This window comes from Kogia breviceps, chromosome 2 (assembly GCF_026419965.1).
Source record: "Kogia breviceps isolate mKogBre1 chromosome 2, mKogBre1 haplotype 1, whole genome shotgun sequence".
Classification (NCBI taxonomy): Eukaryota; Metazoa; Chordata; class Mammalia; order Artiodactyla; family Physeteridae; genus Kogia; species Kogia breviceps.
This window is the reverse complement of record NC_081311.1, coordinates 120,084,615-121,238,047: the sequence shown is the minus strand read 5'-3', so window position 1 is coordinate 121,238,047 and position 1,153,433 is coordinate 120,084,615. Positions and strand designations below refer to the sequence as shown.

The 1,153,433-nt window shown below is 40.4% G+C and overlaps 5 protein-coding genes, 2 long non-coding RNA genes and 1 pseudogene across 21 annotated transcripts; 2 read left to right on the top strand and 6 right to left on the bottom strand.

Moving 5' to 3' along the window:
• Nucleotides 1-127,554: 127,554 nt before the first annotated feature.
• LOC131749252 (uncharacterized) lies at nt 127,555-206,252 on the bottom strand. Its single transcript, XR_009333323.2, has 4 exons — nt 206,221-206,252; nt 203,064-203,287; nt 201,881-201,944; nt 127,555-127,653 (listed from the first exon to the last, which is right to left on the bottom strand). It is a non-coding gene; the product is annotated as an uncharacterized lncRNA (long non-coding RNA).
• Nucleotides 206,253-206,383: 131 nt separating this feature from the next.
• MMADHC (metabolism of cobalamin associated D) lies at nt 206,384-229,790 on the top strand. Of its 2 annotated transcripts, XM_059052754.2 has the most exons (8): nt 206,384-206,500; nt 207,003-207,062; nt 210,643-210,787; nt 215,793-216,010; nt 220,135-220,240; nt 220,848-220,978; nt 225,733-225,819; nt 226,740-229,790. In XM_059052754.2, exons 2-8 carry the CDS (start codon nt 207,054-207,056, stop codon nt 226,932-226,934), a joined length of 891 nt encoding a protein of 296 aa, XP_058908737.1. In that variant the 5' UTR covers nt 206,384-206,500; nt 207,003-207,053; the 3' UTR covers nt 226,935-229,790. The 2 variants fall into 2 exon arrangements, with proteins under 2 accessions (XP_058908737.1, XP_066882088.1); XM_067025987.1 differs by lacking the exons at nt 206,384-206,500; nt 207,003-207,062; nt 210,643-210,787 and adding an exon at nt 214,105-214,234.
• Nucleotides 229,791-288,475: 58,685 nt separating this feature from the next.
• On the bottom strand, nt 288,476-398,979 carry LYPD6 (LY6/PLAUR domain containing 6). 5 transcript variants are annotated; one of them, XM_067027508.1, is made up of 8 exons: nt 398,756-398,979; nt 336,939-337,074; nt 322,278-322,332; nt 320,429-320,477; nt 315,942-316,130; nt 308,201-308,299; nt 293,339-293,469; nt 288,476-291,432 (listed from the first exon to the last, which is right to left on the bottom strand). In XM_067027508.1, the coding sequence occupies exons 5-8, from the start codon at nt 316,057-316,059 to the stop codon at nt 291,265-291,267; spliced, it is 516 nt and encodes a 171-aa protein (XP_066883609.1). In that variant the 5' UTR covers nt 316,060-316,130; nt 320,429-320,477; nt 322,278-322,332; nt 336,939-337,074; nt 398,756-398,979; the 3' UTR covers nt 288,476-291,264. The 5 variants fall into 5 exon arrangements, with proteins under 5 accessions (XP_066883609.1, XP_066883610.1, XP_066883611.1 ...); XM_067027509.1 differs by lacking the exon at nt 336,939-337,074; XM_067027510.1 differs by lacking the exons at nt 320,429-320,477; nt 322,278-322,332.
• An 84,279-nt stretch (nt 398,980-483,258) lies between these two features.
• LOC136793595 (uncharacterized) lies at nt 483,259-705,114 on the top strand. 4 transcript variants are annotated; one of them, XR_010839108.1, is made up of 5 exons: nt 483,259-483,501; nt 587,783-587,900; nt 597,740-597,828; nt 598,573-598,631; nt 622,095-622,813. It is a non-coding gene; the product is annotated as an uncharacterized lncRNA (long non-coding RNA). The 4 variants fall into 4 exon arrangements; XR_010839109.1 differs by lacking the exon at nt 598,573-598,631; XR_010839110.1 differs by lacking the exons at nt 597,740-597,828; nt 598,573-598,631; nt 622,095-622,813 and adding an exon at nt 705,074-705,114.
• Nucleotides 498,298-500,344, bottom strand: LOC131750382 (caspase-6-like; annotated as a pseudogene).
• Nucleotides 582,505-812,239, bottom strand: LYPD6B (LY6/PLAUR domain containing 6B). Of its 7 annotated transcripts, XM_067025985.1 has the most exons (8): nt 811,827-812,127; nt 675,614-675,767; nt 624,431-624,470; nt 616,151-616,212; nt 596,833-596,954; nt 592,749-592,847; nt 588,961-589,091; nt 582,505-583,627 (listed from the first exon to the last, which is right to left on the bottom strand). In XM_067025985.1, the coding sequence occupies exons 5-8, from the start codon at nt 596,945-596,947 to the stop codon at nt 583,463-583,465; spliced, it is 510 nt and encodes a 169-aa protein (XP_066882086.1). In that variant the 5' UTR covers nt 596,948-596,954; nt 616,151-616,212; nt 624,431-624,470; nt 675,614-675,767; nt 811,827-812,127; the 3' UTR covers nt 582,505-583,462. The 7 variants fall into 7 exon arrangements, with proteins under 7 accessions (XP_066882086.1, XP_066882081.1, XP_066882083.1 ...); XM_067025980.1 differs by lacking the exon at nt 675,614-675,767 and having other exon boundaries at nt 811,809-812,126; XM_067025982.1 differs by lacking the exons at nt 624,431-624,470; nt 675,614-675,767 and having other exon boundaries at nt 811,827-812,239.
• Nucleotides 812,240-821,155: 8,916 nt separating this feature from the next.
• On the bottom strand, nt 821,156-990,795 carry KIF5C (kinesin family member 5C). Its single transcript, XM_059054322.2, has 26 exons — nt 990,246-990,795; nt 932,749-932,839; nt 924,078-924,151; nt 916,819-916,923; nt 911,609-911,657; nt 911,286-911,341; nt 910,516-910,603; nt 905,804-905,928; nt 903,080-903,184; nt 902,560-902,708; nt 888,551-888,699; nt 877,747-877,922; nt 872,010-872,078; nt 869,937-870,143; nt 867,618-867,764; nt 861,122-861,310; nt 857,541-857,658; nt 855,101-855,177; nt 853,994-854,103; nt 852,047-852,148; nt 851,597-851,657; nt 846,167-846,238; nt 843,112-843,216; nt 840,983-841,199; nt 839,744-839,857; nt 821,156-824,957 (listed from the first exon to the last, which is right to left on the bottom strand). The coding sequence occupies exons 1-25, from the start codon at nt 990,369-990,371 to the stop codon at nt 839,751-839,753; spliced, it is 2,874 nt and encodes a 957-aa protein (XP_058910305.1). The 5' UTR covers nt 990,372-990,795; the 3' UTR covers nt 821,156-824,957; nt 839,744-839,750.
• A 49,791-nt stretch (nt 990,796-1,040,586) lies between these two features.
• EPC2 (enhancer of polycomb homolog 2) lies at nt 1,040,587-1,151,856 on the bottom strand. The gene is made up of 14 exons (XM_059054323.2): nt 1,151,375-1,151,856; nt 1,106,476-1,106,635; nt 1,081,259-1,081,404; nt 1,070,036-1,070,242; nt 1,063,830-1,063,978; nt 1,062,692-1,062,824; nt 1,060,322-1,060,513; nt 1,056,934-1,057,023; nt 1,055,490-1,055,635; nt 1,055,040-1,055,383; nt 1,046,061-1,046,197; nt 1,044,482-1,044,641; nt 1,043,227-1,043,560; nt 1,040,587-1,042,228 (listed from the first exon to the last, which is right to left on the bottom strand). The coding sequence occupies exons 1-14, from the start codon at nt 1,151,525-1,151,527 to the stop codon at nt 1,042,156-1,042,158; spliced, it is 2,424 nt and encodes an 807-aa protein (XP_058910306.1). The 5' UTR covers nt 1,151,528-1,151,856; the 3' UTR covers nt 1,040,587-1,042,155.
• Between the last annotated feature and the right edge of the window lie 1,577 nt (nt 1,151,857-1,153,433).

Below are 1,153,433 nucleotides of genomic sequence, written 5' to 3'. Positions count from 1 at the left end.
GGAAATACAGTGTCAAGAAAAATGAGGAACCACAAGGTTTTCAGAGCTTTTCTTCTATTTCTTGTTATTTCTTTCTTTTTCTTTTAACCGGAATTCGGTCCTACAAGAATAAGAAAACCTGGAAAGTTGAGGCATCACTAGGAATTTAAAATATGCTCACAAAATGAGCACCTCATTTTTAGGTTAAAAAATGTGCAAAATATTAATTACTGGAAAGTTTTAGAACAATTGCTCCATAATGTCCCAGTCTCCTCTGCGAATACAGCAGAGTTTAAGAAACGAATCTTGAATTGTTTCTTTACCTAGACCTAAGATCTCTAAACAGGAATGGTCTCGAGGAACATCATTTTAAAACAAGCTTATGAGATGCCATTTTGGGAAAGAAGAGTGGAATGATTAAGATCCTTAGATATATTGGGAGGGCATTTCTCACTGCCATGTTAATTGTGTGGACTTGGCAGTGAGTGATAGTAGAATGGAAAGTATATGACAGTTGCCAGAAGCTGAGCACTCCAGTCACTGCAAAGGGACTCCATGTAGGCACTGTTTAGAATGACAGTAATTTGAAAACCACCTAAAATGTTCAGGTGAAGGTGTGTTTTATTTATTTTTTTTAGTTTATTATTTATTTATTTATTTTGGGGTTTTTTTTTACATCTTTATTGGAGTATAATTGCTTTACAATGTTGTGTTAGTTTCTGCTATATAACAAAGTGAATCAGCTATATGTGTACATATATCCATATAAACCCTTCCTCTTGAATCTCCCTCCCACCCTCCCTATCCCACCCCTCCAGGTGGTCACAAAGCACTGAGCTGATCTGTGCTATGCAGCTTCTTCCCACTAGCTATCTATTTTACATTTGGTAGTATATATTTGTCAATGCCACATAGTCTATGTAATAAAATGCTCTTTGGATATCAAAAATGATATATATTTTTACTTAGTAGCACTGAAGAATGATTACAATGTAAATCCTTAAGAGAAAAAAATAAGTTTAAAAAACCCATATGCAAATCACAAACTCATCTATGTATACATTTATATGAGCACCTGCTGTCCATACTAAACAACTTAGTTCTTATTGTATTTACTTATCTAATCTTTCTCCTTACTTTCTACTAAACAAGATTTGTTTGACACTACAGTGGTCATGGTGGGAGTTTGCAGCCACATACATAAACATAAACACTGAGCTTGTAGGTCAAGTGTTGGGCTATATTATTACACTGTTACTTTTGTGTTTCATCTGAACTCCTTTTTTTTTTGTGGTACGCAGGCCTCTCACTGTTGTGGGCTCTCCCGTTGAAGAGCACAGGTTCCGGACGCACAGGCTCAGTGGCCATGGCTCACGGGCCCAGCCGCTCCGTGGCATGTGGGATCTTCCTGGACCGGTGCATGAACCCATGTCCCCTGCATCGGCAGGCGAATTCTCAACCACTGCACCACCAGGGAAGCCCTGAACTCCATTTTGAAGTAAAAATATTCATCCAGAAAGGTGCACGAATCATACCTGAATATGGTGACGAATTTTCACTGCTGAACATATCTCAGTAACTATCACCCACATCAAGAAAAAAATTCCAACCTCATTCCTGCCTCTGCTACTACTTCCACCCAAGCTTAACCACTATCTGACTTAGAATACTTTGTCTTGCTTCTTTGGCTCAATACTATTTTTTGTGATATTCATCTATGTTTTTACACTTAGCTATAGTTCATTTATTCTCATAGCCGTATAATATTTCATTTTATAAACATACCACAGTTTATATACCCACTGTCCTATTAATGGACGTGTGGGTTGTTTCTATATATAACTTTTAAAAATAGTGTTGCTATGAACATAATTGTCACACTGACTGATATCTCAATGTTAACCCACTCTTAAATCACTACAATAAGCCCCATTAAAAATGGAATAGATAGATAGATGATAGATAGATAGGTAGTATGTGCCATGGATTTATGGATAATGCAGATATGTAATCTGTATTATTTTTCCTAATTTTTAGGGACATTCACATCTATGTTTGGTCACTAATTTTTCTTTTTTGTAGTGTCCTGATCAGATTTTGGTATGAAGGTTGTGGTGGCTGCATAAAATATGTTAAGAAATGTTCCTCTTCCTCTATACTCTGGAACAGTTTTTGCAAGTTCACTCTTATTATAAATATTAAGAAGCATTTATGAGGAAGCCATTTGGTTTGGAGTTTTCTTGTGGGAAGTTTTAGTAACAATATACTCAATGTCCTCAAAACATATATGATCATTTAGACTGTATCACTTTTAGTAAGTTGTTTTTCATAAGATTTTCCCATTTCTTCTACAAGGTAGATGCCTAAAGTCTTCTCAATATTGCCTTTCTACAATGTTTTTATTATCTATATTATCAACCACCTTTCTAATCTCTGACACTGGTCGTATTTTTTTTCTCTCTTTTCCCTGGGTCAGTTTCGTTAAAGGTTTATCACTTTTATTAGTATTTTCAATAAATCAAATTTGGTTTGTTGATTTTCTAATTTTATGCTTGTTTCCTTTTTCATTGATTTCTAATCTTATTTTTAGAAGTTCCTTCTTTTCCTTTCTTTGGTTTTGATTTGTTCTTTTCCTGTGTTCTTGAGATGGAAGCTTACATAATTCATTTTCAGCCTTACTTCAAATAAAAATACTGCTTTTTATATAATTTGTGTTTATCTTGGATTTTAGCTAGTAAATTTTAACTACAAAAATAAGAATAATATTAACATTAGGTGCCACAATAACTGATATTTAACTGAGTTGTACAACAAATGTTTATTGAATGTCTGCTGCATGCCAGGAGATGGGGACACAGTGGTGAATGACACACATACCACATCCTCACGGAGCTTATATTAATGTGGGACAGCAGATAATAGTCACAAAAACATACTTATTATATGCCAACTATTGTTAAATGGTTGTGACTTTTGTTTTAAAAGTAAAAAGGATCAGGATAAACACTAGGGTGACAGAAGAAAAAAAACCATTTAATACTATAAATATGCTAGAAGATAGGCATTATTATCTGCATTTTACAAAGAAGACAACTAAGTCACAAAGACCAAGTGAACACGTTTATAACCAACAGATGGATGGAGTCTCCAAATATCATATTTTTTCCACTTTACCAAGACTTCTTTCAGAGAGTCAGGCACTCTGTTAGGGGGTTCATCCCTCCATACTATTTTAGGCACATACAGTCTATGACTCAAAGATAGTTATAAACAGCTGACAACGGCAGGTATTTCCAATTAAGGTTTTAACAGTTCAACTGGTCTTTTGGTAATGAGACTAACATTCAAGGTTTGATCTGAAGAATCACATGGTTATTACTGGAGGACATTCAGAGATTATTTTATTTGCTCCTATAATTTATGAATTGATCACAAGCAAGATGGGAGACAACTGTGTAAATGATTAGCGTAAAGCTACAAGAGAAACAAAGGGAACACAAAGCACATGCTTTACAGAGTAATTGTATCTTTGCAGAAAAATTCACATTACATAAATGAGCATTTCTCCCAGCCTCAAAATTGAAAATATTGTTGTCAGACATCCCTTTTCCTCCTTTCATAAATGGTTACTTATTTCAAGTTCCTTTTTATGCATTCCCTAGTAAAGCCTCACAAATAAACAAAAGACACTGTATGAGCTCCATCTACAAACAAGCTCCTAGCAGGAATCTCAGCTGTTCTGTTGTTTGTTTCCCTTTGCTTCACTGCTCCTGGCTGACCTGCAGACAGACAGCCCGCCTTTGCCTTCAGCAGAAGAGACTAAACAAAGAAATCCCAGGACCCAAACTGTTCAAAAGATTTTCTGCAAATACTTCAGGGCCAGTGAATTTTCAAAACCTGTGCCTTTGGCTTTAAAATTAAGAAGGGCCAGGATGAACACCAAACTGGATGCTGTAGGGCTGGGAGAGAATGACAGGGACTGAAGAGAGACAGCCTCCTCCGGAGAGGTTCTGAAATGAGGAGAGGGAGATCTCTACTGTGAGGAACATTTGCCAAAGGAAAGGTCAGATTTGGTGCTTCTTGGGCATACACATGTTCACCTCTGTCAGATTCCCATTCCAGAGGTAACTAACCTAATCTGACAAATCACACCAATGGCCAACACCCAGCTTCTGCTCTGACCGTTTTAGTTTCCATGCGGTGAATGTTGTTTAAAAACCATCAGCCTGACAGAAGAAATGTGCCTGATTCACACTCCCCTAATACCCCAGCAAATAACACACCTGCTGTGGGGGAGAAAATGAATTCACACTTCCTTATCAGATCAAGGCCCCCAAATGCTCCTAATTAGCTAAAATCAATTGATGTGACAGCAAAATGAATGTATTTATACTGTCAGCTAAAGGTACAGTCAGAGAAGTGTCTAATATATAAAGAAGCTACTGGAGTTGCTTAAAGCCGTTAATAAAGGTTTAGGGCTGAGTGGATTTTATCAGTGACACGGAGAATCTGATGGAGATTTACCTCAGAAGCAGATATCCTAGGGTGTTAGAGTACTTCTAATTGTGATTATTCATTAAAATTTGGGGGAGACATGCAGTTAATCAATAATGGTCATGTAGACCTTGGTGGTTATTTTCAACCACACATATAAATGCACATATACTTCCAAATAAAAGAGGTGCTTCAGACTGTCATTAGTAGGCTCTATGAGTTAGTTATATTTGCCGTGAAGGTTTCATGGGTAGTGACTCTTTAACAAACTTTTCCTTTTTCCTCTTTTAGGACTATGCTCAGTTGAAAATTTGAGACAGAAGAGTGGTACTTGCCAAATAACTCAGGTTGGGGGTCTGAGAATTACCTTGTTTCCATTCCTCTCCAACTGTAGTGTTTTGATTCCAAGAATACTGGGTGAATTAGGTGGCTTGAGAGAATTGCCTTACTGACAACATAATAGATTATTAACAGAGAAATGCCCACATTGTGACAATTAGTTAAATGCAATCTAAAAGAATGATAATTACACATACCATGACCTCCTTCTATTCTAGACAGAATAATTTTCTTTTGTAACGGACCTTTGGGCAAGTTATACAACAAAGGTCAGCAGCTCCTCTAATTATAGCTGATTCTCACTGAAATCATCTTCCTTGAAGATTCCATTTGATTTCTCTCCATATCAGTGGACACATTGGGTATCATGGGCTCCCCTGTGTGTGGATGGTATGTTTGTTTACTTAGTGAAGTGTCTGGAGGCCTCTACTGGTGTTTAGGAAAATATCAACTGAGATAGAACAATGATCTTAAAAGGATTCTAAGCAGAGGAACCTCCTTTACATGTCACGTGTTTAAAACTTCATTTCTACATTTTTAGCACTCTTTCAGTACTGTAAACACTGGTAAGCTGATTATTATCACTTCCCAATATCACCTTTTCCAAGTGCACTGTGTGACCACATACACTGTGTCTCCTCTGTCTGGCAAATGCCATCCTGTCCTGCCCATCCTAGCTGCACTAAGTTATCTGCCTGAAGATTATTTTTTTGCCCTCTGTCAATTTATATCAGGTCTGAACTCACTGTTCTCTGGAGATTAGGGCAGATTTTCCATCAAACCAGCTGTTTGTCTTTTTTTTTTTTAAGGAAAAGCAAAACAGTTTCTTCACAAATTAATGGTGTCCACATCAGATGGGGGTAAAAATCAGCTTCTGTTTCATATCTATTGTATTTCCAGTCTGGTAAAATGACAAACACATAAAACAGTGAGAAGCTATTAGGAGGAGAAATGGGAGAGAGACAATAAAATCTGGAACAGACAGAGAAGTGATTATAAAATTATTTCTAAAACATACAGGAAGAAAGAAGGTGATTACCATTAATTGTGACTTGGCTATATGACATGCTCTTTTAGGAATTTCCTCAAAAATACCAATAAAATGAACATTTTCTTTACACATTCAACAGCTTATGAAACCCTTTGTCATATTTATAATACATAACCCCAGTATTCTTCCACCAGTGAAAGAAGAGCAAAGAAAAAAGGAAAAATAGAATCAAATAACACAAGTAGCAATCTTAATGGCTATACAGGCATCTATTTCAAAACTGAACCCAGGCAACTCTTGAAATATAGGCAAGGGAGATAATCTTGTGGGTTAAATTGCCACATGTCTTAGGTCTAGTTCCCTAAACAACTGATTCTGACTAGGAATTTTCTGTGAGTTATTTTTTAAGGGAGTGCTCTCAGGGGAGACCAGCAGAAGAGACAGAAGCAAGATGAGAAAGCAGAGAAGCTAAGCAAAGAATTGATGTCTGGTGCACCTAGCCTTACTCTGACTTGGTAAGATCATACCAGGCTGCTATCTCCCACCTGGAGGCAAGGCAGTGGGTATTTGGTACCCCTACCATTCAAGAAATGACCATGGGACTCAAGTCCCCTCTGGATGAGGTGGCTCCAGGTTCCCAAAGGATTTCAGGGTAAGTCATTATCATCGGCAACCACAGCACCCTTCAAAGGGCTCCTCCAGGTGCTGAGAGAGACATCCACAGAGTCTGCTACACTATGTGATGCTTTTACGGCATTTATTGAGAACTAGTGTTCATTCTCATATTAAACAGTTTTGTGACTGCCTGGTAAACGTAAAGGCTAATGAGACCCTTTAGGGAATGAAGACTGTGAAGGGAGTCAGAACAAGTCTCCCCAAAATGTGTCACTTTGGCATGTGGACTATTTTGAGCTGAAGGCAATCAAGACCCAGCAGATTCAAGAAAAACTTTTGCCTCTCTCTTAACTGCCTATAAGAATTTAGATAGACGGCCTGGGCCAGGAAGAGAACTATCACCAGAGATAACTACAAAGACTGTGGGCTAGGTGTGGTAAGCTGGGGGCAGCTCAGCTGGCCTTGGAGGTCAAATTCCTCTCTGTGTCCACTGTCTCTGAACGACATGGCTACCGTTTGCTCACCAAACATTTGCTCTTCCCATCTTCCTGTGAATTGCCTTTCTCCTCTTTGAAGGCCCAGACTCCTGCCCATTTTCCTGAGCTCAGAACGACATATACGCCTCAACTGTTTGACTTATACGTAACTAAATTTGTTTTTCTCCTGTTAATCTGTCCTATGTTAATTTGATTATTACAACAGCCAGAGAACAAAGAAGGGTAGAGAAAAAATTTTCCCTCCCCTATAATATGCATAGAGATAGAAGATAAATTGTAATTATCTTGACGATTCTGCCAATCATCTCTACAATCCCATTTTTCTATAAGATGATGAATAACAAAAATCAATCTTTCTAATAATTAAATAATAACAATAGGGTTTTCTTTTAACAAAGAATATAAAATACAATCTTCTTTAGGTATAAGAAATACAAAATTCTATCCATTAATGTTAGGTATACAGCTATACTTTCAGCAAAAAACAGATTTTTAAGTGGTAGATGATATTTGGGGTAGCTTTTACTCTTTTCCAAAGATATCAGAATATTCTAATTCCATTCTAATTTTACTGTCTTTTCATGTAGAAAAATGAGAATATTGGTTTTTATGGAATTTTAAGGTTAATAGAATGTATGATATTTTAATTTGGTGCAAAAAGAAAGCTGAGATTTCACTTATATCACTGAAGTTCTGATAAGCAGATGTGGTAACTCACAGAAGCAGAAAAATGACACTCATTTATTTCATAGTCACTTATTTATCTTCCAATGGTTGAACATTTATCACTTTAGATAATGCTGCAAAGGGTTTATGAATACACCCTCACAGTGTCTTAAATGTATGAATCTGCACTGCTCAGAGCATGATGTCCACCTCTGCTGAACATTCTTCTAAATGGACACTAGGCCATCGTGACTGTAGTTCAAGACAAGATCATGGGTTGTGAGTTCAAGTATACCTAGAATTTAGTACACACTCTCTATAGATTAGCTGTGTGATCTTCAATATAACACTTAATCCCTCCAAGCTGGAACTTCATCCTCTATTAAAAAAAAAAAGTTATGTATGGATAACTTGCAGAGTTATTGCAAAGATTAAACTGTATATTTGATAAAGATAGCACACATAACACCTTATCCTCTGCTCAAATACCACAAAAAGACAGTAAATACACTTTCTAAAGATCCAAAAATAATTTGAAAACAAAGAGTTTAATTGGTAAGCCCAAAGTTGTGAACAACTCTTGAAAAACAGAAAGCTCTCAAGGCTCAGTTATCTTGAAAATCCAGTCTGAGGGAACACCAAGAGTTAGCAGATGGAAGGAACAGGGAAGGTCCTGAGGAAAATTTCCTCCTCTCAGCCTTACTATTAAATACTTGAGAAAGTCCATAGAGTGCAAAGTTTCAATTGTAGCTTATTTTGTTATAATGCTCTCATTCCAGTTATATTTTACTGTCACTTAACCTTGCATTTGAGATCCTACTAAATATCTGACACAGTTCAAGGCATAAAATGGAGATGGAAAACACAGTTCTTGAAAGATGGAAACATTGCAAATAAAGTTGTATCAGAAAAGAGTAGCCCTGAAAACATTAATAGTATTAAAATTACCTAAAAATTTTAAAATTCGCATTAATCTTTTTATGAGCCAAGGAAAACAAGTTAAAAATTTGAAACATATGGAAGATTCATGTTCTATTTATCAGATAATCTTATACTTAGTTTTTTTAAAAATAAAAATTAGTTTCTAGGGATCGCCTGATTTAAATACCAAATTTAAGGCATTACTACATTTAAGGAATTGCATTATGTGAAAATAGTCCAAGAGAAAGAGATAGCAGAATCTCTTTGTGGTGCCAGAGCCAGGGTCAAAGACTCATTATTTGCATTCTTTTGTTCTTCAAACTCCATATTTCTTCTAATAATAAGAACTTATTTTCTCTTTTTCCATCCTCCTTAGAGAAACTAAACATTTAACAACCATCCTTTATAAAAAGCTTTCACTTGTCTAAAGATGCAAATTAATTACCACTACTTTGCATAACTGGTTCACAATCATTTAGGAAAGTTCAACCAGCTGGGGAAAAAATAGGAACAAGTTTAAGTATGTACCATGTTTGTATTCTTCATTATCACTAAAGTGCTCCACTAGGGGAAAAAAAACTTTAAAAAACTTGGTGTAGAAATGATAGGTAGAAGATTTCCTATAAAATTTTTATTTTTTATACTCAATATTTTGTAATAACCTATAAAGGAAAAGAATCTGAAAAAGAATATATATATATATATATATATATATATATATATATATACACACACACACATATATATACACACATATAACTGAATCACTTTGCTGTATTCCTGAAACTAACACAACATTGTAAATCAACTATACTTCAGTAAAAAAAAAAATTAGTTTTTTTATTTCAAGTGTTTTATTTAAGTGAACTACTTGAATATTCATCCTTAAAGATATGATCACAGTTTAATGCTGTAACAATTACCTTCATTTTTGGGCCACCACAAATCAAAAGATTGTAATTCAAATGTATACTAATTTATCCTTGACCTTGAAGTTAATTACTAACCATCAGAGGCTTTAATTATTGTTGGCAAAAGGTGGGAATGTATCAAAAGAAGACCTGCTGAAACAAGAAATATAAATGAGGTTTTTGGGCACTAAGAAAGTCTAGAAAAGTTGGCAAATATATAACCAAGTAATACTAAGTAATACTAAGTAACTAAGTAATACTAAAACCCTAATATCAAAACCTGACAAAGAAATAATAAGAAAAAATAAACTGTAGAACCAATATCCCTAATGAAAATGCATGCAAAAATTCTAAATAAAATTTTAGCAAATTTAATCCAACAAATCTAAAAAGTATAATACATCATGACTAAGTGGGGTTTGGGCTAGAAATACAAAGTTAGTTTAAAATGCAAAAATTAATCAAACTACTTCTGATTAACAAACTAAGAAAAAAAAAATATCATCATCTCAACAGATGTAGAAAAACACTTGACAAAATTCAACACACATGACTAATAAAAAACTCCCAACAAACGAGGAATAGAAATGAACTTCCTAAACCTGACATAGAGCATTTATGAAAAATCAACAGCTAACATTTTATTTAGTTTAAGATCATGACCCATGAAAGAAAAAGGAAATGGTAACTTGGATCTCATAAATTTTTAAAAGGTAGGCTCTTCAAAAGATACAGTTGGTGACTTCCAGTTCAGCCCAAGATAAATTAGCCTCTTCACTCCTTGATCCAATCTCTTACCATCCACATAACACAAAAGACAACTGTACATGGGCTCTGAAGGTGGGAAGAAAAAAGCAGACTGTGTAGGGATCCTGGGACTTGAGGTGGGTTCCCTGAAGTCTCCAACCCAGAACTGCTAACAAGTATAGACCCCCACCACACACAGAAAATTCCCAGGAAAAGCCTATTCCTCCTAGTCAAAATACCAGGAAAAGGGTGGCCTAACAGAACAGAAAACATTTTTGGCAATATCTACCCTACTCAAACCAAACTCCAAAAGAAAATCCACCCCTCCACACACACTTCCACAATTTCAGTTGGACCAAGAAGGGAGCTGATCTTTAACCCCCATGTCCTCCACCACTTTACCTCTCTCACCCCCTGCACAGGGACATCAGACAATGGTACTTCAATCTCCCCACCCAGTGGTGCCAGCAGGGAGGGATTCTTCCACCTCCCACCTGTCTAAAGCAGGCAAAATTCTGATTCCCCTGCCAGGTTAGTGTCTGCATAGCTCTATGGGGAGTTGATCTTCATCTCCTGCCCAACAAAAGCAGAGGATGCTTTGATTGCCCTGCCCAGGTAGTATCAGTGGGGTCTAGATTTAATGAGAAGTGAGCCTCATCATCACTCTGCTTCATATCCCCACTCCATTGTCAGTGGGGCCCAACAGAGAGCTGACATCAAGAGGTGGAAAGAGGTGATGGGAAGAAGGCGGCACTAGTTGGTGATGGGAAGAAGGTGGAACTAGTGCCCTGGTGTCAGCTGGGCCCTCTCAGGGGAAAAACTCAGTCTGAGCCAATACCCCACATGCTCAGGTAAGGTGTCAGGGGACCCAAGGGAGGAACGGAACTTCCACCCCACCCATTTGGCACAAAGCAGTGTGAATCAGTGCCCCACATTTGCACAGTGCTAAGCTGAATATACATACCCACCCAGCCCTTGTGCTACACCTCAACAGGAGAATGCATGCTAAAAAAGATGAAACAGAATCCAGAGTTTTATAATATAATATTCAAAATATCCAGGATACTTGAATATCACTCATTACCCCCAAAACCAGAAAAATCACAACCAGAATGAAAAAAGACAACCAACAGATGCCAAGATGTAATGAATCAGATGTTGGGATTATCTGATAAGGCTTTTAAAGCCACCAACATAAAAATACCTCAAAAAGCAGTTATAAAAAAGAACCAAATGAAAATTATAGAACTATAAAATATAGTCACTGATTTTTTTTAACTTGCTGGATGCACTCAATAGCAGAGTACAGATGATAGATAATAGAATTAATGAACTTGAGGACAGATCAATAAAATTTACCCAACCTGAACAACAGTGAGAAAATAAACTAAAAGTAAAATAACAATTTATCGGGGACTTATGGGATAATAACAAAAACCCTAATATTCATATCATCGGTGTCCCAGAAACAGAAAAGAGAGAGAATGGAATTGAAAAAAAGTATCCAAATAAAATAATGACAGAAAACTCCCCAAATTTGGAAAAGACATAAACTTACAGATTTTAAAAGGCTGAGAAAACCTCAGGTAGGAGAAACCCAAAGGGATTTATTCTAAGACATATCATAATTAAACTTCTGAAAACTAAAGACAAAGAAATTTTTAAGTGACACATGACTTGTAAAAGAACAGCAATTTGAATAAATGATTTCTCATTGGAAACCATTAAGCCAGAAGAAAGTGGCACATTTTTTTTCAAGAATTGTCAATCATGAATTTTATATCTGGTAAAAATACCCTTCAGGGATTAAAGAGAACTGAAGACATTCTTATGTGAAGAAAAACTAAGAGAATTTATCACTAGTAAATCTACCCTTGAAGAATTGTTAATGGAAGTTCTCTAAACACAAACTAAATGATTAAAGAAGGCTTGGCACTTCAGAAAAGAAAGAAGAATTTGGAACAGGTAAAAATAGAGGTATAAATATAATAACAAATATAATAGAGTATCCTCATGAATTTAGTAAATTATATTTGATGATTGAAGTAAAAATTATAACATCATTCGATGGGGTGCTTGACATATAGAGAAAAACTTTTTAAAAATTAGAGAAACAAAGGGAATTAAATGGAAGTAACATTTCTACACTTCATTTGAAGTGATATAACACCGATACCCATTGACTGCTTTAAGTTACGTATGTATAATACCTAGATAAACCACTAAGAAAGATATACAATGTGATATCCTTAAAAACACTATAAATGAAGCCCCCAAAATGTTTATGGAGCTTCTAGGAAGGCAATAAAAGAGAAACAGAGGAATAAGAGACAGAAGAAACAAACAGAAAACAAAGACATGCTGAGAGAAAGAAGACAAACATAAAACTATGTATATAATATGATTCAATTTCTATGAATCACAAACTATACATATTTAAGGTATTTTCTTATTCTCAAGAATAAGAAAAACTAAGCTATTGTGATAGCAATCAGAGTATTGGTTACCTTTGTGGGGAGAGCACTGTATGGACTAGAAAGGGCTAAGAGAAAGCCTTCCCGGGTAAACAGAATGTTCTATATTTTGATCTGGGTACAGTTGTGTGTGTGGGTAAATTCACTGAGGTATAGACTTAAGACTCATCCACTTTACTCCATGTAGGGTGTAACAGAGTAAAAAAGATTAAAAATTTTAAAGATGTAGAAATTTAAAAAGTAATATACTTGCCCCAGTTTATATCTAATCAAGAGATAGAAGCCACACAGTGATTTAAACAGGAAAGTTTAATAGGAAGGATGGTTACACTATATAAAAGAGTCACTATAAAATATAATAAAACTTTATATGGTACCCTAGATCTGAGGGACATTATGCAAGGAAAGACAATCTTGGAAGAGGACCCTCTCCCCAAAGCTGAGGTTCTCCCCAAGGCTGGGTTTTGATGACATCATTAGAGAAGGTATAGTTGAACCCACTGGATGGCAAAGAAGTGGACTGGTTTGCGAGGCCAGAGCTGGTCTGCACTCCTGAGCAAGCAGGAAGCAGCCCTCTGGAGCCCAAGCAGGTACGTGAGCCACAGCTGGTGGCCAGCATGTGGGCACAAGTTAAGAGTGGAGCCTGTGAGGGAGGCGGCCTGAGTATGAGGTGTCCCTGTTGGGAAAGTGGCAAGAGACAAACTTGAGGGTGGTGCGTGAGCCAAGAGAATCGGGGCACTGGGGTGGGCAAGAGGACTGCAGAGCAGGATGTCCGTATTGAAAAGACCATGTGAAGGTGACCACTGACCACACCAGGGCTGCACTGTGAGACCACCAAGGAACAGTGCATTCTGAACACGTGGCTAGACAGACCACCACCAGATGTCCTCACATGCACATCAGTGACCCACTGCGCTACGGCTGGCAACACAGGGGCGCCCCTTTCTCCTGCAATGTCCCTCTGTCACCCTCTGCTAAGAACCCTTAACCTCATGCTCGCTCTAAAGCAGAAATGCTTAAAGGAGCTCTACCCATCATTATAGAGCAGGTATTGAAGAGTGAATTTGGAGCTGATAGGCAATAAACTGATAACTGGCAAAATATTTATCATAAAAATAATAAAAATAAATGAAATCTAGCATGAAAAAAGTAAATGAGATAATGAATGTAAAGCACCTGGCACAAAGCCAAGCATCATAGTGTAAATACTGCATAAACTCTTATTATTATTAATGCTGTTCTGATGGTTATGACAATTTAATTTCAAATGTATATCCCTTTGGGAAATAGGATAGAAGTAGACCAACACCAACAAGAAAAAGCTTTCCTTTCATCCTTTGTATTGTGTTTCATTAATTGTTAAAGTAACAAATATTCATTGTAAAAATTTTAAATTAGGCAGAAATGTATTGAGTGAAAAATAGAAAATCTTTTACATTCCACCATAAATCCTCCTCCCCTTCCCAGAGGTAACCATAGCTAGCAGTCCTTTGTCTATATATTTAAGTTATACTAATTATTAACAATACTTAACACTTTATAATACTAATATGTATTAGGTATTGCTCTAAGTTCTTTGCAATTGTACTTTTATGTAATCCTCCCAACAACTCTACATTGTTGGTTTTGTTGTTATTCTTCCTTAATAGATGAAGAAATTGAGTCACTGACATTTATACAAAGACTAAGGACAAAGAGATAGGAGAAGCGTAAGAACATTTCCAGCGGTAAGTACAGCAGGTTAAAAGGCCATGAGAAGATGGCAATTGAGCAAAGATTTGAAGAGGTGATGGATTTAGCCGGGTGGGTAATCAGGAAAAAGGGCTCCAGCAGAGGGAACAGCCAGAGCTCAGGCCCCGAGCACTCAGGTGATGTCTGGGAACATCAAGGAGAGCAGAGTGGCTGGAGCTGAGAGGGAAGAGTGGTCCTTTGGCAGGTGCCAGTCCGTGAACTGGTCTGCAAAAACCTTAGTGCAGACACTGGGGGGAAGTATTTAGAAACTTTTGTAGCAGTTTGACAGAGGAATTTTAGGTCTACTGAGTCAAATAATGCAAAATTAGTGCTTACGTTTTTATATCTATTTTTCATGTTTTTAAATTTTACTTTTTGGTAATTTTTTTTTCACATTTTACAAAAGTTTTGGTCCATGATGGATACAAAGATTTTTTTGTTTTGTTTTTGTTGGTTGGTTGGTTGCTTTTTAAAATCATCTTCCACCACAGATAGTCTTGTAATACCTGAGGATTCTGTTAAGATGCAAATTCCTATTCAGAAGGTCTGGAGCAGGGTCTGAAATTCTGTATTCCTAATAAGCTCTCAGGTTCTGCTGATGCATCTAGTCCAAGGAGTAGGAGATTTAAGAGTCACTCTAGGGCTGGGCTGAGAATAGGCAGTAGGAGAGTTAAGGGAGAAGCAGGGAAACTAGTTAGAAACTCAAGCAAAAGATGATGGAGCTTCTGATTAGAGTGGCAACCATGGTGGTGGTAAGAAGTGGTCAAACTGTAGGTTTACATCTGAAAAGTAGAGACAAAAGGATTTCCAGATGTATAGGGTGTGGAGTGTGAGAAGAGAGAAGACAGGGATGACTGACTGTAAGGTTTGTGGCATAAACAAAGGAAGAAATTGGGTCATGAAGCTAGAGAGTGGATGGGCTGACAACAGAGCCTGAGCTTGTAACTTTCATCACAGCCACTTTCTAGAAATGGTCCACACTGGTGGAAAATACCCAGAAGACAAATTTACCTTTTGGATCCTTCTCTCTACAAAAACAAACACAATAAGCCATGATATGTACAACTACGTTTTCAATTCCCCTGATCAACAACAGGCAGCAGCAACAAGGGGCTTGAAAATCGCTAAAACCAAAAATGTAGGGACAGAACAAGTGACGCAATTGAATAAGATACAGTGAGCTGTTAATGCATCTGATGAATCAGAAAGGCAGGTGGACCAAATAATGCTGGCCTGAATTATGAGTCTCTCAGGAGTCTTTATCATCAAGACTCACCAGTGTTCTCTGTGAGGGAGATGGTTAATTAGATTTTACAGTAAAAGATATGAATAAATCAACACTGTGTTGATGCCTTGCTAATGAATAATGAGGTCTGACTGAATGACATATACTGTGCCGTGTGTGTGTGTCGGGGGGCTGTTGTTTGTGAGTTGCTAGGAAAAATGGTGCCTGGAATGTCATGCACTGTTAACAAAGGTGAACTCTGGGGAAGAGAGTGAGGCTGACAGAAGAGGAAGGGATAGGAAGGTGGGGTGACATCCTCTTCATAAGATATACCTTTGATTTATTTGAATTATTTTATAACATATTACTTCTATAAGTTTCTGGACAAGATAAAGAAGGGAAAAATACTTGTTGGTCTCTCTACCTTCCTAACTCAACTTAAGAAAAATATAACATGACCTCCTCAGTAAATCTAACATTTTCCTAAAACATTTTGCTTACAGGTATTGTGACAGGAATTTCCTTGAGTGACACACTACTATACAGATTAAATCACTAAAACCCTTGCAAATATATACAATGTTTCCCTCTTCTCTTTATCTTATCTTTATCTCTATCAAACATCAACTCCCAAAACAATAAATATAAAAAGGCAAGTGGAACTTGAGAAGGTTAAAATGGCACCAAGATTTCTTCAGGCAGCAAAAACAAGGAAGCTGAAATCATTCATGAACAACCATGAAGTCATCCTGTTGTAGTATTTTGACCTAAGACAAACTACACTTTTACTGTAATAAACCTTTGTGCTGCATCCCCCAATATTCTCTCCAACTATTTAGTTTTTAAAGCTTATTAATATCATCTCTGTCTCCTTTTTTCCCTCCAATGCCTCACAATCTGCTCCATGGATTCAGGAAAGACCTTTCCTTGGCTAAGATCAAAGCACTATGAACTAAGTAGTTTGACCCCTGTAGGTATCTGATTGCAAATTGCATGTATAATCCTGTGCTTTATAAATATAATGATCTTATAATAGACCTGCTGAGAATAAGTGGGCAGCTTAATGCACATGGCCTATGAATCTTCATATTAATTACTTTTGCTCGCAAACTGTGTGTAGTGGAAAGAACCAGATGGAGGTTAGAGCCTTAGCTCTGCAGCTTACCGGGAGGACTTCAACAATCACTTAACCTCTTTGACTGTCAGTTTTCTTATATATAAAGTGAGGATTAAAATACTTACTTCACGAAGTTGCCTTCAAGGCCTAGTGAGATATAAAGACACTTGTGAAACTTCTTACCCAATGCCAAGCACATAATAAGCCCACAATTAATGCTAAGTAATTTAAAAATATGATCCAGAAAGGAAATGCCTGTGAGATATTAGATCACACTTTAGAGGCTACAAATAAGACTAACACTGGCCTTCCATGTAGAAAGAGTAAAGTTGGCAGCTACTTTGGTAAAGTGGGACGTGGGAAAGATTTTATCCTGCCTCTTGGCCTCCTTAAGTAATGTTCTCCTTATTTTGACTCAGTCAATGCGGCCTCTGGTAAAGGTGATTTATTAACTAGGTAACAAACAAACAGAGGCTAGGTTTTTCTCCATAATGAATCCACCTCCACTTGCTATAACCCAGCTGAACTAAGAGCTGTGGTAGGCAAACAGCAAGAAAAAAGCACTGGACACAGAAGGACGGGGTGGAAAGCAAGTGAAGCCAGGGGAAGAGAAACAAAAAAGGAAATATGGGTTCATTTATCAGCCTCACTCAAGGACAACCTGTGTCTATGTTGTAATGCCTGTAAGTCTGCATGCAGGGAATTCCACACACAAGGAGGCCTGTTTGGGGTTTGAAGGCATCACACACAGCCTTGGCCCTCAGCTCTGCAAAGTTTGAGAAAGTGCACTTGGCAAAGTACGAGTTCAAGTGAAGGTACAGGCAGGTGTGCCGTGCTTAAATGCTGTCCTGGAAATTTGGACTGAGTTTGCTAAACTTCATCAGTTTGCAAGTTGGAACTCCTTAACCTTGCATAGCCTTGATTCAAAATGATGATTAATAGGCCTGTTTCTGCAGTGAAAAGGAAAAAAAGGTTGAGAGAATAAATTCTGTCTTGAAGGATTAACTCTTTCCTGGAACTAGCTTTCCTGCCAAGCAGCAGCAGGGAATCATGTAAATAGGATCCAAATAGCATAGCATGAATGCACACTAAAATTTAACCTTATGGTTTTTATCTCAGATTCTCCTTGAGGTAATTTTGATATCACTAAATATCAAAAATCAAGGTATGGGAAGGCTTACTCATAATCCATTTATTTAGTACTAACTAGACACCAAGAATTGAACTAATAACTGCTGCATTTGGAGTATTTATTATCTATTTGGGGATTTGGCATGAATATCAGTGATAATAAAATAAGAATAATGCTGCCTAATAGGTTTGTCATGAAATTTCAATAGATAATATATGTAAGAGCTCCTGGTGCAGTCCCTAACAGATAATAGGTGTTGAATGAACATTAGCTTTCTTTATAAAACATTTTGTAAATTTTGTTTATTTTATGGCTAGAGTCTGGACTTGTGTAATAGTTTAGAGGGATCATAGGGTTCACTAAGAATCAAATGAGGCTCAAGTTTTGTGTATTTGCCCAACAGCAATATGTGAATATTATGGAGGGGCTTATGAGGAGGAAATAAATAGGAATATCTGCTTTTAATATAGAAAATGTGTGTTATGGATCAATTGCCTGAAGACTTCCATACCTACAAAGTACTACAACGTCACTTAGAATACTTGCCATTAGTTAATAGGTGGAGAGATAATTCCCAATTAGTGTTAACAAGACACATATTTATTTCACTTGTAGAACACAGAAAAAGGTAAAATCAAAATAAACACATTTGATATCTGCTTTTAGTCAAAATGGAATAACAGGGACTGGCTTTATGTGCCAGCCTGAAACAAATTTTAAAAAGCAAACAACAAAAGAAACAGCAAACTATATAAACAATGGTTTTCAGACGCTAGACCTCAGGCTGCACAAAACCATTATCCCTGAGAAAGGGGAGACATAAGAAGTGAGTCCTACAACTACTCTAACTTACTGCCTGGAAAGATTTTCTAGGCTGCAGTGGAGGTAGAGGAGACCCAAACAGTCTCCCTTAGTTGAGAAGACAAAGTTGGGAGTCCAAAGAGACTAAGACACTATGACTTACAGTACATAGAAGAGTACTGAAAAAGAAAACGCTACACAGAGAGATAGCTCCAGATATCTGGAGAGGGTCCCTCTTAAATCCTGAATTAAGTATTGATCAGTGCATGTATGTGAGGAAAGTATCCATGGCCAGGGAAAGAACCACCCAGAAGGGGGTAAATCACTGAAGTACATGCAGGGATGAGATTTATTTGCATTCTAGCTTGTATTCCCACCAGAGCAGGAAAACCTCATAATCCACAGTAGAAGACTCAGAAGAGTTTTGCCTTAGTTGTTGCACAAATTAGACTTCAATTAAAGGCCACTTTGGTCCTGCCTAACAAAGCTTAAAAGCAAGAATCAAATGTCTTGAAAGGATCAAATGTTTCCCAATAACTTATCTGTGTTGCAGAACAAAGTTCAAGGTTATTTGTGGGAATACAAAAAGATCTACTTCCCAAAAGAAAACACAATGTGTGATGTCCAGTAAAAGAAACTAGCAGGCATGAAAAGAAGAAGGAAAATAGCACCCACAATGAAGAGAAAGACCAATCAATTGAAACTGACAAAGCAATGACACAAAACACAGAATTAGTAGTTAGGGGTAAAACATTTATTATAACTGCATTCCATATGTTCAAGAAGGCAGAGGAAAGCTTGAGATTATGGAGACATGGAAAATATTTTTTTAATACAGATCCAAATTGAACTTCTAGAGATAAAAAATACACATACTTATTATTAAAATATTGTACATTTAGGCAACAGGGCATAAATAGTGAACTGGAGGAACATATTACTGTTGCTTTCTGGCTCACTTAGGTGTATATTTGCATTTTCACTTTTCCATAACCTTCTCAAGATCCCACCTTGTATTGTAGAATGCTCTGAGGAAATCACTTAACTTTCTGAGCCTCACTGTCTTCACTTATGAAATGGTGATAACACTAATCTGAAGGAAAACTGTGAGAATTAGAAATAATCTATATAAATCATTGATCAGTAGCCTTAACAAAGATGTCTGTTGTTGCTTCCTTTGCTTTTACATTAAAATTACAGCAAAAAGAAAGTAAAACATGGAGACTACAAGGAAACAAAAATGATCATTTGTGTATTTTGAAAGACACCTAAAACTATTTTCAGTGTGGCATTTAAATTTTTTATTGTGATTATAATACATATATAGAAAGGAACACAAAGATAAATGTACAGCTCAATAAATTTTCATGAAGTAAACACTAATGCATGTACTATTCTGGCCAAAGAAACAGGAATTTGTAGGCACCACAGAAAGTTCCCCTAATGGCCCATATCTCTCTCTTTTTTTTTTAAACATCTTTATTGGAGTATAACTGTTTTACAATAGTGGGTTAGTTTCTCCTTTACAACAAAGTGAATCAGTTATACATATACATATGTTCCCATATCTCTTCCCTCTTGCGTCACCCTCCCTCCCACCCTCCCTATCCCACCCCTCTAGGTGGTCACAAAGCACAGAGGTGATCTCCCTGTGCTATGCGGCAGCTTCCCACTAGCTATCTAATTTACATTTGGTAGTGTATATATGTCCCTGCCACTCTCTCACTTCATCACAGCTTACCCTTCCCCCTCCCCATATCCTCAAGTCCATGCTCTAGTAGGTCTGTGTTTTATTCCTGTCCTACCACTAATCTCTGCATGACATTTTTTTTCCTTAGAGTCTATATATATGTGTTAGCATACAGTATTTGTTTTTCTCCTTCTGACTTACTTCACTCTGTATGACAGACTCCAGGTCTATCCACCTCATTACAGATAACTCAGTTTCATTTCTTTTTATGGCTGAGTAATATTCCATCGTATATATGTGCCACATCTTCCTTATCCATTCATCTGTTGATGGACACTTAGGTTGCTTCCATGTCCTGGCTATCGTAAATAGAGCTGCAATGAACATTTTGGTACATGACTCTTTTTGAATTATGGTTTTCTCAGGGTATATGCCCAGTAGTGGGATTGCTGGGTTGTATGGTAGTTCTATTTGTAGTTTTTTAAGGAACCTCCATACTGTTCTCCATAGTGGCTGTATCAATTTACATTCCCACCAGCAGTGCAAGAGGGTTCCCTTTTCTCCACACCCTCTCCAGCATTTATTGTTTCTAGAGTTTTTGATGATGGCCAATCTGACCAGTGTGAGATGATATCTCATTGTAGTTTTGATTTGCATTTCTCTTATGATTAATGATGTTGAGCATTCTTTCATGTGTTTGTTGGCAATCTGTATATCTTCTTTGGAGAAATGTCTATTTAGTTTTCTGCCCATTTTTGGATTGGGTTGTTTGAGTTTTTGTTATTGAGCTGCATGAGTTGCTTATAAATTTTGGAGATTAATCCTTTGTCAGTTGCTTCATTTGCAAATATTTTCTCTCATTCTGAGGGTTGTCTTTTGGTCTTGTTTATGGTATCCTTTGCTGTGCAAAAGCTTGTCTTTATACTCTCTTCCTCCTCAAAAGTAACCACTATCCTGAATTCTAACATTATAATTTAGTTTTACCTGTATGAGTGTTAAATAAATGAAACCATACAATATATATTCCTTTATAACTGGTATTTTTCTATGAACACTGTGTTTAGGAAACATATGCTGTACTTTGAGAAGTGCAACCCCAGGGTGGTATAAATATGGACAGGGGGAAATGAGGCAAGAAAATATACTAGGAATGCAATGAAATATGTTACCATATTTCATCAAGCTACGAAGAGACATGATAGGCTGCTCAGTAGCTGAGTTAACTTTCTGGCATTATAACTTCTGTATAGGGGTTGCCAGAATGAGCCACACCTAGGAGTATTCAAGGGAAGAAAGAACAGAGGGGGAATTTACCTTCCTAGATACTTTCCATTTCTTACTGTTCTAAGTTCTACTCCTGAGCAGCTAATTCTCCAGCACTAGTTATCTGACGCCTTGATGGCCATTCAGGAAACCAGATACTGCCTAGGGATATAATATGTAGAACTTCAAACTAAGGATTGATGTCTTTAATTTGTTTTAGAAAATTCTCAGGCATTACTTCACATATTGTTTCTGCATTATTCCCTCTCTTTTTCTAGGATTCCAGTTACATGCATGTGAGACCTTCTTACTGTCTACTCTATGTCTTTCTCCCTCTCTTTTATTTCCCACATTCTTTTGCCTCTCTGGGTTTCATTCTAGATATTTTATTCTGTTCTATCCTCCAGTTACTATTTTTTTTCTTCAGCTGTATCTAATCTGCTTGAGCTCTCAGTTTCAAACATTTTATCTTCCAATTTTATAACCTCTTGGAATTTTAAGAGTTACTAGACTCTTCCAAGATCCCCAATCTGGTCTTCTATCTCCTTGAATACATTAAGGATGCTTTTTTAAAAAAAATATTTATTTGTTTATTTATTTATTTATTTTTGGCTGCATCGGGCCTTAGTTGCAGCACACGGGATCTTTTCGTTGTGGTGTGCGGCCTTCTCTCTAGTTGTGGAGCACAGGCTCAGTAGTTGCAGCGTGCAGGCTGAGCTGCCCCATGGCATGTGGGATCTTAATGCCCTGACCAGAGATAGAAGCCACCTCCCCTGCATTGGAAGGTGGACTCTTAATCACTGGACCACCAGGGAAATCTCAAGCATAGTTGTTTTAATTGCTATGTCTGATTGCTCCAATATTTGAGGCCTTGAGGGTCTTTTCCTATTGTCTAATTTTTTTTTCTATATTTATGTCTTATTGTCTTATCACTTCAAAAGACTTGTTTTAATTAGTTGTGCATTGCATATAAAAATTGTAAAAATAATAGACCTATAATAATATTATCTTTTTACAAAAAGAATTTGCCTCTGGCAATTACCTACAGGCACATTCAATCTAGAAAGCAACAATTTTCAAGGAGGAGAAAGTTAGAAAATAGCCTTTTAAAAAATAGAGTGGCAGAAGCACTCTTTTGAGCACTTACTATGTACCTAGCTCTTTGCATACATTATTTCTTTTAATGACACAACATTCCTCTAAATAAAGAGAAAGCAGAGAATCAAAAAGCTAACAATTTAATCAAAAATACACTTCTACACCTCTAGATGCAGCAGAGAAGAAATTCAAATTCTGTTCTGTGATGCCAAATACCCTGCATGTTCTGCCTCATGTTAAATAAGGCTTCCTCTAATCCTCTCTCAACCTGATCGGGAGGAATCTAGTTGCAGTGACAAAAGTCATCAGGATTGCCTAATTGTTAGGTAGGAACATATGCCAATATATATGCCAATATAATATGCCAATATATAGCAGACAGCAACCTATAAGTTGCTTAAAAATAAAACCTGGAGAGCATATTAGAAAAATGAACTCACCAGACCAATACCATGTCATGAGGGAAACAAAACCACAGGCTGACTGAATAAACATTTACTCTGGGACTGATTTGTTTAATGCATCAGAGTCCCTCCATTCAACTGTTCCCTGGTAAGATCTCTTAAAAGCCCACCTCCTTGCACGCTTTGGGCAGCTCTGTGCCAGCTTGTGCTCTTTAACTAGGCATTCTCCTCCAAACCCAGGTCCCTATAACTAAAATTACAGAGGTATTTACAGCACTATATTCCTCCTCTCATGGTGGGAGAGAAAGAGAAAGAGTTTCATCATCCCCTTTTAAAAGGTGATTTAAACTCTTTCAAGACTTCATGCTTTTTATTGGACAATTTATGGAAATTTTTGAAGAGGTTCAATGAATTCCATTAAATGAAACTTAAATCCAAAAGAATTCCTTCCCCCTAAAGGAGTTCCATAATATTTATTTGATTCTCACATCAATTAGCCTATGAGTCACTATTTTTAAGAGGCAGTTTGCTTAGATAGATATCTTATTTGGCCTTATTTTAATATCTTAACAATAGGCTGTTGAGCTCAGTAATTACTACCTCACTGGGATACACTTCTCCTTTGAACACTGAATCTTTCACAGCAAGCAGGGTTGAAGGTCTGGATGCTGCTGAAACTACTGGTCTTAGATTCGCAGGCTTTATATTATCGGAGCTTTGAGCAGTTTCTAAGAACATTGCTGTATCTGAGGTCTGGATTACTTAGTAGGAAGGCATTTCAGGGTGATATTCATGATAGTCAGAACCTAAGATAAAGAATTCAAGTGACTGTAAAAGCACAAAGGAATTAAATGAGTGGAAACCACGGGTGTGAGAAAGATTGGAATTTTACCATAATCTGGAGAGCAAGTAAATCATTCATCCTGATTCTTGGAATTAAGTCATTTCTTATGTGGACTATAGGCTGACCTCACGTATTTCACAGGTGCAGGTAAAATCAAGGAAGGCTTGAAATGTGTGATTCTACTGTGTTAAAGCTGGTTCTTCTTGGCAGGGGGGCAGGTCAGGGAATAAGAGCTTGTAAAAGAAACTAAAGCTGAATACAGAACAGAAGAGGAGGAGAAAATCTCCCGGTGAAAAATATTAAAATCTTCAAGGAAGTACTGAATACCCTCCACACACCCATCTCCTCTCAGGCATGACATTACCCACCATGTCACAGAGGAGACAGAAGTGTAAAAAAGAAGCAGAAACAACCCCACAATACTTAGCCACTCCCATGTGTCCTGGGTAACTGATACCACAGTAACTACCCAACAAACTGCATACTGCCACATTACTGATACCTAAAGGATAACATTACACCATCTTCAGAAACAGAGAAAAACTTTTTAAATAATGAAAGCAAGGAAGTTGTAACTATATCATGTATATCTCCTCTTGGATTTCTTTGAAGTGTTTCATCCATATAATAAAATTTATGTAAATGTCAGTGGGGAAAAACGCAAGAGCAAAAGGACTCATAAACAAATGTTCATAGTGGCTTTATTCATAATATCTCTAAACTGAAAACAACCCATACTTCAACAGGTAAATGGATAAACACATTATAGTACATTCACATAATGGAATACTATGTAGCAAAAAACAAACAAACAAAAAACACAGAGAGGGACGAGGAGCATAAACTACTGATTTGTACCATTTTATGTATGAATCTTAAAATTGGTATACTGAGTGAAATAAGCCAGACACAAAAGAGTACAAATGAGCTATCATTTACATAAAATTTTAGGAAAGAAAAAACCCAGATCTGTATTGAGAGAAAGAGATCAATGGATGCCTGGGACTAGGTGTTGGGAGGACAGGGTGGCTATTAATTGCAAAATAGGAAATTTGGGGGGGTTGATAGAGATGTTTTAGATAGATAGATAGATAGATAGATAGATAGATAGATAGATAGATAGATTGTGGTGGTAGTTATAAAAGTGTATACATTTGTTAAAACCCATTGAACTTCACATTTCAAAAGGTATATTTATTTGTATGAAAATTACACCTCAGTAAAGTTGGTTTTTTAATGCAATTATATTCAACTTGGGAAAAAACAAGTCTAAAACTTGAGTGTTCTCTTTAGACTCTATTCACATACCAATAAGAATAGGTAAAAATACAGATGTAATGAAAATATTTGTTGTGTAAAGCTACTAGGATGTTGTTTTATGTGGATTTTTTAAATCCAAAAGCAAGGGAGAAATATCTTCTCCTTGCCAGACTCCACATGGATGAACAGTTCTTTCAAAAGGCAAGGAATAAAAGACCAAGAATGCAAAGATGCAGTTACAGTTAGAAATGGTCATTCACTTTTCACTAAAGATATTAAGTAATAATCAGATGTTCACACATTAGTTTCTCAGCCTTCTTCTAGGAAGGCCTCTTTCCTCAAACTATTAAAAATACTGGGCAGCACTGAACACCAGCCCCACCTCCCATCTTAAAGGGGTGAACGAAACAGGTGCATCCACAGTCGACTCTATGGACATTCATCCCACTCTCCCCATGAGGTTATAGCTTCTTTGGTTAAGAAAACCAAAATAATTAACAGGGATGACATCCAAGTATAAAACTTTTCTTTACCATTGGGACACTGGGAGGCACGTTTCTCCTGTTCTCTATCAAAGATACTACCAAGTAGCAAGCATGAAAAAACTATCTTTACATAGCACAAAATATAAAGACTGTAATAAATCTCATTCTTTCATCTCTCCCCTAGTTAAAACTTAAATAAATTACATGGAAGGAATAGAACAGATTAGGCCTTGCTGTACTGTGCTATTCCTTGTGGTCAAAGAGTAACTAATATTAATTGAATGCTTACTAAATGTTCTACATACTTTATATCCACTAATATTTTAAATATCACAACCATAAGAGATTCTATTACAGTCACTATTTTGTATAACTTGAAAGTGGGATACAAAGAGGTGAAGTAAAATAACTTACCCAAAGTTTTACAGCTGGCTATTGGTGGGGGTATTCGAACTTAGGTAGTCTATCTCCTGCTTCCACATTTTAAACCACCACATTATGAACTGCATTAAAATTTTGTCAAATGGATAAGGCTCCTATCTGCCATTCAAGGGTGTCTACATTCTTGCCATCTGTCTTTTTTTTTTTTATCTTTGCAGAATCATGTGCTACACCAACTCAAAGTGCATGGTGCTCAGAGGCATAGTGCTAACATATGAGTCTCCCAAGGAAGAAGGCTCACTGTCAGTAAAAATCCCCAGACACCATTCTGAAGGGGTCATTTTCTTTAACCTGATATTTATGAGGTTTCAAAGAAAGATATATTCTAAATTAGATAGTTGTTTCTCTTTCTTTCCTTATAACCATAAATAAAAAGTTAAAGTGCACAGATCACATAGTGTGCTAAGTGTAACACTTTCATACTCTAATCATTACAGCATGTGTTGCCTATTTTAGATGAAGAAATAAGTTTTGAAAGGCTAAAGAAGTTGTTCAAGTCAAGTATCTACTAAGTGGCAGAGCTCAGGTTTTTTTTTTTTTTTTTTTTCGGTACGCGGACCTCTCACTGTTGTGGAGCACAGGCTCCGGACGCACAGGCTCAGCGGCCATGGCTCAGGCCAGCCACTCCACGGCATGTGGGATATTCCCGGACTGGGGCACGAACCTGTGTCCCCTACATCAGCAGGCAGACTCTCAACCACTGCGCCACCAGGGAAGCCCCAGAGCTCAGTTTTAAAACAAGTTCTGTCTGATTCCAAAGCCCACACATCTAATCACGAATCTGTAAAAATTTAACAACATAAGGTAATTCACTTTACAGACAACTGTGACCCTATATGGGGATAACACTAGGAGAATGTTTAGAGGAGAAGGGCACTTAATGGCTAAATCTGGCATCTACTGCCTTTTTTCGTACTTCAAAGAGTAACAATCTCTGAGGTAATTATGATCTGTCTCTTGTTTGAACAAATCCTGGATTACCTGGTTATTTGGAAAATGCTGAGATTATGTACCTATTCCAGAACTTTCCCTACCTGAAAAGCAACTACAAATACCTGAAAAACATGCAATCCATACTTGAGAATATTTAGCCCAAAGGATTTTTATGCAGAAAGATATGCCATATCTTTCTGCCCTCATATGTTCTCCATTGTCACTTATAGGATACTAGAATACTTTTATAAATATTAAATGAAAAAAGAATAGAATTTTATTTGCCTCTAAATACTAAGAAGGTTTTTGTTGCCAGATTGCTTTATTCCCCTCACGATCTCTGATATATATCAAGAAAACTGCTATTTTACTTTATATAGTATTACATGTTTAAATAATAGAAAGTGTTAATGAACAAATATTTAACATGAACACATCTTAATGACCTGTGGCTTTCAAAGAGAAAGATTTTATCCACTATGAATGTAAAATAGAAGCATTTGATCCTAGTAAAACTTCGGCTTTGAGATAACTAAGATAGTTCTAACTTTGAAAATCTTTGTCCTTGCTTTCTATAATGAAATGGTATAAAGCTTTTTATCTTCCATTTCTGGCAATCTGTGTTACAAACATTCAAGATCTGAATCAGTAACTATTTCAGGGGGAAAAAAACAAATGAACAATCTAAAGAGGCAACCTAGAACACCAATGGGCACAGGAAACAGTTTCAAGAAAATCCTGTTCTTTCTGGCAAAATGACCAGGAAATGACTAGCAGTACAGAATTTTTTAAAATTTAATTTTATTTATTTTTTATACAGCAGCTTCTTCTTATTTATCTATTTTATACATATTACTGTATACATGTCAATCCCAATCTCCCAATTCATCCCACCACCACCCCCCATGCTTTCCCCCCTTGGTGTCCATATATTTGTTCTCTACATCTGTGTCTCTATTTCTGCCCTACAACCAGTTCATCTGTACCATTTTTCTAGATTCCACATACATGCATTAATATACAATATTTGTTTTCCTCTTTCTGACTTACTTCACTCTGTATGACAGTCTGGAGATCTATCCACATCTCTACAAATGACCCAATTTCATTACTTTTCATGTCTGAGTAATATTCCATTGTATATATGTACCACATCTTCTTTATCCATTTGTCTGTTGATGGACATTTAGGTTGCTTCCATGACCTGGCTATTGTAAATAGTGTTGCAATGAACACTGGGCTGCATGTGTCTTTTTGAATTACAGTTTTCTCTGGGTATATGCCCAGTAGGGGATTGCTGGGTCATATGGTAGTTCTATTTTTAGTTTTTTAAGGAACCTCCATACTATTCTCCATAGTGGCTGTATCAATTTACATTCCCACCAACAGAGCAAGACGGTTCCCTTTTCTCCACATCCTTTCCAGCATTTGCTGTTTGTAGATTTTCTGATGATGCCCATTCTAACCAGTGTGAGGTGATACCTCATTGTACTTTTGATTTGCATCATGTGCCTCTTGGCCATCTGTATGCCTTCTTTGGAGAGATGTCTATTTAGGTTTTCTGCCCATTTCTTGATCGGCTTGTTTGTTTTTTTAACATTGAGCTGCATAAGCTGTATATGTATTTTGGAGATTAATCCTTTGTCCGTTGATTCATTTGCAAATATTTTCTCCCATTCTGAGGGTTGTCTTTTCCTCTTGTTTATAGTTTCCTTTGCTTTGCAAAAGCTTTTAAGTTTCATTAGGTCACATTTGTTTATTTTTGTTTTTATTTCCATTACTCTAGGAGGTGGGTAAAAAAAGATCTTGCTGTGATTTATGTCAAAGAGTGTTCTTCCTATGTTTTCATCTAAAAGTTTTATAGTGTTCAGTCTTACATTTAGGTATTTAATCCATTTTGAGTTTATTTTTGTGTATGGTGTTAGGGAGTGTTCTAATTTCATTCTTTTACATGTAGCTCTCCAGTTTTCCCAGCATCACTTATTGAAGAGACTATCTTTTCTCTAATGTATATCCTTGCCTCCTTTGTCATAGATTAGTTGACCATAGTTGCATGGGTTTATCTCTGGGCTTTCTACCCTGTTCCACTGATCTATATTTCTATTTTTGTGCCAGTACCATATTGTCTTGATTACTGTAGCTTTGTAGTATAGACTGAAGTCAGGGAGTCTGATTCCTCCAGCTCCATTTTTTTCTCTCAAGATTGCTTTGGCTATTCAGGGTCTTTTGTGTCTCCAAACAAATGTTAAGGTTTTTGTTCTAGTTCTGTAAAAGATGTCACTGGTAATTTGATAGGGATTGCACTGAATCTGAAGATTGCTTTGGGTAGTATAATCATTTTCACAATAATGATTCTTCCAATCCAAGAACAAGGTATATCTCTACATCTGTTTGTGTCATCTTTGATTTCTTTCATCAGTGTCTTATACTTTTCTGAGTACAGGTGTTCTAACTCTTTAGGGAGGTTTATTCCTTGGTATTTTATTCTTTTTGTTGCAATGGTGAATGTAACAATTTCTCTTTCTGATCTTTCATTGTTAGTGTATAGGAATGCAAGATATTTCTGTGCATTAATTTTGTATCCTGCAACTTTACCAAATTCATTGATTAGCTCTTGTAGTTTTCTGGTTGCATCTTTAGGATTCTCTATGTATAGTATCATATCATCTTCAAACAGTGAAAGTTTTACTTCTTCTTTTCCAATTTGTACTCCTTTTATTTCTTTTTCTTCTCTGATTGAAGTGGCTAGGACTTCCAACACTACGTTGAATAATGGTGGAGAGAGTGGACATCCTTGTCTTGTTCCTGATCTTAGAGAAAATGCTTTCAGTGTTTCACCATTGAGAATGCTGTTTGCTGAGGGTTTGTCATATATGGCCTTTCTTATGTTGAAGTAGGTTCCCTCTTAGCCCACTTCCTGGAGGGTTTTATCATAAATGGGTGTTGAATTTTGCCAAAGGCATTTTCTGCATCTATTGAGATGATCATTTGGTTTTTATTCTACAATTTTGTTAATATGGTGTATCACATTGATTGATTTGTGTATATTGAAGAATCCTTGCATTCCTGGGATAAACCCCACTTGATCATGGTGTATGATCCTTTTAATGTGCTGTTGGATTCTGTTTGCTAGTATTTTGTTGAGGATTTTTACATCTGTAGTTTTTTGTGTGTGTGTGACATATTTGTCTGGTTTTGGTATCAGGGTGATGGTGGCCTCACCATCACCCTGATACCAAAACCAGACAAAGATGAGTTTGGGAGTGTTCCTCCCTCTGCTACATTTTGGAAGAGTTTGAGAAGGAGGGTGTTAGTTCTTCTCTAACTGATTGATAGAATTCTCCTGTGAAGCCATCTGGTCCTGGGCTTTTGTTTTTTGTAAGATTTTTAATCACAGTTTCAATTTCTGTGCTTGTGATTGGTCTGTTTACATTTTCTATTTTTTCCTGGTTCAGTCTCGGAAGGTTGTGCTTTTCCAAGAGCTTGTCCATTTCTTCCAGGTTGTCGATTTTATTGGCATAGAGTTGCTTGTAGTAATTGCTCATGATCCTTTGTATTTCTGCAGTGGCAATTGTTACTCCTCCTTTTTCACTTCTAATTCTATTGATTTGAGTCTTCTCCCTTTTTTTCTTGATGAGTCTGGCTAAGGGCTTATCAATTTTGTTTATCTTCTCAAAGAACCAGCTTTTAGTTTTATTGATCTTTGGTATTGTTTCCTTCATTTCTTTTTCATTTATTTCTGATCTGATCTTTAAGATTTCTTTCTTTCTGCTGAAGTTGGGCGTTTTTTGTTCTTCTTTCTCTAATTGCTTTAGGTGTAAAGTTAGGTTGTTTATTTGAGATGTGTCTTGTTTCTTGAGCTAGGATTGTATTTCTATATACTTCCCTCTTAGAACTGCTTTTCCTGCAACCCGTAAGTTTTGGATTGTCGTGATTTCATTGTCATTTGTTTCTAGGTATTTTATTATTTCTTCAGTAATCTCTTGGTTATTTAGTAGTGTATGGTTTAGTCTACATGTGTTTGTATTTTTTACCGTTTTTTTTTTTCCTGTAATTGATATCTAGTCTCACAGTGTTGTGGTTGGAAAAGATACCTGATGTGATTTCAATTTTCTTAAATTTACCAAGGCTTGATTTGTGACCCAAGATATGATCTATCCTGGAGAATGTTCCATGAGCACTTGAAAAGAAAGTGTATTTTGTTGTTTTTGGATGGAATATCCTATAAATATCAATTAAATCTATTTTATTTAATGTGCCATTTAGATCTTGTGTTTCCTTATTTACTTTCATTTTGGTTGATCTGTCCATTAGTGAAAGTGGTGTGTTAATGTCCCGTACTATTATTGTGTTATTGTTGATTTCTCCTTTATTGGCTGTTAGCATTTGCCTTATGTATTGAGGTGCTCCTATGATGGGTACATAAATATTTACAATTGTTATATCTTCTTCTTGGATTCATCCCTTGATCATTAAGTAGTGTCCTTCTTTGTCTCTTGTAATCATATTTATTTTAAACTCTATTTTGTCTGATATGAGAATTGCTACTCCTGCTTTCTTTTGATTTCCATTGGCATGGAATATCTTTTTCCATCCCCTCACTTTCAGTCTGTATGTGTCCCTAGAGGTCTGAAGTGGGGATCTTGTAGACAGAATAGATATGGGTCTTATTTTTGTATCCATTCAGCCAGTCTATATCTTTTGGTTGGAGCATTTAATCCATTTACATTTAAGGTAGTTATCGATATGTATGTTACTATTACCCTTTTCCTAATTGTTTTTTGTTTGTTTTTGTAGGTCTTTTCCTTCTCTTGTGTTTTCTGCCTAGGGAAGTTCCTTTAGCATCTGTTGTAAAGCTGGTTTCGTGGTGTTGAATTCTCTTAGCTTTTGCTTGTCTGTAAAGGTTTAATTCCTCTGTTGAATCTGAATGAGATCCTTGCTCTGTAATCTTGGTTGTAGGTTTTTCCCTTCTATCACTTTAAATAGGTCCTGCCATTCCCTTCTGGCTTGCAGAGTTTCTGCCAAAAGATCAGCCGTTAACCTCATGGAGATTCCCTTGTATGTTATTTGTTGTTTTTCCCTTGCTGCTTTCAATATTTTTTCTTTGTACTTAATTTTTGATAGTTTGATTACTATGTGTCTTGGTGTGTTTCTTCTTGGACTTATCCTGTATGGGATTCTCTGCACTTCCTGGACTTGATTGACTATTTCCTTCCCCATATTAGGGAACTTTTCAACTACAATCTCTTCAAATATTTTCTCAGTCCCTTTCTTTTTCTCTTCTTCTCCTGGGACCCTTATAATTCGAATGTTGGTGCATTTAATGTTGTCCCAGAGGTTTCTGAGAGTGTCCTCAGTTCTTTTCATTCTTTTTTCTTTATTCTGCTCTGCAGTAGTCATTTCCACTCTTTTATCTTCCAAGTCACTTATCCATTCTTCTGCCTCAGTTATTCTGCTATTGATTACTTCTAGAGCAGTTTTAATTTCATTTATTGTGTTGTTCATCATTGTTTGTTTGCTCTTTAGTTCTAATAGTTCCTTGTTAAATGTTTCTTGTATTTTCTCCGTTCTATTTCCAAGATTTTGCATCACCTTTACTATCATTACTCTGAACTCTTTTTCAGGAAGACTGCCTACTTCCTCTTCATTTGTTTGGTTTGGTGGGTTTTTACCTTGATCCTTCATCTGCTGCGTATTTCTCTGTCTTCTCATTTTGCCTAACTTACTGTGTTTGGGGTCTCCTTTTTGCAAGCTGCATGTTAGTAGTTCCCATTGTGTTTGATGTCTGCCCCCAGTGGCTAAGGTTGGTTCAGTGGGTTGTGTAGGCTTCCTGGTGGAGGGGTCTGGTGCCTGTGTTCTGGTGCATGAAGCTGGATCTTGTCTTTCTGTTGGGCTGGACCACATCCAGTGTTGTGTTCTGGGCTGTCTGTGAACTTATTATGACTTTAGGCAGGCCTCTCTACTAATGGGTGGGGTTGTGTTCCTGTCTTGCTAGTTGTTTGGCATGGGGTGTCCAGCACTGGAGCTTGCTGGTCGTTGAGTGGAGCTGGGTCTTAGCATTAAGACAGAGCTCTCTGTGAGCGCTCTCGCCAATTGATATTACATGGGGCCGGGAGGTCTCTGGTGATCCAATGTCCTGAACTCGGCTCTCCCACCTCAGAGGCTCAGGCCTGATATCCAGTCGGAGAACCAAGACACTGTCAGCCACATGGCTCACAAGAAAAGGGAGAGGAAAAAAAGAAAGAGAGAAAAATAAAATAAAGCTATTAAAATTAAAAACTTTTTAAATTAAAATTAAAAATTTTAAAAAGTAATAAAAATAAGAAATAAAGAAAAAGAAGAGAGCAACCAAACCAACAAACAAATCCACCAATGATAACAAGTGCTAAAAACTAAACTAAGATAAACATAAAAATCAGAAACGTGTCAGTCACCGACAGCAAACCCCAAGTCTACAGTTGTTCCCAAAGTCCACCACCTCAATTTTGGGATGATTCATTGTCTATTCAGGTATTCCACAGGTGCAGGGTATATCACGTTGACTGTGGAGATTTAATCTGCTGTTTCTGAGGTTGCTGGGAGAAATTTCCCTTTCTCTTCTTTGTTCATAGAGCTCCTGGGGTTCAGCTTTGGATTTGGCCCTGCCTCTGCATGTAGGTCACCCTCTGGTGTCTGTTGTTGGCCCAGACGGGAGGGGGTTAAAGGAGCAGCTGCTTCAGGGGCTCTGGCTCACTCAGGCTGGGGAGAGGGAGGAGTACGGAATGTAGGACAAGCCTGTGGCAGCAGAGGCCAGTGTGATGTTGCAACAGCCTGAGGCACGCTGTGTGTTCTCCCAGGGAAGTTGTCTCTGGATCATGGGACCCTGGCCATGGCAGGCTGCACAGGCTCCCAGGAGGGGAGGTGTGGATAGTGACTTGTGCTTGCACACAGGATTCTTGGTGGCTGCAGCAGCAGCCTTAGTGTTTCATACCCATCTCTGGCTTCTGTGCTGATAGCTGCAGCTTGTGCCCATCTCTGGAGCTCATTTGGGGGTGCTCTGAATCTCCTCTCCTTGTGCACCCTGAAACAATGGTCTCTTGACTCTTAGGCAGTTCCAGACTTTTTCCTCAACTCCCTTCTGGCTATCTGTGGTGCACTAGCCCCCTTCAGGCTGTGTTCACACAGCCAACCCCAGTCATCTCCCTGGGATCTGACCTCCAAAACCCGAGACTCAGCTCCCAGCCCCCACCCGCCCCAGTGGGTGAGCAGACAAGCCTTTCAGGCTGGTGAGTGCTGGTTGGTACCAATCCTCTGTGTGGGAATCTCTCCACTTTGCCCTCTGCACCCCTGTTGCTGCACTCTCCTCCGTGGCTCCAAAGCTTCCCCCCACCGCCCTCTCCCCGTCTCTGCCAGTGAAGGGGGCTTTCTAGTGTGTGGAAACTTCCTTCTTCACAGCTCCCTCCCCAAGATGCAGGTCCCATCTCTATTCTTTTTTCTGTTTTTTCTTCTTTATTTTACCCTACTCAGGTACGTGGGGAGATTCTTACCTTTTGGGAAGTCTGAGGTCTTCTGCCAGTGTTCAGTAGGTGTTCTGTAGGAGTTGTTCCACATGGAGATGTATTTTTGATGTATTTGTGGGGAGGACGGTGGTTTCCATGTCTTACTCCTCTGCCATCTTGAAGGTCCTCTCCGTAGGTGTTTGTTCTTTAATTCTTCTAGGTCTTTGTTAAACATTTCTTGCATCTTCTCGACCTTTGCCTCCATTCTTTTTCCAAGGTCCTGGATCAACTTCACTATCATTATTTGAATTCTTTTTCTGGAAGGTTGTCTATCTCTACTTCATTTAGTTGTTTTTCTGGGGTTTTACCTTGTTCCTTCATCTGGTGCATAGTCTTCTTGTGCCTTTTCATTTTGCCTATCTTTCTGTGAATGTGGTTGTCATTCCACAGGCTGCAGAATTGTAGTTCTTTCTTCTGCTGTCTGCCCTCTGGTGGATCCAGAAAATTTTTATATAATAATCACCCTACTCAAATCAAAGACCACAAGAAAACCTGAATACGAAACCCATCCCACCAACACAGGCTAATTGGGGAGCCTAGACTTTCACCTCATATGGCTGTAACTAGGAGTGACTCCAACTGCCATCACTCTGAAGTCTGAGAAGGCCAAGTTGTAAGCAGGGCCTTTCATTCCCACCAACTGGTAACAAGCTCCCTTCCAATTGTGGTGTCAACAGAAACCATGGGTGGGGGGTAGGATCTGCACTTCACCCACACCAATCACTAATGAGGTACCCTTCCCAATGGGCTGGTGTCAAAGGAAGCCTAGTAGAGAATCAGGAATTCTACTACCACCCACTTGTAATGAGGCCAACCCTCCCTCTGGTATCCCCCACCCCTCCACAGTGTCAGTGTCAGTGGAAGCCAATGGTAAGCAGTAATAAAGTATCTCTGCCCTTTCCAGCCAGCCTGGTATCATGAAAGCCTAGTGAAGAATCAGAACTTCCAACCCTGCCCTGCAATAACAAGGAATCCTTCCCCTGCCAGAGGGTCAAAAGAGGTTGAATGGGGAACTGGACTTCCATTCCCAACTGATAGAAACAAGGTGGCATTATCCTCTCCCCACCAGCCCAGTGTTAGAGGAGGCCAGCTAAAATACAGAAGATTTAACTAAGATCCAGAGTCTCACAACACAATACCTGAAAGGTACAGGTATACTTAAAAATCATTTGGCATAACAAGAACCTGAAAAATCTCAATTTGAATGAGAAACTGCAATCAACAGACACCAACACCAAGAGGACACAGATGCTAGAATTATCTGATGAGGATTTTTCAAAATTAATTTTTATTGGAGTATAGTTGCTTTACAGTATCGTGTTACTTTCTGCTGTATAGCAAAGTGAATCAGTTATACATATACATATATCCCATTTTTCAGATTTCCTTCCCATTTAGGTCATCACAGAGCATTGAGTAGAGTTCCCTGTGCTATACAGTAGGTTCTCATTAGTTATCTGTTTTATACATAGTAGTGTATATATATCAATCCCAATTTCCCAATTCATCCCACCCCCCTCTTCCCAAAGCAGCCACCATAAAGATGCTTCAATAAGTATTTACAAACATGCTTGAAACAAATGAAGAAATATAACACCTTGGCAAAGAAATAGAAAGCCTCTGCAAAGAAATAGAAGATGTTAAGAAGAATCAAAACCAAACTGAAAAACATACTAGATGAGCTCAATAGCAGAATGGAAATGACAGAGAAACAATCAGTGAACTTGAAAATAAGACGATAGAAGTTCCCCAATCTGAAAAACAAAGAGAAATAGACTGAAGAAAACAACAACAATGGCAAATGATCAAAACTTAAAAAACTATAGAGGTGAGGAACATATTAGTAGTTGCCAAGGATTAGGAATGGATGGGGGAAGGGGGTGTGACTATAAAGGAGTAACATGAGGAAGATCTTTGTAGTGCTGGAATAGTTCTGTATCTTTATTGCACTGGTGGTTCCATGAATCTACATATGTGATAAAATGTCACAGAACTACACACACAGAAATATCAATTTCCTAGATTTAATTCTGTACAATAGATATTGTACTTGTTTATTGTTTCAGTAACAAATTCCCTAAATGTGGTAGCCTTAAGTAATGAAAATTTATTATCTCACAGTTCTGGGTCACAAGTCTGAGCACAGTGTGGCTCAGCTGATTCTTTGTTCCTGGTTTCATGGAGCCAAAATCAAGGTGTAGGCAGGGTTGAACTCCTTTGAGAGGTTCTGGGTTAAATCCACTTCCAAGCTCAGTCAGGTTATTGGAAGAATTCAGTTCCTTGTGGATGTAAGACGAAAACCTCTGCTTCCCTGCTGGCTGGGGTCATTCTTAATTTCCAGAGGTTGCCTTCATTTCTTGGCTCATGGATTACTTTCTTTATCTTCAAAGCCAGCAGTGGCAGGTCACGTGCTTCTCACTCACTGAATCTCTCTGACTTCTCCCTCTGCTTCATTTATCCTCTGTTTTCCTCTTCCACCACATCTCTTTTGATTCCAATTGGAGAAATTCCTCTGCTTTCAAGGGCTCAAGTGATTAGATTATACCCACCTTGACAATCCAGGATTAATGTCCCTATTTTAAGATCCATAAACTTTATGACATCTGCATATTTCCTTCAGAGTAGTACCTGGATTAGTGTTTGAATAATCAGGAGATGGGAATCTTGAGGAGACATCACTAAAATTCTGTCTATTACAATTATGCAAAATGTAACCACTGGAGGAAACTGGATAAAGATTACACGGCACCTCTCTATGCTATTTTGGTAACTTCTCGTGAATTTATAATTATTTCAAAATAAAAATCTTTTAAAATGCAAAGAAAAAAAGTAAAGGCAAAATAAATATTCTATCAAAAAATATTTTCTACCACCAGAAGACCTTCAGTAAAAGAAATACTAAGGAAAGCCCTTTAAGTAGGAAAAAAGATATCTCAGTTGGAGCCATGGAATAGAAGGAAACAAAGACACAGAAAAGGGTAAATACATGAGGAAAATCTAAGTAAATATTAATTTTATAATACAGTAAAAATGACATGTTACACCTAAACTATATATGTACAATTGAAATGCAAATTAGAATAGCATAAAAGGAAGGAAGGACTTAAATGGAGTTCAAGTGTTTTAATATTTTTTACACTGTCAGGAAGTTTAAAATGACTAAATTACAGATGACGCTAACAAAAGTTAAGGATGCATATTATCTCTAATGTCACTACTAAATGAATGATGAAAGAATGTGTTAACAAGGCAACAGAGATAAAGAAATGGGAAAATAAAAGAAAATAATACATTGACCCAAAAGATAACTAGAAAGGAGAAACCAGGAATGAATATTAGGTGTGACAAAGAGAAAACTCAAATATATCAACAAATACATTAAATGTAAATGAAGCACATATTCTCATTAAAAGGCAGAGACTGTAAGAACAGATAACAAAAAACTATATGTTGCTTAGAAGAAACACATTTAATATAAGAAGACAAGTTGAAAGTAAAAGGATGGAAATAAAAAACCACATAAAATTACTTTCCCACCAAAAAAGAAGCCCTAATGTAGCTATGTTAAAATCACAAAAAAAGAGAGGCTAAAGAAAGGTGACAGAGAGTATATATGATGTTGAAAGTGCCAACCTTCCCAGAAGATATAATTCTTAACGTGTATGCAACAACAGCGTAACAAAATATGTTAAGTAAAAACTGGCATAATTAATAAAATTTGGAAAATTCACAAGTATGGTTGGAGATTTTAGTAAGCATTTCTCAGTAACTGTTAAAATAGACTAAAATAAATTAGGAAGGATATAAAAGATCTGAAAAACACAACTAATAAACTTTATCTAATTGACATATGTATAATAATACACACTTTTAAGAACATTCATTTTAATGCCCACAGAACATTTACAAAAATGTACACACAGACCATGCAGCTAGTCTTAAACTGCAAAGGACTGAAATCATACCGAGAATGTTCTCTTATCACAGTAGAATTAAAACTGAAATCAATAATAACATAAAAAGGTAACTAGAAAAATGGCCAAATGTTTGGAAACTAAGCAATACATTTGTAAAGAACCCATGGGTCAAAGAAAGAAGTTCCAATGGAAATTAGAAAATGTTTTCAAGTGAAAAATAACTGAAATATGGCATATAAAAATTCACAGGGTATAGCAAAAACCTGTGCTTGAAGGAAAATTTATAGTTTTATTTGTATATATTAGGAAAAAATGTAGGGCTAAAAATCCAATGACACTTCTCAAGAAGTTAGAAATAGAAGAGTAATTGTTATCCTGCCCTTTTTTATTTGCAAATGTCAAATCCTTGAGTTTTCAAACTAGAGCTTTCTAAATCCATGTATTCTTTGAAGAGACATCATTATTGTTGGATTTAGAATGCTGGGTGCCTCTAGGAGGAATTCACCATTAGTCAATTTAGAGGGTTTAATCAAAACCCCCAATTTGTACTTGAAATTATTGCTGCAGTATTGTGAACCTGTTAACAGCATCTTCATCTTAAAGGAGCTTTAATGTGGCTAAATTTTTGTAGTTTGGAATGCTACTGTAAGTATTAATACATGTTTTTAAAGCTCTTATAAATATGTAGATGAAAAGAGCAATATAAATGCAAAAGCTTGGTTTTTCAAACCATTTACAATGTTCAGAATAAAACAGAGAAGAGAAAAACTGAAATGTGAACTGAACCACAAAATTGGAGTGTTTACTTTTCTCTCTTCATTTTTAAAACAAGCAAGACTCAGGAATAAAAGATAAGGGTAGCTAGCTGTACAATTGGTTTTCCAACTCATGAATAGTAGTTCTAATAATAAGCTAACTGGCTGAAGAAAGACATAGGAAGCTCTTAAATAAAACAAGCAAATAACATTTCTCAAGCTTTATAATAATGAGAAAGCAGATATCAACGGTCAAAATTTTTAATAGATTTCTTATTATTCATTCACCAACCCATTCATTCAACCATGCATTCATCCAAGAGATCTTTGTTAACTCTGACAGGCACTGTGCTAAGTTCAGAAGATATGGTGAGCAGAGATGTGTTTTTTTCCTCTGGGTGCTCACAGTCCGGTAGGAGAGAATGGAATTAAAATAGTCAAATATATAAACAGGTAACCACAGACTGAGATTCTGACTTATGAGAGAAAGGCACAGGGTGTTTTGTGAGCTTATAACAGGAGATTTAGTGTAGGAAGTAAGCGAAAGCTTCCCCTAGAAGGTCTTATGTGAGCTGCAGTATGTAAGATAGAGATTGGTTAATTAGGTCAGAGAAGTGAAGGGGAAGAGCCTTCTGGGCAGAGGAAATAACAAAAGCCAAGGCTTCTGGCTGATTCGAGGAACTGAATCAAGGCCAGTGTGGCTGAACAAAGAGCATGAGGGGAGAGTGTGAAAGGGGGAGAGCTGAATAGAGTGTGAAGGGGGTGAAATGGAGCTGTGGAGGTCGGCAGAAACTTGATCCCAGGAGCCTCATAGGCCATCTTAAAGGTTTTGTCTTTCTCCTAATAGCAAAGCAAAGCTAGGAAGGGGTTTTAGCAGGGAAGTGACATGCTTAGTTCAGTAATTTTTTTAAAATATCACTTCCCCTGTTGTAAGCAGTACAAATGGATTCCAGGAGACCGGTTGGGATTCCGCTGCATCGTATAAGTGAGAAGATGGTAGGTAGCTTGGAACAATGTTTGGAGGACATTGCCTCCCCCTGTCAGCCAAAGCCCTGCCAGATCTGAGTCCATTTCCCTTTTCCAAATCTACTTTCAATGATTCCTGCTCCTGCCAACCCAGTATGCGTGCTGTCACCTACACAAATTTTTTTATTCTTTCTTCCACCTTTGGTCATGTTGCTCTTTGCTTCACAAATGTCATCTGCAGCTTTCACCTAAACTGCAACCATCTTACACACCAAGCTCAAAGTTGCATCTCCCTTTTCTTTAGGACATTCCCACTCCCAGCTAGGTCCTTCTGGCCTGCCCTGAACGCTCACGAAGCATGCCCCATGGTCAAAGAAAGCTCTCAGGAGACTTTCAGAACTGGCAGTGAGAAGCCACAGTGTGTGCTGGAAAAGTACGTTCCGGTAGGATGTGATAGGAGCATCTTCAAGCATCTGTCACACCCATTCTCATGCCTTTGTGTTGCATGTATTTCTACTTGTAATTCCTTTCTTCCAATTTTTATCTTCTAAAAAGCTTACTCAGATATTTTCCCTCTCCACAAGAACTTTCCTAATTGCTCCAGCATAATGTGGTCTTTTCAGGTTGTTACAGCCTGCCTTGGACTATGTTTATTTTCATGTTGGTTTCAATGATTGACTCTTGAGATTTGTGGTCCCCACATCTCTTTTTCTTTTCTGCAGGGCCTAACACAGTGTTTTGCCCATAGTAAGTGCTCAATAAATACTGATTGGATTAAATTGTGTTCCATATTGAAAATGATTAAGCACAAAATGTATTTGTCTTCTCCACTGTGCAAGTGTTAGAGTCAGCCTCTTGGGCAATGTTTGCTGGAACATCTCCTCTTTTTCTTTAATGAATTTTGATCTTACATCACATTTAAATGCCTTGGAGTTCCAAAAGACAAATATATCCTCATGTAATTTAAATGACAATCAGCAGGCTATTTTTTCCTTATTAACATACAGAATGCTTGTGGTCACAGCAGGTAACTGATGAGGCTAATCTGTCAATGTCCTGATAATTCTCTGCCTGATTGTTCCCAGTCCGGGAGGCTGCATAATCACAGAAACACCAAGTGATTTGATCAGGACCAGAATAGATCATCGATTGTCCTCAAGTGAGCTGGGTGTTGGCATTGGATGAGGTAAGCACGATATCTCAAGGGAACCCCTCAGGAAGAAATCAATATTGAAACTTCAAAATATTGTAGACAGGAGCTACAGGAAGTTTCTAGGAGATGCAATCCTAGGAGTACTTGGTGTGGCGGAAAGAGAATTGATGTGATTAGTCATCATACTCTGTTAATTGGGACTCCAGCCAACGGCATTCAAAAAGGTTTGAGGATCCTAACAGATGACTCACCCATTTGATTGCTTTGGTTTCCACACTTCTCAACAGTTTTCTAAACAGTCTGAACTATTTATTAACCAACTGTTAACAAAAATATTCTCCAAACAAAAGGGAAATCATTGTCTCCATTATAGTATAGGGAGATAAACGCAAGGCCTTAGAAGTGATTAAAGGACACAATATTTTTGACAATGACTTAAAAAAAAAAATACATCTTCATTGGAGTATAATTGCTTCACAATGCTGTGTTAGTTTCTGTTGTACAACAAAGTGAATCAGCCATATGCATACATATATCCCCATATCCCCTCTTTCTTGAGCCTCCCTCCCATCCTCCCTATCCCACCCCTCTAGGTGGACACAAAGCACCGAGATGATCTCCCGGCTGCTGCTTCCCACTAACTACCTGTTTTACATTCGGTAGTGTATATACGTCTGTGCCACTCTCACTTTGCCCCAGCTTCCCCCTCCCCGCCCCCATGTCCTCAAGTCCATTCTCTATGTGTACATCTTTACTCCTGCCTTGCCACTAGGTTCATCAGTACCTTTTTTTTTTAAGATTCCATATATATGTGTTAGCATACGGTATTTGTTTTTCCCTTTCTGACTTACTTCACTCTGTATGACAGACTCAAGGTCCATCCACCTCATTGCTTATAAACTTTTAAAAATAAATTATAAACTTTTATTAAATAAAAATGCTGCACACATGTTGAAATTTATCCTTTATTTTGATAGCACTTTTATATAAGTAACATTTACACAGTTAGGTAATCTACCTTGTGGGTTGAATATTCATTCCCAAAGTTTGGAATACAAGACTTCCTTGCTCCAAGCCATTGCCTTCCCTGTTTGGTTCTTTGGAGTCAATTTTACTTTTAATTTAAAACCTTTCAGTAGCCAGGTTTCTCCTCTTCCTTGTACATTATGCTCACTGATTTATGACATCTAGAGAAGAAGCAGAGGAATAGAAGGAACACAGGGCACAGTGAAGTTCACACCTAATTGGTATTGTTGTATTGATCTGGCATCGGAGCTTTCTGAACTTGGTAAGTGTTGAAAACTAATTTGTTCTCTATGAAGTTCCTTTATGAGTTCTTTGTAGACCCCAATCTCTGAGGATCTCCAACCTGCTATTCCTTTGCTAAAGACTAACACATTTCTACCCTTCTGTTTCAAATTTTAAGAATCCAGCAATACCATCAGCTTCTCTCGACCGAAGTCCATTTGTTCTTCCTGATGGTCCTCTAAGTTAAGAATTCTTTTGCAATAAGCCTAGGGAAAACTCACACATTACTCCCAACTAAGTCTGTAAGTGCGGTTATTTTCCAAAGGGTAGGACAATGAAGCCAGACTCTCACTTTACCTATTTCTCACAGAAAGCAGAGCCCAGTCCACAGTCTCTCTGCCAAAATGCATTAAGCTCTTCTAGTGATTCCTTTTGACCAAGGGCTTGCAATTGCCCATCACTTACCCACTAAACTGTGGCTTGACCAGACTTTGGTCAGGCTTCTCTCTTCCCTATATGCCCCTAAACTCTGGCTTGTCCCCAAGTCTGAGAAAGCACTAAAGCAAAACACTCCCCTTAACAGCATCATTCTGAGAATCAGCTAATCACATAGAGAAACATTTCCTGTTAAACTTCCCTGATCATGCTATCTGCTTACCCTCACCACTTGCCCTGCTCCCCACAGAGTTCCTGCTAGTCCTGTTTACTATCCCCTATAAAAGAAAATCCTTTTTCTGTTGAATTTTGAGACCCTCGCACATCCTGAGGTCAGAACATTCTCCCTATTGCAAAAATTTCCAAATAAGGTGTCTCCCTACTTAAGTCTGAATTCACTTTTATTTGACACCTTTAAATCTCTCTTGAATGGAGAGAAAGAAGGAAGCACTCATGTACTCCCACTCCCTACCTCTTTTTAGAGGAAGGGGAAAGGATCCAAAGTTCATCAACTACTCTAACTACTTCTCTGAAAAATCCTCCAGTTATGCCGTGGATGTGGATGAAAGGTTAAGGTTTTCTGACACCCCTTTGCTAGCTCTGACTATAGTCCAGCACTTCCTTTGCAGTGTGATATCACATGTCTCTTGGTTTCATTTAAAAATGAATGTTTGGATGTTACAATTATAAATGCATTTGCTGGGAAAGAAAAACTTTTCCTTTACCTTCTTAGATAGTAATTGGGGCCCCTCAAATTAACCGGAGAAAAGGTATACAACTTTCATTAATATTTACATGCATGGAGCTCACAGAAAAGAAATGAAAATCAAAGAAGCACTTAGACTCACAGCTTAGACCTTATTTGGGCTTCAGGGGTCAATACATTGTAAGGAAGTAACTAGGAAATATATGGGGGAACTAATGGAAGAGAAGCTCTATACTAGTAAGGTCTGTTTCTGCAAACTTCTCTTGGTGTTAATTCCCCATCTTCTGGGATGAGTCTGCTCTTCTCTCCCTGGTACTTGGGTGTGGGAGGGAGGGAAGAGAAGTTCCTTCCTCAAAGGGAAATTTATGCCTTCATTTTAGGTAAATAAAAGGAAAGCAGAGAACTCTTCCTGATCTGTTGATTCTCAATTGTCTTTGGCTCAAAAGAATTCCTATGCCAAAGTGGCAAATCTGGGGGTGGCATATTCTGATTCCCTTCACATTCAAACTATAATTTCTTCAGAGGCTACTCTGAAAGATATTTAATATGCAGGATGCATCACTGCTTTTCAAGGAAGGACTTGAAATGTATTTTTGGCTTAGTACATTGAAACCAAGTTATGATTTTACAACTATGAGCTTTCTAGTGATGGGGCAGTACAAGGGGCAAACATTGGAATTAAATAACTATTTGAGGAAAAAAAACTGTGTGATTTTTTTTCAGTTAAATCTTTGAAAACTACTAAGCATATGAATGCAAATTTCCCCATCATGTTGGGTAGTGCATAATATTATATTAAGGAAAACATTTTAGCCAAGTAATGTATACCCATTTTGTAACATCCTTTTCAAGACTAAAATGTCCCACCTAGGTAGGGAAAGGGTGGGTCATATAGGGCCCTGAACCCCAAGGTGAGGAGTCTGCTTTTTATTGCAAGTGGGATGGAAGGTTTTGGATGATTTCCAACAGGGGAGCCTCATAATTTGATTTACACTTTTAAAAGCTCCCTCTTGGTGTTAGGTGGAGAAAGAATGCTAGAAGGACAAGAGCAGCACTTAGGTATCCAATCTAGATAAGATGAGGCTATTTCGACACAGTGCAGCTACCAAGCAACTCAGAATCAATCTCTCAGGGACCAAGGCTGAAGACACTGTCAAGTCATACAAAGTGCATTTCCCACATAAAATCAGCTAGAGTGTGTCCTTAAATAGGGTGCATGGTTTTCTGTCACTTTCTTTGCCTTCACAAGGCACATCTTCACCCATCTTCTCCACATATTACCCCCCATTCCTGCCCTAGCTGGGGTCACCTTGGTCTTTCCTCTCTCTTCAACAATATTAATCTTGGCAACTCATAAGACATAAATTTTGGGTACCAAGTATACAAAACCTTTGGGTATAAAATGCCAATCATCCTTTTAACTTCAGAGAAATTAGGCTAATAATACTATCACTTAGTGGTCCCTGCACTATTTGATACCAACTCTTCCTAGGTTAAAATTCTAGGTCCACTACTTATCAACTATGATCTCGGACAAGTTGCTGAAATTCTCTGTGCCTCAATTTCCTTATATGTAAAACAGGAATACTAATAGTACTTATCTCACATGGTTGTTACAAAGATCTCATGAGCTGACATTTACAAAGTGCTTAGAACTCTACCTAACACATAATACATGCCACTTGGATGTTTGCTATTATCATCATTACCCACCTTTTAGAGCTGCATGAGAAACAGATAATACCTGAAAAGCACAGGGGCTCACACATATATGATGAGTATCCAATTAATGCTCAGCTATTATTACTTTGCTCAAATATGACACAAATCTCAGCAATGATCCATTGTTTATTTTTTTGCCTCCCTTGCTGTTTCTAATTTCTTTTTCAGCCCCTATGAGGTCATCTATGTCTGTGCCTGTGTCTGCAATGAGTATATTTAACCTCGGGGCCAAGACAGAAGATATCGGAGGAGAGGCAGAAGCCATTGGCTCATTTCCCAGTTTTTCTGCTTTATTAAAAAGAAAAAGTACTTCTGCTAAGAACTAGGTACCATATTTTTGAGACTCCAGCTAAGGTAGATTAGTTGAATAGTTCATTAATTTTGGCACTTTTACATGAAATGAAGGCAGTTTTGGAAAGTGTGCCTTTGTCTGGGTTAATTAGTAAGTGAGAACATTGGGACCTTAGTACATTTTTTGCTTCAGTAATTCTTGTAATTATTTTTTTAGCTTCATGTTCTATATGAACTTTATTATAAAGATACTTTTTAATACCCATTCTGTGATATGGGGATATTAGTAGTGTTCAAGATATATCTGGGGGTAGGGGGAGTATAGAGGCTATGTTTCTGGGAGAAGATAAAGAAACCAAAGAGACAGGGGTTGGGGGAAAGAGATGAGACTGTCTAAATAAGAAAGGACACGGGAAAGAGAGACGAGCAGCTAAAGGAAGCACCATTAACAGCCCGTTCCATTTTGACATCTGACTACATGTATCCCAACCTCATTTTTATCATTTTAATGTTTATATTGTTACTGACATCCTTGACTTCTGTAACTTCTGCATGCCTCTTAGGGAATCTCTCCAATTATTTGAGTTTTTCACAGATATTTAAAGGTATCTGGCAGCAAGGTTAGGTTACAGGACAGCAAACAAATGCTTAGTCATGCAATGAGGTGTATAGATGCTGGTGCTGCCCAAATCAGTTCAGAGTGCAATTTTTTTCCCTTCCTCTTTGCTTCCACCAATTTGTTAGAACAAAATTGGCATCTGATGCCCAGATTAACATGTATACTGCCTCCTTTCTTCAGCTCTATAAAAATTATAGAACCCCTTCTCCTGCTCACGTCCCCATATCGTCTGATGCCCCAGGTTCAATTGTAGTGTGATGTGTAATCTACCTGGATAAGGGTAAGAGTCATTCTTCTGAATTGTCTAGCGGTGGCTGTGCAAAATCATGGGAAGGTCAGGAGGAAGGATGGAAAGTACCTGAAGAAGATAAAGTTTTATAAAACTATATAAGGTCAAAAGTAGTTTCCTTACTCCAGGACTATCTGGCTAGTTGGGGAATTAAGGTTTATAGAGTCACAACATCTGTATCAGATAATTTACATAATTATTTTATCCATTCTTTCCTATAGCATTTTAAACTAAGTATCAATAGCCCTGTTTTACAGATAGGAAGACTGAGGTTCAGAGAAGTGAAATAACCAGCCTAAGGGGATGCTGCATGTTGGTGTATTTATAAAATTAAATATTCACGACAGGTTTGAGTCTAAGCTGTCTAAGATTATCCCTTGTACCCATCTTTCCATATGAGTGTGATCAGCAAAGTGATTCCTAGTCTCAAGCACAGGCTGCACAGAGCTAGAACATATGTTATTTAGGTAGCATTACTCAGGCCGGTGGAATGTATCACAGAGAAAATGACATCACAGATGTTCCTGTGTGTCACACACTCTGGCTATTTAAGTGTTTGTAATAGAATCCTACTCCAACAGGATTTTAGTTGCATATGGCAAAACAAATCTAATCTTGGCTGGGCCCCAGAACTCCCTGACAGCTGAGGATGGAGGAGTGCTCCCCTAGGACCCTGGTGATGGACACTCTGCCCTGTCTTAGGATCCTTGAGGATCCTGAAGCAGAGGTTGGTCTTGATCCCAAGAGTCTCCACATCCTAAGTCTGACCACCCTAGATGGGAAAAATCGCTCTCTCACCGATCAGTCAATCAATCAATCTATCAATCAATCAATTTCTCTCTCTCATACACATACACACAAATGCACAAACACACACACACATATCTTTCCTTCAAATCTCTCTTAAGATTCCTTTCCTTCCTAAGAAAAGAGACTCCAAGAGACTCTCAAGAGACTCCAAGGAAGCTGGGATGGCTCCAGATCCACAGAACCATGTAGAGATATTTTCAGTTATCACAATGACTAATAGACACTTCTGGCCTTTACTCTCATTTACTCCCAGGATTCAAGATCAGAGATGTTCATGTCCCCTAGTGTGCAGGGCAGTCTGCACAACACAAAGTGTCCCCCCCAGAAGAGCACTGCGCCAGTGTCTCCCTACCTTCCCTTCTTCCCACTTTTTTCTTAGCCCCCTCCCCTGCCGCCCCCACCCAATAGCTTATTCCAGAAAGTTTCCTGTGGAAGAAGAAGGGAAATGGATTAACCTATCACCCCGAGAAGACAACCCACTGTTCTGGGTTCTGACCTCTTTTGACCCAGGTTCTCTAGCTTCTTGGCTCACGGGGAACTTTGCTTTTTTGCTCAGCTTGCTGAACACTCTTTATTGGCAGCTACTCTGAAGGCCCCCACTTGAAAATTTCAGCCCGTGGGGTTGATTTTTGCTGCCAAAAACAGCAGTTGTTGAAGTATGCTACATATTGCTGGGTCATCCATAAGGGTTCTGCCTTTCTTCCAATATGGAATACATTTGTTCTGCCAAAGTCATACCTACCCCCAGCATGGGAGTTGACAGGATTCCATTTCCTTCTAGCAGGGGGAGAACTGACCCCTATAAATTACATTCTTCAATAATGGCCTGGCCCAGAGAAATCTGGCATTACCCCAAATCTTTCTCTTTCTAGATGAGGGGAAAGGGAGAGGGAAGGAGAGCAATCAGGAACAACTTCTCAGACTCTGACTTGAGTCCCTGGGTAGATGTGATGCTCCTTATTAAGATGTGGAAAACTGCCTGGGAAAAAATCTGGAGAGAGGAACATCAGGGTTTCAGCTTTGGCCTTGTTAAGTTTGAGAGCCTGTTAGACATCTAAATGGAGATGCTAAGATGGCAGTTTTGTCCATGAGTTAAGATTCCAGGGAGTGGCCAGGGTTGGAGACATACATAGTTCTAAGTCCGGGGACTGGTGAAGATAACCTAAAGAAAGTACAAATATAGAAAGAAAAAAAATAGACATCTCAGGACTAGATAGCTGCAAGGTTTAGAACCACTGAGTATGAAATCATTACCCGGTTCTGAGTCTGGCAAATATTACTAACAGGCAGACTATCTAGTTATGATGCTGAGATTAACGACTTGAGTGTCAGTTTTAGATATACCATTACTTTTCCACAGCTGTGAAATGAAAAGTGAGATGTATATGATGGTGAGATTATGGATGATTTTTAATTTCTTCCTTGTCCTTTTCTATATTGTTCAAATTCTCTACAATGACCATTCAACAATTCTACAATGAGAAAAACACAATAAATATTTTAAATATTAACAGCCTATGAATGGTGCACAGTACACTGCAGCTGGTGACCATAAACTCATGCACACTCCACCACATTATGATGCGAACACCAGTGTGAGGGCGGGCATTTTTCCTGTAATGTTCACCGAATTATGTCTATAAACATTTACATTTTTTAAAGATCTAGAATAATGATACCTTGGTAAAAGTGGTATGACCAAGATGTCAGCATGATACTTTGGACATAATAAAAGTATATTTATTGAATAGACAAAAGGTCACAGCTAAAAGTCACCCTACAAGAGCCTATTAGTTAGCTTGAGAAGTAGTTCACAAGCATGTTATTTATGTCTCTGTATATTTTTCAACTCTCTAAATGCAGAGAGATAGCAAAAATGTAATCAGGGAAATAATTCTTAGCCACAACTCACATTCCAAAGGAAAAAATAACAACAACAAAATACGCAAGCAAAACCATCAAACCACATCCTGGTAAAAACCTTTCATGTGTTGCTGGGGTATCGTCTGGTCCCTATCACTACCAGCTGTGACTTGCACACCCGGGAAAGGCCAGGCTGTAGCAAGAAGAGCAAAAATAAAAGGCCCGTGACAAGGCTCTGAAGTTGAGTATGCTTAGCAGCATTTGTAACTAAGGTGGTGACTATAGAAGGGACAGACAGGGTCAGCATAAGATGCAGTCACCAGGTCATATTACTAAAGATAGGAGGAGTCTTTTCAAATCCAGATAGGAATGGCAATTTTTAGATCTTTCACAAGAACTTTCTATTTTTCACTCAGTCCATGTGAATTAAAAGCCCACTTGCAGCAGTGTACATGTGGGTGCTTGGGGAGATGGGACAACAAAACTGAAGCACTTTATATCAAGTTAGGGAGAAATGTCTAAATACTCTGAAAATGATATCAGCAAACTTAAATCCTAATACCAATTTATTACCAGCTGTATCCTAGAGCCCATTCTACAGAACAACAACTCCTAGGGATATAAATGTGTGATCAAATAAGTTAATCAAGATAAGCTTCTTACAGCAGAACTTTTAAAACATGCTGCAAGTCTCCCAGAGAGGGATAACAGAAGCTACATTTCCCTCAGTTCTTTATTTATGAAACCTTTTACCCAGAGCATCACAGAAGTGTTGTGTTCCAAAAAACACACTTGCTAAATTCTTCCTAGCAGACATTAGGGTCACAGAGGATTAATCAGGAAGAACTTTGCGGAAGTTGGAGGAGAGTTTCTCAACAAAGAGGTAAATGATTTGATGGGGAAATGAGAGGAAGGCATGTTAGAGTGAGGGACCATAAATGGCTCAAAAATTAAATTTGTTTTATGCTCATGAAAGAGACATAGATTCCAAACTAGGTGTGGTTGAATGAGCTTTCTCTAAGAACTGCAGAAGTCCTAACAAATCAGGTAACTAGAAAAGTCAACCAGCACTTTGAATTATAATTATTATGAGGTCAATGAGAAAATGGTGGGTGAATCCTGAAGAATCCACTAATCTTATAGCATATCACAGAAGAGAATTCCTAAATAGATAGATAGATAGATTTTTTTTTTTTTTTTTTTTTTTTTTTTTTGGCGGTATGCGGGCCTCTCACTGCTGTGGCCTCTCGCGTTGCAGAGCACAGGCTCCGGACGCACAGGCTCAGCAGCCATGGCTCACGGGCCCAGCTGCTCCGCGGCATGTGGGATCTTCCCGGACCGGGACATGAATCCGTGTCCCCTGCACCGGCAGGCGGACTCTCAACCACTGCGCCACCAGGGAAGCCCAAAGCTAGTATATATTTAATTAGTTTTTATTAATTTGTCTCTTTTATACGTTTTATTTGTCCCTTAGAAGGCTGTATGCTTTATAAGACAAGTTCACAGTACTAGGTAATGCATTTGCTCTTTCTAGAATTCAGAATTATCAACTTTAAGGCAGAAATCCTGCCAATTATAATCCTATCCTCACAAGACATCATCAAAATGCTGATTCATACTTGACTAAATAAGCTGCATATTAATTACTCATTTCAATGTCAGAGTGTTCATTTTATATTGCTTTTTCCAAGGGAGGGAAAGATAAGGAGATGCTGATGCTTCCAGGGCATTTCATTAACATGTACAATGCAGCAAAAATAAGTTACTTTTGCCCTTTAAATGAATTATGTAGAATAAATTTGTGAAAATAATAGTGAAACTGAAGGTTTCATCATTCGGCGCCAAAAGTATATTTTTAGTCTCCTCTCTTAAATGCTTTTGGTGGCTCAAATGTATACAAGTTATGTTACAGCTTCTCTAGTCTACACCCCTATGGTCTATGCCTCTTGTTCCTCACTTCATACCTCCTCTCACTAGTATGGTAGGTTTTAGTAAAGTCTGAGGCTACGAAGAGAACCTGACATGGTAGAAACTCATCCTGGACTTGGGCTCTGTTCACCTGCTGTGCTTCAGGTCTGCCAAAGCAAGTCTTATGTTAGAAATTAAATCATGCTCCGCCTAGTTAAATAGTGCTGTGTACAGCATCCGGCTGGTCAGAAGCACTTAAACAGTAGCTGTTAGGCTGATGATGGTTATAATTATGACAAGGATGAAGCTCAGAATGAGAATGAAGTTGATGCTTTTGCTTTCTGGTGACATGGAGGGACAGTATTCACCAAAGTTTCTCACCATGACATCAAGAAATCCCTTGGAACCAGAACTCAAGCCGCACTCCCTTCTAGGGCTCAGGCACATCTGGGTATAGCAAGAAAATCTGACGGCCCAAAGGTTTTCTGGATGGAGGCTGAAAAGTCTACTTGTAGGAAGCTTATGCTAAGGGAAAAGGTGAAGGTGAGCTGATCCTATTACAAAGGCTTAGGTATCAGAATGTAGTAGGGATACTGGGTACATTGTGGTAAAACCATTTCCAACTTGTCCCTGCCCTAGCCTCCTGGACATAAATATATAAGCCCAAGAAAGCGAGATGGATCTATAATTGCTAATTAAAATAATTATTTCTACTAAATTGTACAATACATCTGTTGTGATCCTACCCTACCACAACATTAGGCAAAGAGGAGAAAATTTATCTCCTTCCTCACTTCCTACCCTTCCTCATTCCCCTGACACTGACCAGGTAGATTTGGTGTGATGGAGCCTCAGGTCTTCTTAGCAGTCCAGCTGATAACTGTGCAGAGCAGAGCTGCAAAAGGGACTGGAATGGCAGTGAAGGAACATGGAGAAAGGGGACGCCAAGGCCAGGAGAGGGTATGCAGAGCCGTGTCAGGGAAGCACTGTGCACAGAAGAGCAATGGGAGGACAAAATTGCCCAGTGTTGCTGGGTGTGTCCAGGGTGAAACTTCTGGGAGCCCATTTAAGACACCCCATAGAGAGTCCCAGAAATACTGGTGAGTGGGCTGGCAGGGGGCTGAACGTCCTTTGCCAACAGGTGAGGAAGGCCAGTAAAACTAATGGAATTTGAGCTTTTACTATGAATGCGACCTCATGGGTTTTTCTAGATGATGAGTCCTAGGAGAAATGTGTGGCATATATGAATCTGGAGAGAGGTCCCCTTGCTGGTTTTCTAATATAGAACAGAGGTCTGCTAACTGCCATTCTAGGAAAATCAACTTAAAGCTACTCAAAATATCTTGTCAAATATGCCAAATTTCAAGACCTTCAAGACAGTGGAGGAGTAAGATGTGGATATCACCTTCCTCCTCACAAATACATCAGAAATACATCTATATGTGGAACAACTCCTATAGAACACCTACTGAACGCTGGCAGAAGACCTCTGACTTCCCAAAAGGCAAGAAACTCCCCATGTAACTGAGTAGGGCAAAAGAAAAAAGAAAAAAACAGAGACAAAAGAATAGGGATGGGACCTGCCTCTCAGGGAGGGAGCTGTGAAAGAGGAAAGGTTTCTACACACTAGGAAGCTCCTTCACTGGCAGAGACGGGGTGGGGGGCCGTTTGGGGGGAAAGCTTCAGAGCCATGGAGGAGAGTGCAGCAACAGGAGTGCAGAGGGCAAAGCAGAGAGATTCCCATACAGAGGATCGGTGCCAACCGGCACTCACCAGCCCGAGAGGCTTGTCTGCTCACCCGCCGGGATGGGTGGGGGCTGGGAGCTGAGGCTTGGGCTTCGGAGGTCAGATCCCAGGGAGAGGACTGGGGTTGGCTGTGTGAACACAGCCTGAAGGGGGCTAGTGCACCACAGCTAGCTGGGAGACACTCCAGGAAGTCTGGAACTGCCTAAGAGTCAAGAGACAATTGTTTCGGGGTGCATGAGGAGAGGAGATTCAGAGCACCACCTAAATGAGCTCCAGGGACGGGCGCGAGCTGCGGCTATCAGCGCCGACCGCAGAGATGGGCATGAAATACTAAGGCTGCTACTGCAGCCACCAAGAAGCCTGTGTGCAAGCACAGGTCACTCTCCACACCTCCCCTTCCAGAAGCCTGTGCAGCCCGCCACTGCCAGGGTCCCATGATCCAGGGACAACTTCCCTGGGAGAATACACGGTGCACCTCAGGCTGTTGCAATGTCACACTGGCCTCTGCCGCTGCAGGCTGGCCCTGGGCCTCAGTGAGCCAGAGCCCCCTAATCAGCTGCTACTGATTATCTTATCTGAGCTAAGAACAGATGCCCTCAGGCGACCTACACGCAGAGGCAGGGCCAAATCCAAAGCTAAACCCCAGGAGGTCTGTAAGCAAAGAAGAGAAAGGGAAATCTCTCCCAGCAGCCGCAGGAGCTCCAGATTAAATCTCTACAATCAACTAGATGTACCCTGCATCTCTGGAATAACTGAATAGACAATGAATCATCCCAAAATTGAGGCAGTGGACTTTGGGAGCAACTGTAGACTTGGGGTTTTCTTTCTGCATATAATTTGTTTCTGGTTTTATGTTTATAGATAGTTTAGTATTTAGAGTTTATTATCACTGGTAGATTTGTTTATTGATTTAGTTGCTCTCTGCCTTTTAAAAAAATATATAGATATATATATTTCTTCCTTTCTCTCTTTTGTGAGTGTGTATGTGTATGCTTCTTTGTGTGATTTTGTCTGTATAGCTTTGCTTTTACCATTTGTTCTAGGGTTCTGTCTGTTTTTTCTGATTGCTTGTTTTTTTGTTTATTTTTTTAGTATAGCTTTTAGCAATTGTTATCATTGGTAGATTAGTTTTTTGCTTTGGTTGCTCTCTTCTTTCTTTCTTTTTAAATTTTTTTTATTTTAAATTTTTTTTATTTTAATAATTTTATTTATTTTTCTTTCTTTCTTTTTTCCCCTTTTCTTCTGAACCTTGTGGCTGACAGGGTCTTGGTGCCCTGGCCAGGTGTCAAGCCAGTACCTCTGAGGTGGGAGAGCCGAGTTCAGGACATTGGTGCACCAGAGACTTCCCAGCTCCGCGTAATATCAAACAGCGAAAGTTGTCCCAGAGATGTCCATCTCAATGCTTAGACCCAGCTCCACTCAATGACCAGCAAGCTACACTGCTGGACACGCCATGCCAAACAACTAGCAAGACAGGAACACTACTCCACCCATTAGCAGAGAGGCTGCCTAAAATCATAATAAGTTCACAAACACCCCAAATACACCACAGGATGTGGTCCTGTCCGCCAGAAAGATAAGATCCAGCCTCTACACCATAACACAGGCACCAGACAACTCCACTAGGAAACCTACATAACCCACTGAACAAACCTTAGCCACAGGGGGCAGAAACCAAAAACAAAGGGAACTACGAACCTGCAGCTTGTGAAAAGGAGAACCCAAACACAGTAAGTTAAGCAAAATGGCAAGATATAGAAATAAACAGCAGATGAAGGAGTAAGGCAAAAACTCACCAGACCAAACAAATAAAGAGGAAATAGGCAGTCTACCTGAAAAAGAATTTGTAGTAATGATAGCAAAGATGATGCAAAATCTTGGAAATAGAATGGAGAATATACAAGAAACGTTTAACAAGGACCTAGAAAAAATAAAGAGCAAACAAACAATGATGAACAACACAATAAATGATAAAAAAAAGTTCTCTAGAAGGAATAAATAGCACAATAACTGAGGCAGAAGAACGGATAAGTAGCCAGGAAGATAAAAGAGTGGAAATAACTACTGCAGAGCAGAATAAAAAAAAAAGAATGAAAAGAATTGAGGACAGTCTCAGAGACCTCTGGGACAACATTAAAAGCACCAACATTCGAATTATATGGGTCTCAGGAGAAGAAGGGAAAAAGAAAGGGAATGAGAAAATATTTGAAGAGATTATAGTTGAAAATTTCCCTAATATGGGAAAGAAAATAGTCAATCAAGTCCAGGAAGCAGAGAGTCCCATACAGGATAAATCCAAGGAGAAACATGCAAAGACACATATTAATCAAACTATCAAAAATTAAATACAAAGAAAAAATATTAAAAGCAGCAAGGGAAAAACAAACAAAAAAAAATATAAGGGAACCTCCATAAGGTCAACAGCTAATCTTTCAGCAGAAATTCTGCAAGCCAAAAGGGAGTGGCAGGACATATTTAAAGTGATGAAAGGGAAAAATCTACAACCATGATTACTCTACCCAGCAAGGATCTCATTCAGATTTCATGGAGAAATTAAAACCTTTACAGACAAGCAAAAGCTAAGAGAAATCAGCACCACGAAACCAGCTTTACAACAAATGCTAAAGGAACTTGTCTAGGCAGGAAACACAAGAGAAGGAAAAGACCTACAATAACAAAACCAAAACAATTAAGAAAATGGAAATAGGAACATACATACCGAACCGTACGTTAAACGCAAATAGATTAAATGCTCCAACCAAAAGACGTAGACTGGCTGAACAGATAAAAAAAACAAGACCCATATATATGCTGTCGACAAGAGACCCACTTCAGACCTAGGGACACATACAGACTGAAAGTGAGGGGATGGAAAAAGATATTCCATGCCAATGGAAATCAAAAGAAAGCTGGAGTACCAATTCTCATATCAGACAAAATAGACTTTAAAATAAAGACTATTACAAGAGACAAAGAAGGACACTACATAATGATCAAGGGATCAATCCAATAAGAAGATATAACAATTGTAAATATTTATGCACCCAACATAGGAGTACCTCAATACATAAGGCAAATGCTAACAGCCATAAAAGGAGAAATCGACAGTAATACAATCATAGTAGGGGACTTTAACACCCCACTTTCACCCATGGACAGAGCATCCAAAATGAAAATACATAAGGAAACACAAGCTTTAAATGACACATTAAACAAGATGGACTTAACTGATATTTATAGGACATTCATCCAAAAACAACAGAATACACTTTCTTCTCAAGTGTTCATGGAACATTCTCCAGGATAAATCATATCTTGGGTCACAAATCAAGCCTTAGTAAATTTAAGAAAATTGAAATCATATCAACTATCTTTTCCAACCATAATGCTATCAGACTAGATATGAATTACAGGGAAAAAATACAAACACATGGAGGCTAAATATTACACTACAAAATAACCAAGAGATCACTGAAGAAATCAAAGAGGAAATCAAAAAATACCTAGAACAGATGAGAATGAAAACACAATGACCTAAAACCTATGGGATGCAGCAAAAGCAGTTCTAAGAGGGAAGTTTATGGCAATACAATCGTACCTCAAGAAACAAGAAACATCTCAAAAAAACAACCTAACCTTACACCTAAAGGAATTAGAGAGAGAAGAACAAAAAAAAACCCCAAATTTAGCAGAAGGAAAGAAATCATAAAGATCAGATCAGAAATAAATGAAAAAGAAATGAAGGAAACAATAGCAAAGATCAATAAAACTAAACGCTGGTTCTTTGAGAAGATAAACAAAATTGATAAACCATTAAGCAGACTCATCAAGCAAAAAAGGGAGAAGACTCAAATCAATAGAATTAGAAGTGAAAAAGGAGAAGTAACAATTGCCACTGCAGAAATACAAAGGATCATGAGAGATTATTACAAGCAACTATATGCCAATAAAATGGACAACCTGGAAGAAATGGACAAATTCTTAGAAAAGCACAACCTTCTGAGACTGAACCAGGAAGAAATAGAAACAGACCAATCACAAGCACTGAAATTGAAACTGTGATTAAAAATCTTCCAACAAGGGGCTTCCCTGGTGGCGCAGTGGTTGAGAATCCGCCTGCCGATGCAGGAGACACGGGTTCGTGTCCTGGTCCGGGAAGATCCCACATGCCGCGGAGCAACTAAGCCCGTGAGCCATGGCCGCTAGGCCTGTGCGTCCGGAGCCTGTGCCCCGCAACGGGAGAGGCCACAACAGTGAGAGGCCCGCATACCGCAAAAAAAAAAAAAAAAAAAAAAAAAAAAAAAAATCTTCCAACAAACAAAAGTCCAGGACCAGATGGCTTCACAAGCAAATTCTATCAATCATTTAGAAAAGGGCTAACACCTATCCTTCTCAAACTCTTCCAAAATATAGCAGAGGGAGGAACACTCCCAAACTCATTCTACAAGGCTACCATCACCCTGATACCAAAATCAGACAAAGATGTCACAAAGAAAGAAAACTACAGGCCAATATCATTGATGAACATAGATGCAAAAATTCTGAACAAAATACTACCAAACACAATCCAACAGCACATTAAAAGGATCATACACCATGATCAAGTGGGGTTTATCTCAGGAATGCAAGGATTCTTCAATATATGCAAATCAATCAATGTGATACACCATATTAACAAATTAAGGAATATAAACCATATGATCATCTCAATAGATGCAGAAAAAGCTTTCGACAAAATTCAACACCGATTTATGATAAAAAGCCTCCAGAAAATAGGCATAAAGGGAACCTACCTCAACATAATAAAGGCCATATATGACAAACCCACAGCCAACATCGTTCTCACCATTTCCTCTAAGATCAGGAACAAGACAAGGTTGTCCACTCTCACCAATATTATTCAAGATAGTTTTGGAAGTCCTAGCCACAGCAATCAGAGAAGAAAAAGAAATGAAAGGAATTCAAATCAGAAAAGAAGTAAAGCTGTCACTTGCTTTGACATGCAGATGACATGATACTATACATAGAGGATCCTAAGGCTTCCCTGGTGGCGCAGTGGTTGAGAGTCTGCCTGCCGATGCAGGGAACATGGGTTCATACCCCAGTCCAGGAAGATCCCACATGCCATGGAGCAGCTAAGCCCGTAAGCCATGGCCGCTGAGCCGGCACGTATGGAGCCTGTGCTCCACAAAGGGAGAGGCCACAACACTGAGAGGCCCACGTACAGCAAAAAAAAAAAAAAAAAAAAAAAAAGAGAAACCTAAACCTAAAGATGTTACCAGAAAACTACAAGAGCTAATCAATAAATCTGGTAAAGTAGCAAGATACAAAATTAATGCACAGAAATCTTTTGCATTGCTATACACTAATGATGAAAAATCTGAAAAAGAAATTAAGGAAACATGCCCATATACCACTGCAACCAAAATAATAAAATACCTAGGAATAAACCTACCTTAGGAGAGAAAAGACCTATATGCAGAAAACTATAAGACAGTGATGAAAGAAATTAGAGATGATACAAACAAATGGAGAGATATACCATGTTCTTCGATTGGAAGAATAAACATTGTAAAAATGACTACACTACCCAAAGCAATCTACAGATTCAATGCAATCTCTTTCAAACTACCACTGGCATTTTTCACAGAACTAGAATGAAAAATTTCACAATTTGTATGGAAACACAAAAGACCCCGAATAGCCAAAGCAATCTTGAGAACGAAAAATGGAGCTGGAGGAATCAGGCTCCCTGACTTCAGACTATACTACAAGGCCACAGTAATCAAGACAGTATGGTACTGGCACAAAAACAGAAATATAGATCAATGGAACAGGATAGAAAGCCCAGAGATAAACCCACACACATATGGTCACCTTATCTTTGATAAAGGAGGGTAGGAAACACAGTGGAGAAAAGACAGCCTCTTCAATAAGTGGTGCTGGGAAAACTGGACAGTTACATGTGAAAGTATGAAATTAGAACACTCCCTAACACCACACACAAAAATAAACTCAAAATGGGTTAAAGACCTAAATGTAAGGCCAGACACTATCAAACTCTTAGAGGAAAACACAGGCAGAACACTCTATGACATAAATCACAGCAAGATCCTTTTTGACCCACCTCCTAGAGAAATGGAAATAAACACAAAAATAAACAAATGGGACCTACTGAAATTTAAAAGCTTTTGCACAGCAAAGGATACCATAAACAAGATCAAAAGACAACACTCAGAATGGGAGAAAATAGTTGCAAATGAAGCAACTGACAAAGGATTAATCTCCAAAATTTATAACCAACTCATGCAGCTCAATAACAAAAAAACGAACAATCCAATCCAAAAATGGGCAGAAGACCTAAATAGACATTTCTACAAAGAAGATATACAGATTGCCAACAAACACATGAAAGAATGCTCAACATCATTAATCATTAGAGAAATGCAAATCAAAACTACAATGAGATATCATCTCACACCGGTCAGAATGGCCATCATCAAAAAATCTAGAAATAGTAAATGCTGGAGAGGGTGTGGAGAAAAGGGAACACTCTTGCACTACTGGTGGGAATGTAAATTGATACAGTCACTATGGAGAACAGTATGGAGGTTCCTTAAAAAACTAAAAATAGAACTACCATATGACCCAGCAATCCCACTACTGGGCATATACCCTGAGAAAACCATAATTCAGAAAGAATTATTCTTCTCACGGAGAGCGGCAGCCTAGGGGTCAATGAGCACCTGCCTTGGATTAGACTCTTGGCTGGATTTCTTTCATGGCCACTGTTTTAGTTGATTCTCAAACAAACAAACAAACAAACCTGAGTCAATTATTACTATCACCATTTTACAGCAAATAGTTGCAGAGGGATAAAAGTAACTTGTCCAAGATCACATAACTTCTAAGTGTTAGTGCAAAAATTTGAATCAAGGTCAATATGACATCAAAGTCCATGCCTGCACCCCCAAGTATGAGCAAGTCACCCTGCTAGGAAAGACATTAAAATTCCTATTCCTACTTCTTTTGCACTTATGCTTGTCAGTAGGACCATTTTAGTCCAGATCAAGTAGCGACATACCATACATGGTTCACAAAGTATCCGAGGGAAGAGGGGCTGTGGAAGATGACAGTGGGGATGACCGTGGCCTCCTCACTCATTCATTAGCTTTTACTGTATTATAATGTGCTATCCTTTATAGGGTCTGGATAAGTCACTTACATCGTGATGACACAATAGGTTCTGACTCAAAGTCAGGCAAAAAAAAAAATTATCAAGCCTATTTGAGGTATGGATTGATATCTAACATTATAAATATTGCCTTAGAGTGTGTTATATTTTTGCATACACTGTGCTTTTGAGGGTCTTTTTTCTAGTTGTGCATATTATTAAAACCAGGTATGTCTACTTAGAAGCCAATTTGTGAATCTCTGTTTCAAATTTTAAATAAATAATTTCAAAACTAACAGAATATTTGTAATAGGTTGTAATATTTGTAATATTTAGTATAAAATATTTGTATTAATAAATTTTAGTACTAATAAGTTTAGTACTTCATGTGGAACAAAATGATTTTGTCATTAATGAATATACAGTTTTTAAATATTGTGTTACATCATTATCTCAACTCTAAACTCTTCTCTTTTCGAGTAAATGGACATGATATATTAATTCACTGGCATGTATATGTAATTTATGAACAAATAAATTTATTTTTATTGAAGATCCATGTTCAAAAAGTCTAACAGGGTATGTTACCAAAAATTTTTTTTGCTGGGTGCTATGAATATTGTGTGGTATATAAAGTTTTTGAAAAATATTTTTAATGAATAAATAGAAGAATAAACACCAAACAGGTAGGAGGTAAACATCATAGAGTAAGGGATGTTTGGGGAACAAAAAGAAAAGGAGATGCATTAATTTTAATAACAAGATTGAAGCCCTCAGAGGATGACCATACATCTCCTTTAGCCTTGGCTTGTGCTTATTACCGTGACATCTCTTCCAGAGGGCACCCCTGTCACTCTCAAAGTGACGGTTTAGATGATAAATTTTGTGGTCACCTTAATTATACAGAAAACTTAAAATTTTCAGCTTCTTCATCTCACCCTATTTCTCTCACTTGCTTGCCTTTCTACCCGTGATTCAAAAAAAATTTGTCTTTTATATTCATGGCCAGTCCTGTCATCTGTATCCAATAGCCTCTAGGCTATGACACGTTCATGTCATGATCTTCCTTCCTAGCTAAATACATCATAGGTGGGAATTCCCTGGTGGTCCAGTGGTTAGGACTTGGTGCTTTCACTGCCTTGGGCCTGGGTTCAATCTCTTGTCGGGGAACTAGGATCCCAGAAGCGACGCGGCGCAGCAAAAAAAAAATAGGTGCCTTCTTCCCCTGCCTATAAACATAATTAAGTCTTGTAAAAATCTAAAATACAAAATATATATATATATAGAGAGAGAGAGAGACCAACCTCTCTTTGAACATTTTTTCCTGTTTTATTTTATTTTGAAAATTCCCTAAAAGGACATTCTTACTTGCTACATCTATCTCCTTCTACACCCAACACATTACGGACATTATTTTCTTAAAGCTTCCCAATGACAATGCCAGTTCACATACCCTGTTCTCTACTTTTGCCCACAGAAAGTTAATGAGAGCTTCATTAGAGTTTTAAGCAGGGATCCCAGCTCTTTGCCCAAAGAATGGTCCTCCTATAGCTACTCAGCCAAGTGCAATGAATTGGTGACCTTCACATGGCCACAATCACATCTGCCTCCCACTCAAAGGTGTTTTCTTAGCCCCCTCCCTCTGTGTATTTACCTGAATGTTTGGAATTTTTGACCAGATTTGACAATCTTAAAGGCTTCTATTATTTTACTATATTTCAGGACACTGTGGAGTATAGTATAAATGCTATGGAATTTCAAATCTGAAAGATCTGATTGTGTGTTCTGGTTCTGTCCCACAATATTGCTTGGTGACCTCACCCAAGTCATTAGCTTTTCTGAATCTGATTTCATTGTCTATCAGCTGGAATTAATGACACCTCACTCACGGGCTGATTATCACTAAGAGTAACTAAAGACTATGTTCATATGGACACTGGTTCATGTTTGTTTGTTTTCTGTAGTTAAAGATTTCAACTGCCTTAAATGGCACAATTCATTGAGATGCCTGTGCTTTAATCCACATTAACTTAATAGAATCAAAAGGGCTGCAAGAGTCACTGGTGATGCAGTATGTACTTTCCGCAAACTTGAGTCTAGAGTCTTTAGGGCAGTGACACCATCTGTTTCTATGAGAACTCAAGAGAAATAAACGTACCGAGAAACTTTCTGGACAGTGCCCAAGATCTGACTTATTTTCCTACAGTTTATGCTGAATATTTTTTTTTCTAATTCCATTTATATAATATGTAAATAAAAGGAAGAAAGGTATGAAAGAACATAAGGGAAGAATGTAACAGAAGAATTCTGGCGCTACCACCAAGTGCCTGATGAAGGAGCTAGAGTCCAGCCTGAGAAGAGATCCATCGAGCCTCCCTCAGAGCCGCAGGCAAGAGATGCTTAGTGGCTGGTGGGGGAGGGGTTGTGAAGAGCCTTCAGGGGAGCCCTAAGAATCAGAGTCCACTTTCAACACCTGCTAAGCCCGTGGAACGCGGACACCCTGCACAGAAGTGCGCACTGGTAAACAGTGCTCTCTTCCTTCTCACCTCCCGCACCTCCCAAACCACACGGGAATGCAGAGGCGGAAGAAGAGGAGAGTTTAGAAAACCAGCTGAACACTCCACGCTTCCTCAATCATAGACTTTCCACCTGCAACCTGCACAATCCCAAACTGGAGAAAAAAGAGTCACTTCAACTTAAAATCAAGTTGGGAGTTTTGATAATTATATGGGATTGGATATTATATTTACTTATCTGAGTATGTGTTTTATGCCTGGTCACCAAGAGCGACCAGAAAAATCAAGGAACTGCCTAAGTTTTCACCCAGGGGCAGGGCTGCCTCAAAAAAAATGAGAGTCAACAAGAGGCAAAAATAAAATCTGTGTAACTAGTTTAGTAATCTCAGTTATTCCTCTCACTGAGACACTGGTACTAGGCTGTCCCCCAAGCTGCAGGTGCACACCTTAAGTGCAAAGCTGACACGACAAAGCCTTAGGCTTGAGAAGCCCACTGTAATGGTCAACACTGTAAGCCAAGGCATGACAGGAATCGTGGTCTGCTATGTTGACTGGAACTTAAAGTGTAACAGGAGGAAGAATTGAAAGTGAGGTTAGGACAGGGATTCCAGGAGAAGGGGCAAAGACAAAGGGTGTTACAATTGGCTTTAAAGACTTCAACTACCAAGAGGCCCCACCTTTACACTGCCTTGCAATAGCCCTCGGTGCATAATCCAAACCTCCGTCCTTCCACTGCCAAGCACACATTTGTTGATAAGCAGCACTGACACTGACAGTAGCTAGAGAGAGCAAAGAACTCTTTCTTTAGTTATGGTCTGAGGAGTTAAAATTTTTATCTCAACTTGGTTCTTTGAAGAGCAGGAGGACATGTTACTGAAGTTTCCATCCTCTGATGAAAGATCAGGCAACTATAGACATGAAGTTAGCCTCCATCTCAGAGGGACTATGTGCAATGATTTATAGGCAGAATTCCTAGGGTGGGGGGAAGGCAAGAGTCTCAGTGCTGCAGACCAAGGAAACAATGCTTTATAATCTACTGAACAAATGATAAGTCAAATTACAGAAAACATAGAACTGCAGAGATAAAAGCACATTCCCTGGGGCCAGGAAATTGTAGAGCATTTATCCAGGAAGCTTAAAATGAGAGAATTTCCCTGAGCCCACTCCCTATATTTATCTTTCTTGTTCTCATTTTTCTGTCTTCATTTCTCATTTCCTGTTATCTTACTGACATTTTTTTAACAATCAATCTATATGGAGGTAAGTCAGCATTTTAAATAAATTAAATACATATATATTAGTTCAAATATTACAAAATTATATTTGACTCTAAATAGTGCTAAAGATTCAACACTTTCTACCTGAAAACAAAACAAACAAAAAAACCCTTAGTCCATAAAGCCTTAATAAACCAAAATACAGAAAGCATGGTATGATAAACAATTTTAACATAGTAGCTAAGAATAAATCATTCTGATGTTAACTTTTGTTTCTGAGAAACTTCTACTTTCCACATGTCTTTATAAAATGGAAAGTACTATTTTCCTCCTCATTAAATTTACTGTTCTTAATGAAATCAATAATGGTGACTTTCAGTTTTAAAATTCAATGAATATCAATCAACACCTGTTTCCTTAAATCCCCTCCTTACATTCATTTTGCAAGTTTTCATATTTGCAACACAGGTAATGAGTCATAGTTATGCAATGATTTCTAGTTTTCAAAAGATATGAATCTACTTCGGATATAAGATCCCTTAGCCTACCCTAAACAGCCATTCTTAAACACCATTGTTTTGATCATTTTTCCTAAGTGTTGACTAAAAACAATTCTTTGATTTTTGAAATTCAATCTAATTTGATTATTCTCATAGTTGATTATATTTAAAAATTCACCTCAAATTGCCGTTGAGCATTTCTATTTGGGAGAGCCTGTACTAATGGCTTTACATTCAGTAGCTCATGCTACTCTCCCAACCATCCTATGAGAGTGGTATATTTGCATATAAAATGATCCTCATACAGGGACAGAAGACCCACAGTATCCACCGTCCAGGAAAAGAATGAAATGTGAAGTGAGCGATCCTGGGGCAGAGTCCAGCAGGCCCCAGCTGCCCTCACAGAGAAAGCCAGCCGTTCCCCACAGCCTGATTCTGGAAGGCGGTCTGTGTGGTCAGAGCATCTGTGGAGCTCGCAAATGGTCCCTTGGTGCTGGCACGAAGGCCCCGAAGAGGGGCTAACTCACTTGTTATCAATATCCTTCCTGTCCTCCCTGCTGTGAAGGCAAATACTTGTGTTTCTTTGATGAGGACATTTCTTTCCTTCACATCCTAGTATTCCAGAGTTCAAGCTGACCTCTTTTATAGTTGGTCATTCTGCAACACTTAGAAAAATTCCCGAGCTTAAATAAAATGTACTTAATGCAGTTAGCATGAACCCTTCAAAACATGTGAAGACTTAAGCTTTGTTTTATTAACTGTTATGGGTTGAATTATGTCCCTCCGAAAGATATGTTGAAGTCCTAACCACAGAATGTACTAACCACAGAAAGTACCACAGAATGTGACTTTATATAGAAAGAGGGTCTTTACAGAGGTAACCAATTTAATATGAGGGCATGAGGGTGGGTCCTGATCCAATATGATTAGTATCCTTATAAAAAGGGGAAATTTGGACACAGAGAGCATAACTGAGCAGGACCCTATGGGGCCTTCCTGAGACAGACCCTTCCCCACCATGCCCTCTGCTTACCTCTTCTTTGTAGGAAAGCTGTAGTCTCCCAGGCCTCCCCAGAGTCACAAAAGCCTGGCTCAAGAATTAATGACTGAAAAGATGTGAACATATAGTGACACATCTAGCAGTTGAGCCCAGAGAACTGGTAAGAATTTAAACAGCAAGAAAGTCATATGGCAGTCACAGAATCTTAGTTCTGTGTTAGTACTTCATTCCCCCCCCACCCCACCAAGTACCTAGAAAACAGAATCTGATGCACATTTCCTGAGTTGTTTTACAGAAGCTGAAACTCCCACCAAATGAAAGAAGTTAACTACTTGATGACCCTGAGCAAGTAGCCCCCAGACCTATTGGAGCCTGAGGACTGATAATGTTAACACCTGTGACAAAGCTTCCTTGAAACCCATCAGGGAATTCAGGTCTTTTGAGCCACCTCGTTTCTCCTTGTTCTCGGACACCTTGATTTCGGGTTCTGAGCTTTCAGAACTGTGAAACAATAAGTCTCTGTTGCTTTAAGCCACCTGCTTTGTGTTACTTTGTTAAGGCAGCCCTAGCAAACTAACAGATTAACCAAACTTCTTCCTGGTTTCCTTTTCTCCCTACTATTATGGGGAGTTTGACTAGCTGCAGCTAAATAGCTGTTCTGATATTCTCTTTTATTAAATTATCTTTTCTTGGCCTCAGAGATGGAATTTAATCTTAGTTCCATTGCTGCTGCAAATGAAGCTGTAAAAAAAAAAAGAGAGTTCCACTATCAAAGAAGGTCCTCACTTTATGTTGCAAGAGCTAAGGAAGTTCAGTGATAAGATCCACAGATTCTGGCTCCAGCTTTCGCACAAAAGGCAATTCTCCCTCCCCCACCCTCCAAATGAATGAGAGTTTAAATGACAAAAGACATCATTATTTGCTTGACAGCTCAGCCTCTGCCAGTACCATCTTGCGTCTGCAGATCTGCTTGTCACTACATCCAGAGAACTGGGGATATCTCTAGTAGGCTTCAGGGATGCTTCAAGCAGCCATAAGCTCCAGCTCCACACTGTAACGCATATGCCCGCAGGCATGCCCATGTTCCCAGCTACACACAAATCTAAGTGAATTCATAATGTGGAGCCCTTTTCCCACCCTTTCTAATAACACTGGTGAAAATGTGATCTTCTGCGGGATAGAGGGTGAAACCAGTCTTACAGCCTTTCATTACAGTGAGGTTTTTATAATTTTCTGATTATTTCAATATCTTCTTCTGGGTCAAAGTACTTATTGTAAGACCTCTCTCTCGTGGAATGCTATCAAACCATTCATGTATTCATCTGTTTATTAAATAAGCAGACATTACTATACAAAATAAACAGCAACCATTTATCAAGAGCTTACTACGTGCCAGGCACTGTGCTAAGTGCTTTACTTTACTTTTTACACCTAACAACCACATAAGGTACATACTATTATTACCCCATTTAACAGACAGTGACATTCACCTGCTCAAAGGTCCATATCCAAGCTCATAGAGTCAATACTTAAAACCAAATCTCTGACTTGAGTCCACACTCCTAACTACTCAGCTATTCTGCTTCTATAAAGTGCTCATGTGGTGTTAGCCACTGTGCTAAAAACAGGGAAGAACAAGATTTTACTTTTAATGGCTATGTTCCTTGTGGCCAAGGAGCTCACAAGGGAGCAAAAATGGTAAATAAGCATCTCATAATCATTGAGTCTGATAATGCCCAAAATGTAGTTGTTTATGCTGCTATAGCTCACACCAAAATCTCTTAATACACAGTGCCAAGGACTCTCTCTATATAGTATTTGTTTAAAACAAGGATCTTCAGAAGGAATATTCTAAATGAAGGACAGGAAATAAGATAATTAAAATATGTACATATGCTGACTTAAAACTCAAATTGAAATATCTAGAAGGCCAGCAGATGTACCCTGTCTTGGAAAACCTAGGAAACAGTCATAAAATCATAAAGGGTGTGTGGTGTGAAAGGCCTCCCCTTTTTCTCCCAGTCAAAGCTTCGTGAAAAGGACATCCTGTCTTTCCTCTCTTGCCTTCCTCTCTCAAGCAGAGACAGGAAGTTCCAAATCCCTATCAGGAGTCCCCTTGTCTGCTGGAACCCAGAACAGTGTGCACTCCCAATATTCAAGTTTTATTCAGATCTTGGCTTGTCTTTGGCCTGATTTCTTCAAGCTCCCCAAGGCTGAGGATTACTGCTAAGTGCTGCCTTATCTAATTATCAGTCATATGCAACCTCATGGCATTTTGTAGCTGAAACAGACCTTAGAGATCATTTCCTTGAACCTGCTCATTACTCTGTCACCCCTCAGCATTTATGCAATTAGTTTGCTCTGTTTAATTTGTATTTATACAATTGATGCTTTGGTAGTATACTTAAGAATTTTTCTTCTATGCATTTTTCTCTCTCAACTAGATTACGTGATCCTCGAGGACAAGGAGTGTATGAGCACAAAGGGTCTTTTTTTACTGCTCCTCCAATGGTTTTCAAGAAGTGGGTGCTCAGTAAAAGTTTTAAAGTGGAGAATCCAAAATATTAAAAGTAGGATAAATACAGAAAGTACGTTTAGAAGTCCTTTTTCTTCATTTAATGAACCAGCCCACGTTCTCCTCAAAGCTTTTCTAAACTATAATGCTTAGAGCAAAATTCAAAACTGAGTTCAGACTCGGGTTATTGTATCAAACAGTCTTATGATATCAATTCACATTAAACATCTATCCTTTTGATACTTTGGACTTTCTGCTTACTGATAACAGAAACCCACTCATAATTGAATAAGAGAAAACAAGATGTAAGTCACTGTGAGGCTACAAGGACAGGAAGTAAGCTGTGCTTCAGGACAGGGCCTCATCAGAAAGGCTTTCCACCCCTCATCTCTGCTCCCGTTAACACCTTTTATACATCTCCAGTTCTCTCTCTCTCTCCTTCAGATAACCACAAGGGAAAACAAGGTGGCCAGCAGGCACCTAGTTTACATGTTGCAGGTGCAGCTACCCAAAAAAGACTGAATTTTTAAATCCCAATTCCAAATTTCCTAAGGAAGGGACTCTGATAGACCCAACTTGAGTCTTCTATCAATCTCTGGACCATGATCAGAGAAACAGAATCCTGTCAAAACTTCATTCCTTCCATTCTCATGAGGAGAGAATTTGATGAGAGATTTCTGGGGGGGATGGTGGGAGGAGGAGGGAGGTGGGAATCAAACCTAGAAAGAAAAAATAATCAATGGGAATTTACTATAATTTCTATGCCCATATACTCAGTTACTCAGGTTCTCTAAATTCTGACTCAGAGAATTAATTCACAAAACTTACCTCTAGCATATGTTCAAATGTTAGCTATTATAATTATTTAGGAGAAGTAAATACTCAGTAAACATGTGCAGCCATAATGAATGATCAGAAGTTTTTTATCATTGGCTTAGGTTCTCAATATTTTATTCATTTATTTTATGTCTCAACATTCATTTTATGTTATTTATTTATTTAAATGTCTCTAAATCCTACTCCTAATTCAATTTGCCTTTTTTTTTTTCCTTTTGAAACTAGTTGATTGCTTAATGGATAATTTAATTCTTTTTTTTTTTTGGCTAAAAAACAGAAATTTATTTTTCACAGTTCTGGAGGTTGGAAAGTCCAAGATCCAGGCGCTGACAAGGTGGGTTTCACTCTGAGGCCTTTTAAATTCTTATAGAGGGGCTTCCCTGGTGGCGCAGTGGTTGAGAATCCTCCTGCCGATGCAGGGGACACGGGTTCGTGCCCCGGTCCGGGAAGATCCCACATGCCACCGAGCGGCTGGGCCCGTGAGCCATGGCCGCTGAGCCTGGGCGTCTGGAGCCTGTGCTCCGCAATGGGAGAGGCCACAACAGTAAGAGGCCCCCCCAAAAAAAAATTCTTATAGAACAATAAAGTCTAATCCTGGGAGAATTATTAAATTCTCCAGAGAATTAAAGATTTCCAGTGGTGAAAATACAGTCAGAGAGAACAATTCATAGATTTCTCTCATAGTGTAACATATAGAAACAACTATTGTGATATTTTCAAGGCACCATGGGCCAAGAGTTGTATAGAGCTCCATGGAAATAGCCCAACAGCCTAATGACCAATTCCAGGCAAATTCTAGGATTTTTTTTTAACCTCATCCAACATATTTAACATAGTAAATTCCACAAAGTGGCACAGAGAGAAAATGACAAGTACACGAGAGCCAGTGTTCTATGAGTGTGGAAAATTCTAGAATGAGAAATAAACTATCCTTTGTGAGACCAAGACAACATATACATGCAGGAAACAGCTAAATGTAACTGAGTGAGTGTTCTGCAGCAAGATACGGTGAACAGCATGACCAAAACCTCAGGGTTCCAACTCTTCCTTCCCTACAGAGACTTGTATCTGCCCATTCATTATTTGGAGCAGGGACGACTGACTGTGGGACCCTCAAATCATGCATAATACAAAGAAACTGACTTCCCTCAGGCTTCCAGATTGTCAGGCAAGGCCATCCAGGACACGATGGCATTAAAATCCAAACAGTCACTGAACAATAAAATACATTACAATTGGATCCAGTCCAGGCCAGTCAAGGTCTCATTATACAGGCCCTCAGGGCTGAGAAGAGGCAGGAGAACAATGATGGAAATGCTCGTTGCCATGGTGTCCCTGCTGCATCCCCTCCATTCACAGGGGTGGAACTGAGTCTCTTTGAATCAATTCGGTGGCAAACATCTTCTGCTTAACCTTTCACAGAACTCAGATCAACAGTGAATGCTCCTGCATCCCACACTGATCATTAGAAACTCTTACTGTTCGGGTTTCCTAAGTGATCGTTTCCCAATCCTGGAATGGAGTTGGCTTATTGTAGCTGAGAGAGAAAAGCGATTTTACCATGATGTATTGATATATGTAATTTTGATATGTGAAATTGTTAAGAGAGATAAGGGAGCATAATCAGGAGCACAAAGCCACCACACACTGGGAGACGGAAGATCAGGGTTCTCATCCTAACTCTGTTACCAAATTACAGGGCAACATTCAGAAAACTCCTAAATTAGCTGAGGTCTCAGTTTCTTCATTTTATCTTAGATACTGATTAAAAGATGCATGACTATTCTATTTATGACCAAGAAAAGAAAACCACAGCCATTTATAACTATAATATACCATGGGTTATAAAATGCATCCTGATTTCAGAGATGTTAAAATATGAAAAAAAAGTACATTTTAGAATCATTAATAAATAGTATAATTGATGGGTGGGGGTGTAGTAAAACAGTTATTTCTGAAAGAGGTCCTCCCTGGTTGCTTGCTTTTTACAAGAAATGACTATTTGAATTGTTGACTTCCCTTCTTTTTGCAGTTGCACTTAAGCAATTGAAAATAGCTGCAGAAAAGAGAGGAGCAGGGCTTTTAAGGAAAATGCATTTCTGTCTGTAGTTGCAGAGTGACTCTGAATCAATTAGGCATTTGAAAGTTAAATTCCTGGCCCATTCAAAATAAAACCCTAGGAGCTTCCCTGGTGGTGCTGTGGTTGAGAGTCCGCCTGCCGATGCAGGGGACATGGGTTCGTGCCCCCGTCCGGGAGGATCCCACATGCCGCGGAGAGGCTAGGCCCGTGAGCCATGGCCGCTGAGCCTGCGCGTCCGGAGCCTGTGCTCCGCAAAGGGAGAGGCCACAAAAGTGAGAGGGCCGTGTACTGCAAAAAAATAAATAAATAAATATAAAAATAAAATAAAACCCTAAGTCGGGAATCTGCAAAAGATCAGTTCTCACTCCTTGTTTACCAACTAGCTTTCAAAGTAATTGTCCTCATCTACCAGAATCTCCTCACTTCTAGCTTCTTGATTAGTTATCTCTTCTTTGTCTCCCTATTTCTCTCCCTTCCCTTTTTCTTTCTTGTTTCCTTCCTTCTTCTCATCCATCCATATTCATTAAGCACCTAATCTGTGCTTAATAAATAACCAGGTCCGATGCTAAGTGCTCAAATACAACAGTGTATAAAACAGGCACAGTCTGAGCCCTCTTCAAGAAACACATGGATCTAGAGTGGGAGACAGTCGTGGGAAAAGCAGTTGCAATGCAGCATAATAGGAGCACACACAGGACTCAGAAGACCATCAAAGCTGAGACCTGAAGCACAATCAGGAGCATGCCAATTTATACGATAAATTCCCTCATACCAAGAGAACTGCGTGCTCCGGTTAACTGAATTCTGGTTAACTAGAAAAACTCAAGAACGTGTGACCTACATTCTCTATTTTCTCCCATAATCTAACCTTATTTTGTACTCCTCTCCAAGTTACCCTTTACACTAGCCAATCAGTAGCCTCACTTCCTTGTGCTCCACACCTTTGCTCCACTCTTTCAGTTGCCTAACAGGCTCTCCTCCATACTCTTCCACCCAATTACATCTACGACTTACACAGCACCTGTTAGGCAACTCTGCGCAATTTTCTCAGGAGAAAACTGAGATGCAGACAGGTTTAGGAACTAGTCTGAGGTCACACAACCAGTAAGTAGCCAAGCAGAATTCAAAGCAGGCCAAACTGTTCCCCAAATCTCTCCTCTTTCCACTACAACCCACCGGCCCAGTAGAGCTACAGCTCTTCTTTATTTCAAGGCCAAGCTCAAATCTACCACCCCCATGGGGATTCCCTCTGATAGTTGGCAGCCCATGCAGCTCTTACTTTCCCTAGTCTTTCTCTGTGTTTAATCCCTGAAATTTGTTATAGACTGTGACACTGTTTTTAAGTGAGCACAATATTTTTCAACAAAATTTGTAAACAATTTATGGGAAGAAAGTGTACTTTACATCTCTTTGGGATTATCAATGCTATCATTTATAGCTGTCATTCTCTAATGACAGGTAATGGGCTTTTTTATATACATAGGTTGGAAGATCAGGATATTAGCTATTTGAGGGGACTTAGCTGGGTTCCACTTAAGGGACACTTTTGGTGATTTGGGGCTATAGAAGCTCTCAGAGGCACCAGCCAGACTAGTTTTACTTTTGATTCAGCTCTCCTTCCAGGCAGTGTCATGAAGTTGGTGAGCATTCACTATAAATGAGAAATGAGGAAAACTTAAGCTCTGAGCGCTGAACTCCTTCCCTAAGCAGCCAGACCGAAAAGTATCCCTCTCTGAATGCAAATCAAACACTATTGTGGATGAGAAATTAGATTTTTCCACTGAAATTTCTCAGGACATGAATTCTCAAGTGGATAAGAGCTAACATGTATTATTGGTTTTTATTCTTCCCCATACCTAAGTCACTCCCAGGTTGTTCATGAGGCACTCAGAGAAGTGCATTCACCCCACCAGGCTGCCAGTTGATCATTTAGTACATTATAACATAACTTATTACCAGAAAGAGGCAAAAGCACAGAGTGGAATTTGATTCCTTATCATTATTTGCCTGACATATATAGCACTTTTCTCCAGGCTCTGTGCAGAGAATATTTAACAAGCCACATTAACTTCCAGGCATCTAGAATTGTACAGTTGAAAACAAAGGAAGCAGAAGAAAGAACAGGAAGAGTAAAGGGTGGGATAAGGGAAGATCTGACACTGGGCAAAAAAAAAAAAAAGCAGAAAAAAGCAAAAAAAAAAAAAAGTCCCAAAGTGGATAAAAGAGTGTGTTCTAGCTACCTGGGAGTAGTGGGACCATACAGACCACAAAACAAAACTACCTAAAGAGTTCCACTTGCCTTTTAGGCCAGAGGTCAATTTGCTGAACTGAATAAGGGACTGACTATTCAGCCTAGGAAATAAGGGCAAAAAGTATTTCCACTTTGCCATAAATGTGCTGAGTTGAAGACACAGTAAGCATAAGGAAATCTTTATGTGGACCCCAAGCAGAGTCTACTATCTAGTTATGTGGATAACTAGGTAAAAAACACCCAGAGTGATGCTCACATCCTCAGTTACCCAAGAATTTTACTTTAAAAATATCAACCTTTGTCAGTTTTTACTAGGATAGACTTTTCTCTAGAATGTTTCCTTATTTTCAGCATTTTAATTACCATTTCACATATAGATAACCAAACACGCACACACATACCATATGACTTTGCATTGGATGTGCAGACCTAGTGTAGAGGTTGTTCATTGTTCATTAATCACATTTTCCTATATATTCTGGATGTGTCTCAAAGACTATGTCAACTTCCAGTATCCCCCAAACCCCTAATTATGGCCATGTAACGTCTGCATCAGTTCATAAAGGTCTCTTTAACCACATGCCATTCTCATTACCAGGATGTACTCTTTCCAAGAAAATGCCAAGAGAAAAGAGACAATCTGAAGAGATTTGGCAAAACTTCCCTGGTCATTTGCAAGAGATAAACATTTCCTCTACCTCATTAATTCACACCTTTGGGCATAGAGAATGTGTATTACCCTTGCAGTTATCACCAGCCTCAAAAACCCCTGGAAAATTTGTGGAAAAGCTTAATGGCTTATGCTATAAATGGCAAAACTCCCCCAGCTGGCATTTGCAACTTGCCAGAGCCATTCATGGAGCATTGCTTTCCAGATGAAAATTAAGCTGGGAGATAAAATGGGAAAAGCATCACAAAGTGCCTTGTAACCTCCAGATAAATTTGGGAGCAGCTTAATTTCCATTTGTCTAGGATTTCAGATGTTTACCATAAAGCTTTCATTTGGGAATGGGAAACCAGGCTTGTATGATAAATAATAGTTATGTTATCCTAAAGGACAGTATGCATGGTATCGATTTTTTAACCATCCATATAACCCTTCAACAAATACACGTGGAATATTTATTATGTGTTCTTCATATTTTAGAAGATGTAAAGAAGAATAAGTCATGTGATGTCCACAAGGAACTTACAGTCTTCTTTGGGAGAGAAGACATATATTTTTTAAAAATGGTAATGATCAAAGACAAAGAACTTATAATAACAGATATATACCTCCCCACTCAACTTTTTTTCTTAGCTATATTCAGAGACAGTTTAGGGATAGATGTCGTCTCTGGGTTCATGAATTCAACTCATTAGGGTGAATTCACTAGTATCCATTTTTAAAGTAACCTATTATTTACCATTTTTGCACATCAGTTTATTGAAATGGAGACAAGAATGCATAAAGCATATTCATGAAACCATGAGTTAGTTTTATCTGCAGCATGGGGAATTTATAGAGTGTTTTAGAAGAATAAATCTGAAAAGGTGTGGTGTATCCACACTGTAGAGTGTCTTAAAGGCAAGGTTCTGGCTAGGTTTAATTCAGTAGGCAATAGCTGCTACTGAAAGTTTTTAAACAGGGCCAAAGTTTGAAAAATAATCTGTCATTACTAAATTTATCCACACATGTATAAATTATGAAAAGGAGAACTGAAAATTAGAGTAACCAGTTAGGAAGGTATTGTATTCTTCATAATTGGTGAAGCAAGAATGAACTAAAGTAGTAATAAGGGGCTTCCTGGTGGCACAGTGGTTAAGAATCCACCTTCCAACGCAGGGGACATGGGTTTGATCCCTGGTTTGGGAAGATCCCACATGCCACGGAGCAACAAAGCCCCTGTGCCACAACTACTAAGCCTGTGCTCTAGAGCCCAAGAGTCACAATTAATGAGCCCACACACTGCAACTACTGAAGCCCACACACCTAGAGCCCATGCTCCACAGCAAGAGAAACCACCACAATGAGAAGCCCGCTCACCACAACCAAGAGTCACCCCCGCTCACCAAAACTAGAGAAAGCCCACGTGCAGCAACAAAGAGTCAATGCAGTCAAAAATACATAAATAAAATAAATATATAAATTTATTTTAAAATAAAAAATAATAAAGTAGTAATAAGGAGAAAAAAAAGTCAGTTCAGTTTTGATCACCTTGAGTTTGAGTTTGAATCAATGGGTCATCTTTCAGGTGAAAATATGCAGCAAACAACTGAAAATGCAAGTCTAAGGTCACTGCTGTGATTTAGGGTCTGGAGGTATTTTCTAAGAAGTGCTATATTAATTCACGTGAGCAGATGCAATCACTTAGAGAAAGACTATAGCTAGGGAGAGAAATGAGAACTAAGAAAAAGGAGCATCTTCATTTAGAAAGAAGGAAGAAGACCAAAGGGCAAGTCTTAAAAGCAGTAATAAAGAATCAGAGGAGCATAGAAGCACTCAGCATCACAAAGTTCAACTGAAGTTTTGAGGTGTGTGTCCTAGTCTGTTTGGGTTGCTATAACAAAATGCTATAGACTAGGTGACTTAAACAACAAACAGTCTTTCTCCCATTTCTAGAGGCTGGGAGTCTAAGTTCAGGGTGCTGGTATGGTTGGGTTCATGGGGAGGGCTCTCTTCCTAGTTTGCAGATGGCTGCTTTCTTGCTGTATTCTCACATGGTGGAAGGAGAGATCATCTTTCTCATGTCTTTTCTTATGAGGGCGCTAATCCCATTCATGAGGGCTCCACCTTCATGACCTAATTATCTCCCAAAGGCTCTGTGTCCAAATACTATAATACTGGGGATTAGGGCTTCAACATTTGGATTTTGGAAGGACACAAACATTCAGCCTATCTCCATGTGAATGGCCAAGATGCCTCATACTGCAGAGAGAGTCAAGAGGTTAAGAACTAAGATGAAGTCTTTTGAGTTACAGATTATGAGATGTTGGTAACCAAGAAGAGAACAGTTTGAGCCTAATATTGAGGTGGGAAGCCAAATTCCAAGAAGTGTGTGAGTTCCAAGGAGGTGAAGGTGGCAGGTGTAAATTAAGATGTTTGTCAGAAAAGAAAAGTGAAGAGGTGGTATCAGGGTCAAGGGGTGTGGGTGGGGGGTTGTTTGTTATTTTGACTACTTGTTTTTTCAGTTTGTGTGTTTGTTTTTACTTGATGGCAACTTGAGCATGTTTGTCAAATGGAGGGAGATGTCCGGAGATATCTCTGAAGAACATACTAAAGTAAAATATAAAGGGAATAACCAGCAAGGCAAGATCCCAGGGGAAGCAGGAGGCCATGAGATCAAGTAGATCAGTGACAAAGCAGAAGGATGCCTCTTTCCCTGAGATTAGAAGACAACAGTGGAAAGTGGGTGAAGATGCAGAGAAATACTAAAGAGATGCTTGCCTCACTCACAACAGTAAAGTAGGCTTGAGATACCTCTAGAGTCAGAGGATGAAGGCCAGGCTCAGAGAACAGGCAGAAAGTTGAGACAGTTTAGAATCAGGACTCAGCAGCATATGAGAGGGAACTAAAGAGAGAGGGCAAAGGCACTGTCAAGAAGTGTGGAAGGCTCCATAGAGCTACATAGATTTCATTTAAAGCTCTGAGGTCAGTTTTGTGACTTACTCTGTGGCTTACCAGCAGCCTGTGAACAAGAAGGGCAAAAACCCAAAGTGAGAAGGCAGGACTATTAGCTGTGTGTGCTGCTGTTTCCCACTGTTCTTTGTAGGTGGTGGGAATGGCAGAGGGTCTGGGGGTCACGGAGATCAAGGCTGACAGCAAGAGTGTTGCTGGAATTCTTAGCATTGAGGTCCACTCTGGATAGGGAGGCCACTGAGGCCCAAAGCACAAAATCTGGTGACCAGACGCTGTTTCTGAATACATGATACTGGGGGAGGTAAGTGCACACAGGGTCAAGTCTGTACTTCAACCTCCTTAGAAACATGGGTAATGGGCATGAGAAAATTCCTCATTCCTTTGGATACCAAGAGCTGGTCCTTGAGGTAGACCAGCTCTTGGTATCCAAACTAATCCAAGGGAACATTGCCCCATCCCTCCTCTAATACAGCTCAGAAGGATATACCCAGTTGGCTGTTAAATTGTCCCAGCAGAAGCTCCCACACTAAACACTGACCTTTGCTTCACCAAGACAGCTCAGGCACGAACACTAACTGCGTAGTTACTTCAGAGGCAAAGCTCCAGAGGACACTGGGAAACAACTGAAAACATAGTAACTCTTTTAAAGTGTCTAGATATACAGTGTGACCAGGATTTTTGACGGTACAAGAAACCTTCCATGTTCTCTGTACATGTGATCTGGAGCATTTTCTATAATATCCCTTTAAGTATGAGGGCCGTGGTACATACTCTAATTAGATAAAGCTTCCACCAATAAAGAAATATCATGTTTCATTAATTTTGAGTTTATTCAGCTGCCAATAACATTTTGATTTTCAGCTGAATAAACAGTAAATTCAAGAGGCTATTTAGATGTATGGTGCACTTGAAAGAAGCTTTTTAGGACACAGAAGCCAAAAATGTTTACTCTAACTTTAAAATGATAATATAGCTTAGTTGAATCGGCCCCTTTGGGGATGCATTTCTTCCCAAGGGAAACTACAAAGTTATTCTTCACAAACAGACATTGCTGCCCCCACACAATTAGACGGTGGGGATCAGAAAAAGTGTTACCGTATTTATCACTCTGAACTACCAATTCCTTCAAATAAATCCATTACCCACTTAGATAACTTAAAAAATGTGCTTTTTAGGGCAAATAAGCTATGTCATAGAAAATGTTATTGCATATGAAGAATGCTGTATGAAAGAATGAAATTAGAGCAAATTTCCCTCTCCCCCACTCCCTCCCTCAGGGCTCTCTGAGGTAGGGGGTCAGGCACCTCTCCCCCCAGGATGGCTGCTTTCCAAAGGCACCTCTCAGGGCACAGCGTGGATCAGAGGCTATAGCAGAAGTTGTGCAAACAACACAAGAGTCAGTGGGGTCCATTCTGCTTTGCAGGCAAGAATTTTGACTGATCCAGAGACCAGAGGAAGTAGTTATGGCCCAGACCTGCTGATGGTATGTTTCTGATTATGAGAATTTTGGAGAAGGAAAACTGCTTGAAAATACTTCAGAAGGTAAACCAATAGCATCTCACTGTGTCTGAAGGGGGACTCACTACAGAATAGACTTTCACAGCCTGACTGATCAATGACTCCTGGAAGCACTATTCAGTTCAACATCCCACCTTAGTCCATGCTGTTCTGTCCATCAAAAGGAGCTCCTTCCCTGACTTGGGCTTCCTTCCCACTCATTTTCAATACTCACTTCAGAACTTGGCACTTCCAAAGTGTCTCCCTTGGCTCTCCACTCTCTCTTCCCCTCTGAAACCTCCTGTCATTTATTGTCTGCCACTCATGTGTCTCATATTTATTCCACAAGGCACTCTAATGTTAGTTTTCATATGTATATCTTGTTTGCTTAATTGCATTGTGGCTGTTAAGTATCACAGACTTTGGCTCCACCCACAGGGATGCTGAATGCTACCTCTGGAGTCACTGAGTAGAGAATTTAAACTCCCCTGGGTTAAGAGGCAGACTGGTATAAAGGCCCACAGTCCAATAAGTGCCCTCCTTGGTACATGGGTGAATCAATCCAACATCAGACACAGTGTGGTGTGAAAAGGGACAGCAGAAAAGCAGGAAAGAAGCTCCATGAGCCACTGCCCTTCTGTAAATGTTTGATTACCCTAGAGGAATGAATCAAACTCAGCTCTAAACACAGCAGAACTTGGAAGGGCAGGTATTTGCTGGAAGCATCCATGAGGTCAGACATGGAGGCCTGAGGATACCTGAGGTCATCTTTGAACATGATTCACACTTGCCAAAGGTTTGCTTCATCTCGGCCTCACTGTCATGGTGCTGCCATATCAAAGAAGAAGCATGGAGAACTGGCCTGACCACAAAGGTGTGGTGACTAGGCCCGTTGCTGGACTGATGACTCTGAGAAATAGAGTACAGAAGTGTGGCCCAGCTAGAGCTTCCTTAATAGAAACAGGGTAGATTCTTGAGAGCTAATGTAGTATACGCTGCAACTAACTCTTGGTTCTGGGCTTTGCTCACATGGCAGATTCCTCTGCACCGACCATTTCCTAAGAGTATCTTCAGGAGCAACTAAGGGGACTACCCACTCACTTATGTCCTCAATCACACACACACCCTTTACATTGCTTGTGGGCTGGTTCCAAGCAAACTAACCTCAATCAGGCTCTGGTCAGCATCCACAACAAATCACCCAAAACAAACTTTGATGCTGTATTCATGGTTTTCATCCAGCTCAAGTGGACATGCCTACTCTTGAAACCAGATAACTTTACTTCCTCTGATCCTCCATGGACTTCAGCCTTGATTCTGGAGATCTGCTCATCTTGTTTTCAATTGCTAGGTGCTGCCCAACGACTAGGGAAACTCAGACCCAGAGAAGGCAAGACATCAGTCTGGATAGCACAAAATTTTATTCCAAGACTCCAAGTCCTTCTCATCTGACCCTCCTGTAAGCTATCTGACCATGTGTTTGGGGAGTACCTAAAAATTCCTAACATAACAAAGCCAGCAGAACTCTTGCAAAACAGAAATCCTTTAAAAACTGGGGGAAACATGTCTTTTATCTCAGTTTGCTATAAGACATCAAACACAAGTCAGCACCATTCTCTTAGGTATTCCTTCTTGGATTTTATTTTTAATGAAATATTTGGTACCAAAACATACTTTAAAAGTCTAATTACCCTGTTATCAGCAATTACTATTTTAAAAGGCAAAGTTTTTTCACTCAAAAATCTAAAAACTTCAGACCTCACATGGCATTAACCAGCTTTTCAAAGTTTGCTAAAATGAATGCTAAGAGCTTTTTATGTATTATTTTGAATTCTCTGTTGACTTGGAAACAGCAGGGAATTTTTGCCCCTCATATCTCCTGAGGACTGCTGCTCAAGAGCAAGAAGCTCTCCATCAGCAAGAACGAAAAGGGGAAACCAGGACTCCACACCCCATAAGCTTTACAAATGAACCTATTTCTTCTCCAGTAAGATTTCTTAGCTTTTGTCTTCCTCATTCAACCCCTAAAATGAAGCCCTGTCCAGATGTCTACGTTTGTTCTATGTTCAAGGAGACCACATTCCGGCCCTCCTCCAGTCACACCCCTCCTCACAAAGCAAGAAAGGCCACCTCTTAGCAACCCCAAACTTCTAGAAGATGTCCCAGATACTCAGGACTCCAGAACAGTCCCTGCCTAAACAGCCAAGCCTGTTTCTATGGCCACATGATACAGCCCTGCCTTAAGAATCATCCAATGGGACAGGCACAATTAGAAGAAGTGGTCTTGAAACATGCTAGTAATTTTTCGGAGAGAAGATTTATTTAAAAAACACCTCTTCTCATTGTCATAAATTCAATGAAATTATAGAGGTTGGGAGGACCTTGGAGACCTGTGACTTCATCCCCTCATTTTATGGCCTAGCCCTGTGGCAAAGAGCAGAAACCCGGCCTTGGTTGGAACCTCAGCTACAACTATCATAGGTCCACAGCCCCCCTTCTGAAACCTTTGTGGCGAATTGTGTTTTGAAGTTCCAAATTCAGGGCATGTTAGGTGATAGAGCACATATAACATAAAACATCACACCCCCAGTGGGGTCAGCATCCCATAATCAAACATAGTAATATCTCTTCAAGAGACACATTAATATTCATACTATTATGGGCTGAATGTTTGTGTCCCATCAAAATTCATATCTTGAAGTTCTAACCCCCAGTACTTCAGAATATGACTATTTGGAGATGAGTCTTTAGAGAGATAATTAAGCTAAAATGTGGTCATTAGGGTGGGTCCTAATCCCATATGACTAGTATCCTCATAAGAAGAGGAAATTAGGACACAAAAAGGCACAGAGGGAAGACCATGTGAAGACAGAGAAAAGACAGCCATCCACTAGCCAGGAAGAGAGGCCTCAGAAGAAACCAACCCTTCCAACACCTTGATCTTGGACTTCCAACCTCTAGAATCATGAGGAAAAATTTTTCTGTTGTTAAAGTCTATGGTACCTTGTTACGGCAGCCCTTGCAAACTAATGCACTCACTAAGTAAAGATGGTCAATAACCTCAAGTCAGTTAAGGTCAGGTTCTACTCCCAAATGAATTATGAAAAAAACTTCCTATTTTCAGAGCTTTTTTGGCTTTCAGAAGAGAACAGAGTACGGGCCTGGCTGTCTGTGGGTCTGTGAGCAGGTTGTCTAACCCAGCCAAGAGTCTGGAGTCACAAAACTTTCCAAGAGCACACAGAGCAATGTGAATCCCTTCCGTGCCCTGGAAGCTTCCTTACAGCCTGGCTGCCCATGTTTCCAAGCCGCCCTCTGAACAGGCTTCAGATGAATATGAATCTTGCCAATGAAATAACTCCTGTTCCGCAAGGACCCCCTGCAAGGAAATCCTGAATTTGCCTCTCACCAGGTCCTCCTAGGTCTGCTAAATGCTTCAGATTCTTTGAATTCTATGGCCTTATTACTCCTTCCATTTTAGCACCATTGGGGAACAGATATCCTTTCCCTCTCCATTATACTAGCATTTTGGTTTGATTTCTACACTGGATCAAAAGAAGGGGGTTCACCTCAGAGCTTCTGTCAGGTAATAAGCACATATGTGTGTATGTAAGAGAAAAAATAAACCATTTTGTTAATAGTTTTATTTAACAACCAGCTGTCTTTCCTCCATTTTTCCAAATCCTTGATCAAGGCAAGCAGCCAGTTGCTAAATTTGACAGTTTATTATTTAGCAGTAAAAACAAGCTCAGTTACTAAGCTCTTTAAAGAAACATGAAGTACCACTTTTCATTCCCAGAATTCCTTTTTTAGCCCTCACTGGCTTTGTTTCTTCAGTTTCTTAATTTTTCCTAAAGTGAATCATCCTCCCTTAAAAGGCTACCTTGCAAGGTCCACACCAAGTCATAGAAAACCTTACTTTCAAAGACCAGCTTATTTCCTATTACATAGTTATATAACAAGAACAATAATAATAATAATAATAATAATAATAGTAATGATGATAAAATAATAATAGAAGTTAGCACTTATGTTTCCCCAAACCAGACACTATTCTAACCACTTCTGCATATACCTCATTTAATAATCAGAAGTCTGTTGCTATTATTATTATTATTCCCATTTTATGGATGAGGAAACCAAGAGATGGAGAGGCAAAATAAATGGTCCAAGGTCCCATTCTAGTAAGTGAGAAAACTGAGACTTGAACCCAAGCATCCTGGCTATTCTTAGCCAATAAGCTTGCACCCATCCAGTTGTTCACTGTTTCCATAGGCAAACATGGATAGCCACATACACAATCCCGATGAGAAATATTACTTTCTGTGTATATACAATGTCCCTTTTTAAAAAAGACTTTATTTTTTTAGAGAAGTTTTAGGTTTACAACAAAATTGGGAGGAAGGTGCAGAGATTTCACATATACCCCCTGCATCCACACATGCATAGCCTCCCCCACTTACCAACCTCACTCACCAGAGTGGTACAATTTTTACCAAGGCTGAACCTACACTGACATAACATAAACACCCACAGTCCCTAGTTTACATTATGGTTTACTCTTGGTGTTGTACATTCTGTAGGTTTGGGCAAATGTATAATGACATGACACCATTATAATGACCATATAATGACCATTATAATGACACCGTTATAATGACACCATTATAATATTATATAGAGTATTTTCACTGCCCTAAAAATCCTCTATGATCTACCTCTTCATCTCCCTCCTCCCCCAACCCCTGATCTTTTTTATTGTCTCCACTGTTTTGCTTTTCCAGAATGTCATACAGTTGAATCATACAGTTTGTAGCCTTTTCAGATTGGCCTCTTTTATGTAATAATATACATTTAAGGTTCTTTCACATCTTTTCATGACTTGATAGTTCAATTCTTTTTAATGCTGAATAATATTCCATTATCTGGATGTACCACAGTCTATTTATGCATTCACCTACTGAAGGACATCTGGGTTGCTTCAGAGTTTGGTCAATTATGAGTAAAGCTGCTATAAATATCTATGTGCAGGTTTCTGTGTGGACACAAGTTTTCAACTCCTTTTGGTAAATACCAAGGAACACAATTGCTGGCTCATATGGCAAAAATGTTTAATTTTGTAAGAAACCACCAAACTGTCTTCCAAAGTGGTTGTATCATTTTGCATTCCCACCAGCAATGTGTAAGAGTTTCTATTGCTCCACATCCTCATCAGCATTTGATGCTGTCAGTATTCCAGATTTTGGCCATTCTGATTGGTATGTAGTGACAGCTCATTCTTGTTTAAACTGGCATTTCTCTGATGACATATGATGTGGAAGATCTCTTCATATGCTCATTTGCCATCTATATATTTTCTTTGGTGAGGTGTTTGTTAAGGTCTCTGGCCCGTTTTTTGAACAGGTTTATTGTTTTTTATTGTTGAGTCCCATTTTGTTTTTAGAGTACATTGTGTTAACAGTATGGTTATTAGAGGGCCTTCCCAATGGCGCAGTGGTTAAGAATCTGCCTGCCAATGCAGGGGACATGGGTTCGAGCCCTGGTCTGGGAAGATTCCACATGCCTTGGAGCAACTAAGCCCATGCACCACAACTACTGAGCCTGCGCTCTAGAGCCCGCGAGCCACAACTACTGAAGCCCACGCGCCTAGAGCCTATGCACTGCAACAAGAGAAGCCACTGCAATGAGAAGCCCGCACACCTCAACAAAGAGCAGCCCCCACTTGCCACAACTAGAAAAAGCCCGTGTGCAGCAACGAAGACCCAACACAGCCATAAATAAATAAATAAATAAATTTATATTAAAAAAAATAATCTGCCTGCCAAGGCAGGGGACACAAGTTCAATCCCTGGTCTGGGAAGATCCCACATGCCACAGAGAAACTAAGCCCGTGCGCCACAACTACTGAGCCTACATGCCACAACTACTGAAGCCCATGTACACAGAGCCCGTGCTTCGCAACATGAGAAGCCACCACAATGAGAAGCCCACGCACCACAATGAAGAACAGCCCCTGCCCATCGCAACTAGTGAAAGCCCACACGCAGCAATGAAGACCAAACAGCCAAAAATAAAATAAATAATTTTTTTAAAAAAGATTTAATAAAATAGTATGGTTATTAGAAAGAACACTGGACTAAAAATTAAAATAAGGATCTCATTCCATTGACTTGTGACCTTGGAAAATCATTTATACATACCAAGAAAGCTGAACAAACATAAAGTTAGAAAAATTAAGGGCACAGTTGTGAAGTGGAGAGGGACTGCTAAAGAGAAGAACCCAAAATTTGCTGAGTGCAGATTATGAGTCAGAGATCTGTTAAGCACATAATCTCAATGCTAATCCTCTAAGGTCTGTATGACGGGCTGAAAAATGGCCCCCCAATATATATGTCCACATCCTAATCCCTGGAAGCTGTGAATGTAATCTTATTTGGAAAAAGGTCTTTGTAGATATAACTAAGTTAAGGGTCTCCAGATGAGGAGACCATCCTGGATTATTTGGATGGGCCAAATCCAATGGCAATTGCTCTTATAAGAGACACACAGAGGATGCAGATAGAAGAGGAGGAAGCAGTGTGACAACAGAGGCAGAGATTGGAGTGATGCAACCATAAATCAAGGAATGCCAAAAACCACCAGACACTGGAAGAGGCAAGGAACAGAATCTCCCTTAGAGCTTCTGGAAGAAGCACACCTACCAGCACCATGATTTCAGACTTCTGGCCTCCAGAACTATGAGAGAAAACATTTCTGTTATTTTGAGTCACCTAGTCTATGGTGATTTGTTACAGTAGTTACAGGAAACTAATGCAACCAGTACTATAAGAACTGACCATCAAAGGGCTGGCAGGTACCACTTGCAGTTTACCTTAACATGCACATAAGTATCCATATTTCCCCTTTACAAGAAAGAAAATGAAGTCTCAGAGAATTCACTACTCCTGTTTACCTTGAAAAGATAGTATGAATATTAAATGAGACATTTATACAGGACAGGTCTTTGACAACTGTAAAACACCACATCATAAAAGCTATGATAACGATGATGATGATGATAATAATGAGGATATTGACCACACAGGATGGGGAAAAGCACATTTTTACAAATCACATAGTGAAAGTAATACACAGAAAATTCCCTAAACAAGTATTTCTAGCCTTCAAAAATTACAACAGGGCTTCCCTGGTGGCACAGTGGTTGAGAGTCCGCCTGCCGATGCAGGGAACACGGGTTTGTGCCCCGGTCCGGGAAGATCCCACATGCCGCGGAGTGGCTGGGCCCGTGAGCCATGGCCGCTGAGCCTGCGCGTCCGGAGCCTGTGCTCCGCAACGGGAGAGGCCACAACAGTGAGGGGCTCGTGTACCGAAAAAATAAAAATAAAAAAAAATAAATTACAATATAATACACATAACAAAATATAACTAAAGCTTTTTTAATGATTCAGACGAATCAGGCAGCTCCTCAGTCTTCATTATGAATATTAATTATTATTGCATTGTCAAAGCAATAAAAAAAACTTCTTTTGGGAGCTGAAGAAACTAACAGTTATGGAATGCTTGCCATGTGTTAGATATAGTACCAGTGCTTTCATAAGCATTATCTGATACAAGTCAACCTCTAATTCTTTTTCGTTCAGCTCTCTCTATATGTGGTCCACAGCATAACAACCCCATGAGCAAGGCCCTTTCCGGTAACATCGGCATTCTTCTATAATCTAACTGAAGAGTCTGTTATTCAAGCACCAATAGACATACAATTATAACAGTTCGGGGAAAGACATTATTTAGGCACTTCATCTAATACATGTGGGGATGTGCAAGTAATGAGTCAAGCCTCCTCTTCTGAAATGGATACATTTCCATTTGTTCACTGATAGTAATGTTTTTAGGGCCATTTAGACCTTCTCAAATATTCTCACGCTAATCAGTACTGACACAATGAAATTAGCCAAGAGTTTTCTCTTTACATGTATCCTTTGAAACATTAATCTAAGTTGTATTTCTTTCCTTAAGATGTTGACATTTAAACAAAGAAAAACCAAGCACATAAACAAGCAAAATATTTTAATGGACCTGTTCAAGAAGCTTTACAGTGAAATCTGAAAAGAACACGGAGAAAAAAATTTCAGATAAAATGGTAAAACCAAGTACTATGGAAGAAAAGAAAGGTCACTAAAAGAAAATCTAATCATGGACAAGGAAGCTAGTGAGTCTCTGGAGGAAACAATTGGGAAGAGGAAAAAAAAATAGAGGTAGATCATGACATCAAGACTCAAATAGATATTACTTCCCCATAAATTAGGAGGAATGAGGTTTTTACCTTAGTGGCAATAGAAGGGTACACCTGGTTCAATGAAACATGTCAGTTGAGAGGAGAAAGATCATTGTACATGTTAAGTAAGCATTTGCCATAAGAATTACATACTAATGTATAATCAAATTAATGTTAATGTTAATATACTGTCATTAAGTAAAAGAATGTCTTATTCCTGACAGATGTATTCTGAACTACTTAGGTGTGAAGTGTCAGAATGTCTGCAACGCATTTCAAATGGTTCATTAAAAACTGATATCCAAGAAAGGTCTTGGAGGAAGAGAGAAAAAGATTTAAATGTGGACAGTTGTTGAATATAGATATATCAGTAGGTACTTGTATAATGCATGTTCATTATACAAGTCTTTCAACTGTTTCTGTAGGTTTGAAATTTTTCATAATAAAAATGGGGAGGAAAAAGAAAATATTCATCTGAACTTACCAACTTGAAACCCTAAAGACAATTCCCAGCTCATAAACTTGTTTTGTTTGACCCATATAGTATTTTTGGTTTTGTTTTAATGGATGAAATTCACTTTAAGAACGAGGAGCTTTCACCTAAAATCTGGACTTCTGGGTTATTTTAAAATAGTGGATAATTTGTCTGCCTTTCCTCATGGTAACAGCTAGCTGAAAGGGGTTCAACTGCTTGTCCTTGTACACCTGGCATAAATATGCCCTTCTGTCCCCACCACACCTGCTTCCCTCATTTACAGGACATTACTGGCCCCCATACATAGTTGAGTTTGTGACCCGTCAGTACATAGCATAAACCTGATGAGAAAAGGAAAGGTGAAGACCACTGGTAAAACTAAAAGGAGAGTCAAAATCTAAAAGGGTTGCTTGGAAAAGTAAAGCCAAACAGAAAATGAAGGACCTTTTCTTAATTCCCACTGTTAGAGTAGAAGACAAGCAAAATAAAGTAGAGGTGGGAATTTTGGTGCCCATTTGTAATGATCAGGTCTTGTTATTGTTTACATTTCTGGGCATGCATTCCATCACTGTACTTGTCACATTGCTTGTATCACATCAGTGGGTTAGTCTTCTCTGCTAGACTGGGATTTCCTTGAAGTTAGTCTTATTTGTGTCTCCACTTCTCTGAGGAGCCATGACTTCTGATAGGAGCTCTGAAAAGGTTTATAGGGTGAGTGAAGGAATAAATGCATGAAAGAAGTTGGTGCTATGTAAGCAATGAAGAAGAACAGCCAACCATAATTCAGCTTAAGAAGAGATAGGTAGAAGAGTCAATACCTGATGCAAATCTGCAAGGTTAACCATAATAGTAACTAATACATACTATTGAGAATTTACTGTTCTCGAGCATGACTCTAAGCATTTTGCATTTAATCTTCATAACAATCTATGAGATAGGCACTACGATTATCTCCTTTTGACAGATGAGGAAACTAAGACAAAGATGTTGTGGCTTCTATAACATTCTAAACGCAGGTAGTTTTGGCTTCACAATCTGCCCCTTTAACCACTGAGCAATACTCCCTCAGAGCCAACAACAGCTGAGCATGGATGACGTGCCAGCTCTCTCCCACGTGCTCTATATGTATTATCTCATTTAAATCTCATGGCAGCTGAGATGACATTCCAGTCAAAGGACAACATTAAGGAAAGACATGGAGGTGAGGGACAATAACAGGTAGCAGGTACTGGGAGTGACAAGCTGTTCACTGTTCTGAATGTGACAAGCCCAATACAGGTGGGATCAGCCACGAGGCTGGACGACATCCTGGAAGGAAATGCACAAGGAACTTGGACTGTGTCCTGTCCACAGTGGGGAACAACTGAGGGGTTTCCAGCAGAAAAGTGAAACAGTCAGACTTCATTTTAGATGAGCCACTCTATCATGAAGTAGAGGACTGGTTATTAGGAAAACACTGTGGTGCCCCATGTGAGAAATGATAAAAGCTGCTGCTACAACAGTAATTAAGCTGGGGACAGATGGAAGGCTTCATGGTCAGTTTTGCAACTGACTGGATGGAAGAGATCATTAGAAGGGATGGACTGAGGCTGAATCTTTCAGCCTGGGGACTAGGTGATAGATGGCAGAGCCACCAGCTACAAGGAGAGCCCCAGAGAAAACTGAGAGAGCCAGCATCAGCTCCATAAGCACACACCAACCACTCATTTTATTTCTTCTTTGGTAAAGTTGCTAAGTGAAAAATGAAGAAGATCCTAGATATGGTTTGCCTGGATTTTTACAAACTTTCAAGCCTCTTTGTGAGTCCCTGAATATACCAACACACTACCTTCCCAGGGCCATTATGCAGAAGATGCTTCCTGGAGAGATTCAGATGGTTGGTTCCTCATCTCCTTCACATCTTTACCTAAAAGTTTTCCCTGACTGCCATATAAAAGAGCAGGTTTCCACCTCTCCCTCCTTTCTTATTCTCATTATCTTGCTTAATTTTTCTTATTTAATAAACACATTAGTATCTCCCTGCTCCTAGAATATAGCCCCATGAAAGCAGTGACTTGTTTTTGCTCCTTGCTGTAGCCATAGGTCCTAGAATAGTGCCTGGCACTTAGTAGGTGTTTAATAAACGGTTATTGAATGAATTAATAAAAGAATGAATGGAATCCTTATAAATGAAGTTGTAAATGTGAATGAGGAGATAGTACAGAAAGGTGGATGCAGAGAGTGTTCATAAATAGAGTCACACTAACATAAGGAAAGCCTCCCCATAGAAATAACTAGGCTCTATCCTTTCCTGACCCTGTACTGATCAATATTTCTATAGCAACAGCTTATATCAAGTCAAGAAGGCATGCCTTCTCAACTTGCTTAGATCATAACTGGAGGAATAATGACAGAATTCTTTTTAAAAATCTTGAATGATAAAATAAGAGGAGAGTAAATATAAAAAATCTACATTTAGAGTCCATAAATTTATGGGAGCCAACTTGACAATAGTATGTGGAAAAGGTATGAGAAACTGCAAATTTGAGTATTTTCATTGCTTTCTCACTTACCAACGAGGTCCTTTAAGTATTTATTAAAGTCTTCCTGGGTGCCAAATACCATGCTAGATACAGATGCATAAAATAGGGTCCCTGCTTTCAAGAAACTGAAAGTATATCTACAAACATAAAAGTAGATACATGTCACAATGTACAAATTTCTGAACTTTTAGTACAGAAAGGCTAGTACTGGAGATGGAGAGAGAATGGTTACTTCAGTCCGAGGGTTCAGGGGAGAATTCTCAGTAGAGATGATGCCTGAGCATGGTCTTAAAGAACATGCCCATATTGGGCAGGTAAAGAGAGGTGAGGAGTGCGTTCCAGGAAGAGTAAAGAGAAGGAGAAAAGACAGCAACATAACACAACTTAGCAACACAGTATTTCCAGAGCAGTCTGAGTGGTAAAAAAAAAAACCAGCGTCATCTTGCTCCCCAGCTCTGCCCCCCGCCAATTCTCCTTCCTTTTTACACTCTGGTGCCCTCATCTCCTCCATCTCTTGTTCACCAGTTGTAGGATTTAGATTTAGGGCTTGAGAGACAATGAAGTTCCTATTAGGCCTTTGGACCAAATATTAGGGCTTTCAATAGCGTTTTGGCAAAAAGCCAAGCTAATAATAAAGTAGTTCTCTGTTCTCTCTTCCTGTATGTTTATCTCCTCAGAGACTCCACACACAGGAGGAGTGCTGACTGAATCTGGGTATTTCTGAATCCCCAAGCCAAAGTCTACCTAATGATACCTCAATCCTGTCATTGCTTTCAACACAAATATCTGAATGCTAATTGTATAAAAGAGGGAGAAAACATAGTATAATTCTTTTACAGGCAGAAAGACAATATTTGAGTTCTCATAGGCACGTAAAATTTACTAACAATGAAGCAAAACTTTCCAAAAGTCACAACTTTTATTCCAAAAATGACCATTCTAAAAATGGCTTCTGGATACCAGAAATGCTCAAATGGTTGTTAGAGAACAAGGACCAACAGAGCTTGAGGTTAATACTGGAAGGTATAAATATTAGCTGTCACTTTGCCAAGAATTAGCTTTGTGAATCATATCATGTCTAGTGTTTGGTGGCCCTTATGCTCTATGACCCCTGAGAACCCTCTGGCTCTGTATTGCATTGCTGTGCATCTAAGATGTGCCTAACACACAGCGCAGTCAGACTTTTAACTAACTGACATAATAGCTGAGGCCTCAGTCCCCAGGAGTAGGGTTTTTCTTTTTGTTTTTGCTTGTTTTGTGAAAAACTAGACTCCTAAATACTTCTACCCTCAAACCACTGTCCCCTTGCTCACTTTTGTTTGTTTGTTTGTTTGTTGCTGGGAGCTAAAGGTCTAGAGCTTCCCTTGGCCCTCCCATATCTGTATTCTTTAAAAAGTGTAAAAATAAACAGTTTTTAAAGAGTATTTCCTATAGTTTCCTCTAATGCTGTGCGGTAAAACTAGTTTCAATGGTTTTAATTTCGTCCTTAACATTCAAATACGTTTTAATCCAGGAATAATCATCAACTGGTAAACATTTTCTTTTCCCTATGTGGCTAGAGTCCAAGATATATGTTTTTTATATGTTGCTAATGTTGTGCCTAGGATATATTTACAGTATTCATTTCATCAAACGCTGGACTCTCATTTCCAGAATTTTTTTAATTCCATGTGTTTCTTCAGAAGACAGGAATAAACAATCTTGTAATACATGATGGTTCAATAGTTAAAAGAGCTCCAGGCTATTTATAGCAATTAGACCATAAAGAGGGAAACAAACCATATGTCATTTATTATGTCCATAAAATATAACATATAGAAATAAATTTTGACAGTGATGGTGGAACTATTTGCATGTCACGTGTCAGCGTGTACCACTGGAATTAATGAATAAGACTTGTCACAATGCTTTCTTTTTGGATCTGGCAGGGTCAAATTGCCATAATAAATGTTAGCTGTGGCTAACACTGGATGACACCGTAGGGACAGAGAAGAATGTGTCCTTATCTCACCTTCCTTAGTCTTTAGTCCCTTCATGATAATTCCCAGGGTATGCAGAGGGTCACATCACACTCAAACCTTGTTACACTCTCTGAGATGCCAGGAAAAGCTTCTGCTTCCAACGGTTTCTTGTGTCAACAGAAGCAAACCCTACTCCTGGGGACTGAGGCCTCAGCTATTATGTCAGTGGCAGAAACACCACTTAGTTGCAGCTTCTGCTTCACTTGGCAGGGTGGTGCCTGAGCCCAGGGCCCTGACCAGTGAGGGAAGAAGCTTTGCTTCTCCTGCTCAGCCTACAGTGCAGAGAGCACCATACCAGGTGCAGGAAAGAAGGAAGAGAGGGCAGTCAAAGAATCAGAAGATGTGGCCCACCCTGAGGGAGTTAGAACGCAACCGAGAGATGGAACAGGCACATAAAGTAATTATAGTATGACCCAAAATTTTGTCATTTATAATGTCTCATTGAACTTGAAGGAGGGTGTACGTTGATAAGCACTGAGAGCAGTAAAATCCTGTCCTTATAATAATGGCCTTTGTTCAGCATTAAGTAGTGGGTGCGAGCATTCAAAGGAGATCAACAGTGCTTCATGAGAAGGGGAGACAGGGGAAAGCAGTGGGAAAACCACCCAGCAGATGCAGGGGTGGGAGGCTAGAGCGGGCAAAGCTCTCACATCAGAGGGGAGCACTTTCGGAGAAGGGACCTTCCATCTCCAGGCTGAGGAGGGAGACAGGGGAAATAGATAAGTGGAGTTGGGGAGTGGAGGGGTTAAAAGATGCTCTTTTTTCTTTTTTTTTGCTGTACGCGGGCCTCTCACCGCTGCGGCCTCTCCCGCCGCCGAGCACAGGCTCCGGACGCGCAGGCCCAGCGGCCATGGCCCACGGGCCCAGCCGCTTCGCGGCACGCGGGATCCTCCCGGACCGGGGCATGAACCCACGTCCGCTGCATCGGCAGGCATACTCCCAACCACTACGCCACCAGGGAAGCCCTAAAAGATGCTCTTTTAATGTGTGATGTAAAACCCACCTTCTTCTTCCCTATGTGACTGCAGGTATAATCTTCATTTCTCAGACATGCTCTGTGGAGTATATTTTCTTTGAGGGCACTGCAAAGCCTTGCTTATTCCTCACTGAAGTCTTCAGTGAGGAAAAAGCTGATGCTATTCATGTAGATATGCTATGTAGTCTACAATGGAAATAACACAAAGCAATAAGTTAACAGGTGTTCAAATTCTATCTGCCCATTAAGGCCCCATTCAAACGGCAACCTAATCCAAGAAGCCTCAGCTTAAAATAGGTTCTCTTTCCTCTGAGCTCCTGTATTATTCTGTCTGTACATTTTTGTGGTACTTATTACTACTACCTGTGGTACTCACTAATACTGCCAGATATGTGTATGTATGCTTTCCTTCTAAATACTATACATTTCTTGAAGACATGATGTGTCTGAGGCATCTTTGCAACTTCGCATTGCATAACACTGGGCTTGAACGTAGTAAATATTTGCTGAATGAATAAGTAAATTTCTGAATGTTGAAATAATATAGTACACATCACATATAAGTAGTGAAAGAACTTTCTGTAAACAGGTAAACAGGCTGGAGTTGAACTGGTCAGGTAAGGCATTTAGGCAGAGGTAACTTTTGAGCTGGTTCATAGATAAAATGGTAGACTTGGATCAATGTGGATCATGAAGAGCATTCTAGGAGAGAAGAACAGTATTATTAGAAAAAGCATTGACCACCATGATCCAAGGATGTAGCTATGGATTTACAGTTATCCCCACTTTTTTCCCAGTAAGAGGGAAAATGAGGCTCTAGTCCTCTTGGGTTAAAGCAGAGTACTGTGCGATGAGGATGAGGAATAATAAAAGTTATTAATCTGCCCTGGAAAGAAAATACACATACACATACATTCATAACCTTTTTAATGATAGGAGTGAAACATATACTGAAAACATAAGGCACAAACATTATTAAGCAAATTCCAAGAAAATTATATGATGTCCTTTCAAAAGTGCAACAATCCATTTCTCATGTTAATTTAATTCCATTAACAGCTGGCAGAAACCTAGGTCATTTATAGCAGCAAAACAAGAAGCTGCTCAGGTATGAACAAATGATCTTCTGGACTAGATCAGTTTGTTAGAAACCCACTCATTTATATATTCAATGTTAATTTATTCAAATATTCATTGAATCCCAAGTGCACATAAAGCACTTGCTAAGCAATTTGAGACATGTATATAAGTTTAAGATCCTTGTCCTCACAGAAATTACAGTCTAGTTTGAAAGATCAGAATTGTGTGATAAATCAAAAATAAATCATAAATCAAAAATAAAATTTAATAAATCAAAAATAAAGATTGATGTCTGTTATGCATAAATATAAGTAAACCACTTAGAAAGGGGTTTACTTATATTCCCTTTCAGAGAAGGGGTCAACCCCTAAGCTAAAGTACTTCATGGAAAAGGTGGCCTTTGGTCTAGGACTTGAAGGAGGGGATGGCTGCATAATATCATTGTTTTATATGGCCTCCAGTCAGAAAGGGCGTTGCAGATCAACAGCAAGGCAGTAACACAAACACACAGGGCTATATAGTTTATTCCCGGAGCACTAAATATCCTAAATTCCAGACTCACTGGAATTGAAGGTAAATATGCAGAACAGAAAATAAAACAAAACAAGAACAATGGGTTGGGTACAGGTTGTATAAGGGGTTTTTCTGTTAGTCCCAAGGCCTGTTGAATGCACAAGACTTTTCCAACAGCTCAGGCAGTCACAGAGATTTTCCCATGACTGGAATTTACCTGCATTATTGAAAACAGCTGTTTGGTTTCTCTTGGGTAAATTTCCAATTCAATACCTTGAAGTACAGATTGTTTCCATTTTCAAAAAAAAAAGAAAATTCAAAACCATACAACGTTAGATATCATGATATATTCCTTGAAGATTTCGATATTATCTTTTAGATATTCAAAAAGGAAATTCCACTTAGCCATACTAAGTTAATTTATTCTGTAAACAGTTAGCATGATCCTATAGTATTTTAGCAGCAAAACCAGAACCTCTGAAGTCGATAAATGAGGGCTAGAGTATCAGCCATAATTTACATTTCCAGATTATAGCCACAGTAATGAAACACTTTAGGATTATTAAAATGCATTTTGTATACTGTATTTATTACTTGGCATTTCTTATTTATGACTCATAGAAAGGCAGAGCTAAGTGAAGTAAAACACAAACTACAGTTTCACTGGAATAATGAGATCCTATTCATTCTCTTAGCCAAATACACTTTTATTAGGTTTTAAATGGCTGTGTTGGTTTGATTCTTGGGAGCAATGCTTTTCACTTTACCTATCTTGGAGGCCTTTCTGGAGCAAACTAATTTAGCATAAAGAAAAACACTATATGTAGGTCTTGGAGCTAAACTATATTATTTAAAACACCTGTGGGTAAAGGTTTATTTGATGTGAAATCACAAGGAGCAAACGATTGCAAGTTTTTCTGATAGAATTATTAATGACCATGCTAGGGCTAGCCCACTTGGTCTGGCATTATCTTAATAATTAAAAACAACCCTCGCTTAAGTCAGAATGAAGACCCAGAGAAAAGAAACAACCATCCAGCCACATCACTCAATTATTACCATTTCCCACTTACAAAAGATATCAGAACCTCCATTATCACTCTTCTATCCTCAGAAAACTGTTTTCACTCAAACGAGAGCAAATTACAAAACCAATTACAAAACACTTCTTTAAAGTGCTTCATTTACTAATGGCATGGCCTTCTCAAGGAAGACAACAGTGACCTTTCTTGCAGAGCCTCCGACTCAATTGTTCTCTGAGAGTTTCCTCAAGCCACACCTTCTTGGGACAGAAGAGGACCAACGGGATCACTTTATTCAGCCCTATTTAGTTACTTCTCTTACTGATAAGACCTCAGAGTATACAATCTTCCCAACCTCCATGTCAAATCCTGGTTCTCTCAGAAAATTCCCTGGGGCCCCTGCTAGGAAAAGCAGCATCCCTTGTGGCATGGCTGCTCCGATGCCTCCTGCCAGTCCGTGTGGCTTCAGTGTGACAAAGTCACATCCACAGAAGTGGGGTAGACCCTGGAGTCTGTGTGTTGAGATTTATACCATCACTTCATCATTATCAGCATTGTGATGGTAACAGGCACATTTTTTAAGCTTTTTTGTACCTCCAATTTCTCATCTGAAAAATGGATATTAACATAATACCTACTTCAAATGATTGTCATGATAGATAATTCATATGGAGCTGTGATAAATAAAAACTATTAATATCATTGTTTTATATGGCCTCCAGTCAGGCATCAGCCATGAAGCAGCTGAGTCAGGGAGCAATCTGGTTATTTGACTCAGTAACTTTTCTCAAAATTGTCCTTCCCTGACAGTCACCACCTCTGGACTGAACTTATGTTCCATGAATTTCCCAACATTCCTTCTTTCAATAGGAGGATAAATTCGTTCTGTTTGCTAATAGAACTCTGGCGCACCCTCCCAGCCAGCTTTGCAGGTGTGCTTATTTGGCTCAGGCACTGGAACCCTCAATACACTGATTGAGGCCATAAATACTTAGGAAAGACTTCTGAAAAATAATGTCAGGTCATATGCACACAGTAATTGAGAGCACTGCAAAGTGGTTAAGAGCCTTCACTCTTGGGTCAGATGGCAGCCTCACTACTGTCACCAGGAATCTTGAGCAAGTCACTTAACCTCTCAGTTTCTCCATCTTCAAATGTGGATAATGGTAATAACTGTACCAATCCCATAGGGTTGGCATGACTATAAAAGAGGTTAATATGTATAGTGCTTAGAATAGTTCCTAGCAAGTATTTTTAAAGATTTTTTTATGTGGACAATTTTTAAAGTCTTTATTGAACTTGTTACAATATTGCTTCTGTTTTATGTTTTGGTTTTTGGCCACGCGGCATGTGGGATCTTATCTCACCAACCAGCGATGGAACCTGCACCCGCTGCACTGGAAGGCAAAGTCTTTAACCACTGGACCGACAGGGAAGTCCCTCTAGCAAGTACTTTTAGAGCTCAATATAGAATGTTAACTCTGGTTACCTGTTATCTTTGTTATAAAACATGATTATTCAGAAGTGTGGAAGGTTAAGTCTGGGTTTGAATCCCAGCCACCCCACTTTCAAACTCTATAATCTTGGATGATGGGGAGAATGATAACTAATATTTATTAAACTACATACCAGACAGTTTATGTATGTTATCTCATTTGTATTTCACTAACATGCTATAAAGTAAGTGTTGTTATTATACCCATTTACCAGATGAGCAACTAAGATCTAGAGAAGTTTATAATTACCAAAAGGTACAGAGCTAGCTAGTAACAGAATAAGGACTATTACCCTTTTCCCTTAACCACTAGACCATATTCCCTTTCCATATTACATACTATCCACCTTACAGGGTTAAGAGGATCAAAAATAACCGAAGTGGTCAAGAAAGGTAGCACTTATAATCAAAGTGCAAACCTTAAAGCACTTCATGAGAAGCATAAGATCTTTCTGTTAACAGTGAGTGTCTGAGGCTTGGGGGGCTAAAGTGTTGAAAGCACATCACACAGTTTTCAAGAAAAGAAGATTCAGAGCTGGGTCATTTCCTTACAGACCTACACTAGGGCAGGTCTGAAGCACGATGGCCTCCATGTGCTAATCGTAAGATTTTAACAACACTTAAGCTCATACCTGTAAAACGAGAAGTGCATCCAAGGGCCCTGTAAACATGGTCCAAAATGTCTTTTTCACACTCGGTATCATTTGCTGACACCACTCTGAAGGAAATGGAATGCAGACTCAATGTGCTCTGGGGAACACTTCCTTTCCCTGGGACATACCCCTGCAGTATTTGCCTTATTCTGTTTCAACATTGTTAAAAGACATTAGCTACCCTAAGATGGATAGAGGCAACATGAGTGCATCATGGAGGGCCAAGCAGCCATGAAGCAGGATTCTGGGGAAAATATGCCCTGAGTGAGGAATGCACCATCCTTCTTGCTGGAGACTTCTTGCTGGAGGGTTTATAAAGGGAATGGATCCAGCCCCCCTTGTGTATAACTCAGAGACCTCAGGGGTGCCAGGAGCATAGATGAACAACAATTTTGTTTTGCTGCAAGGGCGTGGACTATAAACAAATGAGGTTCTAGAGACTTTATAAAAGTGGGGAAATGGAAAGAAAAGAAACAGTACATGGAAAACTGGAAGGTGGGGGAGGAGAGATGAGACTGGGGAGAGAGAAGAAATCTAAAGGGAGGTTTTCTTAAGCTTTGCGTGTTATTTGACAGTCTCCTCATCTCCCCATGAAAAACTGCAGTAATATTTGTACTATCTGCGACTATTTTGGGTATGAGCTTTTTATCTTGAGAAAGGTATGAGCACGGGGAAAGTTTGTGACCAACCTCAATTCAGCCCAGAGGCTGCTCAAGGGGACCCAGCAGTTAGGAGGGATCACTGAAAGTCCCTTGGCTGAACATTTTTGTAAAAAGAGGGGGGAAAAGTGACTTCCGAGGCATTCCTAGTGATGTGAGCTGGCCTGCACATCTAGCAAATTCCCTTCGGTGGATATCTGGAAGACAGCAGGTCTTCTCCCTCATAGTCTTGTTCCAGGTTACTGTATGGTACAAAGAAAGCAAATCTCAGACCGAATTCAGCAATGTAAATCTATCCTTGGAAGCTTGGTCCTGTCCCAGCTCCATGCAACTTACACCCACCAAAGAAACAGCCACGTGGGGCAAGTGGTGACACAATCACACAGAAGCAGAATTCAGCTGAGTTTGTTTGGATCAGGTGCACCAGGTTTGAACAGAAGACACAAGATATTTGGAGCCACGGTACCTCTAACTGTGCAGCAAGGGTGGAGATGCCAAGGGTCTACACAACTTTTCTAACTAACCCACATATCTGACACACTACGTTTCACCAATGAAATAAAATTTCCAGCAGTTCTTACGTTCATTGAAAACCCTCTAATGTAGACTGAGATAGCAGTAGTTGAAGGTTTATACCCATGGCCTTCAGAAAGTGAAGTCCTGATTAGAGTCTTTCAAATGCTAACTAAGCAGCCTTCTGATGTGTACTCTGGATTAAGTTACTTCAAATATTAACTAGGCATGAATTACAACTAATTTACACTCATTGACTCACACATATTATCTCACACATATTATATCGTTCATGCTAGAGTATTTTAAAGCTAAATTACAGCCACTGTAATAGCCCATTGTCTTTGGTCCTGTAGCTAGTAAACAGCCCAGCTGGAACAGAAGCTTTGTGTGGCCCAATACAACCGTTTCTATCACTAAAAGGAGTTTACGGTCCAGGAAGAGAAACTGATATGTACACAGTTAAAACAAAGGAATGAGAGAAACCAGCCTTAAGTTTGTAAAAAGTAAAATTAGTGTTTGTGTTGCTTTAAAAGCCCAGCCTATTTTTGCAGTGAATAAGACAACTGGCTATTCATTTAGAAAAAAAAAAAATTCTGATTCTTCTTCACATGATTCTCTAAAGTAAATTCCAAATGACTGGCAATATGCGTGAAAATATAAAATGTACAAATTCTTTAATCCAGCATTTTCCCTTTTCAACATTTGCTTTAATAAGATAATCACATATATGAAATATATCTATGTACAAGGGTGCCCACCACATCAGTATGTTAGCAAAAAATCAGAAACAGCTAAAAGTCATAATAGGGAACTGATTGAGCCAATTAGTGTAACTGACTACAATGAATTTTGCCTTCCTTTATGTACTTTTGTAAATTGTTTGAATGTTTATGATGAGTATATTTTTATAAGAGTCATCAAGAGTTATTAAAGGCATGGCTGATGATATGGCTTATTACTTTGGGTTTACACTCTTTAAAACATAAATCAACTCATGCCACTCACCTGCTCCAAACACTTTAATGGCATCCAACCAAATTTGCAATAAAACACAAATCTTTATAAGGTGTAGCCCATGCCTGCCTTTCCAGCCTTATCCTCCTTCATTCACCCCACCCCCATCCCCAGTTCTCTACCCTCCAGTCACACTGGCCATCACTCAACTCCTTCAGCACACTTGCCTTGTTTCCCACCCCAGAGTAACAGCCCTACTCCAGCCCTACAGCTACTCCCTGCTGAGAAGACATACTGACTCTCTCTTCACCTACACAGCTTTTCCTTAAAATCCAACATCAAGTGGCTGTCAATTCTTCAAGCAGGCCCTGCCTGACCTATAATCCAAATTCAATCTCCATTATACTTTCTTCTAGAAATGAGTACTCTTCCACCTCAGCTTTTATCACCAGGCATGATTACACAGTTGTTAATGTATTTCTTTAAAGTCAGATTTCCCATTGAGCTATTAGCTCCAGGTAGGACCTCCAGGTGTGATCACCCCACCCTAGTACCTGCCTAGGATCTGACACTTAGTAGAGATTCAATATATCTCTGTTCACTGGATAAATAGGAACTGAAGAACAGGGCAAGTGGAACATGTGATTTTAAATTCTGAAACAAAAAATAACACCTAGCATCTCTTGAGAACTTTATAAGAAAGTAGTTTGCCCCTTTTTTTATTTACTCCTGATAAAATTGTGTACAGTAGGTTGTTATTATCCATGATTTATAAAAAGATTAGAAGCTATTAAATGACAAAAAGTAAATATGCTTTTTAAAACATACAAATAATAAAAATGTTGATGCAATTCTCAAGACCAAGTCTTCAGCTCTAAATCCAGACCCTACTCCACTACCTCCTTCAAGAAGCTTGTTGAAAATGGATAACCCTACCTGAATCTGAGGGCAATAGAGTTCCAGATGGAGGGACAAGTTTCATATTCAGGCCCACCAGCAGAGATTATGATAGATGACCTTCGTGACTAGATTTTCAGATGACTAATCGGCTAAGCAAAAAGCCTACATATTGGAGCATTTGATAAAAAGCTCTACAATCTTTGACAAATGTATCTAACTTACAGACAAGAGTTCATAATTTAGAAGATTTGGTCATCCCCTGGCAGACATTAAACATCAGTAAATAAAAATTATATATGTTCCACTTCTGGGTTTTAACCCATGGAAACTGCAAACACATGCAATACACACATACACACTTCACATACATACATCACATACCATAGAACATATCAGAATTATTTTTCTATGAAGTATCTTCTAAAGAACCATGGACAGTACTCATCTACTAAGAATGGTTACAGCAAACAAATTCCTAAAAACTATCTTAAGTAATAAAATTTCTAACTAAGATTAGAATCATGTAATGTGTGCCTCCAAAAAAGAGAAATCACTCAAGAAGTCAAAGAGTAGTCAATTCTGCTAAAGAAAAAGTTAAGGACACAAAAACTAACAAACCATCTGTTGCCCCCCTCTATTTTTTTCTCCTTTATGCCCCAATTGCTGCTGATGATGGTGATAATCTATAGCCTGAGAAAAACTCACAACTTTAGGGGCCCAGAACTATTGGACAAATATTTGTTTTAATAATCTATGTTTGAACAAGAACAGCAACTATATTTATGCCAAATAATATTTAGTCTCTTCACTCTCAGAAGGGTTTTATTCTGAATTTTACTTTAGATTTGAAAAAGAGCTGCTGTTCACAAATAGAAAATGGGGAATCCTTTTCAGCAAGACAAAAATTCCAATTGAAAAGTTTTATCATTTAATTTCTGACAGAAGTAGCTGCAAGTTGGCAAGCTGTATGAAACAATTTATCATGTGATTGATTTTCCCCAAAATACCTAAGAAATATCTAAGAAATTTAACTTTTTCACTGGAAGCATCTTTCAAACACCCAATACTAAATTTTCCATTTCAATAACTTAAATAAATTGTAGTATGTGTGTGTGTGTGTGTGTGTGTGTGTGTGTGTGTGTGTACCTATAGCATAATAAAAGTGACTGCAACTCTAGAAGCTACAGAAAGAAATTATTTCTCTGGAGCTGAGATGTATCTCAAAAATATGTCAATTAATACCAGACATAGTCTTATCCCTTTAATATTCCACAGACAGTCTGTTTCATTCCTTATGGACTGGCATCTACTCATAAATGATATTTCCCATATGTCAGAGAGGAAAGCTCATAATGAAATGTTAATAGTTAGACTAGAGTTTCAATCATTTCTGGCTTCTTTTCTGGAAAAAGGGGGGTCAGCTCCATGCTGAGGTCATTTGTGCCTTCTTTTTTCTAAGGTTTGGTTATTTTGTTTGAACTCAGTGTCAGCTGTGAACATCAGCAAAGTTTGGGGTCACTGAATTCTTAATAGTAAAGTTTTTTTTAATTTCATGGGGGTTACAATTGTACACACGGAAAGATCAAAGGTCCTTGGGATTATTTTTCTTCTGAAAGAATTACTGTAAATTTAGATTCTTTTTTGGTCCTGGAGAGAACATTCTCTAGCAATCTCCATAGATTTCAATTTCCCCCCCAGGCCACTGGGGCCTCCAGGGAGATCAAGTAGCCTCAAACGAGACAAGTGGCTCTTCAATTAATCTTGAACTCAAGATTACAGCTGCCCTGACTGCCATCCCCAACCCTCTCAGCCCTGGGTGAAATATATGAAATTTTTTCTTATATCGAGATAGCAGTAGTTGAAGGTTTATACCCATGGCCTTCAGAAAGTGAAGTCCTGATTAGAGTCTTTCAAATGCTAACTAAGCAGCCTTCTGATGTGTACTCTGGATTAAGTTACTTCAAATATTAACTAGGCATGAATTAAAACTAATTTACACTAATTAGTGTAAATTAGTTTTAATTTACACTAATTTTTTAGTGTCCTGTCCTGGGGAGCCAGGACACACATGTGAGAAACTGCAGTCTTTCTCATATGGCATAGTTACATAAGGATGCCTTTTTGTATCTGTGTGCCTCCAAAAATAAAAGGCACCAGATACTTGAACCACTAGGACATTCCCGAACTTGTGTTTCTAACTGGCTTAATATAGCCTTCCCTGTTCTGATAGTGTAATCAGTGAAATGTAGTATAATCAAAGGCTGTGGAAAAATGCACTGAATCCCTTCTCATGCTGGGGCATTCCTTGAGAAGATCTTACCTAAGGGGGTTGTGGCTGGTTGTGTCTGGGGCAGAGTCAGCAACGTAAGGTTTCTGAGAGCCTGTCCTGGGGTGAGAGGCTAATCAGCCCATTCCCAGACAGACTCTGTTCTCACCACCTCTCTGCCAGAACTTCTACTAGGCTGTTCCAGCAATTCAAGTTACTCACCTCTCGAGGTAGTTCTGTTGGAGGAGAGGCCCAAGTTGCAAAATAGGAATTTTTAAAAAATATCTTCATGGTATAAGTATAAAAGGAATGGAATAAAAGGATTTTCATTGAAAAACACTTATCAAGGGTTATAAAATGATAGAATTGGCTCAAACCCAACTCTGAATAAAGACAGCCCTCCATTTCCCCTAACCATCTCTAGGGAATAGATACTAGGATTCACTAGATACTCTGAAAATTATTATACCTGACAGATAAAGGCATATTAATTAAATAACTAAGAAATTATTATGAGACATGATGAAGACAGACTTGAAGGGAAACAATAAACATTCTTTAAGTGGCATTGTACTACCCAGAAGTACTGCAAAATTGCCTCTGGATATTTTGAAATGAAACATTAATTAGCATATATATCTCTACCACTGAACCCATAACTTGATAAATTCAGGGACTATGGCTATCTGGCTCACCACCATACCACAAGTGTCTAGCAAAGTGGCACACAGTAGGCACTCAATAAACATTTGTTGCATAAATAAATGAATGAATCTATGGTACAAAGAAACTTGGTATGCATGATAATAATAAGCACTGTATGAATGTAAATATTAATATGTTTTATATTGCTTTTAGCATCAAACCTATCTAATTGCCTTATATTTATTTGAAAATTATTGCATATTGTGGCAGAGAGTTCTTTTCTTCTTCTTCTGGCTCCACCACCAAACTATATTTCCCAGTCCCCCTGTAGTTAGACAGCATCACTGGACTGATTCCAGACAATGAAATATAGGTAGAACTGACATGCATCACCACTGGGGCAATGCAGTTGAGTGGATATGCTTTCTCCACATTCTCTTACTTTCCCCACATGTGTAGCTGAATGCAGAGAACAACAAGGTCCTAGAAGATAGTGGAGCCACACAAGGGAATGAGTCTGATTTTCTGAGTTACCACATGGAGCAGAGCCCCATGTTGAACCATACCAGACTATGAAACAAAAGAAAAATAAACTTCTATTATATATTTTATATATATTGTATAGCCATTAGCTTATATTAACTAATATTCATGGATTAGGAAGAGAAAGCTATTATTTACTGGTATGTTACATTCTCTCAAATATTATTTTTTAAATTAATTATTTTAGTATAAAGCAGAAAGCAGAGAATATTATAAGTAATCTTGGAAAAGATGAAATCCAAGTATCTCTCTTCTTCCTTGGCACTTGCCCCTATTTCATCCTCATTCTACTTTTAAGGAATAAGTAAAGGGAATAAAATATTCTGGGAAATGGAAAGATGAATAATGTGACAGTCTCAAATTTTCTGACTACAGATTTATACCACTGGGTTCTCTCATTATCTTCTAAGGCAAAATAGAATTCCTTTCCTTAAAAGTTGCTTTCAGAGAGAGGCGAGAAGATGGCGGAAGAGTAAGACGCGAAAATCACCTTCCTCCTCACAGGTACATCAGAAATACATCTACACGTGGAAATTCTCCTATAGAACACCCACCGAACGCTGGCAGAAGACTTCAGACCTCCCAAAAGGCAAGAAACTCCCCACGTACCTGGGTAGGGCAAAAGAAAAAAGAATAAACAGAGACAAAGAATAGGGACGGGACCTACACCAGTGGGAGGGAGGTGTGAAGGAGGAAAGGTTCCCACACACTAGAAGCCCCTTCGCCGGTGGAGACCGCGGGTGGCGGAGGGGGAAGCTCCGGAGCCGTGGAGGAGAGCGCAGCCACAGGGTGCGGAGGGCAAAGCGGAGAGATTCCCGCAGAGGATCGGTGCCGACTGGCACTCACCAGCCCGAGAGGCTTGTCTGCTCACCGGCCGGGGCGGGTGGGGGCTGGGAGTTGAGGCTCGGGTTTCGATAGGATCCCTGGGAGAGGACTGGGGTTGGCAGAGTGAAAACAGCCTGAAGGGGTTAGTGCACCACGGTTAGCCGGGAGGGAGTCCGGTTGAAGTCTGCAGCTGCCGAAGAGGCAAGAGACCTTTTTTTCCCTCTTTGCTTCCTGGGGCGCGAGGAGAGGGGATTAAGGGCACCTCGTAAAGGTGCTCCAGAAACGGGCGCGAGCTGCGGCTGTGGGCACGGACAGTAGAGACGGGTGTGGGATGATAGGGTTGCTGCTGCTGCCACCAAGAGGCCTGTGTGCGAGCACAGGTCACTCTCCACACCGCCCCTCCTGGGAGCCCGTGCAGCCTGCCACCGCCAGGGTCCGGGGATCCTGGGACTGCTTCCCCGGGAAAATGCGCGGCAGGCCTCGGGCCGGTGCAGCGTCACGCCGTCCTCTGCCGCCGCGGGCTTCCCCCGCATCCGTGCCCCTCCCTCCCCCCGGCCTGTGCCAAAGCCCCCGAATCAGCTGCTCCTTTAACCCCGTCCTGTCTGAGCGAAGGGCAGACGCCCTCGGACAACCTACATGCAGAGGCAGGGCGAAGTCCAAAGCTGAACCCCAGGAGCTATGCAAACAAACAGGAGAGGGGGAGGTCTCTCCCAGCAGCTTCAGAAGCAGTGGATTAAAGCTCCACAATCAACTTGAAGTGCCCTGCATCTGTGGAAAACCTGAATAGACAGCGAAATACCCCAAGTTGAGGAGGTGGACTTTGGGAGCAAGATATACTATTATTTTCCCCTTTTTCCTTTTTGTGAGTGTGTATGTGTGTGCTGCTGTGTGAGATTTTGTCTGTATAGCTTTGCTTGCACCATGTGTCCTGGGGTTAGACCGACCCGTTTTTTTTGTTGTTTTGTTTTTTTTATAGAAATTTTTCTTCTTAATAATTATTTTTTATTTTAATAACTATATTTTATCCTACTTTATTTTGTCTTCTTCCTTTCTTCCCTCCTTTCTTTCCTACTTCCCTCCTTCCTTTCTTCCTTCTGTCCTCCCTTCCTTCCTCCCTTTCTCCTCCCTTCCTTCCTGCCCTTCTTCCTCCCTTTCTTCCTCTCTTCCTTCCTCCCTTTCTTCCTCACCTCCTTCCTTCCTTCCTTTCTTGTTTCCTTCCTTCATTTCTTTCTTCCTTCCTTCCTCCCTTTCTTCCTCACCTCCTTCCTTCCTTCCTTTCTTGTTTCCTTCCTTCATTTCTTTCTTCCTTCCTCCCTTCTTTTCTTCCTTCCTTCCCTCCCTCCTTCCTTCCTTCCTTCCCTTCTTTCCTTTCTATTTTTTCTCCCTTTTACTTTGAGCCGTGTGGATTAAAGGCTCTTGGTGCTCCAGCCAGGCATCAGGGCTGTGTCTCTGAGGTGGGAGAACCAACCTCAGGACACTGGTCCACAAGAAACCTCCCAGCTCCATGCAATATCAAATGGCGAAAATCTCCCAGAGATCTCCATCTCAACACCAAGACCCAGCTTCACTCAAGGACCAGCAACGAACAGTGCTGGACACCCTATCCCCAACAAAGAGCAAGACAGGTCTACAGCCCCATCCATTAGCAGAGAGGCTGCCTAAAATCATAATAAGGCTACCAACATCCCCAAACACACCACCAGACGTGGACCTGCCCACCAGAAAGACAAGATCCAGCCTCATCCACCAGAACAGAGGCACTAGTCCCCCCAACCAGGAAACCTACTCAACCCACTGAACCAACCTTAGCCACTGGGGACAGACACCAAAAACAACGGGAACTACGAACCTGCAGCCTGCAAAAAGGAGACCCCAAACACAGTAAGATAAGCAAAATGAGAAGACAGAAAAACACACAGCAGATGAAGGAGCAAGCTAAAAGCACACCAGACCTAACAAATGAAGAGGAAATAGGCAGTCTACCTGAAAAAGAATTCAGAATAATGATAGTAAAGATGATTCAAAATCTTGGAAATAGAATAGACAAACTGCAAGAAACAGTTAACAAGGAACTAGAAGAAATAAAGAGGAAGCAAGCAACGATGAGCAACACAATAAATGAAATTAAAAATACTCTAGATGGGATCAATAGCAGAATAACTGAGGCAGAAGGACAGATAAGTGACCTGGAAGAAATAGTGGAAATAACTACTACAGAACAAAATAAAGAAAAAAGAATGAAAAGAACTGAGGACAGTCTCAGAGACCTCTGGGACAACATTAAACGCACCAACATTCGAATTATAGGGGTCCCAGAAGAAGAAGAGAAAAAGAAAGGGACTGAGAAAATATTTGAAGCGATTATAGTTGAAAACTTCCCTAATATAGGAAAGGAAATAGTCAACCAAGTCCAGGAAGCACAGAGAGTCCCATACAGGATAAACCCAAGGATAAACACGCCAAGACACATAATAATCAAACTGTCAAAAATTAAATACAAAGAAAACATATTAAAAGTAGCAAGGGAAAAACAACAAATAACACACAAGGGAATCCCCATAAGGTTAACAGCTGATCTTTCAGCAGAAACCCTACAAGCCAGAGGGGAGTAGCAGGACATATTTAAAGTGATGAAGGAAAAAATCTTACAACAAAGATTACTCTACCCAGCAAGGATCTCATTCAGATTTGATGGAGAAATTAAAATCTTTACAGACAAGCAAAAGCTGAGAGAGTTCAGCACCAGCAAACCAGCTTTACAACAAATGCTAAAGGAACTTCTCTAGGCAAGAAACACAAGAGAGGGAAAAGACCTACAAGAACAACCTGAAACAATTAAGTAAATGGTAATAGGAACATACATATCGATAATTATCTTAAATGTAAATGGATTAAATGCTCCCACCAAAAGACACAGACTGGCTGAATGGATACAAAAATAAGACCCATATATATGCTGTCTACCAGAGAGACCCACTTCAGACCTAGGGACACATACAGACTGAACGTGAGGGGATGGAAAAAGATATTCCATGCAAATGGAAATCAGAAGAAAGCTGGAGTAGCAATTCTCATATCAGACAAAATAGACTTTAAAATAAAAACTATTACAAGAGACAAAGAAGGACACTACATAATGATCAAGGGATCGATCCATGAAGAAGATATAACAATTGTAAATATTTATGCACCCAACATAGGAGCACCTCAATACATAAGGCAAATACTAACAGCCATAAAAGGGGAAACAGACAGTAACACAATCATAGTAGGGGACTTTAACACCCCACTGTCACCCATGGACAGAGCATCCAAAATGAAAATAAATAAGGAAACACAAGCTTTAAATGATACATTACACAAGATGGACTTCATTGATATTTATAGGACATTCCATCCAAAAACAACAGAATACACATTTTTCTCAAGTGCTCATGGAACATTCTCCAGGATTGATCATATATTGGGTCACAAATCTAGCCTTGGCAAATTTAAGAAAATTGAAATCGTATCAAGTATCTTTTCTGACTGCAACGCTATGAGACTAGATATCATTTACAGGAAAAGATCTGTAAAAAATACAAACACATGGAGGCTAAACAATACACTACTTAATAACGAAGTGATCACTGAAGAAATCAAAGAGGAAATCAAAAAATACTTAGAAACAAATGACAATGGAGACACGACGACCCAAAACCTATGGGATACAGCAAAAGCAGTTCTAAGAGGGAAGTTTATAGCAATACAATCCTACCTTAAGAAACAGGAAACATCTCGAATAAACAACCTAACTTTGCACCTAAAGCAATTAGAGAAGGAAGAACAAAAAAACCCCAAATTTAGCAGAAGGAAAGAAATCATAAAGATCAAATCAGAAATAAATGAAAAAGAAATGAAGGAAACAATAGCAAAGATCAATAAAAGTAAAAGCTGGTTCTTTGAGAAGATAAATAAAATTGATAAACCATTAGCCAGACTCATCAAGAAAAAAAGGGAGAAGACTCAAATCAATAGAATTAGAAATGAAAAAGGAGATGTAACAACTGACTCTGCAGAAATACAAAAGATTATTAGAGATTACTACAAGCAACTCTATGCCAATAAAATGGACAACATGGAAGAAATGGACAAATTCTTAGAAATGCACAAGCTGCTGAGACTGAACCAGGAAGAAATAGAAAATATGAACAGACCAATCACAAGCACTGAAATTAAAACTGTGATGAAAAATCTTCCAACAAACAAAAGCCCAGGACCAGATGGCTTCACAGGCGAATTCTATCAAACATTTAGAGAAGAGCTAACACCTATCTTCTCAAACTCTTCCAAAAGATAGCAGAGGGAGGAACACTCCCAAACTCATTCTATGAGGCCACCATCACCCTGATACCAAAACCAGACAAAGACGTCACAAAGAAAGAAAACTACAGGCCAATATCACTGATGAACATAGATGCAAAAAACCTCAACAAAATACTAGCAAACAGAATACAACAGCACATTAAAAGGATCATACACCATGTTCAAGTGGGGTTTATCCCAGGAATGCAAGGATTCTTCAATATACGCAAATCAATCAACGTGATACACCATATCAACAAACTGAAGGAGAAAAACTGTATGATCATCTCAATAGATGCAGAGAAAGCTTTTGACAAAATTCAACACCAATTTATGATAAAAACCCCGCAGAAAGTAGGCATAGAGGGAACTTACCTCAACATAATAAAGGCCATATATGACAAACCCACAGCCAGCATTGTTCTCAATGGTGAAAAACTGAAACCATTTCCACTAAGATCAGGAACAAGACAAGGTTGCCCACTCTCATCACTCTTATTCAACCTAGTTTTGGAAGTTCTAGCCACAGCAATCAGAGAAAAAAAAGAAATAAAAGGAATCCAAAGAGGAAAAGAAGAAGTAAAGCTGTCACTGTTTGCAGATGACATGATACTATACATAGAGAATCCTAAGGATGCTACCAGAAAACTACTAGAGCTAATCAATGAATTTGGTAAAGTAGCAGGATACAAAATTAATGCACAGAAATCTCTGGTATTCTTATACACTGATGATGAAATATCTGAGAGTGAAATTAAGAAAACACTCCCATTTACCATTGCAACAAAAAGAATAAAGTATCTAGGAATAAACCTACCTAAGGAGACAAAAGACTTGTATGCAGAAAACTATAAGACAGTGATGAAAGAAATTAAAGATGATACAAACAGATGGAGAAATATACCAAGTTCTTGGATTGGAAGAATCAACATTGTGAAAATGACTCTACTACCCAAAGCAATCTACAGATTCAATGCAATCCCTATCAAATTACCACTGGCATTTTTTGCAGAACTAGAATGAAAAATTTCACAATTTGTATGGAAACACAAAAGACCCCGAATAGCCAAAGCAATCTTGAGAACAAAAAATGGAGCTGGAGGAAGCAGGCTCCCTGACTTCAGACTATACTACAAGGCTACAGTAATCAAGACAGTATGGTACTGGCACAAAAACAGAAATACAGATCAATGGAACAGGATAGAAAGCCCAGAGATAAGCCCACGCACATATGGTCATTTTATTTTTGATAAAGTAGGCAAGAATACACAATGGTGAAAAGACAGCCTCTTCAATAAGTAGTGCTGGGAAAATTGGACAGCTACATGTGAAAGTATGAAATTAGAACACTCCCTAACACCACACACAAAAATAAACTCAAAATGGGTTAAAGACCTAAATTTAAGGCCAGACACTATCAAACTCTTAGAGGAAAACATAGGCACAACACTCTATGATATAAATCACAGCAAGATCTTTTTTGACCCATCTCCTAGAGAAATGGAAATAAAAACAAAAATAAACAAATGGGATCTAATGAAACTTAAAAGCTTTGGCACAGCAAAGGATACCATAAACAAGATCAAAAGACAACCCTCAGAATGGGAGAAAATATTTGCAAATGAAGCAACTGACAAAGGATTAATCTCTAAAATTTATAAGCAACTCAGGCAGCTCAATAACAAAAAAACAAACAACCCAATCCAAAAATGGGCAGAAGAACTAAATAGACATGTCTCCAAAGAAGATATACAGATTGCCAACAAACACATGAAAGAATGCTCAACATCATTAATCATTAGAGAAATGCAAATCAAAACTACAATGTGATATCATCTCACACCGGTCAGATTGGCCATCATCAAAAACTCTAGAAACAATAAATGCTGGAGAGGGTGTGGAGAATGCACTGCTGGTGGGAATGTAAATTGATACAGCCACTATGGAGAACAGTATGGAGGTTCCTTAAAAAACTACAAATAGAACTACCATACGACCCAGCAATCCCACTACTGGGCATATACCCTGAGAAAACCATAATACAAAAATAGTCATGTACCAAAATGTTCATTGCAGCTCTATTTACGATAGCCAGGACATGGAAGCAACCTAAGTGTCCATCAACAGATGAATGGATAAAGAAGATGTGGCACATATATACAATGGAATATTACTCAGCCATAAAAAGAAATGAAACTGAGTTATTTGTAATGAGGTGGATAGCCTGGAGTCTGTCATACAGAGTGAAGTAAGTCAGAAGGAGAAAAACAAATACCGTATGCTAACACATATATATAGACTCTAAGGAAAAAAAAAATGTCATGAAGAGATTAGTGGTAGGACGGGAATAAAACACAGACCTACTAGAGCATGGACTTGAGGATATGGGGAGGGAGAAGGGTAAGCTGTGACGAAGTGAGAGAGTGGCAGGGACATATATACACTACCAAATGTAAATTAGATAGCTAGTGGGAAGCTGCCGCATAGCACAGGGAGATCACCTCTGTGCTTTGTGACCACCTAGAGGGGTGGGATAGGGAGGGTGGGAGGGAGGGTGACACAAGAGGGAAGAGATATGGGAACATATGTATATGTATAACTGATTCACTTTGTTGTAAAGGAGAAACTAACCCACTATTGTAAAACAGTTATACTCCAATAAAGATGCTAAAAAAAAAAGTTGCTTTCACACCATTGCATTCATATACATGCCTTCATATAGTTATCTATGGAAAGAATTTTCTTTTCTTTCAAGGTTTGGCAAATTTTTAATCAACCCAAAGTTGCATTTGTGGCTCACGTGCCACTCTCGAATTCTAAGCACCATGCAAAATAGTTGAACTGGTTCCTTGTAATTGTCCTTATGCCAAAATTTCTTAAATTTTCTTAGCACTGTTCGTGAAATAACATCTCCATAGGCTAAGTGAGCTACAAAGTAAAAAGTATACAGTTATATAATTTTGGAGACAAATAAGGACTACCACTGCACAAATTATTATGTATCTTTTGTTTTCCCATCATTATAGGTTGATGATATAAGAAAGAAAATCAACATAAACCCAGATTTTGAAAATCTTCAGGCTGAGAAAGATTTAGTTTGGCTCAGGCATAGATTCACCTGTGTTCTCTTAGCCCATTGGCACTATCCTCCTTATAAGGTAATCACCCTTCTCCCTTTCCCTATAGGAAAGCAGAACTATGGTTCAGAAGCCACAAGCATCAGTCTGAAGGCCCCATACAATAAATTATCTCCCACCTACAAGACCCCAAGGAAATTAAAATAGAGAAATAACGTTTTATCACTTTTTGTTTGTTTGGTTTGGGCCTATAGCTTGATTTAATTAAGTATAATCATCTAATTTCATTTTATTCTGCTCATGTGGCCAAGTATGTATTATCACAGGAGCTGTATGCTACTATTTAAAAGATATCCTTTAAAATCTTAAACAAAACATTGACCAGTAATGAGCCCATTCTGTTAATGAAGTGATTATTATGGCCTAAAGCTATACTTGGGATTTAGAAAAGTCTGAAAGATAAAATAAATTTAAAGCTGAAATGTAAACAGAAATGTCAAAATAATTAAACATCAAGTTAAGAAATATAACTCAAGGTGAGAATATTCTTAGATATTCTCATATTTTGCTGACAACTCAGTAGGACAAAATTCCTACCATTTTTGGGCAAAACAAAATATTACCTGATAGATTAGCAAAATAAGCATAATGTGTTCTCCCTAAGTAAAACCTCCTATTTCAATCTCCATACACAGTGTGCTTTGCTATGAACCAGTGACCTTAAAAGGAAGCAATATCTGCCTAGCTTTCGAATGCTGCTTCATTTCATGGATAAATCACTCCAAGAATGGCATGAATATGTAGAGAATTCCTGGCATGCTACTTGCCATACACACTTTTAAAATTTCTGGAAGGCTGGCCCTAGAAGGCATATAAAATGCCCTGAGAGCAGTGTTCTATTTGCTGTGGCCTAGAATTCACTCAAAATTTGATCACTATTTAGACACCATGGAAATTATGGTTAGTAGAAACTAGCTATAGACATTACCGCTTCCCCTGGGAATACAAACCATCCTCACTCTACTCCCTGCACACCCGCACTCATCTTAAAAACATACATAAGGATAAATTCCTCAGCCACTTACTTACATGAGGTTTTAATTCCCCCAGGTTAAGAATCCCTCAGCTAAAGAGACAACTGCATCTTCACCATTGGAGTCCTGCATTCTCAGCATGGTGGGTTGGTTTTACTTGAAGTAGCAAAAAGTCAGAGGAATTCCTAGAGTATCAAAGCTACTGAAGTCTTCACATGTGTTTCGTTATTTGTTTGATATTGTTTTCCCTAAAAATTTAACAGGGACCTATCTGTTCAGCCAGTGCTTATGTTGTGGTATCACATATGCACAACGAGTATGAGGGAAATTTTTTTTTTTCCTTTTTGAGTCCAGTTCTGTGCTGGTGCATGAGGGGACTGCAGGAGTTAGATTGTAAGAGGCTACTCTGAGTCCACGCCTGCTATGTCAGCACCCAGGTTGGTCCACTTCACAAATGAAACTATTCCATGACTTATACTGCTTACCAGATCCAATCCTGATTGAGAAAAGGAGTCTTGAGCAGCTCTGGGCCCATTTGACATTCTTGTCCAGAGCATGAAAATACCCTTGTTTTAAAATACGTCACCTAAAGAGATGTTCATGATGTGTTGTTAAGTGAACAAAGCACATAACAAAATTACTTGTAAAATATGATCCCACATTCATAAAGCAGATGTATTAGTTTGCTAGGGCTGCTGTAACCAAGTATCACAAACAGAGTAGCTTAAACAACAGAAATGTATTGTCTCATTGCTCTGGAGACTGGAAGTCCAAGACCAAGGTATTGGCAGGGTTGGTTCCTTCTGTGAACTGTGTGAGAGAAAATCTGTTCTAGGCCTCTTCCCTAGCTTCTGGTTCTTTCCTGGCAATCTTTGGTGTTCCTTGGCTTGTAGAAGCATCACCCTACTCTCTGCCTTGACCTTCACATCGCATTCTCCCTGTATGCATGTTTCTGTGTTCAAACTTCCCCTTTTTATACGGACACTGGTCGTATTGGATTAGGGCCCTCTCTAATGACCTCATCTAACTAATTACATCTGCAATGACTCTATTTCCAAATAAGGTCACATTCTGAGGTTAGGTTAGTCCTAACCTATGGGTTAGGACTTCAACATATGGATTTTAAAGGGATACAATTCAACCCATTACAGCAAATGAAAATGAAAAGTTTCTATTTATTTGTATATGTAATATAAGCATAGAGAAAGGGATGTAAAGATACATGGGATACACAAACTGTTAACTTTCATTAACCAGGCATCGGATTACTGGGGTTAAGGACTACTTATTACCTACTTTATTATACATTTAATATTGTATCAACTGTTAGAATGAATAGGTATTAATTTTATTTTTTTAATTGTTAAATTTATTTTTGGCTGTGTTGGGTCTTCGTTGCTGCATGCGGGCTTCCTCTAGTTGCAGCGAGCGGGGGCTACTCTTTGTTGCAGTGCGCGGGCTTCTCATTGCAGTGGCTTCTCTTGTTGAGGAGCACAGGCTCTGGGAGTGTGTGGGCTTCAGTAGTTGTGGCATGTGGGCTTAGTTGCTCTGTGGCACGTGGGATCGTCCCGGACCAGGGCTCAAACCCGTGTCCCCTGCGTTGGCAGGTGGATTCTTAACCACTGCGCCACCAGGGAAGTCCCAGGTTTTAATTTTATAATTAAAAATCTAATAAAAATTAAAATGAAAACTTCAGTAATAAAAGATATTGCTGGAAAACAGAAATTTTCCCAAATTATTGCATTTCTCTTCTTCCTTTCAACCCACTTCTCTGAAGCCTTAAGGTAATCATTGTCTCTAAGAACCCAGGATGCAGAAGCCATACACTGATGAAAAGAGAGAAAATTTGGAAGGTAACAAAGTCAATTGATAGAAAAGTAGGGACAAAAGCTAAACATAACAGATATGAGAATGATGGTTGTAGTAACAGATTGGGTAAGTGTGAAAATCATTGGTTTGAAGGGAGATGAGAGAAAAAATTACAATAAAGAAAGTATTCATGCATGGAAAGAGGAGTGGCTCTCAAGACTGCTGCATGGAAACAGAGATCTGTTGAAATGTTGGATGAGTTGGGGATAGAAAATGAATCAGAGAATAAGAACTCTAAGATAAAAAATTAAAAGGCCTGATTATAATGTATTTTCCTGAATGTGAAAGATAAGTGTGGGAGCCAGAATAATGCCCCCCCACAAAGATATCCACTCCCTAATCACTCAAAACCTGTGAATGTTACCTTTGTGACCAAGGGACCTTGTAAGTATGATTAAGGGTACACACCTAGAGATAGAATATCCTGGATTATCTGGGTGGTTCCAATCTAATCTCATCAGTACTCACAGAGAACTCTTCTAGGCTGAGTTGAAGATGAGACAGAAGGAAGAGAGATTCAAAGCAGGGGAAGGACTCAACCCACCACTGCTGGCTTTGAAGACACAGGAAGGGAGCCAAGAGCCAAGGAATATGGGTGGCCTCTGGAAGCTGTGAACAGCCCTCAACTGACAGCCAACAGGACAAGGGGATTTCAGTCCCACAACCACAAGAGACTGAATCCTGCCAATAACTTGAATGAGCAGAAAACAGATCCACCTCTAGAATCTCCAGAAAGGAACACAGCAGCCTGTCAACACAGTGATTTCATTCTGGTGAGACCCATGTTGGACTTCTGATCTTCAGGAATGCAGGATGTTAAATTTGTGTTGTTTAAGGCCACTAAGTTTATGGTAATTTGTTATAGCAGCAACAGCAAACTAATAAGTAAGACTTATAGGATCTATGATTATAAATATTTAAATGATGCCTTTTGAGTGTCCCCTCTATTCAAAGCACTGTGCTGAGTACATTACAAACCGTATCCAATTCAGCCCTCACCACTGGGATCTCCTCTGTAGATTGTGTAGTCCAACTGTCTCTCTTTAAATATCAGTGAATTAAGGTCAGGAAAACAAAAATATCTGTTTAATGTCATACAGCTCTTTGAAATCACAGGATTTCGTTCTGGCACTATCAGGAGAACAATCTCTGAGACAAATAAGTGATATTTTTCTAGCAGTGGGAATGGACTGCCCTGTCTTATTCCTGTCTCTGCTCCTGCTTTCAGGGAGTAACTGCTTGGAGTCAGTCATACTATCAGAGAATAAAGGAAAGTTATCCGGCCCTCAGTGAGATGGAGTCTGCCCCTGGAAAAGCTAGAGTGCACTCTAACTGAAGGTTAATTAAAACAGAGAGGGAAATTTCAGGCCAAATTTTAAGGCAGCACTGAGATAACCCAGGTCAAATGGCACCTCCTCCTTGAAGTGGCTCCCTTTCCTCTTCCCAAAGACTCCTTCCTCTGAGTTCATGCAGCATTTTCCCTCTAGCTCTTATGGCCTTACTGCTTTCTAGCTTGTGTTAGAGTTGCTTATGCATATGCCTAATCTCTGAGTGTGGTTATGATTTACTGAACAATACCCTATGTCAGACACTCAACCAGATGATTTACCTGCAGTATCTCATTTAATCCCCATAAACGCCTATGTGATGGGTACTATAATTATTGACAATTTTGTATACAAAGGGTCTGAAGTCAAACAGATCTCGCAACTTACTCAAGGCCTCACAATTAATAAGTGGCACAGCCAGTATTCAAGACCTGCTGTTTGTCTCCCAAGCCTGTACTCTCAACTTACAACAAAGCTCTTCAAGGATGAAATGAAACCAATGTTTATTCATTGGTTTATTCACTGCATCCCCAGGGCAAAGTAAAGAATAAATATTTGCAGAATGGAAGAAAAGAGACCACGAGTGGGAAAATCTCAGAAAGAAAATTCTGACTAGTGAAGGATACCACCTCCTTAAAATCTGGCTCACCATCTCTCCCAAATACTAAATAGGAATAATGAGAGGTAAATATTCCTGTACTTATATACTATTTACTGGGAACTACATTTATATGCTTATATTAATATATTCTAATTTTCATTTTTTCTACCAATGAACCAATCTAAAGGGCAAAGATGGAACATGATGTGACTTACTAAAATGTCTAGGAAAAAGTGTACAGCACAGAGTGCCTGCTGGCCAGTCTCCCCTTATAATCCTGCAGCTCTATCTGTGAAGCCCTGTAACCACTGCAGTTTGATCACAGGGAGACCAGGTTGTCATGGCCTCCAGATGTGACTAAGCATACATACATCCTGCAAAAGTAGATGCTGATCTTCAGGTAAAGGCATCATTGAATCTACAATTTTGTTCCAACTATATGCATTCAGCATCTCTACTTCCTGCTCTATTATAAATTCCATGAAAGTAGGAACAATATTGATTTGGTCCATGGCTTCATCCCCAGTGCTTGGTCCAGGGCAAAGGCTCAATAACCATTTACTAAATGAATCCATAAATGAGTGAATATCTCTAGACCAGCATCCAGAGGATTAATTAGCAAGACAACAGACCAGTGATTACATGTGTAGGTTTCTGATTTGATTCTAACAATGGAACATAAAATTTATCTACAATGATACTGTATCAGTTTTGATCAAAAGATAAAGAAAATCCCAGTAAAAGTTAAAAAATTTTTTATCGGCTGTCACAATAGGCTGGGAGGCAGAGCGGTTAAGGAGCTGGTTATTTGGCTCTTCAGTGAAATCCTCAAGGTAACAGCATCTTTCTGTTTGTGCCCTATGCCATCTTCAACATGCTGCCTGGTCCTCTGGCTAGCTCCTCTCATAATTATAGGATAGATTCAGAAGATCCAGTGTCACCTCCTCACCCAGCTTCAACCAGAGACAATAAGCAACTGAACTTTCTTTTGCATCTATTCTAAGGATCAAAAAAATCTTTCTCTCAAGCGTTATCAACTGAAGTATCCTCAGTGGCCAGAATTACATTGCACGTCTCATTCTGAAGCTAATCACCATCAAGGTGGCTGGACTTACCATGACAAAAATTAGACTTATCAAGATTCACTCCCTGAGGACTGGAAAGGGCTCAGACTCTCCTACTTGCCACAGCCATCTGGTTACTAGACCAAGTAAACTTACTGTGGCAAGGAAGAAGTAAAGGAAATGGCTGTTGAATAAATTGCTACAAGAGTTCCAGATTCAAGCAAGAAAAAGTCTAGACGGCCCTCTTTTGGCATAGGCATCTAAATGCCAAGTAGATTCCCCAAACCTTCCTTCACCATTCTAAAGGTCAGCAGCCATGTTGGTGGCAGATAGCTTATTTTTTCTGGCATTAATTTTGTCCTCAATAGAACTAGGAATCTGTGATTCCCACTACTCTAGGCTACTCTCCTTTTTAAAAAAATCAGACTCCAACATTCCTGGGGCTCCATATTTCTGTTTAAGACCCAGTCCTGGATTCTGACTCATCATATATTTTGATGCGTAAAAATAAGCCTTAACTTAACAAAACAAATCTGGGTGATCCAGGAAACCTGTTGCAATGGACTGAATGTTTATGTCACCCCATAATTCATATGCTGAAATCCTAACCCACAAAGTGATGGTATTAGGTATTAGGCAGAGCCTTAATGGATGAAATTAGTATCCTTATAAAAGAAACTCCAGAGAGATCCTTCCCCTCTCTCCCATGTGAGGTTACATTAAAAAGGCAGCTGTCTAAAGAAGCAGGCTCTCACCAGACACCTCATCTGCCAAAGCCTTGACCTTGGACTTCCCAGCCACCAGAAAAGTGAGAAATAAATTTCTGTTGTTTATAAGTTACCCAGCCTGTGGTATTTTGTTACAGCAGCCAGAATGGACTAATACATCTGTCTTTCTGGAAATTTACTGAATTCTAAACTACCTCCACAGAGAAGGGTTTGGGGGGAGTATATGGAGAGTCAATCCTGTATGACCTACCAGCTACTACTGGTATAAATAGCACTGTTCTTTATCCAGACCACTCCCTCTGCAAGATCATTCTTACTCTTTATTTTTGAGATCTGATATCTTCACCTTTGAGTAGATTGTAAGTCCCCAGTTAACTCTAAAGTTTGAAGAACCTGAACCAAAGTTTCAAGTCTGCCCTTCTCATTTAGCAGCAGGTACACCAATAACAGCAGCTGAAAACATGGATTGTGAATGATCCCCAAAGATACACAGTAGGACTTTCACTTCTTCAGATCTAACTGAATTTGGATTTCTAGGTGTTTCCTGCCTTGATGGTTCATGATGAGTTATAACACAAGAGGGAAAAAAATTTTTACACCACTCTTCAGATTACATTAGATAATCTAGAGAAAGAGTGGATTAAGAAACCTATGCCAAAAATACAAAATAAGAATAATGAAAGTAGCAGGGAGAGAGCAAAAAGTGTGTGTGTGCTCAGACTCTCATAGGCTGTATTAAATGTGGCTGCAGCTTGCAGAGATGCCTGTGGGATAAGTAAATGTTCTGTCAGTCCCAATTACCTTGCTGGGCCTTGTTTTTGTTACTTCAGGGCCTCTGCTATCTGGCACTGGAGCCCTGCATCAGCCAAGCTCCTAGCCAGCCAAAGAAGACAGAGAGGCAGGCCTTGCACTTGAGCCTGGAACTGTCACTCTGTGTCTCTTTAGACTTTTGACAGGATATGCCTTTCCAACAGGCTGTCAGTTTGATTCCTGACTTGCCAAAGTAGCTGTGTGCACAGAGGTGTTTAAAAAACCACAGAGGAGCACCTGATCTAGTCCAACAAGTGATGACAAAAAACAGCCATTGCTTTAGAAAAAAAAAGAGAAAGAGAAGTATAGCAACAATTAATTGGCAAAATTAATTAACTCACTTTGTGACCAACACCTGTTATGCAAAAAAAGGGAAAAAAAAGCAGTCACCATGCAAACTCACAAATTAACACTGTGAATGATCCATGCAGAAATGAACTTGAAATTAATTCTACTGGCTGAGTTAATGTGCTGAAAAAGTACACTGAGTTGGTGGTAGGTTCCTTTGGCTTCCATTACATTAAACAATATTGAGAAAAAAAAAAAAAGCTATGATTGGTACAACTCATCCTGTGAGCTGCGAAGTCAAGAATGTTTTGCTGCCCATGACACTTTTCCCAGGGTTAATATCCGTCTTACTTCAATTAGAGAGACATTTAAAAGATCAACTCATGGATTAGCACCTGAGCATATTATTTTTTACTGTTTTAATGTCAGGGACAGGGATCAAAGAATTTACTTCACTATAATTATAAAGGTTTTTTTTAAACTCTAGGAGGAAAGAGAAAAATTCCCCACAGGGCAGTGATGAATGTGTGGCTACAAATTCAACATAGTTTGATATTACCATTGCTTTACTTTGCTGCCCCACACACCAAAGGAGTTATTTCTCCAGTCTCCTCTTCCAAAATGGACATCAGGACTCCCTCTCTTCAGCCCTAACAAATTCTCCATCCTACAACATGGAGCAGTCTGAAAATGCAGAGAGAGACACATGTCCTCTCCCATAAGAAATGAACAGTAATCTGTGCATTACGTCTGGGATGTTGGCTTCAAATTATCAGGAAAGGAAGAGTAAGGCTGGAGACTATGCAGACTCAAGAGTATCCAGACGAAACTGTCTGACTGCCAGAATTATTGCACCCAGAAACCAACAACCTGATTTGAGATTTGTAGTCTGTTTTGGCTTCTTGTAGTGGCTACCATTACAACTATTTGTATCCTTTCTATGTGACTTTGGGCTAATTATATTTAACCTTTCTCTGACTGTTTCCTCATCTATAAAATGAGGACAAGTAATAATACCTAACTCAAAGGATTGTTGTAAAGATTAAATGAGTTAATTTTCACAAGGCAGTTATAACAGAGCCAGGTAAGCACTATGTGAATAGTAGCTCTTATTCTTAATCTAACAACATATAACTAGCTTAATCTTCTATTTCTTTAATTATTATTTACTTCCTGTTGTAAATGATGAAGAAATTCCTATTATTCTATTTCCTTGCAGCTGCCGTCTTTTCCCTTTGATCTTAGTTATTACATTCTTTACAGCTTTAAATAAGACACTTTTATAGCACTAGGTAATATATTTACATCTATTAGTTGATTTATCAGCTTTAAACAATACACATTGACTTCTGATACAAAAGAAACTCAGAAAATATGTATGGGATAATTTCAGACTCACTGGGCCCACTGTGAGGTGGACACTCCATTTATCACTCAATGTCCATATGGTCCAACTTTGAGAACGATACCACAGTGGCATTCTGGGTCCTTTGGAGAACAGTATTACCTCGGAGCTGATATACAATAGTCTCTTAATGATTTCTGTATCTCTATTTATCATGCATATTCATCCTGTTTGATGGAAGGCTGAGAGAGAAGATTCTCACAATTGATACTTATTCCAGGTATCTATGGCTGTGTAACAAACAACCCCTAAATTAAGAAGTTTAAAAGAACACATAATTATTATTGCTCACATTTCTATAATTGAATGGGCTCCAATGGGTACTTCTTGCTTAGAGTCTCCCATACTTTGTAGTCAGAGGGAGCTAGGGCTGGAGTCATCTAAAAGCTTGACTGGGTTGGACATCCACGATGGCTTTTCATTCACAGGCCTGGCACCTTGGTACTCCTTGGTCTTCCTCTCTCTTTCTGTTTTTTAGTTTTCATAGTATGGTGGTCTTAGGATAGTCACATTTCTCACCCCTTCACTAGCTTCCAAGAAGCCAGAAAGAAGCTGCTAGCCTAGTTAAAAGGTACACCTGGAACTGGCACAAGGACACTTCTAGCATATTCTGTTGGTTAAAGCATTCACAGAGCTCACCCAGGTTCAAGGGAACCAAGAAATAAACTCCATTTCTTGATGGGGGAGTGTCCCCTCGATGGGGGAGGTCACACTGCAGAGGGTATGTGGATTGGGAGATCTGCCACCCTGAGATGTTTGTAGTATGAAGCCCTTCCTTCACTCTAAGGGCTCTGGGTTTGTGAACTTCCTCAGTAATGTGAATGGACAGCAGCTATGACTCTTTTGGAGGCTTAAGTCAAGCCTCTGTTTACCATATCTAAAGAGGTTTTTTAATCCTACAAAGAGGTTCTTAGAGGATTGCCATATCTAAGAATTAAAAAAAACAGACAATCCTTTGGCAAAACTAATTAAGAATAAAAGAAAAAAGACATATCAACGTTAGGAATAAAATGAGAGGAAAAGGATGGTAAAGCTTTTTCAAATCAAAAAGGGGATGCTATGAAAAATTTCCTGCCAATAAATTGGAAAGCTCAGACAGAATAGCAAATTAACTAGAAAACTATATAACTTACCATGGTGAACTCAATAATAAATAGAAAAACTTAATAACTTTATAACCATTTAACAAATAGAATCAGTAAAAATCTCCACTATTATCTCCCCCAAAACCTTACCCTAACAGCTTTATAGGCAAGTTCTACCACAACTTAAAGGGACATATAATTTTAACATTATGCACACTGTTCTGAAGAAATTTTTAAAAAATAACAAAGTTCCAACTCATTTTATAAAGCTAAAAATCTTGATATCAACAATGTACAAGATAATTCATAAAAGGAAAATCATAGACAAATCTCATTTTTAATACAGATGTAAAAACTCTAAATGGAATGTTAGAAAACAATATCGACAACATCATGACAAGTAATATATCATGACTAAATATTGTTCTAGGAATACATAGATTATTAAAACTTAGAAATTGTACTAATATAATTTCCACATTAAGAGATTAAAAGAGAAAAACCATATAATCCTCTGAAAAGGCACAGAGAAGCATTCAATAAAATCTAACCAAACTCTTAACAAGCTAAAAATAGAGGAAGCTTCCTCAACCTAAGGAGTACTTACTGCAAACCAGCAACAAACACACACTTAATAAGGCATTCTCTTTACAATTAGGAAACAGACAACTATTATCTCTGTCACCACCCCTCCTCCACATTGAACTAGGTGCCTTGGTCTAGTAAGAGAAGAAAGAAAAGAGAGACAGAGACAGAGAGGGAGGGAGGGAGGAAGGAAGGAAGGAAGGAAGTGAGGGAGGGAGGGAAGGAGGGGAGGGGAGGGAAGGGGAAGGGAGGGGAGGTAGAGAAGAAGAAGGAAAGAGAAGAAAATATGTAAAATTGAAACAGAAGGAAAAAACTGTCACTATTCACAGAAAATATAACTATCAGTATAGAAAAAACACAGATAACTAGAATTAATAACAAAGTTTAGCAAAGCAATGAGATAGCTATAAGATCAATATATAAATTTTTCTATAATTATATAGAATCTAAAAAGTACATTATTTATAACCTAGTAATTCAACTTCTAAGTAACTCCCCTAAAGAAACTCTCACAGATATGCATAAGGGATACATAAAGGATTTTCAAAGTTCTATCAGTAGGGGAATCAACTGTGACATTCATATAATAGAATACTATACAGCAGTTACAATAAATGAACTAGGGTCATATGTATCAACATGGATAAATCTAAAAACACAGTGTTGTGTAAAAAAGCAAGCTAGAAAAGAGTAGGGGTATGACCTTGAGCAAGTTAATTAACCTCTCTGTAACTCAGTTTCCTTGTTTATAAGATGAGGATGATAATAATAGCACCCACCTTCTACAGTTAGTTCGTGTACTATGCCTCAGGACAGTGCCTGAAAGACAGTAAGTACTTCATAAGTGTTCACCATGCTGCTGCTGCTGCTAAAACATATACTTTTTAAATGTAAAAACAATTTTATATATTGTTTATGGATGATAATAGCAAAATTACAAAATGGAAATGTCACAATAATAGTTAAGTCTGGAAAAAGGAGGGAGGAGAAAGAAGTGGAGTATCTCTATCTATATCTATAATATATGTATTTATCAGTAAGAGATACCTGAAGTAAATATAGCAAAAAGGTAACACATTTAAATCTAGGTGGTAGATGTGTGTGTGGCTTTGTTATATCATTTTCTATATTTGTGTATGCTTAAAATATTTCATAAAAAATTTCAAAGAAAAGAATTGAAACGAGATGTTTCAAGATGTTAATCAAAACACATTTGGGTTCATGAATGTGAATGTTCTTTGTTTTCTTGAATAGAGTTTTCTGAATTTTCTAAATTTTCTACAATGAGAATGTATTTCTTTTATAATTAGACAAAAATAATTTTTTAAAGCAAAGATAAAATCCTTTTAACACTGAAGTCACCAGAGGTTTGCTTCATCTAAATTAATCTTCATTTAGATTCCTCTAATCCAAACCAAGTCTCTATATATTAAAAATTGCATAACTTTAATTATAGAGCATTTGATTTATTATACCAAAATTTATATTTACAAAATATAAATAAGCATCCTTTTCTAATTCACAAATAATTTATGATTTTTTTCACCATCTTTATTGTAATAAAATGTCATTCCCTATAAATTTCACATTCCTGATATAGTGAGGGAAAGAGTAGCAAGGATCTCTGGATATATTCCTTAGAAAACCCATAAAATGACACCATCACAGACCTTCTCTAACCTTCCCTATTTGATGTTTCATATCTAAAAGTACATCTAATCTGAAAACAGAACTGATCTTCAGAGACCTTGTAATTTATATTTTACCATGATTACAATTTCTAATCTAACCAGCAGCAGTTCAAACTGAACTCTGATCCAAATGATCAATAGCTGTGTGCGACCCATTAGATGTGCAAATATTAAAAAATTTTTGGATAAGGGTTGTCCAAATGAAAAGCATGTAATTACCATCTATTAACATATATTGAAGCAAATAACACAAAAATGCAAAATGTGTCACATACAGACTATAAGAATTCCAGTGACTATAATGCTAAGGTTAGATCTTATATTTTACATATGGATTTGTACCAAATTATGATTTATGTCTTTAAGTGTTTATTATTTAAAATGCTGGCCTTAAGCCACAAAATGGGTAAATCTGTGAATAAAACACATTTAATTTCTGATTCCATTTTTGTGTGTGTGTGCCTCTGCTTTCTTAACATAAAATTTCCCTACTTACTTGTAGGAAGTAGCCATGGATAATTAAATCAGTTTGATAAGAAAATAATTCCAAATATCTAGCTTACTTTTCATGTTTTCCCTTGCAAACAAAAAGCCTATATAGTTATAGAAGCATAAAATTGTATAAAGAATAGAACTTATAGAAAAATGAGTCTGATCTCCTACCTTGAGTATCTGAGAGAATAGCAAATAAGTTCCCTAAACATCCCATGGTAGCTCCTTCCAGTATTTAACAATGCAGTCTTTGGAAACTTTTCTTTATGAAAACCTAAATCCCTGCTGTTCTAAGGTAAACCTAGACAAGTAACATTTTATGGCATATTTCCCAGTCTCCCTTGCAGTTAGCTGAAGGTTTTGTGACTGTATCCAGGACAGTAGGATATAAGAAAGATGATGTAATCTACTTCCAGATCTGTCTTTCAAAACATCTCATGTGAAGATGGATGTTAGCTGAACCTATTGTGGTCATCATTTCACAATATATGTAAATCAAATCATCATGCTGTATGCCTTAAACTTATATAGTGATGTATGTCAATTATTTTTCAATAACACTGGAAAAAAAAATCTCAGGCATCTCCTCATTGCTGTGGTAAGACTACATGTTCCAAATGCCATAGCTGTAAGAGGCAGGAGTATCACCCAGGGCCAAAAATAAACTTATAGTGAGCCTCTGAGGTTTCTGGGTTTGCTTAAGACTACATCATAGGCTAGCCTATTGAGGTTCAGACACTTACTGAAGGTCTTTTCAGATTCGAGCATAATGAGACAAAACTTCCAGCATTCATTCCCATTTCCAACCCCTCCCACTACCATCCCCTGGCCCTTCTTTTCATTCAACAGTGCTGTAATTCAGGATTGGCATCCTGTCCTCGTAGTCCTTATATTTTTCTTTCTCCCCCCACCCAGCCACTAGTCCTTCCTCCTTTGTTTCTTTGTTTTCTCCGAATCCTAAATATTACCTCTGAAACCTCATTCTCTCTCTTGGGCCAGAAGTGGGTTGGGCAAGCTGTTCTTAGTTGTCTGTGCATCTCAAGGTATGGAGGGGATAATTCCCTCTTCCTCTTCCTCTTCCCACCAGACCCTGGAGATACTATACGGAAGCCTTCTTGTGAGAAACACTATGCAACAGTCTTTAACCTAGGCAGGACCTGAAGGTCAGACAAGTTAGGTCTTCTGCTTCAACAGATTTCAGCCTTGTTGGAAAGAGGAGTATGAAGCCCCCTTTTCTGGTCTTCTTGGGGCAGGCCTAAGGCTTTACATCACTGCTTTTACTTCTCCTACAACTGCTTCACTGGTGAAGGTATTTCCAAGAAAGCCTATTCAAAACACACAGAAATCTAAATAACATCCACCTTCCAGTTCCTGTTTTAGTGCTTTAACTTCCTGAGTGACTGTTTGATGAGATTTCCCCATTGTCTTGCATTAGGTTTCCTTTTTTTTTTTTTTTTCTTTTTTTTTTTTTGCGGTACGCGGGCCTCTCACTGTTGTGGCCTCTCCCGTCGCGGAGCACAGGCTCCGGACGTGCAGACTCAGCGGCCACGGCTCACGGGCCCAGCCGCCCCGCGGCACGTGGGATCTTCCCGGACCGGGGCACGAACCCGCGTCCCCTACATCGGCAGGCGGACTCTCAACCACTGCGCCACCAGGGAAGCCCAGGTTTCCTTTTTTTTAAAAAATCTTTTTACATAGGAACCATTTCAACAGACCTGCCATGTAGAACTAGTCTTTCAAGCAAGATAAAGATTAGCCTGACCTTTCTTACATCAATTAATCAATACTGTTTCACCACAGATTTACCTTTTAACCTTGGTGTTTCCACAGTGCAATATCAAAGCATGATTTGTGAGCTTGCTCCATTTTATATATATTTAAGAACAACCCTCTGTCTGTGTGGTTTGATAAAGTGTCAGAGCATAGCAGCACAAGAGGAAAAAGGGGCTTTTATTGTCTTCATCAAGAATGGCTTTGTAAATCTAAAATGGGAGCAGCAATACCAGCAAAGCCGGCTGATTGAAATTAACTACTGGCCTCTGTTGGCAGATTCATGCTGCTGGAAAGGCCATTGTCAGGGAATGCTCTCAAGGGTGGAATCATTTGATCTGAATTTCAGATAAGAATATGTGTCTGTTGCTGGTATCAATACCCCATCACTGAAGCTTATCCCCCACTATCCTTTCTGCTTTAACCTGTTAGGTGAAGAATTTAGAGAAGGAAAAGACCGTGAAGTATCTCAGAATACGATCAAGTCCTTTCACTGAATCCACGTCATGGCAGAGAACACTACCATTGTGTCCTCTGTGAGGTCTCTGTAGACAGATTTCCCCACCAGACCACAACAAAGTGCTTATGCTTAAGCATAAAAGAACTGTAGAATCTTTTTGCACATCATCCATCCCTTTTGTTTTACACAGAAGAAACTGAGCCCCAGAAAATGACATGTTTTAACCCAGATTCCCCAGATATTCAGTGGCAGACTCAGACCTTAGAAACCAGCACAGTTTCTTCCCCAAATGTCAAGCTGTCACATTAGTTCTTAAAGCATTTAAATGTGTGATGATATTTGCAAACTTACCACTTCCTCAGAAGCCAATAATAAAACTTCGTGTGGAGGCTGCACTTTTCCTTGGGGCTCGCTCAGCAGTGCTCGGTTTTCACCTGGCCATCTAGACGTACCATCTTAAATCAGAAGAAAATTCATATTACAGTCCTGCCATTTACCAGCTCTGTGATCTTTGGCAAGATATTTAACCTCTCTGTGTCTTATTGATCTCTTGGACAAATAAAATACCTCACAGGGCTGTCTGGAGGGTTGAAAGAATTAATATCTACTAAGCACTAAAAACAGTATCTAGCAGATAATAAGCACCATGTAAGTGTTAGCTCATATTATCCCTTCCATTTCTTTCTCAGATTATTCAGTGAATCTGGGGTATCACTCCACAGTTTTGTGATATTTTGTTCCTTCATAAATTCTAAGTGTTTCATAATTCTTGATTCCTTCACAGTGAATATACTATAGAGTTCCTCTAGCTCATTTTGAACACAAACAGGGGGCATTTGGAAAAGGTGCCTTTTTATATACATTGGAAAAAAAAAAACATCAACATCTATCATTGCACTCACATTTTGATTCTTTTTGAGTAATTCACAGACTTAAGCTATCTCATTCCCAGGAAGTGGAACCAAACGTTGCTGACTGAAATTTCACTGTGCTTTCAACCTTTGAAGTATGAGAAGCACCATGGAATGCCAAGATCAAGTACCCTGTGGTCAGTGCACAAAGTAAACTTTATTATGGATTTTATGATGTTCCCAATGGAGATGCAATAATTAAGTTTCCTTTTAATAACAGAGCGGTACTTTTCTCTTGAACCTGGTTTAACCGATTATTAAATGTGTCTGGTCAAGGAATGCACTTGGATAATATGAGATGCCAGGCTATAATCAAACAAACAAAGAGTTGACTATCTTAGTTTCCTTAGATTTAGCTAAATGAAACTTCCTATTCTAAGGAAGTCTCTTTAAATGATATGTGCCTCTTAATAAAGTGCTGCTGATTCAAATATAAATTAATTTTTGGTATGAAATTTGAAATTACATGATGGTTTAAATAATATGGAGGAAGGGTAAAATTAAGTGGCAAAATCATGTTTAGCAAAACATAGCTTAGACTTGTTCAGTTTCCAAATTGAGGTTAATTAAGAACCCTAAAGACATTATCTTCTTAGTGGTAGCTGGCCATTATTTTTTGGCACCTAGTAAGATGTGTGTGAGAGTGTGTGTGTGTGTGTGTAAATGGTGTAACCCAACTGCACAGCATAAATAATCATTTGGCAAGCTGATGTAGAGTATATGGAAAGACAATACTACTCCAGTGTTTTCTTTGTGGGGCAATATAAGAATTTTGTTTAAAACAAAGCAGTAGCTATGTATTGTTTAGTAAGTTCTTTCTTTCTTTTTCTGAATGGGGACACACATTCATGAAGGGTCAGACTATCAATTCTGTTCAATATTCCCCAAAACAAAGACTGAAGGAGAATGAAGTCCCACGTGGTCACAAAAGTCAGGTGATGCCAAGGCTTAGCTTCCATAACCTTCTCCCTTCCTCTCACTTGAGATTCTTCCTAGGGGAGGGTTTGTCATTTTCAGGAGGAGATTACTTTAGCAAATGAGCTCTAAGAACAATGAGCTTGAGGTTTAAAATAAAATTCAAGGATGTTCTTAATAAGGTTGTATACTGTTAATCCATGGTTTTCTGCCAAGTAGTGTCTCAAATGCCTTTCAGGATTTATTCTACTTTAGACGGATGTCCGATATAAATATTTAAGTATATAGATATTTTGTCTTTCACCTAATGAATTTACATTTTGTTTAGATAGTAGTCTTAGAAATGTGATTATTATAGAATGGATAGACACTGGAATGCAAAGAAAAGCAATAAAGTCACATTATTTTTTTGCCTAATGGAGTTGTCAAAGATTAAAAGGCCTGATAACCATTAGTGTGGGCGTGTAAAATGGGCATTCTCATACATTGCTAGGAGGAGTATAATTTGATCCTTTCTTTAACGGAAGGAATTTGGCAATATACATTAAGAGCCAGAGAAGGGTATAAACACCAACCCATATGTCCCACTTCTAGGGAATTATCCTAAGGATATATAATTGGCCAATGGCACAAAAATGTATATGCAAGAGTCTACAGCTTATAAAAGTAGAAAACCGGAAAAAAAAAAAAGTATCCAATAACAAGGATTATTTAAACAGGTGCCTTTATACAATGGAATGCTATGTAGCTGATAGACATGATTATGTAGACGTACATTTACCAATTTGGAAAGATAGTTTTGAATGATCATTAAGTAAAAACAGCCCATTATAAACCAAACTCTAATATGATACTGCTATAAGAAGGAAAAATAGTATATGAATAGGTATGAATTGACGACACGCACTAAAATGTTACCTATGACTGTCTTTGGATATTGAATATTTATTTTTTATTTATATTTCCTAATGTCTCTACAATTAATATGCATTACTTGAGCATAAAAAATAAAGAATGGGATATATTTTTGAAGGGAATTAATGGTGTTTGGAGATATAATGATGTCATCATATTTATTTCAACTTACTGGAATGAAAATATTGTTTCATTCCATATGATTTGTGTGTTATCATAAGGAACATTTTTTTTTAAAGTCTCTACTTGGAGAAATCAGAACTACAGAGAGAAGGAAAGGGAATGGAGAGGAGAGGAGAGAGAGAGGGGGAGGGAATGATTGAATTTAATGCAATGGTGCTTTTGCAGGCTTGAAACTGTCAAATCTAAGTTGAACTCCTGGCTATTACCCTTAGGTTTGTTTAAACTTGTAAAAACCACTTTAGTCCCTTAAGTTTCAAGATTTTTATCTGTAAATTGAGAGTCACTAATATTTACAGGACTGTTATGAGGATTAAGTAAGAGGTATAAATCAAAGTGTCTTGCTCAAAAAGGGTATGTGATAAATACCTAAAGTGAGTGGGTAATATATACTAGACACAGAGTTACGTACTTTATGTACATTATTACGTTTGTAATAATATGTCACAACAACCTATCACACAGGCATTTTATCTCCATTTTGCAGATGAGGAAATAGAGTTATAGGGAATTTAAGAAACTTGCCCAAAGCCAGAGAGCTGGAAAGAGAGATGGGGATTGGCATGAAGCTGCCCAAAATGGAAGCTCCATATTAGATAGTAACAAACCAGGTCCTCAGTCCCTCCATCCATCCCCCTCTCCCTCCCCTACTCCCACACGCCCTCTCTCCAAAAAAGAGAAAAGCAGATCACTTAAACTCAAATTTGTATCCTTAAAAATGCTGAGTTGTTCAAATTCTTCATAAAACTCATTTCACTCTACAAGCTAGTCTTGAAAACATTCAAGCCCAGAGGAAAGATAGCTGTTAGACAATACATGCTGTTTCTTATATATTCTGTATAAACTTCCCTTTCTGAAGTTAATTTTTTATGTGTTTTATTTTTCATTGCAAATTTAATCTGATCCTGATACCCAGATACCTACTGTATTTCCCTACAAATATTCTCTAATACAGTCCAAAAGGATAACTTTCTGGTTTTTCTTGTGTCGTTTTCTTTTTCAACTCAGCCTGTGCTTTTTTACAGTGGAATACTTTTTTTTATCTCCAATCTGTTCAAAAATAATGCTACTTCTAGAATATAGAAATCTTAACTCCAAAACAACATGAATTAAAATAAAAGATTTGATTCAAACCCAAATATTCTGTATGTGGTCTATCAATTTTTTATTTTCATTATAAACTGTATGTAAATAAGTATACGCATAATCATGATTCAGAGCTTCAAAAGGGTTGCTATGTATCAGACAAATGGCCAAGCACAATCACAGCTAGCAGGTACCGTGAAATATGGCTGTGACATTACTGTGGTAGTACATTAAGATCAAAGCCATTGCATAAGACCTATAAGAATTCATCAGTCAACATGATGCTATCAAACAGTTCCCAGACCACAAGCCCCGCCATCACATGAACCATGGCAATATGCATTATCATAAAAAGGAGCAATTAAAATCCTTTTAGGACACTCTGTATTAGGTTGCTTCTGATAGCTAGGCTTCTGGAGAAATATGTTCTATTCTTCTGCTACTTTACTCACATTCTTTATGTTATCTATAAACCCCATCCTAAAGTCCCTTACAATTTCCACATATTGAAATTATACTCATCATCTTTGCACATGACATTTCTTTCATGGAACCTGTCCTGTTGCCTTGTGAAAGAGATTTCTTCCTCCTCTGCACCTATGTAGCAACTTATCTCTTATGTCACTTGCACTGTATTTGCCCTATAGGACTACAATCCCTTAGAGGGAAATTTGGGGACTTCTGAAAAGTAATACCATAGCATGGACCATATATGACACAGCATCTCCAGCAAGCAGTGAGGTGCTCAGTGGGTCACAAATGACCTTGTTAATAATGCAATCATCTTCACTGTACCCTTAGAAGAAGAAAGAAATCTGTACACAAATAAAAGGAAAAGCCTTCTTTACCCCCAAAGCCAGAATCTCCTGCGTGAGGAGAAAAGGCTTCTTCAATATGCTCAGAGGCCTGGTATCCAGAGTCAATCATTTCTAATCACTTGAGAAGAGATTATATGAGTTGAGCACAAGGGGGCCATGAATACCCTCAGATCATACAACTTCATACAACAAAATAAGCATGAGGCAAAGAGCTCTGTAAGTACCTAGATTAAGTCTCCCAACAATTGGCAAATTACTAATAACAGGCCTTTTGTTCCTTTTGCAAGCGGTCAAAATAATGAATAATAGAGTGTTATGCCAAGTCGACTAATAGCCAGTTCACGTGAGATCATTTAAAACAGGAGAAAATTATGCTTGAAAAGGTCCCTGATGAGATTTTGCTTTTTCCTAAGAGACTCTAGATAGCATTCTGCAGCAGTATTTTAAAAACCACTTTCCAAAATTGGGCACCTTCATTATCATGCATTATATTTGTACTCTCCACTTAGGTTGCTTTGAAATAGAATGACACCCAGTTGTGTTTTTTACATAAAATGCACCTTCTCTCACATTTGATCTCTCCCTTTGTGATAGTCATTTTATTTCACAGCAACCACATTTCTTTGTCTGTATTTCACTGACTGTGTAGTTTTCAAATTATGCAGAGATGGCCATTTTGGCTGTTGTGGACAGAGAGAAACTGAAAGTTTACCTGCCAGGTCCAGCTTCACTCAGCTAGCACCAAAGTAAATCAGCACAGGGGCTTTGAGTTGGGTCATTTCCATCCAGGGCAAAAGAGACACACTGGAGAGTAAAGCCTGCTGTTGTTTTTATTTATATTCTGGCCATTGTTGTTTTTTTTTAATTGAATGAGATTGCAGACAAAAGGTTAATTTTGCCAGACCTAAAAGGAGTGAGGTCATTCTATGAGCCCTTGGGTATAATGTCACCTCTAGACAGAAAATGGTGGCACCTAAGGGTCAGCTTCAGAGGCCTAGAACTAGACAGGAATTGGTATATAAACACTGCACTCTGAGGAAACATATTTATGACTAACCCATCCAATTCAAAGTAAAATTGTGGGGCTATCTTGAGGTTTCAAACTCCTCAGTAACCAGCTTCATCCCGGGCCACAAAACATCCTAGGCCTATTTCATTGGCTTATGTGGAAGAAGAAATCGTAGGAATGAGGGAAAAATATATATTAAAGTCCTGTGTATATTTTAATCCATTCAAATATGTTATATTAATATATTAAATATAAATATAAAATGTATTACTATAATGCTACAGTACTTTATATTCATAAATATGATAATGTCAATATATTTAGTAAACAAATATGGATGCAAATGGTTGGGATTGTGTTGATATGCAAATAATCAGAACTTACTTTATCATTTTTACCATAACTCATTCAAGAATGTGAACTACATTGTCATTCCTCACCTACTTATGTCACCTAGTAACAAAAACCCAACAACATTTTTTAAAAAACTCAAAGTAAGCAAACTAAGGTTATTAATATATGTGGACAATTCATCTACTAGCTTTAGCAGGCTCTGAGGGAGTTGCTATGTTCTATAACATAGTACAGCAGCTCACTCATAAGTAATCAATAAAAGTTTAAATTATCCACTTTATTTAAACACATATAAGATGTCAAAAAAGTGTGTAATACCACTTATGACCAGTTCTGTGAAATTATTAAAGCAAAACACAGCAAGGGACCAGTTTCACCTGGAAAATCCATTAATGTAGAAAACCTCATTCTTCAATGATGTGTCATCATACTTACGTTGTTTAAGATGTCAGGGGAATTCTGAAATGCTAAGGGAAATAATTTGCCTAAGACATTCTTAAGGAGAAATGGGGTTTCAGGTTCTCAAATTAGGAAAGTGAAATCCTCAGAGTCCCCTTCAGGTGGATGTGAAGAGGGCATCGGAGTGTCATTCACAGGCCTCTGAACTGCTACAGTCACCCCATCTTCCCTTTGGGAGACAGGCACCTGGGAGAGCACTGAAGCATGAGCCCTCCATTCTTGGTCAGGAGTTGGGGATTGTTATCCCCCTTGTAACCAAAACAGTGCTCCCCAACAGTGCCACCCAGAGCTCCAGTCATCCATCATCACTGCAGTGGCTCTCCGGACCAGAGAAATCAGCAGGAAGAAAACCAGAGCCCTGAGAGCACGTCCTGCTTTCTCCACTAGTTATTGCAGGAAAGAGGCAATTCCAGAGTTAATTTAATTCATCCAGGTATTAGAAAATGGATCTCATGCTATTCCCAAGTGGGAAGGAGAAAAAGAGAGAAACCAACAATGATCTATTAAGTGTATACTGTACCATATGACATTTATAATAATGGTTTTGCCTGTTCCCAGGGACTTTACATGGTTCTTTAAACTCATCCTCTAATTTAATCTGTAAAATAACCTTCCAAGGTAGGTATTATTGTGTCTACTTGACATAGAAGAAAACTCAAAGAGGTTAAACATTTTTGCCAAGGATCACAAAGCTAATAACTGAAAAATTAGGATTCAAACCAGCTCCATCTGACTGCAAAAGTCAGTAATGGTGAGATTACTCAGTCAGTGGAGACGTGGAGATGTGGATCTCTAGTTTCTGGATCTCTGTGTTGCTCTCTTTCTTTAACACTTCAGTACCAGCACACTAGCTCCAGTTTCTACATAGCAGGCCTAGTAGTCTGAGAATACCAGAATGGGAAGAACTCCCAAAGAGAAACAAGGGTTCTTAGGCTTTGAGGGAGTCACAGTCCCCATGGAGAATCAGATGAGTATTACGGTCTCTCGCCCCAGAAAGACATGTGCACCTCAATTCTTGTTATTCACTGGAGTTATGTTCTATACAGTCACCAGGAATACCGAATTAGCGAATACTAAACCATCACTAGGGGAAACGCAGGGTTAGGTTCCTGTGAGCGTCTGGACACAACATTTTCAACAACCAATCAATACATACCTTTGTTTTATGTGCGTTTCTGTTTAAAGACACCTTATTTAACATTTACTGTTGATTCATTAACATTGAACCCACAGTCAGAGCACCATAACTCATGCCAGAATGAAGCTTATCTGGCACATATAGTTTCTCCATAAGGCACAGCACAGCCTTCTTGCTCTTAGAAACACGAGACAACACTTTAGCAGTATGCTTGGGAGTCATTTAAAACAGGAAAATCACCCATAGAAAGCACAAAAATATGAAAAACATGGCACCAAACAGACTATGAAAAAGACACGTTTACAGTCTGAGCACTGAAACAGGAAGGTAAGGGTTGCCTTGATGGACCTCAGCTGGGAGTGTATGTTGGGCAACTTCAAATTTTTGCTGCTCTGTGCATGTCTGCTAACAACTGCAGAAGCACTATGAGTATTGATTTGGAGTTTACAAAAAATTTTATTAAGTAGGCAAATTTTCATATACAGAATCCATGAATAATGAGGATTGAATGTGTGCATGTAGGATTTCATATAATTCCACAGGCTATATGGACTGCACCAAGTACATACATCATCTTTTTATAAATGCCTGATCTAGAACAACTCACTGTACACATCGGTCCCTGAATATGGGGAGAACACTTTAGCATGAAAACAAGGTACAGTTTTGGATAATAAAGAAAATGTCAACAAGATTCCATGAATACACATTAGTAAAATTGATTTGAAAAAATAAAATGAGGAAATAAATTAAACTTTATTCATATGAAAGTTCAGGGAATGTATGATGTTTGCTTGTTACTGTATTAACTTTAAAATCACAAGCATTATCTTCTGTTAAAATCTGCTCAATGCTTTAAAGAGATACTTTTGTACTCTAAGAAAATGTCCACAAATAATCCCCAGGTGTAACATTCTTACTTAGAAAAACTGAACTAGGTTGTGATTAATAGTTGATTTTGGTGAGATGAGCAAGCAGAAACACCTAAATGTCTCTAATCTTGGTCTCCCAAACAATGCATTATTATACCAGTCAGTGGCACTCTCAATCCAAACAAGCCACTGTAAGTTCCAGAAACCTGACCATGAGCACATACTGACAAAGGATCATGGAGAATGCAAAGACGAAAGCACTAACCCCAGGGGTCTCCAATCTCCTCAGATGTAGGAATAGAGTAAGAGAGAGTGCTAACATAGGTAAAAAAAATTAATTTGTCTTGGAACATATTTCTCTTATTCTGCCCCATTCCTCTTCTCTCCAGTGAAATGTTCAAATGTACACACACACACACACACACACACACACACTCACACACTCATGCACACTACTCATGCAGCACTGGGAAGCTCTCTGTCACCAATTTTACCTTCTGAAATCCTATGTATCCTTGAGTCCTAGCTTCTTCAGTAAACCTCTTCTATCCCTTAGCAATGCATGATTTCTCCCTACTCTTACCATTTCAGTCTCCACCTTATTGACCTTATTTTGTAAATATTTTTGTGCTTACCTTAAACAAACCAAATACAGTATGGCAAGACCAAGGAGAGCAGGCAAATGCCTCATGCATCCTGATATAACCGAGAGGCCTGATATATCTCATTGCTATATCTTAACTGCTAGCAACATGCCAACCATGGACAAAGTAATAAATAAATATCTTTTGGATGAATGAAGTGACGAATAAACAAGAATCAGTCGACTCATAACTACCATAGTATGGTTATTCAGTAGGCGTAAACATGGCCAATTATAAAGACCAAAAGTTCCAGTCTGGTATAATTTGGCCGCATTTACAGCATCCTAGACTTATGTTTATAATCAAATTTCAATTGATGTGAACCTGAATTCATTCATTCAACATGCATTCAATCAATGCGTACTGAGCACCTGGTCTGGGCAAGGCTCTGTGCTAAGAGTCAGGATACAGCAATGAACAAAACAGGTATCAGGGCCCCTGCTTTATTAAAATGTGGAGATGAACATAAAAACAGGCATCAACCAGTGAGTGTCAATGAATTCAAAGCCATGTTCTCTGGACTATTCAAGAAACATTTGGCTAATACATCCAGGAAATAACTATCATGAAATAAAGTTATTTCAGGCTGGCTTTCCCTCAAGGCTTATCTGTAAGACACTGTAATATAGTACATGTCGGAAGGGGAGTGGGAACACTCCACCTGAGAAATCTATGCCATTCTTTCAGCCTGAGCACTGTTTATCTTGAAAATGTACTGCTCCTGGCCATGCTCCAAGGCAAGCAACCCAATGATTCATTGAGGCTTTACTCTTTGGGGATCAGTTTTAAGCTGCAACGGCAAACAGGCTGTCCCAATAAAAACATGTTTTAAGGAAAGAAAATCCCATATTTTTCTCCTAATCTAAGTCTCATAAATTTTGGAGTTAAGAAATTCCTCTACTCAAGTGGCACAGCCTAGATTTCTAATAAACATGATATCTAAGATGGAAAATGCTGACCTGCTCTTCAAAACTAAAAAATAATCCTAAATCTAGATTTGGATTTAAACTTAAAACATAATTTTGGAGTGAACAGAGAAAGAGAGCATTAATATTCCCATATTAAAGGAAACTGAGATAAATCAGGACAAATGATGATTCCAGCTTCACGATTCTTCCTTCAGTGAGAATTTTCACAACCCTTCTCTGTCCTTATGCCCTTTCCATGCAAACTGAATTGATTGCTTAAGCTATAGGGTGAGACTCAAATGAATGGGCTGCCATAATGCCAACTTCAAAAAATTAACTAATTGGATAGACTGAATTTTTTACAGCAAGATAAAACATCAGATACAGCTTCTCACAGTAAAGAGAGAGAGAGAAAAAAAAAGAAGCAGTATTACCTATCATTCTAAACTAAAGAACCAGTCCAAACAATTCCATTTTACGGCAAAATGTTATGCCCTTATAAAAAAAATAATATAATAAACAAAATCCTATTAGATGTGGGACACAGTATAATAATTTTTTTTAAAGTTTGATTCTGGGCTTCCCTGGTGGTGCAGTGCTTAAGAATCTGCCTGCCAATGCAGGGGACACAGGTTCGAGCCCTGGTCTGGGAAGATCCCACATGCCGCAGAGCAACTAAGCCCGTGCACCACAACTACTGAACCTGCGCTCTAGAGCCCGTGAGCCACAACTACTGAGCCCGCATGCCACAACTACTGAAGCCCACATGGCTAGAGCCCGTGCTCCGCAACAAGAGAAGCCACCGCAATAAGAAGACTGCGCACTATAATGAAGAGTAGCCCCCACTTGCTGCAACTAGAGAAAGCCCGCATGCAGCAACAAAGACCCAGTGCAGCAAAAAATAAATAAAATAAAAAATAAATTTATTAAAAAAAAAATAAAAGTTTTATTCCCTTATATAACATAAAAATATTTTTCCTCAACTATATGAATTACAATATTTTAAGATTAAATTCCTTGGCATCATTCTAAAACTGAATAAAAATAGACAAAATTAAAATTTGCTGATTATTTACTGTTGTAAAATATAATCTATTTACATATTAAAGATCGATATCCCTACCTTTAATCACTTGAATTATAAATCTATAAATATATTTAGTTCAGACAGTTCTTTAGGGAAAAATACCAATCTATTTTTAGATAATACATATTGATAATACTGATAATACATATTCTGCTTACATGGTTAGCATGTATAAAACTATCATAACTATATATATATATTATGTAGTTATGAGAAATATTAGGGAAAATCAAGTAATCTGACTAAGAAAAGAGTAAGATATAGGTATCACTGGCAACTTTCAAGAACTCAAAATATTACTACACATAAAGCAATGAATCCCAAGGTCAAATATAAAACATCCTAGCGGGTCTCAACTTATCTCAAATGCTGTCCTAATATTCTCCAACCAAGATTAATGTATTTAACTTATAGAAAAATAAAAAAGCCAGATGACAAAATGCTTTTGACAAAAAGGAAGAAAAAAAGGAGAATAAAACAAAATCTCCAAAATCAAGATGTTAAAATGGTCAAAAGAAACTCAAGAATCTCAAACACACTTGGAACAGCTGTCCTCTGTAGAGGACAGAAGCAAAAAATGGACCTGATTGAAAGGGAAGTTATTTATGAAGGTTTTCCTCACTGTGAGGTTTGCTAAATTCACTAGAAGTTGGGTATTGAGAAGGAAGGCTTTTGCTAGAGAAAGATCAAAATTGGGTAATATCTCACTGGTATGACCTAACTTATATGTGACTCCACTTGAAGTATGGGAAATTGATAAGACAGTCATTCAGGTTTCCTTTTAACTCTGAAAATATATAGTAACATATTCTTTAAGACAGCACAGAATGGCTGGTCATCTAGCTCCTTCAAGAGTGTATATACACTGATATATCTTTAAGATGGCAGAGGAGTTAAGAAGTGGAGATCACCATCCTCCCCACAAATACATCAAAAATACATCTACATGTGGAACAACCCCTACAGAGCACCTACTGAAAGCTGGCAGAAGATGACAGACTTCCCAAAAGGCAAGAAAATCCACACGTAACTGGGTAGGGCAAAAGAAAAAAACAAAACAGAGACAAAAGAATAGGGACAGGACCTGGACCTCTGGGAGGGAGCTGTGAAGGAGGAAAAGTTTCCACACACTAGGAAGCCCTTGCACTGGTGGAAACCAGAGGTGAGGCAGGGGGAAGCTTTGGAGCCATGGAGGAGAGTGCAGCAACAGGGGTGCAGAGAGAAAAGTGCAGAGATTCCTGCACAGAGGATCAGTGCTGACCAGCACTCACCAACCTGAGACTCTTGTCTGCTCACCCGCTGGGGCAGGTGGGGGCTGGGAGCTGAGGCTCAGACATAAGAGGTCGGATCCCAGGGAGAGGACTGGGGTTGGCTGTGTGAACACAGCCTGAAGGGGGCTAGTGTGCCACAGCTAGCCGGGAGGGAGTCCGGGAAAAAGTCTGGACCTGCCTAAGAGTCAAGAGACCATTGTTTTGGGGTGCACGAGGAGAGGAGATTCAGAGCACTGCCTAAATGAGCTCCAGAGACAGGCGCAAGCTGTGGCTATCGGCGCAGAAGCCAAAGACGGGCATGAAACTCAGGCTGCTGCTGCAGCCACCAAGAATCCTGTGTGCAAGCACAGGTCACTATCCACACCTCCCCTCCTGGGAGCCTGTGCAGCTTGCCACGGCCAGGGTCCCATGATCCAGAGACAATTTCCCTGGGATAACACACAGCGTGCCTCAGGCTGCTGCAACATCACACTGGCCTCTGCCGCCACAGGATTGTCCCGCATTCCGTACTCCTCCCTCTCCCCAGCCTGAGTGAGCCAAAGTCCCCTAATCAGCCGCTCCTTTAACCCCCTCCTCTCTGGGCCAACAACAGACACCAGAGGGTGGCCTACATGCAGAGGCGGGGCCAAATCCAAAGCTGAAATCTTCTTTGTATGAACAAAGAAGAGAAAGGGAAAGTACTCCATGCAGCCTCAGGAGCAGAGGATTAAATCTCCACAATCAACTTGATGTATGCTGCATCTGTGGAATATCTGAATAGACAACAAATCATCCCAAAATTGAGGTGGTGGACTTTGGGAGCAACTGTAGACTTGGGGTTTGCTGTATGCAACTGACAAGTTTCTGATTTGTATGTTTATCCTAGTATAGTTTTTAGTGCTTGTTATCATTGGTGGATTTGTTTATTGGTTTGGTTGCTCTCTTTCTTTTTTATACATTTTAATTTTAAAAAAAATATTTTTTATTTTAATACCTTTTTAATTTTATTTTGTTTTTTTCCTTCTTTCTTGTTTTCTCCCTTTTCTTCTGAGCCATGTGGCTAAAAGGGTCTTGGTGCTCCAACCGGATGTCAGGCCTGAGTCTCTGAGGTGGGAGGGTCAAGTTCAGGACGTTGGACCACCAGAGACCTCCCGACCCCATGTAATATCAATCAGCAAGAACTCTCCCAGAGATCTCCGTCTCAAAGTTAAGACCCAGCTCAACAACCAACAAGCTCAAGTGCTGGACACTCCATGCCAAACAACTAGCAAGACAGGAACACACCCCCACCCATTAGCAAAGAGGCTGCCTAAAATCATAATAAGTTCCCAGACACCCCAAAACACACCATCAGACACGGTCCTGCCCACCAGAAAGACAAGATCCAGCTTCATCCACCAGAACACAGGCACCAGTCCCCTCCACCAGGAAGCCTACACAACCCACTGAACCAACGTTACCCACTGAGGGTGGACACCAGAAACAACAGGAACTATGAACCTGCAGCCTGCAAAAAGGAGACCCTAAACACAGGAAGTTAAGCATAATGAAAAGACAGAGAAATACGCAGCAGATGAAGGAGCAAGGTAAAAACCTACCAGACCAAACAAATAAGAGGAAATAGGCACTCTACCTGAAAAACAATTCAGAGTAATGATACTGAAGATCCAAAATCTTGGAAATGGAATGGAGAAAATACAAGAAATATTTAACAAGGACCTAGAAGAACTAAAGAGCAAAGAAACAATGATGAACAACACAAGAAATGAAGTTAAAAATTGCCTAGAAGGGGCTTCCCTGGTGGCGCAGTGGTTGAGAGTCCACCTGCCGATGCAAGGGATACGGGTTTGTGCTTTGCCCACATGCCATGGAGTGGCTAGGCCCGTGAACCATGGCTGCTGGGCCTGCGCGTCCGGAGCCTGTGCTCCGCAAAGGGAGAGGTCACAACAGTGAGAGGCCCACGTACCGCAAAAAAAAAAAAAAAAAAAAAAAAAATATTCCCTAGAAGGAGCAGAATAACTGAGGCAGAAGAACGGATACGTGACCTGGAAGACAAAACAGCGGAAATAACTACTGCAAAGCAGAATAAAGAAAAAAGAATGAAAAGAATTTAGGACAGTCTCAGAGACGTCTGGGACAACATAAAACACACCAACGTTCCAATTATAGGGGTCTCAGAAGAAGAGAAAAAGAGATTTTTATTTGAAGAGATTATAGTTGAAAACTTCCTTAATATGGGAAAGGAAATAGTCAATCAAGTCCAGGAAGCACAGAGAATCCCATACAGGATAAATCCAGGGAGAAACATGCCAAGACACATGCTAATCAAACTATCAAAAATTAAATACAAAGAAAAAATATTAAAGGTAGCAAGGGAAAAGCAACAAATAACATACAAGGGAATCCCAATGAGGTTAACAGGTGATCTTTCAGCAGAAATTCTGCAAGCCAGAAGGGAGTGGCAGGACATATTTAAAGTGATGAAAGGGAAAAACTTACAACAAAGATTATTCTACAGAGCAAGGATCTCATTCAGATTTGACAAAGAAATTAAAACCTTTACAGACAAGCAAAAGCTAGGAAAATTCAGCACCACCAAACCAGCTTTACAACAGATGCTAAAGAACTTATCTAGGCAGGAAACACAAGAGAGGGAAAAGACCTACAAAAATAAACCCAAAATTCTTAGGAAAATGGTAATAGGAACATACATATCAATAATTAGCTTTAAATGTAAATGGATTAAATGCTCCAACCAAAAAACATAGACTGGCTGAATGTATACAAAAACAACACCTGTATATATGCTGTCTACAAGAGACCCACCTCACACCTAGGGCCACATACAGACTGAAAGTGAAGGAATGGAAAAAGATATTCCATGCAAATGGAAATCAAAAGAACGCTGGAGTAGCAATACTCATATCAGACAAAATAGACTTTAAAATAAAGACTGTTACAAGAGACAAAGAAGGACACTACATAATGCTCAAGGGATCAATCCAAGAAGAAGATATAATAATTGTAAATATTTATGCACCCAACATAGGAGCACCTCAATACATAAGGCAAATGCTAACAGCCATAAAGGGGAAATTGAGAGTAACACAATAATAGTAGGGGACTTTAACACACCACTTTCACCAATGTACAGAGCATCCAAAATGAAAATAAATAAGGAAACACAAGCTTTAAATGACACATTAAACAAGATGGACTTAATTGATACTTATAGGACATTCCATCCAAAAACAATAGAATACACTTTCTTCTTAAGCGCTCGTGGAACATTCTCCAGGGTACATCATATCTTAGGTTACAAATCAAACCTTAGTAAATTTAAGAAAATTGAAATTGTAAGAGGTATCTTTTCCAACCACAGTGCTATGAGACTAGATATCAATTACAGGAAAAACACTGTAAAAAAATACAAACACATGGAGTCTAAATAATATGCTACTAAATAACCAAGAGATCACTGACTAAATAAAAGAGGAAATCAAAAAATACCTAGAAACAAATGACAATGAAAACACAATGACCCAAAACCTATGGGATGCAGCAAAAGCAGTTCTAAGAGGGAAGTTTATAGCAATACAATTCTACCTCAAGAAACAAGAAACAACTCAAATAAACAACCTATATTTACACCTAAAGAAATTAGAGAACGAAAAACAAACAAAACAAAAGTTAGCAGAAGGAAAGAAATCATAAAAATCAGATCAGAAATAAATGAAAAAGAAAGGAAGGAAAATAATAGCAAAGATCAATAAAACTAAAAGCTGGCTCTTTGAGAAGATAAACAAATTGATAAACCATTAGCCAGACTCATCAAGAAACAAAGGGAGAAGACTCAAATCAATAGAATTAGAAATGAAAAAGGACAAGTAACAACTGACACTGCAGAAATACAAAGGATAATGAGAGATTACTACAAGCAACTATATGCCAATAAAATGGACAAACTGGTCTTCCCTGGCGTTGCAGTGGTTGAGAGACCACCTGCCAATGCAGGGGACACGGGTTCGTGCCCCAGTCCGGGAAGATCCCACATACCACCGATCAGCTGGGCCCATGAGCCATGGCCGCTGAGCCTGCGCATCCAGAGCCTGTGCTCTGCAACAGGAGAGGCCACAAAAGTGAGAGGCCCACATACCGAAAAAAAAAAAAGGACAACCTGGAAGAAATGGACAAGCTCTTGGAAAAGCACAACGTTCCAAGACTGAACCAGGAAGAAATAGAATATATAAATAGACCAATCACAAGCACTGAAATGGAAACTGTGATTAAAAATCTTCCAACAAACGTATGCCCAGGACCACATGGCTTCAGAGGCGAATTCTATCAAACATTTAGAGAAGAGCTAACACCTATCCTTCTCAAACTCTTCCAGAATATAGCAGAGGGAGGAACACTCCCAAACTCACTCTACGAGACCACCATCACCCTGATACCAAAACCAGACGAAGATGTCACAAAGAAGAAAAACTACAGGCGAATATCACTGATGAACATAGATGCAAAAATCCTCAACAAAATACTAGCAAACAGAATCCAACAGCACATTAAAAGGATCATACACTATGATCTAGTGGGAATGCAAGGATTCTTCAGTATATGCAAATCAATCAATGTGATAAACCATATTAACAAATTGAAGGAGAAAAACCATATGATGATATCAGAGATGCAGAAAAAGCTTTTGACAAAATTCAACACCCGTTTATGATAAAAACCCTGCAGAAAGTAGGCATAGAGGGAACTTACCTCAACATAATAAAGGCCATATATGACAAATCCACAGGCAACATCATTCTCAATGGTAAAAAACTGAAACCATTTCCACTAACATCAGGAAGAAGACAAGGTTCACACAAGGTTCACAGCTATTATTCAACATCATTTTGGAAGTCCTAGCCACAGCAGTCAGAGAAGAAAAAGAAATAAAAGGAATCCAAATCGGAAAAGAAGAAGTAAAACTATCATTGTTTGCAGATGACGTGATACTATACATAGAGAATCCTAAAGATGCTACCAGAAAACTACTAGAACTAATCAATGAATTTGGTAAAGTACCAGAATACAACATTAATGCACAGAAATCTCTTGCATTCCTATACACTAATGGTGAAAAATCTGAAAGAGTAATTAAGGAAACACTCCCATTTACCACTGCAACAAAATGAATAAAATACCTAAGAATAAACCTATCTAAGGAGACAAAGGACCTGTATGCAGAAAACTATAAGACACTGATGAAATAAATTAAAGATGATATAAATGGAGAGATATACCATGTTCTTGGATTGGAAGAATCAACATTGTGAAAATGACTACACTACCCAAAGCCATCTACAGATTCAATGCAATCCCTATCAAACTACCAATGGCAAATTTCACAGAACCAGAACAAAAAATTTCACAATTTGCATGGAAACACAGAAAACCCCAAATAGCCAAAGTGATCTTGAGAAAGAAAAATGGAGCTGGAAGAATCAGGCTCCCTGATTTCAGACTATACTACAAAGTTACCATAATCAAGACAGTATGGTACTGGCACTAAAACAGAAATATAGATCAATGGAACAGGATAGAAAGCCCAGAGTTAAACCCATGCACATATGGCCACCTTATCTTTGATAGTGGAGGCAAGAATATACAATGGAGAAAAGCCAGCCTGTTCAATAAGTGTTGCTGGGGAAACTGGAGAGCTACATGTAAAAGAATGAAATTAGAACGCTCCCTAACACCATACACAAAAATAAACTCAAAATGGATTAAAGACCTAAATGTAAGACTGAACATTATAAAACTCTTAGAGGAAAACATAGGCAGAACACTCTATGACATAAATCACAGGAAGATCCTGTTTGACCCACCTCCAGAGAAATGGAAATGAAAAGAAAAATTAACAAATGGGAACTAATGAAACTTAAAAGCTTCTGCACAGCAAAGGAAACCATAAACAAGATGAAAAGACAACCCTCAGAATGGGAGAAAATATTTGCAAATGAAGCAACTGACAAATGATTAATCTCCAAAATATAAAAGCAGCTTATGCAGCTCAATATCAAAAAATCAAACAACCCAATCCAGAAATGGGCAGATGATCTAAATAGACATTTCTCTAGAGAAGATATACAGACTGCCAACAAACACATGAAAGGATGCTCAACATCACTAATCATTAGAAAAATGCAAATGAAAACTACCATGAGGTATCCCCTCACACCGGTCAGAATGGCCATCATCAAAAAATCTACAAACAATAAATTCTGGAAAGGGTGTGGAGAAAAGGGTGTGGAGAAAAGGGTTGGGAATGTAAATTGATACAGCCACTATGGAGAACAGTATGGTGATTCCTTAAAAATCGAAAAATAGAACTACCATACGACACAGAAATCCGACTACTGGGCATATACCCTGAGAAAACCATAATTCAAAACAGTAATGTACCACAATGTTCATTGCAGCACTATTTACAATAGCCAGGACATGGAAGCAAACTAAGTGTCCATCGACAGATGAACAGATATAGAAGATATAGCACATATATACAATGGAATATTACTCAGCCATAAAAAGAAATGAAACTGAGTTAGTTGTAGTGAGGTGGATGGACCTAGAGTCTGTCATACAGAGTGAAGTAAGTCAGAAAGAGAAAAACAAATGCCATATGCTAACACATATATATGGAATCTGAAAGAAAAAAATGGGGCTTCCCTGGTGGCGCAGTGGTTGAGAATCCGCCTGCCGATGCAGGGGACACGGTTCGTGCGCCGGTCTGGGAAGATCCCACATGCCGCGGAGTGGCTGGGCCCGTGAGCCATGGCCGCTGAGCCTGCGCGTCCGGAGCCTGTGCTCCACAACGGGAGAGGCCACAACAGTGAGGCCCGCATACCACAAAAAAAATAATAAATAAATAAATAAATATTTTTTTTAAAAAAAGAAAAGAAAAAAATGGTTCTGAAGAACCTGGGGCAGGACAGGAATAAAAATGCAGACATAGAGAATGCACTTGAGGACATGGGGAGGGGGAAGGGTAAGCTGGGGTGAAGTGAGAGAGTGGCCTGGACAAATATACACTATCAAATGTAAAATAGATAGCTAGTGGGAAGCAGCCGCATAGCACAGAGAGATCAGCTCGGTACTTTGTGACCACCTAGAGGAGTGGGATACAGAGGGTGGCAGGGAGACTCAAGAGGGAAGGGATATGGGGATATATGTATATGTATAGCTGATTCACTTTGTTATACAGCAGAAACTAACACAACATTGTAAAGCAATTATACTCCAATAAAGATGTTAAAAAATACATATATGTATATAGGGTGGTAGGTGTATATAGGGTGGTAGAGACTGTCATACGGAGTGAAGTCGAAAGAGAAAAACAAATACTGTATATTAACGCATACATGTGGAATCTAGAAAAATGGTATAGATGATCTTATCTGCAAAGCAGAAATAGAGACGCAAATGTAGAGAACAAATGTATGGATACCAAGGGGGAAAGGGGTGTGGGATGAATTGGGAGACTGGGATTGACCTATATACACTATTGATAATATGTTTAAAATAGATAACTAACGAGAACCTATTGTATAGCACAGGGAACTCTACTCATTGCTCTGTGGTGACCTAAATGGGAAGGGAATCTGAAAAAGAGGGGCCATATGTATATGTATAGCTGATTCACTTTGCTGTACAGTTGTAACTATCACAACATTGTAAAGCAACTCTACTCCAATAAAAATTAATTTAGAAAAGAAAAAAAACACAATGGATATACATAGGAAGTAGAAAACAAATGCATTGAATTTCACTTCTAAAATATCCTTGATACTCCTATGCAAATTGTTTATTTACATTTTCCAAATACTATGTTTTCTACCCTTTCATTATATAAAAAGGGGGAAATCTGCTATCCAGACTTGAAGATTTACTTTCACAATTTCATGGCCCAATTTTGGAATAATTAAGATAATTTACTACTTTGTGTGGCTACTATTTGCTCAAAGATTCTAACTCCTTTTAGTGACATTTTTAAAAGTCATGTTTAATGCAATGGGACCCTGTTCTATTGTATTTTAGCTACCATCTCTACTATCATGTCAACTGGTCATCTAATGATACTCGAACTGGGGTTTGCTTGAACCGATCACACTTGAGGGATGGAGCATAGGAAAGATTATTGCTCACTACCTAATGCTTGTTCTTAGTAACATTCACTAATATTCATACGTCCTCTATAAACCTTGCTCCATTTTTCAACCAATAATTTATTTTGATAAAATATAGAAAACTGTCCCTGTGATTCATGTTACTCATTACTTTATAAATTATTCAACACAGAAATAACAAAAACTCTATGAAGTATAATCCAAATTGTGCTAAACACATCAAAATTAATAAATAGTTCAACCTTGATTTTTATTGTTTTAATTCAATTGCTACTTAATTTGTAGAAATGCCATTATTCATACTAGAGATCCGTATAAAAATCCATGAGGCTTTACATAAAACTATTATTAACTTTAGACCCAGTGACTGCTTTCTTCAATCTAACAATAATGAAAACTAAATCAGTATTTCAATAAAATTGAAAGTTGGGTTGCCCAAGATACAAACTTCTACAGGGTACCAATAAATATCCAAATCGTTTCCAAATTTTTCAGCATTTATTTAAGTCCATTTAGAACCACTTTAATTTTACTTTGGTAGTTATTTGAGGGCAGATGATAGAAATTCAATTTAGTTAGATTATACATTCCAAAGAGAAGAAAATATATTAGCTCTGAGTTCCTTTTCTGCCTGAGACCATAAAGAGAAACAAATGACGCATGATCGAATCATTCAGTCATCATTATTTTGCGCAGACCACCTTAAAATTGTTTGGACCATAGAACTCATGAGAACTTCCAGGAATTAGAGCCACAGAGAAGAAGAGGATCAAATACAGTAAGTTCACTTTCATACAGCTTGATTTATTAGCTCAGTCATATCAGCATGACTTTTGCCACTAAACTCAAAAAATTAATTTTGTTCAGTTCACCCCATAACTTTGTAATGTGAACAAAATTATAAAGTGTATCTTAATGACAAGTGATCCCAACAATAGTAGGTCACAATCCCCATATTCATATATTTATTCATATGATTATAATCTAATCCTAAGCAAATAATTAAGCTCTTTCTTTCTTGAAGTTCAGCAAATATTATGCGGAAGAACAAGCACCTGGGAAACTGGTATGGAATATACTAAGTGAAGTGTAAATCATACACGGAAAAGTCAAATGTAGTCAGATACCTGTTTGGGGGCCATCTTATGATGAATACAGCAGGACCAGTCCCTGTGACTCAGAAGTGTGTTGTTCAGCTGTAACACCTTCTGCTGCACGCCAGGCAGAACCTAAACTTTTGAGCCTCATACAATTTAACAGAAGTCAACTAGAAGTATTGTAACCTTCTAGGGCCTCTGGGACCAAGACTGAGGCAAAAATCAAACCAAGAAGATTTATCCAACCATGGTCTAGCTAAAATATTTACATGTTAACAACACACAAACAACCTGTAATTCTATAAGAAGAATCTACCCAAGGAATGATCGCCCCCTCCAGAAGGCTTGGGTGTCACTGACTGAAAAAAAAGCATAATTTCATTATTTCCCTTGTTTGGCTCTTGTTTGTTTTTCCTCTGTCATGGAGGCAGCAAAAACAAATTATTTGGGCGGGGCCAGTTTGGCTTGCATAGCAGCCGCACCAGTAAGACACATCATGGTGCATGATGAGATTGCCAAATGCTCATTGTTTAAATATGGCCAAATGCTCATTGTTTAAATATGGCCCAATTTACTAGGGTCCAAGATATAATTAGGTTTCTCCTTTGAATTTTAAAAAGAAAAGAGTGAAGATACAAACTTTTTATTTATTTTTTGGTACGCGGGCCTCTCACTGCTGTGGCCTCTCCCGTCGCGCAGCACAGGCTCCGGATGCGCAGGCTCAGCGGCCATGGCTCAGGGGCCCAGCCGCTCCGCGGCATGTGGGATCCTCCCAGACGGGGGCACGAACCCGTGTCCCCTGCATCGGCAGGCGGACTCTCAACCGCTGCACCACCAGGGAAGCCCCAAATTCTTAATACACATAATTAGGACCAGCAGCCTTAACCTAACAGGTTTTTAGAGACACTCTTACTGTCACTCTAAATACAGGTTTCCTGCTGAGAGCATAATTACAGTTTTTGTTGCACTTCATACTGTCTACCTCCTAGAGTGCTTACACTGTTTGTTATTAAAAAAAGACCTTGTCATATTGTATTCACCTCTGCATATAATGTCTCTTATTGTTGCTGCTTACCTTTTATCTACTCTTTTGGTGTAAAGCAGGGGGAAGGGCTAATGAACTAGAGACTTAGTAAATTTTAACAAGTTGCAGTTAATAGGGTGTTTTGTCCCCTCTCCTTCCACCAAAAGGAGAGCTGTCTCCTCAATTCGATACACTTGCGTTCTGAACCCATAGCTGCCTTTTCTTTATTAGACCTATAAACCAGGCTAGAATGAAAAGCAAACCCACAGAATCCTAACTACCTAAGTTAGGAGGGTGGGAAATTCCATTTCAAATTAAATAGCACAGTTTTAATCCATTAAACCTTTAGACTACGTTTATATTTAACACCGAGGTGGTAGCCAAATCTTTTCTACTGATTGACAGCAAGTGCTTTGAACAGGTCTTGGGTAGCAAACTGCCTTTAGTTCCAAAGAGATTCAACAAAACCGTAGTGCTTTTTTTTTTAAAAAAAGAAGAATTTGACTTACAGGAGACATTTATTGGTGCTCTGATATTTCCAGACATTTAAATAGAATGGCAGCAAATGGATTTCTTCTTCCACATACTTACCATCGTCAGTATTAAAGTCACTATACAGTATTGGCAGTTTTTTAACCTGCTTTGCATGTCTCACTAGGCTGTGACGCCTCGTTATGTGTTGTAAACTACTCTGACAAGTCTGCGTCAAAAAAGACTGCTTTGCAAGGTGGGATTATTTTTCGCTATCATTTTTTAATCTGTTAAAGCTATAATCTAAGAACTAAACACACAGTTGTTCACAAAACTCTGAGACTTAGAAAGAAAAAATCACAAATAAGAATATTGGACCAGACAGGATTTGTTAACATCACTTTCTCCAAGGCACATTCAGCTATAATAATTTACTTGGGAGAAATAAAGTATTTCCAATGATGATCACATATAGTAAAATTTGAGTGTTTTTTAATATCCTGAAGCAAGAACTTGACTATGTTTCTCAACCAGCTGTGTTTCCCCTTTATATGCCAAAAAGGTAAATTTCAACATTTTAGTGTATAAAATAATTTAGTGGAATGGTAATATAAATTATGAAAGACATAGAATGGAAAAATCAGAGAGTAGTTGAAAAAGGGAATCGGTATACATTAATCTATACTGATAAAAAATCGTTCCAAGACACACTGATAAGTAAAAAAGCAAACTGCAGAATAATATACTCAGTAAAATTTTAATAGCACTCAAACCTGTGCTATTTACACATGCACAGTTATATATATTGATACATATGTAAAAGAAGGTCTGGAAGGATATACATCATATTGATAACATTGGTTACCTCTGGTACAGAGAGTGAGATTAAGAGGCTAGATTCATTTCCTATTGCCGCTGTAACAAAGTACCACAAACATAATGGCTTTAAGAAAAAAGAAAAAGAAAAATGTGAATTTATTATCTTACAGTTCTAGAGGTCAGAAGTCCAAAATCAGTCTCACTGGACTAAAGTCAAGGTGTTGCAAGGGCTGGTTCCTTCCCGGGGCTCTGAGGGGAGAAACTATTTACTTGCCTTTTTCAGCTTCTAGAGGCCACCTGCATTCCTGGGCTTGTGGCCCCATCCTTGAATCAATCCAACCTCTTGCTTCTATCGTCACATCTATTACTGACTTTGATCCTCCTGCCTCCCTTCCAAAAGGACTCTTGTCATTACCTTGGGCCCATCTGGATAATCCAGGATTATCTCCCCATCCCAAAATCTTCAACCAAGTTCCTTTCACCATGAAAGGCGACTATCCATGGGCCCCAGGATCAGAACATGGACATCTCTGGGGAGGCTGTTACTCAGCCTACCACAGAGACCAAAAAGGACTTAGCTGTTTTGCATAGGGTTTAAATTGTACAATTAGAATGCATTTATATATTAATTATATAATTTACATAATTTAAATTAAAAAAAAGAAAGATAATTTCATTTCTCACTTTTAAAAATGTTTGAGGTAGCTAGAAAAGAAGAAAAAGGTCACATCTCCTCCAGATATTTAGTTCTTCTCTTTTTATTTTTTCTTGCCCCTCCAAATTCCTATTCTTTCCCCTTCTACACTCTTATTTCCTGGTTCGGTACCTATATTACAAGATTCCATACCCATATTAAAGGTTCATAATCACATTTCATATCCTCCCCTGAAAATCTTACCCAATCTGAATTGTGGCACATTTAGGCTAAGTATAACTACACATAGGATAAAGAATATGTCTTAATGCATTAAAACATGTTAATTGAGCCCCTACTAAAAGGAAATATGCAGAGAACTAGAGATACAGATATTAAAAGCCCCATCTCTTGGAGAGTTCACTATCTAGTGAAAAAGATAGATATGCAAACAAATACAATACCATGAGGTAGCGTTACAGAAGTATGCACAATGGGCTATGGAAACCTGGAAACCTGACACAGAGAGCAATTACTTCTCCTTGAAGTGCCAGGTGATGATGGGGGAGGAGGAGGTGGTTGGGGAAGAATTAGTAGAGGAGGGCCTAGCTGATCTGGACCCTTCTGAATGTCTCCACATCTTCCACCATAAATTGGGTTGTCAGTCCTCAGCTGGTCACTCATCCCTATAACCCTGGTCAACGTGGCATGTCTGCTGACATTCAACTCACCTGTATTCCATATCCTTTCTACTCAGGGTCTTAGAAACTCAGCGTCTTAGAAACGCTTAACTCCAGCAGTCACTCTGTTCATCCATGCTGCCCCACTGAATGTAGTGGGTGATAGAGGAGCCTTCCAGGGAACTGAAAGCCAGATTCCTAATCAAGAAGAGGGGCAGGGGCTTCCCTGGTGGCGCAGTGGTTGAGAGTCCTCCTGCCGATGCAGGGGACACGGGTTTGTGCCCCCGTCCGGGAGGATCCCACATGCCGCGGAGCGGCTGGGCCCGTGAGCCATGGCCGCTGAGCCTGTGCATCCGGAGCCTGTGCTCCACAACAGGAGAGGTCACAACAGTGAGATGCCCCCGTACCCCAAAAAAAGAAAAAAAAAAAAAAAAGAAGAGGGGCAAAAGATCCCTTATATCCTTAGGCTTCCTCTTATTTACCTGGATGGTTCTAATGGTAGAGGAAAAAAATAAGAATTTGGACATCTGCCTTTCTCTACCTCTCTGTCTCACTCCTTCTCTTTCCTCGTCTTTCCAATGTAACCGCCTTCCCTATTGGGCAGCAAGGATTTTGGCCACGCTTTAATAGACTTTAATCTTCTCCAGACTTCCAGAGAAACCGTATCATATGTCTTCTTGTCTTTGTTCTTTATATGCTCAAATTTTAGAGGACCTCTAAGGCTGGCTTTCAGCCTTCTGCTTTGCTAAACACATCAAGTACCAGCTCCTTCCTGACCCGTCTGTGGTGTTGTTTCCTGTATCCTTCTGAGGCAGAAGGCTGTAAGACAACATGATTTACTTGATGATGGACGACTCACGCAACCCATTCCAACTGCCTTCTAACAACATTAGGTGTTCAAAAACTAAAATCTACATTTCCCAGACTCCCTTGTAGCTAGGGTTCTGGGTGAGATCTAGGTTCTGCCCATCGAATGCACTGGCACACACTTTGTTCACACTGAGCTCTATGGGGAAAGAGGTCGAGTGCAAGGCTGGAAGGAACCGTGGCAAAGAAAGCATGTTCTGGAGCTGGCAGTTGTTGAAGTAGCTCTCTGATTTGGCCATTTGTTGATGCTAAATTACCAGAAGTGGTAAAGTTCTGAAGCAGGCAGCCAGGCTGGTGAGAACTTCCTAGCTAAGAAGGGATGCAGTTCACTCAGCAGCCTGGGGCTTTTGAAATTGTTCTTGGAAGCTGATTCACCCTTCCCAACAATTCTTTAAACTATCTTCACACTTAAATGATTTGTCCTTACACTAGGTAGACTAGATTCTATTTTATGCAACTAAGAATCCTAACTAGTATGTGTGTGTGAATGGGGGGAGAGGGTTGAAATGTTTCCATTTAATATTGGAAAATATTGCCCCCCCATCATGTCTAATTTAAGAGCCTAATGGGAGCCCAACATGTATTGGGTGACTGATATTCCACTTCTGGATAAGGTTATAAATAAAATATCTTTCTTCAAGCATAGTGTAATTTCATTTTTTCTGGCTTTTTCTTCTACCTGCCTCTATTCAACTTTTACAGAATTTGTACTTACAGTCTCTATGCAGGGCCTCCTCCCTTATCACCCTTAGCCTGTTTTTTGGGGAGGTAGAGGGAGGAAGGGGTTGGGGTTCTTAAGACCTTTATTAGGAGACAGAGGTAGAAAGCCCTTCAGTGCTGTCCAATCTAGCCTTTATAGGAGACTTCTGTCCATTTGGCTCTTTGTGACTCTTCTGAATGACTTAGAACTTCATGGGATGAAGAGCTAAAGTGATTGGTATCCACAAACTTCCACCACTGAAAGCTGGAACTCACCTTAGAGATTATTCATTTCATGCCCCTGTTTTGTTGGTAAAGATACTGATGTCCAAGGTTATAGAACCAATAAGCAGAGAACCCCAGAAGAAAACTCATATTTGCAGGCTCTAAGACCATTGTTATTTTTACCACACCAGCTACAGACCTGGGTGAATGAATTTAAGGAACTAGTTCTAGCCAGTGGATTGAACTCTCTAAATCTCCATCCAGCCCACTTTACTCTTTTATAGAACCCACCTGATCCCTGTAAGCACTTCATTTTGTGAGCCCTGATTGAAAAGATTCCTACATAAAATATTTCAGTGAACAAAACTTCTTTGGTAAATCAAATCACTCATTCTCTATATTTAAATTTTGGAGTTTGATACTCCTAAAAGTAGAATCCACCTAGGAAAGGGGCTTAAAACAATGTAGAAAGGGTGTAAAAATATTTTTAACATAATCTTTTATCATTATCTATTCCAGTTTATAGTTTAAAATGTACTGAGTTTGGGCTTCCCTGGTGGCGCAGTGGTTGAGAATCCGCCTGCCGATGCAGGGGACACGGGTTCGTGCCCCGGTCCGGGAAGATCCCACATGCCGCGGAGCGGCTGGGCCCGTGAGCCATGGCCGCTGAGCCTGCGCGTCCGGAGCCTGCGCTCTGCAATGGGAGAGGCCACAACAGTGAGAGGCCCGCGTACCACAAAAAAAAAAAAAAAAAAAAAAAAAAAAAAATGTACTGAGTTTGCTCTTATGGATAGATCATACATAACAAGAGCTCTCCAGAACTGAGAAGCTTTTCCTACTGAACCAAGAAGGTAATGCCCCCCCACACACACTGGTAAAGCCTGCCTTGTCTTCCACCTGGAATAGCATCACCAGTTTTGTCATCCCCAATGGCACTATTCTGACACATCTCATTAGTTTTTACAGGGTCTTGACCCATAAGAATAAATGGTCTACGCTTCAATGTCTAAGTATGCACATAAAGAGAATAGGGTTTAACTTAAGTGCTATATATGTAATCTTGGGTCCAAGAAAATATATATATGCTGAAAAGATATAAATTTCTTGAGCTGGTTATTTATTAAGCTTCCAAGCAAATATAGTATAGCATAAGACACTCCAAATCTATTCAGAAGAAAAGTATAAAATACTACCAAGTATTACTGCTAGTTTCTTAAACATAATGTCATTATTCTAGCCCCTTCATGCTAGTGTATTCCTAGTTTATTTTAACTGCACCTATCTGTGGATGGGAAGCTCAAAAAGAAAGCAGTTAAATAGTTCATAATCTTCTCCCCAGTGAGAAAATCAAATCCTAAAATATTCCAAAAGTCAGAATGCAATAAAGTTGGTTCTGTGGTCATAATTAAATAACTGTTCATGAGGGAAAAGTACAGCCAAACCACAATGACTCATATTAAAAACAGATACCAAAATTGAAAAAGAAAATACATATATATCCACAAATCAGATCCTAGCTCCAAAATATTAAGCATTTTTTCCAAATAACCTCTTTTAACGAACTCTAACAATTAAGCAAATCAATCTGCACTGCAGCACCTATACTCTTCTAGAATTTTATTTCTGGAAGTAAGTCAAGAGAAAAATGAAATAATAAAAATTAAAATTTATTGAGTTTTTGCTAAATGCTAAGTGCTTTATCCGAGTTATCTAATTTCATCCTCATAAGAACTATTATCTTAACCATTGCTGATGATGGAAAAAAGGCTTGGGATATTTAAGTGAACGCTCCAAGTCCATTCAGATAGTAAACTATGGACCCAGTCTTTCTTCTCCAGAGCCCAGGCTCATAGTAACTATCCTTGACTGACACCATTGGGAGCAGTTTCATTCTATAGGATTCTTCCAGGACAACAGCTATTTTAAGAAACATTCTGGCTTGGGGATTATAAGATTTATCAGAAAAGACCTAACAAAGTTTGAGTATTTTTGTATAGATAAACTTCCACTGGGTATGCAAAACTCTTACTGTTTGCCTTCACTGAAAAAGGCTGGAAGGGAGCCTATAGTTAGATCAGAATCCTTTCCTGAAATTCTCCTGTTTGTTCCTAATACAGAGATTCCCACCATAAAAAGTGATAAAAGTAGAACTTGGAATGGAAACATTGGTTGTGAGGTAGAATAGTTGGAGAGGATTCTCGATGAATGCATATGCTGACTAAGCCCAGAAGGCTAAGGAATATCAAGGATGTGAGAACTTAATACTCCACTCTCAGTTTTGTGTGTGTGTGTGTGTTTGTGGTACGCGGACCTCTCTCTGCTGTGGCCTCCCCCGTTGCGGAGCACAGGCTCCGGACACGCAGGCTCGGCGGCCATGGCTCACGGGCCCAGCGGCGCAGTGGTTCAGAGTCCGCCTGCCGATGCAGGGGACACGGGTTCGTGCCCCCGTCCGGAAGGATCCCACATGCCGCGGAGCGGCTGGGCCCGTGAGCCATGGCCGCTGAGCCTGCGTGTCTGGAGCCTGTGCTCCGCAACGGGGGAGGCCACAGCAGAGAGAGGCCCGCGTACCACACACACACACAAAAAAAGAGGCAATGGTGACTGCATCTTCAAAACAAAAGACTCAATAAATAAAGGAATAATGTTTGACACAGTGGAATTCTACACCTGATGTTCTAAACTTTTGCTATTCAAAGTATGGTTCATAGACCAATTAACTGCATGGCATTTCAGAGTTTGCTAGATATGCAGAATCTGGGATCCCACCCCAGACCTACTAAACCAAAATCTATATTTTAACAAGATCCTGGGGTGATTTGTATGTACATTAAAGTTTAAGAAACAGTTGTAAACCACAAGTAGATCACCAAAACAATGAGGCTTATATGTTTTATATTTAGAAAAACACCAGTGTTTTAAGCTACTTTCAAGAAGATAAATATCATTGTGGAATGTCCTCGTTTATAAGATGCAGATGGTAATATTTGCTCCTCAGGACTGTTATGAGGGTTAAAATAAACATATATAAAACCTATACTTTCTAATCCCACAAGGGGAAAACTGTCTTTTTTTCATCTCTATATCCTTTGCCCTTAGCATAATTGTTCAATACATTTTCCATATTCAATAAAAATGTGTTAAATAAATGAATTAACACATGGGCCAAGAGGCTTTCAGATACTGTCAAGTACACTTTGAAATGGATGACTATGTGACCATGGGTTAGGTCTGTAGACAAAATATGCCGAAACAGGAGTGCATTTTTCAGATTAAAATGTGCATACTCATTTAGTTACAAGATCTTTTCATTGTTAAAGAATTAAGAATGGTAATACAATGGTGAAACTTAAGTTATGAAATGTATTTGTCATAGGAACTTAGATTTATCATTCATAATGACCTCACTAACCTTGTGTTAATTTAATTCAGTACCAAATGTACTGTGGAGATTCTGTTATTAGTTACAACACTAGTTTTCTCTTGACAGACTCAAAGTATGTAATGAGTTAATGAGTTCATCTAAAGATTGAAGTCCAAACATAGTTCAAAGCCTCATTCTTCCATACCCTCAAGAAGCATAGAGTCTAGTGAGGTTAGAGATGTACATAATTGGCAGTTAGAATGAAGAAACTGTCTTAAGGCAGGATATTCTAAAGAATGGTGGTGGAAGCAAGAAAGGAGCTGCCCCAGGCTGCTGAAAGGCTTCAGAGAGAAGAGGCTGAGCTAAGACCTGAAGGATGAGCAGTGTGACAGTGGACTAATGGGGATAGGGTACCACATGGAAGAGGAGAGAATGCAGCCTGTTCAGGGAGCCACCAACTAGCTCAGTATTTCTGGAGTGTAAAGAAGAACAGTAGCAGGAATAAAACAGAAGAAAACAGGGACAATATCATGATTGCTTTTTATGCCACACATGAATTTTACTTTTGAGTCATTAAAAGAATTTGAGTAGGGAAATTAATATGATCACACTTTCATTTGGGGCAGCCAATTTGGCAGAAGTGAGTCTGATGGATTGGGGGAGAGAAGAGGAATGGGCACACAGAATGAGACTAGAGACTGGCAGACAGGTACAGAAATTAATGCATTAGCCGATATGGTGGCTTGAACTGAGTCAGTGATAGTCAGAATGGAGAAAAGAGGACGAAACAAATTTAAGAGATATAATTAATTGAATTTGGACACTGACTGAATCTGATGGTTTTCTAACTGTCAAGAAAAGTGAATTCATTTTCAGCTTTAGTATGTATACTCAAAGTCCTGTTACAAACAAATTTTGTGATATAAGGATGAAACTGATAGGTTGAGACTTAGGCAAAAGGTTGGATAGTGGTGCCATCCTCTAAGATAAGGAATATAGGATGAGGAGTGTCACTTATACAGTTGAGGGCATGTTGATCTTGAACTGCTGGTGGCTCATCTAATAGTGTCTGATTTCCTTTCAAACTGAGAGTCAGTTGTAATTGTGAGTCAAGTCCTAACCAAAGCAAATTGGGACTCTGCTGTCCAACATGAGCTCACCAAGAATAAACTGTTGTGGAAATCACAAGATCACAGATAATAATCACAGATAATAATGGTATAATCTCCCCCCGCCAGGTTTGTGGGAGACCAGTGGAAACAAAGGCTGGTCTAACCTGGGATTTCAAGGGATTGTGTGGGGCTGGCCAAGATCTATAGGTATGTCATAGCACAGAATATACTTGTGTCTGAGTCCAGACATGGAAACCAGGGAAGAGATTAAAAATCAACACCAAAAGAAGCATAGATCAAGTAAGAGAAAAGCCCAAAAAATGAAACGGAATATTCTGAGTTTTGGAGGCCAATTCTTTCATCTCTTGCCATTTATGCTTTTTCAGTCTCTAACATTGGGGCCCTGATGCAATGATTCTCCAAATTGGCTACCCACTGGATCAACCTTGAGAGCTTTTCAAAAATACTGATCCTCAGCTCAGTGATTTGTGACCACCTAGAGGAGTGGGATAGAGAGGGGTGGGATAGGGAGGGTGGGAGGGAGGGAGATGCAAGAGGGAGGAGATATGGAGATATATGTATAGATGATTCACTTTGTCATAAAGCAGAAACTAACACATCATTGTAAAGCAATTATACTCCAATAAAGATGTTAAAAAAATACTGATCCTGTCTTCACATTGAAAACTTACATTTAATTGGTCGCAAGTGGGAAAATACCATCCTAGTACAATACGATCCTAGTAGATTCTCAATCCTGGCTGCACGTTAGAACTTTTGAAGCTTTTGAAAAGGATCATGCCTAGGCCCCATTTTTCATAGATTCTGATTAATTTCTGAGGTGAGGCCCTGACATGAGGTATTTTTAAAAGCTCTCAGGTGATTCTAACATGAATCCAGAGTTCAAAACCACTGCCAATTCTCCAAAGCAGAGAGATTTTATATTTTCCCCACTTTTTTCAAAACAACTTCCCCCAAACCCACCCTTAACTATAACCACTTCTTTTATCTAACTTAGACTATGAAAGTCTAATATAGTCTCCATCATCTTTTCTCTTCTTCTTCTCTTCCATCCCTTGAATTTTGATCAAGAAATGTCTATCATCTTAATCTCACCACCACCTCATTTGGTTACTGAAGATAAAGATAATAAAACTATCTCCCCTTCTCCAGATCACAACCATGTGAAGTCTCTCTCACTTCAAAAATGAAAAATAAAACAACCTCTGCAAAACTCTGTTAACTCTTGAGACAACTCTCCATTGTTTTCCTTCTCTTCAAAGCCAAACTCTGATGATAAGGTCTCTGTAGAACCAGGATTGATGTAGTGATTCCTGATCATTTCTAACAACTAGAGAAGTGGGAAAATCTGAACAGAAATATTCTGCTCCAGAAACTCTACTCAGGTCCCAGAATAAGAGCCCTCTAATTTGTACTGAGCAGAATCAGTGGTGAAAATCCAGCATTTTTTGTACAAAAGGAAGGACTTTCATGTATTACATAAGGAAAAAGAATTAGTCTGAAAAGTATATAAATTTTTGTAATATAAAACTATAAAAGATAGGAAAGCAAGTTTCAGGCATTTTCACACTACTAATACTGTATTTTTTTTTTTTTTTGCGGTATGCGGGCCTCTCACTGTTGTGGCCTCTCCCGTTGCGGAGCACAGGCTCCGGACGCGCAGGCGCAGCGGCCATGGCCCACGGGCCCAGTTGCTCCGCGGCATGTGGGATCTTCCCGGACCAGGGCACGAACCCGTGTCTCCTGCATCGGCAGGCGGATTCTCAACCACTGCGCCACCAGGGAAGCCCTAATACTGTATTATTTAGTAAAACTTTTGTTGTAACTCTGATGCAAAAGATGTAGTCCTAACAACATTGTAGGTCAACTATACTTCAATAAAAAAGACTTCCATGGTGGCCCAGTGGTTAAGACTTCCACTGCAGGGGGTGCGGGTTCGATCCCTGGTTGGAGAACTAAGATCCCACATGATACAAGGCATGGCCAAAAAATATATATATATATGTAGTCCATGCTTGTAAATTTGGTTCAACAGTAGCTAGGCACAATTGAAGGAGTAAATAAGATAAGAATTGAATTATTGATCATTGTATAATATGACTTTAGAATGAATTTACTGGTAATGAAAGTAGTTACATGACACATTTCAGTAGTTTCTGGGGACAATAAAAATGACACTCTTACAAACAGCCAAATGGGTAAAAATGCCAATCATATTGGTTCAAAGTAAACAGGAGTAACTCCAAGGACTGGAGTAATAAGGATCTCACAGAAATGTCCACTCATCTCTCTTGAAAGAGGTAGCAATATCTCTGCTTCACTAGACTTAAATGAACTTAAAAGAAGAAAGATACAAGACTGGGAACAGTTTAGTTACATACTCTGCCCCATCTCACGCTGGCATCCAGGGGGATTTCAAGATCTTATCCCCTTTTCTACCACCATTGTCACCATCAACCTCAACACATGTATAGACAATTTCACATCCATCAAGTAGAGCTCAAGCATGTGTCCAAGAGTACTGAGGGGCAAGTAAAAATCTCTGGGTGGGGAATGAAGAGAGTAAAGTATCTTTTATGTCCTCCTTGGAAAGCTGAGTGGGAAAGCTAACAGAAACCCATAAGAAGAATAAAGAGAGTGGCTTAGCTGGCTCTACTTTAGTCTGAGGGAAGAATTCCTTGAGGATCCTGCATGGCCCAATCCAGTTTACTGGGATAAAGAAGCAGATAGACTTGGCTAAAACAGCAAGATTTGGGCATTTGCTCGGAGCAGATCTGAACATACTACCTTGAAATCAAATGATTCCAATGGTTATTTTCAAGATTTAGATATGTGAGACCTTGTACATCTAAGTTCTCAAGTAACACTGTGACCTCTTGAAGGCCAACATAATTCTTTGCTTATTAATCACTCAATAATCATTTGCTGAAATGAAACTTTTGGCCTTAGTTTGCTTGGTATGCCATAGTTAGTAAAACCTGATTTTAAAATTTGTGGAAGGATAAAAAAAATGGCCTTTGAAAAAATCAAATATTGCATAAATGCAAGATATTCCTACTATAAACTGGAATATGATACCATAACAGCCCTACTGTACATCCCACCAGGCAGTCTGCTTATCAATTCACCAAGCTTCATTAAGAAACTAACAGATGGGCAATGTAAAAAAGCTGACATTGGAAGATCTTGGTCTTTCCCCTTTGGCATCCTGCCCTCAGGCCCACAGTGTGGCCCTTAAATCCATCTCCCCAAGAGACTACCGGAAATGCTTGTGCGGTCAAACTGATTCTGCCACTGGTCTCATTCCAACCAAAGCTCATTAGTTTTACTTTTCCCTTTAGATTTGTGGGTTAAAATTTTATTTGTTGCATAAAAGAACACACTAGCAGCTTGTATTTTTCTTTATCCCTTGGCAATGAATCAGCAATGTATCCATTACAGTTTCTTTATAAAGATTAAGGGATGGTTCACTGTATGTCCTTAGACTTGGTTGTCATTCTAAACATTTATTAATTACTCTAATTATAATAACATACTAGCTAAGATAAAATAAAAATAAACTAATGCTTTAGCTTCAGCTCTAAAAATCTAGACCTGCACTATCCAATATGGTAGCCTCTAGACACATATGGCTATTGAGCACTTGAAATATCACTAGTCTGAACTTGAGATGTGCTGTAAGTGTAAAATGCACACCAGATTTCAGAGATTTAGTACAAAAGGAGAATTTTGAATCTCAATAATTTTTAAAATTGATTATGTATTGAAATGGTAATATTTTTATAATATTGAGTAAAATAAAATATATTCTTAAAATTAATGCCAACTGTTTCCTTTTATTTTTTAGTGTGGTGACTGGAAAATTTTAAACTATATATGTGGTTTACCTCTACTGGACAGCTTTGATCTAGATGCTCAAAGAGTCTTTCTAGAGATTTTCATTCTCAATGATCCTGAACTGTCTTGTTAATTTAATTAATTTGAATTCACTGTTTCTTACAGGCTTGTTTAAAATTGTTTATTACCTTACTCTAGAGTTGACAAGAATATAAAAGATATATAAAACTAATTAATGACCATTAATCATGTTTAAATGGCACTGACCTTGACCTTCCAAGAGCTTGGGAAGTCCTTTAAACACCTCCATTAATAGCTTTGTGTCATGCCAAGTGATACCAAGTGCTGAACCAGAAATATTCTAATGCTGTTCTTGCCTAGAGGTGACTTCCTCAACCTGGAGCTCCACTGAGCATAATAAACAGGAATGACACATAATAGCCCATGCACTGATATATGTGTTGTGCAAACGTCACAGTGCTTTTTTTCCTAAACATCTTGAAATATAAGAAATTAGAAAAGTAGATTTGTTCCTAGTACTTTATTGTGATTTATTCTCACTCAGCTTTCAATATGTATGTAATGTAACGTATGCATGATGTTTGACCAACTATTCAGACATCAGAGGTATTTTTTAAATGGGTGACCACTGTATTTGTGGCCTATAAAAATTTCTTTTTCTTAAGGAAACTAAGAGATATAATAAGAGATGAAAAGGTGTAGCATTAAAAAAAAAAGTTCACCAATCACCACTTGGTGCCACTACTTTCACCATTGAATAGAAAAGCAAGAATCATAAGAAAACAGCTCAACATACGAAAATAGCAATGCCCTTCTGATCTAGAATATATAGCAAGGGCTTTATTAAATATCAATGAGTCCAAAGGAAGTACAGGCCTAAGATGAGCCATTTGTGTGGAGGAAATAGGAGGCTGCAGAATAACAGAGAGCACACAAGAGACAGAGAGAGCTGATAAAGACACAAAAAAATAAGCTGTATTAAGAAAATTGTTCTGGGCTTCCCTGGTGGCGCAGTGGTTGAGAATCCGCCTGCTGATGCAGGAGACACGGGTTCGTGCCCTGGTCCGGGAAGATCCCACATGCCGCGGAGCAACTAAGCCCGTGAGCCATGGCCGCTAGGCCTGCGTGTCTGGAGCCTGTGCTCCGCAACGGGAGAGGCCACAACAGTGAGAGGCCCGCATACCGCAAAAAAAAAAAAAAAAAAAAAAAAAAGAAAATTGTTCTGTATAATTTGCCTACCCTTCACTAAGGAAGTGTATTCTATAGCTGTGACAGGATGTTCAAAATGGGAGAAAATTATTTCTCTCCAACACAACAGCTTCTAACAACAAGAAATTTAATAACAAGAAATCATTCAATGGATTAAATAATGCAAACATAGTGAACTTAGAATTATGTAATCTTTAAAGATACCCATGTTAAAAAAATCTCACAAAGAAGAAAATGAAGAGATAACTAAAGACTGCTCATCATTTAGGTACAGAAACATTTAGTCTTAGTTCATTTTTAAGCTTCCCATTTTCCAGATAGACAAACCAAAGCACTGAATTTAGTCTACTTGCCAAAATTAAAAATAGCCTGTGAAAGTAAATTAATTTCCAACTGATTTTTTTAAACTAATTTCTCAGGCAGTTCTTTCTCCCCACATCCTGACTGTAAAACCGCTGTTCTTAGGACAATATGAATGGCTTTTAAGAGACCTAACATAAAGGAAATAATCGAGAGTTCACTATACAGATGGGCCTTAAAACAAGTTCAACTTTTAAAACATTGTTCCACAAAATCATGCTAAACTCTTCCCCCAAACTGTGACTATTAAATAATAATGATATATCCTTTAAAACATTCTATAAAATATATACAACCATATAGTTTTTAAAAAATCAAAAGGGATATATCATAGACATCTCCTCAGTACTTTATTTTTTTAATCTACACAGTTTGCTACTCTGTGAATGTGCCATAGTTTCCTCAACCACCACCATACCAGTGGCTATTTATTTAGGTTATATATAATTTTTCATTATTACAAACAATACTAAAGTACTATTCCTTGGCTTATACTCTGCAACTTATATAAGGATTTCAGATGAAAAAATTCCTAGAGGTGGGATTTCTGAGCTGAACATTATTACATTTTGGGGGCTTTTTGCAGATATCGCAAAAATTACTTTCTAAACCACTTGGGTCAATTAACATTCCCACCAGAAATAAATGAGAGGGCCTGTTTCCCCCTACCCTCACCAACACTGAGTATTAATAATTGTTTTAATCACACCTGACAGGAGAGGAAGAACACATCTCAATTTTGATTCCATTTGGATTTTTTTAACAAATCAAAGTTGAGAGCTTTTTTTTTCTTTTTACTTTTATCTTGTATTCTCCACCCTCTTGTTTAATTGGTCTTTCCCGATGCCATCTGTTTAAAAAGAGAATAATAATAGTAAAGTTCTCTGTCTTGAGACTTACAGGGTATATTTGAAAACATTCATCTGATTCTAGGAATTGAAAAATATAATTCAGTGCTGAATATACTATGAATTCCTGCATTTTTCTAACATCTTTGGTTTAGCCTTTCATCAAAGCAGAAATCAGTCTTATTCTATAAAATGTTCCCTAGGAATAAGAAACATTTTAATTTGGTCTGTATTCAGCAAAAATTCAAAACTTTCAATATTATCCAATTTAAAATTTCAGCTCACTATTTATGTGATTTTCTCTTCAAACAGTTGCTGTCTTTCACGAACACAGACTCAAACCCAAAGAGAGATTAGTTTCGTAAATTTATACTTCAAAGGGAAACAAACAGAAAACAAGAGAAGTGCTTCAAGATTGCCATGGAAATTGACATTCCTACCGTGCATCTTAAGGACAACATGTGAGAGCTTTAGTAAAGCCTTTGAAGTTTTAAAATGCATCAAATTAAAAACCTCATCCATTAAAAAAAAAAAACAAAAACCTCTGCTGAAATTAATTCTGTCAACATCTGGGGGGGAGAAGATGGGTTTTTTTAAGATATAAACACAGTTGGGGAATAAAGATATTTTCTTTATAGAGACTATCTAAAAATCTCATTGTTGGACGTTAATGTTAAGATAAAAGTAAAAGCAGATTTGTGCCAGTGGACATTACAGGATAGTGAGCTACAAAGAAAATTTTCAGATTGCAAGAAACTGTAGTGCTTACAGAGTATCAAGTCTTGAGGATTTGAAGTTAACTTTAAAAGATAGCTAGTTCAACCACTTACCCATCTAATGCTTAAATCTCCATGGGACATTGGTCAAATATTCATTCACACAATGTTTAAATACATGCAATGATAGAGAATGCATTACCTACTAGCCCAGCCCATCTAACCTCTGGGCAGATTAGTAAGTCCTTCTTGGTATGTTCTGCTGAAATTTGTTTTCTTATACTTAATGTTTAATGATCCCACTTACACAATAGCATTACATGGGAACTCTTGGTTGGCTAATTCTACATCCGTTCCCAACCCCCTCTTCCTTTCACCTTCTACCAGACAGGTGAAAAAACTAAATATTCACTTTTTCTGGTCTCCATTTCAACTAAAGGTTGCCACCGGAACTCAGTTATAGCTAATGAGACATAAGAAAAGTTTACATGGGAGTTCTGGAAATGCTTTTTTCATCCATTCCCTCTTCTTTCTGCCCTGAGCATAAGCTTGGTAAGCCACAATTGCTACTTGCAACCAGGAATCACAGACACTGACCTTCACATTCCTGTACCACTGAACACTAGCAGCCACCTACCTTCAATCCTGATGTATTTTAACTCAGGGTTTCTGATGCCTGCACCTGAAGATAACCCTATTTAGCACACATACCATAAGATCACACTGAAAGATCAAATACTTATTCCACTTGATAACACCCTGTATATTAACAGAGAGAAAATATTTTAATTAACTGGTTCAGCCAGACAGATTGGATATACTCTCACTCAGTCGTCAACAATCTAGAATGTAGTATAATATTACAATAATTTAAAACTATTAGTTAGAGTACAGCCAAAAGTAAGAGAACTTAGTAAATGGAAGTTAGGGACCTTTGAATTCTGATGGAAGACCACTATAAGCAACTGATTCATTGTTCTCAGTCAATTCTTTCTCTTTTCTATCTTCTCTTTCTATTCCTATCTTACCTCACCTCCAAGTTCACATTAAATTAAGATTTCTAAACCCTGGAAAAGCCTGATAGAATGATCCAATTTGTTTTTTCTTTTTTTTTTTCAAGTCTATCAGGAATGTCAGTTTTCTGCAAATTACTTGCAGCCATAGCTTAATCTCAAAAAGGAGCACTGAATTTCAGCTTTCCCAGGATCATCAAATTTGAGCCTCAAGTTGAAATGTGATTTAGAGATACTGATCTGCTATAATCTTTTTAGACTAATAGCAAAATGCCCCAGAAGAAATATGTCTAAAACTTTGACCCCTTTTTCTAGCTTTACTTAATGCATATTACCAATAATGCTATAAAATAATTAATGTAAGTAGTCTTTTACAGGAATTAAAAAATCTTAACTTTTCCCATAATTCACATCCAACCCAATCCTTTTTAAGAAAGACTATAATTGTATTATTATAAAATGTTGATTTTTATCAATTCCATTTCTGGGTCAGTCACAGGACTGATCATATATCTCCCATCAACTTCAAAGAAAACTTCTAAGGATGATACAGTACAGCAGTTACGAGAATAAACTTCGGTAAAAGTAAAACCTTACTTTTGAATTTGGATTTTGCCCCTTATGAACTGATTGATGTGGGGCAAATTACTTAACCCCACTTATACTCATCATCAGTAAAAAGAGAATAATTAAACCTACCTCATTGGTTTATTATGGAGATAAATCTAAGATATGTGTGTGTGTTTGTGTGTGGGTATGTATGCCACATGTACATATGGTTTAGCATCATCACCAGCACATTAAGTGTTCAATAAATGCTTTGCTATTATAATTCCTAAAATAATTATTGGTACCCTTTTGTGTCCCTTGGTATCCCTTTGGGTTTGATTTTCCTAAATTCTTTCTTTTGATTTGCTGGAATGATTCAAAATCATGGAATATCTAGCATGAGTATAAATTATTTTCATATTTATATAACTTCAGTTTTAAAATCTCTGAACCACTGCCCATCCTTCTGTAGAAATAGAACTTATGTGGTTTGGAGAGAGATTTTAAAAAGACGGAAATGGTAAAGAGGTAGAGATAGAGCCCCCTAACATTAGAGGGATGCCTAAGTTTGTGTTTTCCCAGGAAAATACCCTGAAACAAGGATTTGAGTGCAAATAGCTTTTTGGGGAAATACTGGGAATAATGGTATGAAAGTAAGGAAAAGAAACAAAGAGCGATGCCTGATCAATCCAATTAAGTGAGCTTAATCTCACTCAGGAAACTCTGGGAGCCAGTGCAAAACATACACCTTCAAATTATGGCAACCAAGGGGCAAAGGAGCTAAGGTATTTACACCCCAACTCCTAAGAGCATTAGCTGAGGACTGCTCCAGGGATTGTTCATTCCCTGGCATTTTTGGCCTACTGATCATGGATCACAGGCGTGGCAGTTTTCTGTAGTGCTGGGCAAAAAGAAATCAGACACTGAGATGCAAATACTGGGAGAAAGAAGCCAGAAGGAGCCGCAATGAATGATCAGGAGGACTGGAGGAAGGGGGCACTGACGGTGCATGCTTCAGGGCACCAAGCACCAAATCAAACCAGAGGAATGAGAGCTAACACCAAGTCATGTCTTACAACAGCATAAATACCAGGAGTAAAAATATTATACGAAAGGAATCTGAGAAGAAGAAGCAAAAGGCTGACATTTTTGTGGGATGGAAATGCTGGCAACCCAAAATAAAGCTGGAATTTTGGCTTTGTGGGCGTGGTACACATCTCAGTCCAAACAATTTTATTTTGGTGCATTCCTAGTAAGAAACTCATGGTGCTATAAGTCCTTTTCCTGGCTCTATGAGCACACCTGGGCCTCTGGGTAAATTTTTTTTTATCTGTCTGGCTATTGTATAGAACATATGGTACTTCCCAAGGCACTTACAGCCATACTTTTCAGAGCCTCTGAAAGGGGAATCCATTTTGGAACTCCCCCTGAGACCTGATCTTTCCTCTCTGAGGGAAATTCAGTTATCTGTAGCCTCCAGAAGTCCTTTGGTGAAACTTGGCTCACTGGCATAGCATTTCCTGCATTTTCCTGGCCTGCTGCAGAGAATCTGTTGAGTGCTGTCCTGCTCTGCAGTGGAGATACTGAGAGAAGCCTGGGGCCATGGGGGCTGAGGCCCAGAGTCTAGGTGGAAGCAGACCTAAAATTGTGGGAAAGCCTGCAACACCTTCCCTCTCCTTTCCTGACTTCTTCAGCAAACATGTATTAAGCACCTACTTTCCTCTCACATCCCTGGCAGAGTTACAGTGACAAGCAAGCCAGGAGCTGAAACCCCTCTTTTAAGTTCTGTCAATTAGCCTATCTGTGCTAAGGAGGTTCAAGTCATAGATTAGATTCTCACAGTTAGATTGTCACTTATTTTCCAGTGTCTGAATGCTACAATCTATCTCTACCCCACCCCTGCTCCATTCCTGACCAGCTTATCATGGGAGTTGGGGAATGAGGGGGGAAGCTCAGTCAAATCCATCTCTGACACAAGAGATGATGTGTACTCCTGGCAGCAAACATCAGTGGGGTCCTTCTCAGACACAAGGAATGCTACTATCATCAGAGGGGCTTGTGAAACACTTGCAAAGAGCTATTCAATAGTTTTTGTTGGGCTTCTTGGAGATATGATTACACTTAGGGAATTTTAAGAACATTTAGACTTTTTCATATAAGGATTATGATTTGCTTTATACAGAAAAACTTTTCCTTAGGAGTCATGATAATTATTCTACTGATCTTCCATTTTTAATAAACCCCTATGGATTTGACATATTGGAATAAAGATATCTCTGAAGGGGGCAATTCTCACTTTAGAAAAAATGACTTGCTGATCAATGTGGAGTTATCTTTACAGATTAGTATAAAAAAGAAACATGTTTAAAAGCCTATGTGAAGTTAACCTGGAGACATTCTGAAAAGAAAATCAATTAAATGTTTCTAGATTCTTCCCTTAAATATATAAACTTTCTGTTTGGTATAGTAGGATTCTTTTCATCAGAAAACTAGATATATGAATGAACATCTTTTGGAAATATAACTGAATCTTTATCTCTTTGGGGTAGCATTACCCTTGAAATATGATGATAAAGATGAGAATGGTTTTACTAACAAAAACTCAATCCTACACTATCCACACTAATGAAGGAAAGTACTGATTGAATAATTTTTTAAGCACGCAAACAAAAAATAATAATTTCCGGATATTTCCAAGTGAGGACATGGAAACAAGGTAAGAAGGAAGAGGGAAATAAGTTAGGATGGTCAACTTTGCCTTCATTATGTCAAGAAAACTAGTGCTATTTAAAGAAGGCAAATGATAGTCCCTTCTCAGGGCCTTAGTGACTCACACTGCTTTCTAGGTTTATTCTGTTGGTTCCTTATGGGAAATTCCAAGTAGGTAGAATACAGCAAGATTTTTTTTTAATACATTTAGGCCACTTCACTTTCCACTTTACCATAGATTCCAACATCCCCTATTATTCATAACCCCATCCTGATTTAAACCTTCATATATTCAGCCTGGTCTCTGCAGGCATGTGATTTGGAATTCCCATCCAACATTTCCCCCACCCAACCAAACTATTATATTCGCTGTCCCAGGAAACTATTCACTCTGTATTTCCACTCTCAAAGAGCCTCCTTCATTTTCTCTCTATCGAAATCCCATGTCTCCATAAAATCCATTCGTATGACAACCCTTTCATGAAGAAGTTATCACATTTATTATTTATAAGCAGGAGTGCACTGGTAAATGTTTAATAACTGGCTCTCCCTGGAAAAGAGCAGGATGCTTCATTTGTATTGTTTGCCAATTTCTAAGGGGTAAATTCTCCTACCGTGACCAATTTCAAAACTTGGAGTTGGAAAGGTGCCAACAATCAGCTCTTGAGAAGTGATGAGAACTGGCTGCAGCACATAATTTTTTTTTAATCAGACTAACTGTCCAGGATACTTTGTAATGGTGTATCAAGGTGTTGTATTTTTTAAGAGATGTGAGAATCTGTAGTAGAAGCAGCACTGAGTAGAACTGGCGAGAACTGGGTTCTGGCTCTACCTCTGCCATTATTTAACTAGATGACTCTAAAGCCACTTAACCACTCTGGGTCTCAGTTTTCTTACCTATAAAATAATAAGCACACACTAAATAACCTTATAACACTAACAGATCTATGATTCTACGTAATCTTTCATATGATCATGTCTTTTATCACTTACCTTAACTGAAACATCCTTGAGAATAAGATACATCATAACATATAACTTCAACCCACCAAGCACAGTGCCTTGCCTTTAACAGGTGCTTTGTAAATAGCTTTAGAATAACTGGTTTTCCTGGATAGGGTTGGAGGTAGCCTGAGTATATGATAGGTTAATGGAAAAGAATGGGCTATGAGATGTATTGGCACAAGGAGACAAGAATCAGGTGATTGAGGAATAATTTCCTCTATGAATATAGATATTTTCCAGGTTGGCAGCAGATGGATGGGAAGTGCCATATTTAGTTGTCCACCATGTCTGCTCCTTCCTTGCCCTTCAGGGGCCACCCTAAACAAGCACCAAGCTGTCCTCCTTTGATAGTGCCTCTTACTAGAAACTTCCCCTCCCCACCATCATTTTTCTACTCTCAAGATCACACTAGTCTATGTTTTTAGCACTTTTTTGCCATTTGCATTTCCCCATCATATATGTCTGCCAGATTTACCTCAGAGAAAAGAGTATCTTTTTTACCAATTTATTTCTTTCCATTTATCTTATAATATTACTTGTGAGCATAAAGAACTTGAACTGTGGCTGATTAGAGCACTATTATTAATACCTATATAGCAAAGTACAAGAAAACCCTATGTATTAAAGTAAAATTAGACATTCAACAGAATGATAAATGGGATTCTTTCTATACAAGCTTTGGCCAAGACTCCAAAGTTATTATATAATAATGAGGTAAGAAGAGCCTTGTGCAGAATTGCTAAGACTGCAAAACCACTTCTGCCAGCATCTCCAACCAATAAAAATTTTTGAATTGGAAGAATTGGAGAAGAATCCTTTGGAGGGTTATATGTCTTTCTCCCAAGGGAGAAAGACAACTTCTTTGCTTTAAGTCAAGTGAGAGGAAATTCAAGTGGATTCTTGGAGAGTTTGATAAGTATCTCTCAGAGTTAAAGGGAGTTTAAGTGCTGGCATAAGAGGCTGTGGCCAGACTGGAATGAAGGAGCAATGCAGAGAGAAAGAGAAGACCCAAGTTTTCTGTAGACCAGATGTCACACAGGAGGGGGCAAACCTATAGCCATCTTGAAAAACCTGCCTGGAAGAACAAGGTGACTCAAGAGATGGGCAGCCACCAGAAGTCCAGGAACAGAGAACACAGGGTCAAAATCACATGAGTGAAGCATCCCTTAAGTCACAGGAATTAGAACTGTAGTTGAGAGTTCCAGAGGGGGATCACTCTAAAACACTCCATGAATGAGTCAGCTCTGAACATCTATGAAGTCAAATCTGAATAACAACAGTAAGACCTCTCCTCATTTATCCTGCTCCAGTTCTGGAGGGGCCAGGAACCACACACACACACACACACACACACACACACACACACACACCACACACACTCACACTCCCCTCCCCCACCCCCTTCCTCCCTCCCTCTCTCTTACCAGGCTTCCAGACCTTGGTCAGCTCCAAGGGACAGGAGAAAATTTAAAGAAGACAGGAGACTCATATTATTATAATAAACTGTATTCTTTGAAGCTTTAGACTTACGGAAAGACTATTAATTATCCGAGAGTAACTTAAAAGCTATGAGTTCTGCTCAAAATTTCATCTAAGAACCGGGGGAAAAGCTATTCAACAGAATTTGTTAAAGAGGCAGCAAGAAAAAAATAACGTTGCTTTAGGTGTTTTTTTCTAATAAGTCCACTTTTTTACTATAAAGGTGGCAGACTTAACAGAAAAAAAAGGAAAAAAAAACTGGCCTCCAACTCTTAAACCCTTGCATGTTTCCAAAGCCACTCTAGGACACCTGGAGGCATCGGCTCACCTGCTCCTAACCAAGCCATAAGCACCTGCTTTCTGAGAAAAGCAGAAGCTATTTCTTCTTCAATTGTGATGTTCCTCTATTCTGCATAATTGCTCGTATTAAAACTGTGGTTTTCCTATTGCTTTTAATTAAAAGTACACAATGTATTTCTACTCCCCTGTAGATTTTTAAGTGGGCTAGTACTCAGATCTCAAACACTACTTATAACATTCTTTATAAAGGAAAATACGTGCATCATTCCAAAATCAATGGTTAGGACCCAACCCACTTGGAGATTGTTTTCCTGCAATATGTGCATACTCCAGGGGGGACTGTCCATGTAAGCATAAAATTTAAATTTTTATTCAAAACAATAACCTCTACATAGAACTTGTATACAGCTCTCAAATATCTCAAAGGATGTAGATGTTTGCTCTGAAGGTCCGGCACGAGGCTAAGAGAAACTCATTATTCTATTTGTATTAATTTGTTATGGTGTTTACAGTCACATACCCCACACAGAAATGGCACCAGTGGAGACCTCCAAGCTGACAGTGTCTTAGGGCCCCATGACACCATAAGTTGACAGAGTTAACAAAAATATACTCTAAGAATTATGAACCTGCCCATTATTTTCCTGGGAATAGCAGCCAAAACCAATAGCCAAAAAAAGGACCCAATGATGCCAGGATGGCAAGTAGGCATTAATTCCCAACCCCTGACTTATATTTTACGCATCTGGGTTTCTGACCAAAAGAAACACTTTCTATCATAAAAATGCTACCACAGCCTGCCACATGATGAGGAATCCCAGCGGGCTCTCAGCCAACAAGTTTGGCTTGAGTCTGCAAAACGTTTATAGGGTAGAAAGGTGAGGTAGGGGAAAAAGAGGATAATGGTCCTCCCTTCTTTGAGAGGTCTTATTTATCACAGTATCTACCACATTCAGAATGGGAGAATGAAATGATGGAAATAATAATCCAGTATCTACTTCTTTCCATGGTATCTCAGGGGCTAGCAGACCATGACCTTGGCTGCTTCCCCTCCTTCAAGCACATACTAATCATCAGTAAAACCGCCAAAACAGATCTCCTGCCTGAGACATCGGATCTTGGGACATCCCATCCAAAGACATGGGATTGGAATAGGGAAAACTCCAGACAAAAACCTTGTGACAGAGTGCAGCTTTTGTGAATGGGCTCTCTTGCCAAAGGCACATACCACAGCTGAGCAGGGATTTGAGTATGATAGTACATGTCCACTAACTGGTTCCCTGGGGGGCCTAAAAAGTAATATCCGAAAGTGCCCAGCATCTTCCCAGGGGTAGCTTTTTCAGGGGAAGAATCTAACTCTGAGAAGACTCACAGTGTGTGAAACTGGAAACAATGTAATAAAGATATACTCCCAGCCCTATAAAGCAGACCCCAAATGCAGAGAATCAGATCACAAATCATTCTCAGATTACAGCCAAGTTCTAGATGGATATCAAGACCCAGGAAGATTCATTTTCCAGGGTAACAAAGTCAAGAAATAGGATTTTAAATGAAATTACTTTTGCCTCACAACAATATGAAGTGCTTCAATAGTAGGTCATTGTCAAACTCCATTGTTTCAAATTATAAACTGTTGCTAGGCATAATGGGAGAAACATGGGGGAGGGGACAGGAGGTACATTGTATTCTTATTCAAAGTAGACCTTCAGCATCTTTCTGTACTTCATCCATTCAATTATTCATTCATTCACAAATATGTACTGAATAACTATTTCATTCCAGATACTATGCAAGTTGTTAGGGCTGCAATTGTGAACAAGTTGGACCTGTCTTCATGAAGAGGCAGAAGAGAGAGGACAGTTGTACTTTGGGCAACTTTGAACTAAAGTCCAGCCTACCCTCTGACATACTCGGTCGAGTCAGCCAAACTTTGTGCAAAGCAAGACTTCTCATCTTGGCTCTGCCACTAACATAATGTGTAATCTAAAACAAGTCATGAATACTTCCTGGCCTTCAATTTGCCATCTGTAAAATGGAGACAGTGGCACCTGTTTTAACACTTACTGTATACTGAGCTAAGACTTTCCAAAGTTTCATAAAGCACTACGTAAATAAAGCATTTAATTACAAATACTAGAAAACACTTGTAGCAAAAAGTACTTGTTAAGAGTTAGCATTCTACTTGTTAACCAAATTCAAGTCTAAGAAAAAATACCTGCTGTCAGAGATAAAAGCCAAAACAGAGAAATGGTGATTGTAAAACATTTACACACTGCACCCTGAAGACAATATGATACTGAATTCTGCACAAGGTTACAAGCTAGAACATAATGCTTTGCACAGTTTTATTTGAATTAATCACAAACTATGTAAGAAAAAGAATATACATATTTTCCATCTAATACATTTTGTAATTAAAGAAAAATAAGAGAAATAGGAAAAACAGGATTTTTATAAATGAATATGGTTTTCTTTAATGAACAAATAAATTTATTTCAGTGACTCCAGGGAAAGAAGTTAGAGGGATAGCCCATGATGTTTGTTTCTGTTGTCTTTTGTTCCCTCTCTCCCCCACCTCTCCACCCAAGGAAAGGAGCCAAGAATTGTGAGCAGGAGGTTTCTTTTGCATTCTCCCATAATTCAACTGTATTTTTTCCAACTGAAAAGGGGGCAGGTACATCTTCAGCTCTGATCCAGAATGATCACTTTCAGCTTCAGAGAGGATGATTAAAAGCAACTAAATATACAGTGGACAAACAATGGTAGTCACACAGAGAAATATCTTTCCACATCCAAAACATAAATGAGTCTGAATATTTGGAGTAGCTTTACATCTAGGTAGAAAATATATTTTTAATAGAGGGTATATGAAAAAATAACTCACAGATGGGTCATCTGGGTTCCTTATGGCAACAAGGGCCTAGAGATTCTTATTTTTAGACAATAAGGGCAGTGGGTTTAATTCATTGTCAAAGCAAACACACAAATGTGCCTCTGTGGGAGGAGTCAGCCAAAAAGACTATCACTGGATGTTCAAGCTCAAGAGGCATGGGGAATGCACTGCAGCTCATCGAGGCCAGCTTCTGTCTCCAAGAGCTGGCACATATACATGGGAGTGCCGTGACCCTTTTTCAAATAGACAACTTGACTCCCCACCTTTGATGTGGTGGGACCAACCTCATCCAAATAGCACACTTCCCATTGAGCACAATATTAACCTTGGCATGGGGGGATTTATCACCCAGTTACCGTAGGCATGGCAGGGTAGCTTCAATGAGTAAACATTCTAATGCACTCTCCTTCCAGGAAAGCACAGACAAGGTAGAGAAGGCAAGTCCATTATAAGCTTAAGTACTTAATAACTTAGTAGGGTAAAGATGTAATACCAGCTCCTTATTGGCAGAAGTAAGAGAAGGGCAGAAAGAGCCCCTGAGAAGCAATGGGAAAACCACACACCAAAAAAAAAATCAGAATTTTGCCCATTATAGAATGCAATTCTACACATTGACAGAAAAGCTGCAGAGGAACAACTTTTCAGTAAAGACTGCTAAAAATCAACAGTATCACTATGAAGTTACCATAAAAACACAAGAAAGAGGAAGACACATGACATTTGGGGAATCACCAACTTATAGAAAATGTCTTACAGAAACATCAGCATAAAGAGAAAATATATCTTAACCAAAACCATCTGATGGCTGAACTCTAGATGCCTTGTAAACAGGATCTTTGCCTTTATTTTTCTCCCAGCAGCTGACTGCAATTTTGGTAATTTAAATGAAAGCTGGAATTTTTTTCTACAGATGAAACCTATATATTTGATGTTTGCATTTCTGAAATCTTTCTTTAGCCACATAAGGTTCTGGTAGATACAGATATAAATAATACTACACACACACGCACACACACTAAACATTGATATATACTCCCCATATCCAGATCTTGGGAGCAGGAACATACTTTCTGATAATACAAAGTATAATCCTTCTTAAGGATAATTTTTTGGGGCGTTTATAAATATGGCATAGTCTGGTCAAAATGTCTTACATTGTTCAGTTGCTATTTCAGCTAGACAACAAGGGAAGTTAAGCATGATTTACCTTCACTAGATTTTAAATCTACTGAATTCACCAGTTTACCCTGAGCCCAGCAGAGTGTATGATACATAGTAGGCACTGGGTACATTTTCGTTAAATGAATAGTTACCAGCAAACCCATTATTTAATTGAAGTTTTACCTTAATCATTTGTATAATTCCTGTTGTAATATTGCTAGTTGTGAGCTAATAAAGAAAGAGCACTTAGGTTTCATAAGTGCAAGGATTTCAATAGCCTTTTCTTCCCAGCAGCAGCCAAGCCTCAGTCAATAATTGCACAGTGCTATTTCAAGTCCTCATGTCTTAAGCTAACAAATAAAACAAGCAGGATAAGAAGAAAATTTATTAAATATTATTTGAGGAATACTTAAAGGATTGCCTAAAAGTATTTTCCCTTCACCATTTTACCATCGGTATGATCTAAAATTGCCACTATCAATCTACTTATTGGACTCAAAGCATTCAAAGGCTCTGGTAGAAGGCAAGCATGTTACAGACATAACCTGAATTTTCTCACACCTTAACATGGCATAAAAATGAAGTTCTATTTTTTAATAGAACCACTTCGTTGCAGTGTGCAGGTTTCTCATTGTGGTGGCTTCTCTTGTTGTGGAGTACAGGCTCTAGGCATGTGGGCTTCAGTAGTTGTGGCAAGCAGGCTCAGAAGTTGTGGCTTGCGGGCTCAGTAGTTGTGGCTTGTGGGCTCTAGAGTGTAGGCTCAGTAGTTGTGGTGCACAGGTTTAGTTGCTCCACAGCATGTGGGATCTAACCCATGTCCCCTGCATTGGCAGGCAGATTCTTAACCACTGTGCCACCAGGGAAGTCCCATGAAGTTCTATTTAAAGAATAATTTAAATGTTCCAGGTTTGTATATCCACTTGTGACAGACAGGCCCTTAGGCCTTCAGCAACCCCATCCCCACTGCTCCAACCCGCCACCTGAAAACTCCTTTCCAATGTTTCTGGTCTGCATAGGTCATCCCAGACCTGTTCTTTAAATAGTCCTATTGCCCCTGGCTCCTGCAGTGACCTTGGTTGGGTTCAGCCCCCATTCCTGCAAGTACCTCACTCCCTAACAGAGCCGTCCAGAAACCAAATCTATGCCAGGGACTGTCACAGCAAAGAACAACTCACGTCCATTTTGATCCCAGGGGACTTACATAATTTTTTCCTCTCTCTTTCTCTCTGTCTCTGTTTCCTCCCTCTCTAACTTCCTGAAAACCTTAGAGTCTCTGTGCTTTCCACAGAGCTCACATATGCTTCTAGTAGGCCTGGGGGACAGTTCTAGGTGACTAAACCTATAGTGCACATTGACCAGCCCACCCCTGACAGCCAAGGCTCTTTACTGAGAGCTCATCCAGCCTGTCTCCTTATTCTCCCAAAATATTCCTCAGTGTTCATGTAACATGGTCCTGGCAAACACACGATAAAACTTGCCAGATATGCCTGAATTTCAGTCTCACTTGAGACCACATCCACATATGGAAGAATGAAGTAATAAATATTAACACAATAACATCTACAAACATCTTCATGAAAAATTAGATTCCTTTTTTCCCAGCTTTACTGAGATGTAATTGACAAATAAAAATTGTATACATTTTAAGGTACACAATATGATGATTTGATACACATAAACATTATGAAATGATTACCACAATCAAGCTAATTAACACATCCACAACCTCACATACTTACTATTTGTGTGTGTATGTGTGTGTGTGTGTAGTGAGAACACTTAAGACCTACTCTCTGCAAATTTCAATTATGCAATACAGTATCATTAACTATAGTCACCATGCTGTACATTAGATCCACAGAACTTATTCATCTTATAACAGAAAGTTTGTTATAAAATGGCCATCTGACCAACATCCTCCCATTTTCCCCACTCCCCAGCCTCTGTCAACCATCATTCTATTCTCTGCTTCTATGAGTTGGATTTTTTTTAATTCCATATATAAGTGAGATTATACAGTATTTATCATTCTGTGTCTGGCTTATTTTCACTAAGCATAATGTCCTCCAGATTCTGAGACCAGTTGACTCTTCAACAGAGAGCAGATCTCTGAAACACAGGACAAATGAGATTTGATGAGAAGGGTAAAAGGGGAGAGGGACAAAAAGGCTAAAAAATTTGAGAAGCTGGAGGTCCTGCCAAGAGAGGTACATCCCAGGAGTGGGGTGCCTTAGGGGTGAATGACCATGGGCAGCCTGAGGATATTGGGTACACAGCGGGAGACACCTGGGTGCAAGGAGCTAAAATGGGAATGGAGGGACACCAGAGATAAACAGTATCAGGTCTCAGTGTTTCTGAGAGTCAGTCTTAGAAACAAATAATTATCTTTTCCAATGAAATTCCACACAAACATTTATTTGTTATTGCTTTTCCCTGTAACTTGGCTGTGTTCCACCTCTGTATCCAGTCATAACATCAGTCTACATGACACCAACATCCAGCCAATTCAGCCATAATCAAAACTCCAGTTAACCAGTCAGCTGCTTTCTGTACCTGATGCCAAGCAATCAACTGGACTAACTTCTTGCCTGGAATGATGGACAAGACCAGATGTTTTGGCATCACGTAAATGTTAAGTGCCCATTGAGAACAGGAGTGTTAGCTGTCATTTTACATACAATCTTAAAATGATCCACCTTGCACTGCTCTCATGACTGGGACACAAACCTAACAAAGATATAAGATACTCATACACAAACACATGTACACACACAGGCTGAAAATGCTAGATAATGAGCATGTGTGTTACAGAACATGTCAGAGGGGTGGAGAGAATAAATTATTTCACACAATCTCAATTTTCAAAATCTTATTATATGTGCCCATTTCCTCCCAGTTTGTGCTCTTCCCTGCCCTGCCCTGCCCTGCTCTCAATCTCAGGGAACCACTCTTCCACCATTTGTTTTTGTGTTGTTTTGTTTTTGCTATTGAGTTGTAGGAGTTCCTTACATATTTTGGAAATTAACCCCTTACCTGATATATGGTCTGCAAATACTTTCTCCCATCCCATAGATTGCCTAGTCACTCTATTGATTGTATCCTTTGCCATGCAAAAACTTTTTAGATTTTTGTAGTTCCACTTGTCTATTTTTGCTTTTGTTGCCTGTGTTTTTGGTGTCATGTCCAAAAAAATCATTGCCAAAGCCAATGTCATGAAGCTTTTCCCTTATATTTTCTTCTAGTTTTACAGTTTCAGGTCTTACTTTTAAGTCTTTAATCCATTTTGAGTTTATTTTTAAGACAAGGGTCCAATTTCATTCTTTTGTATATGAATATCCAGCTTTGCCAGTATCATTTGTTGAAGAGACTGTCCTTTCCTCAGTGTGTATACTTGGTACCGTTGTTGAAAATTAGTTGAATATATATGCATGGATTAATTTCTGGGCTCTCTACTCTGTCACTGATATTTATGGGAGTACCATACTGGTTTTAATTACTGGAACTTGGTATTATATTTTGAAATCAGGAAGTGTGATGCCTCCAGCTTTGTTCTTCTTCCTCAAGATTGATTTGGCTATTCAGGGTTCTAAGTAATTCCATATGGATTTTAAAATTGTTTTATATATATACATACAAAAATGCCATTAGGATCTTGATAAGGATCACATTAAATCTGTAGATTGCTTTGGGTAGCATGAAATTTTAGCAATACTAAGTCCTCCAAATCATAATCATGAGCTTTCCATTTGTTTGTGTCTTTTTAAATTTCTTTCATCAATGTTTTATAGCAGTCAGTGTACAAGTCTTTCACCTCCCTAGTTAGGTTGCTGCTTGAATCTTTATTATTTCCTTCTTTCTGCTAACTTTGGGATTAGTTTGTTCTTTTTTTTCTAGTTCCTTGAGATGTAAAGTTAACTTGTTTATTTGAGATCTTTCTTTCTTTAATGTAGGCATTCATCGCTAATAATTTCACTTAGTATTGATTTTGCTGTATCCCATAGGCTTTGGTGTGTTGTATTTTCATTTGTCTCAAGATATTTTCTAATTTCCCTTTTGATTTTTTTTTCTTTGACCCTTTGGCGGTGGTTCAGGAGTATGTTGTTTAATTTCCATGTATTTGTGAATTTTCCAGTTTTCTATCTGCTGTTGATTTCTAGTTTTATTCCACTGTGGTCAGAAAAGGTACTTATTATGATTTCAATCTTATTAAATTTGTTAAGACTTGTTTTGTAAGCTAACATGAAATATCCTGGAGAATGTTCCATGTATGCTTAAGGAGAATGTATATTCTGCTGCTGTTGGATGAAATGTTCTACAAATGTCTGTTAGCTCCATTTGGTCTATAATGTTGTTCAAATCTGCTGTTTCATTGTTTTCCTGATTTTATTTGTCTATCTGTGTTCTCTTACATATCATTAAGCTTCTTTAAGATGATTATTTTTAATTATTTGTCAGACAATTTATAGATTTCCATTTCTTTGGGATTGGTTACTGGAGTTTTATTAGTTTCCTTTGGTGGTATCATGTTTGCCTGATTCTTCATGATCCATGTAGCCTAGTGTTAGTGTCTATGTATTGGAAGGTACAAACCCTCTTCCAGTCTTTACAAACTTGTTTTAGCAAGTAAAGACCTTCTTCTGTTGGGTCCCTGGGCTGATGGTATTGCCTCTAGAATTTCAGTTCAGTGGGGTTCAAGTCAGATCACATTACTGCTGCTAGGTCCACAGTGGGGTCCATGGTTGTCGGACCTGTTACCAGGGACTCAGGTGGACACAGGTCCTGTTTGGTCCCTGAGTGGACATGACTGTTTACAGGACCATGGTCATTAGAGCTAGTACCAGGACAAGGGTCCACTTCAGGGTCTGCAGCTGGATCCACAGATGGCAGGCTTCTTACCAGGTGCACAGACAGGTGTGGCTCCCATTGAGTTCCTGAAAGGACTCCCAGAATTGGCCCTGGACTGCAGCTAAGAGAGGCTAAAATCAAGATGCAGGACTGCTTCAAGATCCAGAGCTGGAACTCAGGACTGCAGGCTTACCTCCAGGGGCATCAATGAGAATGCTTGCTGTTGGGTTCCTGTGTGGGCAAGACTATCCAGGACCATAGGAGAGCAGGGCTGGAGCAAGGTTAGAGGGCTGCTTCAATATCTGCAGTCTGACAAAGGTCAATGGGCCTGACCTCAGGGACATGAGGAGTGTGTCTTTCACCTAGTCCCTGGATGGACAGGACTGTTCCTGGATTGCTGCTGAGAGGGGACTGAGCTAAATCACAGGACCACTTCAGGCTCCACAATGGCCAAGGTCAGTGGACCTGACAGGCATGTCTCCTGCCAGGTCTCTGGGTGGGAAAAACTCCCTGAACATAGTTGGGTGGGGATAGAGCTGAGTCACAGGGTCATTCAGGATTCATAGACCAATGTCAGCAGGTCTCCCTACAGGGGCATGGATGGGCAAGTCTCCTTCTGTGTCCCTGAGAGGGAGGACCACCCAGATCATAGCTTGTAGTGGTTGAAGCCAGGCAAAAGGGCTCCTCTAAGATCTGTAGTCTGAGTAAAGTTGGTGGGCCTGCCTTGGGGGAATTGACAAGCATGTCTCCAGATGGGTACTTAGATGCATAGGACAGCTCCCGGCCTATAGCTGAGTGGGGCTGGAGCCAAGTTACTGGGCTGTTTCAGGATCTGCAGACAGACCGAGGTGGACGGTCCAGCCTTGTGTTAGGGAAAGGCATGTATTCCACCTGGTCTGTGGATAGGCAGAACTGCTCCCAGTCTGAGGCTGACAGGGCCTAAAGCCAAGTTACAGAGCTGTCTTAGGATCTGCTAACACACTGAGATTGGTGGGCTTGCCTCCAGGGCCCCAACGGGTATGACTAGCGGGTCTCTGGGAGGGCAGGACTGCTCCTGGCCTGTGCTTGGATCCCAAAGTTCCCACAAAGGTACTTTTGTCTATGGATGGCTGTCAAATTATTGTTGCTGAGGGAGGATACAGTGGGGTTCTATTCCACTATCTTGCTGATGTCACGCTGAGAGATTCTACAATGAGGATAAAGTTTCTGCAGAGAGAAACTTAAAAAAAAAAAAAAAAACTAACACTGATATCCTAAGAAAAATCAGAGAAAAACAAGAACAGGATACTACTATATAGGAACATTCAGAAACTAAAACAAAGCTCTTGGAAATTAAAAGTGATAGCATAATTAAAACTTCATAGATCAAGACAATTCAATGAAGAAAAGAGTAGCCTTTGCAACAAATAGTGCTGGAACAACTGTATATCCTGATGCACAAGAATGAACCCTATACACATCATATACAAAAATTAACTCAAAATGGATCAAGAACCTAAATGTAAGAGCTACAACTAAACAACTCTTAGAAGAGAACATAACAGGTAATCTTCATGACCTTGGATCAGAAAATGGTTTCTCAGATTTGACATCAAAAGCACAAGTAACAATAAATAAATAAATAAATAAATAACTGCAGATCACTAGAATTAAAACTTTTGTACATACGTATAAAATGAACAAGGACCTATACTATATAACACAGGGAACTATATTCAATATCTTGTAATAACTTATAAGGAAAAGAACCTGAAAAAGAATATATACATATATAGATGCATATACAACTGAATCACTTTGCTGTACACCCAAAACACTGTAAATCAACTATACTTCAATTTTTAAAAAACTTTTATACACCAAAGGACACCATCAAGAAAGTGAAAAGACAATTCCAGAAGTGAAAAAAAAATTGCACATCATACATTTCTTAAGAGATTTATATCCAGAACACATGAAGAACTCTTACAACTCAACAATAAAAAGACAAATAAAGCAATGGGCAAAGGATTTGAATAAACATTTTTTCCAAAGAAGATATGCAAATGGACAATAAGTATAAAAAAAAAGATGCTTGGGCTTCCCCCTGGTGGCGCAGTGGTTGAGAGTCCGCCTGCCGATGCAGGGGACGCGGGTTCGTGCCCCGGTCCGGGAGGATCCCACGTGCCGCGGGGCGGCTGGGCCCGTGAGCCATGGTCATTGAGCCTGCGCGTCCGGAGCCTGTGCCCCGCAACGGGAGAGGCCACAACAGTGAGAGGCCCGCGTACCGCAAAAAAAAAAAAAAAAAAAAAAAAAAAAAAAAAAAGATGCTTGACATGATTATTCATTAGGGAAATGTACATCAAAACCACAGTAAGATACCTCTTCACAGCCAGTAGGATGGCTATAACAAAAAATACAGATAATAACTAGTATTGGTAAAGATATGGATAAATTTGAACCCTCACACATTGCTGATGGGCACAGAAAATGGTGCAGCTGCTTTAGAAAATAGTTTGGCAGTTCCTCAAAAAGTTCAACATAGAGTAACCACATGACCCAGCAATAGCACTGATACGTATACACCCAATAGAAACAAAAATATACAAAAGCTTTCACATAAATACTTACAGCAGGAGAGCAGGAGGGAGCTGTGAAGGAGGAAAGGCTTCCACACACCAGAAGCCCCTTTGCGGACCGAGACTGCGGGTGGCAGAAGGGGGGAGCTTTGGTGCCGCGTAGGAGAGCCCAGTAACAGGGTGCGGAGGGCACAGCGGATAGATTCCCGCAGAGGACCGGTCCCGACCAGCACTCACCAGCCCGAGAGGCTTGTCTGCTCACCCGCCGGGAAGGGCGGGAGCTGGGAGCTGAGGCTCAGGCTTTGGTTGGAAGCCGGGAGAGGACTGCGGTTGGCGGTGTGAACACAGACTGAAGGGGTTAGTGCACCGCAGCTAGCTGGAAGGGAGTCTGGGAGAAGTCTGGAGCTGCCGAAGAGGCAAGAGACCTTTTCTTCCTGGGGCGCAAGGAGAGGGGTTTAAGCGCGCCGCTTAAAGGAGCTCCAGAAACGGGCATGAGCCACGGCTGTCGGCGTGGACACCAGAGACGGGCGTGGGATGCTAGGGCTGCTTCTGCCGCCACCAAGAAGCCTATGTTCAAGCACAGGTCACTCTCCACACCTCCCCTCCAGGGAGCTTGTGCAGCCCGCCACTGCCAAGGTCCCGGGATCCAGGGACAGCTTCCCCGGGAAAACGCGCAGCGCGCCTCAGGATGGTGCAGCATCACGACGGCCTCTGCCGCCACGGGCTCGCCCCGCATCCATGCCCCTCCCTTCCCCCGGCCTGAGTGAGCCAGAGCCCCCAAATCAGCTGCTCCTTTAACCCCGTCCTGTCTGAGCGAAGAGCAGACGCCCTCGGACAACCTACGCGCAGAGGCGGGGCCAAGTCCAAAGCTGAACACCAGGACCTGTGTGAACAAAGAGGAGAGGGGGAGGTCTCTCCCAGCAGCCTCAGAAGCAGCGGATTAAAGCTCCACAATCATCTTGAAGTGCCCTGCATCTGTGGAATACCTGAATAGACAGCGAATCATCCCAAGTTGAGGAGGTGGACTTTGGGAGCAAGATATACTATTATTTTCTCCTTTTTCTCTTTTTGTGAGTGTGTATGTGTGTGCTGCTGTGTGAGATTTTGTCTATATAATATTGCTTTCACCATTTTTCCTAGGGTTCTGACCGAACTGTTTTTTTTTGTTTGTTTTTATAAAATTTTTCTTCTTAATAATTATTTTTTATTTTAATAATTTTATTTTATCCTACTTTATTTTATCTTTCTTCCTTTCTTCTCTTTCTCCCTTCCTTTCTTCCTGTCTTCCTTCCTTTCTTCCTCCCTTTCTCCCTCCCTGCATTCCTTCCTTCTTCTTCCTCCCTTCCTTCCTCCCTTCCTTCCTTTCCTCTCTTCCTCCCTTCCTTCCTCCCTTTCTTTCTTCCTTCCTTACTTCCTTTCTGGCTTTCTTCCTTCCTTCCTTCATTTCTTCCTTTCTTGCTTCCTTCCTTCATTTCTTTCTTCCTTCCTTCCTTCCTTTCTTTCCTTTCTATTTTTTCTCTCTTTTATTCTGAGCTGTGTGGATTAAAGGCCTTGGTGCCCCAACCAGGCATCAGGGCTGTGTCTCTGAGGTGGGAGAACCAACTTCAGGACACTGGTCCACAAGAAACCTCCCAGCTCCATGTAATATCAAATGGCAAAAATCTCCCAGAGATCTCCATCTCAACACCAAGACCCAGCTTCACTCAACGACCAGCAACCTACAGTGCCGGACATCCTATGCCCAACAAATAGCAAGACAGGTCTACAGCCCCATCCATTAGCAGAGAGGCTGGGAGTTGAGGCTCGGGCTTCAGGAGTCAGACTGCAGAGAGAGGACTGGGGATGGCTGTGTGAATACAGCCTGAAGGGGGCTAGTGCGCCACAGCTAGCCGGGAGGGAGTCCAAGAAAATGTCTGGACCTGCCGAAGAGGCAAGAGACTATTGTTTCAGGGTGTGTGAGGAGAGGGGATTACCGCTCTGTGTGCCTACAGAAGGCAGAGCACCACCTAAGCAAACTCCAGAGATGGTCATGAGCTGCGGCTATCAGCTCAGACCCCAGAGACTGGCAAGAAATGCTAACACTGCTGCCACTGCCACCAAGAATCCTGTGTGCAAGCACAGGTCACTACCCACACCCCCACCAGGAGCCTGTGCAGCCCACCACTGCCAGGGTCCTGATATTCAGGGATAACTTCCTGGGAGAACATATGGCATGCCTCAGGCTGTTGCAATGTCACGTCGGCCTCTGCCACCTCAGGCTTGCCCCGCATTCGAATTATGACTACTGTACCCTTGCCTCTCCCTGGCCTGAGTGAGCAAGAGAGCCCTAAACAGCCGATCCTTTAACCCACTCCTGTCTAGGCAGGGGACAGATGCCTGAGGGTGGCCTACATGCAGAGGCGGGGCCAAATCCAAACCTGAACCCCAGGAGCTATGCAAACAAAGAAGAGAAAGGGAAATCTCTCCCAAGAGCTTCAGGAGCAGCGGATTAAATCCCCACAATCAACTTGATGTACCCTGCATCTGTGGAACACCTTAATAGACAATGAATGTTCCCAAAATTGAGGCGGTGGACTTTGGGAGCAACTGTAGACTTGGGGTTTCTCTTCTGCATCAATTTGTTTCTGGTTTTTATGTTTATCTTAGTTTAGTTTTTAGTGCTTGTTATCAATGGTAGATTTGTTCATTAGTTTGGTTGCTCTCTTCTTTTTTTATTTTTTTTCCTTTTTTCTCTTTTTGTCAGTGTGTATGTGTATGATCCTTTGTGTGATTTTGTCTGCTTAGGTTTATTTTTACCATTTGTCCTAGGGTTCTGACTGTTGGTTTTTGGGGGGTTGTTTGTTTTTTCCTTTTTATGAGTGTGTGTGTGTATGTTTGGGTGATTGTGTCTGATTAGTTTTACTTTTATAATTTGGTTTCAGGTTCTATCTGTTCATTTTTCTGTTTGGTTTTTTTTTTTCCTTTTTTTTTCTTCCTTTTCTTCCAAGCTGTGCGGCTGGTAGGGTCTTGATGCTCTGGCCGGGTGTCAGGCCCGAGCCTCCGAGGTGGGAGAGCCGAGTCCAGGACACTGGGCCACCAGAGACATCCCAGGCCCACATAATATCAATCGGCAAGAGCTCCCACAGAGATCTCCGTCTCAACAATAAGACCCAGCTCCACCCAACAGCCAGCAAGCTCCAGTCCTCGACGCCCCATGCCAAACGAGGAACACAACCCCATCCATTAGCAGAGAGGCTGCCTAAAGTCATACTAAGTTCACAGACAACCCAAAACACACTACTGGATGTGGCCCTGCCCACCAGAAAGACAAGATCCAGCCCCACCTACCAGAACACAGTCACCAGTTCCCTCCACCAGAAAGCCTAGACAATCCACTGAACCAACATCATCCACTAGGGGCAGACACCAAAATCAAAGGGAACTATGAACCTGCAGCCTGAGAAAAGGAGACCCCTAACACACTAAATTAAGCAAAATGAGAAGACAAAGAAATACGTAGCAGATGAAGGATCAAGGTAAACACCCACCAGACCAAACAAATGAAGAGGAAATAGGCAGTTTACCTGAAAAAAAATTCAGAGTAATGATAGTAAAGATGACACAAAAATCTTGGAAATAGAATGGAGAAAACATTTAATAAGGACCTAGAAGAAATAAAGAGCAAACAAACAGTGATGAACAACACAGTAAATGAAATTAAAAATTCTCTACAAGGAATCCACAGCAGAATAACTGAGGCAGAAGAACAGATAAGTGACCTGGAAGATAAAATAGTGGAAATCACTGCCATGGAGCAGAGTAAAGAAAAAAGAATGAAAAGAATTGAGGATACTCTCAGACACCTCTGGAACAACATCAAACGCACAAACAATTTAATAATAGGGGTCCCAGAAGAAGAAAAGAAAAAGAAAGGGTCTGAGAAAATATTTGAAGAGATTATACTTGAAAACTTCCTTAACATGGGAAAGGAAAGACTCAATCAAGTCAAGGAAGTGCAGAGTCCCATACAGTTAATCCAAGGAGAAACACACCAAGACACATATGAATCAAACTATCAGAAATTAAATACAAATTAAAAATATTAAAAGAAGCAAGGGAAAAGAAACAAATAACATACAAGGAAATCCCCATAAAGTTAACAGCTGATCTTTCAGCAGAAACTCTGCAAGCCAGAAGGGAGTAGCAGGACATATTTAAAGTGATGGAAGGTAAAAACCTACAACCAAGATTACACTCCCCAGCAAGATCTCATTCAGATCTGATGGAGAAATTAAAACCTTTATAGACAAGCAAAAGTTAAGAGAATTCAACAACACCAAACCAGCTTTACAGAAAATGTTAAAAGAATGTCTCTAGGCAAGAAACACAAGAGAAGGAAAAGACCTATAAAAACAAACCCAAAACAATTAGCAAAATGGTGATAGGAACATACATATTGATAATTACCTTTAATGTAAATGGATTAAATGTTCCACACAAAAAACAGAGACTGGTTGAATGGATACAAAAATAAGACCCATATATATACTGTCTACAAAAGACCCAATTCAGACCTAGGAACACATACAGACTGAAAGTGAAGGGATGGAAAAAGATATTCTGTGAAAATGCAAATCAAAAGAAACCTGGTGTTGCAATTCTCATATCAGACAAAATAGACTTTAAAATAAAGACTATTACAAGAGACAAAGAAGGACACTACATAATGATCAAGGGATGAATCCAAGAAGAACATGTAACAATTGTAAATATTTATGCACCCAACATAGGAGCACCTCAGTACACAAGGCAAATGTTAGCAACCATAAAAGGGGAAACCGACAGTAACACAATAATAGTAGGGGACTTTAACACCCCACTGTCACCAATGGACAAAGTATCCAAAATGAAAATAAAAAAGGAAACACAAGCTTTAAATGACACATTAGATTAGATGGACTTAATTGATATTTATAGGACATTCCATCCAAAAACAACAGAATACACTTTCTTCTCAAATGCTCATGGATCATTCTCCAAATAGATCATATCTTGGGTCACAAATCAAGCCTTGGTAAAGATAAGAATATTGAAATCACATCAAGTATCTTTTCTGACCAGAACACTATGAGCCTACATATCAATTACAGGAAAAAAAACTGTTAGAAATACAAACACATGGAGGCTAAACAATACACTACTAAATAACCAAGAGATCACTGAAGAAATCAAAAAACACCTAGAAACAAATGACAATGAAAACATGATGAACCAAAACCTATGGGATGCAGCAAAAGCAGTTCTAAGAAGGAAGTTTACAGCAATACAATCCTAGCTCAAGAAACAAGAAACATCTCAAATAAATAACCTAACCTTACCCCTAAAGCAATCAGAGAAAGAAGGACAACAACAAAAAAGTTAGCAGAAGGAAAGGAATCATAAAGATCAGATCAGAAATAGATGAAAAAGAAATGAAGGAAACGATCTCAAAGATCAATAAAATTTAAAGGTGGTTCTTTGAGAAGATAAACTAAACTGATAAACCATTAGCCAGACTCATCAAGAAAAAAGAGAGAAGACTCAAATCAACAGAATTAGAAATGAAAAAGGAGAAGTAACAACTGACACTGTAGAAATACAAAGGATCATGAGATATTACTAGAAGCAACTCTATGCCAATAAAATGGACAACATGGAAGAAATGGACAAATTCTTAGAAAAGCACAACCTTCCGAGACTGAACCAGGAAGAAATAGAAAATATAAGCAGACTAGTCACAAGCACTGAAATTGAAACTGTGATTAAAAACCTTCCAACAAACAAAAGCCCAGGACCAGATGGCTTCACAGGCAAATTCTATCAAACATTTAGAGAAGAGCTAACACCTATCCTTCTCAAAGTCTTCCAAAATATAGCAGTGGGAGGAACACTCCCAAATTCATCCTACGAGGCTACCATCATCCTGATACCAAAACCACACAGAGATGTCACAAAGAAAAAAAACTACAGGCCAATATGACTGATGAACATAGATGTAAAAATCCTGAACAAAATACTAGCAAACAGAATCCAACAGCACATTAAAAGGATCATACACCATGATCGAGTGGGGTTAATCCCAGAAATGCAAGGTTTCTTCAATATATGCAAATCAATCAATGTGATACACCATATTAACAAACTGAAGGATAAAACCATATGATTATCTCAATAGATGCAGAAAAAGCTTTCAAGAAAATTCAACACCCATTTATGATAAAAACCCTCCAGAAAGTAGGCATAGAGGGAACCTACCTCAACATAATAAAGGTCATATATGACAAATCCACAGCCGACATCATTCTCAGTGGTCAAAAACTGAAACCATTTCCTCTAAGTCAGGAACAAGACAAGGTTGCCCACTCGCAGCACTGTTATTCAACATACTTTTGGAAGTTTTAGCCACAGAAACAAGAGAAGAAAAAGAAATAAAAGGAATCCAAATAAGAAAAGAAGAAGTAAAACTGTAACTGTTTGCAGATAACATGATACTATATATAGAAAATCCTAAAGATGCTACCAGAAAACGTCTATGTCTAATCAATGAATTTGGTAAAGTAGCAGGATACAAAGTTAATGAACAGAAATCACTTGCATTCCTATACACTAATGACAAAAAATATGAAAGAGCAATAAAAGAAACACTCCCATTTACCACTGCAACAAGAAGAATAAAATACCTAAGAATAAACCTACTTAGGGAGACAAAAGACCCATATGCCAAAAACTATAAGACCCTGATGAAAAAAATTAAAGATGATGCAAACAGATGGAGAGATATATCATGTTCTTGGATTGGAAAAAACCAACATTGTGAAAATGACTATACTACCCAAAGCAATCTACAGATACAATGCAAGCCCTATCAAACTACCAATGGCATTTTTCACAGAACTAGAATGAAAAATTTCACAATTTGTATGGAAACACAAAAGACCCCAAATAGCCAAAGCAATCTTGAGAAAGAAAAATGGAGCTGGAGGAATCTGGCTCCCTGACTTCAGACTATACTACAAAGCTACAGTAATCAAGACAGTATGGTACTGGCACTAAAACAGAAATATAGATCAATGGAACAGAATAGAAAGCCCAGAGATAAACCCATGCACATATGGTCACCTTATCTTTGATAAAGGAGGCAAGAATATATAATAAAGAAAAGACAGCATCTTCAATAAATGGTGCTGGGAAAACTGGACAGCTACATGTAAAAGAATGAAATTAGAACACTTCCTAACACCATACACAAAAATAAAGTCAAAATGGATTAACGACCTAAATGTAAGGGCGGACTCTATAAAACTCTTAGAGGAAGACATAGGCAGAATACTCTATGACATAAATCACAGCAAGATCCTTTTTGACCCATCACCTAGAGAAATGGAAATTTAAAAAAAAAACAAATGGGACCTAATAAAACTTCAAAGTTTTTGCACAGCAAAGGAAACCATAAACAAGAGGAAAAGAGAACCCTCAGAACAGGAGAAAATATTTGCAAATGAAGCAACTGACAAAGGATTAATTTCCAAAATATACAAGCAGCTCATGCAGCTCGATATCAAAAAAAAAAAACAACAACCCAATACAAAAATGGGCAGAAGACCTAAATAGACATTTCTCCAAAGAAGACATACAGATTGCCAACAAACACATGAAAGGATGCTCAACATCACTAATCATTAGAGAAATGCAAATAAAAACTACAATGAGGTATCCCCTCACACCGGTCAGAATGGCCATCATCAAATAATCTACAAATAATAAACGCCAGAGAGGGTGTGGAGAAAAGGGAACCCTCTTGCACTGTTGGTGGGAATGTAAGTTGATACAGCCACTATGGAGAACAGTATGGAGGTTCCTTAAAAAACTACAAATAGAACTACCAGATGACCCAGCAATCCCACTACTGGGCATACACCCTGAGAAAACCATAATTCAAAAAGAGACATGTACCACAATGTTCACCGCAGCACTGTTTACAATAGCCAAGACATGGAAACAACCTAAGTGTCCATCAACAGATGAATGGATAAAGAAGATGTGGCACACATATACAATGGAATATTACTCAGCCATAAAAAGAAATGAAATTGAGTTATTTGTAGTGAGGTAGATAGACCTAGAGTCTGTCATACAGAGTGAAGAAGTAAGTCAGAAAGAGAAATAAATACTGTATGCTAACACATATATTTGGAATCTAAAAAACAAAAGAAAATGGTTCTGAAGAACCTAGGGGCAGGACAGGAATAAAGACACAGACATAGAGAGTGAACTCGAGGACACGGGGAAGGGGAAGGGGAAGCTGGGACAAAGGGAAAGAGTAGCATTGACATATATACACTACCAAATGTAAAACAGATAGCTGGTGGGAAACAGCTGCATAGCGCAGGGAGATCAGCTCGGTGCTTTGTGACCACCTAGAGTGGTGGGATAGGGAGCATGGGTGGGAGATGCAAGAGGGAGGGGATATGGGGATATATGTATACACATAGCTGATTCGCTTTGTTACACCGCAGAAACTAACATAACATTTTAAAGCAATTATATTCCAATAAAGATGTTAAAAAGAAAAGTCTCTAGAAGTTTGAGAGAAAAACAAGGTATAAGCCTAATCAAAGGAAGACTGATTACTTTTTTGACATTCTGTAAAAAGAGCAATATCATCTTAAGCAGCTAGAAAGCTTTATTTATTCATTTTTAAAATATACCTGTAATTGGATCATTTGGTTTTAACAACTCCTTTGATTTAGAAAGTCAGATTGGTATTTAGAAATTCATGTCAAAGAGAAATTTATGAAGAATCATGGTTAAAATTTGCAATTGGCCAATATGAGAAAATTTTTCTATTATTTGTAAGATTTTTCTTTTGCATAAGATTTTTAATATTATTTGACACTAAGATATTGTGACTTGGGATTTGAACCATTTTTTTAAAGATAGTAAAAGCTGCCACAAAACAGAAAAATTCTGCCAATATATTATTCCATATAACATTGGGAAACCATAACAACTTTTGAAGAAGCAAAGAATTTACATATTATTCCCTAGAAAAATATCTCTAACTGAACAATAATAGAGCAGTTTTATTTGAAAATTAATGACATTTTAAAAGACAAATCAAAAAAATGTTAAAAGTATAATCCTTTACAGAATTTTAAAGCTATATATACATATTCACACATGTGTGCAATTACATGATTTTGAATGGTACTACTATGCTCATAAAAATGCTGTACTCTTGGGCTTCCCTGGTGGCGCAGTGGTTGAGAGTCCGCCTGCCGATGCAGGGACACAGGTTCGTGCCCTGGTCTGGGAAGATCCCACATGCCACGGAGTGGCTGGGCGTGTGAGCCATGGTTGCTGAGCCTGTGCATCCGGAGAGCCTGTGCTCCACAACGGGAGAGGCCACAACAGTGAGAGGCCCGCATACCGCAAAAAAAAAAAAAAAAAAAAAAAAAAAAAGCTGTACTCTCTTTCAGGGAGATTTAGATCCAAAGTTTTACACTGAATCACTGGGGGTCTATGCCAAAGCTAAAGAAATGTACAAAAGCAAAATTCCAGGAGGAGCTGTTTTTAAGCAAGAGGAATTGAAAGGCAATAAATAGTTTATCTATTAGGAAGTTAAACATGTGATTGTCTAATGTGAAGTCAGAAGACTAAAGTTGCTTTTCATTTACCTATACCTATGCACACATTATTAAGGCAGTTGGTATATTAGGTCTACTTGGTGGCCCTTCCTGCCAACTCTCTGCCAGAGAGAAAGGTAATGACCTGTTTGAACTTCAGGCATTCCATCTAAAATACATCTTAAAATTCTAAGACTTTGCAGAGATTGTAGAAGAAAAGGACTCCACATTTCATGCCATTGTTCCACCACAGTTGATGTACAGTTTAAAGAACAATCTAATTCAGAGGATCTTTGTGATTCTTTTATTTATCATTGCTTGATAATTACTAAACTACTCATACATGCTCAGGTCTGATCAGTAATTTGCTGGCTGTTCTGTTCTATCATAAATTCTGGGGTGTTCATTTGGTCTTTAATAGCAGTGTGTCAAGAAGACTCACCTTCCAGCTCCATCAGTATATCCACAGACACTTTGTCTTCAAGCCAAAATGGAGTAAAAAAAGGATGGATTTAGCACCACAATCACCCTCTGTGTTAAAAACAACTAGAAAATCAGACAAAATATAGGAAACAATGGCTTACAGACATTAGAGAAGAGACCTGAGAGCTAGAAAACACACAGTGGAACCTCAACATTCACCAGATCACTTCCTGGGGGCAGTTTTAAGGCAACAACACAGAGTCAAGCAGTCTTTCGGACTTGAAGAAGCAGAGATCAGAATGCATGTAAACCAAGAAAGTTAGAATTTGTGGAACATAGCACTACAGAGAAAGTAGCTGCACAAAGAAAGAACTCCAGAGATCTGCAGTGGGATCCACTTGAGACTTTGACTACTTATCGGTGCATGCATGAGAGGAAATGGTCCAAGGCTAGAGAAAGAACCACAGAAAGGAGGAGTCAGAAAAACTCCTGTTAGTCACAGAGGACTAAAAATAGTTTGTCTCCCCTCAAGCCAAACTGGAATACACACACACACACACACACACACACACACACACACACACACACACATATACACAGAGCATCAAGGAGAATCCTCAGAAGGGTACTGCATGTCAAGACACAATGTAATCAAATTGCTGAAAACTAATGATAAAAAGAAAATCTTAAATTTATCCAGGAAAAGCAATATACACTGACACATTACCTACAAGGCAATAAAGAAAAGAATAACAGCAGACTCTTCATCAGAAACTATGGAAGCCAAATGTATTAGAAGAAAAACAAAACAAAACAAAACACTGTATACCTACAGCTCTTTCCCAAGGAAAAATACCTTTCAAAAACAATGACTAAATACACATTTCTAGATGAACAAAACTAAGAGACTTCATCACCAGTAGAGCAATACTCCAAAAATATTAAAGGAAGTTTCCTAGGCAGCCCTAAAATAACACAGGATAGAAAGTGAAATCTTCACAAAAGATAGAAAAAAGCCAGAAATGATAAATATGTGGAGGAATGTAAAATACAAATTTATCACTTTTATACTATCTTCACAATATAATTGACTGTTTAAAGAACAATTGATAACATTATAGTTTGGGATTTACAGCATGTGTGGATGTAAAATATATGACAATACTAGCACAAAGGATAAAGAGATGGAAGTATACTGTTGTAAGGTTTTTATACTACATGTGAAAAGGTACAATATCATTTGAAGGCAGACTGTGATAAGATGAATGTACACATGGTCAACCCAAGAGAAACTAATAAAAAACAAAAGAATGAGGTATAATCCAACAATGTAAATAAAATATAGTCATAAAAAATAGTCTATTAATCTCAATAAAAGGAAGGGCAACAGGAAAAAGTAACAAAGAACAGGTGGGAAAAAGAGAAAGCAAACAGCAAGAAGGTAGATTTAAATACAACCATATGAATAATGACATTAAATATAAATAGTTTAAACATTCCAATTAAAAAGCAGAGATTGCCATATCAAATCCCTCCAAAAATGACTGCAAGACTCATTAAATATAAAGGCATAGGTAGCTTAAAGTAGAAGGATAGGGCTTCCCTGGTGGCGCAGTGGTTGAGAGTCTGCCTGCTGATGCAGGGACACGGGTTCATGCCCCAGTCCGGAAAGATCTCACGAGCGGCTGGGCCCGTGAGCCATGGCCACTGATTCTGTGCATCCAGAGCCTGTGCTCTGCAACGGGAGAGGCCACAACAGTGAGAGGCCTGTGTACCGCAAAAAAAAAAGTAGAAGGATGGAAAAATATATAACATGCTAACACTAATCAAAAGAAATTTCGAGTGGCAATATTAATACGAGACAAAAAATAGTTCAGAACAAGAAATATTATCATGAATAAAGGACGTTCCATAATGATAGAGAGATTAATTCATCAAGAAGGCATACCAGGGCTTCCCTGGTGGTGCAGTGGTTGAGAATCTGCCTGCCGATGCAGGAGACATGGGTTCATGCCCTGTCCGGGAGGATCCCACATGCCACGGAGCGGTTGGGCCCGTGAGCCATGGCCGCTGAGCCTGTGCGTCCAGAGCCTGTGGTCCGCAAAGGGAAAGGCCACAACAGTGAGAGGCTCATGTACCGCAAAAAAAAAAAAAAAAAAAAAAAAAAGAAAAAGAAGACATACCAGTCCTAAATGTTTACATACCTACTAACAATTTTAAACTACAAAATGTAAATCTGAAAGGAGACAAGCAAATCTTAGTTATACTTGGAGACTGACACCTCTCTTTCAGAAATTAATAGAATAAGGATTCAGAAAGCCTGAAGGACAAAGAAAATTTGGACAAGGCTATCAACTAACTTGACCTAAATAACATTTATAAAACACTATACTCAACAACAGCAGAATGCACAAACTTTCCAAGCACACACTGCTGCATATTCACCAAATTAGATCATATTCAGGACCATAAAATGTCTCAATAAATTTAGGAGAACTGAAAACATTTAAAGTATGTTCTATGTCTTCCAAAGAGTTAAACTAGAAATCATCAGGACATATAGTATGGGAAATCCCCAAGTATTTGAAAATTAAAAAACACACTTCTAAATAACTCATGAATAACGAAGAAATAAGGAAAAATAGAAAAAATTTTAACTGAATAAAAATAAAAACATATCAAAGTTTAAGGAATGCAGCTGAAGCAGGGTTTAGAGGGGAAATTATAGCAAATGCTTATATTAGAAAATAAGAAAGTTCTCAAATCAATTATCTAAGCTTCTACCGTAAGAAACTAGTAAAAGAATGAAAAACTAAACCCAAAGTAAGCAGGGGAAAGAAAATAATAAAGAGCAGAAATCAATGGTATTGAAAACAGAAAAGCTGTACAAAAACAATGAAACCAAAAACTATTACTAGGAGAAAAGTCAACGAAATTGATAAACCTCTAGTCAGACTAAGGAGGAAAAGAAAAAAGACACTAACTACCAATACTTGGAATGAAAAAGGGACATAATTATATTCTCTAAGATATTAAAATGAAGATGCCTGCCCCTGAAAGTTTATAATCTAGTTGGTAGGACAAGCTCTAAGTACATAAAACAAAGAACAATCTTATATCAGTAACAATAATAAACAATACCAATCAATCATTTATTATATGCCAGGAAAACTTCTAAGTACTTTATATATATTAAGTCATTTAATCATCACAACCATAACAGGTAGACACCAGTATTAACCCTACACTACAGATATGAACCTTAGGCACTTGCCCAACATTGATATGATGAAGGTAGATAAGATAATTTAGTACTTTAGAATCAGGAGGAGAAATCAGGATTGTGCTGGCCTTGGAAATTTCTCATGGAGGAGATAAAGCTTGAACTAGCTCTTGTAAGGTCTACACTGATGACTACTAAGTTTTTCACAATAGATGTCACAATCTAATATTATCAGAGATCTAGTATTTCAGTTCTTTCAACAAACATTTATTGAACACCTACTATGTTTCAGACTTTGGGATCACAGAGACGGATAAAAGATGGATATCTATTGAGTATGTATATTCAATACACACCATACTGCTAGATGGCACTGAGGTGCACTTCTCACCTTCAAAAAGCTTGTAATCTATTTAGCTGTGTGTGTGTGTGTGCGCGCGCGTGCGTGCATGCGCGCGCACACACATGTGCATGTGTAAACCAATCAGAAAGCAACTGAGCCTAGGTTATAATCATGAGCTAACCTTAGTAATATTATATGAGTTCAGGAAAGCAGATTAGGATGAATTACCCAGAAATAACTTCTTAAAGGAGACGCCTTGGAGCTGAATACTGAAAAGGAGGGAGAAGGGGCATACCAGCAGGTATTAACAGCATGACAAAGACTCAGGTAGGAATAAGTAGTTTGCTTAGCTAACCATAGGTAATGCTAGAAGATAGCTGAAGACAAAACTGACCATGTAAAGGGGGCAAGAGGGATACAAGTCGGGGCATGAAAATTAACTTAAACCCCAAATTTTCGTTGAGAATATACGTTTTGTAAATTTCATCCCCAAATTCTAACTAAACCCTTCTGTTTTACTTAGGCAGGAGAAAGGTCATAAATACAAGAGGGAATTCCCAAAACAATGGATAAAAAGGTTTCAATGATCATTTGATATGCATGTAATTTCCTTAGAACTCAGAAATATTAACACAAATTAAAATAGAGAAAAGCTTACCTGATCCAAGCTTTTATAGATTTTTTTAAAGACAAAAGCTTCTTTAAGCAATGAACAAACATGCATCACTGATGCCACCAACATCATCAAACCGTAAAGAAAACAGTAAACTTATGCCAAAGCATAGGCTAATCATTGATACTCCCGTGGGCTGGTGAAGAGCCTACTCTACTCAAATGACAGGGCACTGGGCTTTCAGCATGTTCAGGAGATATTCCCATCGCAATTTGTCAGTAGATTAGCACATGTTCTTAGTGACAGGAACACAAAGCCCAGGAATCCTCACTGGTGGCTCAAATCACCTCAGTGCAATGTCGCTCTCCTCTCCAGGCTCCCTCTGATAGCCCCAAATACCAATTAAACAGTTTTGCCATCTCTGTATCTAAATTTAGACATAGGTATCAAGTTTGGATGCCCGATGAGACTAAGTACTTTGCAGAAGTGTGAAGTAACCAGTCTTAAAATGGAAGAAAATAAAAGGAAGGAAAACACTAGAGGTGGATCCGACCCGATCCCTGCCCCACTGAAGTTTCATAAGATCAAGCTGAAGGCACATTCTACCATAAATTGAAGTGCTCTGTATTAACAGCAGGAAACCAAAGCTCATCTCACAGCTCTTCCCCTGCTAATTCAGCATCTCCACTGCAAATTCGAAAATCCTCACGCTGCCATATATCGCCACCTAGTGCCCATAGGCTAATGTTAACATTAGCTGAGCCAAAAGGTGCCATTTTTCTGCAGTCACACTCCAAGGGCTTCCTGTTAGACTTGGCAGTTCAGTACATCAGGATTCCTAGGGTTATTCCTCATTCTACTTCAGGGTATACCCATGGAAGTGTAATTCTGGATTTATTTTACTTTGTTAACCCCCATTTTGTGTATTATCCTCAAGTACTTTGAAATTGCAAATTGTTCCCCAGGATAACTCTTTCTCAACACTTAGCATATACCTCACTCCCACCTTTCCTTCTCCTTACTCTTGTCCATTATTGGGATGTGGACTCTATATGTATAGTCTATACACTTTAATAGCATCATTTGCTGCATGAAATACAATTGGGAAGAGAGGGCTGTGCCAGAAATGCATCAGAATTTTTTATAACACTAACATCTGAGTGGCTTTCATTTTGGAGATTGACGCTTTCCCTCCTTCTAGTCCCACAACAACACAGTGGGAGAGAGAAAGACATGTTAATGAATAATCAAAAATCAAAAGAATAACAGACTATAACAGAAATGAAAAATAATTCCAAGGATTAACTAAGTGGCCCTATTTCCCTCCAAGCAGTCTTTAATGTATAAGCCCAAGCAAGCCATTTCTAGACAGAAAATATAAACATTTTTGAAGATGTGAGCTTGCAGTTAGCAATAACTCTCCAAAAGCATTTTTAGACCTACATTTTCTGAGCCAGACTTTTTCCATACAAGGCAGAATAGAAGATTTGATCTATTAGATGACCTTCAGGTACAGAAATATAAACATGGAACAGCTTCCTTAGTTTGCCTTTGAGTTAGATTTGACAGATTGCCATGCAATATCTAAGCCATACTTACATTTAAAAATTATGCATTGTTTATCTGAAACTCAAATGTAACTGAGTATCCTACATTTTATCAGTCAAACTTACATGCGGAACAAAAGATGTAGTTGGGGAAAATAACCAGGCTCTTAGCAGAACCAGAGTCATTTTTATGGAAAGGGTGCTTTGGTGAGGTTTCAAAGACCAATATCAAAGCAAAGGTCCAACACTATAAGCATTCAAATAATACTTTGCATTTATTTAACACTTCAAAATTTATAAACTATTTCACATTCATTATCTGGGTCCTCCTCATGATACCCCTTATGTGGGCATTTTTTATGCCTGTTTCAAGGCTCACAGACGTTAAGGAATCATCGTGGTGATCCACATGGAGCTTTACAGAAAAGCCAGAACTTGAATCCAAGTCCCCCAGCATGTTGCAGTGTCTACAGATAAAGACAATGTTCACGTGGACAGCACACAAGGCTTAAATCCCTGAGGTGCAGATGAAAATTAAATATCTGGCAAACCCAGTATAAAACTAACATTGTGATATAAGGCCAGGAAAAGGAAAAGATATTCTAAGAGTCATTGAGTGCCTTATATACTTTGACTGTGGAATCCAGTTTGGTTTTTTTAAACCACAAAACATTCACTTTATCTCCCCAAGTACACTGAGACATTATTCCTTAGAATAGGTTTACTTACATGTACCCCAAATTTCTAAATCTCCAACCACTCTTTGTAAGCTGTTCATATGTCCTAGAGATCTTTAATAAAATCACAGGAAAATCCAACTCTGTTTAAATTAGAGTTCATTTTCCCATGATCTTTACATTGCAAATTTAGAGAATGTTCTTTTAATAATTCTTTTGGCTGCTAACGGTGTCATTTTTTAATTGTACAATAGTGACATCTACTGTTCATAGTGTATATTGCACTTCTCCCCAGGACAGTTTTTATCTCTTACTTGTGGTCCTCGAACTCTAGCGTTCATAAAAATTCCCTGAAGGGTTTCTTAAAATGCAACTTCCTTAGCCCCTTACAGATTCTGATTCTATATATATGGGGTGATTTACATTATGCAAGGCCCAATGCTACCATCTCTCTTCCACTTCCTAGTCAATCTCATTCAAGAGAATTTAATTGTCCATATAAATCACTATGGATTTTTTAAAAATACAGATTCTGGGGCAGTAGCTTTGGATTGGAGCCAGAGATTTTGCAATTTCAACAAGCTCCCAGGTAGCTTTACACCCTCCTTTCAAGTCTAAGTATTTCCACTTCTTTATGGAGCCAGATCACCACAGCCTGAATCATAAGTTTACCAAATATGACTTATAGATGCTTCTCACTCAGTGGTTAATCAGTTTTTGCTTAAGTCTTCTCCTCATCCTTGTTCTCTGCTCTGTCTACATGCTTTGAGTTCTAAAATACTGGCATAATCACCTCAAGGTAAAGTAGCTCAAAACAAAACAGGCCGACATCCTGAGGGGAGTCCCACCTAAACCCATGCCTGTTCCTTTCTAGACCAAACAATGTCCCAGTACCAAAGAGATAGGAAGGTCGAGGCAGTATTATCACCTCTGATAAGCCTTGTGCATATATAAGGGAACCAAAGCTCCTTACCACGTTATCACTTCCCTATGAGAATGGAGTTCAGAGGAGTTCAGTGATGATGCCAGTAATGTATCTGATGAGGAGGAAGAGGAGAAAGGCGATATCAGCTAACATTTATTGCATACTTGCTGAGTGCCACGCACTGCGCTAAATTCTTTACATGGATTATCTTCATATATCTATGAAGTAGGTAATATCATCGTCTTCATCGTAACAATGAAGAGAAAGACAAAAAGAAGAGCAGATAGGCAACTGCTATATCTAATATCACAATTAGAGTCCAGTGACAGACTGTATGAATCACATTCAAACTAAAAACCAAAATATTACATCGCGGGCTCCTCCTCCTCCATTGTGTCCTAGAGACAAATAACATTCACTCTGTAACATTTCTCTATAACATCCACATATTGCTACCTAGCAATGGATGGCTAGAACATACAAGGGGTTTCCAGGAAAATCTTGAGTTTTTAGCAATGGCCAAAACATATACCTGCCTTAATGTATCAAACACTAAAGAGCTATCACAGCACTGATGCAGGCAACTTAAAAAGATGTGTTCTCAATGGCTGAGTTCTATGACCAAGTCAAAGAATAAAAACCAAGTGTTCACACATCTTGTCTTTTACCCATACCTTTTTATTCATATCATTATCCCTTTTTACATGTTATTTTCTTACAACCAGGTAATAGTTCCATGCAACCTTTTCTTTAAAAAAAAACACAGAATATTGTCTCCAAACTTCTAATATGCTTTAGATATGCTTGGTTGAGCAGAAAATATTCCCTCTTGTCTCTTTTGGTTTTATAATCCTACTCTCTTCACAGAAAGAGCTAGCTGCAAATAGTCTTTCCCAAGTTGAGCATTCAGTGGTGACTATATATTCCTCAGTTTGCTTAAATATGCATCCTTTGTTATTGAGAATCGATGTTTTCCAGAATAAAAAGGAAGCCATGTGTTTATCAGAGAGTATTAATGCAGGCAGCTGTGAGAGTGAGAGGAGAATGAAAGCCCCAAGGATTACATATTGGCCTCTGAATAATCTCATAATCTGGTACTTTGATCAATCTTTATAGTTCTGTGAAGGCACTGCTTTGTCTATGAAGAATAAGAACAATCCAAGAGAGAGTGAAAGGAAGAAGGCAAATAGATAAGGGAAAATTTAATAACAGTTGAGAGACATATACTCACCTCTCGCTCTTCTTCTCCTTTGTTTTATTGTCAAGGAAGGAACAGAGATTTTGGAGCCAGACAAATCCAAGTCTGTATCTCACATTAATCACTGTATGTAGCTGTACGGCATCAAGCAGTTTACTCAGCCTCTCTGAGTCACAGTTTCTTCGTTTATGCCATGGAGACACTACTGCTCCCCCAGCCCGGTTGTTGGGTAGATAAGTGCTATTGAAGGATGGAGCCTGGAAACAGAAGAAAAAGCAGCTGTTACTAATGGTACCTGGTTATTAATGGTCACCACTTCTTCATCTGTTCAACTTTCAACAAAGACTATTGATCACCTCGCTGTGGCGGGAATACAGTGAACAAACAGGTGAAGTCTCTTCCCTTAAAAGGTTGTGTTTCATCCTTCAAATCCACAGTTATCAAAATTCCATCCTCCCACCCCCACTCCACCGAAACTCCTCTTGCAAAGTCACCATTGCCCTAGTTATCAAATACAATGGATTGGTTTTGGTCCTCAATAACACCTTTCCGTAGCATCCAGTAAAACTGAGCAGTTATCTTCTTCATGCCTAGAATACTCTCTCCTGATTTCCTTTTACCCTCTGACTGAAATTTCTCGGTCTCCATTGCTAGTTTTTTCTTCCTCTGTTACCCCTTTAATTAATATTTCCTACTCTTCTGGCTTTTGCTCTTTTTCTTTCATACTCTACACTAGTAGTTCTTGATCTTTTCAGAGTCATGAACTCCTTTAAGAATCTGAAGAAGCTATGTGCCCTCTCCCTGTGTGGGGGGGGGGGAATGGATCTGCTTACAAATATCCAAAAATTTGCATACATTTTCAGGCATCTCACAGACCTTCCTCCCTAAAAGCCCATTGTTGAGTTCCAGGTTAAGGGGTTCATATGGCTTTAACTGTTACTCGTATGTCAATGACCTCAAATCTCTGCCTCCAGCATAAATCACTTTCCTGAGCAACAGGCCTGCTTCCAAATGCCCCTCAGGCATCTTAAAATTCAAACATCCCAAATCAAATTCATTATCTTTCCCCTAAAACCTGTTTTCCTTCTAGGAGACAACACCTATGGGAAAGAAAACACTATTCTTAAACCTAACAGACATAGATTTAAATCCAGCTCTGGAAGCTTCATAAATATACGTAAGCTATGTGCTTTAATTTCTTCATATTAACATGAGGATAATAATACGTCCAGTTTCTGGATTGTTGTGAGAATTAAAATAAATAATGGAAAAATCCCTATACAGGTGCCATCACATAGCATACATTCCACAAATTAATATTACTGGTTTCCAAATCTCAGAAAAAGCAACTCCATTCACCAAGTGTTCTAAGTCGAAAATTTAGGAGTTATCTTCAACTCACCCTTTTACTCATCTGCAACCAATGCATAGCTATGCAGTATTGATTCCTTAACTCCCCCACTGCCCTTAATTCAGGCTCGCATGTTCTTTCTCACGGACACAGCAATAGTCCCCTAACCACTTGATCCAGTGGTTCCAATTCCACATCCTTCCAACCTATCCTCTATACTGAAGCCCGACGATCTTCCCAAGACACAAATCTGATAATGCCATGACTGCTTAAATCTGCTGAATTGCTTCTCGTTGCTTCCAGGGTTACATCCACCTTAGTACTGCGCTGCAGGCTGACTATGATTTGGCCCCTGTCTACTTCCAACTTAATCCCTTGATTTTTTGGGGATCTCCCCAACTGCCCATAGCATTTTGGATTCTGTATCTCTGTCCCAACTGCTTCCTTTGACTGAAATGCCCTCACCCCTCTAATGTCTTTTCTTGGCATTCAGGCAAACAACTACTCATCTTTCAAAACACTGATCAAGCTATGAAGTTATTCCTGACAGCCTCCTGCCATTCCGCCTAACACTGACTCCTCTTATCTCCCACCTCTACCTGACAGATGATTTTCTATCCTGGCAAAGATGTATAACATATGGTTCCCAGGCTCAAAAAACTTAGTAGGATCATCATTCAACCAGTAATCTTGTTACATAACCTAGACAAGTAAGCCGCTTTGAAGGAGAAATTATGAGTCATGAAGAAATAACAAATTGTAAGTAACTTCAACACTCAGAAGCCTGTGACTCCCAAGCCATGAGCTGTGCGTGTGCATGCGTGGTGCTATATGTTAGCTACATATCAACTGATTTAATCGTCACAAACTATGAGTTGGCCACTATTATTATTCCCGTTTTATTATTTTTTAACATCTTTATTGGAGTATAATTGCTTTACAATGTTGTGTTAGTTTCTGCTGTATAACAAAGTGAATCACCTATACATATACATGTATCCCCATATCTCCTCCCTCTTGCATCTCCCTCCCACCCTCCCTATCCCACCCCTCTAGGTGGTTACAAAGCACCGAGCTGATCTTCCTGTGCTATGCAGCTGCTTCCCACTAGCTACCTATTCTACGTTTGGTAGTGTATATATGTCCATGCCACTCTCTCACTTCACCCCAGCTTACCCTTCCCCCTCCCCTTGTCCTCAAGTCCATTCTCTAGTAGGTCTGTGTCTTTATTCCTGTCCTGCTCCTAGGTTCATCAGAACCTTTCTTTCTTTTTTTAAAATTCCATACATAAGTGTTAGCATACGGTATTTGTTTTTCTCTTTCTGACTTACTTCACTCTGTATGACAGACTCTAGGTCCATCCACCTCACTACAAACAACTCAATTTCGTTTCTTTTTATGGCTGAGTAACATTCCATTGTATACATGTGCCACATCTTCTTTATCCATTTATTCCCATTTTAGAAGTGAGGAAACTAAAATAAAGAGACAAACTTACCCAACATGACCTAAATAAATTTATCAGTATGAATAAAGTATATGGACTTCAGTTAACTTTTTTTAAATGTAACTGACAAATGAAAATTATATACTCTTTATAAATAAAGGGATATATATTTATTGCGCCTATTAAAGGCCTGGTACATAAAGAAAAACGTTAAGTGCCCTATTCTCAAAAACAGTGATTTCTTGAAAAATAAAATAAAAAAAAAACTACATACAAAGAACAGAAAATTGTACCTCTTGGAGGCAATAAGAAAGTCTTAGGGAGAGAAGAGGTTTTCAAATACCTCAGTTTAGTGAGTTAATACACGAAATTAAACGGCTGACTAAACCCACCTCCAGAGCTCAAGCCTCCAAGCTCCCAGGTCACCCGCGCGTCACTTTATCTCCGCCCACGTCGCGGCGGGGGACTAGCCAATGGAAGGGGGGCTCTACGTGGGCCTCCTGTGCGCGTGCGCATCATCGGCTCGACGATCCTTCCCATCGATGCGCTCAGAAGCAACTCCTTCAGTCTGGGCACTGCCGGCTTCTGCGCTACCTGCTCTTCCGTCGGGCCGCCATTTTGAAGACGGGAAGAGTCCGGGTCTCCAACACCCGGAGGCGGCGGCCGTGACTGGTACGTATGGTTTCCGCCCGCGTTAGCCCCTCCAAATTCGCCCATCTTCGGGCTGCGGCTCTCGGTGTTGCCCCTATTCCCACAGGGTCCCTATCGCTGTCCCCAGTCGTCCTGTCACTCTGTCTTTAGGATCCTTTTCGCTTCCTCATCCTTCATCTGTGCTGGCACCTTTGCTTCTGTCGTCTGGCAGCCCTAACAGGTGTTAAAATACCTACTTCGAGCCTCAGGACTCCATCGCGGTGGAGCTCCTCATTGGCCACCCCGATCTAGTCGGAGTTGTGTTCCGCGGACTCGAACCGGACGGGCTGAGAGCCTCACGCCCTCCTCTGGGCAGGGAGCTGTGCCCTGTGGGGGCGGGGGCGAATTTGGGGGTTCGGGGAGAGCTTGGACTTTGGTCCTGTCTCGGTGGAGGAACACACAGTAGGCGGTGGTGGACGTTACCCCAGTGATCTGTTGTTAGAGCTTAATCCGTCACCGGCCTGTTTGTTTTGTTCTTTCCCAGGAATAACTTTACAAAAGGGAAGATATTTTTCGCCTGCCCTTCCCGTCAGAAATGGCCAATGTGAGTAAATTAGCCTTTTAAAAAGCAGTATAATAATAAAATAGTTTGGGAACTCGTTAAGAAGGATGGGTTTAATGATAATGGCATTGATGGCATAATGTTTCTCTTAATTAGTGTACCAGAAATGACAAGGGAAGCAAGGGGTGTGAATTAGGTTGATATGCTTTGCAGGTAGTTTGAACACAACATATTTCTCAATACACGTCTATTTATTTCTATAAATTCGTTTTTAGAAATAAATTCAGTGCCAGCACCCTTTCAGTAGTTTTAAAAGACATTATTTCAGTAAATATTTAGAATTATTTTTAAGCCGTTTTCTGTTTCTTTGGTTAGGTAAACTGAAGGTTTTGTAGCAGTTCAGTATAGGAAGTCACCTTCCAAATACTACAAAATGGGCACAAGAGATACTATTCTCACAGGCCAGAGAGATTTATTCACTGTAACTGTCCAGCGATTACTCAAATGCATCCTGCCATAGGGAACACAAAACATATTTTAAAACAATTACAATAAGAGTAGAAACTAATTTTAAAAGCTACACAAAGGTACAGTGCAGATTCAGAGCTTTGTGGAGAGGGAAAAGTAGGGGTTTGTGTTCACTTAATCAGAGAAGCATTTGACGTTTGAAAGATGGGTGGGATTTAGATAATCTGAGGTTTGGTTGGGCAGAGCAGGAGGTATATTCAAAGACACCCCCCCCTTTCAAAAAACGAAGGCAATTCTGTCTTCCTGAATGTAAGATGTGTGAAAGAGATTAGTGAGAAATAAGGTTGGATTGTGGATTTGAGATCAATAAGAGTCTTGATTGCCAAACCCAGTAATTTGGACTTAATTCTTTAAATTTTGGTGATTTAATTAGAGCTGTGTGTTATGGCAACAGTTAGCCAGGATAGTATTCCTGTAGTTAAATATGATATATTAAGTAATAGTTTAATGGTAAGACTATAGGGCCAAGTCGTAAAAGTAGACCACTAGTGTATCCCATGTGTTAAGGTGAATTTATACCTAGCCAGAATCATAGGAAGGGAATGTTGTAAAAGAAGCATGTGCTACTCTCAAAGGAAAGATACTAGTTAGAGTAGTATGCTAATATTTGACCTGGCTTTATTTTGATTTGAATGAATAAATTAATCCAGTAGGTATTTTGAAGGATACGTTTATAAATCCTTTTATTGTTAGAAAGAAGTTTACATAAAACTATTCAAATACATGTTTAAAAATTTGTGTTCGTTTATGTGCATTTTAAGTGCTGAATGGATGTTACTAATGAAACATGAAGATAGATATGTATGTCTTCAACAATTTAGTTCGCATACATAACATGGGTCAGGTATGTCATATGCTTCAGAGGCTGAACAGGTCAATTAAGAAGCATTGGTGGGGACTTGTACAAACTGAAATACTCATTTCTGATATAAAGGGAGCAGCCTTTCCTTAGCTACAGTGATGTGTTGCCAACTAATGTCATTTGGGAATGTGAATCCACCGCTGCCAGATCTTTGGAGTTTGTAAGAACAGCTGAAAGTCTGGATCTTTTGTGTGAAATATCATAATTGCTCAATGTTGATATACAATTCAAATTTCTTGTAGCACTGAGAATTACCATTTTTGTCTCTGACCAGGTTGGGTACAGACCCAAGGGAGAATGCTTAAATTTTCAGGTGGGCAGAATGCTCTGGAGACAGGCCTTGCATTTTGGAGACATATAAAGGAGGTTTTGTCTATCCAGATTTTGTAGAAAGAGTTGGACTTTGTCAGGCCTAGGAGGAGAGGGAAAAGGGCGTTTTAGCAGAAGAAATCTTGTGGCAGTATAAAAGAAGGCAGAGAAATATGGGAAAAGTTGGGTAAATATTTTTATGTGACTAAAGAGTGGAGTAAGAGAAGGGGGGATAAAATGAGTAAGAAATTATGTCAGAGAAGTAGAACGACCAGTTAGGATATTCTTGTACTTAGGATGAGAAAGTCAGAAAGAACACAGGGCTGGATTTTAGAATACTATGTGAAAGGGGAAAAGAATGATTCTACAGTATCTAGACTATTTCAACATCTTGGTAACTTTTTCATACCACCTCTGTAATCCCACTCCATTCTCTACACTGCCCTTAGTGGTACATTCCTTAAAATATCCTTTATTTTTATCAGTTTATTCCTCCCTGCCTACAGGTTAAAATTCTGATTTATTATCTTGATGTAACAGGCCCTTTCCTGTCTGTGTCAAGTATAAAGCCTTTTATAGTTGCCCACAAGTTAACTTTCAAGCTTGTTTTTTACTGCACTACCTTATATCCACCTTCAGTGAACTTGTCACTCTTCTGAGTACGTCCTTTATGACTCCATCCCTTTGTTCATGAAAGTCACTCATTGAAATTCCCTTTCCCCAGCAAATTTCTATTTCTTCACAACTAAGTATATCCTCCATGAAACTTTTTGCCTATGTCCTCAAGGGTCTCTTAATTGTTCAAAGCTTTTAATAGCATTTCACAGATGATATGGTATTTGTTCTTACATATTTTCCACTAATCTAAGAGTCAGTGGTTTTTTTTAATATAAATAGCCAGATAGCAAATATTTTAGGCTTTGTAGGCCGTAGAGTCTCTGTGAAGCTACTTAGCTCTGCCATTATGACATGAAAGCAGCCACAGACTATACATAAATGGGTATGGCAATAAAACTTTATTCACCAAATCAGACAGAAGGCTACATTCAGCTATAGTTTGCCAACCCCTGCATTAAATTATTCTGACTTAAGTTTTTTGTGTTTTTTTTTTTTTTTTTTTTGCGGTATGCGGGCCTCTCACTGTTGTGGCCTCTCCCGTTGCGGGGCACAGGCTCCGGACGCGCAGGCCTAGCGGCCATGGCTCACGGGCTTAGTTGCTCCGCGGCATGTGGGATCTTCCCAGACCAGGGCACGAACCCGTGTCTCCTGCATCGGCAGGCGGATTCTCAACCACTGCGCCACCAGGGAAGCCCCTGACTTAAGTATTTCGATTAAAGTTTATACGGGAAAGATGTTTACACATTCATCCATTGTAACTGACCTCAGAGTTCAGGGAATGAACATAAGAGCAGAAAATGTATCACAAAGGTATGTGCTAAAATGGAGTAAAGTGGACATTGCCATAAAACCAAGAGGAAAGATGGTATGGGAGATAATTAGTACAATTTACAGCAGTAAAAGAAGAGAAGAGTTAGAAAGTAAATAGGTTTTGTTTATAGGAGAGGTTTTGAAAGTTCTTTATTTTGAGACTAGAATCTTATTAGTTGTGCTACCTTTTTAGTGTCATTACTAAATAGGGCAACTTTTAGAGGTTCCCATTCTTTCTGTATGGCACTCTTAATTCTGGCCTTGGGAAAGCCATATATTTTTATCCAAAGTAACTTATTACTTGTTTTTTAAATGTTTGTATTTATTTCTAAAATTATAGACATACATGATGCTTATCCTATGGTAGCTGCTCAATAATAATAGAATAAACATTGGTTTTAAAAGATATATTGCAATGTGAGGATTTGCCAGAGATTGTCTGTGTTAGTATAACATTTATATCCAAAATAATTTTGATTTTTGTGTCCTTCTTAGGTGCTCTGTAACAGAGCCAGACTGGTTTCCTATCTTCCAGGATTTTGCTCTTTAGTTAAAAGGGTTGTCAATCCCAGAGCCTTTTCAACTGCAGGATCTTCAGGTTCTGATGAGTCTCATGTGGCCACTGCACCTCCAGATATCTGTATGTAAAAGTTATTATTGCTTTACTTATAATTGTTTCATAACATTCTGAGTTGTATTTCCTGTAATACAGTAAGTCCCCTACATACGAACCTTCAAGCTATGAACTTTCAAAGATGCGAACACAAGTTCGCATGACCTGTCACGCAAGTTAGTTCATGTGTCTGGTGTACATTGTCACATGCGTGCATTCTCTACAAGTGGTCGTGCTTTTGTGCACTTTATGTTACTGTATAGAGTACAGTAGTACAGTATCTTTATTTCAAGCCCAGGATGTCCGGAAGCAAGCGTAAAAGCAGCGTATAACTGGTATTGCTAAGAAGCACCAAGCAATAACAGTGGAAACAAAAGTGAAAATAATTGAGAGAGTGGAATGAGGCAAAAAGAAGGTAGACATTGCTAATTCTTACAATATGAATCTTCAACCATCAGCATGATTCTAAAGAACAAGGACAAGATTATGGAACACGTGAAGTCTGCTGTGCCAATGATGTTGACAATAATATCGAAGAAGCGTGGAAAAGTGATGAAGGAGTTGGAGAAACTTATCAGTATGTGGGTGCAGGATCAGCATCAGCGTCAAGTCCCGCTCAGCTTAATGCTGATTCAAGAGAAAGCTAAAAGCCTTTATGAAGACTTGAAACACGGCAAAGAATCAGAGGACGCATCTTTTAATGCCAACCATGGCTGGTTTCATCGGTTCAAGGCTGGAGCCAACCTTCACAATGTAAAAGTAAGTGGCAGGGCAGCAAGGGCAGATATGGTAGCTGACCAGGAATTTCCTAAAATGCTTCAAGAAATTATTGATGAAGGTACGTATTCACCCGAGCAGGTTTTTGATGTGGATGAGACAGGACTGTACTGGAAGAGGATGCCAAAGGAAAAGTTATATCAGTAAGGGGGAAAAGTTGATGCCAGGCTATAAAGCAGCAAAGGATAAGCTAACTCTGTTGTTTGGTGGCAATGCTTCTTTCCAGCGATATGAAACTGAAGCCTCTCTTAGTTTATCAGTCAGAGAACCCAGGAGCCCTTAAAAACATAGCCAAGGGCTCTCTTCCTGTTGTGTGGAAGAGTAACCCCAAAACCTGGATCACACAGGCCATTTTCCAGGACTGGTTTTTCCACCACTTTATCCCAGAGGTAGAGAAATATTGATTGGAGAAGGACATCCCATTCAACATTCTTTTGCTGCTCAGCAATGCTCTGGGCCACCCCCTATTCATGGACGACTTTCATCCCAACATCAAAGTAGTGCATCTGCCACCAAATACCTTGTCTCTCATCCAACCTATGAACCAGGGAGTTATAGCAACTGTCAAGAAATATTATTTACGTCACAGTTTTCATCAGGCAGTAAAGGCAAGTGATGAATCAGGAACAACCTTGTGACAATTTGGAAGGACTATAGCATCCACGACGCCATAAAAAACATTGACTTTTCTTGGCATGAGGTTACGGCCGTCCCCATGAATGGGCTTTGGAAGAACCTTTGCCTGCAGTTTGTTCACAATTTTAGTGGATTTGAAAGGTGGATGAGGAGTCCAAAGAGGTCTTCAGCAACTTAGTGACCCTCCGCGAGAAGCTAGAGTTAGATCTGCAAGAGGACAGACTTCATTGAAATCCTTGCTGTGCACCATGAGGAGCTTACTAATGAAGACCTGATGGAATTGAAGTGCAAGAGAGGACGAAAAGAGACAAGAGGAAGAAGTAACTGAAGAACCAAAGAGATTCATGACGCAGGAAGTGGCAAGGGGGTTTTCTTTATTTGAGAAGGCACTGTTAGTTTTTGAGGCACAGGACCAAAACGTAGAACAGTACACAAAGGTTGCAGCAGCCATTCAGATTGCAATCCACTGCTACCATGTCATCTCTGATTAGAAAAAAACAGACCTACTACCCAGACATCACTGGATTGTTTTTTCAAGAGGGTAGATAGAATTGAGTCCAGCAAGGAAGCAGAGCCTGTGCCATCCATGTCAGGCATCAGTGAAATTACAACTTGCCCTCCATCTCCTTGCTGATGATCCTTCAGCTCTGTCATCTCCCACCTCCTCTTGCTGCTCCAGTCAGTAACTCTTCTTGCCTGTTCACTTGATGCCAGCCCCGTACGCCAGCTGTTGTACTGTACTACTGTACTTTTCAAGGTACTCTAAGATATAAAGGTCTTTAATTTTTGTGTTTGTTTTATATGTATTATTTGTGTGAAAAGTATTATAAACCTATTACAGTACAGTACTGTATGCTAGCCAATTATGTTAGTTAGGTACCTAGGCTAACTTTATTGGACTTAGGAACATGCTCTCGGAATGGAACTCATTCGTGTGTAGGGGACTTACTGTATTTCTTCTTGAGGTTTTACTGATTTTCTAAAGTTGAGTTTATCCCATTGAAAATAAAATCAGAGCTCTTGCCTAAATATTTATACCAGAAAGTTACAATATTTTTTTAAAAAAGAATGAATATTGGTTTCTAAAACTTATTTTCTTGAACTTTAGTTTTTTCTAATTATTTTTGAACACACAGTCCTCCCTGAAACAAATCTTTTGATCCTACTAAACTATGTTACTACTTCTTGCCATTCTTTGCTGAATTTCTTAGATGTAGCAGTCACTTTGAGTGTTTATTAAATCAAAGTCTGCTTTTTCTTACCCATCTTGTGTACCACTATCATATTAATCATTCTAAAATACTTTAAATCATGTCACTTCCTTCATAAGCCTCGATTATTTCCCACTGCTTTCAGTAGCAGTTCCTAAACTATTCCCAAGCTATGAATCATTGTTCAAGGATGAAAAAAAAAATTTATTTTTAAGCTCTGTGATTAGTTAGCTTGGAGAAATGCTTTATACCATAGTCCTATCTTAGAGGTTTATAATACACACTAAAATATTCGGGGAGAGCTCTTAGAAACTTTACCTAATATGTTCTAAAGGGATTGCCCATGGAATCCTTTTTCATGCAACACATTACTTAGAGTGTAATTTAAGTTCACTTGGGCATGCAAAGCCTCCCCTGGTTTTCTTGCTCCTGTTTTCTAACTCCATCTCTGATTACTCCTCAATTTTCATGATCTGAAGGCTAAATATACATTATCATAAATGAAAGATTTGTCACTCAGAATATGTAAAGGGTTTGTATTGTGAATATACAGCCAACCCTCCCTATCCATGGGTTCTGCATCCTCACGTTCAACCAACCAAGGATTAAAAATATTTGGGGAAAAAAATTCCAGAAAGTTCCAAAAAGCAAAACTTGAATTTGCCACACACCAGCAACTATTTACATATCATTTATATTGTATTCGATATTGTAGGTAATCTAGAGATGATTTAAAGTATACAGGAGAATGTGATGTACGAAGGTTACAGTATATGTGGGTGCAGTTGACTCATGAACAACTTGGTTTTGAGCTGCTCAGGTCCACTTTATACGCAGATTGTTTTCAAAAGTAAGTATGGTACAATTCTCGGTTCAGGGACAACTATATAAAGAATTTTTGTAGATCAATAGGAAAAAGAAAACCCAGTAGAAAACCAAACAAAAAATTTCAAAAATGGATTTGAACAGGTCATTTCTGTAGGAGAAAACCTAAATGACTGGTAAACATTTGAAAATATGCTCAAATTCACTGTTAATATGGGATATTTATTTAAAGAAACAGATCTGAATAATCTGTAGAACCCATGTTTTTCAAAATAGCTGGTAAGTTTAAGTTTCTGAACTGACTCCAGTCAATCATCAGTGGCTGTCTAGAGCCTTGTTACTCAGTGTGATCTGCAGACCAGCATAGCATAGCATGGCATAGCATCAGCATCATCTGGGACTGTTTAGAAATGAAGAATTTTTAGCCCTACTGCAGACCTAGTAAATCAGAATCTGCATTTTGAGAAGATCTTAGATGATTCTTAAATAATTAAAAGTTTGAGACATACTGGGCTAGAGTGTTTAGGTTGAGAATCATGTGACAATGTCTGTGTTCAGCAGGGAAAAGTTCTGCAATTGATAGGTGATGTCTGTCATAGGTGTGGAAGAGAGATATGGTGTCACATGGAGGCAGCCATATTGACATGGCCGTTTTTAGTCACTCAGTTCTGGCAGAGTATTTATAAATATTTTCATTGCCAACTAAAGTCTGCAGCAGTTGTCCCTTCCTTTCTGTAAACAAAATTCCTACTCTGAGTTTCTTCATTTGATTTTCTAATTTATTATTTTCTGGATCTTCTTGAATTTTTCACATTAGGATTTTTTTAAGTTTTACAGGAATAAAGTAATGTGGTCTATTCTTCTGTAAATATTAAATCCATATTAACTTATGTAGCTGGTAAACAGGGCATTATGTCACATTGGTTCGTACAAGATTTTTTTCCAGTCCATTAATGTTTTGTGCCACCAGGTAACAGCAGTTGAATGCCCCTTCCCAAGGGTAGCCACCATTAAGTCTGATGTCTTTCCTTACAGGTGTTTTTTTTACTGTATTTAAAAACACAAATATAAGGATAAAAAATAAATGTCATATATGCTGTTCTTTGACTTAGCTTTTTCTTTTAATGTAATATGTCCTGGACTTCATTCACTATCAGTAAAGATTTACCATATTCTTTTTAATGACTGTCAAGAATTACGTAGTATGGGAGTTCCCTGGTAGCCTAGTGGTTAGGATTCCAGGCTTTCACTGCCATGGCCCAGGTTCAATCCCTTGTCAGAGAACTGAGATCCCACAAGCCTCACAGCATGGCCAAAAAAAAAAAAAAAGAAATACATAGTATGGATTACAGTACTTTATTGAATTCTTTCCCTATTAATGGAATTACCTATGAGCTGACAACTGGTTGCTTTGATTAGTCTTTTGGAATAACATGAAACAAACTAATTTATATTTATACAAGAAAGCAAACTTCAAAGAACTATTGGTTAGGTTAAAAAAAATACCTAATTGGAAGAACATTTTTTCAGTCTACCAGTGTACTTGTAAGGAGAAAATGATTCATTTTGTCGTTCCTCTTTAGGCTCTCGAACAGTTTGGCCTGATGAAACTATGGGACCATTTGGACCTCAGGATCAGAGATTCCAGCTTCCTGGGAACATAGGTTTTGATTGTCACCTCAATGGGACTGTATCACAGAAGAAAAGCCAGGTTCATAAAACTTTACCTGATGTTCTAGCAGAACCTTTATCGAGCGAAAGACATGAGTTTGTTATGGCACAATATGTGAATGAATTTCAGGTAAGTTGTTAAGGTCATTCTGTTTTTCTAATTATTAATGCTATATTAATTTCTTTTTTTTTTTTTTTTTTTTTTTTTTGCGGTACGCGGGCCTCTCACTGTTGTGGCCTCTCCCGTTGCGGAGCACAGGCTCTGGACGCGCAGGCTCAGTAGCCATGGCTCACCGGCCCAGCCGCTCCGCGGCATGTGGGATCTTCCCAGACCAGGGCACGAACCCGCGTCCTCTGCATCGGCAGGCGGATTCTCAACTGCTGCGCCACCAGGGAAACCCCTTAATTTCTTTTTTTTAAAACATCTTTTTTTTTTTTTTTTTGTGGTACGCGGGCCTCTCACTGTTGTGGCCTCTCCCATTGCAGAGCACAGGCTCCGGACGCGCAGGCTCAGTGGCCATGGCTCATGGGCCCAGCCGCTCTGCGGCACGTGGGATCTTCCCAGACCGGGCCACGAACCCGTGTCCCCTGCATCGGCAGGCGGACTCTCAACCACTGCGCCACCAGGGAAGCCCTGAAACATCTTTATTGGAGTATAATTCTTTACAATGGTGTGTTAGTTTCTGCTTTACAAGAAAGTGAATCAGTTATATGTATACATATGTTCCCATATCCCCTCCCTTTTGCATCTCCCTCCCTCCCACCCTCCCTTTCCCACCCCTCTAGGTGGTCACAAACCAGCTAGCTGATCTCCCTGTGCCATGCAGCTGCTTCCCACTAGCTATCCACCCTATGTTTGGTAGGGTATATATGTCCCTGCCACTCTCTCACTTCGTCACAGTTAACCCTTCCGCCTCCCCATATCCTCAAGTCCATGCTCTAGTAGGTCTGTGTTTTATTCCTGTCCTACCCCTAGTCTCTTCATGACATTTTTTTTTCTTAGATTCCATATATATGTGTTAGCATACTGTATTTATTTTTCTCCTTCTGACTTACTTCACTCTGTATGACAGACTCCAGGTCCATCCACATCACTACAAATAAGTCAATTTCATTTCTTTTTATGGCTGAATAATATTCCATTGTATATATGTGCCATATCTTCTTTACCCATTCATCTGTTGATGGACACTTAGGTTGCTTCCATGTCCTGGCTATCATAAATAGAGCTGCAATGAACATTTTGGTACATGACTCTTTTTGAATTATGGTTTTCTCAGGGTATATGCCCAGTAGTGGGATTGCTGGGTTGTATGGTAGTTCTATTTGGAGTTTCTTAAGGAACCTCCATACTGTTCTCCATAGTGGCTGTATCAATTTACATTCCCACCAGCAGTGCAAGAGGGTTCCCTTTTCTCCACACCCTCTCCAGCATTTATTGTTTCTAGATTTTTTGATGATGGTCATTCTGACTGGTGTGAGATGATAATTTCTGATAACTGAACATATTACTTTCATTGAAAAAGTAAAAAAAAAAAATCTAAGTCCAGTGTAAACAGAAACAACATATATAGCTTTTTTTTTTAATTTTTATTTTTTTATTTTTATTTTTTGTGCTACGCAGGCCTCTCACTGTTGTGGCCTCTCCCGTTGCGGAGCACAGGCTCCGGACACACAGGCTCAGTGGCCATGGCTCATGGGCCTAGCCTCTTCGCGGCATGTGGGATCCTCCCGGACTGGGGCACGAACCCATGTCCCCTGCATCGGCAGGCGGACTCTCAACCACTGCGCCACCAGGGAAGCCCCATATATAGCTTTTAAAAGCTTGGCATTGTCCTGTACGTAGCGTTTGCTATATAATTTTTTTCACTTAACTACATTGCAGTCTCTTTTAGGTAATTAAATAATTCTTCAAAAATATCTTTTTAATAAATGTGTATTTCAAATATAAATAACTTAATTCTATAACTGGAAATTTATATTCCCTGTTTTTCACTTTTATTAATGGTAATTGTAATTTATATATGGACCAAATTCCAACTAGTTTTATATTCCTCTAGCCATTTAAAAACTTAAGAAAATTTTGAGATCTCTGAAACTCTGGATACAGTAGACTGAAGAGGAGGATTTTTAAATAGCTTTTGTAAAAACAATTCCTGAGGGGTTTTTTTAATGAGTTTTTTAAACTGATATTGCATATGAATTTTTAAAATATGTTTTAAAACTAGTATTGCATCATTGCTCACTCAAATGGAAAGTTACATGCATTTCAGAGTTTCTTTCAAACCCCGATCCTTATCATTTTTCATATTTCTATATAGCTTCAGGTTGAGATTTTGATCAAAGCCATATTATTAAAAGCAGCAACCCCTCACAATTATGGGTGATATCAGACAACCTAACACTGGGACACAGTTGACCTCCCCTGACTTTTTATCTCAGATATTTCTCCTCAGTCTTTTCAGCTTCTCCTCTGTCTACCAGTTACATGATATTTCCCAAATGTCTCTGATCTTCATTTTCTCATTTGACTTGCTCCCTGGTCACTTGAGTCCTTGGCTTTCTCCACAGGCTGTGTTTTCATATTTCCTAGCTGCTTATTTCTGTTTCTGACATTTCTGATTCTACATTACCATCTGCCTGCCAAACATCTTTATCTGGATGTCTCAGAAGTCCCAAGATTTTACACGTCTAGTACTAAATTAGTCCTTTTTTCTCTCAAAACTTGTCCTTATTCCCATGTTGTCAGTAGTATAAGTGACTTAATCATCCTCCCACTGTCCCAAAAATAAAAATTATAGTGCCAACCTTAACTCCTCTTTTCATCATACCCCCGTAAATAGTGACAGAATTACATTGCTTCTATCTCTGAAAGTAGCTCTTAAGTTATTTGTGTACCTTCAATTCTCACTAATACTGCCAAAGTTCAGCGCCTCCTTATCTTACCTCAATTTTTAGAGGCATTATAGTATAATGGACTGTGGAGATAGGATACATCTGTATTCAGAGATTAACTCAGCCATTTACTTAATTTTGTGACCTTGAGAAAGTTACTTCACCTTTCTGAGCCTCTGTTTCTTTATATGTTAAATGAGGATAATAATAATCATCCCTGGCCTACAAAGTTGCTATGAGGATTAAACATGAAAATGTATGTAAAATACTTATTACACTAAGTGATCAGTAATTGTTGGCTGTTACTGATCTGTCACCTGCCCTTCCTCATTACCATACATCCTCTACAGTAATACTGTCATTAGCTTTTTATATCTCATCTTGATATTCCTCATTGCTTTTTCAAAAGTTTGTAATGTGGCATAAATGGCTTTCCACAATTTTGATCCCTTATCTTTCTCACCTTACTTCCCACTACTTCCTACTCCTTCTGTTCTCCAATCACAGCATATTTTCATTTTTTTTTAATTACACCATTCTCTTTGACCATTGCGTGCCTTTGCACTGTTATTATCTCTTGCTGGACTTTTTTTTTCCTCCTGAATTCTTAACCTATATTCTGTCTATTCTTTATCTGTCAGACACACATGTTAATTAATATGTAACTGAAACGTGATTTCAACTTTTCCTGATTTCTGTCAGCAAAGCAAGTGTCTTCCCCATCTATACCTCCAGAAGTCTTCCATTATAACTCTATAGCACTTCTGATATGGATTGCATTTATTTGTTCATGCATTTTTCTTCTACTAACTCTTATATACCTAAGAGTGAAGACTGGATTTTTTACCATTGTAGTGCCTGTTCCTGTTTATAATGTCTAGTGTATAATAGGCACCCAGTAAATTGCTGTTGAATAAAAGCCTCTAAGCGCTTCCTGTTGGAGAAGCTATATATTTAATCGTGTTGCTTTGTAAGTTAGTGTTCTTATCCCCATTTTACAGATTATAGAACAAAAGGAAGGATAATTAGATATAACAGAATATCAGAAGAGGTAACATTGTAAGACCCAATCCTGGCGCGTTTTAGTTAGTTTATTAGCCAACTTCTATTCATATTAAGTCTTAGAATATCAGGGTATTTGTATGTTCCTTTTTTTAATTCAACATTTTTTTTAAATTTTCAAATATTAGATTCATCATAGAGAAAAGTTTGAGTATGTAAGAAAACACTGACTATTACCCCATCACCAGCTAGGTTAGGATTACTGAAAAAACTTTCTAGGGAAAAAAGGTTTATAACAGGCAAGATATTTTATTTGAACTCCAGATTTTGTTTACTTATATTCTTATTCCGCCTTAGGGTAATGATGTACCTGTTGAGCAAGAAATTAACAGTGCAGAAACTTACTTTGAAAGTGCCAAAGTAGAGTGTGCAATCCAAACATGTCCGGAATTGCTGCGAAGAGGTATGTTGTGCTTTACTCATTTTTACACTAATGTGTGTTAGATAATGTCACTAATTTTTTAATGTGTTGAATAATGTACTCCATAGGAATTGTAATGCTTTATAACTTAGTATTTTAATATGTCTAGCTGGAAATGATGATTGCCTCGCCAAGATAAGGCTTTCAAGTGTCCCCTGACATCTGACCTCATGCTGCCATTAGATAGGAATAGTAGAATTTTTAATAACTTTTTTCCTAAATCTTTCCCTAAAAGTCCTCCCACTCCTGGGTGATTATTACAGCCATAATTTCCATGAGCTAATACATTAGTACTACTGAGAAAAATCTTAATAATAAACATTTTTTTTTTTAATTACAAGACCAACAACATGTAACCCAACTTACTCTTCAGAATTGTTGGCAATATATTTTCATTCATCCAAAAAGAGCAGAAGTAAACCAAAACTAAATTCATTTCATCCTTTTCAAAACTAATATGCATTTATAAACCTAACTTGGTACCATAATAATTTAACTTAATCATCATTTTTCTAAAGTATTTTATGAACTGTTTCTTTTTTTAAAAAATTTATTTTTTTCTGGAGTTTTATTCTTATTTCACTTACAGATTTTGAATCACTGTTTCCAGAAGTAGCCACCAACAAACTAATGATTCTGACTGTAACACAGAAAACTAAGAATGATATGACTGTTTGGAGTGAGGAGGTAGAAAATGAAAGAGAAATGCTCTTAGAAAAGGTAATTCTTTCAGCTTCTGACAATTTAATTTTATGATCTTATTTAAATACCAATGAACCAGTGTTTTAAAATGATGGCTATCTTTTCTAGCCTTTATTAATTCTCTGCTAATGTATTCCAGTACTAAAAAACTTACATGTTTTCTGAGAATAAAAATACCACAATTTTTTTTTTTTTTTTTAGTGTCTTTGAAAAACTTAGATTCTGTCCAGTACTTCCTCAGTTTTTTGTTTTCATTTTTTGTGGGGTTTTTTTTTGCGGTACGCGGGTCTCTCACTGTTGTGGCCTCTCCTGTTGCGGAGCACAGGCTCCGGATGCACAGGCTCAGCGGCCATGACTCACGGACCTAGCCACTCCACAGCATGTAGGATCTTCCCGGACCAGGGCACAAACCCGTGTCCCCTGCATTGGCAGGCAGACTCTCAACCACTGCGCCACCAAGGAAGCCCCCTCAGTTTTTTTTTAAATTTATGTCTGCTTTAGGAAATTTGGGAATATAGTAAACAACAAAAATGTAAAATTAACTCTTCATACATGTCTCTCTCTCCTTCTCTCTGATCCTCTCTCCCCCTCCATGTCTCTTTCTCTCCTCTCAAGCATGTCAAGTAAAAAGTGAAAATACCTCAGCCTTCTTAAAGGAGTAAACAATAACAGTGTACAGTACAATAATAATATAATAATGGTATATACCCACATTTTTTTTCCCATCCTTTGCTTTTAACTTAGAAGATACGTTTTGACACCTTTCCGTAACATTACACATAGATTTTATTTCATTCTTTGTAAAAATCTGTAGTGTTACATTGCATGGGCAAACCGTAAATTTTTTAAATTATTTAAAAAAAATTTTAGTCATTTATAAGTTGAAAATCAAACTTTTACTATTACAGGCAGTGAATATATTTGTACATATATTTTTTGCACATACTTATATATTCCTGAATAGGGAATTGCTGAATTGGGGTATATTCATTTTAAGTTTTGAAAGATACTGCCAATTTGCCCACCAAAAAAACTGTCCTAGTATATATGCTCTCACCTTTACCCTGGATATTAGCATTACTTTTCATTTTTACCAACCTGAGAAATGATAAGTGGTAACTTAAAGTCTTATATTTTAAAATTATATAATTATTTAAGAGTTTGATGTTCAGTTATATCAATTTCTCTGTCTACAAGATAGAAAGGAATATTCCTTTGCCTGTATGACATATTGGGATTAGCTCACTTGGACACCTTAGCTAACTATAGTTGAAAAAATTCTCTTTATTAATTTACATACAGTATAATATTTCGAATTATTTTATATTTTCTTTAGGTTTGGATGTATAGTTCTCTTCATTTATAAAAATATTATTTACATACTCAATAGAGTATTTTATGGTAATGACTTCATACTTAAATGTCCCACATATAGCTTTACTAATAAATTCCATGTAGTAATTAATAATCATGAGCAAGTTATACGTGCCAGCTAACAAAGAAGTTACGGAGAGGCATAAGACATTCTCTCTGATCTTTAAAAGATCTGAATTTGGAGAAGTGAAATTTAAATACATAATAACTCAGTAAACATTTTCTATTTATATATTAAGACAATGATTAGTAAATGTATACTACCATTTAGACACTAGAGAGTTTGCTCTGACATGTGCATTGCATTAGTAAGTTCTACTTTTTGAACCATTCGAGATTCTGAGCCTCATTTGATACTGACCCCAGTATAGGTGTAAGTCAGCAACAAAGACCCAACACAGCCAAAAAGTAAAATTAAAAAAAAAAAAAATTTTTCCAGCTTTTGAAATGGCAACACGCTTTATCATGTGTATTTTAAACTTTATAATGACTAAAGCTATTTTATTTTTTATGAAAAAAACATTTCTTATTTTAGACATGTTAGTGGTTATTTCAGAACCACACATAGCGTACTGTCCAAGTAGATATTGTATGTTTTATGATTTAACTCTATTTCGAGTTTTTTCCAGCAGATGTCAGTGTTTGCTATTGATGAGCAGAAATCTTTTTTTTTAAATTAATTTATTTATTTTTGGCTGCGTTGGGTCTTCGTCGCTGCGCGTGGGCTTTCTCTAGTTGTGGCGAGTGGGAGCTACTCTTTGCTGTGGTGCACAGGCTTCTCATTGCGGTGGCTTCTCTTGTTGCGGAGCACGGGCTCTAGTGTGCTGGCTTCAGTAGTTGTGGCTCGCAGGCTCCCAGTGCAGGCTCAGTATTTGTGACACACAGACTTAGTTGGTCCACAGCATGTGGGATCTTCCCAGACCAGGGATCAAACCCATGTTCCCTGTATTAGCAGGCGGATTCTTAACCACTGTGCCACCAGGGAAGTTCCAAGCAGAAATCTTTATATTTAAACTGGTTCTTTTTGTGATCATTTGGGATTCTTTCAGTTAACCTTTGCAAACATTTAAATGCATCATTTTGTTCACCTTGTAGTTTTTGTGTATGGCACATCTTTTATTAAATTGATACATAATTCTAATGACTTTCCTAAACCATATTCAGTTTTCATATTTTTAAGAATTATGAGGATTAATGAAATACAACAGTAAGTGTAAATATTAAGTATGAAAATAACCTGTAGAGTACAGTATTATCTAAATGTTTTTCATTAGTTTACAAGAAAGTACAGGCATACCTTGGAAATATTGCAGGTTAGGTTCCAGACCATCATAATAAAGCAAATATCGCAATAAAGCGAGTCACACAGATTTTTTGGTTTCCCATATACTGTACTGTAGTCTAAGTGTGCAATAGCATTATGTCTAAAAAAATGTACGTACCATAATTCTAAAATACTTTATTGCTAAAAAATGCTAACCGTCATCTGAACCTTCAGTGAGTCATAGTAGTAAAACATCAATAAAGATCACAGACTACAGATCATCATAACAAATAGAATAATAGATGAAAATTTTGAAATATTGAGAGAATTACCGAAATGCCACACAGACACATGACGTGAGCAAATACTATTGGAAAAATGTTGCCAATAGGCTTTCTGGACACAGGGTTGACACAGACCTTCAATTTGTAAAAAACTTATCTGCGAAGTGCAATAAAGTGAAGCCCCCAAAAATGAGATATGCCTGTATTTGGAGAAAATAGGTTAAAGTTGTATATCTCTATAGCAGTGATCAGCAAACTTTTTCTGTAAAGAGCCAGATGGTAAATTTTTAGGTTTTGTAGGTGATAGGTTCTCAACTACTCAATTCTACCATGTATTGTTAAAGCAACCACAGACCATATATAAATGAACAGGCATGGCTACGTTCCAGCAAAACTGTATTTACACAAACAGGCGGGCAGCCAGCCAGGTTTGGCCCGCGGGGTATCACTTGCTAGCCCCTTGTTTAGGATGTGGCCCATATGCCTAAAGCTTGGACTTCTGAGCATCTCAGCTGAGTGCCAGAGATGCTCAGTGAGGTCTCATCACTCTAGGTGGGCGAGAAATTCATGTTACCCTGTAGTGCATAACCCCTGATATCACCATTCAGCTCTCAGCCTTGCAGCTGGCATTCTGCTAGACCTTGAGGAATCTCACCTTGTATCTGTGCAGCTCAACCCTTGGCTACTGAACCAGGGCAAATTGCTCTGCAGACCACATGGGAACCCCATTTGTGCATCTCCCTCAGCTCCAGTACCCTACGCCAGAAATTCCACATGCTTCAACTGTTCAGAACTCTTGCTTTCTACCTCCTCAGCCCAGTGACACTATCACTTTGCTTGGGCTCCACTTCTTTGCCCTGCAACAGGAGAGTGTCCCCAGACAGAAGCCTGGAGCATATATGGGGATCACCTTATTTGTTTCCCTTCTCCTCCACAGTTTTGTCTGCCTGTTGTTCGGTGTCTAAAAACAGTTGCCTCATATATTTTGGTCAGTTTTATATTTTTCAGCAAGTGGCAAGTTTGATAACTGTTACTTTGTTACGGCTATAAGTGGAACTGTGCCCTTGTCTTTAAACACTTATGGTCTGTCTTTTTTTTTTTTTAACATTCTAATCTAATTCTAATATTTGCTTCTAGTCTTTTTCACTGCTTAGACTTCTGATAAAGCTAATAAAGACATCGTAGGAATTAGGATGGTAAGACCAGGATTTTAATACATGCACATGGTCTGTAATGTTTATACACAATACAAAAAATAGAGAGGTGTGTAGTGAAAAGGAAGTATGCGGTCCAGCCCTGTACCCAATCTATCCATTTATCTTATTATTTTTATGTGCCTTTTCAGAAATATTTCATGACTATGTGAGTGGATAGATGTGTTTTTGTAGGACACACAAACAAGTACATGTTTTTAACCAACTTTCATTCAAATTAATGAATGGTCCATATCTTTTCATTATGAATATTTTGTTTTCCTTTTCTTACCTTATTTCTAATACCTCTGTAATGATACAAAATAGCAACTGTAGGTTATAATGCATGACAATTTGGGAGTTAATAGTACAGAAGTGATTAGAAATAGTTCCTAAAATAGGAAATAATTTAGAAGAAAAAAATATACAATTCAGACTTTTTAAAAGAAATGAAAATATTACATGAAGCATTCATCTTTTGGATGGGTGAAAATAATCGTAGGACTTTACAGTCTTAATTTATCATTAGTTTTAATTGTTTATTAATCTTATTGTGTTCTCTATCTGAAGCAAAAAATATTTATCTTAAAAAGTTATTGAGAAATAAAACACTCTGCTGCTGATTTGAGCATATTATTTGTGCCTTTTTCTGTGCAGTTCATCAGTGGTGCTAAAGAAATTTGCTACGCCCTTCGAGCTGAAGGCTATTGGGCTGACTTTATTGACCCATCATCTGGTTTGGCAGTGAGTAATTAAATACATTTTGAAAGCCAGATTATATAATTTGAAGTAGGAATTATTTTTATTATAACATTGTTTATAATTATAACCTTGGTAAAAGTAGACCATTTAAGACTTTGAAAACCTCACAATTTTATGCAAAGAGGTAGCAAGAGTCTGTTGAATTCACAACTTTGAGGGACCTCTGGCACTCATAGTTAAGCTTCTACATCACTTTAAATTTTTTTCATTAAAAATAATTTTAAAATTTATTTTCCATCCTCATTAATAGATATTACTTGAATTACATTGAATTAGTGTGCTTACTGTTCATTAGTTAAAACTTAGTATCCAATAGTTTCATTAAGGAAGAAACACTTATTTTTAGAATTAAGAAAATATGGATGGTAAAGAAATATTTAGAAAAGTAACTTTTTGGAAATTAACATTTGTAAAGCTATACTTTATAGAAAATAACTGAACCACTATTGTGGTCATATTTTAAATTCTGTGTATGTCTTTCAGCTACAAATAGTAATAATTTTTTCAATCTTAAAATAGGAATATATACTGCTTCTTTTCAAAGTCAAGATTTAGTGAGTACTAGAAATGAAAAACTGAAGTTTTCTTATCTTAAAAATTACAAAGGTAAACCATAGATGATTGCCTAAGTCTTATTTCATCTCTAAAGGTCATATAATATTATGCATTTGGTTCTAGGTAACATGCAGTCTGCTAGATCATTCATTTCACATTTCCAGAATGCACAGGTATTGAGGCGAGAGGAGGTATTAGGGCAGTTAGGTGTTCCATGTGACCTTTTTTTTTCTTATTTGATTTTGAAAATATTCAGAGTATTTAAATAGATTTGTGTTCATATTTGCATAAAAATTATTACTTCATTATCTAGCTAATGAAAATATGACTTTTTTTATTTCCTCCAGTTTTTTGGACCATATACAAACAACACTCTTTTTGAGACAGATGAACGCTATCGACATTTAGGATTCTCTGTTGATGATCTTGGTTGCTGTAAAGTGATTCGTCACAGTCTCTGGGGTACCCATGTGGTTGTAGGAAGTATCTTCACTAATGCAACACCAGAGAGCCATATTATGAAGAAATTAAGTGGAAACTAGCAGTAATGTCAACTTATTTGCTGTGCTATTTCTAACATTTGGGATGATCTATACACTGTCGAAGGCTTCAGTTTTCAAAATTTACTTCCTTGTAGGTATTTATTTCAAAATTTATGAATTTACAGTATTGGCAAGTGGTTTGTGATTTTTAAATTTCAAATGTTCATTCATAATATCATTAAATACATCTTGAGCACATCCACATTGTATAGAATGTGATAGCTAACATGTAACCAGGGTATGATCTCATATTGTTATTTCTCCCCATAATTGGAAAAACCTCAGTTTTAATTATTTTTCTCCAAAAATAAATCATACATTTGGTTATGATATGTTTTTTCACTGCAGTATTTTTAAAATGTAATTCTTAAAGATTCCTAAGAAACTACAATATTAATCTTCTTAAAGTTTGTTTTTTGTTTTTTTTTTTTTAATAAATGCAGTTGAGAAATCTGAATTCAGTGTAGATTTAACTTTTTTTAAATTTTCTTTTTACTATATTACTTGTTAGATGTCCTGGTACCATCTGAGTATTACTTTGAAATAATGTATGTACAGGAAAAGAAGAATAAGGATAATACTAAAACTTTACATATGAAAGAATATGAATCTTATCTTTTTACATAGTGAAAAATAATTCTTAACTCCTGGGTTGAGACAGATAAATGTAGTTTATTCTCAGACAAAACTATGCCTCAGCTGCTAAGTCATATTTCTCCAAATTTAGCAATAGATGGAAACTGCAGTAGTTTACAGAAATGTCTCATGTGGGACAGAGTTGTTTTTACAGCATTTTAAACTTAGACTCATCTTTGGTTTGTCTTTTGTCATTAGGAATATAGATAAATCTCAGGAGAACAAGTAACTTCTACCAAATGAATTAACTGAAATGGATTTTTCTGTATTTTTAAATTAACTGCCTGTTTTTTATATGATCACGTGGAGATGACCAGCTTTTTAATTTAGTTTACAACTTCATTTAATACTGTTTGTTTATTTAACATGTATCGATAGTTTAATAATGAGTGTTGCTTATGATTCAAAGAATAAGAGCTACAGTGTTTTCATTCATTATGAAAAAGATGAAGTCTTGACTTCCAAAACATTTTGAAAAAAATTTTTTGAAATATATATGCTCAATAAATTTTTATCTATGTAAGGAGCACCCAGATCAAGACAGAACATTACTGGTACCTCAGAGGCTCATCCGACTCCCTTTCAGGCACTTCCTCCCCTTACTTGCCCCTCCCACAAGCAACCACTGTCCTGAATTCCTACAGTATAAGTTGGTTTTGTGTTTTTTGATGCTTTACATATATGAAATCATATACTCAGCAATGTGAGATTCACCCTTACTGTGCGTAATTATGCACAATTTTGCCCCTCAGAGGAAATGTGGCAATGTGGAGATATTTTTTGATTGTTACAACTTGGGGTGGGAGAGTGATATAGGCATCTAGTAGTTACAGGCCAGAGATGCTACTAAACATCCTACAATGCAAAGGACAGTTCCCACAAAAAAAGAATTATGTGGTCCACTCGTTTCTTGTATGCGTATTGCTTATTCAGGCCTTTCTTACTTTGCACCATTCTTTGAGCCATGTTCCTTGAAATTTCACCATTTGCTTTAACAATTCTGAAGTGCCATCTACTGGTTGAAAAGGATACTTCCTCCTCATAGGTGGCTATGGTTACATACTCATTATGTGAGGGGTAGGATACACAATGTTGGGACTCCTTTTATCATCTCGCTTTCTAACAGGATTTGCAGAAACAAAGTATGAGAAGCAGTAACTGCCAGCTAAATTTTTTTTTCCTTGAAAAACAGGAATGGCCAGATTTAGGTTTGGGATATATAATCCAAGGGATTCTTACTAATAGTAGTAGAAAATAGTTAACTATTATGTACTGCAGTAAGAAAACATTGCAGTTATCAGTTTCATCATATTCATTTGATTAGGACCCCATTAAGAAAGAATTGGTAAAATTATTATCTTAAACATAAGTTTGCTACCTTTTAAAGTAAGCCTGAGCCATTGAAATTGATTTTAGACCTATCACTGAAAAACACCATTTTGTTGTAAAATTTGTATTTTGACAAGAACTTAGGAATTATTGTATAGAAGATAAATGCTAGAAGGGGTCTTTCAGATCATCTGACCCACCTCCCTCTTTTTACAGTAGACAAAGTGGGAAACAGGAACATGCATCAGGTCACACAGCTAGTGTTAAGACCCAGTGCATAGTCATTATCAAGAAGTTTATAAAGTGATTTAAAATATCGAAGAGTTGCGGAATTTATGTTTCAGATTAACTAATAGTGCTACCACATTTCATAAATAAACTTGAGTTCATTCCATTGAACTCTTCATACTCAGAATTTGTTTGAAATTTTACTGAAACGTATCTGAAAATTCAGTTATAGATCCTACACTTCACACAGTAGTTCTCTGACTTCAAGATTAAAACTCATTTCTTCGACTTCCCTGGTGGCGCAGTGGTTAAGAATTTGCCTGCCAACGCAGGGGACACGGGTTCGATCCCAGGTCCAGGAAGATCCCACATGCCGCGGATCAACTAAGCCTGTGCGCCACAGCTACTGAGCCCGTGCACTGCAACTACTGAGCCCACACACCGCAACCACTAAAGCCGCGCTCCTGGAGCCCCTTCTGCACAACAAGAAGCCACCGTAGTGAGAAACCTGCGCACCATGATGAAGAGTAGCCCCCGCTCACTGAAACTAGAGAAAGCCCGTGCACAGCAACGAAGACCCAACACAGCCATGAAGAAGGAAAGAAAGAAAGGAAGAAATTGCCCTCATTTTAAACAACTAAATAAAACTCATTTCTTTCTTGGGCTTCTGTCACTCGTAACATCAGTATAATCCTTACATTTGAACAAAATTCTGCTTTTAGTTCCAACTCTATTTCTTCTTCTTAGACTGGTTCTCTTGTTGCTCCAAAGAAGAATTTATCTACCTCAATGCTGTTGACATTTTGAACCAGATAATTCTTTGTTCTGGAGGATATCATGTACATTATAGGATGTTGAGCAGCATCCTTGGCCTCCATCCTCTAGATGCAGCAACCCCGGTCATGACAAAAAACATCTCCAAAAGTTGCCAAATTTCCCCTGGGAAGCCAAATGTTTATCTGAAAAAATTTAACCAAGTGTCCTGTATGTTATCTGACAGTATCATATCACCAGTTGAAAACCACTGATTGAATGCCTTCTAACTCAGCAGTCTTCAACTTCAGCTGTACATTTGAATCAAGTGGGAGTGCATTGAAACACATTGATAATTTGGCCTCCACACTCACAGATTGTTTTATTAGTGTGAAGAGCCTTGGGCATCATTATTTTTTAAAAGTTTCCCAGATGATTCAGATGTACAGTCAGGATTAAAACCATTAGTTGGTTTTGAAACTCAGAGATTAAAGAGGCATCTAAAGAAATAAGGGCAGGATATGATAACTGATTTAATGCACTAAGGATATACAGGAAACAAAAATGAAATCTGTAATGTTCTGCATTGAGTGACCTAATCAGGCTCAAATAAATTCAAGGGTTCTTTCTCTATGAAGCCTTTCCTAACTACTCCATCCCTCACTGATCTTTCTTTTCCTTTCATTTGTATAGCACTTGGTTTACACCACACCATTTTGCACTTGCTACTTGTACATAATTCTTTTGTATTTTTTATTCTTTTTTCCTCCTGTACCTGGAAAGTAGGCATCCAGTTCCCTAATAAGCATTGCAGTACACCCAGTAATAATCTTTATTCTCATCTCTTTACTACCCAGGATGTTTTCAACTGTTTCATAAGTTTTCTTTGCCCTCCCTTTGTGTCAACAGGATATATGTAAGCTATAACTTCATTATCCAGAAGATTCAAATTCAGGCTTTGAGCATTTGCTTTCCAGTCATATTGGAAGTTATAATCACTTAAAACCATCTTTCCACTATAAAGCTATCGTCATTAAGACAAAGTGATATTGACACAAGGATAGACAAACTGACCAATGAAGAGAAAAAGAAGTCCAAGAAACAGACCTGCACGAGTGGTCACTTGATTTATGACAAAGGTGACACTGCAGTGCAGTAAGAAAAGTGATATTTTCAATTAATATTTCTGGGTCAATTGGATAGTCACTTAGAAAAATAATGTATTTTTGCTTTTACTTTACACCATACACAAAAATTACTTCCAAATGTGTTGCAAATCTGCAAGATTAAATAAAACTTTTAGGAGGAAAAAAAGATCTTTGTCACCTTGGAGTAGGCAAGGATTTTTTTAAAACAGGATACAACACTAACCATACAAGGGGAGAAAATTGATTATAGAATATTAGAATTAAGAACCTTTTAATCTATCAAAAGACATCATGAAGGAGAAGGCAACCAATAGAATTGAAGATATATATATATATATATCTCCAACAATCCAGATTTATATCCAACAAAGGACTTGTTTCCAAAATTATATATAAAGAACTCCTAAAATCAGTCAGCAAAAAACCAACAGAAAAATAAAAGACTTAAACGTTCACAAAAACAGCTATCCGAATGACCAATAAACATGAAAAGGTGCTCTGCTTCATTAATCATCAGAAATGCAAATTAAACCCACAATATCACACCACTCTATGTCCCCAGAATGGCTAAAATGAAAAGGAAGATACCAAGTGGCAGAGATGTAGAGCAACTACAACTATTATTGATGGAAAATGTAATAGTACGAACACTTGAAAAAACTGTTAGGTAGTTCTAAGCTTAACATACCCTACACCTAGGACCTAGCAATTCCACTCTGAGTTATAGATCCAACAGAAATGCACACGTCTGTTCCCCCAAAGTCATGCACTCATTAAAGTCTATACCAGCACTATACATAGGATACTGCTCAAATGCCCAACAGCACTGGAATGGATATATTGTGGCATATTCACATAGTGAAATGCTATACAATAATGAAAATGAATGTTTTATGACTACTTGCAACAAAGTGATGACACTAACAATGTGTGAAAGAAGCCAGATGCCAAAGAGTATATACTGTATAATCCCACTAATAAGAAGTACAAAAGCAAAACTGCTGCTAGAAGTCAGGGTGAGGGGAAGGGTAGTGACAGGAAGGAAGAAAAAGGGGACTTCTGTGGGGGTTGGTAATATTCTTTATGTTTCTAATTTGGATGCTGCCTGCATGGGTAATTTAATTGTACAAAGTTGAGTTGTACAGTTACATGCACTCTTGTATGCGTATTATACTTAAATAAAAAGTTTTTTAAAATACAACCAAATCCACTCATAAAGTACTGGTAAAACCAATTCAAAGTGGTACCATAAAAAGACGCTGAAAATTGAATCCACTTTTAAAGAAAAGAATTAAAATTTATAGTTAACCCTGAGAAATTTTGAAACAAAATTATGGGTTTTCTTTTTAAATATTTAGGTATAACTTCAACTGTACATTAATTTCTAGATTAAACAAAGAATCACGTTTTCAACAATTTCACCTTTATTATACTATTGTATTAGACACTTTATATTTTTTATAACATCATCAATTTTGCAAAGAGCTTAGAGAGTTTTCCAAGAACATCTTAATCCTTGGATAGTTAATCATTCTCTTTTAGGAGTTCCTAACACTGAGTCATCCTTATAGATTTTCTCTAATTATTAATTGATCTAACAGTTGGTTCATCATATTTGATTATTTCATGAAATGTTTAATTTCTGTCATATTTACAATTTTACTATAGTATATTTACATGAAATGCCATAGTCATTAAATTTGCTTCCTTAAAATTAAAACAGACTAAACAGATAAAGTTGCAATGCTATATTCTGCTTTGATCTTATTGTCCTATGTAAAAATAGAGGCTCTAATCGCTAATTTTGTTTTGTGTAAGATTATATTTAAGTTACAACTTATAACACATTCTAGTCTAAAGGAGCAATATTCCTGTATTTTAAATGAATAGCAATTTAATGTTACAAAAATAGGTATTAAGCTTTTTAAACACTGTTTTGTACTCATAATCTAGGCCATTCTGCTGTAAATTGAATTTTCAATAGTTTTTGAATAGTAAAATGCCATCCTTGTCACAAACTTCATGAAAAAGTGCCCGCCAAAGGTCCAGTTTTGTTACTGGAAGAATGCTTCTGCACAGTGCGTTGCACACAGATGTTCTGTAATAGATGTTGTAAAATAGATGCTGACTAATTTAATGATGGTTCAGAACAGTAATCCAGATTTGATGGGGTCAAACTGGAACTTTGTGTCCATTTTCATTGAAAAACCTTGTATCGAGAGATACTCCAATTAGTTTCAGATTAACTTAATCTGTTTTACAGTTTCCGTGCAACTGGAAGTGTATTTAATGAATATACTGCCCACCTCCCCAATATTGCGTGGTACATATTTATACTAAAAAGTTACTTGCTTTTTTTCTGAAATTCACATTTATCTGAGTATCCTCTATTTTTACTCTATGTGAATGACAACATTGCTATCAAACAATAGTTATTTTTAATGGTGAGATGGTAGAGGGACTTTAATAGAATTACAAACTAAATTTTTTAAACATACAAATACCTACTAAAGTTGAAAAGGGTGTAAGCTTTGAGCAGCCTGAAAAGTTAGCACTTTCAGGGTTAAACATCCATGACTGGTCATCATCTTTTAATTTCATTTTTTTACCTTAGAATGTTAACAGTACTCTTCATTGATTGCTACTTATTTCTCTTATTCATTTTAAAACTGTGACTAAAATAGATCCTTAACATTCAAATCAACAATATTTTTGGAAGAATATTATTCTCTGCAGTCCTGTTTGATAACAGAAGGATTGAGATCCACTTGTAATTTGCTTACAGAGCATAAGACTTCATTTACATTTAAAGTTATTTTAAATAATATGAATTCCATCTCTAATGTCACACAATCTTAACTGTAAATTACTGAATTTGGAAAAGTTCAAACTGAGTTAAATCACCAGTAGGGTCAAAATGAAGACTTAGTTCTGACACTGAGTAAACAAGCTGGGAAAGAGAAGGGGAAACTATGTTTATTGCAGTGTAAATAAGTTATAGTAATAAGATTTGTCTTGTATTAAGCTGTGTGCATTAAAATACCTTTGCAGAGTCAAGTGGTCACTCATGGGAAATAAATTAACTTGCCTGGGACACTGGGGTATGAATTAATGACCTGGAAGAGGCAGTTAATCTCAAATGGATGAGCGCTTGGCTTTTAGATTGCTCTCTATTTATAGTTCCCTTAGAATCAAATGTAGATCAACACACAGTGTACTTTTATGCGAATAAGCCCACAGCTCTACATTGATTCAAGACAATTATGTCTCCAGGTGCCAAAAATCATTTTAGCATACTGGGAAAAACCTAAGAGTTGGTCAAGGAATCTACTATGGAGATACAACTAATATTATAATTGATACTATGGAAAGCTTTATGGATTTTGTTTTGGAAGTTTTGTTTATAACAGTTAATACAAGTTCCTCCAAGCAAATTAGACTGTGGCAATAAAGTAAAAAAGATGCGATATACTATTAGAACTCCTGGCCTGCTTCTCAAATTACTCCTGTTTTTGTTTTGTTTTTCTGTTTGGGTTTTTTTTTTTTAATTTTTTTAAAAATAGATCTTTATTGGAGTATAATTGCCTCACAATACTTTGTTAGTTTCTGTTGCACAACAGAATCAGCCATATGCATACAAATGTCCACATATCCCCTCCTTCTTGAGCCTCCCTGCCATCCTCCCTATCCCACCCCTCTAGGTCATCGCAAACCACCAAGCCGATCTCCCTGTGCTATGCTGCTGCTTCCAACCAGCCAACTATTTTACGTTCTATAATATATATATGTCGATGCTACTCTCACTTCACCCCAGCTTCCCCCTCCCACCCCATGTCCTCAAGTCCATTCTCTATATCTACTACTTTATTCCTGCCCTGCAACTAGGTTCACCAGTAACTTTTTTTTTTTTAAGATTTCATATATATGTGTTAGCATATGGTGTTTGTTTTTCTCTTTCTGACTTACTTCACTTTATATGACAGACTCTAGGTCCATCCTCCTCACTACAAATAACTCTGTTTCATTTCTTTTTATGGCTGAGTAATATTCCATTGTATATATGTGCCACATCTTCTTTATCTATTCATCTGTCAATGGACATTTAGGTCGCTTCTATGTCCTGGCTATTGTAAATAATGCTGCAGTGAACATTGTGGTACATGTCTCTTTTTGAGTTATGGTTTTCTCAGGGTATATGCTCAGTAGTGGGATTGCTGGGTCATGTAATATTTCTATTTTTAGTATTTTAAGGAACCTCCATACTGTTTTCCATACTGGTTGTATCAACTTACATTCCTACCATCAGTGCAGGAGGGTTCCCTTTTCACCACACCTTTTCCAGCGTTTACTGTTTCTAGATTTTTTGATAATCGCCATTCTGACCGGCATGAGGTGATACCCCATTGTAGTTTTGATTTGCATTTCTCTAATGATTAGTGATGTTGAGCATCTTTTCATGTGCCTCTTGGACATCTGTATGTCTTCGTCTTCCACCCATTTTTTAACTTGATTGTTTTTTTGGTACTGAGCTCCATGTGCTGTTTATATATTTTCGAGATTAATCCGTTGTCTGTTGTTTCATTTGCAAATATTTTCTCCCATTCTGAGGGTTATCTTTTCTCCTCGTTTATCATTTCCTTTGCTGTGCAAAAGCTTTTAAGTTTAATTAAGTCCCATTAGTTTATTTTTGTTTTTATTTCCATTACTCTAGGAGGTGGTTCAAAAAAGATCTTGCTGTGGTTTATGTCAAAGAGTGTTTTTCCTATGTTTTCCTCTAAGGGTTTTATAGTGTCTGGTCTTACATTTAAGTCTTTAATCCATTTGGAGTTTACTTTTGTGTATGGTGTTAGGTAGTGTTGTAATTTCATTCTTTGACATGTAGCTGTCCAGTTTTCCTAGCACCACTTATTGAAGAAGGTGTCTTTTTCTCCATTGTATGTTCTTGCCTCCTTTGTCATAAATTAGGTGCCCATGTATGTGGAGGTTTATCTCTGGGCATTCTATTCTGTACCATTGATCTGTATTTCTGGCTTTTGTGCTAGTACAATACTGTCTTGATTACTGTAGCTTTGTGGTATGGTTTGAAGTCAGGGAGACTGATTTCTCTAACTCCGTTTTTCTTTCTCAAGATGGCTTTGGCTACTCAGGGCCTTTTATGTTTTCATATGAATTGTAAAATTATTCGTTCTAATTCTGTGAAGAATGCCATTGGTAGATTCCCTCTATGCCCATTTTCTGGAGAGTTTTTATCATAAATTTTATTCCTTAACCTGTTAATGTGTATCACATTAATTGATTTGTGTATATTGAAGAATCCTTGCATTCCTGGGATAAATCCCACTTGATCATGGTGCATGACCCTTTTAATGTGCTGTTGGATTCTGTTTGCTAGTATTTTGTTCAGGATTTTTACATCTATGTTCTTCAGTGATATTGGTTTATAATTTTCTTTTTTTGTGATATCTTTATCTGGTTTTAGTATCAGGGTGATGGTGGCTTCGTAGAATGAATTTGGTAGTGTTCCTCCCTCTGCAATTTTTTGGAAGAGTTTGAGAAGGATCAGTGTTAGGTCTTCTCTAAATGTTTGATAGAATTTACCTGTGAAGCCATCTGGTCCTGGACTTTTGTTTGTTAGAAGATTTTTAATCACAGTTTCATTTTCAGTGCTTGTGATTGATCTGTTTATATTTTCTAATTCTTCCTGGTTCAGTCTTGGAAAATTGTACCTTTCTAAGAATTTGTCCATTTCTTTGTAGTTGTCTGTTTATTGGTATATAGTTGTTTGTAGTAGTCTCTTATAATCCTTTGTATTTCTGCAGTGTCAGTTGTGATTTCTCCTTTTTCATTTCTAATTTTATTGATTTGAGTCTTGTCCCTTTTTTTCTTGATGAGTCTGTCTAAGGGTTTATCAATTTTGCTTATCTTCTCAAAGAACCAGCTTTTAGTTTTATTGATCTTTGCTATTGTTTTTATCACTTCTATTTCATTTATTTCTGCTCTGATCTTTATGATTTCTTTCCTTGTACTGACTTTGGATTTTCTTTTTTTTTTTTTTTTTTGCGGTACACGGGCCTCTCACTGTTGTGGCCTCTCCTGTTGCGGAGCTCTGGACACGCTCACAGGCCATGGCTCACGGGCCTAGCTGCTCCGCAGCATGTGGGGCCTTCCCGGACCGGGGCACAAACCCACGTCCCCTGCATCAGCAGGTGGACTCTCAACCACTGCACCACCAGGGAAGCCCTGGGTATTCTTTGTTCTTCTTTCTCTTGTTGTTTTAAGTGGAGAGTTAGATTATTTATTTGAGATTTTTCTTGTTTCTTGAGATGAGACTGAATTGCTTAAACTTCCCTCTTAGAACTGCTTTTGCTACATCCCGTAGGTTTTGCGTCATCATGTTTTTGTTGTCATTTGTTTCTATGTATTTTTTATTTCTTCTTTGATTTCTTCAGTGATCTCTTGGTTATCTAGTAGCACACTGTTCAGCCTCCAAGTGTTTGTGTTTTTTACAGTTTTTTTCCTGTAATTGATTTCCAATTTCATAGCATGTGGTCAGAAAAGATGCTTGATATGATTTCAATTTTCTTAAATTTTCTGAGGCTTGATTTGTGACCCAAGATGTGATCTATACTGGAGAATGTTCTGTGTGCACTTCAGGAAAAATTGTATTCTGCCACTTTTGCATGGAATGTTCTATAAATATCAATTAAATCTATCTGGTCTTTTTTGTCATTTAAAGCTTGTGTTTCCTTATTTATTTTCTGTTTGGATGATCTATCCATTGGTGTAAGTGGGGTTATAAAGTCCCCTACTATTATTGTGTTACTGTCGATTTCTCTTTTCATGGTCGTTAGCATTTGCCTTATGTATTGAGGTGCTCCAATGTTGGGTGCATAAACATTTATAATTGTTATATCTTCCTCTTGGAATGATCCTTTGATCATTATGTAGTGTCCCTCCTTATCTCTTGTACTCATCTTTATTTTAAAGTCTATTTTATCTGATACGTGTATTGCTACTCCAGCTTTCTTTTGGTGTCCATTTGCATGGAATATCTTTTTCCGTTGCTTCACTTTCAGTCTGTATGTGTCCCTAGGTCTGAGGTGGTTATCTTGTAGACAGCATATATATGGGTCTTGTTTTTTGTTTTTTGTTTTTGTGATACGTGGGCCTCTCACTGTTGTGGCCTCTCCTGTTGCGAAGCACAGACTCCGGACGCACAGGCTCAGCGGCCATGGCTCACGGGCCCAGCCGCTCTACGGCATGTGGAGTGGCCTAGCCACTCCGTGGCATGTGGGATCTTCCTGGACTGGGGCACAAACCCGTGTCACCTGCATCGGCAGAAGGACTCTCAACCACTGCGCCACCAGGGAAGCCCATGGGTCTTGTTTTTGTATCCATTCAACCAGTCTGTGTCTTTTGGTTGGGGCATTTAATCCATTTACATTCAAGGTTATTATTGATATGTATGTTCCTATTACAATTTTCTTAATTGTTTTGGGTTTGTTTTTGTGTGTCTTTTTCTTCTCTTGTGTTTCCTGCCTGGAGAAGTTTCTTTAGCATTTGTTGTAAAGCTGTTTTGGTGGTGCTGAATTCTTTTAGCTTTTGCTTGTCTGAAAAGCTTTTGACTTCTCCATCGAATCTGAATGAGATCCTTGCTGGGTAGAGTAATCTGGGTTGTAGGTTTTCCTCTTTCATCACTTTAAGTATATCCTGCACTCCTTTCTGGCCTGCAGAATTTCTGCTGAAAAATCAGCTGATAACCTTATGAGGATTCCTTTGTATCTTATTTTTTGTTTTTCCCTTGCTGCTTTTAATATTTTTTCTTTGAATTTAATTTTTGTTAGTTTGATTAATATGTGTCTTGGTGTGTTTTTCCTAGGGTTTATCCTGTATGGGACTCTCTGTGCTTCCTGGACTTGGGTGACTATTTCCTTTCCCATGCTAGGTAATTTTTTGACTATAATCTCTTCAAATATTTTCTCAGACCCTTTCTTTTTCTCTTCTTCTGGGACTCCTATAATTTGAATGTTGGTGCATTTAGTGTTGTCCCAGAGGTCTCTGAGATTCTCTTCAATTCTTTTCATTCTTTTTTCTTTATTCTGCTTCTTGGCAGTTATTTGCACCATCTTGTCTTCCAGTTTGCTTTTTCATTCTTCTGCCTCGGTTATTCTGTTATTGATTCCAACTAGTGTATTTTTCATTTCAGTTATTGTGTTGTTCATCTCTGTTTGTTTGTTCTTTAGTTCTTCTAGATCTTTGTTAAACATTTCTTGTATTTTCTCAATCTGTACCTCCATTCTATTTCCAAGAGTCTCAATCATCTTTACTATCATTACACTGAATTATTTTTCAGGTAGATTGCCTATTTCCTCTTCATTTATTTGGTCTTGTAGGTTTTAACCTTGCCCCTTCATCTGTGAAATATTTTTTTTAATTTTTATTTTTTTATTTTTTAAAATTTATTTATTTTTGGCTGCGTTGGGTCTTTGTTGCTGCACGTGGCTTTCTCTAGTTGCAGTGAGTAGGGGCTACTCGTCATTGCGGTGTGCAGGCTTCCCATTGCAGTGGCTTCTCTTGTTAAAGCACGGGCTGTAGGCACGTGGGCTCAGTAGTTGTGGCTTATGTGCTCTAGAGCACAGGCTCAGTAGTTGTGGCTCACAGGTTTAGTTGCTCTGTAGCATGTGGGATCATCCCAGACCAGGGATCGAACCCGTGTCCCCTTCATTGGTAGGCTGATTCTTAAGCACTACACAGGGAGGTCCCAGTGAAATTTTTTTTTTGCCATCTCTTTTTTCTTTTTTTATGAGTGGGATTGTGTTCCTGTCTTACTGGTTGTTTGGCCTGAGGCTTCTAACACTGGAGTTTGTAGGGTTTGTAGAGCTGGGACTTGGTGCTGAGATAAGGACCTCTGTGAGACCTCACTCTGATGAATATTCCTTGGGGTCTGAGGTTCTCTGTTAGTCCAGTTTGGACTCAGAGCTCCCACCGCAGGAGCTTCAGCCCTACCCCAGGCTCGTGAACCAAGATCCTGCAAGCCTTGTGGGGTGGCAAAAAAAAAAAAAAAAAAAAGAGTGAACAATAACAATGTAAAAAATAAAATTAGACTAGGAAACTAACAGATACGTTAAAAAGAATATAAAAATAAAATTATAGATGAATCAACCACCAGAATGTACATTAGTACCACAATAGTAAAAAAGAGGAGGAGGAAGAAGAAAAAAAAAAGGGGGGTGGGGGGGTGGGTAAAAGGCCTTGGCTGTGGAGAGCAGGGCCTAAGCAAGGGTGAGGTTTGGGTGGTGGGCGGGACCTATGCTCAGGACCCACAGGGCTGGAAAAGGCCCTGGGGGCTTTGGAGGGATGGGGCTTAGGCTCAAGGAACAGAGGGGCCCAGGCGTGCCCCCAGCCCTGGTCTCAGAGGGCAGGGGACCTCACCTAGGAGCCCAGCAGGCTTCCTGGGCTTGAGTGGGTGGGGCAAATGCCCTCCTCTCCTCTCCTACTCCTCCAGTCTGGGAGGGCCCCTCCTACCTGCCTCTCCTGTCCTTCCCAGCCTCCCTCCTATGCCCCCAAGGACCCACACGGTCTGGAGGGGGCTTTGGAGCAGGGGATCCGCCTGGGAGCTCAGCAGTCTCTCCGAGGTGCGAGTGGGTGGAGCAAATGCCCTCTGCTCCTCTCCTGCTCCTTCTGGAGGGCCCCTCCCACCGCCTCTCCTGTTCTCCCCTCGGCCTCCTTCCTATGCCTCCAAGGATCCACGTGACCTGGAGGGGGGTTGCGGGCGGGGGGGGTCGGATACTGGCTTGGGAGCTCAGCAGGCTCCCCGGTCCTAGTGGGCCAGGCGATCGCCCTCTGCTCCTCTCCCGCTCTTCCCAGAGAGTCCCTCCCACCTGCCTCTCCTGATCTCCCCAGCCTCTGGGGAGCCAATACTGGCTGGCCTCCATTACTCCTCCCTCCTCCGTCCCCCTACGTCCTACCAGTTCACTTTGGAGTTCCTCCCATCTCCTTGGGCATCAGAGTCCCCCACCAGTGGCTGGCAGGTGCCCTAGTTGTGTGATTACTCCTATTTTTCATTTTAAAATTAGATTTATTTTCAGTGGCAAGTTAAAGACTCCGTAGAAGCTTAATATAGCCACTTTTCTGACATTATCATTAATATTAAGGATAACTGAAAAGCACTGAGATTAATAAATTTCACAAGTTATATGTAAAAGTCAATCTCATTACTTTGCAGTTATGATGGTAGATCTCTGTTGCTGGTACTGGATGGTTCTGTTCCAGCCAGCAGGAGGAGCGGTTGGATGTCCAGGCTTGCCTTTAGCTGAGGGCCTTTCCACTGTGCCCTCCATTTCATAGTGCAGAGTAAGCTAATGTAATAATGAGTGTCCTTTTATATATATACATACACACACACACACCCCCTGTGAACAAAACAACTTTTAAGAGCAAAATATATGTGAGGTACATTTATCTAATTTAAAATATTACGTTAAAATGTCTCCACAATGTGAATATCTCAAGTAGATAGTAACCCCTAATTTTGTCCCTGGGACTTCACCAACTTTATTCAACTCTCTGCTGATAGATGTTTAAAATGATAGGTTTGCAATGATATATTTGGCCAATAGGTGTCACCATCTAATTACCTAGAATTCCTCAAATTTGGGATTTCTAGTTTTGCAGAATTTGGGGCTTCTGATATTGTAAAGAAGAATATTCTACCTTATCATTTCTGCCAGTTTGAAATTTAAACTATTCTGTTTAGAAAGAGAGGTTCCTGTACATTGCTAATCACTTCATCTGTTGGCCTTGGTTTTTTTTTTTTTCCTAATGCTATTACCCAGATGCCATTATTTGGTCTGTGAAGCTAACCGAATAATGGCATTATCTTTAAAATAGAAACAGAATCTCCAGTGCAATAAGTCAAATTGTTTGATTGTTATAAACATGATTTTTTTCATTTTTTAAATTGTGAGTTCTTATAAAAGTATCAGTTTGTCACAGTGCAATCTAGTGGCTTGAATCAGAAAAGAAATATTGGGAGGACTCCTAGCTACTAATAGGAAAAGAAAGGGGCAGCATGAGACCTAGCGGGAAGTGGTGAATTTATCCTCACCATCAAGGCAACCAAGAAATCCTGCAATAGTCAGGGGATGCTGGGTTTAGCCAAAAGATCTGATAGGGGCTCGGATTTCAAATTAATTTCCATTTGGTAAGCAATTATTTGATGCCTCCTGTCTCCAGTAATACGGACCGTGTCTCTGAAATATTAGGAAAGCAAAGAGTTAATAAGGGTAAACGATTAGGTTTTGGAAGTATAGTAATGTGCTATGATTTTAGAGTCATTAAAAATATAAAATACTGGGCTTCCCTGGTGGCGCAGTGGTTGAGAGTCCGCCTGCCAATGCAGGGGACACGGGTTCGTGCCCCGGTCCGGGAAGATCCCACATGCCGCGGAGCAGCTGGGCCCGTGAGCCATGGCCACTGAGCCTGCGCGTCTGGAGCCTGTGCTCCTCAACGGGAGAGGGCCCATCAGTGACAGGCCCACGTACCGCCAAAATATATATATATATATATATATATATATATATATATATATATATATATAAATACTGTGAAAAAAAATATAAGAAAATGAACCTATTGAGTTTTTTTTTATGTTACTATGCAGTCTTTGGAACAGGACATTCAAAGTCTAAAATGTCTTGAATCATAAAATAAAACGCAAAATTTATAATTATTTTAATATTAAGAATTTATATTCTAGTTCTTTGAAAGGTAAGGTATGTGGAAATAGACACATTCACTGAACTTTAAGGTCATGGTAAGTAATAGAACCTTACATAAATGATTTATAGCCATATAGGTAAGAAAAGAAAAAGGCATAGAAATATTGATGTGTTTGAGGTATTTGAAACCATCTCTCCTGCCTTTTATTTTTAGATGAGAAAACTCAAGTCTTTAGAATCTTAAGTGATTTGACCAAAGTCACATTAGAATCCAGATTTCCTGGGTCTTCAGTCTTTGGAACTACTTCTCTAATTGGCCATTTCTGATAATTCGGCCAGGTAGTTCTCAAATTAATATTTTCTTTTCTATGAAAAAAATATTCAAGTACAGTATGGGCTTTTATAATATCAATTTGCATTACATGATCATCTATTTGTAATGCAGTCTTAATCAGGAACCTGCCCCAGTCTCAAGAGGAAACTGTTAAGTTGCTCATGGTACTCCTGCTTTATTCGAACAGCTCTGCTTCATTTGTCATGTCAGAGATGCTAGGAATGGTAAAAAGTTCTGGCTATCGATGGTGCTAGAATTAGATGAGAAAGTCCAATACCTTTAATATAATAAAATACTGAATTTGCTCAGTAGTGTATATGTTTTATAAACATACATCTATGGCTATAAGAAAGCACTTTCATTGTTGAAATTCCTTGCTCAACAATGTTATGAATCTGAAACTCCTGTTTTTTCCATTGACTTTTTCTTTCTTTCTTTCTTTCTTTTTGAGCATGCAAGACTTCTTAGGAGTGTAACGCACATTATAGCAGAATGGACAAGGGAGGGGGTGAGGGCTGTTAATTTGATCTTGAACAGTGATTTCAAGCATTCAATTATGCACAAGATCCATTTATTAAAATAGGTTACAGCAAGCCCTTTGCTAGTCATTTCAGTCATTGCTTGTATCATTATATAAATATAAAAATAACTGAATAGTTTTAAAATGTTATAGTCCATTGAATATTTCTCAAACCCCAAACTTTTCTTTGCTTTTTACTGCATCATCCCCATATATGTACACTCTGAATTAGTAAACTTTGACTTTTTATTCTGATGCCCTTTATGCTGCTCCAACTCATAGAGCTTATGGCATGTCTAGAGTCTTTGGAGGAGATGACATTTGAGCTGACCCAAGAGCGCAGGTAGGATTTGAAGAGTGAGAAGAGGATATTCAGGCCCTAGGAATGTTGTGTGAAGAAGAGCACATATCACCGAACGGACTGGTTTGCCTAGAGTTTTCTTGACATGCAAGGGAGAGAGATGAGGCTAGAAAAATAGATTGGGACTGGATTGAAGGGATTTTCTGCCCCAGAATGAGGAATTTGCACTATATGCTACAGCATTAAACATTGAAAGTTTTTAAGTCAGAGAATAATTCTGTTAAATCAATGTATAAAAATGATAGATCCGGGCTTCCCTGGTGGCGCAGTGGTTGAGAATCCGCCTGCCGATGCAGGAGACACGGGTTCGTGCCCTGGTCCGGGAAGATCCCACATGCCGCGGAGCAACTAAGCCCGTGAGCCATGGCCGCTGAGCCTGCGCGTCCGGAGCCTGTGCTCCGCAACGGGAGAGGCCACAACAGTGAGAGGCCCGCGTACCGCAAAAAAAAAAAAAAAAAAAAAAAAAAAAAAAAAAAAAAAAAGATAGATCCTCTGGTAGTATAGGGCATAAATTGTAGGAGAGAAGTAACTGGCAGCAAGAAGACTACTACTGTGATGGAGAAGACCTAAATTAAGATGGTAGCTGTTGAAATGGGATAAATATTCCAAAAGAAGAACCAAACGGAGTTGGTGGCTAACTGTTCCCTTGGCCTTGCTTCCACATCCTTCCCACATCTAGCGATCCAAACAAAAGACTGTAGTTTTCAACCTGGATGATGAAGAATAAGAATAGGAGTAACCATCAACTTTTCCATGGTGCTTACTATGTGCCCAGAACTTGTCTAAGTGCTTCACATGTAACAATTCATTTAATCTTCATAACAACCCCATGAAATAAATATTATTATTTCCACTGCACAGATGGGAAACTTGAAGCAAAGAGAGCTTGGATGATATATTCAGTCACACAAATAATGAGTGACAGCCAGGACAGGGACACAAGCAACTGGGCCCCAGAGTCTAATACCTTGATGATCTCGTTAATAAGTACTAGTTTGTGGGTTATAGCTGGCCATGTTAAATCTAGACACATTGAAGGTGAAATACTGGTGAATATCCAAATGGGAATACCTAGCAGGTGCTTGGAGGTGGGAATCTAGAATTCAGAGAATAGTCAGTATTGAATGCTATGTGTACTTCACTCAACTAACTTGAATATTCAAAACACTCCATTACTGAATTTGAGATTAGAATTTAACCTGCTGACTTTTCACTGTCCAGGGGAGGGGATGCAGCTGGATGTGGGATCAAGACAAAGATTTTCAGCCTCATTGGAAATAATGCTGACAGACTTCCTCACCAGAGCTCTAAGGAGTGATGTTCTGCTTATCTTTTATTCTCTCATGTTTTCTAATGATTTGATATTTGATCATGTATTATATTCATTTCTATTTGTTTCTAGGAAATCAAGTGGCTTATAATATTTTCCTGCTCATTTTAAAAGTTCCAACCTGTTTTGGGCTTCTGAAATTCTCAGCATTACAACATGCCATGAAATATCATTGAGTTCAGATATCTAGACACTCATTAGAAAATCAAAGAGCTTTATAGCATTGTGGCTATTAAATGACAGGCTTTGGAAGACACCTGGGTTTGGATCTTAGTTCTGCCACTTACAAGTTTTCCAACCTTGGACAAGTTACTTTCTGTCTCTGATAACACCCATCCAATGGGAAGATTGCGTGGTTTGGGGGAAGTGACATATGCAAGTCGTTTGTTAACATTTCCTATGGAAGAGGTCAGTAACTTTTAGCTGCTATTATTATCTGATCTCTGTGTACAAATTTTGTAAACATCTAAATAATAAAAATTACCCCCAAAATGAATTTCCCTAAAAATATAAAACCACTTCAAAAGGAGGTGTGCTTAACACTCTAGTACTTAATCTAACCACAACTCCAGAGAAGGAAAAATAATACCATCACAAACAATTCATAACATCCAAAGCAAATAAAAGGAATACTCCCACTAGCTGTTAATACATAGATAGTGTGTTAACTTAGGTAATCATGGAATCCACTGCTTTAGATTTAATCTGTTGTTACATGCCCAGAGACATCTGCCAGAAACTTTTTACTGGCATTTTAAACAGTTTTCCTTTATTTGGGTGGGCAGTACCTCAAAACCCAACACGCAAACACTGGATCCAACAGAATTCCGTCTCAAAATTTAGAAAGATACATGCATACATACACACACTGTGAGAAAAAAAGAGAGATGTTTAAAGTATCAATATTTATAGTAACAGATGCTGCGTTTTTGCAGAGTCAAGTTTTAAAAAGTTCTACCCTGGCACAAAAAGTTTCCTATGCAGAGATTTTGTTAAGTCATTGTAAAGGTCAAACTGTTTGGTCACATCTATTGTGATAATTCTATTCATAAATCAGTAAGGGATTAGAATTAACAATTTTTTTTTTGCACAGACATTAATCTGTTGAAATTTACATAAGTATCTTATTTAATATGCACAAAAACAGTATGGGGTAAGTGATGGTATCTTCTATTCACAAGGAGGAAATTGAAACTCAGAAAAAAATAAGAAATATTTAAGGTCACAGAGTTTTTAAGTAATGGACTAGGAACCCAAACTCAAGTCTTTTTCATATGAAAGTCCCAATTTTTCACACTGCATTGTCTTGTGAAGATCATTGGTCAAGCTTCTCACTTTTGGAAACAGCTATTGAATAGTTTACTGGAAGCAAGGGCTCTTGATTATGAGGAAGTGATTTAAATATGATTTAATGTGATTTTGAAAAGTGATTATTTTTAGGCACTTAGAAGTCATAAATGGGAAGACTTGATGGTACAAGATTATATGGCAGGTGGTTCAGAGTATGTTCTACTGCCTTTGGAAACTTAAAGTTCAAGAAGGCTTTGAGTTCTGGTTTTAGAAAAAGAGCACTATTATTAGGCTGACTAATAAAATTTAGCTGAAATTAAAATTCTTAATATTGCAGTCCCCAGCATGACTCATGAATAAGTGAAATATCTTTACTCATATATGTCATGTATTATTCAATATAAGCACCTGCTTATTCGGTTTAATGAAGATTAAAAATTTTGTAAATACCTTTACCTTAACAAGAATTTTTCTATTTATAAAATGATCATAGGAATGAATTAGAAAGAAACATCCTAAAAGTAATCTAACTGGTCTACATGGCTCTGGTTGCCCTCAATAAAAAAGATTACAGACCTTTACATGAGTATGTCCACACATATGCAAATGTGCACAGCTTTGTTTTATTCCTTATATTATTTTATTACATTATTTAATAATATTCTGATGCTTAAGATTACTATGAGATTTTTTCTTAACATGTTATAATTCTGTCTATATTTTTTATCATATCTTAGCTAGTATTCAAACTAGAAATATAACGCTTGGAAGCAGCAGCCCTGTTGTTTTAAATTAGATATTCATTGCTACATTGAGGATATATATTTCAGGGATTCTTACCCTTTTTTTATGCTGTGGGTTCCTCTCCAGAATAATGTTTTTAAATACATCAAACACATATATTGTTAAAAATTGATTGGGAGTTCCCTGGCGGTCCAGTGGTTAGGACTTGGCACTTTTACTGCCGTGGACCGGGGTTCAATCCTCGGTCAGGGAGCTAAGATCCCACAAGCTGCATGGAGCGGCCAAAAAATTAAAATCAATTATTTTGAAATACATTTATCAAAATACTTTTTAACTTGTGATAGAATACATGTGCTTTTTATTAATGCTTTAAATTATAAGATCTAACAGCAGGTCTAATAGATACTGTAATTTTGAATTAATGATAACTATAAATAGTTTTCTGAGATACCTGCAACAACTATAATGTGATAGGAAAAGATCTGTGTATTCTATTGGTGCCAAGTCAAGGGAGCTGCTAATAACAATTTGTTGCCTATATTCATAATGAAAAGAAATGCTAAACTTCAGTTGAATGTTAGTGAAGATAAAAATATATTTCTTTCCAACCAAATTTATTCTACACGTGCACCCCACATTAAGAAAGCTTGTAACTAATCTGGTTTCTAAAGGTTAGTATCAGCAATTATTATTTACTCTTATTTCATGCCTTGGGGCTTCTATAATAATCCTTGTAGTATTTAAAGTAGACTAAGCGGGCTTCCCTGGTGGCGCAGTGGTTGAGAGTCCGCCTGCCGATGCAGGGGACATGGGTTCATGCCCCGGTCTGGGAAGATCCCACATGCTGCGGAGCGGCTGGGCCCAGGAGCCATGGCCACTGAGCCTGCGCGTCCAGAGCCTGTGCTCCGCAATGGGAGAGGCCACAACAGTGAGAGGCCCGCGTACCGTAAAAAGGAAAAAAATAAAAAATAAAAAATAAATAAAGTAGACTAAGCTGCTATAACAAACTGAGCTAATACACATTTGGGGGCATAACACAAAGGAAGTCTTATTTCTCAGTCATATAACACTAAGGCAGGTGGCTCTCCTCCATAAGGTAATTCAGGGACACAGATTCCTTCCATCTGTGGCTGCGTTAGCTCCTAGGGCCTTGCCATTGCCTAAATCACGCTGATGGAAGGGGAAGAAATTGTGAAGGACGCCTGCCAGCTTCTTAAACAGCTTTGGCCCATAGGTGGCACACATCGCCACCACCCACATTCCTTTGGCAAGAACTAGTCACATAGTCCCATCTGGGCACCATTTCCTAGTAACAGCAGTATACAGTGGAATGGAAAACACAAAATTGGGTGGATGGTTAGCTGAAACTACCACAATCGTGTTTTTTCTTAGAGCTTTTATGCGATATGTTTTGGGGACGGTTTTCTTATTATTACATCATTCTTCACATTCCTGAGGTGAATCCTACTTGGTTTTGGTAGGTGGATGTGTTTCTAAATTTTTGAGCAGGGTGAGAGGAAAAGCAAACCAACCAACCAATAGCTCTTGCTTTGTGAAAGGAAGAACCTAAGCTGCAAACGTAGGAGTCATCTTTGAAGCGTCCTTCTCTTTTCCTCTTTCACTCATAACTAGGGATCTACTAGTTAGTGCTTCCTATTTATTTTACATCCTAAATACCACTTAAATCACAACTGCCCCTGCCACTGCCTCACTTCAGATCCTCATCAATTCTCCACTGGACTACTTCTGCAATAGCCTTCTGGCTGAACGTTCTCTCCCAAGGCCATTTTCTTTCCCAATATTCTCAAGCTTTTAAGACTTCACACCACTATGAGTGAAAAAATTGAGCACACCCCTCAATACACGTACATTGATTTATTTATAAGGTGCCTACTTATTCTTTCCCCTTTATGGATGTCATAAAATGGCATGATGAGGAAAGATTACAACAAATATAAATAGAAGTTCTAACATGATCTTCCCCATGCAATGGATTATTTGGTACACAGGAATAATCACGTATCAGTCTGGGTCTGTCAGGATAAGAGACGCTACAACAATTACAGGACTAAGGGGTTTAACATGAGAATTTCGACTTACCTGAAGGAGGGAGAAGCTGGGAAGTGAAGGTCGGCCTGCAAGGGTGGGTAGTCAGGGGATTAGAGAAAGAGTCACCGCTTCAGCTTGAAGCAGAAAAGCTGGATTTTGCAGAAGTCTGAGAAGCAACAGTCCAACAAAAGTGGACTGGCAAATGGGAGCTCCTGCAAAGGTCCCAGGAAACTGTGGGATCACCCCCAGGACCGCTGCAGCTGCCAAGTATAATGGCTTGTGCTTCACGTTTGCCCGTTAAGTCTCCACAGGTTTCTCTCATCAGAAACTAATGCGTAACTACTGAGAAGGCAGTTAAAGGGAAATCCATTTTACAGCCTTCGAAGAGACTAGATGTTTGGTGCCAGTTGACAACAACCAAGCCAACTTGGAGACTAATACTCTAGTCTGGATTCAGAATGATTTTTCTAAAATGCACCTGATTTTGTCTTACTCAAAATCCTCCTATAACTTCCTTTTGCCTCCAGCTTGTAATCAGTTTAGCCTTGAAAACTTTTATTTGCATACTTACATAGGAGCATAAACAGATAAAATATAATTCTTATATTAAGCGTTGGTTGAGCAGTGGTAGAGTGTTGAAGCCTCTTCTATCCCCTCATAATCCTGCACGGAGCCCCTTTAGCAGAGGAACTTCAGAGCTCCGTAGTTCCTGTGTAGAAACCACCACCCTAAATGGTGACATCCATTCCATCCTCCAGAAATATAATAAACTTGTATTGTTTTAAGCCACCAGGTTTGTGGTAATTTGTTACAACAACAACAGGAAAACAGCACACCTCCCTCCCAACAACAACAAAAATGTTTAATAAAAGAAAAAACTTTAGGGCTTCCCTGGTGGCGCAGTGGTTGAGAATCCGCCTGCCGATGCAGGGGACACGGGTTCGTGCCCCGGTCCGGGAAGATCCCATGTGCCGCAGAGCGGCTGGGCCTGTGAGCCGTGGCCGCTGAGCCTGCGCATCCGGAGCCTGTGTTCCACAACGGGAGAGGCCGCAACAGTGAGAGGCCCGTTTACCGCAAAAAAAAAAAAAAAGAAAAAACTTTAAACTTTTCCTGGTAAAGAAATATGTCAACAAAATAAATCAACACAGCATGTATGAACCAGCAACAGTCAGTTTAGGGACTGTCTGAACTCCCCATTTATTAAAAAGAAAGAAAAATAATTCAGACACTTTTATACTTTATGAAGCACTCACTTTCATCTTCCAGGTCTCAGAAGATATATTTGTTTGAGCATAATAAATTGTTACAGCATACAACTGTATTAGAGCATTACAAACGTGTTTTTTGTTGTTGTCTAGCAGTATTAAAAACGATTCCTACTAATAACCCATCCTGGCTGTAGAGACAAGTGACTTCAGGAACTCTGAAGCTAATGAAATTAAAGGGACCATTTACAAGCATTTAGTCTACTCCCTTCATTTTAGAGATAGTTCATTGAGTCCCAGAAGTCAAGTGACACATCCCGAGTTACACAGTTTTTAGCAGAATGGGAAGTAAAATACAACTCCCACCTGGTATTCCAGGCCGATGGCACTGGCAGTTGGAACCAGGGAGAGACAGGGAGGGCACGGGACCCTGGAGAGGATGGGGTCCAGCCTAGGGATCCTACCCAAGTGTAGGACTATGGATTTAATCTAAGTTCAAGAGGAAGCCATAAATCAGACGTATATTCTTAAATGCTTAAATTTAACATCAATGTAATAATATGAATATATAAATTCAGTCTTGTAGAAACACAAGAGTGAAAGTAAAGAGGCCAGTTGCAAGGTCGTTGCAGGAATTGAGGAAAGAGATGACGGCAACTTGGACAAGGGTGATAGCCAAGATGCTAAAGAAAGATGGAGGAATTCAGGCTCTTCTTTGGAGTCATAATCAGTAGAACTTGCTGATAGGTTGATGTGTGGCTAAAGAAAGGAGGGGAATCAAAGGTTATTCCAGATTTTGGTTTAATGGTACCATAAGCTGAAATGGGAAAATTCAAGGCGGAACAGAGCAGGAGTTCTATCATGTCGTCTTAAGTTCAATGAATCAATTAAAAATCAATAAGTTTTTTTTCCTGATTCAGTCCTTAAGTATCCACTTATGTGTAAAACATTGTGCTAGGAAGAGCACGGATTTGAACTGCACTGGTCTACTTATATGCGGAGTTTTTTCAATAGTAGATAGAGACAGAAAGTCAGTTAATGGTTTCCAGGGCCTGGGGGAGGGAAGGGTGAGGAGAGTCTATTAATCAGTTTAGAGTTTCTTTGGGGGGTGATGAAATTGTTGCAAAACTAGATAGAAGTGAAGATTGCACAACTCTGTGAATATACTAAAAACCACTTAATTACATGCTTTAAAAGGGTAGCTTTTATGGTATGTGAATTATATCTCGCTAAAGATGTTATTTATAAAATTGAGTGACTTTAAGACAGGTAATACCATTACCAGGATATAGAGGACATGAAAGGTAGCAGATCTGGGGAGAAGATGAGTTTGGGACATAGTGAAGTTAAAATATTTATAAAACATTTAGGTGTAAATATCCATTACTGTAAATGCTCATTCACAGCTTTAAAAGAGGTGTATTTGGCTATTGTCTACACAGAAATGACTACTAATGGTTGAATGCTCTCAGTGGAAAAGTGAAGAGAAGCGATCAAGTCCAAGATAAAATCTTGATAAATGCTATGGGAGAGCAGCAAGGGAGGGAACAGAATTCCAGAAAGAAAAACTATTTGGAAAAAGGCCTGAAGAAAGAAGGAGCCTGAAACAATGTGAAGAGATGAAATAGAAGGCCAGTGTGGCAGAGCCCAGAGGTAAACGACAGGAAAGACGAGACTGGTGACATCATCTGAGGTGAGTTTGTATAAATCTCATAGGCGGGGATGAGGATGCTTGATCCTTAAGCTAAAGAACAAGATGAAGGTCTTAAGCAGGAAGAGTCGTGATTAGATTTGCATTTGTAAAAGATCACTCCAGCTGTAGTGTGAGGAATGGTTTGGAGAGGGTTCAATCAAAATAATCCTGGTGGGAGATGAAAACTTGGCCTAGGATGGTGATTGTGTAGGTGGAGAGACTTGAGAGAGGTTTCAGAGATGAAATGACAAGTGGGTGATGATTGAATGTCTCTGGTGAGGGAGAGACAGGTGTCTAGGAGTATGACTTATTTTCTGGCTTACTTTCGTTAGATGGTGGTGCTTTTGACATTTTTTTTTTTTTTTTTTTTTTTTTTTTTTTGCGGTACGCCGGCCTCTCACTGTTGTGGCCTTGCCCGTTGCGGAGCACAGGCTCCGGACGCGCAGGCTCAGCGGCCATGGCTCACGGGCCCAGCTGCTCCGCGGCATGTGGGCTCTTCCCCGACCAGGGCACGAACCCGCATCCCCTGCATCGGCAGGCGGACTCCCAACCACCGCGCCACCAGGGAAGCCCCAAGATGGTGGTGCTTTTGAATGGGATAGAAGAGAAATCCACTGTGAGGGGAGAAATGGTGTTCATCAAAATCCAAGCAGAGCTATTGAGAAGAAAGTTGTATGCATAAGACTGCTGCCCAATAGGTAGCTCTGAGCTGAAGATGATAACCTGGGAGTCGTTATCAGGTAGACGGTCATTGAACTCAGGGAGTGAATGAGGTTGATAAGGGAGAGAGAACAGAGTAAGAAGCTAACAGAACCAGTCTGAGACTACAGACCGAAGACCACGATGAACTTGAAGAACATCAACGTCTCATGCTCACATTGAGGAGACTGAGCCACTGTCAAGAGAAGGAGAGAAGTTCTGGTCAGAAAAACAGAAGGAACACCAGGATCATCCTCTGTCATGAAAACCAAGGAAGCAGAATGTTTCAAAGAGAAAGGGGTAATCATCAAGGATGGATGGTTTATGTGCTGCTAAGAGATCAGTAAGGATAAAGACTGAAAAATGTCGGTTGTAAACATTTGATATAATTCCACGTGAAAATGTACCATAAATAGATGACATTACAAAACCCAAGTCTGGACACAACCTTTGAGGGAGGAGGTGTGACCAGTGCTGACTATAGTTGAACATGGCTTGTGAATGTTCAGAGGAGTTCCTGATGGTGATTAGGGAACTGAGACTTGGTGACCTTCTAAGTAGCTTCAGGAATAAGACATGACTCAACCACCTGGAGGGTATTTAAGAGGTGTAGTTTCAAACCCATAGTCCCCTGGATCCTCCCTCTCCAGAACCTCCATCCAAAGAAGGCCAGGAACGTGGAAACAAGTGGGGGAATTCCCCATCATTTCTGGTAGTGCCTGAAAATCAGAGGGAAAACATCCACATCTGACTCACCAAATCTTTCAGTAACACAAAAACATATGTATTTCTTAAATAATAAGTGTATCTTTCCCTCTTTCATACATCCCACTCCCATTGCCAGCAGGCTAAAAGCTCATGCTCCAACTCCTGTTTGCTGAAGATGTAACTGGTCAGTTTTGGGGCGGGGCTGGGTGAGTGGTTATCCAATGAGCTGTGCAGCAACACCTGCAATGTAAATTACAGCATTGTCCAACTGTCTTGGTAACATTTTCATAATCTAATAATGACTTCAGTGTTGATGGTCATCAGTGAGGTAGGATGGCAATTTTCTGTTATTTAAGGTAATTCAATCCAAGCAGAACATAAACATTATAAAAATTTATACTTTCAACTAGATCTATTTTACATGCGTTTGAAAGCTAGCTGTATTTAATCACTTTTTATTACATAAGCTAATGATGTGGATAATGTTGTTGACTTTTTATTCATCTCTTAATGGGTAGTTTCAGAGCTAAACCACATAAGTGCCCTCCTACAGTGCTGCTGAATGATATGATCAAAATCATATAGGAAGATGACACAAATCATTCATCAAGAACCACAACCCTAAGTTACATAGAAGATAAAATAGAACTGAAAGCTGTTAATAGGATCTCTTGCAATTGCTCAAGAAATAGTATATTTCTGCTTGACTGCATACAGCTTAAAAATATACTGTGGGTAAAATCTAAGCTGCCTCACTGAACTCCTTTTTCCAAGTATAATTAACAAAGTTTGACTTTTAGGTTGTGTGTACTTTTAAAGTTAATTGCAGTCAGACCTTACTTTTTCAGAGGCTATAGCTTGGTTATCATGTTTGTGGATTGTATAGGCCCTCTACTTCTCTTCCTCTTTTACTCCCCCCACCCCCACCCCTGCCTTTTGTTGTTGGTGGTTTGCCCATTTTCAAGCTATGTCATCCCTTGTTAGTAATTCCACTTGGCAAGGGAGCAGAGAAAGGAGCTGAAACGTAATTCCATTCACTTTACCTCTTTGCTAGCAGCAATGGCAGAAGATGTACTACAGGAAGAGGTTGAAAGTATTGGCTGAAATGAAGTTCAGGGAATATGGTATATTTCAATTACTCAGTGCTCTCACTCTATTCTCTAGACAAACAAGCCAGTCCTGGGCATGCAGTCAGCTGCTCAAGTCTAATTATCTCAACTGCGGGGGTGTCCACATACCGCGCTTCCCACCTCTTCACCTGCTCTATCTACCCAACTTTGTCAGCAGTCAGCACAAGGAAAACCTCGCTGCCCACTGCACTCACATCACTCTTAAGAAGTGTAAGAAATTGCAGCATTGGAAACACAGTCCTTAGGGATGGCCCCAGAATCTCCTGGGGATCTAGTTAAAATGCAGATACTGATTCAGTAGGCCTGGGTTGAAGCCTGAGGTTCTGAATTTCTAACAAGCTCCCGTGCAACACTGTTGCTGCTGGCCTAGGGACCCACACGTTTTGAGTAGAAAAAAGCTTAGAAAACCTGTGGTAGACCTTGATAAACAATAAATAAGAACTCATTCTACTTTACATAGAGTTCAGGGTAGAGGTAATAAAGATCCTCCAGGGTGTATTTTTGTTTAAACACAGAAAGAGGTATGTTTTGCTATAAATCAGTGGGTTTCAAACATGGTTCCTTTTTAAAAAACATTTTATTTTATTTATACATTTTATTTATTTATTTTAAAAACATTTTATTGTGATAGGAACACTTAACATGAGATCTACCCTCTTAACAAATGTTTAAGTGTGTAATCCAGTATTGCTAACTACGTATGATGTTATATAGCTAATCTCCAGAATATTTTCATCTTGCTTAACTAAAACTCTACACCCATTGATTAGTAACTCCTTACTTCTCCCTCCCCTGGCCCCTGGCAACCACCATTCCACTCTTTGATTCTGAGTTTGACTATGTTTGCTACCTCATATAAGTGGAATCATGCAGTATTTGTCTTTTTTTTTTTTTTTTTTTTTTTTGCTGTATGCTGGCCTCTCACTGCTGTGACCCCTTCCGCTGCGCAGCACAGGCTCCGGACGCGCAGGCTCAGCGGCCATGGCTCACGGACCCAGCCGCTCCGCGGCACCCGGGATCCTCCCAGACCGGGGCACGAACCCACATCCCCACGTCCCCTGCATCGGCAGGCGGACTCTCAACCACTGTGCCACCAGGGAAGACCCAGTATTTGTCTTTTGTGACTGGCTTATTTCATTTAGCATAAGGTCCCCAAGGTTCATCCATATTGTCACATATTGCAGAACTTCCATCTTTTTTCTTTGAAGGCTGAATAGTATTCCATTGTGTGTTTATATTACACCTTCACCTAGGGAAAGGAAGGTGGTGGTACATGCACCTAGCACCCCAGCTTTTCCAAGAGGGCTCCCCTCTTGGGAGGACTGGCTTCTGTCTTGCCAGAAGCTCCAGCTCCAGCTCTGATGGGTACAGCACAGTCTAGCTGCCTGGGGAAAATAGAGATGGCAGCTTGAGCTAGTAGGTGACATATATCCCCCCACTGCTCAGCCCAGAGCAAGCAATTGAAAAATCTCAGCTCTCAGCTTTTTCCTGAGAGGTAAAGAGTGGAATCAAACATGTTTTCTTAAAAGCAGTAGAACTCCTTTCTCGAAAGAAATATTTTATAGAACTTCACTATATAAAACAGATAAGTGGTTGCACAAAGGGCAGATCCCCTAAACCCTACACACTTAGCCTCCCTTTCAGCTTCCCTCAGCCAGAAACAGCTCAGTGGGAACTCTAGTTTCCAAAGGAGACACACAAAAAACCATTGCTTTAGGCTGTGGTTTATGTCTCCTGGCCAGTGTCACATGGTAGTATTCATTCATTCATTCAGCACATATTTATTGAATACCTACTGTGTGCCAGGCACATGTGGGGCTTTACGTTCTAACGGGAAAGACTAACAATAAATAGTAAACAAAATGAATAAATAAATTACATAATACATTAGAAGGAGATAAGAGCTACAGGAGAAAGTGGAGAACAGGGTAAGAGGAATCAGGATCCTGGTGTGGGCCGGGTACGTGCAGCTGTAAATAGAGTGATCAGAGAGAGCCTCAAGGAGAGAGTGATATTTAAGCAAAGCCTTGAAGGTGACCCAGGGCAACAATGACGGTGCATGAATTCATGGTAAAATTTGCTGCTGAGACCCACCCTATGCAAGGTTGACCTAGAGTCTATCTAAAGGCAATCCATAACAGGTAGTTGATCCTGCAGGTAACTTGGCCCAGCCTGCATTGCTCAGGTCACAAGGAGGCATGAAGCCACACACTGGGTTTTACACCCTGCTATCATGTGAGGTGTAAGACTGATTTTGGAGTCAGTATCAATTATTCATTTATTCATTTCTCAATCATGTATTAACCGTCCACCATGTTAGGGGCCCTGTACTAGGTGCCCAGGATACAGATGCCTGCCATCTAGCCAGAGGGGCACATGCATGAAACAGCAATCCCCAGACAATGGGCCAAATGCAAGATAAAGTTATGCACCTGGGTAATGAGAACTCGAGGGCATCAACCCAGGCCTGGGGTCACAGAAGGCTACCTGACATAAAGGATGAGCAGGACTTCAGTGATGGCAGCCCACCTCCCTCTCGACAAACCCACTGGCTAAATAATTGCCCTCTACAAGTCTGAAACCCTTTACAAATATCCAGTTTTGATGCGTGGGGTTTTTTTAAAATCACTGCTAATTGAAGTAAATTGTTACCTTCAGATATTCCTGCACTCAGCATTAGTGAGATGTTTTTCTTCATTTATAGAGTAATTTATTTTGCTATACATTCATTGTTCATGACACTTCATCATGCTGAAATGCATTTTCTTGATTGTCTGTGGAGTTACCCAGGGGTAATAAATGTGTTGCTACACTTTGTAGACTGAAAAATGTCCTGCGTGAAAGAGCAATCGAGAGAGGGCAGGCAGAGGGGCGGGAGGGAAAAAGAGACACAGGTGCAAGAGAAAGGCAGAGAACAAACAGAAATAAGTCCCAGAGCATGGAGAGGAAAAGCACATTTGTCCACACGATATAGCATCTAGCTGATACTTATGTCCAAGTGATACAGCTTCACTCACGCCAGGAAGACCCAGGGGTCAGCCTTCTGGTGGTCACTGCTGACACCTTTGTCCTGAGACAAGGTGCCCTAAAGAGGAACTTGGATGCATCACACAATATCCCAGCACTGGGGATTTGTGCATTGTGGCGACCAGACTTTTCAACTGAGAGATCAAAGAGGAAATCTCAGAAAGGAGACCAGATTTGAAAGGATGTCGCCAGAGCTGTGCAGATAGGCAGGTTGATTCTTTTATCCTCACAGTTCCACCCCGGCCCTTCCAGGATGCCACGCAGACCTCCTCTGTCTGTGATCCTCTGGCATCGGGTATGTGGGCTCTGGGGTGCTCACGTGCATTTTTCTGCTTGTAGGAAACTGCCACAATTTTTCCCGAGGGACCTGCTCTCTGGCACAAAATCTCGGTGTCACTGGGGGGCTCCTGCTGCCCTTCTGCTCCCCTTTTCTCCACCTTCTGCTTCTTTCCCCCCTCAGCCCTCTCCTCCAGAGAGACATAGCAACCAAAAATAGCCAGTGCACTTACTCTCAATCTTCTGAGCATTAATCACCACCCTACCCCCAGCCCCCAGGCTGGAGAAGTTCCATCACGATTATTCCTGGGACTGTCTTGTGACACAAATGGGCACACAGACAATTCCTGGCTGGCCCCACCCCTCCATTATCATAGATGTCTTTTTAGCTCAGAGGTCATCAATCACAGGACCCTCCTCGCCATCTCAGAGCAGGCCGCCCAACCCGGGAATGCTGAGAGAAGCAATTGCTTCTCTTTGAGTCCGGTTTTACTTTAAATGCTTGTTTTTATAAAGGAACAAGCATAGTGGACACATGGGCCACTCATCCCATCATCCTCTTTCTGATGGTGACCTCGAGGGACAATTTGTAGAAAGGCATGGTTTGGAGAATTTTCCCCTGCTTAGTTACATTTTATCAGCAGTCTCAAAAGATAACCCTCCAACACCCCTTGCTTCCCTTAATAACCATTAGTGCTATATTATACATGGGTTTATTTATACCCAGTCCCACTACGTTTTTCATGATCTGCCTCTTAAGGAAAGAGGTTTATTATTGTGTAAAGTACTTCTTCCTTTTCTGTGAGTGTGCTAAATTTATCTCTTTGATCCTTACTTCCAGTATTTGGTTAATAAATCTGTGTTCTGTGCCCTATACGGTTTGATTCATGTATGCATTTATATAATAAATATTTATTGAGCGCTTTCTCATAATGACTAAAAGGTTGTATTTTCTTTTGTTGTAGTTTACCTTCACATGTATATCCTAGATGCTTTCTCTCCTTGCTTACCTACTGGTCTTTAGCTATGTGTCCCAAGTATGGGAAATGATTGGCAGCCAGCACCTTCCACTGGTGTAGACTTCTATATTTTGATGCAAAGATAAGGTAATACTCTATGTTTTGTTTCCACTGCTCATGCTAATGATGGCCTACATTTTGTTGGTCTTTTGTTGCAACTGTACCTGTTTACTTTATATTGTCACTACACTTATTAGAATTGCTCCAAATTAATGCCTGTGTGTTTAGATCTATCAGTATCACTCCTTTGGATAATTTTCCCCAGTGCCACTACCTTCCCCTCCATCAAACTGAAATGCATTTGATATTTTAAAAAGCCTTGTACAAAGCCTAAAAAGATCTCACCAATTAGCATCTGACTGTCTGGAAGATTTCATCCTATTCTGCCATCTAAGTTCAACTCAACTCAAAGGCAGCTAAACCTAACAGTTCCTTATTTGCCTAGTTAGTGTTGCATCAAATAAAAATTTTGCCTTACCAATAATTTTTCAACCCCTATCAATGATCTATGATCATAGAGAAGAAAGAGAGCTACATCATCATTAAGCCCACAAATAATACATCAGGCTCACTGAAGGCCATAAGATCCTTCACTCTTGAACCTGCTCTTACTTACAGTTTTTCACTTTCTTAGCCCCCATCCTTTATCTTTCTATCAAAAGCACTGATAAAAATAGTAGAGTTGTGAATATCTACCCAGATTTAAGTCAAATACTGGATAAGCAAAGCAGCTGAAGGAGTCATTTTTTTATTTTGGATGGTTTCAGAGTGTGAAGGAGACTACTAGCTGGCCACCAAAATGCATCTCCCCCCTTTTACTGGGGAGAACACACCTCAACTTTATTTTACAACCTCCCTTCTGGTTCAGAGGGGCCACCCGGATGAACTCTAGCTAACTTCTACTGTAGTGAGCCATTGAATATCTGGTCTATTTCTTCCCTCAACTTAGTCTAACCTGACGTGTAAAAGGAATTATCTCCCTTAGAGTCAGGTCTCTCTCAGCAAAGAGGAATGATTTCCCTAATCTAATGAGCAGATGCCTGGACTGCCAAGTCATGCAGTAGAATTCTTGGAGAGAAAAGGACACTGCTTCTTAATATTGCCTGTCCTCAGAGTCAGAGATTTTAAGAGATGGCAAGGAGTTTGATATGGATGCTGCTGGCTAATTCTCTTGGTGGATATGTCCCTGATTCTAATTCATCGATCTTCTCCCCACCAGGCTGTTTCTCTCATGGTTTCTATGATGTATACAGCTTCTGCTGAAGGAGACACACCCAGAAAGTCAAGGCCACAATTCTGTGAGTTTTGATAAACAAACAGCGTCATGGAACCACCATCACAACGTTCAAGATACAGAAGATTTTCGTCTCTCTAAAAATTTCCCCCATAGTCTTTGTAACCAGCCCCCAAACCCTCAGCCTCTTGCAGCCATTCATCTGTTTTCTCTAGAATATCATATAAATGGAAACATAGAACACATACGTAACCTTTTGGATGTGGTTTCTTTCATTAAGATAAAGCATGTAGGGCTTCCCTGGTGGCGCAGTGGTTGAGAATCCGCCTGCCGATGCAGGAGACACGGGTTCGTGCCCTGGTCCGGGAAGATCCCACATGCCGCGGAGCAACTAAGCCCGTGAGCCATGGCCGCTGAGCCTGCGCGTCCGGAGCCTGTGCTCCGCAACGGGAGAGGCCACAACAGTGAGAGGCCCGCATACAGCAAAAAAAAAAAAAAAAAAGATAAAGCATGTAAACCTCACTCACCTTGTTGCATGTATCAGCAATCTATACCTTTTTTATTGCTGAATCATATCCCATTATGTTGGTATATCACAGTTTGCTTATTTATTCCCTAGTAAGGGACCCAGTTTGGATTGTTTTCAGCTTTGGGCTACTATGAAAAAAGCCACTCTAAAAATTCATGTGCAGAATTTTGTGTGAGCAGAGGTTTCATTTCCCTTGGGTAAACAGGCGTGGGATTGCTGGGTTGTGTGGGAAGTATTTAACTTTATAAGAAACTGTCAAAATATTTTAGAGTAACTGTTCCATTTTGCACTCCCATCAGAGTTCTAGTTTTTAAATAATTTATCCATTCTAATAGATAGTGCCATAAATTATTTTTACCAGTTCTAGAACATTGTATACAGGCAGCCTTTGAAGATAATGCAGGTTTGGTTCCAGACCACCTCAATAAAGCGAATATTGCAATAAAATGTCTCACGAATTTTTTGGTTTCCCACTACTTACAAAAGTGGCATTTAATTTATACCATAGTCTTTTAAGTGTGCAACAGCATTATGTCTAAAAAAACAATGTACATTCCTTAGTTAAAAAAGACTTTATTGCTAAAAAATGTTAAGCATCCTCTGAGCCTTCAGCAAGTGGCAGTGGTAACATCAAAGATCACTGTCACCACAATAAATATAACAATAATAAAAAAGTTTGAAACATTGCAAGAATTACCAAAATGTCACAAAGACACGAAGTGAGCAAATGCTGTTAGAAAAATGGTGCCGATAGACTTGTTTGACATAGTGTTGCCACAGATCTTCAATTTGTGAAAAAGGTGATATCTGCAAAGCATAATAAAGCAAAGTGAATAAAATGAGGTATGCTTGCAAATGGAATCGTTTGTCTGGTTTCTTTGGCGTAGCAGAATGTATGCAAATTCATCCACGTTATTATATGTACCAGTAGTTAATTCTTTTCTTAGTGCTGAGTAGTATTCCATTATATGGCTAGACCTCTTTTGTGTATTAATTCACCTGTTACTGGGCACTTCGGTTGCTTCCAGTTTGGATCACCTACGGGGTGGGCAAAACACCTAAGACACCCCTCTGGCACAACCCCTGGACAGACCCCTGCCCTCTTCCCATATAAGGAAAAAGCTCATGCCACCCTCAGGGAGCAAGCAAGCAGGGGAACATGTTGTTTGTTCTCGCTCCCCACTGCTGCAGCAGGGGCCCCAATAAAACCGTGCCTGAATTTCTTGTCTGGCCTCTGATCAATTTCTATTGATTGGTGAAGGCCAAGAACCCTGGTCATTATCATCACTACCAGACACTAAACACTTCCCCATCCCTGGCCATGGTTTAACCCACGGCTCAGCTTGTTTCCCAGCTTTTCTGGATCACTTTGCACGTAGTTTATTTCAGAAAATGATGCAGTGATGAAAGACATGGAGTTCACCTCAGGTTATTCTACGCTTCTGCACAAAGAGAACTCTCTCCCACCGTGCTCTCCAAAGAGCACAGCTCTAAGGCTTGCAGACCTGATTATAATGGTCTGATTAACCCACTGGGGGCTCACACGGGCTTTAGTCAGTGCAAATTTACCTGGGCACTAGTCTTACAGCTAATCCTATCAAAGGCTGTAGGCTGGGGAGTAGGATGAGATTACAAATCCAAACATATTTACACAGATGTCTTGTTTAGCCCTGCACACAGCCAGGAATGCGTTTGCATCTTGTAACAAAATCACAGTTATCACAGGCTAACTTTGTTAGAAACCAAAGACCAGGATATTGAGGGAGAGAGAAAATGGAAGAGAAAGAAAATGGATGGAGAGTAAGTTAAAAAAAAAAAAAAAAAAAAAAAGCTCCCGGGGAAGCGGCTTCCAGCAGCAATCAGCTGAGAACAGCACATTTGTGTTCAGCCTATGTGGTTATTTTCTGATTAGGCAGGGTTGTCTGTCTAATCAGATTTTCTCCTTCCCTGTTATCCATCTTATTAGGCTCTTTCTACATGTGCAGCTTCGGGTTCCCTAGCAGTCACAAGATGATTCAAAGTAACGGCCAACAAAGCCATTTTCGGTGGGATGGTATTTATTAGGTTTGTTCCAAGTCAGACTTCTCTCACTCCACATAAGTGAGAGGATAAATTGTCTCTCTCTCGCATTTAAGTCTCATGAGGAGTCTAGTTTTCATACAAATCTAATAATGAAAACAGTTTCTTGATTAATCAGAAAAGCTCCTCTGTAGAACCTGATCTGTTAGGATTCCCTCAACATACATCAAGATATCTCAAGGCCTACTAAGTGCCAAGCACCAGGTCAGGCAGTGGGTATAGAGTGATGGGAAGACTACATACAGTCTGCAACTATTAGTGTTCCATAGTCTGGGACACAGAGGAGAAAATAATTTCCTTTCAGCGAAAAGAGCATGGATGGAAGAGAGACAGGGTAATTTTTTGTACTGTCTCTGCTCTGCCAGAGGCAAAGTGACCTTAGGAAAAATGTTTTTTTCCTAACAGCCAAGCAGTTATAGTGATCCCTGCCTGCCCAGCACAGAGAACAGAATACCCTTGTGAAGTATTTATGTAAACAGCTTTTGAAGAAAATTAAAATGACAAAAGGTCTTCCTACAATCTTTCTGTACTTTTAAATTAGACAATTTGAAGACATAAGAATGATGGGGACAATCTGTAAAAAATAGTATTTTAAAGAAAATGTATTAAAGTCTCAGATAAACTACATTACGGGTCGTACACAAAGCAATCTTATTTCAGATTCTATGACGAGCAAAAATGGCTATTTAGCAGAGAAGGCAAATGCTGCCCTATGGCTAAGAAGAACTGAACTCCCCCATCAAATGTGAGAAGAAAATTCAACTTCTCTTTAAATGCCATCTTCTGATGGCTTCTAGCATGCCTTCAGCTATTTTGCAGTCACACACTGCACAAGGAATTTTGAAGATCACATGTATGTTAAAATGTTTAGAGACCCTTCTGAGACAGATGGTATAAAAATATCTCCTACTTGCTACTAAAGCCAGCTATTACTAAGATAGAATTTCTCATGATTTGAAAAAAATATATATTCCTGTTTACTTGTGAGTTTTTGTTTCAGAATCTATGCTTCAGGCACAGAAATTTTCCTTAAGTCCAGCATTTATGATGGTGGAGACCATGCATGTTTGAAGTCGAATGGGAAAGGATCAGGTGGAGATGGCCAAATGGGGATCAACCTTCTGGGAATGGCAAGTTACCACCGAAGAGCACACGTGAATCCTGCAAGACAGGGCTCTCCAACCCCCGGGCCACGGACCGGTACCCATCCGTGGCCCGTTTGGAACCGGGCTGCACAGCAGGAGGTGAGCCGCAGGTGAGCAAGCAAAGCTTCATCTGTATTTACAGCCACTCCCCATCGCTTGCATTTCTGCCCAAGCTCCGCCTCTTGTCAGCATTATGGTGAGCGGTATAATTCTTTCATTATATATTACAATGTAATAGTAATGAAATAAAGTGCACAGTAAATATAATGCACTCGAATCATCCCAAAACCATCCCCCACCCCTGTCCGTGGAAAAATTGTCTTCCATGAAACCAGTCCCTGGTGCCAAAAAGGTTGGGGACTGCTGCTGTAAGAGAGGGAAGGGAGGCCTCTGAAGCCAGCTTTCTGTTCCGGGATTTACACAGCACAAGAGCTTAGAGCGCTGTGGAAACTGATGCAAAGTGAGCCCCACCGTCCTGGTGCTCAGAAACAGAGAGGAGGAGGTGGGGGCATGGGGGAGGGGGGAGGGGAAGGGGTGAGAGTCAGGGAGCAAGGAGGACCGGGTCCTAGAGACATCCCTGTTAACTGAGTCCTTCTCTCAGCACCCCTCTTCTTGCCTACATGGCACTCAGACTGGCCTTCCAACCCCTCCTTTCTTTTCTTCTTTGTTTTTTTAGGAATTATTTTATAGTTTTTATTTTTAAAATTGTGGTGAAATATACGTGACGTCAAATTTAGCATCATAATCATTTTAAGTGTCCAGTTCAGTGGCGTTGAGTACATTTATATTGTTATGCAACCATCACCACTATTCACTTCCAGAACTCTTTCTGTCTTGCAAAACTGAAACTTTGTACCCATTAAACAATAGCTCCCCATTCCTCCTTCAGAATTATAACTTTTAAAAATTGAAGTATAGTTGATTTACAATGCTGTGTTAGCTTCAGGTGTACAGCAAAGTGATTCAGTTTATACATATATATTCTTTTTCACATTCTATTCCCTTCTAGAGAATATGGAGTAGAGTTCCCTGTGCTACACACAGGGAAGCTCGTTGGTTTTCTATTTTATATATAGTAGGTCCTTGTTGGTTATCTATTTTATATATAGTAGTGTGTATAGGTTAATCCCAAACTTCTAATTTATCCCTCCCCTCACCTCTTTCCCCTTTGGTAACCATAGCTTGTTTTCTATGTCTTTGGTCAACCCCTGCTTTCTTAATTCTCATTCTGTCTGATTACTGTCTCAGGCCCTCCACCGGCTCCGGGACCCACAAATTGTCCACAACACCCACACTGCAGATCCCTTCATCCTCCCTCCGCTACTTCCTGTACCTCCATTCTACTGTCAACAGTCTCCTGTGCGATCAAACTTTTGTCCATATATATCCTCTACTAAAACCTGCCTTTCTCTTTATCCCCCATAAACTGTGGGGATGTCTCTACTTCTCCATTCCTCCCACCTCCAGGCCCGCAGCCAGGCTCAGCAAATTCCTTACTCTCACCCCCAGATTATCCTTCCACTGCCTTTCTTCAGCTGCCTCCTCTGATGGCCCCACCATCTAATTAGGAGATTCCCTCAGCAGTCTCTCCTCCAAGCCCCTAGAATCCCACCATGCTCAGTGAGGTTAGGTTAGGAATTTAAATTGCCAAACACAAACTACCTGTCAGCAGCTTGAACCCCTAGCCCAAGCCCCCAAAGAGTGATCAGCCTGTACTTGAGCACCTGGCATTAGGAAACACTATAGCAGAAGCCATGCTTTCCATTTTTAAACAACTTCAGCTATGGGACCATTTCTTTAATAAACTGAAGTCTGTATTCCTATAATTGATGCTACTGGTTCTCATTTTGGCTTTTGAAGTTCTACAAAAGAAGTTAAATTGCTTTTCCATACGACAGCTCTTGGACCATTTAGAAACTTGAGTCACCTTCTTGTTCTGTCATCTCTACTCCAGGCTAACCAGTCCAGGGCCTTTACATCTTCTGAACATAACATCTTCTGAACATTTTGGAGGTTCATCTCCCATTTCATTGCCCTCCCGCTGAACATTCTTCAGGTTGTGCATGTGGCACACCAAACTGTACACATTGATCTAGGTGTGATGTGATTGGTGGAACTACCCTCCCCCCACCTCCAAAACACAGTCTTCCCATGAATGCAGCCTAAGACCTCATTATGCTGTTGTTGTAATGATGGTGATGCTGACAGTGGTGATGGTGGTTGAGGCAGTGGTTGAGGCAGCAGTGGTGATGGTGGGGATGGTAGTGATGGTTTCAGGGATCATGTAACCCCGTTGACCCATCACAGTCAACTAATTCAAACTAGAAGCTTGTTTTTACTGCTGCTAAGTCCCATCTCTACAATCTTTTTCATGTGCTGTTGACTTTTTGGATCAAGATCAAAACTACTGAGCTTTATCTTAGTATATCTGAGCCATCATTCCAACCTAATGAAGATCTTTTTAGGTCTTGATTTCAATGTTTCTTTGCCATCCTTCCCAGCTCCACTTCATCTGCAGATTAATGAATGTGTCTTCTATAACTTTATCCAATTTTCTGGTTAAATATGAATCAAACAGTGTTAAAGTTAGAGACTTATGAAAAGACACTAAAGAGGGTCCTTCAGGGTAACATCTATCTATGAATCAGCATCCTTTGAATACAATTGTTCAATTCATCAATTTAAATGTACCTCATTTCTCTTCTGTTTTGTCTCCAGGGCTGTCCTGAAATTCAGCTGCTCTATGTGTATCACATTTCTCACTTGTACCAATTTAATAACCATGAAACCCTGGGAAAGAAAAAAAAAAAAGATTCATTTGACATGACCTCTTCAATGATATTTAGTAATCACCAGATTCCTCCTGTGTATAAGCTCTCCCTACCATCCTGTTAATAAGTAATCCTAGAATCTTACTTAGAATCATAAAATTTCCATGAAACTGTAATGAGGAAAATGCCTCATCTTCTTCCTTTTGAGAACCAGAATCACTCTTCCCCATCTCCAGTCTTTCAACAACTTTCCTCCTCTCCATAATTTCCTCATTGGAGAAACAATCCATTCCTCCTGGGAATCTCAGGATTCATTGAAACCTCATGAAACAAATCTTAGCCTCTCTTATGTGAGGGCTATTTGTATAGGCATCTTATTCCCTCCACCCCCAACCCCAAGATATTCACACCTGATTACAAACTCCTTGGCAACAAGGGATGGTGCCTATTTTTCTTGTTGTCCTCTGCAGTGCCTTGCACTGTATATTTGAAGGTTTGAATTGAACTGAATGCACAAAGGAAGAAAATTAGTTTGATCTATGCAGTCTCAAGATCATTTTTTGGTCAAATTGGATTCTTTTCATCAATCTTAATATCTAACTTGTGTGTAGCTGAATTAGTCTTGCAGTCAATCTGATGTGGTTTTACATCTACTGAAGACAGTAAATTCATTTTCCTAATCTGGTGATTTTTAATCATATAGTCACAGCCACTCATACAGAAAAAGAAAACAGCAGATTAAATAGCAAACTAATAACAGAATGATGAATAGAATTATTCCTAGATACAAAGGCTTTTACAGATAATCTACAGTTTCTGCCAAATCATTCGTTCAGTTTTGATCCAACACCCTTTTGTTAAGTGATAATAATAGTCACAAATGACTGAGCGCTTCCTACGGGTAAAGCAGTTAACTAAGACAGAATAACATGGTGGCTAAGCACGTGGGGCTTGGCTTGTGTCCTGGCTATACCAGTTACTATATTTGTGTGACCTTAAGCCAATTACTTCAACTGTAAAACAAGGTAAAATAAATGTTACTTATACCATTGTTATTTAAATGTATTATCTCATTTAATCTTCACAACAACCCTGTGAGCCACTATTATTTTCTCCTGCTTTACAAATTTGCAAGGTACTAGGTACTGGATGCTGTAGGATTCATAGAAATGGCCATGTCAGAATCGGACATGGTTTTGCCCCCAGCGACTTCACAATCAAGTAAAGAGGACTGAATTTTGAATAATTAACTATAATCAAACAGCAGAATCAAATATTTGCCATAGCACCATAAGTGCAAAATGCATGGGAGCACAGAGGGTTTAACAGCTAACTTTGTGTAAAAGGGATTCTGCCCTTGGTTGTCTTTCAGCCCCCTTAACCCCTCTCACCCTTCCAAACTTCTGCCACACTGGTTTTCTGTCAGTCCCTTGAAAAAAGTCATGCTCTTTCCTGTGGCAGAGCCTTTGAATATACTCTTCCATTGACCTGGCTGCTCTTCCCCATTCCTCGCCTGACTATCCTCAAAGGACTATCTCACTTGCATCCTTTGAATTTCACCTTAAATGTCCAAGTCCACTTAAGACGTTCTTTCCCCTCATTCATATTCTCTTTCTCAGCCCCTCACTGGATTCTTTCATATACTTATATACTTATACTTCATATACCTATCAGATACTTTATTTCTGTACCTGTTTTTATCAGTCTCTGCCTTTGATAAAGACAAGCCCCCTTGGGAATCATCTTTTCCTCTACACCATTGCATCCCCAGTGCCTAATACAGAGTAAATACTCTTTAAATATTTGTTGAGTATAATGCTTGATGACCTGGGTAGGATTTTCAAAAGCTAAAGTACATTCCTCCTCACTCCCCGAAAGAAAATTTAAAGCTGTACAGAAAGAGTTGGATTTCATTAAATAGGCAATCGAGCCTGATGATAATAGACTCAATCTTCCAACGTCAAGATTGATTGGATATATCTGTATTACTTTCTTGTTAACTTAGTGCTCACATTTGCTTGTGTCTACAAAGTTCGTTTTGTTTTTTCCATTCTTTCGGTCGCTATTTTGCAGGTATCCTATCCCAGAGTTTTTAGGATGTTTAGTAAATTCCCACATGCAGACGACAGCATCATCTTCGAAGAATCGGGAAACGGCCTCCACATGGATTTAGTGGGCTATGGAGCGGCCTTCGATGCTGAGGCTGGGAACACTCTTCTGACAGTTACATGCCCCGTCCACCCCTTCGACAGTTCAGTGCCATCCGGGAGGAGAGAGAAAGGCAGACAGAAAGAGGCTGAAAGCTCCCAGCTTGTTTCTGCCAGGACACATCAGTTCCAGGTCATGTTTCTGCAGCGCACGTGTCATGGAGCGAGCCCAAGCTGTCAGCATGGAGAACAGAGAAGCTCCTTTGACAGATCCCACGTCTACATTCCAAACCCATTACAGCAGGAGAACTTGTTCCCCTCGAATGATCTGCCCCCGCCCTCAGCTGGGTCCCCCAGCTGCAGAAATGCATCTGTGGCTGGAGAAACCCTCAGTCTTGAGCCCTGGAACAGCCGTGCCTCTGCTCGTCATATATATTTATAGGACAGAGCTGCTATATTCATAGCTGGGGGTAGGGGTGAGGAAGGACAAACAGGCAGAAACACAGCCTGTCTCCCCAGAAGGGGCCGCCTGTCATTTCACATTCTCACCATGTGTGTTCAGTTCAAATCTAGAACATAAAAAATGAGCTTCAAAAAAAAAAAAAAAAAAAAAAAATGAGCTTCAGAATTAACTTCCTTTTAGTGTAAACCTCAAACTTCTGAAAGTAGCTTTCAAGAAATGAGTAAACAAACACTATAATGAAAATTACAAACTCTGCCTAATGAATCATTACCTTTGCATTCTAGTTTCCAGATATGAGAGGGCTGGGGAGGAAGGCAAAAAAATATTCATTGGCTGGGGTGAAGCGTTTTAAAATAAAGGGAGAGAGGAAGTTCCATTTGACAACAGAATGTGGTCTGAAGACCCTTCCAATGCAATTCTCGCCCAACTTTACACTAAAATCTCAGAAAACCCAGAAATAGATGGAAATTTTTTACACTGACCAGAGCTAGTACTGATAGTCAAGCTATTGCCAAAATCTAGGAGGAATTTCCACGAACTACGAGGATGGTGGAATTGGATTGAGAAACACATTTTGTGGTCTTCTAATTCTTCACCTCTAGAAAGAGAGCAAATCTGGCAACCCTTCTACCTTCATTCATTCACTCAGCCAATGTTTACTGAGTAGATACTATATGCCAGACTATTCTCAGCACTGGGTAAACAACTGGCCCTCAAGGAGCTTATCTGCAAAGTGGGAAATAAAATAAATAATAAACAAATGTTGCTACTCAACATCAAGTGCTATGAAGAAAATTAAATCTGAATTAGAAAGTGGAGATGGGGTCTAAAAAGGCCTGAGGAGGTGACATCCTCCTGAGAAAAGAGTTGAAAATGAGGTAGGAAGCCAATGTGAAGGTTAGGGGAAAGCTTTAGTGAGATGAACAAAATTTTAAATGCACTTTCCTTTTTACTATGCAGATTCTCATTGCATTTTAAGTCAGAGGAGAAATTAGGACAAGTTTCATAGTAGGAAGAGCATTTGTTAAGATGGGTGGTATTACAGCACCACCATTGAATGCTGGGGGGATAAACTTCAGTCGAGCTGGGGAATGTATCGATGATACAAGACAGGAATGGATAAGCTGTTGTTCCCAGCCTGATTGGACTTCTGTTCCAACTTAGTTTCAGTTGGAACACAGTGACAAATATCATTAGACCCCATAAAGTCTAAAATACTTACTATTTGGCCCTTTGCAGGAAAAATGTGCTGACCCTTGCTATAACAGATAAGGAGAAAATTGGAGGAACAATGGACCAGAAGACATGACAAGGGCTGGAATCTTGGTTCCAAGTGGAGGCACGAGCAGGGGTATCTTCCCTGTGTGACTAGAGTAAAGGCAGGTAGAATATACAAACAGTGGGACGTTAGTAAATCTGGAGATGGTTTATCAAATTGTCCTCTTCTGATTATTTATTTTTTTCCGTGAAAAAAGAAGTGAAGTCATCCAAATGGAGTGTGAAGAGGAGAGAGTGTTGGATCTGCAGATATGAGAAATGAATTCGAGAAAACCAGAGGGAAGAGGGGTGAGGAGGGACATATCCAATCGTTTAACAGAGTATATCTGCAAAGATCTTCCCTCATTCGAGAATTTGCAAATTAAATAGAATTTGCAAGTTAAATTGAATTAACATGGGACTTTAAACAATCACTGAGAATCAAGAGAAAGTGTCCTCACCAAGACTTTAAGAAGAAAATAACTAGAGACTGATAATTTATTGTAAGAGATATTAATGTCTAACAAAATTTAAAACATATGTTTTCAATGACCCGGCATCTGCATTTCCAGGTAATACCTTAATGAAATGTGTAAACATGAATAGGTAAATAAACCTCATACAAAGGCTTTTACTGCAGTCCTCCTAGTAAGAGCAAATAATCAAAGCCAACCTATATGCTTGTAGCAGTGTTACGGCCAAATTAATTTTGGTATATTTACATGATGGACTACATTTGTATAGAAGTAATCTTGAAAACATAATGTTGAGAAACATTCAACTTGCAGAAGATTATTTACAGTCCAGTAAATCATTTACATAAAACTTACATACACATAAAACAATCTATGTATGTCATTTATTAATCTATATTTAGAAAACATATAAAAACAAGGACTAGGATCACAAAATTCATGATAGCAGTTAACTCTGAAGAGAGAAAGAAAGAGAAACGTGACCAGGGAAAGGTTTATAGGAGACTTCAATTTTATTGATAATAGTTCATTTCTTAAAAGATCAGATAAAATGTGACATAATATTTGTTAATTCTGGGTGGTAGCTGAATGGGTGTCTTATTATCTTTCCCAAAAGAACTTTTTGGTTATTTTTTCAAAATAAAAATAAATTATGAAAGTTCACAAGTGTGTTTTACAAAACACTAAAACCGGAGCTGAGATGGGTTTTTCAAAGACTATGACAGGGCAGCATTCACCAATATAAAAAGCTCAGCACAGGGACTTCCCTAGTGGTCCAGTGGTTAGGACTTCGCGCTTCCACTGCTGGGGGCCAGGGTTCATCCCTGGTCAGGGAACTAAGATCCCTCAAGCAGCTCAAAAGCTCAGCACAGACCTGTGGTGGGCAGGGACCATGCTGCGGTGAGCGAACTAAAGGCGCTTCACCATTTTAAAAAAACTTTTATTTCTTTCTTTTATTTTTTATTTTTTTCAACATCTTTATTGGAGTATAGTTGTTTTACAATGTTGTGTTAGTTTCTGCTGTATAACAAAGTGAATCAGCTATATGTATGCACATATCCCCATATCCCCTCCCTCTTGCGACTCTCTCCCACCCTCCCTATCCCATCCCTCTAGGTGGTCACAAAGCACCGAGCTCATCTCCCTGAGCTATCCCTCTGCTTCCCGCTAGCTATCTATTTTACATTTGGTAGTGTATATATGTCCATGCCACTCTCTCACTTTGTCCCAGCTTACCCTTCCCCTTCCCTGTGTCCTCAAGTCCATTCTCTATGTCTGCCTCTAGGCTCTTCAGAACATTTTTTTTCGATTCCAAATATATGTGTTAGCATATGGTATTTGTTTTTCTCTTTCTGACTTACTTCACTCTATATGACAGTCTCTAGGTCCATCCAAATCACTACAAATAACTCAGTTTCATTTCTTTTTATGGCTGAGTAATATTCCATTGTATGTATGTGCCACATCTTCTTTATCCATTCATCTGCTGATGGACACTTAGGTTGCTTGCATGTCCTGGCTATTGTAAATAGAGGTGCAATGAACATTGTGGTACATGACTCTTTTTGAATTATGGTATTCTCAGGGTATATGCCCAGTAGTGGGATTGCTGGGTCATCTGGTAGTTCTATTTGTAGTTTTTTAAGGAACCTCCAAACTGTTCTCCATAGTGGCTGTATCAATTTACATTCCCACCAGCAGTGCAAGAGGGTTCCCTTTTCTCCACACCCTCTCCAGCATTTATCGTTTGTAGACCTTTTGATAATGGCCATTCTGACTGGTGTGAGGTGATACCTCATTGTAGTTTTGATTTGCATTTCTCTAATGGTTAGTGATGTTGAGCATCCTTTCATGTGTTTTTTGGCAATCTGTATATCTTCTCTGGAGAAATGTCTATTTAGATCTTCTGCCCATTTTTGGATTGGGTTGTTTGCTTTTTTGATATTGAGCTGCATGAGCTGCTTGTATATTTTGGAGATTAATCCTTTGTCAGTTGCTTTGTTTGCAAATATTTTCTCCCATTCTGAGGGTTGTCTTTTCGTCTTGTTTATGATTTCCTTTGCTGTGCAAAAGCTTTCAAGTTTCATGAGGTCCCATTTGTTTATTTTTTTAAAATTTCCATTTCCTTAGGAGGTGGGTCAAAAAGGATCTTGCTGTGGTTTATGTCATAGAGTGTTCTGCCTATGTTTTCCTCTAAGAGTTTTATAGTGTCTGGCCTTGCATTTAGGTCTTTAATCCATATTGAGTCTATTTTTGTGTATGGTGTTAGGGAGTGTTCTAGCAGAGGGAGGAATGCTTCACCATTTTACTCCGCGTGCCGCCGGAGCCCCAGAACGAATTTCTGCTGCGCCCTCCCCCACCCATTACCTGGCTGTCTCCACCTCATCCCTCATTTCTCAGTTTACACATCCTGCTCTCAAGAACGCTTTTCCTATCTTGCACAAGTGAGTTATACTCCCCTCCTTTGCACTTGACAAGCTGTCTATGTGTTCCCACCTTGCCGTGGTTAGCACTCTAGGATAACTTCCCATTTACTTGTTTGTCTCCCCTCTGACATCGCTGGCTCTTTAGGAAGGGGCTGTGTGGAAAGCTCTGGCTGGCACAGTTCCCAGCCCTGAGTACATACTTCCTACATTTTTGCTGAATTTTGTAGATTCTGGGTCCAGACAGGGTACTGTAATGGGCTCTCTGCTGGCAGAGGGCAGAACGAGGGTACTGATGCCTGAAGATACCAGCAGGAAATACTCAAGGCAAACCATCTACTGAAAATCTTTTGCCTGGAGCTGGATTTGCATTTCAGAATCATTAATGTCTGAAGCTGATCTTCATGGAAAAAAAAAAGTAGACTCAGTTTTTAAAAAGCAGCTGATCGTCAGGCTTGCCTTTCCTCTTTGTTTTATCTATACACACAAATAGGGAAAGTTGGCTCAGAAATCATTCAAAATTGGATTTTTCTTTTATAGTTTCCACTCAAAATCCCCTATGTAACATTTTTCCACATATAAAAGCCAAGGCTCAGCACTACAGAAAACATCCTATAGACATTTTCCTATTTTTGCCATCTTGTCCAATTTTGGAAAATGTAGGAACCGCATCAGACCCATTCACTATAAGTAATGGGGAAAATATGGCTGGGGAAAACCACACGCCCACACTCCCGGCAAGACTGACCTTAACCCATTTTTAGTTTTAAAATTGTAACTTAATATTGATGCCCTTGGCTTGAGAGCTGCTGGTCAGAACATGTCAAAAGGCATGAACTCCAGTCTGATTTTTGAGGAACACAGTGTTTCCGGGACCCAGACAAACAGCTGAGTCTGAGACCATGTAGTAGGTTGTGCAGTCCTTCCTGAGGGCTCACCGCCCCTGCCCACACTCAGCGGGGCCCTGTCCTGTGGCTCAGAGCCCCCGTGGGGAATGCATGCCCTCCTCTGTGGGCAGCAGTTTGGCCAGGGGATGTGCTTTGGCCAATGAAATGTGAGTGGAGGTAAAAAGGTGCCAGTCCCAGAAGAAAGGTCTAAGAGGCACTGGTCTTTCCTCCAGCCTCCTTGCTCATCTTTCCTGCTACCAAGGGAACAGCATGTTGCAGAAAGAGGCTGACCTTTTGGCCTGAATTCCAGCATAAAGAAGATCCACAGAGTCCACTTGCAGCTGATATATAATGTGAGCAAGGAGAAAAACAAAATGAAACAAAACCCCTATGTTTTTGAAGCCACTAAGATTTTAGGGTTGTTTGTTAGCATGTCATAACCTACTAAAAGATGACCAATGGTGAATTTAAAAATTAGAATAAATTAAAATTATGTCCCTACGCAAAAGCAGGCACCACTCAGACTCCTCTCTGCTACCAACAGCAAGTGCGCTGTAGAAGGTGAGAGGGAACTTCGCTATAGGTTGGCCTCTTTTCTTCTGCAAGGCTAGTTGTAGCAAATATTTCTCTTTCTGGTACACAAGTTGACAAGAAGCCTCTTGGTTTGGGGTTTGTTTTTTTTTTAAATTCATCTCAAAGATTCAGAATTTTCTGAGTCCAGAACCAGCTCCGGGGTTCCCCCTAATTTCCTAGGTGGATCTTTAACACATTTCTAACCTGGTTGCAAATCACCACTGCTGTTTGAACTGAGCAGATTATTTCTGTCTTTTCCTTATCAGTGGCTGGAGAAACTAGAATTTCCCAAATTAGAGTAATATTTTTTCCTATTGATTTTGCCATTAGGGATCTGCAATGGTCTCTCCAGGAAAATAGAAAGCCTTTCATTAAATATTTCTTGAATGTGGGTATAGCCTAGAGCCTGCCTGTGGCCATCCTATTGTATGCGAGCAAGACAAGAGTTTCACAGTTACAGAAAGAGAGAGGAAAAAAGCTGAACTTGATGGAAACATGGCGCTTGGCAGGGGTAAATTTTCTGAAGGAAACAGAAACTGACTAGGAATGATAATACAAATGCTCTATAAACACTGGAAATGTGAAATGAGCAGTGTCCATTTAATGTTAGTAGAATCAGTACATCGTTTTATTCAGCACATATCGGAACATTCTGTGTATCAAAATAACTTTCTCAATACCAAACATGTAGATGCTGCTGAGAATTCAACATGCCATCCTTACTTCCTATTATCATAGGTACACATCTTAAACAAAAAATAGAAATACATGACTTCAATGGTTGCTTTTCATTTTTAGAACATTAGTTAATATTATTGGAATACTAGTAACAAACAGTATCTTAGAAATTAAGGTAGGATGTGCTCTTTTGCAGTAAATCATATGCCTTTGGTATAAACTCTCTCTTTTTGGTTTCCGCCACCTGAGTCCTTGGCCTCCTTTTTTGCCCTTTCTTCTTTCCTTCTCTCCTGTCCCCCACCCTTTGCTCTAACAGCTGCACTCTTTTTTGCCTGGTGTCCATGTCCTACCTCCACCATCCACCTGATCACCTTAACCCTGAAAGGGGCTGGGTTGCAGCAGGAAGGGGCACTGGGCTTAGAGGCAAGGGGGTTAGGGGTGAGTTCTCGTGCTGCCACCAACATGCTGTGTGACTTGGGGTAAGTCACATAACTTCTCTGTGTATCCATGACCTCATCCATAAAATGAACTGAGGAAGTGATTCAACATGAAGGGAGTAGTTGAAGTGCTGAAACGATGCTGAGAAGTTAGGGGATGAGAGGACTGAGACGTGACACCGGGCTGAGCGGCTTGTCCTTCATTAGTGGACTCAGTGGATTCACTGTGGGCTCAGAAGACATATGGGGGTGCCGTGTGGAGTGAGTGGGTGGTGAGGAAATGAGGACAACGAACATCGCCATCTTTCAAGAAGTTTGGCTTGTGGGGCATAGTAAAAAGAATGGGGGTAGCTGCGGGGGGGGGAAGTAGGGTTCAAGTCGATTCTGCTTTGTTTTGCTTTTATGATATTGAATGTGAACGGGAGAGATACAGGACAGTGGAAGAAGCAGAAGATGGGGGCTGGGGAGTGGTCTATACAGTGAGGTCCTTGAGGATCCTGTGCACAGAAGGCAGGATTAACCCTGTCCACGTCACATGGGAGGGACAGAGAGCATCAATGTGGATGGAATGAGGTGCATGGTTTGGTGGCAGTAAGTTGAGGTGTTCTCTATTGCTTGTTTTTCTTTTCCATGTAAAGTAGGAGGAGCGCCACCCGTCGACGAAGAGCAGAAAGTTGGAGGTTTGAAGAGCGTAAATACTCTGTAAAGTTCTCCAACCCAGAGTGCCTGCAAGTTCCAAGTTCCAAGACACAGATAAAGCACAGCGTTGGAGGAAGCTGAGGGCTGAGGGTGGCTCTACAGGCTGCTCCAGGTAAGGCAAGGACTTCTAGGTCAAGATCTTCGCACTAGATGGAAATAAACATCTCTAAACCTCCTGCCCTACTTCTTAGATCTGTTGCTCAATAACTCAGTTTAAATGAATTACTTCTTCTTTCTGAGCTAGGTTGGTATCACAGGACAGGATCAGCTAGTGGAAGATAACCCTCCAACTTTTATGCATGAGCTTGGCCAAGATCAGGCTTTTTTGGAGGCATAACATCCACAGGGAATACTCTATAGGCAAGGTCCTGGTGTCTCGGTTTGATCTGGTAAATTAATATCTGTCTCTTCTGGGTCCTGTGTACCAGATACTTGGAAAAGAGCTGAGAATAAAAAGGAGATATTACCCATTTTCATGGAGTTTACAGTATAGTGGGGAATCTTAATAATAGCTAATTAAATGATTATAAATGAGTAAAGTGTCATAAGGGAGAAGTTGAGTTCTCTAGCAGTCAGTAGAAAGAGGGCTCCACTTTACACTAGAGGTGAGAGAAGACGCCCCAGGGTTGCATTTAATCTAAGACATGAAACATGAGCAGGTGTTTGGTGAGTGAAAAGAGTTAACTGGTAGGGAGGGGTGAGCATCAAATGACATTGAATTTTAAGAAAGGTATGGGGTCAATCTTGGGAGAAGTTGGTAATTAGTTGTGAATAACTATAACCTGAAAAGTTTGGGGTGCCAATGGACCAGTCACGATTTATTTTTCCGGACTGGTCTTCACTAACACTGCTTCTGTGATTATTATTGATCAACCCTGATGGATGTTTAGCCGTTCATGACTGTTAGCTAATGGCAGGCCCATTAGAGTCACCTGGGGAAGAAGGACCCCGGCCCAACTAGTAAAACGTTAGAATCGCTCCACATGGAGCCTGGTCATTATTATTTTCAGAAAGCTTCCGGGTGATTCTAACATGTAGTTGGCATTGAGACCCACCGCTATGGGGCTCTGGGAGAGATGTGGGTGGACTAGGATTTGGCCTCAGGATATCAAGCCCCAAGTCTCAGAATTAGGGCAGGAGTATTTGCTTCCCTCAACTCCACCCTCTTCCTTCAAGTCTTACCAGGAATTCCTGCTTCCACCAGGTCTGAGCAATTTAATTCTTGCGTACATTTCAACAGGCTCTTGCTCTTTCCTTTCGTGACATTTACATGAATCTCAGTAATTTGGGCCTTACGTCCTTGCCTGACTCGTTTACAGGAACTCCAACTACCCATCTACCCTTACCTGCCCTGCTGAGGCCTCTGTGGCTGTTCTGGTGGGTGGGGAGGTGGGCGGTGTGTCCTCAGCTGCTCTCTCACTGATGCCTCCCCACCACTCACAACATTGGAAAAGTGTTGTTATCTGCAGCGATCTGCAATCTTTCATGCAACCTGCTCTCTTGAGCCTTCCAGACTTTGCCCTGTTCTTTCCACTTTATCATTCCCTTTGGGTTAGTACCAAGAATAATACCAGGCAGCCTGGTACCTGCCCCAAGTACCAGGATGAAAATATTAAAGTGGAAGTGTCCATGCTCATGATCAAAAGAAGCATTTCCCAGCTAAGTCAAATGTTCACCTCTGTGTACCAAAGGGTGAGTCCATCTTCTGAGAATTTGAGGCAATATTTGTCTACCCTATTTGTTCGGTGGCTAGGACCTCTGAACAGGGGACCTAGGGACCCTAGCGCAAATCGGATTCCTAGTAGTCTGCCAGGATGGTTTGGAGCTCCTGAGGTGGGTGCAGAGAGAGGACCTCATTGTCCCCTTCCTAGAAAATGAAGGTGGTGGTGGGCGAGTAGTTGGACTAGATGCTCATGTTGGCTGATCACAATATGTTCAACCCTAGCCTGGCCTAAACACACCAGCTATGCTTTTCTCCCAGACTTTTCATACTCCAAATAGACCTTTCAGTTCTTCAGATTATCCAACTTTGACAGAGAGTTCTTGGGAGGTCTGATTGCACATTTCATATTGATCTTGGCTGTCTTGCATGGGGGAGGGTGCGTCTCTACACAGTACACTTGGTATTTAGGTCACTGGCAAAGCACACACAGGGTCATTAGTTAATTAAATATGATATTAAAGTCAGGGATGGGCCCAATCCTTTGAGCTTTTAGAAAGACTTTAGAAGTAGAGATATGCCCAGTTCTGATCTGTGCCCGGGCCAAGCCAGGCTGCATGAGTCACGAGTGAGCCCAAATGTGTTCTCTCTGCACCTTTTCACCCAGACACCTCAATGCCTAGCACCTCAAGCATGACCCCTGTCCTCAAATAAGTCGTCTTCACATGCCACTGTGTGATGTGCCCCCTTATTGCTCACCCAGTCCTGTTGTATTGCTGGGAGAGGCTGGGGTTGAGGCAAAGCCAAGCCTGTGGACAGCCGGGAAGCTGGCCCAGTAGCCATGGCCCCATGAACACCAGGGACAGGGCAGACAGGATGTGGAGAAGGCTGAGGCTCTGGGTGCAGACCCCCTGTGACCCCAACACTCATGCTCCTCTGTAGAGAAAATAGGGTTTAGACAGTAAGTCGATTTTGAATTCTTCTCAAAGATGAATGGATGTGTTGAGAGTATGGTTTATTTTTAGCCCTTCCTTTTGCATCATGGCTATTTCTGATGATATATATATTTTTTATTTTGCCTATCCTCAACAGAGCTGCTTTTTACACACACACTTCCCCACTTTGACAAAAAGATCCTGTCAACCTCCACAGGAGGACTTCAGTGGAGGCCTGAATTCCAGGTCTAAATGTGGCTCTTGAGGCTGATTTTTGACACTGGATGTGCTGTAAACCCTGAGAAAACCATTTCTGAATAACTGATTATCTCTAATTTAGGCAAATAATCCTGCTTTTTAAGGCCATGATTCTGAAAATGATTATTTCCACTGAATATTTTTCTTCTCAAGTTAGAATGAACAATCTATGTCTCCATCAGGCTAGCTTGCTTTTTTTGGCTAAAGTCTGCCCTCTCCAAGTTTATTCTGTGCCCTTGCCTAGGCTGGTGGTCCATGTGGCAATGCCCATCCCACAGTGGAGTGAAGGAAGAGGAGACCCCTAAAAACTGTTTTCCATTACCCATGTCTTAATTACTTTGAGCATCAAAGAAGGGACATTTCATGAGTTTTACCTTTTCGTTAATGCACACAATGTGGCTTTCTCAGAGACAAATAGTCTGGGTTCTTTTTCCCTCCTGTATAAAATAAAGGGGGTGGGCTAGATGTTTTCTAAGTTCCTAGTCACCTCTAACTTTGTGACCTGATAGATGGCTTTTCAGTAAAAGTGCCAGAGAAGGGTAGGGCTATCACGCATGTCATCCTGGTGACAAGTGTGTGTGGAACAAAGAGTCCTGGATCAGGAATCAAAGTCCTTGTGGTATAAACTACCAGTGGGACCTCCCTTAAGCACCCCAAAGCTTTAGCTGTGAAAGTTGTAAGTGGGGTCATGGTGACCAACTGAAGCAACTATATGTTGAAAGTGCTTTGACAGTAAACTAATATATAAGAATCAGGGGTGGGGTTTCCCTGGTGGTGCAGTGGTTGGGAGTCCGCCTGTCAATGTAGGGGACGCGGGTTTGTGCCCTGGTCCGGGAGGATCCCACGTGCCGTGGAGAGGCTGGGCCCGTGAGCCATGGCCGCTGAGCCTGCGCGTCCAGAGCCTGTGCTCTGCAGCGGGAGAGACCACAACAGTGAGAGGCCCACGTACCACAGACACACAAAAAAGAATGGGTAAGAATCAGGGGTTGCTATTAAGAGAATAGCAAAGAGGATCCCTCAGAAATCATTCCTCAGCTTCTGGATTTTAGGTCTCTAGTCAGTTTATAATACAGCTACATAGAGATTCCGCCAACCCCACCCAATGTGCCCCATCCAATTTAAACAACAGCAATGGATTAAAATTTGCCAAAGGAAAGAGCAAGACAATAGTAATTTGCTAATGGGAAAAGCCATGATTCTAACGCGAGCTACAGAGAGTAACTGCTGAAAATGAAGGCTTAATTTGAAAGACACTTTGGAAATCCGCACTGGTTTTGTAACACCAAATTATAGGTTAGAAATGTATATGTTCAAAAAATTCAGACACCTGTTTTCCAGCAGATTCCAGTGGAGAACATGCCAGGCCAAAGTCATGCTGCCTAATATTCATGCTTTAGCCCTGTTCCCAAGTTGCTATTCAAGCTTAGAAAATTGGGTGAATCTTTTAAGGTCAAGTTCTCCCAATTACAATGTGGATTGATAATAGAGGCTCAGAGTTTTCACATATTTCACTCCTAGTATGTAAGTTAAAGGTAATTTAATTAAAAACATTTGTGGGGAGTCAAGATGGTGGTGTGGGAAGACGTGGACTTAGCGTCTCCCCAAAACTAGGGTGCCTGCTGGCCGCTGATGGCAGACCCTGACACCCAAGGAGATGAGAGGAAACCAAAAGTGAACCGGTAGGACGTAGGGGGACTGAGGAGGGAGGAGAAGTGGAGGCCAGCCAGGATTGGCGTCCCTGAGGTCGGGGAGAACAGAAGAGACAGGTGGGAGGGGCCCTCCAGGAGGAGTGGGAGAGGAGTGGAGGGTGATGGCTTGGCCCGCTAGGGCTGGGGACCCTGCTGAGCTCCCAAGCCAGTACCCCCACTCCAAAGCCCCATCGAGGCTGTGTGGGTCCTGGGGGCATAGGAGGGAGACTATGGAGATCAGGAGAGGCAAGCGGGAGGAGCCATCTGGAGGAGCGAGAGAGGAACGGAGGGCGTTTGCCCCACCCACTCGGTCCTGGGGAGCCTGCTGGGCTCCCAGGTGAGGTCCCCTGCCCTCTGAGACCAGGGGTGGGGGGCAAGCCTGGGCCCCTTCTGTTCCTTGAGCCTAAGCCCCACCCCCTACAGCCCCAAGGCCTTTTCCAGACCTTTGGGCCCTAAACATAGGCCCTGCCCATTGCCCAAACCTCACCCTTGCTTAGGTCCCACGCTCCACAGACAAGGCTTTTTCCCCCATTTTTTTTTTTTCTTTTCCGTCCTCCTCTTTTTTACTATTGTGGCACTGATGTACCTTCTGGTTGTTGATTCATCTACATTTTAATTTTTATATTCTTTCTAACATATCTGTTAGTTTCCTAGTCTAATATTTTTTACTTTGTTATTGTTCTCTTTTTTTTTTTTCTTGCTGCCCCACACAGCTTGTTAATCAGAGTAAGGTCTCATGGATTTCCTCATCTCAACACCAAGACCCAGCTCTACTCAATAGCTTACAAACTCCAGTGTTGGAAACCTCAAGCCAAACAACCAGTAAGACAGAAACAAAGTCCCACTCATTAAAAAAAAAAAAAAAAGAGACAGCAAAAAAAAATGTCACAGTTGAAGGAGCAATGTAAAAACTTACAAGACCAAATAAATGAAGAGGAAATAGGCAATCCACCTGAAAAAGAATTGAGTAATGATAGTAAAGATGATCCAGGATCTCAGAAATAGAATGGAGGCAAGGACTGAGAAAATACAAGAAATGTTTAACAAAGATCTAGAAGAACTAAAGAACAAATAAACAGAGATGAATAACACAATAACTGAAATAAAAAATACACTAGATAGAATCAACAACAGAATAAATGAGGCTGAAGAACGAATACATGAACTGGAAGACAAAATGGTGGAAATAACTGCCAAGGAGCAGAAGAAAGGAAAAAGAATGAAAAGAACTGAAGATAATCACAGAGACCTCTGGGACAACACTAAATTCACCAACATTCAAATTATAGGGGTCCCAGAAGAAGAAGAGAAAAAGAAAGGGTCTGAAAAAATATTTGAAGTGATTATAGTTGAAAACTTCCCTAACATGGGAAAGGAAACAGTCACCCAAGTCCAGGAAGCACAGAAAGTCCAATACAGGATAAACCCTAGGAAAAACACACCAAGACACATATTAATCAAACTAACAAAAATTAAATTCAAAGAAAAAATATTAAAAGCAGCAAGGGAAAAACAAAAAATAACATACAAAGGAATCCAGCTGATTTTTCAGCAAACTCTGCAGGCCGTAGAGGAGTGGCAGGATATACTTAAAGTGACGAAAGAGAAAAACTTACAACCAAGATTACTCTACCCAGCAAGGATCTCATTCAGATTCGATGGAGAAGTCAAAAGCTTTTCACACAAGCAAAAGCTAAGAGAATTCAGCACCACCAAACTAGCTTTACAACAAATGCTAAAGAAACTTCTCTAGGCAGAAAACACAAGAGAAGAAGAAGACACACAAAAACAAACCCAAAACAATTAAGAAAATGGTAATAGGAGCATACATATCAATAATAACCTTGAATGTAAATGGATTAAATGCCCCAACCAAAAGACACAGACTGGTTGAATGGATACAAAAACAAGACCCATATACATGCTGTCTACAAGAGAGCCACTTCAGACCTAGGGACACATACAGACTGAAAGTGAAGTGAGAGAAAAAGATATTCCATGCCAATGGAAATCAAAAGAAAAATGGAGTAGCAATACTCGTATCAGATAAAATAGACTTTAAAATAAAGATGGTTACAGGAGATAAGGAGGGACACTACATAATGACCAAAGGATCAATCCAAGAGGAAGATATAACAATTATAAATGCTTATGCACCCAACATTGGAGCACCTCAATACATAAGGCAAATGCTAATGACCATGAAAGGAGAAATCAACAGTAACACAATAACAGTAGGGGACTTTATCACCCCACTTACACCAATGGACAGATCATCCAAACAGAAAATAAATAAGGAAACAGAAGCTTTAAATGACACAATAGACCAGATAGATGTAACTGATATTTACAGAATATTCCACCTAAAAGTGGCAGAATACAATTTCTCCTCAAGGGCACACAGAACATTCTCCAGGATAGATCACATCTTGGGTCACAAATCAAGCCTCAGAAAATTTAAGAAAATTGAAATCATATCAAGCATCTCTTCTGACCACAACACTATGAGACTGGAAATCAGTTATAGGAAAAAAACTGTAAAAACCACAAATATATGGAGGCTAAACAGTGGGCTACTAAATAACCAAGAGATCACTGAAGAAATCAAAGGAGAAATTAAAAAAATACACAGAAACACATGACAATGAAAACACAATGACCCCAAACTTATGGGATGCAGCAAAAGCAGTTCTAAGAGTGAAGATTATAGCAATTCAATCTCACCTCAAGAAACAAAAAAAATCTCAACAGTCTAACCCTACACTTAAAACAACTAGAGAAAGAAGAACAAAGAAAACCCAAAGTCAGTTGAAGGAAAGAAGTCATAAAGATCAGAGCAGAAATAAATGAAATAGAAATGGAGAAAACAATATCAAAGATCAATAAAACTAAAAGCTGGTTCTTTGAGAAGATAAACAAAATTGATAAACCCTTAGACAGACTCATCAAGAAAAAAAGGGAGAGGATGCAAATCAATAAAACTAGCAATGAAAAAGGAGAAATCACAACTGACACTGCAAACATACAAAGGATTATAAGAGACTACTACAAACAACTATATGCCAATAAAATGGACAACCACGAAGAAATTGACAAATTCTTGGAAAGATGCAGTTTTCCAAGACTGAACCAGGAAGAATTAGAAAATATAAACAGACCTATCACAAGTAATGAAATTGAAACTGTAATTTAAAATCTTCCAACAAACAAAAGTCCAGGACCAGATGGCTTCACAGGTGAATTCTATCAAACATTTAGAGAAGAGCTAACACCAATCCTCCTCAAACTCTTCCAAAAAATTGCAGAGGGAGAAACACTCCCAAATTCATTCTATGAAGCCACCATCACCCTGACATCAAAACCAGAAAAAGATATCACAAAAGAAGAAAATTATAGACCAATATCACTGATGAACAAAGATGCAAAAATCCTGAACAAAATAGTAGCAAACAGAATCCAACAGCACATTAAAAGGATCATACACCATGATCAAGTGGGATTTATCCCAGGGATGCAAGCATTCTTCAATGTATGCAAATCAATCAATGTGATACACCACATCAACAAATTAAGGAATAAAAACCATATGATCATCTGAATAGATGCAGAAAAAGCTTTTGACAAAATTCAACACCCATTTATGATAAAAAACTCTCCAGAAAATGAACATAGAGAGAACCGACCTCAACATAATAAAGGCCATAGATCACAAACCCACAGTAAGCATCATACTCAATGGTGAAACACTGAAAGCATTTCCACAAAGATCAGGAACAAGACAAGGATGTCCACTCTTGCCACTCTTATTCAACAACGTTTTGGAAGTCCTACCCACAGCAATCAGAGAATAAAAAGAAATAGAAGGAATACAAATTGGAAAAGAAGAAGTAAAACTGTCAGTGTTTGCCGATGACATGATACTATACATAGAAAATCCTAAAGTTGCCACCAGAAAACTACTAGAACTAATCAATGAATTTGGTAAGGTTTCAGGATACAAAATTAATGCACAGAAATCTCTGGCGTTCTTATGCACCAATAACGAAAAATCAGAAAGAGAAATTAAGGAAACACTCCCATTTATCATCACAACAAAAAGAATAAAATACGTAGGAATAAACCTGCCTAAGGAGATGAAAGTCTTGTACTCAGAAAACTATAAAACACTGATGAAAGAAATCAAAGATGACATAAACAGATGGAGAGATATACCATGTTCTTGGATTGGAAGAATCAATACTGTGAAAATAACTATACCACCCAAAGCAATCTATAGATTCAATACAATCCCTATCAAACTATCAATGCATTCTTCACAGAATTAGCACAAAAAATTTTACAATTCGTATGGAGACTCAAAAAACCCCAAGTAGCCAAAGCAATCTTGAGAAAGAAAAATGGAGTTGGAGGAATCAGGCTTCCTGACTTCAAACTATACCATAAAGCTACAGTAATCAAGACAGTATGGTACTGGCACAAAAACAGAAATACAGATCAATGGTACAGGATAGAATGCCCAGAGATAAACCCAGGCACATATGGGCACCTAATTCATGACAAAGGAGGCAAGAACGTACAATGGAGAAAAGACAGCCTCTTCAATAGGTGGTGCTGGGAAAACTGGACAGCTACATGTAAAAGAATGAAATTACAACACTACCTAACATGATACAGAAAGAAACTCCAAGTGGATTAAGACTTACATGTAAGACCAGACACTATAAAACTCTTAGAGGAAAACTTAGGAAAAACACTCTTTGACATAAACCACAGCAAGATCTTTTTTGACCTACCTCCTAGAGTAACAGAAACCAAAACAAAAATAAACTAATGGGACTTAATTAAACTTAAAACTTTTGCACAGCAAAGGAAACCATAAATAAGACAAAAAGACAACCCTCAAAATGGGAGAAAATATTGGCAAATGAAACAAAAAACAAAGGATTAATCTCCAAAATACAGAAACAGCTCATGGAGCACAATATCAAAAAACAAACAATCCAGTTAAAAAATGGGCAGAAGACCTAAATAGACATTTCACTGAGAAATAAATACAGATGGCCAAGAGGCACATGAAAAGATGCTCAACATGACTAATTATTAGAGAAATGCAAATCAAAATGACAATGAGGTATCACCTCACGCCAGTCAGAATGGCCATCATCAAAAAATCTACAAACAATAAGTGCTAGAAAGGGTGTGGTGAAAAGGGAACCCTCCTGCACCGTTGGTGGGAATGTAAATTGATACAACCACTATGGAAAACAGTATGAAGGTTCCTTAAAATACTAAAAATGGAACTACCATATGACCCAGTAATCCCACTACTGGGCATTCACCCTGAAAAAAACATAAATAAAAAGAGTCATGTACCACAATGTTCATTCTAGCACTATTTACAATAGCCAGGACATGGAACCAACCTAAATGTCCATCGACAGATGAATGGATAAGAAGATGTGGCACATAGATACAATGGAATATTACTCAGCCATAAAATGAAACGAAATTGAGTTATTTGTAGTGAGGTGGATAGACCTAGAGTCTGTCATAGAGTGAAGTAATTCAGAAAGAGAAAAACAAATATTGTATCCTAACACATATATATGGAATCTAAAACGAAAAAGAAAAAAAAATGGTACCGATGAACCTAGTTGCAGGGCAGGAATAAAGAGGTAGACATAGAGAATGCTCTTGAGGACACGGGGTGGGAGGAGAAACCTGGGGCAAAGTGAGAGTAGCACGGACACATATACACTACCGAGTGTAAAATAGTCAGTTAGTGGGAAGCAGCAGCATAGCACAGGGAGATCAGCTCTCATCGTGCTTTGCGATGACCTAGAGGGGTGGGATAGGGAGGATGGGAGGGAGGCTCAAGCGGTAGTGGGTATGAGGACATGTGTATGCATATGGCTGATTCGCTTTGTTGTGCAACAGGAACTAACACAGTATTGTGAAGCAATTATACTCCAATAAAGATCTATTAAAAAAAAGTTGGAAAGCGCTTTTGGTATTTCAGATAAAAGTTACCATAATGCAGCCAAGGTACCACATCTGGCTTTACACACCTGATATGCCCTAAATGTTGTTTGCAAATAAAAACAAATAAAACATTGCAAATGTGTTAGGAAAGGAATATTAAATGCCTTTATAATGCAAAGGATCCTTTTTGAACCCCCAAATTGGGTTACCATGTAAATCTATGTTTTCAAAAGTCAGAGTTCTATAAAAGCACGGTAGACCTGCAGTGCTGTTTACTGCAGGTAAACATACAGAGCTATTCACAGAGACTAGTAATAAGAGCTATGTTCATGTAAGTAGGACATTTTAACAAGCACTAGCCATAGCACCCATCCATAGCCTAATAGAAAATCTCTAACTGTGGGGAAAACATGCATTTCCCTGGAAATGTCAACATACAAAGTGTTAAAGAATAACCAGGAATCATAAATAAGCTGGAGTTTTTCAAGGTCATTTTCAATGTCTATCGTTTTACTAAGAAAAATGCAATAAATTCGTTGCATAGATGAAGATGACATTTATGCTAGTCAAATATTTGTTTCCTGTGGCAGAAGAAACCATCAAGGGAAAGTGTTTTCTACTGTATAAGCACTAACATAATTGACCCCAAGAATAGAATAAAATTTGAAAATAAAGAGCTAATGGGATAGTACTTACATATATAGATATACACACACAGCCCCCTTTTTATATTTCCTGATTTAACAAAGAAAATGTTCTAGGGAAAGTGCAGATCTGATCAAAAGGTCTGGTAATCTTTCCTTCTTTGATTTTCTGCAGCACTTACTGTCTGCATGAATCATTTGGCATGGGCGAATTGTCTTGTGTCTTTTCATGCATGTATTTCTTGTCTATACAACTAAAAAGTGAGCTCCTGGAAGGAAGTTCCCTTTGACACTAAGCCCTATCAACGCCTTGTACATAACCTGGATGCCTTAATCACTGACTGGCATGTGCATTTGCAGGGAGGAGCCCGGTGAGATACACTTAAAACCTTTATTCATTGATTTACAAAATGTACAATACTTACAAAATTTAGGCATTAATCCCATATTGACATGAACGCTGTGGGGAGTCTAAAAATAAATAAATGGCACACAGGTTGATATACACATCGCGGCTCTTTGCACTTCAAGCTGTCACAAACCGTAGGATTTAATGGAAGGCTGAATGTGCTAGAAAAGTCAGATGGATGACTAGTCCTGGGCCTTCCGCATAAATGGCCCTTCCTTGGCTCCTTGAGGCTGGGAATGGTGAGCAAACCACTTTCTTTGAAGAGAATGAAACACCAGCCATTCTGACAGGTACATGGGGGTGCATGTAGCCACATCTGTGTGGAATTTGCAGTGACCCCCTGGGTGGCAGATGAGTCTGCACCATTGTGGATCTGGTCCCTACACACCAGCCAGGGAGGCTTTGGAGTGGTGCCTTCTCATTAAGAACCAAGATTTGGACTTTATCTCTTATTTTAATCACATGCAGTATTTGGAAGGTGTCAGTGGAGAGTGACCCATGCACAAAAATGTATTTGTACATATATACATCAAATTGTCATTGTCTTATGGCATCTTCAGATGGAAGATCAACCTGCCTCCTCTTTGTTAGCAAAAGGAATGAATGAGGAAGCCATACCCACACCCCCTAAAGAAAAAAACATTGTCTGGGGACACACACAAATGGCATCCTATAGAAGCAGGGCTAGACAAACTCCACATGATAAGATGGACAAATTCTCATGATGTCAGGCATGGAAGTTTTCCTAGGGGTGGCAATTCTACCTTCCCTTCCTCTTCCATCCCACCTAATCCCATATAACCTAAACTGGAAGGAAAGGCTTCATGTTAGTTCTTAGAGCCTTAGTACCTTCATCTGTAACGTGTAAATACTAGTAACATTCCTTACAGGGTTCTTGGAGGGATTACATGACCCGACTCATGTAAAGTGCTTAGTGTGGCGTCTGGCACATAAGAGGTGCTTAGTAAATGTCTTGCTTTCTCTCTCCCTCTACTTCCCTTGTCCCAGTCGTAAGCAACATATTGATAAACCTACCAAACTCTGAATTAAGGCTATTTGATGCAAATTTAGATGATTTTGTTTCAGAGTTTCTGCTGAGTGTTCACATTTGGTCCCTGAGGGGGGCTCATTTTATGAGCCCGAGACATTTTCCTCTGCAGGGCAGAAGGACCCTGACAACACTGGCCTCCTGATCAGCAACGACTCCACCAAAGTTCATGCAAATACGCCCCCTAACCCTGCAGAAAAACTCATACCAGCGATGGTCACCACCCGAATGCGTCTGGGACAATACCACTGAGAAACCCACGAGCAAAAACCTTGAGGCCAACACATTACCCTCGCTCACAACATAAATTAAGTTTCTTCAACACTGGTGCAAGTATTATAGATAACTTTCAACAAACATATATTACAAGCTCTACCACTGTTGAAAAATATGTATTCTAATTTGATCGTTTTGTTCAGAATAAAGAATCTTTTACAATATATTTTAGTCTCTAGTTATGCCATACAAAAATAAATATTGTATACATGATTTATAAGGAAGAAGAAAAAATTGGAGGTGCCAAAAATATAGGAAGGATGGTGAAAGTTTTACCATTTACTTCAAAAGCAATCATCTGAAAAAATTAAAAACATCTCACTGGGTCTCTTTACTAGTCTTACCATCACTCCAGTGGTCCACCTACTTCTCATCCTAGGATATTACATCTTCTTTTTCTATCAGTCTTGAGACAACTTAATGCAGAACCTTGTCCCTGAAGTCACTGGGGATCTGGAAGGGGGAGAACAAAGAGGGCTCTGGGGCAGTGTAAGGTTTGGCAGAGACACTTACTGCGCCCTCACAACGAACTCGGATCAACCCCACACATCTGCCTTTCGTTTTGAAATCCTTTCTCTGTCTCAATTAATTATGCCTGAATAGAACCTCATGGCTGGAGGAAATAGCCCCATACCGCTGTCAGCCTCTTTGGATACCTGTTGGTCCAGGTAGAATCCAGGATTTCACGGAGCACAGTCAGGTGCTAAATCAAGGCCAATCTCACCAATCATATGAAGGGATAAACAGTCACCTTATGGGTGCTAGTTCCATTAAGTTGGGAAAAATCTTTCTCCAGCCACCTCTCCTCCCATACAAAAAAACTTTCATGATTGCCTTTTTTTTTTCCTGTCCCATGAGTCCTGCAGTTGGGAGAATAATATTGGGACAATTAAATTGGACAAACTGCTTACTAGTTTTCTAGGGACTTGGTCAGACTCTCCAAGGAAACAGTCCATTCATTTGGGAATCAAAGTTTTAAAACTCTAAAGTTATAAATGAATTCATGACTGGACCACTCAAACCAGGGGTCATTGACCTTTCTGCTGAAGAACACAGATCTACATGTGTCCATATAACATATGCCTAACATCTCAGAGGGCTGCAGGACCTCTTGTGGCTCGTGCATGTATTTCAAACTAAAAGCCCCAAATCTCAGTAAATGCAGAGCTATTTTTTGGAGGGGAAACAAAGGTTTATGGTATAGAACTCAGGGACTGTTTGGGGGGCAGGCTGCTTTGATGAGGTCTTGGACTTGAAATGACTACATTGGAGCAATGCTTGTTCCCCGTGGTAAGTGGAAGTGCTTGGCTGTGAAGACATCCGTGAGTGTTGTGGTTTCACATGTGTGACTACTGTCAGGCCAATGCCTCATGCATGACTATGGACCCTCGAAGTCCCCATGGATCGCTACGACACATGGTGCCTTTGAGCTGCTATAACGTGAGTCCAAACCACACCCACAAGCAGGACACTATCACTGACATGCAGCCTCGGTGCCCATTTGTCTGATTTATGGGTGACGCTGTGGTAAACGTGGCGTCACTTTCATTTCGGGGGAGTGGCAAGTTACAGATATTTCCTTCACAACAGGAAGTGCAGACCTGAAAGAAAGGAAGAGAAAAAGAGGGGTGATGAGAAGCTGGCATGTCTGGGAGGGGGCCAGAGATTTTTGAAGGAATTGCCTCCCTCACACCAAGACTCAAATGAGAGTTACCTGTTTTACAAAGGAGACACCAACCCTGCATTTAAGGGGGGTGGGATGAAATTTCACCTGGTTTATCACAATAACCCCCCATCCCCCAGACTAAACTTCTAGGAATGTGCATTCTGTTTTTGACATCCTACCATGTGGTTTTTACACAGTTTTACAGTCTTCCTAGGTCTCAGCTCTTCCATCTATGAAATGGGAATTGTAATACTTACCTTTCTCAGAGACACTCTCATGGTAAACGTTGCCAAGTTTTCACAGTGAAAGTGAAGTGAAAGTGCTACAATGCAGTGAATTTAAACTTAAATATTTACTTTCATTAGAATTGTCTGCATAATTAGTTCCATTCCAGTGGGTGAGTTAAAGTTTGAAGGGTTTTCATTTACGCAATTACTCCTACTTTACACTGCTTTCCTCACGCATCATAAGAAAAAATAAACCCAAAAGGATTATAGACAGAAATTATGTTAGGCCTTGGCTACACAAAGTACAGTAGCTTCAGCTTCAACTGGGAAGTTATTAGAAATGCAGAATCTCAAAACTTGCACCAAATTAAGCAATTTAGAATCTGCATTTGAACAAGATCCCCAAGTGATTCATATGCACAGTAATGTTCTAAAAACTCTGTGATGCTTAATATCCTATACAGTCATTATCCTGCAGAGGTCTGAGTTTGGTCACAGTTGACATGGGCTAAGATGACATTATAATGTTGGAGAGAGAAACTAGAGGTCAGAAGTGAGTTTGGATTCTGTCTCTGTCACTAGCTGTATCACCTAAGCACATGACATCACTTCTCTGATCTATAGCTTCCACTTTGCTACAGTAGCCACTATAACCTGAGAGCCAAGCTTAGCTTGGGGGAGGGGGGAGGTCAAGTAAAACCCTTGGGATTACCTTTCATATTTCACTTATTATGTATGACAATTATTTCTCAATAAAACTGAAAAAAAATTAATTCTTTGTGCTTTTGACAAGTTACTTGAAAATTGTGTGTCTTCTCAAGAGAAAGAAGCCCCTACTAACAGTAAGAGTGGGAGTTGCCCCCACCCACCAGGAAGGCAGCCTGATGGGGAGAAGTAGGCAGCCTCCAAATAAAGGTCAAGGGCTGATATACAAGATCACAGGTACAGCCAGCTTGGAACAATGGGTGAGATAGTCAGAAGCATCCCCCACTCCAACCATGAGTCAGGCTGCCTTTCTCTGAGTCTCTATATTCTCCTTCTCCATAGAAGGCAAGGCTGCCTTCTAAGTTTGTTTTACACTGAGTGCTTTTGACCAGGCACCAGAGGGAGGCATCCCACAAGGAGATGGTCCTCTTGTCACCTGCTCAAATGACTCAGGAGCCAATGGATACCCTCCCCAAATCAGCATCCCAATAAAGATATGAACCCCACTTTATGGAAAGTTATCAAAGCTAAATTGCCTTGGCCATCTGCAGCTGACTGAACTGTTGGTACATCTGCAATGCTCTACCACGAGGGAATAACTGGTCCCTTGCTCCTGTTCCTTTTGGTAACTTTATTCCTTTCTTCTGAGTGAAGAAAGGGCTTACAGTAATTTCAATACCCTCTTGGTCTTGTGTTTACATAATTTATACCAGTTATCCTGTGCCCTAGTATAAATTTTTATTCTTTTAGCGCCAACAGGAAAGGAAGCATCTTGTCATAACGGTATAAAGACAGTCAAAAGCCAGCCTACGTCGGGGAGTAAGTAAGGATTGGCTCATGAACCCTGATGGGCGTCTGGAGAGGAGGAAGGCTGACTATGCTGTCCTGTCACTTGCTTTGTTGCCAGACCTTGTGGCCTTCATGCTCGGAGTCTCTGCAGCCAGTGGACAAGCAGTCTTCCAGCGGAACGCAGCGCTTGGTGACAGAGATGCTGTTTCCTGTGACTTCCATGGTGTGCTGAGTGTAGCAGTATCTAGTCTCTGTCAACAGAGAAAATATGTTTTAATTGAAATGGGAAGTGTTAGCCCAACCTGCCTGAAAGGGAAACAGGAGTGTCGAAACTAGGATCTAACAGCATCCGCAACATATGCTGTGTTCAGTTGATATCTGGTCCCAAAGATCTCCTTGGAGAGATCCACTTCACCGTGGTAGAAAGGAGGCCTTCTGAAGAATACTGGTCTCTCTGCCCATAAAATCTCCATAAACCAAGTCCCAGTGGTATTACTCTTTGCCTTCCAACAACTTTTGCCACTGTGTTGATTTTTATTTTTAGGGGAGGAGAGGTTTGGAGCGATGATTGAGGATGCGAGAGTCATAGTAATTTTCAGGAAGACAAAGGGGTGAAAACATTCAAAGAACACAAGGTTAAAAGAAAGAAAGTAAGGCAGGTAACAAAGATCTTCAAGGAGAGAAAAGACCATAGGGGAGACTGGTGTGTGTATGTCCAAGTGTGTGTGTGCTCACACACACGACTGGGAAACAGCTATTTCCAAGTAAGACAGAATGATTAAAAATAGATTCATTGTATCTGGAGAAAATGACTTTACCCAAAAGAGAACTTCTTGCCTATGAGCATAGCTGGATCCTACAATTCATGACAGGAGAAAACTAACCCAACAATAAAGGTATTCCAGATTAAGGAGCGCCATCTCTCCCCAGTGTGATTTCAGTATCTTTCCACAAAGGCAGACGAAGACCATGAAGTGAGTTTCTAGAGTCCCTCTAAGTTTAGGAGTCTGAAAACTTGAGATTTCTTCCAAAATTCTATGGAGAATTTTTTAACTTGTAATTTAAAGAAAAATGCCTTTGTCAGTGTAATTCTTTAAGGCCTCCAGGTGGTATTCAGCTTTCTAAGTCTGGGATTTAGGAGAAAGTTCCACTGCTCCACTTTTAGATTGAAAAAAAAAAAAAAAAAAAGAATAATTCTTAAGAAATGTCACTGAGCTGTTTTTCATCCATATCTTGGACTGAACTTCTCATGCTTTATACATTTTGGATATTTAGTGGCTAATATGGAATTATGACCTTCTATGATATTATTTATTAGGCAATAAAAATTCCCCTCACCACAGTACTAACATCAAGAGAAGAAAGCTCAGGAATTTTCGGCCCTGAGAATTAGCTAATGCAGACCACACAGACACATCTTGGGAGTCATGAAAATCAGGGGTTTTAATACTCTTCCTAGACATCCCCACCCTACAGAACCTGAGTGGCCTGAGTCTCGCTAAGGGCGAAGACTCGCCCAACATTGGTGTGTGTACCTGAACTGTGTCTCTGTCAATACCCTGCCCCAAATGCTGTCTCCACACTGCCCCCCAACCAGAATTTCGTCACTTGGGATCAGGTCAGGGAAATCCCTAGCTTGCTCAAGATCCTGGGGGCTCTTTGGAGTGGGGTAAAAGTAAGGTCACCCTATGAGCTCACAAGAAAACCTGAAAGTTTTGCACCTGGCAATGATTCTCCCAAAGCTCAAAAATATTTCAAAATTGGAGTGGTTGTTTTTCTGAGGAAGAGGAGATGGCATGATTTACTTATTTATTTTTTAAGACTTTAGCGGGGTTTAACAAATGGAGGCCAGTGCCCTGAGAGCTTTACCACATCTTTCAAAGAGGACTGGTTTACTTCTTTAGTATCAGACTTGGATGTTAACAGCCATGCTAGGGACACCTTTCTTAGCCCCACTCCCACTTCAGACATTCAAGAAAGCAATAAATACAGGAACGTTCGTTCTTATCTCCTGTCTCCTCTTCCCGCAGACAACAAGGAGCAGCTGCCAGAGGTTTTATTGCTCCGAGTGTAAATCTGAGCAGATAAGACCATACATTTATGGAATAAGTAAATCATTTCATGGTTTCAGTTTTGGAAATTAGGTTTGTCCCTCAAGTATTGAATTATCTTGTTTTAAGGATAAGCCTTAAAATAACAATTGGTGAACATGATATAACCACTTGCTGTTCATACTTTTATGTCCATAACAAACTCTCTTTTAATTTATGAACTGGAAGCTTATTCCATTATGTGAAAGTAGAAACAATTGATGAACCTGTTTTGGTTTTTTTTTTCAAGACGATATGCAAAAGCCCAATACCTAGTAAGCCAATTCTCACCATGCCGGGGGTGGGGGCAGTGGGGGGACACGGACTGGTGATCAGTGATGAGATTGGATAAGAATTTTTTCTTAACAGTTCACCAAGTCCAATCCATACAACAAAGATATATTGAGAATACCCCATTACTTGCAGCAGTAAAGACCTCAGATCTGAAGCAACAATCACTTGAAAATATCCATTCTTACCTCGCAAAACCCCGAGGTGAGTTGTGAAATGTTAACGTGGAAAAGGGTTCTGTGGTTCAATAAATTTTGGAAATGCTCAAGGTTGATCAGCTTTCTTTAGTGGATAACTTACGAAAGCCTTGAATTTGTATTGTGATCTCCAAGGAGGGGTGAGAGGACGGGGCAAGCCGGCAGAATTTCCCAAGCAGAACTAGGTGGACCACAGGTAGCTTATCACTGGTGGTAGGATTGATAAAAACTGAGTTTCAGCCCCAGAGCCCTGCTTGCCATGCATTTTGAATAATCCTTGGGTTAGTAATGAGGTTATATGAGAATCAAGCCTGCTGATAACTTCACACTAAAAGGATTTCAAAGACTTTTATCTAAAAGATAAAAGATGGATTTGAATTTCTACCAGTTTACTTTCAGCCTCTAAATCTCATATTCCACAACTGCATGGAATTCCCAGAGGCTGTGAAACAAAAGTCTTTTACTGTGAGACTCACTGGCATTCAACTAAAATCAGAACTGGGTAAGAGAGCTTAATCAACGATTGGAGAATATAATTTTTATGAAATTCACACACACACACATACACACACACACACAGTTTCTTGCAGATAGCATATAGTTGGGTCATGTGTTTTAGTACATTCTGCCAATCCATTCATTTTACTTTTATATTTAATGTAATTATTTATATGTAGCACTTAATTCTGCCATTTTAATTTTTATTTTCTGTTTGTTCTCTTTTGGGTTTTTTGTTTGTTTTTTGTCTATTTTCTTCTTCTGGCATTCCTGTGGGTTACTTGAACATTTTCTAGAATTCCATTTTGAGTTATCTTAGTGTTTGGGGGTGTATCTCTTTGTATAGTTTTGTGTGCATGTGTGTGGTTTTTTTCATGGTTGCTCAGGTATTAAATTATATGCATAACTTATCACAGTCTGCTGGCATCATTTTATCAGTTCAAGTGAAGTATAGCAACATCACCTCTGTTCATGTCTTATTATCCTCTCTTGTTTTTAATATAATTGTCTTCAGTAATCCCCTACATACATTTAGAACCACATTAGCATTACAATTTTTGCTTCAACCATCAAACATAATTTAGAAAACTCAAGAGAAAAAAGACAGTCATATTGTATTGTCAAAGACATATTTTTGCTTACCATGTTTTTTCTTCCTTTCTGCTGTTCCAAGTTTCCTTCTTTCATCATTTCCTTTCTGTATAGAGAACTTACTTTAGCCCTTCTTTTAGGGTAGGTCTGCTGGTGAGAAATTCTCTTAGTTTTCTTTCATCTGAGAATGTCTTGATTTCCCCCTTCATTCTCAAACGATATTTTCTCTGGATATGGGATTCTGCATTGACTTTTTTTCTTCCAACGCCTGAAACACGTTGTGCCATTTCTTCTACCCTCCATGAGGTTTCTGATGAGAACTTTTCTGTCATTCAAAGAATTTTTCTCCTACAAGGTGTTTTTTATCTCCTGCTCCTTCAATATTTTTTCTTTGTTTTTAGTTTCAGAAGTTTGGCTATTATGTGTCTTTGTGGAGATTTCTTTAGTTTTATCCTCTTTGGGGTTCACCCACCTTCTTGAATCTGCAGGATTACATCTTTTACCAAATTTAGAAGGTTTAATCCGTAATTTCTTTGAGTACTTTTTTCAGCTCTGCACTTTTTCTGTTCTTCTGAGACTCCAGTGACACGGTGTTAAATCTTCTGTTATACTCTCACAGATCCCTGAGGCTCTGTTTTTGTTTTTGTTTAAATTTTTTAATCTATTTTCTCTCTGTGTTCAGATGTGGTAATTTCTATTGTTCTACCTCCCAGTTCACTAATTCTTTCCTCTCTCTTCCACTCTACTGTTGAACCCATCCACTCAGTGTTAACTTCAGTTACAGTATTTACAGTTCTAAACTTTCCATCTGGTTCTTTATATTTTCTATTTCCTTGCTTAGACTTTATTTCTCATTTGTTTCAAGTTTGTAATTATGCATTGAAACATTTTTTATTATGGTTGCTTTAAATCTTTGTTAGGTAATGCTAACATCTTTGTAGTTATCTCATTGTTGGTATCTATTCATTGTCATTTTTCATTCTGTTTGAGATTTCCTGGTACAACAAGAGATTTTTTTATTGAAACCTGGACATTTTGGTATTATGTTATGACATTCTGGATCTTTTTTTTTTAACATCTTTATTGGATAATTGCTGTACATTGTTGTGTTAGTTTCTGCTGTATAACAAAGTGAGTCAGCTATATGTATACATATATCCCCATATCCCCTCCCACTTGTGACTCCCTCCCACCCTCCCTATCCCACCCCTCTAGTTGGTCACAGAGCACCAAGCTGATCTGCCTGTGCTATGCGGCTGCTTCCCACTAGGTATCCAGCCTATGTTTGGTAGTGTATATATGTCCATGCCACTCTCTCACTTCATCCCAACTTCCCCTTCCCCTTCCCTGTGTCCTCAAGTCCATTCTCTATGTCTGTGTTTTCATTCCTGTCCTGCCCCTAGGTTCTTCAGAACCATTTTTTTTTTTTTAGATTCCATGTATATCTGTTAGCATATGGTATTTGTTTTTCTCTTTCTGACTTACTTCACTCTGTATAAAAGTCTCTAGGTCCAGCCACCTCACTACAAATAACTCAATTTCATTCCTTTTTATGGCTGAGTAATATTCCATTGTACATATGTGCCACATCTTCTTCATCCATTCATCTGTTGATGGACACTTAGGTTGCTTCCATGTCCTGGCTATTGTAAACAGTGCTGCAATGAACACTGTGGTACATGACTCTTTTTGAATTATGTTTTTCTCAGGGTATATGCCCAGTAGTGGGATTGCTGGGTCATATGGTAGCTCTCTTTTTAGTATTTTAAGGAACCTCCAAACTGTTCTCCATAGTGGCTGTATCAATTTACATTCCCACCAACAGTGCAAGAGGGTTCCCTTTTCTCCACACCCTCTCCAGCATTTATCATTTGTAGACCTTTTGATGATGGCCATTCTGACCCATGTGAGGTGACACCTCATTGTAGTTTTGATTTGCATTTCTCTAATGATTAATGATGTTGAGCATCCTTTCATGTGTTTGTTGGCAATCTGTATATCTTCTTTGGAGAAATGTCTATTTAGGTCTTCTGCCCATTTTTGGATTGGGGTTTTTTTTTTTTTTGATATTGAGCTGCATGAGCTGCTTGTATATTTTGGAGATTAATCCTTTGTCAGTTGCTTTGTTTGCAAATATTTTCTCCCATTCTGAGGGTTGTCTTTTCGTCTTGTTTATGGTTTCCTTTGCTGGGCAAAAGCTTTCAAGTTTCATGAGGTCCCATTTGTTTATTTTTGTTTTTATTTCCATTTCCTTAGGAGGTGGGTCAAAAAGGATCTTGCTGTGGTTTATGTCATAGAGTGTTCTGCCTATGTTTTCCTCTAAGAGTTTTATAGTGTCTGAGCTTACGTTTAGGTCTTTAATCCATATTGAGTTTATTTTTGTGTACTGTGTTGGGGACTGTTCTAATTTCATTCTTTTACATGTAGCTGTCCAGTTTTCCCAGCACCACTTATTGAAGAGGCTGTCTTTTCTCCATTGTATATTCTTGTCTCCTTTATCAAAGATAGGGGACCATATGTGCATGGGTTTATCTCTGGGCTTTCTATCCTGTTCCATTGACCTATCTTTCTGTTTTTGTGCCAGTACCATATTGTCTTGATTACTGTAGCTTTGTCGTATAGTTTGAAGTCAGGGAGTCTGATTCCTCCAGCTCTGTTTTTCTTTCTCAAGATTGCTTTGGCTATTCGGGGTCTTTTGTGTTTCCAAACAAATTGTGAAATTTTTTGTTCTAGTTCTGTGAAAAATGCCATTGGTAGTTTGATAGGGATTGGATTGAATCTGTATATTGCTTTGGGTAGTATAGTCATCTGGATCTTATTTAAACCTTCTGTTTTAGCTAACGTCCTCTAACACAGTCCCAGTAGGGCAAGGGGGGCTGCTGCCTCATTACTGCTAGGTAGCAGTCAAGTCCAGATTCCCTACTCTGTCTCCTTTCACAGCTGAGAGGGCTCTCCAAATTATTTCTGGGTGGAAGTGTGATTTCCAGCTCCTCACTAGGTCTCCTATTATAACTTGCTGGCTGAGAGTGGTAGGAGTGCCTTGTTAATGATCCCCACATGGCCTCAACTGATGCCACTCTACTGATGTGTGTGTGTGGCCTCATTACCACTGGGCACTAGTGGAGTCCTGACTCTCCACTAGGCCTCCTCTGACACAACCCCAACAGGGAGGGGGAGAACAATGTCATTATTGCTGGATGAGGGTAGAAGTCCAGGCCCCAGACATGGTCTCTACTGACACCATGGGGGAGAACTCATTACCACCTAGGGGGGATAAAAGTCTCTCCTATTCACTTTTTTCTGACAGCATCGCAGGAGAGGTTAGTGTGTCTCATCACAGCCTGTTGAATGTGGAAGTGTAAGACTTTGTTAGCTTGGGGGGAGGGACCTATAATTTTTTTTTCTGTGGTATTTGGCTGAAGTAGAGTGATTATTGTCTAGAAGATATCTGTCTGGGCTACCCGCTTCTTGGTCCTTTGGCTATGGAGGACTAACTTTCTTTGGAATTTATTTTTTTGGTACCTGTGGCATTTCCAGGTTGCCAGCTTCTTCATCTCCAAGTCTGGAAAATAGGGGACAAAAAGAAAACCCAGAGAACTCACCTCCTTGGGTCTTAAGGTCCTTAGATAGTCTGCATTTTTCTCTCCATCTTTCAGTCTTTTTTTTTTTTCATATATATAATATTCAGGAATTTAGTTGTACTTAGAAGGAAGAATAGAAAAATATATCTGCTCTGTCTTTCCAAAAATCCTCAGCACTTTTGACACTTTGAGCTAGCTAGTTCTGTTTTGGGGGACTGACCTGTACAATGTAGGATATTTAGCAGGACATGTGGCCTCTTCTCACTAGATGCCAGTAGCAGCCCCAACTGTGGCAACCAAAAATGTTTCCATATATTAGTAAATGTCCCCTGAGGGGCAAAATCACTCCCAGTTAAGATCTACTGTTCAAGATTATAATCTTCTTGAAAATAAAGTCCATTTTTGTTCATGTCTGCATTTCCCTGCCACCCACCCTCCCCAAATACAGCACAGGACCTTGCACAATATAGCAGGCGCTTAATGTATTAAGAATAGAGGTGGATGGGTGGGAAGAATACATGTACCTGACTTCTACAACTCAAGATTGAACCAAATCAAAACGTTTTAATTTAGTTCTATGATATCTATAACACGTCTTCCATTTCTGTAGTTTGAGTGATCTCTTCAAATTTGAAAGTAAAATAATGCTATATTTCAATCAGTTGTGCAACTTTCACACAGTATAACTGCTTTGGAAAATTATTTGCCAGGATCTACTAAATCTAAACCTATGCATATTCTAGGAATCAGCAATTCCACCCTTACATATATAGCCAACAAAAATGATAAGTACTAGAATGTTCATAGAAGAATTCTTCATATAAAAAACACCTCTTGGAAACTACAAAAACGCCCAATGGTAGAATAAATAAATAAGTAATGGCATATACTCACACAGCAATGAGAATGAACGGCCTAGAAGTAGATCTAACAAAATAGACGAATCTCCCATGATACCGAGTGACTAGTAGTTCCTAGTTTTTTCTTTTCTTTCCCAAGTAAGAAATTTCTCAAGGCAGAAATCACACATAAATACTTATCAACCAGATTGACTCATAACTGCTCCCCTTTACCCTGCAGTCAGCATCTCTTGAAGAAACCACCAAACAGATACTCCTCTCTTTTTTAAAAACACCATCCACAGCTCCTAAGGACAGGTGACAGGCTCACTCGAGGAATCTCTCTTTTAAAGCAGATCACTGAAACTCAGAAAGCAATGTTTTTATTTCCAGACAAAGGCTAAGGAGGTGGCTGGAAAAGGATGCAAAGCTAGTGAGGATAAACAGGACTTTATGGTGGACAGTAGTTAAAATCAAAGCAACAGGCAAAAGCATCAAATGGATGCTTCCTATCTGAGGCAACTGTGTTAACAGAAAATACTTAGACAAAAACACTGAATTAGAGTAGATCAGATGCTCTCAGGGTACAAAAAAAATCTTGCTTAGGCTGACAGAAGAACTTTTGTTTAAAAAGTTGCTGGGAAAATTCTAACTGAAGAGTGATTCTGAGAATTCCAATGCCACTTGAGAAGAACCAAGAAATGGTAGGATAAAATGAAAATAGCAACAAAAATCTTATGAAAGCATAGGTGAGCTACCGAAGCAGATAGGATTTGAAGAACAAGATACCAGCAAAACCAGCAACACAGTAAACTGAGCCCAAAACCCTGTTACTGTTCTGCCCTCGAGGCACTTGCTGATTCAGAAGTTGCACACATGAAGAGGCTGAGCAGACAGGCAGAAAGCCCTGCTGAGGGGCCGAGAAGCTAAGCAGAACCTTTGTCGGTCTAGAGGGAATTGGGAGTCGCAAACAGGAATGCAGAGTGAGCAGGGGAGCCAGGAGACAAGGGAAGCGTGGAGGAGGAGGGGAGCTGACCGGCTCTGTCTACGTTGGCAATTATATACGTTCAATGCTTTAAAAGCGTCGTTCCATCTACTTCTAGCTTTTATTGCTTCTGTCCATACTAAGTGTCGGCAAGCTTGTGCAGCAACCAGCACTCTCAGGCACTGCTGGGGAGACTGCAAGTTGGTAGAGCCACTCTGGAAACTGTTAGGCAAAATCCAGTAAAGGCAAAGCATGAGTACTGCCTGTCCCACACCCCACCTCCTGGGATGGACCTGGCAGAAATGCATATATCCGCACACCAAAAGACATGTACAAGACTGCTGTGCATGGAAGCAATCCAAATGCCTATCAACAGTGGAATGGGTGGATTTTAGTATATTCATAAAATGATCTGCTGTACTTCTGGGAGAAAGAACGACTTTGCTACTCAAAAAAACACTGATGAATTTCACATATAGAATGTGGGAAAGAAAGGAGGACATTCTGTGTGGTTCCATTTATATAAATCTGCATGGCAGTCACAGCTGCATTACCTTTGGGAGGTGGGGTGTAAAGTCTGGCAAACCCCGGTGGCCTTCTGGGGTTCTATGACTTAACATGAGTGGCAGATACACTGCATGTTCATGCTGGGGAAATTCAACAAGCTGTGCACTTATGATCTATGGACTTGCCAGAATGTATGTTAAACTTTAATTTAAAAATTTTTGCTTTATAAAAAAGGAGGGGGCTTCCCTGGTGGCGCAGTGGTTGAGAATCCGCCTGCCGATGCAGGAGACACGGGTTCGTGCCCTGGTCCGGGAAGATCCCACATGCCGCGGAGCAACTAAGCCCGTGAGCCATGGCCGCTGAGCCTGTGCGTCCAGAGCCTGTGCTCCGCAACGGGAGAGGCCACAGCAGTGAGAGGCCCGCATACCGCAAAAAAAAAAAAAAAAAAAAAGGAGGAAGTCTAAGATTTCCATTTAGCAATATGACAAGATAGGTCACCTGAACACTACCTCATTACACAGCAGGCAGAAGTGTTGGATAATGTATAACCAATACCTTTTGTAAACGTACAAATGAACTCTCCAGAAAGTAAGGGAAATCCCAGGGGCCAACACTGAGGAAGGTACTGAATTCTTTACCCTGGTGGGAGAGGGGAAGGTTAATAGATAAATGATAAGAAGATGCAAGGTCTTGGGTCCTCACGGGGTGTAGAGGTAGTGTAGAGACCCCTGTATAATGGCAGAAACCCTGAAGGGCTATATCCTATGTGTAACATTGCCTAAAAGAGAAAAAAATCCACCCTTAAGTCAAGTCAATGAAAACGTTGTCAGTCTCAGCCTGGGCTTGGGCTGAAAAAATCGACATAAAGAAGTCTTTCCTGAAAATCTGTAACTGGGGGGCTTGTCTTCAGTTGAACTGGGGATCACATTTATATTCCCTGCTTATACCACATAACAAATATAGAAAGAGCCACCAAGGGACATGCTCAGACTTTTCTTTACTTTCACAGAAAAACAGTGAACAGCATAGAAGCTGGAACTAAAAGGATATGCGTCTCTCTCTATCTCAAGATTTCTCTTGGTCTGACTTTATATCAGCAATAATTTCCAGTGAAGATTTTGCCTTTGAGGGAGGCATCTGCACTTCATAATTAAGCAAGAACATAAAATCCTTAGTGGCTTAGGTATCCTCCACAGAACAAGCCTTTTAAAAAACTGCACGTTTTTGGGCTTCCCTGGTGGCGCAGTGGTTGAGAATCCGCCTGCCTATGCAGGGGACACGGGTTCGTGCCCCGGTCCGGGAAGATCCCACATGCCGCGGAGTGGCTGGGCCCGTGAGCCATGCTGGGACCATGAGCCATGGCCGCTGAGCCTGCGTGTCCGGAGCCTGTGCTCCGCGCAACGGGAGAGGCCACAACAGTGAGAGGCCCGCGTACCACAAAAAAAAAAAAAAAAAAAAAAAAAAAAAAACTGCACGTTTTTGACTTGACATTTAATTCTACAGACTCTTAATAAACACTTAGACAGTCCCTGTCTCAAGGAGCTTTTAATCTCTCAACACAGAGAAAAGTCACAGGCAAAACCATGTGGACCTGAACACGGGACATTCAACTCTTATTTGCCTTCACCAATTCCTTCAAATGGTCCCTCATAGAATATGATTTCAAGATCCTTTACCCTCTGGTTCAGAGCGGCAAGAAAATTGCATTGATTTATAATGAGCAGTTGATGAAATTAAGGTTATTGCGAAGGAAGTGCTCAGGGGGCCAAAGACTAAATGGAAGTTGAGGAGGTGAACAATGACAGTCCATTATTGGGGGGCATCTTAAATTCTCACTTGCGGGAGGGAGTACGTATAGTCCCATGAATCCGTAGGCGCCAAAGTCAGTAACAATGTAATGGAGGAGGAAGTACTTACATAACGCACATTTCAAAAGTCAGAGTGACAGGGAACTTGAAATTCAATCAATCTCCTAAGCAATTTGGGATGCAAGCTTATTCCACAGAGAAATATTCAATATTTACACGAAATGGTCTGTTTCACTTTCAACCAGTTGTTTTCACATCATGTGATAACTAAAACCTCATTAAATAGATCACAAAATAAACCAACAGAAAACGAGGAACGTCCCAGAAAGTCAGGACGTCTTTCCACAGCAGTTACTGAGCTGCCATTACCAAGCCTGTTGGTATGGCTGCTTCAAACAAACTAATAATAAACAGAAAAAAAAAAAATGTAGGCTTACTCAGTAGTTTTCAGTAGACACATTTTATATTTTAATCTAATAATAATAGCATTATTTTCATTGCTAAAAAAGTCTGGAGAGAACCCAGAGGAAATGTTGATGGTTCATGGCAAACGTGGCTGGACAAGAAGGAATGGTCTCTTCTCAGTTTACAGCACTAGTCCTCACTCCTGACCTGATGTTCAAGGCCCCACAGCCTGGCTCCCCTATCCTGCTCCTATTATTCCCCAGCATATTCTGCTACACCCAGTTCAGGTCTCCCCCGTCCACTGAGCCCACATGGGTACACACTCCATGCCTCTGCTCTGAGTGACTTCCTGGAAGATATGCTCCTTCACTCTTCCACCTGCCTTGCCCACCTGTGGGGCTGCTGCCATCTCCCCAGCCCGTGATGCTGTCACTGGCCACCTCACCCCCCAAAACTGCAATTCTTCCCTTAAACTCCCAAGCATTTAATGCCATGTTTCCTCTGGCACATGCCTTTGTCCTGCTATTTCTGACACTTGATATGTTCAGATCTTATCTCCCAGCTAAACTGCCAGCTCCTTGAAAGAAGAAACTTGATTCCTATCTTTCACTGCATAATCCCCCAAAGGGTTTGGCATGGTGGTTCTATGTCAAGAATCTCAAGGCATCCCTTTCTATTTATTCCTATAAATTTCAGGACAAAAAGATAAAAAATGGGAGAAAAAAAGGGGAGAAGGGGAAATTGTGTAAAGACCTGAGATACTTCCAGTTGTCTGCACTTTAGAAGGATAGATTTTGTTTGTTTGTTTGTTTTGTTTGTTTGGTGGGTTTTTTTTTTTTTGCGGTACGCGGGCCTCTCACTGTTGTGGCCTCTCCCGCTGCGGAGCACAGGCTCCGGGTGCGCAGGCTCAGCGGTCATGGCTCACGGGCCCAGCCGCACCGCGGCATGTGGGATCTTCCTGGACCGGGGCACAAACCTGCGTCCCCCGCATCGGCAGGCGGATTCTCAACCACTGCGCCACCAGGGAAGCCCAGAAGGATAGATTTTGACCTCGAAAGAACACATCAAGATGGAACTTCCTCATTTCCAGAGAAGAATTCAAGCAGTGTTATGGGTCTCTTTTCCCCTTGTGGCAGAGGTAGACTTGTACACCTTCAGACTTGAACTGGGCCTCTGTGAAATACAGCACAAGGCCCAAGAGAGCACTAGTTCACAAAACCTCCTTTTTCCTTTGTATCGTCTCTGCCAGGGCAATACTGAGAGAAGCGCTGTCATGTTTCCTGTACAGTAGCTCTAACCAGTGGCAACAGCTTCAAAAGCTCATCTGCCAGCTTTGTCCTAGCAGGAACCAGCCCAAAGGTTATTGACTACACAAGCAGATTATCCTGTTTTTGTCCAGAGTCACTGTTTACAGTGGTTCTCAAATTTTGCTGCATATTCGAACCACCCAGAGAGCTTTCAAAAATTCAAATGCCTGGCTGCTGGGAATCTCTGGGAATGGGCCCAGGCATCAGTGTTTTCACCTGTGATTTCAATATGCCGCCAAGTTTGAGAAGCAGTGGTTTAATCAGGTCCGTCAGTAACCTGCCCAAACGTTCACCCTGTAGTGGTAATGTTAGAAAACACCGCTGATTCCGGAATGAGTGCGTGACTGCAGAAAGCAACGTGGACAGAACTTCTCTTTGATTACCTGGATGGCTGGACACCTAGCTTGTGAATAAGCCGATCATCAGTGTCTCCACATTTTTCTCTTCCCTGTGGTCTTTTGGGACCTACCAACATCTCTACTCCTCAAAGTAAATAAGAAGAACCTAAAAATGACAACAGTACATTTTGCTTTCTATGAGTGGGGAGAGGAACTCCCAGTGGTTCTTGTCCCTGACTGTTCATTAGAATCACCTGGGCTGTTTAAACACACTGGTGCAGGGCCCTAACCTCAAGATGTAGACTCAGTTGGTCTAGAGCTGTGGTTCTTAATGCCTGGTCTCCAGACCAGCAGTATCTGCATCACTGTGGAATGCTTTAGAAATGCAGATTCTCAGGCCCCATCTCAGACCTATAGGAAGGAGGGGGAAGGCAGAACTAGGGGCAGAAATCTGTATTTAAATAAGCCCTCCAGGGAATGATGGTAATGCCGAAGTTTGAGAACCACTGGTCTAGGCAGGACGCAGGTCCAGGTGGTTTTGAAAAGACCCACAGGTATTTCTCCTGGGCAGTCTGGGTGGAGACTCATGGGTTAAATAAATAGCACCGGATTAGGTAGCTGACACCTGTCCTTCATTGCAGTTTCCATGCTCTCCTGATGTCCAGTCCTCCAGGGGAAACAGAGTGCCTTCTGCTGGGATGAGTAGAAGAGCTCTTGCGTTACATTGAAAAATAACAGATTGGTGTTGGTGTGTTCAGTCATTTTAACAACTGAATTAGATCAGCAGCGAAGCCCATCTAACTACATGCTCAAACATTTGTCAATAAAATATCCCATCCTATCACCTCCCCATCAAATGAATCGACTTTCCTTCAAACACAAAACAGCCAATTAACAGTGACTCCATATCCAAATATAACCATCTTTTTTATTCAATAGGATAAAAGAGATCTGAACATGAATATGAAGCATCTACTTCATTTTGAAACGGGCCTTTGGGTCAAAATTTCATGCTTTGATTGGGCATTCATCTCATCCCTCAAAGAGAACTTAATAGTTTAAAAAGCTCAGGGTTTTTATTTGTGCAATGATGACACTGAGAATTCTAGCTTTCATGCAGTCTCGGGATAGAAGCCTCTGGCAAGATATGTAATAAATGGGATCTTTATATGAATAGCAACTCATATTTTTACTTAAAGGAAGTTACTAGGCAATGACTAATGCTTCGAAGAGTGGATTACAGGCTGGTTGTTCTCTTCTTATCTGGCATTTGTTGGGCCTGGGGGTGAGATGTATGTATCACTCACCTCTTTTGGAGCTCCAAAGATGCTTCATAAGAAAGGGGGCAAGTCTATGGATCAGTTTATGTCTCTGACTATGCTTGATGATAAGGTACTGATGTGGCATAAAAGATCTACTAATAGCCTTAGACAAGAGAAGTGGTTGAGATTGCAAGCATTCCTCTCTCTATACATGCATCATAGTCAACAGGCCATTCATTCGTGGACAGCTCTGGGCAGCCCAATGTGTCTACTGAGAGTTTACCTCGAGGGCAGTAGATGTCTGGAGCCCATCGGTTGCACTCATAATTGTCTGCTGCCTTTTCGCAGGTGAAACACTTAAATCCACCAGGATATGGTGTGGCTACAAAAAAAAAAATCAAGAGAGAAGATTAATTTTTTTAGACCGAGCACAGAATCCTGCATGGTGAAGTGAGACGTTTTTATTTTTTAAAAAGGATTCTCAAAACAGCCTGGCAATTTCTTAAAAAACTAAACATGCAACTGTCATATGACTCTGCAGCTGCACTCTTGGGCATTTATCCCTGAAAAATGAAAACCTACATTCACACAAAAATCTGTATACAAATGTTTATAGCAACTGTATCCGTAACATCCCCAAACTGGAAACAACCCAGATGTCCTTCAATGGGTGAAGGTTAAACAAACCATGGTACATCCATACCATGGAACACTAGTCAGCAATAAAAATGAATTATTAATACATTTAACAACCTGGATGAATTTCCAGGAAGTTGTCCTGAGTGAAAGAAGTCAATCCCCTATATGCTGTATGATTCCATTTGTGTGACATTTTTTAAATGAGAAAATTTTTTAAATGGAGGAAGTATTAGGGGTTGCCAGGGGTTGCAGTTGCCAAGTAGTGGGGGGAGAGTCAGAGGGACATGGGTGTGAGGCCAACAGGAGGAATTCTTGTGCTATTGAAACCATTTAGTGTCTAGATTTGGTGATGGATACACAAACCTACATGTGATAAAATTATGTAGAACTAAATACACACACATACACACATACACACACACACACACACACACACAGAATCACACACCAACGAACACAAGTAAAACAGGGGAAGTCTGAATAAGACCAGTAGACTAATGTATCAGCATCAATAACCTGGTTGTGATATTATTCCACAGTTTTAAAAAATGTTACCATTGGCGGAAACTGGGTAAAGTACATATGGAATCTCTGTATATTATTTCTTACAACTGCTGATGAATCTACAATAATCTCAATAAAAATGTCAATTAAAAAAAGGCACTCTGGATTTCCTATGATTTACTTTTATGTGTCAACTTCTGTAGACATATCATTGTGTAAATAAATATAAATATTAGGTTCAATCATTAAAAATTTCTTGATGCTTGATCATTTCTTACCTACAAAATTTCTTTGGTTCAATCTGATAATTTTATCTGGTTGGACCCGATATGGTTAAGAATCTCAGGGGATAGCAAATATCAGCTAAGAGTCTTCATTGCTAAGATACATGCTGCCTGTGCAGAGGTGAACCTCCTAAGGGGCCCCGGGGGCCCACGGCCAATGTCTCAGGGGCAGAGTGCTGAGGGCACATGGGGATGTTCCAGAAAGCTGCTCCTATCTTTCCCTTCCATCCCCCACTCCTAAGCTGCCCCTTCCTGCCTTCTGAAGGGATTGTCCTCCAGGTACTTGTATTCACTGCCTTGCATTTGTGTTCAGGCGGGATGCATCCATGGGAGTCAGGTTCTGGAGAGTGCCCAGCATGCCAGGGTCTCCTTGGTAGTTAAGGACCAGGATCCAAAAGGAACGTCTGGCCACACCATCTCTGTCCTTTTCCCTGATGTACTTTCACTTGGTGCTTAGTTTTAATCATTTGCTTGTTTGTTCCTTAGAGTTTCGCCTTTCACAGACAGAATTTGTGTGTGTGTGTGTGTGTTTGTGTGTGTGTGTGTGTGTGTGAATCTGTAAAACTACCTGGCCTCTTTGAAAGCTGCAAACAAGCAAACACTTCATCTGCAGGAGCCAACTGTTCTCCCTCGCAGATGGCTGAGCCAGTATGTCCCACTGGCGGAAATAATCATCTCAGGGTAAATTACTTTGCCCACATGGAACCAATTAAGTATGTTATCAAAAAATAAATGAAGGAGGGATTCCCTGGTGGCGCAGTCGTTGGGGGTCTGCCTGCTGATGCAGGGGGCGCGGGTTCGTGCCCTGGTCCGGGAGGATCCCACGTGCCACGGGGCAGCTGGGCCAGTGGGCCACGGTCGCTGGGCCTGCGCGTCCAGAGCCTGTGCTCCGCAATGGGAGAGGCCACAGCGGTGAGAGGCCCGCGTACCCCCAAAAAAAGTAAAAAAATAAATAAATGAAGGAGGAGGCAGCAGCTTAAAGCCAGAATTATGGGCCAGATATAACTTTGATTTTCACCGTGCTTAGAATAGCTGCCCATCCCCGCATTTGCTTGTAATATTTCACAGAGCTGACTCTGACAATACCCAATAACCTAACATGATCAAAAGTCATAAACTGTCTAAAAAAGACAGGTAACTAAAACTTTTAATGGGCCCATTTGAGAGTTCTATGTTCCTCCCAGTGGCTGGTGACTCAAGTTCATAAACAGAATGATGCTGAGAGCAAGGATCTTCTTAAAAATGAGGGATGGAAAGCAGCCTAGGCATAGCTATCCAACGACTGCATTCCCAATGAGGAAAATTCGCTCTGGTTAAACATGCTCTATCATGTAATTATAATAAACAGAAATCAACTATTTTGTAAAACTATACATAGAAAATTTGTATGTCTTCACATCCCACTGCCTAGATAGGTGGGTTATACTCGAGTTAAAGATTCTAGTTTAGGTAAGTACATGCCTGAAGAATTTAAAATAAATAGGTTCTCAGACTTCTCTGGTGGTTCAGTGGTTAAGACGCCACGCTTCCAATGCAGGGGGCACGGGTGTGATCCCTGGTTGGGGAACTAAGATCCCTCATGCTGCACCCGACCAAAATAAATAAATAAATAAATAAGTAAATAAATAGGTCCTCATATTCCAAAGGCATTCAATATGCTTATGGACATTTTAATTAGATTATATTTATAAATACCATTATTAAAAACCATACAAAATATTTTAGAAAATCATCCTGATTGGATACATTAAAAATAGTTTCACTATCCACTTTAAATTATTTAATATATAAATAAGTGTAAAAGACAGAACTTTAAAATAGTTTGTAAGATTTGAAGTAGAATTATTAAAGCAGGAATTTTGAAAAAAAGATGTAAATAATTTGTCAAAGAACAGCATTTCTCAAAACACGATCGTATTCACTAAGGTTTATGACGGCAAGCCAACCATAATACTTCAGCTTGTGTGATTAATTCACTAGAGTATCCAATTTTATCTGTCTGTCACTGCAGCCAGTTAAACTTTTAGCTGGAATGTTGGATTAGCTATTCCTGGAAACTTTCCCATCAAAGAGATAAATTAAGAACTTTGAATGAAGATTGACGATCCAGCTGTTCCAAGAATAAACTTATTGAAAGCCTAGCACTAATAAGTTGTAGTGTTCCAAAATTTGGATTAATAGACTCTTCAAAATTATCTTTTGCAAGACTAGTGACATATTAAATTAAATACTGCCATTTCTTATACAAGTAGGCCTGGACTCTGAAATTAACTCAGAGTGTGTCAAAATTAAAACAGGAATATGAGCTAAAACACTATGGTAGCAAAATGAAGCTCTGTTAAAAATCATTTATCTCTGAATGTGTTTATCAGCATGTATCATGGCCAATTAACCAAATGATCTCCTTTCCAGTGAGTTTTATTTTTAAATCCACAACTTCGTATCTGTTGCATTCTCAACAATGACAGTCTAATATTTGCTTATAGGAACTTGTATTTACACCTTGGCAGGTAGTATGATCAGTGAATAATCAAACCCTTTTCAGTGACAAATCTCTGAAAACAGACTCAGCTTTCAGTCGATAATTACAGCACAATACCAAGTAATGGTCAAATTCCCCCCTCTGGAAATATTTAGCTAATAAACAAGGTCTTCAGATGAACAACTATCTCCAGTAACTTGCTAACTGATACTGAATCTGATAAAGAAGTTTTTTTAAAAAGGACGGAAACAGGTTTCTAAGAGATGTGCAGTTTTCTTCTTTGTTACTTCAAAGCATTACAGAGCAAGCAGGGTTTCAAATCGTTGTGGCCCCAGCTGCGAATGAATCTAATTTGGCTCTTGATCACAGAGTTAATAAGCTTAGTATTTCAGGGCATAAGTATTTCAGGGCATAAGTCCCTGGTCCCTCAAGAGAAGGTTATTGTAAAGAAAAAACGAAAAGCCAAAGTGCCCAGTTACTTCCTGTAATATAATCTGTCCATTAACTCTCCTGGTCAGCCATGGTTCAACCGACCATAATTCATTTGTAAGGCATCGGAAAAGATTTCATCTTTGTTTCCATCCCTTGGAACTTTTGCCTGGACAAAGGCCTTCAGTTACCAAAACCGTGGTGAGAAGAGAATCTTGTTTTGAACTGTATGCTGATGTGTAATGCATCCAAACTTTCTTTTTTTTCATTCTTGCCAAATTAATTTCCATTGTTTTTGGAAACTGGATGCAAATACAAAATTTCTAGAAATCTAACAAATTGATCTTCTCAGTCCACTAGGCAACAACATATTGTCAGTATAATTTTAATACCATGAACATATTTCTGATAGAAGTGCATTTCCTGGTACCTTTCTAGAAAGTCCCCTCACTCCCTAAGACTTAACGTAGTGTAGAATTATGGGAAAACTTCGTTGGCTCACTATCTGGGCATAAACAAGCCCCCTGTAGAGAGATAGCTCTTTGGTCCACATAATTAAGGAAAGACTCAGAATATGCAACCAGAGGAAAACTGAACTGCCCAGGAAAGGTTTCTATTACAAGGAATGAAAAGGAGGCCAAGAACATGTTGAAGTCACTTAGGATGTTAAATTCTATCTTGTATGAGGTCTAACAGCCAAATAAGTAGCTTCATGTCTCTTAATACAAACCCCTGCTTCAAAGGTTTTTATTAGGCTTTGGTACTTTAATCATGGGCTAGGAAGAAATGCATCATTTTTCACATGAAAAAGAAAAAAAACCCATACACATGATAGAAAAGTATGTTATTGAGGACAGTGCCTCAAGTTTGAAAGCCATAAAGTTTATTTCTTTTAACGGCTTAGAAACTTCAAAGATTAGGGAACCAGAGAGCAAAGGAGATTAGTCATGGGAGGCTGAACTTTCCCAACCCGGGTTCCAATCTCACCCCACTTGTTATCTCTCTATCATTTCTCCTGGGCTGTTTGGGGCCCAGGAGAAATGAGTTTATGTTTGTCTGGTGTGGAAAACTTGTGTATCTTCTCACATCTCCAGCATCACTGCATTTCTCCTTGGGCAGGTTCTGAGCAGTATCTAATATTAATGGAATCTGGCTCACTCTCCAAGTGAGCTTTCCCCAGGAAAGCTGTTTGTGTCTCCATCTACAAAGTGAGGCGATTATATAAATAATTCAAAATCAAAATAATCCCATGTTTCCTTCATATATTTTTTGTGGTCTATGTTCTACAGAAACCTGCTTATTTGTGGAGAGATCGCTTCATCTAAACATAGGCTACTGGGTGCTGCTCAAGGGCAGACGACCATGACCGTTTAAAAAATCAAAGTGTAAAAACAAGCAAACAACACCAAAAACTTCTGAAATAGTGCAGAGAAATGTGAAGTTAACCCTGCTTTAAAGTGGTCAGAATAAACAAAGTTCTGGCCAAGTAGGAACCATGGACAGAAACCTGAATCCTGCAAGAACTTATATTCCTTGTGACCAGTTATAGAGACTCTGAAAGAGAACTCAGCCCAGACCTCCTGGTGAATCATCTACATACAACATAGTTTAGGAACAACTGCTTCTACCCTTCTACCCTTCTACATCAGAATACTCCATCAATTCTTTATTTACAGTGAGCTCTCTTTAACCAGGCCATGGCTCTATTTAATCAACATAGGTCACATGAATGGAACTTTTCCATCAATTTCTAAAGAGCACAGGTGATTGCCCCTCCAGCCTGGCAGAGCTCATCCTTCAAAGACCCCATTCTGAAATGGACTTGCCAAATAGAGGTCCACTCAATTCCAGCACTGACCCACCATACCCCTGAGGCAGAAGCAGAGTGTGTTTGTTTTGTTCTTGGTCACTTAAATCCACCCCCCTTAATTTTCCGTTCCACCCCGCGTGTACAATCACAGCCTCAGAGAAGGCCAGGCATGGGTCTGTTTTGAGGCCCAGTGACTTCTGAGTCTGTCACTGAAGCGGACAAAGAATTCCGCAGAAGCTGAAAGTCCTGGCAATCAAACCCAAGAGACTGAAACCTAGGTTTTTGTTCACCAACTGTAATAAAAAAGCATGGTTGTTTGGAGAAAAGAACAAAATGCAATCTTAGAAAACAGAGAAACTATCAAAGCACCTTCTTTTCATGAATGTTGCTAAAATAAACTGCCCTGCAAAAACAAGCAGCCAGATAAGCTTCCCATACAACTAACCAGTAGGCACCAGCCTATACTGGTGAGAGCGTACAACAGCAATAAGTCTAAAGAAACTATTGGCTGCCGGTTAAAAGTATATCTGGATTTTAAAAATTAGTGATGTACCTTCAGCATCCTCAGTTTACTGTCTGAGCCAATTAGCACAACATCAAAGTAACGGGCATCTGATTACCTGTTATGTATGTGCCTACCATTTTACAGATATTATTTCTAGTCCACAAAACAATGCTATAGGGTATGTGTCATTTTAACCATGTTAGAAATGTAGAAATCAACACTTTAAAGATTCCCCTAACATTTATTGAGCATTTCCTACGGCTCACAGTGCTAAGTGCTTTGTATGCGTTCTTTTATTTAATCTTCACAAAGTTAGGGAACTTATTTCAAGTCAGAAGGCTATGAAGCAGCCGAGGGAGGTCCTAACCCGAGGTCAGGTAGACTCCAAGCCCCTGTGCACTCCTTGGACCACCTCTCATTCAACCAGAACACGGAGACGTTAAATATTTTAACCATGTGTCATTGAAGGAGTCCAGGTGACTGCCTCCACCTTGTAGATTGCAAGATCCTCAAAAGCAAGGACTATGGTTGATTTGCCTTTACATTTTTCACACCAACAATCACAATGCTTGACACACAGTAGAGGCTCAAAAATGTCGGAAAGAACATTTCAAAGAGTAATGCACCTTGGGGCGAATGCTAAAGGTCAGCCCACGCACTACATACCCAGCTCAGGGGCATTCCAGCAAAGAGTCAAGCAAAAGTGAAAGAGATGAGATAAATACAGAGATGGTGACCAGTAGAGAAGGAAAGCTGCTGTGTTTCCCGAAGTGTGATCCTTAGAATATCGGCAATAGCGGGAGCACCTGAAATTCTTGCTGAAAGCAAAAATCCATGGGGACCACCCAGATAGATGCAGTCAGACACTCCAGGGAAGGGACCTGGGACACACATCATTATACACTCCCAAGATAATTCTTAAACACAGGAAACTGAAAAGGATAGGGAATAGGAAGTGGAGGGAGGCAATTATGCTGAAACTGAGAATTAGATGCACAGACAGGAAGGCCAGCTATTATCTTGCTTATAAAGGCCTGATCTTTACAAGCACCTTCCTCCCGGGACTTGGCGGTTGACTTTGATGACTGGCCGAGGGCTGGCAGAGTCAGAGGGAAGGGTGTTCAGAATCAGAGAGACCGAGGGTACAGGGAACAGAGAAAACAAGCCGATTAATTTACCTTCAAATACAAACACCCTGTAAAAAGGGGAGGGTAAAACACAACGCATGTTTCTGTCGCATGCGCGCCCCCCTGCAATTAAATCACCAGGTTTCGCCTGAGCGGAAGGCTGCCTCCTGCCGGCCATTTTTCAACTTTCAAATCTTATTGGGAGTCAAGTGACATTTCTGCAGTGAAGAGAATGGAGTCTTACTTGAAGGGTGGAGGTAGATTATGTCTTTGACGGTGAAGTCTCGGGACTGAGCAGCTTTCAGACAATCAGCCAGCAGACTCAGGAGCAGGAGCCAGGCCAGGGCAGGGCCAGCTTCCATGGCAGACCAAGGCGTCACTCATCCAGGGGGCCTGGGAGTGGGGACTCGGGACGACGGAGGAGGACTTGCACCTGAAATATGAAGCCAGAGTCATGTCAGTGTCCAACTCGGGAAAGCCACGGAGACTTGGCCCAGCTCCTGTGATGGCGGGATGAGCTGGGGAGAAACAGGGAGCCGAGGGCCCAAGGAAGTGGGTAGACATGGAGAGAAACTTTACAGATTGTAATTTTAGAGTACTTAGAAAATTTCAACCCAAATCCATTCTTAATTAGGTTGCTAAAGCTCCACTGCTAGCAGTCCCCTCTAACATCCAGCAGAGATGGTATCAAGAGAGATTGAATTTTAATGAAACGCAGCTATTTTTGCCAGGAGGAAAGGGGTTGGCTGCCAGAATGCAACAATAAATAAGTCAGGCGCAGAAGCTCAGAAGCATTTCCTTGATACCAGCGAACACCAGGTATTATTGCAGCCTTACTGGGTCATGCTGTAAAGGCTAGACTTTCAGATTTGGAAAAAAAAAAAAAAAAAGGATATGTAGGTAAATTGTCCTCTCGTGAACCAAGATGTGTCTTTATAGCTCAAAATCTCCTTAACTAACATTATTGGCTGTGTACTGTTGAAGTCCTTTATATATATATATATATATATATATGTATATGTATATATCAGGTAATTCTCCTCATAACCCTATGAGGTAGGCACTGTTATCATCCCATTGTGAGTAAACTGAAGTCCAGCAAATACAGAGGAGTTGATTTAAACCCAGGCAGTCTGGCCACTGAGGCCACATTTAATGGTGATACTATGTTCTTCCAAAGACTGAGTCAAGGTATATAAACGAAATCTGAAGAAATGAGATCAATGTAACACTAAGCAATCATCATTCTATCCTTTATTTGGATTCTGCCCTTTTCAATTAAAACTGAGAGCAATAAAATTTTACTAGGGTTGAATTGTCCAGCTTACTTAGAATGTAGATATGTATCTTAATTTATATGCGTTGTTCACTTGCCATCTTATAGCTTTTCTATAGAGTCTGTTCCTCATGTTCTATTTTCCAAATACCATCATTCTAGCACCCATGCAAGGGGTCAAGTCAGATATTCACTTTATTTTAAAGTGGCTAAAAAAACATAATTTGGACATTTTGTTTACAAAATTTTAATACAAATATTCAATGACATTTTAAAAACAGCATAATAAGATAATCCTAAAATTTTGCTGTCAAAACAAATAGACAAAGAGTAAATATATTACAAATCAAAATCAATAGAGAAAATCAATATCAGACTAATCAGATATTAGAACACAGTACAGAGTAATATTATTCAAAACAGGATGATAGAAAGTATAAAAATGAATTCAGAAAATGAAACACTCCAAGGAGCTCAGACATAGAGCTATTTCATGATAAGAGCAATTTTTTAAAATTACAGAACAGGGAAATATTAAATAATAGTAAGATAACTTTATTAAAAATTGTGAAAAGATTAACTGACACCAAACAATGCACGATACACTCAAATTAACTCCAGATGGATTGGTGTGTTCTTTACTTTTTTCAAATAGACAAATTGTTAGAAAATAGAGAACTCTTATCACCCTGTAACAGCTTGATGACGCCAGCTTGCCAATTTCATGCTCACTACGCCCTCTTCTGTTTGCAGTTTGGTTCCCCCAAGCACGTTTGCAATCAGAAAGGAAAGGAGCTGCTCGTTCACTTCATAAATGTGACTGCCAGGCACTGTGCTAGGCACTTGGTTAAATAATGTGATGAGAAAACAAATATCCCTCTATAAGTGACAGGCACAAACATTATCTAATCTTAAGCGAATACAATAGTTCTTCTCTGTACATCCATCAGGTCGGGTGAAGCTGCACCTGAGGGACAGATTTGCACAGAGCCCCGTGGACCCCTGAATGAATTGCACCAACACCCGTCTCCTCACAATCTGGGCTCAGTTCGAGAGGAATTGTGAGGAAAGCTTTCTGGTTTTATTTTGAATAATTTAACATTAAATATCAACTAGTTGCCAACCTAAGTTCTTTTTAATGTGAAACTTGATGTCAACACATACCAAATATTGCAAGTGTCTCATTTTTATTAAAGCATTTCTCAACCACAGTATTCCTTCCAGTTATTAGTTTAAAAGTCTCCCGCGACACAGTCTTGGCATAAGCATTATGTATTACTTAATGTCATCTGAAATGAACCTTACTGCAACCTCTGTGGCATGGCTACCCATCTAAGAGCCTTCATTTTACAGCTTGTGTTGACTATGTGTGAGTAACATACAGAGGGGAAGAGCTAGATGCCTGGATTTGAAACCTTACTCCAATACTTTCTTGCTGTGCAACCTTAAGCCAGTTACTTAACCATTCTGTTCCCCAGTTTCCTCATCTGAAAAATGAGGATAATACTAACTACCTTAAAAATGTACTATAAGTTGGACACAGAGAACAGACTTGTGTTTGCCAAGGGATGGGGGTTGGGGGAGGGATGGAGTGGGAAGTTGAGGTTAGCAGATGTAAGCTATTATATATAGAATGGATAAACAACAAGGTCCTACTGTATAGCACAGAGAACTATATTCAATAGCCTATGATAAACCATAATGGAAAAGAATCTTTTAAAAATGAATGTTTTAAACTAACACACTATTGTAAAACAGTTATACTCAAATAAAGATGTTAAAAAAAATGAATGTTTTATATATACATATGTGAATCACTTTGTTGTATAGCAGAAATTAAGACAACATTGTATATCAACTATACTTCAATGAAAAAAATACAGCTTTTAGAAAATGTGCTATGAGAATTAAATAAATTAACATGTAAAACACTAAGAACAGTGTCTGTCACACAGTAAATGCCATGTATTAACAGTATTTCCCAACATATTTACTACTATTATTTTGTTCACCATCAGTCAGTATAGTTTTCTAAGTGAGAGTAAACATGGTACAATTAACTTTGGTTCAACACAAGCACACTTTCCTTAAATCAGAAAAATATGACAATTCCCAAAACTACTAAGTATGACAAATCACAATCCATATGTCTCCTCTACCCCACCTTTGGTCCCATGGCCAGCCAGGCAGGGACAAAGCCAGTGGGGAGAGGTCTAAATGCCACCAGCATTTTAATATGCTGAGGCTCACACAGACCCAGGGGTTTCTTGCCATCCCTGTCAATGAAGCAAACACATGGGTGCTGGTCTTCTACATCCTCCCTGTATTTACAAGGCCTATGTTCCACCCCCATGATCTCTACCATAGCTGCCTTAGTTAGATTTTACTTGTGTAAGAGATGTGGAAGGAGCACAGGTCACGAGCACACCTTGTACCCCTGCCAAGGCCCACATCTCCAGGTGTGCTCACAGGTCCTATACATGGTGAAGTATCATGGATGAAGTTAAAACAACCATTTCATTCATTAAAAGAGATTCACCTCTACTTGGCAAGCTTGATTCTTTAGGCCTCATTTGTTTAGAGCAAGTTTTCAAACTTGGAGGGTTCAACTACTTTTTAACCATGAATTTTATGTGTTTAATGCAGTTTTCAAATTTTTAAAGTAATTGACACTTTGTCATACCAACATGTTTTACTCATGAAATTTTCCTTCTTTAGCAAAAAATATATGTATTTCTAGGCTTGTTTATGATTAGAAAAAGGACTGAAAGGACAAAGACCAAAATGATGTGAGATTTCAGGTAATTTTGATGTTTTTCGTTTTGCTCAATTTGCATGCTCAAAAATTTTTGATGAGCATGTATTACTTTTATAAAGAGGAAAACAGTTTTTGGAAAAAATCGTTCTTTTCAAAAAAGTGATTTGACAGAGTAATTTCATTTTTTATGCACGAATAGAAGTCAGCTTCTCACCCAAAGCCAATGAATATAACCTTAAAAATGCCCATGTCTCTTCTAAAATAACAGAATCCATGTTTGATAGAATGTTTCCTCCTTCCCTCTTTTGCCACACCCTTCACCAAGTGCCACAGGCCAGGTGCTCTTCACAGCAGAATCTGTGCAAGGACTAAAGGTGCTAAGACTTTATATGGGAAGAGCAAGCCCAAGACGACGAGGGTAAAGGAAAAAGAGAAAGAGGGAAAGGGAGAGCGAGAGAGAGAAGGAGGGAAAGACAGACTGACAGATAGAGGTAAAATGAAGCTAGGAAATATAAAGCAATGTGATCCTAGGTTACTATGCAGCTCACCACTTCACAACAAGCCACAGAGAGATAGAGGATTCCAAGGAACAGCTGCACTCAGTGTGGTCCATGGAGCGAGAAGGGAGGGAGAATCTATGTCTTTCTGTCTCTTGTCTCCCAATTATCAAGGTCCACTCCACGAAGAACTCACTCACCTGTATTTCAGCAGCCAGAGTGGAAGGTCAACCCCGTGTGGATGGACCACTGACCAAGAAAGAGAAAGAAGGTACCAGTCACAGGAATCTGAGATAACACTCAAGGTTTATCTCTAGTGCATGTGCTATTAATCCTGGTAAACACACTGCTTTTTTTTTTTTTAAAGAATCTGTTATTTTTATTTATTTTAAAATTTTTTATTGAGATAAAATTCACTTAACATAAAATTCATCATTTAAAAATAATACAATTCAGTGAGGGCTTTTTGTATGTCCATAATATTGTGTAACCATCACCTAGTCTAGAACATTTCCATCACCTCAACAAGGAAGTTTGCACCCATTAGCAGTCAGCCCCAATTCCCTCCTCTCCCCACTCCTGGCAACCACTAAGCTACTTTCTGTTGCTATGGATTTGCTTATTGGGAACATTTTGTGTAAAAGGAATCATACAACATATAGTCTTTCATGTCTGGCTTCTTTCACTTAGTATAATGTTTTCAAGGTTTATCCACGTTGTAATGTGAATTCGTATATCATTCTTCTTTATGGCTGAATAATGTTTCACTGTATGGATATACCACTCATCAGCTGATAGACATTTGGGTGGTTCCCACTTTTTGGCTATTGTGAATAATGCTGCTTTTAACATTCATGTACATTTTTTGTATGGACATATGTTTTCATTTTTCTTGGGTATATACCTAACAGTGGAATTGCTGGGTCTTGTGGTAACTATGTTTAACTTTTTGCAGAACTGCCAAACGATTCTCCACTGTACCATTTTACATTCCCATCAGAAAAATTTCTCCACATCCTTATCAACACTTACTTTCATTAAAAAACAATTTTTATTATAGCACCATCCTAGTGAATGTGAAGTGCACTGTGGTTTTGACTTCCATTTCCCAAGTGACTAATGATGTTGAACATCTTTTCATGTACTTACTGGTCATTTGTATATCTTCTCTGGAGTAATGTCTTTTCAATACTTTACTCATTTTTTAAATTGAGTTATATTTTTATTGTTGAGTTGTAAGAGTTCTTTCTATATGCTGGACTCTGGACCCTTTTCAGATGTATGATTTGCAACTGTTTTCTCCCTTTCCCTGTATTGACTTTTCACTTTCTTGATGATGTATTTTGATACACAAAAGTTTTTAATTTTGATGAAGCCCACACATTGCTTGTATAAATAATTCCCTTATACAAGTCAAGCCCAACAGAGCACAACACAAAAAAAGATCTGCATAAAATGCACAGTAAAAGAACTTGTCTACTTTATAGTAGCCAGAGCTATTTTTCCACCACTCTTTTCCATGAGAAAACAGGATGGGCAGGACTATTTATTAATATCACCCAACTGCTTACATTCCTGCAGTAAATCATGAAGCACCACTCACTGTATTAGTATTTTCTAGAAACTGAAAAGTGAAAGATGAGTGACGTGCATTCACAATTAGTCTAACTGCTACTGAAATATGGGCTCTGCTGATGGGGATGTATTTTTTCTATACAAATTCTCAGTAATTGATGGAGCTTTAATCCCTAAATCCCACAAATACCATGTTGGACATGCTCAGTGATTTGAAGGGTCTTTTCTAGGACTTTGATGTTTTTCCCTGGAGTCCACTGTGTCTTTGGAATGTTCTAGACATTTAGAAAAGATGTTGTGTTTCCATTTTGTGCACTGCTATTTGAATATGCACTGAGGATTCATCCCTGACTACAGCTCTCTTATGAAGAAGTACACTCTCATTTTCACGGCTTTGTGACCTTTCATTTGTTATTTATGAGCTTTTGCAAATCTAATACCACTCTGACAGATTTAATTTGTGCTCTAAATTACCTTTGCATGAGTTACTCAGCTGCTAGTTTTATTCCAATAGATTACTTGCTATACTCTGAAACAGAAAAAAAAAATTAGTTCAAGATCTATTAGACTTCCTCCACTTGGGAGAAAGTTGAAAAGAGTTGCATTCTGATTTTTATTCCACGGTACTAGATAGTATAAAGGAAGATTTCTAACTCTAGTCAGAGAGGCAAAGTGATAGAACCATAACACAGGTCAAGTTTTACAAATCTACATTGTAATGGCTATTTCATATAGAATCCATACAAAAGAGATTACTCCCAACTCCTTAAACTGGTCACTGGAAGACAGTGAAGCACTTCTGGAAGTTACATTGACTAAGGTACCAAGTACTAAATGACAATGCCTCAATAGTAAGTCAATATATAAGCAATTGTGAAGTAGAGAACTAATCCAAATCTAAATGTTTTTCAGTGCTACTCACATTAAAATTTGAAATGCCTTAATACAAGAACAAAATGGAATTCTAAAGCCTGAAAGATCATGACAAATCTTATTTAATTTTCAATATATATAGACTATGCTTTGTGCCTTAATGACTTGAAAAAGTTAATCCAGCTCCCCAAAGTATAAACTAAAAGCATGATGTCACAAAACTAAGTCTACTGAAATATATCATTTTGACCACAGTACCCTACCCTTCTCACAGTTTGGGGATTGCTCATAATATGTGGTGGTTTTAAAACACGTCTGCAAATTCATTGACGTGTCACCATTAAGAGGTGGGGTCTACATCTTCTTCCCTTGATTCTGGGCCAAACTTATTGTTCAGTTGACCAGCTTGTGGTGGAAATGACACTGTGTGACTTTCAAAGCAGGGTCATAGAAAGTGATTCAATTTACACCCAGGGCTCTGGAACACTCACGCGAAAGCCAGGTTAGCAGTCTGAGTGCTTTGAATGCCATGCTGTGAGGGAGCTCAAGTAGTCCAACAGAGCTGTTGAGAGTTCAGGAGGAGAGACAGCTGCCCTGCTGGCTGCCAGCTACTCGAGCCCCCTCCCCTCCCCTCTATCCCAGCTCCAGCCACTGTCTGGTTGCCACTGCATGGAGACTCCAAGTGAGAACTGCCTAGCCAAGCCCTTTCCATATTCCTGACCCACAGAAACAATGAGATAAATGAAATAATGGTTACTGCTTTATGCCACTAGGTTTTGTGGTTTGCCTTGTCTGGAACATAAGGAACTGGAGCAGGAGATTTAATTAGGAACTACACAGTTCTGCTCATGAAGATAATTCACCTTTCACATTGGTTGCAAGGTACAGAAATCCAAATCAAACAAGCTATAACCAAAACTGAGGGGAAGGGGGTAGGGGGAAGAATTTTACTGTTTCACTTGACTGTCCAGCTTAGACAGCTGGACTTCAACCCTGTTATCAGGCATTTCCATCCCTCAGCTCTGCTTTATCCCATCTCTTGCCTTTGTTCTCATTCAGGTCTTCTCAAACTGCGGCCAACAGTAGCTTCAGAAGCATTCCCAGCGAGGCCCTTTCCAAACTGTTCCAGGGAAAGCCTTAAAAAGGAGGGAGGTCCATCCTTGGACCATAACTGGCCAGGGGAGTGTGGCATTCCAGTTGACCAGGGCTGGGCCACTAGCATGTCGCTGAGACAAGCACACAGTGTCAACTTCACGGAAATCACATGGCTTGAGAATATAGGAGGTATTGGTTTCCCAAAGGAAAATCTAGGTGTTATCAGCTGAAGAAGAAAAACTGGATGATGGGCTAGCAGAATCACACAGATGTCCACTACAACAAACAACACAGACCTCTAAGTAACCTCATTAGCCTGGATGTGCAAAATAAAGCTAACAGTAGTTCACATGAACATTTCTGCAAATGCCAGAAGGCGGGAGGTTACCTATTGACATGATTTGCTTCTGTAAAAATGGAATATCACTCCATTACAATGTTCAAATCAAAATATAAGGTTTAAACAATGAAAATATAGGTCAAGTGGACATATGGAATCCGTTTTGGCCTATACTTTCTTCCCCTTCGTATGGACACGGCTCTTCTATTGACATACGTCATGTGTTGCTATTGGGAAGCACCTTGTTCTCACATGGTCCATCCTACAGGCCACTGTCATTTGGGCCAGGGTTGGACATCTGATCCAAGCCAAGCCCATCAGAGTTCTTCCCGGTATTTTTCAAGCCAGAATTGGGAAAAGACAATCAGCCCTCTCTGAACAGAAGCCCCCAAGAAGTAAAACTCAGGAACATGTGTATGTCCTGTTCCTCCCCATGTGGAGGGAGAAGATGAGAATGAAGCTTGCTGGCCAACAGAGACAGACAGGAGAGATGGAGAGAAAAGCCCAAGCTATATGCAACCCTTGCCTTTTTAGCCAATTTTTAACTTTTCCCTAGAAGCTTCAGTCTCCATCCAATAAATACCCCTTTTGTCCAAGCTAGTTTGAAGTGGCTTTCTGTCCCTTGAAATCAGGAGCTCTGACCAATTCAAGAGTCTTCCAAAAGGGTCCAGACACCAGGTTATATTTTCCTTTGTAACAATTATGCACTTTACAATAATACATCTTTAAGGCCTATCAACTAAAAGGTTAGAGTTGGTTTTTTAAAATGTCAATAATAGGAAACCAGGCAGAGATTATCTCTTTTAGACTTCGTAGACACTGATGTTTCATTTCCATAACCTACAGGGTGATAGATTTTTACATATTCCCAATTTAAATTGAGGATCTATTTGCATAAAAATCAGTGCTTTAAAAAAGTGTGTATTTTTTTTTTTTAGGAACCTCTTGGCAAGGGCTTGAGTTATAGGGGAAAGCTACCTTTCTATTTTGCCCCAATGTGATTTAAAGGTCAAATGCATCAAAAATGCTTCAATTTCTGAAGGATAAATGATGCTGGCTGAGTATGCCTAGCAGTATGTTCACATTTCTAACAGATGTTGCATTAACTCTCTTCTGCTTGTTGACTGTATGCTTGTTTGCTTCCTCTATCTATTTGAAGGTTCTAGAGAACTGACGAGAAGGCATTTTGAAGTGCAAACAGCCATAAGGGGATAAAGTCAAAGAACTCTCCAGGCAGGAATGGGACACTGGGTACATTTTAGCTACAGCCTGCCATTTTTTTTTTTACTTGGAGGGGAGTAGCAGTTTGGAGAAATTTTTGCTTTTGTATCTTTTATTAAATGTTTCTCTATGTTTAAAAACGTCGTATTTTCAATTTATTGTTTTCTAGGAATTTCATCTTAGAAACCTTCCAAAAATGTGAAAGTTCAAAATGTACTCAGAAACAATATGATAGTTATAAGTGGATTAAATTGCAAATACATTTGCCCTTGAGTTCAGAATAACCCAGTTCCAAATCCAACATTTGGATTACTGGGCATACGCCTTCCACTTCCTAACCAAAAAAGAGTTATCTTGGTACTGTACAGAGGCAGTCTTCTCCGTATTTGGAGTGGTGCGTTCATCTTTCCCCTGCTAATTTAGAGTGTTTCCAAAACTTCAGTAATAATCAGTTATAAAGCTGACACTGCCTGCTGTGAATCCATGGGGAAGTTCTGCAGTGTTTGAACCAAGTTTTACTGGCAGGGGCCATTGCATGGTGTTTGGGGTCACTTTGTTTTGGTTTTAGAGACCTGGTGTGAAGATTCTTTTTGAGACCTTGAGGCCTATTAATTCTTCATATCACCCCTCCCAGTTACCTTTGGCCACTGCCATGCTCACCCACATTAAGTGATGTCTGCCTCTCCTGCCTCCTCTTACCATGTTCTCTGAAAGCCAGATGTAAACAAATGACCCCACATCTCTAACCTCTTCATGAACTATTCCTTCCATTGCTTTATGCAGGGACTAAAGCCTGGCTCACAGAGAAAATAACCACTTCCTCTTGGACTTCTGTGGTGGAGGGTGCTCAACCTTCCATGGATCCTGGGGACACGAGGTCACCAAAATGCCTCTCCCTCCCACTGCAAAACATTGCTCTTCCTCTTCAAATGATTTTCCTCCTCCTCTCAAAGGCTAAACCAACTGCCCTTGTGGCTGTTGTGAAGCGGTTGGAGAATATTAAGAATACGGCCCACCATCAGCCATTAACAATGACTCAGCCTTATCTTGATTCTCACCCAAGATTCAGAAGAATCAACCCATCTTAAATCTTATTTACTGTCTTGCATGGAATAGGGTTTTGCCCAGGGTTCCAAGAATCCTAATCAAGTTTTTGTCAAAATGGCCTTGAAGATTGTTTCCATTTAGCCACGAATAACTCAAGTTTAAGAAGACTGTGTAACTGCTAGTTTGATAGGTGTGGTAAGCCACTTCAGGATTTCTTACAGTGTAGGAAAGCCAGCCTGTGCTCTCTCTTCTTGTGGGAAAAATGAAAAAAGGAAAAAAAAAAAATCAAACAGCCAACATCGAAACAATGGCTTAAGTAAAAACCCTATGGCTATATATTTTTCAAATCACTGGGTTCTTTGTAGCTAACGATAGACAGTCCCCAGTTTACAATGGTTCAACTTAATGATTTTTGCACTTTACAATGGTGCAAAAGCGGTAAGCATTCAGTAGAAACTGTATTTCAATTTTGAATTTTGATCTTCTCCCAGGCTGCTGATTGACAGGGCTGGTGATACGCGGTACCATCCTCCCTCCTGATTCTGGGCAGCAGCCATAGCTCCCATAAGCCATGCCGTCAAACAACCGATACACTTACAGCCATTCTGTATCCAAACAACCATACTGTTTTTCACTTTAAGTACAGTATTCCAAAACACTGCATGAGATATTCAACACTTTATTATAAAATAAGCTTTGTGTTAGATGATTTTGCCCAACTGTAGGCTAAAGCAAGTGTTCTGTTTAAGGTAGGCTGGGCTCGGCTATTATGTTCCATAGGTTAGGTGTATTAAATGCATTTTTGACTTAGGATATTTCAACTTATGATAGGTTTTTCAGGACCTAACCCCATAGTAAGTCGAGGAAGACATGTACTAAATCTTAACCAATGTTTCTCATTTCGTAAGTAATATGTTTTTTAAAAACAAATCTATCCATGCATTCATCCTCCAAGTTTCTGATCAACCAGTACCTTGAGCTACACAGAGTATAGTATGTCTCTCTCCAGATTGCTCAAAGATCATCAATTTCATTTTTGTGAAAGGGTATTGGCGTCTGCTAAAACTCACAGTCTAAACTATAACTTGGCTTTTCAAGAACACAACAAATTAGCACAGTCATTTTGAGGAAGGAAGGATTTCCTCACCCTGGGTTTAAAGGCACAAGAAATGTATCAAATGACCCACTAACTCTATGTCATTGAGGTAGGCATTCTTCCTTTGTCACACACCATCTTTATTTATAAGTCTCCATAAATAATAGCTATTAAAGAAGTCTACTATTATAGCAAAACAGCCTCTAATAAGATTTTACATAGTATTCATTCAGGCAGAAAAAGATGAAAAGATGTAGGAGTTATTAATAAAATAAAATTGTCCTTGATAATAGAAACTTTTTAAATTTTTGTATCTAAATGAATTCCCTTCTTACTGAAAAAAATTACTGAGTAGCTTCTTTTGGATAAGGAAATGTAGGTATCTAGACAGACCTTGCTCCCTGACTGCTGACACTGGATTCAGCCATGTGAGAGTGAGATAGAGTCCTCTGTCCTATTCCTTTTTAATGTTTTCCTATTTCTGTTCCTCAATTGTCCCCCTTGTTTTCTATTTCACTTGTTAACTCATTCATTCATTCATTATCCTCCATCTAGGTGGGTATAGATAACATTTTCTGTTAAATTGGTTTGGCCAAAAAGTTCGTTCGGGGTTTTCTGTAAGACGTTACAGAAAAACCCAAATGAACTTTTCGGCCAACCCAATACTTGTTAATAGCTCCAGCTTAACACACAAATCCTTCAACTCTATTAGTAAAATCATTAATGCAAATTCTTTAAAATCTCTTTAAAAAGAGAGATGATGCATCTTTGAGTCATTTAGCCAAGCGTGATCGTGGTATGATGTTGACCTTCTGTCCTTACAACCAAGGCCACTTGTCTGTAAGATGCCAAGTAGAGGAGCCAGCTAACACAATGACGGCACCAACCCTACACAGACCCTTTGGGGAGGAGATCACAAGACATTATCAGTGAAACCCAATAAGAGGTCCAGCTCTAGGGTCCCTGATTGCATGGGCCTCTGCCAAGACCCTTTCCTAATGTTAGGATTCTAATTCATATATTCTTTTTCTTAAGGAGAGGTCCCCCCTAAAAACTCTGGATCAGCCACCCCTAGCCAGAGTAATACAAAGAAACAACTTTTACTACTCCTAATATTCTTGCTTTTTTTCCTGCGGGGAGTCAGGTTAATAAATAAAAATACATGCTGTCTGTCATTCTACTTTCAGGGAAAGGACAAAAAGAAAAAGAGGGAAATCCAGCACATTCACAAAGGCAGGCCTTCTCAAAATTGGGGAAGTGGTATTAAAGCTGGAGAAAACAATCAACCAACCAAGTAACTCTGTCCCTCTTGGCCGGTCCTGCAGCACTGCATGTGGGCAAATCTCCTAGAACCACTCCATGGGAGAAAGAATGCTAGGGCGCCTCTAAGGCGATGGGGCAATTAAAGTCCAGAGAATTAACATGTGCTTTTTAACTACTTTAAGAAGGGTCAGAGGAACAACATCTTATCACCCAAAAGCAGGGGCAGAGACACCGGGACTGGAAAGGAGGCCACTCTAAGGGAAGCCACACGGCCACAGCCAGCAGTAGCATGCAGGGCTGACCGGGCACTGGGCAATACAGCAGAGAGGGTGTTAAGTGCCAGCTCCAGAGCCAGGAAGACCCCGGACCCCTTTACCTCCCACCTAGGATTGTTTTGAGGACAAACAGATAATGCCTGGATGACTGTGGAGCAGTTGCTAAGGGCACAGGTTCTGGAGCCAGCCCAGGTCAGAATTTTGACTCTGCTCCTGATAGCTGACTAACTGTGGGCAGGTTTCTTAAACTCCTCTCTGTACCTCAGTTTCCTCATCTGCAAAATGGGGGAAATCATACTGCCTATGTCATGGGGCTCTTAGGAGGACTAAAGGAGATAATACACATAAAGCATTTTGAACCATACCTAGAGCATGCCTGCTGGCTAATATAATTCTCAAAATCAGTGTCTAGTGGCCTAGCGAGGCATCCGGTTACTCATTTGAGTGTAGACACTGGTTCGGAACTGTCTTCTCTCCAGTCCAGAAAGGAGATGTGAAAGGTCTTCAAAAAGGAGCCTATGCAATGTTGTGTTCTATGAGGAGAAATCGAAAGGCCAAGTTGCTTTGTCAGATTTTCTAGCTGATCCCAAACTAAGATCAGCATCCTGCCGTGACAATAAAAAACAGAGGGCAGGTGAATTAAATGAGGCAGAAAGGGGAAGGTCTAGGGCAGGATTTCTCAAATTTGAAAAATGCTTTCTCCTTTAAAGAGAAAACAGGCTCACAGACAGAACCTTTCCTACCCCCACTGTCAACTAATTAACCCTTATTATAATAATTATACTGCTACTCAGACAGACACAGATAGAAAACTAGGGTTAAGTTCCTTTAAAGCCCATGTCATAGTTTTAAAGCTAAACAAAAATGGCCAAATATAAATAAAATCACATTCAAATTAAATACAATGATTAAATAAAAGGGAAAATAACATAACAACATTTATTGAACATTTACCACAGGGTTGAACATTATGAAATTGCCACTATTTGATCATTCTGCCCTACAAAGATGGCAATTTCATACAGTTCGACCCAACACGTGCAAGGCACTAAGTGCTTTCTGTATTCCCAACAACACTATGAACTAGGCATTATTATTGCCCCGTTTTTCCAGATGAGAAAACCGGAGCACCAAGAAATAAGGAAACACATTTTAAAATCTTCTTCAGAACCAGCAGGTGCCCGAGGACTCAGCTGCAGATGCCTAGAGACAAGCAGACACCTCTTTGGGAAGCCTTGACCTAGGAGGCAGTTACACACCAGGGGTGGGGTGATGGAGGAAGAGCCAGGCCCAGAAAAGAGTGTGTTCGGGCAAACTTCAGTGAGAGCTAGAAGGACACCAAATCAGGGACAGCATTTCCTGCTGGAAGGAAGGGGCCACCAAAGACCATCTTGACTTGGTGTCCTTTGGGCTTTGTTCTGGGTGGGGCAAAGGGCTTGTCTGGTCCTCCCAGGAAGACAGGGCTGGCCCTCCTCAGGGATCAACAGTTAAGGTGAATACATGGAGACAGGAAGAGCAGGAGAAAGGATAAAAGGATAAAAGGAGATAAAAGGAGAGAAGGTAAAAGAGAGAGAGAAAGGGGTGGTCAAAAAAGGTTTCCAAATTCGCTGCATTTTAGAATCACCTGGGATCCTTACAAAATATTGATGCTGGCTCTCACCCACTAGGGTGTCACTTATGGGGTGTGAATTTGGTATTGAGATTTTAAAAACCCTCCAGGTGGTTCTAATTTGCAGCAACGTTTGGGAAACTTTATCATGCTCCTGCAAGTTGCTGGTAGAAGGAAACAGCTTCAACATATGTTCCCTTCATCCATGGGCACCCGCAAAGCATGTTGAAAAGTTCCCCACAGCACTCAGTTACGGAACCATTAAGCAGTCCAACATAACCAGTGTAATTTATTCCGCTAGGTCCCCTCTGTCATTCCTTCCTGGCCGCTCAGAATGCTCAGGAAGAGAAGTGGGCAGGCTGTGACTTGTAAAAAGACCACAGCTTCCCACCTGGTTTCTTCACTGCTCTGACTCTAAACCTGACAGGCTTCTCTTGGGTTCTTTGGTAATCACTTCCCAAAAGTGGCTTTCATTCTCTGCATGAAGTGATTGTCCCTGTCCCCCTTGAAATGTTCCAGGGTAAAGTGCACTGCACGCTACCTTTCGGACTTAGCACATTTAGTTTTTAGACGACAACAAAACAGATAATGCCTCGAGGCCTCTCCTGAGACAAACATACTCTCACAACCATTCCTCTAAAGGCAGCCGGAAAGATGGGTGAGTTTTTGAGAAAGGAAACAAATACGCCAACATTTTCAGAGGTGGCATGGAGTGATGGAAAGAGAATGGCTCTTGCACACTGCAGACTTGAGCTCAAACCCTGGCTCTGCTGCAAAGAGCCACGTGAACTTGAGTAAGAAAACTGCCCTGCGGTTCAGCCTCTCGTCTGCACTGACACACCCGCCTCCAACTCGTCGGGACCCTCTCCCTGACATTTCCACTGTGCGTGACTACGCTTGTGAGGCAGAGACTTTATTATTAAGTGGCGCCATCTCTTTGGAGGTGGCAAATTTTCCATCTTCTCTGATTTTCTAGTCAGTCGTTCTGATGTGATTCATAGAAAGAAAGCAGGGCTGAGAATAAGGCAAAAAGTAACATAGCTAAGGATAAACAGGAAGGGTAGTAATACATTCATCCTGATTTCATTCTGTAAAGTGAGGATAACATGCTTCCAATATCAAAACCATACCTTCTATGCAGTTGATTGTACCCTGCCAGGTCTTTCATATGGGTGGAAAAACAAAGTCAAGTATATATTGTAGAGAATTATCCTACAAGAAGCAAAGGAACTGGATCAAAGATCTTTAAAGGACTGGGATTTGATATGAGATGACAGGTTGCTCCAATTCCTGTTTTCATGGTTATATGGATCTGAAGTTTCTAGCCAGGCTGTTTGTGCAAAGGAGTCTAATAAGTAGTGATGGTAAATGCTACAACGATTCTACGTGCACAAGCAAAATCGAGGGTCTAAGTTACACTGTCCAATACGACTTCCTGCAATGATGGAAATGTTCTACATTGGGTTTGCCCAATTCATGAGCCACTAGCCACATGTGCCTATGGAGCAACTGAAATGTGTGACTGAGGAAGTGAATTTCATTTTATTTAATTGTTATTTAAACTACATAGAGACATGTGGACCATGGCTACACTATTGGATAGTGGAGTTCTAAATTAGTGATAAATAAAGGAAAACCAGTCACTGAAGTTATCTCTGAACCAATTAGGGTTAGGGTGAAGTAGAACAATGATTACCCAGCTAAGTACCAACACAACAGTGTTAATTACATCAAATCAGGAAATATGGCACAGGTGCTTCTATGGAGGCATTCTTGGCCTTATCATTGGTACAGGGGTCAAAGGGGATAAAAAGGAAATTTGACCTAAGGGTCATATTTTCAGGAGTGCCACAAGAAACCACTCTACCTCCTCCTGCATTTCATTTTTTAGATGATGGCTGAAAATGTTAGCTTATTATGTGACAAGATGTCAATTGCTTTATGGGGTATTTTTTTAATCCCAATTTTTATAGATGAGGAAACTTAGGAAGATAAGTCAATTGCTCCACAGTCACCTGGGTAGAAAATTATGGGAGTGGACATTGGAATGCATGCAATCTGGCTTCATATGCCATGCTTCAAGGACCCATCAGTAATTTAGAAGTTAGAGTGAATAGAAGAACTGCCTTTGAGAGGAGGCTGGCTTGCTGCATGTATCCTGGACATACCAAGACTGTGTCATTTTAGAAGAAAGTGGTCATTTCAGCTTTAAGAAGGATAAAGGAAACCTGGGAACGCTGGGCACAGAATGAGGAGGGTGAAGAGACAGAAGTAAATGTGGAAACCAGGGGCTCCAGGAGACTCACTTTGCCATTTTCCCCAAGCCTTCTCTGAATCCGCTGGTTTCTTTCTAAGTTACTAACATCAATGGCAAGAGTGTGGATGGGGATGTGAAAAACGGCGCAAGTCCTGAGAGAATTAGAGGAAGGAAATGTTTCTATTATACATTGACATTTGGTCTCTAACTCAGTTTGCTTCATGTGCAAAATCTTATCCTTGTGGATCAAAACGTAGGTAATTTTAAGGGGCTATGTCCCCTCTTTCAATCCTCCTTTATTACCCATTTTAGAGGCTTCCAAATTTTTGTTTTCTAATTAATGCTGTGAGTGGCATCCTTGCCACTACATCACATGGTCTATTCCCCATTATTTTCCTAGAATAAACTCTTAGACAGAGGAAGTAAAGGAAATGAAAGGACCCTGGCTTGCACTGGGTGGACCAGGAAGAATGCTGAGGGTTTCCCTTCCCTGGAATTATGTCACAAAGTGATGAGTTAAGCACTTCCCAGGAACCTTTGTTTTCCTCTGCCTGCATGGAGTGTTTCATAACCCCATGCTACTGCAGACTGTATTAACCTCACCAAAGAGGCAACTAATTTATTGTTTTGTTCAAAAAATATTTACTGAGGTCATTTCAGCTGTGGCCAAGCATGGGCCAAGCCCTGTGCTAAGCATAGAGGTTCAGATTCGAAGGAGAGTCAGCCCTTATCTTCAAGAAAATCATAATTAACTAGGAAAGGCAGAAATGTAAAAATACAATGGTATATTATTTGAGGATAAGTAGATTTTATTAACACATTTATTCCCTAATAAAGGCAAACATCTTTCTTTTTCAGTTGTGTATCTTTATTTTAAGGTGAACATCTAGATTTCTCAAAGAAAACTGACATCTTTTAAACAAAAATAAAACCAAAAAAATTTCACAAAAGACCTTAAACCATTATATGGCTATTTGAAAGATTTCAATGAATGAGAAATCTTTTCACTATAAAATTGTAGAAAGTAAATGTGGATTTAGGAAATACGGATAGTGAGAACTTTTAAAATATTAATATATATTTAGTAGTTTTTAAATAAAAATCACATCAAAATTGTACCTCATTCCCACACTCTCAGATTTTTTTTGAACAGTGGCCAAAAACACAAATTAATTTGGGAGAAAACAAAGAGTATAATACAATTTTCTTAACTGAACATCTACTGTATCAAAGTTCCATTGCTTATGAAGTCCTAATGCTAGCAATGTAAACTTGTAAAGAGACACAAATACAACACCAGATCTTTCTAGGGAAATTTGGCCAGAGTCTCTGGTCGCTGAAGGCCCATCTATACATTATAAAAAACTGGCCCTTGCTTGGCCCTGTCCCTAACTCATGCACATCTGCACTAACCTGGTGTGAAGTGTGTTCTCATATGCTGTAAGATGTGGCGCAGGGATGGGGCCCAGAATTAGAGTGGACTTGGCAGTTGTTCCAAACACATCTTCCCTTCTTCCCCCACAAGCCCACGATCACACTGCAAATCAGTTTCCTGGTACCATTCCAGTCTCACAAAGCAGCTGTGTGAACTTCACTTTCCTAACGACCCTGGCCGATACTTTAACACACACAAATTGAAACTGCTCCATGCCAGTGAGTATTGGGAGAATTTTAACAACCGGATTAAAAGGCCAATCAATCGGTAAACTCCCAGGGGAAGCCCTAATGCCAGGGAATAGATGAACTGGTAACTGATTTCAAGAACACATGGAAGGTACAAATCTCAGAGAGATGAGGTGGGAAAGGAGAATAAAATAAGCAGGATTAGAAGGACTAAAAGAATCTGGGCCATAGAAACTGTGATTTGGTAAGTCTGTAACAATGCAGAAAGATGATATTCTTTTTTCTCCTTTTTTTTTTTTTTTTTTTTTGCTAACCAAGTTTCATTTTTCTTCACATATGATAAAATTGGAGCTGGTTTTTCTCTTCATCTGTTTTCTTGCATAATGTTGTGATAAGTAAGAAAGTAGAAAATATATCCAGAAACTCACACACTTGACCTCCTCTTTCCCCTACCCCAGTCTCGCCGGGGCAAGAAAAGGCTGTGTGACAAGGATGTTAGGTTCAGGATTACTGAGTGCTGGGGGATATCTGGAGGACCCAGCTAAGCAGTATGAGATGACTTTTTACATATAAGTTTTTAGCTTAAAAAAAGGAGAAAGTTGACAAAGTATTTTGACTCCCAAGTATAATGGTACCCACAATGAAATATGGAATACTTATTTCCTGTTAATTGGGAAAGAGAGCAAAGACACTGCCTGTGTGCAAGACCTCTCCTGGACACTGTATTCACACAGTATACTATTAGAAAAATGTATACTGTTAGAGAAACAGACACAGGGAGTCTAAGGTAGAACTAGAAAAGCTGTATTTAAAAAACCAAAGAAATCCAGGTATGGAAACTTTAGGATTAAGTCATGAAAAACATGGATAAACATCATCCCTAACAGCAGTCCACAAAAAAGAAATAAAATTAGTGAATATATCTTTTTTAGAATGACTAATCTTATCAGAGTTAACAAAGGTGAATCAAAACAATGATTCAAAGAAATATAAATCGGTCACTATAAAACTGGCAAAAACATGTTTGATAATACCCTGTTAGTGAGTATGTGGGCAAAGAGACAATCTCATTTGAGAAGTAAATTAGTTACCCTTTTTTGAAAGGTAATTAAGCAGTATCTATCAATTTTTTAAATGTGCATACTCTTCAACCCCCAAAACCCATTTCCAACAATCCACCTAGCAGATATATTTCAAAAGTGTGCCAAGATATTATAGTTGAGGATGTTCATGATACCCTAAATATCTAGTAATACGAGGTAGGTTTATAAATTAAAGTGCAACCTTACAAAGGAATATTGTGTAGCTTTTAAAAAGAGAGAGGATCCATATGACATAGTATGAAGAAAAAAAAAGCAAGATGCAGATGAGAATGTACACTAAGGTCCTTGTGATATTGTGATTTATAGTAAGAAATATATATTTGGTCTTCATCCCCCATTTCCGCACAAAGCTCCTTAAACCCTTGGAATTTCCTAAGTGAAGCAGTGATAAAAAGTGTCTTTTGTTATGCTAATGAGGTAGGCTGTCACATCTAGGGATGGGGGCTGGTTGCCAAGAGAACTAATCATGTGATTGGAGGGTTGGGACTCCCTCAGCTTCTGGGGAAGGTAAAAGGGCTGAAGGTTGAATCACTTGCAATGGCCAATGGATCAGTAAATCATGTTCAAACAAGTAGCTTCTGGAAAAAATTAAAAGGATGAGTTCAAAGAGCTTCAGGTTTGGTGCTGGGAGAGTGGTGGGCCTGGAGGTGGCATGGAAGCTCCGTGCCCTTTCCCCATTCCCTGCCCTAAGCATATCTTCCATCTTGCTGTTCCTGAGTTATAAACTTTTATAATAAACTGGTATTCTGGTAAGTGAGATGTTTCTTTGAATTCTGTGAGCCACTTAAGCAAATTAATCAAACCCAAAGAGGAAGTGGTTGGAATCTCCAATCTATAGCCAGTCAGAAGCACAGGTAACAACCTTGACTTGAGATTGGCGTCTAAGGTGCTCATTGGAAGGGGGACAGTCTTGTAGGGCTGAGCCCTTAACGTGTGGGATCTGACGCTATCTCCAGGTACACAGTGTCAGAATTGAGTTAAATCATAGGACACCCCGCTGGTGTCAGAGCGCTGCTTGGTGGTGTGGGGAAACACCCACCCTCCGTAGACACATTATAACAGATGACCAGAACTTTTAGTGCTTTTTGTGTTTCTTAAAAGGAAAGTGCATAAATACATATACATGTGGGCCCTATAAACTTTATTTTCTGAAAAAGGTAAACTTCATTTTCTAAAAAGATACCCAAGAGATTGTTAATGATTATCTTTGAGGAGACAGACTTCACTGGAGGAGTGAGGGAAGTTTTCACTTTTGCCAACTAAAAATTCTCTCGTCATCTGGTTCTACAAGAATGAAATCACTAGCCACTGCAGTCACTGACTTTCAACACACCTTGAAAAGAGTTCAGGGTGGAGATCAGGAATGAGGCACTCTGTGCTCTGGGAGAAACTGGCAGAACAGGACTTCAATAAGTTTGATATTTTCAGAAGACGATTTTATGAGCCCAATTTCTTGCATCTTCTCGTATCTAGAAAAGCACGAAAATCATTAACTGAGACATCTGCTCCTCATGACTAGCAGCAACTTGCTGCCAAAATCTGGGCTTGATTTCACATGTACCCTCTTCACTGAAGTCATACATATACTGACCTCCCCCTCCACCTCTTCAAAGCTGTTCCTCAGAGTTGTCTGAGAGGCTGTCTCCCAGGCTATAGTCCTGATTTGCCCACAAATAAAACAACTCACAACTCTCATGTTGTGCATTGTTTTCAGCCAATTTCATTTTATATCTTTCTATACTGTTTATATTTTCTTACCATGTATAAGTAAGTATTCAAGGGCATGCACGGTGCTTTCTGCAAGATATGTTTAATTCCATGTTAGCTTCCCTTACTATCTAGTACATTTCTTAGTCAAATACCTCTACTGTCAATCACTGAGTGAGTCAATTTATTTCAAATTATATCCTACCCACACTGCCAACCTACTTACTAGCAAAATGGATTTGGAAAGGCCTATCATAACAGACTCATAGTAAGACACTTAAATAAAAGAAGCAAATAAAATTCATGGAAAGGAAAGGGAAATAAAAAGCCCAGACAAATGTATTGACTATGATTGAGCAACTAGCACAGCTCCAAGTTTCCCAAAGTAAAAGGCAAAAATGGAAACAGAGTGGGTGATATTATTCTCCTCGTCTGCGAAAAGATTTCCTGCATATATATGAAAGGTGACTTTTTCACCTGGTGGTGAATTCTAAGAGACATGATGCAAGACACTTTGATAACATCTTGATTTTATGGCCTTCAGTTCTCAAATTTGACCTTGCATCAGAATCACCCAGATGGCTGTTCAAGCACAGATGGTTGGGCCCCAGGGTCAGAGTTTATGATTCAGCAGGTCTGGGATGGGGCCTGAGACTCCACATTTTTAACTGGTTCTAGGTGATACTGATGCTGCTGTTTGGGGACCACAATTTGTAACACTGGGGTTTTAGGCCAGCCATTCACTCATTAATCTTTAATGGTCAGTGGACTTCATCAGTAGTTCTACTGACGACCTGGAGATACTCTTTATGTAAGTATTTCAGGAAAACTTTGAAATGTAATCCAGAGAAAGCATTTTTAAAGCTACTGAGGCCCAAATATATGGTTTCTTATGACCTAATCAGAAAACAAAGATGAACTTGAGAATAGCCACAGAAATAAATGTATTACACATGCCTTGGCCCTTCTTAATACAAATGTATTCCACATCACCTGACTCTGATAAGGCTGATCAGACAGGGGCTGATAATGCAAATTCACGAAATACTGACTCACATTAACAAAAGCTTCATTTTACCCACACAGATGGCTGGTCTCCTGCCAACATCCAAAAGTATGTTATAATTCAATTCGAAAATCAAGAATCAATGACCTTTAGACAATCTGTTCTCTTTTGTTGTTTTCTCATTGACATGGAGAATGGAGGCTTAACTGTACTAAGAATTAACATAGGACCTTTCTCCTGGAGAGGTAAGAGTTCAAAATACTTTTCAGATAAACAACCTCATTTGTCTTCCAACATCCCTGGGGGGTGAGTTGCACCTTCCTCACAGCACTGGAATCCTGTCTCAGACCACCGGCTCTAACCCCTACTTAGTTCCTGGTTGTCAAAGCACTTGGTGCCACAGGAAATAACTGGTGTATTTAGTAACTGCACCCAGATACAGATCACACATACACAAATACAGAAATACCCACACATGCTGGCACCAACAACCAGTGTGTTTAACAAGATTAAAAACATATAAAAACACACTCAACAGATGCATTTATAAATGTACATGTTGTACTTCAAAAAGAGGGAAAAAAAGAATTTTTAAAAAGCTAAGAGTACTCTTGAGATCCATGAATTTCAGTCAGTTTAACTTGTTGTCATAAGTTCTGTTCAAGAAACTTTAAGCACCTACCGTGTGCCAAGCACTGTTTTAGGAGCTGGGAGTAAAAGTTGGACACAAAATCTACTCTGATGTATAATGAAGAGGCACTCATAGAAAAGTAGTTCCAGATGATACTGGATAAATCAGGTGTTATCTTAACTGAATAGCTAAAGGGCAACATCAACACTCAAAGAATGGCCACCTCACCCCTCCTGGGGCTCCCAGGGGGCTGCCTGGAGAAGAAAGCACAGACAAAGCCCCACGGATGAACGGGAAACAGCTGGAATAAAGACAGAGGGGATAGTGAAGGATCCTAGCTAGGCTGCTGGGTGCATATCCAAAATCCAATCACTCCTTCTGCGTTACAAATAGAAATTCAATTTTGTTCAGGGTGGCATCCAGCCTGATTTAAAATACACTTCCTAGAATTCCTTACAGCTAGGGTGACCATGTGACACATTCCTGCCTAATGAGATATAAGTGGAAGTCACAGTAGGGCTTCTAGGAAAGTCATTGGCTCACATTTGGCTTTTGCTTTTCCTTCTTTGCCCATCACTCTTCTTGCTGCCTAAAATACAGACAAGAAGCCCAGAGGTGGGGTTGTCATTCTGGGCAGCATGAGGAATAGAAAAATAGAACAAGTCTGGTCTCTCGGAGCTGTCACCTCTGCCCTGGACTACCTACTTCCAGTCTCCTTGGTATTGAGAAAGTAAATCCCAGTTGAGTTAAGGTCCTGGAGTGAAAATGCATCCAGGTGTATGGAAACAGAAACTCATCTCACACACGTAGGCAGTGCTACTATGCGTTACTATTTACTTATTTTACTATTTACTTATTTATATTCTGGGGAAAACTCCAAATCTTAGAGCAAACGCTAACATCCAAAAGCAAACTCTGAATCCTTCAGTTTTTTCAAAACATGAAATGAAGGCTGCCCTGACACTTAAAAAAAATTCTGTTATAATTAAGTGGCAAACACAATTAACAACTGTTACCAGAAAGTTTAAATATGATGTTTAATCAAGAGCTAATAAAATAACAAGATTACAATGGCCAGTAACATTTGCAGTTTCCTCTAAAAAAGTTCACATGAATACATAATCCCAGGGTTTAAACAAGAGAACTATGAAGTATCTCTCTCTCTCTCCCTCTCTCTCTCACCGCCCCCCACAGCCACCTTCTGCCATCCCCATTGTATCACAAAATAAAGCACAATCTTCCAAAATAGGAAAATTAGAGTCTAATAATAAAAAGGCAAATCTTCCCAAGAAAAGGCAGTTGGCATGGCATAGTCATACGAATAACAAGAATATTTCAGAGATAAAGGAGCAGATGGGGGAGAGGCAAAAACTGAAGAAGTAATAGAGGAAATTTTCCCTACTTTACAAATAGACTTCAGCTGGCAGTTTGAAAGAGCCTGTCCAGCTCCAAGTTAGGAATAATTATAAGAGACATATCAATGCGAACTCTGGTACTTGGTAGAACAGAGAAAAGCTATTGCTTTTCTTTATTTTATAATAATTCTTCATCATATTCCCTTCTTAATTCTAGTTAGTTTTTTTTCTTAATACAGTCTCCTGGGTTTTCTAAAAATAACTACCAGCTCAAAGAGGAAATTTTATCTTTTCTTCTTCAATATTTACTCCTTTCTTTTCTTGTCTTATATTTTCTAGATCCCCCAAAAGTTTCTTAAAAACTAGTAACAGCTTTCTTATTTCTGATTTCAAGATGAAAAATCTTGAAATAGTCTAGACAAAAACAAGATACCTATAAAAGAAAAGAATTATACTGGCATCAGACTTCATCTGCACACTGTAGAGAAAAAAAAAAATCACATGCCCAGAATTTTGTACCCATAGAAGATACGCAACTCTAATAGTAAGAGGAAATATTGAAGGTAATTTAATAACAACAATAATAGTATCATTGTTAATACTTATACAGCACTTGTACAGTTGTAAGCATTTAACTTATTGTCATAGTTTGTCTGCATAGGTGGCTGCCATTAATTCCTTCCCTCCCCCTCCGTTCAAGCTACTCCTCCAACTCAACGTGGAGTCTAGTCTCCCATCTCACAGAATCTGGTAGAAGTGTCGTTGTACCAATTCTAAGGCAAGATATTATGAAGACTGTCAGCTTTCTGCCTTCTGGAGCCCTAAGTTCCCATGTAAGGAACCCGGGCTTCTCTGATAGAGAGAGAGGTTATATGAGGGAAACTGAGACATGAGTGAAAAAGCCATGTGGGACATCCAGCCTGGCTGAACCTTCAGATGATTCAGCCCCTGCCAGTATCTTGAGTCCAGCTACATGAAAGCCCCCAATAAGAATTGCCCATCTAAGCCCAACCAACCCAGAGAAACATGGAAGATAATAAAAAACTGTTGTTTACATTGTTGTTTTGGGGTAGTTCATTATATAGCAACAGATAATCAGAATGCTTATACCAACTCATTTCATCTCACAATATTCATATGCAGTAACTGTTATTAGTATCCCCATCTCACAGATAAGGAGAGGAGGACCAGAGAAATTAAATAACTTTCTCAAGGTTATACAGCAAGCAAGGAAATCCTTGGAGAAATGCAACGATTCAAAAATAAATAAACCTCAGGGAACTATATTCAATATCCTGTAATAAACCGTAATGGAAAAGAATATGAAAAAGAATATGTATATATATAACTGAATCACTTTGCTCTACACCAGAAACTAACACAACATTGTAAATCAACTATACTCCAATAAATATAAACCACATTCTTCATATGCAAAAAATATTGAGAAAGACTCTAATGCAACAACAAATGCATCAAAGAAGAGACCTCAAGATAGAGGAAATGGGAAAGGAGGAAAAACAGTGGTGAAAAGTGCATCTTGCAAATACCTTGTGAAATCTAAGATACTATGGATACAATGATTGAGAGCATGTAGATTAAATGTTGATTTCCAAAACAAGAGACAAACTACAAGGGTATAGTAATTGTCAAGAGTGAAAGAAAATATTGGGAAGGAGCAAGACTGGAGGCAGGAGGAAGAGAGAGAAGTCAATGCATTCTTAAGTTCTTGGTATGAATTTCTGCAAGAAATAAATGAACAAAACTGACTTACGTACAAAATCAAATAGACCAATTGCCATTGGAGAGACTGGGAAAGTGGTTAAATTCCTACCATTAAAAAAGAGAGCAGAGGGGCTTCCCTGGTGGCGCAGTGGTTGAGAGTCCGCCTGCCGATGCGGGGGACATGGGTTCGTGCCCTGGTCCGGGAAGATCCCACATGCCGCGGAGCGGCTGGGCCCGTGAGCCATGGCTGCTGAGCCTGCGCGTCCGGAGCCTGTGCTCCGCATCGGGAGAGGCCACAACAGTGAGAGGCCCGCATACCGCCAAAATTAAAAAAAAAAAGAGAGCAGAAACAGATAATTTTTTTTTTTTTTTTTAGAAACAGATAATTTTTGTGTGAGTTCCATATAATTCCCAAGAATAGAAATGTTATTTAAATTATTCATGACTACAGAAACATAAAGATCCTAAATCCATTTTATAAAACTGGTTTAGCCTTAAAACCAAAACTGATCAAAGTAGTACAATAAAACTACAGAGCAATTCCACCTATAAATATTTGCGAAAATTCTAAATAAAATATTAGCAAGTAAATGCAAAAGTAGATGAAGTGAATATTGCCAACGATCAAGTTTCCACACCAGTAAATCCATTGACATCATTCACGATAACAGCAAATGCATGGAGGAAAAGTGGATGGGTGACATCAATAGGTTTTAAAAAACATTCAGTAAAATTCAATGGCCATTTTTAATAAATCTTCAAATAAAATATAAATCGAAAGAAACCTCTTGAATGTGAAAATATCTGTTTATCGAAAATCAGTTGCAAACATCATTACAAACAATCAAATGCCAGGAATAAGATAGGATACCTGCTATTATTACAATTCAACAGTGAACTGAGGAGAAGAAAATAGTGAATTTACATAGAGTATATGGGGAGATAAAATTTTCTCTTTTTGCTAATGATATGTTTATATACCTAGAAATTCCAACTCCAGTTTTAAAATGAAAACTACTAGAATCAATCAAGTTTGTTCTGGCACCTGGAATAGTTCAGAGCTTTTCTCCATATTAGCAATGGAAAAATTTTTAAACATAATAGCATTAAAATGAAAAGAAAATTTAGAGATAAGCATATAAATTCAAAGTTCATACATACATTTAACACAATGCCAATTAGAATCCCCCATTTTTAAAGTGGATATAATAAATGTTTTGGCAAGATTAAATATCCAAAACTTTGCAAGAAATTTGTGAAAAAGAATAGTGAGGGTAGGGCCATACCAGACTTAAATCCACTAGAATCAAAACATGGCAGGGGAATAAACAACAGAACACACTGAAGAGCCCAGAAATGAATCCCAGTATCATTTCTAGAGTAAACCCCACTTGGTCAAAGGCAGTATTCATAGAACAGAAGCTTCTATATGACAAAGTGAATATCGTGATCCACTGTGGAGAGAACAGCTCATTGATAAAACTGGCACATGCACAGCTGACTATGCATATAGAAAAAAGGAATACGTGGTGCAGCCCACATTTCATTATGAAGACACTGAAGAGTGAATTAGCTCTGCTCATTCTCAAGAAGGGAAGTCCTTGATGTACCGCTCAGCAAGAAAAGGAAGATTCAGAGAATATATGTTACAATAATCCCTCTGTTTTTGGAACGTCTTGTCCACCATTTAGAATTGTGGATCATGCATCCTGAGCACAGGAACAACACTGCTTTGGAGGATGCCTCTTTTTTTTTTTTTTTTTTTTTTTCTGGTATGCAGGCCTCTCACGGTTGTGGCATCTCCCATTGCAGAACACAGGCTCCGGAAGCGCAGGCTCAGCGGCCATGGCTCACGGGCCCAGCCGCTCCGCTGTATATGGGATCCTCCCGGACCGGGGCACGAACCCGTGTCCCCTGCATCGGCAGGCGGACTCTCAACCACTGAGCCACCAGGGAAGCCCTGGAGGATGCCTCTTTGAACAGAACAAAACATAAATATATAAACATTCACAGAGAAATGTAGACATACATAAACACTGCTTGACGGTGGAGGAGTCGGGGAGCTCTGGATACGAAGGGAGAGAAGCAACAAACAATGGAATTTTGAAAAGGTTTCCACAATAAATACGACTGTTATGTGATCTAATTTGTTTAGAATTATTAGTGTGTGCACACATGCACACTCACACACCCACACCAGCGTGTTTGGAGAGAGAGAGAGAGAGAGAGAGAGAGAGAGAGAGAGAGAGAGAGAGAGAGAGAGAGAGAGAGAGAGAGAGAGAGAGAGAGAGAGAGAGAGAGAGAGAGAGAGAGAGATGAAAGGATGGGACCTAAAATGTTATTTGTGGTTATCACAGAGGCATGAATTTCAGATGATTTTTTTTACTTTATATAGTCAGGAAAAAAATAAATTTCATGATCAAAAAAGGGTTCAAAAATACAAATGTATGCATATAAATGTAGTTTTAAAATACTATATTTTAAATGGATGCCAGGTCAGAGGGTCTTCATATTCTTTTTTGTGAAGTTTAACAAAGTAGAGAGTGACTGGCCATAGCACAGGACTGACACCTGGAATAATGATCGCTCCTATTACCACTATTTCCGGGAGTTTAGAGGTCTAGTTGTAGCAAAAGTATAACCTCAGGGACCCAGAGTGAAGGGAAGCTCATAGAATCACTAACGGCTCTAAAACCACCTTCATGAAGAGGAAAAGGAGTATGGGCTCATTTCCTCAACACAACTGTACACTGAGAAGAGATGACATCACTGTGATTTAAGAGCTGAAGAAAAACATTGGTTCTGACTTTCCAAACAGAAGGTCTTAAGTACTCTTGTCATCCTGATGGAAACGTGACAGTGTAAGCTGAGTACCGCACTTTTTATTCGAGACCATCAAGCAACCTGATTTGTAAGCAGGCTTTGTGTAATAACGCCCTACCTCCATCATCAGGTCTGGAGAAGTCTTTCCAGTCTCATTTGGCACCTTGGTATTCAAACCCCACCACAAAGAAAGCAAATCACCCTGCTACTGCCATGTCTCTAGCAGTCCTGCTTCAAAGCTCCAGGAGCTAATAGATGGTAATAGATTCCAGGAGAACTTAGACATCCCTGTGGTTAAAATACTTAAAAAAATGTAACCAGTCTTGCTAGCTAGGGAAAGCTAATCTCATCTTCTCTCACGGTACACTGCAACCCGGATCCCTTAATCTTCCTCAGATGTGTGCATAATACCTTCTGATGTTCAAGTAATGCCGTGTCCAAAAAGGCAGCCCCCTAACACAGTCCTGGGTCTGCAGCCTGCCAGCTGCCCACACAGTGGGAGCCAGACACTTGTCTCAACCCCTTCCTGATAAGGCTGCCCTGCCCACCCTCCATCGCCCATGCCCGTTAACTTCAGGAGCCTAATTCTTCATAAACTGGATATTAGCACCTTCTAATATCCTGAAAGAGCAAGTCTGAGGTTATTTACTTTGAAAATGTATGCTTCTGTAGTTGTGAGGACAAAATAACACTGTCTTCACAGTGAAGACCTTTGAATTCATCCACTTGCCATAAGCATTTATGACCAGACTGACTTGTTTTGCTGCTGAAAATGCTAGAAACACAAGAATGGGTTTTAAGTGGAAACTCTCCAAGATAAATTGGCCCTCAAAATACTTCCGATGGCATCTATTTAAGTGTAAAACTGAAAAGCTATAGACGCATAAATGTATTCAGAATTCTGATTATAATTACCATAAAAAGAGGCTTTTATAGTTATTGCTGAATCATCCTAATTTTGGAAGTAAGAAAAGACTTATGCGAGGCTCTACCTGAATCAGGTGGGTATATCAAAAGAAACCACACACTTTTCATCACACACCCTGAGCCGATGTGCAAGGACTATTTTTCTAGTGGGGTCCCACATAAAGCAATATCCTTCCAATTGCCAGGAAACTTCCCTGGGTGGTGGGGGGGGGGGTGAGATCTAGACCTAAAGGATTTCAAAAGGATACATATTTAAGACCTTTGTATTGCATCAAAAAATGACATAATGCCTCTTTATGGCAGCATCCTGCTTATATAAATGGGAATAACACTCACTACTATGCAATCACAGCTTCCCTTTTCCTCGGGGTTGGTGGGGGAGGGATTGATAATCACTGCGTGCATCTGCGAGATGTTGAAAGGCTGGAATATGCCTAGGAGTCACGAATTTCACCCTCCTCTTACTTTCAGTCCAAACGACCATGGAGAAATTGTTTTCTACAACCACGGAGACCGTGCCTCTCATGCCCACACTTATACATGCATACACCATGCCTTGACTGGCCCACAGTGAGCTCTTCCTCTGTAAGTTCTATGTCTCTGCCATCACACACACTGCTATGGACTGAACAGCATTCCCCAAATGCAGGTGTTGAAGCCCTCACCTGTCATGTGAGAGTGTGTAGAGATGGGGCCTTTGGGAGGAGATTAGGTTTAGATGAAGTCATGAGGGTGGTGCCCTCTGATGGGATTAGTGTCCTTGTAAGAGACACCACAGAGCTTGCCATCCTCTCCCTCCCATGTGAGGACACAGAAAGAAGGTGGCCACCTACAAGCTAGGAAAAGGGCCCTCACCAGGAATCATAACAGCTGGCATCTTAATCGTGGACTTCCCAGCCTCAAGAACTTTGAGAAATAAACATCTGTTGTTTAAGCCACCCAGTGTGTTATGGTGGCCAGAGCCGATAGCCTCCTTCTATGGTTTCCCTTTGCTCAGTTCTTTGATTCCAGGTATACTAATAAAGGCATCCCTAATTCTCAACTTCCCCACAAACAAGTCAGGATATTTATAACATTTCCTTCTATTTGATATACCTTCTCTTCTTTCAGAAAGCTTCCTTTACCAGCAACACCTCTTCCTCCCACTGAAAAGGTGGTGTGTCATGGGCAGAAAACATAGGGTCACATCCAGCCCATCATACACACTTGAGCAGCCTCTGAGAGTCACGTCTGTGAAACAGGACTCAAATATCTGCCCTTATAAGGATCAAATAAAATAATGTACCTGAATCTTAGCTTCTTTTGTGGAATCTGACTTCAATGCAAAAAGCCAGTAACAACTCCAGGAGAAAAATTATTTTTCTAAAAAAAAGCCCCCACACAAACATACCAAGATTTATAATAGTCTATGCCATCCTGTAAGTCAAGTAACCTTAGGGCAAGCACTTTTCTCCATAATCATTAAAAAAAAAAAAAAAGGTTTGAAATAAGAGAAAGCTCAAAGATGATTTTAAGAACTTTCTATACCAGACACCAGACACTAATTCAGTGACGCTGAACAAGAGGTTCCCCCACTAGACTGTGAGATTCTCAGGGGCAAGGCCTGAGTTTTATTCACCTTTAAAACTCCAAAGTCCATTTCAGTGCCTGTCACATAGCAAGAAAGAATCAACCAAGCATTCATTGAATGAACAAATATGGTGCCACATTCAAGAGAATGCTCGAAAGTGTTTTCTCCTGCTGAGAGAAATCACTCCAGGATTCTTCTTGGTAAATACATAGCAGCCGAGCATAATGAAAAGCTTTGGCTCTGAAGTCAGACACACCTGCGCAGTGACACTGATTCTTCCACTCACCTTGGGCAAGTGCCTCAAATATTTCATCTGTAAAATGGGGATACTGATATTCACCATAAAGGCTTGTTGTGAATATTAGAGGAAATACACATAAAACAGCTTGAGCGTTGTCCAACACAGTGTATGTGTTCAACAAAGAAAGGTTATATTATTGATGAGTATCTCCAAACAAGAGTTCACGTTTAAATCCAATTATACTCACGACATCACATCACAACCTATTCATCATCTATAAACTACATCTAGCGATATTTCCATTCAATTACTGTCTACTGACTTAATGGACTGTGATACTTCATGCTGGACATGAACGACGCACAGTTCTTAGAACACAGAATCGGCTATCATAAGACCTCACATACTGAGATTTAAAGCATAAACTAGGATATGTACCCTGAGGTCTGGGGTCAAGCAGCAGGGACAGGGTCTACATAGCTGAGGGGGGGTGGGCATGGCTGCAACAATTCCAAGTAGCAATGTCCCAAGGAACTTTCCAGAAAGTCAAAAAAGCAGGCTGTCTCTAAGTAGGGCAGAGAGCCACTAAAGCAGTGTAAGGATGAGCCAACATGAAAATCTGCAATGAAATGGAACCACCAGAAGAGCTGGATGAGAAGAGGATAGGAACAGAGGACAAGCGAGGCCTTCCTAAATTTCCTAAACCAGTCAGAAGCAGCCAGCACGTAGCTTCAGAGCTACCACACGTGTTCAGGTCTCCCCTGAGGATGAGGGTATCCTCCACTTCCCCAGAGAACAGACAAGAGATTATTCAATGAAGTAAGAGGGTGTGGAGAGGAAGAGGCCAGAAAGCAGACTAAACAGTAGAGCTGCAAGGCTAAAGATTTTCAAAACTGGCCATAGCGTCTGTCAGATTTTCAGCATAGAGCATTTTAAAACTTATTCAAGGTCCAAAATATGAGTGAACTACTTTAATGGCATATCTTCTGACAAGGAATTCAAAGCAAAATAATGGTCTGCCAGTGTGATCCCAAGACGGAGCAACAACCGAGCTAGCCATACAAACGCCCCAGTTCAGCAGTGGGGTGTACCCCCTGCACTGTAGCCTCAAAGGGAGAGCCCGGGGCTCCTGTGCTAACAGGACAGAGGCAGTCGGGAGCAGGAAGAGGGGCTAATTGGAAACATGAAGTTGGTCCACCTCCACTCTAGACCTGGCGCAAGGAGAGATCAACTTTGCATTGAACAAAAGACTTTATAGACCAAAAATAAAGACACCAAGCCGAAGTCCCATTGCAATGACAGGTCAAAACCCTTAATCTGGGTGACCTTCACTGCTATTCAAATACAGCCATTGTGATGAAAATGTGCCTGGATTCAGTTTGTAAACCAAGAAGCAGACAAGCACAGATGATGTTCCCTCAGGCCATTCATTAATGCACAGGGCCATTTTGGCTTCTCTGTTTCTAATTTTCATATTTCTTTAATTTGGTTCTCATTCTCTTACTTGGGCATTTTCCCTGAAGCCAGGATTATGCCTAGCTGTGGCTGTAACGTTTTTATGTCTTAAAATGTTAACTTCTTCAGGTGTTGTTTCCATAAACCCAGGAAAACATTAGCAAATCAATTCAAAGAGACAGGGGTACCCCCTTTGTCCCCCACCACATATAAGTGGCCCCATCTCTCTCAGGCATATGCAGGACAGTGTTTCTGCCATGAAGGAGCTTCCCAGGAAAAGGCTAGGGAGACTGTTATCAGAATGGAAATTAAGAAAAATGATCAATCAAATGTCACAAAGCAACTACAATTTCATAAGTCTTTAAAAGCCAAGGCTTAGGGTATGTTTTACCTCCTAGCCACTCTCCCCTTCCGCTAAAATCATGGTATAATTGACATTTAAGTCCTACACTGTTACTGTAAAGGGTAACAAAGGGTGCAGAACAGTACTAACCCATTCTGTTGGGCAAGGAACTTTCTGGCACTTTCCCAGTCCTTCCAGGAAAGAAGAAAGATCATGTGCCTACCATTAGAAAGGGTTAAATTCACCAAGTTGTTGAGAATTTTTAATCTTCCTTGTAATGTAAGTCCTAGTACCATTAACTTGAATGTTATTGAAAACAGGTTTAGCTGAGTGTCTCATAAAGTAACAACAAAGAGCAGGAGAAAAAGTATTTGACTTCTGTGAAGCTAAAACTACAGTCAGCATTCTGCATCCCCAGGTTCTACCTCTACAGATGCAGAGGGCTGACTACACTTTGGTACTTTGTTAAAGGGACTTGAGAACCCGCAGATTTCGGTATCTGTGGGCATCCTGGAACCAATATTCCTGTGGATACCAAGGGACGACTGTATGTGAAGAACAGATTTCAAATGTAGCTAATGATCTTGTAAAAAGAAACACAAGCATTGGGGCAAGAATCACATGACTTTCCCTCTCTTCCACCTCCCATCATACCCTTGACAACCCCACCTCCTGACCTCCTCAGCCCTGCTGTTGAGCTGTGAATATTCCATGGGCATTAACCAGTTCCCAACCAATTCCGAGATAGGTTCTTTTGACACATCACTTTTGCATAAGGACTTCACTGCATGTGAATTTCCTTGATTCAGGAAGATGGAGCCCAGTACTTCTCAACCTTCTCCCCTTAACTACCCCCAACTGTAGAGGAGAGCAAATGCCTTCCCTAGAGGGTTTGAGATCCAGCTCAAGGTAGCAAGTAGAAATCTACTTGATGCCTCACAGTTTTATTTTTTTAAGTGTCAATTACATTCTACTCCATAATGTATGCATCTGTTTTCTGAATTCATGTGAAATGAACACTTCAGGAAGCTGCACCAGGTTAATCCTATAGCTTTGTGTATTGTGGTTCACTACATGTATCAATTCACCCTATCCTCTATTTCATAGAAATTCACTCAAACTTTTAATCCCTTTGTCTTTGCATATCAGCTTTAGAAAAAAATAAAGGTAGTTCAACACATTTAACTATTTAAATAAAATTGAAGTCGTTACTTAGGAACGTTTAGAAGAAAGAGAGCATTTCAATTTTACTCTTTTCCCTGTTTTGCCTCCATCCTTCCACTATACTATAGTGGAATGTGGTAGGTAGAATTTTTTCTACTCTCCCCCACCAACCCATTGCCTTTTTTATAACTAACAGGACCCTGTGGCAGGTGGAAAGCCCATCCCAATGGTTTAGAGGTTTACAGGTTTAATCCTCTCAACACCTGTAGAAGGGGTGGCATTGGACCCAGACCTAGATAAAATACCTATCCCCTTAGCCACAAAGATTGGTTCAGGAATGGGCATGTGATCAACCAAAGCCAACCAGAAACTCCCAGCCAACCAGCACTTCTGCCCCAAAGCTCTTTCTCCTATACTGCTAATATACACATCTGAAGAAGTCAGTGGCCATCTTTGTTAACATGTGAAGAAGGTCTCCCAAGAGTCAAGCCAATTCATATACAGGAGGTGCTGAAAGAGAATCAAGAGGAAGAATGACACAGAGATTTGTGGGAAGTACAGAGAGACAGAGAGTGTCCTGATGATACCACTTTAACCCCTAGATCCCACTGTACCTGAAGCCAGGTACCTCAGACCTCCCACTTAGATGAGAAAAAAAAATCCTCTTTTGGCATAGGTAGTTTAAGTTAGGTTCAGTCATCTATAACGGAACACTTTCCAAGATGAAAATATGGACATGTGATTTCCAGCTCCAAATCCTTCAATGCTCCCTATCAAATACCTAGAAGGAATCCAAACTCCTTAGTGTAGCACTGGGGCCATCTGCAATCTAGACCCCACCTTCCCTAGGTCAAGGGTGATTGATGGATGAGCCTTGGTTTTGTGCACTACATGCAAAGATGACCCAGAAGATGCTCCTAGTCTTGATGAAAGATGTCTTCCCATTTTCTCAATTTATTCCTTTATTTACACTCACGGCTCCCTCTACATTCTCTCATATACCTACTATTGTCTGTCCTGTTCTCCTTGCTGGGAGTGTCTCATCCTCATTATCTGCCCAGTGGATGTTCATCCTTCCATCTCAGCCCGAGCAGGTTCCCCCTTGAGAACTCTTCCCAATTTTTTCTGTTGAGTTGCTCACTTCATCCCAGATTCCTTAACGCCACTCTCAGAGTGAGCAGTGCTGTAGCCACTGTCAGCAGGCCACCTCCACACCCACCAGGAGTTCCTCCGCCTGTGACCTCTCTTATCTACCTTTGCATCACCAAAATCTGATACAGTGCCTCCTATGTAGTAAATCTTATGTGAACATTTATTAAAGACATGAAAGAATGAATCAACGAAATAAACTTAACAATGGTTAGTACTATTTGAATAAAGGGCAAAGGTGTGAAAGGGAGTGGAATTAGATGCTAGTTTCCTTCCTTCCAGCTGCAACCCAACCAAGGACCTCGATTACTCAAAACGATTTGGCCTGAGAGAGAAGCAGGAGGAGGAGTAAATTCACAGAATTAGTAGTATGAAAACATTTTCTACCCTCTCCTACTATCCACACTCAATCCCAGTATCTGCCCTTGATTCTACTCATGTCGAAGAAACATTTTGTTCAAATGCTCATATAGGAACTGAGAGTTAATACAAAAATACAGAGTCTCAAACTAAAGAAGTAGTTGGCTTTCTGGAAGAGCACCTCAATGTGGCTGGAGGGACTGTCACGGTCTTGCTGGGGGCCCTGAGACTTTTCCATTTGTTCTCACCATTACCACACAGTCCTTAGCCTTTCCAGAAACACAGGGTCCTGCGGTTATGAGGGGCTGCAGGCAGAGCGCTATGTCTTCATAACTTGGAAGCAGGACGGCTGGTGGATAAGCCCTGATTTTGTGCACTTCATGCAAAGGTGACTGGAAGACACTCGGAATCTTGATAAAACACATCTTCCTATGTTCTCAATTTATTTCATTGTTTATACTCAATAGGTAGCTAATGTCATGAGGACTGCACACAGCCACCTGAGGCTTGGCGGCAAGCGGCCATACAGGGAGGGGACGTCAGTTTGGGTCTAGCAGAACCCCCCTCTCGGTGCTGACCATAATGCCCCTTACATCCCTCCCCTCCCTTTTCAGAAATTCCATGAGTCTTCAGATTTGTTCTAAAATGTCTACTTTCTGAGTCATAGCTCTTTGCTAAAAGAGAAGGCGCGGTTTCTTCACCGCCGGTACCCTCCCACACTAACCGCCTCCTTCCTATCAGCAGGTTGGAATGTGTCTGTAAGCAAAGTCCGCAGTTTCCACCTGGGAAGCAGGCATCTGGGTCCCACCTCTGAGTCTGATAATAAAGGACCCGTTTCCACACTCACTGCCGAAGCCTATGTGTTGCAATCGGGCTTGTTTTGGAGAAGAGTTTCTAGCAGCTGAAGGCAAGAGGATGAGATCAGTGAGAAGCAGGAAATCTGGACCCTCCATGTCAATAAGCAGTATTAAAACTTAAAGCACAGGGTAGATGAGAAATCTGAAAATCATCTTACAAAGAGAGGGTAATTCCTAAGCAGCTGTAATGGAAACAAAGACACTCTAAATCTAAGGGCAACAGGAAGCAAAACCTCCTACCCTGCCATTACTGTTCTGAAGGCTCGCCTTCCCTTGTAATTATAACTAAGTTCAGGTTTGTCTTCATTCTTCAAGAAGGGGTAACTTCCCCCACATGCTATTTATCTTTTTACAGAAGATTCAAAAGGTTAAAATAGATGGCTTAAGTTTTAAGGACATTTTCATTTTGGAAAATATAGGTGATTATAATGGTTGATTACAGGTTTGGGGGAAAATTCTTGATTTTTTGCCAAGATGTATTCATTGAGCCACACTGGGGGAACCGTGGTTTGGGGAACACGGGCAACGTTCTAGATCCATGTGCTGCCTTAACTGTCCAACACCTGGAAAGGGAGCCCAACCCCATGCCACTCTCCAAAGCAGGTGGTTCTCCTGTTCTTTCTCTTGCCCCCCGCCCCGTATATATCTGTATTTTTTTCAAGTGCCAGAGAAAAATCAACCCTTTCTCCCTCCCCTTTCCCATAGCTCTTCTGTTCTGGAAAGAGCACAAACAAATAAGGCTTGATTTCTCTGTTTGATAATCATGGGAAAGGAAACATTTTAGTATATGTAAAGAACCAGTCTAATTGTTTTCACTGAATTCTCTGGTCATTTCAGTCCAAGAAAATAAATCTCCCCAAATGCCTGGCTGAGAAGACCAGTTATATCCCTGAATTCTTAACAAAAAGCTCACCAAGGTGAGCCCTATGCAGACATGACAGATATTAGGACTCTGTTGCTAGTTATCCAAATGGCCCATTTCTTCTGCACAACAGGGCTTATCTCTGACTAATACTGTTAAACTCAGATAAATCCAATATGTCCTTGCTGGGTTTGTCTTCTTGGAGGCTTAGTGAAAGTAACATGCCTTTCAGATACTTCTGCTCTGAATAGTGCACACAGAGAGGGCCTGTGAGATTGGTGGGCTGAGTTTATGCACAGTGAATGAAACAAGGCACTTATGAATATTCACCCTCACTTATTCACACTCTGCCACCTAGAACTTCAGGAGCTCGCCTTCAGGCAAAAGAGGGACCAAGAGAGAAGCAAAGGACAGCGAGAGAAAATGAGAGGATGGGTCCCATGAAGTCACAGGAAGGTAGAGGGATGCTCTACTTGCACCTGGACAGAGCCTCGTCAGGAGTGAGGGAAGCCCCACTGCCTAGTCACAGAGAGCCACAGTGACACCTCAAGACAGGGTGTTCCCTTTGTGGCACAATTTCCTCTGCGGTGCCAGTTGCAAGCCTCACACTGACACCCAACTATGGCAAGAACCATGTCATGTTGAATGTTTCCCTGACAGTGCCCATGACTGGGACCAGTGCTGGGCCACTGGTCACAAAACAAAATGTTGGAGATTTTGTACCCTGCCAGAGAGGACCTGAAGGAGATACGTCCCTGGCTAGTGCCTTCTCAATTCTCATGACAAACAAACACAGTCATCTCAAAATTTCTATAGAGGATGCCATTTTGAATTTTCTATGGTCATGGGCAAATGTCCAGGAGTTTGTGATCAGAATATTTTGTCTTCAGTTCATGTCACAATTTTATGTCAACACACAAAATTGAATCCTATATATATTTTGCCAATTGCCTTAGTAAATAAAATATAAACATCTTATAATTGAGGCACTGTCAAAAATGAAAACTCCAGCATGGATGCTTAGATTGATTAGTTCACACATTCAGTCAACAAATATTTAATGGGCTTCCACTGTGTGCTAGGAACTGCGGAGGGAATACAAGTAGGAATAAGACATAGTCCCTACCCCTGAGAAGCTCATAGTATAGAGGAAATGAGAATTTAATGGGATGTTTGCTCCAACATGGATTTTTTGCAGGGTATTATTAGACCATAAAGAAGATTCAATGACTGTCTATGGGAGTTGGAGAAGGATTCACAAAAGAAATAGCATCTAATTTGGATGCTTTAAGGATGAATACCTGTTTCAAAAGTGGAGAAAGAAGTGGGGTCATAGGAAGCACAACTCAGTTTTATTATCTACTGGTCTATGTCATCAGTTTCTAGAAAATCATCACCCCTGTTATCTAAAAGCAAATGCATTGGGCTTCCCTGGTGGCGCAGTGGTTGAGAATCCGCCTGCCGATGCAGGGGACACAGGTTCGTGCCCCGGTCCAGGAAGATCCCATATGCCGTGGAGTGGCTGGGCCCGTGAGCCATGGCCGCTGAGCCTGCGCGTCCGGAGCCTGTGCTCCACAACGGGAGAGGCCACAACAGTGAGAGGCCCGCATACCATAAAAAAAAAAAAAAAAAAAAAGCACATGCACCAGTGGTTTAAATTGAGAAGTTACACATTTGCTCCAAGTAGTCTGAGTTCATTATAATTTACCAGACTGATTCCTTTCTATGGCATTTACACAGTTCATGGAAGGCTTTGACTCATAATGACTGAGTGAGATAAATGTTTCTCTCATTTGAGTTTCCATGTACTGCTTCCTTTGGTCATCTGTTATTTGGGGTCTCTTTAAACTGAACTGAGTTTAATCTTTGGACTGTACATGTGGCAACACACATGATTGTCAAATCTCTTTGATGTTAAACTAACAGATGTCTTGGTTAATTTTGTGGTACTTTGATAAAAGGATTAAGGGGAGGCTCATGAAAGCAATCACCTTACCTGAAAAGCTGAATTTTAACAATAATCAACGAGGCCAAAGATGTGGTTAAGCTCAGCCTAGTAAGAAATGAGCTTACTACAAATGAGCACTCATACTGGATAGTTTTTGACCCAAAACACATTGACTGACCTATTAAAACTTGAGGCATTATTCAAGGTGAGTCAGCTGGTACAGAAAACATTTAATATTTTCATGTAATTTAAAAAACACTTACTGGGCTTGGGATAATGAAAAAGTTTTGGTAGTAGAATAGTAGTAATGGTTGCACAATGCTGTGGATATAGTTAATGCCACTGCACTGTACACCTGAAAATGGTCGGTGGTATGTATTTGTACCACAATAAAAAATACCCCCAAAAGCACTCATTTATAAACCAGATATTAACATTCAAAGTTTTTCAATCTTATCATTTTCCTTGGAGAATATTTTAAAAGATCATCAAAGACTCTCTTGCTAACAGACTCTCTTTAACTAAAAGCCTATTACTGCCTTGTTATCCAGGCAAAATCAATATGTAAAGCACTAACAAAATTTTAAAACCTAGTCTATCTGAAAGAATTCCGGAGGAATTCTTCCGGAGGAAGTCAGTCCACAATATTCTCATAACTTTCTCTTAAATTAACAAAGTAACAGCATTATATCAGACTATCAATTTGAGCATTTGCTACTCTTCTGTAGACATTCTGAAATGATTTCAATTCAATACAGTTTTTATGTGTGACTAATATTTGTTCATAGTTAACTTGTTCTGCCACTAACTAAATCTTACACAACATTTGAATCAAGCTGTTGAAAGATTTAGAAACTCCAGTAATTTACGTCATAGTAACACCGAACTGAGATGCTGACTGATGTCATTGTGAGTTTCACAAATATGATTTGGTGCCACAGACCCAGGTCTAAAAGAGGGTGAAAAGAAGGTGGAGCAAATAGAAGGCAGAGTATGTTTAAAGAGTCGGCATTGGGGCTTCCCTGGTGGTGCAGTGGTTGAGAGTCCGCCTGCCGATGCAGGGGACACGGGTTCGTGCCCCGGTCTGGGAAGATCCCATGTACCGCGGAGCGGCTGGGCTCGTGAGCCATGGCCGCTGAGCCTGTGCGTCCGGAGCCTGTGCTCCGCAACGGGAGAGGCCACAGCAGTGAGAGGCCCTCGTACCACACACAAAAAAGAGTCGGCATTTTGAGGAGGAGATGTATGTTAGATGTTGAAATCGATTAAACCACTTCTAATACAAAAGGAAAATAATAGATTCTACATTAGAAATTCTAACCAGACCTAAGGGAAAATGAGAGCTATTTTACCCTAGGATTACTTAGGCATATGGCACAATTAGCGTCGTATTGAGATATGACTGCAGAGTAAGAAGAATCATTTCATACTTCATTCCTATTTACAACAATACTTTGCACTTAAGGAAATGATAACTTCCCATGTTAACAAAAGTATTTCTAAAAACGTGTTTATGATCTGGAAAGCGACCAGAATTTCCATTAACAAGGTTAAGTTTTTCCTATTAAGTTTAGTAGATTTCATTTTTAAGTTCTGCAAGGATTTTCTCACCATTAAACTTGCTATATGTTGGACTACAGCTGAAGATAATGAAACTCAACCCTTAATAGTAATGGACAAAGACTATTTAATCTTTTCTCTCTAGGACTATTCAGAGCAATACAACACAGAAGGATAAACACAGATCCTGTAAAGTACTTTCATACCTGGAAATCATCACTAATTAACACATTCATTAAAAAAGAGAAGCTTAATAGAGGAAAAGAATTCTAGACTGCATTCAGGAGATGTGGATTGAGTCCCACACTTTAAGCATCTGATTTTAGCACACCCAACTCTCTCTGCCATCCACAGGGTTGTTGGAATGATCAGCATATGAGAAAGCACTTGGTAAAAGGAACAGCACCGACAAATGTGCATTAACACTGACAAAAACCACCACCAGCATAAGCAATTAGTCCACAGTATTAGACCTTAGTCCACTCCTGCTCTTATTCTCCTGGATAACAATGTTATACCTTCCTTCTCTTTCTCTTCAAACATCTACCATTCTCTATCCTGGTGTCACTCTGTTGGTGACCTGGTTTCTCACTTCACTGAGAAATCTGAAGAAATCAGAAAAGAGCTTCTCCACGCTCTCGCCACCACCTCTACCCACCGCCAGAATCTATGACCCAACACTTAGCCTCCCTCTTGCTACAGGGATGAAATGTCCCTGTTGCTAAAACAGGCCACCCTCTCCAGTAGATCCTCTCTCTTCCCATCTACTCAGCATCGACATTTTAGCAATTATTCTCCCCTCTGTATCATTAATTGTTTGCTCTCCACCAGATCAGTACTAGCAGCAAACTAACCTTCTGCTGTTTCATGCATCTAAAACCAAAAACAGGGCGAGGGAGAGGGATGGACTGGGAGTTTGGGGTTGGTAGATGCACACTATTACATTTCAAATGGATAAACAACATGGTCCTAATGTATAGCACAGGGAACTATATTCAGTATTCTGTGATAAACCATAATGGGAAAGAATATTTAAGAAGAATGTATATATGTGTATAACTGAGTCACTTTGCTGTACAGCAGAGATTGGCACTATACCATAAATCAACTACACTTCAATTTTTAAAAAAGGTAAAATTGGAACTCTTGTGCACTGTTGGTAGGAAGGTAAAGTGGTACAACTGCTATGGAGAACAGTATGGCGGTTCTCTGAAAAAATAAAAATAGAATCACCGTATGATTCAGCAATTTCACCTCTGAATACATATACTCAATCATACTCTCACCGTATGATTCAGCAATTTCACCTCTGAATACATATACTCAAAAGAATTGAAAGCTGGGTCTTGAAGAGATATTTGTACACCCATGCTCACAGCAGCATTACTCACATTAGCTAAAACATGGAAGTAACCCAAGTGTCTGTCAACAGATGAATGGATAAGCAAAATGCGGTATATACATAGAATGGGATATTATTTAGCCTATAGAAGTTTACTCATAACATGGGTGAACTCTGAGGACATTCTGCTAAATGAAATAAGCCCGTCACAAAAAGACATATATTGTGTGATTCCACATATGTGAGACACTTACAGTAGTCAAAATCATAGAGGCAGCAAGTAGAAGTTTTTGCCAGGGGCTGAGAGGAGACGGGGATGGGGAGTGATAGTTTAATGAGTATAGAGTTTCAGTTTTACAAGATAAAAAGAGCTATGGAGAAGAAAGATGGTGGTGATGTTTGCACATTGTGAATGTAATGCTACTGGACTATACACATAAAATGGTTAACATGATAAAAAAAGGTAAAACCACAAACAAACAAAAAAAACAACAAGATAGAGCCCTCTCGACTCCAGTTCCCCTGTGAACTACCAACATATTATTTTCTTTCTTTTGCAGCAAAACTCATCAAGCATGCTCATTTATCCTTGTCTCTAGGATTTCCTTCCATTCTGTTTTCAGCTCCCTGCAAAGAAGCATTTGCCCCATCGTTCCACCAACACAGATCCCATCAAGGCCACCAGTGACCTCCAGGGTGCTGAATCCAATAGCCAATTTTCAGTTGTCATCTTACTTGACCAATTCTCAGCATTTGACACAACTTCTCACATCCTCCTCATGACCCATCTTCAATGGGCTGCTGGGACACCTCTTTGTCCTGGTTTTCTTTCTTTCTTTTTCAATGGTTGCTCACTTTCCTTTGTTGTTTCCTCCTCATGTCCCAGACTCAGGATACTGAGTGTCCCAAAGGTCAGCGATTAAATCTCTTCTCTTCTTTTCTAATACTCTCTTATCCCTTGGTGATCTCTCCCAGACAGACGGCTTTAAATACCATCTATAGGCTCATGACTTAAAACTAAATATTTTCAGCCCAGATCTCTCCACTGAGCTGCATACTTCTGTATCCAGCTGTCTACTCAACATTTCCTCTTGGAGGTCTAATGTACATAGAAAACTTAAAATGTCTAACACAGAACCACTGATCTGTCTCCAGGCATTTGCTACACTCTCAGGGTGCACAACACCTGTTAATGACAAACCCCATCTACCCAGTCATTCAGGCCAAAATGCATGCAAAATCCTTCACTCCACTCTTGGTCCCACCCTCACAACCTTATCCATCTGCAAATCCTCAAAATATATCCAGATGCTGACCTCTTCTCACCCCTCCCCTGACATCATCACCTCTTATCTGGCATGCAGCAATCGCCTCCCACCTGGTCTCCCTGCTTCCACAATTGGCCCCTCCACAGTCTCTTCCCAGCACAGCGAGGCAGTGATTCTTTTAAAAGACACATCAGTTAATGTCTTCCCTCCTGTGACTCTCATTCAGAGTAAACTGCAGAGATATTAGAAAGGCCTTTGAGACACAATGTAATGCAGCCCCCTGTTACCTTTCTGATCTCACTTCCTACCACTCTCATCTGATGGCTTCGCCACTTGCTATTTCTCAAACTTGCCAACAAGCTCCTGCCCCAGGGTATTTGCACTTGCTGCTCAAGTGACCACTTAAAAACAATTTATGAAATGACAGGACAAGTACTATTATTAAAAGTTTGCTCAAATAAGCTCCCTTGATTCTTACTATGAATTAGACATAGCTAGGAGAGTCATTCCCAAGAATGAGTACGACAAGGCATCACCAGCTTTAGAAAGTGCCTAGAAAAGAGAAGAGACAAAATGTAGATATGAATTGTGTCTTACTGGATCCCCAGGGCCTGGCTCAGGGCCTGGTGCATGGAGACACTTAGTGTGTGTATGATGAGTGAATGCAGAGGCCAAGGGAGGTTCCAGGGCAAAAATAAGGACAAAGCCAGCAAACAATGATGATGATGTGAAGACTGAAAGGACCAGAGGGGCCCTAACATAGTTTCCTTTTCTTTGCTTTTCTACACTCATATTGCTGGGCCTGTGAGAGCCACTGTGTCTTCAAAAGGTTAGAGCCCACGTCTGGGAGAAGTGCCCTTGACTCCTGCAGCATCCCTTAAAGTCTGATAAAGCAGCTCCTGTACACAGTGCCACATTGTACACAGGGGATTTGTTCAGCAATTGTGGTTTTCTCAGGTCATTAAGCAAAGCAGGCAGATTCCTGCATAGTCTCCTTGCACCCAGACCCAAGGGATCACATGATTCAGCACATTTTCCAAAAAAGGAAGAGAGAAAAAAAAGTAAATAAGTCATCTACTTTGCTACAGAAAAACCACTTGCCTGATTCAACGTAGAATAGACTCTTTATCTTTCTTGTTAGACAAAGTTCTGAACCAGGGACCATCAATTTTCTCAGCAGCAGTGGTCTGAAACCCAGTTAAGAACAGTGGAATCCCTAAGTGGCTGGCTCATTATATGCATAACCATGTACAGTAGAAATCTGATTTAATACCATCTCCTGACACCATGTGACAAAGGAGATGGGAAGGCACAGTGTCTGGATACTGCACCATGGACAGCTTAAATAAAACCAAGAGAGAAGAACATGTAAGTTTTGGACTGCTCTATATTTAATTAGATGAATTTAGTCAGTACTACATCTATCAAATCAGATTCCAAATGAGGGGAGAGTAGCAGTGGTTACACAGCGGCTCTGCTGTCAGTTCTAAGGATTTCAAATCTCAGTTCTGCTCCTTATGAGCTATGTGATTTTGGATGAAGTTGTTTATCCCAAATGAGATACTGTGTACAAAGCCGGTAGGACCGTGGGTAGGACACGGTGAGCACCTAGTAACATACTATGATTAAACCTTTTACATATGCAGGCATCTAATGATAATACATTTTTACATTATGTTTAAATAATACAATTACATGCAACTAACTTAATTAGTAAGTTAAATTAATTTTCATAACATCCCTGCCAAGCAGTTATTACAGTAGGTTTTTACAGATGAGGGTTCAGGTTCACCTGACTCGTCTTGGTCCTTTAAACATTCCTCCATGGGTTTTCTAGATTAGAAGGGCCCGACCTGCTAAGCAGAAGAGTCCAGAGGCAATGAAGAAAAAGTACCAGGGTCTGTGTGTTGGGGAGGGCAGTGACCCCCTACTATCTCTATTTATATTAATAGTATTCAGATGAAATTCAGAGCATACAAAGAGATTGCATACTGTGAGTTAGCAGCCAGGAAGCTCTTCAATATTGCCAAGTTAGAGAGAGCTGTTTCTTTTGTGCCGGTTTGGGATGGCAAATCTGGAGAGTTCATCTGTAGGGCTGTTATCCCAAGGCCTTCAAAACAGAGCCAGTGCAAACCACACATCCCAGTCAGTCACTTCAACCTCAGCTTCTGTTGTTTCAGCCCCAAGGCGCTTTCCATGCCAGCAGGTGGCCCTTTTGTGTTTGTGCAGCTCCATCCTGGGCCACGTTTGTTTAGGTGTGTTCACTATCTCCAGTTCAGCTGCCTCCTCTCCGGCTACAATAACTCTTGGCTCATGTACTAAGAAAATGCTGCCATTGCAATTTTGCAGTGGTAGCGTTTTTGGAACCAGATGCCTAATTCTGTATGCTTTGCATATTTATGGCATTGTTCTCATTAGTAATATCCTGTGTAACTCTCTCACATCTCAGCCCTAGGGCTTCCCTGCATCCAGCCACATTCTCTTGCTGGCGACCCCCTCTACCTGTCAAATCCAATTCCTCTCCTCTCTGCAATAATAGTAATAGTAATAATAACAACAGCAATAATAATAACAAAATGATCCCTTCCTGGCTCTTGGGAAGGACTTTCAAATGTCTTGGTATCAACTGTAGCAGAGGGTCAGCAAGAAAGCATGGTGGAAAAGGAGGAAAATAAGAGTATACCAAAAGCAAACAGCAGGAGACCTCCGCTTTCCTGACTCTATGTAGAAAAGGTACATTCTAAATCTCATTTGAGACTGTTGGGACCCCAGGGTCATAGAGCACACATACATTTTCTGGGCTTTACTTTGATCATGCCAAGACGGAGAGCAGGACCACATCTTTAGCACGTGATCAAAACCAGCAGGCATCATCCTCATCATCAACTAGCCTTCAGAGGAGAAGAAACCTCTCACTCAAGTTTCTCCCCATTCACACCCACAGCTACCTCCAAGAGCTCCGTGACTCAGCCTCACCAAGTCTCGGAACAATTTAGTCTGATACCACCTGTATGTCAAAAATCACAGCACCACATACATGAGTACTCACTTACAAGGTTCTTTCACGCTAATGAAAAATCCACAAGCAATCAAGGCAAATCCTGTGTTGGCCACCTCCAAAGTAAATCCACACATACCCCACCTCCATCGAAGAAAGATGTGCGTTCTAATCTAAAGTAAACCCTGAGATCTGTGAACCAGCTCTTTCAATGGGTTATAGATACTCCCCCAAGTCTCTCTAGATTCTTGAAGACTCAAGTTCACCTGGACCAAGCTGGACATCCAACCTCCCCTGAAACCCTGGCAAAGTTCCAGAACCAATTAATCTCCTCACTACTTTCTCACCTTGGTCATGCCAGCACACGTGAAAAAGAAAAAAACATATATATATAATTTTTATATACTATAATTATATAACATATAATTTTATATATATGTATAATTTTTTTTCTTTTAGTTAGTAGAATCTTTTTTATTCAGAAAAAAAAACCACACAAAAAACAGAAAAGTTTTCTAACCACACAAAGAAGGGTAGGGGGAGGTATCTGTCCATCCAGCCCAGCCTTCAGCCCATGTGGTTTTGGCAGCAGTAAGGGATGTGGAAGGAGTAATGGACCCCAAAATAAAAATGGTGTACGTGTGTATATGGAAAGGAGACGGGTGCAAAAACAGTTGGGAGTGGAGAGGAGGGAGACAGACAAATATATATATATATATATATATATATATATATATATATATATATATACACATTTTAAATATATATATAAATATTATGTATATAATATTTATATATATAATAATTTATAAATATGACTATGCTGTAAAATCAAATTTCATCCTAAAAATATGAACCACCTATAGTAAAAGCCTAATTTGTGCCACTGTCCCATTAAACAGGATGTCAAGGCTCTCCCCATTGATATAAGCGTATAAAGAACCTCACTATAGTTTTGACCTTGCACTTCTCAGCAGAACCTCCTAAGTGGAATAAGAATATGAAATTTATTATAGATCATTTCTCTTAAGAGCCTGAGACTCAGAAAGAAAGCAAGACAAAGGAGATGGGGCAGGTTTTCTATTCAATGTAATGTTATTCAACATTTAATATCCCTTGGGCAGCCACAACTTTCTGGGCTCTAGGTAATACTCAAATTGTTGCCTTCATTCCCAGAATTGTGGAACACTCAAGTTCAAGGCCTGTGTCACCACAACCCTCCAGGATGTAAGAGTCACACTTCTCTGTACTTTTCAAAGTTATTGACCAAAACAATACAATGCATCATATTCACAAAATACTTCCTACACTGAAGACCTGGGCACAATTTTGAGACATTTTTTGTTTTTTGTTTTCTTTTTGCTAAGCTTATGTATTTAAGTCAACAAAACAGTATGTTTTGACTTTTGAAATAATGTGGCATGAGTACTGACTGTCCTAGTTTCTTTTCTTTATCAGGATTTCTGTAATAAGTTTAAGAAAAATGCTGGTCATTTTAGCCTAGAGGGATACTTAGCCTGAATGTCAGCTGGAGAAACTCTAAATGTCCCAAGAAACCTCACTCAAGACTGTCCTCTAAAGCAGCATGACTCAAGTATCATTCAGTTCCTTTCCATGTGGAGGCCAGGAATAGACCGTGAAAAGAATCTCTTCAAAAATTCCACCAAGTAAATAAATGGACTCCCAAATAATTTCCCACAGCATTTTCTGAATTCAATTTCTTTGACTACAACAACGAAGAAACTGGGACCTCAATTAATCTCTTTTACATTGTGCTCTAGAATTAAACTTGTAATTTAAATGTTGTTACACAATTAAATGTTACATAAAGTATGGATATTTTGAATACACAGCTAATGCGATAAATGTCCTGCAGGGAAAAAAACAAATCTGTCTTTGTGGTGGCTTCCACCAACCACCACCCTTCCACGTAAGCCATTCTTGCTGATATGACCATGGCCTCAATGCTGCCAAATCCAACTGAGGATTTCAATCCTCCACTTACCTGACTTTCAACAGCGTCCACCACAGTTGACCACTCCCTGCTTCTAGTGGCACTCTTCCCTCCTAGGGCATCGCACAGTGTCCTTGCTGTCCTTCTACCTCTCTTGCATGCCTTTTTAGCCTCGGTTTCTGACTCCTCCCCTACCCGACCTCTAAATGTGGCAATTAGACAGGGCAGAGTCTTGGAATCTCTTTTCTTCCAACTCTATGCATTTGCCCAAAGTGATCTCAGGCATTCCCATTGCTTTAAATACCCACCAGCCACTCATGAATTTATAACTTCAGCCCAGACCTATTTACTGGCTCCAGACTCATTTACTTAATTACCTACTTGTCATCTCTAAGGCTGGCTCACGGGCATCTGAAACTTAACCTGTCTCCAGCTGAATTCTTGATCTCTAGGCAACAGTCTCTCCATCCATACTACCATTCTGGGGTCTTGGGAGGCATCCTCAACACTTCCTGCTTCCGCACCCCACCCGTCTCTCCATCCCCTTCTCTTCCCACCACTGTCTAATCCAAGTGTCCACTGTCTCTTGTTGGCTCATTGCACCAGTCTCCCAAGCCACTGTCACTGCTTTCACTCTTTCGCCCCATCCTTTCTCCAGCAACAACCAGAGAGAGCTCTTCAAAGCACAAATCTCATCACATTACTCCCAACACAATCTTAAAACCTTCCAAAGGCTTACATTGAGAATTTTTAAAAAATATTTATTTTATTTATTTATTTGGTTGTGCCAGGTCTTGGTTGCAGCAGGCAGGCTACTTAGTTGTGGCTGGCTGGCTCCTTAGTTGTGGCATGCGAACTCTTAGTTGCAGCATGCATGTGGGATCTAGTTCATTGAGAGATCGAACCTGGGCCCCCTGCATTGGGAGAATGGAGTCTTAACCACTCGCCACCAAGGAAGTCCCATACACTGAGAAACTTTTTTTTTTTTTTTTTCCAGTACGTGGGCCTCTCACTGTTGTGGCCTCTCCCGTTGCGGAGCACAGGCTCCGGACGCACAGGCTCAGCGGCCATGGCTCACGGGCCCAGCCGCTCCGCGGCATGTGGGATCTTCCCGGACCGGGGCACGAACCCGTGTCCCCTGCATCGGCAGGCGGATTCTCAACCACTGCGCCACCAGGGAAGCCCGAGAATCTTTAATAAAGTCTATGAGCTTGGAGATTGATGGCATAAACTCTTAGATGAGAATACTTTTTCTTTTTCACTGATGTATAGCTCTATGAATTTGTATATATGTATGTCCCCAGGTAACTCCCATACACAGCAAGATATAGACATGTCCTATACTCCAGATAGCTCATCCTCTGCCCTGTCCCCACTCTTTCAAGAGGTAACCGCTATTCTGGCCTTTATTACAATGGATTCGTTTTGCTTGTCCTTGAACATCATATAAATTGGCTTACAGAGATGAATTTTTTCTAAACTATATCAAACTCTTCAAATGCTCCTGCATGTTAACGATGAGACCAGCTTTAACATCCTGGAGTCACCTAAAGTCAGGTGTTCAGCTCCAGTGCCTCAAGTCCCCAAAAGAGCTTGTTAATTAACAAGTGAGAATGAAATCCACACAGTATTCCCGATTGAGCTGTCCCCGTGAACTGTCCCTAGGTGTTTAAGATAACACAGGGATTAATACTTCTACTCATGGGCTTTGAGCCAATCTGGATAACTAATCTTCTAGGCAAATGCAGTCAGAGCACTCTTTTGATTTAAACAGAGACTTCAAACTGACAGAAATATGACAGCATGAGCAAAGTGTACAGTTACAATCTTCATAGTGGAGTGGGACTTTATCAGGCTTAAGGTCTTACCAGGAGAGCTGTGTTACAAGTATTAAGCATTAACGAGGATGAACTGGGGTGGGGCAGCTTAAAGCTAGATAAAGCCTCACCAGCACCCATTCCCCATTATAACTTTACCCTGGAGCAAGGCTATTAAATCTCTATTTTCAAGGCACAGTCCCTGATTTGTCCTCTGTCCAGAATAAGGGTCAATTCCAATAAAAAGCCCAAGGAAGTCAAGCTCCTGGAATGTATCAGCTTCTCCTGAGACCTGAAATCCAAAGTGACACCTCCCCAGGTTTTGGAATTTCTGAAGCCTTTGAGAGGGAAGCAGAGTCCCAGGGACTTGTTTTTGCTCTATCGATGGTCAAATACCCCTCCCCAGGATCAAGAAGAGAAATCCTAAACCTAAATTAGGATTGACTGGGAGTATTTTGAAGATTTACCAAAGTCTGGAAGAATTGACAAAACAAGTCTTACCAAGCATCTCCGCTACTAGAGTCTCGTACCTCTGCACCCTTTGGCACCTCAGTTAAACATGTGCTATGTGTATCAGCTGGTGAGGACTGCTGATGCTGGCTAAGTGGCAGGCATGTGTTTTGATGGCATGATTCCTGACATACGCAAGGCATACAAAAAACGTTGGTGACTGATACCCTGAAGGAATTACCACCAACCACAGTTTTGTTTCCTAAACATGAAAGAGAAAAAGAATGGCTCACTCTTCAGTCTAAAGTGTCGGGAGGGTGGGGGAAGCAAAGGATAAGAAAGTCACGTGGATAAAATCTCCATCATCCCATCCTCCTGTCGATGAATTAAACCAGAGTGCTTCCTACAGGAAAAAAAAAAAAATCTATTCCTTTAGAATTTGTAATGACATATAAGTCTACTTTCTCTTCCTTTCTCAACATAAATCTCCCTTGAACCACTGTGCTAGTAAATTTCAAATAGTCTGGCTTAAGATGCATGGAAAAACCTTCCAGATCCTCTGGTAAATGAAGCCATGGGTGGGAGGGAAAGTCCCAGGCAAGGCTAGACACCCCCGGCTATGTTCTTGAGCAGTGACTGCTGTGGAAACTGACAGTGAGCCCGCCTAAGCTAGGATCTCAACCACTTTCTTGTCCCCTGTGACCTCAATCCTGTGCTAACTGAACGCTAATCAACCGGAGTCAGATGACTAAGATTGCTGTTATCAATAACATCGTTAACATACTAAAATTGCTGTTGTTGCTATAATCCTCAATGTACAAACACAGGTTGTTTCTAAGGGGCAAGATGAGCTCACAGACCCCTGAGACATGGACCACCTGGCCAGAAATTCGTAAACCGGAGACATCCTGACTTGCGAAGCCGCAATAAAGAATTGTCACAGAAATGTCACAAGATGTAACTAATCTCAGTTTCTTTGTTCTTCCCTTTTAAAATATCCCTAACTCAGACACCAAGATGGAGTGGATCTGAGGCTTGTCTCCCACTCCCTTGCTTGGCACCCTACAAATAAACCCTTACTTTGCCACAAACATCCACTATCAGAGTTTGGTTACACTCTGTGGGTACACGAGCCCGTTGCTCAGCATCATAACTAAAAACGAAATTCCCTCTAAAAACAAGCTTTCATGTTCTAAAAGTTGAGGCTAAAGAAGCCACACAAGACATTGTGTAAAATGAAGAGAGGGGAAAGAAAAGGAAAAAAAAAAAGGTAACCCAGGTTAAAACTTGTAAAGGGGCTCTGGAGGAAACTGCAGCCTCCATTGGTTTACTTAACTTTTAAATCTTATTAAATCTGTTAGATGCATGTTAGCATTCATGGTTCATTTACTTTTATTCTGACTTCTATATATAAGCACTCTATGAACCCTGATAAATGGCTTAAAATCTTGTTTGACTTCAATAAAGAAATTAACATATTAATCTTAAAAATTCTACCCATAGAAATGAATGAAAGCTCATTTTCCGTCAAGCTCTACTCCCTGCAAGTACACCTCCCCAATGCCTGGCCCCTCCCTGCCATCCTTGTTCTTTTTTTTGGCTCTGTGTTTATAAAATCTGGCATCTTCTCAAACCCCTTAGATCTGGATCTCTTACAAAAACAAACAGAAGCTACCTGGGGCCCTTGATTCCTACTTACATTCTTTCCATGCCAAGGGTCAGAGGATGTCAGAGCTGGTGGCAGCCAGTCAATCCCAGCATGAGAAGGCCCTTATCTACTAATGCAGTGTTTTCCTGTCTCAGAACATGCCAGTATTTATTTCTGAAAATTATAAATGGAAACATATGTAACTGCCTCAAATCAGAAACTAATAAATCTAAAAGCTGAGCCAGAGCTGTGGCAACAGGTAGACAAGAGCCCATACGAAGCTCATAAAAATGTAGGCAGTGGGTGCCATACCACTGATATTCTAGAATATGACTGTATTCACATTTGAGAAGTGTGGACTTAGAATAAAATACCGAAGACATGGCTTTCCGGTTTATTAAATAATTTTTAAAAACTAAGAGATAACAAATTATTTGCATCCAAAATCAGCACTCAGATTATTGAACAGCTACGTAGGAGCCCCAAATCAGCAATATTAAATTTGATATATCACTTTAAATAACTTTCTGCGATATAATCTATCTATAGTGAACTGCATCCATTTAAAATGTATAAGTAAAGGAATTCTAAACTATGTACACATTTGTACAATCTCAATCATATTTAAGATGTAAAACATTTCAATCATTTCTATGTTTCCTCATTCATGGCCTCATTTCCTAATTTCTCCTTTCTCAATCATTCCATTGTTTCCTCTTTTGTGTCTGGCTTCTTTTCCTTAACACAATGATTTTGACATTAATCCATTATGTTGCTCGAATCATTAGTGCATTCATTTTTATTGCTGAGTAGTATTCCATTGAGTGCATATGCCATATTTGCTTACCATTTCATCTTTTGATGAACATGTTGGCTGTTGCCAAGTTTTAACCAATATGAAAAAAAGTATGTGAGATTTTTTTTAAAAAGTAGGCAGTGGGTGGAAAAGGAAGACATAATCTATATGACCTACACAGCATCTGGAAAACCAAGACAAGTTTGATATTCTAGGTGATTTGATCACGTGGAATGCATATTTAAATAATTAGCAATTCACATGAAAGCACTGCTGCCTTTTAAGTGATTAGTTGGTTTGTAGCTTTCTAAACAGCCTTTGGTAAAGAGTAGTGTCAGTTTCATATGTGCCCCACTAACTACACATATATGCCAATTCCATCTAAGTCCTACAGCCCACCTGTAGTTATCTAAATTAGCTTGTCCATTAACAGCATTTTTGAGCCCCCAAGAAGATGAAAATTGGTTGTTAGGAGGCAAAAAAACATTTTACATATAACAATACGTGGTGGCCCTCCAAAGCTCAATCCTGCTTGGCAAGATCTTATTCCTTAGTACTTAATTTCTCTCATTAGAAAGAATTTAATTTTCTCCCCTTGGGGAGGGAAAAATAATGAAAAAAGAAGTTGAGAAACACTACTCTGGATACTTAGAATTGTAGATAAGCATATAGGGAAGAAAATGAGCAAAGGAAAGCTCAGTAAAACCTGCAGACACTAAATAAAGTAACCTAAAACAATCTAATAACTGGATCCTGTAATAAAACAGGAGCAGAACTAGAGAAATCCCCATGGCAGGTTATGACACAGCATTAGAAACTCTGAGCTTGAAGTCAGAAGATCTGCATTGAGTCAGCTCCTAGCATGATTAATACTTGTGTGACCTTAGAGAAAAGTTAATTATTAATTGTGGTCTTTCCTCTTTTCTGTAAAAAGAATGAAACGCCAGATTCACAAGGTAATTGCAACGATTAAATTAGATCATATTAGTGACGCACTTTACAAACAAGAAGATCCTATTCAGTTGAAAGGTAACACCACTCGACAGAACTATTTGAACATTGGAAAGCGCCGTGTGAGCAGAGGATTATATTACTAAGCCCATAGTTGACAGTGCTATGAATTATTGCTTCAAGATGGTGTTAGATTTGAGTGTGAAACGGCTGCTCGTAGGAATAGGGTGTCCTATATAAATAAAACAAAACAGGAATGACCTAACAAAACCGATCTCTATTCTATTTTAAGGGGATAGGGAGAGACATTCAGACCACAGAAAAGTGATGAGAGAAAATCTCCTTTCTTATTTTTCTTCCATCAAACAAACCAGGGGTTCTCAGCTACCTACACTTCGAATCACCTGGGGCACTTCTGAAAACTTTTCAAAAATGTCTGAACCTGAAGACTGTGAGAACTCTATAAATATGTATTGAATAAGTGAGCGCTTGCAAGATTGCGGTGAGATAAGCATTCTCATACACTACTAGTGGGAATGTAAGTTAATACAATCTTTAAAGAGAGCAATCTGTTAATATGTACCAATTCTTTTTCATTTTGTTCAGTTTTAATTTTGCTTTTGTTTGAAAGTTCATCCCCTTGGTCGACTAATTCTATGTCTAAGAACCCACATCAAGGAAATAATCAAATAGAGGAACAAAAATGTACACATAAGGATGCCTATCACAGTATCATTTTATGTTGGGATATTACCCCATTCAGGGTAGCTGGACTTGCCTTGAACATGCATTAAACACTTGTGCTCTGCAGACCCTATGTTATGGGTGGGTAAACAAAAGAAGCAGTAAATCATAACAAGGTGCTGTATTTTGGCCAGGTGTCATCTCAACACAAATCAGCCACCCTGCAGCTCATCAATATTTCAAAAAGTTGAGAACCTGACAGTCAGTTCAGGTCTGGTCAGGTCATATCTTAGCCTTCCATTGTCCTGGTGATCTCAACTAATCTCAAGATCAAATGGCAAAATAATAATAATAATTTTTAAAAATCAAATGGCAGACAATGAGCAATTAAAGCATCGTAAAGAAACGTAACCTTGCAGGTGCAGGCAGGACAGGGAGAAAGAGAATCACATTCACCTCACTGGCTTTCTTTTTAAACTTCCAATCTTCTCGAGTCAGGACTCCCCAGGATTTGCAGCTCATTCCCAGCCTAGGACTCTCCACCACAAATGACAAGCATCCTCAAGGGATTCATTGTTCCCTTATCCCGAAGAACCCCACTGAAAAGCTGCTGAAATCACTGCAAGCCTTCCATCAGCCCTACATTCCTGCCGGCTACACGATACAAATATTCCCTCAGAGCAATAAGAAGGATTCATTTTAAAAAGAAAAAAAAATGAAGTTCTATGCCAGAGACTAAATTGTGAGCTCTCCAGTTTTTAGTGTCAATGAGCCAAAATATAAGAATGATAACCTAGAGGGCAAAAGGGCATTTCTATCAAATGTGTTTATCAAGTAGGTTAAGCACCTGCTTACCAAATGAGTCAGACATCATAGCTCATGAGCCACGTAACTCTGGTCCACAGTAATGTGGACGATATACAAGCAACCAAATATAATAATGATAAACAGCATACGTGTAGTGCTCGATACGTCTCAAAGCACTTTCACACGTAACTTATCGTTCAATCCTCACATTAACCCCATAAGGCAAGCAGAAAGATTTGGCAAAGACAGGCACAGAGACCTAGGTTAGCTGACTTGCCCAATTTACAGAGGCAATTGATTAGGGAAGGCATCAATATTCAAATGGAGCTCCTGCAGCTTTCCTCTAGCCTTGCCCTATCACACTAGGGGAGCACATGTAAATTTGGTGCTATGAGTAAGTGGTTAGACAAGATAGCGAGGTGTGGGACCAAGACCAAAGAGCAAGACTGCTCGCTTCAGGTCCCAGTGCCATCACCTGTGGGTAGTGTGATTTGGGACAAATTATTAAAACACGCTGTGCATTAGTTTCCTCATCTGCCAAGTGGGGATAATAAGAGCATGCAGTCTTAGAGTAATTATGAGGGTCATGTATAAAGGGCTGAGCACAGTGACTGGCACATAGCAAAAGGTTCAGTAAATATTAGCTACCATAATTATGAGGATCAGAACAATTCTCTGCTTAATCAAGATAAGATGCAATTATACTGGGACTTCCCTGGTGGTCCAGTGGTTAAGACGTCACCTTCCAATGCAGGGGGTGCAGGTTCCATCACTGGTCAGGGAGCTAAGATCCCACATGCCTCGCGGCCAAAAAATCAAGACATAAAACAGAAGCAATATGTTAACAAATTCAATAAAGACTTTAAAAATGGTCCACATCCAAAAAGAAATCTTTAAACAAAAAGATGCAAATATATTGAGTCCTTCTGCATATTAGGTGTGTGTTACGTGCTGTATTAGTTTCCTATTGCTGCTGTAACAAATTACCACATGCTTAGTTGCTTAAAATGACACAAGTTTATTATCTCTTCGTTCTGGAGGTCCGAAGTCTGAAATAGGTCTTACGGGGCTAAAATCAAGTGTCAGCAGAGCTGCCTTCTTTCTGGAGGCTCTAAGGGAGATTCTATTTCCTTGCTTTTTCTAGCTTCTAGGGGCCACCTGCATTCCTTGGCTGGTGGCCCCTTCTTCCATCTTCAAAGCACATCATTCCAACTTCTGCTTCTACTGATTATCTCCCCTCACCCCTCTTCCCTCATCACGTCACGTTCTCTGCCCCGAGCCATCTGCCTCCTTCTAATAAGGACCCATGATTACAGTAGGCTCACCAGGATAATCACCTCATCTCAGGATCCTTAGCTTAATCCCATCTACAAAATCCCTTTTGCCATGTAAGGTAACACTCACAGGTTCCAGGGATTAGGACGTGGACGTTTTGGAGGGACCACTATTTAGTCTACCACAGATGTCAGGGATACAAGAATGAATCTGATACAACTGCTGAGCTCAAGGAGTTCACAGACTATTGAATAAAACAGACATATTTTTAAAAAAGAAAACAAATTCTAGTGCACATCAGACACCACTCAGGGCTATTGGAGAAGTATAAACAAAGTGCTCTGGGGTAACAGAAGATGGATCCATGTACCTCAACCAAGAAAGGAAGAGAGGGCCTCATGAAAAGAGTGATGCATGCATAGAACTGGGCATTGATATTTGCTTAAACTTGTGGTCAAGGGCATCCCGGGAAAGTGCATTAAAAAGTTGGGAATATTGAACAGGCTGGTGTGATTAAAGCCTGGGAGACAAAAGGAGGAGAAAAACGACAGAAGATAATGTTGAAGAGGGACATTAAGGCCAAGTCATAAAGGGCCACAGCAAGGGAGAGGGACTTTACAGAATGAAAAGGCCTTGAAAGCTGTTGAACCCATCATTCATTTGTGTGTTTTACAAAGAACACTCTGCAGGCAACGAGGAGAGTGAATTGCAGAAGACAGACCCAACTTACAAGTCATTTCAATTGTCCAGAAAAGAAAAGAAGAAAGACTCAATCAAGGAAGGAATATAGGAAATGAAAGCAAAGATGGATTTGAGACATATTTCCAAAGTGTAATCAACAGGACCAAGTGACCAAGTGAATACAAGAGGGGGACGAAAGTGATGCTGAAATGACTAGCTCAGGCAGCTGGTGGATGTTGATGTCACTAAATGACCAACCAAACAAACAGAAAAAGAGGCGGCAGTTGATGGAGCGTATGTTTCAGATACACTGATCTGAACCTTTATGGGGACTAACTCTGTTCAGCGAAAAGGGAAAGCATGCAGAAATGACATCAATGTGTCTGAAAGACTGGAAAGATCTGATATTTGGAGTCAGAGGACCTGGGCTCTGGTCCTTTCCCCATATTTATTAGCTTTGTGACTTTGGATGAGTCTCTCAAACTCTCAGGGCCTTGGTTTCCCCATCAGTGAAGTGAGAGGTGGGGGTCTTAGATAATCTTGAAATTCCCTTCTTACTCTAACTTATGCGGGTCTAACATCTGAGTCATTATTTTCTTCTCAGTTTCAACCACTTCTGCCAGTCACCCTCGACATTAGCTAAAAGAGACTCTGATGGGTCCTGATTTTCAGAAAAAAAGGCTAGAGCTTGAAAGGGGAGGATAAGGGCACTAACGACCACTGCATGCCTACTGTGCCAGGCACTGTGCCTGCCATACTCTCCCCCCACTGGTTCTCCCAGTTGGCCTGGACACCCCCAAAGGGGTCCAGAAATAACCTGCATGACATCATGATAGAAGGTGCAGTGAGACACAAAGGAGGGAGTGGTCAGTTCAGATCAGGGAAGTCTTAACGAGAAGATGCCTTGAAAATCAAAGATGGGAAGCTACAAATAATAGCTTCTATTTTCTGTTTCAACTTCATTTTTATATTCTGTCCCCAAAATACTCCTTTCCTATTAGTCGTTAAAATGTGTTTGTGCCAACAGGAGAACAAATGAGTTCTCTTATTGGATACTGAAAATTTACATGGGGGATTATGAGAGCCTAGAGATGGAGGAGGCAAGCAACTAATTTTTAAAGTCTTTTATTTAAAGAATACTAAATTGAGATAGTACTCTAATGAGGTCACCAATATTAAAAGACACTATAAGCCCCCACGTAAAACTCTTCAGTGGCTTGCTCTGAGTTTAGCTGTAATTCTCAGTGGGGTAGACACAGGGACTTTGCACAGTCATATTGTGGGTTTTTAAAATTATGAAACTACCCTTTTCCTCTACCTCCCAAGATTCTTATACTTCCCCAGGTAGAATGACCCAGGAATATTTATACTCCTCTTAAGTTTAGGAAAAGATAACAAAAGACTGAAAAATACTAATACCTAAAATAAAATCAATATTCCATAATTGGATACACACACACATGTTCCTACATATGTGTATACACGTACATGCATGTATGCACGTACATGCGTATATGTGTATATATGTATACACGTGTGTGTCCAACTAAGATACATGTATTTTATATATATATAAAATATATTAAAAAACATATATATCCTGGTTTTATCTGGTTAGGCCTCTATCCTACCCTTTTTGTGTTCCACATCTAGCTACACATGCCCTTCATCCTAACCTTATTCAAACTCATGACCTGCTTCAGTTGACCATGCTGCTTTCTGCCTTATGCCTGTGTTTTAGTTCACAGTCTTCCTTCTTCCTTCTTGTCCTCCCCAGGGCAGATGGCCCTCTTCAGCTGTCATTTTCTAGTTAAGCCTTCCCTGATCTCAACTGACTGCTCCCTCCCTTGTGTCCCATGGCACCTTCTATCATGATGTCTATAACTCTTTATTGGAAGTTTCTTATATATCCATATCTCCCTAGTTTTAAGTTTCCAGAGGTAGAACAGGCAGGTACCCAATTGATATTTGTTAACTGAATGAATGAACATGGTGATAGAAGAAACATCAAGTTCATCATTCGGTCTCTCTAAGGCAAAGATATATTCTTTTCCTCAAAATCCATTTATAGGCCCAGAGAACAATTTTTGTTTATTTACTATCAATAATTAAAGGTCAGAATGTCCAAAGGTAGTGCTGTTTTTGAAATATAAAATATTCCATGACTTAAGGGGCAAAGAATGAACCACGCACACAATATGGTCGGCAAAACTTATTTGATTAAAATTTTAAATTCTATTCATTCTGCCATTATGTCAAAAAAAAGAGTAGAAATTAAACTATCACCATCTTAAATTTCATGCCGCAATAGGATTATAATTTGTAATACTAAAACAGTGGGACATTTATTTTTGTTCCATGTGTTCTGAAACAGCTACAGCTTTACACTTCAGGGATATATTTATGGCCATATCAGTCAACAAGCCCTGAGAAACAGCTCTCAGGGAATATGATCACCACTGACGGCAGAAATAAAGTAATAAGCATGCTAACATGTGCTGGGTGAGACTGTTATTAATGTGTACACCTACAGAGCCACCCCGAAGCACACTCAAATGAACCCTGAAAAAGAGTGTCAGGGAAATGTGTCTAAATCCTCCCTCAATCTTAGGAAATAAGGCCTTTTCCAGCAAAAATTGCTTACTCAGAGTTAATTATAATGCAAACATCAGACTGTGATATAATTCAATGGTTAAATGCCAGTGAGGGTGCGATAACTAGGCAGCAACTGAAAACACAAGATTTAGAAATCAACTGCAATTCCTTTGGGGATGCATTACTGCCAAATGGCTGTCAGAAGCAGAACGTGAGTTAGCACCATTAACTTGGGGGAAACAAAAGAATGACTTCTATTTAAGTGAACACACAGAGGATCCCAGAAAATTTTTGAAAAGTTACACGTTAAATGGGTTTGCAAAACTTTCTTAGCCTAAAAAATATCTGCAAATGAATTTGGGTAATGAAAACAAATTAGGAAATAAGTCAAAACCCAAAGTACATTTTCTCCAACTATTATACATATGTTATACATACATAAAGAATCAAGTATCTCCTAAGGTAGTCATGAAATTTTGGACTCATGACTGACCTATTCATCCTGAGAAAACATTTAGCCTTTAGAAAAGGGCATTATCTCCTGGGCCAAAAGCAGACTGTGAGCTTCATCATTTGACCTTTTCATCTGCCTTCTCCCAAGCTGTCACTTCTCTCTGCATTCTGAAAAGGAGGAGGAGCATCATTGGGGCCCAAGGGAAAAGACCAGAAGAGACGTGCTCTAAATCACTAACCCAGGAACTCTCCTTCTGTCCACACTATGTCTTGTCCCAGGTTCTTTACCAAACCATGAAAAGCAGTGGCAGGCAAAGTAGAAGTGACAGGAAAAGGTAGGCATCTGGAAGAGGCCAGTAGTCGTGGTTGGTAAGAAAAAGGTGATGTGCCCACATGTGGGCAAGGAAAACATCCATATGTTTCAAGCTTCATTGATTCTCCTTTTACCAATACACAGGAAAGGAGACCAGTGACAAGTATTGTACAGTGTGGTCCTACCCGCAGCCACAGCTGATTAGTTGACAGCTGTCGCAGGCTGGGCCAATCAGCTCTATTCTTCAGGATTATTGATTCTGGGAACAGAGAGAGCATGAGTCAGTCCCACATAGTGGCATAAAATATGATGCGTATATCTCAGGAGCATTTGCGGTCACCTTCTCTACACCTGGGCTGCAGCAAGAAAGAATGAAACCAACGAGGTGAGAGAAATCAAGAGATGGGGAGAGAGTATTGAATACATTCAAGTTCCTGCTGGTGAGACCCAGCGACAGCCTTGGCCTACCAGCAGTTTCACTGTCTGACTCTTCCTTCAATTATTCTCCATTTATTCATGTAAGGGAGGGGTGGCAGAGTCCAACAACATAAAAATGTACTCTTACTCAAGCACACAGAACCAGACTGCAGAGGCGAATCATCATAGAGTCCAAAAAGAGTAAGTTAGGGGTAAGAAAAAGATCCATTCTCCTCCACATACGAGATAATCCTTGAAAAATAAATTTTCCTAAATTAATTTGAGTTGGTTTTTGCTACTTGTAAACAAGAATCTAAATACTTGGTAAAAATAATAAAAAGATTTTATGCCTGAGTACCTTTGACTATAATAGGAGACTTAGAGGGATGAGTGGCTTGAGAAGGAAAGATCTCCGCGATTCCACAGCCACCTGAGCGTGCACAAGTCCTTTGTCTTGCTGATTGTGGGGTTCTTTAGGAACTGATTACTCATGTGTATGTATATATGTACATATATATATATATATATATGCATGTAGGTTTATGCCTATTATGTCTTAGCACCAGAAGTTAAAGCCAACATCTGCTCTCCCTGATTCAGTGCAATCGAGAGATAATGTGAGATTACTGTGGAGGAGTAACAAGAACAATTTTGCAGCCCTCAGAGCAATTTCAAAAGTTTATAATTTTCTAAAACTATATGCAAGACTTTGAGAAAGCATATAAAATGTTAATGTGACAAGCATTATAGGTGAAAGCATAGAACATGTTGATGTGGTAAGATTGATTAGAAGACCGGGTCTCATGCAAGCAATTAGAATAGACACTTAAAAGGCAGATTTAATTCCTATCATATCAATGTAAACTATGCACCTTAGCAAAACGTAATGTCACAAAAAAATGCATAATGATATTAACAAGTCTTGATATTTAGATATAGAGCACTGAGACTCATGCTAGTTTTCTTGGTCACATCTGGGTAGCCTATTCTACCAGCCTGAAATATTAAAAACACTCTGAATTAACATTCAGTATTACTTTGAAAAGATGAAGCCATTTACCAGGAATGAGTTTTGTCCCACAGTAAAAATATAATTAATTTAGGCAACTTTTGTTGTTGTTGTTGTACACGGGCCTCTCATTGTCGTGGCCTCTCCCGTTGCGGAGCACAGGCTCCGGACGCGCAGGCTCAGCGGCCATGGCTCACGGGCCCAGCCGCTCTGCAGTATGTGGGATCTTCCCGGACTGGGGCACGAACCCGCGTCCCCTGCATCCGCAGGTGGACTCTCAACCACTGCGCCACCAGGGAAGCCCTAAGCAACTTTTAATTAAACAAATTCTAGTTCTCTTCAGAACAGTGTCTCAACGGCTACTTCAAAACACACAAATACCCTACAGCTCAATGTCTATGGGTCCTCAAATCTGCCAAATCTGTCAGTTCTCAGGGCTCAAGAGCTCCCAAGGCAAACAGATCTTCACTTCCTGAGCGAGTGAGCGGAAGAGACAGTTTTTAGCAGACTCTACCATTATAAAAGGCAATACTGTCCAGGAGAGCTCCTTCTCCAGATTTTGCAAATTATTAACACCCCTGAACATCTACTTAAACTTGAAACAGACTGGCTTTTTCATACAGTAAAGGGTCAATTTCTCTCCCAGACCCCTTATACCACAAAGTGGAGAGGAAGGGCGAGCACAGATGGTTGAGGGACTCAGTTCACAGCTTTCCAGCAACATAGACGCATTCCTTAACACACAGGGGACCAAGGGGCCAGAGGGAGCCAGCTGTGGCCCCTTCTAAGTCTCTTGTCCCTCCAGGTGCTGATGCTCTGTGCCTCTTTTTTCAAAAGGCTTTGCCGTATTCTCTTAAAATGCCATAGGGAAGAAGTGACCTAAATGGCCTGAGCTAACAGGAGCAACCTCCATGGCCACCAGCATCACCACCCCGCCGCTTACCTGCCTTAAGCACCAGTGTGATCTGTCCATAGATATGGTGCACAAAGCATGTGGGGAGGACAGGGGACCAGGAGGAAAGAAGCACAGGATCTTCTGTTTGTATCTTTCTGACACCAGTCCCTACCTAGCTACACCTTCTTGTGCCAGACCTCAGGATAGAACTCCTTTTAAAAATAGCAAAACACACTGCTCAAGTCGCATTTGGTTTTCTGAGTGAAGCTTCAGTCCTCTGCACAGAGGGCAGAACCACCGTGCCTGGTTCCTCCTTAAGCAACAATCTTTGTCACAAGCTCCACTGCTTTTACCATCATCTGACTGGTGCCAGAAAGTTTTGATTTACAAGCTGGAGAGTCAGTGAAAAGAGCCTTTAAAACGTTTCAAGGAGCAGATTTTTTTTTTTTTTTAATGAGCATATTTAGGTTGTTATGATTCAAGTTCAAAACTCAAGTCACATATGAACAATTTTTATAGGGGGAGGAGTAACCTGATGTTCAAATTCATTTGCCTCCCATTTGAAGTAATTCATCTTTAAAATTTCTGTGAAAATTCTACAGAGTTGCAGAAAACGGCACAACCATCTGTAAGTAAAAACAAAAGCTCTCTATAGTATACATCACAGGTTCAAAGCACTTTGGCATCGGCAGGTTGAACACGTTACTAAAAGAATTTAACTGCAAGAAGAGCTACCATAATTACACAGCAGCTGGTCTAATGTTGACAAAACAACTTTTAAAGGCTTCCAGAGGCCTTAAAGGCTTATCAATTAAAAAGACATGAATAGTAATGTGCATCCTATCCTTAACACCACGAGCTGCATCTCCTGCCAATACAGTGAGGTTTTCATTTTGGAACAACCATTTCTTATATCTCACAATTAAACCAAACAAGTGAATAAATTCTGAGTTATGTCTAGGTGAGACTATTATACTTAAAATAACTCCATAAAACTCGATTATAAACATTGAACTTAATGAGCATTTCCATACTGGCAAAGTTCTTATCAAAATGCCAACAGCTCATGCCAGAGTTTGTGCTTACTTTACCAAGAGCAAGCAGAGAAATGGTTTAGATTACTGTCTACACCAGCCAACAACGTGCTAGAGGCAAAATGAATGAATGAACAAACAAATGAATGGGTGGATGTTGGAATGAGTCTGTTGGAAGCATCCCAGGTACACTGACTTACTCCCCTGGAGATCTGCCCAAGTGGTCACATGGAATGGGCTTCTCTGCCAGGACCAGAAAGAATTTCCTTCAAGGTCCATCTCTCACAGGAACCCTTCTCCACACTTCCCACAGGCTTGTTTCTTGTCTGAATCCCTTACATTAGAAAAATTAGGAAGGATTTTACATATCACTGCATCTGATCCTCTTTAGGGACCTCAAACTTTTTCTATACAGGGGCAGATAGCAAATAGTTTAGGCTTTGTAGGTCGTGTGGTCTTGTCATTACTCACCTCTACCGTTGCAGTGTAAAAGCAGCCTTGCATGCTTAAACCGGCAATGGCTGGATTCTGATATAAAAACTTTATTTATAAAAAGAGGCAGGGAGAGGATTTGGCCCAAAGTCAGTAGTTTGTTGACGCCTGCTTTACAAGCACGAGTCCCTTCTTTTCCATTCAATGTCCAGGAAGTCTCTTTGGGGACACCTCCAGCGAAGGGGGCTAATCCCCTCATAGCTGTCTCTTCTATTTCCTGAAGCTTTCTTTTCTCTCGACCGAAATGAATCTCCCCACAACTGGCAGCCACTGTCACATCTTCATCTTCTGCTAAGTCTTCCTGTCCTAAATCATTCTCCCTCACCAGAGAGCTCTGCACAAACAGGCCTTCAGAAACCATTTATTTAATTAGAAAATAACCACCAGTTTTGCCTTCTGGAGCCCCGGAGGGGAAATGTAGTACATCTTCCACCTGACGGCCCTTTATGTCTTTGAGGACAAGTGCGGGGGGATACGCATTCACTGTCTGACCACGCATTGGGGATCTATCTCACAGCGTGTTTTATTGTTAGCTTTCTTCATCCGTGTACACATTTTGTTAAAATTATTTATTTATTTTGGGCTGCACTGGGTCTTTGTTGCTGCGTGCAGGCTTTAGTTGCAGTGCGTGGGCTTCTCATTGCGGTGGCTTCTCTTGTTGCAGAGCACAGGCTCTAGGCGCACGGGCTTCAGTAGTTGTGGCTCGCGGGCTCAGTAGTTGTGGCTCGCGGGCTCTAGAGTGCAGGCTCAGTAGTTGTGGCACACGGGCTTAGCTGCTCGGCGGCATGTGGGATCTTCCCGGACCAGGGCTCGAACCCGTGTCCACTGCGCTGGCAGGCGGATTCTTTTTTTTTTTTTTTTTTTTTTGCGGTACACGGGCCTCTCACTGTTGTGGCCTCTCCCGTTGCGGAGCACAGGCTCCAGACCCGCAGGCTCAGCGGCCATGGCTCACGGGCCCAGCTGCTTCGCGGCATGTGGGATCCTCCCGGACCGGGGCACGAACCCGCATCCCCTGCATCGGCAGGCGGACTCTCAACCACTGCGCCACCAGGGAAGTCCCTGGGTACACATTTTTTTCCTCATCATTTAGATGGCAAGTGAAGCATAGTCCCTGGCACACAGGCTCCATTTGGTTTTAAGAGTGAGGGTAACAGAATAACCACAGAAATATCAATCAGCAAATCTTTTTAAAAACCTTTCTCCACAAATTCAACGGGGACAGCTCCTCACTGCAGCGGTAAGTCTGCTAGTATGTGGAATTCTTCCGAGGTGAAAACTGATCATTGAGAGGCAAAAAAGCCTTCCTTCCTCTCTCACATCTACCGCCCGTCAGGACCCAGCAGTATACTTTTAATGCACTACACTTCATAGCACCAACATCCCAACTGAGAGTTCTGAGGCTGGGCCCACTGGGGTCCTGGTCACACACTCGACCCTTCTTCTTGCCCTACAGTGGCCCTACCTTAGTCATGTTAACATCCTGTGCTCTGTATCCCTCTCCTTAATAATCCCCACCCAGAGCAATACATACACCATTGGTATTTATCAACGGTATTGATACCAATGGTGTTATCCAAGAGTGGACTAGGGCTTCCCTGGTGGCGCAGTGGTTGAGAGTCCACCTGCCGATGCAGGGGACAGGGGTTCATGCCCCAGTCCGGGAAGATCCCATATGCCGCAGAGTGGCTGGGGCTGTGAGCCATGGCTGCTGAGCCTGTGCGTCTGGAGCCTGTGCTCCGCAACAGGAGAGGCCACAACAGTGAGAGGCCCGCGTACCGCAAAAAAAAAAAAAAAAAAAAAAAAGAGTGGATTATTGAAGGCCTGCTATGTGTTTTTGCATAAATACCAATGGTGTATGTATTGCTCAATGTGGAATCTAAAAAAAAATGGTACAAATGAACTTATTTACAAAACAGAAATAGAGTTACAGATATAGAAAACAAACTTATGGTTACCAGAGGGGAAGCGGGGGGAGGGATAAATTGGGAGATTGAGATTGACATATACACACTACTATATATAAAATAGATAACTAATAAGGACCTAGTGTATAGCACAGGGAATGCTACTCAATACTCTGTAATGATCTGTATGCAAATAGAATCTTTAAAAGAATGGATATATGTATATGTATAACTGATTCACTTTGCTGTACAGCAGAAACTAACACAACATTTTAAATCAACAATATTCCAATAAAAATTTTTTAAAAAGAAATAAGTTAAAAAATATATATTCTGTAAGTCTTATTCACAAAGCTATAATATTGATAAAAGAAGAATTATTAAAATGATTTCCTAAACTGAAAAAAAAAATTTTAATAAAAAATGAAAAAAAAAACCTTAAGAGCACTCATAAATGAGCAACCCTCCTCAAGGAAAGAAAGTGGGTCACTCACAGCATCCTTACTTTCAGAACACTAGTGAGATGATTATCGCACAGTGTTACCTCTAAAATCTACTCCCCAGGACAATTCTCTTTCATAATCAGTTATTAAATATTCAGTGATTTTAATAGACTATTCTTAATATACTTTTTAATATCAAAGGTCTTTAAGACCATAACAGTGACCCCATCTCTTCCAACATCACTCTGCCTTTTTATTTTCCTTCTCCTCACTCCCGTGAAGGACAGGGAAGGAGGTATTTCACAAAGTCCTGTCCTGTCTCCAGTCGCTAGAAGCAACTTTGGGGGCTGTGTGCAGATGAGAAAGATATGCTGGTGGACACTCACCAGGGTGGTGGAGAGGACCCAGCAAGGACAGCGTGAGCATCTGCCCACTCCACGCTCCAGCAAGTCCAAGACCAGTCGTCAGCTTGGCTGTGCTGTCCAAGTCAGCAGACACTAGCCACATGTGGCCACTTAAATTTAAGTATATTCAAATTAAATAAAATTTTAAATTTAGTTTCTCAGCTGTACCAGCCACATTTCAGTAACTCAGTAGCCACATTTCAGTAACTCAGTAGCCACATGTGGCTAATGCTTCCATATTGGCCACTGCAGACGCAGAATATTTCTGTCACCACTAGAGAGACTAGAACATTCTACTGAATAGTGCTTCAGGGTCCACTGGGCTGCTCACTGATGCTGCTCTCCAGCCAACACCTAGGGGGCTTCATAAACTGCCACAGCCTGCTGGAGCTGTGCTCTGTACCTCCCTGAAACCCAAAGAAAAAGTGGGGATACAGAAATGTCACACAAGGTTATGCCAAACCACTAACAAGACATTGTTTTAAAGGCATTCTTTAACTAAAATGAACAAAGAAATACACAACTTGCTCTTACTTTAGGGAGTTCTGTTGAAGTCCTCAGCTTTCCCAACTCCATGAGAAACTTTTACCCAGAATAAAAATGAGACTTGATCCTCATCTAGATTCTAGTAAAAAGTAGAGGGAGAGGGAACAAGAGGCAAAATTTTTCTAATCATTTGTTCTTTAGTTGGCATCCTTTGTATTATTTTATGAAGTTCGTTTTTGTTTTAATTATCATTTTGCATCAAAAAAGAAGGCAGAGGCTTTTTTTTTCTTTATAAAATATGACTCCAAAGTTCCAATGAAAGCGTTAAAATACTTACATGCCTTAGATTTATCACCAGACATGTAAAGTTGTTCAATAATCTGCCCCTAGGTAACACAGAATAAAATTTTTTCAGGTTTACTGAAACTGCCATCTCTCTAAGATCCAAGAACAAGAGAAAGTTGCTAATAAATTTTAAATTTCCCACACAGTGACTTTGGAGAACATAAAATTATGAGAGGAACTAAATTCAAATTCCAAGCTGCTTTCTGAAAGACGAGCTGACCTCCCGATAGTCTATAAAGTCTGTGAAACATCTGTTTTGATAAGAGATGTACTTAAAATTCCCCACATGTCAGTTTCAAGTTACTACAAAATATAAGGCAGCACCAGCTGCAAGGATAAGGGGGAGAAGCTGTTGCTCAAGTGTCAGGAAACACTCAAGATTTTAATGGGACTCAAAACTCTATCACTTGCATATCGTGATCCTGGGAGATAGACTGAACCATGACTCAAGTCCCACCCCTTCCGCAAGCGAGAAAATTCTACCATGATCTTGGTATGTTTTCCCTTACTACCTTCCTGCTAAGGAGCTGTGGTGTGTTTAATTCTCATACCTTTTAACCAAATGTCCTCTCCTCGTTATTTCTACCCCTCCAAATATTATCCATCTGCAGGGACCTATTCTCACACTCTCCATGAAAGCTGTTTCAACTCTTCTGGCCCACACATTCCTAACTGCTCTCAAACAGCTGTAGCAAAAAATGAAGGACCCTACAACTGCCACTTACACGTGCTCGCTCTGCTGTGACAGGCCAATCTGATCTCCTCATGCTTATGGATCAGCTCCCGTTTCGTGGCTTTTGCAGACATAGTGAAGTCCCCCAATTATATCTTCAGCCCAGATCTCTCCCCTGAACTCATAGTCATACCCTCAACCACTGACTCCCTGTCTCCATGTGGAAGCCTGATAGGCATCTCAAATGTAAGGTGTCCCAAGCTGATGGCATCCTCTTCCAAACCTGTTCCTCCTCAGCCTTCCCATCTCAATACATGACAGTCCCACCCTTTCAGTTATCTGGTCCCAAACCTTGGAACCATCTTGGACTCTGCTTTCTCACTCATGCCCCACAGCCTATCCTTCAGTAAATCCTGCCTCCACTCTTTCCAAACAGACAAAGGATGCCCCTTTACACCACCTCTACTGCAACCACCTGGGTCTAGTATCCTCTGGATTACTGCAGTAGCCTCCTTCAGCCTTGCCCCCTCCATCCTATTATTGATTCTTACAGTAGCCAGTGATTTTTAAAATCATACATTTAATCAGATGATTCCTTGGTGCAAATTCTGCCAATGGCTCCCCAACTCACTCAGTCCCAAGGAAGGAAGGAAGGGAGAGAGAGGAAAGAAAGGAAGGAAGGAAGGAAGGAAGGAAGGAAGGAAGGAAGGAAGGAAAGAAAGAAAGAAAGAAAGAAAGAAAGAAAGAAAGAAAGAAAGAAAGAAAGAAAGAAAGAAAGAAAGAAAGAAAGAAAGAAGGAAAGAAGGAAAGAAAGAAGGAAGGAAGGAAAGAGAGAGAGAAAGAGAGAGAAAGAGAGAGAGAAAGAGAGACTAAAGGCTTTGCCTGATGGACGGGCTGCTGCCTTATGTTTCTGACCTTTTACTACTCTCCCCTCAGCTTATTCCACTCCCACCACTGGTCTCCTTGCTGTTTTGAGAGCCAGTGACTTCATGATGCTACTGTAGCACCTTTGCATTTCTGCCTGGAAGACTCTTCCTGCAGAGGTCCCCAAGGCTCTCTCTCTTACCTGGTCTAGGTGCTCACATGACACCTTCACAGCCGGGTCTCCATGACCGCTATATTTAAAGTTGCCAACTGCCTCCCACTCACCTCTGACATTCCCTCTCCCTCTTCCCCACTTTAGCTTCTCCACAGCACTTATCACCATCTGGCAGACCGCATATTTTCTTATTTATGTCCTTATCTTCTGCCCCTACTCCTCTAGAATGTAAGCTCTATGAGGACAGGGATTTTTGTAAGTCTTATTTACTGCTTTAGCCCCAAAGACTTTTGCTTATTATTTCATTCACTATTGTGTTTCCACCTTGAACTGTGATTGGCATGAGTTCATTCTCAAATATTTCAAGACAGACAGACAGAGAAGCCATTCCAAGTTCTATGAAGACAGTTTCCATGTCTTACCCTTTCTTTTTATATCTTTGGGTAGGGCCCAGAAAAAAAGTACTTGTTGCTTAATTATTGCCGTGTTTACATTAGCAAGTATAAAATACTCAGTCATTCAAATTTTGGGACACATTAAATGTAGACAGTGTTGATGCAGTATTAAAATATATAACTATTTTTTCAAGATTTCAAAGCTATTCAAACTAAAGCTCAGTAAGAGAGTTTCTTCAGTGCTGCCAAAAAAATGACACAAACATCTGCCCAAAAAAGATAGCAAAGGAAACGTTAGTACTGTCATTTGTTAGGTAGATTACAGCAAATAAAATCAACTTCAATGCCAAGCCCCAAAACAAGTCATTTGAGTTTTGTCATTAGCTTGATTATTAATATAAGCAAGTGCTTTTCATAAATCAACTTCACTTTGCCAAGCGGTGATGCTGGTAAAGCCCCAGACAAATTGGTAGGAAATTATGGATATTGGAGGAAAGCAACAGAGAAAGGAGGAGACTTCCCCCCTCCTGTTTCAAAAGAGAAGGATATCATCTCTTTTCTTTATTGAGCTATAGCTGATGTACAATAATTATATGGTACAGGTGTACAACATAGTGATTCACAATTTTTAAAGGTTATACTGAATTTATAGTTATTATAAAATACTAGCTATAGTCCCTGTGTTGAGCAACATAACCTTGTAGCTTATTTATTTTATACATAATAGTTTGTACCTCAATCCCCTACCCCTGTCTTTCCCCTCCCCCACTCCCTCTCCCCACTGATAACCACTATTTGTTTGTTCTCTATATCTGTGAGTCTGTTTCCTTTTTCAAACAACTAATCTTTAACGAAGGAGACTTACTAGTCAAGAAGTCTAAGAAATGGCTAGGAAGACAATCTTTCTACACATCCAGAGTACAGCCTATAGAGCATCAACAATCAAGTACAGACCAAATGCAAACCAAATCCTTTTTCACATAAGATGAAGTTTATGCTGAAAGCTTTATGGAAATCAGCATCCCTAAACTGACTGAACATTCCAAAGGGGGAATGCTGTAACACTCCAAAACAAACCCTACTTAGTGGTTTTAAGGCACTTGGGTTCAGTCCCACAGAGAGCATCTCATTCCTATGTGAGAAGACTCGGGTCTCCTCCAAAGTTCATTGAGCTTCTGTGGTACAGAGCCAACTACATCTGTTCGGTTTTGTGAAATCTGTGCAAAACTTTCTGAGTAGAATTCTTTTATCTGAGTATCTTTCGAAGCAGGAAAATGAACATTAAACACTAATTAGCATCATGTTGGTGGGTTATAAAAAATTTACTTTTAATTGTTAAGAAAAACAGCCTTGTATGGTAGGTAATGGTTACATTATTGGAATGACAGTGGTGACAATTAACAGGAAGCACTGCTCGTTAACTAATCTGTTCATTTATTCAGCAAACACTGATGGAATAGGGAGAATGTCTGCTCATCAGATATCTGCTGAGCATCTAGTCTGTGTCAGAGCTTGCAATGCGCAATGAACTAAAAGCTCTGTTCGTATGTTTAAGGGAAGAGAAAAGGCAGCCTCTAAAAATGAGAAAGCTGAATTAAAAAATCTAGGCACAGCGCAGCTTGGAATCCTTGTGGAGACAGTGCAAGGAGGTGAGGAAAGTCTTACGAATCAAGCCAATATGATAATATGTATATTATCACTTGGGAAAAAAATAGTTCACCAAATTTCAAAACTCAATTTAGAGTATAAAAATATAATTAAATGAGTACAACTAATTCCAACTTTTCTAACAAGAAAAACTAAATAGGAATATTGATGTTTCATCAGAGATAAGCTTGAATTCAAATAACAGAACATTTGACAAAGATTCTTAAAAATTTTAAATAAGGGTGGAGGATAGACGACCAAACTTTAGAAATAGTGTAACATGTAAATTTAATTTAATTGTAAAAGGGAAATTATTATCATATTTTGGCTTTTGTATCCTAACATATTCTAAAAAATTATCTCTTTAAAAACATATCAAGAAAACTGAACTCATAGCCCACTGAAAGTTGTCTACTATAGGTTACCTGTAGAGATTTAGATTATTCTAACTGCAGAGAATTCACAAAGTACAATGATGACAATATGAAAAATAGGCTTTGTGAATACTTATTCTCTCTTTCTAACCCAGAGTTACGCCCTGTTTCCCGCCAATCCCCAACAACCTCTGAAAGGGGCGCTATCTCAGCAGGAGGCGGCACAATCCAGACCCAGCCACGCTGTGCCCGGAACTGCTGCCACTGCCTCCTCAAAACACTCCCACTTTTACTAGCTCCTCGTCCAGCAAAGGGTGAATCTGGCAGGAACCAAATAAAAAACCCAAGATTGGTGTTGGTGAGGCGATGTGTGATAAACGTCTTCTGTAATCCTGAAGATGAAGGGAAGAACAGTGCACATTTTGTACACGATCCGTATTCATCTTTTCATATTTATGCTACAGCTCTGTGATTAATTGCACTGCTTTGCTCAGAAATGCCTCTGTCAGAAGGACCAGTCTTTTATAAATTGTTCCTTTATGAAATATTATCCCCTCTCTATTAATAAACGTTTCAATATTTTTGTTAGGGTGTGTGCATGTGTGTATTGGGGGAATTCATTATTTGTGTTTGGACTCTCTGTGACTTTATGTAGTCTAAAATACAGAAGTTAAGGGAAAGTGCATAGCTTGCAAGTTTGCGCTCTCTCAGTGTCTTCTTAAAGTAGATGCAGGGATTTTCTAACAGAGTACATTTTTAAAATAATTAATTAATTAATTTATTTATTTTTGGCTGTGTTGGGTCTTTGCTTCGTGCGAGGGCTTTCTCTAATTGTGCCGAGCGGGGGCCACTCTTCATCGTGGTGCGCGGGCCTCTCACTATCGCGGCCTCTCTTGCTGCGGAGCACAGGCTCCACACGGGCAGGCTCAGCGGCCATGGCTCACGGGCCCAGTTGCTCCGCGGCATGTGGGATCTTCCCAGACCAGGGCTCGAACCGGTGTCCCCTGCATTGGCAGGCAGATTCTCAACCGCTGTGCCACCAGGGAAGCCCCAGAGTACATTTTTGATCAAAAGTTTTATACAACATAAAAACTCTTCAAGATAAGAGGCAAGGGGCTAGCTAGAAAAGAAACAGGAAGAGAGACACACTATGTAACTGTAGATTCACAGAATTTAAAACCCAGCAGGACCTCAGACAAAGCTAGTCCAATATTTGGTGTTGCACAGAACACTGACCCAAAAGATGCACCTTCAAAATGGGTTCCATTGTCAAACAGGTTTGGTTTTCACGAAGAGTATACCACCTTTCAGGTATTTAGAATGATCATTCACTTACTAAAAGTTCTGAAAAGTTTTGCAATTGAAAAGCATTTAAGCCATTCTTTCCCAAACACTTTTGACCATTGTACTTTTATTTCCCTCAGCATCCCAAGGAACCAGTGTTTCTTCCTGCAGATCCTGCTCTAGAAGTGCTGATCGTGTACAGTCATTTTACAAATGAGGAAACAGACATTCAAAGAAGTTAACTGGCTTGGCCAAAATCCGGTAAGGAATTGGTGGTTGATAATTCAGCAAATAGCCCGATGAGAGTTTAGATTAAAAGTGGGAAATAAGCAGAGATCCCAGCATCTTTCGTTTCCACCTATACCTCACCACAAAATCGTTGCCTCTTCTGGGTCTCTGTCTCGGTCCCCTTGGAGACTTAGATTCCCTCAACTTTTACTTGCCTACTTGACCAATACGCAGCTGTTAACCAGCTTGGATTCATTCATCAGCCAGCACGTGCTTCCCCTGAGGAAATCCTTTTAACAGTAATCTTTTAGACTCCACAGTTGAGACTATGACTCAGCACCCAAGTGGCCCTAATGGAGGCTGCAGCAGGAACACAGCAGATAACTTAAGGCAGACAGAGCTTTGTGGCTCTCCTCAAATTTATTTCTGTATATTTTAGGGCTTCCCCAGATAAGATCGGAATCAGATAGGACTGGAAAGTTTTCTTCAATCGGTTATAAAGCAGGTGATCCTTTCTTTATTGTAAGTCCTCCAGCTCCTTCTTTTCTGTACTCTTTTTCTTCTTTCCATTTCCCATATTCAACCTTATTCAGGACACTCTTTCAGGAGAGATGTGAAACCCTCCTGCAATGTCAAAACCTCCCAGAAACTGTAGGAAATGAGTTTACCCACTTGCCTGCAATGTCTTCTAGGTGCTACAGCATTCAACATTTCTTGAATTTGCTTGGCCTAGCTGAAAATTACCCCTTCTAGCAAAGGTCTCTCTGACATAGTTCCCAAGCTGAGAAGAAAGTACCATTACAAACAGTACCTCTCTTTAAATTGCTATTCCATTATATGATATGTATTGCCTTTCATTTAGAAAGTTGAGCCTCTGAATAGCTTTGATGGGAAAAATATCTCTTGCATCCTGTTGATTTTTACTTGCCTGGTTTGGCTCTACCAAAGAATAACACTATTGGCAACAGTAGAAAATGAACTCTGAGTTATTTCTCAGAACTGGGTGGAGTTAATGCTGATCCAGCCACATCTCACCTGGTGCCCCCAAAACAACATTTTAAGTCAGCTGGCTGTGATTCTAACCTATGACAATGGAACAGGAAGAAGAATCCTGGCTATTAGAGACTAAACAGATCTAGCCTTGTCTAGCTCTCTGTTTAAAAAGCATCAGCCCGAACTGTGTGTTGAAAACTCATGCAAAGAGTTTTCAACAGCCAAGAAGGACTCTGTATATCTTTACCTATATATGGCAAGTTTGACATATTGTCTTCTATTTTATTCTATTAAGGATAAAGATCAAACACATTGAACATATGCTATATACATATAGCTAGGTAGCCACCATGTAACCTAGAGAAAAAGAATGCTACGAAGGTAGTAAGAAATTACATACGAATAATTAAATCTGGGTGATGGGAAGAGAAATGATTATTTTCTTCCTTGAACCTTTCTGTTGTTTTCTGTTTAACAGAAATTATCTATATACTTCTAAAAAGCACAGTACAGCTTAGTATGAAAGTGTGAAACAGCCAGCTTTTAATTTCCAGGTGGGAAGATGGCACATCTAACTTGCCCAAGTCCTAGGTCACGGTGATTGATGACTTAGAGTCTATTCAGTAAAGACCCTCAATATCTAGAGGGTATTCCTAGGAAACAAAAGCAGCAAAGTGTCTCTGAGGAGAACAGTCACAGCTTGTGATATTTATTTGTTCTTGGTGGACATCCAGAGACTAAACTTAGATGGCAATTATCATAAACTACAAAACCCAAACCTATTCCTTCCATCTAAATCAATCTTCTGTGATCCCCCTCCCCTCCCCTACCCCCCAGCCCACCCACAACCTTTACAGCCTTTTCTCTATGAAAGTAGTAAGTCTATTCAACATATTCTTTGAAGGTTTACTCTGTGCAAGACAATATACTCATGCCAGCATTCAAGAGAAATAAGATATGATGTAAATAAGCTAGAATGTAAAAAACAGTAAGTTAGTACAAAATACAGGTATACATAAAAGAGGAAAATTTACACTGATGTAAATGAGGAGAAAAGGCTTCTTTGGGGAGACTGCATTTGAATTAGGCCTTGAAGGTTTAAAAAGAATTGTCAATTGGGAAATACTGGATAAAAGGACACTCCTGACTAAGGACACATCTGACCAAGAACAAGTCAGAATTGCTACAAAAGTTTCTGTGCATTCATTTAGTTGGGTGACTGGGAATATCAATTTTAAAAATTCCATAAAGGAAAATCCTTCTATGAAGTTATACATAAAAGAAAAACCATGTACTTCTAATACCATTCCTTTGATCTTATACAGAAAGACCTTACATAAATTCAGAATACTACTTCTATTAAAGTCAGTATTTTTAAGAGTTAACATTTTTAGAACACTTGAAAGTCAACTTTTTTATCTTCAAGATAAAAAGTTCTAAGAAATTAAATGTATTCCTCATGGATAATCAAGTCAAAAGAACAGGAAAGATCTACATAGCAAGAAAAGAACAAATTCCAGGGAGATATGCGAGATATTTTAAATTTTTTATTATAGATCTCCAAGAACTCTGTCTTGTTAACTTAGTTTGTTCTAAATACCAACATTATGCCACACTTCTAGTTGCTCAAAACTATTTTATTAGATAAGCATTATTGGGTAGTTTTTTTTTTAACATCTTTATTGGAGTATAACTGTTTTACAATAGTGTATTGGGTAGTTTTAAATGTCAAAAAATATATGTTGGTTCCTCCTCACCTAGGAATTTAAAGTTTAATTAGTGCAACCCCTTGATTTTATAGTTGAAGCAGATGAAGTCCAGACACTGGGTGCCTAACTTGCTAAAGGTCAGTCAGCTAGTTAATGGTCACCAGTTAAACTGGAGGAAACTAAATAACTTGCCTAAGGTCACACAGTTGGCAACTGGCAGGGCCAGAATTACAACATGGGAAATCCCAGGCCTCTAACATTGCTCTACACTGCCCTCTCTGCCAATGGAAGATTCGCATAATCCCTCATAAGCAGGTAGAGTCCTGCAGATGAAAAGCCATACAAATAAAAAGTAGAGTAATAAATGCTATTATTAAAAGTGCAAGTGTGTATATATTATCTAAATTGCTTTAATGGCATAAAGAAACTAGTATTTCTAGATGTCTTGATGGAAACAAATAATGTGTACATTTGCTAGTTTATATACAATTTGGTACTTTTTGAAAAGGGGGGAAATGGGATGAGAATAATGCAATCTTTACTTATCCTGCTTTTTAGGACATAAAAATATTAAGAAATACATTTTTGAAAATGTTTATCCAAAATCCTACCACCCAAACACATTAACTGTATGGTTAGTTAATCATTTAGAATGCTTAGAGATACTTGTTTTGATAACTCAAGTAACAATCATGATTTTTTTTTTTAATGTCAGAGATAGGAGAATCTTGGCTTTAAGAATTCTTATATCTATGGCTTCTAAAATGTCTACAAAAAGATGAAGATTTCACGCCCAATACTTCTGTTTTGCCGAACAATCCATGATGTGGTAATCATTCATGCATACACCTGAATGTTTTGTGGAATCTATTTTTAATTTTAGCCTGCAGCCCCTCTTGGCAAAAGAGAGAGTAAGGATGAGCAAGTGGAATGCAGGACAGGAGATAAGGGTATTACATAGTCTTTGAGCTTATTACTTCCTGTCTGAACCCCCTTGCTTTCAAATATCAACAGGTGTGTTCTAGTTCTAGTTTTTTTATTTTCAGGAAAAATAATACAAGTTCACTGTATTTGTAACTGTGTGCATGAGAATTTGACTCCCAGTATCTGTATAGCTCTTCCTTTGTAGCAACCTCATAAGGGTAAAAATGTCAATTAGGCTACTAGTTACGGTAGCTAGCCACCAGTTATAACTATGACCCCTCCCCCTAATTGGTAGACTGAGAGAAAACTAAAATTATCTGATGGGGACATCATACTTGGGGCTTCTCTGAGGGCAGTGGCTCTGGAAACTGGGCACATCCCTTATGGGATCCTGGAAGCTTTGTCTACGGAGTTGTTACAAGACATGCCAGCTTCCATTAACTTGATTCTTCATATCCTGATAGTTATAGCAAAAACAGAATGCCTTTTGATATCCCAGTTCTCACTAACTAAGGAAAGCACAGCGTTCATATTCAGCCACACTTTTCCCTAGTACCAAATACAAAAAAAAATTATTTAAACATGCTGCCTTTCATATATAGGGAATTCAGGGGGAAAAAACAGGCAAATTTTTCAAATGCAGATTTACAGAAGACATAGAAATGATAATCAAATAAGCCTTTGTTACAGTAAGACTTTGAAATCTGAGGTTACAACACTATGTATTATTTTCATAATACTTTTTCTTCTAAGAGCAATACATGTTCATTGAAGAAAATTTGGAAAATACTGAAGGAAGATAATGAAAGCATTTGCAATCCCATAATACCCAGAGATAGTCACTATTAATGTATTGATGCATTTCCTTCTATAATAGATGAACAGTACGTAAAGAGGATTTATACAAATTAACTCAACTACACACTTTTAATGGTATCACACTAATACAGAATTTTATATCCTTTTCTTAACATTAACTTTAACTTGGTGGACACACTTTTTTTTTTTAAGAAAGCTGAGAGAATATTATCCAGCTCTATTGACCTCTGATGGGAATGGAATCCAAAACCTTCTCCTATAAATGTGCTTGAGATTGCTTTTCCCAAATACACTTATCTCCAATCTTCCATTTTGACTTTAATCTTCTATTATTTTTCTTCCCATTTAGGCTGTCTTTTTAGCTATTCCTATGGTTCAACTTTATCAGTGTAGTTTTCACTTACCCATAAGAACTACATACCATCTACAGACATTTATAAAAGTTTAAATACAACCATCCCCAAACTAGTTCCTAGAAGAGCTTATTTGTCCACTCAGAGAAGTGTCTATCTCCACTCTCTGTTTCGTGTTTCTTGGTCAAAAAAAAAAAAAAAAAAAAAAAAAAATTAACGAATAGGGAGGAACCAGGATTTGAAATCCAGTCAGGTTTTCTGAAAGTTTTAAAATATCATATTTTGGGCAACACTTTAGCCACAAATATATTTCCTCCTTAAATTCTAATACATTATTCCCCCTTTCTCCAAAATAAGTTGTACTACTGTAATCTGTGTTCACGTTGAATACTGATCTATAGGGACATGGATCTGGCCTGATGGCTGCAGGGTCCCCCCTGAAACTCCTCCCCTGACAAAAGCCCCGCAAGGCTGCCAGACAATGCCCCAGAGAGCTGTCATTTACACACTAAGGTTCAACACGCTTGTGTGATGGCTGTCTTGGTGATTTAGTATCTAGTCTGTTGATTGGGTCTGGAATATCCTGAGCACTTGCCATCTCTTGATCTATTACCTCCAGTGTGTTTATTGCCTGAGAAAGCCTGGGTATAAGAATATTACTCAGCAAAAGCAGAAGCAAAGAATTCATTTATACTGTGTTCTCTTTTTATCTCTGAGTATCTGTTTGGTACAATGTAAGCCAAGTATTCCACAATTCTCCTTTCACAGTATGTACGAGTCTTTCATTATTATTTTGGGACTCCATTGCAAGAATTTTTCCACATTCATTTTTGGCCATCTCATTTTTAGCGCTTGGGATCTGTCACCCTTCAGGGGCTTAATTTAACAAACTGACCCTTCAAATATTTCTACCTACATTAATCCAAACAAAATTAATTCTACTCATCTTAAAAAATATTATGCAATGTCATAAAGATCATGAGCAATAGTTTTCCAAGAAAAGATGTGCAAATGATGGGTTTTTAATAAATAATCAGATAGGCAGATAGCTGTAAGCCCCTTATTGCTAGATGTGCAAGTGAAAACATGATTTCTCTTTAATCAATGTCTTCTGTTGCATTTGTAAACTAGTTAACGAGGATTTCAGGACTTTTGATGAGTGAGTTGGGTTTTTTTTCCAGAGTGGCTCTGGGTTTATTTAAGTAATCTGTTTTGTCAATTCTTTTTAAAATTCAAATGACACTAATGAAATAATCATTTATTAGGGCTTCACTGTAATTGTCTGTTGAACTTATGAGGAGTTTCTGCTTATAGAGTGGGAGACTTACATATTTCTCAAACATCTATGCCACTACTAGTCACTTGATTTTTCTGAAGCACTACCATAAGGCCATCATTCTTTAGGGTTTTGATTACTTGTATATTTAACAACTCATTATTAAAAATAATATGCCCCTTGGAAAAGGATAGTTCCTTAAAATCCATTATTAGCTGTCTCCTTAAATGTTTATCAGCCCTCACCTTACAGGGAGCTATGTGGTACTTTGCAGAGAGCAAAGCCTTTTGGGAATGGTATATAATGGTCTGGAAGCTATGTGCTGAATAGTAAAAAGAGGTACAGAAATTAGAACTAGGAAAGAAGGAAGCCCAGCATGAAGAAAGGGAGGGAGCAAGGGAGGGAAGAACTTGGGAAAAAAACTTGACTTGAACTCTGCTATTCACCTTGGAATAGTCACTCAACCTCTGAGAGCCTCAGTTGTTCCACCTATAAAATCAGGGTGACTTCCTCACAGATACTTTAACAGTAGATCTCAATGTGCCATGTAAACTGTACATATGATGCAAAGTATGGATTTTACCTGGCATTATTTGCTATAATCAGTCCCGTTCATGCATTCTGTGCTATAAACATTCATCTTATAAAGACTGTCAACAGCTTCAAAATGTAGACCTATGCATTGTAGCTACCCTTTTTGGTCTGGAAGCATTTCTGATATTTTTAACCCCCAAAAACTAATTCACAATTTTTAACAGCCTTTGTGTGCGTACAGGCTCGAAAGCTTACTGTTTGCCCTCAGGACTAGAGTTCTGTAAAACCTCTTTTTAAACAAGGAAGCCTCTTTTAAGTCCTGTTTCAGTCTGGTACCTTTGGTCAAGGAGGAAACTAAAATTGAAAACAGACAGATGTTTTACATTTAAATGGGTTTACCATAAATGTGTATTAAGCCATTTCATGGACGATTGCACAAATATCTTTTGCAAACTTGGTACATATGAGCACATATACAGTAACCATTAACGTCTTCTAGACAAATAGGGTGCAGATCTAAAATTTTAAAGAGCTACTTCGAGTAAGAAAATGTAATGGATTTAAGGGAACTGCCCTAATAATATCAAAGCATCTGCAATGGCTGGCCAGAGAAGAGCAGAACAGAGCATATGTCACTGTAAGTCAATTTAACAAGAAATAACCTTCCCCCTGGAGAATCTAAACTCCCTAGCCTCCCACAAAGAAAACTGAATTTTGGAGGTCACACCTTGGGTGAGTTTCCGGAGGGAGAAGCTTAACATTCTTTTTGTCATATGCTCTGGGAGGTCAACGCTATTCTACCAACTAATTCCCTACCGAAGAGTTGCTCCCTCCTCAATGTCCCGCCCCCCCCCCCCCCCAATTACAACAAGTCCTTGGAGTCCCCTAGGAAATGGTAAATGATTGTGACACTTGAGATGCCAGGGACCACACCGGATACAATCATGTTCAAACATCAAGTTTTGAACCTCACTGTGAGGAGTAGGGTCGAGACAGGGGTTGGGGTAGTGGAGCTGGTGAGATCGCGGCGGGGGTCAGAGCGAGTCAGATAGACCGACCAATAGAGAGCTTTAGGCTAAAAGAGAATGTTTAGCCAAATGTAATCAATGAAAAGCGGGTCGCCAAGTGAAGCCCAGGCTAAGCTCTGGCTCAGTGGGTGAACGCCACCTCGCCGAACCCCCATAGTGGGCGGTCGGAGGGCCTTGCGCGTTAGCACGACGGCTGGAAGAGCCCCAGCTCACCGCCCCACCGCAGCGGTTCTGGGTGGGCGCAGCCGGGCCACGGCCGCCGCCCACCGCCACCCCCCGCCCGCCCCGCAGCAACATGTGGGGCGCTGCCACTCCGCCTCCCCGGTTCTCCCTCCGGCTGGAGTTCCTGGTAGACGCACGCTTGGCCCTGGGAAGGTGATGAATTACTCTTGGGAAAGATTCCTCCAGCGGTGAACTTGGCAGCTCCTGACATTTCCATTCCACCCCCAGAGCACCAGCACTACACACGCGCACACACGCCCCTCCGGACCTGCCCAGGCTGCGCGCAGTGCGGACTGCCCACTCAGGGGCAAAACACCGGAGCGGGATGCAGAAGCGAGGACACCAGCTCTGCTGGCCAGGGGCGGGGTGGGTGGGGGGAGACTGTCCTAGCACTCGGTAGTTCCAGGGAGTCAGCCCACTCCGTGGTTGGCCCAGGCCCCGCATAAGCTCGGGCCGCTGGCAGGAGCCCCGTTTCCTTTTGTGCTCTCCCGGGAAGCCCGCCTCTACTCACCCGGGCTGCACGCGGATTCCGGCCGCCAGCGGCAGCCCACTGCTCCATCCCACGAACACTGCGGCGCCCCCGGAGTGTGCAATGCGGAGCCCCGCCAGCGGGCGGCCGGAGCCGGGGAGTGCGAGGAGGGAGCGAGCGAGCGAACGAGGCAGGGAAAGAAGGAGGGAACGCGGCGGGGAGGAACAGGGCAGCGGGGGGCGCGCGCCACTCCCACTCGCGCCGGGCACTCTCCGCCTCCCGCAGCCGCTGCTGGCCCGCCCGGCCTAGCCGGCAGCGGGACCAATCAGCGCGCGCGTGGGGGAGCCGAGCCCTCCGCGGGGCGCGCTCATTGGTGCGGGGCGCGCTCATTGGTCCGGAGCGCGCGACCCAACTCCGGGAGAGTCGGCCTGAGAGCCCAGTGTCCAAACTCCGGCGGGCAGCAGCTGCCGGCCCGGCGCAGCTGGGTTTCCCGGCTCCGCGCTTCGGCCGGCAGGGCGAGTCTGCCGAGTTCCGCGGACGGAACCGGGAGGATGTGAGACCTGCCCTTGAAGCCCGTTCGCGGTGAGCGTTCAAAACTAGCAATGTTTGCTCAGGTTGCACTGCTCCTTTCCTGTGAGCGACCCCCTGTGCCGTTCTCTTTACCCTGGCCAGTAGCTGAGTCAGGGAAAGCCTGGCCGTGTGAAATGGTCCCAGCCAAAGCCTACTCCCCGCCACCCCCAGGGCCGTGCGAAACCCCCTGCACCTAAAAACCGGAGCTGAAAAGCACGTCGAGCTCCTTAACCCAGGGCAAACCTAGACCACCTGACGTTTGCAATAGAAGACGCACACCACGAGGCGGGCGACGGAGTTGGGGAGAGAGCCGGGGTTGGTGATGGCAGATCCTCGTGAAGAAGTGGGGGTCGCGTTGTGGGTTTGGTGGGAAAAGCCCAAGGCAGATTCTCCCACCCTCTGCCAAACGTTTCGCTCAAGTAACCCTCCCCCCTCCTCCCCAAACCTCTCCGGAGGTATTGATTTTTCTCTTCCCTGTTGTAAATCATGCTTAACTCTCGGTGACTTTTCAATCCAGAGCCTCAGAGTGGAAGCGGACCCGCCTACCCTCTGAGCACCGCTGAGGGCAGGCGAGGACTGGGGCGGGGGCGGGCGTGACGAGGGAAGGTCCCCGGGAAGGTCAGGAGGACGGGTTCCGTCCGGGAGCCGGGAGCTCGCCCCCAGGTGCAGCACCTCCGCCTGCTACCTGGCCTGCAGGCTACCTTCGCTAGGACGGCCCGCCGCAGTGGCTACATTTGTCCATCGTTGACTCCCCTTCTCTGCTCTTTAGCTTTTCTATTCTTCGAGCTTCTTTTCAGGCAGACGTCTTCTGAATCTTCCAGACTCTGCTCACCGCTCCTCTCAACATAAAAATATCCTTTTCTTTTGCTTTTTTTTTTAAACTTCCCTCCCATTTTCTCTATCTGGAAGCGTCTCAAATAATGTGTTTTTGATTCACAGCTCCTGGGCCTCAGAAAGTGTTTCTCTTACTTAGTTTATGTGCACAGGTTCACACAAGCTCTAGGTTCAAGTGGGCAAAAATAATTAGCACTCCAAACATTTGGACACGGGAGGTGATCGCTGCAGAGCTGCCTTCCTGCAGGGATCAGCACATTGAATGAATTGAACATGAATTAATGAAACGGAACCTGGAAATGTCCCTCAGTGACTGGGCAGGTCACCTCTGAGAATGTGGTACAAATGAGGGCATGTCCTGCGTGTAATCACTGCCCCTTATTTAGTTTCCAGGGAAGAAATTCTTTCTTCGGAAGTTCCCACTCATGTACCTAATTCACTTGATTTTTTTAAAAAAATTGACTCAGCTCACAGTATAGTCAAAACTTAACATTTGGGTTCAATATATTAATGTTGTTCATGAGACTCTGAATTCCTTGTGGAAATAGAATCCTTAGGCTCTATTTTAGAAGAATGATAGGATGGGCACTCAAAATATCAGCAGTGGTTATCTCTGTGCGCTAAGAGCTGATTTTTTTTTCTTCTTTATGCTTTCCTATATTTTCTAAAGAACGTGTAATACTTATTAATCAGGAAAAAAAAATAATATGTTAACTCCCTACATACGATACTCTCCAGGCATCAGAAGAGCTAAAACTTTAAATTCTCCTTCTACTTTACCCTTCACATCTAATCAATCACCAAGTCCCATAAATTTGGTCTCCTGGAATAGCTTTCAGGTCTGTCTCCTCAACATCTCTGCTGCCACTGCCACACCCTTATCATCTCTTATCCGGGCTTCAGCCATACTCTTTACTGCTCTACTGCTCATGTCACTTAAAAGCTTAAAATCCTTCAGTCTCCCCAACTCCATTGCTATGAAGTTCAAACCTAACCTGGTTGACAAGGCCTTTCCTTCCCATCCTGACCCCTGCCTTCCATTTTGGCTGCTCCCCACACTTCCCTACGTAGGATGATTCTACCCTACTGGGACTCTTTGTCCTTCCCACAAGGGCTGTGTGACTTCACATGCCCATGGCTAAGACTGTACAGTGCTGCGGTGCTGCCCTTCTCTTCCTCCCCAGCCTCACCCCACCCCCACCAGCAAGTTCCTACCTCTGCTTCAAATGTCACCTTTTTTTTAAAAACATCTTTATTGGAGTATAACTGCTTTACAATGGTGTGTTTCTGCTTTACAACAAAGTGAATCAGTTATAATATGTTCCCATATCTCTTCCCCTTTGCATCTCCCTCCCTCCTACCCTCCCTATCCCACCCCTCCAGGTGGTCACAAACCACCTAGCTTATCTCCCTGTGCCATACAGCTGCTTCCCACTAGCTATCCACCCTACGTTTGGTAGTGTATATATGTCCATGCCACTCTCTCACTTCGTCACAGCTTACCCTTCCCCCTCCCCATATCCCCAAGTCCATGCTCTAGTAGGTCTGTGTTTTATTCCCATCCTCCCCCTAGGTTCTTCATGACATTTTTTTTCTTCAATTCCATATATATGTGTTAGCATATGGTATTTGTTTTTCTCCTTCTGACTTACTTCACTCTGTATGACAGACTCCAGGTCCATCCCCCTCACTACAAATAACTCAATTTCGTTTCTTTTTATGGCAGAGTAATATTCTATTGTATATATGTGCCACATCTTCTTTATCCATTCATCTGTTGATGGACACCGGTCAGAATGGCCACCATCAAAAAATCTAGAAACAATAAATGCTGGAGAGGGTGTGGAGAAAAGGGAAGACTCTTGCACTGTTGGTGGGAATGTAAATTGATACAGCCACTATGGAGAACAGTATGGAGGTCCTTAAAAAACTACAAATAGAACTACCATATGACCCAGCAATCCCACTACTGGGCATATACCCTGAGAAAACCATAATTCAAAAAGAGTCTTGTACCAAAATGTTCATTGCAGCTCTATTTACAATAGCCAGGACATGGAAGCAAACGTCACCTTTTTTAATGCAATCCCAGGAGCAGATTTAGCAACTCTTCCTCTCTATACTTGAGTAGCAAGCACTTTATTTATTCAACGATTGTTTATCCATGTCGTATTATGTGCCAGCCACTAAGAAGAAAACATAAATTGTATTTATACTCCTGGAATAGACCATAAGAGAGACAAACATTAAGGCCCGTCACACAGAAAAATAATTGTAAACTGAGATGCGTGTGATGAAACCACCACCTGTGCAAAAAGAAGCATGGTTTACTTTGAACAAATGCCAACTATAGTTCTTACCACATTGTGTTATAACCTGTTTATTTATTTGTCCAACGTTCTATCTCCGTTCATATTCATCTGTGTACCGTCATCCAGAACACAGTGTCTGGCTCATTGTAGGTGCTCAGTAAAAATTTTTAAAGAAATAAATGGATGAATAAATGAATGGGTTTTTGAAGCCCCCATGAAACATTTTATTTCATGTATTTACATACTACAATGGTACAGAATCTAAAAGTATTTAGTTCTGTGTTTTAAAAATTGATATTGTTAGATCCTTGTCTCATCTTTAACAACTGTAATCTAGTTCTCCCAGCATAAATTATCTAATTTCTTCTTGTTTGATGTCACATTTAGGAGATATAGCTAATGTACTATTTGTAGATAATCTGTTGGTGCCAGGAGGAATTTATTCTTTTGGTTTTTTAAAATAAATTTGGCTTTTAACATATAAATATACAATTTTAAGATACAAAGCACAGTCCATAAAAGAATAAATAAATTAGACTTTATCAAAATTAAAAACATTTGCTCTGTAAACAAAACTGTTGACAGAATGAAAAGACATAGAGAAAATATTTGCAAATCGTATATCTGACACAGGACTTGTAGCCAATATATATAAAGAACTCTCAAAACTCAAGAAGAAGAGAACAATCAATCAAATTTCTTTAATGGACAAAAGATTTCAACAGACATTTTACCAAAAAAGATATACAGATGACAGCAGCACATGAGAAGATGCTCAGTATCACTAGTCATTAATGAAATGCTAATTAAAACCACAATGAGATACTGCTATACACTTAATATAATGGTTTAAATAAAACCTGATGATACCAAATTCTGATGAGGATGCAGAGCCACTGGAACTCTTGTATATTGCTGTTGGGAATGCACAATGGTACTGCCACTCTAAAAACAGTTTCACAGCTATTATAAAGTTCAGTATACACTTATCCATATGGCCCAATTTTCCACTCCTAGATATTTACCAAAGTGAAATGATAGGCCTATATTCACACAAAAACCTCTAAACAAATATTTATAGCAATTTAATCACTAAAATCTGGAAACAACTCCAAAGTCCCTCAACTGGGACATAGATAAACAAAATGTAGTACATCCATAGAATGGAATACTACTCAATAATGAAAAGGAATGGGCTGTTGATATGAACAACATTCTATATCCCAATGCACTATTTTAAATGAAAGAAAACAGACTCAAAATCTAAATGCCTATACTGGTTAGGAATGGCAGAGCAGCAAGATAAAAAGTCTTGAGGTTTATTATGATGATGGACCCGCAATTTGAGGTCTGGATGATCTATATTTATTTTTTAAAATTTATTTATTTTATTTATTTATTTTTGGCTGCATTGGGTCTTCATTGAGGTGTGCAGGCTTCTCACCGTGGTGGTTTCTCTTGTTGTGGAGCACAGGCTCTACATGCGCGGGCTCAGTAGTTGTGGCACGCAGGTTTAGTTGCTCCACGGCATGTGGGATCTTCCCGGACCAGGGCTCGAACCAGTGTCCCCTGCATAAGCAGGCAGATTCTTAACCACTGTGCCACCAGGGAAGTCCCTGAATGACCTATATTTAGATGAGGCAATTGTTTAAACCATTGTTAATTCAAGTTTCCTGTCACACAGAGCTAAACCTCATTTTACCTAATATAATGAGTGCATGAATTAATCATTAATGAAAATTCCACTAAACACTCTTTGTGAAAGAAGAAACTGTGACTACCTTATTTACTGAAATATCACCAATGGCTTACACAATGCCAGTACAGAGTGGGTACTCAATAAATAATAGTTAAATGAATGAACAGATAAGAATGAAGATAAAGTTGGGATTTTACAGGCTTTAACAAAAATGAGTGTTTTCTCCTTCAAGGTAGCTACTTTGTCACATTACATTTTTCATTCCAGTGGTGCTGCTCCTATTTCAAAATATGTTCCCTTCCCCTTTCTACTTATTAAAATATTGCCCTTTCTTTAAGTAAAATTGTTTCCCTAACTAAGTAAATTATTCACTTTCTTTCTCTTGATGAGCAAACAATAAATTTAGCATGTCTTAACATTCTACTTATTTTTCAATATTCCAAGTAGTGTCTAATTTATCTTCTTTTTCTCTATAACAAATATCAGAAGTTTATATAACAGGCACACAGTAGAAATTAAAATCCAGATTTTATGCAAAGCTTGAGAGATTTTGGCTCAAAAAACCATCATATTTCCAGATGTATCACTAAAAGTAATTTTCATTTATTGGACACTGATGGTTGACATTAAGCTTTTGAAATATTTAAATATTTCTATTCTAACCAGTTTGCATAGTCAAGTGACTTTTAAAAATCATTTACAGCTAAGCAGTTATGGAATTTATTATAAGAACTCAATTTTCTCCACCAGTTTTTCTACTAGGAAACAGTAATTTTAGCTGCCAGCAAAGACCCCTCAGTTGCTTTAAGACATCAATCAGTTTTATATCTCTTTCTATCAGGGAGCACTTTTTGCATAAACACAGATACCACCTTACATGGAACTGACATTGTAATTCTTCCCATAAATAAGGTTGTCTCCTAATTACCATCTGACAATTAAAATATTGGAGGTTAAGGAGAGGAAGTTGTGAGAGATGGGCAGGTATATGGAAGCTAAATAGGATATTGTAAAGAATGAATCCAAAAAGGTCTAAAAGTTTCATTACCTTTCTTTTCCCCAGTGTCTATCACTGTACCTGAGATAATCTAGTACTGGCTGAGTTTTTGCTTCTGATCTTACTTCTGTACTCAGGGGCAAGAAAAAATGAGCTAAAATTTCAAGAGGTTGGGTTTCCATCATTTCATCAACTTCTTCTCTCATCCCCATTGTTGATGCCTATAACTCCACAATCAGAGTAAATTTCCTTAGCCAGATCACAAAGAGGGTTTATCTTGAATTGCGTGTTAACCTGAGTGGTGGTAATGGCTGCCTGGAACACTGTGCCAACAAGGATCATAGGACCAATCTGATGGATCCATTAGCAAACCTTTGGTGAAGAAGAGCAATTATAATTTGTGCAGATTGTCATGGTTGTAGAATATCCAGATAAGGTTACCAAGGGGGTAGTTGGATATGTGGGCCCAAAGCTCAGTAGAGGTATACATTTTTGAGACATACAAGTTTAAACTCTCTCCACTCTCCACTTGTGCACATAGCAGACACATGCTTGTTCCTCCTGAGACCTCACATGGCTTCAGCACCGTTCTGAGTTCACTGTTCCTCCTAGCCACCACCAACAGGTAGCTGTTGGAACAAGAGATGAAAAACAATTTCATCACACAGTGTAGGATTAATTCATGTTTAGCACCTTGTGGGTTAGGTAGTACAATAGGACAGTAGCTAAGGAAGTTGTTTATGCTAGTGAGGGCATTATTCAAGTGACTGACCTTGTTATAGGTTGGGTAAGAAAAGAAAAAATCAAGGATGGACTTTAAAATGAATTTTTTTTCCTCATCAACCCCAAGAACTGGAACCAACATAATTCCCTGCCCTTGTATTAACCAATTCTTGAACCAGGCATACTATGTTCTCCCTATGTTAAATATTCCTGGGACCAAACAAAAATATCCTAGCTCTTTGCTCCAAGGAATACCTGCTTCTGGAAAAAGAAACTGTGAGCCTATTAAATTGCTCACATTTTAAGGCTAACTTCTCAAGTGAGTACTTCCAGACTCTCTCCTAGCTGTGCCTTACAAAGTATTATATCATAGACTGTACCCATTCCAACTAGTCCCTACTTTTCAAGACTTGCCTAAAAATCCCAGCTCAGGCTCTAAAAACTTCATAAATACCTATGGGAATGAATGTGGGGAATCCAGATGAGAACAGGGGCTATTTATTCAGCGTTTACTATGGCAAGAGATTTAAGCCACCCTCACTTGCATTTGGCAGAGACTAAACCCAAGCAGAAGAGTGGTAAAGCTTTATAATTAAAAAAAAAAAAAGGACAACTTCTGGTATGCTCTAATTGGAAATTGTTGTCAAGGAGAGGCTGGAGGTAGGGTAATTAGAAGGCATATTTGACTTTCTCTGCTTATTCCTGAGTTGAGGGGGGAGGGAGCAAAATTAGGGGAACTGTCAGTCATTGACCAGTCTTGACCATTTTAGACCAATTGCTGTAGAGGTTGTGGTTTGGCTTCCTGGGCTGGCTATCACTGAGGCTGTGGGTCAGCGTTCTATTGCTATATGTGGTCCGGCCACTTGTGCATTTGTACATTCAGTCTCTCATATCCTTCCCTAATTTTCTGATTCTGAGTCTCTACTAAGATGGTCCAGGAGATGTCCATATTGCAGTAGAGCTAATAAATTTAGCTTTGCTTGATCTATAAGTGTTTCTGGTGGTCTTTTGAAGAGTCACCAGTGAATAGTCCATATCTAGTAGTACATGCTGCATGTTATATAGCTATCTTCTTCCTCTTTCTCCCAACGAGTTTACTTCCAAAAGAAAACAGGATTCTCCAATAAGATCGCATAGTTCTCTAGGAACACATCTCTGCCCAGTGCCCTCTGTGCAGGGTCTGGCTGTCCAGCCTTTGGAGACTCTTGAATTTTAAAGGCTCCTGGGATCCCAACAGCCAGTCCTTCCTTTTTAGGGGAAGGCATAGGGCACAATCTTGCAAGTCTAACACAAAAGTGCCCCTTTGCCAACTTTCTCCATGATGGGTAGATTGGGCAAATGTAGGGGTGTCCTAGGACAGACAGTGTGAAAGTACATAGAATAATCAAATCAGGAGGTGCTGAAGTTCCCTGGAATGCTGTGTTAAGAGAATAGCAATGCATTTTGCAGACAGAAAATTCATTCTTTTACCAAACATTTATTCAACAAAAGGTACATACTAGAAGCTGAAAAGACAGTGATGAGCAAAACAAAAACATAGCTGATGCCATGTCTCATTGAGCTTTCAGTCTAGAGAGGGACAAAGTCATTGATCAAATAATCTAACACATAAATGTGAAATATGCAAGTGTTAACAGAGGAAACTGGAAAGTCTCAGAAGGTATGCTTGAGGGATTAAACACCAAACTTACTTCTTCACATAATGTGCCCATGCAGAAGGTATCCATAACAAGACATTAAAAAACTCATCAAAAAATCATTAGTAGATCTCTGCTTCCAGCTAAGATGGAACAGCAGGGACTGAATTTACTCTCCCAGTGGAAAAAACCAAAAAATGGAGGATATCTACACAGGTTAACCCTGTGTAGGTTTCCCAGGGTTTCCATAACAAAGTACCACAAATTGAGTGGCTTAAAATAACAGAAATGTAGTCGTTCACAGTCCTGGAGGGTAGCAGTCCAAGATCAAGGGCATCCTTCTGGAGACTCTGAAAGAGAGTGTGTCCCATGCCTCTCTCCTAGCTTCTTGTGCCTCCAGCAATCCTTGCCAGTCCTTGGCTTGTAGATGTGTCACTCTGACCTCTGCCTCCATCATCACAAAGCGTTCTCCCTGTGTGTCTTCTAAATCCTCTGTTTTCTTTCTTAGAGGACAAGACACCAGTCACTGGATTAAGGTCCACCCTAGCTCAGTATGACCTCATTGTAACTAACTACAAAGACTCTATTCCAAATAAAGTCACATTCTGGGACTTCAGGGGTCAACACTTCAACATATCTTTTGGGGGCACAGTTTAACCCATAACACCCCCATTGTAGGAGATCAGGTGGTGGGCTTCACTGAACTCTTCCAAGTCCCTGGTTTTTCCCAAGTCAAGGAGCACTGGCACCCTTTCTTTCAGGTCTTCTCTTTTTGGAATCTAAATCTCTGGCAAACATATTCAACAGTAAGTACCCTTTTCTATGACTACTCTCACACGCGTTAAAATATTTCACCTTTGAGTACTCCCTTGAAAAAAAAAAAAAACATTAAAACATCTCTCAGTGTTCTACCCTTAACCCACAAGTGTCTATAAAATCTGCCACTCAGTTTTAAGTCTGTTTTACAGGGATTTAGGAATGTAGTAACTTTCTAGTTTGTCTTTAAAAGCCCAAACTAAAACTTGAAAGAAAACCTAGAGTATAAGGACAACCTTCCAAATACTAAGCAAATTACATTTTTGTTAAGTATCCCTCATTTTCTCATGCAGATACATGAACACACATGTCTTATCATGGATTTATAGTCTTTGCTGCTGTAAGCCAGGGATCGCCCATGGGTGCAGGGGAGTGCGTGTTGGCAGCGGTGGCCTCACACAGATTTCACGTCCCTTTCCCTATTTTATAGTTAAAATGCCAGTACCATCAGGTGGGTAGAGTTCTGAGTAAATAGCCTTTCGAACATAAGCCAAATTTCTACTGTTGTTTTGTGAGTGAGCCCTGTGTCTACTGGGAACTACAGGGTGGCTCAAGTGCTTGACTATATTTCTTTTGCAGATGTCACACCTTGTCACCAGCCACCCCCGCCTCAATAAGAACACCCTGCAGGCATTTGTTCCCTTTGAGTAAATGCCGCTCCCCAAAGAGCCTTTCTACAGGATAAAACATGTTTCACACAAAGTCCATGCCTGATTCAATGAAGGGGCATAAAGAGCATTCTTCCCAGAGGTAAATGAATGATCCAAAGTGTAGAGGATACAAAGTTTTGCGGTTTTTTTTCCCACTGGCTGCATCTTATCAGAGTGAAGATTCCTATTGCTGAATCATTAACAGCTGATGGTATGCGTTACAGAGTGGAAAGAAAAAAAGGGAGAACTAATAAGTGTTTTGGTCGATAGGGAGTCTTTCCTTTTACAACAGGGTGAATGAGACAAGGAAAGAGATGTAATTTTCTGTATTTCTTTACTCTTTGCCTGGGGCAGTGCAGCCCCTGCCTTTGAACAAGGTCAGGTGCATTGTGCATGCCCATGGTTTGAAGAACATTGAAAGATTCCTGGAGGGGGTGTATCCCCAGGAACAAATGGCTCTATGGGGGAGGAGAAGGGAGCCCACACAGGCTGCCTCTTTATCTCCCCAAAGTAGAAGCCCTGCAGGCTCTTAACTAGCTGGGGTGGGTTAACACCTGCCTGGAGAAAGAATGTACTCGCTCTCTGGTCACAGGTAGCTGATTTCCTGATGGGCAGGGCTGGAGGCCCTTTTCTCTCTCCACCTCACTGGTAATTTTTCTGTCTCCGTCTCACTGGATAGTAGACAACTATGCAAGGTTTCCAAGTTGAAAGATCAGGAGGCATTAACTCTCAAAGCACATAGCAAGAGAAGAAAAAACTGAAAATATCAAATGTGTACATATTTGTATTGATATTGAATATAGCTGTCCATTTTTGTATTTCAACATTTTGGGATATATAAGTATTTTTGCTGTGTCATGATGCAGTCGATGGAGGAATTAAGGAAATTTGAGATGGGTGGGGTAAATCAGTCTGGTAATTGGTATTTATTGAGTTTTTCTGTGTGTGGCTATCAGAAAATGTGTCATTTGGTTAATACTTTAATGATAAATCATGGTCTCTGCTGTTAGGCAGTTAGCAGATTATCTTGGAGAACAGGACATGCACACACATAAGATTTCTAACAAATCAATAAGTACCAACTTGTATAACATACCACAAGCATTAATAGAAGATTTAAATGCTCAGGCTCTGTCAAGTGGAAGAGTAAACAGGAGTCAATCATGATAGGGGCTGTGGATCTTACTCCAGAGACTTGGGGTTGGAAAAAATATCATTTCTTTACCATTTTCAAATGAATTAATTCAGATTTTTATAATGATCAAGAGGCAGTGATTTCACCTTCCTACTCTGAACACATAGCAATGACAGATGATATATTTAAAAGGCAGGAAGAAAGAGACAGAGAAAGAGAGAGAAAGAAAGAAGGAAGTGAGGGAGGCAGAGAAGAAACCAGGAAGACCCAACCAGGCTCTGGTATAAGATAAGATCTCGTGGACCAGACACAAAGGGAAAACACAAACTGTGGGTTGTCTGGGCTCTGGAAGTAGGCACCAGTGACTGGGAGCTTGATCCCTGTGGGACAAGGAGTTCTAAATGTGAATGAGACTTGGAGCAGAGCCAGGCTTCCTGTTAGATGCCAGAGGCAGACAGTGCTTTCACTCTACCAGGACTATGGCTTCAGATGAAGAACTGTAAGTCTGGGGAGACAAGGCGCAAAGACAAAGTGTTACTCTCAGGAACTGAGCCAACTACCCACTCTGTAAATGGATCGGCCATACCCCTCGATGGCCCCTAGGGGCAGTACATCCTATGCTCAACTGTAAAACCTGGTTCTGGATTAGGAATAGGAGGGCTGGGCTAGGCAGTCAACCTGTCAGGAAGGGAAAAGTTTGGAGGAAATACTCAAAATAAGTCTGCAAATCAAAATTCCAAAACACAGGAAGAAAGGCTAATTTCTTGCAGGACAGCCAAGAAACAAGAGACTTGGAAGAATAGTTCACTCCAAATGAAATGCATCTTAGAGAATCTTCTGAAAAGATGTCAGCATAAATTTGTTGAGGTTGTTCAAAGAGATAAAGGCATTGATGATTAAAGAAATAAATTATGGAACAGAAATAGGCACAAATAAAATGAAAATGAAACAAATTAAATCATACCCTAAGCTAGAAGGGCTGGGAATCCGACCCTGATCATAATCAGACTCCTTCACCTACTGAATACCACAGAAGCTGAGGCTTCTGTAACGTTATAAGATGAACGGAAGAGCTCTACCGTTAGTCCATCCCGGTCATTGCTAATATTCTCATTGTCCAGGCCCTTATGTTCCCCATGATGACTTGGCTACTTGAGTTACAGGGCAGGGATCATGCTGAAGCTGAGAGCCTCCTGTCTAGGGCTGAGCCTTCCTGGCTGGCATCCCCTCAGAAGTCATGTCACTGAACAGAATGCCACCAAGGAGAAGGACACTGGTCCTACCAATCCGGACATTCCTATCACTTCTGTGTTTAAAATGCACAGGTTCTCAGGCCCTACCCAGAAATTTTGACTCCCTAGATCTGGGTCAGGGCTTAGAAATTAGTGTTTCTAACAGGCTCCCTTATGATTCCTATGCGGCGGACCCAGCATTTGGTGAACACTGATATTGTTTACAATCCTCATTTGTCAAGTGATGAAACCAGGCAGGACCAGAAAGAACAATGCTGGCCCAGGTCACACAGCTAACTGTAGCCAGAATAAAGCCCAATCCTTTCTTCTGCTTATTTTGGGTTTAATTGCCTCTTCCTTTTCTAGTTTCTTAGGTAGAAGCTGAAGTTGTTGATTTGAGATCTTTCTTCTATTCTAATGTAGGGGTTTAGTGCTATAAAGTTCCTCTTAAGTTCTGCCTTAGTGGAATTGTACAAATTCTGATATGTTGTGTTCATTTTCATTCAGTTCAAAATACTTTGTAATTTCCCTTTGAGTTCTTCTTTGATCCATGGGTAACAAAGAAGCATGTTATTTATTTTCCAAATATTTGGAGATTGTCTGGCTATCCAGACAATACCAGGGTTATCAATACTTGGTTTTGATTTCTACTTTAATCCTTTGTGGTCGGAGAATACACTGTGTATGACTTGAATCCTTTTTTATTTATTGAGATTTGCATTATCCCCAGAATACGATCTCTGTTGGCAAATGTTCTGTGTGCCCTTGAGAAGAATGTGTATTCTGCTGTAGGTGGGTGGAATGTTCTGTAAACGTCAGTCAGGTCATTTGGGTTGGGACTGGTGTTCAAGTTTTCTGGCTGATTTTCTGCCTGCTTGATCTATCAATTATTGAGAGAAGGATGGTGAAATCTGCAACCACAATTGTGGGTTTTTCTATTTCTCCTTGTGGTTCTATCAGTTTTGGCTTCCTGTGTTTTGAAGCTTTGTTATTAAGTATATAAATGTTTAGAGTTGATATAGTCTCTTGTTGAATTGACCCTTTTATCAGTATGAAATGGACTTCTAAAAAATCCCTGATAATATTCTCTGTTGTGATACCTACTTTGTCTAATATTAATACAGCCAGTCCATCTTGCTTATAATTAATATGGCATATCTTTGTTCACCCTTTTACTTTTAACCCATTAGTGTCTTTATCTTTAAAGTGGTTTTCTTACAGACAGCACATAGTTGGGTCTTGTTTGTTTTATCCAATCTGATCATCTCTACCTTTTAATTGGGATGTTTATTTTTATTTAAGTTGATTATTGATACGGTTAGGTTTAAAATCTATAAACTTGCTGTTTGCTTTCTATTTGTCCCTTTTTCCTCTTTTTCTTCTTTTTGCCTTCTCTCAGATTATTTGTTATGATCCCATTTTATCGTCCCTCTTCACTTGTTTAGATATATTCCCTTGTTTCGTTTTTTGAAGGTTTCTTTAGGGGTCATAACATACATCTTTCACTTATCGAAGTCCACCTTGAATCGATATAATACAATTTTATGTATAAGAACCTTAACAAAAGCAGTTTTATATTTTCCCCCTCCCAGGCTTTGGGTTATGGTTGTCATATATTGTACTTTTACCTGTATTAAAAACCCCACATTATGCTATTTTTGTTGAGTCAATTATTCATTAAAAATATATAAATAGTGCTTCCCTGGTGGCGCAGTGGTTGAGAATCCGCCTGCCGATGCAGGGGACACGGGTTCGTGCCCCGGTCCGGGAAGATCCCACATGCCGCGGAGCGGCTGGGCCCGTAAGCCATGGCCGCTGAGCCTGTGCGTCCGGAGCGTGTGCTCCGCAACGGGAGAGGCCACAGCAGTGAGAGGCCCGCGTACCGCAAAAAATAAAAAATAAAAAAATATATGTGTATATATACATGTATATGTATATATATATAAATAATAAGAAAAAATATTATATACTTAACCCATGTAGCTACCATTTTTGGTGCTCTTCATTCCCTTGTGTAGATCCATAGTTCTACCTAATATTTTCCTTCTGTCTAAAAGACTTCCTATATTTTTTGTACTGTGGTTCTACTGGTGATTAATTCTTTCCCATCTTTGTATGTCTGAAAGAAAACTATTTTTTGAAAGATATTTTTGTCATATATAGAATTCAAAGTAGACGGTTTTTCTTTTAGCACTTTAAGTATATTTCTCCACTGTCTTCTCACTTGAATTTTTCCCATGAGAAATTCATTGTCATCTTATCCTTGATCCTCTGTATGTAACGTGTCTTTATTCCCTGGCTGTTTCTAAGATTTTATCTTTATCCCTGGTTTTGACCATTTTGATTATTTTGTGCCTTGGAGTAGTTCTATTTCTGTTTCTTGTGCTTTTGATTCTTTGAGCTCCTTGCATTTGTGGCTTTATAGTTTTCACAAAATTTGGAAAATTCTCGTCCATTATCCCTTCAAATATTTTTTTGTCTCTTCCCCTGCCCTTCAGGGACTATAATTGCTAGACAGCTTGAAGTGTTCCCACAGCCCCCTGAAGCTCTGTTCACTACTTTAATCCTTTTTTCCCCTCTATGTTTCATTCTGAGTGGCTTTGTCTTCAGGTTCATTAGTCTTTTCTTCTATAATATCCAATACGACATTAATCCTTCTCAGTACATTTGTCACCTCAGCCATTGTAGTTTTCATCTCTAGGAGTTCAATCTGCATCTTTTTCATGTTTCACTTCTCTACTTACAATCTTTAGTTTTTCCTCTAGCATTTTAAACATGTGGAATATGGTTATAATAACTGATTTAATATCCTTGTGAACAAATTCTACAATGGTGTCAGTTCTGGCTTGGTTTTGATTGATCGATTTTTTTCTCTTCATTATGCTTCTTTGCATTCCTGGTAATTTTTGACTGGGTACTATAAATTGGAATTTTACTTTTTTTGGTTCTGGCCATAATTTCTTTTTATTTTTTTAATTTATTTTTTATTTATTTATTTTTTTGCGGTATGCGGGCCTCTCACTGTTGTGGCCTCTCCCGTTGCGGGGCACAGGCTCCGGACGCACAGGCCTAGCGGCCATGGCTCACGGGCTTAGTTGCTCCGCGGCATGTGGGATCTTCCCGGACCAGGGCACGAACCCGTGTATCCTGCATCGGCAGGCGGATTCTCAACCACTGCGCCACCAGGGAAGCCCCATAATTTCTTTTTAAATAAATATTCTTGAACTTTGTTCTGGGATGCAGTTGGGTTACCTGGAAACAGAATGATCCTCTCAGGTCTTCCTTTTAAGCTTTGTTAGATGAGACCAGACTAGAGTTTAGTCTAGGGCTAACTTTCCCCACTGTTGAGGCAATACCCTTCTGTATACCTGATGCCCTGTGAATTACGAGATCTATGTGGTGAGAATAGACATGATTTCCTGCCCTTTATGATCCCTGCTGATTGTTCCCTCTAATACTTTCAGATGGTTCTCTCCCCAGACTTGATAGTTTCCTCACCTGCATGCATGATCAGTACTCAGCTGAATACTGGAGAGAAACCTTCTTCAGATCTAGAGTTTTCTCTCTGTATAGCTGTTCACTCTCCAGCACCCTGGCTTCAGCTGACTGCCAGTCCCATTTCCTCAACCCAGGGAAACTGCGAGGCTCTGCCGGGATTCCCATTCCCTGTACGACAACTGGAAACAAATGAAGTGAACCCTACTATTGCCCCAGCTTATTGTTTAGAAATATCTGGAAACTCTAGGCAATAAGCTAGGGCAATTGTAGAGTTCACTGCATTTGTTTCCTCTCTCTGGGGTACCACTGCCTTCATTGCCTGATGTCCAACGTCTTGAAAATTCTTGCTTTGTACATTTTGTTCGTGTATTTAGTTGTTTCAGGTGGGAGGGTAAAACTGCTCCTCAAATACTTGTTAAAGTGAAGAGTGGAGTTTATACAAATGAAAGTATTACAAAATTATTGGCCTGATATCACATGAATACGGCAAAAATCATGAAAGTGCTTTGTAAATAACCGAAGTCTAGAAAATACAGTACCTGTTCACTCCAAATCATTCACTACATGAGGGAAGTAACTGAGGCCTGCATGGGCCAAGAGATGCAGTGAAGCTCACACAATTCCTTAGTGCGAGAAGTAAAACCAAGTTCATCTTTCTCTCCCTGTGTCCAGTATTCTTGCCAATATTCCACTGTTTCAAGCTACCCCAAACCTGCTCATTAAAAAGGAGAATTTCATATTCTTACAGAATATACCTGATCAAATCATAATGCCTTTGCATTTGGAAGCCATGAAAAACAGCCACTGGTTCAATTTATTTGTATCATTAGAAAAACTTTTTTCAACCTCCTTATAGACACATTCCTTCCACTGAAATGAAATATGTTTGCAGTTCACCTGTAAAGGAAAGGATTGCTGTGCCATGTTAAGTGATAGAATCTGACACTGGCTTAAGGCCACTGCCCCTTGTAAACTGCTGTTTTTATGAGGAGCAGGACAGGTCAATTGCCACAGAAAGCATACATCTGACCACTAGCTCTCCATCTGTACAGGTCCTTTAATCTATTAGGCACCATAGGTTTGATCTTGTGGGGCCTTCTAAATTTCCAAGGATCTGTGGAAATATAAGAGGTAGGGGGAAGATTGATTGGTTCCAAATATTAAAAAGAAAATCACAAAGTTAAAACTAATGTTTTTATCTTTAAAAATGCAACATGGGAACCTGCGACTGCAAGTCAACTCTTATATTTCTATATGCATTTAATTAAATGTGGTTATCAGTTCATTTTAATATACTTGATATGATGTGAGTGAGAAATTCACAAGAGTGCTCATGGCCACTAAACGTCTTTAAAATGCCCCATATTTAGTGACTGAAATTCCAGAGAAGTATTCAGTATTGCTTGTCACCTTTGCTTGGAAATAGTGATGAATTCCACTATATCCAAGTTTAGTTGAGGTTTTTCTTTTTTCATTTTACCAAATGGGAGTGTTGCTTTAGTAATTCCTAATTGGTTTGCATTTTTGCTTGTTAAATTTGCTTTACCTGTGAAGCCAGTTCTCAAACAAAATCAGAGAAATCCATATCCCAACAGAAATAGTCTTTTTTTCAGTGATCTTCTGTTGAAGACTTGTAACTGATCTTAATCACCCCATGGCATCTGGAATGCAATAGCATTTATATTTCTTAATTTTTCTAAATAAAATTAAAGCTGCTTCCAACACTCCTTCACCATGGTTAATGGGAAGTTTGTTTATCAGGGCTTCATCACCACTCTTGGATCTTACAAGAACCCCGGGCTTGCATCATCCAGGAAAATGGAGGATAACCCAATTGGGATGGAGTTTTTTCCTTATTTCACAAACCTTTAAGGACATAAAAAACAACTAGTACTGCTGACAGTCCCTCAAACGATCCTTCACACCCTCACCAAACTCAGCCAAGGAAACCTTTTCTGGGACCCCCATTTTTAAGCCACTTGGTTTCTAGTTCCACAGGCACAGAGTCACTCCCATCTGAGGTTCTGCCATCTCTAGAATACTCCATGGCAGCCACCTCCTGCCTCTGCCCAGCTTCAGGAAAAACCAGCCACACTCCAGGTTCAGGCTTCTTCCTTCTTCTACTCATATAGAGCGTCAAGTCTCCATCTGATTCTTTTTCAGGCAACATAGCCCATGCCCTTGATGGACCTAGCACAGTGTTTCTCATAGTGTGATCCAAAGAAAGCTGGTGATCCCTGGTACCTCATCAAGTAATCTGCTTGTGCTTTACCAGTTTCAGATGAAAAACAGCATCCAAGCAATTTTGTTCCCATCCACTTCACAAATTGGAAATGTAAGATCAAGTATGAATTTTATAGAAATCCCTTTATCAGGTCCTTAACAATAAGCCCAAGCTTACCATGAAGCCCCTGATGGAATAGGTGCCAAAGGGAATGAGATGAGACAGAGTCTAAGAAAAGACTAGTGTAAGAGCTAAGACTTTGGGGGGTCTTGTTGATAGCATTAACTAATGAGAACTCTTCCAACAGGCTGCTCCATTCTCCTTTAACCATGTTACTCATATTGCTCTGTTTTTTTTCAGCTTCCCTAATGAATAGAGTGCAAAACAGCTGAAGAAGCAGCCTTATTGCTCAAAAGGAAATGTTGATACCTCTCAGGGTTTTGAGAGTGGGAGATGAAGGGCCCAGCTTTATGCTACTTAAAGTGGTAACACGGTTGATGGTAAGTGAAATCATGTAACAGAAATCTACTTTTTTTAAAAAGCCCCCTGACACTAGTCCTCATGAACATTGTGAGACATTTTAGGAAAAGCTAGGAAACATTTGTAAGCGAGGAGAAGGAGTTTAGTCAGTGGGATAAAAGCAATCTTGTAAAAGCTTAAATTTGCACCTCTTTTCCCATGGTAAACCTTCCCAGGCACATTCAAATTCCACCTAACACATTACAGAAGTATTGGTATATTCCTTTTCTTCCAGACATTAAGGTAACTAATAGATCTGACATCAAGAATAATAAACTCACTAATGATGAAAAATCTGAGAGTGAATTTAAGAAAACACTCCCATTTACCATTGCAACAAAAAGAATAAAATATCTAGGAATAAACCTACCTAAGGAGACAAAAGACTTATATGCAGAAAACTATAAGACACTGATGAAAGAAATTAAAGATGATACAAATAGGTGGAGAAATATACCATGTTCTTGGATTGGAAGAATCAACATTGTGAAAATGACTCTACTACCCAAAGCAATCTACACATTCAATGCAATCCCTATCAAATTACCACTGGCATTTTTTACAGAACTAGAACAAAAAATTTCACAATTTGTATGGAAAGACCCCGAATAGTCAAAGCAATCTTGAGAACGAAAAATGGAGCTGGAGGAATCAGGTTCCCTGACTTCAGACTATACTACAAGGCTACAGTAATCAAGACAGTATGGTACTGGCACAAAAACAGAAATATAGATCACTGGAACAGGATAGAAAGCCCAGAGATAAACCCACACATATATGGTCACCTTATCTTTGATAAAGGAGCGAAGGATATACAGTGGAGAAAAGACAGCCTCTTCAATAAGTGGTGCTGGGAAAACTGGACAGCTACCTGTAAAAGTATGAAATTAGAACACTCCCTAACACCACACACAAAAATAAACTCAAAATGGGTTACAGACCTAAATGTGAGGCCAGACACTATCAAACTCTTAGAGGAAAACATAGGCAGAACACTCTATGACATAAATCACAGCAAGATCCTTTTTGATCCACCTCCTAGAGTCAGGGAAATAAAAACAAAAATAAACAAATGGGACCTAACGAAACTTAAAAGCTTTTGCACAACAAAGGATACCATAAACAAGACCAAAAGACAACCCTCAGAATGGGAGAAAATATTTGCAAATGAAGCAACTGACAAAGGATTAATATCCAAAGTTTATAAGCAACTCATGCAGCTCAATAACAAAAAAACAAACAACCCAATCCAAAAATGGGCAGAAGAACTAAATAGACATTTTTCCAAAGAAGATATACAGATTGCCAACAAACACATGAAAGAATGCTCAACATCATTAATCATTAGAGAAATGCAAATCAAAACTACAATGAGATATCATCTCACACCGGTCAGATTGGCGATGATCAAAAACTCTAGAAACAATAAATGCTGGAGAGGGTGTGGAGAAAAGGGAACCCTCTTGCACTGCTGGTGGGAATGTAAATTGATACAGCCACTATGGAGAACAGTATGGAGGTTCCTTAAAAAACTACAAATAGAACTACCATACGACCCCGCAATCCCACTACTGGGCATATACCCTGAGAAAACCATAATTCAAAAAGAGTCATGTACCAAAATGTTCATTGCAGCTCTATTTACGATAGCCAGGACATGGAAGCAACCTAAGTGTCCATCAGCAGATGAATGGATAAAGAAGATGTGGCACATATATACAATGGAATATTACTCAGCCATAAAAAGAAATGAAACTGAGTTATTTGTAATGAGGTGGATAGCCTGGAGTCTGTCATACAGAGTGAAGTGAGTCAGAAGGAGAAAAACAAATACCATATGCTAACACATATATATGGAATCTAAGAAAAAAAATGTCATGAAGAGATTAGTGGTAGGATGGGAATAAAACACAGACCTACTAGAGCATGGACCTGGGGATATGGGGAGGGGGAAGGGTAAGCTGTGACAAAGTGAGAGAGTGGCAGGGACATATACACACTACCAAATTTAAATTAGATAGCTAGCGGGAAGCTGCTGCATAGCACAGGGAGATCCCCTCTGTGCTTTGTGACCACCTACAGGGGTGGGATAGGGAGGGTGGGAGGGAGAGTGATGTAAGAGGGAAGAGATATGGGAACATATGTATGTATAACTGATTCACTTTGTTGTAAAGGAGAAACTAACACACTATTGTAAAACAGTTATACTAAAAAAAAAGAATAATAAACTACCTGCAGAGCAATGCAATACAACCAAGAACAAAATTTTTTTAAAAATTGGGTATAGTTGTTTTACAATGTTGTGTTAGTTTCTACTGTACAGTGGAGTTCCCTGTGCTGTACAGCAGCACAGGGAACTCATTAGATATCTATTTTGTACGTATTAGTATATATATGTCAGTCACAATCTCCCAGTTCATCCCACCCCACCCCCCTTTCCCAGCTTGGTTCCATACATTTGTTCTCTACATCTGTGTCTCTATTTCTGTCTTGCACACAGGTTAATCCGTACCATTTTTCTAGATTCCACATATATGCATTAATATACGATATTTGTTTTTCTCTTTCTGACTTACTTCACTCTGTATGACAGTCTCTAGGTCCATCCACGTCTCTACAAATGACCCTATTTCAAAGAACGAGATTTTTTAATTGCTGCTTTCTCCTCAGTTCCCTAGCAAGCGGCATCATAGTTGTCCCTCTGTAACTGCTTTTGCCTTTTTAATCCATCCTATGCAATTAACACCTCATCCTACCCAACTCTGTTCTCTATACTTGATTCTTTAGCACTTTATTTTGTCAGTTTAAAATACAGTTAATTATCACATCGTCTTCTCACTAATTGCTATTTGAGATTATTTTGTTTCCCTAACTAAATTTTAAACATCTTATGAACAAAAAGTATTGAAACTCTTTGGCCTACCCTAATAACTAAAGTAGGCATATGTATCTAATAGCTACACAGTTATACAATGAATAATTACTTGACTCAGGTTTAAACCACACATCAAAAATAAACAAAATTGCATTACTTCGTAGGTTTTTTTCCCCTCAAAATTAGATATAGCCTTAGAGGTACTGCAAAATATTAGATTATTGGTTGTGAAATCTTTTTTTTTTTCTTTTAAAAGTCCCTTTTAGACGAAGTGAGAGAGTGGCATGGACATATATATACTACCAAATGTAAAATAGATAGCTAGTGGGAAGCAGCTGCATAGCACAGGGAGATCAGCTCCGGGCTTTGTGACCACCTGGAGGGGTGGGATAGGGAGGGTGGGAGGGAGACGCAATAGGGAGGGGATATGGGGGTATATATGTATACATGTGGTTGATTCACTTTGTTGTATGGTGGAAACTAGCACAACATTGTACGTCAATTATACTTCAGTAAAGATGTAAAAAAAAAAAAAAAAAAGTCCCTTTTAGAAAATACTGGTCAGGAAAGTGCAATACCCCCAGAAGGATGGTGACATCACAGGACAGCAACGCTAAAATGGACTTTCATAGAAATGGAATTGCTTTAGTTCTAATTTGAGTTCTTAAATTGGATTGATTCGCTTAAGGATAGAGCCATTTCACAGGCCTATATGGAAGAGTAACCTTTGGGGCAGGTGGACGACTAACCACACAAAGAACAAGACTCAGGTCAAAGGTCTTCCTGAGAGAGAGGCTTCCTCACTGCCTGATGAAACCCTAGTGTCCGTCATGACCTTCAAAGCACAGAAAAGTGCACAGCCCCACACAGGCCCCTGGTCCTATCAGCTCTGTGATTAGAGTCCAGATCACTGAATTGCAGGCAGATGACCTCAGCTGCTGACAGAATCTGTCGGGCTCACTTTTCAGCGTCTTAGAATCCTTTTGTGAGTAACCAGAGTCTCCTTCCTTCCCTTCCTGTCTGATTTGCATCACTAACAAATTCCACTTTTCCTCTCTTGAAAAAGATATTCTTCCTCGGCCCTGCCCTTGTGGAAGAACACAAACCACTCCGAGATGAGCTGGTATGCAGCCTTCATCACAAAACAATAAGTGGTTGAGCTAAAGCATCCAATAAAGCAGCTAGAAGGAGAAGAAGGCAGGAAGAATGTGTTCCTTCTTCAGAAGCAATACTCCCCATCCATCAGCTGGAAAGGAAGTCTGGGACATGGCTTCAAGTTTTCATTAAAATGCAACAGGGCATCAGGAAGTCAGATTTGGACCAACAATGAGATATTTTTCTTACAGTTCCTTTGCTCTGGACAGCTTTGCTGTGGGCTTCAAAGTTCTCTCTCTGACCAAATTCAGTGAAGTTGCTTTCTCCTCTTCTCTTTGAACCCGGAGCTTTGGGAAGGTCAGCAAAGGAAGCCGAAATGAAATTGCAAACTTATGGTTCTCCAGTAAGTGAGATTTTCTCTAATGCTTACCAATTGTCACTAGGTCAGATGGATTTTTCTGCTTGAAATCCCTTGATGCATTAATTTCTCTGCTGTCTTAGGGTATCCTTCTGAAAGCAACCCCAGCAGCCATAAAAACATAAGAAGAAAATGTATAGCATAACTGGTGCACAAAAGGACAATAAGGAATAAAAAGCAAGGAGAGAGCAAGAAGAAAGGTCTTTAGACAAGCATGTTATTTGCTTGGTTTTTGATTCAGAGGGCAGTTCACACAGAGCTCTACTCAGACCCACCAGGAAATGCATGAGGTGCTGGGTCTGGGTCAGCCAAACAACAAACCCTGAAAAGCAGCTGCATATGCTCTTTTCTTGACTCATCTAGTGAGGTGACTTTTTTAAAAAAAAAAAACCTTTTGAATCAATGAAACCACAGTATATAAAACAGCTGACAGCAGGTCTCTCTCCTCGGGAGCAGCCCATATGAGCTTCCAAACAGGTGTGGGGTTGGAGGCATGAAAGTCACCATTCTAGGGGGTTTTAATAATCCAGGAAGTGGCAACACAGGATTTCATTTTTTTTAACACAGAGGGCTGACATCTAAGTTAGAGGGCAAGAAGATATTCTCTCTAAGGCAGTCATGTACAGTTTCTTATTCTTTCTAGTTTCTTGAGCTAAAAATTAGCATCACTTTTAATAGATACCACAAGTCTTATCACCCACCATCTAACTGCCCTCATCTTCCTTCCTTCAAAACACATCTCAACAGATATTTATTGAATGTCTCTAGTGTCCAAGGTGCGAGGCACTAGCTGGTTATTAAAAATATAAATAAGGACAGTAGTATTAGTAGCAGTAGTAGTAGGGTAATAATAATAGCAAACACTTCTATAGTATTTATTTAGTGCCAGGCACGGCTCTAAGCTCTTTATATGTATTTAGTCATTCAGTCATCGAAACAACACTCTAGGAAAGATATGATTATTATTTACAATTTACAGATGGGGAAACTGAGGCACATAGAGATTAAGTAATTGGCCGAGGTCACATATCTAACAAGTGGCAAAGCTGAGATTAGAACCCAGGCAATCTGGCTCCTGAATCTGTGCTTTAGGCATGTTTGCTTTATGTGCACTGTCTTTGGGGTTTATTATCTATGCTGCAACAGAGAAGTTTCTGCTCCTAGAGCTTTCAAAGTCTATCTGTCTCCTTTGTGGAACTCAATAAAGGACTGTGGAGTATGTATACATGGGAAAGGCTAATGAATGACATCTGGGGACACGAGGGGAGAGAGGGTTGTGGGACGAGATCAGATATCTTGCCGATTAGGCAGGCAGGGGCTTTGGAGCATTGAGAATCAAGCTATTACTACAAATGTGACACATGTACAACCGTCACTGTGTGAAGCCTGGGACTTACAGATTAACATACATAACATTTGAATTTTAGTCCAAATAAATGTTCAGTCTGTTATCTGGAAAGGAATGATGACAGAGTTATATTTCAGTAGATAGATCTTTGGGGCCTCTGTAATTCATACTCTTCCATCTTTCTTAACTTGGCAAACATTTATTGAACATTGTCATTCTTTATTTTCTTTCCCCTAAACAAGCACTGAATGATCTTGGAAATATGAGCCAGTTAAGAGTTATTGCAGGCCCAGAGAATAACAGGTCTCTGTTATCGGAACAGTATATTCCATATTCCTGCTCAAACACAGACCTTCATGCCATCTAAGACTAGAAAGAGAACCAAGTGTAAGAGAAGACAGTTCTTTATTGTTGAGCACAGTACATTTAACATAATCGGATATTACTGGTGAACTGACTGCTCTAAAACAGAGATACTTATATAAGGTCTCCAGCCAGCTCTCAATGAGACAGATATTATAGGTGGGCTGAACCAACACCCATTCCCAACACCTTTATCCCTTGTCAACCTCTATCATGGAAAGTAGGAAAGCTAAATACTCCTTTTACCCACTTCCCTTGCATAATGGACATGTGATGAGATTCTGACCAATACAATTTAAGTGGAAGTCTGCTAGGGGGTTTCTGGGAAAGATTTTGCATTTCTGATAAAAAGGGACAATTGCAGTTGGCATCATCGTCTCCACCTTTCTTCCTGATATGAATGTGGAAGGGCTGTCTAGAGCAGCAGCAGCCATCTTGTAAGCAGGAGGAAATAACTATGAGAACAAAAAGGATACAAAGAAATTGGATCCAAAATGGCATTGCTGAGCAGTTAAAAAGAACAGTCGTTCGACCTCTACCTTTCTTGTTATATTAGATGCTATTTAGGCTACTATTCGTTGAGTCATCTCTTCTTACAGCCAAACACATTCTTAGCTACTACACAGGAATCACAGAAAATCCATAGCTATTTGATACCTCTCATTTCTTAATTAGAATCAGTGTTTTTTAAGACAATAGCCTGTGCTTATATAATGAGCCAGTATTTTTTTTTTCCAGAATGACCTTGACATGTCTCTTCACAGAAATTAATGTTGCCATCACAACTGACATACATTTGGCAGGAACAATAAGTCCCCTTCCATTCTTGTCCAGCTTAGATTCCATGATCATCCTTACAATCAGTTTGGAAAAGACCTTCCTCTCTAACCCCTACTCCCACTCTCATACTCAATTGGCAAAACCTCAACAATAGAGAAATCCAACCACGTCCCTCTCCTTGTGGGCAGCCAAGCTACGAAATGTTGTAGACTGTTTTCACATTAGGTTCATACCTGCAAACCTCAAATGGGCCCTCAACTCTGCCCAAAAATTTAACTACATTTCTTTAGGGCTTTCTTTTCCCCTCTGGGAGATGGCTTGTATGCCCTCTTTTCTCTTCTCCATGTTTTCATTTAAAAGCATATCCCTTTTTGCTCCACCCTTGCTACTCAAAGTGGCCTTTGGACCAGCATCATCAGTATCACCAGGGAAACTGTTAGAAATGCAAAATCTCCTCCCTCCACAGAAATGCAAACTCTCCTCCCTCCACCCTCACCCCCCACCACCCCGCCAGACCCCCTGAATCAGAATCTGCCATTTCACAAGCTTCCTGGGGGGCGGTTTACAGGCCCATGTACACCAACATTTGAAAAGCACTACTGTTGACTTTATCCCTTCTTAAGAACTTCATTCTCTTTGTCATTCTCAATCTCCTGAGTCCTTACTTACTTTTCCCCTAGTTCCTTAATTCCTATCAGTAAATACTGTCTAGTACTTCCTATCTAAGAAAATCAAAACACTTCAGGCCCCACTTTTTTTTTTCTAGTGACTACTCCCTTTTCCCTACATCCCTTTACCAAGTCCCTGAATTAATTCTCCACCTTTGCTGTCTTGACTTCCTCCTCTCCCATTTACTCCTCAACCCAATCTGACTTCTGTCTCTTCTATTCCACCAAACAGAACCCTTGGCAAGGCCACCCATCACCTGCATGTGGCAAAACCCAGTGCTCACTTCTCTGAGCTCTTCTTCTAGCTCTCACAGCTAAACTCTCCTTCATCTGAAGATATTCTTTTGCTGGCCTTTCGGATCCTGCATTCTCCAGGTTTTCCTCCTTAGCAGCTTCTCCGTAGTCTGTTTTGCCAACTTCTCTTACTTTACCTCACCATCAATTATTGGAGTTCCTAAGGATTAATCCAGGGCCTTGTCCTCAGGTGATCTCATCCCATTGCATGGCTTAAATATCACCAACAAACTGAGGTTTCCCAAATAATCTCCAGGCTCTGAAATGCACTCTGGTCTGTTCACCAACCTATATGATGTCTCCATGTGAATCTCTTGTAACTCAAAATTGTCCTTAAAACTGAACTTTTGATTCCTACCCACTCTTTTCAAAAACTTTTCCTCCACTGGTCTTCTCCCTCTTAGTAAATGGTGCCACCATCCATCCAATGATGTAATCCGGAGACTTAGGAATCATTCTTGATGCCACTTTCCCACACCCCCTACAACAAATAATCAATAAAATGTCTCTTTTACCTGCAAAATATCTCAGATCAGTCTCCATCTCTCCATCTCTATTTCACCACCCTGGCCAAGCCACCATCATCTTTGACTTGATCCACTGCAAAAGCCTTTTCACTGGGTTCCCTTCCTTACCATGTTGCCTCCTCTTATCCATTCTCCCTACAGAAACCAAACTAGTCTTTTAAATGCATGAATCTGATTAAGTATCTTAACCATGTAGAACTCTTCAGTGGCTTCTCATTGCATTTAGAGTAAAATTCAGACATCTGTAAACTGTTTGCATGATGTGACTCCTGCCTACCACCCTACCATTCTCTCTCTCTCCCACTGTACACGGCTTCCCTTCACCTTTTTGAAAATCTTGAGTCTCTTGCACTTCTGGGAACATAATGTGTTCTCTTCCTGGCTCCTTCTACTCCCTCAGGAACCAGCTTTGACGTCTCCTGTTTAGATACCACTTCTTTGACAACCATACTTACATCCTGACACACATTCCCTTTACTCTCTACACTGCACCCTTTCTTTTTCTTCGAACTCAATTCTAGACAGTGTTAAGGAGTGTGTCTTAACCTGGCAGCATGAAGACTATAGTATATGTTAAGGGGTGATCTCCATCTCTTACTGGGAGAAAGGCACTGGAGGAAGCAATTCAACAGAACTGACTGGACTGGACTGGCGCTGTCCCACACAAGGTGTCACTGAAGGCTGCAGGCGCTGGTGTTGGTCGGTACGTCCTGAGTCATTAGCACACTGGGGCCAGTAAGCAAGACCATGCTCTTGTAGGTGGCGTAGGCTTTCCCCACATGGAGAAGGCATTGCCTCTGTCAATTATCTAAGTTGCTTCTGGAAGAGGAAATAAGGCTTGGAGAGGCAGGCCTTAGACTGGAGGAACTAGAAATTGCATGCTTTCCCTGGGTCTTGGCTCTGAGGGCTGGACACACTTAGAGAACTTGGAGTGGCCTGGCCTCTCCACACTGGGCCTGTGGGCTATGAGGATAGCCAACCCACCACTGGTAAGGTAGGCTCTGCTCACACTTGTGGTGTCCAGGTCAAGAGAAGGACCTTCTCTCAGTCTTGAAAAGGAGTGGTAAAGGGAAGAGCAGCCTCCATCCTGCCCCACAAGGGCCAGACTGGTGTTTGATGCAGTGACCTGAGGGGGACAGAACCTTGGGGCTTTAAAAACAAGTGATAAGGCAGCATGATGAGGAACAAAAATGCTAGTGACCCCTTCGAGTGACCTGTTTCTGAGCACTGGTGAAAAGTACTCAGCAGGACCGGGTACAACTAGGGACACCTGGGCTTGTCGTCCCCACCTTCTGGAGGGTCAGAAAGAACCTAGTCCCTCTCATTCACAATTCGTTACTAAATATATGTGAAATTATATTTCTAGTCGTAGGCTAGTGAGACCTTCTCTTGTTTAAGGTGACATTTCTTGACTTATAACTGGCATTTCGTGTTTGTGGTTTAGTCAGAAATCTTTTAGGTGTTGGGACAGAAACTCAAAGTAGCTTATGCAGAAAAGGGAACTTATTGGCCCATGTACCTGAGAAGGAGTGGCTGGGAGCCTGGAGCTCAACTATGTCAAGGACTCAATGCAGCCCTCTCTCTCTTGGCTTTGCTTTTCTCTGTGTTGGCTTCATTCTGAGGGAGACTCACCCCTGATGTAACAAAGGTAATACTTGCCAGTCCTAAGCTTTACTCTCCGTACAGTTAACAATCCCAAAGAAAGCATAAAAATGGGCCACTTCCCTGAAAGATCTCACAAAAATCCTGGAAAGAACTATGACTGGCTTGACTTAGGTTACATGCCCATACCTGAGTGAATCAGGTGCAGACTAAAGGGATGGACCACCAGAGCTGGGTACCAGAGGAGGTGAGACCATGTGGTCAGACAGCGCCACCAAATAGGGGAAGGGCAGCTAGCTCCTGAAAGGAAAAGATGCAGAAATGGCAAAAAGTAACGTCTTTTTCAGCGAAGAGCATATAAATAGTTGAGAATTTCACCAAAAGCCTTTACCAGTAGGAAATGGAGATGATACACAGATGTGCAGACACAGATGGTACAGAGGAACAACTAGAGAGAAGGAAAAATCCTAGGGGCAAAAAAGAAAAGGGATGACAAGGAGCAGAAAAAGATAAAAATGTATTGATTCCAAAATAACCAAAGACCCAACCACACAGCTGAAAATATACCATAGACTATGTCGATCCCCATGGTTTCTGGGAGGTATAGAAATGATTCCCAGAGCTGAAGCCCTGGGATATTCAACCGAAGACAGCATCACCTGCTTCAGGCCCAAGGGAGGAAGAGAGGCTATTCACAGACTGGAATTTGAGATACCAGGAGAAAAGTCATGCATATGAAACTCACAGATTTTTAATTTGTCCTCTATTACATCCTGAAAAGTACATTTCTATGCAAGATATCCATATTTTAAGATATTCATAGGAGTTCTGGAAAAGGCAAATAGGCCAAGAGCGGCAACTTTCCCTGAAGCAGGCTACCAGTGGGATTTATATATGATCAACCTAGTATAGTGTTTTGCACGTAATATCCAGGTGGCCACAGACAGAAAGAAAGTCTCTGGGGATGATCTTGAGACATGGTCTGGTGAAATCTTACCAAAAGTCTTAAATCATACCTCAAACTGCTACCTCACCAGTCAGTCTTTGAAACAACAGCCTGGCTGTGGAATCCTGTTACAGATAAACATCTGGAATGAAGGCAGATTTCATAGACCAGAAACCATCCAGTAATGAATATATTTTTCACTCTGAATTCCTTAAAAATAAGGAAAGGCATACAAATAGGGAGAGGAATACAGCGGATGAGAAAGATTTTAGAATATATTGCCACGGACACCTTATTTTTACAAAGAAACCTGAAGAAATTAACAGCAGCACGGTAGGCATGGGACTCTGTAGGCACCTCATCACATGACAGAAGGGTGAACGCTAAAAAGACACCATGGTTTTAGCTGAAGGACCAGCATAAGGATGTTTGGGTTTTTTTGCGGTACGCGGGCCTCTCACCACTGTGGCCTCTCCTGTTGCGGAGAACAGGCTCCGGACGCGCAGGCTCAGAGGCCATGGCTCACGGGCCCAGCCACTCCGCGGCACGTGGGATCTTCCCGGACCGGGGCACGAACCCGTGTCCCCTGCATTGGCAGGCGGACTCTCAACCACTGCGCCACCAGGGAAGCCCATATAAAGATGTATTTTATTTTCAACATTTCCATTCATCATCTTCCCTCTACAATCCCTCTGTCCCTGCAGGTGCCATCTTCATCTACAGCATCTGCAGTGCTAGGATTCTCCCTGGTCAGCAACTCTTTCAGCTGCAGAACATCTAGCAATGTGAAAAAGAGCAAAAATTCTAGAATGGGTGAGGAGCATCCATGGGGCTGTGTGAGTGATGGAAAGGAAAAAAGGAGAGTACACGTGTCTCTCTCTCTCAGCCAGCCCCTCGGGGGGTCTAATCAGTTCTACAAGAAGTCATCAAAACAACTATTTCATTAAACACCAGCAGTCATCACTGTTAAATCATTTTCTAGGCGCCACTCATCTTTCAACTTCAAGAGCTAGGACACTATATCACTTGGTTCTGAAAATACAATACTAATAAATACCATCCCTTGCAGATTCAGTTTAATCAGCCCTGTCTTGAAATAGCTGTTTACTAATTTTGCATATTATGATTAAATGCCCAAACACTGTATTTAAAAAACATTAAAACTATCACTTATGCTGATGGGAGTTGGCAAATTCCAAATTTAGAATGTCTAATGGTGTTGCAAAAATAAGATTCTCCCTGAGGACAGCAAATTGGAATGAGAATTAGAAAGTACAGTTCCCCTTCTGGTAAATATTTTGATTCATGAAGAATACAAGAGGCAGGAGCTCAGGGAGGCTTAGAATCTGGTTCAACACTTCCTCCCTTGGTGAACTGAATCCTCAACAACTGAATTTGGTATTAGGTTTCAGAAGCTCCTAGCTATGAGGGTTTTCAGGAAGAGGAAGAGGGGTGTGGTAGAGCGAGCTGGTCATTTCTTCCACTTTCCAGACTGTCCATTCCTTCTCTGTCATCTGCTATCTCCCCAACCCCTCCACCATCAGCTAGGAAACCTTGGGGTCTTCCTTGATTTCTTCCTGTTCCCTAATGCGTATCATTGACAGGCTCATATCTGAACATTCCTCTCCAGTCCACATGGCCTCATCCTAGTGAGGCCCATGTTATGTGATGTCATACCTTCTCTGGCCTATTGCAAGGGTCCCTCAACTGGTCTCCTACCTTCCAAAGTCACTTTACTCCAGCCTTTGCTATTCATGCTATTGAATTAGCTTCTAAAATTTATATCTCACTCCCACTAGTCAAATCCCACCTATACACCCCAAACGCTTGCTGCTGAAATTTGAATTTCCATGGTGGTTTTTAATATATTTTGAAGTTTCTCTACTTAAATACTCTCAGGCAATCTACTTCTTCTTCCTTAATAGAGTGGATAATTAACCTAGCACAGTGCTTGGTATATGTAAGGGAGGATAAGAAATACTAGCTTAACCTACTTGGAATGAAAGAAAGCTATTATACTCCTAGACTTTCGCCCATACCATTCCACCTCTCTAATGCTCTCCCTTCTCTTTGCCACTTGTCAAAATTTGATCTTTCTTCTAGGAGAATCAAGTTCCACCTCTTCCATGAAGCCTTTTCTATCCAGACCACTGTGGTTATCTTCTGTCTAAACTTCTGCAGCAGTGCCCTGTTGAAAGGATTATTTGGTTCCCTGCCAAAGGAGAGGAAGCTGGGGTATTTATCCACCACCTTCCATCCATCAGTGGTTGAGATCTGTTTCCAGGAATATCGATGCACTTGCATTTTGACCTGCCTCATGCATGAGCCAAGAGGGAAACCCTCAGGCAGAATGCAGTGGGTCTTGAAGTAGAAAGCTGCAGAATTGTAAGGGAATATTGAGTGCCTGGGGACATGGAAGGGAGCATCCTTTCATGGTGCTAGGGGTAGAAAAGCTTCCCCAGTGACTCTCTTGAATTTCAGATACACTTCTCCTTGCCCCCGTGTAACCATATCCCCTCAAGATAACAGTGTTAGTAAGTAACTCTAGGAACTCCTTTCTCTACCCACTAGACTACAGATAGAAGGAGCTCAAAATAACTCCATAGCAGTGGATTAGTATGATGTTCTGTGGAATATCATGATAACAATGTCCTTTTGAATTATATTCTGTCAGAGAGCTGACTAGTTAACGTAACCCTTGGACAAGACTCTGATTGGTTATATCTGCCCATCTTTGGATTTCTACTTCCTGATACAGCCTGAACTTATGTGTAATAAATACTTACATACCAAGTACAAGAGGCTCTGTTGCTATGTTCTGGTAAAGACACTGCATCCAGCACAGTTAGTGTGATTGAGACTATTACTTGATTAAGTTGATGGTGGTCCTCCATAATTTGCCATGATCTACCTGGATTTTTCAAGGACTATGTTAGTATATCAAATGTAGAAAACAGTGTAGGAAACACACAGAATACCCTGGGTTTATCCTCTGTCTGAAACATATCTACAGAATCTTTTTTAATTTAACATCTTTATTGGAGTATAATTGATTTACAATGATGTGTTAGTTTCTGCTTTGTAACAAAGTGAATCAGTTATACATATACATATATCCCCATATCCCCTCCCTCTTGCTTTTCCCTCCCACCCTCCCTATCCCACCCCTCTAGGTGGTCACAAAGCACTGAGCTGATCTCCCTGTGCTATGCGGCTGCTTCCCACTAGCTATCTATTTTACATTTGGTAGTGTATGTATGTCCATGCCGCCCTCTCACTTCGTCCCAGCTTACCCTTCCCCCTCCCCGTGTCCTCAAGTCCATTCTCTATGTCTGCGTCTTTATTCCTCTCCTGCCCCTAGGTTCGTCAGAACTTTTTTTTTTTAGATTCCATATATATGTGTTAGCATACGGTATTTGTTTTTCTCTTTCTGACTTACTTCACTCTTTACAGAATCTTTGAAATCTTAATGGAGTTACTAGGAATGAAAAACAAAGCTTCCTTCAACTGGCAAGAGTTGGAGATTGGATCCACCTTGATGCAATCTGTGGGTTCACTATGGGAAAACCACCAGAATGCAGAATAAGTAGAAACACAATGTCAACACACAGAATGAAGTTGGGAAACTACATTAAATTGTTATACTTTATATAGTAATAAATCTTAAAAGAAGCAAATTGATTCATGCTAATAATGGACACCATTACTAGAAATAAGGTCTTTGAGATTCTCTGGCTATACATTGCTAAACTGTTAAAAAGTTACCCATGTCAGAAGCAGAGAACACTGAAGAGTTTTGGGGCTGAGACCTCAAAGTATGAAGTGAAAATGGTACAAGGCTAGATCCTAGTCTCACTCAGGAAGAGTATTCAGTGGTCACCTCTGGACCAGGCTAAAGCTTAACCTTTTTCCCTGCCGTGAAACTGGTTCGTAGGATTTCAGGCTAAACTGCTGATGTCCTACACATGGTGTTAAGACTGAGCAACTCAGACTTTGGGGAATATACCTGTAGATTCTGATATCATTTTTCTGGTGGAGATAAAAAGCCAGGGTTGGGCTTTCCCTGGGGGGATGGGTTGTTTCCACCCTTAGTCGTCCTGGGAAGAGTCAGCTCCTAAGACAACATAAAGACTAAAGAGACAGGCTCTCAGGGAACTAATATTTTGAGAAGAAGATAAGCATACAAACAAATGATTATTAAAATAAATACTTATAAGCAAGAATAGGAGAACTGGGTTATCATTATTTTCATCACAAGTTTAGCTGCCTAAACAGGTTTAGCCTGAAATCCTACAAACCAGTTCCACAGAAGGGAAACACATAACCCATATCAAGGACCCACAAAACTAGAAAGCAACCATTTTATCCTGCAAAATAATCTCCAAGGTGATGGAAACTATGCCAAGAAGAAATGGGCTAAGGAGCAAAAGAGATCAAAACAGAAACAGTGGTTATACTGGGTTTACGCCTCACAAAATCTTTGATGGAAAAGACCAGCTCTAATTGACTGTGTTTGTATTAACGCTGCTGGAGGCTTCCTGAGATGCTAAATAGCAGGTTGCTACCTGACCAGCCTTAGGGACTTGTTTGAAGGGACATGTCTGCGGCTAGTGCTCCCCTAATCATAACCTCCTCCTACTGCTCATGACGGCCAGCGGGGACCTCCACAGGGCATGGGTTTCTATAGCCCATTCATTAGAATGGGAAGTTTTCTCTCCACACATCTTAGGGAACTTTATTTTGCAACATTATTTGATTTGCTGAGTCCATTGATTTCTAAGGCAAATATACCTACTAAAGCTAGTTAGAAAACCAACAGTTCATGCAGTGACATCATCACCCCTATCTACAGAGCAGATGCTCATAGACCCAAAGAGCGCTCTTATTATTCTACCACCACTAGATAGATCCTAATTATTGCCGTCTGTCATAATAAAAAGTAAATTTTAGTCCCATCTTTATGTCCCATAAAAAGATGCAAAACATTACACCTGGGGGTTTAGTACCTTCTTTTCACAAATGTGTCCCTCTTTCCCTTTGTCCACAGTGCTGCCAAATGTTACCCTTTAGTCTGAAGCTAATGGATAATGCCCCCACTTCATCTACTCTCAGCAGCTGTGGCCATCATCTAAATGAATACATGAGTTGAATTAATGTGCAATGAGTGCCTACAGTGTCCTGAACTATATTAAAAATGAGGAGTGATGACCCCAAGGAGTAAGTTCCTATTTTCTTTGAAGCTCAGAATCTGTGTGAGGAATAGATTAAAACCATCTAATACATAGTTCACCTCCCAACTGTGAACTAGAAAGATGAATAACTCATAAGAGTACTCTACTTTGGTTCTGGAATTTATTTTTGTGCTAACCTGTACAGGCATGGATGAAATTCTGGGAATTCGTAAAACTTCAAACAAAATAACAAAACCACAATGTGAAGCTCTAACTCTGCCAGGAAGGTGTTTGATTTCCCCTTGGCAGTCCATTCCAGACTGAAGAAGCCATCACTGTATAGTCAGGGGCCCCAGGAAACAGAAGGCATGGTGGCATCTGGAGAGACTATAATAGAAGGATTCTTTAGGGAAGTTTGGGTATAATTAAGGAAACTTACAGGCAAAGTTGAGGATCCCAAGGATAGCACCTGAGGAAGTCATTTCCTCCCTGAGAACTGAGATGGGAGAAGGAAGGGAACATGTTACTGGAGCCTGGATGAGCTTAGAAAATGGAAAGAGTTCTCCTGGGGAGAAGCAATTGTCATGGAGAGATGCAGCCACAGACAGAACTTCAGTGGGAGCAGGGGGGGAAGGAAAGAAATTCCTCTCTCCTCCTGCCCTTTCATCTCTTGCATTGCCTCACATTGGCCAAATCCAACCAGAAACCAGAGGTTGTTAAAGCCCAGATGATGGAGCCTGTAAGGTCGGGGTAGAAGAAGGTGGAGAATGGATTTGGGGAAGGGCGGAAGGTGAATGACCAGCACAATCACCACCTAGAGCAAGGTCACATCCCAATCTCTATTGAATTGTTTTTCTTGCTTTAAGGTAGTATTTCCCAAAATAGATTCCAGATGGGGGTTAGGGGAGAAGAGTAGGTCTGTGCATAAATTCATTTAAGAGACACTGAATTAACGCATTTAAACAGGCTTCACTACTCCAGGAATTTTTTTTTAAATAAATTTATTTATTTATTTTTGGCTGCATTGGGTCTTTGTTGCTGCGCACGGGCTTTCTCTAGTTGCGGCGAGGGGGTGCTACTCTTCGTTGAGGTGTGCAGGTTTCTCATTGTGGTAGCTTCTCTTGTTGTGGGCCCTAGAGTGCGCAGGCTTCAGTAGTTGTGGCACATGGACTCAGTAGTTGTGGCTCGCGGGGGTCTAGAGCACAGACTCAGTAGTTGTGACGCACGGGCTTAGTTGCTCCGCGGCATGTGGGAAGTTCCTGGACCGGGGCTCGAACCCGTGTCTCCTGCATTGGCAGGCGGATTCTTAACCACTGCGCCACCAGGGAAGTCCTACTCCAGGAATTTTTAAAGCTGCAATAGACTAAGGGTCATAATTTTTTTTTCAACAAATAATTGTTCAGCACTGTGATGAACCGGGCACTGGGCTGGGTGTTAGTGATACAGTGGTGAACAGGAAAGACACCTACACCTGCAGTACTTATAGTCAAGTGGAGGGCAGGCAATAAACAGAAATCAGAAAACTACAAAATATTTATGACAACATTCTCAGATGAAGATAAACTGTGTGGCATGTCCCAAACGAAAGTTATTTAGCTTCAGAAATATATATTTCTGGAATTTTTTTAGAGAGGGAAGGGCTCTTTGATAAAGGCACTCTGAGTTTTGCTTCACTATTACATATTTTTGCTCTGAAATTTACATAATTAAATGCCTAATACCTAGTTTTGATGGCAGCTTTTCACCCTGCCGGCCCTAGACAGTCAATCAGAGAGTGAATCGGATACTTATGGAAAATGGATAGTGGGAAGGTAACATGAAAAAGGAGAAGCAATATCTTAGTTGTCAAAGCCATTTTAATCAACTTCACATTTTCCTTGCAGGGTAGACCCTGTACGGCAAGATGGGATTGTTACTGAAACGGCCATGGGCTGGATATGTGTGAGAAGATAAGCCCACTTACCAGGTTCTAAGGCAAAGTCCAGAGTGGCTTGACTAAGGTGAGACAAAGAGCAGAAAGTAACTTTCAAGAGAATTTGCTTGTAATACACATTTACCTGACTTCTGTTAGAGAATAGCTTTTTGTAAGAAAGTGTATGGCAGTTGTGGTAGATGCTGTTTGGTGCTTCACCTAGGAGCCTTTTGCTGGCTGGTGCTCGTCACCGAGGCCACTGGCAATGTCATCCACTAAGGGCTCACAGCTGCCCCTTCTCAGGCCTCCCTAACCCCTCCACCAAGGGCAGTAGTCGTGAGGCCAAGGCTCAGCTTTACAGGAACCCATCCTGGCTGACTTTTCCCCCTTCGCCCCCTCTCTAATAAATTTTTCCTAAAGAGTACTTCATAGCCGTTTTCCTTGTCTTCATCAAGCTTCACAGGAAGCTGGGAATCAGAAGGGATTTAGAAGATATCACACAGCAAGTTGACAGAACAAGAAAGACATCTTTATCCTCTTTACTACCTTCTCTATGCACTCATCTTTCTATTGTGCCTCTTTGAGTTCTAGCCACATTGGCTATTTTAATGGTTTTCCATTTTGATTCATTTTCAGAAAGAATATATGTGTAGGACAGCTTATTGAATTAACTCTTTCTGTTATCCACCTTTATGAGAAGCTAAGCTATTTAGATCATTAGTCACTAATATCCTACTGTAGACCATTGATCCAAATTATAGGCATAAATATCTATGAAGAAAATTAAAAATGTGACCATGACCAGCACGCTAGTGAGCTCTTTACAGTAATAGCAAAGGTTACAATCTTTAAAGAACTTCTGCCACATGATGTTAAATATTGTTAGAATACTATGTGTACTGCGCATTATGGTTTTTAAATACACTGTCATAAATATTTCATTTGTCTCCACAGTAACCCTCTGACCTGAATAAAATATTGGAATCTCTGTTTCATAGATGAAGGAACTGAAGCTCAGGGATATTAAGAGACTTGCTCAGTGTCTAATAGTTATGAAGTTGCATGGTGAAATTTGACAGAGTTTTATTTTTAGCACATTTGGAGCCTTTCTATTTTATTGCCTATTTGATCCACTTTATCATGTTTTGTCATTTCTTAAATTATTTGAGTTTATAACATCAGTTTATGGTTTAGTCATCATAAAACTCTGTAGTACTATTTGTATTCTAGAACACGAGACCTTCTAGAATTTCTACAAGGCAGCAAAATAGGCTGCCTAATTACTTACCTAATTTTTATGAAGTTGATGTGTCAAGATTTTTATTTCTCTCCACTTGTTATAAATGTGACTTGTGGTTCTGTAAAATTAACGTCCATTGATTTATCAGAGAACTGTGCATTTGCTACCCAGAAGTTTTGGTTTTTAGAAAACCAAACAGTACATCATTTTTGATTATGTACTGCCTTCCTTTAAGAGCTGTTGAGACTGTGAATACTCTTCTAAGTGGATACTCAGACATACACTTTATTTAATTCATTTTCCCAACCCAGCCTGTCTCCTAGCTAGTTACAGCACAGTTTACTTTAGAAATAGCAATATATTTTTCAGCCAAAAAAAAAAAAAGTCAAACAAGAAAATATTGCCCCAAGCGTTAGCTTTTATACTTGGAGCAAATATATGGTTTCAGCTTAGTGGTAGAGAATAGAAACCATCTCTTCTCTGTGGCTTAAAAGAATATACCCTCCATTCTCCTTATCTCCTTGAGTTTGTGCAATTAAAACTGACAATAGGAATATTGATGAGCCAGAGAGGGAACACAGAGCTATTGAGGGGCTCAGGCATATCTTGGAAATTATCATTCCAAATGCCTTATGCACTTATTTCTAACTCTGGGCATGCATGACAGAGCCAAGCAGATTTCATGTAATTTCCATACTCCAAGGGTTCCAGAGGGAAATTACTGATCACAATTATTTACTTAAACGCAAATGGGAAACTCAAGTAACCTCAGGGTCACACCAAAACAGCTCTGGACTTGGGTTACAACTTCAGAATTAATGGGAAAGAGCAAGCAGTAAGACCATCAGGGTGCACTAAGCAGTCTCACCATAATTAAAGACCGACTTTCAGCCAAATGACATTACCCGCCACTCTGGGAAGAGAGAGGGTTTATCCATTCCAGCAAATCTCTAATCATCAGGTGCTTGGCACACAGTTCTATGCCTTTAAGAAAGCACGCTTCCTTCAGTGTTGTTGATGAACTGATTGTCATGGACTGTCATTTTACTCATACTTCTTAATCCACAATAATTGTGTTATCAAAGGATGTAAATACCATGCCAGGCCTGGCGTGGGGCTTCAGGCACCACACACAGAAGGTGTCTGTGTACAGTTAGCTCTAATGAGCATAGAGAGCTGAACTCTGCAAGCTGCAAACAAACATAACCTTCAAGCTGATCAAGTCCCTCAGAGCTGGAGATCTAACTGTTAGATTCGTGGAAGGTACAATGTTCTTTGGAAGGTTATTATAATAACAAGATGAAAAAAGGTTAAGGATGGATCAAGAAACACACGTGGAAAAAAAAAACACACACGTGGAGCCCCAGTCAACAAAATTTTACTACTGCCAGCTGGACACAATCAAGCAATGATTTAAGCCTGTGGATGGACTGAGATCATTGTCATTGTCTGGCTATTTCATTAAAGCTGGTTTGGGTCACTGTGTGGGCCAAGCCTTTCCCCAGAGATGGGTCTTCACACAAGGAAATAGACAGCTCTGCTCTGTGGCATCCATAAAACTCTACTTTGGCTACTAGCCCTAGAAGATGGAGATGCAAGAGCTTATTTTCATGAAAAGTGTAAAAATAAGGAAAGCAGAGAACTGAGGTGACATAGCAATAATAGAGAAAACATTTTTTTTTGTAATATTTCCTCTCAAGATATCTGATGAAATTAGCTGCCGGGAATGAAGGGTGTTTTTGTTAGTTGGGGTTTCTTTGCGGAGGAGGAGTTTAGCTTTATCTGCATAATTGCTTCTGACTCCATCTGCCGGATCTTGATAGTGACAGACCAGACATCCAGGCTCCTTCTCCAGGTCCAGAGGGATCTCATTAGAAGCCAAGGTTGACATAGCCAGAGGCAGCTAGCTTGACCATGACCAAAGCCACTCATTCCCCTCTGCTCATCTGGTTTAGAACAAGCAATAGCAGCCATAAAAATGAGAGATTTCATTTTCACTGCACTTTCCCATAGGACGTTTGAAAGGCATAACTATTCTGAGAAGTTGGACAATGGGGAAACTGAGGCAGAGTTGAAGAATTACTTGCCCCAGATCAGAGAATGGAGAGAGCCAGCTGCCCCAGGTGCAGTGGCACATCCTTGTCATCAGAGGCGTCTGGGGTTAGTCTGTCACCCACAAAGATGCTCACTGTTCAGTTAAACTGATTCTCAGCCAATACCTGAAAATAACGTTTGCAAGTCTCTTTGTGACTTACAAATACCTTCCTTTGCCGTGGATTTCTACTTCACACTTTTTATGTATACATTATCAAATTGACTACAAATACTTGGAGAATTAGGAATATCTGGAAAACTTGAATTTTTAAAGTTTCCCATTCCCAAACATTAATGTTAAATCTATTGCCTGGTATATGTCGGGACTAATTAACTCAATCAGACTATAATAGATAAGACTAGGATTTAAGGGTTTTTTCTGATACAACAAAATATTTTATATTCTTGCTCTCCAATTATCAGGCATTGTATTAATTTTATAAAAACTAGAAATATTTAAAATCTATCTAGATTATTAAACATGCAGTGCTAGCCTACTTGCTGCTAAGGAGAAAGGTGACTATAAGGCAGTACCTTGGGGCGTCCCTGGTGGTCCAGCGGTTAAGACTCTGCACTTCCAATGCAAGGGACACAGGTAAAACACTGCATTGATGAATGCAAGTGACTATTAAAAAAAAATAAGCACTACCTTGTTGGTTAAGCCACGTGTGCAGGAGACAGCGCGTCACAAACATTCGAGATATGTTGCCTCACGCTCAGGGTCTGCAACTGGCTCCCTAGATAGTAGGATCAGAAGCCTCTGATTCCTTCCAAGATCTTCTGTGGCTCTTGAATTCAAAGCTTTACCATGTATACAAATTAAGTTACATGCAGAGAGAAGCATTTAAAGAAAAGAAGTGGAGGACATACCCTAATATTCCACCATTCTTGTTCTAAAGAAATCCATCATATCCTTTTATAGTTTAAAATAAAGGAAATTACTCATTTCAGAAAAGTAAGTCATCCGTATTTGTCTTCATGTGTTCATGTGCTCAGTGACTGATAGGTTTGTTTCTTTTTCTTAATGAAGAAAAAGAAACAAACTTTCTTCTTTTTCTTTTTCTCCTTTCTGTTTTCTGAAATGAATTTATCTGTTCTAAATGTAATGCTTTATTTTCAATTATTCCAAGAACTGAGAGCATTAATTATCCCAGCAGCAAGTCAAACTAAAACACTGGTTACAGACATTTAAACTTTGACCCTAAGTAGTAGTTGCCCTTCGAGATGATTCATTTTAGTATTTCCCTCTAGAGGTCTAATCTTTCAACCCTTCCCAGACAACCTATAATTCTGCTCCTTTGCCCTCTCTAAAATTATCCAAGTGCTGTCTGCCCTCAAGGGAGATTTACTGCCCTAATGGCAGAAGCAGTGAAGGTCAGCTGAAAACTTCGGGTCTATCTGCCCAGGGACAGGGGATTCCTAAATAATTTCAGCAGTCCAGAAAATAATGATAGGTTTCAGTAACAGGGTAGTAGGCAAAACTACTACCCTGTTATAGCAAGGAAGTTTGTTTCTTCACTGGGAAGAATTCATTCACTGAGTCTATGTGTATAATAACTAACTGTGGGACAGGGTAAACATGACTGGCTCTGTAACACCATAAATAAGCCATTAAAACAACAGCTGCAGGAGTTTGTGTGTGTGGGGGGTTGTCTTGTTGCCCTTTAAGTGTAGACAGAGTTTGGCTCTCATTCCACATCGCTCTCTTGCTTTCCTCGGGGGCATGCCATGCCGCCTCCTGTGTTTTATCATTCATTGTGAAACCTCTTCAGACCTGGTTTCCTAACTTATCTGAAAAGATTTATGAGGTGATTTCAGCTAAGTTCTTTGGAGGGTTTGCTTTCAAACTAGGTTAATATCCATAAACTTTGGGAGCTAGAAATGGCCTCTGATTTCTCCAGTCAATTCTCTATTACCTGAGAGGGGCTTACCCCTGGCTCCCCACTACTTCCTGTCTGCGGGTCAGCCCACCCAACATCAGAAGGAGGTTCAGTGGCGGTTGAGAGGAGAGTGTGAAGGTCCCGAGGTTGGTGTGTGTGCCTGTGGCTCAGTGCCCTTCCCATGGCATTGCTGAGAGAGATATTGACAGCCATTCACTCAATATGCACTAAGTCCATTTGTGACTAACTCCTTAGTATTTTCTAGATCTTTTCCCCCACTAATTGCACATTTAAATTCTAAATAATAAAACTTGTCACAGATAGGACACTGTATTGGTGAACAAATCCACAGGTATTTGTCTACGTAACGGTCCTCTGAATCAATTTTCAATCTCAAGTGGACAAAAAGTAGAAAGAAAAATATACCAGTAGCATGGGGCAAGGCTCTGGAATATCAAAGAGTTGAGTTCCTAAGACTTGGCCTAATTTTGTAGCTGGCATCATAATAAACACTATATTCAAATAATAGAGAAGTGGAATTCCTTTAAATCCATACCATCTCCTTTCAGGTTTCAATTTCTGGAATTAGTATAATTCAAAAAGCACCAAATGAATACCCCAAACACATTACTAATGCGTACTAAAGAGGCATGATGTGAGCTCTCAAGGAGCACATAATTGGACGGTTTTCAATAAAACTGTCTTCAAAAATCGTTCTCTTCCATTCCTTGGCCCTCATTTGCCGTTCTCAAAGGGTGATATTGGCTCCCTCCCTTGATCTGTATGAAGTCAGAGATTCTCATCTTAGTCTAAAATGTCTTCAAAGAATTGTTCCCTCTTAAATCTCCTTACACTGCTCCTTTTATGTATTTTTTTCCTTTCTTTCAAGCTGGATTCATGAACAAATTAAATGATATATATGAGCTATTTGGCTTATGTTTGTCCTCGTTTTAAGGTAAAACTCCTTCAGTTTTAACAACTAATGATTTTATATTGTTGTATCAGTATGTTTACACTCAGAATACACACAGAAGAAAAGTTATTGGTTTTCTAAATCCTAGGCCATTACCTCACTAATTGCTATTCTTGTTTGGAGCTACTTATGCAGGTTTGAAGGACATAATTTAGCCTGGCTTCCTTAAATAAGTTTCTGCCTCATTTTTCTTCCTTTATTCAAACTTGCTTTGTCCCTTTTTCATCCTTCAGTTTGATTATTAATCACTCGTCCTTGTTTTCCACCAAACTTGGATTGAATTTCTTAATAAAAATCTCCCAAATACTAAATCAGCATTTCCTATGCAGCCTAAGACACAATCATTCACTTTGTGAATGAGGATTTGCCATCTAAGCCACAATAACATCTGCCTCCAAAAACAAAGTCAGACATATTACTTGTGTTGATTTTTATATTTTCATTTTTGGCTTCCTCAGAAGCTCTGAATTTATTGCCCCATTACCATGATTTGGTCCTTTCTTCATCTTTGTGTTGTTGACCCTTCTATCTATTCACTGATACAATTACTTTCCTTCAAAAATGGAAATAAATCTGCTCAGACTTGGGATGGAATTATACTTGATGGCTTGGATTGACTTCCTTGCTTTGTTTCTCACTTTTCTTTAGGAGTCAAGGATGACTGTACACACCGTCTCTGTCTCTGGCCTTGCTTGTCTACTAGAGGCAATGCCCTGGAGTAATTTGATAAGAGGTAGTGTTGGTTACACATACATTTTTTTCCAACCCCCAATAAATTCTGCACTAATTCCCTAAGGTTTCATCAGAATAACCTGTCTAGGGCTTGGCTAAGCAAATGAGCCTTTCTTAAAGTTTTTTAAGTAAGGGAACTAGCATTTCCTGAGTACCTTCCACACGGCTGTCATTAATACCATGTTACCTCATTGAAGTGTTGCAAACGGCCTCATGAGTTATGTACTGTTACCCCTGTTTTGCAAATAAGAAATCGAGCAACTCACAGGTGAAGTCTCGTTGCCCAAGTTACACAGCTGCTAAATAGCAGAGATGAAATTTGTGCCCAAGTCGGCCTGGCTTCAAAATAGCTCTTTTGTCTACAAATCAGTACATCATTCTGTCTCTAAACAAATTCTACTCTTCCAAGAAACAGAAGAACAAGACCTACCAACCCACTATCTCTCCAGGCCAGAAGAATAAATATATAAAATTCACATTTTTTGTTAATGGTCCCCTGTATATTATTCCCAGGTGAGTGGAGGCAAGCGGGTCATTGCAGGAGTACTCATGATAGAAAGACATTATAACATCATTTTTAATCTTTAATTCCTAAAGTTTATTTAGGGCTCTATCCAAACTATCCTTACAATTTAGTATCACACTAACTAGCTCTTGAATCTAATCAAAATTTATTAGCTTGTTTTTGAATATTATTGACCCTGAGCATACATGGCATGTTTGAGTCTACAAAATAGCCATCAAGTATCAGAAAACAAAGAACATTTTTTAAATGTGGATGTATGGCTCATCTAACATAAGAACTGAATATGTAATTGAGAATATCTGGGTTTTCAACTACATGTCTCCCTCCTCTCCGAGCTGTTTAGCTTTGTGAATATAAATGCTGTCTGTCACCATCTCTTGTGTTCTTCCCTCAAAGAATTCCTTGGTTTTGCCTCTTACTGTCCATTCTTATAAGCATGGTCTGTGGCTTTTCATTCTTTTGTCACTCTGAAACCTTCCTAAATGCAGTCTCTCTGCCTCCAATTCATCCAACATACCGTAATAGTCAGACTAATCTTTTTAAAGCTTTTCTTTCATCCTTTTACCCCTGTGCACGAGCATTTCCAACAGTTCTGCCTATTTCGTCAAATATAAAATTGCTCAGTCTAACTGCTGAGGCTCTCTAAAATCAAGCCCTGTCCCCACTGGAGTCCTTTCTCACTATTCCACAGTACAAACCCATCGCTCCCATCAGGACAGTTATTTCTTTGGGCTCCATGTGAGCTGCAGCCTGTGCTGCAGAGCCTAAGTCCCATCTCTGTGCCATGACTACATGGATGCCTTGATCTGGCGCCTTTTCCACACCCTACTCATGTTTCATAACTGAATGTGTGTGATGGAATGACCTCCCAGTGAACAGCCAGAAACTAAGGGCCAAGCAGACACCAGGTAACCTGAAGAAGACCCAGGAAAAGTCATGGAAACTGTGCTGCTACAGGAACTGAATTTCAGCAACTAACCTAGGAGGGACAAGGAGTGGAAAGAAATGGGAAGAAGGGAAGAAACTGATGGAAAGAGTTAAGCCAGTGTTACAGTTTCTGGCATAAGGGTCAGGGAGAAACTGAGTCTGGGAAAACAAAGCATGAGCCCATTTCTGGGACTTTGGGAAGAAATTGGAGATCATTGAAAGTCGTGAACCAAATGGATATGTTTCTATTCTCCCCACGTGGATGCAGATTTACAGATTCCAAAGACAGGCCTACCTGTAGTGGTGGGCAAAGTAACTAAAGCCTGCAAACATCAGAAAAAGGTATTATCAGGGTGCCAACTAGAGCATCAAGGCATTGAAACTCCCAGGGGTGGTTCAGCAGCTTTCAAGAGCACCCAAACCTGAGATTAGCTTCTCCTTTCACAGAGGGCACATTTGCTTAATCTCACAATGCCCAGCATCTCTCTTGTAACTCCTGGAACTGTTTCTAAGATCAAGTGCAATTTATCTCTTTGCTTATGTGCGTCTGTGGTCGGGGGTATGGGGAGGAGCCATTATTATAAATCCTAAAGATAGCACACCTGGACTAGAAAGATGTCTTTGGATTTTTTTCTTCTCTCTCTCTTACTTGAAACTCATGCATCTTTTCCAACTGTGTGTGAGTCTGGAGATCTGTGGGTAAAAAATAATCTTCCTATGGCCTTCAGAGTGCCCAGGGGATTTTCCTTTTGGAGTAGTTGGATGGTAGCAAGGTAATATTGGAGTTGCTATTCATATTATTACACAATATTTTCTCTGGTAGAGGGGAGTTGGGGTCAGAAATTTGGCAGCAAATACAAAATCCCTAACAAGAGACTTAACAATAGACTTAGAATTTGGCCACATTCTAATGGGACAGGATGTTTGAAGAGCCCCTTGACTGTGCAATGGGCACTGAGAATTCAGAGAAAGCTTATTTTCAATGTGATGATCCTGAGGAAATATATGGGCAGCAGTCAAATTAACCTCTTTAAGTTTCAAGTTCCTCAACTCTAAAATGTATGTACTTGTAGTACCAAAGGTATATAGTATTAGTGTGAGAATTAAATAATACATGCAAAGTCCTAAGCATATGGCCTGGCATCCAGCAGCTATATAACCATATTGACAATGCAAGTAATAACTCCTTGTTTTGCAGCATTGTTTGGAAATGTGATGCATTTTGCAAGTAACTAAAGCATAATTCTGTATTAAACCTTTAAATTTTTGATCATTTTAGTTGAAAATATTTCTAAAATGTGTTCAGTACATTTCTGTCTTACACTTCCTTAAACTGAGACAAGTTCTGTTCTAGGAACAGAGCACAGGGGGCTCCGTGGGAAGGATGTTGTACTTTCACTTTAATCCTTGGATTTTCTGTTACTATTTTAGTTTTTAGAAATTAGACCCAAAAGGGATTCTGACAGACTAAGAGTCTCAAGATTTATAGAAAATTTGTTTCAGTCTGAGTCTTTATTTCCATACCCCAGAACACCTTGCAGCCCCTGGTGGGAAGGAATTAATTTGTCCATTTAACAAATATCCAGTGGGTGTCTACTATGTTCCAGGATGCTGAATAAAGAGCAGGACACAGACAAAGATTCCTGCTCTCATAAAGTTTACATTCCAGTTGGAGCTATATTCAGGCAATAAACAAAGAAAATAAATTTTATATAAGATGTTAAAAGGTGATAAGTGCTGGGGAGGAATACAATTTTAAATTAATAGTCAGGTGAAACCTCACTGGTAGGGTGCACTTTGATCAAAGACATGAAGGAAATGAGGGAGGAAACCATGAAGAGTTATGGGGAAAAAGCATTCCAGGCAAAGGAAATAGCAGCTGTTAAGATCCTGAGGGCCATCAAGCATTGGGGCCCAGGAGGCTGTTGATGAGTTAGAGTAGAAGGGACTGGTAGGAGATGAGACCAGGAAGGGTTTGGAGGATATGGAGACCATTTTCAGGTCCTTGGCTTTTCTCCTGTGCAAAGGGAAAGTCCTTGGAATGTTTTGAGCAGAGAAGTGATTTGACTTAAGTTTTCAAAAGTTCTTGAAACTCCAGCTATTTGAAAGTAGGCTCCAGGGTCAAGGGTGGGAGCAGAGATCAGTATTGTCATGATGATGGCTACAGAATTGGTCAGATTCTGGAGTTTTTTGAAAGTAGACTTACATACTTTGGAAATATAAGGTGCAAGAGAGAGTATCCACTATAACGCCAACATCTTTGGCCTGAATAAGTAGAAGAATGGAATTATGACAAAGTGAGATGGCGAAGGCCACATGTAGAACAAGTTTGAAGGGGAAGAAGCAATTCGGTTTGGGGATATGAACTTGACATGTCTATTAGATATCCAAGTGGCACTGTCAAGTAAGGCATTTGGATATCTGAGTCTGGAGTTCTAGAGAGAGATCCAGAAACAGCCCCTCACATTAACAATCAATTTTTACACAGGAACCAAAATAATTCAATCCGGAAATTGAAGTAGTTTCAACAAATGCTGCTAGAAGTAGATATTTATGTGGAAAAACGTAAACCTGGATCCCTAACTCACACCATATGTATACATTAATCTGAGATGGATCATACATCTAGTCAAAACTAAAAGAAACATGAGGGAATATCACCTTGAAGTAGGTAAAGGTTCTTAAACTTAACACACGCTAAAAGGATTAACTATGGCAGGGACTGAGAATTTAAATGTCATAAAAATGTTTAAGTTCTGTTCCTAAAATGGCCATTAAGAAAATTTGAAACAAGTCTCAGAAGGAGGAAAATATTTGCAATATATCTGATAAGTGACATGTGTCCAGATACATAAAGATTTCTCATAAATCAACAATAAAATGACAGTCCTGTCTTTTAAAAGGGCAAAAGTCTTGAATAGTCATTGCATAAAAGGAGACATAAAAATAAGCACCTGAAAATGTGCTCAACATCATTAGTCATCAAGAAAGTGCATTTATAACTCCCATGAGACACTACTTCAAACCCGTTAGAATGGCTAAAATTAAATTTGACAATACCAAATATTGGGAGGGATGTGCAAAACATGAATTCTCATACACTCCTGTTTAGATATTAATGTGTTACAACAACTATGAGAAATCATGATGGCAGTTCATACATTTGCCCTTTGACCCAGAAAGTCTACTCGCAGATATTTACCCAAAAGAAATGAAAACACATGTCCACAAAAAAAAAAAGTACAACAATATTCATAGCAGCTTTATTGATAATAGCCTTTGGGCTAGAAACAACCCAAATGTGTATCAACATGTGAATGGATAAAACAATGGTGGTATATTCATACAATGAACTACTACTCAGCAATAAACAGGAACAAATTATTGACACATGCAACCACATGGATGCATGTGGAAAATATTTGGCTGAGAGAAGCTAGCCTCTCTTCCCCAAAAAGTACATACGATAGTATGATTGCATTTATGTGAATTATAAAAATAGACAAAACTGATCTGTAATATTAGCAAATCAGAAGAGTGGTTGCCTGTCTAGTGAGAAAGGGTTGACTGGATATGACATAGGGAATTCTCTAGGGTGAGAGAAATGTTCTATATCTTGATTGGATGTTGGTTACACAGGTAACATATTTGTCAAAACTTATCAATCTGAGGCTTCCCTGGTGGCACAGTGGTTGAGAGTCCGCCTGCCGATGCAGGTGACATGGGTTCGTGCCCCGGTCCGGGAGGATCCCATATGCCGTGGAGCGGCTGGGCCCATGAGCCATGGCCACTGAGCCTGCGCTCTACAACGGGAGAGGCCACAACAGTGAGAGGCCCGCGTACCACAAAAAAACAAACAAACAAAAAAACATCAATCTGTTCGTGTAAGATCTGTATATTTTATGGAATGAAAACTATTTTTCAATATTAAAATAGAACTCTAAAACTGTCCATGGCCTCTTCCTCTTCCACATGAACATTTTAGCCCACTGTTCTCTCAGTGCTATTACAAGATTTCTCCTCAGAGCAGTGAAAAAGTGCACAACTGTGAGTAAGAACATCTCAAGCTCTACCAGGTGTTGCTACTTATACTTATCCTTAGACCTTGCATTGATGGGAGAGAGAGGAGGGAAGAATTTTTAGAAAAGGTAGAATTAGTTGTTATGGGCATGTCAAAGCTGAGTTATTTCTTCCAGGCTTCCAGCAGTCCCATTTGTACCGTAGGTTAAAATAACATGGTTTATTTAGGTAGTTATGCATTCTGTAGTGTTATCTTTACAAAATTTGAATGTTCCCACAAGTAGTTTTCCAAAGAGAAAAATACACACTTGCCAAATAATGGATGCAACTATTTTATGAGCTCATTTAAATTTTGATTCCAGTTTACGTCTTCTATATTTTGCACTGATCATAAGTAAGGACTGAAATCTATTACATAAAATGCAGTTGGCAGAGCAGGGTCTGAGTTTTCTCCATTCTTCACTATGACCCAGTTTAGTCCAAGAGAGTGGCTCTAAGTCTGTGAATATGTGAAAAAAAAAATTTTTTTTTTTGGCCGTGTTGCACAGCTTGCAGTATCTTAGTTCCCTGACCAGGGACTGAACCTGGGTTGCAGCATTGAAAGTGCAGAGACCTAACTACTAGGCCACCAGGGAACTCCCATGAATATTTTTTATAACCTGAGTTCTTCATGAATATAAATCACTTAGTGAAAGTCTCAGAGGTGTTTAAGATTTTTAAAGAGTTTTGACTTACATTAAGTAAGTAATCCCAAATAACTTTGATTGAATCTTCAAGACTACTTTGCAGTGTTTTCTGCCTCCCACCTTTTAGTCAGGCTGATCACAATCATTTCTTGACGTGCTCACGCTCCCTTTAAGAGCCTTGAGGTTGCTTCTTGTAATTGGCTAAGGACAGAGAAACTAGAAACCTAGTCCAGTATTGCATAAATAAGTAAATCAGGGCTTCCCTGGTGGCGCAGTGGTTGAGAATCCACCTGCCGATGCAGGGGACACGGGTTCGTGCCCCGGTCCGGGAAGATCCCATATGCCACGGAGCGGCTGGGCCCGTGAGCCATGGCCGCTGAGCCTGCGCGTCCGGAGCCTGTGCTCCGCAACGGGAGAGGCCACAACAGTGAGAGGCCCGCGTACCGCAAAAAAAAAAAAAAAAAAAAAGTAAATCAAGTGTATACCCAACAATAATTGAAACTAGTATAACACTGATGAAGAAATGTATTGATGAAACACCATAGAAATTGCAGAAGTTGTTGTATAAATCAGAAATTAGAATCTTTCAAATAAATAGAGAAGGGGTGGATTATTCACCAAATGGGTGGATTAAAAGACTAAAAATTTGGGAAAAATAGGGAAATCTTTCCATTTTATACCAAACACCAAAAGCAATTCCAATTTGATTAAAGTTTTAAACGTACAAAAGAGATACTATAAAAACAATAGAAAAAAATGTGTGAATATTAATATATTCTTCGGATGGGAGTGTACCTTCTAGCATACTCAAAGAAGAAATAATAAATAAAAGGATTGATTGATTTCACTACATAAACTATAACAATTTCATATGTAAAGAATGGATAAAATTATAAAGCAATCAACAGATAGAAAAAATAGCTGTACATTTATGACAACCCAAGGATTAATAGGCTTAGTATGTAAAGAGTTCCTGCAAACCAATTTAAGAATCACTCAAGTGAAAGATGGACAAAGAACATGCAAAAGCAATTCATGAAGGAAATGTGTCTGGCAAGAGTAAAGTATCAGATGGATTCTCCTAAACAAAGAGATGCATGGACATAGGCTTTATGACTGCTATTTGTGTAATTTTATGGTCTCTCTAGTCCCCCTTCTGGCTTCCTGAATGGTTAAATTTGTCAGTTAAATGTGCAGGGGTAATGAAGGATTTCCACTGATGGAGCCATCTTGTCACTGGGCTTCCATTAAGCCATGACCTACCCTCACAAGACAAGTAGCTTGGGCTAAGAAGGCAGTCTATGAACAGGGGGTCAATCAAAGTTTCTGGGTTTTTCCAGCCTGGAATACATGGCTCTGCCTTTATTTACATAACTGTCCAAAGTTCCTGAGGTAAGCAGCCATAGACGCCAAACATCGTCTTCCATCTCTTTTGTGCAGGAATCAGGTGGTGGAGGCAGTTCCATGGAGGTGTCAAAGAGGAGAACCTGGGCTGGTCTAGAGTCATGGCTTCCTCATTGGGAATCTCAGCTCACAATTTACAACCTGAGTTCTTAACCTCTCTGAGCCTGACTTTCCCAGCTGTAAATAGAGATAATGATAGTACCTACCTTACAAAATCACTGTTAATGTTTAATGAGATTATACATATAAAGCACTTAGCATTGTGACTATACATAGGAACTACTCAGTCATTGTTGGCTATTATCTTTACTATGGGCAAAGAACCTTAATTCTCAACCTGCTGAATAAAAATGCACTAAAACATCGAAGGATGATTTAGTTTCCTTTTATGTGGACATTCATGTGGTACATGGGGAAAAGTATAGTACAGTTGGCCCTCCATATCCATGGATGTGAAACTCGTGGATATGAAGAGTCAACTGTTTTCATTGTACTATGCCATTTTATATAATGGACTTCTGGCATTCGAGGGGACTCCTGGAACCAATCCCCTGCAGATACCAAGGGACAATTGTACTGGCATTAGAAGATCTGATGGTAGTTGTAACCTTGCCTCTAACATTAGAAGTCACATGACCCCTCTGGGCCTCAAGTTCTGTATCTTTAAATAAAATAGTTGAATTACTTATTGCTATTCCCTTTTCTGTCCAACATTCTGCCCTAGAGAAATACAAACTGGCAGCTAAACTGGGGTCTTTAAATATGGTTATATATACACTAGGTAATAATGAGGATCTTTGAGCTAAGATAAGCCATAGTTTTTAAAGGCTAAAGGAAAGTAAGTATTAATATGCCAAAAAGCTGGAATTATATCAATTTATTATAGCACTGATTATCACTGATAATCAGTGATAATAATATAATAATAATAATCTTATTATTATTATATATAAAATATAATAATATAATAATATAGCACTGATTAGTTAGTCAGAAGCTCCAATTGACGGTTAAGCATCTTTGATTAATTTTTTTAATTAGTTAAGAAAAGGAGTTCATTTAGTATGCTATAAAAACATGGAAAGTTTTTAAGTGGTGAAAAGTTTGTGAAGGACTATCCTGTGTGCTCAGTATCAATGAAGATATCCCAACCACTAATGGTTTTATAGGAGAGCCAAAATCCATGCTAATTTACTCTATAGAGCATATAACAATAGTAATAATGAAGATACAATGTTAGGTGTTTATAGGGAGCCAAGAACTATTCAAATCTCTTTATGTGAATTATCTCCTTTAATCCTTACAACAACCTGTTTATTTCCAAATCACAAAGAAGAAAACTGAAACTTAAGAATGGTACCTATTGTCACCTAAATAGATGAATATGCAGAATTGCGGTGTTTCAAGAATAAAGGAGTCTACAAAAAGTAGTTTGAAAACATTTGTAATTAAACCCCTCCTTTTATCGGACAAAGCATTGTCAATGTGCAAGACACACGAGAGGTAGCTCCTTCCATTGAAGTCCAATGTTTGCGAGGAAGCAGGAGTTGGTGAAACACATAGGTAACACATGCTTGCATTTAGAAAAATTAACTGGATTACCCACTTAAGAATTATTACTGGAACATTTTTAGTTTTCTCTTGATGTCTCCTTGCTATTCAGCTCCCTCAAAGCTTGTAAATTCACATAATTTGTGTGAAAGCACTAAAAAACATGAATTTCAGTATTAACCCAAGTGAAATGTAACTAAGGAAGTAAATCTATAACAGAAAAAAAGCATAATTCTTTGCAATGTCCAAGAAAAATGGCTTTTGGATTATCTGCTATTAGGAAGTATTTTATTCATAAGCTCTTCTCTTCTCATTCATTTATTCACTCTGTAGTTATAGGGAACATGCTAAATACACAGGACTTGGACCCTTATTTGAGGCAGATCACGGAAAACTGATGCTGCTGAATCAATGTTGAGCAGCTGTTATCACCATTCACCTGTGGGTCTCCTTCCAGAGATGTCTTTTGATCTTTAAGAACAGCTGCAAAAAGTAAAAAAGAAAGAAAAAAATGAACATTGGCCACACTTAGGGCTTTGTCTTTTGGGCAGAGAGTTCAAGGTGGATTTACAGGTAAATCTTTCACAACCAGAGGCCAATTATACATCTGAGTCTCACCCTCCGTGGGTCTTGTCCCAATCTCCCCCAAGATACAGAGTTCACTTTGAAAGTGCCTCAAACACACTCTAAATTATCAGGATTACTTGCTGTTTTTTTGAAAATGACTTTCATGGGAAAATGCTTCAGAAACATAGAAAGATAATCACCCTCCATCATTAATTTCATCTAGCAGCAGAGTAAAGAGGAAATTAAATTCTTCTTCATTCTTTCCTACAAAATGAACTAGAATCTCCCTCAGTCTTCTCCACATTATATGTAGGAATGGAACACAACACAATGCCTCTCTCTCTTTCTCTCTCTCTCTTTCAAACAGGAAAAGGTAAAATACAGCCTGTTCTAAAACTTTCACAGTTGGAGAGAAATTCCAGGGAGAGTTCTATTTCTACCAGAAGTTTTGATATATTGTGAAGGTCTGAAAATATTTACAAGTTCATGAGAGGTTAGGTGTCTAGCAAATGACATGTACCTTATGAAATATTCAACAAAAACTGTTGAAGTCTTTATAAGTATGTTACCCTATGTATTTTATCATCAGTGTTCAGCAAATCCTTTATGTTTCTTTTTAGTAAGGATACTCAATCCCAACATTTCCCTTCTATTTCAAACTTTTCCATAGGTTGGCCTGAATGTAGAATAGAAACCTTGTGTTTTACTAACTGCAGGGTGCTCAGCTTGAGCTCCATGAATAAAATATGACTCTGATCATTAAAATGTAATAAAAGCCAGTGCTTTGAAACCTTAACCTAAACAAGCTTCCTCTCCGATCCTGGAGGCGAACTTCAGCTGTTCTCTCAGCAGGGACTCCTCTGCAGAAAGCCCAGACCTCATACAAACCACTGGAACCTGCTAATCCGACATGTGCTGCTAAACACACAGTCAGAGCCGTTGCCACAGTAGGGATCTCCCGGTGGCTCTCAGCGCTTTGTCATTTTCAGGCCACCAGAGTCTTCCTACTCCCACTCTCCTCCCACAAAAATTAAATCAATAGGTAAGAGTCAGGCTCAGGTTGTAGAAAGGTTACATTTGTGGTTGAGTGTCCCTCACCTTGTCTCACCAAAAATCTCCAAGGAGACTGATCAGCTCATTCTTTAAGGGACGTTTCAGCAAATGTTCACCAAGATTAGCCAATGGGATTGAGAGGAGAAGACCCTCAAGTAAGTAGTGTGGAAACAGCAGACAAACTGTGCTCTTGGAATTTCTTTTTTACTGGTACAAATGTAACCTGCACAGCAGTGGGTGGGAAATAGCCCTAAACAGCTACTCCCACCAGGATTCCCCAAAAAGGATGTTTAGCTCCCAGAGTTAAACCTTAAGGCCTGTGTTTCTACGCTGGGGTGAAAAGGCCAATTTCAGCTCACACCCCAAGATGGAAGTCACTTTTTCTGCTCAAGAGAACGTAGTTCAACATTTCTCTCCTATTACCACAGAACAAACAGAAAATAGAACTGCCCAACTAGAGGGAAAAGAGATTTTATTGAAGAAAAAGGAAGTAAATAAATAAAAATTCCCATGTAATACGTAACTGATGTCAGATTTCTTTGCAGTGCTTAATTTTATACTTAAAGTGAGTTTGGGGCAATCATGTGAAAAGAATGATAACTTCCTAATGGGAAAAAAAAAAGGACTGAAAGTCTAAATGCAAGATCCCAAATATCCTTGTGCTGGGGAGGTGTCACTACAACAAAAAGATGTGTTTTGATTCTACTGAAACACTGGTCACTGTAAGGTTTTACTCATAAGACATGGCTATAGAAGCAGAGGGAAAACTAGCTCTCATTTTTATTCTATGGAATGCCCTGACTCTCTCATTGTCTATCTCTTCCCCTTTCTCTTATACTTTGCTCTCTCCCTCAACTTTTTTTTTTCTGTTTTCTCTTTCTCTTCTGTTTCCCTTCTTATCACTTCTGTCCACTCCCTATAATCTTCTAGAAGTATAATGATTTTTTTAGTGTTTTTCTGTAAGTCATTGGGGCTCAGTCTATTTAAGGGCTATATATGGAAGGAAATGTACACATAAGGATATAAAATGAAAAATAAGTCTTGTCTTCATTGTGTGCAGAAGAAGAAACATTTCAAAATGACATATTAAAATTCCCACTCTGCCCTCCTTGGATGCATTGTCACAAGGCACCCTGTTCTTGACCTTCCCTAACCAACAAGCCAAGCTTGTTTCAGTAAATTACCTGATTGCTTGTTCAGCCAAAGCCATGTTTGGCCACTGGGCTGCTCCCTCCTCCTATGTCTTCCATCCACACTATCTACCCTAGTCCCAAATTTTCACAGCCTTGGACAAACCTTAAGACAGTCATATCCCTTGCAACTAATAGCAGCCTAATTCATGAAGCTGAGTCAGCAGATTTCAAGGGGCACTGCCAAGCCTAGCAGATGACATACACAAAAACAGCAGAGATTTTCCAAATAAAGCAAAAGAGGATTGTTAGACTGCCCTACAGCACAGGTGTCCCAAGTATACCTTGCCCTCCTGGGCCTGTTTGTCTTAGATTGAATCCCTGCCCTTCCCCTACCCACTCTGCTCTGTTTCCCAGGTCAGTTGGCTTCTGGCTGGGTTCAGCCAATGGGAGACACTGACTGGAGGAAAGATGAAGCCAGTGTGTCTCTCCTCTTTCCTTCCTTCTCTGGATTATTTTCTCCCTACTTTTCTGCTTTAGACAGGACTCTGAGTTGACAATCTGTCCCTCAGTTGTTTCTTCAGCCTCTTCCATCTCCAGGGAAACCAGTTCCCTGAATTAAACTCCCTCTGTTTTCTAAAACCATAACTCAAAAAGATACACCCCAGTGTTCATTGCAGCACTATTTACAATAGCCAGGACATGGAAGCAACCTAAATGCCCATCGACAGATGAATGGATAAAGAAGATGTGTTATATATATATATATATATATATATATATATATATATATATATATGCAATGGAATATTACTCAGCCATAAAAAAGGAACAAAATTGGGTCATTTGTAGAGATGTGGATGGACCTAGAGGCTGTCATACAGAGTGAAGTAAGTCAGAAAGAGAAAAACAAATATCATATATTAAAGCATATTTGTGGAATCTAGAAAAATGGTACAGATGAACCTGTTTGCAAGGCAGAAATAGAGACACAGACGTGGAGAACAAACATATGGACACCAAGGGGGGATGGGGACGGGTGGGATGAATTGGGAGCTTGGGATTGACATATATACACTAACTAACATGTATGAAATAGATAACGAATGAGAACGTGCTGTATAGCACAGGGAACTCCACTTTGCTGTACAGTAGAAACTAACACAACACTGTAAAACAACTATACCCCAGTTTAAAAAAAACAAAACAAAACTCCCTCTGTTTTAAATGCTCACAGCAGTTTCCATTTTTCTGGATGGACCTTGACTGATACATCTCCTTAGGAGCAACCACCTTTCTAAAAGGCAGCACTACTCCTGTCTACCCCCGCTCCTAACATCCCCACTCCACACGTGCACACGCATTTCAGCCACCACCTACATAGTCTAGTTAAATTCTGCCAGTCTAGTTAAATGCCTGTCACTGCAGGAACTGCAGATCTAATTTTCCTCCACCAGAGGAAACAGAAGGGACTAGCAGGTCGGGATTCAAATCACCGAATAGGAGCTGTCTCCCCAGCACCCAGCATCTGTCCTGAATCCCAGCCCAGTCAGCATAAACTGAGCAGTCAGGTGACAAAAACTTCCCTGGAGCTTCCCAGATGGATGCCAGGGAATCAGAAAACCTCATGAGATGCTACATGAAACTTCATTTGAATGCATACGTATGTTTTGTTTTCCTTGGGAGACAGTCTATTTATTTCGTTGATTTCTCAAAGGGCCCACAAGCCTAAAACTGATTAAGAAGAAGGTGACTACATCAAAATTTAAAACTTTGTACATCAAAGGACACAATTAACAGAGTGAAAAGGCAACCAACCCAATGGGAGAAGATAGTTCCAAATCATATATCTGATAAGGAGTTATGTCCAGAATATATAAAGAACTCCTATAACTCAGCAACAACAAAACCCAATTAAAAATGGGCAAAGGACTTGAGGAATATACTTCTCCGAAGGCCAAAAAACACATGAAAAGACGTCACTAATTATCAGGGAAAAACAAATCAAAACCGTGAGATACCGTTTCACCCCTGTTAGGATGGTTACTATAAAGAGGAAAAACAAACAAACAAACCCAAAAACAGAACATACCAAGTACTGGTGAGGATGTGGGGACATTAGAACCCTTGTGCACTGCTGGTAAGACTGTAAAATGGTGCAAACTCTATGAAAAAGTGTGCGGTGCATTCTCAAAAAATTGAAAATAGAATTACCGTATGATCCAGTAATTCCACTTCTGGGTATATACCCAAAAGAATTGAAGGCAGGGTCTCAAAGAGATATTTGTATACCCATATTCATAACAGCAGTATTCACAATAGCAAAAAAGTGGAAGCAACCCAAGTGTCCATCAATAGACAAATGGATAAGCAAAATGTGGTACATACAAACAATGGAATACTATTCGGCCTTAAGAAAGAAGGAAATTCTGACACATGTTACAGTGGATGAATTTTAAGGACATTAGGCTAAGTGAAATAACCAGTCCCCAAAAGACAAATACCCTATGATTTCACTTATATGAGGTACTTGAATAGCCAGATTCATAGAGAAAGAAAGTACAATGGTGGTCGCTAGAGGCTGGGAGAGGGGAGACTGGAGATTGTTGTTTAATGGATATAGATTTTCAGTTTTGCAAAATGAAAAGAGTTCTGGAGATTAATTGCACAGCAAGGTAAATATACTTAACACTACTGAACTGAACACTTAAAAATTATTAAGATGATAAATGTTATGTGTATTTTACTGCAATTAAAAAACTTTAAAACAATTTTTTTTAATAAAGGTGAAACCCACTATATACTTGAGATCCTATTTTTATTGCCCAAAAGGATGAATTAAGGAAAATTGGATTCAGGTCACATTATATCTTTTTATCTCCACAACTTATATAATTTATTGAGTTGGGATATCGTTCACTTAGTTTAGAGGTGTGAAACTGACCAGAATTTCTTAGATGAAGATGACTTTGAAGATGTGGTTCAGGAACGTCGATTTTAGCTTTTAATGGATATCACATGATAAATGGACTTACTGCTGTGTAGCTAATGCTGGTAGCTCTGCCCTCTGGTGCAAGAAAGCAATGTGATATGATGAGAGGAAATTTAACCTGGAGTCAGGAAGTATGGGCATGAATCTTTGTCCCATCACTGGTGACCTAGGGCAAGTCAAACCACTTCTCTGAGCCTCAGATGCTCTGTCTGTCAAATGAGACAGATAATCCCTGTTTCTTATTTCCTAGTGTGTTATGAAGCTCAAATAGGAAAATAAATGCAAATACATTTAAAAACTGTAAAGTGTGATCCAGAAAAAAAGGTATTTAGTCTAATTCTCACTTATGATCCTTGGTTATATTTGCCTTCAATTATTGTTACATCACTTTTCCAAGTCAATCTATTATTTACTACTTCTATTGACTTAAGCAATGTAGCACACAACGAAGAATATAATAAACAATACCAGCCTTGTGAAAATTATCTTTTAATCTTTATTAATGTGCAGGCATATAACTCTGTATTGGAATTAGCTGTTGTCTGCTACTTTATGTTCTGTTTTTTTCCACTTAACACCATACCCCATTCTCAGGTGTTAAGAGGAATTATGAAAATATCTCTGTTATGGCAAATATTAACATGCTATATAGTTTGTGGCATCATTCCTCAAGAGGCCCTAGTCTTAAAATATCAGCCAATAAACAGAAGCCTTTAGAGACAAACTGATGTACAGAATATGCCCTTGCATAAAAGTGCCAAACTGTAATCTGATGGAATTGGGGACAGAAGGTTTGGCAACCTTTTTGGCTGAGAGAGTTCTGAGGCAATGCCCTAAGGAAGACAGAAATGATGAATGTGGTAAATGACAGTCCTGGGAGAGAGAGACCTAAATTCTGCCAAGTTTTTAACCAAGAAGCAAGACTAGATTTATCACAGGTGAAAAACCATAACAGTCCAGTAGGGAACCAAGAGCATGGAGACAGTACATAAAGTGGTTCACAATTTCAGTAGCATTCCGTAAAACTTGGGTTTGAGTTCTGATTCTGCCACCAACTGCTGCCACTTACTTATCACTGGGAAGGATACCTAACCTCTACAAGTCTCCATTGTCCCATCTAAGAGAAGAGAGACTAGTGGTATCTAACTCATAGGATTGCTTGGAAAATTGAATGAGATCATACATATAAAGCACTTCACACATGCTCAGAAATCACATATGTAAGATTAAATTTGACAATACATTTCTATATCTTAAACACTCACAATGTGAAGGCTAAATGAACTCTCTGTGGAGTGCTCAAGTCATATCAACCTTGCAGGAGTCAGATATACCCAACTGGAGGTGCCAACTCAGTCCGTTTTTAAGGATGTTAAATTTAAAAAGCAGCACTTCTGTTATTGATACATTCAGTCAGTGACAAGATGGCACCCATACCTCCTACTATAAACCCTTGACTGGGTGCAGGGTACAGTATGTACTACTTACAGATGTCTGATCATCTAGCATTAATAAAGCAGTGTGACAGCCAACCCTATCTCAAGTGTTGGGTACTTGAAATTCATCCTTCAATAGATAGCAGTATCTCTTGGCAAAGAAAAAAGTATTGAAGTCCACTTCTAGACATTACAAATTCTGGATGCATAGAAAACATTTCTTAAGCTGCTAATGAGAAGTAGGTTTATCTGAGTATGAAAGCAAATCCTGTGATCTGAAGAAGACAAGGGGCATGAAAGCAGCAAGTGCTCCCACAGAGTTACTAAATTCCAAGGGCCTGAAACTGCTCAACAAGCCACAACACCCAGCAGCTTCAAAACGTGTTTTTCTTCTTAGGATTGATCCAGGAGCAACAGTTGGCTCATTTGGCAGAAAAGCTACACTTTCCAACATGTAGAAAACAAGGAGTTGATGTGGGGAAGGAGGCTTGTGCAATTTTCCTGTGTTTCCAGGATTTGACTTTTAACAGGCATAACCTATGCCCCAGCAATTCCATTCCTAGGTATATGCTCTACAGACAGTCATCCATATGTGCACGTAAAAAATAGCAATAGCAGCTTCATTCATAACAGCCCCCAAGTAAAAACAACCCAAAGGTCCATAATTGAAATGGATAAATAAATTGTGGTATATTCAAATAAATGAATAATAATCAGCAATGAAAATGAATACACTACCACTGCAAGTAACAGTATGAATGAATCTCACAAGCATAACGTCAAGAAGCCAGATAGAAAACAATATGTACCTTAGGATTGATGTTTTAAAAAGCTCAAAAACAGGTTGGCCTAATCTATGATGCTGAAGGTTTTGAGAGTGATCACCTTTGCGGAGGAGGAAGGGGTTAGTGAGTGGGAAAGTGTCCACTGGGGCTTTTGGGATGCTCATAATATTCTATTTCTTGCTTTTTAAAAAATTAATTAATTAATTTTTAAATTAATTTTTGGCTGCGTTGGGGCTTTGCTTCTGCGTGCGGGCGAGCGGGGGCTACTCTTCGTTGTGGTGCGCGGGCTTCTCATTGTGGTGGCTTCTCTTGTTGCAGAGTGCGGGCTCTAGGCACCCGGGCTTCAGTAGTTGGGGCTAGTGGGCTCTAGAGCGCAGGCTCAGTAGTTGTGGCACGCAGGCTTAGTTGCTCTGCGGCATGTGGGATCTTCCCAGACCAGGGATCAAACCATTGTCCCCTGCATTGGCAGGCGGATTCTTAACCACTGCGCCACGAGGGAAGTCCCATAATGTTCTATTTCTTGACCTAGGAGGTAGTTATGTGAGTGTGTTAGCTTTGTACTAATTCATCCAACTGTCACTTTGATTTGTTCACTTTTCTATATGCATATGTACTTTAATTTTAAATTTTATTAAAATCGATTTTTACCAAATTGACTAATACAAAAAAAATGGACAAATTGCCTTACTAGGTCAGATTGATGGACAATTCAGTCTAACTTCCTTATAATGAAACCAAGAGACTGCATTAAAGTTATCTGTACTGTAATCAAGTTAAACTTCTTTCTTTTGTCCAAATAACCTGCTCTGATGCTTTAATCTAATAATCCATTATTACCTTCTTGCAGTTAGATTATTTTTATTTATTTGATTTAACAAGTTCTATATATTCATTATTGCTATGCAAAACATTGCCTTCTATGTATTAAATGATCTCTTTCAAGCCTCAAGGAGTATCCCACCCATGCTAGTATGCCAAAATTTAATCAGTAAGTCCACTTTAATATTTTATAATTTTGTCAATGTGTTTGGTATACTTTCTCCATATTCAACACTTCTAAGGTTTAGTCTCTTGGTAGAACCTCAGATTTGGAGTTCGTTTTTTATACATGACCTTCTGGCTTCCTGAGCATTTTAGCAGTCTTCTTTGAACCTGGTCTGCATTCATTAAGACTTTTTTAAAATGTCTATTTATTTATTTTCTTATTAGTCATCCATTTTATACACATCAATGTGTACATGTCAATCCCAATCTCCCAATTCATCCCACCACCACCTCCACCACCCCGCCGCTTTCCCCCCTGGGTGTCCATGCATTTGTTCTCTACATCTGTGTCTCAATTTCTGCCCTGCAAACCAGTTCATCTGTACCATTTTCTAGGTTCCAATGCTATGCCTTAATATACGATATTTGTTTTTCTCTTTCTGACTTACTTCACTCTGTATGACAGTCTCTAGATGCATCCAAGTCACTACAAATGACCCAATTTTGTTCCTTTTTATGGCTGAGAAATATTCCTTTGCATATGTGTACCACATCTTCTTTATCCATTTGTCTGTCAATGGGCATTTAGGTTGCTTCCATGTCCTGGCTATTGTAAACAGTGCTGCAATGAACACTGGGGTGCATGTGTCTTCTTGAATTATGGTTTCCTCTGGGTATATGCCCAGTAGTGGGATTGCTGGATCATATGGTAATTCTATTTTTAGTTCCTTAAGGAACCTCCATACTGTTCTCTATAGTGGCTGTATCAATTTACATTCCCACCAACAGTGCAAGAGGGTTCCCTTTTCTCCACACCCTCTCCAGCATTTGTTGTTTGTAGATTTTCTGATGATGCCCATTCTAACTGGTGTGAGGTGATAACTCATTGTAGTTTTGATTTGCATTTCTCTAATAATTAGTGATGTTGAGCAGCTTTTCATGTGCTTCTTGGCCATCTGTAAGTCTTCTATGGAGAAATGTCTATTTAGGTCTTCTGCCCATTTTTGAATTGGGCTGTTTGTTTTTTTAATATTGAGCTGCATGAGCTGTTTATATATTCTGGAGATTAATCCTTTCTCCATTATTTCATTTGCAATATTTTCTCCCATTCTGAGGGTTGTCTTTTTGTCTTGTTTATGGTTGCCTTTGTTGTGCAAAAGCCTGTAAGTTTAAGTAGGTCACATTTATTTATTTTTGTTTTTACTTCCATTACTCTAGGAGGTGGGTCAAAAAAGATCTTGCTGTGATTTATGTCAAAGAGTGTTCTTCCTATGTTTTCCTCTAAGAGTTTTATAGTGCCCAGTCTTACATTTAGGTCTCGAATCCATTTGGGGTTTATTTTTGTGTATGGTGTTAGGGAGTGTTCTAATTTAATTCTTTTACATGTAGCTGTCCAGTTTTCCCAGCACCACTTATTGAAGAGACTGTCTTTTCTCCATTGTATATCCTTGATTTCTTTGTCAGAGATTAGTTGACCATGGGTGCGTGGGTTTATCTCTGCGCTTTCTATCCTGTTCCATTGATCTATATTTCTGTTTTTGTGCCAGTACCATATTGTCTTGATTACTGTAGATTGTAGTATAGTCTGAAGTCAGGGAGTTTGATTCCTCCAGCTCCGTTTTTTTCCCTCAAGACTGCTTTGGCTATTTGGGGTCTTTCGTGTCTCCATACAAATTTTAAGATTTTTTTGTTCTAGTTCTGTAAAAAATGCCATTGGTAATTTGATAAGGATTGCATTGAATCTGTAGATTGCTTTGGGTAGTACTCATTTTCACAATATTGATTCTTCCAATCCAAGAACACGGTATATCTCTCCATCTGTTGGTATCATCTTTAATTTCTTTCATCAGTGTCTTATAGGTTTCTGCATACAGGTCTTTTGTCTCCCTAGATTGGTTTATTCCTAGGTATTTTATTCTTTTTGTTGCAGTGGTAAATGGGAGTGTTTCCTTAATTTCTCTTTCAGATTTTTCATCATTAGTGTATAGGAATGCAAGAGATTTCTGTGCATTAATTTTGTATCCTGCAACTTTACCAAATTCATTGATTAGCTCTAGTAGTCTTCTGGTGGCATCTTTAGGATTCTCTATGTATAGTATCATGTCATCTGCAAACAGTGACAGTTTTACTTCTTCTTTTCCAATTTGTATTCCTTTTACTTATTTTTCTTCTCTGATTGCCATGGGTAGGACTTCCAAAACTATGATGAATACTAGTGGTGAGAGTGGAGATCCTTGTCTTGTTCCTGATCTTAGAGGAAATGTTTTCACCATTGAGAATGATGTTTGCTATGGGTTTGTCATATATGGCCTTTATTATGTTGAAGTAGGTTCCCTCTGTGCCCACTTTCTGGAGAGTTTTTTATCTTAAATGGGTGTTAAATTTTGTCAAAAGCTTTTTCTGCATCTATTGAGATGATCCTATGGATTTTCTTCTGCAATTTGTGAATATGGTGTATCACATTGATTGATTTGCATATATTGAAGAATCCTTGCATCTTGGGGATAAATCCCACTTGATCATGGTGTATGATCCTTTTAATGTGTTGTTGGATTCTGTTTTTGCTGGTATTTTGTTGAGGATTTTTGCATCTATGTTCATCAGTGATATGGGTCTGTAATTTTCTTTTTTTGTAATTTTTTTTTCTTTTTTTGTAATTACCAAGAGTAATCTTGGTTGTAGGTTCTTCCCTTTCATCACTTTAAATATGTCCTGCCACTCCCTTCTGGCTTGTAGAGTTTCTGCTGAGAAATCAGCTGTTAACCTTATGGGAGTTCCCTTGTATGTTATTTGTCATTTTTCCCTTGCTGCTTTCAGTAATTTTTCTTTGTCTTTAATTTTTGCTAATTTGATTACTATGTGTCTCAGAGTGTTTCTCTTTGGGTTTATCCTGTGTGGGACTCTCTGTGCTTCCTGGACTTGGGTGGCTATTTCCTTTCCCATGTTAGGGAAGTTTTCGACTATAATCTCTTCAAATACTTTCTTGGGTCCTTTCTCTCTGTCTTCTCCTTCTGGTACCCCTGTAATGCAAATATTGTTGCGTTTAATGTTGTCCCAGAGGTCTCTTCGGCTGTCTTCATTTCTTTTCATTCTTTTGACTTTATTCTGTTCTGCAGCAGTGAATTCCACCATTCTGTCTTCCAGGTCACTTATCCGTTCTTCTGCCTCAGTTATTCTGCTGTTGATTCCTTCTAGTGTATTTTTCATTTCAGTTATTGTATTGTTCATCCCTGTTTGTTTGTTCTTTAGTTTTTCTAGTTCTTTGTTAAACATTTCTTGCATCTTCTCGATCTTTGCCTCCATTTTTTTTCTGAGGTCCTGGATCATCTTCACTATCATTATTCTGAATTCTTTTTCTGGAAGATTGCCCAACTCCATTTCATTTAGTTGTTTTTCTGGGGTTTTATCTTGTTCCTTCATCTGGTACATAGTCCTCTGCCTTTTCATCTTGTCCTTCTTTCTGTGAATGTGGTTTTTGTTCTACAGGCTGCAGGATTGAAGTTCTTGTTGCTTCTGCTGTCTGCCCTCTGGTGGATCCATTCATTAAGTCTTTCGAAAGTTTCAATGTGCATTGATGCTACAGGAAGTGGGTGAGCTCTGCATTGCCTGAGCACCCTTCCCTTGCATGCCCAGCCTCCTGGGCAATTTTGAAAGCTTTCAGGAAGATGAAAATTGCCAGCCTGGCTGACTTGTATCCCAAGCTGTTAGCTCACCTTTTGTATATGTTACTGAGAAATGCATTATTTGTATTTGTCACACTGAAGCTCATCTGTCTACCTCATTCTTGGAACACTCACAGAGCCTTCCATTTGCTTTCTGAAATAATCTACTAGAGAGCCCAAGAGTTTCTTGATTCTCTTTGTAAAGTTGACAACATCAGTGTGTATACCTGCCTTCAACACAATTAGAAAACAATTAAAAATGTATGAGCTCAGCATCAACTCCTACATAACCCCACATTTAGCCTTGGTGATCCGGAGAAGTACTTATGTAATTTTTAGTTGACATTTCCTGGCATTAGTCTGGTTTTCTTATCCTCGATAAGACATTTTCCAAAGTCTATAATAATGTTTTTTTAAAAGAGTTTAACATGAAGTCTAATCTTTAACCTTTTGAAAAGTCATATATGCAATAGTTGACACTTATCTGAATAATGACATTTATGTAAATAAGCAACAACTAACATTGGAATCTTACCATGTACTGAGGACCCTGATCAGTGATTACATGCTTTTATTTCTTTTAATCCCTTCAGATATCCCGGGAGGTGAGTACTGTCACCATTCCAAGTTTAACAACCAGGCTGAGATCACCTGTCTCTCACTGGTAGAACCTAGCTGTGAATTCAGGTGTGCTTGTTGCTGTCCATACTGCTGGTACATCACTGCTGCCCCTTCAGCATAATCTAACTAGATACACCACACTGTGTGAAATATTCTGAATCTTAATTATCCTATATTAAAATTAAAATACCACAATGCCTTTCAAAGTGAAATTTAAGTTATTTTTAGATTAGGAATGCTCTTAAGTTATCCACCGCCATTAGCATTGGTAATCAAGGTTTGAAAGCAAACAGTAACAATTTAAAGAGTGGTTGAAAAAAATACTTGGCTCAAAGGTTTGGTGCAAAGAAAAGAAAGGAACAGAAAAGAATCTCCCTTCTTGTCTGATTTTATTGCTTCAGGTTACTGTGATCCTGTTGCTGTGAAGATATCACTGGTAACCAAATCTGTAGGCAGGAGGATTAGGTATCTTTAATTTTATTTTTTACTTTATTTTTTTCCTCTTATCCTTTATTCTCAAGTAAGGAGACAATGGGATTCATGTGCCAGGCACATTTTTAATGTTAATAGTATGGATTGTACTTTGATATTAAAGTACTATGACAAATGCCTAGATCCACTCTCCGGCAATCTCAAGAAAGCAGTGCTTAAACAGACCTACTAGAACGTGGACTTGAGGATATGGGGAGGGGGAAGGGTAAGCTGTGACGAAGTGAGAGAGTGGCAGGGACATATACACACTACCAAATGTAAATTAGATAGCTAGTGGGAAGCTGCAGCATAGCACAGGGAGTTCACCTCTGTGCTTTGTGACCACCTAGAGGGGTGGGATAGGGAGGGTGGGAGGGAGGGTGACACAAGAGGGGAGAGATATGGGAACATATGTATATGTATAGCTGATTCACTTTGTTGTAAAGGAGAAACTAACACACTATTGTAAAACAGTTATACTCCAATAAAGATGTTAAAAAAAATCCTAAAATCTTCATAAATTAAAAAAAACAAAAAAAACCAAAAAACAAAAAACTTCCAGAGGAAAAGTGAGGAGCCACGCAGTCATTGAGGACATTATGCTAATGTATATAAATACAGATGAACAAACCCTGCTGCACTGGCAGCTTTGAACTTCACAGGTAAGATAAGTGAGGGTCGCTATGAAAGTATTGGTCTAAGATTGCTCCTTGAAAACAGGCTCAAATGAGGACAAGCAAGTTTTAAAAAGCTGAGTTTAAGATGAACTGCAAGAAGAGGTCTGATGGTGAGGCTCTGCTGGACAGACGTGAACGGGCATGAATTCATTTTACAAGAAATATTTTTACCCTTGACATCATGAGCCTGTTTCTGAATCAAGGAAAATGCTTGAAAATTAGTTACACATCTATTCAAACATGGAGACAAGCCAGCACACACAGGCCAAGAAAAAATCTCATTTTCTGAGTGTGTTAATGCAAAAGCTCTGAGATCACATCCTACTCAGTGCAAATCTCAGGCGCCTTTGGGAACTGAGCAACGAAGAAAGAGGGCTGACGACAGCGGAAAGATATTTGTTCATTGCAAGTATAAGCCAATTTCAACAGGGTTGAACTATCTCCTTGGAAGTGATAATAAAACACTTATTAGGCTTAAGCTTTTCCATGAAGAAAGAGAAAACAATAACCCCAGCTCTCCTCACTGAGTCTGCTGTATCTGTCCTAACTGCAGTTGCAGAGGGTGGAGGGAAGGAGGGAAGGAAAGAAGGAGGGAATGACAATTCTTCCTTCTTTGTCCAAAAGGCAAAGATAATGTTCATGGTGAGGCTAAGGGCATAGTCTCTAAACTATCCCCACCACTGTCCCACTGTATCCTCTTTCTCTGCTGTATTTTTCTTCATGGTGCTTATCTATACTGGATGAGCAGTTCTAATGAGAGTTCTAATGAGAGATCTAGCATCTATCACTTGGCTATTTGTGGGTCGCATGTACTTTCTCCACTGCAGTGTAGGCTGCAGGTGACGTGTCATCTCACTGCAACTGTCCTGTAGCTCCCCGAACAGTGCCTAGAACGGTAGGCGCTCAATACATATTGGTGGAATAACAGATGGGTGAATTGATTCAGTACTAGCTAATTAATTAATTTGCTGCGAGTATCAGAATATCTTTCTTTCTCAAAATATTAATATCTGGGCTTCCTTTTCCCCATCAGGCATGGGGTGATGCTGACATTACTCCCCCAAGCCTAAGCCCAGCTTAGGACCACAGTCTTATGAACATACACACACAAAATTTTGCTTATGCAAAGAAATTCAAACGAAAAAGAAAATATACTCTGATAGAAAGTGAGAAGACAGAACAGGCAATTCAAAAAAAATGAAAAGAAATACAAAAATACACCCTCTGCAGTAACTGAAGAAGTAACTAAAACATTGATGAGAGACTAGTTTTTTAGAATCTTTGCCATTTAGATGCAAAAAAGCAATATCCATTTTTTTTTGCAAGTGTACAGGGAAATGAGTATTTTTATGTACTGTTAGTGAAGTGTCAAGGGTTAGACAGTCTCTTCACTCTATGTAGTCTTAACATGGAGTGGGCTGTCAATTATAATGTCTGTCCTGCCACAGAGGTAAGCCAAGATGGACCCAACATAGGGGAGATAGGAAATTGCACTGGGAAGACTAAATATTTAGTTCCTGCAGATCACTACAGTTGTTTAAGGATGTTGAACTCATTCAGACAAATCAATACCTAAGGACTGACCCACTACTCTTCAACTGACCATAAGTGCAGCATCTTCTATGGACTTCCAGAGAAGCAGAAATTAAAAGAACCTGTTCTCTTTAACAGTCAAAGTTAAGAAGATTGCATTGTCTAAAGCAAAGAAAACTATCCTATAAGTATCCAGCTCATACTAAGCCAAAACCCGTCAGAACTACATCATTATCTAATAACACAGTGAAGAGGAGAGTAAGAAAGGAAATGCCCCACTGAACTACATGCCGGGCATAGTGCTAGAGACTCTATACATGTTAGTCCTCTCCCTATATGCTTCTCCCTTGGGAGTCAGTAGCTTTGCTTTCTAAGGTGTAATAGACATTTATCAATCTATATACTGGAGGATACCTGAAACAATTCTACATTTGGTATTAATACAAGAACAGTCTTTTAAAATGGGTTTTAGTTTGCTTTGTATGAACATAGGTTAGCTAGATAATGAGTCATTTTTCAATCAAAGCCATATGGAATTTTTCTGTTTCAGTCATCATTTTCCTAACGTGATTTCAAATAAGTAAATGGAAATATGTTCTCTATTCTATACATTTTAAAAATAATCAATAGCAATTTTCATAGTTTCTCAACCAAATGTCTTCCTCTGAAGAATACCTACAAAGAAAATGTAAATTCTGAACATAGCCAATTTGGTGATGTAAAAGTCAAATTGTCAAGTCCCCAGAGCTAGCTGGTGATAATTGGGGCAGGGGTGGTGGTGGTTCAATTGTGGGAAGTGAGAACCTTTATCCCTAGACATATTGCCACCAATTTCCACTGGTCCCAAGAGGGTTCCACCATAGGGGGTGAGAAAATGTTACTCCTTTTCAATTTCCAAACTTCTTCATTGAACAGGAGACCATGATTCTTCTATTTTCTACCATTGCCTCTCAAATTACAAATGTAATTTCCAGAATTTCTAAAGAGGGATGGAGAAAATAATACCAAATGTAACTCAGAAATCTTACCCAGAGCGATTCAAAATCCTTTCCATGGAAAGGCCTCATCCCCGTTTCTCCCTTCCTTCATACCCTTCCTTGCAAGTAACAGAATGTTCCCCTATGTGTCTTAAGAAAAACAAACCTTCACTTTTACTATCAAATCCAGAGGCACTACAGTTCCAGACTCAATTGGCTCTGGATCTGATTCTCTGATTCTCTCTTGGCTCTTATCCTCCTGGCATAAAATGGCTGCCTCAGCCCCAAGCATCATGCTCTCATTTTACATTGCCAGAGACAGAACGGAAGGTAGAGCAATGATTTCTCTCATGTTCACAGGAAGACCATAGAGTTTATCAGTTGAATTAGAATTTTTTTCAAGTGAAAGAAGTATTATTAGTAATTTTACCAGGACAATACACATAAACCAGCACTATCTCAGAAAAGTGAGATATGTGCTCACCTTACTTATTAGAGACAAAAGCATTTCCCAGAAGCCCAGGGCATTTGGAAGGGGCTCCCCTTCCCTGAGCACACTGACACCCATACAGGCTTCGGTTAATAAAGAAGAAGGTGGGCTAGCTGTTGAGTAGGCAACAAAATGTATCTACCATCAATCCAGGTCCATGACAATAAAACTAAATTTCCTCTAAATGGAGAAGGAGACCTGCTTTTCTGAGAACACAGCTGCAGAAGGAGGTAGAGCTGTCATGCTAGTAACCATCTTTGCTCCAGACTTAAATCCTCACAAACCCCATTATTAGACAAAAAACTTTCTATCTTCCCATTTGAGTTAGTATTCTCAAAGTGCATAGAGCAGTGCCCTAAGCTTGGGATGAGCTCACAGTCAGTCTTTCAGTGAGTGGGCATTCCACAGCTCAAAGCAGGAACATCCACCTGCAGGCAAGGATGCTGAAGCCGGGAGATATATTTCAGTCCAAGTGTCGGGTTGAATGGCATTTATACTCTCAAAGTTGAGAATTCTAGAATAAATACCTTGAGACTTTATTCTAGCTTCATTCTCCAAGTCATAACAGTGAAGTATTGCCTCTTATATAATCTCTAACCATGCCATTTAAAAAATCATTTGATGTACCTTTAAACAAAAATGCCTTAAAGTCCTGAAAGGTTATTCAGAAGGTTGGCAAGCAGTCAAACAGATGTGCAATCAAAATCTTTGTCATCCTTTTTTGATGGTATCCGAATCATCAGAAAACATAAAATCAATATTCTGTTCCAAGACTTTGTTTCTTATGGTGGGAACACATATGTAACATGCCTCAAAAACTGTAAATGCAGATGGTGCTGACTTAGTTCAAGTTCAGTATGTTCACAACCAAAGGGTAAATACGCACCTGTCAGATTTTGACTTTATATAGAGTATGATGGCTAATGTCCGAAAACCAAGGCTTTGACACTCAGCATGAAAAAATACTTTTAAATCTTTATTATATTTCTATTATTAAATCTTGATTTCTATCTGGAATAACTGACAGTGAAGAGTGGGGTAAAGAAAATTTTTTTTACATTTGCCTAAGTCTGATGCCTGACTTATGCTGCTGCAACAAATGGTCTTATGAACATGGTTGTAGGATGCATGTGCTTGTATGTCATGTTTCAGGGTATCATGCTGGTCACTCAGGGAGAATTAGACCCAACCTCCCCACTTCCAGAAGTCTTTCCAACATCCCTGGGGACAGGAAATTAACCTACATGTCAACTGCTGATGCTCTCAGCTTGTGAAATATTGAAAACCCATAATTAAGTAGAAACCAGTGGAAATCAGACAAGGTTCTGGGTTTTAGCATAATTATAACCCCATTATTCTAAAGTGATAGGTTCTACTCAGTTTTTAGAATGTGTTAGGGAAGCACCTTCCTTTCCATGAATGTAAAACATGCCCAAGAAATAGAGACCCAACTATGTTTTAGACTTTGGCTCCTGTGACAATTTATCAAGGAGGATTGGTACTCTTATGAATATTCTTCTCAAATGATAGTATATGTACTCTAATCAATCTTGTCTATTTTTAACCAGATCTTTAGTATTTCATTATTGTTTTGGTCCACATTGCATTGTTCAAAAACAAACCCAAAAATATCAACTTAAACATTAAAAAACATTCTATTCCCCCATGTAATGAATAAGGGCAATTCTGACTTTTTAGTGATTCCCCTTTATGGCAGACATTTTTCATTCAACAAAAAAGAAATGATGACATAGGCAAAGATATTAGAAAAGTGCTTTCCAGAAAAAGTCATTTCTGGACTTAAATAATTTCCATTGAGGAAAAAAAAACAGTTTTGTACCTGTCTGACAAAATGAACTTCATCCAGCACCTTGCAAAGTGAACTTGTCACAGTCTCCTGCTAAGTCTCAGATTGAACCCTGATGTCACCACGTCTGTGCATTGCAGTTCTGTGTGCAAAGCTCTCATATCAAAACATGTCATCTTAGGAAAGGCACAGAAGTAAAATGCAGTCTTAGGATCCTGTCCAAGTGTATTAGAAGGTTGACAAACAGACTTGGAGGTAAAATTTTTCTTCTTTAACAATGGTCTCAAAAAGCCACAGAAACATGTTCTGCATGTGTGCTTTTAAACATGCCGCATTTATCTAGCCTACAATTGTATATTGCTTGGCAAACGGGAATATTATTTTAGTCTGAGGACAAATTTCATCAAACTATGGATGATTTGCCTCAAGCTTCCCAGGCAGTGGTTAGCTCCATGGGCTTCTCAGTACAGGCATGCCTAACTCAGGAAGGCCCCTGAGGAGGAAGGGATTAGAAAATAAAACAACTCCAATAATGAGGTTTTTGTTCCTGAACTGTCTCCACACTCTTGTATTGAAAACAAAACCCCCTAAATTAGTCCAGTTGTTCTCAGTACACGAGTTCACGCTGTCTTCTCCGGGGTGGAAATCAAGTCTCCTCTATAGGATTAAAGACTGAAACAGGCTGGGGTGGCTTGAGCCAGCAGTGCCAAAATTTAATGTAAGACCTTCGCAGCCAAGTCGCCCTTCAAACTCACAGTGCTGAAATAGTTTCTCTGCTTTTTTGTGACACTTCTGTTCTAGAACTTGAGCTCTCTTTTCACCTCTACGTTATGTATTGACTTAAAAAGATGCTCAACTTTAAAAAATTAAATGGAAAAATATACATAGAAATAATATTGTAAGACGGGAGTAGTTATTCTGGGGTGTAAATTAGGAGTAGTATTTATATTTACATTTTTCAAGTATTCCTAGAACTCTTCAATGAGTACTTATTTGCATAAAGAAAAATAGATGCACAGAAAACTAATAGTCACAATAATTGTATTACTGATATATTCTCTTTCTAAAATAAAGCTTCTGGATTTTTCTAAATGCAAATTTATGCAGTTCCCTTCAGTACGTTTATTTTTACTCAACGTATTTCACCTTCTTCATTTCTTTAGAATTTCTAGATTTATTTTAGGTTGGAAAGAGCTGCCTCCTTCGTCCTGTTTAACCGACCTTTTAGACATTAGTTGAATACAAATAGATTATGTATACTGTGTTGCAACATATAAATACCTTCCAAGCATCTGCGTATTTCTCCTTCTCAGAGACATGTCTTGGGGTAGGGAAATTATGTGTCTATGCATTGTGTGCAACTGTAACTATGAGAGCTTAAGTGGAAAAATAATATAGGACCTAGTCTCTTACCTGAAAGTTTTATTTATTGATTATCTGTTCAAATGTTCCCAAAACTAATCAGCTGAAGCCCCAGAATCCTGAATGATAAAGTGTGGAAGAGATGTTCTAGATCTGGGAGATTCTGAGGGCACGGTTTATCAACTTTCTGCCTCTTACAAAATATAACTTTAATAGTGTTCCAGTAGAATACTTGATTTTTGAGGAAGCCTGCATACCAATGAGCCCGCCGGGTTGGTTAGCTGTAAAATGTACTCCCAGGTGAATCATTTAACGCTGACTTCTGGTGCACCGCAGAGCCCCTTTTAAATAGAATTTCCACATTAATTTGATATTATTCACGTGCATGTCTATCACCCCGGACAGGAGGGCAGAACATGTGCTTCTCCTTCCTCTTTAGTCCTACCAGAGTGCTTAGTACTTAGTTGATACTTATTAAATATTTATTCAATGATTCACTTAACAGTTTATTGATTATTTGAACTTTTAGATGAATAAAGCTGTAGGAAGGAAATGCTGTTTTAAGAAGGCCCGTGCAATGACACAGGTTAGGCAAGGCATGACACTGCAGCAGCCTCCTCTGTCCAATCCTGTTCCCCACCCCTTCGTTTCACGAGTGTTGATTCCTAATTAACATCATGCATCCCAAAGTCTGTTTCAGCGTCTTCTGCCAGAGAATCCAACCCATGACTAACTGGAATAAAATATAAGAAAAAGCAAGACAAAGACTTCATGGCAAAATACCTCAATGGCCTCTGCACAAATGGCACATCCCCAAAGAGGCCTTTGCTGACCCCTGTCCCTAAAGTTCTTCCCCTCGATCACTGACGCCCATTCCACCCCTCTTCATTTCCCTGTGTTGCTGTAGTTTCCTTCCTAGCAGTATCTCTTCCTGGATTGCTCAGTGTCTCCCTGTGCCAGAAGATAAATTCCATAAAGCAAAGACTTTGACTTATTCATTGCTGTTTGCCCAGCCCTGAGAGCACTGCCTGCAATACAGTAGGCATTCAATAATGAATGAATGAATGAACCACTGGTAGATTTATTATCTTAGAAACATAAAGGGACAACCAAGAAGCCACGTTCTATATATTGAAATTTTAATAAGAGTTTCTTCCTATGGTTAAATTAAAAAAAAAATCACTGAATATATCGAATAGCCTCAGCAGTTAATTGGATTCAGCAGTTCTAACTATAAGCCTTTGTGCAATCATGGAAATAATTACTAATTCATAAATCCTAAACAAATAAAAATCTGAGGCAGACCTCATCACCCATCTTCCCCCAACTATTGTATTTTGGCTTGGTTTCCATGTAACTTTTGTGTTTTGTTTTGTTTTGTTTTTAGAGAAAACTCCAAGGGTATTTGTTTTGTGAAGATCTCATTCTTTTATAGGCTACACAGGGAGATCACAATAGAGGAAAAAGCAACAGCCAGGAAGGGAAGGGTAGAACATTATTCAATACAGGTTCAACCTATTCATTAATTTACTTTAAAAGTGTGTATTTAAAAGGATGTGTTGAATGGCTTCTATGATCTGAGCGTAATGCTAGACCCCTTACCTCATATGGAGTGTATGTAAGTAGGAAAGACAGATAATAGATAGGTGAACAGATAAGGAAACCAAATGATTATCGCTGTGAAAAGCCCTTAAAAGAAAAAAAGAGTGCTATCTATGATAAAGAGTAAAGAGGTGCCAGGTGGGATTAAGATAGAATGATCACCTTCCCTAAGGAGGTGTCATTTAGGCTGAGACATAAGGAAAAGAAGGAACCATCCATGCAGTGATCTGGTGGATGGTAGATTCCATTCAAAGGGAAAAGAATGAGCAAAGATCATGAAGCAGGAATGACCCTGCTGATTTGAGCAAGGTAGGGATTAGGAGGAGGCATTCATCTAGGTTGCAGAATTCAAGGGGGTGCCAAAAAACTCAGAAAAATAATACTTTAATGCAATATTTTCAAAATCAAAATTAATGCAAAGACCCATCTGTGATGAACCAAATATCAGTCTTTTAAATAAAGGCATGTTCAGTATTATTGACTTTTCTTTTTGCCTCAAGCTCCAGTATAGCTGGGCATAACACTGGTAATGATCCTATCTTTAAATTTTTTATGTTGTGTGAGTTATTCACCTCACATTGGCCCCAGCCCTGGGAATGAGAAACAGAAGCAGGGCAGAGTGGCTGGAGTGCAGTAAGTAAGAGGAGAGGGAAGCAGGGGCCATTCAGGCTGTGGTAGAAGCATGGATTTTATTCCTGGGGTCACGGGAGGCCATTGAAGTGATTTAAGCAAAGGTGTGTTAAGCCTCTGTTGACATTTTTAAAAGATCATTTGCACTATGAGTGCTTGACCAGAAGTGGGGTGACTAGGGAGAAGCATAGATGTGGGTTGCCCTAGATTGATGTGGTGGTGGAAATATATTTTAGAAGTAGAAACAAGGCTTACTGATGTGAGGAAACCACAATGACCCCACCTTCCTGGTTTGAGCTGGGTGGATGGTGGTATCATTTACTGAGATAGAAAAGACTGAAGAAGGAAGGAGTGGATTGGAGGAAAGGGAGTAAATCAAGAATTCCATTTCTGGGACTTCCCTTGTGGCCCAGTGGGTAAGACTTCGTGCTCCCAATGCAGGGGGCCTGGGTTCGATCCCTGGTCGGAGAACTAGATCCCGCATGCATGCCAAAACTAAGAAGCCCACATGCTGCAACCTAAAGATCCCGCATACCGCAACAGAGATCCCATGTGCCACAACTAAGACCTGGTGCAGCCGAAAGAAAGAAGTATTTAAAAAAAAAAGAATTCCATTTTGGTTTGTTGATGTTTGAAATGCCATTGAGCCATATACTAGGTCAAAGACACGACTGGAAATATGATTTTAGATTCTACAGGAGAGATCTGAAGTAGAGTTAGAAATTTGGGATGTACCAACATAGAGATGACTTCAAAGCTTTGGAAACAGATCCAACCATCTAGGAGAGAGCTTAGAACATGGCTTGTCAATCTTCACTTTTCATTAGAATTAGTATTGTATCATTTCACATTTCACCTCTCAAACTTCAATTTTTCCTTGTATTTCCTACTTCACACGTACTACTTCCCACTCACAAATGTAAAACTTTGTAATGCTATACTTTTGTTTTGCCTGCCCCCATTCTTTTTTTTTTAACATCTTTATTTGAGTATAACTGTTTTTACAATAGTGTGTTAGTTTCTCCTTTACAACAAAGTGAATCAGTTATACATATACATATGTTCCCATATCTCTCCCCTCTTGTGTCACCCTCCCTCCCACCCTCCCTATCCCACCCCTCTAGGTGGTCACAAAGCACAGAGGTGAACTCCCTGTGCTATGCAGCAGCTTCCCACTAGCTATCTAATTTACATTTGGTAGTGTGTGTATGTCCCTGCCACTCTCTCACATCGTCACAGCTTACCCTTCCCCCTCCCCATATCCTCAAGTCCATGCTCTTGTAGGTCTGTGTTTTATTCCCATCCTACCACTAATCTCTTCATGACATTTTTTTTCTTATATTCCATATATATGTGTTAGCATACGGTATTTGTTTTTCTCCTTCTGACTTACTTCACTCTGTATGACAGACTCCAGGTCTATCCACCTCATTACAAATAACTCAGTTTCATTTCTTTTTATGGCTGAGTAATATTCCATTGTATATATGTGCCACATCTTCTTTATCCATTCATTTTTTTTTGTGGTACGTGGGCCTCTCACTGTCGTGGCCTCTCCCGTTGCGTAGCACAGGCTCCAGATGCGCAGGCTCAACGGCCATGGCTCACGGGCCCAGCTGCTCCGCGGCATGTGGGATCTTCCTGGACCAGGGCACGAACTCGTGTTCCCTGCATCGGCAGGCAGACTCTCAACCACTGCGCCACCAGGGAAGCCCTGCCCCCTATTCTTTTGTGCCATTGTCGTCCCATCTTTTACTTCTACATTCATCATAAACTCCACCTTAAAATGTTATCATTTTTGTTTTAAAGAATCAGATGTCCTTAGAAGGGAAAAACCATATTCATTTATATTTGCACATTTACCATGTTTTGTAGTTCTCATTCCTTTCTATAGATCCAAATTTCCTCATGGTTTCATTTCTCTCCAACCTGAAGCATTTAGTTTCTCTTACAATTCTGCTGGCTAAATATTCTGTCACCTTTCGTTTATCTGAAAATGTCTTTATTCCACTCTCATTTTTTTAAAAAAAATTCAATATATAGAAAATACAGAGCAGGGACACTTGCTTTTTCTCTCACTTTCAAGGTGTCATTTGGTCTCCGTCGTCTTATTTTTTTGTCATTGTCTTTGGTTTCCATTGTTTTTGATAGGAAGTCTAGCCATCATTTGTAGCATCATTCTCCTCTATAATGTGGCATCTTTCTCTGGCTGCTTTCAGGATTTTTCCTTTATCTTTGGATTTCAGCAGTTTGACCATGATGTGCCTAGGTGTGCGGTTTTTTGTGTTTATACTGCTTGGGGATCACTGAGTTTCTTGAATATCTAAGTTGAATTTTTTAAATCAATTTGGGAAATTTAGGCCAGTATTTCTTCAAATATTTGTCTGCCACATACTCTTCTTTTTCTTAGACTGCAATTACACGTATACCAGACCATTTGATAAGCCCCCAAGGCTATGTTCATGTCTCCTCAATCTTTTTTCTCTATGTTCTACAGATTGGATATTTTTTATTGATCTTCAAGTTCACTGCCTCTCTATTCTACCATCTTCAATCTGCTATTAAATCCACCCAGTGAATTTTTCATTTCAGTTATTGTATTTTTTAGTTCTAGATTTTTCAAAAATTTTATAGTATAGAAAGATAGATGGAAGGTGCAGAAGAGAAGGGAAACAGGATCTAGTGAAAAAGATGAGAGATTTACTGTTAACAAATCCACAATGAAGGGGAGGAAGAAGACAGGTTCAGATGAAGATCAAGTTTTAGATTCTATCGTGAGGAGATTTCAGAACTCCGTTCAACAGCTTTTGATTTCTCAGTGAAATATGAAGCATGTTGTCAACTGGAAAGTAAGAGAGGCTTAAGGAGACAGAAGATGGTAGTAAGCTGTTGTCTTCAAAAGTGGGGGAAAAAAAAGTGGGAGAGTTTCTTGATTAGGGAAATGAGCAGGGTTTGTTATTTGAAGACTGCTTTTGTGATTTTCTCCCAAGATGAGATGACATGGATGAAGATAATTGGAAGCTTTGCAGACAGGTGTGACAGAGGTAGAGAGAGGGTACAGACTTGAGTGCACTTGATACCCAGTACAGCAATCAACGAAAAGATGGATAGAGAGCAAAGTAAAGACGCAAAGGAACTTGTGAGAAAGTGTTGGGATCACTTAAGTGAAGGTCATGATGAGTTTGAAGATCTGTGGCAGTGAGGGTAGAAGCATCAGTGAGCCTTGTGTAGATCAACTTTCCAGTTGATCAAAGGATGGGATGTTTAAAATTGAGAATTTTAATTTCGTACAGTTTCTAGTAAAAAAAGAAACAGCAAACATTTAGGCTATGAATATGAGAGGAGTTTGTGGTTAAGGAGATTGAGGGGTTAAGACACTAGGGTATAAGATTGATAATAGGGCTTGGGAAGGTGAGATATTTTACAAACCCAAAGGTAAACTAGGTACAGAGGAAGGACTTTGGAGAGAAGAGAGAAATTAGGAGATGTATCAAGCAGTATGTAGAAAAGAGTCCAGGTGATGACAGATACTTGGGAAAGAGAGTGAGACTTTTGGAAGGATCAGAAATAAACAGGGATGAAACAGGGGTGGTAGAACAAACTTTGAAGGTCCCTTAGAGGGTGAGAACTTAGTTCTAAAGCTGTGGACCTGAATATTTAGCTCCTTCCAGCTCAAAAGCATTCTGGCAGCAAAATGATTTGTGAAAACTATGAGCCATTCTTCTGAAGGTCTCTGACACAGGCTTGGGCAAGCTGATGATGAACTCTACTTCAATGGCAATATCAAATCTGCCCAAAGATTTTTTTAAAATGCATGTCATATATCTAGCTTTGAAGTTCCTCAACTATCCCTAAACCAAGTCAACATAATAAATTTAATAAATGTACAGATGGAGATTTTGTTTTCAATTTAAAGGAGAAATTAGTTATAGAACTATTTTAATCAATTGGCATGCATCTGAGTTTGTTCAGGAACAAAGCAGCAACATGTACCCAGAGGCCCTTCTGAAATGAGATTATCACACTCAAATGTAGTTTATAAGTGTAGTCTGAAGAAACTTTCTGTTCTTTTCATGTTATGGGCCAGATGAAGTAATATTAAAGAGGAGCGTATATGTTAGAACTTGAACTCAAGTGGTCCAGCATAGCTCCTTAAGCAAGCAGCCCAGCCTCCTTCATGCTTGTAAGCTAAACAAGAAAACTACAGCATGGTTTCAAATTTAAAAACATCTTCATTACACATTCGTCGAAAAGGACCCTCTAAAGGTGAAGCCAGTCAGTCACATTTATAATATGATAGGTGCCCCTTCCATGTACTCTGACTTTTTGGAAATCTGTATTTTGGTATCTGTATTCTTTTTCGGTCTTTTCTGCTGCTCTTAGGGTGGGACCTGTTGTTACAAAGACCAACACCCTCAGTGTTGGTTGAGTTGTTACACCCTCAGTGTCTGACATATAGTAGGTACTCAAGAAGGATTTGTTGAGTGAATGGAGGTAGACAGTCAAAAGAGGACAACTAATGTAGTCTGGTAAGGAAATGAAAGCTGTAACCTCTTGAATCCAGGATCTAAGACAGAATAATAGTTTATTTTCTCCATCTGTTTCTCATGCAAAGTAAGAGTTAAAATAATGACATGAGTAAGAAAAATGATCAGACCCACTCTAAAAAATAAGTTTTGAATAGCAGTGCCCTGAAAAAGAGAGTCTTAATGCTTCTAGGACAAAGAAAATGAAGATAATTTACTGGCTTGACAAAATGTGTCAAGGTTGACTAGACCAAAAGGTTGTGGAAGTTCCTGCAGCATTCATAGAAATATTGAGACATTTGATAGTTGGTCTCTGTCTGAGTTAGTTTGGGCTACTATATACAACAAAATGCAAGAAACTGGGCAGTGTATGAACAACAGAAATTTATTTCTCACAGTTCTGAAGCCTGGAAATCTGAGATCAGGGTGCCAGTATGGTGATGGCCCTCTTTTGGCTTGCAGGCTGCCAACTTCTTGCTGTATCCTTACATGGCAGAAAGAGAGCAAGAGAGTTCTCTGGAGTCCCTTTTAGAAGGGCACTAATTCCTTTCATGAGGACTCCACCCTCATGATCTAATCACCTCCCAAAGTCCCCACCTTCTAATACCATCACATTGGAGGTTGATATTTCAACATCTGAATGGGGTGGCGGGCAAGAGGAACATTCAGTTCATAACAGCCTCTACCAACACTAAACTGAGCATAGCATTTCTTGGCATGTTGTAACAATTCACTCTAGGGCGACAAATAAAACAGGGATATCACAGTTGGCACTAGCTGCACCATTGGAAGGTTCTGGTTCAATCCTCTTCTCTTGGCTGCTACTTCTTATGGCTGCATATACTATCACCTTTTCCAGTTACTTCAGTGGAAAACAGGAGTGGATAAATTGTATCTCAGTTCAAGGAAGAGGAAGTTGGTATACAAACATACACTTTAAAAAGAAAAAAATATGGTGAATTGGCAGTATATTCAATATATAGTAATTGCGGTAGCAGAAATCTTAAAGGACAACATCTAGATTTTGCCTCCAAAACTGATACAGCTAGATTGCTCAACAGTAGCAATGATAATACACTTCCTATGGCCCACCACGTACCTATGATCACTGAGCACTTCCCTGCATGTCTGTCTGCAGTCACAGTACTTTGCACTGATTCATGTATTTCCTTTGTGAATATAAGCCCTGTTTTTCTCATTATAGTAAAGATTTACAAAAGGAGATGTACTTCCTCTTTTTGTTCTTTTCTTCTGTGTCTCTGCCTTTTCTTCTGTCTTTCCAGCTTTCTTTCCAACTTTCTCTTTATTTAATCTCCAAAGGGGTTATCTCAATTCATACGTCTCTATTCTTATTTACTAACAGATCCTCACCCTCACCCTTGACTCCTTGGCTCTCTCATAGTCTTGGAACTTGACTGAGTAAATGAAAAGTGTTCCATGCAGAAGGATCAGCAAGAGTTAGTCTTGGGTAGGAGTTTACTTAAGTCCTACCTCTTCTTCGGTGCATCTCTTGGAGATGTAGAGCCCTGTGAGAAGATGGAGGCTTAGCTTTACAATCGTGTCATTCACGCTGGGGCAGGAAAAGAATGTCCAGCCTTGGGACTTAAAAAGAAAAGGGTCACATCTGATCTCAAGGGCTGAGATATGGAGGTGGGAAGAGGAGGACTCATTCTAGCTGTAGTGTGTAGCCAAGACTGGAAACTCCTCAGACCCATCTACCTGCTGTGGCATCATAGGAATACCTGGGGGAATGTGTGTACTTAAAACCCCAAAGAGCTGGTAACTTTAGGAACCCAGTTCCGGGGAAGCTCAGAATGACATTAAATGAGCAAAACAACTGAAGACTTCTCATCTCTAACCCAGGACCTAGATCACCAAAACTCCCTTCTCTAGTGGACACATATCACCCCAGGCCCAGGTTATGGGACTTCAGTGCCGTGCCCATCGACACATCACTGTGGAGTTTCCAGCAATGGCTGGCATGGCGCCGGGTGGCCTGATCGTCAGTGATTCAACAGTATAAAGGCGGTGACAACTCGTCCCCAAATAAGAGGACTGTTTGTGGACTGAGGTTACCTGGATTTCTGTCAAGAGAAGATGATCAAATTCGTTCTAGATTCCTGGGCAGAGTGAACACTGTTGAAGTTCTTGGGGAAATCCCAGGAAGGGGAGCAGGAGGGAGAGAAGAATAAAACTATTTGTGATAGATGGAGGGAGAAACCGTGACATTTAATGTTAAAAGAAATGAAATGCTGTTCTACGCCCAGAGGTCACATGCAGACAATTCCTGCACAACGAAGCACCAGGCAGCTCTCTGGAAGGAGCAGGAGTTGTTCAGTCAATGCACAGGGTAGCCCAGAGGGGCTGCATTCTGTACCAGGGATAGGAGGATAAATGCCTCAGCTTCCTCACCCCTCAAGGAGATGTTGCTGAGGTTTCTCACACAGTTTCTCACAAGGTCCCAGGGGGATTAAGCCTCAGTTGTCCATAGGTAACCTGCTCATTTGTGTTCTCCTAAGGGGTTTGCTCCCTTCCCTGTCCTACTTCCCCACTCCCTGAAGTGCTTCCTGGGACAAGCTCTCCTCCCCTGATACGAGAGAGAGAGAGAGAGAGAGAGAGAGAGAGAGAGAGAGAGAGAGAGAGAGAGAGACTGAAACCGACACACAAGAAGGGATGGGTGGGAGTGAACACCGTTGAACAACCAATGGTCCCAACGTGGGTGAGACCCAGAGGGGCTCCTGAGCTCAGCCTCACCTGCTGGTGCAAGAAGCTGTCCCAAGGGCAGGCTTCTTCACAGCTCCATCCCGGGACACCAGCCTCCACACCACCATAGACAGAGTGCAGCTGGAGGAGGGCACACCTAGGTGGGGCAACCTCTGTGACTTTTTTCCAGGTTGGCCTTGCCCAGTGTGACGTGGTCAGCCAGGCAACACCACATCTTAAACACCCATCTGTGCAAGACTCACTGATGAAGGGGAATGGGGTCCAGGCCTTGAGAGTGTTGAGCCTATTGTTGGGGGGAGGGGTGGGCAGGCCACTTGGCCGTGACTTCACCTTAATAGACAGCCTCCAGTTATGGCTTCTGAGGTTCAATGTGCAGTCACTGGAGTGTACTGAAATAGTTCCAGGAAGGAATGGTCTCCATGCAACTTTAAAGTTGCACAGTGTTTCCTGTACTGGGCTTGGAATGGATTTCTTTAATGAGTTTGAAATTAACATGTGAATAGCAGCATCACACATCATCTCCCGCGTGTGTGTGTGTGTGTGTGTGTTAAGACCACTCATTTGTTCAATGGAACACTAAAAAAATATACCACATTCTTCCTATCCTATTCTGACACATCTTTGTTTTTGAAAGTGTCAGGGCCTCAGTAAATGCTAATGGCTCAGGTCACACCTGACCTCTGAGAGGCCTGGAAAGGCCATGGACTAGAGAACTCAGACCAAACCCAAGCCCCATTTCTGCAGAAGTTGAAAACTTCCTGGCCATAGGTCCCAGCAGCCCTCCAGGGCCCCAGACTCAGCTCTGCTATCAGCTGTGGGATGTTGGGTCAGTCGCCCAAAGTCTGGGCTCTGTCTGTGCAGTGCAAGCCTGGCAGGACAGCATTATATGTCTGAGTTCCTCTGCCTGTGACATCTTAAGAAGTTAAAGATTTGCTACACAGCTTCCAAAGGTGCCCTGGATGAGTAAACCTCCTACGAGCCAGCTTCTTGAGTGCCATTCGGAGCGGAGGTAAGCAGTACAGAGAGGAGGGGTGGCCTGGAAGCCAGGCACCTTGACTCTAGGCTGTTTGACAAAGTTTTGCTGGAGCAGACTCTGGCCTGGGGGGGTCCAGCAGGAGGCTGGACTCAAAGGACTGGGTCACACCTCATTTGTTCATCAGGTATTAACTGTCCTGGCTCTGTTCACCTCTGGTGATTGAACATGGACAGGAGAGGTTCCTGCCCCGCCTGGGGCTTACAGTCTAGAAGTGGGGAGGACATCACTATCTGAAATGACCTTATTTATAGTTTAAAGTCATTATTTTAAAAAGGGGGAGAATCATGTGAGGGGTGTGTGAAGTGGGGATGGGGGAGGGTGGAATGGTCGGAAAGGGCCTTTCTGAGCTCTTCCAGTTCTGAACTAACGTGCCCCTGGCCCCACCATTTTCACCCTGAGGGTCTCGGTTCTGGGTTTCTACAGCCCACAAAGAAAGGGGCTGGCCTCCCCTCTTCCTGCTCAGTGGGGTCCGACTCCCACGCTCTGCGATCCAGTTCCCCAGCGGGCCAGGCTGTGTGGAAACAGGCCGGGCCCTGCCTCCCCGCCGCCTCCCAAGAACTAACCGTCCCAGGTGTCCCCTATTACGCGGCCGCCGCCGGGGCCTCCCTTCCACCCCGCGGAGAATCGCCGCGGCTCGCAGAGGAGCCCGACCCCCGGGCTGCTCGCGGCGGGCGGGGCCCACCTGTCCCGGCCCCGCCCCCTTCCCGGGCGTCCCAGGTGGCTCGGGGCGGGGAGGAGCCGCACCAACGCCAGCTAGCCGCCAGTGAGCAGCTAGCCGAGACCGGGAGCCGGGAGCAAGGAGCCGGCCGGACGCGCGGACAGGCCCTGAGGGCGCGGCGGTGCTGGTGAGCCGGGCGGGCACAAAGGGCTGGGGGCGGCGGTCGGCGGGGGACGGCGGGCCCGCGCCCGGGTCCTGCGGGGCTGAGCGGCTGCGGAGGGCAGCGCGGGGCTCCCCTGCCTGGGGCGCCGGGGGAGCGTGCGCGCCGGGGTCGCGGCACAGCGGAGGGGTCGGGGTCCCATAGATGCCTGGGGGCGAACAGCTGCGACCCTCTGCACTGGGCTGGAGCTGGGGACGCGGGCGGGGGTGGGGGCGGGGACAGGTCTGGGGCTACGTGGGTTTCTGAGCTGACCGGGCGGCGCGGAGGCGCTCTGTCCGCGGCGCTGGTGGCGAGAGGGGAGGCTGGGGGCCCCACTGCTACGGAGAGCGCGGAGCTGCGCGGGGGGCTCAGGCCCGCGGGGGAGACCCGAGGGAGCTCCCGTCTCTCCCTCTGCAGAGCTTCCCAGGGGCCCGCTCAGGTGCCGCTCGGCGCTTTACTTTTGATGCTCGGGTTGAGTGTCCGACATACACCTGGGTTAGTTACCTGGGGCTTCCAAAAAACGGTATGCGAGCTGCTCTGACTCCAGGGGCCTTTGCTTGTAAGGCTCCATCCAGGTCTGTGTGTCCTGGGGCGCTGTCGGGGGTTGGGGTGGAGGCGAAGGGTGCGCTGCATCTCCCAGGCCCTGGCCATCGGTGTGATAAAGTGGAAAAAGTCTAGAATTTAAATTCTAGTTACTAGCTGTGTGACCTTGAGCAAGTTGCTTAACTTCGCTGATTCTCAGTTTGCTCGAAGGTAAAAAGGGTATTATACTCATTACAACGGCCTTAAGTTATACGATGTTCATAAAGCCCATAGCACGTTGCTTGATGAAAGTTCTCTCCATTTTTCCCCCCTATGTGTTAACGTAACACTTCATGCCTTCCAGAGGTCCCCACTCCTTTCTGAACAGAAGGGAGATCCAGGAGGCTGAGAGTACCCTCCTTTAGGAGGGAAGGTGGTGGTGTGTGTTTTGGGGGGTGGCATTTTTTCCACTCTAACTTGTTCATGGCTAGGCCTCCTCCAGGCAGTTTTACTTCCTGACACCATTCTAGAAGCCCAGTTTGAGAGGTGACAGTGCACAGGTCCTGAATATAGAAGGGATGTTATCGGCTTGCTTTCATCATTACTGACTGTATTTGTCAGAATTCTTTTCTTTGGGTTGGGTTTGGTCACTTGAAAATTGCTTTATGCAGTAAAGAAATTGATTGGGTCACATAAATGAAAAGGCTGAGGGTTTTAGCGTTAGGCATAGCTTGATCCAGGGGCTCACATAGGGTTGCCGGGCTTGTTCTCTCTTTTTCCCTCTGTGTTGACTGTTCTTAGTATGGAGTGATAAAAAGCACTTGGCACCTTAAGGCTTATCTGCTCCTTTAGAGAGAGGGGGGATAGGAGGGATCTCTCTAATTCCATCACCTCTATCCTTATAGCAAACGTTATTGATACACTAGACCAAAGTGGCGCCAAGCCATCTCAGTGGGCAGGGAGTGGGTTTCCATCATAACAGTGAGTACTTTGCTCAGGTGCCACTGTGATAGTCAATCCCACCCCAGGTGCTGGAGATTGAGCAGGGACAGTTCCCAATGAGAGGTCTGACTTATGGGCAGATAAAATAGGACCTGTTCATTGCACTGTCTCTGGCTTTGCTCACCACCGCCTAAAGGAAGTCTTTAGTAGAGTGTAGACTGCCTGGGTGCCATGTTCCATCTGTCAATCGTCAAGTCTTATCCCAGGCACGGTAGGCATCCTGCATGTTCCTCCTTTGATTTCTTGTTTTGTTGTTTGCTTGTTGGTTGATTCATTCATTTAGCATTTAATAAATGCCCAGCATACACCAGGGCCTTTGCTAAGGGTGAACATGTTTGCTTTTGAGAAGCTCACGGTCTAGTTGGAGAGGCAGATGTGCAGAGAACAGAGTCTGGGACTGTGTAACCGTCTGGGGACAAGCAAAGACTTCCCAAGGAACTGTACTTGAGCTCTAAATTGGAGATAGTAGGGCATAGTAGGAGGAGAAGTTGCAGGGACTTGCCCGGCCAAGCGGTGTGGTGTGGTAGGGTACTTTCTGTTGTAAGTAACACTAGTTAGGTTACTTTACTGTCTTGCTTAAGAAGTCTAGAGGTAGGTGGGTCAAAGTGGCCACAGTTCTGGGTTGGCTTCTTGAAGATTCTCTGGGTTTTCCCTGCCCTGCCACAGGGTGACTGGAGCTCCATCACGCCTTCATGTGATAACATCTAGAGCAAAAATGGAGGGAGACGGCTTGCTTCTCAGTGATTCTCTGGAAAACAAAGGTCAGAATTTCTCAGAGGTTCCCTGTGTCACTGGCCAGAATGGTCATACGCCCGTGCTGAGCCAGTCCCTGGCAAAGGAGGAGAGGGTGGCTGTGATTGTCATGGCCCAGCAGTGTTCTGGAGCTGGGGGAGGGGTCACCTTCCTTGAGCACGTTGGTGCCCCTATCTGAAAATCAGAATTTTATTTATCTGAGAATCAGAAAGCTAGACTGCCTTGCCTGTCGTGCTGTTAGGTAGCCGGTAACCCGTGTCTCCTGCAGGTGGTGACAGATGATGAAAGACATGGCCTTATGGGCAAGCAGGAGAAGCTCAGGACGATAGGAGAAGTGTAGGGTGTGGCTGAGGGGAGGGAAGGAGCTGAGGTTGGAGGTGCAGGTAGAGACAGGAAAACCCTGTGTTAGATGCCTTCTGGGTATCACTAAGAAGCCTGAATCTCAGTCCCATTCCTCAAAGAGCTTACACTCAAAACCTGGGAAAGTTTTTCTGGGTCTTTCACACTCCCATAGTAACAGCAACAGTGGCTCACGCTCTGGGGGTAATTGTGCAGGGATTAGGGTGGAGGAGTTTAGGGAGGGGCCGTGTATAGTTTGAAGAAGCCTCACAGCTGGTTCTGCCGAGCCTCCCACTCCCCAGTGCCCCCTTCACCTTCTCCCCTGCCCCTTATTGAGAACATTTGCTCTAAATCATGTCTTTGTTTCGGCGTCCTTACCTGTCTTCAAGCTAACAGGCTGGCACTTGGAGAAGATGCAGTTAGAGGTAGATCCTGGGCTAGAAAACAATTCTGCTGATGATAGTCCAGCGGGTGAATACTAGATAATCGTGTTCAGTAGGCAACCAGCCTCCACTGTCTATTGCTTTTCTTTTTTTTAAAACAGCATTTAAAAATTTATTTATTTATTTTTTGTGCAGCAGTTTCTCATTAGCTATCTATTTTATACATATTAGTGTGTATATGTTGATCCCAATCTCACAGTTAATCCCACCCACCCACCCCCGCTTTCCCCCCTTGGTGTCCATACATTTGTTCTCTACCTCTGTGTCTCGATTTCTGCCTTGCAAACTGGTTCATCTGTACCATTTTTCTAGATTCCACATATATTCTTTATATATGATACTTGTTCTTCTCTTTCTGACTTACTTCACTCTGTATGACAGTCTCTGGATCCATCCATGTCTGTACAAATGACCCAATTTCATTCCTTTTCATGGCTGAGTAATATCCCACTGTACCACATCTTCTTTATCCATTTGTCTGCTGACAGCATTTAGGTTGCTCCCATGACCTGGCTATTGTAAATAGTGCAGCAGTGAACATTGGGGTGCATGTGTCTTTTTGAATTATGGTTTTCTCTGGGTATATGTGCAGTAGTGGGATTGCTGAATCATACGGTAATTCCATTTTTAGTTTTTTAAGGAGCCTCCATACTGTTCTCCATAGTGGCTGTATCAATTTACATTCCCACCAACAGTGCAAGAGGGTTCCCTTTTCTCCACACCCTCTCCAGCATTTGTTGTTTGTAGATTTTCTGATGATGCCCATTCCGACTGCTGTGAGGTGATACCTCATTGTAGTTTTGATTTGCATTTCTCTAATAATTAGTGATGTTGAGCAGCTTTTCATGTGCTTCTTGGCCATCTGTATGTCCTCTTTGGAGAAATGTCTAGTTAGATCTGCCCATTGTTTGATTGGGTTGTTTGTTTAATATTGAGCTGCATGAGCTGTTTATATATTTTGGAGATTAATCCTTTGTTGATTTGTTTGCAAATATTTTCTCCCATTTTGAGGATTGTAGTTTTGTCTTGTTTATAGTTTCCTTTCTTGTGCAAAAGCTTTTAAGTTTCATTAGGTCCCATTTGTTAATTTTTGTTTTTATTTCCATTACTCTGAGAGGTGGGTGAAAAAAGATCTTGCTGTGATTTATGTCAAAGAGTGTTCTTCCTGTGTTTTCCTCTAAGAGTGTTATGGTGTCCGGTCTTACATTTAGGTGTTTAACCCATTTTGAGTTTATTTTTGTGTATGGTGTTAGGGATTGTTCTACTTTCATTCTTTTACATGTAGCTGTCCAGTTTTCCCAGCACCACTTACTGAAGAGACTGTCTTTTCTCCATTGTATATCCTTGACTTCTTTGTCATAGATTAGTTGACCATGGGTGCGTGGGTTTATCTCTGGGCTTTCTATCCTGTTCCATTGATCTGTATTTCTGTTTTTTTGCCAGTACCATATTGTCTTGATTATTGTAGATTGTAGTATAGTCTGAAGTCAGGAAATCTAATTCCTCCACCTCTGTATTTTCCCCTCAAGATTGCTTTGGCTATTCACGGTCTTCTGTGTCTCCATACAGATTTTAAGATTTTTTTGTTCTAGTTCTGTAAAAAATGCCATTAGTAATTTGATAGGGATTGCACTGAATCTGTAGATTGCTTTGGGTAATATAGTCATTTTCACAATATTGATTCTTCCAATCGAAAAACATGGTATATCTCTTCATATGTTTGTGTCATCTTTGATGTCTTTCATCAGTGTTTCATAGTTTTCTGAGTACAGGTCTTTTACCTCCTTAGGTATGTTTATTCCTAGGTATTTTATTCTTTTTGTTGCAGTGGTGTATGGGGATGTTTCCTTAATTTTTCATTTTGATCTTTCATTGTTAGTATATAGGAATGCAAGAGATGTCTGTGCATTAATTTTGTATCCTGCAACTTTACCAAATTCACTGATTAGCTCTGGTGGCTTCTTTAGGATTAGCTATGTATAGTGTCATGTCATGTGCAAACAGTAACAGTTTTACTTCTTCTTTTCCAATTTGTATTCCTTTTATTTCTTTTTCTTCTCTGATTGCCATGGCTAGGACTTCCAATACTGTATTGAATAATAGTGGCGAGAGTGGACATCCTTGTCTTGTTCCTGATCTTAGAGGAAATGCTTTCAGTTTTTCACTATTGAGAATGATGTTTGCTGTGGGTTTGTCAAAGTGTTATATGACCTTTATTATGTTGAGTTAGGTCCCCTCTATGCCCACTTTCTGGAGAGTTTTTTTTCATAAATGGGTGTTGAATTTTGTCAAAAGCTTTTTCTGCATCTATTGATATGATCCTATGGTTTTTATTCTTCAATTTGTTAATATGGTGTATCACACTGATTGATTTGCATATATTGAAGAATCCTTGCATGCCTGGGATAAATCCCACTTAATCATAGCGTATGATCCTTTTAATGTGTTGTTGGATTCTGTTTGCTAGTATTTTGTTGAGGATTTTTGCATCTGTATTCATCAGTGATATTGGTCTGTAATTTTCTTTTTTTGTAGTATCTTTGTCTTGTTTTGGTATCAGGGTGATTGTGGCCTCTTAGAATGAGTTTGGGAGTGTTCCTTCCTCTGCAAATTTTGGAAGAGTTTGAGGAGGATAGGTTTTAGCTCTTCCCTAAATGTTTCATAGAGTTCACCTGTGAAGCCATCTGGTCCTGGACTTCTGTTTGTTGGAAGATTTTTTTTTTTCTTTGGTGGTACGCGGGCCTCTCACTGTTGTGGCCTCTCCCGTTGCGGAGCGCAGGATCTAGAGGTGCAGGCTCAGTGGCCATGGCTCACGGGCCCAGCTGCTCCGTGGCATGTGGGATCTTCCCAGACTGGGGCACAAACCCGTGTCCCCTGCATCGGCAGGCGGACTCTCAACCACTGCGCCACCAGGGAAGCCCTGTTGGAAGATTTTTAATCCCAGTTTCAATTTCATTACTTGTGATTGGTCTGTTCATATTTTCCATTTCTTCCTTGTTCAGTCTTGGAAGGTTATGCCTTTCTAAGAATTTGTCCATTTCTTCCAGGTTGTCCATTTTATTGGCATAGAGTTGCTTGTAGTCTCTTACAATGCTTTGTATTTCTGCTGTGTCTACTGTAACTTCTCCTTTTTCATTTCTAATTTTATTGATTTGAATCCTCTCCCTCTTTTTCTCTATAAGTCTGGCTAAAGGTTTATCAATTTTGTTTATCTTCTCAAAGAACCAGCTGTTTCGTTTTATTGATCTTTGCTATAGTTTTGTTTCTATTTCATTTATTTCTGGTCTGATCTTTATGATTTCTTTCCTTCTACTAACTTAGGATTTTGTTTGTTCTTCTTTGTCTAGTTTCTTTAGATGTAAAGTTAGGTGGTTTATTTAAGAGTTTTCTTGTTTCTTGAGGTAGGATTTTATTGCTATAAACTTCCCTCTTAGAACTGCTTTTGTTGCATCCCATTGGTTTTGAATCATTGTGTTTTGTTGTCATTTGTCTCTAGGTAATTTTTTATTTCCTCTCTGATTTTTCAGTGATCTCTAGTTTATTTAGTAACGTATTGTTTAGCCTCCATTTGTTTGTGTTTTTATGTGTTTCCCCATGTAATTTATTTCTAATTTCATAGGATTGTGGTCAGAAAAGATGCTTGATATGATTTCAATTTTCTTAAGTTTACTGAGGCTTGATTTGTGACCCAAGATATGTTCTATCCTGCAGGATGTTCCATGTGCATTTGAGAAGAAAGTGTAATCTACTGTTTTTGGATGGAATGTCCTATAAATATCAATTAAATGTATCTGGCCTATTGTGGCATTTAAAGCTTGTGTTTCCTTATAAATTTTCTGTCTGGATGATTTGTCCATTGGTGTAAGTCCCCCACTATTATTGTGTTACTGTTGATTTCCTCTTTTAGAGCTGTTAACGTTTGCCTCATGTATTGAGGTGCTCCTATGTTGGGTGCATATATATTTATAATTTTTATATCTTCTTTTTACATTGATCCCTTTATCTTTATGTAGTGTCCTTCCTTGTCCCTTGTAACATTCTTTATTTAAAGGTCTATTTTTCTGTTATGAGTATTGCTACTCCAGGTTTCTTTTGATTTCCATTTGCAAGGAATATCTTTTTCCATCCCCTCATTTTCAGTCTGAATGTGTCCCTAGGTCTGAAGTGGGTCTCTTGTGGACAGTATATATATGGGTCTTGTTTTTTATCCATTCAGCTAGCTGTGTCTTTTGGTTGGAGCATTTAATCCATTCATATTTAAAGTAATTATTGATACATATGTTCCTATTACCATTTTCTTAATTGTTTTGGGTTTGTTTTTGAGGGTCCTTTACTTCTCTTGTGTTTCCCATTTAGAGAAATTCCTTTAGCATTTGTTGTAGAGCTGGTTTGGTGGTGCTGAATTCTCTTAGCTTTTGCTTGTCTGTAAAGCTTTTGATTTCTCCATCGAATCTGAATGAGATCCTTGCCGTGTAGAGTAATCTTGGTTGTAGTTTCTTCCCTTTCATCACTTTAAATATATCGTGCCACTTCCTTCTGGTTTGTAGAGTTTCTGCTAATAAATCAGCTGTTAACCTTATGGGAGTTCCCTTGTGTGTTATTTGTCATTTATCCCTTGTTGCCTTTAATAATTTTTGTCTTTGATTTTTGTCAATTTGATTACTATGTGTCTCTGCATGTTTCTCCTTGGATTTATCCTGCTTGGGCCTCTCTATGGTTCCTGGACTTGGGTGGCTATTTCCTTTCCTATGTTAGGGAAGTTTTCGACTATAATCTCTTCAAATATTTTCCCGGGTCCTTTCTCTCTCTTCTTCTTCTTCTGGGACCTCTATAATGCAAATGTTGTTGTGTTTAATGTTGTCACAGAGGTCTCTTAGGCTGTCATCATTTCGTTTTATTCTTTTTTCTTATTCTATTCTGCAGCAGTGAATTCCACCATTCTGTCTTCCAGGTCACTTATCTGTTCTTCTGCCTCGGCTATTCTGCTATTGATTCCTTCTAGTGTTTTTTCATTTCAGTTATTGTATTGTTCATCTCTGTTTATTTGTTCTTTAATTCTTTTAGGTCTTTGTTAAACATTTCTTGCATCTTCTCAATCTTTGCCTCCATTCTTTTTCCAAGGCCCTGGATCATCTTCACTATCATTATGAATTCTATTTCTGGAAGATTGCCTGTCTCCATTTCTTTTAGTTGTTTTTCTGGGGTTTTATCTTGTTACTTCATCTGGTATATATTCCTCTGCCTTTTCATTTTGTCTGTCTTTCTGTGAATGTGGTTTTTGACTGTCTGCTGTTTTTAAAGCATTTAGCCTGTTTTCATTTGAAGTATGAAGTGACAGCTGCTTTTTGTTTCCATTTGACATGGGGACATTGGTGGGCATTTGCAGTTAGATTGGCAAGCAGGATGCTACTTCTTATGATTCTCTGTCCTCAGTATCTACTTAGCACAGAAATTGGCAGAAAGATCTAGTCACTAATCCTGGAAGAAAGAGGGAGTGTAGGGCAGCATATTTTGTTGTTTCCACCAGCAGTCCTGCCCAGGATCACTGGCAGAGTGTGAGGGAATGAGGTAGAGAAATGCCTTGGGCAGTCATTCATTCACAAATATTTATTGAACACCTAATGGGTGCAGACACTGCTCTGGGGATAAAAAGAGTATATAAGAAAAGCAAAGTCTCTTCTCATGGAGCTTACACTTTCCTGGAAGGAGACATATTTGTTTTGTCTCCTATGTCAGGTGTTGAGAAGTACTATAATGAAAAATAAGGTAGGTTAAGTGAAGACTGCAGTAGTTGGAAACAAGCTGGACATAGTACTACAAATTGTCAAAGTTTAGTCTCTCTCTGGTTTCTAGCAGAGAAATATGGCCAGAGTGGGTATGGTATTGGGCAAAAAAAAAAAAAAAAAGACGTTCATTTGGAGGAATGGGATTACATATTGAATAACTTGATCTTAAAGGATTTCTTTCATGCAGAATCTCTTTGTTATACTTCGCATAGTTCCCAAACATGATTTACAATGACTTATAAAACATAGTACCAAGTGATGAGAAATAAATGAAGAAATACAAGCAAAGGGAAAATAAAGTTCATTTCTTTCATCGTGTTCCACAATTGTTTAGATTTGGTAGCAGGGGAAGAAGGAAGTATGATGATAAAAAATGTGGTGATTCATGCTCAGGTTTCATTATCTAAAAGGTGACAAAATAAATTTTTGATGCCTCAGAAAGTTATAACTTTTTTGGGTCTGTGTGTAAAGAGTCAATTTTATTTGATAGGAAAAATAGTCGCTATACTAAAGATATATATGAAAATTATCTCCTTAGTTCAAAGAAATTTGATAGTATTTTTTAGGACAGTATGAAGTGCATTAAATGTTAACAGAGATCAAAAGCCTAATTCCAGGGTCAAATAATATGGTATAAATAAAAATTGGTGAGAATTTAAGTTTGGACTTATAACTGGCTGGGAAAATATACAAATTCAAATTAAAATTTACAGCATACAAGTGTTATGCAGAAGTAATTTTGATTACCTATTTTTATTGGCTTGTTTGTTTTCTTATTGTTGAGTTTTGAGAGTTCTGTACATAATCTGGATATATGTCCTGTGTCAGAAATGTGATTTTCAAATAAATTCTCTCAGTCTATGCCTTATCTTTTTATTCCCATAGCAGTGTCTTTCTCAGGGCAAAAGTTTTTTAGCTTTAGTAAACCAATGTATCAATCTTTCTATGGATTAGACTTTTGTTGTTGTATCTAAGATTCTTTGCTGAACTACAAGTGTTGCAACTTTTCTACATTTTCTTCTGGAAGTTTCACAGTTCTGTGTTTTACACTTAGATTTATGATCCATTTTGGATTAATTTTTATATAAGGTGTAAACTATGAGTGAAGAATTTTTTTTTTTTTGGCATGTGGAATTCCAGTTGTTCCACCACCATTTGTTGAAAAGACTATGCTTTCCCTAGAATTGTATGGACATTTTTGTAGTTAATCAGTTGGCCATAATCATAAGGATTTATTTCTGGATTCTCAACTTTAGTCCATTGATCTATAAGCCAACTTTTTGCCAACACTACACTGGCTTGATGCTGTGACTTTTTAATAAATTTTGAAAATAGGTAGTATAAATCCTCCAGGTTTATTTCGTTTCAAAATTGTTATGGCTCTCCTAGTTCCTTGGCCTTTTCATATAGGTTGTAGAATCAGCTTGTCAATATCTGCAAAAAGTCCTGCTGGAATTTTGATTGGGCTTGCACTGAATCTATAGATTCATTTAGGAATAATTGATATCTTTACAATATTTAGTATTCCAGTCCATTAACACAATATTGTTTATCACTTTGTTTATTATTTGTTCTTATTTTTTTATCAGCATTTGGTAGTTTTCAGGATATAGATCTTCTACATGTTTTGTTACATTTATACTTTAGTATTTCATTTGGGTGTTGCTCTTGTTGCTAATATAAAGAAATACAATTGATTTTTGTATTTTGATATTGTATTCTCTTACCTCTCTGAAGTCACTTATTCTAGGAGGTTTATAGATTTTTTGGGATTTTCTACACAGACAGTCATGTTATCTGTGAATAATGACAGTTTTATTTTTTCCCTTCCAATCTGGATGCCTTTTATTTCTTTTTCTTGCCTTATTCTACTGGCTAAGTATTGTAGTACAATGTTTAAAAGGAGTGGTGAGAGAGAACATCCTTGCCTTGTTTCTTATAATAGGGGAGAAATAATATTTCACTATGAAGTATGTTAGCTGAGAATTTTTATAGGTGCCCCATGAGTTTAAGGAATTTCACTTGTATCCCTAGTTTACGGAGAGTTTTTATTATGAATGGATTTTGAATTTTGTTGTATGCTTTTTCTCCGTCTATTGACAGGATCGTGATTTATTCATATTTACTATGGTGAATGACATTGATTGATTTTCAAATGTTGAACCAGCTTTTTATTCCTGGGATAAACCCTACTTGGTTGTAATGTATTTTTGGAAGAGACTGTGTAAGATTGCTATTTTTTCCTCCTTCAGTATTTGGTAGAATTCATTAGTGAAACCATCTAGGCCTAGAGTTTTCTTTGATGGAAGGTTTTTAAACTACAAATTTAACTTCTTTAATTGATACAGGAAAATTCAGGTTATCCAGTTTTTCTTGATAAGTTTTAATTGTTTGTATCTTTCAAGGAATTGGTCTTCTTCACCTAAGTTGTTAAATTTATGGATATAGAATTGTTTATGGTATTCTCCTTTTATTCATTTAATGTTTTGGGGGTCTGTAGTGATGTTCCCCCTTTCATTCCTGATATTGGTAATTTGTGTCTTCAGTCATTTTCTTAGTCTGTCTAGAAGTTCAGCAACTTTATTAATCTTTCAAAGATCCAGATTTTGATTTCATTAATTTTTTCTGTTTTTCTGTTTTCAATTTTATTGATTTATGCCCTTTTTATTTCCTTCACCTTGCTTTGGGTTTAATATGCTCCTATTTTCTTAAGGGGTAAGCTTATATTACTGATCTGAGATTTTTCTTCTGTTTTAATATAAGTATTTAGTGCTATACATTGCCCTTTAACTGCAGCTTTAGCCTGCATTCAACAATTTTGATATGTGCATATTCATTTTTATTTATTTAAAGTTAAAATATTTAAAATTTCCCTTGAGACTTTCTCTTGACCCATGTGTTATTTTAAAATATGTCATTTACTTTTCAAATACTTGGGAATTTTCCAGAAGTTTTCTTGTTATCAATTTCTAGTTTAATTCTCTTATTGTCCCATAGTATAATTTTTTAAATTAATTTATTTATTTTTGGCTGTGTTGGGTCTTCGTGGCTGTACATGGGCTTTCTCTAGTTGCAATGAGCGGGGCTACTCTTCGTTGCGGTGCGCAAGCTTCTCATTGTCATGGCTTCTCTTGTTGTGGACCAGGTGCACAGGCTCTAGGTGCACAGGCTTCAGTAGTTGTGGTACATGGGCTCAGTAGTTGTGGCTTGTGGGCTCTAGAGGTCAGGCTTAGTAGTTGTGGTGCACTGACTTAGTTGCTCCGTGACATGTGGGATCTTCCTGGGCCAGGGCTCGAACCTGTGTCCCTTGCATTGGCAGGCAGATTCTTAACTACTGTGCCACCAGGGAAGCACCATCCCATAATATAATTTGCATGATTTTTATTCTTTTAAATTTGTTCACATTTGTTTTATGGCCCAGAATATGGTTTATCTTGATGAATGTTCAGTGTGCACTTGAAAAGAATGTGTATTCTGCTATTGTTGGGTAGAATGTTCTGGAAATTTAGGTGAAGTTGCCTGATAGGTTTGTTCAGGTCTCCTGTGTCCTTATTGATTATCTATCTATTTGTTTTATCAATAACAGAGAGGGATGTTACAATAGAATCTCCAACTACAATTGTTGATTTTAAGATTTCTTGTTTCAGTTCTGTCACTTTTTGATTCATGTATTTTGACCATTTGTTCTTAAGTGCAACTTTAATAGTATAACAGCTAGTTATTTTACCAGTAAAAGCAAGTTTATTCTGGAGTGGCCAAAGGAATTGCAATTCAGGATATGTGAACTATGGTATACCATAGGCAAATCCAAAAACAAGGAAGGGGAACTTGCTTTTATAGGGAAAAGCAAAACTTGGAAGGAGCTGTAATAACCAAAGAGACCTGTTGCAGGAAACTGGGAGTCCAGTGTATGGAGGCTTCTCATTGGTTGGGCTGCTACACTGTCTGATTGGCGGGGCTGCCTTCCAGCAGAGAGAAGAAGCAGCAATACCTTCCTTTTTGGAGTAATAGATGGTACATGGTGGGCCCTGAGAGCTCCCCCTACAGGCCATCCCAACTCCAATTTTAGCAGAGGTTTCTTTTTTTTTTTTTTTTTTTTTTTTTTTTTTGCTGTATGCGGGCTTCTCACTGTTGTGGCCTCTCCCGTTGCGGAGCACAGGCTCCGGATGCGCAGGCTCAGCGGCCATGGCTCACAGGCCCAGCCTCTCTGCGGCATGTGGGATCTTCCTGGACCGGGGCACGAACCCGTGTCCCCTGCATCGGCAGGCAGACTCTCAACCACTGCGCCACCAGGGAAGCCCTAGCAGAGGTTTCTTTAATTCCACAGTGCATACACATTTAGGATTGTTATGTCCTCTTGGAAAATTGATCCTGTTCTCATTATATAATATTCCTCTTTATTCTGGTTAATATTCCTTGTTCTGGGGTCTACTTTGGTTGTTAATAATATAGCTACTCCAGCTTTCTTTTGCTTAGTATTTGCAGCCATGTCTTTTCCTATTCTTTTCATTTTAACCTGTCTGTGTCTATATATTTAAGGCACATTCCTTGTAGACCTCAGATAGTTGGGTCTTACTTTTTAAATCAATCTAACAATATCTGTCTTTTAACTGGTGTATTAAACCATTCACATTTACTGTGGTGTTAATGTGGCTTAATTAAAAACCTACCATCTTGCTAGTTATTTTCTCTCTGTTCCATTTTTCCCTATTACTTGAGCATTTCTTGATTCCTTTTTATCTCCACTTCTTATTTATGCTTCTTTAACATTTTTAGTGATTCCCCTAGAGTGTTTATTTATATCTATATATATTTAATTAATCAGAGTCTACTTTCAAGTAATATTACACTGTTGCATGTGTAGTCTAAGGAACTTTAAGCAGTATATTTCCAACCCTTCTCTTCCATCCTTTGTGTTATTGTTATTATCATTTTGTTTTCTACATGTGCTGTAAGCAAAATGTTGTTATTGTTTTTGTTTTAGACCGAGGGTCAGCAAACCTTTTTTTTTGTAAAGGCCCAGAATGTAAATATTTTGCTCTGAGGCCACATATGGTCACTGCTGCATATTCTTTTTTTTCTGAAACAACAATTTAAAAATATACAAACCATCCTTAGCTCACAGGTCATACAAAAACAGACTGAGGGCTGCATTTGGTTTGCAGGCCATAGTTTACTGATTTTCTTTAAACATTCAGTTACCTTTTATAGCAATTAAATATCAGAAGAAGAAGAATTATATTTGACATTCATTTGTTCCATTTCTAACACTTTTCATTTCTTTGTGTAGATCCAGATTTCTGTCTGGCATCATATTCCTTTTGACTATAAAACCTCATTTAGTATTTCTTGTAGTGTAGGTCTTTTGGTAATGAATACTTTCAGGTTTTGTTTGCCTATTGCAGTTATTTCTCTTTCATTTCTGAAGGATATTTTCACTAAGTATAGAGTTCTGTGTTGACAGTTTATTTCTTTCAGTACTTCGGAGATGTTGCTTCATTGTCTTACTTGTATGCCTTCTGACAAGGTGTCTTCTGAAATTTTTATCTTTGTTCCTTTGTATTTAACGTTTCATTTTTTCCCGCTGGGTTTGAGACTTTCTTTCTTTTTTAGCTTTCAAAAACTTTTAAAAATATTATAAAGTTTTATAAAATGTCACAAAATACAAGTTAAATCAGTCAGATATTTTGAGTAACCTTGCAATTTACTACAAAAGTCAAGTATTACAAATGCTTGTAGATTTTTATTTATAGGAATTTCCTGAGGATTTCATTTCTACATATATGAAACCCCTTCACCATGTCCAATATGAACTAATTTTTTAAAGTTCTCTCATTTAAACATTTAAAATTGCTGTACCATTTAAATTGCTTCAATTTAAGTATTTAGTGATACTTCTTTATATAAAAATACCGATACATAAAACAAAATAGCACCTATCATTTAGATTTTGGAAAGAAATGCAGCTTTTTAGTTAGCATTGAGGCAAAACAGGGCACCTGCTTCTTTCCAATTGCACTTGGGTCTCTGCAGATATCCACTCGGCACTTAGAAACTTGCCTGTTCACCAGCGTGAGGAGTTCTGTGAACTCTAAGGAGGAGCTGAATTTTCTCAGCATCTCACACAAATCTTGACTGTATCATGAGCCAGTCACAGTTTCCCGATGAAAATAATAACCTTCTGCCACAGAGTAACACATGAGGAAGTCTGCTCCAGCAGGAAGTGTATAAACTGAGGCTGCATCCACCTGGGTTAGGTTGACATCCAGCTTGTCTGTCTGATGATCCACTACATCCAAAGGGATGACTGGCACGTCGTGCTGGTTTCACTGACATGCCTGAATGTTAAATATCTTGGGTCTTCCAACCAGGCTCTGACACTTCTCTCCTTTGAACAAGCCAGTCAATGTCTGAATTTCAGTTTTGGCATCATATGCATAGATGTGGTTGCCTTCACCATGACTCAGGAAAACACACAAAAAGCAATTGGTGTCTGCGTGGCTAGCAGTTGACGCCTCATGAATTTTGAGCAGTAGTTCTTCTGCTTTAAGATCATCAAAGCATTTCACTTCAAATCCTATATCTGAAAACCTGTGCTTAAGATTGTCACTGTCGGCCCTGGTGCCCCGCCAGTCTGGCAGGGTTAAGTGCAGGAAGATCCTCTCATGATTGAAGATTAAAGCAATTCTTCTCCTCTTATGGTCCCTTTTGTACATTTCTGCCATATCAAACACTTCTCTGTTTATGAAAAGTTTAAAAAACAATCACTTAAGCCATATATTAAATAATAAGCTCCTCCAAGCCCAAGGTCAACATATAGAGTAGATAAAGGTCTGCTGCATCCTCCTCCTCTGCCAGGCAGACAAACCACTGGTGTGCCCCAGGAAAGCCTCCCAGCCATACTGGCAAGGAAAGTCCTGAAATATTGGGTTGGCCAAAAAATTCCTTTGGTATTTAAGTAAAAAGACACATTTGCCATTTTCACCAAGAACTTTATTGAACAACGTATTCACCGTTTTGTTCCATTACCTTCTGCCATTTTTCAGGCTACTTCAATTCCATCTTCTCAAAACTTTTTATCTTTTTGAGCAAAGAACTGTTCCAGGTGCCTTTTACAGTCTTCCGGGAAATTAAAATTTTTTCCATTAAGAGAATTTTGTAAAGACCGAAATAAATGGAAATCTGAAGGTGCAATGTCTGGTGAATATGGCAGATGAATCAGAACTTCCCAGCCAAGCTGTAACAGTTTTTGCCTGGTCATCAAAGAAACATGCAGTCTTGCATTATCCTGATGCAAGATTATGTGTTTTCTGTTGACTAATTCCGGACACTTTTTGTCGAGTGCTGCTTTCAGTTGGTCTAATTGGACCAACTTGTTGGAATGAATCGTTTCATTTTCCAGAAGGAGCTCATAATAGAGGACTCCCTTCCAATCCCACCATATATACAACATCACCTTCTTTGGATGAAGACCGGCCTTTAGTGTGATTAGTAGTGGTTCCTTTTGCTTGCCCCACAATCTCTTCTGTTCCACATTATTGTACAGTATCCACTTTTCATCGCCCGTCACAATTTGTTTTAAAAATGGAATGTTTTCATTACGTAAAGAATCATGTGTGGAAATATGGTCAAGAAGGTATTTTTTCACTTATGTGGAACCCAAACGTCAAAGTGATTAACATAACCAAGTTGGTGTAGATGATATTTAGCGCTTGATTTGGATAATTTTAGTATGTCACCTATCTCCTGTGTGGTATAATGTTGATTGTCCTCAATTAATGTCTTGATTTGATTGCTGTCAACTTCAGCTGGTCTACCTGACCATGGACCATCGTTCAGTGAGCAGTCTCCAGCATGAAGTTTTGCAAACCACTTTTGACACATTTGATCAGTCACAGCACCTTCTCCATGCACTGCACAAATCTTTTTTTTGCGTTTCGGTTGTGTTTTTACCCTTCTCATAGGGAAGGCATCTGTTTCTGTCATGTTTTGCTCACCTGCACCGTGGGCCCCATGGAGCCCTGGTGCCAAGCTCCTTGCAGCTGAGTGCACAGCACTGATGCCTAGGCGGCCTCCGCTTCCTGCAGCCAGGCCACAGCCCCCCAAGATTTTCTTTTTGTCTTTGATTTGCAGCCTCTGATATGCCTCTTTGTGTGTGTGTTTGTGTGTGTGTGTGTGCGCGCACGCACATGCCTGCACATGCTTAATTTTTATTCTCTGTAGCGTTTTTGAGTTTTTGGTTCTGTGGTTACGTGTCTGTCATTAATTTTAGAAAATTCTCAGCAGTTATTTCTTCAAATATTTCTTTTGCCCTATTCTCTTTCTTTTCTCCTTCTGAAATTTCAACTACACCTAGGTTAGGACTTTTGGTATTATTCCACAGCTATTGGACACTTTGGTTTTGTTCCATTCTTCTTTTTGTTTCTCCTTATTTTAGTTGGGGATTTCTGTTGACCTATTTTCAGTTCATTGATTCTTTCCTTGGATGTGTCACATCTACTGAAGAATGCTTGTTGAGAGCATTCTTGATTTCTGTTATTGTGTTTAGCCTTTCCAGCATTTCCATTTGATTCTTTCTTATAGTTTCTGTCTGTTTAAAAATATGCATTTGATCTTTCATGTTGCCCACCCTTTCTGTTAGGGTCTTTTACCATTAATTACAGTTATTTTAAATTCTGTGTCTGATAGCTTCCCCATATGTGTCATATCTGAGTCTCGTTCTGTTAATGGCTGTGTCTTTTGGCAGTGTTGTTTTTTCTTGCTTTTTGTACGCTCTGTAATGTTTTGTCAAGACATGGACATCTTGTGTAGGACATTAGAGGCTAAGATAAATACATTTTATTCCTGGAAATGGAATGCCTTTCTATTTCTGCTAGCCCTTTAGTGTGGGGAGTTGATCATTCTGGTCAGGAGTTGACTGGATTTGAGGTGTGTTTTTGGTGAGCCTATCCTCAGGGCACCACAGACTTCAGATTCCTCTAGTGACACCTTGAGTTTAGAGTTGGGGCTGGTTTGCTGAAGGGCTTTTCTCATTGTTTCAGTGTCAGCCTTGGGTCTTCCTTCTGCACTGTGGCTCAGAGTGGTCGGTCTCCATACTCTTTCAACTCTCCCAGCAGTGTTCCATTGTTATTTGTTACTTGATGCTTGTTAGCCATTGTCCAGGTGCATCTACCTCAGGTAAACAAGTGCTCATGTCTTGTCTCTTCTTACAGATGCCTGGTTCTCCTCAGATTCTGGGCTAGTTTGTTCCACTGAGACCTCAGCTGTCTAATGGATTCAAGAAGAATATGAGCTTGTAGTTGGTCTGACTTTTTATTTGTAAGCATGGGAGTGATGCTCTTTTCACCTCTCTACATGCTGAGCAGAATTCAAAAGCCATGATTTGATGTTTTCCAGCTCTTTCTTTTTATTATCTTCATGTAAAATCCTGGAGCTATTTTCCTTCCCTTTATGCTTTACAAAATGTCATTTTTACATTTTACACATATAAATCAGGTTTGCAATTCTTACCTGGGAAACAGAAATAAAATAAAAGTGTTGGGATCCAGTGTTTTAATTGATAAATGTTGGGATCCAGGCATGGGAATCTTTTACAAGCTCCCCAGATGATTCTGATGTATCCCTAGGTTGAGAACCCTCGGTCTAAGTATCACTTATAACTTTTCCTTTCACAGAGGTGCTGTTCCAGTATAAACGACCAAATGAAATTTCAGGCTGTATACATTCACCCCTGTGACTTTGTGGAGTTGCTTCCCTCCTAATTGTGCCTTCAGTGGCAGTTAAGTGCCTGTGATCTAGACCGACAGTCTCATAGAATGGGGAGGAAACTTAGAGTTCTTCGTATTTAACTTTCCACTAATGTGAATATCCTCCTTGACAATCTACGGCTTTGGTGCTGCTTGGGGTCTTTCAGGGGCTGGAAGCTATCAGTCATTCACAATAATAAAGCCCATTGTGAGACAGTTTCACTTGTTTGAGGTATTTTCCTTCTATTGAATTGAAGTTTGTCCTTTTATAAGCTACCAAATAATTTGTCTAATTCACAGCCTTGCAAACTGTTTTGAAAAAACTCCATTTGCATGACCCAGTGCACATACCTGTGCACATACAAACACACACAGTCATTTGCATGACAAGCATTTTATGAAACAGCACTTACTGTAAGTCTCCTACCTCTAGATTGGTTTCATGACTATCTATGGGTGGCTTTTTGCAGCATGAAAAATGCTTATTCAGCCCGTCTTCCCCTAGACAAGCTTTCAAAGCTGTCACGACAGCTCTCCTGGTTCCTCAGAGTTTTCTTGTGCCTGGTGTAATGCTGGTTCCTTTGGCTATGGTTCAGCTTCCTCACTGCCCTGGCCAGAGTCATGAACTAGGTGGGCTTCGGTGTGTGGAGTCTTCTGCAAATGAACAGCCTAGTTCAGAGGCCAGGGCTCTGCAAGTGGCAGATCAGTTCAGAGTAGAGGAAGATCTCTTGTCTTTTTCTAGACATCATTTCTAGTCCTGTGGCCCAAATTCAGTGGGATGTAAACTGAAGCCATCTCTTGAGGAACTTTGTTGATGGCTTTTCTTTGCAGTTTTTATGTGTCCTCTCACATTTTTCATATTAATAACACGTTATTCTAATTAGCTACATATGCATCTTCAGTTTCCAAGAGACTGTGAACTCCTTAGATGTCAAGAAGAATATTTCCTTCTTTTTCTCCATTATGATCAGCACAAAAAATTTAATTTGTTAAACTAACCTGAGAAAACGTGTTCCCAGTCAAGAAACTTTGGACTTTTATCACCGTTGCTTTGCTAACAGTTGTGCTACCAACCTTACCTATAACTTACCAAGGGGGCAGTGGACAACCTGGGAATTTAGATGAACTTGTCACCTTGATACTCATGCACAAGACACTGTGGCCAGTGCTGGGTGAGATGCCCAATATTTCACAGCCTACAGCCTGGCTGGGGACACATACATGCAGGATGAGTGTCAGTGAGTTGTGTAGTGCGAATGTGTTCTTTGAGGTCACAGATGAAACAAATGTCACAGAGCTTGTTAGGAAAGACTTGATTTTGACCTTGAAGATAAGCATCAGACATATGGAATGGAAGGTATTTAGGAGTGGAGAGGATTTGGAAGAAGAATGCTATTTTAATAGTCTCCCAAGTTCTACAAAGTCTTTGCTCTCTCTAGGAGTGGCTTGGATCTGAGAGAAACTGTAGATAAGATACAGAGGGAAATCTAATTTAAATTGTTTCTGTAGGAAGGATAGACATTAACCGAAGGTAATAGGCTCAGTTTTCCTCTCCCCCGTCCCCAATGTCTGAGTCTTCAGGTACTCTGACTCTGACAGATTTAGTTTGGAAGTTACTTCTTGTCATGGTGAGGGTTCAGCTTGTCAGGGGCCACCTCAGGGCTGTTAGTTTACCTCTGCCTCTTTGTGGTTTCCATCAACTTTTAGAGCAACCATTCATAGCCATTGACTTAATTTTTTCTACTTTCTCTTCTTAGAGGGCTCTTAAAAGATGTATTATTAAGAAACGTACATTCTCAAAGTATGTCACATCTATCACTCCTCAAGATCCACTGCATCTGTGAGACAATCTTCTGAGTATTTTTGTGAAACAGTGACACCATCAAAATATTGCCTAAGAATCAGATATTGTATCATTGGTGTCTTACTGAAACCATCCCGTTCATCTGGAGGCTGTTTTGTTATGGTAGGAAAATAGGGATGGAAGTACATTATGAAAAAAATACCAGGCACTGTGTGTGTGGTATTTGTCCCTCAGTGAGATACAGGGACCACAGCTCTTAAGCAGCTATAAGAGTAGTTAGAACAAAGTTAAGGGCTGTGAGTAATCCCCTGATGTCTTGCTCTACAGGGTAGGTATTAGCGTTATCGAGAAAAGTACATCATACATTTCTCTTAGAATCTAGTGTCAGGGTGGTAGTTTATCTTCTGGGAAGAACTGATAAATCAAACAGTGGAAACCTGTATAAGTCTTTATATTTCTTTGTGCCTTTGCAGCCAGGAAGCCTGGAGCCAACTGTAAAAATCCTCAACTATCATGATAATTTTGTTTCTAGTTCTAAGGACAGAGATTTCCTGTCTTAATATGATTTCATTTTTTAAAAAACAGTAACTTTTATTTTTTTCTTATTACCATAGTGATACATGTGCATTATAGAAGAGGTGGAAAATAATAGATTACCTCCTGCATCAGATATTTTCCTGCTGCATAGTAGGTGACACTGTTTATGTTTTAATCATTTTCACTTCTTCTAAGAATATGTGTGTATATATTTTTTCTGGGTACTTGTCACACTGTATTAAAACTTAAAAAAAAAACCTTAACCTTTATAAACACTTTCCATGTCATTAAATATTCCTTCACAGCATTGTTTTTTAATGGCTAGTATAATATTCCACCATGAGGCCATATCTTATACTTTTAGCTTGAATTCAACCTTCTGCCCCTGTAAACAAGTCTGTCATGTACATTCTTGTAGCTAAATCTCCGAGCACATCCTCGATTATTTCCTTAGAATAGAGTTTCAAGAAGTGACACAGTTGCTTAAAGGGCTGTAATATTTTTAAGGCTTTAGGTATATATTTCCATGTTGTCCTCCAGAAAGTATGAGCTAATCGCCTAAAGTTTGAGAGTGCCTCTTCCCCAAGCCTCTTGCAGTTCCAAAGTGATTATTGTTCAGAATCTCTATTAGGAGGAAGGACTTCAGGCTGAGGCCACATGAGGAGGTTGTACATCCTCTTCCCCAGAAAGCAACTCTATATCTGGACAAAATGAGCAGAAATAAGTGTTCTATCACTCTGGTAATCCATCCATCACGCAACAATCTGCGAAGCTGCCCTCGCCCTGTGGGTGCAGAGGTGTTGTCTCAGCAGGGGAGGACCAGCCCCTTTGCTGCCCAGATCAGAGGGACTCCCTGCATTTGTGCTGGGCGATGCCTGCACCCAGTGAGTGTTTTTCCAGATCCCTTCTCCCCTGTTTCAGTTTACTTTGAATCTTTAAAAAATAAAAATAACAATATTCTTTTACATTTATTACAGAAAAAGTGGAAAATAAACATAAAGAGAAGAAAATTAAAAACACTGATAAGCCCTCTTAGTGTGTGTTCTTCTATATCAGCTCATTTCAGTAGAACTTTCACAATGATGGGAATGTTCTATGCTGTCCAGTACAGTAGCCACTGTCTTCCTGTGTTTACTGAGCACTTGATGTGGCTAGTGTAACTGAGGAACTGAATTCTTAATTTTGGTTAATTCTTATTAATTTAAATTTAAATATCCACATTGGCTAGTGGCTATAGTGTTGGGCTGCCTAGTTCTGTTATTTCTATAACATGGAGGCATGAATACATATATATATAGTTGAAAAAAAAATAGGATCATACTGCCTATTGTATTTTGTATCCTCCTTTTTCTGGTTAACAATATATCGTAAACATTAATAGGTGATGTATTAAACTGAATGGATGTACCATAAATGGTTTAACAAAATCTCTGTTGTGCTTTCAGGATATTCCCAATAATTTGGTATTAAAAACAACATTGAAGATCATCTTTAGAGCTAAAGTTGTGACATTATTTATAGAGGGTAAATTCTTATAATTTGATTTATCAGATAAAATTTGATACCATTTTCCAGACCTCTCTTTCAAGAAGTTCTACTAGTGAACATTCTTACCAGCATGAAAATATATGAAAGTATCTCACCATTATTACTGTTAATTTTAATTGAGATAAATACATGTGCCATAAAATTCACCCTTTTAAAGTGTACAATTCATTGGTTTTTAGTATGTTCACAAAGTTGTGCAACCATCATCACTATCTAATTCCAGAATGTTTTCATGACTCCACAAAGACATCTCATACCATTGACAATCACTGCCCATTCCCTCCTTCCCTCATTCCCTGATGATCTCTAATCTCCCTATTGTATAGATTTGCCTATTCTGGACACTTCATATAAATAGAATCATTCAGTATGCAGCCTTTTGTGTCTAGCTTCTTTAGCATAATGTTTTTAAGATTTAAGTGTGAGAAACCAGTATTCATTCCTTTTTATGGCTGAAAAGTATCCTTATTGTATGGATATACCATATTCTGTGTATCTATTCATCTTGATGGAAATTTGGGTTATTTTCACTTTTGACTATGATGAATAATGCTTCTGTGAACATATGTGTATAAATTTTTGTGTGGACATATGTTTTCATTTCTTTTGGGTATATACCCAGGGGTGAAATTGCTAGATCATATGGTAAGTCTATGTTTAACTTTTTGAGGAACTTCCAAACTATATCCAAAGCAGCTGTGCAATTTTACATTCCCACCAGCAATGTGTGAGGGTTCCAATTTCTCTACATCCTCACTGACACTTTTTATTGTCCATCTTTTTGCTTATAGTCATCTCAGTGGGTATGAAGTAGTAGCTCTTTGTGGTTTGTATTTGCATTTTCTGCTAACTAAAGATATTGATTATCTTTCATATGCTTATTGGCCATTTGTATATCTTCTTTGCAGAAACGTTTATTTAGATCCTTTGCCAATTTTTAATTGGGTTATTTGTCTTATTTTAGAGTTATGAGAGTTCTTTATATATTTTGGATACTAGACCCTTATCCAATACATGATTTATAAATATTTTCTCTCATTCTGTAGGTTGTCTTTTAACTTATTTGCTAATATCCTTTGAAACATCAAAGTTTTAATTTTGATAACATCCTGTTTATCTAATTTTTTTCTTTTTTAAGTTGTGCTTTTGGGGTCATATCTAAGAAACTAGTGTCTAATCCAAAATCACAAAGATTTACTTCTAGGTGTATAGGTTTAGCTCTTCTATTTAGATATTTGATCTATTTTGAGTTAATTTTTGTATATGGTGTGAGTTAGGGATCTAAGTTTATTCTTTTGCATGTAACTTTCCAGTTGTCCTGGCACCATTTGTTGAAAAGAGTATTCATTCTGCCATTGATTGTCATAGCACCCTTGTCAAAAATCACTTGACCATAAAGATATACAATTACTTCTGTACTCTGAATTCTATTCCATTGATCTATATATCTGTCCTTATGCCAGTACCAAACAATCTTGATTGTTTTTATTTTGTAGCAGTTTTGAATTCTGGAGTGTAAGTCTTCCAACTTTGTTCTTTTTTTTTTCCTCCAAGATTGCTTTGGCTATTCTGGGTCTCTTATATGTCCATGCAAATTTTAGGACTAGTTCATTAATTTTTGAAAAAAAGCCAGTTGGGAGTTTGATAAGGATTACATTGAATCTGGAGATCAATATGAGGATTATTGCATTTTAACAATATTGTCTTCAAGTCATGAACACAGGATGTTTTTCCAGTTATTTAGGTCTTCTTTAATTTCTTTCAGTGATGTTTGATAGTTTTCAGTGTCCAAGTCTTGCACTTTTTAAATTAAGTTTATTGCTGAGCATTTTATTATTTCAGAGGCAATGTAAATGAAATTGTCTCAATTTCATTCTTGGATTGTCTGTTTGTAGTACATAGAAATACAATTGATCCTTGTGTTTTGATTGCATATCCTGAAATCTTGCTGAACTCATTGTTTGATTCTAATAGTTTTTTACTGAATTCATTAGGATTTTTTGTATACAAGATCATCTAAGAATGGAGATAGTTTAACTTCTCTCTTTCCAATATGATACTTTTTTTTTCTTGCCTAATTGCCTTGGCTAGAAGTGACAGTACAATGTTGAATAGAAGTGATGAGAGCAGACATCATTGTCTTGTTCCTGTCTAATGTTCCTGATTAAAGAGATGGCCAGGATTATTTATGCTATTTTTCAATGATTGTTTTTATACTGTGAGAATCTGAGAGATAGGGCAGGAGTTGCTACTTGGTTCTTCCAAGGGAAGGAGGAATAATAGACAAACAATAAAATCAAACAACAAAAATCCCCTTTGTCCTATGTATTGGGAAGCTTGGCATAGTAGTTACTAGAAAAGAAGTATTTTAGTTGAGGAATCTATTCATGTAACATCTAGGTACCAAGGATTTTGATTAACATCTAATATGTAAGTGTTCATTATTTAAAAATAAAACTTAAATTGTCCCTACTAATTTTTCTGTTCTATGTTTCAACGTATTGGACTTCCCCCTATATGCTTCAGGTACTATGCTGGGGTCACAAAGATGAATTAAATACAGGCCATGTCTTCAGGGTGCTTGTGGAGAAGTCTTTTGGGGGAGACAGGAAACAGGAAGTTTAATATTCTGGCAAGTGGTTCCCATCAAAGGGTAACCGGTCAGAAGAGGTGGGCTAAACCCTTGGAATTTGGGGATCTCAGTTTGCTGATGGAACATTCACTTCTACTCCACAGAATCAAAGAATTTTAGAATTGGAGACTTGGAAATCTTTTTATCCAACCCCACATTTTTCAGCAGGAGGGACTTCTTACCTTATTCAATAATTCCTGCTGTCTCTCATCAGCAACTCTTCTTTCTCTGAAATGGTTTACCTCACAAACACTTACACACACAGACAACACACATGTATGTACACATGTACAATATTTTCCATAGAGAGGCAATCCATGTTCAGTCCACATCCTGGCTCCATTTGTTGTGTCTGGTTGGGGTAATTTAACACGAGCCCCCGTGTTCATCTTCAGTATGACTTGTCTAGGATTCCTGCTTTACCTCAAAGACTACTCAGCATTGTCCTTCTGATAGGTGCTTCTGACATAGAACTGACAAGGACAGTGACATTATCTGACTCCAAATCTGAGTGACCCAGAGGCTGTGGGAGGCTGCCTGTTCTGTTTAATTGTACGTTCAACTTTCTTTATAAAGAGCATACTCCATCCATTTTAAACTTGTCAATTCAGAGGATTAACTAGGATGCATATAAAGACATACCTGTGTGCTTACTGTAAAGTCGTCTTTCTAGGAAGGAATGAAAGTAGTCTTAACCGAAGCAATTAAATAGATTCACAACTTGAAAATGTTTACAGAGCCTTTTTTTAATAAGTCAATTCAGAATTGTGTGGAACATGTGTTTTAAAAGAACCTCTTTATTCTAACTTTATTATATATCATTTATTACTACGATTAAAATAACATCAGGTTACTTTTTATCATTCTACTAGTAAAATGGAATGCAAACCTTATGGTATTAAGCTACAAAAGGAAATGAATCGTCCCTACAAACCTTTCAAGTTTAATTAACTTTTAAACAAATATGAAGTTCTAGTTTCCCCTTTTTTTTTTATTACAATGCGTTTTTTCTTTTGATTATGTGAGGGGTGAGATAGGATGCAAAAGTGCTTTTTGGTTCACACTATTACGGCATATGATACAGCAGCCAATTCGATCAAAAGGGAAATAGGAAAATAACTACTCTATTTGTGCCTCGTAAGCGGTTTGTAAAGTCCCCTCCAGTCCCTATGATTAAATGTTGGCATCTCTCCTTGCAGGCTTCTAAAATGAAATTAAAAAGTGGAGCAAACAGCATTTTAAAATCAAACACATATACTGTGTAGGGACAAACCCAGCAAATTGAAGAATCACAGCATTGCAGGCAGTCATTTGATTCAGTGCTGTAAGAAATGCTACAGAAAGGAAACGGGCCTGGGGCAGGGGATCCTGAGCAAGTTCCAAGTCATTGAAAGGCTCTGATGAGTTGCCCATGTTGGGGGTCAGTTGGGGTGGGGAGTGGAGGGGATGGGTTGGTAAAAAAGCAGAGCTTTCCCTATTGTGTGTGATAAATGCATCAGTAAAACATACTGTCACTAAGGTACTCTTTACCTCTGTCAAAGCCCTGGAGTGGGCCTGGAACTTGATCACAGGGAGGGAGGGTGTGGAGGGCTGTTACTAGAAGAGGGGGTGGCACCATTTAGAGGAAAGCATGTCTGGACCGGCAGTCAGGAACTTGAGTCCTGTTCTTGGTCCTTCTGACTGTGTGACCTTGGATGAGTCACCTTATCCTCCCTGAGCTGTGGTTTCCATACTGCAAAATGCAGGCTTGGGCTAAATGCATGATTTGCAAACCAAATTCCCAAGCCTCCATCAAGCCAGTTCAGAGGTTGTCCCAGTACCGACAGTTGGGGTTCCTGGCTCCTGCCTGCCAAAGGGAGCAGCCTCAGTCTCCTCTCTCATATTTATGCTTCTGCAAGCTGTTGTTTGAACAAAGCAGTCACTAGAAAGTGAAAATTATTAGGTGGCCTGATCTCAAAGACCTTCTGGTTCTTACATTCCAGCTGTCTATAACTCTGACATCCCATCCAAGCTGAATGTGAGAGAGATCAGGAACACCCGTTATCCCAGCCGCTCCCCATCTTTCCCAGGAAGCACGGGGGACGAGCGTCTTTGGCATCAGAAACTGCTCATCAGTGACCGTGACGCTGTAGTGGGGAAAGGAACCTGCGTTTGTAGGGTTTCAGCCTCTGATTCTGGAACAGGGCATTTCACTCTCATGGGATATAGTGGCCCCTTTGCTCCAAGCTTGAGGCCCAGCTATTGGAAGTGGCCTGGAAGCCGTGTAATTTTGAGGGCTGCTGTAGCCTCCATCCCGTGGCCCTAGTCAGCTTTCCACACGTGCGGTCAGGCTGCTGAGTTCTGAACCTTTACTGGGTGTCTCTGAGGTTAAGGCAGTAATGACCACCTGTCAGCTGCAAACTGGGATTCTGAGCTCTGGGCCTCTCCCAAGAGTCACTTGCTAGTTGGTGTTAAAGAAGCTTTTGCTGCCCCATGACAAGGTATCACTTATGGTCCTTGTCTTGGGAATCTTTTCCTTTCGCTCCTTAATAATGTGCCTTCTTGTGCCACAGACTTTCCTCCATCCCTTTTGAAATCATAGTGCATGTACTCTTGTGTTGCCAGGAGTGAACGTTTAGGAAGTAGGCCTTCAGTTTCCCTGCTGCTTGAAGCAAACATAGTGCCTTTTGTTACGTGTCCCAAGATGCCCTGGTGAACACAGACGCCTGCGAGGAAGGTTTGGCAGAGGAAACCATCATGAAAGACCTATTTTAATTGAGGAATAGATAGCTGGAGACCCAGGGGTGTTGAGCAGTTTAATTAATGTTGATGAGAAATGAAGACTTGCTGTTTAAAAATGAAAATGCAGACCTCCTGTCTCCATATCCGTTTCTCTATCATGTCGTTGTTCCTTTCACCTGCTTTGTGATTTAGCAAACTGTCCTGGAATGCCCACGATGAGACCAGGCACCTTGCCGAACAGGGGGCTGCCAGAGGTGAACAAGCCCAGGCCTTGCCCTCGGGGGGTGTGTGGCCGGGCGGGAAGGAGCTAAGCAGAGACAGCCCGAAGTGGTGGTGCACGTTCAGGAAGGTCCTGGGAGTGGGGGACTCGGGGTGAGCAGCCACGTGCTCCTGGCTGGGGCAGGAAGTGTTCCTGCAGGAGGTACCCAGGGGGTGACCTAGAGGTGCTCCAGAAAGGGGGGAGGGCATTCCAGGGGGTGGGCGCGAGGGACTTGGTGGGTTCGGTCAGGTGTAGGAGCTCAGGGTCGCTGTTGGATGCGACCTTGAGGGAGAGAGGAGCAGGGAGTGGGGCCGGGACTGGACAAGCAGGATCAGGCTGGGAAGGATCTGGAATGCTTGTCAGTTGCGCTAGTCAGTTTGGGTTTTACCCCTAGGACGTGGGGACCCGCAGCAGAATTTGGGGCAGATTGGGAGGTATGGGAGGAGGTTTGCAAGGCTGCTGAGCATGAGGTTGATAAGCAAGGGCTCTGGGTGCAGGTGACTGGGGTTTGAATCCTGCCTTTACTATCTTCCAGCTGTGGGCAGGTTACTTAAATGTGCCTCTGTTGCCTCATGTTTAAAACAGGGATGCAAATCCTCCTTGTCTTATAGTGTTCTTGTGAGGAAAAAATACATCCACCTAAAGCTCTTACAAAAAATGAGTCCAAGATAAGCACTTATTAAAATTTAGTTATCATATTTTGGGCAAGGGGGCATATCGTACTTTCCACGAGCAGTCTCTTAGACTGTGTATCAGTTAGCTATTGGCATAATAATGCTGGGTAAAAAATACTCGAAAATGCAGCAGCTTAGAGCAATGGTTTATGATCGCTTTTGCAGCTGTGGGTTGGCAGTGGGGCTTGGCTGCTCCACGTTGGGCTTAACTGAGCAGCCGAGCTTCAGGCAGTGGCCCTGGCTGGGCCCGCGGGTTGGGTCCCCGTCCGCTCCATGTGCGTCCAGGCTGAGGGCAGCAGCCGTCCCGGGGCAGCTCCTGCCAAAGCCGTGGCAGAGCTGGAAGGGGTAAGAGGGAACCTGCAAGGCTTCTTCGGGCCTGGGTTCCCTCCGGCCAAAGCAAGTCACAGGCCAGCAAGCCCAGGGTCAAGGGGCCAGGGGATGATTCTGATCCCCTTTAGTGGGAGGAGCTGCAGAGTCTCTTGGTAAAGGCCATGCACACAGGGAGGGGGACGGGTTGGGGCCACCAGTGAGGTACCATGGGCTGCGCTGGCATTTCCTCCAACTGCAGCTTCTAGAGGGGAGTTTCCATGAGGGGTGGAGCCAACACTCACCTGGCCAAGCGTGAACCCAGGGTCTGGCTTCAGTTAGTGCCCTTCCTGGTTTGCCCCAGCGCCGACCTTTAGGCTTTGCAAATGCGTGCTTTCTCCTGCTTCTCGGAGGCTTAGGGGGAGACTGCACATTTTAGGGGAAAATGTACTGGTGTGGGTTTGAATCTTCGAAGTGGGGACGAGAAGAGACCCTAATGGTCCTCACTGGAAAGATGGGAGGGTAGCCGAGGTGTTGCTTCAGGAATGCTCGACAGCCTCTCGCAGACTCAATGGGCTGCAGTGACAGTGAACGTGTCGGCAGATGTGAACCCCATGAGAAGACTTACTGTTTAAATCCAAAAATAAAATGTCTCTGCTTACATGTGTTTTTAGATGCCTTTCTCCCAGTACAGTTGAGGAATTGCATTTTTTCTGGGCTCCCTGGCATTTGCTTTCTACTCCCTGGGAACCTCTTGTGAGACGCGCCTGGCTCTCGAGTGGCCACCCCTTGGCAAGTGCTGGGAGAGGCAGCTTGGGTAGGATTTACTGGTAGGTAACTCTGCCTCTTGTTCTCCCAGCGCCCTTGGGGCTTGGGAGTAGGATGGGGACAGTGACGGAGGAGTAGGATACTATGGCTTGGCTTTGCCAGCATGTAAGATAATCTCTCTCCTCTTCCCTGGCCTCCTTATGCTGCATGACAAATGTAAGCATTCTTCTCCAACAGAAAAGAGAGAAGCAGGGACAGGGAGGGCATTCTTATAGGTTAGGCTTTTCTATTTTATGTACGAGACTGTACCGTGAAATGAAATATCACATTTCTTAACATGCTAGTCATGTATTAGATTAAAAAATTCAGCATGATCTCTAAAATTACCCTTAATAATTAAGCATGATATTAAATTGAGCAATTTTTTCAGAGATGGGGAGGGAATACATTCTAGAATTTTGTTGGTAACAAAAACAGCATCAGATATAACAAGTGAAACGTTTAGCAGTGTGACTGGCATACATAAGATGCTCAGTAAATTGTACCATTGATGGCGATGATGATGGTACTCTCTCTGGTCCGTTTGTTGGTGGAGGGGATTAAAAGCAGAGAATACCAGGCTGAGCGCTGCTATCCAGTGCCTTCGTCCAGAGGAACCTCTGTCAGCCATTCCCTCCCAACCGGGAAAAGCATCAGGAAAATGAACCAGAAGAGCTCAGATTCTCAAACCAAGCCATGTAGATACCTAAGAAGTTAAAACATTTTTTTCCTTACTTCTAAAAAACACAATACAAAATAGTCACTCCAAGAATAGACGTGCTGAAACCCTAATGGTGCAACTCTATTCTGAGTCAAAAAAAAAAAAAACATAGGGCTGGAAAATGATGAATCGTAGCTATGCAAATGAAAAGAAAGATCATAGGACTTCCCTGGTGGCACAGTGGTTAAGAATCCGCCTGCCAATGCACAGGACACAGGTCCGATCCCTGCTCCAGGAAGATCCCATATGCTGCGTAGCAACTAAGCCCGTGCGCCACAACTACTGAGCCCATGCGCTGCAACTACAGAAGCCCGAGCGCCTAGAGCCCGTGCTCTGCTACAAGAGAAGCCACTGCAGTGAGAAGCCTGTGCACTGCAACAAAGAGTGGCCCCTGCTCGCCACAACTAGAGAAAGCCTGCGTGTAGCAGCAAAGACCGAATGCAGCCATAAATATATAAATTAAATAAATAAATAAATAGAAAGTTGAAGATGTAAAAAAATGGAAGATCATAATGTCTTGTACTTCAGGGTGTGAACTGATGGCATAAATCTGTCCATATTACTTAGTAGGGGGGATGAATTTGGATAAAAGCATTCAGTGATATAGGTTCTTTTTTTTTTTCTTTAAGCATCACTTATGGCTGAGATGCTAAAATAGTTTGTCCATTGGCAGCCTTTCCTGAGTGACCACTGTGGGCAAGGCTCAGAAAGAGGTCACTGCAAGGATTGTACATGAGTCCCTCCTTCCTTCATTCTCTAATAGACGCAGCCTTTGCTTTCCAGGAGCTTATATCTTTATGGGAATGGCAAGATGCAGACATGAGAAACCTAAAAAACAAGGGTAAATTTACATAGTACATACTGTCTATGGTAGGCTTCTAGTAGATCTGGAGGAAAAACTCAATTGAGTGAAAATCATGGTTCTAAATCTTGACCAAATTAAACAATGAATTCTTTGACATCTTTCATTTTTTTTTTTTCAGGGCAAGGAGTGTTATTTCTGGGTGTGTAAGGGTTAGAATAATATTGCCACCTAAGAGGTAGTCCTTCGGCATAAAATAAGCAGAGAATTCAAACAGTTGGTGATTCAGCTACCATACACTTAATATACCCTACAATTACATTCTCAAAGCCTTCTACTGAATAGGAAGAACTGATTTGAACAGGAATTATCACTTAGTTGACTGCTTCCCCACTGAAGATGAAATGGTGTGATGATGATTTGATTTGCTGATAATCTCTAGCTGAGATTTCTAATAAAACTAATATGTATATTTGGATTTTTACTTTGAGGTTCTTGTACTTTATATTTAAAAAAGTAAATTGGAATAATTTCCTAACTATATATAAATCAAATGTGCTAAATTTTTAAAATAAAGCAATGAGGAAGGATTATTTAATAGATTATTTAATAAATGGTTTGGACATAATAAGATATCAATTTGGACCCACACCAAACATACCATGCCCCAAATATAAACTCCAGAGAGTTGAATATTGCAAATCAAATAATAGAAACACTAGCAGAAAATATAATATTTATTAGGTCTGCATAGGAATGACAGTTTTCATGGCTTCAAAGCAAAAGAAGCAACCAGTAAAAAAAAAAAATGAGTAGATTTGAATATATTAAAATTGAAAACTTCTATACTAATGAAGAGACATACTGAGAAAAACTGCATTAAGTTTGTGACACATAAATGATATGTGTTATAACCTTAATATATAGCTCATTCAAATGTATAAGAAAAGAACTGGGGCCCTAATAGATAAATGTAAAAGATAATAGCTCCCATTTATTAAATATTTTTCTATGCCCAAATAGATTTACAAAACATCAGACGACACTGATCGTTTTGTACACAGAATGTTTTGTAACCAGCTTTTCTCACATGCCCAGACTATATTACTAATTAGTCTTCTAAATCATGGCTTCCAGGGGTTGCAAAGTATTTCACTGGTGAAGAAGTACAGCTCCGTTTTATTTCACTGAGTTTTCAGTGCTGTATGTGAAGGTTACAGAAATCTAATTTAAGGTGATTTTTCTATAATCTCTTCTACTTATGAAACCATGGTCTGCTGTTAAAATTATGGTAATGGAAAAATACATTACATTGTACTTTACAAAGAAGCACATTCAATATTGTTTTTATCAGCAATTTCATAGGTAGCGTTTGCCACTGAGACCTGTTTTAGTGAAAGGAAATATAATTTGAGATCCCATGCTTTTCACAACATGTCATCAGTTATCTTTAAATGTCTTAGTAAAAGGAACATGTTAATTACCATCCCGGTGAGCATTTCTAGGGTTGTGATGACTGTAATGTTATGTTAGGGCACTTTTTCAAGCATGTCATTCCCTTATCTTGCTTTTATAGCAGAGGAAATAAAGGCACTAGAGAAATGTCTTTGAGGTCACACAACAAGTTAACAGCAGATAAACATTAGAACTGGCAGCTCCAGAATTCCCACTGTGTGTAATTAGTTCATTGCAGGCAGGAAATGACAGCATGAGGCATAAATGGCAAATGTGGTGTTTGGGGGCCTAGAGGCCGGTGGGAATTCTCTGTGGTCTTGTGAATCGTTAATTAAATTAGTTTTTTTCTGAGGTTCTCATTGCATAGAACTTGGAGGCCTCTCAGCCAGGTACCTTATTCCTTAGGATAAAAGGAAACACTACAGTCACCCTGTAGCGCCTTGATGGGCTAGTGAGGTGGAAGATATTGGTTGTGGGCCTCAGTATTTTCTTGGGCATTGCAGTCTCTTCCTGAGGTTTTTGGAGTGCGAGTGTGGTTCTGTACTTAGCTCCTGATGGACCCCCGAGGTGGCTGGGGGGAGTGAAAGGGCAGGAACTGTTCTGACTGTTTACACGTTCACCCTCCTTCCCAGCAACTCCAGAGTCACCTGGTAAGCACTTGGTCAGCTCGTGGAGTGCATGCTTGCCTTTTTTTTTTTTTTTTTTTTTTTTACTTTTTTTGGTGTCCTTATGAGTGATACATATGGAATTGGTGGACTGCCTCCTAGTCTTAGGCATCTGACAAAATCATTGTAGGAAACAAGGTGGTGTTTGAAAGCTACCATCAAGAGATTTGGTTGGGAGAGTTCTAGAGAGTACAGAGGCAGTCTTTGGAATCAAAGGCCGGCTCGATCTGATGCTCTAACAAGCTCATTAGATTCTGGAATCATGATTATCTTAATTTCATTGGCCCCCTTTTAAGGACACGACCAAGTATTTAGTCACCAAGGACTGATTAGAGAGAGAGGAGTCCGCCTCTGCTTTAGAACTTTCAAAAGAAGGTGGGATTTGGTGTTCAGCTTCCCTTCTGTCCACTCTCAAAGGAGCTTGGCAGACTTCACGAGGCTCTGCTCACTTCCCCTTGCATCCATCCTGGCTGCTCAAAGCGAGGTCCATTGATTGGCAGCATCAGTATCACCTGAGAGCTCGTTAGAACTGCTCAGGTCCCATCACTGTGCTCTCACACACCCTCCAGGTGGTTCTACCACCTCCTCAAGTTGGAGAAGCACTGGTATGTAAGGAGTAAATTGTTTGACTCTGAAAGGTGGCTTGATCAGTGACGAAAGCTTTCTTCCTGATTATATTTTGTGTTTATACATTTATGACCCTTAATAAATACTTTAGTCCTTTGACATTTAAATAATTTAAACAGCTTTTTAAAAGGTTGTTTTTCATTGTAAATTACTACATTCTCATTCTAAAAGCTTCAGAAAATACAGAAAAATGAAAAGTAAAGAGCAACTTACCCCCCAAGTATACTTATTCATAACATTTTAAGTGTACATTTTCTTTCCGTCTTTTCTGTGCATAATTTTGAAAAACTTTACTTTTTTTCCTGATTGTAGACATACTATATGATTTTTGTAGAAAATCAAGAAACTAGGAAAAAGCATAAAACAGAGAATGGAAACCATCCTGTATATTTAGGTTCTGGGATTTTACCTAGTGTTATAAAGTGGTACTTCATAGTCTTTGCATCTTTCCTTTGGTTTTTGAGGGTCCTCTCAGGTAAAAACATTTGTTTTTAGTTCTTATATTACTTAAAGGTCCTGTTTCTTATTTAAATTTGATATGATTTTAAAAGATTCTGGTGTAATCATCAATGTCTCAAATATTTTATTTTGTGGTCAGAACGGAGGATTTATTATCTTTTATGTGCAGTTGAGAAATTTAATTGACTCCCCACCGGTAGGGCACATTCTATATTATATATGATCCTGCTTTGACCAGAAACTTCCCGGAGGGTAGAAAAGACTTCACTGTTGAAGGATGCATGACAACACTTCTCTCCACTTGCCTGATAGGTTGTCTTCCTGAGGGGAAAAGAGGGACCGGTTAGATTGCTGATCCCTAGAGGAAGTCCTTTTTCCTTAGGTCTACTGCTTAGAAACTTCCAGATGATTGGAGAACACCACTGCAAGGAAGCAGGTTTTTGTTACCTGGGCTCTTGGCTGAGACTGGAAAAGTGCAAGAGAATGAATCTTTGGGTTTTTTAGGTAGTTTGAGAGAAATCTAGCATGTGATTTGGAACATCTGTAGAAAACTGGCTTCAGTGTTTGAGGCAGGTAGGGGACGTCTGGTTGTGATTTTCCCTGTGACAACTTTGCCAGGCTTTGTTTTGGAATACGTCATTGCCCTCAATAATGCAGAATGCATTGCGTTAAGTGAAGAATTCACCGCATTTTTTTATGTCTGTGGACTAGACTCTTTGCTCAAGTCTAGTCGTTCCAAGAGTAATTGATGCAATTTACCATCCAGAGGAACACAGTTCAGAAACTGAAGTAACAAATATTTCCAAACTTCAAACTTTACTTGCCTCTTCCAGAGAACATTAAAAAGAGATTCAATGTATATTTCTAAAAATTCTAAGTAACATCTCTAAAGGTTCTCTCCCTTCTCTCCTGCTTCACACTTCTGGTTCACCTCTCCTCAAAACTCATTTTCATTCCTCTGATCCACATCTGTTTGAAGTTCTAGTCACTTCTTCCCCTGTAGTTCATCACTCTATGGATCACTTTAGCCCCACTGACTTTTTTTAGTTTTCTTTTGATAACTTCCAACTAGGGAGAGTCAGCGACACGGGAATTTGTCCAATTTGTGGGTGGGGCAGTGGCTGTGGCCTCAGCAGAACCTGATGGGGAAGGATTGTGGCTACTTAGTTATTAATAATAATAGCTCTTCGTGGTTTTTTTGGTGTGTGTGTTACACAGGCTTCAGGTGTGCCCTGTAGTCCATGCTTGTTGCCTTGGTGACGCTGTGTGTTATTCGGAACGGTGGAGTCACTCCAGTGAGTTGTGCAGAATTTGTTATGAGTATTTGCTCATTGGAAAACTGAGTATGTGATGCATGAAACTGGGCTGATCAGGACTGAATGGAATTGGAAGATAGCAGATCTGAAGGTACCACACCCAGACACTTCTGTTGCAGATCTTGGATGATAGCATCTTGCCAAGAAGCTGGTTGGGCAGGAAGGGCATGTGGTCTGGATATTGCATTAGCCAGCTTGGCATTTAAATTTGCCAAAGAGTTTGACGGATTGCACCATTTACAAAAATGTCACTGTGGTAAATTTCAATTCTTAAGCCTCCTGTAATTCTGCATGTTATTCTTTTTAACCAGCTTGACATCTTTCTACAGCATCATTGCATGTCCAGTCACCCGTGGTGCTGAGCTGTGTTCTCTATTGTGATGCCTAGTCCCAATCCTATAGAAGCTTACACTGAAAGCCACAGACTTTTCCATTTTTATTAATAGAAGCTTAGGATTTTTCCCCAGGCAAATATCTTGGCTTGCTGTATAATTTATTTTCTTTTTGTAGAGGGTAATTTGTTCTCTTGAATTAGAAATGAGAGGTTGTGAATAACTCTTGTTGGCTTCTACCTGTCATAATTGTCCTTGCCCACATTTTAGACATCCCAGTGTAAGCTAGCCCACTCCCTGCACAGAACAGTCTGATTTCGAGGTGCATCTGGAGGCTCCCTGTTCTGGCAGGCTTCCCAGTCGGTAACCATAGGAAGTAAACACTCATTAGTATTTGGTGTATAGAGGCATGTCCAATGACAATGTAAATGCCTCTCTCTCTACACGGTTCTACTATTTCAAACATTTCCAAGAAGTCAACAGGTAGGAACAGATGCAGCCTGATTGATTTCTGGGAGGGTAAAGACGGAGCGTATTTGCTGTGGGATAGGTAAATGGAATCTTTGGCACTGGGATTCCTTTAGCGTTTGTCCATGGATAAAAAGTATATGACTTACTTATCATTTAATCCCACACCCAGCATTAGCTGCGGTGATGGGTGAGGGGTATGAGGAGAGGGACTTATAAAAAGTGATAAGATGGTGGGAATGTAAAACTTGGCTTGGCAGGGTCTGCCTGGGATTTTGTTGAGTCCATAGCAACAATTAACTGTGCAAATATTCTATTCAAGATAAGACTATAACGGTTGCCTGGGGGAAAACTCTTTTGAGTCAATATTTGTTTGATCTGTTACATAGTATTTTGGCTCTGCTGTTGAAACTCTAGCAAAGTTGCTATAATAAATGCCATTTCCAGGGATTTGCTGTATTTACACACAAGGTCAGTCCTGGAAGAGGTAAAGGATTGGAATCACTGTCTAAACAGAGGTTCTAAGGGGTCTCAAATGAATCTTGAAACGTGGAGATCCTTTGTTTCAATCCGTTGACAAATAATCATTAAACATCTGTAGTAAGTACTCTGGGGGAAAATTCAAAAATACAGGGTAAGATGTTTGCCCTCAATTTGCTTATAATCTAGTTGTGGAAATGAGACTTTAATCAGTATATGTGATACAAGATACTTATACTAAATAACGGTAACAATGGCTCTGATTTATTGGCTAATAAACAGCACCACAGGGTCCTAGTACTTTCCTAAGCGTGAGCTGACACGCTCTGTCCTCCCAGTTAGGCAGGCGCTGTTGGTTAGCGTGGAGTTCGCATGGAACAGACAGTGCTGTGGGAATTTGGAGAAAGGTGAGAGAGAGGAGCGGAGAGACGTGGAGGAAAACCCTAAGCAAGAGGTCTCTCAATCCAGATCTTCTAGACTGGGAAGCAACAGGACCTACTGTATAGCACAGGGAACTATACTGAATATTTTGTATAACCTATAATGGAAAATAATCTGAAAAAGAATGTATATGTGTGTGTGTGTGTGTGTGTGTGTGTGTGTATAAATAAACCACTTTGCTGTACACCTGAAACTAACACAACATTGTAAATGAACTATACTTCAATTTTAAAAAGATACAGATAAAAAATAATTACAAATTTGGCTCTAAAAAAATATTGGGAAGCAGATGGCTGTGTCATGGGAAGAAAGAAAAGGGCATGATTGGCATTTGTTGTTTTTCCTTGTAATACTGATACCTTCTTTCACTTTGGAAAGTTGTTTTACCCTTCCTTGACTCTCTGCCCATGTGTTTTTGGAGAAGCGGACAATAAACAAATACAGAAGGAAAACATGGAATGTCAGTGTGATAAGTGCTGTGAAGAAGAAGAAATACAGGAAAAGGAAAGGATGCTGAGGTGGTGGAGGAGGGGAGTTATGATTTAAAAGGGTGGTCACGGAAGGCTGATTTAGACACTTGGGTGAATAGTGAAGGAGGAGAGAGAACGAGCTACGAAGGTACCTATGGGAAGAGGCTCCTAGGCAGCGGGAACAGCAAGTGCAAAGGCCCTGAGGTGGCAACTTACATAGTCTGTTCTAGGATCATCAGAGAGGCAGGAGAATGGTAGCAGGGGATGTCTTTAGAGGCAATACCTGCCCAGTTGCTGCTAGTTTTGATGAGGAGGATGGTGGTGATGATGTAGGAGGAGCTCTTGAGAGTTTCTGAGTGAGGGGAATTGCAGTTGGGCAGCTGTACCTGCTTCCTCCAGCCCCGTGCAGCTGTAGCTTCTCGTGGGCAGAGAGGCTCCTCGGCAGCGTCACCTCCATCGGCTGGCAGGTAGGAAACCGGCGACATAGCTCAAGCCCTGGGCGAGAGCACCGCGTGAGCTGAACGACCCCCTCACCTCAATGCTCACGATGTTTTCTTGGCCTGCAATTCTGAGTTTTTCCTTTGATTTCCTGCTTGGCACCGATGTTCCTTCTGGAACAGCCACCCTGGCCTGAACTGCAGCCTCTTGGCTGGGTCCTTGGCCCCACCTGGTCCTACCCTGCCAAACCCACCACCATGCTGCCCGGGGTCAGTGCTGGTTCTGGGCCGTGTCTGTAGTTATCTGGGGCTCTGTGCTGAGTGGAGAGTTAGGAAGATGCTCTGTGCTGCTGGGGCCTCCTTTTCCCCACCCCGATGTTTTTGGTTATCTCCCCACCACTGCCGTGTCTCCTTGGATAACAGACAGGGAAACTGGAATTAGCTCGGTGGCCTGTGCTTCTTTAGACACACGTGCTGGATGGTTGCCAGAGTCCTTGGGGCAGGGCTGTGACGCGTGGATTCCCTCCAGCCTGGGTTTGCCCGTCTCTGATCCTTTCGCTTTAGTCCCTGCAGCTGATCCACTCAGTTATAAGCATAGGCTGTAGCAGAGGATGGAGACCTGGGGGGTGGGGGGTGGGGACCCAGAGCAGGCAGTGCGAATGGAGGAGGAGGGCGGACGTGGGGGTTTGAAAAAACCTCGACAGCACGGTAAGGTCTGCTCTAAGGCGACATGGTAAAAAGCAGAACCCAAACAAGTATTTAAGGGTTTAGGGATGAATATTAATTCACAAGTTGCAAACGCGACAGGCACTTTCACAGAGTCTTATAGGTGAGTCATGACCAAGTTACGTAAAGAAGAATGTATCTGCCTTGGAGACCCTGTGAGGATGCAGGTGGGACTGGGTCCGTATGGGTTAAGTTCAGATCAGACGGCTGAGCTAATATTTGCTCAGCCATAGGGTCACTTGTGTGAGGAGGACGCACCCACGCCCACACACATACACGCACGTTCTCACCCGTTCCTCATTTGGTTTCTGTTTTCAGTTGCTGTTACTTCTGTGTAGATCTAAAACACCAACGTGAATGCTGTTAATAGCAACAATTTCAGTGCCAAGGGGCCCAGTTTTGAAAAATACAGACAAGAGGCTGAGGTACTGGAAAGTTCTCTGCCGTGAGAACCTGACTCACTATAGGTGCACGTAGAAGCTTTTTCGAATTTCCTGTAAATCAGGGCATGCTGTTGGGTCCTTCTGGTGCTGGAGAAGAGTAATGGCGTTGAAAATGTTATTATAATGAAAATATAATATTGGTGTGATCCTAGGAGGTGGTTAAACTAAGGCATGTTCCCTCTGTGAAGAAAAACGCTAAGTAAAGTAACTGGTCTCCCCGGCCCGACTACTTACTTTCCTGGGAAATGGATTAATTTAACATTTAGTCAGGTTCCAGAATATCCTATGAAACGCTTTAAAATTTTTAAATAAAGTTTATTTTCTGAATAAGTGATTGACTCACGTGATTCAACATTAAAAGCTGCAAAAGAATAGTCAGTGAAAACCCTTCCTCCTCTCCCTCCTCCAAGTTGGCTGGTTTCTTCCTCAAGGCAACCCACCTTACCAGTTAATGATCTATTTTGTTAAATACAATAGAATACACTCCACCTGTGTTAATATTAAGGCAAAACAAGGTGGCTTTTCTCTCTTTGAGGAACTTCTATTTAATAAAAGAAAGTGAGGCAGTCATTGATACTGTATTTTGGAAACTTTTACTATAAATCCAGTAATTACAAAGTTCTTAGATACTGAAGTCTATATTTGATACTCAGTTTTTCGCTCCTCAAACTAGCAGCAGTAACAAGCTCCTGGGAGCTTGGTAGAAAGCAGAATCTCTGGCCACTGCTGTGTCTCATTTTCACAGCATTGGCCTCAGGTGGCAGAGTAAGTGAAGGTCCATGCAGAATGAAGGAAAGGAGAGATGGTCTGTAGTAGAGCTCTGCCCCTCACCTTATTCCAAGGGCTCTGTTTTGTTACTAAAGTTATATGATGCTGATTTTTTCTTAATTTGCAAGCAGATGAAGGTACTGTGTAAACTTTTTGTGATTTTGATTTTTAAATTCAGAAATCTTCCAACTTTTCTCCTTCCTTTCCTTATGAATTGTTCTTAAACCTTTGGCACTTGCTGTTTGTTGCTTCCTTTCGGGGCTGTGCTGAGCTAAGTGAAATAAGTACTAAGCAAGTGTTAATAGGAAAATGTAGGAACAGCCAACCAGATATAGATTGACAGCTTCTGGTTTGATGGGTACATATGTTTATGATTGTGGTTTTATATTATGTTTTGCAGTGTGTTTGTACATTGTATTAATTTTCACATTTCTGAGCAATTTAGACTTAATGTATATGTTTGTGCTAATCTCAGTGTGATAGAACTAAATAAATAGTTAATGGGATTCTGAAAAAAAAGATTTAAATTTCTTAAAAGTTATCAAACTTGTCTTGGAGGAAAGAAAGAAGGAAACTTTTTTGTTTTGTGTAAATGGAGGAGTAGAGGGCAGAAATTATTGAAAGCCCGATGTTGGGTGAACATGTAAACTGGTGCAAATAATTTGAATTTAACAAGGAACCTGTGGGAAATTTACAAAAAGGAAATTAGATAGTAGATTATAGGACTATATTGTGGTTTTTTTGATGTTGTTAAAGGCTTAAAAATGTTTCTAATCTCTAAAGGGTTCACCTTCTATAAAACAGGTAAGATAAATATGTGATCCACATGATTTAAAAACGAATGCGAATGGAATACTCTTTTGATTGTGCTGTGGCAGGTTTGGAGGATGAGTGAAACAGAAACAAAAGCAAATTCATAACAAAACCCTGCCTTCTTAAAAGTGAGACACTTAAGCCTAAGAAACTGGGGAGAGTTCTACTAGTGCTGGAGAAGGAGCCCTAAGGGAGGAGGAGGCCAGTCCAGGAGAGAAGGCTCCAGAGAAGAGTGGTTTAGGGGAGAAAAGCTGCTGAATATGGGGAAAGTGAAATGTCAGGCTTCAACACGGAAATGAGACCCCTTTCGCCAGTGGGACAGTGAAAACTTTGAAATTATTTGCTCATTTGGGTAATTACTCACACCTGGAGTAATTCTAATGCTAGAAATCTATTTTCAAGGGAATGTCTGAAATTTTAAAATATCTTTGGCATAAAAATGTTCTTTAACGTGAAATTTATAATAAAAATGGAAAGTGAGTTAGTTTTCTAACAAGAAGGGAATAGATAAGTAAATTGTAGTACATCCATAGGATGGGTCATTTTACAGCTAGAATAATATTTATGATATGTTTTAAATTAGGTATGAAGCAGGATAAAAATATTTTGGAAAAATGATGGAAGGAATTTTGATGGTGGTTGTGTATATGTGATAGATTTTAAAATTTTTATTGGAGTATAGTTGCTTTACAGTGTTGTGTTAGTTTCTGCTGTACAGCAAAGTGAATCAGTTATACATATACCTATACCCACTCTTTTTCAGATTCTTTTCCCATATAGGTCATTACAGAGTATTGAGTAGAGTCCCCTGTGCTATACAGTAGGTCCTTATTAGTTATCTGTTTTATATATAGTAGTGTGTATATGTCAGTCCCAATCTTCTAGTTTATCCCTCCCTTCCCTTACTCCTTGGTAACCATAGTTTGTTTTCTACATCTGTAACTCCATTTCTGTTTTGTAGATAAGTTTATTTGTACCCTTTTTTTAGATTGCACATGTAAGTGACATCATATGATATTTGTCTTTCTGTGTCTGACTTCACTCTATGACAATCTCTAGGTCCACCCATGTCATTGCAAATGGCATTATTTCATTCTTTTTTTGTGGCTGAGTAATATTCCATTGTATATATGTACCACATCTTCTTTATCCATTCCTCTGTCAATGGGCATTTCGGTTGCTTCCATGTCCTGGCTATTGTAAATAGTGCTGCAATGAAGATTGGGGTTCATGTATCTTTTCGAATTATGGTTTTCTTCGGATATAGGCCTAGGAGTGGGATTGCTGGATCATACGGTAGCTCTACTGTTAGTTTTTTAAGGAACCTCCGTACTGTTCTCCATAGTGGCTGTACCAGTTTACATTCCCACCAACAGTGTGGGAGGGTTCCCTTTTCTCCACACCCTCTCCAGCATTTACTGTTTGTAGACTTTTTTGATGATGGCCATTCTGACTGGCATGAGGTGATACCTCATTGTAATTTTGATTTACATTTCTCTAATAATTAGTGGTGTTGAACATCTTTTCATGTGCTTTTTTAGCCATCTGTATGTCTTCTTTGGAGAAATATCTATCAAGATCTTCCCATTTTTTGATTGGGTTTTTTTTTTAAATATTGGGCTGCATGAGCTCTTTGTATATTTTGGAGATTAATCCCTTGTTGGTTGCTTTGTTTGCAAATATTTTCTACCATTCTGAGGGTTGTCTTTTCATTTTGTTTATGGTTTACTTTGCTATGCAAAAGCTTATGAGTTTCATTAGGTCCAATTTGTTTATTTTTATTTTTATATATTTCATTACTCTAGGAGGTGGATTGAAAAAGATATTGCTGCAATTTATGTCAAAGAGTGTTCTGCCTATGTTTTCCTCTAAGAGTTTTATAGTATGTGGCCTTACATTTAGGTCTTTAATTCATTTTGAGTTTATTTTTATATATGTTATTAGGGAGTGTTCTAATTTCATTCTTTTACATGTAGCTGTCCAGTTTTCCTAGCACCATTTATTGAAGAGACTGTCATTTCTCAATTGTATATTCTTGCCTCCTTTGTCATAGATTAGGTGACCACATCTGTGTGGGTTTATCTCTGGACTTTCTATCCTGTTCCACAGATCTGTATTTCTGGGGTTTTTAGGTGCCAGTACCATACTCTTTTGATTACTGTAGCTTTGTAATATAGTCTGAAGTCAGGGAGTCTGATTCCTCCAGCTCCATTTTTCTTTTTCTTTTTTAAAAATAAATTTATTTATTTTATTTTTGGCTGTGTTAGGTCTTCATTGCTACACGCAGGCTTTCTCTAGTTGCAGTGAGTGGGGGTTACTCTGTTGCAGTGCACTGGCTTCCCATTGTGGTGGCTTCTCTTGTGGACCGTGGGCTCTACGCATATGGGCTTCAGTAATTGTGGCACATGGGCTCAGTAGTTGTGGCTTGTGGGCTGTAGAACACAGGGATCTTCCTGTACCAGGGATCAAACCCATGTCCCCTGCATTGGCAGGCTGATTCTTAACCACCACACCACCAGGGAAGCCCTCCAGCTCCGTTTTTCATTCTCAAGATTGCTTTGGCTATTTGGGGTCTTTTGTGTTTCCATACAAATTGTGAAATTTTTTGTTCTAGTTCTGTGAAAAATGCCATTGGTAATTTGATAGGGATTGCATTGACTCTGTAGATTGCTTTGGGTAGTATAGTCATTTTCACAATAGTGATTCTTCCAATCCAAGAACATGGTATATCTCTCCATCTGTTTGTGTCATCTTTGATTTCCTTCATCAGTATCTTATAGTTTTCTGAGTATAGGTCTTTTGCCTCCTTAGGTCGATTTATTCCTAGGTGTTTTGTTCTTTTTGATGCAGTGGTAAATGGGATTGTTTCCTTGATTTCTCCTTCTGATCTTTTGTTGTTAGTATATAGGAATGCAGGAGATTTCTGTGTATTAATTTTGTATCCTGCAACTTTACCAAATTCATTGATGAGCTCTAGTAGTTTTCTGGTAGCATCTTTAGGATTTTCTATATATAGTATCATGTCATCTGCAAACAGTGACAGTTTTACTACAATTTGGATTCCTTTTATTTCTGTTTCTTCTCTGATTGCTGTGTCTAAGACTTCCAAAACTATGTTGAATAAAAGTGGTGAGAGTGGACATCCTTTTCTTGTTCCTGATCTTAGAGAACATGCTTTCAGCTTTTCACTGTTGAGTATGATGTTAGCTGTGGTTTTGTCACATATAGCCTTGATTATGTTGAGGTAGGTTCCCTCTGTGCCAACTTTCTGGAGACTTTTTTTCATAAATGTATGGTGAATTTTGTCAAAAGCTTTTTCTGCGTGTGTTGAGATGATCATGTGGTTTTTATTCTTCAGTTTGTTGATGTGGTTTATAATACGGATTGACTTGCAGATATTGAAAAATGCTTGCATCCCTGGGATAAATCCCACTTGATCATGGTGTATGATCCTTTTAATGTGTTGTTGGATTCTGTTTGCTAGTATTTTGTTGTGAATTTTTGTGTCTATGTTCATCAGTGTTAGTGGCCTGTAATTTTCTTTTTTGTGTGATATCCTTGTCTGGCTTTGGTATGAGGGTGATGGTGGTCTCATAGAATGAGCTTTGGAGTGTTCCTTCCTCTGCAATTTTTTGGAAGCGTTTCAGAAGAGTAGGTGTTAACTCTTCTCTAAATGTGTGATAGAATTTGCCTATGAAGCCATCTGGTACTGGAATTTTGTTTGTTTAAAGATTTTTAATCACAGTTTCAATTTCAGTACTTGTGATTGGTCTGTTCATATTTTTTTATTTCTTCCTAGTTCAGTCTTGGAAGGCTGTACCTCTCTAAGAATTTGTCCATTTCTTCTAGGTTGTCCATTTTATTGGCATAGACTTGCTTGTAGTAGTCTCCTATGATCCTTTGTATTTCTGTGGTGTCCATTGTAACTTCTCCTTTTTCATTTCTAATTTTATTGATTTGAGTCTTCTCCCTTTTTTTCTTGATGAGTCTGGCTAAAGGTTTATCAATTTTATCTTCTCAGAGAACCAGCTTTTAGTTTCATTGATCCTTTTCTATTTTTTTCGTTGTCTCTATTTCATTTATTTCTGGTCTGATCTTTATGATTTCTTTTCTTCTACTAACTTTGGGTTTTGTTTATTCTTTCTCTAGTTGCTTTAGTTGTAAGGTTAGGTTGCTTATTCAAGACTTTTCTTGTGTCTTGAGGTAAGATTGTATTGCTGTAAACTTCCCTCTTAGAAATGCTTTTGCTGCTTCCCACAGGTTTTGGATAGCTGTTTTTTTGTTGTTGTCATTTGTCTCTAGGTATTTTTTGATTTGCTCTTTGATTTCTTCCGTGATCCATTGGTTTTTAGTAACATATTATTTAGCTTCCATGTGTTTGTGTTTTTTTAGTTTTTTTCCTGTAATTGATTTCTAATCTCATAGCATTGTAGTTGGAAAAGATGCTTGATATGATTTCAATATTCTTAAATTTACCAAGGTTCAATTTGTGACCCAAAATGTGATCTATCCTGGAGAACATTCCTTGTGCACTTGAGAAGAATGTGTATTCTGCTGCTTTCAGATGGAATGTCCTATAAATATTAATTAAGTCTATCTGGTCTTATAGGACATTCCATCTGAAAGCAGCATTTAAGGCTTGTGTTTCCTTATTAATTTTCTGTCTGGATGATCTGTCTGTTGGTGTAAGTGGGATGTTAAGATCCCCCACTATTATTGCATTACTGTCGATTTCCCCTTTTATGGCTGTTAGCATTTGCCTTATGTTTTGAGGTGCTCCTGTGTTGGGTGCATATATATTTACAATTGTTATATCTTCTTGGATTGATCCCTTGATCATTATGTAGTGTCCTTCCTTGCCTCTTGTCACAGTCTTTAAAGTCTATTTTGTCTGATATGAGTATTGCTACTGCAGCTTTCTTTTGATTTCCGTTTGCATGGAATATCTTTTTCCATCCCCACACTTTCAGTCTGTATGTGTCCCTAGGTCTGAAGTGAGTCTCTTATAGACAGCATATACACAGGTCTTGTTTTTGTATCCATTCAGCCAGTCAGTCTGTCTTTGATTGGAACACTTAATCCATTTACATTTAAGATAATTGTCTATATGTATGTTCCTATTGCCATTTCCTTAGTTGTTTGGGGTTTGTTTTATAGATCTTCTTTCTTCCCTTCCTCTTTTGTTCTCTTCTTTTGTGTTTCTCACCTAGAGAAGTTCCTTTAACATTTGTTGTAAAGTTGATTTGGTGGTGCTGAATTCTCTTAGCTTTTGCTTGTCTGAGAAACTTTTGATTTCTGCGAATCTAAATGAGAGCCTTGCTGGGTAGAGTATTCTTGGTTGTGGGTTTTTCCCTTTCATCACTTTAAATATATCATGCCACTCCCTTCTGGCTTGCAGAGTTTCTGCTGAAAAATCAACTGATAACCTGATGAGGATTACCTTTTATGTTATTTGTTGCTTCCCCTTGTTTTTTTAAATATTTTCTCTTTGTATTTAATTTTTGTTAGTTTGATTAATGTGTGCCTCAGCATGTTCGTCCTTGGGTTTATCCCATATGGGACTCTCTGTACTTCCTTGACTTGGGTGACTCTTTCCTTTCCCATGTTAGGGAAGTTTTTGACTATAATCTCTTCAAATATTTTCTCAGGGCTTTTCTCTTTTTCTTCTTCTGGGACCCCTATAATTTGAATGTTGGTGCATTTAATGTTGTCCCAGAGGTCTCTGAGACTGTCCTTATTTCCTTTCATTCTTTTTTCTTTACTCTTTTCTGTGGCAGAGATTTCCACCATTCTGTGTTCTAAGTCACTTATCCATTCTTCCACTTCAGTTATTCTGGTACTGATTCAGTCTAGTATATTTTTCATTTCAGTTATAGTATTGTTCATCTCTGTTCTTTTGTTCTTCTAGTTCTTTGTTAAACATTTCTTGTATCTTCTTAATCTGTGCCTCCATTTTTTTTTTCTGAGATCTCGGATCATCTTTACTAGCATTACTCTGAACTCTTTTTCAGGTAGATTGCCTTTCTCCTCTTCATTTAGTTGTTCTTGTAGGTTTTTATATTGCTCCTTCATCTGCAACATATTTCTTTTTCGTCTCATTTTGTCAATCTTTCTGTTTGTGGTTTCCTCTCTGGAGGCCTCGTAGTTCCTCTTCCTTTTGGTGTCTGCCCCCTGGTGGGTGATGTTGGTCCAGAGGCTTTTGCCATTATCCCGTTGATAGGGGGTTTGATTGGTGTTGTGACCAGAGCCTGCCCTGGATATTGAGCAGTGGCTCCTCTTTGCTTTGTGTCCAGGGCTGTTTCTGATTCTCCAGAGTGTTCTCCCAGATACAGGCTGAGAACTATTTAAGGTCAAGGGCTGTTACTTGCCATCTCTGCCTTTCCTGGGTACAGCTTAGTATCTCCTGGGCTGTTTATGCTCCACCAGCCACAGGCACCTCCTCTCTGCAGGCCACTGGCTTCCTCCTGGGGCCCCAGCTCTTGGTTCCCCTGCCCAGACCATCTGAGGGATGCAGTGGGCGCAGGGGCTGAAGGGCCAGGAAGGGGCTGCGTGCCACCTGGGCAGGAGTCAGGAGGCCAAAGGAGGCAAAAGAGAGAGTGTGATGGGTTTTTTTTAAAAAAATCATTCTGGGGGCTTCCCTGGTGGCGCAGTGGTTGAGAGTCCGCCTGCCGATGCAGGGGACACGGGTTCGTGCCCCGGTCCGGGAAGATCCCACATGCCGCAGAGCGGCTGGGCCCGTGAGCCACGGCCGCTGAGCCTGCGCGTCCAGAGCCTGTGCTCCGCAACGGGAGAGGCCACAACAGTGAGAGGCCCGCGTACCACAAAAAAAAAAAAAAAATCATTCTGGATCTAATAAATAGGCTGTATAGTGAGGATATATTACCTGAAAAAGTAGCAGAGAAATCCTTACTCTAATTGAAAAAAAAGAAGACGACCAAAAGTTGAAATGGACAGAAATTTGGTTGCCTTTATTTAGTGGAGGATATTTTCATGAACGTTTTAACTCTGAGGTGTTCAAGGCATTTTTGTAAGTTGCTTAGCAATGTACTATCAAGGCTAAGATGTACTGGGGTTGGAGTTGGCTCTATAAGGAGGAGAGGGGAGAAAGGAACTCTTAGTGGGGAGAAGTAAAACATTCCTAATCTGGAATTCACATAGTTTGTAGGGTCCCTCCACCATGTACATGAGGCATTTGTAATTTGTGGAGATGACAGCCAGTGCCTCTGGCTGTAGATGGCCAAGCTGCTGGATGCCTGTAATGGACGACAGCTACGGATGTCTTAGTGACCAGTGTCCTGTTAAATGCCACAAGACTCCCTGGCAGCTCATTTTTAATTCCAGGACATCCCTTGCAACTTTGAAAAAATAGGCAAGAAATCTTTGCCAGAACATAAGCAGCCTCAGTGATGTCTGCAGGAAGCTCTGGAGATAGTGAAACTTACCAGCTTTTCAGCAGCCCAGGGAGGTGAGGGCTTTGGTTTCTGGCTTAGTTTAAATAGCCATTTGGACATAATAGATTAACTCTGAAAAATATGTTCCCTATTTGGAAACTATTGTATTTCTATACATTTCGATTTTTTCTTAAGGACAATGTGACATGTAGTAAGAAATGGTAACTATAATTTTAAAAAAATTGTCCCTAGGACTGTGATGAAGCAGCTCCTGAAAGGAGGTTTTTAAAGTGATTTGAAGGGAGTGGCTTTTAAGATTTTCATCCTTTTCATGTATCTTATTCTTTAAAGTCAGTGAGTTGAGCACATCCACATGAACACATGCAATTATAATTGCTCCATTTTTGAGCTCACCTGTGCCACTGTGAAAGATTAGCACCATTAGCACAGTGTGTTAGCCTCTATCCTTAAAGTGCTGGGTGTCTTTTTAATGGATAAAATGCAAATTTAATAATGTAAGGCCTGAAGTTAATCACACTGGCATCTAGCTTTCAATTTGTCATTTGGCTGAAGGTGACTCGATTTCATTGAGAAAGAAGGTAAGTTAGAACGGCATCAAGTCCCAACAGGGTAGCTTTGGGCTAAAACTGAGTTGCTGCTCCTTGAAGCAAGTGCTGCTGCTTCAGGAAGAGCCGACATTAAAGAGGCTGTTCTGAACTGCTTAGTCCTCAATAGGAAAGGGCAGTCGTGGAATTCACACAAGGATGTGACCTTCAGTGATGTTAGTCACTGTTAGTCAGCCTGGTAGGCTGACACTGTCAGGTCACAGTGCCACAAGGTCAGGCCAGAGGAGGGTCCTTGAAGGCCTGAGGGCATCCCATATATAGGGTGGTATGAATGCTCCTGGCACCCTTGCCTTCCCTGGGAAAGTGCCATGGTGGTGGCTGGACGGAAGCCTGTTTCCTGCCATAACCAGATCTTCCTCTCTGCTGGCTTTGCTTCCCTCTCAGTTCATGAAATGTTTTACCCAGAGTCCCTTTGAGTATGCTGGAGGGCATATTCCTTTCTATAAACCAATGATTTGAAATGTGGACTTGTCAGCCAAGATAATAAGTGCAGTTTCTTGAAGTTACCTGGTCCTATGAAGATTAAATCAGTGACCTTGGCTTTTTCAGGCTACCCATTGGTCCTCTTTTCAAGTTGGCACGCCCACGAAGGGGAACGCTCCTCCCATGCACTGACCTGAGAGCAGCCCAGAGCCCAGCCTCTGGTACTAATTTCAGTGATAGTCATGGAGGTCTGGCTAATTTTAAAACTGAGAAGAACAAATAGAAAATTCTAAGATAGTTGTCACTACAATTTCTCCTTTAAAGACCAGCAAATGTTACCACCATTTGCGTTACCTCTGGACTCCCGTTTGAGAGCCTCACTCTAAACTCCATGAGGGCTTTTAGACAAGGCTGGTGTCTATTTTATTCACCCCTAGGTCTGACTTTCAGTGTGTGGACTGGCATCCAGCATGTAGCAGGTGCTCAATTAATTTTTTTTTTTTTTTTTTTTGCGGTACGCAGGCCTCTCACTGCTGTGGCCTCTCCCGTTGCGGAGCACAGGCTCTGGACGCGCAGGCTCAGCGGCCATAGCTCACGGGTCCAGCCGCTCCGCGGGCATGTGGGATCTTTCTGGACCGGGGCACAAACCCGTGTCCCCTGCATCGGCAGGCGGACTCTCAACCACTGTGCCACCAGGGAAGCCCATCAATTAATATTTCTGAAATGTGTGGCTTCCATTTCATAAAATCTAACTCTAGCCATATTGTTCCAGCCAATATTAAATGTAATCTAGATATTACTGATGTTTGCTGTAGTTCGGATTTTAGCCATAGCTGGCACACACCAGGGATCAATTCATAAAACTCACCCTAACACTGATTGCTTTTAGAGGTTCATTTGTATTTTCTGTGGCTTCATTTGAAATGGGCACCATTGTGCAAGTTCTTTGCTGGACTGACACCTTTGGAAAATGATGTAGATTAATTCTATGTTAAATTTCAGAAGTGACTCTGAACTGGCTTCCCTTGAAGTCTTATTACTTATTAAAATGCCATTTCTATTCACATTCTCCTTTTTCTTGCCTCATGTTCAGTAACTACATTCTTTTTAGAAGATTCAGGCCTTTGAAAAGTAATTCATTCCCGTCGTGGGAATTACAAGTCTTGGGGCAGGTGTGCTGTGTTGGCTTAGACTTGTGGGGGTGGAGGCACCTTCGGGGACATTCATTAGGTACCTTTCTCTATAGACAGGGCCACCCCAGGCCCTCCCAGACAGGAGTTAGCAGGCCTCCTGGAAAGGAGAGTTTGCCATTTCTTTCATGCTTTTACTTCTTACAACTTTTCGCAGCATATTTTTTCTTGATCCCTGAGTTTTAATCTTGGTCGGTGGGGGCTTTGTGACTTACAGCAGTATACCTTATTTCTCTGTACTTGTTTCTTCATCTCTAAGATAAGGATAGAAGTCCTTGTTCACCAGCATTGCCAGACCTGGGCTGTGCAGATGTATTAGTTTGCTAGGGCTGCCACGACAAAGCACCGGCCCAAACTGAGGGCCTTAAACAGCAGAAATGTATCTTCTCGCAGTTCTGGAGGCTGAGAGTCTGAGATGGGCAGGGGTCAGCAGGTCCATGCTCCCTTGGATGGCACTAAGGAAGGATGGGTTCCAGGTCTCTCTCCAGCTTCTGGTACTTCCTTATGGCAGTGGGACTCCAGTCTTCACATGGTGTGTGTGTGTGTGTGTGTGTGTGTGTGTGTGTGCGCGCGCGCGCACACGCGCGTGCACCCAAGTTTTTCTTTTTATAAGGACCAGTCGTGTTGGACTCGGGCCACCCCTACTCCAGTATGACCTCATCTTAACTGATCACATCTGCAATCACCCTATTTCCAAATAAGGTCTCATTCTGAGGACTAGGGGCTAGTACTTCAGCATATGAATTTTCAGGGGACACAATTCAACCCATAACAGTAGGCAAGAAGGTCAAATAGAATTGGGAGGTTTGAAGTAACAGACTGTGCTATTTCTCTCAAGTTCTCTGTTCTTTCTTGCTTTTAAATAATCTAATATATTAGGAAAAATGCCAACCTGGGACACATAGATTTGCTCTCTAATTGGGATCCTTCTTATAAGGACCAGACAGAAGTTAACTTATGTGGAGTTTTGACTTAATCATGTTTTTATATCAGGACATTGGTAACACGTAGGCCCTTTCCTGAATTCAGCTGCTACCATTGCAGAGGTGCAGGATCTGGGGCTGGTGCTGTAAACAGATGAAGACACAGTTGCCTTTGTCAGTGCACTGCTGGCCCTTGTTTGTTTGCTGGCTTCTTTGAGATCCCAGATAGAAGATATAATAGAAGATCAAAGGCCTCTATAATTACTCCCCTCCCAGCAGTTCTTGCTAATGCCTGAAGAGTTACTTGTACAGCTATTGCAGGGAGTGTGTCTAATTTCACTTTACATGTGGACTTAGGTGTTGGTACCTAATTGCCTTCAGCTCTCACTTTTCTTTAAGTGGATGATTTTTAGATAACACCACCATTTCTGAGATTGTTTCAAAAGCAGAAATCAGAGATCTCATGGTATAGGAATATTAAATTGTCTTCATATTTATTTATGAAAAATATAATTTACATACAATATTATATTAGCTTCAGGTGTGCAACATGATGATACAGTATTTGTATATATTGCAAAAATGATCACCACAATAGGTCTAGTTAACATCTCTCCCCATACATAGTTACAGAATTCTTCTTGTGATGAGAACTTTTAAGATTTTCTCCTTTAGCAACTTTCAAATGGACTGTACAGTATTATTAACTATAGTCACCATGCTGTACATTACATCCACATGACTTACTGTATAACTGGAAGTTTGTACCTTTTGGCCTCCTTTACCCATTTCACCCACCCCCTGTTGAAGTCCCTAGCTGACTGTTCCAAGGATCTGTGGGGACCTGGGCCATCTTCCTGTGGAATGGGTTGAATTCCTTGAGCCATCATGAGCCTCAGTTGAAACTGTTGGAGCCTCGAAGACACAAACTTAACCAAAAGGTTAAACAAACAAGGGCCAAAAAGAACAACAGCCACTAAAAGGGCCTAGAAAAGGGAAGGAACAGTGGAGGCAGTATTGCCCCAGTCAAAATTGTGAAGCCATTCTGCTTGAGTGTATATTTTGTTAATCTCAGGGTTAAAGTTTAGCATGTTTCTCTATTTTTAAAATGGAAGGTCTGGTCCTGTTGGTCCCAGGTCTCTTTCTTGGACCAAAAAGTCTTAGTCACAGATTTACAGCAGTAGGGAAGACAACGGAGCACTAGATGAAATATAAGATAAATCAGTGTGACTGAAAAGAGAAGGATTATAGGAAAATGAAAACCTCTTGCCAAAAAGCTTTTTACACCTTGTGGAATCCAAGAGAACAAACTAGAGTACCAGTTTTCAGTTTCCCCACACATATTGAATAGTGAGGATTGGTGGTTAATTGTAAACTGCTGTTGTCAGTAAACCATCCCTCCTCAGGGTTTTCTGTGGCCTGGTCTCTTAGATCAGGCCTACAGGCATAAACCTGGTCAAGGGTTTTGAGGCAGGAATGTGTTCGTTTGGGGCTTTCAGCAGGCGTCAGTGTAGCTGGAATGAGTGTTTGGCATGTTTTGAGGGTTACCTCTGGGTTGAGAGTCAAGGAGTAAAGCCTGGTATTTAGTAAGGTGGTCTCCAGTTAGCCAGTAGTGGCTTTAATCTCCAGAATCCCCTGTACTTGATGAAGGATCTGAACTTCCAGTGACTGTCCAAAGTTAAACTTGTTAGCTTTTTCCATCTTTTTCCAGAGGTAGCCAGGTCACCCTTGGGCCATGGAATCTAGTTGTTTGGAAAAATAGCCTATAGGCCGAGGAACTGCTCTTACCTTCTGTATAAAGACCCCCAGAGCTGTCCCCTGCTTTTCAGCTACGTACAAGATGAATGGCTTTTTTAATCTGGGGATACCCAGAGCAGGAACTCTGGTGAGGGCCTGTTTGATATTACTGAAAGCCTTTTCTTGTTCCCCAGTCCAAAGTAATGATTCTATATCTAGTCCTTTAGTGGCTTCATGTAGGGACTTAGCCATTAGCCCAAATCCTGGAATCCAAATTCAAAGATGTTTCTTTGTCCTTGGGGCACTTAGGCCTAATATAGCTTGTTTTCTATCTGGAGATAACTGTCTACTTCCAGGGTTTATAATATATCCCAGATATTTAACTTGTTGCTTTGAGATTTGTGCCTTTTTCTGAGAGACTCTGTAACCCCAAGCTCCAAGGAAATTAAGGACTTCAATGGCATTTTGATCTGAGGCCTCCATGATGGGGCTACATATTAATAAATCATCTACATACTGTAGAATAGTCCCTTCTTTTAGGTGTATTTCCCTTAGTTCTTTTCCTAGGGCCTGGGTGAACAAGTGTGGGCTGTCCCGAAACCCCCGAGGCAATACTGTTCAGGTATATTGTTGCATTTGGCCAAGAAGGGGTTAGTCCACTTGAGGGCAAACAGATAATGAGATGAGGGATGAACTGGGAAGCAAAAGAAGGCATCCTTGAGGTCAGGCACAGTAAACCATTTGGCATCTCCAGGAACCTGGACTATACTATAAGGATTGGCCACAAGGGGATGTATAGGGACCACTGTATCATTTACTGCTCTAAGGTCTTGTACCATTTGATATTTCCCATTTGGCTTAACAACTGGCAGAATGGGGGTATTGCATGGAAACTGACAGGGCACCGAGAGGCCATGTATTAAGAATTTATCCATGAGGGGTTATAAACCCTTTTTTTTTTTGCAGTACGCGGGCTTCTCAGCGTTGTGGCCTCTCCCGTTGCGGAGCACAGGCTCCGGACGTGCAGGCTCAGCGGCCATGGCTCACGGGCCCAGCCGCTCGGCGGCACGTGGGATCCTCCCGGACCGGGGCACGAACCCGCGTCCCCTGTATCGGCAGGCGGACTCTCAACCACTGTGCCACCAGGGAAGCCCATAAACACTTTTTTGTTTTTAACTTTATGGGGTATTGTCTCTTGTTAGAGTAAGTGCCTTCTGGCTTAAGGCTAATTTTTACCGGTTGGGCATTTATATCCTTCCCAGGGCTTTCCTTGTCCCAAACTGCAGGGCTTGCTGCATGTAGAATATGTTTGGGAATAGGCCCTTGTTCTTTCAGCTGATTTGTCTTAGAGTCAGGAAAAGGGGCTACTTGGGGCCTCCTAATCGTAATATAGCCTTGAGGGAGCCCAGAAGGTCTCTCACTAGTAGTGGGGTAGGCCACTCAGGCACAACTAAAAAGACACGTGAGATCAAATGCTGTTCACATTGGCAAGTGAGAGGCCCAGTGAAGTAACAGGTGCGAGGCTTTCCGCCGACACCAGTCACTGTACAGCTTTTGGAAGAAAGAGGCCCGGCATGAGAGATCAGGGCAGAGTAAATGGTTCCTGTAACAATTTAAAAAATTGATTTTCTTATATGCCACATCGAGGACCACCCAGGGCTCCTTGATGGAGAGAGACATCTCATGGGGGAAGCCACCAGAATCACTGGGCCCCCTCAGTCATCTAGCATGGCCATCTCAGGAGCAGGAGCTCCCCTTCCCCTTTGGGGTTGGGGACTGTTCCACTTCCAGTGACCTGTTCATTTGCAGACTGGGCATGGACCAGGGGGCTCTCTCTGGCATTCATGGGCCCAGTCACTAGTTGACTTGCATTTGAAGCATTCCCCCTTGCTGGTTTTACCTCCAGATAGATGGTTAAACCTTCTTGTCCCCCTTGCGTTGTCCTGAGGTTGCAAGGCATGGCTGACAGCAGCGGCCATCAGTTTAGCATGAGCCCTGGCCTGCCTGTTTTCACACTGGGTCTCTCTTCCTCCTCAGCTTGATCTCGATTATTAAATACCCCAAAGGCCACGTCTAGGACTTGGGGCATAGGGGTTTGTGGGCCTAATTGTAACTTTTGGAGTTTCTGCCTAATATCAGGGGTGGACTGGCTGATAAAATGTTGTCCCAGCAGGGGTTGAACCTTGGGAGGGGATGGGTCAATGTTAGCAAATTTTCTAAAAGCCTCCACAAGCCATCCTTGAAAGAGGACTAGGTTTTTTTTTTTTTTTTTTGTGGTACGCGGGCCTCTCACTGTTGTGGCCTCTCCCATTGCGGAGCACAGGCTCCGGACGCGCAGGCTCAGTGGCCATGGCTCACAGGCCCAGCCGCTCTGCGGCATGTGGGATCTTCCTGGACTGGGGCACGAACCCGTGACCCCTGCATCGGCAAGCGGATTCTCAACCACTGCGCCACCAGGGAAGCCCAGGACTAGGTTTTGTTTTTCTTCTTTGGTCACTCCTTTAACCTTTTTATAGTTAACTGGCTTCTTGATATACTTTCTCATTCCTTCTAATACACATTGGATCACGTGGTTCCTTTGGGGAATTATAATCCCAGTGGGGCTCCTGATTTGAGACTGTGTCTCCACCCATAACAAAATGTTCTGGTTTGTCCCTAGCAGGCTGGTTGCCATGCCCCTGGGTTGCTGCCCAAATTCTGTTTTCCTCAGGAGTACGGCAGGTAGATGGGATCATTTGGACATCCTTCCAAGTTAAATCAAAGGCCAGAGTTAAGGCCTGAAACCCTTCAGCAAACTTATACTGTCTTCAGAAAATCGGCCCAGTCTCTGTTTGCATTGGGCTAAATTGGTTAAAGAGAAAGGCACATATACTCTGTCCCTTTGCCACTTTCCACTTCCGTAAGAGGGCATATTTTCCTTGATCCTGGGTGATAGGAAGTTCCCCTGCTGGTTACCCTGGAGGGACTAGTCTCTCCCTCCTGGGGTAACGAAAGATATAAGGGGACCTAGGGAGTGAGAGTTTGGGATCTGTCAGAGGGATCTGGAGAAGTAGGTGGCTCTGGAAAGGTAGGTGGTGCCGGAAAAGCAGGGAAAGCTTGGTTTCCCCCCTGAGAGTTGGGAAAGGTTAGAAGGGGATTATCTAAGATGTTGGGAGTGTTTTCTGATTCCCCAGGCCTTTGATTACTAAGGCCCCATAGGGTGGGATTTTGGTAAAGGACCATGAAAGCTTGAACATAGGGAATCTCAGTCCATTTTCTCATCTTGCAACAGTAAAGATCCAATTGCAAGATAGTATTATAATTTAGAGATCCATTTTCAGGCCATTTTTCTCCATCCCCCCAACTTACATAAAGGCCATACAGTGTTACAGTAAAGGTTTTCCTTTTTCAGCCCATATATTTTTAAAAATTTCCTATTTTTAAGGATATACTCCAGAGGTGCTTCTTCTGGCTTAGAAGGGGATCCTCGCATGTTGAGCAACCTGCAACCAAGAACAAGAGAGCTCTCCTAGAAATGGAATCCAGTATCCCAGAAACATTTAGGAGGCCTTAACCTGAAGGGTCAGAGTGTCCTCCACATTCCCTTCGAACCTAATGGGGTTTGGAGCGTCCTCTACTCTCCCATTGACAAACCAGACATCTCTGGTTGACCCGGTCCCTTGCGCAAGGGGTCACTGGGTGGTGGGGGTGGGGGGAGGAATGTTTGAACCATTGTCAGTGCATTGCCAGGACTCTCCTTGATGGGGATCTGTTGTCTATAAAGCTATGTCTTACAATAAGTTTTCCTATGCTGGGTTGTATTCCTCACGATTGAGCATCTACAAAGTTTATAATACGGGTTTCTAGGCAGCGGCCAGCACAGTAGGCTGTCTGTAGCAGTGTATACACTGCCAATGCTTGGACTAAAGGGAGTCCAATAGATGTAAAGAGGAACACTTGGAAAAGTTGGAGTTGGGCATTATGGAAGGCAACATGGGGTTCAAGACCCAAGGGACAGGAGGCAAAAAAATTATCTGGGATTTCTGGAAATAGAGTGAGGTTGGAGATTAACAAAACTGAAAAATTATAACATCCATCAGTTTATTCAATCCCATGTAATTATTAGTTGTATAAGCCCATCAGATTTACCCAATTTAGTGGTATGATATAAAAGTTACCAGAAACCTGTACTTGTCAAAAGCTCTTTCTATGAATCTTCTTGAAGATGAGGCATTTTTGCAAAGCTTCAGCTTAACTGTCTGTGAATGACTAGACTTAAAGGCACAGTTAAATATCTCATCACAATGCAATTGACAAAGAATCCTGGTTATAATAACTATAATTATGACTGATAACATTTTATCAGAACATATCAGATTTTTAGGAATTCCATATAAGTTCTAGAATATTTATATTAATAACATTTACCCATACGACACAACCTAAGAAGATTTAGTACTCATTCGACAATGCTTCCCATGTAATTTAACATACCAAATGAACCTAATTAGTTTAGGGTCTGTCTTTGGGATGCTCCAGGGGCCCACAGTTAGCTGGAGGTCAAAAGAACTTTACTTAGAATTTGACATTTGGGAAGTCTGTCAAAAATTTCAAAGAGTTTTAAAACACCTGCTCCGATAGGATCATAGGTCGCTGTGAAACAATACTTATTCCTTGAGCTAAGGTGAAAAAAAAGATTTCAAAACTAAATACAAAAAAAACCCCCAAAAACAAAAAAACTAAATACAGATCACTTGAAGGCACAGAAAGTCACATAATTGTAATCAAAAGCAGCATTCCAGAAGAATTTTGTCCTCTTAACAGAGAGAGAGAGAGAGAGCACCAAATTGAGTCTTGCACCAGCTTACTTTCAACAACAGATTTCATTTTTCATAATTAAATTCAATCTAAACCTACCCAATCCCGACCATGCATATCTATATGGATATAGAATCACTTTCTATATCCATATTAACTTGTCCCTCATTTTTTCCATCCAGAAACAACCTAAGACAAACCTACTTTCTTTTCCCTTAAAAATTGCAATTCTATTCCTCATACCTTCTTTACTGAAAACACACATCCTACTTTCCTTAAGCAACCATGAACTGTCTTATTGGTAGAGAACACCTCAGGCTGGCACCAAACATATTCATTAACAGTTCTATATACCTTTAGTTTCTCTGTTTAGTAATTGATGTCTGGATATTTTATTTGGGAATGACCTAGCTGTTCAACAAATTTCCATCATTTAACTTAATTTAGCTTCAAGTTACCAAAACATGGATAAACTATTTTATATGCATATTTCCAAAACATAATTATTCCTATAGAGTTTACCAGAAAGCTCTTATCTTTTATGTAAAAGTTTAATCATATCAGGTTATTTTCCTTGTTGACAAGTTTCATAACAAACAATATGCACTTACTGACTTTCAGTAACCCTAGGTACAATAAAAATCTTATACTTTATGTTGATGACTCTAAAGACAGGTCTTATTAGTTAAACCCACAAGCTTAAGCTGGCTTTAATACCAGATATTAATTCAATACTGAGTATTTCCCGGATCACATGAACCTGAAATGTATTCTGGTGAGTTTCTTTTATATTTCCAAGAATGTATATAAGTGCTCAATTTAAGCCAATTAAATACAGCTCATTTACAAGCTAATTTTTACATAAAGACAGACAGAACCAGAGATCTCATAGTTTTCCTGCCTGAGTTTAAAAAGGCCTCTTTTTTTCCCTCAGTCTGGGGAACTACAGATGGATCAGATAGTTCCTAAAAGCCCAGGCAGAATAGTTACATTACAAAGGCAGAGGAGAGAAATGCAAGATGCTCTCTTTTTTTCTTCTTCTTCTTTAAAATCCCACTAAGTAACCCAAGGCTGGAGTCTCAGGCAATGTGAGCTGTGTTTGTATTTCAAGGCTTAAATGCTCCACTGTGCCCACAATTTTGGCAGAGACTTGTAGCAGCAGTTGGACAGACAAAACTGCATAAGAGAAAGATCCTTTTACTCAACATGTACCAATGGCAGAAACTTAAAGACACAAACGAGGTTTTCAGGATAAAGGGGTTGGGAAAAGGCATAAACATCACGGGAGAGGTAAAGGGAGGAGGGACAGAAAAGACTGAAAAAAGAGACAGCAGGAAAATAAGGGTGAGAATACTGGGACAATCAGACTTTCAGCCACTACATGATATGAAGTTTAAACCTCTATCACTCTCATAAATCTCCCATCAGGGAGAACCCACTGGACCAAGACCTGCATGGTGTGAGGTGCCTCTACCACCTCTGCTTGTCACCCGTCAAGGTGAGCCATTGCCAGCCAGAGGGAGTATGTCCTCACAGGCTGAGAGGAAAGATGAGCTGCCAGATGTCCACTCTCTCGGAAGGATAGGACAGAGAAGTAGGAGAGGACAAAGGAGAAGTAGGTATCAGGAGAGGGAAAGGGACAAAGAGGAGGGGGAAACTGTTGTCTGAATGAGGGTACTGAGGCCCCCAGGGGCCAGAAAGGCAGACTTAGCAAATGTGGTGACACTGAAACAAGAGGTTCATGTGGCCACTTGTCACCCATGGGGAAGCTGCATTCAGTGGTCCTTGGGGTTGCCCAGATCCTCTCCCAGGAAGGGGACAACTGCCTCATGTTGGGTGCCACAAAGTCTCTTAACAACCACAGTCCTTGGCCTTCCTTAATCAATAGAAATCAATAAGAGGCCAGACAGGAAATTCAGGCAAGGCTTTTTGCGGGCTCCTGCTGCAGCAGCAGGTTCCCTTGCTCCCTCCCTGAAGGGGGCAGGCGAGCTGGTTCCGTAGCTGGCATGAGGGCAGGAACGGGTTCACGGGTCAGGCCAGAGGGGTGGCTTAGGTGTTCTGCTCACCTGCTTGGTGTTGCTGTGTGCAGGGGGCATGCGCAGTACCCTGCTTTTGCTCTCAGGCCCTCAGAAGTGGCAGTGGGGTTTTGGCCTTTTTTGTATCTTGTTGTTCCTAATTTTCCCCAACTGCACATGCACACAGCTATTTTTAGTCCCTTAGAGTTCCTTTGTATTTTGTGCAGGTGCAAGCACTGAAGCAGAGGGTCCCAGGTCCCAGCCTGTCTCACCCCTACCTCCGGCAACCACCAATCTGTTTTCTGTATCTGTGAGCTTGCTTGTTTGTTTTTTAGATTCCACGTATACATGAGATCATGTAATATTTGTCTTTCTCTGACTTACTTCACTAAGCATAATATCCTCAAGGTCCATCCATGTTGCAAACAGCAATATTTCATTCTTTTTAATGGCTGAATAATATTCCATTATATATGTGTGTGTATGTATATCTAAATCTATATATATGTATACAGATTGTATATATATATATAATCCCACATTTTCTTTTTCCATTCATCCGTCAATGAACACAGGTTATTTTCGTATCTCGGCCATTGTTAATAATGCTGCATTTAACATGGGGGGTACAGGTATCTCTTAGAGATAGCTATTTAATTCCATGTGGATATGAATATATACCCAGACTGGAATTGCTGAATCATATAGTAGTTCTATTTTTAATTTTTTGAGGAACCTCCATCCTGTTTTCCATAGTGGCTGCACCAATTTATATTACAACAGTGAACTAGGGTTCCCTTTTCTCCAGATTTTCACCAACACTTGTTAATCTCATTTTTTTTTTTAATAGTAGCCACTCTAACAGATGTGAGGTGACATCTCATTGTGGTTTTGATTGTTTTCACATGTTTTAGTTAAATTTTTGAAGTGTAACATACATATGGAAAGTACACACGGAAGAGTACAGTTCAGTGAATTTTCACGTGCAGAGCAGACCTGTGTAATCAGCACCCACATAAAGAAATAGAACCTCACCAGCCCCCAGAGACACTCCCTACCCATTGTACCCCTTCCTAGTTACTACTCTCTTCAAAAGTAACCACTATTCTGAATTCTAATAGCATTAATCATTTTTGCCTTGTTTGAATTTTATTCTATATACACATTTAAAATATTTTAAAAATTAAAAAAATTTAAATGAGTAAATTATACAAATATATAAAGTGATTGTATGTACTGTTTAGTGTCTGGCTCCTTTTGTTCAACATTTTATGAGATTTGATCCATATTGTTGCCTGTAGTGATGCATATTTTTTCTGTAAGGGAGGAAGAATTTTCCCTCTACCCTTCTGAGTTCTTAGCTGAGACCCCTGTAATGAAAGACTAACAAGAGAAAAACAAGTTAACATGCAAATCTCAGTATACATGGGTGATACTGAAATGGAGCAGGACCCCCCATATCCTCTGCCTGCCTTTTGTCTGTGGAAAAACTTTAGCCAAAGAATAAGTTTAATCAGCGAAGTGAGAAAATGCAGAAACAAAAGCAAACAGTCCAACAAGACTAAATAATAATAGTTTAGTCAATAAGCGTAGTCAAGGACCTTTATTTCCTCTTCATGGGCTATAGATAATCTTCTGAGCCGTATCCTGTGTGCTGTCTGGTAGATACTGAAACCCCACCAGGTGGAAGAAGTTAACTACATGATGACCAGGCTGTAGCCATGACATAAGCTGCCGCAATTCCAAGAACTGGCCTCAAGGAAATGGGAACAAACCGACCCTGGCACTGAATTAACTGTACTTAAAACAGTCAAGATGGTGCTAGTCAGACCACTGCACGACTAATTTTAAGATGACTGTCAGAGCTGACTGTGCTGTTTCTGCACATAGCCCCCTCCTTACGTCTATAAAGCACTTGCCCACTGATTGTCGGGAGGTGGGGGAGGGTGGAGTCGCCCTCCCCCCCCGCCCCCGACAAGTTGCCGGCTCCAAAATAAATCAAACTTTCCTTGCCGTCAACCTTGCCTCTTTAATGCCTTTTGAGTGGCGAGCAGCCAGATCCCACTTTGTTACAATATCAGGGGGAAACTAGTAACTCCCCTGGGTGGCTGAGAATTCAGGATTAAAGACCATCTTAATAGAGGAAGGGGAAGTGGGTATAGGCCTCTTAGGGGAGAGTAAATGATTTTTAGGAAGGATGAATGGGCCCTTGAGTAGATGGGAGGTATGAGAGTTTGTGACAAAGTTTGTGTTGACTTCTGTTCTGCTCTCTTGTGATAACAGTCAGTTTACCCCAGTTGATGAAACTCCCAGGGAGGGGATTTATGACAGATGCGGGTTTTTTTGGAAGCTCTGTCTTCAGGGAGATAGGGGAGTTTGGAGGAAGCCTCTCCCTGCATTTGCTGTTTTTCAAGTGCCTACAGCTCAGAGTAATCAATATTCCCAAGTGGCATGCTTTGGGGTGGCATGTCCTGAACTCCTGTGGGCCTATTTTGGCGGGGCATATTCTGCTACCCTTCAATTCCAATTGCTGTATGATATTCCAGTGTAGCCTTCCTACTGTATGAGTAAAAAGTTACTGTCTTCTGTATAGTTACCAGGTGGTTAAATATTGGAGTCAGTTGCTAAATGGTTGACGACTTCTTTTTTTGTCCATGTTCATGTAATTCAGCTGCCGACCTCCAAGATTCAAATGCCTGCCTAACTTTCTTGATGTTTGCAAGTGTTTTTTCCCCTTTATTCTATCCACAAGGGATATTTGAAACTTCATTTTCCCCAGCCTTAATAACTGTCTGCAGTAACTTTGAGGAGTGAAACATCTGCTCTAGTCTTTAGAATTTTCTAACACTAATGTGTGAAAAGAGTTGTGAGCAATGGCAAGTGGCCGATGAGCGATGGCCCGGGAGGAACAACTGGGCTGGGTGATAGATCTTTGCTTCTCTTGCTTTGATTGCGGACGTCAGGAAGCAAGCTGTGATTTTTGATTGTGGTACATTCTTTCCATGATAAATGGTTGTAGATGCCGAGACTTGCAAGAGTTTGAAGGGTGATTTGCATTAATGGTTATTATTTTATTTATTTTTTATTTTAAATTTATTTTTTATTTATTTTTGGCTGTGTTGGGTCTTCATTGCTGTGCGTGGGCTTTCTCTAGTTGCGGCAAGTGGGGACTACTCTTCGTTGTGGTGCGCGGGCTTCTCACTGTGGTGGCTTCTCTTGTTGTGGAGCATGGGCTCTAGGTGCACAGGCTTCAGTAGTTGTGGCTTGCAGGCTCAGTAGTTGTGGTGCACAGGCTTAGTTGCTCCACGGCACGTGGGATCTTCCCGGACCAGGGCTCGAACCCCTGTCCCCTGCATTGGAAGGCGGATTCTTAACCACTGTGCCATCAGGGGAGTCCTGCATTAATGGTTTTTAGGAAAGAAATACTGAACCTCCTCCCACCTCCAGTATCAATTCCCATTTTTTCAAGCAAACATGACTTAGCCTTCGCAATGTGAATATTATTACAAATTACTTTTTAGCCTTTGCCTACAATGAGGGTTTCAGTCAGTCCTGGATGGTAGTACTTAATGATAATATGGTAAAGCTTGACTGCTCCTGTAAATCCATACATTAGGATACATAAGGCACTTAGAATGGTGTCTGGTACTTAGTAAGTACTCAAGAACCATGGTTGTCGTTGCTATTATTGGAAATTATTTGGAACTTTTCTTGTGCCAGCAGAGGGCCCAGGTTGGCTGGACTCGCTCGTGTGGTTAATAATTACCATGCTGTTAGACAGCTGGAAAAGCTTGTCAGCTGAACCTGGCTGGGTTCAGCCATAATTCAGGCCTCCCTTTCTACCTCATTGCCTGAAGGAAATAAGGAATTCAGGGTGTGGAACAGCTTTCTCACTGCCTGCCTGTGTGCTCCTAGCTGTGCCTCCATAAAGGAAAGCCAGCTCCAGCACACAGAACAGAGGCTCTTGCTGTCATATGAGAAAGCCAGTGCAGAACCCTACGTCCCCGGGCTAGAGTCTGGAGACACCGGACCAAGTACCCATGAATGGGAGTAGCATGGCACAGCAGGGTGTGACTGCAGAGCAGTTCTCTTACAAAAGGAAAGAGCTTCCTGTGTGCCCTACCAGTACACTGCACCAGCAAACAGTATTTCACTATACCTGCTCTTAAGTTTCAGACATCAGAGCATTTCACCCCTAAATACTTCAGAATGCATCTCCTAACAATAAGGACATTTCCCCTTCATTACAATAATACAATAGTACACCTAAGAAAATTAACAGTGACTTTTACCATCTAATATCCAGTATTTTCAAATTTCCATGCTTATCTGAAAAATGTCTTATAGTGTTTTTGCAATTTTAGGATCTAATCGACATTCATAAGTTGCATTTGGTTTTGTCTTTTTTTTGTCCATCTTAACAGCCTCCACACCTCCTTTAACTTTTAGGAGAGTCTAGGCTTGTTGTCTTGGAGGATGTCCCACATTATGGGTTTCTTGATGGTTTCCTTATGTATCATTTACCTATTCTTCAGTGTGTGTATTTCCTGTAAACTGGAAATTAGGTTTAGAAGTGTGAGTAGATTCAGGTTAAATGATCTTAGTCCACTTAGGCTGCTGTAACAAAAATACTGTAGACTGGATGGCTTATAAACAACAAATTTATTTCTCACAGAGCTGGAGGCTGCAAGTCTGAGATCAGGGTACCTCTGTGGTTGGGTGAGGGCCCCCTTCTGGGTTGCAGATGGTCTCCTTGTACCCTCACATGGCAAAAGGGGCAAGGGAACTCTGTAGGGTCTCTTTTATAAGGGCACTAATCCCATTCATCAGGGGTATACCCTCATGACCTAATCATCTCCTGAGGCCTTACCTCCAAATACCATCACGCTGGGAATTAGGTCTCAGCAGAGGAATTTTGGGTGCGGGGCACAGACATTTCAGTCTATAGCAACCATTTTTGCCAAAACTACTTCATAGGTGATGCTGTGAATTTCATATTACATAATGTCCTGCTATCTCAGTATTACTGATGCAGAGCCAATGACTCCTGGGTCTTTCCACCAGAAAAGTACCTTTTCCTTTGCAATTACTAAGAATTTGTGGAGTGATTTTTGGCAAAGTGCAAATATCCTGTTTTCAAACAACTTTTCAACCAAATTTTACCTTCCTTTGCTCCCTGCCTGAATCAGCTCTTACATTGGAAGTACTAAATGGAGATTCTGTGATTCTTTCATTGCTTCTATGTTGAGCTGCTGGCATTCATCTGTAAAGAGTTTCCTCACTCATCCTTTTCTGAGTAGCACTATAGATTTTTGGATTTTTAATGGCCATTATTCTTTTTGATCCTCTTGATGACCTTCATGTTGAAAGATGATAGGAAACTGAGTTTGTTAGTTGATTAGCTCTGCTTGTATAAGAGTGATAGTGGTGCGATTTAAAGTAGTTTCTTAACTATAGCCAACTGGCTTAAAAGTTGGTTATGTTCAGAAGTATTTAGAATGCTCCACAATGGGGATGGATGTATGAAGGGTTAGATCTTTTTAAGAACCAGCTTTGGGCTTCCCTGGTGGCGCAGTGGTTGAGAATCTGCCTGCTAATGCAGGGGACATGGGTTCAAGCCCTGGCCTGGGAAGATACCACATGCCGCAGAGCAACTAGGCCCGTGAGCCACAACTACTGAGCCTGCGCGTCTGGAGCCTGTGCTCCGCAACAAGAGAGGCCGCGATAGTGAGAGGCCCGTGCAACGCGATGAAGAGTGGCCCACGCTTGCCACAACTAGAGACAGCCCTCACACAGAAACGAAGACCCAACACAGCAAAAATAAATGAATAAATTAATAAACTCCTACCCCCAACATCAAAAAAAAAAAAAAAGAACCAGCTTTGTTTCTGGCAGTTATAAAACTGTAAAACCTAAGAAAGGATTTGATACTGAGTATTGCTATAGCAAGGAGGAGAGTGAGGAATTCATCTAGTAACTTTTGTGCTAAGGTAACTTAAGCTGTTTTTTTTTCTGATTTGAAGCATTTTCCTTTATCCAACTTTTCTGTCTCTAATACTGAAGAAGAATGATCAAAGACTAGTGAGAGAGGATAGGGTAGGGAGGTAGCCCTGTCCTGAGGGCTCATGAGTGAGGACTGGAATCTCCCCAAGGAGGAAGCTGGGCTATCGGTGCCTCTCGGTTACTGCAGGCAGCAGGAGGAAGGTCCGTTCAAAACAACTCCATCAAAATCCAAGACGTTGCCAGGCAGTTGTTCTCAGATGGAGGGCCTGGGCCTTTTGACTGCACAGGTGCACCTTAGGGGAGGTGCTTTGATGAGGGTGGATGAAAATGAAATGTTTCCAGAATATACTCCCCCACTCCGTACACATAAACGCTTCTCCAGTGTTAAACAGCCTACCCGTCTGTGTGTACAGTTATTAATTGTAAAACCAGAGGAGGCGACATCTAGAAAATGGAAAGGAGGTATCAATTCTCTCCCTAATAAGAAAGGCAAGGAGGGAGCTAGTTGGTTTTGGGTTTGTGGATATTGACCTTCTTTCCTCACAACCCTCACCTCCCCCGTCGGCTCCTTCAGACCCAGGAGGGGGAGAGGAGCCACAGGAGATGAACAGTAGTGGTGCCGTGAGCTTCAAGCATCACAAAGTGATAAGTTGTTGAACATCTGCTGCTTCATTCTCTCCTTTTTTCTTAGAGTGTCAACTCTGAGCACAGCCTGCCTCCTTTCAGAACTAGGACAAGTACACTGCCTAAGGAAGGTATTGGATGAGATAAGATTGCCTTGCTTTTTATACGAGTAGATGTGTTAGTTTGGGAAGCCTGCCATCACAATGTACTGCAGACGGGTGGACCAAACGACCACCCAGGTTTCTTCTGAGGCCTCTCTCCTTGGCTTGTAGATGGCCGCCTTCTCCCTATGTCTTTATGTCATCTTCCCTCTGTGTCTGTGTCCACATTTCGTCCTCTTATAAGGACACCAGTCCTACTGGATTAAGGCCTACCCTAATGACCTCATTTTAACTTAATTGCCTCTTTAAAGACCCTATTTCCAAATATAGTCACATTCTGAGGGACTGGGGGTTTGGACTTCAACATATGAATATGTATATAAATTTTATATCCCCTAACAGGAGATATGGAAACACATCCTAGTATTTGTTTTGAATATTAGAAATCATCAATGTATTTGTAACTTAAAAGCAAGCTTCCTGAGTGCTGCTTTAGTGTGCAACTTGTCCTTTTCCCTTCCCCCAACAAAAAATACCAGAAATAAGAACAAGAGCACAGTCATCTATAATAGAGTTTAGTGTAAAAGTGTACTTAAGTGATCCTTTCCTTTATTTCTGCATCTCCTACTCTGTATTTAATTTTTAGGTGTGGAAGGAAAGGAGAAATCGGTTATGATAGATAGTACTCTTTAATAGTTCTAATATACTTCTCTGAGCAGATCGTATGTTTGTTGTGCAGGTCCCCTGTACCTGTGGAAGCCTTGCCGGTGTCTTGCTTACCCACTAACATTTTCATGCAGTCACTTGGGGGCAGCTGTCAGAATTGGGAACTAGTGCCCAAAGGAAATTCTGTAGCCTCTCTATCTGGTACCGCCTGCATCAGAATCACATGTGGTGCAATGTTCATTGCAGCACTATTTACAATAGCCAGGACATGGAAGCACCCTAAGTGTCCAATGACAGATGAATGGATAAAGAAGATGTGGCACATATATACAATGGAGTATTACGCAGCCATGAAAAGAAATGAAATTGAGTTATTTGTAGTGAGGTGGATGGACCTAGAGTCTGTCATACAGAGTGAAGTAAGTCAGAAAGAGAAAAACAAATACAGTATGCTAACACATATATATGGAATCTAAAAAAAAATGGTTCTGATGAACTTAGGGGCAGGACAGGAATAAAGACACAGACGTAGTGAATGGACTTGAGGACACGGGGAGGGGGAAGGGTAAGCTGGGACGAAGTGAGAGAGTGGCATGGACATATATACACTACCAAATGTAAAACAGATAGCTAGTGGGAAGCAGCCACATAGCGCAGGGAGATCAGCTCAGTGCTTTGTGACCACCTAGAGGGGTGGGATAGGGAGGGTGGGAGGGAAAAGCAAGAGGGAGGGGATATGGGGATATAGGTATACGTATAGCTGATTCACTTTGTTATACAGCAGAAACTAACACATTGTAAAGCAATTATACGCCAATAAAGTTGTTCATAAAAATAAATAAAACTAACAGGGAAAAAAATCACATGTAGGACTTTAAAAAATGCTCATCCATGGGCACTACACCATATCTAGTGCATCAGCATCTTTGGAAATAGGGCCTAGAAATATGCATTTTAAACACATGCATCAGGAAATTCTCAGGCAGATAGAATTGGAGAACTCCTGTGCTGTTGGCAGGACTTGCAAATCTGCACCGCTATGAAGTGGTGACAGTCATTTTACCTCTCAGAAGCCACTGTTTGTAGGCAAATAATTTAATGCTTTGGCTTCTGGCCCCTCTCATCTCCCCTCCACATTTGGTCTTCATTAGAACAGGGTTGATACCTCCTTGTCCCCACATCCCCACTTTCTGCCTTTGGAATTACGATGTTTATTTGGTGCCAGGTGTCTCCTGGGTTCATGCTTCTCTGTGATGGGGGGTAGCTTCTAGAACCTTCCATGGCATGTAGAAAATAGCCTAACCACGGAACACTTTCAGAAGTTTTCTTTGTAATTTTTAGGACCAAGGTTATTTGGAGACACATTTTCTAATTATTTGTTGCCTGTGTTCAGTGTGGGCTGGATTATACCATCCCAGAATATGGTTAACCTGGCAGGGTGAGTAAAATATGAACAGATAAATTAATAGATGTTCTTTTGTTGAGAGTTGATCTTTTAGTTTCCAATTGTAATTATGTGAGCATGTTGTCTTTTAGGTTTGATCATTTCTTCTTTGGATCATTGATTCCTTGGGAAATTCTGATGTCCAGGAGCAAATCCCAGGCACATTGCCTTCCCTCCTGCTTCTTGGTGGTAGCACCCACTCCCCTTTTAACAGCCCAAGGACATGATCACTATGGTCAGCTCTACCACACACATCCCTCTAAAAAGTTTGTCTTCTAGGTGGAGGAATTTTTCTAAGCCGTAGTCCGTTTTGGACAGTGCATAAAGTAATAAGATTGAAAGCGAGACAGAATATGACTCACACCCAAATCCTGTTTTCAGGGTCTGCTTTTGGGAAAACAATGACAACAGTTATAAACTGCAAAGAGAGATGTATCTGTTAAATCACTTTGCACATCTGACTCTCCACTAGACTCAGCTCTCTGGGGACAGGGAGTGTGTTTATATTTCTGGCACCTTCCATATCCTGATTCTTTTCAGATTCTTAAATATTTGTTGATTAATGAGGTACCCAAACATGTCCATTTAAGCTATCACATTTTCTTTCTTAGCAGCAACATGCTCAGTTTATTGGGTAAAAGCAAAGTGACAGTAGCTGGTGACAGCTACTGTAGCCAACGAAAAGTGGTACCTACTTCATAAAAAGACATCCACTTAGCTTTTAGCATAATGAGGAGTAAAGAGGACCTCACAATGTAAGCCTGCCAAGAGTTCACAGAGGGATTATCCACCACACGCACATAGTTGCACGACAACTCCTCCCAGTGCTGTGCAAGGCAACACCAGGACCAAACATCCAGGAAGGGACACGACACAACTAAAGCAAATTCCTTTCCATTCCTCACAAAAACTCAACAGGGACTTCCCTGGTGGTGCAGTGGTTAAGAATCTGCCTGCCAATTAAGGAGACACGGGTTCGAGCCCTGGTCTGGGAAGATCCCACATGCCACGGAACAACTAAGCCCATGCACCACAACTACTGAGCCTGCACTCTAGAGTCCACGAGCCACAACTACTGAGCCCACACGCCACAGCTACTGAAGCCCGTGTGCCCTAGAGCCCGTGCTCTGCAACAAGAGAAGCCATCGCAATCAGAAGCCCGCGCACCTCAACGAAGAGTAGCCCCTTCTCACAGCAACTAGAGAAAGCCTGGGTGCAGCAATGAAGACCCAACACAGCCAAAAATAAATAAAATTTTTAAAAAAAGCCCTCAACAAATCCCATTCAGGCTGGTGACACAGTGTTTGAACACCGCACAATCTAGCAGGACTGCTTTCTTAATCGACTGGCTGTTGCCAGAGTGGAGAAATATCCTGAGACTCAGCACTGAAAGACAATAAAAAGCTCCAAACATAATGATCATCCCTTCCTTCTCCCCTAATTTTTGCATCTTCCTGTCTCTACCACTCCCCCAGATTAACTACATCTGTCAAAGTATGCCCCCATATCAATGTATTCTTGGTTTTTAAGGCTTAGCTAACACTATTTTTTATATAATTATTTTTTAGCTTAGTGGACCATAAGGTACCATAAGAGTCAGGGGTGTGGTCTCTTGAATGAAGTGGACATTCCTATTCAGTCATCCTGAGATGAGGCAGCTTCTGGGGCAGGCAGGAACGCGGGCCTGGGAGACAGACTAAACCACAAGGGGAAAGAAACACCTGCCTTTCTCTGTACCAGGTACAGATGGATCCTCCAATAAGTAAAGCATTTAAGATGCCCGGTGGAGGTGTGGTGGCTACAGATGTTGTGGGCAAGGCAGGGAATGGCTGATGGTGGTGAGCTCGCTGCCCGCACAGGAAGGCAGGCCCCATGGAGCGACCCTGGGCAGCCACTTCAAGCGTCAGCGTCAGTTGTTGTGCGGCGTACTTCCTCTCCAAAATCACCTAACCTGCGGTGAAGTTTTTGTTCCAATTTGGCAGTATGGGCTCAGCTACGGAGGGTTAAGGGAGAGGATTCATGTAGGGGAGGCCGTGCTCTGCCCTCTAAGTACTGAATGGTGTGAAGAGGGCCGGCAGGCAGTAGGAAAGCACAAGGGAGTTCATCATGGGGGGCGGGGTGTGTAATACAGCAGAAGGACTTGGAGAACCAGCTCCTACAGAAAATGGCACTTTGGGGAAGTTGTTTGTTTGTTTTTGTTTTTGTTTTTTGCGGTACGCGGGCCTCTCACCCGTTGTGGCCTCTCCGGACGCGCAGGCTCAGCGGCCATGGCTCACGGGCCCAGCCGCTCCGCGGCACGTGGGATCATCCCAGACTGGGGCACGAACCCGCGTCCCCTGCATCGGCAGGCGGACTCTCAACCACTGTGCCACCAGGGAAGCCCTGGGGAAGTTTTTAAGAACAACTAAAATTGCTCTTTGATTGTTGTCCCAAGTCTCCTCAAAGTGGGTATGCTGAGCATTTCATGGATGTCTTTGGTTACATGCAGTTATATCTGTTTGTGCTGCATGGTGATATGGGTGTCATCTTACCCAAGAGATCCCCTCTGTAGCAGACCAGCTAGAAGTGACTACTTGCTGTCTCTTGAGTATCCACTGCAAATAGTGTCCAGACACTTCTCATCTCCTAATTATTTGGCAGGAAAAAATATATATCATATATTGATTACAGTGCTGGTTCACTGCAAAGACTCAGGTTAATGATTTGTTCATTTAAACTAGTATGATGTGTTTATATTAATCATTAAGGTCTGGGAGCAAATATTAAGGAATTTGAATTTTCGAACATCTACTTGAATTTCTCCTTGACCTTGGCATTTGAAAACGTAATTCATCAATCTGTGAATTCTTTACTGCCATTTTGACATCAGCTTGTTGGACTTTGCCTTTTAATATAAATCTGTTAGGGTTAATCAGTGGGTATTAAATTCTAATTCTCCACATCAATTTCTAGAGTTCCTTTCTCCACACCAACCAACACAAACCTTACACATGGATTACTGAAATGCATGGAAATTTGAATATTGAATGAGACAATGTTTCTGAAAATTTGAACTTGGAGTACTTTCCTGAAACCAGCTCTTATACACTGATAATTCAAAATCTCTTGACCTTCAGGGAACAGGAGAGACAACCCTTTAGCCAGCCCTTGGCCTAATTCAGTTGAGTCCCAGAGCTGACATTATTTATGGAAACATAAGCAGTTGGTTGGATGAATGTCCAGGGCCCTTGGCATTGTAGGTACTTAAATAAATCAAAAGATCCAGAAAACTGGTATTATGGGAGACCTCCACTTGAACTGCCAACTCCCCCCTACCCACTGGCAAATCTAAAGGGCAGGGAGGACCCTCATTCCAGTATGAAGGGTGGGGACAGGTAGAATGAGGGGAGAGAGCCCAGACAGGCATGCCCAGTGTTTAGTGAGTGACATGGAGACCTTGTAATATAGGGGGGCGGGGGGCGGGTAGAAAGAGATCATGCCCCCTAGAAATGAGAAACACTGCTTACGTTGTTTCTGGAGCAGATGTGGCTTCTAGAATCCAGGCTGTTCTCGGGAGGCTTTACTGAAGCATAAGCCACAGGGCCAGGCAGAAGCAAGAAATCACATTTTTAATCAGGTTCTAGTTTTCATTATTTCTATCATTTTACTAAACACCTTTGTCCCTGTGGCTTGTTTTTCAAAAATCTGGTTATCTTACAGTGACAGACATTTCTCAGAAATTCTCCCCCAGGAAAAAAAATCCTCCTTGAGCATAATAAGGAAATGCAACCCCACCTTCCAAATATTCAGGATAAAGACAAAAAGGTCTAATTGAATATTGACCAAATAAAGCTACCTTGTTTATTCCTAACTTAAACATTCTTTCTTGAAGCAAACCTTATCAGTCTGGCCTCTAGTCTGTCAGACAGACCAGCAAGATCAGCAGGAAATTGGAAAAGCTGCATTTAAGGTATTTAGGTCATAAGTCTCCCAAAGTGGAACCACATCTACCTGATTGAGTGTGGTTACTTGGAGAGACTGATGAATGTTACATCAATTATCACACCAGCAGCACCAGCAAACATGCAGTGAGTTACAGCTTGAATGCATTCCAGATGGACTTCACCTTCATGAAATTTAATTAAGTGGTATGTGTATAAATAGTCTCATACTTTCTAATTCCCTATCCCAGTCAGAGTAGCCCTGGACTTGCAGCTTCTTTCTCTGCTGCATGACGACGTGTTGATTTGAAAACTCAGAGCAACTAATGAGAGGGTCAAGCCCTTAAGAAAAGCAGACATTCTGGGCTGTCACCTCTATCACCTTCATTGTGTCACTGTGGATTTTATCCTTCTATAAACATAGCTCCAACTGCCCAGAACATTGGAACACAGAATGTACTTCTCTTCAAAATTTTAAGCCCCTGAAAATGTGATAGCTGGCCAGTCACGGCCTTATTAATTGAAATTCAAATGCTGAAGGAATAGATTTGATGTTGAGGAAGGTTGGGATGTGGAAGGGAGAAGAGAGATCATGAGAGGAAGATGCCTCTATATTGTCACATTTAGCTTTAAAAGGACCCTCAAAGGTGTGTTCTACCTTATTATTTAGGGTCCTAATCAATTATAGTACCTAGCTGGCTCATCACCACTTAGAAGGTGCCCTGCGTGGCTGCCTCGCAGAGGGGAGAGTCAGGTCCTCCTCGCTGTTGGACCACACTCCCTGGACCAGGAGTTGGAAAAAGGCCTGGAGTGGAAATGACTTCCAAAGCAAGGGATTGCTGAGCAGCTCAGACTGTGCAGCAGGAGTGAATGCAGAAAGGTCGTGAGGCAGAGAAGTGACAGGAGCCCAAGGAGCCAGAGTCAGGAAGGATTCAAATGCCTGAATAAGCAGAAGCTACACGACAGAGAGAGGGTCAGGGAGCCAGTTCTTAGGAGGCATAAAAAGAGGAGACATCAAAAAGAGGCATAATTGGGAAATCATGGTAAAGACAATGCAGAAGAGAGAAGATCCAGGCTCCTTTGCTTTACAAGGGTCTTGAACCTCAGTGAGCCTGTAGTTCCAGTCTTAGAACAGGCCATATCAGGTTCTGTTCTGCCCAGGAGGCCTGCTTCCTTCCCTGCCTTGTAGCTGAATGTCTCCCCTCCCCCAACCCCCACCCAGCATATAAAAACTAAGACTCAGATAAGCTGGGCTAATGCTTTTCTGGTGGGCATATTAAAGTCTCCTTATGTGACAAGCATCAAGGGCAGTGTGGGAAAACTGTGATGAATTTTCTTTTAACTGTCAAGTGCAATAGAATGTTACCTATCAGCATCTTGAGATGTAGGCAAAAAAAGAAGAAAGAAAAAAACAAGGATAATTAAACCCAGCCTTTCAAATAAGCATTGTGGCAAAGGTTACAAAACACTGCAGTGTTGCCTAACTTCGTGAAATCAATTTCCATTTTGTTTCAGTGTATGTCTCATGCAGAGATTGCTGAAACCAACAAAATGAAAAGCATTAATAATTGGTATTAATAACTTGTATAAATTAATTTGCTTATTTGCCTAAAAGAAAATTAGGCAAACAGTCCATTAAATGGAAGCTCTGCACTTTATGTAATATAGAGCAGATCCCTCCTATTTTTTTTTTAACATCTTTATTGGAGTAAAATTGCTTTACAGTGATGTGTTAGTTTCTGCTTTATAACAAAGTGATTCAGCTACACATATGCATATATCCCCATATCTCTGCTTTTGCATCTCCCTCCCTCCCACCCTTCCTATCCCACCCCTATAGGTGGTCACAAAGCACGGAGCTGATCTCCCTGTGCTATGCAGCTATTTCCCACTAGGTATCTATTTTACATTTGGTAGTGTATATATGTCCATGCCACTCTCTCACTTTGTCCCAGCTTACCCTTCCCCCTCCCCGTGTCTTCAAGACCATTCTCTAGTAGGTCTGCGTCTTTATTCCCGTCCTGCCCCTAGGTTCTTCATGACCTTTTTTTTTTTTTTTTGATTCCATATATATGTGTTAACATATGGTATTTGTTTTTCTCTTTCTGACTTACTTCACTCTGTATGACAGACTCTAGGTCCATCCACCTCACTACAAATAACTCAATTTCGTTTCTTTTCATGGCTGAGCAATATTCCATTCATATATGTTCCACATCTTCTTTATCCATTCATCTGTTGATGGACACTTAGGTTGCTTCCATGTCCTGGCTCTTGTAAATAGAGCTGCAATGAACATTGTGGTACATGACTCTTTTTGAAATATGGTTTTCTCAATGTATATGCCCAGTAGTGGGATTGCTGGGTCGTGTGGTAGTTCTATTTGTAGTTTTTTAAGGAACCTCCATACTGTTCTCTATAGTAGCTGTATCAATTTACATTGCCACCAGCAGTGCAAGAGGGTTCCCTTTTCTCCACACCCTCTCCAGCATTTATTGTTTGTAGACTTTTTGATGATGGCCATTCTGACTGGTGTGAGATGATATCGCATTGTAGTTTTGATTTGCATTTCTCTAATGACTAGTGATGTTGAGCATCCTTTCATTTGTTTGTTGGCAATGTGTATATCTTGGAGAAATGTCTATTTACGTCTTCTGCCCATTTTTGGATTGGGTTGTTTGTTTTTTTGGTATTGAGCTGCATGAGCTGCTTGTAAATTTTGGAAATTAATCCTTTGTCAGTTGCTTCACTTGCAAATATTTTCTCCCATTCTAAGAGTTGTCTTTTCATCTTGTTTATGATTTCCTTTGCTGTGCAAAAGATTTTAAGTTTCATTAGGTCCCATTTGTTTATTTCTGTTTTTATTTCCATTTCTCTAGGAAGTGGGTCAAAAAGGATCTTGCTGTGATTTATGTCATAGAGTGTTCTGCCTCTGTTTTCCTGTAAGAGTTTTATAGTGTCTGGGCTTACATTTGGGTCATTTTGAGTATATTTTGAGTTTATTTTTGTGTATGGTGTTAGGGAGGGTTCTAATTTCATTCTTTTACATGTAGCTGTCCAATTTTCCCAGCACCGCTTATTGAAGAGGCTGTCTTTTCTCCATTATATATTCTTGTCTCCTTTATCAAAGATAAGGTGACCATATGTACATGGGTTTATCTCTGGGTTTTCTATCCTGTTCCATTGATCCATATTTCTGTTTTAGGGCCAGTACTATACTGTCTTGATTACTGTACCTTTGTAGTATAGTCTGAAGTCAGGGAGCCTGATTCCTCCAGCTCCATTTTTTTTTTTTTTTTTTTGTGGTACATGGGCCTCTCACTGTTGTGGCCTCCCCGTTGTGGAGCAGAGGCTCTGGATGCACAGGCTCAGCAGCCATGGCTCACAGACCCAGCCGCTCCACGGCATGTGGGATCTTCCTGGACCGGGGCATGAACCCATGTCCCCTGCATCAGCAGGCGGATTCTCAACCACTGTGCCACCAGGGAAGCCCCCCTCCAGCTCCATTTTTCTTTCTCAAGATTGCTTTGGCTATTCAGGTCTTTTGTGTTTCCATACACACTGTGAAATTTTTTGTTCTAGCTCTGTGAAAGATGCCATTGGTAGTTTGATAGGGATTGCATTGAATCTGTAGATTGCTTTGGGTAGTATAGTCATTTTCACAGTGTTGATTCTTCCAATCCAAGAACATGATATATCTCTCCATCTGTTTGTATCATCTTTAATTTCTTTCATCAGTGTCTTATAATTTTCTGCATACAAGTCTTTTGTCTCCTTAGGTAGGTTTATTCCTAGGTATTTTATTCTTTTTGTTGCAGTGGTAAATGGGAGTGTTTCCTTAATTTCTCTTTCAGATTTTTCATCATTAGTGTATAGGAATGCAAGAGATTTCTGTGCCTTAGTTTTGTATCCTGCTACTGTACCAAATTCATTGTTTAGCTCTAGTAGTTCTCTGGTAGCATCATTAGGATTCTCTATGTATAGTATCATGTCATCTGCAAACAGTGACAGTTTTACTTCTTCTTTTCCACTTTGTATTCCTTTTATTTCTTTTTCTTCTCTGATTGCTGTGGCTAAAACTTCCAAAACTATTTTGAATAATAGTGTTGAGAGTGGGCAACCTTGTCTTGTTCCTGATCTTAGTGGAAGGGGTTTCAGTTTTTCACCATTGAAGATGATGTTGGCTGTGGGTTTATCATATATGGCCTTTATTATGTTGGGGTAAGTTCCCTCTATGCCTATTTTCTGGAGGGTTTTTTATCATAAATTGTGTTGAATTTTCTCGACAGCTTTTTCTGCATCTATTGAGATGATCATATGATTTTTCTTCTTCAGTTTGTTAATATGGTGCATCACATTGATTGTTTTGCATATATTGAAGAATCCTTGAATTCCTGGGAAAAACCCCACTTGATCCTGATGTATGTATCCTTTTAATGTGCTGTTGGATTCTGTTTGCTAGTATTTTGTTGAGGATTTTTACATCTATGTTCATCAGTGATATTGGCCTATAGTTTTCTTTCTTTGTGACATCTTTGTCTGGTTTTGATATCAGGGTGATGGTGGCCACGTAGAATGAGTTTGGGAGTGTTCCTCCCTCTGCTATAGTTTGGAAGAGTTTCATAAGGATAGGTGTTAGCTCTTCTATAAATGTTTGATAGAATTCTCCTGTGAAGCCATCTGGTCCCAGGTGTTCGTTTGTTGGAAGATTTTTAATCAGGTACTATTTCAGTGCTTGTGATTGGTCTGTTTATATTTTCTGTTTCTTCCTGGTTCAGAAGGTTGTGCTTTTCTAAGAATTTGTCCATTTCTTCCAGGTTGTCCATTTTATTGGCATATAGTTGCTTGTAGTGATCTCTCATGATCCATTGTATTTCTGCAGTGTCAGTTCTTACTTCTCCTTTTTCGTTTCTAATTCTATTGATTTGAGTCTTCTCCCTTTTGTTCTTGATGAGTCTGGCTAATGGTTTATCAATTTTTGTTTATCATCTCAAAAAACAGCTTTTACTTTTATTGATCTTTGCTATTGTTTCCTTCATTTCTTTTTCATTTATTTCTGATCTGATCTTTATGATTTCTTTCCTTCTGCTAATTTTGGGGTATTTTTGTTCTTCTTTCTCTAATTGCTTTAGGTGTAAGGTTAGGTTGTTAGATGTTTCTTGTTTCTGAAGGTAGGGTTGTATTGCTATAAACTTCCCTCTTAGAACTGCTTTTGCTGCATCCCATAGGTTTTGGGTCATCGTGTTTTCATTGTCATTTGTTTCTAGGTGTTTTTTGATTTCCTCTTTGATTTCTTCAGTGATCTCTTGGTTATTAAGTAGTGTATTGTTTAGCCTCCATGTGTTTGTATTTTTTACAGATCTTTTCCTGTAATTGATATCTAGTCTCATAGCATTGTGGTCAGAAAAGATACTTGATACGATTTCAATTTTCTTAAATTTACCAATGCTTGATTTGTGACCCAAGATATGATATATCCTGGAGAATGTTCCATGAGCACTTGCGAAGAAGGTGTATTCTGTTGTTTTTGGAGGGAATGTCCTATAAATATCAATTAAGTCCATCTTGTTTAATGTATCATTTAAAGCTTGTGTTTCCTTATTGATTTTCATTTTCGATGATCTGTTCATTGGTGAAAGTGCTAAAGTCCCCTACTATGATTGTGTTACTGTCAATTTCCCCTTTTATGGCTGTTAGTATTTGCCTTATGTATAGAGGGGCTTCTATGTTGGGTTCATAAATATATACAATTGTTATATCTTCTTCTTGGATGGATCCCTTGATCATTATGTAGTGTCCTTCTTTGTCTCTTGTAATAGTCTTTATTTTAAAGTCTATTTTGTCTAATATGAGAATTGCTGCTCCAGCTTTCTTTAGATTTCCATTTGCATGGAATATCTTTTTCCATCCTCTCACTTTCAGTCTGTACTTGTCCGTAGGTCTGTGAAGTGGGTTTCTTGTAGACAGCATATATACAGGTCTTGTTTTTGTATTCATTCAACCAATCTGTGTCTTTTGGTTGGAGTATTTAATCCATTTACATTTAAGGTAGTTATCGATATGTATGTTCCTATTACCATTTTCTTAATTGTTTTGGGTTTGTTATTGTAGGTCTTTTCCTTCTCTTGTGTTTCCTGCCTAGAGAAGTTCCTTTAGCATTTGTTTTAAAGCTTGTTTGGTGGTGCTGAATTCTCTTAGCTTTTGCTTGTCTGTAAAGATTTTAATTTCTCCGTGGAATCTGAATGAGAGCTTGCTGGGTAGAGTAATCTTGGTTGTAGGTTTTTCCCTTTCATCACTTTAAATATGTCCTGCCACTCCCTTCTGGCTTGCAGAGTTTCTGCTGAAAGATCAGCTGTTAACCTTATGGGTATTCCCTTGTATGTTATTTGTTGTTTTTCCCTTGCTGCTTTTAATATTTTTTCTTTGTGTTTACTTTTTGATAGTTTGACTAATATATGTATTGGCATGCTTCTCCTTGGATTTATCCTGTAAGGGACTCTCTGTGCTTCCTGGACTTGATTGACTATTTCCTTTTGCAATTTGGGGAAGTTTTCAACTATAATCTCTTCAAATATTTTATCAGACCCTTTCTTTTTCTCTTCTTCTTCTGGGACCCCTATAATTCAAATGTTGGTGCATTTAATGTTGTCCCAGAGGTGTCTGAGATGCTCCTCAATTCTTTTCATTCTTTTTTCTTTATTCTGCTCTGTGGTAGTTATTTCCACTATTTTATCTTCCAGGTCACTTATCCGTTCTTCTGGGTCATTTATTCTGCTATTGATTCCTTCTAGAGAATTTTAAATTTCATTTATTGTATTGTTCATCATTGTTTGTTTGCTCTGTAGTTCTTTTAGGTCCTTGTTAAACGTTTCTTGTATTTCCTCCATTCTATTTTGAAGATTTTGGATCATCTTTACTATCATTACTCTGAATTCTTTTTCAGGTAGACTGCCTATTTCCTCTTCATTTGTTTGTTCTGTTGGGTTTTTACCTTGCTCCTTCATCTGCTGTGTGTTTCTCTGTCTTCTCATTTTGCTTAATTTACTGTGTTTGGGGTCTCCTTTTTTCAGGCTGCAGGTTCGTAGTTCCTGTTGTTTTTGATGTCTGCCCCCAGTGGCTAAGGTTGGTTCAGTGGGTTGTGTAGGTTTCCTGGTGGAGGGGACTGGTGCCTGTGTTATGGTGGATGAGGCTCTATTTTGTCTTTCTGATGGACAGGTCCTTGTCTGGTGGTGTGCTTTGGGGTGTTTGTGACCTTATTATGATTTCAGGCAGACTCTCTGCTAATGGGTGTGGTTGTGTTCATATCTTGCTTGTTTGGCATAGGGTGTCTTGCACTGTAGCTTGCTGGTCGTTGAGTGGAGCTGGGTCTTGGCAATGAGAAGGGCAGGTGAGCAGACAAGCCTCTCAGGCTGGTGAGTGCTGGTTGGCACCACTCCTCTGTGCGGGAATCTCTCTGCTTTGCCCTCCGCACCCCTGTGGCTGTGTTCTCCTCTGTGGCTCTGAAGCTCCCCATCTCTGCCACCTGCAGTCTCCACCCGCGAAGGGGCTTCCTAGTGTGTGGAAACCTTTCCTCCTTCACAGCTCCCTCCCACTGGTGCAGGTCCCATCCCTATTCTTTTGTCTCTGTTTTTTCTTTTTTCTTTTGCCCTACCCAGGTATGTGGGGAGTTTCTTGCCTTTTGCGAGGGCTGAGTTCTTCTGCCAGCGTTCAGTAGGTGTTCTGTAAGTGTTGTTCCATATGTAGATGTATTCTGATATATTTGTGGGGAGGAAGGTGATCTCCACATCTTATTCTTCTGACATCTTGAAGCTCCTCCCCCCTCCTATTGTTTTAAAAAATGTGGCATTTGAAGTTTGAGGAAATCTAACCAGTTAATGAAAACTAAATGAGAATCCCTTTGTCAGTAAAATGAAGTCAATTTCATGGGTGCAGAAGGGCATCTTAATTTCAAAACCACAGAAAATATGAAGGGTGGCACATAGCATATAACTGATCGACATGACATAAAATGGAGATAATTTAAGTTCATATTTGTTTGCAGCACTTGCTGACTACCAATACCTAAGAGTAATTACTTGATTCTTCTGCAGTGTCTAGGAGGTGGATGGGGAATAAATAATAAACACAAATGGGACATGAAATGCTGGTGAGCTTAACAATTTTATGAAAAATATTTCATGGGTTCATTTCAACAGGTACTCCTCGTTGGGCGAAGCCTTGGTTTACCTGCCATTGGCCCAGTTACAGGAATCTTTGATGGGTGTGGTAGCACAGGGATTCCTCAGCTTCCTGCCCCCCCCCCATTTTTTGTTTATAATCATATCTCTTTTCACATTCAGCTCTTCAAGGGCTAAGTTACAAGCTTTGAAGAGTGTTAGGATCAACTTTTCTCAATTCTTCCTCCCTTCTAGCCTATTCATTTTTAGTAAACATCCCACCAGAGCTTGGTTTCTAACTGCTCCCTACAAAGGACGTATACATCAAAAGTTGGCTACAATTTCAGGGTTGTAGAAATTTATCGTAAAAATGGGCAGGAGTTTACTCACATGGAGCAAAACAGGTTGGGAAGAATCTGAGTTTCAAATGGGATGATATATGAGATTGCTAAGCCATTTCCTGATCCCATTTTACAAATAATTTGCCTTCACACCTATTGACCTGCCAATGTCATCCACCCATCACCCATCCAAGAGAACCATAGGAAATAAGAGCCATCCTCATTCAACCAGTTGGTCCTGAGTGCCTTAGGATGTTAGGGCATAAGTCATTCAAATCCTGGCTGCTTATAAAGCTCAACTCTCAGAACAGAGCTGTAATGGCTGAAGCTCCCATAGGGTAACGTGTTAGGCCAGGCTTGCCCCCTCCTGCATTTAAGGTACCATTGAACCCCAGCAGATTCCAAGAGAGTAAGCACTGCAACCCCCCCACACACACGTGTGGTTTTCCTACTTGTCTGTGCAAATTTCAGATTACACTTCCCCGCAAGACACTGCAGGCTTCTCCGAGTAAAAAAAAAATTAAATGCTTATTAGGATTCTGTATGTGCTCCCTGTAAACTGCACCCCACATACTATGGTGCTGTCCTTGCCTCGTTAGCACAGACACTTACCCATGGCTGACTAGGGACATCAAACCACTTCATGTAATTGCATTTCCAGAGCAGTTGATAGTAAAATGGGGAAGATTTGCTCTTGCCCCTTGCCTTGATCAAAAAGTAGATAAGGTCTAGCATTCTTGATTTTTAAAAAATAATCAGTCAAGAAAGTTTTGCCTCAAACTATTTGATTGATTCCTCCCTAACCATGAACTCTAAGCTTTTACCATGTCCTTTGTTTGCAATATGTGCTTCGTTATTTTATTTAATCACGGATTATCTTTCCACTTAATTAAACTCACTTTTCACTTTGAAACATTGCATTGAAAAGAAAAATATAGATGTCATGTAGAATTATTTCACTAATCTATTTTATCAGTCAAATAATTGCTCCCTGCCACCAGATAGTTAAAGACGACACATTGTTGCAACTATGATCAAAATCTTTCTTCTTTCTTCTTTCAAATTCCACACTTTTTAAGGCCAGGTAAGTATGAAAGAGTCAGATCCTGAATACTGCCAAGAAAACATCTTCCAAAATCAGACATTTGGATTTCTGATTAGTTACAAAAAAAGATCCACCAAAAGAAATGGATTAGGGAAAATACTGTAGTGTTCCTTTACTGTTCAACTTAGTTATGTCTTCATTTTCTTTTTTTAAAATTTAATTTTTATTTTATATAGGGGTATAGTTGATTTACAATGCTGTGTTAGTTCAGGTGTACAGCAAAGTGATTCAGTTATACATATACATATATCCATTCTTTTTCAGATTCTTTTCCCATATAGTTTATTACAGAATATTGAGTGGAGTTCCCTGTGCTACACAGTAGGTCCTTGTTGGTTATCTATTTTATATACAGTAGTGTGTATATGTCAATCCCAGTCTCCCAATTTATCCTTCCCCCACTTCCCTTTCTGCAACCATAAGCTTGTTTTCGAAGTCTGTGAGTCTGTTTCTGTTTTGTAAATAAGTTCATTTGTATCATCTTTTTAGATTCCACATATAAGTGATATCATATGATATTTCTTCCACTGTCTGACTTACTTCCCTTAGTACAATGATCTCTAGGTCCATCCATGTTACAAATGGCATTATTTCATTCTTCTGTTGGGCTGAGTAATATTTCATTGTATATATATACCACATCTTCTTTATCCATTGCTCTGTTGATGGACATTTAGGTTGCTTCTTTGTCTTGGCTATCGTAAACAGCACTGCAATGAATATTGAGATGCATGTGTCTTTTCAAATTATGGTTTTCTCTAGATATGTGCCCAGGAGTGGGATTGCTGGATCTCATGTAGTTCTATGTTTAGTTTTTTAAGGAACCTCCGTACTGTTCTCCACAGTGGCTGTACCAATTTACATCCCCACCAACAGTGTAGGAGGGTTCCCGTTTGCCACACCTACTCCAGCATTTATTGTCTACAACTTTTTGATGATGGACACTCTGACCAGTGTGAGGAAATACCTCATTGTAGTTTTGATTTGCATTTTTCTAATAATGAGCGACGTTGAGCATCTTTTCATGTGCCTATTGGCCATGTGTATGTCGTCTTTGGAGAAATGTCTGTTTAGGTCTTCTGCCCATTTTTTGATTGCGTTGTTTGTTTTTTTTTGCTATTGAGCTGCATGAGCTGTTCGTAGATTTTGGAGATTAATCCTTTGTTGGTCGCATTGTTTGCAAATGTTTTCTCCCATTCTGTGAGTTGTCTTTTGGTTCTGTTTAGAGTTTCCTTTGCTGTGCAAAACCTTTTGAGTTTCATTAGGTCCCATTTGTTTATTTTTGTTTACATTTTCTTTACTCTAGGAAGTAGATCCAGAAAGATATTGCTGCAATTTATGTCAAAGAGTGTTCTGCCTACGTTTTCCTCTAAGACATATTCATAGTATCCAGTCTTACATTTAGGTCTTTAATCCATTTTGAGTTTTGTGTATCGTGTTAGAGAATGTTTTAATTTCATTCTTTTACATGTAGCTGTCCAGTTTCCCCAGCACCACTTATTGAAGAGACTGTCTTTTGTCCATTGTATATTCTTGCCTCCTTTGTTGTAATTAATTGACCATGGATGCATGGGTTTATTTCTGTGCTCTCTATCCTGTTCCATTAATCTATATTTCTGTTATTGTGCCAGTATCATACTGCTTTGATTACCGTAACTTTGTCATATACTTTGAAGTCAGGGAGCTTGATTCCTCCAGCTGTTTTTCTTTCTCAAGATTGCTTTGGCTATTTGGGGTATTTTGTGTTTCCATATGAATTAAAAAATTTTTTGTTCTGTGAAAAATGCCATTGGTAATTTGATATGGATTGCATTGAATCTGTAGATTGCTTTGGGTAGTATAGTCATTTTGACAATATTGATTCTTCCAATCCAGGAACATGGTGTATCTTTCCATTTGTGTCCTCTTCGATTTCTTTTATCACATCTTATAGTTCTCAGAGTACAGGTCTTTTGCCTCTTTAGGTAGCTTTATTCCAAGGCATTTATTCTTTTTAATGAGATGGTAAATGGGATTGTTTCTTTAGTTTCTCTTTCTGATTTTTTTGTTGTTCATGTGTAGGAATGCAAGAGATTTCTGTGTATTAATTTTGTATCTTGCAACTTTACCAAATTCATTGATGAGCTCTAGTAGTTTTCTGGTAGCAGCTTTAGGACATTCTATATATAGTATCATGTCATCTGCAAACAGTGACAGTTTTACTTCTTCTTTTCCAATTAGGATTCCTTTTATTTCTTTTTCTTCTCTGATTGCTATGGCTAAAACTTCCAAAACTGTTGAATAATAGTGGTGAGAGTAGACAACTTTGACTTGTTCCTGATCTGAGGAAATGGTTTCTGTTTTACTACATTGAGAATGATGTGTGCTGTGGTTTTGTCATATATGGCCTTTATTATGTTGAGGTAAGTTCCCTCTGTGCTTACTTTCTGGAGGGTTTTTATCATAAACTGGTGTTGAACTTTGTTGCAAACTTTTTCTGCATCTATTGCAGTGATCATATGGTTTTTCTCCTTCAGTTTGCTAATATGGTATATCACATTGATTGTTTGCATATATTGAAGAATCCTTGCATTCCTGGGATAAACCCCACTTGATCATGATGTATGATCCTTTTAATGTGCTATTGGATTTGGTTTGCCTAGTATTTTGTTGGATTTTTGCGCCTATGTTCATCAGTGATACTGACCTGTAGTGTTCTTTCTTTGTGACATCTTTGTTTGGTTTTCATATCAGGGTGATGGTGGCCTCATAGAATGAGTTTTGGAGTGTTCCTTCCTCTGCTATATTTTGGAATTGTTTCAGAAGGATAGGTTTTAGCTCTTCTCTAAATGTTTGATAGAATTCGCCTGTGAAGCCATCTGGTCCTGGGTGTGTGTTTGTTGGAAGATTTTAATCACAGTTTCCATTTCAGAGCTTGTGATTGGTCTGTTTATATTTTCTATTTCTTCCTGGTTCAGTCTCGGAAGGTTGTGCTTTTCTAAGAATTTGTCCATTTCTTCCAAGTTGTCCATTTTATTGGCGTAGAGTTGCTTGTAGTAATCTCTCATGATCCTTTGTAGTAATATCTCATGATCCTCTGCATTGTCAGTTGTTACTTCTCCTTTTTCATTTCTAATTCTGTTGATTTGAGTTTCTCCCTTTTTCCTTGAGGAGTCTGGCTAATGGTTTATCAATTTTGTTTATCTTCTCAAAGAACCAGCTTTTCGTTTTATTGACCTTTGCTAATGTTTCCTTCATTTCTTTTTCGTTTATTTCTGATCTGATCTTTATGATTTGTTTCCTTCTGCTAACTTTGGGGTTCTTTTGTTCTTCTTTCTCTAATAGCTTTAGGTGTATGGTTAGGTTGTTTTTTGAGATGTTTCTTGTTTCTTAAGGTAGGATTGTATTCCTGTAAACTTCCCTCTTAGAACTGCTTTTGCTGCATTCCATAGGTCGTTCTGTTTTCATTGTCACTTGTTTGTAGGTAATTTTTGATTTCCTCTCTTTGGTTTCTTCAGTGATCTCTTGGTTATTTAGTAGTGTATTGTTTAGCCTCCATGTGTTTATATTTTTTACAGATTTTTTCCTGTAATTGATATCAAGTCTGATAGCATTGTACTTGATACAATTTCAATTTTCTTAAATTTACCAAGGCTTGTTTTTTGACCCAAGATATGATCTGTCCTGGAGAATGTTTCATGAGCACTTGAGAAGAAAGTGTATTCTGTTGTTTTGGATGGAATGTCCTATAAATACCAATTAAGTCCATCTTGTTTAATATGTCATTTAAAGCTTGTGTTTCCTTATTTATTTTCATTTTGGATGATCTGTCCATTTGTGAAAGAGGGGTGTTCATATCTCCTACTGTAATTGTGTTACTGTCAATTTCCCCTTTTATGGCTGTTAGCATTTATTTGCCTTATGTATTGAGGTGCTCCTATGTTGGGTGCATAAATATTTACAGTTGTTATATCTTCTTTTTTGATGGATCCCTTGATAATTATGTGTGTCCTTCTTTGCCTCTTGTAATAGTCTTTATTTTAAAGTCTATGTTGTTTATTATGAGAATTGCTACTTCAGCTTTCTTTTGGTTTCCATTTGCATGGAATATCTTTTTCCATTCCCTCACTTTCATTCTGTATGTGTCTGTAGGTCTGAAGTGGGTCTCTTGTAGACAGCATATATACAGGTCTTGTTTTTGTATCCACTCAGCCAGTCTATGTCTTTTCGTTGGAGCACTTAAACCATTTACATTTAAGGTAGTTATCGATATGTATGTTCCTATTACCATTTTCTTAATTGTTTTGGGTTTGTTATTGTAGGTCTTTTCCTTCTCTTGTGTTTCCTTCCTAGAGATGTTCCTTTAGCATTTGTTTTAAAGCTCGTTTGGTAGTGCTGAATTCTCTTAACTTTTGCTTGTCTGCAAAGGTTTTAATTTCTCTGTTGAATCTGAATGATATCTATGCTGGGTGGAGTAATCTTGGTTGTAGGTTTTTCCCTTTCATCACTTTAAATATGTCCTGCCACTCCCTTCTGGCTTGCAGAGTTTCTGCTGAAAGATCAGCTGTTAACCTTATGGGTATTCCCTTGTATGTTATTTGTTGTTTTTCCCTTGCTGCTTTTAATATTTTTTCTTTGTATTTACTTTTTGATAGTTTGACTAATATATGTATTGGCATGCTTCTCCTTGGATTTATCCTGTAAGGGACTCTCTGTGCTTCCTGGACTTGATTGACTATTTCCTTTTGCAATTTGGGGAAGTTTTCAACTATAATCTCTTCAAATATTTTATCAGACCCTTTCTTTTTCTCTTCTTCTTCTGGGACCCCTATAATTCAAATGTTGGTGCGTTTAATGTTGTCCCAGAGGTGTCTGAGACGCTCCTCAATTCTTTTCATTCTTTTTTCTTTATTCTGCTCTGTGGTAGTTATTTCCACTATTTTATCTTCCAGGTCACTTATCCGTTCTTCTGGGTCATTTATTCTGCTATTGATTCCTTCTAGAGAATTTTAAATTTCATTTATTGTATTGTTCATCATTGTTTGTTTGCTCTGTAGTTCTTTTAGGTCCTTGTTAAACGTTTCTTGTATTTCCTCCATTCTATTTTGAAGATTTTGGATCATCTTTACTATCATTACTCTGAATTCTTTTTCAGGTAGACTGCCTATTTCCTCTTCATTTGTTTGTTCTGTTGGGTTTTTACCTTGCTCCTTCATCTTCTGTGTGTTTTTCTGTTCTCTCCTTTTTCTTAACTTACTGTGTTTGGGGTCTTCTTTTCGCAGGCTTCAGGTTCGTAGTTACCGTTGTTTTTGGTGTCTGCCCCCAGTGGCTAAGGTTGGTTCAGTGGGTTGTGTAGGCTTCCTTGTGGAGGGGACTGGTGTCTGTGTTCTGGTGGATGAGCCTGGATCTTGTCTTTCTGGTGAGCAGGACTGCGTCTGGTAATGTTTTGGGGTGTGTGACCTTTTTACGATTTTAGGCAGACTCTCTGCTAATGGATGGGGTTGTGTTCATGTCTTGCTAGTTGTTTGGCCTAGGGTGTCTAGCACTGTAGCTTGCTCGTCATTGAGTGGAGCTGGGTCTTAGCACTGAGCTAGAGATCTCTGGGAGAGCTTTCGCTGTTCGATATTACATGGAGCTGGGAGGTCTCTGGTGGACCAGTGTGCTGAACTCAGCTCTCCCACCTCAGGGGAACATGCCTGATACCCGGCTGGAGCACCAAGACCCTGTCAGCCACACAGCTCAGAAGAAAATGGGAGAAAAAGAAAAAAAGAAAAAGAAAGTTATTAAAATTTTAAAAAATTATTAAAAGTAAAAAAATTAGAAAGTAATAAAAATGATAAAGAAAGTAGAAAGCAACCAAACCAAGAAACAAATCCACCAATGATAACAAACACTAAAAACTATACTAAAAACAAACAAAAAGCGGACAGACAGAACCCAAGGACAAATGGTAAAAGCAAGCTATACAGACTAACTCACACAAAGAAGCATACACATACACACTCACAAAAATTGAAAAAGAAAATATATATTTTTTAAAAAGGAAGAGAGCAACCCAATCAACAAACAAATCTACCAATGATAATAAACTCTAAATACTAAACTAAGATAAACATAAAACCAGAAACAAATTATTTGCAGAAAGCACACCCAAGTCTGCAGTTGCTCCCAAAGTCCACTGCCTCAATTCTGGGATGATTCGTTGTCTATTCAGGTATTCCATAGATGCAGGGTACATCCAGTTGATTGTGGAGATTAATCCACTGCTCCTGAGGCTGCTCAGAGGAATTTCCCTTTCTTTTCTTTGTTTGCACAGCTCCTGGGGCTCAACTTTGGATTTAGCCCTGCCTCTGTGTGTAGGTCACCTGAGGGTGTCTGTCCCCTGCCCAGACAGGACAGGGTTAAAGGAGCAGCTGATTAGGGGGCTCTGGCTCAATCAGGCTGGGGGAAGGGAGGGGTATGGAATCTAGGGCAAGCCTGTGGTGGCAGAGGCCGGCATGACATTGCAATTGCCTGAAGCATGCTGTGTGTTCTCCTGGGGAAGTTGTCCCTAGATCATGGGACCCTGGCAGTGGTGGGCTGCACAGGCTCCTGTGAGGGGAGGTATGGTTAGTGACCTGTGCTTGCACACAGGGTTCTTGGTGGCGGCAGCAGCAGCAGCCTTAGTGTTTCATGCCTGTCTCTGGTTTCCGCACTGATAGCCACGTCTCCCACCCATCTCTGGAGCTTGTTTAGGTGGTGCTCTGAATCCCCTCACCTCACACACCCCGAAACTGTGGTCTCTTGCCTCTTAGGCAGTTCCAGACTTTTTCCCAGACTCCCTCCCAGCTAGCTGTGGCGCACTAGCCCCCTTCAGGGTGTGTTCACACAGCCAACCCCAGTTCTCTTCCTGGGGTCTGACCTCCAAAGCTGGAGCCTCAGCTCCCAGCCCCCACCCACCCCGGTGGACGAGCAGACAAGCCTTTTATGCTCGTGAGAGCTCGTTGGCACAAATTCTCTGTGTGGGAATCTCTGTGCTTTGCCTTCTGCACCCCTGTTGCTGCGCCCCTCCATGGTTCCAAAGCTTCCCCCCTCCCCACCCCCTGTCTCCATCGGTGAAGGGGCTTCGTAGTGTGTGTAAACTTTTCCTCCTTCACAGCTCCCTCCCCAGGGTGCAGGTCCTGTCCCTATTCTTTTGACTGTTTTTTCTTTTTTCTTTTGCCCTACCCATGTACCTGGGGAATTTCTTGCCTTTTGGGAAGTCTGAGGTCTTCTGCCAGCATTCAGTAGGTCTTCTGTAGGAGTTGTTCCACATGTTGATGTATTTCTGATGTATTTGTGGGAAGGAAGAGGATCTCCATGTCTTACTCCTCCTCCATCTTGAAGGTCTCTCTCTCTAGGTATTTTTTGATTTTCTCTTTGATTTCTTTGGTGATTGGTTGTTTAGTAACATAGTAACATATTTTTTAGCCTCCACGAGTTTGTGATTTTTACAGTTTTTTTCTTGTACTTGATTTCTAATCTCCTAGCATTGTGGTCAGAAATGATGCTTGATATGATTTCAGTTTTCTTAAATTTCCCGAGGTTTGCTTTGTGCCCCAGCATATGATCTATCCTGGAGAATGTTCCACGTGCACTTGAAAGAATGTGTATTTTGCTGCTTCCAGATGGAATGCTCTATAAATATCAATTAAGTCCATCTGGTCTAATGTGTCATTTAAGGCCTGTGTTTCCTTATTGATCTTCTGTCTGGATGATCTGTCCATTGATGTAAGTGGGGTGCTAAAATCCCCCACTATTTTAGTGTTACTGTCAATATCTCCTTTTATGGTTAGTAGCATTTGCCTTACGTATTGAAGTGCTCCTGTGTAGGGTGCATATATATTTATAATTGTTATATCTTCTTATTGGGTTGATCCATTATGAGGTAGTGTCCGTCTTTGTCTCTTGTAACAGTCTTTATTTTGAAGTCTGTTTCGTCTGTATGAGTATTGCTACTCCAGCTTTCATCTGATTTCCATTTGCATGGTGTACCTTTTTCCATCCCTTCACTTTTAGTCTGTATGTGTTCCTAGATCTGAAGTGGGTCTCTTGTAGATAATATATATACAAGTCTTGTTTTTGTATCCATTCAGCCAGTCTCTGTCTTTTGGTTGGAGCATTTAATCCATTTACATTTAAGATAAGTATTGATATGTATGTTCTTACTGCCATTTTGTTAATTATTAGGATTTGTTTTTGTAGGTCATTTTTCTTCCATTCCTCTTGTATTCTCTTGTGATTTGATGACTATCTTTAGAGTTGTGTTTGGATTGCTTTTTCTTTTTTGCATATGTATTTATAGTCGATTTTTGGTTTGTGGTTACCATGAGGTTTTGATATAGAAGTCTCTACCTATATACATGATTATTTTAAGTTGCTGGTCTCTCAATTTCAGATGCATTTCCAATATCCTGCATTTGTACTCTGCAACAGTTTCTAGTTTTGATATCATATTTATTTGTGGATGATTTCCTACCTTTATGTTTGCCTTTACTAGTGAGCTTTCTTATTTGTAATTTTCTTGTTTCTAGTTGTGTCCTTTTCTTTTCCGCCTAGAGAAATTCCTTTAGCATTTGTTTCAAAGCTGGTTTGGTGGTGCTGAATTCTCTTAGCTTTTGCTTGTCTGTAAAGCTTTTGATTTCTCCATCAAATGCGAACAAGAGCCTTGCTGGGTAAAGTATTCTTGGTTGTAGGTTTTTCCCTTTCATCACTTTAAATACATCATGCCACTCCCATCTGGCTTGCAGAGTTTCTGCTGAGAAATCAACTGATAACTGTATGGGGATTCTGTTGTATGTTATTTGTTGCTTTTCCCTTGTGCTTTTTAATATTTTTTGTCTTAAGTTTTGTCAGTTTGATTAATAGGTGTCTTGGTATCTTTCTCCTTGGGTTTATCCTGCATGGGACTCTCTGTGCTTCCTGGACTTGAGTGTTTCCTTTCCCATGTTAGGGAAGTTTTCAGCTATTATCTCTTCAAATATTTTCTCAGGCCCCTTCTCTCTCTTCTCCTTCTGGGACCCCTATAATGCAAATGTTGGTGCATTTAATGTTCTCCCAGAGATGTCTTAGACTGTCCTCATTTCTTTTCATTCATTTTTCTTTATTCTGTTCTGCAGCAGTGATTTCCACCAGTCTGTCTTCCAGCTCACTTATTCATTCTTCTGCCTCACTTATTCTGATGTTGATTCCTTCTAGTGTGTTTTTCATTTCAGTTATTGTATTGTTCATCTCTGTTTGTTCTTTAGTTCTTTGGGGTCTTTGTTTAACATTTCTTGAATCTCCTTGATCTATGTTTCCATTCTTTTTACAAGATCTTAGATCATCTTTACTATCATTAATCTAAATTCTTTTTCAGGCAGATTGCCTATCTCTACTTCACTTAGTTGTTCTTCTGGGATTTTATCTTGTTCCTTTATCTGGAATATATTTCTTTGCTGTCCCATTTTATCTAGCTCTCTGTGTTTGTGGTCTCTGTTTCTCAGGCTGCAGGTTTGTAGTCTGGTGTCTGCCCCTTCATGGATGAAGTTGGTCCAGGGGCTTGTGAAGGCTTCCTGGTGGGAGGGACTGGTGCCTGCCTACTGATGGGTGGAGCTGGGTCCTGTCCTTCTGGTGGGCAGGGCCATGTCAAGGGGTGTGTTTAGAAGTAGCTGTGTGCTCAGGATGACTTTAGGCAGCCTGTCTGCTCATGGGTCGGGCTCTATCCCACCCTGTTGGTTGTTTGGCCTGAGGCATTCTAGCACTGGAGCCTGCAGGCTGTTGGGTGGGGACAGGTCTTGGTGACAAATTGGTGAACTCCAGGAGAGCTCACACTGATGAACATTCATTGGGGCCTCTGCCACCAGTGTCCTTGCCCACACAGTGAACTATAGCCAACCCTTTCTCCCCCAGAGACCCTCCAAGACTCACAGGTACGTCTGTCCCAGGCTCCTATGGAGTCACTGCTTTGCCCTGGTCCCAGTGCACATGAAATCTCATGTGCCCCATCCAAGAGTGGAGTCTCTGTTTCCCCCAATACTGTGGAGCTCCTGAACTCAAACCCTGCTGCCCTTCAAAGCCACATGTTCTGGGGGCTCCTTCTCCCAATACCAGACCCCCAGGCTGGGGAGCCTGATTTGGGGCTCAGAACTCCTACTCCTGTGAGAGAACCTCTGTGGTATAATTATTTTCCAGCCTGTGGGTCACCTACCTGGCAGATATGGGATTTGATTATATTGTGAAAGCACCTCTCCTACCGTCTCTTTGTGGCTTCTTCTTTGTCTTTGGATGTAGAATATCTTTTTTGGTAGGTTACCATCTTTTTTGTCGATGGTTGTTCAGGAGTTGTGATTCTGGTGTTTTCATGAGAGGAGGTGAGCTCAAGTCCTTCTACTCCACCATCTTGTCTCCTCCCTTCACCTGAGCAAGTGGCCAGAGGTGCAAGTTAAGGCATCATAGTGGATGGACACCACTGTTGACACATGAGCAGAGCTTTGTGGCCAGCAGGAAGTGGTTTATGGTAAAAGATGCTTAGGCAAGGCTGTGGGAAGGGGTGTGAGTTCCCTTGCCCTCTCTGAGCCTCCATGTGTTCACCAACCTGGAAGATCCTATCTTCATTTTCTTTTGTTGGATGAGGTAAAGACTTTCCTTGAGAGTATGTCCACATCTCTGACAAAAAGGCATCTTCAGTCTATTAGTAAATTCTGATCTAAATTCATTAGTTAAAATATGGATAAGTACTTAGTATTCAGGACCCATCTCTGACTAAAGATTAATTTCATAATAAATCTAAAAATATTTAAAATAACAAGTGACTACTTCAGATAATTCTTCAAAGGGCATATGGAAAGAGAGAAATACATAATCCTCAGAAAACAGTGCCTTCCAGATTGATTTACAGTTGATTCCTAAGGAGTAGTGAGCCCTTCAGAGCTAGACAAAAATGCCATGAGTGGGATCAAACTTGGTTCAGGACACTGATAGGTCAACAACATGAGAACAGAATTTTTTTTAAAGCACTTTGCCCTTTTTTAAGGCAGCGTCTTAGTTTTCTGCCTTTGTTCACCTACGGATAATGAACACAAGTCTATATAGAATGGAGCCCGAGCTCTTGGAGCAGTGAGTATTTCTGAAGGAGTCAAGGTTTGTGCACTCAGCATGTGTTCACCAACCACCTAGGATATACCACTTATTTTAGGGGTAAGTTCCATACCCATCCCCCGAGTTCTGCAGCTTCCCCCCCCCATATTTCTCTACATTTGCAAAGTGGTGTTGGCTTAACAGAGTGTGTTCTGTGGAACTCAGATACTCGAGAAAGAAAAACTTCTCTTGCTGAATAGTTTGGGAAGTGCTGAATACTCTCTCCACTCCTTGCAGATTTACAACATACATTAATCAAAAGAGAACTTGGTGGAAATTGCAGTAGGCAGCAGAGTTTCTCTGTCTGGGTCTGCTACCAAATAGCTGTGGGGTTAGGACAAGTCTGTACAGCTTCAGAGGGCTTGGCTGGCTTATCTCTAACACATGAGCACTTTCTCAGCCACCTTAACAACTGCCTCCTGACACGGCCTCAGACTGTGGGAATCTGGAGCAGACATTTCTGGCTGCCCTCCCAGATCCATTTCTTCCTTTCTCCTCTTTAATTCCTATTTTGCTCAGCTATCTACCCTCTGCCGTGCACCACACATGCCTCAGGGGACAGAGATCTCCCTTCAGCTGTACTAAGCCAAGGGTAACCACATCTTCCTTGGCTTCCTTTGTGATTTGCTGGGAGCCTGGGTGAAGACTTTCACTTCCTGGTGTGTGTCCAGTAGTATCCCTCTGTCTTTTCCCCGGATGCTGCCTGGGACATATGGGATAGCTGTGCCTTCTCCTTACCAGAGGACATGGGGGAGATGGATCCATAAGAACAGCAGAGAATGGAGCTAGAATCACCGAGTTAAGTCCACCCTGAATCCCACTCTCCCTCTGGACTTCTAGTTGTGTGAGCCAACATATTTATTTATGCCAATTTGATTGGGCGCCTCTGTTATTTGTAGTTGAAGTCATCCGGATGGATACATCCCTCTCTAAAAGGTACCCTCCTTGGGGACCCTCAACAACCTAGACAGAGCCTGTCTCCAGGACCTGCTTGCCCCCTGTTGCTTATCCTCCTTTAAAGAATATTTGAGTTGGATCTGTTTGGTCTTTGCTTAGCCTCTGTGGACAGGCTCCATTGCCCTTGGCTTCATGTTGCTCCTGCTGCAGCCATGACTTGCAGGGAGTCAAGTCAGTGGTCAGAACCCTGGACATCCTGCTTGGCTGGAAGAGGTACAGGTTTCCTGGAGGTCCCACTTGTCTAGGCCTCCCAGGACCATCCCCAACAGGGCAGCTCTGCCAAGCCACAGTGTCCTCCAGTTGCTCCTAGCCCCTTCACTGGGACCAATTTTCACAGACCAAAAAAGTACAGATATGGGGGTTTAGGAGTTGCATGGTGGATGCTCTCACTAAAGCCTCTACAGCCTTATACTGAGGCCCTGCATTATTGTTTGTAAAGATGATGCCCTAAGATTACCAGTATCAGAATCACCAGATTCATGACCAGATAGATGTGTGTTCAAAATGCAGATTCCCGGACTCCTTGAATAGTATTCTTGGGATTGAGCTGTGAAAGCCCTGTTTTTCACAGCCTACACTCTGAGTAGCTCACATTCTGGATTACCCCCTAGATAGCTCAGCTCCTAGCCTCAGCATCTGATAAAAGAGGCCAAGGCGATGAGGGAGGGGGATGAGGGAGGAGACAGAACTGTGAAGGCCAAAGGAGAAGTGGGAGGTGTGATAGGAAGATGCTAGACTGTTTCAGGTGCACAGCCATGGAGCTATGCCTGAAGGCAGACTCAAATAACGACAGCCATTTTCTCTCCAGTTTCTACAACTTTCACCTTTGTGCATCCACTATTCACCTTTGTCCCCTGGTATAATTTGTCCCCCGACATATCCAGCATCACAGTGAAACCTCCACAAATCAGAGTCAGTGACAAAGAACTAGGTGAAAAATAAAATGTCCAGGATCCAAAGGTCAGAGCAAAGTTTTATAAGATGACAATTGACATCACAAAAATCGTGCATTAGAGTTAGTAATTTCTCACATGTGAAATATTTCCCAATTCCTAAGTCCATGCTGGTTCATACTGCTTATTTCACGCTTTGCACAGCTTTACAAGTTTTCTCCCAGTGAGAAAGGGAAACTGACCCACCTCCTTCCCTTTTCTTATGAGATATATTTTACACAGTGACTTACACAGCAGAATGCAGACTGTACGGAAAACAATACCTGTAATTTTTGGCTGCTAACTTAACTCAAGGAGTTGGATTTAGGGAAGGTTTAGACACAGCAAGGAAAAGATGTGTTCTGTACCTTTTTTTTTTTTTTTTTTTCAGAAAGTGATTGATGGATGGGAATTCCGTTTATTCTAGAATGTAGATCTATTCAAAATGGACCTTTGACAGGTCATTCCCTCACACGCTCCTCATATTCATAGCTAATCCCCTTGTCTCTTTTATAAGAACAGATCTACATACCCTCATGCCCTCACTACTCTAGTTTTCATTGGACTTTTTGACAAAGTACTTTTCATCTTCTTGCTCATTAGGAGCAAATGAAATTAATCTGAGGTCTGGAACACTTGGCCATTCAAAGTCACTATGCAATGGACTAAAAAAAAATCCATGCAATGGACTCTGATTAGATTTTTGGATTCTAGTTTTAAAACAGTTACATTGGAGACATCACACAGAGTCCATTGAGAATGGAGAGGGCTTTCAAGGTCAGGTGTTAAAAGTTTGGGCCTTGTGGTCAGTTATGTCACCCCCATCTCTCATTCTCTAGTTTAATGGCTCCCAAAATGGCTATGTATTAGAATCACTTGAGGAATTTATAAAAATACAGATTTTCTGACTCAGCCCCAATGAAAAGAATCTGACTTTCTGGATTTGGGGCCTGGGAGTCTGATTTTTTTTTTTTTAAATATAAGTTCCCTGAGTGATTTTCATGCAGCCACCAAAGGACCCATTTACAGAAGACATTTAGGAAGCACTTCTCTGGTCCAGTGGTTCTTGAACTTGTGTGTGCATCAGAAGCACCTGGAAACCTTATTAAAACACAGATTTGAACCCTCAGCATTTCTGATTCAATGGGCCTGGAATGGAGGCTGAGCATTTGCATTTCTGACAAGTTCCCAGGTGATGCTGACACTGCTGGTCCGGAGACCACAATGAGAACCACAGCTCCAACCCAGGTTACTTGTGAGCATATTTATTATTCATTAGCACTTCTATTATGTGGCCAAAGACTGGGCTTCAGAAAAAGGAATAAACCTCTCAGGTCGAGGGTAACACACCTGGCTGAGCATCATAATCATCTGGGAGCTTCTTCTTTAACATTTAATTATTGGGATTAGGCTTGGGCTCCATCCCAGATCTACTGAGTCAATGTCTCCAGGATGCCCTGGGAAATTTGTATTGTTTTGAAGTTACCCAGAAGATTCTGATTACAGGGACTAGAAAACATTGCTTTAGATGAGCCACACTTATGAGTTCATGAATAACTTCTACTAAAAAAAATTGCTGTTTATCTGAAGTTCCAATTTAATGGGGCATCCCATGCTCTTAAATATTTGTAAATCTGGCACCCCTACTCACTCGGCTGCCTTTGCAGGAGTTTGTTTCCTCTGTGTGTTCTCTCTTTTGCTCAGCATAGCCCTATCTTAAATGCTCAGTGAAGCGGTGGGAAGGAGTAAGGAGGGCAATCCATGAAAACAAAATGTGTGGGGTGAAGAAGAGAAAATCAAGATGTTTCCTCAGGAAAGAAAAAAAAAAAGGAAAGATCATTAATCTAGAAAGCAGAAACAAAATCAGAAAAAAATACTGGCTGCTAATGGTTTTTTAACGAGACAATTCGTCAACTACACAGACAAAAACTACACCCACCAAAGATGCTATTAAAATATTCCAACTGAAGCCATATATAATTCATTTCAAAGAAGCATAAGCGATAAAAACTCAAATACTTCAAGGTGCTGAGTGAAAGGCAGGATAAATCTACATCGGGCTTCAAAACGGATGCTTCCAGGTGAGTCTGGGGTTCAGCCAGAGACAGGGAGGTAACGATGTCTGCTTCCTCCCTTTTGTACTGGAAGCTAAAGAGCCTTAAGAGGATACTCTCCCAGTGTGTCAAGGATGAGAAGAAACAGACGGCTCAGCACCTTACAACAGCATGTAACTACTAAGAGACTGAATCAAAGGAGTGGAACAATCAATCAAAACAAGAAAAATTCATGGATGCATCTAAGGAAAGTGATCTGGCAAAATCCACTGCAGAGGCTGAGGAACCCCCGTGAGCATCAGTGTCCCTGTAAAGCAAGCAGCTTTCTCCCAATGCACTTCTGCCATTTCAGAGGTTAGGGGTCGGCACACTTTTCCTGTAGAAGGCAAAACAGTAAATCTTTTAGATTTCCTAGGCCAGATGCTCTTGGCTGCATCTACTCATCCTCGGTGTTGTGGCAGCAAAGAAGCTTGTAGACAATACGTAAACGAACAGGCACGGCTGTGTTCCAGTAAAACTGTGTTCACAAAAATAGGTAGTTGCTATAGAGTGAGCATCTGTCTCCCCCAAATTCATCTGTTGGAGCCTAAATCCCAGATGTGACGGTATTTGGGTGTGGGGCCTCTGGGAGATGGCTAGGTCATGCAAGGGGAGCCTCATGAACGCGATTAGTACCCTTATGTTTGCTCTCTGCACTCTGCCATGAAAGGATATGAGAGAACCACAGTCTGCAAACCTGGAAGAGGGCTCTCACCAGATAGTAGATCTGCTGGCACCTTGATCTTGCATTTCCCAGCCTCCAGAACTGTGAGGCTTACATGTTTTAATTTAAGCCACCTGGTCAACAGCCTGTTGGTTACAGCAGACTGAGAGGAGTCAGATGTATTTGTCCCATGGCCCACAGTTTGCCAACCCCCATCATAGAGGAGCCTGCATGGCAAGGACAGCATCATTATTGGATTCTATGGAGCACTCAGAATTCTAATGGTAGATGCTCAATTAAAAACCAAACACTTCATTAACTCCTCATTATACATACAAGGGCAGAGTGTTTAAAGGTCGCCCCAAAGTGTAAAGGCAGGAAATTAGGATTCTAGAAACAGAAGTTATTCATTTGAAATTCTGGGACTGTGTTATAAGAAGGAAAGAGAAGACAAGGAGACCAAACATTTTAGCATGTGTTTAGAAAGGTTCTCTTAGTGGCCCTGACATTCAGAGACAAGTTGACTGGGAGAGGGACACTGGTGCCAGTTTCTCTGTCTTTGAGCTGCTACTTTTGAGGGTCCATCACATGATAAGGTATCATCTTCCTTGATCAGGGAGGTTTCCTCACCTTCTCAATTCACTAATTTTGCATTTAGCGTCCTAAGAAGGGCCCTTCACCCAAAAGAAAAAACTAAGTAAGTCACAATGGCATAGAATTTTACACTTTAAGCTAGAATATATCACCTGTGGTGCATGAACACATAACTTCAACTGGCCTCCTTTATGACACCGGTTAATGTTTCATCTGAGGTCTCCACATCAGCCAAGAAACACATAAGCATGCATTTTACATTGTATAATTTAAAAGTTTTATTTCCCCCCACAATAGCAAATGGGTTTCATATTCATTCCACTGGAAGTTTTCTTCCTGTAGTTGCCCTTCTCATTGACTACACCGTTGGTGGGGAAATTGCTTTCTTATTGGGGAAGGGTTATATTTCATAGAGATGCTCTGAGCTAATCACGGAAAAGAGAGGGTCTGATCCAGCAGCCCCTGAAGGAGTTGATCAGGTCAAGGAGTCCTTTCTGCTCCAGGCCTGGTCAGGTGGGGACAATACAGGCTACTGAACCTGCCCGTAGTAGATGCTGGCAAGACTCTCCTTGCAGAAGTGACAAAATGCAGCCCCTTTGATCAAGAAATATAAAATCCACATAATCCCTCAGTCCCTGCCAAGTCCCCTTCCTCAGTGGCCTCGTGCAGGAGCATTTTAGCTAAGCAACAACTGGCTTCAACTTTGGGGTCCAATGAGCATTCTCTTGCACCAAGTGCAAGATTGGTCTTCACTCCAAAGTTAGCTGTTTACACAGTTGTTGGCTTGTGCTTTAGAGGGCTGGTCTCTGCCTCTCCCAGGAATGGTGGTATCACATCAACAACAGCATGAAGGCCCAAGCCAGCACTGGTAGGTGGAGCACAGGGGCACGGCTGCCAGACGTCCTCTGAGCATGCATCACAGCAAAGACCGCATTCGTGTGGTTGGTGGGTAACTCTACATTGCAGATCATCCCTTCACAGCAAGACCTACACTCCTGTTACCAAAGGAAGAGGAGAAGGAAAGAGGGAGGGAAGGGTCAAATGAAGAAAAACAAAAGCCTTCTGAAAATATACCCTTTTCCTATCAAATTGACAAAGATTTCCAAAATGTACATGAGCCTGGGTCCATGACATGGTAGTAATTTTGATATTCTCAAACACTGCTACTGACAATATAATTCGTTCAGTGTTTCCGGGGAGTAATTTGGCAATCTTTATCAAGAGCTTCAAGATTATTTATATAAATCAATCCAGTAATATGTAGCAAAATCACAAAGATTATGTGGGGCTTTTTTTAGAACAGAGAAATATTAAAAGCTGCCTAGTATTTTTAATAAGGAATTAGATAAACAAATATTTCTGAAGAATAGTTAATAGGTAAGTTTTCTTTAAAAATATTTTTATTTTATATTGGAGGACAGTTGATGTGTTAGTTTCAGGTGTCTAGCACCTGAACAGTTATACAAAGACATGTATCTATTCTTTTTCAAATTCTTTTCCCATAAGTTATTGCAGAATATTGAGCAGAGTTCCCTGTGCTATACAGTAGGTCCTTGCTGGTTATCTGTTTAAAATATAGTACTGTGTAAATATCAACCCCAAACTCCCAATTTATCCCTCTCCCCTACCTTTCCCCTTTGGTAACCATAAGTAAGTTTGTTTTCAAAGTCTGTGAGTCTGTTTCTGTTTTGTAAATAAGTTCATTTGTATCATCTTTTTTTTTTAAATTCAGCATATAAGTGATATCATATATTTATTGTACTAAGTCAGAAAGAGAAAGACAATCTCCACGTCATCCATGTGCTGCAAATGGCATTATTTCATTCTTTCTAATGGCTGAATAATATTCCATTGCATATATGTACCACATCTTCTTTATCCATTCATCTCTCAATGGACATTAAGGTTACTTCCATGTCTTGGCTATTGTAAACAGTGCTGCAATGAACACTGGGGTGCATGTATCCTTTCAAACCATGGTTATATGCCCAGGAGTGGGATTGCTGGGTCATATGGTAGTTCTATTTTTAGTTTTTTAAGGAACTTCCATACTATTCTCCATAGTGGCTGTACAAATTTACATTCCCACCAACAGTGTAGGATGTTCCTCTTTTCTCCACACCCTCTCCAGCATTTATTGTTTGTAGACTTTTTTTTTAACATCTTTATTGTAGTATAATTGCTTTACAATGGTGTGTCAGTTTCTGCTTTACAACAATGTTTGTAGACTTTTTGATGATGGCCATTCTAACTGGTGTGAGGCGATACCTCATTGTAGTTTTGATTTGCGTTTCTCTAATAATTAGTGGTGTTGAGCCTTTTCATGTGCCTCTAGGTCATCTATATGTCATCTTTGGAGAAATGTCTATTTAGGCCTTCTGCCCATTTTTTAATTGGGTTGTTTGTTTTTTTGATATTGAGCTGCATGTATATTTTGAAGATTAATCCCTTGTTGGTTGCTTCATTTGCAAATATTTTCTCCCATTCTGTGGGTTGTCTTTTTGTCTTGTTTATGGTTTACTTCACTGTACAAAAGCTCTTGAGTTTAATTAGGTCCTTTTTTTGTTTGTTTGCTTGTTTTATTTCCATTATTCTAGGAGACGGATCAAAAAAGATATTGCTATGATTTGTGCCAGAGTGTTCTGCCTATGTTTTCCTCTAAGAGTTTTAGAGTATCAGGCCTTACATTTAGGTCTTTAATCCATTTTGAGTTTATTTTTGTGTATGGTGTTAGGGAGTGTCTAATTTCATTCTTTAACATGTAGCTGCCCAGTTTTCCCAGCACCATTTATTGAAGATGCTGTCTTTTCTCCATTGTATATCCTTGCCTCGTTTGTCATAGATTAATTGACCATATGTGTGTGGGTTTATCTCTGGGCTTTCTATCCTGTTCCATGGATCTATATTTCTCTTTTTGTGCCAGTACCATACTGTTTTGGTTACTGTAGCTCTTTGTAAGTGGTACAGTCTGAAGTCAGGGAGCCTGATTCCTCCAACTCAGTTTTTCTTTCTCAGGATTGCTTTGGCTATTTTGGGTCTTTTGTGTCTCCATACAAATTTTAAAACTTTTTGTTTTAGTTGTGTGAAAAATGCCATTGTTAGTTTGATAGGGATTGCATTGAATCTGTAGATTGCTTTGGGTAGTATAGTCATTTTGACAACATTGATTCTTCCATTTCAAGAATATGGTATATCTCTCCATTTGTGTCATCTTTGATTTCTTTCATCAGTGTCTTATAGTTTTCTGAGTACAGGTCTTTTGCCTCCTTAGGTAGGTTTATTCCTAGGTATTTTGTTCTTTTTGATGCAGTGGTAATTGGGATTATTTCTTTAATTTCTCTTTCTGATCTTTCTTTGTTAGCATATAGGAATGCAAGAGATTTCTGTATCCCACCACTTTACCAAGTTCATTGATGAGCTCTGGTTGTTTTCTGGTAGCATCTTTAGGGTTTTCTATTTATAGTATCATGTCATGTGCAAACAGTAACAGTTTTACTTCTTTTTCAATTTGGATTCCTTTTATTTCTTTTTCTTCTCTGGTTGCCATGGCTGGGACATCCAAAACTATGTTGAGTAGAAGTGGCAAGAGTGGACATCCTTGTCTTGTTCCTGATCTTAGAGGAAATGCTTTCAGCTTTTCACTGTTGAGTATGATGTTTGCTGTGGGTTTGTCATATACGGCCTTGATTATGTTAAGGTACGTTCCTTCTATGCGCACTTTCTGGACAGTTTTTATCATAAGTGGGTTGTGAATTTTGTCAAAAGCTTTTTCTGCATCTATTGAGATGATCATATGATTTTTATTCTTCAATTGGTTGATGTGGTGTACCACACTGATTGATCTGTGTATATCAAAGGAGGTTGGTCCAGGGGCTTAAGCAGGCTTTTTGGTGGGATGGACTGGTTCCTGCCCATTGGTGGGTGGAGCTGGGTCATGTCTCTCTGGTGGGCAGGGCTGTGTCAGGAGGTATATTTAGCTGGTAGCTGTGTGCTCAGGAAGACTTTAAGCAGCCTGTCTGTTGATGGGTGGGGCTGTGTTCCCACCCCACTGGTTGTTTGGCCTGAGGTGTCCCAGCACAGGAGCCTACAGGCTGTTGGGTGGGGCCAGGTCTTGGTGAGAAAATGGCGGGCTCCCAGAGGGCTCATGCCAATGAGAACTTCCCAGAACTACCACTGCCAGTGTCTCTGTCCCTGCAGTGAGCCACACCCCACCTTCACAGGAGACCCTCCAATACCAGCAGGTAGGTCTGGCCCAGACTCTTATGAGGTCCCTGCTTTTCTCCCTGGGTCCTAGTCACACAGGACTTTGTGTGTTCCCTCTAAGAGTGGAGTTTGTTTTCTCCAGTCCTGTGGAATTCCTGTGACAAACCCCAGTGGCCTTCAAAGCCACATTCTCTGGGGGCTCCTCCTCCCATTGCCAGACCCCCAGGCTGGGGAGCTTGATGTGGGGCTCAGAACTTTCACTCCTGTGGGTGAACTTCTGTGAAATAATTATTTTCCAGTTCGTGTGTTGCCCACTGGGCCGGTATGGGATTTGATTTTATCACAGTTGCACCCCTTCTACCATCGCCTTGTGGCTCTTTGTCTTTTGATGTAGGATATCTTTTTTGGTAGGTTTCAGCGTTTTTCTTGTTGATGGTTGTTCAGCAGTTAGCTGTGATTTTGGTGTTTCATAAGGGAAGATGAGCTCTTGTCCCTCTACTCCACCATCTTTTCTCCCAATAGGTAAGTTTTCATACTGTGATTTTTCCAAGTGGAAACGCTTCTTTGAGGTAGGAGGAATTCAGGAAAGGCCTAGCTGGGCAGTTCTGGCTTGGGGTCTCTTAAGTGGTTGCAGTGAGACAGAATTGAGTTGGCTTTTAGTCTGTGAGTCATCCAGGCCCTTGGGCACCCTTCCCCCCACTTACCTCAAAGTAAAAACCATCTTGAGAGTCTTTTATCAACACAAGCATAAGCAAGAGAAAGGCAAACTGAGTAAGACTGCTTACTGCGTCAACAACTCTTCTGAAGGTTTGTAAGCAGAAACACTGAAACAGAAATAAAAGCTAGGAACATTTTCGATTGGTCATTGATTTTCTCAGTACTACTTGTTAGGGGATAATTATCACTCTGTTGTCTGTACTGACAATGATTCCTATCTATCTTTACAGTGGCATGCTCCCTCACAGCACAAGGTGTTCTCAAGGGAAGCACTCCCTGTCATGATATCGGATACAATGCCTCAACCTGATAATCCTGGACATTCACAGAGGCTTTCAGGATGGCCAGGTAAGGTAAAGTATCTACCTCAGTGGTTCTCAATCCTGGCTGCACATCAAAATCACCTTGGGGAACTTAGAAAACAAAATTCCTGAGGCCCAGGATCTCACTCTGAAGTTGCTTCAATTGGTCTGGGATGCCCACCCCCAACCAAAGCCCACAAAAGCTCCCCAGCAGATTCTGCTTTGTAGCTGGAGCTAAAAGCTAGTGGTGTCAGCAACTGAACTTATCTATGAAACAGACTCACAGACATAGAGAACTGACTTGTGGTTGCCAAGGGGGAGAGGGATGGGGGAGGGAAGGATTGGGAGTTTGGGGTTAGCAGATGCAAACTTATATAGAGGATGGATAACCAACAAGGTCCTACTGCATAGCACAGGGAACTATATTCAATGTCAACCATACTAAACTAAATTTTTTTAAAAAGCCACTGGTGTCAGGACCATTTTCTTTATGTATAGGCTAAATTGAATTCTAAGACCTCATGAAATTAAAATACCTTCAAGTAATTTTTTCTCAACCATTTCAGGATTCCAGGCATGTAAAAGAGTAAAATGCTCATTTAGAATGGTAGAATGAGAAAACTGGAGAGATAGATTCATCTAAAATGTATCTATCGCTCATTTTAATAAGCTGGGGTTAACCTCTCAAGATTCTCACCTCCTCCTCTAAGCAGAGGCAGTAAGTGAGACAAGGTTTCCTTTGTAAAACTTTGCCACCATTTTCCTCTTTTCACCTTCTCGGTGCTGGGCTCTACAGTGTTGGTCATCCTCTCGTGCATGGATTGTTTGCTTTGGGGGCTTCCAGAGTTGACTTCAGACAATTCACCCAAAGTCTAAGGTCTAGACCCTGGGGTCTAGCTCTGGAATCTGAGAATTAACATTTGTTTTCAGTAACATTATTGTTTGATGGACAGAAAGGCTTCTTTCATCTCCATTGTATCAGTGTAAGGGAGTCTCTCAAAGTATACGTACGTTTGACATTATTTATCCTTCCTGCGTCTTTATATACAACCAGCCATCAAGAAACCACAGGACAATAACTTTACACACACACACACGCTGCTTACCGTGTGTTCAGAATCTCGGCTGTGGTGGCAGCCAACGAAATGACATTCACTTGTGGAGGCACACTTTTTGGTGATGGATGTACTCCTTCCGTGACTGGTAAAGTGATGTACTGTCAAACAGTACTGTGTATCTAGGCAGAAAAAAGCAACGTATTTTTTTTGCAATGTAAAAAACTAACTTTCAACAGTCACTTCAGAAATGACTAAAATTCAGGATGATCCTTAAGTTTCTAGGAGGTATTGCTGAGCAGGCATTAGCTTCTGAAGCACATGTCTCTTTTTAAAACGAATATAAATGGGCACTTATTCTTTGGTGCCAGGTAAAGCTGAGAAAAAATTGGACAGGCTTTTCATCAAAACCATAGGTCCAAGAAGTAGGGGATATGGGGACAGATGTATGCATATAGCTGATTCACTTTGTTGTACAACAGAAACTAACACAGTATTGTGAAACAATTATACTCCAATAAAGGAGTATAACTCCAAAAAAATAGGTCTGCTCATTTCATAAGAAAGTGTCAATATGTCTTCTGTTTCTCCCTAACTCTAAAATAAAATGAAAACTATAAATGTAAAATGCAGTGGGTCATAGCACTTGTTGCATTATTCCACATATGTTTCTTTATATACTAATAGGCCATGTGGCAACCTGGGCTGAGAAGCAGGTGCCTCAAATTACACACCAAGAGCACCTTGCTTATCACTCACCTAATTCTTCTCCAGGCTCTAATCCTCCCAGCGTGTCTGGCTTTTCTCCTCCTCTTTAGTTAACTCTTACCTTCTCTGCCCCCTCCCGCTCCGCAGGGCTAGTTCATTTCCACACAGATTACCCCTTATACCATTAACCATTCACATTTTATTCTTAGGGTTCTTTCAAGAAAGTGATTTCATTCACTAACCTAGGACATTCCACTTTAGTTCTGTGCCTCTTGGTCTTTAGTTATCTCAGGCCAATGCAATGCTTCTTAGTTTATTGTGAAGAGACTACAGCAGCAATGCCCTACAAGTGGGGGCAGGGAGCAGGAAAACGCGAGAGTTGAGAAGACGGGGCTTAGGGAACTGCCTCTGTCACAAGTGAAGAAGCCACGTGAGAGCCTTTGAGCTCATGTTCTTTTCAGTAAAATTGTAAGTGCACGGGCAAGCTCTACGTAATGTTAACAATAGCAAATGCCTATTAAGTGCGTTCCACCAACCAGGCACCCTTCCAACATGTATTCACTCATTCAATCCTCACAGCAGGCCTTAAGATAAATCATATTAACATCCTCATTTCACAGATAAAAAAAAAAACTGAGGCTTACGGTCACATAGGTAGAAAGCGGGGGAAGGTAAGACGCTCACGTAGGCAGTTTTCCAGGGTTTATGCTCTTCACCAGCACACTATCATGCCTCTTAGTGCACTGAGCATTGAACTGGGCGTGAGGAGAGCGCTCTACAAGAGCAGATGACTGGGACTCTGCAGGACAGGGAACCACTACATGTTCTGAAAGGCATTCCCATTTGTACTCCAGACAAAGAAGAATTGAAAACTGGTAGCTGCGTGTGTTCATATAGAGACTGTCACACGTGCTAAAGCAGCCCTACAAAGTCAGAGTAAAAGCCGGGGTAAATAAAATAAGAAATGTCATTCTTGTCATATCCTGTTACCTAGAGAACCTCTTTTAACAACCCTGGCAGACCACAGAAGCAGAGCTATAAAGTGGAAAGGAAACCTGAGATGACAAAGAACAACAGCCACAGGCCTGTGTGCCCCATCACTCCCCTCAATAATGACAAGGTGAAAAGTAAGCAATTACAGCCTCAATTCCAGATGGTTAGTATCTTTGGGGCTTGGCTGGTGTAGAATCAAGAATGTACTGTTATGCACGCTGGAATGCAGGGGGCATTCCGAGTCCCTCTCTACGAGTCAGGCTTTCAGGTGGATGGGGAAGAGCTTGGCTCTCCCCTCCCTGACATTTTCTTGTTGGCAAAAAGCTGCAGTATCCCTCTTTTGCTCCCATGTTTCAACAGATGAAATTCTAAAACCCAGAAATTTCCATGCATGTTCCCATTAAAAGTGGCTTCGATTCATGAGAGACCAATTGGAACATGCACAGACCTAGTGGGAACAGAATTTGGTAAAATTCAAAAGAATAATGCCAGCCGGTGTCCATAAAGAGGCTGGACACCAATGCCCCATTTGACCACTGTTCTAAACCCTTCCCATCCGGTTCTTGGGAGAATTTAAAGCAAATGGTTAAAGAATGATACCCACACTCTGACACAAGCTAGTTAAAGAGAGGCATCTGCCAACCTCAGAAACATTGAAATTAATGTTTGTGAAAAATGTAGAAACAAATCCCCCAAAGCATACATGCACTCACAAGCACAATTCAGTGAGCCACTCTTCAGAACTGTAAAATAACCTCAAGAAAAAAATATTTTGATAAAGAAATAATGAAAAATACTGTCCAGGCAAATGTCACAGCCATCTGTGCCAATTTACAGCATAAGATTCTCAGGACCAGTAGAGGTCTCCAGTGTATACTATTTCTTGGTTCCACACTTTGGCATCATCTGGAAGAGGTAAGGCTATTCCACTGCCATAATGTGATATAGAAATTTCCAAAAGATTCAAGGTAATAGTAGACCAAAACTGGTAATCTCTAAGTCTGTTTTTGTTGGCCTTTTACATCTGAAAACCTAAAAAACAGTGCATCCTATAATTCAAATAGCCTGATCTCCTTATAGTTCTAAGAGTTTTTCAATTACAAATCATCCATCAGCACAGCCTGTCTGCTTTACCTCCAAGTTTATATGTATTATTAAATCATTCTTGCCCCCTACATTCCTGCCACATTAGTCCAAGTCACCATCTTCTCTGGCCCCAAAACAATGAAAGACCCCATTTGGTGTCCCCTTCTTCTCTTGTTCCCAACCATCCATTCTGCACTCAGCAGCCAGAGCAGTATTTTAGAACATGCCTAGCGCCTTGTACTCCATGGCTTAAACACCCTACTCCCTTCCCATCACATTTACAATGAAATCCAAACTTCTTATCAGAACAAATAAGATGCTGCACATCCCAGTCCTTAATCTCGATCAGATCCTTTCTCCATCTCCTACTACGCCTCACCAGCCAGCCTTCTTCCTGTTCACAGAGGAAGCCAAATCTTGCCTTTGCATTTGCTGTGCTCTCTTCCTGGCACGCTCTTCCTGCAGCTGTCCACGCAGCTGACTTGTTTTGGTCATTTGGTTCTCAGTTCAAATGTATATTCCTCAGAGAAGATTTCCTGACAGTCAAAGGCCTCCCTTCATTCTAAGTGCCTAATATGGTCTAGGCACTGGGGATCTACCAGGGAACTAAACAAACTAAAAAGATGCTCAAATGTTTGTTGAATAAATGAATGAGTTTCTCAAGCATCAGGGTATCTCAAGAGTACAAAAACCTTCCTATGCTTTAGCCAGTAAGTAGGACTTTTCTAGCAGTATCATCAAGCATTGCTGACATTCTTAGAATGCCCTAGTCAACACTGTGGTCTGTTTGTTCTCCCTGGTAAATATTAATTAAGAAATTCTTCCTCAAAGCACATACAACTACAAATTGAGGCTATGCATCAGTTTCCATGTACTCTCAGAGTAGTCTGATGTCTAGATAGTCTCGTCAAAAAAAATCTCTGATTTCTATAGAACATCATCGGCCTGCTGGTTTGCTAATCTCATCACACAAGATGCCTCTGCTCAGGGCCAGGTAAGAGAGATCCAAATGAGGTCTGATCACCAAAGAGTTCCAAACTCAGCACACTTACTTTGTGGGCACCATTTGTCTTCTGCCCATCGATTGCAGTTATAATTATCCCCTGCATTTTCACAGGTAAAACACTTGAAGCTGTTTGGAAATGGTGTCGCTTTAAAAAAAAAAAAAAAAAAAGCAAAGGGAAACAGTATGGTTAAAATTTTTTTTCAAACATCAAATATGGCATAATATTAGCAACTTTTACTAGATCAAATGAAAGTTACAAGTCATTATCCTTACAATTTCTGTTTCTATAGAGCTGGGCTTAACTACCACACTTTGGGGAATTTTCTTTATTCCCTTGTCTTTGAATATTTCATCTATGAATATCTACTACAGAGTAATGCAAATGATACCATGAGCCACTTTGAAATATCCATGGTATTGTTCTATTATAATTTATAACTTGGGGATAAGTGAGGGTTGAGTGGACAGGCAAAGATGGTGGCAATATTGGGACCAGTACTTTGATGTAGTATCGCCCCTGAAAAGAACTGGAGTCACATTAACCTAAGCTTGAATTCTGCGCTTCTCACTAATTAGTTCTATGATTTTTTAACCTCTAAGAAATAGTAATATTTACAATAATAGTGACAGTGAAGATCCCCATGACTTGCAGAGATAAAGATTAAACAGCAGGTTGCAAGAAAAATATCTAGTAGAGACCCTGGCACATCAAACCAGGTTGGTTTCCATCCATATGTACTTGCATTACAGCTACATTTAACTTCAAACAAGTAATCTCATTTGATATATGTCAGTTATCCCAACATTAGACCTCTATCAGGAATGTAACATTTAATAGAAGGATGATAGTAATTCTCAGGCCCTTGTACTCAGGTAAGAGTATTACTGAAAGGAAGAATTATGAGCTGCCTGCACTCTGGATTCAGAATAACTAGTATGTTCTTTTTGTCTTTATGCTTTCTTTTTACTGCCTTGTATCTTGTTATTTTGTTGGGCAAGAAGTCAAAAGTAGAATAAATTTTACATTTCTCTGTAGGCCAGAGTGTAAAGCCCTGTATGAAACCTTCAGTTCTCCTATTTCTGGAGAATGAAACAGATCAAGGTAACCCAAACCATCCCTAAGTTGGGATGATAATTAGAAAGCAGTGGTTATTTCACATACAGGGGAGGATATATCGATGCATAAAACAAGAGCAAAATATCAAAAGCTAAAGTTCAGAGAACATGAAATTAGTTCTTGCAATACATTTCAGTCTTGCCTATGCATAAAAGTGAATTAGGTAAGTAAATAAATAATGAAATCCATTTTCACCTATTAATTCAGCACAGTTTAAAAAATACTAAAACTCAGTGCTGGTGGGTAAATAGTTAATGTATAAACTGACACAACCTTTTTGATTTAGTAATTCCAAGCATCTGTTCTAAGGTCATTAGCCAATTGAAGAGGAAACTGCATTTAAAAAGATTTTCAATGAAGCCCTATTTAGCTTGCTTGTGAGAGTGTGTGTGTACACGTGCGTGTGCACATGCACTCGTGGGGGGCCAGTATAAAGCATGGGGAAATAGTTTACTCACATAGCCAGCTATGTGAGTAAAAAAATTTTTAATGTAAGACATTAAAATACTTTCAAAGTCATGGAAAAATATTCAAAACACAATATAAACGAATCAAAGCTACTGCAAAATTAAATTTGTGTGATCTCTGTCATGAAGTTAAATACACATACAGAGTAAGAACAGTGGAAGGAAACACAGTTGACCCTTGAACAACTTGGGGGTCAGGGGCGCCAACCCACCATGCAGTTGAAAATCCTCATGTAATTTATAGTCGGCCCTGCATATGGCCCTCTGCAGACCATGTAGTATTAGAGTATGGATGATGGGGAAAAAAATCCACGTGTAAGTGGACCCAGGCAGTTCAAACCCACGTTGTTCAAGGGTCAGCTGTATTCAAAAATGTAAAGAAGAGCTCACTCTGAATCTTGGGATTATGAATAAATTTTATTTTCTTCTACACATTTCCTGTCTCTTTGGAATTTTCTACAGTAATCAAATATTACTTTTTTCTCTTTAATAATTTTTTCATATAAAAGGCCAAAAATTTGTCAGTAATATAGATTTTATGAAAACTATGTCTATGCTATGCCATTAAGCTATCAGTATATTATCACTATCAATTTAGAAATCTGTAATAAATGATAGTTCAAGATGTGTGGGGGCTGTTATTCATGTGTATGGTTGTGTAGTGTATACGTGTGTACACATACACCTACTAATGACTGAATGTCCTAAAAAACAAAACACAAAATGCAGAATGGTAATCATACAGGAGTATGAGTACTCCTCCTTTAGAAGTATAAAGACAGTGGTTCCCAAACCTGGCTGTGCATCAGCAGCATCAGGGGAACTTTTTTAAAAAGAAGAGGGGGAGGGGCTTCCCCAGTGGCACAATGGTTGAGAGTCCACCTGCTGATGCAGGGGACACGGGTTCGTGCCCCGGTCCAGGAGGATCCCACATGCTGCAGAGCGGCTGGGCCCGTGAGCGATGGCCGCTGAGCCTGCGCGTCCGGAGCCTGCGCTCCGCAACGGGAGAGGCCCACGTACCGCAAAAGAAAAGGGAAAAAAAATATTCTGCATACCACCCTCCTAACTACTGAATCTCAGGAGAAGGGACCCAGGAATATGTAGTTTTAAATGCTTTTATTGCGATTCTGATACTCTTAAAGATGTGGGAACCACTGGCATTCACATTTTCACGAAACAGTTTTTATCTATAACAAATTCTCTGTAAAGTGTATCAGAACTTTTACTTGTCTGGAGAGAAAGGAGGTGAGATTATATATATGTTAATACTTCATTAAAAGTCTTTTTAAGAAATGAAACTGAGTTATTTGTAATGAGGTGGATAGACCTGGAGTCTGTCATACAGAGTGAAGTAAGTCAGAAGGAGAAAAACAAATACTGTATACGAACACACATATATGGACTCTAAGAAAAAAAAATGTCATGAAGAGATTAGTGGTAGGACTAGAATAAAACACAGACCTACTAGAGCATGGACTTGAGGATGTGGGGAGGGGGAAGGGTAAGCAGTGACGAAGTGAGAGAGTGGCAGGGACATATACACACTACCAAATGTAAATTATATAGCTAGTGGGAAGCTGCCGCATAGCACAGGGAGTTCACCTCTGTGCTTTGTGACCACCTAGAGGGGTGGGATAGGGAGGGTGGGAGAGAGGGTGATGCAAGAGGGAAGAGATATGGGAACATATGTATATGTATAACTGATTCACTTTGTTGTAAAGGAAAAACTAACACACTATTGTAAAACAGTTATACTCCAATAAAGATGTTTAAAAAAAAAAAAGTCTTTTTAAATGCATTTTCCTCTTCAAATGGCAAATGACCTTAGAATAGATTCTTGGAATTACTCAATAAATATATATATATTTATATATATATGTATATATAGTGACTATGCATAATATTAATGAAAATCTAAGTAGTATTCCCCTCCAAATTTCAAATATGCTGATCTGCTTTCAAAATTGTTAATGGCCATTTGAAAGTATATATAATTTATGCAGAAGCTTCCTACAGTCAATATCCTTCTCTAAGGAAGAGATCAACAAGGAACACTGAATTTCTCCTGCTGAGCCATTCTTATGGACAGTGTTCAGAAGATTAAAGAACCCTTTTGAGGGCTTCCCTGGTGGCGCAGTGGTTGAGAATCCGCCTGCCGATGCAGGGGACACGGGTTCGTGCCCCGGTCTGGGAAGATCCCACATGCCGCGGAGCGGCTGGGCCCGTGAGCCATGGCCGCTGAGCCTGTGCGTCCGGAGCCTGTGCTCCACAACGGGAGAGGCCACAACAGTGAGGCCCGCATACCACAAAAAAAAAAAAAAGAACCCTTTTGAGACTTCAGCAGAAAGCCAAACCATTTTAAAGAAATTGAGAAAATTTCTGTCACCATGTGTTACCCTTACTCATGGAAGTAGTGAAGACTTTCTGATTTATGCTGGGTATAAACCAAACGTTCCAGAAAAGGCAAAGTTACTATAGGGAAACAGGGACTTGAAACAGTTACTCTGACCCCCCCATCACCAATGACGGTGACAACCACTACTTACGGTCAAAAGGAGGCCGCACGTTATAGAAGTTGATGTTCTTGGCAAATGCCCGGTTTTCTGAGAAGATAAGGGTCTGGACCATAGCTACAGTGAGGGCATGACAGGGGAGCAGCATTCTGACCCTGGGTGTGGAAAAGTGTAAAACTCATATACCTACAGTGAAAAGAGCCTGGTTGAGTTTATTTGCATTTTATACATCACTAGGAGTACGTTTTGCTTCTGTTTGGAAAGCTTGATTATTCAAATATATTCAACAATCTACTTGTTCTGTAAGGCCAGCACCTGTGAGTAAACTGCATTCTTCCCCATCAGATGAAAGTTAAGCAATTGCTGCCTTTTACTGGGCAGGCCTCTGCACTCTGCAAAGTCCTGGCCTGGCTGCGCCCCGTTCCACTCACTGTTGCCTCAGTGGGCTGGTTTACTTCGTGCTGAACCACCTGATCTTTGAACAACCACAGATCGGTTCAGAGGCATGCTCAGCTGAAGTTACAGAACCACCTGTCTGAATTTCCATCCCCTGAGTTAAATACCTATGGTTGATGAATTTTGCAACTCTTTCAAAACTTGGAAGAAACAATAAAAGCTGGAGCAGTAGGAGGGACACTGAGTAAAAGGGCAACCAGTTTGAGAAACAAAGTCTCTGCTGGATCCCAGAACACACAGACACCGAGAAATAAGGGTAATCGTGAAATGCCGTCCCCACCTGTTTCCGTCACATCGGGAGCAAGGAGAAGCAGCCAAGTGGTTCTCAAGGAAACAATAACAGTTGTTTGAAAACCATACATATAAAGTTAGTCCTGGCTCACAGATACTGCTCATCACCTTCAGCCACTTAAAGTCAGCAGGGCCCAAACCCAGTGAAACAACAGACGCGCGCGCAGCACTGAATAAGATGTTCCATCTTAAGCCCCACAGGTTCCACCCTCTAGAAGCAGACCTGCTAATAAGGAAATCTTCAGGAGAGATGCTCGGAACCTGGAACGTCACCACCAACAGGTTCTCTCTGAGAAGGGGGAGGTGTGGGCCAGCAGAAAAAGTCACTTGGAGTCCAAAGGGTTTGGTTCAGGTGCTAGCTCTGCTATTTATTAGTGGCCTGACCTTGGGCAAGCTCTTTAAACTCTATTAACCTCAATTTCTTCATCTGTAAAGTGGCTTAATAACACCTGCCCTGCCCACACATTTGGGTAGTTGTGAGCATCAAGTAGAGGCTCGGGTAGGATCACACAGAACTGCTTGCAGAAGAGCACTTGTAATACAAGTTCTGTGAAAATGTTGGAATCTTAGGGTTCAAAAATATTGGCTAGGGACTCCCCTGGCGGTCCAGTGGCTAAGATTCCATGCTTCCACTGCAGGAGGCATGGGTTTGATCCCTGGTTGGGGAACCAGTGTTATAAAGTGCCTTTATAACACTTTATAACACTTTATAAATATATGAAGTGTTTAAAAAATATATATATATATATACTGAACCTGTTTTCTTCTTGCTGAATCAATAGGTCTCAGTGGGTTTAGGGAGTCTTCCAAAGAAAAAATGTTTTATGTCCACAAATCCAACCATAATCCTTCACATGGATACTTTCTTTGAAGCCAGGGTAAGAATGCATAAATTCTAGGGATTTTATGCCCCCCTCTTGTGTTGTGAGTGTACTGGTTTTGTATGGGTGGTTAATAATGCCTACCTATAGAGAATGAGCTGAAAATCAGACAGAATGTACCCATGACATCATATCATCCCTACAGATGGCTTTTGCTACTGAGAGAACTGAGTTCCTAAGGAAGGACTCAGGGTGAAAAACCTGGTAAGTTTCACAAAACAATAGTGCTAAACTTTGTACACTGCATTTCAGCTCAGTACAGAATTGGACCTAGTTATACACCAATATATTTCTAATTCTGTCCTTGTCATTTTAGAAACGAAAATTGACCTTTCACAGTTGTCAAGTTTCTAAATCCTATTGTTATGCTCTTTCTGAAGAAATGAACATTTAACCAACTCTATTATTCCTTACAGACCAGTGGTTATACTGACACAAATTCTGCTTCCCTATTCATTTCTCTGAGTTGGACTGTTGCGTATTCCTCACGAATCTGTAGCCAAGTAATTGATACCCCTTCTTGACACCAGTGGAGACCTTTTGAATGAGGGAGACTAATCCCTCTCTCACAAGCCTGAAAACGACTGTTCCAAGAGCCCCCCACAAGTGCTCTTGTAACGTGGAGAGGATGCCTGAGATCACAGCATTCATATTATCTACATTCAAGTCCCTTTTGCATCACTAAGCGACTGTGGAAATTGAGACAAGTTGCTTAAGCTTTCCAAGCCTCAGCTTCCCCATCTGCACAACAAGCATAATGACAGTCCCTATTTCATAGTGTGGAGCTGAGGACTCAGTGACACCATGCATACAAAGCACTCAGCCAGTGCTGGGCACAAGGTCAAAACTGTATTTATCGAGCACTCTCTGTTCGGTGGTAAAGAGCATTGGCTCACGTACCTGCCTTCAAACCTACTATCTGTGTAGCTTCGTGCAAGTTCCTTAACTTCCCTGTACCAAAATTTTTGCATTTATAAAATGGGAGTAATAACAATAATATCTACCTCATAGGGTTATAGGAATTAAATTAGTTAATACATATAAAGCACTTGAACTACCTAATTCGCTATGTGCTCGGCATTTTGCTAATTTTTACGTAAGCATTTATTATGATGAACAAATCCCCCAATGCCTTGGGATCACAATTCAGAACGCCTGATTTTCCTCACATAACCTCAGTGAGACTAAAGCCCATGCATTCATTCAACATACCATTATTGACACCTCGTACATAACAGATGTTTTTACCACTAGATCCCCAACAAGGTCTTTGCTCTCAAGCAATCTGCATTTTAGAGGGAGAAGACAGCCAATAAATATGGAAAAGACCATAATTTCTGATCGTCATTGACTCTGTGGAGGAAACATAATAAGGTGATATGTTAGTGACTAGCAGGACCTGCTTTATATATATGGTGGGCCTGGTACATCTGAGTAGGTGACATGCACACAGGTGAATTAAATGTTGAGAAGAAAGCGTCCAAGCAAAGAATCAAGGGAAAAGAAACCAAGGTCCTCAGATGGGAAGAAGTGTGCCTCGTCGGAGGAACTCAGAAAGCAGCCAGTGTGACCAGAACATGAGAAAGAGGGAAAGAGACAAAGCCAGAGCCAGTGGGGTCAGGCCACACAAGCACTTAGCAGGCCGTGGCAAGGATTTCAGGTCCTGCAAAGTCAAGAAACTGTTCGGATTTACATTATCTAGTTTTGAAAAATACTCTCAAGAAAGCTTTGTCTCCGGAGAGTAGTAATTGGTCCCAAACACCTAGCCTTATTTCTAGCTCCTGGAAGAAAGGAAGGCAAGTAAGAGTGCATTCTTTTCTTCCAGGAGGAATACAGAGCTCAGATAACACCACAAAGTTTCTTCTGAATGGATGATAGAAGACTTAAAAAAACGACTGAATGAACAACAAACCCAAGAATTAGACTTGTGTTTTGGTTTCTCCTTACCTGGGAAGAGTATGGAGGGAGTATAGTCTCATTACTATTATATAACAGGACAGGGGGGTTCAGGGGCAGCACATGCCAAGATCCTTGCACAGCCTGAAACATAGCATCCCCTCAAAACATGTCCGCACAGCTTGTTCTAGCACAGAAGTTGAAAATAGTGAAAAACATACCACAAGAATATTGCTTCCATATAGACTAGACATATTTTCATTTCCATTTTTAGTTAAAACAGCATAGCCTTATTCTATCAAAATCCTCCAAAACTGCAAAGGTTTAACTGTCAGATGAAGAAAGCACTAAATAACAGTATCTCACATTTTCCAGAGCATGCTTTATAATCTATCACTACATACTGCTTTTCTCCCAAGCACCTATATTTATCTCTGTTTTTCAGTATATAGGTTTGTGTTAACATGACTGCTTTATTTTTTTTTTTTCACGACGAAAAGACATTAGGATAATGAAAAAGCAAATGACTAAATTATAGTATCTGAAAATTGTTTTACATTTGGAATCATTTCACGGAGACTCTGAACTAAAAATTATCTGCTGAAAGTTTGCTGAGTAGGCTCTTGTTGCAATCTTTCTAGCGGAACAGGGTTACAGCAGAGCTTGTATTCTGCTCCAGAAGGAAAAAAATCTTTAATACAAGCTAGACGAAACCATTCTGGTACTTTCTCTAGGACCATCACATAGAGCAGAGTTCTTCATATGGGGGAGAGGGGACCTGTGAGCTTCTTGAGGTTATTTGCAAAATTGTGTCCATACATATTTCCCCCCTGGGTTGAGTCTCTCAAAGGAATCTGAGACCTACATAATGGTTAAGAACAGCTGCTTGCTGACTCAGAATATGGCCGTTATGACCTGGCCTCGTGTAACTTAGATGTTTTCTTTTTCTTTTTTTTTTTTTTTTTTTTTTAACTCAGGGCCACCGAGCCATGAGGAGCAGGCGACTCGCAGCCATCCCGGCACGTCTTCACGGCAGCGGCTCTAGATGTTTTCTTATACTGACACTAAGAAAGCTCCACATCCATGTTAGGTATCTGGTCCACACTTCTCAAACTCAAGGGTACCTCAAAACATTCCTCCCCAGACACAGCTCATTACCATCATCTATCTTTCCCAGAGAGTAGACCTTGTTAGAAACCCCTCACCTATGGCGCTGGTCTTTATTTTATGAGTCCTCTCTTTGGAAAGTATATTAAATTTTGTTCCAGAATACAGTGTGCTTCTTTGCTGAGAGAGAAGGGATTTTTGCAAGGCGCATTTGTAGGGATACAACAGGGGTAGGCAACTCTCAGGCACTCCAGGGAACAGCAGGTAGCCAGATTCGTAAATTTAGTAAACCTCATGTGAGACTGGCCCTCTACTGCCCGGAGTCAAGGACCTACGTGGCCCTTGGTCCACAAGCATGAGTATTTCCCAGGTCTGAGCCATGGCCATCATCTCCTCCAAGGAAGCATTTTAAAGCTTCCTTGGGGAACGTGTGGGCCTGAGGAAGTGACACATCCTTGACCTCAAACTCTTTTGAGGTAGGAAGAGGACTACATTACTTTTTATATTCCCTAGGCCCATACTCAGCACATGGTAGATATTCAATAAATACATTTGGGAATAGAACCAACATCATTAGCTATGACCTATAAGGAGCACCTTTCTTAGCAAGTAAGACAAAGGCTGTGGGCAGTAAGGAGCTGCCAGAGCATCCAAAGATGATAAAGAAATGATGGAATCAAAAGGAGATGTGAAACAGAAGAGGCCAAGCAGAGGTGGTAAATACTGGCACTTCTTGCACAATTGCTAATAATGAGTCAGCAAGCACCAGGCCAACCTCCACTGCCAATAAAACAAATGAAGTACATAATTTAAGGGGAGCAGCTCTCCTAAGTCCAACATGCCTATCAACACTCACATTCACACCTTCCTGCAAGCATCACTTATCCCGCAGTAAGACACTTTAATGACAAACCTAATAGGCCTGGTTTCCCTGTAAAAAGAATAGAAGGCAAAGAGGAAATTCAAAATGAGTGCTGGAATTTCACTCAGAAACAGTGGAAAAGATGAAAACACTCCTCTGAAAAGGAGAAATTTGATGGAAAACTTTACCATCCATTCCGAGGGTGGTACTACTTCCTTCTGGCTATTAGGAGAGGTTGGCCAACGGAGATACTCTGGTTCTCATTAAATTCGGGAAGAACACTCACGAGATCTAGGCTGAGACTCTGCTCTAGCTCTCTTCCTTGAGGGGAACCTTGCCTGGGCACTGAGAGCCCAGCTCCTGCGGCTCAGCTTTTACCTTCTCTGACAGATTCTCTGCTCCGGTACATGAAGAGTTCCTTTTCCCCACTAAATTTAAATATTAATTTTAAAGATATTTAATGTAGCATTTCTATGTGCCTGAAGGAGAATATAAGAGAGAATTTTAGCTTATGCTCAGTCCATCATGTATATCTGAAAATACAGAAATCTCCATGGAATACCATGGATTCTACTCTTGCATAATAACATTCAGTAGGGAAAAACAGAATCATGATTCAACCTCTCAGTACTGCTTGTCCAAATCTTGAAAGCAGCATGATCATAAGTCATGCATTCATACTAGGTACTGTGCTGAGCACTTAGTATACAACAGTGAATAAGAGAGACACAGTCCCTGTGCTGTCACATGTTATTGGAGCCCAAAAGTCAACGTGAACCACTAGTGAGCTGTGACTGTCAAGAGTTAATACAATCATCTTTGAGGGGGGAGAAACAATGGACTTTTGATTCAAGTAGACCTAGGATAAAATTCTGGTTCTACATTTAGTAATTAGGCAACCACGGAGTTAAGAAGTATTGTCCCCATTTGCCACTAAGACAAGCGAGGCTTAGAGCCGTGTAGGTAAAATTTCTAAACTGTGTGGATTGAGTGCAATTACATAGGTAATGTACATATTACTTAGACGATGCTGAAGACGTGTTCTCCCCCTTCTCTCCCTCCCCCCAGGCTTTTTCAGGTAACATTAGCAGGAGAATAAAGATCAGATCAAGGGATATAACTGTCCAATTCCATTCCATACCAGCTGGACCAAATCTAGTAAACTGTGTTGAGTTCTATGCACTCATTTCTTAAGAAAATTCAGAAGTTCTCTCTATTGCAACCAAGTGAGAAGTTGGAATGAATGACTGCCAAGGTTCTTCCCACTTCTAATATTCTATGATTTTAGGGGAAGGATATTAATGAAGACTTTAGTTATGCCATAAAAAGTCATAAATGTAATACAATATCATCATAATATTTCAGATTTCTGCTATACTCTTTTAAAGTAAAACTTTAAAAAAAAAATCTCATAAAGCACAGGATCACAGACTCACAGAACTGAGTATCTCATTTCTAAACATAAAGCTGTGCATTTTGCAGTGCTAAAGATGAGAGTTTTTCCTACTACATGCAACGTGATACAAGATAATGTCTAAAACAGTGGTATTATTAAAATAATTTCATTATGCAAATCAATCGTGAATTAATACAGGGCCCATAAGTGTGTAATTTGGGTGAAGAAATAGTCTAATCAATTTTAAAGACATCTTTTAAAACGTGATTCAAATTTTAAGAAAAAGCTAAAAGACACTTCCAAAGTAATAGCTTTTCAAGCTGCATTTTTTAAAAATAAATTTATTTATTTTATTTACTTATTTTTGGCTGTGTTGGGTCTTCGTTGCTGTGCACAGGCTTCCTCTACTTGCGCGAGCGGTGGCTACTCTTCGTGCGGTGCACAGGCTTCTTATTGTGGTGGCTTCTTTGTTGCAGAGCATGGGCTCTAGGTGTGTGGGCTTCAGTAGTTGTGGCATGCGGGCCCAGTAGTTGTGGCTCATGGGCTCTAGAGTGCAGGCTTGGTTGTTGTGGAGCATGGACTTAGTTGCTCCATAGCATGTGGGATCTTCCTGGACCAGGGTTCGAACCCATGTCCCCTGCATTGGCAGGCGGATTCTTAACCACTGCGCCACCAGGGAAGTCCTGCATTTTTGTCAAAGATACAATTTTACATCTTTTGAGAAGGCTCTCATGACGCAGGAGAATAAGAAGGTAAGAACTCCATGTGAACAAGATTAGATGCTTAGGAGTTAGAAACAGGACTCCTTTTAAAAAGAATCAAGATTGATTTGTCATGTTGTATTGAACTATGTGGACAAATGGTAGGAATCTAATAAAACTTTGTTAATTGATTATATTTGAGAGTATCCGTCACATAGCTGGAATAATTTTTACCCAGTTTGCTTCAATAAGTGATTTGTAGGAGGCTTATGCCAAGTCACTTATGCATTAAACCTCTCAAAATATGGAGTCAAAACCATATTGGATGAGAGGAAAATAAAGATCCTAACCCCTTCTACGAATGGTGTTCCTCTGCTGTATGTCACACTTTGCTCTGTACTTCACAGAATCCAAGAGAGACACACATGGAACACACATTCTCATTATTTGTAAAAAGAAAACTCCCCCTGATCCTTAATTCTCAAATTAGTGGTCCCTATGCATGCTTATACAGAGAGCAGCAAACAACATATGGATAATGCCTGAAATTTGTTTTGAAAGAGCTCCAGATGCATCCCTCATTTGGCCGTTTCTTTAAAAAGCCAAAGGCAGGGCTTCCCTAGTGGCGCAGTGGTTGAGAGTCCGCCTGCCGATGCAGGGGACACGGGTTCGTGCCCCGGTCCATGAAGATCCCACATGCCGCGGAGCGGCTGGGCCCGTGAGCCATGGCCACTGAGCCTGCATGTCCGGAGCCTGTGCTCTGCAACGGGAGAGGCCACAAAAGTGAGAGGCCCGCGTACCGCAAAAAAAAAAAAAAAAAAAAAAAACCGCCAAAGACATAATATTAAGAGGTAATTTTACAAAGATATTTCCACTGTCAGGCAGGCAAATGAGAGAGATTATTTTCTTTTCTGTGTGAGAGGGGTGTTTTTAAATTTGAGTGGAAGATACAATAACTGGACAGAAGTTGTGCGGGAGAGCAGCAGGCACACAGGTGTTGGTGCTGTTAATGGGTGATTCTACTGGCAGAACTGCATGGATATAAACTGAGTGGCAACAGAGGCTGGGCACGGAAGACATTGTTTTTATGTTCCCAATCCTTGCTGCTGTACTGAACTCATTTCTTTTAATAACCAATCAAAGTTCTCATAATAGAAATCTAGGCTGAAATGTCCAACAGCTGGCTAAGGATCCATTATTCTATAATTGTTGAGTGGAGGAGAACCATCCCAAAGATGCATTCTCAAACACATGGCACTCGTGTGCAAATAGCACTCAACTGGGAAAATAGCTTTCAAGGTCACTAGATGTGCAGGTGATGGCTAGCACTTTTGACTTCATTTAGTCTCAGCTGAGATAGAAAAATGACCATAAAAATAAAGTGTATACACACAGATGTGTCTCTCATTTGAATCTCTCTGTACATATTCTAATATGATGGAATATCTGTACCAAAGCAGAAATCTTAGATGACAAATTCATCTGGATATGTGTGTGTATATGTGTATGTGCATCTGCATATACACACACATACATGTATCTTATTGAATGAATTAAATGCTTAAGCACTATGTTCTAGGTAATAAAGTATCCCTAGAACTCTGTTTAAGAGACTGTATTACCAATCACGTCAAATGCTTTTGGCACCTGCACGGTTATCTTTCATTTGGGAGAGCTTTAGGATGCAGAACTGTTACTATGCATTCGTCCTGTTGTCCTTCTGTGCTGAGGCTTTATGTCACTGACCACTGTTTATAATACTAGCTCAAATTATTCCTGATTCTATATCTAAAAATGTATTATACAAGAACATGTTCATGGCTATCATTCTGCAACAGGAGGGCACTTAAAAACCAACAATAAACTACATGCAATGGCAAAAGACTATCGTGCTGACTTTTGCACAGTCACAAAATCCAGAACAGATTATTCAAAGTACTCTCTGGAAGCTGACAAGCTTATAAAAGCAATCCTAATAAAAAATTTCTGCATTCTACATATATAACAAAGCTACAGCATGTCACTTGCTCTATAAATTGTCACTATTACCACTTGGAGCAGAAGGAAATGTACATATATAAAGATATATATGTGCATAATTTTATATTCCCAGAGGAAACTGAAAAATCATGTGCATTAAATAGTGTTTTAATTGCAACATGAAAAATGACGTCTAAGCAATGGTTCACAGTCCCACAAGGGTAAAGTCAAGTGTAAATGCTGCCTAGTATAATGGGGGGAGAATGGACGGGGCACTCAGGCCTGGGAGCAAATTCTGATCCTGTCACTAGTTGGATCTATTACTTCTGGCTGATCCCTCTACAGCTCTGAGGTTCAGTTTCCTATCAGTAAAACAGAGATATTAAATATCTATTTTGCAGAGAGTTGTGGGAATTAAAGGAGAGGGAATAAGTCCCTACCCATTGCTGCTTTTTCAAATTATTAAATAAATTTAAAAGCTAAAAATAGAGATGTATGTTTCCTCAATGAATAACATACTAGCCTATATCATTAAGACTATGCTGTATCTGGCTAGATTTAAGACTGAAATTCAATACACATATTTTCAGCTCTCAAATGCTATGATTATCTGAGCATATATGAGAGAAGAATGTAAAACTCTGAAGACAAATTTTAAGAAAACTACTCTAGAATATATGTGGACACAATGTTTAGGCCTCAGTGGAGCATTTTCATTTATCTGCTTTCTGATAAATGTATATTCTTTGTCTATGCTCATAAATAAAAGGCAGTTCTCATAAAGTGTGTTTGAGAAAGCAACAGGCTCTGTGCTCTCACATGTGTCTTTACCTTGTATTTCTCACTCTTTAAAGGCCCAGTTTCAATATTTCTCCCTCATGAAAACATTGTGTCTACTCCACCCCATGGAATAGTCCCCACCCTGAAAAGAGCTTGGGGTTCGTTTGGGGACACAAAACTGCCCTCCTTGCTGAGCACTGGGGTGGGTACGGCAGCTCCAGTCCTTGCTTAGAGATGGGCTAAAAGTCTCTAAAGGACTCACACACTTGCAGGCCTTACCTTTAAGAAAAAAAATAAAGCTTTTCCATCTTTTCCACCAACAGGATTTCCATTTCCATTTCCATGTTCACTGTTCATTAGATTTTAGGTGAATGATATGAAGATTGTGAGAACTCTATTTTCAACAGCTGAGGTTCTGCCCACTGATGGCCTATTCACATGTGGTTCAATACACACTAGGTTAGGCCTTAAATATGCTACGACCACACGATCTTCCCAAGCTATCCTAAAAGGGTGAAAGGAGGTGAACCCTGCTGGGCTTTCACCTCTTGCTCCTGTAGCCCCACCCTCCAACCTTGTCCACTCTGCTCTGTGCCCTGGAAAGCCAAGCTATGAAGACCAGGCACACAGCTCCCTTTTCCACTGGCTTTCAGCTTCGTTTGGCCAATGGCAGAAATTGGCAGATCAGAGGGTGGGCAGAGAGTGAGACTGGGGCAGTTAATCCCCTGACTCACTCCCTGCCAGGCTGTCGTCATGTCCTTCAGCTCCCATCAGGTCCCTGACTCCACAGCTACCTTCTCCTGGGTTCTGGTAACCACTTATCTTATCCTTTAGGCCTATAGGATAGAAATGGCTTCTCTCTGTTGCCAGATATGAAGACTAGGTTTAAGCTGATTTCCCTAAATCGAACCCACACCATTGTAAACAGCCCCTTATTCATTCTCTGAAATAACACCAGTCTGAATATGCCATCTCGTTCCTGCCAGGACCCTGGCTAAGCCTTGAATCCAGTCTCAAAACACCAGGAAAAGAGCTACACTGAACCAAAGCATCAGGACATGCTGTTACAGCAGGTATTATATGAACAGCTGCAATGACTAAACAGTACACCTTTACCGGGAGAGTATAAGAACAGTTGTTATTCTTATGTCATAAAAAACCAACAATTGGATTTATGCTACAAACCAATCAAAGTGAGACTGAAGGCTTTAAAAAGAAAATGAGAATATCAACAAGAAAAATCTAGCTGAAAAGTATTCTATAATCCCATGCAAATATCACAAGCCCACCAAAATGCAGCTTTTTCTGCTGTGACCATCACTGAAGAACATCCTTAAATAAGGAGAAGGGTGGGGGTCAAGATTCCTGAACCTCAATAAAAGGGCTGAGAAAAATGAACACATATTTTTATGAACATAGCACTGAAGCCCACAGAAGCTTCAGTGTATTCAAGGCTGCACTCTTGCTGCATCATAGAACCTAAAACATATCTACACAGAGATGTAAGTTTATTTAAATATAAAAAATTCACAGAGGGGAGGGGCCAAGATGGGGGAATAGAAAGACCCTGAACTCACCTCCTCTCATGAGCACACCAAAACAACATCTGCAGAACAACCATCCATAAAGAAAAGACTAGAATCTACCAGAAAAGATCTTCTCTAACTAAAGACATAAAGAAGGAACCACAACAAGACAAGTAGGAAGGGCAGACTCAAGATATAATCAAATCCCATACCCCAGGGTGGGCAACCCACAGACTGGAGAATTATATCACAGAGGTTCTTCCACAGGCATGAGAGTTCTGGGCCCCCTGTCAGGTTCCCCAGCCTGGGGGGTCCTGCATCAGGAAGATGATACCCTAGAGCATTTGGCTTTGAAGGCCAAGGGGTTAATTTCAGGAGCCTCACAGAACTCAGGGAAATAGAGATTTCATTCTTAAAGGGCCTACACAAAATCTCACACACACCAGGACCCAAGGCAAAAGCAGTAATTTGATAGGACCCTGGGCCAGACCTACCTGCTTGTCTGGGAGAGTCTCCTGGAGAGGTGAGGGGTGGCTGCGGCTCACCCAGGGGACATAGACAATCGTGGCAGCCATACTGGGGAACATTCTACCCATGAACACTGCTGATGGCAGCTGCCATCTTGGCTCATTCTCACCAAGACCTGGCCCCACCCATCATCCTTTAGGCACCAGTACTGGGATGCCTCAGGCCAAACAACTAACTGGACAGAGACACATCCCTATCCATCAACAGATGACAGGCTGCCTTAAGATTTCCTGAGCTCACAGCTGCCTCTAAAAACACCCTAGATACCCACGAAAGGGCCAAGACACAGCTCTACCCACCAGTGGGCAGGCACTGGCCCTTCTCTCCAGGAAGCCTGCAAAAGCCTCTAGACCAGCCTCATCCACCAGGGGGCAGGCACCAGAAGCAAGAAAACTACAGGGCTTCCCTGGTAGCGCAGTGGTTGAGAGTCCACCTGTCGATGCAGGTGACACGGGTTCGTGCCCCAGTCCGGGAAGATCCCACATGCCACGGAGTGGCTAGGCCTGTGAGCCATGGCTGCTGAGCCTCTGTGTACGGAGCCTGTGCTCCACAATGGGAGAGGCCACAACAGTGAGAGGCCCACGTACTGCAAAAAGAAAACTACAATCCCACAGCCTGTGGCTCCTTCTCGCAGCAAGCCAGATCTTAACCTGGGAACAGCTGGGCCTGGGCCCGGGCCCTGTCCACGAGCAGGGCAATGCAAACTTCGGGACACCACAGACCCCATACCCAACTGTGTTAGGAACACCACGACCCCAAACGATCTGAAACGAGATCTGAGATTCCCTGGGCCCTGCAGCCAGACTACAGGAAACAGCTCTGTCTACCAGTGGTCCAGCACTAACTCCAGGACCTGGCTTCAACCACCAGTGGGTGGCCAACAGCCCCGGAGTCTTCAGGACCCTGACTCTGGCCACTGGCGAGCCAAAACTAGCCCTGGGACCCCTGGGGTTCTGCAGCCAGCCTCCTCGTGACCAGGCCCTGCTAACCAGCAGCCAGTAATCATGAGGGCCTGCAGAGTACAAATGCAGAGTTTTTAAAATGCACTTGAAATTAAGAGATCAGCAACTTAAAACAATATATATATAGACTGCTAAACAAAAACGTAATGATAACCACAAACCAAAAATCCATAATAGATATACATACAAGAAAGAAAAAGGAATCCATACTTAGCACTAAAGATAGTCATCAAATCACAGGAGAATAAAAGAAGAAGAAAGGGGGAAAAGACCTATAAAAACAAATACAAAACAATTAACAAAAGGGCAATAAGAACATACATATCGATAATTACCTTAAATGTAGTCAGGTTAAATACTCCAACCAAAGGACATAGAGTGGCCAAATGGATACAAAAACAAGACTCATATATATGCTGCCTAGAGAGACTCACTTCAGATCTAGAGACACATACAGACGGAAAGTGACGGGATGGAAAAAAGTATTCCATACAAATGGAAATCAAAGAAAGCCAGAGTAGCAATACATGTATTAGGCAAAATAGACTTTAAAATAAAGACTGTTACAAGAGACAAAGCAACACACTACATAATGATCAAAGGATCAATCCCAGAAGATATAACAATTGTAAATATATATATATATATATATATATGCACCCAACATAGAAGCACCTAAATACTTAAGGCAAATATTAACAGGCATAAAAGGAGAAATCAACAATAATACAATACGGTAGGCGACTTTAACACCCTACTTACATCAATGGACAGATCACCAAGACAGAAAATCAGTAAGGAAACACAGGCCTTAAAATCCAAATTAGACTAAATGGAATTACTTGATATATAGAGAGCATTCCATCTGAAAGTAGAATATACATTCTTTTCAGGAGCACATTGAACAGTCTCCAGGATAGATCACATGCTAGGCCACAAAACAAGCATTGATTGGTAGATTTAAGAAAACTGAAGTCAAATCACACACCTTTTTGACCACAATGTTATGAGATTAGAAATCAACTACAAGAAAAAAATTGCAGAAAACACAAACACATGGAGGTTAAACAATATGCTACTAAACAACCGATGGATCATTGAAAAAAATTAGAGAGGAAATAAAAAAATACCTAGAGACAAAAGAAAATGAAAACACAACAATCAAATACCCATGGGACACAGCAAAATGTTCTAAGAAGGAAGTTTATAGCAATACAAGTATACCTCAGAGAACAAGAAAAATCTCATAAATACCCTAACCTTACATCTAAAGGAACTAGAAAAAGATGAACAAAACCCAAAGTTATTAGAAGGAAAGAAATCATAAAGATCAGAGCAGAAGTCAATGAAATAGAGACCAAAAAAAAAAAAAAAAAAAAAAGATCAATGAAACTAAGAGCTGGTTCTTTGAAAAGATAAACAAAATTGATAAACCTTTAGCCAGACTCATCAAGAAAAAATGAAGAGGGCCCAAATCAATAAAATCAGAAATGAAAAAGGAGAAGTTACAACTGACACCATAGAAATACAAAAGATCATAAGAGAATACTACAGTCTACTATACGTCAATAAAATGGACAACCTAGAAGAAATGGACAAATTCTTAGAAAGGTACAATCTCCCAAAACTGAACCAGGAATAGGAAATATGAAAAGATCAATTACTAGTAATGAAATTGAATCAGTAATTTAAAAACCTCAACAAACAAAAGTCCAGGACCAGATGACTTCACAAGTGAATTTCACCAAACATTTAGAGAAGAATTAATGCTTACCCTTCTGAAACTATTCCAAAAAACTGCAGAGGAAGAAACACTTCTGAACTCATTCTATGAGGCCACCATCACCAAAACCAAAAAGAGACACCCTCCCCCCCAAAAAAACAATTACAGGCCAGTATCACTGATGAACATAGACACAAAAATCAATAAAATACTAGCAAACCAAATCCAACAATGCATTAAAAGGATCATACACCATGATCAAGTGGGATTTATCCCAGGGATGCAAGGAATTTTCAATAACCGCAAATCAATTAGTGTGATACACCACATTAACAAAATGAAGAATTTGTTCTTCAAAAGCCATATGATCATCTCAAAAGATGTAGAAAAAGCTATAAAATTCAACATCCATTTATAATAAAAAACTTCAGAAAGAGGGCATAGAGGGAACCTACCTCAACATAATAAAGGCAAACCCACAGCTAAAATCATACTCAACAGTGAAGAGCTGAAAGCATTTCCTCTAAGATCAGGAACAAGACAAGGATGCCCACTCTCACCACTTTTATTCAACATAGTTTTGTAAGTCCTAGCCACAGGAATCAGTGAAGAAAAACAAAGTAACCAAATTAGAAAGGAAGACTTAAAACTGTCACTGTTTGCAGGTGACATGACACTATACATAGAAAATCCTGAAGACACTACCAGAAAACTACTAGAGCTCATTATTGAATTCAATAATGTTGCAGGATACAAAATTAATATATAGAAATCTGCTGCATTTCTTTACATTAATACTAAAGTATCAATATCGAAAGGGAAATTAAGGAAACAATCCCATTTACCATAGCATCAGAAAGAATAAAATACCTGGGAATAAATATACCTAAGGAGGCAAAAAAACCTGTACTCTGAAAACTGTAAGGTACTGATGAAATAAATTGAAGACTACACAAACAGGTAGAAAGATATATACCATGTTCTTGTATTGGAAGAATAAATACTGTTTATATGACTATACTGCCCAAGGCACTCTACAGACTCAATGCAATCCTTATCAAATTATCAAATTAGCAGAAGGAGGAACACTCCCAAACTCATTCTACGAGGGAACCATCACCCTGATACCAAAACCAGACAAAGATATCACCAAAAAAAGCATACAGGCCAATATCACTGATGAACATAGATGCAAAAATCCTCAACAAAATACTAGCAAACATAATCCAACAGCACATTAAAAGGATCATACACCATGATGAAGTGGGGTTTATCCCAGGGATGCAAGGATTCTTCAATATATGCAAATCAATCAGTGTGATACACCATATTAACAAATTGAAGAATAAAAACCATATGATCATCTCAATAGATGCAGAAAAAGCTTTTGACAAAATTCAACACCCATTTATGATAACCCTACAAAAAGCAGGCATAGAGGGAACTTGCCTCAACATAATAAAGGCCATATATGACAAACCCACAGCCAACATCATTCTCAATAGTGAAAAACTGAAACCATTTCCTCTAAGATCAGGAACAAGACAAGGTTGCCCACTCTCACCACTATTATTCAACATAGTTTTGGAAGTTTTAGCCACAGCAATCCGAGAAGAAAAAGAAATAAAAGGAATCCAAATTGGAAAAGAAGAAGTAAACCTGTCACCGTTTGCAGATAACATGATACTATACACAGAGAATGCTAAAGATGCTACCAGAAAACTACTAGAGCTAATAATGAATTTGATAAAGTAGCAGGATACAAAATTAATGCACAGAAATCTCTTGCATTCCTATACACTAATGATGAAAAATCTGAAAGAGAAATTAAGGAAACACTCCCATTTACCACTGCAACAAAAAGAATAAAATACCTAGGAATAAACCTACCTAAGGAGACAAAAGACCTCTATGCAGAAAACTATAAGACACTGATGGAAGAAATTAAAGATGATACAAACAGGTGGAGAGATATACCATGCTATGGATTGGAAGAATCAACACTGTTAAAATGATCATACTACCCAAGGCAATCTACAGATTGGATGCAATCCCTATCAAACTACCAATGGCGTTTTTCACATAACTAGAGCAAAAAAATTTACAATTTGTATGGAAACACAAAAGACCCTGAATAGCAAAAACAATCTTGAGAAAGAAGAACAGAGCTGGAGGAATCACACTCCCTGACTTCAGGCTATACTACAAAGCTACAGTAATCAAAATAGTGTGGTACCAGCACAAAAACAGACACATAGATCAGAACAGGATAGAAAACCCAGAAATAAACCCACACACTTATAGTCAAACTACGATAAAGGTGGCAAAAATATACAATGGAGAAAAGACAGTTTCTTCAGTAAGTGGTGCTGGGAAAACTGGACAGCTTCATGTAAAACAATGAAATTAGAACATTCCCTCATACCATATACAAAAATAAACTCAAACTGGATTAAAGACCTGAAAGTAAGACCAAAACCATAAAACTCTTAGAGGAAAACATAGGCAGAACATTCTTTGATATAAATCGCAGTGATATTTTTTTGGATCTGTCTCCTAAATTAAAGGAGATAAAAGCAAAAATAAACAAATGGAACCTAATTAAACTTAAAAGATTTTGCGCAGCAAAGGAACAACTGACAAAATGAAAGACAACATATTGAATGGGAGAAAATATTTGCAAATGATATGACTGATAAGTGATTAATATCCAACACATATAAATAGCTCATAGAACTCAACATCAAAAAATAAACAACCCGATTAATAAATGAGAAGAACTTGACAGACATTTTTCCAAAGAGGACATGCAGATGGCCCATAGGCACATGAAAAGAAGCTCCACATTGCTCATTATTAGAGAAATGCATATAAAAACCACAATGAGATGTCATCTCACACCTGTCAAAATAACTATCATCAATAAGAACACAAATAACAAATGTTGGCAAGGATGTGGAGAAAAAGGAACCCTTGTACACAGTTGGTGGGAATGTAAATTGGTGCAGCCACTGTGGAAAAGAGTATGAAGGTTTCTCAAAAGCTAAAAATAGAGCTACCATATGAACCACAATTCCACTCCTGGGTATATATCAGAAAAAAACAAAAACACTAATTTAATAAGATGCATGCACCCCAATGTTCACATCAGCATTATTTACAATTGCCAAGATATGGAAGCAATCTAAGTGTCCATCAGCAGATGAACAGATAAAGAAAAAGTGGTACAGATATACATGGAATACTACTCAGCCATGAAAAAGAATGAAATTTTGCCATTTTTAGCAACATGCATGGATTGGAGGGCATCATGCTAAGTGAAATATGTCAGAAAAAGAAAGCAATACTGCATGATATCACTTATATGTGGAGTCTAAAAAATAAACTAGTGAATGTAACAAAAAAGCAGACTCACAGATGTAGAGAACAAACTAGTGGCTACCAGTGGGGATTGGATGGGAGGGGCAATATAGGGGTAGAGGAGTGGGAGGTACAAACTATTGTGTTTAAAATAGGCTCAAGAGACTTCCCTGGTGGTGCAGTGGTTAAGAATCTGCCTGCCAATGCAGGGGACATGGGTTTGAGCCCTGGTCCGGGAAGATCCCACATGCCACAGAGCAACTAAGCCCATGCGCCACAACTACTGAGCCTGTGCTCTAGAGCCCGTGAGCCACAACTACTGAGCCCGTGTGCCACAACTACTAAAGCTCGTGTGCCTAGAGCCCATGCTCCACAATAGAGAAGCCACCACCATGAGAAACCTGTGCATTGCAACAAAGTAGCCCCCGCTTGCTGCAACTAGAGAAAGCCCACACGCAGCAACAAAGACCCCATGCAGCCAAAAAATTAATTAATTTTAAAAAATAATAAATAAAATAGGCTCAAGGATGTATTGTACAACACAGGAAATACAACCAATATTTTGTAATAACTATAAATGCAAAGTAACCTTTTAAAATTGTATAAATTTTTTTAATAAAATAAAAATAAATTCACTGAAAACCAGAATTTCATATTAACACAATGGTGCTTTGCCCTATTCTCCTTTCTTAAAATCTTGTATTTCAAGAAACAACACTCTTTTTACATGACAATAGGCTTGTCACTTAAATTAAGGACCTTTTCCTGAACTGCCTCTGATTATTCTCTGGTTTCCTCTCACCTTCCACAGTCCCAAACCTTCCTATTGGGATAATGGTCTTAGCAGCCTCATTTGCCCAGAGAAGTCCTTTACTTCACCTTCCAAATTTACTCATACTCACCTTTCTTAATTTTCTTCTTCTCTCCTCCTCTTTCACTCCCTGCTACCTTCACTCAAGGACACCTGAAAGAAAAAAAAAGAAAGAGTTCAGCTTGAAATGTACATGGAGATATCTCATCCATATTCTGTACCAATTTCCAGACCATAAAACTCCTTATTGGCAGAGATAGTGTTCTGTGATAATGCCTAAAATAGTCCCTTTTACCTTGTGCTTAAAATAAAACACACCTTGAACGTACTCTGTAAAGCAGCAGCATGCAACAACAGAAGACAAAGAGGTCAAAAGAGGGGTCTCTTTTCTCTTGCCCTTTTGTTAATGAACACAAAGATTCTTTTCACTGCAAACACCTAAGAGAGAAGACTAGCTTAGGGATTTGGTAAGGTTGGCATCTGGAAAGTGAGGGCACTGAGGGAGCGCTGATCACCCTTCTTATTATTCAGAGTATGCCGGATTGTGGAGCCGACTACAACTGACGCCCAGCCCACATTGTTGATGGCAAAGATGACTTCTCGTCCCCAGAGTCACAATTCTAGGCTCTGGTCTTCCACTGTGACTAACAGCCACCCAAGCAATGCCTGCACCTCAGGGCCATCACTCCTCACTAACCTCCTCCTGCCCTCATCAGGGCTGCCCGTTACCACTCGCACAGGGTAGACACTGAGTAAGGAATCCTTGAATATGCCCGAACAAGGCTGACTTCACCCATTCACTCAGTCTGCAAAGTCCACTCCCCTGACTCTGATGATGACCAATTTCCATGTACCCTTTGGTGCCTGCATTTGGGCAACAGGCAACTCCTGGCTGTGCAGCCTCAAATTAGCACACTCACTATACCGCATGACTCAGCAGCAAAGAACTTTCCCATCTGAAACTAATTAACCTTCCTCACATCCCTGTGAGGTAAGCAGGTGTGTTCACCTGCAGGTTATAAGGAGGAAATCGGAGATGAGGAGGTTAGGAGCTGTGCCACGGGTTTTTAAGGGTGTCTGCCGGGAATGAAGTCATTCTGTATTCATCCCCGTTCAGTCTCCACCCACTCCGGATCCAGGCCTTTTCCCCGTGCTTTGACCACCTTATCATTCTCTGGGCTTTTGTGAAGGCACAGACAAGAGTCCAGCAGATACATGCATTTCAAAAGGATAAAAGGTATTATGATTTGCCCCGGCTAAATACTTTAGATGTCTCTCCCACGATAACTCATACCAGAAGTCCTCTCTCTCAGACCTTTTCCAGTAAAGGTATCTTGTTAGGTAGAACTAATACTGTCTCCTGGAAAGAGGTCTCAGAATACAGCTTCATCCTTTGCCTGGGAAATGCCTGGTAAGGTTCACTCTCGCACCTTCAGAGGCACAAGCCAGCACCCGGGCAGCCCTGGAGTTAAGGGTTATTGGCTGCCCAGGGCTGTGAACTGCCCAGAGCACAGTGATGGCACAGCTGCCTCCACACATTTCATCCGGGCCCTCTGGGTTCTGCAGCATGCTTTGCGTCTCTGATTGGTTCCCTAGGGCAGGTACACAGCCAATGCTGCAACTTTCTCTACCGTAGGCCTCTCTGACTTTGCCAAAGAGAAACAGGATTGGCTCTTTCCAAGGGAGAAGCATGCTTCAACCACCAAAACTATGTCTTTTCCTTTGCTGGTTCTGCTTTCTCCTCCCACCTCCAGATGAGGACATGCCCCACGATTCAAGCTTTTATGTTATTACTGTTTACTTTCCTATAGTGTTATTACTCTTACTTTCCTTAGGGACCACATTTATGCTCACACATTCTACTCCCACCCCTTGTTGATTTCTAAATCACCAGACCAGATCTGACGAGGCTGGACTATAAACTATAATTTTCTGCCATTTTTAAATAGCATAAATTGGAGTAGATGACTTACTATTTCATTTAGGGAATGACTAGTCCTGAAAGACATTAAAACATTCTCTAATGCCACAGTAATTAAAACAGTATAGTAGTAACACTTGAGTAGACAAATGGAACAATAGAAGGTCTGGAAATAGACTCAAATACACATGGGAATTTGTTATATGGTAAAGGTGGCATCTCAAACCAGTAAGGTAAGAATACACTTTAAGAAGCTGAGTTGGGACAACTGGGTAGCCAGGAAAAAAATAAGGTTGGTACACGCCTCATACTGTACACATAGAAAACAAAGCCATAAAAGTTCCAGAAAAGAAAATGTGAACACAGAATAGTATTGGATAATCTTAAGGAATTATTGGTATAATAATGTTATAGAAGTTATGTTCTAAAAAGTTCTTATATGTTATTGATATATATTGATATACTTATAAAGAAATATAATGTCTGGGGTTTGCTTTAAATATTCTCAAAATGGATGGGAGGATAAGATAAAACAAGATGGGCAAAATACCCCTAATTGCTGAAGCTGGGTGACATGTAGTTGGGGTTTATTATACTATTTTCTAATTTGTGTACGCTTAAAATTTTCTGTAATAAAATGGGTTCTTAAAAATACAAGAATATTCCCCTGTGCCACAACTACTGAGCCTGCGCTTTGGAGCCCGTAAGCCACAGCTACTGAAGCCCGCACGCCTAGAGCCCGTGCTCCTCAACAAGAGAAGCCACTGCAATGAGAAGCCCGTGCACCGCAATGAAGAGTAGCCCCCACTCGCCGCAACTAGAGAAAGCCCGTGTGCAGCAACGAAGACCCAACGCAGCCAAAAATGAATTAAAAAAAAAAAAAAAGGTCCTACTGTATAACACAGGGAACTATATTCAATATCCTATGACAAACCCATAATGGAAAAGAATATGAAAAAGAATGTATATATATGTATAACTGAATCACTTTGCTGTATAGCAGAAATTAACACAACATTGTAAATCAACTACACTTCAACAAAATAAATTTTTTTAAAAAGAAAAATAAATAAAACAAAATATGAGTGACTTCCTGGGAGTGGGGAAAGGCCATTCTGACTATGATTAAAAACCCAGAAAGTATAAAATTAAAGTGTGATTAATTCAATTACATCAAACAACAATAACTTCTGTATGCCCCCCCCCAAAAATTATAAGCAAAGTAAACACAAATAACCTGGGGGAAATATTTTCAACTCATGTCACAGACAAAACAATGGGTAATCTCACTAATATGGAAAGAGCTACTAAAAATCGGTAAGAAATTTATCAGTAACCCAACAGAAAAAGAAGCAAAGAACATGAATAGACATTTTATAGAAAAATGAACAAAATGGCCTTTAAACAACATGAGAAAAGTTAAGCATCTTTTCAAATAGGAGAAATGTAAATTAAAAGTACACTTCGTAAATTCCAGATTTTGACTAGTCTGATAGATAAAAATGTTTTCTAATATTCTTTTGAGGAGGCCATGGGAAATCAGTCATTTTCATATATTGCTGGTGGGAATGTGACTCCAAAGAGCAATTTGGTAACATTATTAAAATTTCAAATGTATTTAACCTTGACCCAAAATCTCACTTCTGGGAATTTTTTCTGCAGATGGTCTGCTTTCATGCAAAATAATATATTGCCATGACAGTCACTGCAGCACTGTTTACAATAGCAAATGACTGGAAAAAACCCAAGTGTCCATCAGAAGAGTATGTGTGTGTGTGGGGGGTGTACACACACACACACACACACACACACACACATATATACACACACACACACACCTACGTATACACAACGGAATCTGATGCAGCCATTAAAAAAACGGAATTTCCCTGGCGGTCCAGTGGTTAAGACTCCGCATTTCCACTGCAGGGGGCACGGGTTCGATCTCTGGTCGGGAAACTAAGATCCCACATGCTGTGTGGCACGGCCAAAAAAAATGAGGATGCTCCCTATATTCTTCTGTGAAAAAAGTCCTAGGAGATATACATATATATATATATATATATATATATGTATATAATATACATATTTATATGAGATAGCTATAAATATATGAATATCATGTCTTTTTTGTGTTAAGGAAGGTAAAAATACTATATGTATTTACTTATATGCATAAATGCACTCAGGAACAGTATACAGGAAACTAATAAAAGTGATGACCTGTAGGTGGGGGGACAGGGGTAAATAGTACACTATAAGGGGACAGAAGTGGGAAGGAGACTTCTCAGAATATACCTCATTTAATTGTTTTGATTTTTGATCCGTATGAATGCATAACTTATTCAAAAGTTAAAAGAGCTTGATTGGCTCTATAGTTTATGGTTAAGCACCTACTATATAGCTAAAGCTCAACAGTTCTCTCTAAATGGACCAGGGGCTTGGAAAATCCAAAGAGTAGATGATAAAAAGTAGCATTTTTATTTGGCTTTGAAATGTATCATTTGGTGGTAGGGATGGGAGTCCCAGACAATTCACCATCTTAATTACATTTTGCAAAATTCCATTGCTAAAGCCCCTGAGAGCTTAGTAAGAACATAGTCACAGCTGTCTGCAATACAACAGTGGATTAAGAATGCAGGTAAGGAAGATAACAGCCAGGAAGCACTGCCTTCCTGCAGGATAGGGGTGTTCTATCCATTTGAGTATACTGTGATTGTTGACTATTAGTAACACATCCCTCTCTAACGGCAGGCCAATAGGTGCTAATTTTTTCATCCCTGAGGTCCAGACCTCAGATTCCACAATTAGAAGGATTTCTCTAAACTGTATGTAGAAGATAATTAGTTACCCATTTGTAAGATGAAAAGCAAAAGGCACAAGTGCCATGAAAAGTGTCTGACCCACACAAAATAAACGATTACATTAACATGATATATATATTTTGACAAACACATGCAAAAAAGTTTTTATACACTCATTAGCCCACATTGTTTTACTGCCCCTAAATGAGCAATTTCCTGTAGGCTCTTTGAAATATGACAAACAGCTCATCTCCCAGGGCTCCATTTGAGGTTCTGAAATCCCAGATTTCAAGCTTTCGAGTAGACAAGAGGAAGTGGCCTGGGAAGCCTTTCTCTTTGCCCCTAGCATGCAGGCTTCATAGGTAAGAGCTATAACCCACTCCCACAGGAAAGGATGCAACGGTTCCTTGTGCACATAGTGTAAGGGGGGGAAATTGCTATCTAGCTGAGTGACGAGCTGAATATTTTGCCACGCATGGGCTATTTCTCAGCATTTCAGTTTCCTTACATGTTGAATCAAGTGCTAAGAGTTAGTGCTAACATTGGGCAAGTCACTTAACCTCCCTGTGCCTCAGTTTCCTCATTGTAAAAGGAGATAATAAACAATAATGACCTCAAGGGAGTGAATTAATACGTCACAGTCACTTAGAATAATGTCTGAAGACAGCACAAACTCAATCAGTATTAGCTACCCACATGTAACATCTTAGAGTTGAGTATGTTGAAAACTCTGTCTTTGGAGTCAGAATTCCAGGGCTGCCTGAGAAGTTACAGAATACATCTTCTGTCACCATTTTCCTTTGAGTAATCAGCTCTGGTACAAATGGAAATTATTTACTTTCATAACTTCAGCTTTACTCGTGTTGAGTGATTTACACAATCCTGTAGCTATGAGGTCCCAGAACTGCATTCCCTTCTTTGGCAAATTTGTACGTCTTCCTTCAAAGGCAGTGTTTGTTCCTCACATCTGAGAAATGACTGCAGGCGAGGGTTAGGCTGAGAATGTCAATCCCTTTCCCCACCCTGTGTCTGTTTGAGGCCTGGAACACAGGGAGCAGAGGAAGGCGCTGCACACAGACAAGGGCAGAACCCACCAGCCCACGACTTCCCCAGGGGAGTTTAGAAGCGACCCCAGGTGGGGCCGGTTTACAAATGGGAGAACAGAGATGCAGCTGGACTCCGGCATCTGGCACCTCCAAGCTTCTCTTTTCCATCACAGGGGAAGTTAAATTGTCACGATTTGGAAGCAAATAGGAGAAAAGAATGTTTTTAATCAGTTGTTTAAACGTGTGCTTGTCTCTCCCCTACAGTGTCTCTTCTTAACATCATGCAAGCAGGACAGGACAGGAGCTGGGAATGCTGCAGCCAGGAGGACCCCATCCAGATTGTTACAAACAGCACCCCCAGATCATTTGATCTTAGGGAAGAAAAGGGAATCAAACCCTGTGCCCCTGACGGGAAATGACAGGATGAACATTTTCCTGGCTAAAAGTTTGAAATATATACCTTTGCCACCCACAAAATTTTCACCCATTATTTCTTTCCTTACACTTTCCTCATTTAAAATGTACAATTTCATCGAATAATCCAGTTTATACACCCTAAATGCATGAAACCCATTTTTTCAGTTATTCAGTCAGTATTTATGGAGCACCTACCACATGCCAGGCATCATTTCATTCACTGCCAAAGCTTCAGTCCCTAAAACAAAGGTGCTGCTCTCAGAGTTCTGACTTCCCAGGGCTTTGCTAATGGTTTCCTGCATGAGCCCTCACATAGAACACCTTCCTTTTTTAACATAACATTTTTTGAGGGTTTATGCGCGTCAGGCACTGAACACCATTAATTCATTTAATTCTCACAGCATCCCTGTGAGGTGGTACGATTTCTGTCCCCTCTTTGCAGATGAAGAATTTGAAATTTAAAGACAGGATAAGTAACTTACCCAAGGCTACAAAGCTAGTAAATCACAGATAGGATTAAAATGTAGGTCCAGTTCCAAACTCCTCCATCTTAATCCCTACACTAAACTGCCTTCAAAACTTCTTAAATATAGTTGGCTATGATGGACATATTTGGTTTAGAGTGGTCTCTTCTGTGTTTTGTTTGGTTTGCTGTAATTCTCATCTTCTGTACAACGCCTTTCTATCGTCTACAAAATGATCATTTAAAAGCAATTGTATCAAGCCCTGGAACCATGGCAGAGCAGGCTAAAAAATGACAGCCATTTGTACATAAATATTTAAATATATGCACTACACTCCATTTAGTGCATTATTCAAATTCTGGGCTTACATCAAAAAGGTTTCCAGAACTTACCAGCTGCTTCCTTTTGTGATCTCAATAGTCCTCACCCAAACAAGACTCAAAGGACCCACTGTCCAAATCGGCTTCCTTATATTGACACCTGTCATTGATGTCATTTGCTTTCCTTTCCGCCAACCCCAAACTGAGTAGGGAGGAGGATCAATTTGAATTCTTTCTAACTGCTTCCTTTCCCTTTCCCCAAACCTTGCATTTTTTTCCCTAAAACCCCCTAAAGCCCAAACCATAGTTCAGTGAAGTGAGTGTGATTAAGCAAATTATGAACCAGCTCAGGGAGTTGCTCTAATTGCTCTAATCAGGGATACTTTCCTGGCTCGGCTGGCAGGAGGCCTGGCCAGCCTAGAACACCCGCTCCCTGTCTGTGGGCGGTGTGTCAGCAGATGGCAATCACTGCTGCTATTTTTCCAGGTAATGTGAGATTACAGTCTGAAGCCCCAAACTTGAACAATTATTCTCTTCAATGATTTCTTTATTCGTTCCACTGATAAACCTTGCCTTTAATCCCTGAATGCCCCAGCAGCAACCATTCATCAGATGTCAGATTCTTCAATGGGAAGTAGGAGGTGTGCACACAGGCAGGGGTCTGTTTCCCTCTCTCATCATATTCAGGCCCCCTGAAGGCAGAGTAGTCTTTTGTCTCCAGCAATGGGACTGGTACAGAGCAGGGGCCCAAATGTTTGCTTAATATTGTGGGATGAAGAAAGGAGATATAAAAATACAGTCACATTTTCTTTTAAAGAGCACTTAATGGGACAATGGATTTAATAATAAAATACTTGGGGATATGCACATCATATACAACACTTAAAGGAGGATGTTTTCCTTAAAGAACTAAAAATAGAGCTACCACATGATCCAGCAATCCCATTCCTGGGCATATATCCGGAAAAGATGAAAACTCTAACTTGAAAAGGTACATGCACCCAATGTTCATAGCAATACTATTTACAATAGCCAACATATGGAAGCAACCTAAGCGTCTGTTGACAGACAAATGGATAAAGAAGATGTGGGAGATATACACAATGGAATATTACTCAGCCCTAAAAAAGGAATGAAATAATGCTATGTGCAGCAACATGGATGGACCTAGAGATCATCGTACTAAGTAAGCCAGAAAGAGAAAGACAATTATCATGGGATATGATTTATATGCGGAATCTAAAAAAAATGATACAAATTAAGTGAATTATAGAACAGAAACAGACTGACAGACATAGAAAACAAACAGCGTTGTCAAAGGGGAAAGGGGCGGGAGAGATAAATCGGGTACTTGAGATTAACAGATACTTTGTAAAACAGATAAACAACAAGGACCTACCATATAGCACAGGGGACTGTATTCAATATCTTGTAATAACCTATAATGGAAAAGAATTGGAAAAAGAACATATATATGTATATATATAAAAGGGTGAAAGACATGGCTAGTTCTTAGTACATATTTTACAGCAAAGATTAGCTGATTTCTCACCATTAACTCAAAACAGTTATAGGTTGCAAGTCTGTATGAGAAAAAGAGGTTGAAGTACAGAGAAAAGTATCAAATAGACTTCAGATCAGGAGCTTCCATTGGGAAAACAGCAGGAGTAGCAATAATCAATACTCTAACAAGCTTGATGTGGTTATGAAATCCTTCAAGGAAAATTCCAGAACCTTAGGAACTTAATACCTTACTGAGGCCTACAAGGTGGTTGTACATTAAAATACTGCCAGCCCTGCTTAGGCTTTTACTTAACTCTCTGTACCTTTTGGCAATGGTAGTTCATAAAGGAGAGTTGAGAGAGCACTGTCACTAGAATTCCTCTGGGTCTGGGCTCACTGGGTCCTGCAGGACACATCCAAGAAGACTTGCCAACATCCTGCAGCTGCCGCATAGCCACACCATGTAGTCCATGGATTTGGCTTCCTTTTGTGTGGGTGATTATGTCGAGCACTAATGTCATGTTCAGCATCAGTCATCCAAATTTACCTCTGGCGTTTTTTTCTAGCTAAGTAGTAATAAACTTTTAAATTGGAAAACGCATACACACATACACACACACACACACACACACACACACATATATATATATACACACATATATATATATATATATATATATATACCTCTTTTTCATTTAATAAGCATTCTTGAACATCTACTATGTACTATATGAGGAACTAAAAATAAAAATTTAAGGTCCATGTAGGTCCATGCCCTACAGTTTGAATACAGTGATGAAGGCAGGCCGTGTACAAATGGCAAATACGTGAAAGTTGCTCTAGATACAATGGATCGTGGAGTGTTACTAAGTCTGCTCCGTTTACTTTTCTAAAATGCTAGTGACTCCTGTAGCTTGTAGTAGGTAGGGAAGGGTATTATTTATGTTGAAATCATGTAGGGAGGCACCTAGAAATAAGCAAATCTGCAAAGAACAAATTTACACACATTTAGTTGGCTAAATAGAAGAAATGTCTCAAAAGAGAAAGAAGCATGCTGGCTGAGACTTTCCACAGAGAACAGTCACCAGAATAAATGCATGGGGGTAGACACACTGAGATCTGTAGCGCTGACCAGGATCATGTCACGGCTCGGCATCCTGAACTAGGGATTGGGTAGTCTGGTACACTGATGATTTTCAGCAAACTTCATAGCTCCCATGTCCCCATTCTTGGTTCAGAAATTTCACCCTTCTAACAAAGTTCAATTCTTCCAGAAGCAGAAGGTACACTAGACACGTCCAGCTTGGAGGGGGGAAAATCAAGTTTTACTGTTCCCAGCTTACTCACTGCAAATTAAACCTCCAGGGTAGTAAGAGGTATCCAGCATGCCCCTGCCACCCAAAGGAGAGTCTATCACAACAGGTTCGCCTTATTTTCCGGAAGGTTCACCTTATTTTAGATATCTTTTAAAAAATGGTATATTTCTGGTATAATTTAAAATAAATTTTCACTTACATGAAGTATTTGCCTTCCCCTTACTGAGGCACTAAGAGCACTGACTCTTACAATGGACATAATACAAGAACCTATTTCCTATTTCGACCAAGAGAAAGTTGGAAGCAAATTCACATGGACTGCTAAAATGTGTCATCAGCTGAAGCCAGCAAAGGGTCTTCTGCTCTTTCAGACTGAAGCAGCCTTCTCAGTGAAACCTGGTGTAGTTCTGATAGTCTGGGTGGTATCCTCACTTACTGGGACTTTCTTCCTGTCCACTGTGAGAGCATCCACAGAGTCTTTGGGTGGTTTTTTTGTTTGTTTGTTTTTCATATGATGTCACTTATATGTGGAATCTAAAAGAATGATACAGATGAACTTATCTACAAAACAGAAACAGACTCACAGACATAGAAAACAAACTTATGCTTACCAAAGGGGAAAGGGGTAGGGGAGGGATATATTAGGAGTTTGGGATTAACATATACATATTACTTATATAAAATACATAACCAACAAGGACCTACAGCATAGCACAGGGAACTATAGTAATATCCACAGTTTGTACAAGGCTACGGTGAGGATTGACCACCAGACTCATTACGACTGATCCAAGAACTGAGTTCTGCCTTTAGTTCATTTTCAAGAGAATAACTCACCCAAACAACTTACTAGCCCTGCTTCTAAGGTCTCCCACATCCATTTTATATCCTTAGAATTTCAATCTTGCTTTGGGAAAATGCCAGAAATTCAAGTATCTATCTGATAATTAAATAGCCAACCACCACTGCAGCACAACCAAAACGGTAGGTTCTTGGGAAATATCAGAGGTCAAAATTCTATTAAATCCATATGAAGTACCTGCTGTGTGGTCAGCACTGGGATGGCCACTGCAGAGTTGTACTGGAGTTACACTTTAAATATATGAAAAATCTTTGACCTAAAGAACTAGTGAGACTAGATATCACACATGAAATGACTGCAGTGAGTACAGGGCAGAGTAGGATTAATAATTAAAACAAGTGCTTTAGGGTACAGTAAGTGATTAAATAGAGTGCATTCACATACGATAGTTCTCATGATTCTTACGACCACATGGTGAGGTAGGCAAGGGAGATACTGTATTATTAACCTCATTTTACAGATGAGGAAACTGAGGTCAAAGGCAGCCAAGGGCACCTTGCAAATAAGTGGCAGACTTTGAGGACAGTAGTACTAGTGTTGCCTCCCTGTTCTGTAACCTTGCTGCCACATCACGCCGCCTCCTTGCTAAGTACCACGGAAGATGAAGAGGGAGCATGAAAGGACGTGAAGGGTGAGCTGTAAAGGGTAGTGGTAGGCAACAAAAAGGATATGGGGTCTTCATGGGGAAAGGAAGAGACAGAAATGGGCAAAGAGCATGACCATGGGCTTGGAGGCAGAGAACTGGGAGGGAATGACTTCCTGAAGTGGGATGTGTGTTAGAAGGGAGTGGGAAATAGGGTTTCACAGGAAAAGTAAATAATCATGGAACCTGCAGACAAAGTCAGGAGTTGAGTTTTGATCTTTCAAGCAAGGAGACTACTTTTTGCCAGGAGACTGACCCGATCAATAAGAAAGGTGATACGGTATTCCAGTAGCAGTGGGGTTAGAGGGGTGGGGTGGGGCAAAGAGTCTGAGTTTCTGGAAGCCAGGAGCGCCTGGCATAGTTCTGAAATGTCGAGGTGGGTATGCTTTACAGAATTCATCACCCAGTTCATTTGCACATCACTTGAACAACAGCAAAGCTTTCAAAAATACTCTGGTTATAAGAACAGGGCATATAAAAGAAGGATAATTAGTGCTTACAAATTTATGATGAATTAAGCCATTTTAGGGTGGTTGACTTAAAACTGTAAACTATGCTGTCTCTGGGATTCAGGGTTGACAAACGTAAAATCACCTGCATTTTCAGGCTTTGGTTTGACTTCCTGACAACCAGCCAGCTTGCTATCAGGCTGAACTGATAACAAGCTGTCGGAGTTCCAACAGACGAAGGGGATTTGAGTGGGGTGGGAGGTATTCTGGATCCCTCACACACACTTAAATGAGAATAGGTCTGATTTTATAAAACTGCTTGTATTATGATATTTTACAAAACTTCCTTTGGATAAAGAGTTCCATAGCTTAAAACATCTGAAAAGCCACTGATCTAGTCCAATCCTAGCCACAGACATATGAGGAAGCAGGACAGAGAGGTACAGGGCCTGGTCCACGGTCACAGGGCAAGTGAGGCCACTTGAGAGGCATTTACAACTACTTTAAATTGAGAACTAAAAAGGCTTTTGTACAGCAAGGGAAACAATCAACAAAATGAAAAGGCAGCCTACGGAATAGGAGAAAATATTTGCAAACCAATATCTGATAAGGGATTAATATCTAAAATATATAAGGAACATATACAACTCAATAGCAAAAAACCCAAATAATCCAATTTAAAAATGGGCAAAGTGGGGGCTTCCCTGGTGGCGCAGTGGTTAAGAATCTGCCTGCCAATGCAGGGGACACGGGTTTGATCCCTGGCCCAGGAAGATCCCACATGCCGGGGAGCAACTGGGCCCATGCACCGCAACTACTGAGCCTGCGCTCTAGAGCCCATGAGCCACAACTACTGAAGTCTGTGTGCTTAGAGCCCGTGCTCTGCAACAGGAGAAGCCACTGCAATGAGAAGCCCGCGCACCACAACGAGGAGTGGCCCCCGCTCACCGCAACTAGAGAAAGCCCGCCGGCAGCAACGAAGACCCAACACAGCCAATAAATAGATAGATAGATAAATAAAATGGACAAAGGACCCAAATAGACATTTTTCCAAAGAAGACATACAAATGGCCAACAGATACATGAAAAGATGCTAAGTAATACTAATCATCAAGGAAATGCAAATCAAAACTACAATGCGATATCACCTCACACCTGTAAGAATGGCTATCAATCAAGAAGACAAGAGATAAAAAGTGTTGGTAAGGATGTGAAGAAAAAGGAATCCTGTCCACTGTTGATGGGAATGTAAACTGGTGCAACTACTATGGACAACAGTATGGAGATTCCTCAAAAAGTAACAATAGAACTCCCATATGATGCAGCAATCTTACTTCTGGGTATACATTGAAAGGAAATAAAATCAGTATCCCTAAGACATGTCTGCACCCCAATGTTCACTGCAGCATTATTCACAATAGCCAAGATATGAAAACAATCTAAGTGTCCGTCAACAGATGAATGAATTCTTTCTAAATGTGGTATATGTTTTCTTGGTACGTGTGTGAGGAATATTATTCAGACATTAAAAAAAGAAGAAAATCCTGGCATTTGTGACAACATAGATGAAGCCGTTATGCTAAGTGAAATGAGCCAGACAAAGAAAGACAAATAGTGTATTACTATCACTTAAAAGTGGAATCTAAAAAAAGTCAAAATCATAAACCAGAGAGTAGAATGGTGGTTGCCAGGGGCTGGGGGTGGAAGAAATGGGAGGTGCTGGTCAAAAGACACAAACTTTTAGTTATAAGATGAATAAGCTCCGGGGATCTAATGGTCAGCATGGTGACTATAGTTAATAATACTGTATTGCATACTTGACATTATCTAAGAAAGCAAATTTTAAGTGTTTTCACCATAAAAAAAAAAAAGGTAACTATGTGAGGTAATGGAGGTGTTAATTAACTTAATTGTGGTAATCATTTCACATTGTATACGCATATCAAATCTCACACTATACACCTTAACACAATTTTGTCAATTTGATACACAATTTTGTCAATTTTACCTCAGTAAAGCTCGGAGTGGCTGGTGGAGGGATTGGGCAATTGAGAGCTCAGAAAACAAAAATCATTTAACATCCGTTGAAGGCCAGGATCCCTCCAGGCCCTTTACTGTGCCTGTGGCCTAAGCTGACTCCCTAAGCCAATGCCCTAAACTGAGCAGCAGAGGTGGCAGGGAATGTGATACAGCCTCTGAACACGCTCAGCCAGGCTGGGCCTCAGAACAGCAGGAGTGGTGCCCACTTGAGCTTGTTTCCATGTTAAGCCTCCTGCCAACACATAAAACTTAGGGAGCTTCTAATATGGGGAGGCTCTGGTTAATGCTTTTCTCTGACTCATTCATATTTCAACACTTGCTTATTTCTTTTTTTCCTCATTATAGTCTTTTTGGAGACTAAGGCAAAACAAAACAAAACCCCACCTTACGAAAAGAAATGTGTGTGCCCTGGGGAAGACAAAGGAGTACAGCAGGTTTGAGATTCTCGCTGTTACCAAAGAATTATGACCCAGAAGCAGGGAATCATTAAATCTGTTGGTTTCACTTGTATAACAGCATATAACATTGTACATGCTCCTGCATCACCCACTGAATCAGTAAGTTTAGGGAGAAAAGCCCAGCAGAGCCCCTAGTAAATCTGGCTTTTGGTATTCCAATCACAGAAAAGTATTCCTCTCACTTTTTTCACACAGGGCCTACCGTCACCTTAACTGTGTTTATCGAGACAGAGAAAGTGTCTTTGCCAAAGCTAGACATTTCTCTTCTTTGACAGCAAACACTGATTAAATCTACCCAGAGAAAAGTTAGGCAGACCGGAACCCACCTTCTTGCCAGTTACTAAGGGACAGACTTTCAATTGTGGTATTTCCTTTCCTCATTGTCAAGAAAAATAAACAAAAGTGATAGAATGTTACAGAAAATTTCTACGGAATATACAGCTGTTTCCATTTTAACTTAGGTTGAAAGATTCCTTACCAGTTTTGTGAGTTATCTCATCTAACTAAAAAAATCTCCTAAACTAACTAGTAAATTTAGGAAAACTGGAGTGAATACAGATGATATACAAACCAACAGTGCAAGCTGAGCTCTCCCCTGGCAGGACTGGACATGACCATTTCAGGATGAAGGATTCTGAGGGGACTGTGACTTTGCTTGCAAAGACATTAGTGGCAAGAGACATTTCCAAAAGGGACTGTAAGTTACGAATTAATGACAGCTCTCTGTGAACTAACTCCTCCATATTCAGAATGCCCAGTTTACAAAATAACAAATCAAAATGACCTTTCCAAGCCCTCACCAACACTGCAAACAGAAATATATCTCAGTTAGAAATCTGAGGGAAAAAGTTATGTCTGTGATCTATGTGCTGATCTGAGCAATAGAGCCTGTTTTTTAATCACCCCTGTCAGAAATATAAAATCTCCTTAAAAATAGGTTACCCAGCTCTCTGTGCTTCACGAGCAATTCACCAACACGAAAGCTCCCGATTTTAAGACAGCATTGTCACTGTCAGCTAGCTGCTGGTTTATTGAGATAGCTGGACTTGGTTTGAGCAGTAAAATATCTCACATTGCCTTTGAAAGTCATCTGCATGATTGCAGAGCTTTCTAATCCCCATAGAAGACCCATAACTATGTCAAGAGAAACTGAGACTCTCTGATCCCCTAACTGGTAACTGGACGCACAAACTTCCCTTTTGATTATTCCTGAACGACGGCACTTAAGCATCGTTGTGGGAAAGGAAAGCAGGCCTCCCCGGATGCACTTCTCTCTCTTGTCTGCCACTAGTCAGTGATTCTGAGACCACAGAGTACAGCTGGAACTTTCCTTCCTCGTCCCTGAACTTGGGTATTTACAAGTTGGCTAATGAAGGAACAATAAGTAATCTCCTGACCACTGTAGTAGGCAGGCGAGAATGAAAACTGATAGATGTACACTTTTATTCTTGAGCTCATAAGATAAGGAATTTCCGCCTTACAGACTTGCCTTTCATCCAGTTGGGGAAGGTGTAAAGCATGCTTTGTGCAGACGGGCCTGGCCTTTGGCAGATTTATTGACAAGACCTACTGGCTAGAGTAAGAGCAGGGATACACCATTTGTTGAGAAAGAGAATGAATACAATCAACAGGTTTGCAAGGCCTCATAAAACAGTTGTTTGGCTTAGAAGATCATATCTGCAATGCATTCTTATCAGGAGGAAAGCATTAAAGGCATTTCTCAAGTTTAAAGGAAAACAAAATTTGAAAAGCAAGGTGAGTCAGCTGCCAGTGTCTGTCTGAAGTTGTTGGAAATTCAGAGCTCTTTAATTTTGACAGACTCTGCTCTGTGAACAGGGCATAGCTTCTGCATAGTTTCAGTCACTTCTATTGTTTGTCACGGGCTAAAAGAACAGGACATCCAGCTTGCACTATCTGGATTCATTTGGGAAGGGTGGGAGAGGGTAGAGTGATAGAACACTGAGTTACTTTTACACTGACCTCTAAATCACAGCAGTGACAAGATTCTGTCATTATAATATCTTACAATTTCAATAAAGCTCTGACATTACTGGATGGCAATAAAAGAAAGAATATGTCATTGTCTATATGTCACATTCTAACTTAAAAAGCTGTGCTGGAAGCTCCGTTGCTTCTCAACCTGAGTATTTACATCTCTAGCCACCCTCAGAACACAAGTTTTTCTCAAGGTTTAGTGTCCTGGATTTAATTGGGAGTCAGTGAAACCTTGTTTAGATCCTGAACTCAGGCTCTGATCATCACTGCCAGGAAATGATTAACTTGAGCAAGTTGCTTAACTTCTTTGAGTCTCAGTTTCCTCATCTATAAGTCCGGACAGTAAAATTTCAATTTCAGTACCGTGGTGAGAAGTAAATAAGAAACGGTGAGAATTCAGTGAATTAACTATAAAGTATGTTTCACAACGCCTGGCATACAGTAAGTACTCAATAAATGTTAGTCCCCTTTCAGGTTTTGTAACTTTCTATTGTAGCAAAGGAACAGGGCCAGTTAGTGTAAGAAGTTGACCCTGTGTGAGCTGTGTGGTTCGGGCAGCAGATTTAGCTAAACCACTATCAGTCCTGTAAGCAGGCTTTGAGTACCACCTGCTGGAGTAGGTCGCTGCAGGGAAGTAACAAAGTGCCCCACAGGCATGAGATTTGTTCACAGAGCATTAGGCATCTCTCCCAAACCCCTGCAGACCTCATGGCAAAGCTTCCTGCTGTTGATTCTCAAAACATCTGCCCTCTAAGCCAAAAAGCAATTCATGAGCTGTCTCATGGCCCTTGGTCATTTATGTCCCTCTTCTATAGGTGAAGGGGAGTAAGGATCAGGAGGAAATGGCCAGATGGAAGAACACCTAAGGCTCCCAATTATAACAAACATCTCTTTCCTGCCAGGACACTAAAAACAGAATCCCAGCCAGCTTTTCGAGTTGCTATCTTAGCCAACTGGCTACATGTTTGATCGAAACAGAGGTCCAATATGGAAAAATAAAAGCTCTTCCTTAGCAAATGAGGAATGATTGGAAATGCATTTGAAGAAAACACCATTGTAGCGTTCCAGGTTTATTCTCTCTGTGCAACATGAACTGAATTTATTCAGCTCCTGTGCTTGGGGGCAGTTTCTCTAACTACCGATGCTGCCAATTCCACCTGCAATCTAAAAAACTGGGCTGCACAATTGGTTCCTCAATTGCCGCATGTAATCACTGACACACCCTGTTTTTTTTCTTTTTTTGGCTGAGTTGGGTCTTCATTGCTGCGCACGGGTTTTCTCCAGTTGCGGTGAGCAAGGGCTACTCTTCCTTGTGGTACACGGGCTTCTCCTTGCAGTTGCTTCTCTTGTTGTGGAGCACGGGTTCTAGGCGTGCACGCTTCAGTAGTTGCAGCACGCGGGCCCTAGAGCATGCGGGCTTCAGTAGTTGTGGGCTTAGTTGCTCTGCAGCATGGTATCTTCCCGGACCAGGGCTCAAAACCGTGTCCCCTGCATCAGCAGGCGGATTCTTAACCACTGTGCCACCAGGGAAGTCCTGAAATACCATTTTTCATGCTGTAGAAAATGCAAACACAGCTGAATTGATCCACTTCAAATCTCCTCAAACAATTCAACTAAGGATGAAAGGAGATGAGATATTTCAAAGTAAAGGTGGTTGGGTGTCCTGAGGCTTGAGGATAGTGGGTGTGTGTATGGGAGAAGGTCTCTTTTCAGTGGAATTACTGGTTTAAAACATAGGTGGCTACCCTAATTTTAAAGTCTGTCAGTCTATATGGTTGCATGTGACATCTTTTAGGGTCATAACACCACTGCTTTCCATAGTATCTATGGGGTGGCTGTCATACTAGGATGTAGGTGGTTACGAGACATGTCCTGTCAACTGTCTGTAGTCACCTGATTATTGATTATCCTGAATGCCTCATCAAAGACAAAAAAAACCAGACTTCATTTAGAAGTCTGTAAGTCAAATAGTTAAGGAAAGAGCAAAATAACCCAGTAGTTAACATGACCAAGTGCAAGCCACAGGTCAGGAGTCTGGAGGTCACAGTGGCAGGCAGAAGGGCCTAGGCAGGCCAGGGTCTGGAGTCTAGGCACAGGCCACTTATCCTTGGAGGCCTTATTCCTTTCTTTGAATGCCTTCCATCCTTTCCAAAAGTAATCATCAACTCCTTATTCTGCAGTCCCAGCTCAAATCGTAGTTGTCCATTATCTCATGACCAGGCAGGGTCGGCTCTCTTAAACATACCTTTACTAAGTGTTATTTACTGTACTGTGTTTATAAAACTCCATCTTTATTATACAAGTAATATAAATACCATACACACATGTGTATATTACCAACAGAGTATTATAACTATATATCTCTTTCTTCACTAGACTATAAACTTTTAGAAGGCAAGAACCATGTCGCATATACTGAGTGCTATACTAGACACTGAAGATTCACAAATAAACATCTCTTTGAATCTGAATAAATGAAGGTGCAGATTAATAAATGGTTTGTGAACAAGTTGAAAAGAAAAAAGTGATTAGTAAGATCTAGGATGGTAATCTAATGTAAAATATAGCCAAACAAATCTCTCTTCTTTCATGATATGGTTACCAGGCTATTAAATCAGTAAAATTCCATACACAACTTGAATTTTGGGAAGGCAGCTCATAAAATCTTTTATCCTTGTGGGAACAACAGCAAATCACAAGCTGCCAAATAATATTTTTTTTGAACATCTTTACTGGAGTATAATTGCTTTACAGTGGTGTGTTAGTTTCTGCTTTATAACAAAGTGAATCAGCTACACATATACATATATCCCCATATCTCCTCCCTCTTGTGTCACCCTCCCTCCCACCCTCCCTATCCCATGCCTCTAGGTGGTCACAAAGCACCAAGCTGATCTCCCTGTGCTACGTAGCTGCTTCCTATAGCTATCTATTTTACATTTGGTAGTGTATATATGTCCATGCCACTCTCTCACTTCGTCCCAGCTTACCCTTCCCCCTCCCCGTGTCCTCAAGTCCATTCTCTACGTCTGTGTCTTTATTGCTGTCCTGCCCCTAGGTTTTTCATAACCATTTTTTTTAGATTCCATATATATGTGTTAACATATGGTATCTGTTTTTCTCGTTCTGACTTACTTCACTCTGTATGACAGACTCTAGGTCCATCCATCTCACTACAAATAACTCAATTTCGTTTCTTTTTATGGCTGAGTAATATTCCATTGTATATATGTGCCACATCTTCTTTATCCATTCATCTGTCGATGGACACTTAGGTTGGTTCCATGTCCTGGCTATTGTAAATAAAGCTGCAATGAACACTGTGGTACATGATTCTTTTTGAATTATGGTTTTCTCAGGATATATGCCCAGTAGTGGGATTGCTGGGTTGTATGGTAGTTCTATTTTTAGTATTCCAAGGAACCTCCTTACTGTGCTCCATAGTGGCTGTATGAATTTACATTCCCACCAACAGTGCAAGAGGGTTTCCTTTTCTCCACACCCTCTCCAGAATTTATTGTTTTTAGATTTTTTTTTTTTTTTTTGCAGTACGCGGGCCTCTCACTGCTGTTGCCTCTCCCGTTGCAGAGCACAGGCTCTGGACGCGCAGGCTCAGCGGCCATGGCCCACGGGCCCAGCCGCTCCGTGGCATGTGGGATCCTCCCAGACCGGGGCATGAACCCATGTCCCCTGCATCGGCAGGCGGACTGTCAACCACTGTGCCACCAGGGAAGCCCTGTTTTTAGATTTTTTGATGATGGCCATTCTGACTTGTGTGAGGTGATGCCTCACTGTAGTCTTGATTTGCATTTCTCTAATGATTAGTGATGTTGAGCATCCTTTCATGTGTTTGTTGGCAATCTGTATATCTTCTTTGCAGAAATGTCTATTTAGGTCTTCTGCCCATTTTTGGATTGGGTTGTTTGTTTTTTTGATACTGAGCTGCATGAGCTGCTTGTATATTTTGGAGATTAATCCTTTGTCAGTTGCTTCACTTGCAAATATTGTCTCCCATTCTGAGGGTGGTCTTTTCATCTTGTTTATGGTTTCCTTTACTGTGCAAAAGCTTTGAAGTTTCATTAGGTCCTATTTGTTTATTTTTGTTTTTATTTCCATTTCTCTAGGAGGTGGGTCAAAAAGGATCTTGCAGCCGCACAGCACAGGGAGATCAGCTCAGTGCTTTGTGATGACCTACAGGGGTGGGATAAGGGAGGGTGGGAGGGAGATGCAAGAGGGAAGAGATATGGGGACATATATATATGTATAACTGATTCACTTTGTTATAAAGCAGAAACTAACACACCGTTGTAATTATACTCCAATAAAGATGTTTAAAAAAAAAAAGGATCTTGCTGTGATTTATGTCATAGTGTTCTGCCTACGTTTTCCTCTAAGAGTTTTATAGTGTCTGGCCTTACATTTAGGTCTTTAATCCATTTTGAGTTTATTTTTGTGTATGGTGTTAGGGAGTGTTCTAATTTCATACTTCTACATGTACCTGTCCAGTTTCCCCAGCATCACTTATTGAAGAGGCTGTCTTTTCTCCACTGTATATTCTTGCCTCCTTTATCAACGATAAGGTGACCATATGTGCATGGGTTTATCTCTGGGCTTTCTACCCTGTTCCATTGATCTATATTTCTGTTTTTGTGCCAATACCATACTGTCTTGATTACTGTAGCTTTGTAGTACAGTCTGAAGACAGGGAGCCTGATTCCTCCAGCTCCGTTTTTCTCAACATTGCTTTGGCTATTTGGGGTCTTTTGTGTTTCCATACACACTGTGAAATTTTTTGTTCTAATTCTGTGAAAAATGCCAGTGATAGTTTGATAGGGATTCCAATGAATCTGTATATTGCTTTGGGTAGTACAGTCATTTGCACAATGCTGATTCTTCCAATCCAAGAACATGACATATCTCTCCATCTGTTGGTATCATCTTTAATTTCTTTCATCATTGTCTTATGGTTTTCTGCATACAGGTCTTTTGTCTCCTTAGGTAGGTTTATTCCTAGGTATTTTATTCTTTTTGTTGCAGTGGTAAATGAGTGTTTCCTTAATTTCTCTTTCAGATTTTTTGTCATTAGTGTATAGGAATGCAAGAGGTTTCTGTGCATTAATTTTGTATCCTGCTACTTTATCAAATTCATTTATTAGCTCTAGTAGTTTTCTGGTAGCATCTTTAGGATTCTCTATGTATAGTATCATGTCATCTGCAAACAGTGACAGTTTACTTCTTCGTTTATGATTTGGATCCCTTTTATTTCTTTCTTCTCTCATTGCTGTGGCTAAAAATTCCAAAACTATGTTGAGTAATAGCGGTGAGAGTGGGCAACCTTGTCTTGTTCCTGATCTTAGTGGAAATGGTTTCAGTTTTTCACTGTTGAGAACGATATTGGCTGTGGGTTTGTCATATATGGCCTTTATTATGTTGAGGGAAGTTCCCTCTATGCCTGCTTCCTGGAGGGTTTTTATCATAAATGGGTGTTGAATTTTGTTGAAAGCTTTCTCTGTATCTATTGAGATGATCATATGGTTTTTCTCCTTCAGTTTCTTAATATGGTTTATCACACTGATTGATTTGCATATATTGAAGAATCCTTGCATTCCTGGGATAAACCCCATTTGACCATGATATATTGTCCTTTTAATGTGCTCTTGGATTCTGTTGGCTAGTATTTTGTTGAGGATTTTTGCATCTATGTTCATCAGTGATATTGGCCTGTAGTTTTCTTTCTTTGTGACATCTTTGTCTGGTTTTGGTATCAGGGTGATGGTGGCCTCATAGAATGAGTTTGGGAGTGTTCCTCCCTCTGCTATCTTTTGGAAGAGTTTGAGAAGGATAGGTGTTAGCTCTTCTCTAAATGTTTGATAGAATTTGCCTGTGAAGCCATCTGGTCCTGGGCTTTTGTTTGTTGGAAGGTTTTTAATCACAGTCTCAATTTCAGTGCTTGTGACTGGTCTGCTTATATTTTATATTTCTTCCTGGTTCAGTCTCAGAAGGTTGTGCTTTTCTAAGAATTTGTCCATTTTTTTCCCGGTTTTCCATTTTATTGGCATACAGTTGCTTGTAGTGATCTCTCATGATCCTTTGTTTTTCTGCAGTGCCAGTTGTTACTTCTCCTTTTTCATTTCTAATTCTATGGATTTGAGTGTTCTCTCTTTTTTTCTTGATGAGTCTGGCTAATGGTTTATCAATTTTGTTTATTTTCTCAAAGAACCAGCTTTTAGTTTTAATGATCTTTGCTATTGTTTCCTTCATTTCTTTTTCATTTATTTCTGATCTGATCTTTATGATTTCTTTCCTTCTGCTAACTTTGGGGGTTTTTTGTTCTTTCTCTAATTGCTTTAGGTATAAGGTTAAGTTGTTTATTTGAGATGTTTCTTGTTTCTTGAGGTAGGATTGTATTACTGTAAAGTTCCCTCTTAGAACTGCTTTTGCTTCATCCTGTAGGTTTTGGATTGTTCTGCTGTCATTGTCACTTATTTCTAGGTAATTTTTGATTTCCTCTTTCATTTCTTCAGTGATCTCTTGGTTATTTAGTAGTGTACTGTTTAGCCTCCATGTGTGTGTATTTTTTACAGATTTTTTTTCCTGTAATTGATATCTAATCTCATAGCTTTGTGGTCAGAAAAGATACTTGATACAATTTCAATTTTCTTAAATTTACCAAGGCTTGATTTGTGACCCAAGATACGATGTATCCTGGTGAATGTTCCATGAGCACTCAAGAAGAAAGTGTATTCTGTTGTTTTTGGATGGAATGTCCTATAGACATTAATTAAGTCCATCTTGTTTAATGTATCATTTAAAGCTTGTGTTTCCTTATCCAAGTAATATTTTTTAATAGATGAGCCTCAACTGTAAACATTCTAGTAGGATGCGGATGCTGCAGAATTCTGTCTTTATTTATGCCATTTAACATTTTTATCAACTACTTGAATGAAGATAAGATTTCCTATGAAACGTACTGAGGGCATGGAGCCAAGAAAGACAGCTACTATGATTCATAACAGAAAAAAAGACTTGACAGATTATAGCATCAAGCTGAAATCTACAGGATGCTAAATATAAAGTTATATATTTTGGTTCAGATTTTCAACAGCACAGGCACCCAATTACCCAAACCTTACTAGACAGAAAGTATTTTATATGAATTTTATAGTAATTTAAAGCACCATGTCATCTATATATACATACATACAGACACAATTTTATATATATATATATATATATATATATATATATATATATACACCTTTCTGCTGCCTAAAGAAGCTAGCACAACGGAGCCTCATCTTTAGATCACAACATCTGGGTCAAGCAAAATTCCTCTTCATGAGTCTCAATCACCTTTGGAACACAACAACCACTTCTAATTAGGAGGCCTGCAGAACCAGATATCCAGGATGGCGAGAGGTCTATAAATTCTGCCTAAATTATAGTATTTGAGAGAGCTACACTTGTTTGCCCAGAGAAATGAAAACTTTGGTGGAGGGAGGGGGAGACTGAGAGTTAAACCTTGACTAATAACTTTCAAATCGTTGGAGAGAAGAAAGTTACTTCAGAAGATGACTTCATAAAAGATGCAGGTAGACCCATTTGGGGTCAAGTTTTGAAATGCCTGACAAGGGAATGGGCTGCCTAAGAGTGAGGAGCACGCTGCCAATGGAATTATTCAAGTAGAGGATGGAGGAGCAGCCATCAATGGCGATGCTGTCGAATGCACTTCTGTACTTGGAGATCAGGATCTTTAAGGGAAAAAACCCCCAACACCATTTCAGTTCTACGGTCTTCATTAAAGCTGATGGTGAAAGGACCAGAGGGGCAAAAGACAGACATCTCAGATCACTGAGTTGCACCACTGAACTTGACACAATCTCATACTGCATCAACTCGGCTGACAATCACCTGAGAATAGCTTTGTCCTGCTAAATGCACACAGGTGTCCGAGTAGCTTTTGTGGCTCATGATGACTGGGCTGAGTGAGTGTCCTGCTGTTGACACCTTAATAGAAAGAGGCATATGGAAAATGAGGCAGAAATGAGCAAAAAAAAGACAAAGAGCAGAAAAAAAACTGAGCCTATGTGAGCTCTAAAGCAGGAAGCTGGGGGTGAAGACATACAATTCAGAATGGAGAGGGGTAATCACAATGCTGTGGGTTCATCAGTTTTTATTGTGGATCCTGGGAAAGAAACCACAGAGAAAATCTCAGTAGTATTTTCCTCCTAAGCCAGCACAACCACTTCTTCACCGCCAAAGGTTCCAATGTTCCCACAGTGGAGAACGGCACTGAAAAAAAAAAATCTCTTCTTATTCAAAACCTCTCCCTGCCATCCATGTGTCCCTGCAAACACGTGGCCTTCAGTCCCCCTCTCCCTATTCCCCTGCACCTCACACCACATACAACAGCAACAACAGGCTGGGGATATAGGACCCCCCAAAAAAAAACAACCCTCAGACTGAAAAAAAAAAAAATCTTTACATAAAGAAGGAGAAAAACAGAATTCCTATCCCTGCATTATAAAAACTGAAAGGTAAGGGGAATTTTATAGACCCAGAAAGTGATGAAATGAAGAGAAAGACATCAAGTCTACCCAAAAGGTGATAAAATATTTTATTTGTTTTTTAGTTGTGAAAAGAAAGTAAACCATTGAAATGACTGTCCGAAGGGCTCTAGGATAAGGACACTGAATAGGGCTTGGCTATAAATGTTGGAGAGGGTAACAAAATAGTTGCTTTTGTTTCCTCAGCATTTGTCTGGGCTGAGCCCTCCTATTTCAACACAGGAATCATGAGCAATGGTAAAAGCCAACCCACCATGGGGCCTGCATTAATGCCTTCCTTGCAGGCCCGTCCAAGAGTCCCAGAGCAGCTGCTCCCCACCTGCACCCAGGTTTCTATCCAACGCTGACCCTACAGGACATGCCATCCAACCACTGGGGCTTCAGGATCATAATGTGTCTTATTTCCATGGTTACTAATTCATATATACCTGCTTATAAAACAGGCAATTTTTTTTTCAGTCCTTATTCTTCTCAGTCCTAGGAATTTAAGACGAAGAAGGCAAGGTTCCTGCACCAAGCAGCTCAGTCTACAGTCTAAAGGGCCTTGGGTTAATTCTCATGTTGTTTAGTGATATATTTCAAGTGCCTGAAGATAGAGAAAGGTGACAGAATCGCTGTTGTAAAAGCAACTGCTGATTTTATTTAAACCCAGGAAGGATGTTCAGAATCTGTGAAAGAGGTAGGATTTACAACTAACCCACGAACTTGCATCCAGCATTTGCCTTTTTCTTTTCTACGTGTCAAGCTCTCCCATGAACATGTGATATCTCAACTAAGTCTTAAAAGACAGCTCCCCCTCAAAACTAAGTTTCTCTAGGTCTGTGATGAACATAAACGTTAAGAACTTGGAAATAAACTGAACTTTGCAATGAAATGGAACTAAACACACGTGCCAATCAATATTGATCTCTACAATTACGCGTACATCCAAACTGGACCCGAGACAATTTAGTCTCAGATTTGTCATCCAAATCATATACAATAGGACCCAAGAATTGTACTGAGGACAGTGGCATGACAAGGGACAGGTAGTAAAATGGAAACCAGTTTCCTTTCAGTGTACCTATGTCTCTTAGCACCATCACAAGGACAAGGCCTTCAAGGGGCTTTACTAAGATCCCCACTGAATACTCTGTGGTCAACCTGCAGCACTTCTGAGAAGGTACAGGCTCGAGGTGCTCCCAAATCACCATTCATTTTCATAGCCGTACCTTTGCCCTTTAGATCATCACCAGGTAGGCTGGAGGGTCTGGTTGCTCATACGATCATTCTACGCTGACCACTAAGATGGCCACTTAGACCATACCAGGCAACACAATTCCTCAAATAGACACATAGCTGAAGACCTGAACCTATACAGTATTTTTCCAGAATGAGCCATGGCTCCGTGTCCAAGGCATGTTTCCGTAATTCATATTACTAAACAGGTACCTTGGCCTTAGAGTCCACGGCCTGAAGATTCTTATTTGGTTGAAACCAACAGGAGCCAGCCAGGATGACTCAGGGGGAATGGTAATGATGGAATGAGTAATTCCTCTCTTGAAGTCACCAGTTAGGATAAAAGCAGTTGTTGATTACCTGACCGGACAGGTTTCTCAGGCTGGCTGAGAACAGAACAAATAAATCAATGTCACTTTTCTCCCTAACATCTTAAAACTCTATATTTAAAGCCTGTATTTCAGCTCACGATTCAAGGAAAGCTGTCCAGAGAACTATCCATTAGGCCTCTGGTGATCACAGGGATGGAGGAGACAGGGGAGCAACGGCAGTAAGAACATTTGTAACCTTAGTGGAGAGAAATCCTATAGGAACGCTACCTGGTTCTCTGCTTGTGGTCACTGCCTTGGCTATTTGGGGAATCCTGTATACAAAACTAATCCAATGTCTTATTCTAATAGGGTAAACACATGCGGACAAGTCAAGGCAAAAGCCTCTAACATGACAGTTCATTTTAAAGACTGGAAAACTGAAAACCTTTCCCTTTCAGAGTTATAACCAATCTCAGAAGAAAATCCATGAATGCATTAGGGATTCTCATTCCCTAATTAATCTGAATCTCCCCACTATTTTCCATATTGCTTTACTCGAATTTACCCTTTTGGGGGAGATACGTTAAAATACGGTTTACTTGAAACTAGTAGACAAATAAGCACAGTATAGTGAATAAAGACAACAATACTGTATTATAATCATCAAACTTGCTAAGAGACTAGATCTTAATTATTCCAACCACTAAAAAGGGTTGATAATTTTGTGATATGATAGAGATGCTATAGCTACAATGGCAATCATGTTACAATATATAAATGTATCAAATCAGCATGTTGTACACCTTAAATTTACAGTTATATGTCAAATATATTTCAATTAAAATTCTGAAATATAGTTTAATTACAACTGAGGGTGCTACTAAAAATATATAGAAAATAATTTAATAGATGGCCAAGTAACCACCTACATTACTGCCTCATATTAGAGTTCTGTTGGATAAAAGCCAAATAGGTTTATGCCATATGTGATTTTGGCAACAATCTGACTGGATACATTGCTGAGGCTCCAAAGTAAACTTAAGTGAAAAGGCTCAACCACGCACTTGATCAAAGTATACCTGAAGTTTAAATGCAAAAGGGAAGCTACGCCTCTGTGATCAGAGTGTGTGCTTCAGGTGACATCACCGTCCAAACACACTTATTCACCATCCACCTAGTGGCACTAATCAGGGTGGTTAGCACAGATCTGCCATCCCAGAGTAACCAGCTTTGCCCTTTGTATCCTAGCGCGGATCCACATTCAGCTAACGGGAGAAACACAGCTATTAAGTAGACAGGACTCAATGTTCCCAGGTTAAATATGGAAAGCGACTGTGGCGAGAACAGAATCGTGCATGGGTTTGTCGTGTGCAGACCCAGAGGAAGTTTCCATCTCTATTATAGAAAGACTTCCTGATGATGAAATTTCAAGAGCCACTTAAGGTTAAATTTGAAATGCTGTCCTTTGGTTGGATTACTGATAACCACCTTTCAAGAAAGAGCCACTGAGGATGGTAAGAAAGTTGCTAAAGAGCCCCGAGATCCTCGGGTGTGTAAATATGCATCCTAACTACTTAGAAACTGCCTTTCCCAGCTCAGCTTTCCTGCCAAGAGCCAGCCTAGAGCAAAGTTGTTGTTGTTTTTTTTTTTTTTAACTCCCTTTCTGTGTTTACTGTTGAGCAATCATCTTCACTGCTAGGAAAAAAAAAAAAAAAGGAGAGGCTTACACAAACTTTCAGGGGTTACCTTCCTACAACACTGGTCATAAAACCAACCAGAAAGGGGAATGATGAAACCTAGCAATCCTAGGGTGAGTCAAAACTGCAGTAAATTCAAGGAAATACCACGCCTGAAGTGTCTTCTATGGGTATAAGGTGAATAACCAGCCCTTCTGGAGGATGAGGACTTCTGCGTGCACTCAAGAGCACTGCGATGGACCCTGGTTTGCTAAGCACACTGTCTCGTCCTGCTCATCACTGTGCCAGGAGGCCCAGCTGCCTCTCACCTGCCTCCCCTCACACACATGCTCACATCCTTCTCCTGGGTACCGCCAGTCCCCCAAATAGGCAACGTCAGCAAGAGCCAAAGGTATCCAATGTTACTCCACCCAGCCCACCGACAAAGGTGCAGGCTTTGGTAGTCCAGACTGACCAGACAGGAGGGAGCTAAAGGAATACGGCTCTGTTGGACAGATCCACCCAGGAAGCAATTAGGTTTATAGTCAGGAAAGAACAGCCCCAAGGCCTCAGAAACAAAAGCAGCTTCCTGCCTGTGTTCTGTTCTCTCATTCCATGTGGTGTCTTAAAGGTAGGCTGAGCCATTTGGCTGCAATCTCTGACAGTCAAGTACTGTTTGGAGAATCTCTCCTGTAGAGACCTGCCTGTCAGGGTTTCATTTCTGTGCTAGGGCATCAACTGTCTCAGCTAATTTGAATAACAAAAAAGGGATGTAAGCATCCAAAAGGGAAAAATACTTAAAGCAAAACAGGATTATAAGCTCTCCAAGATTAGCTGAAGGAAAAGATTATAAAGGTAACAGAGGTTCCACTACTATGGGGAAGGCATCCCTAGGATTTTGAACTTGACAATCAAGGAGTTCTTGGGGTGGGAAGGTGAGAGGTGCTGGAAGAGGAGGGGCAGCCAGCAGCGCAGGTCTCCCCAGTCCGATCCCATGTCCTTCCCGCTCTGGTGGGCTGTGCACATCCAGATTGCCTAGCTTCCCACTCAGATTCTACTCGAGTCCATTAGGGTGAACATGCAGGTTTTCATGTATGCAGAAGACGTAGCAAATACCTCTCAGGAGTGGGAACAGTCACTGATGCTAACCTGAGTCAATGTAGGAGGACCAGGAGGACATCAGAAGGAGGAAGCTGGTTGTGGAGTCAAGAGACAGCAATGGGATTTGATGAAGGGGAGATGCTAGAAGGCTGAAATGACTGCTCTTAAGTCTTAGACTGGTGGTCTTGCCCCCATTCTAGTGCTCAACGCAAAGTAAGAAATGACCACTTTGAGACTCAGGTCTGATCCTGGCTCTAAAACCTGCCCCACACCTACACCTCTCACACAGAGGAGAGGCTGCAGGCACATTACTAAGATATGGGTGCTGTGGACCACTTAATCCATGGCTGAGAGGATGGTCTTAGAAATTCAGCAAAATGTGTCATTCTCCTTACATAAACCACCTGGTACCCCCTGGAGATGGACAAATACTGTATTAAAAAAGGTTGTTAACCCACCCTCTCCCTGAGGTAGTCCTTAAACAAAAAGCTAAATAAACACAATGTTCTTTTCTTTGGAGCTGAGGCTTTCTGATGACCTGAATCTAAGAACAAGAGGCTATCCAAAAAGCTAACAAGGACATTATTAAATATTCTCATTCTTTAATCACTTTCCCAGCAACAGAGCAGAGTGACGCCATGACCAGACACCCCACACATACACACCCAGGAGAATTACTCTCTGTTCCATGGGGTCTAGTGTCTGTATTATCTCCAATTAGGGTCTCCTACAATGTGACTAGACCCATTTCTGGCCAGATGGGTAAACCCAGAAAGACTTAGTGTCCCTCTCCAAATAGCCAATCCCCCTGTCTCCAGAAAAACTACATGGTCCAAGAAAGAACTCTAATAGTCAGGAAGGTTTAGTTTCCATTAACCTGAGAGGTACTGTAGAGCCAAACCACCTGGGGTACAATCCCAGTTCTACCACTTAGTAGCCTTATGACACTGGGGGAAGTTAACTTCACTGTGCCTCAGTTTTCTTGCCTATAAAATGGGGATAAAGTAATACCCACTCTTAAGATTCCCTAATGACCAAATGTGTTACAATATGTAAAGGACTTAAAACAGTGCTTGGCATATAGTAATAACAATACTAATGTTTGCTGTTATTATCATTATCTTTGTTATACTCTTGGTAAGTTACAGAAGACCTCTGTTTTCCAGATTTCTCACCTCTCAGATGGACTGATGACACCATCCCTACTCCAGGATGATTTAAAGTCAAATAAAATAGTTTTAATTTCAGAATGCTTTCATATCAAAATTCAGAGCCTAGATAAAATTTAAATGGCCATGAATTCTTTGCAGCTATTCCCACTAAGGAGTAGAGTCTATTTTCAACACGTTCCCCTTGACTCTGGGCTGGCCCTATGACTTTCTTTGACCAAAAGAATGTACAGCTTCAGTGCTTACCCTCTTACCAGACACTTCTGTCATGCGAAGGAGCCTGAGCTAGCCTGCTGGAGGATGAGACCACATGACAGAGATGAATCATCCCAGCTGAGGCCCCCATATCAACCCCCTCCTGGCACCAGCTGAGTATGTGGCATGAGTGACCCCAGGGGAGACTAGCAGACCCGCCACCCAGCTGAGCCCAGCCCAACTTGCTGGCCCGCAGAATCATGAGCAAATAAAATGGTTGTTGTTTTAAGCCACTGAGTTTGGGGTGGTTTATTACTACGCAATAGATGAGAGATACAAAGGCCTAAACAAATGAGGCTTTCTTATCAATGACATTTCAAACACAAACAGACACATGAAGACATGCCACTTGTCTATTTGCCAGCAGATTTACCAACCACCACATGGTGCTTCCAAGCTCTCATCCCACCCACGTGAGGCCAGTGAGGCCACTGCAGTCAGCACATTAGCTTGGGAAAAGCTAAGGCCAATTAATGATCATATCTGGGGAGATGAAGGCAAGCTTTCTGCACCAAGGTAGATACCAAATTAGGTCTTTTCATGGAGGGTGGTAGGAACTCAAACTCTTGTTCCTTTTAGTCTGTGATAGAATACAGGGCCAGAAATGGCAAGATTTGGCTTCCTTGGAAGCAGCTTTATTCCAGGAGTCTTGGCTATTGTATGATGATGTGGATAGATGCCTTCAAGGCATGAGCAAACCAATTCAAGGTTAGTATCATCAGGTGAGAATCAGGGGGGGGCCCATCAGAACAAACCATGTAATCCCCATGGGTCCAGACATGCGGCTCTAAGGAAAGCAGGAAGCCCCAAATGCCCTTATTTTTCCTGCTGATCAAAATGAGAGAATGATTACATTCTAGGCTGTGATTTTGCTGTGATCTAAACAAAAATCTACCTCACCCTACAATACAAGGGAAAAAATACCTCACCCTACAATACAGGGGAAAAAATACAAAGTCCCACAAGTCATTGTTCTTTCTTCTGTAACATGAGGGAAGCATTGATAATCAACTTTGTAGGGAAATTGTTCTGAAAGACGCTCTGAGAGACTCTGTAAGCTGAAGTCCCTATTTATTACAAATAAACCATCACATCTAAATGAAACAATCTTACTCATTAATCTGATAACGTAAGTCAGCCATTGGGCTAAAGATTCTTTTTTTTTTTTTTCCCCATTGCGGAGCACAGGCTCCGGACGCGCAGGCTCAGTCGCCATGGCTCACGGGCCCAGCCGCTCCGTGGCATGTGGGATCCTCCCAGACCGGGGCACGAACCCGTGTCCCCTGCATCGGCAGGCGGATTCTCAACCGCTGCGCCACCAGGGAAGCCCCTGGGCTAAAGATTCTTTTTTTTTTTTTGCTGTATGCGGGCCTCTCACTGCTGTGGCCTCTCCCGTTGCGGAGCACAGGCTCCGGACGCGCAGGCCCAGCGGCCATGGCTCACGGGCCTAGGTGCTCCGCGGCATGTGGGATCCTCCCGGACCAGGGCACGAACCCGTGACCCCTGCATCGGCAGGCGGACTCTCAACCACTGCGCCACCAGGGAAGCCCTAAAGATTCTTAAACGAAGACTAATAGCATTTGTACGAACATATATTCATTTGCTCAACCTCTATTTGTTGAGCACAGACTTTGTACTATTCTTTGGGTGTGTAGGCCTGGGGAAAAAGTTGGCAGAGTTGGGGCACAGAAGTGGGAATGGCAAGAATTAAACTGAAGTAGCTAAGGCACTTCACCTTCCAAGAGCCCACAGGTCTGGTCATCTCGAAAAACAAAATTTCCTGCTTGAAGCAACTCAGCATAACCCAGCTAAGCCCTACCAGAATTGCTGCAGCAATTGGAACTGACTGGGTTATAAATCAAGAGCGTTCAGAAAACTCCTGATTTTGTGCAGTTACAGCGCTGACTAGATGTAAGTGGTCCACAGATGAAGAGGCTGAGATGAAGTAATTTACCCAAAGGACTTGCAGCTAGTTTCAATGCAGAGCCTAATCTGGGTGTCTTGAGCTATAGGCCAGCAGGACTCCTGCCAAACCCCATAGAGACCCCTTTCAAGATACAAGATATTTACAATGTGAGGGGGCATAGACACCCCACAATTCGAGCCCTACTGTCAGCAGACAGAAATGAGCTATCAATATGGTGAGGAGTGGCCTGCGCCTGTCACATGGGAGCAACTCAAAGAAACAACTTCCTGTGGCATAGACTTAAGAGCCCTCTAACCATATGCACTTAATAGAGGGCTCAGCAGCCATTAAAATACTCTTATGAGAACAAAGGCACAAGAAAATACTTATGTTAAACTTAAAATTCAAAACTTAAATACAGAATAACTATGTGAACAAACTATTCACAAGAGGAAAAGCCATAGCAAAACACACTAACGTGTTTGTGACTATAGAGTGGGGATCTTTTAAAACTGGGTGGTTTTTTATTTCAAATTTTATTTTATTTACCTTTTTTTAAATAGAGCAGGTTCTTATTAGTTATCTATTTTATACATAGTAATGTATATATGTCAATCCCAATCTCCCAATTCATCAAAACTGGGTGATTTTTATTCCTCATTCTTTCTGCTGTTCCCTATAGGCTGAATATTCTTTAACCATCTTGAACTATTTATATATTTTTGAATGTTTTGGCTACCTCAGTGCAGAAGACACAACATGTCAACAGTAGGTGGAGGTCAGAGGGCAAAGGGTAGGTGAGCAGGGGCAAAGGGTAGGTGAGCAGGGGCAAGTGTGAAAGTCGAAAGGAGTGCCGGCCACAACACCTGCACGCGGGTCAAAGCTGCAGCGAGGCTGGACCCCGTTCTGTGCTGTCCGGAAGGTTACATCCTGTTCTGCCACTTTGGGGCTTGGCTGTCTAACTTTGGGCCACTTATCTCTTTAAACCCCAGTTTCCTCAACTGTAAAAAGTAGATGTTAATAGGACCTTCCTCATAGGAATACTGTGCAGATGGAGAGAATGCAAATCAAATGCTTAGCCTAGGGCCTGGTAGAAAGTAGGAGCCAACAAATGTTAGCTGTCGTGATGGTAGTGATAGAGATAGTTAATATTAGAGTTATTTTTTATTTCCATTATAATCATTATTATGATTATCACGATCATTATTATAATGTTCCTAACACTGTGTGGAACCTGTGACTGAAAAGAAATTAAGTTTTCTAAGTTTTCTTGCTTTGGGAGATAACCCAAGAGTCTCTGTTTGTCTCATTGCTGGACCATCACTTGTCTGATCTCCATATTCTTCAGATTAATAGCAGACCCTTAAGTTTAAGTAACAGCTTGCACACCACCCAATATGCCCTGGGGGAAACAGTGATGATGATATGCAGATTCCTACTTGTCTTCTTGGACTTAATTAGGGTAGTACAATGTCATTCTTTTAAAAAGGCAAGGAGTAAAGCATCTTAGTAGATATTCAACAGAATTTTGCTTTGTACTTGAAACATATAATTATCATTAACAAACATGAGCACTAAAAATTCAATATGCTCTTTAGACAAGAAACAGGAAGGTACACATGGCCCTGGCCCATCAGTTCACAATCTCAGACAACTCCCTTTGGAGGCTGCCTCCCTCACCCATCGGATGCAAGGTGGGAAGTCTGGTTGCAAAGCAAAGGGCCTCTGGGCTGGGAGCTGACAGCCCAACCAGGCAGATGACTACTTAGCAGGCTAGGCTCAGGTCCCTGAAGCCTCAAGAAAAGAGTCCTTGGCCTTGGCAGCCTGACCTCAGAAAACCAGATGTCAGATTCAGCTTTTTCCACTAAGAAAATGGAGACAGGCCTAACAATCAATACTGATTGGCCTGTGTATTAAGCACCACACCTAAAACCAAAAGGGCCAAATGAATGAGATAAAGAACAATCATCAGTAAAACACACAACTTTAAACACGCTCACATGGATGCTGCCACCTTTTCTTGGTTGGGGAAACACTCTCATCCTGTTTTGGATCAGGAAATATCTTCTAATCCTGAACATATAAATGTCGTATAATTACAAATGCTCGAGAATAGTAAGCGAGTACCCTTAGTATGTAGAGTTAGCAACGTATTTCACTTGATGTGAACTCTTTTGAGCATTGCTTCTACCCCCCACATGTTCCCACCCCCATCCCTGGGATAGTTACTCTGGAATGTTCTCTTTTAATTGACCAAATTAGTCCATCATGTGGGAAGCAGAGAAGTCTCACCACTAACTGTTCCCTAGGCATGGGCACTCCCTCCTTGGGTTCATCAGAAATATAATTAACTTAAGCCAAAACCAGGCTTCTGAATCCCAGGACAGCAGTGAGAAGCAAAGGATTAGGATGGAAAAGAAAACCTGGCAAACTGCTGAGGAGATGGACAAAGACAGAGGCCCAAGATGTTCAGGAGTCCATGAGGATCCTGACCTAACCCAGTGCTCCCAAACAAGAAGCCGACGGTTGTCCATAATCACTTGATTCTTACCTTAAGAGAGCAAGCGAGGTTGTCAGGCTCCTCTCTCCAACAGTGAAGAGGTCTGCACCCAAACAAAGAAACCAGCCTCCCAAAGATAAAGAGATAATAAGATCCACCCCTGAGGATGAGTTACATTCCTGAACAACTGGAATGTTTCCTAACAAAAGGCAGGTCCCCGGATGTTTGAAGACTTTTCAGAATAGAATAGCAGCAATATAATCAATGGAACAATATCAAACGCGTGAAAGCCCTGGAATCAAGTTAGGTGGGGCTGTTAAAGTTACAGAGAGGGTGAGCTAAGGTTTTACTCACACACACCTGGGCCCTGGCTAATTGGAAATGGTAATAATTGGTGAAATCATACACTTCATCAGGTCCCTCCACAAAAACGGCTGTTTACCAAGGAGCTAGCAGAACTCCGTATAACACCGACACGTATCAGGGTATGTTGGCAGGTCAGAGCATTCACACATCCATACACAATGAAGACTCTATGCCATTTAACCAATGCTGCTTTGGAAGAAAGCCCTGGCAGCTGATGAAATAATGACATGAGACTTGAACCTAGATGAGGAGATGGGAGGGAGTCAGAATATTTTTCTACATGCACTCAAATAAGCGAGTATAAAAGACAAATAACAATTATGCCAAATTTTAAGGAAATTCTAATATATATTTATATCCCTATCTATGATGATTAATTTTATGTGTTTAACCAACTTGGCTGGGCTATGATGTCAAACACCAGTCTCCATATTGCTGTGAAGGTATTTTTTTAGCTATGATTAACATTTAAATGAGGGAGATCAGCCAAGATGGCTGAGTAGAAAGACACTGAACTCACCTCCTCTTGCAAGCACACCAAAATCACAACTATCTGCAGAACAACCTCAATGAAAAAAATCAGAACCTATCAGAAAAGATCTTCTACAACTAAAGAAACAAAGAAGGAATCATAAGGAGATGGGTAAGGAGGTGAAACAGGAGGGAAGGGGGCAGGGCACAACCTTTGAAAGAATGACATAGCCCAAGGACATGACATAAACGGATTAGAACCAAATGGGTGCAAGATGATGGACAAATCACTTCCACTAGACCTTGAGCCTCAGTATAAGCTCATTGTAACACATCAGCAAGCTAAATGACACACCCACAGGTGCCATAACAATTCTAAGGCTGACCATAAGGATCAAAAAGTGGGCAGTGGCCCAACTCCTGGAAATCCCTGCCCCTTCCCTAAATAGCTGGAATACTGCTCCCACTCATTAGCCTATAAAATTACCCACCACTATAAAAACTGACAACCCCATACTCAGGTGCCTTTTCTCACCTTCTGAGATGGACCACACTCTGTCTGTGGAGTGTGTTTCTCTCTAAACAAATCCACTTCTTACCTATCACTTTATCTCTCACTGAATTCTTTCTGCGATGAGACATCAAGAACCTGAGCTTCATTAAGTCCTGAAACCAGGTGTGTGATCTCAGTTGGGAGACTGTGGGGTTTGGCCAGGTTCAAGTCCCAGATGAGTGGGTTCAAGTCCCAGCTGCATGGGTTTGAGTCCCAATCAGGGTTTTGGCCAGGTTTGAGTCCTGGCCATGTGGGTTCAAGTCCCAATCTGGGTTTAGGCTGGGTTCAAGTTCTGGCACATGGGTTCAAGTCCCAATCTGAGGTGTACGGTTTCACTTCTACCATATGGACACTGGTGCTGGTGGGCACCATTTTGGAATCCTCCTTATAGCTTATTATTCCCAGGACCCAGCCCTCCCTGACTCAACAGCCTCTAGGCACCAGTGCTGGGATGCATCAGGCCAAGCAACTAACTGGGTGGGGATGCAGAACCACCCATCAGCAGGCAGGCTGCCTTAAGACTCCCTGAGCCCACAGCTGTCTCTGGACACAGCCCTGACCACCAGAGGGCCCAGGACCCAGCTCCACCCACCAGTGAGCAGGCACCAGCCCCAGAATCCACTGGGCCCTGGCCCCACTCTCCAGGAAGCTGGCTCTAGCCTCTGGACCAGCCTCATCCACCAGGGGGCAGACACCAAATGGAAGAAAACACAATCCCACAGCCTGCAGACTCAGCGTGTCCACCAGTAGGCCAGACCCTGCCGTGGGACCAGACGGGCCATGGCCCTGCCCACTAGCAGGCCATAACAAGCTTCAGAACACTCTGGACTCTGTATGCAACTGTGTCAGGAACTGCACCCCCCTCCCACCCCACCAGCAATCTGACACCAGCTCTGGGATCCCTGGCTCTGCAACCAGATTCCAGAACCTGGCTCTACCAGCCAGTAGTCTAGCACTAAACCCAGGACCGGGCTTCACCCAACAGTGGGCAAGCAATAGCACCAGAGTCTTCTGGACCTTGACTTCGCCCACCAGTAAGCCAGCAGCAGCCCCAGGGTCCCCCCAACCCCCAGTTCCACAGTCATCTGCCTCATGACCTAGTCCAGCCAACCAGAAGCCAACAGCCTCTGCACAAGGCAGGGCATGGCAAGTTTCTGGGCTGAGGGCCAACCAAGCCTACCAGACTGCCCACACAGTCAGCCCACTACAACAGAAGAACTCATGCAGCCCTCATAGGGGGAACTCCTAGAGCATACAGCTTGGGTGACAAGAGTGGAGTATGCTTCTGGGATGCATAGGACATCTACAAAAGGCCACTTCTTCAAGGTCAGGAAACATAACTAACCTAAGAAATATATAAAAATACAAACAGCAACTTAGGCAAAATAAGGTGACAGAGGAACATGCTCCAGATGAGGGAACAAGATAAAGCCCCAGAAGAAGAGCTAAGTGAAGTGGAGACAGGCAAACAACCCAAGCACGAGTTCAGGGTAGTGATTGTAAAGATGATCAAAGAACTCCGGAGAAGAATGGATGCACAGAGTGAGAAGTTAGAAATCTTAAACAAAGAGATAGAAAATATAAAGAACCACCAGAGATGAAGAATACAATAACAAATGAAAAATACACTAGAAGCAATCAACAGTAGACTAAATGATGCAGAGGAATGGATCAGTGAGCTGAAAGGCAGAGTAGTGGAAATCTCTGAGACTGAACAGACAAAAGAATGAAAAGAAATGAGGACCATTTAAGAAACTATTAGGACAACATCAAGCACACTGATATTTGCGTTACAGGGGTCCCAGAAGAAGAGAGAGAGAAAGGGGCTGAGAACATATCTGAAGACATAATAGCTGAAAACTTCCCTAACTTGGGAAAGGAAACAGTCACCCAAGTGCAGAAAGCACAGAGAGTCCCATACAGGATTAACCCAAAGAGGAACACACTAAGACATACTGTAATTAAAATGGCAAAAATTAAAGAAAAAGAGAGAATATTAAAAGCAGCAAGGGAAAAGCAACAAGTTACAAGGGAACACCTATAACACTATCAGCTGACTTCTCAGCAGAAACTCTATAGGCCAGAAGGGACTAGGATGATATATTTAAAGTGATGAAAGGGAAAAACCTATAACTAAGAATACTCTACACAGCAAGACTCTCAACCAGATTTGGTGGAGAGATCAAAAGCTTTACAGACAAGTAAAAGATTAGAGTTCAGCACCACCAAACCATATTTACAAGAAATGTTGAAGGACCTTCTGTAAGTGAAAAAGAAAAGGCCACAACTAGAAACATGAAAATTACAAAATGAAAAAGCTCATCAGGTTAAGGTAAACATACAGTAAAGGTAGAAAATCATCCACACTAGTAAAATCATCAAAGCTAGTAGGGAGGTTAAAAGACAAAAGTAGTAAAATCATCTATAACCAAAATAACCAGTGAAAGCATATGCAAAACAATTAGATGTAAAATATTCGATAAAAAACAGTAATCATTAGGGAAGGAGAGTACAAACTCAGGGTTTTTAAAATGCATTTGAAATCAAGAGATCAATAACTCACAACAATCACATATATATATAGACTGCTATATAAAAACCTCATAGTAACCACATCCCCAAAATCTGTAATAGGTGCACATACAAAAAGAAAAAAGGAATCCAAACTTAACACTAAAGATAGTCATAAAATCAAAAGAGAATAAAAGAAGAAGGAAAGGGGAAAAAAAGACCTACGGAAACAAATCCAAAACAATTAACAAAATGGCAATAAAAACACACATATCAATAATTACCTTAAATGTAATTGGGCTAATTACTCCAACCAAAAGACACAGACTGGCTGAATGGATACAAAAACAAGACTCATATATATGCTGCCTACAAGAGACTCAATTCAGAGTTAACAACATATACAGACACAAAGTAAGAGGATGGAAAAAGATATTCCACGCAAATGGAAATCAAAAGAAAGCTCAGGTAGCAAGACTTATATCAGACAAAATAGACTTTAAAATAAAGACTGTTACAAGAGACAAAAAAGGACACTACATAATGACCAAGGGATCAATCCAAGAAGAAGATCTAACAATTTTAAATATATAAGTACACAACATAAAAGCACCTAAATACATAAAGCAAATATTAAGGGAATAAATGGAGAAACCAACAGTAACACAATAATAGTAGGGGTCTTTAACACTCCACTTACATCAATGGACAGATCACCCAGACAGGGAAAAAAAAAAAAAAAAAAACAAAAAACTGGCCTGAAACAACACATTATACCAATAGATTTAATAGATATATAGAGCATTCTATCCAAAAGCAGTACAATACGCATTCTTTTCAGAAGCAGATTGAATATTCTCCAGGATAGATCACATGTTAGGCCACAAAACAAGCTTTGGTAATTTTAAGAAAACTGAAATCATATCAAGCATCTTTTCTGACCAAAATGCTATGAGGCTAGAAAGCATCCTCAAGAAAAAAAAACTACAAAAAATACAAGGCCAAAAAGGCTAAACAATATGCTACTAAGCAACCCATGGATCATGGAAGAAATCAAAGAGGAAATCAAAAAATAATTACAGACAAATGAAAATAAAAACAAGATGATCCAAAACCTATGGGATGCAGCAAAAGCAGTTCTAAGAGGGAAGTTTATAACGATAGAAGCTTACCTCAGGAAACAAGAAAAATCTCAAATAAATAACCTAACCCTACAGCTAAAGCAACTACAGAAAGAAGAACAAGCAAAACCCAAAGTTAGTTAGTAGCAGGAAAGAAATCATAAGGAGCAGAGCAGAAAGATAGACAAAAAAAGAAAAAAGGAAGAAAGGATCAGTGAAACTAAAACATGGTTCTTTGAAAAGATAAACAAAATTGATAAATCTTTAGCCAGACTCATCAAGAATAAGAGAGTGGCCAAATCAATAAAATCAGAAATGAAAAAGGAGAAGTTACAACTGACACCACAGAAATACAAAGTATCATAAGAGACTACTATGAATAACTACATGCCAATAAAATGGAAAATCTAGAAGAAATGAACAAATTCTTAAAAAGGTATAATCTCCCACGACTGAACCAGGAATAAATAGAAAATATGAACAGATGAATTGCCATTAATGAAATTGAGTCAGTAATTTTAAAACTCCCAACAAACATAAGTCCAGGATTAGATGGCTTCACAGGCAAATTCTACCAGACATTTAGAGAAGAGTTAATGCTCACCCTTCTGAAACTATTCCAAAAAATTGCAGAGGGAGGAACACTCCCAAACCCTTTCTATGAGACCACCATCACCATGATACTGAAACCAGACAAAGATACCACAAAAAAGGAAAATTACAGGTCAAAATCACTGAACACAGATGCAAAAAATCCTCAATAGAATACTAGCAAACCAAATCCAATAATATATTTAAAGGATCATACACCATGATCAAGTGGGATTTATGCCAGGGATGCAAGGATTATTTCAATATCTGCAAATCAACATGATACACATTAACAAACTAAAGAATAAAAACCATGTGATCATCTCAAAAGATGGAGAAAAAGCTTTTGAAAAAATTCAACATCGATTTATGGTTAAAAAAAAAAACCCTCCAGGAAGTGGGCATAGAGGGAACATAGTTCAACATAATAAAGCCCATATAGGACAACTCACAGGTAACATCATACACAATGATGAAAAGCTGAAAGCATTCCCTCTAAGGTTAGGAACAAGACAAGGATGCCCATGCTGGCCACTTTTATTCAACACAGAATTGGAAGTCCTAGCCACAGCAATCAGAGAAGAAAAAGAACTAAAAGGAATCCAAATTGCAAAGGAAGAGGTAAAACTGTCACAACTTGCAGATGACATGATACTATATGTAGAAAATCCTATAGACGTCACCAGAAAACCACTAGAGCTCATCAATGAATTCAGTAAAGTTGCAGGATACAAAATTAACATACAGAAATCTGGTGCATTTCTATACACTAACAACTAAGATCAGAAAGAGAAATTAAGGAAACAATCCCATTTACCACTGCATCCAAAAAAAAAAAAAAAAAATACCTAGGAATAAACCTACCTAAGGAGGCAAAAGACCTGTAATCCAAAAACTATAAGACATTGATAAAAGAAATTGAAGACCACACAAACAGATGGAAAGATATACCATGTTCTTGGGTTGGAAGAATTAATATCATTCAAATGACCACATTACCCAAGGCAATCTACAGATTCAATGCAATCCCTATCAAAATACCAATGGCATTTTTCACAGAATGAGAACAATAATTTTAAATCTGTATGGAAACATAAAAGACCCCGAATAGCCAAAACTATCTGGAGCAAGAAGAACAGAGCTGGAGGAATCATGCTCCATGACTTCACCCATACTACAAAGATACAGTAATCAAAACAGTATGGTACTGACAAAAAAACCAGACACATAGATTGATGAAACAGAAAAGAGAGAGCAGAAATAAACCCAGGCACTTGTGGTCAATTAATCTACAACAAAGGAGGCAAGAACATAGAGTTGAAAAAAGACAGTCTCTTCAGTAAGTGGTGCTGGGAACTGGACAGCATTCTCCAACACCATATACAAAAATAAACTTAAAATGGATCAAACACCTAAATGTAAGACCAGAAACCATAAAAATCCTAGAGGAAAACATAGGCAGAACAGTTTTTGACATAAATTGTAACAGTATTTTTTGGATCTGTCTCCTAAAGGAAATAAAAGCAAAGATAAACAAATGGTACCTAATTAAAATCTTTTACACAGAAAAGGAAACCACTGACCAAATGAAAAGACAACCTACTGAATGGGAGGCAATATTTGCAAATGATATGACTGGTAAAGGGTTAATATCAAAAATATATAAACAGCTAATATAACTCAACATCAAAAAACTAACAACCTGATTTAAAAATCGTCAGAAGAACCGAATAGACATTTTCCCAAAGAGGACATGGAGAAGGCCAACAGGCACTTGAAAAGATGCTCAACATCGCTAAGCATTGGGGGAAATGCAAATCAAAACCACAGTGAGCTATCACCTCATGCCTGTCAGAATGACTCGTCAAAAAGAACACAAGTAACAAATGTTGGTGAGGATACGGAAAAAAGAGAACCCTCCTGTACTGTTCATAGGAGTGTAAACTGGTGCAGCCACTGTGGAAAACAGTATACAAGCTAATCAAAAAACTTAAAATAAAACTACCATATGACCCACCAATTCTACTCCTGGGTATATATCCAATAAAAACCAAAACAATGGGCTTCCCTGGTGGCGCAGTGATTGACAGTCCGCCTGCCGATGCAGGGGAGACGGGTTGGTGCCCCGGTCTGGGAAGATCCCACATGTCACAGAGAGGCTGGGCCCGTGAGCCATGGCCGCTGAGCCTGTGCATCCGGAGCCTGTGCTCCACAACGGGAGAGGCCACAGCAGTGAGAGGCCCACATAACCCCCACCCCCAAAAAAAAAAAAACAATAATTCAAAAAGACACACGCACCACAATGTTCATTGCAGCATTATTTACAATTGCCAGGATATGGAATCAACCTAAGTGTCCATCAACAGATGGACAGATAAAGAAGATGTGGTATGCACACACATGCGTGCAGGCGCGCACACACACACACAACACAATACTACTCAGCCATAAAAAAGAATAAAAATTTGCCATTTCCAACAACATGGATAACTTGGAGGGTATTATACTAAGTGAAATAAGTCAGACAGAGAAAGACAAATACTTTATGACATCATTTATTTGGAATCTAAAACAAACTAGTGAGTACAACAAAAAGAAACAGACTCACGGATATAGAGAACTAGTTGCTATCAGTGAGAAGAAGTAGGGAGGGGCAAGATAGGGGTAGGAAATTAAGAGGTATAAACTATTATGTATAAAATAAGCTACAAGGATAGACTGTACCACACAGGGAATATAGCCAATATTTTATAGTAACTATAAATGGAGTATAACCTTTAAAAATTGTGACTCACTATATTGTACACCTGTAACTTACATAATATTGTACATAGCCTATACTTTAATCAAAATTAAATCAGTGGACTTTTAGCAAAGCAGATTACCTCTCATAATGTGGGAGGGCCTCATCCAATCAGTTGAGGCCTTAAGAGAAAAGCCTTAGGTCCCGCAAGGAAGAAGGGATTCTGCCTCTAGACAGCCTGTGGACTCAAGACTGTGACATCAACTCTTCCCTGGGTCTTCAGTCTGCTGGCCTGTCCTGCAGATTTTGGGCTTGCCAGTCTCCACAGTCATGTGAGTCAATTCTTTAAAAACCAATCAATCAATCAATATGTCTCTCTCTTTTCTTCTCTGCACACACACCCTCCTAATGGTCACTGTTCTCTGCAGAACCCCAAGACACCATCTAATGTCAACAAAGGATGAAATGACTTATAAAATATGTTCACTATGTTAAGAAGATAACATAAAAAGAGGCTTGAAGAGCATGAGGAAGTTAGTCCACAGAAACATATTTTTGTAAAGTATTAAACTATTACTTGGTGTGGTTCATATATTAGGTTCTGAACATCCTAGTGGCCAAAGCAAAGAAGAAAAGAGGTACAAGATAATCACATTGATTCTAAGGAAAAATACAGTGTACATACCTCCAGAGTGTTAGTTTTTCTTATCATTGAGGAATTTCTCCCAAGGTGTTAACCTTCCCTTCCTTGGGTAAATTCTTATAAAGTATCTTTTATCATCCACACTGGGGGGCTGGGGAAGCAAAGTAATCAATTAATAGTGCCTCTAGGTATATACAGTAGGGGTCTCCTTTAATGCTTCCTGTTGCATCCCTCAATGCAAGAGAGGAGAACAAAGCACAATTCACCGGACTGACATGGCAAAGCCAAAAAGGAGTCCAAGCAGACAGCAATCTGATCATCTGTCTTGAGCTAAGGAGAAAAACTAGAATTGCTGGAGGAGTTAATGGACTCCATATCCTCTGAGATAGTTCCCAGAAATAATATGAATTCTCACAACAAAAAGCTGGATGGGAACTGGGCTACAACTGTCTGAGGCTGTGGTCTCTGCCAAGAGCCTGGAGTAAAGGTTTTCTCTATTGCTGATTAAGGGCAGAACCACAGCAAAACCCTCCTCAGACAGGTTTATAAGCTCAGGTAATATATCTCTGCCTCCATCTTCACATGCTCTTCCCCTTGCGTCTCTGTGTCAAATCTCCCTCTCCTTTCTCTTACAAGACCACCAGTCATTGGATCTAAGGCCCACTCTAAACCCAAGATGAACTCATCCCTAGATCCTTAATTACATTTACAAAGACCCTATTTCCAAATAACGTCACGTTCACAGGCAGTAGGGATTAGGACTTAAATATATCTAGTTTGGGAGATACTATTCAATCTACTACAATGTCCAAAACCAGACACGTCATCTTTACCACAAAACCTCATCCTCTTCCCAATGCTCTTCTTATTAATGGAACCACTTCCTGGTCAGGGTTCAGGCTAAATTCCTTGAGTCATCTTCAAGGACTCTCCCCCACCTGCTCCCCAATACCAATCCATAATCCACAGTCAGAAAGTATAGCAAATCAATTCTACCCTACAAAACTGCTCACGCCTGACCTCTCTCTTCCATGCCTGCTGCCTGACACCCCCCCCGCACCCCGATCCCAGCTTGAATCACCTGTCTTGGACCAGATTGTTACTTCTTCCTACCTGCTCTGCCAGCTCCTTTTACTGACCAAGCCAGTTGTTGCTGCCTTAAACAAAGCCTGATCATGCCACAACCCTGCCAACAAACTTTCAGTGGCATCTAACCAAATGAAGCCCCATCTCTTTATAGCCTAGCATCTGGGTCCACTAGAATGAGTCCCAAACCCTTCTTCCAGCCTTATTTTCTACTGTTCCCCTCCATTTGGTTCAGGCTTTGGTCAAAGTAAATTACTGACTATTCTTAAAAAAGCCTCTGAGACTTGAGGTCCCTCTGCCTGGGATTTATCCATCACTTCAACAAGCTTCTATCCTGACTATGTCTCCTTGTTAATATCTTACACAGAACAGCCCAGCTCAAAAGACAACTTATCCATAAGTCTTTGTCCAACTTCACCAACCACACTGGATTCCCTCTTCTTTTAAAATATCACAGCCTGCCAGACAGATACGGCATCCTTGTCCTCTCCTCCACTTGGAGACTTAAACACATGATATAAACTTCATGAGAGAATCTGAATGGAACTCTGCTTTACTCACATACCTCTCCCCCATAATTTAGCACAATACCTTAAATAAACATGTGCTCAGAAACGTATGATCAATAAAAGATATATTGAGTAAGTGAATAACACAGCCCTTGCCTTCAAGCAGTTTACATTTGAGGACAGGGGAGGATGGGATAGGACAAAGGTGAATAACAATGACCCATATTATAAGTACCATAAAAGTATAAATGAAATCCTGTAGGAAGCACAGAAAAAGCTTTTGAAAAGGGGGAAAGTTTCTTAGAGAAGGTAGAACTTAAAACAGATCTTGAAGGACAGACAGTATTTTGATGAGCAAAAGGTTGGGAGTCAGGGAAGAGAATTCAATACAGAAAAACAGGGACTTCCTGGTGGCACAGTAGTTAAGAATCCGCCTGCCAATGCAGGGGACACAGATTTGAGCCCTTGTCCAGGAGGATCCCACATGCCACGGAGCAACTAAGCCCATGAGCCACAACTACTGAAGCTGGTGAGCCTAGAGCCCGTGTTCCGCAACAAGTGAAGCCACTGCGATTAGAAGCCCGCGCACCGCAACGAAGAGTAGCCCCCACTCACCACAACTAGAGAAAGCCTGCGTGCAGCAACGAAGACCCAACACAGCCATAAATAAATAAACAAATAAATAAATAAAATTTTAAAAACAGCATCTGCAAGCAAAAGACACAGAGACAAGTGAAAGCAAAAGACATTTTCCAGGCTCTGTGAAGAGCAGAGTTTTCTGGCACGCTGAATAGATGGTGAGAATGAAAGGCAAGGAAAATAGGTAGGCCAGCATCTCAAATGCCATGTCAAGGAACTTGAAATTGACTCTGCAGGAGATGGGAGTCATGGGAGCCTTTCAGACAGGTGTGATGTGGTCACGGGTGCATTTTCTGCAGAACCTAAACCTAAGTAGGCATCAGAATCATCGGGAGATTTTCAAAATCACTTACTATAGACAGAAAAGTACAGAAAACAATATAACAATTCTCCATTCTCAATGAAATCATGTCAATGTTTTGCCACTTTGGCTCTAGAATTTTTTAAGAGAAATAAACCATACCTCTCCTTGAGCGAGCTCCCCTTTGTTCTCTTCCTCAGAAATAAACACTTCTCTTCGATGAGTATCCTTCTGGTCCACATTTATACAGCTGACCCTTCAACATGGGTTTGGTTCGAACTGTGAAGGTCCACTTATAGGTGGATTTTTTTTTCTATAGTAAACACTACAGTATTACATGATTATGGTTGGTTATCTGAAGATGCAGAACCACAGATATGGAGGAATCCTGTATATGGAGGAACTGCATATACTGAGGGCTGACTATAAGTTAAGCAGATTTTTGACTGTGCAGAGGGTAGACACCCCTACCCCTGCATTGTTCAAGACTCAAATGTATACAGGTATATGTATAGATTCATAAAAACTATACAGCATTGGTTTTGTCCTAAAATTACATAAATGATACATTGAGTAAACATTGTTCTAAATTTGCTTTACTCACTGTGAAGCATCTTTAAAAGTTCAGAGGCCTGCATCCCACCCAGACCTAATTAACCATAATCAGTGAGTGGAGATATCCAGAAATACTCAGTTTTAAAAATCACAGTTCATTTTGATGTTACTAGATCTGCATTTGGGAGTCACTGGTATAGAAGACGAATTGGAGGGAAGATGAAATACAAGTAGGAACAGCAGTATGAAGGTTTTGCAATAATTCGAGCAAGAGGTGATACAGTCCTCAGCAAGGGCAGTGGAAATGGAAATGAAAGATAAAGACAGGTTCTGAGGCCCTATGAGGATAAAAGCAATAGAATTTTGTAACTAATTAGATTCTCGGGTGAGAAAAAGTAGTAGCTGAGAAATGGCCCTGAGGATCTGAAGTAAATGGAGGACAGTGACACCATTAACAGAAATGAAAAACACAGGAGGAAGCACAGGCTATGGGAGATAAAACTGATTTGGTTTTAGACGTGTGAATTTGAGGTCTCAGCAGGACTTCTCTGTAAGTATCTTCAACAGGCATTTATACTTGCTAGAATAGGTCAAGAGAGAAGGTCAGGGCTCAGGATGCAGACCTAGGAATCCCTACTTAAAGGTAACAGCGGTGTATATGGAAATGGCTATGTTTGTTTCAGAAGAGAGCCTTGGGCAGGTCCTTGGGGGATGCATATATTTAGGGGAGAGCAGATGAAGGAGAGCTAACTCATGACACTGAGTGGTGGCCAGAAGTAGGTGAAGGGTAGCTGGGATCAGGAAGCCACAGGAAGGATCAAGCGTCAAGAATCCACAGTAATCTGAGTGTGAGACTGAAGATGAGGCCAGAGAGAGGTCATTAAACTGAAGAATCAGTGACCTTTCAAAGGTGAGAAAATACAAGGCTAAAGGAAGTAAGATGGAATTGGATCAGGAAACAGGAAGACATCCTGTTAAAAATGGTAGACTGATAATACAAATTCCTGTGCTTCCCTTCCCAGATCCCCACTAAAAAGATATCCCATGCTCTTAGACTGGAAGAAGAAATGTTAAAATGGCCATACTACCCAAAGCAATCTATAGATTTAATGCAATCCCTATCAAAATACCCATGACATTTTTCACAGAACTAGAAGAACTAATCCTAAAATTTACATGGAACCACAAAGACCCAGAATTGCCAAAGCAATCCAAAGGGAAATAAAACAAAGCTGGAGGCATAATCCTCCCAGACTCCAGACAATACTATAAAGCTACAGTAATCAAAACAGCATGGTATTGGCACAAAAACAGACATATAGATCAATGGAAAAGAATAAAGAGCCCAGAAATAAATGACACACGTATGGTCAATTAATCTTTGACAAAGGAGGCAAGAATACACAATGGAGAAAAGACGGTCTCTTCAGCAAGTAGTGTTGGGAAAGCTGGACACCTGCATTTAAATCAGTGAAGTTAGAACACTCCCTCACACAATACACAAAAATAAACTCAAAATGGCTTAAAGACTTAAATGTAAGACATGACACCATAAAACTCCTAGAAGAGAACATAGGCAAAACATTCTGACAAAAATCATAGCAATGTTGTCTTAGGTCGTCCTCCCAAGGCAAGAGAAATAAAAGCAAAAATAAGTAAATGGGATCTAATCAAACTTATAAGCTTTTACATAGCAAAAGAAATCATCAACAAAACAAAAAGACAACCTACAGAATGGGAGAAAATATTTGCAAATGATGTGACTGACAAGGGGTTAATATCCAAGATATTCAAACAGCTCATACAACTAAATATCAAGAAAACAAACAATCCAATCAAAAAATGGGCAGAGACCTCAATAGACATTTTTTCAAAGACGACATACAGATGGCCAACCAGCACATGAGAAGATGCTCAACACTGCTAATTATTAGAGAAATGCAAATCTAAACCACAATGAGCTATCACCTCACAACAGTCAGAATGGCTATCATCAAAAAAGACAATAAGTGTTGTCAAAGATGTGGAGAAAAGAGAACCCTTGTGCTGTTGGTGGGAATGTAAATTTATGCAGCCACTATGGAAACTTTATGGAGGTTCCTTAAAGACCTAAAAATAAAGCTACCACATGATCCAGCAATCCATTCCTGGGTACATATCTGGAAAAAATGAAAACTCTAATTCGAAAAGATATATGCACTGCAACATTCATAGCAGCACTATCTACAATAGCCAAGACATGGAAACAACCCAAGTGCCCACCAAGAGGCAACTGGCTTCAGAAGATGTGGTGTTTATATACATACATATATACAATGGAATATTCCTCAGCTATTAAAAAAAGAATAAAATATTTCCATTTGTAGCAACATTCATGGACCTAGAGAATATTACACTTAGTGAAGTAAGTCAGACAGGGAAACACAAATATTATGCAATTATCACTTATATGTGGATTCTAAAAATAACAAAAATGAATCTATATACAAAACAGAAACAGACTCATAGACATAAAAAACAAATTTATGGTTACCAAATGGGAGAGGGAGGGAAATTAGGAGTATGGAATTAACAGATACAAACTACTCTACATAAACTAGATAAGCAACAAAGATTTACTGTATAGCACAGGGAACTGTAGTCAATATCATGTAATAACTTATAATGGAATATAATCTGAAAAAAATAACTGAATCAGTTTGCTGTACGCCTTAAAGACAATATTGTAAATCAACTATGCTTCATTTTTTTTTTTAAATGGCAGACTGTAATACACGTTTGTCTTTCCCTTCCCAAATCCCCACTAAAAAGATTGCTGGTTAAAATGATTAAATTTTTCCTTACTAAAGTAAAGAACTAGAAGCAGCTAACTGCAGAAGAGAGATTTTGGAAAATAGAAGGACAAATGGTAACTAATTTAGCTTATGGTATTCTTTGCCCTGCCAATAGCCTGCCAAGTAGGATACCAACAAGAAACAAACTAATGGGGCTTCCCTGGTGGCGCAGTGGTTGAGAGTCCGCCTGCCGATGCAGGGGACATGGGTTCGTGCCCCGGTCCGGGAAGATCCCACATGCCGCAGAGCAGCTGGGCCCGTGAGCCATGGCCGCTGAGCCTGCGCGTCCAGAGCCTGTGCTCTGCAACGGGAGAGGCCCACATACAAAAAAAAAAGAAACTAACTTGTTCTGTAGAATCCCTGAGGGGCTCAGCACCTGAAGAGCAGGTAGCAAAAGAGCAGGGGTGGATCTTAGGTTGAAAACAGAGAGACTATTTAAAAGCAGTCAGACTAACTTAGACCTGCAGAGCCCCTCCCCAGCTCTGCACAGCAAGGCATCGAACTCTACAAAAAAAACAAGGCTTCATCCTTTGGAGAAAAGTAAGAAGAGGATTCTCTGGCTTCAAAGGCATCAGGCACCAGTGGAGCAGTAGGACAAAGTGTAAAACTGACAACTAGTGGGTCCGCAGTAATCCGCATACTCAAACGCCCACTCGTACAACAGCAGCACCCAGGTATAGGACCACAGACCTTCTCCCTCCCTTGTCCCCCTTCATACCCCACCTTACTCCTCACGCTCGTGGGAGACTGGACAATCTTCTGGAAAAACTAAGTGCCCCAGAGAAATACCCATATGTACTCACCATTCATCACCTACAGAAGAGCCCCACCGACTTACAGCCAAGGATGACCAGACTTTGGGGAAAGCCTCCCTGCGTGAAAAAGTGGAGCCAACCAAATGCATAAACAGATACAAGGAACTCAGAGACAATAAGGAAGATGAAGATGTTGTGGCAACCTAGAGGCTCCAATGGCCCAGAATGCTATTTAACTTGGTCAGTACAGTTTCTTTATATGGAAAAATTCACATAAAAAACATAAAAATCTGTATTTCTTATTTGTCTTGAAAAAAGTTAAAAGCTCTGGCAATTCCAGACTCATGTGGTAACTCCACATGTCTAGAGCCAAGAACAAGAGCAAGAAACAGACAAACCAAGCATGTGTGAGCTTGGGAGTTCTTCTGAGGAGAGGTTTTGAGCTATTACTGTATTTGCAAAAGGGTCCATGACCCAAAAAGGGGTAAAGAGCCTTGAAACAGCCCCTCTTCCTTTCCCAACATTCAACCATCCCCTAAGTGTTCTGCCCTCTGCTGCTCCCACATCTGTAGTTTGGCCAAGACATACATTTCACTCCTTTAATGTCTTTTTAGTCACTCCCTCCAGCCCTTAATCCCTTTAAGACTCTTTCTAAATTCCTCCAATTTGTTCAAATCCAGCCATGAAGTCCTGCCTTTCTTTTCCCTGGGAAGATGTAACACAGTTTAGAATTACTAAGCAAAAGTAAAAGCTTTTACAACGAATATCCAAGATTTGACACGTCAAATCAACTTCTCACACTCAGCCAGCCAGTTTAGAAAGGAAAATTGCCGAGCTTTCCAGGGAATGCGAAGACTAGATTTTTGTGTCTAGATATTCCCTTACTATTTCTTCTGCATTAAAATTACATAGATAAATGGGTCAAGAGAGGTCTGTTCTTGCAGTTATCTTGAAATATTCTGAAAAAAAGGAAGAATCAAAACGACCCACAGCTTAGAACACAAGTCTACAACCATCTCTGATTTGAAAAATACACACACATACACACACACATACACACACACACACACACACACGTTGGCTCATATGAATAAATCTGTAATCAGCCAAGCCTGCTCTACCCAACCCCAAGACTTCTTGCAATCACATCAGACAATTTACTCTAACTGGAGGTAATCACAATACACAAATTCCTGCCAAATGAGAATACATTTAAATTCCTCTTAAAGCTTTTCAAGATACAAAAAGCCTGCCCTTCAGAAATACTTTCTCCTAGGTTAATGAGTTGGATCATTCTGTTTATCGCAAGCCAAAGGTAACCTGGTAGCTGGACCAATAAAAGTTCTTTCTCATATAGCTTCACTGTGGGGTTTCTGCTTTCTTTTGTGTTCTGTTTTAAACGTGCAGAGTTATGGGCCATACAACTATCTACAAAGCCTCCGGAAGCCCAGTGGATGTTGGGGCCTTGGGCACAGTAAGGCTCCAGGAGAATTTGAGTCAATGCCCCGGCGCAGACACTGAGGGCCTGGGATTGTGCACCCTCCTACGTAGAGTCCTGGCCCAGGACTGTGTGGAGGGCCCTTTGCCTGACCGGCACCCAGCACCGCACTTGTGGGATGGAACCTCAGGAGGAGGCCTGTATTCTAGGTTCAGTTCTGGAACTTTCCATGCAGGCACCTTGAGTTTCATGCCTTAACACATTTTCTAGGAAATCTGAAAAGATAATAGTCTGGGAAAAGCTCTGCAACGTTTAAAACATGTTCCTAGGGCAGCAAGTAAGTATGAGGAGGGTCTCCCACAGCTGCCAGCCCCGAAGTCTCCAATGCCTTTTGTTGTTGCTGCAGGGATCTTACTGGAGTTGCTTTTCCTTCATATATCCTTGGGGTTGTTCATATTTGGGGTTTTCCAGGAAGGGATCCAACAGCCACAGTTCAGGCATGAAAGTCTGAAGCTGAGAGCGTCTTCAGTATCTGGGCGTCCTCTAGCCTGAGCCTTCCAAGTTACCTCTAACCTGATTATAATAGTTCTCTACTTAAATTCCTCCAAGTATCTTCTATTGCTTCCCAGGGAAAGGTGAAACTCATTTAACCAGGCCCGGCCCCTTACACCTACCTGCTGTCCGAGCGCTCTAGCTGCTCCGGTCACATGGGCTTTGTTTCTGACATTCATTTATGCGGAGCTCCATCCTACCACAGAGCCTTTGGATGTGGTGTCCTCCAACCTAGAGAGCTTTCCCCTCTCTTCCTCTTGCCCTTAACTCCCACCAGTCCTTTCTATTTCATGTCATGAGCCACTTGGCCTGGAAAGCCTTATCTGACCACTCTCACTGTGTTTTTAACTCCATCTAACAAAGGCTCTCAGTGCAGTCTACTGGGAGCACTTAAGACAGCTGCAATTTTACATTTGCTAGTATGATGATGTGCTTAATATCTGTCTCCCACATTGGATTTAAGCCCCATGAGAGACAAGGCCATGTCTGGTTTTGTTTATCCATCGTATCACCATTGGCACAGAACAGAGGCTGAATAATCCAGACTGATATCCTCTGATATCCCCCAATGTCCCTAAAGAAACTGGTCCCGTAGCCCAAGCACAGAGAACTCTGAGAGGAGCCACTCACCAAATGTCTTCTAAGTGCCTAAGCCTACGAGGATCTCGACCTGGACTAAGAGAAGGGAATTCATAATCCCCGTGCATAATTCTGCACTGGTCAGAACCCACCATCAGCAGGCCTGATTTTAGTTTAAAGAAACCCACTTTAAAACTGTGCTTCCCAAATTTCTGAATGATGGACCTCTTAGAGCATGTGATGAAAGCCATGTGTCCTTTTCCCAGAAAAATGCACACGTGCATCAGTTTATGGGGTCCTCAGAACCCCTGAAGCCCCACCTATAGGGAACACAATCAATGGACAATGAGAGAAGTATAACAACCAAAACCATGTTTTATAAGGAGCAGACGAAGAACTAAATTTTAAAGGAAAAACTCAAGGATGGACAACATGAAAGCTGGTGTGTGAAGGCACAGCAAGTGGAATCAGAAGTTTGTTTCCATAGTATCTCCTCTGCTGGGGGTTACTTCTCTGGTCTCCCCAGTCATATTTAGCTGTCCCTCCTCTGTTTCTATAGCCCCTTGGGTATGCTATGATTCTAACCTATAAAACATTAGGCCTTTGTCTAAAGGGCCAGGTATGGGCTCCACTTCGGCTAGAAATGTCCAAAGAAACAGTGCTGGGAAACCCTATACCCATTCCCTGCCTCCTCTTAGCTTGTAAAAATCACTGTCAGCTCATGGGTCATACAAAAACAGGTGACAGGCTGGCTTTGGCCACAGGCCACAGTTTGCCATCCCCTGCACAAGACTGTAAGCACTGATGGATCAATCAGTCGGTCCCCACTGCCCACGCCACTATGAGCTCCCCAAAGGCAAAAGTCATAACTTGTTTCACCCTGGGGTCCGAGTTCTAACACAGTGATGGGTACACAGTTGAAGCTTAATATATACATTATTTTTTTTTTTTTTTTTTTTTGCGGTATGCGGGCCTCTCACTGTTGTGGCCTCTCCCGTTGCGGGGCACAGGCTCCGGACGCACAGGCCCAGCGGCCATGGCTCCCGGGCTTAGCCGCTCCGCGGCATGTGGGATCTTCCCGGACCAGGGCACGAACCCGTGTCTCCTGCATCGGCAGGCGGACTCTCAACCACTGCGCCACCAGGGAAGCCCAATATATACATTATTGAATGAAAGGATCCTGCTCATCCTTCAAAACTGAGCTCAGAGGGCACCTCCACGAAGACTTCCCTCATTGTCCAATTTGAACTGATCTCGTCTCACCTAGCAGTGCCCACTGACCACGCTCAGGCACCTAGGCCATGTACTGTGGCTGTCCACCAGCTGAAGCAACTGACAACGAGCAGCTTATGTAGCAGAAAACAGAATCCATTTCTTGCTAATTTTCAGGTGTGGTTTTTCACTATCTTACGGAAAATATAAAATAACCACTCACTATGTACTCTCATAAGCTAGGCTTTTCAAAAGGCATATCAAAAGTGGGGATGGGGGCTTCCCTGGTGGCGCAGTGGTTGAGAGTCCGCCTGCCGATGCAGGGCACGCGGGCTCGTGCCCCGGTCCAGGAGGATCCCACGTGCCGCGGAGCGGCTGGGCCCGTGAGCCTTGGTCGCTGAGCCTGTGCGTCCGGAGCCTGTGCTCCGCAGCGGGAGAGGCCGCAGCGGTGAGAGGCCCGCGTACCGCAAAAAAAGAAAAAAAAAAAAGTGGGGATGACTCCAAGAAATCTGTTAAATATTCTTGTGCAGCTGTTCACATCTTAGCATGTAATTAGTTATAACTGCAATTTTAAAAACAACTAAACTCTGCCAGTGTTCTTTACTGCATCTCATGATGATTCTGTCTTTATGCTCCCCAAAAGAGAGACAACTGGATGGAGATATCTGGGTCTAGAAACCACTGAGATTGAAACAAGTTTTTGCCACCCACGGTTAATTTCTTTGCCATTCTTTTGGGATGAAGGTGGAGTGATTTGAGAAAAACATCATTTTGCAATTTCAGAAGACAAATTTCTAAAATCATCAACTGGATAGCCAAAACTTGGTTGTGCAGACCTATGGTTTTCACCGACATCCTCAGCACAGGAAAACCAAGAACAGCTTTTTCTCATTGAATGTCCTTGCTGGGATTATAAACTCACTGGCATTTATAGTCCTAAAAAAAGTTGGAACCAAAATTTACATAACACTAGCCAAGAAGCCGGGGTGGATAAACAAAGGGGAATTAAAGTATGTTAATATTCTTGTCTCATAAGAGAGAAAGCTACCAATTAACAAACTTTGCTGGAAAATAAATTGATTCATGAATACAAAAAAGTAAAGGATAGTCTGTAAATGTAATGGGATATCCTAGATGGGCCCCTAGAACAGAGAAAAGACATTAGGTCAAAACTAAGGAAATGTGAATATGGACTCTACTTAATTATAATCTGTCATTACTGGATCATTAATTGTGACAAATGTGCCACACTAATGTAAGATGGTAATAATAGTAGGAATGTAAATTGGTGCAGCCACTATGGAGAACAGTATGGAGGTTCCTTAAATAATAGAGTTACCATATGATCCAACAATCCCACTTCTGCGCATATATCCAAAAACAGACAAAAACTCTAGTTTGGCAAGATACATACACCTCAATGTTCATAGCAGCACTACTTACAATAGCCAAGACATGGAAGCAACCTATGTGCCCATCAACAGAGAAGTGGCTTAAGAAGATGTGATATATATATATATATATATATATATATATAGATAGATATCTATCTATCTATATGTATACATACAATGGAATATTACTCAGCCATAAAAAATGAAATATTGCCATTTGCAGCAACATGGATAGACCTAGAGAATATTATACTTGGTGAAGTCAGACAGAGAAAGACAAATATTATATGATCACTTTTATGTGGAATCTAAAAAATAATAAAAATGAATCTATATATACAAAATAGAAACAGACTCACAGACACAGAAAACAAACTTATGGTTACCAAAAGGAAAAGGGAGGGAGGGAGAGGGATAAAACAGAAGTATGGGATTAACATATATCAATATAAACTACCATACATAAAATAGCTAAGCAACAAGGATTTACTGACAGGGAACTATACTTAATATATGATGGATAATAATCTAAATATACATATATACGTGTATACACACACACACACACACACACACACACACACACACACACACACACACACATAACTGAATCACTTTGCTGTATACCTGAAACTAATACAATATTATAACTCAACTATACTTTAATTAAAAAAATTAAAATTTAAAACAAAATATATTATTTATTTTAAAGAAAGAGTTAAGGATACAAGGAAGGGACAGTGGGGTCACATAACCACCATGGTCTATTGATTGATTGGTCAGGTAATTAATGCTCCTCATGAATTCAGAAAATATTTTGGTCTTCAAAGAGGAAGGATGCATTCTGAGAAGAAAGATTTTAAGAAATGCATTGCCCTCTCTCAACAATTAATAGAACAACTAGACAGAATATCAGCAAGGTTATAGAAGAATGTAAGACAAAAATACCACCAACCAACAGAATCTAATAGATATTTATGCAACACTCCAGCCCCAAACAGCAGAAACACATTCTTTCCAAATGCCCATGGAACACTGACCAAAAGAGACATCATGGGCTATAAAACCAACCTCCACAAATTTAAAAGAATTTATATCAGCCAGAGTATATTCTCCAACCACAACGAATCAACTAGAAATTAGTAACAGAAGGGTAACAGATAAAACTCCAAACACTTGGAAACTACACTTCTAAATGGGTCGAAGCCAAAGTCTTAAAGGAAATTTTAAAATATATTTAACTGAATGAAAATGAAAATACAATAGGTCAAAATAAGTGGAACACAGTTAAAGCAGTGTTGAGAGGGAAATTTAAAGCACTAAATGCAAACATTAAAAAAGCAATGTCTCAGAGCAATAATCTAGCTCCCACCTCAAGAATCTAGAAAAAGTAGAGTAATATAAACCCAAAGCAAGCAGATAGAAGGAAATAATAAAGCTAAGAGCAGAAACCCCACAGAGACCTTTAGAAGATGTGTGATCAGGATGGCAGGGTTTAGAGTGATGTAAGGGCCAACCAAGGAATGCCAAATATTGTCAGCAACCACCAGATGCTAAGACGATGCAAGGAAGGATTCCCCTACAGGTTTCAGAGGAGCATGGCCTTTCAGACACCTTGACTTCAGACTTCTACCCTCCAGAGCTGTGAGAGAATAAATTTCTCTGGTTTTGAGCCACCCAGCAGGTGGCACTTTGTTCCAGCAGCCTTAGAAGACTAAATCAGCTTCCAATTAGGCAAAGGGGAAAAGGAAGAATAAGAGAAAATTTGATTAGGGACTTCCCTGGTGGTCCAGTGGTTAAGACTCCATGCTTCCAATGCAGGGGGCCCAGGTTCGATCAGGCCCAGGCACCCTGCAGGGAACTAGATCCCGCATGCCGCAATGAAGATCCCACATGCCACAACTAAAGATCCTGCACACGGCAATGAAGATCCAGTGTGCCACAACTAAGACCCGTTGCAGCCAAATAAATAAAATTTTTTTTAAAAAGAAAAAGAAAATTTGATTAATCCAACAGAAGACAGGAACTATTTTTTAATAGAAAAAAAGGTTTTACAGCAGGCGGCCCGGGTTGGATCCCTGGTCAGGGAACTAAATCCCACATACATGCCACAACTAAGAGTTCACATGCCACAATTAAGGAGCTGGCTAGCCACAACTAAGGAGCCCTTGAGCCACAAATAAGGAGTCCGCCTGCTGCAACTAAGGAGCCCACGTACTGCAACTAAGGAGCTGGTGCTCCATAACTAAGAGCCTGAGAGCTGCAACTAAGGAGCCCACCAGCTGCAACTAAGACCCAGGGCAACCAAATAAATAAATAAATAAATAAATAAATATTTTTAAAAGGCTTTACATAACACAAAATAACATACCAGAAATAAATTCAAATATATCAGCAATTCAAAAAGTATGGACATATGAAATTCATTTATTAGAATACAAAATGCTGAATGGGTTTACAAATCTGATTCATTTATACAGTTTTCAAGTAACATTTCTAGAATAGAAAATGATAGAAATGTAGAAAGAATACAGAAAATGAAAAATATACCAAACATCACCTAAAAAGAGAAGAAGCTGGTATACCAATATTAATATCAGACAAAAAGGAACAATTCATGTGTTCAGTGCACCAAGAAGAAATAACTATAATGTTCCTAAACAATAATCATCTACAAAAATGTTGAGTGAAAGCTGACAACTATAAGGACAAATGGAAAAACCCAGAGTGGGAGATGTTCTCTTCTGAAAGAAGTGATTTGAGAACAGATGCAGGAGAAAACCAGTAGGGCTACAGAAAATGTGAACAATTTAACCAGCAAGATTAATACAAAAATACTCTTAAAACCCTGCTTCCAACAAACAGAATTCACATTCTTTTTTTTCCAGCACATGGGACCATTTATAAAATTATCCAGGTACTCGGTTTCCAAGAAGTCCCCACGTACTTCAAAGGATCATAGTCACACACATAATACCCCCATGACCAAAATACAATATTGTTTATCTCTGAATTCAACTTCATTCTAAGAGAAATAAAAATACAATAAACAGCATTTTTTGCCTACGCTGCACACACAAAAGAAGGGTAATACAAGGTGGTTGGTTAGGATGTGGGAAAACATGGACTCCCGGCCAAGGTGGGAGTGTAAATTGTTATAATTTGGGAAATCTATCAAAACTTAAAATACACATTTCCCCCTTGTCTACCAATCCTTTCCTGGAATTTTTGCTACAGATACACTTAGAAATGTGCAAAGCCAAGAGTGTACAAGGATTTTCATCACAGTATTGATTGTTACAGGAAAAGATACAAACACCTTAATGTCCATCAATGTGGGAATGATTAAACTGTGGTCTTCTAAGGTAACTGAATAGCACCAAGAATGAGACAATGCTACATTTATGATATTGAAGAGCTCCAAGATCTTTAAGATGTAAAACAATGTGTATAGCCGTGACCATTCTTTTATTTTTTCTTTTTTAAAATTTAATTTAACTTATTTTTTGTACAGCAGGTTCTTATTAGTTATCTATTTTTTTACATATTAGTGTATATATGTCAATCCCAATCTCCCAATTCATCACACACACACACACACACACACCCCACTGCCACTTTCCCCCTTTGGTGTCCATACGTTTGTTCTCTACATCTGTGTCTCTATTTCTGCCTTGCAAACCAGTTCATCTGTACCATTTTTCTAGATTCCACATATATGCGTTAATATACGATATTTGTTTTTCTCTTTCTGACTTACTTCACTCTGTATGACAGTCTCTAGATCCATCCATGTCTCTACAAATGACTGAATTTTATTCCTTTTTATGGCTGAGTAATATTCCACTGTATATATGTACCACATCTTCTTTATCCATTCGTCTGTCAGTGGGCATTCAGGCTGCTTCCATGACCTGGCAATGTAAATAGTGCTGCAATGAATATTGGGGTACGTGTGTCTCTTTGAATTATGGTTTTCTCTGGGTATATGCCCAGTAGTGAGAGGAAAAGGGTATTTATTTTCATTCTAGAAACATACCCTGCTAACAGAATCTGCTAACGGTGGTTGCTTCTCTAAGAACTGGGAGACAGGGAAGACTTATTTTAACTAAAAGAAATTATCTGCATTTTTACCATGTTCGTGTATTACTACTGAAATAATAAACAGGCAAAAAGCCTTGTCATTTTATTTGTTCATTTAAAGTACAGCATCTAAATAAAATGAAGTCTCTAGTGATAAGCCTAACAAACTGCAGATATTCCAAATTCCTTTGCACATTCCCTTTAAATTCCTTTATTGATGAACTGTCAGGGCTAACATGTCTGTGCAATTAAGCCAGCAAACACGTTCAACAAGGTTTTCAAGAAGTTCATTACCTGACTGGTACGTGGAAGCATGTTCAGTCAAAAACTGCAGGGCAAAAACAGTGCAAACAAATGGAAGACTGCTGCTTCCTTTCATGGCAAACCAGCTTGATGAATCCTGGCTACCTCTCTGATCTCTCCCCCCTCCCTACTCCCAAAGGACATACCAAGCAAATTCTAGCCCTACCTCAAGACCTTGGCAGGTGCTGTTCCTGTTTCCTGGAATGGTCCCAGCGCCACCACCACAGCAGCGCTCCCACTCTCTCAGGTAGTCACATGACTTACTCCACAGACTCACTCAGCTCTCGTTACACTTATCTCTTTTCCCATCACTTATCACTACCTAATATGATTTTCACTGCTTATTTGTTTGCTTTCCACACTAGAAGGTGAGCCCCATGAGGGCAATGTTTACTGCTGTCCACCAGTACCTAGTAGTACACGGTACATACATAATATTTAATTTATGTATGGGACATAAATTAAATAAAATTTGCAGATGGAAGATCTATAGCATAGCTTTACGTTTTGGCCAAACCCCATCTAATGTAAGTTTATTTTTTCACACTGCAGCTTTTTCTAGTCTTTTAGCCTAGCCAATTTTCAAAGATCGGGCAAATGGAGAAAAGTTCTCTCTGGAGAAAGAGCAGACTCAAGAAGGGAGAACGAACTTGTACCTCAATGCTGGATTTTGTTGAAATTCCCCAAGCTAACACATTACACGTTCAGAATCAGCATTTATTTTCTTGGTCATCCAATTGTAAAAGTTAGGGAAAACCCTTTCAAACAGTATGAGGAATAAAATCCCAATACTATACAGAAGCGTTCTAAAAGCAAGGATAAGGTCAATGAAGCTATTTGAATCTAAGCATCTCGGAGGGACCTCGGCCCTCATGACCCAGCAGGTATATCAGATCTAGCTAAGTCCCTGAGGATCAAGGATTCATCTGGCCATCCCCTGGAGGGACACCCTGGACCCTGATCAAATTCAGTTCTCTATTGGACTTCTCCTACTTACCTTCTCTGGGCTTCACTTACCAAAGAAATTGTGCTAACCGATGTTAGAGAATCACAGGGACAGAAAGTAGTTTCTCCACTTTGATGCTTCCAGACAGTTCTGCTTTGAAGGCATCCCTCCCCCATTTTGGTTCTTTAAGGGAGCCCCACATCCTGGGAAGCACTGAGTCCCAAGCTCACCCATCACTCGTTTCCCAGGTCTGACCCACAGAGAAGATGATATCAGTTGGCATCGAGCCAAATGCCCCATTGTCCCCAGCCCTTCCCCCACTGCATCCTTGTAACCCACTATATATAGAATGATCTGTCCAGTTCCTGCCACATCTGCATGGTTCTCTGGTGGCAGGTTATATACCTTTGTGAATTAGTGCACAGCCTAGCATCAGCCCAACAGTTTCTGGAATCCATTTCCAATAAAGAAAATAAGTGCCTACTATTAAAAGACTACACACACACACACACACACACACACACACACACACACACATATGTATGTATAAAAGGTGGGAGCCTACTCCACTCCCCACCCACGGGCTTTTCCAGTCTCTAGCCAGCAAGTTCTTCTTATAGTCTAACCTAATTACTCCTTGAATCATTAATAAGACATAATCTCCTGGAAAAGAAGAGTTCATAAATATTGTCCATTTTGTATACATCTTCAAACACTTAAGGGCCCCTCTCTGCCTTTTCTTCTCTAAAATAAATGAACTCTTCTGTAAGTCCATGGCAATCAGCCAGTTTATTTCACTGTCCCCTCAATCTTGAAAACCTGCAAGTCTGAATCAGAGATAAAAAGTTATATTGCTGCAAATGCTGTTCCTCTAATATTTAAATCTGCATGACTATTATACCTCTTGCCTTGTTATAGTTTAACCAGAGCCGGGAATGAGAAAACAACTGCTTTTTCGAGCATCTGTCACCGCTGACCCTGGGTTACCTCTGCAGTGTATGCTTACAGCACTTACCTAGATTACTAAGTGCTCCAGTGACATTATTACAAGAGGGGGCAGGAATAGTGTCAACCTAATGAGGCGGCAGATTATATCTGATAGTCTCCATCTGAAAATCAGCACAGGCCAGGCTGTGTGCTAATCAAGTCACCAAAGGCCTTTCACCTGGGACAAGAGCAGCCTTTGTCTCTACTCGAGAGGAAAATGAGCCACCTCCTTTCTAGTGCTAATAAGTTTAGTGGAGATGGGTTATGTTCCATGGGAAAAGCTGGGCTCTACCCATCCAGAGCAAGCATCCAAAGCAAGGGGCTCAAGGAGGCAAGAAACCATTCCATCCCGAGCAGCAACCTGAACCCAGCAGTACTTTCACAGTACTTGACATGGAATAGGAGCTCCATGTATGTTTTTACTGAAGCAATGATGAATGGGTTAGTAGAATTTACCTTTGGTTCTGAACTTCCTGGTAGCCTAAGCAAAAAGACGAAAAAGGAGGTTAGGGGTGCCAACCCTCTGTACAGTCGAAAATCTGCATGTAACTTATAGTTGGTCCTCCGTGTCTATGATTCTGCAGCCACAGATTCAACCAACCGTGGATTCAACCAACAACAGATCACACAGTATTGTGTTATTTACGACTGAAAAAAGTTCTCCTATAAGTGGAGCCATGCAGTTCAAACCCAGGTTGTTCAAGAGTCAACTCTATACTTGTTTACACAGTTTTCTTCGTGGATAAGACAGAACACTAATTACTTCAGAAGATACAGACTGCTAACATTGTTTTAGAGAATGCTGAGCACATGCTCCTGAGGTCTTTACAATCCTCTGCTGAAAACCCATGCAAAGCAAAGACCAGCAATAAGTCAGTGCCTTTTACGTTCCTTGCTAGGAAATGAGACAGGCTGGGACCTGGGACCCTTTGCTGCAGCGCTTGCACCTGGACAAACATATCCTTGAGCAACAAAATACAAAGAAACTGTAAGGGACTAAAAATAACTGTGTGCATGAGCAGTTGGGGCAAATTATGTCACAAGATACAAAAAGACCAAAAAAACCCCAACTGCCACTTCTGAACAGCCAGGAGCAAAAGGAGGGTACTGCACATGCCCCCTGCACACACCACCACCAAAGGGGTGGGCAGACCACCTAAGCCACTCGTCCGGCCCAACCCCCAGACACACCCCTACTCTCACCCCATATAAGGAACCAGTTTGTCCCCCCTGGGGGAGCAAGAAAGCAGGGGAACATGTTGTTTGTTCTCATTCCCCCTGCTGCAGCAGGGGCCCCAATAAAGCCTTGCCTGAATTTCTTGCCTGGCCTCTGATCAATTTCTATTGATTAAGGAAGACAAGAACCCCAGTTGGTAACAGAAAGACCTGTTGGTCACACATGGATTTTCCCATCCACACCTGCTTATGGGGCAAAGATCAAGGTCTTTGCAGCTGCTTCTCTGCATCCTTAACAGCCAACAGGAACATACTATAGACTCTCATGCATTTACATTGCTGTTTGGGCCAGAACAAGAGACCCCACATTCCCAATGACCGATTATTCCCACAGCGGTTAAATTTGGTCCAGAAATGCATCCATGGTTTCTCATCAAGTGCTCCAATCCACTTGCTAATGATATACAACCAATCCTAGACTTTTCTTTCCTCTTTAGGCACATAGTTACCAATGACAAGAGAGAATCCATATATTCAAACAGGGGTGCAGATTGTAGGAAAGAGAACATAACTTGGGTTTAAAAAAAACTTCATTGAATAATATCATTATACATACTCTCTCAACACAGGAGGAAAGAAGCCACGCTATATTGTCCTAGCTTCTAAGAAGGATAAATAGAAACTTAGAGGAAGCAGTAAGCCTACCAAATTTTGGAATTTAATGATAGCTTAAGAGAGCAAAAAGCCTGAAAACTCGTGTCAGCCGGATTGAGGTGAAACATACAATCTCACATGCTATCAGAGTTAATGTCATTGATAAATTGTGCCAAACTGCTCACAGGAAGGTTGTATCAAAATCTAAAATATGTATTCCTTTCACCCAGCAATTCCATTTCCAGGAATCTATTACAATGAAATAATAGGATTTTTTTTTTTTACTCGATATGCGGGCCTCTCACCGCTGTGGCCTCTCCCGCTGCAGAGCACAGGCTCCGGACGCGCAGGCTCAGCGGCCATGGCTCACGGGCCCAGCCACTCCGCGGCATGTGGGATCTTCCCGGACCGGGGCACGAGCCCGTGTCCCGTGCATCGGCAGGTGGACTCTCAACTACTGCACCTCCAGGGAAGCCCTAGAATATTTCTTTATAAAGTGCAAAGATGTATGTATAAGAACGTTTTGTAGCCTGTATAAGTATTGTTTATAAAAGAAAAAAGTGGAAACAGTCTAAATTTCTATTAATAGAATTAAAGCATGGCTTATTTAAAGAACTATAATGACTTTCATTCTTGGTGTGCACAAATACTTACTGAGCATCTGCTATGCCAAAGTGGTTCTAGGCACTTTGTTACATCACAGAAAATATACCAAAAAGTCTCCGGTCTTGCTGAATTTATATTCTAGACATAATGCTTTCAAATACATTAATTGGAATCTCAAAGTGGCTACACATTCTTGAAATATAGACATACATATATCTGTAAGACATTTTTGTATTACAGATAATGCCAGATGTGCTCTTGAATGAAGCCCTTGTAAAGCTCTGAAGCCCCTGTGGGTCCCTTACATGCAAATGGGAAGCCACTGGAGCAGGTTTAAAATTAAAAATTAACACCAGGGTGAGCTTTGGAAAACACTTAGGTGGCTTTCAGTCCTGGCTTGGATGTATACACTAACTGCACAATCTCAACAATTTACTTAACGTTGACAATCCAGTTTCCCATTCTTTGACTAATAGAATTACCACAAGAGTTCAGAGGAAAAGAAAAATATCTAAAAACTCTTTATAGCTGCCTGGAAAAAAAAGTAGATGCTCAATAAATATCTGTTTCTGGTCCTTTCTCCTCAGACTGTCTCGAGATACAAAACCCTCAACCACTCAATGTCTTTCTCCACTAACTGATTATCCAACTTCAAAGAAAATACATCCTTTAAAAACATTCAAATAATAATTATGTTGCTGAATCAAAGGATTTTTAATTGTCCTCTCTCTCCCGTCTCAGCCCGTACATCACCAAAGAAACCTTCTTTCCTTCAGCAACTGTATCTTTGTACTTTTTGGCACTATTCTGTCTTCATCAAAGAAGCTGATTTAAAAATATTTTTTTAATTAAGCAGGTACCCATTAGCTTATTCTCACCTGTATTCTGATATCCAAATTTGTTTCCAAAAAATAATCCTTTTCTCATAAAGCCTACAAGTCAGCAAGGGCAAATTTTTCTGCAGAATTTGAAGAACCCACACCTGTTAGGGTATAGGTTAGTGCGTGCTGAAGTCCTAAACTAACTGCAGTATCCTCACCATTTGTTTTCTTTCTATTGGATGTTTTCCCTTAATTCATATACTCCACTTAATGCCTACACCTGCGAGCACAATAAAATCTCAGTAGATTATCTATCAGTTGTAATCATGAAAAGAAAATCCAGTGGCATAAAATAAGCTGTCTCATGGACCCACTGCCATGTGGGAAAGTGATGCTCTAACAGGTAATCTGCTAGGAAGCTAATGAAGACCCAGATTCTCCAGGTGCTAGAGTTGGCCTCCAGCTGCCAGGCTCAATCAAAGTAATTCTTTCATTTAGTCCAGGGCAAGAGTAGCTGATTAATTATTGAAAATAACATTTCTCAAAACTTACTATCTTATCTTTATATCATGTTTCATCAGATACTTTCAGGAACTTAGCACCAAGAAAAAAAAATAATGTAAAAATAATGCTCTGTTTACTCGAGAACTGGGTAATCAATATATTTTTCTTCTTGCTTTGGCTACCAAGAAGTTCAAACCAGACATAAATCTTAGTAACTCCTTTATTCATTCATCTATTCAAGAAACATAAATGGAGCCCCTATTACACGTCAAGCACCAAGGCACATGAAATCTTTAGTTGCTGCATGTGGAATCTAATTCCCTGACCAGGGATCGAACCCGGGCCCCCTGCATTGGGAGCACGGGGTCTTAGCCACTGGACCACCAGGGAAGTCCCTCTAACTCTGTCTTTTAAAATATTTTAAACCTTCATAGAAAGAGACTGGGAAAAATACATATTTATTTATTCATACATATGCATATGTAAACATACACATAAAACTCATTAAACAATATCCTTTTTTTAAACATCTTAATTGGAGTATAATTGCTCTACAATGTTGTGTTAGTTTCTGCTGCTGTATAACAAAGTGAGTCAGCTATATGCATACATATATCCCCATATCCCCTTCCCTCTTGTGTCTCCCTCCCACCCTCCATATCCCACGCCTCTAGGTGGTCACAAAGCACCGAGCTGATCTCTCTGTGCAACGCAGCTGCTTCCCACTAGCTATCTGTTTTACATTTGGTAGTGTATAAATGTCAATGCTACGCTTTCACTTCGTCCCAGCTTACCCTTCCCCCTCCCGGTGTCCTCCAGTCCATTCTCTATGTCTGCGTCTTTATTCCTGTCCTGCCCCTAGGTTCATCAGAACCGTTTTTTTGTTTGTTTTTTTTTTAGATTCCATATATATGTATTAGCATATGGTATTTGTTTTTCTCTTTCTGACTTACTTCACTCTGTATGACAGACTCTAGGTCCATCCACCTCACTACAAATAACTCAATTTCGTTTCTTTTCATGGCTGAGCAACATTCCATCGTATATATGTGCCACATCTTCTTTATCCATTCATCTGTCAATGGACACTTAGGTTGCGTCCATGTCCTGGCTATTGTAAATAGTGCTGCAATGAACATTGTGGTACATGACTCTTTTTGAATTATGGAACCCTCAAAATTTACAAAACACATCTTACAACGGGGTATTACAAGGTCCCTGGGAAAACCAGACCTAACTGGGAGTAATCTGCTTTGAAGAGTTCATTCTTGCCATGAATATTTTCCATTATTCCCAAGTAATTTTGGTTATCCTCTTACTAATTAAGCACATTCTTAGCCTTGTCTGCTTCACTGTTTACTCCAGCATGCCAACCCCAAAGGCCTTGATCCAGTAGCTCCGGGCTGGTAGACAGTGATTGACAACACAGATTGACTATATGGTTTCTAGATGTATTCTGGCTTACTTCCAGATTTGGCTAATGCAAAGCCAATGCATTCCTTTACCTCCTCCTCCACCAACTTTCCCCTCTGCCACATCATACACTGTGAGAGAATGGGGCTGCTGGCATCATTTCAAGTTCTGTCATTGATCCAAATCTATCCCCAAGCAAACCTGCTTTTATTTCAGAGGAAAACACTCTCTAGTGATCTGAACTGCAGGGGCAGTAAAACAATTCTACATTTATGTAGCATTCCCATCCCCCAAGGAATAGTTGTCTATGCCTACAAATACCTCAGAAGCAATAAGGAGTTTGGTGGGCTGGAGTCTTTTTTGTGACTTTGTAAGAAGTCAGAATACCATGTAATAGATAATGCTTAACAACAACTACCATAACAAATACTTTATATCGATAACTCTCATTTTATAGTAACTGCCTCATAAACCTATGGTAAAAATGATAATATCTAGCTTATGAATCCAAAACAGCAAGGGAAGTAAGTTGTGCCTTCTGGGAAGTGCGGCAGGGAGGGGTGGACTCCACCTCTCGGCCCAGATCATTTCCCAGCTGACACTCAGCAGCGTCCTCCCTTCCTTCAGATAGATCTCTGCCCAAAGTCCCCTTATCAGAGAGGTTTTTCCTGACCACACTTCTTTAAAATAGCACCCCAGCATGCCCTAGCCCCCTCCCCTGCTTGCTTTTCTTTTCCTCTTCTCTTTTCTTATTCCTTTACTTTTTTTCTTTTTTCTCTTTTTTTTTAAATTTTCTCTCTTCTCTCTTTCCCTCTCCCTATTTTTTCATAGCACTTATCACCAGAAACACACTTGTTTGTTTTCCCTTTTTCCTCAATATAACATATGCCTTAGAAAAAGTTCACTACTGTATCTCCAACTCCTGGCACCAAGCAGGCAATTCAATAAATACTTGTTGAATAAATAAACTATGTTTTTAAAAATCATTTAGCTCATTCACATTCCATCCATGCATCTCAATACTGAAAACCAAGGCACAGTGAAGGTAGAAAGGACAATTTCCCAACCTCCTCTTTTCCTGTATTCTAGCAAAGAGCAGCACCCTACAAAAAGTCAAAGCCTATTAGAATAAATGCCTCAAGAAGTTCTGACAATCTTGCAGCAGTACATATAGAACTATACCATATCGACCAACAATTAAATGTATTTTGACTCAGTGGTTCTGACACCTTTGAAACCTGCCCACTCTGCAGGGTTCCCAAAAATGTTCTCAAAGGGAAGAGCAATCAATGAGAATGTCTAGTTCTGTCCTTGGAACGAAACATGTTTATACTGGTTACAGTGACTCCCTTTCCAATAGCGTAAGTCAAAAGGGGGCAAAAAGGGTACTAACACCATTGGCTGTCAGTGATACTGTGCAGCATTCATGAACCTCGTTACACTGACTGCACAGCCCCAGAGGACCACGAGTATCAAGGCTACTTTGCACTTCAGAATCTCTCTAGCCAAAACATTCACCTTCCCAAATACGGGTCTGTAAACCCCTTAAAGTCTTACTGAGTTTAGCTAAAGAGGAAGCAACCCAGATATGCACAGAAATAAGTGACCGTGAGTCACTTAAATCACAGGAAATCTAGAAACCAATAAAAAGAGAATCATAAAATATAACTAAATAAGCAGTAAACTGATCCACAGTTGCTCTTGGTTCTGTCACTACAGGGGACATACCACAGGAAAAAAAAATTTAAGAATAAGTAAATAAATAAAAGTAACAGCCCACAGAAGCAAAGGAGGTTCAGGCAGGCCATAATTCTAAGCCTTAGTATTCTGTCTTGACATTTGCTACCAAAGTGTTCTACTAAACTGCTTGCCAAGAAGCAATGAAGCAGAACCCTAGCAATTCTTTCAACAAGCTACCCAGTGAAAGGCTAATTTAATGGTGCAGAGCCAAGTGAATTTAACAAAATGCACACCTGTAAGATGGAACTAAGCCATCCTCGTCTTCAGCAGTAACTCTCCTCGCTAAGTAGCTCCAAAAGGGTTTTGAAGCCTTTCTTGTTCTCGTTGTGTAGCTGCCAATGAATTCATTTCCATCTGCAGAAAAGAAGAGGCTGCCAAAATGTGGGGCTCTGCCCGGCACCCACTGGAGCCACCATGAATTGAGAAACTCAAGATGCATCTGACCCCTTCCCTGGAGAACGGACACATGGAATCACATCTACTTGCTCTTAACCTACGTACCTTTTCCAAGTTCCTTTCCCCTTGCCCCAATGGAAATCAAATCATGGTACATGGAAGGTGAGTCCATTTCCACATTGACCTTTTGAGTGTAAGTCTGTACCAGGCAGCCTGGACTCCATCTAGAATGTTGCTTTTATTTGCTGCACCCAGGGAGTCTGGCTCAGTCTGGAAAAGGACAAGACCTCAAAAAGATGAACTCCAATTCAGACATGGCTCTTCTCTTGATGCAATGAATCAAACTCTGGTCTATCCTGTTTTATTTGATTCTATGCAGCATGGCTGATAGCCCATGATTCCCTTTCTAGACAAGGTAACCTAACAGTATGGAAAGAATCCTGTGATACACAGCTTTGCTCAGCCATTACTGTGTAGCTTGGGGCATTTCACTTCCTCTCCTGGCCTCAGTTTCCCCACCTACAAAGCACACAGATGAGGTTAAAATGACACCTGGGAGTGCTGTCACTCTAGGATTCTCTGGTTCTGTGGATTTTTCTGAGATGTTTCTCTCTTTGAAAGAATTATTTCCATCATCAATTCTTTCTGGCCTTTCTTTCTGTTTTTAGCTTTTACTTATACCCAAAAACTTTACTAGACAGATGTCCTTTGTCTTATGCTGGACAATTTTCTGTGTGACTCTTCAAATCACTTAAGAGACAGACTTAAGACTCAGGAATCTCCAGCTCTCTGTTTCCCTCAGCACTGACAACTCTCCAATCCTTGGACCATCAAACTTAGGGAGAAGAGAAGTGGCACTGACCAGCCACATGGCCCCCCCCCACACACTGTCTTTTGGGGCCTGCAGATGGGCCCTTTCTAACCCTCGGCTGATAAACTATTATGCAGGAGACTGACAGCCCTTAAGTGATTAGTGGCCTACATCACCTTCCCAAAATGCTATCTTTCCCCTCTCCCTTCTTAATCTCATACTTTATCAGTCTGTCTTTTTTTTCCCTCCCTCTTTCTCATCTTTTCTCACTTAGTCCTGGCAGCACAACTAAGGGAGTTGTTTAGACCCACTGATAACTGATAGGAAAACAAAATAAGAAAATGCAGCTTGCCATATGTAAGTCAATGAAATTAGAACACTCCCTCACACTATACATAAAAATAAACTCAAAATGGCTTAAAAAGTCAAATATAAGACATAACACCATAAAACTCCTAGAAGAGAACATAGACAAAACATTCTGACAAAAATCATAGCAATGTTTTCTTAGGTCAGTCTCCCAAGGCAACAGAAATAAAAGCAAAAAATAAACAAATGGGACCTAAGCAAACTTATAAGTTTTTGCACAGCAAAGAAAACCATCAACAAAATGAAAAGACACCGACAGAATGGGAGAAAATATTGATATTCACAAATGATGCGACTAACAAAGGCTTAATTTCCAAAATATACAAACAGTTCATACAGCTCAATAACAAAAACAGAACAAAAAACACCAACCCAATCAAAAACTGAAAAAATGGGCAGAAGACTTAAATAGACCTTTCTCCAAAGAAGACATAGATGGCCAATAACAGATGAAAAGATGCTCAACTTCACTACTTATTAGAGAAATGCAAATCAAAACTACAATGAGGTATCACCTTGCACCAGAATGGCCATCATCAAAAAAATCTACAAACAATAAATGCTGGAGAGGGTATGGAGAAAAGGGAACCCTCCTGCACTGTTGGTGGGAATGTAAATTGATACAGCCACTATGGAGAACAGTATGGAAGTTCTTCAAAAAACTAAAAATAGAGTTGCCATATGATCCAATAATCCCACTCCTGGGTTTATATCCAGAGAAAACACTAATTTGAAAAGATACGTACATACTAATGTTCATAGCAGCACTACGTACAATAGCCCAGACATGAAAGCAACATAAATGTCCATCAACAGATGAATGGATAAAGAATGTATGTGTGTGTGTGTGTATACATACACACACATATATACACAATGGAATATTACTCAGCCCTAAAAAAAGAATGAAATAATGCCATTTGCAGAAATGTGGAGGCACCAAGAGATTATCATACTAAGTTAAGTAAGAAAGAGAAAAACAAATATCATATGATATCACTTATATGTGGAATCTAAAATATAATACAAATGAACATATTTACAAAACAGAAACAGACTCACAGACATAGGAAACAAACTATGGTTAACAAAGAGGAAAGGAGGGGGAGGGATAAATGAGGAGTTTGGGATTAGCAGATACAGACTACTATATATAAGATAGATAGGGACTTCCCTGGTGACGCAGTGGTTAAGAATCCACCTGCCAATGCAGGCGACATGGGTTTGAGCCCTGGTCCAGGAAGATCCCACATGCCGCGGAGCAACTAAGCTCGTGCACCACAACTACTGAGACTGCACTCTAGAGCCTGCAAGCCACAACTAATGAGCCCACATGCCACAACTACTGAAGGCTGTGCACCTAGAGCCTGTGCTCCACAACAAGAGAAGCCACGGCAATGAGAAGCCCGTGCACCGCAAGGAAGAGTAGTCCCCGCTCGCTGCAACTAGAGAAAACCCATGTGCAGCAGTGAAGACCCAACATAGTCAAAACAATAAATAAATAAACAATTGCTTTTAAATAAATAAATTAAATTAAATTAACATCTTACTGTATAGCACAGAGAACTATATTCAATATCCTGTAATAAACCATAATGAAAAATATGAAATATATGTGTATATATTGCATATATGTATAAAAAACTAAATCACTTTGCTGTACACCAGAAAGTAACACAACATTGATTGTAAATCAACAATACTTCAATTTTAAAAAAGCCATTTATGCTTATCTTCAGTGAACAGAAGCACAAGATTAGGACTGAGAGCCCTCTGAAGTGCATTCCCGTTGACAACATTAAGGAAGCTATAACATAAAAGCACGTGAGATGAAATGAATTCAGCACCTCAGATTAAGATCAACAACTACCTCTACGTTGCAACATTACAGAACACAGCTTAGTATCATAAGTTCTTTCATAAAAAGTCAATATGATTAGGGGAAGATATAGAAACCACAGTATGTAACCGAAGTGCAAGCAGCATAATCCCCGAGATTAATGAAACTCCAGATCACAACTGTTTAATATCTTTTTTGCTAAGCATGAGTAGTTCGTGTGGTGAGAATCTGTAGTTCAATCAAAATATCTTCTCTACGTCCACCTGTGAACATAATACTCACAACATCCAAGGGGTTAACAAAAGCAGCCTAGTCCAGGAGGGTTGCCAAAGGCGAGCAGAAGTGTGGCATATCTAAGCAAATGAACGTGGAATGGTATCATTATGACTGATGTTGTAGACATTCAGGATAAAAGGCTTGTAAAGTTAAGTAGGAGGCTTTTGGCAGGGGACAAATCTTAAAGAGGTCCTTAGGCTCAATAACCTTTCCCAGACACAAACCAGGTGCAAGAAAGACCCAGAATTCATACAGTGTCCTCTTGTTCCCAGGTAGAAAAATCCAGGGAATTGTAGATGGAGTGGGTGCAAATTTTCAGCAGTGGCAGGAATAGGGAAGAACACAAGCAACGCTCCTCTCCCCAATCATGGAGAGTCACTTAATGCAGTCCTGCTATAACTCAGTGGGACCAGGCCACCCTCCCTTTTTCACAAGGTGGAAACCTTTGTTTTTTTTGCTTTTTTTTAAAAAATAAATTTATTTATTTATTTATTGGCTGTGTTCGGTCTTTGTTGCTGTGCACGGGCTTTCTCTACTTGCGGTGCGTGGGCTTCTCATTGTGGTAGCTTCTCTTGTTGCGGAGCACGGGCTCTAGAGCGCCATCTCAGTAGTTGTGGTGCACGGGCTTACTTGCTCCGCGGCACATGGGATCTTCCAGGACCAGGGCTCAAACCTGTGTCCCCTGCATTGGCAGGTGGATTCTTAACTGCTGCACCACCAGGAAAGTCTCAAACCTTTGGTTTTTGAGCAAGCACCTTGAACGTATTACCTCCAGGTGTAAAAAAGAACTTGCCAGGTACCTAGGATGGATGAGTAACTTTCATCCCTCCTTGATTAACCACTCCGTGGATGTTTGCCTAAATAAAGACTCATTATGGAATGGCTACAGGACACAAGCCAAACCACTCTGATGTCCAAATTACAACACTTGGGAAGGAAATCCAAAAAAGAGGGGATACATGTATATGCATAGCTGATTCACTCTGCTGTAGGAGAAAGTAACACAACACTGTAAAGCAACTACACTCCAATAAAAATTTTTTTAAAAACAGTTGGCTTTGCCTCCTTCTCCTTGCCTTAAAAAGGCATGTAAAGGTTTCCTCCCCCCGCTCCCCAAACAATACAAATGCAATATATCGGGAAATTTGCCATTTTAGAAGCAGGAGCTGGGGGAAAGATCAGCAGAGCAGCACAAACTAAGTCTCCAGCAGGAGTCCCACAGATGGAGCAAAGTTCCTGGCTATGTCTTAGGAAAACCCAAAGCAGAGAAAGGCAAGGCTTGTCTTAAAATGTGGAGGGAGAAGAGTTTCTGTTCGGGGTCCTGGTCCAATAGGCTTTTCAAAGGAATACAGAGAAGAGGGGGATGCATTCACTATTATCTGTGCACAAGGCCCACAGCACCTAGGCTCCTAGATCAAAGGTGACGGCCTGGGACGGAGCATAAGCGGAATTCCAGGGGAGTAAAAAATAAACCAGAACAAAAAGCCACTTTGTTCACAAAAGTTAAAACCATGTCAAGAAGGACTGGGACCATGGCAAAAGAGAGAGCAAGGAGGGAAAAGAGCAAGGAGCAAATACAATATTGGTATTCAGCATGCTAGCCCTCCGAGTCGGGTACCTGTCTGAGTACCTCTTTCTTCCTCCTTCCCAGATACCCTAGCCCCCTGGTAGGTCCCGAGCTGACATTCATTTAATAGTCAATGTTTATAGAGCTCCTACCCTGCACCAGGAATTGAATTAGAAACGAAGGCTGCAGAGAAGTATACTACAGGTTCTCTGCTCTGGAGATACAAAACTCCATCAAAAAACCTGGATGGGGCTTCCCTGGTGGCGCAGTGGTTGAGAGTCCGCCTGCCGATGCAGGGGACACGGGTTCGTGCTGCGGTCCGGGAAGATCCCACGTGACGCGGAGCTGCTGGGCCTGTGAGCCATTGCCGCTGCGCCTGCGCATCCGGAGCCTGTGCTCCGCAATGGGAGAGGCCACAACAGTGAGAGGCCCGCGTACCACAAAAAAGAAAGAAAGAAAAAAAAAAAAAAACCTGCATGAAGTCTACCATGAGTCTCATCTATTTCAACATGAGCACCACCAGCTACAGAAGCTGCCAACATCACAGGAAAAGCCTTGCAACTCTATAAAGCACTTCATACTCCCCATTTCTCCTTCAAAAGGTAATCTCCCCCACCCAGTGGGTACACAGGCTCTCACACAATTGGAGCTGCATTCCCTTGACTGAAATATTATCTCCAGTTAAAAACCAGGAGGAGGAAACCCATGGAATTTATTAGTGATTTATAGCTCTATATGAAGGAGTTAACTGCATCCATCCCGCAGAGAACACTTCAGATAGAGAGTCTGAGAGTTGGTTCCCTAAAAGAAGTACAAAATAGACGTATATGCAGAGGATAGCCCAGGCCTGGCACCTGTCCTGATTCCTTCAGGACACGCTCCCATAAAACATCCTGCTTGCTATTTTTTATACATTCTCAAGCTTAGAAAGTCATTCAGGCTCTAAGTAATTTCACATGCTACAACTCTTAGATTTTTTTTTCTTTTCTTATTAGTGTCTTAGAAGTCTAGAGGAGATGGCTTTTTCAAGAACCTTCTTAAACATATGGATTTTGGTCATTCTTGTCTTGCATGTCCCCAGCAGATAACCAAGAGGCTTCCATGTGTTTGAAGGGTATATGCTGAGTTTCAGGAAGCATGCAATAGACCCCAGAATCCCATATGCCCTTTGCTATTTACTCAGCATAACATTTCAACCAATCACAAATTAGTCATTTTTCCTCAGAAAAGAGATGAGATTCCCCAGGTGAATTCTCCCTTCCTCTCATTTGTGAGGTTCAGGCAGGTGGTCTATATAATTCTCATCAGATTTTCTTCTGATATACAATTAAGGGGATTAGAAAACCCTGCAATGTTAAAAGTCAAGCTATCTCAAGAGAAAATAAAAGGCAAGTGATGTGTCCTTCACTAGCATGTCCATAGCATCTGAGCATGAACAGATACTTAACTTTCTACAACACATCCTATTGCTATTTTGTTAGTACAGATGGCTCTGTTTCTGACTTATTTTGAAATGAGAAAATTTAGGAAATGTTTCACATGCAAAGACCCTCTTACCACTGTTCACTGGAAACACTGAGTATCTTACCTATTTCTTTCAAAGGTCTCCATCCAGATGACGCAAGACACTAAAGAATGCCTTGATAGGGCTTCCCGGGTGGCGCAGTGGTTGAGAGTCCGCCTGCCAATGCAGGGGACATGGGTTCATGCCCCGGTCCAGGAAGATCCCACATGCCGTGAGGTGGCTGGGCCCGTGAGCCATGGCCACTGAGCCTGCGTGTCCGGAGCCTGTGCTCCACGGCGGGAGAGGCCACAGCAGTGAGAGGCCCACATACCGCCAAAAAAAAAAAAAAAATGCCTTGATAAACACTGAATAAAATCCATTTCTACCTCCACTCTCCATCCTGGGAGACTCATGTAATTACAGCAGCTGCTCAACAGTAACAGGAAGGGAGATGCGGTACCAATGATGATAACCAGGATAAGGAATCAGTTTTCAGAAAATATCCCTGAAGTCCATGATTTGGATCTATAAGGTGAACCAAATAACTTGCTCTGCTAATTAAGACTCACCTTTCAGGAGATTTCAAACGCTATCCGAAGGTACATCCCTAAATGTCATACCTACCCAGATCTCTGTCAAGTCACCTGGAAAATGTAATACAATTCCAGAAAAGTTTATCTCATGGTAAATGTAGCCAGGTATAAAAAGAAAAATAAACTGCCTGGGAGATCAAGATGGCAGAACAGAAGGATATGGAACTCATCTCTTCCCACAAATACATCAAAATTACATCTACATCTTGAACAGTTCTCACAGAGTACCTACTGAATGCTTCCACAAGATCTCATGCAACCAAAGCTGCAAGAAAGATCTCTATGTAACCACGTAGAATGAAAGGGATTAAAAAGGAGGAATTGGGACGGGACCTGCGCCTGTGGGAAGGAGCTGTGAAGAAGGAAAGGTTCCCTCACACTGGGAACCCACTTCACCAGCTGGGAGATCAGCCAGGACAGATAGCGAGCTTCAGAGGCTTGGAGGAGAGTGCACCAGCTGGCTTGCGGCAGGCAGAACAGAGAGAGACCAGCACAGACAGTACTGGCTATCTTGCTGCACTTACCAGCAGAGACATACACCTGCTGATGTGGCCTGGCAGCTGGATGCTGAAGCTCAGGCTTCAGCAGACAGACCCAGAGAAAGGACTCAGTTTGGATGCATGGAGACAACCCAAAGGACCTGGAGTGTGGTCCGGGCTGCAACTTGGGGTGGGAGCAGGATGGAGTCCAGGTCCACCACAGGAGCCCCACTGTCAATGCACACATGAAAGAGGGGCATTGCCCCACCATAGCAGCCTCATTCTCGGTGTGTTCACACCACACACGGCTCTGCCTATACGAGCTCTGAGAGCAAACACACACTAACAGAGTGACCACATGCAGAGGTGGGGCTGAAATCTGAGCCGATTCCCAGCAGCTGCATGACATCTGCAGATTTACGTCACCAGCAGCTTTGTGAGTGCAGAACCTGCTGGACATCCAAGTGGATCATCGGCCTTCCTGTGCCTGGAGCAGGTTCAGCAACAGCAGGCTTTCTGGGCTCAGGCATGCAGAGGCAGGGCTGGCGTCTGGACCGATCCTCAGTGCTTCCACAGAGGGTCCGGGTGGCAGCCATGGCAGGTCCGGGTGCTGGACTTTGGCAGATTTGTGCCCATGGCTTTGTGAGCATGGTGTCTGAGGGACATCAGGCCAACTGCCACCATTCTGATGGCTGAGACAGGGTCGAGGGCAGTGCCAACCACAGCGTACTTTGTGAGCGTGCACAATGGGTGACAGGTGACACCACAGAGCTGTCCCTGGGGACAGCTCCTGCATGGGAATACTCAGTTGCTCCTTTCCTAATGGAAGCACTCCACTCCTGCCTACCTCAAACCACAGCTTAGAACCAGATCTGGGGTCTTCTACTCCAAAAACTGGAGAGCAGACCCTGCCCCCAACAGGGCAGTGACAACCAAAGAACAAAGAGGAGGTCCCACTCAACATTCTGTCCAGGTTCTGGTCACCACAACACCAATCACACCCCGTATCAAGAGGATAACAGCCAGCACACCCTGAGGAAAGACAGGGCAAGCATCCATACCAAAAACAGCCCATGCACCAAAAATACTGGACTCAAGCAGGTAACATAGGGACATTCCCACATAAAAACAGCCCTTCAAACCCAAAGTAGATAACTATTTTTCCTAAATTCATAGAGCCAGAGAAATATAAGAAAAATGAAAAAGCAGAGGAACCACTCCCAATTCAAAGAACACGAGAATTCCCTGAAACAAAAAACAAAGAAACAGACCTCTCCAGTCTACTAGACCTCAAATTGTAAAAGGAAGTAATAAAAACACTGAAAAAATTAAGAAATGCTATCAACAGAAATGCAGATCACTGTAACAAGGAATTAGAAACCGTAAAGAGGAGCTCATCAATATTAGACAACTCAATTGCCGAGATGAAAACCAAGCTAAAGGTGATAAACAGCCAACTAAATACTGCAGAAGAATGAATAAGTGATCTGGAAGATACAATAATGGAAGTCACCCAATCAGAAGAGCAGAGAGAAGAACAAATTTTAAAAAATGAAAGCAATATACAAGAACTCTGGGATAATATAAAGCATTCTAGTCTATGCATAATAGGGATCCCAGAAGGAGAAGAAAGAGAAAAGGAGATCAGAAATATATTTGAAGAAGTTATGGCTGAAAACGTCTCAAAACTAAAGAAGGAAACAGGTATCCAGGTACAGGAAGCACGGAGGGTCCCAAACAAGATTAACCCAAAAAGACCTACACCAAGACATATTATAACTAAATGGCAAGAGTTAAAGACAGGATTCTAAAGGCAGCAAGAAAAAAAAATAGTTACAAGTGAACTCCCATAAGGCTATCAGCTGAATTCTCTACAGAAACATTGCAGGCCAGAAGGGAGTGGCAAGATATATTCAAAGCCTTGAAAGGGAAAAACCTACAACTTAGGATGCTCTACCCTGCAAGATTATCATTTAAAATAGGACAGATAAAAAATTTCTCAAACAAGCAAAAACTAAAAGAATACAGCAACAGTAAACCTATCCTAAAAGAAATATTGAAAGATCTTCCCTAAAGACAAAAGCAAGAATCTATAGGAAAGACAAAATCACAAAAGGAAAAGCAAAAATATAAAAGAATTGTAGATCACTTCAATAAACCAGGACATAGATTTTTTTTAAAACATAAAAAAAGTTTGTAAAAATGACTGTAACTACAATTAACAGCAAAAGGATAAATACAAAGATGTAAAGTAGAACATGAAAATCACAAAATGTGGGGCAAAGGAGTAAGGGTCACAAGGATGGTTCAACATGTGCAAATCAAAATGCCCATGCTACTCAAAGCAATCTACAGATTTAATGAAATCCCTATCAAATTAACCATGACATTTTTCACAGAACTATAACAAATAATCTTAAATTTTATATGGAACCACAAAAGATCCAGAACTGCCAAAGCAATCCTGAGGAAAAAGAACAAAGCTGGAGGCATAACCCTCCCTGACCTCAGACAATACTACAAAACTACAGTAATCAAAACAGTGTGGTACTAGCACAAATACAGACATATGGATCAAGGGAACAGAAGAAAGAGCCCAGAAATATACCCACACACCTACAGTCAATTAATCTTCAACAAAGGAGGCAAGAATAGACAGTGAAGAAAAGACTGTCTCTTCAGCAAATGGTGTTGAGAAAGCTGGACAGCCACATGTAAATCAATGAAGTTAGAACACTCCCTCACACCATACACAAAAATAAACTCAAAATGGCTTACAGACTCAAGTTTAAGAAATGACACCATAAAACTCCTGGAAGAGAACATAGGCAAAACATTCTCTGACATAAATCACAGCAATATTTTCTTAGGTCAGTCTCCCAAGGCAAAAGAAATAAATTTTTTTAAAAATGCAAATGGGACCTAAACAGACTTATAAGCTTTTGCACTGCAAAGGAAACCATAAAGAAAATGAAAAGACAACCTATGGAATGGGAGAAAATATTTGCAAATGATATGACCAACAAGGGATTAGTTTCCAAGATATATAAACAGCTCATACAACTCAATAATGAAAAAATAAACAACCCAGTCAGAAAATGGGCAAAAGACCTAAACAGACATTTCACCAAAGAAGACATACAGTTGGCCAATAGGCACATGAAAAGATGCTCAACATCACTAATTACTAGAGAAATGCAAATCAAACTACAATGAGGTGTCACCTCACACCAGTCAGAATGGCCATCATCAAAGAGTCTACAAATAAGAAATGCTGGAGAAGGTGTGCATGTAAGTTGGTGCAGCCACTGTGGAAAACAGTATGGAGGTTACTCAGAAAACTAAAAAAGAACTACCGTATGATCCAGGAATCCCACTCCTGGGCACATAACCAGACAAAACTATAATTCAAAAAGATACATGCTACCCTATGTTCGTATTAGTGGACACTTGGCACTATTCACAATAGCCAAGACATGGAAACAGCCTAAATTCCCATTGACAGATGAATGGATAAAGAAGATGTGGTACATGAATACAATGCAATGCTACTCAGCCATTCAAAAAAAATGAAATAACACCATTTGCAGCAACATGGATGCAACTAGAGAGTTATCATACTAAGTGAAGTAAGTCAGAAAGAGAAAGACAAACACCCTATGATATCACTTATATGTGGAATCTAAAATATGGCATGAATGAACCTATCTACAAAACAGAAACAGACTCACAGACATAAGGAACAGACTTGTGGTTGCCAAGGTGGGGGGATGGACTGGGAGTCTGGGGTTAGTAGGCGCAAACTATTACATTTAGAATGAATAAACGACAAGGTCCTACTGTATAGCACAGGGAACTAAATCCAATCTCCTGGGATAAAACATAATGGAAAAGAATATAAAAAAAGAATGTATATATGTGTATAACTGAGTCACTTTGCTGTACTGCAGAAATTAGCAAAACACTGTAAATCAACTATACTTCAATTTTTTAAAAGTCTACAAATAATAAATGCTGGAGAGGGTGTGGAAAAAAGGAACTTTACTGTTGGTAGGAATGTAAACTGGTGCAGGCACTATGGAGAACAGTATGGCGGTTCCTTAAAAAGCTAACAATAAAGTTATCATATGAGCCAGCCATCCCACTCCTGGGCATATATCTGGAGAAAACTAATTCGAAAAGATACATGCACCCTGATGTTCACAGCAGCACTATTTACAATAGCCCAAACATGGAAGGAACCTAAGTGTCCATTGACAGATGAATGGATAAGGAAAATGTGGTATATATGTATATACAATGGAATATTATTCCGCCATAAAAAAGAATGAAATAATGCCATTTGCAGCAACATGGATGGACCTAGAGATTATCACACTAACTGAAGTCAGAAAGAGAAAGACAAATATCATAAGTATCACTTAGAGGTGGAATTTAACAAAACAATACAAAAAAACTTACTTACAAAACAGAAACAGACTCACAGACATAAAAAACAAATTTGTGGTTACCAAAAGGGAAAGAGGAGGGAGGGATAAATTTGGAGCGTGGGATCAATTAGGAGCTTGTAGGACCTACAAGGTCCTACTGCATAGCACACGGAACTATATTCAATATCATGTAACAATCTATAATGAAGAAGAATCTGAAAAAAAAAATATATATATATATATAAACACCTGAAATATATCTATATCTATATATCTGTACCTACATCTACATCTATATCTGAATCACTTTGCTGTACACCAGAAACTAACACAACATTGTAAATCAACTATACTTGAATTAAAAAATAAATAAAAATTTAAAAAGAAAAGAAAAATAAGATACAAAACTCACTGCAAGAAGCAAATGATGGTAGTATCATATCCAAGTGGAAAGAGCCACTTGGAAAATGGGTTATGTCTTTTTCTTTTAAATTAACAAATTAATTGAATGCATATGTTAGATGAACATATATCTCTTAAAGGAATTAAATACCCCAAAATAAGGTACTACATTTTTCTTTAAAAATAGTCATTTGCCTATGCAATACTGTATTTTGAAGACACACCCTGACCAATAACCTCAGGGTAATTAGTACAGTAAAAAATATCATAAGTTAGTGGGTGAAACACTAGGTGATTAGGGCACCATTATACCTCATAAGCCAAAAGTAGTTTCACGGCTCAGCCTATACTTAGGCACATGTTAGCTGTAACTGAGAGGAGACAAGGAACTGGGGCATCCTCTGAAGAGACTGGACAAATTTTCTACTTCTAGCTCATATTTTTTTTAACATCTTTATTGGAGTATAATTGCTTTACAATGGTGTGTTAGTTTCTGCTGTATAAAAAAGTGAATCAGTTATATGTATACATATATCCCCATATCCCCTCCCTCTTGCGTCTCCCTCCCACTCTCCCTATACCACGCCACTAGGTGGTCAAAAAGCACGGAGCTGATATGACATGAAAACTTTATGTTTGACTGGGAAAGCCCAGTTTCCTCCTGGAATGTTTCTGTTAGATGCAGTCTGACCTCATCATCAACCCCCATCAACTTTCCTCACGGGAAAATTAAAATCATAGCCAAGACCTTTCTTCTTCAAAAAAAAATTTAAAAAGACCTTTCTTCTTCAAAGGCTTCCTTGCAACTTGGTTACTGAGTTCAGGTCTTCTTCAGTATTAGGGTTGGCCTCCAGGAAAATGACCCAAAGAAGCTTCCTGCAGTCATTTTTTCATCACTTTTCTTGATAACTTAGGCATTGGGGTTTGAATGGGGAGAACAAGGTGGGAAGACAATTGGGGAGGAACAGCACTGTAAGTGGAACTCTAACTTGTAGAATGCAGGTTCCCTTTCACATACTCCTAAAGCAAACAGGAGAAAGGTCAATAGACAAGGAAGAAACTGCAGGACTCATTTCAATGCCAGTTCCAAATTATTTATGAACTATCTATTATTCAGATTATCTCTCCCTCTGATGAACTCCATTAGAAGAATTAGTGAGCAGTGACAATAGTTAATATTTACCCGGTTACCACAACTTCAGAAGCATGAGAAGTGATTCTACTCCCGAGAGTTGCAAAGGACAAAAGGTGTTGCCTAGCTGAGACTAGCGGGCTACTCCAGCATACACACCTGTTCATGGTATCATATGATCCCTCAGTTACACAATGTGTTTTATAACCCCTTCCTAAAGGACAGACCTATGTACTTAATACCAAACGTACCATTTCCTGGTTTTCCCACTTGCATGTAGTTGCCTTGAGTGTTAATATAAATCATCTGCTATGCACACAGAGAAGACAACGCCCAGTGAAAATACTGTCACTGAAATTACAAGGTATTTCTCCCAGCCCCAAAGAGGACTATGTATTGGTATCCCTCAAAAAGTGCTGCATTCGGGCTTCCCTGGTGGCGCAGTGGTTGAGAGTCCGCCTGCCAATGCAGGGGACACGGGTTCGTGCCCCAGTCCGGGAAGATCCCACATGCCGCAGAGCGGCTGGGCCTGTGGGCCATGGCCACTGAGCCTGCACATCCAGAGCCTGTGCTCCGCAACGGGAGAGGCCACGACAGTGAGAGGCCCGTGTACCACACACACACACACAAAAGTGCTGCATTCAAACCCCACATTATTGAAGGGGCAGCGCAGTGAGAAATTAAAGAGATATTCTTTAATATTTTCAACGAATGAAATCAATACTTTAGAAAATCAGTCAGCATATATTTACAAGATTTCACCATGCTACTTGGTTACAGCAGAAACATGAAGAACTGCCCTCTTTTTAAAGAAAAATGTTTCCTCAAATCCCCCAGTGTTAACGTTTGTTTTTAGTGTTTTTTAGTAAACAACCAAAATAAAACCATGTACAAAGTCCTTAGATGTATCACTCTTAACCTATACAAACCAAAGCACATGTGTAATTAAATACAATCCGAACTATAAAACCAATAGCACCCAAGCACTATTTACAATAGCCAAGACAAGGAAGCTACCTAAATGCCCGCTGACAGATGGAGAAAGATGTTATATATATGTTGGAATATTACTCAGCCATAAAAAAGAATGAAATAATGCCATTTGCAGCAACATGGATGGACCTAGAGATTATCATACTAAGTGAAGCAAGTCAGGCAAAGACATAAATGATAACGCTTATATGTGGAATCTAAAACAATGATATAAATGAACTTATTTACAAAACAGAGAGACTCACAGAAATAGAAAACAAACTGATGGTTACCAAAGGGGAAAGGAGGGTGGTAGGGATAAATCAGGAGTTTGGGATTAACAGACACACACTACTATATATAAAACAGAGAAACAACAAAGACCTACTGTATAGCACAGGGAACTATATTCAGTATATTGTAATAAACTATAATGGAAAAGAACATGAAAAATAATTTTATATATATATATATACATATCTGAATTACTTTGCTGTACACCAGAAATTAACACAACATTGTAAATCAACTACACTTCAATAAAAATATATAAATAAATAAAACCAATAGCATCCAAATAACATGAATAAAACATGCTACATGATGTTCTGCTGACACCACATTGCTGCCCAAATGAAGACTTATATGGTACTGGTCACTGATTGCTATGGCATGGGGCCCTTTTGAGACCAGCAAGCATTTACTTCCACTTTCAATGTAAGGACTGGAATCTCCCACCACTTTCCCTACTGGAACTACTGTGAAACCTCTCTTCATCAGCCTGCTCTGTCAGCATTTGGTCTTTAAAAGTAAATACTGCTTTGGCATCAAATTAATTCTACTTTGATTTTTCTTAAGAACCCTCCACATTTAAACTGGTTTGACTTGACACTAATTTGAACACAAACCACAAACCTAAATGCAGATACAGACACAAATCATGTCACAGTGCTCAGTTATAAGACAGTTATCCAAAGATCCAGAATATGTCTAGATTAAATTTTTACTGCCATCCAAATGAAAGCAACATTTAAAAATTCTGAAAGAAGAATCACAAACCCCCGAAGTCCACAAATGCTCAGACTCACCTCCCCATGTGAGAAACTGCCCTGTGGAATGCTGTGACCAGGTTCTTACAAATAATCTGCCCTTAATGTGTCCTTGAAACTAAGAACATACTTGGATCAAAACCCTGTGGGGTGAGATTAGGAGCTAGAGGAGACATGGAACAGCTGGGATATAGGATAAAATCAGAGCTGACAGAAGACAACTACAAAGATTGCCAAGAAGCAAATACATAGCCCAGCAGACACATGACTTGTTCTCACCAGTCCTGAGTGCCCTTTCTGAGTCCCCTGCTCTCTCACTGTGACCTAGTTTTCGTAATAAAGGAAACGCAGTATCTAAGGTCTTTCTCAGAGACTATATAGAGATATGAAATACCATCCAAACTTGAGATTCTACAAAAAAGGCCTTGTACTGCCACTGAAACAAACTTCCCATTTTTGTGTTAGTTTTTAGTCATTTGCACCTTCACCTCCACCAGCCTGAGATCTACCATCTGTGCTGTTCCGTGGCCTGGGAGGGTGACCCCTGTAGACTGCATCACCCAGGCTCCTGCGCCAGTTGACTTCTGGTTGGGTTTGGTCAATGGAGGCCCTGATAGGAGATGAGAGCAAGGGGGGAAAGGGAAGTTGGGGTGTTTTCTCCCACTCCCCACATGCTTCAGCTCATCTTCACTGGTGGAAGCTGCATCCATCCACAGACCCAGAAGGCATTTGCTTCCTCCACTGCAGCTCTAAGTGCTCACAAAACACTATTTCCTTCCCTTGTCCCTTCAGTCCAGGGCTGACCATGGCCTCCCACTGTTGTAGTTCCTTGTTTGTTCTCTCACCTCACACACACTTAATTCTCTTCACTTAATTCTCTTCATTCAAACCAATGAGGTGAATTCTGTGTGTCCTGCTGGGACCATTACTGACACAATCATCAAATTTGGTCAGACAAATCAGTACTGTATGAACTCCTAGGTGCAGATTAGACTCTCAAAAATTAACAATGCAAAGAAAAATCACACCATCTATGAGGGAAGCACTCACCATCTATCAGGAAGATAATCACATAAACAGTACAACTGGCCTTCAACTTCTAAGTCCATTGTAAAAATTTCAGCTTAAGAAAAACAATAATTAGGGGGAAAAAAGATATATTCAAGACAAAGTTTATTACACTGTCATCTATAGCAAAGGAAATTTTGGAAACAACACTAGATGTCTAACAGTAATGGAATAGTTAAATTATGACATATGAACATGATGGATTATGATGTTACCATGAAATATTATTACAGTTAAGATTTTGGGGCTTCCCTCGTGGTGCACTGATTAAGAATCTGCCTGCCAATGAAGGGGACATGGGTTCAATCCCTGGTCTGGGAAGATCCCACGTGCCACAGGGCAACTAAGTCCATGCACTGCAACTACCGAGCCTGCACTCTAGAGCCCACGAGCCACAACTACTGAAGCCGCATGCCTAGAGTCCATGCTCTGCAGCAAGAGAAGCCGCTGCAATGAGAGGCCCGTGCACCGCTATAAAGAGTAGCCCTCGCTCACCGCAACTAGAGAAAGCCTGTGCACAGCAACAAAGATACAATGCAGCCAAAAATAAATAAATAAAACAAATTTTTTTAATTGAAAAAAAAGTTATTAAAAGATTTTGTAGTAGCAAATAATAGTAAGTAAAACAGATTTGAACATATTTTGAACATGCATTAGAATTTTAATTATGCAAGAACAAATATACATGCACCTAAACATTAGATAAAAGTTCACAAAACTAAATCCCATGTTGGATGACTCAAATTCTAATTGCTATTTATTTCTTTTCTAAAATATCCTTAAAAATAAAACAAAAGAAATAAAACAAAGGGCATAATATTCAGAGACTCATAGCTATAGCCAGTGATAGGAGAGGTGCATTCTGAGAGATTAAGGCTCCTCCAGACTATATCCTGCCCTCCAATCAATAAGCAGCCTTAAGCAGGACATTTAACTTCAGTCTCCATTTTTTCCCTCTGCAGTAGGAATGACGACTGACCCACTCACAAGAATGTGAAGTTAATAAAACCTAACAGGACTGAAACATATTTTTTTGCTTTCCTGTACCTGCCTCCCTGTATATAGTGACTGTATATGCTGACTCTAGCTGGGACAATTGAAAACGAAGGCATTTTCTTAGACAAATTTTGTGGTGCAGGGCTTGTGAGCTCTGTTTCAGAGACTGAGCAGTTTCATTAGAAAGTGGTAAGATGAACATCGTCATCTGGGGGCCTTCACTGGAGGTTTTAAAATATGTTTCATGCTCCTCCTTAAATAGATTCTATCCAGCAGAGTGATAATAGATTGATGACTGTGACCTTCTTCACATTCTTCTAACTTCTTTCACAATGAAGTCAGGGCTCTTGCTGCTGGTGTCTGTGGGCGGGGTGCCAAGGTGCTGTAATGAGGGCTGCATATTATCCCCCACCCTGAGGACTATCATCTCAGCTCACTGTTAATGTGTTCATACCACCAACAAACATGTCAAAGGAGGGGAAATCCAAGAGAAACATGCTTTCCCCATTCCCAAGGCTTATTTTCATGAAACAGTGGTTGTTAAAAAGACAATGTCTTTGTACTGGAGACAAAATGACACCATCTCAACATCACAACAAAATGCTTTTACAGGCATAAAGCTCTTTATGCTTTAATTTTAAGCTGATGATTTGATATCTTCCTAAATTATACATTTTCGCAGTTTCCTAATCTAAAACATTTATCAGTCTAGAATATATATTAACTTGAAATATTGCCATTCCTATTTCATAGCCGAGTGGATGATAATTTTCTTTAATTACATATTAATTCCAATGTATTACCTGCATAGGCAGTTATAGTTTTAACAGGGTAAGGATTAATGGGCAGGTGTTCTGCTATAATTTCACTGAAGAAGAAATAGAGAAATTATACATGATTCATTTTCTTATTTCTCTGAGCTGAATAATATTAATAACACTGCCACCTTACACTTATAAAGCACTTTTCATTTCCTAAGTGCTTTTGTATCTGGAATTACATTTTCCTAGATCTTGTACCTTTGACAAATCCTTCCAGATAACACACAACTCTAGAGTTTTTCAACTCTCTCATACCCGAACATTTTATGTACGTATGTGTTTATGTCAATGGATACGGTGAGAGGCAGTAAAATAACCACAGCTTTTACAGAGAGATAGACCTGGGTTCAAGTCTCAGCTTAACCACCTACTACATGACCTTGGACGAATTACTATGAGCATCAGTTTTGTCATATTTTAAATGGGGATAATATCACCTTCCATCAATGGCTATTGGAAGGACTAAATAAGATGTAATTTACAAAAACAGTCTGACATACAGCAGGCACTCAATAAATAAAAGTTGCTGCTTTATTATTAGCAGCTATCTACTCTGTCAAACATTTTCTTGCCCCTGATTTATTTTCTTCAAAATATTTGGATTCAGAGAAATATAGAGGAAGTAGAAAATCAAGAATAACAAAGTAGTGCCAGAAAGTATACCAGAAGTACATCAGTGCAATCTCAGACACTTTCTGTATGGAGGGCTCTATCCCAGCCAACAGTCTGCAAAAACTCATCCATCTCTTTTCTATTTGAGTGTAAGGTTAACAGTACTTTGGATAAACCCCAGTACTAATCAGTTGGCATTCCAGTATTCTAAGTTTAAAAGTATATACTTGAGTACAGGACTTCCCTGATGGTCCAGAGGTTAAGACTTCTCCTTCCAGTGCAAGGAGTGCAGGTTTGATCCCTGCTCAGGGGGCTAAGATCCCACATGCCTTGTGGCCAAAAAACCAAAACATAAAACAGAAGCAATATTGTAACAAATTCAATAAAGACTTTAAAAAAATTTAATAAATAAAAGTATATACTCAAATAAAAAATGCTCTTTGGTTCTGTGGGAGCCAGCCTCCACAATGGCCCCTGATGATCTCACCTCCTGGCAGTCATACCCTTAGCAGTGCCCTCCCCTACCCCCAACACACACACACACACACACACACACACACACACACACTGAACCAGGGCTGGTATATTATACAACCAGTAGAATTAGGTGAAAATATGACTCCTAAGGCTATGTCATAAAAAACATTGAAGTTTCTGCCTTGGTCTCTAGGATCACTTGCTCTGGACAAAGCCAAGCACTGTGTTGTGAGGACACTTAAGTCGTCCCATAAGAGACCCACATGGAAAGGGACCAATTTGCCAGCACCAACTGTCAGCCATATGAGTCACCTTAGACATAAATCCTCCAGCACCAGTCAAGCCTTCAGATGACTGCAGCCCTGGCCAACATCAGACTACACCGTCCTGAGAAACTCTGATCCGGAATCGCCCAGCCAAGACACCTCTGAACTCCTGAAGCACAGAAACCATGAGAGATAATAAATGATTGTTGGTGTTTTAAGTAACTAATTTTTGGAGTGCTTTGTTACACTGCCGTGGATTATTATTACAGTGACAAGGATAATTTGGCAAGAATATGGATTGGCATAACTTGACCCCTTCACCGTATAGTTACATAATCCAAAGATCATGTAGATGAACAACACGGTCCTGCCATGCAGGGGAAAGTGGCTTTAAAACAGACACCGGGCTTCCCTGGTGGCGCAGTGGTTGAGAGTCCGCCTGCCGATGCAGGGGACACGGGTTCGTGCCACGGTCTGGGAAGATCCCACATGCCGCGGAGTGGCTGGGCCCGTGAGCCATGGCCGCTGAGCCTGCGCGTCCGGAGCCTGTGCTCCGCAACGGGAGAAGCCACAACAGTGAGAGGCCCGCGTACCACCAAAAAAAAAAAAAAGAAAGAAAAAAATAAATAAAACAGACACCACTTTCACATTTTAGGCATCATCACATCACATATCATTAGCTAATCCCCAAAATCTCACACTAACTTAAAAAGCCTCAAAAAAATGACATAGTTGATTACATAAAAATGTAAAATGCCTATATGGAAAAACTAAGTAAAATTTAATGACAAATCAGGAAAATTATCAGCAATGTAGGATAGACAGAGGGTTAATACTCTCTCTAGAAAAGATAATGCATAAAACAATAAAAAGAAATCACTCAAAAGAACAGAAAGCAGGTATGACTGAGAAGATTCAAATAAAAGAGAAGAGGTCCAAAGACTGACCTCTAAGGCACTCCAGTATTTAGATATAGGGAAGAGGAGGATTCAGCAAAGAAGTGGCCACTAGGACAGGAGGAAAACCTTCTAGAAGATTCCGGTGTCCAGGAAGCCAGGATCAAAAAGGATTTCAAGAAAGAAAGTGATCAAGTGTGCCAACCCTACTTGTGAGGTCAAGTAAGATGAGAGCTGAAGGTTGACTACTAGATTTTGCCACATAAGTCACTGGTAACAGCCCCATCACCGAATTTCTCTTCCTATTGTCAGTAAAAGTTTGTGGAGTACCAATTACACACCAGATACAGTACTTCTTGAACTTAACTCCTTTTGTGTTGTAACTGCCAGCATGTTATGACTGCCAACACAGTTTGTCCCTTCAGGTTACACTCAAAAGGGCATTAGAGATTCTTAGGGGTAGGGGAATGGGAAGAGAGTCAAAATAGTCAGATTCAAATCCATTAAGCTGTCAGAAAATGGCACACCAGCAAACTAGTGGTAAATCTTAGGAGATATCTGGGAGACTTCTGACTATTAGTAACAGTAATAATTTGACTTCTTTACATCTAGAGTAGTCTGGATAGGCTAAGTTATGCTGCCATAACAAGCAACCCCTCAATCTCAGTGACCTGATACAGTATAAGTCTATTTCTTGCTGACTCAAAGCCCACTATGGGTCCAGGCACCTCTCTCGGATAACTATTTTCCATGTGTTGTCTTAGCATTCCAGATAACTCTAAATGTGGAAACAAATTTCCACAATCACCACAGCAGGGGAAGAGAGCCCTAAAGGATCTCATGCCAGCAATTAAATAGCCTGGCCGGGGATTGACTCATGTTCAACTACAACCCATTGGCCAGAAAGAACCACAGGACCTGCCCAATTGCAAGGGGAGCCAGGAAAATGATTTTTTTTCATGAAGATGAACTAGATATAGATGAGTATTACTTGTTATACCATTGTAAGTGATATAAGCATTATACCACAGCCAGAATTCTAGTTTCTCAAAGGATTTGACATCTAATCCTCCTTTTGACCATGAAAACATCCCAACAAAGTAGAGAGAGAAGTTATTAGAAGCTCCATTTACAGATGTGAAAATTGGGACAATAAAATTTTAAACAACTTGGGACTTCCCTGGTGGTGCAGTGGTTAAGACTTCACCTTCCAATGCAGGGGGTGCGGTTCAATCCCTGGTCAGGGAGCTAAGATCCCACATGCCTCGTGGCCAAAAAATCAAAAACATAAAAAAAATAAGCAATATTGTAACAAATTCAATAAAGACTTTAAAAATGGTCCACATAAAATAATAGTAAAATAAAGTAACAGTTTAAACAACTTATCTAATTAGTGGTAATATATAATTTAAATCATTGTAGTAAGGACTGCCTCTCAGCAGGATGAGCTTTCTTTCCACAAGTCCATGCTTAATTTTGGGAAAAAAATCATTAGCATCACTGATATCTGTGGTCATTACGGTATAGGTAAGATATACCACAGAGTACAACACTACATGATTCTCTAAGTACCTTACACAAAAGATGGCCCTTTGAAATAGCTGGGATCAGTCCCTTCAGACATGTTCTTGACTGATACCTAAAATTCAAGTCAACAGGGCTTACTTAGGATGGAAGGCTTGGGTTTTCCTAACAACACTTCAGGCTCCTTTCTCTGCATCTGTCACTAAAGATTAGCCCTCAGAATAGCACTGTGTGAACTCCCTTCATGTTAAACATAAACTTTAAATTTCAACATTCCCTATAGTCCTAATTTCCAGGCTGCTGACAGCTGAACTTTAACAGAGAACAGCCTTGATGACTTCTGTGTTAAGCCTTAAGGTACAGTTTCCTTCTCTCAGCTACGTGGGGTCTTGGTATGGTTTTAGGACAGCAGGGGAGAGCTATTTTGGGGTTTTTCTTTATCTTTAAGTCGCTACTTAATTCAGCAGCACAAAATGCTAACATTTTTCAAAAAGAAATACACAGCCAAACCCTGGATTCCTAGATCAAAATGAAATATCACCTGGCATTAAGATAAAAGAATTACTTATAATAAGACTTTTCTCCAAAGACTGTATATTCAGAAAAAGAGTTGAAAGAGCAATCAGCCATAAGCTGTTATTTTTTTCTTTCAGTTCTTAAGTTCCATACTGTAATCCTTGATTAGAAGTTGGTATGTGAGTGAAGTACTAAGCAAGAGCCTCAAATGCTATCAGGTCAGCCCCTTGAAGCTCTTTTAACTATTCTGTCCACAGTTTTCCTTCCCTTTGCTTTACTGGACTTTCTGAGGGAAAGAGAAAGCAATCAAATTTCCAACATCGAGAAAAATGGCACATATCCAAATCTGACAGTAGTCAACCGGTTACTATTCCATCTTGAAAATGGATAAGGATTTTTTAGTCCAAAACTCTACATCTTCTGAATACCTTATGTAGCAACGACACATTATATAGTAAAGCTAACTTGGTCTCCTAAAAAAGTAACCATGAAGTTCACTCCAGGAAGCCACCTAAACCCACTTTTTGTCCTAGTCAGAAAAATCCCTACCCCAAGAGTAGAGAAGACTCCCAGATGTGTGTTATAACGTAAAGAGCATGAGGAGACAGTTTTATTCCCAGATCAGTTACTAGCTATTTTCCTATGTATTAAAAAAAAGACACACACTAGAGAATACGTTGAGATTCAAATGAGATAATACACATGAAAGGACTCTATACTTGAATAGAGTCTTAGAGTTTGCAATGTATTTTACTTAATATTGCTCCCCCCCTGGCCTATACTTACACTACCCACCTAACCAGGACAGAAAACTTCACTGTGGGGGTTTGTCTTTCCATCCCAAATGTTATTTATCTTAACTTCATGGCAGAATTTAAATATGGAAGTGTACCTTGATATCCTTTTAATCTCATTGGACCACCATACTATTCCCCAACCTAATATACAAATCCTTATGCAAAACCATCCAAGAGCACTATAGAGTCCTGTGAAAACACTGAAAGGTTCCATATTCCTCAAATACGGGGATCATATAATTTATCGTCCACACTGGGACACTTCTGAAAGTGAAAGGGGATTCTAAATAATGACACCAGGACAAACACCACCCTCCTTACAAGCCTCTGGTCTGTTGCTCCAGTCTGTTTCCAGCAGTTCTAACTTTTAATGACACAAGTAATATGTGAATATTTTTTCCCTTTTAAAACATTGGAAAACATGAAAAGTTAAGAGGAATAATAATAATGGACTAAGAACCTACTAATATCAGGCACTTAACATACACTATTCCATTTAAGTTTCACACTAACACTTGCAGTATTTTTTTTTTTTTTTTTTTTTTTTTTTTTTTTTTTTTTTTGGCTGTGTTGGGTCTCTCTGCATGCGGACTTCCTCTAGTTGCAGCAAGAGGGAGCTACTCTTCATTGTGGTGATCATTGCGGGCTTCTCACTGCGGTGGCTTCTCTTGTTTCAGAGCACGGACTCCAGGGCATGCAGGATTCAGTAGTTGTGGCATGTGGGCTCAGGAGTTGTGTCTCGAGGGTTCCAGAGCACTGGCTCAGTAGTTGTGGCACATGGGCTTAGCTGCTCCAAGGCATGTGGGATCTTCCCAGACCAGGGATTCAACCCGTGTCCCCTGCACTGGCAGGCAGATTCTTAACCACTGCGCCACCAGGGAAGTCCCATAATAATTATTTTCTTCCAGTTTTATTGTGATAGAACTGACATACAGCACTGCCTTAAGTTTAAGGTGTACAGCATAATGATATGACTTACATCATGAAATGATTATCACAGTAAGTTTAGTAAATATCCATCATCTCATATACATACAACATGAAAGAAATAGAATACATTTTTTTCTTGTGAAGAGAACTCTTAGGATTTATTCTCAACTTATATACCATACAGCAGTGTTAATTATATTTATCATGTTGTACATAACATCCCTGGTACTTATCTTATAACTGCAAGTTGTTATCTTTTGACTACCTTCATCCAGTTCTCCCTCCTCCCACCCCCTCCCTCTGGTAACCACAAATCTGATCTCTTTTTCTATGGCTTTGTTTGTTTTTGAAGTATAATTGACCAACAAAACTAGATTAGCTCCTGGTACACAACAAAGTGATATGATACTTCTCTACATTTCAAAATGATCACTAAGATAAGTCTAGTTATCATCTGTCACCATAGAAAGATGTCACATAATTACTGACTATATTCCCCATATTGTACATCTCGTAACTGTGACTCATTTACTTTGTAACTGAAAGTTTATACCTCTTAATCTCAGATATTTCTCTCTTCCCCCTACCTCCCTCCTCTCTGGCAACTACTTGTTTGTTCAATGTATCTGTAACTCTGTTTATGTTTAGTTATGTTTGTTCATCGTTTTCTTTTTTAGATTCTACATGAGTCAAATCATACAATATTTGTCTTTTTCTGTCTGACTTATTTCACTTAGCATAAAACCCTAGGTCCATCCATGTTGCAAATGGCAAGATATCACTCTTTACAGCTGAGTAATACTCCATTGTGTGTGTATACATACACACGCCACCTATATATATACACGTGTGTACGTGTGTATATATATACACACATATATATACACATACACATACATACATCACAACTTCTTCATTCATCTATCGATGGACACTTAGGTTGCCTCTATTTCTTGGCTAATGTAAATAAGGCTGAACATAGGGGTGCATATATCTTCTCTAACTAGTGTTTTTGTTTTCTTTGGATAAATACCCAGGAGTGGACTTGCTTGATCATATGCAGTTCTATTTATAATTTGTAAAGGAATCTTCATACTGTTTTCCATAGAAGCTGCACCATGTATTTCCCCACCAACAGCGCATGAGGGTTCCCTTTTCTACATATCTTCACCAACACTTGCTACTTGTTGTCTTTTTAATGACAGCCATTTTGACTGGTGTGAAGTGATAACTCATTGTGGTTTTGATTTGCATTTCCCTGATGATTACTGAAGAAAAGCATCTTCTCGTGTGCCTGTTGGCTGTCTGTAGGTATTCTTTGGAAAAATGTCTATTCAGGTAGTCTGACCATGATTCAATAGTTTTTTTTTCTTTGATGTTGAGTTGTATGAGTTTTTTGTATATTTTGTATATTAACTCTTTATTGGATATATCATTTGCAAAAATCTACTCTCATTCATTAGAAAGCCTTTTCATTTTGTTGACAGATTCCTTCGCTGTGCAAAAGCTTTTGAGTTTGATGTAGCCCCATTCACTTAATTTTGATTTTATTTCCCTTGCCTAAGGAGATGTGTATTAAAATATATTGCTAAGACTGATGTCAAAGAGTGTACTACCTATGTTTTCTTCAAGAACTTTTATGATTGCAGGCCTTATGTTAATCCATTTTGAGTTTATTTTTGTTTATGGTGTAAGAAAGTAGTACAGTTGGATTCCTTTTCATGTAGTGTCCAGTTTCCCCAACAAAGTTTATTAAAGAGGCTATCTTTTCAATATTGTATATTCTTGCTGCCTTTGTCATATATTGCCCATATAAATGAGGGTTCATTTCTGGGCTCTCTATTCTGTTCCATTGATCTATAAGTCTATTTCTGTGGCAGTATCATACTGTTTGGATTATTGAAGCTTTGTAGTATAGTCTGAAATCAGAGCATGTGAAACCTCCAATTTTGTTCTTTTTTAAGATAGTTTTGGCTATTTGGGGTGTTTTGTGTTTCCATACAAATTATAGAATTATTTGTTCTAGTTCTATAAAAAATGCCATTGGTATTTTGATATGAATTGCATTAAATCTGTAAATTGCCTTGGGTAATGTGGTTATTTTAACAATATTAATTCTTCCAATCCATGCACACAGTATATCTTTCCATCTGTTTGTACTGTCTTCAGTTTCTTTCATCAGTGTCTTACAGTTTTCTGAGTATAGGTCTTTTATTTCCTTAGAGTTATTCCTAGGCATTTTATTATTTTTGATGCAATGATAAATGGAACTGCTTTCTTACTTTCTCTTTTTAATAGTTTGTTGTTAGTGTATAGAAATTCAACAGGTTTCTGTATATTAATTTTGTATCCTGCAACTTTACTGAATTTTTTGATGACTTCTAATAGTTTTTTGGTGGCATCTTTAGGATTTTCTATGTGTAGTACCATATCATCCACAGTGACAGTTTTACTTCTTCCTTTCCAATCTGTATTTCTTTTATTTTTCTTGTCTAATTGCTATACCTAGGACTTCCAGTACTATGTTGAATAAAAGTGGTGAGAGCAGGTATCCTTGTCTTCTTCCTGATCTTAGAGAAAATGCTTTCAGCTTTTTACCATTCAATATGATGTTACTTGTGGGTTTATCATAAATGGCCTTTATTATGTGAGATAGGTCTCCGCTTATACCCACTTTGTTGACAGTTTTTATCATAAATGGATGTTGAATTTTGTCAAAAGTTTTTCTGCATCTATTGAGATGATCATAAGATTTTTATTCTTCTATTTGTTAATGTGGGGTATCACATAGATTTGTGAATACTGAACCATCCTATATATAACAGCACTAGGTCCTTGCTGTTTATCTATTTGATATATAGTAGTGTGTATCCAAACTCCTAAGTTATCCCTACACCCCTTTCCACTTTGGTAACCATAACTTTGTTTTCTATGTCTGTGAGTCTATTTCTGTTTTGTAAAGAAGTTCAGTTGTATCATATTTTGGATTCCACATAAGTGACATCATGATATTTGTCTTTCTCTGACTTCACATAATATGATAATCTCAGTCCCTTCATGTTGCTGCAAATGGCATATTTCATTCTTTTTCATGGCTGAGTAATATGCCATGGTATATATACACCACATCTTTGTCCATTCATCTGTTGATGAACATTTAGGTTGCTTCCACGTCTGGGCTACTGTAAACACTGCTGCTATGAACACTGGGGTGCATGTATCCTAAAGCGTTCATCTTTTCTGGACATAGGCCCAGGAATGGAATTACTGGATCATATGGTAACTCTATTTTTAGTTTTTTAAGGAAACTCCATAATGTTTTCCACAGTGGATGTACCAGTTTACATTCTTACCAACAGTGTAGGAGGATTCCCTTTTCTCCATACTCTCACCAGCATTTATTATTTGTAGACTTTTTGATTATGGCCATTCTGACTAGTATGAGGTGATTTGATTTGAATTTCTTCAATAATTAAAATTGTTGAGCATCTATTCAAGTGACTTTTGGCCATCTCTATGTCATATTGGAGAAATGTCTATTTAGGTCTTTTGTCCATTTTTTTGATTGGGTTGTTTGCTTTTTGACATTGAGCTGTATGAGCTGTTTGTATATTTTACAAAATTAAGTCCTTGTCAGTCACATCATTTGCAAAGATTTTCTCCCATTCAGTAGGTTGTCTTTTCATTTTGTTTATGGTTTCCTTTGCTGTGAAAAAGCTTTTAAGTATATTTTGGTCCCATTTATTTTTGCTTTTACCTCCTTTAATTTAGGAGACAGACCCAAAAGAATATTGCTGCAATTTATGTTACAGACTGTTCTGCCTATGTTTTCCTCTAAGAGTTTTATAGTATCTGGTCTTATATTTAGGTCTTAAATACATTTTGAGTTTATTTTTGTATATGGTGTTAGAGAATGTTCTAATTTCATTCTTTTACATGTAGTTGTCCAGTTTTCCCAGCACCACTTATTGAAGCGACTGTCTTTTCTCCATTGTATATTCTTGCCTCCTTTGTTGTAGATTAATTGACCATGGATGCATGGGTTTATTTCTGGGCTCTCTATCCTGTTCCACTGATCTACATTTCTGTTTTTGTGCCAGAACCATACTGTTTGGATTACTATAGCTCTGTATAGTCCAAAGTCAAGGAGCATGATTCTTCCAGCTCCATTCTTCTTTCTCAAAACTGTTTTAGCTATTTAGGGTCTTTGTGTTTCCATACAAATTTTAATATATTTTGTTCTAGTTTTGTTAGAAATGCCACTGATAATTTAATAAGGATTGCATTGAGTCTGTAGAATGCCTTGGGCAGTATAGTCATTTAAACAATTTTATTCTTTCAATCCAAGACCATAGTATATCTTTCTATCTGTTTGTGTGGTCTTCAATTTCTTTCACAGCATCCTATTGCTTTTGGAGTACAGGTCCCTTGGCTCCTTAGGTAGGTTTATTCCTAGGTATTTTATTCTTTTTGATGGGATGGTAAATGGGACTGTTTCCTTAATTTCCCATTCTGATAGTTTGTTAGTGATTAATGCAACAAATTTTGTATTTTGTAATTTTGTATCCTGCAAGCTTATAGAATTCATTCATTAACTGTAGTAGTTTTCTGGTGGCATCGTTAGGATTTTCTATGTATAGTATCATGCCATCTGCATACAGTGACACTTTTACTTCTTCCTTTCCAATTTGGATTCCTTTGGATTCTTCTTTGACTGCTGTGGCTAGGACATCCAAAACTATGTTAAATAAAAGTGGCAAGAGTGGGCATTTTTGTATTGTTCCTGATCTTAGAGGAAATGCTTTCAGCTTTTCACCATTGAGTATGATGTTCATTGTGGGTTTGCCATATTTGTCCTTTATTATGTTGAGGTATGTTCCCTCTGCGCACTTTCTGGAGAGTTTTTACCATAAATGGATGTTGAATGTTATGAAAAGCTTTTTCTGCATCTGAGATGATCATATGGTTTTTATTCTTCCATTTTTTAATATGGTATATCACACGGATTGATTTGCAGTTATTGAAAAATGCTTGCATCCCTGGGATAAATCCCACTTGATCATGGTGTATGATCCTTGTAATGTATTGTTGGAGTAGGTTTGCTAGTATTTTGTTGAGGCTTCCTCCCTTCACCTTTACTGTTTTGGTGTTATATTTTACATCTGATTGCTCTGTGTATCCCCTAACTGCTTATCATGAATATAGATGATTTTACTACTTTTATCTTTTAACCTCCCTACTAGGCTTTGGGTGTGGATCAGTAAAGGCAAATCTACAGTAAAGGTAGATTTGCCTTAACTGATAAGCTTTTTCATTTTATAATTTTCTTTCTTTTTTTTTTTTTTTTTTGGTGGTACACGGGCCTCTCACTGCTGTGGCCTCTCCCATTACGGAGCACAGGCTCCGGACGTGCAGGCTCAGTGGCCATGGCCCACGGGCCCAGCCGCTCCGTGGCATGTGGGATCCTCCCAGACCAGGGCATGAACCCATGTCCCCTGCATTGCCAGGACTCTCAACCACTGCGCCACCAGGGAAGCCCTTATAATTTTCTTGTGTCTAGTTGTGGCCTTTTCTTTTCTCCTAGAGAAGTTCCTTTAACATTTATTCTAATGCTCGTTTGATGGTGCTGAATTCTTTTAGCTTTTGCTTGTCTGTAAAGTTTTTGATTTATCCATCAAATATGAGTGAGAGCTTGCTGGGTACAGTATTCTTGGCTGTAGGTTTTTCCCTTCCATCACTTTAAATGTATCATGCCACTCCCCTCTGGACTGCAGAGTTTCTGCTGAAAAGTCAGCTGATAGCCTTATGGGAGTTCCTTTGTATGTTATTTGTTGCTTTTCCCTTGCTGCTTTTAAAATTCTCTCCTTAATTTTTCTCATTTTGATTACAATATGTTTTGGTGTGTTCCTCTTTGGGTTAATCCTGTATGGGACTCTGCATTTCCTGGATTTAGTTGACTGTTTCATTTCCCAGGTTAGGGCAGTTTTCAGCTATTATCTCTTCAATTATTTTCTCAGGCCCTTTATCTCTCTCTTATACTTCTGGGACCCCTATAACATGAATATTTGTGTGTTTGACATTGTCCCAAAGGTTTCAAACTGTCTTCATTTCTTTTCATTGTTTTCTTTTTTCTGTTCAGCAGCAGTGATTTCCACTACTGTCTTTCAGCTCACTGATCCATTCTTCTGTATCATTTCATCTACTGTTGATTCCTTTGAGTATGTTTTTCATTTCAGTTATTGTATTCTTCATCCCTGTTTGGATGTTCTTTATATTTTATAACTGTTTTTAAAAAACTTCTAACTTCTCACTCTATGCATCCATTCTCCTCCTGAGTTCTTTGATCATCTTTACTATCATTACTCAGAACTCTTTTTCAGGTAGATTGCCTATCTCCACTTCACTTAGTTCTTCTTGTGGGGTTTTATCTTGTTCCTACATCTGGAACAAGTTCCTCTGCTGCCTCATTTTGTCTAAGTTGCTATTTGTACGTTTATGTAAATTAGTTACATTTCTCGACCTTGGAGAAGTGGGCATCTGTAGGAGATGTCTTATGCATCCCAGCAGTGCACTCCCCTCTTGTCACGCAAGCTATATGCTCTAGGGATTCCCCATAAGAGGGCTGCATGGGTCCTTCTGTTGTGGCAGGCTAACACGTGAGTGGCCTAGTAGGTCTGGTTGGCCCCTAGTCCAGTTGGTTGCCAGGTCCTGCCTTGTGCAGATGCTGCTGGCTACTGTTTAGTGGGGCCTGGTCATGAAGCAGCTGGTTTGCAGAACCCTAGAAAGCCCAAGGGCTAGTGCTGGCTCACTTCTGGGTGAAATCAGAGTCCAGAAGACTTGGGCTGTTGCCCACCCACTGATGGGTGAAGCCAGATCCTGGGGTTAGTCCTGAACTACTGGCAGGCAGAGCTAGATCCTAGAGTCTGGCTGCAGGCCCCAGGGATCCCAGAGCTCATTTCAGATCATTTGTACAGGGGGTAAAGGGGGGAGTGCAGTTCCTGACACAGTTGGGTATGGGATCCAGGGTTTTCCAAAGGTTCTGTTGGCCTGCTAGTGCACAGGGCCAGGGCCCAGCTTGTCCCAGGATGGGGTCTGGCCTGTGTTGGTGAACTTGTTCCACAAGTTGTAGGATTGTACTTTTCTTGCTTCTGGTGTCTGCCCCCGGTGGGTGAGGTAGGTCTAGAGGCTAGTGCAAGCTTCCTGTGGGAAGGGCCAGTGCCTGCCCACTGGTGGGTAGTGCTGGGTCCTGGCCCTCTGGTGGGCAAGACCATGTCTAGGGGTGTGTCTATAGGCAGCTGTGGGCTGAGGAAGTCTTTAGGCAGTCTACTGATGGGTGGGGCTGTGTCCCTGCCCAGTTAGTTGTTTGGCCTGAGGCATCCCAGCAATGGCCCCCACAGGCTATTGGGTGGGGCCATGTCTTGGTGCTAATGAAGCAAGATGTTGGCTGCCAGCAGCAGTGTTCATGAGGTTGAATATTCCTAAATCTGTCTGCCACCAATGTCTATGCCCCCAGGGTGAGCCACAGCTGCCCCCGCCCCCATTTCTCCAGAAGACTCTCCAAGACCAGCAAGGTAGGTCTGGCCCAGGACTCTATCAAATTACTGCTTTTATCCTGGGTCCCAATGTTTATGAGATTTTGTATGCACTCCTTAGGAGTGAAGTCTCTATCTCCCCCAGTTTTGTGAGGCTCCTAAAATTAAGCCCTACTGGCCTTCAAAGCTGAATGCTCTGGGGGCTCATCTTCCCAGTGCTGGACCCCTAGGCTGAGAAGCCTGACATGGAGTCCAGAGCTTTCACTCTTGTGGGAGAAATCACTGCAATAGAATTATTCTCCGGTTTGTGGGTTGCCCACTGGTGGGGGGGTATGGGAGTTGATTATATTGTGAGTCCTCCCCTCCTACCCATCTCGGTGTGGTTCCTTCTTTATGTCTTTAGTTGTAGGAGATCTTTTCTGGTAGGTTCCAGTCTTTTTCATCAATGGTTGTCCTGCAGATAGCTGCGATTTTGGGGTGCTTGTGAGAGGAGGTGAGCTCCAGGTCTTTCTACTCCACTATATCGGCTGCTCTCTCCAAATGGAGTTCCTGAGTCTTCAATTAAATTATAATTATAAACATTTGGTTCAGCTGCTCAGGCAGCAGTGGCAGCCTGTATAATCCTTCTAACACATTGTTGAACTCTGTTAGCTAATATTTTGTTGAGAATTTTTTCATCTATGTTCATCAGCGATATTGGCCTGTAGTTTTCTTTCTTTGTGACATCATTATCTGGTTTTGGTATTAGGGTGATGCTGGCCTCACAGAATGAGTTGGAAATGTTCCTTCCTCTGCAATTTTTTTGGAATAGTTTCAGAAGGATAGGTGTTAACACTTTTCTATGTTTGGTAGAATTCACCTGTGAAGCTGCCAGGTCCTATACTTTTGTTTGTTGGGAGTTTTTTTTAACTACTGATTCAATTTCATTACTGATGGTTAATTGGTCTGTTCATATATTCTAATTACTTCTGATTCAGTCTTGGAAGATTGTACATTTCTAGGAATTTGTCCATTTCTTCTAAGCTGTCCATGTTATTGGCATATAAGTGCTCATAGTAATTCCTTATGATCCTTTAGTCTCTATTTCATTTATTTCTGCTCTGATCTTTATTATTTCTATCCTTCTACTAACTTTGGGCTCTGTTTGTTCTTCTTTTTCTAGTTCCTTTATGGGTAAGCTTAGGTTGAGATCTTTCTTTCTGGAGGTCAGCTTATTATCACTGTAAACTTCCTTCTTGATGATGGTAGTGTTTTTATACACATATTACAAATAAGAAAATCAAGGCTAAGAGACATTAAGCAATTTGTATGGGAGGCTGATTTCAGTCCCAAGTACTTCCAGATTCCAAAGTTCATTCAATTTATACTATATAATATTATTAATACTTCATGCTTTTTCTTGTTTTTTTCTCTGCAGTTTTCTGTTTAACCTAATCATATTATATATACCATATTTTATACGTATTTTTACATATTAACACACACCTTGTGAAGATTGCTTAATAAGGGCAACACAAGCTTGATGGGGGAAAATATCAAACAGTAATAGAATTATAAAGGAGAAAGCAAAATTTTTCTCTATCTTCTCTATAACCAGGTCCACTCAATCTCTCCCAGAGGTAACCACAGGGAACTCTCTCATGTTTCTCCTTTAAAACATCTCATCATGTCAGGCATATGTATCTGCTTACACTCCATTCCTGTGTTCCATTTTACAACATGACTACAAAGACCATCCACGCTTGTGGTTGCCACTTACTCTCCTCCAATCTCTCTTGAGACACCTCCAATCAGACTTTCATTTCCACTGCTTCAACAAGACTGAACTTATCCAAGTCATCAATGTCCTCTATATTGCCAAATCCCAAAGTCAATTCTAAGCCTTCGTTTTCCTCAACTTTGAGTACAGATTGACAGAGTATACTGTGTTCTCCTTCTTGAAACACTTTCTTCTCATGGCTCCTAGGACTTCACTCTCACAGACATCACCCTGCCTCTTTGGCCATTCCTTCTTGATCTCCTTTAATGGCTCTTCATCTTCCTGACACCTAAATGTTGGATAACCCCAGTCTTCAGCCCTCTTTCATTCTCCATCTATACTTACTCCTTAGGTGAACTCACCCAGGCTATTTTTTAAATGCTTTCTAGAAGTCAGAGGTCTGTGATGTGAGTCACAAGACAGTCTAGAATAGGCTTTCCACTGAGATGGAAGTAGGCTCTATGCAGCAGTCCCAAAAAACCTGCATAAGAAGAGTTTCATACAACAGAAAATAATCCTAAGCGATGGTGCAGTGGGTTTCCACTGAAATTGATTTTTGCTGGACTTGGAGGATGTAAAGTTGTAAGCACTGAAACTGTGAATAAGATTCATCCATCTGAAGATGGCAAAGGAATAAGACGTAGAGATCACCTTCCTCCCCACAAACACATCAGAAATACGTCTATATGTGGAACAACTCCTACAGAACACCAATTGAACACTGGCAGAAAACCTCAGACTTCCAAAAAGGTAAGAAAATCCCCACATACCTGGCCGTGTGGCTGACAGGGTCTTGGTGCTATGGGCAGATGTCAGGCCTGAGCCTCTGAGATGGGAGAGCTGAGTTCAGGACACTGGCCCACCACAGAACTCCCAGCCCCTCATAATATCAATCGGCGAGACGTCACACAGAGATCTCCGTCTCAACGCTAAGACCCAGCTCCACTCAATGACCAGCACCCTCCAGTGCAGTACACCCCATGTCAAACAACTAGCAAGACAGGAACACAACCCCACCCATTAGCAGAGAGTGTGCCTAAAATCATAAGTTCACAGACACCCCAAAACACACCACCAGACATGGTCCGGCCCACCAGAAAGACAAGATCCAGCCTCAGCCGTCAGAACACAGGGACGAGTCCCCTTTACGAGGAGGCACAACCCAGTAAATCAACATTACCAACTGCGGGAGGACACCAAAAACAACGGGAACTACGAACCTGCAGCCTGTGAAAAGGAGACACCAAACACAGTAAATTAAGCAAAATGAGAAGACAGAAAAATATGCAGCAGTTGAAGGAGCAAGGTAAAACCCACCAGACCAAACAAATAAAGAGGAAATAGGAAGTCTACATGAAAAAGAATTCAGAGTAATGATAGTAAAGATAATCCAAAATGTTGGAAATAGAATGTAGAAAATATAAGAAATGTTTAACAAGGACCTAGAAGAACTAAAGAGCAAACAAACGATGAACAACACAATAAACGAAATTAAAAATTCTCTAGAAGGAATCAATAGCACAAAAACTGAGGCAGAAGAACGGATAAGTGGCCAAGAAGATAAAACAGTGGAAATAACTACCACAGAGCAAAATAAAGGAAAAAGAATGAAAAGAATTGAGGACAGTCTCAGAGACCTCTGGGACAACATTAAAGGCACAAACATTTGAATTATAGCAATACCAGAAAAAGAAGAGAAAAAGAAAGGGACTGAAAAAATATTTAAAGGGATTATAGTTGAAAACTTCCCTAATATGGGAAAGGAAATAGTCAATCAAGTCCAGGAAGCACAGAGAGTCCCATACAGGATAAATCCAAGGAGAAACACACCAAGACATATATTAATCAAACTATAAAAATTAAATACAAAGAAAAAATATTTAAAGCAGCAAGGGAAAAGCAACAAATAACATACAAGGGAATCTCCATGAGGTTAACAGCTGATTGTTCAGCAGAAACTCTGTAAGGCAGAAGGGAGTGGCAGGACATATATAAAGTGATGAAAGGGAAAAATCTACAACCAAGATTACTCTACCCAGCAAGAAGCTCATTCAGATTTAACAGAGAAATTAAAACCTTTACAGACAAGAAAAAGCTGAGAAAATTCATCACCCCCAAACCAGCTTTACAACAAATGCTAAAGGAATTTCTCTGGGCAGGAAACACAAGAGAAGGAAAAGACCTACAATAACAAATGCAAAACAATTAAGAAATTGGTAACAAGAACATACATATTGATAATTACCTTAAATGTATATGGATTAAAAGCTCCAACCAAAAGACACAGACTGGCTGAGCAAATACAAAAACAAGACCAGTATATATGCTGCCAACAAGACACCCACTTCAGAACTAGGGACATGTACAGAATGAAAGAGAGGGGATGGAAAAAGATATCCCATGCAAATGGAAATCAAAAGAAAGCTGGAGTAGCAATTCTAAGACAGAATAGACTTTAAGATAAAGACTATTACAAGAGACCAATAAAGACACTACATAATGATCAAGGGATCAATCCAAGAAGAAGATATAACAATTGTACATAATTATGCACCCAACATGGGAGCACCTCAATACATAATGCAAATGCTAACAACCATAGGGGGGAAATCAACAGTAACACAATCATAGTAGGGGAATTTAACACCCCACTTTCACCAATGGACGTATCATCCAAAATGAAAATAAATAAATAAACACAAACTTTAAATGACACGTTAAACAGCATGGACTTAATTGACATTTATAGGACATTCCAACCAAACACAATAGAATACAGTTCCTTCTCAAGTGCTCCAGGAACATTCTCCAGGATAGATCATATCTTGGGTCACAAATCAAACGTTGGTAAATTTAAGAAAATTGAAACCATAGCAAGTATCTTTTCAACCACAATGCTATGAGACTAGATACCAATTACAGGAAAAAAAACTGTAAAAAATACAAACACATGGAGGCTAAACAATACACTACTAAATAACCAAGAGATCACTGAAGAAATCAGAGAGGAAATCAAAAAACCCTAGACACAAATGACAATGAAAACATGACAACCCAAAACCTATAGGATGCAGCAAAAGCAGTTCTAAGAGGGAAGTTTATAGCAATACAAGCTTACCTCAAGAAACAAGAAAAATTTCAAATATACAATCTAACCTTACACCTAAAGGACCTAGAGAAAGAAGAACAAACAAAACCCAAAGTTAGCAGAAGAAAAGAAATCATAAAGATCAGAGCAGAAATAAATGAAATAGAAACAAAGAAAAGAAGAGCAAAGATCAATAAAACTAAAAGCTGGTTCTTTGAGAAGATAAACAAAACTGATAAACCATTAGCCAAATTCATCAAGAAAAAGAGGGAGAAGACTCAAATGAATAAAATTAGAAATGAAAAAGGAGATGTTGCAACAGACACCACAAAAATACAAAGCATCCTAAGAGACTACTATGAGCAACTCTATGCCAATAAAATGGACAACCTGGAAGAAATGGACAAATTCTTAGAAAAGCACACCCTTCCAAGACTGAACGAGCAAGAAATAGAAAATATACACAGACCAATCACAAGCACTGAAATTTAAACTGTGATTAAAAATCTTGGGCTTCCCTGGTGGCGCAGTGGTTGAGAATCCGCCTGCCGATGCAGGGGACACGGGTTCATGCCCCGGCCCGGAAAGATCCCATATGCCGCAGAGCGGCTGGGCCCGTGAGCCATGGCCGCTGAGCCTGTGCGTCTGGAGCCTGCGCTCCGCAATGGGAGAGGCCACAACAGTGAGAGGCCCGTGTACCACAAAAATAAATAAATAAATAAATAAAAATCTTCCAAAAAACAAAAGTCCAGGACCAGATGGCTTCACAGGTGAATCCTATCAAACATTTAGAGAAGAGCTAACACCTATCCTTCTCAGTCTCTTCCAAATATAGCAGAGGGAGGAACACTCCCACACTCATTCTATGAGGCCACCATCACCCTGATACCAAAACCAGACAAAGACATCACAAAAAAAGAAAACTACAGGCCACTATTTCTGATGAACAGAGGCAAAAATACTCAACAAAATACTAGCAAACAGAATCCAACAGCACACTAAAAGGATCATACAACATGATCAAGTGGGTTTATCCCAGGAATGCAAGGATTCTTCAATATATGCAAATCAATCAATGTGATACACCATATTAACAAACTGAAGGATAAAAACCATATGATCATCTCAATAGATGAAGAAAAGCTTTTGACAAAATTCGACACTCATGTATGATAAAAACCCTCCAGAAAGCAGGCATAGAGGGAATTTGCCTTAACATAATAAAGGTCATATATGACAAACCCACAGCCAACACCATTCTCAATGGTGAAAAACTGAAACCATTTCCTCTAAGATCAGGAACAGCACAAGGTTGTCCACTCTCACCACTATTATTCAAAATAGTTTTGGAAGTTTTAGCCACAGCAATCAGAGAAGAAAAAGAAATAAAAGGAATACAAAGTGGAAAAGAAGTAAAACTGTCACTGTTTGCAGATGACATGATACTATACATAGAGAATCCTAATGATGCTACCAGAGAACAACTAGAGCTAAACAATGAATTTGGTACAGTAGCAGGATACAAAATGAATGCACAGAAACCTCTTGCATTCCTATACACTAATGACAAAAAATCTGAAAGAGAAATTAAGGAAACACTCTCATTTACCACTGCAACAAAAAGAATAAAATACCTAGGAATAAACGTAGCCAAGGAGACAAAAGACTTGTATGCAGAAAACTATAAGACAATCATGAAAGAGATTAAAGATGATACAAACAGATGGAGAGATATATCATGTTCTTGGATTGGAAGAATCAACACTGTGAAAATGACTATTTCAGTCAAACTGAAATATACTTGACATATAGCACTGTGTAAATTTCAGGTATACAACATGTAGTTTGATAAATTTGTATATTGTAATATGATTGCCACTGTAGCAGTAATTAGTACCTCTATCATATTACATAATTATCATTTTTTAGTGGTTGGAATAATTAAGTTCTTGTCTCTTACCAAGTTTCATGATTATAATACAGCACTGTTGTCTATATTTTTTCTTACTATTTAAATCTCTTTAATAAACAATGGTTTAAACAATAATAACCATGTACTGTGGGGTTTCTTACATATGTATAAGTAAAATGCATGAAAAAGTAGCATAAAAGCTCAGGAGAGGAATAGAAATGAAAGTATACTACTGTAAGATTCTTATACTGTGAGTGAAATGAAATAATATCACTTTAAAGTAGACTAAGTTAAAGATGTATGCTAAACTCTAAAGCAACCCTTAAAATAAAACAAACAGGGACTTCCCTGGTGGTCCAGTGGTTAAGAATCTGCCTTCCAATGCAAGGGGCGTGGGTTTGATCCCTGGTTGGGGAGCTAAGATCTCACATGCCACAGGGCAACTAAGCCCACACACCCCACTACTGAGCATGTGAGCCACAACTACAGAGCCCACAAGCTCTGGAGCCTGTGCACCACAACTACACAGCCCACGCCTGCTGGAAATTGCACACAACTAGAGAGAAGTCCGTATGCCACAACAAAAGATCCCTTATGCCGCAGTGAAGATCCCACATGCCGCAACTAAGATCTGATGCAGTCAAAAATAAAATACATAAATTTTTTAATGTTTAAAATAAAACAAACAGCTATAGCTAATGAGCCAAAGTAGCTAAAATGCAATGATTTTTAAAAACTTCAAAAGAATCCAGAAAAATAAGGAGAGGGGAACAAGGAACAAAGGAACTACTAGAAAACAAACAGCAAGATCAAAGACTTAAACTTACTCATATCAATAATCACATTCAATATAAGTAGTCTGCCACCCCAAATTAAAGTCAAAGGTTGTCAGGTGGATGAAAAAGACAGACCCAACAACATGCTACTTACAAGAAACACACTTTACATACAAAAACATAAATAGATTAAAGACTAACAGGAAAAGATATACCATGACAGCACTAGTTTAAAGAAGAAACCTGGATTGACAATATTAACATCAAACACTGTACATTTAACAGAAAAGAAATATTTCCAGGAGTAAAAGTAGCCACTTGATAAAGTGGTCATTTGTCAAAATGACATAACAATCCTAAATGTTTATGAAATGTTTATGAACGTATTAACAGAGCTACAAAATATAACATATAAAACGAAAACTCATTGGAATGCAATGGGAAATAGACAAATATATACTTATAACTGGAGATTTAAATACTCTGCTCTCATTAATTGCTAGAACAAGTAGACAGAAAATCAGTAAGGATATACTATCAAATAACTTGACCTAATTGGCAATTATAGAATACTCCACCCATCAAAAGTAGAATACACACTTTTTCACATCTCATGGAACATTTACCAAGAGAGAACATATTCTGGGCCATAAAACAAGTCTAAATAAATTTAAAATATTTCAAGTCATAATTCTGACTACAACGGAATTAAAGTAGAAATCAGTTACATATCTCTGGGAAATCCCCAAATATTTGTAAACTAAACACTTCTACCTAAACTATGGATCAAGAAGAAGTTACAAATAAAATTACCAAGTATTCTGAATCAGATGAACATGGAAATAATACATCACAGTTGGTAGACTACTTAGGAAAAAATGTATAATACTGAATGCCTATACCAGAAGAGAAGAAAAGGCATCAAATCAATGACCTAAGCTTCCATCTTCAGAAACTAGAAAAAGAGAGGAAATTAACCCCCAAAATAAGCAGAAGAAAGGAATTAAAAACAGAGCAGAAATTAAATAGCATAAAAACAAGAGAAAATAAAAACTTGGTCTTTGAGGTAACAAATTTCATAATCTTCTATACAGATTGATTAGGAAGAGAAAAGGCACAAATTATCAATATCAGGAAGAAAAGAGTTGACATCACAACATATTCTACAGATTTTTTAAAAGATTTAATTTTTTAATTTTTTGGCTGATTCGGGTCTGAGTTGCAGCACACAGGATCTTCATTGAGGCATGCAGGATATTTCGTTGCGGTGCACAGGCTGTTCATTGCAGCGCATGAGCTTCTCCCTAGTTGTGCCATGTGGGTTTTCTCTTCTTTAGTTGTGGTGCACAGGCTCCAGGGTGTGTGGGCTCTGTAGTTTGCAGCATGCAGGCTCTCTAGTTGAGGTGCACAAGCTTAGTTGCCCCGCAGCATGTGGGATCTCAGTTCCCTGAGCAGGGATGGAACCTGCATCCCCTGCATTGGAAGGTGGATTCTTTACCACTGGACCACAGGGAAGTCCCCATAGGCTACAGATATTAAAAGTATAATGAGGGGTTACCATGAACAATCTTATGGCAATAATTTCACAGATAAAATAGAAAAAAATCTTTGAAAGACACAAACTCCTAAAGTAACTCAGGAAGAAATTGATAACCTGAATAGCCCTTTATCTATTCAAAACTTGAATATGTAGTTAAAAACACTCCCACAAAGACAACACCTACATGCCTTCATTGGTGAATTCTACCGAACATTAAGAAATAGTACAAATTCTACACAAACTCTTCCAGAAAAACTGAAAAGAAGAGAATAATTTCCAATTCATTCCATAAAACCAGCATTACTGATACCAAAAGCAGAAAAATACATTACAAGAAAACTGTAAACCGATATCCTTCATGAACTTAGATGCACAAATTCTAAACAAAATTTTTGGAAATTGAATCTAACAATATATAAAATGATAATACATTATGACCACATAGATTTTACTGCAGGAATGCAAGGTTGGTTGTAAATTCACCTCCCCTTAAAAAAATAAATGTAATTTACTGTATTAACAAACTTAAAAAGCAAAACCATACGATTATCTTGAGACACAGAAAAATCATTTAACAAAATCTAACATCTATTCCTGACTTTTAAAAAGTCTCAAACAAGTAAGAGAAAGGAACTTACTGAACCAAATAAAGGGTTTCTATGAAAAACCTACATTTAACGTCGTACTTAATAGTGAAAGACTGAATTCTTTCCTCTATGATCGAGTATCCTCTCACCTATTCTGTTCAACGTTGTACAGAAGAATACAGCCAGTAGAGCAAGTCAACACAAATAAATAAAAGGCATCTAGACAGAAGTATTGAATAAAACCATCTTGTTGGAAGATACCACAATTATTTATTTAGAAAACGTAACAGAGTCCTCAAAACAGCTACTCATACTACTGACTTTAGTAAGTTTGCAGAATACATCAATATACAAATACCAATTGTATTTCTACTTACTAGCAACAATAAGAAGCTGAAATTTTTAAAAAATCATTTACAATACCATTAAAAAAAAAAAAACTCTGAGGGATAAGTCTAAAACAAATGTGAAAGAACTGCTTACTGAAAACTACAAAACACAGCTGGAAAAGAGTAAAGAAATGCTAAAAAAAATGGAGTTATAGCCTTGTTCATAGATTAGAAGACACATATTTTTAAGTTTGCAATTATCCATTAATCAGTCTATAGATTTAATGCCATCCAATCAAAACCCCAATAGCCTTGTTATAGAAATTGACAGGCTGATTCTGAAGTTCATATGTAAATGAAAAGTACCCAGAATAACAAAAACAACTACTTCATTTCAAGACTTAATATATAGTTGTAGGAATCACATCAGGATAGGCACGTAAATCAATGAAACAAAACAGAGTTCACAAATAGAGATATTGACAAATACATGAAAAACTAATTTTTGACAAATGTTCAATGGCTATTCCATGGACAAAAGGATAGACTTCTTAGAAAATGATACTGTAACTGATACATATTGCAAAAAGTTGAACTCTGATCCATATCATGCACCATATGAGAAAAATGAACCCAACATAGACCTTAGACCAAAATGTAAAACTTGAAATTATAAAAGAAGAAAATATAGGAAAAAATATTTGTGACTTTGGGTTAAGCAAAGACTTCTTAGATGTGACACCTAAAGCAAAAAACTAATCGATAAATTGGATTTCATCAAAATTTAAAACATTAGTTCCTCAAAAGACATTGTTAGAATAAAAACACAAGCCACAGGACTTGCATTCAGAATATGTAAGAATACTCAAAAATGAATGAGAGGGCTTCCCTGCTGGCACAGTGGTTAAGAATCAACCTGCTAATTGAACAGACGGGTTCAAGCCCTGGTCCAGGAAGATCCCACATGCCACAAAGCAACTAAGCCTGTGTCCCACAACTACTGAGCCTGAGCTCTAGAGCCTGCAAACCACAACTACTGAACCCACACTCCACAACTACTGAGGTGTGCGCACCTAGAGCCCATGCTCCGCAACAACAGAAGCCACTGCAATGAGAAGCCCACGCACCTCAACGAAGAGTAGCCCCCATTCGCCGCAACTAGAGAAAGCCCACAAACAGCAATGAAGACCCAACACAGCCAAAAATAAATTTTTTTTTTAAATGGACAAGCCTCTTAGATAGCCTCATCCACCACAGGGCAGACAGCAGAAGGAAGAAGAACTGCAATCCTGCAGACTGTGAAACAAAAACCACATTCACAGAAAGACAGACAAGATGAAACGGCAGAGGGCTATGTACCAGATGAAGGAACAAGATAAAACCCCAGAAAAACAACTAAATGAAGTGGAGATAGGAAACATTCCAGAAAAAGAATTCAGAATAATGATAGTGAAGATGATCCAGGACCTCGGAAAAAGAATGGAGGCATAGATCAAAAAGATGCAAGAAATGTTTAACAAAGACTACAAGAATTAAAGAACAAACAAACAGTGATGAACAATACACTAACTGAAATGAAGACTACACTAGAAGGACTCAATAGCAGAATAACTGAGGCAGAAGAACGGATAAGTGACCTGGAGGACAGAAGTGGAATTCACTGCTGCGGAACAGAATAAAGAAAAAAGAATGAAAAGAAATGAAGACAGCCTAAGAGACCTCTGGGACAACATTAAACGCAAGAACATTCGCATTATAGGGGTCCCAGAAGGAGAAGAGAGAGAGAAAGGACCCAAAAAAATATTTGAGTAGATTACAGTCAAAAACTTCCCTACAATAGGAAAGGAAATAGCCACCCAAGTCCAAGAAGCACAGAGAGTCCCATACAGGATAAAGCCAAGGAGAAACACACCGAGACACATAGTATTCAAATTGGCAAAAATTAAAGACAAAGAAAAATTACTGAAAGCAGCAAGGGAAAAATGACAAATAACATACAAGGGAACTCCCATAAGGTTAACAGCTGATTTCTCAGCAGAAACTCTACAAGCCAGAAGGGAGTGGCATGATATACTTAAAGTGATGAAAGGGAAGAACCTACCACCAAGATTACTCTACCCAGCAAGGATCTCATTCAGGTTCGATGGAGAAATCAAAAGCTACAGATAAGCAAAAGCTAAGAGAATTCAGCATCACCAAACCACCTCTACAACAAATGCTGAAGGAACTTCTCTAAGTGGAAAACACAAGAGAAGAAAAGGACCTACAAAAACAAACTCAAAACAATTAAGAAAATGGTCATAGGAACATACATATCGATAATTACCTTAACTTTGAATGGATTAAATGCTCCAACCAAAAGACACAGACTGGATGAATGGATACAAAAACAAGACCCATATATATGCTGTCTACAAGAGACCCACTTCAGACCTAGGGACACATACAAACTGAAAGTGAGGGGATGGAAAAAGATATTCCATACAAATGGAAATCAAAAGAAAGCTGGAGTAGCAATACTCATATCAGATAAAATAGGCTTTAAAATAAAGAATATTACAAGAGAAAAGGAAGGACACTACATAATGATCAAGGGACCAATCCAAAAACAAGATATAACAAATAAAAATATATATGCACCCAACACAGGAGCACCTCAATACATAAGGCAACTGCTAACAGCTATAAAACAGGAAATCAACAGTAACACAATAATAGTGGGGTATTTTAACACCTCACTTACACCAATGGACAGATCATCCAAAATGAAAATAAATAAGGAAAAAGAAGCTTTAAATGACACAACAGACCAGATAGATTTAATTGATATTTATAGGACATTACGTGCAAAAACAGCAGATTACACTATCTTCTCAAGTGCACATGGAACATTCTCCAGGATAGATCACATCTTGGGTCACAAATCAAGCCTCAGTAAATTTAAGAAAATTGAAATCATATCAAGCATCTTTTCTAACCACAATGCTATGAGATTAGAAATGAATTACAGGGCAAAAAAGTAAAAAACACAAACACATGGAGGCTAAACAATATGCTACTAAATAACCAAGAGATCACTGAAGAAATCAAAGAGGAAATCAAAAAATACCTAGAGACAAATGACAATGAAAACACAACGATCCAAAACCTATGGGATGCAGCAAAAGCAGTTCTAAGAGGGAAGTTTATAGCTATACAAGCCTACCTCAAGAAACAAGAAAAATCTCAAATAAAAAATCAAACCTTACACCTAAAGGACCTAGAGAAAGAAGAACAAACAAAACCCAAAGTCAGCAGAATGAAAGAAATCATAAAGATCAGAGCAGAAATTAATGAAATAGAAAGAAAACAATAGCAAAGATCAATAAAACTAAAAGCTGGTTCTCTGAGAAGATAAACAAAATTGATAAACCATTAGCTAGACTCATCAAGAAAAAGAGGGAGAGGACTCAAATCAATAAAATTAGAAATGAAAAAGGAGAAGTTACAACAGACACCACAGAAATACAGAGCATCCTAAGAGACTACTACAAACAACTCTATGCCAATAAAATGGACAACCTGGAAGAAATGGACAAATTCTTAGACAGGTATATAACATTCCAAGACTGAACCAGAAAAAAATAGAAAATATGAACAGACTAATCACAAGTAATGAAATTGCAACTGTGGTTAAAAATTTCCAACAAACAGAAGCCCTGGACCAGATGACTTCACAGGTGAATTCTATCAAACATTTAGAGAAGAGCTAACAACCATCCTTCTCAAAAACTTCCAAAAAATTGCAGAGGAAGGAACACTCCCAAACACATTCTATGAGGCCACCATCACCCTGATACCAAAACAAGACAAAGATACTACAAAAAAAGAAAATTACAGACCAATATCATTGATGAATATAGATGCAAAAATCCTCAACAAAATACTAGCAAACAGAATCCAACAACACATTAAAAGGATCACACACCATGATCAAGTGGAATTTATCCTAGGGATGCAAGGATTCTTCAATATACACAAATCAATCAATGTGATACACCATATTAACAAACTGAAGAAGAAAAACCATATGATCATCTCAATAGATGCAAAAAAAGATTTGACAAAATTCAACACCCATTTATGATAAAAAAAACTCTCCAGAAGGTGGGCATAGAGGGAACCTACCTCAATATAATAAACGCCATATACAACAAACCCACAGCAAACATCATTCTCAATGGTGAAAATCTGAAAGCATTTCCTCTAAGATCAGGAAAAAGACAAGGATGTCCACTCTCACCACTATTATTCAACATAGTTTTGGAAATCCTAGCCATGGCAATCAGAGAATAAAAAGAAATAAAAGGAACACAAACTGGAAAAGTACAAGTAAATCTGTCACTGCTTGCAGATAACATGATACTATACATAGAGAATCCTAAAGATGTCAACAGAAAACTACTAGAGCTAATCAATGAAGTTGTAAAGTTGCAGGATACAAAATTAATGCATAGAAATCTATTGCATTCCTATACACTAATGATGAAAAATCTGTAAGAGAAATTAAGGAAACACTCCCATTTACCACTGCAACAAAAAGAAAAAAAATACCTAGGAATAAACCTACCTAGGGAGACAAAAGACCTGTATTCAGAAAACTAAGACACTGATGAAAGAAATTGAAGATAATACAAACAGATGGAGAGATACACCATGTACTTGGATTGGAAGAATCAATATTGTGAAAATGACTATATGACCCAAAGCAATCTACAGATTCACTGCAATCCTTATCAAATTACCAATGGCATTTTTTATGGAACTAGAACAAAAAATCTTAAAATATGTTTGTAGACACAAAAGACCCCGAATAACCAAAGCAGTCTTTAGGGGAAAAAAATGGAGCTGGAGGAATGAGGCTCCCTGATATCAGATTATACTACAAAGCTACACTAATCAAGACAATACGGTACTGGTACAAAAACAGAAACATAGATCCATGGAACAAGACAGAAAGCCCACAGATAAACCCATGCACCTATGGTCAACTAATCTATGACAAAGGAGGCAAGGATATACAATGGAGAAAAGACAGCCTCTTCAATGAGTAGTGCTGGGAAAACTGGACAGCTACATGTAAAAGAATGAAATTAGGACACTCCCTAAGAACATACAAAAAAATAAACTCAAAATGGATTAGAGACCTAAATATAAGACAAGACACTATAAAACTCTTAGAGGAAAACATAAGAAGAACACTCTTTGACATAAATCACAGAAGGATCTTTTCTGATCCACCTCCTAGAGTAATGGAAATAAAAACAAAAATAAACAAATGGGACCTAATGAAACTTCAAAGCTTTTGCACAGCAAAGGAAACCATAAACAAGACCAAAAGACAACCCTCAGAATGGGAGAAAATATTTGCAAACAAATCAACAGACAAAGGATTAATCTCCAAAATATATAAACAGCTCATGCAGCTCAATATCAAAAAAACAAACAACCCAATCCAAATATGGGCAGAAGACCTAAATAGACATTTCTCCAAGGAAGATATATAGATGGCCAAGAAGCACATGAAGAGCTGCTCAACATGACTAATTATTAGAGAAATGCAAATCAAAACTACAATGAGGTATCACCTCACACCAGTTAGAATGGGCATCATCAGAAAATCTACAAACAACAAATGCTGGAAAGGGTGTGGAGAAAAGGAAACCCTATTGCACTGTTGGTGGTAATGTAAATTGATACAGCCACTGTGGAGAACAGTACCGAGGTGCCTTTAAAAACTAAAAATAGAATTAACATATGATCCAGTAATCCCATTACTGGGCATATACTCAGAGAAAACCATAATTCAAAAAGATACATGCACCCCAGTGTTTATTGCAGCACTATTTACAATAGGCAGGTCATGGAAGCAACCTAAATGCCCATCGACAGACGAATGGTTAAAGAAGATGTGGTACATATATGTACAATGGAATATTACTCAGCCATAAAAAGGAAGGAAATTGGGTCATTTGTTGAGACATGGATGGATCTAGAGACTGTCATACTGAATGAAGTAAGTCAGAAAGAGAAAAATAAATATCATATATTAACGCATGTATGTGGAACCTAGAAAAATGGTACAGATGAACTGGTTTGCAGGGTAGAAGTTGAGACACAGATGTAGAGAACAAACATATGGACACCAAGGGCGGAAAGTGGCGGGAGGTAGGGGTGGTGGTGTGATGAATTGGGCGATTGGGATTGACATGTATGCACTGATGTGTATAAAACTGATGACTAATAAGAACCTGCTGTATAAAAAAATAAATAAAATTAAAAGATTAAAAAAATGAATGAGAAAACAGCCCAATTTTTTTAAGTATGCAGACATTTCATCAAAGAAGATATATACAAATGGTAAATAGTACACAAGGGATACTCAATATCATTACTCAGTTAGGAAATGCAAATTAAAACCTCAAAGAGATAAAACAGCTAACATGCCAAGTGTTCACGAGGATGCAGAGGAACTGGAACTCTCATACACAGGAAATAGAACTCTCATTTTGGTGAGGACATAAAATGGCATAACTCTTTGGAAAACATTGTGATAGTTTATTCGTTAGTCATACAACTACCACGTGATCCAGCCACTGCACTTCTAGCTTTACACCAAAGAGAAAATATATATCCATACAAAGACTTGTACACACATGTTCATAGTAGCTTTATTTGTAATAGCCCAAAGCTACAAACAACCCAAAGGACCATCAACAGGTGAATGGATAAACAGATTGTGGCATAACCATACAATGGAATGTTATTCAGTAGTAAAATGGAATGAACTAATGATACGCAATACAATGTATATTAATCTCAAAATTATGCTGAAAGAAGCCAGATAAAAATGAGTATATACTGTACTCTTAATAAAAAATTCTAGAAAGTGCAAGCTAATCTACAGTGACAGAGGCACTTCCCTGCCTGTGAAGGGGGTGCACAGAGCAGGGGTGCGAGGTGGGGATTACCAAGGGGCACAGGAAAGCATTTGGGGGTGATTAATGTGTTCATCTTCTTGATTATGGTGATTGTTTCACGATATATACATGTCAAGCTGAGCAAACTGTACACTTTAAATATGTGCAGTTTATTTTAGGTCAATTATATCTCAAAAAACCTGGTTTTTTTTAAAAAAAGGATGAGAATGCCTATTCGAGGTTGCTCTTTTGACAACCTAAATTTTGGCCTTGTTGCAAAAATTTTCTTGAAGAGTATTTAGGAATGGAGTAACATTGTTAAGCTTAATGCTCTGTGAAATAGTCTAAACTAATTGTTTCAAAAGCCTGTGGCGGCAGTTTTCTGAGATTACATCAGAGGACACTTTTTTTTCTTCATGTAAACATAAATTACGGGTGCCACTGGATGCAAAACAATACTTTTACTGCAGTTATCTTAACCATGTTCATGCCTAGAGCTGAATGGTTTTTTCACCTGAAGAGGTCTAAGAACAATGCTTTTATAGTTCCCCATGTCATGCCAGCGACTTTACATTGTGGCTTCTACAGGAAATTCTCCTACAAGGGAGACAGCAGATTTGAATCGCTGGTGGATTGGGTGTGTGTATATTTATGAGTGTACTCGTATGTGAGAAAGACTGAGACAGGGGATGAAGGAGAGGGACACAGAGGGACACAGGAAGGGAGATCTTGAGTCAAATACCAATTAATAGCTGTGCTTCCCTTCTGGAACTTTCTGGCTTTCTTGCCTCCGTAAAAATGTGGGGTCAGGGCTTCCCTGGTGGCGCGGTGGTTGGGGGTCCGCCTGCCGATGCAGGAGGCACGGGTTCGTGCCCTGGTCCGGGAGGATCCCACGTGCCGCGGAGCGACTGGGCCCGTGAGCCGTGGCCGCTGGGCCCGTGCCCTGGTCCGGGAGGATCCCACGTGCCGCGGAGCGACTGGGCCCGTGAGCCGTGGCCGCTGGGCCTGTGCGTCCGGAGCCTGTGCTCCGCAACGGGAGGGGCCACAACGGTGAGAGGCCCGCATACCGCAAAAAAAAAAAAAAAAAAAAAAAAAAAAAAATGTGGGGTCAGTTGCTTGACTTCTAAAGAGCTCCAGCCTATCCCACATATTCTAGTCCCACCCTCAGAAATTCAGTCTACAATCTCTCAGCTTTCCTTTACGGAACAAGTACCCACAAACACACGTTGCACATTTGAACCCAAATCTCTCCAACAACAGTAAAAATGCTTCCTTCTACTCTCATTAGCAGAAATTGTCAGAAACCTGTATTACTGTGAAGGGCTCTCTTCTTCACACCCAAATAATTCCCTCTCACATTTCGTCTCTTCACACTTAATCTATGTTTCCTAAATGCAGTCCATGCCAGTGATGACTTGACTAAAATAATGAAAAAAATCAATTCATTTCTTTTATATATTTACTTATATTTTAAATGTTACTTCACTTCTTTAAGTAGAAAACCAGTATCCCTTGGCATAGATAGAAGAATATTCTAAACATAAATATGACAAATGCTAAAGCCATGAGTGAAGGTCTCTGGGTCTAAGTTCAGCTCTCACGGGGCTGGGTAGCTAACCTGGCATCTGTAGCACGTGCTGACGGTGCTTTTTAACACTCCGAGACCTTCTTCCTGACTAGTGAGCAGGACTGAAAGTTACATGTGTTGTCATGTGCACCCTGAAATCATCTTGTGCCATGGAGTTCTTGCCCTCTAGGATCTCTGAAAGCCCATCTCCTCAGGAGAGCCACTAGGCCAGGATGGATTCAGAATTCGCATACAGGTCTGACCTACTCTGAGGACTGTGGATAAGTATTAAGGCTTCTACTAGCCCATCTAGCACCTTTAAGGAAGTTAGGGAAAGGCGCCCGCCCAGAGCAGATGAGCTGAGCCCTGTGCTGGTGCCTGGCGTGGTAAGAGAACGTTGTCCGTACGAGCGTTGGAAAAAGGCCTCCTTTTCTCCAGGCCAACAATGGCTTTCTGCCAGACAGAGCAAGGGTTGGACTTTGACCCGACTTAACCCTCTGGCTCAGTGCCCTTGTGCAATGAACAACAGGCACAACTATACTTGATGGTTTGCCAAGCATTACTTAAGCCTTAGCATTTCCACCAGTTACTACTAAATTCATAATTCAGTGGCTGACTTTCCAGGGCTCTCTGATGTCCCTCCTCCCCCCACCCTATCCCAGTTCCTTTTAATTTCCAGCCTTTGGGCTGTGCAGTGGCTCAGCAGTACTTCCACGGGGATGGGAATATATTGGGAAAAAAGGAGGCACTAGCAGTTCCCTTGAAAGTTCCACATTTCCTCTAGTTTGGGTTCATCAGTGCTAGCCCTGTCCCTGCCACCTGCTACAGTCGAGGCTGGCTCTGGCAGAGAAGCACCCCTTTGTGGAGATGGCCAGGCTCTTTTCAGTCATGCTGCTACTGAATAGCGGAGTAATTAGCCGAGTTTGGAGGTATGCTCTTTTGCCAAGGGCACACACTAATGAACATCAAGTCAAGGTAAATTCTTGAAAGCAACAGAACTGACAAGAAGGTCTATTGTTTGAGCAAGTGGGTTTTGTCTGAAGATACAGCTCTGCTCTGCAAGATTACAACACCAACAAGCGCTGGTTCAAGCAATAAGAGTGCTGATTAAAAACGCCACAAAGAGCTAGGAGGCAAGAGGAGTCTGGGTTAGTACCCGCACAGATGGAAGTGGAATTATATTTGTTTCGTTGTTTACATTCCAAATTCTGGGTAACTCACAGCCCAGCCTGCATGGTAATTTTGAAAGGAAGATTCTAAAATGTTAAGCTCAAAGATGGATTCATTTAGCCTTTTACAATAGTTTACACAAAGCCACTCTTTTTAAAGTATAAATAAGGGTCCATCGAGTATTATGGTATCACAAATTGTTCATCTGTTCACCTGTTGATGGAAATTTGAGTTGTTTTCAGTTTCTGACTGTCATGAATAAGGCCCCCATGAACATCTGAATATAGGTCTCTATGTGAACATACACTTTCATTTCTCTTGGGTAAATATCTAAGGAGTGGAAATGCTGGGTCATAGGGTGGGTGTATGCTTAACTTTATAAGAAATTTCCAAGCTTTTTTGTAAGGTGGCTGTACCAGTTTTCATTTTCACTAGCAAATGTGTGAGCTATCCATTTGCTTCTCATCTTTGCCAGCTCTGGTATTGGCAGTCTTTTTAATTTTAGCCATTCTAGTAGGTGTGTAGCAGTATATATTGTGACCTTAATCTTCATTTCTCTAGTGACTTATGATGTTGTGCATTTTTCATGTCATCTTCTTGGTGAAGTGTCTTTTCAAATATTATGTCCATTTAAAAAACTGAGTTTTTTTTAAAAAGATTATTGATTTCTAAGGATTATTTATATTTTCTGGATTCAAGTCCTTTATAATATATGTTTTTTTTTTAAATGCTTCATCTCATCCTTCAAAAATAATAATAATAATAATAAGGGTCCGTAAAGCCCCATGGGAGAGGGTAGTGAGAAGGAATTAAACTTGTCCAAGAAGAAGATATATTGACCAGTTTGATCTCCTTGAAGGTAAGTCTCCTAGGAGGTCCTCTAGCCTAGTCCAAGGACCCACTGCCCTTTGGTGACAGGGCAGGAAGACTTAAGGGGAAAAAGCAAGGGTTCCTATGCCCAACCCCTATCAAAATCCTATCAAAATGCTGTCTCCAACCCTGGCCCTTCTTTTCTGCCAAGGCACACCAACCTAAGACCTGCTTTTATAAGACCCAAACAGCTGCTTTTGTATACAAATTTCTAAAGAAGGAAACAGAGAAAATAATCCACCTAAAACAGAAGTGGCAAACTGGCATCACCTCATGAATCAAAGCCAACTGATGAGCAGTGACTGCTTGGAACAGTAAGTTGAGAAGCATTCCGGGATCACACGTGGGCCCCAAGGAGAAGAGGCTATAACTTTAGGGTAACTTTAAAATATGGCATCATCCAGTTGAGATTGTGACTTACTCGGCCACACCCCATCCCTCTCCAGCAGCCCCTGGCAAACATCAGTAATCAATTTTTTCCTAACAGGAAACAAACGGGTATAAATGGTTCTCTTTAGAGAAAAAATGTGAAATTCCTCACACTGAACAGAATGAGGACAAACCCTCATTCAGAACAATAGCACTAAAACAGTAGAGGGACCACTGGTGAGAATGGCTCTAGACAGCCTGCATGAATCTAAGAAGTAGCCCCTGACCAAAGCCCCTGGCCACCTATCTATTAAATATCACGCTGCTGTGCTAACAAGCTTACAGGTGGTCTAGCTCTAATGCTGGGCCATGGCGGGGATTGGGGGTCTCACCTTGAATGCTAGCTTTCCTTTCAGTCTTTGGGAAAATCAAGTTTTACAAGTGTGTGGGTTTAAGACTTGTATTCCTGAAGATCAGCCACAATAAAAGGCGGCATTTGATCCTAGACTAGGCATTGCCCCTGGTGCCACACACAGAGCTTTGGAGACCTGTGGGAAGCCTGAAGTGGGCCCTGCTACATCCAGGTTACCAGAGCTCACATCATTATTCAGAGATGTGGTATCTAACAGTCTTAGGGTTCTACTGGGTTCGAAGCCTGGGGGGAATCTTAGAACATGGCTTGTCTCCTGCTGGCAGTGGTATGACTCGCCCATGAGAGTCATCAGGCAGTTCAGAGACCCACTCTGATCTCTGAAAAAGCAGATATAAGAGAAGTGCTTCTGTCCCTCTGAAGGGCTTTACTTGCCCTCCCTAGTCCAATGGACCACAATAGCAAAGCTTCTTTATAGATTTCCCTAAAGTATAGGCAGTACACCTTCAAAATCTCAGCTCATAACCAGTTGGATATGGGGGGCATTAATGGGCACTGGACATCAGGAAACATTTACTTCAACGCTTGTTTTGGCAACTGGTCAGGAACTCAGGAGGCATTCTAAGCCACTGATCATTGCTGTGACAGTTCAATACGTGGGAAAGGCATTTGGAAACCTTCTAAAAGTGCAGGCTATGGCAGTGCATCAAAGTCCCATCATCTCATTTGTCTTAAGCTTTCCACTCTTAAAGCAGCATGATTAAAAAATAATCTATATATCTATAGCTAGATATATGTATATCTATATATGTATCAATGATCAATCGAGAGATAACTCAAAGTTTCATGTACTTATATGATAGATAAGCTTAATTTACAAAAGCAATGCAAGAAATCAAACTTATTTTTTAAATTTCCTTGGTCATGTCCCATACAACTCACGCAAGGAAAACAGTTTTCAGCAACATGGATCCACATCAGGTTGAGAACATAAAAATTAGGGAAACCTCAGAAAATTTAAGTCTCAGGAATTCAGAATGAAACTCAGCATGTATACTCACTGGTAACCTGCTCACAAAGGAAATAATTCAGAGAGTGCACCAAGACTAGGTCTCTTAACTCCCCAAATTTTCCAACACTCTATGCTAACACCCTCAAAAAGCGAACAAAAGGCAAAGTTATAACAAGTAAGCAATTACAATTTTTACTGGCAAGAGCTTTAAACGATACTGCTTCAAAGTAATCAAAAATGCAGTATCTGACTTAACGATTTTTTTTTAAAATTAGACGACCTCCTATTTCCTCATTAAATAAATCTTGCATCTATGCATTAAAAATCATGTAGGGTACATGATGAAATGACCAAATAATCCAAGAAAACTGCTGATGTTTAGATTCAAGCTCACTTGTATTTCTTACTGACAGATCAATAGCCATTGACTTCTCCCAAAGTCGGTAAAACAGCCTAATTTATGTAAGAGGCTTGTTTTATTGCCTACTCTAACTTTTATAAATCTCTGATGATACGTGATCCAAAAACTCTGCCTGCTTCCTTTTACAACTATTCCCAGTTAAAACTACGCTAGCTTCTGGAAGAAGGCACAAGAATCTTAGAAGAGAAGAACACATTACAGCCCTGGGAATTAACAGGCTCTATCACTGCCCAGCTGGGGTTGTTAGGCTCCAGCACTCCCCAACAGAGGTGATGCAACCTGGGTTGCCAGTTTAGCAAATAAAAACACAGGCGCGGCTGAAATTTGAATTTCAGATAACCAACGAATAATGTTGTATTCATTGTTTATCTGAAATTCAAGTGTAACTGGGAGTCCTGTATTTTACCTGGCAACCCTACCTCCCTCCACTGTGAGTTCCTGTGTATGGTATGCACATGAAGAGCCTCCTTTCTAACATCCTGTTGAGACTGCAGCTTTCACATATATAAAGCTAAAGAATAGTGCCTGCATCTACACCACAAATCTTCATAGTTTAAGGACTTCTGAAGTGGTTTTGCCCAGCTCTTCCAGCAGGAGAGGTTCTCTTTTGGGGGGAGGGAGGAGAGAACAGGCAGCAATGGGGCCTGGTGCCACCAAAGCATCGTGCCTACAAGTCTTATGGCCTCCACTTCTGTAATAATGCTCAGCCCCCATGGCACTTTGTGGATGCTGACAATAATTATTATAATGTGTTGCTATTTTTTAAGTACCTGCTTACTAAATGCCCAAAACTGAAATTGGCAAGCATTTCTGATTGGCTCCCACTGAAGACGGAGATTTAGCTCCACATTTTGGGATCTGACTCAAAAATACTCCTATGAAAACACCTGAGTTTTAAAGGTTCTGCTCACACTTTCTAAAAAATTCTTTCTTTGGGGCCAGAAGAAAGTAGATATTCTTTTTCTTTTCTGCAGCTTTAAGGTATCCTGTTCATTCCCTCCTTCTCTTGATAAAACCTTTACTTAAACTAATGAATCCTTCATTCAGCAGCAACTCATTATCTTTTCCCACCTGCAGAAACTAAGTTTAGGGGGAAAAAAATTGCTAGAAGAAAAAAAATCAACGCCTGAGGATAGCTGAGAGGTTTAATTACTGCCTGGAAAGCAAGACCCTTTCACAGCATCTTTAAGACTAGTTTTCATAATTACTTACTGATTGAAACTAGGACTTGCAACAGGGTAACCTCATTTCCATATAAATATTAAGTAACGATTAACACAGCTCAGGACCCAAGTTCAGCATCTGAAAGCATGGACTTAGTGGAAACCAAAGAAATTTAACCCATAGGGGTAAGCTTGCTACTTGTCTCTCAAGTGATTTTCCGTTTATTAAATGGCATACGATAAACTTATATTTGCTCCACAATCACTCACCAAGAGGGAATTCAGGAAGTTACCAAAGGTCATAACAAACAAGACCTCTCAGACTTGACTCCCAATCTTCCATTATCTCTCTCTCCATTCCCTCCCTCCCTGGTGCTTGTTTTTGCATATTCTCTTTCTCTCTTTCCCTCTTTCCCTCCCTCCCTCTTCCCGTGTCTGTGTGTGTGTCTCTTTCTCCTCTTGACACCCCCCACTGATCACTTTCTCACCCCCTCACTGTCACACTGTCTTCTCCCTTTCACTTCCCTGACATCCCTTGCTCTGATTTGCGCTCTCTCGCATGGCCCCATTCATGTTTTTGCTCTCAGTCCCTCTCTCCCACCTCACAGAATCTAAAGTCTGAAACATCAAACACAGAGCAATAATCAACCAGATTAGCTAAGAGTAAACCATTTTCATTGTTCAACCCAAGTGCATACAAATCACTTAGCACGACTGAGCTTAAGCATACTCCCATTTGGGGGGAAAAAGCCCAGCTAGAGACACACAGACACAGACACAGACACACACAAATTTTCACTGTGAGAATGAAATCTCTTCAACTGTATTTATCTGGGAGCATGGGATCATATGGGATGGCATAAAAAAGAAAAAGCTCCGTTCAACTACTGTCTTTATCTTCATCTATCAGCTATGGTGTCACATCATAATCTTCTAAAACAAAAATTTTTGAGCATTAAAAGTCACACCAGCAGCCAGAATAATGATATAAGATATTAATAATTTCTCATTGTCTGGTAGGTATTTTTGGAGTTGCTACTTGATAATCCCCATCCTCCTTAAAAGTCCTTTAACAAGTGGCTAAGCAATGCCAAACGAACAAAGCAACCACAATATGGTAGCGGTGTGAAGCCCCCTCATTACAACAAAGTTCAGTCTGTCTACTGGCAAGGATAAGACATGAAAATAAGGACTGCAAATGGTGCATATGTTCTCATTGTCTATAAATGTTTCATTTAAAATAATTTAAGTTTAAAGTAAAATCTAATTTTATTCATTCTTCTTTTCAAAGAAGAATCTGAGACTTAATGAGTACTCTCTAAGAATTCCAAAATGTGTAATTACTCTCCTGTTCTTATAGGCAGCATATGCAAAACTTACTCCCTAAGTGGTTAACCCCAGGGTAGCAGTCTCCTAACGATTCATTTCTTCCTGCCTGAGGTTCAGGAGTATTTTTCAGACAATCTTTTGGATAGTTGGTTCAGCAAATCTAATTATGATCTTTACAGACAAAATATGTCTCCCAGATTATATTATGTGCCTGGCATTCCAGAAGTGAAGTTACAAGGCTTTATTCAATTCTTTCCTCATGGGAGCCAGAGTCCAATCATTCCTTTGTCCAAACGTCATTCACATATATTTAGTGAAATTGCATGCTGGTATTTAAATCTTTGCTTGAGCATTTAAAACGGAAGACAAAAAAAGATCTGACCTATGTACTATTTTTTATGTCTATTCATTTACACACAGGGACCAAAAGTAATTAAATCAGATAATTAAGTAGATAATTATTTTCTTATCTGCTAGAGGAAATCTTATTCATTATACATGTTTATATTACCCATTTATTGCTCTACAACTTTATATCAACTCCTTGATACCAAAGTAATATTCCATTAGAATACAATAGGAGCAAAAACAAGTCCAGAAAACTCTTGTTTTAATATAACTAGAAAGACAAAGTTGATGTAAAGGAGTCTCAAAAGTGGTGAGGAGTCACAACTGAAGGAGCAAACAGATCACCAAACTAGTGTAGCTGAGAGTAAATGTGAAAAAATAGTAACCATCGTAAGTTGGGAAAAAACAAATTATTCACAGACAAGAGCTGAAGAAGTAAAACAAAACACAGATTCATAAGAAATGTAAAAATGTTTTAGGGGAAAGAAAAATCACAAATTGTAAGAGCCTTGGATAATGAAGAAAATGTGATGTTAAAACATACATGTAGAAAAAGAGAAAGAAGAAAAAGAGATCCAGTCTTGTCTAGATTATGAATCCTCACTAGCCATGTGCAGCTCAAAATATCAAATCCAAGGAAAAGTGCTTGAACTTGATCTTTAAAGAGATGACCCACTGGCACTTAAAGAGTGGGGATCATCAGGAACCACCAGGGATTGTCCCAGAATGACAGACAGTACAACTTTACTTCCTTTTTTAAGAAATATTTTATTGAAGTATAGTTGATTTACAATGTTGTGTTAGTTTCTGGTGTACAACAAAGTGATTCAGTTATACATACATATATATTATTTTACAAAATCTTTTCCAGTAGAGGTTATTACAAGATACTGAACATAGTTCCCTGTGCTACACAGTAAATCCTTGTTGTTTATCTAATTTATATATGATAGTGTACACCTGTTAATCCCATACTCCCAGTATATATCCCCCCCTCCTTTGGTAACCATGTGTTCTGTGTCTGTCTCTTTGTTTTGTAAATAAGTTCATTTGTATCATTTTTTTAGATTCCACGTATAAGTGATATCATATGTCTTTCTGTCTTACTTCACTTAGTATGATAATCTCTAGGTCCATCCATGTTGCTGCAAATGGCATTATTTCATTCTTTTTTATGGCTAAGATTCCATTGTATGTGTGTATGTGTGTGTGTATGTATATATATATATATATATATATATATATATATATATATATATATATATATATATATATACATACACACACACACCACATCTTCTTTATCCATTCATGTTGATGGACACTTAGGTTGCTTCCATGTCTTGGCTATTGTAAATAGTGCCACTGTGAACACTGAGGTGCATGTATCTTTTCTAATTATAGCTATTGTCTTTTCTGGATACATGCCCAGGAGTGGGATTGCTGGATCATATGGTAACTCCATTTTTAGTTTTTTTTAAGGAATCTCCATACTGTTCTCCATAGTGGCTGCACCTATTTATTCAATACATTCCAACCAACAGTGTAGGAGGATTCCTTTTTCTCCACACCTTCTCTAGCATTTATTATTTGTAGACTTCTTGATGATGGCCAGTCTGACCAGTGTGAGATGATATCTCATTGTAGTTTTGATTTGCATTCTCTAATAATTAGTGATGTTGAGAATCTTTTCATGTGCCTCTTGGCCATCTGTATGTCTTCTTTGGAGAAATGTCTATTTAGGTCTTCTGCCCTCTTTTTTTTTTTTTTTTTCTTTTGCGGTACACAGGCCTCTCACCATTGTGGCCTCTCCCGTTGAGGAGTACAGGCTCCAGACGCGCAGGTTCAGTGGCCATGGCTCATGGGCCCAGCCACTCCGCGGCATGTGGGATCTTCCCGGACTGGGGCATGAACCCATGTCCCCTGCATTGGCAGATGGACTCTCAACCACTGCACCACCAGGGAAGCCCCTGCCCATTTTTTGATTGGATTTTCTTGTTGTTTTTGAGCTGTATGAGCTGTAAACATTTTGGAAATTAAGCCCTTGTCAGTTACATCATTTGCAAATATTTTCTCCCATTCCTTAGGTTGCTTTTTGTTTTGTTGATGGTTTCCTTTGCTGTGCAAAAGCTTGTAAATTTGACTAGGTCCCATTTGATTATTATTGCTTTTATTTCTATTGCCTTGGGAGAATGAGCTAAGAAAACACTGCTACGATTTATGTCAGAGAATGTTTTGCCTATGTTTTCTTCTAGGAGTCTTATGGTGTTATGTCTTTTATTTAAATCTTTAAGCCATTTTGAGTTTCTTTTTGTGTATGGTGTGAGGGAGTGTTCTAACTTCACTGATTTACATGTGGCTGTCCAGCTTTCCCAACATTACTTGCTAAAGAGACTGTCTTTTCTTCATTGTCTATTCTTGCCTCCTTTGTTGAAGATTAATTGACCGTAGGTGTGTGGGTATATTTCTGGGTGCTCTATTCTGTTCCATTGATCCATATATCTGTATTTGTGCCAATGCCACACTGTTTTGATTACTGTAGCTTTGTAGTATTGTCTGAGGTCAGGGAGGGTTGTGCCTCCAGCTTTGTTCTTTTTCCTCAGGATTGCTTTGGCAATTCTGGATCTTTTGTGGTTCCATATAAAATTTAAGATTATTTGTTCCAGTTCTGTAAAAAAGATCATGGGTAATTTGATAGGGATTGCAATAAATGTGTAGATTGCTTTGGGTAGTATGGCCATTTTAACTATATTAACTCTTCCAAGAGCATGGGATGTCTTTCCATTTCTTTGAATCATCTTCAATTTCCTTTATTAATGTTTTATAGTTCTCAGCATGTAAGCCTTTCACCTCCTTGGTCAGGTTTATTCCTAAGTATTTTTTAATCTGATTTTAAACAGGATTTTTTTTTTGCTTTCTCATTCTGACATTTCATTTACAGTGTAAAGAAATGCAACAGATTGCTGTACGTTAATCTTGTATCCTGCTACCTTGCTGAATTCATTTATCAGTTCTAGTGGTTTTATGTGCAGTCTTTAGGGTTTTTATGTACAGTCCTTACGGTTTTCTATGTATAGTATCATGTCATCTGCATATACTGACAGCTCTACCTCCTCCCTTCCAATCTGGATACATTTTGTTTCTTCTTCTTGTCCAAGTGCTGTGGCTAGGACTTCCAAAACTATGTTGAATATAAGTGGTGAGAGTGGGCATCCTTGTCTTCTTCCTGAATTTAGCAGGAAGGTTTGCAGCTTTTCATCGTTATGTATTGTTGGTTGGGAGGGGGTCATCATAAATGGCGTTTATTATGTTGAGATATGTTCCTTCTATACCCACTTTAGTGAGAGGTTTTTGTTTTTTGTTTTTTGGTTTTTTTTGCGGTACGTGGGCTTCTCACTTTTGTGGCCTCTCCCGTTGTGGAGCACAGGCTCCGGACGCGCAAGCTCAGCGGCCATGGCTCACGGGTCCAGCCGCTCTGCGGCATGTGGGATCTTCCCAGACCGGGGCACGAACCCGTGGTGCCCTGCATCGGCAGGCGGACTCTCAACCACTGCGCCACCAGGGAAGCCCTAGTGAGAGTTTTTATGATGAATACATGTTAAATTTTATCAAACAATTTTTCTGCATCTATTGAGATGATCATGTGTTTTTTGTCTTTTTTTTTTTTCGCTGACGTGGTGTATCACATTGATTGATTTGCATATATTAAACCATTCATGTGATTCTGGAATGAATCCAACTTGATCATGGTGTGTGATCCTTTTTATGTGTTGTTGGATTTGGTTTGCTAATACTTTGTTGTGGATTTTTGCATCTATACTCAAAGATATTGCTCTGTAATTTTCTTTTTTAGTAGTGTCTTTGTATGGTTTGGAATCAGGATAATGGTGGCTTCTAGAAAGACTTCAGGAGTGTTCCCTCCTTTTCAGTCTTTTGTAAGAGTTTGAGGAGGACAGGTGTAAGTTCCTCTTTGTATGTTTGGTAGAATTCCTCAGTGAAGTCATCTGGTCCTGGACTTTTGCAGGGAGCTTTTTTTAAGTTGCAGATTTCATTTCACTTCTAGTGATTGGTCTGTTCAAATTATCTGTTTTTTCTAATTCTTTAGGTGGTTGGTTAGGTCGTTTATTTGAGATTTTTTGTTTTGGGGGGAAGGCCTGTATCACTATGAACTTCCCTCTTAGACCTGCTTTTGCTGCATCCTATAGATTTTGTATGGTTGTGTTTTCATTGTCATTTGTCTCAAGGTACTTTTTAATTTCCTCTTTGATTTCACTGCTGACCCATTGGTTTCTTAGTAGCATGTGGTTTAGTCTCCATGTAATCATTTTTTTCTCATTTCTCTTTCTGTGGTTGATTTCTAGTTTCATGCCATTGTGGTCAGAAAAGATGCTTGAAATAACTTCTATCCTCTTAAATTTGTTGAGGATTGTTTTGTGTCCTAGCATGTGGTCAATTCTGGAGAATGTTTCATGTGCACTTGAAAAGAATGTATATTCTGGCTTTTTAGGATGCAGTGTCCAGTAGGTATCAATTAAGTCTAACTGTTCTATTGTGTCATTCAGAATCTCTGTTGCCTTATTGATTTTCTGTCTGGAAGATTTGTCCATTGATGTCAGTGGAGTATTAAAGTCCCCTACTATTATTGTATTCCCATCAATTTCTCCCTTTATGTTTGTCAGTATTTGTTTTATGTATTTAGGTGCTCCCACATTGGGTGCATATATGTTAACAAGTGTGATATCCTCTTCTTGCATTGGTCCTTTTATTATGATATAATATCCTTCTTTATCTTTCCTTATGGTCTTTGTTTTAAAGTATTTTGTCTGATATGAGTATTGGTACCTTTGCTTTCTTGCCATTTCCATGAAATATCTTTTTCCATCCCCTCACTTTTAATCTATAAGTGTCTTTTACCCTAAAGTGGGTCTCCTGTAGGCATCATATTGTAGATTCTTGTTTTACTAACCAATCTGCCACTCTGTGTCTTCTGATCAGAGCATTTAGTCCATTGACATTTAAAGAATGGAATAAAAAGGAATGGAATGGAATAAAAGGAATAAAAATATTCCTTTTATTGATTTATTGCCATTTTAAACTTTGTTTTCCAGTTGATTTTGCATTTCTTCTTTGTTCCTTTCTTCTTTGTGATTTGATGGCTTTCTTTTATATTATGCTTGTGTTCCTTTCTTTTTAGTTTTTGTCAATCTATTAAATGTTATTCATTTGTGGTTTCCCTGGTTTTCAAGCATGTTAACCTATAACTATATCTAGTTGCTTTAGAATAGCAGTCATATGAGCTAAAATACATTCTAAAAGGTCTATATTTTTATACTCTCCTTCCCCACATTTGGTGATTCTGATGTCCTATTTTACATGTTAACATTTATCCTTTTGCTGTTCATTATAATTATAATCGCTTTCACAGAATTTTGATTATTTTTTAATCTATATACTGACTTATTTAAGTGATCCTCAATCCTTCTATATTTTTAACTTTCCTACTGTGATTTGCCCGTTCCTACAGATTCTTGCTTCTTTTCTATTTAGAGAAGACCATTCAATATTTGGTTTTGGATATGTTTACTATTGCTTGTCTGAGAAGTTCTTTATTTTTCCTTCTATTCTAAATGATAACCTTGCTGTGTGGAGTATCCTAGGTTGTATGTTTTTCCCTTTCCCGACTTTGAATACATCTTGCCACTCCCATCTGGCCTGCAACGTTTCTATAGAGAAGAGAAATCAACTGATAGCCTTATGGGGGTTCACTTGTAACTGTTTTTGTCTTGCTGCCTTTAGAATCCTCTCTTTATCTTTAACTTTTGCTATTTAGTTATGTCTTGGTGTACATCTGTTTGGGTTTGTCTTATTTGGGACTCTCTGTGCTTCCTGTACCTGGATATCTGTTTCCTTCTTTAGGTTTGGTAAGTTTTCAGCCATAATTTCTTCAAATACACTTTTGATCCCCCTTTCTTCTCCTTCTGGGATCCCTATTATGCATAGATTGGCACACTTTATATTATCCCATAGATCTCACATGTTGCTTTCATTTTTTTTCATCTGTCTTTGTCTGCTGTTCTGATTGGGTGATTTCCATTATTCTATCTTTCAGATCATTTATTTGTTTTTCTGCATTGTTTAGCTAGCTATTTATTGTCTTTTGCTTGATTTTCATCTCAGCAATTGAGTTGTCTAATTTTGACTGAATCCTCTTTATAGTTTCTAGTTCCTTGTTACAGTGATCTGCATTTCTATCAATAGCCTTTCTTAATCCCTTCAGTATTTTTACTACCTCCTTTTTGAACCTGGGATCTGGTAGACTGGAGAGGTCTGTTTCATTGCTTGTTCTTTCAGGGGATTTCTCTTGTTCTTGTAATTGAGAGTAGTTCCTCTGCTTTTTCATTTTTCTTTTATTTCTCTATGAATTTAGGAGAAATAGTTATCTACTCTGGCCTTGAAGGGCTGTTTCTATGTAGGAGCATCCCTACATAGCCTGCTTGAGTCCAATATTTTTGATGCATGGGCTGTTTTTGGTATGGATGCATGCCACGTCTTTCCTCAGGGTGTGTTGGCCATTATCCCCTTGATAAGGGGTATGGATTGGTGTTATGGTGACCAAAGCCTGCACTGGATGTTGGGCAGGGCCTTCCTCTTTGCTCTCTGGTTATTGTCTCCCTGTCAGGGACAGGGTCTGCTCTCCAGTTGTTGGAGTAGAAACCCCAGATCTGATTCTAAGCTGCAGTGTGAGGTACGCAGGACTGGAGGGCTCCCACTGGGAAAGGAGCTACTGCATGTTCTTCCCCAGGAGCTGATCACTGAGGCGTGCAATTCTGTGACACTGCCTGCCACCTGGTGTGCATGCCCACAAAGGTCACTGATGGTAGCACCGCCCTCGGTGGTGACCTCTGCTTGCAGCTCTTGTAATTGACTAGGAGGTCCCTTAAGCATACATGCACACTCACAAAGCCACTGGCATGTAAAGCCACAGGAACCATGTCCCAAGTCTGTAGATAACTGGATCAGAAGAGCCTTAGGCACACCTGTGCAGTCCCAGTCCCCAAATCTGCCAGAGTGAGAACCCACTGGAGCCACATACTGGCACCTGCAGTGGGACTGCCAGTAATTGGTTCAGATTTCAGCCCCCCCTTCAACATGTATGAGCCTATGAATTTCACAGAACCCTCAGGGCCAGTGCCATGACCCACTGTGAGCGCACCAACAATGAGGCTATGGCAGACGCACACCTCTCCCCTCCCACGCTGACGATGGGACTCCTATGGCAGACCCATACTCCATCCTGCACGTGTCCCCAGTTGCGGTCTGGGCCATACTCTAGGCCCAGTGGACTGTCTCCGCACTGCCAAACTGAGTCCCCTTCCTGGGTCTGTCCACTGAAGCCCAAGTTTCAGCTCCCCATTGCTGCACACACCAGCAAGCAAGCATCTCATGCTGGGAAGTGCAGTGATGCAGCCAGGACCATCAATGTTGGTGTTTCTCTACCCTGCCAGGCTGCAGTTCAGCTCCCACACTCTCTTCTCCAGCCTCTGAAGCTCCCTATCTGTGCTGGAAGACCTCCCAGCCAGTAAAGAAGGTTCTCAGGGTGAGGGAACCTTTCCTCTTTCACAGCTCCCTCCCAAGAGTACAGCTTCCCTCTCAGTACTACCTCCTCTTCTCCTTTTTCCCTTCATCCTACTGGTAATATGGGGATCCTTTTGCAGCACCGGTCGTAGGAGATCTTCTGCAAGCTTTCAGTAGGTATTCTGTGAGAACTGGTCTACATGTAGATGTATTTTTGAGATATTTGTGGGAGGAAGTGAACTCCACACCCCTCTACTCTGCCATCTTGATCTCCTCTATGTAAGTCTTACATATAGAATTTAAGTCTGGTTTAATATGAACAATCCTGGATGAAGAAGCACTACAATATCGATAAGGATCATTTCCACTCCTAATATTCTGTAAATACCTCTGACTTCTGGCTTGAGGGAAAAGGTCTAAAATGAAAAGGAATGATCCAGAAAAACTGGTTTAATCATATTGCGTAAGCCCACATTGATTTCATTTGCCATGTAAGTCAATATGACCCACTGGGAAGTTGGAAATTATATCTGAATTATACCGTTCTCAGAAAATCAGTCTATTTGCTAAAAAGCCTATTTAATTGCATGTGAGTCTATGTTATATTAGTACCTTAGGCTGGATATACAAATTCACCCTTTGAAGGACATAAATCTCTGAAATATAAAGTCATTTTTTTCAGGATATCACCTGTTATTATTAATTCAACATCTTATAATGACACAAAATCCTCATCACAATGGAACAATGAGAATATATGCAGAGAAGAACCACAAAATTCCCTGGCCCTTCCAATATATACATCAATGCAGACTCACAGATTTTGTGTTCCCAGAATAGGTTGTCTCCATCCCTACCACACACTATTAGATGTATTCTGTGGAGGAATAAAGTGAGGTAGGATATAAGCACAAAGGGCTAAGATTTCTACTCCAGCTATGAAAGATAAACATGACTGGCTGCAGCAACAGTGTTCCAAATACACACCCACCCAGCCTCTGCACAATTAAGCAATTTTCATTTTTAAATAGATTTACTTTTTCATTGTTTTATTAAACCACTTAAATATTTGAATTACCTATTTTAAAAGTCTCAGAAGCTACAGGCCAGGGAAGACTGCACAGCAACAACTAAAACTAACCACCTAACAAACAAACAAACAAAAAACAGGAATTGTTAATAAACAGCAGAAGTTAATTTACTTCCTCTACTTATGCAAAATGATACTATCCTTAAATTTTCTAGTACATCCATTGAAGCATAATATATCCAAACCATAAATACATATAGTATGGATGATCATAGGGGAAAAATATTAACATCAGATTTAACTATTTTAATTATCTTACAAAACCAGTTGTTCCTACCAAGTATAAAAAGGAATAGAAGAAAACATTACTGATCAAAGAGCTTAGCTATGAGTTAGAGGACTGGCAAACCCATGGCATGCGTGTCTCCAATCTTCCCTCTAGGACCTGTACAGGCACCCCAGCACTTCGCATCCAGATACAGCCTCACCATCCTCAACCCAGCTTGACAAACAGCCCCTTTCAACCTGTAATAAAATATATTAGCCAACTCCAAATTGGATTCATAATAGATTTACATACAACTGAAGGTAAACTAGAATGTTCCCTACCCACATTTGTTATGCCACATGCCAAATAACTATCTCAATAATAAAAATAACACTCATAGGATCTCAAAATGCACACAAATGGACTTTCAATATGCTGGGCACTATACTACATGCATTTTATCTTTTGATCCTCACTATGTTAGGTACTATTGTTATTGCCATTTTAAAGAGTGGAAACAGCCTTTGAGAGTGAAACAGCTCCTCTAAGTACACCCAGGAAGTATGTGGGAGGTCTGTTCAGTTCTCAGCCCTAAAACTGCTCTTAGCCACCACACTATACTGTCTCTCCTTTTCTTCTAAAAGGCTCAGACTGTCTATTGGATGCAACTACTGCCCTTCAACAGGAGAATGTCACAGTCTTCATCCTAGCGTGCTGGCCCTGACAAAGTTAATGACAACTGTGAAAATCCCCTAAACTGTCAACTCCACTACACTTCGTTTAACCACTGCACATGGTCCTAAACATTAAATGTTCAATTCATGTATTATTAATATTACTTTATGCACTGTGCAAAACAGACTACTGCTTAGAAAAATTCCTCCACCTAGAAGACAAACTTTTAAGAGGGACGTGTGTGGTAGAGCTGACCGTAGTGATCATGTCCTTAGCCTGTTAAAAGGGGAGTGGGTGCTACCACCAAGAAGCAGGAGGGAAGGCAATGTGCCTGGGATTTGCTCCTGGACATCAGAATTTCCCAAGGAATCAATGATCCAAAGAAGAAATGATCAAACCTAAAAGACAACATGCTCACATAATTACAACTGGAAACTAAAAGATCAACTCTCAACAAAAGAACATCTATTAATTTATCTGTTCATATTTTACTCACCCTGCCAGGTTAACCATATTCTGGGATGGTATAATCCAGCCCACACTGAACACAGGCCACAGTAATTAGAAAAGTGTCTCTGAATAACCTTGGTCCTAAGAATTTCAAAGAAAACCTCTGGAAGTGTTACATGGTTAGTGTGATTTCTAGATGTCTTGGAAGGTTCTAGAAGCTACCCACCATCACAGAGAAGAATGAACCCAGGAGACACCTGGCACCAAATAAACATAATAATTCCAAAGGCAGAAAGTGGGGATGTGGGGACAAGGAGGTATCAACCCTGTTCTAATGAAGACCAAATGTGGAGGGGAGATGAGAGGGGCCAGAAACCAAAGCATTAAATTATTTACCTATGAACAGTGGCTTCTGAGAAGTAAAATGACTGTCACCACTTCATGGTGGTGCAGATTTGCAAGTCCTGCCAACAGCACAGTGGTTCCCCAATTCTAGCTGCCTGAGAATTTCCCAATTCATGTGTTAAAATGCATATTCCTAGGCCCTGTTTGCAAAGACACTGATGCACTAGGTATGGTGTAGTGCCCACAGATGAGCATTTTTTAAAGCATCGCATTTGATTCTGATGCAAGTGGTACCATATCGAGAGGCTACAGAAATTCCTTTGGGCACTAGGTCCCAATTTTAAAAGATGCCACCATGTGACTGTGAAGACTTCTTAGTAGGTGAGCAAGACCTCGGCAAGGTTTCCACAGGTATGGAGGACCTTCACAACAAATATACAATCTGCTCAGAGAAATATATTAGAACTGTTAAAGAGGACTATCATAACTGATTTCTCCTTTCCTTCCACACCTAAAAATTAAATACAGAGTAGGAGATGCAAATATAAAGAAAAGGATCACTTAAGTACTTTTTTCACTAAACTCTATTATTATAGATGACTGCGCTCTTGTTCTTATTTCCGGTATTTTTTGTTGGGGGAAGGGAAAAGGACAAGTTGCACACTAAAGCAGCACTCAGGAAGCTTGCTTTTAAGTTACAAATACATTGATGATTTCTAATATTCAAAACAAATACTAGGATGTGTTTCCATATCTCCTGTTAGGGGATATAAAATTTATATACATATTCATATGTTGAAGTCCAAACCACAGTCCCTCAGAATGTGACTATATTTGGAAATAGGGTCTTTAAAGAGGCAATTAAGTTAAAATGAGGTCATTAGGGTAGGCCTTAATCCAGTAGGACTGGTGTCCTTATAAGAGGACGAAACGTGGACACAGACACAGAGGGAAGATGACATAAAGACATAGGGAGAAGGCGGCCATCTACAAGCCAAGGAGAGAGGCCTCAGAAGAAACCTGGGTGGTCGTTTAGTCCACCCGTCTGCGGTACATTGTGATGGCAGGCTTCCCAAACTAACACATCTACTCGTATAAAAAGCAAGGCAATCTTATCTCATCCAATACCTTCCTTAGGCAGTGTACTTGTCCTAGTTCTGAAAGGAGGCAGGCCGTGCTCAGAGTTGACACTCTAAGAAAAAAGAAGGAGAGAATGAAGCACCAGATGTTCAACAACTTATCACTTTGTGATGCTTGAAGCTCACGGCACCACTACTGTTCATCTCCTGTGGCTCCTCTTCCCCTCCTGGGTCTGAAGGAGCCGACGGGGGAGGTGAGGGCTGTGAGGAAAGAAGGTCAATATCCACAAACCCAAAACCAACTAGCTCCCTCCTTGCCTTTCTTATTAGGGAGAGAATTGATACCTCCTTTCCATTTTCTAGATGTCGCCTCCTCTGGTTTTACAATTAATAACTGTACACACAGACGGGTAGGCTGTTTAACACTGGAGAAGCGTTTATGTGTACGGAGTTGGGGAGTATATTCTGGAAACATTTCATTTTCATCCACCCTCATCAAAGCACCTCCCCTAAGGTGCACCTGTGCAGTCAAAAGGCCCAGGCCCTCCATCTGAGAACAACTGCCTGGCAACGTCTTGGATTTTGATGGAGTTGTTTTGAACGGACCTTCCTCCTGCTGCCTGCAGTAACCGAGAGGCACCGATAGCCCAGCTTCCTCCTTGGGGAGATTCCAGTCCTCACTCATGAGCCCTCTGGACAGGGCTACCTCCCTACCCTATCCTCTCTCACTAGTCTTTGATCATTCTTCTTCCGTATTAGAGACAGAAAAGTTGGATAAAGGAAAATGCTTCAAATCAGAAAAAAAAGCTTAAGTTACCTTAGCACAAAAGTTACTAGATGAATTCCTCACTCTCCTCCTTGCTATAGCAATACTCAGCATCATGTCCTTTCTTAGGTTTTACAGTTTTATAACTGCCAGAAACACAGCTGGTTCTTAAAAAGATCTAACCCCTCACACATCCATCCCCATTGTGGAGCATTCTAAATACTTCTGAACATAACCAACTTTTAAGCCAGTTGTCTACAGTTAAGAAACTACTTTAAACCACACCACTATCACTCTTACACAAGCAGAACTTGCCAACTAACTCAATTTCCTATTATCCTTCAACATGAAGGTCATCCAGAGGATCAAAAACAATAACGGTCATTAAAAAAAATCCACAGATCTATAGTGATACTCAGAAAAGGGTGAGTGAGGAAAACTCTTTACAGATGAATGCCAGCAGCTCAATATGGAAGCAATACAAGAATTACAAAATCTCCATTTAGTGCTTCCAATGTAATAGCTGATTCAGGCAAGGATCAAAGGAAGGTAAAAACTTGGTTGAAAAGTTGTTAGGAAACAGGATATTTGCACTTTGCCAAAAATCAGCCCACAAATTCTTACTAATTACAAAGGAAAATGTATTTTTCTGGTGGGAAGAGCCAGCAGTCATCAGCTCTGCATCAGTAATACTGAGACAGCAGGACACTGTGCGATATGAAATTCATAGCATCACCTATGAAGTAGTTTTGGCAAAAATGGTTGCTATAGACTGAAATGTCTGTGCCCCGCACCCAAAATTCCTCTGCTGAGACCTAATTCCCAGCGTGATGGTATTTGGAGATAAGGCCTTTGGGAGATGATTTGATCATGAGAGCATAACCCTCACGAATGGGGTTAGTGCCCTTATGAAAGAGTTCCCTTGCCCCTTCTGCCATGTGAGGGTACAAGGAGGCCTAGTACAACCCAGAAGGGGGCCCTCACCCAGCCACACGGGCACTCTAATCTCAGACTTCAGCCTCCAAATCTGTGAGAAATAAATTTCCATTGTTTATAAGCCACCCAGTCTATAGTATTTGTGTTACAGCACCCTAAGTGGACTAAGATAATGTTTAACCTGAATCTACTCACACTTCTAAAACTAACTTCCAGTTTACAGGAAATACACACACTAAAGAATACATAAATGATACATGCAGAAACCATCCAGAAACCCATAATGTGGGAGATCCTCCAAGACAACAAGCCTAGACTCTACAAAAAGTTAAAAGGAGGTGTGGAGGCTGTTAAAACAGATAAAAAAAGACAAAACCAAATGCAATTCATGAACCTTGAATCCTAATGTTGAAAAAACACTACAAGACAGTTTTCAAATAAGCACGGAAATTTGAAAATACTGGATATTTCATGGTGAAAACACCTACTGTTAATTTTCTTAGGGGTACTACTGTATTACTGTAATGAAGGGGAAATGTCCTTATTGTTAGGAGATGCATTCTGAAGTATTTAAGGGTGAAATGCTCTGATGTCTGAAACTTAAGAGAGAGAAGAGCAGATATAGCAAATAGTGTTTGCAGATATAGCAAAATAGTGCAGCGTACTGGCAGGGCACACAGGAAGCTCTTTCCTTTTGTAAGAGAACTGCTCTGCAGTCACGCCCTACTGTGCCATGCTACTCCCATTCATGGGTACTTGGTCCGGCGTCTCCAGACTCTAGCCCGGGGACATGGGGTTCTGCACTGGCTTTCTCATCTGACAGCAGGAGCCTCTGTCTGTGTGCTGATGCTGGCTTTCCTTTATGGAAGCACAGCTAGGAGCACACAGGCAGGCAGTGAGAAAGCTGTTCCACACCCTGAATTCCTTATTTCCTACATGCAATGAGGTAGAAAGGGAGGCCTGAATTATGGCTGAACCCAGCCAGGTTCAGCTGACAAGCTTTTCCGGCTGCCTAACAGCATGGTAATTATTAACCACACAACTGAGTCCAGCCAGCCTGGGCCCTCTGCTGGCACAAGAAAAGTTCCAAATAATTTCCAATAATAGCAACGACAACCATCGTTCTTGAGTACTTACTAAGTACCAGACACCATTCTAAGTGCCTTATGTATCCTAATGTATGGATTTACAGGAGCAGTCAAGCTTTACCATATTATCATTAAGTACTACCATCCAGGACTGACTGAAACCCTCATTGTAGGCAAAGGCTAAAAAGTAATTTGTAATAATATTCACATTCCGAAGGCTAAGTCATGTTTGCTTGAAAAAATGGGAATTGATACTGGAGGTGGGAGGAGGTTCAGTATTTCTTTCCTAAAAACCATTAATGCGAATCACCCTTCAAACTCTTGCAAGTCTCAGCATCTATAACCATTTATCATGGAAAGAATGTACCACAATCAAAAATCACAGCTTGCTTCCTGACGTCCGCAATCAAAGCAAGAGAAGCAAAGATCTATCACCCAGCCCAGTTGTTCCTCTCGGGCCATCGTTCATCGGCCACTTGCCATTGCTCACAACTCTTTTCACACATTAGTGTTAGAAAATTCTAAAGACTAGAGCAGATGTTTCCCTCCTCAAAGGTACTGCAGACAGTTATTAAGGGTGGGGAAAATGAAGCTTCAAATATCCTTGGGGATAGAATAAAGGGGAAAAAACACCTGCAAACATCAAGGAAGTTAGGCAGGCATTCAAATCTTGGAAGTCGGCAGCTGAATTACATGAACACAGACACAAACAGAAGTGTAGCCAACCATTTAGCAACTGACTCCAGTATTTAACTACCTGGTAACTATACAGAAGACTGTAACTTTTTACTCATACAGTAGGAAGGCTACACTAGAATATCATACAGCAATTGGAATTGAAGGGTAGCAGAATACACCACCCCGAAATAAGACCACAGAAGTTCAGAACATGCCACTCCAAAGCATGCCACTTGGGAATATTGATTATTTTGAGTTGTAGGCACTGGAAAAACAGCAAACATGGGGAAAGGCTTCCTCCAAACTCCCCTATATGCCTAAAGACAAAGCTTCCAAAAACAACTCAACTGTCATAAATCCCCTCCCTGGGAGTTTCATCAACTGGGGAAGACTGACTGTTATCACAAGAGAGGAGACCGGAAGTCGACACATTCTTCAAGGGCCCATTCATCCTTCCTAAAAATCATTTACTCTCCCCTAAGAGGCTTCTATCTCTCTCCCCTTTCCCTATTAAGATGCTTTTTAATCCTGAATTCTCAGCCACCTGTGGGAGTTACTAATTTTTCCTTGGTATCACCCATGTATATATGAGGTATGCATGTTAAAAAACTTGTTTTTCTCTTGTTAATCTTTTATTACAGGGGTCTCAGCTAAGAACTCAGAAGGGTAGAGGGAAAATTCTTCTTCCTCCCCTACAGAATGGGCAACACTACAGGCAACAATATGGATCAAATCTCATATAATGTTGAACAAAATAATCCAGACACTAAAAAGTACATACTATGACTATATATAACTTATTTGTATAATTTATTCATTTAAAAATTTTTAATTTTTATAATATATTTTAAATATGTTTATAGAATAAAATTTAAACCAAGCAAAAATGATTAATGCTGTTAGAATTCAGGATAGCGGTAACTTCCGAAGAGAGTAGTAACTAGGAAGGGGCACCATGGGTAGGGAGTGTATCTGGGGGCTGGTGAGGTTCTATTTCCTCATGTCGGTATTGGTTACACAGGTATATGCTCTGCACATGAAAATTCATTAAACTGTACTCTGTGTACCTTCCCTATATGTTACACTTCAAAAATTTAATTTAAAATGTGAAAACAATCAACCACAATGAGATATCACCTCACATCTGTTAGAGTGGTTATTTAAAAAAAAGATTTAACAAATGATGGTGAGATTTGGAGAAAAGGGAACCCTTATGCACTGCTTTTTTAAAAATTTTTTATTTTATATTGAAGTATAGCCAATTAACAATGTTGTGATAGTTTCAGGTACACAGCAAAGCTGTGACTGGAATGTAAATTGGTACAGCCACTATGGAAAACAGGATGGAGGTTCCTCAAAAAATTAAAACTAGAACTACTGTATGATTCAGCAATTCCACACTGGGTATATATTCATATCCAAAGGAAATGAAATCACTTCTTGAAGAGATACCTACACCCTCCCCCATATTAAATGCAGCATTATTAACAATAGCCAAGATATGAAAATAATCTATGTATTCATTGATGGATGACTGAATAAAGAAAATGTGAGATTTTATATACACACACACACACATATATACATACATATATAATGGAATATTATCCAGCCATTAAAAAGAATGAAATCTTGCCATTTGCGACATGGGTGGACCTTGAGGGCATTATGCTAAGTAAAGTAACTCAGACAGAAAGACAAATACTATATGATCTCACTTATATGTGGAATCTAAAAAACAAATAAGAAAGCTCACAGATACAGAAAATAGACTGGCAGTTGCCTTAGGAAGGGGTGAACAAAATGGGTTAAAGGGAGTCAAAAGGTACAAACTTCCAGTTATAAGTAAGTCTTGGGGATGTAATGTACAGCATAGTGACTATAGTTAATAATACTATATTGTATATTTGAAAGTTCCTGAAAGTAAATCTTAAAAGTTTCTTATCACAAGAAAAAATTCTGTAACTACGTATGCAGACAGATCTCAACTATTGTGGTGATCAGTTTGGCAATATATACAAATACTGTATCATCATGTTGTACACCTGAAGCTAATATAATATTGTATGTCAATTACATGTTTTCATAAATAAATATGAAGACAATTTAATATTCCTATACCAAGAGATCTCTGACTTCTACTTCTGAAACAATCTCAGAAATGGTGATGTTATATAAAGTCATCCACTTAAAGAAAGTGAGAGCTCAAGGTAATTAGGAATCAACATCTAAGTCCATATGTAAAGTGAAATTAGACACACTCTCTGCAATAGCTGTACAAATAACTCTGCAGGCATTAGCAAGAACTGCTGGGGGGCAGTAATTACAGAGGCCTTTGATCTTCTATTATATCTTCTATCTGGGATCTCAAAGAAGCCAGCAAACAAACAAGGGCCAGCAGTGCACTGACAAAGGCAATTGTGTCTTCATCTGTTTACAGCACCAGCCCCAGATCCTGCACCTCTGCATGGTAGCAGCTGAAATCAGGAAAAGGCCTAGGTGTTACTAATGCCCTGATATAAAAACATTTAAGTCAAAACTCCACATGTTAACTTCTGTCTGGTCTTTATAAGCAGGATCCCAATCAGACAGCAAATCTGTATGTCCCAGGTTGGCATTTTTCCTAATATATTAGATTCTTTAAAAGCAAAGAAGAACAGAGAATTTGAGAGAAATAGCACAGTCTGTTACTTCAAACCTCCCAATTCTATTTGACCTTCTTGCCTACTATTATGGGTTGAATTGTGTCCCCCCAAAATTTGTATGCTGAAGTCCAAGCCCCCAGTCCTCAGATTCACTTTATTTGGAAATAGGGTGATTGCAGATGTGATCAGTTAAGATGAGGTCATACTGGAGTAGGGGTGGCCCGAGTCCAACACGACTGGTCCTTATAAAAAGAAAAACTTGGGTGCACGCGCATGTGCACACACACACACACACACACACACACACACACACACACACACACACACCATGTGAAGACTGGAGTCCCACTGCCATAAGGAAGTACCAGAAGCTGGAGAGAGACCTGGAACCCATCCTTCCTTAGTGCCATCCAAGGGAGCATGAACCTGCTGACCCCTGCCCATCTCAGACTCTCAGCCTCCAGAACTGCGAGAAGATACATTTCTGCTGTTTAAGGCCCCCAGTTTGGGCTGGTGCTCTGTCGTGGCAGCCCTAGCAAACTAATACATCTGCACAGCCCAGGTCTGGCAATGCTGGTGAACAAGGACTTCTATCCTTATCTTAGAGATGAAGAAACAAGTACAGAGAAATAAGGTATACTGCTGTAAGTCACAAAGCCCCCACTGACCAAGATTAAAACTCAGGGATCAAGAAAAAAATTTGCTGCAAAAAGCTGTAAGAAGTAAAAGCATGAAAGAAATGGCAAACTCTCCTTTCCAGGAGGCCTGCTAACTCCTGTCTGGTAGGGCCTGGGGTGGCCCTGTCTATAGAGAAAGGTACCTGATGAATGTCCCCGAAGGTGCCTCCACCCCCACAAGTCTAAGCCAACACAGCACACCTGCCCCAAGACTTGTAATTCCCACGACGGGAATGAATTACTTTGCAAAGGCCTGAATCTGCTAAAAAGAATGTAGCTACTAAAAATGAGGCAAGAAAAAAGGAGTGAATACAAATGGCATTTTAATAAGTAATAAGACTTCAAGGGAAGCTGGAAGTTCAGAGTCACTTCTGAAATTTAACATAGAATGAATCTACATCATCTTCCAAAAGCATCAGTCCAGAAAAGAGCCTGCACAAGGGTGTCCATTTCAAATGCAGCCACAGAAAATACAAATGAACCTCTAAAAGTAATCACTGTTAGGGAGGGTTTTATGAATTGATCTCTGGCGTGTGCCAGCGATGGCTAAAATCTAAACCACAGCAAACGTCAGTAATATCTAGATTACATTTAATATTAGCTGGAACAGTATAGCAAGAGTTAGATTTTATGAAATGGAAAGCCACACATTAAGAAATATTAATTGCACACCTGCTACATGCTGGATGCCAGTCCACACACTGAAAGTCAGACCTAGGGGTGAATAAAATAGACATCAGCCCTGTCTAAAAGCCCTCACGGAGTTTAGAGTGAAGTTCTCAAATGGGAATCCAGAGGTAACACAAACAGTTGTAATATTTGCTAGTCTTTAAAGGAGCAATTGTAGTGACATCTATCTTAGAATTTTCTATTTGTTCTTCTCAGTTTTAAAATTAGCCAGATCTCCATAACTATCACTGAAATTAGTACCAGAGGCTGGGCTCTGGGCTGCTCTCAGGTCAGTGCATGGGAGGAGCGTTCCCCTTCGTGGGCGCGCCAACTTTAAAAGAGGACCAATGCGTAGCCTGAAAAAGCCAAGGTCACTGATTTAATTTTCATAGGACCAGGTAACTTCAAGAAACTGCACTTATTATCTTGGCTGACAAGTCCACATTTCAAATCATTGGTTTATAGAAAGGAATATGCCCTCCAGCATACTCAGAGGGGCTCTGGGTAAAACATTTCATGAACTGAGAGGGAAGCAAAGCCAGCAGAGAGGAAGATCTGGTTATGGCAGGAAACAGGCTTCCGTCCAGCCACCACCATGGCACTTTCCCAGGGAAGGCAAGGGTGCCAGGAGCATTCATACCACCCTATATATGGGATGCCCTCAGGCCTTCAAGGACCCTCCTCTGGCCTGACCTTGTGGCACTGTGACCTGACAGTGTCAGCCTACCAGGCAAACTAATATCACTGAAGGTCACATCCTTGTGTGAATTCCACGACTGCCCTTTGCTGTTGAGGACCAAGCAGTTCAGAGCAGCCCCTTTAACGTCAGCTCCTCCTGAAACAGCTGCACTTGCTTCAAGGAGCAGCAACTTAGTTTTAGCCCAAAGCTACCCTGTTGAGACTTGATGCCATTCCAACTTACCTTCTTTCTCAATGAAATGTGGATCTTTCACTGTGGCACAGGTGAGCTCAAAATTATAATCGCGTGCATTCATGTGGATGTACTCAACTCACCGACTTTAAAGAATAAGATTCATGAAAAGGACAAAAACCTTAAAAGCCACTCCCTTCAAATCACTTTAAAAACCTCCTTTGAGGAGCTGCTCCAGCACAGCCCTAGGGAAATTTTGTTTTAATTATAGTTACCACTTCTCACTACATTTCACATTGTTTTTAAGAAAAATCAAAACATATAGAAATAGAATAGTTTCCAAGTACAAAAGGAACATATTTTTCAGAGTTAATCTATTATGTCCAGATGGCTATTTAAACCATACTAAAAACCAAACCCCTCACCTCCCTGGGCTGCTGGAAAGCTGGTAAGTTTCATGGTCTCCAGAGCTTCCTGCAGACATCACTGAGGCTGCTTATGCTCTGGGTGCACCCCCAGTAGGATTTCTTGTCTTATCTTTTCAAAGTTGCAAGGGACTTCTCGAGAATTAGATACAAGCTGCCAGGGTGTCCTGTGGCATTTAACACGACACTGGTCACTAAGTAGTCCGTGGCCATCCATTCATTCCAGGCAGCCAGCAGCTTGGCCATCTATAGCCAGAGGCACTGATTGTCATCTCCACAAATTACAAATGCCTCACATACACGGTGGGGGAAACCTGTAAACTATGTGAATTCCAGGTTAGGAATGTCTTACTTCTCCCTACTGAGAGTTCCTTCCTCCCCCTCCTCCCTATAAAGCAAACTCCAACCCCAGTACATCTTAGCCTTGACAGTACACTGCTAAGCAATTTACAGAAATGCCTTGAACACCTCAGATTTAAAACATTCATGGTAATATCCTCCACTAAATAAAGGCAACCAAACTTCTGTCCATTTCAACCTTTGTTTTTTAATTAGAATAAGGATTTCTCTGATACCTTTTCAAGTAATATCCCTACTCTACAGCATATTTATCAGATCCACAATGTTGTTTTTTAACAACCCCATCACATATACATAACCATCAAAATTCCTTCCTATCATTTTTCCAAACTTTTTATCCTGCTTCATACCTAATTTAGAACATATCATAAATATTGTTTTAGCTGTAAAATGATTCATCCTATGGATGTACTACAATTTACTTACCTATTCCCTTCTTGTTAGAAAACTAACTCACTTTCCATTTTTATTAAAAATTTTACTTTAAAGAACACTTTTACACCAAAGGTTGTTTTTTAATTTCAGACATTCCCTTGAAAATAGATTTCTAGCATTAGAATTACTCCAGGTGTGAGTAATTACCCAAATGAGCAAATAATTTCAAAGTTTTCACTGTCCCACTGGCGAAAGGGGTCTCATTTCTGTGTTGAAGCCTGACATTTCACTTTCCCCATATTCAGCAGCTTTTCTCCCCTAAACCACTCTTCTCTGGAACCTTCTCTCCTGGACTGGCCTCCTCCCTCCCTTGGCCTCCTTCTCCAGCACTAGTAGAACTCGCCTCGGTTTCTTAGGCTTAAAGTGTCTCACTTTTAAGAAGGCAGGGTTTTGTTATGAATTTGCTTTTGTTTCTGTTTCACCCATCCTCCAACCCTGCCACAGCACACTCAAAAGAGTATTCCATTCGCATTCGTTTTTAAATCATGTGGATCACATATTTATCTTACCTGTTTTATAGAAGGTGAACCCTTTAGAGATTAGAAACATTTTTAAGCATTTAACAACATCAAAAAAACCACAATATAGTCCTATAATCTACTATCTAATTTCCTCTTTGTAAATTTTCCACAAGTTCCTTGTGAAATTCAAATTATTTGCACCAGTTTACATGTTCACCCAACGTTGGGCTTTCAATAACTTCTGCCCTCTACTCCTCCATTTACACAAAACAAAAGTTTCCTTCTTTCTTTCCTCCAAGACAAGTTTGACAACTTTTAAGAAATTTAAATCTTTTTTTCAGAATCCCATTAACTATTTATTTAGTTCCATCACACTGATGTTAGCACAAACATATACATTAAGTCTAAATTGCTCAGAAATGTGAAATTTAATAAGATGTACAAACACACCGCCAAAAGTAATATAAAACCACAACCATAAATATATGTATCCATCAAATCAGAAACTATCGATCTATATCTGATTGGCTATTTCTACATTTTCCTATTAACATTTGCTTATTACTTATTCACTTAGCTCAGCACGGCCCCATAAGGAAGCAACAAACACCAAGTGCCAAAGGTTTAAGAAAAATTCATAAGAAAGGGAAGGAGAAAAAGAGGAAGATTTCTGAATTTAAAAATCAAAATCAGGGAATTCCCTTGAAGTCCAGTGGTTAGGACTCTGTGCTTTCACTGCTGAGGGCCTGGGTTCAATCCCTGGTTGGGGAACTAAGATCCCACAAGCTGCGCAGCACGGCCAAAACATCAAAATAAATGATAAAATAAATAAGAAATAAATTTTTAAAAAATTTAAATCAGAATCACAGACAGTTTACCTAGTACCTTCTGGTTGCAAATTAAGAAAAGATCAGCATCATGTAACTTCAGCAACAAACAAGAGCCCTCAGAACAAGGTAAGGAGCAGAGCTCTAATTCAGGACTATCTCTCACTTTCTTCATTCCATACAGACCTTTTCTTCCTCTGGAACCTGAGGCCAATGCTGTGAATATGAGACACAGCAGTGCCTTCTCAAACCTTCAGATGCCTCAGCATCACCTGTGCATGCAAGAAATGCTGACTCTGATCGAGGAGGTTTGGGGTGGGACCGGAGAGTATGTCAATACTTTCCAACAAGCTACCAGGAGCCTGTTACTACTGCTAGTTTGAGGACCAAAAAACTGAGTAGCAAATATACAGACTTCAATACCTAAGAACTTTGTAATTACTGGACTTATAATGAAAGTTTCCAAAATACAGCTATCAATGATTGACTGGCTCACATTGTTTTATTACATAGAAGTTTCTTAAAGAGAGAAAAGCCACCTTATTTTTCCTTAATATTAACACAGGTAGAGCACATTCTACTGTATATTAAGAAAATAGATCAGAAACTGGTAACCTGGGTTGCCTTGAGGAAGGAACCAGCCAACATGGTGGAGGAGGGAGAGGAAGAAGGGTTTTCACTGACTATTCTTTTGCAGCTTTTAATGTTGAATCACGTGAGTCAATCACTTATTCAGAAAATAAACTTTATTTAAAAATTTTAAAGCGTTTCATAGGATATTCTGGAACCTGACTAAATGTTAAATTAATCCATTTCCCAGGAAAGTAAGTAGTCGGGCCGGGGAGACCAGTTACTTTACTTAGCGTTTTTCTTCACAGAGGGAACATGCCTTAGTTTAACCACCTCCTAGGATCACACCAATATTATATTTTCATTATAATAACATTTTCAACCCCATTACTCTTCTCCAGCACCAGAAGGACCCAACAGCATGCCTTGATTCACAGGAAATTCGAAAAAGCTTCTATGTGCACCTATACTGAGTCAGGTTCTCACTGCAGAGAACTTTCCAGTACCTCAGCCTCTTGTCTGTATTTTTCAAAACTGGGCCCCTTGGCACTGAAATTGTTGCTATTAACAGCATTCACGTTGGTGTTTTAGATCTACGCAGAAGTAACAGCAACTGAAAACAGAAACCAAATGACGGAACGGGTGAGAACGTGTGTGTATGTGTGTGGGCGTGGGTGCGTCCTCCTCACACAAGTGACCCTATGGCTGAGCAAATATTAGCTCAGCCGTCTGATCTGAACTTAACCCATACGGACCCAGCCCCACCTGCATCCTCACAGGGTCTCCAAGGCAGATACATTCTTCTTTACGTAACTTGGTCATGACTCACCTATAAGACTCTGTGAAAGTGCCTGTCGCGTTTGCAACTTGTGAATTAATATTCATCCCTAAACCCTTAAATGCTTGTTTGGGTTCTGCTTTTTACCATGTCGCCTTAGAGCACACCTTACCGTGCTGTCGAGGCTTTTTCAAACCCCCACGTCCGCCCTCCTCCTCCATTCGCACTGCCTGCTCTGGGTCCCCACCCCCCACCCCCCAGGTCTCCATCCTCTGCTACAGCCTATGCTTATAACTGAGTGGATCAGCTGCAGGGACTAAAGCGAAAGGATCAGAGACCGGCAAACCCTGGCTGGAGGGAATCCACGCGTCACAGCCCTGCCCCAAGGACTCTGGCAACCATCCAGCACGTGTGTCTAAAGAAGCACGGGCCACCGAGCTAATTCCAGTTTCCCTGTCTGTTATCCAAGGAGACACGGCAGTGGTGGGGAGATAACCAAAAACATCGGGGTGGGGAAAAGGAGGCCCCAGCAGCACAGAGCATCTTCCTAACTCTCCACTCAGCACAGAGCCCCAGATAACTACAGACACGGCCCAGAACCAGCACTGACCCCGGGCAGCACGGTGGTGGGTTTGGCGGGGTAGGACCAGGTGGAGCCAAGGACCCAGCCAAGAGGCTGCAGTTCAGGCCAGGGTGGCTGTTCCAGAAGGAACATCGGTGCCAAGCAGGAAATCAAAGGAAAAACTCAGAATTGAAGGCCAAGAAAACATCGCGAGCATTGAGGTGAGGGGGTCGTTCAGCTCACGTGGTGCTCTCGCCCAGGGCTTGAGCTATGTCGCCGGTTTCCTACCTGCCAGCCGATGGAGGCGACGCTGCCGAGGAGCCTCTCTGCCCACGAGAAGCTACAGCTGCACGGGGCTGGAGGAAGCAGGTACAGCTGCCCAACTGCAATTCCCCTCACTCAGAAACTCTCAAGAGCTCCTCCTACATCATCACCACCATCCTCCTCATCCAAACTAGCAGCAACTGGGCAGGCATTGCCTCTAAAGACATCACCTGCTACCATTCTCCTGCCTCTCTGATGATCCTAGAACAGACTACGTAAGTTGCCACCTCAGGGCCTTTGCACTTGCTGTTCCCGCTGCCTAGGAGCCTCTTCCCATAGGTACCTTTGTAGCTCTTTCCCTCTCCTCCTTCACTATTCACCCAAGTGTCTAAATCAGCCTTCCGTGACCACTCTTTTAAATCATAAATCCCCTCCTCCACCACCTCAGCATCCTTTCCTTTTCCTGTATTTCTTCTTCTTCACAGCACTTATCACACTGACATTCCATATGTTTTCCTTCTGTATTTGTTTATTGTCCACTTCTCCAAAAACACATGAGCAGAGAGTCAAGGAAGGGTAAAACAAGTTTCCAAAGTGAAAGAAGGTATCAGTATTACAAGGAAAAACAACAAATGCCAATCATGCCCTTTTCTTTCTTCCCATGACACAGCCATCTGCTTCCCAATATTTTTTTTAGAGCAAAATTTGTAACTATTTTTTATCTGTATCGTTTTTTTGGGGGGCGGTACACGGGCCTCTCACTGTTGTGGCCTCTCCTGCCGCGGAGCACAGGCTCTGGATGCGCAGGCTCAGCAGTCATGGCTCATGGGCCTAATCACTCCGCGGGGATCCTCCCGGACAGGGGCACGAATCCGTGTCCCCTGCATCAGCAGGCGGACTCTCAATCACTGCGCCACCAGGGAAGCCCTGTTATCTTTTTTTAATTGAAGTATAATTCATTTACAATGTTGTGTTAGTTTCAGGTGTACAGCAAAGTGGTTTATTTATACACACACACACACACACACACACACACACACACACACACACACACACACATATACATTCTTTTTCAGATTCTTTTCCATTATAGGTTATACAAAATATTCAGTATAGGGCTTCCCTGGTGGCGCAGTGGTTGAGAATCCGCCTGCCGATGCAGGAGACACAGGTTCGTGCCCTGGTCCGGGAAGATCCCACATGCCGCGGAGCAACTAAGCCCGTGAGCCATGGCCGCTAGGCCTGCGTGTCTGGAGCCTGTGCTCCGCAACGGGAGAGGCCACAACAGTGAGAGGCCCGCATACTGCAAAAAAAAAAAAAAAAAAAAAAAAAAAAAAAAAAATATTCAGTATAGTTCCCTGTGCTATACAGTAGGTCCTGTTGCTTCCCAGTCTAGAAGATCTGGATTGAGAGACCTCTTGCTTAGGGTTTTCCTCCACGTCTCTCCGCTCCTCTCTCTCACCTTTCTCCAAACTCCCACAGCACTGTCTGTTCCATGCGAACTCCACGCTAACCAACAGCGCCTGCCTAACTGGGAGGACAGAGCGTGTCAGCTCATGCTTAGGAAAGTACTAGGACCCTGTGGTGCTGTTTATTAGCCAATAAATCAGAGCCATTGTTACCGTTATTTAGTATAAGTATCTTGTATCACATATACTGATTAAAGTCTCATTTCCACAACTAGATTACACGCAAATTGAGGGCAAACATCTTACCCTGTTTTTTTGAATTTTCCCCCAGAGTACTTACTACAGATGTTTAATAATTATTCGTCAACGGATTGAAACAAAGGATCTCCATGTTTAAAGATTCATTTGAGACCCCTTAGAACCTCTGTTTAGACAGTGATTCCAATCCTTTACCTCTTCCAGGACTGACCTTGTGTGTAAATACAGCAAATCCCTGGAAATGGCATTTATTATAGCAACTTTGCTAGAGTTTCAACAGCAGAGCCAAAATACTATATAACAGATCAAACAAATATTGACCCAAAAGAATTTTCCCCCAGGAAACCGTTATAGTCTTATCTTGGAATGTTTGCACGGTTAATTAAGTGTTGCTATGGACTCAGCAAAATCCCAGGTAGATCCTGCCAAGCCGAGTTTTACATTCCCACCATCTTATCACTTTTTATAAGTCCCTCTCCTCATACCCCTCACCCATCACCGCTGCTAATGCGGGGGTGTGGGAATAAATGATAAGTCAGTCATATACTTTTTATCCATGGACAAACGCTAAAGGAATCCCAGTGCCAAAGATTCCATTTACCTATCCCACAGCAAATACGCTCCGTCTTTACCCTCCCAGAAATCAATCAGGCTGCATCTGTTCCTACCTGTTGACTTCTTGGAAATGTATGAAATAGTAGAACCATGTAGAGAGAGAGAGGCATTTACAGTGTCATGGGGCATGCCTCTATACACCAAATACTGATGAGTGTTTACTTCCTATGGTTACCGACTGGGAAGCCTGCCAGAACAGGGAGACTCCAGATGCACCTCGAAATCACAGACTGTTCTGTGCAGGGAGTGGGCTAGCTTACACTGGGTTGTCTAAAACGCGGGTGAGGACAATTATGACAGGTAGAAGCCAACAAGAGTTATTCACAGGCTTCCCTGGTGGCGCAGTGGTTGAGAGTCCACCTGCCACTGCAGGGGACAAGGGTTCGTGCCCCGGTCCGGGAGGATCCCACATGCCACAGAGTGGCTGGGCCCGTGGGCCATGGCTGCTGAGCTTGCGCGTCTGGAGCCTGTGCTCCGTGGCGGGAAAAAAAAAAAGAGTTATTCACAACCTCTGTTCCTTCCCGCCACCTATCAGCCATATTTATTGAGCACTTTATATGATGACATAATATTTATATGATGGTCCAGACACTGATCTAAGCACCAGAATACCAGAGGGAAAACACCCTACCATGCCCTCAGGAAGGTTATTCAAGTGACAGAGACACAGAGATCAACAAGAGAAATAAGCATATGTATACTGTATTAGGTATTGACAAGTGCTAAGGAGAAGATGGGGGGGGGACACAAAAAACAAAACAGGGAGGCTGGCTATGAAATGTCGAAGGGCTGAAGGGAGGGAGTGAAATTACAGATGGATGGCCAATGATGTCCTTGGTGAGACGCTCATATTTGCATCTAAAGGGAGAAAGGGAGCTAGGCTAGCAGATCAGTGGAGAAGAGCACTTCCGGCAAAGGTGACGCAAATGCCAGGTTCTGTGGCAAAGCGTGGTTCTGGGGGGGCATCACGGAGGCCAGTGTGGCCGTAGCCTAACGTTCACAGGGAGAGATGGAAGAAGTAAGATCCTAGGGGAGCAGGAGCATACAGAACCTTGCTTTCAAAACATATGCCTTTTTATCAATCAAAGAAAGACCACCCATCTACCTAATTTTCACTTACTGAAATCTCTCTAGTGGTTATTTTCCCAAGAATTTCTATCTCCATAACTCAAGAGAACAACCTGCCCTCGACAAAAAGAAAAAAATTTATACAGCGAGCCAAGATATTTGCCTGGGGAAAAACCCTAAGCTTCTATTAATAAAAATGGAAACAGTTTGTGGCTTTCAGTGTAAGCTTCTATAGGATTGGGACCAGGCATCACAACAGAGAACACAGCTCAGCACCACGGGTGACCTGGACATGCAATGATGCTATAAAGAGATGTCAAGCTGGTTAAAAAGAATAACATGCAGAATTACAGGGGGCTGAAGCATTGAAATTTACCACAGGGACATTTTTGTAAATGGTGCAATACGTCAAAACTCTCTGGCAAATTTAAATGCCAAGCTGGCTAATGCAATATCCAGACCACATGCCCTCCCTGCCCAACCAGCTTCTCGGTAAGATGCTATCAGCCAAGATCTGCAACAGCAGTGTCTGGGTGTGGTACCTTCAGATCTGCTACCTTCCAATTCCATTCAGTCCTGATCAGCCCAGTTTCATGCATCATATACTCAGTTTTCCAATGAGCAAATACTCATAACAAATTCTGCACAACTCACTGGAGTGACTCCACCATTCCGAAGAACACACAGCGTCACCAAGGCAACAAGCATGGACTACAGGGCACACCTGAAGCCTGTGTAACACACACACCAAAAAAACCCACGAAGAGCTATTATTATTAATAACTAAGTAGCAACAATCCTTCCCCATCAGGTTCTGCTGAGGCCACACCCACAAAATGGACAAATTCTTGTTGCTGGCTTATTTCATGATTCTCCTTGGTTAGAAGTTTTCAAAAGAACTTCTTGCAAAGAAAAGAAGTCAGTGGGGCTAAAGTGATCCATAGAGTGAAGAACTACAAGGGAAGAAGTGACTAGAACTTCAAACAGATGTGGATCAGAGGAATGAAAATGAGTTTTGAGGAGAGGTGAACCAGAAGTGTGACGCAGGAGAGAAGGGAGAGAACTTTTAGAGATGTTACTTAGAATTTTTAGAAATATACATTGAATCTCTTCTTAATGTTCTCTCAAAGAGGCAAATAAAATTTGAAGTTTGGAAATACTTGTTACTTCAGTTTCTGAGCTGTGTTCCTCTGGATGGTAAATTGCATCAATTACTCTTGGAACAACTAGACTTGAGCAAAGAGTCTAGTCCACAGACATAAAAAAATGCGGTGAATTCTTCACTTAACGCAATGCATTCTGCATTATTGAGGGCAATGACGTATTCCAAAACAAAGCCTGGCAAAGTTGTCACAGGGAAAATCACAACCAGACGTCCCCTACCTGCCTCAAACACTGAAGCCAGTTATTCTACAGATGTTCAAACATCGCATGCTAGATTTCTCTCACACTACCTAAAAAACCCAGAGACTAGGCTTCCCTGGTGGTGCAGTGGTTGAGAGTCCGCCTGCCGATGCAAGGGATGCGGGTTCGTGCCCCGGTCCGGGAAGATCCCACATGACGCGGAGCAGCTGGGCCCGTGAGCCATGGCCACTGAGCCTGCGCATCCGGAGCCTGTGCTTCGCAACGGGAGAGGCCACAACAGTGAGAGGTCCGTGTACCGAAAAAAAAAAAAAAAAAAAAACCCAGAGATTTGGGCAAAGATTCATTTTCTTGCACTTTTCCAGTCTCTGCCAAGAGCCCAGGTAACAAAAACCTGCTTCCTTGCAGTGGTGTTCTCCAATCATCTGGAAGTTTCTAAGCAGTAGACCTAAGAAAAAAGGACTTCCTCTAGGGATCAGCAATCTAACCGGTCCCTCTTTTCCCCTCAGGAAGACAACCTATCAGGCAAGTGGAGAGAAGTGTTGTCATGCATCCTTCAACAGTGAAGTCTTTTCTACCCTCTGGGAAGTTCTGATCAAAGCAGATTCATACATAATATAGAATATGCCCTACCGGTGAGGAGTCAATTAAATTTCTCAATTGCACATAAAAGATAATAAATCCTCCGTTCTGACCACAAAATAAAATATTTGAGACATTGATGATTACACCAGAATCTTTTAAAATCATATCAAATTTAAATAAGAAACAGGACATTTAAGCAGTATAAGAACTAAAAACAAATGTTTTTATCTGAGAGAATCCTCTAAAACTAAAGGAAAGATGCAAAGACTATGAAGCACCACTTTATAACACTAGGTAAAATCCCCAAACCTAATATATAGGATGGTTTCCATTCTCTGTTTTATGCTTTCTCCTAGTTTCTTGATTTTCTACAAGAATCATATAGTATGTCTACAATCAGGAAAAAAAAACGTAAAGTTTTTCAAAATTATGCACAGAAAAGAAAGAAAATGTACACTTAAAATGATATGAATAAGTATACTTGAGGGGTAAGTTGCTCTTTACTTTTCACTTTTCTGTATTTTATGAAGCTTTTAGAATGAGAATGTAGAAATTTACAATGAAAAACATCCTTTAAAAAAGGTGTTTAAATTATTTAAATGTCAAAGGACTAAAGTATTTATTAAGGGTCATAAATGTATAAACACAAAATATAATCAGGAAGAAAGTTTTCGTCACTGATCAAGCCACCTTTCAGAGTCAAACAATTTACTCCTTACATACCAGTGCTTCTCCAACTTGAGGAGGTGGTAGAACCACCTGGAGGGTGTGTGAGAGCACAGTGATGGGACCTGAGCAGTTCTAACGAGCTCTCAGGTGATACTGATGCTGCCAATCAATGGACCTCGCTTTGAGCAGCCAGGATGGATGCAAGAGGAAGTGAGCAGAGCCTCGTGAAGTCTGCCAAGCTCCTTTGAGAGTGGACAGGAGAGAAGCTGAACACCAAATCCCACCTTCTTTTGAAAGTTCTAAAGCAGAGGCGGACTCCTCTCTCTCTAATCAGCCCTTGGTGACTAAATACTTGGTCGTGTCCTTAAAAGGAGGCCAATGAAATTAAGATAATCATGATTCCAGAATCTAATGAGCTTGTTAGAGCATCAGATCGAGCCGGCCTTTGATTCCAACTTGGCCGACTGCCTCTGTACTCTCTAGAACTCTCCCAACCAAATCTCTTGATGGTAGCTTTCAAACACCACCTTGTTTCCTACAATGATTTTGTCAGATGCCTAAGAAAAGGAGGCAGTCCAACAATTCCATATGTATCACTCATAAGGACACCGAAAAAAGTTAAAAAAAAAAAAAAAAAGGCAAGCATGCACTCCACGAGCTGAGCAAGTACTTACCAGGTGACTCTGGACCCTGGAGTTGCTGGGAAGGAGCGTGAACGTGTAAACAGTCAGAGCAGTTCCTGCCCTTTCACTCCCCCCAGCCACCTCAGGGATCCATCAGGAGCTAAGTATAGAACCACACTCGAACTCCAAAAACCTCAGCAAGAGATTGCAATGCCCAAAAAAATACTGAGGCCCACAACCAATATCTTCCACCTCACTAGCCCATCAAGGCACTACAGGGTGACTGTAGTGTTTCCTTTTATCCTAAGGAATAAGGTACCTGGCTGAGAGGCCTCCAAGTTCTATGGCAATGAGAATCTCAGAAAGAAACTAATTTAACTAATGATTCACACCAGCCTCTCGGTCCCCAAACACCACACTTGCCATTTTCCCCCATGCTGTCATTTCCTGCCTGCAGTGAACTAATTACACACAGTGGGAATTCTGGAGCTGCCAGTTCTAATGTTTATCTGCTGTTAACTTGTTGTGTGACCTCAAAGACATTTCTCTAGTGCCTTTATTTCCTCTGCTATAAAGGCAAGACAAGGGAATGACATGCTTGACAAGTGCCCTAACATAACATTACAGTCATCACTACCCTAGAAATGCTCACAGGGATGGTAATTAACCTGTTCCTTTTACTAAGGCCTCTAAAGGTAACTGATGACATGTTGTGAAAAGCATGGGATCTCAAATGATATTTCCTCTTTCACTAAAACAGGTGTCAGTGGCAAACGCAACCTGTAATTGTTGATAAAAACAATATCGAATGTTCTTCTTTGTAAAGTACAATGTAATGTATTTTTCCATAACCATAATTTTAACAGCAGATCACGGTTTCATAAGTAAAAGAGACAGTAGAAAAATCACCTTAGATTTCTGTAACCTTCACATACAGCACTGAAAACTTAGTGAAGTAATATTTAGCTGTATTTCCTGACCAATGAAATACTTTGCAAGCCCTGGAAACCGTGATTTAGAAAACTAGTTAGTAATAACCGTCTGGGCATGTGAGTAAAGCTGGTTACAAAACATTCTGTGTACAGAACAATCAGTATCATCTGATTTTTTGTAAATCTATGTGGACATAGAAAAATATTCAATAAATGGGAGCGACTGTACTGTATTTTACATTTATCTATTAGGGCCCCAGTTCTTTTCTAATACATTTGTATGAGCTATATATTAAAGTTATAACACATATTAATCATTTATGTGTCACAACTTTAATGCTATTTTCCCAGTATGCTGTCTCTTCATTTGCATAAAAGTTTTAAATTTTTCATATTATCAAATCTGCTCATTTTTTCTTCATTGGTTGCTTCTCTTGCTTTAAAGTCATGAAAATTGTCATTTCTATGCAGACCTAATAAAAATTATGTTTTCTGCTAGAATTTCTATCGTTTGATTTGCAATATTCAACTCTCTAGAGTTTATATTTGGGGCATGGTATGTTTGGTGTGGGTCCAAATTGATATATTATGTCCAATCCATTTATAAAATAATCTTATTAAATAATCCTTCTTCGTGGCCTTATTTTGAAAATTTAGCACATGTTATATACAGTTATGAAATTATTCCAACCTACTTTTTTAATATAAAGTACAAGAACCTCAAAGTAAAAATCCAAATATACATAATAGTTCTATAAGAAATCTCAGTAAGAGATTATGAGCAAATCAAATCATCATCACGCCATTTCATCCTCAGTGGGGCAGCAGTCAACTACGCGATAATTCCTGTTCACAAACAGTTCTTCCTATTCTGCACAAGCCTTTGAGAATGTAATTGTAGGGTATATAAGTGTATGGTAGCTGAGTCACCAACAGTTTGAATTCTCTGCTTATTTTATGGGGAGAGACTATTTCTTAGGTGGCAATGTTATTCTACCCCTGACACACCTGGAAATAAAATCCCTTGCCCCGAAAAAAACAAAAGAAGTCAAAGAGTTCATTGTTTAATTTGGTCAAGATTTAGAACCATGACTTTCACTCCATTGAGTTTTTTCCTCCAGATCTAGTAGAAGCCTATCACAGACAGCATGTACTATGTAAATTTGCCCTTCTTTTTTACATTTCTAACGTCTGCATCTTGCCATTCCCATTAAGATATAAGCTCCTAGAAAGCAAAGGTTGCGTCTATTAGAGAATGAAGGAAGGAAGGACTCACATGCCTTTGTGAGCCTTGCCCACAGTGGACACTCAGGAAAGGGTGCCAATGGACCAACTATTTTAGCATCTCAGCTGTAAGTGATGCTTAAAGACAAAAAGAACATCATATATCACAGAATGCTTTCATCCAAACTCTTCTCCCCTACTAAGTAATATGGACAGATTTTTCTCATCAATTCACACCCTGAAGCACAAGACATGATGATCTTTCTTTTCATTTGCATAGCTATGACTCACCATTTTCCAGCCCTATTTTTTTGACTCAACAAAATCGAATTGCACCATTAGGATTTCAGCATGTCTATTCTTGGAGTGACTGTTTTCAATTGTCTTTTACAAGCAACACTTTAAGAAAAAAATTGTGACTTCTAAGGTATATACACGGCTTGGTTTGAGAATCTGAGCTCTTCTGGTTCATTTTCCTGATGCTTTTCCCGGTCGGGAGGGAATGGCTGACAGAGGTTTCTCTGGACGAAGGCACTGGATAGCAGTGCTCAGCCTGGTATGCTCTGCTTTTAATCCCCTCCACCAACAAACGGACCAGAGAGAGTACCATCATCATCGCCATCAATGGTACAATTTACTGAGCATCTTATGTATGCCAGTCACACTGCTAAACGTTTCACTTGTTATATCTGATGCTGTTTTTGTTACCAACAAAATTCTAGAATGTATTTCCTCCCCATCTCTGAAAAAAGTTGCTCATTTAATATCATGCCTAATTATTAAGCGTAATTTTAGAGATCGTGCTGAATTTTTTAATCTAATACATGACTAGCATGTTAAGAAATGTGATATTTCATTTCACGGTACAGTCTCGTACATAAAATAGAAAAGCCTAACCTATAAGAATGCCCTCCCTGTCCCTGCTTCTCTCTTTTCTGTTGGAGAAGAATGCTTACATTTGTCATGCAGCATAAGGAGGCCAGGGAAGAGGAGAGAGATTATCTTACATGCTGGCAAAGCCAAGCCATAGTATCCTACTCCTCCGTCACTGTCCCCATCCTACTCCCAAGCCCCGAGGGCGCTGGGAGAACAAGAGGCAGAGTTACCTACCAGTAAATCCTACCCAAGCTGCCTCTCCCAGCACTTGCCGAGGGGTGGCCACTCGAGAGCCAGGCGCGTCTCACAAGAGGTTCCCAGGGAGTAGAAAGCAAATGCCAGGGAGCCCAGAAAAAATGCAATTCCTCAACTGTACTGGGAGAAAGGCATCTAAAAACACATGTAAGCAGAGACATTTTATTCTTGGATTTAAACAGTAAGTCTTCTCGTGGGGTTCACATCTGCCGACATGTTCACTGTCACTGCAGCCCGTTGAGTCTGCGAGAGGCTGTCAAGCATTCCTGCAGCAACACCTCGGCTACCCTCCCATCTTTCCAGTGAGGACCATTAGGGTCTCTTCTCGTCCCCACTTCGAAGATTCAAACCCACACCAGTACATTTTCCCCTAAAATGTGCAGTCTCCCCCTAAGCCTCCAAGAAGCAGGAGAAAGCACGCATTTGCAAAGCCTAAAGGTCGGCGCTGGGGCAAACCAGGAAGGGCACTAACTGAAGCCAGACCCTGGGTTCACGCTTGGCCAGGTGAGTGTTGGCTCCACCCCTCATGGAAACTCCCCTCTAGAAGCTGCAGTTGGAGGAAATGCCAGCGCAGCCCATGGTACCTCACTGGTGGCCCCAACCCGTCCCCCTCCCTGTGTGCATGGCCTTTACCAAGAGACTCTGCAGCTCCTCCCACTAAAGGGGATCAGAATCATCCCCTGGCCCCTTGACCCTGGGCTTGCTGGCCTGTGACTTGCTTTGGCCGGAGGGAACCCAGGCCCGAAGAAGCCTTGCAGGTTCCCTCTTACCCCTTCCAGCTCTGCCACGGCCTTGGCAGGAGCTGCCCCGGGACGGCTGCTGCCCTCAGCCTGGATGCACATGGAGCGGACGGGAACCCAACCCGCGGGCCCAGACAGGGCCACTGCCTGAAGCTCGGCTGCTCAGTTAAGCCCAACGTGGAGCAGCCAAGCCCCACTGCCAACCCACAGCTGCAAAAGCGATCATAAACCATTGCTCTAAGCTGCTGCATTTTCGAGTATTTTTTACCCAGCATTATTATGCCAATAGCTAACTGATACACAGTCTAAGAGACTGCTCGTGGAAAATACGATATGCCCCCTTGCCCAAAATACGATAACTAACTTTTAATAAGTGCTTATCTTGGACTCATTTTTTGTAAGAGCTTTAGGTGGATGTATTTTTTCCTCACAAGAACACTATAAGACAAGGATTTTCATCCCTGTTTTAAAGATGAGGCAACAGAGGCACAGTTAAGTAACCTGCCCACAGCTGGAAGATAGTAAAGGCAGGATTCAAACCCCAGTCACCTGCACCCAGAGCCCTTGCTTATCAACCTCATGCTCAGCAGCCTTGCAAACCTCCTCCCATACCTCCCAATCTGCCCCAAATTCTGCTGCGGGTCCCCACGCCCTAGGGGTAAAACCCAAACTGACTAGCGCAACTGACAAGCGTTCCAGGTCCTCCCCAGCCTGATCCTGCTTGTCCAGTCCCGGCCCCACTCCCTGCTCCTCTCTCCCTCAAGGTCGCATCCAACAGCGACCCTGAGCTCCTACACCTGACCGAACCCACCAAGTCCCTCGCGCCCACCCCCTGGAATGCCCTCCCCCCTTTCTGGAGCACCTCTGGGTCACCCCCCGGGGTACCTCCTGCAGGAACACTTCCTGCCCCAGCCAGGAGCACGTGGCTGCTCACCCCGAGTCCCCCACTCCCAGGACCTTCCTGAACGTGCACCACCACTTCGGGCTGTCTCTGCTTAGCTCCTTCCCGCCCGGCCACACACCCCCCGAGGGCTAGGCCTGGGCTTGTTCACCTCTGGCAGCCCCCTGTTCGGCAAGGTGCCTGGTCTCATCGTGGGCATTCCAGGAAAGTTTGCTAAATCACAAAGCAGGTGAAAGGAACAACGACATGATAGAGAAACGGATATGGAGACAGGAGGTCTGCATTTTCATTTTTAAACAGCAAGTCTTCATTTCTCATCAACATTAATTAAACTGCTCAACACCCCTGGGTCTCCAGCTATCTATTCCTCAATTAAAATAGGTCTTTCATGATGGTTTCCTCTGCCAAACCTTCCTCGCAGGCGTCTGTGTTCACCAGGGCGTCTTGGGACACGTAACAAAAGGCACTATGTTTGCTTCAAGCAGCAGGGAAACTGAAGGCCTACTTCCTAAACGTTCACTCCTGGCAACACAAGAGTACATGCACTATGATTTCAAAAGGGATGGAGGAAAGTCTGTGGCACAAGAAGGCACATTATAAAGCAGCGAAAGGAAAAGATTCCCAAGACAAGGACCAAATAAGTGATACCTTAACATAGGGCAGCAAAAGCTTCTTTAACACCAACTAGCAAGTGACTCTTGGGAGAGGCCCAGTGCTCAGAATTCCAGCTTGCAGCTGACAGGTGGTCATTACTGCCTTAACCTCAGAGACACCCAGTAAAGGTTCAGAACTCAGCAGCCTGACCGCACGTGTGGAAAGCTGACTAGGGCCATGGGATGGAGGCTACAGCAGCCCTCAAAATAACACGGCTTCCAGGCCACTTCCAATAGCTTGGCCCCAAGCTTGGAGCAAAGGGGCCACTATATCCCATGAGAGTGAAATGCCCTGTTCCAGAATCAGAGGCTGAAACCCTACAAACGCAGGTTCCTTTCCCCACTGCAGCATCACGGCCACTGATGAGCAGTTTCTGATGCCAAAGACGCTCGTCCCCCGTGCTTCCTGGGAAAGATGGGGAGCGGCTGGGATAACAGGTGTTCCTGATCTCTCTCACATTCAGCTTGGATGGGATGTCAGAGTTATAGACAGCTGGAATGTAAGAACCAGAAGGTCTTTGAGATCAGGCCACCTAATAATTTTCACTTTCTAGTGACTGCTTTGTTCAAACAACAGCTTGCAGAAGCATAGATACGAGAGAGGAGACTGAGGCTGCTCCCTTTGGCAGGCAGGAGCCAGGAACCCCAACTGTCGGTACTGGGACAACCTCTGAACTGGCTTGATGGAGGCTTGGGAATTTGGTTTGCAAAACATGCATTTAGCCCAAGCCTGCATTTTGCAGTATGGAAACCACAGCTCAGGGAGGATAAGGTGACTCATCCAAGGTCACACAGTCAGAAGGACCAAGAACAGGACTCAAGTTCCTGACTGCCAGTCCAGACACGCTTTCCTCTAAACGGTGCCACCCCCTCTTCTAGTAACAGCCCTCCACATCCTCCCTCCCTGTGATCAAGTTCCAGGCCCACTCCAGGGCTTTGACAGAGGTAAAGAGTACCTTAGTGACAGTATGTTTTACTGATGCATTTATCACACACAATAGGGAAAGCTCTGCTTTTTACCAACCCATCCCCTCCACTCCCCACCCCAACTGACCCCCAACATGGGCAACTCATCAGAGCCTTTCAATGACTTGGAACTTGCTCAGGATCCCCTGCCCCAGGCCCGTTTCCTTTCTGTAGCATTTCTTACAGCACTGAATCAAATGACTGCCTGCAATGCTGTGATTCTTCAATTTGCTGGGTTTGTCCCTACACAGTATATGTGTTTGATTTTAAAATGCTGTTTGCTCCACTTTTTAATTTCATTTTAGAAGCCTGCAAGGAGAGATGCCAACATTTAATCATAGGGACTGGAGGGGACTTTACAAACCGCTTATGAGGCACAAATAGAGTAGTTATTTTCCTATTTCCCTTTTGATCAAATTGGCTGCTGTATCATATGCTGTAACAGTGTGAACCAGAAAGCATTTTTGCATCCTATCTCACCCCTCACGTAATCAAAAGAAAAAACACATTGTAATAAAAAAAAAGGGAAACTAGAACTTCATATTTGTTTAAAAGTTAATTAAACTTGAAAGGTTTGTAGGGACGATTCATTTCCTTTTGTAGCTTAATACCATAAGGTTTGCATTCCATTTTCCTAGCAGAATGATAAAAAGTAACCTGATGTTATTTTAATCGTAATAATAAATAATATATAACAAAGCTAGAATAAAGGGTTTCTTTTAAATAGCAAAGCAAAAATGGAAACACATGTTCCATATAATTCTGAATTGAATTATTTTTAAAAAGCCTCTGTAAACATTTTTAAGGCATGTATCTATCTAATTGTTTGTGTTAATACCACTTTCGTTCTTTTCTAGAAAGACAACTTTACAATAAGCACACAGGTATGTCTTTATATGCCTCCTAGTTAAATCTCCGAATTGACAAGTTTAAAATGGATGGAGTATGCTCTTTACAAAGAAAGTTGAACATACAATTAAACCGAACAGGAAGCCTTCCGCAGCCTCTGAGTCACTCGGATTTGGGAGTGAGATAACATCCCTGTCCTTGTCAGCTCCATGTCAGAAACACTTATCAGAAGGACAACACTGAGTAGTCTTCAAGGGTGAGGTGAAGCAGGAATCCTAGACAAGTCATACTGAAGACGAACACGGGGGCTGGTGTTATATTACCCCAACCAGACATAACAAATGGAGCCAGGATGTGGACTAAACATGGATTGCCTCTCTGGAAAATACTGTACATGTGTGTTGTCTGTGTGCGTTTGTGTGTGTGATAAAACATTTCAGAGAAAGAAGAGCTGCTGATGAGAGACAACAGGAATTGTTGAGTAAGGTAAGAGCCTCCTCCTATGAAAAATGTGGGGTCGAATAAAAGGATTTCCAAGCCTCTAGTTCTAAAATTCTTTGATTCTATGGGGGTAAGAAGTGAATGTTCCATCAGCAGACTGAGATTCAAAAACTCTTAAGGGTGAAGCCCATCCCTCTGACAGGTTACCCTTTGATGGGAACCACTTGCCAGAATATTAAACCTCCTGTTTCCTATCTCCCTCAAAAGACTTTTCCACAAGCACCCTAAGGGCATACCCTGTGTTTAATTCATCTCTGTGATCCCACATGGTACCTGGAAGCATACAGTGGGAAATCAAAAATGTAGAAAGACAGGGTGGAAAAATTAGTAAGGACAATTTGTTTTATTTTTAAATAATGAACACTTATATATTAGAAGATGTTAATCAAACTCCTTGGTACCTAGATGTTACATGAATAGATTCCTCCGTTAAAATGTTTCTTTTCTAGTAACTATTACACAAGGCCTCCAATGCATAGGACAAAGGGAATTTTTATTGTTTGATATTATTGTTTGATTGTCTATTATTACCCCTTCCCTTAGAAGAACCAAGCAGCAACTCCTGCCCCATTACTCAGATTCTTAGAGTATAAAAACAGTCAGCAAAAAATAGCATAAATAATACTGGCCATCTCGTTAACCAGGAACATTAGACAGGAACAAGAGAAAGATGTCTGCTCTCATCACTTCTATTCAACATTGTACTGTCACTTCTAGCCAAGGTAATTAGGCAAGAAAAAGAAATAAAAGGAATCTATGTTGGGAAGAAGTTAAACTATCTCCATTTTTAGATGATCTTGTATATTGAAAATTCTAATGAATTCACTAAAAAACTATTAGAGCCAATCCATGAGTTCAACAAGGTATCAGAATACACAATCAAAACACAAGAATCAATTGTATTTCTAGGTACTACCAATAGAAAATCCAAAAATAAAATTGAGACAATATCATTTACACTGCAGCAGAAAGCATAAAATGCTCAGTAATAAATCTAACAAAAGAAGTACAATACTTGAACACTGAAAAATAATAATATCATTGGAAGAAATTAAAGAAAACCTAAATAACTGGAAAAACATCCTGTGTTCATGACTGGAAGAAAATACTGTTAAAATGCATTAATCCTCAAATTGATCTCCAGATTCAATGTAATCCCTACCAAAATCCCCACTGGATTCAATGCAGAAATTAACCTACTAATCCTAAAATTTGTATAGAAATATAAGGGACCTAGAATAACCAAAGTCATCTTGAAGGAAAAAAAAGAACAAAGTTGAAAGACTTACAATTCCAGAATTCAAAACCACTGCAAAACAAAAACAACCAAGATTGTGTGGTAGTGGCATAAGGATAGATATATAGTTCAATGACTAGAATTCAGAGCACAGAAGTACTTATATATATTTATGGCCAACTGATTTTTGACAAGGGTGCTATGACATCAATGGGGGAAAGAATACTCTTTTCAACAAATGGTGCTGGGAAAACTGGATAGTTACATGCAAAAGAATAAATTTGGATCCCTCACACCATATACAAAAATTAACTCAAAATAGATCAAATAGCTAAATAGAAGAGCGAAAATTATAAAACTCTTAGAAGTAAACCTTTGTGACTTCTGATTAGGCACTGGTTTCTTAGATATGACACCAAAAGCACAACTGAAAAAAGAAAAAATATACATAAACAGGATGTTATCAAAATTAAATCTTAGGTGTTTCCAGGGATACTAACTAGCAAGGAAGTGAAAAGAAAACCTACAGAATGAGAAAATATATTTGTAAGTCATATGTCTGATAAGGGTATTGTATCCTTAATATATAAAGAACTCTTACAACTCTAAAATAAAAAGACAAATAACCCAATTAAAAATTGGAAAATGAAGAGGAAATAGGCAGTCTACCTGAAAAAGAATTCAGAATAATGATAGCAGAAATAATCCAAAATCTTGGAAATAGAATAGAGAAAATGCAAGAAACATTTCACAATGACCTAGAAGAACTAAAGAGGAAACAAGCAATGATAAATAACACAATAAATGAAATTTAAAATACTCTAGAAGGGGGCTTCCCTGGTGGCGAGGTGGTTGGGAGTCCACCTGCAGACGCCGGGGATACGGGTTCGTGCCCTGGTCCAGGAGGATCCCACATACCGCGGGGTGGCTGGGCCCGTGGGCCATGGCTGCTGGGCTTGCGCGTCCGGGGCCTGTGCTCCGCAGTGGGAGACACCACAGAAGTGAGAGGCCCTTGTACTGCAAAAAAAAAAAAAAACTCTAGAAGGGATCAATAGCAGAATAACTGAGGCAGAAGAACAGATAAGTGAGCTGGAAGATAAAATAGTGGAAATAACTACTGCAGAGCAGAATAAAGAAAAAAGAATGAAAAGAACGGAGGACAGTCTCAGAGATCTCTGGGACAACATTAAACATACCAACATTCTAATTATAGGGGTCCCAGAAGAAGAGAAAAAGAAAGGAACTGAGAAAATATTTGAAGAGATTATAGTTGAAAACTTCCCTAATATGGGAAAGGAAATAGTGAATCAAGTCCAGGAAGCACAGAGAGTCCCATACAGGATAAATCCAAGGAGAAACACACCAAGACACACATTAATCAAACTATCAAAAATTAAATACAAAGAAAACATATTAAAAGCAGCAAGGGAAAAACAACAAATAACACACAAGGGAATCCCCATAAGGTTAACAGCTGATCTTTCAGCAGAAACTCTGCAAGCCACAAGGGAGTGGCAGGACACATTTAAGGTGATGAAGGAGAAAAATCTACAACCAAGATTACTCTAACCAGCAAGGATATCATTCAGATTTGATGGAGAAATTAAAACCTTTACAGACAAGCAAAAGCTGACAGAGTTCAGCACCACCAAACCAGCTTTACAACAAATGCTAAAGGAACTCTCTAGGCAAGAAACACAAGAGAAGGAAAAGACCTAAAATAACAAACCCAAAACAACTAAGTAAATGGGAATAGGAACATATATATTGATAATTACCTTAATTGTGAATGGATTAAATGCACCCACCAAAAGACACAGACCAGCTGAATGGATACAAAAACAAGACCCATATATATGCTGTCTACAAGAGACCCACTTCAGACCTAGGGACACATACAGACTGAAACTGAGGGGATGGAAAAAGATATTCAATGCAAATGGAAATCAAAAGAAAGTTGGAGTAGCAATTCTCATATCAGACAAAATAGACTTTAAAATAAAGACTATTACAAGAGACAAAGAAGGACACTACATAATGATCAAGGGATTGATCCAAGAAGAAGATATAACAATTGTAAATATTTATGCACCCAACATAGAAGCACATCAATACATAAGGCAAAATACTAACAACCATAAAAGGGGAAATCGACAGTAACACAATCATAGTAGGGTACTTTAACACCCCACTTTCACCAATGGACAGATCATCCAAATTGAACATAAATAAGTAAACCCAAGCTTTAAATGATACATTAAACAAGATGGACTTAATTGATATTTATAGGACATTCCATCCGAAAACAACAGAATGCACATTTTTCTCAAGTGCTCATGGAACATTCTCCAGGATAGATCATATCCTGGGTCACAAATCTAGCCTTGGTAAATTTATGAAAATTGATATCGTATCAAGTATCTTTTCTGACCACAACACTATGAGACTCGATATCAATTACAGGAAAAGATCAGTAAAAATACAAACACATGGAGGCTAAACAATACACTATTTAATAACGAAGTGATCATTGAAGAAATCGAAGTGGAAATCAATAAATACCTAGAAACAAATAACAATGGAGACTCGACGACCCAAAACCTATGGGATGCAGCAAAAGCAGTTCTAAGAGGGAAGTTTATAACAATACAATCCTACCGTAAGAAACAGGGAACATTTCAAATAAACAACCTAACCTTGCACCTAAAGCAATTAGAGAAAGAAGAACAAAAAACCCATAAATTTAGCAGAAGGAAAGAAATCATAAAGATCATATCAGAAATAAATGAAAAATAAATGAAAGAAATGATAGAAAAGATCAATAAAACTAAAAGCTGGTTCTTGGGCTTCCCTGGTGGTGCAGTGGTTGAGAGTCCACCTGCTGATGCAGGGGATACAGGTTCGTGCCCCAGTCCAGGAAGATGCCACATGACGCAGGCGGCTAGGCGCGTGAGCCATGGCCACTGAGCCTGCGCATCCGGAGCCTATGCTCCACAACAGGAGAGGCCACAACAATGAGAGGCCCGTGTACGGTGGAAAAAAAAAAAAAAAAGCTGGTTCTTTGAGAAGATAAACAAAATTGATAAACCATTAGCCAGACTCATCAAGAAAAAAAGGAAGATGAAAATGAATAGAATTAGAAATGAAAAAGGAGAAGTAACAGACACTGCAGAAATACAAAGGATCATGAGAGATTACTACAAGCAACTCTATGCCAATAAAATGGACAACCTGGAGGAAATGGACAAATTCTTAGAAATGCACAACCTGCCGACACTAAACCAGGAAGAAATAGAAAACATGAAGAGAGCAATCACAAGCACTGAAATTGAAACTATGATTAAAAATCTTCCAAAAAACAAAAGTCCAGGACCAGATGGCTTCACAGGCGAATTCTATCAAACATTTAGAGAAGAGCTAACACCTTTCCTTCTCAAACTCTTCCAAAATATAGCAGAGGGAGGAACACTCCCAAACTCATTCTATGAGGCCACCATCACCCTGATACCAAAACCAGACAAAGATGTCACAAAGAAAGAAAACTACAGGCCAATATCACTGATGAACATAGATGCAAAAATACTCAACAAAATACTAGCAAACAGAATCCATCAGCACATCAAAAGGATCATACACCATGATCAAGAGGGGTTTATTCCAGGAATGTAAGAATTCTTCAATATATGCAAATCAATCAACGTGATACACCATATCAACAAACTGAAGGAGAAAAACCATATGATCATCTCAATAGAGGCAGAGAAAGCTTTCGACAAAATTCAACACCCATTTATGATAAAAACCCTGCAGAAAGTAGGCATAGAGGGAACTTTCATCAACATAGTACAGGCCATATATGACAAACCCACAGCCAACATCATCCCCAATGGTGAAAAACTGAAACCATTTCCACTAAGATCAGGAAAAAGACAAGATTGCCCACTCACACCACTCTTCCTCAACATAGTTTTGGGAGTTCTAGCCACAGCAATCAGAGAAGAAAAAGAAATAAAAGGAATCCAAATTGGAAAAGAAAAAGTAAAACTGTCACTGTTTGCAGATGACATGATACTATACAAGGAGAATCCTAAAGATGCTACCAGAAAACTACTAGAGCTAATCAATGAATTTGGTAAAGTATCAGGATACAAAATTAATGCACAGAAATCTCTGGCATTCTTATACACTAATGATGAAAACTCTGAAAGTGAAATTAAGAAAATACTCCCATTTACCATTTCAACAAAGAGAATAAAATATCTTGAAATAAACCTACCTAAGGAGACAAAAGACCTGTATGCAGAAAATTATAAGACACTGATGAAAGAAATTAAAGATACTGTATGCAGAAAATTATAAGACACTGATGAAAGAAATTAAAGATACTGTATGCAGAAAATTATAAGACACTGATGAAAGAAATTAAAGATGATACAAATAGATGGAGAGATATACCATGTTCTTGGATTGGAAGAATCAACATTGTGAAAATGACTCTACCACCCAAAGCAATCTACAGATTCAATGCAATCCCTATCAAACAACCACTGGCATTTTTCACAGAACTAGAACAAAAAATTTCACAATTTGTATGGAAACACAAAAGACCCCGAATAGCCAAAGCAATCTTGAGAACGAAAAATGGAGCTGGAGGAATCAGGCTTCCTGACTTCAGACTATACTACAAAGCTACAGTAATCAAGAGAGTATGGTACTGGCACTAAAACAGAAATATAGATCCATGGAAAAGGATAGAAAGCCCAGAGATAAACCCACGCACATATGGTCACCTTATCTTTGATAAAGGAGGCAAGAATATACAGTGGAGAAAAGACAGCCTCTTCAGTAAGTGGTGCTGGGAAAACTGGACAGCTACATGGAAAACAATGAAATTAGAACACTCCCTAATAGTATACACAAAAATAAACTCAAAATGGATTAAAGACCTAAATGTAAAGCCAGACACTACCAAACTCTTAGAGGAAAACATAGGCAGAAGACTCTATGACATAAATCACAGCAAGATCCTTCTGACCCACCTCCTAGAGAAATGGAAATAAAAACACAAATAAACAAATGGGACCTAATGAAACTTCAAAGCTTTTGCACAGCAAAGGAAACCATAAACAAGACCAAAAGACAGCCCTCAGAATGGGAGAAAATATTTCCAAATGAAACAACTGACAAAGGATTAATCTCCAAAATTTACAAGCAGCTCATGCAGCTCAATAACAAAAAACAAACAACACAATCCAAAAATGGGCAGAAGACCTAAATAGACATTTCTCCAGAGAAGATATACAGATTGCCAACAAACACATGAAAGAATGCTCAACATCATTAATCATTAGAGAAATGCAAATCAAAACTATAATGGGATATCATCTCACACCGGTCAGATGGCCATCATCAAAAAATCTAGAAACAGGGGCTTCCCTGGTGTGTAGTGGTTGAGAATCCGCTTGCCGATGCAAGGGACATGGGTTCGTGCCCTGGTCCGGGAAGATCCCACATGCCATGGAGCGGCTGGGCCCGTGAGCCATGGCCACTGAGCCTGTGCATCCAGAAACTGTGCTCCGCAATGGGAGAGGCCACAACAGTGAGAGGCCCGTGTATCGCAAAAACAAACAAACAAAAAAATCTAGAAACAATAAATACTGGAGAGGGTTTGGAGCAAAGGGAACACTCCTGCACTGTTGTTGGGAATGTAAATTGATACAGCCACTATGGAGAACAGTATGGAGGTTCCTTAAAAAACTACAAATAGAACTACGATACAACCCAGCAATCCCACTATTGGGCATATACCCTGAGAAAACCAGAATTCAAAAAGAGTCATGTACCACAATGTTCACTGCAGCTCTATTTACAATAGCCAGGACATGGAAGCAACCTAAGTGTCCCTCAACAGATGAATGGATAAAGAAGATGTGGCACATATATACAATGGAATATTACTCAGCCATAAAATGAAACAAAATTGATTTATTTGTAATGAGGTGGATGGACCTGAAGTCTGTCATACAGAGTGAAGTAAGTTAGAGAAAAACAAATACCGTATGCTAACACATATATATGGAATCTAAGAAAAAAAAATGTCATGAAGAGCCTAGGGGTAGGACGGGAATAAAGACCCAGACCTACTAGAGCATGGACTTAAGGATATGGTGGGGGAAGGGTAAGCTGTGACAAAGTGAGAGAGTGGCATGGACATATATACACTACCAAACATAGGGTAGATAGCTAGTGGGAAGCAGCCGCATGGCACAGGGAGATGAGCTAGGTGGTTTGTGACCACCTAGAAGGGTGGGATAGGGAGTGTGGGAGGGAGGGAGATGCAAGAGGGAAGAGATATGGGAACATATGTATATGTATAACTGATTCACTTTGCTGTAAAGCAGAAACTAACACACCATTGTAAAGCAATTATACTCCAATAAAGATGTTAAGAAAAAATTGGCAAAGTATTTTAATAGACATTGCTCCAAAGAAGAGATATAAATAGCCAATAAGCACATGAAAGATACTCAACAACATTAGTTAGTAGAAAAATGCAAACTGAAACCACAAAGAGATACTACTTCATACCCACTAAGATGGCTATAAGCAAAAAGATGGACAATAAAAAGTGTCAGTGAGGATGTGAAGAAACTGGAACCCTCACAGATTTGCTAGTGGGAATGTAAAATGACAGAGCTGCTTTGGATAAAGTTTGACAGTCCTCAAAAAGTTAAACACAGACTTACCATATGATCCAGCAATTCCACTCCTAGGTATATACCCAACAGAAATGGAAATATAATGTCCATGCAAAAACTTGTACATAGATGTTCACAGAAGCATTATTCATAATAGTCAAAAAATAAAAACAACCCAAATCTCCATCAAGATGAATGGAGATGAATGGAGACACAGAATGTGGTATATCCATATAATACAGTATTTTTCAGCCATTAAAAGGAATGAAGTACTGATTTATGAAACTTAAATCTTGAAAACATTACACTAAAAAAGCTAGACACAAAAGGCTGCATATGGAATGATTCCATTTATATGAAATGTCCAGAACAGGCAAATCCATATAATAGAGAATAGATTAGAGATTGTCAGGGGATGAGGGAAGGAGGGAATGGGCAGTGATTGTCAATAGTATGAGATGTCTTTGTGGAGTCATGAAAACATTCTGGAATTAGATAGTGATGATGGTTGCACAACTTTGTGAATATACTAAAAACCACTGAATTGTGTACTTTCAAAGGGTGAATTTTATGGCACATGTGTTTATCTGAATTTATAATTAACAGTAATAATGGTGAGATACTTTCATATATTTTCATGCTGGTAAGAATGTTCACTAGCAGAACTTGAAAGAGAGGTCTGGAAAATGGTATCAAATTTTACCCCATAAATCAAATTATAAGAATTTATCCTCCATAAATAATGTCACAACTTTAGCTCTAAAGATTATCTGCAATGTTGTTTATAACATCAAATTATTGGGAATATCCTGAAAGCACAACAGAGATTTTGTTAAACCATTTATGGTACATCCATTCAGTTTAATACAAGTCACCTATTAAAATTATGTTTACGATATATTGTTAACCAGAAAAAGGAGGATACAAAAGACAATAGGCAGTATGATACTATTTTTGTTTTTTTAAACTATATATGTATGTATTCATGCCTCCATGTTACAGAAATAATAGAACTAGGCAGCCCAACGCTATAGCCACTAGCGAAGGTGGATATTTAAATTTAAATTAATAAGAATTAACCAAAATTAACAATTCACTACCTCAGTTACACTAGCCACATCAAGTGCTCACTAAGCACATGAGGACAGTGGCTACTGGACAGCACAGAACACTTCTGAAATTGCAGAAAGTCCTATTGAAATGAGTTGATATAAAAAACACACAAAGAGGGCTTATAGGTGTTTTTAATTTTCTTCTCTTTATGTTTATTTTCCACTTTTTCTGTAATAAATATAGAAGAATATTGTTATTTTTATTTTTTAAACATTCAAAGTAAACTGAAACAGGGGAGAAGGGATCTGGAAAAACACTCACTGGGTGCAGGCATCGCCCAGCACAAATGCAGAGAGTCCCTCTGATCTGGGCAGCAAAGGGGCTGGTCCTCCCCTGCTGAGACAACACCTCTGCACCCACAGGGCGGGGGCAGCTTCACAGATTGTTGTGTGATGGATGGATTACCAGAGTGATAGAACACTTATTTCTGCTCATTTTGTCCAGATTTAGAGTTGCTTTCTGGGGAAGAGGATGTACAACCTCCTCACGTGGCCACAGCCTGAAGTCCTTCCTCCTAATAGAGATTCTGAACAATAATCACTTTGGAACTGCAAGAGGCTTGGGGAAGAGGCACTCTCAAACTTTAGGCGATTAGCTCATACTTTCTGGAGGACAACAAGGAAATATATATCTAAAGCCTTAAAAATATTACAGCCCTTTAAGCAACTGTGTCACTTCTTGAAACTCTATTCTAAGGAAATAATCGAGGATGTGCTCAGAGATTTTGCTACAAGAATGTACATGACAGACTTGTTTACAGGGGCAGAAGGTTGAATTCAAGCTAAAAGTATAAGATATGGCCTCATGGTGGAATATTATACTAGCCATTAAAAAATAATGCTGTGCAGGAATATTTAATGACATGGAAAATGTTTATAAAGGTTAAGGGTTTTTTTTTTAAGTTTTAATACAGTGTGACAAGTACCAAGAAAAAATATATACACACATATTCTTAGAAGAAGTGAAAATGATTAAAACACAAACAGTGTCACCTACTATGCAGCAGGAAAATTTCTGATGCAGGAGGTAATCTATTATTTTCCACCTCTTCTATAATGAACATATATCACTATGGTAGTAAGAAAAAAAAGTTACTGTTTTATAAAAAATGAAATCATATTAAGACAGGAGATCTCTGTCCTTAGAACTAGAAACAAAATTATCATGATAGTTGAGGATTTTTACAGTTGGCCCCAAGCTTCCTGGCTGCAAAGGCACAAAGAAATATAAAGACTTATACAGGTTTCCACTGTTTGATTTATCAGTTCTTCCCAGAAGATAAACTACCACCCTGGCACTAGATTCTAAGAGGAATGTATGATGTACTTTTCTCGATAACGCTAATACCTATCCTGCACAGCAAGACATCAGGGAATTACTCACAGCCCTCATCTTCGTTCTAACTACTCTTGTAGTTGCTTAGGAGCTGTGATCCCCATACCTGGCTGAGGGACAAACACCATACACACAGTGCCTATTTTTTTTTCATAATGTACTTCCATCCCTATTTTCCTACCACAGCAAAATAGTCCCAAAATGAATGAGATGTTTTCAATATGACACCAATGATCCAATATATGGCTTTCATGCAATATTTTGATCATGTCACTGCTTCACAAGAACACTCAGAAGACTGTCTCACAGATGCAGTGGATCTTGAGGAGTGGTAGATGTGACATACTTTGAGAATGTATGTTTCTTATTAATACATCTGTTTAAGAGCCCTCTGAGAAAAAGTAGAAAAAATTAGTCAATAGCTGTGAATGTTGCTCTAAAAGGTGACAGAAACCACAAAGAGGCAGAGCTAAAACGAACAGCCCTGAGGTGGCCCCTGGCAAGCTGAACCCTCACCATAACAAGAAGTCACTTCCATACTACAACTGTCAGAGTCAGAGTCCATGAAGACTCAGACATGGGGGAAGGGGGTGAGGAAAATAGAGCCTATTACCTTTCGTTAATGTCTATCCTTCCTACAGAAACAATTTAAATTAGACCTCCCTCTGTATCTTACTTACAGTTTCTCTCAGATCCTATAGATCCAAGCCACTCCCAGAGAAAGCAAAGATTTTGTAGAACTTGTGAGACTATTAAAATAGCATTCTTCTCCTTCCAAATCCTCTCCAGCCCTAAATACCTTCCATTGCATATGTCTAATGCTTATAGTCAAGGCCCAAATCAAGTCTTAACTGACCAGTTGTGTGACCTTTCTTTCAACTGTGACCTCTAAGAGCACATGCCCACCCACTACAAAACCCACTGACACTCATCCTATGTGGCATGTGTACCCAACCAGGCCGTAGGCTGTGAAATACTGGGCATCTCATCCAGCACCGGCCACAGTGTCTTGTGCATGAGTATCAAGGTGACAAGTTCATCTAAATTCCCGGGGTGTCCACTGCCCCCTTGGTAAGTTATAGGTAAGGTTGGTAGCACAACTCTTAGCAAAGCAATGGTGCTAAAAGTCCAAAGTTTCCTGACTGGGAACACAGTTTTCTAAGGTTAATTCAACAAATTAAAAGTTTTTTGTACTCGTCACTATGGAGAAAAAGAAGGACATAATCTTCTTGACATCTAAAGAGTTCACAGTCTCTTGAAAAATAATGATGCATATGTAGCTAATTAGAATAACGTGTTATTAACGTGAAAAAAGTGGAAGGACATGTAAAAATTACAAAGAAAAGCCATCAACAAAGTTCCTCAAGAGATGGCTTCAGTTTACATCCCACTGAATTTGGGCCACAGGACTAGAAATGATGTCTAGAAAAAGACAAGAGACCTTCCTCTACTCTGAACTGATCTGCCACTTGCAGAGTCCTGGCCTCTGAACTAGGCCATTCATTTGCAGAAGACTCCACGCACTGAAGCCCACCTAGTGCATGACTCTGGCCAGGGCAGTGAGGAAGCTGAACGATAGCCAAAGGAACCAGCATTACACCAGGCACAAAAAAACTCTGAGGAACCAGGAGAGCTGTCGTGACAGCTTTGAAGGCTTGTCAAGGGGAAGATGGGCTGAATAAGCATTTTTCATACTGCAAAAAACCACCCATAGGTGGGTCATGAAACCAATCCAGAGGTAGGAGACTTACAGTAAGTGCTGTTTCATAAAATGCGTGTCATGCAAATGAGTGTGTGTGTGTGTGTGTGTGTGTGTGTGTGTGCGCACAGGCATGTGCACTGGGTCATGCAAATGGATTTTTTTCAAAAGAGTTTGCAAGGCTGTGAATTAGACAAATTATTTGGTAGCTTATAAAAGGACAAATTTCAATTCAATTGAAGGAAAACACCTCAAACAAGTGAAACTGTCTCACAATGGGGTTTATTATTGTGAATGGCAGACAGCTTCCAGCCCCTGAAAGACCCCAAGCAGCACCAAAGCCGTAGATTGTCAAGGAGGATATTCACATTAGTGGAAAGTTAAATAGGAAGAACTCCAAGTTTCCTCCCCATTCTATGAGACGTCGGTCTAGATCACAGGCACTTAACTGCCACTGAAGGCACAATTAGGAGGGAAACAACTTCCACAAAGTTATAAGTGATACTTAGACTGAGGGTTCCCAACCTAGACGTACATCAGAATCACCTGGGGAACTTGTAGAAAATACCCATGCCTGGATCCCAACATATTTCAATTAAAACACTGGGGTCCAACACTTGTATTTTATTTCTGTTTCCCAGGTAAGAATTGCAACCTCCTGATTTATATGTATAAAATGTAAAAATGACATTTTATAAAGCATAGAGGGAAGGAAAATAGCTCCAGGATTTTACATGACGATAATAAAAGGAAAGAGCTGGAAAACATCAAATCATGGCTTTTGGATTCTGCTCAGGGTGTAGAGAGCTGAAAAGAACATCATTCCCATGCTTACAAATAAGACAGATAAACTGCAAGTTCATAACTCTCTTGAGTCTATCAGGCAGCTGAGGTCACAGGGTAACAAACTAGCCTAGAATCTAAGGATAACCAGGCACCTGCAGGAAGAAACAAGACATGAGCACTTGTTTACCTGAGGTAGATGCACCTGGACACTGGCTAACAATCATCAAGTAACAAATAACAATGGAATACTGCTGGGAGAGTTGAAAGAGCATGGAGACCAACCACTCTGAGGTACAGTGCAGAAGGAAGACCTAAGGCTGACACTGAAACAATGAGAAAAGCCCATCAGCAAACCAGCCCCAACTCTAAACTCAAGGTGTCACTAGAGGAATCTGAAGTCTGTGGTGCCCTGAGGATAGGCTCACCAACAACACACCTCAAATCCAGTCAACTCCTGACCAGACTGATCAATTCCCCAAACTAAAGGCCTAGCAGAAATAGAAAAGCACTCCATTTCCAGGCATAAAACTATCTCAGTCTCTAATGGCCTGCACAAGAGGTCCACATCTTGACAAAACATTAAGAGCATACAAAAAGCAAGAAAAAACAACACTGCCAAGAGACACAGCCATTAACAGAACCAGACTCATATATGACACATATGGGGAAGCTAACAGACACAGAATTTAAACCATAATTAACAGTAAAAAAAAAAAAAAACCTAATGGAAAGAAGGGTGGACAACATGAAAGATCAAATAGATAATTTTAAACAGAAACAATAAGAATCAAATGGAAATGCTGGAAAGGGTAAACACAGTAACAGACATGAAGAATACTCTCAACAGGCATTCTTCAGTAGATTTGACACATCCAAGGAAAGAATCAGTGAACCTGAAAATAGGTCAACAGAAATCCCCAACTAAAACAAGGAAAAACAAAAAGAAGAATGAAACAAAAACAATGTGTCCAATAGCTGTGGAATAATACCACAAGTACTAACCTAGGTGTAACTGAAATTTCAGAAGGAGAAAAGAAAGAGAACAGGGCAGAAGAAATATTTGAAGAAATAACTGCTGAAATTTTCTAAAATTAATAACAGATACCAAACCACAGAACCAAGGAGCTCAAAAACACTACGGAGGATAAATACCAAGCACGTGCACATGCAAACACAGAGAGGCATATCATATTAAAGTAGCTGAGAACCAAAGACAGAAACAAAATCCCAAATGCAGTGGGAGAAAATGAAGCATCATATACAAAGGAACAAAGATAAGAATTTCAGAAGACACCTTGTCAGAAGGCATGCATGTAAGAAAATGAAGCAACATCTTCAAAGTGCTGAAAGATAAATAAACTGTCAACCCAGAATTCTACACCTAATGAATATCTCTTTCAAAAATGAAGGAGAAATAACTGCAATAGACAAACAAAAACTGAGAGAATTCACTGTGAGGAGACCTACACCACAAGAAATACTGAATGAGGTTTTATAGGAAGAAGGAATATGATGCCAGACAAAAACTTGGATCTACACAAAGAAATGAAAAGTGCTAGAAATGAAATAAAAGTCAAATACAATTCTTCTTTTTCTTATTTTTAATTGCTATAAAAGGTAACTGAATGTTTAAAGCAAGAGTCAGCAAACTATGGCCTACAAACCAAATCCAGCCCACAGTCTGTTTTAGTATGACCTATGAGCTAAGAATGGTTTTTATATTTTTAAAGTGTTATTTAGGAAGAAAAGAAGAATGTGCAGTAGAGACCATATATGGCCTCAGAGAAAAATTTTTACTTTCCGGGACTTTACAAAAAAAGGTTTGCTGACCCCTGATCTAAAGCGAAAATAGTAACAATGTTTTGTTTACAGCATATGTAGAAGAAAAATGATGACAACAACAGCACAAAGGATGGAAAAGAAGGATTGGGAATATACTGCTGTAAGGTCCTTAGTCTACACGTGAAACAGTGTAATATTACTTGAAAGTAGATTCTAATTAAAGATATATAGACATAGATAAACACTCTAGGGCAATCAATAAGAATGTTAAAAAAGGATAAATAAGAAGTCGAAATAAAAGGGAATCATAAGAAATGCTCAAAGGGAAAAATGGAACAAATAGAAAAATAATTAAAAACCTACCATCTTTCTAGTTAAGCCATATTAACACCATAGTAAATGTGAATGGTCTAACACACCAATTAAAACACAGATATTGTCAGATTGGTTTAAAAAGTAAGATCCAACTCTCTGAGGTCTACAAGGAACCTGCCTTAAATATACAGACATAGGTTAAAATTAAAAGCACATGAAAAGACATAGATACAAACACTAAGCAAAAGAAAGTCAGAATAACTATATGATTAACACCCAAAGTAGACCCCAGAACAAGGAATATTAACAAGAATAAAGAGGAATAGTATATAATGAGAACAGGATCAATTTTCCAAGAGGACATATTCCTAAGCATGTATGCACTGTGGAATTCAAACCTCAGCTAAAACTGGAGTTGCAACAGGTCCAAAGGGGGAGCTCTCACACCCCACAATGCACCATCAATTACTACAAACAGGAAGGTGCTGCCGACTTTACTATCCAGCAGGGAGAAGAAAACTTCTCTCTGCTGGAGGACAGCCCAGCCAGAGACTATAGCAGCTCAAACGATGAGAAGCCTCCACACACTGGACTCCCAGGGTACTGCAACAGGACTCTTTGGTTATCACAGCCCCTCCCAACTTTCCACTTTTCCCTATAAGCAAGTTCCAGTTCCTTGTTCTTTGGATTTGCCTATGGTCCTCCATAGTTCACATACCCGAACTGCAATTCTTTTGGCTATTCTGGAATAAACTTTCACTGGTAAAATAACTAGCTGTTATATTATTAAAGTCAACACCACTTAAGAACAGATGGTCAACACATATGAATCAAAAAGTGATAGAACTGAAAGAATAAATTTTTAAATCCACAACTGTCGTTGGAGATTCTAACATGCCTCTCTTAGTGATAAAACAAGTAGACAGAGAATAAGGACACAAGAGACCTGAACAACCCTATAAGGCAACTTGACTTAATATTTCCAGAATATTCTGCCCAACAATAGCAGAATACACATTCTTTTCAAGTGAACACTGAACATTCACCATAAACTATATTCTGGGCCATAAAACAAATGTGAACAAATTTAAAAGAATAAAAATCATGGGGCTTCTCTGGTGGTGCAGTGGTTGAGAGTCTGCCTGCCGATGCAGGGGACACAGGTTCGTGTCCCGGTCCGGGAAGATCCCACATGCCGCGGAGTGGCTGGGCCCGTGAGCCATGGCCGCTGAGCCTGTGCTCCGCAACTGGAGAAGCCAGCAGTGAGAGGCCTGCGTACCACCAAAAAAAAAAAAAAAAAAAAATCATGCAAATTATATTATGGGAAAATAAGAGGATTAAATTAGAAATCAATAACAAGAAGACTTCTGGAAAATTCCCAAGTACTTGAAAATTAAATGACATACTTTGAAATAACACATGGGTCAAGAGGAAGTTTCAAGGGAAATTTTTAAATATTTTAATTTTAAGTAAACAAAGATGAAAATACACATCAAAATTGTAGAATGCAGCTAAAACAGTGGTTGAAGGGAAATTTATAGCGCTAAATGCTTATATTAAAACAGAAGAAAAATCTCAGATCAGTAATATAAGCTTACCCCTTAAGAAAATAGGAGTGTAAATTAAACCCAAAGCAAGGTGAAGGAAGGAAATAAAAGAGCAGAAATGAATAAAATCGAAAACAGAAAAATAGACAAAATTAATGAAATCAAAATCTGGATCTTTGAAAGATCAATAAAGTTGATAAACTTCTAGACAAACAGAAAACAAATGAAGACACAAACTACCAATATCAGGAATGAAAGGGGGAAACATCACTACAGACCCCAAAGACATTAAATGAATAATAGGAGAACACCACAAACAATTCTATATCCATATAGTTTAAATGCAAATAAACAAATAAATTTTTAAAACTGCAACTCCACACTAACTGCTTCGGTGGTAAATTGTGATTTTCTTAAACTAAGATTTAAGCCAGGATTATGACACATTTTAGTAGTTAATCAGCAAAACAAATTCAAATAATACTAAACACCCAATAAAGAGAGTAAAAGTTTATGTTAAAAAAAAAGACAATTCTGTATCCATAAATTTGACAACTTAGGTGAAGAAGACCAATTCCTTGAAAGATACAAACTATCAAAACTTATCAAGAAAAACTGGGTACCCTAAATTATCCTGTATCTATTAAAGAAGTTAAATTTGTAGTTTAAAAACCTTCCATCAAAGAAAACTCTAGGTCTAGATGGTTTCACTAATGAATTCTACCAAACACTGAAGGTAGAAATAACAGCAATCCTACACAGTTTCTTCCAAAAATACATCACAAACAAGTAGGGTTTATCCCAGGAATACAAAGCTGGTTCAGCATTTGAAAATCAATCAGTGTAATACACCATAGTAAACAGGAAGAAAAATCACATGATCCTGTCAATAGATGGAGAAAAAGCATTCAACAAAATTCAAAATCCATCCATAATAAAAACTCTCAGTAAACTAGGAATACCAGGGAAATTCTTAACCTCATGGGGCACCTACACAAAACCTCAGCTAACACCATACTTCATAGTGAAAGATTATTTCTCCCCTACAAGAAACAAGGCAAGGATGTTCTCTCTCACCACTCCTATTCAAAACTATACTAGAATTCTTAGCCAGTTGAATAAGGCAAGAAAAAGAAATAAAAGGCATCCAGGAGACCTTCAAGATGGCGAAAGAGTAAGACATGGAGATCACCTTCCTCCCCACAAATACATCAGAAATACATCTACATGTGGAACAACTACTACAGAACACCTACTAGACGTTGGCAGAAGACCTCAGACTTCCTAAAGGGCAAGAAACTCCCCATGTACCTGGGTAGGGCAAAAGAAAAAATAGAGACAAAAGAATAGGGGTGGGACCTGCACCTCTGGGAGAGAGCTGTGAAGGAGGAAAAGTTTCCACACACCAGGAAGCCCCTTCACTGGCAGAGACAGGGGAGGTGGGAAGCTATGGAGCCACGGAAGAGAGCTCAGCAACAGGGGTGCAGAGGGCAAAGCGGAGAGATTCCCGCACCAGCCAGAGAAGCTTGTCTGCTCGCCCACCAGGGAGAGTAGGAGTTGGGAGCTGAGGCTCTGGCTTTGGAGGTTATACGCCAGGGAGAGGACTGGGGTTGGCTGTGTGAACACAGCCTGAAGGGGTCTAGTGCGCCACAGCTAGCCAGGAGGGAGTCCAGGAAAAAGTCTGGAACTGCCAAAGAAGCAAGAGACTTTTTCTTGCCTCTTTGTTTCATGGTGGGCGAAGAGAGGGGATTCAGAGCACCACCTAAACGAGCTCCAGAGATGGATGCAAGCCACAGCTATCAGCGGGGACACAGAGGTGGGCATGAGATGCTAAGGCTGCTGCTGTAGCCACCAAGAAGCCTTTGTGCAAGCACAGGTCACTATCCATATTTCCACTCCTGGGAGCCTGTGCAGCCCGCCACTGCCAGGGTCCCATGATCCAGGGACAACTACAACGGAAGAACACACGGCATGCCTCAGGTTGGTGCAACATCACAATGGCCTCTGCTGCCACACGCTCGCCCTGCATTCCGTACCCCCCCTCCCCCTGGCCTGAGTGAGCCACAGCCCCCTAATCAGCTGCTACTTTAACCCCGTCCTGTCTGAGCGAAGAACAGATACCCCTCAGGTGATCTACACACAGAGGTGGGGCCATATCTAAAGTTGAACCCCAGGAGCTGTGCGAACAAAGAAGAGAAAGGGAAATTTCTCCCAGCAGCCTCAGGAGCAGCAAATTAAATCTCCACAATCAACTTTATATACCCTGCACCTGTGGAATACCTGAAGCGACAACAAATCATCCCAAATTGAGGCAGTGCACTTTGGGAGCAACAATATTTATTTTTTTCCTTTTTCCGTTTCTGTGTGTATGTGTATGCTTATGTGTATAATTTTGTCTGTATAGCTTGCTTTTAGCATTTGTCCTAGGGTTCTGGCTGCCCTCTTTTTTTTTTTTTTAAGTATAGTTTTTAGTACTTCTTATCATTAGTGGATTTGTTTTTCGGTTTGGTTGCTCTCTTCTTTCTTTCTTTCTAATTTTCTTTTAATTTTTTAAATTCTTAATAGTTATTTTTATTTTAATAAATTTATTTTATTTTACTATTTTTTCCTTTCTTTCTTTCTTTTTTTCTCACTTTTATTCTGAGCTGTGTGGATGACAGGATCTTGGTGCTCTGGCTGGGTGTCAGGCCTGTGCCTCTGAGGTGGGAGAGCTGAGTACAGGACATTAGTCCAGCAGAGACCTCCCAGCTCCACATAACATCAAATGGCAAAAATCTCCCAGAGATTTTCATCTCAATGCCAAGACCCAGCTCCACTCAATGACCAACAAGTTACAGCGCTGGACACCCTATGCCAAACAACTAGCAAGACAAGAACACAACCCCACCCACTAGCAGAAAGGCTGCCTAAAATCATAATAAGGTCACAGACACCCCAAAGCACACCACTGGATGCAGACCTGCCCACCAGAAAGACAAGATCCAGCCTCATCCATCAGAACATAGGAACGAGTCCCCTCCACCAGGAAGCCTACACAACCCACCGAACCAACCTTAGCCACTGGGGGCAGATACCAAAAACAACAGGAACTATGAACCTGCAGCCTGTGAAAAGGAGACCGCAAACACAGTAAATTAAGCAAAATGAGAAGACACAGAAACACACCACAGATGAAGGAGCAAGGTGAAAACCCAACAGACCAAACAAATGAAGAGGAAATAGGCAGTCTACCTGAAAAAGAATTCAGAGTAATGATAGTAAAGATGATCCAAAATCTTCTAAATAAAATGGATAAAATACAAGAGCCATTTAACAAGGACCTAGAAGAACTAAAGAGCAAACAAACAATGATGACCAACAGATGAAATTAAAAATTCTCTACAAGGAATCAATAGCAGAATAAATGAGGCAGAAGAACGGATAAGTGACCTGGAAGATAAAACAGTGGAAATAACTACCACAGAGCACAATAAAGGAAAAATAACAAAAAGAATTCAGGACAGTCTCAGAGACCTCTGGGACAACATTAAACACATCAACATTCGGATTATAGGGGTCCTAGAAGAAGAGAAAAAGAAAGGGACTGAGAAAATACTTGAAGAGATAATAGTTGAAAACTTCCCTAATATGGGAAAGGAAATAGTTAATCAAATCCAGGAAGTACAGAGAGTCCCATACAGGATAAATCCAAGGAGAAACACACCAAGACACATATTATCAAACTAACAAAAATTAAATACAAAGAAAAAATATTAAAAGCAGCAAGGGAAAAACAACAAATAATATACAAGGGAATCTCCATAAGGTTAACAGCTGATCTTTCAGAAGAAACTCTGCAAGCCAGAAGGGAGTGGCAGGACATGTTTAAAGTGACGAAAAAGAAAAACCTACAACCAAGATTACTCTAACCAGCAAGGATATCATTCAGATTTGACGAAAAAATTAAAACCTTTACAGAAAAGCAAAAACTAAGAGAATTCAGCACCACCAAACCACCTCTACAACAAGTGCTAAAGGAACTTCTCTAGGCAGGAAACACAAGAGAAGGAAAAGACCTACAATAACAAACCCCAAACAATGAAGAAAATGGTAATAGGAACATACATATCGATAATTACCGTAAAGGTAAATGGATTAAGTGATCCAACCAAAAGGCACAGACTGGCTGAATGGATAAAAAAACAAGACCTGTACATATGTTGTCTACAAGAGACCCACTTAAGACCTAGGGAAACATACAGACTGAAAATGAGGGGATGGAAAAAGATATTCTATGCAAATGGAAGTCAAAAGAAAGCTGGATTAGCAACTCTCATATCAGACAAAATAGACTTTAAAATAAAGACTATTACAAGAGGCAAAGAAGGACACTACATAACGATCAAGGGATCAATCCAAGGAGAAGATATAACAATTATAAATATTTATGCACCCAACACAGGAGCACTTCAATACATAAGGCAAATGCTAACAGCCATAAAACGGGAAATTGACAGTAACACAATCATAGTAGGGTATTTTAACACGCCACTTTCACCAATGGACAGATCATCCAAAATCAAAACAAATATGGAAACACAAGCTTTAAATGACACATTAAAATGTACTTGATATTCATAGGACATTCCATCCAAAAACAACAGAATACACTTTCTTCTCAAGTGCTCATGGAACATTCTCCAGGATACATCATACCTTGGGTCACAAATCAAGCCTTGGTAAATTTAAGAAAATTGAAATCGTATCAAGTATATTTTCTGACCACAACGCTATGAGACTAGATATCAATTACAGGAAAAGATCTGTAAAAAATACACATGGAGGCTAAACAATACACTACTTATTAATGAAGTGATCACTGAAGAAATCAAAGAGGACATCAAAAAATACCTAGAAACAAATGACAATGGAGACACGATGAACCAAAACCTATGGGATGCAGCAAAGGCAGTTCTAAGATGGAAGTTTATAGCAATACAATCCTACCTTAAGAAACAACAAACATCTCAAATAAACAAACTAACCTTACACCTAAAGCAATTAAAGAAAGAAGAAATTACTACAAGCAACTCTATGCCAATAAAATGGACAACCTGGAAGATACGAACAAATTCTTAGAAAAGTACAACCTTCCAATACTGGACAGGGAAGAAATAGAAAACATGAACAGACCAATCACAAGCACTGAAATTGAAAATGTGCTTTAAAATTTTCTAACAAACAAAAGTCCAGGGCCAGATGGCTTCACAGGCGAATTCTATCAAACACTTAGAGAAGAGCTAACACCTTTCCTTCTCAAACTCTTCCAAAATATAGCAGAGGAAAGAACACTCCCAAACTCATTCTATGAGGCCACCATCACCCTGATACCAAAACCAGACAAAGATGTCACAAAAAAAAGCAAACTACAGGCCAATATCACTGATGAACATAGATGCAAAAATCCTCAACAAAATACTAGCAAACAGAATCCAACAGCACATTAAAAGGCTCATACACAATGATCAAGTGGGATTTATCTCAGGGATGCAAGGATTCTTCAATATATGCAAATCAATCAATGTGATAAACCATATTAACAAATAGAAGAATAAAAATCATATGATCATCTCAAAAGATGCAGAAAAAGCTTTTGACAAAATTCAACACCCATTTATGATAAAAACCCTTCAGAAAGTAGGCATAGAGGGAACTTTCCTCAACATAATAAAGGCCATATATGACAAACCCACAGCCAACATCATCCCCAATGGTGAAAAACTGAAACCATTTCCACTAAGATCAGGAACAAGACAAGGTTGCCCACTCACACCACTCTTCTTCAACATAGATTTGGGAGTTCTAGCCACAGCAATCAGAGAAGAAAAAGAAATAAAAGGAATCCAAATTGGAAAAGAAGAAGTAAAACTGTCACTGTTTGCAGATGACATGATACTATACAAGGAGAATCCTAAAGATGCTACAAGACAACTATTAGAGCTAATCAATGAATTTGGTAAAGTATCAGGATACAAAATTAATGCACAGAAATCTCTTGCATTCCTATACACTAATGATGAAAAATCTGAAAGAGAAATTAAGGAAACACTCCCATTTACCATTGCAACAAAAAGAATAAAATACCTAGGAATAAACCTACCTAAGGAGACAAAAGACCTGTATACAGAAAATTATAAGACACTGATGAAAGAAATTAAAGATGATACAAACAGATAGAGAGATATACCATGTTCTTGGATTGGAAGAATCAACATTGTGAAAATGACTATACTACCCAAAGCAATATACAGATTCAATCCAATCCCTATCAAACTACCATTGGCATTTTTCACAGAACTGGAACAAAAAAATTCACAATGTGTATGGAAACACAAAAGACCCCAAATAGCCAAAGCAATCTTGAGAAAGAAAAACGGAGCTGGAGGAATCAGCCTCCTGGACTTCAGACTACAAAGCTGAACTACAAAGCTACAGTAATCAAGACAGTATGGTACTGGCACAAAAACAGAAATATAGATCAATGGAACAGGATAGAAAGCCCAGAGATAAACCCACGCACATATAGTCACCTTATTTTTGATAAAGGAGGCAAGAATATACAATGAAGAAAAGACAGCCTCTTCAGTAACTGGTGCTGGGAAAACTGGACAGGTACATGTAAAAGTATGAAATTACAACACTCCCTAATAGTATACACAAAAATAAACTCAAAATGGATTAAAGACCTAAATGTAAAGCCAGACACTATCAAACTCTTAGAGGAAAACATAGGCAGAATACTCTATGACATAAATCACAGCAAGATCCTTTTTGATCCATCTTCTAGAGAAATGCAAATAAAAACAAAAATAAACAAATGGGACCTAACGAAACTTAAAAGCTTTTGCACAGCAAAGGAAACCATAAACAAGATGAAAAGACAACCCTCAGAATGGGAGAAAATATTTGCAAGTGAAGCAACTGACGAAGGATTAATCTCCAAAATTTACAAGCAGCTCATGCAGCTCAATATCAAAAAAAACAAACAACCCAATCAAAAAATGGGCAGAAGACCTAAATAGACATTTCTCCAAAGAAGATACACAGATTGCCAACAAACACATGAAAGGATGCTCAACATCACTAACCATTAGAGAAATGCAAATCAAAACAACAATGAAGTATCACCTCACACCAGTCAGAATGGCCATCATCAAAAATTCTACAAACAATAAATGCTGGAGAGGGTGTGGAGAAGAGGGAACCCTCCTGCTCTGTTGGTGGGAATGTAAATTGATACAGTCACTATGGAGAACAGTATGGAGGTTCCTTAAGAAACTAAAAATAGAACTACCATATGACCCAGCAATCCCACTACTGGGCATATACCCTGAGAAAACCAGAATTCAGAAACAGTCATGTACCACAATGTTCATTGCAGCTCTATTTACAATAGCCAGGATATGGAAGTAACCTAAGTGTCCATTGACAGATGAATGGATAAAGAAGATGTGGCACATATATACAATGGAATATTACTCAGCCATAAAAAGAAACGAAACTGAGTTATTTGTAGTAAGGTGGATGTACCCAGAGTCTGTCATACAGAGTGAAGTAAGTCAGAAAGAGAAAAACAAATACTGTATGCTAACACATATTTATGGAATCTAAAACAAAAATTGGTTATAAAAAACCTAGGGTAAGACAGGAATAAAGACACAGACCTACTACAGCATGGACTTGAGGACACGGGAAGGGGGAAGGGTAAGCTGGGACAAAGTGATAGAGTGGCATGAACATATATACACTACTAAATATAAAATTGATAGCTAGTGGGAAGCAGCTGCATAGCACAGGGAGATGAGTGTGGAACTTTGAGACCACCTAGAGGGGTGGGATAGGGAGGGTGGGAGGGAGGGAGACTCAAGAGGGAAGAGATATGGGGATATATGTATATGTATATGTATAGCTGATTCACTTTGTTATAAAACAGAAACGAACACATCATTGTAAAGCAATTATACTCCAATAAAGATGTTAAAAAAAAATAAAAATGCATCCCATTGGAAAGGAAGAAATAAAGCTGTCTTTATTCACAGATGACATGACTATGTAGAAAATTCCAAAGAATCTATAAATAAACCTCCTAGAACAATAATTGACTTTAGCAAGGTAACAGAATACAATGTCAATATACAAAAATCAATTGTATTTCTATATACGAGCAACAAGAGCAACCCCCAAAATGAAATACTTAAGTATAAATCTAACAAAACATGTGGAAGATCTATATCCTGAAAACTACCAAATGCTGATAGAAAAATGAAAACAGAAATAAAGAGATAAGCCATATTGTGTTCATGGATTGGAATACTCAGTATTGTAAAGATGTCAATTCTTCCTAAATGAATCTATAGATTCAATGCAATCCATTCAAAATCCAGGCAGAATTTTTCACAGATATTGACAAGCTGACTCTATAACTTATATGAAAAGGCAAAGGAACTAGGAGAGCCACAACTAGTTTGAAAAGGAATAAAATTAGGAGATTTATACTACTTGCTTTCAAAATTTATTATAAAGTCACAGTATCAAGACAGTGTAGTGCTGGCATAAAGTAGGCCTCTAGATCAATGGAATAAAATTGAGAATCCAAAAATAAACCCTTACAATTATGGCCAATTGATTTTCAACAAAAATGTCAAGATAAATCAACAGGGAAAGGATAGTCTTCTCAACAAATGGTGCTGAAACAACTGGAATTCCACATGCCAAAAAAATAAAAATCCTTGACTCACAGTTTACACCTTACATAAAAATTAACCCAAAATGAATCATAAACCTAAATGTAAAACATAGAACTATGAAACTTCTTGAAGAAAATGTAGAAAAATTTCAAGACTTTTAGTTAGGCAAAGAATTCTTAGGTACAACAACAAAATTCTGATCCATAAGTAGATTGATAAATTGGTTTACCAAAGTAAAAAAAACTTTTGCCCTGAGAAAAACACTGCTATGGGAATAAAAAGACAAGGCACAGACTGAGAGAACTGATTTGAAAATCACATTTCTGACACAGGACATATATCCAGGTTATGTAAAGAACTCTCAAAACTCAACAATAAGAAAACAAACAACCCAATAAATATAGGTAATCAAATTTACCTTTGTGTAACCCATCTATGCTGTAAATTTTTATTTGAATTTGTATATTTTTCCCAGCCAGTTATGAGTCCAAACTCACCTTCTCACTAATTTTTTATTTATACCATATTATTTTGACTCTGGAATTAGGCTTTTGATCTCTGTTAACCTTTGGTGCACTTTGTACTGACCTAAAAAAATAATACTAGTAGTTTTCTTTGAACTCAGACTATTTTTTCCTATCAAATAAAACTGGCTCTTTACACACACACCCAAGTAAGTTATAAACTTCTGAGACATCAAAACTTTACACTGTCACCTTTTAAATAATGAACCTTAAGCAGGAATCACCACATTTTTAATCACCATACTTCCTTCTTCCCCTGCTACCAAATCTAAAACTATTCTGGAATACAATGATGAAAGAAATGACCCTTATCTTCCCTTTGTTCATATTTCTTCATTTATTTCTCATCACCTGGTACCATGTTTTGTAAGTCATTGTAAATCACGTTTGGTAACAATGTGAGGTACAGTAGAACAAACAAACCAAGAGATTACGCATGAAAGAAATTCTTTAAGATCAAGTTATTTAATATGTGATCCTCTTCCTCCAAGTGAACGTCTTTTTTGGCCAGTACCATACCTGCTTAGGCCATATTTCTCTGCTGGAAACCAGAGACTGACTAAACCTTGACGATTTGTAGCACTAAGCCCAGCTTGTTTCCAACTACTGCAGGCTTCTCTTAACCTGCCTTATTTTTCATTATAGTACTTCTCAACCCCTGACATAGGAGACAAAACAAATATGTCTCCTTCCAGGAAAGGAAAGTGTAACCTCCATGAGAACAGAGATTTTAATGTTCTTATATATTCCTTTTAACCCCAGGGCAGTGTCTGCCATCCAGTAGGTGTTCAATAAACATTTGTGAATTAATGACTGCCCAAGGCAACGCTCTACCTCATTCCCTCACACTCTGCCTGGGTAGCCCTGGGCAGGACAGTTGATGGAAACAACAAGATATGTTGTCCTCCACTCCCTCCTTTCTTCCAGGATTAGTGACTTAGATCTGCCAATTTCTGTGCTAAGTAGATACTGAGGATGGAGGAATATGAGAAGTAGTATCCTGGTTGCCCAATCTAACACCAAATGCCCACCCATGTCCACCACGTCAAATAGAAACAAAAAGCAGCTCTCACGTCATACTTCAAATGAAAACAGGCTAAATGCTTTAAAAGCAGTAGACAGTGGAGGCTGGTTTCCTACTGAACACGATTATCTAGTATTCACCCGCTGGACTATCATCAGGAGAATTGTTTTCTAGTCCAGGATCCACCACTAACTGCATCATCTCCAAGTGCCAGCCTGTTAGCTTGAAGACAGGTAAGGACGCCGAAACAAAGACATGATTTAGAGCAAATGTTCTCAATAAGGGGCAGGGGAGAAGGTGAAGGGGGCACTGGGGAGTGGGAGGCACGGCAGAACCAGCTGTGAGGCTTCTTCAAACTATACACGGCCCCTCCCTAAACTCCTCCACCCTAATCTCTGCACAGTTAACCCCAGAGCGTGAGCCACTGTTGCTGTTATTATAGGAGTATGACAGACCCAGAAAAACTTTCCCAGGTTTTGAGTGTAAGCTCTTTGAGGAATGGGACCGAGATTCAGGCTTCTTAGTGATACCCAGAGGGCATCTAACACAGGGTTTTCCTGTCTCTACCTGCACCTCCAACCTCAGCTCCTTCCCTCCCCTCAGCCACACCCTTCACTTCTCCTATCGTCCTGAGCTTCTCCTGCTTGCCCATAAGGCCATGTCTTTCATCATCTGTCACCACCTGCAGGAGACACGGGTGACGGGTTACCTAACAGCCCAGCAGGCAAGGCAGTCTCGCTTTCTGCCTTGCTAACAGAATTCTGATTTTCAGATAGGGGCACCAACGTGCTCAGGGGAGGTGACCCCTCCCCTAGCTCCAGAACACTGCTGGGCCATGACAATCACAGCCACCCTCTCCTCCTTTGCCAGGGACTGGCTCAGCACGGGCGTATGACCATTCTGGCCAGTGACACAGGGAACCTCTGAGAAATTCTGACCTTTGTTTTCTAGAGAATCACTGAGAAGCAAGCCATCTCCCTCCATTTTTGCTCTAGATGTTATCACATGAAGGCGTGATGGAGCTCCAGTCACCCTGTGGCAGGGCAGGGAAAAACCAGAGAATCTTCAAGAAGCCAACCCAGAACTGTGGCCACTTTGACCCACCTACCTCTAGACTTCTTAAGCAAGACAGTAAAGTAACCTAACTAGTGTTACTTACAACAGAAAATACCCTATCACACCACACCGCTTGGCCTGGGAAGTCCCTGCAACTTCTCCTCCTACTATCCCCTACTATCTCCAATTTAGAGCTCAAGTACAGTTTCCTTGGGAAGTCTTTGCTTGTCCCCAGACGGTTACACAGTCCCAGACTCTGTTCTCTGCACATCTGCCTCTCCAACTAGACCGTGAGCTTCTCAAAAGCAAACATGTTCACCCTTGGCAGAGGCCCTGGTGTATGCTGGGCATTTATTAAATGCTGAATGAATGAATCAACCAACAAGCAAACAACAAAACAAGAAATCAAAGGAGGAACATGCAGGATGCCTTCCTTGCCTGGGATAAGACTTGACGATTGACAGATGGAACATGGCACCCAGGCAGTCTACACTCTACTAAAGACTTCCTTTAGGCGGTGGTGAGCAAAGCCAGAGACAGTGCAATGAACAGGTCCTATTTTATCTGCCCATAAGTCAGACCTCTCATTGGGAACTGTCCCTGCTCAATCTCCAGCACCTGGGGTGGGATTGACTATCACAGTGGCACCTGAGCAAAGTACCCACTGTTATGATGGAAACCCACTCCCTGCCCACTGAGATGGCTTGGCGCCACTTTGGTCTAGTGTATCAATAACGTTTGCTATAAGGATAGAGGTGATGGAATTAGAGAGATCCCTCCTATCCCCCCTCTCTCTAAAGGAGCAGATAAGCCTTAAGGTGCCAAGTGCTTTTTATCACTCCATACTAAGAACAGTCAACACAGAGGGAAAAAGAGAGAACAAGCCCGGCAACCCTATGTGAGCCCCTGGATCAAGCTATGCCTAACGCTAAAACCCTCAACCTTTTCATTTATATGACCCAATCAATTTCTTTACTGCATAAAGCAATTTTCAAGTGACCAAACCCAACCCAAAGAAAAGAATTCTGACAAATACAGTCAGTAATGATGAAAGCAAGCCGATAACATCCCTTCTATATTCAGGACCTGTGCACTGTCACCTCTCAAACTGGGCTTCTAGAATGGTGTCAGGAAGTAAAACTGCCTGGAGGAGGCCTAGCCATGAACAAATTAGAGTGGAAAAAATGCCACCCCCAAAACACACACCACCACCTTCCCTCCTAAAGGAGGGTACTCTGAGCCTCCTGGATCTCCCTTCTGTTCAGAAAGGAGTGGGGACCTCTGGAAGGCATGAAGTGTTACGTTAACACATAGGGGGAAAAAATGGAGAGAACTTTCATCAAGCAATGTACTATGGGCTTTATGAACATCGTATAACTTAAGGCCGTTGTAATGAGTATAATACCCTTTTTACCTTCGAGCAAACTGAGAATCAGCGAAGTTAAGCAACTTGCTCAAGGTCAAACAGCTAGTAACTAGAATTTAAATTCTAGACTTTTTCCACTTTATCACACCGATGGCCAGGGCCTGGGAGATGCAGCGCACCCTCCGCCTCCACCCCAACCCCCGACAGCGCCCCAGGACACACAGACCTGGATGGAGCCTTATAAGCGCAGGCCCCTGGAGTCAGAGCAGCTCGCATACCGTTTTTTGGAAGCCCCGGGTAACTAACCCAGGTGTATGTCGGACACTCAATCCCAGCACCGAAAGTAAAGCGCCGGGCAGAGAAAAGAGCGGCACCTGAGCGGGCCCCCGGGAAGCGCCGCAGAGGGAGGGGCGGGAGCTCGCTCGGGTCTCCCCCGCGGGCCTGAGCCCCCCGCGCAGCTCCGCGCTCTCCGCAGCAGTGGGGCCCCCAGCGCCGCGGACAGAGCGCCTCCTCGCCGCCTGGGCCGCTCAGAGACCCACGCAGCCCCGGCCCTGTCCCCGCCCCCACCCCCGCCCGCGTCCCCAGCTGTTCGCCCCCAGGCATCTATGGGACCCCGACCCCTCCGCTGTGCCACGACCCCGGCGCGCTCGCTCCCCCGGCGCCCCAGGCAGGGGAGCCCTGCACTGCCCTCCGCAGCCGCTCGGCCCCGCAGGACCCGGGCGCGGGCCCGCCGTCCCCCGCCCCCAGCCCGCTGTGCCCGCCCGGCTCACCAGCGCCGCCGCGCTCACCGGGCCTGTCCGCGCGTCCGGCCGGCTCCCTGCTCCCGGCTCCGGGTCTCGGCTAGCTGCTCACTGGCGGCTAGCTGGTGTTGGTGCGGCTCCTCCCCGCCCCGAGCCACCTGGGACGCCCGGGAAGGGGGCGGGGCCGGGACAGGTGGGCCCCGCCCGCCGCGAGCAGCCCGGGGGTCGGGCTCCTCTGCGAGCCGCGGCGATTCTCCGCGGGGTGGAAGGGAGGCCCCGGCGGCGGCCGCGTAATAGGGGACACCTGGGACGTAGTTCTTGGGAGGCGGCGGGGAGGCAGGGCCCGGCCTGTTTCCACACAGCCTGGCCCGCTGGGGAACTGGATCGCAGAGCGTGGGAGTCGGACCCCGCTGAGCAGGAAGAGAGGAGGCCAGCCCTTTTCTTTGTGGGCTGTAGAAACCGAGAACCGAGACCCTCAGAGTGAAAATGATGGGGCCACGGGCAAGTTAGAGAAGTGGAAGAGCTCAGAAAGGCCTTTTCCGACCATTCCACCCTCCCCCATCCCCACTTCACACACCCCACTTTATTAGGTAACCCAGAATTTTAAGTTAACCGGTTCTGGAATCAGATCATTTAGGTTAAAATCCATTCCCCACTTACAAGGTATGTCAATCTCTCTATGCCCCAGTTTCCTCATCTAAAAAATGAAGATAATACTAGTATATCATAGGAAAAAGCTGGAAGACATAAAAAGAATAGCCTACCTTCAGTGAGCAGCTACTTTGTGCTATCCACGATTCCAGGTGCTTAGGTTCTCTTTTGAGTTGACTTTAGAGTAGGAATTCTTCTTTAAGGATCACAAACCTTGAAACTGGATTCCGCATTCTGCATACACAATTTTTTTTTCCTAAAGAGAGCCTCCACAGCTGTCCTTAGATTTGCAAAAAGCCTTGGGTCTCAAGACTAGTTTAGGAATCACTGCCTTCCAGACTTAGCCAACAGTTTTAGAACTGGCAGACTTATGAGAGATCACACAGGCCAAACATCCTTGAGAATGAAGATCACCGGCATGCCTGCCCAACACGCAGATCACTGCGCCCGAGAATTCCGATTCTGGAGAGTGGAGTGGTTTGGGAATAAGCACTTCAGGTGCAATTCACTGACAGGTGAGCCTAGGAAACTGATCTCATCCAAACTTCTCATTTCTCAGGCGAGGTAACAGGCCTAGGGATCGGTTCACTTGGAATCACCTTCCAGCCCGCATCTGCCAAGGAGCCTCCCTTCCAAGTGAAGCCCTCACCCCACCTGAACCAAGGGAAAGAAATGTTTCTCTCTCCACAACGCAGCTTCACACAAGGAGCACTTAGCGAACAAAACAGCCTTCTTTCAAGAGGAAAATAAAATGCGCAGCTACCTCTGGATTAGCCCTTTAAATCTCAAAGAAGCCTGGACCGTTCTTGCCAGGACTTGGGATACCTCCCTCTAGTACCCACGCCCCTCAGCCCGGCCCATCCCCCTCCACATACCCCACCGTATCTAGCGCTACTATTTGAACAGCTGAGGCTATTCAGCTAACACTTTCAAGTGACATCCTACAAAAATGTAGATGTTTTGTTCCACTTCCTAAAGCTACAGGCTAATTAGACCCTGAAACAGAGGACTTCGGTCTGATGCCATTTCACTGTGTGAGGCCCACAGTGGGAAACACTTCTTTCCAGGCAGATCTTGGCAAGTACTGAGTCTGAAGCAAGAACAGGGCAGGCAGCAGCTGCAGCAAGAAGTGGTTGTTTCAGGGATGCCCCAAAATGTCAACCCAAGAATTATCAGGCAAAATCCAGAATATTCCCTTTTTGACCTGTGAGATTCTCTCCGTGCTTACCAAGGGCAGCCAAGGACGCATGTGTGTCTTTGGGGTCTTGGTGTTCACCACTCACAAAGTCCTGATGTAGCAGAAAGTTGAAATAACCTTCCCAAAGTGAGTTGAGCAAACCTCTCCCAAGGCAAGCAGGAAAAATTTCCAAGGTGGCATGCTGTAGCAGTACCATTTCCCTGAGAAGAAGACTATAAAAAGATGCAGCTGGCCCCCTCGGCCCCCTGCTTGACCCTGAGGATGGGCAGCAAATCGGCTTTTCCATATTTGTCCCTCAGTATTATCTTTTACCCTCACGAGGACTGTGGATCAGTGTTAGGCTGTCTAACACACATCAGCCAGGGATGGGCTTGCCCTCTTTTGCTTGGTTTCAGAGTGAGCACAGAAGCATGGACTACAAATGCATGGGTCTGCTTACCAAGTTGTTGGCTACAAAAATGCCCAAATGCCTTTGTTGCTGTATTTGTAAATCCAGAAAGAAGCTCTTGGTTATTCCAAATTTACTCTTACTTTCGAAGGCAACACAAACATACTTATCATCTTTTTAATTTGCTAAGTCAATGAGGAACTGAAATACCAGTATGGAGAAAATTCTTTGTGTAAAATCAGAGTTCTAGTATCATGAACACACCAAGCAAAATCTGCCTCAGGACTTTTGCACTTACTGTTCCTTCTGTTTGGAAATCTCTCCAGATCTTTTCAAGCCTGCCTCCTTCAATCATTCACAGAGGCCTTCCCTGACCACCCAAGCCATGTAGTATCACAGCAGCCTGTTCTGTTTTCTTCATACCACTTAAATGTACTGAATCCTTTTAGAAAGTGTTGGTCACTGGTTTATAACTTGCCTCTAAGAAAATGAAGACTTTATCTTATTTACCACCTCTCCCCAGCTCAAAGAACAATGCTGAGTACAAAGCAGGTGCTTAAATCTTTGTGGGAATCTTGATGAATGCTCACCTTTTTGTAGCAGGCTCTGAGTGCAACACATGGAGATGTCAGCTGCTCCTGTACATTGCTTAGGCCTGGGAATAAGCTCTGGTCTAGGAGTAAAGCAGGATTTCAGCTCAGTCTCTCTATGCTCCTCAGCAGTCATGTGACCCTGGAAGAGTTTAGCTTCCTGGTTAAGATCGTGGGCTCTGTGGACTTCCCTGGCAGTCGAGTGGTTAAGACTCCATGCTCCCAACGCAGGGGACACAGGTTCGATCCCTGGTCGGGTAACTAAGATCCTTAATGCCTCACAGCGTGGCCAAACAAATGAAAATAAAAATGAAAAACAAAAGCAAAAAGAACATGGGCTCTGGAGCAGATCCACCACTTCCTAGCTCTGTGATGTTGGACAACTCACTTCACCTCTCCACACCTCACCACATCTGCCTGTGGGGAGAATAACAGCAGCACTTCATCCATCGCTGGTGGAGAGATTCCAGAATGCACATGCAGGACAGGCTATCACCATGAGCCAGGCATGGTGCCAAGCGCTTCACTTCACAGAGAGGTTAGGTAACTAGTGCGAGACACTCAGGTAATCCAGGGAAGAGTGAGAGCTACTGGAGCTCTGGTCCAGAAGCTGCTGAAGTCCACTCTTGATCACCAGGGTCCTGGCACATAGTACACACACAACAAATGACTGGCAAAACATTTCCACACAACTGACCTCAAGCCAGCCTTGACCTCATGTCAGAGAGGCGTCCGCTGCCATCAGAGTGGTTGTGACTAGCTTCGTCTTTGCAAGCCAGCAGTTGGTGCAGCAGAGTGAACCCTGAGTAGAGTGAGGCTCTGGGCTCGGGCTCTCCAAGTGTGAGGTGAGGGGAGTCATGTAACCTCTCTGGGTAGAGCCAAATGTGTCCCAACGTCCTTCATAGGCTTCTCTTCTACTCTGTTATGGTGGATCTGTATTTCTTCCAAGAACACCCAAAATTTTTGGCCCAATATAGTAAAGTGTAATCCACTTTAAAAGGCACTAACAACAAGCTTCTAATGTATAGCACGGGGCAACTATATTCAGTATCCTGTGATAAACCATAATGGAAAAGAATATAAGAAAAGAATGTATATAAGTGTATAACTGAGTCACTTTGCTGTACAGCAGAGATTGGCACTACACCGTAAATCAACTATACTTCAATTTTTAAAAGGCACTATTCATTTACAACAGCTCACAGGGAAAATTGGGAATGGCAGAAACTTTTTTTTTAAGTATATTTATTTATTTTTGGCTGCATTGGGTCTTTGTTGCTGCGCACAGGCTTTCTCTAGTTGTGATGGGTGGGGGCTACTCTTTCATGGTGGTACGCAGGCTTCTCATTGCGGTGGCTTCTCTTGTTGAGGAGCATGGGATGTAGGCACATGGGCTTCAGTAGTTGTGGCACGCAGGCTCAGTAGTTGTGGCTCACAGGGTTAGTTGCTCCGCAGCATGTGGGATCTTCCCGGACCAGGGCTCGAACCCGTGTCCCCTGCACTGGCAGGCAGAGGACTGAAATACAAAGGAATCGGAGCTCTAGAGCCCAAACAAACCATGTGACCTCGGACAAGTTACTTAAACTCTGGGGATTCTGGTTTTCTCCTGGGTGTAAGGTCTGCAAGGAGGTGGGTATAAAGCAGAGGCCATGGCCACAGCCCTCTCCTGTTAATGAGCAGCAGGCCACGCACAGAGAGCAGACCTGGCCTGCACTGTGCAGTCAGTTCCTGCCTATCCTGCACGTGGTGGCGGGAAGGGAGCTTTCGGATCCCAGGCACTTTCTAGGAGAGAGAGCAGACAGCTTGTTTCCGGATGCTGAGTGTGCTTTTGTGTTCCGGCTTGGCTAAATGACTCCTTGAGCATCCCTGAGCTCACTTTGGGGAAGGTGTTAAGCTCCTACAAAGATGCTGCTGGGGGCTTCCCTGGTGGTGCAGTGGTTGAGAATCCGCCTGCCAATGCAGGGGAAATGGGTTCGTGCCCCAGTCTGGGAAGATCCCACATGCCGCAGAGCGGCTGGGCCCGTGAGCCATGGCCGCTGGGCTTGTGCGTCCGGAGCCTGTGGTCCGCAACGGGAGAGGCCACAGCAGTGAGAGGCCCACTTACCGCAAAAAAAAAAAAAAAAAAAAAAAAAAAAAAAAAAAAAAAAAAAAAAAGATGCTGCTGGTCTGTGGGCTCTCAGCACTAGCTGTAACTATTAGGAATCTGAATAGACTTTGATTCATGATCTAGCGTCAGGGCGTTGAGTGGGGAGCATTTGCGGCAGCCCTCAGCATGAACAGCCACCAGGTACAGAGGTGGAAACTAGCCCTAAACACTGCTCACTGCATTTCTGAGAAGGGAGAGCCTTTTCTCGTGCCATGAAACAGCCTAAGAGCAGACTTTCCCCCAAAGAGCTCCAGAAATTCCATTTCACTGGTAGAATCAGATGATTCCTGGGGTCTCCTCACAGCCTTCTCTCACTCTAAGTACCTGTGATGCTAAGTGAAGGTATAGCTGGGGTCCAAGGCAAAAACACCTTCTCCTGGGAAGTATTTGAAAATAACTATTAAAAACAAGGCAACAGGCCCCAAATGGAGTCACTTATGCTAAGCCCCATGTCACCAACCAAGACGAGACTGAATTATAGTTTCGGCTCTCCCAGAAATGGAATCTTAAACCAGGCAATAGGGAATCGCCTGATCGGCACTGGTTAGGTCATCTGCCTTACAGACCCCTGCCATTCCCTAAAGGAAACTGACCTTGCAATACCAACCTGCTTTTTGCCTCTTTGTTCCTGCTCCCTTCTGCCTATAAAAGTCTTTCATTTTGTACAGCTCCTCGGAGCTTCTTTCTTTCTTTCTTTCTTTTTTTTTTTTTGCGGTACGCGGGCCTCTCACTGTTGTGGCCTCTCCCGTTGCAGAGCACAGGCTCCGGACGCGCAGGCTCAGCGGCCATGGTTCACGGGCCCAGCTGCTCCGCGGCATGTGGGATCTTCCCGCACCGGGGCACGAACCCGTGTCCCCTGCACCGGCAGGCGGACTCTCAACCACTGTGCCACCAGGGAAGCCCCGGAGCTTCTTTCTATCTGCTAAATTGGATGCTGCCCGATTCATGAATCACTGAATAAAGCCAAATAAGATCTTTAAGATTTACTCCGTTGAATTTTATTTTTCAATATAACAATCCCTTACATTTGAGTAGCACTTTTATAAGATGCTTGCACACAATTTCTCATCTGATCCTCACAACAAACCAAAGAGTGGAGGGTAGTGGGCTACAAATCTCCATAATTCAGGTATGGAGATGAGGTCATTGAGATGCTACACAGTTAAACAACTTGACCACATCCCACAGTTGGTCCATGGGAAGGAGAGTCAGATCCAGGTCCCAAGTCCATCATTTTTTCCATTTAGGATGACTGAGTAGCATCACTGCTTGATGGCCAGTGCTCCAGGGGTATTTTGCCGCTGTGTACATGTCTCAGAAGGGGGCACTGCAGGGACGCCTGCGCTGCTGGTTGGGGTCTGGCTTGCAGGCAGCCAGGTTGCCACTGGCTGAAGGAATTAACATCCTGTGACCTAGACACACCTACCATCAGCCTGTCCTTCCCAACCCTGCAGTAGCCCATCAGAAGCATCCTCAGACAGGAGAAGCACAGGTAAAGGGAGTCTGCGGTAAAGTGGGGGGCTCAGGGGGAACCCCACTTGTGCTGTTCCTGCCCCTTTCTGTAGTTGGACGTGCACATGCATGTGTGGTATGATTGGCATGTTTACTTTTTTTAAAACTTAAAGCACTAAAGTGAGATCCTATCAATCATCATGACAGGGCTGGAGGTTAGGTACAGGGCAGCTATTATCAGCACAGCTCCCTGAGAGTCTTCTCCGAGGCCTCACACAGATCTGGGTGGGATGAGGGAACCCACCCAGTGCCCCCTCAGACTCTCCCTTAGAGCCGGCTCAGCTGGGATAAGAGAACCCTGCTTTATTTTTAGCTTGAGAAGCTGAGGAATATAGGTTATACATTTTAAAATGCAAGCAGAGAAAATTAGTGTCCTAAAGAGAAAAAAACATCAACATGGATAAGTGAAATTCTTACTACACAGTTTGAAAACCGTGACACAAGTGATTGCTACACTTTCTAAGTGTCCACTATGTATGAAAAAGATTCTAAGCACTGCGCTCCTGCAGGCAGCCTTCCTCCAGAAGCCCTACAGTTGTATGTTATCAGCCCCCCCACCGCCGCTGTGAGGCATCTGTTATTATTTCGATGATTTTTTCCTAGATGCTTTTGATTGCTTAAAGTAATTCAAAAAACAAGAAGGTCTCAGATTCCTATGAAAGGAGAAAACACAGAAAACTTGCAAAGGAAGAACACTGTATGAATTCTTTACAAAAGGATTTTTGAGGCTGCTTGCTGGTTATCACTACACACACACACACACACACACACACACACACACACACACACACGCAGCACTGTTCAGAGCAGCAGTGTTACTAGCTGTGGAGAGCACACACCTTAGGACTAGTCTTCCCGGGTTTCAATCTTGGCTTCTCCTTCCAGCTGTGAGACCTTGGGCAAGTTAACTAACCTCTCTGTGCCCCTTTACTCCCCGCTAAAGTGGAGATAATGGTGCCTACCTCATGGAGTTATTAGGAGGATTAGAAGGACTAATACATGTAATGCACTTAATACAGTGTCTGGCACACCGCCAGGATAGTCTCTCGCCTTAATGCACTGCCTACTGCAGCTTTCCAAGCATTACGAGGTTCTGGTGCTGGTACACGTCATCGGGAGCAAGTCTGCCAATTTCTCTTATTTCAGGTATACATTCTGAAGGAGTAAAGTATCTTTTTAGGTGAATTTTTTGAAAAGCTATCCTATGAGAATGATTTGCAGTCTGGTCACGTGGAGGAGTGAGGGTCTGAAGGGTCCCAGAAAGAGAGAGGGACTCCAAACAGAACCTCCTTCAGCACTGGGGAAGCAAAGCAGGTGGAGGAGTCCAGCCTTTGCATCCATGGTGCATCACAAGTGGAAAGATCCACAGGGATTACCTGCAAGTCTTTTATTTTGAGCCCAGCTAACCACACAGAAATCGGTGTTTTCTCTGCAGATTGGCTGAAGAACCACCAAATGCCAAATGAAAAGTAAAAATCCCATGGCTCAGGATGCATTTGTCAAGTGAGTCCACATATTTTCATCTGATGTGTCACCCTAGAGATACCTCCTACTCCTGTTCAATTTACTATGTACATGAGACAAATCACAAGATATAACCTGTCACAAATGCTAGAATTAAACCTGCAGATACACACGTCACCGGTAATTGCCTTGGCAGATTATAGCTTCCATTCCACATTCTACCAGTTGCTCTAGCTCTGTAGTACTTCCAAGGCATAGCCCGAGCACCGTTCAGAGCTCAACAGAACAGGAAACCTCGGGAAAGGCTCACAGGAACCCGGGGAACAGTGGGTGTTAGTGCAGACCTACTGCACTGCAGAGCTGCTTGTCCTGGAACCTATAGGGTCACTTCTCAGTAATACTGAAATGTGCTTTGTCATCAGGTCCTTTCAAAGGACTGCTTTCCCATCTTAAATAAACAGGCTTCAGCCTAAATATTCATCCACGATGTTTGAAGTTTTACTACCTAAGTCACCTTTAACAATCTGATATTTGGCAACTGCCTCTTCCAAGTTCTTTGGAGAATAACAAATTCAAGGAGATGGATAAGACATAATAAAAGCACATCATTTGCAGTGTCCTCAATTCCACTTATAAAATCTTTATTTGGCATACATCTTTCCACTTTTAATTGATGAAGGCAGTTTACTATCTGGCTCCCATGCAACATTAACCCAACCAAGAATGAGAATAAGGGTGTAATTTTACATACACAAGGCCGTGCGTGGCCACAGGATTTCAGTGATCTGAGGTAAGGAAGTCTCCTTGCTAAGAGAGCAGATAAGAATAATCCTGTGTCCTGCCATTTGTTATTCTCCAACGGCTTCACACTCTGGCATCCTCTCACAAGATCTCAGACCTGTACATTAATAGTAATAATCAGTAAGCTAAACAGGAATACAAACACCCCAACACTTCTCAAAAGATGCCAAAAAAAAAAAAAGATGCCAATAACCTTTCAATGTATGCAGAGGCCCAAGGCATTAGTTGAAGAATGCCAATGAGCTAAAACATATTATTAGAATAAGTGCCTTTCTTGGACAAGAAGAAATTCAGAAATTCAGCTAATACACTGGTCTATTGCACCTTAACTCGATCCTACTTTTTAAAAAGTTAAGACACTTATTGACATAGGCGCCTGACTTTTCAGTGCTGAAGGAACAAATGTCAGGTTTTCTTGGGTCCTCAATGAAGGAAAAATTTAAATACAGATATTCAAGCAAAGTAAAAGACAGAAAGGTCACGGTTGACCTTGCTCAGGCTTTGAATTCAAGCAGCTGCTCACTGAAATGAACTCCTTCAAGGCCAGAAAATGGCCCATCCTCACAATGGCATTGAGGCCTTCAAGGAGAGTGCCTTTAAGATGACTCTAAGAAAAAACAGACCAGCCAAAGTTTAATTCAATTTTATTTTCCACTTTTAGTATTTTTCAAATTTTACAACATGCAGTCTGCCAGAGTATCCATACATCTTCACTTTAGAAACTAGAAGATAACCAAAATTTTCCATGGGCCGGGGAAGGGTTACTCCAGATCTTTTGTTACATGTACTATATTACAGCATCATTACTTGATATAAACTGCCCTTCTCCCCCTCACACCACCAAAACAAGTTAGTCCACAATTTTTTTTAATGAAAGCTACTGTACAGATACACAAAGCCCAGAGAACATACATCTGCAGTACACATGACATACTTTACAAACTAGACATGTATAATTCTACAGAGTGCCCTATTCCCCTTATAGCTGCACACGGTGTAAAGTATTTTAAACTGATGGACAATTTGTAAATGTGTAAGCAGACTTCACAGAGCAGTACTGTTCCTGACCCTTATTCAATACTTTCTAAAAAGTCTAAACTGTTATTGTTCAATGAAGGCATTTTAGACTGTGATGGTTCCCTTAGCTTGCTCACAATATGCAGGTGAGACAATCTATAAGTGAAATCCTCCTGGTCCCCCACCTCCTGCCCCCTGCCAATAAACAACTTCCCGAATGCGTCATAAAGCCAGAGTCTAAATGTTTTCCACCCTGCTTAAAAAATACACTTCAGAGAGGGGACTGTTAAGAATTTTTATTTGCTTTTGGTTATTCCTCTAGGAAAGGAGAGGTAATAATCCCCCCATGAGTCTTGCTGATGGCTTAGTCTGGCTTTGGACAGGAATATCACGCCCTCATGTGAAGGTAGGGCTTCCAAAAACTCTCTAGATGCTACATTCTAGACAGACATTTTTATTTCTTCACTTATCCCAATATTTCTACAAATTCTAATTTTCTTAATCATATGATACTATTTCCTTTAAAAGTCTTAATCCACACTTATTTTTCTCCCTACTACCTGCCATTCCACATGGCAAACTGTAAAACATTGGAAGAGATGATGCATTTATACAGAATTCTCCAGTTACTGACCAAAACACACTTGGCATTAATATATTTTAGTCTCTGACCATAAATGTTGATATAGCAAACAGCATTCCTCTAATTTAACAATCCACCATCCTGCAGGGAGACATTATTTTTAGAAATCATCTGGTTATTCCCTTTTAGCATCAAAGAGTAAACTTTCAAGAAGTAGCATGAAATATAAAGTTATTCAGAGAGGAGAAAGACACACACACACAAGCACACACACACTAGCAAAAAGCAGCATACAACCGAAAATATAATCATAGGCTCAGCCATTCACAAATGTGGTTTTTATACCTGGAGTACAAATGTAAAGGAACAATAGCCTAAAAAAGTAAAAATTGCATAAATGTGGCTTTATGGACTACAGAATATGTGGTCCTGATATTACCTTATTAAACAAAGTAATATTAGGGGTCCATTTGAATATACTGTATAATCCATTCCCATGATCTGCCTATCTTTTAGTCACAGTGCAGGAAAATTAGTTTAGAGGTCCTATAAAGATTGAAGCTAGGTGAACTGACTGGCTGATCAGCAACTAGCAGAATTATCTTTAAGAGACATCAAAGCCAACTTTCTCTGTGAATAAAAGTAAACTGAATTTTGTGAGTCCCTTATAGAGATCAAGAAATATGGAACTACAAGTGAATGTTTCTTTTTGAAACACGAAAGGGCCAAACACTTCTTTAGAATTAGTAAAGGGGTGCCCAGGGAAAACTTACTTTGGAAAAAATCTAAAATAATCTGTTAACAAGAGAGCCCAAAGGAAAGAATTCCTAACCTTTGTTCAATTTCCAACTATGGAGTTACACAGATGCATAACAGACAGCAGTGGTATGACAACTTATTATTTGGCGATCCTCTCAAAGGCCAGTTTTAACTTCTAAAAGAAGAGGCAAACATCTTAACAGCAAGGTTATAATCTATGGCATATGTTATTACCTGATAAGTTTTGCAAAGCCTGCCCTACAAGGATCCTTCTGTCAGACGGCAAATAGCATTGGAGCAGTTATGTTGGGCAAGCACTAGCAACAATGTAAAAAAAAAATCAAACAGAAGAATTTTTTAAATGTAAATGAATGCAAAATTGTCATTTTTACTAAATAAATACGTCAGTAGAATTCGTCCTCTTCTCTCTACTTACTAGCTGCACCCCCCCCCCAAAAAAAAAACCACACATAAACAAAGTGCAACATTTAACAAATAAATTAAGTCAAAGCAGCTTTGCTTGGTTAGGGAAATTGTATATAAGAAAAGTCTGGAAGTCAATTCAGTCTTTAGTGCTTTATCCACACACACACACACAGACACACAGATACACAGACACACACACTACAACTATCTTTCACCCACCAGCAATGAGAAAGCGCAATGTCTCTTCTGGCAAAATTTCATTCCAGTAGTGACAGCACAAGGGACAGTACCAGCTCACTCATCCTGGGCTGACACATAGATGGGTGCTTTCACTGAGACTGGTTTGGTTATCATTGACTTTTAACCCTCAAATTTACCAAAACAAGTAGCAGCACACAAGACTAACTTAATTGAATCCTTGTTAGTTTCCCTGAAAACTTTACTACTTGGAATTCGATCATTTTAATATGCACAACTGGAAATAAGAGTGGATTCAGCTTTAGACTCATGTATTTGAATAAAACAATAGCCGAATGTAAAAAATCCATCCACACTGATCCCTTCTAATTCTGCCTAAGAGGAAACCTATCTATTTGATGCCAAGGAGAGAACTCAACTAAATGGTCGGCAAGGATGGGTTAAGATAACAAATTATTCATGGCAACTTATTCATAGGCACAAAAATATGTCATTTGCTTTCCCCCTAGGGCTTCCTTTTGCAACTGCTGGAATGATCCTGGATTTCATCAGCAATACCCCCACCAGGCTCAAGATGGTTCCGTAGAGAAAGAGGCCATCCCTGATGTAAGCTCCAGTAGGATGAGGAAAGAGGAAGCAAGGAGGGGGGCAGCCGCATTTCCACTCATCCAGTTTTGCAGCATTTTCAACACTTGTGAAGGAATGATGTTCTACCTGGGCTGGCTGAGACTAGTCACTGCAGGTTCAATAGCAAGCAGCTCAGAGGTGAATGCTATGACTTTTTGCATTTACACAGATGTGTCTGAGTGAACAATTTCTACATTGCTACTGTCAGATTGTTTTTCTGCCTCAAAGAAATGTGCTTTGCATTTTAACGGGTGCCACACTAAAAGGTGTATTTTACAGATACAAAGATGCTACCAGGATATTCAAAATGCGTCTTTGGGGTGATTTGTTTTGGAAAAGCGTCCAGAATGAAAATTTTGAGCCCTATAGCAGCACTTTTGTGTTCCCTAAAAATATAAAGTAATGTGTTTATTTTACAGGAAACCAGACAGTTGCGGCGGCGAAGCAGAAGCCCCTGCCTCCACGGCACTTGGTTGTTCCCCTCCAGGGAATGGTATTTGCTGGGACGTGGCTGCAGAGAAGGAGTCTCCAAGGACCACCCAGGGACCACCCAATGCCCCAAGACCGGGGCCACAGCAACAGATCCCAGGAGTAAGTGGATCTTCTGTAATCGCCCCCTTCAGATTTCTCGGGAAGAGAAAAGTCCAAGCACACATCTGTACACAGAAACTCTACACAGCTCAAATATCTGAAACTGGTGTACTGCAGATGGCTGGGGTGAGCAAGTGTAAAAGAAAATGGAAATTGTGTAGGAGGGGAAAAAAAGTAAAGGAATTGGTGATTAATGTAGTCCTTGACATGCTACGTGGAGAGTCATATCTGTTGAAAGAGAACCAAAGAGAGAACACAGGAGTTAGAGAACACAATGGAAATTCACTCCTCAGGAAGAAAAACAAAAAAAACTTTTAATTTTAGATATTTAGACCAGAGCTGTCCCAATAGAAATACCACATGAGCCACACATTTAATTTTAAATGTTCAAGTGGCCACATTAAGCAGTGAAAAGCAACGGGTAAGATTAACTTTAATAATACATTTTATTTAACCCAATATACTCAATATTATCATTTCAACATGTAATCAAGTAGTAGAGATTGAGATATTTTCCATTACAATATTACTACTAAGATAGTTCAGTCTTTTTTCCCCACAGTGTTTGCCATCTGGTGTGTATTTTGCATTTTCCACACATCTCAGTGTGGACTTGGCCACATTTCAAGTGCTCAGTAGTCACATGTGACTAGCGGCTAACCTACTGGACAGTAGAGCCTCCTATTTACTGCTTTTGCTCTAAATATTTAGCCCTGACAACTGTCTCTTCCCAAAGCCATGCCTATTGAAACTATAGATATTTGGAGAAACATAACACATTTTCTCATTCCTCCAGGGAACCCAAACATCATTTCTCACTTGCCAGCACTTTGAGATACCCAGGCAGGTCAGACACACCCCCTTAGCCAGGCTCTCTCAAGAAGGAGGCTCCCAGTCCTGGAATGTGTGTTTCACCTCCCCAGTGTGATGACGTCACTCAGTAGGGCACCCCCTATGATTTCACTCCACGTCCCACCAGATGTTCACCTGATCACCGTCAAGTCTCCAGGATGAAAGGCGACTAGTCCTGACTCAGAGGCCAGCCCTTTATCAGCCTTTGGACCAACTCTAATGAACTCAACTGTCAGGAAGAAACGGAAAGGCTCAACTTCCTCACATCAGCTGGAAGCCCTGGGTCTGTCTGTGATCCTGCCTGTGGGTTATGTGCAGAGCTCATCGTGCTTCTGGGGTGGGGAGTGGGTGACAAGAGAGCTAGGTGGAGGCTCATCCTTGAGAAACACATGGGGACTGCCAGGCACAGGAGATGTGAGAGACACGAAGAAAAACCCACCTGCTCTTCTGATTTTAAAAAGAACTCCATATAGATATATAATGGAATACTACTCAGCTACAAACAAGAATGAAATTTTGCCATTTACAACAACATGGATGTACTTGGAGGGCATTATGCTAAGTGAAACAATTCAGGCAGAGAAAGACAGATACTGTATGCTACCACTTACATGTGGAATTTGAAAAGATAAAACAAACTAGTGAATATAACAAAAAAGAAACACGCTCATGGATATAGAGAACAAACTAGTGGTTATCAATGACAGGGGAGGGAAGGGGAGAGGGGAAAGACAGGGGTAGGGGATTAAGAGGTACAAACTACTATGTATAAAGTAAATAAGCTACAAGGATATATTGCACAGCACAGGGTACACAGCCAATATTTTATAAGAACAATAAATGGAGTATAATCTAGGGAGGGAGGGTGACGCAAGAGGGAAGAGATATGGGAACATATGTATATGTATAACTGATTCACTTTGTTGTAAAGGAGAAACTAACACACTATTGTAAAACAGTTATACTCCAATAAAGATGTTAAAAAAATAAAATTAAAAAAAAAATGGAGTATAATCTAGAAAATTTTTAAATAACTATGTTGTACACCTGAAACTAATGTAACATTGTAAGTCAACTACATCTCAATAAAGAAAAGAACTCCAACTCAACACCTCATGCTGTTTTTGCCCCTAGAAGGCTTACATCCAAACTTAGTGCTTGACTGTGGTTCCTGCTATAGTGCTCTCTCCCTCTCTCATTTTTTTTTGGCTTCCGTCTCCTGATTTATGTGTTATAATACTGTAAGCAGTCTCACATATTTTTGTATAAATAAGCAGGATATAAATTATAATAGAAAAATTTCAGAGTGTGGAAAGGGATTTTAAAAGTAGATAAAAGCAAAGTGGGTGAGGGAAAAAAAGGAATAAAGAACAAAAATTGAGTAGACAAAAAAAGAGAACACATTCCTTTTTAGAATACTACCTCTTCATGCAGCTCAATATCAAAAAAACAAACAACCCAATCAAAAAATGGGCAGAAGACCTAAATAGACATTTCTCCAAAGAAGATATGCAGATTGCCAACAAACACATGAAAGAATGCATAACATCATTAATCATTAGAGAAACGCAAATCAAAGCTACAATGAGATATCATCTCACACCGGTCAGAATGGCCATCATCAAAAAATGTACAAACAATAAATACTGGAGAGGGTGTGGAGAAAAGGGAACCCTCTTGCACTGCTGGTGGGAATGTAAATTGATACAGCCACTGTGGAGAACAGTATGGAGGTTCCTTAAAAAACTACAAATAGAACTACCATACAACCCAGCAATCCCACTACTGGGCATATACCCTGAGAAAACCAGAATTCAAAAAGAGACGTGTACCAAAATGTTTATTGCAGCTCTGTTTACAATAGCCAGGACATGAAAGCAACCTACGTGTCCATCAATAGATGAATGGATAAAGAAGATGTGGCACATATATACAATGGAATATTACTCAGCCATAAAAAGAAACAAAATTGAGTTATTTGTAGTGAGGTGGATGGAGCTAGAGTCTGTCATACAGAGTGAAGTAAGTCAGAAAGAGAAAAACAAATACTGTATGCTAACACATATATATGGAATCTAAGGAAAAAAATGGTCATGAAGAACCTAGGGGTAAGACGGGAATAAAGACACAGACCTACTAGAGAATGGACCTGAGGATATAGGGAGGTGGAAGGGTAAGCTGGGACAAAGTGATAGAGTGGCATGGACATATATATACTACCAAATATAAAACAGCTAGCTAGGGCTTCCCTGGTGGTGCAGTGGTTGGGAGTCTGCCTGCCGGTGCAGGGGACACGGGTTCGTGCCCTGGTCTGGGAAGATCCCACATGCCGCAGAGCGGCTGGGCCCGTGAGCCATGGCCGCTGAGCCTGCGCATCTGGAGCCTGTGCTCAGCAACGGGAGAGGCCACAACAGTGAGAAGCCCGCGTACAGCAAAAAAAAAAAAAAAAAGGAAAGAAAAAAAGCTAGCTAGTGGGAAGCAGCCACATAGCACAGGGAGATCAGCTACGTGGTTTGTGACCACCTAGAGGGGTGGGATAGGGAGGGTGGGAGGGAGGGAGATGCAAGAGGGAAGAGATATGGAACATATGTATATGTATAACTGATTCACTTTGTTATAAAGCAGAAACTAACACACCATTGTAAAGCAATTATACTCCAATAAAGACGTTAAAAAATTAAAAAAGAAAACTACCTTTTCCCTGACTTAAAAAAATACATATTCAGGGAGCTCATCTGATAACTACCATTTCTTGCTCCAATAGTGCAATCACTTGCAATTACAAAGCTGCTCAATTAAAAATGGCAAAGCAACCTTATATTCCTGTCATTTTTAGAAGTCCCAGAGAGAGAGGGAGAGAGAGAGAGATTTGCCTTTGGTAGGAGCCTCTGTACTGTTTAGACTTTCTGGTGAGATTTTGTGCTTATTATTAGGACCAGAAATGAAAAACCTAAGAAAGCATAGTCACAGTTGTCATTCAAATCCATTTTGAGCTGAAAACCAAGAGGCTCAGGAATGCTTTCTGCATACTCCCTTTGAAATGCCCATTTCACTTTCCTTCCAGGTTCATTTTTCCAAGCACACGAGCTCAGAATCACTTATGGGTCACCCTGGTCAGATGAGACAGCCGTCCTACACACCTGGAGGCAGGGAGGTGCGAGCCCCTACCTTAAATTGTAGGGTTATGGCCCGATGTGATGACTGCAGCCAACCCATGCTGACAACCAAGTGCTAGGCACACAGACTCAACAGGGTAACCTCAACAGCTCCAGCCAACCACAAAGTGACACGATTCCCACAGAAGGCCTTTCATTCAAATCCCCCCTTCCCCCAAAGTGCAAGATCCTGCACATTTTAGCTAATAGTTTGGAAGAAACAGGGGGCCACAAAGGAGGCCCAATCTCCTTAGTTTAACCACCTTCCAGGAGGGCAAGAGAGAACTGAGATTTTGTGAGGGGCTCTGAAAGGAAAACACAGGAACTCCACCAAGAAAATGTCCCTTATTATCTAGAGGTGCTTCTTTTTCATCCTGAGTTAAAGATCTTTACAGACATGTCTGCCAAAGCAGTTTTTCCAGCAGGCCCAAGAATGGATTTAACTAGGATACTCCCATCCAACCCCCAACCTTCTGGAAGTTCACCTCCTTTGACAAATTCTGGGGAGAAAATGGATATAACGTATAGAGGTAAAGGGGTGAGCTCCTAGAAAAAACATTTCTGACTGTTCAATCAAAATAGACTGACCATCCAGAGAGGTTGGTGCATCTCGAAAACATTTAAAAGCCAGTTCTGTTGACCCTCCTTAGATGGTTTATAGGAGCTGCTCACTCTCCCAAAAGCAGGGTACTGAAACCAAGTGACCCGCTACTGGACCGTCCCTGGGCCTCTGCCCAACTAGAGATGGTAATGCAGAGTGGCAACGTGTGACTGACTGAGAAGGAAATAAAATCACCTTTCTTTAGAAGGGGTGGGGAAGGTTGAAGAAAGAAGCTAATTTTATGTGGGTTTTGCAAGAAGTAGTCAGAGATGTTTTCCCCCCAACCTTGGCTTTTGCAATTGCTTGCAGTGGATTTACACTTAATCCAAACAGTACATAGTTTTACCTTTCCTTTGCCTTTCTACAATTCAACCCCCACATTATAAGAATTACCAACTGTACTGGACATATCATTGCTGAACAGAAGTGGATTTATCTTACGAGGGCATTCATGCAATCTGCTGTAGAGAGACAATTTTACTTGCTCTGAATTCATAACTCTGAGAACCATGCCATTGAGGAGAATTAGGTCCAGCAGCTGACTGTGCTGGAAACGAAGTAAGGGTCCCTCTGTGATCCCTCCCTTTGAATTCACAATGCCAGTTTCTAAGTCCATCCCTGGTCTCACCAGTGCCCGTCTGCAGTCATTTCTTTCCTCTCTTCCTGAGGTCCTGCTTTGTCTACTCCTTTTAGGCCTGTCCCCATGAAACCACCATAACACTGGAGAATATTTGTCAGGGCCAGATTTTTGCCAGGCATTCTTCTATGACTTTTCACTCTCCTTTCACATTGTCTCGCTCAATTCCCAGCACAAACCTGTGATGAAGGTACTATGATCATAACTTCTCCATGCCACAGTTTTCTTAGCCGTTAAATGGCCAAGAACCTTTTCTGGAGGGAAGAGGTTGGGTTTGCTTCATATACTTGAACTAAAACAACCCACTGCAGCAGATAGAAGGCAGCAGCAGATATGAGAATCCAGTTGTCATTTATCAAGCTAAATAGTAAAGAGATTCGTGAAACCGTAAGACTGCCATTCTAAGTTTTTTGTTTTGTAAAATAATTATGTTTCATTAAAAATGGCATTTGTTTTTTTAAAAATTAATTAGTTAATTTAGTTTTGGCTGCGTTGGGTCTTCATTGCTGCGCGTGGGCTTTCTCTAGTTGCGGCGAGCGGGGGCTACTCTTCATTGCGGTGCGCGGGCTTCTCGTTGTGGTGGCTTCTCTTGTCGCGGAGCACGGGCTCTAGGTGCACGGGCTTCAGTAGTTGTGGCACGCAGGCTCAGTAGTTGTGGCTCGCGGTCTCTAGAGATCAGGCTCAGTAGTTGTGGCGCACGGGCTTAGTTGCTCCGCAGCATGTGGGATCTTCCCGGACCAGGGCTCGAACCCGTGTCCCTTGCATTGGCAGGCGGATTCTTAACCACCTCGCCACCAGGGAAGTCCAAAAATGGCATTTGTTAATAGAATTACTATTTTAAGTGTTTCAATATCTAACATAATACCTATCGATAGATACAACCCAGAAATAGAAAAGCTCTTTGATGTCGATACTTTTTAAGAATGTCAGAGGTCCCAAGGTCAGGAACCCTGAAAACTGCTGCAGAGCAGATCAGAGCTCTTAGACCAGGATCCACCACTAGCAAGTTGTTAAGATCTTGACAGTTCACTCTGCCTCTGTGTAGCATGTTGAGTGAAGCTGGACTCCATCATGACCACACCAGAGATCACTGAGAGCTTGCTCTGTGCGAGGCTCTCATCTAAGCCCTAAGATACTCATGTATCTAATCCTCACAGCTACCCTATGAGTAGGCGATATCTGGCCACATTTTACAGAGGACACTGAAGCCCAGAGAAATGAGGTAATTATCCCAGGACATGTCCAAGCTGTGATTCAACCCCAGGAAGTCCAGCTCCAGATCCTGAGCCCACAACCATCCAGCTACCCTGCCTGTAGCAAAGGGTCCCTCTCTGCATGCACATACTTGCTACTCATTTAATTGCTAGGATTTTCCAACAGCAGTAGCAAGTTAAACAGCCCAGTGCTTTTAATGCAGACCACATGAGTGGCTTCATGACCTACTGTAAATGAAGCTTTTCGGCTTCAAAGGGCTAAATCCCAAAGCAGTAGCTCTCCCACCCTCCACGTGCGGAGTGAACCCATTTCTGCTGTGGCCAGAAGTCAACCTGTGCGTCTTACGCCGCTATATTTTTTATTTGTGATTAGGGTATCAAGAGCAGGAGAAAGGTCAAGATGAACCCCAACAATGGTGCAAGACAGGGTGGATGCAGGAATTCAGGACAGAGGGAAGAGTAATAAGAAGGAAAGACACAAGAGGGAGGGGATATGCGGATATATGTATACATATTGCTGATTCACTTTGTTATACAGCAGAAACTAATGCAACATTGTAAAGCAACTATACTCCAATAAAGATGTTAAAAAAAAAAGAAAAGAAGAAAAGAAGGAAAGACAGAGTGTGTCAGAAAAGCAAATAGAGTATAAACGAGCAGATGCCATTTGGGGAAGCTCAGCCTGAATCTAAGGATAAACCAAGGACCAGCCAGAAACAGCCTTGTTGTTCCGATAATCAAAAGCTTAGAGAGAAAACTCCATTCTGCCTGGGGTGGGTGAGGAAGGCAGTTAAGGGAGAAGGGTGAGGTGGGGCTTCAGAGAAGGTGGAACTTTCTCAATTCAAAGAAAGAAGAGCCAGCAACCCAAGTGGACTTTATGTTTAGGGCTTCAGCTGAGAGTGGTGAATATGAGGAAATGGCCAGGGGCATTTAAAGTCAAGGAAATCTGAGGTTTACATGCTAGGCTAGAAAATACTGGGTTTCCTGTCTTTAGTGCACACTTGGAATTTCCCTGTTTGGATGTAGCTTACTGTGAGAAGACTGCTTGTGACAGAAAGCAGTGTCTGGGCCAAGTATGTAGGCTGAAGATCCTGACAGCAGCAGGCACACAGGCTAACATGGGGTCCAGGAAGTCAGACCCTCAGTCACAGATGACCATCATGGCAACAAAAGGAAAGGGTGGTGGGCTTCCCTGGTGGCGCAGTGGTTGAGAGTCTGCCTGCTAATGTAGGGGACGCGGGTTCAAGCCCTGGTCTGTGAGGGTCCCACGTGCCGCGGAGCGGCTGGGCCCGTGAGCCGTGGCCGCTGAGCCTGCGCGTCTGGAGCCTGTGCTCCGCAACGAGAGAGGCCGCGATAGTGAGAGGCCCGCACACCGCGATGATGAGTGGCCCCAGCTCACCGCAACTGGAGAAAAGCCCTCACACAGAAACGAAGACCCAACGCAGCAAAAATAAATAAATTAATTAATAAACTCCTACCCCCAACATCTTCTTAAGAAAAAAAAAAAAAAAGGAAAGGGTGGTGAAAGCCCATAAATCTTTGCTGTGCATGTGCCTCCATCTCACCATTTAAGGAGTTAAGGATATTAGTTTTATTAATATATGGGAAAAGAATCTGAAAAAGAATGGATATAGGTATATGTATAACTGAATCACTTTGCTGTGCACCTAAAACTAACACAACCATTGTAAATCAACTCTACTCCAATATAAAATAAAAATTAAATTAAAAAAAACTAAGACACTTAGACAGAAACTTAAAAAAAGAAGAAAACAATTAGCAAATATAGTCACAATAAGCTCCTGAAGTAGAAAAACCAGAAAGAGACAGAGCCATCCTTCAGTGACTGTTAGTGACCCACAGAATGTCACATAAATCATGACACAGGGGTCATGACAGACTCCTGGGCTCCTTTGATGGCTTTCTGTAGTTACGTTCACCTGGGTGACCCTGCTATAAACTGCAGAAGTGCTTTTCCAGAGCTCTTTTCTTTATGCCTCAAAACATGAAATCACAGTGTTTAAAAAAAAAATGTACTGTAAGAGGCCAGTGAGTCCCTTCCAGCTCCACCACTGTGATTTTGCCTAATATTTTATCAAAGTGTATCAAAACTTTATTAAATAGAATATGATTTCTAGCCTTGATATATATGGTTCCTAATAAAAGTACAGTCCTCAAAATATCAGTCTTCATCTATATCAACAAAGCGAAAGGCATCCTCAGTCTTTGGTTCATTTCACAATATTTTCAATTTTATGCTTTTCTTGCCATGAAAATCTGAAGCGTTAACATGTGCATATTCTAGATCATCTAGCTGACCACCTGTAACCAACTTCAGCACCACACTTGCTTTATGCCAACACCAAGTTGGTGCTTCTCCTCACAACTTTCATCATCTTCAGGCTAAAGCTGGGCAATGAGAAAATGATGCGTTCCAGCCACAAGAAGACAAAATGACTTGAAAGCATGTTGTGACTCTGCAGTGGTTTTTAACAGAGAAAGAGGGTGAAAGAATTGTCATGTCTTGACATATAAGCCAAACTTGACCAGAAGCAATGCATACCAGTCACACTGCACGCAGATCTTCACTTTCAGCAAAAGATTGTCATTCGTTAAATTAGTAAAGCTTAGTAAAGGTTGGTGATTTGGATTTTTGACTTTTTAAATCTATTTTCTAAATTTGTTTCAACTTGATAGTTGTGGAAGATCCATTAGGTTTAGGGAGTGTACACTGTTTTTAATGTGCAAATACTTGAGTATTATAATAAAATAATTTAAAATTTTATAATTATTTTGTAGTTTAAACTCCAGGAATCTGTGAGAATTTTATTTCCCTAAAAGTACTCTATTTACTACTCAAGTTTGAGAAATAACAGTCTACAGATAGGAAAACGAAGAGAACACGATTCTGCCCCAAAGCCGGTCAGAAAACAGGTTTCAGCAACGCCCCACTGGCGCCATCTGGTGGGCACATTCGAGCCAGTGCCCACTGGCACCGCCGTACTCCAGGGCCCTCAGAACCGGGGAGCTGAACACATATTTAAATGCTGTCTGCCTTCAATGTGGGGCCTCAAGTAATCACTCAGCACTGCCTGAGACGCCTATTTCACGCTTTCTCTCTTCAGCCTGCAACACGGTCTCCCCCCACCCTCTCAGCTGGTAACCTGGCTTCTTACTTGCATGAGAAAACAAGCGCTAAGATGGGATCCATCTTACTGGATGGACCTAACAGCACCCCCATCTACCAGCCACCAGCATCCGTACTTTCTGCTCTGCCTACCTGTCATCTTGGGTGCAGTGTTGCCTCTGCTTATGTTCTGGATCACAGCACCTCCCAGAAAGCCAATACTCTCCACTGTAATTCTCCTGTCTCCTAAGTTATCAATTTCCCTTCCCAGCTGGGTCATTACCATCAGCGTACAAATAAGCTGTAATGGCTCCTACCTTAAAAAAGAAATGCAAATCCTGTCTTAACCCCACATCCCTCCATTCCTCTGCTCCTTCAAACAAAACTTCAAGCTGCATGCAGTGGCTGGCTCTATTTCCCCACCCCCATGCTCTCTGGTCCATGCTTCCCCCTTGTGCTGAAGCTGAGGTCACTGCCCTCAGTCTCTGTGGTTATCCTCCTGGAGCCCTGAGCAGCCTTTGGCACAGCTGAGGACCTCCCCTTAGGAAGCAGGGCTCCATTTCACCTCCCCAAACATCACATTCTTGCCCCCTCAGACCCCTTTACTGGTGCTACCTCCTTTTTCTGACCTTTCCATTGGCCAGTCCCCAGGCCTGGCCTAACTCTCCCCACCCTCTGCCTCTATCCACCTTTCTCCAGGTCATCTCCTCAACTCCATGGCCTTAAACGCAATCTACGGGCTACAATTCTCTGTGATCTCAGCCCTCATCTTTCTCCCGAGCTTATGGGTCCCACTCGACTACTCAACATACCTGCTTGGATGGTGAGCTAGGTTGGATTGTCTAAGAGGCATCTCATAGTCAACCAAACTCTCTGTTTTTCCATAAAATCTGTTCATTGCCCAATTTTCCCAGTCATGGCTAAAAGGTACCAGTATTGACCTGGTTGCTAGGGCCCCAACCTAGGAACCACCTTTGATTCCCACCCACCCCTCCTTCTCTCCCCTCCACCCTCAGCTCTCCAACGCAGGCTGACTCTGACCACTTGCTGCTGCCACCCTGGCTCAATGCTACTCCCCCCAAAGTGGACACCCACAATAGTCTCCAAGGGGAGCCCCCTGCTTTTATGCTCACCCCACCCCCCTCCTTCCTCCAGAGTCCAGCCCAGGCAGACCTCTCCTAATGAACTGAGTCCCAGCACTTTCATGCCCAAAGCCCCCACTGGCCCTACACGACTAGCTTATACTCTAAACTGCTCTCCTCGGCCTCAAAGGCCTCATTTATCTGGTCCCATCTCCCTCCCCAACATTCCTAGTTATGATGGTCTCCCCTGTTCTCCAGCCTTATCAGCCTTCCTGTGGTTCCTCAAATATGCCACAGTCTGGACCCAACTTCCAGCGAGTGTCTCTGCCCGTGTCATTGTGGGGCTGGCATTTCTCATCATTTACTTCTCAGCTCAAATGTCACCCCCTCTTCTAAATAAGTGTTCCCCATCTCCATTTCATTAACCTGTTCTTATTTTCTTCAGAACACTTAACGCTATTTGCAGTTACCGTCTTTATTTGCTGTCTATCTCCCCCCGACAAGCGTGTCAGTACACAAGAACAGAGCCTTGTCTCTTTACTGTTAAGCCAAGTACAGAGCAAGTACAAAATGCCTGATCCCATTTGGCGGATGAAGAAACTGAGGCTAAAAATAATCAAGCCATTTGCCCAATGTCACACAGTAATAGAGCCAAGGCCAGGGCTGCAACCCACATCTGGCCAAGCCCATATCCTGTGTCGTCAGCTCACTGCACTGTACTGCCCCATGTCCAGCTTTGGGGGTTGAAAGAGATGGGCCCCTCCACCTGATGCAGCCCACGCCCCCAGATTTGAATGAGATGAGATAAAGGCTGGCATTGTCCTGGGTTCTTTTGATTTCTATATGTTGGCATCTTCGGTTGCTCTGAAACTTTGAACATAAACCGAAAGACTCATTGTGACTATATTCCTTGAATCCTGAAATGAAGCAGAAAGAAATCCCAGAGGTACTCAGATGCTGCCCAAGTATGAATGTGCCGCTCTGGCTCCAAAAGGAGGGCTGGGAAGAGTCAGCAGTTGAGATCATTTCTACAGAACAGACACACTTCAGAACGAGAATCCAAAGAGCAGGAAAGATCATCTCAGAAAGCTTTTGATCTCATCTAAGCAATTAATTCCATATTTCCAATTTGTTTTAATGAGCTTATTTTTTAATAAGCATTTCCTCACTTCCAATTATAATTCCTTACTCCATTGGTTATAATCCTTTTTTTAACCTCCACTGACCAATGCCCAGTTATTTTCATAAAAATAGTCAATGTTGCTGTTCATAACTTTTGGATAAATAAACGATAGTATCTTTAAAACCCCTTATATCTGGTCATAGCACCAAATAGGATACTCAGACATGGGCCTTCCCTGCTGTGGTTATGATCAATTGCTACAGACTAAAAACTATTTTGTAACAACTATGAGAATTGGAAGAGAATATAAAGCAACATTCCTGGACCACCCACTGTGTGCCAAGCTTGCAGTGCTAGCCTCTCCTACAGCTGACGTTTTCTTGAGCACTTGTTATGTGCCAAGCAGCTCAGAAGTATGACCTCATTTAGTCCTCAAATCAATGCCTGTGGCCCAGGGAAAGGATTCTGTCCGTTCACAGACAAGGAAACCGACCGTGAGGTTAAGTAACTCGAAGGCCGTGGAAGACCTGACACCTGACCCGGGTGGCTCGTCCAAAGTCAGGCCCTTCGACCCTACCACCATCCCGACACCTGGATGGGGCCTGTTTGTTTGGTGACACTGTGAGGAAAACACGCAGTTACAGGAGTCATTTGAATAGATAAGGTGGGTGGTGGAGGTTCCAATTTCAGATAAAATCATCAAAACCACTCATATCACTTTGAGTTAGAGAAAGAAACGAACGGCCATGACAGGTGAGGGTGGTTCTATATGCCAAAGGTCTTCAAAGTCTCACCAGACCTATTGATTTTCGGTCTTCAGAGTGAGAAGGGGATATATGGGTGAGGCCTGGCCAACATCTGGTTATACGCACCCTCCATAAAACGTGGCTCTGACAGGCCTTTATGGGCGTGCACACGGAGAGGGACTGTCCACTGCACAGTCTCTGACCCCGGAATCCCTGGGCCGGTATAGTCATTAAAAGCTTGCTGGGAGCCATGAGCACACACTAACCCAGTGCTTCCATCAAATGGGGTGATGTAGATATTACATCTAGTACAGTGCCTCTGCACTCAACAAGTAGAGTGCTGGTTGCCCAACCAGCCTCCATCTCCTTGTCCTAGGCAATAGAACACTACTCTTTTTTTTTTTTTTTTTTTTTTTTTTTGCGGTACGCGGGCCTCTCACTGTCGTGGCCTCTCCCGTTGCGGAGCACAGGCTCCGGACGCACAGGCTCAGCGGCCATGGCTCACGGGCCCAGCCGCTCCGCGGCATGTGGGATCTTCCCGGACCGGGGCACGAACCCGTGTCCCCTGCATCGGCAGGCGGACTCTCAACCACTGAGCCACCAGGGAAGCCCCTAGAACACTAGTCTTGTTTGGGGCGGTGATGTGCCCAGCTAAAGACTACCTTCTCTAGCCTCCCTTGAAGCTAGATGTGGCCACATGTTTCAATTCTGGCCAGAGGAATGCAGGCATCAGAGTTGGATGGGACTTCTGGGAAGGCTACTTAAAGGAAGCTGATTCAACTGTAAGAGCTGCTTTTGCCTCTCCCCAGCTTCCTCTCTGCTTGCTGAACACGCAACACACAGGCACGACAGCTAGAACTGCAGAAGTCATTTAGGTGAGCTTGAGGAAGTCATTCAGGAGACCAGCAAGGAAGGTACTTGCTGAGGACAGTGAGTCTAAATTTAAGAGGCTAGCTTTCTGTTGTCACTGTAGAGTTTTTCAACCAGCCACTGACAGACCACCCTCAAACGTCCTTTACGTGACAAAGAAATAAACGTCCATCCTGTATCAGCCACTTTAGGATATTTTAGGCTAGCAGGTCTCAAACTTAGGTGGCTAGCAAAATCACCTGGGGTACTTGGTAAAAATACAAAGGCTCTAGGCCTATGCTACTTCAAGGAGCCTGGGTGTCTGGGTGCGCTAGATGACGCTGACACCCACCAAGGTTCGAGAACCACTGCTTTAGGCTTTCTGTTCTAAGAGGCCCAATTGGTTCCTACAGTTCCCTTCAACTGTCATCCCCAACACTGATAACGTGCAGTCAGAAGCAATTTTATAACATCCAGCTTTATTTCTCATTGAAAGCAGAGACTGCATCTGAATAGGGTGGCCCACAGCCAAGATAATTCTGTATCCACCCTCCCAGGAGGTGGTGGGCACGCTGCCTGCCCGTGGCCTGCCTCGACCTGTCCTGCTCCTTGACGTGCTGCCTTGGGCGGGGCAGGTGAAAGTTGTCTGGGTGGAGCCGCCAAGCTTCCTCCTTGGAAGTTTTAGTCTGAGCCTTAGTAATATCGTCGTACCCCCTGAGTGGGGTCTCCAGCCCCTCATATTCACTTTCCTTACCTTGATGCAAAAAGGACTGGGTGAGGAACCACCGCTCTCCTGAGCTGCCCCTGATCGCTGCGGCTTTGCTGTCAAGCTCACAAGCTTTCCTAGTGAGGACTAAGACTCCAAGGTCAACATTAGGATCCACCTCCTCCCATCTACAGGTTACTGGCCCAAAGTCAGAGTTTCTCTAAACAGTTTTCTGGCCACCTAGCTGTCTGCCCTGCCCAACCAGTAAACTCTTTATCTCAAGTACAAGAGGACAGGCTTGTGCTCTCTCCTTCTCTTTTCTAAAGGACCTCACTTTTTCCTTTGTGCTGGTACAGCAATGTCAGGCATGTGGAGTGTGGGAAGAGAAGTTTTCAGACCACCATCTCAAAGAAAAAAAGTGGTCTGGACCCACCTAGACATAAATCTGCACAATTCGTAAAGACTCCATTTGTTGCGTTCAGATAGTAATTATAAAAATGTGACTTTCTGTTATCTGGCTCTTTCTTTATATTCAGTTCCTGAGACTTAAAGCAGTCACCCACATCTGCCCTGCTCTGGGTAAAAGCAGTTGACAAACAGGTAATGCCCTTTTGGATGCCAGCTACAGAGGGGAGTCCCACAGACAAAAGAAAGCTCGGATGAATCATTCACCCCACCCTCCCCGTCCCTGGAGGGTCCCTGGCATCAGGTGACCTTAGCTGGCAGACCCTAAGGCCCTAGACTGAGTTGAAGGTACACCCAGGCCCCTGATAACCTGAAGCCCCAGGGCCTGTGCTGGGGTAGAGCTGCACTCTTTTCTCTCCACTGCAGGTCCACACACACATGGCTGAGAGCCAGGCAGAAGCAGGGAGAGCCCCAGGGCTGCCCTGGACAGAAGCCACCCCTGACACTAAGGACTCACTTCATGTTTATTTCTGGTAGTGAGTGGAGTTTGAAGAGCTGCCTCCTCCCCCTCGGATGGCGTGGATGGCCGTTGGAGACGATGCTGGGTAGTGTCCAGGGCGGATGGGCTTGGCTGTATCCAACCGACAGAAAACAGAGAAGAGACATTCAGAAAGGACTTAAACAGCTGCGCCGAGATACCTCCGGGTCACGTGCGAAAACCAAGAGGCACACTTTTTTATCGACATTACAATTCTTATCAATAGCCAGACCTTTCTGAAAGCAGGAGGTTTGCCCTCCGATTAGTACACTTAGTTAATCCAAGGCACCCAATGTTTAGGGGACAGAGAGACCTTGCGTATCAATTATTTCAATTCCTATCAAGGAAAATTAGAAACAGAGGACTTTCAGTTTTATCTGAGGCAGATTCGTGGGTCCCAGTGGGTTCCAACAGCATCTCCCTGAAACTGGATGCAGAATTCTGTCTGTGATGCATTTTAGGGGGAGAGGGTTCAGTTTTCAGTAGATAGTCCAAGGGTATAAGACCCAATAAATGCAATGAACCACTAATCTAAGTTATGATCTTAAAACTAGAAACATGAAGTTGCTGGTTTACGTAACATCTGCACAGCAATATCTGATGAGAAATAATATTACATGTTATTGGAGATGTTTCAATTTAAAAAAAAGAAAAGAAAAGAAAGAAAGAAAGAAAGAAAAAAGCTCTCTAGAGAACATCCTTAAATCCTTTCTACTCTCATGGCACTATCCCAAGAGCTATGACTCAACAGGCGCACTCTCATTCTTTGCATGGGTCCAAATCCAGGTCTTGAAGGGGTTGGATGTCCAGGTCCCCTGCACTCACTGATGCCAGGCCTGGCTCTCTCCAGAGTATTTCCAAGGCTGTGCTTGCAAGCAGCTCTCCCTGAGGCTTCTGGCTACACGTAGCTCCTTCATGGTTCCGCCGGGTGCAGAACAGAAGGGGCCTTCAGGCTTTCCTGAGCAAGCCATATATTCTGGTATTCCCGAGAAAGTATACCTGTCTGTTTACAGCCAAACACCTCTGCCTGCAGCCAGGGCTGGCCACCTTCTCTGCTCAGCTCAATAGCTTTGACGATCACAAGGTCCCCCAGAATCTCTCAGTGTAAGGAAGCGCACGCCTGGCCATCCCATCCTCCCAGGATGGACGCCCCGCCCAGAGCTTCCGGCCAGAGGAGCCCTCGCCTTCTATCAAGGGCCCGGGTGCGGGCACACGTACCGATCTGGGCCGAGTGGGCCCTCCTGGCCATGTTCTTGGCTCGCACAGCCTCCTTGATGCGGTCCACCTCCTGCTGGTAGCGCTTGCGGTCCCGCATGGCGTTCTCCTTGGCCTCCTTCAGCGCGCTCTCCAGTGCCTTGACGCGCTCGGCTGTGGCACGCAGGCGCTTCTCCAGCTTGGGCAGCTCACAGCGCAGGTCTGCGTTGTCCCGGACCAGCTGCGGCAGGAGGGAGAGGTGGGGAGTTACGGGGCGGGGGAGCGGGCAGACGCACTGCGGGGGCTGAGAAGGTGACAGGAGAGCAGCTAGAACCACCACCCGCGTGCCCCACCGGGGCCATCTTGGAGACCATAAACGGTGGGACCAACAGGAAAAATAAAATCCCATACCCTGAGGCTCCAATTTGCCAAACACAGGATTCACGAGTACGAGAAAGCGGGGAGGGGTGTACAATAGAATCAAAAGCCATTTCCAGCTGTAGGAAACTTTCAGGCTTGGGTGGGATTTACTTGCCTCTTTTGTTTGAGGGTTGGGGGAGGGGAACTTGCCAGAGAAAATGGACTACTTGGACATTGGCATGTGAAAGGTAAGAAATGTGAAGCCAGTTCAGACACGCTCAGTGAAAGGCATTCATGTTCTAGAGCTCTCTGAAGGCGTCCTTCCAAGCCAGGACACACTGTCTACACCAGCACCGGGTTTGGACCCCACTTTGCAACATATCCAGAGGCTAACAGGTAACTCAGGGATACTGCTCATTCTTTCATTACCTAAGACCCTCAGTTAGGAAGGAACAGGCTCCCCCTGGGTTAAGAATGGGCTCAAGAGCCAGATCTGTTACTGCCTGGCCATCTGACCAGGTGTGAGTCACTCAACCACTCTAAGTCTACATGCTACATAAATAGGATCATTGTGGGAATCCAAATGGATCAGGAAGAGTTTTGAGAATCTTAAGTGCTAAACAAAGGTTGAACTATTGCTGGGTCTACACCTGTTTTCTTTACTCCTGTACCGCCACCCAGCACCAGCTCCAGTGCCCGGCAGAGAGTAGGTTTTTAATAAATATTCATTGAATTCATGAATAAAATAATTAATGAATTTCAGAGCTCTATTTCAAGTTCCCTGGTAGTTTCTGCTTTTCTATTTCTCATCAACAATTTGCTTGAATGACTTCAACAATGTTGAATCTGTCATCCTCCCTTTGGGGAAAAATGCCATCATCAGTAATGTTGAAGAGGATGTAACAAGTCAAAGAGAAATGACATCCCCTCGGCCATGGGGTCCAAAATGCTGGACCGTTTTTTATCAGATCCCAAATCTTGAGGATTTAGGGAAAACCGTCATGAACATTCCAGTATTTAAACAGAAAGGAGACAAATAACTTGCCTAAGTCACCGGTAGGTTTGGACATGGTTATTGCTCTCTGTCACTCTAGACAAACTCCAGGGTGCTGCAGGAACCTGAGAGGATGCCCAAGAAATAGGGCGACACTGCAGAGAGGGGGCTGGTTCTGGCTCCAGTGCTCCCACGTGTGGGATGAAGCCAGTGGCTTCCTCGCCCAATCTGCTTCCTCATCTATAAAAAGAGGGAGCCCGACCCAGCTCAGTGGCATCCACTTTGCATTCTGTGGAGTCTTCAGGTCCACAGAGGGTCCTGAAAAGCATCACGGGAGACACTGAGGCCAGCTGGGGTTGGAGGCTGGGACGGGAGGCAGGATGAAAAGACACGACTGAACGCCCTGCTCCCCAAGCCCCAGAGAGCTCACACTCAATTCCTTATATTTGGCTTCCACCAAAGAAAGTATTTTAGGACTTCCCTGGTGGTCCAGTGGTTAAGACTGCGCTTCCACGGCAGGGGGTGCGGGTTCGATCCTCGGTCAGGGAACTAAGATCCCGCATGCCGGGCGGCACGACCAAAAAATAAAATTAAAAAAAAAAAGAAGGTATTTTCTATACAAGGGAAGTCACTGAAGGCTAAAAGAGTTCCAGGTCCCTTCCAGCACTGATGTTTCCTAGTGATGTACTGTCCTTTCACCTTCTGTATCAGAGTCACCTCCCTCACTAGGGCCGAATCCAGCGGGGCTTCTCTCCAGGAGAGCAAGAGAAGCAGGAGGAAGATGATGCAACCCTCCTACCTGTTTGTGGACCTTAGTGAGCTGCTCCAGGTTATTCTCCAGGAAGGAAATTTTCTGCTTCTGGGCAGCACTGCCTCCTCCCTCGTCGTTGTCCAGCTCTACACTCTGCATCAACAACAGGGCGTCAGCGGGACAGGCCTCCACACTGCCCACCCCCAGTCCCAACATCATGTGGATGAGCCGTTCGAAAGAAAACCCCCAATCTTACTAAAGGTTATTCTGAAAGTGAAAATGAAGAGGGGTTCTAAAAGTTTAGACTCGACCTTCTTCCCAATTCATTTCCTTGATCGGTACCAAAAGTGTTCTTTCTTTGGACAGCTGACAAAAAACACTGCAAATCTTATTTTGAGGGATTCCGATTAGATACAGCTCTCTTTGTGAAATATACCTCTCCCTTGCATGCAGGTATATAGAGGCTTTTCTTTTCAAAAGGAAGTGTTCCAAAACTCATTAAGAAGAACTAATGTGAAAACATAAGCCCAACAGGACAGCAAAAAAGACACAGATGTAGAGAATGGACTTGAGGACACGGGGAGGGGGAAGGGTAAGCTGTGGCAAAGTGAGAGAGTGGCATGGACATATATACACTACCAAACGTAAAATAGATAGCTAGTGGGAAGCAGACGCATGGCACAGGCAGATCAGCTCGGTGCTTTGTGACCACCTAGAGGGGTGGGATAGGGAGGGTGGGAGGGAGGGAGACGCAAGAGGGAAGAGACATGGGAACATATGTATATGTATAACTGATTCACTTTGTTATAAAGCAGCAACTAACACACCATTGTAAAGCAATTATACTCCAACAAAGATATTTAAAAAAATAATAATAAGCCCAAGACCCAAATTTCATTTCAAACATCACAAGTGAGATAACAAGTCATCAAGCTGTGGGAAAGTGTCTGTGGTCCCACTGGGAAGTCTCAATGGCCTCTGCTTGTCCCTTCCGCTTCCAATTCCATGAAATTACTTAATGAATCTATCTCAGACTAGTCACGGCAGCTGCGTGCTGTGCTGGATCAACTCTCGAAATTTATCAGATCTTGAGATTGATAAAAACACTGTTCTCCCAGCACTGCCACGCCGAGTGGCCAGATAAGTTGGGAAATACATGTAGAAACACATCCTGGAGTCCAAAAATGGCAAAGCACGCTTGCTTTGTCTCATTATAGGAGAGATCATCACCCTTCTCCTTCTGAGACGTGATGTCTATATGAGCATCTCAAACCTGTCTCTTTGATCTAAATCCGGGGTTCTCAAACCCAGAAGAGGATTTGTTAAAACTCAGATTGCTGGGCCCTACCCTCGTCTCTGAGTCAGTGGATCCAGGGTGGGTCTGAGAATGTGCACCTCTAGCAAGTTCCCGGATGATGCTAGTGCTGCTGGCCAGGTGGCCACACTTTGAGAACCACTGGTCTGGGAATAGGTTCTTCCTAGAGAGTTTTATATCGTGAAGTCAGGGAAGTCTGATCCCAAGCTCTGCACCCTCCTCGGAACACCTCCTCTTCCCTCTGACTGAGCCGTTTTGGTTCTTGTCATAACCCCTCTAGTCTCTGTCTCCATCACCTCTGCTCTGGCCTCTCTCTCCTCCCTGGTCCAGGTCCTCCAGTCATTTCTATTTTGATGATGGTGATCACTGCCTACCTGCCCGACCAGTGCCACCTTGAAACCTCCCATCATTCTCCACCCTCTTTCCTTGTTTTTATTTCCAGGCCTCCAAACTCACTAGAATCGTGCTGTCAGGTGCCACGACAAATCCGTGCTCTGACCCTCAGCTGGACACTTCCACACAGCTCAGAATCCTTTTGTTCACCCCCAGCAAATCCCCCACAGCTGTCTGAGCCTCCTCTAGTCTCTGTGGGCTTCCCATTCTCTTCCTTCTGCTGCATTGAGCACCTTCTTCTCCACATTAACTGAGAAGGTCAGAGTCTTCAGATGTATCTCTTCCCACCCTCATATATTTCCCTACGAATGTCTCCATCTTGGCTTCTCCACGTCTCCTGTCTGGGAAAGTGGGCCCTTTCCATCTCCCAAGCCTAATACATTCCCCTATACTGTCCATTCTGTCTTCTCAGATCCGACTCCATCAGTCACCTTCTATATTTTTTTTTATAATATATTTCATCCCTCTTCCTTGGCTCCTTCACACAAGACCCCCACGCACACACTTTTCTTAAATATACCTCCGTCCATTCTGTCATACCTCTGGGTACGCCCACGGCTCCTCATCCATCACTTTCAGTTATCTTTAAAGCTTAGCCCCCCTTGCTGTTTCCCCCTCCCCTCCCCCCTCCTGAAACCTCTGCTAGCTGCTCCGGGGGTTCGCCATTCAGTGACTCCCAAGATCACTGTCACCGTGTGTGGCACAGGGACCAAAGAACCTCAGACTCACGAGTCACACAGACCTGGAGTACAATCCCATCTCTGGCTCTCCCCAGCTGTGTGATCTCGGGAGGTCACGTAACCTCTGAGCCCATCTCCACAGCTGCCAAACAGAACACTAAGAACCACTTACATGGCTCCTGGGGAGAGCAAACAAGACGCCGGCTGTTAAAGCGCTTCGTACACTCCGACCTGGCCCCTCCTGGTCTCTTAACAAGCAAAGATGAGGCTCTAGCAGCCCCTGACTTGCACGTTCCTGACATTGTTCACCAGGCTTCAGGGCCACGCTGCCTGATGAGACCCCTCTGGGTTTTCCCTGCATCACTCAAGAGGTTCTCACACTGCGGCCAGATAAATATGTGTTCATTTGAAAGGATACTGGGTTGGCCAAAAAAGTTCGTTCGGGTTTTTCCATAAAATGTTACGGGATAAACCCGAACAAACTTCTCTGGCCAACCCAATAACTTCCTTTTACTAAGAAGGAAAAATCAGATGGAAAAATGTTTCCAAGTATTTTTTCCCCCTCCGGCACATCCTTCTAATCACATTCTCTGGCATGAAGTAATTAATTTTTAAGCATAACCAGCCCCGATTTAAGCAAGTGATACTTCAACTGAAAATGATTCATTCTGGCCAACTTTTCTTCTCAGTCCCATTCACACAAACTAGAACTCACTTTTTTAACCCGGGCGGTCAGATCCTGGACGAAGAGTTTACGGAGGTTGTGCAGAGTCTGTAGTTCTCGAGACTGGAAGAGAAGATTGTTAAAATGCCACTTAAATGACGGAACACGCTGAATTTATGACACAGCTGGCACCAGACCATCAACCCCAGACATCTCCATAAATCTCTGTAAGCCAACCATCGAGGCCATGGGGCTCCCCACTGCCTCCGACCTGCCCACCACTCATATCCTCCCTCTCCACCTGGCATCTTCCCAGGGGCACCCCAAGGTTCAGAGACTGAGAACTCAAACTATGAAGTGTAAACTAGAACAAAGCTTGCTCGTTTGCTGTGTTTTAAATGGAACCCTTTTTTCCCTTCAACCACAAAAATTCGAAAGTTTTCTCATAAAAATTCCTGGAGGGCTGTGTTGTACCAAAATGGACTTTCTTTCCTCTAACTTATTGTGTACATGTTATACAAAATGCCAACAAATTTAAATGAAAAGTTAGCCACAGTTTCTCCCACCCTAACTGACCGATATTTTTCATGTTTCCACACCCCTCTGGGCGTGGTCCATATGCTCCTTTGCTTTACATCACTGAGCTTATGGACTTTCCACCTGGGTGACCCTGGGCAACTTATCTAACCTTTCTGTCCCTCAGCTTTCTTTTTTCTTTTTCTTTTTTTGCAGTACGCGGGCCTCTCACTGCCGTGGCCCCTCCCACCGCGGAGCACAGGCTCCGGACGCGCAGGCTCGGCGGCCATGGCTCACGGGCCCAGCCGCTCCGCGGCATCTGGGATCTTCCCAGACCGGGGCACGAACCCGTGTCCCCTGCATCGGCAGGCGGACTCTCAACCGCTGCGCCACCAGGCAAGCCCCTCAGCTTTCTTATTTGTAACATGAGGATAAAAATAGTAGTTGCCTCATAGTTGTTGCTATCAAGCTTCAATGAGATGATCCTTATAAAACTCTTACAACCGCTTCTGGCACATAGTAAGCATTCAATAAATATTAGCTAGTATTAATGTATTGATGCATCATATTTGACAGCCATATCTTCATTAGACTTTTACTGCTTCCTTTGGTGGTTGTTATAACTTTCATGAAATTAACTTCTTGGGGGCATTTTTTTTCTTCATTTTGGAGTCTTTTCTACTAATGAACCCTTAGGAATTAGATTGCTAAGACAAAGGTCTAAGTCAAATCTGGTGACCTCTGTTAACAAAACCAGAAAACCAAAATATTTCCTTCCATTTAAGTCTCCGTGTATTTACCACAGGACATATGACTAGTACCCTTAAGAATATTTTCCCATAAGGAGAGAAATACACTCGCATTTATGTTTTTCAATTTGTCTAAATTGACCTACTCTAACACAGAATGTCAAGGGATGGAGCTCACACAAGCTCACAGAAAAAAGGAAGAAACAGGCTCTAAAGCCATGGAAATAATAAGTTTCTTGGAATAAAGGTTTGCTTGTTAATTTAAGGTCATATTGCTGGGTCCAATTCCATAATTGTGTTGAAATAAAAAGCACCTGAAGTCAATTGATTCCTCAGATGAGGCAAATTACTTTCTGCAGGAGGCCAAGCGGGCCTGCTGTTAGGAACGCCGTGCACGCAGTGCGTGCCCAGGTCTGAGCCACCGGCCGGCAGGTGCAGGGGGGCTGCTCCGAGCTCTCAGTGATGTAGCTGTGCTGCCTGTGCCCCTGCCCGAGGGAGCTCGGCCTCAGCCCCCTGCTCTGCGAGCTCTCTCTCCCGCTTCAGGGATTTCATTACTGACTGAACTATAATCACAGTAAATACTTCACATGAAAAACGCCACCACCCTGCAGGGACATGAGACGAGAAGACCCGGGTGTCTTGTCAAAGGGCCAGGCAATTCTTCCAGGCCGAGCACCAAATAATCCAGAGTCTGGAGTTTAGCGACTTTCTCTCATTATTGTTTGTTTTTAGGTAACTTCAATAAACAGTTTAGGAGGGGCAGTTCAAGACCTTGGAAACAATTGATAAGTTGCACATGAATGCCTGCATAACCCCATTTTGGCTTCCTGGGGCAATGAATTTTCCTCCATCATATCCATTATCATTCCTTCACCCACCCCGATTCCCTTCCCTTGTGAAGTAAGTCACAAGCCTTTCCTGGCACGGACGCTGCCCGCTGTGTAAAAGCTCAGGACTCAGCTTCCTGTCACAGGGGACAGCGAGGGTGGGACCAGAGAGGTGGGGACACAAGGCCCATCAATGCAGCAGGAGGAGAGGTCCAGCCCCAGAGCCCACACAAAGTGTCCTATTAAAGCCAGATGTCTGCCTGGGACCCCAGAGACGTCCCCACCGGCTGGTTGGCCTTTCCCAACGTCGCCCCCTGGAGTGGGCTTCACAGACCCCAACCCCTGGGTGGCAGGTCCCACCCCAGCCCTGTCCAGACAGTCCAGGAGGCAGAGCAGGCCTAGAGCTAAGGAGGGCTCAGGAAGGGTCAGCCAAGGACAGCAGGCCTGCCCCTGAGGAACACTGACAGCTTGGGGAGGATGTGATGGAAGGATAAGTAAAAACACCCACGTCTGGAATGGCACAGACCGAGGGGTTCCACTTTGGGAATTGAAAGCGTGTGTGTGCGTGATGTGTGTGGATGGGCAGTGAGGGCTGCAGAGGGGACGTGGGAGGCTGTGTTAGTGGGTCCGTCCACGTGTGAGGAACCAAGTGTGTTGTGTGAGCATGTGTGTGTGGTAGGGGGGCCGGGGAGGATGGATGTGAGGATGGGAACATAGGTGAGTGGGCAGCGGCGGGGGGAGGCGGGGGAGGTAGAACCAGCGGAGGAGGCTAGTGAGGAAAATGTGTTGTTAAAAATGTATTCAGTGGGGCTTCCCTGGTGGCGCAGTGGTTAAGAATCCGTCTGCCAATGCAGGGGACACGGGTTCAAGCCCTGGTCCAGGAAGATCCCACATGCAGTGGAGCAACTAGGTCTGTGCGCCACAGCTACTGAGCCTGCATGCTGCAACTGCTGAAGCCTGTGTGCCTGGAGCCCGTGCTCCGCAACAAGAGAGGCACCACAATGAGAAGCCTGCGCACTGCGGTGAGGAGTGGCCCCCACTTGCCGCAACTAGAGAAATCTGCGTGCAGCAACGAAGACCCAACACAGCCCAAAATATAAATAAATAAATAAATAAGAATGTATTCAGTGGACTTCCCTGGCGGTCCAGTGATTAGGGCTCTGTGCTTCCACTGCAGGGGGCATGGGTTCGATCCCTGGTCAAGGAACTAAGATCCCACAAGCCGCTCAGTGCGGCCAAAACAAAACAAAACAAAAAAACACTTGAAAGGGCAAAAGAACATGTTCATGAGTGAGTGTGAAAGACAGAAAGCTTGTGAGTCTGGGAGAGTCAGCACGTGGGGTGAGTGTGTGTGAGTGAATGAGCAGAAGTGTGAGTGTGCCAGTGAGAAAGTGTGGATGGTCACTAATGAGTGTGAATGTGTGTGTCAGCGTGTTATGGGGTGTGCTGGGTGAGTGTGTAAGAATTTGTGAGTGGGGCTTCCCTGGTGGCGCAGTGGTTGGGAGTGCGCCTGCCGATGCAGGGGACACGGGTTCGTGCCCCGGTCCGGGAAGATCCCACATGCCGCGGAGAGGCTGGGCCCGTGAGCCACGGCCGCTGAGCCTGCGCATCTGGAGCCTGCGCGCCGCAACGGGAGAGGCCACAGCGGTGAGAGGCCTGCGTACCGCAAAAAAAAAAAAAGAATCTGAGTGGATGAACACAGGCGTGAGAATGTGAATGTGAGGGCCTGTGGGTGTGAAGATGTGTGTGTGAGAAAGAATAAGTGATTGTGCCCGAGTGCGGGTGAGGCCGTGAGAGACAGAGAGGTGGAGAGTGAGCTTCTGGGTGTGGGCATGGAAGGTGTGTATGCTGGGTGAGAGTGTGCATGAGAGAGTGCAAGGGTGTAAAGGGAGAAAAGATACTGAAATATTGATATCTGGCTGGTGGGAATACAGTGACATTTTAATGTACAATATATTTCTGAATTGTTATAATTATCTGTGATTATGGGTACCACTTCTCCAGGAAAACAGACGTGGAGAAAGCAACTTCATGGCTTCCTTTCCGGCTCCCCTCCAGCCGCCCTGTCCACCGTCTTCTCCACCAGGCTCAAAAGGCCCAACTTCCTGTGAACAGTCATCCTACTTCTGTCCTGAATGGCTTGTACCCTCCGAGCCCACACCTGGCTTTGAAGAGCAGCTAACACTGGCCCAGGGGCCATAGTGCAGCCTTGGGTCCAGCCCCGATCAACCACTTGCCTCCAGTCTGGGGTCACCGAGTTCTGGGATTCAGGCTCAGTCCCACATAAATTCACATGACATGGGAATGAAATCAAAATGCATAACTGTATCTAAACAATAGTTTCTCTCTGTTGTCATGTCATGTGAAATGACTTGACACGTTTTCACCAAATTGAGAGACTATGTGGGGTGTCTGTCTTCAAACACAGGCTGCGTGGCATTTTAAAAAGCTCTTGAGAGCCCTCGGGGCCAGGCAGCTACCCCCCAGGGCAACTGAGACAGAAGTTGACCAGAGGAGACAAACCCAATGAAAGGACAGAGAAAACTAACCAGGATCTCAGATGGTGAGCCCTTCTTCCAAAGGGAAGTAGATCTGTCACTCTTCCGCCCCAAACCCTGCAGGTCCCAAGGCCCTACCTGGCCTGCACCTCCTCTGGCCTTGACCTCTCTGTGCCTACCTCCTGCCCTCCCCGCTTCTCTTGGTCACATACACGTTGATCTCCCTGTTGTCCCCCAACATGCCTGCCATGAGCTGACCTCAGGGCCTTGGCACTGGCTGTTGCCTCTCCTGGAAGGCTCCTCCCCCAGACATCCCCATGGCTCCTTCTTTTACCTGCTTCAAGTTCCTGCTCAAATGTCACCTCCCAGTGGGGCCACCCCAAACCAGTACCCCTTGCACTTTCTATAACCATCTAATGGAGGTCATGATCTACATCCTTATTTCTCAATGTCTGTCTCCCCCAGGTGAAAGACAGCTTCACAAGGGCCAGCATCTTAACTCTGTTTTGTACTGATGCAACTCAAGCACCTAAAAGCATGCCAGCCCTCAGTAGGTGATCAATAAATATCCATTGATTGTTTCATGGAAGTAAGTCACAACATACAGAGGCTGTAAAATTGCAGGCACTGATTTGAGTTTAAATCTCAGTCAGGGCTCCATGGTTACAGTCTTAAGGATGGATGGATGGATGGATGGATGGATGGTTAGTCACTCTGTTAAGACCAGGAGAATAAATTCTACAGCTCTCATGTTTCCATAGGAAGTTTTATGTTTAAAATGATATTCAAGAAAGGCATGCACAAATAAAATTTTAGAAGAAACAAATTCAAAAGATCATAAACCAATCTGGTCTTTGAGACTAAAATGAGTTGGGAAACATGTCAACATACCACTGTCTCCTCCAGCCCTTTGAGGTCCTCTCTGGCTTGTTCTCTTTTATCATTGAGCAATCTAAAAAACAGAAAGGAACTGTGAACCACCAAAGGGGCATCAGAGATTCTCACAGATACCATGTGCATCTGCAGATAAGTCAACAAAACAAACCAACTCACCCAAATGGCCATGACCTATTTTTAAATTGGCCTGACCTAACCTGAATATTTGGGTATCTGAATCACCAAAGTAGACTTTTTAAGACTTTGCAGGGTGGTGGGGGGACTTCCCTGGCAGTCCAGTGGTTAAGACTCTGTACTTCCACTGCAGGGGGCATGGCTCCGGTCTCTGGTCCCTGGTCAGGGAACTAAGATCCCGCGTGCCGTGCAGTTGGCCAAAAAAAAAAAAAAAAAAAAAAACTTCGAGAGAATGAGAGAAAACAGAGGAAATATTTAAAGCACACTCACAAGAGCTTTTCCAGTTTCATTTCTCTCTCTTGGTCTTCTATTTTCAGCTTGTTATAATCAGAACTGAGCTTCTCCTGTTCCAGTTGCAGTTTCTGATTCAAACTGAAATGGAGAGGAAAAAGCAATACATTCCACATCAGCCTGAAATTCTGAGTCATGCTGCTAAAGACGTGGTTCTGTTCTAACCCCATTAGCGCTATGCAATAAAGGCGGCAATTCTGGAAGATTTGGAGGGATCAGAGAACAACCTCACAGCTTCCTCCCTGCCCAAGTGAAAACGAATTTCTGGGAACATCTAAGAGGCATGAAACATAAGGCTTTAATAATGTATTTATAGTTGGCTTGAGCAAGAGCTTTGGGAGGGAAAATAATGAGATGGGAAAGGGGCCGATATTTTAAAACAGAAAAACAGAGCCCAGTAAGAATTCTGCTTTTCTGCCCTACAGATGGTACATACGCACTCCCAGAACCTTATTTGGCCACTTTGACCTTCCCTTCCTCTCTGGTCTGATGCTCTGAAAACATCCCCTAAATCCAAATCCCTAGCTGACATAGGGACTATTCTGTTCTGTGAAGTCTTGGGGGCGAAAGGGGGCAGTGGTCAGAGAGGGGAAACACAAAGGAAGTCCAGGGGCTGTTGCAAAATAGAAACTCACCATCGGTTGGGGGTATTTGGTCACCATTTATATCAGCCCGGTCCTTATAAAACCTTTTCATACGGCCATGCCTACATGACTGTAGACAACAGATCATACACTCTCTGAAGGAAAACCCATGCGAAACGCAAAGGCCAAGGAAATGTCCCCACTTGTCAACGCACTCAGAGACCCTCCATCTCTCTCACCTTCCTTCCCTCCCCTCCCCTTCCAGTTGAACAATCTGAGGGTGATTCATGAGCATAACAAATAAGAGTCACACTTAAAGGGGAAAGCTAGACATAAGTGGGAGCATGGGGGTGGACCAAAAGAAGGGGAGAGGCGATGCTAAGTGCTTTCCTAGGTAGACTGTGCACAGAGCCCCATCACATCATTTACACTTTTGCTTTTAAAATGCAAATGTGCTGTGTGAGTAGCTCACGGACACTGAGAGAGAACTAAACTCCAACTCCAGTTTGATTCCTGTTTAGCAGTGTGACCCTAAGTAAATCATTTAATCTTGCTTCCCATACAGAAATGTTTCTTCATCTACAGAAACAGAGAGGAGGGAACCTTTAGTCTAGACCTGGGGTGGTGGGGAGGAGGAGGACAGGGGAAGAGGGTGTCAGTGGGTGGAAGTGTATTCAATATAATTGGTTTTCTTTGTTTTCCTATGTCTTTAATTTGGGGCATTTAAACACAGCCTGGGGACTTGTGTGGATGAGGCGGGAAAGTGAGAGAAGTGGGGAGGGGTGATTACTGAGCAGGGGGCTCTTCAGCAGCTACAACAGGAGAATGGCCTTGAGACCAGCTGCAATGCCCTCGAGCACAGAGAGACACACAACAGCACGGGTCCCTGAGTGAGCTCCTGCAAGCAGGTGGCTCTGGGGCGTGCAGTGTTCAGGTATGTGTTGGGCTGAGGCAGCGGTTGCTGACTGTCTTCTCTGGAGCATTTCTTAACCCATCAGAAACCCTGAGTCAGAACCAGTTCAGGTTTTGGGGGGATTTTTTTTCATCCTCTCACAGGAACAGCATCCCCACCTTCTGAGGTATGTGTCTGCCCAGCTGAATCACCAACGTGCCCCTGCTCCGCGGGGACCGGGCAGGGCAGCCGGGCCCGCCTGCCACCTGCCCACCAGAGCCCCCGGAGGCTCGGCTCCAGATGGGGCACAGACCGCAGAAGCATCACGTCCAGCTTGCTGAGGCACCAGGGCACAGCCCAGGGTCCATGTGGGGGGGAAAGCAGAGACCTCCGGGCTGGCCCAGGGGCCGTGTCTGCCCTAACGCCCCACGGGCCCCCAGGCCAACTCACTCCCGAATCTCATCGATGATTTTCTGCTTCTCCTCGATTTCATCTCGGAGCCTGGACAGCTGCTTCTGATGAGCTTCCCGGTGGCTCTCCATCTGCTGCTCCAGCGCCTTCTGCAACCCAGGCCGCAAGAAACGTATCAGCCGCTCTCTGGCTCTCAGCCAGCTCTGTGACAAAGCCCTTGTTCGCCGTCTCCTACCCCGTATCCCTCAGCTCTCGGATCCCCAAACCGGGGCCCTCAGAACCCACCGTGCTTTACAGGGACAACAAAACTCAAGGATCTGTTATAGAACTGAGTGGTCCCTACGGGCAAATTAGCCCATTCCACAAGCAAAGGGTCTCCCCCTGACCTTCTATAGCTCACCTGAGCCACGCGGCTTCTCTCGCCAGGTCAGTCAGAGGGCATGGACCTCTTACCACCTGGGTGACCTCAGACAAGCCATGGAAACCGTGGGAGTTGCACTTTCTCACCGTAAAATGTAGATAATTTCCCAGCCCTGCCCACTGCATGAATTTACAGTGCTAGTCAAAGGAGACCTTTCCACCAAAGTGATACAGAACGAGGAGAGGGGTTTGCCTAAAGCTAATCCAAAGTTCCACATTTTCTCCTCTCTCATTGTATCCACCTAAAAATCTTATTTCCCAATCATCTTTCCCACTTTTCCTTTTCGGTTTAAAATGTGACCAAAAATAAAGATCTCTATGTTTAAGATGAAAACTCAAATTTGGGCTGTTTCTTTAAAAGACAGAGGGGAGAGATGTTTCCTTCCATTCAAAGAAGGGACGACCATTTCTGCAGAAGTTATGCCGAGTGGCCCCACGCAGTGACTGGAAGGTGTGCTCTCTCCTTCCTGGTCATGAACGGGAAGAGAAATGTACCAACACAACATAACTACTATCTACAGACACCTCAGGATTCCTGGACACCTCCACCTCCATCTCATTGCTAAGCCAAGCCACGCTCTGCGAGCAGCTCTGATGCCCAGCCCCGGCCCCAACCCCCCTCCCTCCTACCCTGCCACACACATCTCTGAAGGAGTTGGATTTTCCTAGATCAAGGAAATCCAGTCCAAACACGTGCTGGGCTCCTGGAAGGGGCTGTGTACACACCTTCATTTCCTCAGCATCCTGCAGCCGGGTCAGATGTTCCTTTTCTTTATCCTGGAAGCTGACTTCATGCATTTTTTCTGTTTTGAATTTTAAATGATGATTTAAGATTTAACTGGCAGGACTCACACCCAAAAGTAAAAATTAGAAAACAAAAAAAGAATGGGGTGAAACATCAGCTTATCTTACCAATTACAACCATGGTATAAAGGAACGTGCCTCTGAAGGAGGACTTCTGGCCTTTTAAATCAAGGCAGATCTCTCCTGGGAGATTATCGAAGTCCTTCGGGGGCACTGGCGATTGGAGGGGAAGTGCTAACTTGGAGTGGTCACGCTGCAGCTGACCTAGCTCGGAGGACTGGTTCCCCGCCAGGCCTGGTGAGCTACTCCTGAGCAGCACACATAAACGTGCTTTGTCAACGATAATGCACTCTGAGAATATTAGTGGTGTTTGGATTCATGCCACCATTAGAGTTTTGGAAAGAGCTAATTTACCTCCCATGGGTATTCTCTAAGAATCTGGAGCAGGAAAACAATCTAAGGATAGGCACAAAGAAAATAGAAATATAAAATAACACTGTCCAGACTAAACAGGAAGGCCATGCCTCATACTGGGGGCAGGGCTGTTATGTGGCACACCTCTGGGAGGGAGGGACCAGTCCCATCCTATTCTTGGTCAGTGGCCCTCCCTGAGCACAGCTTGCGATAGGCAGCCCGAGGTGGAGGGAGCAAAAGCATTTCAGACAGTGACATTCAAGTCATTAAGTATTCTCTCTAGTCTGTTTCACTTTATTTCAGCTCTTCTTGCTTTGATTTCGTTTCCACTCAGTGGCACCACTGCAGAAGCCATTTACCAGAGGGAAAAGTTCTTTTCCATGTCAAGTTTTGGGTGGAGTATTCTGTTCCTAACACCCCTTATCACATAAAGAAAACCTTACAAGGTCAAAGCGGGGGTGAGTGTGCTCTCTTTCATTGTTAATTTACCTTGGCATTTGAAGCAAAATGTATTTACTGAGCAAATGACTATACGACAATAAAGGAAATTAAAAAGGATAGCATCATCGCCAATCCTATTACCCTATCAAAACCACTTTCTTTCAAATATTAATTTACAGGCCTTGGAACATAAGCATCTATTGATTTCTTTTTTTCTTTCTTTTTTTTTTTTTTTGCGGTACGCGGGCCTCTCACTGTTGTGGCCTCTCCCGTTGCGGAGCACAGGCTCCGGACGCGCAGGCTCAGTGGACACGGCTCACAGGCCCAGCCGCTCCGCGGCACGTGGGATCTTCCCGGACCAGGGCACGAACCCGTGTCCCCTGCATCGGCAGGCGGACTCTCAACCACTGCGCCACCAGGGAAGCCCATCTATTGATTTTTAAATTTTATAACCACAGTAAAGATGAAATTACATATTATGATGTTTAATCTAATGCATTGTAAGCACTGCTGCATGGCCTTCATGTACTTCATATCAAAGATGAAAAAAACTGTTCTTTTAAACAACATACCATAGTTCATTTAACTGTTGGGACATTTAGGTGGCTTCCTTTCCTTTTTTTTTTCACTAATATAAGTAATTCGGCAATGAATATATGAGATTTGAGGAGCAAAAGGTATGAGAAGTGTTGGAATTATTAATATGTATTTTCAAAATGCTTTCCAAAGGGACTCTACCAGTTTTCGTTGCAACTCATAATATGATCTGTGTGTTCCCGTTTCACCACAACACCTACATTCTTAATCCTGTTCTGGTTTCTACATTTCTAGTCATTTCTCTCAAATCTCTTCTATTTATTCACATTTATTGAGTGCTTCCTATGTGTTGGGCACTTCACTCCACAAAGGGGGTCAGGAGACTGCCTGGCAAAGGAAGAGCTTGTTCAAAGGATGGGGGATGCAGGTAAGCCATGGGTGCAAGTTCAGGCTTTATATTAAGAGCAACAGAACACCAGGGAAGGGTCAGAGGCCTGGGGTTGGACACGAGGCAGAACTTGATTTTGGAATCCTCCTTTGGAATACAGCACAGTGGTCGGCCTAGAGCAGGCTGGAGATGAGCTCCTCGGTGGATGGATGTGGCCACAATTCTTAACTAGGATTAAGGACAGCAACAGTGAAGACGGAGAAGAGCAGAACCAGAGAAGCACCTGGCAGGTCGAATGGACAGGCCTTGGGGACAGACTGGACGTAGGAGGTAAAGAAGGGAGAGGATTCTGACTTGGGCAGCAGGGTGGACTGAGGGAAAATGGGAAGAGGAGCAGATATGGGGTGGGGGCAGTCTTCTAGACGTTTCTCTCTCCCCCACCCCCCACCCAATTATGCCATTGTTTTCAGTAGACCTAGAAATGCTTTAGTTGAGCAAAATTAAACATCACGAGTCCAGCCAACTAGAGAGTGTCTGATTTAGGCTGAGAGTCAGGCGCCTGCAAAGTGGTCAGTTACTCACCTTGGGCTCGGAGCTTGGCCAGCTCTTCGCTGAGTGAGTCTTGGGACTCTTCCAGCTGCCTCCTCTTCTGTTCCATGTTCTGCATGTAGTCTGTCAGGGATTTGATCTTGGCTTCATGCTTTAAACAAGCAAACAGATCAAAGGGATCAGTGAATGACTGGCAAGTGGCCATCCTGGCTCGCCCAGGACTGTCTGATGGGACAACGCAAGAGAGGAGGAGTTCTTGAGTCCTTTGTTGGAGTCCCAGCACCCAAATGGTGCATATTCTACCCTCTGTTTGGGATCTGTCCTTTTTCTTCCATGTGCTTCTCTGCTTCGTTCCCCACACACCCACTCATGGCTGTGCCCTTCCTCACTGTCCTCTTAAGTGAGATACCAAAGCCCAAGCTGCTTTTCCCCCTTACAGAAAACAGTGCGCTGGAGAGAAAGGGACTGGGAAAATGTCAAGACTGAGAGCTTCGTTCTTTGAACCTGCATCTCTGGATTTCTTCTTTGGAACTCAATTATTATGTCTTTTCTTTTTCTGTCCCTCAGACACACCAATTCCTGTCTCGGGGACTTTGTATTTACATTTTCCTCTCCCTAGGAAGCTCTCCCCAACACCCTCCCAGACATGGTCCTGGCTGGATCCTTATCACTCAGGCCCCAACATTTTCTTATAGCACCTAACTTCTGCTTGATTTATCTTTTTTTCTACTTGTTAGCTCCATGAAAATAGAGAGTTAATAAATAATAATGGTGTGAATGAATGAATGAGAGCTCATGACTGAATAGGGACAGTAGTCACTTCTAGGCAGATGGAAATACGCAGACACTCCCCCCTGCAGTTCTACAGGGTTCAAATTTAGGCAGGAACACTCTGGAGACTGAGCTCTAATCTCATGAAATAACCTCTGGGAAATGGGACCCTGTTGGAGCAGTTGTTTTTGGTGACAAGGATGAGTGTAAACAAATGAGATAACAGCATTTTAGCTGGAAATATTTTGTCAGATTCCTTAGATCATGTCAGAAAATAAAGAGCCAAGACTTCTCTTACTTTTGAACCCCAGGCAGTTATGACTGAATCTTTGGCTTTATGTAAATTGTAGCAGAGTACAAAATAGCACCTAATGGAAAACTGTATTTGTTGCTAATGCAGAAAGCACTGTCTAACTAAAACCATCCTAATATTCTTGACTCCAATCTCATATACCCTGAGTAAGTGTCACTCTACGATCTGGGCAACTGTCCTGGGCCCTACGCTTTAGAGCACCTCACCTGGGCGGTCCTCTGGCTGCATCCCACTCCACTGAGCAAAGTTCACATGCCAAGGGAGCGTGCCCACCTGGAGCCCACATCCTCTTCTAGACCACAGTGAGTCTGGGAACCTAGAAACTCCTTTTACTCCAATGGCCCGAAGGCCACTCCCAGGACCAGCAGTGTGGCTCCCATCATCCATTTACACAGATTACAGCTGACACAGTTACACACTTCCATCACTTCACAGAACGTGCAGAAGGGACTCGACTTGGACACGGAGGCTGGTACGTCCAGATGGAAGGAGAGAGACTGGGCTGCAGGCCGCAGGGCCTCTGTCTGTGCTCTTGCCTTGGCCTCCAAATATTAGGGGCCTCCAGAAGCACATGCTCTCAGTGTAACAGGTGATCTGGAAATCAGACTTGAGGTGTACTGTGTCCTAATGTTTAGTGTTTTTCCTCTCAACTTTCACAAATTATAAAAATGTCAAACAGTAAAGCAAATACAGAGAAAGTAGTAGAAATTTCACCCATTAACCACTCTAATTTATTAACCATTTCCCCCTATATTCCTGGTCTTATCTATATGAATGCATATTTTACCAAGTTGCAAGGCACAGCATAGATCTGTAACTCAGCATTTTCATTTTTACTTACCTTTATATAATTATACTTTCCCAATGACTGGGTTTCATCAATTTTTTGTAAGAGCTGCATAAATCCTTCCATGTCACTTTATGTTATTAGTCTCTCAATAGATAGTTGCCTATTTTATTTAATTAAAATGAAAGTAATACTGCACTAAACATCTTCCATATAAATGCTAATATTTTTAATCAGGGAATGATAATACCATGTGAAATGAAAAATTTTCATTTTCATTATCAATGAAAAATGCTATAAGCGAAATTACTGGACCAAAGTATACTGACATTTTTATGGTTTTTGATTCCCAAGGTCCTTTCCAAAAGGACTGATCAAATTATACTTTTCTCAATAAATTTCACTATCACACACCAGCACTGAATAATCTCTTAAATATTAATACATCTTTGCTTATCATGTTATTTATAAAATGGAAATTTGATGTTTTAATTTGCATCCCTTAGATGATTAAGGTAGGAGACAAGGAGATGGTTCTATGATGACACATTCCTATGTTTAAAAACATACAGGATGACGTATGCTTTTGTCTGTTTCTCAGCACTGTGTGATACGCCATTCCATACTAGTATCTGTTTACCCCAAATGACTTTAGCTGTTTTAATGCCTGCACTACGGCAGGGAGCACACACACTGGACCCCTCACAGAAGCCTCAAGCCCAAACACCAAGCTCAGGTATCAGCGGCAGGTCAGAAACAAGGCTGCTATTTTCTGAAACCACCTTACTAAAATGAAAATACCCTTCTAATGGAAGAAGAGTAGCTTTACTCATTGAGAGAATGAAATATGCCCCAGGAGCCTGAAGATTCCTTCAAGGCTTTGAGTTCACACACAGTTTGGTTTGAGTCCCCGCTACACCTTTCACTGGTGATATGAGTTTGGACAGTATATTTAATCTTCCAAGTCTCATTTTCCTGATTTAAAAAAACAGGAACAATAATAAAACCTGCCCATCAGGAATTTTTGAAAGATCAAGTGAGAGAATGCACGTAAAGTGCTTAACATAGTATGTGATGTGTTGTAAGCACTCAGTAAAAGGTTAACTGCTACTACTATTAAAAACAGTAGTAGTGATGGTAGTTTCTGTTGTCCCATATTAAATTGGACCTGTGGTAGAGATTAAAAGACGAAAGAATGTTGACTTAGCTGGCAGGAGTTTTAGATGCCACCCAGTCTTATCCATTCATTACATATCTCTACCTATCCTACCTACCTACTTAGCTAGATAAAGATATATAGACACATCCTTTAAACAGGGACTGAAAGTAATCCATGTAATTCACACAACTAAACCTAGTCTTAAGAAATAAACCTGCAGGCTTCCCTGGTGGCGCAGTGGTTGAGAGTCCTCCTGCCGATGCAGGGGACACAGGTTCGTGCCCCGGTCCGGGAAGATCCCACATTCCGCGGAGCGGCTGGGCCCATGAGCCATGGCCGCTGAGCCTGCGCGTCCGGAGCCTGTGCTCCGCAACGGGAGAGGCTACCACAGTGAGAGGCCCGCGTACCGCAAAAAAAAGAAAGAAGCCTGGGCTGTCATTGCCTGGGAGGCCATGGACAAGTCTTTCGTAAAGCAAAGTCCATCAACTATCCCTGTTATGCACTATTGGCCCCAGTAAGAGCACGGAGGAAGCAGATTTTCCAGAGCACAAGGGTGTGAAATGAGGAAGAAAGGCGTGGCCTACCTGGGAGATGAGCAGCTGGCAGGCTGCCAGCTCCCGCTCACTGGCATTCATCTTCCTGTTGGAGTCCATCTGGGCGCTCTCGAGCTGTTTACTGCGGTTCACCAGAGATTTAACCTCCGATTTCATCTTGCTGATGTACAGCCGGGCCATGGTGAATTCCTCCTCAATGACTCCATTCACATCTGCCAACTGAGCACAGGAGGGAACACACTCAATTATGCCTACAATTTCCAGAGGTTCATGGGGGCCCTGAAACCTGTCCATGGGCACTCAAGATGTCTGTGGATTTCTGGTTAAGAAACCCTAATTGTAGGACCACAGGCTGAGAATTTTTCTCTAAAAAGTACTATACGTTCAACCCCGAGTTCTCTGAAACCTCAGGTAAAACTTTCAATTAAAAACCTGTACTGGGGGCTTCCCTGGTGGTGCAGTGGTTAAGAATCCGACTGTCAATGCAGGGGACACAGGTTCGAGCCCTGGTCCAGGAAGATCCCAAAAGCCACGCAGCAACTAAGCCCGTGCGCCACAACCACTGAGCCTGCGCTCTAGAGCCCGCGAGCCACAACTACTGAAGCCCTCGTGCCTAGAGCCCGTGCTCCACAACAAAGAGAAGCCTCCGCGATGAAAACCCACGCACCACAACCAAGAGTAGCCCCCGCTCACCACAACTAGAGAAAGCCCGCGCGCAGCAACAAAGACCCAACGCAGCCAAAAATAAATAAATAAATTTATTAAACAGAAAAAAAAATCCTCTACTAACATAATCTTCAATTAACCAGGTTTTTCATTATAACTGATTTTTAGGATAAAAGAGATGATAGAAGAAAAAGACATTGAAATTTTAAAAAGAGATAACTCTGAAGAGGTGTTCCATTCAATGTCTTACACCTTACATTTCTGGAATAGCAGTAAAGCCCAGTGTTCCTAAGGTGACTCTGAGTCCCCATAAGAAGTCAAATCAAAAATTTCAATTATATTCTCTATAATCTGCTATCCAGAGAAGCAAGCAGTCTAATAGCTTGAATATGTTTCCATAAGCAAGGGTTGAAATAAAAAGGATTTTCTATGTAGTCTTCGATTAAACAAAAAATCTAATGACTAAGAATGTGCTATTACCAAAAGTACCTCTGGATGAAAATTTTCCTGCATAACTTCTCATTACTACCCATCTGTTTCCCGGCCTCTACGCAACTGTCCCTTCCAAGCACACAGGAATCTAGATCACCTAAGAATTACAATGTAAATCCACCTTTAGAAGAAAAGATTCTGACAACCAGCATTCCTGTACCATCCTATGTTTGTTGTCTAATTTTCAGAGTTCTACTGGAAACAAACACTGCAGCAAGCTACTTGGGATAAAAATCCATTTGCTGAGATGCAGAGATGGTCTTGAAGGGCAACTGACCACATGAGCAAAGCAACTGTGTGCATATTTTGTTTAACCAGCAGAGGGCATCCTAGCAACTCAGGAGGAAACAAGAGCCCTGTCGGGTACCCAGCCCGTGAACAGAGGCTTCAGTTGGTTCTAAGACAATGATTCCAACTAGTTTTTTTGATGTTCCACTTTTGTCATTATTGCTGTCATTAACTCATCGTATGACTATTTTTTCAGTAAACATTTAAGAGCTAGGAATATGGAATCGTGTATCAACCGGAAAATTGGTAGCAGATAGGAAGTACGCTAGACAGTGCTGAGTGCCTGTAATTTGGTGTCAACCTTCCCCTAAAAATTCCAAAACAGTATTTGTTAAATGACTCCAGTGTCCATCAACACAATGCAGAATCTATGTTAACAGCAAGAAAATCCACGAGCATCAATATCTGATTCCATCTTACTTTGATGGAGGTTCTTGCTAATCAGTTAGTTACGTTTCTGACTGCCAACGATGTGACTAAACAACACCACTCCTCATTACATTCCTTTTATAATCCAATACTATGGAGGTAACGGGTGAGAAAATCCCTCCAACTTTAAGTTCAGTTTTGTTCTTCTGCCTTTGTGACTGGTCCAACGTGGAACAGAGATGAGAAACTCATTTTTTTTTTAAACACCTTTATTGGAGTATAATTGCTTTACAATGGTGTGTTTGTCTCTGCTGTATAACAGTGAAACAGTTATACATATACACATGTTCCCATATCTCTTCCCTCTTGCTAGAAACTCATTCTTTAGCCTGACCAGGTGTGCCTGCATATTGTCTTTCTGTATAAAGCTAAGGGGACATCCATCTCTTTCATGTGGAATTCACAACCTATACCATCTCCTGGTGGGAAAACATTGCTGAACCAAGAGGCAGAGCATCATGAGAAGGGAACAAACACCTCCTCCTCTAAGGCTCTCCTTAGATGAGGACACTTTGTATGCTATGCCCAGGTCCCATGTGGATCGGGAAAGAGTGAAATAAAATGTACAATAATGGGCTTCCTCCAAAGTGAGAGCTGGATATTTCTTCCCCCAAAACCAGAACCATAACTTCTGAAGCCTACACTTGTCCTAGGAGGTCTAAAAGGAGATTTTGAATGCACACCTGATGGAAAAAAACAGTACCCCAAACAAATGGCTTTAACTGTAAGGTTTCTTACCACTTATGAGTTCATACATTTAGTCATGCTTAGTTCAGAGTTTTCAGTAATTCCAGTATATACTGTTATTTCAAAAAGAAGAATCAGAGTTTGCTGCTGCAATATTATTTCATAACTCTCCCCTGGGTCTGACAATGACTCCAATGTACATACTGGACTGTGAGATCCAGTATGGATGACTAATCCAGCAGAAGAGGCTGCCTCTCCTTCCATCTTGCCTGTATGTAAGGAGTCACCCCCCACACCCACCCCATGACTCTAGAGCACAGAGCAGCTGAGCGTGGTGCCATTTCTAGGTCAAGTAAAAGGTAAGTGAGGTGACTGTTCACATTCTAAGACCTAAAAGTCATAATGGGACTTTAAAAAATCCTTTTTAGAAAAAGTGCTCAGAGCTAAGGTATGATACAGCTGCTTCCAAGAGCTTGAGGGGCAAGAGGGGACTGAAGAAGCAACCCCTCCTGGGCGTGGGGACCCCAGTCACCCTTCTGGCTGGAGACTGGACCTCAGACACCAGCCCCAGCAGACCCCAGGCTGTGTTGAAGAAGTTGATGGAAAGGGAGCTGTCGGTGATGAGGACTGACTTCAGACCCAGGATCTGGAGCAGTTTTATCTGCATCGCTGGTCCGCCCATAGTCAGGTCCCTGATGGAGCTGGGGCCCGGGGTCTATGTCACCTGCTTGCACTTCTTCACCTCCACCTCAGCCAGACCTGAGGTCGAAAGAAAGTTAGGCAGCTAATCCAATCCATCTTGCTTACTCTACCTCAACCTGCTATTCTGCTTGTGGCTAGGAATCTGGAAATCTTCGTTTTAAAGAAAGACCGGTGACATCGGAACATGAAAGGAAGGGGAGGCTCGCTAATAAACTTGAATAAAGTGAACACTAGGCTCATCTTGTCATTTGCTGCTCTCATCTTGTTTTGTTGACTTAAAGTATTGCCTGGGCTCTGAAAATGTTTCCAGATGTGATTGAGCCGGAGAAATATGGGTTCTTCTGTTTCCTTGCTGTTTAGGCCCATCATATCCTAGAACTGAGGACTGAGGAAGACTCCAACACCTATCTTTCCCTCTCACCCCAGAGCACTATCAGGAGGGACCTTGTGGGGACTGAACATTTTAGGAATAAAAATACAAGATCACCGAAAAAGATTTCCTTGATCTCGTATTTTAGATCAAAAGAATTATATCAGTTGAATACTCATAATCAGTAAGAAAAGTATCTGTACCCACAATGATAGATCTAAGAAATATACACATAACTCATGCAATTCCTGAACTGACAACCTTCAAGATAATCTGGACTCATCTTGTTATTTTACAAATTAGGAAAATGAAACCCAGAGAAGTAAAGTAACTTGCCCAAAGTCACATAATTCCTCCCCTTTAGCTCTCATTGCCCTAATGATTAAATCATAATTGTAAGAAAAAAAACCAGAGTGATTAAGAATATGATGCTATATAAGTGAAAGTTATCAATGAAATTAGTTACCAATGAAATTAACTAGGGCATCCAATTTCTGGAATCCAAAAATAACTTAAAAACATTGAAAGTATTTAAAAATAATCTCAATCATGCTTCATGTCCCAAAGGTAAGGACTCTTTTTTTAAATTCCAAAGCACTCGACACTCCTTGATTTCATTAGCATTTTTCATCAGCTCTATTTTAGAACTTCGCATAAAAATATCTTCCTTTATCGTTATCAGCAGAAGGCGCCAACTTCCCATAAATCAACTGCACCTTCATATTGCAAGGGCCATATAATCACCCCAACCTCAGAAGTTCATAAGCGCAACACCAACATATGCTTCTAAAAATAAATCCTCAAATATAAAATCACCAAACTGGAAAGGATTAATCTTTTAGTACCTGAGAATTCTACACTAAAATTAGATTCATCTGCAAAGATTCATGAAATATTCAGTTACAATAGAGGTTCCATGACAGAATGATTGGGTTTACAAGAAGTCATATACTCTAAACCTAGATCTGTTATACCACCAAAGGAGGACTTTCAATGTTTCCCAGAAATGTCAATAAACGAAAGTAATTTGGGGAGGCTTCTCTAGTATTTAACAATCTCAACTCAAAACCTGAGTGTTCCCACAGAGCAGACTGATGTAGAATTTGGCCTTTTAAAGGCTGAAGGGCTAAACTCCAAGAATTTGGTTTTTGGGACCTGTGAGGAAGCTGAATACTACAACACTATCCCCTGACTTGATAAAATCCACACACGTTTAACCAATGGCTACTCCACAGAAGGAACTGAGTTCATATAAAGCTATGGTAATCAAAACAGTGTGGTACAGCATAAAGATTAGATCACTGAAATAGACTAGAGAGACCAGAAATAGCCCTACACATTTCTGGACGTGGCAGACATGCTCATTATCTTATTGTGGGGATGGTTTCATGAGTGTATACATATGTCAAAACTTCTCAAACTGTATACTTTAAATATGTGCAGCTTACTTTACGTCAATTATACCTCAATAAAGCTATTTTGTTTAATGTCACTATCTTATTTTCCAATATCCTCTCTATATTGTGGCGAATTGTTAATTGTTCTTAGATAACATCATTTATTCTCTTTTCTCTCTATTCCTAACTCATAGACAACGTTATACCACCCTCTTTCTCCCCATCTCCCTTACATCCTTGCTACACCATTGTGCAACACCCAAGGGGTTAATCATGGTTAGTTTAAGCCCATTATAGTAATACTATTTCTCTTTGCTTTCCCAGCTTCCCTTGAAGTTTGGGGTGACCGTGTTACCCAATTCTGGCCTTTATAAAGTATAAGGGGATGTCTATTGGGGATTTCTGGGATTATAGTTCCCTCCTGGATGAAAGCTGGCTGCTTTGCAGCCCATCCTGCCTTGGATGTGGTTGTGTGGGGATGTGATGATTGGTGCTATAGAAGCTATCTTGCTACCTTGAGATAAAAATCTTTAGATGTGAAAAGGCAATAGGCTGAGGAAAGCAGAAAGAAAATAAAGAAAAGGCCTGGATGCCTGACATTGTTGAGATACGGCAAAAAACCAAATTTTGCTTCTAAAACTTCAAGAAGCATAAGAATGACCTGGGGGAGGGCTTCCCTGGTGGCGCAGTGGTTGAGAGTCCGCCTACCGATGCAGGGCACACGGGTTCGTGCCCCGGTCCAGGAAGATCCCACATGCCACGGAGAGGCTGGGCCGTGAGCCATGGCCGCTGAGCCTGTGCGTCTGGAGCCTGTGCTCCGCAACGGGAGAGGCCACAACAGTGAGAGGCCCCGCGTAACGCAAAAAAAAAAAAAAAAAAAAAAAAAAAAGAATGACCTGGGGAATCTTGTTAAAATGAAAATTCTAATTCAGTAGGTCTGAGGTGGGCCTGAGAGTCTATAGCTCAAACAAGTTCCCAGGTGAATGCAGATCACAACCTGAATAACAAGATTCTAGACTTCTCATATTGTGAATAATTAAATGTGGCTTTATTTTTTTAAGCCACTGTTAGAATCCTATTACTTCCAGCTGAAAGCTCTCCTAATTCATACTGATTGGTTGGGGATTTTCACTCTTGCATTCTCAAAGAAAAGGAGAAACGTTTCTGAGGGTAGAACTTTTGCTTAACGTATCCAGTACCAAACCTCTGTGACACTGGTATGCAATTTTGAGGAATAAGCCAACTTACATAAGGCCAACCAAGATTTGAGGACATTTCCTGTAATTGAAAGGTTAATTTTTTTCTCCTCCTTAACCAATCATTTACTTAGTCATTCAATCAGCCCTTCATTCATTCAAATATTATCAAGCACATAGCAGATGCAAAACACTGTGCTAAGCACTGGATACTTAGGAGAATAAAACACAGCCCCTGCTTGCTTAGAATCATGCCATTATACGAGCAGGTAGAGACGATAAAAGAAAAGCTGGCTTACAGTCTTCACATCATTGGTGCCAATAATTCCTCCTATCTCCCCCAGATCCTTCAGCAGCAAATTCAGGATCTCAGTGGCCCTCTTTTTCTGGTGATTGCTAAGCTCTTGCAGCTGGCTCAGCTCTCTTTGTGTGGTGGTCAATGTTGTCTGCAAAACACATTTTAACAACAAATTAAAAGGGTCACTCATCAATTTCATACACATGGCATTGCAAAGAATAACAACATAATGTAGGATAGAGTTCTTTTATCATTTCATGTGATTTCAACACAAGAGTCCTTTTAAGTCAGACTATAGTATAGCACTGCATTCTCTGATAAGAAAAGGAATTTGTCTTGGCCTGATAAGTCATTTGTCTGCATATCAGATGATTTCCAGGTCAGTTATTAAATAAGTTATTAAAAATAAGTTATTAAAAATAAATAAGGCCCAAAAGGAAACCTTACGTTTATTATGTGTAATCATATCGTCCTACCTACCAAATGTTCTGTTTCAGTCCACATTCTCCAGGGTCTAAACATATGTGCAAGCATCCCTACCTTCACTTCCAAACAAACCTGCTCCCTGGGACCACTTCCAAATTCCCATCTGGCTTCAAAACAGATGGGTCTGGAAGGCCCAAAGGGACATTAGTGAATCTCAAAAACAACCTAGAAAAAGTGTTTTATCTTCACGGTGAAGCTGAATTGAACACTTTACCTCATTTCAAAATTGGTCTGGTTCAACTGGAGATGGCTTCTTAATATATAGCAGACGCTCCATTTTACTGCCAAACATGAACAAATCCACCTTTCCCATCCTTCATGTATGTTACCCAAATGTATATATTTTTAATTAACAAACTCTCAACATCAACAGAATAGCCATCTTTTGGTGTCTTGGTACTAACTCAGACAACAAAGAAAATAATTTCCCTAAATTATGGAGTTGTCGAGGTTAATGCAAAGACATTTATGTAATTCTTCCATATGCAGCTATTTTACTAGAGGACTTTTAATCATACGACTAAAAATAGCATTCTAAACCAGTCTAGCAGTACTTTGGTTTGAAAGAAAATAAAACTTGTATCATGGAAAACATTGCATTGTTTTGGGAAGCAACTAATACCAAGGACTACTTAAAGAATCTTGCAGAAAACAGTAAGCAGAGAAAATCTAAGTCTCCTTCTTTCCTACATGACTTCTAGTTTGTTTCTCTGGTTCTTGTTTTTTGTTTTTATTTCAGCATTGCCACTGCTTATTTCATTTTGTTCTTAAAATCCACAGAAGCAGTAGTTCCCATCTTGGGAAACATTAAAAAGTCTTCCTTCGTGCAGCTGAATGTATGGAGTAAGGAGCATTTTTCTATCAGCTCTACGGTCAGCAGATGAGAGCTTTCCTGCACCATCTGCTACTTCCCCTTGCCTGTGAGGACTGGCTGTGTTCCACAAAGCAGGCTGGGCACAATCTCATGACACCAGGCCACCAGGCCAAAGTGCCAAGGGCAGCCAGTTACATCCACTTGGCTTCCCACTACCTACCTTCCAAGTAGAAAAAGACAAAATGGACACACCCCAGCAGCAGGCACCTCACCAAATGTTCACTGGCCCTCGGCCACTAGCTCACTGAGCAAAACCTACAGCATCTTTCACCGGGAGAATCCGAAAAATTAGGAAATGTGAAGACTGAAACACTGGCTGAAAACAGGACAACAGACAAACCAGGACAGCTTGGTCCTAGGCGAGGACAAGAAGCTCTGGGGAAGGAATAGACTCTGCATTCAGGAGGGTGTAAACAAGGACAGTGAAATCCAGACCTTCCACAGATCACCCACTCTCCCCTGTTAATATGATATTTTGAGACTTATTAGCTAAGATTGTAGCATATACACAGGTCCGTGCTAAGTGCTTTATGTAAACTGTCACTAATTCTCACACCCTGAAAGGAACATGTTATTATTGCCATTTTTACAGATAAGGAAATGAATACTCAAGTTTAAATGTCTCGACTAAGGCCTAATAGTTGTAAAGTCAAATTTTTAGCTAGGGTTTTTCTGGCTCCAAAGTCTGCACTCTCTTGACTATCCTACAAGGCATCCCTGCTGGTGTTACAAATCCCCTAGCTATAAAACAGTTCTGACATGCAGTTCGGTGGGGGGAATGGACAAGTCACTTACACAAAGTATTTCAATAATTGGAGGATTTCGAAGAATGCATCTATGCCTAACACTGAAAAACCACTCAGCCAACTTCCTTGCTTACAGTGTCTGTCAGCAAACATTAATATAAGTACACGATTGGCTGCTGAGGAAGTCCTGCCCCCTACACACAAATGCTCCAACCGTTTTCTGGGCCAGCTCATCTGTCAGCTGCTCATTGGCCCTGGTCTTGTCCTCCACTTCCTGCGACTTCTGGTCGTAATTGACAGCCAGCTCCTCCAGGGCCTGGAGAACTTCTTTCACCTCATCTTTGGCTGCCTCATTTTCAATCTGGAGACGTGTCAGCTCCTCCTGGATCTTCTCATAGTCTCTTCTTGTAGAAGCTAAAAGCTGGGGAAATTAGATGGCAATGGAACTGGTGAATCTAATGTTCAAAAGTTCAGAAGTTGCTCTGTGCTCTATCCAAAATAAAGTAATTTTTTAAAAAAAAACAGACAAAAGAAAATAAATTGAAAAGCTCAGGATAACTAGAAATGCTACTATATATCCAGGTGCTAAATGAAAAAATAGCATCTTGTTTTGAAAATCTGTTTCTCTTTCTTTCTTTCTTAATTTTTCTTTCTTTCTTTCTTATTTAAAGCTACATAGGCTTAACTCCAAGAATTGACTATACATCAAAAATCACCACACTTTGTAGCTGGCTGGCTATTCCACAAGTTGAACAGAGGACGAGGAGGAATAATTTCCAAGGACTATAATAATACTTACATGGCTTTTTACTATTATCATTATTTCACATTGTAAACAGGTCGATTTCAGAGTCAACCAAAACAGTATAAAAGGGCAGTCACTAATTTTTCTTAATATTCATCATGGATTATAGAAGAATATACCCCAAACATTAACACTAGTTAAAAGTGAATGACTGAGCTTATGGATACTTTCATTAATTTTGTGCTTACTGTATTTTCTGATTTTCCTGTAATGAATAGATATTGCCTTGATAGTAGAGAAAAAGAATATTAAGAGTTTTAACTGTAACAAAAAGGAACGGTTGGGCTTCCCTGGTGGCGCAGTGGTTGAGAATCCGCCTGCCGATGCAGGGGACACGGGTTCGTGCCCCGCCGGTTCGGGAAGATCCCACGTGCCGCGAAGCGGCTGGGCCCGTGAGCCATGGCCGCTGAGCCTGCGCGTCCGGAGCCTGTGCTCCGCAACGGGAGAGGCCACAACAGTGAGAGGCCCGCATACCACAAAAAAAAAAAAAAAAAAAAAAAAAAAGGAAAGGTTATCACAGAATGGGAGGAAGAGGGCGGGAAACACAAAGCAAATGGAAGACTCAACTCTAGTTAAAAGGGGAATCAGTTGAATATGGTTCCTGCCAAGGGAAGTGTTTGGGCAGAGGACATAATCATTGTCCTGGAGAGATGAAGGACTACAAAGAGGAAGTGAAAAAGATCGTTAGAGAGAGAGTTACGTCTACGAGAGGGCTGGGACTAGGGCCATGAACTTAAGCCACTTGCTATAATTGCATCATATGATCCAACTCACAGCATTTTAGCAACAAAGCAGAAAGCACCCTAAAGCACAAAAGAGAAAACATACTTAGATGTCCTCAGTAAGAGAATTACGAATCATCTGTGTTTGACAAATTGGCTATCTGTTCTTTGCTTAGGTTCCTATTTGTAAAGTACTTGGCCAAACACAATACAATAGAGACATTTACTGGAGAATTGAATGCCATCCAGGAACTCGTTACTGTATCACATATATACTAACGCAGCACTTGCAGCCCTATCTTCTTTGCTTTCCTCTCCTCTACCTTCTACTTTTGTTTTGGGGCTACTTTTTTCTCCTACAAGACAGCACAAGAACATGGTGTCTATCAAAGACCTGAGCTGTCTGATTCGCAAAGCTGAAGAAAGGTGAAAGTGGCACAAACCAGGAGTGCTGGGCCCTGAGTGTGTGGAAGCAGGATCATCCTTGCCCGACCTCCAAGCTCCTCTATTTCTGCCCTTCATAGACTGTGTAGCAGCCAGCTACGCACTCTCAAAACCCTAGAGCTCTAGGAAGTCACATTTATTTTCTAAATTCCCCTAAAATCAGCTTTCAGCAGGCACTGAAAGGAAATCTTCCAAGAAATTTTCACACGATGCAGTGATTTTAAAAAACTCTTTGCGAATTAAATTTCTGGAACAAACATCAACAACAGAGTCATAAAAGAACTTTGTAAAAAAATTTTTTTATTGCGTTCTTTACCTCATCCTGATCCAACATCTGTTGCTTTAGCTTTTCAGCCAGCTGGCTCTGCTGGTTAATTTCATCATCCTGAAACAAAATACCATAGTTAATTTTTTGTGGTTAATTATGTCATTTTTGCTATCCTGGTTTCTCAACGGATGACCGTCGGATACCGGGATGCCGGCTATAAGCTGGCTGATGAGATGAAGGAAATGTGTGGTGCTTCCTCGAAGAAGAGAGATTGGTTAAAATACCACTTTGCCCACCGTGCTCAGCCAATGAAACATCTGGATATTCTGGGACATACAATATCCTACACATTCAACTCAATTCCTGCTCATCCAGAAATCGGCAATGAAGGGCCTGGGAACCGAAAGGATCTTTGGAGCTATCCCTCCAGCTTCAAGATATTAACAGTGAATTCCTAGCTCAAAAAATAGGGGAGTGAATTTCTAACCACCTGCACTGTAATACATACATGTCCCAAATCTTGTTAAACACATCTGTGACCGGGAACACTGCCATTTGATAGGTAGAAGAGACCAGTATTTCCATTTCAAACCTCTTACTTGGAGAAACTGGAAAACATTTACTAGAGAATTCATCTTTGGCATTACAGAGCTCCCTTTGATTAGGAGCTAATTTTCTTACCAGTCTGAAAAAACCTCAAGGAGGCTGGTGTGCAGAAACGTGACTGCTTCCTTTCTGGCCTGTCATTGACGTGGGAAAGGATCTCCCCACAGGCCACCCTTCTCTGCCGCCTCTCGCGGCCCCGTGCAGGCATCTCTGCCCCTCCCCTCCCTAGACGCGGTCCGCCCAGTGCCGAAAGCAGCAGGCAGATGGCGCCTAACCGCACAAGACTCGGTCTTGGTTACGAAGATTTTCATGAGTTCAAACGAAATTGTGAAGCACAGCCTGTGAAGAAAGACAGCTTGGCTTCCACGTGTGCCTCTCCCTTGGGAACAGGAGGAAATCCTCTGTGGTGACGCTTCTGCGGTCTAAACCCCAAGCAGAGTCGGATCCAGTTCAGTGTTACTGTGTCCGTCCTTGTGCCAGGAGCTGCCCAGATGTTTCCATGTGCAGCCCATAAGAAACCTGCACTGTGCTTTCTGCCTTTTCCAGGGCGGGAGGGAAGAGGGTAAACTCAAGGGTCTAGGTGGCAGAACCTCAGTTTCCCACGGGATATTTTCCTGCCTGTTTGGTCGTGTCTGTGCATCCATTTAAATCAGATTAAATGTAACAATCTGTTAAATCACAACTTGATGCTTTCCATGGAGCAAGAAAATTCTAACACCAATATTATGAGGTCTGCATCTCCTTTTCCTTTGTGTAGAACATCTTTGGGGCTTATTTCTCTGCTCAGGGAGATCCTGTTTCTACTGAACTTTTTACACTAACTCACCTATTTTATGTATAAGAAAATTCAAATACCAGAATATTTTCCGAAAAGTGCTCAGAAACCTATTATCCACGGACTAGATCTTAACAGCTGGCATCAAGCCTGTGTAAACATGTTCTAAGAGTTGCACTTGAATGTACAGATATAGACTGCACAGCACATCTTACTCTGAAGTTTTGAAAATTGTTTTACAATGTAAAATTCTTTGCTTCTAAAAAATACTTCAAGTCAGATTTCTGTCAGGAGAGTTAGGGAAGTTATATCAGAGTGAAACCTCCCCCCAAAATGGTACTTCCACAGTGAGAAGACTATATGTTGGGCACATTTTCTCTTCTACTTTATAAACTTAGAATGTCATTTACCAGGAACAATTTTGTGCTTATGTTCCTCCGCACATAAATATTAAACATCTTAACATAAAAGACTCAAGAAGTTTAACATGGGGGAGCTACCATCTCTTCCCCTGGGACATATGAGCAACAGCTACAAGTGATATAAATCACAAGAGAAGCAAAACAGTAGTGCAAGTGCTTTGTTCTTATACTGTGTTCATTCCAAAGCCTGAGACACAGGCTTGCTCCTGACAGGTGAAGGGCTGCGATGCAGTGATTTTTGAGGTACCATGAGAAACCAAGGGCCCTTAGCCCATCTGGGAAGGATGAAGAACAAGGATTACATTATAAGGACATGAATCACTTATATCAGAGACATTTCCAAAACTACACTTACCCTTCCTTAAGGCAACTTCTCTAAGGAATTAGCATAGACTACTGTGATTTTTTTTTAATTTTCAAAACTTTCAGAGTAAGATGTGCTGTGCAGTCTATACCTATACATTCAAGTGCATCTCTTAGAACATGTTTACACAGGCTCACTCTGATGCCAACTGTTAAGATCTGTCTATGGATAATGGTTTTCCAGGCACCTTTCAAAAAATATTCTGGTATTTGAAATAAAATAAGTGAGCCATCAACAGGTCACTGGTCACCTTTAATTATAAAGATGTTTTTGTTGCAATGGTAATCAGTGAAATGAGGTTCAACTTCTACTTCTACTTACACTTAATTCCTCTCTTACAACTCCAACAGTACAGAAGCTCTGGAGAGGTTATGGGGAATAAGAGAGACAGTGCCAGTGCTGAGCTGCCTATCTCACAACTCTGCTTTCAGCCCACCTCTGCACCACCACCCCTCTGATACCATATATAATGTGGCTTCTCCCTTAAGCAAACAAAGGGAGAAGACAGAAAAGAAAGAAACCAATATTTATTGAGCATCTGCTATGTCTTAGAAACTTTTACTCCCCAATGAAACCTTTTAAAGTAACAGATGCGAACTCCAGGTTGCAGACGAGAAAAACATCTTCAGCAGATGGGTCACTGGCCCAGGTCTCAGCATTGTTAACTCACAGGTCTGACTCTAAAGTACATGCTTTTTGGAAACAACCTAAATGTCCATCGACAGATGAACGGATAAAGAAGATGTGGTACGTATATATACAGTGGAATACTACTCAGCTATAAAAAGAATGAAATAATGCCATTTGCAGCAATGTGGATGCAACTAGAGATTATCATACTAAGTGAAGTAAGTCAGAAAGAGAAAGACAAATACCATATGCTATCACTTGTATGTGGAATCTAAAATGCGGAACAGATAAACCCATCTACAAAACAGAAATAGACTCACAGACATAGAGAACAGACTTGTGGTTGCCAAGGCGGGGGTGGGGGAAGGACTGGAAGTCTGGGATTAGCAGATGTAAACTATTATATATAGGATGGATAAACAACAAGGTCCTACTGTATAGCACAGAGAACTATATTCAATATCCTGTGATAAACCATGATGGAAAAGGATATTTTAAAAAAAGAATGTCTATACGTGTATAACTAAGTCACTTTGCTGTACAGCAGAGATTGGCACTACACTGTAAATCACTTATACTTCGATAGGAAAAAAAAATTAAGTATTAAAAAAAAATAATAAAGTGCATGCTTTTCCATCACACAGAGCTGCCCTGGAAGAGCACCTGTCCTTAGAGCCCTGGAGGGGCAGCACGGAGGGACAGAGGGGGCAGCAGGGGGTAGACTGCATAGTCTTTCTCCCACCACATTCTAGACAAATTCATTAGGGCTGAAAAGTTCCTCATTTCAAGGGCTAAGGCCAAAATGGGATGAGCACTGGACTGGGAGTCAGCAGATGTGTAATCTCACTGCAGCTCTGCCACCTACAGGTGATGTAAGTCATCCAACCACCCTGGGCTAGCCTCTCATCTAGACTTAGATACTGGGGCTTCCCTGGTGGCGCAGTGGTTGAGAGTCCGCCTGCCGATGCAGGGGACGCGGGTTCGTGCCCCGGTCCGGGAAGATCCCACATGCCGCGGAGCGGCTGGGCCCGTGAGCCATGGCCGCTGAGCCTGCGCGTCCGGAGCCTGTGCTCAGCAACGGGAGAGGCCACAGCAGTGAGAGGCCCGCGTACAGAAAAAAAAAAAAAAAAACTAGACTTAGATACTTTCAGCGCTGCCACTAATAATCTATGAAGGTGCCCTGTCCCGACTCATGCATTCTCAAAAGTATCACACCACCTACCTCATCAGAAGCATGAAATAGCTCCTAGAACCTTTAAGAGAAGGACAAATTAGAATGACAGCTGACAAGTCATAATCAGGCCATCCATGGGTAGAGACAAGAAGGTCAAGCCACTAGCTTTGGTGCCCCCCTCCCCAGGCTGAGGCTCTAGGACTCAGTTCTCTCCCAGATCTCTCAGTCTCACCCTGTGATGGACCACACATGCTAATCTCAAAATGTGTGCTTAACAGGGTTTTCAAAAGACACGCTAAAGGAAAATGATATAACAGAAAATGTCCTAGGTTGGTCATTAGGAGGCAGAGGCTCTAGGGTCAGCTCTGCCAGCTACCAACTGAGAACTGCCAAGGCCTGGCATTTCCTACACTTCAGGAGCTGGATTCAAGACTCTAAAGTCTCCCTCAGAGCAAAGAGAAATCCTCATGCTGCCAAGGTAAAAGATCCTAATTCCAATCGCTGCGGGCTTCTATTCACAGAGAACAGAGAGCAGAATCATGTTATCACCCCGCATCCGGGATTCTTCGGGGATACTAAAAATGAACCATCAATTCTAAATGCTATTAAGCAATAGCATTTCTTTGGAGAAATTGAGAAATCCACATACACTATTCACTAACTTACTGATCTCCCTTTTCTCTCATTTTGTTTGAGGTTTTACATAAAACACCTGGGTAGAAATGGAAGGGTAACTATGTCTAGTGCCTAAAGAGTAATTAACCCAGCTCTCACGGTGTGAATATCTTATTAAATGTTACCCAAAGGGTAGGGTGACCCCAGTTTAACACTGCAGTTATAATGCAAACCCCCAGAGTCATGAGCACAAAGAGAGCCAGCTTCCTCATGGCAACCAGTCACATTTCCCTTGTGAAGGTGATACCAGACTCTGAGCTTTACTCAGAAGAAACAGGCCTGTAAGATTAATGACAACGTTAACATAACAAAGCTGTTTCATCCAAGCCAGAGGTGTCCCCAAGCACTCTGAGCTGAACCACAGCAGAAAAGATGAAATCAGACTAAAAATATCAGCAACCTTGATGAAATGAACTGAAAGGATTTAGATATTCCAAGGGCAATAAGCCAAGATCACGTGAAACATCCATTTAATTTCCTTTGCCTCTGGGATTCCTAACCCGACCTTCTTTGGAAATGAATGATACAGTGTTCTCCAAGATCTCTTTTCCTTTATTCCAATTTGTGCACTGACATGGTTCTTTGAGTCCCAAAAGTTTGCCATGAAATTAGACATCCCAGCATGTCCAGACTACTTCGTTCAAGAGGATGCCCCTGAAAACAGCCTTAATGATGCTGCTATTACCGGCTCCTCATTCCAGGGTCTTAGAGCTACATAATTAAAGTACACACCTGAGTTTTGGGAGCTACCACCTTTGCCCCTATAGCTGGGACACTGCTGGAATTTCCAAGAGGTGATGGACAGGCCCAGAGAAGAAAACAAGGGACAATTAAAGAAAGATCACGCAGCCTCCACTCTCATGCAGTGATAAGGCCCCATCCAATTTCTAGATGTGAAGACTCTTGGCTACCCAGGTCAACACTCCACTCTTCCAATCAAGTTTCCATTCCACATGAATCCAGTTCCCCGAGTCTGCCCAATGAAGAGCTAGGGTAAATACTAGGAAGACGGGCACAAACATCAGTCTGAAGCCCTACATCAGTTCTGGGGGGCTTGAGCTGCTTCCGGCCAGTAAATCTAGGACCTGCTACTTTTAGTTTTTGTACCAGCGTGAGGGCTATAATCTCTGACTACGGACCTTATCATCCAGCTGTCGGTAGAGACTGGAGATCTCCTCATCATACTTCTCCTTCTCCTCTGCAGAGATGCCAGCAACCACAGGAACAATGTTGTCTATGATGGGGGTGTTATCACAGGGCTCCAGGGGCTTCTGGTCCTTAGCACTGATCTGTTCATCCTCGGGCACAGCTTCTCCTGCAAAGCACAGCCGAGAGGAGTTAGGGATCGAAGAAATTCAGCATGCAGCCCTCCAGGAAGAGGTCCAAAAATAGTCACTCCCGTGAAAAAGACACAGAGGACACAATAAGGAGCTGTGGCATAGAGTTATAGCTTGTGTTCTTTCTATTTGTCAAGAAAGGTCATAGTGAATTGACCAAAACGGATCTAAGGAAGGAGACTATGTAACACTCCCTCCCCCCGTGATGCATCACTGAAGTAAACTGGTTCCATCAACCACACAAGCTCTCCAACTTTGCAGCGATACCCAGAAATGTTGCATTCAGTTTTCTTTGTTGAGGAATATGCTAGGGCTTTACTAGAATCATATCCTCTCTAGCAATTGATTCAAAGGGAAACAGACCTCTGAGGCATCCTAATTACAATTAATTAGGTTACTGTTTCATTCATAGAAACAGCCAAATCAAGGAACAAATTCGCCATTGTTAACAGAACACCGTAGGGCCCAAATCCTCAGACTCTGAGAATCTCTGACTCTGAAACAGGAAGTCAGGGTAGACCCGGACCCGGGAACTCTGACTGACATCGCACAAACACACATACCACTATACCACTCTCTCCCCCAGGAAGTCAGAATTAATTGTCTCAACTGGAGAGTTCAAAGAGAATAATTTCTTGTGATATCAGGTAATACCAGGAAAGAAAAACCAGCCAATCTAGAATATCATGCAGACACTCTGCATATGGCTTCTCGGTCTGCAGAGGAGCATTTATGGGGCCTTCGAAGGAAGTAGTACCAAACAGGACCATGCAAACTGAGGGAAAAGGTGAAGTTCTCAAGCCGGTCAACGGCTATCCCCAACAAGAAAGCCACCTTGCAAAGACAGACTGCATAAAAAGTAGTCTAGGAAAACCATGTGGCTCAACTGCGTCTTTTAAATATCTTCTTGGAAAGCAAACCAAAACCAAACATACTTTTCCATCACAATGTTTACCATCAGTTTCACACTCAGTTCCCTACAATCAGTGAGTGTCTGCAACGTTCCAAGCCTCACCCAGTTCTCAGCCCGTAAAATGCATTCTGTGGAAATTCCCCAGGAAAACTGTCCTGAGCCAGAGGGAATTTCTCACAGGAAAAAAAAAAAAAAAAAAAGACACCCCAAAACAAAGGAGAGAAGAACTGAACTAATCCATGGCTTCATGAACAGTATATATCAAGTCTCAAGAAACCCACCTGAACACTGATTGTGTACATTTATCTCAATATAAACAAAGCACTTTGTGATGATGGGTTAGCTTTGCTGCTTAAGACTCCATTATCTCACTTAATAATCACAAAATGGTACCATGTGCCTCCACGTCCAATAAAATTAACACTCGATTTCACCTTGGTTTCACAGTTCCATTTGAAGCAGCAACTTGAAGCAAAGCCTGGAGTAAATGATTACTTTGCTGAATACAAAACTGAGCCAATCTTTTTTTTCTTCTGAAGCTCAACTACACTGTACTGTACCTAAGCCTTTTTCTAAAATTATTGACCTGAAACAAAACCAGAATATCTAAGTAGCCTTTGAATTGAATCTGAACCAAATCATTATTTCATTCAGTTCCAGTTCCTGGTTTGAAGCATCCATCAACAACCTTAGTGTGCTGACCGGATTTCATCCAATTAAAGGATCTATATTATCTACAGCCTGCTATGCCCATGGGCTATAAAAGCAGTACCATGTTCTAGTTCCTAAGGATTTGTGTGTGTGTGTGTGTGTGTGTGTGTGCTTCAAAACATTATATATATATAAAATTATAAAAATATATATGTAAATATCTTTTTTTAACCATAGAGTATATACTAAAACTTGAAAGCCCTCCTTCTCCTCTACCTCCCAATTCTGTTCCTTCTCTAGAGAATTTCACCACTAACAGTTTGGTAAATGTCCTTCCCCCACTTGGATCATGACTGTATCTCTAATTTTTCAATCCTAGCTTCTGAAATTTGTGAACAGGGCAATCCAGTGCAGTATGAATTGATCTTCCAGCTAAAGCATAATGAAGATGAAATTCTTAACTGCACTAGACCAGAAACCAGCCAGAATATAGTCATATTGTCCACAGGCCAATTCAGCCCAAGTCCAGAGGTAAGATACAAAAACATCTGAAAAGGACATATTCCCTGCATTCTTTGCTTCCAAACGACCACAGAGGCAGTGATATCGTGAGGTTGGGGTGAGTTAAGGAGTTGCCCAGTGCATATTTCCATTTGTCTGGGTGGGCAGGAGTCAGGGCTGAATCCCACAACTTAGCAGTGGGTGACCTGCTCTAACCAAAAGTCACAGGCTCGACTACTCCTAAAGCTGCCCTCTTCTTCCACTGAGAACTTATAGCATTACGAAGTTCCAGAGTTGTCCCAGTTTAGAGAGGTTCAACAGCTAGCCAACACTCCTCTGAGGCATCTGAAAGTGACCAACAGACACTGCATAAACACGGTCAGTGCCAAAGCAGGACACTAAGCCACCCTGCACCTTCTACAGATCTAGCTACTATCAAGCCATTTCCTGCTTAACCTCTTGCTTTTTGTAAAGGCGAGGAAATAACGATGCCTTTAACACAGCACTGTTCTAAAGATTAATTAAACTAGTATATGTAAAAAACACTGAAGTCCATCTCTTATCCCCTCCTCTTCCTGACGAATTGTCAACTTTTTAGGTTTTGCAGATAAAATATCATTTTTACTTATCCTGAGATTAGTGTTTCTGGGGTCTTCACAATACCTTTGGTAGTTAGAGCTCAGTTCCCCCAAAAAATACAATACAGCCATACGAGTGCCTTTAGGGTTTATTTATTTCTTTTTATTTTTAACATCTGTGTTGGAGTATAATTGCTTTACAATGTTGTGTTAGTTTCTGCTGCATAACAAAGTGAATCAGCTATACGTATACATATATCCCCATATATCCTCCCTCTTGCGTCTCCCTCCCACTCTCCTTAGCCCACCCCTCTAGGTGGTCACAAAGCACCGAGCTGATGTCCCTGTGCTATGCGCTGCTTCACACTAGCTTGGTTTTATTTTTATTATTGTGAAAACAATATTTGAAACCTATAGCAGGTTTTCTGGTTTCCCTTGAACAATTCTCTGAATCGAAGCATCAACATGTCCCCCACAAAACTACATCTAAACAGCAAGCCCATCCCAGTTTTTATTCTAAAGGTCAGGCAGTCAGGATTATTTTTTGCAGCAACCCTTCAAGCAGAGAAGAACAAAGCAGCAACACGCAGGAACAAAAGCAGGGGGTGTCTGGGGGAGAGCACAGCTCCTGCCCAGAGAGGAACCAAGAACAGGTTTTTCCAAACACTGCTGCCCTTCAAAGGACCGAGGAAATGACTTCCAGAAGCGTCCCTGGTAACTACACTGTCCAGCTCACAGACATGTCTGGGGATTGTAAATTCCCAGCACTATGCAGGACCTGACACTAGGCAATCTGTCTCCATGGCAATCTCACAGCATTAATGGAGAATATTCCCTGCAATGCAGCGGATGGGGTCTTCAGAGAAGCCCCCATGAGGTGATTACGGAATAACCGATTGTAACACAGAAGACAGCTGCAAACAAACCCTGGAGAAATAATGCCCTAAAATCTGGAGGTAGGAGAACAAGAAAAGGATCACAAATGAAGATTAGCATCTATTTTTATTTTTATTCTCCTTTGCATGAAAAGCAAATTTCTCTCAGTTTATCCCTTGAGGATTTATATCTGCTGTCTATAAGGAAAGAGCTTATAATATTGTAAAGCATCTGATATTTTAGAATGAAAACTCTTCCACCCACCCACCCTAAGAAACATTTCCCTTTTTTACATAAGCATTCTGGCATTTCCTAATTTCCTATTGTCAGATGTAATTACCTTTAAGGACTAAAATGATTTGTATGTACACAGGAGCATTCAGTTGGAGCATACCTATAAGGCTGCAGAGCACTTTAATTATAAAATGAAAACCCCCCAGAGGGCATAAATAACATTTCCACAAAAAGTAGAAATCCATCAATTGCAATAAACAAGAATGACAGACTAACCAAAAATTCTTGTTAGTACTATTAGTTAAAAAATGCTAAAACAGGCTTTTTGGGGTTTTGTTTTTTCAAAGAAAGAAAGAAGGAAAACCATTAGGCTGCCAGTAATTCATTAAAATTTCACACATGAAGTAGCAACAAGCTAGTTATCCTTTTTATAAGTTGAGTCCCTAAAGCCTCTGGAGAACACAGTAAGGTAATTGGCTTCTCTCTGCAACTCCAGGGCAAAGATTGGCTGGTCACTCACAGCTTGCGCCAGAAACCAGATCAGATCTGGCAAAGGAGGCACTCTCTTTTAATACCAATTAAACAGGCCCAGTGGCAGACCTAATGGCAGGTAATTTCTATATCAAAGAAATGAAAAGGAAATCTTTAAGTTGCCAGAGGGTAAGAGAAGCTGGATACAAGATGTCATTATATAAATGGGAGGTTTAAAAAAAATCATTCCTTTATGGGATTATTTTGCACTCAAATAGCATCTTTTACCCTATTTCCTCAAAATATTGTAAGAAGCTTAAGACATTCTCTAATCCTTTCTACAGTAATTTTCTAATAAACTGGTCACCCAGGACTCTGCATCCTCTTTACATTCTTCTTAAACAGGCCACACGATTCTCCTAGCGATCAGTATTTCTATTAGTGTTTCATTGTGCTCTCAAAAGAAGGAAGAGGGCCTAACAAATTAGACCTCTCAAATGAAATGCTAACTTCTGAAGTTCTACAATAATCAGGAATCTGAGAGGGGGGCCAGCATCTTCTACATATTTAATGCCAAAAAAGCAAATTGTGTCCCAACTACGGAGGCTGCACAGTTCCACAGAGCCCCCATCAGCCTCGAGGTTACAGATTTAGCTACTTAGAGAACGAAGCCTGCTGGCCTGGTGGGTTTTATGTCTGGAGAACGAATCTGCTCTAGAGATTGCAGATTTTTCCACACCTTCTCAGATTGTGATGAAATAATTTCTTTGCATGACTTCAGCAGATGGGGTAAATCTACATCCACTCTGTTAGAAAATATTATATTATGCAAGAGATGCTGCAGATATGCAGTTTCATCAGGTCATTTCCCTGCACTTCTGACACCTGGATATTCAGGGCCTCTTTTTCTGACTGAAGCCCTTGTAAAAAGTTATCATTTTTTTAAAGAACAAAATTCAAAGAAGTACCAGAGAAAAGGGCATGTGTAAAGACTGACCTGGCAGAGACTGGGAACTATGGATTCAACCCCTCTCTAAGCATCATGCCCCTAGGCCTTCAGCCCTCCTTCCCCATCCTCTTGTCTAGAGTCTTTTTGATGGATTGAGGAGGAGGGGGCAGCGGTGAACTGGAAGCTGAACTACCTAAATCTATCCCCACTTACAGGATGGTTCGAATCCTTCCTGTACATACGATCAACAAGCAACAGAGCTGGAAGAAAAGAAAGATCCTATTTGTGACAGCTGCCCACTCCCTCTATCTGTCCTTAAGCAAGTAGGCTGAACAAATTTCCATGAGGCTAAAGTTGCCAACAGAGCCTCCAGATTTGCAGAAAGACTGCCCGTCGATTTTAGCCCACAAGATGTCACTAGGAGATTGTGGTGGACATGTGTTGTTTTTCAGACACTCAACAGCCATTCTCACAACAGCACCTTGACTGCCTTGTGAGGAATTACCCCCTCCAGTGCATGCAGTCTTGGTCAGACAGCACCTCAGGGTGTCCTTTGTCCTTCCCCAGACAAAGCACACACTCAGTGCGGTATCCTCCGTCTCTCCAGGGCCTCTGGGTCTCCAACACATGAGACAAGGATGGAAACATATTTAGAGGGGATCTACTCCAGGTGTGGTCCCTTAGAAGCACAGTTCCTCAGCTGTTCTTTCGGTTCTGTGAGTCACTCATTGCCTTTTTTTTTTTTAAATTGAAGAATAGCTGATTTACAAAGTTGTGTTAGTTTCAGGCATACACCAAAGTGATTCAGTTATACATACACGTCTATTCTTTTCCAGATTCTTTTCCGTTATAGGTTATTACAAGATACTGAATGTAGTTCCCTGCTTTCTCTTTTTGTTTAAGCTGGCAGGACCTTCACTGGCCCAGTGGGGAATGGAGCCAGGAGAGTGGGGGGTTCTCCCCACTCCTGCTTTGTAAAAACAAGGTGTGACACCCCCCCCCCTTAAGCTCCCACGCACATGCCCTGGGCCACGCTGCCTGAATGGCAGTGGCAGAAATGAATGAAGGCTTGGTGTGGTATGTGTGCATTACTATGAGTCCCAGGACACGTTCTGAGAATCAATGTTCTACTACACCCAGTGGAGAAAACCGCCAGGCTCGCATCGGAAATAGCCCATTAAGCTATAAGAATATAGGTGGGGATGGGGTGAGGACCAGCCTATAGGCACGTAACAGGATAGTATTTCATGGCTTTTGAATGACTTTGGGCAGGGAATGCTCTCTCCTGTGGCCACTTGTATCAGACGTACCGCTCTTCACTTATTTACAGTATCTGCCTGGGCCCAACTGGCCGCCGAGACATCATATTATTTTGCCTTTCCCAGTCCTTTGTATTCCTACCTCATTCTGCAGTAAACAGGCAAAAGCACAGGCATGCACACATATGCATGCTTTTTCCTGCTACACTCCTCCTCTCCTGCTCTCCTACCGCTGGAGTGGAGCAGCCAAATTTTTAAATTATAAACACTGTGCAAGGAAAGGAATCTCTTTCCCTAGGGAGGGTGCACACAGCTGACAATGCTCCTTTATCACGTTCTGACTGCAACCTGGGAATATCCATGCGGAGCCGTCACCGCAGGGAACTCAGCAGCTGCCCTCCCACAAGTTTAGAACCAATGTGTGTACCAAATTTCAAAAGAAAGTTGGAAATATCCTGCCACTTGGGTTTTAGTGGAGGGCACTGCCTCTTCTCTCCACTCCACCTTTCAAAATCCCTGCTCTCTAGTTGACACATCCCAGCCGTGCTCTCGTGATCATGAGGAATCAGGGTGCTCGGGACACCCCACGGAAGGAATTCCAGCCCCTTCTTTTCACACTCATCTCCGTGGCCTAAACACAAACCACCAGGGCTGCACGCAGGCTGCACCCACAAGGGAAAGAGAATGAATTCAGGAGTCCAGCGCCCTGTGGAGTCACCTTGGGCGAGTCTCCTATCCTGCCTCAAGGGCTGTTGGAGGATTAAACGTCTAGTCTCGGAACAGGACCGAAAGCCTCCGGGTTTGGTTGGATGTGCAGTTCATCCTTAAAATAGTTCTTCACTGATACCTGGTCAAAGAACCACTCCACCATGCCTCTACCTGTCTCCTTGCCTGCCTGACATTTTTATACCACTACAGTAGGTTCTCTACATTTGAAAACTTTTGCTTCCAGAAAAAAAAAAAAGTGTTAGCTTGCCGGACAGGAGAGCTCCATCCATCTCCCTACTCTTAATCACTCAGTGATTACGTGGTAATGGTGGGGGTGAGTGGAGGGGTCTCTCAAGACCCTCCCCCTCTTCTCTTCCCTCTCCTCTCTTCAGGAGTCTATAGAGGACCTCACCCTTACCTATGCCTTCAATTACCTCCAAAAGATCCATGGCAGCCCCCCTGAGCTCCTGACCTAACTTCTTATTTGGCATTTTCACCTGGATGTTGCATGGGCACCTCAAACTCCCCTCCTCACCTCCCTTGCCTCCCTTCTGGTTCTCCTCCTGTGTTTCTTGTCTCGGTGAGCAGTTCTGCCCTCCATCCAACTCAGCAAGCTAGAAAACTTGACACTCTCTCTCCCTACAGCCTACTCCTCACCAAGCCCTGCTGATTTCACCTCCTAAATACGTCTCTGGTCCATCCATCTCTCTCCCTTTCCAGTGCCCTGTCTCTCAATTCAACGACTATAATCTCATCCCTGGAAGACCACCCCAGGTCCTAGCCCTCCTCCCACGCCCTCCAACACGACCAATGGATCTTCAAAAATGCAAATCTCATCATACGATCTGAAGCCGAATAACCTTGAATGGCTTCTCACTGCTTCCCAGATAAGGACCAAAATCCTGAACAAGGACGACATAGCCCTGTACGGGGCATGCCTGTCCCTCTCTCACCCATCTCAGCCGGTCTCGCCCAGCCCCAGATCTCCACACTGGCCTTCGCTCCCGCCCCTCAGGGTTATTGTAAACCTGGCTCCTCCCACCCTACCCGCACTTCCACCCTCACCTATTTTGCTCAGCTAACTGCTCTGTTTCTCTCAGATCTTATTCCCTAGGTCACTTATTGGGGGAAATCTTTGCTGACTTGAGTCAAGCTCAGGGCCCTCTGCTGTAATAACTCTTAGCACCTTATACTTTCCCTTCTGGATGAACAGCACAGACTAGCATCACATGGTTATTCATCGCGGTTGGAGCCTATCTCCCCCACCGGCCTGTAAGCTCCGTGAGGGCAGAGACCATGCCTGACTGCTCACCCTTTAATCTCCGGCACTGCATTAAACACATGCTTACTTAACAGACATTTATGAAAGTCTATCACGTGTCAGAAACCATACATTAGTTCTCCTGAATTATGTAAGTTAAGGGCTTAGGTAGGATCTCACCCTATAGGGCATGGAAAACAGTAAATTTCTGAGTGGATCTACAAGGTGGGACAAAGAATTAAAATGATGCCAAGTGAACAATCCAAGAGCAGGAGAGAGCGCCCAAAAGAGATGCAAGGCATGAGCATGGGTTAGGCAAACAGGGCAGTGCGCAGACCCCAGAGGACAGCTGACTGAGGGATGGAGAACTGGAGGGTTGGAGCTTGGCAAAGGACAGGAAAGAAAAGAAAAAAACAAGGTTAGTTGCCCACACCACGGTGTTTCTAAGGCCAGTTCCCCCTCCCCTTGTCAAGAGGCTTTACTGAATGTTCCAGTTGCCCAGCAGAGAAGTGACCCAAGAGAATCCCAGAAATAGAACAAAATTTCATACAGCTACTCCCTGCCTTGCCAAGCACTCCTCCCCACTCTCCTACTCCTGCCAAATTGCAAGGAATCATCCACAAGCCGCAGGTGCTGAATTATTCAATAATTCTAGCAGCTTTCAAAACACTTGTGCAGCTAGAAAATCTCCCCAAAAGAAAAGAATTGTGTTATTTAGGCTACTAGGTCAGTTCTTGAACCTCTCCTGAATCCTGGTTGGCTACATAATTGTTTTTTCAATTGAACGGTAGCTCATGGACACCCCACCCTTCCTAGCAAAAACAGTGGCAAACATATAATTACAAGACGATCTGCTGCGAGCTCTGCAGTTATAAGCAGGCAGGTTACCTGCCAAACCTGCACAGCCGCCCCTAGGCTCCTGCACTTACCCAAGACTGAGATCTGATGCAGCACCTGAAATAAGTACCAAACGTGGCAGCAGAGAATCTGAAGAACAACTTCCAACTATCCACTATTCCCCTACACACACACCCCAAGCTGCCTTGTTTCAGTGAAAAAAAAAAGGGGGGGATCTTCTACCTTCTAACCTCCGTCACCAAGTGAAAACCAGTAAAATAATCCGTCCGAGCCTGGATCTGGAAACCTTTCTTCGGCACCTCGCCCACTCCCACCCACCACTGCATGTCAGCCCTCTGAGATGTTTTCTTTGAGCAGAAAAAACCAGGGAGAATGTTTCAGGGAAAAAGAAAAATGAGTCACGAAACAAGCCTTTAAGGCTCCATTTTAGGACAGAGTTTCTTCAGGAATCCTCTATTTCTGGCTCTGAAGAAGCAGAGCATGAAGATGAATTGGGCAAATAAAAATGCAAATATTTGCCAGCGGTGACTTTTAACCCCAAATCGATTATAAGACTCACATAGGAGAGAATGATATTTTTCATTTAATCAAAAGCAATCAGAGCCCCCAAAGTCGTGGGCACTGCCCTCTAAACCTCAAACATGGCTACCAGGGAGGGAATTACAGTAATAGATTGAGGCACATCTCACTGCAAATAGATTAGGGGAACCTTGTAAACAGTCACTTGCCCACACTAAGAATGTATGTCAGGGGCTTCCCTGGTGATGCAGTGGTTAAGAATCTGCCTGCCAATGCAGGGGACATGGGTTTGAGCCCTGGTCCGGGAAGATCCCACATGCTGCGGAGCAGCTAAGTCCATGTGCCACAACTACTGAGCCTGAGCTCTAGAGCCCGCAAGCCGCAACTACTGAGCTCACGTGCCACAACTACAAAAGCCCACGTGCCTAGATCCCATGCTCCGCAACAAGAGAAGCCACCACAACGAGGAGCCCGCGCACCGCAACGAAGAGTAGCCCCTGCTCACCGCAACTAGAGAAAGCCCACGCGCAGCAATGAAGACCCAACGCGGTCAAAAAATAAATTTAAAAAATTTTAAAAACCCTTCCCCAGAAAGCCATCGGGGAGTTTGGGTAAAAAAAAAAAAGAAAAAAAAAAAAATGTACGTCAGCCAAGTGATGGGGTGGGGAGGGGATGAGTGCTAGGGAATAAGACAACATCTGCTTGTTCACATGGGTGGTTGCAAGGCAGGACCAAGCTCCATCATCATCCACTCTTTCCTAAGTGCCCGAGGATGCCAAGAGTTGTAGGGGGAAAAGAAGCACATGCTCATGCCTCATTCTTCCTTACCATTTCTCCACCTGTTTAGCTCCATCTCCAGATGCTGGAGAACATTCTTCAAAGTCTTGTTTTTCTCTTTCTCTTTTTCATATTTCTTCTTCCATTCTTCCGCTGTCAGCTCCAGGTTCACAGAGACTGTATTCTTGATGGTCTTAGCCCTGGGGTGAAAAACATAAGGGAAAAATTCTGAGCATAGCTACTAGCATTCGTTAAATCATGAATATAATTAAGCCTCAAATTCCTTTCACACCAGAAGATTGGGACTTGGGGAGCAGGAGGGATCCTGGAACTTTTACCTATCACTCTCCTAGCTGTATTAATGGCACCACTATTCCTAAGGCTCTAAACTCATCTTTTCGTTTTTATTTCTCCTTTACTTGCTGCCAGTCTCTAGATCCAGTGGGATTTTCTTTCTTTCTTTTTAATGAATTTATTTATTTATCTATGGCTACGTTGGGTCTTCGTTGCTGTGCACAGGCTTTCTATAGTTGTGGTGAGTGGGGGCTACTCTTCTTTGCGGCGCGCGGGCTTCTCATTGCGGTGGCTTCTCTTGTTGTGGAGCACGGGCTCTAGGCACGCGGGCTTCAGTAGTTGTGGCATGCAGGCTTAGTTACTCAGCGGCATGTGGGATCTTCCCGGACCAGGGCTCGAACCCGTGTCCCCTGCATTGGCAGGCAGATTCTTCACCACTGTGCCACCAGGGAAGTCCCAGGATTTTCATTCAGATGATCTCTTGGGGTCTTTCTCTATTCCCTCTACCACCACCTTTGTCTATGTTCTCAGTAACAACTTATGGTTATAGCCTTTTTCAAACATTCAGCATCCTCCTTTAAGCATCTTACATACCACTGCCAGATTCATCTGCCCAAGTAGAGCTTCCTTTCAATTCAATTAACGTCTATGAAACACTGGGGATATACCAAGATAAACGAGACAAGGTCTCTGGCCTTGGAGCTTACAGTTTCTCATACCAATAAATATACAGACAAATCAACGGTTTCTCTTACTCACATTTGGTGCCTAGAATCATCCCTGATGTGTTTAACACATGCCAACACATGACACCCGAGACAGGTGGGTCACTTTACGAACTCAGCCTGGCCAGGTGAGACCGTGGCTCCCTGCCGGGCACATCCTTCCCCACCACCCAGGCAACTGTCACCAAGTACGAGTGGAGGGCCCACTTTTCTCAAAAAAAGTCAGAAATTAAGATTTTTATTTGTATCTCCCAGTTTAAGACAATTCTTCAGAATGATGTGTGGGACAAACAAACATGTCTAATGGCCACCATTTTGCCACTTGGGGTATAAGAGATGGAGTGGCCTCCTAGGATGGATGGCCTGCGGGGGAGTGTGATGCCACAGTGGATTTTTGGACAGTAACTCAAGGGAGCAAGAGGTGAGAGCTCAGGCACACTGGGAGCTCCAGCCAGTAATGAAAACCTAAATACATGATTCACTGACTTATGCACAAAAATGAACACATAAGCAGATTTTTCCAATTAAAAAGTAAATTGACAGAGGGAGATGCAAGAGGGAAGAGGTATGGGGACATATGTATATGTATAACTGATTCACTTTGTTATAAAGCAGAAACTAACACACCATTGTAAAGCAATTACACTCCAATAAAGATGTTAAAAAAAAAGTAAATTGACGATGGCAGAATTCTACTTATTGCATACTTCTGAAGAAGTAAAAACTTCATTTAAAAATATGTGATATCCTGTTTTATTTACTATTGACTTTTTCATTTTAAACTCCCACCAGTTCTTGTCCTGTCACATTTGCTAGCACTATCTGATGTGGGATTCGGGTTAACTACTGTGGTCATGAAATGACATTTTGGACATGATTTCTATTTCAGTGAAAGAAATTCAGCAGTCCTCACCAGTGCTGCAGACGTCATTCCAAAAATTAATTCCTAAAGCAGACAACTAAATAACCCAACTGTCAAAAGAGGAGTTAAATGATTTCACTGTAATCATTTCAGTGTAATTCTCCCTCACTCACTGTAGCTTAAGGCTGCTGTCCCCAGAAGTGCTTCAATTCTAATTTTTCAAATAACAGCAATCTTATTGCTACTTTAAAGTCTATGCCAATTTGACACTTTCACCTCACCTTCTAACATCCTCAGGCAGTGTCGTGGGTGTTTCTCAGATACAAGCACAAACACTGCAGCATCCATTATCAACTTAGTTTAGTAAGGAAGTGAACAATAACCTATGGCTGAAATGCTTGTGGACATTTAAGGGTATACTTTGAGGCTACTAATCTTTTTTTTTTTTAACATGATTCCTTCCTTCCTTCCTTCCTTCCTTCCTTCCTCCCTCCCTCCCTCCCTCCCTCCCTTCCTTTATTTCTGCATTGGGTCTTTGTTGCTGCACACGGGCTTTCTCTAGTTGTGATGAGCAGGGGCTGCTCTTTGTTGTGGTACACAGGCTTCTCACTGCGGTGGCTTCTCTTGTTGTGGAGCATGGGCTCCAGGCATGCAGGCTTCAGTAGTTGCGGCACGCAGGTTCAGTAGCTGTGGTGCACGGGCTTAGTCGCTCCGCGGCATGTGGGATCTTCCCAGACCAGGGCTCGAACCCATGTCCCCTGCGTTGGCAGGCGGATTCTTAACTGCTGCACCACCAGGGAAGTCCAAGGCTACTGATCTTACTTTTTACATCATAGAGAGTCTCTTGATTTCCAGTGATACTAGAAAGGGAAGAGTAGAGCCTTTATGCTATACTCAGGCAGGTTTAGCCAGAAGTCCAGTTTTGTGAGCGGATCCAACAAGATAATCCCTCGTATAGCTGAATCTCATTCTCAAAGTTCTTTTAAGCTGTTGAGAAAATTCTTTTTCTCCCACTTCTGTAGTAATCTGAGTCCTGGCAAGAGATAGTCTACTCAAATCGGGAAGAGCTTAACAAAGGTATGGGAAGGGTGATGGGAAATAACAAGGGATAATGGGTACCCCACATTAGTGATGGGGGTGCCGTTACCACCCTTAGGCTAAAGGGGTCCCAGAGGGAGGGAGCTATAAGAAGAAGGCTGTCCATACTCACAGATAACAGAGAACGAACTAGTGGTTACCAGTGGGGAGGGGCAAGATAGGAGTAGGGGATTAAGAGGTACAAACCACAATGCATAAAATAAATAAGCTACAAGGATATATTGTATAGCACAGGGAATATAGCCCATATTTTATAATAACTATAAATGGAGTATAACCTCTAAAAATTGTGAATCACTGTATTGTACGCCTGTAATTATACAATATTGTACATCAACTATACTTCAATTTTTTAAAAAGAGAACAAATTAAAAAAAAATTTTAACCCTTAAAAAAAAAGAAGACTTCCCAGTAGAAGCTATAACAGCTTTTAGTCTAAGAACACAGCCAACCCAAAGTGACCCTTCAGGGAAGGAGTCAAGAAATTAATACCTTGACCTCACTCTCTTCTTTCCTTATGACTCTGCCTGCCCATGTTCATTCCCCATTGGTGGAACCTAACTGGAAGCCAGAGGCAAGGGAGCCCATGGTAGTTGTCCAGACTGGTCACTGTCCCAGGGCACAGAGCAGAGCAGAGATGGTACAGAAACAATCCAGAGGAGCAGAAGGAAGCTATACAACCCAACTCCCATTTGGAACTGAGAACAATGGTGGGAAACCATGTCTCCTGCTGCTGTCCTAGACAGACTCCATTCAGTCCCCAATGAGGCAAAAACTTCATGCCTCTCCATCCACTAAAGGTAGAACATGAAGAAATCAGCTAACACTGATTGGGAGAGAGATTAATTATCCCAAAAGTGTTCTACAGATTTAAAATAATCTGAAATAAAATCTCTGGAGTTTTGCATATATCTATAGAAATTGACAACTTGATTCTAAGATTTATAATAAAAATAAAGAGGGCCAAGAATAGCAAAGACAGTTTTGAAGGACAAAGCTAGAGGATGGAATATCAACACATTATAAAGCCATAGTAATTAAAACGGATTAAATAGTCCAGAAACTTTAGAGTAGAAACAGAATAGATTATCCAGAAACAGACACTCGGCTATGTAGCCATTTGATTTACAACAAAGGTGCGCATATAGCACAGAGGGAAGGGATGGTCCTTTCAGTACACGGTGCTGGGGTGGGGTTGGAGATGACGATTTTTATCAACTCCCTCAATAACATATTAAAAAATTCTATTACAGATGAATCATATGCATAAGCGTGAAAGGTAAAACAATAAAGCTGCTAGAAGAAAACAGGAGAGTATCTTTAAGACCTTGGGGTAGGCAAAGATTAACTTCTTAAATAGAATAGAAAGAAAAGATAAATTTGACTTCATAAAAATTTAAAACCCCCTCTTCATTAAAAGTCACCATTAAAAGAATTAAAACATAAGCTGCAAAGTGAGAGACTATATAAACAATCCATATATCTGCCAAAGGACTTATCCAGAACAATCCCTATAAATCAATCAGAAAAAAGCAGACAACTGGTGAAAACACTGGGCAAAGATCTGAACAGGAACTTCACAAAAGAAGTGCCAATAAATACCACCCACAAAGGGTGCCGAACAACATTAGCCTTCAGGGAAATGCAAAATAAAATGACAATAAGATACTTTTACACACCCAATAGGATGGTTAAAAATTTTTAAACTGATAATACCAAGTGCTGGTGAAGATGTGCAGTGACTATAATACTCAATTGCTACTAGAGGGAGTATAAGCTATTCCAATCATTTTAGAAAACCCTTTGGTACTATCTATTAAAACCAAATATCTTATATCCTATGAGCTAGCAATTCCACTCATAGGTATATAACCAACAGAAATGAAGACATATGTTCGCCTAAAGACATGACATCCAATGTCATAGCAACTTCATTTGTAATAGCCACAAGATAAAAACAATGCAAATAATCATCAACAGTAGAATGGATACATACATGCTATATTCATACAACAAAATATTATATAACTATGAAAACTAAACTACTCCTACACCTAACAATGTAGTGTACTTCAAAGATACAATGTTGCATAAAAGAAGCCAGATACAAAATAATACTCCATGTTTTTACTTGTATCAAGTTCAAAGACAGCAAACAGTAATCTAAGTTGACAGAAGTTAGGATAACACTTACCCTTGAGAGTTGGGTACTGACTGGAAGGGTTCAAAGAGAGGCTTCTAAGATGCCAGGTGGTGGTTACATGTGAATATACCTGTATAGTTAAATTTTTACTAAGTTGCATACTTAAATGTATTTTACTATATGTATGTTATATTCAACAAAAATAAGTTAAGAAAAATAAACTGATGTGGAAAGAAATCAAGTCAGATACAAGAATTTCTAGATTGTGGAAGAAACAAGAGTTACTAAGAGAGATACTGAGCTTCTGTGCCTGGAGTTATTTCTTTTTAATAGAACATATATTCTCCTATCTAGGAGGTTGAAACCAACCTTGCAAAATGGAATAAAGAGTGTCTTGGTCCCTTGCTCCCACAAGAGACCTAGAATAAAAGGATGTTGAACATCTATAATCTCTTTTTGCTTCTTACCATGAACTTTAGGAAAATCTACAGAGTAAAAGGGCCTAATGATTAGGTTCTATCTAATTTTGCCACCAGTGTGGATTAGCTAGTGGTCTAATGAGTTTTGTTTTGTTTTGGTTTTGCCTTGTTCACTGTAGAGCACTGTCCAAGTGTCTTCCAGCTCTCATACTCTTTGCTCTTTTATTTTGGTATTTTCCACATACGTGCTAGCTGTCAATCACACTAAGCAGTGTTACACCTGGACCCTCTGTTCAAACACAGTGAATAAACATGGATCCTGGGCACTCAGGACACAGTGCCAGGACTCATGAGCATTTCCTGCTCAGCCTGATTTCCAAAAGAATTTCAGGTAGCTAACAAGGAAACACAAAATTGATGGGATAGCAGAAATTAAGAAATGCTCTTAAGGCAGGTTTTATCATTTCTTCTAGCTGAAGCTATATAGCAATAGCAATACCACCCAGCCCTGTATTTTGGGGACATCACCTCCTTGATACAGGAACAAAAAACCAATAATCCATGGGAGCCTTACCATAGCCATGAACTTACTGCTCATTCATCATCTTTATGCATCAATCTCACCCTGCTAACATATGATTAATCCAGTGTGACCTCATCACTCACAAGGGAGCATAAAAGTATCTTGGGTCTTCACTTTCAAAGATCCTCAGTTTGGTTTTTCAACCAGATCCCCTAAGCTGTATACAGAAATAAATGCCTGTTCCACAAACTATGACCATAGCAGACACTGAGCAAAATCCTAACCAAAGGCTAGTTAGGGGAAGAACCTTAATTAATATTCGGTTTACAATTTAATAGCAAGACCTACTTAGCAGGAATGAGCCAAATCATAAAGGTAAAATGATCAGGGTATCTGTTTTGCAGTTTTTCATTGTTTCAGCTTGCTGTAGAGAGTTAAGCACCACTTAAATAATATGATCTAGGCCTGCACCAGATATAATATCTCTTCTCCCCATAGGGAGGGAACCAGGATCCGGTTTTTAAAAGATCTCAAAAAGCTAATGAAAGTTAACCATTTTTGGAGAAGGCAGACCAAGCACAGCAGAGAGCAGAGGCCACAGTACATATTCCACCTAGATCTCCATACAAAGACAGTTACATCAGAAAAGGATACGCTGACATATTCCACTGAAGGATGGAAAGAGGAAGACTCTACCCCTCTGGTTCTGTTATGTCCTCCTCAGCACCTCTCAGTTACTCTGTCACTGAAATCGCAATTTACTTGTTCAGAACCACATGCCCAGGCTTCCAAGATTACTGATCACGTGCATTTCTACCACCTTCATTAAGCCCCCATATGTGATGACACCATTATTTGGCACTTGAATCAAACCCTTGTTGAAGAGGGAAAGTCGTAGAACCACTGGTTCACATCACTGTATGTCCTGTTAAATCCCATCCCCACCTATTTCCTGCATAATTGCCTATATTTGTACTTTCTGGCCAAGATCAGTTCTAAATGATATAGAAACTACATATTGTTGGAGTTTCTTCAAATTACCTCGGCCTCCCCCGGAACAGCCAGGAAGATGTTTGTTCTTGGTACCTTCCTATCTCTTGTTTTCAGCATTTTCTTTCCCTCTCCAGGACAGTAGTGGCATTTGAACAAGGAGCTCCGGACAAACCCACACCTTCAATGCATAGAAGAAATCTGTAATGTATGATTCCACATGGTGAATGGTGTGTGTGAGAAAGAGATAAAGAGACTGAGATCCTCCCACTGGGGTGGAAGAGGGTAGCCCAGCATCCCTCTCTATCAGTCAGGGTTCTCCAGAGAAAGAGAACCAACAGGAGAGAGAGAGAGAGAGAGAGTGATCTTATATATCTGATGTCTTATATACCAGAGAGGATATCTATCTATCTATCTATCTATCTATCTATTGAAATTGGCTCACTGGAAACTCAGGCAGAAATCGATGCTACAGTCTTTGCGGCCATGGCTCACGGGCCCAGCCGCTCCACGGCATGTGGGATCTTCGCGGACCAGGGCACGAACTCGTGTCCCCTACATCGGCAGGCGGACTCTCAACCGCTGCGCCACCAGGGAAGCCCCGATGCTACAGTCTTGAGGCAGAGTTTCTTCTCCAGAAAACCTCAGTTTTTGCTCTTAATGCCTTCAACGGATTGGATGAGGCTCACCCCTATTATGGAGGATAATGTGTTTTACTTAAAGTCAACTGATGGTAGATGGTAACCACATCCACAAAAAAATTTCAGAGCAACACCTAGGTTAGTGTTTGATTAAATAATTGGCTACTACAGCCTAGTCAAGTTAACACATAAAACCACCACACCTTCTAATCTGCTCTGGGTCCTAGTTCCCATATAAAACACCTAACCTTCTTCTGGACACGTGACTGCCTCAAAGCACCTTCCCATTTCCCGGTAAGGCCATTTCCCTGCTCATGAGTCGGAGATGTAGGGAAGGAGAAATTAAAAGCTTTAAATTTTGTCTTTTGAAAAATTTTAATCTTCGGAGAAACATTAAGAATTGACCAGCTTGTATAAAGATTTGGCATCTGGTTAAACTAACTGTCATCCACAGCGTTTCCTCCTCCAAGAGCAAAAATTAACCCTATTGGTGTTTAGCAACAGGCCCTCCAACAGGGGGTGATCTGATTCTTTCTCCATCCTATGTCAAACCTGCAGCCAAGCATCTCCCTTGGCCAAAGTGCTTGCTCTAGTCCCGCAGGGAACTTGTTCTTATGCTCTGGGGACATGCATTTTGCACACACACCACTCAGGCTCTACCTAATCCAGCTGCCATTGAACTGAGCGTGAAATGGCACAATTTTTTTTTTCAAAAAGTGCATATCGGAAAAAGAAAAAAGAATATTACTTTCCTAAACTATCCATTCTCCTTTCACATTTAAGATATAAATAAAACCTTTGAATTATTCATGCTGGATCAATCAAATCAAACTCTTGATGTCAACAATGTGCTGATTCAGGTTTTTTCTAAACTGATTGGTCTGCCCCCTGGGGACCCACCTCTCCCTCATTACCATCACAAATCAAGGTACATTAAATAGGCTTTCATGATTGGGTGATTTGATAATTGATAAAGGGGTGATTTTCACACTTCTAAAACTTAAAAATAAACTTTTTGAATAGTGCTGTAAAAGTACTTTGGGGACTTCCCTGGTGGCACAGTGGTTAAGAATCTGCCTGCCAATGCAGGGGATACAGGTTCAAGCCCTGGTCCAGGAAGATCCCACATGCCGTGGAGCAACTAAGCCTGTGTGCCATGACTACTGAGGCTGTGCTCTAGAGCCCGCGAGCCACAACTACTGAGCCCATGTGCCACAACTACTGAAGCCCACATGCCAGAGCCCGTGCTCCGCAACAAGAGACACAACTGCAATGAGAAGCCGGTGCACTGCAACAAAGAGTAGCCCCTGTTCACCGCAACTAGAGAAAGCCTGAGCGCAGCGATAAAGACCCAATGCAGCAATTAAATAAATAAATAAATTTATTAAGGGAAAAAAAACCACACAAAAAACCCACATTACCTTTCCTCCAAAGGTTTCAGTATGCCTGACAGCACTTCATTTAAAAAAGGGGGGGAGCTTCCCTGGTGGCACAGTGGTTGAGAATCTGCCTGCCAATGCAGGGGACACAGGTTCGAGTCCTGGTCTGGGAAGATCCCACATGCTGTGGAGCAACTGGGCCCGCGAGCCACAACTACTGAGCCTGTGCTCCGCAACAAGAGAGGCTGCAATAGTGAGAGGCCCTGTACACCGCGATGAAGAGTGGCCCCCACTTGCCACAACTAGAGAAAGCCCTCACACAGAAACGAAGACCTAACACAGCTAAAAATAAATAAACAAATTTATTTTTTTTAAAAAAAGTACTTTGGAAGAGTAATTAAAGACTAAAAAATGAAACTCTGGGAGCCAGATGAAAAAGAAAAATTAGTGAAAGTGCTCTAATTTGAGTCCCCATCCCTTAAAGCAGGAAGTGTTCAGCTTCCTGACAGAGGACAGCTTTTTGACTCTCTGCTGCCCTCAGGCATCTGTACACTCTGTCATGTTTCTACTGCTTCAAAGGACCCACTACTGTTTTATTCAGAACATCAACACAGTACAGCCTAGCAACAAACATGGACTTTCTTCGTGTCCTTGAAAGAACCACGTGGCGAGAACTAAGGAACTTCACGCTGCCCTTAGGTTTGGCCACCCCTGCAAGAAGAATATCATGAACACTCATTACACTGAATTTGGGAGATACCCGGCAGTCTTTTATGAGTTCATAGTGCTTAATCTCATTAGCTATCAGATACCATGTCTAATCTGATGTTCAGACTCATGTCTGCGTGTAATTGGGTTCAACGTGTGTAGTTAACAATAAAGCGGGTACTGGCCCCACAGAGAAGTTAGATGTTTTTGAAGAATCCATTAGCTAACTCGAAGATGGAGGAAAGGGAACAAAATTTCACACATTTCTAATTAAGGGCAGGAAAACAAACCAGATCGAAACCCAACCAAATTTCTAGACACAATGGTGTCATAGTTCAGCAACTGCTCTAATGTTCTAGGGATTCCTACATAATAAGCATTAGGTTCATCTGTTCATTCATTTTGATAACATTTGTCTGTTGACCACCTACTGTGTCCTAGTTGTCCTAGGTGCTTGTTGGGACAACTGAGGCTGGTAATAAACTAGTCCTTGTCCTCATGGAGCCTAGAATCCAGATGACTCTGACTAAAGATTATAGACCAACCTATTTCATTTGAAAATATAATTGACATACTATTCATTTCCTGGAATCCTAAATTATCAGCAGGATTTCTTTTTTTTTAATATGCATACTAAGGGTCTTTTAATTTTTATTTAATTTAACATCTTTATTGGAGTATAATTGCTTTACAATGTTGTGTTAGTTTCTACTGTATAACAAAGTGAATCAGCTATATGTATACATATATCCCCATATCCACTCCCTTTTGCGTCTCCCTCCCACCGTCCATATCCCATCCCTCTAGGTGGTCACAGAGCACTGAGATGATCTCCCTGTGCAATGTGGCTGCTTCCCACTAGCTATCTATTTTACATTTGGTAGTGTATATATGTCCATGCCACTCTCTCACTTCGTCCCAGCTTACCCTTCCCCCTCCCTGTGTCCTCAAGTCCATTCTCTACATCTGCGTCTTTATTCCTGTGCTGGCCCTAGGTTCATCAGAACCCTTTTTTTTAGATTCCATATATATGTTAGCATACGGTATTTATTTTTCTCTTTCTGACTTACTTCAGTCTGTATGACAGACTCTAGGTCCATCCACCTCACTACAGATAACTCAGTTTCGATTCTTTTATTGTATATATGTGCCACATCTTTATCCATTCATCTGTCGATGGACACTTAGGCTGCTTCCATGTCCTGGCTATTGTAAATAAAGCTGCAATGAACACTGTGGTACATGATTCTTTTTGAATTATGGTTTTCTCAGGATATATGCCCAGTAGTGGGATTGCTGGGTCATATGGTTGCTCTATTTTTAGTTTTTTAAGGAACCTCCATACTGTTCTCTCCATAGTGGCTGTATCAATTTACATTCCCACCAACAGTGCAAGAGGGTTCCCTTTCTCCACACCCTCTCTAGCATTTATTGTTTGTAGATTTTTGATGATGGCCTTTCTGACCAGTGTGAGGTGATACCTCATTGTAGTTTTGATTTGCATTTCTCTAATGATTAGTGATGTTGAGCATCCTTTCATGTGTTTCTTGGCCATCTGTGTATCTTCTTTGGAGAAATGTCTATTTAGGTCTTCTTCAGCAGGATTTCTTTAATCATTCATTCCAGAAATTTATTTCTACTCCTACTTCATTCAGTCCTGATCCTTATATTACACCCATATCCTTGTACATTATGTCACGTTCAGTCCAGTTCCATGCATGACCATGACTTTCCCAAGCCTATTGAAAGATGGAGGAAAGGGGGAACTTGCAATCACTGGACATCTTATTCTGGGCCAGCCCTTGTGCTACGTAAAAACTGAAGCAACTCATTTAATCCTCCCAATAATTATCAGAAGTAGGTGTTATTATATTTCTTCCTATAGGCAAGGAGATTCAGGCTCCAAGAGAAGGAAATGAGAGAAAAAAATGGTAAGAAGCAGAGCTTAGATTCAAAGCTGGAGTAACTGACCCCAGAAGGCTGTGCTCATCAAGGTCCCTGATCAAGCAGCCCACATGGAAGAGGTTGTGGGTCAAATGATATAGTCTCGGTCCTATAACATCCCACACATTTAGTTATTTACTGGCTGCGTGGTCTCAGGGGCAGGACCTAATGGCTTGGAACCAAAGCCTCAATTTCATCCTCTGCACAAAGGGGAGAAATGCCTACCTGATAGAATTTCTATGAGGATTTTGATGTGCCTGGCACACACGAGTTCCTTTAAAAAAGTACTAGTGATAATGATGATACTGATGATGGCTTCACGGAGATCGGAAGAAAGATAATCATCATTCAGACTTATATACCTAAAACTCTCCCTACAGACAGTTGCAAATGCCTACCAACAGCAGCAGCCTTGAGACAGAGCCCATGCCCCAGGAAGACTCTGGCTTGCAAAGATTCAGATTACCTTTGCTTTGTGGATGAGAATTTTTTTAAGAGATGTTCCCTTTATAAACACATTCAGTGCTGGTTTCCTCAAACATGTCTTCAGAGGAAACTGTTAAAGCTCAAGTTTAAGAAACCAGGAGAGATGGGGCAGGCAGGATGATCACCACAGTACTCTATGTTTCCCATAAACAGATACAGGTTTATAGGTATTCCGTGACCCTTAAGAAAAAGTAGGTGTGGGCTTCCCTGGTGCCCTGGTGCGGAGCCTGTGCTCCACAACTGGAGAGGTCACAACAGTGAGAGGCCCACGTACCGGGAGAAAAAAAAAAAAAAAAAAAAAAAAAAGTAGGTGTTATCCTACTGCAATCCATTGACCTAAGTAAGCATTGTGCTAATCAAGGAAGTGATCTGAGAGGAAATAAAGTACCCAAATCCAATTTTAAAGATATATTAGTTCTACAACCATTCAGTGTAATTATTATTTATTTAGACATCCCACAGGTGCCATGACTGGGTAATTCTATGTTCTGTTGAGGGTTCAGGAAATGACTGGGGTTTAATGCAGTTTAAACAAGCCGTAACAATCTCCCATTCAGAATGCCGACCACCATCTGGGCTTTCGCTAGGCATCTTAAACGATTTCTCAGGCATAACCACACAACACACTCCCAGGAGGAAGGCAAAGGGGAGTGCTCCATGCATAAGGCAGCTGGAGCCCACAGAGAACTGGTAACTTGTCTAAAGATCACACAGTTGTTTGAAGGGAATGACAGCAGTAGAATCCACAACTCCCACCCTCAGGTTCAGGTTCAGCCCATTGAGCACGGAAGGTGCTCAGATTTCCCCAAGCCACAGCACCCCAGCACTCTGGGAACTAGCACCTGAGGCAGCCATGCAGGGAGGATGGGGCTCAACACCTGAAACCGACAGACCATGACTGAAGATCAAGAAGGGAAGGGGTGAACTAACCCATACCCACGAATGTTGTTGTGGGACTACTGACTGTCCTTGCTGCCTACCCAGTAAAATTCTCAGACATCTAGGAAATCTCCTTTGGACATTTTTGAAGGTGAGAAGAGGGCCGACATACCCCCCTTTCCTCAGCATACATGATGTATCTCCTACCCCCAGGGTGAATATCAGGATTTCTTCTCCCCACCCTTTTATATTTATGCAACTACTCTACAATCACCTAAGTTTCAGTTATTCTATCAGCAAATTTGCAATGGATCCCAAATACTGAAGTAGTTACTGGTAGTAGTGGTACCACTAATCATACTACCAAGACTGGTAGTTACCAGTCGAGTTATATACACTTGAAATCCTGTGAACCTGAGAGACTTAATTCCATGACGAACAAAAGTAACACTCCACTGAATACCCAACAATCACATCTATAAAAAGCTTGAGTTGTTTCTTTCAGCATCATACCTTTGAGAGGCATATTCCTACCCATTATTTTATTTTATTTATTTATTTATTTATTTTGGTGGTACGCGGGCCTCTCACTGTTGTGGCCTCTCCCGTTGCAGAGCACAGGCTCCGGACGCGCAGGCTCAGCGGCCATGGCTCACGGGCCCAGCCGCTCAGCGGCATGTGGGATCTTCCCGGACCGGGGCACGAACCCGTGTCCCGTGCCTCGGCAGGCGGCGGACTCTCAACCACTGCGCCACCAGGGAAGCCCCTACCCACTACTTTAAAACATAACTGTTCCTTTGGCCTCAGTAAATGATGCCTCAAGTTTACAGGTCACCTGCTAGATGCAATTTACTAACAGGCTGCTTGCATCCTCGCTCTGTTGTTCCCTCTCTGACCCTAGCCCCTCGCCACTCACTCCTAACACCCAAGACCCAGCTCAGAGCATAGGTTCCGAGAGGCCACGCCCACCTTTGTCCAAACATTAGCGTTGACTTGGTCTCAGCTTCATTGAATACCGAGGGAGAACAGCAAATAACGATGGTGGTTCTACAGTTCCCACCCAGAGAGTCCTGAAGAATCCGAGTCATCTTGCTATCCCGGTATGGCACGTGTGTTTTCTATTTAGGAAAAGAAAAAATATTGACTGTTACAGCCCATTCAAAGAGAAAATACAGAGGCAAGCAAGTTAGTGATGGGAACTAGGCTTAGAAACATGTGAAATAAAATTCCGTTGCCTGGTCTTTGGATCTTTGCCAAAGTTTAGAATGCCCATTCTGGGACCACCCGGGTCATACGAAATTAGCATCACCATTCACACATTTTAATGCGCTAGATTTCCCAGCAAGCAGGGCGTCCACAGCCAGGATTCCCCCTGTCCCTTTCTGAACAAAAACAACTGAATCTCTGGGGTGTGTGGCATAGAGAGTACGTGAACCCAAAAGATGACTTCTCATAATATCATTTAATAGATGGGGACAGGATCACTTACTGTCCCTTCTGCCAAGGCAGAGATCACGTTTCCAAGAGCAGACAAAGACTTATTGATATTTTTAGCTTCGTCAAGAACAGCTCCCTCGGCACCAGTTTTGCTGACCTACCAGGGAGAAGAGAAAACAGTGAGCTGCACAGGACAGCAAAAGCACAGAGGAGAAAATTCCAATTCACAGGAGGGCAAGCGGGGAGGAAGAGACTGATGTGAATCCTCCTGGAATGCAGGGGAAAATAAAAGTAAGTAAGAATCACGGTGATAAAACCTTCCCTTGTGCCTGAGGCTGGGGATTTGTTCTCTCTTGTTGCCATTTTCCTCTCAATTAGGTTTTAGGGGGAACAGCTGAGATGCCTCAGGTGTAGAGCTGCGAATGCTTCCCAGGGGACATTTGTCCAGGGACACCAGGCTCCAAAAGTGCTGTCGCTACAGAAAAGCTGGGGTCCTGCGAGACTGAACCACAGTCTCCATGCCCAGGAAGCATTAAGAGAAAACACAGTCCCAGCCACAATGAATGCACTATTGGGAAAGTGTAGATTACAAGCTCCAACTTCAAGCAAAGGACAAGAAGGGGTAGGGATGGTTATCCGGACTCTCTGCTCCTTCCCTACGTATTCCCATAGCAAGACAAAAAAAGGAACAATCATCCAAAAGGAAAAATACTCGACAAGACATGTAAGGCAAGAAAATGTATATTACACAGTGAATTTGTCTTTTTTCCTCTGCAGTTAGAGGAACCATGCACCATTCCTCCTGGGCTGTGTTATTTACTGGTAATTTCCTATTTACAGCATTTGCTCTAGGTAGAAAGCAGTTCACAGATGCTAGAAAAAAGGGAACTCAACATGATTCATAGCTCTGCTGACTGGACAAACGACACGGCGGGGAGCGGCTGCGCTCTGAAGACAGAAAGAAAAGCAGGGAAATGATTTTAAACTGTGCGAAGATGGATTTCAATTCTGTATAAAGGAGAAACTCCCAACGATAGAGATGAATGCATGTTCAAGGGGAGGTTTTTTTCCCAAAGAAAAATTCAAAGATTTCTCTGGAAATCATGTGTGGGTCCCCTGCTTACAGATGAAGAAATCACAGAGCTGCTGTGTCACCAGTATTAATAGTAACAGTCTATTCACAAGGTGTTGTTTAAGGTGCTTTCACACTTGAGCATCTTAGCTCCACGAAATATGCGAGACAAGTACAATCACCTTCCTTTTACAGACAAGAAAATTTTGAGCTCCAGGAATGTCAAATTGCCCACCCAAGGGAATAACACCATTTAAGAAAGACAGGGCTAAGACCCGGAGCTCTGTTCTACTAGATCACACTGATACATTCATGCATCTAGGGCAAGGAAAACCGATGTTAGCACAGGAAATGACGTGCAGGACCACAACTTTAAAATGCCTCATAAATATCATAAGTAATAACCACTGACACTGTGCAGGCCTCCACTCTCAACTGCCCGCATTAAGCACTTTTCAGCTGCATTTAGGCCTTAAGTACTCATCTCTGTGCTCTAAAGGGAAAGGGGGCAAGCTTGGAAAGAGGGAAGGGGTCACTGGGAGCTTTGTCTGGACCCATACAACAGGTGTGGCAGCAAAGCAGACGCTAGTTGCTAATGGCCGGTCTAGAAGTGAGCAATGCTGCTGCCTACTCCCGTCTGGTGGGCATCTGTTTAAAGTTACAAGCCTGGACCAGTTCGATTTTCGATTGCCAACTAGGAGGATGTATGTGCTCTGCACAAGGCTGTACAAACGTGGACAGGAGGACAATCCAAGTAGCCGTTACTCACACGGATGTTAGTGGCCATAACTTGGCGTCCAGCAACTCAGTGGTGGGAGCAGTAAGTGGGGATCAATGACACAGTCTGGGAGACTGACTGAGCTTCAGGGCCCGCCCTGATGGGGACAGCCAGCATGACATCAGAGATGAGGGAGGCCGCATGGTATTGTGCACAGACTTGCTCTGTGATGTTGTCCGAGGTGGGCTGTGCCCCCAGCCGGGGTGTGGCAGCAGGACCCTCTGGTGGTGCTATGGAAGTGAGGCTGGGAGGGCTCTGGGAAGCCTATTCGGTCTGGAGTATGGCCTCAGCCAGTGCCTGGGAGAGCATGGACAGGGTACAGATGCCAAAAGAAAACCCTCACAAAATCAGAGAAGGTTCAGGGCTTGGGGCTAAAACACTGGCTCCAGACCCCGTAGCCTGAAGGGAGTGAGGCTGCCCACACAGAACACGGTCAGTTCACGCCTCCTGCAGAGAGAAGCCGGGAAGGCAGGGAGAGCCCCACTTTCCAGATCTTCTATCAGCAAACAAACCTGCAGAGGCAGGCCTGCCACATTCCAGCGTCAAAGCCCCTTCCTGGCCTGTTTGAATCTGTTAAAACACAGAGATCTTTCCTGTTCTCAGAAGTTCACGTCCCTCCAGCATTTGTGCTGCTGCCTTTGCCAGGCAAAGTTCACACCAACACTTGCCTCATGTCATCATCAGGGTCTATTAGGCATAAATCAGGTTGGCATTCAAAACACCTCCTGTGACATGAATAGGGGACTTCAGGACCAGAAAAGAAAGAGCAGAGAAATGAAGGTTAAATTTAATAACATCTTAGCACAACATCAGAAATTTTAAAAGCTCTTTAAAACCAGGGAATAGAAAGACATAAAAATTATCCCATTGCACACTGAAGCAAATAACGGGGAAATTGTGGATAATACAAATAAAGAACCAATTACCTTTTCACTCCCAGCCAAATCAACTAGATAAAGCTTCCCACTGAGTTTTTTTTCAGTCTCTACATTCTCTTGTTTAATATTAATCAGGAAGATACTGTGACTTCTAGAGCTGTGTTCATTCATGTCTGAAAAGGAAAACAGTTTACTGCTCTACAAAGAACATATAAATTTAGGTAGCAAGCATCTCAATAAAAAACACAACAAATCATGCCTAATAGTTCTGTTTTTTTTAAGTCCACTCAATTTAAAAAATTATCTGAGACCATTTCTCCTTCAAAACAATGCTCATTCTAGAAATGAAAGATTTAAAATATTTTCACGTGGCAAAGAAATTAATCTAAAAATTGTGGTCAGTGGTTTAAGACAACAGAGTCTCGAGCTCTGCCTGAAGCTGCCATCCTCCAACACCCCAATCCAGGCTACCTCTCTCCTTGAAGAGCTCAAGTCTTCCTCCCCTGCCTCATTTTAAGTCCCTCAGCCTTTAGCATTCTGACTAGTACCTGATGTATTCCATCTTCTTCATGTGTGTAAGCCTTGCCTTTTCAGTGATATCATAATAAGCTTTCTTAAGGAACAATTATGACTTTCTTAAGGAAGGATTAAGACATACATTTCTTCTATAACCCATGCTAGGCACATAGAAGGTCTCAAAGATGAAATATGCTTCATTAGGACCAAGTACCAAAAATAAAAATCTTCTTAGACACTGGTCTTTGCTCACCAAGCAGGCAGAGACCCCAGTGACTGTTTTACTCAACCCCACTAGCAATTATTTCTGAAAACTATCTAACGAGATTATGTGGGAAAAAACCCTAAAAGATTCCACAAAAATGTTAGAACTAGTGAATTTGGCCAAGTTGCAGGATACAAATGCAATACATAAAAATCAGTTGCATTATATATAACAACAATGAACAATCCAAAAAGGAAATTAAGAAAACAATTCCATTTAAAATAAGAACAAAAAGAATAAGACACTTAGGAATAAACTTAACCGAGGAAGTGAGAGGCATACACTGAAAACTATAAAATGTTGCTAAAAGAAATTAAAGAATACACAAATAGATGGAAAGATAATCCTTGTTCTTAGATTAAAAGACTTAATATTATTAAGATGTCCATACTACCAATAGATTCAATGCCATCTCTATCAAAATCACAATGATGTTTTTTGCAGCAATAGAAAAGTCCATCCTAAAATTCAGATGAATCTCAAGGGTCCCTGAATAGCCTAAACAATCCTTAAAAAGAGCAGAGTTGAAGGTCTCACACTTGCTGATTTCAAAACTTACTACAAAGCTATGGTAATCAAAACAGTGCAGTATTGTCATAAAGATAGACATATAGACCAATGAAATAGAAAGCCTAGAAATAAACCCTCACATAATATGGTCAAATAATTTTCAACACGAGTGTCAATAGTGATCATTCAATGGGGAAAGGACAGTCTCTTCACCAAACTGAAAACTGGATATCCACATGCAAAAATGAAGTTGGACTCTTCCTTTAAGTCATATACAAAAGTTAACTCAAAAAGGATCAAAGACCTAAATGTAAAAACTAAAACCATAAAACCTTAGAAGAAAACATAGGGGAAAAGGTTCATGACACCAGATTTGGCAATGATTTCTTGGATATGACACCAAAACACACAAGCAACAACAGCAATAAAAAAGATAAATTTAACTTCGTCAAAATTAAAAACTTTTGGGCTTCCCTGGTGGCGCAGTGGTTGAGAATCCGCCTGCCGATGCAGGAGACACGGGTTCGTGCCCTGGTCCGGGAAGATCCCACATGCCGCGGAGCAACTAAGCCCGTGAGCCATGGCCGCTGAGCCTGTGCGTCCGGAGCCTGTGCTCCGCAACGGGAGAGGCCACAACAGTGAGAGGCCCGCATACCGGAAAAAAAAAAAAAAAAAAAAAAAAAAAAAAAAAAAAAAAATTAAAAACTTTTGTGTGTGAAAGGACACTATCAACAGTGAAAAGGCAACCCACAGAATAGAAAATATTTGTACATCATATATCTGTTAAGGGGTTGAGATCCAGAATATATAAAGAACTCCTACAAATAAACAACAGCAAAAAGCCAAACAACCCAATTTTTAAAAAATGGGCCAAGGACTTGAATAGCACTTCTACAAAGAAGATGCAAAAATGTCCAATAAGCATATGAAAAAATGCTAAACATCACTAATCATTAGGGAAATGCAAATCAAAATCTCGATGAGATAACACTTCACACCCATTAGGATGATGATTAAAAAGAAAAAAAAAAAACCCCAGAAAATAAGAAGTGTTGGCAAGGATATAGAGAAATTAAAACTCTTGCACACTGTTGGTGGGAAAATAAAATGGTGCACCTGCTATGGAAAACAGTATGGCTGTTCCTTAAAAAATTAAAAGGAGAATTACTGTATGATCCAGCAATTCTACTTCTGGGTATTTACCCAAAAGAACTGAAAGCAGGAACTTGAACAGATATTTATAAATACCTCCATGTTCATAGCAACATCATTCACAATAGCCAAAAGGTAGAAGCAACACAATGTCTATCTGTGGATAGATGGAAAACAAAATGTGGTCTATGCATACAATGGAACATTATTCAGCCTTAAAAAGGAAGGAAATTCTGACACATGCTACATGGATGAATCTTGAGGACATTATGCTGAGTGAAACATGCACGTCACAAAAGGACTTGTATCATTCCACTTATATGAAGTACCTAGAGTTGTCAAATTCACTGAGACAGGAAGTAGGATGGTGGTTACCAGGGGTTGGGAGAAGGGAGTATGGAGGGTTATTATTCAATGGATATGGAGTTTCACTTTGGGATAATTAAAAATTCTGGAAAAAAAATTCTGGAAATAGGAAGTGGTGATGGTTGCAAATATTGTGAATGTACTTAATGCCACTAAATTGTACACTTAAAAGTGGTTAAAATGGTAAATTTTATGTTATGTATAATGTAACAAAATTTTTAAAAAACACCTTACCAGAATGATAAGAAAAATAGTAATGTTCTAGAACAACAGTTCTGAACCAGGGGGCCAAGATGGACTGTCAGGTATGTCATGAATAATTCATAACAATAACTTAAGAAACAGTGAAAAACTTCTTTACAAATGAGAGATGCTATTAGTATAAGAATATCAGTCTTACATTCTTTCCTATATGTGTATAAGCAGAAGAGAAAGAAGTAGAGTTTAACCTACACTGTATACAGGTCTAGGCTCACCTATGAAACTTGCCATGTATATGAATATCATCTGATACATTTGTGGGGGTAGGGAAACAGTTGAGAATTACAGTTCTGGATCAAAGGATCATAGCACCAGTCAACCAAGCAAAGCTTGAATCTCTTCTACACCATGCGGGGAACTCACTACCTCTCCAGGTAGCAGGCTTTACTTGGCGCAGCATTAAGGACTAGAGTTCTTCTTGTGATAGGTTAAAATCTGCCTCCATGTAGCTTCAACAATCCTGGGTGATCTACTCATTTAGATCAAACAAAAAAGCAAGCTAACTCTCTTTCTTAATGTCAGCACCTTGAAGATATTACGAAGACTATGTTAAGAAACACTACATTGCCCATATGCCCTCCCCAGATATTTTTCTCTCTTCAAAGCTAGAAATCCTTCAGGGACTTCCCTGGTTGTCCAGTGGCTAAGACTCCGTGCTCCCAATGCAGGGTGCCTGGGTTCGATCCCTGGTGAAGGAACTAGATCCCACGTGCCGCAACTGAGAGCCTGCATGCCGCAACTAAAAGATCCCACCTGCCACAACTAAGACCCGGCGTGGCCAAATAAATAATTTTTTTTTTTTTTTTGGTACGTGAGCCTCTCACTGTTGTGGCCTCTCCCGTTGCGGAGCACAAGCTACGGACGCGCAGGCTCAGCGGCCATGGCTCACAGGCCCAGCCGCTCTGCGGCACGTGGGATCTTCCCGGATCGGGGCAAGAACCCGCGTCACCTGCATCGGCAGGCGGACTCCCAACCGCTGCGCCACCAGGGAAGCCCAATAAATATATATATTTTTTAAGTTAGAAATCCTTCATTCTTTCAAGTCCTCTTCACATGAACTCACTCTAATCTGTACACATCTCATCTGAATAAGACAGACAGCCCCCATCTTTTCATGGAAACTCTGCTGCTCTAACACCACGTGACCTGCTTCCCTGAGACGGGCCGAGGAAGGCATCGCAAGGTAAACCAGCTGACCTGACTATGTTTGTTATGCATCAAAAAGTTTACAGTCAAGCTCCCACTCCTCCATGTCTTTCTTTCTTTGTTTACAAAGGGCAGAAATCTAACATGGTTTCCTTTCATGCGTATGACTGGCCTATAGAATCTGTTGGTTTGGAATTTTTTAAACAATAACATAGTTAAAATAAATGAACTTAGAAGCTTACTTTCTTCCCCCTTTAGTTGGTTGGTTGGTTGTGTACCCCAGTGTTCAGGCTTAGGCTGTTACCAGGGCCCAGTCAGTGAGTGTCACCCGACATTTCCAACAGGTCCCTGGACAGCAGGAGGCGCTGTTTCCCAAGACCTGCCCAGGCCCGCTGGTACTGCCTACACCCCTGTGTTTTGAGTGCTTTACAACCGCCTTCCCCTGCATTATTCCATTTGGACCTCATTACCCCCACCCAACCTGGTTGGGAGTCAGACGTTTGTGTCCTAAGTTAAAGGGGAGGAAACACCACCCCAGGCTTACTCGTTACAGCCACGTGGCGGTTTGCTTTGCCTTCATCTATCACGTCCATGACCTCCTCGGGGCTTGACACAAACCGCTCGGTGCACCCCTGCAAGACAGCCAGATCAGGTTGGTCATGGAAAAACTGAAAAGCAACATGACTTTGAAACAGCTAAACATTTTCCCACTTCTCTTCTAGAGCTGCCAATCCAGAGAAAGACTGCACTGTCGACCCAACAACTTTTCCTCCTCGCCTAGGGCTTGCAGTGTACATTAAAAAGAAGTCTGAGCAAACACTAGGAAACCCAGAAGTAAACCATAAAATAAATGCCAGATTTTAAGTACACATCCATACTCATCAGCAGTGGAGACAGAAAATAAAGAAGGAAACCAATGACGGAAAAAGAAATAGATGAAATCTTGCTTTGCCTTTCAATCTAGCCACCAACTTTAATTAGATACTGAAGTTGTAGACATAATGCTATGACAGGTTTCTCCTAAGTGCAAAGTATGAACAACTGTACTCAATACCAAAGCCTCTTTAAATGTGAATAATAAATGTTCAGTTCTCCAGTTCTTACCTCATGCGATTTGACATCTGTGATATACTTACATAGAAACAACTGAAGAAATTAAATGTCAGTTTTTTTAACCAGATGAATATTAAATATAAGGAACATGATTAAATATCTATATGTACTTTTTAGGTAATATTCTGGGCATCTTATGTAATAATTATGACAGTGACTGGAGAGAAATCAATTGCATCATCAATCAAGTTTTCCTCATACCTTAACGTACGGGACTCTGTTTTTATCTTCATGAACAGCCAAGTTTGTCTTGGATACTACAGAGATGACAATGATGACATGCAAAGAAGAAAAAAATAGTTAAAGACCCTGTATTGGAGAAAAAATAGAAATTGTTACAGAAGATAGGCAAATCTAATCACTCTGCAATGACTCAAGTTAAAGCTTTGGCTGAGAATAAGCAGATAGCCTGAAGGCAACGGAACATCTCTATAAATTCCTTAAGCAGAAGTGCTGTAAATCATGCCCACCTTTCTGGACTTTAGTTACAGAACAAATAAAAGACAAGAATTCGGGTTACTCACCATCGAGTAAGTCCCTGATTTTGTCCAAGTAGATTTCAAAATAGGAAACCTGATTAAAAACAAATCGATTTTGAAACAGAAATGCTACCCTGTATTTCAAAAACATCATTATTAGAACTTGTAAAAGCTTTTTGTTATGCCACAAAGAGTAAGAAGAGGGCTACAAAGTGAAGATTCAGAGTCTAGAGGGCAGAGCTCCAGCCCACTCCCCCGGCCCCCTGCTTCCTGCTTGTCAGCTTGCTCTACAAGTCCCTGCTCAATGGGCCACTCCACCCCCACATCAGAGTTCCCTTCACTTCCAGCCAGGTATTATTTATATCCTGTGCTAGACAGCCTTATAGGAGGACTCTACCTTTTCACCTTAGGTGAGCATCAAGCAAACTTCTAGGTATGACAATAGCTAGAACAGAACACGTCCTTTGCAAGTAACTGTCAAAAGTCAGTGGACCGCACCTCAGGCATGACATTAACAGACTCTTCAGACCAGGGAGGGAGCATGTTCCATGTTCCAAACATTCACATGAAGCAGGTGAGGAGGGAGAGAGCTGGTGACAGTGGCCAGCTTTCGGGAGTCCAGGAAGGATTTGAACAAAATGCAATTTAATGAAACACAACTAGACTGTGAGAGGGAAAGGACACCCTCCAAGTAGTTATTCTCCAACTTCAGTCCCAGCACTACCTATATCAGCATCTCCCATAGCGTCTGTTTAAATTGCCCTGAACCCTACCGCAAACCTCCTGAATCAGAATCTCCAAGAACAGGATTTAGGAATCCGCTGCTTCTAAACTCCCCAGGTGATTCTTATCTTATCTCAGGCTGATATCTGAGAACAACTTTAACTGGATACAGTGATCTCGGAGATTTAATTCACAAGTAACCAAGACCCTAGACCTCAATGCTCCCATCTGTCAAATGAAGCCATTCAATGTGATGATATCAAAAATTCCCTCTAGGATTCTGTACTGTCTACACTTGCCTTCTGCAAACCAGATCAACTGTTCTCTCCTTCAAGTTCATTGGGTGTGTTTTTTTTTTTTTGAAATCTAAACAGAGGATTGAGCCAAAAAGGTGTTTTAAAAGTTGGAATGTAACTCTACCTGTGAAATCTCACCTCTACATCCCAGCTCTGGACCAGTCGTGCCTTGAGGCAGGGGAAAGTGAACACTCCCTAACCCAGCACTAGTCCCAACCCAGCTCAGCCCTGGTTCATTATCTTTTGTCCCTGTCTCAGCCTGGAACCTCCTGATGCCTCGTTTCTCTGAGATCTGGGGTCCTGGCTTCAAACCCTGGAATCTGTAGCTGAGCATCCTCTCCCTAACAACCGCTGCCTGCTTGAATGTCTGTCAAACAGCCCTGTCACTGACCCTCTCTGTCATAGATACAACTACCTGAACTTTGAAAGACCAACTGCTCTGGAAACCTCTCCCTATGGCTGGAATCCTAGGGTCTGCGTGGCCTCTAACCTTAGACATTTCTAACCCAGCCCTTCTGCAGCCCACTCAACCCTGGTTCCAACCCATTCTATGCATTTCAGAATTGTCTGGGTTTCATTAAGACTTTTCTGTTATCTTTGAGATCTTAAGCTTGTGCCCTTATTTCCATAGGTTACACAGAAAATTAATGACATCCAAAGACCAGTTGTGAACTAGATATTAGATATTAGGAAATCTGGCAATTAGAATCTTGTTCTCATTTTATATAAGTAGAAAGAGAATTCTGATTTATTAGTTTCTTTTTACCATAGCAGATAGCGGCTGCTTTGGGGTGGGGAGTTGAATTTTGTTATTTTTGTCACCTCAAGTACTTTGTAAAACCAGATGGAAGAAAAATAAATAAGCATTGTTTGGCACTAGGAGAAAGCATGTTCAGAAATAATGTTTAAAACATCTGTGAGACCGGTCAGAGTGGCCATCATCAAAAAATCTACAAACAATACATGCTGGAGAGGGTGTGGAGAAGAGGGAACCCTCCTGCTCTGTTGGTGGGAATGTAAATTGATACAGCCACTATGGAGAACAGTATGGAGGTTCCTTAAAAAACTAAAAATAGAGCCACCATATAACCCAGCAATCCCACTCTTGGGGCATATACCCTGAGAAAACCAGAATTCAGAAACAGTCATGTACCACAATGTTCACTGCAGCACTATTTACAATAACCAGGACATGGAAGCAACCTAAGTGTCCATCGACAGATGAATGGATAAAGAAGATGTGGCACATATATACAATGGAATATTACTCAGCCATAAAAGACATGAAACTGAGTTATTTGTAGTGAGGTGGATGCACCTAGAGTCTGTCACACAGAGAGAAGTAAGTCAGAAAGAGAAAAATACTGTATGCTAACACATATATATGGAATCTTACAAAAAATGGTTATGAAGAACCTAGGGGCAGGACAGGAATAAAGATGCAGACATAGAGAATGGACTTGAGAACACGGGGGCAGGGGGAAGGGGAAGTTGGGACGAAGTGAGAGAGTGGCATGGACATATATACATGACCAAATGTAAAATAGATAGCTAGTGGAAGCAGCTGTATGGCACAGGGAGATCAGTTTGGTGCTTTGTGACCACCTAGAGGGGTGGGATAGGGAGGGTGGGAGGGAAACGCAAGAGGGAGGAGATATGGGGATATATGTATGCATATAGCTGATTCACTTTGTTATACAGCAGAAACTAACACAACATTGTAAAGCAATTATACTCCAATAAAGATGTAAAAATAAATAAATAAATAAAACCTCTGTGAGACTCGCTTTAAGGAACAGATTTTCAATATTGCCTTAATCAAGTCTCTTTTTCTTGATTAAGCCTGTCACTACTCAGTTCAAAATAAGAAGCAGTCAATAACTAACTAGCTCATTTACAATTACTATTTGTGAAATAAGACAGCCTAACTACAAATGCAGGACAGGAACCTGGACTATAAAATTCAGCCCTAGACGTCAGTGCTGTTCCTCCTCTCCTTCCCCTTCATGCTGGGGCTATTTTTATCTTAACAAGATTCTAATATGAGACCTTATTTTGAGGGCAATAATTGGTTTAACATCTTACTCCAGGATTATCCCATAAGAGCCCTATAGTGGTTTACGGTATTTAAATGCAAACAGCCTTTAAGATGCACTAAGCTCCTAAATCTTGATCCCATCAAAGCAACAAGTGTCTGTATCCTCCGATATAAAAAACTCTAGCAAGGAGAAACTGGCTTCAGCCAACAAAAGGAGCTGTAAAGAAAAAGATTTGCGGGATGTACTTTATAATTGGACAGTTTCTGACTTGTTTGAATATAATTTGGGGAAGGTACACAGCAGAAATAAGTAAAGGAGGAAATTTAATAGAATGGAACAGGTACTGCATGTGGGGTTGGTCAGATCAAGAATTTAAATCTCAACTCTGGAGCTTCCCTGGTGGTGCAGTGGTTAAGAATCCGCCTGCCAATGCAGGGGACACGGGTTCGAGCCCTGGTCCGGGAAGATCCCACATGCCACAGAGCAACTAAGCCCATGTGCCACAACCACTGAGCCTGCGCTCTAGAGCCCACAAGCCACAACAACTGAAGCCCGTGCACCTAGAGCCCGTGCTCTGCAACAAGAGAAGCCACCGCAATGAGAAGCCTGTGCACCACAACAAAGATGTAGCCCCCGCTCGCCTCAACTAGAGACAGCCCACGCGCAGTAACGAAGACCCAGTGCAGCCAAAAGTAAATAAATTAATTAAATCAATAAATCTCAACTCTGCCGAGGACTTGATATGTCACTCTGGCCATCTGGCTCTATATCTTTGAACTTCAGTTTCTCACCTCTAAAATGATGGGCCTAGGCACTTGGGTCCCAGCCTTCAAGGACGATCAGCCTCTTGGTTGATCTGCTCACCTCCAAGTCTGCTAACTGCCCCTTTCTCCTCCACCCCCTTGTGAACCCCGTCCCCAGTCACTGTGGCGGGGACCCTACCAGCCACGTGCATCCTGGACACAGCTCATCAGAGCTGGGGGCGGGGGTACCTACTGGAGGCTGGGCCAATGGGTCCTTCGCCAGGGGAATGAGGAATTGGAAATAAGGGAATGTAGAGCAGGAGCTGCCATGCACCCCTTTCCCACACACAGAAAAGAGAAAGATGGTCTGCAACAAGGGAAAGAAATTAAGCAAGAGGGTGAGGATTAAAGAAATTAAGAAACGTGGGGACTGTAAGGGAGATGGAGTTTCTTTTGGGGGTAATGAAAATGTTCTGGAAGTAAATAGTGATCATGGTTGTACAATTTTGAAAATATACTAAAAGCCATCAAACTGTACACTTTTAAAAGGTTAAATTTATGGTATGTGAACTATATCGCAATTTTTTTTAAGTTAAAAAAAAAAAAAACCAGGAAAAGCAGAGCCTGGATTTCTTACTTCTCCACAACTCCCCGCCCCCATGCCTGCTGTCAGATTCTGTATCTTATAACAACTTCCTCTATTTGCTTAAACAAGTAGCTTTCAGTCACTTGCAAACAAAGGCGTTCCAATGAATATACCCCTTCTACCAAATGTTATGAATTCACAGCTATAGTTGAGAGTAGAAATCTCTCTTTCAATTCAAATTTAAGCCAGAACATAGGTTTGAAAAACAAAAACAAAAACAAGGAGGAAAAGAATTCCCTTTCCTAACATTTCTCAGAATGCACTCCTCAAAATACTAGTCTGTCATCCTCCAAGGAGGGTAAAGTACGTCCACAGTCAAATAAGATAGGAAATGTAATATAGTACATGTCCACTTTGCAGAACTGCATTACACGTTAGCATATTTAAGCTTGGGGTAAATTTAACATTGTTCAACAAAGTATTTTCCCAGCTAATTTGACCACATACGCCTTTTCCATTGTAGCCCACTGAGTAATAATATGAGGGATCGTATTCCATGGAACATACTTTGGGAAATGCTGTCCTCACCCAATCATGGACACAGGCCAGTCAGATCTACAGAAATCCACAGGGTAAAGGGTAGAATTCAGACAACTACCAAGATGATTCCATCCTAAAAAGGGCTTTTACTTTATCTCAGTATTTCCTCAGTATTAGCCTAAGTCATTAACGAATAAATATGGTTCTGCCCATCACAAGAATGTCATTTAAATTAGATACAATCTTCTATGTATACATAAAAGAGAAAAGCAAAGAAACACGATTTGGGGCTCAGTTTCTTCTCTTGGGACTCAATAATAGCTCTTACCTTGATGTGGAACTCCAGGTTTTCGTCCATGGAATAGATATGGTCAAAGATGTCGTGTGCGATCCTTGGGATGATGCCCATGAGTTGAGGGTCATGGAGCTTCCCCTAGGGAGTGAAAAAGACAAACACAGGGAACTAAAGAGTGCTGGGCAGGCTTTCCTGGTGGCGCAGTGGTTGAGAGTCTGCCTGCCGATGTAGGGGACACGGGTTCGTGCCCCCGGTCCGGGAAGATCCCACATGCCATGGAGCAGCTAGGCTAGGCCCGTGAGCCATGGCCGCTGAGCCTGCATGTCCGGAGCCTGTGCTCTGCAACGGGAGAGGCCACAACAGTGAGAGGCCTGCATACGGCAAAAAAAAAAATAAAGAGTGCTGGGCGACATGTGAGAGAGAGAGAAGGGACCGAACCTGGGCAGGGAGCACCACACAGGACTGCCTGCTCCCTAGGAGATCTACCCGACCTGCCAACAGACCAACAGTTAGCGGGGTAGCTCAACCAGGCAGGGGAGAGCATGTCCTGCTGGCCTTGAAGGCCCCCAATATCCCCTCCTGCTGTCACTGCGGGCAGCAGATCAGTGTGTATGTGGGTGAGCGAGTGGGTAGGAAGGAGGGAAGCAAGGAGAGAAAGGGAGAAAGAATGAGGTTACATGTGTGACTGTAACATACTAAATGTGGACTTTGTTTTGGAAATTTTACAAACTGACCAGAACCTACAAATCCAAGTTAATCTGCCTTAATGAAATGACCTTGTGAGCTGATAGATACAGTTTCATTCATATCATCATTGCTCAAAAATTTCTAAGGGCTTCCCTGGTGGCGCAGTGGTTGGGAGTCCGCCTGCCAATGCAGGGGACACGGGTTCGATCCCTGGTCTGGGGGGATCCCACATGCCGCGGAGCAACTGGGCCCGTGAGCCATGGCCGCTGGGCCTGCGCTCTGCAACGGGAGAGGCCGCAGCGGTGAGAGGCCCGCGCATGGCGATGAAGAGTGGCCCCCTCTCGCCGCAACTGGAGAAAGCCCATGCACAAAAACGAAGACCCAACACAGTCAAAAATAAATAAATAAAATGTTTTTAAAAATTTCTAAGAAGCTTATTCTGGAAATACCTTCAGTAGCACTTTACACACCAATCAAGAAAATCCATTTTATCGATTTCTTTTTTTTTTTTTTCAGTACGCGGGCCTCTCACTGTTCTGGCCTCTCCCGTTGCAGAGCACAGGCTCCGGATGCACAGGCTCAGCGGCCATGGCTCACGGGCCCAGCCGCTCCGCAGCACGTGGGATCTTCCCGGACCGGGGCACGAACCCGTGTCCCCCGCGTTGGCGCGCGGACTCCCAACCACTGTGCCACCAGGGAAGCCCTATCAATTTCTTTTTAAAATCTGTAATTCCCAGCCCAAACTGTTCCAAATAATTTTTAACTGTTTCTAATACATAAATTTGCTTACAAAATATTCTCTTATTCTTTCCCTGCCTTTTTCCATTTCTATTCATTTTACCTAAGGTGTGGATGGATAGGTGAATGTTTCTGTTATTTGGACTATCACTAAATCCATTTTCAAGGTCCAGAATTTGCCACCTCTGAAGAGTTTCAAAAAGAGACAGCATAGGACCCGAAAGCAATTCCTAAAGAAGAGTTCTAGGAGTGTTTCAAGCAACAGGCTTAGAAAGGACCTCAGTGCACAACTCCCAGAGAGCCTTCTTCATGCCCACACCAAAGGAGCACTTAAAAGTTCTATCACAGGTTAAACAACCCGTCGGCATACAAACACACGTCTAAAGTGATTGCCAGCAACTGTCTTCCCAGAGAAACACACATGCCTTTCAGAAGTTCTAAAACTCTAGGAAGAAATGGAACTGGAAGCAAAGCCAGCCTGCTCTTCAGTTTTCCAGGGATGCTCAACAGTCTATACAACTTTGACTCATACATTTTTGTTCAAAATCTGCCCAATACCTGTAAGATCTGCTTTGTTTTCCTCAATCAAGTCCTCTTTCTTTCAGAGGTTCACTGCCTGGTGCTTCTCTAACAAGATGACTTCCATGCCAACATTTGAGTTACCAAAAGCAAGAAGTTGCATGAACCCTGGCACTGACTACAGGCCACAAAACACTTTCCATTATGAGCACTTTCCATTCCTCCTTCACGCACCTGATTCCCAACCTTCCACTCTGTTCAAAGAGAAAAGCTGAATTCAGACACATCTGGCCTCTGGCTCTTACTCGGAAAACAGGTGCTCTCCTGGAATGCCTCATCAGCTAAGGACCCTAAATCATTTGATGTGTTTCTATTGTTTTTTAGTTTAACTGTATACTTCCTAAAGGCAGGGTGGCCAGTGCATATGTATTTCCTCCCACTGCTTATGATACTTGGTATAGTATCTACTGCATAGAATTACTGTAGAATTTAAATTAAACAGTATATATAATGTGCTTAGTGACAATAAATGTTATTATTCAGCTCATGATACATTCTCTCAAGAAGTTGCTGGGGTTTACTTGACTTGAAGAGTCTGAAAACACGTTTCCATCCCAAACCATTAATATATATATCTAATGAAAACAAAACCAAATCACTGAGACTTCACTTCTCCTAGACCATCATAAAACATGTAACAAATCAAATATTGGACCCCACCTGCTCTGGACTATGGAATTTGCTGGCAGAAATGGTACCTACGGTGAAAACACAGTCAAATGCGACAGCACTGGGCCAATCTGACTCAAGAGGGTCCAAAGAGTAGCCTCCACACTGCCATCCAGAGCTCTTTAATAATTCATCATAATCCTTTAGCTTCTCTTCAGTGGCCCACAGCCAAAGAAGAAGGATCAATAATCCAAAAATCATTTATAATTGACTCAAATCTGTTTCCCTAGATGCTTTCCCTTTCAACGGATTTATCTTCCAATTGATTCTGGGTGCATACAAGTATTGACATCCTTCGTTTGCCTTTGGCAGGGTAAGAACCAAGGCAGAACCAGGGTGAGTCTGGACACTTCCTGTTTTGTTGCCCTGAAGACCCAACCCGAAAATCACATGCGAAGGGGCACACGTTCATTTGGAGAACACCTAATAATACACCCATCCCCACAGTGACGGAGTGATGTCCAAGTCTACCACAGGTTTAGGCGCTGGGATGCTTGCTCTAGCTCATAAACCCAAGAGTGGTGAGGGCCTTTATGCTCAGGAAATAAAGGTTGCCAAAACAATCTGTGTGTGTGTGAGAGTGTGTGTGTGTGTGTGTGTGTGTGTGTGTGTGTGTGTGGTGTTAATGTACATGGGGTGTAGTGTGTGTGTGGTGTTAACGTACATGGTGTGTAATGTGTGTGTGTGGTGTTCACATACATAGTGTGGGTGTGTGGTATGTGTGGTGTGTGCAGTGTGGATGTGAGTGGCATGTGGATGTGTGTGCAGGGCTATCGATGTGTGGTGGGTGTGTGGCGTGGAGGTGTGTAGGGTATGTGCGTGGTGAGGACGGATGTGTGTGGTGTGTGTATGAGACAGAGAGGTGTTCCAGAAAGGTCTTCACTGCATCTATGTTGACTGCTTTGCAAATGAAATGCACATGTACACATACAATAAACAGTCACCTCAGGCAATAAAAGGTGGTCAGGAGGCAAAGAGCTATAGAAACTCAGAGAACAGAAAAGTCCCTTCCAGCTGGGGTGATATGGATGGCTTCCTTGAGAGACACCAAATCCTGAAAGATGAGTAAGATTAAGGATGGACAAAGAGGATGTGGGCAGAGGAGAGGGCATGGGAGTAACAGAACAAAGGTAGAACTGAGAGAACAACGACATGTTGATTCGGCTGGAGGATCAGGGATGGACTCGAGTGGAATGTCCCGCTCTGTCATCTCGTTTCTCCCAGAAAGCAAAAAGAAGACACATTTTAATGCTTGCATCCTGTATATAATCCTCTTCAAAAATTTTTCCCACTTCTGAAGGTGGCCATCTCGGAGCACATGTGAGAAAGCAGAAAGCAGACCCAGGCCACTGGCGACGGAACAAGACTCCCTTTGTTCCAGCCCCAGTGGCCGCCTCAGCCTCCCAAGCAGGACAGAGTTTCCTGAAACACTTAAGGTGGGAGAGCAGGGGGCCTGTCAGCCCAAGCGCACCAATGCACTTAGACAGGCTCATTAAAAATCACTTGGCAGCTCGTCGCGGCAGGGCAGGCTGCACCCTTCCAGGGCCTCCAGGTGTCCCTCTGGGCAGAAGGGAAAACACTGCGTGTCTCCATCCATCTAAATCCGTGTGCAGAAGAGGGCCACAGAATGAGGCACGGGGCCGAGAGAAGCCCTTCCCAGCCTCCCGCGCTGAACAAAGGCCCAGCCCTCTCTTCCCCGGGCAGCCGGCACCCAGGGACCTCTCTTCCAACCCTCCCCTGAGCGCTGCCCGCCAGAGCCCAGCCAGGGCCCGGTGCACCAAGGGTCCTATGGAGCTTAGCACCAACACTGCCAAGTATTTCCTCTTTGCACTGAAAATCCGCCTGAAACGCACCATTTTCAGAAGCTAATCTTTCCAATTTTACGTCGGCTTATCTGTTTGTTCCCCTCAGTAGAAGGTAATGGAATCACCATTGGATGTCAGACCCAAAACGGAGGGGATTAAAATGAAAAACAGCTTTTAAATGTGACAGCTCTGTCCATTCAGGGAGTTAACAGCCCCTTGCAAAAGCCTTTAAAGGATCGCAATGTGTAATGCCGAATACATAAAATCCTCCTTTCAGATGGTGAGAGCCCTGCGGGGGTTTTTTAAAATTTAATTGCATTCCAGGATCTTGGGTTTCCTGGTCTCCTACAGTCTCAGGATTTCAGCTTGGGGTTCCTCCTTTCCTCTGTTTTCCTCTAAAATATCCCCTACCTTTTCTCCAACCTAAAATCACCCAACAGAAAGAGCCAGATGAAGGGTGTGTAGGGGGTGAGAAGGTGCTAGGAAAGGACCCACAGCCACCCCTCTCCTTCCTCCTGTGGGCCTAAGCATGTGATCCTCCAAAGTCACAATAAAGAAAAGCAGCTCATTACTAGCAACCTTTTAAAACTGACAAGGATGGAAAGGAGACAGAATTTAGGCAACTGTTAGAGTGGCCCGCACAGAATCCCATTCCCTTTAGGTCCCGTGATTTCCTCTGGTCCCACAGCACTGCTCCAGGAGTTGCGTGGCTGACGCCGTGAGTCACAGAGGGCTGGCGATGCCCTCATTTAATAAGATGGCTCCAATTTTAGTGTGAAAGAGCTGGCATACCTCTTTGCCATCTCCTCACACCCACCTATCCCTGCCACATACACAAAACACAAACTAAGGTTTTACTCTGGGGACAGGTCTCTCCTTTGATAGTTTACAATTTAAATTTCTGACATTTAGCAAACACCTTGTATTTCCCAAAGACGAATTAATCCCAAAGCTTAAAAGGTCACTTGTAGAGGCATTTTTGTAAGATGTGGGGGGATTTTAAATATTGTATTTTTTGTACTGGATATTGTTTGGTAATTTTCCAAAGAACTAAGGAGTGATTCCCTCATGAGAAGCCATCCCTAAAATCTCTCTCTCATGCCTTATGAACCATGAAGAAGGTTCTGTCCATGGTTACTGGAGTGGGTGGAACTTAGGAAATGTATATCACTGTGGCTTTTCTAGCACCTAGAAGGTTAAGGGTCTGGGGCCCAGGAGAGGCAGGCGAGGGGCCAGAGCCGGAGAGTGGGGATGGCCGTGCCTGTACCACCATTTCCAAGGAGTACTGCAGTAGGATGTGAGATGCGGAGAAGAGAGACGGAAAGGCTCAGGTGTCAGGAAACAGTCCTGCTCCGTCTAGAAAAGGTGGCAAATAAACCTCATGCTTCCTTTAATCCGTACAATCTCTGAACCACTCTGTCTCCAGCAAAATGGGGGGGAAGCGAGTCAACACAAGAATGAGATCCCCCGAGAGCCACACCCCACACTTGAAATCGGTGTGAGCAGAACATCAGAGGCCTGAGGAATTTAGCCTCGAGCCTTTGAAATCTCTTCTTCAATAGCAATGATTCATAAGCTAAACCGATTCTGCAGCAGCATCTCAGTGACATTCCCAAGAGGGGACAGTAAATGAAAAACATAAGCATGAAGGATTAAGGATTCATCTTACCCTGCTGCTTGCGAGCTGAATTCCCCAAACTTCCTCTGTGTAGTTTCTTATAATAACTGCTCTTCACCTCTCCTCACCTGTCAGGTAGGCCCAGCCTTCAGAAGAATTATCCAGCCCCAAAGGCCATATAGGAGTCCAATCCATGGCAAAAAGCAGGAAAAGAAGAGGTAAAGGGGACCAATTTTGTCTGCAGGCGCGCCTTGTCTGGAAGACAGCCTGGAACCACAGAGCTCCAGGGCTAACAGTTAGAGCTGGTGTCACACCCTCAAGTGCGCAGAGAGGCCAGGTGTGTAAGTTTGCGGGGAAGGATGCTGAACACTTGCTCACAATGTGCGTGGAGGGGACTAGGGTACACTGGAGGGCCCAGCCCCACAAACGTGGGTCAGCCAGGGCCGCCATGAGGCTATCATTTTCACAAATACTCTATCGAAGCCTTCCTAGGTGACCACCACGGTCCCACACGATAGCAATGTGAGTAAAAAGGTGAACAAGACAATGAAGAGCACTGCTCCAGTGAAGCTTACACTTTATATTATGGTGAAATTTCACCCAGAGTTGCTAGATCTTCAGCATTTTCAACCAAAGTTGGACACTTAGAATTGCTTGAAACCATCCCATTTTAAACACTGCCTGCAATTAAAGACAAACAAACAAACAAAACCCAAAAAACATTGTGCAGGTCAAACAAAAATATGTCTGTGGGCTGCATTTGGTCCACAAGCCAACTTCTCTCAACCTCTGACCTACCATTTTTTATTTATTCAGAAGAGACTCGCCTCCCCAGAGGCCCTTCTTAGACTAAATGATTTTCACAACAGACTTTCTCAGTAAGATTGGGGCGGCAGTCCACAGGGATACTCACACCACTGTTTAGCTTATCGATGATTATTTTAAATAGAATTTATTATTCCTATTTTGACAGAGCTATCAACAAAGGATTTTTTAAAATACTGAACTCCTGAGATTTTATTATTCAACAATATTTTTTAAACTCCTCAAAGACACAAAAAATTGTGACACAAACATAACCATCCCTTAACCATCTACTGACCAGTCAAAAAGCCGCATGCACCTCACATTTTGCTGGAAGTACCACTTCCGTTCAGTCATCTCAGAGACGACATAACAGCACGCTGCAACCTTACCTCCATGGTGTGCGTTTTTCCTGATGATGTCTGTCCATACGCAAAAATTGTCCCATTATAACCCTCAAGGACATCTGTGAGCAAGAAAAAAAAATGAAAATTAACTCATTACTTTGATTGCATGCTAGTGCTGGTTGCCTGTTTTAAAATTACAGTTTCCAAATGGCCCATCTCATTTTTCACACAAATGATCTATTTCAACTCCATTTGCATTTTAAGTAGAATTGTGAGATAAAAGCAGGAATGAGGGCCTCCACTGCTCCACAAAATAAAAAGAAATGGACTCACATGGCTACAGAATATATTAATGAAGAAGGAGGCAGACACATTTTCTCCTGGAAACATCAAAATCGAAACAGGTATCGAGCAGTATATTTTCTTTTTAGTAGAAAGGTATTTGAGTTTTCTTCTCCACGTTGATCTCTTGAGATCAGTTGAGGTGGGGAAAAAAAAAAAAAAACCCAAAACATTATCGTGCCCTGAGTCTCTAGAGTGAGGTGTAGAATAGGATTTCTCTCCTGAACATCTGATTTGGGTCGGTTTAAACCCTGGCCCCGGCGAGCTCCTCGTGGAGGTTTCTTGAGAAGGCCGCGCTAAGCCCCTTCAGAGCAGAGCTACTCCACAGCTGGGGCGACAGGGTCCCACTCTGTAAACTGAGACACATGGTGACAATCCAATCAGCCCGGAAACCAACTGGGCCCTGACTCGAATTTAGGGCCTCTGTTTTTTCAGTGACTGTGCTAGCAAGATGACCCTGGTCCAAGAGCATCAGGAATTTCTTTTAGTTTGTTTTTTGTTTGTTTGTTTGGTTGGGTTTTTTTTTTGCGGTACGCGGGCCTCTCACTGTTGTGGCCTCTCCCGTTGCGGAGCACAGGCTCCGGACGCACTGGATCAGCGGCCATGGTTCACGGGCCCAGCCGCTCCGCGGCACGCGGGATCCTCCCGGACCGGGGCACGAACCCGTGACCCCTGCATCGGCAGGTGGATTCTCAACCACTGCGCCACCAGGGAAGCCCAGGAATTTCTTTTAGTTACACAAGAAGCAGACTGTGCCACACGCTGCAGCCCGCTTCCCTCTCTCTCACCCAGGGACGAGGGGAGGCGTGCGGACAGATGGACTGACGCTGGTATGAGCTGACGATTATCTGTGGGAATTCTTTCAAAGCAGCAAAGGTGATTAAAATATATTTAGCGGGGCTTCCCTGGTGGCGCAGTGGTTGAGAATCCGCCTGCCGATGCAGGAGACACGGGTTCGTGCCCTGGTCCGGGAAGATCCCACGTGCCGCGGAGCAACTGGGCCCGTGAGCCATGGCCGCTGAGCCTGTGCGTCCGGAGCCTGTGCTCCGCAATGGGAGAGGCCACAACAGTGAGAGGCCCGCATACCGCAAAAAAAAAAAAAAAAAAAAAAAAATATTCAGCGCTCATTTCCCTTGATCCTACTCCACATAAACATCACTGAAAGCGGAATGATGCATAATTAATATCCCCTGATCCACCATGTCTATATAAAGGGAGGAAGTCCTCATTCCTAAAAGCACGTAGGGGTGGGGACAGGAGCCCCTTAAGGGGGTGTCCTCTCCAAGGCCATTTACAGAAAAATCAAGCCAGGCAATCAGCTCTATCTATTTCAGGCCCTGATTAGGTTGGTTTGTTTGCTTTTTTGGTCTCTCTCAATTTTATGATGCTGGTTAGTCTCTGTTGTTTTGTTGGGTCTTTAAAAAAAATTTTAATACACATTTTACTGGTCTGAGGTTTTGGAGTGTGAACTGGGATCAGAAAAGAAAGCAGGATTTTTCCTCGGGTAGCTAAAAAAAGAAAAATTAAGTGGCAGGATTTTTTTTTTTTTTTAAATCCTGGCAGCCCTCAAGAGTTTGTGTCAAGCTATATCGAGAGAGAGAAAATGTTCGCACGTATCCAACTTCTGGTAATGGTTTCCCTGGTAACGGGGGAAGCAAAAACTTGAAGACTACAGTGTAAGGGTTGGAGGTTCAAGCTTCAGTTTTCTCAAAAATGCCAACTTGCCCAGAGAAAAGATTTCTACAGTCTGAAAATGGTGGCCAGGATGGAGAGCTTCTACACAACCACAAATGTGACAGGCTTTCTACATATTCATGGCACAAACAACTCCAGACAATAAGAATGTCAGCCACAATCCCAGCCTGAAGCTCCTGTTTATTAGAGACTACACCTCTCCCCCCACACTGGAAGGGCTTTCTTTCTTATCTTAAGTCCTTGTGGAGGAAGTAGCCTCCAACGACCCCTTACCTCAGGTGCTGGGACAGCAAGAAGGAAGCCAAGGCCAGGGGGCCAACTCCCTCTATTCCTAATCACAGCCGCTGGCCACCCTACTCATTCTCCTGCACACAGAGGTGGCCCTGAACAACTGCCCCACACTGAAGAAACCTCGGCTCAGAACCCAGCTCTGCAGACAGGAGAAAACGCAGCACTTGCTTCTTCCTCCGCCAGGAAGCAATGGGACCAAGGCATCTGAATTCTGCCCCATAGACAACCCCCAGGCTCCATCCACCCCTCTAAATCCACCCTCACTAAGAGAATGCACAATCCTCCTAACTCCTAGTCACTGCTCACCAAACTCCCTCAGGTTAAGGACTGGGACACATATATGCAAACAAGAGCTCATGGATGGCATCGCTTCTTTGGGGTAGGGAGCTGAGAGGCACATGAGACTCTTACTTGGAGAATCCCTGATTCTTTGCTGCTGCTATTTCAACACTGTGGGCAACTTCTTAGGTTTTTTTTTTTGTTTTAAGAAAAAGAGAACACATAAGAGAAGCCCATTAGGACAAACTCTGTGTGGCCATTTTTTTTTAACATCTTTATTGGAGTATAATTGCTTTACAATGTTGTGTTAGTTTCTACTGTATAACAAAGTGAATCAGCTATATGTATACGTATATCCCCATATCTCCTCCCTCTTGCGTCTCCCTCCCACCCTCCCTATCCCACCCCTCTAGGTGGTCACACAGCACCGAGCTGATCTCCCTGTGCTATGTGGCTGCTTCCCACTAGCTATCTATTTTACGTTTGGTAGTGTATATATGTCCATGGCACTCTCTCACTTCGTCACAGCTTACCCTTCTCCGCCCCCACCCCCGCCGGTGTGGCCTTTAAATGTTCAGAATCATGTTACAATTAATTTGTTGTTAGAGGACCTACCTCTCGTGCTCCAGGTTGAAAAGGGCTGATACTGCCCTCTATCAACTGGATTCCGAATCAGAAGGTAATTTTAAAAGGAAACAGAAAACTCTTCAAACCCGGTGTTCTCTACTTTCTTCCAAACTCCAGGTCTAGGGGAGTTAGTTTGTTGTTGAGTCTATATTTGCTTATGAGGGGAGAGGAGAGGCCGGGGGGGGGGCGTGCAGCACAAAAGTGCATCTGGGGCTGGACCACTGAGATGCGGGGAGATGGACACCCGACAGGTACAGAGAGATGAGGGAAGAGGTGACCCACACAACCAACCCGCCTGCCTCTCGCAGAAACAGCCCACAGAAAGGCACTTTCATCACGCTGAGTGACAGGTCCTGGGGCCGAGGAGAGCATCTGTTTCAGAGTCTCCGCCATAATAGAATGACTGTTTCTATACACCAGCCACAGAGCCAGGAACCAGCCCAGCTGGACAGAACCTTTCTTTGTGATGGGGTCTGGCGTGATGTGACCTCAGCTCACACCACACAGCCAGTGGTGCCCCACGATCACAGCACAGGTCCATCCAGCAGCCAAGCAAACCCAAAAGAGAGAGTCCACAGCAGGTGGGAAGAGCCCTGGGAGGGAGGAGTGCAACGGGGTCCTTGAAAATACTTGCTGCTTCCCGGTGCAGCCTTCAGAGCCAAGCTTTCCATCCTACATTTTATTAGTTCTGAGTCAGGTCTTGCTAAAGCAGAAGAGTTAGTTCCATTATCAGGTAAGAATCTGGGGAAGACATAATCATACCTACACACCAGGGTGCCTGAGGAGGCTGCTGGGGCCTCCTATCGACTCTCCAGGTGAAACAGTGGCCTGGTCGTGGCACCAGAGCCCCTGGCAATAGTGGCTGCAACTCATCCCTGGCTTGGAATCCTAAGGCTCTTGCCAGCCGACCACACGACTCAGGCAGGCGGTGCCCAGAGAACGCAGAGACCGTTCTGCCGAATGCCAGAGGCCAACCAGGATACTGGCCCCGCCAGTCCGAGGGCAGCCACTGTGCCCAGGTGAGGGCGTGCAGCGTCTTCAGAATGGAAGAGTGTCTCATTATCGGCAGACAGCCAGGGCCACCCTTCGGCTCTGGAACCCAGTCTCCGTTATCTCCCCTCTCCCCACTGCCATTCCTACCCCTGTCTTTTTGCATGTGGTCCATATGGCCTGATGGAAAAGGAACAACTCATCAAATAATTATCAAATGCTCATTATGGGCCCACCAGAAAAGTGGGGGCAGGATAGTAAAATTCAAGTAAGTCAGACAAACTCAGGTTCAAGGACCAGCCTCACCTCACTACTCTCTAAATGACCTGGCCAAGTTACTTCGCCTCAATTTCCTCTTTAGTACAAAGGGAATAATGATGCTCACACCTCATGAAGTTGTAAAGATTTTAAATGCAATAACATATGTAAAGTGCATAGAGGGTGCCTGACAGATAACAGCAGCTAAATAAATATAATTCTTCTTAAGAGTCATATATAATAGAATAATAAAATAGATCTGATAATATCCTAAGCTTGTAACTCGTCAATGGGTCCACATCACCTATAAGATAAAGCCTTCAATTCCTATCAAATTCTGGTCCAGTCTAACGTTTTAGGTCTCATAGCCATGCACCCTGTACCACTCTAAGCTGCCCATGTAATTTGGGTCTTTATGCTTTTGCTTTTGCTATTCCTCCTGTTTGTACCGCCCTGCATTTTCTATGCTCCTCAGAACCCAACCTTTCCAAGAAGCCTTAATTCTCCAATCCTCCTCTCTACCCACCAAAACCAGTAGTGACTTTCTTCTGTGCTCCCATAGCATTTTGCACACACCCATCCTAAAGCACATAATCCCCACGTGTATGATAATTGGGCATGTGTCTGTCTCTTTCCCTATACTCAAAGATTCTTGCGGTCTTATGTATCTTGGTGACTCCAGTCCCTAGCAGTACTTACCACATGGCAAATATCTAATATACTTTCATAAAAATATGAATGAAAGAAACAACCAAATGAATGCAATTTAAAGAAATTAGCACTGGAAAACAAGAAACCATCTTCTCTAGCACTGGATGGTCTACATCCAGTTAATTTGGAAGGCAAATGCCAGGGGTGGCTTCTGTAGGCTGGGATGCAGTTATTCTTATTTCAGTTAATAGTGTCCAGTAACCATGGTTTTTAATTCCTAGGGCATCCATAGGAACCTTTCTATTTACTATGCTGGTACTCACAAACCCTATAACCTCTTCTAGAAGAACTGGAAGAGATTCTACAGACTCTTTCAGACGATGTTTTGAGAAATACACACCAGATAAAAAGGGGAGCGTGGGAGATGCCAGGACTCTACAATCAAATGTTCGAAATATTTTTTTTTTAACTCAGTGAAGTTGAAGTTCAATGCAAAGACTGAGCGAGAATAAAGCTGTCCAGTTAAAAGGAGTCTTCCTGATCTCAAAAACATTAAGGGTTTAGATAGACTTGAAAGGAAAGCTCACCAGTCCACTACATTACCATGAATCACAGAGACTGCGATTTAAACTTCCTTTAGAAGTCATTTGATTCAATTCTTGGTCTCTAGGAAAAAAAGACCCCTACTGCACCACCTTCCATTCTTGATGTAAATAGGGCTTGTCACGGCCACAGATGCCTTAGCTGTACCTGGTAATCTATTCCAAGCAGTTCTTTCTTATATACCTACATTTTATCTTGCTGATGTAGAAATACATAGCCACTTCCCCTCATACTAACCTCAGTGGATATTAAAAAAAGTTAAACTTGGTCTTCATTATGCCCCTAATAATTTTCTTTCAAGGGAGAATAAGATACTCTTTATTGCTACAAAATGAGTATGTTCGTGTTATATGTATGGTGCCCAAGAAATGTCTATTTACTATATCATGTCAGAGCCTGATTTTATTCTATTATTATTATTTTAATTAATTAACTAATTAATTAATTATTGGCTGCGTTGGGTCTTCATTGCTGCACGCAGGCCTCTCACTGCGGTGGCCTCTCTTGTTGCAGAGCATGGGCTCCAGGCATGCGGGCTTCAGTAGTTGTGGCACGCAGACTCAGTAGTTGTGGCACGCAGGCACCAGAGCGCAAGCCCAACAGTTGTGGCACATGGGCCCCATTGCTCCACGGCATGTGGGACCCTCCCGGACCAGGGATCGAACCTGTGTCCCCTGCATTGGCAGGCAGATTCCCAATCACTGAGCCGCCAGGGAAGTCCCAATTTTATTCTAAATAGTTTTCTTTATGGCTCACTATATATTTGGGTCTCAAGTTATCCATAGTTAGGGTGTCCACAGGAACCCCCCAGGGATTGCCCATTTCTGACATTTCATATATTATAGAGAATTCCAAGCACTGAAAGGACCCAAGCTTATCTAGTAAATAAAGACTCAAATATTATTATCATTGTTTGTTAATCACAGGATGTTTAAAAAACAGTGTATCCGTCTCTAATTACAATGTCAACTTAGAGAGGGCAGGTATGTGTTTAAATGGCCCTAACGCTTAGCATAGTATGTGGTAAATACTATTTAGATCTGATAATGAAGGAGGAGAGAAAAAGAAGGAAATTCTGGCTTCCCTGGTGGCGCAGTGGTTGAGAGTCTGCCTGCCGATGCAGGGGACATGGAAGATCCCACGTGCCGCGGAGCAACTGGTTCCGTGAGCCATGGCCGCTGAGCCTGTGCGTCCGGAGCCTGTGCTCCGCAATGGGAGAGGCCACAGTGATGGGAGGCCTGCGTACCACAAAAAAAAAAAAAAAAAAAAAAAAAAAAAAAAAAAAAAAAAAAAAAAAAAGAAGGAAATTCTGGCTCCTATGTGATTAATCTTACTTTAATAAAAATATGAAAGAGTCTGATAATAGAGGGGAAGGAGCGCTGACTAGGAGCAAACTAGAACTATATATTCCAGAAAGAAAGAGCAAATATGTTTAGATAGAAAGAGAAGCTAAAGAGTAGAAGTACAGAGAAGACAAAAATTACCACCAGATACAGGCCCAAACTATTAATTCAAAAAAAGCTCATATTCAGGCATATTTTTTTCTCTTCAATTTTCTATAATAATCTTACTGTGAAGACTGTCTAATTTAATTGATGTCTGCAACAAGAATGTGAATAACCATACACCTCAGCAAGGAACATTACATACTGATGGGCATCTCCCACGCAGGCGTCCAGGGTCAGAATTAATCTAACAGATGTACCCAGGGCTGATTTTCACGCATTTCAAGTAGTTAGGTTAGTCAGCTCAGCTTCTAAAAATAAGTGGATCTAATATGACAAGGTGTTTGGGGTTTTTTTGTTTGTTTTCTTTTTTACTTTTCACTCTTTGAATCTAGCACTGCCTATAAAAGTGGTAGCATCAAGACATTTGAAAGCACAATTGCTGCAGCATTCAAATTTGAAGGCAAGGATTTAATGATGAAAAGCAAAGTAGCAGGAGATGCCCCTCAGCTCTGTCCAGATGGCGAGCTCCCCAAAGGCAAGCTCCATCCTGCACCTGATTTAAAAGGGCAAGGTAGAGCAATGTGTAAATTGCTTTGTCTCCCTGCTGTTACTTTGACACAGATCCTTCAGGACCAAGGCCAGTCCCAGAGAATAGGATTGATCTCTAAGACACAAATTCAGGCTTCAGGCTACCTATGTGGAAGAACAAATGTCAGGATCTGGGTGGCATGGTTGAAAGTGGGTTAGATGGAAGTATAATTGAGGAGTGCTGAATAGCTAGAACAACTCACTAACCAGCAACGTAATGTGATCTTAGGATGCTGTAGAAAATTCCTTGACGCCCAAGAATTTTCCACATTTAAAGCTTCTTCCTGAAGACTATACTTTCAGGGGTCATTTCTATTGACACATACACACTACTATATATAAATAGATAACTGTATAGCACAGAGAACTCTACTCAGTACTCTGTAATGGGCTATATGGGAAAAGAAGCTAAAAAAAGAGTAGATATAGGTATATGTATAACAGATTCACTTTGCTGTACACCTGAAACTAATACAACATTGTAAATCAGTTATACCCCAATAAAAAATTTTAGAATTAAAAAAAAAAAGCTTCTTTCTGAAGAGACAGATGCACAAAATAAATCAACCAAAAATACACAACTGGAGTCTCAGAATAGATATTTTTCTCCTGAGGAGGTACTATACCTTCAGCAGTATTTTAGAACCATTACAGAAATAGCATGACTATAGCTTACCTTGCTTTTAAGCTTCTGGGTGACAGAATAACTCTGCCCAAAAGGTGGCAAAAGAAATAAAGAAATCTCCTTCGAAAGGAGGCATTGAGGAGTTAAATAACTTGCCTGGCATCACAGCAAATCAGGGCCAGAACTCACTATAATTCAGTGTTTCCAATTAGCAGGCCTCTGCTTATGGTCAAGGGGTATTGATTCCTAGGCTGCGAATACAACTTACTGTCCTCCATTACTCTGAAGCACCCCGAGGAAATGAAGAGTTAGCACATACCTTTGACAATTTGCTTTGCACACGCGTTGTAAACCTGCTCTTGGGTTGTGGTGGGAGGCAGCACTCTGTCGAAGACATATGGCTTTCCTTGCTAGAAGGAAACAGCAAAGCACATTAGACGCTTAGGAAGAAAAGGCACTAATGGCAGTAGTCAGACCGTAGGCACTAAGTCACCAAGCCCACACTCTTTAAGGCAGTTCCTTACCAAGACTAGGGAAATTTTCTTTCTTTTTTTAAAAAATAAATTTGTTTATTTATTTTTATTTTTGGCTGCGTTGGGTCTTCATTGCTGTGTGTGGGCTAAGCGCGGTGAGCGGGGGCTACTCTTCATTGTAGTGGGCAGGCTTCTCATTGCGGTGGCTTCTCTTGTTGCGGAGCACGGGCTCTAGGCAGGTGGGCTTCAGTAGTTGTGGCACTCGGGCTCAGTAGTTGTGGCTCACAGGCTTAGTTGCTCAGCAGCATGTGGGATCTTCCAGGACCAGGGCTCAAACCCGTGTCCGCTGCATTGGCAGGTGGATTCTTAACCACTGCGCTACCAGGGAAGCCCAAGACTAGGGAAATTTTCTAACGTGAACCACACCTATACTGTTTGTGTGTGTGTGTACTGTATGTTGAGAATCGGAAAGGAGAAAGAAGAAAAGCATTTTTTTTTCTACTTGAAGCACCTTTTCTGATGAAATGTAGGTTGACACGTCATTCACACATTTAAACAAATATTTAGTCACTGAGAGTTTCTTCTGAGCCAGGCATAGACTAGATGCTAACCAAATCAGAAGACAGTCCTGCCTGGAGAGCATTCAATCAAGTGTGACAGCTATAATGAGCAAGAAAGCAAACGCACAGGAAAATGCAACGTGCCTAGGTATAACGTAAAGGGACAGAGGGGATGAGAGAAGGCCAAAGAAGACCTCCGTGAAGCAGTACCAGTTAAGTGGATCTTCAAAAGATCAGAAAGGTTGAGGCATGTGAAGAACCGTGGAAGAACATTCCAGGCAAAGGGTGGAGCAGACAGGAAGGGGCCTGGGGTGTTCAAGGAACTAGAGGGTGTACAAGAGGAGATGGGAAAGGAAATTAGCCAAGGTAACGCACTTGGATTTTATTCAATGGGAAGATGCCATGATCTGATTTAAGAAGCTGCTCTTAATAGCCAGATATTATTGCTCTGTGTCCTAGATTACTCTAGTGTTTTCTTCACATGCATAAGTGGTGTCTTAACTGGGTGGAGGCTTTGGAGATAATGAGGGGCCTCTACATAAATATATTTATAAATATATAACTCAAGCGTTCTTCCCAGGTGTGGGCTCTGGGGATTTGGCCCGACACTGGGCTGTGTACGATTGGAGAAGGGAAGGGAAGAGGTTCTGCTGAGGTGCTACCGACTCCAGAGGTGCACAGACCGGACACTCCACCGCTCAGCGTTCAACAAGCAGTTACTGGGCGTTTCCGCGCCCGATGCTGCACACTGGGGAAGCGGGTAGGGAGGACAGACACAGCCTCTTCCCCACCGATTACCGCCCAGGCAAGGGGTGGTCCTCCCCCGGCCCCTTCACCTTCATTTTCCCCAAGTGCAGAAGGGAGGGCAGGAGAAGAGAAGGGAGGAGAGGAGAGAGCCCAGAGCCTCCTTCACTCCCACCCTGCGCCTCCTACACGTGTCTCTGGACACGGAGAACCACCCAAGGCCAGTCTGACACCTCGAAAAGATAACCGCTCATGAGGGATCCAAGGACAAGGCTTGTTACATCCTATAACCTTCACAAAAAAGGAAGCACACAGCCGTCAGACCGGCTTAACGTTTCACTCCTCTATGTCCATGGTGAAGCCACACGTAGGTGAGGCTACGCGTTAGGGCTGTGCTCTCGAGCTTTAGTCTTTAAAAAAATAGGATTGCGCCAACCAGGTAAACGAGCTACTTCCAGCTTGGTTTTAGAAAAAAATGGAGAATTTTCAGGTACGATCAGATTTTGTTTTTATACAAAGCAGCAGAACCATTCATTCTGTTAAAATTCCGGAAAGGGATTATTTCCTGATGTTTTGTTCCCAGCAAGTCTCATTCAATCTGTGAATCTAGTATTTGGCTGAATAACCACAATTATACTCCTCACTGCAATCTATTGCCAATGATCAGCCCACCATATTCTTAGCAGCTTTATCTATTTGTAAAATTCAACTGAATGTCAGTAGTGTAAAAGGTTAGAATAAACATTTACAGAGTTTGCCTAAGTATTTGTCGTCTGCTGGACCTTCTGGAAAGAAAATACAGCTTTGCTTAATTTAAAACAAATCCATTATTTCTCCAAACTTGATGAGAATCACCAAAATAAACCGTCTTGTGTACAGCATGATCCTGCTTTAGGTTTTAGAGAAAATGCGCTTGACACAGCAGGGGAAAGGACCTATTAAATTATAGTATATGGTACAAAAAATAGGACTCCCCAATTTTGCCCTTTAATTTAAAATGTTTGTTGGAGTGTGCTACACTTTCACTTTAAGAGACGTAGAAAGCAAGAAATCTCTACTCTCCATTTCAATAATATCACATTTGCCAAGTGACAAACGCATAATACAACAATTTTCCATAAGCTGAAGTTAATTCCCAAACAGAAACTGCCTTCGAGAAAAGAGAAAACTTAGAAAATGATTTGTTATGAGACTTATCTTGTCAGGATTAGAACATAAATTAGTTTAAAATGTAAGCATTTTTATGTGTCTTTTCATGCACTGAGGTGGTCATAGGCTTTTATTTTCAAGAACTGACTTGTGGCATAGTGTGTCAGCTGTATATACAACTGCCATTTAAGCAAAAATAACAACAACGAACTCATCATTCTCTGCTGTTTTGGTAAAGAAATGAAAATCTCACAAATCCTGGTCGAGACTGCAGCAAAGACCCCCAGGAGACAAGAGTCTCCCTGTTTTTGATCCCACGGTGGCTGAGGGTTTCTGTGGGCAGGCAATGGGCCCAGCTTGCTCTAGTTGTCACTACATTTGCAGCTGCAGAATAAATTTTTGGATTTACATTTTAATATGGGTGCTGGGTGCTAACATTTGAAACTAAATGATGAGGTCACCAGTTACTCCTTCTGGAGACCTCCTTTCCAGGCACCTATTCAGCACATGGTCCTCTGAGACCTCTCTGGCCACTCTGTCCGTGACCTTTGCTGATGTCTCTTCCAGACTTCTGAGTGACAGTGTGTCCCGGACCCAGACCTCAGCCTCCTCTCTGTAATTCAAATGAACATGTCAGCCTTCAAATCTCACCCAAGCTCCAGATTCATATACTCAATTGCAGGCTAGACATTTCCACTTGGATGTCCATTAGCCATCTCAAACTTGACTGGACAAAAAAGAACCATCAAGCCCTCTATGTCTGAGTAAGAATTGCACCACCCATCACCTAGTACTCATAATCATTCATTATGTCCCATAGATTCCAAATCCAAAATATACCCAAATCCTATCACTTCTCACCATCTACACCACATAACCCAGTCCAAGCCACCATCGTTTCTCATCAAGACAACAGCTACAGTCTCCTGACTGGTCTCCCTGCCTCCATTCTTGCTCCTAACAATACAATCTTCACTTAGCAGTCAGAGTGAGCTTTCTAGAACTATAAATCAAATGATATCATCCCTCTTAAAATTCTCCAGTGGCTCCTATTATACTTAGACTAGACCCTCTCCACCCTCAGCTCCCTGCATTCTCCTCCATCTTACTACAGCGTAGCTCACCGGACTTCCTTCAGTACCGTACTTATTCCTCAACTCAGAGTCTTTGCTCTTAACTCTTCCACCTTCTTGGAATTCTCTCACTGCAGATCTTCACTTGGCTCATCACAGATCTTCATTTGGCTGTCTCTTCATCCCCTGCCAGATGTCAACTCCAACTTCTCCTCCTTTGAGGGCTTCTGTGACCCTAAACTAAAGCAGCCCCACCCCACCCTGACATCACTTTCTATTACATTACCTTATTTGGTTTGCTCCACAGCAATTACTATGTGACCCATTCTCAACCAATCAAATGGACCACTACTATTCAAGCATCTAACCAGCTAAGACAGAAGCCATATAAATGCCAAGACCTAATTGCATGTTATGCAAACCTGCTGCAATTTATGAAAGGAATCTGGATGGGACACACACTCCACATACATTACAACTGAAAATAAGGTAACCCAGCTTTGCCATGAAAGTCTTTCGCAGAGCAGTGCTAATTGCATGGGAGCGGTGTAGCTAAATAACTTACCAGGATCACATAGAAAAAAATAACAGCAGATGGTTCTTACATTTTTATAGTAAAATTTTAAAGAAAAAAGTCAAACCACCAGAATTCCTATCAAGTTAATTGAGAGCAAAGTGTCTGTGAACCATATGGCCTGTCTGTTAATACATTTGACCTGTTACCCAACAATTGTTCCCCATCCTGGAAGGAATATTACTCTGGGAGACAGAAGAAAGCAAAAGACCCACTTAAAGTTTTAGAAAATGGGCACCAGGAGAGAGGTTAAGGAAACTGAAATTAATTATGCCCAAGAAGAGATAATCAAGAGGTAATCTAATAACAATCTCTGAGACCAACCAAGGGTTGTGACCAAAGGGGACCAATGATTTTTCTTCTATCTTTATTAAGAAAGAAACAGGAAAAAAAGACTTAAATTTCCACAACAAGATTTAAACTCACTCTGTGGGACTATCTTCAGACACTGAGTAGAGGAAGTGATTACTGAGAATATCACTAACCTCTCCATCCCAGGTGTTTGTGTGACTTCACTCCTGAAAGTACAGAATATGACAAGTTCTTCCTGTGCTGACCACCTTCTCACTACTGTCCACCAACACCATCACCAACCACTGTGATCCAAATCCTTTTATATTTTATCTCTTTTAATTCTCACAGTAACTCCATGAGGTAGGTATTATTATCTCCATTTCACAAACTGGAAAACTAAGGCCCAGTCACATCATCAGCCCTATTACTTTGGGGAAATTACTTTAAGTCTCTAATTTCAAGCGTTCTTCCTTTACATCATGCTGTTTTCCTAGGTAGCTAATGATTTATTGGAAAAGTAGGAGACACATGGAACAGCAGATGTTAGGACTAACATGAAAGATTGAAGCAAAGCGATTAATGAGGCAACAAACGACAGAGAGCCCTACCATAGCCTACAGAAGTCGAGACAGTGTTAACCATGAAGTTGGGATTGACAGGAACCCAATGAGGAAAGAAGAGCTTGAGATCAGGAAAGAAGGACAAGACTGGCAAGAAACATGGTGGGCATGCACATGGCAAGGCTTCCTTGCAACAGAAGGAATTTAAAACAGGTGAAAGCCAACCAGAGGCAAGGAAAAGGCAGATGTAAGACTTGTTATGAAAAGAAGGAGTTATTAAGAAAAATTCTAAAATTTTTCAGAGCCAAAACGTCCTTGGTCCAAACCCAGCATCGTGTTTTACAAACAAACAAACGAGATTGGGAGAGGGTAGGCGACCTGCAGAAAGTCACCCAGCCAATTAGGTGGGTAGCAGGTCTGTGCCTAGAATCCAGACCTCCTGGCTCCCTGTCTCATGCTCTGAGAGTTCTGGCTTTAGAATCAATTGCTCTCTCTGAACATCAAGGAAACAAGCATGAGCCTCTGGTACTTTTTTCCCCTGCTTTCTTCCCCATCAATTCTAAATTATTTCCAAATATACAATTGATTAGTTCAACAGAGAGTTCTTGCTATGTGAGCTGGAGCAGTACAGCAGGAATTAGAATCACGGCCTCTCAGAGTTAACAGGAACTTGAGAGTCAGCCCACCCAATGCCCTCTCAATGCACAGTTCATCACCAGAGCCCTGCGAGGCAGCGGGAACCTGCTCGAAACTCAACTAGCTCCAATTGTTAGAAAGTTGTGTTCTTGTACTGATTTAAAATCGACCTCCCTGAAGCATTAGACCTGGCGCTGCCCTCCAGAACAAGACAGACCAAGGCTCTTGGCCTACATTTACATGGCAGTTTTTTTTCACTTTGGGTGCTAAGTGTTCAACATCCAAATCCTTTTCTCTGAGAGAGAAAGGCAGATGTGCTTCCTTCCGGAAAGGTGTACGGATTTGTCTTGAATTGAAGGACTCCAAAGATGTCCAAGGTTAAGACATCAGTAAAACATTATATTAGTTTGCACAAGAATAAATCAAATAAGATAAACTCATAAACTGTCCAGGGCTTGGCAAGCAATCTGAAAGAATGTTTCTAAAACATTAACTAAAAAGCAGGAAGCCTTTGGGTTAATGTTGATACTCATTTTTTTATCGACACAAATATTCTGCCAGAAGAAGTTTTGTTTTGTGTTGTTTATTGAAATACAGCTCACATACCATGAAATTCACCCCTTTAATAAGAAAGTACAATTCAGTGGTTGTCAGAACATCCACAAGGTTGTACAACCATCACCTCTGTCTAATTTCAGAGCATTTTCATCCCCCTAAAGAGAAACTCTGTACACATGAGCAGTCACTCCCTAGCCTCTCAATTCTCCCTGCCCTGGGCAACCACTAATCTACTTCCTGTCTTTATAGATTTTCCTGTCCTGGAATCATATGATATGTAGCTTTTTGTGACAGGTTTCTTTTACTTATAATGTTTTCGAGGTTCATCCACGTTATAGAATGAACCACTTCATTCACTTTCATGACCGAATAAAATTCCACTGTATGCATTTACCACATTTCATGTATCCATTCACCAATTGATGGACATTTGGGTTGTTTCCAGTTTTTGGCTGTTACGAGTCCTGCTATGAACATTCATGTAGAAGTTTTTATGTGGACATATATTTTCATTTTTCCTGGTTATGTAACTAGGAGTGGAATTTCTGGGTGATATAGTAACTCTATGTTTAACTTTTTGAAGAACTTACAAATTGTTTTCCAAAGTGGCTATACCATTTTACATTCCCACCAGCAGCATATCAGGGTTCTAATTTCTCCACATCCTTGTCAACACTTGTAATTATCTGTTTTCTTTATTATAGCCATCCTAGTGGGCAGGCAGTGGTATTTCTTGGTGATATCGGGAGAAGTTTTTAAATTGACACTTACATCATAAAATTTATATTAATATATATTATGGACACAGAGATGTTCCCAGGCATTGTAACACATTGTTGTGCTGTTAACATTTATAAAATGGCCCAGAATGAATCATCTTTTGAAAACTATAAGTTATACACATCCACATGCTTTAAGAAAGAGAACAGCGGACCAGGAGGAGGGGACTTATAAAGGGATTTATAATAGTGTTTCTGTACTCCTCCCTCCAGTAGCCAATACTTAATGTTGCCCAAAGAAGGCTGCCTACCAAAATAAGGTGGATATGAACCCAAATACACTTGGGTATAATTCCCATTTCTCTGAGGCTCAGTTTCCTCATCTGTAAAACAGAGTCAATATTATCCACAATTCAGGCCTCCTGTGAGGATTAGATGTGCTCATGCAAGTAAAGGATCTAGGGCAGTGCCTGGTGTTATAGAAGATGCTCAAGACATGGTCAGTGTTATTCTGTTACGAAAAATTTGAGCCAATTTCCACCGGGCATTTGTATTGTAAACTTACTCAGCAGTGGCCCTGTAAAGGAAGGGATGCTAATAAGTGATAATCATTCATAATGTACCAGCTCCGAGACTTGGCATGCCGGTGCCCATACCACACCCAAGCGCCAAATCACACCTCAGGCATCTAGGCCCCCAGGTCTGTGACTCGTGAGCTCTGCTCCACAGAGCATGAGGGCCACTTAATTTCCAGGGGTCCTCGAAAAAATTACTCTGTTCTAAGGCCATCTCCTACACTCTTTAAAAATGAATAGAATTTCCATGTTCAGTCATAAAGCTTGCTCAGGAAAGCAGAGGAGCTGTGTCTGGTACAGGCACTTGTAGACTCGCCAGCTTTGCTACTACAGATTTGGACCCTCCTGGAAACATTTGTGATTATACCAACTGCAAACCTAAAGCAGATGCTTCCAGGGTCCTGACCATATCCCCTCAATCTTCACCATTTCCACGCACACTGGCCTGACCTCCAGCATCTTCATCCCTGCCTGAGAGCTTTTCTGGCAATGGAGCCCTCTCTGTCACCCGCAGCAGGCCAGAAGGACCTCCCCAGCACCAGCCCAGCGGTCTTCAACCAATGACTGACAGGAGTTGAGGTAAACACTTCAGCTCCCTCACCCAGGGGTGGAAGGGGAGGGGAGAGTGACTCTGAGGCAGGTATCCCAAACTGGCTCCCAGGGTTCCCCACTGGGATGGAACTCCCGTTGCACGTGGTGGTAACCTGCGTGATGACACGCTCTCTGTTGGTTTCCTTCTCTTCCCTGTCTCACTTCTCCACTCTTCATCAGTGTGTCCAGGAACCACTTCCCAAAGAAACTTGAATTTGAATCCCTTCTCAGTGTCTGCTTCTGGGAAGGTTCAAAGTAAGGCAAAATCCCAGACATTTTTGCTCTTTCAATCAGTAAGTAGGTCCTAAGAGATTCGGGGTGTGTTGAATCACTGTCAAATATGAGGCCATCACATTTGGTTGATGTCCAGACCGGGGAGGTGGGGTGGGTGAGTGGAAATTGAAATTCTTATCAAAATTTAACAGGGTGTGGGTTTGGGACACTGTCCTAGAAAAAGAGGTGACTTTTTCTTCATCAAAAGGTCCTAGTCACTTGTCAAGCCTTGGGTCCATGGGGCCACATCTGCCCAGAGGATTACCAATTTCTCACCTACACAAATGAGGGCTCCAGGATCCTGAAGATCCTGACCTAGCAGAGTGTCTCGTACATAGTGGTACAGGGTAGGTGCTCAATAAAATTCTGCTGCTGCTGCTGATGACTTATGTCTGCAGATGAGCATGCAGGGTGCCAGGACACCATGAAATGGTGCTGGGGTGCTGGAGGGAGGGACGGAATCCATACTCATTGTCTCTCTCCAGAGTATCAGTTGTTACTGACCATACTCGTCCCTCACCTCCAAGATTTTAGCAGTCATGGAGTTGCCCTATCTTTTTCTGCATCCCTTTACTCCTCTTTACCCCATCACCTACCTTCCCATATATCTGGAACTGGCCTGCAAATTCCCAAAGCAGAAAGAAACCTCACTGTGCCAAAGCATCCCATACCCAGCAGTGACCAGCTCTTTCCCATCACTGTTACCTCCCCTCCTGGGTCCACCAATCTGCAAATGTAGCCTCACAAGGAGACCCTGAGGCCAATCAGCCTGATTGTTCCCATCAGCTGAACCCTCCAGCCCCATCTTCTCCTCGCCACTCCACTGCCTGTCCCCAACTAGGCTGGGATGACTCTGTGACCGGGGATAGAAATGCTAAGCCAGAGCTGGGCCCAGACATTCCCATCTCCCTCCCCACACTGGCTCTGTGCCCCAGGGAAGGAGCTTGGTGCCAGTTCTGGCCAAAGCCAAGGCTGTTCCCAGGAGAGGCTGCAATAAAACTGACGTCCATGAAGCCAGTGGAAGCAAGTGGCTTCCGCTGGAGTTGCCAAGGCAATGCCAACCTCTGCACGTCTTGAGAATGAACAAAGGCAACACACAAGCATGAATCTTGTAAGCCTTCTTCCTGTAGGGAACCAGCCTCAAATTCCTTCCCCTCTGCCAAAAATCCTGCTGCATGGACACACAAGCACTGTCAAAATCGCAGACAGCTATGAAAAAACACTCTGGGAAGGCAAACTGCCCAAGTGACAATGAAGAAATTCCGAATTATTACCTGGCTAATGAAAAAAATGAAGACAGAAGCGTTATTTTTGTTAGAGAAATTCATGGGATCTGTGTTTCAAAAATAACGTTCTTATTTGCATGGGATTTTCATTTCTTATCAAAATACAATGAACTTCCCCCAGTCTTTGTCCTTCAGCCGTTCTGTACCCTAATCTACCAAGATGTAAAGATTACGAGAGAGTCAGAGGAATTGATTCTACTCTAGGACCTCGTCCCACACATACTTTGTGACCTTAAACAATTTACCTATATTTTCTGGGTCTCTTCCTCTCTGACAAGTGAAAGATTGGCTATTTCCAGTTCTAACATGTTGTAATAGGAATGAGGACCACAGGGGTTCTGGAATTTTTCCCTATAAGAGTGGCTTCTGTCTTGACCACATAGGGCATGAGAGGAGGTAATCTTTAAACTGGAGTGAGCTCAATGTTCTATATACTTGGAGAAATGAATAAAAGTGGCTGCTGTAGTTGTTTAAGGAGATCTGGTTTTCTGCCAAGTCAATTCGGGGGGAAAAAAAAAATCAAACCTTTCTCACTGGAGAGAAGGTGAAAAGCTATTTCATTGAAGGGAGGGTTTATTTTGCTAAATGAAAGAGAGCGAAAATGACTCTGAGTCTTCTTTCTGGGGCACGCTGCCCTGGTGGCAGCTTCCTCGTGAGGCACTGGGCAATCCAGTCAAACTGCCACTCTGCAAACCTCTCCCAGTGATGCCAAGACTCCCAGTGGCATCTCCAACAACATGGAAGCCACATGGTTAACACATACATGTTCTCGTCCCTTTAGTTAAAAAATGAAATATATAAACTTTTCCCCAGACCTGCACTTGACTAGGTATGGGGCGCACAGAGACTTCTGATAAACGAGCACTGCAAATATTTACTACCAATAGAACTAATATTCTACTAATTTTTTCACTCTTCAGAAACAGCTTACATAATTGTAATTTTCCCATGCACTGGACAGCAATTTTGCTTTTATGGTATATTCAGGTCCCTCATCTCCATTTCTTCCACATGATTTCGGTGGCTGGGCAGGAATATGAGCTTCTCTTTCTGAAGAATAACTTCCCATGACCATATGCAAAGCAACAATTTGAGCTGAGACTGGGATCCAGAATTCCTGGTTCCCAGCCAAGCCTTCTACCCATAACAACATATTGCATCTTGTCATTGATCCTCCAAGAACATAGTTAATCTCCAACTACAGATTTTCTAAGAATTCCACACATTTGGGTTTAGAACGCAGTATAACTTTGCTTTTAAGCTTTTAACCTTGCTTTTAATGCAGTATAAAGCTTGCTTTTACATATTACTGAAAAAACGACTCCCATACATTACAGAAAATAAATGTCCCACAAAATAGAATGCTTACATTAGCCAAAACCAGCACCAGTTGTTAAGTTTGGGGTAGCTATGTTACACTGGACACCTAGGGTGCCAGCCCCATTGGATTAGAGAGCATTAGCACTATAAAGGGGAGCTGCTCCATGCAAACTCATTAGCTCTTCCACATCCAGCGAAGCCTAGAATGGATGGGCTGGAACTCAGGATGCATAAGATTCATGCCTCCCAGTCTAATGAAACTATATCCTCATCTAGGAGAACAGAAGTTTGACCCATGGAAGCAGACTTACCCAGTTAGCAAATGAGGTACTTGGGACACACCAAAAAAAAAAAAAAAAAAAGAAAGTTTTGTTGTTGTTTTAAAGATTCAGTGTTACCGAATTCAGCCACAACTTTGTATTCAGCAAGCCTAAAAAAAGTCGTTTTAAGTGCAGTGGACACAGAAGGCTTGCATCTTTTAAAAAATTTAAATTTTACTTGGAGGATAGGGCACCATATTTGTCAGCACTTAAGGCACTGGAAGGTCTGGGTGGCCACAAGCAAGTTGGGATTTAAAGAGCAAAGTCTCCCAACACTTCCTTCTGCCTGCCCACGCCGCTTCTCCTGACTTGAAGTTCCACCATGTGAACCATTAATGGATGAGACAACAAGAGAAACTAGTATGGTTCCAGAAGGCTATTAGAAATAGCTTTCTAGTGTTCTGCCAGGAGCAGCAATTAGCTCATCAGATTCATTAGTTTATAGAACCGAGATAAACTAATTATTCATTTCTTTTTTTCTTTTTTTTTTTTTTTTTTTTTTTTTTTGCGGTACGCGGGCCTCTCACTGTTGTAGCCTCTCCCGTTGCGGAGCACAGGCTCCGGACGCGCAGGCTCGGCGGCCACGGCTTCCAGACCCATCCGCTCAGCGGCACGTGGGATCTTCCCGGACGGGGGCATGAACTCGCATCCCCTGCATCGGCAGGCAGACTCTCAACCACTGCGCCACCAGGGAAGCCCCAATTGTTCACTTCTGAGTAGACAATCAGGGAGGGGAGGAGTTTACCGGCCAAACAGGGAGAGTCAGGATAACAGGGAGAAGGCACCAAAGGTAAATGCATCTCCTTCACCACCAGCCTAGGATGGGTCAGCAGGTAATTGTTTAAACCTATTACTCCAAGCAGCTTTTGCTCAACTACTGTATCTAAGGTTAATATACACCCAGTTTTATCTGAAGGGCTGCTTGTGGGTGCCTTCTCCTTTGAGAAGGGACGCTGTGTTCATCATTCTCATCCCACATTTCCTTTCTGTAATCTCCCTCTTCATTAGCACGTTTCAAGAAAAGGAAAGAGTTGGTGTATTAATTTTTTTTTCCTTTGAACTCCTTCAAACCACTGCCCCATCTCGGCCCTCTTTCTCCATCAAACTACTTAGAAGGGCGGTTGGTCTCTTGTTTCTAGTACTTCTAGCTCCTTCCCCTCACATTCTGCCGTCTAATTTTTGTCTTCATTCAGCTGCTTTCTTAAAGAGCTCCATGGTCTGCTAATCACCAAATCTAAGCCCTCTGACAGCCTGCAACATCCTCAAAGTTTATACAGCATTTAGAATCATGCAGCAGCCCTGGCTTCTGGTGAAACTCTGATCCACTGTCTCCCTAGATACTGCACTCTGTCGCTCAGTACCCTTTCCTGTCTTCCTGCCGCTAGTTCTCCTTGCTGCCAACTCCAAATAAAGAATGTCCCCATGGGGCTTCCCTGGTGACGCAGTGGTTGAGAGTCCTCCTGCCGATGCAGGGGACACGGGTTCATGCCCCGGTCCGGGAGGATCCCACATGCCGTGGAGCGGCTGGGCCTGTGAGCCATGGCCGCTGAGCCTGCGTGTCCGGAGCCTGTGCTCCGCAAGGTGGGGGGAGAAAAAAAAAAAAAGAATGTCCCCAGCTCTCTCACTGGACCTCTTCTCTTCTCCTTTGCACCCTCCTCTTCTGTACTCTCTCCCGTGGGAGAGCTCAATCACTTCCATAGTTTCAACCTTAAGTTGTGTGCAAAAGGCTCACAAAAGTCCCCTCCTAACTCTGAGCCTCTCACCCATGATACCAACTGTTTGATTAAAACCTCCAACTAGATGTCCCCAAATACCCTATACAATGGATGCTGACGAGAGAATTCATTGCCTTCTTCCTCCTCATCTTCTCCCCACCCCCCGCCTTTGTCTACCACTGTCCCCAATTATCTAAACTGAAAAGCTCAGAGTCATCTTGCCCACAGCTCTCCCTCACCACTGTCACCCAGACCATTGCCACAGAACAGTGGTTCATTTCTTTGGCCTATCTCTTGCTTTGCATCTCAGCTATCCTTATTAATTTTTGCCTACACTTGTGCAAGAGCCTTCTAGGTGGTCTACTCTCGCCTCCCTCCAGTGCATTCTACATCCTTTGCCAAATCCATCTACCTTTGGCCCTGCTCCTAAAAGATGGCACTCAATTACTTGCTAGGATGACCTACTGTACATAAGTTGCCTTCCACAATGCGGGACCACCTCAGAGGTGGGTCCTTCCCTACCCAACACTCCAGTGACATGCTCACAGCAACTTCCCTGCATTCACCTCACTGCTGCAACTGTTCCCTCTAACTGGAATAACAACCTGATACCTTTACCTTGTTATCTGTCAAAGCAGTACCTGTTCTCTAAGACTCAAATGTTATCTCTCCCAAGATAAAGCCTTTTATTGAGCCTCTCAAATAGATGCTCTCTCTCGCACACACACTTCATATCTCTCCTTTTCCCTCCCTTTCTCTCTCTCTTTCTTTCTCCTTTGAACTTCCATGGCATTTTCATATGCTTCCAGGAGGACTCTGATCTCAGATCACAAGGTACTTCATAGTATAGTCACCCAGAAGCACCATGTTATAAGAAAGCAGGATCCAGGGTCAGAGATTAGGGTGAGAGAGAGAGAACTTATTTGAGTGACTCTCACCTGCCAAACCCTATGCTTTGCCTGGGTCATCACATAGATTTCTCACAATTACTCTCTAATATAACTATCACTCTTTGCATTTTACAAGTGACAAGGTCAGGTTCAGAGAGGCCCCTGACTTGCACAGGGTCACAAAGCCTGTATTATATTTGCTTCACATGGTATCAGTAAGAACCAACTAATAAAAAGCATACAAAATCACTTTACAAATTGCAAAGTATTACACCCTTCTATAGACTTTTAATTATTTCAGGACATGTTTTCTATCTTACCCGTCTTTGGATTCCTGGCAATATTTATAATAATTATTAAAAGTGCTTAAATAGTTGCTTAATTAAATTGGATTTCAGGTGCCATGTCTTGAATTAACAGTATTTTGAAAGTTTTCACTCCAAAATAAAAGTTGCCATTTATTGAGCAGGTGTGTGTGCCAGACATAGACCATCTCTAATCTCCACAGCAAGGCTGGAAGGCTGGTATTACTGTCCCATTTTACAGGTGGGAAAATCAGAGTTCAGAGACAATCAGGAACAATCACACAACTAGTAAGGAGCAGAAGAAGGGTCAGATTTCAAAGCTCATGATTCCCCCCACTCCAGACTCCCAATCACAAAGATCCAGTTCACCTAAATACCAATACAATCCAACAATGTTTCTGCATGAGAGATGATTCCCATCCCTTAGGAGCACAGAAACATTATTTTCTCTCTTATACCCACAAGCACTGAGAGCCCCCTCTCAGATTCCCCTCAATATTACCACACAGCTGGATGTATTTCATATATTGTTACAGATTCAGAGTTTCTCTTCTCACTGTTTTATTCAACAAATATTAACAGACTCTTTCATGTGCCAGGCACTGTTCTAGACACTGGGAGTGTAGTGGTGATGAGACATGAGTTCTCTGCCTTTATGGGGCTTTTATTTGAATGGAGTGAGAGGAGACAGGCAATAAGCAATGAAGTCATAACAGAGACCCTTTCTGCTAGTGTTCTGATGTGATGGAAATACAGAGGGTCAGGAGGACAGCTCAGAGCATGTGACATCAGAGTGGAGGCTTGGAGGTTTGTGAGCCATGGGAAGGATGAGGGGCAGGGTACTCCAGATAGAGGCAACCAAGACAGTGCAGCCTTGAGTTAGCAGGCACTCAGTTTGCTGGAAAGTGGGCTGGTGTGTTTGGAGAGCAAGGAGCAGGGTGGTATGAGATGATAGGGGAAGAGCCAGGCAGAGGCTTGGTGCTAGAAAGCCCTGTAGTACATCCTTGTAATGTACTGTTTTTTATTTTTTTAATGAAATATCATTAATTTACAATGTTGTGCTAATTTCTGCTGTACAGCAAAGTGACTCAGTTATACACATATATACTTTTTAAATATTCTTTTCCATTATGGTTTAATTCAAACCTATGTTCATAGCAGCACTATTCACAATAGCCAAACATGGAAACAACCTAAAAGTCCATTGACAGATGAATGGATAAAGAAGATGTGGTACGTATATACAATGGAATATTATTCAGCCATAAAAAAGATCAAAATCATGCTATTTGTAGTAACATGAATGCAACTAGAGATTATCATACCTTGTAATGTACTCTTAAGCAAAGGAATGGCCTGCTGTGGCTTCTGCTTTCAAAAATATTACTCTGGGGGCTTCCCTGGTGGCGCAGTGGTTGAGAGTCCGCCTGCCGATGCAAGGGACGCGGGTTCGTGCCCCGGTCCGGGAGGATCCCACGTGCCGCGGAGCGGCTGGGCCCGTGGGCCGTGGCCGCTGAGCCTGTGCCTCCGGAGCCTGTGCTCCGCAACGGGAGAGGCCATGACAGTGAGAGGCCCGCGTACCACACACACACACAAAATATATATATATATTACTCTGTATGCTCTGTGGGGACTTAATGTTTGGGGAGGGAACATGAAGTAAAAGAAACGTGAAGACCACTTAAGAGGCCATTTAGAAGTCCACAAAGAAAGGGGGCAGCTTGGGTGGAGTGGGCAATGGAGATGGAAAGAGGGTGGGTAGGGGGGGTGGGGAGGCACGGTGCAAACGTGGATGACAAAGAACCACACGATGGTCTCTTGCAAATGTCCATGAGTCAGGTACGATGATCGCCATGCAAGAGTCACAGGCCTCAGATCACCTAAAGTCAGCCCAACAACAAGGCTGACCAGGCCAGGAAGGCTTCATTCATCCTTATCTCAAAACACTCTTCAGAGCTTGCCTCTCTTCCTTCAGTCTCCAGGTTCAAGCACGCCCACGGGAGAGTCATCCAAATAGTCCAGAAATCAAGGCGAAGAGAGAGCCCGAGGTACCAAGTACCTCAAGTCAACATGTTTCATGCCCACAATGATCCCATGGAAGAGGTGTCATCATACACCCCCCCCACACATGACAGGGACAGCAGAGCCCTCAACATCACTCAGTTGGGACATGGCACATCCATAATTGAGTCCAGGTCTGTCTGATCCCATTGTCCACACTCCTCCAACCACACCACGTACAGAATCCGGAGGCTTCCCTGCAGGGACAATGAACTTCAGAGTATCTGGATTCACTGTGAGTTGATAACACCCACTCCTGAAACTACTCTGGGTTCTCCTCCTTAACTTCAGTTTCCTCCATTTTTTTCAAAATTTTCTAGGTAAAAATATTTTCATTTATTTAACATATAATTATTGATGTTCTCTTGTGTCAGGCAACCTGCTAGGTCAATAGTGAGAAGGACACAGTTCCTAAGGACCGACAGTCCAGGGTCTGATGGGGGAGGCAAAGAAGCAGGAAAGGAAGGTGTTTTTTCTCTCTTAGGTTCTTTAAACTCCATGAATGGTAAGGTTAAACTGATACTGGAGATCTGGCTGATATTTTCAGGGACTTCACTGCTTTGGTGCCACACTGGCCTCATTATGTAGATAACTTCTCATTCCATTTTATTATTCTGTAGGAGTTCTGTCTAATAAAAAAATGTGTCAGCTTAAAAAAATGCAAAGTCTCAGACAAAGTAACTCTTTTCTGTTTTAAGCAGACTTCAGAATGATAGCAGGGCTAACAGCACCTCACGTGACAGGTGAGCGCAATGCTGGGAAGGGTAGTAAGACAGACTGCTTGTCAGCGGCTGGAACCAGGCACCATGGGGAGCAGAAGTCATCTCCTTGAACCCCAAGACAGTCCCATGGGGTACAGAATATTAGGCTGCCTGATTTACAGTTAGAGACACTGAGGCTTAGGGTGGGAAGGACTTGCACAAGGTTACCCAGTAAGTAAGTGTGGGATGGAACATGGGCCGTGTTCTCAACCCATCTTCTGTCTGCTAAGGCCAGGGTGGGACTTTGCAATGACTAAGGCATTAGAAATCTGAGACTGGATTGATGGACCTAGCTTTATTTGGTCTGGAGGAAAGAAATCTTGGAGGGTGATTCATGATAGCAAATTCAGGTTAGTGTTTAAACAAACTGAGACAGCTGCTCTCCGTCTCCTGTGAGGCTAACAGAAAAGACTCTCACCCTCAGCCTGACAGGTGAAGTAGATAAAGAATGTCCAGACAGTAGGGTCTTGCTGGACCCTGACAAGCTCTGGTGTCCCCTCTAATTGTTTGCCAAACCACAAATGCCTCCTCTTAATCCTACCCTTTCTTCAAGGACCATTTCACATCCCACCTGCTGAGAAGTCTTTTTCTCTGGTTATTGGTTATTTTCTTTTTCTTTTGAGAATATATGTCTTCTCCCTAATTGAATGACAACTGTCTGGAGGGAAGGAGCCAGGCCTTACCCAACCCCCTAGGTCTCTGATGCATTTCTCTGGAAAAGGCAAATGGGGATAGTGATTCTAAAAGTTACCATCTGAGCTGCATGGAAAGGTCTACTTTCCGTGCTGGTGAACCCCACAATGCCCTTTCTACATCAATTCCATATCTGGGATTGAGGGCGATGCTATAATGAAAGAAAAGCCAGGCCAGCCAAAACTTTCAATGTAAATGATAGCAACAGCATTTGAGTAGGTTGGAAAGATCTGAGACGGGGAAGGGACTTCCGGCCTGGAGTCTATGGGCTGAATCTCCAGATGACCCAAATGACAGGAAATCATGGCTTTTACTCTAAGAGAGCCCGCTGAGAGGCCCCAGTTGGACAAACGTCCCGGGCCTCTCTACCGAGCTTCCTTAATTCAAGAAGCCTCACAAGACGCGGCACCAGAGGGCCCCAAAGGGCTGACTTTTAGATTAATCCCCCTTTGATGGGTCTGGAAAGCAGCTGCAACGTTCTTTGCCCTCAGTTTTCTAGCAACATCATGCCCTGAGAGCCAAGACTTCCTGCGGGAAAGCACCTCCCTCCCTGCGTTTCCAAAAGATCAATGAGTGGGTACTTGACTAGATCTCCTCGGTCTCCACTTTCACAGCCACCTGCTTCCCTTTAGGCACTCCTGCTTGCTCTCCTCCCTCCTCTCCTAATGAATAATTGAAACATCAATAATTGGCTACACCATTTCCTTGCAGAATTTACTGATAGGAGAAGAAGCCACTTCCCGCCTGTCTCTCCGCTTCTCTCTGGCCCGGGGGAAGTCTTGCTCTTCCTCCCTCCATCCTAGGTAAACCCATCCTCCTGCATCCCTGGTCCTGGCTCCATCTATCCCCTCCCACATGCGGCTCTGCCGGCTCCTCCTCCATTAGCTAAGAACATGCCCATGTCTTTACTATTCTAAAACAAACAAACAAACAAACAAACACTCCCATCCACCTTGTTTCTACCTTAATTTACTGTGCCATCATCACACACCAAGCTTCTTAGAAAAAAGGAGAAAACACTGCCTACTTCCTGCCTCTAACTCACTCTTCAATCTATGACGGTCCCTATGCTAAACGGGCACCAGCAAAGGCCTCTCAGTGGTCCCATCAGCAAACCCAGCTGCATCTCCTCTGTCATCACTGTAGAGCCCTCTCTGCGGTGTCTGCCCCCATGCCCACGTCCTGCTTCCAAAAGGATTTCTCTTGCAGCTCTGCATTCTCTTGGCACTGCTCTGACTTCTCTCACTTCTCTTCTTTCACATTATTGGCCTTCCCCGTAGGATAAGGTTTTTGTCTCCCTTCCCTCTCTAAACCATCTTTTCCCAACTCAGAGATTTGCGTGCTACCATCACAAGTTTTGCTGCAGCCATGTACCAGCCACTCACTTTTAATTTAGCGTTTTTCTTTAAATCAAGTCATCTTTCCTTAAATACACTTTCAATGAAACTCTCATATTACTATTATAAGTGAAACATTAGTATTAAGTGCTGTAAATAAAAGGCAGTAAAAAATACAATGACATATTAATGAATTCTAGCTAGATACCATTGCCTCCCAAGGGCTCCAAACCTAAGACCTGCTCTTTACTTTCTTTGAAAGGGAAACTCCCGGGCTTCCCTGGTGGCGCAGTGGTTGAGAGTCCGCCTGCCGATGCAGGGGACAAGGGTTCGTTCCCCGGTCCGGGAAGATCCCGCATGCCGCAGAGCGGCTTAGGCCCGTGAGCCACGTCCGCTGAGCCTGCACGTCCGGAGCCTGTGCTCCGCAACGAGAGGCCACAACGGTGAGAGGCCTGCGTACCGAAGGGAAACTCCAAAGTATTCTAGATTAAAGGCTAGCACAACACTGAAGCTTTCTCATTTATAGAATCAGAAGGATTAAAAGAAGAATGAAAAGGAAATAACTTCTCACCATTTGATTCAATGTCATTTATAGAATCAGAAGGATTAAAAGAGGAATGAAAAGGAAATAACTTCTCACCATTTGATTCAATGTCATCTAAGGCCATGTCTGCATACTGTTTACAATTATCAACTACCAAGATAATACCCCTACTCATACTAGGATTAGCTCTTATTCCCCCATGGTTCTCTCCAGGGGACTTACAATTGTGACTTCTTCAACGGCTGACCATATTTCCTAGCTCCATTCTGCATGTCCTTAGAAAATGAAATTACAGACATAAAATGGAAACAAGATAGAGAGCAAACACCTGAAATGTCAGAACTGGTGCAGAACAGCAGCAATCCATCCAGGCTAGAGCCCAGATCCACCCCAGACGAAGCCATCCATCAACGCTGGAGGCTGGAATGTGTCCAGAGACTGCCCGTCCATCAACATCTAATCAATCCATAAGAAACAATACTACAGCCAGTATCTGAAAGGTTTACAGGCCAAATACTGCACCACACACCTCATATATATGCTCTTTGATCTTCACAACACCCTTATGAAGCTGATGCCATTATTAGTCCCAATGTGAGGAAACCAACATTTAAAGAAGTTAAGGAACTTGCCAAGGATTTCCAGTAAGTGGCAGATCCAGCTTGCACCAAGTGTGTCTAACTCCAGAGCCCTGGCTCTTAACTCTTCTGCTCCCCTGATGCTCAGACACAAAGCAATTTTAAACCTCACAAAACCTCAAAATAATAGCCTGCTGCTCTTAAGCACAATTAAGACAATGGGTTGACACAACAGGAAAACTGTTCAATATGTAATTAAACAGAATTACTGGTGTCCTCTAATTGTTTGGGAAAATAAATTTCTCGCAGTTGACAAGCTATAATTCTGGTGTGTGCTGAGATAATGTTCGTTCAAGTCTTGGCTTCGATCTGTGAATCTCCAGCACATGCATAGATCGTTGGTCAGATTTCACGGTGAGTACTAGGGTGGCTCAACGATATCTTCAATATGTAACTTAGAATCAGATAAGGTAGGTCTTAGAGGGATCTTAGCCATCCCATCCAACCCTGCATTTTATACATGGGGAAATCAGGGCCCAGAGAAAAAACTTCCCAAGAACATGCAGGTCTCTGCCTCCTGCTCAAGTGCTCAGCACACCTCACTGATTAGACAGGTTTATGTCAGACCGCCTAAAGCTGAAAACCTGACTTCACTTAGCAGCTGTGTGACCTTGAGCAAGTTACTTAACCTCTCTGAGCTCGAGTTGGGAAGATAATAAGAGTAACTATTTCATAGGGTTTTGTGAGGATTAAATGAGCTAATATATGTAAATACTTGGAATGCTACCTGGACACATAACATCTGATCAATATCTTTAGCCATTCATACTACTGCTTTAAACAGTAAGCTACATGGTGATGACAGGCCTTGGAAATACTTTAAAGCTCTCATCAGGGCTGCTATGAACAGCACTAAGTATGTATTATGTGCTGAGGAGCTGTTAGAGGAGATGGCCAACATCTACTACACGGAGCTCAAACTATGAAGCAAAGGAGTTTAGCCAAAGTTCATTTAAGGAGGGAGAAGCGCACGGGAACCAGACCTTCGTGCCTTGTATTATGCTACTTAAACTCTGCAGGAATGAGCATCAGTGTCAGTTGCCATGATCTTGTGGATAGACTTGTTTATTTGGGTGATCATGTTTCTAGAAGAGCAAACTCAAAAATAAAAGTAATATGAGCAAATATTTATTGAACAAATACTTAGTAAAAAAGCACTAGGCACTATATAAGATACAAAAAAAATTAGGATAGGGCCATCTAAAGCAAGCTTGGCAAATACAGGCGTACCTCGGAGATACTACGGGTTGGGTTCCACACCACTGCAATAAAGCAAATACCACAATTAAGTGAGTCACACGAATTTTTTGGTTTCTCAGTGCATATGAAAGTTATGTTTCGCTACCATAATATCTTCCAACTGTGCAGTAGTAACATTGTGTCTAAAAAAGCCAATGTATATACCTTAATTAAAAAATGCTTTATTGCTAAAAATGCTAACCATCAACTGAGCCTTCAATAAGTCATAATCTTTTTGCAATAGTAACATCAAAGATCACTGATCACAGGTCACCATAACAAATATAATAATAATGAAAAAGGTTGAAATATTGGGAGAAGTACCAAAATGTAACAGAGACAAATGCTGTTGGAAAAATGGCACTGATAGACTTGCTTGACACAGGGTTGCCACAAACCTTCAATCTGCAAAAAACACAATAATGTGAAGTGCTTTATCGCAAAGCACAATATTACGAGGTATACCTGTCCCTAGACCTATGCCCCATTTCTTTCTCACGTCCCACGGCAGACATCACTAATCAATCACAGCACACTTGCCCACAGAGCCCAATACAGCTCAAGTAGAGCCTTACAATTCTTCTCAAACCAGTGCTCCACTGCCAGCCCATAAGCGTTAAGTTTTAGGGGATGACAGTATAAGCAGGCAACCCAAGAATGAGGCATGGGACTAAAACTCAGCAGGGTCCAAGGATTATTTTTACTTGGGTTCTTTGGGTAAGACATTTACATTTAAAACAGCTAAGAATAAAAAATTCACCTTATATGTGTTTCAGGGAGTGCAGAGCATCCAAACAATAATAGGTATAAGCAATATAAGATGCTCTTTTTTATAGTTTTTTTTTTTTTTTTTTTTTTTTTTTTTTTTTTTGCGGTACGCGGGCCTCTCCCTGTTGCGGCGTCTCCCGTTGCGGAGCACAGGCTCCGGACGCGCAGGCTCAGCGGCCACGGCTCCCGGGCCCAGCCGCTCCGCGGCATGTGGGATCTTCCCGGACCGGGGCACGAACCCGTGTCCGCCACATCGGCAGGCGGACTCTCAACCACTGCACCACCAGGGAAGCCCGAGATGCTCTTTTTTTATAAGGCCTTTTGTAGGAATAAACAAGCACTCCAAAAATGTTTTCTTTCTCTCCAGGCTCCCAGAAGAAGACTTAGCAGCATTTTCATTTGAAAGGTAAGAAATGTGAAGGAACAGAGACTGCAAGGTTCTTGTTAAAGATATACTGGCAGTTAGCAGCCATCTGGGCCTAGTCACCTGTAGGACCAGTGGGAGGAGAGCTCAGGACCCAGAGAAATGAAACAAACCAGAGGAGGGGGAATCCAGGAATGTGAGTGGCACTTCTGCTGGCCTGTCAGCCAAAGAAGGTGTTGCCCAGGCTCCACATATAGAAAGGAAGCATTGAAGTGAGAGGAAAGAGTGAAAGGATCTTTGTTCTCTCCGGGTCCAATCCTCACTGCTAGAAAGAGCCAGTGAGCTCAGTGAAGAGGCCACCTCCAGGCACATCCCCCCAACAAGAGGCAAGAAGTACAGACCCTACCTAATTCAAGCCATAAACCTTCTTTAAAAAGTATACCTTGCTTACATTTTTTCAAAGTAGAAATGGAATATTGTACAGCATACTGACTCTGTAAATGTAAAAAGAAATTTTTAAAGGCTGTAACTGAGGCCATGTCTCACATAAGCCATTATCCAGATGGCAAATAATGTTTCCTCTTTAGTGCCAAATAGATTGATGGGGAGAGGTTCCTGGGAGCACAGAGTGGGGATGGAGCGCTATGCAGATAGGAGCCTGCTACAGGTGTGCCTGGCATGGGGGTGGCATATATGCCCCAGCTACTTGCCAAAGCAGTGCTGAGAGAAAGTTGCTTTAAAACATTCAACTGGTAAATAACCTGCTATAAAGAATAAGAAAACCAGACTCCCTCATGAGAGAGCACCGAAATCACAACTAACTGCTGAACAATCACCGAAAGGAAGACACTGGAACTCACCAAAAAAGATACTCCACATCCAAAGACAAAGGAGAAGCCACAACGAGATGGTAGGAGGGGCACAATCACAATAAAATCAAATCCCAAAAACACTGGATGGGTCACTCACAAACTGGAGAACGCTTATACCACAGAAGTCCACCGAGTGGAGTGAAGGTTCTGAGCCCCACATCAGGCTTCTGAACTTGGGGGTCCGGCAACGGGAGGAGGAACTCCTAGAGAATCAGACTTTGAAGGTTAGCAGGATTTGATTGCAAGACTTCGACAGGACTGGGGGAAACAGAGACTCCACTCTTGGAGGACACACACAAAGTAGTGTGCACATCGGGACCCAGAGGAAGGAGCAGTGACCCCATAGGAGACTGAACCAGACCTATCTGCTGGTGTTGGAGAGTCTCCTGCAGAGGCAGGGGGTGGCTGTGGCTCACCGTGAGGACAAGGACAATGACAGCAGAAGTTCTGGGTAGTACTCCTTGGCGTGAGCCCTCCCAGAGTCCATCATTAGCCCCACCAAAGAGCCTGTAGTCTCCAGTGCTCAGTCGCCTAAGAACAAACAACCAACAGGAGGGAACCCAGCCCCATCCATCAGCAGACAAGTGGATTAAAGTTTTACTGAGCTCTGCCCACCAGAGCAACACCCAGCTCTACCCACCACCAGTCCCTCCCACCAGGAAGCTTGCACAAGCCTCTTAGGTAGCCTCTTCCACCTGAGGGCAGAGAGCAGAAGCAAGAACTATAATCCTGCAGCCTGTAGAACAAAAACCACATTCACAGAAAGATAGACAAGATGAAAAGGCAGAGGGCTATGTACCAGATGAAGGAACAAGATAAAACCCCAGAAAAACAACTAAATGAAGTGGAGATAGGCAACCTTCCAGAAAAAGAATTCAGAATAATGATAGTGAAGATGATCCAGAACCTCGGAAAAAGAATGGAGGCAAAGATCGAGAAGATGCAAGAAATGTTTAACAAAGACCTAGAAGAATTAAAGAACAAACAAACAGAGAAGAAAAATACAAAAACTGAAATGAGAAATACACTAGAAGAAATCAATAGCAAAGTAACTGAGGTACAAGAATGGATAAGTGACCTAGAAGACAGAATGGTGGAATTCACTGCTGTGGAACAGAATAAAGAAAAAAGAATGGAAAGAAATGAAGACAGCCTAAGAGACCTCTGGGACAACACTAAACACAACAACATTCGCATTATAGGGGTCCCAGAAGGAGAAGAGAGAGAGGAAGGACCCAAAAAAATATTTGAAGAGATTATAGTCAAAAACTTCCCTAACATGGGAAAGGAAATAGCCACCCAAGTCCAGGAAGCACAGAGAGTCCCATACAGGATAAACCCAAGGAGAAACACACTGATACACACAGTAATCAAATTGGCAAAAATTAAGGACACAGAAAAATTATTGGAAGCAGCAAGGGAAAAATGACAAATAACATACAAGGGAACTCCCATAAGGTTAACAGCTGATTTCTCAGCAGAAACTCTATAAGCCAGAAGTGAGTGGCATGACATATTTAAACTGATGAAAGGGAAGAACCTACAACAAAGCTTACTCTACCAGGCAAGAATCTCCTTCAGATTCGATGGAGAAATCAAAAGCTTTACAGACAAGCAAAAGCTAAGAGAATTCAGCACCACCAAACCAGCTCTACAACAAATGCTAAACGAACTTCTCTACCTGGGAAACACAAAAGAAAAAAAGGACGTACAAAAACAAACCCAAAACAATTAAGAAAATGGTAATAGGAGCATACATATCAATAATCACCTTAAACGTGAATGGATTAAATGCTCCAACCAAAACACACAGGCTTGTTGAATGGATATGAAAACAAGACCCATATATGTGCTGTCTACAAGAGACCCACTTCAGACCTAGGGACACATTCAGACTGAAAGTGAGGGGATGGAAAAAGATATTCCATACAAATGGAAATCACAAGAAAGCTGGAGTAGCAATACTCATATCAGATAAAATAGATTTTAAAATAAAGAATGTTACAAGAGACAAGGAAGGACACTATATAATGATCAAGGGATCAATCCAAGAAGAAGATATAACAATTATAAATATATATGCACCCAACATAGGAGCACCTCAACACATAAGGCAACTGCTAACAGCTATAAAACAGGAAATCGACAGTAACACAATAATAGTGGGGTATTTTAACACCTCACTTACACCAATGGACAGATCATCCAAAATGAAAATAAATAAGGAAAAAGAAGCTTTAAATGACACAACAGACCAGATAGATTTAATTGATATTTATAGGACATTCCATGCAAAAACAGCAGGTTACACTTTCTTCTCAAGTGTGCACGGAACATTCTCCAGGATAGATCACATCTTGAGTCACAAATCAAGGCCCAGTAAATTTAAGAAAATTGAAATCATATCAAGCATCTTTTCTGACCACAACGCTATGAGATTAGAAATGAATTACAGGGCAAAAATGTAAAAAAACACAAACACATGGAGGCTAAACAATACGTTACTAAATAACCAAGAGATCACTGAAGAAATCAAAGAGGAAATCAAAAAATACCTGAGATGAATGACAATGAAAACACGATGATCCAAAACCTATGGAATGCAGCAAAAGCAGTTCTAAGAGGGAAGTTTACAGCTATACAAGCCTGCCTCAAGAAACAAGAAAAATCTCAAATAAACAAACTAAACTTACACCTAAAGGAACTAGAGAAAGAAAAACAAACAAAACCCAAAGTTAGCAGAAGGAAAGAAATCATAGAGATCAAAGCAGAAATAAATGAAATAGAAACAAAGAAAACAATAGCAAAGATCAAAAAAACAAAAAACTGGTTCTTTGAGAAGATAAACAAAATTGATAAACCTTTAGCCTGACTCATCAAGAGGGAGAGGACTCAAATAAAATTAGAAAAAAAAAGGAGAAGTTATAACAGACGCCACAGAAATACAAAGCATCCTAAGAGACTACTACAAGCAACTCTATGCCAATAAAATGGACAACCTGGAAGAAATGGACAAATTCTTAGAAAGGTATAAACTTCCAATACTGAACCAGGAAGAAATAGAAAATATGAACAGACCAATCTCAAGTAAGGAAATTGAAACTCTGATTAAAAATCTTCCAACAAACAAAACTCCAGGACCAGATGGTTTCACAGGCGAATTCTGTCAAACATTTAGAGAAGAGCTAACACCCATCCTTCTCAAACGCTTCCAAAAAACTGCAGAGGAAGGAACACTCCAAAACTCGTTCTATGAGGCCACCATCACCCTGATACCAAAACCAGACAAAGATACTACAAAAAAAAAAAACATTACAGACCAATATCACTGATGAACATAGATGCAAAAATCCTCAACAAAATACTAGCAAACAGAGTCCAACAACACATGAAAAGGATCACAAACCATGATCAAGTGGGATTTATCCCAGAGATGCAAGGATTCTTCAAAATACACAAATCAAGGGACTTCCCTGGTGGCACAGTGGTTAAGAATCCGCCTGCCAATGCAGGGGACATGGGTTCGAGCCCTGGTCTGGGAAGATCCCACATGCCACGGAGCAACTAAGCCCGCGAGCCACAACTACTGAGCCCACATGTCACAACTACTGAAGCCCATGCGCCTACAGCCCATGATCCACAACATGAGAAGCCCACGCACCACAACGAAGAGTAGCCCCTGCTCGCCACTAGAGAAGGCCCACGCACAGCAACAAAGACCCAACACAGCCCCGCAAAATAATAAATAAATAATATTAAAAATATATATATACACAAATCAATGTGATACACCATATTAACAAGATCACCTCAACAGATTCAGTAAAAGCTTTTGACAAAATTCAACACCCATTTATGATAAAAACTCTCCAGAAAGTGGGCACAGAGGGAACCTACCTGAACATAATAAAGGCCATATATGACAAACCCACAGCAAACATCATTCTCAATGGTGAAAAACTGTAAGCATTTCCTCTAAGATCAGAAACAAGACAAGGATGTCCACTCTTACCACTATTATTCAACATAGTTTTGGAAGTCCTAGCCACGGCAATCAGAGAAGAAAAAGTAATAAAAGGAATACAAATTGGAAAAGAAGAAGTAAAACTGTCACTGTTTACAGATGACATGATACTATACATAGAGAATCCTAAAGATGCCACCAGAAAACTACTAGAGCTAATCAATGAATTTGGTAAAGTTGCAGGATACAGAATTAATGCACAGAAATCTCTTGCATTCCTATACACTAATGATGAAAAGTCTGAAAGAGAAATTAAGGAAACACTCCCGTTTACCATTGCAACAGAAAGAATAAAATACCTAGGAATAAACCTACCGAGGGAGACAAAAGACTTGTATGCAGAAAACTATGAGACACTGATGAAAGAAATTAAAGATGATACAAACAGATGGAGAGATACACCATATTCTTGGATTGGAAGAATCAATATTGTGAAAATGACTGTACTACCCAAAGCAGTCTACAGATTCAATGCAATCCCTATCCAATTACCAGTGGTATTTTTTACAGAACTAGAACAAAAAATCTTAAAATCTGTATGGAGACACATAAGACCCCAAATAGCAAAAGGAGTCTTGAGGGAAAAAACCAGAGCTAGAGGAATCAGACTCCCTGACTTCAGACTATACTACAAAAGCTACAGTAATCAAAACAATATGGTACTGGCACTAAAACAGAAATATAGCTCAATGGAACAGGATAGAAAGCCCAGAGATAAACCCACGCAACTATGGTCAACTAATCTATGACAAAGGAGGCAAAGATCTACAATGGAGAAAAGACAGTCTTTTCAATAAGTGGTGCTGGGAAAACTGGCCAGCTACATATAAAAGAATGAAATTAGAACACTTCCTAACACTATACACAAAAATAAACTCCAAATGGATTAGAGACCTAAATGTAAGACCGGACACTATAAAACTCTTAGAGGAAAACATAGGAAGAACACTGACATAAATCACAGCAAGATATTTTTTGATCCACCTCCTAGAGTAATGTAAATAAAAACAAAAATAAACAAATGGGACCTAATGAAACTTCAAAGCTTTTGCACAGCAAAGGAAACCATAAACCAGGCGAAAACACAACCCTCAGAATGGGAGAAAATATTTGCAAACGAATCAATGGACAAAGGATTAATCTCCAAAATATATAAACAGCTCATGCAGCTCAATATTAAAAAAACAAACAACCTAATCCAAAAATGGGCAGAAGACCTAAATAGACATTTCTCCAAAGAAGACATACAGATGGCCAAGAAGCACATGAAAAGCTGCTCAACATCACTAATTATTAGAGAAATGCAAATCAAAACTACAATGAGGTATCACCTCACACCAGTTAGAATGGGCATCATCAGAAAATCTACAAACAACTAATGCTGGAGAGGGTGTGGAGAAAAGGGAACCCTCTTGCAGTGTTGGTGGGAATGTAAATTGATACAGCCACTATGGAGAACAGTATGGAGGTTCCTTAAAAAACTAATAATAGAATTACCATATGGCCCAGCAATCCCACTACTGGGCATATACCCAGATAAAACCATAATTAGAAAAGACACATGCACCCAATGTTTATTGCAGCACTATTTACAATAGCCAGGTCATGGAAGCAACCTAAATGCCCATCGACAGACGAATGGATAAAGAAGATGTGGTACATATATAGAATGGAATATTACTCAGCCATAAACAGGAATGAAATTGGGTCATTTGTACAGACGTGGATGGACCTAGAAAGTGTCATACAGAGTGAAGTAAGTCAGAAAGAGAAAAACAAATCTCGTATATTAATGCATATATGTGGAACTTAGAAAAATGGTACAGATGAACCAGTTTGCAGGGCAGAAATAGAGACACAGATGTAGAGAACAAACGTATGGACACCAAGTGGGGGAAAGCAGCAGGGGGTGGGGGTGGGATGAATTGGGCAATTGGGATTGACATTTATACACTAATATGTATAAAATGGATAACTAATAAGAACCTGCTGCATAAAAAAATAAATAAAATAAAATTCAAAAGACAAAAATAAAAAAGAATAAGAAAACCATTTATATCTCAGTTTAAAACCTCCTTAGATCCGTTTTGATGTGCTTTCTTTTTAATTTTTCAAATAAGAAAAATGTTTACATGGTTCCAACACCAAAAAGCATAAAAAAAGGTAGACAGTGAGAATCTCCCTCACAACCCTGCCCTCCATCCCCTCAGATGCCAGCTACTCCCCACCTCCCTACCTCCCAGGCCAGCCACTGCTACCGGCTCCCCACCTGGCTTCCTGAGTTCTCTGTTCATAGAGAAGCAGACAAACATGGATTCTTAGTTTTCCCTATTTATGCCCTAATGAAATTTCCCCTTTATGCCCTAAATGGTGGTAAGGTGGTGTGTGATCTACACCTGTCTCCACCTTGCTTATTTTTTTTTAAATTTATGGCCATGTTTATACCCTCCAGGTGTCATAAAATGTATTGGTCCACCTTGCTTTTTTCACGTAGTATATATTGAAGATCTTTCCATATATTAGTACATAGACAGCTTTCTTGCAATAAATTTTATTTTTAATTTACGTATAATAAATGCATAGATCTGAAGTATTCCACTATTGATTCTGACAATCATGTACCCTCGTGTAACCATCACCTAAAACAAAATAATAGAACACTTGCATTGTGTTCCTTTTTAGTCAACCCCACCTCATAACCACCAGTTTTGATTTCTGTTGCCATGATACAATGCTTTTTTATGCGTGTCATAATGATCATAAGATATCCTGTTCCTGTTAGAGACCAGAAATGAATGTCATGAGCTAGTTCACTCCTCTGTGAAGGCTCCTCCAACACAGCTCACTGCCCCGCACACCTGCCCCAGTCTAGACCAGGTGCCCTCCTTGTGCTCCCACACCTGTACTTGCCTTCCAGCTCTGCACCATCATAGCCTCTAAAATGATCTTTTCTCCCGCTGGTCTGTAAGCATGAGCTCCATTCTTTGTCACCAATGCCTCTCCAGTGTCTACTAAGAAAGCACCAACTAGATATTTGTTAAACCCTTTCCCCAAGGCAGGTTGTAATTACAAAGTAAAAATATTGATTCCCTGACCAGTGTTGCTATGGAAATGGCTAAATGCAAACTTCGCTTCACAATTAAGGTAACTGTCAGAGAGGAAGGCAGGAAGCTTGTAAAGAGGCAACAGTGGGTCAGCCCTGTGATGGGGAAGGTCCACTCACAGGATTCTGCAGGCAGACAGGGAGGGGCCTCTGTGTCAGTTGTCTGCTTTGCTGATGATGGAAAGAATGACTGACATTTCAGAGTTGATTTCCAAGGTGTCGAAAACAATCAGAGGCTTTTCTTGGGCTGAGCATGGAACATGCACAGATAAGGCATTCCCTGCATCACCAAATCACTGGACTGTAAACTTTAAATAGAAAACAGAGAATCTAGGGAGGTTATCGGACAGAGTGTCCACAATTATGTGGGTTTAAGAATGAGGGGAGGGCTTCCCTGGTGGCGCAGTGGTTGAGAGTCCGCCTGCCAATGCAGGGGACACGGGTTCGTGCCCCGGTCCGGGAAGATCCCACATGCCGCAGAGCGGCTGGGCCCGTGAGCCATGGCCGCTGAGCCTGCGCGTCCGGAGCCTGTGCTCCGCAACGGGAGAGGCCACAACAGTGAGAGGCCCGTGTACCGCAAAAAAAAAAAAAAAAAAAAAAAAAAAGAGGGGAGATAAATTGTCAGGAAAACAATCTGCTTTGAGGTCTGGGAAGTAGAAGGTATTGTCAAAATAGAGACATCTTTGGGGAATACTGAAAATTAAGCTGCAGAGAAGGCAACTGGAAAAACCACAAAATCAGCAAAATAGCTTTCCAAGGAATAATCAAACAAGGAACCTGAAGAGTAGAAAAATGGTTCAATAAAGCTGACTGTGCAGCCAGATTCTAGGGCAGCTACCATCCTTAATTATTTCGGTATTGGTTGGAGCAAAGCTTGAAGCAGGGCACGATGAAGTGGCTGTGAGCCCACTTGTTTTCCATGGGATCTGAAGTCATCCTGCTGCCTCAATGCCCCAGGACCGTCCTACGTTTAGCCATGAAAGCAGGAGCTGTACGTGAGGCTACAGGGGAGATGGGGAGACCCAACCGCAAGGAATTCAGGAAGAAGAAATTCCAAGACCTGGCTGAGGAAATCTGTTGAACTCGTTTTTAAGGAGCCTGTAGGTAAGTGGAGTGTTTTTGGTTTTGGTTTTTTTTTGGAGTGTTAATTATACATTTATTTTTTTAATGCAAAGCCCAAGTGTGTCTAGGATGTTCTCATTTAAGAGAATAAAAGAAATCCCTTTTAATTTGCTTTACTTCAGCTGGTTTCCATTTTTTATTATCCAAAAGCTGAAACTGCCAAGAGTTTTTAACAATAAAAGCAGCAACTAGTTTTGAAACATAAATAAAAGGAAACAGTAGGCTATAGCTATACATGCTTTGTCACTGAATCTTTTTTAATTATTATTTTGTGTGTGTGTGTGTGTGTGTGTGTGTGTGTGTGTGTGTGTGTGTGTGGTACGCGGGCCTCTCAGTGTTGTGGCCTCTCCCGTCATGGAGCACAGGCTCCGGACACGCAGGCTCAGCGGCCATGGCTCACGGGCCCAGCCGCTCCGCGGCATGTGGGATCCTCCCAGACCGGGGCACGAACCCGTGTCCCCTGCATCAGCAGGCGGACTCTCAACCACTGCGCCACCAGGGAAGCCCACTGAATCTTTTTTAAAAAGATTAAAAAGTCTTCTCTGCCAAAAGAATTATATAGGTCAATAATTGTGAATTCTGAAAAATATACTATTTAATATTGTATACAGCAAGCACCTAAAACAATTCTTTTATTTTAGAAGCAAGGATTGTACACATCTCCATTTCATATAAAATTTCCCTCTGAATATTGAACGTTTTGTTGTAAATATGAAAATGGACCCTTCAAGTATTACTGTTTTTCTCATCTTAATTCATTTCTGGCAAGTATACGTAAATTTTCTTTGTAAAAAATTAAATAATCATGGGATGGTGTATTAGTTTCCTATTGCTGCTGAAACAAATTATCACAAATTTAGTGGCTTAAAACAACACAGCTTTATCATCGTAACAGCTCTGTGGGTCAGAAGTGTGCAGTGGGCCTCACTGGGCGAACGTGAAGGTTAGTGCTGCATTTCTTTCCTAGAGGCTCTGAGGGAGAATCCATGTGCTTGCCTTTTCTAGGTTTTAGAGGCCACCCACATTCCTTGGCTCATGCCCTCCTTCCATCTTCAAAGCAGCCACGACCAGCTGAGTCTAGTCCTGTCTTTCTCAAGATGTTATCATCTGTCTGGTTCTGACTCATCTGCACCCTTCTTCCCCATTTTAGGACCCTTGTGGTCAGACTGGGCTCACACGGAAAATCCAGAACAACCTCCTCATCTTTTTTTTTTCTTTCTTTCTTTTGCAGTACGTGGCGCTCTCACTGTTGGGGCCCCTCCCGTTGCGGAGCACAGGCTCCAGACGCGCAGGCCCAGCAGCCATGGCTCACGGGCCCAGCCGTGGGATCCTCCCGGACCGGGGCACGAACCCGTGTCCCCTGCATCGGCAGGCGGACTCTCAACCACTGCACCACCAGGGAAGCCCCAACCTTTTCATCTTAAGGTCAACTGATTAGCAACCTCAATTCCATCTGCAACCTCCCCCCCACCTTGTCATATAACATAACAGATTTAGGTTCCAGGGATTAGGAAGTGGACACCTGTGGGGGCCATTATTCTGCCTTCCTCAGATGGGATGGGAATTGTCCCAGGAGATACTCATTTCAGGGTCCTGGGACCTTGTGAATCTAATAAATGGTTCGGTGATGATCTTAACGACACTCACCGAAGTCACCACAGAAATAGGGACATTCAAGGCGAGCCTACCTACTCGCTGCAGGGGAATTGACAAACTTTGGCTGCTTCTGACTGGAAAGAGCTGCTCAGTCTAGGACTTTCCACCGCCTAGATGCCTGAAGGTCTCCATTCCTATGTGGACTGGACAGGATGTCTGGTAGGAAGAGAGGTCTAGGAAAGGGGCGGGACTTCACACAATGGGCCACAGGCAGAAGGTGCTGGGAGCGGGTGCTGCCAGTACATTGTGCAAACTCCTTTCACATACAGGATCAGTTCTTCTTCACTCACATCCACCAGGTTTCTCAGCATCTCCATTTCACTGCAGACATGTTAAATTGGTCAATTTGCCCGAGATGATGCCCTCAGAGAAATAAAGCCAGGGCCCAGTTCATCTCTACTGACCCAAACCCCAGGCTTTCCCCACCGGCCACACCACTCCATGGAGCATCTGGGACAGCAGGCCTAGGGTGACTTACGGGGCACCAAGGTCAGACATTCACATCACAGAGTTAACCTAAGTTAAAAACAGCAATTTTAAACTGCATTCTACAACTCTTAACAAACATGCCACCAGTCTGGAAAATTTATTTCACTAGTTCCTTACATAGTGTCTGGCCCAGAGCTGGGGCTCGAAAAATACCTCTTGCACAACTAATCACATACTTTTGTAATACCTGTCACGTGGAGTGTTCAGCTGACCAGGACATGAAAATGGTGAAGAGTGAAATTTCAGTGTCCTCCAGCCTTTCCAAAGTAACACAAGGAATTTGATTTGGGGACTGTAAACTCGTAAAAAAAAAAAAAAAAAAAACTCCTCAGTAGAGAAACACTAGTCTATTATGTGCTGGTTCAGAATCACATTTATCATATCATAACTAGCATCTAAAAACATAAAAGGAGATAGAGTAGAATAGAAAAGGTCAGAGTATAGCACACAAACTAATAGTATTGTTTCATAAAACTATTATTTCAGATGTGTGCTTTTGTGTCTGTGTGCTAAGCTGTGACATCAAATGTATTTCTGGATTTCCTGGTAAACTGGATCATGGTCTATTGATCAGAAAACTGAAAACTGCTGCTCTAGTCATCACAAAATTTTGGAATAGGTCAGCCTTTCATAGGATGACAATTAACAATAACTCAGTCCCAAATGGCTGTTAATTTTTAGCTTCTCAAGTTCCTATTGTCTTTTCTCCTGGCCATATGCACGCACCCGGAGTCCCAGACAGTTCCAGCAAGACAAGATAACAAATGATGCTAAGAGAATCACCTTCTTATTGTCTCTTCCAGGGCACTCTCAAACCCTTACCAAAACATTTGTCCAGGATTCTCCTTTGTCATCAACTAAAACAGGAGACTCGTCAGTATCATGATGCTCCCAAAGGGAAGAAGTCTATAAAAATGGTCTGACTGCTGCAGAAGACTTTTTCTTATGCAGTCATCGACCTCATTATGACAGCAGCAACTGGCTTTCAGGGAAGCCACTTCCAATGCTCAGGGTTCAAAGTGCAATCACGCACCCCATCGGGGAAGCTGGCATGCCTCTTAGTTGGCCCCTCTATTCTCTTGTTTGGAGGCTCAGCTCAGCACAGTCTTCATGCTCACATAAGTCACTCTCTTGGAGGGCTCCCCAAGAGCTCTCCTCTGGGGAACCTTAGCCGTTTTATTAGGAAAAAGCCAGGAAACCCCCCCATGGGCTATAACCTCTAGAGGAAATGCTTGAGTTTTATCATCTCTGAACCCCCTGCGGGGTGTGACAGAGCCGTAGTGTGTACCACCTGTACAGACTAAACTGTGTCCCCACAAAATTCGTTATGTTGAAGCACTAATGTCCAATGTGACTGTGTTTAGAGACAGGGCCTTTAAGGAGGTACTTAAGGTTAAATGAGGTCATAAGGGTGGGACCCTAATCCAATAGGACTGGTGTCCATATAAGAAGAAGAGAGACAACAGAGATCTCTCTCTTTGCATACACACACAGGGAAGAGGCCATCTGAGGACACAGTGAGAAGGTGTCACCTTCACCAGGAAGATAGATCTCCCCAGAAACCAACTCTGCTGGCACCTTGATCTTGGACTTCCAGCCTCCAGACTGTGATAAAAAAAAAATTTCTGTTGTTTAAACCACCCAGACTGTGGCATTATATGATGGCAGTGCAAGCAGACTATTATCACCTAGACTGAACTGGATTTGAACAGGCTATGTTTTCCTACCATCAGAATTCATGGTGACTTTAAGCTATCTTGAAACACAAATGTTAAGAGAAAAAAGCAAGTCACAGAAAAATATACACAGTAGTAAATATTTTACACATAGAAAGCCAAGCAAAGGTAAATAAGATATCATTTAGGGCTTCAAAAAATGTTTGCCAGGCTTCCCTGGTGGCGCAGTGGTTGAGAGTCCACCTGCCGATGCAGGGGACACGAGTCCGTGCCCCGGTCTGGGAGGATGCCACATGCCGCGGAGCAGCTAGGCCCGTGAGCCATGGCCGCTGAGCCTGCATGTCTGGAGCCTGTGCTCCGCAACGTGAGAGGCCACAACATTGAGAAGCCCGCAAACCGCAAAAAAAAAAAATGTTTGCCATAAAACCATACAGAATATTATGGAGGTGATAAAAGCAAAATTCAGGAGAGTGGTTGCTTCTGTGATGAGGGGATAACAGCTGGGCCCCAGGGAGCGTCACACATTGGTAACATGCTATTAAGTACACAGTGACCTCATGGGTGTTAACTTTATTCGAATGCCTCATAGTTTATTTTTGTTATATTTTTAATATATATTAAATATTTTACAATTGAATTTATAAAAATAAGATGTTGGAATAATATAACACCCATCATTTAACAGTAATTATTCTGGAGAGGGGGAATAGGGGGCATTTCTACCGTACAAATTTTACCTCCCCGAATCTCTTCACTTGTCCGGAAATATTTATATTATATTTATATTTGGAATAAAAAGTCAAGAAAATTAAAAGAAAAAGGAACTACTGAACACTTGTAATTACTTTCATAGTTTCTTTAATCTTCCCTCCCCCTGCTTCTATTTTCCCAAATAATATGCTAGGATGAACAACTGATCATCTTTAAGAAAAATGCCTTGGTTGATCTCAAGTAATTCTGATCCCCAGACCATATGGCTCATATTGATTTATTAAATATGTTACACACACACTTACTTGAAAGGTAAGCTTCAGCTGGAATTAACCCATACTCTTTTGAAATGAAAATAATAGCTATGGGGTTATAATAATAATTCAATCACTCTGTAGCCTGGTTATTAGGAAAATGCCAGGAAACAGACATCCAAGGAAGGAAGTTTCATTTATTTTCCTTGCAAGCCAATTTAGGTAAATTACAGACATTTCCCTTTCAGAGCTGAGGACTATCGATAGAATTTTAAGTATGGCTCATTTATATTAATGTCTTCAATTTACAATTTCCTGGACCCTTCTTTCTTTATGATGCCAGTTTTCAGTTCATATTAAAATAATTTTTTTTTTTTTTTTTTTTCCGTTGCGCGGGCCTCTCACTGCTGTGGCCTCTCCTGTTGCGGAGCACAGGCTCCGGACGCACAGGCTCAGGGGCCGTGGCTCACGGGCCCAGCCGCTCTGCGGCATGTGGGATCTTCCCGGAACAGGGCACGAACCCGTGTCCCCTGCATTGGCAGGCGGACTCTCAACCACTGCGCCACCAGGGAAGCCCAAAATAATTTTGTAAGACTAGTTAAGTCGCAAGTCAAGAGAGCAGCATTTTGTGTGTGGCTTCTACATTTTAGAAGAAGAGGAAATCATTTGAAAGCAAATCATTTTCTGTACTTAATGAATCTCTAATTTCTTTCCTTTTTGGCTCTGCCAACTGAATAGATGAATAGAACATAAAGGAGTTTGAATATTCAATACAAAACAATTTTTTCCTTTGGAAAGTGGAACCACTTTGCAAAATTTGCCCCAACCTTAAAGGCGTTTCATGCTCAATAAACCTTGAGTGCTATTCAATCACTTATCAGTCTCATTGCCATTACTTGTGTGTGTGTGCGTCTGTCTGTCTGCCTATCTCTCTTACTAGACAGTGAGTTGCTTGTGGGTGAGATGAATGGATCGTGCACCCTAAGGAATACATGTTCTCAGTTTGGCCCAGTTATGTTGAATTCCACAGAAGAAACATGTGGACATGTTTAGTCCTCAGGTAGGACTGATGGAGAGAGGAAGAGAGGCATAATGAAACAAAAAATAATCATAACAATGAGCATTAACACCACAAGAAATACTTTTCAGTTAGTCATTCATACATCCCATTGTGTATTGCACACCCATTATGAATCATATGCTGAGAGTATGAAAATAAATCAAACAATGTATATCAATCATACTTCAATAAAACTGTTTAAAAAAAAAAAAGAAAGTAAGAAAATTAATCATACAAACCCTAACCTGGAGAGAAGCTCGCATCTAAGTGGGGTAATTCCAAGACGGGAGAGACTAAGGACAAGAGGAAATGCCTCCTGTGAGTTTCTAGTGTGAAAAAGAAGTTCAGGAGGACAGAAGGATGGGAATGGCACTCCACGAGATGGGAACCTCATCAATAAAGGCCTGAAAGAGTGAAAGCCCAGACTGAGTTTGGCATACAGTGTACAGTTAGGTTTGAGAAAGGCTGAAGGGAACATATTGTGGGGGGTTTTGCTGAATAGCAGGAACAAGTTGAGGAGTTCACATTTATTTTAGTAAGCAAAGGAGAGTCCTTAAATGTTTTGAGCAGAGAGAGAATTGACATATTCTGGATGGAACTTCAGAAAGATTTTAAAAACAATATTAAGAGACTAGAGAGAGTGAAGAGCAAGCAGGGGATTGTTTTCCAAGACTATTACAATCCAAGTAAGAAGCAATCAAGGTCTTCAAGACCTGTTCATGACTAAAAACAAAACAAAAACAAAACAAACTAGGAATAGGTGGTACTTCCTTACCTTGATAATGGACATCTACTAAAAACATACATCAAACATTGCTTTAAGATCAAGACCTAGACAAGGATTCCTGTTATTATTGTTTTTATTTCAGACTGTCCAGGAGGTCCTATCCAATGCAGTAAGACAAGAAAAATGAACTTAAAAGTGTATGTTTTGGAAAGAAAGAAACAAAACTGACATTATCTGAAGATGACAAAAAATTATCTTCATGATATATCTCTTTAAATGTACTGACAATTTTTAAAAGAGTTTAGTATTATGGTTGAACACAGATGGACTTAGAAATCCAAGAAGCAGTCACAAATCTCTCCACTTTTAAGACACAGAAGAGAAGGGTGAACACATGTTTTTATAAGAAAAGCATCATAATTCTTTTCTCTGTGGACAGATCCATGTAGATTAATAGCAGACTGAAACATTCAGAAGTCTAGCTTACAAGGCTTCCTAACAAATATACAACACCCTGAGAACAGTGGCACTGTATTCTATGGAATGCCCTAAACAGCCTTTCAGATGGAAATCACAGCAATAACAGAGAAGTTGGTTCTGACCATCATACATAATTTGATATCAATGCAAAGACAAGAAAGAGAGAGAAAAAAAATCCTCCATTTTCAAGGGTAGCCCTAGTTTACAGCTACCTTCTCCTACAGCAGTCCCAAACTTATGCCTCAGCACAGAAACACCAGGTTAAACAAAGCTAAGCATGCTGATTTATGGCAGGACTGCTTGAGGGGGCTGGGAGGCTCGGATCTCCAAGAGGCAGAGAATGTGGGTAACTCTTCCTACATTTAATTGATATCAAACCCTTTTATCAGGGAATAACTCAAGGAACTAGTGACCTAGAGAAACTCGAATTTAGATAATGCTGTGCACCCAAACATTCTCAATTCCTGGTATGAACCAAAATAGCAAAATCAACATAGCAAACAGTTTAAAGCAAGGACTCTGAGGCCAGTGTGCCTGGGTTCGAACCCCAGATCCACAACTTACTCTTGTGTGACCTTAGGCAAGTTACTTAACCTGTGTCCCAAATTTCTCACCTGTGGAAATGGGGAGTTGGGTTAGGACAATAGTGGCTACCTCATATAGAGTGGTTTTGAGGATTAAAATAAATGGCTGAATAAACGTAAAGCATTTATGTGTTTGTTAAGTCAAGCAGATTTTGTGATATACTGTCACTACTCTGTTAGAATTATGATATTTCTCAAGCAAGCAGGGAAGAATATAACCTCATTGGTGTAAGAAGAAAATTACTGGTCATCAAACTGGTTCATAAAGGTCTCTGAGGAGAGCAGTAACACACAGATTGTCTGTAGTTCTGCTAATCGAGACATTGTTATCAACTGATATTTATACTGAACACTAGAGTTGTGTTTGGGGTGGGGTGAGGCAAATAGAAAATAAAAAAACAGGCTATTCTTAACTTTTAAGAGATTGAGGAGTTTTCTCTAAATATGGTTCTCCCAAGCATCCAAGTCGAAAGGCACCTTCTCTCTGACCTCCCAAACTCACTTTCCAGAGTAAGCTCCATCTTCTGAAATGCAATTTAGTGCTGAAGAAATTCTGCCAGAATTAAGCCACTTTAGAGGGTTGTTTTCTATCATCTCTTCCCTTAAAATAAGCAAGGTCAACAGACATCAACAGACATGAAACTACTGTTGTACAATGAGGAGCCTTTGACGTATACAATATCCTAAATTAGACCATTCTTACCAACAATGCAAAATTCTTCCAGGAAATGTCTAGATCATCAGAAAAACATTATGTTAAATGTGGCTTAAGTTTTGTATACTTTACTGTGTGTCAATTCCTTGAAATTTGGTGATCCACACATGAAAAAAACCTTCAACCCCAAACTACTGGGGTTAAACAAGATATATTAATCCTTTTAGATGACAGATCAAAGGACCATAACTGTTGAACTTCGTCTGGGATAGATGAGAACATGCATGTTTTGCACTGTACCACCAGGCAGAAAGCTGTGAAGAGCAAACTTCAACAGTACCTGCCTTCGTGGGAACCTGAAAAGGTTGTTTGAGGCCAAGGGATACATGATTTAAGGAGAAATGTTTTGTGGGTGTATTTCTGAGCCAGCTACAGGCTAGAGTAGAGTTACCAGTCAACCAAACCAAATTTCAATTCCTCTAGCCTCATTTCAAGACCCTCTACATCTCATTCCTTCCTGTTTATTCTCATCTGACCACCTTGCTGCTTTCTCTGTCCTCAGGCCTCTTGAATGTGGTTTGCAGGCTTCCTCCAGTCCTTGAACACACAGTGATCACATTGAATACCTTTCCTCCCCTGTAAAAATTCTTACCTCATCCTTCCTTTTCTCTTTATCTCCTTCTGTGTTCTTTGAGCTTTATACCATGAGTATGCCTTAATTTATCACTTTTATAAAACCTAAAATGTAATCAGAGTAATAGGTAAAATTTTCATAAATGAAATAGTTTATTAAATAAGTGGTATTTGACACGGTAATCAAGGCACCCCCAAAAAGTGACTAAACCTATTCAATAGAGAGCAATACTTTGTATTCAAAGTCAATTTTGTAAGAAAAGAAACGTGTCCTGTCTTCTCTAGTAAGATCAGAGAATAGAGACACCCAGTAAGGGGGTCCACAACACTCTTTTCCTCTCTTTTTCAGCCTGGCCCAAGTTCCTCTTCATCTCGCTTTTCTTTTTGTTTACCTTCCCTGGGTTCTCGTGTCCCAGCGCTGGGTTTGCCAGGGATGCCCACAGGATGATGAGCCTGGTTGGTGGGCTACCCCAGAACTAAAGAGCATGCCGGTGCCTGGATGTACAGAACTGCTACAGCATGAAGTCATGCCTTTTGCGTGGTGCCACCATACCTCCTGGAAGGATGGACTCCTACAAAATGCCTCAGGTCATCCAGCAAAATGTATCCCTACCTGAGCTGCTGTTAGGTTAGAGAAGGTCTGAATTTCATCCAATGCCATAGCATGAATAATTATATCTGTAAGCATGTGAGAAGTGTCTTGAGTTAAACGTAAGTCTAAATCACCACCTCCAAGCAATTCCTCTGATGAATATTGGGAGATGGAGTAACACTTCCAAGTCCTTCCTTCGTCTTTAAAGCCAGGAGACTCCCCACTCACCAGCCTGACCCCAGAAGTGCCCAATGACAACCATATTCCAAATTAAAACAGATCACTGAATAGTTATACTTTTAGTTTAAAATTCATATAAAATCAGAGGAAATGCCTGGAACAAAACCCAAGACACATGAATCCCAGACCACTGCTCTATAAATTACCCTCTCAAATGATTATCTCCTTTACCTTAAAAATTAATTCCCTGCCAAATGGAATACTCATATATCCCCCGGGGCCATAGGGATTGGTAGACCCCTACAGAAAGCAACAGGATAATACTGAATAGGATCAGTTTAAATATTCACAGCATTGGGTCCAGTAAATCAAATTCTGGAGAATGTATCGTCTAGAAATAACTCAACAAAAGAAAACAGCTCTGTGCATGCATATGATCACTAAAGCATCACCCAGAGCAAGGGGAGACGAGATCTGAATGAGCAAACTGTGATCTATCAGCCCAAAGCACACTTAAGTCATCACTGAAAATTATAACCATGAAGATATTATGCAACATGGAAAACCATTTATGGAGTAGGATTTAGTTTTTTCAAAAAAGGCAGAATTGTATATCTATGGTAGACATTTATTTTCCAAAATGTTAAGTGTCAACCAAGAGAGGCAAAAGGAGGATACAAAATAATTAACATGGATATTGTACGGTGGTAAGTTTATGGCTGATTTTGCCGTTGCTGTTCTTTCATGTTACCGTCATGTGAATGAGCCTTTCTGCCATTTACAAAGGAGGAAAAATCAATTCTGTGCCAACCCAGCCAAACAGGGACATAAGTGCGGGTGGAAAAGTTTCCAGCTCCTCCTCCAAAAAGCTGTGTGGCCTTCACCAGCAAGGTGATCTCTCCCCCAGATGCCAGGACAAAGAAGAGGCACACCTGTGAGCGACAAAGGCGGCGTTGCCTAGGTTTCCCACAGCAGCGCGGCCTCCCCCTGACGTCCTCCTAATGGGACCTTTTGTTTCGCTGAGGGGAGGGACCTCATTAGAAGGTGCCTGAGCTAAAGGGGAATGTATTTTCAGGACAAGATGTCTCATCATTCCCAGCATTAGCGACAGAATGGAGACAAGGTAAGCAGCAAATTTGCCATCACCCTGGCGCTCCTTGCCTAGAAATTAAAATCCGCCGGCTGGGGAGGTCGACCAAGCGCCCAGCGCGGGGCGGGGTGGGGTGGGGGTGGGGGGCAGCGGGTAGGGCGAGGCCCGCGGGCCGGAGTCCCGCCCCTGGGGCGGCTGCGGCTGGAGCCTGGCGGCAGGACGGCATCGTGCAGTTTTAACAAGACGAGGCCCCGTCACCTTTTGGTGTTCTCAATGTCACCCACGCAAAGGCATCACAAATCCGCATCACAAACCTGCTGCAAGTGGCTGGTACTTAATTACAGGATGCGGCGTGTAGCACAATCCTGGCGGGGGCGGGGGGAGAGCGAGAGGAGAGACGCCCAGCTACAGCACACATCCCTTCTCAGGTCTTTTTCTCAACCATATTTAAAACAGAAATCTCTAAAGCGTCTATGCAGAACTGTAAAGTAACTGAAGATAAAGAAGCAAATTTTACATTTGGAGAGCTACCCCAGCTTCGAGGTAAGGATCAAACGGCCTGCCTGAGATTTCCCAGAACACCACTGGATGTGCTTTTTCTCTCTTTTTAACTCCATCAAGGTTGTGCTTCCTCTTCTCTTCGGACACTCATAGCACACTACTTTTTTTTCCACTTGCTTCCGCCCATTGAATTAATTATATACACGGTTATTGATGGCAGGGATCTTGTCTTAACTTATCACAGGAAGTCCACAGTGCTTAGCACTGACCTTAGCACACCATAAGCCCTCAATATGCCAAACTGGAACCAAAATTAATAAATGCAAAAACAATCAGACTGCTAGCATCTAAATGTTAGAGCAGCACTCTCATATAGAAATATATTGCCAATAGAAATATACTGCCAGGACTTCCCTGGCGGTCCAGTGGTTAAGACTCTTTGCTTCCAATGCAGGGGGCGGGGTTCGATCCCTCCTCAGGGAACTAGGATCCCACATGCCGATCCCACATGCGATCCCACATGCCGCATGCCACCGCCAAAGAATAAGAAGAAAAAAAAAAGATATATATATGTATGTATGTATGTATGTATATACATAATGTCAGACAAAACTGCAAGCCACACATGTAACTTTAAATTTTCTAGTAGTCACATTTTAAAAAGTGAAAAGAAAAGGGGGGAATTTATTTCATCAATGTTATTTAACCCGATACATCCATAATGTTATCATTTCAACATGTAATGAATACCAGAAGAATTAATGAATAAATTAATATTTTTACATTCCTTTTTTTTTTTTGGTACAGAGCCTTTGAAAGCCAGTTTACATTTTACGTCTTCTACACACCCCAATTTGGACAACCACACTGCAAGTGCTTAACAGTCACATGAGGCTGGTGACTACCATTTTGGACAGCATAGTATTACAGTGAAGCTCCCAAAAGTCCACAGTGCAGAAAAACACCTCTTTATAAAGGGAAACATTTTTCATAATAATAAAGAACTCATTTAAAGTTTTACATTAACCTACATGTTACCTCTTTATATTTGCTTTTAATAGAACAAAGGAAGTGAGTATCAGATAGGTGTATATTTTCCCCTTTACAAACTTGTTTAGATAAATGTCTAGATCAGAAAATATTGTTTAAAATACATCCTCCACAGGGAACTATATTCAATATCCTGTGATAAACCATAATGGAAAAGAATATAAAAAAGAATGTCTATATATGTGTAACTGAATCACTTTGCTGTACAGCAGAAATTAACACAACATTGTAAATCAACTATACTTCAAAAAAAAAAGAAAATCCTCAAGCCAGTCTTCTCCACGAGGCATATTCATTAAGGAAAATTTAACAACACACATGAGCAAGTGTTACTCTAGGATACAGTACTTCAGGTGGGTTTTTTTTCCCTGCTTGTTTGAGCAGATAATTAGTGGGTTGTGTTGTTTAGTAATTATTACTGAAGAGCTAAACACTTCTCTTCTAAAGTCTACTTCCACAAATATTAGATAAACAAACTATTAGTAGTTTGAAGATGGTTTAGATGCTATCGCGATGACATTAGTACCAGGGGCCCTGGCATGCAAGAAGCCTCCCCTAACAGTCAGCCCCCTTCTCCTCCTGGGTGGGCGAGTTTGCTCTACACAGGAACAGGGATACAGCAGGTGTCCAAGCACCACCTGGGTAGGGCACTAGCACCCATTATCCCATTATCAAAATTGGCCAAGGCTTGGGCAAGGAGGCTTGTGTGGTCTTCCTGTTTTCTTCACCTCACCACCCCACCGTCCCACAGCCCAGCCTATTCTGAACCTTAAGACCAGCCCACAGGGGCCCGAATCTGTGAGCCCAGACGAACTTATCCACTTAGCAGTGGATGATGCCAAGATGGAAAAACAGCCAGCCCCTGGGAGCCAGCCCAGGAAGCCAGACCCTGCGGGAGTCAGCTTACCACAGAGGCCAGATAGAGGAAGGAATGGACCGCCTCCCAAGGGATCCTGCCCACCAGTAACCAGGACCAATAGAGGTTTGGACACTGTCCAATCACACTGGCATTTGTTCCTCTCTATGGAGCAAGAGGTGCCATGAAAGAGGGGCAGAAGTCCACTCCCCCAAGGCTGCCCCAAGTTTCTCATGTCAGACGGAGCTGCTGTCTACCCAGGTTCCCAGATGAACATCAGTAATCTCTGATGTGGTCTGGAGGGAGGTACCAGACCATTCATTCGGTAAAAAACTATGATATAACCTCCTCAGAGAACTGAAGCAGGCTGTACTTCATTTCCCCTTGAGAACAAATGAGACCTGGGAGTGGGGAGACGACTCTGTGAGAGAGCCTGGGAAGGAGACCCTGAGATTTGCTAGCCTGGAATTGTGTGACCAAGCTCTTCAAACAAAATGCTCCTAAAATAACTACTGATCAGCAGTTCTCACGACCATACTCTGCAGTCAAAGAAGTTAAGGCATCAATCATTTGGGATTTGGTTTTTATTTGCACTTTTTCTCTAACCTCAACTCCTTTCCAAAGTTTCTTTTTTTATGAGAAAATGCATAAAAAGAGAACTACACACCTTTTTCTTAAAGTATTGTGTTGCACTGAATTCTCTTCTCACCTTCTCACCTGCATGTTTTCCCTTCAGCTCTGTGGATTTATTTTCCAGTATTCAATCCACATCAAAAATGAGTATGCACTGACTGAAAAGATAATAAATACTAACACACCAAGACACACCCCAAAGAACTGCTCTAAGTGTAGTTGGTACCGATTTTATAAGGGTGGGTACTGAGCTTAGAAGACAAATGGGTGACATGTCCTGCTTTGCTGACGTTTATGCAAGCCAACTAAAGCAAGGGGAGATGCAGCAGTGAGGGAAGCTATAAAGCATGTAGCTCTTCAAATAGCTTTTGTGGGTGAAACTGCAATGCTGGCATTGGTTTATTAAAAAGGATAACTAGGACATTACTACTGTTAAGGGAGATGCGCTGGAAATCTCGATTAGCTCTAATTGCTCTGTGTGTTTCTACTGCCACACATGACTCTATAGCAAAAGCCTCCCTCCCTCTTGTTTCAAGGTTGGTACGTATGAGTATTTCTTTTCCTCCACGCTTGTAATCAATAGTACCTAGTATTCTGATTTGAGCAAACCAACTGTAGAAGAAACTTATAAGGCAATGGGAGGAATTTATCTGGGTATTTAACATTAAGGAATTGTGCACATGGTAGCTGTGATGTTACTGCGGTTTTAAGAGTCCTGATCTTGTAGAGATATCTATTAAAGTTTAGCGATAGAGTAATGTAAGACACGAGATTTCACTTTAAAATAATTGAGTGAAAAAAAAAAAAAAAAAAACTGGCACCCTAAAATAATTGAGTGATTTGGGGAGAAAAGGTTAGGGGTGTATAGAAAAAATAAGATTAGCCCATTTGTTGATGATAGCTAAAACTGGTTGATAGGTTCACGGGGGTATATTTTGATATTCTTTCCACTTTGGTGTATGCTTGAAATTTTATGTAAGCTTTTTTTAAGAGTACCTAGTAATCAAAGGAAAAGGGGAAAAAAAGCTCTTTCTAGGGCTTTTTTGGGAGGGCTATTATATCCCTTCTCAACTTACCATTGCCTGGAAGATATCACAGGCCATTCACTGTTAGCTCCAAGAAGAAAGGACACATCCATCCTAGTTTTCTTTAAGGCTACAATCTTGACCTCTATCTCTCCCTGTCTCGAGACAGATTTAGATTTTGATCACCTCCAAGAAACAACATCCTTTAGGATATTGAAACTGACAAGAGAAAGCCTACAAAATCCTATGGTTTACATTAAAAATCTGAAGACATTGCCGTGTTCTGGATCTATGGGTTAACAGTGCCTGACGAAGCACACGCTCTTGGTAAGAATTTAATTTAGCTGAGGTATGAAGGGATGTCTTATGAGACAAATTGGCACCAACCCCGTGGAGTTTGCCATGGGGCAAAGAAGTGAGAATATAAAGCAGAAGACAATTCACCATCTCTAAATCACTCCCCCTCAACAACTGTGGATACCTTAAAATCATCTATATCCTTTTACCCAGCAATCCCAATTCTAGGAACGTATTCTAACAAAGAATTGGGCAAGAGCACACAGAGATGCATACGCTGATGTTTATCACACCTTTGTTTATAACTGAAAAATAAAACAGAAAAGAAACAAACGTCCATCAGTAGAAAATGGTTAAAGTACTGATTAGACACATATGGAATTATATACAACCTTTAAAAATGCTGATGTCTGAGGTATACCATTAAGTAAAATGCTGGGTTTCAAAACAGATTTTATAAAATCATACCTTCATTTTAAAACAAAGTATGTTTCCCATAGAATAGAAAAGAGCTGGAATAAACAATAAGATGTTAACAATGATGTTTTCTGGTTCATAAAATTAAAAGTGATTTTTACCTTCTCCTTCATGTTTTTCTGCACGGTCTGAGGTTTTTTCAGTGAGCATATATCAGGACGCCTGAAAAAGCTATTTCTTTTAAGACAACAACAACAAAATCATGAAGATGTCCAAAACAGGAAGGAAGTTACCAGAGCTAGACAGAGGTCAAAGGTAAAAATCCAAGCAAATAACTCCAGGCTCGGACATCTGACAGCCTAGGAGGGTCAGCATTCTTTCACTTCTTTCAAAAGACATCTTGTACAGAACAACTACTCTATACCAGCTACTAGTCCAGGACTTGCAGATGGAAACGAAGGGCACACACTTCCTGCCCTCCAAGGGGTTTAGTCTAATTGGGGGAAAGGACACTTATACGCAAATAAATGAAATGCAGTAGTGGGGGAGGTCGGACAGGAGTCCTGTGTGGTACAAGGGGTGCAAGGAAGAAGCATCTAACCTGGCCAGGGTGGCGGGGTGGAGGGGGAGAGGAGCTGGTCAAAAAAGCGTTCAGAAAAAGGCACCATGGGATGAGATTCTAAAGGCGAGTGGATGTTGCCATGTGGGTACACTTTGAGGACGGTCATCCCAGGCATGTGGGATGTGGGCAGCTGTAGCGGTGAAGGGCAGACGTTGAGAAGCCTAATATTTTAGGGGAACAGAAGCCCAGATGTAACATGGGGTCGGGGGTGAGGTTAGGAAGGTAGGTAGGCCCGGGGGATGGAGGTCGCGAATGCCCCCACTGAAGCATCTGGGTTCCAAATGAGCAAGACTCTCTCCCTTTATTTTTGGCCGTGCCACATGGCATGCAGGATCTTAGTTCCCCAACCAGGGACTGAACCCTGCCGTGGAAGCGTGAAGTCTTAACCGCTGGACCACCAGGGAAGTCCCAAGACTCTCTCCTTGATCAAACTTTAGTCAGGCTCCTCTGAGCCCTCTTCTCAACTGGGCCTTGACCTTGGACTTCCATGTCTGTCCTTGCAGTCCAATTTGAGCAAGACTCCTGCTAAGGCAGTTTAGAGAGAATCCCCCCCACTGTCAATATCTAATCACCCTCGATACCGCAATACTTGTATCTTAAAACGTTGATATCTGGCCTGCCTGCAGCAAGAATCCTATTAGGTCAGATCATCAAGAATCCCCCTTACCTTTCATGTCCCCTCTTAGTGACCATCCATCCACCTATCCCCCCACCAACCTGCTCCACTTGTACTTGAAATTGAGCCTGATTTCTCTTCCTTATCGCAGTACTATCGACCCCCTACTACAGCAGTCTTCCTTACTATCTTTACAAGTGTGAGAATAATTTTTTCTTTAACACAACATGAAGGTATCAGGACACCTGTGAAGGGTCTAGGGCTTTCCCCAGATTAGTCAGTCTGACAAGTGTGCAGAGAAATAACCATTGTGGGTCTTACAACAGTGTACCTTTTCTGAACCAGGCACCATACTTGGCAATCTACACACATTAGCTCATGTAACTAACTGTCACAAGGTGGAGAGTGTTATTATCCCCATTTCACAGGCTGGGAAACTGAAACAGCGTGGTGTAGCAATCTGTCCAAGTTCATAAAGCTAAGAAGTCGCAGAGCTGGGAAATGATGGTCCTGGGCTGTCTGCCTCACGTCCAAGTTTGGTGCTGGGGATAGTAAGATGAATCTAAAACTCTATTTTCTCCCAAGCTCTGCAATATTTGCAAATAACCACAGACTCAACATCTCTCTTCCTACTAAAAGGAACTTGGTTGATGTGCAGCAAATGGGTTAAGGGAGGAGCTTTCTCAGCCACAAAAATAGGACTCTATGGAAAACCTGAGAGAAATCAGGTGAAATTGGATCTGTCAGGGAGCTTTTTTTTTTTTTTTTAACTCAAGAGAAACCATTAGAGGATGTAGTTTTGTTTTTGCTTGTGTAACAAGTAGACACAGGTGAGAAACCTGAGGCCGGTACTAAAGGGAACCCAAAGGTGGGGGAGGTTTCCTATTCTGAAGGGAGGAGAAGAGCCAAGGATGCAAAACACTGTCATTAAACAGGGGAGTTAGGCCAGACAAGCACAGGTGGAAGCTGAGGGAAATCCCCAGTGATGCCCAAGTTATTTAAGGAAATGCAGAAATTGGCATTTAGGGAGACTTGATTCCAGGCAGGGAACCGGGGAAGACAGAACTGTCAATCAAAATACACTTACTAAGCAACAAGAAAATGACAGGAAAGGGGACAAAGATGTAAAAAAACAGCTCCTGCTTCTCAGAAGCTTGCAATTTACATAAGGAGGATATGCACGCACATGCGCGTGCACACACCTATGTGTGATCATTGCAGATAATAGGAACAGCTGATATAGTCTGTGAGCAAATGGAACCTGAGCTCTGCCTTCCAATGGTTAGGAATTCCACAGGGAAGAGGAAAAGAGTGGCTCTTCCAAGCAGGAGAATGGGGTGAACCAGTTCCGAGGAAATGAGGATGCAAGAAGGGCTTTCAGGGGCTAGCCAGAGGTAAAAGCAGTAATTTGGGGAGGCAAGGCTAATTCTGAAAATGAGGAAAATTAAAAGGGGAATAGGAAACGTGGGAGATAATTAGCATTTATTGAGCATTTTCTCTGTGCTAGACCCTGTTTTGACCACTTCATTTCATCCCAATGACCCTGTGACATAAGTAATTATCTCCACCTTAAATATGACCAAACAGAGGCCCAGGAAAGCTAAGCAACTTGAAACATGCCCCACAGAGAGCTCGTGAATCCACACTCCGTTCTGACTCTCCCCGCTGCCTCTACCAACCCCAGTCATTTATGTAGCATAGACTGTGTGCTCACCACCAACATGAGTGGCCTCCAGTGACACATGCCAGATTATAGCTACTCTCCTGTGTTCACTCATTCCAGGGTTTCAGAGGGTAGATTTACAGGAAACCACTAAGTCATCTAAACATGTAACATCTCATGTAAACACCTCTGAATTTAGGGCATAAGAGTATGAAAGACTGATATATCTTGACACTACTAAACACTACTGTTAGTATTCCCTAGACAGTGACTGAATACATTCTTTAAAAGTCTGGCTTAAAATGTTACCACTTTTAGGTGGGAACACAAAATGGTACAAGCACTTTGGAAAACTGGCAATTTCTTAGAGTTAAACATATAGTTACAATATGATCTACTGTAGTAATCCCACTCCTGGGTGTTTACCCAAGAGAAATAAAAAATTTATCCTCACACAAGAACCTACATTTAAAGGTTTATAACAGCTTTTTTCAGAATCATGCCATATTGGAAACAACACAAATGTCCTTCAACAGGTGAATGGATAAACAAACTGTGACGAACCTGTATAAAGGAATACCACTAAGCAATAAAAAGGAATGAACTATTGATACATGCTACAACAACCTAAACCTCAAAGGACCCAAGCTCAAAAAGACATTTAAATTTATGATTCCATTTTTATATATACAATTTGGAAAAGGCAAAAATTATACAGAGGAAGAACAGATAAATGGTTGCCGGGGGTTAAAAGAGGGGAGAAGGTTTGATTACAGAGGTGGGGCATGAGGACTTTTTTTTTTTTTTTGGAGTGATGAAATTGTTTTGTATCTTGAGTATGGTATGTGGAGGCAGAATTATGGCTCAAAAGATGTCCACACTAATCCCTGGAATCTGGGAATATGTGAAAGTTACAGGATAAAAGGAACTTTGCAGATGGAATTAAGATTGCTAATCAGCTGCCCTTATATCAGGGAGATTATCCCATATTATCTGACTGGGCTCAGTGTAACCAAGTGGGCCCTGAAAAGTGAAAGAGGGAGGCAGAGGAGTCAGTGAGAGAGACAAGCCATGGAAGAAGAGGCAGGAGAAATTTGAAGCATGAGAGGGAATCAACCCACTGCTGGCTCCTAAGGTAGAGGAAGGGGGCCATGTGGCCAGGACCTGCGAGTGGCCTCTAGAAGCTAAGAACAGCCCAGGCTGACAGCCAGCAAGGGGATGGGGACCTCAGTCCTACAACCGCAAGGAACTGAATTCTGCCAACAACCTGAATGAGCAAAGAAATGAATTTTCTCCCAGACCCTCCAGAAAAGAACATGGCCCTGCCAACACCTTGGTCTTGACCTTGTGAGACTCTAAACAGAGAAACTAGCTGAAATGATGGACTTCTGATTGTAGACTGAAAAAAAAAAAAAAAAAAAGCACAACCTAAAAGCTGAGAAATATGTTTTATTTAGGGCATTTACAGAGGACTATAGCCCGGGATGGCAGCCTCTCAGATAGCTCTGAGGGACTGTTCCAAAGAGGTAAGGGAGGAGTCGGGATATACAGGAGTTTTTGCAGGGGAAAAAAACAAAACAAAATAGAACTATGTAGTGAAACATCAAAAGATTACTGCTAATCACAACAAACAGACATCTCAAATTAATGATTTTAGTGCTTTTCTATGTATGGGAAGATGAAAGAGTCTGGGCTATGGAAAACATTCCTTTGACATGCATCTTAACTATCTAGGGCCAGTATTCTGTTTTTCTATGTCCTGAATTCCCCTCAGGGTGCACCATCAATGGCAGGCAACATCCTTTGTCCACATGACCTACGGAAGCTGTGTGATAATAAACTTGTATCATTTTAAGCCTTTAAATTTGTTGTAATTTGTTACAGCAGCAACAGAAAACTAATACAGCATAGTTACAGAACTCTATGTATTTTTCACACCCCTACAATAGAACTATACACCAAAAAAAGTGACTTTACTCTGTATAAATTTTAAAAGAAAATACTCTTGCTTTAAAAGACCATTGCTGGGGCTTCCCTGGTGGCGCAGTGGTTGAGAGTCCACCTGCCGATGCAGGGGATGCGGGTTCGTGCCCCGGTCTGGGAAGATCCCACATGCCGTGGAGCGGCTGGGCCCGAGAGCCATGGCCGTTGAGCCTGTGCATCTGGAGCCTGTGCTCCGCAATGGGAGAGGCCACAACAGTGAGAGGCCTGCGTACAAAAAAATTAAAATAAATAAAATAAATAAAAGACCATTGCTGTGGACAAAAAGAAAAGTTCTAGCCATATTTCTTCACATCTTCAGCCCATAATCTCCACAACGATAACTCAGGCTTGGAATTTGGTCTCTGTCCTGGCCCCTGCCTTCCCTGCCCATCCACTGCCCAGAACTAATCTAAGCTCCTACAGCCTGAGGCCACTTTCCACCCGAAGGCCAGCTCAGGGTTTATAGCTAATATTTTGCTTTGGCTTTCAAACAAGTCAAAACTTACACTGCCCCAGGGAAAGAACCCATGGTTAACAACACCTGTTTTCCCAGGATTGAAAACAAGAGGAAAGCCCAAAACTGAAGGGTATAAGTCCATTTCAAAGAACCTCACTGAGAACTCTCTAAGACAGAGTTCCATCAATAAAGATGCATCAAAACCAATAGGCAGAGCTCAAAGTAATGGATGACTCACACATAATTTTAGCAGCTAATGGAGGAGTATTCTGAGATATGCTTTAAATCCAATATTTTTCTCTGAAGAATTAATGTGGAGTCCCTAGCCTTGCCCTCCACTTCTAGCTCACCATGTGTCATTAGCGCTCCTAATTTTTAACAAAGCTGGATACAGTTCTTTCCCAATTTTCTTATAACATATAAGTGTATTATATGCTCTCTTACCAGGCCTGCTCAAAGGAATAGCACATCTCTTTAAACTTATTTTTTAACTACCCCCGACAGCCTACAGTCAATTATAAGTCCATGAAATCAGTTAAATACATCAGAGTTAAGGTTTCTAGACTCAACAAAGAGATCAATAAATATTTATTAAGTGCCTTCTATGGGCAAGGCCCTGGGAAGTACAAAGAAGCAAAACACGGATGGGCCTTGTCTCTACACATGGCTTACAATGTCATTAAACATATGATCAAAATTAAAAATAATCTAAGGCAAAAAAATCAGGAGATCATATACAAAATAAATGCTGCAAGAGTTCATAGTGGGCAGAGACTGTGGCTTGAGCAGTCAAGGAAAGAAAGCTCTGCACAGGATCCGAGGGGGAAAAAAAAAAAAAAAAGCAAGAATGGTAGGGATAATCCCTCCAAGACAGGACATTTCTTAAAAAAGAAAAATCTAGGAACTCCACCTGCAAAATCTCCCTCTTAGCATACATCTCCACAAGAAATGAACAAGACTTTAAAGGAAATAAAATCACCCCAGTTTCAAAGACAAATAAAATGTCTGGAATTCTGAATTTGGACTCACAGAGAACGGCACAGAAATTCATTCTTCACTCATCTCTCTTGGGAGTGAAGGTGACATTTCTGGATGGCTCTGGGCTCCTTTGGTCATCCCCACAATCTCTGTCCCTGCAAGCAAGGGAGGGAATGCCCACCTAAGGCAGTCTCCACCTGCAACTCAGCCATGTGGGATGGTTCCTACTGAATTGACTTGGGAGCCATTCTACTTGGTGTACAAAGTGGGATACGGGCTGCCAGAACTGTCACTTCCTTTAGTTACACATTATTAATTAGGAATGGGAAGGGTCCTAGCACCCTTCAGCATCTGGCAGTCTTCTGTTCTGTACCACACTCACTGAAAGATGTGTAAACCAGTGTTCATAGCAGCTCCATCCATAAGAGCCCCAAAGTGGAAACTATCCAAACAGTTATTACCAGTTACTAGATAAATAAACTGTGGTATATTCATATAATGAGATACTACAGAACAATGAGGATGAACAAAGTGCAGCTACACACCACAACATGGATGAATTTGACAAGCGTAATGTTGAACGCAAGAACTCACACACAGGGCTTCCCTGGTGGCGCAGTGGTTGAGAATCTGCCTGCCAATGCAGGGGACATGGGTTCAAGCCCTGGTCTGGGAAGATCCCACATGCCGCGGAGCGGCTGGGCCTGTGAGCCATGGCCACTGAGCCTGCGCATCCGGAGCCTGTGCTCCGCAACAAGAGAGGCAGCAATAGTGAGAGGCCCGCGCACCGCGATGAAGAGTGGCCCCCGCTTGCCACAACTAGAGAAAGCCTTAGCACAGAAATGAAGACCCAACACAGCCAAAAATAAATAAATAAATATTTTTTTAAAGAAGAACTCACACACAGAAGTGAACATACTGTATGGTTTTATGTAGATAAAGCTTAAAAAAAAAAACTAAACTAATCTATGGCATTAGAAGTCAGAATAGTAATTACCCTGAGACAGAGGGAGTCAGTGACTGGGAGGGACACTAGGGAGAATTCTGCAGTCCTGAAAATGTCTGTTTCTTAGTCTAAGAGGTGTTTACAAGGGAGTGTTTATTTTAAAAAAAATCATCAAGCTGTACACTTATGAAAACACTTTTCTATATCAATGCTTTATTTCAAAGAAAAATTTATCTTAAAGAAAACTGAAAACTCTCTGTTGTATTAAAGGATTATAGTAAGGTAACGTCCCTGGTGGCGCAGTGGTTAAGCATCCGCCTGCCAATGCAGGGAACACAGGTTCGAACCCTGGTCCAGGAAGATCCCACAAGCCACAGAGCAACTAAGCCTGTGCGCCACAACTAGTGAACCCACGTGCCACAACTACTGAATGCTGCGCACCTAGAGCCCATGCTCCACAACAAGAAGCCACCGCGATGAGAACCCCGCACACCTCAACGAAGAGTAGCCCCCGCTCGCCACAACCAGAGAAAGCCTGTGTGCAGCAACAAAGACCCAATGCAGCCAAAAATAAATAAATAAATAAATAAAATTTTTTTGAAGGATTATAGTAAGATGATCAAAAATGTTAATTTACAGTTGAAGAGCTACATGTGTATTCACATCCACAATCTTTTGTTTAGTATACTTATTTTATATGGTGACTTTGTTTTACTTTATTCACTCAATAACATGAATATGTAGATGGGAATTAAATATATACTCATAGTAGTGTCAAAATGAAAGAATAACTGTAAGATTAAGGATCTCTGCCTTGCACACAGATCAAAGGGATGATTTATTACTCCACTTCATTAGTCCTGGTATATCACCCTTAGAAGATGGAGGAAGAGGAGGAAGAGGAAGAAGGAAAAGGAGAAGGAGGACAGGGAGGAAAAAGGGAAGAAACAACTTCAGCTTTTCTTTAAAACCTCTGAAAAAATAGGGTCATCAGAACATGTTCTAGGGCTGCACAATTATTTGTTAAAAAATTGTTACAAGGCAAGGGGCAGGGACTAGATGTCCCCAGTAACTCCCACTCTATCTAAACCATAGCGTGGCTCAGGAAACAGCAAATCAGACTATAGGCTGACCCTAGCTTAGAGGTGTATCCCAACACCTCTGCCCCATCTGCCCCATGTACCGGCCGTAGATATGTCACTATCCCATGTCTGCCATTAAGTATAGAATCTTCCTCCTCATCAATAATTGTAGCATACATCTTTTCTTCAATTTAACACTAAGCAGATAGAAAACCCCTCTTTCCTGCCCTCTTAGGTCAGCTCTCAGGGTGAACGACCATCCCCATAGCATTTGGAGGTCACGGTTTTCTGAAGACTGAAAACTGGGAGGAGAGAAGAGGGCGTCAAGAGGAGCTGCCTTCCTAAGGGAGGTACAGGATGAAGCCCTGAGGCCAGAGCCTTGCCTCTGCTCCCCTCGCGCGGAGAGCGCCTGTCTTCCGGTTCAGCCAGCACCTGCTAGTCTCCAGGTCCCTGACCAGGGACTGCGGCACAACCTTGGCGAAGATGCTGGGGCTGCTTGGGCCAGCAAATGTCGGCCTCTGGGGCTTAAGAAAGGCCGACTCAGGCAGAGACCCTGAGTAAATGGTCACCTGTCAATCACTTGACCTAAATACACCAGCCACTGGGGGAAATAGGAGAGAGGGGGTGAGTCGGAGCATGCTCAGTAAACGGGATGACATCACTTAATCAATGCTGAGGCCGGGAAGGCTGCATCAGCAGCCTCGAGCAGGCTGCCAGGAACGTGTCAGCAGGGATCGGGAGGCTCCCATTAACTCGGTCCCTCCCCACGCGACTCGCATACAAAGAGGGCACCATCAGCTACACACGCTGGGGACAGCGGAGGGGGAAGGGCGTTAGAGAGAGGGGAGGCTGGCTTATTTCATTTGACATATTCCTTTAAGAACTAAAACCCAACGGTGTTCCCTCCCCCCACCAGCAGCCCCGCTGCAGAAATGGAGCCAAGTCTGCGGAGGTGAGGGAAGGGGGGAGGGGTAACGTGGGAAGGGAGACCAAGAGGGAGGGGGACCCCAGCCACACAAAGTAACTTCTTTGGGCACAGAGGCTATTTGGTTGCGCTCCGGACCCCCAGCACCACAGACGTGGGCGCACAGCCTCCTCTCCACCCAGCGTGAAGCACACCCGTGGGTCTGCGGACACCAGGTGGGGTCGCCCTATTGCGGAAGGGTCAGAACCGAGGTCCAAGCCAGGGCAGCCTGGGTTGCGAGGAAGCAGGAGACACCAAGGCCACCAGTGTTCCCCCATCCCCCACCTTCCGCGTGCAGAGCAAGGAGGAACGCCGCGGGGAGCCAATTCTGCACAGCTGTGGGAGCTCCGGGCCGAGGCTAGGATTTTTCCAGTAGCTTTTTTCTTTCACCAAGCTCGTGAGAAGAGGCAGAGTGTTCGATAAATTGAACCAATGCCTGGAATCATTTGTGGGTTACACGTGGGCTTGAGGGTAACCTGAACACACTACCCACGCGGCGTGGCCAGGGCGGGGAACAATGGGCCCACTCGGGCCCGCACCCCAATAACAATGGCGGCGCCGAACCCTTCCTCGCCCCCCATCCCGACCCCCGCCGCCTGGGGCCCGCCCCATGGTCCCCAGTCGACCCTCCACCTGCCCAGGGGGGAACTACGGGGGGGGGTGGTTCTCGTCAAGTCTACCCTAGAGGGCAGCCCCGAGGGGATGTCCGAAGGGGTAGCCCGAGCATCTCTGCCTGATCTGGGGCGTCAGCGCTGCGGCGCGAAGCAGCAGGGGAGGCCAGACTTCCCAGCCACTTACCCCGATCACCACGGTCTCATCGCCTTTAAATTTGGGGATGAATTTGTCCCCGCGGAGGATCTCAGCTTCGTTGAGTGGCCGGAACCGGCACATCACTTTGATGCTGCATTCGGCTGGATCCGCCATCTCTGCCGGCGGCAGAGGGAAGGGGCGGGGGGACGGGGTTCCGCACAACTAGGGAGGTGGTCGAGAACCGCACCGCCCGCAACGAGGCCGCCTCCCGCAGCCTCCGACGAAGCTTCTCAGCAGGTCATCGCGAACTCGGCGGGCTGGGCAGCTCTGGCCGCTCCGAGACCTGGTAGGTGGGCAGTCTATCAACCTTTGGCCCGTCCGGCTGCACACCTGCCTTCCCTGGCCCTGCCCTGGCCCTGCGCTGCGTCCCGGGCCCACCTGCCCAGGACCACGCGGCGGGCGGACGAGGCGATGCGCAGGGAGCAAGGTTCTCCCGGCTCAGACCTCCCGGGCTCCTGCGAGCTCAGCCATCCTGCATCAGCACCAGCGAGCTCCGGCGCCTCTCCGCCCCGCCCCGCCCCTTCGCCCCGCCCTCCCTCGGTCCGCCCCGGGACGGTGACGTCACTGCGGAGATCCGCCCCGCCCTGGCCCAGGCTGCAAGAGCGAAGCGTCCTGGGACTTGTAGTCGTTGCACCTGCGGGTGGAAGGACAAGGATGCTTGGAGTTGGCTTTCGGAGACAACGTTGGTACCCCGGGTGACACCTCCGAGAGCCTGCAGGTCTTGGCTGGCTGACCAAGTCAATAACAGGATGGATGTCACATCCAGTATTCCTGGCTAAAATCTCTATAAATAACCAGGTCTATATCATCTCTTTACATCGTTTCATGATCCCAAAGGAAAATCCCCTCTTAAGACAGTGTCCAACCAAACAGTTATGAAGCATTTTCTGTGTGCTCAACAGTTTTTAAGAGTAGTCGTGAGGAAATCGGAGGGAGGGGGCAATGAGATTTGCATGAATATTTGAAGTCAGTAACTCCTGAAAATTCCTGTACATAGATAGCAGTTCATACATATTTTGGGTCAGGGACTCCTTTAATATCTGATAAAAGTTAGGGACCTCTTCCACAACAAAAACAAAGACAAATAAACCTGTACACACCCACAGATTTTTCATGCTATTTGAGAGGGATTGGAGACAACTGAAGCCTGTCTGTGACTCCCAGGTTAAGAGCCTCTTAATTACTACTAATTATTGTACAGTTTACACAACCTCTGCCTAATGCCTACTTATAACCCTGTAGAATGAACAGAATATATACAGGATCAAGTCTAAAGTACTTTGCAAAATATATCCAGGTCCCATGATCAGATTCTGTCTACTTATTAGCCTCATCTCTTGCCACTTCTTGTCTTGATGTTTACACTCTGACAAACACCAAACTACTTGCGGCTTCCTCCGTTTAAATTCACCTCTTGCTCTGCTTGCTTCTGGTATTTTGTTTAAGCATTTACTCTCCCAGAGTCAAGCACCTGTTAGTAAGTATGTATATTAGGGCTCTTACCGTGGAAACTGATAGAAATGGAAAGTGATAGAAATCCACCTGGAGCCACTGAGTTAAAGGAGGGAGGGTGGGAGGGAGATTCAAGAGGGAGGGGATGTGGGGATATATGTATACACATGGCTGATTCACTTTGTTGTACAACAGAAACTAACACAGTATTGTGAAGCAATTATACTCCAAAAAAGATGAATTTTTTAAAATAAAAAATAAATAAACAAAAATAAGAAGAATACAGATTGATTTGGCTTGTTAAAGAAATGATGAAAAACCAAGCCAGGGAACAGGCAAGACTACCAAGTCTCTCTCTACCACTGGTCCCTGTTCTCTCTTTTTATTGGCCTTACTCTCCCTCTAGATCATCCCTTCAACATGTAAAGAAACCCAGCTGCCAACAGCCCCTGCGTTCATTCTTCAATTTCTACCATTAGATAAGGATAGATGTTTGTTCAGAGATTTGGTTTGAAAACCCCTAGGGCAAGTCTGTGATTGGCCTGGGCTTCAATTGGTGTCTACCTCTAGACAACTCGATCAGAGTCAAAGACTTTGTTAGATCCTGCAGGAATCTCACGGTCGGAAGCTACACAGAAGAAGAGGGACATCAGTCCCTCTGTCACTGCAATTCCATGGGCAATGATATCTGCCTCATCTTTATGTCTCTATCATTTAGCACATAATAAACAGCACAGATGTAGGACCCATGGCAAGGTATTTAATTTCCTTAAGACTCAGTTTCCTCATCTCTATCATTGGAGTAATGATACCATCTCATAGAGTTTTTGAGGGAATTAGAGGAAATAATACTTTTAAAGCACCTAGCATGCTGCCTGACACATGTATGGTATAAACCTTTGAAAGTCAGATATGATGATGATGATGATGAAGTTATGAACAAATGAGTGTAAAACAAGTAATTTACTCAGTTAATTTTAGGAACACATCTGTTGATTAAATGCAGGTGTACCTGGGAATAGAGGTTCTCCACCTAGCTGAGAAGACACACCTACTGAAATAAACTTTTGTCAGCTATTGTGAGCAGTACCAATTTTATTTCCTGTCCTCAGATACAGTGAAAGTACGTTTTAAAAGGCCCAAATGCTACGTGTTCATCTATTTTCACCTTAGTAATTCTCTGGCTCAGACACCCACAATCTTCAGTTGTCAACTTCACAATATACTGGAGAGGGCAGTCCAATCCCCAGTTTCCCTGAGCCCACCAGAGGACGCCTAGAAGCTCACACACACTGGTTTTTCTGAAAAGGTCAGAACATGAATAACCTGGGGTGGTGAGAGAGAACTGTGTGTCCCTGGGTCCACTCTTCATTTATTCATCCACCTATCCATCCATCAACTACTGACTGAACAAATGACATTTGCTGCCACTATATACATTTAGGTTTATTAAGTGAACTCAAGGGGACTACGGTCCCCCACTTGAGGGGGAAATTGCAAAATAAGTCATCACCCTCAGGCAACTTAGAAACAAGTCAGTACTGAGGTACAATGCTCAGTGGTGCTGAGAAGTCTTAATCAAGGAGATGGACTAGGTAGGATTTAAAAAAATTAAAAAGAAACACCAAAGCACAGACAACAAAAGAGAAAATAGATAAACTGAACAATATCAAAATGATAAACTTTTATGCATCAAACCATACTATCCACAGAGTGAAAAGGCAACTCACAGGATGGGAGAAAATATTTTCAAATCATATATCTGATAAGAGATTGATATCCAGAATATATAAAGAACTCCTACAAATCAACAATATTTAAAAATATGATTTAAAAATGGGCAAAGGACCTGAAAAGAACTTTCTTTGAAAAAGATGCACAAATGGCCAATAAGGACATGAAAAGATGCTCAACGTCACTCATCATTAGGGAAATGCAAATCAAAATCACAATGAGAGGGGATGGGATTTCCCTGGTGGCGCAGTGGTTAAGAATCCTCCTGCCAATTCAGGGGACACCTGTTCGAGCCCTGGTGCAGGAAGATCCCACATGCCGCGGAGCAACTAAGCCCGTGGGCCACAACTACTGAGCCTGCGCTCTAGAGCCTGCAAGCCACAACTGCCTAGCCCAGGCGCTACAACTACTGAAGCCCGCACACCTAGAGCCCGTGCTACACAATGAGAGAAGCCACCGCATTGAGAAGCCTGTGCATCGCAACGAAGAGTAGCCCTTGCTCGCCGCAACTAGAGAAAGCCCGCGTGCAGCAACGAAAACCCAACACTGCCAAAAATAAATAATAAAAGAAATTTAAAAAAAAAATCACAGTGAGATACTTCATACCCATTAGGAAGGTTTTTATCAAAAAAAGAAAAAAGAAAGAAAATAAGTGTTCAGGAAGATGTGGAAAAATTGGAACAATTGTACACTGTTGGTTGGAATGTAAAATGGTGTGGCTGCCATGGAAAACAATATGGCCATTCCTCAAAAAGTTAGAAATAGATTACCATATGATCCAGCAATTCCATTTCTTGGTATATACCTCAAACAATTGAAATCAGAGGCTCAAACAGATATGTGTATACCCATATTCATAGCAGCATTATTCTCAATAGCTGAAACGTGGAAGCAACCCAAGTGTCCAAGTCATCTATGGGGAATGCATAAACAAAATGTGGTATATACATACAATGAAATATTATTCAGCCTTAAAAAGGAAGGAAATTTAGACACGTGCTACAACATGTATGAACCTTGGGGACACTGAGATAAGCCAACAACAAGAGGACAAATACAGTATCAATTCCATCTATATGAGGTGCTTAGAGTAGTCAAATTCCTAAAGACAGAAAGTAGAATGGTAGTTGCCAGTGGCTTGGGGGAGGGGAGAATGGGGAGTTATTATTTAATAGGTATGGAGTTTTAGTTTGTGAAGATGAAAAATGGAGATAGATGGTGGTGATGATTGCACAACAATGTGAATGTACTTAATACCACTGAACTGTACACTGAAATAATGGTTTAAATAGTAAACTTTATGCTATAAAATATAATATGAATTTTATGTTGTTGTAGTATATTTTACCACAATTTTTTTAAAGTGATTCCTATATTTGGGGTATGTTTCTGACATCACAGGTTGGCACACTCAGCTCCATTTGTTCTGGGTTTTTTTTTGTTTTCTGTTTTTTTGGACCACACCACATGTGGGATCTTAGTTCCCCAACAGGGACTGAACCTGTGCCCCCTGCAGTGGAAGCACGGAGTCTTAACCACTGGACCGCCAGGGAAGTCCTTATTTTTACCACAGCTTTTTAAAGAAACCTTTGTGCACTGTTGGTAGGGATGTAAATTCGTGCAGCCACTATGAAAAAAAGAAAAAAAAATCAGCATGGAGTTTCCTCAAAAAATTAAAAACAGAACTATCATATGATCTAGCAATTCCACTTCTGGATATTTACCCAAAGGAAACAAAATCCTTATATTGAAATGATATTTGTACCCTTGTGTTCACTGTAGCATTATTTACAATAGCCAAGACATGGAAAAAATTGTGTCCAGGGCTTCCCTGGTGGCGCAGTGGTTGAGAATCCGCCTGCCGATGCAGGGGACATGGGTTCGTGCCCCGGTCCGGGAAGATCCCACATGCCGCGGAGCGGCTGGGCCCGTGAGCCATGGCCGCTGAGCCTGCGCGTCCGGAGCCTGTGCTCCGCAACGGGAGAGGCCACAACAGTTAGAGGCCCGCGTACTACAAAAAAAAAATTGTGTCCATCTGCAGACAAATGGATAAAGAAGATGTGGTATGTATACAATAGGGTATTATTAAGCCATAATAAAGAAGGAAATCCTGCATCTGCAGCAACATGGATGGAGCTTGAGGGCATTATGCTAAGTGAAATAAGTCAGAGAAAGACAGATACTGTATTACCTCACTTATATGTAGAATCTGAAAAAAAGCAAACTCATAGATATAGAGATCAGATTTGTGTTTACTAGAGGCAGGGGGTGGGGGAGTGGAGAACTGGATGAAGGTAGTCAAAGGTACAAACTTCTAGTTATAAGATAAATAAGTCCTGGAGATGTCATGTATAGAATGGTGATTACAGTTAACACTACCATCCTGCATATCTGTAAGTTGCTAAGAAAGTAGACCTTAAAAGTTCTCATCACTGTGTACAGTGATGGATGTTAACCAAACTTATTCCGGTCATCATTTCACAACATACATATATCAAATCATAATGTGGTACACTTAAACCATAATTCAAAAAGAGTCATGTACCAAAATGTTTATTGCAGCTCTATTTACGATAGCCAGGACATGGAAGCAACCTAAGTGTCCATCAACAGATGAATGGATAAGGAAGATGTGGCACATATATACAATGGAATATTACTCAGCCATAAAAAGAAATGAAACTGAGTTATTTGTAATGAGGTGGATAGACCTGGAATCTGTCATACAGAGTGAAGTAAGTCAGAAGGATAAAAACAAATACCGTATGCTAACACATATATATGGAATCTAAAAAAAAAAAAAAAATGTCATGAAGAGATTAGTGGTAGGATGGGAATAAAACACAGACCTACTAGAGCATGGACTTGAGGATATGGGGAGGGGGAAGGGTAAGCTGTGACGATGTGAGAGAGTGGTAGGGACATATACACACTACCAAATGTAACTTAGATAGCTAGTGGGAAGCTGCAGCATAGCATAGGGAGTTCACCTCTGTGCTTTGTGACCACCTAGAGGGGTGGGATAGGGAGGGTGGGAGGGAGGGTGACACAAGAGGGAAGAGATACGGGAACATATGTATATGTATAACTGATTCACTTTGTTGTAAAGGAGAAACTAACACACTATTGTAAAACAGTTATACTCAAATAAAGATGTTAAAAAAAAACTGATACAGTGTCATATGTCAACTTTATCTCAATTTTTTAAAAAATAAAGAAAAATAGAATTATCAGGGCTGGTGGCTGGGGGGAATGGCGGATGTTGGTCAAGGAGTACAGGCTTCCACTTACAGAATGAATAAGTCCTGGGGATGTAATGTACAGCACAATGACTATAGTTAATGATACTGTACGAAGTACTTGAAAGTTGCTCAGAGAATAGATCTTAAATGTTCTCACCGCCAAAAAGAAATGGTAATTATGTGACATGACGCAGGTGTTAGCTATCACTATAGTGATAATCATCTTGCAAAATATAAGTGTATCAAATTAACAAGTTTATATACCTTAAACTTATACAACATTATAGGTCAATTATATCACAATAAATCTGGAGAAACAGACAAATTAATAATAGATTTCCCCGCAGGGGGGGAAGGAGTAAAAAGGGAAAGGGAGGTGATTGGGTCATTGGGGTTTATTCCTTGACATCCATCCCACCACTCCCTACTGTGAAGCCAGAACATGCTGTGGAGAACCATCCCCAACTCCGGAGATGGGCTTTGGTTAGTCTCAGACAAACAAGATCATCCCTTCCTCAGGGGTGGGCAGGATGAAGCCAAGGAGATAAAAGAAAAGTTTGCCAAATTTTTGGAAAGAGATTCTATTTCCCAACCTTTCCCTCCTCGGCTAAAGGATGACATTCGGGCTTCCCCGGTGGCGCAGTGGTTGAAAGTCTGCCTGCCGATGCATGGGACACGGATTTGTGCCCCGGTCCGGGAAGATCCCACATGGCGGCTGGGCCCGTGAGCCATGGCCGCGGGGCCTGCGCGTCCGGAGCCTGTGCTCCGCAACGGGAGAGGCCACAACAGTGAGAGGCCCGCGTACCACAAAAAAAAAAAAAAAAAAAAGGATGACATTCAACACCAATTGTTACTGACACATTCTGTGACCGCATGGAGAACAAGGCTTAGGATGAAGCCAAGCTGTGGGCAACAGAGCCAAGAGACCAAAAATCCTGGGTCTTTGATCACATGATCGAGCCACTGAGATTCAACAACCCAAAACCCACCCTTCTCTAGATTTCTTTCTTGAGCCAGTAAGCCTATTCTTCAAGTCAACTTTCTGTGACTTGCAGCTGAAAGGGTATTAAGTGATACCAGAAGATATCTAGGGAGCAAGAGAGAGACACAGTCTGGAGGTCAGATGAAGCTTAGATACACAGGACAGCGAGGAAACCTATGCGACCAGAGTGAAATTAATGAGAGATTATGTCAAGAGGCTAAGTGAAACAAGCCAGAGAAAGACAAATACCGTATGATCTCACTTATATGTGGAATCTAAGACAAACAAACCGAACTCACAGATACAGAGAACAGCTTGGTGGTTGCCAGAGTAGGGGGTGAGGGAGAGGGGCAGCAAATGGTACAAACTTCTAGTTGTAAGATAAATAAGTCCTGGAGATGTCATGTACAGCATGGTGACTATAGTTAATAATACCGCATTGCATATTTGAAAGTTGCTAAGAGAAAATCTCAAAAGTTCTCATCATGAAAAAAGAAACTGTAACTATGTATGGGGATGGATGTTAACTAAACTTACTGTGGTGATCATTTCACAATACACATATATATGAATATAATGCTATCTATCAATTATATCTCAGTTTTTAAAAATATATTAACAGTGAGGGAAAAAGAAATTGATTTTTAGAAAACCTTCCTGAACAGCTCTAGCCCACAGAGCTCTCTGCTGTCTCAGGCCATTGGTCCCCTTGATTTGGCACTTGAGCACTTGCTATCTTGCAGTGACATTCCTAGCATTGTCTGGTTCTGTTCTCTAGTTCTTTCCTCTTCACAGTATTTTTCTTTCTGTTAAATGTCTTGTGTGTATGTCTTGCTCCCTTATCTATGTTGTGGGGATCATGTATTATTTACGTGCTTGATAAAAATATTTTCTGGATGATCAGCCCGTGTCCATCATGATCATGATAATGGCAAGGACAAATGAATGAATACATAAACCTGGAAATGATGATCTTGCATTGTAGATGGAGCCTTGGGCTCAGGACATGCATTTTTAAATAGAATTTTATAGTTCATTTTATTACATTTTATTTATTTTTTGCCCACACCATGCAGCATGTGGGATCTTAGTTACCTGACCAGGGATAGAACCCCTGTCCCCTGAATTGGAAGTGTGGAGTCCTAACCACTGGACCTGCATTTTTCATTCATTCTGCTGCTAACAAGTTCTGTGACTTTAGAAAATATATTCAACTTCTCTGAATGATTTTTTTACACCATCTGTTGAAATGGTGCTAAAAATATTATCTCTTCTGGATAAGTGAGAATTGAAAGAGAAACGTGCCTAAATGCTTGGAAATAAGGTCTGGGAGAGGTTGTGAAGAGATTGGGGGAATCACCCTTTCCAAGGAAACAGGAAAAGAAAGAAAAGTATGTAATAATATAAAGTGAATTATTCCAAGGCCCGGCATAATGCCAGACACAAAGTAGCAACTCAGTAAATGTCTTTCATGTGTTCATGCATCACTCATTCATTCAACAAATGTGCATTTCCCATTGCAGCGATGAATCCCTGAGTGTCCTAGTAAAGGAGTCATCTGCTTCAGGGATTGGTCAAGTCCTGCTGCCCTGATTTTTGCTCATGGTTAAGTTAAGAGGTGTGCTATGCTCTTCCAGGACAGCGCCTACTCCACTCCCCTCCTTCCTGACCCAGCAAAGCCTTCTTGAAGCTGGAATTTATAGGTCCTTTGAGGGCAGTTAATGAACTGAGGAATTCACCCACTAGCACAGGGTAAGGGCCTCAAACAGCCTCCAAGTTCCCCAGCCACAGTTTCTTCCGATGCCTCCACCAGCAACACCTGCTTGGCCCCCAAAATTCAATGTTGAGATGGGACAGAAAATAAATAAGGAATTATCTGGATCATTCAGGCAACAATGAACAGTCTCCCTTTGACTAGCTGGAACCTAATAGCAATCAAGGCATGTGAATCCCACTCCATCCCCCCTTCTCTCTTCTCTCTGGAGTGATCAGAATCATTTTCTGAGCATTCTGCTTCTCTATTCAGCTCAGTCCTGGAGAATGGTTTCTTTTCTTTTTTTTCTTTTTTTTTTTTTTTTGGTACGCGGGCCTCTCACTGTTGTGACCTCTCCCGTTGTGGAACACAGGCTCCGGACGCGCAGGCTCAGCGGCCGTGGCTCACGGGCCCAGCTGCTCCGCGGCATGTGGGATCTTCCCGGACCGGGGCACGAACCCGTGTCCCCTGCATCAGCAGGCGGACTCTCAACCACTGCGCCACCAGGGAAGCTCCTGGAGAACGGTTTCTATCCCAGTCTCTACTGCTAGTGAGAAGTGTAAATTGAAGCAATTATCTGGATTGTTCAAGGAAAAGAAGCCTCAGAAATTCTTCTGCCTGAGTGATCGAGGTAATTGCTTCAATTTTCACATCAGCTCCCCATCTTTGGCAGTCACTGGGATAGTCATTTAACTCAAACCCTGGGGTCTACAGGTTCCCGTGTGGGTTTAATCATTTCTGATGGTCTGGGCCCAGCTCCATTCCTATAAGTCCAAAAAATATCTGGCCCTAGTGAAGATTAAAAACCAAATGAACAGGTGAAAATGTTTTTTAAAGTGTCAAAAAATTCCTTTAAAACTTGCAAAAATAGCCTATTGCCATGGAATGGAAAATCAGGGTGTCTTTTAAAATTTAGCACCTCAAGAGGCCCAGATAACCCAGCTCAGTGGGAAAGAAGCAAAGACTATCACTTCCTTTTAACATGACATTAGCTGATCTGAAGGAGAAAGCCTGTTCTCTCATAGGGGAGCTGACACATCAACTGAGACTCATTTTACTAGATTAAATCTTTAGTATTAATTCTTGCAGAAAAAAATCCAGGGCTCTGGACAAATACAATGGAGAACCACTGAGTCTAAGGAGAGAGAGCAGAGGAGAGAGAAAAGCCAAACTCTTGTGTCCTGGGGGTAGAGGTAGGGCAGGAAGGTTGAAAAAACCTAAGGAAGGTTTTTGCAACATATATGACAAAGAGTCTATATCTTTTTTTTTTTTTTTTTTTGGTGGTACACGGGCCTCTCACTGTTGTAGCCTCTCCCGTTGCAGAGCACAGTCTCCGGACGCACAGGCTCAGCGGCCATGGCTCACGGGCCCAGCCGCTCCGCGACATGTGGGATCTTCCCAGACCAGGGCACGAACCCGTGTCCCCCTGTGAATGAGCTCTGGCAACCGGGTACTAGGCACCAGGCCCAGTTAGGAGCCGAGATGAAGGAGGTTAGAGGCATGGGCACCTCTGCCCTTCTCCAGGCTGACAGCACAATCCTAGTGTGACCTGAATGTCAACAATTCCCTCATCTTTCAGCAACTATGCCTAACTTCACTCAGGCCCTACTTGGAGACAGAATTCAACATTGTTAGTTCCTCTAAAAATGCACTCTCAGGAAAGCTTAGGAATTAATGTAAACTTTACTAAAAATGTAACAGGAATCCCAGATGAGGGGTTTCTATTGCACACCCCACAGTGAACTATTTAAAAATCACTACTAGACAGACTTCATGTCTCCAAATTCCCATCTCCATCACACACCACAGAGGGTCCTTTTCCATCCCAACACCCCATGTGACTCCTCTCTCCAGGCCCTGACATTTCCTGCACTGTTCTTCCCTGATGCAGTCAGGCTGTGGTGTTCCACCTGCGTCGCAGGCTTGCAGCCTCTAACTTATCACTGTGCTCAGCAAAACACAGGGGGCTCATCTAGTCAGCAGCTCCATCCTCCTCAGACACTGTGGGAAAGAAGAATAAATAAAAACACATTTCCTATTGCCCACAGTTGAGAAATACAGCAACATCCTTGGCAAATCAATTCCTTGTAAATATGTTAAATAAAGACTGTGAATTCCAAGGTTGATGTGGTTCCCTATAGAGATTCTCCTTTACTTTTTGAAACAGTAAATAAGATGAGGTTTTGTTCAACAGAGGTCAGAGAAAAGTACACAAAGACTAGAGCATTTTTTTTCAACAATGGTATTAGTTATCTACTGCTGCGTAACAAATTACCCCCACACCTAGTGGCTTAAAACAACATTTGTTATTTCACAGTGGGTCAGGAATTGGGCATCACTTAGCTGAGTCCTGTGGCCCAAGCTTCCTCTCTCATGCAGCCAGGGCTGCAGCCATCTCAAGGCTCAGACTGGAGAAGGATCCATTTCCTGCTCAGTCTTGTGTTGTTTGGCAGGATCCCATTCCTCACTGGGTGTTGGCCAGAGGCTACCCTCAGTTCTTTGTCATGTGAGCCTCTCAAGAGCAGTAGACATCATCAGAGCAAGTGAGAGCTTAATCTCATCCAATCATTTTTCCTTACTTCCTTGATCAGAAGTAAGTCACTAGGTCCAGCATGCTTTCAAAAGGAGGGAATTACACTTAGGTGTGAATATCAGGAGGCATGGATCATGGGGAACCATCTTAGAAGGCTGCCTGTCACAACAATAAATGAATTAACTGTCACTTACACTGAAATAGGGCAGAGAGTAGAGTCAAGGAGTACAACTTTGGAAAGAGAGCCTCCTCTCAAAGAGCTTCAGTCTAATTGGGAGACAAGATATAAAGGGTTTAAAAGAGAAATAGTCATTCTAAACAAACAACAAAAGAACCCTTAAGATGGCTACTACCAAAGGAAAAAAGAAACATATTAAACTTCATAAAAATATAAAATCTTATACATCAAAAATCATATGCAATAATAAAATAACACAACCTGCTAAGGAAGGATTTTGTAACATATGACAAAGAGTCAATATCTTTAATAAAGAATTCTTACAAATCAATATGACAGTTGTAATGCACAATAGAAAAACTAGCCGAGAGCATAAAAACTCAATAAGCAAAAGAATTACAAATTACCCTTCAATACATGAAAAACTTTTCAGCCTTATTAGTAACCAAAGGAATGCCTATTAAACTGGCAACGATTACAAAGAATGATAACACCCAATGCGGTAATGCATACAAAGAAGGCAACCTTCTCTTATCCTACTGGCAGGAGGGTAGATGTGTATAATTTTTCTGGGAGGGCAACATAAATCAAACCCTGAAATGTGTACAGAGGCACACTTCCTACTAAAAGTGACAGAAATACCAGGAATGCAAGCACTTGTACCTTCAGGGAACAAGAAGTGCAAACTTGAATGGACACATCTGGGGACTAAAATTGGAAAAGTGTGTTTATGCCAGATTACTGAGAGCCTTGGACCACAGGTGGTGGTGTCTGGGTGGCATTTAGCTGACAGTGGGAAATCACTGGAAGTTTATAAGTGGGGAGTGATCAGATGAAAGAAGAGTTCTAAGCCCAGTTAGAAACACCAGTGAGATACAAATCCAGGGATAGAATGGGAGAGACTCATCACTCTATCCATGGGCTCTCTGTTCCTCCCCCTTTGGCTTCAGTGTATAGCAGAGCCAAACAGATAGCCCTTCTTACCGAATGGAGATTGTATGGATAGTTTCAGCCTTTGGGTCTCATTTGCAGTGGCCTGAAATAACAACTGTAGATTATGTCTCTCCAGTCTATGAGTCTCTGGACAGTTCTGCTGACTTGGCTGGGCTCTCCCCCATTTGGGGGGATTAGCCGGCTGTCGGCGTGTTCTAAAATGGTCGAGGTTTCCCTCCACTTCTCTCCATCACCCCAGGAAGCCAGCCCAGGCATGTTCTCATGGCGAGGTAGCGTGAGCAAGCCCAGCTATGTAAGAGATTAGGTGCAAATGTGCGTGTACTTTTCAAGCCTCCGCTTGCCTCACACTTCAAGTCAAGCCACATGACTGAGATCAGAGACAGAGTGAGAGACGACTGCAAAGCTGCAGGGCAAGGCTGTAAATATGGACTGAATCGTATCCCCCTAAATTCATATATTGAAACCTTAACCTCCAATGTGACCATATCTGGAGATAGGGCCTTTGGGAAGGTAATGAAGGTTAAATGAGGTTATAAGAGTGGGGTCCTAATCTGATAGGACTGTGGCCTTGTAAGAAGAGGAAGAGAGAAATCCCTCTCTCTCTCTACCATGGGAGGACACAGTGAGAAGGTGACCATCTGCAGCCAGAAAGAGAGCTCTGACCACAACCAGACCCTGAAGGAACCTTGATCTTAGAACCCCCCAGCCTCCAGAACTGTGAGAAAGTCAGTTTCTGTTGTTTAAGCCCCCGAGTCTGTGGTGTTTGGTTATGGCAGCCCGAGCTGACTAAGGTATGGACACTCGGAGGCCATTTACTACCACGACGAGGGAGGGAAGGAGACAGGAAGCAGGGAGGAAGGGAGGGAAGGAGGGAGGGAGGTTTACTTATTTTTAAATATGTGTATAGTTGAAAAAATGAATACGTTCCACTCTCTTTCATCTGAAAGTGGGTCATGCAGTCTGTGCCTATCTGCAGTCTCCATCTGCTAGCAGAATGCAGTCAGAAGGTGAGGAGGATCAGGACCAGAGAGAGAGAGAAGGGTCCTGAGACTGGCTCACTTTATTCCAAAAAGAAATAGAAATGGTTTGGGGATTTTCCACACGTGGGACAAAACAAATTGCTGTGTGAAAGGTTCTCATTCTGCCTGGAGGACTCTCATCACAGCCTACTCTCTTCCTATTTTCAAAATGTCAAGTAAGCCCGAGGAATCGACTTAAAAAACAAAAGACATCTTCCAATTTAAAAGACTTGGAGGGACTCCCCTGGCAGTCCAGTGGTTACGAAGCCTTCCAATGAGGGGGTGGCGGGTGAGGGTTCCATCCCTGGTTGGGGAGCTAAGATCTCACATGCCTCAGGGTCAAGAAATCAAAACATGAAACAAAAGCAATACTGTAACAAATTCAAGAAAGACTTAAAAAATGGTCCACATCAAAAAATAAATAAATAAATAAATAATTAAAAGAGTTTGAGGACACCTATAGGCCTCCCTGCCCTAAAATATAAATAAAAATTGGCCTTAACTAGCAAATCTACCTTAATATACTTTTGTTGTTTTTTTTTTTTTCCACACCATGAGGCATGCAGAACTTCCCCAATCAGGGATTGACCCCACACCCCCTGCAGTGGAAGGCGAAGTCTTAACCACTGGACCACCAGGGAAGTCCTACCATAATATACTTTTGGTTGAGTTATTGGAATATGCTAATCAAAGGAAAATATTTATTCCCTCATTTAATGAGATTGATCACAAGACCCTGTCCTAGGAAACGATACCTTGTAACTCTAAGAACGCTTTCAACTCAAAAATAACATTTATATTCTTGCTACCACAGGAGCTACTAAGATAAGCAAGGCATGGTGCCTGCCTTCCTGGAGTTTGTCATCTAGGAGAGACACAGAGACCTGGAAAATAACTGAATTGGGGGCTTCAGAGGAGTGGAACTGCAGTGTTCGCAGAGTAAAACCATGTCCTTGTGGGAGAGGCGTGGGGTCTCCACTGACAGCACCCCCAGGAGGGAGGCAGGCCTCAGGCAGGTTGGAGAAGGCTCTAGCTTCTCGCTGGGTCTCTCTGTTTGGAATCTTGGACATCAAGGGGTCCAGTGGTGGTAGGGCTTGAGATAGCAGGGCTTCATGAATGCAAGCTACTGTGTATAACCCACTCCCCTCCCTCTGTGTTCAGGCATTAGGAGTGAGGGAAGGGGGGCTGAGGAGCAGGTGTTGCTCCTCTCCCGCCAGGGGGGCCAACTCACCGTGCACCTCAGTGATACAGGGAAGGTCCTTCCTGGCTTCCTCATCCCTGGACACTGGCAGGGTGGCTTCCAGAAATGCCGACTCTGTAGAGATCCTGCCCCACCTGCTAGCCTGCTGGGACCACCCGGTGCTTGTGTGTAGCCTCTCTGAAGACCACGCTGCCCACGCTCACCTGTTTTACCACCTCCAGGCAGAAGAAGGTTGTCTCTGGTGGAAATGCTTTGTAGGATGAAGAGAGGTGTGTAAGGTGGACAAGGCAGCTGTGTCTTTTTTTTTTTTAATATTTGGTTGCACCGCATCCTAGTTGTGGCAGGTGGGCTCCTAAGTTGCAGCACATGGGCTCCTTAGTTGTGGCTCCAGGGCTCCTTAGTTGTGGCATGCAAACTCTTAGTTGCAGCATGCATGTGGGATCTAGTTCCCTGACCAGGGATCAAACCCGGGCCCCCTGCATTGGGAGTATGGAGTCTTATCCACTGCCACCAGGGAAGTCCAAGGCAGTTGTGTCTTGATTTGGGCTCCCCAGAAGCAAAGCCTGAGATGGGCAGTCCCATGGCAGTGTTTTCTGAAAGAGTGAGGGGAGCAGGGGAGTGAGGCATGGTGAGGCTGCAGGAGACCGGCTCCAGCCTGGTCCCACCAGGAAACTCTGGCATATAACTGCACCCCTTTGAGGAAGGGGGTAGCCTTCTGTACCCCCGTGTCGGTCAGTCACTGGATGTGTGGGGTTCTCTCTCAGGTTAGGAGGAAGGCAACTCTCTAGAGAGGAGCTGACACTCCCAGCGCTGGGAGAGGAGGGCACAAGCTGGTAGAGGGGGTCTGGGTGGGGCACGATGGCGTCCACAATGCGTGGACGTCCTCAGCAGAGAGAAGGACCTGTGTGTGTCAAGAGTATATTGTGGGGGACCTCCCTGGCGGCCCAGAGGTTAGGAGTCGGCGCTTTCACTGCTGAGGGCCCAGGTTCAATCCCTGGGTGGGGAACTAAGATCCCGCAAGCCATGCAGCACAGCCAAAAAATCCCCAAACAAACAAACAAAAATTATGTTGCATTCAGAGCCCAGTTCTGCTGGTGTGTAAATGATGAGGATATAAGTGAGCACGGGATGAGACGATGCAGGTGTAAATACAGTCCACCTGTAAGGTGCCAGCTAAATGTCCCATGTCTCACAGGGTTGGTGTGAAGACCAGATGATGCACAACAGACAAAATGTCACTCTAGAAACTAGAAAAGCTCTACACAAGGGCAAATTATTTAAGATATGTTTTTGATACTCATAAATCCATGCAAGAGGGTTATGGATTATGAACTATATTCCAGGCACTGTACTGGGCACTAGGGATTCGGCAGGAACAAATACAGCCTTGGTGCATGCCCTCACAGAGCTTATGGTGTAGTGAGGGCAACAGACTTCACAGTCACACAAATACCTATTGAATTGCAATCGTGGCAAGTACTTTGGAAACAAAAGTGCAGGATGTGTGGTGGTATTGGCTTGAGGGCTGGGGCGATCAGGGCAGGGCTCCCGCAGCAAGTGCCATTTAAACTAACATGGGATGAAGGATAGGGAATAGAATGTGTGGAAGACATGAGGGGGAAGGATGCTGGTGGTTCTGGAGCAGGCAGACAAGCAATGGGCCTGGATAGTTCAGGGACTGAAGACTGAACCACAGAGATCTGATTTTTTAAAATTAGATACATTGGTAGGTGGATGGATCCATAGACAAATGGATGGATGGATGGATGGATGGATGGATAAAGATAGAATAGAACCTCTCTCTCTCTATCTATCTCTGCTAATGCTGTCATAAACTGAGACCTGTGATTCATTCCCTACCTCTTACCCCTTTTAGATGACCAGACATACGTTTTCAATCGATACCAACATATGTTACAGATTGTCACCATCAGGTAGAGTACTAGATTTCAGGTAGGATGTGTTTATTTAATTGTTCTCACACATCACTAAGTCCAGTCAATTCTTTGTCTAAAATATCGTGCCCGTATATCCTTCCTCATACGTCCCTAGCAACTGTCCTAGACTAAGGTAGAATGACGTCACACCTAAATTACTGCAGGAGCTTCTTAACTGCTCGCTCTGCACCATATACTCTGATCTCATATTTATCCTTCCAATAGCCACTCTAAAACTTAATCCCATTCTTACTATTCCATAAATTACACTCAGTGTGGTAAGGCAACAGACAGAAATGGGAGTCATAGCTGTAGAAAAAGGGGAAGCACAATTTTACACAATCACAGGAAAGATGTTCACGACCATCACCTCCAAATAATAAGAGTTAGCTAAAAAGCTAACTGACCTAATATGTAAGGTCAGTAAACTGGTCAGATGAAAAAGAAGTGGATGAAATCACCTGTTTTTTCTTTTCATCAGGAATATACAGCTTCATAAGGAAGATGGAATGCCATTAACAAGAGCTCAGGGGCTTCCCTGGTGGCGCAGTGGTTGAGAATCCGCCTGCCGAGGCAGGGGACACGGGTTCGTGCCCCGGTCCGGGAAGATCCCACATGCCGCGGAGCGGCTGGGCCCGTGAGCCATGGCCTCTGAGCCTGCGCGTCTGGAGCCTGTGCTCCGCAACGGGAGAGGCCACAACAGTGAGAGGCCCGCGTACCGCAAAAAAAACCAACCAAACAAAACAAAAAACAAACAAAAAAACCAACAAGAGCTCAGGATTTCATGTAGAAGTGGAAAGAAACAGACACATTCCTTATGTGGACAGTAAATTGAGAAGGGCCCAGGCTCTTGAGCTGGACTGTGTCGGCTTCAATCCCAACTCCACTTCTTCAGAGCTGAGTGATCTGGGGCACGCTACCTAACCTCCTATGCCTCAATTTACTCATCTGTAAAATAGGGATGATAATCGTACTACCTCAAAGGTTACTATGAGGATTAATAAAGTAATACAAATCAAGTATTATGTGTTAGAGCAATGCCTGGCATAGAATAAGCACTATAGAAGTATTTGCTATTATTGTTTTTATTTTTTATTATTAGCTCTCAGTTACCTGTCAGCTGCCCTGAAGTTCTGCCTTAAGCCCTGAGTCTCACAAATTCTTCCTTGAAAACAGTTCTGTTAATGCCTAACCTCCATCCCTTTGATTAATATAGGGGTTCAGTGCAAGTCCAAGACCCAGGTACCATGCTAGCTCTTCCATCATTATTGTCCCCCTTTACTTACTTATTTATCTATTTATTTAAATTTATTTATTTATTTATGGCTGCGTTGGGTCTTCGTTGCTGCACGCAGGCTTTCTCTAGTTGCAGCGAGTGGGGGCTACTCTTCTTCGCGGTGTTCAGGTTTCTCATTGCGCTGGCTTCCCTTGTTGCAGAGTATGGGCTCTAGGCACATGGGTTTCAGTAGTTGTGGCACATGGGCTCACTAGTTGTAGCTCACGGGCTCTAGAGCACAGGCTCAGTAGTTGTGGCACGTGGGCTTAGTTGCTCTGTGGCATGTGGGATTTTCCCGGACCAGGGCTCGAACCCGTATCCCTGCATTAGCAGGCAGATTCTTAACCACTGAGCCACCAGGGAAGCCCTGTCCCCTTTTAAGTTAAGGGCATTTTCTTCCAAAGCAATCAAGTTTGTAGAGAGAGATACTACTCAGCATCCAGCAAGGATGACATTTTACTATCTTAAGTTCTAAGTTTAGCTCCTGGGAACTAGTCTCAAAACATCTTCATTTATAAGAGGATCTTTGCTTTACATTTGCATTTATAAAATTTCCATTTGAATGTAATTCTAGGTTCAAGATAACTACCTTGACAAGGCAGTTGTTTTTTTTTTTAAAGATTTTTTTTATGTGGACCATTTTTAAAGCCTTTATTGAATTTGCTACAATATTGCTTCTGTTTTACGTTTTGGTTTTTTGGTCCTGAGGCATGTGGGATCTTAGCTCCCCGACCAGGGATGGAACCTGCACCCCCTGAATTGGAAGGTGAAGTCTTAACCACTGGACCACCAGGGAAGTCCCCTACAAGGCAGCTTTTAAATGACAAAAGCTGTTTGTTTTTTATCCTCTTCGATATTGTTTCAAAAAATATTAGGATCCAGGTCTCAGCTTGGGCATGCCAGATACAGACATCCACTACCTGCATATTCCAAAGGCTTTAAGATAATGTTATGGCTGCAACTGGATAGTTTGGCCACTGGAATGTGAAGATGACAAGGGACCGAAGGTATCTGCAACGTGGAGGCACCAAAGCATGCTGCAGGGCCCCCAGGCTAAGGGGAGTGAAAGAGATTATTTTACTGCCTCATTTATTTCTCCTTTGTAATTCAGAGCTATCAATAGTCTTTAAAGAATATCTTCTAGCCTGTTCTCAGCTGCGCCAAATGGAATTAAGGGAATAGTTGAGTATTGTCTGTCCTCATACTTGTGTTGAACCCTCAAAAGTAAAGCAGTGGTCCTCAAAGCTAGCCAGTAGGTAGTAGGGAGAAAGCCCCAGGAGAGAAGTGAATCTCAGGGCAAGGATGAGGGCTTTGAGGTCCAGCCAGCACTCCTCACTCGTTGATTCCTCCCCCATGGCCGGCCTTGGACGATCTGGACTAGATTTTATTAGGCTAGCCATTTGGTTCCTTTCAGCATAAAACTAAGTACTATTAATACAAGGAGAAACGTTTTATCATGTATCATGCCACAGGGAGTTAGAGGCAAGTGCTATGAGAATTCAAAGGAAAGAGAGACCATTTCTAGCTGTCAAGGGGTCAAGCAAGACTTAGAGGAGGTGACATTTGAAAAAACAGTGGCTTAAACACACAAAGATTTATACTCGTTATAAGAAGGCAATGCAGGACTGATAAGGCAGCTCCAGGAAGTAACAAAGGACTCAGTAATCACAGTAAAAATGCTTTCTATGTTTCTACTCTGCCACCCTCACTGCGTGACTTCCATCCTTAAGATTGCCTCATTGTCCAAGGTGACTGCTAGCACTCCAGCCATCAGGACCATATTCCAGTCAACAAGAAAGGCAAAGGGTCACAATCCTGACTGAACAGCTCCCTTTAAGCAGTTTTCTTCAAGACACAGGCAATACATCCACTTATAGGCCAGAATTCACTTACTTGGCCACACCTAACTGCTATATAGTCTTTTGTCTGGGTGCACTGCTGCCTCAAATAACACTGGGATTCTGTGCTTGAGGAGGAAGGGGGAAATGGCTATTAAATCTCAACTATAGTCTCTGGCACAGGAATTTTGAAAGTTTCTAAACAAAGTAATGATATCGATCAAAATGTCCCAAAGAAAACCTCCTCTCAGTGGGGTACAGAATGAATTGGATGGGAATTCCACTTCCAGGACGGTAGCATGAGGAGCTGAGCAGACCCAGTCCCCCAGCAAAACAGGCAAAGCTGGTGAAAGCCATTTTTAAAACAAACATTTGTAATCTCTGGAAATTGTCCTATGGGCATACAACAAATGCGAAACATTTATTCAAGAAAAATATATTAAACTTGATAAGAATAGCAAGTGTCCACAGCATCTGAGCCATGACCTACTCTCTCCCTCGTCCTACCCATCTCAGCTTGATGGAAGCTCCACTCCAAAGAGGTGTGATCAAGAAGACAGGACTCTCTCTCCCCTCATCTCCTAATCAATGGTTATCATATTTCACTAGGAGAGCCAAACCACCAGCATTTCTCATTCCCTCCAACTCCAAAAATAAAGAGGCTAAATTCCTGATGAGAACTTTACTGCCATCCAGCCTTAACCCATAGGATGGAGGCTCTATCCCAGGCTTGACAAACCAAGAACACTGGGGCCTCAATCACCCTCATCCCAGCGCTCAGTGGTAGGGTAGATGGAAGCCAAGAAGACTAGAGACTACCATACCAGCCATTGCTCAGAGTGGTGGCTGAGAAATTTTGCCCAAGGGGGAGTCATTCCATAAGAAAAGAGAGCTCCAAGGCTCTCATCAAAAGAACGGACTTTATTTGAAACAGCGTGTGCAGTAGTTCAAGCCTAAGAGTGCTATAGAAAACAATAGGTCCTTTTAATTAAGAGCAATAAGCTAAAACATAGGCTAACATGTTCACCAGAGAGAACTAGGGAAAGACAGTGCTAAAAACAGCCCAACTGGCGTCAAAACGAACATCAAAGACCAGCCTAAAAAAAAAAGCTAGTCTTGGGAGGGTTCTGAGAAGATGGCAGAGTAAGAAGTTCCAGAAATCTGTCTCCCCACCTAGACAAGAGTTGTCTAGCAGAAACTGTCCAGTAAAGCAGTTTTGAAGTTCTGGAGTCTACTGACAACCTAACATTCCACCTTAAGACAGTGGGTAAAAAAAAAAAAAGAGAGAGAAATTAAACCCAAATTTAGCAGAAGGGAAAAAACAATAAGGATTAGAACAGAGATTTTTTAAAAATAGTGAACAGAAAAGCAGGAGAATCAGTGAAATCACCTGATTGTTGATTCTTCAAAAAGATAAATAAAATTGACAAACCTTTACCTGGACTGACCAAGAAAAACAAAGAGAAGACTCAAAATACTAAAATCATAAATGAAAGAGGGGATATTACTACTGGTATTGTCCCATTTTACAGATGAGGAAACTGAGGCTCAGAGAAGTTAAGGAACATATCCAAGACCACATAGTAGCAACACTGGACTTCACACCCAGGGCTATTTGATGGAAAGCCTTGGATTTTCCCATTGTACCATGTGATGTGATCTTTTTTCTTGATACACAAAGTGAGTCCATGGACCGGCAGCATCAGCATCACCTGAGAGTTTGTTCAAAATGCAGACTCTCAGGCCCCACCCAGACCTGCTGAATGCAGAACCTGCATTTTAACAAGATCCACAGGTTAAGTCAAATGTACTTTAGAGTACAAGAAGCACTGTTCTGCTTAGTCTTTAAAAGACTTCGACAAGTGTCTGCTCCAAAGTCCAACTGCCTTGCTTTATAGGTGAGGAAACTGAGGGTGAGAGAGGACTAGCAAGGTGCCCAATGTTCCTAACTCGATGTTCCTAACAATGTGGACCATCCTAAGGACCCTGGCCAGTAGCTGCTGTGGCCAGAAAAGGCAGTCACATCATGGGAGTTGTCAATCAAGAATGACACTAAAATTAAAGAAGAAACATGGTTCCATCTGTCACAGGAAAGCAACAGAGGGGCAGCTGCAGCGTCCCAGTCCCTGACCCAGCTCTGGTCCAGGCTCCCTTGTAAGAGCTGTAGTGATGCTTCCCCATCCCAGCTGTGAGCCCCTGGATGTTCTCACTTCTCTCTTTGCATCTTCAGGGCCTGCCTATGTGCTGTGCACACAGTAGGTGCTTAATTCACATCTGCGGACGTCACTGATGATAGCGGGGCGGGGAGAGATGTGTGCAAGGAGTGAGGCCCCAACAAGAGGGGATGAGCTGAAGACAGAACCTGCACGTTTGCCTGGGGCAGCCCTGCCAGGCTTCCCTCTCCCATTCACCTCCTTTAATATTTATTACCAAGTCTTAAGCTGCTTCAGCAGCTCTTGGGTTTTTCCAAATTCTTGAACCAGTGTGCTAGTGTGCCAGTACTTTACTTTCTTGCATTGACCCCATTTCCCCTTCAATACCATTATTCCTGCTGAAACTGCCAAGGCGTTTTAGCTTTGAGCTCTAATGGACATTGGGCATCTGGGCCCTAAAGGATCAGCAAAAACTCTTTCCAGCAGCAGCTGGGCACCTGCGCCCAGTCCTCTCCATCCCCCAAACCCCAGGTTCTGCTTCCACCAGCCACTGCTTGCACTTATCCACTGCCTCCTTGCAGACTCTGTCCGCCTCTGGACAACAGCGGTACCAGCATCCAGGGAGCTACCCCATGACCAAGGAGATAAAGAAGCCAAGAGGACAAAAAGCCCTGCAGAGCCTCTGGCCCAGCCCTCCCTGCCTGAGTCAGGAACATCCCCTGGCCACAGGCCCATGCTGGTCAGCCTGACCCCACCCCTGCAGTGGAGCGAGCATGATGGGGGGGCCTTGCCTGTGCGCCCAGCCCCATTCCTTTATGCTGCTTGGGCTGACTGTCCCTGGACAGCTCCTGGATTCTGAATCCAGCTGCCAGCTCCAACGCTTGGTATTTTTCTGTTGCCTCCTTCCTGATTTCAGACTCTGGACTCAGCTCCTTGGACTTAACAGAGCCTCTACATCATTCTCTAAGATTTTGGGCTTTCTGGCAGCAACTCCTTATTGTTCGGGCCATAAGTTGTCCCACTTACCAACTACCTGCCGGAGTCCAGGCCCAGTGGATGGTAGAATCCATCCCTGTTCACCTCCTGGCTGGAACACAGGAGGCTGCCACGCATCCTGGACCCATGTGGACTCACATCCCAGCAGTCATACGTATGTCAGGGGACAGACAGGAAAGAACAGATACATGGTCATTCAGCCTGAGGAGCTGATAAAATAGACATACCTTGAAAAACTGAACAAGTCACAGCCATGTGTACACGCTGATACCTCAGCTCCCCCATCTGGACCTCTGTCCACGCATTTTTGACCAAACCCAGGAAACTTGACTTAGAGTCAGGGGCAGCCAGCAAGGCTCTTTCCCGTGACTTTAGGGCAGATGCACAGAGATGGTCCATGACCTCTAGGAATTTAGTATCAAAATAGAAAGATGAAAAAAGTACAGCTGGATAAAAACCATTAGACCAAAGCCAAGTGGCCAGTGAAGTTTGATACCACAAGCAGGTCAGCAGGTGTGTGTGGGGACCACGTGAACTGGCCCCTGGGCCGTCGACAGGGCAGGCCCTGGGAGCTTCACACGCAGCCTGGCCTGGGCGAGGGCAAGCCATGAGCTCCTCTTGAGCGCAGACTCAGCAAGCCACCCTCCCCTCCAAGTCCAGGCACACCTCACAGCACAGGCGGGAGTATCAGAAACTGCTCGCTCGATAGAAGACGGGACTGGCTGAGGTAGAACAGGTGGAAAAGGGGTTTCGGGCCCACGGTCCTGCCATGAGGAGGCGTAGAGGGAGGTGGGAAAGGGAGACACATGACCCAGCAGGGCCTAGCCACGTAAGAAATGGGGGGTTAGGGCACAGGGCCAGGAGAAAGTGCATCAAGATGAGGATGTTGAATGGAATCCATGAGCAAGACATAGCATTGCTTTAAGTGCAGGCAAAACAGTGGACGGAGAAGCGCAATGGTTAAAAGATGTGAGATGAATTCACGAGAGCCTGAGTGACAGTCTCGGCTGTATAACTTACTAGCTGTGTGACCTTGGATGCATTAATTCACCTCTCTCAGCGTCAGATCCCTCATCGGTAAATCAGGGATGATGCTGAAGTTTGTATAGGCTTTCAGTGCTTGGTGCCAACCCACGGCAGCCTCTGGGTTCAGCCACATCTGGTGGTTGGGGGGCTATTTCTGTGGGCCTCACTCTTGCACTCACAGGTTTGCTGTTGAGGATCCTGCCTGGTGCTTCTCAGCCTGCAGGCGTTTGGGCCTCAGGGCCTTCTCTGAAGCAGTGGAAGCCCTGCTTTGGAAGTGCAGAGAAGTTTGAGCCCCCATTAGGAACCCTCCGCCAAAAGCAGATGGGAGCCAGTGGACCAGTGGCCTAGCTGAGGGACAGTTAACCTCCCCTGCTTGGGACAGAAGATCTGGGGGCATTCCGTGTGCACCTTAGATATCTTAGGGAGTCAGGCCTCTCTTGCCCGTAGCAGTGACCTCCTTACCATTCTCTGGAGTGACTTTCCCTGTCTCCACCTCACTCTCCCTGCTCCTGGGATCACTTGCCCCTAGACAAGCTCAGACACATCCTTGTCTCAGGCTCTGCATTCAGGGAGCCCCCCAAAGACAAATGCCTCCCTTGTGAGGTGATTGTAAGGACTAAAAGAGATAATCCGGGACTTCCCTGGCGGTCCAGTGGTTAAGACTCCACGCTTCCAGTGCCGGGGGCATGGGTTCGATCCCTGGTCGGTGAGCTAAGATCCCTCATGCCCTGTGGCATGGCCAAAAACATACATACATACATAAAAGCTTCCTCAGATGATGCTGACATACAGTCCAGGTTAAGAACTACTGAACTAGTGCAATGGTTCTTAACAATGAACGTACATCAGCACCACCTGGGGAGATTTTTTAAAAATAAATAAAAATAAAGGCGATAACCCATGTAAAGTTCTTGGAAGGAAAAAACAGCCTCTAAGTGACCGAGAAAGAAAAGAGCAGTGCCTGATACCTGTGATCCAGTCTGATGCTTAGGGCTGGCTTCCATGTTCTTAGAATCTCTTCTGATGCTCACAGCCAGGCCATGGGCTCCTCTGTGGGACATAAATGATCTCAGAGAAAACCACCGTCAGACCCTGGCATGCTGATGCTGTCAAGAAGTGAGAAAAAAAAAAAAAAAAAAAAAAGAAGTGAGACAAAAACACGCAATCCACAGAGCACCCAAAGCCTTGCTCCCTCCCCAAGCCTTTGTAACTACATCAGGAGTAATGGAATATTTGTTATTTACTTTATCTTGTTAATAAAAGAAAAAAAGAAGGGCTTCTCTGGTGGCGCAGCGGTTAAGAATCCACCTGCCAATGCAGGGGACACGGGTTTGGTCCCTGGTCTGGGAAGATCCTACATGCCACGGAGCAACTAAGCCCGTGTGCCACAACTACTGAGCCTGTGTTCTAGAGCCCGTGAGCCACAACTACTGAAGCCCGCATGCCACAACTACTGAAGCCCACACGCCTAGAGCCCGTGCTCCGCCACAAGAGGAGCCACCGCAATGAGAAGCCTGCGCACCGCAACAAAGAGTAGCCCCCCCTCCGGCCACAACTAGAGAAAGCCCGTGTGCATCAATGAAGACCCAATGCGGCCAAAAATAAAATAAAAATAAATTTTAAAAAAAAAGAAGACATTACATGCTACTAGTAAACACGTTGAAGAATCTCTTCTGGAACTCTATTCTGGACAATTGTATATGATATGAAACTCCTCTGATGGTCAGGTTTCACATCATCAGTGATAAGTCATGGTGACGCTTTATAGCCCTGATATGTTGGGAAAAGAATGGCACTTCACCTCTGGGATCTGCCTCTCAAAACCCCATCATCCCAGTTTACTCATGAAAAAAGCATCAAACAATCTCAACTTGAGGGACATTTTATAAAATACTTGATCAATACTCCTCAAAACTGTCAAGGTCAACAAAAACAAAACAAGTCTGAGAAATTGTTATAGTCAAGAGGAGTCTGAGAAGACACAAGGACTAAGTGTCATGCAGTATCCTCGGTGGGATCCTGAAACAGAAAAAGGACATGAGGTAAAAACTCAGACAATCTGAATCAAGTATTGACTTTAGTTTATAATAATGTATAAATATTCATTCCCTAATTGTGAGGAATGTACCATAGTAACATAAGATGTTAACAATTAGGGATCCAGGAACTCTCTGTACTGCCTTTGCAAGTTTTCTGTAAATCTACAATTATTATAAAATAAATAATTTATTATAATGAGATAAACAAACCAATAAGCTTTGAGTACTGCATGTCTTATACATTATTTCTGTAACAGTAAATTCTGATCAGGTTTGTCCTTTCCACCGTTTAAGATCATCAGAGTGAGCTCTTCTCCACAGAATCACCTGGCGTGGAGGCAAGCAAGTGGTGCGTGGGCCCTGTCCCAGAAAATCGAGTTAGAAATTCAAGGCCAACCAGTCCTATGTATGGCTGAAACGTGTCATCTCTTTTTGATATTTCAATGAAGTTCCCCAAACTAATACATTTATATTAAAAATTCAAATAATATCAAGTAAATAAGATGAAAGTCTGCCTTATTCCCACTGCTATCCTGCTCCTCTCTTTGGAGTTAAGAGCCTGGGCTTCCATTTTTCTTGCGTTTACAAACACATAGTGTCTTCTCTACACACATGGAATCACTGCATTGCATGGCATGCGGGATCTTAAGTTCCCCAACTGGTGATCGAACCCATTCCCCTGCAGTAGAGGCGAGGGGTCCTAACCACTGGACCACTGTGTCCAGGGAATTCCCACTGTGTTATTCCTTTATTTCCCTCTGACTTTTACTGGACTTTCAAGGATCTTATATTTTCCCCTCCCTTAGTTATTTGAAAATTATATATTTTATTTCTATTTAATTGATGTTACATTTACATTTTGACAGATTTTTAAGCATATTTTTTTCTATTGCTGTTGAAAATTAATAAGCATCCATAAGATCCATATTCAAACAGGGTAATGCTGTTATCAAAATTGTGCCCCAGTTCCGCTTTTTAAGTGTCCATTATGGAGAATTTCAAATACAGGCAAGAGTAGACCAAATAGAATAGTGAATTGCTCTGTTCATCTCAGCAGCTTCAAAATGAGGAGTATGTACCAATTCAGGGCCAATCTCATTTCATCTATATCCCATCCACTTGCTCCTCCCGTATTATTTTGAAGCATATCCCAGATATCATATTACTTCATCTGTAAATTTTAAAAATGTCTATCTCAAAATAGTATAAGGACTTCTCTTTTATATATAACTATAACAGTATCACACCTAAGAATCAATCAATAATATCATCAAATCTCTAGTAAATATCCAGAACTTCAATTGTTTCATAAACTTCATTCTTCATTGTTCCTTTTTTTTTAACAGCTTGTTTGAATTGGAATCCAAATAAAGTCCACACACAGTAATTGGTTGAAATATGTTTATACTTTCTTTAATCTATGGGTTTCCCTTCCATCTATTTTTTTTCTTACAAGTAATTTGTTGGAAAAATAAAACAAAACAGGCTGTTTGTCCCACAGTTTCCCAAGTTGGCATTTTGCTGACTGTATCCATGGGGTCATGTGTTCTCTGCATTGGCAGGTAGATCTATAGGCTTGGCCAGACTCAGGCAAGAGACTTTGGGAAGAACACCTGCTGGATGGTGGTGTGCACTTCCATCAGGAGGCACACAATGGCTTGTTGCTTTCTTTGTGTGATGTGAATAGTAACACTCCAGGATCCAAAATTATGATATTCAAAATCCACTATTCGTTATTTATTAGCTGGAATACTTCTACTAAAATAAATGTCACTTTGTGTACTATTGCTCTAGCTGGTGGCACAGTGAGTAAAGAGAAGTCAAAATAAATGCTTACTTCTTTCCTCTTATTTACTGTTTTCACAATAATGGCTTGGCTCCTCAGCATCCTCCAGGGATGACCAATTAGATTTACTCTTGATGTCATTGCTGGTTTAATACTATTGAACACTCTTGCATGTACACATATTTGATGCACTTGAATCCTCTGTAGTCATCAACCTCAGCGATGCATTGCCCACCTTTGGCCAGTTGGAAGCTCTACAGGTTTGCTCCCGAGTACCGGCTGGGTTAAGACAAGCTATCACAACATCATATTTTGCAGTTAGTCTCTGGTAAATATTCAAGTTGAAAATCCATAGGGAGTGGTTTTGCCCTGTCAAAAGATTTTATTTGCACAAATCTTGGGAGAATGGAAATCTTCTCAACTTGACAAGAGGACTACATGAGAGAGAGCAGAGCATACTCCTCCGTGGAGGGCATACATCCTTGGTTAATATTATATGTAAATATGCTTTACACCTCCTTTTAGGCACAGATGCGTCCTCTGATATGGGCAAAAATAGTGGGTGGTGAACTTGGCAGCCATACTGTCATCCTTCCAGTTTTCATCCTTTGCACCTAAACGCTTAGAGTCTCCTGTGTGAGATTTTACTGTTTATGTTTCCTCAACCTCTTTCTTACTGATGCATAATTTACATAAATACAATGCACAGGTTACACTGTACAAGTTGATGGGTTCTGACAAATGGAAATTTCAGGCCTCTATCACCTCCAACAACAAATAGAACATTTCCATCCTCAAGAAAGTTTTTCATGCCTCTCTCTAGTCAATCCCATCCAGACATTCACACATAACTACTGATTTGTCCTCTGTCACCGAAGATTAGATTTCTTTTGGACTTTACATGAAGGGACTCATACAGAACAAACACTTCAGTGTTTCACTTCTTTCTCACAACAACATAATGTCTTGAAATTTATCTGTGCGGTTGAACTAGTAGATCATTTTTAATGCTTAGTAGCATGCTGCAGTGTGTCAATCCTTTCACCAATCGATGGACACTTGGGTTGTTTCTAGTATTTGCCTGCAAGTGAAGCAACTGTAAACATTCTTGCATAAGTCTTTCTGTAGACATATGGTTTTGTTTCTCTTGGGCTGGGATTGGAGTTGCATTGTAAATATATGCTTAACTTTATGAGAAACTACTAAACAGACTTGTGAAGTGATCAAACCATTTTACACTTCTATCCACAATGTATGAGCCTTCCAATTGCTCCACATCCTTACCAACAGTGGCTATTGTCAAGCTTTTGAATTCCAACTGTTGCAATGGGTATGAAGTGATTTCTTGCTGCAATTTTAATCTGCAGTTCCCTAAAACGACTAATGACATTGAACACATTTTCAGGCACCTATTGGATAATCATATATCTTCTTTTGTGAGGGGTCTGCTGAAGCCTTTTGACCCTTTGTTATTGGGCTGTTTATCTTTTTATCATTGCTTTGTAGAGATTCTTTCTATATCCTGGACACTAGTCCTTCATCAGATACAATTAGGATAAAATGTCCACAATATTCCATGGCTTGCCATTTCATTTCCTTGGATTTTGTTTTGAATTTTATTTCTCATTCCATTTCCACACTTCAGGATCTTCCCCCAATTGCTAGCCCTCAATTGCTCAGCTCAAAATAGAAGATACCATTTATTGAGCACTTACTGTGGTCCCTCCACTGTGCCAAGCTCTACATACCCATTCCCCTCTCCTGCTACTCACTACAATTCTGGGAGGCAAATCATGTCCACCACATTGAATGACTGGGGAAACTGAAGTTGAACAGCCTTCCAGCGTCACCCAGCCAGTAAGTGGCCTGCAGGCTCGAAAGCAATGCTGTTCAATGTTGGCTGCACATCTGAGTTACCTGGGTAGGGACAGGGTGAAAATTATTGATGCCCAGGCTGCAACCTCAGAGATTCTGATTTAATTGGTCTGGGGAGGAGCTTAGGCATGGGTATTTTTTAAAAAGTTTCAAAAGTGATGCTCATGTTCAGAATCTCTGATTTTTTTTTTTTTTTTGTGGTACGCGGGCCTCTCACTGTTGCGGCCTCTCCTGTTGTGGAGCACAGGCTCCGGACGCGCAGGCTCAGTGGCCATGGCTCACGGGCCCAGCCGCTCCGCGGCATGTGGGATCCTCCCGGACCGGGGCACGAACCTGTTTCCCCTGCATCAGCAAGCGGACTCTCAACCACTGCACCACCAGGGAAGCCTAGAACCTCTGATTTTAAATGAGCTCTGTGCTCTCCGCTGCTGCTGAGTTTGGCTCTTGAGGATCACCCTGCCCACTGGTGCAGAAAGCATTAAGTGACAGGCCTTCCCAGGGGCCATCTCTCTGTGTCATTTACTGGCTGTGCAAAGAGAAAGCGTGCCTGGCTGAGGCAGTTCTCACTGTGCAGACTGGAGATGATTTGGGTTTTAACTTAAGGAGCTCTATAAAATCTGCTCTCTCTTCCACCACCCCCTCCCCACCCCGGAAAAAGCATATCCAGACGTCAGCTTATAATACCAGGTCCAATTTTGGAGGCTGCAGCAATCTGGGGAAGCATCCAAGGTGTCCTTGCAGACAGGCAGTCACAACTTGGAAGTGACGATTGCAGAGGGGTTTCGATGTTGCGTGCAAATCTCTTCTCTTGCCAACAATTTTCAACTTGCTGGCATTTAGTGAGGCTTCGTCGCTCGTTCTCCGAGGAAAGCTGGCACCAAGTTGGGGGGAGAGGGCTTGCTTTTCTTTTTACTATTCCACCAATGCTGCTGTGGCTTTCAGAAGGGGAGCTGGGGTTCCTGAAAAGCCACCATTTTTATCAAATGGGGAAAGAGCACGAGCCAGGGAGAGAGAGGTTTCTCTAAAATAAGACGCTTCTTGGTTTTTCTCCCTGTGACATTCACAGCCCATATCAATGAGTCCAGAAAATACTTATTTGTTCTGGAATCAGAACCCCGATGTCACTCAGTTCAGGGTAGAGGGACTAGAGGAATTCCATGTAATACTTCCGTGGAGCTTTGAAAATTACCATCATCACTTGGTATCAAACACACACAGAGTCTGCAAAACTATTAGATATTTTTTCCTGGCGAACAAGCTTTCACAGAGAGGATATGCAAGACCTGCTGAGAGGAAACAAAATGATCCACGTTAGGACAGACTCTCTGCCCCAAAATTCAGGCACCGTGTTCTGCAGAACAAGGACATCTGAGTTTGAAGAGTGGAGACGAGGGTCACGGCCACTTCAGGTGGCGCTGGTACCTGAAGCACTACATCCGGAGCTGTGGTTTTCAAAGTGTGGTCCCAGAGCCAATAGCACCGGCCTCATTTGAGTCGTGGTAGAAATGCAGATTCATGGGTCCCACCCCAGAGTCAGAAACTTTGGGGGTGGGGCCCAGCCATCTGTGTCTTTTTTTTTTTTTTTTGGTACGCGGGCCTCTCCACTGCCGTGGCCTTTCCCGTTGCGGAGCACAGGCTCTGGACGCACAGGCTCAGTGGCCATGGCTCACGGGCCCAGTCGCTCCGCGGCATGTGGGATCCTCCCGGACCGGGGCATGAACCCGTGTCCCCTGCATCGGCAGGCGGACTCTCAACCACCGCGCCACCAGGGAAGCCCAGCCATCTGTGTCTTAAGGAGTCCTCCAGCGAGTTTGATTCACCTTAAAGTTTGAGATGCACTGATCTAGCCCAGACCCTCAAGAGCCAATCTTGGAAAACTTGAGGCCTACTGAATAACAGGCAGGAGGCAAGGGGTGAGGGCCCTGCCTCAAGCTGTCTTCAGTCATTTCTTCCCTGGTATAAATGGGATGGGAGTGGGGTTGGGTGGGTGATGGTGAGAACTCCACCTAGAAGCAGAAGCAGAACGGCTGAGGAGGCAAAAGAGCATCTTTTCTGCTTTCCACTGAGGCTCCACAGGCAGCTTGGCCACCTTCCTGCAGAATTCTCCTGTGGGAGGAGGATACATTCCAGTGCGATAACAGAGCAGCGACATGAGTAGGATCCCGCCTTCTATTTCAGGAGCACAAGGTCTGCAAACAGCTGGAAGGGCTCCATGATGGGTTGGATTTAGGGAGGTAGGAGGGTGGCAGGGAGGTTCCCAGGAACAGTCTTGCCAGCCCACAGAAAGAGGGACCTCCTAGGGCCGACCCAATGCAGGCTGGGTATCAGCCCTCACTGGTTGCTATATACAACCTGTGCAACTGTACATGGCGGGCCTGCTCAGGAAATAGGAGCTTAACCAAACAGGAGCATCATGCTCAGAGCAAAGAAGAAATAAGAAGGAGCATGACAGGACTGGGGAGGAGGAGGAGGTGGATTAAAAGGAAGATAAGCCCCAGAACAGGGTGGTTTACGGGTACCTGAGATAAGACACACAGACACTGAACTGATTGTCATGAAGGAAGAAGTTTATTAAACTCACAGTTCCCTAGAAACAGGAGCCACGCTATGGCATGCAGGGAAGCCACATCCAGAAGTGCTGGGGTGGGTCAGGAGGCAGAGAGAACAAGGAGAAAACATGGGTGAGAGTCTTTACTGTAGCTTCTCAAGAAGGGATGGGCAAGGCAGGATACGCTTGTCTAGGACTGGCTAGTTCGAGTCATTTCGATGACTACGGGGCTGTCCCTAGTAGTCTGGTTTCTGGTCTGGGGGTGCTTAGGGCAGGGAAGAGCAGAGAGTGAGAGCCCGACAGAGGTGTCTGGGGAGCAGGCTCTGGACTGGCTGGTTTACACAAGAAGGCAGATTACAGGTGTGTTGTTTGCTCTCCTAGGAACTGGGAAGGGCGGTCCTTCTCGGGTCAAAGCAGCAGAATACAGAAAATAAAAGACACGGCTACTGCGCAGGGAAAACGAAGCAAGATCCTGAAAGCTGGCCTGCCTAATCGAGCCTGTCACTTTGTTCCCAACTGTCTGCGCCATATGCTGTCCAGCCCATAGGCCCTCCTTACCTGGGACTATCAGGCACTTGAAATGTGGCCAGTGTGACTGTGGAGTTGAATTTTACACTTTTATTTAATTTTAATTAATATAAATATTTTTAAAAAGTATAACATCGGGCTTCCCTGGTGGCGCAGTGGTTGAGAATCCGCCTGCCGATGCAGAGGACACAGGTTCGTGCCCCGGTCCGGGAGGATCCCACATGCCGCGGAGCGGCTGGGCCCGTGAACCATGGCCTCTGAGCCTGCGCGTCCGGAGCCTGTGCTCCGCAACGGGAGAGGCCATAACAGTGAGAGGCCTGCGTAACACCAAAAAAAAAAAAAAAAAAGTATAACATCATCTTTCATTAAACAGATTTAGTAAGAGTGTAAAAAAATTCATTAATGATTTTTATATTGATTACATGTTGACATTATAATATTTTGGATATATTGGGTTCAATAAAATACTATTAAATTCATTCCACCTGTCTCTTTACATTTTTAATGTAATTTAAAATTACAGATACGGCTTGCCTTACACTTTTACTGGACAGTGCTGGCCTATATATTCAATACTTAACAGTGATTAGAAGTAAAATCCTAAAGCCGGAGTCAAAAATCGGGCTGCCCTGAGAGGCCATGCTAAGAAAACACACACGGTGTTTCCTCCTCTTTCTGGAGGGTGACAGTCTTCCTAGTGGAGGTCGGCATGTGCTCCAGAGCATCTGGGAGAAAGGGGTGGGGTAGGCAGGAGATGTCAACACGGCTGAAAAAAATTTATGTTCAAGCAATGTCGAGAGAGAGAGAGGAGAGAGAGGAGAGAGAGGAGAGAGAGAGAGAGAGAGAGAGAGAGACGTTACTTTCTGCAGCCCCAGAATAGCCATGAGGCCCAGAAACAGCCGGCAATGTTTCTCGGCCGTTGCAGACCATGAGGGCTGCCAAAGCCCACCTAAGACTCCCTGCTCCATCTTCCCTGCCCCAGAGACCGCTCCCCGGATGGCCTGGTATGGCAGAGATAAGGGACAGCAAAGAAGGGCAGGTGGAGGGACAGACAAGGATTTCTAATGGCCTAGTGCCCACCGTGCTGAGTGCCCGCTCCCAAGCAGCCCTCTGACCCCGTGTTCCTGTGAGGCTGCCAGCCCTGGGAAGTGTGTGACTCACAGATATCCTCAAGGTTAGACTTTTGGGAATTGCGGTTATAAATTATTACAAAAAGTTTCTTGGCGCCAGATCCAGGAGCCCTGGCCCCGTGTCAGTTGCGGGAAAGCTTCTCAGCTGATGGGAGTGAGGGGTGAAAGGAGCCAGGGCTCCTGTGCAAAGGACAGAGGCATAGCTGCCACCAGCCTCACTACTGGGAACACTGAAAGTCTGGGCAGGGCAGGGATGCAGGCCACGTTATGTCCGGAAGGGTGCTGGCCGAGCTCCAGAGGACAAGGTGTCCCAGCTGGCAGCCGTCTGCACACACACACTTGTCAGGGGCGGTGAGAAGCACCAGCCTCCATGCAATCATCACCTGAAATCCTGAGTCACATCCTCTGGTGAGCTGGGGGAGGGACCCCTTAGTAGAGGGATCTCTTAAGATGGGAAAGAGAACTTGCTATATGGTCCAGAAGAGGGACTATCTTGAACAAGGGAACAACCTTCTCGTTCCCACTGGTAGAAGAAATGCAATTCGTTCAGTCCGACAGGTCATATGTTTGTGCCTCATATGTGCCAGGCATGGGTGGAGAAGTGACCCGAGGTCCCTCCCTGCCCTTAAGTAGCTTAGAGGCAGATGAGGTCACTCTGTGATGAATTCAAGTGCAAGTGCTATGAAAGGGAAGTAATGGGAAGTCAGCCTCGTTGAAGGCAGCCTCATCAGAAGACAAGGATTCCTGGACGAGTGCAAATGTTAGCAACCCAAGAGGAGGCTGCGGGCAGAAGACAGTGTTTCTAGCTGAGGGACTTGCACAAACAAAGGCCCACAGGCAAGAAAGTGCCTGGCCTGCCATGGATTCAACACATTCAGCTCTGATGTGTGGATTTATTAGTCACACTAATGCCAAATATATTTGGGGCATGATCCTACTATCCTGACCTGCCCCAGAGGTTACAGAGGCAATAACCTACACAATAGCTCTCATTCATTTACTCACATAGATTCATGGGACATCTACAATGTGTCAAGCGCAGGACTTCATTGTTAGAAGGTAGCAATAGCCCGAGAGCCTAAGGGATGTCAGGATGGTAGATGCAGAACTAGGAATAGTAGGGAGAGCTGTGGGAAGGAAAGGAACTGAGGGAGAGGGTATTCACTTCTGAGTTTGTGTCATCCTTCCTTGAGAGCATGAGTGGATGGCAAAAGGCCCCTGGCACACAACCCTGAGAGCATGAGGAGGAGGAAGGTCATAGTCCTTCTCTCTTCCTTGCTTCTCGCATTTCACCACTTATCACGTCCTAGAAGTTCTAATTCCATATTGTCTCATGTCTTGACCCCATCTTCTCTCTCACTGCCAGCTCAGGGTCCCTAGATTAAAACCAGAGCCTCCTAATTAAAAACAGTGGAGCTTATAAAGATGTAAGAATTGGAAAAAAGTATAACCTTGGCACTGAGGACAGACTGGTTAGAGTGATCACTGGTCAGCATTGAAGGATATGGATGGTCAGTGTGATGAGACGAACGATATCTGCAGCTGTTTAAGTTGTATTGAGGTGCACTGGAGGAGCGGCAGATAGGGAACCACTTGGAGGTAAGTGCAGAGATGATCAAGGAGAGGGAGTAAAGGCCAGGGTACCCCTTGGTGTTAAGGAAAAAACAAGCAATAAATTAATGAAGAAATCATGGCTTTCCAAGTAATTTACAAGAGCAACAAAAACCATGCCTAGGAGTAAGGCTAACAACAAATATGCAAAGATATCTATGGGTATATTCCATTCAATTTCTCCAAGATTCAGTACAATTCCAAGCAAACTGCTTACATAGATCTTAGAACCTAGGAAACTGATTCTAAAATGCATATGGATGATATAGCGTATATGTGGAATCTTTAAAAAGATGATACAAATGAACTTATTTACAGAAACAGACTCACTGCCTTAGAAAACGAACTTATGGTTACCAGGGGGAAGGGTGGAGGAGAGGATAGATTAGGAGTTTGGGATTGACATGTACACACTACTATATTTAAAATAGATAACCAACAATCACGTACTATATAGCACAGAGAACTGCTCAATACTCTGTAATAACCTAAATGGGAAAAGAATTTCAAAAAGAATAGATACATGTATACGTATAACTGAATCACTTTGCTCTACTCCTGAAACTAACACAACATTGTTAATCAACTATACTCCAATATAAAATAAAAATTTTAAAAATTCATATGGAAAGTTGCAAGAATAACGAAAGTTACTGAGAAAATAATATCTTTAATTTATTAGATATTATGAAATATTAAAAACTGTAGTAATTAAAACAAAGGTGGGAAAAGGCGGTTAATGTCATGTGTTCTAACAATGTAGAAATAATAAAACTAACAAAAATGGGAGATAAAATGGGAAGTAAAATAAGTGCAGTGACAGTCCCCTTTGAAATAGCTGAGAATCAAAGGACATCATTTATAGTAACATAAGCGTAAGTACTTTTAGCATACAAAGGGAAAACAGTTATCGTTGACTAAAATTTGGTGCTGGAGAAGAGAGGGGCAGCAGGGCAAGGAAGACACAAGCTAATGAAATTGTTACTCATGGTAGGGAACCACTAGGTGTTGTTTAAAGAAAGAAGAAACTAAGAGTATGAATTATACAATGACCTACATGCAAAGAGAACCCCTGAAACAAAAAATAGAAGCCTTCTTAAACACAAAGAGGACTACAACAACAACAAAGATGAACAAAGAATGCAGATCACACGATGAAACACATGCACAAATATGCATGCACACACATAAACCCAAACATTAAACGTAAAATAATATGGAAGAACTGAGACAAAACATCTCTCTCATATCAAAGCATGTAAATGGGCTTAAATGATCTATTAAAAGCAATATGGGACTTCCCTGGTGGTCCAGTGGTTAAGACCCTGCACTTCTAATGCAGTGGGTGAGGGTTCAATCCCTGGTCGGGGAACTAGGATCCCACATGCTGCATGGCACGGCCCCTCCAAAAAAAACCAGCAATACACAATTCTATAAAATCTATGCTGTGTCGAGACGCACACAAAATAACGAGAATGATAGAGATTACAAATAAAGAGATGGGCAAAACTATATCTGCCAGATGTCAGTGAAAACGGTAGAGCAGGCAGTTCCGAGGACCCATCCCACCACAGAAACATCAAAAAAATCAAGCAAAAAATTTTAGAACCAACTTTGTCAACTCTGGAAAACAAAGGTTTACAGCAGGCAAGGGAACCCTATATCAAGAAAAAGGCAATCTATGGGGATTCCCTGGTGGCGCAGTGGTTAGGAATCCACCTGCCAATGCAGGGGTCACTGGTTCAAGCCCTGGTCCAGGATGATCCCACATGCTGCGGAGCAACTAAGCCCTTGCACCACAACTAATGAGCCCACGTGCCACAACTACTGAAGCCTGCGTGCCTAGAGCCCGTGCTCTGCAACAAGAGAAGCCACCGCAATGAGAAGCCCGTGCACCGCAACAAAGAGTAGCCCCCACTGGCCGCAACTAGAGAAAGCCCAGGCACAGCAACAAAGACACAACACAGCCAAAACTAAATAAATAAATAAGTACAATAAATTAATTAAAAGAAAAAAGAAAAAGACAACCTAAACATGATAGAAAAGCTTTGTGGTGTTTTTCTTTGCCCTTGTCCCACTAACCTCTGTGGCATATCAGTGGTCTTGAAGATGGTGGTCCACATTCCCAGGGTAGGACTCTGGTTCCAAAAGGAGCAAAACAAACCTTACTTGCAAAGAATTGTGTTTGTCTATTCTAACCTGTCTAGGAGTTACCTGAAGAACTGATACTGGTGTTCTGTTTTTGTTTTGCCTAACTTGGAACTCGCTCAGGGTAGAAAAGTGGTGGACATTCCTTGAAAATACTGTAAGGCAAATCAACTGTCCACAGCTACTTGGGGCAAAAAGATTATGACTAAAGCACAAAGTGCTCAAAGGCTTGGTGGAAAAGCCAGGGAGAGAGTTTTGCGAAATCAGGGAATTCGCAGGGGCCCTTCCACACTGGGGAATTTAGAAAGCCACATGCATGCCCAGGGCAGAATACATGCACAGAAAATACGTGAGAAGACTCTAAACCTTCTCCTCCAGCTGATCTCTAGGCTGAGTCCAAGAGGAAGTGAAGGCTAAAGCAGAGTTATAAATAGCCTGGCTAAACACTGAAGGAGTGCTCCAGTACAAAGCAGTTTGCAAAGACTGGGAAATATTTGTGTTTTTATTTATTTATTTATTTAAATTTATTTATTTTTGGCTGAGTTGGGTCTTTGTTGCTGCACGAGGGCTTTCTCTAGGTGCGGCGAGCGGGGGGCTGCTCTTTGTTGTGGTGCACGGCTTCTTGTTGCGGTGGCTCCTCTTGTTGCAGAACGTGGGCTCTAGGAGTGCGGGCTTCAGTAGTTGTGGCTCACAGGCTCTAGAGTGCAGTCTCAGTAGTTGTGGCACATGGGCTTATTTGCTCCGCGGCATGTGGGATCTTCCCAGAGCAGGGCTCGAACCTGTGTCCCCTGCATTGGCAGGTGGATTCTTAACCACTGTGCCACCAGGGAAGTCCCTATTTGTGTTTTTAAAACTTTTTCTTTCTCTGTCAACTTCCCCCCTACCCCAGCCCCACCGTCGCCAACCAGGGAAGGGGATGACGAAGGAAATCTTTATTAAAACACTAGATGGGGGGCTTCCCTGGTGGCGCAGTGGTTGAGAGTCCGCCTGCCAATGCAGGGGACACAGGTTCGTGCCCTGGTCCGGGAAGATCCCATGTGCCACAGAGCGGCTGGGCCCGTGAGCCATGGCCGCTGAGCCTGTGTGTCTGGAGCCTGTGCTCCGCAGCAGGAGAGGCCACAACAGTGAGAGGCCCGCGTACCGCAAAAAAACAAAACAAAACAAAACAAAAAAATGCTAGCTGAACATAGATAAAAAACAAACACCAGGAACCCATACATGACAAAGAATACTGACTTTATAAATATACTTTAGAGAAGTTGCTAAAAAAACAGCTACAGCCAACAAGCAAGAAAAACAAACCCTAAGGAGAGTACAAACTCTGATTTCCAGAGTTACCATATTATAGTATTCAAAATGTCCAGTTTTCAACAAAAACTGATGAAGCATGTATTGGGACAAGAAAATATGGCCCATTCTTAGAAAAAAATTAATAGAAACTACCCCTGAGGAGGCACAGACAAAGACTTTAACTAGAAAAACTAGAGAAAAAAAAGCAAACTAAACATGAAGCTAGTTGAGGAAGGAGATAAAGATCAGAGTGGGGATAAGTGAAATGCAGAATAGAAAAATGATGGAGGGAATCAATGAAACCAAAAGTCGATTCTTTGAAAGCAACTGAATTGACAAACCTTTAGCTAGACTAACAAAGCAAAAAGAGAAAAAACACAAATAACTAAAATTAGAAATGAAACTGAGACATTGTTACTGACCTTACAAAAGTAAAAAGGAATATAAGAAAATGTTATGAACAATTAAATGCCAAAACATTAGATAACCTAGATGAAATGAACAAATTCTTATAAATACACAATTTACCAAAACTGATCCAAGAAGAAATTAAAAATCTGAATAGACCATAACAAGTAAAGAGATTGAACCAGTAGTAGGACCCCCTCCCAACTTCTAGCACTATACAGAGTCATTGGTGATTCAAAACATTTGAAGAAGAATTAATACCCATCATTCCAAAATTCTTCCAAAAATCAGAAGAGAGAACACATTCTATAAAGCCAGTATTAACCTGCTAACAAAGCTAGACAAAGACACCGCAGGAAAATTACAGACCAATATCCCTTATGAATATAGACACAAAAATTCTTAATAAAATATTGGTTAACCAAATCAAATAGCATATTAAAAAGATTATATACCATGACCAAGGGAATTTGTTCCAGGAATGCAAGGGTGGTTCAACATGAGAAAATCAATCAACATAATACAGGTTAATAGAACTACAAAAACAAACAAACAAGCAAAACAACACACACATGGTCATCTCAATTGACACAGAAAAAAGCATTTGACAAAATCCAACACCCTTTCATCATAAAAAACAACAACAAAAAACCCTCAGAAAACTAAGAGTAAAAGGAACTCCCACAATATGATAAAGGATATTTATGAAAAACCCAAAGTTAACACCATACTTAATAGTGAAAGAATGAAAGCTTTCACTTAAAGATCATGAACAAGACTTGGGTACCCACTTTCACCACTGCTATTCAATATTGTACTAGAAGTTCCAGCCAGAGTAATCAGGTAAGGAATAGAAATAAAAGCCATCTCAACTGGAAAGGGAGAAGTAAAACTTTATCTAATCACAGATGACATGATCCTATACATAAAAAATCTCAAAGATTCCACAAAAATAACTACTAGAGGTAATAAACAAATTCAGCAAAGTTACAGGATCCAAAATCAACATGCAAAATCAGTTGTATTTCTGTAGACCAGAAATGAACACTCTGTTAAAAAATTAAGAAAATCTCACTTAAAACAGTATCCAAAAGAATAAAGAATAAAATAAATTTAACCAAGGAAGTGAAAGACTTGTATGCTGAAAACTACAAAACATTGCTGAAAGAAATTAAGATCTAAATCAATGGAAAGACAACCCACGTTCATGGACTGGAAAACTTAATATTGTTAAGACTACCCAAAGAAATATACAAGTTCAATGAAGTCCCTATAAAAAGTCCATCAGTGTTCTTGCAGATTTCTAAAAGTCAATCCTCAAATTCTCATGGAATTGTAAGAGCCCCAAATAATGAAAACAATCTTACAAAAGATCAAAATTGGACAACTCACACTTCCTGATTTCAAAACTTATTGTAAAGCAATGGTGGTAGTGGTATAAGGGTATATATATATGTGTGTGTGTGTGTGTGTGTGTGTGTGTGTGTGTGTGTGTGTGTGTGTGTGTATTTAAATGGAATAGAATTAAGAATCCAGAAATTAACCCATACATCTATGGCCAGACACCTGTATTTTCTACAAGTGTCAAGACCACTTAACAGGGAAAGCAGAGTCTCTTCAAGAAATGCAGCTGGGACCATTGGGTATCACATGCAAAATAATAAAGTTGGTCCCCTAACTCACACCTTTTATAAAAATTAACTCAAAATATATCAATGATCTAAATATAAGAGCTCACAATCATTAAAATCTTATCAAAAAACAAAGGAGTAAATCTTTATGACCTTGTATTTGGCAATGAATTGTTAGATAATGTACCAGAAGCACAAGCAACAGAAGAAAAAATAGATAAACTGGAATTCATCAAAATTAAAGACTTTTGTGCATCAAAAGACATCATCAAGAAAGTGAAAAGATCAGATACAAAATGGAAGAAATTCTTTGCAAATCATGAGTTACAAGGGTGTTATATCCAGAATATATAGAGGTCTTAAAATTCAACATAAAAAGGGAAACAACTCAACTTAAAAATGAGTAAAGGACTTGAATATACATTTCTCCAGAAAAGATAAACAAATAGCCAACAAGCACATGAAAAGATGCTCAATTTCATTAGTCACTGGGGAAATGCAACTCAAAACAATGAGATACCACTTCACAAACACTACGATGGTTATATACATACATATACATATATGTATATATATATACATATTTTAAAAGGAAAATAGTAAGTGTTAGCGAGGATGTGGAGAAATTGGAACACTTGTACATTGCTGGAGGGAATGTAAAATGGTTTAGCCATTGTGGAAAACAGTCTGTGGCTTCCTCAAAAAGTTAAACATAGAATTACCACATGACCTAGCAATTCCATTCTTAGTTATATACTCAAAAACACTGAAAATAGGTACTTAAGCAAATAAATGTATACACTCGTTCATAGTGGCATTATTTACAATAGCCTAAAGGTGGGAAAAACCCAGAACAAACACATCAACAAATGAGTGGATAAATAAATTGTGGTATACACTTACACAATATCATGCAGCCATAAAAAGCACTGGTATATACTACAATGTACATATGCCTTAAAAACATTATGCTGAGTGAAAGAAGCCAGACACAAATGTCACATATGGTTCCAACTATATAAAATATCTAGAAAAGGTATACACATAGAGACAGAAAACAGATTGATGGTTGCCTGGGGCTGGAGGGAGAGGGAACTGTGAGTAAATGCTTAATGGCTATACAGTCTCCTTTTGGGGTGTTGAAATGTCTGGAACTAGATGTGGTAGTGGCACAATACTGAACTGTGTACTAAATACCACTGAACTGTTCACTGTTCACTGTTAAATGGTTAATTTTACGTTGTGAATGTCATCTCAGGAAAACAAAAACAAAAACAAAAAATTCAAACAAAGGAAGAAGGGGTCCATGAATTACTATCAGGTGGGGTAGAATTTAGACAACTAAAATACTAATTTCAAGCCATGTAGTTTTTAAGGGTCTCTTAACCTATGCAATGTGTATAACACACCATCTAAATGTTCATTAGTAACATGGCCATCTGACACTTTTAAATAGAACTTATAACTAAGAGCTGAAAACCACTTAAACAAGCATTTGTTGGATCAAGGTTATGAATGTTCAGAAAGCACACAGGATTGGCTGCCTTCTGGGGTTAGTCCCAGATTGGGCACCATTTAGTTCTGGGCAAGCTTCTTCAGCTGGCTGGATCTTCGTTTCTTCATATGTAAAATGAGAGGGTCGGACAAGATCATCAGTAGGCCTCCTTTTTAGTTACAAAAAGTCTGTGCCATCTATTCCCCAAGACAGAATGCAAAAAGGCAAAGCCTTTGAGAAAAGAGCTATACTTCATTCATAAACACTGAGACAAATCTCACCTGCCAGTGATGGAGGTTGGAGAGAATAGCACTTTCTAAAGCAGACAGGACAGGATGGTTTACAGATGAAAAATTAACCCCAATTCAAGCCACATCTAGAAGAGAATTGGTGTCAAATATCAACACCTGGGTACAAATGTTATTTGCATTTTTTGGCAAACATTTGATGTGGGTTTGGTGTGAGCAAGAATTCTCTCTCCAAAATATAATAGCTTAAGTGGAAAGCTTTGATAATTCAATGCATTCCTGGTAAGTGTGTTGAAATCTGATTTTTTGACAAAAATACACCTGGAAAGCATAGTGCCTAAGGAAACAGTGATTAGTCACAAACCCCAGATACGAGACTTACAGTGATCATTGATGAAGAAATATTTCTAGCTCACAAACACAATGACAAAACCAACAGCTACCCAATCTGCTCCCTGATTTTCTTATACTTGAGCACAACTGCTAATTTTGTATAAATATAAGCAGAAAAATAGCTTTTGGAAATCTTAAAACAAAGCCTATTTTCTGCCACTGTCCACCCACAACCATCTGCCAGGCTTTGGATTAAAGATGACAGCAACCTCCTAAGGAAGCTTCATGGGGAAAACCAGTTTCTAAAGCTATAGGTCAATCATTTTAAGTGTAACTAAACTATTTTAGATTTCAAATCTGCTTGTTTAATAAGTCCAAGAGAAATAAAACTAAGTTTAGTGGTCACCACATTTTGGTTTAAAATAACAATAAAAAGGGTAAAAAATAAAAAAGAAATATTTTGACTCTGAAGCTCTAATTGTTACTCATTCACTTATTTATTCAACAAATATTTCAGCAACTACCATGTGCCAAGGCTCCATGTTGAGTGCAGGAAATACAATGGAGAACCAGTCCTGCCATCACAAGGCTCATGAGGCAGATGAACGGACTAGTAAGCAGACAAATAATTTAAAATATTTCCTTCATATCACTCACAGATAAAGGGACAGAGAATAACAGAGGATGGCCACAGTGCACCTCTCTGAAGAGGGGACACCTGAGGCCTAAAAGATGAGAAGGAGCTAGCAAATAGGCAGAGAGGAGTATTCTAGGCAGAAGGAAGGCCCATATGCAAAGGCACTGAGGCAGGATATCATTCATTAAAGTCTGGACCAGATCCATCAGTGGGCTCAAGTGTGGTGAGGCGATAAAGTAATATGGATGAGTTTGGAGAGGAAAGCAGTGCAAGACACGAAAGATCTTACAGTCATGGTAGGATTTTGGACTTTAAATGCAATGGGAAGCAGTGGGAGGGTTTTTAGGAGACAACGGAGAAAATCTGATTTCCAAAGGATAACATTTGCTACCACGTGAGTCGATTAGAAATGGGCAAGAACAGAAGTGGGGAGAAGCATTGCTGCAGTGCAGAGAAAAACAGATGAACTCAATATATATTTTGGAGCTCAGGTCAAAAGACTTGTCGAAGGACTGTTCCAGGGGTTGGATTGAGGAAAGGGAGGAATCAAGGTGAGTCTTAGATGTCACATCTGAGATGGCAAAGACTGGGGCAAGCAGTGAGTGGTGGGATGGAGAGGTGGTGGTAATACATTTGGGAGCATGCAGGCGAAAGGTTGCACATGGTAAGTGTGGGCATGTCTGTGAGACTTCCAAGTGTTGGCGTCAACAAAGCATTGGATATAGAAGAATGGAATTCAGCGCAGAGTTCTGGGATAAAGATAAAAATTTTGAAGTCACCAGATAAAGATAGTATTCAAATTCATGGCAGGGAAGAGTCATACAGAGAGAAAAAAAGCAAAGTCCCAAATGCTGTGTAAATGTTAGGCAAGCAAAATTCGCCCAAGACAGCTTCTTAAGGACAGTAACTGTGTCCCTGTAATCAAACACCACAGTCATGTACAATTGGAAAGCATGTACTGACAGCCATGGTCTAAACAACCTGAAAGCGCCTAACAGTGGCAGTGAATGAGCATTTGAAAAGTGGTGACTGGACCATCGCGGCAGGGGTGGGGAGGGATGACAGTTCTCTCTCTGGGCACGCTGATGCTTGGGGGGGTGATTTGGGAACTTAGAGTGCTTGAGATGGTAAGGTGTGAGGTACACTTATGAACTGCTATAGAGAATTTAAGCAGCCATAATTTTCATCCGTGATAAATTGCAAGACAGAATTATTTTTTAAAGCATACAATCTCAAAACTTTAAAGGAAGCATTTGTTATAAGCTTCATAATCAGCACTATTTCTAGTGGCTGAGAAGCTTACTTAGTGAGAGGCATTCTCCGTGTGCTCTTGGAGCTAATGGGAGTGGGCAAATAATTTAACCATCCTTACTTCACAGCTAAGGAAATAAATCCTGAGCTTTTTTTTTTTTTTTTTTTTTGTGGTACGCGGGCCTCTCACTGTTGTGGCCTCTCCTGTTGCGGAGCACAGACTCCGGACGCGCAGGCTCAGCAGCCATGGCTCACGGGCCCAGCCGCTCCGCGGCACGTAGGATCCTCCCGGACCGGGGCACGAACCCGTGTGCCCTGCATCGGCAGGCGGACTCTCAACCACTGTGCCACCAGGGAAGCCCAATCCTGAGCTTTTCCATAAAGTTACGTATCCATGGTCACAACTAATAAACAGAAAGATTAGACCTAGTCATTCCCAACCTTAGCTGCAATCAACAAACACCGTCTGGGGAGCTTACCAAAAACCAGTCAACCAGCAAATCACACAAGCAAACAGAACTAAAACGAAAGATAATATACCGACTCACTTTTGGAGATCCTGATTCAGTCAGCCTGGGGTGAGACCCACACATCTGTACTTTAAAAGCTCTCCTGGGTGCTTCTGATGGCTAGAAGTACTGCACAGCACTTGGGCTCAGGCTTTCTGATCCACGTCCTCGTTATTTTTTACCTCCTCACTGCTAAATCCTCATCACCTGTACTTCCGTACCTACCCAAACCACTCATCCCTACCCCCCTGCACTCTACCTCTGCATGGTTCTTCTGAAGGAAATTAGAAACCCCTGGATCCAGATCTTCCTCCCCGATTGCTACCAATCTCTTCCTCTGCCTCCTCCTCTCCCCACTTTCCCCTGGCCCCACAGACACTCAGAGTTTTGCTCTTCATACTTTTCCTCTTTCCATTCTACTCTTTCTCTAGCTGGTCTCATCCACTCAAGTTTCTGCGAGGTTTTTGTGTTGATGCTGCCCAGCAGGCTTAGCTCTAGCCTGGACCTGACCCGCTGCCCAACATCCAGGCCTGTGGGATTTATGACTTACTTACAAAATAGCAAAATGTTTCCATTTTGCTAAATGTACCTTAAATCGTTTCCCTATATAAATATGTAGTTCCATTGAGGTTAATCCAAGGTATTCTGAGATGGGGAGACTGGGCTGAGTGGGATGGAGTTAATTCAATTACACAGATGTGGCAGACACACACTATGGTGGCCCTATAATTCCTGTCCCTTAGTACCTATGTCTTTGCATAATTCACACCCCTTGAGTGTGGGCAAGGCCTGTGACTTGCTTTTAAGGTACAGAATATGGCAAAGGTGATTTTACAGATGTGACTAAGGTCTTCAATCAGCTGACTGAGCTAATCAAAGCGTACCAGGCTGCATGGGCCTGATTATAGATGAGCCTTTCACAAAGGCCTAGGTCGTCCCTGAGGCAAGAGACGTCACGCAGCAGAAACTCTCTCTTCCATTGCTAGCTTTAAAGAAGCAAATTCCTAGGAACTCTACAGCCCCAAGTAAGTGAACTCTGTCTACAACCTGAGGGATCTTAGAAGTAGATCCTCCCCTATTTGAGCCTCCAGTGAACACAAGAGCAGCTGCCACTTTGATTTCAGCTTTGTGCTGGAGTCCTAGCCCACACTGTAATGTATGTGTTGTTTGTAATAGCTTCTTACTCAGCAGTAGATAACTAATATAGACGTCTCATGTTAAAAGCTGAAATTCTGCACCTTGGCTATTCCTAATTTGGGCTTACCTGGCCACTGACCAAGATCTACTTATGAGCGAGAAGAGCACATAAGAGACAGCCATTAGTAAGACAGGAGCTGGGTGTGCCCATGACCCCTGGTGGCCATGGGATTGAGCAGAGGAAGTACACAGTGTTCTTCTATACGCTAATGGTTAAAGGTCTTCAACAATGGCAAATGGAAAATGTCATTGCTCTAGAATGTGCTATTCATCAAATCAAGTTTGTATACGGCAGGTGAAATAATTTTTTTTGATTGGAGTAGATTTCTTTTGTTCTATCAGTGGAAGATAACTGCAGTGATCCTAGGCTTTCCTGAGAATAACAGATGTTCACTCTGAGGGAGGGTCAATGTTCAGAGATATTTTATCATCTTCTTGACCTACAATGTTACTCTAGTCAGCCAGCCAGGGAACTAGGGGTTTTGTTCAAATATGCATTACAAGAGAGGTTTCATGAGAATAACAAGACATCTTTAAGTATACACATAACTCTTAATCTTGATACAAGACCCCATTTCGAGACAGCCCATGCTTAAAATCCTGTGCCAAATAAATTACTGCTAAAGAAATATGTGGCTCAGTGTTACCTTCCTCTTCCCTGTTAAAATGTCAAGCTTTGCAGTAGGTCACAACTAAAAAGCTTAAGCCCATGTGTTTGAAATAAGAAACAGTCCCCCATCAGACAAATACGAAAAGAAAAAGATGTGGTAGGAAGGCACATAGGGTCTGATTTGGTATTGATCCTTTTGAATGGTGCTGGTAAGCCAATGGATACTGACAATGGCATGGAAGGTGATTTTCCTGGAAAGCAAGGGAGCCACCTGGGGAGGTAAGAGGGGTAGGGGCAGATTTGATTCCTATGGCATCAGAGCTGGCAGATATGTCAGAGGTTATCTAACTCTACCCATCTGTCCTATGATACAAGTTGGGAAATATGAAGATGATAAAATCACCAGCCAATTAAATGGCAGAGAGGGATTAAAGCCTAGCTCAACAAATTCTCTGATATTCTACTGCACTATGATGTCTTGTTTTCCCCACTGATGCCTCCTCCAAAAATTAAATAATTCTGGTGCCCTTCTGAGACTTGTAGTCACTGAAGTTGGTTAGAACTATTACTTCTGCACAGGATAAGTTGCATTACATGATACAATTGTCAATACTTTACAGTCATCAATGACAGTAATGACTTTAAAAAAGCAGCTCTAGCTCAGCCTTAGGTCCCACATCATTTAATTCCTTGTGAGAAACCACTGACACACAGGCCACATGTACATCTGCACCAAGCTTGGCAGGGTGGCCTCCTTTCTAGAGTTTTAGGAAATTGCTCATCTTACAGATGGGGAAACCAAGGTCCGGAAAGGGCTAAACTCAGCCACATCCTGGCCCAGACCCAGCTTCCAAAGCTTTGTGCTGGTTGAGAGCTTTAGCACTTACCGGCTAGGTCTGGCAGACAGAGGAGGATAAACTGATAGGGCTGTGTTTGATTGATGGATGGCTAGAAGCCACAGGTGGATCTAATGCACTCAGTCTGGGAAGCAAAAAACAAACATTAATTGCCTGATGGAGTTAAGAGTGGAGGAGGTTGTTTTCTAGATGAAATTTAAAACTCTGCTACACAGATGCTGTCAATAAGTGGACTGAGAAGTACAATAAGTACTCCTTTGAAGGGTACTTCTTTCACATTAAAGATGGGAGGCAGTGGTTAAAAGTGTGGTGACTACCCGAATTTAATTCCTGACTCAGTAACCTACCAGCTGTGTGACATAAGGCAAGTTACCTAGCTTCTCTAAACTTCATTTTCCTGACCTGTAAAATGGGAAAAATAATAGTACTTTACACAATTGTTAGGACTAAATGAAAAAGTCACCAAGAGAACTCAACATGCTCCACGATGCTTGCTGTTATCATGCTGTGGTTAAAAGAAAAACAACTGTTGTGTTATAGAACATAATATTCAGAATTGCTTGAGATACCCTTAACCTTTTGAAATGTAATAGTTTGTCAAGTTAGTTAAGAGACAATAAAACCTTTCAGTCGAAGGTGTATATACAGATCAATAAAATTTGTTTGAAATACAGCATTATATTCAAATACAGCAGTACACACTATGGAGAGATTTCTGAAATGTTACTATTTCTTACTGCTCTCCCCCTGCCTCCCAAAAAAACAACCCTGGCAATAAAAATCAAACCAAAAAAACCCCACTAAGCACAGTTGCAAATACTCTATTCAACATTTTTTTTAGAAGACAGAATGTGTGTGTGTGTACTGTATATATTTTTTAAATGTGCCCTCCAGATATTTAAATTTTTCCCTTGGTCTTCTGCAAAAGGAAGATATGTAACACATCTTTAAATATACTTAGAGCTGTATCTTAATATTAATCATAATGATGATCTTGAATTACCAGGAGAAAAAAAGGGTATTCTCTTTAGAAAGGCAGAAAAATACAATTTGTAACTATTTTTACCTATACTCAATTACAAGATATCCCAGCACATGAAAGTTACCCCTTTGTTTAAAACAAACAAACCACCCCATCAAAAAACACACTCCAAGGACTCTAGAAGCTTACTGAACTACAAGTACCAATATTAGTTTCATCAGAAAAACCAAGAAATGGTGGTATTGTCCAGTGGAGGAACTGTGCAAAAATAAACTATTCTTCAAATTAATAATGTAAAAACAAATATGTCACTTAAGTTCTTGAAAAGCACTGGAAAAATGTGTGTGCAAGTAACTGAAATCTGTGAAACAGTTACAATCACCAAAATAAGGAAGGCTTAATTTTTCTATTTTACTTGAAAAGCAAAAAAAACAAACTGGTGATCAGTTTTTGATAAATTCTGGATTTGTCACATCTCCAGAAACTGTACAAATACAGTTCTGTGTTTTACTTATATTATTTATAACATGTGTATCACAAGGCAAATTTGCTTCATGCTTTACTTCAGTAAAATGGAAATAAAAACCTTTCTCCGAAATCGGCACTAAAGTTGTTTTGAGTTCTTAATAGCAAGGAGATACATCCAACTAAAAGCAGAATGAACACAGTCGTACTACACATCAAATCAAAATTATTTTCTTTATATCATCAGCAATGAGTAACTCCAGAGGTAGTATGGAAGAAACGAGCATGGATCCTATCAGGTCACAACCAATGAAGAAATTAAATTTATTTTTTCCTATGGTTTTGACCATAAATTGCTTTACATATTCAGGACCTGAATAAAAACCACTCTCAGCAGAAACCCTGGTCCATTAAATCAACTGACATATCAATTTACAACTTTCAGGACTGCAGATATAAAAAATGTAAAGTATAAAATTATGAAGTTTGAAATGGTTTTAATCATATTCATTAAAAAATTTACATTTCCCAGTACTTACTTGACAAAACCCCTTGCAATATAATTCTACTCTAAACTTCTATTTATAAAATGAGGCTCATTTATGATATTTCAATGAATGTTATATTGCAAATTACTTACATTCTGTAAAATATTTTAAGAACTTTTCATATCAAAGGTAGTTTATATTGGATTATCTGAAACCCAATAGTGCCCACAGATGAGCTTCTTATAATTCTTTTCATTAATGCTTGGAAAGCACTGTGAAAATGAAAAGTGCTGTTAAGTGCTACAATCTCCCTTAAATTTTCACTTATACTGTGTGCACATTGTGAAATAAACACATATGCAGCATGTCCATGTTTTGATATGTATTTTTATTTCCCTGCAGTTTTCACTTATCAAGAACAAGTAACAGGGAAAGTTGTCTGAACTAGTGCATAAACAAACATTCTGAAACACCACTACACGTATCTAATATACAAGAACCGTATAAAAAAAGTCACTAAAACACTACACTGTGAAGGTGTCCAACGCTTACAGTCAGACGTTTTCCAACCCGTTACTTGCCTTGTAGCCACAGGAAACCTCTCCCAAAACTGAAAAGACAAAATCTTGCCACGACCCCCCCCTCCCAGCACCCGGGATGGCTCGATATCTAGACCTCCAATGGTTACTGCAATCACACAATGCAGTACATACCTGGCAAAATATCCTTTATGTGGTGTGGTACAGGTAAAGCCAGTTAAAATATGCAGTCTTCAGATAAAATGTAATCCTTGAAAAATGTTCATACCTGCACAGTTTAAATGTGCTAGATGCATAATTTTTCCTAGTCCTTTTTTCTGTGTAATCATTTTTTATAAACTGGTATTATAAATAGAAATATACATTCAAAATATATGGAAAAGTGAGTTACTACATTAAATTTGCATGTATCGATCCATCCCTTTCCCCTGCACAGTAATAGAAAATACTATTTTGCCTTGAACTTCATATTTGACAGTGAAATGCCACTAAAGTATTTACCAAAAAGTCCATCTAGTCAAATTGTGAAACAAAATGAACCAAGTGAAAACTTTACAGTTCCTTTAGAAAAAAATTACAAGAATTTCATTTCCTAGCTATGAATCTTTAACTTTTTAGACACAAAGTTGGATTTATTTTTACAAGATACAAAATGTAAACATGGCAAAATAAATAGTTAAAACAAGTGATGCAGGATCCCATTTCATGCTCATGATCCCATTAAAGAATTATTTTTTAAAATCCATTCAGTTGCAAATTCAAGTGCAAAAGCATGATGATGAATATCTACTATTCAAGTAACAGAAATAATATTGATGATACAAATAAACTATATTACAAGGTAGTGATTTTCCCAATTTTACAAAATATACATCATATATCGATTTAACATCCGATATACTCTAGTCCATTTAGGTCCATTGTTACGCTCTGTGATCCACAGAGTGTCGCCTTTTGCATTCAGCTGGAATATGAATGACTGCACACCATCAGCACAGGTCAAAGCCACATGTTTTAGGTTATGTCACTTCCATAGCTACTGTTGTCTCTGCTATTCCATTTAAACCCAATCTTTCTGGTTCATGGTTCTCTCTATAATAAGGCAAAGAGTAAAATAAACATTAATACTCTCTAGAATATGATGTGTATCACTTAGTATTTATAGATACATTTTTATGTAATTACAACAAAACATATACTGCAGAAGAACATCTCCCATTTTTACAATTTCTACACAGGAATGAGGAAAAGTTTTCTTCAGCTAAAAAATCCTAGTAATTCCTAAGAACTTGATTATAACTATTTACTTAGGAAAGACAGTAATTTAACACAATATTTCAGTAGAAGCCAATGATAAATTACTTATGAAATATATAACATATGACAATGCAAGTGTTTTTACAATAGATGGAGCATATGATGCTCAAAAAGAATAATCATTTGGAGCACAATATTATGTAAATTATTTTCTACTATAGTTTAATTTTACAGTTTTTAGATCATGTAGTTATTAATTCATGCAAATCAATTTTTTTGATTCTCATGCATTAGTGTCATAGAAAGAAAAAATCTGAATACATTATCATGGATTTAATTAACTCCAGAATATTCTCAATTTTAAAATATACATAAAATATTTACTTTCCCTTTGTGTATAATATTGAAGAAAATACAAATTTTGATTTGAAAACTAAAGCTCTGGAAGCTAATAACAACTTTAGCCTTCTGGACTGTCTATACTACAAAGAAGTAATAGAAGAATAAATGAAGCTTCTAAAATAGACTGATATATTTTTTCAGTTTGATGGTTCCCAAGTTGATGTGGGGTTTTTTTCCTTTTTTTTTTTACAGTTCTGACTGGCATTTAAACATCCTACCAGGGACCTCAAACAAATGATCTAAGTCACAGAGCTTTAGACTAAGCAGATATTCAGTATCTGTTGAAAAGCAAGTCAATCAATTGACAAGACATCTATTGCTTGAGTGGTTAAAAAAAAGAAAAAAAAAAAGTCTTTTTCCTCCCACAGGATAGCCAGCAGAAAGGGATAGAATGATACTTGAAACACACACACACACACACACACACACACCTTGCTATGCTGCTGATGGCACTGCTAGGAGTAACCTTTGGCACTCTGTCCATACTGGCAGCAACTGTGGCAAGTTTTAAGGCTGTTGGCGATGGTGCTGAAGTCCGTGTATTGATATGCACGTTGACTGGAGAAACAACACTGACGTTATTGAGGTGCACTGCATTTGTCAGGCAGGAATTGTTCATGGGAAGTGTTTGAGGACTGCTTGTGCACAATGCTGGGATTAAGTGGTTTGTAGTGGTGTGGCCAACTGTCCTTACAAGTTGTACAGCTGAAATCCCTGGGCTGGATGATAAAGCCATGTTGGTGGAGTATAATGTTTTAGAGGTTCCTGAAGGAGAAGGAAAAAAAAAAAAAAATCGTTCCATTCAAGTCATGAGACATTAAACTTTTTTAAAAATTAGGAGCTTAAAAATAAAAAGAAATGCAAACATTTGTAATCTAGTTAAATACCAAATTACCCTTCCATATAACGGCCTCTCCAAAGAGATCTTCTGATTGGTAACATATTCACTTATTTCAACCCCAAAGACACCCTCTTTCTACTAGCCTACACAAAGGGTTTGCAAAGTATTCTGCTGCCTCCATATTTGGAAACTGTATAATAGGACAGAGAGGTCCTCTCTGGTTGAGGGCAGGTGGAGATGAAGGTTGGACTTCCATTAGAATTTACACATGCAAGAACATCAGTAAGGAAGGGCAATCATAATCATGGGTATATGTAAAAGCAAGAGGAAAACCCTAGGGTCTGAGCAGTGGTTGAGGGCTGATAGGAACAGCAAATCTTTGAGGACTCAGTAGTAAGCAGCAGAAATATGTTCACAGCAATACTGTATTTCATGAGGAGGAGTCAGAGAAAGCAGGCCTGTGAGTATGTAAGACTGGGAAGGTAAACCCAATTTCCAATTTACTGATAAATTGTATTTCGCCTTTTTATAAATGTACAAATGATTCAACGATGATGGTTAGCAATTAGCTCGATGTGTCTCCTAAGATGTGAGGCAACTGACAGTATGTGGATAAAACGAGGCAGGGTGAAGTGTTACATAGGTGGAGGAAACAGGGAGCAGGCTCTATGTGAATTCTAGAAAACATCCAGCTATTCCACCATACATATCCATAGATATTATGAAGAGTCCAGATTGATTTCTTGTACAATGTTTTCCCTTGGATTTGAAAACCAAAAACCATACCTCAAATCACTGAGTTGCAACTTTGAGCTAGTAAGTATCACATGAAACAACAGGCTTACCTGAAGGCTGGACTACACCGTTTATGTTGTTGTGGCCAGTGTTCTGTTCCTTGGTTACCTCACTGCGACTTGGAACAGGTGCACTGACCACCGCAGATGCAGCAAAATGGGCGCTGGCTGAGTCAAGTGTTTTAGACATACAGTCAGAGGTGCTTGAGCCCTATAAAATAAACAAAATTAAACTCTCAACTTTTTAGACATGAGTTCACGAACATGTTAAGAAATGAGCAAACTCAAGAGGCTGCTGCCTTTTTCATCTTGAACAGTTACAGGTGTTTAGGTTAAGAGATCTAGGACTCCATAGGCTATTTTCATCATATGAAACAGGATAGTGACTAAAAACTGGGAAGCAATTATTTATGAGAAAGAACTAGGGTAGTAAACAACCCAAACCTTTAATGTCCTATTCATTTTTCCAATAAGTGTTAATGAATGCCTTTAAAAATACTTGACAGTTGGGCTTCCCTGGTGGCGCAGTGGTTGAGAGTCCGCCTGCCAATTCAGGGACACGGGTTTGTGCTCCGGTCCGGGAAGATCCCACATGCCGCGGAGCGGCTGGGCCCGTGAGCCATGGCAGCTGACCCTGCGCGTCCGGAGCCTGTGCTCCGCAATGGGAGAGGCCACAACAGTGAGAGGCCCGCGTACCGCAATCAATCAATCAATCAATCAATCAATCAATCAATAATAATACTTGGCAGTCTACAGACTATGGGAAAAATGAAATAACAACAGAGATGACTAACAGCCATTTTTGTCCCAATGTAAAACTGTGTCTTAGCCTAACGTTTCAGTAGGTTGGAAATACCTGAGATTCAGAAAAGGCAAACAAAGGCAAATTTAATGGTCATATTCCTTTTGATTCTGTATTAAACTGCTTAGCTGTTACAAACAGCTTTTTAGTGGCTTAAACAACGTAAGTTTATTCTCATACGGTTCTGGAGGCCAGAAGTCCAAAATCAGTCTTACAGGCTCATATCAAGGTGTTGGCAGGGCTTTTTTCTTCTGGCAATACAGTTTTATATGGTATTTTTACTCTTATCCCGACTGTCAATCATTTAATGGTGACTAGGAAAACCTCACCTAGTGGCAATTTTTTTTTCTTCAGGGAAATATGATTCAAATAGGCAAAGGGCTATGTTGTCTCGATTTATGGCACAAGTTGAGACAACTACCTCTCAGTTCATGGGGCACATTCACATGGCACTTAAACGCACATGTTAGGAAGGAGTTAGGATAGTCATATCCTTGGTAAAAATATTTCTGGGGGAGTAGGGGTGGGGGATGATGGTTCTAAGAGAATATAATTACTTCTATGAATTCTTAATAACCCTTCCAAAAATATGTACTTATTTCTATCCTAAATTAAAAATAATATATTTGGCTCTAGTGCTCCTCTCATAAAATATAAACTAGTCACTTAAAATTATGTAAATTAACTGAAAAGACACTTAGGTTTGATCTCCAGAATCAAGAGTGGCAATGACAGGGTTATCTTCTGTGACCTGACTAAAATTTTTTTAAAAAGACATAATTATGAAAGAAAGGAATAGACATAACCATGATTAAAAGATAGGTTTACCTGTGCTTTTGGATGTGTCTGTTGCGAGGAATGCTGAGATTGCTGTTTCTGCTGAAGCTGAGCAAGTTGCTGCCTTTGCATTTGAACTAACTGCTGTTGATGAGTCTGAAATTGCTCTTCTGTGATACCCCCTGTCACTGGAAAAGGACATTAATTTTAGAGATACGTATGTTTTAAAGTACCTTTAACAACACAAGTAGAATACAATATGAAGTTATTCCACAATTAAGACGAAAAGCAATTTCAAATCACAATATACATCAGCAGCAAAGAACTGAATAAAAACGACAAATCTTTCAGCCAAAGTGGCTTATGCTAATATCTATGACCTTCTAATATCACATGCTAAAAAAGTTCCTATATGTAGACTTTACTGTATAACGTAGTTCAAATATAAGGATTCTCCCTTTTATTCAGACTTAAACCACAGTTTAAGCCAATAGATTTGATGTCTAAAATAAGTTCTATCTATAAAAACACGGGCTGGAAATCAGAGAAGTGTTCAGCATCCTCAGATGTAATCAACTATGCTATTACCAACTGTTAAAAGTTACTAAATGTCAAATAAAAGGAAGACATTTAAAACTTTTATTTAAAAAATTACTTAAGAAGAAGTTACAGTAAGAAACACTTTTTTCAAAGAAATGTAAACAAACTTTCATTCACCACCGATATTTCAGAAGATCACTGATAAACTGATTTAGAGGACACAAAGCTATCTCCACAGAAGTCAGTATGTTACTACAGTCACAAAACATTAAATCACATCAGAATACATGTACTACTAGAATAATTTTACTCTATTTTTCTTTATTGCTTTCTTTCCTCTCTCCCAACTATTTCACTTAATCAATAAGTATTTACTATCTATGATGAAAAGTGCTGCATTAAGAGTTAAGAACGAATACGGGGAAAAAATAAATTAAAAAGAGGGTCCCTGCTATAAAATCCTACAGTGTAGTTGGGAAGAAAAGATACATATAAAGAAATACCAACTAATATGAGTCAACCTTTAAATGTAATCTAGCTATCTAATCGATATGACCTGAAGGAGTTTAGATAGGAGACTGTACCTTCAACCTATGTTACTTAACTAGCCCCCATCCCCAAGTTTTCCAGTTAGTAGGATCATAAATGAGAAATTAAAAAAAATTTTTTGATGGTAAATTAGACATATAACAAGTTATGTACAGCTTGTTTTCTATGAAAAAGGAATTAGGCCCCAGAGATGGACAAAGCTTTAGATATACCTTCATTTCTGTTCTACAATGTTATCATTAAAATTAGTATTGGATTATCAGGAAAAAACAGTTCTGAGATAGCAATTTTATTTTTAGAAGATTATAAAACCTGGGCCTATGATAGTTCTCACTCTACAATTTTACTATTACCTGTATTTTTGAAGTACACATTAGTTATCTTACTGAATTACCAACAAAATCAAATGTCTTTCTTTGCACATGTTAAGTTCACTGCAAGTGTTCTATTTTTAGATGAAAAAAAAATTTAATTCTAAATTTAAAATCTTCAAAATGAAATGAAAATGTGAAGTATTCATGAATTTCCAGCTGTTTGAAAACCTTGGGAAAGAGATGAAAAATAGTTTATTAGATACAAAGGCAGGAAGGAAAATCTTAAGTTAAACCCAAATAAATCTGTTTAAGTCCTATGTGTATAAACAGCGTACCAATTCAAAAGAAATGGACTTGGAATCTGGTGTATGGTCTACTCCCTCAAATTCAGTGTTATGTTTGCCCATAGCTAAGGTTTACATTGTGATGAAAAGGTGAGAAGTCACAGTGGTTAATTTTAAGTGAGGAATAAACCAAATAAAGAGAATACACTTTTAGTAGCTATTTAAAAATTGAGAGAGAAATGAGAATCTTTTCTTTTTCCAAAAGCTTTTGAGTCAGACAACTATAAAATCTTACTAATCAGAATAAAGTATACATGTAAATTACCAGAAAAAACAAACTATTCTTTTAATAAAAAAATTACTTTTGGTTAGTAGTCATTAGCTAACAAAGTGTTGCCAAAAATGATCACTTTATGTAGCTATTAAAAAGGGTTGCTAATAAAATTTCCTGTTTTCTGGGGGGATATGTCTACTTACTGCCCTGACTTGTTGAAACCATTAATTAGCTCAGGAACCCCATACTTTTCCCCATAGAAAACTCATAAAATTCCAACCAAGACGCAATTGAAATTACTCAAATTAATGTTCAAGTGTTGCCTAACTTTTTAAAACTCAGGCTGACTTTAATACCAAAATTCTCATCCCTGGGCTTCCCTGGTGGCGCAGTGGTTGAGAGTCCGCCTGCCGATGCAGGGGACACGGGTTCGTGCCCCGGTCCGGGAAGATCCCACGTGCCCCGGTCCGGGAAGATCCCACATGCCGCAGAGCGGCTGGGCCCGTGAGCCATGGCCGCTGAGCCCGCGCGTCTGGAGCCTGTGCTCCGCAATGGGAGACGCCACAGCAGTGAGAGGCCCGCGTACCGCAAAAAAAAAAAAAAAAAACTCATCCCTGATTCTGTTATTAGTTGAAAACCACTGATATAAAACTTACTTCCAAAATATGGATATGCTTAAAATATTACATTCATTTTTTTCCTCTTCCCCCACACCGCAAGCTCAGCATGTTGGATTCATTCTTGACATCTAGTTCTTTTTTTACTAAAAGGTGTTTTGTGCTTGAAAAATGCTTATTATGTTCCCCATTCAGAATTTTCTAGAGCATTAAACACTTTTAGACAAAAATAGCAATTAGTAATCATGACACAGAATTGGAACACATACAAAACATCCTCCCTAACTGACCTCTTTCATTTTGTTAGGGCAAGTGGAAAGTGGTAAGAAATGTATGGTTTTAATGACACAGACATAGTATTGAATTATCATCCTCAGGGTTGACTTACTAGTAGGTGGAGGATGGTAATTTGATTGAAAGCACCTTCTCCACTAATTATTTTTCCTTTCATAAATTACTGAAATACTTCCATAAGAAATTTATTTCTTACATTGGCTTTGAGTTATCAAGAGGCAAGCATTAAAATAACACCAGGAAAAGGTCATACTTAACAGTGTGAAGAAATCTCTTTAGGAATGAGATACAGAATAGGGGTCCAGCTATGAATGGGTGGTAGTGGCATAAAGAGGAAGTGGGAATGTATGAAAAGAGAAACTACATCTGCTTCTCTTGCTTAGGGCCAAGCCAAGTTCTTTCTACTAGTTGCTCCTCATGAGTTGCTAGCTTAAAAGTAAAATCCATGCTGGTCATCCATCTCCCCTACCCCACACCTCCAAGTCCTGTCAGTTTAAAAGTAACCACACTCTGATTGTTTTGTGAAGGCAATATTTCACTATTCCAGACAGACAGGAAGTATTCCTTTCCCTAAGTAAGGAATTTTGGAAATCTCCCTGGGTAACACATTCTAATAGGTCACATATTACAGAATTTCCCCTTTTACGTACGCAAATATGTCATTCTGTACATCAGTAACACACTTGCATTTCTAAATATTTTGTGTATATAACTGACAGTCTGTTTTTCACTAAAGCCTCTAACCTTTCTGGCTATCTTCCTACCTGGCTTTTTACCTATCTTGGGTTTATCGGTCTGATTTACTCCTCAGATGAATCCATGTACTTTTTCTTAGAACACGTGTCACCATCCTTAGAATGTTGATTCTGTTTTCAAAGATCCTAGGCATCCCTCATTTCTTTCTTCACCTTTCAGGCATGTGGTTCCTATAAGGTGGTTCTGCTAGGTTGGTCCTTCATCACCTTTCCCTCTCATAATCTGACAGTGACCCATCAAAAACATACTCTAGGTATCTCCACTAGATTTTACACTGGTGTATTGATTCTAAATCCCTAGATCACTCACTGTTCCTTAAACTTGGGCCCACAGAGAATATTCTTGAGTATGTGTGAAATCTTTATAAGTATTTGTCAACTTTGTATTGATGTTTCATTGATAAACTAACAAAAAGAAAAATCTAATCAAAACACGTTCTGTATTTTCTGGATGACCACCCCACAACAGAATATAAACATATGATTTTTATGCTTGTACCTGCTGCCTTTTTAAAATAATCTTTTAACTTTTAATTCAGTGTTTCTCAAAGTGGGCTAAGATGACGTATTCTTGGGAAGCCATGAATTTTTAAAAACACTAGCTTAGACCAAATTTTTGTAGCTTAATGAAGAACATCTAATGTGGTAGTAAAGATTATCTAAAAGTTGAAATGAATATATTATTCAGCACTTCTTCACCTACCAGGCAGGTCTTTGTTATAAACGTTTTAACACATGCTTTGTTGAAGCAATGCTGACTATATGCAATTTTTGTTTGTTTTAAAAGCTAGATCTGGGGCTATATAGAGGGGGAGAGAGATCCTATTTTAAACCTTCTAGGTCATAGCAAGGAATCAGGTAAAAGTTCACATAAAACCACTGGAGCTACTCTGAGGACAAATCTTCCAATCCATGAAAGACGACATTACCTGTCTAGGACTACACATCCTATAATGTAACTAATGAATAAACTGCAAAACTGTGGGGATAATAGTGAGGGTGAAGATGGGAGGTGAGAGGGTGAAGGGGGGGGTGGGGAATGAGGAACAAAGATGTGTAGATAAAGAAAACAGACTAAAGATCCATTTAAACTTCTGACATCCAAGCTAAATAGTTATAACTGAAATTGCAATATTATTTCCTTTAGCAGTCAAACTAAAATTTTAAACTCCTGAAGTCTGAATCCATTTCCCACCTTTAGAAGTGACCCTAACTAAAAAAATAAATCCTTGTGAGTACCTTAGCTAATTGTTAGAAACATAGTTTTACCTTTCTTAAAACTTTTATGCTTGCAAACATTTTATGGCAATTTAAAAAAGAATGGGAAAGACACTGGAAAAATTAAAAACCAGGAATTTCTCCTGGAAAACTGCCCAAAATGTTGCTGATTTTACAAACTGGTAATATTAAGATATTTGAAGCTGGTCAAAAGCTTCAAGAAGAGTTGCTGGTATCTATCTATTCAGTACACAAGACAAATGAGAAAAGAAAAAACATGTTAACTTGCAACCATACATTAGTCTAAACCAAGATTAAAAGTAAATGAATCCTTGAAGATGCTCAAAAAAAAAAAAAAAAAAAGCAAATTAATCCAGCCCTTCAAGTCTGAACAAGCAATGCTACTTTTAGATGTGAAATATATTTGCTGGGCTTCCCTGGTGGTGCAGTGGTTGAGAATCCACCTGCCGATGCAGGGGACACGGGTTCATGCCCCGGTCCGGGAAGATCCCACATGCCACGGAGCGGCTGGGCCCGTGAGCCATGGCCGCTGAGCCTGCGCGTCCGGAGCCTGTGCTCCGCAATGGGAGAGGCCATGACAGTGAGAGGCCCGCGTACCACAAAAAAAAAAAAAAAATTTGCTTAAGGTTAGGATTTAAGAATAGTATCTCAAAAGAAAAGTTAAATACTACAGTTTCAAACGACTGAAAACGTTATCACCTATTTATATAAAAAAATAATACCTGTCATGTATAATCCATGTATAAGCTCCTTGAAGGTAAGGATTATTGTCTTCTAAAACTCTGCAACTTTTAAACACTCAACATAGTGCTCTGCATATACTAGATCCTAAATAATGATGTATAAACTTAATTTTCCTTGGTTATCCACTTGCTATGTGCGGCACATCTATCTTTCCTTTCTGTCCTGCTTCTATTCTTTGAGAAGAGATTTTCAATTAAGAAAACATACTTTTATTTAACAGTTAACTAAATGAAGTCTTTAGTTTTAGTTCTTACTAATAACTACGACACACAGTTCTATTTGTTTCCCTTTAAGTCCATTCAGTACCGTATTGAAAATAATAATTAGAATACATTCAGGACACAGGGGTTATGACTTGAAAAACATTAACTGGGTGATGAACAACATAAAAGTAAGAAAATACTTTGCCATTGGCCCTCAAGTTCAAGGTTTTTTTTTTTTTAAGAACTAAGGAACTTGTGATACAAATAAATATTACTGTCAAGTATATCAGGTTTCTATTCCTTTTTTCCCATATTTATTTATTTTTAAAATTTTTATTGGAGTAGAGTTGCTTTACAATGTTGCATTGGTTTCTACTGTACAGCAAAGAGAATCAGCTATATGTATACGTATATACGTATACATATCCCCTCTTTTTTGGATTTCCTTCCCATTTAGGTCACCACAGAGCACTGAGTAGAGTTCCTTGTGCTATACAGTAGGTTCTCATTAGTTATCTATTTTATACATAGTATCAATAGTGTATATATGTATATATGTCAGGTTTCTATTTCTGATTAAACCCTTTATTTGCTGGGATTTCCCAGCTGTGAAACAGAAAATTCAGTACTTGACTCTCTGCCAGGTAACTGACAAATATCAGTCCTGTTACTCTTAAAGACATGCATGCTCTCCTGATCAAGTCCACGAAGAGTAAGCAGAAGGCAAAAGTGTTAGACACACAGATTAAAAGAAACCAAATATATGAAGATTCAATTCTTTTGTACATGTCCATCGAATATAAAAATATAACTTAAAAAAATTCCTATAACCTTCTCTTTAGGTAGAAAAGGAATTTCTATCAATATTTACTGAATTATAACTGAATCCACTTAAAATGATCTATCCAGAACTGAGAAACTATGTAATGAATATAACTGGAACAAGTGGGTACTTAAAACTGCCACGGGCGAACTCCCTGGCAATCCAGTGGTTAGGACCCCGCACTTTCACTGCCGTGGGACCAGGTTTGATCCCTGGTAGGGGAACTAAGATCCCACATGCGGCATGGCGTGCCCCATACAAACAAAAATACTGCCATAGTTTTTCAGTTGTTTACAAAACTGCTGTTAAAAAGACTTGTTTCATTATGAATTTATACACCGTGCCTAAGATTTTGAAACAAAAGAAATTTGTTAAAAACAAAACACCTTGTGGCCTCAATGACTATAGGGTCATAGTTAGCAGAGAAAAAAAACTTGAACAAAATCCTTTACTCTAGTAATAAATAATTAAATACATACTTGAAAGACCTGACTCTAAAACATTGATTCTAATGTAGCTTAGCTGTTGCTGAAACCTTGAACGTTTTTAAGGGAAGAAAGAAATGGTACTAAGTTGAGACATAGTACCATTACATAACATACATAAACATAAGGCAGGAAAAATTACACAGACCAAAACTACTATTTTTTTTCTGATGGTAGGGGAAAGGCAAAAATAAAAAAAGTCTTATTATCTACGATGTTAGCATTGCATATTTGTGATTTAAGTTCCCTGAGAAGTGTATGCATGCCTAAAATAATACTTTAAATGCTTATTTTATGCTGATATATGGTAGTGTCATAAAATTCTAGAACTGATTGTATGGAATTATTTATGTTACATTCTGAATCCATACAGAGTACTGATGATACAATAACATGCGCAACAAACATTTTCTGGAAAACAGTCGAGTCACATAGATCTGGAATATATCAGGAATGTACAGTAGAAAGCTGCAAATATTTGGTCACATTCAACTTAAGAAGGAACATATTAAAATCACTTTTTTGTTATGGTATTCATTGGTAGAGAAAAAATTCAGTCTATGGTCAAATCTAATTATAAATGCCTATATATGATATCTTTAAACTCACTTTTTGGTAAAAACTATTGTGAGTAATTTTTGGTACAGGAATTTCAGTTAAGTTAAATAATTTGAACAATGTCTTAGAGTTGGCTGAAAAAAAGATTTGACCTAATATTCGTCAACTTCCTACTATTTTTAGATTTCTAAGACTCCTGCAACCTGAAGTCATAATAGGTATTTATCCATTTGAGCTTCAAAAGGTCATTAAACTTCACAGACTCATGAACTTTATATAACGGGATTCCATTTTCCTTACCTAAATTCGTTTGGGAGAAAATTAACCAACTAATTTGGAGAAATGATATGCCACCTTCCAATCATTCAAATAAATCCAATTTTCCATAACAACCTTTAAATAGATAAATGTCTAAGTCAAGTTTGAAAATAAACAGTTCAGTAATTAAGAAAGACGGAATACTATTGAGACCAAATGTCAACCTAAAATGATTTAAAATCACTTTGAAGAAGTTTAACATAACAATTTTGCATACTAAAATGCACCATCTAGGAAATAATTTAGAAATATGTACATTTTAGAGAAAGAAAGAATATCAACAGTATAAGTCAAGCCACATCAAGCTTTGCCTCTGGATACCACGCATTTTTTTGCAATGTATACATTACAAAGACATTTATAAATTATACATACTTGTATACATGTGATAAAGAGAAGCCTATCCACAGAAGAAAACAAATCAAAATTACATTTTAGATCCTCTAGATGTTATACATTATTTTACAATGCCTATGTATATTAATTTGAATACAATGTCTCTTAAGAGGAAAAAAACTTTCCAATCTCAATTAGAGAGGTAAGTTATCAGACCAAAATTACAACTATTCCTAGGGAACCTCTTTAAAAATCATTTTTCATAAAGAAAGCTTTTAATGGTACTCCTGAGAAGCAATGTTTACATTTAAGCAAAGTTAATACAGTAAAATGAAAATTTTCTTTAACAAAAGCAGACAGTATTGCGCTATGATGATCTGACAGCAGCTTATAACCACTTTGCCTATAGGGAATTCCCTATGCATTGTGCCTACACATTCACCATACCAGGCACACACATTCAAAATACAAGGCAGTGGTTTTATAGGTATCAGTTAGGACATTTTGGTTAAAATGTGAACCACAATAATAGAGTTTAGTTTCTTAGGTTGGAAAAAAATGTAATAGGTTAAGATAAAGTTCCTTTCCTCGGTAGGGTCATGAAAATAAACCTTCAAAATTCACCCTGAGAGTCTATTTAGTGGATAATGAAAAATTAAGGAGAAGAGGATATACTTTTAACAAAGTGACAACTTACCTGATATGCCATTCTTGCTGGTGTTCAATAAAGCTACAGATGCTGCAGAAACTCTTTTATTGTTCACAGTCTGCCCTGGTTTTCTTGAGGTACATTCTTCACTATCACTGTCCTGTAAATTTAGTAGCCTTGGCTGGAAACACTGTAGTCGACATGATCTGATATTGCTTAATATTTCAGAAAGGGACAGTCTATTTTCACAATGTTTATTGGAAGCATTGGTCCGAGAGAAATTAGAAGAAAAGTCTATAGTTTGGGAAGCGCTTGAAAAACCATTCAGCATTTCAGGGTCTATCTGTTTCAGGACTGGGTCATGTTCTGTGGATATCCGGTCCATTATGACCCTGAAAAGCAATATAAAGCCAAATATTACCTAGAAGAACTTAGCATTTTCTTTATACCTTCCCTTCCAGCTTGTAAACAAAAATGAGGTCAAAACAAATAGTTTACCTTCCACCTCTGCCAATTCGCCTCCTTGCAAATCCTATACATCTTCTCGGGACTGTGAGCATTGTAAGGCAATGCCTGTATCTCAACTTATCCAAATCTACCAATTCTGAATTTTCCAACGAATGGTTAGTTTGGTCCAAACGAGGCTGCAAAATAAATAAATAAAAATGTAAAAAAAACAAAAAAACCCCCCAAAAACCCCAAACAACTCATGAATGATTCTGAAATGAAGAAAAGTTAAATCATGATAAAAATAAAGCAACTACAGCATTAGCAGAGCAATTAAAATTTAGATATAAAATTTTAAAATTAGGGTTTAAATATTAACCAGGTAAAATTCTATAAAACTGATTCAAAAGTTCACTCACCAAAATAACTCAAACTAAATTTAGTTTATGACTACAAATACATTTAAGATATTATATTTTAAAAGAAATATATCTTTAAAGAATAATGTGGCTTTTAACATTTATGTAGAAAAGTAGAGATAATGAAGTTAGTAATTTATAGACTTCCTACAGAGATAAACTAGAAGGAAATTTTTTGGAGTAAAAACTGCACTTCAAGAAGGTATGCATGGGTCAAATTCATACTTCCTCTTTACTTATAAGAACATACAGGCCATTTCTTTGCCTTCCTATTTCTTCTAGCATTCTATTTTTCTATGTTACCACTTTCTGTCTCCTTTTTCTCAAACACATAACTTATAAACAATTCTCTACACCTCTTCTACATTAAACACACACACACACACACACACACACACACACACACACACCTGAAAAAACTATAAGTGTATATGTTTACCATAATGCAACAAGACAAAAGGTCTCCAAAAGCCATATATGAGAGCCATCCTCACTACTCCATCTTTACACCTTACTTGAAACCTTAGCATCTGGGAGTGAGGGTCATTCCTTGATATAATCTGCACCAAAACTTGACTTAACAGCACAAAGCATTTTCTAAGTAGGACAAAAAGTTATGAATATGATTATTTGACAATATATTGCCATGCGGGAGGTTTAAAAATGATTCCTTTATGTTTGATACTTACTGGGTTTGTATGGAAAAGATGGGCTTGCCCAAAAGTAAATTTCAATAAACACTCATCAGCCATCTAGGGTTCCATTAGAGATTCTGGGCTCACTTAACTCCAGCAATGACATAGTGAGTAGCTGTCATAACTGCTGAAGTTATAGTTAAAGCCCAAAGTGAGCTATATTTCTAAAATATGAGCAGTTATGAATTTCCAAATAAAGGGTTCTGATCTCCTTTGAAAGGACTCAGTACCTTCGAGCATCTTTTACTGGTATCTGCATAGGGGATATTAAATAAAAAATGCTGATTGACTTCCCATTTTTAGATCAAGACTAAGTCACCTTGACATGAGTTACCTGTTAATTCCAGTTCACAAAAACACCACAAAAAATAAAGTTCTTACAGCATAATACTGGCATCCTGCCCGCCTCCTGAAAGCACAGGGACCATCAGGATCATTTTCTTCTTCGGGTTCTGATATTGGGGACGGTACCTAGAAAGAGGCATGAAGCATTCCATTTAGGAGTTATCAAAAGTCAACAATCTTTGTAATGGTCTAAAATTAGAATCTGATCACAAACAGTGAATCACTCCTATATTACATACAGTAGGCAGTGAATTCCCCCAAACATTTAAAGATTAGCAAAATTTTTCTATGGTTAAAAATCATTATTCTTAATGGACTGGTTCTTGCAGGTAAGTTCACATGGTATTATTGCTTAACTGCTTCTGAACATGCAAGGGCTACAGGCTTAAAAAGAATTAGTATGGTTTTTATATATCCCATTTACATTTTGTAAATATTGTATGTGGCCATAAATACTTTGTAATAACAGTTATGCTTCACCTATAAGTAGAGATGTTTTTACACAATAACTTTGTTTCTCTATAATAAAGCCCCAAACTAGGAAGATAAAAATGGTTTATGAATAGCCTCCCATCCCCAAAAGCCAAAAAGGTCACACATTTCACTCAAAGGGGAGTCCCTTATTTCCTCACTCATTTTTATAAATCACTTTTTAAATTTAGCAGATCAGAAGCAGAGAATCAAAAGAGGAAAGAGGACCCGCTAAAAGGTAAGCAGACTGGTTGCAGAGAGAAGTACTAAGCCCACCACCTGACAGCAAAAGAATAAAGACTTTCAAAAAGCTGTCACATATTAAAAAGCATAGGACCAAGTGATACTAGGTCAAATATCCCTATATAATCTGACTGGACCTCTAGGGCAGCACTGATACATTATTCAACAGCAAACTTTACAAATGTCATCAAAAAACAGATTAAATGAAATACAAATATACTCTGATATGGCAGGGAAATAATATGGTTTAGATAAATTTCTACCCATAATGGGTAAAATTTTTAAAAAAAGTTTTAGTACTTAAGTTTCAGTTGTCTCGCAACTTCACTTTGGAGTACATCTCTTTTTCTGACAATGCTGACTCAACCATATTTACTTGCAAATTACCTCACGAATCCCTCTCTTCCTATTTTGAGAGGAAAAATGCTTTCTCCACATTATTTCCAAACTGTGGTAATTACCACTGAGCAGGGTCATCCAGGGGAGAAAGGCATTTGTTTGAGGTTCCAATATACCTCCACCAACACTATGGGGGAGACACAGAAATAGTAAGCTGGGGCTAATTCTTCTTCCTGGGGAACCAAACCCAAACCTGAAATTTGAAAGGAAATCCCAAATGTGAATTTTACACTTTGGTTCCTTTACAAATCATCTACCTCTTCTAAAATATATACAGGAAATGTCACAAAGCCTCAGGAATTTTTTGCATCCCCTCCTCCTGACTACCCCAGGAGGGGATTCCAGGATTTGGTCTGAGACATAGGAAGAGAGAGCTGATGTTAGGAGAATCAGAAGCATGATCGAGAAGAGACTGGGTTTTTATTCTGCTCTGCTGCCAATCAGTTGGACAAGTCTGGTTAAACTGCTTGTTCTCTTAAGGCTCCCTATTCCTTTGTTCTTGTTTATTGGACAAAGAAGAAGCATATATTATTTTAATTATCTTTTTAAGCAATAAAATCCTGATCTTGTAAGAGCTACATTCTAAATAGCTGCCTCACTGAATAATGTCCAACTTCCGGTACATGCCTACCTACAGTTTAGCCAAAAGGGGATACCATTATAAAAATTAATGTTGTCAAAGACCTAGTATAAGGACTCAGAGGAACCTAAAAGTTCTGAAATGCAATTTCATGTGGGAATGGGAACTATATGAATAAATATTTGAATTTAGAACAGAAATGAAGACCCCTTAATAGATGAGGAATATATGACTAGTGTGCTGAGTGTGTCTATCAGGATGGATGGACTGATTCTAGCAATAAGGGAAAAGTTTCTACTGGACATAGTATCCCCTGGCATCATTCTTAAAGGGCTGGGAGTGTATAGCAAAACTTTACTGGCTTTTATAAATACATTTATCTAACTATGTCATTTCTTACTTAAAATTCTTTAAGAAGTTCCCAGTATATATAATGTAGATAGAGGCCATTTGTCATCTGACTACTACTCCAGGCATCATTCCGTTCACCTCTCTTCCCCTTTGTGTTTTATGTTCCTGCAATGCCAAACTGCTAGCAGTTCCCTCTACTATGCTGTTTTCTCTGCCTTGAGCCCTCCCCTACATCTTCTACCTGGGAAAGACCTACTATTCATTCTCTCATTCCTTCAAATGTCATCTAATTAATATCCCATGACTATTCAAAGCCCTGCCTGAGTCTAACTACATGATCCTCTGACAATTTTAATAAATGATTTCATTTAAGTGCTTTTTAAGGGCATATGAAATTAAACACATTTTTGTGCATTTGTTACAACACACATGAATGCTAAAATATTATCTGGGGTAGAAAAACTAAATCATCTACAAAAGAATAAAACTAATATAATCTAGCCAAAGGGGACAAGTTTTATGTAAACTCTAGATTTTAAATAGTTACAACAACAAGGTGTTTTATAAACTGTCTTGCTTCCAAACATATCTGTCATTGCTTCCAAACATATCTGTCATGTTGGTTAAAAAAAAATGTTTTTTAAATCAAGTAAGTCAAAATGTTAAAATATGATAACGCTTGTTATAGTACTCTCTTTAGGTTGCCTACAACATAAGGAAAAGAAAAAAGGAGGGCATTGCTAGATCAGGTGCTAAAGAATGTATGTTTTAAATTGATCCTTTAATATATAAAATAAAGGTCTTGTTTTAAAGACAGCACATATGAAACAAAAATTAAGATTTTTAAACTGCAAACATTTTGCTATAAAACTGTTGTAATATAACCAAATAATTATTTTCACAAGTTAAAACTTGAACCAGTTCTAAATTTTCTTTAGAATCAAACAGTTATTGCCAAACAAATTAGCAGAATTTACATTAAAAGTTGTAAAATACAATGCTGGTGGAATTATTGTTGGTGAATATTTACAATGATGTATTAAATGTCTTAAAATATTTATAATCTTTAGTTCAGGAATTCCATTTCTAATAATCTATTTTAAATAAGGAGGGAAGAGATAGAGATGCTAATTTTTATAAAAGGGAAAGCTGAAAACCACCTAAATGCTACACAACAGAATAAACTTTATTCAACTGATAGAAAATAACAGAAGCAAATACCATTTCAGTAACTAACATAAATAACGTGGAAACTGTTTATGTCATAACATTAGGTGAAGAAAGCAAGAATCAAAACTCTAAGATGTCAATTATGTTTTAAAATATAGCAATATAAAAGACTAGAAGAAAATGTCTTTAAAATAGTTTTAAAAGAAGCACCTGTGGAAATTCATCTTCATCTGAGCTGTGAAAGTCATACTGCTTAATGTCACTCTTATTGATCACAGGCAGTGTCTCAGGAGCGGGTTGCTGAGACGCTAGCAAAGCCTCTGCTTTAGGCTTCTTTGGGTACTTCTTCTTTTGACGAACCGCATCAGAAGCCTCTTCTTTCAAAGACAAATGATGCGGGTGCTGTTTACATGACGATTTTTCCCCCAAAAGGAAGAAATGAAAATCATTTTAGAAAGCACGAAAAACTATACTGCTCTTTGAAAAACATACATTTTTACCCCAGAGGTAATTTTATTTTCTGGTTTTAATATGCAAAAATTATTATGTGACCATAAACTGAAAAATGTTTTGCTTTCACAAATTACAGTGAAAAATAATTATGACACTTAAATTTACTTTCTACATTGTTATCAATACTTAAACTAAGATGTTAATGATTTTTAAAAATTGTTCTATTATGCAATCCATCATTTAAAAAGTATTTAAATTCTATTTTAATTTTATTTAAATCTAATTAATGATTAAAATTAACAACTATTTTTATTTTTAAAATGACTTGAATTAGATTATAAATTCATAAATTCATTTCTATGCTCATTTCCAATTTTAAAAAATGTCTACATGTGGGGTAACTTTTTTGAGACAGACAAGCTTATGAATTAGGAAAAAAACTTCACTTTTTCAAATGAATCATTACTGCCTCAACTGAACAATAATCAAACTGTTCTCAGGTACCCCAGAGTTCAGTGGTGGTATGTGAGAGGCCATCTGGCAAAGAGACTGATGGGGTGGGTTCTAGCACCCACCTCTCCTCAACAGAACAGCTCTGTTTCTGTTTTAACATATTGGCATTCAATTAATAAATAGAGATCTACTACTTTAAAAAGTTTGAAAATGACTGTTCTAAGCATCAAAGTACAAGCACTATGAAAGTATAAAAATATTGAGGAAGTTATACCTTTCCCCATGTAGCTCAGATTTTTGTAAAAACTACTTTAGGGTCAAAAATGTTACACGTGATGAAAATGTTGCTTAAATGCCAAGTTACTGAGATATAAATGGTTTCATACAATGGATATAGCTATGACATCAAAAAGAAATCCCCAACTTCTCAGAAACTACTTATATTTTAAGGTGGGATGTGTGACAAAGGAAATACAGTTAACTATGTGAAATAGGGTAGAGCAACAATGGATGCAACCATATTTCTAAAATTAATATTTAAATAGGGCGGGTGTTTAATCTTAGAGATGATCTAAAATAAGAATCAATATATAACAAAGGCTGATTCTGTCAGTAATTTGGGGTTGAGATTTTCATATTCTATGCCTACCAATAATATGCCTTGGAAAAGCACTGATTTATATAAAAAGGATTTTTAAAAATAATGTACAAAATGACATTTATTGTATTGTTTATGGCGAAGCAAGTGTGATTTAAAGGGTAGGTGGGCTAGATGCCTGTGATTAATAAGAAAAAACTTTGCTGTTTGAATTGACATGAGTTGAATAATGGAGGAGTCTTTCTGCTCCACATTCTTCCTTGACCTTTAGGAATGAACCCATGAAAACTGAGGATTGTGTACATTTTTAAAAGATGAATTTTCCACAAACACCCTAAGTCACTTTTAAAATCTTGCTACACAGTACAGCTCTACTGTCTAAATGCTCAGCCAATAACCTATTGTTTCTTTTTAAAATCTAAGCTCCTTAAAAGTTTTATTAATTTTTGTATTTCTCAACTGAATACCTTAATATTCACTTGGAACAGTGAATAATGAATAAATATAATTCTTCAGTCTAAGAAACTAAAGTAATTACTTGTGCTCTTTATTAGGAAGAAACTGTGATCTAGAAGTTGTAGGACTTTTTCAAGTCAAGATAGATAGCAACTGATAAATGCTGGTTATGGCAATGGTGATGACAATAAGAATAACTTCCAATAGTCTCAATGAAGAAAGCTTTAATTTTAGATTTTGATGCCTTCCACTATGATGTAGGATTTGCTAAGGCTCGTGATAATAACTAAGCTTTAATTACCCATATTCTATAAAGAAGCAGACAGCATAGTTGAAAGCACATGGTCTTTGATGTTAGACCTAGACTCAAATTTTGAATCTGCCACTTAACAACTTTATGATCTGGAAGTCACACAGAGGTAAAAATCTATCTCAAAGGGAAGTTATAAGGATTAATGAATCAACGTGTGTATAAAAAATCCTAGCAAAGTGCTTGGCAAAATGTAGGAACTCAAGCATGTTAATAACTTTCTTCCTTAACCAAACTATTATAAGACAACTTCAGAAACCAACTGTCTGATCAATACTACCAAACATGCTTCTCCCCAGAAGATATTCACCTTAGTTTTACATTCTTGGACTTTGTGATGATTTCCATTATGAAGAGTTGCTGGAGTGGCATATAACTCTTTTTCTGATCTACTGATCTTCACTTCATTAAGGATTTCACCACCATAGTCTCCCAAATGATATCTTGAAAAGGAAATAATATATAAGAAAATGTTACAGTTTAAAAATAAAAAATAAATAAAAAAACAATGATACTTCATTTACTTGGAACACAACTAATCAAACAGAGCCAACAATTAATCAGATTATTCTTTTTTTTTTTTTTTTTTTTTTTTTTTTGTGGTACGCGGGCGTCTCACTGCCGTGGCCTCTCCCGTTGCGGAGCACAGGCTCGGGACGGGCAGGCTCAGCGGCCATGGCTCACGGGCCCAGCCCGCGGCACGTGGGATCTTCCCGGACCGGGGCACGAACCCGCGTCCCCTGCATCGGCAGGCGGACTCTCAACCACTGCGCCACCAGGGAAGCCCAATAAGATTATTCTTAAGAGAGAAAACTTATGGGAATAAAGAAGCCCATATTTGGGATTTAGTAAAAACAAAACCAGCCCCTACCCCCACCCACCTAATCTCTAAGGGACACAGAAGACGGAATCCTCATATATTTTATATTTTCAAGCACTAGGAAGTGATGCTTAGAATGCTTACCTCAGCAAACACACAAAATTTTGTTAGGTTTAGCATAGTCTACTTAATTATGTAGGAAAAGGATAATTACATCAGAGAATACATTTTCAAAATGCAATGAAACAAGTATTTCCTAACTAATCAGAAAATAAAATCAAATAAACATTTATTTCTCTCAAGTTTTGTTTAACAGAAACTTTAATACAGAGAATTGGACAAAATGATCTCCAAGTTCTTTTCTAAATACAACTCAATGATTCTGCAACAACAACGAAAAATTACGTATAACAGAGGATCTACACTACACACAAAAATATCGCCCAAATTTGCAACCTGAGCTGGTAACTTAATCTGATTTTTAAAACAAAAAGTAGTAATCACAATTTTCAAAAAATGTAGATTTTGTTATATAATCAATTTCAGTTGTTATAAAGCTTAAATTTGGTGACATTTTGCCTATCATTTGACTAAAGCTGTTACTGGTTTGTAATAGTAGCAATGTTACCTTTTTTCCACAACTTCTAAGGTTAAGTGCAATAATTCTCGTTTTGTTTTCTCTCTTCTCTTAATCATTTCCAAAATTGTTATGGCTCTACTAAACTCTCGTCTCAGTTTCAACATCTTTTCATAAGAGGCTTCATCATTCTTACGATTCTATTGAAAATAACAAGTTTAGAAGAATAACTCGTTGTCCACATTTCCAGCTTCATTCAACAAAATCTTATTAGACCCAAATTCATTCTATAAAAGCAAAATGTTAAAAAAGTCATCTAAAAAGCAACTACATTAAGAGAACCTATTTAACTCTGAAAGTAAAAGTATATGCAAATATCTCAATAAATATTAAAAAAAATGTTGCCAGCTGTTGAAAAGATGGAATGACATAGAACGGATAATTCCAATGTAAACAAAATTTTTAAAGTCTGTCTGAAACAAAACCTACTATATCAGAAAATGCAGTCTTTTCACATTGTTACAAGGTTACCTAAAAATAGCTAAAATGAGTGGCTTATTCATCCATCCAGCTCTGTAAATGGGGGCTGGACAGTTCAATACACTACAGTGTAAACATTCATAATGACAAGCAAAGCTTCACTTCAGAAACTCAGATATAAAACTGATTATGGGATATAAAGGATCTCAAGGAATGGAATGATCATGCTTCAGTGTAGTAACACCTCATTGCAGAGTAGAAAAGACATCCAGTGAAAAGTCTGAATTTTATTAGAAGTTCTTACTTTGAACAGTAAGAAGTAACTTGAACTAACTCACAGGTGAAAGTCCTATCTAATAACTAGAGAAAGCTCAATTGTAATTAGCAGCATCATTTGCATATAAAAGTAACTGTTAATAAAAATATTTTGTTCAATCAAATATCCACAGAATACTTACTTTATATTAGGCATGGAACTATTTGTTTAAAAATAGACCACTACCACCCCTCATTCTATATGTCTAGACAGACTGCATTTAAGCAAGCTTTCCATACCTGACTTAATAAAGCAATATGACATTAGAAAGAACCCAAAGAAAGCCAGGTTTCATACTGGAGGATTATAAGAGAAATAAAACTTGAGAAAGATTCAAAGTTTTACTTTTTTCCTTTTGTGTATAGTTACTTGTATTTGAAAATTAATCATCACCTATAAAACATTACCTAAACTAAGTCCCATTAAGGTAGTGCATACCGAATATTAAAAAATACTATGTTAATAAATCATCCTTTATCTTATCCAAAGGAAATCAATCTTTTTTCCCCCTTCAGCAGTACTATGTGACAAAAGGCAAAAATCTAAAGCATGGTATTAAGCAAATATTTTTTTGTAACTAGGCAGCAATAATACCTTCCGATTGAAAAAAAACGAACATTACCAACAGCAAATATTAAAAGTGCTTACTCTGTACAAAGTATTGCACATGTCCCCTATGCTCAAAAGGCTTAAAGTCTAATAAGAATGAGAGATATACAGATTCAAAAGATGAATAATAATAGCAGCTGAACCAAAAGTGCACCAGGACCTTTTAAAATTGTCCTCCTTTTCACTAAGGGTTTCTCTTGGAATGTGTGCTTCTCTCCTTTCTTACTCATTCATTCCCTGCTCTCTTTAGGCCCAAATAACTAGTGTTCCTAATTTTTCTTTACCCCAGTTCTGCCCTTTCTGCTCTACTTTTTAACCTTTTATTGTGAAATAATTTCAGATTACAAAAAAGTTACAAAAGAAGTATAAAGAATTCCCATATATCTTCATTCAGATTCTCCAAAGGTTAATATTTTACACTTGCTTTATGTATCTATCTTTATGTATGTATCTATGTATGTATGTACATACACATTGTTATGGACCGAATGTTTGCATCTCCTGATAACTTATATGTTGAAATCCTAACTATCCAATGTGATTTTTATTTGGAGGTAAGGTCTTTGGGAGTCCTATAGAATGGATTAGTACCCTAAGAGACCCCAGAGAGATCTCTTGCCCCATCTGCCATGTGAGGACACAGCAGGAGGACCATCTATGAAACAGAAAGTGGTCCCTCAGTAGACACCAAATCTGATGGTACCTGGATCTTGGACTTCCCAACCTCCAGAACTGAGAAATAAATGTTTGCTGTTTAAGCCACCCAGTCTAATGTATTTTTGTTACAACAGCTCAAATGAACTAAGACACATATACATGTATATATATAAACACATACACATATACATAAACTATTAGCAATGGTGTTTTAAATATTTTTTGAGAAAAGTTGAAGATATAATGCTCCTTTATCCCCTAAACACTTTTATATTTTTTAAAAACAATGATAATATCTCTTATACAATCACAGTACCATTATCGAAATCAGAAAATTAACATTGATTTAAAAACTATTACTTAATTTACAGACTTTATTCATATTTCACCAACTGTCCCATTAATGTCCTTCACAGCAAGAAATAGTTATATACATATTTTATATATTTATATAACGTTGCTCTAAAGGACATTAATGGGAAAATAATAACTTTTATTATTAAAATTCATTAATAACAATAAATTCTTTTTCCTGGTCTAGGACCCAATCCAGGATTAAAATTGCATTTAGCTGTCATGTCTCTTTACTCTCCTATAATTTGGAATAGTTCCTCTGTCTTTCTATGGTGATCATGACCTTGATAGTTTTAAAGAGTAGAAGCCACTTATTTTTGTAGAATGTTCCTCAATTTGGGTTTCTTTGATGTTTTTCCACAATTAAATTCATGTTGTAAACTTTTGGTAGGACCATCACAGAAGAGATACTGTGTCTCTCACTCAGCATATCAGGAGTTAAATGATACCTAAGTTAAATGATACCTATTTGTCCCGTTACTGCTGATGCTCTGATCACTTGATTAAGATGGTGTTTGCCAGGTTTCTCTAGTCAAATTAGTATTTTTCCTTTTTTAATTAAAAAGTATGCTGTGGGACTTATATAAGCATCTTGTTTCTCATCAAATTTCCCCCATCAGTTTAGCTTCCATTAATTCTAACTTTTGTCAGAAACAATTGTTACTATGGTGGTTGCCAAATGGTGATTTTTGAACTCCATCATTCCACTGACATTTATAAGTTGGAAATCTATGGTAAGGAAAAGTGTTCTCTTTCATCAATCAATCAATCATTCATCTACTTATCCATCTATCCTTCCATCCATTTATATCAGTATAGACTCATGGGTTACTTTATGGGTTATAATCCATTACTCTCCTTATTTTGACATACAAACTTGCCCAGATCTGATCAGCAGGGTCACCCTTTAAGCTGGCTCCTGAGGCTTTTTGACATGGCTCTAACATTCTTCAATCACATTCTTATATTCTGGCAAAGCAGAATGTTCCAAGCTTATCTTTATGCTTTCCTAGCACCAGACCTAAAATCAACCATTTTTCTAAGGAGCCCTGGTTCCCTTTAATGGAAAATGGTATTTAAAATCAAGATTTACATGCTACTGTAATTGCTTCTATACCCTCTCAGCAAACAGAGCTAGGAAATAAGCCTGTAATATATTTATGTACATACCCATGCATAGATCTATATCTATTTCTAGCTATATCAATATGAAAAACTAAGTTCATACCGACATCTTTTCTGTGCTTTTAAGATGGCCCTACTCCCTATATTCAAATCTACTCAGTTCCCTTTACCCTTCTCACAACTGTCTCTGCTTGGAGCAAATTCCTGTCTTCTTGTTCCAGTTACATATTATAGTTCTGACCAACTGCCAAATCTATAGGGAAGTGGTTTTCAAACTGCTGTAATTTAGAGTTAACTATAGATCTTTTTAAACAAAGGCTAATTCACGAGTGATTGTTACGTGCAGCCAGACTGAGAACCACTACCCTGGAAGTTTCCTCTCCTAACTCTCTTGCCACACAGAGGGAGGAGAGAAGGCACAAACGCTAACAGTTTTACCTATGGGGTTAAACATATAAATGTATATGCTGATTCAAGACTTCCCAGTCAGTGCACTCAGACATGCTGGTACCTTAACACCATGTCATTTGAGAATGTCCTAAAGCACTTAAGTACTCCCAAACTAAACATGAGTTTAATGATTAAAATTAAATTATAGACTTCCAAGCAAATGTTTCAGAAGTCCTTTACTCTAGCCTTTGCATCAGCTATATAAATATTTTTATGTTTGTGGGAATAGAAAAGGAAGCAGAGGACCTCTGTTAGCTGATATTCATTTTTGCATATCCCAATGCCTGACCACCTCCTGAACACCTAGGGTGTCCACTCTTGATTGCTTTCCTAACTTCCTCATTTTAAAACTCATAGACATCTCTAAGCAGCAAGAGTATACATGAAGGGGAATAGTCTTTGGTCCCATAACTGAAAACAGAGAGGAATAAAAAGACCATATACCACCTTGGAGAGGAAGATCAAAATAACAGGTAAGAGAAAGGGCAGGAATCAGTGTCAGGAAAATGCTGGCCTAGTTATTACACAATGGAGAAATGCCTAAACACAGGAACCTATTTCTAGCAATTCTCAAAACACACTGGTTAGAAAATAGTGATTTAACTTATTTAAGAATAAAACATATTTAAACATTTGGAATATTGTTTATATGTCAATAAATACTGATAATCTTAAGTACTTCATACCCATTCACTAAAAGAAGCCCAACAGTACTTTTCCTTCAAAAGACATTGCTCTAAGTCTGTTTTGCAATACATCTGAATCAATTACATTTCTTTTAAAAAGTAACTGGAAGTTCAGATTTTTCAATAATTCAGATAAACCTCTCCTTCCTCATGTCCATATTTATAAAGCTTTACTGTATTTACAAGCTTATCTCATTATAGTCTTTTCTAAACAAGGCACTAAATCTTCAAGAAATATCTAATATTTCCTTAGCTAAGAACCAAAACACCAAATTGAAAACTCAGTCTGGGTTAGGGAATGTCATATACATTTGGGAAATCCAAGAAAGACTTAAAAAACTCTGGTTGTTAACCAGTAGGGAAGTTTCCCCTAAAATGTACTATCCCTGGCAGCTGTTATGCTTCACAGCTGTTATATTAACAGCTGATAAGGACAAGCATTCAATGTTAGGAGAAACAGGAATCCACAGAAAATGCTTTACCTACAATTATAATTCCTCATGGTTTTTACATTTATATGTTCCTAATATTCTGCAATGTTAGAGAATGTGTTACCGTGTCTGATGTTTACCATCAATTATGAGAAATGGAAGGCAGTGACTACCAGTCTGAAATAATGCTTTCTTCTATACCGTATAATTTCACAGCCTGAGACCCCATTTCTCTTAAAATTCTGGCTCATTTTGCTTCTGAAAGCCAGATTAGCACAAGTTTGTCAATTTGAAATCTGACACAACCGACAACTCAGAAAAGGAGAAAAAGGTTCCATTGTGTTACATGCGACTGTTAGCAGAACAGGCTTGAAAATGAACCTTTCCCAACTTCCCATGACCCCACAGTAGTTAGAGGGAGTAAAGTCCATTTTCACATGCATGATTTAGAATATGGTTTCAAAGAACTCTTAAGCTTCCCAAACAGAGGATATGTATAGAATGTACAGTTTACTGAAGAATTCAAAACTTCAGAGTTTTCCTCCTAACACGAATTTCCTCACATCACTTCAACTGCAAGCCTAAAATGGTATAACCAAGATTTATAAAGCCCATAGGTATTAAATAAACATTGCAAACAACTGGGGAATAGAAGCTACTGAATAGCAGGCTTTCTAATATAAAGTTCAACAATGTCATTAGCTTCCCTTTATATTAGAATTACTCAAGCTATCAGCAAAAAAAAAATATTGGTCTTAAATACTATCAAGGTACATTCAGTTAAATCTAATTTGCGTATTACCTTTCTTTTCTTTCTTTTTTTTAAAACATCTTTAATGGAGTATAATTGCTTTACAATGGTGTGTTAGTTTCTGCTTTATAACAAAGTGAATCAGTTATACATATACATATGTTCCCATATCTCTTCCTTCTTGAGTCTCCCTCCCTATCCCACCCCTCTAGGTGGTCACAAACCATCTAGCTGATCTCCCTGTGCTATGCGGCTACTTCACACTAGCTATCTATTTTACGTTTGGTAGTGTATATATGTCCATGCCACTCTCTCACTTTGTCACAGCTTCCCCTTCCCCTTCCCCATATCCTCAAGTCCATGCTCTAGTAAGACACAGACCTACTAGGGCATATTACCTTTCGAGTTTGCATTTTCTCTGTTCTCCTCCGAAAGGCAACGTAAGGGTCATTGTTGGTAGAGCCATCTCTTTTCTCTTGTTTTATCTGAGGAATGAGGGATGGTCCCCTGCAGTTTTTACGTTTTCTCACCCAGTAGTCATATACAGCTTTAATAAGGTAATCATCTTCGTTTAGCAGCAGTTTTGCTTCTTGAAGTGTTACAAGCTAAATAAAAAATAAAAATGTCATCAACTACAATGTTTAAAAGAAATTAAAATTAAACTATACATACAGGAAAAAATGTGATCAGTCTAACAATTATGATCAGATATCATGATGGCAGAAAATACAATTCAATTCAATCTAACAAAAACTTTATTAATAAGATTTACCAAAATTAGAAATTTGCCCTAAGAGGTAGTGAGTTCCACCACTTAAAATATTTAAGAAGCCTGGATTAATGATAAGACTACAACAGACATATGACTCAGGAAAGTCCTGAACTGGAAGACATCCAGGGTCCTTCAAAATTCTGATATTCTGGGATTCCACACATTGGAGGATCTACTAGTTTTCAATAGTCTACTAGCTTCTTTCAGTGTTTTTGTTTTTCAACAGAAACTAGAATTTACAGATGGTTTCTTTTTACCTCTCTCCAAAATAAACTATGGATATTTTCTAACGTATTGCAACTAAATATACACGTGCCGCCTTTGAAATTGAAAAGGACAAACTTAGCATGTTTCCATAAGTTTCAACACTATGCAATCTTGAATTTCTTGTACCAATTACATATATAAACAATTCCTCTAACAAAGCTGATTAAATACTAGAGAATCCTTGTTCTAAACACTCATTTTGTTAATGACATTGTCATGTCTGGGACAGTGGCATCTCAGGGATCTATTTCTCCTTTATCAGTGCAGCCAATATATGCTGACATGATCTCAAAGTAAAGTTTGTAGAAATTTGCTTGGTCACATCTGTTTCCTTGCTCCTTGTGAAGATCAGAGAAGCTCATCAGCTTTAGTAAGATGGATTAGGGGTTACACATATCCATTTATAGTGAAGCTTAGAAAAAGATTATGGAGTTTTAGGGCTGTGAACCCTTACTGAAGTGATGCTATCCCAATCTTCTTACTTTTATCATTCTAGAGATGAAGACTCATTTTCAAAACAAATTGAGATATCCTCTAAAAACTTGGAAATGAGGGGAAAATTTTTATCACTGAAATTTTAAGATCAACATACTAATCAATTTGCAGGTTGTATGAATTCATTTGAAGAAAGCATGACTTAGCAAATAAATTTCTGCTATGATCTGACTTCTCATATTGGTATAACTTCATGGAATAAATGTAATAATCATTTGGACTTCCAGTCCTAAGATGGTGCTTACTAAAGCTAATTAGTTGGTTTCTTATTATAATTTGGCTGCCAAGATGGTTTGACCACAGGAAGAGAATACAGATGGTATCCACTCAAGTATTCTAGTCGACATGACAATAAAATTATAAGTGGCCATTCTTTGGTTTATTCAAAGTCTCAGTGGAGTCAGCTTAACTGCATCTGAGATGCTGAGTAACTTGACCTTTAAAGTAGAGAGCCGGAGCCTGAAACATGAGATCAAACCAAAAGAACCAATATTTCCAAACATCAACTTTAAGTGGACACTCTCCCACCGTTAGCTGAAGTTCGCTGGAATGGTGATGTATACCTCCAAAGTCTACAAGGACAGTGGCAGAATAAAAATAGAGCTTTCTGGATTGAACAAAATTCCACCAAATGCTTAGAGCATAGCATAACTGGTAGCTCTCATGTGCTCTGGGGACCAAAGAGAAACAATGCTGTGATATGCTATGCTATATACGTGCTTCAGCTGTTTGGTCATTCTGCTTCTGATAAAATTGTATAACCTTCACTAATTAAATCAAGAACTTAATCTAACCTTTGAGTGGGGAGGAAGTCAATCTCTTTCCTTTAACCAGCAGAGCAGTGGTGAGTTTCTTATATAACAACATTATCAAAATAACACTGCTTCCTATCTTCCTGCAGGAGGTGTCAGGAGATTAAAACACTGCCTCAGATTTTCTTCTCTGCTGCTTCTTGCCCCTGCTTTCAGAAATGTCCTTCTGCTTGGTGCTTAAGTACCCTCTTTATATCTGAGGTAATAAGAATTCAATACACAGCTTAAACATCCTGACATTACTTTCCTATGTTAGCTCTAAGTCAACAACTGCTGTTTTTATATTGTCATACAGCCAATTTTTATTTTATTGGAAAATTTTGGTTTTAGTCATTCTGTAAAACTTATCTTTATTCTAGGGCAACTAGTATCAGTGCCTCTCTACTATCATGGTGACAGCATCAATTTGAGTGGACAAGAACTATTTACAGATAAAGTAGTCACAAATTATGTGACATGATTAAAAATCCACAAAAATCAGAATCTTACTACTTTTATACCTAAGGAAAAAGTTCTCCCATTTAGCATTTCATCTACTAGAAAGCAGTAGAAACCAGTATTCAAGTGGCAAAGGGGTCTGTGATAAATTTATTATTTCCAAGACAGCTCTGACTTACTTGATTTACTTATTTTGGGGGCTTAGGGATGGGAGATAAAAATTCTTCTTCTTCTAGACTGCAACAAGCTCCATGAGGACAAAGATCATTTAGTTTGCTTATATACAAAACTCATGGTCTAGCAATTTCAATAAATGCACAAATTTAATACACAAATAAATAAATTACATGTAAAATTGAATGCTTTTACATATAAAATAGCCAATTAAGCAGTAAGTAGTTGATAACTACTATCAGCCCATCATTTGTGCTATAGGTTGTGGGGAAGATAACAAAAAAAACCTTTAAGACAAATCCAGTACTTAAAGAAACTTACAATATGGGAATTAAGGTTAGACAAATACAAATTAAACAAAAAGAGAACAACGTAAGAACTTTGCAACTGAGTATTAGTGCAGTAAGATAATGGACACAGTCACAAAAAATTCCATCCAAGAGTGCCTGTGTTGGCAGCTTATGGTACAAGAATAAATTCTGAAGATAGATACCAAAGGAAAAGAACAAGAGGTAGAGGAGCAAAGGAAGAGGAGATGAAGAAACAAGAAGAATCAGGAAAGATGGAGGTCAACAAATCCAATACTACAGGGATATTAAGTAGGACACAGACTAAAAAGAGGCTCCTGGATGATAATTAGGAGGCCATCAGTGACCTTTAACAGCGCAATATCAGTAAACTAAAATGGACTAAAAGATAAACAATATGGCTTATCTTTTGAAAATTTAACTGTGACTTTATAAAAAAGGAGAGACGTAGGATAGTAGTTTATTGAAAATTTAGGGACTAAAGGAAAGGGATTTAAAAAACCCATAAGATCCTGAGTTTTGGGAGTCACTGGAGAGAGAATGAATACAGTATAGGATCATCTGGAGTTAAGAGAGTAAGTTAAGTTTTGAAAAGGTTAAACTTGAGAGGTCTGTGGACCATCTAGATGGAGATGCCAACAGTCTGCACAAAAAGAGAAAAAAGAAAATCCTGGGGCTTGAGAAAGTGGTCAAGGCTAAAGGCATAGGTATTACTATAACCACAAAAATGCTCAATGAGGTGATATTACCCCCCCCAAAATAATCAGGACAAGAATACCAAGAAGAGAATTTCAAGAAACGCTGATGTTTGCAGGAGTTGAATGAAACGGAATCAGTAAAAGAAAATTACAAGGAATGGTCATAAAAAAATCAGAAGAAAACCAAAAGGGAATGAATTGTATTCAGAAGAACAAAGGTGAGGACAGTTTGAAGAAATAAGGAGAACTCAAACAAGACAAAGGATGGGAACTGAAAATAATCACACTTTAGCAACAAGAGTTTTTAATAATGACTTCATTGCAATAGTCTCCACAGAATAATGCCAGCAGAAGCTTTTGCCCCAGTCCATCTTTTATGTCTTTCTCTACCAACTTAATAAATATTGGTTTAACCACACACTTGATTCCTTGCCCTGGGATCTGGTACTATCCTAGCTCGCAAAAAGAGAAAATAAAGAACTCCATGAATCCCCCAGATCAGACACTTGGAATGAGGGGAGGCTTTTGCTATCTTTAACCCTTGGTTCTATTAATAAGACAATTTTCTTGCTCCTATAACAAAGCCTTCACCTTAATCTCCTCTGCAGAAAGCAGATGCTGTCAAGCTCTGAGAACCTAGCCAGTTGTTTTAGAGTCTGGAAGTTTGCCACTGAGCAAAGAGAACTAAAATACGATGGTGCTGATTATAGTGCATAGTTAATTTACTGTTTACATGCTTTTTATTTATCTTGTACCCACTTAGATGATAAGCTCCACAAGGGCAGAACTTCTGTCACTTGTCTTGCTCACCTGAGCAATAAATAAATATTACTAACTGAATGAAAAAAAGCAAATTACAGAACACACAGCAGAAGGCTTCTGATGATATAATTTCAACCACCATGAGAATTTCGGAGCAATCATGGAAAACAGAAGAAATGCCAAAAGTCTGATCAAGCCTAGGATTGCTAGGAAAATTTACACATAAAGAAGAAAAACTGAAATTATATCTGATGCCAGTGATCAAAATCCTAGGAAAACTGTGAGCACTAATTATAATGAGTATCAATTTAGATAATTAAACAAATTTCCAATAAAAAAGACAATCCCTCAAAAAACAAATTAAGTTGAATTTTACAAACTTCAGTTTTAATGTACTTTTTTGGACAGTACACTAGATACTACTTTCCATCAAAATGGGGGATGAGTCCCATCCAAAAAAATGAGATGACAAAAAAAATGTTATGGAACGAAGGAGCAAAGTAAAAACCTACAAGACCAAATAAATGAAGAGGAAATAGGAAACCTACCTGAAAAAGAATTCAGAGTAATGATAGCAAAGATGATCCAAAATCTCAGAAACAGAATGGAGGCACGGATTGAGAAAATACAAGAAATCTTTAACACAGACCTAGAAGGACTATAAACAACAAACAAAAGGGGATGAACAACATAATAACTGAAATGAAAAATACACTAGAAGGAATCAAGTAGTAGAATAACTGAGACAGAAGAGTGAATAAGTGAGCTGGAAGATAGAATGGTAGAAATAGCTGAGGAGGAGCAGAATAAAGAAAAAAGAATGAAAAGAGAATTGAGGACAGCTTCAGAGACCTCTGGGACAACATTAAATGCACCAACGTTCGAATTATAGGGGTCCCAGAAGAAGAAGAGAAAGAGAAAGGGTCTGAGAAAATATTTGAAGAGATTATAGTCAAAAACTGCCCTAACATGAGAAAAGAGCAAGCCACCCATATCCAGGGAGCACAGAGTGTCCCATACAGGATAAACCCTAGCAGAACACAGTGAGATACATATTAATCAAACTAACAGAAATTAAATTCAAAGAAAAAATATTAAAAGCGGCAAGGGAAAACAACAAATAACATACAAAGGAATCCCCCTAAGGTTATCAGCTGATTTTTCAGCAGAAACTCTGCAGGCCACAAAGGAGTGGCAGTATATATTTAAAGTGATGAAAGGGAAGATTACTCTACCCAGCAAGGATCTCATTCAGATTCGATGGAGAAATCAAAAGCTTTACAGACAAGCAAAAGCTAAGAGAATCCAGCACCCCAAACCAGCTTTATAGCAAATGCTAAAGGAATTTCTCTAGGGGGGAAACACAAGAGAAGAAAAAGACCCACAAAAGCAAACCCAAATCAATTAAGAAAATGGTAATAGGAACATACATATCAGTAATCACCTTGAATGTAAATGGATTAAATGCTGCAACCGAAAGACACGGACTGGGTGAATGGATACAAAAACAAGACCTGCATACATGCTGTCTAGAAGAGACCCACTTCAGACCTAGGAACACATACAGACTGAACGTGAGGGGATGGAAAAAGATATTCCATGCAAGTGGAAATCACAAGAAAGCTGGAGTAGCAATACTCACATCAGATAAAATAGACTTTAAAATAAAGAATGTTACAAGAGACAAGGAAGGACACTACATAATGATCAAAGGATCAATCCAAGGAGATATAACAATTATAAATATATATGCACCCAACATAGGAGCACCTCAATACATAAGGCAACTGCTAACAGCTATAAAAGAGGAAATCAACAGTAACACAATAATAGTGGGGGACTTTAACACCTCACTTACACCAATGGACAGATCATCCACACAGAAAATTACTAAGGAAACACAAGCTTTAGATGACATAAAAGACCAGACAGATTTAATTGATATTTATAGGACATTCCATCGAAAAACAGCAGATTACACTTTCTTCTCAAGTGCGCACAGAACATTCTCCAGGATAGATAACATCTTGGGTCACAAATCAAGCCTCAGTAAATTTAAGAAAATTGAAATCATATCAAGCATCTTTTCCAACCACAATGTTATGAGATTAGAAATCAATTACAGGAAAAAAACTGTAAAAAAACATAAACACATGGATGCTAAACAGTGCACTGCTAAATAACCAAAGATCACTGAAGAAATCAAAGAAGAAATGAAAATATTTCTAGAAACAAATGACAATGAAAACACGATGGCCCAAAACCTATGGGATGCAACAAAAGCAGTTCTAAGAGGAAAGTTTATAGCAATTCAATCTGAAAACACGATGGCCCAAAACCTATGGGATGCAACAAAAGCAGTTCTAGGAGGGAAGTTTACAGCAATTCAATCTCACCTCAAGAAACAAGAGAAGTATCAAATAAACAATATAACCTTACACCTAAAGCAACTAGAAAAAGAACAAAGAAAACCAAAGTTAGTAGAAGAAATCATAAAGATCAGAGCAGAAATAAATGAAATAGAAATGAAGAAAACAACAGTAAAGATCAATAAAACTAAAATTTGATTTTGAGAAGATAAACAAAATTGATAAACCTTTAGCCAGACTCATCAAGAAAAAAGGGGAGAGGAACTCAAATCAATAAAATTAGAAATGAAAAAGGAGAAATTACAACAGACACCACAGAAATACAAAGCATGCTAAGAGATTACTACAAGCAACTCTATGCCAATAAAATGGACAACCTGGAAGAAATGGACAAATTCTTAGAAAGGTATAACCTTCCAAGACTGAACCAGGAAGAAGAGAAAATATGAACAGACCAATCTCAAGAAAGGAAACTGAAACTGTAATTTAAAATCTTCCAGCAAACAAAAATCCAGGAGAAGATGGCTTCATAAGTGAATTCTATCAAACAGAGAAGAGTTAACACCTATCCTTCTCAAACTCTTCCAAAAAACTGCAGGGGGAGGAACACTCCCAAACCCATTCTACAAGGCTACCATCACCCTGATACCAAAACCAGACAAAGATATCACAAAAAAAGAAAATTACAGACCAATATATCTATCACTGATGAACACAGACGCAAAATTCCTCAACAAAATACTAGCAAACAGAATCCAACAGCATATTAAAAAGAGCATACACTGTGATAAAGTGGGATTTATCCCAGAGATGCAAGGATTCTTCAATATATGCAAATCAAACAATGCAATACACCATATTAACAAATTAAAGAATAAAAACCATATGATCATCTCAATAGATGTAGAAGAAGCTTTTGACAAACAAAATTCAACACCCACTTATGATAAAAACTCTCCAGAAAGTGGGCATAGAGGGAACCTACCTCAACATAATAAAGGCCATATATGACAAACCAACAGCAAACATCATTCTCAATGTTGAAAAACTGAAAGCATTTTCTCTAAGCTCAGGAACAAGACAAGGTGTCTACTCTCGCTACTATTATTCAACATAGTTTAGGAAGCCCTAGCCATGGCAATCAGAGAAGAAAAAGAAATAAAAGGAATACAAATTATAAAAGATGAAGTAAAACTGTCACTGCTTGCTGATGACATGATACTATACACAGAAAATCCTAAAGATGCTACCAGAAAACTACAAGAACTAATCAATGAATTTGGGAAGGTTGCAGGCAGGATACAAAATTAAGGCACAGAAATCTCTGGCATTCCTATACACTAACAATGAAAGACCAGAAAGAGAAATTAAGGAAACAATCCCATTTACCACTGCAACAAAAAGAATAAAATACCTAGGAATAAACCTACCTAAGGAGGCATAAGACGTGTATGCAGAAAACTATAAGACACTGATGAAAGAAATCAAAGACAATGCAAACGAAATATAACATGCTCCTAGACTGGAAGAATCAATATTGTAAAAATGACTATCCTACCCAAAGAAATCTACAGGTCAACGCAATCCCTATCAAATTACCAATGATATTTTTCACAGAACGAGAACAAAAAATTATACAATTTGTATGGAAACACAAGAGACCCCGAACAGCCAAAGCAATCTTGAGAAAGAAAAACGGAGCTGGAGGAATCAGGCTCCCTAACTTCAGACTATACTACAAAGTTACAGTAATCAAGACAGTATGGTACTGGCACAAAAACAGAAATATAGATCAATGGAACAGGATAGAAAGCCGAGAGATAAACCCACACACCTATGGTCACCTAATCTATGACAAAGGAGGTAAGAATATACAATGGAGAAAAGACAGCCTCTTCAATAAATGGTGCTGGGAAAACTGGACAACTACATGAAAAAGAATAAAATTAGAACACTATCTAAAACCATACACAAAAATAAACTCCAAATGGATTAAAGACCTAAATGTAAGATCAGACACTATAAAACTCTTAGAGGAAAACATAGGAAAAACACTCTTTCATATAAATCACAGCAAGATCTTTTATGACCACTTCCTAGAGTAATGAAAATAAAAATAAGCAAATGAGACCTAATTAAACTTAAAAGCTTTTACATAGCAAAGGAAACCATAAATAAGGTGAAAAGACAATCACGGAATGGAAGAAAATATTTGCAAATGAAGCAACAGACAACGGATTAATCTCCAAAATATACAAACAGCTCATGCAGCTCAATATCAAAAAAACAAACCACCGAACCAAAAAATGGGTGGAAGACCTAAATAGACATTTGCAGATGACATGACACTATACATAGAAAAGAAGACATACACATGGCCAAGAGGCACATGAAAAGATGCTCAACATCACTAATTATTAGAGAAATGCAAATCAAAACTACAATGAGGTTATCACCTCACACCGGTCAGAATGGCAATCATCAAAAAATTTACAAACAATAAATGCTGGAATGGGTGCAGAGAAAAGGAAACCCTCTTGCACTGTTGGTGGGAATGTAAATGGATACAGCCACTGTGGAAAACAGTATGGAGGTTCCTTAAAAAACTAAAAATGGAACTACCATATGGACCCAGGAATCCCACTCCTGGGCATACCATGAGAAAACCATAATTCAAAGAGACACATGTACCCCAATGTTCATTGTAGCACTATTTACAATAGCCAGGACATGGAAACAACCTAAACGTCCATCAGCAGATGAATGGATAAAGAAGATGTGGTACATATATATAATGGAATATTACTCAGCCATAAAAAGAAATCAAATTGGGTCATTTGTAGAGATGTGGATAAACCTAGAATCTGTCATACGGAGTGAAGTAAGTCAGAAAGAGAAAAACAAGTATCGTCTATTAATGCATATATGTGGAATCTAGAAAAATGGTACAGATGAACCTATTTGCAGGGCAGGAATAGAAATGCAAATGTAGAGAATGGACAAGTGGACACAGAGGAGGAAGGGGAGGGTGGGATGAATTGGGAGATTAGATTTGACATAAATACACTACCATGTGTAAAACAGATAGCTGGTAGGAACCTGTTGTATGGCACAAGTAGCTCAGCTCCGTGTATAACTGAATCATTTTGCTGTACAGCAGAAATTAACACAACATTGTAAATCAATCATACTTCAATAGAAAATTTATTTTAATTAAAAAAAAATGGGGTCAGAGGAGACTGGTAGAAAGGCTAAATATGCAAGAAAGTCACTTTACAATGGAAAAGTTCGGGAAATGTTCTGAAGAGCTGGTAATGCCTCAGGGATTTAAAGGACTTACTTGGAAGTTGGGGGGAAAATAATGAATTTGTATAGGTAAACAAGTGAAAACTTTTAACAGTCTAGTATAAAAAGCTTATTTATTTATAGTGGTAACTTCTTACTACATTAATAAAAATTAGCATATTAATATACCACACAGCTATACCAACAATTATTTTAAAAAAGTTTTAGTTTTAAAATCTAATTGTAAGATCAACACATGCTCATTATAGTAAATTTGGAAAATATAGGAAAATAGAATAAAGAACATAAAAATCACCCAAAATTCCAGCACCTAAATATAACCATTGTTGGCATTTTGTTGTACATTTCTTGTTCTTCTATGCACATGTAGAAATGCTTTAAACAAACCTTCAATAATTCTGTGTCCTGTTTTTGAAATCTCACATTATATAATGACCAACTTCCTGTGCCACTAGTTACTCTTCAAAATAACAATTTTAAATTGTTGTTTGATAGTCCATCCTACAGACAACTTATAAGTTATTCTTATAAGTTATTCTTAACAACCCTGTTCAGAAATCTTTGACATCTTCACTAATTATTTTTCTTGGGAATGATTCCTAGAGGTAGGACCACGAAATCAAAAGGTATAAACATTTTAAGGTTCCTGACATATGCTGCCTAATTGCTTTCCAGAAGGAACATACCATTTTAAATTCTCTATACCATATACAGAATGTCCCATTAAAGAAAATGCTTTATTACTTTGTGAATAATTTTTCCTTCACTTAAAATTTTAAATAATATATAAATAAGTAAAACTAAAATACATTTTAAATGATAAGAGTACCTTAATATAAATCTGAGCAACTGAATTGGTATGAGGTGTCTACCTAAGACACCCAGCCAAGCAAAGTTAGTTACTGAAGCACCAGAAAGACAGCTCCATGAAAAGGATCAAGAAGATATTATAAGAATGTAACTAGTATTAGTTTTATATCCAAATAAGAAAAATGTCGGAATTGTACTCTTCATGCTCCTATTCAAAGAAAGTACGCTTAAGTATTCCTTAAGGAATATTGAACCGTCAAGGAATATTGTAAATAGAAATTCTAGGATCTCAGGAAAAGAAATTCAAGAGACAGTAAAATGTAATATACTCAGGTCTAAAGAAAATGCAAAATAAAGCTACTAATTAGATTAACTGTTAATACAAGAGACATTTTTACAAGGTACAGTACCTGATTAGAACTGGCTTTTTCAAGTCTGTCAATCATAATTTCAAATTGCAAAGGCTTAATTTCCATCTTTCTGTTAAGTCTATTTAATAAGGTCTCATCTTCTGAATCCATATCATAATCTGGTTGTTCGTTGTCTAGATTAAAGGCTAGAAAAGAAAAAAAAATTCTTCAAACTCAGTAGAAATCATGGAGTTATATAGTGTTTATATTCAACCACAGAATACTCCCAAAGTATAAAGCATTGACCAGAGAGGAGTTCACGAGCAGACATCAAAATACTGGTTTTAGAGACTCAGCTGAAGAAAAAATAAATTTAAATTCACATATGATTTAAAGTTTCACAGAACAGTAAAAACAGCAACTAGAATTTTTTATTTTAAAAATAAAGGGTCACAAATATATATATTAAAATATAAAGTAGCAATTATAAAAAAAGATATTTATTCACATGGTAGTTGGTAGCATAAAGAGAAGCTATGGAACAAAATTAACAGTCCAGAAATAAACTCAAGTATAAAATATATGATGGGAATGGCATTTCAAATCACTGGAGATAAAACAGATTTAAACAACAACAAAAAAGAGGTGCTGGCCTGACAGACTAGTTTTCTTTAAAAATAAATAAATAAATAAAATTAACATTTGCAACATTATAGATGGACCTGAGGGCATTATGCTAAATGAAATAAATCAGAGAGAGACAAATAACGTATGATCTCATTTCTATGTGGAACCTAAAAAACAACCCAAACTCATAGAAAGTGATCAGACTTGTGGTTACCAGAGGCAGAGGGTGGGAGGAAGGGGAAATAGAGGAAGCTGGAGGAGGAGGAGGAGTATGAAAGATAAGCAAAAATTGATAGGAAAGTATAATTTTCAAAATTTCACTTTTTTGGGGTACAGTTTCTTCTCTTGGCTATCTATCAGGCTTTATCATCCATTAACAAAGAGAACAACCAATATGGCATGTTATCAAGAGATACTGCTTGGAATATTCTTAGGGATGTGAGCTAACAGCAAGAAATCTGCTGTTTAAAATGAAATCTTCTTTAAGGATTGCCTAGCTCTGAGAAGTTGAATTCTGAAATCTGCCCAGAAATTTATTTCTGGGGCCCTGAAGTCAACTACTTCTTTTTATGAACTGACAAAAATCAGCATGAGGTACTCACTAATATTTAGAATAGACCACTAAAATTTGATTTACATTAGTACTATAAAAAGTATAGACATTCCTGCTATAACATGATATACGAGTTCCTCAAAAAAAAAATCCTCTATATGCAAAATCGTACACCAAAAATAACAGGCTTATGTAAAATCTATGTAACTTTGTGTTATCAGAGTCCAAGCAAACCATAAACGTTACAGTAGATGGCCACGTAAGCCACTCAGAATAGCTGGCTACTACCTCAAGGGATACTAAACATGCACAAAAATAACAGAATGGAATTGCTGGCTTGTGGATACTGAGAGAACACAGACTGTAAGGGAACTTGGCACGTTGGGGCTCCAGCAGGAAATGCAACCTGCCGCTATATGAGAGCTGTGCAAGGCTGGTGGGTATACTTTTCTGGGAAAGGAATCTTAGGTGCAGGCACTCATTTTTAATTTTTTAAATATAGAGTTGAAAGGACTCTTTCTATGTCGATCAGTCAAGGAAAGTCTTTGCTCCTCCCTACTGAAGATTTTAATCCTTCTGTTGCTATTCCAGCCCCCTTGGGCAAAGAAAAAGCATAAAAGAACCAGGACAACTTCCATGCAGTATTGACCACATTCCCCCCTCTTATTGATTGTTGTTGAGCTAATTGGTATCATAAACACTTGGCAGAGTAGTCTGTACAGCAAATCTGTATTACTAAGGACAAAAGTAATAATTTTATCTAGATCACCTATCCTGATATTATTTTTCTTATAAAATCCGAAATGATACAGATTCCCAATATCATAGCTCTTTTTGTAATGAATGGGATATTGTTTATAAATCTACCAATTGATAAATAAATGAGAAATGTATATAAAAATATTTCACAGGCAATCAACTACATAATTACATAAGCATCTATGTTACTATTCACATTCAATTTGCATTCAAAGGGCTTTTTTTTGGATGGGGTGTCAAGAGAAAGTGTTTTATTTTTTTAACGTGGCAAAATACAAGTAACAGAATTTATTATCTTATCCATGTTTAAGTGTACAGCTTAGTGATATTAGGTACACTCACAATGCTGTGCAATCATCACCACAATCCATCTCTAGAAATCACAAGAAGGATTTTATAATTTCCTACTACCATTTCTTGCTTATGCTACCAAAAATATGGATATACTTAGTACTGTCTAGAAATACCTATCTCCTACATGTATCACAGAAACAGTTTACAGAGTAAATCAAAAGATGTTTGTAAAACATACAAATCCTGGTTTAGTACTAATTCAATTTATTAAGTGCTTACTTAATACGTCAGGTAGAAAGCTAGGTATAGTAGATGAAGAGATGAATCCTTGTCTGTAGTTCCTCATTTGGAGTATGACAGTATTGACTTATACTTGTAAACGCTCCTGTATAGGAAAAGAACTTTCCGTCTCTCAAGATTTTCCTCCCAAACACACATACCTGGTGGTCACTGGGCTTAGAACATAGTGTGTGTGTGTGTGTGTGTGTGTGTGTGTGTGTGTGTGTGTATGTGTGTTTAAAAATCATTACTTATTTATTTCTCCCACAGTGCATCCCAAGTCTCTCCTACATCTGGTTAGTTCCAAAACTATTCAAATCCAGAACCGGTCCAGCAATGCAGCTGCCTGAAGCCGAGCCTGGGAAGTGTCAGATACCTGCCAAGGTGTTGCAAGGCATGGGCTGTGTCCAGAGATGGAAGCGTGGAAAGCAGTCCTCCCAGTACCACTCAGCGCCAGGTCTGTCAAGCACCTGGCTCAGGTGGGGCTTAGAATACTGTTTGTTCGTCTTAACAAAGTATTATAGTATATCCTTCGAATTACATGACCATATCCCAGTTTACATCTTTTCTGTCCTCTGATTTAGAGGAGCAGTATGGCTATATATCATGCTTCTTTTGGATACTTGCAGTAAAGAGGTTAACTTGGGTATATATTTCTGAATTCTAGTTCTTTGGAAAGGAATTGCACCCCTGATGGATACTGTGTGCTACTGATGAGAACGATTCAATTTCCATTCCAAATGAGTAAACCCTTTTAAAACAAGCCTGGCAATATCCCTCATGTCCTTCCTTTCCTACCAAGTCCCAGGCAATATGGCTCTAGGAAATAAAGAGAAAAAAGGCCATTCTGCCATTGAAAAGAGAGTGACCACAGAATACACTACCGATATTCACAAACACATCCATGGAACATGCACCTCATATATCGAGAAATCTGAAAACTCACCATGAAGGAGATGGAAACACCTCATGTGTATACTGCTAACAAGCTCAACAAAGCTGTCTGGACTAAAAGATTAGGAATGCACCCAACCATATTTGGGCTTGTTTATTCAGAAAACATCATTAACATGAAGATTTGCTGAAGAAGCTCTATACACTGGTCACCTATGTACATATCCTCACTTTCAACTTGCAGAGGGACAGGAGAGCAGTTTACAAATCTGAAGACCAGAAGGCTTTGCATTTCTTCCTTCCACACAGCATAGAATAACAGGCATCTTGTAAAACAGTGGGCAAACTAGGGTCATCTTTGTGGTCTACAATGCATCTAATAATAAGCTGGTCTGCACCAAGACCCTAATGAGAAACTGAATTGTGCTCATCAATAGCACACAATACCTAGGAAAGGTACAAGTCCCACTATGCACTGTCCCTGAGTCACAAGGGGCAAAGCTGACTCCTAAGAAGAAAATTTAAACAAAAGCAGTCAAAAAATTAAAAACAAATATGATTAAGAAGGAAAACTTCTGAAGGAGTTCCTCCTCCACAGCGGACAAAGCTTCCTGAGAGCTTTCCTTCAAGGTCTGGCCAATGTGGTCGAGGGGCTAAGCAGATCGCTTTATGTGCTCAAGAGCGAGAAACTGGAGTTCCATCTAAGGAAGATCAGGGCCCTCAGAGGCAGACTCTTCTCCCTCCCATCTTAGTTCAAAAACCAACCAAACAAACAAAACCCCAACAGACAGTTATTATGATAAAAAGTAATTGTTTAAAATCACAATAAAGTTACTAACAAAGAGAAAAAAAAGGGCTGTCCAATCCACCTTGAATACTTCCAGTGAAGGGGCAGATAGATGTATTGTTTGAGAGCTGCTTCTTACACTGAGTCAGTATCTGTCTTGTATATTTCTTCTTCCACACCTCTAACAATTAAGTTTACTTTCATATTAAAGAAAAAATTTTCACCTAAAAATTCATTCATCCACACATTTTTTTCTTCAATTTGAAACAGGAACAAACCATAAACAATACTCGAGAGTTAAAACAGTTTCACATGTAGATAAAGTGATATAAACAAGAGAACAGCAATTCCTGATTTTAAACGTTTTTTTATTACCAAAATTACTCCATTTTTATTAGGGAACATTTTTTACCTAAAGTTGCTTGTCTTCTGAACAGGAATCAAAGAAAAGGCTGCAGACACTAAAGGCCATGAGAATGGAGACAATATTTATTACTATGCTTTCAGACTCCTTTCCTTATGAGTTTATTTTCTCTGAAGATCAATGTATATCATTAAGGGTCTATAATGTGCTAGGTTCTAACAACAGAAACGAAGAATCGGAATACTCAAGACTGTAAAAAAATTTTTTTAATCTATGTGCAACCTGTCAAGAGGAAAACTAGAATAAACAAAATATGCTGGGAGATCTAGACTCCAATTACCTTTACCCAAATTATATAGTAGTTACTCTTCTCTAGTAAACAGAGGGTAAAAATCTTTAAAAAATAATAGTTCCAGGACTTCCCTGGTGGTGCAGTGGTTAAGAATCCACCTGCCAATGCAGGGGACACAGGTTTGATCCCTGGTCCGGGAAGATGCCATGTGCCACGGAGCAACTAACCCCACGTGCCACAACTACTGAGCCTGTGCTCTAGATCCCGCGAGCCACAACTACTAAGCCCATGCGCCAAAATTACTGAAGCCTGCGTGCTCTAGGACCCGTGTGCCGCAACTACTGAGCCCACGTGCTGCAACTACTGAAGCCCGCGTGCCCAGAGCCTGTGCTCCACAACAAGAGAAGCCACTATAATGAGAAGTCCGTGCACCGCAACAAAGAGTAGATCTTGCTCACCACAACTAGAGAAAATCTGCGGGCAGCAACAAAGACCCACTGCAGCCAAAAAAAAAAAAAAAAAAGTAATAGTTCCTAAGGGTAGTTGCAAACCAGAACCCCAATGTTCAATTAATCATGTAATTCCCTTTCCTTGTGTTGGTGGAAAAACAACAGGTGTGGAGGAAAATTACATAACTAAAAAATGGTTACTCAACAATATTTAATACAGTAAAAATCTCACTGTCATAAAGTAAACTTTGGATAATTTTCATTTTTAAAAAGTTTTTTTCCTTATTCCTGGAATCCATTTTGAATTTTCTCTTTCAAATCTCCTTGTTACCTTTTCTTTTCTTTTCCTAGTACACCAGGGTCATATTAAAAAGCAAGACAAAACAAGAAAGTTTACAAATAATAAAAAGTTACATGATCCAGAGTTGGAAATATCTTATCTTACAGATCAGAAAACTGAGGTTAAGAACTGAGTTGTGCACAGGTTTCAGGGTCTTGACTCAGAGCTCAGTGCTTCTCCCACTACACCACACAGATGCTAAATTAAACCCTTCTAATCATAATAGCTGTAATAAAAAGTTCTTTGACTGTCAACGGGAAATAAATTAAAAGACTGTTTTTGTTCAGCCATGGACTTAAATGATTACGATAATAAATTACATACATTTAATAACCGAAGATAAAAAAGATTAATTTACAAATAAAACAAATGCCAGTTGACTACAATGCATGTAAAAGAAGATACTGCGAACCCAGTGCACTAGCGACTCAAGGATTTGTTAAAAAGCAACAATAAAAATTAAAATGAGAACGAACTCTAATAAGACTTTACCACTTAAAGTTATTTTACATCTAGAAAATGTCCAACATTTACCTATGAATCATTAATGATAATTTTTTTAATGTAAAAAGAAGCAACATTGGGCTTCCCTGTGGCGCAGTGGTTGAGAATCTGCCTGTTAATGCAGGGAACACAGGTTCGAGCCCTGGTCTGGGAGGATCCCACATGCCGCGGAGCAACTAGGTCCGTGAGCCACAGCTACTGAGCCTGCGCGTCTGGAGCCTGTGTTCCGCAACAAGAGAGGCCGCGATAGTGAGAGGCCCGCGCACCGTGGTGAAGAGTGGCCCCCGCTTGCCACAACTGGAGAAAGCCCTCGCACAGAAACGAAGACCCAACACAGCATAAATAAATAAATAAATAAATAAATAAACAAACAAAACTCCTACCCCCAATATCTTCTTAAAAAAAAAAAAAAAAGAAGAAGAAGAAGCAACATTATACAAAGCTCCTACTTTCATGCATCTTCAAATTTCCTAAATGCTTATTACTTCTGGACACTATTTACCAATATCCAATCCCTTTTTGTTTGTTTCTTTCTTTTTTCCCCCAATCCCTTTGATGCAAGCAACAAAATAAGACAGAGGCACTAGTGCACCTTGTTTTGTAAAGGTTCTTCTTTGAAAGTATTAACAATAACACTTACGAGAGTGTCATTCACTTAAAAACTCTCTAATCGGGCTTCCCTGGTGGCGCAGTGGTTAAGAGTCCGCCTGCCAATGCAGAGGACATGGGTTCATACCCCGGCCCGGGAAGATCCCACATGCCGCGAGGCGGCTAGGCCCGTGAGCCATGGCCGCTGAGCCTGCGCGTCCTGAGCCTGTGCTCCACAACGGGAGAGGCCACGACAGTGAGAGGCCCACATACCGCAAAAAAAAAAAAAAAAAAAAAAACTCTCTAATCTACCTCTTCTTCCAGCTCTGCATTTCCTTTCTTATACAATTTTCCAAAATTATGTTTATTAATCCTTTGAACCCAGTAACAACAAACACTGACTATACAACATGTGTAACAGGCTCCCTGCTAAATTAAGATAGATAACAACACCATAAAGCATAGAGAAAGTGGTGAAAGGTAATTCCAGACAGAGAGGGTAGCAGGAAAAAAGACAGAGAATATGCTTAACTACAAATGACATAAATTATCAATAATGAGTTTGGATAGGAGGCTATATGATTCCAATGTACCTTCAAATAGTAGGACAAAAATTCAAAACCATACGCCCACGGAAGCTGCATGCACATATATAAAATGTATATATATTTTTTTAAAGTAGAGTTGAAGAGTTTTACAAGTCTAGCATCAGCAATGCTATTGCATATCTAAATCTCAGTTAAATGGAACCCAGTGGACACTAAAGTAGGCTCTGACCAGGTAGACCTATGAACTAGGAAGCAGATGGAATAAAACATCTTCCTAAGATCTCATATACTTAACTCTAAGGGAGTCCAGGGATCTGACAAAGGCTCATAAGTCTCTCCTTGACATAAGCAGCATCAAAGCCTTTAAAACAGTATTTCTCAAACTTAAGCATTCACCAGAATCATCTGATTGAATCAAAGAGATTGCTGAGCTTGATGACCAGTTTCTTTTTTTTTTTTTTTGCAGTACGCGGGCCTCTCACTGTTGTGGCCTCTCCCTTCGCGAAGCACTGGCTCCGGACGTGCAGGCCCAGTGGCCATGGCTCACGGGCCCAGCCACTCCGCGGCATGTGGGATCTTCCCAGACCGGGGCACGAACCCATATCCCCTGCATCGGCAGGCAGACTTGCAACCACTGCGCCACTAGGGAAGCCCTATGACCAGTTTCTGACCCAGTAGATCTGGAGTGTGGCTTGTGAATTTGTATTTCTAACAAGTTCCCAGGTGATGCTGGACAACATTTTGAAGACCTCTAACCTAAACCCAAGTCTTCACTCTTAAAAGATTATAAACTTTTACTTATTCCTAATGTGAAATACAATGAATTTTAAAAATTCTTGTATTGTTAAGATCCTCAGGCTTCAAATAACTTTCAAAGATACTTAATGATGAACTAGTATATCTCAAAGTTCAGAAGCAAACCAAGCGCCATCTCCTCCTCTGCTTTGAGCTCTCCAAGGTTCTGATAACCTCCAAATCTAGCTGTTCTAAATGTTGTACCAAGAGATCATATGAATATTGATAAAGTCAGAATTCCTGACTTTGATTCTCCAAGATTTCCTACTGTTGTTATAAGACTTGACTAGAGACCTTACTTACACTTTCTTCCCAATGTACAGAAAAAGAAAGTGAAGTGCAGAAAAGTTTAAGGCCACTTTTTACAAGATCATATAGTGATCCAAGGCCGTCTACCAACTAATTTATTCTAAAAGGAGTTCCAGGTTTATACTATAATCAGGATTATTCTCGTAGTCTTTTTGCTGACTAGCCAACAAATTACATTCCTCTCCCACTTTGAAGAATTCACTTTTTATATTTAAAAAAAGTATTACTGGTCAAAATCAGTAGCAATGACTACAACTATGGGAACCACAGACCATGAGAATGGTGAAGTGGATACTCTGAATTTTTGGGGTAGAGATTTTCATAGTTAGAGAGGGGAAAGAGCCTAATGATATTAGATAGGACCCAGGGGGGTGTGACAGTGATTTAAAAAAAAAGGTGTATAAAGATAATGATCCCTTTATTCTCCCTCAAATTATGCTTTTTCTTATTAGTCTTCTCTTTTCTCCTCCTTCAGATTCTTCCTCCCATGTTTTCTAACAACTCAATAGACAACTGGGCAAGTAACAGTTCAGGACATAAAAATACTAATGGATTCTAAACACATTAAAAGACCTTCAACCTCATTCATAATAATAAATCCAAATTAAAACTATACTGAGAAATCAGAGTAAAGTCTGGGTTTTAGGTAATAATAATAACGTACCAATATGGTTTCTTAGATTCAACACATGTGCCACAGTAATGCATGATGATAATATTAGAGGAAACTGAAACTGGATGAAAGGTATACAGGAACACTCTGTACTACCTTCACAACTTTCCTGTAAATCTAAAATTTTTCCAAAATCAAAAGTTTATTTTTTAAAAAAAATACTACTGATACACTGAGGTGTATCATCTCTTACCTACCAAACTAACAAAAATAAAAAAATTCAAAAGCAATCTTTTGACCAGGATATGGGGAAACAAGCTCTCTCATATATTTTGCTAGTGGACATACAAACTGGTATACCCTTACAGAGGGCAATTTGATAACTTCTGTAAGAAAAAGATATAATCGTACCTTTATAAAATTCTTTATATTCAAAATTATTCACTGAAGCACTATTTGTAATAACAAAAGACTGGAAACAATCCAAATTTCCTTCCATAGGAAACTGGATAATAAACTGGCACATCCCAAACACAAAGGACTACTTATGCCGCAGTAAAAAGGCATGAGGACACACTCTACACGCTGATATAGGATAATTTCTAGACTATACTCTTACATACACACACACACACACACACACACACAAAATATGCTAAAAAGTACATATAGTGTGCTAATTTTTCTGTAAAAAGGGGTATAAGAATATAATTTCCTATGTACTTCAATTTGTGTAACAAAACCCTAAAAGAATAGATAGACTAATAAAAGTGGTTACTTATAAGGGGAGGGTGACTGGAGTAGAGGGTAGACAGGGATGAAGTTGTTTTCGTATATTTTTATTTTGGAATATTCTAAATGCATTATCTATTTAAAGATAAAGTAAAATCATGTTACTTTGCGACTCTAAAAACAATTTTGTGTTTTAAGAAAATATTCTGGGTCTGTGATCCCTATGTACTGTGATCCCTGGATTCTTCTGTTCAAACCTCTTATCTTTCTCATTCACTCTCAACCAATCTTTCAACAAGTACAGCAGGAGGTACTGTACAACAAGTACAGTAGGAGGGCAAAAAGCCTCACTCAGACATCTGGGTTCACGCAGTATCTTGGCTTAATTAGTACAAACTAATTCTACAGTTATATATTTTATATCAGTAAGAACACACATTCTATTAATATCTATAGTGTAAAAAATTAATAAATAAGTCATAGAAAGAGAACATATCTCTCTAGCCCACTAAATGGTCAGGAACTTGAGAAATTAAACAGCAGTATTCTTATAGAGACTTGTTTTAATGTTAGCAAAGTATTAAATGGACAAGGAAGTAAACTCAGTATACAGAAGATATCAGAAAGATTTAAAATAAAAATCTTAATAGAGCTGAAAAAATCCAAACGTATAAAACATGAATTAGAGAGCAATGAATAATTTCCTTTACAAAAAGAGACTCCTTAACTAAAGAAGATTTCACCAAATATTCTTTTCAAAAATCAGCCCTATGGTAGATATATCTCATTTTAAAATACACATTTTAGACTTCAAAACATATTGCAATGACACAATAATCAAATCGGTGTGGCTGTCATAAAGACAGACATACAGACCAATGGAACAGACAGCAAAGAAATAAACCATTATGTATATGACCAAATGATCAAAAAGGGTGCCAAGGCTAAACAATGGAGAAAGGATAGTCTCTTCAACAAATGGTGTTGGGAAAACTGGAAATCCACATGTAAAATATGAAGACGGACACTTATCTTACATCATATACAAATATCAACTTGAAACTAGAAGAAAACAAAGGCAGAAAACTTCGTGACACTGGATTTGCCTATGATTACTTGAATATGACACCAATAGCACAGGCTACAATAGCAAAAATAGACAAATGGGACTGCATCAAACTTAAAAACTTCTGCACAGCAAAGGAAACAATCTAAAGAATGAAAATATGGAGTGGGAGAAAATATTTGCAAAACATATATCTGATAAGGGTATAACATATATCTTTATGTAAGAATATATAAAGAACTCCGACAACTCAAGAACAAAAAAACCAAATAACCGATTTAAAGGATATGAATAGACAATTTGCCAAAGAAGATATACAAATAGCCAACAGCATATGAAAAGATGCTCAACATCACTAAACATTAGGGAAACACAAGGCTACAATGAGATGTCATCTCACCCTTATTAGGATGGCCACTTCTAAAATAAAACACAACACAAAAAATTACATTTGGGGTGAAAGTGGAGAAATTGGAACCCTGTGCATTGTTGGTAGGATGATAAAATAGGTGCTGCCACTGTGGAAAAAATATTAAGTTTCCTCAAATATTAAAAGTAGAATTACCATGTGATCCAGCAATCACACTTCTGTGCATATATCCAAAAGAACTGAAAATAGGATCTCAAAAGAGATATGGGAACACCCATGTTCACTGCAATGTTATTTACAACTGCCAAGATATGGAAGCAACCAAAATGTCCATCAACAGATGAATGGATAAACTAAATGTGGTATATACATACAATGGAATATTATTCAACCTTAAAAAACAAGGAAATCTTGTCATATGCTACAACATGGATGAACTTCAAGGACATTATGCTAAGTGAAATAAGCCAGTCACAAAAAGACAAATACCACAGGATTCCACTTAAAGTAGACAAATTCACAGATTCAAAAAGTAGAACGGTGGTTGTCAGGTATTGCGGGGAGGGTGTTAACAGGGAATTGTTTAGTTTCAGTTATACAAAATAAAAAATTCTAGAACTTCCCTGGTGGTGCAGTGGTTAGGAATCCGCCTGCCAATGCAGGGGTCACAGGTTTGATCCCTGGTCCGGGAAGATCCCACATGCTATGGAACAACTAAGCCCACATGCCACAACTACTGAGCCTGCAATCTGGAGCCCATGAGCTGCAACTACTGAGCCTGCATGCCACAACTGCTGAAGCCCGCATGCCTAGAGCCAGGGCTCCACAACAAGAGAAGCCACCGCAATGAGAAGCCTGTGCACTGCAACAAAGAGTAGCCCCAACTCGCTGCAACTAGAGAAAGCCCACACGCAGCAACAAAGACCCAACACAGCCAAAAATGAATAAATAAAATAAATAAATTAAAAAAAAATTTCTAGAGATCTGTTGTACAACGATGTGCACGTAGATAACAATACTGTAATGTATACTTAAAAAGTGTTAATAGAGAAAATTTGTTATGTGTTTTTTACCACAACAAAACAACAACAAAAACCCCATTTTAGGGACTTCCTTGGTGGTCCAGCAGTTAAGACTCTGAGCTCCCTATGCAGGCGGCCTGGGTTCGATCCCTGGTCAGGGATCCTGCATGCTGCAACTAAGAGCCCACATGCCGCAACTAAAGATCCCTCACACCGCAATGAAGATACTGCACACTGCACCAAAGATCCCAGAGCAGCCAAATAAATAAATAATATTTAAAAAACAAAACAAAAACACCCATTTTAACCTGAATCAAATCCCAGATAACAGGCAAACCCAAATTGAGGAACACTGTACAAAATAATTGGCCTGTACTCAAAAATGTCAGTGGCATGATGCACAAAAAGATTTAGGAATAGCCCAAAGCCATCATGTGATGGCTGGATGCAACATATCTTCTGAAGGTTTCCTTCACTATAAAGAATATTACCAGGGCAATTATTAAAATACAAATGAGATGAACAGATTAGGTAATTGCAGTGGCAATTACTGATTTTGATAACTGTGCTTTGGTTATGTAAAATAATGTGTTTTTAAGAAACACACACGTAAGTATTCATAGATAAAGAGCATGACCTCTGTAACTTACTCTAAAAGGGTTCAAAACAAAAATAACATGGAAGTAAGGACATGGCTGAACTCAACACCACTATCAATCATATTATGGATATAATGGACATCCACAGACAACATCATCCAACAACACGGATTACACATTCTTTTCAAGTTCACAGGGAACATTGACCAAGATACCACATCCTGGGACATAAAAAAACACCTTAATAAATTTAAAAGAATAAAAATCATACAACATCTGCTCTCACATCACAATGGAATTAAACTAGCAATCAGTAAGAGAAGCACAGCTGGAAAATCCCCAAATACTTAGAGATTAAACAATATACTTATAAATATGGTCAAAGATGAAATATCAAGAGAAATTTTAAAACATTTTGAACTAAATGAAAATGTAACTCATCAAAATTTGTGGGATGTAAAAAAAGCAGTGCTTAGAAGAAAATTTAAGCATTGAATGCATATATCAGAAAAGAAGAAAGATCTAAAATCAATAATCTAATCTTCCACCTGTGGGAACTGGAAAAGGAAGAGCATATTAAATCCAAAGTAAGCAGAAAAGAAATAGAGTAAGAAATAGAGCAGAGGGCTTCCCTGGTGGCGCAGTGGTTGAGAATCTGCCTGCTGATGCAGGAGACACAGGTTCATGCCCCGGTCCGGGAAGATCCCACATGCCGCGGAGCAACTAAGCCCGTGAGCCATGGCCGCTAGGCCTGCGCGTCCGGAGCCTGTGCTCTGCAACGGGAGAGGCCACAACAGTGAGAGACCCGCATACCGCAAAAAAAAAAAAAAAAAAAAAAAAAAAAAAAAAAAAGCAGAAATCAGTGAAAGTGGAAACAGGAAATCAATAGAGAAAAATATCCACAAAACCAAAAGCTGGTTTTTGGAAAAGATCAGTAAAATCAATAAGGCTCTAGCCAAGCTAACTAAGAAAAAAGGAGACAGAACATAATTACTAATATCAGAAATTTTAAAATAGGGAGCATCACTACCGAATCCATGGTCAGGGCTTCCCTGGTGGCGCAGTGGTTGAGAGTCCGCCTGCCGATGCAGGGGACGCGGGTTCGTGTCCCGGTCCGGGAGGATCCCACGTGCCGCGGAGCGGCTGGGCCTGTGAGCCAATGGCCGCTGAGCCTGCGCGTCCGGAGCCTGTGCTCCGCAACGGGAGAGGCCACAGCAGTGAGAGGCCCGCGTACCGCAAAAAAAAAAAAAAAAAAGGATGGTCAAAGAATACTGTGAACAATTATATGCCCACAAATTTGATAACCTTTATGAAATGGACTAATTGCTTGCAAGACACAATCTGCCAAAACTCACACAAGAAAAAATATACAATCTGAATAGAATAGGCCTGTCTCTATTAAAGAAATTGAATCAATAATTAATAATATTCCAAAACTGAAAGCACCAGGCACAGATGAGCTCACTGGTGAATTTTACCTAACATTTAAGGAAGAAATCGTATCAAATCTCTACAATGTCTTTCAGAGGATAGAAGCAGAGGGAATTCTTCCTAACTCATTCTATGAGGCTAGCATTTCCCTAACACCAAAATCAGATAAAGACATTACAAGAAAACTACAGACCAATATCTCTCATGAACACAGAGGCAAAAATCCTCAATAAAATCGAATCTAAAAATGTATAAAAAGAATTATACTCCATGACCAAGTGAGATTTATCACAGGTATGCAAAGCTGGGAAAAAAATCAATGAATGTAATCCACCACATCAACAAAGAAAAAAATCAAAATTATATCAATAGATATAATCATTTCTGCTCTATTTTGGTTTCTGGTCAAACCAAAAACCAAAACTCTATTGGTATCAGTATACTTCTGCTCCATTTCTTATCCTATTTCTTTTCTTCTGTTTACTTTGGATTTAATCTGCTCTTCCTTTTACAGTTCCCACAGGTGGAAGATTAGATTATTGATGCAGAAATAATGCAGAAAAAGCATTTAACAAAAAAATGCTTTTTTGTTAAAAAGGATTTGATAAAATCCAACATCCATTCATTATAAAAACTGACAGTAAACTAGGAATAGAGGGAAATTTCCTCAACTTGATAAAGAACATCTATAAAAAACTTACAGCAAACATCATACTTAGTGGTGTGAAACTAAGAGCTTTCCTACCAATATCAGAAACAATGCAAGGATGTCCCCTCTCACCACTGCTTTTCAACATTGTACCAGCTAATGCAGTAAGACAAAACAAAAAACAAAAACAGAAAAGGAAACGAAAGGTATAAAGACTGGGAAGGGAGAAATTAAACTGTCTTTGTTCACAGATGATAAGCTTGTCTATGTACATATGTATTACATTCTATTAAAGAACTGAACAAAAACTCCTGGAACTAAGTGATTATAGCAAGGTTGCAGAATACTAGGTTAATATACAAAAGTCAAACACTTTCCTATATACTGCAATGACAAAGTGGAATTTGAAACTAAAAACACACAACCATTTATATTAGCATCCAAAAAAATGAAACATTAAGGTACAAATCTAACAAAATATGTAAAAGTTCTATATGAGGAAAACAACAAAACTCTGGTGAAACATATCAAAGAATTAAATAAATGGAAAGACAGTCATGTTTATGGGTAGGAAGACTCAATTTGGTTAACACATCAGCTATTCCCAAATTGATCTAAAGATTCAACGCAATCTCAGTCGAAATCCCAGCAAGTCATTTTGTGTGTCAATCAGTATTGACAAAGTGATTCTCAAGTTTATATAAAGAAGCAAAAAAATCCAGAATAGTCAACAGAATACTGAAGAAGAATAAACTCAGAGGACTGACTTCAAGACTTACTATGAAGGTACAGTAATTCAGACTGTGTTATTGACCAAAAAATAGACAAAAAGATCAGTGGAAGAGAATAGAGGGTCCAGAAATAGACCCATACAAATACACTCAGCTGACCTTTGACAAAGGAGCAAAGACAATTCAATGGAAAAAGAATAGTCTTTTCAACAAACAGTGCTGGGACAACTGGACATCCATATTAAAAAAGATAAATCTAGGCACAGACCTTACACCCTTCACAAAAATTAACTCAAAATGAATCACAGACCTAAATGTAAAACAGACCTATAAATCTACCAGAAAGTAACATAGGAGAAAATCTAGATGCTCTTATGTTTGGTGATGAGATTTCAGAAATACCACCAAAAGCAAGATCCATGAAAGAAAAAAATTAAGTTGGACCTCTTTAAAATTAAGAACTTCTCCTCTATGAAGGACACTATTAAAACAATGAAAAGAAAGGCACAGACTGGGAGAAAATATTTAAAAAACTCATATCTGATAAAGGACTCCAAAATATACACCGAATACTTAAAATTGAACAGTAAGAAAACAAAGATCCCAATTAAAAAATGGGTAAAAGATCCAACAGACACCTCACCAAGGAAGATATACAAACTGCAATTAATGATATGAAAAGGTACTCAACATCCTAGGTTATTAGGGAATTACAAGTTAAAATAATGAGATACCATTACATACCTATTAGAATGGCTAAAATTCTAAAATTGACAATACCAAAAGCTGATGAGGATACAGAGCAACATGAGCTCTCGTTCACTGCTGGTAGGAATGCAAAATGGAATAGCTTTGGAAGTCAGTTTGGCAGTTTCTTACAAAGCTAAATACTGCCTTACTGTACAAACCAACAATTGCACTCCCAGGTATTTACCCAAAAGAGATAAAAAGTTACATCCACATAAAAACATGCTATTACTTAGAGTACATTTTTCATAATTTCCAAAAATTGGAAGCAACCAAGGTGTCCTTCAATAGGTAAATGAATGAACAAACTCTGAATTATCGATACAATGGAATATTATTCAATGATTTAAAAAAAAAACTATCAATCCCCCCCAAAATTAGAAGAATCTTAGATGCAAACTGATAAGTTAAGGAAGTCAGTCTGAAAAGCCTATGTACTGTATAATTTCACCTATATTACATTTTGGAAAAGGCAAAACTACAGAGAGAGCAAAAACATCACTGGTTGCCAGGGATCTGATGGAATGAATAGGTGAAAATACAGGGAGTTTTTATCATAATTCAACTATTCTATAGGATAATGTAATGGTGGATCTATGACATGGATTTTTAAAAATCCATAAAACTGTACAACACAAACAACAAAGACTATGGACTTCAGTTAATAAGGTACTGACTACATTAACTGTAACAAATGTACCACACTAATGTAAGATAATAATAATGGAAATTGTGTGTGTGCGCGTGTGTGTGTGTAGGAGGTAGTATATGGGAATTCATTGTACTATCTGCTCAATTTTTTGTAAATCTAAAAATGTTTTTAAAAAACCCTATTAATCCACTTAAAAATATGTAAAGGACCTGAACAGGCATTTGTCCAACAAAGATACGTGAATGGCTAACAGGTACATGGAAAGATGCTCAGCCCCACTAATTATTAGGGAAACGCAAATCACAATCACAAGGTATCACCGCATGCCTGTTAAAATGACCAGCACCAGAAAGACAAGAGATAACAAATTTTGGTAAATATGTGGAGAAAAGGGAACCCTTGTGCACTGTCAGTAGGAATGCAAATTGATACAACCACTATGGAAAACAGTATGGAGGTTCCTCAAAAAGTTAAAAATAGAACTACAATATGATTCAGCAACCCCACTTTTGGGAATAAGCCAAAGGAAATGAAAACACTGTGTTGAAGAGATATATGCACCCCCATGTTTGCAGCAGCCTTATTTACAATAGCCAAGACATAGAAACAACCTAAGTGCCCATCGACAAACAAAAGTTGTGGTACAATGGAATATTATTCAGCCATTAAAAAGCAGGAAATCCTGCCCATTTACGGGCATTATGGATGGACCTTGAAGGCATTATGCTAAGTGAACTGAGTCAGACAGAGAAAGGTAGCAAATACTGTATGATCTCACTTAGAAGTAGATATAAAAAAAAAAAATTTCTAACCCCCCACCCCAAACTCATAGCAAGAGAGATCAGATTTGTGATTACCAGAGGTGGGAGGCTGGGGGAGGGAAAACTGGATGAAGGTGGTCAAAAGGTACAAACTTCCAATTATAAGATAAGTAAGTTCTGGGGATGTAATGTACAACATAATGACTATAGTTAACATGGCTGTATGTTACATATGAAAGCTGTTAAGAGAGTAAATCCTAAGAGTTCACATCACAGGGGGAAAAATATTTTTATTCTTTTTTCTTTTTCTGTATATGAAGTGAAGGATGTTAACTAAATTTATTCTGGTTATCATTTCAAAATACATGTAAGGCAAATCATTATGCTGTACACCTTAAACTTACACAGTCCTGTATGTCAGTTATATCTCAATAAAACTAGAAGAAAAAAAAAAAGCATGGATTCTAGAATCTGACTGCCTGGTTCAAATTCTGGCTCCCTTAATTACAAGGTCTTGGGAGCATGCTCCTAAAACTTTTTTTATGGCTCAGCAGTATTTCATTGTGTATATATACCACATCTTCTTTATCCATTCATCTGTTTATGGACACTTAGGTTGCTTCCATATCTTGGCAACTGTAAATAATGCTGCTATGAACATTGAGGTGCATGTATCTTTTCGAATCAGTGTTTTTGTTTTTTTCAGATATACACCCAGGATTGGTGTTGCTGGGTTGTATGGTAGTTCTATTTTTAGCTTTTTAAGAAACCTCCATACTGTTCTCCGCAGTGGCTGCACCAATATACATTCCCACCAACAGTGTATGAGGGTTCCCTCTTCTTTACATCCTCACCGTTTGTTATTTGTTTTCTTTTTGATGACAGCCATTCTGACAGGTGTGAGGATATACCTCATTGTGGATTTGATTTGCATTTCCATGATTAGTGATGTTGATCATCTTTTCATGTGCCTGTTGCCCATCTGCATGTCCTCTTTGGAAAAATGTCTATTCATTTCTTCTGCCAGCCCCCCCTTGTTTTTTTGGCCACGCCAGGCAGCATGTGGGATCTTAGTTCCCCTGCCAGGGACTGAACCCGTGCCCCCTGCATTGGAGCACTGAGTCTTAACCACTGGACCACCAGGGAAGTCCCCTTCTACCCATTTATAAATGAGGTTTTTTTTTGATGTTGAGTTATATGAGTTGTTTATATATTTGGATATTAATCCCATATTGGTCATATCATTTGCAAATATTTTCTCCCATTCAGTAGGTTGTCTTTTCATCTTGTCAGTAGTTTCCTTTCTTGTGCAAAAGCTTTTAAGTCTAATTAGGTCCCATTTGTTTATTTTTGCTTTTATTTCCTTTACTTTAGGAGACACATCCAAAAAAATATGGCTGCAATTTATGTCAGAGTGTTCTGCCTATTTTTTCCTCTAGGAGTTTTATAGTATCCAGTCTTACATTTAATCTATTCTTAGTTTATTTTTGTATATGGTGTTAGAGAATGTTCTAATTTTGTTCTTTTACAAGTAGGTGTCCAGTTTTCCAAACACCACTTATTGAAGAGACTGTCTTTTCTCCATTGTATAATTCTTGCCTCTTTTGTTGTAGATTAATTGACCATGAGCAAGTGGGTTTATTTCTGGGCTCTCTATCCTGTTTCATTGATCTATGTGTGTTTTTGTGCCAGTACCATACTGTTTTGATTACTGTAGCTCTGTAGTATGATCTGAGGTCAGGGAGCATGATTCCTCCGGCTCTGTTCTTCTTTCTCAAGATTGTTTTGGCTATTCAGGGTCTTTTCTGTTTCCACACACATTGAAAAAGTATTTGTTGTAATTCTGTGAAAAATTCCCTTGGTAATTTTTTAAAAATAGTGGACATAAGTAAATGCATATAGGCCCAACAGGCATGCTCCTTGTACTCAGACTTCTCTTTCACCTCTCTATCCCAGACTGTCAAATGATTATTTCGTTTTCCCAAATACCTGGAATTACTTAACATGTAATTTTCTAAGTTTTAGGGCTCCTCATCCTTTCCTGGATTAGTAGTTACCCAGATACTGCTCTACCATTTTAACACTACTGCCCACACTCACAGCTTTATCCAAGGATAGGAGGCTCAGCACAATCTTGAGAAGAGAGGAAGACCCTTAAAGCCAGATAATCTGAATGCAGGTTGCCCTCAGGGCCTGACCTTGCTCACTGCCCCTGATATCACTCCTCTAACCACCTTAACCTGGAATCTAGCTTCACCTGGAATGTGTTGTCCACAAATCTGATACAATCCACTCCTATACTTGTGGCACGGCTTTTCTGATATTTATTTAAATGTGTGATGTCATTTCTGCTCAATTTGATTTCTTAATAGATATCCAGTGACATTTTTACAAGAAATGATGTTCCTAGAATGCATCCTTTCCACCAAAAAGTTTTACTGTATAAACAAAACAATGCTCTTCATTTGGTATCTTCTCCAACTCTTTCCAATCAAAACATATTTGCCCTGCCAAAGCAAAAGGTCAGTTATCATCATTTTTATTTTAATAGGGAGAACAGCAAAAAACATTCCAAGGATAATGAAATTAAAGTTGGATGTTAGATTAGCACCTGTCTCACTCTTGCTGAAAACCTAGTAGAATACATACGTCCACCTTACACTAAATAAGCGGAATTTTTCTTCTTTTCCAATTGTAGACTTGACAATGGCCAGCTTCACTGAACTGAGGAGTCAGTTTCAAGTGTACTGAGGTGTACAGCAGTGTACACACATGGACAGGCACCTTCCTAGGGCTTAAGATGTTGGCTGCAGATACAAACAGCAGAATTCAGTTTCCTTTGAGTGGGTTCCTCTCCCTGCCTGACAGATAACAAGGGGTGCTACCCCACCAATTCTTTCTCCTGAACTCTTTCTTTCAGCCAAGAAACAGGTGAGACATTCTACTGATCTGTGTTTGTAGGAGTAATGCACTGAGAAGGGGAAGTGAACCTTCATTTCAAAATAAGCAAAGGAGTCCTGTTTCAAAGAAGCATTTAATTGAGTTCAAAACTGGACATAAATTAACTACAGAATACTTATGAAACAATATCTTAAGTTCCTTCACTTTCTAAAATTCTGAGATACTGTAAAATATGATATTAAGTAAAAGGGGTAATGGGAGGTCAAAATAAAGAATTTACTGCCATGTAAACAAAGTCATTTCCTTAAAAAAAAAGTTTGGATCTTGAATTTAATGAAGTTCTTAAACTCCAAAAGGAATGAAAGAATTTTAACATCTGGGTTGAGGTACCCAAAGTAAATTTGTTATAACAGTAAGTAAAACAGAAGTAGCATTTTCCGTATGTCACACAACTGACCAATGTGTAGAATTAGCTTAAATAAGGAACAGTTTGAGTATCTTAGGTCATCAACAACTGACTATAGGTCACCAAGATGCTTCTGACCTGGTCAGAACACCACAATGTGTTGTGATTAAATAAGTTCCCCAGAATACCAATATGGGTTACTATGGTGAACTGGTATCAAAAGGGACAGGAAAGAATAGGCAGATTTTTCTCACATCCACACCAAGACTGGAGTCATTCCACTCCTAACTCCTTCTTGGCAGATACTTTTTGTCCTAAAATGACACATTTGGTGAATAAGTGAGCTCAATTTTTAACCTGATCCACAGAGCAGGTCTCTCAATTTCACTGTACACACCAATGATTTTATTCTTGTATTTAATTCTGTATATAATTTTGAGTCCTACAAGATCGATGTCTCAAAAAAGTCATGATGTGTACGCTTATATCTTCACCATTCATTCACTGATTTATTTATTTGGCAAATATTTAACTGCATACCTAATCATATGCTAGGTACTATAGTAAGCAGTAAAATTAAAAGGGAAAAAAAAAGTCGCTCCTCTCAATGAGCCTTATGACCTAGTGAAGCAACAGAGGGCAAACAATCACAACTACAGGTGGTCAATGCACACAACACAGGAGGGCCTGAGGTAAACAGTGCCAAGAACTCTGACTAGAGGGGTCAGGAAAAGGCTCCGAAAGGTAGTCCTGGAGACGAGTCTTGAAAAACAAGTTGTATTTTAAAAAGAGGAGAAGAGAAGTAAAGGGCTATGTAAAGGCCTGGAGGCATGAAAAAATAAGAGATAAATCAGAGATCTAAAAGGAGCTCATTATTATTGTAGCTGGAAGTGTGAACATTTAGAGGAATGGCAGGTGGGGTGCAGTGTACTGAGACTGTAGTGTAGGACTGTACGGAGAATGAGATGCAGCTTCTGTTCCTGAGGAACTTACAGTCTGGTGGAGGAAACAGACCTCCAACAGTTCATTTCAATGAGGCTGATGTCATGGTGGAAGAACACACAGCAAATTGTGACTGGACAGGCACAAAGGAGGGCCTTAAACACCATACAAATATGTTAAAATTTTATCCCACAGGCAACAGTGAGTCTTTGAAAAATTCTAAATGGGTACCAATCACAATAGTGGCAGTGTGGATGACTGGAAGGTACAAAGACTAGAGCAGAGCAATACAATACAATACTTTGGCAGACCAATACAAAGGTGTCTGCCAAAGTCCAGGCAAGCAATGTGATGGCCTGAGCTAAGCCGCCCTACTGTGGCAACTGTGCTTTTCTAGCCAGGGAAATGGGAGGCGATTCTTTCAAATCTATCATTAAAAGAAGAAAAAGAAAAATCCAGAGCAATGTTTTCTGGAATTCTTTGCATTTAAGGGCTTAGAAAGAAGTTATATCAAGCCTTCCCTGAAAAAAGAGTCAACAATAACGAGTTTAAATTTTAGTGCAGATAAACTTAAGATCAATGATAGGCATAGAGGTAAGCAAATAATGGAATATAAATTTGATAGAAAATTATATACACATTGAAAATGACAATAGGAAACTGTATAAAAACCTGAGGAACTTAAAATATATGTAGAAAAGGCAGGAAAAATATTGTATGTGTAGTACAATTTAGTATATTATATAAAATATATATGCTGACAGACTAAAAGAGAGAAAATGAAAGTTAAAATAATTTTCTATTATTTTTATTCCATTTATTACATCAATAGAATAAAATGAAATGAAAAAAACAACACAAGATTAATGTTTATTGTATCTAATGGGCCCCACCCAGATGGGTTACATCCAATTTCTGATTCCAGTTTCCTACAGTGGCTTTTACAAATGGTCCTATTGTCCAGCTACATTGTTATTAAAATACAAAAAAGGGGGGGAGGGGATATGTTGGCTTCAAAAATCCTTAAAATTCATATTAAGAACAGCCATCTCGTTCCTGATACAAAGACAAGGAAAATTCAACACGCTAAAGGGACTCAAAGTCAAAGACATAGTGGAAACAAATCACACAAATAATTTTTGCAAGTGTATTTCTCTTGAATGCTTAGGGGAAAAGTCTCTGGAAAATGGTTTTGACACCTAAGGGCTTTTAAGCCATTTAAAAACAATTGAACCAGTCAACAAACATGCCATTTATTGAGCATCTATAAGCCATGCATTTAACACTAAAGATACAAAGGGAAAATAAAACATAGTCCCTGCCCTCAAGGAGCTCACAGTCTAAAAGGAGAGAAAGAATGGCTACAAACAATTGCAATAAAGTATGCTGAGTCCTCTGTTAGAGGTATGTACAAGGTACTAAGATAAGCAAAGAAGAGAGGTAGAATGAGAAATCAGGGTAAGCTTCAAAAGGGAGTTAGGTCTTAAATGAGCTACAGAAAGGGAAAGAGCTCACAGTCTAAAAGGAGAGAAAGAATGGCTACAAACAATTGCAATAAAGTATGCCGAGTCCTCTGTTAGAGGTATGTACAAGGTACTAAGATAAGCAAAGAAGAGGTAGAATGAGAAATCAGGGTAAGCTTCAAAAGGGAGTTAGGTCTTAAATGAGCTACAGAAAGAGAAAGAAGACTTGAATAGCATATGCAAGGAAATGTGAAATGTGAAACAAGGCAAATGTGGATAATTTTAAGTTATTCCCTATGATGCAAAGAGTGAGGGAAAGAGCAACAGGAAATGAGGTTAAAGGGGTAGCAGATAACAAATCACAAATCGCCTTGTATTTGAATTAGAGAACCTGGCTATTACTGAATTTTGTCAAATCTATATAAGATGCACCATTACTTTATGTACTGCAAGAAAGAAAAAAAAAGCTTTATATTGGTGTCTATCAATAAATTTAATAGAATACTCCCACATAAAGCTATACTACCAAAGGGCAACAGCCTCAGCGTAAGACAAAGAAATAAACCAGCCATGTAGAAAGGAACAGCATCAAACTATATTTCTCAACTTGCCCTTAGGTGGAAGGAGTGGAGGAAAAAAGTCTCTCCCTGAGAACTGAATTCCAAGCAGGTCTACAGCCTACTTGTGTGGTCTAAAAAAACAAACAAATAAAACTAAAGCTACCAGTGTGGTCCTAAAACAAACAAATAAAACAAAACAAGTAAAGACTTTAAGGTGGTCTCAGGTTGGTCCCCAGATGCCTGGCAAAAACAAGTAGAAATTCTCTTTAGACAAACCAGACTTTAATCCACGAGAAAAGCAATTTAAGATGTAATCTTAATTTCAAATATGACAAAGGCACATCTTAGAATTGATGAAAAATAGTAGATCTTACAGTCAGCCTTGAATCTGGAGATGTTTCAGAATCACCTGGAGAACTTTTTAAAAATACTTATTACCAGGCTGCATACCAGAGATTCTCATCTTCAGGCAGGCCTGAAGCACAGCCCTAGAATCTCTATTTTAACAAACTACTAAAGGTTATTTTTTTTAAAAAAACACAGCCAGACAAGATACCAAGACACCAGTATTCTGTCTGAAAAATTAGCTGAAAATTCCTATTGTAGAATAAAGAACAACAGTAGGATTTTAAGCCAGATCATGATTTGATCAGATGGACACTTCATGAAGACCACTCTGGTGCCAGTGGACCTTGTGGAGGAAGATAAGTTAGAAGAGGGTAAGGATAGGAGATGGTGGATAGTAAACAGAACAGTCAGGATATCAGTGAAACGGTTTTAAGGCAAGAGATGGTGATCATTTAAATAGTAACAATGGGGAGAAAAATAAGAGGATCAAAGAAGGCAGAAATAGAATTCCATAAAAACTACATGAAGGTAGAGGTGTAGGATCTAATTCTAAAAATTTTAGAAGACTTACCCCTAATCAGCATAATTGCCACTAGGCCTTGAAAAATAAATTTGTATTTGGGTATGGTAATCTACCACCTTTTAGCTGTATAATAAACTGTACGTGCTATAGAAAATCTTATACTACATAACTATCAAATGTTCCAAATGCAATTCAAACTCAAAATGATCTTGAAGTTGAGATGTAAGCATAGAGGGATTTTATTCTTTCATGTTTAACATTTCTATAAATCAGTGCGTATGAACTGAAAAATTAAAATCTCTTTGGGCAAAAAGAAAAGATTTTTCACTGGTTGATAAATTTAAATTACAAACAGAAAACAATGAATTAACAAACTTACGCTGAATATGAATGAACTGCTTTGGCTGTTTAAACTCTCCTTTGTACAAGCGATTGTAATAGTTGACATTGCTCTCTGCCTCAGGAACTGGAATGACCATGCTCTCTTTTTTTTCTCTGAACACTTGCTGTGCTGAAATAGCTCGCTGTAAATGATGTTCCTGGAAAATGTAAAGTAGGCAACATGAGTTGTTTTAATAATGTCAATTCAATGCAAAATTCTATTTACAATTTACTTTGTTTAATAATTGCACAGTGCTTTAAGAATCAATTCTAAACAGTTCCTTTGCCACAGACCTTCAGAAAACATTGCTATCATTCTCCCTTAATACTTGTACTCATACTGATACCACGTTAGATGATTACAATTTTAATAAGAGGATTTTTTTTAAAAAAGATTAAACATTCATAAACTAGAATTTAACATCTCAAGAATTTAACATTATAAGAAAATTGATCCTGTTTGCTAAATTAATTAAGGTGTTTATCACCAATAACAAGATTACAGAAAAACATGCAAATAACAGGAAAAGAATTTGTATCACAGATTTTAAGTATCTTCTGCATTTATATACCTCAAACTTCAACAGTACAAAATTCTGAATAACTCAAAGAAAAGATAAAATTATATTCAACAGACTATATTACTATCACGGTAGGAAATATTTTTTAACAAAGGTGAAACAAAAAGTTCTTATAAAATACACCCAGATTCTAGTAACTTTTCATTACCTCCATCACTTAATGGACACTTTCTCCTTTGACCCACTATGGACCATTCCCAACAAAGCACCTTTACCTTGTGGAAGGTAGTAAATTAGGTCATGTCATTCCCCAAAGGATCCCCTTCATATTTAAAGGTTAAAATCACTCAACGACTTACAAGGCTTTATACCCCTCTGACCTTATTTCCTACTTTTCTCCTCCCAAATTTTATTCTAGCCACACTTCTCCTCTCCTTTAAGGTTCCTAAATATCCAAATGGATTGCTTCTGAAATTCCTTCAAGTCTCATCTCATCAGAGAGGCCATTCTGTTATTTCCTTACGTAAGAAAGTACTGGCACATACCCAGAGAAAACCATAACTCAAAAAAACACATGCACCCAATGTTCACTGCAGCACTATTTACAATAGCCAGGTCATGGAAGGAAACTAAATGCCCATTGACAGACAAATGGATAAAGAAGATGTGGTACATATATACAACGGAATATTACTCAGCCATTAAAAGGGACAATATTGGGTCATTTGTAGACACGTGGATGGACCTAGGGACTGTCAAACACAGTGAAGTTAGTCAGAAAGAGAAAAACAAATATTATATATTAATGCATATATGTGGAATCTAGAAAAATGGTATAGATGAACCTGTCTGCAAGGCAGAAATAGAGGCACAGGTGCAGAGAACAAATGTATGGACACCAAGGGGGGAAAGGGGGAGTGGGATGAATCGGGAGATTGCAACTGATATATACACTAATTAATATGTATAAAATAGATAACTAATGAGAACCTGCTATATAGGCACAGGGAACGCTACTTCACTTCGTTGTGCAGTAGAAACGAACACAACATTGTAAAACAACTATACCCCAATTTAAAAAAAGAGAGAGAGAGTACTGGCTATGCTGCAAAGCATAAATTAAGACTTATTTATCAGCAGCCACCCTTTCAACACATTTCAGAGTACCTGGCAGACACCAGATACTACTCTTGTCCCTGAGAATTATGAGTGAATGAGAGACAGACTTTGCCATTAAGAAACTTAGGTAGTGGAAGAGAGATACCTGAGTAAGCGATCTGAGCTTGACAAGCATATCTCTTTTCAATTAGTCAAACCACTCCTTTTGGGAGGATAGATAAAGATGTCCAAAGAAAGTAAAATGTAAACTAAGAGTTTTAGGATCAACAGGGATTTTTAGCAAGGCAAAAGAGGAAAAGAAGAAAACAACTCAAGCAGAGAAAACAGAATATCCAAAATGGACAAAAGCCCAGAGACATTCAATAAAAGACAAATATTGAGGGCTTCCCTGGTGGCGCAGTGGTTGAGAGTCCACCTGCCGATGCAGGGGACACAGGTTCGTGCCCCGGTCTAGGAAGATCCCACATGCTGCGGAGCGGCTGGGCCCGTGAGCCATGGCCGCTGAGTCTGCGCGTCCGGAGCCTGTGCTCCGCAAAGGGAGGGGCCACAACAGTGAGAGGCCCACGTACCACAAAAAAAAAAGAGACAAATATTGAACAAAGGGACATGAGGGTGGGTGCTGGTTTAGATCTGAGAGTTTCTTCACCTTCAGTGCAAGGAAGAAATATGTTTTTCTTCATAGGGCAGAATCCCAAGTTGGAGCACTAAGTACATTTCCCCATATAAAAACTACTATTGATTAAGTTAAAATCTATTAGTACTAAAATTTTTGAGTCGTCTAAGAAGTTGTGATGGGATCAAAGACACAAACAGCATCAAGAAACCAGGAAGCCAGGTCTTGACTGAGGTTGGCAATTTCTAACATTTTAAGCCTATACATTCCTATTACCTTCATGATATTTCACCTCTCCTAGTTAAAGAAAGTGATGCGGGCTTCCCTGGTGGCGCAGTGGTTGAGAGTCCGCCTGCCAATGCAGGGCACACGGGTTCGTGCCCTGGTCTGGGAAGATCCCACATGCCGCGGAGCGGCTAGGGCCATGAGCCATGGCAGCTGAGCCTGCACATCTGGAGCCTGTGCTCCGCAACGGAAGACGCCACAGCAGTGAGAGGCCCACGTACCGCAAAAAAAAAAAAAAAGAAAGTGATGCAATGCCACCCTGCATTTATATAATGATTTACAGCTCTCGAAGTACACCCACAATCACGTCTATTAGCTCCTTACAATCTTGGGACACAGGAGTAGATATTATCCCATTTTGTAAATGAGACTCAAGAAACAAGTGACTTGCTCTTAGCAAATAGGAATGATATATAATACAGCCAAATTTCAGGACTCTGATTCCAGTGTTCCTTGACTATTCCATCCTTATTAGAAAAGTCTGACAGATAAAAAACCATGTTCTTGTAATGCTAATAATCTACAGACACAGGTAAAAAAAAGTAAACTGAGCACATTTTTTATTTGAAGAGATTCTTTTGATACATATTTGACTTTGCCCTAAATACAAAACATTTTTAGGTATTATCCAATTTTTGAAATACATCTTTAATAGATTAAGATTTAACATTAATTTTACAAATGAAAAAACTTAAAAGCATCATGGATGACTCCCTTCTTAATGTGGCCTACAGATGACAGATGCAGCCAGAAATTAAGAGGCCAGATCATGACACCTCCCCTATTTTAATCTACAGACCAAATATAGCTCTAAGAATAAATTCTCAGCTATCATTACTTTCCCCAGATTATCAGTCTCTCAATCCAAAAAAATCAGAAAAAAACCAACGATATGGCTTCTTGAGGACCGTGTTTCATATAATAGCAATAATCAGTGGCAAACATACAAAAGGTTCAAAGTAGGTACCACAGTTTTGATTTGTCACTTTATTGGGGGAAGATGTTGACAGGAGTAATGCTCATTCCTTGTTACATGCTGCATCATACACTGGTGAGGTTACCTAATTTTAAAAAATAATTAAAAACCAAGCACTACCTAATTTCCTTTCCTTTAAAAAAGCATGCCTCAGAGGGCAGACAGCAGAAGCAAGAAGAACTACAGTCCTGCACCCTGTGGAACAAAAACCACATTCATAGAAAGATAGAAAAGATGAAAAGGCAGAGGGCTATGTACCAGATGAAGGAACAAGATAAAACCCCAGAAAACCAACTAAATGAAGTGGAGATGGGCAACCTTCCAGAAAAAGAATTCAGAATAATGATAGTGAAGATGATCCAGGACCTTGGAAAAAGAATGGAGGCAAAGATTGAGAAGATAGAAGAAATGTTTATCAAAGACTTAGAAGAATTAAAGAACAAACAAACAGAGATGAACAATACAATAACTGAAATGAAAACTACACTAGAAGGAATCAATAGCAGAAGAACTGAGGTAGAAGAATGGATAAGTGACCTGGAAGACAGAATGGTGGAATTCACTGCTGAGGAACAGAATAAAGAGAAAAGAATGAAACAAAATGAAGACATCCTAAGAGACCTCTGGGACACCATTAAACACAACAACATTCGCATTATAGGGGTCCCAGAAGGAGAAGAGAGAAAGGACCAGAGAAAATATTTCAAGTGATTATAACTGAAAATTTCCCTAACATGGGAAAGGAAATAGCCACCAAAGTCCAGGAAGCGTAGAGAGTCCCATACAGGATAAACCCAAGGAGAAACACGCCAAGACACATAGTAGTCAAATTGGCAAAAATTAAAGACAAAGAAAAATTATTGAAAGCAGCAAGGGAAAAACGACAAATAACATACGAGGGAACTAACTCCCATAACGTTAACAGCTGATTTCTCAGCAGAAACTCTACAAGCCAGAAGGGAGTGGCATGATATACTTAAAGTAATGAAAAGGAAGAAACTACAACCAAGATTACTCTACCTGGCAAGGATCTCATTCAGATTCGATGGAGAAATCAAAAGCTTTACAGACAAACAAAAGCTAAGCGAATTCAGCACCACCAAACCAGCTCTACAACAAATGCTAAAGGAAATTCTCTAAGTGGGAAACACAAGAGAAGAAAAGGACCTACAAAAACAAACCCCCCAAAATTGAGAAAATGGTCATAGGAACACACATATCAATAACTACCTTAAACGTGAATGGATTAAATGCTCCAACCAAAAGACACAGGCTTGCAGAATGGATACAAAAACAAGACCCATATATATGATGTCTACAAGAGACCCACTTCAGACCTAGGGACACATAGAGACTGAAAGTGAGGGGATGAAAAACTTATTCCATGCAAATGGAAATCAAAGGAAAGCTGGAGAAGCAATACTCATATCAGATAAAATAGACTTTAAAATAAAGAATGTTACAAGAGACAAGGAAGGACACTACATAATGGTTAAGGGATCAATCCATGAAGAAGATATAAAAATTATAAATATATATGCATCTAACATAGGAAAACTCAATAGATAAGGCAACTGCTAACAACTATAAAAGAAGAAATTGACAGTAACACAATACTGGGGGACTTATTTATTTATTTATTTATTTATTTATTGTGGTACGCAGGCCTCTCACTGTTGTGGCCTCTCCTGTTGCGGAGCACAGGCTCCGGACGCGCAGGCTCAGTGGCCACGGCTCACGGACCCAGCTGCTCCGCGGCATGTGGGATCTTCCCAGAACGGGGCACGAACCCGCATCCCCTGCATTGGCAGGCGGATCCTCAACCAGTGTGCCACCCGGGAAGCCCCTACACTGTGGGACTTTAACCCTCACATCAATCGATAGATTATCCAAACAGAAAATTGATTAGGAAACAGAAGCTTTAAATGACACAATACACCAGATAGACTTAATTGATATTTATAGCACATTCCATCCAAAAACAGCAGATTATACTTTCTTCTCAAGTGCACATGGAACATTCTCCAGGATAGATCACATCTTGGGTCACAAATCAGGCCTCAGTAAATTTAAGAAAATTGAAATCATATCAAGCATCCTTTCTGACCACAATGCTATGAGATTAGAAATGAATTACACAGAAAAAAAACGTAAAAAACACAAACAAGAAAAAAAAAAAAGCATGCCTTTGACCCACTAACTCCACTAATGGAATTCATCAAAAGGCAACAAAACAAATGGGCAACACTGACTAAATGAAAATGCTCATCATGGCACTGTTTATAGCACCAAAAAAAAAGTCTAAGTAGCAATAAATACAGACTTAGTATATCCATTATGCCATATCCATAAAATGGAACTCTTAGGTAGTAGTAAAAAACAACATAATTTAGACCTCTATCAAGGTCTCAAAAAGCCTGGAAGAATACAGAATAAGACATTCCACAAAATGCTATAAATATTTCTTCTGTGTCCCCTTTAGCAGTTTCAAAAATTTTCTATAGTAAATAGTAAATCTACATTTCTTCCATAAACTAAAAAAAAAAGAAAAAAAAAGAAAAATGCTATAAAAGTTTAACATCCTAAATGAAAGGACTCTCCACCAAAATACACAAAAATCACTTCTCATGGTTATTTTGACATTCTGAAATATACTTTTGAAACCTACCATATTGTACCTAAACACTCTTTGTGTTTCCCTATAAATATTATACTTTCTCTGTACTTTATACTTTTCTTAGTAACACAAGAAATTACATGAAAAGCCATTAAACGCAAACTAAAAGACGCTAAATAATTAATGACTTCTAGTCATGAATAATAAGTATCAGGCACAATCCTACAGGGACAGAGTAGAAATATTTTTTCTTTTGGAGATGAGTAAACTAAGACTCTATGATTTCTATGACGGAAATCAGCAGGACTGAAATTTGAATCATTATTTGTATGTCTCTTTTCCATCTTGCCAAGTTCATGCCCCAACTTGTAGGGTTTCAGAATCTATTGGGTTAGGCTGCATACAAAGTCAAACATTATTCGTTGATGTTTAAAAAATTTACATCCAAAATTCCAAATTAAAGATACCTGACTGAATAACTACATTTACCTACTCTACCTCATTATAATAGTAAACTTAATAGTAAACGACTAAGAAACTTAAAAAGCCACTATAACAAATTGAATTAGAAATGAGCCGTCAGCACAAAACAGAATACCACAAAATTCTGGGAGATCAAAATCAAAAGAGAAAGTTTCAAATCCTTGCAGAGAAGAAAAAGATAAAAACTGAGACCACCTCACCGATCCTGCAGAAAACCAAATGATGGGGATTTTGAAACACTAGCTAGAAAGAGCCATAACAAGACAAGCTATTCTCTGCCTACTCCTCAAGAGCAAATCATGCTACACAGTCTACACAGACAGAAGAGGGCACCATTGAACTAGGAATGTTGTGAACCACCCCAAATCTACAAAAAACAAACAGAAGAAAACCTAGTAAGTCTATTACTATTATTAAAACCCCCAAACCAAGATTCAATTATTATGTAATAATGAACTCTCTTTACTCCAAAGTGGAGGTGGAGAAGAAAACTTTAAGAATGTCCCAAACTTAAATATCCCCAAAAGAAACACTTAGGGATATGAAAAAAAAAAAAAAATCACCTGAATAAGAAACTTAAAAACTAAAATCAGATAAGGGGGCAAAAAACTCAGGGAAAAAAAATGGCAAGAGTTGACTGAACTCAGGAAATAAAGAAAAAGACAATTACCTCAGAGATGGAAACTAAAATTACTAGAAGCCCAATGCAAAATGTACTCAAACAAAGACGTGTGTTGTATAAAGGCTGTCAAATAATCGAGAATAAAAATAAGGTGAAAAAAGAACTAAAATGAGTAAGAAAAATGATAGTATATAAAAACAGGCAAAGAACAAATGATATTCATATAATTGGAGTCCTTGAAGAAAGAACAAAAAATGCAACAGAACTACTACTTAAGATAAAAGATATGAATCTACTTATCCAAAAAAAGCCCAACAGGGAGCAAAATGGCACATGAGAACTTGCATAACCAGACAAGATCCGATACTGCTTGGAGCAATCAGGAGAAAACATTCTGCTCACAGCTTCTCCCTTGGGAGGGAAAGAGAAGAGTGGAATGTATGTCTAACATTCCAGCTTTTTGGGGAGTTGCCCAAGGGACTATCTTCTGTCTCACTTAACTCAGAAGGCTGACTGAACCAGCATTCTTTGGATGCCTGGGGGCTGTGGAGAACAAAAAAGAACTTAAGAGTCTTGTTGCAACACCAGAAAACTTGCAGTACCACTGACAAACACAAGAAGGAGCAAAAGATTACAACAAGATCCTGATAAAGAAACCAGTAAACCTCTCTAACTGGGAAACTATGTGCAGATGCCCAGAGAAGATGTATCTCCAGAAAAGGTTTGAGGGGCTTCCAGACTCCCTACCTGAGTTGATTGGTAAGGGCCTTACCCTGTACAAAGCCAATTCATAAAGATCAGGAGTGGTGGTTACTTTTTCAAATGCACAAATTACAACAAAAATTAAAGGCACCTGAAAAAAACAGGAATAAAAAATGGGTCAACCAAAAGAACAAAATAAATCTCCAGAAACTGACCCTAAAGAAATGGGAGATCTGTGAATTTTCTGATAATAAGAGTTTAAAATTATCATCTTAATAAAGTTCAATACACTAAAAGAGAACACAAATAGATAACTAAACAAAATCAAGGAAAATGATTCATGAACAAAATGCAAATATCAAGAAGACATAGAAAACATAAAAAAGACCAAATGGAAAATCTGGACCTGAAAATTACAGTAACTGAACTGGGGGGAAAAAAAAAATCTACCCAGAGGGGTTCAACAGCAGAATCGATCAAGCAGAAGAAAGAATTAGTGAACTCAAGGAGAGGTCCTTTGAAATTACTGAGTCAGGGGAATTTCAATACTCCACTTTCAATAACGAATACATCAACCAGAAAGAATATCAATAAGGAAACAGAGGGCATGAACAACACAAAGACCAGCTGAACCTAACAGACATAAACAGAACACTTCATACAGCAGCAGAGTACACAGTCTTCTCAAGCTCACAAAGAACATTCTCCAGGACAGATCAAATGTTAGGCCACAAAACAAGTTTTATCAAATTTAAGAAGGCTGAAATTACATGAAGTATCTTTTCCAACCACAATGGAATTAAAGTAGAAATCAAGAACAAAGGGAAAACTGGAAAATTCACAAATATGTAGAAACTGAACAACATACTTTTGAACGATCAACAGGTCAAGAAAGAAATTACAAAGGAATTTAGAAAACAGACAAATGAAGATGAAAACACAACATAACAAAACTTAAGGGATACAACAAAAGCAATACTAAGAGGGAAGTTTATAGCAATAAATTTCTACCTACATTAAAAGAGAATTCAAATCAACAACCCAACTTTCCACCTCAAGGAACTATAAATAGAACAAACAAAACCCAAAGTTAGTACAAGAAAGGAAATAATAAAGATTAGACCAGAAATAAATGAAATTAAGAATAGAGAAATTTAAAAAACACCAACAAAACTAAAAGTTGTTTTGAAAAGATCGACAAAATTGACAAACCCTTACCTACACGAACTAAGAAACACTCAAATACCAAAAATCAGAACTGAAGGAGAGACATTAAAACTGATGCCACGAGGGTGGCTGGGGGGAGGTGGTGCAGTGGGAATCATAAAAGATTACTACAATTATAAAACAACAAATTGGATAATTCAGAAGAAACATAAATTTCTAGAAATATACAGCTTACCAAGACTAAATCATGAACAAATTAAAACTGTGAACTACAGTAAGGATACTGAATCTATTCAATCAGTAATCAAACACCTCTCAACAAAGAAAAGCTCATCAACAGATGGCTTCACTAGAGAATTCCACCAACATTTAAAGACTCATCTACAATCCTTCTCAAAATCTTAAAAAAAAAAAACAAAAAACTGAAGAGAAGGGAAAACTTCCAAACTCATTTTATGAGGCCAGTATTAACTTGATACCAAAACCAGAGAAAGATACTACAAGGAGGGTGGGGAATAGGGAAATGGGTAAAGGTGGTCAAAAGGTACAAAATTCCAGTTATAAGATTAATAAGTCCTGGGGGTTTAATGTACAGCACAGTGACTACAGTTAATACAGTATTGTATATCTGAAAGTTGCTAGGACAGTACACCTTAAAAGTCCTCCTCACAAGAAAAAAAGAAAAGTAACTACATGAAGTGATAGATGTTAACTAAACTTATTGTGGTAATCATTTCACAACATATAGATATATCAATCATTATGTTGTACACTTTAATACAATGCTATGTATCAATTATATCTCAATAAAACTGGAAGGGGGGAGGCAGAAGGATACTACAAGTAAAAATAAAATACAAAAAAAAACAAACTACAGACCAATATTGCTGATAAATATCAATGCAAAAGTCCTCAACAAAATACTAGCAAACCAAATTGAACACATGAAGATGATTACACATCATGACCAAGTGGGATTTATTTCTGCAATGCAAGAATGCTCAACATATGAAAATTGGTTAATGTAATACACCATAATAAGAGAATGAAGGACAAAACCCACATGATTATTTCAATTGACATGCTGAAAACAATTCAACACTCTTTCATGATAAAAACACTCAACAAACTAGGAACAGAACAAAATCATCTCAATACAATAAAGGCCATATATGAAATGCCCACAGCTAACAATATACTCAATGGTGGAAAATTGAAAGCTGTTCCTTTAAGATCAGGAACAAAGCAAGAATGCCTGCTTTTGCCACTTCTATTTGACATAATACTGGAACTCCTAGGGAGAGCAATTATCAAGAAAAAGAAACACCAAATTGGAAAGGAAGAAGTAAACTCTGCCCACAAATGACATCATCTTTTATGTAGAAAACCCTAAAGATTTCACACATTAAAAAAAAAAAGTTAGGGGGCTTCCCTGGTGGTGCAGTGGTTGAGAGTCTGCCTGCCGATGCAGGAGACACGGGTTCGTGCCCCGGTCCGGGAGGGTCCCGTGTGCTGCGGAGTGGCTGGGCCCGTGAGCCATGGCCGCTGGGCCTGCGCGTCCGGAGCCTGTGCTCCGCAGCGGGAGAGGCCCGCGTATCACAAAAAAAAAAAAAAAAAAAGTTAGACCTAGTAAACGCATCCAACAAAGTTATAAGACAGAAGATCAACACACAAAAATAAGTTGCATTTCTATACAGTGAATAATCTGTAATGGAAATTAAGAAAACAATCCCATCTTAATAGCATCAAAAAGAACAAAATACTTAGGAATAAACGTAACCAAAGAGGTGAAAGGCTTGTACACTGAAAAACACAAAACACTGCCGAAAGAAATTAAGAAAGACATAAGTAAATGAATGATGTCCTGTGTTCATGGACTAGAAGGCTTAATATTAGAAAACAGAACTACGGTATTATCCAGTAATCACATTTCTGGGAACATACCCAAAAGAACTGAAAATAGGATCTTGTAGAGATATTTGCACATCCATGTTTATTGCAGTGTTATTTATAATACAACAGCCAAGTGGTAGAAGAAACCCAAGTGTTTATTGACAGATCGATGGATAAACAAAATGTGGTATGTATATATGATGGAATATTAGTCAGCCTTAAAAAGGAAGAACATTCTGACACATGCTACGACATGCATAAACCTTGAGAATATTATGCTAAGTGAAATAAGCTAGTCACAAAAGGACAAATACTGCATTGTTTATGAGGTCGAAAGTAGTAAAATTCTTAGAAAGAGTGGTGGTTGCCAGGGGCTGGGGGAGGAGAAGAAGGGAAGTTGTTGTTCAATGGGTATATAGCTTCAGTTTTCTAAGATGGGAAAAGTGCTAAATATCTGTTGTATAACACTGTGCATACAGTTAATACTAGTGTACACCTAAATATGATTAAGATACTAAATTTTAGGCTCTGCATTTTTTACCACAATAAAAAAAGCTCATCAAGTACCTGGCAAAAGTAACCCAGAACAACAGACTGTGACATATATTTGAATAAAACTTATTTCAAAAATAATGAAAAAATCCTCAAAGCCTCCAAGCAAACAATAATAGTAACAATAACATATAATAATAACTTAAAAGGCCAAAAGAATCAGATGAACATCAGACTTCAAAAATAACATAAAGCAAAGCATCAATGAGCAGCATTTTCAGAAACCTCAATGAACATAAAGTATGAATCAAGGATTTTACATCCATCTAAGTTATCCTTTAAGTATCAAGGCTACACAAAGTACTCAGGGAATTCTGTAGGGGACTTTTGAGGACTCTACTAGAATAGTATTGTTCAGAAGAAATGTAATGGAAGCCACAAATGTGACTCACACACTTAAATTTTCTAGTAGCCACACCAAAAAAAGTAAAAAGAAAAAGGATGAAATTAATTTTAATAATATATCTTATTTAAGCCAATATAAATATCCAAACATTATCATTTCAACATGTAATCAATATAAAAAGGTATGGAGATATTTTACACTTTTTTCTTCCACACCAAGTTTATAAAACCTGTATGTAACACATGTGCTTTACATGTATAGAACATCTCAATTCAGACTAGCCATATTTCAAATGCTCAACAGCCACAAATGACTAGTGTAGCCCATCTTCATTTGGATTCATCCAACCATGATATGAATGGAAAACTTCAACAAAACTATATACACACACATACATACATATATACATATACGTTAAAGATGGGGAAAAAGCTGGAGCACTAATGTACAAACATCTGCACAGTAAAGTAGAAATAATGCAACTAAAAATGGGAGAAGGAAAACAAGATGAGAGCAAAATAAAAAAAGAAACTAGCCAATATAACACAATACAAAAAAATTAAATATGAAAGAGTTGATATCAAACATATTCAGTCATATCAATAAATGTGAGTCGACTTATCTCACCTATGAAAACAAAAAGATTTTCAACTTTTCTCATAACCAAAGACTCAACTATATGCTTTATGCAAGAAATACCCTCCCCACACCACCACCATCACCACAAAGATGAGTGAAAAAGAGTAAAAGGAACAGAAAAGTTTATCAGGTAATGGAATACAGTAAGAAAGACAAGCAGATCCTAATATCAGACAAGTAGAATTCAAGCCAAAGAGCATTAAGCATGACCCAACACCCACAATTCATTACAAAGATTTTGAATTTCTATACACATTTATGAATATCTATATATCAACAATAATTTATGATCAAATAATCATTTCATGAAGAAAAAGCTACAGATATGCAAAGACAAAGACACACTAAAAATAATTTTAAAATACCATTCTCAGGGGGCTTCCCTGGTGGCGCAGTGGTTAAGAATCCACCTGCCAATGCAGGGGACACAGGTTTGAGCCCTGGTCCGGGAAGATCCCACATGCCACGCAGCAACTAAGCCCGTGTGCCACAACTACTGAGCCTGCACTCTACAGCCCACAAGCCACAACTACCAAAGCTCATGTGCCACAACTACTGAAGCTTGTGCGCCTGGAGCCTGTGCTCTGCAACAAGAGAAGCCACCGCAATGAGAAGCCCTCGGCAGCTAGAGAAAGCCCGCACACAGCCATGGAAGACCCAACGCAGATGAAAACTAACTAACTAAATAAATAAATAAATAAATAAAATAAATCTATCTATATATAAAAAAAGAGCACTCTCAGCACAAGACAAATCAAGTGGACAAATAACAAGCAAGGACCTAATAAGCAACTTAATAAGGTAGATCTTATAGTTATTAATCAAACTTCACACACAATCCCCCTTCTTCTCAAGTACTCATGGAACTTTCACAAAATTGATCATAAATTGGCTAAGAATCACAGAGAATAGGGTATTACGAATGGAGTAGAAAGGATAAGGAGGGAGTGATAATTCTCTGACCATATACCCTTTAACAGTTCTGAATTTTAGAATCCTGTTTATGTTTCACATGCTCTAAAAATAATCAAAATTAATGACGGTGTGAAGAGAACCCAAATTATAACACAAAGAGAAAAAAACAAACCTCATTTATTAGAAATGAATATTCATATGTCTACAATGAAGGGGATTGGGAAAGAAATTTACATTCCTTTTGAAAATAATGATTTGAAGCTTATCTGTAAAATTTAGACCATATACACTTCAAAGGATTGTTGTGATGATTATATGTTAATAAGGTGTTCAGAATAGTCCACGGCACACTGTCAAGGATAAAGGTTTCTCATTTTTCTTAAAACATATCAATAAAGTGCAATATTAACAGTAGCGAAATTTTTGAGAACAAAAACAAAAAACAAATTAGAAAATTTGACAATTCAAAATCTTTTTCAACACCCATTCATAAGAAAAAATTCACTGAAAGCAAGAAAAAGATGTCCTCAATCTGATAAAGGGCAGGCAGCACAAAGGAAAACCTACAGACAGTCATATTTAATGGTCAAAGACTGAATTCTTTCCCCCTAAGAGCAAAAACAAGCCTAAAAGGTCTATTCTCACCACTTCTAGGCCACATTTTCCCTGAGTTTCTAGCCACTGCAGTGAGGAAAGAAAATAAAATAAGGGCAGGCAGATTGGAAAAAAAGAAGTAAAACTGCACATAATATGATCATGTAGGGAGAAAATCCTAGGGAATCTCAACAGAGCTATTAGAACTAAAAAGTGAACTTAACAAGACTGCAAGTCAGTATTAATAACTCAATTGTATCTCTGTATACTACCAACTAAAAAATAAAAAGCAATTACCATTTACAACAGTGTTAAACCACTAAATATTTACAGACAGGTTTAACAAAATATGTGTAAAACTTGCACATCAACATAAATGGAGACGTGTAGTATGCTCATGAATTGGAAGGTTCAATACTGTTCAAAAAATTTACTTGTGTAAAATTTCCCCCAAAATTCTTCTAGAGACTCAACACAATCCCAATCAAAACCCCAACAGGCTTTTTTTTTTTATTAACAGAAATGGACAAGCTGATTCTAAAATAATCTTGAAAGAAAAGAAATTTGAAGAACATACAAAATCTGATTACAAGCTACATTACAAAATATAAAGCTAAATTATTCAAAACAGTGTGTTACCAGCATAAGAATGTACATATAAAGCAAAGGAAAAGAAGTCTAAACATAGACCCACATACATACATACACATAATGAATTTTAGACAAAGGTGCCAATTAATGGGGGAACTGAATGGGGGTAAGGATAGTCTTGTCAACAAATTGTCTGGACATCAGTTTGGAAAAAAATAAGCCCATACTCCTAACTCAAACTATACACAAAAATTTACTCAAAAATAGGTCACAGAGACTTCTCTGGTGGTGCAGTGGTTAAGACTCTGAGCTCCCAATGCAGGGGGCCCGGGTTCAATCCCTGGTCAGGGAACTAGATCCCACATGCATGCTGTAACTAAGAGTTCGCATGCCACAACTAAGGAGCCTGCCGGCTGCAACTAAGGAGCACACGTGCTGCAACTAAGGAGCCTGCAAGCCACAACTAAGGAACTCACCTGCCAAAACCAAATAAATAAATTTAAAAAAACAAAACAAATAACTAGATTCTTTGACTCCACCCCAGACCTATTAAACCGGGATCTCTGGGAGAAGATTCTAGGAATCTGTGTTTAAAAAAAAAAAAAAAAAGGTCACAGACCTAAACACAAAGCCTAAACTTGTAAAACATCTACAAGAAAACATAGAAGAAAAATCTTAGTGACCCTGGCTGGGTTTGGGTAAGATTTCTTAGAACATAAAACATAACACATTATAAATGAAAGAACTGATAAGCTGGACTTTCTCAAGATTCAAATATTGTGCTATTCAAATTTTTTTTTTTTTTTTTTTTGGCGGTACACAGGCCTCTCACTGTTGTGGCCTCTCCCGTTGAGGAGCACAGGCTCCAGACGCGCAGGCTCAGCGGCCACGGCTCATGGGCCCAGCCGCTCCACAGCAGGTGAGATCTTCCCGGACCGGGGCATGAACCCATGTCCCCTGCATCAGCAGGTGGATTCTCAACCACTGCGCCACCAGGGAAGCACCAAAATATATTCTTAAGGAAATAAAAAGACAAGCCAGACTGGGAGAAAAAATATTCACAATAAGTGTGTGAGAGGCCTTGTATGCAGAATATATAAATAACTCTTATAACTCAAAAATAACAAAACAATCCTTTTTTTTTTTTTTTTTTTTTTTTGGCTGCAGATTGCAGCATGCGGGATCCTAGTTTTCTGGCCAGGGATCGAATCTGTGCCCCCTGCACTGGGAGCACAGAGTCTAAACCACTGGACTGCCAGAATTCCCCTAAACAACCCAATTTTAAAAGAAAATGAGCCAATGATTTAAACAGATATTTCACAAAAGAAGATGCAGGAATGACCAATAAACACTTGAAAAAATGTTCAACATCTTTGTACCAGGGAAATGCAAAATAAAATCACAGACAGGTTTGACTACACACCCACTAAATGACTAAAATTAAGAAACTGTCAACATCAACTGCTGGTGGAAGGGTCAAAAGGTATCACCACGTTGTAAACTGTTGGGCAGGTTCTTATAAATATATACTTATCACATGACCCAGCAATCCTTCTGCTAAGTGTGTACCTGAGAAGTGAAATGCATGTCCACAAACAACCTGCACATGAACGTTAACTGCAATTTTACTCAAAATAGCCAAAAATTGGAAACAATCAAAACACACATATGGGCTTCCCTGGTGGCCCAGTGGTTGGGAGTCCGCCTGCCGATGCAGGGGGTACGGGTTCGTGCCCCGGTCCAGGAAGATCCCACGTGCCGCAGAGCGGCTAGGCCCGTGAGCCATGGCCGCTGAGCCTGCGCGTCCGGAGCCTGTGCTCCACAGCGGAAGAGGCCACAACAGTGAGTGGCCCGTGTACCACAAAACACACATTAACAGGTGAGTAAAGTAAATACATTCATTCAAAGGAATGCTGCTCAGTTAAAAGAAAAAAAGAGGAGGGAGGTGGGGGAAACTAATCATATACTACATAGATGAATCTCAAAAGTACAATAAGCAACAAGAAGATACAAGCAGCTACATTCTGTATGGTTCCCTTTATATGAAGTTTGAGAACAGGCAAAACTGATCTATAGTGACTGAAATCAGATCAGTAGCTGTCTGAAAAGGGGGTGGAAGATATGACTGCAAATAGGCTAAATGGAACTTCTGTGGGGAATGAAAACGTTCTATTCCTTGTTTGGGATGGTGGTTACACAGGTATATTTGTTTTTGTTTTTGTGGTACACGGGCCTCTCACTGTTGTGGCCTCTCCTGCTGCGGAGCACAGGCTCCGGACGCGCAGGCCCAGAGGCCATGGCTCACGGGCCCAGCCGCTCCGCACATGAGGGATCCTCCTGGACCAGGGCACGAACCCGTGTCCCCTGCATCGGCAGGCAGACTGTCAATCACTGCGCCACCAGGGAAGCCCTATTTGTTTATTAAAACACAAAACCATAAACAAAATAAATTCTTTACGGTAATTCCCTGGCGGTCCAGTGGTTAGGATTCTGCACTTCCACGGTGGGGGACACAGGTTTGATCCCTGGTTGGAGAACGAAGATCCTGCATGCCACATGGCACGGTTAAGTAAAATAAAATTAAAAAATAAATAAATGCTTGGGCTTCCCTGGTGGCGCAGTGGTTAAGAATCAGCCTGCCAATGCAGGGGACACGGGTTCAAGCCCTGGTCTGGGAAGATTCCACACGACGCGGAGCAACTAAGCCCAAGTGCCACAACTACTGAGCCTGAGCTCTAGAGCCCACGGGTCACAACTACTGAGCCCACGTGCCACAACTACTGAAGCCCTCATGCCTAGAGCCCGTGCTCCACAACAAGAGAAGCCACTGCAATGAGGAGCACGCACACCACAAGGAAGAGTAGCCCCCACCCGCCGCAACTAGAGAAAGCCTGTGCGCAGCAACGGAAGCCCAACGCAGCCAAAAAAATAACATAAATTATAAAAAAAAAACTTTACACTGTATGTAAATTATACTTCAATAAACTTGATTTTTAAAATCTAGAAAAAATAACCTTTGATGTAAACAAAAATTTAATGTAAACAAAACATGCTGGTAAGGCAATCATTATTCACAACGCTGGTGAAATTGTGGTGAGTAAAACAGACACTTTCAAGAATGAGTGCTAGTGAATGTGTTAAAGTGTAAGTTGGTATGTTCTGGAGAACAGTTTGGTAATATGTTTCTAAGCCTTCAAAAACTTTCTAACAGTTAATCTATTATTTACACAATAATTATAATAAGTAAAACTGGAAAAAACCTTATTATCTCCAATACTGGCATAATTATAGTTTAGTACATCCATGATAAACTTACACACTGCCATTTAAAACTTTTTGCAAAACAGTTAAATGACATGAAAATGCTTACACATTAAGTAGACAAAGCATGCAACAAAATCACATATTGAAGATAATTTCAATTATAGTGAAGTAAATAAAATAACAGGTGATAGCATGCATAAATGCAGAATTAAAAAGTAAAAAAACAAAGCTGGAAAGAAATGTGTCAAAGTATTAGGGAGTGAAACTGCAGTTGGTCTCTATTTTCTTCTCTACATTTTCTACAATTTTTCTCAAAGAATACGTACTACAAGAAAGCAACCAGTGCTAATCTTTAAAACCACTTAAACTGATCCCTTTCATGATAAAAGAAAAAAAAAAAGATGGAGGAAGACAAAGAAAAAAGGACTCTAGATAAGTCCTTATCCTATTCTAACTAAACCTGCTTCTCTTCCAGAACTAACTTTCTAAATCTGATTCTCAGTCCTGACAGCATATTAAAATCACCTGCCGAGGTCAAATATGGACTCTGCGAGATAAAAGCAGCAGCAGAAACCAGTTAAAAGGCTTCAGCAGCTAACTTCCACTCTAACAAAGATGAAATACATACAGTGGATATTATTCAGCTATAAGAATGAGCGAAATACTGATGTATGCCACAACATGGATGAACCTTTAAAACATTATACTATGTGAAAGAAGTAAGATACAAAAGGCCACATATTGTATGATTCCATTTATAGCAAGTGTTCAGAAATAGGCAAATGCATAAAGAAACTATATTAGCAGTTATTAAGGAGGGGGCTGGTGAACAAGTAGGATGGAGAGTGATTAATGGGTATGGGGCTTCTTTTTAGGGTGATGGAAGTGTTCTGGAATAAGATAGCTGTGACACTGCACAACATTGTGAATGTACTAAAAACCACTGAACTATACACTTTAATATGGTGAATTAAATATTATGTGAATTTTTATCACAATAAAAAATTGCAAAAAAAAGGGGGGGGGAGAGGGAATGAATTTACCCTTATACCTGAAGCAACAACAACAGAAATCTGGCAAAAGAGTTGAAACAATGGTTTTCTAAACACCAGACATCAGGCAATAAAGGACAATGATTAAAACCAGTGAGCCCCACGACTGCCTTATCTTACTACCTTCAAAGAATATTCCACGTTGTGGAGCAGGAGAATGAAATGGAGGCAGAGGCTAGAAGACATCCTGAGTTGAGGAGACAGAAATAATAGTCCAGGAAGACTAAGGCACCTAAAGTCCATAGGGAAGAGTACCAAAGAGGAAAAAACTACACAGAGAGAGAACCCAGGAGATCTGCAGAGGGTTCCCTGGAGTATTCAGCAAAATATTCATCAGCACTTGTGTGTGAAGAAACTACGTAACAGTGGAGAATGAACTATAACAAAGGATTAGTGGGAACAGTGCCTGTCACTCAGGGCTAGAAAGATCACCTGCTTCCATTAACCAAACTGGAAAAAAGATATGCTAACACAGAGGAACAAAGATAAGGATGACATGTGATTTCTCATCAGAAATAATCCAAGTGAAAAGACTAGAGCACCATTTTTTTAAATACTAGAAGGAAAAATTGTCGACCTACAATTCTATATCCAGCAAAAATATCTATCAAAAACAAAGGCAAAGTTAGAGATCTGTTGTACAATTCACACAGCTAGCAGTCTGTAATGCACATTTATAAATTGTTTAGAAGATAAACTTGTATCATGTGCTTTTCCACATATAAAAAAGGTGAAATAAAGACATTTTTAGATGTACAAAAGTAAAAAGTATTCATCACCAGCAGACCTGCATTACAAGATATGTTAACAGAAGTCCTTTGCAAAGAAGAAAAATGATACCAGATGAAAGCCTAGCTATAAGACATACTTATGAAAAGCAGGAGTAATGATAACTACAATGGTAAATATATACATTTTTTTCTTATTATTTCAAAGTATTTGAAAATAATTGGTTCTTTAAATAAAAAAATAAGAATGTATTATAGGGTTTATACATATGTAAAATGAATGAAAACAATAGCATAAGGGCTGGACAGGGAGAAGTGGAAGTATGTTATTGTAAGGTTCTTACACTGTACAGAAGTGGTATGTCACTTGAAGGTAGACTGGAACAAAGATGTATACCCAAAATCAGAGTTTCTCAACTTTGGCACTATTGACATTCTGAGCAAGGTAGTTCTTTGTTGTGGGAATTCTGCCTTGTGCTTTGTAGGATATTTACCAGCATCCCTGACATCTACTAAAGAGATGTCGGTAGCACCCTCTAGTTGTGAAAAATAAAAAGTTTCCAGGAATGATCAAGTGTCCTCTGGGAAATAAATCAGACCCTATTGAGAACCAAGTCCCCAAAGCAATCACTGAAGTAACAAAACAAAGACCTATACGTAATAAGCCAAAAACAGAGATAAAATGGAATCATAAAAAAATAATCCAAAAGAAGGAAAAATAAGAAAAGGGAACAAAAAACAGAAGAAACAAATAGAAAACATTAAGATGACAGAGTGAAACCTAACCATATAAAAACTCATATTAAGTCTCAGTAAACTAGTAATAGAGAACTTCCTGAACTTGATAAAAATCTACAGCTAACATTATAGTTAATGGTGAGAAACTTGAAGCTTCCCCACTAACGTCAGGTATAAGGCAAGGATGTTCCCTATCACTATTTTGTTTCAACATCATACTGGAAGTTCTAGTGAATGCAACAAGACCGAAAAAAGGAAATAAAAGATATACACATTGGCAAAAACAACATAAAATTGTCTTTGTTCACAGATGACATGATAGTCTATGTAGAAAATATGAAAGAATTGACAAAAAAACTCCTGGAACTAATAAAATAATTATAGCAAGGTTGCACGATTCAAGGTAAAGTAAACTGCTTTCCTATATACCAGCAATTAACAAGTGGAATTTGAAATTAAAACCACACTATCACTTACACTAAAAATGAAGTAGTTGTAAATCTAGCAAAATGTATACACTATCTCTGAGGGAAAACCACAAAATTCTGATGAACAAAATCAAAGAAGAACTAACTAAATGGAGAGATAGCCCATGTTCATGCACAGGGAGACTCAATATCATCAAGATGTCAATTGTTCCCAACTTGATCTATATAGTAGATTCAATGTAATTCCAATCAAAACCAGCGAGTTATTTTGTGGATATTGACAAACTGATTCTAAAGTTTATATGGAGAGGTAAAACATCTAGATTAGCCAACAAAATATTGAAGGAGACGAACAAAATTAGAGAACTGATACTACCTGACTTCAAGACTATAAAGCTACAGTAATCAAGACAGAGTGGTACTGGGGAAAGAACAGACAAATAGTTCGATGGAAGAAGACAGAGAGCCCAGAAAGAGACTCACATAATTAGTCAACAGATCTCTGACAGAGCAGCAAAGGCAACATAATGGAGTGAAGACAGTGTTCAATAAACGGTACTTGAACAACTGGACATCAACACGCAAAAAAATCAATGTAGACAGACTTTACATCCTTCAGAAAAATTAACACAAAATGGATTACAGACCTAAATGTAAAATTCAAAACTATAAAACTCCTATAAGATAACACAGGAGAAAACCTAGATGACCTTGAGTATGGCAATGTTTTAGATACAACACCGAAGGCACCACACATGAAAGAGTCATCATCCCTCGGTATCCAAGAGGGATTGGTTCCAGGAGCCCCTGCATATATCAATATCCATGGATGCTCAAGCCTCATAGTTACCCCTCTGAAAATGGTTCCAACAGTATGACATTCTGGAAAATGCAAAACAATGGAGGCAGTAAAAAGATCAGTGTTGAAGGGGGATGGAGGGAAGCAATAAAAACAGAGGATTTTTAGGGCAGTGAAAACACTCTTACGATACCATAATGATGGATACACGTCATAAACTTTTTCAAATCCACAGAATTCACCAAGAGTGAACTGTAATGTAAACTATGGACTTTGGACATTTATCATTTGTCAATGTAGGCTCATTAATAGTAAAAAGAAAAAAAAAAAGTAACATTGTAACAAACTGTACCATTTTGGTGGAGATGTTGATAATGGGGGAGGCTATGCACTTGTGGGGACAGGGAGTGTATGGGAAATCTCTGTATCTTTCCCTCAGTTTTGCTGTGAACATAAAACTGCTCTAAAAATGACCACCTAGAAGGGTGGGGCAGGGAGACGTAAGAGGGAGGGAATGTGGAGATATATGTATATGTATAGCTGATTCATTTTGTTATACAGCAAAAACTAACACAACATTGTAAAGCAATTATACTCCAATAAAGATATTAAAAAAAGAAAAAAATAACAAAGCCTTAACTTAAAAAAAAATCATATTAAACATAAATGGTCTCAACAAGATAATTAAGAAACAGAAATTGCCAGACTGGATTAAAAAAAATTAAGACCCAATTTATAGGCTGCCTACAAGAAATGTACTTTAAATATAAAGACATAAACAAGTTAAAAAATTTTAAATGGAAAAAGATACACCATACTAACACTAATCAAAGAGACTTATTATGACCAGATTAACATCCAACATAAAGTTAAGAGCAAAGACTGTCACCAGGGATTAAGAAGTTTATTTCATAATGCTTAAATGAATCAATTAGTCAAGAGAACATTACAACCCGACCCATCTATGCACCTAATAACAAAGCCTCAAGATACATGAAACTAAAATGAATACAGGGCTTCCCTGGTGGCACCGTGGTTAAGAATGCGCCTGCCAATGCAGGGGACATGGGTTCAAGCCCTGGTCCGGGAAGATCCCACATGCCGCCAAGCAACTAAGCCTGTGCGCCAGAACTACTGAGCTTGCACTCTAGTCTACAGCCTGCAAGCCACAACTACTGAAGCCCATGTACCTAGAGCCCATGCTCTGCAACAAGAGAAGCCACCGCAATGAGAAGCCTGCGCACTGCAATGAAGAGTAGCCCCCGCTCACCACAACTAGAGAAAGCCCGTGCTCAGCAACAAAGACCCAATGAAGCCAAAAATGAATAAATAAAATTTTTTAAATGTTAAAAAGTAAAATAAAGTAAAACGAATACAACTTCAAGGATAAATAGATAAATCCACGTTAGAGATCTCGATACCACACTCTCAATAATAAATAAAACAACAAAAGAACAACACTACCAGCTAACTTGACCTGACTTTTTACAGAATGCTCCATCCATCAAAGGCAGCATACATCTTCTTTTCACAATTACAGGGAACGTTTACCAAGACAGGATATATTCTAAACTACATTACAAAAAATTTACAAGAATTCAAATCACACAAACTATGTTCTCACAGTGGAATTAAGTTAGAAATTGCTAACAGAATGATCTCTGTGAAACCACTAAGTATTTGTAAACTAAATAACAGAGTTCTAAATAACTCAAGAATCAAAGAAGAAATCAAATGGCTATTAGAAAGTATCTTAAACGGAATAATTAAAAAAAAAAAACAGGTTGTGAGATGCTGCTGAAGAAGCCCTCTGGAAGAAATTTATAGCTTCTGAACATTGTAAAAGAAATGTCTCATATCAATGACATTAGCTTCCACCTTAAAAAACTAGAAAAAAAAAGCCAATTAAGCCCAAAGTAAACTCTGAAGAAAGGAAATAATCAAGATCAAAGTGAAAATCAATGAAATACAAAGACGATCAACAGAGAAAAATCAATGAAACCAAAAGTTGATTCTTTAATAAAATCAATAAAATTGATAAACTTCTAGCTAGATCAGTGAGGGAAAAAGTGAGAAGATACAATTTACTTATGTCAGAAACAAGAGAGACATCATCCTAGAGAATATTATGAACAGATCCATGCCAATAACCTTGTCAATTAGATGAAAAGGACAAACTGCTTGAAAGAAACCAACTACCAAAGCTCATTCAGGAAGAACTAGGTAACCTGAATAATCTTACGTCTATTAAAGAAATTCAACTGTAGTTAAAAACCTTCATACACAGAAAAACCTAGAGACAGATGGCTTCACTGGTGAATTCTACCAGATATTTGAAGAGAAAATAATACCAACTCTACAAAAAAATTTTCCGAGATACTGAAGTGGAAGGAATACTTCCGAACTCATTCTATGAAGCCAGTATTACCCTGATACTAAAATCAGAAAAAGACATTACAAGAAAAGAAAACTACAAATATCCCTTGTGAACATACATGTAATCATTCTAAACAAAAATTTAGCAAATTAAATCCAATGATTTATTAAAAGTACAATACATGACCAAATGAGGTTTATCCCGGGAATGCAGGCAGCACTGGTTTACACTGAAAATCAATGTAATCACCATAATAATAAATCAAAAAAAGAAAAGCTGTATGATCATCTCTGTACATAGAAAAAGCACTTACAAAATCCAACATCCATTCCAAAAATTCTCAGAAAACTAAAAATAAAAGGGAATTTCTTCAACCTGATCAAAGGCATCTACAAAAAAACTACATCATCATAATTAATTGAAATACTGAATACTTCTTCCCTAAAAGTAGGAATAAGACAGGGATATCTGCTCTCAACACTTCTATTCAATATTGTACTGGAGGTTCTAGTCAGTGTAATCACCAGACGGGAGGCAGGCAGGCAGGCAGAAAGATGGAGTGAGCAAGCACCCAGACTGAGAAAAGAAGATGTAAAACTGCCTTTAGTCACAGACCCATTTGATCTTCTAAGTAGGAAACCCAAAGGAATCTATAAACAAACCTTCTAAAATTAGTGAGTTTAGCAATATTGCAAGATACAAAATCAATATACAAAAATCAACTGTATTTCTATCTCCTAGTTACAAACGGGACAATGAAGATAAAACAGATTAATCAAGACAAAGACCCTATTTCAAACACTGAAATATAACAATGTTCTAGTTCCTATGAATATATACTGAAACAACCTGCCACACATCCAACTTACAGCTGTTTGAATCAGTTGCTATGCAACCCTGAGGTCTTAACAACCATGAAGAGTTTTGACCAACAAAGTCTTCATCTAGGTGAGACCAGTATCAAGCTTTTCAACTCTATCAAAATAATTTTATTTTTTAAAATTTATTTATTTAATTTTTTTTTTTTTTTTTTTTTTAGCAGTACGCGGGCCTCTCACTGCTGTGGCCTCTCCGGTTGCGGAGCACAGGCTCCGGACGTGCAGGCTCAGCGGCCATGGCTCACGGGCCCAGCCACTCCGTGGCACGTGGGATCCTCCCGGACCGGGGCACGAACCCAGGTCCCCTGCATCGGCAGGCGGACTCTCAATCACTGCGCCACCAGGGAAGCCCTCAAAATAATTTTAATTATGTGATCCATAATCCTGGTTTCAAAACACCAGAATCTTCTCTTTATTCATTTAGCACATCAAACATTTCAATCTTTACTTTAATTACATGTTATTTTGTAAGAATCCTCAACAGATTTAATTTTGTAACTAACCCTATATTTCATTCTTTTACTTAATAGTTGGCACTCAAGAGTTTAAACTCTATCCAGTTCCACCTAAAAAAAGCCCAGTTAATCAGCATTTTAGGAAAAAGGTCAAGGCAGTGGCTCTCAAACTTCAGTGTGTTTCAGAATCATCTGTTGGTCTTGTTTCAAAACAGACTGCTTAGAAAAACTACCAGAATTTTCTGATTCAGTAGGTCTGGGATAGAACCAGACAACTTACATTTCTAACAAGTTCCAAAGTGATAATAAATCTGTGGGAACCACCAGTCTAAAGCAATGGTACTCAGATTGTGGTACAGAAATTTAGAATAAGCATTTAGAAAGTTCTGAAGCATTTTGACAGTAATTTTATGTCTGTTAAAATTAATAATAATAAAAGATTCCTTGTATTTTCCACATTTTTCTTTTATTTAACTTTTCTAGTAACTCATTTTCCTTATACTTGAGAAAAGTATTAGCAAGCAATGAATTAAAATTAAAAAACAACAACTGGTCTTTCACCAGAAATTTTGAAAAACACGGGCCTAAAGCACATACTAGTCATCCACTCCTCTAGTATTCTAAATACTGCCTTGGTAAGTAAACGTGCAGGTACTTCATTAACTTTGCCTCCCAAAGAAATAATCAGCTTTAGCTAAAAATAAATAAAGTAAACAGTCACATTATTCATGTTTCTGTTCTTTTTTTCCTGTAAAACTGTATTTAAAGGCATTTATCGGGACTTCCCTGGTGGCGCAGTGGTTGCCTGCCAATGCAGAGGACATGGGTCCGACCCCTGGTCCGGGAAGATCCCACATAATGTGGAGCAACTAAGCCCGTGAGCCACAACTACTGAGCCTGCGTGCTGCAGCTACTGAAACCTGCATGCCTACAGCCCGTGCTCTGCGACAAGAGGAGCCACTGCAATGAAGAGTAGCACCCGCTCGCTGCAACTGGAGAAAGCCCGCGTGCAGCAAGAAGACCCTCACCCCCGCCCCGAAGCCAAAAATAAAGTAAATTTATAAAAAATTAAGGCATTTATCAACTAAACAGATAAGCACCCATTTGCAATAAATTCCTTTTAGAATTTAATAACAGGGTAAAGATTTTTCTCTTCTGAAAAACAGCTGTGTTAAATTTTAAATGATTAAGAACTGAATCACTCATTGCTTCTCTTTCTCCCTTAACTGCTTGTGGGGATGTAAAGAAGAAATGGGGGTAAGGGGCTTTACTGGCCTGAGTAACTCATATCTTAAACAGAAGTGAAAAAGTGAAAGCAATCTTATTGTGTAGAAATATTTTATCACAAGCATTATAATTCTAGAATGTCTAACAAATCAACTTTTGGAAAACAATTTAAAGTTATATATCACTAACTTGTTCCACTTGATAAAGTAAATGTTTACTCTCTTGTTTTCTAATTGTGGGTTTTGAAACCTCATTTTATGTATTTATTTTCAGAATTTTTATTTTTTGGCCCTGTGATGCAGCATGTGGGATCTTAGTTCCCCAACCAGGGATCGAACCCCTGCCCCCTGCACCGGAAGCGTGGAGTCTTACCACTGGACCACCAGGGGAGTCCAGAAACCTTGTTTTAAATTGAGAATTTTCTAATGCTCATTAAGACCATGACCTTCAACATCAACACTAATTTAGGAAGGTGACACTAACATCAATGTGGCTTGGTCTTAAATATTCACACAATAAATGAGGATGAGTAGTAGTAGAAAAAAATTCGAAACAGCAGGCAAAATAAATGATGGATATTTGGCTTTAAAAGGCATTATTTGATATTCAGTTAATTTATCTATTGATTAACAGTCAACTTCTGATATTATTTTGCATCCCTTGAATACTAAGAGTAGATAGATAACCCATATTGAAAATTTTAAGATACCTATATATGACAATAACAAAAAATTAGACCACTGGTTATGAAAAAGAAAAATAAGAACATTAGGGGGAAAAAATGCTAGCAAATGGACCCATTCACCAGATAAATTACACAGAAAGAAAATGAGTACCTCTTACCCACAAGAAATTGTGCCAAACTAGAGAGCTCTATACTAGAAAAATGCCTGGGAAGCAATTCCTCCTGAAACTACCAAATCTGAAATGGGCAACAGGCTAAAACACTTTATTGCCATAAGCAAATCACCAGAAAGCAATCATCTGAGAGGGACAGAACATTTCAAATTTATCAATATTATCTGTCAAGACTTTTAAAAACCTTCCTCCACCTCCCAGCCACATTTAAGAATTTCACAGAAGTGTCAAAGCCCTCAAGTGGTTATAGCAAAAAAAAAAAAAAAGGGGGGGGGGAGTGGAGCAGGTTGAGAACTACAGCTCTAAACCAGAGCTCTCAAATTCTAATGTGCATCTGAACCATCTAAGGATCTACTTAAAATGTACATTCTGATTCAACAGGCTGTAGGATGGAGTATGAAATTCTGCAATTTTAAGGAGCTCCCAGGTAACACCAAATCCAGAGACCAAACTTTGAGTAGCAAGGTTCTAAACTATGTAAACATATCACAAAAGGTACCACTATGGTATAACCACTCTGGAAAACAGTTTGACAGCTTTTTTTTTTTTTTAATGAAACGTTTTAAATTTACCGACCGTTCAAGCCATTTCACCCGCCAGGTATTATTTACCCAAAACAAATGAAAGCAGATGTACATACACAAATGTTCAAAGCAGCCTTATCTGTCATAGCCAAAATTCAATGAACAGGTGAATGGATAAACTGTGATATGTCCATAAACTGGAACACTATTCAGCAATAAAAAGGAATGAATATTGATACATGCTAAAATATGTATGAATCTCAAAACAACTATGCTGAGTAAAAGAAGCCAGACCAAAAAAGAAAACACACTGTATGATCTCATTCACATAAAAGTCTAGAAAACGCACCCATTAATCTACAGTGATAGAAATCAGATCAGTGTTTGCCTGAAGTGGGAGGGGGCTTATAAAGGGACATGAGGAAACAACTACTGGAGGTGATGAATATGTTTATTATCTTAACAGTAGTAATAGCTTCACAGGTGTATACAGATGTAAACACTTTCCAAACTGTACACGTTAAGTATGTGCAGTTTATGTGTCAATCATACCTCAATAAATCTATTTTACAAAAATATCTGCCAAATACAAAATTCTGGCTAAGATAATGTCACTATATGTAACATAGATAAATTCTAATTCTTTGAAAATTATACGTAATACTGTAATATTGAGATTTAAAACAAGAAATATATATCTGGTCTTTGTCCCATTCGTGGCACAGAGCTCCTAAAGCCCTTGGAATTTCCTTAGTGCTAAGACTAATAAAAGTGTCTTGATATTCCTAGCAAATCCCTTTTAAACACCACTGAGCTATGTTAATGAAGTGACATTTGGAAAGCACCTAAGGATGGGAGCTGGTTGCCAGGAGCACCAATCACATCATGAGAGGGTTGGAACTTTCAGAACCACTCCCCTCTGGGCAAGGGAGAGGAGAGGCAGAATGCAGACCAATTACCAATGGCCAATGATTTAATCAATCGTGTCTATGTAATGAAGCCTCCATAAAAAAACCCAAAAGGACTGGGTTCAGAGATTTTCCACGTTGGTGAACACATGGAGGTGCTGGGAGAATGGCACTCTCAGGGAAGACATGGACACTCTCTGTCCCTCTCCCCACACCCTGCCCTATGCATCTCCTTCTATCTGGCAATTAGAGGTATACTATTTGGAAAAGCAGAGGTAAACTACCTCTATAAGCAAGTGATATGATACTACATTTCAATAACCCAAGAGAAGCCATTCCAAAACAAGTACCAACAATTAAATAATAAAGTCACAGGATATAAAATTAACATATAGAAGTCAACAGCTTTTTAAAACACAAGCAGGGCTTCCCTGGTGGCGCAGTGGTTGAGAATCCGCCTGCCGATGCAAGGGACACGGGTTCGTGCCCCGGTCTGGGAAGATCCCATATGCCGCGGAGCGGCTGGGCCCGTGAGCCATGGCTGCTGAGCCTGTGCGTCCGGAGCCTGTGCTCCTCAACGGGAGAGGCCACAACAGTGAGAGGCCCGCATACCACAAAAAAAAAAAAAAAAAAAACCACAAGCAATAACAAGTTACAAGGTATAGTGGAAAAGGAGATTAGATTTATAATAGCAACCAAAGAGATAAGATTCCTAGTAGTAAGTTTAACAATAACAAGTTACAAGGTATAGTGGAAAAGGAGATTAGATTTATAATAGCAACCAAAGAGATAAGATTCCTAGTAGTAAGTTTAACCAAAAATGCACAAAACCAATATAAGAAAAATGCTCCTGAATGATAATCAAGTAGACTGCAACAAGTGAAGCGACAAACCATGTTCCTGGATAGGAAGTCAACATCACAAAGATGTCAGTTCCCTACAAGCTAATTTATAAATGTTTGGTGAATTCCAATAAAAACACCAACATTTTTTTCTGGAGTTAGACAAAATAATTATAAATTCATATGGAAAAATAAATAAGCAACAATTAAGAAAAACTCTGCAAAAGGAGAGCAATAAGAATGGGAGAAATGACTAGCCCTATCAGATTTTTTTTTAAATGATAAAAATATAAAGACAATGAAATGATTAACGATTAAGACAATAAACTTTGTGCACAATGAAACAAAATAGAAAGTTAAGAAATAAACCCAAATGCCTAAGAAAATTCAAATATGAGGAAAGTCACATCTCAAACCAGGGAGAAATAATTTCTTAAAAAATGGTGTTTGGACAATTAGATATCCATTTGGATGAAAAAATTGGATCTACAGAATGAGTACCTTACTGTGCTGTATTAATGTCCTAACAGTAGAAAGTGAACAAGTTAGGCAACTCTTAATTATGCCATTGTTTCTAAACACAATTCCATTGCAATACAAGCAAACAATACATTTTACTTTAGTGCTTAAAACAAAGATTCTTCCTTTATAATCAATACATTTATATTCTTCAATGACGGGTTTCCATGAAAAAACTCCCAAGAATCCGTGAATAAAATTCTGTGTTTCACAATAGTATAAATTCAATATAGGGCTTTAAAAATACCTCCTTAGACATCTCAGAATATTTAGAACTTTGTGATTCATAAAAAATGAGGCTTAACAATGAAAAAAACCTGTATTATCTACTAAAAAGATATTCTTAACTTCCTCTGAGTCATTTAGTCCATTATAACCTGGTGATTGGAGAGAAGGAGGAGACATACATATAAAACTGTGGTTAAAAAAAAAAAATTCAATAAGTTCTCAGACCCCATTAAGTCTATCTAGGTACCAGAGACATTAGTTAAGAAACCCTGATATAAAATTAAGACAACTGAAATCTCTTAATTCACGAGGCATCAAAATTGTTTTCACTCTATCACAAATCTGCTGAAAACACACAGCTAGAAACCCCATTTCCAGTGCACTGGCCTCATAGCTAGCTTTGTCTCTAGTCTTCTGCCACTGCCGCCACCACCCCCACTGCTGCTACCACCCATGGGCTGCCCTCCATGATCCATCTGACAATACTGACCTTTTACAAAGACAAACCTGATGAGGTACCTCCAAAAGCCTAGCTCCCTATTATCAAGATTAAACTCTATGGTCTCTAAATGAAAGAAGAGAGAGTGTGTGTACACATGGAAAGAGAGTTTAATATCACTTACTATTTTATCATTACATAAGGAGTAAATAATACATAATCTCTGTTGCTGAGTTAGAGCAGTGTTTTTCAAACTGTGGGTTGAACCACTAGTGAATCATGAAATGAAATCAACAGAGTAGCTCATTTAACAAAACAGAAATGAAAAGGGAAAAAATATGTACAGCCAATCCTCACTGGCTCACAAATTCCATGCTTGCAAATTCACCTACTAGTTAAAGTTTACCTGTGACCCCAAAATCAGTACTTTGATTTCACAGTCATTCACAGAATGTGCAGAGTGGCAAAGAATCTGAGTCGCCCCACTGGTCCACAGGCTCCCTGTTGAGGTCGAACAAGGCAATGCTCTGACTTCCTGCTTCAGCTCTCATACTGTAAACACGTGTCCTTTTAACATTCCATGCTTTTTACATTTTTGTGGGTTTTTTTGATGATATCATTGTTTACGCGCCTCTCCCCCACATACAGTGAGGTGCTGTCTAATGTCTCTAAGCAGGAGAAGGCTGTAATGTGCTTTACAGAGAAAATATGTTAGACAAGCTTCATTCAGGCATGAGCTATAGTGCTGCTGCCTCTAAGTTCAATGTCAATAAATCAACCACATATAAAAGTATCTTTAACAGAAACACATATAATGCAAGGTTATGCATTGATTGCTTGATGAAATATTGTGACCAGAGCCCAAAAGGAGTCGAGGAGCAACGGTTCAATATTCGCTATTTCATTGTACATGGCAACTTTATAGAACACAACTACTACAAAAAATAAAACTGATTGTACATTAGTAGGTGTGTGTCAAGCTGTACTTTATTTGGGGTACACGCACACACGCACACACACACACACACACACACACACAGGGTTACAGTCAAAAAAGTCTGAAAGCCAATGAATGAGAGCACAAGAGAAGAAACCCTGAAAGAAGTGGTAAAATGGCAAGGCAGACAGGCAGGGATCATAGGCACAGATACTAATCCTTTTTTCCTATCTAGAATCAGAATCACCCATAAATTGTGATTTGATTGGTAAACCTAGGAGAAAGCCTACACCTGTACTTTACAAAAGCATCCCAGATAATGTGATGTGTGGCCAAGATGAGAACAACTATTCTCCTTCTTAAATTGGTGGTTCTCAAAGTGGGGTCACTGGACAAGCAGCATTAGGATCACCTGAGAATTGTTAATAATGCAAATTCCGTGGGCCCCATTCTGCACCTACTGAACCCTACACTCTGGGAATGGAGCCCAGGTGATCAGTGTCCCAGGTGATTCTGAGGCATGCCAAAATTTGAAAATCACTGACCTAAACCTTTTGTATTTTTTTTTCTTGAGGTATTTTGAAAGCCCTGATGAATTCTGCTAAGATGGTTGAGCTATTTCAAATAAGGCTGAAGGGTAACTACTACTTATCAAAGCACCTATAATGTACAGACAATCTTCTTCCTAGTATAGTTCTTTATGGAAAGTGGCCCCTGTGCTTTAAACCAAAATAAGTAAATCTGTACAATGTCTGTGTAATAATCAAGCAGCACTGTTTCTTAAGGCCATCCTCCATAACACAAAGTTTCCTTTTCCCCAGAACTCTTTAAACTATTCTTAACACAAGTTTGCCTTGCCTAAGAAGTGAACTTACATGAGACCACAAAAATTCTTTCAACCCTCTAACAACTCTCCTGGGCGTCACACACCCATTACTTTTCACACACCCGTGAAAAGTAATGACATGAATCTTTAAAAACTCATGGCGTTCTGGCATATGGAAATAATTTCAAAACTAATTTGTAAAAATTACTTAAATAATGTATTATACTCAATTAGCTATTACTTAAATTCATATATACTACTCCAATTCAAATCATGTCCCTTGTGACACAAATTTCCACAATATCATTTTTATCTTCCACATAACACACTAAACCTCACATGGAGTTATCTGTGTACTCTTTTCGGTGGAACTACAAGATGAAGACAGGTAGCACATCTTACCCCTTTCTGTATCTCAAGTACAAAGCAGACGTTGTTCATTCTGTCAGCAAATATTTAGTGAGCAACTGCCATATGTCATTCACTGTATTGGATGATCGATACAAAGGTAACAGACGCAGTTCCTGTGTTCATGGAGCTATTTACTAAATGAATAAACATCACAGACAACCACAGTGAAACTCTGACAGGGTGCAATCTGTACGAAAGATCCACCTTACCGAAGTGGTACCTGAAATAAGACAGCTTTCTTCAAAAGGGTATCCTATTGTTGCTCTTCTGGCCTAGGATGCTATTCAAAACTGTAAATAATTGTTAGAGAAAACACACACTGACAAGTTACTTAATCTACAGTTAATCTGACTTTAATATACTTTATATATAGGAAAATAAATAAAAGCCTTACTATGTACAATGCAAGGCTTACTAACAACCAAATTCCCACATGGGAATAACAAGTTAAGGTTTAATAACCAAACTCCAAACAATCCAACAGAAAACTACAATATGCCAATTCCCAATTCCTGAGAGATTTTAAAGAGAAGAAATTTAAAATCAAAATTACCTGACTTTATGACACTAGATTAAGAAATTAACTCTAAGGTCACATATTACTCACTTATAAAATGAATACAACAAGAGAAAAATGTGTCTACTTTACTAAGTAAAAAGCATTTATTTAGAAATTTTCTAACGCACGCACGTGCACACAATGCTACCAATAGCTGCCTCTGTAGAGTGTCTGGGGACGTAGGGAAGGACACTTACTTTTTATGCATGTTAGTTTCTGCTATAAGGTTTCTATCTTTAAATCATGTGGGCCTATTATTTTTCAATTTTAAAAAGCTAGAAAATGTCTTAAACATGAAAAAAAATTTCTGTTTATAGTAGCATCTCCTTTATAATGATGGGGATAAAATCCGTAGCCTGACTATATTTTGGGGACAAGGATGACACAGAAATAGAACTGCCATTTAGGCGACAGAAACTCTTGAGGGGTTCTGAACCTCAGGTCATATTCCCCAAAATATCCACAGAAAGCATTGAGGGGCCCATGAACTTGGGTGAGAAAATAATCATTTCTCTAATTTCACTAACTTCTAACAAATTTACCATTTCCTTCAATTATTAACATAGGCAACAGACCACAGTAGTATTAGCAATACTTGTGACCTAGCAATGCAACAGAAATCACAAACCTTTTCTTTGTCATGTTACAGTGGTTGCACTTGTCAAAATATTTATACTTACCATCACTTCGAAAAGATAATCAGACCCAACTCTAGATCCTATTATTAATGCGTTAACAAAGCACGTAAATTAAAAGTTGTCTTGGGCTTCCCTGGTGGTGCAGTGGTTGAGAGTCCGCCTGCTGATGCAGGGGACACGGGTTCATGCCCCGGTTCGGGAGGGTCCCACATGCCGCGGAGCGGCTGGGCCCATGAGCGATGGCCGCTGAGCCTGTGCGTCCGGAGCCTGTGCTCCGCAAGGGGAGAGGCCACAACAGGGAGAGGCCCGCGTACCGCAAAAAAACAAAAAACAAACAAAAAGTTGTCTTAATACTTTGATAACTTATTTCAATATAACTAGTTTAGCTGATTTTATGCATTTAAAACATCATTCTGAGGAGTTTCACCAGACTGCCAAAGGAGTCCAAGTAACAAAAAAAATTTAAGAAGCCTTGGATAATGGTTCTCAAATCAACTGCAATAGTCCGCATTAGGAAAACTTGAGGGAGGGAACATTTAGAGGTTATTCCAATTGGAATGCTACCAGGAATTAGTGGGCAGAAGACTGATGTAACAAACATCCTGGTATGCCTGTGACAGTCCATTCAACCAGCTACGAACTGAATGTCAAAAATGTCCCAGTTTAGAAACATCTCAAGGATCAAATAAATGACAAGATTACCCTCTTCAGTTGCCTGCTTTCCAAAGTTCCCAAACTTAGGTGTTCATCTCAGGGTTCATTGGTATATTAGAATATCTCTCATCATTCATTCTCTAGAGTACACCTCCCATTGAACAGATTTTCATCACTAAAATCTCCATGAGTTTCCTCCATGACAAATCTGTCTAAAAAAAAATAGTAACTTCTAAAAACAAATACAATATTTAACTAGCAATTATTCAGGATTCATTTATTACTCTGAGAATTAGCTGAAGATTTAGTCCTCTTGGCTGCTAATTTTTAAAGACTTTCATTTTTTAAATCAATTTGATTGTTAACTGCTTTGCCAGGAAACAAAGATGGAAGGAGCAAAATATACATACTGATTTGCTAATGTTTGAAAGCTGTAAAAATATATTTAACTGGCAGGAGAAAAAACGTGAAACCACACCACAGAGTAATGTATGAAGATACTGTATATTTTACTCTTCTATATTCCTTCACATTTATTATCCTGTATAACTGAAAATCGTCTTTAATAATTAAAAAACAACAGTCATCTGTATAAGGCACTGATTTAAGTCTTTACAAAAAAGTTAATCTTTAAAATTACCTTTTGAGATACTTCTCATTAAACGTATGAAGAAATGTGACTTAAAGAGATAAAGTAATTTATCTTGCCCAGAGCGAAAGTGATAGAAGCCAAAACTGAAACCTACATCATAATGTCAAAGTTCCAACAACTTCATCAAATTAGCTGTACAATTTAGGGCTGCTTGTCAACTCCCCAACCAACAATCTCATGCTCTTCTGCCAACAACGACAAAAAAGGTGGTAAGAAAGAGAAAAGCAGAGATACGGATGTGAGTTAGAGAGCTAACAGACAGGCAGACTCTTCCACTCTGTGTTCCTCTGCACAGTAAAACTAGCTGACGAGAAAAAAAACCTAAAAGCAGATATAAGGAAATGGTGGTAGGGAGAATCTGGAAGTGGTAGGGAGAATCTGGAAGTGACTGTCCTCTTCCTCCAGTATTAATCCCACAAAGAACAGTACTGCATGATGAAGTAGGCAAATCTGAAGTTCTGTTCCATTTAAGTGTAGACAAGGCAAAAAATCAGTTTTAAGATAAAAATCAAATAATTATAATGGACCTTCTGCTATCTACATGGGTCTGCTTCATGGCTTATTCCTACCTATCATCCGTTCCTCCTCATGCTGTCCCCTATGCTTCCATTACTGTTTCTCTACTTCACCTCTACTTAAAATGAAATAAGATGCCCAGCTGTATGTTTAGTAATAGAATCAAACTCAATCCCAGTGCCAGGATCATGGTCAATGTCTGTATTACAAACTTTCTATCACATAAGTGCCTGGGTAGGTATCCAGCCTGTGCTGAATAAAACAAAGACATCAAAGCATCCTTAAGGCATCTGGTCTACGTGAGAAAATAAATGTCTATTCTCTCACATGTACTTACTCTGCCATGCTATATCCGTACCCATACACACACACACCTCAAGTGAAAAACATGAGATATCAGAAAATTAAAATAAACTCATGTTATGAGCTATAAGTATACCAAAATTCAAAACATTTATAGCAATGAGTAATAGTAATAAAGATAGTGAAAGAAAATTTCATGAAAGCAAGGGAACTGATCATACCCAAAACACACAGAGTGGATTGCTCTCTTGATCTCTAGAAAAAAATAGTACAAGATAGTGGATAAATGTAACTGATCCTCATAAAAAAAGAACTCTAAACCAAATTGACAGCATTCCAATAGTGTTAAAGAGTTAAATTTTACCTATTAATATCTTCCTAATATTCAGTCTCTCATTTATTAGTTCTTTTCACCTGGTTTACATTCTGTACAATATGCCCAGTAAGTAGACATGTGAATTCAAAGCAGTAAGTAATTTTTAGAGCCAAAGGTACTTTAAAGATCACTCAGTCCAATTCTATTTCACAAATGAGGAAACTAAGGGCCAGGAAGGTTAAATAATTTATTTGAAGTCACAGAAAATTTCATCCCTTACTGCTCTGAATATTAGTAAGTGTGGAACATTTGCTTTCTTTAAAAGGATTTTGGAGACTTCTTCTAAAGTCCTTAATTCAAGTTCCATTAAAAAACATAATACAAAATATTCTAATCTCCTTAAAACACCTTACAAATTTGAGGTTTGCAAAAACACAACTAAGTGTACACATTCACCTTGGATCAAACAACGGATTAAACCAATCTAACTTAGTAACTTCTAATAATGATGCTATATATCTACCAGTAGTAGGTCTCTCAGGGCAGCTCCCTAGCTAAGCCCCATTCTCAGGAGAGTAGCCCTTAACAGCACTTATATACTAACTTCCCCTGTTCCGTGACTCAGAAGTAGATAGATACCTGATACAAGCTAAATCAATAATGTCCTCTATCTCAGGAATCTGGAGGGCTTTGTTTTTGTTTCTTTGTTGGTTTGTTTATTTGTTTTGCATGATATAGTGTGAAACTTTAATACAATGTGGTTAAACACAACATTCAAGCACATGAAAGTCATCTTCTGACAGATGAACTGGCATTACTTCAACAGACTCCTTAGCATAACTTTATAAAAGTCTTGCCTTCGGAAGTGTCTGACATTGATCTTGATGCTTGTTAAAAACTCTGATATAAGATAACCACATCTCAACAGACAGAGATTTAGGAGATTATCCCAATGCCCCTCTTCAGAATGCGTCATCAGAGAACTGATCACTGTCTCCATCCCTTACTTCTTGGTATTTCCCCCAAAGTCTGCCCTCTGGATTACAGCTATGCAAGGAATCTGGAGTTTGAAGCTAAAAGAATTGCAACAGTGATGATAATAGCTAATGTTTATTGAATGCTTGCTGCATGTCACAAACTATTCCAAGCACACTACAATTCATCTTCCCTACAATCCCCATGAAATTTTACAGATGAAATTAATCCACCCGAGGACTCAAACCCATAGAGTCTGGCTCCAGAATACATGCACTTAACCACTACCATATACTACTTCTCAAAAGTCAAGAATTACTAAAATTGAGTGATATTAATGTCAGTTGCTGCTGACGGGACCACAGCTGCCCTGGTTCCTGGCTGGCCAAGCCTTGACTGTTCAACCCTTCCTTGGTGTCTGTGAGACATCCCCCAGGAACCTTAAAGAAATCAAATTTGGTTTCTGTTACTTGAAACCAACCTAATGGTCCCACATGTCAAATATCTTTAGGCCTCATTTTTAAAGAACTGATGCATAAGAAATCTAAACTTCAGATCACATATAAACCACTCCTTTAACTTTTTTTTAAAAAGGAACATGTTTACAAAAGGCATTCTCCACAAAGTTTCTTTCATAACATCATTCCCTGAGACAAAATGACTCCTCCGTGCCCATAGGCTAATAAATGATTGGACAGAAGAGATGTAATGAACTTTAGATATCATCTAGTTCTCAACCCACTCATTTTACAGATGAAGCAATGGTGAAGATGAGAGCACTGGAGTCAACCACCCGCAGGGCATGAGTTAAAATATTGGCTCTCCCATGTTCTGGTACAGGTAGGGGTGACCTTGGGCAAGTTGTTTAATTTCTAAAGCTTCAGTCTCTTCTTCTGGAAAAGAGATAATAGCACCTACACATCCTACCATTATAATGAGCTCTAAATCACCTACTGAGTTTAATAAAGTGCCCGGCACATGCTCAACACACTCACTAACATACACTCAATAAATGGTAGCTGTGATGGTAGCGATGATCAACGTGAGGCTCAGAGAAGGTAGGGCAAACTTTCCCAGATCATATGGCCACTTAAGGACAGAACCAAAACTAGAAACAGACTTCATACTTACACCTCAATACTTTGTTCTACACCTTCCTACAAACTCCTGGACCTAACATTTAAAACTATCTAAAATCTGGTATAATTCTCCTCTTTCAAAAATCTAATCTCCATCCCAACTTTTATTCATTCATTCACCAAATATTTACATAGTGCTGTCTATGTTCTAAACAGTTTCTAGTGCTGAAGATATAGCAGGGAACAAAGGAAGGGGAAGAAAAGAAGTGAAAGCCATCTGCATGTCCAAATAAAGGAGAAAGAGCTAAGAGAATAATGTGCTCAGAAATAACAAGAGTGTTACCGTCCTGCAGTTTCTATCAGCAGGGTAAAAAGAATAAACAAGGATAGATTAAAAATATAACACGGAAGAACCTTCCTTTAGTCTACTTAACATCCATAGAACTTGCTTTAAATATTCCTGTACTCAAGTATTTGCTTCAACATACATTATAAAATCAAACCTGAAAGCCCAAATTACTAAATTTCTTTCCAAGAAGACTTCTTTATACATTCCAGCAACAGTTTACTCTTATTCCTATCAACTATATTGACATCTAACTTTTTCTAATGCTCTTTTAAATGTCTGTCAGGTTGACTTAACCTGGTAGTTTTTTGCTAACTTTAAGATATGTTTTTGACCCCAATGACTCATTTAAGTCCTCAATGATTCATTTAAGTTCCCAAAAGTCAAGATCTGTATCATATGCTTCTTTTAATCCTAACAACACTTCAGCACACAGCTTTACAATATTTTTGATATTCAAACCCCTTTAAACAGTTTTCCAATATCTTATTTAGATAAAACCTGGCACTTATACGATACCTGGCCAATATTTGCTTTTGATGAAATAATAAATGTGTAATGTTTTTATAATATCAATCTACAAAATTGTATTTTGTATCCTAGAGCCCTTCTATTATGAAACATGAAATACATTAGTACCAAAGATAACTTTGAAATGGTAGACAGACTGAATATATTCTGACCCTATCATTCAAAATATCACTTAAAATATTAAGATAACGACCAAAATCAGGCAACTAACATGAGCAGAGAAATAGCAATCCAAATCAATCATGGTCTTTTACTTTAAAAACAAGCGGAATCACATACTTCATATAGATTTTGGCTCACTCCAATGTGAGGAGGTATTTTACGCAAAGCTACATACACCTATGAGAGGAATAATTAACGCAAGATAAAGACCAATATGGCAGCCATACTCTGCGTAAGAAATTCTGCATTTAAAGAGGCCTCTTGGGCTTCCCTGGTGGCGCAGTGGTTGAGAGTCCGCCTGCCGATGCAGGGGACGCAGGGGACGCGGGTTCGTGCCCTGGTCAGGGAAGATCCCACATGCCACGGAGCGCCTGGGCCCGTGAGCCATGGCTGCTGAGCCTCTGCGTCCGGAGCCTGTGCTCCACAACAGGAGAGGCCACTACAGTGAGAGGCCCGCGTAGCACAATAAATAAATAAAGAGGCCTCTGACTCAAGAGGAAATAAAAAGATTTAGTATTTAAGTATACAGAGTTCCAAAGTAAGAAACCCAAAAAGAGTATCTGGAAGAATAATTTACCAAATTCTTTTAATGAATTATACACACACACAAAGAGCTAGAGTTTCACAAAAACATAGCTCTTGGTATAGAAGCAGAAGCTCATCCAACACTCAACAAACATTTATCAAGCATATGTTACATGTTAAGGCACAGTTCTGGTCAAGTGGAGTATATTAATGAACAAAACATGCAAAGATCCTTGCCCTTACAGAGATTACATTCTATTAGGAGAAAATCTAAAAAATAAAATAGGATAGTTTGCCACAAATTTCTTACATACTTAAGATACCATAGACACTCAAACATAATGATGCCAATATACAAAGAAGCAAAGCTGATAGACTTCTAAGAAAAAAAAAAGAAAGAAAAAAAATCTGAAAGGCCTAGAGCAAAAGTTAGACACAGTTAAGTGATAAAACTACACTTCTTAATAATTTAATATGCCAATAAAATCGATATCATTTTTTTAAGTTCCCATAAGTATAAAGGGTAAAAATTACTCACAAAAACTATAATGAACTTAATAACAGTTCAGAAGATAATTCAGGGTTCTGTAAGAAGTCAACACAAAGCACCGTGGTTATGAGAATGGGTTTTTGTTACATTAAAGGACAAGAGTTTGAATTCTAGCACTGCCAGTTACCAGCAGTGAGAACTTTAGGGCTGTTACAAAGATTAAATGAAAACCCAAAACTAGAAATAACTCAAACATCCAACAACAGACGGATGCGTGAATATATTATAGTATATCAATTCACTGAAATGTTATTCAGCATTCAGTATATAGACTAATATACCCAACAGGAATGAATCTTTAATGCATCACACTAAGCAAAAGAAGCCAGACATAAAAAAGTATGTATGATTCCATTTATATGAAATTCTAAAAAAGACAAAACTAATCTGTAGTGAAAGAAGGCTTAGAACTACTGGAAGGACAGACTTGCAAAGAAGCAAAAGGGAACTTTTAGGGTATTTGATATGTTCCTGTATCTTGATTGTGATGATGTTTCCATGGGTGTACACATTTGTCACAACTCATTAAACCCTATGCTTTAAATGGGTCTGCTTTATTTTCTACAGATTATACCTCAAAAAGTTGATTTGAAAGAGGATTAAATGGAATAATATATGTAAAGTTCTTGGCACAGTACCTGCAGCTCAACAAGTGTTCAAAAAATGGTAGATATTATTAAAATCATCAGCTATCACTATACAACACTCCTGGGGAGGTAACAGAATACCAATCACCTGATCTTTCTGGTTGTTTAGATTCTAGGTAACTCTAAAGTATCTGACCTAGACCAACTGCCATGAGGAGCACCAGAGACACTGAGTTATAAGAGGATGCCAACTGGCAGACCTTAGGCAAATACAATGAACGTAAGGAAAGGAAAGAAAAGAAGTATGCTTTCATGTCCAAAAGAGAAGAACTAAGAGAATGATATGTCCAGCAATGACAGAGTGCTCCAGTGCCAAAGGACACCTAGACCACCTCACCTAGGTATTATCAAAATGTAACTCAAAACTGAGTTAATGACTACATAAACAAAGTCTAATAATAGTCCAATAGCTACACAGAGACAGTCCTTCATTTTATGGCTGGGGTGTGGGGATAGGGAGATGGGGGCAGTGGATCCATGAAGCCCATAAAGTGAAGTCAAATTATTCTGCCAACCAAGCAGGAAGAGGACATATGTGGATGATTTAGAAATGCCAAGAAACAACTATAAACCCATAAGCCAAGGTTTTTGTTGTTGTTTTTTAACAAGTTATGTGATTAAAAAGAATATACTTATAAAGGAACTAATTAGAATATTTTGATAATGGCAGTTAAATTGAAACACAACTCAAGTGACACATTCATGAAATTTATATTTTACTGCTGCTTAGAACTGTTTATCAAGGCAGAATATATAAAGAACAAATAATTATGTTTAATAATTCCTATAAATAAGACAAGAACAACTGAATTGGCTGTTACTCATTAAAGCACAAGTCCTCTGACCTATATGTTACTTTAAAAGAGAAAAAGAATGGGACGAGGTGTCTGAGTGGTTAAGGCAATGCACTACTAAAAAAGAAAAAAAAAAAAAACACCCCAACTGTACATTATGGAAAGCAAAAGACTCTAGACTATAAATCTTACCTGTCAGAGTTTGTTTAGTTTTGATTTTAAGACCCTTCACTTGTAACATTAAAGAGGCAGAAAAGACAGGACAAAGAGTCAGAAGTCCTGAGTTTCAACTCTAGTTCTATCAGAATTTGGATTTCTTCTTACCTAAAATTGGGCAGTTGAAGCAGGCTACCGAAAATAACAAAAATTAGCACCCATGCTCTAGATTGAAAATCACAAGTTTTACTGAAAAGGTTAGTATTATAGTACAAAATTGTAAGGGGGTTAAGCATTTATTTTTAATGCATCATTAAAACAGGAACTAAATTGCAAGTTTTCTTCTAAATTAAGATAAAATACCACGACCTATGTGACCAAGGACCTAAAGCAATAAATAAGTACATTGCTAATCACTGTTTGCAAAACGTAATATATCTTCCAGGGGCTAACTATTCATTCTAGAACAAGTTTCTTGATTCAAGTTCTTCCCAAACCAAAATAATAGGGTCCAAGTAATTACATACAATATTGATACTTTAAGACTCATGAGCTTCCCTGGTGGCGCAGTGGATACGACTATGCCTGCCAATGCAGGGGACACGGGTTTGATCCCTGGTCCAGGAAGATCCCACATGCCGCGGAGCGACTAAGCCCGCGAGCCACAACTACTGAGGCTGTGTGCCACAACTACTGAAGCCCACGCGCCTAGAGCCCGTGCTCCTCAACAAGAGAAGCCATTGCAATGAGAAGCCCGCGCACGGCAACGAAGAGTAGCCCCCGCTCGCGGCAACTAGAGAAAGCCCCCGTGCAGCAACGAAGACCCAACAAATAAATAAATTAATTTAATTAAATAAGCCAAAAATAAATAAAAAAATAATCTTAAAAAAAGACTCATTAGCCACCTTGCTTTTCGGGAAATAACATTAATAGAAATGTAACTTTGTGGAATCCCAAGCTGTGTTTTTTAAAGCTCAATTAAATTAATTCTCGTACATACTATTCCTTATTTTAATTATCTTTCCCGTGGAAAATTGAGCTAAGCTAGAAATAAATTTTATTTAAAAACAAAGAATTTTCACATTTGACTTAACTCTAAACCTTCAGCATAAATGTTGGGTTTTCATCTTGCTTACTTTTTAAAAAGTTGAATGTTCATCTGATATTGAGGACATACTTTTTCTACGGCAAGTGCAAGGCTTTCAAAAACAAACACCGAGAAACGTGATTCAATCACAGCAAAAGTAGTAATAACAGGGTAATATAATGAGGTCACAACTCGAGCAGCCAATCAAAAGCATAAAGGCATTTCCTGCAATATTAATAGTCAAAAGAGAAAACCAATCACAGAAACCTCAGGCCTTCTTCTGACAGTCACAGAAGCAAGAGAACCAATCCACGCACACCCGGGGTTGACAATAAGGCGGGACCATAGGTTCATTGAAGAAATTCTTGAGGTTGCAGTTACTATGAACTTCGCAAGCAAGTAACACCACTCCAGAGTCATAAACATTGTCAAGCCAGGTGAAATTCAGCCGTATCCAAAATGTAATCCATCATGGGGAAAAAGCATTTTTGCCCTGAACTGCTGTTGTTATAAAAAAAAAAAAAATGCAGCTGTCAATTTCGATGCAGTAGATTCTCAACTTCTAAAAGACACCCCCCCAAAACACATGACAATTCTCCGGAACGCGGCGCGAGGACAGCGCAGCGCCGGCGGCTTGCAGCTGAACATCCCCGGTCCCTTTCTAACGCCGCACACTGAGCGGGCGCCGTCCCGGCTAGGCAGGCCGAACGGACTCGCTCCACTCCGCGGAGCTAGCCGATCAGCGGCTTTCTAGCGCTACATCCCGCTGGTAGTGGCGGCCCCCGGCCTCCCCCATCGCAGTGCTGCACCACCTCCATCCCGCTGCACCAACGCGGGCCGGGGAGCGAGGGTTACCTTGCTAGAAGGAAGATGATGTTTGTTTTGAAAGCGCTTTACTTTCCGTTAAGTCATTTCAAAGAGACCCCAATGCAAAACTAAATCTAAAAGTGGGGGGAAAATCTTCCCTAGCTAAAGGATCTCTCGCATCCCGCGCCGGGGGAAGAAAAAAAAAGGTAAACAGAGGCCGTACGCCAAGTGCGGCCAGAACATCCCCTGCGCCATTCCGGGCCGCCGCTTACGGCAAGGCCCCCTTACGGCAGCGTAAGCGGCGCTGCGAGCTAATCACAACACTGGGACGCAACAACATGGCGGCCGCGGGCGGGCGCTGCGCCGGCCGAGAGGGTTTACGCTACTCCGCCAGCGTAGGGTCCCATGCTTTAGAGCGGCTGCGGCGCCCTCCAGCGAGCGTAAAGCGCTCTGTGAATGGCGAAGCCCGACTGACAAAGGGGAGGGGGGAGGAGGGAAGGGGGGGTAATAAACACTCGAGTCCCTACCGATTCCTCCTCCTTCTCCATCCCGGTGGGCATCTGGGGCACGGCCCGGTTGATGGAGACGCAGTCGTTGAGATCAGGCATGTCCTTGCCGCGGTAGATAGGCAGCGGTTTGGCGGCGTCCAGCGCCCGCGCTCGGAAGGAGAGTTTACTCATTGTCTCCCCGCCTTACAGGAACAGCCCGGGCGGCGGCGGCGGGGCGGGAGGGGAGGGGGGGAGGACTCCCGCCGCCTCCTCCACCTCCTTCCTCAGTGCAGCGCGGCCGGCCCGCTCCTCCTCCTCCTCCTCACTGCCCCCGGCCACAGCATGGGCGCCCACCCCGCCCGAAAACAGCCCCCTGCCGCCCGCGGCCGCTTCCACACACTAGATCCGCCGCTCGCCCGCCCGATCCGCTCCCTGCGCCATGGCCAACATGGCGGACATTACCACAGCGGCGGCGAGCGATCCCGGCAGCCCGCGCGAGAGCGCGCCCCCGCCGCGGGGACGCGCTTCGCCCTCTCCCTCCCTCCCTCTCTCCTTCCTCTCCCTTCCCCTCCCTCGCCTGCCCACCCACTCTCTCCGCGGCGCGGCCGGCCCGCGGGAGCGTGCTCAGCCTCGGGCCGCTCCGGGTGAGGGGGCGGTGGCAGCGCTCAGCTCGGCAGCCCGCGCTCTCGCCGTGTGGCAGGTGCCAGGTGCGCAAGTTAACCCGCGCCCCCGAGCGTGCGCCTCTGCCTCCGCGGCCCCGACACCCTGCTCGCTGTGTGCCCCGGAGGACGGTGCCGGGCAAAACACAGCCGCGCTAAGCAGCGCGAGCGTGCCGAAGTCTGTGAACGCGAAAGGAAAATGTCAACCGGAGCCACAACTGCCCCACCGAACCTCTACTTATAAAAAGCTTATCTCCAAGGCGCCCCGAGCGCCGGCTAATTCTCATCCTCCAATTCGCACATCCCTGAGAGGTGCGAAAGGTCCATTGCTTTTCTGCCCACTCCGAGGCGCGCAGACCTGCCGGGTCTCTCCTGCCGGGAAAACGCTTACGCAGTCCCAGCCCTCTTCCCCGCATCCTCTCTTTAGTACCTGACCGAAAGAGCTCTCCAAGGTAAGGCATCCTCGCTTTCGCCGGGAGGATGCTAACGGCAATGAGGAAAAACGTTTGAGGCCGCCACATGCAACAAGTGCGCTGGAACCTGTCACCCAAACTTCATAGAATTCTTTAGTGGATGATAGATACTTCTGATTTCAAAAATATTAGAGTTCTTAAAAATTAAGCTTATAACATTTAACCAAGGCAGCACACATTTCCAACGTGGCCGATCTGTGTAAAATATTGGTGCTGTGGAAGACACAAAGAAGTTTGAGATACATAGTTCCTGCCCTGTGCAGCTTTCACATTGATGGGATGACAGGAAGGTTGGACAGATGATTAACAGCAAGAGATTTAAATAGTTTAAGAACAGGGCAGCCGTTAAGATAAATGACGGCAAAAAAAAAAAAAATGTTTATCACTTGAAGAAAACTATATAGGCGATAACACAAGGCAGTAGAACATCATTAATTACCAAATGAGTCGTACAAGCCATAACTGCTGCGAGAGTTCAGAGAAAGGAGACTTCTTTAGCCTGAACCAGTTAGAGAAAGTTCTAAAGAGGAGAGAAAATCCAGTTAACTAAAATAAGTACCACCTATTGTTGACATCAACCTCGTTTAGCTGAGTTCCTTGGTTAGACTTTAAGCATGACAGTTTTACTACAAAATCCCTAGGAAGAGTGTAACACATTTTGCCATTTTCTAAAAATTGATAAGTATTTTGCCTAGCTCAGAGAAAAGTAGATGGTTTGCTGACATCCAGAATAGAAAAAAACCTATTCCTACTGTCATTTCTATGGGACATCAAAGCTCCATCTCTTCCTCTACTTCCTCATCTACTTCTTCCCTTCTATCTTTTTCCTCCCTGTCCTCCCTTTTCTCTCCACCTCCCCCATTGAGGGCAAAATGATGGGTACAGACTGTATGGCGTAGTGTAACCCCTTTGGCCCAGCAAGAAATTCAGGCATTTTTTAGTGGGGCTTGAGTGTTTTCCATGTAA

Coding starts and splice junctions, on each gene's coding strand:
- MMADHC (XM_059052754.2), top strand. Junction 220,979..225,732: donor GAGAAATGCTCTTAGAAAAG/GTAATTCTTTCA, acceptor TTTTCTGTGCAG/TTCATCAGTGGTGCTAAAGA. Junction 225,820..226,739: donor ACCCATCATCTGGTTTGGCA/GTGAGTAATTAA, acceptor TATTTCCTCCAG/TTTTTTGGACCATATACAAA.
- LYPD6 (XM_067027508.1), bottom strand. CDS start 316,059: ATGGAAGCTGGCCCTGCCCTGGCCTGGCTCCTGCTCCTGAGTCTGCTG. Junction 293,470..308,200: donor AGACATCTACTGCCCTCGAG/GTAAACTCTCAG, acceptor CTCTGTTGACAG/AGACTAGATACTGCTACACT. Junction 291,433..293,338: donor CCGAGCATGAAGGCCACAAG/GTCTGGCAACAA, acceptor CCTTTCTTTCAG/GTCTGCACTTCCTGTTGTGA.
- LYPD6B (XM_067025982.1), bottom strand. CDS start 596,947: ATGCTGCTCCCCTGTCATGCCCTCACTGTAGCTATGGTCCAGACCCTT. Junction 592,848..596,832: donor CGTGCGGCCTCCTTTTGACC/GTAAGTAGTGGT, acceptor TTTTTTTTAAAG/CGACACCATTTCCAAACAGC. Junction 583,628..588,960: donor GCCGAGATTCTGAACACACG/GTAAGCAGCGTG, acceptor CTTTGGTAACAG/GAGTGTAGGTCTTGCTGTGA.
- KIF5C (XM_059054322.2), bottom strand. CDS start 990,371: ATGGCGGATCCAGCCGAATGCAGCATCAAAGTGATGTGCCGGTTCCGG. Junction 905,929..910,515: donor CCGCCACGTGGCTGTAACGA/GTAAGCCTGGGG, acceptor TTTCCTTTTCAG/ACATGAATGAACACAGCTCT. Junction 903,185..905,803: donor ATTTGGCTGGGAGTGAAAAG/GTAATTGGTTCT, acceptor TCTCCCTGGTAG/GTCAGCAAAACTGGTGCCGA.
- EPC2 (XM_059054323.2), bottom strand. CDS start 1,151,527: ATGAGTAAACTCTCCTTCCGAGCGCGGGCGCTGGACGCCGCCAAACCG. Junction 1,057,024..1,060,321: donor ATGAAGATGAATTTCCACAG/GTGCTTCTTTTA, acceptor GCCTCTTTCTAG/GTACCGTCCCCAATATCAGA. Junction 1,044,642..1,046,060: donor AGACACATCCAAAAGCACAG/GTAAACCTATCT, acceptor TTTATTTTATAG/GGCTCAAGCACCTCTGACTG.